This window comes from Rhinolophus ferrumequinum, chromosome 15 (assembly GCF_004115265.2).
Source record: "Rhinolophus ferrumequinum isolate MPI-CBG mRhiFer1 chromosome 15, mRhiFer1_v1.p, whole genome shotgun sequence".
In the NCBI taxonomy this organism is placed as follows: Eukaryota; Metazoa; Chordata; class Mammalia; order Chiroptera; family Rhinolophidae; genus Rhinolophus; species Rhinolophus ferrumequinum.
This window is the reverse complement of record NC_046298.1, coordinates 16,551,418-17,549,825: the sequence shown is the minus strand read 5'-3', so window position 1 is coordinate 17,549,825 and position 998,408 is coordinate 16,551,418. Positions and strand designations below refer to the sequence as shown.

Below are 998,408 nucleotides of genomic sequence, written 5' to 3'. Positions count from 1 at the left end.
ATTTACATCTATGCCTAACAGTTTTTAATATTGTCCACTTTGATTCTCAAAAGTGACTCAGTTTAGACAATAATTTGGTCACTATTCATGGGCCCCTGTGGCAGAACTGCCCAGGAAACTTATTAAAAGTGCAGATTCTTGAGCCCCACTCCAGATCTGGATGTTTTCTTAGTGTTTTTTGGCCCAATAATTCTCATATAAGTATTTTTAAATTGTTCTGTGGAATTCGTAGGTGGGTCTCAAGCTCTCTTAAGTTGATAAACCATTTGTCTATGCTATTCTGCCTTCCCCAGAGGCCCAGCCAGCTCCTTACAGGAGATATCAGTAGCCTCCCCAGATGCTCCCAGACAATCTCTCCGGCATCTTGGGAAATCTGAGTGGTCTCATGCTGGCCCACCTGCCAGTACGAACCTCCTCCAGAGCTTTCACATTTTATCTCCTGCCACTTCCCAAAGGTAGTCTGCTCTAATTAGGCCTGATTTCATCTGTCCTAACATGCACCATGCTAATTCAAGCAATGTAGAAGTGAGAGTAGGTCCTGTGGTTCTCAACCAGAGTTAACCAACTCTAAAACAGTAATCTGGGCAATCTACCTCCTGAGCACATCCCCTCTGCAACAGCCCCAGTAAACAAATGTCGCACCTTTGCTTATTAAAGTTCAGTGATAGGGAACCCCCTCCTAAGGGAGTTTCTCTGTCATTGCTAGTAAGTTCTTGGCCATACTGTATCAATGGGTGCCCCAAATATGGTTTCTTGCTATGGGTCTGATCATGCTAAGGGCAGAGTTGTCTATTTCCTCCTCTGAGTAGGACCAAATGGTCTTTTAGTAGCAGCTCTTCACAGCATTGACCGTGTTTTTCCCCTGGGCTGCTGCTGCTGCGCCCACATCTCATCCTTTCATGGTGGGGGCCACGTGATTGTCATTATTTGCCTTTTGGAAGGAGAGAGGAGTATAATGATTGGGTTGTCATTTTGTACTGTATCATTTTGTCAGGAATTTGTTTTGAATTTCATATTAAAATGGGCCCGTCACTCCCACTTTGTGAACATTCGGGACCCTCATTTTGCCATGGAGCACCTTTAACATCTCTCCCAGTGTGACTTTGAGATGTGATGAACTTGTCCTTACGTTCCTGTCAGTTATAAATCCAAAGCCCCAACATGAAGCCCTACCGTTTAGCAGAATATCTCTCCACTACCTGCGTAGTCTTGGGTAGGCCCCTTAACCTCTTAGGTTTTTTGAGCTCTCAGTTCTAAAAACATGAGGGCTCTATGAATTTACATTTGAGGTAGGACAAGGTCGAGAAGAGCTTGACTTTGCTTTTATTTTTCCCAACTGAAATGCCTTCCCTCTCTTCTCCACAGGTCCAAATCTCACTTGTCCCTCAGGCTCACCACCAAGGAGCCTTCCCTGATTCCCCAGTCCACATAAATCTCTGCCTCTCCAATTGTTGAATTCTTAGGGTCAATGTCATACAACCTAGCTGTGTCTTAGGTTAATCTTGCCTCTTACGCTAATCTCGGAGTGTGATTTTCTCTTGCCGTCCTATGGTCCCTGGGGCTATGCCAGCCCACAGGTATGCTCCACAGCGAGTAGCTACTTGACTAGGGCATGGATGGGGAGTGCCAGGTGTGATGGCCCAGGCAAGGTGCCTCTACCTCCACCCTGCTCTCCACAGAGCCTGAAGCCTGTCCTTCAAGTCACAGATTCCTTCTGTGACCTCACCTGGTAGTGATGACCTCACAGGCCTTCTCACAGTTTCCATGGCAGCGTAACTAAGCAAACATGGTGCTCTAGGGGGAACTTCCCTACCAGTTCTTTACCAGATACCAATCTGTTTGGTTGCCTGAGAGAGAGATGTCTGACCGGATCTTCTATATTCACTCTAACTTGTCCTCTGTCCCCTGGGAGTGCAGCACAGCAGGTAGGCCTAAGCCAGGCATCTGTACAAGAGGCATTGGTATGTAGACAACCTCACCTGGCTGCGACGTGTTGCTTTTGGGCTTGCCCACACCTCAGAACTTGCCTCGCTGTAAGAAATATGAGTGGCCTAGGACCCCCTCGGGGATCCACAGTGTTCCTGCTTACTGCTGAGGACATTGCAATGTCTTCCCTTGGCAAATGTTCATAAAGGTTCTAATCTTTATAAATGTAGTTTTCTCTATCAGGCTATAAGATGCTTCCATTCAGACCCTTTACTGATTGGCCTTTTAACAAAAGTCAAGTGCATTTTTGTTGGCAAATGATAAATGGAGCCGTTTGAGGAAGAGCTGCTGATGGCTGCTCATGAACCTCACCTTCAAACCCAGGCACCTTCTCTGTGCTGTCACGTAGACATCCACATGGGTCCTCTCAAACACATCCCAGACTGAGCTGCTGAGTACTGGAGAAAAGGGTAGTGTCATATCAATGGGAAGAAGAAAAGAGCCCAGGGGAGTGATGAAGTGATACTGAGACTGGAGGGCTGAGGAAATGGTGTCCCAGGAGGTTGGGTTGATGTGAGCCTAGGCTTGGCACCCAGAATCTGCCTCTGAACCTCCTGGTCAGTCTGCCTCAGTATTTGGCCTTTTTCTAATCTAGATAAAAGTATCAGAGGGCCAGAGTTCAGTGTGGTTGAAGTAGGCAATATGAATAGGGCCCAAGAAGAGTTGCCAAGGTAGGAAGGGTTCTTAACTGATTTATATTAGATTATTTTTTTCTAACACTTGAAAAGCATTTCCATTAAAGCCTCAGAAATGACAGAACTTAAGAAAACTTTTCTCTGTTGTGGGAAAGATGAAGGGGATCCTGATTGCAATTATATTCGGGTTCAGTTTTCTCTGGGAATGAGCAACAGAGTTTCTGGTCTCCTGCTGTGGCCATAGGCCCCACAGAATTGCTTTTGCAGCCAACATCCCTTCTCTAGGGGACTCCGAGGGGTGATAGGCCAAGGCTGTGTTTTGGATGCCAAGCAAATTAGAATTCTTCAGCCAGAAACTGGGAGAAACATGAGAGAGGGGATGTCCTGGCAGTTCAGTGTACAGCAGAAGTGACTCATCAGTTCTGATTTTCTTTCCAGCAGCAGTGGCTCCCATTTTTCCTCCTACACCTGGTCACTACCATGTCCTCTACCAAGGATATGGCGAAACCCAGATGGGCTGGCATGGGGAGACATACTGCCTGGTTGGTGGCTACCGGGTCTATGGCGATGCTCCTGTGGCCACCCCAGCAAAGATGGAAGCAAAGAAGCCAGTCCCCAGCCGGACCCCCAAGAGACGCCGAGTCCTGGTAGAGGCAGACAAAGACTTAGGTTGTTCCAGCCCCAAAATTCGGAAATTGCAGCACGGTATCAGGAGGCAGACCCCGCAGAAGCTTGCTGGCTAACACACTCTGTAGAGAGGGCAAACGTTTAGTTGCCTAAGACAGCTAATGCCTCTTCCGGCAGTGAATCCTGCTGTCCACCACTGGGCACAACCTGTGCTGTTCTGGCTGAGCCTTCCTCAGCTAGCAGCCTCCTTCCATGCTAAACGACCACGGTCAAGGAGCCTCAGAAACTGAGGTTTGAAAGAGAGGGGGCTCTGAACATCCCAGGACTGAAGCTGGCTTGGAAGAAAACCTGATGTTCCTCTACTCAATCCTCAGGAGTCCCTTCTTGGGCAGAAGAAAGAAAAGTCTGCACTCTATGAGCCAAGGAGACCCAGGAGTAGTGAGAGGGTGCAGAGTGGCCTTAGCAAGGCCTAGTGTACCAGATGGGCTCCTGCCCTGAATCATTGCCAGTGACCACCAACACAAACCACGAAGAGCTGGGCTTCTTAAAACTAAATGAAGCAATCCCTGGCTACCCAGGAACCTCCCGGCTGGGGTCTCAGGAAATAGAATAGAGAGACCCAGGAAGACTTGCTCCCTGGAGTAGGAACAAGATGGATAGAGTCGAGCAGCACCCCTTCTGAGTCTCACATGCTCCTTTACTCCCAGCCTTTCTGACCCTAGTGGGGTCCCTGACTGCTCAATAAAATGATTTTCTGTAACTGTTTGACTTGAAATCCAGTTGTCCAAGGCCAGGCCCCAAACCTTTCTGTTTCTTTCAAGTACGTTCCCAAATGAGGTACCTGGTCCTGTAAGACCTGCCTCCCAAAAGGACCCTTGGGTGCAACTTCTATGTGGCTCCTGCAATGACACCTGTGCAAATTGGAGCAAGACACAGTCAGGTTCTTTAAGAAATGTAGAGACTGATGAGTACTTCCCTGTGGTGGGAGTGTGTGTATGTGTGTGTAAGAGAGACAGGACTTTGAAGATGCCATTCCATCTATCAATCAACCCATCCCTCTATCCATTTATTCAACAAATATTTATTGAGCACCTATGCTCGATAAATTGGGATGTTTTGGTTGCTTGGGATATTTTGGTGAATGAGATCATCAAAGCCCCTCTCCTCAAGGCACCCGCAAACTAAAGGAAGAGATAAATAAGTAAACAATATAATTTCAAGTAATTATAATTACTATAAAGAAAATAGGATAAGAGGCTAGAGTGATGAGGGGGTGTCAGGTTATACAAGGTAGGCAGAGAAAGCTTTGAGGAGGTGACATTTCAGTGGATATGTGAGGGAGTCATGTGAGGAGCTGGAAGAAAAGTATTCCTGGAGAAGGAAATGGCAAGTGCAAAGCCCTTGAAGTAGGAATGAGGCTGACCTGCTCTAGGACCAGCAGAAAGGCCGGTGTGGCTGGAGAGGAAGGAGCAAATAATGAAAGATGTGATGGAAGTAGGTAGGCTTGGGCCCTGACCGTAGTGGACCTTGTCAGTCACTGGTGAGGAGGGTGGATCTTAAGTGTGATGGGAAGTCATGGGAGGGATTAGAATAGTGTAGAGAAGTGATCTGATGTAGATGATGTATCACTCTGACTGCTATGTGCCATGGCAGTGTGGTGTTGGCTGTTACCACTAGAAAGTCTCAGCAGTTAAGGGAACAATTGGTCCTGGGGAGTGAGGTGGGGAAATATCAGCAGAAAAGAAAGAGGACAGGGTTTGGGCCTGGGACACCTGCCTCAGCAGCCCAGAACAGAAGGGGGTATTGTCAGCATCTCATAGCCCTCAGACCCAGGGGAAGCCACCTACCCTGTGTGTCCTCAGGGGCCACAGCAGCAAGACCGTTATGCCTCCCAGAGACAAACCCTCAAGGTCAGGGAAGGTCCTGATAATTTAAGAAGTTTCCCTAACGTGGGTTAGAGGAAGGAGGTACAGGCCCTGGGGCTCCCAGAAATTTCCCATTGTGAATTTCAGTTAACTCACAAAAGACAGCTAATGTCTCATCCTGCAATGACCCCCACCCGCACCCCCACTGCCCACCACTGGAGATTAGAACCTTAGCATCTTATGTCTGATATTTGGTGTGACTAAGGTTGATCTGTGGCAGAATCAGATGGGTTGGCAATTACCAAACATGAGGCAGATTCAGCTGGGGATCTTAGGAAAATTAGAGAACACCAGTCCTACCAAATACATTTTTAGGGTGGAGACCGGAAATGTGCAGTTTTAAAAGCTTCCCATAACTACTGATTTATAGGAAACACAAGCGACAGAGGAGCATGTGAAATGACACCATGGGATGCAATCAGCAAACTCTAAAGAACAAAGGACGTGATTTTTTCAACAAATAAATTGCAAGGAAGATAAAAGGAAGAGCAACCCATGGATTAAGAGATATAACAACCAAATACAATGTTGGTTGTTCTTATGTATTCGTACATTATAATTCAAATCAATTACTTAAAAATCAGGCAATCAGGGAAATTTGAACATGATAATTTATGATATTAAGTATAGTTGACTTTTTTAGGTGCTGTAATAGAATGGTAGTAAAGTGATTTGTGTGTAATATTTTTATTTTATTTAGGTATAATGGACTATAACTTTCAGGTGTACTACATAATGAGTGATTCACTATTTTTATATACTGTGAAATGATCACCACAATAAGTCTAGTTAACATCTGTCACCATATATAGTTAGTTTTTCCTTGTGATAAGAACTTTTAGGATTTACTTTTAGCAACTTGCAACTATGCAATACAGTATTATTAAACATAGTCACCATGCTGTACATTACATCCCCATGACTTATTTACCTTGAACCTTTTAACCCCCTTCATCCATTTCACCCTCCCCCACCCTTCTGGCAATCACCAATCTGTTCTCTGTACCTATGAGCTCATTTTTAGTTTTTCTTTTTTAGAGTCCATATATAAGTGATATCATGTGGTATTTGTCTTTCTCTGCCTGACTTATATCAGCATAATGCCCTCAAGATTCCTTAATGTTACAAATGGTGAGATTTCCTTATTTTTATGGCTAAATAATATGCTATTGTGTGTATCACATTTTCTTTATCCATTCATCCATCGATGGGCACTTAGGTCGTTTCCGTATCTTGGCTATTAGAAATAATGCTGCATGGAACACAGGGGTGTATATATCTTTTCGAGTTAGCTTTTTTGTTTCTTCAGATAAATACCCAGAAGTGGAATTGCTGGGTCATAAGGTAGTTCTCTTTTTAATATTTGAGGAACCTTCATACTGTTTTATATATTGGCTGCACCAATTTACAATCCCACCAACAGGGCACAAGGGTTCCCTTCACATCCCCGAAATTTCTTTTTTTTCTTTTTTTTATAATACATATGAGGTGATATCTAATATTCTAAGAGGTGTGAGGTGGTATCTTTGTGGTTTTGATTTGCATTTCCCTGATGATCAGTGATGTTGGACACCTTTTCATGTAGCTGTTGACCATCTGTATGTCTTCTTTGGGAAAATGTCTATTCAGATCCCCTGCCATGATTGAACTTTTAAAAAGAGCCCTTATCTTTTAGAGATGCAGACTTAAATATGGATGAAATAAATGTCTTATTTGCTTTAAAATATTCTGTAGAAGGAGATAGGAAAGGTATAAATGAAATAAGATGAGCCATTAGTTAATTGTTGAAGCTGAGTGGTGGGTACATAGGAGTTCAATATACTCTTCTCTCTACTCTTTTATATGTTTGAAAGTTTCCCTAATTAGTTAAAAGAAATAAAAATAAAAGCTTCTCAGGTGCAGCCTAATGTTCAGCCAGATTTGGATTCAGTGAGGGCTCAGGTGGTCAGCTTTACAGGGTAAACTAACTTGTGAGTGCCATAGGAGCCAGGCAGAGGAACACACTTCTGGCATAAAAACAGGAAGCTCAGAGGGCTCTGGGACAGGGTGTGCTGTGCACAACATGTTGTTGTGGAACACCAGTCTGACAGGCCTCAGAGATGAGCCGGCTCTGGTGAGCAGAGATAGCAAGTCTGAACTTGAGGCTAAATGACAAATTATATATGCCATGGAGTAAATGTTTGGTCAGGGCTGCCTCCTGGCACCTGGTGCCCCCACAGCCCACCTTCCTGTGTGTTTACGCTAGCATGTGTGATAGATAACTGAAGACTTGTCCACACACCAGCAAAGGGCCAGCACCAGTGAGTGATCAATTAAGGATATCTGGACAAACGAATGTAAGGGATTTGAGGTTTCTCCTGGTGAGGGAGGCAGAAACTGGAAGTTGAGAAGTCCAAGGAATCCCTGCCTGACTTAGCCAGATGGGCATGATTGCCTATCCAGAAGCTGGTCCCCCCACACCTGTCCTCCCCGTCAGCTAGGTGCAAGGAGGGTTATGCCCCACGGCCAGTGGGCTACTCTGCCTACCACTGCTGGCTTTCTTATGTCCCATGAACCTTCACTAAAGACAGGTTCTGTCCAGCCCAACCCTGGTGAACCTGGCAGTAGTGGTGAACAAGTGGTAAGGCAGCATTTGCAGAAGCAGACAAGGCAGCCCTTCCCAAGTGGCTAGGAGTCATTCTCCAAAGCTCGGTCCCCTCAGGGCCCGAAGAACCCACAGAGGAGGAGCCAAAAGAGACAAAGACTCTAGGTGGGTCTGGAGTGGGATCCCAGAGAGCCGCAGACAACAGAAGTCTAAATACATTACTCTGCCACAAACTCTAAGTCCTATTGTCCTCACAAGCTGCCCCCAAATTCAGGAATTCCCCTGCTCAGCGTTCCAGATTTGGATTCAGGGAGGTCTGCAGACAGAGGGGTTCAGAGGTCAGGAAAGGGCATCCATCAGCTGGGATAACTGCTGTGTGCCTAGAGTGGTCACAGAGAGAAAATAGAATTAGGGGGATCAAAGCTTGAAAAATCTGGGTATAAGGGAATTTTGGTATCAGATTACAGACCCACCTGCCAGCCCTTGGTTGAGAAAGTTAAGTTCATCTAGCTGAGCCTCAATTTTCTCACCTAGAAAATGAGGCTGGTAAAAAAAAAAAAAAACAGCTATTGTGAGAATTTAATAGATAAAAGCACATCAAACCTGTATCACAGCTCCGAACGCAGTAATGTTGGCTGCTCTGGTATGTTGTTACTGTTGTCGCATGCCCTTGTTCTATGAAGAAAAGGAAGGCAGCCTCCTGAGTTCCAAGTTGACTCTCTTTAACGATTATTGATTGAGTGCTTGCTGTGTGCAGGTGTGATGCCATGTGCTGGAAAATGGCGGTCATGGCCTCACTGAGTTTACTTGCCAACTTCAGCAGGGCAATCACTACAGACTGCTGTCAAGAGGAGGGAAAGGAGGAGGAGGAAGGAGAGGTCCAAGCAAAATATGAACCTGAACAATTCAGAAGGCTCACCTATGTTTTTAGAGAGGGTAAGTCACCAAAGAGGTTTGGCTTTCATCACATTCTCCATGATATGACCCACCTCCAGGCAACTGAACATCACAATTTAGGAGTTGCCATCTGAATCCCAGGAACTCTATGGAGAGCCTTCCTGGGTCGAGCTCCTGTACCTCATACTCCTCTAGCTTCCTCCCAATTGATGGCACTACCTCAAGGATGTAGGACAGCATGCAAAACAACCTCAGGACGAGAGCCCCAAGCCCTGTGGACTTTATACCTAAGTCACCAAAATATCTGGCCCCCAGAAGCAGCCCAGTCAGACACATCAAACCTGTCAGGCACCACCTGTGACTGCTCTGGAGACTTTGTGTTCTAGATCCTCTGTACTGCCTGAAATCAGGCAGAGCCTGGCTGCAAGAGGACCTGAGTAATCATTCATCTCCATCAAAAAGCAGCCTTAGGAAGGTTGGATGGAGACGCTGGCAAGGATGCTGTCATGCAGGGTGTCATGCGGGGTCTCAGCTCCCGCTCCCCACATAAGAACGCAAAACATGGCGAGGCCAAAAAGGAACACCCACGGAGCCATAGATAGGGGAGTCATACCACTATAGTCTCACTGGCGGCTGGGCTAGAGAGACAGGAGGCAGGAGCCACACTATCCAAAACCCGCCGCCCATGTGTCTCTGCCAACCAACCTCACTTGCTAACTGCAATCCGCCTCTCTGCAATCCGTAATCCACACTTCGCCACGCCATGCCAGGCCAGGACGCCACACCACCATGCCACACACTTTGCTAGCTTAGCCACGGCTGGTATATTAGTAGCTAACAGCTAACCGGTAACAGCCGATGGCCAACTAGTCACAGCTGATGACCATCTACTACCTGAGCCAGCACCTTTCTATGTGAGGCCGAGAGCCTGGAAATTGCTTTCTGGGGCTCTGTCCCCACAGATGCTAAAGAGAAAGGTGAGGATTAGGGAGAAGGCTGCGCGGAAGTGAGATGCCTTACTGGTTAACTACACTTCTATCAAGATCAACGATGGTTGCCTGTTGAGGAAGGAAGGAAAATGACTAAACTGTTTGCTACTTCAGGAAGGACAGCATCAGCTTTGTGATTGGAGGATGTATGTCTGTGGGTGTCTTCTGGCTGGGGAGACTATTGCTTCTTGATAATTTGACTATGTTGGTCATCATGGGGACAGAACCAGAGCAGCACCCAGAAAGAAGCAGGGGCAGCATGAGTCTCCAGCATCAAGGAGCCTGAATGGGAATAACCATCACCTGGACAACATTGGATGCTGAGGCAGCCTCCACCTCCACCTCATCCTTGCACTCTGAGCATGTGAGGTATCTTGTGTGGCTATCACTCAGTCTGACTTCTTTCTTCCCTGCATATTCTTACAATACACTGGAGATCAGTGGGGGTTGAGTTGACTCCGCCACGGGAATCAGTTTGGTCCTAGGAGAAGCCTATTTTTACCCATAGCTCCTCTGTAGGTCTTGATTTATGTAAATACTGCATAGATGAAGAATTAGAAGAGAAGCTGCTTGCTCACATACTCCTCCCTGGTAGCAGGATTTTCTGTGCTTCAACAGCCCCACCAGTTGGAGGCTATGAGGGGATAGCACATGCCAAGGCCCTATGGCAGTTGGCAGCATATCTGGTGTGGCCAGAATTCAGAGGATGAGAGGGTTTGTGTTATTTGCTAAGACTGGAGAGGTCAATGGAAACAGACTCCCCAGGACTTCAGAGCCAAATAAAGGAATTTGGTATATCCTCAGAGCAATGGGAAACCACAAAAGAACTTAAGGCAGAAAGATGACATCAGATTTTTTTTTAAAAAAGTATAGGTACGGTTGCTCTGTAGAAAAAGCACTGGAGATAAGGAGACCAGGAAGAGGTGAGAGATGAAGGTGGCCTGCACTGGGGAAGAGGCAGTGGGAACAGAGTGAGGACAAACCTGGGAGATGTTTGAAGGCCGAACGAGCAGGATATGGAGAGGCCCTGAAAGTGGAGGGCTGGCCAGGGGGGAGGAGGCATCACACATGACATTCAGGTCAGCTCTGGAGCCAGCCCTGGGCTTCCCAGCCACTTCTGCCCACTGCCAGCACCTGGATAACTTTTGGCATAGCTTCTACCCCCAAATTGTCCCTGGGTCCTAGTCTGTTCACTCATACTGCAGGCTCCTAGAGGAAAGGTTTAACTAGGGGGTGCTTGTTTCCTCCTGTACAGGGCAGGGCACAGAGATGGCGTCAGGTGAGGTTACGGGGAGGATATGCAACCCTGTTGGCTAAAATCTGCTGGCTACTTGGGTGTGAGTACTCACATGCCCCTGAGTGTCTAAGAATCTGGGTGTGTCTGTTTTTCTGTGACTGCTTTGTATGGTAACCTCAAGGCCATGGCCAGCAGTGCTGGCCTGTTTAAGGACTGAAGTTGAATGTTATAGAAAATTTACTGCATGGCTAATTGTAATGCAGGGTCTCAGTTCCCGCTCCCCGCATAAGAACGCAGGACATGGTGAGGCCAAAAAGGAACACCCACGGAGCCATGGATAGGGGAGTCATACCACTATATTCTAGATGGCAGATGGTTGAGACACAAAAGCAAACATCCACCAGTACCTCAATGAGGGGTCTTCTTGCACCCCCATCTCGTTGGTGGTGTTAAGATCCGGAATTGTCCCCCTCAGACAGACAGAGAACCCGCACAATAATGCAAGTCACACAGCGAAGTTTATTACCAGCCGGCTGGGGTCCCCGTCTCTGCCCGACGCAGCGGGTTTTTAACAAGGACCCCAAACACTTAAAGCCAAGGGGTTATATAGCATTTTCAAGGCCTTCCATAGCTTCTGAGAGTACAAGATAAACTTACAGGAGTTACATAGTTTCAAAGAGTATAAGATTTACTACAGGACAAGGAGACCAGGAGTATAAGATAAGCTACAGGACTTGCATAGCTTCAAAGAGTATAAGATTTACTGCAGGACAAGGAGACCAGGAGTATAAGATAAGCTACAGGACTTGCATAGCTTCAAAGAGTATAAGATTTACTGCAGGACAAGGAGACCAGGAGTATAAGATAAGCTACAGGACTTCTAGTCGCCATGCTGCAACTGCCCACATCCTGGAATTTTATAATTATGTTGTTTCAGGCTAGGGGCTGTTAACCCTGACCTGAAGATAGCAGTTCTCATGCTAACAGTCTCTTACATGCTAACAGTCTCTTACATTTCCCCCCTGTGTGTTGTTCATAATGAGGAATCTTGCTCATGTACGGGCCAGCCGTAGAGGTCCTCACGGGTGGGCACTGTCTCATACTGTTGTCTTAGGACCATGAGCTAGACAGTATTAACACGATCTTTTACAAAATTAATAAGCTTGTTTAATATGCAAGGGCCCAAGGTTAGAATAAGCACAAGCAAGATAATTGGGCCCACTAAGGTAGATACTAAGGTGGTGAGCCAAGGAGATCTGTTAAACCAAGCCTCAAACCAGTTCTCCTGAGCTTCCCTTTCCCGTTTTCTCTTAGCTAACCCTTCTCTCACCTTTGCCATGGATTCTTTTACCACACCAGTATGGTCAGCATAAAAACAACATTCCTCCCCCAGCGCGGCACACAGTCCCCCTTGTTGGAGGAACAACAAATCAAGTCCTCTTCTATTCTGGAGTACTACCTCGGATAGAGAGGTGAGCGACTTCTCTAAATGACTAATCGAGGTTTCCAACCTTTCTATGTCCTCATCTATGGCCGCCCTTAGGGAGGTCATTCCTGATTGTTGAGTAGCCAGGGAAGCTATGCCGGTCCCAGCTCCAGCTATTCCCAAACTGAACAGGGTGGCAATGGTTAGTGCGGTGATGGGCTCTCTTTTACTTCTCATACTTGTGTCACTATCCCAATGCGAATACATACTCTCCTCAGGGTGATAGAGGATGCGGGGCAGCACTGTTACTAGGACACAGAATTCATTGGCGGCATTAAAGACCGAGGTAGATAAGCACGGGGTGAGGCCAGTCTTTGAACATATCCACCATCCATCAGTTCTGGGGATTAACCACTTAGTGTCACTTTTCCAACTAGGGGAGCTGTCTATGGAGGCACATAAACTTTGTTTAGCCTGGGGCACCTTCCCTAGACAGGTCCCATTGCCGCTCACTAGTTGCATGGTTAAGCCAATTTTACGATTTCCCCATGAACACTGAGAAGGGTTCTTACCGTTAGAGGCGTTGTAAGTGGCATTAAGTCCTATTGCCTCATAGAACGGGGGCTTTATATCATAGCACAGCCAACAGGAGGTTGTGAGGTTAGGACTGGTGGCATTAAGGGTCTCGTATACAGTGCGCACCAGTTTCCGCAATGAGTCTTTGGTTGGCTGCGTAGCAGGCGTCAAAGGAGTTACAGAGGTCTTTGGCTGGGTTCCCGCAGTCCCTCATGCGGTGTTTTTATCCCTTGATATACCTGGGTTCTTGGTAGGGACGAGAGGGGCCAGCACCTTATTTGGACCCACCTGAGTGCTGATCATTTCCACCGATAGTCGAATAGTTAGGAGACCGCCGGGGTGGGGACCTATCCATGCCCAACGGCCTATATCTAATTGGAACCCCCAAGTTAATCCTGATAACCAACCACGCTCTCTTCGCGCCACGTCTTGGTTAAACTGGACACGTACCTGGGGCACCCTGTTGTGGGGGTCCCTAAAGGAGAATTTAACTAGATCCCTGTTCCCAACGTCCCACTGTCGGGGCCCGTCATAGGAGGTGACACAACTCCAACTACCACAATAGTAGCGGTCTGGGCCGCCACAGGTTTTCCAATTGTTTCTTAGGTTCCCTGGGCAGGCCCAAAACCCTTGTGCACTATGTCCTTGAGAGGTGTCAATTACAGCCCGCTTGGACCTGACTGAGTAGTCATACTGCCGTCCACGTTTAGTGCCGAAAATGTCACGCAGGTCGAAAAACAAGTCTGGCCACCACGTATTGATGGGGGCAGTATGTGTGGTGCTATTAAGGGTTGTTTGGGTCTGTCCATCTGTTAGGGTCCATGTTAGCTTATGGGGTTGGTGTGGGTTGATCCCCGCGTGGCTCTTCTCCCAGATGTTGAGCAGAGTTAGGGCTAGCAGCCATTCCATCGTTAGCTGAGGCAGGGGGCTTGACGCTTCCCCGAGGTCGGGAGAGCTGCAGCTTCAGAGGGTTATCAGGGTGTCGCCGTACGATCCACTCCTTAGCTTGCGTCTTCTCCAGCTGGCTGGCTCGGCGCACGTGAGAGTGATGGACCCAAGGCCCAATGCCGTCAACCTTTAAGGCAGTGGGGGTAACCAGAATAACCACATAAGGACCTTTCCATCTTTCCTCCAGTGTCCGGGACCTGTGTCTCCTTACCCATACCCAATCCCCTGGAACGATGCCATGTTCCGGGTTCGGGGCGTCCTTAATTTCATACAGGGAACTCACTAGGGGCCATATCTCATGTTGGACCCCTTGTAGGGCCTTTAAACTGGCCAGATAACTTGGGGCCACATTGGGGTCATGATCTGGTAGAGTACGAACAATAATGGGGGGTGGTGCCCCATACAGAATTTCGAAAGGTGTCAAACCATGTACATATGGTGAGTTCCGGACCCGGAAGATGGCATAGGGTAAGAGGGTCACCCAGTCCCCCCTGTTTGTACAATTTCTTCCTAATATCTGGGGCAGCCTGGTTTATAAAGGACATAATTACAGCCGACTGGTTTTCCTCTGCCAGGGGGTCCAACGGGGTGTACTGTCTGTAAGCATCATAGAGGCGTTCTAAAAACACGGCCGGGCTTTCATTATCCCCTTGCATTATAGCTTTTACCTTGGCCAAATTGGTGGGGCGGCGTGCCGCCGCTCGGAGACCTGCCATAAGAGTCTGGCGGTAGACTCGGAGACGCTCCCTACCTTCTGCGTTCCCAAAGTCCCAATCCGGTCTATTCAGGGGAAAGCGCTCGTCTATCAGGTTCGGCAAGGTCGTCGGTCTTCCGTTGTCGCCGGGGACATTTTTTCTGGCCTCGGTGAGGATTCGCTCGCGCTCCTCGGTGGTGAATAAGGTCTTAAGAAGCTGCTGGCAATCATCCCAAGTGGGACTGTGTGTGTGCATGACAGACTCGAACAGGTCAGTTAGGCCTTTCGGGTCCTCAGAAAAAGGAGGGTTTTGAGCCTTCCAGTTGTACAGATCACTGCTAGAAAAAGGCCAGTACTGGTATGCTCGCTCCCCATCTGGACCAGTTCCTCCTAGTGCTCGCACGGGGAGAATCGGCGCCCCAGCAGAGGTGGAGGAGGACGGTTCCTCCTCTGGGGTCTCTTCCCGGCGTCTGCGAGGCCTCAATCCCCTCGCCGGCCCTTGAGCTGGGGCAGGGGAACCCGGGGGGAGGGGGAGCCATTGGGGAGGCGGTAGAGTGAGGCAGCTCGGAAGGAGCGGCAGCCTCAGGCGGGAGCGGCGCCATCGGGCTGGGCGCGCGCCGCGGCTGGAGCGGCGCCACCGGAGCGTAAGGAGGGGGGGTCTCTTCCAGATCTAGGTCTATCAGGGAGGGGTATATGTCTGACCCCTCCTGAAGGATGGGTCCCTGGGTCGGCTTCTCCGGGGGTTTTGGGCCGGCCGTGGGCACTGCCGACTGGCGGGAGGGTCCCGAAACGGTCAGGACTTTAAGGGGGAGGGGGGATCTTCTGGCTTGTCGGGGATAAAGGGCTTAAGCCAGGAGGGAGGACTCTCTACTAAGGCTTGCCACATCAAAATATAGGGATATTGGTCCGGATGGCGCCGATTAATAATATCTCGGACCTTCTTAATAATGTCTAGGGAAAAAGTTCCCTGGGGGGGCCAGCCCACATTAAAAGTAGGCCATTCTGCAGAGCAGAATGTATCAAACTTACCTTTCTTCACTTCCACACCATGATTACGAGCCTTGGCGCGGATTTCAGGAAAGTGGTTCAGGAGCAGGGTCTTAGGTGTTACCTGAACCTGTCCCATAATTGTCACAAAGAGAAACCAAGAAAAGGCAAAAGAAAGGACAAAAGACACAGTGCCAGCAAATACACAACTTCGCACAGGACTCTTCAACACCCACCGGCCGGTCAACCACACCACATCCACAGGCGCCGTTTCAATCACACCAGTCTCACCACGCTCAAGATCCTTACCTAGGGCCCGTCCAAACGGCGTCCACTGTGGACGTCGCTGGGCCACCTTCTCGTCGGGGACGTCTCCCACGACTTCAAGTAACGAAGCCTCCAGGGTCGTAACCCGCACTTTCCTTCCCGTGAGAATTCTCAACTGGGACCGGGCAGAGACCTGTTTCAGTCTCTCCGGTCGAGGACCTGTTTCAGTCCTCCCCTGTTTGGGACCGGGCAGAGACCTGTTTCAGTCTCTCCGGTCGAGGACCTGTTTCAGTCCTCCCCTGTTTGGGACCGGGCAGAGACCTGTTTCAGTCTCTCCGGTCGAGGACCTGTTTCAGTCCTCCCCTATTGGAGGTGGCCAAACCTCCTTCCGCGGTTCCCTATGTAAACCTCGGTATCGGGAGTTGTCTGTTCCCCTGAGGGGGGGCGTCCCGGACGAGCCCCCAAATGTTAAGATCCGGAATTGTCCCCCTCAGACAGACAGAGAACCCGCACAATAATGCAAGTCACACAGCGAGGTTTATTACCAGCCGGCTGGGGTCCCCGTCTCTGCCCGACGCAGCGGGTTTTTAACAAGGACCCCAAACACTTAAAGCCAAGGGGTTATATAGCATTTTCAAGGCCTTCCATAGCTTCTGAGAGTACAAGATAAACTTACAGGAGTTACATAGTTTCAAAGAGTATAAGATTTACTACAGGACAAGGAGACCAGGAGTATAAGATAAGCTACAGGACTTGCATAGCTTCAAAGAGTATAAGATTTACTGCAGGACAAGGAGACCAGGAGTATAAGATAAGCTACAGGACTTGCATAGCTTCAAAGAGTATAAGATTTACTGCAGGACAAGGAGACCAGGAGTATAAGATAAGCTACAGGACTTCTAGTCGCCATGCTGCAACTGCCCACATCCTGGAATTTTATAATTATGTTGTTTCAGGCTAGGGGCTGTTAACCCTGACCTGAAGATAGCAGTTCTCATGCTAACAGTCTCTTACATGCTAACAGTCTCTTACAGTGGCCAGGCAAGACACAGGAAGTAGGAACAACACAATCGGCTTGCTAACCGCACTTGCTAGCCACAATCCGCCATCCGCTTCTCTGCCACCCAAGCAACCAACCCCCTTGCCAGCGTAGCCACAGCAGTTATATTAGTGGCTAATGGCTACCCGGCAACAGCTGATGGCCACCCAGCCACAGTAGATGGCCATCTAATAATCGAGCCAGCACCTTTCCACGTGAGGCCGAGAGCCTGGAAACTGCTCTCCTGGCTCTGTCCCCACATGGGGCCTGGAGGAAAACTAAAAAAAAAAAAAAAACCTCAAAAAGCTAAATTCTCCCTTCTCATTCCTCTGTCAGCAGTTGCTATTTATTTGTTGGATTTCCTGCCCTTCTCTTCCTCATTTTTTATAGCCCCCACTTCCTTATGGGATTATTAAGAGTGGAAGAGACAAGATATTTATCCCCCAAATGCACATTTTTGGTTTGGAGAACAGCAGATCCAAGAGTTTCTCCTCCCTCTTCCCACTCAGCTGCAAAAATGGGTGTGGGGGCTGCTGACCAGCAGTAGGGGACAGTGGCAGGAAGGGAGCGAGGTCTGAGTCTGTGCATACAAGACACTCAGGGCAGGGACACACCTGCTGTTCTCTGAAGCAGGGCTCTGGAGGACTCACGCTTTGTAGTGGGGCTGCCTAGATAACGCTCCAGCTACAGGAGGCAGGGAGCAGACCCACCTCCAGTACAGCGCCTCTGGTTGGCCCTTCCTCCTGGTCAGCAGGCACTGGGCAACCGCAAGTGCACAATCCCTCAAATATACCAAAGCTAGGAACCCTTCCACTCCTGGATAGCCTAGGACCTCTAGTCCTTCTGGAAGAGTTTTTTTGCTCATTTTATTTTGGGGGAGGTTTCTAGGGTCTCCAGTCCTCAGAATTAGGTCAGTACACTGGTCACGCCTATCACCTGGAAAAGGTTCCAAAGGTGGAGGAGCTCCAGTGGGTACCAATGTTCAAAGGAGAACATTGAGCGGCTGGAAATGAGGAGTCTGGGCAGAGACCCAGAAGCCTCTCAGCTTGTGATAAGGCACATCCCCCAAGTGCGCATGTGTGGGTGTGGGTGTGTGGGTGGGGGTTCTTAAGGGAGGCAACTAGGCTGAAGGCCTGAGGCTGGAATAGGGTGGGGCTGCTGAGCACAGACAGAACTTAGCCCTTGAGGTTTCTGGGAAAGCTATAGGCAGAAGAGCCACAAGATAAGGCGGGTGTAACCACAAAACCAGGTGCCAGCCTGTTTCTTAGGATCCATACTTCTGACCTCAACAAGGCCGAGGCTTCCACACTGAGGTAGGAGGGATACTGGCCAGCAGGTCAGTCAGCATCTCTGAGAGAAATGTCGCTGGGATTGGGGGCTCTGCTGCCCTAGACATGCCTCATTTCCTTCCACTCAAATAGACTAGTATCTGGGTTCCTACTCTGTTGAGTAAACATTCCCTGACCCTCCCCAAATAGTTGCTCAGTTGGCATTCCCAAAGCCCCTCCACTCAGGTCCTGGCGAGGTATAGCATCTGAAGATGGAGCTCTTTCCTGAAGCTGACTGGGGAAGATGGGAGAGGGGTGCTCCTGACAGTTCCCAGTTACTCGCTGGAGTCCCCAGGGAATGGACATGCAGACTAGGGAATAAGGTGGGGAGAGAGAAGATCAGGGGCAGAGGGGGGCCCTTTCCTGAAACCAAAGTCCATAAAGTTAACCTCTCATTTCTAGAGACTACCTCTTCCCCCACATCCACGAGCCCCAGCACAGGTAAACTCGGAGCCTAGAGCACTGTGACCACAAAGACGCGTGCATGTGGCCCTAGGGTACCTGGGCCAGACTGCAGGCAATGGGGAGAGTCCACAGAGCCGAGTGCCACTCTCTGGGATAAGCACTCCAGGTTCTCTCACAGAGAGCAAGGCTAGGGGCAGGGGGAGAACAACCTGGGTCAGCCCCTCGGAGCAGTGGGTGTGCAGAGAAGGTCAGGAGCGGGGGAAGCCTGAGATGGGAGGCCAGTGGGCGCATGCTGTGGAGACCAGCGCGGGGGGGCGCCCCCGAAGCTGCGAGCGGGAGGCCGTGCCGCCCCCTGGCGGCCGCATTGCGCGGCGTCGCAGCTCCTTGTTCACCTGTCGCAAGGTCCTGAGACTCCATTTCCTTCTCGCGAGGCCCCGCAGCCAAGTCTCCTGAATCGACGGTTGGGACCCCATCGTCGCCCTCTGCCCTTTGCCCGACCCTCTCAGGCTCTCGAGATCCTGCCCGCCTGTCCGGCCCTGCGCAGCATGCAGCCCATGGGCCTCCAGGGTCTCAGCGCGCTCTGCTGGAGGCCTCTGGTACATCTACTCCTCCTGCTGACGTTGCTGTCACGGCCGATAACCCGTGCCCAGACCATACCCGGCGCCCCCAGCACCCCAAGTCTGCGGGAGCTTGCACAGGCCCTGATGCGGGCCTTCCCGCTAGTGGATGGGTTAGTAGGTGCTGAGGGGTGAGGGCAGTGGGGGCGGAGCTCACCCCTGGGCTGGGGAGCGGGTTCTGAGAATGCAGGACTAATGAAGGAGGTTCCTTCACACCACCCCTGATGTCCTTTCCCATCATATATGGGTACCTTTCCCCTCCAATTTCATCCCCTCCTTGATGGGAACAGGCCCTAGCCCAGGCCTAGAGGGTCCTAGTATAGTCTGACAGTGTGGGGTGGGGGACTCCTGGGGCTGGCCCAGGACTGGCAACATGTCCTGCCTGATCCAGGCTTAAAGGAGTCCACCCATTTGCGCCGACCTAACCCTGCCTTGACCTTCCAGTCATAATGACATGCCCCTGGTCCTGAGGCAGTTTTACCGGAACCAGCTACAGGATGTGAATCTGCGCAATTTCAGCGACGGCCAGACCAGCCTGGACAGGCTTAGAGACGGTCTCGTAGGTGCCCAGGTATCAGAGGGATACACAAAGTGCCACTCGCTGCTGGGGAATGTCGAGACATATGGGGGCTCTAGAGACCACAAGTTAGTCACATGGGAACTCTTACCCTCGTGACCCAAAAAGTGCCATGACATGTTTACTGGGGGCTGCAGGGGCCACGGTAAGACAGCTTGATGGGCACCCAGATACCACAGAACAAGTAGTGCATTACTTGTGACCTCTGGGCCCACTGTTTGCTGTGTGGGCTGTGGAGACTGCAAGGAGGAGCTTCAAAGCAGCCCCTGCCCAAACCAACCCATGGTCTTCCCTCAGTTCTGGTCAGCCTACGTCCCATGCCAGACCCAGGAACGGGATGCTGTGCGCCTGTCTCTGGAGCAAATTGACCTCATCCACCGTATGTGTGCCTCCTATTCTGAGCTGGAGCTTGTGACCTCAGTTAAAGGTAGGTAGGTTGGTGGGAGGTGTTAGGGATGTGATTGAGGTACCCAAGTTCCTGAAAGTGATCACCTGACCTACTTGCCCCCAGCTCTGAACAGTACCCGGAAGTTGGCTTGCCTCATTGGTGTGGAGGGCGGCCACTCACTGGACAGTAGCCTCTCCGTCTTGCGTACCTTCTATATGCTGGGTGTGCGCTACTTGACCCTCACCCACAACTGCAACACGCCCTGGTGAGCACAGCGCAGATGGTATGGACTCACTGAGGCAGGGATCTGCCCAAGATCACACTGGGGCCCAGACCATGCTTTACCCCTGGGATGTGGCACTGACCCTGGAGTGGGCAGGGGAGCTGGGTTCACAGAGCAAGACTGGATCCCCAGGCACAGCCCAGCTTGGGTTCCTGCTCTTGCTGTAGGGGGTTGGTAGAGTTAGAGGGTTCAGTAGGGCTTCTAGACTCTGTGGCCATATCTTGGCCACCAGTCAGACTGCCTCCTGGCCATCCTGCAGGGCAGAAAGCTCAGCTAAGGATATTCACACCTTCTACAACAATGTCAGTGGGCTGACCAGCTTTGGTGAGGTGAGGACCCTGATTCCATTACCCTGCCCCACATTTATGTATACCCCCCACCTGTTCCCTACAAATAAATGCAAATACACGTGCACCCTGATGCCCTCTCCCCAACCTGTCCCTACAGAAGGTGGTGGTGGAAATGAACCGCCTGGGAATGATGGTAGACTTGTCCCATGTCTCAGACACTGTGGCACGGCAGGCCCTGGAAGTGTCAAAGGCACCTGTGATCTTCTCTCACTCAGCTGCCCGGGGGGTGTGCAACAATGCACGGAATGTTCCTGATGACATCCTGCAACTTCTGGTAAGAGACTGCCCTGGCCCTCGAACCTAAAGCAAGAGGTTTGAACCAGGAGCCCTTGACCCTGAGCCCCAATTCCCTCAAATTTCTCAAACCCCAGGCTGAACATTTCCCCCCACCCTAAAACCCACAGCCCCTGAACCCTGAACTCAAGGTGGCGTTCTAGATGGTAAACACTCCTCTAAACCCTCAAACCCAGGGCCAAGACACCACCCAAACCAGGGCTGAGTCTCCTCCATTCATACAATCCAGAGAGGGGAAGTCTGTGACCTCAAAGCCAGGGCTGAACACCTTCCTCACAGGGGTCCAGCAGGTTAACAGGCAGGTGGGGAGGTGGGCAAGCTGAGTGTCCATTTGTCCACCCCTGCAGAAGAAGAATGGAGGCATCGTGATGGTGTCCTTGTCTGTGGGGGTGATGGAGTGCAACCTGTTAGCCAATGTGTCCACTGTGGCAGGTAAGGCCCAGCCTGGGCTGTCTGAACAGTTCTGATTTGGACCTGAGTCTTTGGGATGAGGGGGATGGACCTCAGAACAGCCCCAGGAATTTGACCCACCCTTTGGCAGTAGGCAAAGCTCCCCCAAACCCAAAAATGAACAGTACACAGCACTTTGGTGCCACATGGAACTGGACCCACAGAGTGGGAGTGCAATACTGATGGGTATAAGAGAGGCAGTCAGACATAAAGCCTGGCTGCTGACCATCTGGCCTCTGCAGGAGCTCCCAAAGCACCCTCCCTCTGCCTCTGGCCAAGGACCTGGGCAGCCCCTTAGGTCTCTGGGGGTTTTTGTCAGTTGTATTCTTTGTCTCTCTCTCATCTTCCACACACATGGAAAGAAGTTCTGGCAGGTTCGCAGGGAGACTTGAGGCAGGGAGAATCCTAATGTGAAATCGCCCAAACTTGTGGCTCTGGGGTCCATTTCAAATCTGAAGTCCAGTCTAGAGCCAGCAGGAATCACTTCAGGTCAAACTTCAGAGCCCTCGAGTTGGCACACTGGGTGCCGGGCCTTGAAGGAATTGGCCTATATGGCCTACAGACTGTGCATGCAGGGGAAAGGGAATGAACAGATTCCCCCACCCCTATCCCTGCTCTGGAAGCCCCACACTGCTCACTCTCCATCCCCCAGATCACTTTGACCACATCAAGGCTGTCATTGGATCCAAATTCATCGGGATTGGCGGAGATTATGATGGGACCAGCCGGTGAGTGCTTCCCTGCGGCTTGTCTGGGGCTAGCTGTGCAGCAGCGGGGCCTTCGCCATCACCATCACCATGCCCACCACAGCATGGTCTTCATGGTCTTTAGGCCGTGAGCACAGTTCTGCTGGCCCACCTGGCATGTCCCCTCACCCAGGGTCTCTTTCCAGGGCTGTTCTGTCTATCCATGGCCCATTGCTTCCACTCTGGGTCATCATATTTGGCTAAGCCACCAGAGTTCATCTGCCCAGCACGTGCACCCACTCCCAGTGCCACAGACCCACTGCCTCTGAGCAGACTCTTAACATGGTCTGGTATGGGCTGACCATCTTCTCTGCTTGCAGCTGGGTCTGTGCATGCAGGGGTTCAACCCAGTTCTTAAAAAGCTTTTCTTTTTTTTATGTATGGAGGGAAATTTTGCATTCAGTGAAAGGCATAGATCTTAATAGTAGAGTTCAAATGAGTTTTGATGAATATTCAAGGAGGTTTCGGGGTCTCCTGAAGGACGAAGAGTGGGGGTGAATCATTTACTCTCTCCAAGTCTCCATTTCCCATATCTGACCAGGGTTGGGGTTCAGTGGACACATATCGCTGTGGTTCTGAGTCAGGAGCAGGGAACTGTTCTGGGGCCCAACAGCTGGTTGCCTGGTTGCCATACAGATTCCCGCAGGGGCTGGAAGACGTGTCCACATACCCGGTCCTGATAGAGGAGTTGCTGAATCGTCGCTGGAGTGAGGAAGAGCTCCAGGGAGTCCTTCGCGGAAATCTGCTGCGGGTCTTCAGACAGGTTGAACAGGTATGCTGGGCGGGGCAAGAGTACTCAGGAGTCTGAGCAGGTGTGTTGGGGGAAGCTGTGGGGGCTGCTAACCATCAACTGCTGCCTCCAGGTACGGGAAGAAAACAAGGGGCAAAGGCCCTTGGAGGACGAGTTCCCGGATGAGCAGCTGCGTAGCTCTTGCCGCTCTGTCCTGCCGCCGCTGCATCAGAGACAGAATGTGGCTCCAGACCAGACACTAACTGAGACTCCAATGCATTGGACACCCAAGTCATCACTTAAGGTGTCATTCTCAAAATCCTCCTCCCACATAGCCCCAGGCTTCACAGTTATTGCTGCCTTCCCAGTTCTCCTTCTGTGGCTCTTGTGACCCAGTTAATCCTGCCAGATGTCATTTTGGCAGCTGTGGACATCCCACGAAGTTCCCCTGTTGTGCAGGCACAAACATTTCCTGAAAATAAATATTTTAGACTGGAACTAGGCATGAGTGTCCTTCTCTGCGGGGTGGTCTGGTGGCACAGCCTCCCAGTGCTGGGGGTTGGTGAGGCATCCTGCAGTTCAGCCACTAGTTACTCAAAGACCTGTTGGCAGTGGCCTGAAGAACCTCAGATGATTGGGCTCAGCACTGGAAGAAGACAGTGGGGGGCTCTGGCTGCAAGAAGGTGGACCCTATTCCGGGTTCCCTCTGAGTAGCTCGCCTCAGTCCCCATCCTGACCCCCTGATCACCACCTGGGGATCTTTCAGGGAATTATGGTTCAGATTCCCAAATAGGGAACCCGCTTGGATCAAAAATATCTTTGTTCCTATTTGGACAGAGCTCAGAATGTCAGGCCACATAACTGGCCATGGGCCTCCAATGCTGGACTGCCCTGGATGTGGGCCCACAGGGATTTCCTGAGAGGCACAGGCTACTTAGACAACTACTCCATCTTACCCCCAGGCCATTAATGGTAATAGCAACTGCACTAATAGCCAGAATTAAAAGTTAATAAAGAGTTAATAATGACAGCCAATAAATAACTTGATAATAATAGATAATGGCTAATAAAAATTATAATGCTAATAGTCTGTGCATAGCTCATGACTGAGCAATTTCACCCCAGGTATATATGCAAGAGGAATGCATGCATACAGTCCCCAAGAGGCATATGAAATAATATTTATAGCAGCACTGTTCAGAGTAACTCCAAACTGTGCATTTCAAAGTCAAACTTCAAGGAGCCAAAAAAAAAAAAAGATTATCGTTAAAGGAGTCATATTTAAAAAAATCACGTTAACTTGAGGAACAACAATAAAACTGACAACTAAATTTTCAACAGAAATAATGAAAATCCACACACAGTGGAATATCTTTAACTTGATGAATGAAAATAACTACCAATGTTGAATTTTGTGCACAATGAAAGTATTCTTCAAAAATGAAGGGAAATACATTTTTCAGACTAACAAAAGCAGAGAGAGAAATTGGAAATAATGCAAATCATCTAATGAGAATATCAGTTATTATAGGAAAAGTGCATATTAAACAGAAATTAAGGAGATTATAGGTGCCCTAATTTTACATTTGAAATGGAGGTATGGACATTTAAACAAAATGTCTTCAGATTTTTTTTAACTGGAAAAAAAGTTATGTTCTATGAATACATCTGATTTGGCTAAAGCAGGCACAGATTTGGCTCTTACTCTGAAATTTTAAGTTCTGTAGAAATTCCATCTGAAATTATTTTAAGAAACATGTGTCATGCAGGGTGTCATGCGGGGTCTCTGGTCCCGCTCCCCACATAAGAACGCAGGACATGGTGAGGCCAAAAAGGAACACCCACGGAGCCATAGATAGGGGAGTCACACCACTATAGTCTCGCTGGTGGCTGGGTTAGAGACACAGGAAGCAGGAGCCACTCTAACCTCAACCTGCTGTCCACTTCTCTGCCAACCAACCTCACTTGCTAACTGCAGTCCGCTCTTGCTAGCTCAGCCACCATCTTCTTGCTAGCCCTCATTTTTCTTGCTAGCGTAGCCACAGCAGTTATATTAATGACCAATGGCTCACTGGTTACAGCTGGCGGCCAACTAGCCACAGCTGATGGCCATCCAATCACAGTTGATGGCCATTTACTACCTGAGCCAGCACCTTTCTATGTGAAGCCGAGAGCCTGGAAACTGCACTCCTGGCTCTGTTCCCACACATGCAATATTGATGTTGGTAATATAAAATCAACATCCTGTTTGGATTTTCTTAAATTGATTCACAAATTTTGTTTAGTGGAATTTTATCCAAATTTGGAATTAGCCTTGAAAAAAATTTTAACCAGTCACAGTAGCATCTCGTAAAAGAAGGTTCAATGAGCTGCAGTTATTTAAAAATTATTTGATCAACAGAAATTGTCAAATAGGCAATCTCTCAACAGAAAATGAGCTAAGCAACGAAGTAGGTTTTGAAAATATTATTCCTGAGTTTGCTTCCGTTAAAGCCAGGAAAGTAAAATTATAATTCTAATTTGGATATAAAGTTATGGAAACATAAAATAATGTTGTGAATTTTAGTACACCTACTTTTCAGTCCTTTATTATTTTTTAACTATTTTAATGTTCTGGAAAGGTTAACCATTGAAAAATACATTTAAAAAGAAAAAAATACATTAAAATGTACATCAGAGCACACATTTTTCTTCTTGCCTCAGGCTCCAAGTTGGTTGGGTTCTGTACTCTTATTCAGAAAATCGTAATAGTGCTTTCTATTCATTTCACCTGTTCTCTCTTTTCTTGATTCCTTTTGGATCAATTGAGTAGCACTCTGAGATCACTTTAATCCTATTTCAGATCCTTCCAAGCTGAGCTGACCCAACTCAGGGTCCATTTAGAAAAAAATGGGAAGAGGTTGGAGTTAGAAGATAGAAACTTAGAGGAGGGCCCTTTATTGTTGGGGCTCAGACTTCTGAGATGAGGCTTTACTCAGCTGGTGCAGGTGTTCGAAATGGGCACAGCAAAGCTGCTCTGTGACAGCCAGAAGTTGGAGGCTACAGCCAACTGCCACAGCGGGAGCAGCACTGACGGGAACAGGAAAAACATTTTTCTCCTTCTGCTTTTCAGTTTCCTTTGAGCCCCAGAGCAGAGAATAGAAGGCTGGATCTGGAGTTGAGAGACAATTGCTTAATAACCGGGATTGCTGCAGGCCTGATTCACTCTTTCTCCTAGGGTGTATTCTTTTGTGTTCCAATTCAAAACTAAGTGTCCATCAGGGTTGTCTTTACCTTGGTGGACCCTGGACTCTAATCTCTCTCCTGAGCCCCACAACGCCCCTCCTGGTGGAAGAAACATCCCAAAGGTGGGGTCCATCTCTGGATCCTGGATCTTGGATCCACTCTCCCTGGATCCTGGACAAGTGATTTTTCAGTGTCTCGTTAACTCCCTGATGACTTTGAGAAGACCCTTTTTATTTTGCCCAAGTTTCTGTTGTCAAGAGGAGTGTAACTTTGATTTAATTAATCAACCAAAACCAGACATTTGAAAATTTTTTTTTTTAACTGGGGAATATTGGGGAATAGTGTGTTTTTCCAGGACCCATCAGCTTCAAGTTAAGTCGTTGTTTTCAGTCTAGTTGTGGAGGGTGCAGCTCACTGGCCCATGTGAGACTCGAACCGGCGACCTTGGTGTTATGAGCACCGTGCTCTTAACCATTGAGCCAACCAGTGCCCCATTTGAAAACTTTTATGTATTAATTTGACAACATTTTTAAAGTTTACTATAAACATTATGCCCTCTCCTTTCTCCTAAGACTAATATACGAAACAGCTGTATGTGTAATGCTTTGCACTTTTGATAAACTAGCAGCAAAGTTTATTTGCTGTGTTGTTTAATGTTACTTAAATGAAGACCTCCATGGTAGGTCTGCTAAAGTATATGAGAGACCAGAATAAATACATTCTTACTCTCTCTCTCTCTCTCTCTCTCTCTCTCTCCCCCCCCCAGCCCCTTCCTATGAGAGCCAAAGTTGTTGGAGGTAACTGGGTCAAACTTGATCCTTAATACCAAGGCATGAGGAGGGGGCAGCGATGGATGGGGGCAATAGTCTCCAGAGGCCAAGGCCCCTCTCCTGGCACCCAGAGGGAAGGCCCACTTATCAGGGAGCCCAGGTGTCATGCTGGGTGTCATGTGGGGTCTCTGGTCCCACTCCCCACATAAGAACGCAGGACATGGTGAGGCCAAAAAGGAACACCCACGGAGCCATAGATAGGGGAGTCATACCGCTATAGTCTCGCTGGTAGTTGGGTTGGAGACACAGGAAGCAGGAGCCACACAATCCGCAACGTGCCGTCCACTTCTGTCTGGAATCCAACCTCACTTGCTAGCTGCAATCCGCTGTGCTAACTGTAGTCCGCTCTTGCTAGCTCAGCCACCATCTTCTTGCTAGCCCCCATTTTTCTGCTAGCATAGCCACGCCAGTTACATTAGTGGCCAATGGCTCACTGGTTACAGCTGCCGGCCAACTAGCCACAGCTGATGGCCATCCAATCACAGTTGATGGCCATTTACTACCTGAGCCAGCACCTTTCCACGTGAGGCCAAGAGCCTGGAAACTGCACTCCTGGCTCTGTCCCCACACTGCTCCAGGTGAAGTCATGTATCACACCAAGCCCCTCCATGTTCTTAGCACCAAGGGGTCTAAACTGACCTTGTACCCCTTCTCTATGCCTTCCAGGATCTTCCAGCTCCTCTCCCACAGCACAGTCATCCTGCCCAAACCAAACCTTTGCCTGGGCTACTGGCCAACCCGATCTAGGCTCCATCCTTTTAAGGCTCAGCCAGTGCTCTGGTGCCTCCACTAACCTCTTACCACCACTCTGGCCAGCTTGCACCAGCACTGCCCACAACACAGATTCCCTCAATAGTACAGAAAAAGATAGTAATAAATTGACTGGGGAGTAGGTAACCCCCTTCCTAAGAAGGCTATTATTAACTAATGTTTAGTATATATACTTCTCTAGAGTCTCTTTTGTGCATATAAGATATGATAAAAAAATACGGTGAATGTTTAAATTTTAAAAAATTTCTTACAGTAAAAGGCACATTGCCATCAACTCCCCTCAAAATACCCCCCCTCGCTTTGAACACACTTATCCCATCGTTCGTGCCACTTTCTGAAGCAGTTCTGGAAGTCCTCTTTCGTGAGTGTCTTTACGAGTATTTAAGAAATGATATGTGTAGAAAACAGCCTGAGAAATGGGCAAACGGTTTCATCCTCTATCATGAGAATGCTCCGTGTCACACACCGCTTCTGATAGGCAATTTCTGTCAGATAAAAATATTACGGTGTGTCCTCATCCACCTTATTCACCAGATCTGGCACCGTGTGACTTCTGGCTCTTCCCCAAAGTCAAAATGACCATGAAAGGTAAATGTTTTGAATCAATTCAGGACATTGAGGCAGTCACAACAGTGCAACTAAAGACACTCATGAAAGAGGACTTCCAGAACTGCTTCAGAAAGTGACAAGAAAGATGGGATGTGTTTGAAGCAAAGGGTAAGTATTTTGAGGGGGATTAATGGCAATGTGTCTTTTACTGTAATATTTTTTTTATTTAAACATGCACCATATTTTTTATCACACTTCGTATATTAACATATGTGCAGACACAAATTTCAACACTAGATGCTAAAACAAAATGGTTTCCCATAAATATTGTTCTTAAATTCCATTTTTATTACATATATAGGAAACCTTTTTTTCTCTCAGTCAAAACAGACAGATCTAATTCACTCTTCTGAGTTGGGGCTTAGAATTTCACGAAATAGTTGACCTATTGGAGGGTGGGGCACATCCCTGCAACTAAAACTCGACATGGAACTGCAACTAGGGGTGAGATTAGGACTATTCCTGGACCCCTCGCAGTTGCCCCACGGGCCTCCTCCCCTACTCTTTTCTTTCCAGGCAGCCGGAAGAGCAGTAGGTGCAAGGCCGCGATGTGGCGCTAGAGGGCGCTCGCGGAAGAGGCCGGCCTGGCCCATTGGTGTGCACTCCTAGTGGGGGAGGGAGTGCCGTACAGCCCCCTGGCGGCCACGCAGTGCGGCTGCGTTGCGGATCTCCGGGCGTCGGTCTCAGCGTCCTGAATCCCATCTTGACTAGGCCGCGCCGCTGAGTCACCTAAATCGACGGTCGGGACCCCATTCTTTCACTCTGCCCCTCGTCCGCACCTCTCAGGCTCTCGAGATCAGCCTCTGCCCGCTGGCTCTGCGCAGCATGCAGCCCGCAGGCCTTGAGGGTCCCGGCGTGCTCCGCCACCGTAGGCCTCTGTTTCGTCTGCTGCTTCTGCTCTCGCTGCTGCCGTGGCCAGTAACCCGCGCTCAGACCATGCCGGGCGACCCCAGCGCCCCGACAGTACTGGAAACTACCAGTGCCCCGACCACGTCGGGCATCCCTAGTGCCCCGATCACGCCAGGCACCTCCAGCGCGCTAAGTCTGTCGGAGCGGGTGCAGGCCCTGATGCGGAACTTCCCACTTGTGGATGGGTGCGTAGGTTCAGTGTGGGGGTCAGCGGGCGCTGAGCTCACCCCGAGGCGGGGGACAGGGTCCAAAGCATGCAGGGCTAGTCAGGAGGCTCCCTCACACCACCCCTAGATACACTCTCTCCACCATCATCATGGGCCCCCTTACCTCCATTACCCTGTTCCTGGTGGGACCCCCCCCCCAAGGTGATTATCAGGAAATCTACCTATTGTCTGTGTGAGGGGGGGAGGTGGTGTGGGACAGGACAGGCCCAGGCACGTTGACATGTCCTGTCTGAACTTGAGGCTGTGTTCCCACTCTAATCTTGTCTTGACTCCCTCAGCCACAATCACCTGCCCATGCTCCTGAGACAACTGTACCAGAACAGGCTGCAAGATGTGAACCTGCGCAACTTCAGTCGTGGCCAGACCAGCCTGGACAAGCTTAGGGATGGCTTTGTGGGTGCCCAGGTACCACATGGACATACAGGGTGCCACAGCATGGCTGCTGGGGAATGTGGGGGCCACAGAAACCTGGGTAGGCAGTCCCCTGGGAGAGAAGGTATCATTGGACATGGAATCTGTCATCATTTGGCTGCTGTGGAGTGGGGGGGTGTTGGAGGCCAAGACAGGCCAACCACATGGGTGCCTAGGTTCTGTGGGGACACACAGAAAGTGACACAAAAATCCCTGGTGAGTGTGGGAGGTGCAGGAACCACAAAGGACATGGTGGATTGGCCTTGGGGCATTCACATAGCACATGGACAAACAGCAGGCAATGATGATGTTTCATGAGTCCAGTTTGGCTGCTGGCAACAAGCTGAATAGTCATCATGGCCATTGACCCAAATGAGTACCTTCGGGGCTGAGGATGAGTGGCAGGCCAAGGGCTTTGGTGACCACCCTATCTCATTCTGGACACCCGGGTCTACCCCTAGTTTTGGTCAGCCTACACCCCATGCCAGAGCCAGGACCAGGATGCCGTGCGCCTCACACTGGAGCAGATTGACCTCATTCATCGGATGTGTGCCTCCTACTCTGAACTGGAACTTGTGACCTCAGCCAAAGGTGGGCTGGCGAATGGGGGGATAGTCAGGAGCTCACTCTGGTGGTTCTGGCCATGGGCCCTGATCACTTGATTATCCACCCTCTTCTAGGTCTGAACAGCACTCAAAAGCTGGCCTGCCTCATTGGTGTGGAAGGTGGTCACTCACTAGACAGCAGCCTCTCTGTGCTGCGCAGTTTCTACCTCCTGGGAGTACGCTACCTGACACTCACCTTCACCTGCAGCACGCCCTGGTGAGCATAGTGCCTGATCAGGGTAGAATGGTAGATGGCATGGTGGGAAAACTTCCAGAGAGCTGAGGACAGAGGGGTCCGTAGAGGGAGGCTGGACTGCCAGCAGGTCCTCACACTCCCAGAAAGCAGCTGGCCCAGGTCCTTACCCTGTTCTGGAGGTGGGATGGATGGACAAACAAAGGGATGAAAGAGCCTCCGGGCTTTGATGGCCAAGGTGTGGCCCACTAGACTGCACCTCCCTGGCTGTCCTGCAGGGCAGAGAGTTCCACCAAGTATGAATACCACTTCTACACCAACGTCAGCGGGTTGACAGGCTTTGGTGAGGTGAGGACTCCTGTTCCCTACCCTAACCCACCTGTTCCCTACAGATATGTGCACAACGCATGTGTCCCTGACAACCTCCCCCACCCTCACCCCACCCCCCAAAAAACCCTGTCTCTGTAGAAGGTGGTAGAGGAAATGAACCGCCTGGGCATGATGGTGGACTTGTCCCATGCATCGGATGCCTTGGTACGGCAAGCTCTGAATGTGTCAAGGGCTCCCGTGATCTTCTCCCACTCAGCTGCCAGGGCTGTATGTGACAATGTGCTGAATGTTCCCGATGACATCCTGCAACTTCTGGTGAGCTGCCACCCGAGCCCTCAAACCCAGGGCTAAGCATTCTTCATACAAAGATTCTGGACCCTGAACAAAGCTGCCGGTCCAGGCCTCACTTACCCTGGGACCCAAGGCTGATTAACCCTCCCCCATCTCTGAAACTCAAGGCCAAATCAGTTCCACCCAGGGACCCACAAACCCAGAGAGGTGAAGCATCTTCCAACCTCTGGAGCCAGGACTGAGCACTGTCCTACCAGGGTGCATCCCCATGGCACAGATGGCAGGCCATCAGTCCAGAAGGGCCAAGCTGAGTACCCACTTGTTTATCCCTGTAGAAGCAGAATGGTGGCATTGTGATGGTGACGCTGTCCGTGGGGGTACTGCAGTGCAACCTGTTTGCGAATGTGTCCACCGTGGCAGGTGAGCCCCACTTCGACTCCTTGCGCAGTTCTAGCTTGGGCCAGTGGCTGCCGGTGCCCTAAGGACAGTCTAACACACCTGTTGGGCAAGGGGCAGACCTCCCAACAATCCAAGGGAGCTCTTTACTGCCACCCATCTGGGCCCACAGTCAATTCTGGTGGGTCTGAGGAGGAAACTGCCTCTGCCTTTGAGTCTCACTTTTCCTCCCACATCTCTGTACAGGACAGGCAGAGCCCTGACAAGGCTGTCAAGGAAGTCAGAGGCAGGGTGGTTCCTGGGCAGAAAAAGGTCCAACGGGGCGGCTCTGAGGTCCATTCTGTGTCCAGTATCCAGCCTGGAACCACTTCAGAACTCACAACTGGCCAGAAGCTCTGTGGAGTCAGCTCCACGGCCTGGAGTGCTGTGGGCAGGGGAATTGGCCAGGGCTGAGTTTCCCCAGACCAGGGTAGTGCCAGGGTCTAACTCAGCCCAGTGCTGCCCACCACTTACTACCTCCACCCTCTAGATCATTTTGACCACATCAGGGCAGTCATTGGATCTGAGTTCATCGGGATTGGCGGAAATTATGATGGGTCTGGCCGGTAAGTGTTTCCCTGGGGTTTTTCTTGGACTGGGGTACAGCGGGAGTTCTAGTTCCCCATCCCACGATCCTCTCATGCTTCAAACCTCAACCACAGGGTTTTGTCTTCCAGCCCGCCTGGTATCTTCCCCACTCGCAGTGCCTGTTTCCTTGGCTCTCCCTGTCCCTTCTATAGCCACTGGACACACTGCCACTCTTAAGTCATCACCCTCATTATGCTCCCCTCCCCCAGGGAGAGCTCATATGTCCAGCCTAAGCTCCACTCCCAGCCCAGCAGGTGTGTTGTGGGCTAATCGTCTGCTCTCTGCTCACTGGGCGGATGCTGGAGAAACCCAATCTTCAAAGAGTTTCCAAAGTTGCATTCAGTAGCCTGAAGAACATGGCCTTCAATTTCCCATTTGTGATTAGGGCTGATGGGACAATGGCCTTAGATTAGGATCAGTGCTGAGGTCCCACAGCTGGCTGGCTGGTGGCTACACAGGTTCCCTCAGGAGCTGGAGAATGTATCTACATACCCGGTACTGATAGAAGAGTTGTTGAGGCGTGGCTGGAATGAGGAAGAGCTTCAGGGTGTCCTTCGTGGAAATCTGCTGCGGGTCTTCAGACAAGTGGAACAGGTATTCTGCTGGATTGGGCAAAAGGATGGGTCAGTGGTTTGAGCAGGTGAGGGGTCGCTGGGGGAGCCACTGACTGCTCACTCCCACTCCCAGGTGAGAGACGAAAACAGTGGTCATAGCCCTGTGGAGGATGAATTTCTAGACAGGCAGGCGGGCAGTTCCTGCCACTCCCACCTCGTGTCTCAGCCTCAGAGTGAACACGTGGCCACATACCTGGAGGTGACCAAGTGGCCAACCAATGATGTTCTCCAGAGGACCTCAAAAGCCTCCCCATACCTTGTTCTAGGCCTCATGGCTATTGCCACCTTCCCAATCCTCATCCATTGGCTCTGATGACCTGGCCAGTTCCCCAAAGATCACCTTAACAAAGTCTCATAAAGTCCCCCTCCTGGTCCTCTAGGTACAGCATATGCTAAGAATAAACGTTTTCGGCATGGAATTAGGTGTGAGTGTCCTTCCTTTTTCACATGGGGAGTGGGGGTTGGGGCCCAGTAGGCTTTGGGTGGTGAAGGATCTTGTCTAACTCTAGCAGCTCAAGGTGAGTGCTTCCCATGGGCTTCCAGCTTTGTCTCATCTCAGGAAGGCAGAGACATATTCTCTACTTAAATCTCTATATTCTCTTTAAAAGCCTGAGTCCACAAACACAAAAGAATAGAGTTCAGAGCTGACCCCATCGTGGAGTTTGACAGTGGGTGTGTTCCCAGTCTCTCTCTGGTAGGTTTAAATTTAGCTTTTCAAGAAGCTGATACCATTTATAGAATAAACAGTATCTTGTTTGGTAATATCAAGAGAAAGTTTGTAAAGATTTTAGGTTTCCCAGATAAGGTCCTCTGATTTTTTGTTGTTGTTGTTAAACTGATTGCTTAATAGAAGAGGAAAATCAAGTCTTAAAAAGCAAAAAAAAAAAACCCCAACAATCTTAAAAGAAAAAAAAGGAAATTAGTGCTAACTGCTTGGCTTATTACAGACCCTCCATCTTTGGCGACTTTCCTCTCTCAATCTACAAGGGTGGGCCAGAGCCAAATGTAAGTAAGTACCTTCCGTGGGAACTTGAAATTGGGAGAAGGAGAGACTGTAGTGCCACCTGTGTTATAAATCGTGTCCATATATGGGTGGGTTTATTTTTGAATTCTGTCCCATTTATTTGGGCTAATTGTTTCTTGTACTAACAATACCACAATGTCTTAATTACAGCAACTTTAAAACAAGTCTTGATATCTAGTAGAGTGAGTCTTCCCACAGTAAGAGTATTGTATCAGTCAGTGTTTGATCAGATAAGTAGATCCATTATGAATGACATAAAATGATAAATTTATTATAGTGATTAGACTTTATGCATAGCAGGAACCAAGGGAAAAAATCTATGCAACGCTGTTTGTTACGTGTTCATCTGGGGTTGGGTCTTAAGTCAGTACAGGTATACTGGTCTAGAAGTTAGGAAGGAGAGCTGGATGTGAGATGGAGGAGAACAGGATGAACCCATAAGGACCAACTGGGACAACTGGATATCCATTTGGGGAAAAAAAAATAGGTGGGTACTAGACTAATCAGGGGGATCACTTTGTAAATTATATAAATGGCTAACCACTATACTGTACACCTGAAATGAATATAAAATAATATTGAATGTGAACTGTAATTGAAAAATCTTAAAAGAAGACTATTGACCCCTAGGTCACACCACACAGAAAACAACATAGAAAATTAAATTAAACGGAATATCTTATTGATCCAAATTCAAAAGTCAAAAGAATAAAACTCCTGGGAGGTAGTGTAGGAAAATATATTTGTGACCTCAACATAGGGATAGATGCTGGACATAAAAAGCATTAACAACAAAGGAAAAGATTGACAAATTGGATTACATTAAAATTAATAACATGCTTATCATAAAATACCACTAAAAAGAGTGAAAAAGCAAGCCACAGCACGGGAAAAACTTTTAACGTGCAATTAACACAGGGCTTGTATCCAGAGACAGACAACCTACTATAAAAGTGGGCGAGACATTTGAATAGAAACTTTACAAGACAGGATGTCCAAATGGCCAATAAGAATATGAAAAGGCAGTAAACCTTATTACTCAGTAAGGATATGCAAAATAAAACTCATAATGAAGATAACTAAAATTCAACAGATGAACAATATCCAAAGAGGTGGAGCAACAGGCATTCTCACACCTGGCTGGTAACAGAAAAACTACTTTGGAAAACAGTTTGACATTATTTACTAAAGTTGAAGACAGATATATCCAAGGACTTAGAAATTTTTTCCCTAAAGACCCAGCAGAAATAAATGCCTGCAAGAAGAGATATGACCAACTATTTTCACAGAAGGACTATTTTTAATAATTCCAAACTGAAAATAACCTGACAATAGAGAAATCAATTGTGCTGTATTAACTCCATGGAATAGTACATAGCAATGAAAAAGAACAAACTACGGTTACACACAACTTGCAGGAATCTCACAAAATAATATCAAGTAAAATAAAGCAGACATAAAAGAACACACACAATATTATTCCATTTATAAAAGTACAAAAACAGGCAAAACTAATCACTGCTGTTAAAATCAATTTAGGGTTATCCTCGGGGGAGGTAATGAATAAAAGGAGAGCACGAGGAAGGGCTTCCGGTTGCTGGTAAAGTGGTGTATCTTGATCTGGGTGCATTCATTTTGTGAACGTTCAGCAACTTATCATTCATACACTTATCGTATGTAAAGCTTTCTGTATGAATATTTTTCTTTGATAAAAAGTTTTTTTAAAAAATAACAGAAAAGGCTAAACTTAATATTTAGGGATGCATGCTCTGGTCGTGCCTTTATATAGGAAAACAAGAAAGTGATTATCATCAAACTCAGGTTGTTTTAGGGTGGCAGTTGGATCAGGCATGAAGGAGCTTTTGGGGTTCTGGCAATGTCAATACCTTGACTTGGGTGGTGGTTATTTAGATGTTTACTTTATGATAATACATTGAGCTGTCAAATAGTTTGAATAATCTTCTACCCCCACCATCCTCACACTCCCCACTCCCCAGTTCTGTTCTCCCAGCAACCACTTTAAACACTTTTAACTGTTAGTATTTACTGGCATTTTCCTCTGTATTTCTAAATAATATATATAACTGCCAGCTCTTTAGTCATAAATTTTGGATATTATTTATTGACTCAGAAATTTGAAAATTTAGACTTTCTAGCTATTCCCTTCTCCTTCCACCATCCTCTAAATATTATAATTATTTGGTTAATTATATAATGGGTGTTTTGTTTGTTTTTAAACAGCTTTATGGAGATATAATTCATATACCATACAATTCACCCATTCAAAGTGTATATACAGTTCAATGGTTATTATATATTACATTTTTAAAAAACTGTGGTAAGATTATATAACAAATTGCGATTTTAACCATTTTTAAGTGTACAAATCAGTGGCATTAATTTCATTTACAAATGTGCAAACATCTCTACCATTTCCAAAGTTTTTCATTACACCAATCACAAACTCTGTAATCATTAAGCAGTAACTCCCCATTTCCCCTTGCCTCAGCCTCCTGTAACCTGTATTCTATTTTCAAATTCTGTGAATTTATCTATTCTAGCTAACTTATATAAGGGGAATTATGCAACATTTGCCCTTCTGCATCTAGCTATTGCATTTAATGTAACGTCTCCAAGATTCATCCATGTTGTAGCATATATCAGACTTCATTCCTTTTTATGGCTGAATAATATTCCCTTGTACGTATAGATCACAATTGGTTATCCATTCACCTGTTGATGGGGACTTGGGTTGTTTCCACCTGTTGGCTACGCAATGAACATTGGCATACGGGTATCTGTTTGAGTCCCTGCTTTCAATTCCTTCGGGTTTATGCCTAGGATAGAATTGCTGGATCACATGGTAATTCTAGGTTTAGCTTTTTGCAAAACCGCCAAACTGTTTTCAATAGCAGCTGTACCATTTTACATCCCCACCCCAGCAATGTACAAAGGTTTCAATTTCTCCACATCCTCCCCAGCACTTATATTCTATTTTTTTTTTAATAATAGCTAACCTAAAGGATGTGAAATGGTATCTCACCCACTAATCTTACACTGTGGTTTTGACTTGCATTTATCTAATGACTAATAATGTTGAGCATCTTTTCCTGTGCTTATTGGCTATTTATTTGAATATCCATAAGCTCTAAGTCAGTGTCCTTTCCCAGCTCTCTGAAGCCATTTTCAGACTGACTTGGGAGGTCATCCTCTTCTCCCCAGAAAGCCTCTTTATGTGAGTAATAAACATTTCTATATCCTCTTGGTGTACATGTAGCCTTATTAGTCTTGATGTATGAACCAAATTTTGGGAAGGGTGGGTCTATCCCACCTCTACAGGGTGATTTCAATGCTTTGTCAGGATAACTGTTATTTCATCTAGAGCTAATTTAGCCTGACTACTAAGGCAATGCCCTTCTGAGGAGTCTAGCTAATGTGCCATATATTAAAAGGGCTTTCACTGTAGCTGGCGGGAACACAAACCACACGAGCTCCAAGAATTATTCAGCCTACTTCTTTCCAGTGGGTCTTTTTCTGGTCTTGTATAGCTTTCTCTTATGTGTGTACACATCAATCCTCTGGCTCATTCCCAGGGACCCTCTACACATCTCCAAGTGTCTCTCTTTGTGTAGCTTTCTCCTCTATGGTATTCTGCCCTGCAAAATCTAGCTGCTTTGGCCTTCCCAAATGATGATTTTTCTTTTTCTCCTCAACTCAGCAACACCACTGGGTTCCCCACCCCTCCTCTACTCCCACATTGTGACTTGGAAAATATCTCTAGGGAATAAGCTGGTATAATCATAGGGCTCACATCATTTATTTCTCTTTCATCTGGGATCACAGCCCTGTATCATACATTGTCTAATGTCTGAAAATCATTGTTTTATACAGTTGGTCAACAGTTTTATTTAATTTACACAGAAAGGTAAATTTGGGCCGTTATGCCATTATGACTGGAAGCAGAAGCTGTGTTGAGGTATTAGTCCTCACAACCAGTAACAATTTTTGTAAGTGTTCCAGGTATACTTGACAAAAATATGTAATTTTCCAATTGCTGGCTACAGAACTATATACTGCATACATGTCCATTAGGTCAAGTTCATTCATTGTGTTAAAATTTGTTATATCCTTCTGTTTTTTTTCTTGACCTATTTGTAACCATGACAGTTGTGTTGAAATCTTCTACTGTTACGGTGTATTTATCAGTTTCTCCCTATAATTCTAGCAATTTCTTTTTATTGAAATGAAATTTATATACCATAAAATTAACTGTTTTAAAATTCAATGGCATTTAGTACATTCACAGTGTTGTGCAACCACCACCTTTATCTAGTTCCAAAACATATTAATCATCCTAAAAGGAAACTCTATATCCATTAAGCAATTGCTCCCCATCCCTTCGTTGCCCCTAACCACTGCTTTCTATCTCTGTGGATTTACGTATTCTGGGTATTTCTTACAAATGGTATCATACAATATGTAACCTTTTGTGTCTGGCCTCTTACATTTAGCATAATGTTTTCAAGGTTCATCATTCATGTACTTTTTCTCCATTTTTATTTTACTCTTTTTTCTGGGACTCCTGTTGTTCAGATATTAGAATTTCTATTTTTATCCTCTATATCTCTTTTCTGTTGCTTTTATTTGTTTATTTATTTTTTTCTTTCTTCTTTTGGAAGGATTCCTTAATTTGGTCTTTCTAACTTACTAATTCATTCTCAATTATAACTTTCTGCTATTAGATCACCTATTACGTTCTTTGTTTCAAACATTATTACAGTCATTTTAATACCTGGTCCCATATTTCTTTCATAATTCTCCTATCCAGAGATGGGTCCTATGCCTTCCCACCCCCTCTTGAATCTGGGCTTTGTAACTGCTTGACCAGTCAAGTACAGCAGAAGTGCTGCTGTGCCCATTTCCAGGCCTAGGCCTAGAGAAACTGTGAGCTTCTACTCCCTGCTTATTGGGCTGTTTACCTACGGACTACAGCCACTATACCATGAGGAAGCCACACAGCCCACGGACAGGTCCACATGCAGAGGACCCAGTGCTCTGGTCCACATCTCCACTGAGCTCTTTGCTTATAGCCAGTAACAACTTGCTAGTCATGTGAGTGAGTCATCTTGGAAGTAAGGGCTCCAGCCCCAACTGATGCTATATGGAGTAGAGACAAGCTTTATTTAACTTGCAGATTTGTGAGCAAATAAATGTTTTTGTTGATTGTCGTTTTAAGCCACTATGTTTTGAGGTAATTTGTTATTTAGCAATAGATCACTGAAGCAATCATATTTTTCATACCTTAGGTTTCTGTTGATTTTTTTTTATATTTTCTTGTTTCATATTGCTAATATTCTCCCTTATCTTTTGTAATATGTTTATTAGGCTAATTTTGAATTTTTGATTAATGTGTTCTAATAATTTTCCTGATAGATGTTTTCTTTTGAAATGTCTATGCTCCTAAATGTCTTTTTGCCTATAAGGTTATTTTCACCTGTGAGTACACTGATGGTGCCGACTACTTGGTCAATGAATGGCATGGGGGACATTGTATCCTAGCCAGAGTCCCTCAGCGTCTAAGGTTGTCAGTTGGACTGTAGTGGCCTATCTCCCCCACACAGCACCTGACCCCACCCCTGAGGAGAACGGCCACATGAGTTGGCAGGATGGGAGGGGTGTGAACACTGCTGAGAACATGTGTCTGGCCAAATTGCAAAGCCCAGACACTTCTCCACTTAAAGGCTTGTACTGCACCGTGCTGTGCATCCTGGGGCCAGAGACTAAGGATGCCAAGGTGACAAGACCAAAAGGGTCTTGTCCTTGTAAAGTCCACAATCTAGTGGGCACAAAAAAAACATTAGTAAAAGATCTCATCAACGCATTTCTCCCTGCAGTGGGTACTATGCCGGGAAAGGGCCCCGGGAGAACCCAATCCAGGGGAGGGTAAGGTGGGGTGGCAGGGTGTGTGTCAGAGAAGTCTTCTGGGGAGGAGGTGGTGCTCCAGGCTGAGACTTTCTCCATACAGAGGAGACTGGTAAGTAAGGGTGGGGGTAGAAGATCAAAAGGCATTCTGTCAGAGTGAACAGCAGGTGATTTGCAGAAATTCCCCAGAGTTTGAGGAAGTGAAAGAGGCCAAAAGGGTTGAGGCTGGGAGGGGGATGGGGAGAGGCGCAGCTGGAGAGGTTGGAGGTGCCAGATGGAGCAGGACCTTGTGCGCCAAAAGAAGAGATTGGGCTTTCTCTTCAAAAGAGGTGGCCTTACAATGAGCAGGGGGAGAGAGCAGGGAGTACATTTGGAAGGCTGCTACTGTGGGCAGCTAATGGTGGTGTGAAGGACAGGAGGTCAAGTGGACAGGCCTTGGCTGGGATGACTGGAGTAGAGGCCAGTATGCTGGTCAGCTCAGAGGTCCTCCTGCAAGGCCCAGTGACTCTGATTCCTGATTCCACCGCAGAGCTGGAGGCTGGGAGAAGGTACTGTCTGGGTTGTTTGGGAAAATACCACTGATTCTGATGTTCTAAAGCCCTGTGAGCCACAAAAGGGAGAAAAATGGAGATAGACAAGTAAATGGGCTCTTGGGTTTTCTGATAAACCGCTGAAAAGACAGTCTAGAAAGATTTAGATGTTAAAGTAAAGCCAACTGGCTAAATTATCTGAAGCACTGAAGTAGAAAGTGAAAGAAATGTTAAGAGCAAACAACTAAACGGTTTGGGTAAAGGAACCCCAGGAGGTGAGACAGTAAAAGATAAAATTAAGAAGAAAGAAGTTGGTTAAAGAATCCAGTGTAACCAAAGGGGCAACGGGGCGGGGCGAGAGGATCGTATGTCCTTCCCACCCAGGAGGCAACAGCCTCTGGGGAGAGGCCGGAATCCACAGCACCTCCACCAGGGAAAGACTGCAGTGAGGGGAAAGGAGGGACCTTCACTGGGACTGGGTTTCCAGGAACGCAGGGGAGAGGTGGGAGACACAGAAGATGGAAACGAGAGGGTACCGAGGAATAGAGGGAGGCCCTGGGAGGGCCTCTGCGGTCCTGGCCCGGGCCCTGCTGACCCTTCTCCGTCCCAAATGTCGCATTTACTAGGCACAGAGCGCAGAGCCAGTGCACCCCACGCCCAACCTCACGAAGTCGTCAGGCAGCCCCAAGAGGTGGAAGCGCATTTCCTCATTATACAAGTACCGCATCTGGGGCACAGAGGGTAGCCCCTCACCCAAAGTCACACAGGAATCTGGCCCTCCCCAGGGTTTGGAGCCGCTAGTGGTACTCCCTCCAGAGGGGCTTCACTCCTCCGAAGCCCCCTCGGGGAGGAGCCGGCCCGAGTCCCTCCTGCTCCCCGCCTCCGAGGGGCGGCCCGGGGGACGAACAGAGGAAGTGAGCGCAGCGGGGAGGAATGCAGGCGGGCGGGGCGCGCCGGCCCGGGACAGCGGAGACAGCCGGGCCAGTGGCTGGGGCAGCGGTGCGTGCGATGCCTCACTTCACCGTGGTGCCGGTGGACGGACCGCGGCGCGGCGACTATGACAACCTCGAGGGGCTCAGTTGGGTGGACTACGGGGAGCGCGCCGAGCGGGAAGAATCAGACGGTGAGGGCGCGCCCGGAGGGGGCCTTGGCGGGGACAGGGGAGCCGGCCACGCGGGGTCCACTCTCACAGACACCTGGCCCGTGCGTGCACACGTCGATGCGGGCCCAACTTTTCTTAGCCTGAGCAGCCGCCACCACTCCTTCGCCCCGCGTGCGCAGACACGATCTTTCCGGGCCCCGGCGCCCGCAGTCGGGCCGCCCTCCCAGCCCCAGCTCCTCCCTTGCGGGCCACGGGCGGGGGCTGCAGACGTGGCCGACGAAGGAGGCCAAGCCAATGGGGCCGCCGGACGCGTGAATAGCAGCAAACTCCCATCTCTGGCGCTTCCCGGCTGGGAGCACAGCCGCATCCCAGATGCCCAGCCCCTCCACCTTCTGTGAACCGCCTCCAGCCTCTTCTTGTCTCGCCGACCCATTTGCGCCTCTACCCCTGAGAATCCCCTCCCCTCCCCCATCCTTGTGCCTCCCTGCACTCGGGCTGGCAGGAGAGAAGGGTGTGCCTGCCTGAGGGGGTCTATGAGTGCACTTGTGTGGATCTCTGCTGAGATCTGTTTAGGTACCATGGGCATCTGGGGAGCACTACCACGGAACCAGGCTTGTCTAAAGGCTTTATGTGAATTAACTAGCTTAATCCTCCCAATTTCCCCCAAGAGATGGGTCCTATTACTCACACTTAGGAAGGAGTGAACTGAGATAGGAAGCTGTTGTATAATTTGCCCAGGGGATTCAAACCCAGGATTGGAGACTCCAGTGTCCTAACTGTTAGCCTAGGTGTTAGAACTGGGCCTAGAAGTAAGCTCCTCTTCCCTTCTCTCAGGTGCCTGCTTCTTCCCACACCCCTTTCTCCATCTTCTACCCCAGGAAGCTCCCAGGTGGCAGTCCTTGCCAGGGCCCACTCTTGGAGTGTGAACATTGCTGAAAACATGCGTCTGTATGTGTAGTGGCATATGCATGTGTAATTGTGCCTGTGCAAGTGTGTAACTAGGGTATCACAAGGTGAAGGTGGGGTCAGAGTAGCACATTCTCATAGCCACTTTCCTGTAGGGGTGTCAGTGATAAGGATGGTAGTATGACTGATGACAAATGCCTGTGTCTGTGTCTGACCATGATGGAGATACGCAGGGAACATGTGTGTTGGTGGCATGTGTCAAGTGATGCCCTCTTGACCTAGTTCTGATCTGTCTGTGATGGTGACATGACTGAGGTGATCCATACCTGATGGGTGATGCCTATATGTGTGTCACATGACTGCTGTGCGGGGAGTTGGCACAGGCCAGTGGCATAGGCTACTGGACATCATGGAGATTTTACAGGCTTGACAGCCATGTTCGTGCACGCTCCTCAGCCCTCACCTCTGGTGCCCTGACCTGCTCCTAGCCTTGTTCCAATGGTCAGAGCAGGAGCCAACATCCCTGCTCCCATTAGCCCTGGGAGGCTTTCTCTCCCAAAGTCTGGGCTGGACTGCATCCGGAGCAGCCTGGACCAATGGGCAGGCAGAGCTGAGCCCAGCCTCTGGCCACGCCTTGGCCTCTCACAGGGTGATTGGAGGGACCTGGAGTCATACTGGCTGAGTCTTGCCAGGTCTCTCCAGCCTGGGCCAGCTCCTCCCACTATCCCCCCGCTCCTCCTCTTACTCCTTCTCAGCCAGACCTTGGTTGTGTCTGCGGTATGGGGGACACTCTGCATCCTGGTGAGTGATTATGATCCTTCTTGGTGGGAATTGTGAAGGGTTGGGGTACAAAAACAGTGACCTCAGGTCCACCTCATGGGATACCTCCAGCCTGGTACCTGAATCTCTCAAGGCCCACACCTCTGCTCCAAGGGGTGTAGAGGTTCCAGAGGGGTACCCCTGGCAGATGCCTGTGAGCACAGGAATCAGGCAGGAATGTCACCTGGATACCCACCTGCAGCTGGAGCCAGGAACACACATATATGTGCATTTCACAGGCAGTGCCCCAGGCCCAGGCCATGCTCTGGTTCACCGGGGGTTTCAGGTGGTATCTGAGCAGCTTCAGCCTGGCAGGCATGCCCAGACCTGCACTGGAATTTTTGGAATAGCTGAGGGCAGTATACCCAGACACTGCTTAGAGCCCCATATTCCCATAATCCCATGGTAGTTGACCTTATACCTACTGGGTGTCTGGCACCAGATTGTCCCTTTTCTGATGCATCTGGGCAGTTAGAAGAGTAGGTATTATATTACTATCTCTACTTCATAGAAGAGGAAATCAAGGCAGCACAAAGAGGGTAAGAAAGTTGCCCTGGATCATAGAGAGGGAGGGTCAGGAATCCAAGCCAGGCTGCCAACCATCAGCACCAAGAGCCTTGGGTATGTGCACGCTGGCCAAACTGCAAACCCCAGACACTCTTCTCTAGTTAAAGGCTTGTACTGCAGCCTAGGGTGCACCCTGGGATGGACTGGGACCTAGAACAGGAGTAGGGAGAACAAGCTCCTACCTGGCTCTAATGGATTCTGGGACCCAGGTTTGGCCCTTCTCACTGGGTAACCTTGCCTCTGAATCTCTCTGAGCCTTCCTTTCCTTGTTACGAAAAGGTGGGAAATGATATCTACTGCAAGGTTGCTCTCAGGACTAGAGGCAACGCTTGGAAGGGCTTTGAGCTCTTCTGGAGTCATGGCTGAAGGGACAAGGGACCCACTGAGTCTTGGAGGACCATCCATAGCCAGTTTGGGAAAACTGCTCTGTGCCCAGCTCTGCATTTTCTGGATACCAGTGCAGTCTCCTCAGAGAGACATGGCAGCAATGGTGGGGCAGACTGCAATGCATGAGGTTAGAATAATTTATTTCCAATTTACTTCATAAAAAGATCTGAAGAGATATGCACCACACCTCCTGGCAGGTTCCACCCCTTGGTACTTCCCCCAAGGATTGTTACAATCAGAAAGACCAGAACCATACAAAGGAATGGGGCAAGGACTCTGAGATGAGGTAGATGGTGACTGCATCTAAGGAAAAATTTAACTTGAAGATTCCTGACAGCCAAGGCAGAAAGGGAAATAGCACGAGCTCCATAGCTGCCATTTTCTGACAAAATGAAGCATCTGATTTATTCAGGGGAGACACTTTTTTTGTCATAAAAATCCAAGAGTACTTTTCAGGGGCTTCTCACTGAAGGGCCGTCACTGTAATGGGTGGTGTTACTGGGTGTTCAGACTTTTCTTATGGCTCCTTATCCCGATCCCAAACAAGCATCAAGGGCATAGCAGATGTCACAGATGTCACAGGCTGAGGAGCTATGTGACCCCACAAGGCTTTAACATGGCTCAGTGGGCTGCCTTGACCTCCTGTTGCCCTTGTCAACTGTGCTGTTGGCATTGACCTACACACAGTCGTTTAGCTCATGGGAGTGAGCTGCTTGGCTCACTTCGCTAGTCCAGGTTCCTAGTTGAGGCGATGTACCACTTTCACATGCTGTACGAAGGAAGACCGTACTTTGCCCCAGAAATTGTCATCAGCACACTTTACCTGTCAATCTCCTTGGGTAATAAAGAATCCACAGTGCAGCACCTACTGAGTGATTCTTGGCTCCAGAGAAGGCAAGTGAAGTCTCATACTGATGGCAAGAGGCTGTATCAGATGATGACGAATGCATCATTCAGCATCCTTACCTACAAGCAAGAGAAATGAACCTCTGGGCTATTTAACCAGAGAAGGTTGGCAGGTAGCTCTTACAAAGCCAGTGCATACCCCCACTAGTCTGGGTCCATGATGATACTTCTGTTGCCACCTCCATCACCAGACACCAGGCAGTCCAGCACTGCTGCCACAGTCATTCCATCCAACACCAATCTGGCTTCTTTGAACCAAGATGTCAGCTTCCCATTTGCTGTGAGGCCTCTAGCCACTGACTGCTGCCAGACTGTCGGCACAGGAAAAACAAACAAACAAACAAAAACACTTAGTGACTAGAAAAGGAGTACTTGGTGTTTTCGCTCTGCTTGATGAAAAGATGGGAGTGTCATCCACCAAAACTCACAAGGGATAAAGTTTGGAAAACAGGGAAGAGTGTGAATGCTGGGCAGACAGGAAAAACAGCCAGGCTTGGAGAAGTGAGGCAGGCATTAAAAAAAAAAAAAAAAAAATTAAGAAAGGAAAAAAGTTCATCTGGCTTCTTTCTGCAAGATTTCCTTGGAGCTGAGGCACTATCTCGCCATCCTGGGGTAGGTTAACACTGGTATTGGCCACGCACCTAATTTGGGCAAGTGGCTGGGATCTGGGGACAGGGAGGCCAGTGAGCAGCTCCTGCCAGCAGCTCCTGCTCAGTTCAACACCCACCTGGCCCGGCTTTCATAGACGACCCTAGACAGCTCTTGCACCCACTTCCGCTCTTTGGGCAACTTCCAGCTTATGGCTCCTCCCAGCATGCCTCGAGCTGCCCTCCAGGATGCCCCCGCGCGGTGCATGGTGGGACAGCTTGCAGGCAGCCTCTGACGATGGCGGCAAAAGGTGCCCTGTGTGGCTTCATCTACCTGGAGGGCAGCGCCCGGGCAGGCCCTGAGGACACGGAGGCCTCGGTGCCTGACACACTGGGTATTTCAGATGGGCCAGGAAATAGGATTGGGGATTAGAGGCCGGGCCAACTTCGGGCCACGCCCCTCCTAGTAGGCTCCGCCCCTTGGTGTTAACACGTGTGTGAGCTGGCGTGTCTGTGGCCCTCTGCTAAATGAGGTGCTGGGTTTTGGTATTGGCCACTCTGCCAATTCTGACCCTTCAAGGAGACTGGCCCAGCCTGGTAACACTGACCTCCACAGTGCTCCACAGAGATGACGTTCTGTGGGCTGGCCTGCTGGGGAGCAGTGCAGGTTGGGGGCTCAGGAGGCAGCCCCTGACTGGGATTCTGTCCCTTTCTCTCCACAGGACATGGCAACCACAAAGAGAGCAGCCCTTTCCTTTGTCCCTTGGAGGCTTCCAGAGGAAATGAATACTATGACCGGAACCTGGCACTGTTTGAGGTAGCTGATGAGCAACTCTGGGCTGCAGGTGTGGCAGGCAGGCAGGGGCCTGTCAGGATCCAAGCCTTAGCTAAGCAGGCAGGCTGGACAATTGTGCCTCCTTATGTCTGGGCTCCTCCTCCAGTCTCCCCTTGTCTGTCTTGGCCCGCTGGCAGTCAGGCTGTGGTTCCCTTGGCCATTGGAGCTAAAACTGCTTTCCCAGAGGCCGCTCACAACCCTACCCCATTACCACCTTTAGGGTTATTTGCCTTTGACTTCCACGCAGATCCTCAGGAAAGTGACCACCTCTCAGGCTTTCCTTTCTTCCCTTCCCTCCTAGGATTTCTCACAGTCCGTTATTATTTTTTCCTCTCCAGTGAACTCTTCCTTGTCCTTCCTGGTTGGTTCTTCCAACCCTGCCCATCTCAAGTTCACTGAGGCCTGGTCCTTTTCCCTGGATACGCCCCCTTTCTCCACATCTGCACCTCAGTGGACACCTCTCTGGAAACATTCCTAATTTTGTGCCTCTGAACTTGAATTTCAGTCTTCTCAGACTCAAGCTCAGAAGTTGGATTTGGATTTAGAACACAGTTTAGGCCCCTAAACTCTGACCCCACATATTCAGCTGCCCCATGGAAGTCTCATAGGTTCCTCAATCTCCATGTGCCCCCCAAAGACCCGCATCTTCACTTCTCACTCCAAACCAGCTTCTCCTTGTGTGTGGGATTAGAAGGGCTACAGGCAGGTGGAGGCATGGTGCTAGGGAAGCCACAGGAGCAGGGAAATCCTAGACCCCGGTGGGGGTGGGGGCGCCTGAGCCCTGGGACCCTGGGAGGCCTCCTGACAGAAAAGCAGCACATTTCTGCAGCAAAAGCCTTATCCTGTCTCTACCTGAGGATGGGCTAGAGAAGATAGAGGGGATTGAGGTGGGTTATTCAAAGGGCCTGGGAGATCATCCAGGAAGATCAGGGTTTGAGCAAATAAGAGAGACTTGTCCCAGACAACCCTCTTTTGACTTCCTTGGTTCCCTGAGGTGACTAGGGGTAGCTTTTTTGTGGGAGAGTTGAGGGAAGATGTGAGTCCCAGAGGCCCACTCTTAGCTGGGAGGTGGCCACACAGAACAAACAGGTGAAGTGTGCCATTCGCCTGTCTGCCAGCTATGCCCTGCTTTGCCCTCTCCCTTGAGGCAGGTAGTTTTCACACATGGGCTGGTCATGATTGTAGCTAAGGTGGGGCAGAGAGAAGAGCAGTCGCGGAGCTGCGACTTTGAGTGCTGCATGCTGGGGTGTGGCACCCATACCTGCCCAGATGGCTGGCTTGGGCTTCCCCAGGCAAGAGCTGGGATCAGGCCCAGGCCTGCCTCAGGGCTTGGCAAGGGGCCAGAGGCCAGGCCAATGGCTACACATAGGTGCTGGCTGGGCCTGTTGCCAGACTGCCTTGTGGCTCTGTTTACAGGAAGAGCTGGACATCCGCCCAAAGGTGTCTTCTCTTCTGGGCAAGCTCGTCAGCTACACCAACCTCACACAGGGTGCCAAAGAGCACGAGGAGGCTGAAAATGAGGACGGCACCCGCCGGAGAGCAGCCAAGGTAAGCTAGTCAAGGGCAGCAGAGGGGCCCCTCCCTGGGAAGACAGACTCAACACCATGGAATTGGCAATTTCTCCACATGGTTATAAGCATCCTGGGGGAAGTGGGTGCCAGGTGTGGGGAGCATGGAGGATGGACACTCATTGCCGTGGCTTCAAGGGGTGGGCTGAGGAGGAGCCCCTCAGGGGCAGAGGGCGAGGGATACCCTCAGAAATGACAGGGAGAGCAACAGCTGCCTTTACCCAGCCCTCTCTGTGTGTGAGACATAGTGCTAAGAAGTGAGCCTGGGTTCTTGCAAGTTATCTCACAACAAAGCTGTGAGGCAGCTTCTATTATCATCCCCATTTTCAGATGAGGAAACTGAGTGTCAAGGGTGATAAGTAACTTGCCTATGATGACTCAGCTAGACAAGATCAATACGTAACACTTGGAGATGGGATTGTGGATTTGCTGTGAGATACGATGATGTAGAAGGCCAGATCCCTGGCATCCCATTAAGAGGAATAAGGGAGTTGCCTTTGGAACCGGGAACGTGGTTGTCCCTTGGGGCTGTGTGACCTAGCGCAAGTAACCAAACCCTTCTGCCCCTCACTGTGTTGGCTCCACTGGCAGACCCCTCCAGTAGCCCTTGGGTTCCTTGAACGCCTGGGTAGAGAGGTGATAGGACCATCATACCGCCCCGGGGGCCGTCCTGGTCCCCTCTCTCGTCGCTGTCCAGGCCTGTGGCCTTTCGGCCCTCCTCTCTCTTCAGGATGACTGCACATCTCTGCTTAGCTCCCTGGTGTGAGGGAGCTCAGTTTAACTGAGGGCTGGGGCCAAGGAGCCCTCCCTCTCCTCCTCCTGACTCCTTGAGGTTTGGGAAGCAGCGGTGATTTGGAGGGCGCTTGGGTCTGGCACTGGCTATAGAATTCTTACTGGATGTCAGCACAGGCAGAAAGAGCTGTTGGTTGGAATAAGGTGGGTCCCCAGCCTCAGACCTGCTCGTGAGTTTGGGGCCTTCCTGGGTGGGCCAAGGAAAGAGGGTGGACCAGGCTGTTGTGCATTCCTCACCTTGCCACTCAGGGAGGCAAATCAGCCCAGAGGGGCCAGCTGAGATCTTCAGGTCACACAGACCTGACATACCCCTTATCCTGCTGGTTGTGGTTTTGCTGGCATTTTCTGGACAGATAGCAGAGAACCCTGACTCTTCAGGCTTCCCAGTCCCTCAGGCTGTTCAGCCCCGCAGAGGGGGTCTCAGTCTCTGAGTGTTGTCCGCAGTGGGTGGTAGGAACCTTGGGTAGGTGCCTCTTCCCTGTCCCTTCAGGCCAAGTCCAAGTTGCTGGTGGCTGGGAGTAAAAAGGTCCCTAAGAAAGGCTAGTGTACATCTCAGCAAGTGTTGGAAGGAAGCCTGGGCTGGTGAAGGGCCATGTTTCCTTAGCCTTCCAAGGAGCCTGTGAGGATGCTGGGGTCCAGCCTTAGCTTACCTGTTCAGCTCACCTGGCCTGAGAGTAAGAATATGGGAGTGTCCCAGCTCCAGTGGCTTTTCCATGGAACAAAGAGGTGCCTGGTCAAGTCCACAGTCAGTAGGAAGCTAGGGAACTGGGGCCACTAAGCTATGGTCCTCACGTAGGGCGGGTCTGAGCGGGGCCTCAGAAAAGTAAGGCTTAACGCAGGAAGGGTGGGCCTCCAGGCAGACCATGCCAAGGCCCAAGGCGCCTCTCCATAGCAGCCACTCTGGCTCTGGCCTGGTGACCTTCTGCGGCTGCCAGAGGTTATTTGGAGATGCAGAAAGCATTTCCGGCCCTGCCCTTTCCCACACTGCCCTTTTTCCAGAGTGACTCAGCTTAGAATTGGGGTGGAGCTTGGAGCTGCCACTATCCAGTGGGTGGTCCAGGGCCTCTGAAAAGGGCTCAGACAGAGCCCAGATGAAGTATATCTGTCACTTATACCATGCAGGACAGTTTGAGGGATAATTCGTTCTTTCTTGGGCTCTTCTGAGGTCCTTTAGGCTGTACACAGGTCCTGCCCCAGGCCTGGACCCATCAGAAGAGTTCCTGTCCACAAAGTTCTCTCTCCCACCCCATCTCCAGGACAGCAGGCTTTGCTGTAGCTCTGGTGGACGGCACTTGTAGGGCCTCAGTTCTTCAGGAAGGTGCCCGCCCTGCCTCTGTGTTTCAGCTTCTGCCCTGGCCTCCAGCTGGCTCCTACTCTTCCCTGAGAGAGTTGAGAAATCCTGCCTGGATATGCCCGTTAGACCTTCCTCACCTTCCTTTCAACCTTGAGTCTCTATTCTCTATGCAGGATATTCCCAACAGATTATCCTAGGCGTCTTCCAAGGTACCACTCACTGGGCTCAGGCACACCTTTTGGGTACCTGCAGGGCCTGATGGTCATACAACAGTGAACAAGCCATGTCTATCCCAATATGAACATGAGACATTCAAGGGAACAGTTACTGTGACCTCTAGTGACCACTATGATGAAAGGGTATATCAGACACTGAGGGGAAGCAAGAGGAAGTGCCAACTCCACCTAAGGCAACCCAGAGGAACTTCCTGGAAGAGGCTACACAGTTAAGCCTCCTGCCTGTTTAACTGAAGAGCAATATGCCAAGTGGTGAGGCAGGGCTGACCTTCCCAGGCAGGATCCAGCACATGTCCTGGTTCAGAGGTTCTGAGGGACCCATGTCGTCAAGGGATGAAGCTGATAATGAAGGTGATGGGGCACCCCTGATGGCCCAAGCCTAGAAGTCCGGCCTACACTGGAGATTACAGGATGGACGGTGCAGAGGGTTTTCAGCAGGGATGGTGAGACTAGACTTGGTTTTCAGAGACCTGCTTGGGCGGCAGAATGGGCTGGAGTGTGGAGAGGTTGACAGGCACAGGAAGGCACCATCCAGTTGCCCCAGGTGTAGTGCCCCAGGTTCAAGGGACTAAGGCTGAGACAAGGCAGGGTGATCTAAGGGCAGCTCGAGAGGCAGACTGGGCAGGACTTGGTGTCCACCTGGACTGAAGTCGGGGATTAGAGGCCAGGGAAAACGTCTTAGATTTTGGCTTGGTTGATGTGGGGCCTGCTAGATGAGAAGGTGGGGATCCAAGACAGACCTCTCTTTCCAGAATTTTAACAGAAGAGAGAAAGGGAAGGGGGCAGTGCTTTGAGGGGGAGGTGAGACTCTAAAGCTCACACATGGCATTTTGAAAAGAATCAGGTTGCATACCTTACCAGTCCCAAACTGTCTTCATATATGAAAGTCAACATAGAATCCAATTGTCACTCCACCCCTGCACTCCCCAGACTGCTCCCACTCAGGATGCCCCTCTTCAACCTGATCTCTGTAGGAATCCTGGGGACTGCTAAGTGACTGGAGGTGGCCTTCCGTGGTGCATCTGGACCCCTCTGATGCTCTGTGCTTCCCCCACCCCTCCTGCTCTATAGGCACCCAGCATGGGCACCCTCATGGGGGTGTATCTGCCCTGCCTACAGAATATCTTCGGGGTGATCCTCTTCCTGCGGCTGACCTGGATGGTGGGTACGGCCGGGGTGCTGCAGGCACTACTCATTGTGCTCATCTGCTGCTGCTGTGTGAGTATCCTGGCTGGGGGAGGGGCTGTGGCTGCCCCCCCAGCTGCACTACTCACCTAGACCGCCTTCCCACAGACCTTGCTGACGGCCATCTCCATGAGTGCCATCGCCACCAATGGAGTGGTTCCAGGTGGGTGAGGACCACCCCGGGCCTGATGGGGGTGATGGGCTCAGAATCCACCTTGACATACCTTGGAACTATTATTGCCCCTCCCCTCCCCAAAGCAGTTCTTTGGTGAGAGTGTGGTCCCTGAATCCATGCTAGTCGCCATCACTTAGGAGTATCCTTGCTGGACAGAGTTTGAGATTGCTGTTGGGTTATCTTTCTGTGTTTGTTTTTAAATAGGGGTGTGGGGCTGACAAAGAAGGTGATGGGGCACACCTCGTGGCCCAAGACCAGGAGTCTGGCCCCCCCATGGATTACGGAATAGCCAGTGCATAGGGTTTTCATCAGGGACGATTAGATTGGTTTTCAGAGACCCTGTTCATTTATTTGTTCAACCATGTATTTATATCAGTATGGACTCCTTTATGTTATTCTTTGGATCATAATCCAGTACTTTATTATTGATTTTGTTGCTCACTATTCCACTTTGGATGTTTAACTACAGGTTGGCTCCTGTGTCTGGATCTGGATGCTTTTTTTTTTTCTTTTTAAATAACAGCTTTATTAGTATTAGTATAAAAGTAATGGCGGGGGAAGGCATATGCTTACCCAGCATGGGCACCCTCATGGGGGTGTATCTGCCCTGCCTATCTTCGGGGTGATCCTCTTCCTGCGGCTGGATACGGTTTTAAAAAGAAAATTAAGAGGTTTTGAAAGTGCCCATAATCCCGAATTCATAACTATTAGCCTTTTGGTACATGGTCTTGTAAAGCACTGATATAATTGTTTTTCCCAAACTGTGTGTGTGTGTGTGTCTATTTCCCAAATGTTGGAAAAAGTTTATTTGACATTTTTAGCAGGATTGATAGAGTATTACCTAATTTATGTCATTATTTTCCTACTCTTGGGTTCTACTTTTTCACTATTGTAAATATTATTATCGTAAACAGCCTTGCACACAGATCTCTGTTCATACCATTGGCAGGTCCATTAGGAGGTGGATTACAGTATGAAACGGATTAACCTTTTTAAAGTTTCTTAACCCCCATTCCCAGATTTTTCATCAGAGAAGTTTAATCAGGAATAGATTCAACCAACAACATGGGATCACTCTTATCTGTTGCACCTCGCTGGCCCTGAAGCCAAGTGTTGACTGTTAATCTTGCCAGGACTATTAGACTTTGATGGAAGCAGACTCAGGGCAGGAGGGTCAGCCATGGAGACTCACCTATCAGGCCCTGGTCTGGGCCCTAGGGAAAAACACTGGACCAGACACAGTCCCTGCCCTGGTCTAGAGGATTCAGACTAACAGACACAGCCCTTGGAAGGGGTGAGGTGTGCTGAGATCAGATGCACCCAGCCGGAGGAGGCTGTGGGGACCAGCCTAAGTGCAGGGAGTTAGTGGGCAGTGGGCCACTTAGGCCCTGCTGCGGACCTAAAACTGCCCTAGCAAAGTAGTCATTTCACTGGCCCGTGCTGGGCATTGGAGTCAGATGGGAGTGGGGTCTGACCCCAGTCTGGCCACTTATTAACCATGCAGGCTTGGGCAAATCTCCCAACCCTGCTCATCTGTAAATAGGAAAATCTGTCCTTGTCCCCCTGGGTCGTTGTGAGGGATTGTCATGGAGGAGACCCCCTTGAAGAAGAATCAGCCTTTACCTATGTACACTTTCTCTGTTTTAGCTGGGGGCTCCTATTTCATGATCTCCCGCTCGCTGGGGCCAGAATTTGGAGGTGCTGTGGGCCTATGCTTCTACCTGGGAACAACATTTGCAGCGGCCATGTACATCCTGGGGGCCATTGAGATCTTGCTGGTGAGTCAGGCTGAGCCCTGGCCAGCTCTGGTCTTGTCCAAACAGTCCCTTTCCCATAGGCCCAGGGTACTACTCATGCTGCCCTCACCTCCGGCCAGGGTCTTGGGCTTATAATGTGGGAGGCCTCCTCTAGAGAGAAAGATCGTTGCTCAAGCCAGTCTCCCCTTCAATCCCTTGCCAGTTTGGGCCAGGCAAGGAAGGACCTGGCTGCCTTCACCTTGGTCCTAGATGTTCCATCCACCCAGCCCATTTCAGCCATGGCAGGTGATCTGTGAACTATTGCATCTAACTCAGTGACAGATCTTAGTGGTGACACAGAACCTGCTTCCTGGGCATGTGTGGACTCTGGCCAGGTCTGTCTCCCCAGGCGTCTGATCCAAGGCCCTTCAGATCTACCTCATCCTTGTCCCAAAATCAGGGGGAGCAGCTGCAATACCCTGTCTGGAGGTCAGTGCCGCCTCTGGGAACCCCATGTGGGCTCTGACTCAGCTTCCCTCTCCCCACTGAACTGCCCCAGCTGGTGGGAGAAGAGGTGGAGGGGCCATGGGGAACACAGGGTAACAAGTGCCCACCCCTGGGGATCCAGACAATAGATGTTCAGAGGAACTGCCTGGCTATTCCCACCTCTAGGTCCTCTGCCTGGAGCGTGCACCCAGCTCCCAGACCTTCTGGGAGTTTTTTGTTGTTGTTTTTTATTTTTATATTGCCCACATTTCTACACTTATTATTGGATTTCTTCTGTAAGGAAAATTTGTCCTTTTCCCATTTATTTATTTATTCAATCATGTATTTATATAAGTATGGACTCTTGGATATTTATTTTATTCTTGGCTCATAAGCCAGTACTATCATTATTTATTTTGTTGCTCAAACTGTTCTACTTTGGCTATTTAGCTATTCAGGTTGACTCCTGTGTCTGAATCCTTTTTAAATAACAACGTTATTAAGATATACCGTGTTTCACTGAAAATAAGACCTAGCCGGACAATCAGCTCTAATGCGTCTTTTGGAGCAAAAATTAATATAAGACCCGGTCATATTTTATTATAAGACCGGGTCTTATATAATATAACGTAATGTAATAGAATAGAATAGAATAGAATAGAATAGAATAGAATAGAATAGAATATATAAGACCGGGTCTTATATTAATTTTTGCTCCAAAAGAGGCATTAGAGCTGATTGTACGGCTGGGTCTTATTTTCGGGGAAACATGGTAATGCACTTACCATACAATTCACTGCCAATTTAAAGCATAAAATGTAACGGTATTTAGTATGTTCACAGAATTGTGCAACAATCACCACAATCAATTTTCGAACATTTCCCTCACTCCAAGAAGAAACGCCATACTCATTAGTCGTCACTGTTCCTCCCAGCCCTAGGAAACCAATAACCTGCTTTCTGTCTTTAATCAGATTTACCTCTTCTAGACATTTCGTATAAATGGAATCATACAATATGTGGTCTTTTGTGACTGGCTTTTTTTGGATATGGTTTTAAAAAGAAAACTAAAATGATAGAATTTACTCTCAAATGGGAAAATCGAACCTTCTTTATCTGTCTCTTGTTTCAGACCTACATTGCCCCGCCAGCTGCCATTTTTTACCCAACAGGCGCTCACGACACATCGAGTGCTACCTTGAACAACATGCGAGTGTATGGGACCATTTTTCTGACCTTCATGACCCTGGTGGTGTTTGTTGGTGTCAAGTATGTGAATAAATTTGCCTCGCTCTTCCTGGCCTGTGTGATCATCTCCATCCTGTCCATCTATGCTGGGGGCATCAAGTCTATTTTTGACCCTCCCGTATTTCCGTAAGTAACCTGGGAATACATCCAGCATTGCACTGACATCCCTCCCAAGGTGATGGCCTCTGAGTCCCAGAGGCTGCAGGGTGGAAACAGGTGAGGGCCTCCAGCTAAGCAGGTGCTGAGACTGCCACGCTCCTCCACAGAGTGTGCATGCTGGGCAACAGGACCCTGTCCCGGGACCAGTTTGACATCTGTGCCAAGACGGCCATGGTGGATAATGAGACAGTGGCCACCCAGCTATGGAGCCTCTTCTGCCACAGCTCCAACCTTACCACTGACTCCTGTGACCCCTACTTCCTGCTCAACAATGTGACCGAGATCCCTGGCATCCCTGGGGCAGCTGCTGGTGTGCTCCAGGGTGCGTCCTCCCTCCTGTCCTCCCGCTCCTGACCCATGAGCTGAGCAGGAGGCAGGGAATGGGCCTGCAAGGAGAGTAGAGCACAGAGCCATCCTTGTGTGGCCATCTCAGGAATGGGGGGCAGGGCTGGCTGCCTTCCCAGCCCAGCAGTGTCCTCTCAGCCTGGCTCCTGGCAGCTAGGTTTCGGGTGAACAGAGCCTATTTGGCCACTGTCCCATGCCTACAGCAGCCCCCAGAAAGTTCTGGCAGCCCCTCTCTCCCCAGCCACCAGCCCCTGATGCTGCCTGGGGTTGTTCTCCCAGGAGCCATAATGGGCCTCTGTGTAGGAGACAGGCAGTGGCAGGGCTCTGGCTTCAGCCCCCTTTGCCTGTCAGACTTCTAGCCAGACAGCTCCTTCCCTGTGGCCAGAGCAGCCATCCGGCTGAAGTTCCCCTGCCCCCAAACCCCCAGAGCCTCTCACCATCTGCAGCCTCTGGCTTCGCTGGCCCAAACTGCCCCTGGGAAGTAGGTGGGGCTACAGTGGTGATGCTGCTGCCCCCGCAGAGAACCTATGGAGTGCCTACCTGGAGAAGAGCGAGGTCGTGGAGAAGCATGGGCTGCCTTCCACAGATGCCCTTGGCCTGAAGGAGAGCCTACCCCTGTACGTGGTGGCTGACATTGCCACATCCTTCACTGTGCTCGTCGGCATCTTCTTCCCTTCTGTGACAGGTGAGCCCCTCTTGCCCAGCCACTCAGCCATGCATCCTTTCCTGGGTACCCCCTGAGGGAGTCTTGTTGTTTTTGGAGGCATTATGGCTGGCTCAAATCGCTCCGGAGACCTTCGCGACGCCCAGAAGTCAATCCCGGTGGGGACCATTCTGGCCATTGTTACCACCTCCCTCGTGTGTATCCTTTCCCAGGCCTGGGGCAGGGGGGAGGGTTGCAGGAGGCACTTGCCTATATATAGGTCACCACCTGGCATGTACAGACATACCACATGTGCATGCGTGCATACGCTCATATATATCTTTCCCCTCACACACGTCACACTCAAGGAGTGTGCACAACTTGAAACTCTCAGCTGTAAATGCCCTTGCTGAGTCTTCTGGCTAAGGGTAGATCGAGGGGCACGTGGGTCCTGTGTGGGGACTGAATGGAGTGGCAGTGGAGGCCTCGCTTTCCTTGACACAGCCACAGACTTCAGCAGTGTGGTTCTCTTTGGCGCCTGCATCGAGGGTGTGGTGCTCCGGGACAAGTGAGTGAGCTTGGCCCCTTCCTGTGGCAGTAGACTCCGCTTTTGCCACTCTTAACACCAGCCCCTCTCACATACGTGGTCCCACCTGTCCTCAGGCTGCTGGTTGCCACTGGTAGTCTGTACCATCAGGTGGGTCAGGCCCCACCAGGACTTTTACTTCTGAGAGAAGGATGACATCAGGATCAGGGCTGGGATGAGGGGAAAGGATGAGGGCTGGCGGACTGGCCTTCTCTGCTGAGGAGCCAGAGCTCTGCCCACCACAGCGTCCTTCCTGACTCCTCACATCCAGGGGTTGGGGGACTCCTTGCACGGAGCGTGGTCTGAACCTGGCCCCTGCAGGTATGGTGATGGTGTGAGCAGGAACCTGGTGGTGGGCACATTGGCCTGGCCTTCGCCCTGGGTCATTGTCATCGGCTCCTTCTTCTCAACTTGTGGCGCCGGTCTGCAGAGCCTCACAGGGGCACCACGCCTGTTGCAGGCCATCGCCAAGGACAACATCATTCCCTTCCTCCGGGTAAGCCATTTTGTGCTCCCACAAGGCTGGGTGCTCCTGTCCCCTCACCCTGGGGGAGAACAGTAGGGCACATGGATGCATTACATTCTGCCGGGGCCCATAGTGACCCTAGGGCCACATAGCCATCATGGGGAATTGCTGAGAGCTGTCCTGGCCCTGTCCCTGCCCTGCTGTTGGCAGAGCTGCTTGGGCCCAGAATCTTCATGGCCTATCTATGGCTCATTCAGAGCAGAGACACCTGGAGAGGTAGAGGGCACAGAAACTTGTGGAACCTACTGGCATAGGCATGGATGCAGTCTAATTCCCAGAGGAGGGACTTGGGGATGATGGAGGCCAGGATGTGGCTTAGAGTTCAACGTGTGGAATGGGGGTGATGGGACTAGCGTCTTCCCTTGCTGACCGCACTGACCCTTGTACACGCAGGTATTTGGCCACGGGAAGGCAAATGGTGAGCCAACATGGGCACTCCTCCTCACGGCACTCATCGCTGAGCTGGGCATCCTCATTGCCTCTCTTGACATGGTGGCCCCCATCCTATCCATGTGAGCTGGAGGCCAGGGCAGGGCAGCGGGATGGTCTTGGGAAAGGCTCCATGCACCCTCAGCACCCTTCAGCCAGGGGCCCCAGCACCTGCCTGTAACCCTGTTTGGTGTTGAGGGTACAGCCGGGAGACATGTCAGGCTGTATGGGAAGATGTTTGCCTGGCAGAGCTCATCCTACCTCTGCACTCAGGAGCGAGCCTGACACTTATGCAGAAGCGTTAAACAGGCCAACAGGTCCAGCTGCCCAGAGCAGGCAGGCAACAGCCCTCTGCTCCCGCACAGGGCAAGCACCTAGTCCCTAGTGCCTTAAAGAAGCCACCACTGCCCCATCCGTTTTCAAAGTTGTTTGCTTTTAAAGTTCTAGGATCAACTGGCATTTGAGTCTACCAGTGCCATGCGGAAGTGGTCAGCACATGGCAATTTCTGGGGGTCTCTGAGCCAGAGCTCTATAGGTGCTGTGTTCTCCTCTGCCAGTGTTGGGGCCCGCTCCATCGCCACACACATTTTGCTGCACTGCCGATGCTGTCTTGCTTGTTTATTATGAAAGGACTACCCTTCACTGCCCCACTCAGCCTATAGGCCTGACAGGCTCCCTTTCCCCCTAAAGCAGTGGCCCCCAGCCACAGTCAGGCCACAGTAATCTCGTCCCCCACGACATGCCTCCGCCTCCTGTTGCCCAGCTCCACCCACACGTAGTGCACACCTGAAACTATTCTTGCCACAGTGGTCTTGCATGGTGACCCCTCACTACCCAAGCCAGACAGTATATCTCAGCCTTTATCATTGGCTTTTCCTGGCAGCCCTGATGGGACTGACCACACCCCCCCATGGGAGTCCCTGCCCCTTGGCATTCTGTCTCTGGTAAGTCCTCTCGCCTTCTTGTCTGCCCTTTTTCTCCGGCCAGCTCAGGGTAGAAGTTGGTGCCTCTCCCCTCAGCCCTCTGCTCCTCAGCGGTCTTCCTGGAGGGTTCACACAGCAGGCCTCACCGTGTCCCAGTCTTCTATATACACATAGTATCCCTCAAGTTTCTCTAATTCAGTGTATTCAAAATGGCATTGTCATCTTCTCCCTACCTGCTCCTCCCCACATTCACGACAGCCCCTAATCCAACTGGTTTCCAGGCCAGGAGCCTGAATGTTGTCTGCCATCTCCAGACCCTGAGCACTCCTCAGCACCGCCTTTTTTCACAGCTGTATACTCGCTGTTCCCCCCTGCCTGCTGCCCCCTTCCCACCTTGCTCTGCCTGTAAACACTCGAAGCCCTAGCTCTGAGGACACCTGTGCAGTAGTCACATCTGCCTTAGGCTTAGAAGTGGTTGCTGTGAGGCTGGGAAGACCTGGCTGAGCCCGTGCAGGGCAGGGACATCCGGTACCTGGCTGCCAAGGAGGCTCCTCGGTACCAACCAGCCCCTGTGATGCAGGTTCTTTCTGATGTGTTACCTGTTTGTGAACCTGGCCTGTGCTGTGCAGACACTCCTGAGGACTCCCAACTGGCGGCCCCGGTTCAAGTACTATCACTGGTGAGCGCCAGCTGGACCCCTGAGCTGAGTCCTCTGACACAAGAGCTATTCCTCAATAGCCAAGAGCCCTATTCTGGATGGGATTTGAGTTTCCTGGGTTACAGTTGCTATTGGTGAGAGGTTAGGGGGCTGGGAGGGCTTGGCCTGGGGCCCTACTGCTCTTTCCCTGATTCTGGCCCTTCGCTACTCTCTGGCCTAGGGCGCTGTCCTTCCTGGGCATGAGCCTCTGCCTGGCCCTTATGTTTGTCTCCTCCTGGTACTATGCGCTGGTTGCCATGCTCATTGCGGGCATGATCTACAAGTATATTGAATACCAAGGGTGAGTGAGGGGCTGCCACCTGGTCGGGGAAAATGGGGTGGTCTGTATGTTGGGTTGGGGAGAACTGAGCCATCCTTTGCTAGCCACCATAAGAGCTGGAGCTGGAGGGCTATGATGCAGGGCCTGGCTCCCCTCTATCTCACATACATCTGGACGGAATTCCCTGGGAGGGACCAGGGGTTCACCAGTTTATGGTGGCCTCTGTAGGGCTGAGAAGGAATGGGGTGATGGGATCCGAGGCCTGTCTCTGAGTGCTGCCCGCTATGCACTGTTGCGACTAGAGGAGGGGCCTCCTCACACCAAGAACTGGCGGTGAGTTCACACCCAGACTGGCAAAGGCCACTCTAGGTTCTTGGGGCGCTGTGAGGGTGGGAGGGTCAAGAGGTGCTGGCTCTCCCTCCCTGGTCCATGTTCCCTGTCCTGGGGGTACCAAAGGTGCCATCCTGCTTATTGAGCCCTTGAATCTCTGCTCCCCAAACCTGTGGGGGCCTATGAGCTGAGAAGGGAAGAAGAGGGGCTCCCTGGAAACTTTTGGCCCTGGTCTCAGGTTGCCTCCCCCTCTGGCCACCGCAGGCCTCAGCTGCTGGTGCTGCTAAAGCTAGACGAGGACCTTCACGTGAAGTACCCACGGCTCCTCACCTTTGCCTCTCAGCTGAAGGCCGGCAAGGGCCTGACCATAGTTGGTTCTGTCATCCAGGGAAACTTCTTGGAGAGCTACGGCGAGGCCCAGGCTGCTGAGCAGGTGCCTGCTGCAGGGGGTGGGGACCTGAGCTGGACCAGAGGCTGCGGTCTGCAGCTGGCATGTAGGGGAGGGGCCCGATTCTGACCAGCCAGGTTGACAGCAATGCTGCCACCTGAGACCTGGAGCAAGGGTGGGTATGGCTGTCCCAACTTGAAAACATGGCCTCTGTGTGTGTGCGTCTTGCCTTCTGAGCCTGGTGTGTCCCCGACAGACAATCAAGAACATGATGGAGATTGAGAAAGTGAAGGGCTTCTGCCAGGTGGTGGTAGCCAACAAGGTGCGTGAGGGACTGGCCCACCTCATCCAGTCTTGTGGCCTGGGCGGCATGAGGCATAACTCGGTGGTGCTGGGCTGGCCCTATGGCTGGCGACAGAGCGAGGACCCACGTGCCTGGAAGACCTTTATTGGTGCGTGAGGGGCCAGGGCCTGGGCTCAGCCACGGGGAACAGGCTGGGGTTCAAGTGAGGACAGAAGCTGGAGGGCCGCAGGCTGGCGGTCAGCAGTGTCCCTCCTCCCCAGACACTGTTCGGTGCACTACGGCGGCCCACCTGGCACTGCTTGTGCCCAAGAACATTGCCTTCTACCCCAGCAACCATGAGCGCTACCTGGAGGGCCACATCGACGTGTGGTGGATTGTGCATGATGGTGGCATGCTTATGCTTTTGCCCTTCCTGCTGCGCCAGCACAAGGTGGGCCAGGGGGTGGGCCCGGGGGAGAGGGGCTGGGCCCTTGGAGGGGTGGGGTGTGACTGAACCACCCACCTGCTCTGTTGCCACAGGTTTGGAGGAAGTGCCGGATGCGCATCTTCACAGTGGCCCAGATGGACGACAACAGCATCCAGATGAAGAAGGACCTGGCCGTCTTCCTGTACCACCTACGCCTTGAGGCGGAGGTGGAGGTGGTGGAGATGGTGAGCCAGCTGCCCCATGTGGCCCTGTGGATACCCTGCCCCACGGTCCAGTCCTCATGGCCCCCTCTCTTCCCAGCACAACAGCGACATCTCAGCATATACCTACGAGCGGACGCTGATGATGGAGCAACGGTCCCAGATGCTGCGGCAGATGAGGCTGACCAAGACTGAGCGCGAGCGAGAAGTCAGTGGCCTCGGTTTAGGGCAGGGCTGGGTGGCTAGCTGAGGCCTTGTGAGACACCACAAGGTGCAGGCATCAGAGTGACTCACCCCAGCCCCGCTGTCAGTGCCCGTGTCCCTGAGGTTGGGTGATCATGGTGGCTTAGCCAGGCCCCCTCTGCTCGTGGTACTGAGGCTACCTCTGATTTCCCACAGGCCCAGCTGGTCAAAGACCGGCATTCAGCCCTGCGGCTGGAAAGCCTGTATTCGGACGAGGAGGATGAGTCTGCAGCGGGGGCTGACAAGATCCAGATGACGTGGACACGGGACAAGTATATGGCAGCTGAGCCCTGGGACCCCAGCCACGCCCCTGACAACTTCCGAGAACTGGTGCATATTAAGCCGTGAGTGCAGCGAAAGCAGACCCAGCCATTTTGGGGCCTGGGAGTGGAGGTGGGATGGGGGCAGAGAAGCTCTGTAGGGGGGCCGGGGTGGGGCCCATGATCAGCTGCATTCCCTGCAGGGACCAATCCAATGTGCGGCGCATGCACACTGCCGTGAAGCTCAATGAAGTCATTGTGACACGCTCCCACGATGCCCGACTGGTTCTACTGAACATGCCCGGCCCACCCAAGAACAGCGAGGGTGATGAGAACTGTATCCTTCTGTGGAGAGGCAGGCAGTAGGGAGGTGGACAGCGTGCGGTCAGGCTGGATGCCCCTGGGGTTGCCAGGTTACCCCACGTCTTACTGACAGGCCCACTTCCCCGAGTGCCCCGTGGTGCTGGTGCTGCCTCCTTGACCGGGTGCCTTAGACATGGAGTTCCTGGAGGTGCTGACCGAAGGCCTCGAGCGGGTGCTCCTGGTACGTGGTGGTGGCCGAGAAGTCATCACCATCTATTCTTGAGCCCATGCACACTTGTGGCCTAGAGTGGAGGTGTTCAGGGTAACACCCCCTCCCAGCACCTACCTGCCAGCCTTGCTTTGCCCATGCCTGGACCCAGCTTTGCTAGGTCTCTTTGGAGACTGGGTCTGGGCCTGGCAGTGAAAATGGATCTGCGGTTCTGCAGGACCCTGAGAAGTTTGGGGACTTTCCCGTCCAGCACCCCAGGAGGCCTGCTCTGGCTGGAGAAGACTGGTCAGGGCTGACATGGGGTTTGAAGGCAGCCAGCCCAGGAGCGCTATTTATTGAATATTTATTGTTTGGATGTCACCATCAGAGAGAAGGGGAAGGGCAACTAGGGAGGGGAGGGAGTCTGACCCAGCCCGCCTGCTGGAAGACCTGGCTCAGGCTACTGTGGGCAGGGACCCCACCAAGCCAAGCCTAATGGAGCCAGCCAGCTGAGGCCTGCCTTTTTTCAATAAAACATTGTGTACTTCTGGGCCTCCTGCTGCCCAGGCTCTGTTTCCCCTGGCGCCACGGGAAGAAGGCGGAACTGAACCTAGGCCCAGAGCCGGCTCCCTGAGGCTGTGCCCCTTTCCGGCAATCCCTGGCCACCGCCATTGGCCAGGCTTTCCCTCCCACTGGCCCCAGGGCCCCTCCTACCCCCACTCCAGATAAGGCCAGCCCAAGACCGCTTCACTGGGCAGTAGGCACTGGGGCTGGAATGGGGCCGCCCGGCTCCCTATGGCAGTGGGTGCTGCTGCTGCTGGGGCTGCTGCTCCCCCCTGCCGCCCCCTTCTGGCTCCTCAATGTGCTGTTTCCCCCGCAAACCACGCCCAAGGCTGAGCTCAGTAACCACACAAGGCCCGTCATCCTCGGTAAGCCCCCACCAGGCCCCTGATGCAGCAGGCCAGACCTTGGGGAGCTTGGGCCCCAGCCCCTGGTAGTTGACCCTGCCAAGGCCCTCTGCCCCTGCATTAGCCCTGATCCCTGCTTCAGTGTTTGGAGGGGCCAAAGGCTTCTCCTGCAGAGAAATTAACCCCTTCCCCCCACCTCACTTCCTGTGTCTCTGAGTTATCTACCCCCGGTGGGTGGAGTGGGGGGCGGGTGTGCCTAACAGCGTGGCCAGGGCAATACAAGCTGTGGTCAGCTGCAGCCACTGAACCCTCGGCCAAGCCCCACTACTCCTTCCTCAGCCCCCACCCCAGCAGGGATAAGATGCCCAACCCAGGAGAGCAGGAGAGGCCCCTCAAGGCCTGCCCTACTCCGAGGCCCAGACCCCACTGCCCCATACCTGCTTATTCTCACCTTGGACTTTGGCAGTAATGGAGACAGGCTAGGTGTTTACTTTTGGGGGGGCAGAGGTCAAAGCCTTGGCCTCTGCACTTTCCTTGCCTGAGGGGGAGCCTGGGCTTTGTGCTGCTGGAGGGACGGGGTGGGGAGTTGGGGGGTGATCAGAAAGAGGATCTTGATCTTCATCCCTGGGGGTTGAAGGGGTGGGGCTGGTCACTGCAGGGGGGAGTGGATGGGGTGGGGACCATGGTGGGGGTGGAGAGAAATCCGAGGAATCCAGAGTGAAGGCTAGTGCCCGCAGTGCCTGGCTGCCTGGGGAATCAGCTGGAAGCCAAGCTGGATAAACCAGATGTGGTGAACTGGATGTGCTACCGCAAAACAGAGGACTTCTTCACCATCTGGCTGGATCTCAATATGTTCCTACCCCTTGGGGTAGACTGCTGGATCGATAACACCAGGTATGCGCCATCCCCTCTGTCCCAGCTCCCTCACCCGGTCCCTTGGTCACTGGCCTGCTGAATGTCCCACTGTTCCCAGGGTTGTCTACAACCGCAGCTCTGGGCGTGCGTCCAACGCCCCTGGTGTACAGATCCGTGTCCCTGGCTTTGGCAAGACCTACTCTGTTGAGTACTTGGACGCCACCAAGCTGGCAGGTGTGTGTACTGGGGAAGCGCAGGGCTCTGCCTGTGCTGGGCCGCAGGAGCCATGCCCAGATCCCCAATGCTGTTGCGTCCCCGACAGGTTACATGAACACCCTGGTGCAGAATCTGGTCAACAACGGGTATGTGCGGGATGAGACCGTGCGGGCTGCCCCCTATGACTGGCGGCTGGGACCCAGTGAGTGTCTTTGAGGATGACGGGCTTGGGGTAGGGCAGGTGGTCCCTAAACCCCACTGCCCTGACCCCATCCACTCCCACCCCCTGCAGGCCAGCAAGAGGAATACTACCAGAAGCTCGCTGGGCTGGTGGAGGAGATGCATGCTACTTATGGAAAACCCGTCTTCCTCATCGGGCACAGCCTTGGCTGCCTGCACCTGCTCTATTTCTTGCTGCGCCAGCCCCAGTCTTGGAAGGATCGCTTCATCGATGGCTTCATCTCTCTTGGGGCTCCCTGGGGTGGCTCCATCAAGCCCTTACTGGTCGTGGCTTCAGGTGAGACGGGCTCTGATTACTGGCGTGCTGTGGTGAGGTTGAGGGGTGGAATGAAGCTGACCATGGGCCTGCCCTCGCTCCTGCTTCTGCACACAATGCCATGCGGTGGGTGTCGTCTACCACCCCTGGGGCATGGCCTCTATCGTTGGCCCCCTAAGAGTAATGAGCCTGGCCTGGACCATTAGAGTGACTCCTGCCAGAGTCTGTCTCAGTGATGACAAGGGAAGTTTAACAGAGAGAAGTGAACTCCAGCAATCTGACTCACTGCCCCAGGTTTGTTCCTGTGGCCTCAGGTCCTGCCCACCCAGCTTTCAGCTGCCTTCTGCTCCCAGGAACCTTTGCCCGGGGATCTCTCCTACTGGAGACAGATCTGCCAAAGCCAGGACCAGACCCTAGGAGCCCCTCCCTGAGGAGTGCCACAGTTACTACCTGTTGAGAACCCACTGTGGATGCTGGGCCCAGCCAGACTCGGCCTCCCCTCTAGTAGCTCACAGTCTGGTGAGGGAAACCCTCAGACTACATCAGTTAGTGTCAAACACAAACACGGTCTCATTTCATCCGTCCCAGAACATAGCTCTGACCGCGGTGCAGCACAGATCACAGGGCCAACACACACCTGCCTCAGGGAGAACTGCCAGCACTAAACCCCCCACCCCCCCACCCCGACCTTTTGCACATACACATCCATCCTCAGGAAACCCCTCCCTGCCCTCTTTTTGAGGCCCTATAGCTCTGCCTCACAGAGGTGCCCTCAGGGCTTCTCATTTAATAAGCATACATTGAGCACCTACTAAATGCTAGGCCTGTTCTAGTCTGGCTTGGAGCCAATGTTTGGATTAGGTTGGGACAAAACTGAGCCTGCAGCTGAGCGTGGGCTGGGCAGCAAGTTGTGGGTCGGGGGCAGCCAGGCCTGGCTCCCTGCCTACCTTGCTCCATGTCCACAGGTGACAACCACGGCATCCCAATCATGTCCAGCATCAGGCTGAAAGGAAAGCAACGCATGACGACGACATCGCCCTGGATGATACCCGCCAACCACGTGTGGCCTGAGGACCATGTGTTCATGTCCACACCCACCTTTAACTACACAGGCCATGACTTCCAGCGCTTCTTTTCAGACCTGCACTTTGAGGAAGGCTGGTACATGTGGCTCCAGTCCCGCAGCCTGCTGGAAGGACTGCCAGCACCGGGTGTGGAAGTGTACTGCCTGTACGGCGAGGGCTTGCCCACGCCCCGCACCTACATCTTTGACGATGGCTTCCCCTACACTGACCCTGTGGATTTTCTCTATGAGGATGGTGATGACACTGTGGCCACGCGCAGCAGTAAACTCTGTGCCCACTGGAAGGGCCTCCAGCCACAGCCCGTGCACCTGCTGCCTCTGCATGGGACAGAGCACCTCAACCTAGTCTTTAGCAACCAGACACTGGAGCACATCAATGCCATCCTGCTGGGTGTCTACCGCCGGAACAACTCCACACCCCCAGCTGCCAGCCCAGAGCCCCTCCCCCCTGAATAAAGCTCATCCTTTGCTGCTGTAAGCCTTGACACATGTATTGTGGGTTGAGGGGGGGTCACTAGGGTCTGCACACCAGGATTCATTCATCAGCAGCCGCAGGCCTAGTGCTTTGTGGAGCACAGGCAACATGGGCTTTGCTAAAGCCTAGGATTGAACTGGGCACCCTGAGATATACAACTTCCCACTCTCTGGTTGAGCTGGGAAGGCAGCCTGACTTGTGTCTGCCTCTTCTCTGGGCGTGGGGTCTGGGGACAGCTGTGGGATGGGGCACATGGGTCAAAGGTTTGGGATGGGGGAGATCTGAGCTATCTCTCCCTGCTCCAAAAGGGCAGTCAAGACCCCACCTCTAGACAGGGCCTGTTGAGTGCTAGGTGAGTGACAAAAGCACAAGAGTTTAGAATCTGGCGGCGTGACAGCCACTAATGAGATCATTCATTTCACTAATGGTTTAATTATTACTGGAGCTAAGTAGTCTGAGAAAAAAGTTTAGGGAGCAACAAGGGGTTGAGTACTGGGTCAGGGAAGATTTCCCAGAGGAGGTGTTGCCTCCATTGAGCTCAGACAGATGAGAAGGGTAACATGGGTCACGGTAAGGACTTGAGTTTGAGCCTAAGGGCAGTGTGCAGCTGCTGAAGCGTTTAACCAGGGAAAGAGTGTGACCATATTTCCCATCTAGAAAGAGACCCTTCTCTGCAGGGTAGAGCTGGGGGGCGGGGGGACGAGGGCGGGCAGGAAGTGTAGGGAAGCCAGTGAGGCCAGTGCAGTAGCCAGAGGAGAGAGGAGGCTGGCTGAGACAAAGGCAATAGTTAGGAGGAAAACGTGGATAAAGGGTCACTTGGGAGGTGAAATAAGACTTAGCCATGGGTAGAGCCCAGCATGCCTCCAGGCCACTAGATGGAAAGCCATGGGGCCCCTCTTGGGAGAGGGAAGACAGCACCTGAGATAGGGACTATGAAAGGACCAGCATCAACATTGCTGAGGATTAAGCCTCTGTGTTTGAGGTTTCTGGCAGAAAGCAAAGGCAACAGGAGACAGGCAGGAATTGGGTAAAGGAGGGTGACAAGGGCCTAATGCTGGGAGACCTGTAATAATGCGGACAGAGACCTGGCAAAGGTCTGACAGCCTTAGAATGTTGGTACTTAGGTTAGAGTTGGCGTCAGAGGCACAACTAGGGGCTTAGACTGGAAGTGGCAGGAGGAGCTGACCAATGGCCAGAAGAGAGGAATGTCCTTCGGTTCAGACAGAGGACCTGGGAGCAGCATGGAGAGCCAGGCAAGGGACATCACCCCCTACCCAACCTGCTTAAGACCAGAAGTGAGGGTGAAAGCGAAAGAGAAGCAAAACACGCCAGTGTCCTCTGAGTAAAGGTGAAAGTGAAAGCAGGAAGCGTCAGTGGAGCCCCACAGAGAACAAGGCTTTGGCCCTTCGGGCTCCTGGCTGGTCTCACTCCTCTAACCATCGACCCCCAATTCCTGGACTGCCCTGCTCACCCCAAGATGCTGAAGACAGCTCTACAGACCCAAGGGGGATTCTCCTTCGAGAACTGCCAGAGGTGAGGTGGCGGATGGTTGGTCCCGAGCTGCCTATGCTCTCGGTGAGGTCTTCCGGGAGTGCAGGGCCTTTATTCCTGGTGGCGAAGGGCTGGGGGGTAACATGTGTGGGAAGACTTGGGTTCCCAGACTTACTCTGGGAGGTGAGGGAGACCGGGACGGAGTTGGGCAATGTGACGGGGGGGGGGGGGGGGGGGGGGGTCGTCCCAGAAGAACCGAAACATAGGCCACTCCCTTTCGTTTCCAGAAACTCATCCTTGGAACGGGCGCTCCCGGGGCTCCGGGTCCCTCATGCGCTCAAGACCGGAACCACCATCGCGGGTCTTGTGTTCCGAGTGAGTAGGGGGTTCGAACGGGGAGGCTTAGAGAAGCGGCCGGGGATCTGGCGGGCACTGAGCTAACGGCCTCTTTTCCCCCCTCCCCAGGACGGGGTCATCCTGGGGGCGGATACGCGGGCCACTAACGATTCGGTCGTTGCGGACAAGAGCTGCGAGAAGATCCACTTCATCGCGCCTAAAATCTAGTGAGAATTCCCCAGCCCCGTTCCCCCACGCAAGAACCGCTCCCTGGTACACGCACATCCTAGCCCCGCCTACACCGACCCTCCCTTCGCCCTCAGCTGTTGTGGGGCTGGAGTAGCCGCAGACGCCAAGATGACCACGCAGATGGTGGCATCCAACATGGAGCTACACGCACTGTCTACCGGCCGCGAGCCCCGCGTAGCTACCGTCACCCGCATTCTGCGCCAGACGCTCTTCCGGTGCTGGGGCCGAGCTAAACGTCCCTGGGGAGGGGTCGTTGCGGGGAGGGCGGGGCTGAGGAGGTGGGACGGGGGAGGGCGGGGCTGCGAGTCCGGGTAGACCGGAAGAGGCCGGCCTGAGAGGAGCCGGGCAACAGTCCTGAAGCGCCAGACCGCAGGAAGGGGCGGGGCCCGGAGCCAGGGGCGGGGTCTTGGTCCCGGAGCTTGCAGCCTAACACGGTCACTCTACGCAAAGGTACCAGGGCCACGTGGGTGCGTCTCTGGTCGTGGGCGGCGTAGACGTGACAGGACCGCAGCTCTACAGCGTGCACCCCCATGGCTCCTACAGCCGCCTGCCCTTCACGGCCCTAGGTGAGCGCTTCTGTCCCGTCCCCACAAAGCCCGCACCTGCGACCCGGGCCTCACGTTTGTCTTGTGTTGGGACGGCCTCGACTGACCTCATATGTCCCTCCTGCCTGCAGGCTCCGGCCAGGATGCGGCCTTGGCGGTGCTGGAGGACCGGTTCCAGCCGAACATGACGGTGAGCGACATCACTTACGTGGTTGTTGGTGGGAAGTGCACTCGGAGCTGGGGAGCCCAGAGGGACCCCCTGGCCTAGTCGGAAGGTCGCGGAAGGCTTCTCAGAGCAGACGACAAGTAGGTGGAGACAGAGGGGCCAGTGAAGTGAGGGTAGAGAGGTGCTGTTCCAACAGACTACTAACGGTGCCAAAACTTTGGACTGCTCCAAGAAGTCAAAGCTCAGGACCGTTTGGAGTTGAGGGAGGAGGAAACAGCAGGTGGGGTCTGAGTCTGGGTTTTGTTTGGGGTGGGACAGAAGTGTAGCTTCCAAGGTGCCTAAGGCCCAGAAAGAGAGACAATGAGCCGGTGAATTGGGGACCAAGACCATATTGGTTGGGTGGATAGGCCACTGAGAGCAGAGGCTCAAGTGAAAGTGACTCAGAAATTTCTGAAGATGGGGGCAGTGGAACAGGGGATCTCTGGAGAGAGGGAGGCAGAGAGCTGGAGAGGGGAGATGGGGGTGTAGGGGGTGAGAGGAGTTTAGGTGTGAGCAAATGGTAAGTTTGGGCTTCACGATTAACAGTCCAGGCTGTCGCCTAAGGGTGATACCAGAGGGTATCACCAGAGGGTCCACTGGGCCTCACACACACACATCTCCACAGCTAGAGGCTGCACAGGGGCTGCTGGTGGAAGCCATCACTGCAGGAATCCTGGGTGACCTGGGCTCCGGGGGCAGTGTGGATGCATGTGTGATCACAGAGACCGGTGCCAAGCTGCTGCGAACCCTGAGCTCTCCCACAAAGCCCATAGAAAGGTGAGAGCAACGGAGATGTGGGACTACATGGGAAGATGGGTGGTAGCAGGGGAGCTAGGGGGCTGCTAGAAGATGGGCCACATGTTGGTTCCATGTTGAGATACCATCCATCCTCCCTCCTAGGCCTGGCCAGTACCGCTTTGCCCCTGGAACCACAGCTGTCCTTTCCAAGACAGTGGTGCCACTGCCCCTGGAGCTGGTGGAGGAAACTGTGCAGACCATGGAGGTGGAGTGAAATAGGCTGAGCCTTAGAGCTTGGAACAAGGGGGAATAAATGCAGAAAATACAAACACCTGAAGAGATGGCTGTGTGGTTCTTGGGTGGAGGGGCCAAGCAGCCAGCAGGGCTCTATGGCTAAGGTATCCCTGCAGGAACTACTCCCTCCCACAGCTCCAGTATCTGGCCTTAGAGGTGCCCTTCACCCATCACCTTAGGCATCTACCCTCTTCCAGAACTTCAGCCCTGGCAAGCATTGCAGGCTCAAGGTGGAAAGCCACCTCCTGTCTCCACACCATAGAGGTTCCCCCTACCACTGCCACGCCTTGATCTTGCCATGTAGTCCACTGGGGACTGTTGTAAAACCCAAAAGGCCCCACTTAGAGCCTTTGCCTGGCTCATCAGTGACCCAGGACAAACCCCACACCTCTCAGTCAAGCCCCCCCCCACCCCATCGGCCCCATTGAGGGCTAAAGTGCTGACAGAGGAGCTGCCCATTTTCAAGGGCAGGTTCTTACAGAGCACTACTCACCCTGCTACACCTTTATCCGTGAAACCGTCCTGATGACCAGACTGAGGTGCTAACACAAAGCTGGGTTGTGAGTAGGGGGACTGACTTCAAGTTTTCTGGGATGATGGGTCACAGTGCTCATGTGAGGACAGATGACGTGACACATTTATCCAACAAACCTTTCCTGAGCACCCACTGACTGCTAGGCCAAGGTCCTGGGTGCTGGCAGGTGCGTCCTGCCCTCAGAATGCCTGAGCTCCTCTGGAGCCTTGGAACTGTTTGAGAGGCCGCCCAGCCTCTGGGGAGGGTCTACACTAGGCTGGACATCCCTGGGCCCAACTGTGCTTTTCCCCCCAACATTTAATTATGAATAGTTTTAAACAAACTGGAAAGAAGTACACACTGAACACCTACATACCCACCACAGACTTTACAATTAGTGTTTTGTTATATTTGCTTTACCACGTATCTACCCATCCATCCATCTATTCAACCATTAACTCATCTTACTTTTTTGACTGATAGGTTCTTGAAATTAGTCGAAACCCTCACACCCCTAGAAGGCCAGTCAACTTACCCATTGCAACTTTGCACACAGACGCCTCTTCTCTCCCTCGGTTCAGGCTCAGCCTGGAGCTCAGCAACAAACAGGCTGCAGACACCAGAAGCTTGCCCACAGGAACCCCAAGGCCTGGAGGTTGTCAGAGATTTGATGGCTGTCATCCTTCTACCCGCACCCTCCATCAAGGGTCAGCCAGTCACCAAGGGCTCACACCTTGCCCTCCCTGTGTGCCAGGTCCTTCCCAAGCATCATCTCATCATTAAGAGTGTGGGCTTTGGAGCCAGACAGATGAAGGTTTGGGTCCAGCCACACCATTGCTGGTGGGAGAGTTGGCATCTCTGAGCAAACTGACTCCTGTTCAAAGTTGAGGAATCACTGAGATGGTATCTGTTAGGATTCACAACCTGCTAGAACCCCTGTCCTGCCACATGGCCCTGGCCCTCCACAGCAGAGCTGGTCCAGCTGGACATTCCCTCCACCAGACAGGAACGTCCCTGAGTGCTGAGCTCCTTTCTCTGCGAGTCTGGTGCCCCTGATTGTCCTGGGAGATTTCCCGGATCCCAGCCACCAGGTGGCCATCATAGACCTAATTTAACTCTAAGTCTGTAGGACCCAGCGCTCAGCACTTGGAATGTAAAGGGGTTCAAATAGTCAATCAGAAGCCAGGCTTTGAGGGTGGAGGTGAGAACCTCACACCTGGGTTCTGTCTGATAAGTCCAGGCCTGAACTGAGGACCTTGGCCTAATGAGACCCTCATGACTAGAGCGTGGGAGGGGAGCTGTGCCCATACAGCTGGCCTGGCCTCATGCCTGGGACTTTAGCCCAAGGACGAGGAGACCCATAAAGCCAGGCCCAGCCCAGTTCCCGGCTTCACACCTGCCACAATGCTGCTGCTCAGCCTGACCCTTAGCCTGGTCCTACTCGGCTCCTCCTGGGGTGAGTGGGCCTGGACCGGCCCAGGCTTCTTCCTAGGGGCTCAGGAGGGGGCCAGGCTGGCTGGAAGGGAAGCAGGTGGATAGAGTGGGCAAAAGAAAAAGGATGTGCGAAGGCTGGAAGGAGGCAAGAGGTGGACAGGAGCTTGGACCAGGCCCAGGAGCTGGGGAGGGTTTAGGAAGCTAAGTGAAGGTTGGACGTGTAGTTTAGGGAGAGCCCTATGGCTGCACGAAGGGCCACAGATGGGTACAGAGGCCAGGAGGAGGCTCTCCCACAGGTCAGGGAGACAAGCAGCCTGGCCTGGAGGGTGGGATGGAGTTGGGGAATGGTGGGGAGTAGGTTGGAGAGAGATGTGGACAACACTTGGGGGCTGGTTGGGTGGGAATGACCGAGAATATGCAGGGGGCTAGACGGCGCTCAGAGTGAGACGGAGTAGTGATGAGCCCTCTCAATCTGCAGCCCTCTTGGGGGCACCTGGGGAGAGGTGGGGAGATGTGGGCTGGGATGCGGGAAGCAGGTCCTCACTAGCCCAATGGCCAGGCTGTGGTATTCCTGCCATCAAACCGGCGCTGAGCTTCAACCAGAGAATTGTCAACGGAGAGAACGCAGTGCCAGGCTCCTGGCCCTGGCAGGTGTCCCTGCAGGTACATGCACCCTGGGGGTATAGGGCAGGGTCCCAAGTGCTTCATGCCTAGGTATAGCCTGAGTCCCCCTCCCATTTCTGACCCCTGACCTCAGGACAGCAGCGGCTTCCACTTCTGCGGTGGTTCCCTCATCAGCCAGTCCTGGGTGGTCACTGCTGCCCATTGCAATGTCATGTGAGTGCTTTCATTCCACCTGCCCCACCCCAGCCCACCTCTCCCCACCTCCTTCCCCTGGATGCCCCTCTCTTATTGCTCTGCCCTCCCTGTGGCTGCCCAACCCCTCTCACTGCAGACCTGGCCGTCACTTTGTCATCCTGGGCGAGTATGACCGATCATCCAACTCTGAGCCTTTGCAGGTTCTGTCCATCTCGCGGGTGAGTACCTGGGTTGCAGACACGGGAAGAGTGGACAGTGCAGAGTGGGCTCTGGGGATGAAGAATTCAGGGCACGCCCTGGCCTGGCCCCCTCAGCACCCATCAACCCTGGGGGCCTGTGCTTGGCCCATCTTACATGACCCCCTGCTTGCCCCACAGGCTGTCACACACCCGCAATGGAACCCCACCACTTTCAACAACGACGTGACCCTACTGAAGCTTGCGTCCCCAGCCCGGTTCACGACACGAATCTCACCAGTTTGCCTGGCTTCCCCAAATGAGGTGCTGCCTACCGGCCTCAAGTGTGTCACCACTGGCTGGGGCCGCGTCAGTGGCTCAAGTAGGAACTTGGGCCAAAGATCCCGATGGGAGGACTGGGGTGGAGACACGTCATCTGGGGCCTAAACACCCCTTCTCGGCCCACAGGCAATGTGACCCCAGCACGCCTTCAGCAGGTGGCCTTGCCCCTGGTCACTGTGAGCCAATGCCAGCAGTACTGGGGCTCACGTATCACCGACTCCATGATCTGTGCTGGTGGCTCGGGGGCCTCCTCGTGTCAGGTGAGCACTGGCACCCTGTCCTGTTCTTTGCACTGTCCTCTGGCACCCCCCACACTGACTTCTCCCCTCTCCTTCCCTCAGGGTGACTCCGGAGGCCCTCTTGTCTGCCAGAAGGGGAACGTGTGGGTGCTTATTGGCATCGTCTCCTGGGGCACCAGCAACTGCAATGTGCGCACACCTGCCATGTACACTCGCGTTAGCAAGTACAGCACGTGGATCAACCAGGTCACGGCCTACAACTGAGCCCACCACAGACCCCTCCCATCCCAGTCCAATAAAGACCCCAGGCTCTGTCTTCTTGTGTCATCTGGTCTGTCCTGGCTCAGGGGGGCCGATCCCCACTTGGACGTTGTCTTCTGCCGTGGCAGGTATTGAGGAGCCAGGATCTTCCTAAAGTAGCCATGCCCAGGCCAGGCCCCCATCCCTCCTCTTCCTGGGTAACCCCTTGGTCCACAGCAAGGAGCCCGGGCTGTCAGAATGAATGGGCAGCCTTCCCTGGGGAGGGCAGCCTGTTTATTGAGTACAGAGGATACAAGTACAAACTGAGTACACAAAATAAATAACTGCACATTCTCCATCCACAGTCCATGGCATAAAGGCCCGAGTCTCTAAATTCCCTCTGTCCTACCTTCAGGACCAGGCCTATCCTGGGCAAGAGAGGAAATAACCCCGCACGGCTTCAGGCCCCCAGAGCACTTCGGAAAATTGGGGGAGTTCTGAAGCCATGAGGCTTGGGCTCTCCACTGCCTTGTGCCAGGGGCCCTGGAGACAGAAAGAGGGGTATATAAGACACAACTCACTTGGCCCAGAGTGGTCTCTCTGGCTTGGTTTCCCACTAGAGGTGGGAAAGAGGGTCTGGCCCAAGGCTACCCACTGGGAGGAAGTGAGGGCCAAACCCTCCCCACTGGAGGGGCCCTGCAATCTACCTAAGGCTAAAGCTGGGCCCTGGCTCCTTCCACTGAAAGCAGCTCTGGAGGGAGGGGGTTTAGGTTTCAACCCAGTTTGTGATGGGGGAGGCACCATAACTGACATGGGGATGGTCTGGCTCAGGTGTCTGGGAAAGCAGCCACCTAATTCCACTCACCTCCTGCAGGGGCTCCCTCTAGCCTGAGATTCAGGGGGACTCAGACTGGAAGGGCAATGCTGTGAAAGGAAGCGGGGACAGGCTGGACAGGGCAAGGCCAGCTGTGAGAAGGCCAGTGCCCCAGGCACTCAGGGTTCAGAGGCAGATCACACAGTATGGCTAAGTTCCAGGGGGAGCTGCACAGAAGCTCAGCAGAAAGGGAGAGTTGAGCAGCCCAGGGACCCTCCCTCAATGCAGCAGCTCCTTCCCACTTCCTCTTGGAGGATGAAAGGTGGGCACGATAGTCATTACTGGGCTGCCTATACTCATGCCAGACACTAGATGGCGCCTTCATACAGCTGCAGAGGAGGGAACAGCAGAGCCTAAAGGGAAGGGCAATGGGGTGTACCAAGGGTAGAACCAAGACTGACACCAGAATCCTGATGGGGCTCTCCCAGTGAAGCCCCTGCCCTCTGCCTTGACCCAGGTGCCCCTAACCCCCAGGTAGCAGCAGTGGGGCTCCCTTTAATCCCCCACAGTTGGGAAGGAGGCACCTGGGGAATAGAGTGGGCATCCAAGGGAGAGAGGGAAGTGATGGTAGGCTCTGCAAAGGAGGCACTGAGAGTGGTGGGCTGGTAGTGAGGAGAGGTTGGAGCCTGGAGCAAGACTGCTACCAACGTGGCCACACAGTCCAGAAGGTCCTGTCAAGTCCTGGGGCCAGGAGTGGTCCTCGTGCTCTCCATGAAGTTAAGACAGATCTTGACTGGAAGGTGGGGGCTGTTTAGACTTCACCAGGGGCTGAGCCGAGCGAGGCACAAGCCTTGTGCCTACGTGGGCCTCTCACTGGAGCGTAATCATGATCAGAATGCCATGGAGTGTGAGGGGGCCAGAGAGGAAGGTTTGGTGGAGAAAAGGGGGTGGTTCCAGGAGTAACTGTCCCAGAGAGTCCTGGAAGCACAGGACACCCTCTACCTGGCACCGCAGGCCCCTTCCGTCTGGGAAAGAATCAAGGATGAGAGGTAAGGGAGACTGAAGGCCAGGTCCTGCCCTTTCCCCAACTTATCCCAGAACAGATGCCCACCACAAAGAGCATCAGTGCCGGGCCAGGCTTCCAGCCCCCTGGGCTCCCTCCACTCTGTCACACCAGGCCCAGGCCCAGGGTGAGGACAGGGGCCGCTGAAGGCACACAGAAGGGGTTGGGGCCATTCACCTACCACTGGCCATACAGGCCTATCTCCAGAGAGGGCATTGGGCCCGATGGCACAGCAGTGTGTGACCAGGCTGGGACCACACCATGTCTCCACCACTGCCAGGCAGCTCAGCCATTGTACTGCTGCTGGTAGCGCAGGTTGAGCTCCCGCAGCTCCCGCTCCCGCACGCGGCGTGACTTATTGGAGCGTGTGGAGCGGCTGGAACGTGTAGACTGGGCAGACTTGGTGCTCTGGCAGCGCGAGGAGGCACGTTTGAGGAGGTTCTGGGAAATGGAGCGGTGCAGATTCTTCATGGACGAAGACGCTGCCATGCTCACCACCCACGGGTGCCTCAGGGCCTGCAGTGCAGTCATACGGCCACTGGGGTCCACTGTCAGCAGGCGGTCAATGAAGTCCTTGGCCAGGTTGGACACGCTGGGCCAGGGCTAGAAGTCAAGGACAAGCATTAGAGCGAGAGCATTCGACACTGCCCTCCCCACCCCGATGCCACCGCCACAGCACTCAGACCTGTCCAGCGTCCCTGCTCTCTCCCTAGGGAGAGGCACTGCCTGGCTCCTCCCAGGTACAGCAGTCAGGGCCTCTCTTCCCCGCCCAATACTGGCCTAGGCCACAGAACACAGGCTGCTCTCTGGGTGACAAGGGGTCTGACAAGAAGAAACAGCACTCCCCATCCCCGCAAGAAGCAAACTTCTAAGGTGCCCTGGACGCAAAGCCTGGCTCAAGGAGGTGGCCACTGTCAAGACCCTTCAACTTACAGCAGGACCACTATAACTCAGGGGCATTTAAAGACAATGACCCAAACCTTCCACCATATCCTAAGCGAGACTTCAGCTCCAATCCCTGGAAGTTCACACCAGGCCAATTAGAAGTGAACTGTCTAGTCCTTAAAGAGAGGGTCCACCCTCCTTCCAACTGACCAAGTGGTGGTGGGCAACCACTGCAGGCCCTGATAGCCTGGCCTCCCAGCCATGGAGAGAAAAGGAAACAATTCAAGGCAACTAGATTTCACCATCTGCTGAGAGGAGAGAGGTTCTTGCGGGCCAGGCGGGGACCAGGACCCTTCTCAGGGGCACACTCCAGTCTGCATGGCCTCTCGCAGCCACGCAAGGGCTCTGGCAATGCTCTATACCAGCCTCATTTTAGTACATTCTGTTCCCAGGGAGGAACCGCACAAAGCCTGCTCGGCCACATACACCGATGTCTACCGCATCTCAGCCACACACCAGGCAGCTGTCCATTTCAGGACCTCAACCTGCACAGCCTGTCTTCATCTGGCTGAATTCTTAGGTTCTCAGGGTAAAGGACACTTGCTCAGATTCCTTCTTAGCCCCCAGTGCTAAGCAATTATTTCAGCAATTTAAAGTTTGTTCCTGCTAGACCAGGGCGAGCTGGAGGAGCCCCAGTGCCTGGTGCTCATCAGACTGAGTAAATACCCCATGAATGGCACCTGATGGGTGCCCTCCCCTGGATCTGCTTCCAGGCTGTGGGGCTCAGGCAGGTAGGGCCCAGATGCCCTTGGCCCTGAAGCCCTTCTGCTGGAGGAGGGCAGACACAGCACTGCACCGAGTCCCAGGACCCCCCCCAGGGGCACTCCGGCCTGGGCGCTGATGCTCCTCAGAGGGTGGCTGGCTAGGACCTTTGCGGAGCCTGTGGCAGATGATGATCACCCTCCTTCCTGCCAAGTGAGGCCTGCCTGTTCCACTGCGCAGTGCCCTTCACCCCAGGGAACCACTGAAGGCACTCTCCAGGGGGCTGAGAGCCCACATTTGGGGCAGCTGCATGCCCATGCAGGAGACACACTTACACAGTGACTGTCACTGTCCCTAATCGGGCTCCCTAACCTCCAGCTCCACTGCCATTCCCTTCCCCACCAACGTGAAGGGCTGGAGCAGAGAGAACACTCACCCAGAGTCCTGCAGAAGGCGCAGGGCTCCTTGCAGTTGCTACCCCTAACTGCCCTTTGGAAGGCAAAGCTCAACTTGTACTGAGCTGAGATGGAAGAAAGTGACAGAGACCACATTTCCAAACAGCCACCTAACAGGGTCTTCCTCACCAGTGGGTCAGCTCCCAGAGTTTTCTGGGCAAATACTGGCCCTCAGGAGGAGGGCGGGAAGTCAGGGCCCAGACAGGCCCACAAATACCTTGCTGTCGGAGAGCCGTGAGGGGGTGCGGGGAGCAATGGCCGATCCCCACAGACAGCCTGGTCCATGTTTCCCTGCAGGCCTGTGCAGCTCAGGCCTACAGTACAGAAGCCAACATTCAGGCGGACTGGCCTGGACAGTTGTGGCCACAGCTTTTGGCTCACAATTCAAGAAAGCCCATGGCTTGCTGCTGCCACCTGAGCACAAGGAGCCAATGTGAGGGGCCAGCCAATCTGGACCACAGACACTCATGGCCACCCACGTCACTCATTTAAGAGATGGAAGAAAGCAGGCACAGTGGGACGGCTGGTGGATGCAGCAAATCCACAGCTGGACAGGTTGGGTCATGGGGATGCAGCTTTTAAGGTCTCCAAGGAAAGGAGAAATCACTGGGGAACACATTGCTGCTCAGCCTGGCCTGCTGAGGCAACAGCCCCAAGACAAAGTTGGCAGCCTGGGCTAGCCAAACAGGATGATGCCCGTTTCTTGGTCTGGCTAAGACAGAAGAGGGACAACTCCTCTGCCATGAGAATAAATAATAGCAAAGCCGGACTCACAAGCCAGGAACTTGAACATGGATGAAATGGAGGCCTCTTAACATCCACACCCAGACAAACCAAGGCCCCCTGCAGTTCCAAACTAGTCCAATGCAGTCTTAGCCGAGCCTCTTACAAGACCCACCCTGTGGGCTGAAGTGTCTCCGTCTCCAGAGTGACAGGCACACACCAGGCATCGACCCCTGCTGCTTGTTGAGCGGCCAGCCTGTTAGTGCCAAAGCAAGTCAGATTGATCCGCCTCCCCTGCGCCCCAAACGCTCGCCTCTCTAATTATTTGTGTACGTGTGGATGTGTGCAGAATGCCAATGGACTCATTTGTCTGCGGGCCAGCCCAGCCCTTTCTGGCAGATCCTAGCTCTCCCCATCTCTGAAGAGCTGTGAGCAGCTGGGCCAGGTGGGTCCCCAAGCCAATGTGACTCAAGCCGTGTGGCTGAGAAGCAGGCGGTGCCAATGGCACCCAGCCTAACATCACACCCTGAGGAACTAGAAGCAGGAAGTCAGACAAGCCAAACACAGCGAAGATGGTCGTCACCCAGCCTACTGACAGTGGGGTAGGGCTCAGGTTGACTTCCAGAATCAGGGCCCCAAGGAGCCCTGCTGAGGCCTCCAACCAGGCTCAGAAAGGAAAACCAAAGCTTTACATACTCCCATGGCCACACTTCCAGCCCCACGTCCAATTCAGCACCTCCCAAGAAAGCGGTCAATACCTGCAGACCAGCCCACCTCCGTGCCCAACATACCTGGGCCTCTGGAACCACATGAGCACGTCTGTCAGCCTATGACTGACTGCCAGGAAGTATCCCGGGCATGAAAAAAGAAAAATGATGACTAGTCATGCCCTTGGGTTTCCACAACTCTAACTACTGGCTCTGGGTAAAGAACAGAACTGTCCCCTCAGTATACTTGGGCCCAGAGCAGGGACACACATGGGCCACAGGGGCTGACGCGAGGGAGAGGCCCCAGCTACCACCTGGCCAGTCTCCCGGGGCTCCCACCTGTGTCTGGGCTGACATGGAGCACAGGGCATGGAAGTAAAGTTAAAATGTCAGCCTGCCTCATCTCCAGACTCTCCAGTCTCCCCTGATGTGGGATCAGAGGATGGCTGCAATACCCAGGATGACAAGCTATGCCCTGCTTTCCACAAGTCTCTCGCGAGCTGTATAGGTCGGCATGGGCTCTGCTCCGAGACAAGACAGAGAGAAGCGATGGGAGGAGGCTTCACCTCCACCCTGCCTCCGACCTAAGCCGGCTGCCCTTCTCCCTCGTCCAGAGCCCCCAGCGTCCTTGTCCCTTGTCATGAGGGGGCCTGTGCCTGATGTCACAGCAGAGAAGCCAAGAGTGGGTAGAGGAGGGACCTCTCCGTGGGCACTTCCTTACCAACTTCACCCTCCTCACCCTCCTGCTCCTGTGGGACGAGTCACTCCTCAGTAGCAGAGTCCAACCTTCCTTCAGAGGGAAGCACCGAATCCCAAAGGGCTTTCCACTCCAGCACAGGGATGCACCTCCCTCGTGCCCAGCCCCGTAACTTTGCTGCCTTTAATGCTAAAGGGCCTGGCAAGAATATTCCCTAAGCCACGACCAGTCTCACCCAGAGCCCAAGGGCTAAAGGAATAAAGGATGGAGTCAGCTCTCTGGCCTCGGCTGCAGAGAGAGGACGAAGCTGCTTCTTTCCAGCAGCAAACCTAGCTCACAGGGCTTGCCCTAGACACCCTCTGGGAGGCAGGTCTGACCACTCTGAAGTGAAGGGAGAAAGAGGTCTGGTGTCTCTTCTAGATGGCATCTGGGTGACAGATTAAAGTGTTAGGCTGCAAACCTAGCAACCTGAGTTCTAGTTCTACCTGCTCTGTGTGACCTTTGAGAAATCACAGCCTCCTCACTTTTAATATGGAAGAGCTGAATACAAGGAATTCTAAGTCTTTTCTAGTTTCTAAAGTCCTGGATTTGAAGAAGATGGCTCCCCACCTTTTGTCCTCATTTGGCCGGTGTAAGGAACAGAAACACAGCATCTAACACTTAAGCTCATTTGACCTCTTGACTTGTATGGGTTCTTTCCTAGCCCATGATGACGCTGGGGAAGGCCCTGGCAGAGAAGGCAGCCCCACCAAGAGCTGCTAGGGGACCGAAGGGAGGAAAGAAGCCTGGGCTTTGCTCCCATGACTCAGTTCTTCCCTCAGTTTTGTCTCAAGATGTATTATCAGCATTCCAAAGGCCTCCTTCCTGTACTTAACGTGGGCCTGAATGAGAGCAGAGGAAATTCTGGGAACTGAAGCTTCAGGTTTACTCAGGAGAGCAGAACTATTAGTATGACAAGAATAGCACACAGCGATGTTGCCCCCAAGGAAGTGTTTTGAAAACTAGCAGAATGCGACACTGTGGCGGTGGAGACAGCATCCCCTCCTCTGGTCAAGACACTCACCATCCTGGTGCCTGGGCTTCCAGACCAGACAGAATCCACCACCCTGGGACCAGGCAGGGGGTGGGTGGGGGCCGAGCAGCAGAAAAAAGAAGGACGTTGGAGAAGAGAGCCTGAGGGGAAAAAAAGAAGGAAGATAATAGAGTTTTAAAAAGAGGTAAAGAAAGAAGATACAAATAAAATGAGAAAAGGCATGACAACTTCAAGGTTAGTAAAGCTGTATTTGGAACGTGAGAAGAATATGAAATCTTGTGCGCGCGCCCCTCGCCCTTCCCTGCCCATAGTCTACAATGTGAAGGACGGGGACAGGGTATAACTCAAGAGTCAAGAAATATGCCGTGTGTTCACTTAGGAATCGGGGGGATGTTGGTAACCTGTGCCAGCAACCCAGTAATGTGTGCTTTTACCAACGTCCTGGAGCAGCCCTGGAAGATTCTGGATTTCAGAGCCTGCCGCATAGTGATTTTTTCTATCTCCACTCATGGGTTCTGTTGAAGCCAGGACCCAACCAGGATTTTCTTTTATTTTTAATTCTAATTTACTTAGAATTCTAATTATTGAAACAGTTTGGAAACCTGATGGCTATGAACATATCACCCACACTGTGGCCTCTGCCCCCAGAGGTCTGTGTCCCTCAACCATGGGTACACTGGACTCAGTTCAAAGCAGGCTTCGTCAATATCGGGTGACAAGAGGAACGAAGAGGTGGAGGTGACAGCTTTCTGTCCAAGCCCGCCAGGCAGGCACACACAGGAAGGGTGACTCTGTGTGATGGGAGAACTGACCAAGGACAAAGAGCCTGAAGAAGTACGGCCAGTGGGGGGCGGCTGAACCAGTGGCTTCCACCTGAGTGGGACCAGGAGGGGGATGAGTGTGAGAGGCCATCAGCGGATTTAAAAAGGTCAGAATGTGGGAGAGACAACAGTCCCAGCAGCTGCCAGACAAACTCAAGGGCCTAGAAATGACAGGGCCGGTGAGAGGGCAGAGCTATCCAGGTGGAGACAGACAATAAGAGCAGGAGAGGGAGGGGACAGATGGTGCACCAGAACAGCTCTAAACACAGCCTCCGTCCGATACACCCCTTTGTTGGAGAGGCCTTGGTGAGGGCTGGGAGTGGGAGACAGCCGTGATGAAAGGAGGCTCTGATCCTAGGTTAATGAGATGCTGTAGGCAGTCAGAATAAGGCATTTGGGTAGGAATGGCTGAATGTGCCATGTGGGGAGACAGGCGCCTGTTTCTGCCACCAGAGGAATGTACTGCTCTCTGGGGAGTGTGCACCAAGGGCAGCAGCGACAGAGGGATGCCTAGAGGACAGGGCTCCAGGGAGCCAAGGGGCGGCCCATGAGGGGGATGCTTCCCCTCTCTGCTCAGAGCCTGCCTCCTGCTGCCACAAGAAGGGAGCCACTTCTGCCTTCTTCCGAGAGGTCTGCAACCAAGGAAGAGGTCTCCAACCAGTGACCAGTGAGGGACCAAACCATGCTACCTCCCAGGGACCTGGACTGAGGCATCCACTCCTGCAGTGAAGGAGGGAGAGTTATCTGTTCAATCGCCACTATGTACCGGGAGCTTTGGTGCGGTAGGATGGCCCTTCCTGAGGGGTTCTTCCTGGACAGCTATAGGAGCACCTGCTTCTCCTTTTGGGCTCCTCGAATACAGCCAGCATCGTCATCCAGCACTTGACACCCAGCAGCCACCAATAGGCAGGCAAGGAATAAGGGCTCAGGGATGCCTCTGAGCAAAGAATTCTAACGTGTGTATGTGTGTGTGTGTGTGTGTGTTTTCAGCTACTGAAACAAAGGAAAGCCATCCTCTGACTCTGGGAGCAGGGGGCAGTGAGAGGAGAATGGGGCCCTGACGATGGTCCGTCCACCACAGCCCCCATCCCACATTGGAGGTGGGAACATGAGGCAATTAAAGGCATCTGGCAGAATCCAAGCGCGAGCCGGGCAACATGCCACCTGCCTCCCTGCATTCCGTCTGCTGCCTAAACACACATACAGTCTCCAGCTCTCCCACGTCTCCCCATGGGGCAGTCCTCCCCATGGCTCTGGAGCAAGGTCTTATACCTGCTCACCCACCGCTCCCTGTTAGAACATGTGACCCAGCCCCCACACGCACCGAACCCCTTCACATACAGAGCCCCACACATGCCACATCCTGTCTACTTCATTTTATTTTCAATATCCCAGGGCCAGATGGCAAGTGTTAGAGTCATTTTGATAAGTGAGGAAGAGCTGCGAGGGGAATGTACATGTCATCTCGCTCTGGGAACTCATCCTACTGCAGGGCTATCAGAATTAGGAGATGGTCCAACTCATTACCCTTGGACCCCCAGTAGATCGATGGTCAGCCCGTAGCCCCTAAACCCCCCCGAGAAGCCACTTCCCACCAAAACTTATCCCCCAGGAATGGCAGACGGCCCTAAAGGTGGGCTTCCTCTCCCACTAGGATGGTCTTCCGCCCAGCAGGACTCTCCTGAATGAGGTCCTGTGAAAGCCTTCGCCCGAGCCCATCTGTTTCTGGGGTCGTCACCTGGGCTCACCCACAGCTCAGACTGCCCAAGCAGAGGAGGGTGACAATTAAAGGTTGCTAAACATGGAAGGCAGCAAAACTGCTGATGGCATATCTCCTCCATCAATCCTTCAAGAGCCTCTTCATCTGTCCTGCCTCTAGGAATAGAACTCTTGACAAAAGCAACGACACTAGGCCAGCGACGTCATATTTCATGTCAAGTGAATCACAGAATCTCCCAGTGGAACCTTCACGGTCTCCTCGTGTGGGTCTACAGATGATGACTCACCTCGTGTCGTTCCTTTAGAAACAGCTGCTCTTGCCCTCCGGGGCCTTGCACGACAGGAAGCGTGCTCTCTCAAGGTGGCTCTTTGTGTCTCCAGCAGCACTCACACTCACACAAGCCATCCTCACATCCCCTGTGTCTCCCCATCGCTTCCGCTGTGACCCTAGCATGGCCCTCTCCACTCCAGCACCTCCAGTCATCGGGTAAAAACTCACACTTCTCCTCTCAAAATCATCTGTCACAGCCTGTGCCTTCCCACTCCTCCTTCCTCTTCCGAGATTCCTGTGTTTGCTTCTAAGCAGGGCTGGCCCGCAGCCCCCCAAGCACACCGCCAGCGAGCTCCTCACGTCTTCCTGTGAGTCCCACCTCCAGAAGACAGCACTCCAGCCAGCACGGGCAACCTGGTCCAGCCTGCCAGCTAGAAACTTTTGGGTCCCTTCTGAGGGTATCACCAACAGCCACAGCTACTTCCCTCAGGAGAAGCCAGGAGAAAGTACTGAGAGCGTATGTACTGATATACACACTGTCCTCAAGGAGCTCACAGTCCAGGGAGGAGAGAGAGGTCCCCAGACAACAGCCGCAGAAAGTGCAGAAACAACAACATGCTGAGGCACGTGTCAGGGAGAGCAGACTGCAGGATGGGAAGGCCAGGACCTCTGAAGTTGAAATGGCCTGGATTCAAATCCCAGGCCTGCCACCTTCTAGCTGGGAGACCACAGACAAGTTAGTCTCACTGTCCTCAATTTCCTCATCTGTAAAATGGGCTGTTGTGGAGATTAGAGATGTTGGGTATAGGACCCTCAGCCCCGTGCCTGGTACTCAGCAGGTACTGCATGACGGCAGTGGTCAGCAGTATTCCAAAAGGAAGTAATGTTTGAATTGGACCTCTTAGAGCTGGTCAAATTTCTAAGGCCAACATTGGAGCAGTGGGGAACGCCTGAGCAAAAGTTGAGTGTGGGAGTGAGTGGAGCAAACAAATGTCCTGGGTCTCTGGTGTGTGGGGAATGGGCTGGGGCTAGAACACGCAGACTGTCAAGATCACGTGGGGCAGGGCACTGAAGGAGGACCCACTCAGTGTGCTTCCTTCTGCTACTGCGGATGTCAAGGCAGGACCATACACGCTCTCCAGGCCAGAAGGCAGCCTGAGTCCTCTCCACCTGCCCTCACAAGCTGCAGGAGGGTTCTGCCCCTGCTCTGCCCTCTTCTCTTCCTAATCCACTGCTCACATGTACCACATGGAACCCACTCTCTGGGATCTCCGGTCTGCCCCAAACATCCACAGGGGGCCGGGCTACCCCATCCCACACTGGGATTATTCCAACGGCCCCAGTTAGTCTTCCTCCTGCTAATTTCCAATAACACTTTCTGCTGCATCCCCCTTCCCTATCAAGAACCCAGAGAACTCCCTTCCACCTAACGCTTCCAAACCCAGAGCAGCAGCTGGCACTACAAAGCTCCCGACACCAAACACCAGGCCAACCCACCCTTGTCAACCTCTGCTCCATACTCCCAAACAACCTCCTGTTCATGCTGAAGCAGTCCCCTTCTCTGAGCCTCCACCCGCTCAAAGCCCACCTCCTGCAGGAAGTCCTCTATTCAAGTCCACAGAAACCCCTGAGCCTGACAGGGGACTGCATGGACAGCCATCGAGGAACAAGCTCACTGGACAGGACCTGGTATACATGAGAGACCATTATGAGGAGACAGGAAAAGTGTCCCTAGAAAGGTACCATGTCCCATGGGACTTACTGTCAGGTGAGGAACGCACACCCCTAAACCTTGCTGAGCTCACAACAGGCATTCCTTTACTTATACACAGAGTGAGACTGGAACATTCCCCTCAACATGGCATGCTCTCACACAGGTTTTTGGGCAGGGCCTTACTCACTTAGATGGGCTTCATAAGAGCAAATGACTGTCGCACAGCGTAAGACAGCTGGCTGGATTGAGGGAAAGAGGCAGGGCCCAGCTCTCCAAAGGGGTGCCAGCCTAGCCACATGACCCAAGTCCCACAGCCCATATTCCAGACAGCCCAGGCCCAGTGGCTCTACGCCAAGGCCTGCGCTGGCATATGCCTGAAACAAGAGTTCATTCTGTGGCCAATTCCTTTTTCTAGTCTTTCTTCCCAAGTGATGTCAAGCCCCATAGGGATAGAAAACAGACCTTCCTGTCTCTCTGCATCTTCCCCAGGCGTAATTATGGGTAGACAATGACCAGCGAAACAGAAAGACAGATGTCTGATCTCCAGCTCAGAGCGCCTGATCTAACAATGATGAGGACGCCTCACCCAGGAAAAGGCCAGATAAAATCCAACCCAATCCAGAATTCTCTGTAAAAGGTAGTGGAATCTTTTTGAGGTCAGCCAAACTCCTGCTAACAGACAGTTGCTGTCTGTCATGGCTGGCCAGGGATTTGACTCTGGAACTAGGAACTGATGAAGGGTAGTGGGGACAAAGGCTGGGCAGTGCCCCCACAAACAATGGAAGCCCCAGACTCATGCCATGTGATTCCAGCAGAGCAGGAAGTACAATCTCAGGACCCAGTTTGTGGCTACAGCAGGAGCAGGAAGCCTGAGTCCATTCCCTCCCCCATTCATTTGTCATCTCACCCTCAGATAATCAAGAGCCAGGTAGCAAGACTCTGCAAGCTCCAATTAGATAAACTGCCTGATCAACGACGACCAGAATCAGGAACTCGTGGGCAAAATGACAGACTTTTCTAAACAGTCTCTCCTTTGTCAGCATGTCTTCGGAAGCTTCCCTCTCTCCCATAAGCTTGCTACTCCTTCTGCCAGTCGGATCCTCAACAGCCTGGCCCCCCACAGAGCACCAGGGGCTGAAGCTCACAGAGCACAGCAAGCCAGGCAGGGCTTAGGAACAACAGCACCTCTGTGAGGTACATTAGGGGTCCTCTGACCCGCGATGAAACCCACCCAGAGGGTGAGCAGGGCGATGTCTTCTGTGACCACCCAACCTGGGCTGCCCAGTCGGTCAGCGCTTGTTTGTTGAATCCGTTTGGAGCAAGGAATAAAATGTGGGAAACTTTAGGGGAGAGCTGGGGAACATCCAGTTTCTCCTTCATCTGTGGCCAGCACCGAGCTGGCCTGAAGAGGAAGGCTTCCCCCTCCCTTCCTCACACCACCGGTAAGACACAGGCCCTGGGCATCCCCCTAGACGATGCCAGTCCCCCTCGCCACGGCAGAGAAGTCCAGGACTGACCCTAAGACTACATCTGGAAGCTGAGGGAGGATGATGGAACACAGGACCTCAAGCACAGAAGGCAAAGTGGAGTGAGGCTTTTGGGTGACTCCTGCAGAAAACGCTGCACATGGTCCATTGGCTGGGGCCAGAGAGGGTCCCGTCCAAAATCCCTGAGCCGCAGAAGGGAGCTCATCCCAGAGCTCCCTCCCCTTCATGTGGGTTGTTTGAGGCATGGACACCTTCTCAGCAAGTCCAGGCCTGAGAGGGACACTCTGGGGAGCACTCTGTAGGGGACTTGGGGACAGGCCATCACTGCCTTGGCAGAATCCTGTCATCCTACAAAGCCCACCTGACCTCCCACATAAAGCCCTAAAACACATTTTCTTCACAGCCTCCCTGAGAGCACCATTATGCTCAAGCTTGCAGTGCTCCCTGCGGTCATCCTGGTTTCCTACCCAGCCCGCATCCTGCCTAATGACCAACCAGCTCTTCACTTTTTCTGCACCTTCCCTTAGCTCCCAGCACTGCTGTATTTAATGGATTTTTTCAGCTATCAGAATTATCAGTGGATCAAAAGACACAAACTGATGGCCAGCTGTCTGAAGCTGGCGGGCAGGTTAGCGTTTGTTGGCACACAAGGTACTGTTTAAATACGTATGTGAATTAGATTTCAACATTTTCTGGTTCCCTTTCAAAAAATTGGAATGTTTGGATACATAGGGACCTCACTGCTGTGTGACAAAGCTGGGCAAAGATGAGAAGCAGCTGCTCCCTTAGACAGGGCATGGTCACTGTAGCTGGCCCCAGTCCCCACAGAGCAGATACTGTGGAGACGCGGGCCCACCTCCTCTCAGCCCACCTGAGCTCACCTGCAGCTGTGATACTCAGTGCATGCTGACAGCTTCCCACGACCAGTGCCTACGTTTCTCTGCTTCTTTGCCTGAGGCCTTTCTCCAGCACTGGATGGCATTCAGGACAGCCCAGAAGTGCCAGGGATTTAACGCCCCCAAAGAATTTCCTGACTCATACAAGAGTCAGTGGATTAAAAACCACCCACTTCCCTGCCCCTCAGTGGTACACACTCCACGTGATTACTCACAGCGTCCCCAGTGCGACTGAGTTCCAGTGGCCCACAGTGGCAGCCCCACTCCTCAATGGACCCTTTAGTGGCTTTTTGCCTTTTGGCCTCACTTTCTCCATCTTCACTTGCGCTTCCTGGAATCACATCCCCATTAAATGAGCTGCTCCCACGTCCTTGTTGCAGGGCTCCCTTTGGGGAAAACCCACACTAAGACACCCCACTAGTGTCACTTCTGCGTTTGTACATCACAGGCCGGGCCCCACCAGCACAGCCATCAGAGCGCACCTCTCCGATGGAAAGCTGCAGGACACCCCCGCCACACACACCAGGGGCCTCCCAACCTCCCTGGGACAGAGCACTCACCTCCCCCGAGTAACTGTACTTGCCCCTGAGGATCTGCCGGTACAGCCGGGTGCGATTGTCATCCTCGAAGGGCATGGTGCCACTGAGCAGGATGTAGGCGATGACGCCCAGGGCCCACATGTCCACGGAGTTGGTGTAAGGCTTCCGGACCAGGACCTCTGGGGCGATGTACTCGGGCGTGCCGCAGGTGGTCTTCATCAGGCAGTCGTCGCCCTTCTTGCGCGCACTGGCCAGGCCAAAGTCAGTGATGATGATCTTGGAGTCAGTGCCCGGGTGGTAGTAGAGCAGGTTCTCAGGCTTCAGGTCTCGGTGCGTGATGCCCAGTGCGTGCAGATACCGGACGCCATCCAGTACCATCTGCAGCACCTGCGTGGCGTCCCGCTCCGTGAAAGAACCCTTGGCAATGATACGGTCAAAGAGCTCTCCGCCGGTGGCCAGCTCCATCACCATGTACACACGCTCCTGAGTCTCAAACACCTCGACCAGCTGGATGATGTTGGCATGGCGCACGCGGCGCAGCACGCGCAGCTCCGACTCACACACCTCCCGCCCCTCCCGGTACTTGGTCTCGATCATCTTGATGGCATAGGGCTGCCGGGTTGTCCGGTGCTCCACACGTACCACTCGGCTGAAGCTGCCGCGGCCAATCAGGGCTTTGATGTCGTACTTGGCCGTCACACGTGGGTCGAACTTGGCCCTGTACTTAGCCACCCTGGCCCTGCGCGGTGGTTCCGAGGGAGGCTGTGTGTGGCCAGTAGTGGGGGCACCAGGGCCGGAGTTGGCACACTGATTGGCTGCCGGGAGCCCGGCTTTGAGGGGGCCGACACTGTCCACCTCCGTGATGAAGTGCTTGTACACATCGCTCTTAGTGCCGCTGAAGGGTTCCACCTTCTTAACCAGATCCAGCTGCACATCCTTGGGCGGCTCGGGAAGGACCTTGCTTGTCCCACAGCCCATCACGGACACGGGGTCATCCTCTCCAGCGAGGCTGGCAGGACCTGCTCTGCAGGCAGCGCCCCGTCTACACCTACAGACAGAAGAGAGGTCAACTCAACATAGCTGGGGACACTTCTGAAGGGGTACCAGCCATCCTTCTCCCCCTGCCCCCCTGCCCCTTGCTAAACCTAGCCTGAAGACCCGCCTAAGATGGTTCCCTGGAAGGGTGGCTCTGGCCCCTGAGTGCTCGGAGCCCAGGTTTAATGGAGGGTCTAGAAGAAAGACTAGATCTGAACTCGATGGTCTTGACTTACATCTTCCTGGGTTTGATATTCACGCTGTTCTTCCACCCCAAGAGAGGGACAAGAATATGCACCAGGCTTAACTGTCACTGCCCCCACCTCCTCTCTCCTCCGCCGGGTCCCTTATCCTAGCTGAAGTCCTCTGTTTTTCAAATGTTAAAATCATTCCTCTTATTCCTCTGACTCATCTTTCCTGAAATGGGGGTGTGAAGTGTTGGAGGCCTGCTCTGCGGCACCGCCACCCACCACGGCTCCAAAAGCCGCTTCTCCAAGGCCTCCCCCGGGGACAGCTTTCCCGGCCTCACGCCTCCTGCAGGCTGGGATCCCCTGCAACCGCCACCGTCACGACCCACGGCCCTGGGTTTCTACCCTAACCGCACTCTTTCCTGGACGGCTCCCTCTACTTTGCTAATGCACCATCTTCGTCGTGGCAGTTTGACATGTTGTTTCACGGTCTCTCACCTCCCTAGTCACCGTTTGGATGGCTAAAAGGCCACACAAGTCCCGAGCTGGCTGAAATCAATCCCATTGAACTTGGGGACACAAGCCTTAGCACACTGGCACCAGGCTGCCACCCAATGGGCATCAAGAGGTAGAGGGAGCCTTAAGCTCAGAAAGGACACCAGCAGCTTCATGCAGATGGACTCAGGCTGCAGATCAGGACGCTCTGCTTCCCTGAGATAAGGATCCAGGCGCCTTCCCTGTTTGTTTCCCAGAGATGTTCAGACCCTGAATACCCCGTGGCTGGTGGGGCCCTGGACAAGGTGAAGTGCTGAAGTACTGCTTTCCGGAGGTTACTTCTACCCGGCCACCCTTCGCTAAGTCTATCTGAGGGCCCCATGGGGGAAAGACGAGGGCTGAGAATTTCCTGTTAATTATGACATCCAGAATTGAGGGTAAAATGATCAGTTCAGAGCAAACATTTATTGAACATCTACTAGGGAATGAGTAAGATATCCAATGTTGGTTATCTTTTAACACACAAACAAGCAAAACATGGTCAATAAACTCATAGTCTAAGTCAAGAGAAAAGTGTAAAAACGGATAACTTCAATACAGCAAGGTAAGTGTTCAGCTTGAGAAAACAATGGCAGACACATGCAGAATGAGGCACTGGTTAGGGAATGCTTCCTGGAGGAGGTAACCCCCACACTGAATTTAAAGTAAGAATGAGTCAGGTGAGGAAAGGTGGAAATGGTGTTTTAGGCTGAGAGAATAACACCTTGAAAGGCCCAGAGGCCCAGAATAACACCCGTGCCTGGATAGAGCAGTTTGGTAGTGTGAAGACAGCACTGAAGTTTTGGAAGGCAGGCAGGAACCGGTTGTGGAGAGGCGCATAAGTTATAGCTAGGAGCCAGGACCTACCTGGAAGGTGATGAGAAGCTACCAACGGGTTTACAAAGAAAGAGGGGGCAATTCAAGTGTTTAGAAAGAAGTGTGAGGCTAAACTGGAGAAGAGTCAAAGTGGACTCAAAGGGCCGGTGAGGGGGGCAGTGGCCCAGACAGTGGGGTGGGATGGAGAGATGTTGGCAGAACTGACAGGGACGGAAGCTGGACATAAGGGGTGACGAGAGGAGTGAGGGCAGCCCTTCAGCACCTCACTTGGGCTCCTGGGCAAAAGGGTCAGGAGTGCAGTACGAGGGACGGGTTCAGAAAGCGGTGGGAAGACTCAGTTTTGATGTGTTGCAGTGGATGTGGAACGTCCACATGATGTTCACTGCAGGTCACCAGATGGAGAATCTAACGTTTGAGAAGAGCTGGTCAGGATCAGAGATTCCATGGCTGCCCCAGAGTGGTTCTTGGGGCCAAGAGGCAACACCTACACCCACCCCCACCCACCCCCTTGCGAAGCCAGCAAAAGATCCCATCAAAGGCAGCAGAGACAGACCCAGGCAGGTTTTGCTGCAGCACCTTGGAGGATCACAGGGAACCCACAGAGGCCATCAGATTCCAGCGAGTTGAGGGCCTGAACTCAAGATGGTGACAGTGACCGATGTAGCCACCTCTTTCCAGGAATAAGCTTATCTCTGAAACAAACCCAAGACCTTGATCACCAATCCATCAAATAAAAAGGAGGAATTTGGAGACCACAGATTGAGGGCTCCGGTTTTAATCAGTATGCTAAATCAGTATGTTTTAATCAATATGACTCTCAGCCCAGCCGAATGAGGTTTATCTTTCCTCAAATGAGAGGAAAAGATTTCTCCACCAACACCAGGCTCTTCAGGATATGCTACAATTCTCACCCAAATGCCCCAGAGATCCCACACAGCAGTTTAGGAAGTAATGTTTAAACACAGGCATTTAGAAACAATGTTCCTTTTCAAAGCCAAAGATTAGGACTATGGACTATGGAATTTTACACACTCATCTCTTCCTTCAGGGAAAACTCAAGACCTCAATGTAGTAAAGGGCCACAGCCCAGGAAAAGGACACCTACCTGTTGGGCCAGGATTCCTGAGGCAGAATACAGGCCCCGGGTCCCCAAGAGACTACATGGTAAGCAACGTCTACCACGATTCAGAGAGAAGACAAACTGCACGGTGACCCAGTACAGCCACTCAGATGTCACTTCTGCCTGGTGAGGAGGCAGAACCCTAGACCCACAAAATAAATAACCATCTCCAGGCATAAACACTGGCTCTTTCTGTTTAAATGTGCATACCTAGTTTGGTCCTGATGAGAAAAACGAAAGTTTACAAAAGAAAAGGCCTGACTTTTCACTTTAAACAAAGCCTGCACAAGAATCTCAAGTCAGCAGTGAGAGAGCCAAGGATTATCTACCCCTCCCTGACCTTCCTTCCTCCTTCCTGGGACATAGTTGCTCTCACATCTGTTCCAATGAGGAACTCTTCACAGAAAGGCTGACACTGGTGACCCACCTTCCCAACTACACATCAAGAGTGGAGGAGAGGAAGTGCCAGCTCTGGGAGGGGAGAATGGCCCAAGAGCCTCCAGGTGATCACAGCTGCTCCATGTTCCAATCACATCTGTTCAATTCTCTTTCCACAGTTGTCAAATGAAAAGACAGACATAAGGACAGGGGCGGTGGCTGACAAAACTCCTTCTGGGAAGGAGGGCAGAGTGTTTTCCGGCCCCAGCTCTCCTGTGTACGCCCCCAGCAGTGACCAGGGTGGGGGGTAAGAGCTGAGAAAAGACCCAGGAGAGACCTCCCAGGAGGGGCGTACCATGCTGGCCATCACAAGTCCCTATTCCCTTCACACCATCAATGCAAATATATCTGCAGAAAGTACTGAACTCTCTAGTCGACTAGCCTGATCCAAGCACTCCTCAAGAAAGGCAACTGTGTTGGACAGAGTGTGGCAGTGGGCGTCAAGTGAGTATTCAGCACAACTGTCCTCAGCAACACTCTACAGAAATGACAGACTAAGAAAGGTAGAAACTTGTCCCAAGCCACTCAGATAGTGATGGCTGAGCATGGACCCAAATCCCCTGCTTCTCCATCCAGAGCTCCTTACACTAGTAGGAGAGACTCTAGAAGTACCCCGGTTGGGCCTCACCAGGTCAAGGCCTCAATCCTTCCTATCACTCAGCTGGTGAATCAGCAAACCTTTTCTGAAGGGCCTATCTTCTGAAACCTCCATTCCAAGTACAATCTAGGTCACACTGCTCATTGCTGTACTCTTGATTGCCTTTGATCATTAGTTGTCAGCCCCTTGAGGGAAGCGGCCACTTCTAGAACTCTGGCACCCAGCCAAGCGCTGAGCTCAGAGCAGGCATGTTTGTTAACAATGAATGGAAGGTGGTCTGGCTCTTGGATTCCTCTTTGCTGTAAGGCAACAATCCCAGAGCCTCAGACATTTTCAAGTGGCAGAAAGAGGCAACAATGGTGGTTAAACCAGAGCCATGCTCTCTGGGTGTCTGTGTAAATGTCCTCAACAACAAAGGAAGCCAGAGCTCTCACGTCTGTTTGGGGCTTACAGATTGTTACCTGAACCCCAAAGCAGTTTGTCCACAAGCTGCCAGCCTTGACCCCATCTGTGTGGGAGGCCAGCGGCCTAGGAGCAAGGATAGATCCTGAAACAATTTCCTAAACACGGAAGCCAGGACATTGGGCGTCTCCCAGACAAGGGCCCACAGGCACCCTGCCCTCTTGAATAACCCCCCCTTAAGACTGTTCTTCACAGCAAAGCTTTACAACCTTTCGCCTGCAAAGATTTCTATATTCTGCTACCATGTTTTGAAAGACTGTCTATCAAAATTAAGTAGGCAGTAACCTCTCAGTATTCCCAAAAATAAGCAACTGTTAAACTGCTTGTCTAATTATCATGACGCAAGAAGAGCTACGAGGCAAAGAAGCTTGTCACTTTAAAGGACCCCTGATCAGTCTTAGGGGGAACTGTATGATTCTGCTTTCTGAAAGAAGGAAACTGATATAGAGCCAGCAATGTCATTTTCAAAAATGATACTATGCAACCATTTTCATGAGTATGCAAAGACATATTTGTGCAAGAAAATTCATGGCAGCATTCTTTATAATAATGGAAAAAATGGAACTATAGTGATAAAGAAAGATACGAGTTACTTAATTTTATTGAGTGGCTTTGTGCCAGAATCCATGTCTGTGATGTATTAAGTAGTTTAAAATAGTATGTAAAGCATAAGTCCAACGAGGGATGAAAAACAGTTATAGACATATATATGGAGAAAAATATCCTGGAAGGGTAGACGAGAAACTGTTTCCAGTGACTGACTCTAGGCTGTGGTGTGGGAACGTGAGGGGCCTAGGCACAAGGAAGGAAGAGGGACTTTTACTTCTCATTTTACATGCTTTATATAGCTGTTGCTATATTTTTAAAGCATCCCCACATATTACATTTTTAAAGTTAACAAAAAATATATATTGTAGAAATGGATAGACTAGTGTATGCATAAGGGGAAAAAAAGCTAGAGAAATACACACCCAATTGTTGGTGCTTGTGTCTAAAGACACAGCATTATTCACTCTTATAATTTTTAACTTTTAGCATTATTTCACAATAAAAATTATTCTGACTTTTTAGAATATAGTAACTTGGTAGCCCACTTCTCAAGGACTCCAGCTAGGCACCACTCTTCTCTATGGTAATAACTGGTGGGCAGAGACTCCTGCCTTAGGGCTGAGAGAGGGAGAGAACTTTAAAAGTTTCCTCCTCCTCATTTTATTGTGAACTCAACTCCATCTAAGATAGCCCACTGACTGACTATCCCATCATCAGAAATACAGATTCTGGCAATGTACCTTGGGTTCGCCTTCCCAAATCCCGAAGTTCAACCCACAAACATTTACTGAGCTCCTGCTGTGGGCCGGGAACTCTACCAGGGATTGTGACAGACAAAAAGAAGGTAGCCATAGTCTCTGCTCTCAAGGAACTTACAGCCCAGATGGTTCCACACCAAGAGTCCCTTAATCCATTACTCTTATGATGCCCTATGAGCCCTTCAAGGCTGGCAGCCTAGAACGGGTCCCTCTGAGATCATTTTCCCCCAGCAAATGAAAACACGTTTTTCTACTTTAGCACCATGGCAACAGGGGGCTGTATCAAGAATTAGTTCAGTGACGACCTAGACAACACAAATCAGCTTAATACTCACTGAGTAAGATTCTTGGAAGGAAAGAGAGTTCAAATAAATAAGTCTCTCTCCAGCTCTCAACAAACAGAATTGCATCCCTTCTTCCAGGGCTGTACTTCACAAAATTTTCTATGCACCCTGTGGTCAATGGAGACAGCTGCTCTCAGCTATCTCCCAGCTTAAGGGTCGATGCTATGGCACCTATAGCCCGTTCATGTCATACAGTTGCGAAGCTCTGAAGGAGATCGAAGTTGCCCACATAACCTGCTCACCTTTATAAAGTAAAACAGAAGGCCAAACCAAAGTCTCACCTATTTAATTGTGAACATTTAACTATGTGACTGACAGAGAACCCCAGTATCTAGTTCAGATTCCACAGACACTAAGATACGCAGGGGTATACCTTCCAGGTGAGGAGCAACTCTAGCTCAGTGTCACAGGAAAACAGGTTTCTTGAAAGCTGCACTTTCTCTAGCTCATTAATATAACTTAAGTGCAGGAACTGCAACCGTGTTTGCCCGAAAACAAGACCTAGCTAGACAATCGGCTCTAATGCATCTTTTGGAGCAAAAATTAATATAAGACCTGGTATTATTATATTATATATTATTATATTGTATTATATTATATATTATAGTATCATATTATATCATATAATGTTGTACCTGGTCTTATATTATAATAAGACCGGGTCTTATATCAATTTTCGATCCAAAGGACACATTAGAGCTGATTGTCCGGCTACGTCTTATTTTCGGGGAAACAAGGAATTAGACCTGGACAGTTTGCTTATCGTATTTAGCAAACCCACCCACTAGTGAGTCAGCATTCTGAATCTCTTCTAGGGGAATGGCCAACTACAACTGCCCTGAGTAGAAGCAGTTCTGTCAGAGGTTTTCCTGATGGCCAGAAATGACTATTGAGGAAATCACATAGCACAAGGCAGCTTCCTACATGAGGCTTGGTCTGAAGAGAAAACAGGCTTACTAAGATGAGATCTACTTTTACAAGGGACACACTCTGGGAAGAACAACCATTGGTGGCTTCCATCTGCTGAGTTCCAACTGAGCTAAGTGTCTTATAGGCACTCTCACTTCTCTCTACAACCACATAAAGTAGACATGATTATTCCTATTTTGGAATGACCAAACTAGGATTCAAAGAGCCTCAAGATCTCATAAAAACCAAGAACTGACTCCCAGTCGTTTTGACTCCAAAATCCATACTTCTAACCACCAAACGTACTGCGCCCCCAGGGTATGGGTGTAAGACTGCAACAGCAAGCCACAAAGCACAGCTAAGCCCTTTCCAGTAAACAAAGACACAACAGTCTCCTGGGGGCAGTGAGAAAGATCTTCAACCAGGGAGCACAGTAAAGTCACCTGGAGTTTTTTCTAAACATTGATCCAGATTCCAGATCTTCTCAACCAAGCGAGACTCTTGAATTTGTGTCTAGAAAAATTACCCCAAGAGATTTTAGTCCATCAAGGTTGACAAGGCTGCACTACATACCATGTGCATATGCATGCACGTGCAAACACAAGACATACATTTGTTGTGCTCATCTCAGACCCTGCGCCCTGAGAAGTGCTCACTACAGCTGAATCAGTCTCCATTCTTAAACCAGCGACCTATCCCAGCAGATTTAGCTTCTACTTTATGCCAGCCACAGAGCCAAACACTCAGAGGCAGACAGGAGTAAGACACAATACGGGCGGCCGGTTGGCTCAGGTGTTTAGAGCGCAGTGCTCATAACACCAAGGTCACTGGTTTGATTCCCACATGGGCCAGTGAGCTGCGCCCTCCACAACTAGACTGAAAACAACTACTTGACTTGGAGCTGATGGGTCCTGGAAAAACACACCGTACCCCAATATTCCCCAATTAAAAAATATAATAATAAAAATAAATAAGATACAATCTCCAAATCCACCATCATATGATACATGATCTACTCAACAGCAGTCTCATGAATAATCGTACAAAGGAATCAATGGTTACATATGAAGCAAGGGAAGCTTTTCCAAGGAAATTCAATCTAAGGTGAATTTTAAAGGACTGATGTAAATGTTCCATACTGGTGAGTGGAAGGGGGAAAGAAGAGTATTACAAAATGAGAAAACTGCATATCTAAAGCATACGGGTATTAAACCACAAAGCTAACAGAAGGCTCACAAGCCCCAACGACGAAATATGTAAACAGAAGGCACAAGTGCCCAGGTGTTGACTTCAGGGTATAGGCCTCCACCAGGTAATGAAGAGCCCTGAATGCCTTCCCCAGGCCTTTATCATGTAGGCACCAAGGAGCCAGTTTTAGGCAGTGAAGGACTTACACAGATTTTCAGTGGGAATTACTACTGCAGCAGCTTCATTTAGGGCGAGTGAGCATGGGCGGGGGGAGGGGCTGGGCTACTCCTTATAAGCAGAGACTTGACTGGCTTGCAGGGAAGGTGACCCGGCTGCACTCAGGCCTGCTTTTTCCCCAGACTGAACAAGGAAGCAATCAGTTCCCCGCCAGCCCCTGTAGTTAAGTCGCAAAGGAGGGGTGTGGAGTAGGTGCCGGACTCCAGAAAGCAGTGAGGACAACCGAGTTAGTTCACCATGACGACGCCAGCTGGCTGAACAGCAGGCAGGGCAACTGACCACGTCCACCAGGCCCACGCGGCCCCAGAGCCGGGCTACCCAGCGCAGCCGCATGTTTCGAGGCCAGCCCAACCTCGGACACCGGGAACCCCGAGCAGCCATCGCCTGGCCTGTTCCTCTGCCCCGTAGGCCCCGGCACACCGGGCACGGGGCGAGGACTCCGGGCTGGGTAAGGACAGGCCCGGTGTGCCAGGAAGCGACTATGGCCACATTTCGTCAGCCCCTCCCGTCCATCGGGCGGTCGCCCTGGGCAGGGCCGCCTCACCTCACGGGGGCGGCGGGCTCTTCGGTGTCTAGGCGGCTGTGCTGACCCTCTCCGGGCCGAGGCCACGGCCGCAGCCGCCGCCGCCATCCTCAGGCGTTAGCGTCGTGGCGTCATCACAGAGCGCGCTTGACGCCAAAACAAACATGGGCCGCCTACGGGGCGGAGCGGGGTGGACCCTCGGAAGGGCCGGCTACGCAGTTGGCCGCGCTCCGAGTTTGGCCTGCCAATCAACGGCTGCGGGGCAGGGACGGGAATCTTCTCGGGGGAGGGGGGCAAGTTTATCTGTCGCTCAAAGTAGTTTATAAACTGGGGGAGGAAGCTGTTATAGAAAAAGGAGGGACCGCGGGAAGTAGGGACAAAGTTTTAAGTTTCTGATGAGGAGAGAAGGCGCTCTGTCCTACGAAGTTTGGGATATTGTGCGTTTCAACAGAGGTTTCTGGAAGTAGCTCTGGAACTCCGCAAAGGATTAATGATTTAAATTTCATTAACAAATCCATTTTTGAAAACTGCAGTTAAAATAATTCAGGCACTCGGATATGTTAAATTTGGCCTCCATCACAGAGGAGTTAAAAATGGTTAACTTGAAGATTGGTGAAGTCAGTCTTGGGCCAACTTCGGAGTAACAGATTTTTGTTTGTTTTAATTTTTGTCGTTATTGAATTTGAGTGTATCCTAAAACAGCAAAGCAAGTAAATTAAAAAAAAAAAAGTTACCATTCACAATGACTTCTCTATACGATGAGAGTCGTTTCACTACTTTACAGTCAACCCAAATTGAAGGGCAGGGGGGAAAAATAGATACTGCAGGTAATAAAGAGATTGTACCCTCTATCTATCTTCCTCATTTCAGTCTGTTCATTTATTCAAAAAGTCTTTATTGAACACTTACTTCACACATGGACCTATCTTTAATTGACTGTATAAGCTAACGTTATACTTGAAACCTAAAAATAAATTAACAACAATGAACATCATTTTATGTGTTTTATTTAGTAGGGAATCATAAGAGATTTTATTTAAAAATGAAAAACTTCAAAAATTGCTTCCAAGTCTAGTATGATTAGAGGCATGGACTTTGGGGCTGAACAAACCTGGGATCATATCCCAGCTCTCATACCTCCACAGCTGTGTGACCTTAGGCAAGACATTTGCCCTCATTAAGCCTCATTTTTCTTAATCTGTATAATGGGGATCATAATCCTAACTCCACAGAGTTGTTTTGAGGGTTACAAGCAGTGTAGAATTCCAGGGTTAATGGGACTTAGAAATCCACATAACACTTCCATTTTATAGACATTCAATTAATTCAACAGATATTTCCCTTGCTATGGGAAGGTGCTGGCTTTGGCTTTTGTGAAGACACAAGACCCTGAGGTGAAGGCCTATGTTGATGCAGAGGGGACTGAGCTTAGGACATCCGGCCCCCTAGGCTCTCCCCTGAACAATATGCTATTCCATGTCTGCAGAGCTGCAAATGTGAGCCACACCATCCTCATGATGCCTGGCTTGGGCGGCTGTGTCCAGGGCCCAGTCCGTTTGGCTATCACCCCACACCTCTCCTCCAGCTCTAGGATAACATACATAGATAACATGGATAAAGCTCTTAAGCCCCTGGCCAGAGAGCAGATTCTGTCCCCACCCCCACCTCAATGCACATACTCCAGGTCATTCAATTCCAGGGAAGAGAAAGGATTTAGGAAGCAAAAATCAGGGTAAAGTAGGTCACAGCAGGAGGATGGTAATCCTCCTGATGGCTGGCCAGAGCAGTCAGCCCCTAGCTCCTAGAAGCACGATGCTCTTGGCCACCTACCAAGCATGGCTCTGGGAAGAATTTGGGGGTTTGGAGGTCCAGCACCATCCCTCCTAAGAGTACGCCCAGACTGAGGGAGCTGCTGCAAGATAACACATCCTCCACACGGGGGTCATTCTCAGTCTAAACTCTTGCGAACTATAAACTTCCTATGCTGGCCTTAAGAGATTCTATCTTTCATTCCACACAGTCCCACAAGTGCACTCTTTATACCCAGCCCTAGATCAGATGCTAGAGACCCAAAGAGGACCCTTGGGGAGCCCACAGACAGGAATTCTGACCTAGACCCAGACAATAACAACCCAGTGTTATCATACTGAGACAGAAGAGAGCCCAGGAGCTGTGTGGATTTGCAGGAGGCTGCTGTTTCAGCTTGGAGTCAGGGTTAGGGAATACTTCCTGGAGGAGGTGACACTGAAAAAGAAGTAGGAGTTCACCAGGGGAAAATGGGGAAGGGTATTCTGAGCACGGAGGATAGATGTATAAAGACCTTAAGAATAAAAGCCTGGACTTTTCTTCTGGAAAATTCTGGTGGTCAAAGGGGGCAGATCTGGGAGGGCTGTTTTCCTGAACTTGCTCCTTCGGGTGATGTGAGAAGATAGGTAATGACTGGTTGTGAGAGAGAAGTGGGGATAAAAGAACAGGTGACTGAAGCACAGGAGCAAAGACAGGGAAGAGAGGGAGTTAATGGAGGCATCTGAGCTAACTGGAATGGGTGTTCAGGAAGCATGGATGAAGTGGGGTTCCCACACACATGGGTGGAAGTCTCTAGAGGCACCTGTCACCCTGCAGCCTAAACTAGGGTCCTATCAGGCCTGATTCTGTCCAGGGGGCCAGCCCCCCAGCATTGGTTTTAGTGTAAATCTAGCCTGCCTAACTCTGGGCTCCCAGCCCTTTCTCCTTCCCTTCCAACTGATTCCTTTGGGCCCCTTGTAAAGTCCTCTCCAACTCAGCCCCACCTCTCCCCACCATCTTACCTCTGTTGCCCCCTATCATGCTTCTTCTCTGAAGCCTCCCCTTACCTCAAGGGCTGGGTAGGTAGATCACTCTGTACTGCTACAGAGGGGAGTTGCAGGAGTGGACTGAATAAACTGTGGGCAGAGCTGGCTTATGTAGGGCATTCTAGACAATGAGAAGGAGCTTAACAGCAGGATCAGTTTTTCAATATAGAAAATGGAGAGTAAAGGGGAGGGAGTGAGAGTAGAAGCCAGTGAGGAGGTTATGGCAGTGCCCACCGTGGGGTGGTGGCTTGAAATAGGGTCCTGGTGCTGGTGGTAGAGACTGATCAAGAGAGGCTCTCACCCTCTCTGAGACTCCTCCTTCCCTCAGGCTCTGCCCATGCTGATTCTTGCTCTTCCTCTCTTCCAGGATGAACAGGGGCTCCTCATACCAATTCTATGCTTCCAGAATTGGGATTGTTTTGACTTCATGCTGCACACCTCTTCTCAAAGTACAAGTTTGTGGAGAACAGAGGTCAGGGGAACCCTCATTGTGACCCCAGTCTCTGTAGCTCCAGGTCACTTTGGGGACCTAAATGTAGACTCCAACAGGTCCCCCCCCCACCTTCTGGAACAGGCTTCTCTGATGATACCAGGACCCCAGATAGGGAGAAGACAAACACTTAGTCTGAGCTGTCTTAAAGGCTAGGTAGTAGTTCAGCAGAGGAGGAGGTGAGATGGTCAGGAGCATGGAGGCAGGAATGAACCTGGGGAGTAGGGGTACGCACTGGGGGTAGGGCAGGACACTCTACCACCTCACAGGGCCCCTAGGGGCCAGGCAGGGCTAGGAATGCCGACCTGGGAGGACGAACCCCCAGAGCTCTTGGCACCTGCATGGAACGGAAAGCTCTAAACTGCCCCTGGGAAATGACTGTTTGTAAGGATTAAGCTTGAGTCCCCTGTGGCAGCCTTCGCCCCGCCCAAACCATCTTGGGGATCAGCTTCGGGAGGCCTCAACCACAGCCAAGTGTAGCCAGAAGAAAGGAAGTAGATTACTACAAATATAAATACCTTTAATGAAAGCTGAGTGCACTCTGCAGAGCCTTGAGGGCAGCCACCAGAGCAGGGGTGGCAGCAAGGGCGCTGCTATCCGACCCCAATGGCTAGGCCAGAGGCCCCAGGAGGCAAGCGAGCACCAGAACAGTGGCCACTAGCAGCGGGGGCGTGAGGGCCAGGGTGGGGGCAGGTGCTATCGCCCGCAGTGTCTCCTGGTTGGTCTCAGGGCCTGCACCATGCTCCCGGACGTGCACAGGGGCACCACATAGTGTGTGCAAGTTATCCCGGTGAGGGGCCCGGCGAGCTTCTTGCTGTAGAGACTCCCACACGGCAGCTGCCTCCTCCGGGCAGCCCAACAGGACTCGCGAGGCACAGGTGTGAAAATCATTCCAAGACCTGTTAAGGGGTGAGGGGAATTAGGAGGGCAAGGAGGCTTTGGGATGAGGTCACTGAGGTTGGTGGGAGTCAGGCTGCTGCCCTGGTACCTGCAGACAGTCTCCAGCTCGCCTCCATGGCCCATGCTGTCCCCTAAGCGGATGAGACACTCAGCGAAGCCCTGGTATATGGTGTCACAGTGGCCTGGGCCCTCAGCTGCTGCTGCCAAGGGAGATACAAGGACTGGCGGTGGGGTGGAAAATGGTTGATAGGATGAGCCAGCCCCCCCCAACCCCCAGGGGCTTGTTTACCTTGGTATGTTCTGGGGACGTGACTCAGCGTGAAAGGGGTGCCCTAGGGAAATGTGGGGCATATCTGGGGATCATCTGCTTTGGCTCCCTTCTAGAGAGGACCAGGCAGGATACATGCGGGGGAAGCAGGGGAGGCAGAGTAAATGTGCTTGCGTCCCAGGGGTCGGCTCTTCCTCTGAGCTTCTTCAGCCTCAAGTCAGGTAATGATGGTCCAAGTAAAGGAGTCAGGACATGGTGAAGGGGGGGCACAGTCCGGAGCCACACAGACCTTCTCCCACACCATCCAGTTTCTCTGCAGCCTAGACAAGCTTTTCTTGACCTTCCCACCCTATTCCCAAAGACAAGTATTTTTGGATGGGTAGTGCAGGATAGAGAGGGTCAGGATCCAGGCCAGACCCTAACAGAGGACCTCAGGGATCCCAAGGCTGGCCTAGGAATTCCCCCAAAGGCCATGTATCCCTTTACCAGAATGGGGGCTACGAAATTTTGGGTCTTTCCCCCACAACTAGGGCTCAGTTCACAACCCTTACTTTTGGTACTGAAGCCACTAGTACACATCCCCTCCCTGGAGCCTGGCGCCTACTTACCACCCTGGCTCCTAGCACTCAGAAAGGCTGTGCCCTAGCTCCCACACACCCTAAACCCAGTCTGGTGAGATGGTGTGTGCAGCCCAGGCCGGTCCAGTACACCTGCACTCACCAAGTGGTGGTAATAGCAGCAGCAGCAACAGCCCCAGCGCACGGGGTGGTTGCTGGCGGTGGAGGAGGCGGCGGCGGCGGCGGCAGCAGCAGCAGCAGCGCATGATTCCGGGCTAGGAACCTAGTGTCAAGAGCTAGCAGCTTGGAGTGCAGCCCTTCAGCCCAACCCCCGGAAGGAGGGACTGTGATTGGATGACAGCCGGGGGCGGGACTTGAAGGCCAGCAGGCGGCCCCGCCTCCAGTACACAGATTGTCAAAGGATCGAGGTACGCGGGAGACAATAATAGCCCAGCGGCACAGGACCCTTGCCTCAGAGATCAAGAGAGGAGATCTGGGAAGGCAGTTGTGCTGATGAAGATAGGTGTCCAGGATCCTGGAGGGGGTTGGCCTCCACAGAGCTCCACACAGGTAGAAGAGAGGGGCCAGGGAACAGAGGGCAGTTATCAAAGGCACACCAAAAACACACCAAAAGCACGTACATACTCCATTTTATTCCAAAAGCATTTAATCGAATTTGTCAATGTTTTTCAAAAACCAAAAGGTCCAAAGCAGAGGTAAAAAGGAACAAGTGGTATTACAATCTCGGGAGGTCATGCTCCAGGCATGGCAGAACCCAAGAAGGCACAATACCCACCCTGGGCCCAGCCTAAACCTGCTGGCTAGCATAACTTGTAGAGCACAGCCAGTGCTCCCCCCTCCACCACCGCAGAGGTGGGTGCCTGAGCAGGTCAAGGGCAGGCATGATCCTGCTTCGGCCTAGCCTTGTCTGCTGGCCTCCCGTGCCGTCCCAGCCCTGGGCAAGGCAGGCTTAGCTAAGGGAGGCTGGGGGTCACAAGGCCGTGTAGCATGAGGCTGAGACGCCGGGCCACTTTGCCAAGTGAGTTGTGTGGCTCAACCTGCAGGAACTGGAATAGCTTCTGGCGCACCTGGGCCATGACAGAGCCCATGTGGTCCCGAGTGATGGGGTCACTGTGGTCCAGGTGCATCACTGCCTCTTCCAGGTAGCTGGGAGTGAAGGAGAGGGACAGGCTAAAGTGGGCTCCCGCAGTTGGGAGCGCCCCCTGGTGGCCCAGAGGCCCAGAGGGCATGCCAACAGGGGAGGCTTCCAAGCCTGATGGGAGGGGACAGGGGAGACTGATGGAGAAATATAGAGAGGCGAGTGAGGCTGGGGTGGGAGGCTCTTCTTTGAACTCTGCCCCACCTCTACCCCAGCCCATCTCCTGGTCCTACCATGTCCGCTCACCTGAGCTTGAGGTCAGTTCGAGTGCCAAGGTCAGAGGCCAGCTGCTGGATGAGGGAAAGGAGCACGGGCTGGGAGAGTGGGCAGGGTGGCTGCCCAAAAACCTGGCCTGGGTCCACAGTTTCACACACATACAGCACCAGGTTCAGGTCAGCAGCTGTCAGGGCCTAGGTAGAAAATAGTGTTTATAGCTAATGTCAGGATGGAATCCCGCTTGTCTGCCTGTGTAGCCAGAATGACCAGAGTGGGATACTGAGGGCTCCAGAAGGGGAGGTCCAGGGGCCCAGGGAGAACACAGTAGGGCTGCATTACTCTAGGGGGTCAGGAAAGGCTTCCTGAGAAGTGTGGTCATGAAGCAAGGTGGGATGAGGTAGGAAGAAAGGGATCCAGGGTTTAGGTAGAGGGAAAAGCAGGGAGAAATGGTCTGGAGGCCAAAGAGAACCAAAACACCCAGAGCCTGATGGATAGAGGGGAATGTATGGTGGATGGGCCTTGGAGAGCCGAAGCAGACAGCTGAACCTTACTGGGCCTGAAGCCTGGCATACCTGCTGGAAGGCCTGATTGAGGTGGCCCTGCTGCAGCAGCTGTAGGATATGGGCTTGTTGGGCCTGGCAGTCGAGGAGGGCAGTGGGGACAGGTGTGCCAGCAGCTGAGCGCATGGCCTGCATGATGCTAGAGGTGACGGCGGCCTGCTGCTCCTTGAGTGCCACACTCACCTCACCCTTAACAATGCGCTGCACCTGTGCTAAAATGGATTCCTGCAGGCTGCAAAAGAGAGTGAGAAAAACGAGGTAGACGGGAAGTCTGGTCTGGCTCTTTTCAAACCCACCACCTTTCCCAGTGCCCTGCCCACACACCTGCCCACAGCCACATGCAGCTGGTGCTGCACCTCAGCCCGAACACTGCTGGACACAGTGGCTGCCATCTGCTCAGTGGCACCCTGCAGGGTGCTGACCAGGCCCCGCAGCTGGGCCAACACAGGCTCCCGTGCCTCCTGCTCTCGCGCCTTCCGGCTCTTCATGTGGCTCTCTAGCTGCTGCAAGTCTGAGAGGTGACCGTGGGGGCAGTGAGAGGGAAGGTAGGGCAGAAGGAGACAGCCTCTCCCACCGTGGGGCACATGATTCCACTCACATTCCTGTGTGCCCAGTCGGAAGCTGTCATTGATCTGTTGGAACATGGCCTGGCAGCTCTTCTCAAAGGCGGGCAGCACCACACTCTGGAAGGCTTCACGGTACGCGGCCTGCATTGGCCCCTGCAATGTGTCTGCAGCGGCCCGGGCGATGGCATCTGTCAAGTTCTGGGATAGAGGGAAGGGCTTGGCTGAGTTGAAAGCCTGAGCCCAAGTTGGCCTGATCAGGCCCACCAAGTACCAGCCTCCCTCTCTTGGGCCCTATTGCACCTTGGACTTCAGCAGCTTGGAGATATTCTCTTTCATACTACCCTCCACGGCTGTGAGCTTGGTGGCCACTGAGTTGCTCAGTTGGCCTGCCACAGGCTCCAGGCTCCTAGACACACCTGGGGCAGGGTGAGGAGGGACAGGTAGAGCCATGAGAGGAAGCTTGACAGGTAGGGGCCCCACTCCCACCAGGCCCACCCAGAAGAAATATCTATGCAAAACTCACATGGTGGCACTGTCTTCTTGATCTCGTCCCGTAGGCTGCGCTCCAGCCGCCCAGCCACAGCTGAAGACAGCGCCTGGGACAGCTGTTGCGTCAGCTGCTCTTGCAGCTGCCCACCCCGTTGCTGCCCTTCTGCCAGTGCCCGCTCCAGCCGCCGCTCTGTGTTACAGCTAAGGAACAGGCCTGGTCCAAGAACGCTACAGCTGCCCCAGCCCCTCTTGATGATGGGCCACTGCCCACAAGGATACGCTCCTGTTCGTGTCGGGACTCGAGGGCACGTTCTACGTGGCCTGCGACAGTGCTCTGCAGGCCTTCGAGTTGGGTGCACAGACGCTGCAGTAGCTCTTCTTGGCTGTGCTGCAGCTCCGCCATTTCTCTCTGCTGTTGCCAAATTATTGCTGGCCAGTCCTCAGGGGGCTCTGCCACCTGCCAGTACCACTGACAGTCACATGATGCTGTCCCACCCATCACCACACACCAGACCAGGGAATGGCCCCAAACCCTTCCCTACCCTCAAGGAGTTTTAGAAGTAGAAAGGCTGTTTTCTCACTCACCTGGTGCTCCATGAGCCGAGATCCGACTGCTGAATCCCTGCCATAGGCGAGAAGCACCTCAGGCCTAGACAGCCTGGGGACCACCCCTCTCCCTGGTCCCAGGACCCCTCCTACCCGTCATCCTTTTTGCCCTTCCTCTTGAGCTTGGGTGAGGCCCGAGGGGATCCCTTGGTCTTCCAGTCTTTGGCAGGCAGCCGTGGCGTGGGAACTTTGGTGCCAAAGCCCCCTGCAGCAGAGGCAAGGCTGGCCACCTCGTCATCATGGTCACTGTGGGAAAGGGAGAGAGGGATAAGCGCCTACCACTTGCTGACCCTCCCTCGTGAGAGGAAGGGTATGGGGTGCCACCTACCTTTGTTCCGCGCTGGTGTCCTGGCTGTCATGTTGCTGCAGCAGGTGATAAGGAGGTCGGTGAAAGGCCAGGCTCTTGTGCTTTTCCTGGAGGCCATTCCGGGGGCTGTGGGGACAGCCCGACTCATCAGTGGATGACTCTATCTGAAGCCCCTACCATCAGCACACTGTTCCCCTCCCAAGCTCCTCACCTTTCGGCCAGGCTGCTACAGGTCTCCCGAGTAATGTCTGGTGCTGTCGGCCAGACCTGACTGTCAGGGGCTGTGGCCTCTTGGGTCAAGGCCACCTCCAGGAGAGAAGGGGTACTATGCCGATCCCCGTCCCCAGGGCCTCCATCCAGGCCAACCTGGGGCCCAAGCTCGGGCCCCGGCCGGGGCCGTGGGGACAGCAGGTGTAGCGCTGAGGCAGCTGAGGCCATACTGTCTGGCTCAAGGCCCTCAGGAGCAGAGGAGCCAAAGCCCCGGGACAGGGCCTCGGATGCGATCTCAGGGATGTCTTGGGACAGGGCAGTGGAAGCCGAAGAGATAACATCCGGGGAGCGGGTACGGCTGGGGGAAGCCTGGGGTAGCCCCAGAGGCTCCACTTCCTGCAGCTCCAGGGAGAGTCCAGAGGCAGCAGTAGGCACCTGAGGTGAACCAAAACGGGGACATAGGTGGTGGGAAATAGGGGTGGGCAGAGGCAGAGATGAGGCACTGGTGTTTGTAGTGATGAGAGATGGGACAGTGGGGAAGGGGGAACGCAGTCAAAAACAGCCACAGCCCAGGAGGAGAGGTGGCAGGGATGAAGAGGCTCAGGAGTTGCCCTCCAGGGAACAGGGGAGGCTAAGATGACCTCAGGGGAAACATGGCCCACCTGAGGCAGAATAAGACAAGCAGAGAGGGTGCAATGGGAAGAGCACCTTCCCGCTGCCATACACCCACTAGCCTGCACTTCACACACAAGCGCACACACACACACCTGTCCGGGCCCTTTGGGAGTCAATTTGTCGGCTGGACCTGGGAGCAGTCCAGGCAGGAGGCTGCGTGAGCTTGCCTGCAGGCTGCTGCTGCTGCTCATTGTCAGACTGCCATCCAGCTGCAGCTTGTGGCTCAAGGTCAGTTCCTCAGGGGGCCTGGTGGCAGGAAGGCTGAGGTGTAAGCAACCAGAGCTTGACATCACCTGGTACCATCCCCTGCCATCCCCCAACTCTGACCCTCACTTCACCTAGGCAAGGAGGGGTCTACAGCGGAGGTACTGCTCAAGGCGGACACAGCTGTCAGAGAGGAGCTGCTGCTGCTGCTGCTGCTGCCACTGCTGCTGCTGCTGCTGCTGCTGTTACTAGGGGATGCAGCGATCTGAGGAGATGCAGAGAGGAAGCGCTGTGGCCTGTGGGTGGGGATTCCTAGGTCTCCCTGCCCTGAGCATCAAGCCCCTCCCCTAGCATACCTGCTGCAGGGAGGTACTCGGTGTCATGAAAGCGTCAGGTGTCATCAACTTGGGCTTGGTCTCACTGCTTAGACTGAGGAAGTCAGCGGGTGCAGGCAGTTCCACGATGCGTCGGAGATCAGGCTGGGAGCCGTGAGCAGCGGACTCCAGGCCCTCGGAGCCCAATTCCGGCCGAGACTCTCCAAATGCTGTGGGGAAAGCTATCACTTGAGTCAGATCTCAGACCTCGACCAGTCTAATCTGCTCCCCTCTCATCCCTCACTCACCAAAGTCCTCGTGGGCAGTGTGGATAGGGAGCGGGGCCACCACATCAGGGTTCAGCTGTGGCTGGAAGCGGATCTGCACATCTTGCAATGCCCTACAGGAAGAGAAGGAGAACAGGAGAGGGCGCGAAGGGGCCAGTCAGTAGGGTGAGGAGGGGCACAGGCAGGGCACAGGCAGGCGTCCCCGACATACTCACTTAGTATGCACACAAAAAAGCTTGATGAGCACACCGGCTGCAGACTCCATGGTACCAGCTCCGTGGGTCCCATCTGCAAGGACAGTGTGGACAACTAGCCCCCGACCCTCTGTGCCTTGGCATTCCCTACATACCAACATATACACCCCTGACCCTGAGCAGCTCACCAGCCCCTAGGCTGTCATTCTCTTCCTCAGCAGGCAGCACCTCAGTGTGCCTCAGCCGGCAGCGACTCACAACCTGGATACCAAAGCTCAGTACCGGGTGCGTGAGCAGGAACTCAGAGATGGAGCTGAAGCAGGCACGGCCCTCCTCTTGGTTCTGCAGCAGCTCCATCACGTAGAGGACCTGTACAGGCAGTGCATTCACAGCTGACCTCAGAGGCTGTGAGGGCTGTGTATGTAACATACACCCCTGCCCTCCCTGATGATACCAGCCCTGCCCAAGGGTGCCCCACTGCAGTCTACCTTCCGCTGCACATCACTGAGAATCAGGTATTCTGCGGAGAGGTCCAAGCAAACTTTGAGGCTGGGGAGCACACTCACTGAGCTGAAGATATCTGGGGAGAAGCTGGGGTGCCGCGAGGCAGGATGAATGAGACTGAGAAAACGGGAGGAACCCACATCCCCAGCCCTGCTCGCCCTGGCCTCCCATGCTCACCGAATGGTCTGCAGGCAGGTCCAGGACACCGTGCACCACATCTTTAACTCCCGATTCTGGTCAGCACCAGTAATGAGGAACCTCCAGAAAGGGACCCTGCAAAGCAACAAGGCACTGAGTGACTGGCTGGTCCCCCTGCTGGGTGCCCAAGCTCCAGCCCACCACCCACCTGCCTACCCACTCACTCACTCAGGATCCTGTTTCTTATGGTTGTCACAGAACAAGAGGCAAGAGAGGGGCCGACCATCATGAGGCTTCCACTCATGCAAACACCTGCAAGCAGGCAGATAAGGGGCCTGAGTGGGTGATCTGGTCCCCTACTTGGGGGTTCCCAATCCCTCAGGTCCTGCTTTACCTTGGCTCATCCTGCCCCTCAATGTAGATCTGCCAGAACTTGATAAAGCCATCGTGGCTTGCAGTAGCCAGCACGGTCCCATCAGGTGAGAGGGCCCCTTCACTCAGGTACTGGGAAGAACCCAAAGAGCTTTGGTTTGCCACCTGGCTAGAGGTGGGAGCAGCCTGTCTCAGGTGAGAATGACAGTGAGCTAGGCTGACCCATAGTGGATTTGCACATTTGTGTGAAAGACTGAATGAATGGGGGGCCGTAAAGAAGATCAGACCCACGGGGTGCAGCCATGTTAGGCATGAGCTCCACAGGTAAGGATCACTCTGTGCTCAGAGGCCCCATGGGCAGAATGCCATAAAGATGTCTGGGCAGCTGTGGGTACGGGAATAGATGCAGGATATAAGGGGGGAGGGCAGGGGAGACAGTCAGCTGTAGTCTTACTGTGCTGTGGCCTTTTACTACGATGAAGCCCTGCTTGATTTGGCCGATATCCACAGGCCAGGTGCTGTGGTTGGAGCGGAGCATGTCCAGGTCCCACACCTCAGCCTAGAGCGTACAAAGAGCTGAGTGTTTAGCCCGTGCCCACACCATAGCTGCTCCATCCCCTCTCCGGTCCCCATTCCCAGCCCCCTCACCCGGTCCTCGTGCAACAAGGCCACCGTTGGGCTGCCCTCCTCACAGCAGTCCTCACTCTCCTCGGGGATGAAGGGACACCAGATGATCCTACGGAAGTGGTTCAGTGGTGTGCCCTCCGGCTGACGGATATGGACCAAAATCTCTTCTCTGAGCAGGGCGTTAAGGGCTAGACAGGTGGATGATGAGATGTGCCTGGCAGCGCTAGCTCTACCCACCTTTCTTCAGTCCCCATCGCACCCCAGGGAAAGGATACTGAATTTTGCCATTAACCAGAGCCAAGCGCCACACGAACAGGTTGCCTGCCTCATCCAGGCAGGCCAGCTGTGAGGAGTTGAGGTGTGCGAAGGTCAGGTCAGCCACACTGCCTGTGAAGCCCTTGAGTAGGGTCCGCTCCGAAGTGCTGACGCTGATCACCCGCACCATCGCCGAGCCATTGTTGGCAGCTGGAAGCAGGAGAGCAGTTGGCCGGGAGTGTGGAGGCCTAGGCAGCGGCAGAGAAGCCCTGCCCTTGCCTGCCTCACTGCCACCACCCGTCTCAGGCTTGGTTTCCCACTTGGCTCCCCAAGGCCTGGAAGAGGTGGGGGAAGCACAGACAAGCTTCCCATTGTATCCCTAAGATCTGAGTGGGCTGAGCGGCCTGATACTGAATCTGCATATCTGGGACTTCTAGCAGATCACCTCCCTCCGCTCCCCTGTCCCTACTCACCCCGAATAGCATAGGCCAAGAAGGAGTTGGACACAGCAATCAGGTTGCCATAGTAGTATTTCTGCTCCCAGTCATACTTGGCAACAGGCTGGATTTTCACCTGAGAACCAAGGGTGAGGCAGGTCGTAGAAGCTGAGGGCTGGGGCAGCTTTCCCAGAGCTTAGGTGGCCCCCAGCAACCCTGGGGACAGCAGAGGCCACATGTGCTAGCCCAGCCACCCAATCACACCTCCTGGAACCAGATTCCCACAGATACTTGGTAGCCAACCGTGGCTTCCTGAGACTGAGGCATACCACCTGTCTGTTAAGGTGGTCCCCATATGAACTGGCACCATGAGGGGAGAGGGACAGGCTGAGTGTGTCCCCATTCACCTTATATGCCACAACATCCTGGTACTCACCTTGTTGCTCCCTCGTGCTTTGCTCGAGATGCTTGAGTCACTGCTGGCCACAATCTCCACCTCCTTGGCCAAAATCCCAATGCAGGTGGAGCTGTCGTCTCCCGAGAGGCAGCTGGGGGGAAGGGTGCACAAGCTTTACTCCTGTTCGCCCCAAGTCTCAACGGGTAGGGATGGGATAGGGAGAGGATATAGCCACCATGGAGAAGTATCCAATCCCAGACGTACAGCTCTGCCTGGTCCACTAGTCCCCAGACCCATAGCTCTTCTTGCCCAGCTCCATCCTCGGGAATGCTAAACCAGGAGCCTAAACTTCAGATCTAGGCCAACTCTTGAGCTTGTCCTCACCCCTCATCCTAGTACAAGCTCAATGTGGTTAAGTGTTCCATCCCAGAGCGTCTAGTCCGGAAGCAGCAGAGGCTGCTGGCCCTTCTCTCCCCCCATCTCATGCTTTCAGCTAGCAGATGCCCCCAAGGGCCCCATTACCACCATCATCTCCCAGGCACTCACATGACCTGCTTCTCCTGCAGGTTAATAGGTGGCATGGCCCGGAGACCAGGCTTGTTCGCTGAAGTACCATCACCTGAGCAGAGGGGGTCTGGGACCAGGAGCCCATTGAGGTCTCCATTGTAGGTGTTAGATGGCCGCTGGCTCTCTGCACTGGAGCCTGGGGACAGAAAGAGCCACTATTAGGAGTTTGTTCCACCCGCATATTGGCCTTTCCTCCTGCAGAGCTTCCTTTCAGAACCATGAGGTGCTCTAGGGACACTCAACTGAGGCACGTCCGTGGAGAGGAGGGCCCTTTGTTCATCTCTCGTTCCATAGCACTGACGGTGAAGCCAATACATGCCAAGACCAAGGAGGAGCATGAGGCTCTTCTACCTGGGAGTGGGCTGCAAGCTATCAAGGATCCTCTGAAGCCAATTAAACTCAGGGACTCTGGGTACTGGAGGAAGGGCACGGGCAAGGGTCAGGACAGACCTCAGAGAAGAGGCACTGTCAGAGCGAGTGTGGCTGGAACACAAACATGGGAAGGATGGAGGGAAACCAAGGCTGCAGAGATCTCAGGTATGCAGCTGGGTGCTTACGTTCTCTCTGTGGCAATGAGAGTCACAAAAGAGTTTTAAAAGGGAAGGTGACATGGTCAGCACTGGCCAGAGGGCTGATTGCTCTAGGGCAGCATGCTGGACAATTGAGAAGCTGGGTGAGAGATACCAGGGCCTAGACCAAGGTAGTGGCAGGGATTGGAGGAGAGAGGATGCTCCTGGGGCATGGAGGGACATTGATAAAATGTGGGAGTAAGAAAGGAAGAAGGCCTGCCCCAAATTGCTCAGAAAAAGCTACCTTGAGCAGGTAAACTCAGGACGAACGGACATGAAGGAGCTGGACAACGGGGAGAAAAACTATGGGGTAGCATGTGGAGTTAGGAAAGACAGCATTTCAGTTGTTTGCCATCAGCTGAGTGTCAAGCACCCTCAAAGGCTGTGACACTACTCCAAAACTCCCAGGGGGCAAGAAGACTAGGGTTCCACATTTGGGATCACAGCATGTTTCTAGTCACAAAACAGTCTGGGGTCTGACATGGTCCTCCACTGAGAGGAGACAAGCCAGAGCTACTTGACAAACAGGAGAATCAAGTACCAATCAATAAACAAGGAGTTCAGTGGAAAGCTTCCAGGCCACTTAAGTTGGATCAGAGCCACCTTAGCTGCTCAGGGGTAAGCTGACCACTCTCCTTCCTAGGCAGGATACCATGAGGACAAACAAGCTGCATAAGGTTGGCCATGCCAGGTGCTACCAAACCGTTGTGGAGTCTAGTCTACACAGCAGCTAATGAGGATGAGAGTCCCAAGCAGAGCTCATGAGTAAAGGGAGCATACTCCGGGCCTGGGACAAAGGGCTCAGTGGTTTCAGGCAGATGGATTTGCTCAGGGAACAGGGCAGCTAAAACGACCCAGAGTGAGCACCAGTGCCTGCTTTCAGTAGCAGCCAGTTTGCGCCTCCCAGCAGGTTTAAGAACAGCGTCTGAAGAAACACCAATTCTCAGCTCTGGCCACTACACAACTACACCACCATTACCAGCCAGTCTTTCAACCACAACTTTTCACAGGTCCCTGAACCAGCGAGAAAACTTTGTACCTTCACACATGCTCTTTCTTTGTGAATGCCTTTCCTGACACCCAAGCTCCTGTTCATATCACGAGACGTAACCTAAATGTTGTCTCCTCTCTCAGTCCCGTTGTCAGGCATTCTCCAGCCCCCACCCCACCTATCCTATCCCCATCAAAATACCAAAACACTTCTCTCCTTCAATAACAACAGAATTATATTACAACCTCCTTTAGCTCCGTGTTCCGGGGGCTTTTGAGGGCAGGAGCAGTTCTGAGGTATCACTGAAATCCCAAATAAAGTTTAAATGAATGGAAATAAACTAGGGCTTGCAGATGTTTATAGGCTAATCCAATCAGGGCCACCCAATCTGATATTTGCCTTAATCCCAGAAAGGACACGGAATTGGGAGTGGTCACTTTCCTCCTGAATATCAGTCTCAGGACAGCATGCCTGGAGTCTGTATTATAGAAGGAGGTGCAAGTTTCAGAGGGGGATCGGTAGCTCCTCAGCACAGCACCTAGATCTAGACACAGAACTCAGCTACAGAGCACCGACTAGGCCTCTGAAGTAGGCAAAAGAGTAGGGAACCCAGACCAGTCCCAGGAACACTAGAGACCTTGGGACCAGAACACCAGGGGGGCCCTGCGGATTCAGAGAAGGGGCTTCACCTTCAGCCGAGACGCTGAAGGACGAGGCAAAACGGCCCGAGCAGGGATGGGTAGGGATCGCACCCGGGGGTCTGCGCCCTTTCGCGTCAATCTCAGGGTTTTACCGCTCTGACCCTCATCTGCCCTCACCAGCCAGCCGGGAGGATGCAGAGCCGGTCTGAGGGACCTGTGGGCCCTGAGGGCGACCCTGGCCAGAACCGCTCCTCTGCCCGCTCTGCGAGTGCCCACCCCCACTGTCCCGGCTCACCCCCCGCGGGACGGTCCAGCTTGAGGATGTCCCGTAGGTGCTGCGTGGCGTCCTCGATGTCGATGCTCGCGCAGGAGGAGGCCATGGGCCCAGCCGCGGGCGCCCTGTTCGCGCCGCGTTCCTTTCGCTGCTGCCGCGCACAGTCCAGCAGAACACACCCGCGCCGCGGCCAGACAGTGGGAGACCGGTCACTACACTCCGTCCACACGCAGCCCACAAACCGCCACCCGCACCGCGTCCCTGAGCCCCTCCAACCCCACCAACCACCTCCACTTCCGGCCCGCCGGCTCCTCCGCTCCCGGAACCTGTGCGGACTGGAGAAGAAAGGTTCCGGGATGGGGGCGGACGCCTTGTCCCTCCAGGAGCCTGTCTGCCTCCATTCCCTTGCCCCTGTGCCAGCGGGGTCCGGAGAGTGCAGTTGAGGCAGAGCAAATGTCCATGTACTGGTCCTCCTAAAGCCCTGGTAGCATCAGGATTATCCCGACTGGTCCATGCCCACTCCCAGGGCATGGATTTATGATTGGCCTAGGACCTGGTCAACTCAGCCACCCAGGCTGTTGTCAGACCCCTCCCCCCGCCCCCCCAGGAACAAGCTGAATTGGCAGGAACTTAGGTTTCCCTTTAGGAAATGGGTCAGTGTAACCCAATGCCTGAGGGGACCAGTGATGTCAGAAGCCCCAGGAATTCCAAGGGCAGGAGAGACAGATAGTCCCACCACAAACATCACATTGTTCCCTAATGCCCCCAGCATCCCCTTGCCCAACCTGGCACCCTCAGGCAGGAAGAAAGAAACCAGTTTACAAACACCTCTTTATTGCAGACATTTCAGGCACAGGTACATGGAAGAAGCTGCATTGCAGATTTTACACAGGGTGGTTTAAGAGGCAGCAGGCACCTCCCTCCCCTACCCCACACCCCCAAATACACAGAAGCCTAGAAATAAGCCCCACTGAAATGTCCTGAGTATGCTGTCCTTTCAAATGTACATCATCCAGTCCCACGACCAGTATAGCCAGGCAACCTCTGGGGGTCTGAGAAAGTCCGTGGCCTCCATCCATAGTACAGGAGAGAAGGGAGTGGGTACAGGTCAAGCATAGCTGTGGTGCCCTAACCAATCCTAAAACCCTAACGGAGCACCATCCCAAGTCCTGGGTTTGGTTCCAGCCTGTGGTTGCTACCCTGCCACCAGGTCTCAGGGCTAAAGGGCTAGATTTGCCCTGGGCAACCTCTGTCCCCCAAACTGAGGAGCTTAAACTGCCCCGATAGCTAAGACTTCCTGGAATTTGAAGACAGTGAGGTGTGTGGTAAGGGACGGAATAGAAGGAGGCTTAAAGACACCTTGCAGAGAGGTCTGAATGGTGAGAAATCCAAGAGCATGAATCCCTCAAATTCAGATGGCCTTCTTTCATAGCTCTAAATCTGTACTCCAACCCAGCCAGGCCTGGATCTGTAGGCACTGGAAGCTGGCTGGTCTGGGCACTTGCCTTTGAGCAATCTAAAGCAGGTGGTACAGGATCTGAGCTGCCGTCTTCTTGGTCGAGGTTTGTGGGGTACCCTGGATGTGATCCATACCCTTCTGGGGATAGAAGAGGCCCCTCCCTCAAATCTTTGCTCATTCTTGGTCTTGCTGGGCCCTCAGTACAGAGGGCCTGATGGGCCATTTTTGCTAAGGCCTCGCCATCTACAATGGGATTCTGGGTCATCTCTCCTATTACTATGGGTCCTGACCCTATCCAGTGTAGAGGTCACAGGAATTGTCAGAACTGACTGCAGAGGTTTCAGTGCAAGGGAAGCTTCAGACCAGACCTGAGCTCTCCCTGTCTGCAGCTCACTTTCCCAAAACCAGGTGGGCTGGGGATTGGAACGCTACCCTACAGGGCTTCTGAGAGAAGCTAGCTAGGAGTGCTGCTTCAGCAGTTTTCTCCTTGCAATAGATATTGCTGAGTTGGGGTAGAAATGGGATGGTGAGACATGAGAACCAACGGGGCAAGGTAGTTATTGATGCCAAGCCAACTAGTAAACTAATTAAAACAATTTAAACTGTTAAGAAAATTTTTGTGGTTTTATTGTATCATGAGGCATTGAAACATCTGAACAAATCAACATCTGGACGGTGAGGCAGCTGCTTTCTCCTTCACTTCTTTGGGTTACTAGAGCAACTTGTCAGTAGATTAAAAAAAAAAAAAAAAAAAAGACCACCTTTTGCATTACTTAAGTCTTTCCAAGGCATGCGCTGGTACAACACAAACTTCTCCTGTCAGATGCAACTAGTCTAGCATCCAAACATCATACACAATACCTCGGTAGCAGCAGCGCACTGCGCCCACTCCCACCGCGGCCCTGCTCGTTTGTGTATGATATTTGGAGCATCTGGAGGAGTGTGAATAGTATCGGGAAGAGGAGGGAGGAGGAAACAGCATGAGTGCCTGGCTGGGAGGAGGTCAGCCGAAGTTGTGCAGGGCAAGCCTGAACATGTCATTGGTGCAAACCCAAGCATCATTGATGTTCTTTAATAGGAACATCTGGTGGAACCCCATGATGGGGTCTTCATCAGCCTGTAAGGAGAGAAAAATGATTCAGTAAGGAAACCAGGGAACAGCAAGGGAGTTCAGTGGTAAGAAACAGGGCAAAGAATGCTGACTTTGGGATCAGGCCATACTGTCTTGGACTCAAATCCCACTATAGCCAAAGGACACTTGTGAATGTGAATTGACATAATGTATGAAACACTGCACTGGGCACACAGGGGCCTATAGATGGCAGCACACACTGCTATGTGCGCTTAAAGTGCACAACTAGTCACCAGTTAACTACAGCTAACGAGCAGAGAATGCACCTACCTCTAAGCCCATGTCTCTGGGCACAGATGATCAACCAGTATCTAAAAACTAAACACTTAAGTGTCTGATTACGCCAGACAGTCCAATCAGAAGTTACTGCTAATACTGACTGCAGCCAAATATGTGAGAAAAGGCTCAAAACCAAGTTCACACTGTGATCATAGCTACACAGGAATTAAAAATAAAGCATAGCCATCAGGTGATCTGTTGAAAACAGAAAGAGACCTTCAGCCAGTGGGAGGGGCTGGGTGAAAAATGTGAAAGGATTAAGTACAAATTGGTAGTTACAAAATAGTCATGGGGATGTGAAGTACAGCATAGGGAATATAGTCAATAATATTGTAATAACTATGTATAATGCCAGGTGGGTACTAGACTAATCAGCGCGATCACTTCGTAAATCATATAACTGTATAACTATCATGCTGTACACCTGAAACTAATATAAAATATCAAAAGTCTACTGTAATTGAAAAAAACAAGAAAAAGAGACCTCCAGTCATACTGCAGAAGACTAGCTAATCAGTGCAGCCTCTATATCACCAGTTTTTCTGGTCTCTCTATATCACCAGTTTCTCCTTGCTGGTCAGCAAGGAGGCAAATCAGTGTTTGGAGGGTTCAAAGTTGGACAGAAACACAAGAAAGAACCTGAAGCCATGTTGGAAGGGGCACTGCTTACTGACCCCAGGCTGGGAAAGTGGGCACCGAGCCCCTTGGAGACCTCCTCAAACCAAAGGGCCTATTTGAGCACAAACTCTGGGCAGGCCGTCTTGGACAGGCAGGAGAAACTGACAGGTAAAGTCCAGGCCAGAAGTCAGGTCCCTCTGAATCCACTGCAGAGCCTAGGGAGTCCCTCCCTCCACGCCGCCTAGCCCATGGAGAAGGCATGTTATTCTGATTCCCACCATGACACTGATCCAGGAGGGTGGGACCTGATCAAGGGGCAGAGAATTTGTTCTGCTTTGGGAAGGAGAGGATTTTGAAAACCAAGAATCTGGCTTCAGTCTGCTGAAGCACAACAGGTAGGATATCCTGGGAGAGTTCTTAGAGGGGGTTGAAGGGCTGCAGGAAGGCTTTAAAGATGACAGGTCTTGAGAAGGAGAAGGGAAAACGCAGAGAGAAGTAGGAGTTCCAGCAATCTGCTTTCCTCAGCAGGTGGAGGAGTCAGCAGCCAACTAAGGGTGTGGTAGCATGGACTCCAGCAGGGGACTGACTACTACACAGCATCCAGCTCGCCCATCCAAGGCCAACTGCTTACAGAAGGCCCACTCACATCTTGGAGCAGTATGATGGCCCAGTGGCTTGGCACCACAGCTCCATCTGCTCCTATACCTCTTATCCTTTTTCCAAAAAGCCTCTAGACCAGTGCTCTCCAAGAACACTTTTGCAGTAACAGAAATGTTCTGTGTCTGTGCTGTCCAGTAGGCAGCCGCAAGTGACTGAGCACTTGAAATATGGCTAAAGTTAATCGAGGAACTACATTTTATTTCACTTTAATTAGTGTAATTTAAAAATCGCCACAGGTGGCTGGTGGCTATTGTACTGAACTACACAGCTCTAAATAGTCACTTTGTCTGTGCGTCCTTTGATAAGCAGGTCACATCACAAGCAGTCAGGGGTGCAAGGCTCTCCTCTGCCTTCCGGCTTCTCCCTCGCAGCACTGTTACCTTAAGCTGGCCCACAACCATGCTGATGATGCAGCTGTCTGGTGTGGGCTGATGGTCCTGTGCCGTGATGCTGTGCTGGATTTTCTGGAACGGAAGACTCTGCAAAAGCAAGAGTGGGTGGTGGGCGGGGGCCGGCAGAGCAGGGAAGGAGCCACGTGCAGCCCAGCCCTCGCCCTTACTTACAGACAACTTCTCCACAATGGCAGCTTTCCCCTGGAACTGCTGTCCTTCCCACGTAAGGCATGATGCATCAATCTGAAAACCAGGAAACCCACCATCAGGGCCTCAGAGCACAGAGTATCACTGAGGCCCTAAAAGGAATCTTTCTTGGGGAAATGAGTTCATGCCTCAGTTTCCCTGTCTGTAGAGAAAGGAGATGAGGATAGCTTCCAAACTTTACACTATTAACCACTTCTTTAATTATACCCCATTGTCTTAGAGCCCAGGCTCTGAAAGACTATATTAACAACAAAGTACAAACTTATTAAATAAGTCTACTTCCCAGTTTTTATTCAAGAAGCCATATGACCTCTGATACGTATGAGCCCCAGACTGGCCATATGGGGCCAAGGCTCAGCCAAAAGCCGTTCTGCTGTGTAGTCAATCAGTATCAGTCCCAGAGAAGCTGTGAGAAATAACTTGGCAACATTCCATGTTCCTCACCATCTCTAGAGCCCAACCTGAGTTCCACTGAGACCCTTTCCATAGGGGCTCCCAAGCGGCATTCATGGGGTCAGGCAGAGATGCAGGCTAACAAGGATTCCCAAGGCAACCCACTAGCTTTGCCCCCCTCCCCGCCAGAGCTTCCTTACCACAGCCTTCAGGCATACAACTCCAGAGTGCCTCTGCTACTTATCACCTGTGACCTTAGGCAAGCTACTTATTTATCTGAGTCTCAATTTCCTAATATTCAAAGGGGACATGGGCTGAGAATTATATGAAATAACATACATAAAGTGTTCTTTTAGGACTTTGCTAACTGTCTCCTCTGGGTCAGGCCTATTTAATTGATATTAAGAAGCAATGAAGGCAGCATTTGAGATCTTGTTCCCCAGCATATGTTGTCAGTTTGGCTCAAATAAACTCTTAATAAAAAAAAAAAAAAAAAAAAAAAAAGAAGGAATGAAGTACCAGGATCCCAGAGTCAGATCAGTTCAAGTTTTTAAGAATTCTCTAATCTCTGATAAGGACTAATAGTGCCTGTGCTGGATTTGACCCTCCACTGGTAATAGGCCTTTTATCCAATATTTCTGAATGCACTGACATTCTGGAAGGAGACAGCAGTTTGCCCATAATCTGGTCAGGCCCTGAGGCTCTGCCGGATGACTCCTATCACTGTCACCCCGGGCAGCCCTGCCAGGCATGGCCTGATCAATCATACGGGGGTGCCACAAAAATGTACACACATGACTTGTATTCATCTTTTGTTATCGGTATATATCGAGTGTTACAATTTTAATACAGTTTTTTCCTCTTAAAATGTATATACATTTTTTTGGCACCCTCTATTTCCGTGACTGAGTCTCAGGCAGGGTCAAATACAAGTAGCTCTTGGTGTATATGAACACCATTACAATACAGCAAACAAGGCCCACATAGAAGGGTTTCGCAAAGGACACACTAGCCTCTCTAGGCTAACCCCACTTGTTCCCCATGAGCATTCCGGGGCTTTTGGCCCCAAAAGGAAGCCGGACTTGGGGCCTCCAGGAGAGCTCAGCTTTGCAATGACGCTCGTGGCTGCTGCCTCCAGAGGGTACTATGAACACTAGCCTCTCCTGCTGCCGCCTAATCTGCAGTAGAAGCCCTTTCCAGAACCATGAAATGGCCAGCCCAGAACACCTGCCCAGGGTACCAGGATCCCCATTCTTGTGGAACATATAGACCAGGTAGTTGGGCCAGGCCTCAGGCCCTCTGTCCCATAGACATCTCAGAAAGAAAGGTGCAGCCAATGCAGTGAGGGCTGCCAGAACGTGTGAACTGGGAAGAAGTGGCCCAACATCTGAACTGATCGCCTGGGGTCCTGTCTGCCCAGAGCCGGAGACTTACGTAAATTGCGCCTAGCTGAGTTCTGTCATTATCAAATAACTGGTAGTAATGTTGAATGAAGCTGGATCCAATCTGCTCCCAAATTGGCTTGTCTCCCATTCTGGAGCGTCACCCGGCCTCGTTGAGACCTGCAAGACCAGCGACACAGGGAGGGAAGCGTTGGTACCTCACCAGCTGCTGTCCTTTCATTGACCCCCACCCCTCCCTAACTTCAAGCAGGGAGTCCTTTGCTGAGGTCTGTTCACATAGGGAACATGAAGAGGCCCCAGAGAACTGGTAGGAGACCTCTCCCCATATAGACCAGAGCAAGGAGCCCAGAGGTAGACCAGACTCAGCTCCTCGAGGAGCTCTGGATGATGAGGCAGAGGGCTGCCTTGTGGAGCACATAGGATGAGTCCTGAGGGTGGAGCCTTGGACAAAGGAAGGTCAGAGCAGACCCTTCAATGCCCAATGAGACGGACCTTTAAGGAGGAACTACGCAGTCTCCCCGTATCTTTTCAACAAGCTGCAAGGCCAGTTATTGCTATTCTTCCCACCTTGCAGACCAGGAACTACTGATGTCTGTGAGTGGAGTTGGCTTCTACTATAGCCCTCAGGGCTTCAACACTGCCTCAGCACCTTACTGGAAGGTGGAGGAAGACCCAGTGAGAGTGGAGGGATGGCTCCTCAAGGCGCCACTTGCTACAAAAACAGTACGTGACCTCCCTCAGCCTTAAGGACGCAGCTTACATTTCTGGGGCTAGGTGATGCCTGGCCCTCACTGGAGCATTTCTTTATTGCTGGGGGTGACCCCTACCTACTTCAGAGCTAGGGACAAGTCCAGGGGATCACAGAATAATAGATGAGAGATGTGGGGAGAGGAAAGGGAAGCTGTGAGGGGGAAACACTTCATCTCTTCACATCCCCCATACCTTAGCACTGCCTCCCCTGGGAGGAGCTGCCCCTCACCAATCTCCGAGGGGAAGAGGAACCCCCGCCACAGAGATCAAGGCCCCAAGGGTGCTAGTTCAATCACTGTGGCTCTGCCAGCCCCTCCCAGGTAGGGAAGTCCACACCTCATTGCAGGATCCAATGAGAGCAGACCCATGCGTTGTTCTGTAGTTGTCTGACTGCAGAGGAACCCAGCCCCTCACTCATGATGATAGGACTTCGAACCAATAGTGAGGAGGTGGGTTCGACCCTGGCAGACAACCATTAGCAATGTAGGAGGTGATGCAAGTCACTGCCTTTCTTAAGGTCGACTGCCGCCTCCTCCTGCATAAAATGGAGGTGAAACCCTGGTGTTGCCAGTGGTTGTGAAGCCTCACTAAGGGAATGTGGTAAAGCCCTCAGCTCAACACGGTAAGTGCTAATTCACTCCATATCCTGTGACCTCTCCCAAGGCCAGAAAAGCCAGTGGGGGGGCGGGGGGAGGGGAGAGTGTAGGGGAACAGTGGCTTATCCTCAACCTAGCCCATCTCCCAGCCGGTGATCAACATTTCAGCCAATGAAGAGCCAGGAAGCTTAGCCAGCATTATTTTAGGTCCCCTAGGAGGTGGTGGCACTAAAAATAGCAGCTCAGTGCTGGGATGACTAAGAAATGTCCAGGAAAGTCTAAAATAAGCAGAGGAGAAAACTTGGACAGGGCCACGCCTGTTACAGAGAAACACAAGGTATGTCCCAGTTCACACTCTGCCAAGACACAAATCAACAAGCGCAAAAGGCATAGGCTCAACAGCTAGTCTCAGCTGCGCTGTCTTGGTCACACTTCTAAGGGGTCACACTGTGGTTGTACTTACACACAAACTTGGATTACTTGAGGCAGGGCACAGCCTGGCATATCTCTGCCTCTTCCACCCTGGTATTCACTATGCTTAGCTCACTTACTGCAGCTCGACCCCACCAGCAAGATAAGACGCCCTGCCCTGCCCTGCCCAATTCTCCAGAGCTCTGAGGCAGGGAGGGGGACGCTGAAGGAATAGAAGAGGGCTCTCTCTCCCTCTGCTCTCAGCAAGGCTGGGCAGCTCAGGGAGGGTCTTGGAGAAAGAGTATGCCTATCAGAAGACAAGTGTCTGGGGGGAAGAGAAGAGATAAGGGCAGGAAACCGGGAAGCCTGAGATGGAGGGTGAGGGGAACTAAGGTTAGACGCTGATCCAAAGAAAAGTGCAGACATGTGGTGGGTCAGTGAGGCAGAAGAAATGTGGGGGTGTTTTTCATTTTTTAATATTATTTTTAGTCGTGTGATAACTTGCTAATACAAAAACTACTCGGCAGAAGTAGTGTCAGAGTGAAGAGGGTGGAGGGATAAAGGGACAGAAGAGCGTTTTAGTCCCATGGGGAGGGGCAGGGCAGAGGGAGCTCTCTTGAGGAATAGGACAGCTCAAGGGATCCCAGAAAGTGAGAAGGAACTTTCCAAACTCTGAGGATTCAGGCCTTTGCTTTCAAAATGCCAAGCGAGGCCCCTGAAGGCAACACCAACCTCATTAGAGGTCTGCTTGACCTTGATTTGTGTTACTTCCATGTAATGATCACAATAGCCATATGGTCAGATTCCACCGTCATCCCACTTAACAGGCGGGAAAACAGGTTCAGCAATGTGGGCAGTCCTGCTCCAAGCTCATCTAGTACGTCAGTGCTGACACTGGGTCCTCAGGTTGAGGCCAGTGCTTTCTTTCTGCTACCTTTGTACCCCTAAGCTCTAAACCACAGAGCTGGCTATGTCCTTCCCGGACAGCCCCCTTGCCTTTGGGTTAAAGGCCAAAACCCCTAAGCTCCACCAGTGGGCATCTGCACCTGTCCCTGTGTCCCCAGCCGTTCTCTCCTCCCTCAACCCGGCTACACACACAAACACACCAGAACTCACCAAGTGCGTGCCTACCGTTTGTCCTCCTTCCCTCTGCCTGGTCAGTCCCTGCTCTTCCTACAAGTCTCCGTTCAGACCCCACCTGTTCAGGGACAGACTCCTCCCCAGACTCAAACACTGACCTCCAACCCATCAGCCCACCCAGGCCCACTCCTCCACCTAAACTGTGTAGCTCTGGACCAGGAGGGTTCTGGTGTGTTCTGCCACACTCCCCATCTCGCAGCCCAGAGCAAGGCCCCGTCAACTACAAGACTTACAGTTTCTGACTTGAAATCTTCCACAAAACTTTCAACTCATGGGAGGCAGCATTCCTGAGTCCAGGGGGAAAAAGGCAGGATATAGAGCCCCCCTTCCTTTCCCCATGCAACACAGAGGAGAGGTCTGGGTCAGGCTAGGATAACATTCCCCAGGATGGCCAGCAAGCCCTAACCTTGTTTCTAATACAGTTACTGTGGAAAAGAACAGCCTGGAAAGAAGCAAAATGCCAAGGCTCAGAGGCAGCCTCACATCAGATTGGGGACTGACCTTCATGACGGCTTCTCCTACAGCTCTTCCGAAAGGGCCGCCGACCACGCCATCTCCTGCTTCTCCCCAACAGTCCGCAGGCTGATTGAGGCCAGGCTCCTCGAGGAGCAGAAATGACCCCGATGACCTCTTGCCCACTGAGCATCAGCCTTCACTGACCCTTAGGTCTCTGTGGGTGCAAAGACCCTCTAAGAATGTCTCAAAAACTGTGGCCCTCTCCCAATAAATTTGCACAGAGGCAGGATGCCCCAGCCTTGTGAATAATCTCATAATCTCAGGTTGTTTACACTCCCTGAGCTTCAGTCACAGACGCCAGGTTAAAAACCTCTGGCCCAGCGATCCCATTAGGCAATAGAATAAAACTTCATTTTTATTCTCAAATTCTGGGTCAGTGTTTCCATGGGCAAAACTTGAAATAGCAGTATCTGGCTGATAACATCTCCTTTTCACTAATGTGTATTAGGTATAAAAATATGTTAAGGGCTTTATATGCATTGTTCCTAACACCCCAAGTCAACACCCATGTCACAGATGAGCAAAATGAGGCTCAGGGAGGTTAGCTAAGCTGCTCACGGTCAATAACCTATTAGATGGTGGAACCGGATGGAACCAGGTTCTGTGGACTCCAGAGCCAGGACTCTCAGAGACAACTGGTCTGGAGATAAAGACGAAAAGCACGCTCTCTGACCTTGGCCTTCTCAGACAGGCCTGAACCAGGACTTCTGCCTCCAAACAAAGGCACCAGGCAGATCTCCACACCAAACAATAGGCGTTTTCACGGGGGATGATCTCACAGCTTTCCCAAACCTTCGAAGTCACCACACTGCTCTACCCACTCAGCAGAGCGAGATGGACCTGGGGCAGAACAGTGATGGGGAAAAGGACGTACCAACTCCAAACTGATACACAGAAAAATGGTCACATATGTGAGGGCCCACCACCAGAGAATGCCAGCAGATGTGCTGAGCTCATAGCAGGGTCCTTGAAATCGGGTCCAATGATGGCATTACTCTCACACCTACTTTCTGCCAAGCCCCCAACAGCCCTAAAGTATACAGGCTGGGAAGGACTCCTCGAAGAGGTGGGAAACTGTCAGCCTTGGCTTAAACCTCTCTCCCGGTGATACACACCTATGCTCTGGGCACAGGCGTGTATTGCAGGGAGAGGTGAAATGCAGTCTATTGCCGGCCACCAGATAGGAAGACACCACAGTGCCTATTCCTCAGGAACAAACTGCCCCTGGGAATTCATGGTCTGAGGGGTGCTACGTGTCCTGTGTTCTGGCCCTCCAATGACTTGCCTCCCCATTCTCCACTAACAAAGTCTGAACCACTTACCCTGCCTTCAAGGGTGCCCTGCCCTCTCGGATGTCCCAACCTCATCTCCTGCCACCACATCCTTCTTCCTCTGCAGCCATTAGGTATTTTCTTGTTTCTGGAACATACTAAGTCTGTCTCACCCCAGGGCTTTGCAACTGTTGATTCTTCTACCTGGATCACTCTTCTCCCTAAATCTTCCCTGTCTGGTTCTTTATCACTTATGTGTGTCAGCTCAAATGTCACCTCATGGATACTCCTTCCCTGATCACTCAGTCTAAAGTAGCTGGCTGCCTACTTACTCATTTCACCATCCTGCATTATTTTCTCAAAACTTGTCACTACATGAGATTGTCACTCTTAAATATTTGTTTGTGGTCTATCTCCCTGACCAGGGCACCTCTGTTCCCATGGTGCCTGGCTGGGTCCCCAATAACTATTTGTTGACAAAGCCCATGGGTGCATAGGAGCTGGGGCTGAGAGGCTAGCCCTTCTCTGGAGGAGTGAGTTCTGAGCAAATCCTGCTCAGTGTAAGTGGCTAAATGACCCACTTCCTCTCCACCCATATGTTCTGTCCAAGTTGTCAGGAAACAATCCTTTGTCATTCACCCAGCCATCATTCTGTCCAAGGCCTGTCGCAAGCAGGGCTTGGCCCCCAAATCCCTCTCTCCCTCCTACGGTCTTGGTTGGTCACCTGAGGGACAGCAGGCATACAACTGCACCCTGAAAGGCATGGCCTCAAGCCTGCCCGTCTCTCCCGCTTGGTGTCTCCTCATCGGTAATTGTGCGGACGTCAGAGGTAATCAACTGAAAGTATAAAGCAGGGCCCTCGAGATCTCTTTCCCTTGTTCTCTCCCCATTAATCTCTCCCTTTCTCTCTCCCACCTTGGCTAGACCCATTCGCTTCCCTGAGAATGTATCACTAACACCAAGGGCCTAGGCTTCCCTCCCTCTTTCTCTCTCTCCCGCCTCGGCTAGGCCTGTTCCCTTCCCTGAGAATCTATCACTAATAAACCCTGCTTTCGTATTAATCAGCTTGCTGACATTTGATTCTTCACTGCGTTGGCAAGAATAACCAAGACTCCCATACAGATGGATGGTATATGGTCCTCTATAATTTTAATGTGGGCAGAAGGTAGATGGTTACTAGATAGGAGGCATTGGGGAGGCTGAGTGAGAAAGGTGACGGCATTAGGAAGTACAAATTAGGAAGTACAAAATAGACACGGGGGCTTTCTAACTGTCATCTTGCATCCCCACGTGTGTGTGTTTATTCTCAGCTGGTCTGCCCAAGACCTCCTGAGCACCAACCCTAGTCCCCCACACAGCCTCATTTCCGGATGAAAGAAACTATCATGAACCCGAAGAAACTCGCCAAACTGCAGGCACAAGTGCGCATTGGTGGGAGAGGAACTGCTTATAGAAAAAAGGTGGTTCACAGAATAGCTACAGCAGATGACAAAAAACTTCAGTTCTCCTTAAAGAAGTTAGGGGTAGATACTATCTCAGGCACTGAAGAAGTGCATATATTCACAAACCAAGGAAAGTGATCCACTTTCATAACCCTAACGTTTGGGCCTGTCTGGCAACAAACATGTTCACAATCACAGGCCACGCTGAGACCAAGCAGCTGACAGAAATGCTACCCGGCATCTAATACCAGCTTGGTACAGTCTGACTAGTTCAAGGAGACTGGCCGAAGCTCTGCCCAAACCATCTGGGGATGGAAAAGCCCCACTGGCTGCTGGAGAGGATGATGATGATGAACTTCCAGATCTTGTGGAGAATTTTGATGAGGCTTCCAAGAGGGAAGCAAACTGAATTGAGTCAACTTCTGAAGAAGATAAACCTTGAAGAAGTTACTGGGAGCTGCTATTTTATATGATGACTGCTTTTTAAAATTTTGTTCATGGATCTGATAAATTCTCAATCTCTAACATTTTTAAGCCCAAGCCCCTTGGACCCTGCAGCTCTTTTCAGTTTTTGCTTATACACAAATCATTCTTTACAGCTAATTAAGGTGAAGAAGCTTGGGAATAGTTTGAAACAAAGGTTAATAAAGTTGTTTGCCTAGTTAAAAAATAGTCATGGGAACGTAAAGTACAGTATGGAGAATATAGTCAACAAAAAAACAAAAAGTATAAAGCAGGACCCAGCCGTAAGGAGTCATTGTCAGGTCCTAGGTAAACACTAGAGCTAGGAAGCAAGTGGGGACCTCAGCGTCCTGCAGGGACACCACACCTTAGTAGCCTCGACCAGGGACCAGTAACTGCCTAGTCCACCACTCCCCTGCCTGAAGTCTGGAGCAAAATCAGACACGGTCTGGTGCCCGATGGCTGGCCAGGACAGAACCCTTTCCTGGGGCAGACCCCTGAGGTCTAGGTGTCCCCAGCACCCTGAGGGTCTTTTCCTCTTCTGCCAGAGGGGAGGGCTCCAGAGCTTTTGGGCTGCCCTGGCTGGCCCAGAAGCTGAATCCAGAGACTTGTATTCTGGTCTCTGCTTTGTACTTACTCAATCCCTGAGTAGCCCCCCTCCCACTCCCAGGTGGCTCAGAGATCTCTGGGGCCCCTGTCCTAGCCAGCTCTCATCTATGAACTTGCTGGTTGGGTACACATGCATGTGGCTCCCCCATTGGGCCCTGAGGTGCCTAAGTGACCACCCCCACTGTCTGCCACCACCACGCCTGGCCCATGCCTCTGGGCCACTCTGAGACTTAAATGAGCAGAATAATAAATAAAGGGATGGATGAGGCGTTCCCAGGGTGGTGAGGGGAGTGTCTCCTATGAGCCAGTCATGTGTGCTCTCCCGGGAGTTTGAGACTCCCGGCCCCGTAAAGCTGGTATGATTATCATCACTTTGTAGATGAGGAAGCCAAGACACCGAGAGGTTAAGAAACAATTCAAGACTACACAAGGCCCCTGGGATAGCCAGCACCAAAACGGCCACAGTAACGGCCTGTACTGGAACAGATGAGAGCCCATGTCAAGTACCAGAAACCATACAGGTGGCGAGAATCGGAGTCCTGGGCTTTTCTTCTTGAAATCAGCAAGCTCCATGCCCCTCAGGACAGAAAGCCCCTGAGTGCATGCTCAGCTGGTCAAAGCAGGTTCACACCACAGGGACAACTGAAAACTTGCATCATCCTCGGCCTGACACCACCTCTACAAGGGAAACCAATGTCTCTACACACAAGCGTCCTTCCAAAGGGCAGCAGTTTCTGCCCTGGTGAGACCAAGTGGCTCCCACAGACTACATGAGGCTTTAAGAAACAAACATTCCAGAATTCCCCCAGTTTCCTGAGGCAAACAGCCCTCAGTTCCCAGGCACCTTGGACACCCCCCTCTCCTGACGGTGGTTCTCCTTCTCCAAGTAGCCCCCCTCTCCAGCCTGGAGAGTAGGGAGTTGGCACAGTACAGGTACCAGTAACAAATAAGGAGTAAAAACCCGGGCAGTGAGAGGAAGTTCTCAGTCAGAAGGTGATGGGAGCCCCGGGGCCAGTTAGCAGGGCCACCCCTGGCCCTCGTATGTCCCTCTTCCATGGCCACTAAGACACTTCCCCAGTCACAGCCAGACCTGAACAACGGATTCACTCCAGGAAGACACAGCTGATAGGATGAGAAGGGGGAAGGAGCCACAGATCTGCTGGTCAGGGTGATGACCAGAATATCACACAGGCCTGGAAGTCATTCCAGGGATGACCCACATGCTGCCACTTCCCGCAGAGGGAGTCAAGGATTCCTGCCACGCTATGGTCAAAGAGAATTACAAAATCTCAAAAGCTGGAGAAGGAGAAGTCAACTCAAATTCAACTCCAAACACACAAACATCCTCAAATGGCCAAACCAGGGGAAAAATAAAGGAAGAAAAGAAAAAGCCCATCAGAAAGTTCAGCTCAACCCCAACCCACAGAAATCCAGCCCAACTTTCAATGTCTATCCTGGGGAAATCTTTTTGGATCCACCCCTTTCTCACCAAAAGACTATTTTCTTTCATCTTGGGGAAGGTGCCTGTGTCTCACTCTGGGAAGATGCCTTGATAGGTACCACTCCAGGAGCACTGGGCACTTGAATAAAAGTGACCTGAGAGAATCTCAGTGAAAGGGGCAGAAGTCACCAACCCACGCTCCAGGCAGGGAATAGGAAGGCCACAGACAACAAAATGCTGGTGATTCCCAGGCATTGGGATACATCCAGCAGACCTGTGAGGAGGCTATAGAAACAGAAGCTAGATTCAACAGCCACAGCAATTTAAATGGGTAACGGCCTCACTCAAGGGACCCTAGACCTTCCTGGGCCCATCATCTGGAGGTATACCCTTGATCTGTGTACTGAAGAGGAGAGTAGGCTCACCGACTGCCTTTCCTCTTTGGTGCTCTCATCATTCAGAAGTCCCCTCTTCTCTGCAGGACCAAGAACCCCTGTAGGTCCCTTCAACTTAGCCCTCAGCACATAAGAACAATATTACCCATCTCCCCCACTACTGTGACCTCCTTTCCCCAGCCCCAGGACTGGATATAATTCATTTTTCTGCCTCCAGCCTCAGCCCAGAGACTGACAAACGGAAAGGGCCCAAAGAGTGGTTCCTGAATAAGCTGATCATTGGTGAGAAAGGAGAAAAAATAATTTTAAGATACTACTGCCTCAGTAAGGGAATCCTAGAATTTTTTGATATTCGATGCCTCCTATTCTAAAATTTGAAAATTCTGCATCTCTTAAACCATTCATCCCATCCCAACCCACCAACTGCAAAGATAGCACGATAAAGTGAGATATGGCTCAAAGAGCTGGGCTCCATGTCACTAAGGGACCTAGTTTTGAGCTGGTTGAGAACACTCATCCTCACGCCCTGCCCCCATGCTTATGCAGACACATCCCAAATGCCCTGTGTCAGGTCTCACTTTCCAAGTTAGCCTTTCACAAATATAAGATACAGACAAATTCTGGAGAACCTCATGGTTCTTTTCTTATCTCTGAGACCCAGGTGGCCTGCCAAGTTCCAGAAAGGTCCAAGATGGGAGATACTGGGGGATCAGGATGCCTAGCAATGGCTAGCTGACTCCAGACAGAAGTTATAGGGAATTTCTAGGACTGGAATGAGAGGGAGGGACCTGAATTCCTCCTACTCCTGCGTAACCTTGGAGAAGGAACAGTATCTTTTTGACCTTGTGATCAAGCCATCCAGAGCCTTGGAATGTGCAAATTAAGCCATAGCCTTAAGTAAACCTAGCTCACCTAAAACCTGTGTCTTAGGAAAAAACCAATGCAGACAATTAGAGGGTCTCGAAACAACTGCTTCTAGCACTGAAAGATTCCACCACATTGATCCTACCGTGTTTCCCTGAAAATAAGACCTACCCAGACCATCAGCTCTAATGCATCTTTTGGAACAAAAATTAATATAAAACCCGGTATTATGTTATACCCAGTATTGTCATATTATTATTATATTGTATTATACCTGGTCTTACATTATATTAAAATAAGACCAGGTCTTATATTACATTTTGCTCCAAAAGACACTTTAGAGCTGATGGTCCGGCTAGGTCTTATTTTTGGGGAAACACGCACGGTATGTGTGTCCTGTGAGTAGTCAGTCTCTCTTTGTTGCCCAACGCCACTGGCAAATCAGGCCTCTCCTGAGCCTGCTGAACGAACCTGACTTCCATGTGCTCATGGGCTGGGATGCGGATTACAAGGATTGAGTTCAGAGAGAAGGCAAGCCCTGATGAAACCTGGACAGATCCTTGCCTGTCCTCCTTAACCAGGGAGAAATGACTATACAGAACAATTCAACTGAGGGAAAACATCCAAGGCTAAAGCCCAATGATCGGAAAAAACCACACTCAAGGGGGGGAAAAAGTCCAGAGGTGGAGGCTTTTTGCATCATGCGCATAACTAACTCAACTCTTCTAAGAGACACGCTTGCTGCTGAGGTCAGGACTGCAGAGACTTAGCTGCATTTTTAGTCCATGCAAGAAACTGTGGCTCAGAAGCCACACTGGGTGAGAGGAATCAAGGCTTGACAAGCTGCCTCTTCCCAGAATTCCATGGTCTTTTCAGGACTGGTCCCTTAATTCATCATCACTCAATCAGAAGTGCTTTAACAAAGCCTGTCAGAAGACTACTCTATAACTAGATACTGTCCTCCTCCCAGAACTCAATGGGGTCCCTGGGTCCATCATTAAGAGCAATTTCCCAAGGTCCAACCAGCTTACTGCCTGTTCATAGGTCATTCCAGCTATTGGGAAGTGAGCAAGCAAATGAGGGAAGCCTGACTTTCTGCCCTTTTTGGCCCCTGTTCTGCCACCTGGGATTCAGAAGGGCCCCACAGCCCAGATGTGCTTTACCCCCCAATGTCGCTTCCAGCCCAGCCTCTTGTTTGGCACAGGACTCATGGATCTCAGGCCTGCATTCCACTTCCCCCTCCGCTGAATCCCACCCATCACCACCATTCTTCTGGAATCATCTTCCTGTGTGAGGAGGGCAGATGACTCTGGGAGGGGGGCTGATGTGAGGATTAGGCTGTGCGGAAGAGGTCTAATAATGTGTTGAAGGCTCACACATTCAACCTCATCTCCTTGGCGTCCTTCCTCCCTTCATCCACTAACACGGCCGGCCAACCCACCCACAGCTGGGGTCTGGTCACTAAGCGGGAAAAGGGCGGGAGCTGAAGCCTACTAGCCTGGAGCTGTCTCATTACCATCAGACCAGATCCTCCAAGTCTGGTCGGGGTGAAGTTTCACGTGAGACCCCCCCTCCCGCCCTAGATTACTTGACCCTTCCCTCCACACAGAATTTACGCATGAGTTCCAGAGTTGAGGGTTATGTTTCGTGCACTCCCAGTGGGCAGACAAGCAGGGGAGCATTCACCTACATCCCAGCCAGGCTATGATCGGGAACCAGGTGAGGGTCCTAAGCTCGGACTGCTACAGGCGGGCGCCCTTACCCATTGCTGACTCCGGAGCGGGCCGGGTGGCGCTTGCCCATTCCCGGATCCTTCGCAGGCGGGTAGCAGGACGTGGGAATGGGGTCGGCCCACTAGCCTGCCTGCAGAGCTTGCGAGACTCCCTGCAGGCCCGACTAGGCCAGACGGGGCGGGGCCCGGAGAGCCCTAAATGGGTGGTCCGGGCCAGGAAAAAAAGGCCCGACCCCAGCGCAGTCCGCTGAACCCGCCATGTGCACGGTATAGCCTGGAAAGACGCCTGGCTGTCTCTCCGTTTTCCCCCCGGCCGCCGCCTCAGAGGACCGGCGGGAGGCGGAGCCGCGCACGACACATGGCCCCGGCCCCGCACGGCTTCGGGCTGCCGGGGGGGGGGGGGGGGGGGGGGGGCCGCCCAGGGACTCGCAGCGGAGGCTCCAGGCGGCCCGGAGCGCGGCTCCTGCGTCCCAGCCCCCGCCCCGGCGCGCTACCCCCGACACTCACCCGAGGGGCTGGCACGATGGCGGCAGCGGCGACGGCAAACCAGCGCGGTCTGCGACCGACTGTCCCTTCCCCCCTGCCTTCCCTCGCCACCCCGCTGCACTCTGGGAAACGCAGTCCCCCCCGCGTTCCTGTCTGGCATAGGTGCTCTAGGAGAAAACTACAGTTCCCGGCGTGCTATGCGCCGAGGCCCAGACACGGCCCGCAGCGCGGGAGGTGAGGCTAAGCCAGCGAGGGAGGCCGCCGGGGCGAGCCCCTGAGAATTGTGGTCTAGCGGAAGCCTCTGGAACACCCGAGTTTGGCGCCAGGCAAGGGTCAGGGCTGTGTTGTCGCCAGGTCCCAGCTGGTCCGGCCCCACCCAGGCTATACAGCCGTTTGGAGTTGGCCCCGCCTCCGTGAGAGCCCAGCCTAGCCCCAGGCTTGCCCAGCCGCCCCTCCCTGGGCCCCTGGGCCGTTTCCGCTGGCGAACCCCCTTCCCCTTGGTGCTCGGGCCGCTCCTTCGGCTCTTCCGAGAGGTGCTCAAAGACCGGCCTGGGCGGAACCCATGGCTTCCACTGTCCCAACATTCATCTGCCCTGCCCACCGCCAGTAGAGCCCAAAGCTGGTTTCCAGCGGGTGAGGCTTTCCTTGGGCTGCAGATTCAAATGTCCCTCAAGTGAGGATCGGTGATGAGTTCTCTTACCGTTGGAGTCTCCAAAACTGTCCTAAGATTTTTTGCAACAAGAGAAGCAGCTAAGTTTCATTTTTATCAGTGAGGAGAGAGAAGTAACCAGCTCACCCAAAGTTTCCCTGTGATTTAAATGACCAGATTGCCCTTTCCTTTCAACGCCCATTTTAGTCGTTTCCCGGGCAACGCAAACATTTGAAGGGAAGTCTGCCTCTAGGTCAGGCATGTTGAGGGAAATGCCCCACAGCTAAGGGGGCGTGGGGCACAGATAAAGGAAGTAGCTACAAGGCTTCCCTCCTGGCCAGAGATCTCAGTAATCCTGTTTTTCCAGAAGTGTTGCATCTTTACTGACACCCGCTCCCCTCCATTCCTACTAGGGATGGCTGGTAAGACCAGGCCAAGCTTATTAAATCCCAGGTTTGTGCCTTCTACTTTGTCTGACTAGATGTCTCCTCTTATTACTCAGCCAGTGAGAACTCTATAATGCCCGCTTGTGGTGCATCTGGGACCTCCCTTGATCTGAGCTGTCCTTCCCGCAAGAAGCAAAAACACTGAGTAGGTTGTGTACCCATAACTTCCAGACATGAGTCTTGGCCAGAGCCTGGCTCTCACACTTTCTGGGAGCACTGCTTAGAGGTTCAAGTGAGCCTAAGTAGAAACAGTGTTAAGTCCCTTCAACAAACCGGAGCTAAAGAATACACTAAAGAGCATGGCCTGAAGCCTGGGAAAGCCCTCAATCCTAGTAAAGAAGAGTGGGGACATGTGGGAGACTAGCCCAATAGCTGCCCGCAAAGGGCTTCAATCCCAGCTGGCCTGGAAGGGCACTGCTGTGCTTCCACCACCTTATGACTAGCCAGAATCCTAGAAAGGCAGAGATCCCGTCCCTTCCCCAACCAGGCACTTGCACAACCTATGCCTTACCCCACCTCCCCACCAAAGACTTGTTTCTCAAGTCAGTGCCAAAGAGAGCAGAGACTAGAGAAACATTTTGGAGTCATTCTAGTTCGCAGCCATAGGGAAAGTCTCCAGGTAAGTGACTTTTTCCATAAGTAACAGATAAGGGAATGATGTTTTATGGGGCCTAAGAAGTGTCCATTTGTGCCCAACACCCATAGTAAACAGGGCTAGCTTTTAAGGCATTTGCCTTTCCCTATTGGATTTGAGCAAAATTATATCAAGCTATAAAAATGTCATCTCACCCCTACAATATCCAATCTTAAGAAATCTGGAAACAGCCAAAAGGATTGTCAAGGGATTACAAATCCCAACTCCTACTCCTTAAAGCCTCCTATGGATCCAGCTCCTTCATAATGAAGGAGTACCAAGACCAAAGGTATTTGTACAAGAATCCTTGTGCCTGCACGAGCCATGACTGGTTCCAGCTGTGGTCTTCACTGATTTAAGTAACTGCATGCCCATGGGTGCCAGACCCTGTACTAGGCCTAAGGGCTATAATGGTGAGCAAAATTTAACCCCAGCTGAAAATTCATGAGGTATTCAAAACCCTTATAGAAGTGGGCTGTCACAATTCCATTTAGTTTTCAGTTGTTCCTTCTCTCTCTTGAAAGGACGTAAGAAGCTGACCCCTGGACTAACTGGGACCATTTGGTACAGTTTCCAAACTGGGATGACCTGGGCCAGGAAATCTGTGAGGACCTTATGAGGCCAGGGTCCATGTGCTTAGGACCCTTTCATGGAGAAACCATCTCTGCTCCCAGGGTCAGCCTGGTTGAGACCTAAGGTCAAGGCCTACCAGGAGGCCTGTTTCCCCATGTTCGAGGGGGACTTAGTTGAGTCCTAATAAAAATAAAATGGCGAAACCCAAATAAAAACCTTACTTTCTGTTTAATTCGTTTTGCCAAACAAACACAGTGAAAACTTTAGTCTGACTAATTGTACAGAAAATAGAATTTGTAACCAGTAGCAAACATAACAAGGTAAACCTAAGTCCCTGGCAAGCTGGCTCTCCATCAGCAGGTCACCTAGATCCCCTTGTAGATGGCCTCCTGGTGAAGGAGGTCCTAGGAGGCAGAGGCACAGATCTGCCAGTCCCCATCAGAATCACAGGCTGCACCTGGTTAGGAAAAGCATGAAAAAGAGAAATGATGTTACTTGGCTCTCTACACACGGAAGAGTTGTCTCTGACTGCTGGCCAACCTTAAGGTGGTGTCTTCCCAAACCCACAATCCTTGGGCATCCCGCCTGAATCCCTAGAGGATAAGTATCAAGTTCAGTAGTTCTTAAGCCTCTGCTTAACCAGAACCTGCAACATAAACTGGGGGAGGGGGTAGACAAAGTCATAATTGGTGGTGTCACCAGTGCAGAGTCTTAGGTCCCAGACTTCAGGAGGAAACAAGAGGGGGTCCAGGTGTCAACCAGTGCCCCAGGAGTATAGCGGAGTTCGACAGCAGCAGCCTGCTGTGCTCCTAAGCTGGCAGGAGTCCATCCGGGAGTCCTGCAGGCCACGGGAGGACCCGTTACATTCCATGCTTCTTGCGAATAACAGCCATGGCGAGCAGCCGATCCTTCTCACGGAGTTCTTCGCGCAGCTTGGCCTCGGTGAGACGCAAGTGGCGGATGCTGCCCTTCATCTCCTTCATCTTCACCTCCATCAGCGCCAGGATGTCCCGCTGCTCGTTCAGCTTGCGCAGGAGCTCCTCCTCCGTAGTGCCTGACGACAACGAGTACGAGTGGTCTGAGCCAGTATCAGGGAAGCCCTCTTCCCCCACTACCACCAACTGGGGGCCCACTGGACACTCAGCGGCCTCCAGCCCTGCGGTAGCAGCCTCTAGCTCCGACGCGGCAGCTGCAGCGGCTGCGCCCTCTGCGGCCGCGAACTCCACTTGCACTGTCAGATCGATGGGCTTCACATCTTCTCCGGTGGGAGTCGTGGGGGCCGGTGGCACTGATCCCGGAGCCTGGCTGCCGTCTACAGCGGCCTGAAGAGTGAGTAGCACAGCCGCAGAGGCAGACACCAGGTTCGGCTGCAGCTGTGTGGTCTGGGCAGTGGAGGCTGACGGCGACGGGGGCGGCGGCGGCGGCTGCTGCTGCTGCTGTTGTTGCTGCTGCTGCTGTTGCTGCTGCTGCTGCTGCTGTTGCTGCTGCTGCCTGCGGCGGGCGGCTGCCGCCCCCGCGGGTCTGCGTGCTACTTTGCGTTCGTTCACGCCGCGCAGCGGGAAGATGGTGGGGACGCGTACGGTGTAGGTCTTGCGGCCGCCCTGGAAGTGGACGCTGCAGAGACGGTGACCCGTAGTGGGCTGGAAGGTGGAGAAGCATCCACTGACGCCGGCACGGGACACGTTCTTGAGCCAGAGGCGCCGCAGCTCAGCGTCCTTGGGAAACGTGTAGAAGTGCAGTGCCTTGTCCCGGTGCGAGTTGTTGTAGCAGCCCGGCACGCAGCACGTAAAGCCAGGCATGGCTACGACGCGCGGCCCTCCCCGGCCCACCGGCCTCCTGAGACCTTCGACGGCCCGGTCGGTCTACCGCCGCCCGCCCCTCGACGGGCGGCGCCGCGCAAGGCCCTGGGCGGCCTCTCACTACTGCCGCCCGGCGCAGCCGGCCTGGCCCGGCGCCCCGTGCCCAGAATACGCTTCTCGCCGGCCCGCGCCGCGCCGCCCGCCAGGCCGCCTGCCTGCGCTCGGGAGTCGGCCCCGGGGACGCCGCGAAGGACCGCCTGGGAAGTGGGACTACGCCCCCCACAATACACCGCGCCAGAGGCAGCTGACTTCCGGGACGGGGGCGTGCTTATTCCGGCCGCTTTCCAGGGCACCGCGACGGCCTACTCAGAGTAGATTCTTTCCCCAACCCGGCTCATCCCGGGTGGACTAGAGAGAAGTATTCGGTTGGAACGCTGTCGCCCGGACCGCCCTTTACAAAGACCCGGAATCCTAATGGATTGGGAGGCGCGCGCCTCGCCAGCGCGCAAGCGCCGTGGGCATATGCCCATGGAAACTACAAGTCCCACAATTCCTTGCGCTGAACTCGGCGGCTGCGGCTTAGAGCGCCGCCTAAGGGAGAGGTCGGATTACGGGGGACCAGGATTTGGGCGAGGTTGTTCTGCCTTGGCTAGTGGTTCCCCAACCTCCGCGACTGAGTCGAAGGCATTCAAGCGGTGGTAGGGTGGGGGACCTGGGCCTCAGATCATTTAAAGACCTTAGGATCCCCTTTCCCTTGCGTAGGGGACTCTCCCCCGACTCAGCTGCTGCTTGCGTTGACTCAGTTTTTGACCTAAACATAGTCACCAGTAGGCGCCTACTATGTGCTGGGCACATTGCAGGGAGTTGGGAACTTTGCAGGAGCCAGACCGACCCGGACTACCAGAGGGACGAGGGCCCGACATTTGGATAATAAATGTGAATTCACGCGAATGGGTATCTCTAATCACAGAAATAAACGTTCAACAGAAATGAACTGGACAGAGGAGGAAATGGGAGGTGGAGGCCCAGGAAGCAAAAATGAGGAAAAGCTTGCGTGGGGAGGAGTAGCTGGTTCTTGCCCCGAGTACTAACCTGTAAGGCCCTGAGGCAGGAAAAAGCTAGGTTCCGCTTTAAACAGCTTGGAAGGGGGCGTCCAGAGTAGCAGAAGCGGCAAAAGATGCCAAACTGGGTCAAATTAAAAGATTTGGGATTATATTTTGCAGGCGACTGAGAGCTGTTGAAGGGTGTTAAGCAAGAGAATGGATAGGATTTGTATTGTAATGACTCCTCCCGAATCCCCCCCCCCCCCCCCCCGCGACTTCTATGGGGAGAATGTTCTGAAGGGCAAGAGAGCCCGTGGAAAAGGAGAACGCAGGCCAGGCAGTCGTCTAGGGGAATTACCTGAAAGCTAGCACTCCTTTGCTGAGTTCCTCCTTTCTTCTGCTTTTTGCTATTCTTCTGATTTTTCCTCCTCCTTTTCTTCTTTCCCTATTACAAGCCACGGGTATGAAATTGAAGCCTAGTACATATTATTTATAATTATTTGATACAAAAACAAAATAGATTGGGCTATTTAAAACCTTGCAAAAGAAAAAAAGGAACATTCCAAGTTAACTCTTTTTTTTCAGTTTGTTGTTCTTTATTATAAAAGGATTCCACACTTAAAATGTTTTAGAAAAATACAGGACAATGGGGGAAAAACAACTATTTTTCGTGTCCCATCACCCAAATATTACATTGCATTTCTGTTTACAACCAGTGTGATTCTTAGTTATTTGTGTGGATTTCACAGACCTATAACAGGAGAAAGTCCCACTCCTCCTGGCCCATGCAGTTGATGTCCACAAGTTGAATCCCTTCAAATTCAGAAATGCATTCTCTGGTATGTATAACTCATAGTGAAAGATGTACATTCATTTGGGTGAATCATTTACACCACGGTAAAAATATGAATACATACTTTGTTATGATTAAATATTTATAAAGTATGTGCAGTAGAAATAAAATTCAGCAAAAGATCATTATATATGTTAATATATTTTCATTGTCACACAATTACTCATACAGTTTTACTCCTACCTGTCTCAATACCTACCTTACTCAAAAAAATGTTGGTGAGAGGTCATACTGATATATCCTTTATGCACAGAACATTGAAGATTATGCTCGATAAAATTCTCCTAGTACATAAAATCACTTCTAATCTACACTTAATCTTCTACACTCAAAACATCTGGAATGCATGGCTTTCTCCCCACCCCATTGCCCTGCCCACCCTCTATCTTGTCACCTTTGGAAAAAAGCAAGAACCTATCACACGTCTCCCTACTTCCAATCTTGCCTCCCCTACATTCTTGCTCTTCACATGGCTGCCAAAGAAAATATGATTATGTAATACCTCTGTTTAAATCCCTCCAGTGGACTATTGCATTTAGAATGATACCCAAACTCCTTTCCAGAGCCTACGAGACCTCACATGATCTGGCCCTGGACATTCTCTTATTCTTCCCCTTACTTCATGAGCCTAGTGTTTTTTAAACAAGTAGTAAATATACAGTTTAATCAATTATGTAAATACATAGAATAATACGATGCAAAAGTAAGCTCATGTCTCATATTATCCAGTTCAAGGCTTTATAATAAATAAATAAATAAAATAATAGCTAAATAAATATTTCCTTTAGGTGATCATGGAAATGTGCCTGCAAAGGGCTAGCAAATTCAGTCAGATAACATAGAGGTCAGATCTAAATGATGAGGAATATTGATATACTTTTCCTCCTCATTTCTCTTAAGTAGCAAATATCTAATTTTTTTCTTTGCTTTATTTTTTAACACAAACACATGCCTGTTCGAGTATCTGATATTTGACACCCGATCTAGGAGCAAAAAAAGAGAACAACGTGGGAGACTCAGAACTCAAGTTCCAATTCAGTTCCCACGAAAACTTAAGAAAGAGGGAGGGCTGTCAATCGGTGAAAAATATGGTAACAGAGTCTCCAGCGTTAACAGAACTTTTGAGAGCCGGAACTCACCTCAAAATTGCACATACTTGGAGATCATAACATCTCTGCTGGGTCACAAACAGCCCACTCCACTCACCTCTGAGCCTGCAAACTGGTCTCATTAGATATTGCCTACAGAGTGGTCTTTGCAAATGCAAATCTGACCGAAACACACTGAGGGTAAAATTATTTTTTCCTGGCCCACAATGTCTTGGGAGAGGGAGGTAGGAATGAGAGACATTCTAATAATAGTGACCACTATTTATTGATGGCCTGACTTAGACCATGTGTCAGACCCTGAGTTAAACATTTTCTCATTGACTCATTACAAGCCCATTATTAGGTGGGTATCAGCCTCAACTTATAGGTGAGAAAACCAAGTTTTGACTTGTTGCACACATTTGCCTACGCTCACTGCCAGGTAAAACTGCCTCCAAATTCAGAGTTTGCAACTACCGTGTTTCCCTGAAAATAAGACCTACCCCCAAAATAAACCCCAGTTAAGATCGTCAGCCAGACAGACGCATTTTGTATGTTATGACGATGTTCCAGAAGATGGCATGACTATATTTGAATAAATAGGTTGCTGTACATGAAAAAATAAGACATCCCCTGAAAATACGCCCTAATGCATCTTTTGGATCAAAAATTAAAATGAGACCGGCCTTCATTTTGGGAAAATGTAGTAAAAGACCCTGTCTTATTTTAGAGGAAACACAGTACCATTCTACACGCTGCCCCCCTCCCTGCCACTGGGCAATAGGGCTCGAACTGCAATTCCCGTGGGGCAGTGCGCCAGCCTCGCGAGACTTGGCTTAAATGAGGCGGCGGGAAAGCGGCTGCAGCGGTTATCTCAGCAGTTGGGAGGCGGACCGCTAAGGCGATGGCGGACAGCTACAGCCCTGACAACGAGCCTACGACGCGCACGCTGCTAAGGCGCGTGCTGGATACAGAGTACCCGCGCACCCCGCGGCGACCTCGAAGTACTCCAGCTGGGTATGTGAGGGCGGTGCCCCAGCACTTGAGCAACCGGAGGGCCTGGGCCGTGGGGTGTCTGCGATCCAGCGCTGACCTTGTTTGGAGAAGAAAACGGTGTCAAAGAGTTGCGGAGCCCAGGACTCTGAGAACTGGCTCCACTCCCCTAACTGGGCTCGGGTCAGCTGTTTGCCCCCACCCCTGAGACTCCAGGCAGCCAAGTCTCGGGACCACAGAGTTCAACATTGCCTGCGTTTTGGGGATCTACCTCTGGTGAAGGATAGGCGCTCAGAATACTGTCTTCTGCCCTGTTCTGCCCTGAACTACCTCCCAGGTGGTCCCACCTTTCCGTGCTCATTGTCCTACCGTCCCTGTAGCTCCTAGCTGGAAGATGGGAAAGGACCTGGAGAGTACAGTCTGGGCGGAAGTCAGGAGGCAGGGACTGGAAAGAAGCTTTGCTAGGGATCAGGAATTTGGTCTGACTTGGTGGGAGTGTCAGCGCATGAGGGCTGTGGTGAGTGGTGGTGCAGAGGGTGTGGGCATTGGCATCTGCCAGATGGGCAGTGCACTTCCGTTATAGGCAATGGGAAGCCATTCATTACAGGTTTTAGACCTGTGCTGTTGAAACGGGAGCTGTACCCTGGGAACATTTATGTGGTTCTGGAGCCTGAGAAGGATTCCACTGGAGAGACTAGGGCTAGAGTGATCCACGTGGAGGTTGCTGTCAGACCCTGACAAGTACTTAAATGTTTAAAAATACTCAATGTCTTTCTTGGATTATTTTAATGGCTGGATGGATAGTCCTACAATTGCTCCTCTTGTCCTCGTGGTGAACCCCTACTTCTGCCAAAGTCACCTTTGTAAAGTCTTCCTCAGCCCTCTCTCTGACTGGGTCTTCAGTTTCTCTCTTCCTATACTCCTTGGGCTCCTTTTCATCCACAACCCTAGTGACATAGAGCTAAGAATAGGTAGGGGCTATGTGGGGACAAGTGGTTTCTGGGTTGTTGGCCCTGAGGGAAAAAGATTTCAGGCCAAGATCCTGATGAAGGTGTGTCACTGCATCCGCTAGTTTCCCCCTCCCTGCTATTTTCCCCCTCCCTACGTAATTCTCAGAGCTGCTGGTCTTTATACAGTGCCCGGAAAGCCCTGCTTGAAACTCCTTTCTCTATGAGGCTGAGGAGCCAAACAAAGACAGCAGCCAAGCGGCGTTCCCATAGAGGCAGGGTAAGTGCCCAGCCCACTGACTACACTACAGGGCTCTGGCTGCCTTCAGGGGTCCCTGAGGTCTAGCTCTGTTTTGGAGCCCACCTTGAGGGATTCTCAAGGCAAAGGACCAGACTGCTTAGTGCTTTCACCCAAAGTCTATTGACAGATTGGCCCACATTCAAACCAGTGAACGCCTGAAAGAACAGACACCCAGGACTCTGCTGGAGAACATCCTACTAACTGGTGAGTGAGCACTGGCCTGCTGGTCAGAATTAGGCAACCAGTCCCATGGTATCCCTCATTCAGAGCAGCCTGCCCTGCCAGCCTCACCCTCCTCTTGCTATTTCTACAGCCCCAGAATCTTCCATGGTCATGCCAGAGTCCGTGGTGAAGCCAGTGCCGGCACCGCAGGTGATGCAGCCCTCCAGCCCAGAAAGCAGTCGGGGCAGGTACCAGTGAATTCCTCCCTGGGGCTAGGCTGTTAGACAGCTCTGGTCAGGCAGCTTTTTGGGGGGCCCAAAACCCAGATTTGGGCTTCCTGGCCTGAGATAAGCTCCATCCTTGTAGCCTTGAGCTGCAACTTCCTGAGCTCGAACCCCCTACAATCCTGGCTCCAGGTTTGCTGGCTCCTGGCAGGAGGAAGCAGAGGCTGAGATTGTCAGTGTTCCAGCAAGGAATGGACCAGGGGTTGCCTCTCTCCCAAGGTGAGGCCCTGGACAATGCCTATGGTCACTGTCTCTTGTGTCCTGTGTAGAGGCTGAGGCCTGAGAGAGGGCTATCATGAGCCTGGGTAACTTATCATGGTTTCTTCTTTTTATGTCCTCTTGCAGAGCCTCATGGGAATACTGATGCCTCCTTCCTCACCAGGTGCTGTTGTCTGTTCCGGGGGTTGGAGGAGAGGCTTGGGGAAAGACGTGCTGACCAGAATGGATTCTGGCCATACTGCTCCCTGCCAGTTTTAGCCTCATAGCATGGTGGCTATGTTTTAAGAAATGAGAGCACATGAGGGCATAAGAAATAAGAAATGAGGGCAGATAGAGAAATTGGGGATGTGGGGGAGGAGGACTAGGCTTCAAGTAGCTGACTTTCCTTTGTGCCTCCTCCCTCCCACCAGCTCCCCCAACCTGACCTTTGCCACACCTTTCCAGCCAGAATCAGTGCAGAGGCCTGGTTTGGCCCGCAGACCTCCTACACGCCGAGCTGTAGATGTGGGTGCATTTTTGCAGGATCTGCAAAATACTTGTGTGGCCTTGGCTCCATCAGGTAAGGTTGAGATTTCTCTCTTGTAGTCTGTGGAGAAAGTTGTTCCTCCATGAAAGATAGGAGGTGCTACTGAGTCCAGGGTTTCTCCCCTCTCCAGTGGGTCAAGGACAGGGAGCAAGCTTGGCCAGTAGGTCTATAAAGAGTTCCTGCTTTCTTTCCATAAGGTTCCCTTATCTTGGTGGGACCCAGTCTTAGTCCCTCAGGGTCTTCCAGGAGCCCATGTCCTTGAGGAGCTACAAGGCTGAGGGTAGGAAACGGGTAGCTGGAGCTTATTGGGAGGTACAAAGAAGCCAAGTGTTAGGATCAGCAGGCCAATCAGAGCTGACCTTGGAACCTGATTCTGGAAGACAAGTCAAGTTCACCAGGGTAAGAGGAGAGTTCCAGGCAGAGGGAACAGAGTAAGAAGTAGAGAGAGGAGGCATAAGTGAGAAGTTTGGGTGGGGCAAGCTGTGGAGCCTGGGAATGCCAGGCTAAGGGGCAGGAGGGTAAGCAAGGAGAGCTGTGGAAGGGAGATGAAGCTTAGAGTGCTAGGTAGTTTCCTCTCTGAGGGCCACTCCGGGCACTCATGAGGCCTTGTGGCCAGGCCCTGATGACTGGGTAGCAGCACATAGGCCTGGAGTACACTGAGTGCCATCAGGCTCTTAATCTCCAGGTGACAGCCTCAATACCCCTGCTGCCACCCTGCCAGTGGACACTGTCTTGGAGGACACCCAGCCCTTTTCCCAGCCTTTGACTGGCCACTCGTCCAGTATGCACCACTCCCTGCCCTGCTCCTCTGTCTCTGCTGAGAGGGTTGTCAGCTTCAGGACACGGAGCAGTGGGCCTAGGCTGCAGAACGACAGTGAGTATGTGGGGCAGGTGACCCTAGAGCCAACCCAAACTTGGGCAAGAGTTGGCACTGGTGGTTTTCCCTCCCCAGGTCCATATGTGTGCCCACCAGAGTGCCCTGGCTGATGGTCCCTCCTCCATCTAAGAGCAGAGTCAGTGTTGAGCCAGGGGACTCCAGACCAGTGCCCTGCAGCTGCCTCTGGCCTTCTTTCCTCAATGGGCTAGGCTGGGTTTTACTCCTCTATCTTTGCCCATTCTCAGAACTACAGCCTTGGCCGACTGCTCCTCTAGCCTATATTGTCTCCCCTTGATTCAGGTCCTAGGAAACCTGCCCAACATCTGGCAGGAAAGGCAGAGGAAGTTGCTGCCCTTGCTGTGGGTTCCCCAAACAACAGCAGTAGTATCTCTGGAGAAGGTGGACTAGAACCCTTACAGGATGAAGTTGGTGAGGAGGTAGAGGAAATGATGGAAGAAAGCCTGTGCGTGAGCAAAGTGAAGGAGGCCGCAGGAACACAGGGGTCTGCCAGAGCAGAAGAGCCTGAGACACACACAGAAGTGACAGAAGCAAAGGGATCCTGGAGGGCTGTTGAAGACAAGGAGCCAGAAGGATCTTCGGGGGATAAGGACACCTCTGGTAGGACAGGTAAAGGGCCCACTGCAGGGATCAGGGGGTGAGGGGCTGATGATAGCTGTTTAGTCCGTGACATTGGAGGAGGGCCTCGCCTGGGTTGTGTTTCTCAGCACAGGTAGTGTTGGGCCACGGAGACGCTGAGGGGCCCCTTGCTTGGCTGCCCGGAGCTAGATGGGGCCCTCAATGAACAGGACACGGAGGCCATGGGCCTTCAGGGTTCTATGAGATGGTTAGGCCTGAGCCCCCTATAATCCTGCCCTTTCTCTACAGCAAGTTCCAAGTTGGCCTCCAGCACCCCAGAGTTTCATCAGGCCGGGCAACTTCAGTTTCTTGAGCCAGCCCCACCGGCGAGCACTGCAGTGTAAGATCCCATGACCCTGTTCCACGTGAACCTCTTGGGAAGGGGGCAGGCACTGAGGTTGGCATTGGGCACCAGGGGGTGCCCTCTTCCTACAGGTATGCAGACCATTACCCAGCATAGCACCCTTAGGAGGGCTGGGTGGGGCTCACTGAGAGCACATCTGTCATTCTGGTGCCGGCTTCCAGGAGCTTAGAGGAGCCTGAGTAGGGGGAAGTGACTAGGTCAGCATGTAGTCAGAGAAGGCTTCCTGGAGAAGGATTGGCAGAATCAGGCAGGCAGCAGTGGGCTAAGGGGAGGGAATGTCCATGCCGAGGCCTAAGGGTTATGGGCCTGAGCAAATACTAGTTTGTATGATGAGGCTTGACTAGGACATTGGGTCCAGACTGTGGAGGATTAGGGCCTCTACATGGCCTTGTCCCCATTTTCCCCAGCAGATGGCTGGAGCTCTTGGTCTGTGCTGGCCAAGGAGCGCAAGGGCTTCAGTCTTGGCAGGAGCCAACAGGACTGTCTTTGATTAGAGGCCTCTTCAGGCAGTGGTTTAGCTAACCGTCCATTCCTGCCCCCAGCTTATCTTCCGAGCCTTTGGAGCCTGTGTCAGCCAGGCTTCCTCCCAAGGCCCGAACTGCTGGCCCCAGACAACGTCGAGATCCCTACAAGACTGGACTGAGCCACTATGCTAAGCTCTTCAGCTTCTATGCTAAGATGCCCATGGAGAAGAAGGCTCTGGAGATGGTGGAGAAGTGGTGAGTCCCGGACCCATGGGTGGGATAGGAGCCCCTTAGCTCATGAACTGTCTGTTTAGTCTGTTCTATTCCAACATACTTGGCAGCCTGGACAAGTATTTCCAACATCTTTGTGCTGACCTGGAGGTGTTTGCTGCTCATGCCGGCCGCAAGACTGTGACGCTAGAGGACCTAGAGCTGCTGATGCGACGGTAAGCGGGCGGAAGCAGGGAGGTCCTGGGTGCGGGAATGCTGGGGCTAATTCTGTCTGTCTTTGTCTTCCGCTGCAGGCAGGGGCTGGTCACCGAAAAAGTGTCCCTGCATGTGCTCGTGGAGCGGCACCTGCCCCTGGAGTACCGGCAGTTGCTCATCCCTTGTGCTTTCAGTGGCAACTCTGTCTTCCCTGCCCAGTAGTGGGCAGGCCTCGACACTTGCCCTGCCCCCACCTGAGGCCCCTGGGTCCCACATACTCTTCCAGGTCTCCTCCCCATCCCCCATCAATAAAGTGTCACAAACAGAGTATGCTGTGTCTTGGTACATGTCCTGGGGCCAGCCAGGCAGAGACCAGCCCCCTCCCCTTGACGCCCCAGCATGACTGAGAGAATAGCCCAGGTTCAGACAAATAATTTTATACTGAAAGTCAAAGTGTTAGCTGCCCACAGTGACCCTAGCTTGCCGGCTCCTGCTCTCGAGGCCCCACGCGCCGGACGTCAGCCACCTGAAGTCGTTGCAGGGCAGTCTGCAGCAATGTCACAATGCCCTCTCCCTTGTCTTCACCCGCCTCTGGCAGTTTTGTCACAGGGAGCTGGAAGGCCTGGCTCAAATAGCTGTTCAGGGTTTGTTTGTCCAGTTTGGGATCGATGGTCATCAGGGCCTCACGTACCTGGGGTAGGGTCACCTCATCACGGCTGCCCCACAAGAAAAGAGAGAGGCCTTGACCGCGCCCCCTCCACCGCACCCCAACATGCCTTCTGCCAGACTTGAGCAGTATATAGTGCCCAGCAGCAAGCTCAGTACACAGGGAGACCCAAGGGTTTGAGATGCCACCCTGTGGCCCAGCCCGTGGGACTCGCCTATGGCGAAGTGGGCCTGAAGGCCCCAGGGTCACTCACAGTTCCAGGCCCAGCAGCTGCTTTAGCTCCTTTAAGTACTTATCCTTTTCATCCAGGTACTGTTCCCACAGCTTTTGCACAAAGGGCACACTCTGGCCCTCCTCATCCTGGGAGAGGCCAGAAGACAGGGTGAGGTCACATGGGCTAGTGTCTAGCAGAGGCTAGGGCAGGGGTTGGCAAGTTTCTGGACCTCCTACCCACACACACACCTCTACGAACAACGAGTGGTAGTTGAGCAAGTCTGTATTGCTGCTGTTGGGATGCCAGCCCCCTGCCTCCATCAGCTCCTGGATTTTCTCTTCCTTCTTGAAGGGGAAGGTGCTCTTGAGGACAGTCCTGTGAGGAGACACAAGGGCCAACAGGGGCCTGGCTGAGGCCTGCCCACCCATCTTCCTGCACACCATTGCCAGGCCCACTAGTGCTCAAAAGGGCAGACAGCACTGAGGCTGTGGCCTTTCCCACCAGGCTCTCCTTTTCCCTGAACACCTGGGAGCCTGGCCAGAGGAGATGTTGGGCAGGAGTTTGCGGGGGCCTGGCTGGCCTCTCACCTTAACTGCTCCATGGTTAGTAGCTCCTCATTCTGACTGTCAACATTTGTCATCTCCTTCAGCAGCTCTGTTATTGTCTCCTTCTGCTTGATGTACACACTTTCACTCCTCTGCAGGGAGGGAAGCACCGACTAACTTGCTGCTGCTTAGAAGGGTAGGGACAGAGCTGATCTATGCTGGGGACAAAGATTTGGAGGGCCAGACCCAACCTCACCTCTCCCATCAAGATGGCATAGAACTGACTCATAATCTCATTGGAGCGGAAGAGCTTCATATTTTCAAAAATGGTGTAAGCCCAGGCCATGGCTTCAGCAGGCCCAAAGCGATGCTCCAGGAAATTGAAGAAGAAATCTGGGAACTTCTCTTTCTGTAGGGTGAGGGAAGACTACTTGGGCAGCCGCCCCACGGTTGGTTGGCCCTCCTCCCTGTTCTCTAGCACTTTGAGGAAACCCCATGGAGGATTCTGGAGGCCACGCCAGGCTAAAATGGCTGGTGATATCTGACCTGCTCCTCAGCGAGACGTTCTTTCCAGGCATCCCTGAGGAGCTTTACCACATCCTTCTTGGTTGGCTTCTTATTCTCCACAACGCCATCAAACCGAAGGAAAGGGGGGACGGATTCCTCATGGCCCTGGAAGGGAGAGTGTCAGCTCATCACTGGGCTCACCTGTGGCCCCACCCTCAAGGAGGGCAGAGCCCCAGAACCTCAAGTCTCAGCAGCAAGGCCTGGCCATTCTGACTGGCCCCAAACCTCCTGAGCCCAGGGACTCCCTTACCAGACCAGAGAAGAAGTCTTTCTCCCGGAGCAGCCCCTCGCCAATCTCCTCCAGGAGCACATCCACCAGCTGGTCGCTGTTCTTGCCCTCGGCCAGTATTCGCCAGCGACCTGGACCCCCAGCCACCACATCTGCAAGTGGAGAGAGGGAGCTGGAGTCTGGCCCACACGCCTGAGCCGTTCCTGGGGCCCCAGTGGCCATCATTACCTTCGCACTTGGTCCAGTCCGGCCGTGGTGTGGAGGTGCGCTGGATCTCCTGCAGCTCAGAATAAAACTGGTCCCGCTCTTTCAGCGTGCTCATGTGCAACTGCAGCAGTGTCTCGTGCTCCTTGCGGACCTCTTTGTAGTCATCTCTCAGGCTGTCCATCTGTGGGCAAGGTGATTGGTCCGTGCTGCCCACGCATGCCCCTGCCCTACCCTGCCTGGCTGGCCTGCCCTCCAGCACCTGCTCCTGCAGTTCCTTGTTGGTCTTCTCCTGCATTTCAAAGTCCCTCCTGGGCACCACGTCTCCAAAGTTGGCCTTCATGGTGTTGAGTTCCATCTGCGTGCGGGTCAGGTCTTGGCGGGCCATCTTCAGAGCCACTGTTAACTTCACGGGGTCCTCCCCCCAGATGCCTGCCAGGGGCCCCATCAGCTTGCGTCACCCTGGCTCTGGTGCCTGTCACCCAGGGCAGGGTTAGAGTGTCCCTCAGGGCATGTCCCAAGTCCTGCTCTCCCTACTTGGGAACCCCTGGGTCTTTCCCATAATGCTACCAGCCTATGAGAAGCCCAGGACAAGGGGTACCAGACCTGTCCTGCCCCTTAGGGAGTCCAGGCTGCCTCAGCTGCCAGCAACAATGAGTCTGATTCTCAGTCAATCCATGGCTCAGAAGATCCATAGACTCAGGTGGCAGCAGGGACATCTCCCATCATGAATGGGCACAGCAGATATGAGGGAAATTGAATGAATGTGGGTGAGTAGTGAGAGCGTCTCCTCGGGAGAGAAAACCACCTCAGGCTTACCTGGGGACTGGGCTAGTGACATGTCTTCCCGCTGGTACCGTAGCTCATTCAGGTCTGCGATGAGGATCTTGCGGGCATCTCGCTCACTGACATAGCGCAGGTACTCCTCAGCCAAGTTCTTCCTCAGCTTGGTCACCTGTTGGGAAGGTGGCTGCGTGGTCAGGGGCTGCCTTTGGATCCTTGTATGTAGCTAGTCACCACAGGGGATGGGATGTGTGCTGGGTGGCCCCATCAGGGCCTGAGAACTCGAAAGGTAGAGGAAGAGGGAGACGGGCCATTCCTGAGAACTCAGCAAAGTGCCAGTGTGTCCTGTGGAGAAAGTCTGGAGTAGGACTCTGGCAGTCAAGAGTAGGACTCTGCTGGCATTTGGGGCCACACCGAACCAGTGCTGAGCCAAGGAAGGGGGCAGAGTGTGGAGGCAGCAGGGACTCTGGGAAGGTGGTGGCTCCGTATGTCCTTCCAGGCAGAAAGGTGGAGGGATTTAGGGGGTCACCTCAGTACCCAAGGCGTCAGGTCACCCCTGAGGTGAGGATGGCAGGGGTTCAGGGGGTTGGTCACCGTGTTACTCCCATTCACCTCACTCTGCAATGAAATCTTCTCCTCATTCTTTTTGTCAATGAGCTTTAGCAAATTCATCTTCTCTTTCTTGAGCATGGAGATTTCGGTTTTCTCCTCAGCCCTCATGGCCAGGATCCGCTTGTTGCAGTCATCATTCACAGTGACAAGCTTGGCCTTCAGGGGCTCCAGAGCCCGAATCTTCTCCTTCTGGTGGGCTAAGCATGGACAGGTGGGAGAGTCCCTTTGGGGGCACGGGGAACAGCTAGGAGACATTGATCCTAAGGTCACAGGGAGTGGCTACATCCCTTGCAAACTCCAGGAGTCAACTCATGCCTTGTTCAAAGCATGGCCCCTGCTTCAGGCCTTCCTCCACTTGCTTTTAAACCAAAGGCAGAGTCTTGATGAGAACTTGGGTCTCGCCTATGCCCTTTCCCCCTACATCTTTTAGTCCTGTAGCTGTACCTGCCATGCCAGGCACCTCCTGAGCCTGGTTGAAGGGAGGCTCCTCACTTTCCAGAGGACTAGCTCCCATCTGGGCTCATTCTCACTAGAAAAGGTGCTCTCTTTCCTACAGATACTGCCCCACTATGCGCCCCAAGGACAGAAGGTGGTCAAGTACCCAGGGTGCTCTATCATAGGACAGTGTGAGCAAAAGCTAAGCAGGGCTTGGTGACTTGAAGGTTGGTAGCTGTTTCAGCCCGGCTTCAGAAGGTCAGAGTAGAATCCTCTGGGCTCAGGGAGGGCGGCTGCGGGCTTACCCAGCATCACCTCATACGCATTCTTGATGGAGGATAGCAATGGCTTGTATGTTTTGAAGTCCTCTATGAAGAACTCAAAGATCTCTCTGTAAGGCTGGCAAGAAAAGGGAACTTGTTACCTCCTGGCCTTTAGCTGCCACCCTCAATGGAACCTGAGTTTTTCTTTGCTTGGCTTAGGAGTATTCTAACATGGAGCTTCCAGGTGACCCACATTCAAATAAATGCTCCAGGCACCACCAGGGTCTCACAATACCAGGGAGCTGAGGGGCAACTCTTCGTCTCAACTGCTCTCCAGAGGCCTCTCCTGGTGCTGTCTCTGAGGCTTGGCAGACGACCCGGGTCAGGACCTCCCCCTCTGTACCCCAACCCCCTCTGTGTCTCTCTAGGCAGCCAGTCTCCTCTGTGTAGTGTGCCTCAGTTGGTCTCCCACTAGCACCCATCCTCCCCCATCTTACAGCCCTGTGGGAGCAGGAGGAGATCAAAGGCTCTAGCCTTACATTCTGACCTTCAAATAGAGGTGTGGTTTCCTGTCACACTTGGACACACATGAAGGTTTTGGAGTCAGCATTGTATACTGAAATGCGCACTGGCTCCCAAATCAGCCCTGCGTTTGAATCCTAGCCCCACCACTTCATATCTGTATGCCTTCTCTGAGCTTCTCCCTTGTTGGTGAGGTACCTTCAGCTTGTGAGACGTATCTAAGGCCCCATGCAGGGCCTGACACTCAGTGCTCAAGTCAGCAAATGCTTTCGTCAGTGACTAAGTCAGAAGTGAGCCCAGTCTGGAATCTCCATCATCATCCCCGTTTGAGTAGGGATTTGGTGATTCCCTCCCTAATATGTACCAGAATCTAGATTTCTCTTTCTATGTGTCTGGGGTAAGTTCCTGAAACTTGGGGCTGTTGTCACTGAGCTAGTGGACACCATAGGACCCCTGTTTGCCCAACTGCCAGGATTCAGGTTCCATTCACTGATACCCAGTGACCCAAGCTGGGCACCGGGAATCACAGAGCTGAAGGAACTGGAGACAGCATCCAGTCCACCTGACTCAGGTGAGGGAACTCAAGCCTAGGAGAGTTTTGGTTCCACACTGGCAGCCTTTCCTGTTCACTGGCTTTGTCATAGAACACATATCTCTTACTAGGAAGAGGGACCCACAAGACCTGGGAGAGCCTGGTCTCTCCTGAAGGTCTGAAGTGCTCAGTCTGGTGAGGGAGGTTTCCTTCCACCCCTCCCTCTGCCCTCCCTACAGTAATTCTGTGGCTCTACCTGAAGCCTCAGTTCCTGGGCCGAATCCTTGCCAACGTCCAGCAGGAGGAGCTCCTTGCGTAGATAGTTCTCTAGCTGCTCCAGATACCTTGGCTTGGTAGTGCCCTGGGGCTGCTGCTGCCAGCTACTGCAGAGGGTGGTGGCTCAGTTGTGATGGGCACCCCCATCGGGCCCTTGCACCCTCGGACTGGGGCAGGACACACCCCTGTGCTGCCCAGTGTGGGGTCTGTAGCAGTCCATCCACCATCAGGCTGACCCTGGCTTACCCTGCTTCCTTCCGGTAGTCATCTGAACAGGGCTTTCGGTTATGTAGAATGGTCTGGCCACTGGTATATGTGGGCCATGGGGAAAGATGTCTGCCCATGGACGACTGACAGGAAGGGACAGATAGGGTTAGCATAGCAACATTGCTCCACTTCCTGCTGCTCCTTCCATTCGTGCTTCCCCCACCACCAACTCTTAATATATTTCATAACTATGACTGTGGGCCCTAGAGTTAGAGAGGGCTTAGGTTAAGACCCAGATCTCTCTTATTAACTGCGTGACCACAGGCTTAACTTCTCTGAGCCTCAGTCTCTGTGTCTGTAAAATCGCTGTAATCTCCATTGCACTATATTGACATGAGGATGCAATGAGAAAGCAGAAAGGGGGGGTTTACATAGAGTCAGGCCACCTCCTAGGAACTCAGTAAAGGTGAGCTATTCTCTTCTGTAGGTATGTCAGTGAGTACTGGATACCTGTGCTATGAAAACAGACCAGCCCTTGCTCCCACAACACAGTCCAGCTAAGAGACAGTGACAGGAGGGCAGGACCAGCCTCAAGCCTGGACTGACACAGACAGGACTGCAGAGGTGCAGCAGGGTGAGCTGTGGACCCTGGGAGGAGACTGGGCTGCCCTCCCTGGGAGAGTGGGAGGGGGCGGTGGGGAGGGTGCCCTGAAGCAGTGGGATCTCATTTTGAACCTGGAGTAAGGGGTGGAAGTTGTAGTGTGTATGGGCTTGTTTTTTAACCTTTTCATGAAATATTCAAAACATAGGAGAAAAAACTGACCTCTGACGAGTGAAGCTCACTACTAGAGTTCATCCATTCAGTCATTCATTTATTCACCAAACATTTCTGGGTCCACAGTACATGCCAGCCTCTGCTGGCTTCTAGGAACATGAGGGAAACTGGGGGTATGATGGGACTAGGGTGACAAGGGAACTGATGAGCACGAGTCAGCAGGTAGTGACTGAAGCCAGTGCAAGTTACAGGAGGGAGGGGGGCCCTGAGTGGAGGGGGCCAAGGGTGCAGGTCCTTTTCGAAGAGGAGGTGCTGATGTCAGTGATGATCAGTAAATGAGGGCATGTGAGGAGCTGCAGTCACTCTGGCAGAGGGTGTGTGTGGGTGGGAGTGAGGGGGGTTAAGAGACACACAAACTGCCTGGGTAGCGCCAACACCTCAGGGAACCCACAGGAGTTTCAAAGAGCGACGAACAGAGGCCAGTGCCCAAGGAGGGCAGGCTGGCTGAGGCTGAAGCTGAGGCTGAGGCCTGGAGCTGAGGCTGAAGCTCAGGCTGAGGCCTGGAGCAGCCAGTGCAGAATGGGACAGACATGGAGCATCAGCTTTATGTACATGGTCAGTTCTCAAAGCCTTACTTATGACTGTGACAAAATTAGAAAACTCCTAAGTACCTAAAAATATAAAATTGTTACGTAGCCATGAAATTAGTATCCACACACTAACGCTATGGCTCTCAACTTTTTGTAAGGCCTGAAATTGGGGGAAAAGTACAACCAGGTAAAACGAAAGACCAGAAAAGATGGAGGAAATAGCCCAAAAGGTTATCCGCAATTATTATTCTCTAATGATAGGCCCATGCGTCCTTATTCATCTATAATCATACATTTTTCAAAATGTTCTAGAAAGCACACCAATTACTTTCAAATTTAAAAGAAATCGAATTATTGAATTCAATACTGAATTTACTATTAAAGCCCCCTTGGTGGCCCTGAGCCCAGCATCCAGGTTCTTCTGGGATGGAGAGGCCAGGCCTACCTCTCATGCCCCACATATCCAGGTCCCAGGAGTCCTTCCAGGCTAATGGTAACTGGTTCCTGACTCACCTAAGTGTGGAGATGCCACTGTCTCCTTGGGCTCTTCCTTGCATTCTGTTGGTTCTACATGTTTTATCTTAATCTTGGGATCATTCATTCTTTCCCTAAATATTTTTGGAAAGTATTTAGTAACGCTTGTTGTTGCTAGGTTCGAGGGAGGGCTTCAGCCTCCTATGGGGTCTGGGTTGATACATGTCTGTATCTCCAGAATCAATGGTATCATACTTTACACTTCATAGTCTTGAGTAGCACTCAACAAACATCGTGGAATAAATACATAAGGGAGCACAATAATTTAGCATGGATGAAAGGCAAAATAAAACAAAAACATTACTAACTGGGTGTATATTTTTACACGTGCTCTCCTTGGGTCAAGAATGCTCTATCTTAACTACTCATCCTTAAGATCTCCATAATACTCTTCCCAGGGCCCACACTTTCCCATCATTACAGAAACAGAGACTATGTCTGTCTTCTTTACCACTATACCCCCAGTGACTGAAACATAGTGGGAATCAACAGATTTGTGTTGAATAAATGAAAATGGGGGGATAAAGGAGATGAAACAGAATTGTAGTAAGGAATTTAAAGCCCTCCTATCAGAATAAGCTACATCAAATAGAAAAAGGTAAAAGGCACTAATGCTAAAAGTAGTATAATTTATAATGACTGATGAACAGATTTATAATATGCATTAAATGGAAATAAAGAATAATCTTTTAACATATACAAAAAACTAATCATAGGCCACAGATAAGGTCTGAACACATTTTAAAACCGGAAATTACATACAGTTAACCTTCAAACAATATGGGGCTTCAGGGCAACAAACCCCACACCGTCAAAAATCCACATATAACTTTTTTTTTTTTTTTTAGACTGAATTACTTTTATTAATATATACATCAGGTTATCGAAAAGGTGACTTCACGTAGTTTTCTCCTGAAAGATGGCACTTGCAGGTACAAAGATGCAGAGATCGCTACAGCCTTCAGATGTTTACTTGAAAAGATTCTTCAACAGCAGTTTGATACTGGGTTTCCTCGTCTAGCTGAAGGTTCACAAATTCTCCATAATCAAATTGATGTCTTTGATTTAGATGACTAACAAAATTTCTAGTGATCTGGCTAGGATCTCCCCACGGAAGAGACACACAAATAGGACACGTCACAGGAACTATCTGAAATAGGTGATTACTGTTACAGTGATCCAGTAAACGCTGTCTGGTAAAATTCGATTCTTGACACAACGGACACTTAAAGGTAGGATGCCCAGAAGAACTTGTATTCTCTTGATAAGTTTCTATGTTATCAGATGTGGATGTTTCACTCCTATTACTGTTCCCTACTGAATCTTGAGAGATCTGAAAGTTTGGAATGATAGCAGAAACACCATATTCATCTTGATACTTCTTACAAGATTTGTAATGATGTCTCATGCGATAGAATTTAATCTGTTTTGCACAGCATCTGCAGCTACCAGAAAACTTCCTCATGATATTTTCAAGGTCTAAGGCCCGTTCAGGACATGCTCTCTCTCTTCTAGTCACATTTCCACGACAGAGGGGACAATGTATTCCGCTTTCTCTCATTGCAGTCAGGAAACATTTTTCTACAGAAAACGTGCTGACAGGCCGCGGGTCCGCACCGGCGTTTTGAGCACCTCCTGACAGACGGGGCAGTAGAAATCATCTTCGGTGTAGGAAGTGGCCGCGGAGAGATCCTCGGCCATCACATATAACTTTTGACTCTCCAAAAACTTAACTACTAATAGCCCATTGTTGATTGGAAGCCTTACCGTATAACAGTCGATTAACACATATTTTATATGTCATATACATATATACCTGTATTCTTACAATAAAGTAAGCTAGAGAAAAGAAATGTTAAGAAAATCAACGGTTTGTGTGCAAGTTTTCCAAACTGTCACAAATCGCCAAAAAATTTCCCAATATTTTTATTGAGAAAAACCTAGGGGCAGCCGGTTGGCTCAGTTGGTTAGAGCGCAGTGCTCATAACACCAAGGTCGTCAGTTCGATTTCCACATGGGCCAGTGAGCTGCACCCCTCCACAACTAGATTGAAAACAACAACTTGACTTGGAGCTGATGGGTCCTGGAAAAAACACACTGTTCCCCAATATTCCCCAATTAAAAAAAAAAAATCTATATACATATAAGTGGACCTGTACAGTTCAAGCCCGTGTTGCTCACGGGTCAACTGTACCTTGCATTTGCTGATATAATGCAGTGAAAATAGGAACTGACAATATACATATACCTCTAAAAAACATAGAAAATTTTAAAATCCACTTAGAAATTTTAAAATCTAAAAATAAACTCCTGACCTATTCATTACTTAAAATGAAAATACAATATATTATAGAAATGTTAAAATTACATGTTCAAAATGTTTGAGACATGACCAGAGAAACACTCACAGGTATTTATTTTAATTGCTTAAAATCTTTTTTCTATTAAGAAAGAAAGCCTTAAGCCTCTGGTTGCATGAAGAGGAAAAGAACTATAAATAATAATTTTTTAAATAATACGAAATAAAGTAGAAATAGACAAACTGTAAAAATAAGCGAAGCCAAACTTAAAAATCAAGTCAAAAAGTTTTTTTGAAAGACTATCAAAATTGATGTGATTTTTATAAAAGTGCAAAGTGACCCTGGAAGACACCTCGGTACAGTTCTCAAAAGAAGCACTTAACCATAGTGAGCTAATAAGTTTTTTTCACACTTTCAGAGGCCAGACCTCGTGTTCTATGTGCTATTTCTGCTGAGAGAAAAGCGTGGCCACCCTATTTTGATTCCTGGGCTTCTTAGTCTGGTTTATCAAACAGCTGGGAAGGCCTCCGCAAGCGCGGCAGCTGGAAGGAGGCGTTCCACGGTGCTTCATGCTCTCTGCTTCCCTCTGCAGGTGAAAATGGGAAGGGCGGCCCGCGGTGCGGGGGTGGCGGGAGAGAACAACGCCCCCTGGTGGTTAAGAACAGCTTAGCTGTCGCCGTGCAGGAGGAAGAGAGGGGAAAAGACCAGCCCCAGGTCTACCCGCGTCGGTGGCAGGTGAGCGGGGATTGGGAAGTGGGCGCCCCAAGTCATCGGGTCTTGCGGAGCCATGGTTGTACTTACTGTGCGCAGAGCCCACCACTACTACCCCCCTTTACCTCCCTGGAGTCAGGGTCCCCATGTGGGAGTCCCCAAACATCACAAGTATGTGGTCCATGTGTCCCCAAAATCCTCCACACAATGACACCACTCACACAAGAAAAACCACCACACAGCCCACAGTGCTCCAATGTGAGCCTGGAGTTATCTCAAATATTTTTTTTTTTTATCTGTGAGATTTGGACAATGGCTGTGTTTACTGATTTAATAATAACAATTCTTATGATCATATCAACAAAATCCTAAAGTACTTACACAAGACAACATTCATTTTTATGTAAAAACTTTAAAGAACAGGAATGGAGGAAGGAAACATTCCTGAGGCTGGTAAAGAGTCTCTACTTCCAACCCAGAGCCAACAACCCAATGGCGGCACATCCCTTTACTCCTGCCTTCACATAACTACTGGAAGCAATTTATGGAGCAATATGCCAGCCACTTAAGTGCCCCATCAGGCACTGAGATCTTAAAAACAAAAAGTCACAGCCCTGAAGGACCTTGGCAGATCTGGTGGGCCCATCCCAGCACTTAGCACAGTGCCTGGCATATGGCAGGCTCCATGAAGAAATGAGGTCCACTTCAGATCTGTGTTGCAGGGGAAGGGTGTCCAGGGGCGTGGCTGAGTGTCTCTGTTAGGAATCTGGGAAGGCTTTTCAGATGAGGTTAGCAAGTGGGCCCATTCCCACCCCAGAGGCTGGTGGACCTGGCCACACTCTCCTGACAGGGGAAAGCCATTTAGTGGGGCATGTTTCAAGTGGGTGATGCTTTGGGTTGCAGAGAGGAAGCAGATAGGATCTGGGGCTGACATTTGGGAGTTCCAACAGGACATCGCCACTAACCAGTCTCTTCCGTTTCTGATAAAGCTTGCATTCTTGGTATCATTGGTTTCTGTGATGAAGGGGTCATCTATGGTGACTACTGGAAGGCCGCGGGTGTGTTCTGTACAGAGAAGGGAAGAAAGTGGTAGGTGACAGAGCCCTGTGTGGGGAGAACACTTTCACCCTTCCCAGATCCACAAGACATGATGGCCTCCTCTGACTTCAGAGCTAGGCTCTGTGTCTTCCCAGTGCTGCCTCCAGATTCCCAGAGATGCAGCCAACAGTCTCCTGGTCCTGGGCCCAAACTATTTTCTTACATTCCCAGAAACTTTCTCACCACCAGAGTCTCACCGACTCCTGCGGTGGCAGGACACCCTCATCAGGCACCCCGAGAACCCAGCAGGCCTACATTTCCATTCAGTTTTCAGCTGTGGCTGAATGAAGACAGTTTCATGTACATGACTGGCACACTCTGGGCAGATGCTATAGGACAAGAAGCACAAGGTCTGGGGTCCAAGAGCCAGTTAGAGTCTCAATCCTCCACTTACTGGCTTATAGAGTCCGGGAGGCTGATATCTGTAGGTACCAAAGGAACCCCCTTAGGCAAGTCATTTAACCTCTCTAAGCCTAGTTTCCTCAAAAGGTAAGTGGAGAGAATTCTTGCTTTTCCTATCTCACAAAGTTGCTGTGAAGTTTAAATAAGAGCAAAAGAGATATGCAAAAGTAGCCTGTAGACAGCAAGTTGCTGAAGAGATGTTAATTATCACAGCAAAATGGGAGAAAAGTGGTTCCTAAGGAGGTCTTTAACATCTAGATCTCTCGGAGAGCCATCCTTGCTCAAGCTAGGAAGGCATTTGGGGGTCAACAGGGAGGGCTGCATGTGGCAAGGAGATACAGGTGGAACAAAAGAAGTCATTCCAGCAATCTCTGGTGGGGGAGGGTGATTTATGCTGCCAGATAGACTTAATGTCTTCTTAAACAGCATGCCCAAGCTCACCACCCTTACTATGTGGTTTATACTACATCTCCCACCCTTACTAGGTGGTGAGCTTGGGCATGCTGTTTAACCTCTGGATGCTGTTCCATCCAGTTCCACTGAGTTCCAACCTCAGTGTCTTTGTTCCATGAAAGTGAGACTAAGAATACTCAAACTCCAGGGAAGTCGAGAGCAGTGACATGAACCCAGTTGGGAAACCCTGCCCTGCAGGGTTTCTCAGTCCTACTCCATGGAGCAGTGACCCCAGTGACCCCAAACTCCAGTCCTCTATTGTCTCTAAGCTGAACAAGTGTGAGCAAACCATGTCGAATAAGCAGCCAATGTGGAAAAGGAAGGGGTTTTGCCCATGGGTTTGAGACAGGAAACAGCAGATTAACCTCTCTGCTCACTAGGTTAAAAATACCTCTCTTTCAAGACCAATCAATTTTCCAAACTCAGTTTTTCTTGCTCCTATTGGAGCTACCACATAAGGCAAGGTAAGCAAGAAAAATATGGGGAACTCTACAAATCCTGAGAAGTTGCCGAGTGGAAAATCTCCGTAGGTAACAGATGTTAGTTTTGAATGTCAAAGGAGACAATAGTCAAAAACAGACTTGCAAATAATAATAATTTAAAAAATACCTGATAGAGACTATAGACTTATCCAAAAAGCTTAGGATATTCCTTTGTATTATAGTAAATATTTTATACCAATTCTCAGGGGGAACAGGAGACAGACACCTGTATTTCTACTTCAAGGGTAGAGAAAACTGAGTTGTTTAACTGATGGCAGGCAGTGGGTTTGTGGGGGTAATTATGTCCTGGTATTGAGTGAACTCAGGCTTTTGAATTCCATCTAGCCACTGTGCCCAGGATGTGAGGGTCGAAGGAGAAAGTCAATGGGGAGGAGAAACCTGCCCCAGGGAAATGCACAATTCAAAGGTCCCTTTTAGAGGGTCCTGCTGACATATCTATAGTGCTAAGTTCTGGCCTATCTTTTATTATCCTGACCTGCTCTAAGGAGAGCTGGAAGAGGACTCCCCACAATGTGCCTCTAAGGCAAACAGTGAACCTGGCCCAATGTACATCACTAAATACTGGTGAATGAAGAATATGTACTGGAATGAATGATGTTGCATGATGTTTTGTGCTGCCACCAAATTCAGCCTCAGCAATTACATTATGTTTCCTCCTTAAAATGGATGGGGATTCTCTTTCTGAGTCTGTTTCATGTACCTTTCAAACATGGCTGCAATTTCCTAAATAAGTCCTGTGCTGGGTAGCGACACTCTCTCAAGCCTGCTGTCTGGTTCTTGTAGATACATTTTAACTCTGGATCAAATAATCCAATTTAATTTCCTGGCTTTTGTAGACTTTCTCTGTCAAGGCAGCAAAACTTGAAGGATTAGAGTTGGGGTGAGATCAGGTTTTTTGCATTGGGAAGGAGTAGAAGGGAGAAACTACATTCATTCAACATTTACCGAATGCCTATTATATGCGAGAGTTATGATGTGAGCATGATATATTTGCCTAAATGTTTCCAACAATGTTAGTGATGGGGGCTGTATCATCCCATGTTTGAGATATAGGAGCAGTAGCTTTTAAAGGCCTTCTCTGAAGTGCCAAAGCTAGAAAAGTATTTGCCAAAATTTTTGTTTTAATCTGTGTATTTTGTGGCTTTCTGGCTAACAGAGCTTATTTTGCAGTGCCTAGAGGCTACTACATCTCTGAATACAGGCAGGAGCTATCCTGAGGCTGTGGAATGTGCCTGGTCTGCTTAGAATCAGCCAGCAATTTGACAAGCATTTTTGTCATAAGCCAGTGGGTGAAGAGGCGGTTTATACAAGAGCTCAGTTTCAGGAATCTCACATGGCTGGATTTAAATCCTAGCTCCACCACTTACAAATATGTGTAAAATACATGATCTCTCCAGGCGCTTCTATTTCTTCATTTGTAAAATGGTGATATTACTACCTCATAGAGTTGCTGTGAGGATTAAATGTGGTTTGTAAAGCACTTGTCACATAATATACAAACAAGCTGGCTGTTACTACTAATGATGAAGTGCGTCTGTCCTTTTGCTAGCACGTAAAGCCCTCGCTGGGCTGACAAGTCATCCAAGATTCAAACTGTTTTTGTACCACCGATCCTGTGGGGCTGGAGCCCCAGGCCAATGGACACAGTCGGGAGGTGCAGAGGTCCGGATCAAATACCTTTTTTTTTTTTTGGCAGTACTCAAGCCCTCTTCGCCCTCAGCCCGGCCAGCACCTACCTCGACGTAGTCGCGAATCTGCAGCACCGCAGCTTAGGGGAGGCCATGACCCTCTGGCAGCCGGGCAGCCAGCACCCGCCGCCCGGAAAGCTGTGATAGTGTACAGCCCATCGCCATGGCGACCAGGTCCCAGCATCCCAGAGGCGAGGGCGGGGTTAGGTTTTGCCACGCCCCCGAGCCCCGCTCTCGCGAGCTGGGAAGAAGGCCAAGTAGTAAAAGTGGACTCGGACCCCATAGCGGGGTCCTCTCAGAATCAGTCACTACAGAGGATTTGATCCTAGCTACCAGAACCGAGGCAGGGGGATAAACAGGCCATGGGAAGGAAGGTGAAGTGATACGCCGAAGTCGCGTTGCCAGCGGGAATTGTAGTTTTCAGTGGTCTAAAGTCTCGGCCGAACAGACTTATGGATGAGGAGGTTTATACTACATCTCCCAAAGTTCCTTGCCACCCCGAGTTGGCCCGCCTCTGGAGAGCTCTGCATAGTGGGATATGGAGTTCGAAATATGGCGAGGCGTGGCCGTGTCCAAAGAGTGGTGCCGGACTAGGACTCGGTTTCCCTGCGGCCCCGGTAGGCTCGCGGGTCATTGGCTGAGCCGGGCGGATCTGGTCCCGCTCCTCCCCGCCCCCAGTGACACAATAGCAGCTCCCTCCAAGATGGCGGCGGCGACGGCGGACCCGGGAGCTGGGAACCCGCAGGCTGGAGACTCCTCCGGCGGGGGTGCTGGGGGCGTGCTGCCGTCCCCGGGGGAGCAGGAGCTGAGTCGGCGCCTGCAGCGTCTGTACCCCGCAGTCAACCAGCATGAGACGCCGCTGCCGCGCTCCTGGAGCCCCAAGGACAAGTACAACTACATCGGCCTCTCCCAGGGCAACCTCCGCGTCCACTACAAAGGTATTGGCCTGTTTGGCCGCGGGTGGAAAAAGGCCAGAGCGTCTGCGGGGTGGCTGTGTTTCCCAGTCCCTACCTCTTTACGTCCCTTCCCCAGCCCGGGTACTCCGAGTTAGGCCTTAGCCCCTGCGGGTGTTCAGGGTGGTGGGGCTGACCAGGCCAAGAATCGACTGCCTGGTCTGCTCTGCCCTGAGACACCCGATGTCAAGAGAACTGCAACAGGTGTCCAGACCCAGAGTGGGTTGGACCTTTCACCCGAGGGCCTTTCTGCTTGTCCTGGGATAGTTCCAACTCCAGCTGGGCTCTTCTTCACTACTGCTTTGTTTCAGCAGTGTCTGAAGAAAGGGGTGATCACATCTTCTCCATTAACCAGAGACCAATGGTCTGCTCACCCGCCAGACTGGGCCTGGGGTTCTGTGCTAAAGCTGGGGGGCAGGTGTCTTCCACGGCTTCCTCCTCCTCCCCTGGTCTCCCAGGTGGGCTGCCTGTATTTTGGAGAGACTAGCAGCACTGGGGAATCTGTCATATGCACCCACATTGCCTGTACCCTCATTGGGTTTGTATGGGAGACAGAGTCTCAGGCAGGGCTGCTATTCTTAGAAGGTGAGACAGAGGTGGGAGGTTTATGTTTTTGCTTAGCTATTGTCAGATTATTCCTTAGACTATGTAAGGGCTTCCTCTGTCCATGGAGGGGTGAAGTTGCCATGGAGCAGAGAAGAATGAGACCTTCATTTGCATTTCCTTGTGCTGAAATATCTTCCTTGCCCTCTCCAATTTAGGTCATGGCAAAAATCACAAAGATGCGGCCTCAGTGCGTGCCACCCATCCCATACCTGCTGCCTGTGGCATTTATTACTTTGAGGTGAAGATTGTCAGCAAAGGAAGAGATGGGTAAGCCCTTCCTTACCACCTTTCCCTCAACACTAAGCTATTCCCTGTGGTCAGAGTTCGAGATCTCCTGGCTGACACTTGTGACTGATGTGAGCTACTGAGCCATATGGGTCTGGACTGCAGAGGGTTGAATAGTGGGCTGCCTCTGTTACCTGACTGTGAGCATGGCCTGGTCTAAGCAGCAGACCTTGATGCTAAGTAGGTGCATTGGGGATAGAGGAGGGGACTTCTCTTTTGTGATATTGTAATGAGATACCTCGCAGGTCAGGGAAACAAGTAACAAGTTTACATTAACAATTCAGTGTCCAGAATGGGGTTTCCCCCCCACTGATGAATGGTATTTGTGACTTCCCTCCTCTCACATTCTTGCTGTGTTCAAGGTTCCTTTTTATGGCATTTAATCATAAAGAGGCCCCATTAGCCTTCAAAGGGGTAGCAGAGTCTTCCCAGCATTCATCAAAGCTGTGGCAGCCACTGGCCTGTCATCTCAGGGTAAACAACATGCACATGGTCAGAATCAGGTGACCTTGCTGCTCATAAACTTGTTTTTCAGTCCTGGGAGTTGAACACCAGTTGGACCAGCTTTAGGAAGGTCCTCATTAAAGTCAGCGTTATGGAGGGTCCCTGTTTTAGGGTGATCTAAGCAGACGCAGGAAATCAGAGGGGAGATTTTTTTTTTTTCCTTCCTTCTTTCTTATTCCAGTTTCCCCTTTTTCCAGTGATTGTGACAAACCAGGTGTTTAAGTTATGATATAAAATGATTGCAGTTGTCTTAGAAAGGCTTTCCTCATCAGACCGTAGGTCAGGTGTGGGAAGTTTGCCAGCCCCCCCAGTGACCTCCGTGCCAACTTTGCGAATGAGTTCTTGAACATTCAGAATACTTCCTTTCTCCTAGGAACTGTCCGCCTGTGGTGCATGCAGAATGCTCTGCCATGGAGCTGTCCTGGAGGCAGAACTGCCAGAGTTAGAGTTTTACCGGCGTCCTTAGTGACATTGTAACATCCCTGCTAGGGAGCGTTGTGTAATCGTGGGTAGACTGGGGGGCTTCAGTCTCCTCATCTGCCCTGTGGGGAGCTAGGCCAGCATCTAAGCTGCTTCTAACCACAGCATTCTGTGATTCTGAAATTCTGATCATGGCAAGCTATTGTATCTTTCACTTTTATCTCCATCTAGTGCATTTACAGATGGGAAACATATTATTGGAGGGCTTTAAAGCTTCTATTTTCCCTTTCCACCCACTGATAGAAGCACATGTATTTAATGTGCTTTAACTAGTGTGAATGAGAATGGCCTCTTAAACAAAACAAACATGGCAAAAACAGTTACAGTATAGACTGAAATGTTAGTGCTAGAGTCTCATATTGCCAAAGAAAGTGAGGGGCGTTTCTTAAACTTGTAGGGAGGAAAATGGATTGTTTTTTCTATAGTTCTTATAGAAAACAGTTGAGCTAGTGAGAGAGGAGAACAATTTTTCAGAAGGGAGTGTTTAAATGTAGAATCCTGGATTCTTTCAACTGGCATTTAACATTTCAGTTGTAAGTGGATCTTGCTGGAAAGGCCCCGTGTCTGGTTAGATTGCCTTACTGTAGGTGATCCCTGCAAATCTAAAGAAAGTTGGGCATCTTCTTGCAGCTTCTGTTCCCATCATTTTTACATGTGGTAAATAAAGCCATCAAGCTGACCTGCAAACCTCAGTTTTAAAAAGGTCATAGGTCGTGTATACCTTGGTGGCCTGCTTCAATTGATTACTGTCAGATGGCCAATATTTGAATGTCCCCTCATGGCCTCTGTATGGAATCCCTGGAGGCCTTTTTGTGGCTAGAAAGTGTTGGTATGGGCCACGTGTGGTTTTGAGGAGACCAAAGGCAGTTATAGGGTGGACAGTGATCAGCTCATTTCCTGTTTCTTGTCGGTGTTGGAGGTGTGTTTCTGACCTGGGTTTGGTCCATGATCAGGTGTTAGCTGGTTGCGTAGTTTTTCTATGTTATCTAGTTGATCGTCACAGCATCTCTAGAAGTGGCTAGAGCAGATATTGATGTCCTTGTTTTGTGAGTGAGCTCTGCACCCCTGGGATGTTTGGTGACTTTCCCTGGCTGCAGGGCTTAGGGTAGCGTAGCAATAGAGTAGCCTAAGTTGTTACATGTCCTAGCCTGATCCCAGATGTGTGTGTCCACGCTGCTGCTGCCTTTCCTCATTGCATGCCTTTCATGGGTAGAATGATGGAATGTCCAGTTAAATTTTTAGGGGATCATGGTGTTCTTAGGGGACAGAGTTGAAAAGTGCTTGCTGTTGAGTGGAGCCAGAGAAGTGTGGCATACTCTGGACTGGGCTTGATTGCCTTACCATCCCATTGAATCTGTAAGCTTGTTTTTCTATAGATTTGAATATGAGCCTCCTTTGTAAAAGGTATTTATGAACCCAGTTGTCAGTTGTCTTTCCAGAAAGGCCTTTGTTCTGGATGATTGTCTTTTGTAGAAAAACACTAAGCTCATCGAATTAGAAGGTTTCATTTCAAAGGTTCATAGAGTATTTATTCATACCTATTATGTGTGAGGTCCCTACTAGGTACAGGGAGAACAAAGGTTAATGCAGCACAGACCAGCCTTGTGTTCATGCAGCCTGTGGCCTACTCAGTAGAGAGTGGACTGAAAGGCTCTCTGTACGAGGAAGCAGAGCCTGGGCATGGTTTTGAGGACTGCGTAGGAGTTTCCCAGCAGGTGAGACCTGTTGACCTAACATGAGTCTAGTCAGTAACTAGCTTTGTTGTCGGCTGTCTGGGCACTCCTCAAATATGAGAGGGAGCTGGAGAAGGAGGGACTATGTTTGAGCTAAGAGCTTGGCCACAGACTGATGGGATTCAGCTGCATTTGCCGATGTCACCAGAGCTAGGAACCCCAGGAGCAAGTGTGGTGGGGTGAGGAGACATCAGAGCCCTGCCAGTGGTGCCGGGAGATAAGGGCGTCGGGTTGACGTCGTTAGGAAGCCGTGGAGGCTGTGAAGCTGAGGGTCCTGTGGGGAATGGCTCCAGTCAGAGTTCGTGGACTGTGGGTTGTCCCCGGCAGCTCGTGATGACACATGGAGGGTTGTGGCTGACCAGGCTGACAGATGCTCCAGTGTGACCCTCAAAATAGACTGTAACATCATCCCAGCAGCGGCAGCCTCCTGACATGTGATGGGCGGCTCTACCCAAGAGCAGCAAGCCTGGACTGGAGCACTGCATGGTGCTGGGGGGCTCGCCTCTGCAGCTGGTGCCCCGGCCCCTGAGCGGGGCCGGGCCGCAGCCGGGCTGCTGCGTCTGCTGGCACTTGCAGCTGACTTCCTTTGGCCAGACAGCTGTGCGCTCACCATTAGGTTCTGCACACCATGATGAGGCAGCCATGGTTGTGTCTCAGCCTCAGTCCTAGGCCTGGGCCCCAGGAGCAGGCGTGAGGCCCGTCTGGAGAGGAGGCAGAGATATCTGTGCCCTCGATCTCACAGAGTGGCGTAGAAAAGGCCAGTTACGGTGTGGGCTGTATCCTGGGTCACCTCCTCTACTTGAGCGTTTTGGGCAAAGCTTCGTACAAGAAATGATGGCACTGAATCTGGAAGGATGAGTTAGAAGGTTCCAGGTGGACAGTGAGAAAGCAGATGCTCCAGGCAGAAGGAACAGTGCATAAAAGATGTGGATACAGAGCATGAGGTAGGCGGGGCCAGATCAGAGGAGCCTGGGCTTTAGCCTGAGGGCAGTAGCCATGTGTAAGGACTTTGATCTGTCCACACTTTTGAGAGCGGATGGGGGAGAAGAGACTGCTGGTCTGGTTCAGCCAGGCCCCTCTGGCCTCAGTTGGGCCAGTGGCTTTAGGTCCTTGACTCTGGGGCCGGTTTTGCCATGATAGTTGTCTTGTCTCTCTTGGCTCGCCTTGGTCCTGCCTGGTGAGATGCTGAAGATGGTACCAGACAGGCTTCTCGAGGTGAAGGGCTCTGTGTGTGCTGGTGTGTTCTGGTGTTTCAGTTTTGCCAAGACAACAGTGAAAGACGACACTGGCCATGATTTCATGGTGACCCAGAGCCACTCATTCCTTTAAGATCTCCCCTGCCATGTTTCTGGTCTGGAGAGTCACTTGAGCTCAGGCCCCCAACCCAGAGAGAGCCTGTATCTGGCCCTTCTCCCTGCGTCCTCCCACTTTAGTTCCTATGCATTGTATAGTGCCATTGAGAAGTTTGGCGCTCATTTGTGGACCTGGGAAGGCCTTGTTCTGCCTGCCCTGAGAAGTAGGTGCTGTCCTTGCCCAAGGCTGGTACAGATGGCAGTTGTGTCCTGTTCTCCGTGACTGCCCCCCAGTGTGTTGGCCTCGTGGGCAGATGCTGAGCTTTGGGTGCATCTCTCCCTAGTAACACATTGCACTATTTCTGGAGACATGTAGTATTTGGGCTCTGGAGCATCTTGGATTGTTGTATTTCTCACCTGTGTTAGGTGTTAAAGCTCAGGTCTCCTTGGGCTTACTGAGGTGTAGCTCTGGCGTTGGATGAGTGGTCTGGAACCCACGTGGTGTCCGCTTTTTGGTAGGACCTGTTGCTGCGCTGAGCACATGTGGGCTTCTGGGGACCTCCCTGCTCTATGTATGTCACCACCTAGGCTCTTACTGCACGCGGAGAGTGGGGAATGTGGCTTTTTTCTTTATAACTAGGGACTTCTTGGTCAAGGACCAGCCTCTAGAGAAATTCCTAAAATTCACTTCACACACCCACTTCTGCCCCCATTGTTTTTTGTTTTCTGGGATGTTGGTCTTTTCCTTAGATGAGTCACCAGTAAGGGAGATTCCCTGTTAGGGGGGAAGTGGGTGCTAATTGGGCTGGAGCACAGGAGGATGACCTCAGCAGCTCTGCATGGCACAGCACCCTGTGCCCATCCTATTCTGGGGCCATTGGAAATGATTCAAGGGGCCAGCGTGGTTCTCTATGGTCAGGGGTCAAGTTGGCAAGAAGGGACTGGTCACTGGGGAAGAGTTGGAGAACATTGTGTCTAAATGCAAGGACGTCCTCTGCCTCTCCAGAATCCTGTTCAAAATTCACATAGAACATCGCTGTAGCTCCAGCATCTTCAGCGTTTTGTTGCGATTGAAACGGGAGGTGGTGGCTCTATTGCTGGAAATGAGGCTAGAGGACCTGGTGATGGCATGTAGCCCATTCGTCTTAAAGGAGCCAGAAAAAGATGCTTGGAACTGGTAGGAAAGTGGGGGAGGGGCTGATAAGTATCCTGCGTCCTCCTTAGGCTCTCTTCCTCTCCTACCTCTTCGACCTTAGAGATGCCCTGGGATGCCAGGGAAAGTTACTTTAGGTTCTGGATGTCAAATAAGGCTCAAATGCACCCACTGCCCCTCTCAGTTTCCATGGCAAACGTTACTGATTGATAATAGCATGTGTTCATGTCCAGACAGAGCCCCAGAAGTTTTCTCACTGTACAGTGCACCAGGCAGTTGCTATTTTTTGGTCAGAGTTTCATCATGAGACAAAACCAACTGGCCCTCAGGGTGGAGGCAGTTGGAAGATGAGAAGAGGTAGAGAGAGGAGAAGGGCAGTTGTGCCCAGATGGTTTGAGGGCCCAGCTCATGTCTTCTTGAGGAAATGGCTGAGGCAGAGCTGAACCAAAAAGAAAGAAGCAAAGGGGATGGTTTGCTGAATAGAACTGGTTATAACCCAGTTTACAAAGCTGTGTGTCTGAAATTGGCATGGGCTATTTTGTATTAATAGAATGCTCTCTTAGTAACTGTTGTGCCAAGAGTTTTGTCAGTAGTTATATTTGCTTTTTTAAAATCCAAATATATTTTTATTTTTACCTATAGATACATTTTTTTTAACTATAAAAGAATACATAGGATCTTTCAACATCTGACACAGTGTACGTTTTAAAAGTAGACAGCAGAGAGAATGGAGAGATGCAGGTTTAAACAAATACAGGTTCTCACCATTATGAATGTTGTATCATTTGAGGTGAGTGCAAAAAAACAGAAATTATTGCAGATATTTTATGCAGAAAGTGGTTTTAATACATGGAATTTGATGCTGTCATAATCATTGGAACTTAGAATTTCCATGTAAGAGGGATAGGTTACTTGAATAAGTCCTCCTGCCGAAAATAATGAAAGATGGTAAGTTACACACCAGCAAACTCAAGGCCAATTTTGGATGAACACCTGTATGTAACTAGACAGTTAAAGGTAATGTCTGATTACCTAAGGGCATTTGCCATGTCCATACTCAGCTATGCTCCAGCTCTGTGATTACACAGAGCCAGAGAGGTAGAGGTTAGGGCCCAGAGCCTGCCAGACGTAGGGTCTGGTGGGAACCTTTTCACATTAAGCTGAGGCACAGCTGGCTACACCCACTGGTTAAGGGCAGTATATTTGGTTTTTGAATGTGCAAGGCTCTGGAAAGTCAAGGCCTGGTACTTGAGATTCTGTCTGCCCTTTGAGGAAGGAGCCAGAACCCAGAGTGTGTGAGTAACCTGCCTGGCGCCAGCCGAGGGGGCTTTTCTGCCTCTTCCTGTCTTGTGGACTCTGTGGGTGTTTTGATGGTGCTGGTGACAGTGGATGCCTGAGGGTCTTCTGACCCATGTTCAGAATGACCTTCCTCCCTGCAAGCACATCTGGACTCAAAGCCCCTTTGCCTTCAGGCCTGTTCTTCCTTGAATGGTGTAGATGTTGGGTTCATTCATCTGTAAGGCCCCCGCCTCTCATTGGGGGCCTCCACAGAGTTGGGCTCCTGGCAGAGGGTTAGAGTGGGGGTGTGGTTGCTGGAGTTGCAGCTTGCACACAGTAGCCAGTGTTATGGACTGTGGCTTTAACCAGGCGCATCAGACTGTGAAATAAAATCGCCAGCACCAAATATTTAGCCCTCATTTCAGACCTAACTGTCAGTTGGTGTTTTCCCTGAGATGTCTCCCAGGGACCATTTTGTAACCATGGTCCCTGAGATCGCCTCCATTGTGGAGGCTGTTTGATTTCTTTATCTGGGGCAGGTTCTGATAGGAACAAGATTGCCAGCCTGCTGAGCTGTGGCTAAGGTGTTAGATTGTCAAGATGAAACTGTCAGGTTCCAGTAACTCCTTCAGAGTCTGGGGTAGGGGGCAGGAGTAGCGGTGACTGTCCCTTTCACCAGAGAATGGCAGTAGAGCTGGTACCTACCTGCAGCCCCCAAAAGCTACCAGCCCTAAGGCTAAGGAGCTCGTCTCTTACCTCTCTTCTCTTCATCACTTCCGACCAGAGCTCTGTGGGCCTAGACACATCCAGTTGATAGAGTTTAAATTAAAAATGATCAGGTCCCATCGTCATTGGTTCATATATCTTATGCAACATTTATTAAAAGTGGCTATGGGGCGGCCGGTTGGCTCAGTTGGTTAGAGCACAGTGATCATAACACCAAGGTCACTGGTTCGATTCCCACACGGGCCACTGAGCTGTCCCCTCCACAACTAGATTGAAAACAACAACTTGACATGGAGCTAATGGGTCCTGTAAAAACACTCTGTTCCCCAATATTCCCCAATAAAAGTTAAAAAAAAAAGAGAAGTGGCTATGAGCTTGCCAGCCCATAAAATTCACCTTCCCTCTAAGAAGAATTGATAGAAAATGAAAAGAGCTAGGTGTGTGTTCTTCACGCTTGCAGTGAGGGACTTCTTTCTTCTGGCCGTAATGGGAGGTCAGAATACTCTGATGCTTTCCACTGTGCTATGTCAAGGCCTACTTGTCTCATCCAGGAAAGCCAAATGAAGTTCATGCTGGCGTGCAGAGACGTAGGGGTGTTCTTGTCGAGAGTGTGTGTGTGTGTATGTGGCAGAATACACATAATATAAAATACGCCGTTTTAACCATTTTTCAGTGGTTCATTTAGTGGTGTTCATTACACTCACCATGTTGTGCAACCATCACCACTAATTCCAAAACTTTTCCATCACCCCAAACAGAAACTCTGTACCCGTTAAGCAATAACTCCCCATTCCCCCCTCCTCTCAGCTCCTGATAACCTCTTATCTACTTTGTCTCTATGAATTTGCCTAGCTAATTCATATAAGTGGAATCATAGAATATTTGTCCTTTCACGTCTGCCTTCTTATTTCACTTAGGTTAATGTTTTCAGGGTTTATCTATGTTGTGGCCTGTAACAGAATTTCATTCCTTTTTATGGCTGTATGTACATACCACGTTTTGTTTACCCATTTAACTGTTGATGGACACTTGTTGTTTTTGCTGTCTTTTGGCTCTTGTGAATGATGGATTGATGAACATTGGCATACAAGTATCTGTTTGAAACCCTCTTTTCAATTCTTTTGGGTACACACTTAAGAGTGGAATTCCACTTAAGAGTGGAATTTCTGGATCATTCTGTGTTTAACTTTTTGAGAAACTACCTAACTTTTCCCTAACAGCTGTACCGTTTCACATCCCCACCAGCAACGTAAGAAGATTCCAATTTCTCCACATCCTCACCAACATGTTTCTCTCTTTCTCTTTCCCTTTCTCCCTCTCTCTCTCTTTTGTTTTTAGTATAGCCATCCTGGGCTTGAAGTAGTATCTCATTGTGGTTTTGGTTTTCAGTTCCTAAAGATTAGTGATGTTGAGTATCTTTTTATGTACTTATTGGCTATTTATGTATCTTTTTTGGGGAGTCCCTTGCCTATTTTATAATTGGCTTGTTTATTTTTTGTTGAGTTGCAGGGATTCTTTATATATTTTGGATATTAAACCCTAATCAGATATATGAATTGCACATATTTTCTCCCATTCATAGATTGTGTTTTCACTTTTTTTTTTTTTTTAAGATTTTATTGGGGAAGGGGAACAGGACTTTATTGGGGAACAATGTGTACTTCCAGGCCTGTTTTCCAAGTCAAGTTGCTGTCCTTTCAATCTTAGTTATGGAGGGTGCCGTTCAGCTTCAAGTTGTTGTCCTTTCAGTCTTAGTTGTGTCGGGCGCAGCTTAGCTCCAGGTCCAGTTGCCGTTGCTAGTTGCAGGGGGCACAGCCCACCATCCCTTGCAGGAGTTGAACCGGCAACCTTGTGGTTGAGAGGATGCACTCCAACCAACTGAGCCATCCGGGAGCTCAGCGGCAGCTCAGCTCAAGGTGCCGTGTTCAATCTTAGTTGCAGGGGGTGGAGCCCACCATCCCTTGAGGGAGTCGAGGAATTGAACTGGCAACCTTGTGGTTGAGAGCCCACTGGCCCATGTGGGAATCGAACCGGCAGCCTTCGGAGTTGGTTAGGAGCATGGAGCTCTAACCGCCTGAGCCACCGGGCCGGCCCCTGTTTTCACTTTCTTGATAATGTCCTTTGATGCATAAATATTTTAATTTTATCTATTTATCTATTTATCTATTATCAGTTTATCTATTTTTTCTTTTGTTGTTCATGTTTTTGGTGTCATACCTAAGAATCCATTGCCAAATCTAAGGTCATGAAGCTTTTCCTCTATGTATTCTTCTAAGAGTTTTTTTTGCTTTTAGCTTTTACGTTTTGATCATTGATCCATTTTGAGTTAATTTTTATATAGGGTAGAAAGTAGGGGTCCAACTTCATTCTTTTGCATGTGGAAATCCAGTTGTCCCAGCACCAGTTATTGAAGAGACTATTCTTTCCCCATTGAATGGACTTGGTACCCTTGTAAAAAGTAATTTGGCTATAGATGTATGGGTTTATTTATGGATTTTTAATTCTATTCCATTGGTCTGTATGTCTATGCTAGTATCTTACTGTTTTGATTGCTATAGACTTATAGTAAGTTCTGAAATCAGGAAGTGTGAATCCTTCAACTTTGTTCTTTTTTCAAGATTATTTTAGCTACTTGGGAGTCCCTTGACAAATCCATATGATTTTGAGGATCGAGTTTTCTATCTCTGCAAACTAGACTTTTGGAATTTTGGTAGGGATTGTGTTGAACCTGTAGATCAATTTGGAGACTATTAATAATACTCTCCATCTTAATATAAATTTTCCAATTCATGTACATGGGATATCTTTCCATTTATTTGTGTATTTAATTTCTTTTAGCAGTGTTTGATAGTTTTTAGTGTACAAGTCTTTTGCCTCCTTGGTTAAATTTATTCCTAAGTAGTTTTTATGCTATTGTAAATGGAATTTTTCCTTAATTTCCTTTTTAGATTAGTGTGTAGTGTTAGTATATCGAAACACAACTGCTTTTTGTGGTTGATTTTGTATCTTGTGACTTTGCTGAACTCGTTTATTAGTTCTCAGAAGCTTTCTGTGTATTCTTTGGGATTTTCTATATATGGGATCATGTCATCTGCAAATAGAGATAGTTTTACTTATTCCTTCCCAATTTGGATGCCTTTTATTTCTTTTCCTGTCTGATTGCTCTGGCTAGAACTTCCAGTACAGTGTTGAATAGCAGTGGTGCAAGGTGGACATCCTTGGTTTGTTCCTGATCTTAGGTGGAAAGCTTTTAGTCTTTCACGATTGAAATTGTTTCAAATATATGGTGATGGAAGGAGAACTGACTCTGGGTGGTGAACACACAATATGATTTATAGATGATGTATTACAGAATTGTACACATGAAAATATGTAACTTTACTAACAATTGTCACCCCAATAAACTTTAATTAAAAAAAGAAAAGAAAAGAAAAGAAATTATTAGCTATGGGTTTTTCCATAAATGCCCTCTATCATGTTGAGGAAGTTCCCTTTTGTTCCTAGTTTTCTGAGTTTTTATTATGAAGGGGTGTGGGATTTTGTCAAGTGCTTTTTTTGTGTCCATTGAGGTGACCATGTGGATTTTGTCCACTCATTCTGTTAATGTGGTTTGTTATGTTGATTGATTTTCTTATGTTGAACCAGCCTTGCCTCCCTGAGATAAATTCCACTTGGTCATGATGTTTAATCCTTTTAATATATTGTTGGATTTTGTTTGCTACTATTTTGTTGAGGATTTTTGCCTCTATATTCATAAGGTATATTGGTCTATAATTTCCTTTTCTTTTGCAGTCTTTGTGGTGACTTTTTGTATACTGTTGCAGGGTCTACCCCATCTTGGGCTAGCACCAGGATATGGCACATTTGCAACATTACACAGTCTCTATGTCAGAGCTGGGAAGTTGCTTAGGAGCTCTTTAATCCAATCTTCCCTCTTCTAATAGGGAACCTAAGAGATGGGATGAAATCCAAGACCCACAGTACTGAATTAGGCTGCAGTGCCTAAGACCAGGTTTCAGATTCTGGGGTGTTGTCTCTGGCCCCTGCTGCAAAGTGTTCTTGTCACTTTCAGACTCCTCAGATGCTTCTCTTCCGGAGGCAGTGGGGAATGTCAGCCTGTTGCCAGAGAGGTTGGCCGGGTGGAGTGCGCTAAGCCGTCTCTCAGGACTGAGCGGGATCACAGCGAAGGCGTCGTCTCCCCACCTCAGGCCTGTTGTACATCTCTTTGGGGGGGGCGGTGAGAGTTCAGAGGTCCGATTTCTGAGGTCCTGTCCTCTGTCCACCACCAGGCCTGCCTGGGTCATGGAAAAATCCCTAGTTGGAGCTGTGCAGATTCTGTGTCCCTGTAGCAGGGTCTCCTGAGTGTGTGTTTTGGGTCATGCTTGGGACACACCAGGTACCATGTGAACTGGAGCCCCCGCTCCTCTGCTGAGCAAGGGTTTTGACTATTTCCTGCTGCTTCTGAAGCTGTGCTCTTCTGTCCTCCTGTCAAAGCTTAGGGGACTTGGTACATGGAGGAGCTGACCAGGAAGGCCAAGTCCCCAGTGTGCCCCTTTGGTTCTGAAGTGGGTGAGAGCCACCAACCTAACCTCTCTGTACGCGGCCATCAGCTGGCTCTTGAAATGAGTTTTCTATGGCTATCAATAATTTGCGTTAATTGTAGAAAATCTGGAAAAACCAAAGAGAACAAAAGAAGTATCCGAGCTGACACGTGTGCTTGCATCTGCACGCGACTGCAGTGGTTTTCACAGGTAGTTGCTTTTGTGGGAGAGTCAGCAGAGGGAGACGGAAGGTAGCATGGGCCCCATAAGCCACCAGTTTGTTCTTAAGGCAGGGCCTTCTCCAGGCCCCTGTCGGCGCCTGCTGCCTGCAGTGGGTAGGGAGAGCCTGGTTGTTTGCTCAGCCAAGGGCCTTTGCTGCCACTGTGGCTCCTCCTCCGTCCTGCTCTCTCGGGTGGATTTCAGACGAGCGTGGCCTGAGCAGTACCCACTTGCTGCCCTCTTCTCTCTGGAGCTCAGAAAAGGCAAAGTCACTTTTCTAGCTCCAGCTTGTATTGTGGTTTTGGCCGTGAAGGGGAGAAATTGAGAAGTTGGAGGCCGACGCATGTACTCCCTGCCGTGAGGAGCTCGTCTGCTGTTTCTTTACACTTACTGGCTATCTCACCTGTTCTTCTCCATTTTGCTGCATTTTGTGAGGGAGTAAATGATTTTCTCCCCAAGCCCTCAGATATATCCCGCTTCTTGAAAAGAGAGCCCTGGCTGCGATGTGAAGGGTGGGGGAGCCAAGCTGTCTGTTCTAGTCACTTCCTCGGGAGTGCGGGTGCTTGTTGCCTCATTCCCAGACGGCCAAGGCAGCCTGCGTCTGTCAGTGTTCCTGGCACTACCTGACCTATTACCAAGAAGGAAGCAAATGTTTACCTCCTTTCTGCTCAGCAATCCCAAGTAAACAAGCCTTTGTTTTTAGGTGTCCCCAGATCCAGGTCTTTGAGAATGGCCTCCTTTCTGGGACCAGATTACAATACTATGTAGTAGCACCTCCAGTGCACACCCCGATGGACCGTGAGGTTGTCCAGTCCTGTACCGGCGGCCCTCCCGGCTCTGCACCCAGCCGTTCTTTTGCCTGATTCTGTTCAGTGGCTGCGCTGAGGGCTCTCGGGCTAAGCCATGTGTTGTGCCCGTGGGCTCATGGCGAACTCAGAGGCAGAGGTTAGGTTTGAATCTGGGTTTATCTGATATATTTCCTGTGATGCAGGTGTGTTTCCTGTTCAGATATTTGTGCGCAGTGTACATGCCAGGGCTGGAGAAAGACTGCTACGTAGTGACTGGCTAAGCACTGGGGCTGCAGAGTTTCCTAGTGAGTCTCAGAGAATTGCCCTTTCTTTGGTGACGGGTTGTTGGCAGTGTCCTGGGCAGTGTCTCCCCCACCTGGTAAGTTCACCATGTTCTAAAGAGCACGTGGCTCACTCCATGACTCTCCAGCCCCATTGCTCCCATCCTTGTCCGGTCGTGTCGTCTTCCACTGGATGACTTTGGTAGCCTCCAGTTTTGCCTCTTCGATCCCTTTTCCAAATATCAACTATTTGATCAGCTGCGCCCTTTCTAAGCCATTTCTTTAGCTTCCCATTGACCTCCCGTGAAGTTCAAATTCCTTAAGCTAGCATGTAGGTGGTCTGTGACGAGCCCGTTTCCTGCTCCATCTTTGGCTCTTTTTTAGGTCTTCCCAAGCTGTGACACAGCCACACTGAACTTTTCTCAGTTCCTTGACTATGGGGCTGCTTTCTTGCTTCTGTGCTTCATATTCTGCTGCTACACTTCTCTTTTTCCTCTCATCTTCTTTACCACGTCTCGGCTCAGCCGTCACTTCCTCTGGGAATCCCTGGGTCACTGCACCCTGATTCTCTGGCCGCCCCTGACTTCACACTGGAAGCTGTCGGAAGGCAGGGACTGAATCTAGGCCCCCCAACCATGTCTTCCCAGCACTGTACTGGGCACAAGGGTGAAATGGGTAAATGACTGCAAGGGTCTCTATAAAGAGAAAGTTATCACACCTGTTTTTACTGAATTACTCAACTTTCACAAGGACCCAGTAACTCCTACCAACTCATTCATTTTCACGGGGATCAGCAGATGGGACATGGTGTCAGTGTGGCTCCCTGGCATCCTTCTTCCTGTTCCTTAGATGCGAAGGTACTACTGTATGTGCCCAGAAGAATAGACGGGTTTTTTATGCCCTCTCTTTCTTGTTTTGTCTTATTCTTGGCAGCCTGACGGACAGCTGGCACCACATCAATCTTGAACTTAGCAAAGCACCACATATATCACTCACTGGTGATTGAGAGGGAACCTCAGGTCTGCTGAGATTTTTCTTGAGTGGATGGAGAAGTGAACTTCTCTGTGCCTGTTGTGTAACTAGCTTTGTGGTTGTAAATCATTTGATCTCACGGTCCTGGATTCCAGTAGCAGCGAGAGAATAGTACTGGGGCTATTGTGGCTGAGTTCAGGGCTCACTTATCTGTCACATCTCTCTGGTATAACCTCATACCAGCTAGAAACTGAGGGTGCCATTGAAATGTGGCTGGGAGAGCCTGTGGCTTTGGTGATAAAGTTCTTCACCAGCTCAGGAGTGGATGAACCCCAAGGGTTTGTTGAATGTCCATTATGTGCCCAGGGCTGTTGTGGCTCTGTGCTTTTCCTCTGAGGGCCGGGGGCTCCTTCCTATAGCCTCAGCATCCTGAGGGGGGTGGCAGGCATTGCATCTGTTCTGTCCACTGTGGCATGAGACATGGAGTTAGAGCCATTAAACTTAGGTTCCATCTCTTGTGCTTGGATGTTTAGGTTTGGGGATTGATCTTTGGGGGATATCAGAACTGAATAAGCACATATCTAGGTGCTGGGCTTCAATTGTTTTTAGCCAGAGATGACACCTTTGAAAGACAGGGCAGGTCAAGGTATTGTCTCTGGATCCTAAATTTCCGAGCTTGAAGAAAAGACTCTGTATAATAAATGTTACAGCAGGTGATAGTGAACTTAAACCTTTTTCTAAAAGCAGTAGTATTGATATGTATTTATTTTATTGTGGTAAAAATACGTAACATAAAATTTATCCTTTTAACCATTCTTCAGTGTACAGTTCAGTGGTATTTAAGAACATTCATATTGTTGTGCAACCATCACCATCATCCATCTCCAGAACATTTTTCATCTTCCCAAGCTGAAACTCTGTACTCATTAAACATTAACTTCCTATTCTCCCCTTCCCCAAATCTCTGGCAACCACCATTCTACTTTCTGTCTCTATGAATTTGACCGCTCTAGGAACCTATAAGTGGAATCATACAGTATTCGTCTTTTTGTGATTGGCTTATTTCACTTAGTGTAATGCCGTCAAGATTCATCCATGATGTAGCATGTGTCAGAATTTCCTTCCTTTTTGAGGCTGAATAATATTCCATTGTGTGTATAGACCACATTCTGTTTATCAATTCAGCCAATGGACACTTGGGTTGCTTCCATCTTTTGTCAATTAATAATGCTGCTATGAGTATGGGTGTACAAACATCTGTTTGAGTCCCTGCTTTTAATTCTTTTGGGTATATGCCCAGAAGTAGGATTGCTGGATCATATGGTAATTCTATGTTTGATCTGTAAAACTTAGAATTACCATATATACGTTGGTATATATGTTTATCTTTATGCCAGTACCAACACTGTTTTGATCATTGTAGCTTTGTAGTTCGTTTTGTGAGTCCCAACTTTTTTCTTCTTCTTCAATATTGTTTTGGCTATTCAGTCCATGGGAATGGCACTGAATCTGTATATTGCCTTGGGTAATACTGACAACTTAACAGTATTAAGTCTTCCAATCCATGAATGTGATGTCTTCCCATGTATTTGTGTCTTCTTTAATTTCTTTCAGTGTTTTATAGTTCTCAGTGTACAAGTGTTTCACCTTTTTGGTTAATTTTATCCCTAGGTATTTTATTTGTTCTGATGCTACTTAATTGGAATTGTTTTCTTTTTAGATCGTTCAGTGTTAGTGTATAGAAACACAACTACTTTTTGTGTGTTGATTTTATATCCTGCAACTTGGCTGAAAACTCCACCACAGTTTTTTTGTGGAATCTTTTCCACATGTAGTTTCATGTCATCTGTGATCAGAGATGTTTTTACTTACTCCTTTGCAATTGGGATGCCTTTTTTCCCTTGTCTAGTTGCTTTGGCTAGAACTTCCAATACTCTGTTGAATAGAAATGGCAAAAGCAGGGGGTCCTTGTCTTGTTCTTGATCTTAGAAGAAAATCTTTCAGTCTTTCACCATTGGGTATGATGGTAGCTGTGGGTTTTTTACATATGGCTTTTACTGAGACAGTTGCCTTTTATTTCTAGTGTGTTCAGTGTTATTGAGATGTAATTTAACATTCTGTATAGTTCACCCATTTAAAGTATACAATTTAATGTTTTTTTTAGTGTAATCGCAGGGTTCTTACAGCTACTTTACCCTCTTTGCTTATCCCAGACTGGTTGGATAATAGTTTTCAAGTTCATGAAGACTTGATGGAAGGTAGAAGGCTGCATCTTTTTGTAGTTGTCAAACATATTTTTGGAAAAGACATAACGTCGCCTGGTGTTTGAAGAGTTGGGACTTGAACATTGACTCAGCTCTAATGAGTAAGCAACCGAGGCTCCTGTGGGCCTGCTCCCTATGCCATGACACCTGGCGGCGGCATGGTACCCACATGTGGCTTCTGGCATCCTCTGGCTGCTTTGCTCTTAGCTCTTCCACTCGGATCCTCAAGTTACGTCTGGGGTTTGTATAGCTCCCAGGCCATCCACTAGTAAATACTGTCCTACTTATGGGGCAGAGGGTCTCTAGGACGATGTTGATGGCTAGCTGCCAGTGGTGGAAGAAGCTTCCCCTATGGGGTGGCCTAAGCAACTTGTGTTTTGAGCACACGTGCCTTAGTAGTTCCCCATTTCCATGGAAGGTTGTAGAACCAGAGCCCTGTTGCTGGTGGCTCAGCATACCCTTTCTGGATGAGCCTTGACCTCCCCTGTCTGCAGTAGCCTTAAGTGGTCAAGGGTGACCCAGGAGCACATATGCTCCAAACACAAGTCCTCACCTTAGCATCAGGAAACCTAAACCTGTATGCTAGGGATGGTGTCACGTGGTGTTGGGCGGCGGCCCAGGCCCCTCCAAACAGGGCAAGATGGTGGGCTGGCACCCCAGTCAGGTAAACCCCTGGCTCTTTTGCACTTGTATATGTTGGATCGATGGCTGCAGGGCAGTTGGGATCGTTCGCTGCTTGATCAGCCAAAGCATTGAGGGAATGGAGACCAGCTTTTGGCAGCCTCTACCATGAAAAGTAAGGAAGGTAATTATTTGGGCTGCTGTTTTTCTGGGAAAATGTGCAGCTTTTAATTTACTGGGAATCCTGCTAGCAGGCTTACACAGCTGCTGCTCTTGCTGTCCCCTTCTGGCAGGAGGTAGCAGGCAGTTTGTGAGTTTCCAGGTCCTTTGCACCATGGGAGTCTATTCCTTTTCCTTCTCTCCCCTTTCCTTGAACCCCTGCAGGCCAAGTCACCAGGGCCATGCGTTGGTCTGCCTTTACCTGGTTCTTGCCTACCATTATGGGGACAGCTAGTTTCAGAGGAAGGCGCTTGGGTCAGAGTCTGCCATCCCAACTTGAATCTTTATTTGGATGGTAGAGGCTACTCTCCTAAGACCCAGTGGCACAGCCAGCCAAAGAGGGACAAAGGGGCATTGACTGCAGGCAAGGGACTTGCAAGGACAGGAATGCCGTGTTGTGAGGACTCTGGTAGTGTTAGGAAACAGGTACATAGGTGCATGGAGTATGCCAGCAGAGGAAAAAAATAGTCCAGGATGGGGAAATGTATATGGAATGGTTCCTTGCGGAATTACTTACGATAGAAAATAATCAAAATGTAAATGTATAGCCACTTGGAAATGGTCAAAATAAGGCAACCTTATGTCATTGCTTTAAAAAACATGTTTTATTGTGGTAAAATGTACATAACAATTTACCATTTTAACCACTTTTAAGTGTATAGTTCAGTGGTATTAAGTACATTCACATTGTTTGCAACCACAGAGTTATACTTCAGCCCTCTTTTGGTTGGTGTTTTCAGTATTCTGAACAACTCAACTACCTGTTGACACACACATGTGGTTAACATCAGGCATCGTGTGGGTTTCTATTATTTCACTCATAGGAGATGATGACTTGTTTCTCTTATTTCTAAGTTCTTGGGGAAATACCTCACAATTTCTTTATACACTACAAACATTTAGACTGAAAAAAACTGTTCATTTCCTTTTTGGTCTGCCCCCTCCTGAGTGTCACTGAGATGTCTTTGGCAGACTTGCCCAGTGTGGGCCCCACCTTGCTGTGGGCGGCTTAGTTGTTGAGGCACCTGGGGCGGAAGGAGTGAGGGGGTGGGTCTCAGGGGCCTCACACCCCACCATCCGCCCGGAGTGCTGGAGTGTTGGGAAGTCCAGTGGTGATGTCTAGGGTGAGGGTAATGAGTTTTGAGACCCCCAGAGAAGAAGCTCTGTGTGAGGGGTCTTGCCGATCCTGTAGAGCTCCAACCTGGCTGTCCTTTTTCCCTGTCCTGGTCCTTGCTGCAGCGCGATTTGTCTGGTGGGATTGATCGTGCATTGCTCTGCCAAGCACTTCCTAGGATTGAGCTCCTTACATTAGGCACTTCTTGGGAATGGATTCTGCTACCTTAGCTGGAGCCAGAAATCAAGGAACTGGAAGCAGTGTTTTTCAGGAAACTTTCCTTTGAAACTGAAGGTTCCTGGTTACAGATACTACGGTTTCTTCCTCTGCCTGCCTAAGGCATTGAGATGATTTCCATTAGAAAATCCAAATGTAAAGCTTCTCCAGGAACTACTAGTATTTAAGAGAGTCTCTCCATTCATTGTTTTTCCTGTTTGTTTTTTTTGTCTTTTACCAAGAAATATTTGAGAAGGGAAATGCATAATCATTTGCTAACCAAAATTTTTGTCTGTGTGTTTTTTTGAAGGTATATGGGAATAGGACTCTCAGCTCAAGGAGTCAACATGAACAGACTTCCTGGTGAGTGACTGGTTAAGAAAACATTTGTTCTACTCCCTTGATCCATTCTGTGATGAGAGTCATGGCGGCAGCCAGAAGGCTAGAAAGGACTTTGTCTGCAAGGCAGGCCATTGGGTAGAGTATCTTGAAAGGTGGCCATCGGGTTGGGACGATATGGGCTTCCATTCCAACAGTTAATTGGCGAGTGATTGTCATTTGTGGAATTTGAACTGTTTGCAGTGAAAACCAAGTGACCTGAGCTTGCTCCCAGTGGGGACACACCTCAGTAGCCTTCATTCCCATTGGCCTTTGTTTGACCAGCCTGGGACTCAGGCATATACGGGGAGGAAGGCTGCTGCCAACACTGGCTCCTTTGTTACTTCACCATGTTAAAGGTTGCAGTCTTTATGTGGCCTCCCAAGACAACATGGTTGAGGCAATTTGTTAAGAAATGGGAGGATGTGCATGAGAATTGGGTTGACAGCAGCCACAGATTTGTGGAATGCTCTGGGCCCTGCAGATGGGCCACCTCTACCACCCAGGCACCCTTTCAGCCGTTTTCTGCCCAGTGGTTCATGCCAGTCCTGGATGGAGCACAGCTGAGGGGACAGAAGCCCCCACCACAAACTGGTGGGTCCCAGAAGATGGTCCTAAATCCATTTGTCCCATGAGTGGCAGAAGTGACATGGTGCAAGCTGCCGTGACACCATCATGGAGGCAGCAAATTCCCTGGGTTTTTGTCATTGTCGGAAGCAGCTCTTAAAACGTGCATCTTTTCCAGTCTGTTTCATGTTAACTGTAGAGTTTTTTTTCTAATAGACTAATTTCAAACACTTGAAATCTACTTGCTCAGGATTCAACTAATTGTCAGGAACTTAGCTTTTTTTTTACTTTCATCTGAGTGAAAACTGGCTTTTTGTTATTAATAAGAATGTGTGTGTGGCATGTCTTGCTTCTGTGTAGCATGTGGCTATGATCTTTGTCATACAAGCCCCAGAACTTGGCTAACTAGATGTGTCTACAGCATCTATAGCTCTGCCTCTTAGTGAATAAAGAGCTTGGAAAAGTAATTTCCCATCGAGTGTAAACTGATTCTTAATCTTTCTCTTGCTCTAAATGTGCTCTTTGAACTTTTGCATGCTTTGGTGAGGGAGGAAAGAGGCTTTTAAAGGCTATACAAAAATAACAATCATCTGTTATTGGATGGCACTTTAAGCAACCATGAACATGAGTTAAATACATTTTTGTTAATTTTCATAAAAGAATACTATGCAGCCATAAAAATGAGGATGTTCTTTAGATACTGACTTGGAGTAATCTCGAGGATGTGTTAAGTGAAAAATATAAAGCATAGAACAGTATATACTATGCTACCAAATGTGCAAAAAAAAAAAGAGGGAAAATAAACATACGTATCTGCTTGTACATAGATAGAATATCTTTGTAAAGCTACAGAAAATTTGTAATGTTAGCTGCCTCTGCGGAATGGAAAGGGTGGCTGGAGACAGGACTGGAAAGTGAAAATATTTTCACTTATGAAGCTTTCAGATTTTTTTCCTTGTGAACATATTGTCTGTTTTAAAAATATAAATAAAATTAAGACAAAATAGACAAAATCAAATGCCCCTGCATCAAGAAGCCCTCACACCTGTCTTTCAGATGGTCTTGGAATGCAGACTTTACCATGTGCTAAGCTTGGTATTCTGAGTTCCACAAGCTCATTCTTTAGTAAGAACTGTTTGTGCGTGACCCATTGGGTTTGGGATCCATGGAGTGAAGCAGACGAGGTGGGGGTGGTTCAAGATTCAGGGTGACGTGAATCTCTTTGAGACAGAGCCATGTGGACTCAGCCTAGTCATCTTATTTATAAGATGGAGCTTTTGACCCCTCTGGGATGGTTGGCGGCCTGCTGCTGGTCATGCGCTTTTGGCATTGTTAATGTACCATTGTAGGGCAATCCACTTGGCCCTGGGGAAGTCAGACCTGGCCCAGGTACGGGGAGCGGGGCAGGGTTGGGAGGGGTGCCCATAGGAAGAAGGGACAGTGGATGAGGCGTTAGTTCCCACACTGGCACATCAGGAGAGTCAGCACCTTGTTTACATCCCCACTGGTGCAGCGCTTTTTTGGCAAGAGAAAGGGGCCTCGGTGTTCTGTGGATATTGCACCTGTCTTCATTTTCAATCTGCAGGCCAGATCCTGAGGGTTTTCCTTCCTGCCATATCTGATCATCTCTCCGATTATTCCTTAAGGTGGAAAGCATGAGTCAGGTTGCATCTAGATAGTGATTCTCCCTAGGAAGGATGGCTGCCTATGGCTTTCCCAGGGTACACAGCTGGCTGAGTGGCTGGACAGACCTAGCACAGGACAGATGTAGGGATAGAAGGGAGGCACACCTCTCAGGAATGAGGGTGGGCCTACCACTGTTCATCCCAGTGCTGGATTTGGAAGTTTTCCGTTTTCTGGACTCACTTTTTTTGTTGTTGCTGTTGATGAGGGGCATTCATTTTCCAAAACCAAAAGTCTCATGATTCATAAACACTTGGGACGTGAAACTACTTGCATGGGGAGGTGTTGTTTTGTAGTTAAGTTTTGAAATCGGGAAGCATGAGTTTTTCAACATTTTTTCTTCTTTTTTAGGAATGTTCTGGCTATTCTGGATCCCTTGCAATTCCATATGACTTTTAAAATTAGCTTGTCAATTCCTATAAAGAAGTCAGCTGGGAGTTTCATAGGGATTGCATTGAATCTGTACATCAGTTTGGGAAGTATTGCCTTTTTTTTTTAAAATAAATTTTATTGGGAAATATTGGGGAACAGTGCGCTTCTCCAGGGCTCATCAGCTCGAGGTTGTTGTCCTTCAATCTAGTTGTGGAGGGCGCAGCTCAGCTCCAAGTCCAGTCGCTGTTTTCAATCTTTAGTTGCAGGAGGCGCAGCCCACCATCCCATGTGGGAATTGAACCGGCAACCTTGTTGTTGAGAGCTCAGGCTCTAACCAACTGAGCCATCGGCCGCCCCACTGGCTGCTTAGCGGCAGCTCGTTGTCTTCAATCTAGTTGTGGAGGGCGCAGCTCACTGGCCCATCTGGGAATCAATCGGCAGCCCTGTTGTTCAGAGCTTGCACTCTAACCAACTGAGCCATCCGGCCGCCCCAGTGTTGCCATCTTAATGGTATTAAATCTAATGATCCACAGCATGGAATGTTTTTCCATTTGTTTAAATCTTCTTTAATTTCTTTCAACAATATTTTGTAGTTTTCAGAGCGTAAGTTTTGCATTTCTTTTGTCAAATTCGTTCCTAAGTATTTGATTCTTTTTGATGCTACTGTGAATGGAGTTGTTTTCTTAATTTCGTTTTTAGGTTTGTTGCTAGTGTAGAAAATATAATTGATTTTTGTATATTAATCTTGTATTATAATCTTTTCTGAATGTTGCATGATTCAGTTTGCTAGTATTTTGTTAAGGATTTTTGCTTCTACTTTTATTTTCTTTGTCCTTCTTTCCTTTGGTTTCTTACTTTATTTCCCTCCATACTCTAGGTATAGTTATGTCATTGTATTTTAATTTTCTTACTAATAAAGGTAGGTGTTGTTAGACATTCTTTTCTAAGTACTACTCACAAATTTTTATATGCTGTTTTAGTTTTTAATTTTAAAGTATTTATTACATTCTTTATTCTTAATTTTCTTCCAGACCCAGGTTACATTCAAGAGACTACAGTGCTCTGTAATTTTTACATGATTGGGCACTATTTAATTGTATGTTTATTTGGCTGAGCCTGGCTTTATTTCATCATGATCAGGAATATAATGTGGGCTGCCTTTTAAAAAAGGTACTTAGTACTGGTTTATACTCTAGCACAATCAGGTTTTGTGAAATATGTAGATGAGTTTGTTCTTGATCTATCATATAGTTTTCTATACACTTGTTTTTTTCTTATTCCTTTACCTATCTATATATTTTATAAATTTGTTACCAGGGAGGCAAAAAGAATTTGGAAATGATGTACTGGGCCAGGGGCTTTGGGTTGGAGGATATGAGTAGCTGTGGGCCCCATGGCTGGTGCTGGGTGGGGAGACGGTGGGGTGTTATGGAGAGCCACGGAGGGGTTTAAGCATGGGTGTGACCTGCCGAGGAAAGAGGGGCAGCAGCAGGTGCAAGGAGGTTCGCAAGGAGACTGTCTCAGTGGAGTAGGATGATGGGGAGGAGAGGACAGGATTGAGTCCTGTGGGAAGTGATTCCCCTGGGCTTGGTACCTTCACAGTAGTGAGTGATTGACCGCAAGACACTGGTGGTGTGTTTCCAGAGTTTTGCTGACAAATTTGTTTCAAAATGCTTTTATGAATAAAATGGCCCAGTAATGACCATTTTCGAAGCCAAGTCTCAGTGTCATTAGGAGCAAGTGGGAGAGCTTGAGTTGAGCAGCCCTCGTCTGAGTCAGTCCAAGGAAAGGGGTTAACTTAGGAAGTCTAGTGTTGGCCTACTCACCTGACGCTGTCAAGAAATACCTGGCCTTTGGCTCTTAGTTCTGCCTTTTATGAGTCCTTGGAAGAGAAATTTATGAGGAAGCAAAGGCCCAAGTGTAGAACTGAAGCCATTTTTCTTATGGGTCTTGATCTAGTTGAGTGAAACCAATACGAACTGGTGATGGACTGACCCGAGAGAGAGTCTCTACCCTTTTCTCTCTGAAGTGCTTTTTAACTAGGGGACAGATAACCTTTCTCTCCCCGCCCCCTTCCTTCTCTACTCCAGGCAACTTGTTTCTCTGGTTTCTTTTTGGGTCTTGTTCCTGATTAGAACTCACAGTAGCTGAGTGAAGTGGGTGTGGAGGAGGTGGAGGCAGTTCTCACCTTCTTTGAGGAATCCAGAGGACTCTGCTTTGGCCTATGAATGGCCCGGCCCTGCACGTCAGTTAGAGGGCAGCCGGTGGGCCCTGCAGGCAAGAGCATACAACTCACGCCTCTGTCTCCACTCTGTCTTTGAACAGATCACCCCACCGGAAACCGCAGTGCTTTCCTTAAGGGCCAGCAGACAGTGAACCTGCTTGCCCCTCACTGAGGTTATCTTCCTGCAAAAATCAGATCCTCATGAGTTCCCTGTCTCTGCTAAAATCACTTTCCGCCCTGGCCCCCGGGTGGGACTCCTCAGAATAATCTTCATGCCCTCCCTGTCCCTCATCCCAGGGTCCTGCTTTTCCCCCAAACGTCTCTTTCATCTGTCCTCCTTCTCTGTCTCTACTGTCATTGCCTCTCCACTGGGCTGTCTCCACGGCCTCCTGATTGCTTTTCCTCAGGCCTCTGCTCTCCACTCTCTGTGTACACTGAGCCCCTCGCCTGCTCTGGGCCTCTGATCCCTCTGCCCTGTGAACCCTGCTCAGCCTCCTCTGCCTCCTCTGCCCTCCACACACGCCACATGCCACTCAACAGCATGTCTGTGTGGGTCCCCAAGTATGCTGCAAACGTTCCCCTTGGCGGGTGCCCTTCTTGTCCTGGGGGTATCCTTCCTGCTTGTGACCCCCTGTGCAACCTTGCCTGATCCCTTTAGCTCTGATCACATCTCTGGGATGACACTTGTCACCTGCCCCGTGTGACTTTTTTACATTTACCCAGCCATGTTCTCGCAGGGTTGTGAGCTCCTTGGGTCTCGGATCACATCTTTTTTTATCACCACTCTCTAAGAATGAGCACAGATGCACTTGGGTTGTGGAAGGAGGCCACTCATGCATTTTGCTGTGCTTAACACAGTGGCTTCAACAAGCCAAGTGTGGTCGAACCAGTCTTGAGTCACGTCCCCACTGGCCTGCAGCCTGCCTTTGGCTAGAAGCCTTCATTTGGAGCTCAGGCTCCTCCCCTTCCACCCTCCCACCCCGAGCGATTGTGGTGCTGATTCTGTGGGAGGGCTCTGCCACCACCTTCTACCTGTAAGAGGAATGACCGTGCCACCCCTCCCCCCCACTTTCTGTAGGTCTAGGCTCATTGTCCATGAACCAGCTTCTGGCTGACTGGTCATGGGAGTAAACAGACCTGTAGGGCTGTGGTGGAGCAGTATTGCTCAGTCGTCAAAAACATGGACTCTGCAGCCACGCTGCATTTGCATCCTGGCAGCTGTGTTACCTGGAGCAAGTTACTTAACTTCTTTGCACCTCAGTTTCCCCATTTGTAAAATGGAAGTGACTCTAGTACCTAACTCATATGAATATATGGAATGGTTAAGAGCATTAAGTGAATTAATTCCTGTAAAGTGTTTATAATAGTGCCTGATACAAAAAAGGGTACATAAATATTAGCTATTGTGTTACTGAGAATGGTATTTCTTCCCTACCTGAGGAAGGAAGTACCTGTACATTTAAGGTTCTTTTACGAATGTTTGTATATTAAAGTGGAAGTTAGCTATTTTTCTACGTAAGGAAGGAATTACCTGTATACCTAAGGTTCTTTTATGAATGTTTGTATATCAGAGTGGAGTTAGCTGTGATCAAAGCTCCATTTTCTCTCCAGTGCTTATGTTTTCTGTATTTGAGTAGACATGTTAGCTGGAGTTGAATTATGGAGGAAGAGGATGGCACAGCAGCCAAAGTCAGGATGTTGATGTTTCAAGTTGTTTTCTTGTACTGGTTCAGTAGGAGCCCTCTTGGGCTGGCAGGGGCCTCTAGAGGGCTGCTATTCTGGGGGTCTCACTTGGCCCTGGGGGCAGATGATAATAGAGAGTACCTCTCATATTAGGCTATGGTGTTCAGACTTTCCTGGGAGTATATGGGCGTGTGTTAGCTTGTACCATCAGAGGTTTCTGTTGGAAGATGTAGAAATTGTAATGTTTACCTTTCGTAAGGTGTTTTTGGCTTCCTTAAGCATGAAACCAAGGAACAGGTGTGGCTCACAGTAAGAATGTCGGAACCCTTGGCTAAACGGCTTGGAAGCAGGGCAGCAGCCTCTGCAGGCAGGTGAGTGTACCAGTCGCCCCACCCACCTACCCGTGAGCTGGCAATGAACGGCAGGGACTGGGGTCCTCGGATTGGGGAAGCAGGGAGGAAACATCAGGGGTGTGGATAGAGAGTAGGGTTTGACCTTCTCCCAAGCGTGGGGGCTTTGAGGGGATGAGGGCAGGACAGACCTTCCGTCGGGTCTTGTACCTCAGATAGAGCGAGAAAGACTCAGGCTGGTCTGATATGTGGCCCCATCGGCATCAGAGCGGGGCCGCTGATAAGCTCCTCCTCCCCATTTCTGTGGAGGAGGCAGCTGTTCCCTTGGTGTGGCATATATTACCTTGACGGTAACCCCTCAAAGGAGAACCCAGGTCCATTGAGGCATACTTTCTTTGAATTGTTGCGAAAGAAACAGCTGGAAGAACCGCAGCTTGGGGTTAGGGGTGAGGAGTATATCTCCTGAAGCAGATGGCACCGGGCAAACACGCCTTGGGGTGCGGGGTGGGAGGGTAGAAGGACTGTCTGCCTTCTTTCCACAGTATGGCCATGTTCAGGTGAGGATCTTTTCTTCTCCCTAGAGCTTTCCTCACTGAGCCTGCTCTGAGTGGCTGTTAAGAGCATGCCCCGGGGAGTGTTTGTGTCCTGATCTCTGGCTGGGCCCTGCTTCTACTGGGTGGGACACATTCTGCAAACAGCTGATATTTTACATCTGCACGTGCCAGAGGGGAGCAGCAGCAGATAGCAGAGATCAGGGCAGAACAGCGGGGGTCCGTGCCAGGTTCAGGAGGGCAGAGGCTAGCTCCTGTCGGTGTGGCAGGCACTGACAAATAGCAGGGTGTTGCTCCGCGGCCTTCCTCCCTATCGTCAGAGTACAGCATATGCAGTGTCGGGTCTCAGTAGCAGGTGGCTTTGCAGAGTGCATGTCTTAGGGCTTACTAGCAGTGGATGGGTTTCCCGTAGTCTGGAAATGCTGTTTTTGTCTGTACCTGCCAAATAGGTGCTGCTTCTTCCCTACTCCATGGCGGCTGGGGACCCTTATTGCTCACAGCTGCTATGTCCCCACTCTGTCTGCTGTTAACCACCGCCTCTTGGAGCACCTTTCATCCCCGAATCTGCAGTGCTTGGCAGGGGTCTGCCATGGGGCTGCTCAGTCCTGCTCTCTATGAGGGAAGCCAGGCTTCTCTCCAGCTGGGGGGATTGAGACATGAGGATCCCCCCCAAGCATCTGGATGTACCTCCTCCTGACCCTGGCAGAGCACCTGGGAACAGGCCTTAGCTTCCTTGGCATGACTGTAGGTGCCATGTAAGCCTACCAAGTGAGTGCCAGCTGAGACTGTAGAGACACAGCCAACTGGTGATGGCCCTGCCGTTCAAGCCTACAGGGACCTCGAAGCAGCCCTGCCTGGAAAAGGGAGCAGCCAGGAAATTCTCTGTAGCTACTGGGTAGTTGCCCAAGACCAGGGCTGTGGGAAGATAGAATAGGTTGGGGTTTGTGTGCCTGGTGCTGTCCAGCCCCTTGCTGCCTTTCTCACTCCATTGTTTCTCTGTTTGAGATATCTACAGGAAGAGACCTGGATGGGAGTTGATCTCCAGAGGCATTGTAGCTCTGGAAGTCCAAAACGGAGGGTGGTTTGGCAATTGGGCCCAAGGGCCAGGTAACTGGTCAAAGCCGTTGGTGGTTCGCGTGGTGGTTAACAGTGCCGGTGCTGCAGGAGCCGTCATCGCCCCTGCTGCCGAGCTTGTTTCATGTCTCTGCTTCCCTGCTGCTCCTCCATGGTCCAGCATCACCCTTGGCCCGATGGCCAGCTGAGCCCGTGTTCCTTTTCCGTGGGCCTAGAGGAAGACCAGTATTAGCACAACATACCAGGGCTGCTCGGTAGCCTTTTGAAATGAGGCAACTAAGTCAGACCTGGAAATTACTATTTCTGGACTTGGGAATTCCTTGTCTATGGTATTCTGCTTTTTTCCAAATACGTGCCATCTCCCATCTCTGTAGCACAGAGGTAAAAATTCTGGATTTTAGACTGTATTTTTCAGGGCAAGTTAAGTCAAATTTTGAGATAAGATGTTTCATCGACAGCAGAGGGGCCAGTTCTGAAACCCAAGTTTGCCAGTCTCTGAAAACAGCTTCTCAAGTGTCCTCTGGTATGGCTGAGGCTGGGGCCACATCAGACTGGAGCTGAGCAGGGACCAGTTACTACTCAACCTCTTGCCCTCCTAGTGCTGGGCAGAGGGAAGCTGTATCTAGGGGCCTCAGAAACACTGGAATACTACACCTGAGCCTTGTTTTGGGAGGATTTTGCTGTGCCCATCTCTCAGGCTCCTACATTACCAAGGGTCATTCTTCCACTGACTTTCCCCAGAGTTTCAAAAGGAGTTCAGTATAAACAAGGAAAAGCCAAACCCAACCCCAAAAAAGACATACCAAAGTCTAGGAACTGAGGTTGCACCTCAGTTTTGCAGGACAGCGCCACCCTTTTCCTTAGCCTGATTCAGCAGAGATGACAGACCCAGCCTGTCCTATGGGAGCCTGAGGTGTAGGTGGGTAGCTGCCAGATGTGCCAGATGCCATATGAGCCATGTCCTAGCCAGACCCAGCTAGACTCGTCTGGCTGCCCCCTGGGCCTTTCCTGTCCATCAGGCATCTGTTTCTTTTGTGTTGGGGGTGCGGAGGAGTATGACTTATGGAAGGTCCCTTTATATGCAGGTGCTGGCTATTATAGTCCCTCGCCCTGCCCAGGCTTCAAGTTGATACCTGGCTGTGTCTCAGTAGGGCCTGGCTGCCCCTACGGGGGCCGGCTCCACCTGGTGTCAGCAGCTACCTGCAGAGACGGACTTTTTCTCTTGCCCTTTTCACTTTGGCTTCCGTGCTGAGCACCATGAAGCGATGAGCCCAGGGAACCTCTGGCCCCTCTGGCCTAGAGCTGCCAGAAGCATTGCCTTAGGGTTGTGTTGATTGGGTTCCTTGGTCCCATGACTTGCGGTAATAGCCACTGAGTACTGTGATGGGCCTTCTTTGATGCCGTACCACAGCATTTGCTGAATAAAACACTCACTTTTGCTTTCCCATTATCTGTTGTTGAGCTGCTTCAGGGAGTGCTTCTGTCAGATTTTTTAAGTTTTTAAGACACTTGGGGTTTATGGGAAAGACATCTGATGGATATCCGGGTAGGGATAGCTCTGAGTGAGTAACCACCCTTGAGAAGCAGCCCTGCCATGAGGTCCTCCATGGCATGTGTACTCTCCCCACTGCAACTCTCAGCCCAGGAAGGACCCTGGGCAAGCCAGTCCAGCTCCATTCCTCCATAGGCAGCCTCAAGAGTGACAATCTGAGAGCCACTGGGCACGGCTCTTGAGCTCTACCAAGTAATCTGGTGATCAGGTGGCCTCCCCAGGAAATTGGGAACAAACGAATGGAACAGGCCTGGGGCTGCTGTTGATGGGCTCTTAGGAGAGGTGGATGGTGACTAGCTCCACCCCTGCCTGCTCCTTCAGGTGAAAAGGGAACAGGAAGTCTGAGGCACCCAGGCTTGATCACCGAGCTAGTGTTAGAGACAGAGAGGGATCGAAAACTCTCCTGTGGGAAGTTCAGCCAGGTGAACTTAGAGGGGCTCAGAAGTGACAGAATTGGGATTCAAACCCAAGCCTCTCTGACCTCAAAGTCCATTGATGACTGGGACCCATTTACCAGGGAGAGATGGCTGGTTTGGTGGCATGGGAGTCAGTGCTTAGGCCAGCTTTGTGAATAAAACATGGGCTGGACTCTGTCCGGGTCAGCCCTGGGCCGGGACCAGAACCCAGTGGTCAGACACAGCCCCAGGCCCCTCCCAGGGTTCTGTGCTAATGTGCTGATGGTGCAGAAATCTTTCCTCGGGGCAGCAGGAACCCTCTTCATTCCTGGCTCTGGGACTGAAGCCTTTGATGTACCCTGGCAGGTGGGAGTGGCATGGGGTGGGCTCCTGGAGCCATCATACCAGTCCTTAGCACTCCCCTGGGACTCCCACCTGTAGGGCACTGTAACCAGGGGATGGCATCTGGGAGTGCCAAGATGATGACCCATTTCCTCAGCCACCCCTGCACTTCTGGGACTTCCCCTCTGAGTGATGATGGAAGGGGAAGTGGGTCATGCCAGAGCATCTGAACTGGGCACCTGGGGCCTCTTGCCTCCTGGCTTGAAAGTGTCTTGGCTTTTCCTTGCTTCACTGGCATCTGAGAGGTGCCTGATGTGGCAGGGGATAGGCTTTTCTGTGTGGGCACCAGGCTGGCTACTTCTCTGGTCTCTTTGGAGAGGGAAGAATGGTTAGCTGGGTGGCACTGTCCGTCAGTGTTGTCCCATTGTGCAGCCCCAGGCATCCTCTGAGCCAGAGCCACTTGGACCTGACTCCCTACAGCGCCTGACCCAGGCAGCTGTGTTCCCTTGTTTTCTTCTGGACCTCACATGCCTCTGTCCTCTGAGATAGCTGCCTCTGGCCCTGTGGTGAGGGTGACAATTCTCACTCCAGCCTCACATGAAGCCCATCCAGAGAGGGGTAAGCACTTACGCTGCCAGGACCCATGCTTAGAAAGTTGCTGGCTTTGGCTCTAGGGTAGGAGTGGGAGGTAGGAAGGGAGGCCCTGTTCTGAAGCAGAGGGTGGTGGGGCTGCAGCAGAGCCTTGCCCAGGCAGAGGTATGGGAGTCACCATAGTTGCTGGACCCTCTTAACGGGAAGGGGGACTTAGAATATGGATTCTTCTAGAGCTGGCAGGTAGATTTGCATCACCTGTCCTGTTTTATAGATGAGGAAACTGAGACCCAGAGAAGTTAAACGACTTTCCCAGGGGTAGAGCCAGGTCTATAGCCTGACTGCAGGCCTCTTTCCAGGGCCCAGAAGTAGCTTCACCATTAGTCTGTATAAGTAGGGGAATGATGCAGGCAGACAGCTCTAATTTTCTTTTTTTTCTCTTAAAGAAAAAAAAATGATGACAAAACTTACAGTCAAGCCCGGGATTGCCCACAGACAGCGTACCACAACGTGGTCTGACCTGTTCACAATCTTGTACTTCAGGTTTCCTGCCAGTCCTTGGCCACATTTCCCTTTTCATTTCAACAAACATTTCACGAGCACCTACTATGGGCCAGGTGTTACACAAGATGAACAGAAAAATGCTTAGATGTGTTCCCTTAATTAGAGAATGTTTGTTGCTTCAAGGGAAAGAAACCCATCTCTAATCAGCTTGGTTTGCCAGACCTCAAGCAGGACAAACAGAGGAGCCCGGTCTCTCTCTGTCTCTGTTGCTTGCCTCTGCTTTCTGCTCATTAGCTTTAGTCTGTTAAACTAGCTTCCTGCATGAGGTTGGAGTGGTGGCAGCACAAAGCTGTGAGACGCCCCCTCTCTTCCCAGTTCCCTGCTGGAGCCACAGTGTTGGCACCGGAGGAACTTCTTCTTCAGAAAAGGTGAATGCTATCTCCCAAAGAAGAAGGGCTGGCAGACCACTCTTGGCACTCCTCGTTCCCCTGTCCTGCTGTTTGTTCTCGTGGCCTGGGGACGGGCACCAGGAGGCTTTGCGCCCAGTCCCTTCTCAGAGTCGACAGAACCCAGCCAGACCCTGACAGGGAGTAGTGCTCAGGTCAGCCCAGCCTGGAGCCCAGAAGGCTCCAGGGGTCCCTGAAGTTTCCTCTGATGGAGCCCAGTCTTGAGGAATTCGTGCTGTTCTACTTTTAGAGCCTCTTCTTCCCTATGATTGGATTGGGGCTACCTCAGGAAGGAGGAGGTGGTGGCTTCACTCCCGAGGTTACCTGCTTGGTGCTCACCTGAGTGTCCTTCAGAGGAAGGAGAACTGAGCTTCTGAATAGTGTTCTCTATAAGACCACACGCTTCATGCAGCTTCCCAGTGCCTCAGTTTCCTCGCCCCTCTGATGAGGATTACAATACCTGCTGATTGGTTCCGAGACTCAGAATGTTTCTCACAAGTAGACACCCTGGGCCCTTTGACAGCGATGTCTGATTGTTACTCCCTCATTTTGTAGAGAAAGGAACCAAGTTCTGAAGAGCTGAGTGACTGCCCAGGGCTTGCCATCGTGGAGGGACAGTGCTGTGGCCAGGCTCAGACTGCAGCGGCCCTTCAGGCCACACTGGCTGCCCGGGCACTTGGGGCTACAGTGTCTCTTTCTAACAGAGGCCATCCTCTGTAGGAGCCTGGCCTGAGACTAACAACAACAGATTGGCTACAAAATGTACAAAGGCAACTGGGTCTTGGTCTTCCGGCTTTTCTCCTGCCTGCCCAATTCCTAAGAATGGCCGTGGTAGGAGCAGCTTCCCACGGCCTAGGCAGGTTCATCGACGGTGGGGTGACTGAATCCATTTAGAGTAACTTCATTCCTTTTAACATCTCATTTATTTTGGACCTCTTGTGTTTGTTCTGCCCTTTCTAGTTTTTGACTAGCCTGAATTTTACTCCCGGAGGAAAAAGAAAGCCATCTATCAGAACAACACAGTAGGAAAATCCTCCAGTGACTTCGGGTTTTCTGTCCTCGCCACTGTTTGTTTAGTGAGTGTTCTCCATCACAGCCTTGGTGCATCTGGGACGAGCCACAGTCCTCTCACCTGTCTTGGATAGCCAATGGGTGCCTGCTTGGCTGTCTAAGACATCTCAAACTTGTTCAAAAGACCTGCTCCTTTCCCCGTCTTCCCTGTCTCTCCAGAAATGGTACCACCATCCACCCGTTTGCCCAGGACAGAAACCTGGGGGTCACCCGTGTTCCTCTCATACCATTAGCACCCACATCCAGCGAGTCCTGTCAACTCTGCTCCGAGATTTTCCTAAGTGTCACTCAGTGCTGGCCCCACGGGCCGCCTCAGACATGCTGAGCTCTTTTCCTTGACTCCAAAAGTTCTTTCTGATTCTTTCATCAGACAGACCTCTCTGCTCAGGGGTCGCCACTCAGCAAGGACTAACTTGACTACTCTCTCCCCGTCAGTCCCCATCTCCCCACTCCCATTTCTAGCCCATCATCTGGCTCTGTTTTCTTCCGAGCACATTTTATCTACCAGTTGTTTTCTTGTTTGCTTGTTGGTTTTCTTGGGTGTCTTCTCTGCTCCCTTCACATCACTCTCCACCCACTTTTGTCAACTCCCTGGAGTAGGTCTTTATTAACTAATTGGTGGCAAGTGGATGATATTTGTCCTTTGCAGAGGATGGGAAGTTAGCACAGTGACCCTAAATTAAGCTGTTGCCACAGCCACTGTTACTAAACGAGGTATATAATAGCATTCTGTTTACCCCAACCTGCCTTTCACACACATACATATACACTGTATATACACACACAGGCTCTTAATTATGTTTGGACAAATACTGGCTATAAAATGATAGCTTCAGTTGAGGGTACATTATAGCTCTGATTTTCTTGGAAAAGCTTTTAACTTCACTGTGAGGAGACAAGGTGCTGAGGTGTTTCTCTGCACTAATCTCTCCAGGTGCTCAATAATTTCTATAGCCATAGGGGACGGTATTATTATCCTATTGCTGCTGTAACAACAGTAGTGGCTTCAAACAATCATCTTACAGTTCTGGAAGACAGAAGTCCTAAAATCACGGTGTCAGCAAAGTGTGATGGTCTTTCTGAAGTCTAGGGAAGAATCTGTCGCCTTGCTTTTTCTATCTTCTGGACTCCACCTACATTCCTTGACTTGTGGTCCCATCATCCACATTCAAAGCCAGCTTCCAGTCTCTGTCAGCTTCTGTCACCACCTTGCCTTTCCTGACTTGACCTTCTTGCCTCCCTCTTACAAGGAACCTTATGGTGGCATTGTGCCCCCCCCTTACCCCCACGTAATCCAGGATAATCTCCCCATTTCAAGAGCTTGAATTCACACTTATGCAGAATCTTTTTTATCATGTGAAGTAGCATATTCATAGCTTCTGGGAATGTGGACATCTTTGGGAGGCTTTATTCAGCATACCACAGGGACTGAATTTTCTTCCTTTGGGCAAACTTATATAATTGATAAATTATTTGGGAATTGAACAAAACAAAACAAAACAGGAAAATGTATCTATTTTCCAGCCAAACTGAAATGATGGTGAATCCTGAATTGACTCCAAATAAGTATTTTGTTTTTTTTATTGAGCAAGATTTTCAGTTTTTAAAATTTTTACAACCATATTTATAGCTTGAGTTAAAATCAAAATTCTATGGTAGTTCTGTCAAAATAATTATATAGTTTATTTTTGAAGAAAAGTATTCAAAATACTTAAATTCGTATTTTAGGTTTTTGAAAATGTAAGCATCTGTTGTTTTGGTAGAAGTTACTGAGCTCCTATACAGTAAGACAAAAATATCTCCCAAATATCCTTGAGTCACTGCCTAAATAGGAAATGATTCTTCCAGATTATTTCACTAAGTTTGATAAATCAAGTGGCCACATTATTATTAGGTTTTCTAGAGTACCTACTGCTTCAATCTGAGAAGGTTAAAAAAAGAAAAGCTGCCAGCTCATGTCTTCCACATTCTAGCCAGTAAAATCTGCATAAAAGATTTGTCGTGCAGGATTGTATTTGTGGGAGAAAGAAGTAGGCTGGGCCTGGGTGGCGGTGTGTGTTCCGGTCAGCTGGCGTGGCTGCCTGGTGAGGTAGCAGGGTGGGTGTGCCCTGAGAAGCAGAGACGGACAGCTGTGGCCTTCAGACAGGAAGCACCAGTGCCTGTCTTCCTCTAGGGCTTGGAGCTGGGCCTTCCCTCACTGCTGTCCTGCCTGCCCCCTGACTCACTGCTAGACAGAGATCCCAGGGCTACAGCGCCCTAAAATCAGTACATCTGACCACCCTCGTCTGGTGATGGCACAGGGGCTCAGGGATGGTTTCACTGCCAGGGTGGTTACCACCCCAAATGAGACAGGACCTGTGGCAGGAAGGTTGTGGGTTTGGGAACTTGAAGATTTGGGTTCAAATCCCAGCTCAGGCACCTCTCAGCTGTGTGGACTGGTAAGCAAGTCCCCCAGTCTCTTGGTGAGCTGGAGGTGACAGTACCTGTTGTACCAGACACGCAGGGGTATTGGGGTGCTCTTCTAACTGGTTGCCCCATTGTAGTCAGTTACTGTGTCCCATGTGAGAAGTCCCCATGCTCCACCTGAGAGATTCAGGAGGGGAGGGCGGGGAGGACTGCTGTGACGGGTGTGGCACGTGGCTGTGGATCCTGAGTCAGGAAACGAATGGGCATGCCTGGGGTCCAGCAGGCTCAGTGTGAGCCAAACCTGGGAGGATGATTGTTACTTTGGTCCTCACTGGTGCAGCTGGCCGTTGTCCATCTATGGGCTTCTGTAGACCAGGGGAGCAGCCGTTACTGCAGCTGCAGCTGCCAGGAGCCACAGGGCCTCCTATATTGAAGCCTGAGGAGAGACCTTGCCTCCCATGGTCTCATCAGCCTGCCTCTTGATGCAGGAATGGGTATCGCTGTGCTCCAGAGAGCCATTTCCTGAGGTCAAATGATTTGTGTACGCACCAGCCATAGAAAGGCCCTTCCCACTCCTGGGCATGGGGAGCTTGGAAGTTGGGTCGATGCCCAGAGCAGCCCCTTGTCCTCTGAGCTAGGAAGTCCCAGTGTCTCTGGGGAATTGGGAAGGTGAGAACAGAGCCGGGCCTCCAGGTCCAGGCCTAAAGCCAATCCTCAGCAATTCTCATGATCGTTTCCTTGTGAGGTGATGGGAGAGGAGCAGCCGGGCTTCGGGCCCTGCACCCATCAGTGAGAGCCATTCAGCTGTGGCCTGTTCCCCACTGTGGGCTCTGGGGGGAATGTTTAACCCGCGCTGAGAAGACATGAAGCCTTAGGGTACACATGGCTTGGGCTGGATGCTCTGGTTATGAAGGGCAACTTACCCTTGAGCCCACTGGTTTCAATGCAGGACAGAGTTTGGGCTCTAGGGTCTGGGCAGCTCCACCTCTCCAGTCATGCCCTCTGTCTCCCTTGCCAATCCCTCGCCTTGTCATTCATCTGTTCTCACCCCCACACCTTTGCTGAGCCTGCCCATGCCCCCTGCGCTCACTGTGTCCTCTCTCTGTCTCTGAATGTTTGAGCCCTGCCTTCCTTTCTGAGCCGCTCGGATCCTCATTCACCCTGCCTCACTGACCTTTCCCTCCCAGGGGAGAGCTTCTCCTGCCCGTGCTTATTTGCATAAGCGCTGCTCAGACCCCAAGGAGGCAGCAGAGACTGGGAGAGCGACTTGGAAGGGCTGCCTTGGGGAGTGACCTGCCTGCCAGCCCCTCAGCTCTCCTACCCTGTGTGGGTCCTGGGCTTGCCAGGGTCCTGTGGGCTCCATCTCTGTTCCTTAGTCAAGGACCAGGCAGACCCCTCCATAGCTCACACCCTCCTTTATCTGTACTCTGCCTCCTGGAATGACCTTCTTCACTTTCTCCCCTGTATAAAACCTTGAACACGTCAGAGGTCTCATTTCTGCTCTCACCATTTCTATTCAGTGTTGTATTGAAGGTTCTCGTCAGTGCAGTAAGGCAGGAAAAAGAAATAAAAGGCATGCAGAGTAGAAAGGAAGAAGTAACAACTGTCTTTATTCTCAGACAATATATTAAAATATTCTGAAAAATCTTCACAAAAGCTAACAGAAGTAATTGATGAGATTAACATGGTTGCAGGATACCAGGTGACTATATAAAAAAATCAGATATATGTGTGTGTTTAATAGAGTTATCGAGATAAAATTTACATACCATAAAATGCACCCATTTAAAGCGTACAATTTAGTGGTTTTTTAGTATGTTTATGGAGTTGTGCAACTATTATCATAATCTAATTTTAGAACATTTTCATCACTCCAGAAAGAAACCTTGACCTCATTCCTCCACCCCCCAAATCAATTATATTTTGTTATAATAGCAAGAAACGATTAAATTAAAATTTAAAAATAACATTTATAATAGCATCAAAAATTAAATACTTAGAGATAAATTTGTCAAAACATTGTTAAGAGAAATTAAAGATCTAAATAAATGGAGAGATATGCTATGTTCCTGGATAGAAATAATATTAAGCTATCTATTCTCCCCAAATTGACCTATAGATTCAACACAATCCCAATCAAAGTCCCAGCAGGCCTTTGAAAGATACTGTTAAGAAAGTGAAAAGACAGGCCACAGACTAGAAGAAAATATTTGCAAAACACACAAAATAATTTATATCCAAGATATATCTAGAACCCGTACAGCTCAATAAGGTACACAACCCAATTAAAAAAATGGGTTAAAGATTTGAACAGACAATTCAATCATTTTCTAGTAAACCAGTGGTACATAAATATATGAAAAGATGCCCAACGTACTTGGTCATTGGGGAAATGCAAATTGAAGCCAAAGTAGTATTAAAACTACTACTACATCCCTACTAAAATGGCTAAAAGAAAAAGAAAAAAACAAAGACAACTGATAATACCAAATGCTGGTAAGAATGTGGAACTCATACATTGCTGGTGGGAATGCAAAACGGTACAGCCACTTTGGAAAACAGTTTGGCTGTTTGTTATCAAGTTAAACATATCTTATAACACAGCAATACCACTTCTAAGTGTTTACCCAAGAGAAATGAAAACATGTGTGCAAAGACCTGTATGCAAGTATTTATTGACTTTATTCATAATGGCCCAAAATTATAAGCGACTCAAATGTCATCAGCTAGTGAATGGATAGACAAACTGTGTTATATCCATGTAATTCTTTTTACTCAGCAGTAAGAAGGTATGAAATACTGGTACACCTAACAATACGGATGAATCTCAGGTACATTGTGTGAAGTGAGAGAAGCCCTACACAGAACAATCACTCTGTGATGCCATTTATCTGACATTCTGGAAAAGACAAGACCATCGGAAACAATCAGAGCAGTGTTGCCAGGGACTGGAGATGGATGGAGGGGGACTGGCTGCAGACAGGCACGAGGGAACTTTTCGGAGTGATGGAAATGTTCTGTATCTTGATTGTGGTGGTGGTAACATGTTAAAATTTGTTAAAACTCATTGAATTGTCAGTTAAAAAGGGAGAAGCTCATTACATATAAATTGTACTTCAATTTAAAAACATTTTTTTAAACCCACCATGACACAGAACCCAATTGGGCTCCTTCTTCATTCGTTGGGCTGCTGGACTCACTACTCACTTGGGCACAGCCAGCCCCTGTCCACAGCCGGCTCTGTGAGAGGCCAGAAGGGCTGACTGAGATGGTGACAGGTTGGGGAGCGTTTAGACCTGGGTGAGCTTCTATGGCTGGCTGTTTTGTTTCTCTTTCAAGTACCTCTACTCAGCTGTGGCTGCTCTCTTTCCCACAGGTTGGGATAAACATTCCTATGGTTACCATGGCGATGATGGGCATTCCTTCTGCTCCTCGGGGACTGGCCAGCCCTATGGTCCCACATTCACCACAGGAGACGTGATTGGCTGCTGCGTCAACCTCATCAACGGCACCTGCTTCTACACCAAGAATGGCCACAGCCTTGGTGGGTGCATAGGGGACCTTGGAGGGTCTGTCCTGTAAAGCCACTTTGGTTGATGAGAGTCCCAAGGGCAGGCTTTGAAGCCAAACCAGTGTCACAGAGCCTCTGCTGAACTCGGGGGAACTGCAGCCATTTCGAGGCATGGGGGCCCTGCAAGGTTAAGGGAGGGTAGCAGGGGCACTCCCTTTGTTAATCCATCCCTTCAGGATCATTTATTGAGCCCAGGGTCACTGTTGAGAGAGCAGCATTGTCATGGTCGTGCCCCTGGCCTGTGTGGTACTTGTTGGAACAGGGTTTGGGGTTGGTGAAAAGTTTTAAGGGTCCTGAGTACATACTTGAGTGGTAGTGGTTTGCATGCGTGTGGCCTGGGCCCAGGCTTTGGCCAGCGCTTCTGACACGCAGTGTGCTGGTTGCTATGGAGCAACAGTGAGGACTGTTTTGGTACAAGGTAAACTGACAGGCTGGAATCAGATGGGGCCACGTCTCTTCTGGCCTGTTCATGGTTAACAGACAGCAACCTAGACAGACTTATATTTAAAAAGGTCCCTTTGGTGAAACTGCAAAGAGTGAACTGACTGGAGAAAGGGCCAGGGGAAAAGGCAGGAGGCCTGAGGCAAGACAGTGGTGATGGGGATGGGTACAGGAAGTGGGGAACAGGTCTGACAAAGACCCCGGGTGGCCAAGTATGGATATGTGACAAATGGGGAGCGCTAGAAGAAGGGGAAGTGGCTAGATTAGTGATACTATCAACTGAAATCAGGGACCCAGGACAAGCAGCAATCCGTGGAGGGCGATGGTGGTCCTGGAGGAGCCTTGGGAAGAGCAATCCTGTGCAAGGATAGAAATGTAAGCCTGGAACTTCACACAGAGGGAGACTTGGGCTATTCTGGTGGGTGGCCCTACTAGGACTGCCTGGTATTTGGCCCTCGATTGAGAGGAGCCCTTGGACAGAGTAGTCGTGATGCGGTGCCTAACCGCTGGGCCTTTCTGCATGGGTTTGCAGAGGTCTTTGATCTGGCAGACCCTACCAGCCAGGCTGCCCACAAGCCTTGCCCGAAAAGGAAGTTGGACATTTTACTTGGAACTCAAATCCTAGGAGACCTACTTCCCCAGGCTTGAGGGGCAGTTAAAAGGGGGCTCCCACTCCCCACAGCCCCTCTGTGGCTTCTCCAGGAGATGAGCCCGGGCAGAAGCAGGGACCTGAGTGGAAATCAGGTTTTCTGGTGACTTGGTGAAATGATCAAGAGCCCTCATTCCTCAACAGTCCAGAGAGGGCAGCGAGAGCATAGCACAGACACCGCAGGGCTGACCCAGGTGCACATGGGAGAAACTCTCCTCTGAAATCCATGGCCTCGTGGCTGCAGTTTCTGTCCAGCTGGTGAGGAGCGAGTTGCTGGAGGGCGAGGCCAACATCTCAAGATGACTTTCCACTTGGTTCTCTGACTCCAGCTATTGCCTGGCTCTTGGTTTTTCTGCTGTCAGAATTCCAGGGGCCAGTCATTGCCATGGGCTCTCTTTACCCGAGCCCTTCTTCACCTGCCCCTCTGCAGCCAGCCCCAGTCCCCTCTGCTCTGGATTCTGCCCTTCACATCCCTTCGGCTTGCCCACACCTTGCTCAGAGCATGGCACCTGCTGTGGGAGCCACAGTTTGGAGCACACCGTGCTGTCCCCTCTGTATCTGTACCTCCCTCTCGGCCCTCACTGTGTGCCAAGGCCCATGAGCTCTTTGTCAGTCGGCTCCCTTGGTCCATAGAGCTCCTGGCCGCCTTAATGTCAACCCAAACCCTCACGCTGTTTGTAAAAACTCACCTTCCTAGTGCGTGCCTTGCATCGACCCCATGCAAGACCTCACACATCTTGTAATTAACCTTCATTTAGGAGTATGTTGCCTGTGTTTCCAGCCTGTCAAGATCTTCTATCATTTTGTTTGTTATAGCTCAATCAAATATTTGGTGTTCTTTTCAGCATCGTATTAACCTAAAATTTGATAAACATGTTTTGTGTGTTTTCATCAAAATATTGATTTAAAAAGTATTGGAAGAGTATAAGGCTGAGATTTGAGCCTTTAGCCTATAGCTTATCTGGGTAGACACTAGCCATTTACGAATCACTTCGTTATATTAGTTTGAAACTCATGTTTTTCTATTTTGTCCACAAGGATACTGCTGAGTATACCACCTGTCCCCTGCATTTTCTAGATTATGAAATTTAATGGAGAGGCAATTAACTTGGAGTGATAAACTATTTGGTGAATCTTCTAATGACCTTGTTTTCTTTGCACAAGCCAGCTTATCAATAATGTGCTTCAGAGTCTCACGCAGGATCAATGAGCTCTCTGACCTCAGAACCTTTCCCCCTTTACGGAAGAATGATGTTTCCTGGCCTCCCCACTCCTTTCATGTACTCCATCGTCCTCTGTCACAGTACTCACCCTATGTGTCATTGGTCATTTGTCTGTGTAATTATTTGATGCATGCCCTCTCTCTTGCTGGAGTTGGCAGCACTTTGAGGGCCAGGCTTGGAGTTGGTTCCGCCTGGGAGGTCTCAGTAGATAACTTGATGGAAAGATGAATGAGCGAGTGAATAGACAGGAGACTGATGGCTCATCTACAAGTGGTCCATGCACTTGCAGAGTCATTTTTTCCCAGCTCTGTGCTCTCTCACAGGCTCTTTGTACCCTCAGCCTCAGTGACTCCTGACCTATGTCTGTTTGGCTCGGAGCACTTATCAGCAAGTTTTAATGTCCTGTTTGCATCCTGGATTTGTGCCGGGACTTTCTTCCCATGGGCCAACCCAGATCTTGCCCTTACAGTGGCCTTACAGAGGCTCCCAGAGACCTGCAGGGGTCGGGGGGGGGGGCAGTGTTACCCTTGTTCAGTGCAATAGGGGGCGGAGTAGCCTCTTTCCTCATCTTTCTGGAAGCACCTCAAGGTCTTATCCTTTCTGCCATGGTGAGGTAGAGCTGGGCAAGCCCAAGTAGGTCATCCCCTGCCCAGAAGTGTTGCAGTTGCCTTACTCTGTGGCACAACTATAGCCAGCTTGTACCCAAACCTCACAGTTTGTAAAGCCACTTTCACAAAGTATCTCAGTTTCTCTCTTGAGGTGTCAGAATTAGTTTTTTCAGACGGGCTTAGAAAGATTGTATAATTTGTCAAAGGTAACATTGCAGATAACTGATGGAGCCTGGACTCCCCCTTCTTCCAGGGTTCTCCGGGCCTCTTCCATGAGCTGGGGGTACAGCAATAGCAGCCTGGCTATACTGAGATCCATGGGGGCAGCTCCCACGCAGTCCTGGAGGGTGCACACTGAGGTCTCCTCATGAGTGCAGAGAAGCTTCCGTATTCCATCCTGCCAGCTCTGACTGCTGACTGACTGCATGTGGGGCTCAGAAGTGGCCTTAGGCATGCAGATCATGAGGTTTCTGAGCATCCCTCACTGTGGAGCAAAGTAGCGTGGCAAAGAATGTTAACAGTCTCTCTGCTTCTTGGTTTTTTCATCTGTAAACAGTTTCAGAGACAGTGGACACCTTCCATGGTTGTTCTGAGGGTTAAATGGTTCCTTGTGAAATGCTGAGCCCAGAGCCCAGCATGGAGGAAGCACATGGTATGCACTGGCTGCTGGGCAGGATCTGGGCCCCAGATTTACTGGGAGACCTATGGTTAGACCCTCACCTGTTATTCTGTCTTGTGGGATTTCAGTTTCTTTTCTGGGTGGTGTTGGGAGAGCAGACTGGGACCTCTAAGAAGTCAGTGGTTTGTAAAACTTTCAGGCCAAAAGCTCAGGAGTTTCTAGAAGATATAAGAATTTATCTGAAAAATGGGAAGGCTGTGAATCCTTGGGAGATTCATCTTTGGCCCTGAGTTGTTTCTCAATCTATAGAACACGAGTGCTCTGGTGGATATTCCGAGGCCTTTCTCCTACTTAGTCTCACTGCCCTATCCCCTCACTTCAGGCTGAGGTCCCTGGAAACACAGCCTCTTCTCTTGGCAGGAGGCTTCAGAGGGTACACAGGCCAGTGTTAACCTGGGCTTTGTCAACTTGTAATCTCTAGGGACTCTGGACGGGTATGAGCTGGAGATGAGCAGCTGCCACCTTTCCTGTCTCCACTGCTCTGTTGGCTTGGAGATGATACTTAAGTGTCAGGCTAGGAATGAGTCCAGCCCCATCACTTCTGCTAGTTTTATGGTTGTGGGCAAATCTTTTAACCTCTGAGATTTACTTTCCTCATCTATAAAGTGGGGATAAGAAAGCCTGCTCCCCAGAGTTGGTGTGAGGTTTAGATGAGGTAATAAATGGAAAGGGGCCTGGCATATTAAAGTAGGTCTCCATAAATATGTGTTGGATCAAGAGAAGGATCAGGCCTGGAGAGGCCTCGGGGGTAGGTCATTTGGGTTTTAGTCCTTCCTAGCAGGCTTTTCCTGCTGAGCAGGTAGAAGAGCTGTAGGCAAATACTCAGGATCCAGCTTCACTTCTGACCAGGCCACCTAGCAAAGGAAGGCCAGAGTCTATACCTACCAGACCCTAGCATGTGCTTGGCCTTCGCCTTAGGGTAGATATGGTGACCAGCCTTTCCCCAGCTGTTGTGACAGACCCTCTGTGGGCTGATGACTGTCTCTTTCCCTCTACAGGTATAGCTTTCACAGACCTACCGGTAAGTACTACTATGGGGACTCTCCATTCCGGGCTTTTGGGGACTGACTGGGGTGGTACCTGCAAGTGCACGGTGTGGAGTCGGGCCCTTTCCCACCCAGGGCTGTGTGCTGTGCTGTCAGCTTGAGAGTACCAGTATGGGGTACCTACTGGTTTTTTTCTCTCCGGTAGCAAGGCCCGGTCTTCCTTTATGACTCATAGCAAGTAGTGATTTGTGGCATTTCCAAAGGCAGTTGAGAGGGTGGTGTAGGTGGAGATGAGGGTAGCTCCATGGCTCAGCTGGTCTGAGTCAGTTATGTGTGGCTTACAGCCAGTGGACCAAGATGCAGTGTAGAGAATTGTTCCTGAACTATTAGGTCGCTGTGCATCTCCATCAAAGATCCCAAAGGAAAGCCAATACCCTAGGGGACTGAATCTGCTACCATGCAGTGTACCTCTGAGCTGGAGAAGTGAGCTTTGTGGGGTTTTCTCTTCTTGGAAAAGGGTGTGGTTTCCTGCTGGCTTAGTTCAGGGCTCATCCCCACCTCCTGTACCCCAATCCTGCTTTATATAATAGTCATCACAGGCCTCGTCATGTGCAGGGCCTCCACCCAGAATTCTGGGGTGGAGTGCTCTACTATGTGCACTGGCCGGGTTCTGGAAGGAGGAAGGGTTTGCTGACTCTGGTGGCTGCTTTGGGATCCTGGGCTCTTCTGTCATGCCCAAAGAAATGTCCTTGTGGTCTGCGGAGCCTTCCGAAGCCTAGACTGTAGCACCCAGAATCTTGTTAGAACCTCTTGTTTATGGATCAGAATCCGTTCCTGCAGGCCCCAGAGAGGGGCTGTGGCCCTAGGCAAATCGAACAGACACAGGAGAATTCTGACCCTGGCTGGGGAAGAGTCTAGTTGTGGAGATGCCACATGAAACAGCCAGACATGAACGTGGGCAGTATGTTAACAAGTGCTAGAAAGTGAGTGAATGCAATGAAGGTCGGAGAAGTCTTCCTGGAGGAGGTGAGCTTTGCCTGTGGCATGGAGGATGGGAGGGGCAAGGAAGGAAACAAGGTCTTGTGGGTTCAGAGCTCATAGTGGAGTAAAGGCACACGACACTCAGGGATGACACCTGGCCTGAGGATGGAAGGCTGAAGAGAGGACTGGGGGCCCAGGGACAATGGGGAGGAGGCTGGTGAGACCCAGGGCAGTAGCAGTGGCGAGCCACAGGGGGCACCGAGTGAGGGAGTGACCTGGCCAAAGCTCACCATGGCAGGGGATGGATGGAAAGTGGGAGTCCCACATCCAGAGGGACATGCCCAGACCTTCCTGGCTGGAAGATCCTCTTAGTGAGCCTCTGACAGGAAAGGCATCAGCCCCCTTTCACCCTCTGCCAGCGTCAGGGGGCCTAAACCACCCCACCCTTTTTGCCATGCTCTCTTCCTCCTCCCGTCCTTTCCTGCCTCCTTCCATACTTTCTCCCCCACCCCCCCATGCCTCTTTTTTTATGGCAAAGGGCTCCTTGGTCCTGTATCTTTCTGAGAGGAGCCATTGTCCACCACTGCAGCAGATCTTCATGGGCACACCTGCAGGGTCCTGGAGCCTGGCCTGCCTGTCTGTGCCCTGGCCAAGTCCCAAAAGGGGACCTTGGGCTTTGGAGACACCATAGCCTCTGATGCAGGGCAAGAGACTCCATGTTGAGCCTGGCTTGCTTTTCTTTTGCTTTCTCCCCTCAAGCTTTGGGGAATAGTGTCTGGTAGGGAGGTGGGCAGACTGTGGCTTAGCCCTGCCTCCTTCAGCCTTGCTGCAGTTCTTTCAAAGCTGGAACCACGGCCTGCAGGAGCCAGCACCTTCCCCCTCTACACCGGAGGCGAGGTGAGGCCTGCTGCCCCACTGCCCTCAGGGCCCGACTGACATTTCATTCTCCTCCTCCTCCTCAGGCCAACCTCTACCCCACCGTAGGCCTGCAGACACCCGGGGAGATTGTGGACGCCAACTTTGGGCAGCAGCCCTTCCTGTTTGACATTGAGGACTACATGCGGGAGTGGCGTGCCAAGGTCCAGGGCACTGTCCACTGCTTCCCCATCAGTGCCCAGCTTGGCGAGTGGCAGGCGGTGCTGCAGAAGTGAGTGCCCTGCTCCCGCCCTTCCCAGCCCTGCCCCATCCCAGGGGCCTCACTCTTCTGTAGGCCCCTCTACTGCTGCAAGCTGCTCTTAGGAACTCCGGTGGGTGGCGTTCCTTCTGGAAAGCACTCCCAGGGTGACTCTGCCTGCTCCTCTCCTGCTTCCCTCTTATCTGATGGACAGCTCCCGCTCAGTTCTCCAGATCTGCTCCTAATTAAACCTTTGCTTCCTCCCCCTCCCAACCCCCCCACTGAATCCGACAGCTCTGTATGTAATATCACCAACAGGGCTGTTTTCCCTCTCCAGGTCATTTTGCAGAAAGAATACTAGGATGCCATCTGGTCTCTTCCTCTGTAGACTTTTTCTACCGTAGGAAGTATCCATCTTGCCATAACTCTGGCCTGAGGTCACTCTTAGCTTAACATCTATCTAAGTCCCACGTATCCATGGCAGTGGTGGCAGGAAGAGGACCAGCCTAGTTGGCTCTTTGCTGATTAATTCTGATTGTCCCGGAGGCCAGTCTTGTTGAGAATCCCAAGGGAGGCCAGGTTTGGGTCTCTCTTCCACTTACCAGCTGCAGGCCTGAGTGAGGCAATGACCAGCACCCACTCTGCCAGGAGGTGGATTAGCTTGTTAGCTTGGCTCCCAAGGGTGGGCAGAGAAGGGCTGGGCTTCCACTAGCCCTAGTCCCTTGGGCGGGGTTGGTGTGCACCCTGAGCTCCTCGAGCAGCTTTCCTTTCTTGGGCACTTGATATTGAGCCAGGCTCCAGGGAGCCCTGAGTCAAAGCAAGGTGGCCAGACCCTCCTCAGGAAGAGCAGCCCTGCTGTGTCTTCCCAGCCCTCAGAGCTAATGACAAGCTTGTCCTCTGGGGGCCAGCACAGTGCCAGTCCCTGCAGCAGGCTTTCTGGGACAGTCAGGAGAGCTGGAACTCGTCCAACTGTGTGGGAGAGGGACAGACGCTCTCAAATGACAGGGTCCGGGCTCAGCACATGTGTGGATTTGTTTACATGTGTGTATCTGTGTGCCTGTGTGTGTTCAGATGTCGTATTTGCCAAGAACTGCATATAACTTGTGTCCTATGATTTCATATAACTTTGAACATTGTTATATTACCTCAGGGACAAATTTGCCATAAACCCCTTGGCTGGCTTCCCATAGTAGAAGTTTCCGGCTGTTTCTTCTCTTTTGGTTGTATAGGTAATCCTTTTGTATGCTGAGTTTTTCTTATTTAAGATTATTTTCTTGGTGTCCTTTCAAGAAGTAGAATTATTGAATCAAAGAGACTGTACATTTTAGTGGCATCTTATGAGTATGTGTACATAGACTCATCTATGTACGTAGAACCATGTGTTGTCAAAATTTTTTCCCTTGTGTTTATAATAGTAATATAATTAATATAAGAATGATTACTTTGAGTCTAATATTACAAATCCATAATTTCATAATAAGAGTTTTATTTATTGCCTTCTTTGTGCTAGGCACTTTATGTGTATTATCTCATTCCCTAAAACACGAGGGGACACACAACTGAATTTCTGTGCCTTCCACATGACAGCTCTTCAGACATTTGTGTTTTGCAATTATAAGTATGACGTCAGACACATGTACACACTCCTGTACAGCTCAGACGGGAGGGCTCGTCCTTCTGCTCTGCATGTGTGTGCTCACACACAGGTTTGGGTGGCTTAAATGGCCACGTGTTGCCCGATGGCTTCCTGGGCCCCTGATTGGTGGTGTATCAGGAGTAACTTGGTTTGCGCGTTAGTTCCCCATGACCCCCTAGAGCCAGGACTCCTGAGGGCCAGTTTCGCCTGGTGAGCTAGAATGCTCCTGCCACTGCTAGAATGGGGCAGCCTGCAGAGGAGCTCCTGTGCCTGGAGAAGGTACGCACGTGGCATGTATTATCTCTGTCTGGGCAGCTGCCAGCCTGCTTGGCTGGCTGCCTTTCCAGGAAGCCGTCAGAGAGACTATTGGCCATCTCTGGACTTGATGCAGTTCACAGGAGGCAGCCGCTTCTGTAAGGAGATGGTATGTGCCTGTGTGTGTACTTTTGTTATCATACTTGCCCACTTGTGGGCAGCATATCCCAGAGAAACTGCAGCCACTCCCTCCAAGCTGTGAGGACAGATGTGGTGACCAGCCCCTCTCTAGCCTGACTGCATGAGCACTGGGGGAAATTTTTATTTTGTTACAGCCCCTTTATTCTCATTCTGTGGAGGCTGCACCTCTAAGACGTGTTTGTTTAAGACCTAAAAGGGAGATAGTTTGTCCCATCAGGTGGTTAGTGAGAAATACAGTTCTTGAGTGTCATCTTGAGCATTTCCTTTCTTCTAGCATGGTTTCATCTTACCTGGTGCATCATGGGTACTGTGCCACGGCCACGGCTTTTGCCCGAATGACTGAAACCCCGATTCAGGAAGAACAAGCGTCCATAAAGAACAGACAAAGTAAGGTTGATACTCCTCTCCCCTCTCACCCTGTCACTCACCTGTCCCTAACTCTGCTCTCTGGTTTATACCAGCTTGGGTACTGTCAGGAGTCCCTTCAGCTCTGGTCTTCAACACTAGGAGACCAGCCAGCCCAGAGCCCCAGCCCAGCCCCCGCCCCATGCCCTGCTCTGTTCTCCTTCAGGACAACGCTGCCCACATGGGTAGTGTAGCAGCATGAGAATGTCTCGCTGCAGCCTCCCTAACACACGCTCTGCTGGCCCGGCACAGGCTGGGCCTGTTATGGCTCCCTCCCATCCACGCTGCTTTCCTTCCCCCTGAACCTGGATTCTACTCTGCTTCTTGTTCGTGGTCTTCTGGAAAGAGTGTGTTTGCATCTTCGACCACTGTCCTGCCTTTCACGCCACTCACTCCCCTTTAGTAGTTTTGCCTGCTCCTGGCCAAAGAGAGGACTCATCAGACAGGGCGAAGGCTGACGCTCAGTGGCTGCTGTGGCAGTACCTCTCTCTGCTCCTGCCCCTTGCACATACCCAACGGAAAGAGCCAAAGGACGCTTTCCTGGTGTTCATACTGACCTGTGTATTGTGTGGGGGGCTCATTCATGGAAAGAGGGTGTTGGAGAAGGGGAAACAGAGCCCAGAAAAGAGATAGGTAGAGGAGAGAGGAGTGAGGGAGACTGGGTGTGTATGGCCATGTGTGCTATGTGTGCCTGCTTGCGTCTCTCTGAGCCTGTTGTCTCTGTGTATGTGCATGTGTCTGTGTCTCCCAGAGAAGCTACACCCAGCCAGACAGACGGAAAGGGATCCCAGACTTGGGATCTATGAATGAGAGAGCCTCAGACTCAGAAGTCACTCCCAGCAAGACGTACCAGGCCCCAGAGCAAGAGCAAGATGCTGATGGCCTGAGAGGTGTCAACGTGAGAGATGTCAGTGTGAGGAGGATGACCTCCTCTCCCGGCAGGGAGCACGCTGCAGCCCCTGCAGACTGCCAAGACGTGGGCGCTGGCCCAGAAACAGTGCACTCACATTGCCACTCCCCTGTGAAGCTTGAAAGGAGAGAAGTCTGATGAGAGAGGAGCCCCTAGGGCCACCAAGCTGCCTGGGTGCCCATCTTCAGATCATGCTCCCACGTCCAGGGCCCCTTCCCCGGCCCAGGTCCCTGGCAATCTGTATTCCATAGGAACAGGCCTCCAAACTCACCCTCTTGCCTCTGATCTGAGAGTCCCTGCTCCGTTTTCCCCTCTTATTCTTTGAGGACTCCCCGACACTTAGCAGAAACCATGGTCTATTGTAGGGCTGGGCTGCCAGATTCTTTCTTCAGCCTCTTTTTCTGGGAGCATCTCAGCTGTGCATGCCACTCTGAAGAAGCCCGCCTCACTGTCGGCTGGTCCATGCTCGGGTCTGGCAGTGTGCAGGCATGAAGCTGTGAGGAAGGTCTGTTGCCCCTGACTCACTGCCGTCTTCTTGCTCTCTGCAGAGATCCAGAAGCTGGTGCTGGAGGGCCGTGTGGGTGAGGCCATTGAGACCACACAGCACTTCTACCCAGGGCTGCTGGAGCACAACCCCAACCTGCTCTTCATGCTCAAGTAAGTTTTGGGCCCCACCAGCTCCCCCATAGCCCAGCCCTTCTCAGCTGGTGGTGGGAACATACAACCAGGACCAAGCCCAGTGCAGTGCCGCTCCGCTCCCTCTGCAGGTGCCGACAATTTGTGGAGATGGTGAATGGGACAGACAGTGAGGTCCGCAGCTTGAGCTCCCGAAGCCCCAAGTCCCAGGACAGCTACCCTGGCTCCCCCAGCCTCAGCCCCCGACACGGCCCCAGTAGTTCCCACATGCACAACACAGGTCAGCCACTCTCCAGAGGGCTCTGGGAAGAACTGGTGTGGAGAAGAAAGGCAGCCCACATACGCTTCCCTGGGCTGGGCTCAGGGCTCACTGCTGAATTTGGGGGAGGGGAAATGGGATGACTGTGGTCATTCCCAGGGCCCCACTTGATGGCAAGCTCCCCTTCCTCTTCTGACTGTCCCCTGGCTTCCAGGTACAGATAGTCCCAGCTGCAGCAATGGCGTCGCATCCACCAAGAGCAAACAGAACCACAGTAAATACCCTGCACCCAGTTCCTCTTCCTCCTCCTCCTCTTCCTCATCGTCCTCCTCGTCCCCATCCTCCGTCAATTACTCCGAGTCCAACTCAACAGATTCCACCAAGTCCCAGCCCCACAGCAGCACGAGTAACCAGGAGACCAGGTGCCTGTCTTGGTCTGCTTCTTCCTGTCTTCTCTGCACTAGTTGGGCCCACTGTAGCCTGTCTGTTGAGTGCTGCCCTCTGCCCTTCACCGCCCCGCCCCCACCTCCCTCCCAGGTCTGTGCCTAGAGTAGTAGCTGCAGACCTGCCAGGCATTGGCTCCAGTTTCTGGCCCTATCCATGATTCAGTTGCCACTTTCCTTGGCCCTGTCTTTCTCCAGAGGCGCTGACTCTGCCAGGCCGAGAATGTGGTCTCTTCCAAGGAGACCCGGCCTTAGAAACCCCCAGGGTCTATACCGAAGGACTTTTCCTGGGCGTGGCTGTGGTCAGCCAGGTTGGGCAGGCAGAGGTTTTAGGCTATAGATTACAGGTGGCTTTCAGCGGCCCCCAGGCAGGCCTCAGGGTTGACCTGGGCTTGACTCCCAGAGGTGTGTATTGGGGCTCACAGACCCTGGTCATTTGGGGTTGGGGGATGTCTAGGAGTGTGTCAACTCGGAAGAGGCCCAAGGAGAGGAAGGACCCAGGGGCAGCATTGGGACAAAAGTGGGAATCAGGTGATGGGCCTTGGGGATAGCTGGTGTCACAGTAGGGGTCAAATGTTAGAGTCGGGGAAGCCTGAGCTGTCCTGTCACGCTCCTAAGGGCCCTTGTTTTACCCATAGCAAGCTGTGGCTAAAGCCTGAATGGAGGCCCAACCAGGCTGCTCTAACCACATCCCCTTGGCCAACTCCCACCTCAACCCTTCTCCACAGCGACAGTGAGATGGAGATGGAAGCGGAGCATTACCCCAATGGTGTGCTGGAGAGCATGTCCACACGCATCGTCAATGGGGCCTACAAGCATGAGGACCTGCAGACAGATGAGTCCAGCATGGGTAAGGACCGCGCCCCAGCATGGCGTTCCAGTGGCAGCAACGCTCAGTCCAAATTCCCCTTCCCCTGGGAGGGGGTTAGGACGGGCAGGCTTTGCCAGCTTAAGGGCCTCTAGCCAGACCTGGTCCACTGCCTCCTTAGCTAATCATGAATAGGTGCTTAAGGAGGGAAGGCCCCAGCCTGCTGCCAAGACCAGGGCCACTACGTTTGACGCTAGGGACGGAGGTGGTGAAAGTGGGCACTCTGATGGTCACGCATGCATCTGGGTGGGAAGAGGGAAAGCTTCTGAGTCCTGTTCGACTCCAAGAGCACGTGCTAGGTGGACTGAGAGCCCCTCAGCTATAGATCGTCCTGCTCCCCCAGCCCTCACTTATCTCTAGCAGAAGTTATGGATCTCCCACCCCACATCCTTCTTGCCATGTTCTCTTTGGGGTCCTCCTGCACCCTCTCTCTCTCCTCACTCCTCCTGATGTGTTGTTCTCTGCTGGACTCCGGGTGCAGATGATGGGCGTCCCCGGCGACAGCTGTGCGGGGGCAGCCAGGCTGCCACAGAAAGGATAATCCTCTTTGGCCGCGAGTTGCAAGCACTGAGTGAGCAGCTGGGCCGGGAGTACGGCAAAAATTTGGCCCACACGGAGATGCTACAGGTACAGAACAAGCCAGGCCCTCATACAGAGTGCGCCTCCGTTTGGTAGTGGGGGCAGGACAGCAGCAATGGGGCAGAGTGGGCTCCAGTCAAGTCTGCAGTGGGAAGCGGGACCTCTGGCGTGTACCCCACCCTCTCTCGGCTCGGGGAGGGCACAACGCTGCCTGACCCTACTGCAGAGTATGTTGGACCCTCACTGGGCACCACACGGTCCTGTATCCCCTGGGAGCCATGGAGGTATCCTCTCAAGAGTGCCCTGTTCCTTAGGATGCTTTTAGCCTGCTGGCATACTCAGACCCCTGGAGCTGCCCAGTTGGCCAGCAGCTTGACCCCATCCAGAGGGAGCCTGTGTGCGCGGCCCTCAACAGCGCCATTTTAGGTAAGTGGATCTAACAAAAATAGAAGCTGGCCCGTGAGTGCCTGGGGTGGCCCCCCTCCCTTCTCTCCCTAGAAATGGCTGATGTTTATCCAAATTAGGGCAGTGAGCTCTGCCCAGGAGCTCTCTGGTGGCCCACAGGACTCTTGGGCTCCTGTGGCTGAACTTAAATCCTTCTGCCCACCTGAGAGGTCTGGCTAGATCGGAATGGGCCCTAGCCTGTGACTGTGGACCCAGGCCCGCCCACTGCTCTGAAGAAAGCCAAGGGCCTCAGGTTCCTGGCACGGCTGCAGGGCCATGGCCTGGTGGCTGGGACACATGAACACTCTGTTCTAAGAGATTCTGTTCACTACACCACCTTCTTTGACCTGGAGCTTTGACCTGGGCCCAAGCCCTGGGGCAGGGCAGTGACCAGGCCTTGTCTCTCCTCCACAGAGTCTCAGAACCTGCCAAAGCAGCCCCCCCTGATGCTTGCCCTGGGCCAGGCATCTGAATGTCTACGGCTAATGGCCCGAGCGGGCCTGGGATCTTGCTCCTTTGCCAGAGTCGACGACTACTTGCACTAGCTGAGCACGCTGGCTGGCCCCGCCTGGCCCTCCCTCAGCCCTAGGGCTCGAGCAGCCTGGCCCTGCATACGCACCTGGCACAGGGACCTGGAAGCCTTGGGCAGAGTCTACTCCTCCTGCCTGGCCGGCCTCCCTCTCTCCCTCCCTCCCTCCTTTCCTTCCTTCCCTTCCTTCCTTTTCCCCACCCTCATTCTTTCTCTCCTCCCCCTTCACGTGCAGCGGCCTATGACACAGTATTGGCTGGTTACTCTCATGTAGCGCCTTTCACTTTGAACGGGGAGTTTTGTTTTGAGGAGGGGTTGGGGTTTTTTAATCTTTTTTTTTCCTCTGGACTGAGCCACCAGTATTTATCTCTGGAGAGTTTGTGCTGAGCTGGTTTCTAATTTAGTGATGAAGCCTATCCAAGTTGGTGATAGCTTATTATTTTCATAAGTAAAAAAAAAAAAAAATGAGATTATATATATAAATATATATATTAAAAAAAGGCACAGTATTTATCGTAGTGTTAGTGGTCCAGCACCTCTTGGGTGAGGCTGTCCAGACACTGTACATTTTTATTTGAGTCCAACTCATTAAAAAAGAATCATCTCTGTAACCTCAGCCAAGTGATTTTTTTATTTCAGGCTTCCCCTTTGTTGAGCCACAGGCCTATCTGCAGCCTAGGGAAGCCCAGTAGGCTTTGGGAGTGTGGGGGCACTTAGTGGGCACGTCAGGTCAAGCTGGTTTGCCGCATCCAAGAGGTGTGGGTCCCTAGGCCTATGAGAGCTGGACTGAGCAGAGAACTGCAGGGCCATGGCCAGAGGAGAGAGGAGCTGGCCCGGTGCTACACAGCAAAGCAAGGCAGTGGAGGGTCCTTGGTCAGCACGCTACCTACCATTCTGCCCTACCTCTCACTGCCTTGCCCCTCTCTCTCCCCTTTTCAACGTCCTGCCTTCCTTTGTTGTTAAGATGGCCAAATAATTCATTTACTCTAAACAAATTGCCTGGAAACTACCTGCCTTTGATCCGAGAGCTACTGTATATCAGGCTGTGGGGAGAAAGTCTCCATTCCCAGGACAGAGGCCCTGAGCACAGGGCTGCCTTCTTCCTGCCTGGATCCTCACCGTCTCTGCACAGCTCAGATGGAATCGATGCTTTCTGTTGAGAAGCCAGGACCTGGTGGAGGCAGATTCATGGGCTGCTGGTCGCTGGAGTGGAGGGAACCGTTGACCCCCTAGGCCAGGCCTCACTGCAGCTGTGCCAGGCAGCTCTCTGCAACTTGGCTCTAGCCACTCTTAGGAAAGACTGTTTTGAATATTTGCTGACCGGAGGAAGGACCTCATGGGCTTTATAAATGTCCCACCAACCCTGTCAGATGGATCCCCACAAAAACAGTCCCAGTGCTGCCATCAGGAAATCAGGAGAGGAGGAACCGCGATGGCTGCCAGGACTTGGTTGGGCCATCTGTGGAGAGGACTGAGTGCTCAGGAGGAGGGAAGGGGGGAGTACCCAGAGGGGCACCAGGATGGGCTGAGGTTCTCCAACTGCTTCACAGTGAGAGGGAGCACACAAGCAGGCAGCTCCTGCAAAGGGCAAGCAAGGTCAGAAGTGGAACTTCTAGTCCCTGCCTGGATCTGTCCCGGGGAAACTCCTGCTCTCTGTCAGTGGACACAGGAATGGTTGGGATGGCCTGAGATGTTACTCAGTGCCCACCAGGCCTTGCTGGGCACACAACTGGACAAGAGAAATTATTGAATTGGATCAACTGCTGGTGATGGAGTCCGGGCCCTGGCCCTGTGCTCTTTTTAGAGTTCGGCCTTCAGACATGATCCTATAGGCTGCTGCTTTTTCTTGGTCCCCACCAGGGCCCCAACTGGCAGGTCACAGACCACGGCTCGTCGGGGGAGATGTTGTCCTGTAAAGGAAACTCATCCTGTGCAAGGCTGGAGATGCCTAGCTCCCAAACCCAGAGGTTGGAAACATCAGGCTGTTAAATGGTCAGGAGCCAACAAGATTGAGAATTAAAACCAGAGGCTTTGGCAGCTGGAATGGGGTTCAGAGAACATCCACTCCAGCAATCCTCTCCTTTTACAGATAAGGAAACAGGCCCAGGAGGTTAAGTGACTTGGCTAAAGTCACACAGCAGATTAATGGCAAAGCTGGGACTAACTTCATCCCTGTGGGTTGTTTTGTCCTAAAACTGAATGGTGGGTGAGGGGTGAGGCTCAACAGTGTTAGGGAGGCCGCTAGCAGTGTCTGAGCAGCTGGTACTTTCAGGGGTGTGTCAGGGATGGGGATGGGTGCCTGGGTTTGGGTTGTGGAGCATCTGAGAGGGCCCAGGAGGGCTCAGGACAGCTGTGTACTGCTTGGGGTTGGGTGTCCGCCTGGCTCACACTCAGTACCCATGGCCATCTCCCCATTTTCTGTGCCTTATCTCACTGTTTCAGCTGAGTCCAAGTTGTTTACTCTGTTCCTCTTCAGAGGGGCTCTCTGTCCCAGTTGGACAGCTGACCTTCTGGACATAAATAAGCCTTTGCCCCACAAGCCATGAAGAGGACCAAAACCAAGCTGCTTGAGCCCACTGTCTTGCTGATAGTCCAGGCAGGCCTGCCAGCCAGAGGAGCCCCTTATGCACACCCAGTCCTACCAGCCTGCTTCTGGAAGCTGAGAATGGGGAAGGCACCTGGGAGGAGCGCTGGTGAAGAGCTGGACTTGACTCAAGGGGTCAGGAGGAAGACCTAGCCCTGTGGGGTTGTCCAGCCCTAGGAGAGCAGCCTCCTGACTCTTTTCCCTTGTGCCACCAAATGATGGCTCCTTCCAGAGTGGATGGAAATTGGCAGACCACAAAAAGAAAGCCAGAACCCTAATCTTCACCCACATGGGTCTGTTGCTGGGTGCAGGCCGTCAGAACGGGGACACCAAGAGATGGAAAAGTGGAGACTGTCCAGCCGGCCACCCAGCACCTTCCTACCCCGTAAGCAAGCACAATGATGAGGCAGAGAACTGTCAGAGCTGCAAGTTCTATGGTTGCTCACAACTCAGGTATGCACTCTGCGTGGCAGCTGGGCGGCAGAGCCCGACTTGACCACCAGTCCTGTGCACCCGGACCTGTGGCCAGAGTATGGACTCTGGCTGCCTGCGGTGCCGCCTCTTTGCATAGGGATTTCCTCCATCAGTGACTACAGCTGACACAGACTTCCTCCAAATTGTGCACACTGGCTCTGCCTTTGTCCTCGCAAGTTGATACTTGGCATTAGCATGAAACTTGTGGGTGTGGGAGGGTTTAGAGAGAATTCTAACACAAAACATCCTATTAAATTGTACTTGAGAAATGAAAAAACTCCTGTTGTATTTTGACAGAATTATTTTTATTAAAATACACATCCATGAGCAGTTCCGAGTGTCTTGTCTGTTTTGCATCTTACCGGGGCTGGCATACCGGGCGGGTTTGGCCGTTTCTCAGCCCACCTCTCCAGTGCCTAGGCCCCGGTGCCTCCTCAGTGCCCCTCAAGACTTTGGGTCAAGATCTCAAAGAAGATAGGTACCTGAGCTTCCATCCTCTCCCCCAAAATAGCTTTCATCTATGACAAAGTAGCAAATTCAGCTTCAAAAAGATAGGCCACAGGACCTCCTCCCCTCAAAATAAGATTTTAATATATTTCAAATACATTCACCACAAACACTGGACAGTAAAAAAGAGCTCTTCTGAGGGGTATTGAGGTTAGCTTCCTGTCAGTCTGAGAAAAAGCTTGTGCTGAAAATCCTAGTTCTGCTATTTATTAACTGGGTTACCCTGGAAAATTAACCTTTCTCAGCTTGTTTCGCCATCCTTAAAATGTGGTCAATCCTATCGTGGTGTTAGAAGATTCTAGCATGCATAGGGTAGTGCTTGGCACATAGGGATGCAGTACATGTGACTGCCCTGCCTCCTTGAGGATGCTCTTTGATGTGACTGGCCTTCTCCTGCCTCCTTCTGCCTCCCCTGTTCCCAAGGGACCAGGGTTTTATGCAGAGGAGGGATACAGTAGCTTATGCTGGTGTCTACCTGAAGATGGGACTGGAAACAGATAGGAGGCAAACCAGCTAGGAGGCCACTGCAGTAGGCCAGATACACGAGGGCAGGATTTGAGAAATATTTAGGAGATAAATGAGCACAACAGGATGAGTAACTGGATGTGAGAGAAATGAAAGAAACAAGACAAGGCAAATGTAGGCTTTTGGTTGCGGTAAGGGGATGGGTAATGGTGCCACAAGATAGCATAGGGAACAAAAAGGAACAGGTGGTGGCTACAATTCACTGAAGTGGGAGGTTTGCTGGAGAGCATGTGGAACTGTACCTCAGAGAGACACGGTTCCTGGAACTGGAAAGGGTTCTGTGGTCCAGTTTTTAAAAAAGGAAAACTTAACATGCTCACAGTGAACATTACCAGCTAATTAAATCCTGTTAAGATGTGCAGCTTCACCCAGTACTTTCCAAACTTACATTACGATAGAATGCTTCACTCGGGCATTTTATAGGACTATTATTCTGCCGAATTCTCTTAGGGAAAAGCTAGTGTAGAGAGAAGAGTGAAGTATTAGATAAGCACAAATATCCAGGTTCCATAAGTAAAGCTAAAGTAGATTAATTTCCCTCTAGATTAGTGGTTCAACTGGGACCAACTTTTGCCCCCAAGAGGACATTTGGCAATGTCTGGAAATATTTTTGGTAGTCAAAGCTGGCGTTCGGGTGCTACTGGCATCAAACGGATAGAGACTAGGGATGCTGCTAAACATCCTACAACGCAGACAGCCTGCCATAACAAAGAATTCTCGGGCCCAAAAGGTCAACAGTGCTGAGAAACCCTGCTCTAGGGTGAAACAGAACAAGGACTAAGACAGAAACATCAGACATAAGCACACTTTGATTCTGCCTTTGTGCCTGGCCATTCACAATCCAGGGGAAGGGAATGAGGGGATAAAACCCCATCAGAAGAGGGGTTAGAGGTGACAATTCTCAATCATTCTTGAAGCCTTCCATGCTGACAAAGGTAGCGACAGTGGCGGGAAATCCTGTCTCCTGGCAAAGCAGAGAGAGTCCTGCTTGTCAGGAGGTCTCAGTGGAAACAACTGCTTCAGCTCAAATGGCATGTTCTGTCATTACAGGCTGCTCTGGAAAGATGGCTGGGACACCCTCCTAAAGCCAGCTGAGCAGGGGTCCAGACTCACCAGGAGACTCAGCAAAGCAGGGTGGGGTCTCCCCATGCAGAAATAACCCCTAATCCCACATTTCCAACATAGAGTGTTTTACACTAAGGTTTACAGGTTTCACTACCCTACGGGGACAGTCTGACCAAATGCGTAGTCCTTGTTACAAAACGATATGGGGCGGGGGGTAGGCTCCAGTAAAGAGATCAGGGTGACGGAGGTCACAGTTCTGAAGAGCACTGACATCTAAGGAAACAACTAAAGAACATCGAGAGGGAGAGGAGCCCAGACTAGTCTGAGAGAACAGAAAAGCGACAGTCATTAGGATTCAGAAAGCCGTGAAGTCTGGCGAGTTCGAGAGAACTGGTATACCTCCCTTCATTCCAGGACAACCAAGAACCACCACAGTTCCCAGAACCTCCTTGCTCTTGACGCCTGGCAGCGAACTAGAAGGAAACCTAGGATGGAAGACCATTCACTTGGTCGCCTCCACCGCCGGAAATGAATGACCAGGGCCTCCAGCATGGCTACTTAACCTCGCCCTCGCAACAACGAGCGAGCATGCGCACCTCTGGGTCACGGCCCCTCCCAGCGCGGGTCCTCCCCCGTCAGGGAGCATGCGCAGACCTCCTGCCGTCCCGCCCCTCCCTTTCCAGAGACCCCGGTTCCTTAGAAACCAGGCGGCGCGTTCCGGTGGCGGCGCGTTAGACTCCGGGGTTCTGCTAGCCACCCTCACGGGGGGCTGGAGGCCGCCAAGACCCGTCCGGACCTTATGGTTTCCGGTGCGGAGCAGGGCAGGCAATGCCAGCGTACCAGGTGAGAGGCGGCCCGCGGCGGCGGGTGAGGATGGAGGAGGGCATGGCGTGGCTGCGAGCGGGCGTCGGCCGGGCCTCCTTCACGGCCGGCTCCCGAGGTCGGAGGCGGGGATACACAGAACTTGGGCTGGAGGGGGCGGTTCTAACTGCCAGCACCAGCGCGGAGTTCGGGGGTCGCCCCAGAGTTCGCCCTCCCCACCTCAGAAATAGTACCTGCAAGTTGGGTCGTAAAATTGTAGAAATTTGGCTCCCAGAAGGACCTAACCCATCCCTTTACGGGACGCGGAAACCTAGGATCCCCTTCCCTGTGCAGAGCTGACCCCCTACCTGTGTGAGGACCAACGCTTTGTGGATAAGAATGTGAGGTACGAAAGCCTCAGACAAAGAGCTCGTGGAATAGCTGGTCCATCCTCTGTCAGAGTCATGAGATGGACTTTTAGGGGTAAATACGTAAGGAAAGAGTGTTCAGGTGGCAGGTGGGAGAAGGGACACCCCAGGAGTGCGGGTGGCTCTGCCAGCCCCCGAGTGCCCACTGGCCACGTCTCGAGGGCCCTGGCCTACCTTTGAAGCTCAGGAAGGAAGCAGATGGACCCGCGGAGACAAAGGTGTGGGTAAGGTGTTCCAATCGAGGAGATATTATCACATGAATGGTGAGGAAGGAAGGGTGGGTGGGGAGATCTGTGCTTGGGATGGACCTGCGCAGAGTTTACCTTCCAAACTACTGCAGATCTGAAGAACTGGATAGGAATAGAAAAGTTTAAAGCTGCGTTGGATGGACACTAAGTAAGATTGTAAACCATCTTATTTATGTTCATTGTCCCCACAGTGTCACGCTGAGGGTGAGACAAATGAAGAAAGCGAGTGCCCTTTGAGTGTCCAGAGCCAGGGCCAGGCACCGCCCAGAGGACCTTTGTAAGCAATGGCACAAAGGTCTCAGAAGGAAGAGCTCTTAGTATATGACCTTTCAGTTGACGGGAACAACTGTTAAAATTAAAAAAGACTCTTAACATGTTACTGTGATATGAAGAAATATGGAAGATGGTTGTCTTTTTAAGAGTCGGGGGGAAGCTAGATTCATTCTTGATAAGGAAACTCATTTCCTTGTGTAAAAGCAAGAGTTTTAAGGCCATCCATTTTACAGAAAATATGAAAAATTACTGCCTTTGGACTAGGAGTGTAGAGAGTCTGAGCCAAGAGTTGAAAAATTTCAGCAGATGGTTCTGTTGGTGGACTCCCCGTTTTACAGATAAAGATTCTGTTTTGAAAGGCTTTCTTTTACCATCTGATTGTCCTACTTTTCCTGTAGAATGATTGGTCTGGGTCTGATCAGTTATTTTTATTTGCTAGGAAAATCCAGATACAAGGTTTATAATATCAGAACCCACTAGTAGTAGTATTAGCAATGAGGAGAAAAGCCCTTCCCCCAAAAAAAAAGATTTAAAGATATGAAATGTGGGAAAAAGAAGTCCAATTTTTAAAAGATGGTCGCTGATTCTAATCATCAAAGTCAATTTATTGCTAGCTTGATAAAACTAATTTTCAATATATATTCAACTTTGCAGCAATTTTTTTTTTCTTTCCCAGAGTGATAAGAGAAGATACATTAAAAGTATGATAATGTTAATAGGTCATATTAGTTTAAGGAAGAACACTTTAGGTTCGCAAATCAATGCCAGACTACAGGTATGGATATTGTGGCTGGGAACTTTTTTAATTAAACATAGTTAATATGTAATATTATATTGTTTCAGGTATATAACATTCAACATTACATAGCTCTGCATTTCATTGACTTTCTTGCATCTGTGGAACTATTTTGTATAAAAAACCTCAAGAGATATTATGGGGGTATTATCAGAAGGGTATGTACTCTGTGGGGGAAATTGGCACCGTTAACCAAATCCTCATCAGAAAAGTTTATGAAAATCCTTGTATTCTTGTAGAAAACACTCATTACTTAGCATTAGCTCAGATAGAAGACAAGTAGGGGCCAAAATCAAGGTAAGACGGACGGGCGCAGTTACCATCTATGGAGCTGGATGGGGTACGGGAGAGTGGCTTTGAATGTTAAGTGTAAATACTTCCTTGAATGAGCAGTTGTAGAAGATGCTGCCTATATGGTGGTGAGTGTGCCCGCTGGATTGTGTGCATTTTTGAGCTCCTATAATCAGAAAGACACTTGTTTTCAGAAGAGAAAGATGACTTGCAGACTCTCAAAGTGTTTCTTCCTTGCTGTGGCAATGAAACCTTTGACAAATAATTAACAGCCGCTCCATTTTCTGGGGCAGCTGAGGGCAGTTATCAAATCTGGCCTGTAGTAAAGTGCTCAATAGTATTTAATAGGCCAACTTACCAGATAAACCAGTAGTGCTAACAGGATTTACTTTCACTGAACTGATTGTCTAGTTATACAGTCAGAGGAGAAATGAATGGGAATGCAGTGCCATCTGATTAAGAAGTTGTAATACACATGCTGGTGTTCAGAAAATAGAAGAATCAGAGAGACCACACTGACTCAGAAGTGGAAGAGCCTTTTGATGTCTAACAAGTCACTTATGCATATTTATGTTAGAAGGTCCAAATCTAGAATAAATACAACCATTGGAACTGGACAGCACCTAGGAAGAAATGGGAGATTTAACTGTTTTTGAGAATTTGTATACAGTATATAGTAATGAGACACTTTTTTTTGGGGGGGGGAATATTGGGGAACTGTTTCTCCAGGGCCCATCAGCTCCAGTCGTCATTCTTCAATCTAGTTGTGGAGGGCACAGCTCAGCTCCAAGTCCAGTCGCAGTTTTCACTCTTTAGTTGCCAGGGGCGCAGCCCACCATCCCAGGCGGGAATTGAACTGGCAACCTTGTTAAGAGCTCCCGCTCTAACCAACTGAGCCATCCGGCCCGCCCCTAATGGGAAACTTTTTACATACAAAAGTAGCAGCTTTGTATTGGAAAACTTTAAGAGAGTGTAAAAGTCCAAATTACTTGAAAATTTAGGTATCGGGTGTTTTAAAAGTGGGAAATGAAAGGTACTAGAAATTGGCTTGGACTCATGAAAGTCAGAGTAAGTGTGGTGTGTGTCTTACATGCCGTTGTGTTGGCTCTGACTCCTGGCAACCCTGTGAGTGAGTGATGCCCACCATGTCCAGTCAACAGCCCTGCTCCACTCCTGTAGACTCATGCTTTTATGGAGTTAGTCCATCTCATATTTGGCCTTCCTCTTTCCTATTGCCTTCTATTTTTCCCAGCATTATTGTCTTTCCAGAGAACGCTGCCTTCTCATAATGTGCCTAAAGTAGGACAGGTTTAAGTTATATACTTAAATACTTGGTTAAATACAAGTTCCTGCTCTCTTTAGAAGGGGAGTGGCCAAGTAGTGCTTTTTTCCTAGGTACTGTCTTCTCAAGGTGACCGGTACAAAATGCCACACTCTTTGGGACCCAGAATAGCCAGGAATTCCAGAGGGGATAGCTCACTCTCCTCACCTCTCCAAGCCATTCCCAAAAGCTTATTCTGTAAGGGTTTCCATCCGCCCTCTATCATGAAGGCTTAGGAATGAAGGCTGTGAGGAATGGGACCTGAGTACTGAGCACAGACTTCCTCTCCGGCCTGGGATAACCGTGCTGCTCAGAAACTGTCAACTCTCAATTTCTCATGAGACTAGATAACCCGAAATAGAATCAGAAACACTCCTACTTGGCATTGAGATTTACCATATCACTTTACAACCTCAAAGTCTTTATTATTTACTTTCACAATTATTTTGTGCTTAGGATGTTAGGCAAATCGTATAACTTCAGGACCATAATCTTTTAACCTCTATATTTTTAACAAAAACAAATTGAAACTGATGTAAGTGTCTATCACCAGAGAAATGAAAACCTAGTTCATGTAGTCGGTGGAATATCATGTAACCCTTAAGAACTGTGATACCATGAAAAATTCTTCTGTCTAAACAGTAAATGAAAGAAATCAGGATACAAAGTCGTGAATACGTTGTTTGATCACAAGTACATTGAACAAATATAAAAACTTAGCAAAATAAAAGAACATAACAGGGGCGGCCGATGGCTCAGTTGGTTAGAGCGTACGCTCTGAGCAACAGGGTTGCTGGTTCGATTCCCACATGGGCCAGTGAGCTGCGCCCTCCGCAACTAGAGTGAAGACAACAAACTGCCGCTGAGCTTGTGGGCTGCCGGATGGCTCAGTTGGTTAGAGCGCGTGCTCTCAACAAGGTTGCTGGTTTGACTCCCGCAAGGGATGGGTGTACTGCGCCCCCCCCCCCACACACAACTAGATTGAAAACGGTGACTGGACTTGGAGCTGAGCTGCGCCCTCCACAACTGAGATTGAAGGACAACAACTTGACTTGGAGCTGATGGGTCCTGGGAAAAACACACTGTTCCCCAATAAAGTCCTGTTCCCCTTCCCCAATAAAATCTTTAACAAAATAAATAAATAAATAACAGTAATTTTCTATAGTAAATATATTTATTTTTAAAATGGGATGGTAACTCGGTTTATTGTGGTGATCATTTTGCAATATATACAAATATTGGAGCAGTATGTTATACACCTGAAACTAATATGTATCAGTTTTTACCTCAATAAAAAAATCACAGTAAATTTTTTACAAAGTATATTTTCCACCTTCCAAAAACAAACAAACAAACAACATCCCTCCTAAAAGTTTCTTCTTTCTTTTACACATGTAAAGGATGATATTGAACTTATTTTCTCTCTGCGGGGCACCCCGTCTCACTTTATGACTGCATTAAAAGTGGTGGTGGGGCGAACAGTGGCAGGAGCTGGGCAGCAGTGACATTTCCTGTCTCAGGTGTCAGTGAACCAAACAGTGATGCAGTTACCTAGATATGGACTTACATGCGTACCATTGCAAGGTGATTGCACAGACCTTGTGCTGCTTTCTAAGACTCATATTTCTTTGGTGCTTGTTGGTGGATAGTTTTGACCCATAGGGTCTTTGGGGTGCTTATTGATGGGTGGTTCTGTAGCACAGTGTCCCAAAGCACATTATAGGTTTCTGCAGCCCCGACGGTGGTTCCCACTAGGAAATGATTATCATCTGGAGGAGACTCCAGGGGTGGCTCTGGGTGTTTGTCATGCCAGGCATCTGATGGTCCAGGAGATGGGGAATGGGTACAGAGATCAGCTGGGCCTACTGTACTTTTCCTTTTTTTTTCCCCCTCCTGTTACTTTTCAGCCTTTTGAATTCATATTCCTGTGACAGGGTCTCAGGGGACACAGCTTGCATTTTGGAACAATGGGGGAAATGATTGAATGTATCGTATTTATCTGATGTTATTTTCAAAATTAAATCATTGTGCTTAAATAGCTGTTTTGGTTCCCCCAGCCCTGGGCTTGCTCCTGGTTATTCTTTTAAAATTACTGTCTTTGTTTCACCTTACTTCAATGTTTAATATACCTGACATACTAAGATTGTTGTCCAGAGAATATTTAAATGCCTTTAAATAATTTCCAAATCACTATAGGAATGTTACCAAAATACCTAGGAGTGTTGTTTCAGGGACCTGTTAACTCCATAAGCAAATAAAACCCATTCTTGGTCCTGAAAGAGCTAAGAGTCTCAATAGTGAGATAAAGCATTGTGCATCATTTAAATAATATTAGAAAATCCTAAAACACTAAAATAAATGCCTATTTTCAGGTGGGTGTATCCCATATATATCTTGTATTTTATAACCAGCTTCCTTCATTACACATTAACCAAAAAGGAAAAAAAAAAAAGAAAGTGGGGTGGTATGGCAAAGACTGTCCTAAGCTTAGACTTTTACGTCTAATAGCCAGAATGTTGTTAAATTACACTTGAGCCTGGTTGTGGCCAATTGGTAAGTAGTTTTCTGCATACAAGTAGGAGGTATTTGTGAAGCACTGGGCAGTTACTGAGAACTACTTAATCTTCCTGGTGACCAGAGGTCATATAACACAGAGTTAGAGAACGCTGGTCAGGGTTGCTGTGCTCTGGGGTGCCCTAAGAATGTCCTACACCTGAAATCGAGAAGGAAAGCAGACAGGTGACTCTAGAGTGCCTCTTGCTGCATTAGAAATAGCAGTTTTCACAGGAACAGAGAATACTTGTGACCATATAGGAGGTGGAAAGCACTAAGAAAACAAGTAAATTAGGTTTGCACATTGAAAAATATTTATCATGATAATTAAAAACTCATCCTCTTGGGAGCACAGATAAAACCAAAGTATGTAATATACCTCTGTCTAGGATTGGCTATTTCACATACATCGTGGCCAAATGTGCCAGTGATTTAAATGCAAAGGCAAGGAAAGATCTCGGAACACTCATCATGTTCCTGGGTCCAAGCAGTCCTTTGTATTCAGCTATGAGTGTATCAAGAGATGGAAACTAACCTTCAGGGACCTGGCCTGTCTGAAAACTGCTATGTCCCCCAACTCCTTGCATAACGCCTAATTCTGTGGTGTTTAAAAATACTGGAGAATGAGTGAAGGAAGTACTCTGGTCACTGGGTATTGTGCCATTAAAAGCGGTGGGGGTACACAGGATGAGATTCATGTTTGTGAGGGAAGATGAATTCAGGTTGGGAGAAGCTAGCTGGGAGGTCACCTGGGTGGGGCTATCCAGTAGACACTTAGAAGTATAGAACCAGAGCCCTAGCAAGTTGCCAAGGCTGGAAATAGTAAGTTATGGATGTTTGCAGGGAGGTCGTAGTGGAGTTGAAGGATAAAATTACTCTGGGAGAGAGTAGGGCTGAGGGTGGCATTTTCAGGTCGCTGTCAATCTGGAGGTCATTGTTAAAGCAATCTTAGGAAAAAATAATCTTCCGGTTATTGTCATATTTTTAAAAACAGTAAAGAATTAATATAGCTGGTAGATGAGTACGTACTTTTTCCCTCTGTAATCATCAGCTGAAGTTAACTTTTAGACCTAGTAGACACAGTGTGGAGGGGAACAGGAGGATGGGAGCTGGCGTCTTTAGCCAGGGCTAGTATGCTCTCCTTCTGTGGTGGCTGCCTAACAATTTGCCCGCTGTGTCAACTTGTGGATTCGGGAGAATAGCATTTCTTTCCTTTGTCCTGTTTGTGTTTCTGCTGTCAATGAGAAGGCAAACTGTCTATAACCATGGCATTGAGTCAGGGTAGGCACTTAAACAAGTCATAGGAAAACTAAACCTCCATACAGCCTCGGGATCTTTGAAACCCAGAGACCAAAACATTTATTGTTAATAATTTGTAAAGCTCAACACCTGTTTCTTCACTTTGGCTTTTATTTTTCAATGGGAACATAAGTGCAGGTAAAGGAACACTTTCACGACTATCCGAAAGCAGTCCTGCTAAAAGCATTAATGTTATTGTTTCAGACCCTTAAGTTGGTTAGTGGGTCGCTGTAATCGTACTACGATAGGTAGTCGCTCTGCTATGAACATGCAGTTCAAAACTCAAGCTGCATGCCTTGTCCCAGCTCCTGCTCAGGCTCTGTTGATGCGGAGTGGCTGTCTTTCCTCTTTGGGTCCAGCTCTGCTATCCAGGCCTTGACACCTATCTTAATTCTGCCACCCTAGCTTAATTCTAGATGTTGGAGGGCCAAAGGGAGGGCTGGAGGACAATTAGACACGCCTTCCTAATTAATTCTTGGTACATGATTGATGGCGAAGGATACGTGGAAGGGATTCCTGCTTATTTCACCCACTGGTTTTGCAAAATAAAGATTAAACTTAAAATTGACCTTCACATTTCTATTTTCTCTTCTTTCATGCTTAAGAAGTATGCTCTCACGTTACGGATGCCTTTGCAGCCAGATGTGAAGTCATGACCAGCCCCCCGTCCCCCGGGGGATGTTCCACAGTATGAGTGCTGGAGCAGCATTCAGAGTAGCTTATGTTCTTAAGATTTGGAAATATCGTTTATTTAAAATCAGAAAGGCAAAGAAGCACTTAGGCAGGAAAAGGTGTTGCCTTGTAGTCAGCGCAGCATCCGCGCGGGCTGTGACCTGACTTCTCGAGTCATTCATTCTCAGACTTACTCACGTGTATGGTCATTCCTCAGTTATTACTCAGTATGTACCAGGTGTCAGGCACACGTGCTCTGTCCTGGTGACAGCAGCTGTGGGATAGGCAAGGTCCTGCCCTCATGACAGACGCTAAATAGGTGGTCCCAGTGAAGTAGGATGGACGCTGTGAAGGCCAAAGCCCAGGCTGCTTGGGACCTGTGAGCAGAAGCACTTACCCCCAGCCTAGGCTCAGCCTTTCTGAGGAAGTGCTGTTAAGTGGAGACCTAGCAGATCTCCCCAGCATTTAACCTCAGGAAGTGAGAAGAAGAGATTGTTCCAGGCAGAATAAACGGCTTGGACCAAAATCTCAGAAAAGGACTGAAGGAATTAGATTTGGTAGCTGCTAGATGTCGAGTGTAGTGTAGGGGGGAGGTGGTGAGGTGGAAAGGTGAGAAAGGGTCAACTGGGGAGATGCTTCGTGAACCCCATCAGGGAATTTGGGATTCATCCTAGGGACACTTAATGGCTGGGGAAGGAAATGGTTAGGACTAGGCGAACCGTGGGTGTCTGTCGGGGAAACCAGAGCAGTGGATGAATTCAAGGGGCATTACGATGTCCAGGTGTTGGGATGTGGTAACAGACTGCCTGTGGCAGCAGGAAGATTTCACTGCAGCCAGAATGGTTCCTTATGAACTGGTTCAGTTTGAATCACGATCACTTGCCTTCCCTTCACAATTGTCTGTTGGCATTTGACTTAACATAGCCCCTGAGCGCTGCTGGATCGTGTGGGCCTGCAAGGCTTGACGTGCAGTATGTTTCTGTCAAGAGGGAGGAAACTTGACTCCAAGGGGACTGAAGTCACTGATAAGCGTGAGTCATGTCATGTGGAGGAGGAGTGGTAGTTGGAGAGACACTTCTGAGTGAGGGCACCCTCGTGGCAGGTCAAGGTGTAGTTTAAGACTGAGAGCAGCAGCTCATTTTCCTGATCCCAAGTGGCAGGTAGAGTTATTCTGTTAGCATAGATGCTTGTTGTCTTTCCTGGAACCATTAAACCAGATTGTGCCCCAAACTACTTAGATTAGTGACATAAGTAAGCTCTCTCAAATTTGTGAACATGGCCTAAGGCCCTACTGAATTATATACAGTTTTGATGAGTTCAGCATATGTCTTTGTTTATTGGTTTAACTAACTATGCAGGAACCAGGTCTGAAATCTTTCACTTTTCAGCAAATATTTATCAAGCACCCACTGTTAATAGGCATTGTTCTAGGCACTCTAGGTTACAGCAATGAACACAATAGATTAAAAAAATTCCTTTGTCTTCAAAACATACATTCTAACAGGGGTGGTGGGGGAGACAAACAATGGGAAAGTAAACCTGTTTCTGATAAGACAACACTTGAGACTTGAAGGAGGTGAAGGAGTGAATAAGCCAAGTGGATGGATATCTGTACAGTAGGGGGAACTGCAAGTGCAAAGGCCCTGAGACAGGAACATACCTGGTATGTTTGAGATACATACAGTCGTAAACCACAGTGACTGGAGCAGAGGGAGTGAGGGGAAAAGAAAGAGGATATAAGGTCAGCAAGAGGAAGGGGGTGCCGACTGACCGTGTAGGACCACGTAGGTCAGTGGAAGAACCTTGGCTTTTATTCCGAGAGAGGTGGGAAGCCTGTGCACAGTTTGGGTAGAAGAGTGGCGTGATCTGACTTACATTTGAACTGAGTCGCTCTCAGTGCTCCGTTGAGAATAGATTGGGGGTGCAGCATGGGAGGGGCAGGGTAAAATCTGGGAGACCAATTGGGCCATTGCAATAATGTAGGAGAGAGGTGATGGTAGCTTTAAGTGAGGAGGTGGCACTAGGAAGTGCTTGGATTCAGGATGTATTTTGAAGGTAGAGAGCTAGCAAGACCTGTTTATGGATCAGATGAGAATGAAGTATGAGAGAAAAAGAAGAATCAAGGATTACTCCAAGGTTTGGATTTGAGCAGTTGGAAAACTTGTGTTACCAGTTTCTGAGATGAAGCCGTTGTGGGAAGGGTAAGTTTGGTGCGGAGAAACATCAGGAGTTTAGTTCTGAACATTTTAGAACTGGATGGCTGGCGATGAGCTCTCTCACATAACTGGCCACTGACTCATTGTCAGTCATCTGGAGCACTGGAGGTGCCTCAGTCATGTGTCTCTTGGTCCAGTAAGGTGGCCTGGGTTCGTTCACAGGGTGATGGTCCCAAGAATAACAAGCGAGCAAGCCTTAATGACAAGTACTTTTCAAACCTCCTGTGTCATGTTGCTAATATCCCACTGTCTAGAGCAAGTGCCATGGCTAAGACCAGGGTCATTGTGGGAGGTGATTGACTACCAAAGGCATGAAAACAAGGAAAGGAATTATGATGGCCATTTTGCAAACAACCTACCACAACCTAGGAAATGTAGGGGAAACATGAAGAAACATCACAGGTAGTTCCACAGTGTAGAATTAAGACCAATAGGAGGGAAGTTAAATGAGCATGGATTTCAAGTCAATGTAAAGTAAAACTTTCTGACTAAACTGGCCCCGGGAGCAGAAACTAGCCATGAATAAGTGAGGGAGCGTCTTGTCGGAGACTCTGTGTGACTCTTGTCTTTCTGAGCAACTTGGACCTGAACGTCATCTCCTCCATCTCCTCCTGCTTGCACACACCTGTGACCCAGGTAGCTAAGGGTGCTCTTCCCTGTTGCTCCACATGCCATACCATGTAACAGATTGTTTACCGGCCAGTCTTGCCGATGGAGTGGAATTCCTTGACAGCATGGATAACATCTGATTCACCAGCTCAGTGCCAATATCTGCAGCATTGTATCCCCAACATTATAAAGGGACTGTTGGTAGGAAAGGATTCATAGGCACCTTCTGCCCGGGGTCAGACCCCTGCCCGGGGTCAGACCCCTGCTTGAGCTGTCCAGTGAAGGAATGACCTCTCTGAGGTTATACACTAACACCAGAATTCCAGAAATGCGACTCCACACACACACACACGGAGGGAAGGTGTTCTTTTTATCACAATCCTGGCTACCTTCATGACTATACTCTGTCACTTGGCGCCTTATAACCCATGAGATGGGCAGGGGTCAGCAAACCTTTTCTTTACGGGACCAGATGGTAAATACTTTAGGCTTTCTGGGCTACGGGGTCTCTGTTACACTGCTGTCATAGCACGAAAGCAGCCATAGGTAACGGAATGGGTGACGTGTGCTGGTAAAACTTGACCTACAAAAACGGGTGTCACCTTGGCTTTGGCTTACCTCTGTGGTGGGAAGTTGGTCTCTGTGATTTTGCAGAAGTTGTAGCTCCATGGACTAGACATGCAGAAGGTGAGATGATATTCATCCAGTCTGGGAAGAGCAGAATCCACCAATCCCAGCTTCCCCTGTCATCTCAACAGTCAAGCCTTTTGGGTTCCCCATTTCTCTTCATGACACTATAGCTTCCCAGTCACATTTACTGAGATATAATTTCCATGCTAGTAAAATTTACCCTTTTTAATGTACAGTTCTATGAGTTTTGACAAGTGCATGAAGTCATGTAACCACCGTAGTCAAGGTATAGAATAGTTCTTCACCCCCACCACCCACAAATCCCCTTCTGGCCCTTTGTAGTCGAATCATGCCCCCATTCCCAAACCTTGGCATCCACTGATCTCTTTTCTGTCCGTATAGTTTGCCTTTTTAATTATGTCCTGTAAATGGAATCACACAGTGTGGAGCCTTTTAAGTCTGGCGTCTTTCAGTTAGCATAATGCATTTGAGCGTCCATGTCATTATGTGCATTGATAGGTCTTTTTATTGCTGAGTAGTATTCCATTGCCGTTGATACACTACTGTTTATCCATTCACCAGTTGAAGGACATTTGTGTTGGTTCCAAGTTTTCACAATTATGAATAAAGCCAACATTAGATATTAGAAAGTAGACATTTACATAGAGGTTTCTGTGTGAACATAAATTTTCATTTCTCTTGGTAAATACCTAGAAGTGGGACTGCTAGGTTATATGATAAGTGTATATTTAACTTTATAAGATAACAAACTGTTTTCCAAAGTGGCTGTACCGTTTTTCATTTTCACCAAAAATGAACAGTTGCTTTATATCCTTGCCAGTATTTGATCATCAGATTTTCTAAATTTCTGAATTTTTGACATTCTAATAGGTGTGTAGTTATAATAAATAGGTTTTAATTTGCATTTTTAATTCAACCTAATAACTAATTACTTGATATGATGAATTATAGTAATTGATTTTAGAATGTTGAACTAGCCTTACATTCCTGGGATTAAAACCTCTTGGTCATGTCCTTTGAACACATTGCTTTATTTAGTTTGCTAGTATTTTGTAGAGGATTTTGTGCCTATGTTCATGAGGGATGTTGGTCTATAGGTTCAGTGTCATTTTTGGTTCTTCCCTCTCCCCTCATAATCCCAAATCCTGTTGATAGCCGTCTGCTCTGTTTCGTTCCCTCCAACAGAGTCTCCTTATCTCTTACCGTGTTTCCCCAGAAATAAGACCAGGTCTTATATTAATTTTTGCTCCAAAAGACGCATTAGGGCTTATATTCAGGGGATGTCATCCTGAAAAATCATGCTAGGGCTTATTTTTCAGTTAGGTCTTATTTCCGGGGAAACATGGTACTTAATATCCTGACTGGTTCTCTGTTTAGTGTCTTCTAAACTCTATTCCACCTACATCGAATAAAAAAAAATTCAGTGGTTCTCATATTAAAGTCCAGGCAGGAAACAGCCAGCACATTGAAAGGGTAATTGAAAAACCTTTAATGAAGGGATTATTTACAGTGGTGTGAGCTGTAAAGGAAACCCAAGAGGAATGGTGCTGGTGGATCACCCAGGGAGTGGCTACAGCTGGTAATGTTACCACCCCAGGTGCAACGGGGGAAGGGAGGGGTGCTGTGATGGTGACCTTGGTCAAGGAACACATCCCCTGTCAGAACTACATCCTGGTCGGGAGACAGAGAATAAATACCTTGACTTTTCTTCCTGCTCTTTGATCTCTTCCTGGTGCTTCCCATGGACTGGATCCAAATGGTAGCCAGAGGGCCTGGAGCCCGGGTGATTTAGTCCTTAGAGACTGGCCTTCTGACTTCTGAGCAGACAGAGCCGGGAAGAGAGGGGATTGGTGGGGCAGAGCAAGAGTACAGAGTACACCCATCTGTCAAATTCCACGCCCCTTCGATTATCACTTGTTGCCACCAGCTCTGGCTCCTACTCCCTTTCTTCTGACTTCTTGCTCCCCAGATTAGAACTATGTCTTTTCATCTTTTTATCTCCCAAACTTCCCTATTAGGCCCCCAGTAAAGGATTGAGGTATGAGCATAACAATACTGGTTTGTGTGGTGGAGCTGAAGCCAGCTGTTGCCAAGCCAAACAGCAGAAGGAACTCCTCCGGCTTAAACTCATCATTAATTATGCGAGAAGAGTTGTTCCACACACACGAGGTCTGACAATTAAGTTCACAAACTGGTTGCAACGATGTTGCTAACCTTTTTTGATATCAGAGGGATTACTCATTATGAATTTGTGCCAACTGGACAAACAGTTAACCAAGTTTACTATTTGGAAGTGCTGAAAAGGCTGCATGAAAAAGTTAGAAGACCTGAACTTTTCGCCAACTATTCATGGCTCTTGCATCACAACAATGCACCAGCTCACACGGCACTGTCTGTGAGGGAGTTTGTAGCCAGTAAACAAATAACTGTATTGGAACACCCTCCCTAGTCACCTGATCTGGCCCTCAGTGACTTCTTTCTTTACCTGAAGATAAAGGAAATATGGAAAAGAAGACATTTTGATGACATTCAGGACATCAAGGGTAACATGATGACAGCTCTGATGGCCATGCCAGAAAAAGAGTTCCAAAATTGCTTTGAAGGGTGGACTAGGGGCCAGCCCGATGGCTCAGGTGGTTAGAGCTCCATGCTCCTAACTCCGAAGGCTGCCAGTTCGATTCCCACATGGGCCAGTGGGCTCTCGACCACAAGTTTGCCAGTTCAATTCCTCGAGTCCCGCAAGGGATGGTGGGCAGCGCCCCCTGCAACTAAGATTGAACACAGCACCTTGAGCTGAGCTGCCACTGAGCTCCCGGATGACTCAGTTGGTTGGAGCACGTCCTCTCAACCACAAGGCTGCCAGTTCGACTCCCGCAAGGGATGGTGGGCTGTGCCCCCTGCAACCACCAACGGCAACTGGACCTGGAGCTGAGCTGCGCCCTCCACAACTAAGATTGAAAGGACAACAACTTGATTTAGAAAAAAAAGTCCTGGAAGTACACACTGTTCCCCTTCCCCAATAAAATCTTAAGAAAAAAAAAAGGAGAAGGGTGGACTAGGCGCTGGTGTCAGTGCACTGCTTTCCAAGGGGAGTACTTTGAAGGTGACCGTAATGATATTCATCACTAAGGTACGCAGCACTTTTTCTAGGATGAGTTCGCGAACTTAATTGTCCGACCTTTGTACAAGGCTCTGTTTTTACAAAGATTCAGAAAACTAAGTTACCTGCCTAAGGTTTCACAGCTAGTTGTTGCAGGTCTGTCATACACAGCTGTCGAGGTAAGAATGCCCAGACCTATAGAGAATTTTTATAAAAATTTATTTGAGCCAAACAGGATACACCTGGAAGCAAGTTCTTAACACACTAGAAAAATGTTTTGGAGAATGGCAGTTTGCAGCTCTTTTATGTATTTGGAATTTGGGGTGGGGGGAGGTGAAGGTGGTTACTTTGAAAAAGAGGTGTTTTAAAGGTGTGTTAACCTAGATGCACAGATAAAATAGGGCGCTTGCTTAAGGTAAAGATAAATCTTTTGCAAAATAAGTTAATATGCCTGGGGCGTGACTACCCACCATAACCTGCCCAGTTAGGGTGTTATGATCAGATCACCCTGTGAAGTTACTTTCGGTAGAACCCCTTTTCATCCACACAGTCAGCTGTGGAACCCTAGAAAAGTTACCTAGCCTCACGGAGCTTCTGTTTTCTCATCTGTACCACAGGATTGTACAGACTTAAAGAGATGTACTGTATATTACACTAAACACTGCCTGGCCTATTGCACTCACTGTACATTAGCTCTGAACATTATCTTCATATTCCTCTACAGCTTTTGAAGAGGAGACATCTGAGTCAGTCATACATAATCTTTTTTTTAAAAGACCTATGTAGTGACTTACTGGGGCCCAGACCCTGTTATAAATACTTTACAAATTATTAACACTTTTAATTCTTAACTCCCCTGTGAGGTAGGTAGAATTATTGCCATTTTACAAATCAAGATAGACAGGCACAGAATGATTAAGAAACATACCTGACATGTCTGGCTGGTAAGGGGTGGATTTGAGCCCACGCCAGGCTGGCTGCAGATCCCATGCCTCTAACCTCTGCTGCCTTCCCCATAAGTGGTAGCCTCGTCAAAGGGTGTGTAGTCAGTCCTGTCAAGGCACTTTATTATTGACCAGCATGTGATTGGAAGACGTGTGAGCTGGGCCTGGGCTTATGGAGATCTTTGGAGGCATGTGAGAGGTGTGCACGAGAATATTAGGGCCATGCAGTAGGGAATGTTAGGGGTGAGAAATAGTAGTCAGTGAAATAAATGAGGAAAACCAGCTCTGCCTGCTTGAGCCGGAAGTACCTAGTCATCAAGCCTGCCTAGCTTCATGCCATCTGGCATCCTCAGAGGGCAGCTGATGCCCCCTTTATAGGTGCTGATGAAGCTGCTCTTTGAGTCAGTGTCAGTAAAACACAGGTTATTAAAATTTCTTCTAATCCATTTTGTTGTTTAAGCCACTAATGCAAACATACACCCAAATTCACTAGAGCATGAAGGAATGAGGTGCTAGAGAGGAGGAAGTGCTCCCTGGGCACGAATTTAGAGGATGTGGACATCCTTGTTTGTGGCTGTGTCTCATTCCCCTGGCCTTTATAGCTGTTGGTAATTAATGACCCGCAAAATGTAAGCAGAATCTTACTTATCTAGAGCATATACAAATATGCTCTAGCCAAAGCAACAGATTTGATGCTCTTCAGTTCTCAGCATATCCATGACCTGTAAGTAACCTAAAAGAACCTATAAATGCAGAAAGTGACCAAAATAGCTGAAGGGAGTCCAAGACATGAAAATTATAGAAGATACTATGTGACTGACCTGTTTCTTAATTAGAAAGGAAGCCTGTAAGCGCAGGAGCATTATCAGCAAAGAGGAAAGGGGTGGCTGAGAGGCCACAGACATTATTCACCACCAGAAAGAAAGAAAGATGGTTATGATAAAACCCAATGATAAAGTGCAGGAGGCAAGCAAGCTCCACAGCCCCAGAGAGCAGACACCGGAGAAGGCAGGAAGCTGACAGGGGTCTGGAGTTAGAGGCAGCCCAAGTCATGTTTATTTCACAAAAGCACAGGTGTCCTTCAGGTAGGATCTAGCTGTACAGGACACTGTAGAGGACTATACTGGCAAACCAACCCCTCACATAGACATGTACTTTGCACAGTACACTTGTATCTACAGTAGAAGCAAAAGAGATGCTGGATCTGAAAATGAAATTAAGAAAAAATTGTCCATTTGCAATAGCATCAAACAAAATAAAATACTTAGTCTATAATTTTAACAAAACAAGTGTATAACTTATACTCTGAAAGCTCCAACACATTGATGAAAGAAATTAAGACCTAAATAAATGGAAAGACATCCTATGTTCATGGATCAGAAAATTTAATATTGTTAAGATGACAGTGTTCCCCAAATTGATCTACAGATTCAAAGCAATCTCTATCAAAATCCCAGATTCTAAAATTCATAGGAGAATGCAAAGGGACCCAGAATAGCCAAAACGATATTGAAAACTAACAAAGTTGGAAGATTCACACCTACGATTTCAGAACTTACTGTGAAGCTAAAGTAATCAAGATAGGGTGGTACTGGCTTGAGAGTAAACATAGATCAATGGAATAAAATTGAGAGTCCATAAATAAACCTATATATTTATGGTTAACTGATTTTGAGCAAAGGGGCCGAGGTCATTCTGGGGGAAAGAATAGTTTCTTTAACAAATGATGCTGAAATAACTGAATAACCACATGCAAAAGAATAAAGTTGGACCCCTATACCTCCCAATTCTCTCTCCCATCACCTGCCACTAATTTACTGTTTCTATGGACTTGCCTATTCTGAACATTTTGTATAAATTGAATCACAATATATGGCCTTCTGTGCTGGCTTCTTTCACTTGGCATATTTTCAAGGTTCATCCATGTGGTAGCTTGTATTGGGTACTTCCATTACTTTTTGTGGCTGAATGATACTACATTGTATGGATATACCACATTTTGTTTATCCATTCCTCAGTTGATGGACATTTGGGCTGTTTCCACTTCTTGAATATTATGTATAATTCTCCTATGAACATTCATGTACAAGTTTTTCTGAGATTTAATTGCCCAGAAAGAAAAAGAAAAACATACTCATCATCAATTACTCTGAAGTCATTGTTGTCATTTCGAGTAACTGTCCCCCCCAACTGGTTTATAACTAATAATTTCACAGAGCATTATCTAACTATGTGTTTTGAAATTCATCTCTTGGAGATAACCCTTGAAAGTGACTCTGCACATAGCTAAGAGGTTTGTGGTACAGTTAAGTTTGTGAACGTGTTGCAACGATGTTGCTAATCTTTTCTGGTATCAGAGGGATTATTCATTATGAATTTGTACCAACTGAACAAACAGCCAAGTTTACTATTTGGAAGTGCTGAAAAGGCTGCGTGAAAAAGTTAGACGAAAACAACCTGAACTTTTCACCAATAATTCATGGCTCTTGCATCACGACAATGCACCAGCTCACACGGCACTGTCTCTGAGGGAGTTTTTAGCCACTAAACAAATAGCTGAATTGGAACACCCTTCCTACTCACCAGATCTGACCCCATGACTTCTTTCTTTACGCAAAGATAAAGGAAATATTGAAAGGGAGACATTTTGATGACATTCAGGACATCAAGGGTAATACGATGATAGCTCTGATGGCCATTCCAGAAAAAGAGTTCCAAAATTGCTTTGAAAGGTGGAGTAGGCACTGGGGTTGGTGCATAGCTTCCCAAGGGGAGTACTTCGAAGGTGACCCTAGTGATATTCAGCAATGAGGTGTGTAGCACTTTTTCTAGGATGAGTTTGCGAACTTAATTGTCTGACCTCGTATATTGGCTCATCTGTGAGGAGATGCAAGTGAAGTAATGTTATGTGGATAAAAGTAGAACAGCAAAATCACACATTTGAGTACAACTTTTTAAAAATTGGATTTGCAGTGACCGAGATCATAAATAGTCAGATTGTTTTAAAGATAATCAGTAAACAACGGGACTGTAAAGTGTTTAAAACATATATTATTTAAAATTGTATAGACCCTGTGGAAAATACTATGGCAGTTCCTCAAAAAATTAAAAATAGAATTACCATATGATCCAGCAATTCCACTTCTGGATTAAGATGGTAAGTTTCACGTGTATTTTACCACAAAAAAAATGTTGGTGACAGCCTAATCCCCACAGTTTAATTCAGTGGGACTGGGGTCACCAGTGACCTTAATACACAGCCAGAATGGGTATTACTGGTTTAGCTGGGATAGAGGGTGCCATATAGGGAAACCTGATACCCTGATCACACCTAAATCTCATCTTGGTTTCCAAGCAGACTTTTGTTTGGCTTTGTTCTTTATTTCACTTTTATAACCCTTGTAATCAGAAGTAAAAATAAGTAAGACAGGGCAGCCGGTTGGCTCAGTTGGTTAGAGCACGAGCTCTAACCACAGGGTTTTCGGTTTGATTCCCACATGGGCCAGTGAGCTGCGCCCTCCACAACTAGATTGAAGACGAGCTGCCGCTGAGCGGCCTGATGGCTCAGTTGGTTAGAGCGTAAGCTCTCACAAGGTTGCTGGTTCAATTCCCACATGGGATGGTGGGCTGCGCCCCTTGCAACTAAAGATTGAGAATGGCAACTGGACTTGGAGCTGAGCCGTGCCCTCCACAACTAGATTAAGGGACAATGACTTGGAGCTGATGGGCCTTGGAGAAACACATTGTTCCCCAATATTCCCCAATAAAAAAAAATTTTTTTTAAAAAAGCTTTATCTTTGAAATAAATGCATTTCACCAAAGATATTCAAGATATATCAAAGATATATAGATTTTATTCAAGATATATTCAAGATATATAAATTTTCTTTTAAAAAAAAAAGACATTCATTGTAGAAAATTTGGCAAAGTTTAAAAAACAAAAATCTATAACCCCTTCAACCTAAGTAATCATTATGAAACTCAGGTGTATTCAGGTGAAGAGCCTTCTGTTATGTGTGGAATATATTTGTAGATATATTATAGATACCCTTGTATATTCTCTTAAGTATATATGTGTTTCATGCTTTTTCAAACAAAATTGATGTCATGCTTCACATATTGTTTTGTTTCCCCCTTTTCCAGTGAATATGTAGTGATGTCTGTCAGATCAGTGAGGGCCTTCTACCTCGTGGTTTTCAGTGGCTCTGCAGTTATTTATCAAACCCATTACTTTTATTGAACACCTAAATTGTTTCCCAGTTTTTCACTACCATAGTCAATGTTGGCGTGAATATCTTTATACAAAAAAGTACCACTTTAAACATAACTTGTTTTTGTTTTGCCGATTTGATGGTTGAAAAATTTTAGTCTTTTTTGTTTCTAGTGAGCAGTTTCTTATACTGGCTACCATAAACTTTTAAATTATAATCTGTATGGCACCTATGCAGTTCTTTTTCATCTTTTACTGGTTTTTTGTTTCCCACTCTTCTTTTTCTTTCCATAATGTGTCATAGAATCATGAACTTTTACAGTTAAGGCCCTGAAGGTAGAATGGGTTAACCAGAGTCACACAGAAAATCATGTGACAACAGAGATTTGAACCCAGCTTTATTCGTTTTTCATTTTTCCTCCTTCCGGGAGATGGATATTGCTAATATCGTTAAGTCTCCATGGGAGAAGCTTCTGCAGCTTTTCATTTCAGAGCAGTATTTCATTTGTACTTTTGTGGCAGAGAACTTGTTGCTTCCAAGAAAGCCAGAAAGTAGCCTCAACTGAGTGTGCCCTCAACTAATAGCCAGTGTGCTGCTTGCTGTTCCAGGAGCCATGTTTGACCAGGATTGTGGGATGGTCGTATTCATGCTGGAGGCTCTTGTGAGGAGATGAGTTGGTGAACAGAGAAGCTGGCATGAAGATGCTCCCAGGAGTAGGTGTGTTTGGGACCGGCAGCTCTGCCCGCGTTCTGGTCCCACTGCTGAGGGCAGAAGGGTTCACCGTGGAGGCCCTCTGGGGGAAGACTGAGGAGGAGGCGAAACAACTTGCTGAGGAGATGAACATCACCTTCTACACCAGCCGGACCGATGACGTCTTGCTGCATCAAGACGTGGATCTGGTGTACATCAATATCCCCCCTCCACTCACCCGGCAAATATCTGTGAAGGCTCTAGGTACGATGGTCAGGCCATAGCAAGGGCAGGTTGTGTCTCCCTCCGGGTGGTCCTTCTTGGGCTTGAGTGTGCATGGATTATTCCTCTGGGACAGCACTCACCCCTGGGGCAGTCCTGGGGGATCGCAGGTGGGGGAGTCTTACAGTTGTGGGAGGAAATGCTCCAGTGACTGGGGAAGACGTCCAGTGACTCCTGTAAGTACTCATAAATCCCCGAGCAAAAATTAAGCAAATGCCTTAAGAATTGGCCTGTCACAGGGGCTAGAGATTATTACATTTCAGGCAATGTGAAGTGTTGGCTACTGTGGAATCAGCATTCAAAGACCTGGGTACTGGGAAACTGGTCGTGACTGACACGTTTGTTGTTTCATTTCTGTGGCATGCATCACCACAGAAAGGAGAGGAGGGTGTGTAGCAAGGCTACCATTTCCCATGTTTTGTCAGGCCTGCACTAGTTTGAGTACACACCCTTCCTGCCAGACTTGGAGATCTTGTATGCCAGAGGGCAGGAAGGCTCTCTGACAGCACTGGGCTTCCCTGGCAGGATCCACGGGACGGCCTGCTCACATCTCTGGTCCCTCGGGAAGCAGTTGGTTTAGCAGCCTCCGGCCCCTGGCTGGGCTTAGCTTGCTGAACTGTTTTCCTACAGTTCCTGTTAGGCTTCTCTTTCTTATCAAATGTAGACAAATTCTTCTCTTTGTCTTATATAAACCGGAATCTAATTTAATAGGAAAGCAAACCAGTAAACACTCATCCAGCAATTTTTTTTTGTAATGCGACCTGTGTGCTAATGTTATTCTGGACAAAGCAGTGTTGATCACAGCTCTCCCTGTCTTCAGATTTCACAGTCCAACTGAAGATTCTAGAAATAAACACACATTATAAGGTAATGAGAAAAGACTTAAGTAACAATTCAGGTACCATGTAATTGATTTACTGAATAATTGTTTTATGTAAGTTGGTAGGACCCGAGTATCCCCCTGATGCAGTCGGAGGTCTCTGGGCCCAGGGTCTGGTATGCTGTGAGGGTGACCACCAGGCCTCCTGGCCACTACCATGGTGGAGGGTTCACAGCTCTGCTCTTTGTGCCTTCCTTGTTCTGAGAGAAAGAAGGTGTCTGTCACCTCTGGCCCAATGGGTTAGGAAGAATAAGTGTTCATTGAAGTGAGCCAGAACATGAGTCTGGTTGGTTGTTGATTTGGGCATGTAAGTTTTGGGCAAAAATTAAGGTGGTTTGTCTTTTCCAGAGAGCTCTGAGGATGTGTGACACTGGAGCTGTTCATTGGCCCTAGGTTCCTGGGAGGGCAGATAAGGGCTCCCAGAGTGGGTCTAGAGGTAGACCTAAGCCAGCACTTAAACAGAGGGACGGTTCAAGGGGAATCAAGCTACCATGGTCGCTTGGCTTTTTGCCATCCCTTGTGACATGAATCCATATTGGTGAGGCCAGGTATGTCAAGAAGCAGAGTTCTAGAGGCTTTCAATCTTCCTGAATGTAGGGTCCTCACAAAAACCATTTCTAGGCTGTGTAGGAAGAGGAAACCCCAGGATTCTTTGGCCACAAGCCTGCTGTTTTCAGGTTCCTGGTATGGGAAGATGCTGGACTTAGGGCCATTTAATATGGACAGAGAGAGGCAGAGGCTTCTGAGAGCCCATGTCCCAGCCCTTGGTGAAGCAGAGCAGGGCCATCAGCCTTCTCTCCACATCTCTGTTGTCAGGAGGAGGAGGGTGAGAATGAGGGTCCTTGGACGTATATGATCCCAGGAGTTGGTAGAGCTAGGAGAGCCCGTGTCAGCTAGACCTGCCATCATCAGGCACTGCCCGTTCAGGCCCCAAAGGAGTCACTGAGACTGTCATGACCGTGAAGTTCTCTCCCTGTGTACTTTCCGTTTTTTTTTAGTGAGAATTCTGACTTGACTTTAACATATATGGGAGAAGCCATGAGAACTCCAGTTTTCCCAGAGAACTGGATATAAGTGTACGAATTGCTGTATGCAGAACACCAAACTGACCTTGCCATCAGACCGCACTTCTGGTCCTATTTCTGAACTTCTCTAGGCCCCTGTGAAATGGGGGTGAACTATGGATGTTATTTAGCCTTTCCAGCATGATATACGACTGCCTCCAAGTCCTGACCAAGAAAGACACTGGTGTAACATTACACGGGAAAGCCAGGCTTTCCTGTACAAGGTATTTGAAAGTCCTGAGTCAGTATCCCAAAAGACCTCCCTGCCATTCCACCTAACTATGTATTCCCATGTATGAATCTCTTTATATATGCATGAAAGTATATTTTTTCCTTTTTTAAATTTTTGTTAAATTTATTGGGATGACATGGGTTAGTAAAATTATATAGGTTTCAAGTGTACAATTATATCAGAGAGTATATTTTTCTACGTTTTTCCCACATAGGTGTTTTTTCCTGTTATTGGGGCTGTGCCCTTTGTTTTTTTTTAAGGATATAAGCTTTAGATCCTCAGGTTTTTTAGAGCTGGGGGAAAAAAAACCAAAAACACAATGAGGGCAGTAGCTGTTGAAGTACTCTAATTCTAGATCAGCTCTTCCAATCTTGAACCTGTGAAAAGTTTATCAGTCATCTATGGCCTCTGGTTAGTTAAGGGCCCCCTCTGGCATCGTGCTGTGCTAAGCGTTATCGAAGGTGAGTTGTGGACACTGAGAAGGAGTATTGTGAGTCCTACAGCACTGAGACATATTTGCAGCTATAAGGACGGATATGGCATAAACGGTGCTTCTAAAACTTTTCATATCAGTCATAATACTGTATTTTCTTCTAGAATTCGTGGGCATAAAATCAGAGGAATGTCAAGCCTGCTGGGGCTGTGTCTAGACGAGTGGTTCTTAAGAATGTGGTCCCTGAACCAATAGCATCAGCATCACCTGGGAACTTGTCATAAATCCAGATTCTTAGGCCTCCTCCCAGACCTTTTAAATCTCGGGGTAAGACCTACGTAACCATCTGTGTTTGAACAGGCCTTCCAGGTAATTCTGATGTGCACTAAGATGGAGACTCACTGACCTAATCCAGTGCCTTCATTTTCAGTTACAGAAACTGAGGCTCAGGAACATTAAGGTTGCTTCTCACTGAGTCCGTAATGCTATAGACAAAATTGCATTTTCCTCTGCTTGTTGGATCATTATATTTTTACTTCACTTTTGAGGCCATAAAGATTATTTCTTGTCCTCATTTTTATTAGTTTTTCCTAAAATTAATTCTCGGACTTATCCTCCAAAGGTGTGCTTTTCATATCACAACTCTTTCTGTGACATCTTATTTTCAGCCTTTGTTTGACTTTCTTTCCCCCCCTTCATTTTCTTCATCCTTAAAGATTTCCCATTAATTCCTGAAAGGAGAGGGAGGAATCCTAATATGTTTTATTTCTCAGCTCAGAAGTGGTTCAGAAAAATATGTATTTTAATGTGCAAAGTGCCCTAATGTCCTTGCCACAGTTGAATGCTTTCTTAAATCTGTCACAAAAAGGTACGTTTTTCTGCCCAGTTCTTGGCACTTATGTGCTTTGTTAGAAAAACACTTGAGTTTGCCAACCTTTTCCCCGTGGGCTCTTGAGATAACAAGAGATCATTCCTTAAGCAGCCTGACCCAGATAATTTAATCCCAAGAACTCCAGTCCCTTGGGATGCTGTCCCTGACCCCCGTCCAGATCAGGCCTCTGCTGTATCCTCTCATATGACCATTTATATCATCTGCATTGCATTTATCACAGGTGCGGTTCTGCATGTATTTATACGATAATTTGATTCATGGTTATCTCTCCCACTAAATGTAAGTTGTCTGAAGGTAGAGATGATGCCCCATGTTATATCCCCAGAGCTTGGCACAGGGCCTGGCATACTGGATGAATATAGGCATTCACAAATTCTACCCATGCAAGCCTAGTCTGCTGGTGTGATCCAGGGAGCCAACATGGGCCTGTGACCCAGGACAGTGGACTGTGAGCAAGAGTGACTCAGTCTGATACTTTCAAACTTATTTTTCTAGTAGCAAAATCCTTTTTGTTTAAATAGATATATATTCCCTGAGTTTTGTAAAACAGAAAAGTGGTGCTTTTCCTGGGCTGCTTCTCTACCCTGCTGTTTGAAATCATTTATCCAGTCTCATGCCTCTAGGTAGGGAAACGGGTGTCGTGGTCCCAGAGCTGTGAACCTGTGGAACAAAGAGGCAGCTTGTCTGGGCCTCTGGTGCTCAAAGGCACTTCACACCTAAGTAGTCTGGGGAGTATGAGCTGGAGAGAGGCTTGCAGCTTGAAACTTGTTTACCCCACAGAAGATCTGAGCTAGTAAGCACTCAGCATCCGTGCTTTCCCCATTCCCTGGAGACAAAAAGCAGTTTTCAGCTTCTCTAATCTCTCCTTTGACTTCCTAGCAGGAAAGCTAGATAAACTTAAATAAACATGTCTTCTAAGGCAACACAAGTCTTCCTAAAGGTAAAGACCCCGAGTAGCTGGCCTGGCCTGGCCGGAGCCTGTTTAACTCAATATGGCCTTTAGCTCCCACACTGATAGCGATGCTGGGTCCGAAGTTCAAAAGCTCTCTTACTGTTCGGGCTCAAGAAGGGAGGTCTCTCCTCCTTCCCTGACTTCTCCTGGCATGAAATGGAGATTGCTTAACCTAGTTTTATCACCACCTAACTCCCAGCAGCCACAAAAGTCCTCTTCCTCCCAGCCCACACTGCAGTGTCCACCCCAGTCCCTGCAGTGAGTAGTTACAGCAGGAAGCCTTTGGTTTGGCCAGAACTGCAGCTCTCGGATGGGGTGTTTGCATCTAAGAACCTAAGTTCCTCATTACTTTCCTGGTCAGCCATGTATGTTCTGCAGCCAAATGCCCACATTCTCACCCAATACTGTGATTCTCCTGTCCCTAATCCTAAAATCCCACAAGTGTGGGGAAGCATTGGAGACCTTCCAAGAGCAGACGGTGATAGCAAACAGGCTCCACTCCCTGCAGGGCCCCCTCCTGCCAGGCCCCAGTGCAAGGATCTTTCCCCTTGCTTTGGCTCCCTGGACATGTGATACTTGGCTAGCCATGCACCTGTTGTAGATTTTGTTATTATTTAAAGAAGAGTGGGAGATTCAAGAGTTTTTTCAAGGGAAGAGATTGAATTATGTCATAGGCTACTGATCTCCGTATATTCCACCAGAGGAAGCTACAGCAATTGGTACTCATAATGCTGGGAGTTCATGCCTGAGAATCCCATATGTGCAAATGGCACATGCTCTGTGGGGCTCTCGAGGATCAGGGTGGCAGGAGAGGGGGATAGGAAGTAAGGGGAGCTTGGAAGGATTAGCCAAAGACACCAAATTATCTCCTGTTTCAGGATGTGAGCTTCCAAAGGGCTGAGCCTGATAAACAGTACATATAACAAGAAAACTCATCTAGGTTCATATTGAGTTTTTAAATTTCTTTTCTAAAAACCAAATTTTCAAAATACTGAACATCGAAATTATTGACCTAGAAAATGTAGCTTCTATGTGAGTCTTAAAATCTAAGTCACAGTGGGCCCTTTTTTTCCGTATTTAGGATATCTGCTGGGTCTCTCCCATGGTGGTGGTAATGAAATGTACCACTGGCAGAACTGTGCTGCCGGGCATTTTATATATGCACCTCGTTTGACTTAGTCTTCTACCCTGCAAGGTAGATAGACTTCCATTTTGTAGTGTAGTAAACCAAAGCCCAGAGAGGTTTAGAAATGTCCTGGGTCATTCAGCAGTGAAGTGAAAGAACCAGGATTTCAACGGAAATGTCTGACCCCAAAGCTCAAGTTTAGCACCAATAAATGGCTCTTTCTGGGGGTAACAGCTATTCCGTGTGGGACATCAGTCATTTGTATAAAGTTTTCTTATTTTTTATTGCAAGGTTTATTGCCTATGATTACCATTGTTTCTTCTGCAAAGTGGTCAGATGGGTTCCCCTCCTGAGCCTTTATGAATAGAATCAGAGGAAGCTGCACCCTGCAGTGGGCCACCACAAATGATCTGTGTCCCAATCATTGCCCCATCTGAAAACACTCAGAAAACATTCAAGGGACCAAGGCAATGAACACCGGGGTTATTGGAGATACACAGACCCAGAGAAGGCACGATCTTGACCTGGTTGCCCTTAGTTACGTATGCAGGCTTGGTGGCTGCTCCTCCATCCATGAAGCGCCCGTGCAGGGTGAGAGTGGAGCCTGGATGGCCTTGGAGTGGAAGCCTAAATGTGCACATTGTTCAAGATTGTCTTCAACCAGAAGAAAAAGCATACAGAGTAGTCCATCCTAAGATGCTGTGACCTAAGCACACTGACGAGGCCTGGCCCTGCCTGTCCTCTGTTTAACGATCATTGCCTCGCCCTGTCCACCAGCCCTTTGTGCAGCAGTCCCCATCTTGCATCCAGTGGCCGGAGCAGAATGAGCAGGGGAGGGACCATAGGAGGCAAAGAGATCAAGAAGGAAATTTTGAAGGGGTGAACAGACCACGTGTGGCCTTGTGGGTTGGCCACTGTAAGGACTTTGGCTTTTTTTTCTAAATGAGATGAGAGGCTATCAGGATTTTATGCAGAGATATGATCTGATCCATCTTAAATTTCAACTGAATTACCTTGGCTGCTGTGTTGAGAAGAAATTGATGGAGACCGATTAAGTTACCATTGAAATACGCGTAATCCAGGCAAAAAACAGGGGTGACTTGGATGAGTAAGATCGCAGTGGTGGTAATGAGAACTGGTTAGATTCTGGACGTAGTTTGATGGCTGAGCCAACAGAATTTACTCATTGAGAGTGGGACGTAAGAAATGACTGCAGTGATTTTGGCTTGAGAAACTGGGAGAATGGAGTTGCCATTGACTGAGATGGGGAAGAGTTGGGGAGGGGAGAATCAAGAGCTCTGTTTTGGATTTCATCCCCAAACTTGCCCTTCCACCTTGAATGACTTTGTGAGGGGTTTCCTGCATTGTTTTTAGGCACTATGTAACTCTGCCAGCCTGTTTCCTGCTGTGCGCCCAGGTCTTGAGGAATCCCAGCTCTTGGCCTTTTCCTACCTCAGTGACTTTGCACATGCATTTCCCTCTGTCTGGATGCATTTCCTTCCCCCACCCCCCTTTATACTTCCTGGAACATCTGTTCCCTTTAAAATAACCCCAGTGTCACTCCCCTGTGAAATCTTTCCTGATCCTACCATCCGCAGTGGGGAATTGCTCTGTGTTCCCACCAGACCTTGAGCTTGTTCCCTCATGAAGCCTATGACTTCTTGGGGGAATTGGGATAGTCAGGTTTGAGTCACCCACCTGGGACAACATTCTGTAGAATGAATAATGGAATAACTGGATGTCTTCACTCTTCTCCAGCTTGCCCTCACTCATGTGGATGTCTTGTCCATACCACTTCTTGGGCATTGTAACGTTTTTATTGAAAGGTATTAACATCAGATTTCCTTCTACTTGAACCACCCCAGGTTCACAGAGTACCCAGGTACTGGTGTCTTATGACTGTTCATACCCTCCTGGACTTTCATCTTAAAATATGGAAGAATGTTGATCCTTTCTGTTTCCTCATATGGAAGGAAGCTGCTCAATCCTCGAGCTCTCTCTCTCTTCAGGTTTTACCTAGCTTTGTTTTGCTCTCTTTGAGTACATTCTAGCTGCAGTGGACTCAGAACAAGAGTGAGGGCAGAAAGGATGTTTTTACTCCTTTTCCCCTCCTCTTAGAGCTAAGCATTTTCTGGCCTTTTGACTACACTAACTTACTGGACCAGTGTTTCCAGAGAGCAGTCTGCAGGGAATCTTAGAGCTCTTTCTGCAGTTACACCTGAGAGTGGAAAGCCTATCTTCTGGAGTATAGATTCTCTTGCCCCAAGCTGGCGATCTAATAAATGCATAAAAGTGCATGGGTGGGCTGTGCCCCCTGCAACTAAAGATTGAAAACGGCAACTGGACTTGGAGCTGAGCTGCGCCCTCCACAACTAGATTGAAGGACAGCGACTTGGAACTGAGGGGCCCTGGAGAAGCACACTGTTCCCCAATATTCCCCAATAAAATGTATTACAAAAAAAAAAAAGTACATAGGCATGTCCAAGAAACATGTCTACCTCTCCGGCCCACTTGTATGAGAGAGAGAGAGAGAGAGAGAGAGATTTATTTTAAGGAATTAGCTTATAAGATTGTAGGTGCTGACAAATCTGAAATCTTCAGGGCAGGACAACATTATGGAAATCCCAACAAGAGTTGATGTTGCAGACTTGAGTCTGGAGGCAGAATTCCTTCCTCTTCAGGGAACCTCAGTCTTTTTTCTTAGGCCCTTCAACTAATTAGGTGAGGCCCACCCACATAGGGGGGTAACCTACTCTACTCAAAGTCTGCTTAAATGTCAATCACATGTAAAAAATACCTTCCCAGTAATGTCTAGATTGCTATTTGATGGGCACTATAGCCTAACCAAGTTGACACACAAAATTACCATAGCACCACCTATACTTCCCACTCCTGTGCCTTCTGTATCGACTCCTTTCATTTTTCCCTCGAGAACTTACTCCTCTTTCTCCAGCCCATAACTCTCTCCAGTCTCAGTCATCCAAGCCCAATCCTCGTTCTTCTTGTCCCAGGCCACCCTCTCGTCTCATAGGAGACGTTCCTGAATCCATCTGCCTTCAAGAAATAAGTCTTTTCCCCATTGTAAACCCCTTGGAACTCTGAGGTTTTCTGTCGTGTTTATCCTCAGGTATCGGGAAGAATGTGGTTTGTGAGAAGGCAGCAACCTCAGTGGATGCCTTCCGCATGGTGACCGCCTCGCGCTACTACCCACAGCTGATGAGCCTGGTGGGGAACGTGCTGCGCTTCTTGCCGGCCTTCGTGCGCATGAAGCAGCTTATTGCTGAGCACTATGTGGGTGCGGTGATGGTCTGCGATGCCCGCATCTACTCGGGCAGCCTGCTCAGCCCCAACTACGGCTGGATCTGCGACGAGCTCATGGGCGGCGGGGGCCTGCACACCATGGGCACCTACATCGTGGACCTGCTGACCCACCTGACCGGCCGGAGAGCCGAGAAGGTCCATGGGCTCCTCAAGACCTTTGTGAGGCAGAATGCGGCCATCCGTGGTATTCGGCACGTCACCAGCGACGACTTCTGTTTCTTCCAGATGCTCATGGGTGGGGGGGTGTGCAGCACAGTGACACTCAATTTCAACATGCCAGGCGCCTTTGTGCACGAGGTCATGGTGGTGGGCTCTGCGGGACGCCTTGTTGCCCGGGGAGCTGACCTCTATGGGCAGAAGAACTCTGCCACACAAGAGGAGTTGCTACTAAGGGACTCTCTGGCTGTGGGTGCAGGGCTGCCCGAGCAGGGGCCCCAGGACGTGCCACTGCTCTACCTGAAGGGCATGGTGTACATGGTGCAGGCCCTGCGCCAGTCCTTCCAGGGGCAGGGGGACCGTCGCACATGGGACCACACCCCTGTATCCATGGCCGCCTCATTCGAGGACGGGCTGTACATGCAGAGCGTGGTGGACGCCATCAAAAGGTCGAGCCGATCCGGGGAGTGGGAGTCTGTGGAGGTGCTGACAGAGGAACCTGATGCCAACCAGAACCTGTGCGAGGCACTTCAGCGGAATAACTTGTGAGCCTGCACCTGGGCTTCCTGTCACGGGCAAAGGGGCCAGGGAGGGACCAGGAGCCATGATGGGAGGTCTTGGCTAGAGCACAGACAGTGTCTTTCATTTAACAAGTCAACTTGGGCAGGGTCCAGGTGAAGGCCAAGGTGGCCCCGGGAAAACGGTTCCTCTAGCACTCATTTACTCTTCAGACCTGCAGGGCGGTGACGTTCCTGTTGCCATGGCCAAGAGACCTAGCACAGTGTGCGCGGGGCGGGGCTGCCTCTAAGTCTCTGTAGTTAATGCTGGTGAGTAGGGCCAGCAAAAGCTTGATTTGGGGGCTGCTTCGGTCTATTTGTGGTCCTAACTGGGTGAGAAAGCAGAACATGGAGCCAGCGTGGCTGATTGCTCAGGCCTGAGGAGAAATGACACAAAGCCTTGTTTCCATGTCCTTCCTGGGCTTAGGGCATCTCAGGAATGGTGAGGACACCAAGTCATCCGCTCAGGGATCCACACCTGCCACCCCTCCCCATGTGACCAGGCCCTTCCAGTCTCCAGGCTCTCCAATCCCTGGCAGGGAGGAGGGGTTCTTCATTAGGTGAGCTCTCAAGGGCTGTTGACCTAGGGCAGAGGTCCCCTGATTTGGCAGAGGAGACACGGGAGAGCTCTGGAACATCTGATAAATGTTAATAAATCAGAAAGTCTAACACTACAGCATGTGGTTGTTGACTGTTTGGTAGGTTAGGTTTCTTTAATAATGAAAGGCTTGGTTATTGCTGTAGATTGTTGATATTTTCCTGTTTCCTTATGTCTGGCTCCACAGCAGCTTTGACCTTCAGATCCATCACTGTCTAGGGGGCCACATAGGCTCCTGTCACTGTTCGCCCTCATCTCCCAGCTTATTCCCTCGTCCCTGAATGCCAGGAGCCCTCCAAAGAAAAGGACTCAAGATTTCCTAAGGGGGACCTGTTTGTGCTGCCATTTCAGGGAGGTAATGTGAGAGTTTGAGGCCTCCCTGAACTGAAGGTCAGGAGGGGTTCTGTTCTTAAAACCATGAAGTTGGCTCCAAGGGAGCCCTGGGAGAGGGGAAATGAGGAATGGTCCCAGGGAGGCTGGACAAGATGAACTGGAGGAGAAAAGCTCCACACACTGCCCCTTGGAGTGGGTGTGGCCGAACACTGCCTGGCCCAGCCAGCCATGCATGTGTTCTACACAGGGATAGCCTTTTAGCCATGTCAATCAGAGGTGGGGTGGGGAGGAAGGACACATGCACCCCTTTGTTTCCTCTGCCAGCCTGCCAAGATTAAGCGTGGTCCAAACTTCCCTTCTCTGACCTTCCCTCCCTCCCCTGCCCTGGGCTCCTTGCCACAAAGAGAAAGGCTCAGGGAAGGCTCTGTCTTCCTCTTGGCACCCCTTATAGAAGTCACAAGGCCTGTTTCCCTGTGTTGTCCTGGTTTTGTACCTTGTCTTTGTGAGATAAAATAACAATGGCTAGTGTTGAAGTGTGCTTTTTGCATGCTGGGCCCCCTGAGGTAGACAATTCATGCATATCATTTACTATCCAAACCACTCTATGAGGTACTAATAATATTCCCATTATTCAGATCAGAAAACTGAGGTAGAGAGGAACAAAGTTACTTGCCTCCTCTAAGTTATAAGTGATGGAGTCAGGAGCCTGGTCCTCTGACTATGCAGCCTAACCCTGAACTACTCTGGCCAGCACTTTGGCTCCTCAGATTCTGAATGCCCAAGCCTTGTCCCTCTTCCAGGTTACTGCCTCCTCCCTGCAGCAGGAATTTCAGCCTGTCCTGAACTAGGAGGTCGACTGCAGAGAGAACCCCACCAGGCAGGGCGCTGGTAGAGTTGAAGAGGCTGTTTCCTTCCTCTTGGGGATCATCAGTTCAGCTCCAGGTCAGTCCTTCTGTGTTCCAAGGATGTTGAGATCCCTCCTAGATTTGGGAACCGACCAAGAAAGCACATCCATCCATTCTGCCTGACTCATGCTCCTACTGAAGAAAGGGCCGTGTTGCTGACTCACAGTGGCACACTTAGGTTTTATAGGGCTCTGCAGCAAACCCCTTGTTTACTGCCCCAAAGTCCTGGGGCAGCCTGCAGTGGGCTTAGTGCAGAGCTATTAGGACCCATGGCCCTCTGTGGGCACACCCCAGAGTCCAGGTCCACGGCCATCTGTCAGCCATTGTTGCCATCATATATCTCTTGGGTCCAGAAACTTGTAACCAAGGAAGCCAGCAGGGTTTTGAACCCTAGGGGTGACTGAGCCTACAACTGGTTCCAGGTTTGTCCTGCAGCGCCCTCTCCTGGAGGAAGACAGCATCACCTCCCAGGACCTGATTCCCAAATCTCAGGATCTTCCTTGGGTCAAAGTAAAGTTTTTCCAAGCCAGAGAAAATGTGGTTAACTTTTCCTCTGTGGTATGGCAACCAGAAGAGAACTTCCAAAATACCTGTTGCTTATTTTGGAAACCCCTTTCCAAATCGAGACCTCGTATCCAGACAATAGCAGTAGTCTCCTCACCTCCCTGTCCCCAGTCTCTCCCTTTCTCACACTGTCCTGCACACTGCTGCCCAAGCGACATCTCCAAAATGTCAGGCCAAGAGCCCTCCTTACCTACACCCCTCCCTCATCACTCCCAGATTCACCCAACCTGGTCTCCTGGTGGCCTGCTTCCGCCATGCTAAGTGGCCCTCCTGCATGGAGCTGCCATCTTCCACACTAGCAAGGCTTCGTGCCTGGCATATCCTCTGCCTGGAAGGCCACCCAGCTCTCCTTCAGGAGTCAGCTAGAGGCCTGCCTCTTCACTGCTTCCCTAGACATAGTGACAAGTCACCTCCGCCACCTGTGGTTCCACAGTCTTGCTCCTCAGGTCTTCCATGGCACATGTCTCTGCACCATGCTGCTTCGGCATTTTTCCCTTAGAGTGAGCGTCTAGGAGCAGTAGTGGTGACTTGTTCCTTTGTGTCGGGAAATGTAGCCTCGTTCTTCTATAGTTACTGAGTGTGTCCTTTGTCACCTGTGGAAGGTAAGGACAGAGCTTCCTTATCAGTGCTGGCCTGGTCCACACCTCTAGCCCTGGAGACCACACAGAGAAAGCAGATGCTCAGCCTTTTTGGGTCAGGTCTTCACCAGAGCCCCCAGATCCACAGATCTGCAGGGCTCAGGAAGGGGCGGGGCCTCCCTGGCGCCCAGGGTGTGGTCTCATACAAGGCCACTTCTCTCCAGGCCTTTGCTTCCTCAGCCATAAAAAGAGGAGGTCAAGCTCAGTAATCTTGAAGGACCCTCTATCTCTGAAAAATCCCTGAGAATCCATGCTCATCCCTGTGGACAATATTCAGTCTGCATGGTCTCTGTGGACAGTATTTCCTGGGGTGGTCAAATCACTAACCAGGGAAAAGTGTCAACAGGAAGAAGAAATATGTCCAGAACGCACAGCTTGCCCTGTGGCCTTGCCAAGGGGCTGGTGAGCATCCAAGCGACCCCTAAAGGAGGGAGCATCCCGTGCTGATGCCCGTTTTCTCTCTTCCAATGACCTTGCCAGGCCATTATTCCAGGTCCCACACATGGCTCTGGACGTTGGATGGCCTCCGCTTTTCAGATCCTGACCTATCCCTCTGTAGCTTCCTCAGGTCCCCACCTGGTCTCCTTATCTTTTTATGCTTTTTATGGGGGTCCTCTGCTAGTGGATGTGATGCAATGACACGGGCCCTTGGGGAGTTCAGTCTCATCCTGAAGACAGCTGTGACCCACAAGGACAGTAGTATGTGGCTACTTTAATGCAGGGCAACACTGGGAGTTGCCCAGCTCCGCAGGAAGCAAGGTGCCCTGAATCTTCACGGGTGCATGTGCACTAGCCAAGTGGAGGGGTGAGGGAATAAAGGCATTTTAGACAGGGAAGCCCCATGTGCAGAGACTGAAGGTAAGAAAAGGTGTGGCTGGTCAGGGAATGATAGGAAACCACTGAAAAGTTACAAGCAGCTGGGCTTAGATGAGAGTACTAGACGGGGAGCAACACCATCCGGGGTTTGGATGTGTGTGTCGTAGGTTCACCAGCCTTGATGATTGATTAGCTTGTAGGAGTCAACAAGCAAAGAACAGGATGGGGTCTGGGGTGACACCAGGATTTTGGCTTGAATGATTGCGCAGATGAGATACAGGAGGAAAAGCAGGTTGAGAGGAGGAGGAATTATTCGTTTAATTTGAAATTCTGTTTTTAAGGTGTCTGAGGGACATGCAGTAGGACGAGGAGACAGCAGGGTATTAGGGTTTCCAAATGGCCGGCACTGGCCACCTCTTCCAGAGACCCCTGAGGATGAGAAGCAGCAGTTATCTGGTGGCTTGGCCTCAGGGCTCCAGGGAGACCATTCACCACCACCACCACTCTCTGCCTGCCAGGAAATAGGCACCAGGGGCCACTCTGGGGGCAAAGTGTGGTCCAGCTGTGATCTAACAATAAGTGGAAAGCATCCCAAAGCTTCCACTCTTGGGCAGGCGAATGGACTCTGCCACCTCAGAGGGGAGAATCCCAAGTGTTGGTGCCCTGAAGGTCAGACCGAATGCAGACCCCTTCCCAGGAGACAGCAAGGCCATGCACCTGCTTCCCATGACCTGCCAGTTCCTTTCCTTTCTTTGCCCCAAGTTCCTCATCACCTCCCTCTCCATCCCCACCATTATCCTGTCCGAACTTCAGGTTCATCGGAGACTTGAAATGCACAGAACAAGTCCCTACCCCCACAGATTGATTCAGTTAGGTCTGAGGCAGTACCCAGGAATCTACATTTTTGTCGAGTTCCTAGGCAATCCAAATGACCCGTCAAGTTTCAAACCCTGCACTGGGGAATCCTCCACCCTCCTTCCCAGCCTCTCCCTCTTCAGGCACCTTATTTGGGGAGTCAAAGTCTGAGAAAAGGAAAAACATTTATTTTCAGCAAGTCCAAGGTGCCAAGTAGGGGCAGGGGCTATATTCCCCCCTCCTCCCGAGGGCTTGAGCCCATAGGCTGCTGCTCTGGTTCAGGCTTGGGAGGAAGGGAGCCACCAGGGGGTAGGACAGTCATTTGTACTGAGGAGAAAGTGGGGGTACAAGTGGGGCTGCACAGACACTTAGCATCTTGTCGATGTCCACCTGAGTTGACTTATCCACCTCAGCCTTGGGGCTGCTGCTAACCCCCAAGCTGGGCAAACCCCCAGGCTCCTCTCCAGCCTCCTCCCCCAGGGGAACCATAGCATGGATAGGGGGCACGGACATAGTGGGGCAGGGCACAGTGAGGCCTGAGCCAAGCTCACCTGCCACAGGCAGCAAGGCTGGCAGTTGCTCCACACCTGCCTCCTCGGGGACCAGGGTCAGCTCCCACTCAGGTTCCACCTCGGCTTCAGCCTCCCTGTCCCCCTCCCCTGCCTGGTTCAGCTCAGGATTGCAATAGTTGATGTACTGGTACAGAGGCCGTAGGCGCTGGACCTTTCCTGCAAGGATCCAGGGCAGAACGGGGGCTGGAGTACCAAGCTGTGCCATGTCAGGAGTCCAGCAGGCAGGGGAAAAAAGGAAGGCCCAGGGACTGCTACTCACGCTCTAGCCCCAAGGTCTCTGAGGGTGCAGATACTATGCTGGCCACAGCTGGGAGCACTGGGGCCCCCGGACTCTTGCGCTTCTTGGCTTTTTTGTGCTGTTTGGCAGTCGGTGAGGGCTCACTCCGACCACCCTCCGGGTCCTCCCTCTGTTGTGGCGGCCCCTGTGGCAGCTCAGCTTCAGCCCTAGGATGGGCTTGGTGGCTAGGCCCTGGGAGGCTGGGGGACAGGAGGCTTGAGGAGGCCGCCTCCATTCCAGCCTTGGCTCCTGAGTCCTGAGCCTGCGGAATAGCCCTGCCTCCCCACACCCTGGGCCCAGATTCGTGTTCCTTTCCTGGTCAGTGAGGCCCCAGCCTGGACCAGAGCTGAGAGCTCATGTGAGCTCAGACCCTGCAAGGCCTTGAGACTCTGAATGCTCCCTACACCAGGACTCTTGAGGGACAGAAGGAGTGAGGAGTGATGGTGGTGGCAGAGAATAAAGATGCACACACTGCAGGACTGCAGGATTTAGGAATCCTACCGGGGTGTGAGCCTCCCAACCCCCCTCAGCCCTGCAGCTTCTTCCCTCTGAAAGACCCCTCACTTGACTGGCTTCCTCTTCAGACCATGACTGGACCTCACAATGGAGGCCGTAGGCCTGGGGCTTCTCTCCTCTAGTGCCTCCACCTCTGGCTTGAGCCTCTCTTCCTCCAGCTTGAATGGTTCCTCCTGGAGCTCTGGCTCTGAGACTGGTCCTGTTGGACATTTGTCTTCACCGAGGGTCCCACTGGCCTCATGGACTGGCGCCAAGCACTGGTTTCCCATCACTGGACACTAGAGGTGACACACAGGTAACTGGTCACCATGGCCAGTCAAATGATACAGGGATCAGTCATTAAACACCCAACATTAGACACCAAACGTGAATAAAGGGCACCAGCCCATGGCCCTGCCCGCCTATGGAGCCTGTCCTGGCCGTTAGGGGGTCGACGCACAGAGTTTGGCCTCCTAGAGCGCCACGACCAAGAGTTTGAAGGCTAGACAACCTGTAGGTCACCTCAGAGCTCTGAGCACCGCCACCGGGCGCCTCCGCAAGCTGTACGGGCCCCTCAGTCGTCCCCTTTTGGGCCCCTGGGCGCCTCTCGGCCCCTGCCGAGGCCATAGCTGCGCAGAGTCAGCGCATCCTCGACGGCTGCTGATGGGAAGAGGTGGACGGGCCCCGAGGGGCCGGACAGGTTCACCCTTCGCTGACGCGGGAGACCGACCGGGAGGCGAGAGCCGGGGTGGGAAGGGCGACTGGAGACTACTCTAGCCCCTACCCTCAGCTGGAACTACAAACCCCAGGAACCTTTGCGTCGGGGTATTAGCCCCTGACCTCAGACGGAAACCATTGTTGCCTGGCAACAGCAAACTCGTCGGGTGGCAGCTGCGGGCAGTCTAAAGCTGTTCTGGTGAGCCCCCAGCCCGGGTGTTGAGAGGGAGGGGCCACGACCGGGGCAGGGAAGTGGGCTAGGAGCGGAGGCGGCTAGTTGCAGGCCGGGGACCGGGAATGGAGGCAACGCCGGGGTCAAGGTCCGGGTCCAGAGAGGAGGTCGGGGGCCCGAGATGTTTAGCCCGGCAGGCCTCGGTGCAACATTGCAGGGCGACGGCGGCGGCATGTGCGAGGGCCTGTCCCGCATCTCGGGGCCCATCCCCCCAGACCCTACGCTTTGTCCTGACTACTACCGACGGCCGGCCTCGGGTGAGTAGAGGGTGCCGCGGCTGAGCGAGGCCCGAGCGAACCTCGGATCTCTCTCCACCACTGAACGCGGCACTCTGATTTGTCCGGCCCCTCAGCCCAAGGGCGCCTTGAGGGAAACACGCCGAAGCTGGACCTGCTGACCTCGGACGCGGACCTGGACGTCACCCCGCCCCGCGGCCCCCGCATCCGTCCTGGAGCTGTAGAGATTCTGGAGCGTGGTCGGCGCGGCGTGGGGGCCATGCTGCTGCAACTTGGGGGTATCTCCCTAGGCCCAGAGGCCTCTCCCAAGAGTAAGTTCTGGGCAGAAGGGGCAGCAAGGCAAGTCGAGGTTAAAAAGAGATCAAAAGCTGCTCCTCCGGCCCTGACCACGGCTCAGGCTTTGCCTTTCTGAATGTGTTTCCCCAACTATAAAGGGAGGGGAAAATGCACTACCTCCTTACAGGAGAGGACTGAATGAGGTAGTCCCCAGGAAACCGTAGATCAGCTTTATGAATTCATTCATCAGTGAAACTTGTTGAGCGCTTGCTCTGTGCCAGGCCCAACAGGTGCTAGGAAAACAATAAGGTTTAAGACAAGCACAGGCCATCACGGAGTCCAGGTGGGAGACAATGAACAAGTGAAGGGATGATTATATATAAGATGATTAATGGTGTACCTCACAATAAAAATGTATAAAATAATCAAGGATAGAAGATAATTACCACGTCAGGAAGGAAACAAGGTGGTAAGATGGAGTATCTGTATAGGATCTAACTTAGATGGAGAAGTCAGGGAGATCTTTCTGTAGGAGGCAAGGTGTGGGCCTGTGTGTGAACTTGTATAAGTTGGGTTTCATGGGCTGTATGCAGGGCGAGTCTGGCAACATCTTTTCCCCAGGGAAGGAACCTAAAGACCATGAGAAGGAGAATCTGAGACGTATCAAGGAAATCCAGAAGCGCTTCCGCGAGCAGGAGCGCAGCCGGGAACAGGGCCAGTCCAGGCCCCTGAAGGCTCTGTGGCGCTCGCCCAAGTATGACAAAGTGGAATCCCGGGTCAAGGCCCAGCTGCAGGTACCTGCCTCAGGGAGCCAGAAGTATTGTCCATCTTGTTGGCCAAGAGGCAGTTATACCCTGATCTGAGTTATGGGGAGGGAGGAAAATCACAGGGGACTAAGGTAACAGGAGACTTAAGAGAGAACTGGTTCTGCAGCAAGGTGGCTCTGGGGATCCTCAGAAGTGGTGATGGCTGGGTGAGCCTGAGGGGCAAGTAGGAATTAGGCAAGGGGAGAATGGAAAAGAACATTCCGTAAAGATGAAACCTCACAGATAGAAGTCCTAAGACTAGAGGCAGTGTGGGCAGTGGGGGTGCTGTGTACAGTTTACTGTGAGGAGAGAAGAGCACAGAGTTAGGCTAAGAAGTCAGCTGGACCCACGTCATAAAGGGCCACATAACCCCCTTTTCAACTTTTTTTTTCGAAGGTCAGGGGCAGGGGTATGGTGGTGAGATTCTGTCTTGGGTAGATAGTGGCACCATTTCTCCATACAGAGGTCTCAGAAGGAGGAACAGGATTGAGAGTAAAGAATAAGGTCATATGTGGATGTGTTGAAGCTGAAGCATTTGTGGGACTCCCAGGGGGTGCGAGTGTGTCCAAGAACCAGATGGAGAGTCAGGTCTGGATCTCAGGAGTGAGAATCAGGAGTTATTGAGGATCAGACTAAGGATGATGAGACCAGGGAACTGACCCGGATTTGAGGGCTTGGAGGCCAGCTGTTAATGACCTTGGGGACAGAGCCAAGAAGCTTGACTAGGAAGGAGAGAAAAAGAGAATGGTAGCTGGAGCCAGGATTAAGGTAGGATGGACGGTTTGTTGTTTTCTTAAGGATGTGAGAGGTACACATGTTTATATGATAATCATGATGAGTGCTCCTTCAAAAAGGAGGAGGCCATAGCCCTAGGGATAGAGGCTCGGTCTTGAGACCTTGACCGCAGCCTGACTGATCCCTCTTCTATGCTCTGCCCTCCAGGAGCCCAGCCCTGCCTCTGGAACAGAGCCTGCCCACTTCCTGCGGGCGCACTCCCGCTGCGGCCCTGGGCTCCCACCACCCCGTGTCCCCAGTCCCCAGCTAACCCCACTAGGTCCCAATGCCAAGGTGAGAGAATGTGTGGGGGCTGGAAGGTGGGGCGGGGGTTCAGGGACACAACACAGTGCTGTCTGTCCACATGCTGCCATGTCCTGCAGGGGCAAGGCCTGGGTGTGGACTTCATTAGCCACAATGCCCGCACTGCCAAGAGGGCCCCCCGGCGGCATTCCCGCTCGCTGCAAGTCCTGACACAGGTGCTGGAGCAGCAACAGCAAGCCCAGGAGCACTACAATGCCACACAGAAGGGCCACGTGCCCCACTAGTAGGTCCCACTGCCGAACACCCAGGGTGAGGGGTGCCTGTGGCAGGTGGGAGCCAACATCTGCCCTGGAATCATCAACCCTGAGCCTGTGCATCCACAGCTTGTTGGAGCGCCGGGATCTGTGGCGGCAGGAGGCTGAGGCCCGCAAACATAGCCAGCCAGACCCTACCATGCCCCCTGGCCACACTCGCATGCCTGAGAACCAGCGGCTGGAAACACTGAGCAATCTGCTGCAGAGTGAGTATTTGAGCTGGATGGGGAACTCACTGGGGACCAGGTACCCCTGCCCAACACTAACCACCTGGGCCCACTGTAGGCCAGAGCCAGCTGCTGCGTGAGCTGGTACTGCTGCCCGCTGGAGCAGACTCACTGAGGGCGCAGGGCCACCGTGCTGAGCTGGACCGGAAGCTGGTGCAGGTGGAGGAGGCCATCAAGATCTTTTCCCGCCCCAAGGTCTTCGTGAAGATGGATGCTTGAGCCCTTTTATAGGGGTAGTGACAGGGGTTCTTGCTGAGGATCGCTGCATGGTTGCAAAGGACAGGATCAGGTCCCATTATAGAGTCTGAAGACAGGAGCAGTAGAGGGCTGTATGTATCCCCAGAGCATTCTTCCTAGCCACTGGTAGCTGCGGAAGGGCTATCCCAGCCTCTTAACTCTTTTGTCAAAATTAAACCTTTTGTACACAGTGGGGTTTGTTTCCATAAGAGTTTTTCTTACCTGAGAAATGCCAAGCCCGGTGGCCCTCCTGCTGCGTGACTACAGGAAGGTCTCCCTATTGCCTTATCAATCCTGCCTCATGTCCAGGGCAGAAACAAGATTGTGGCATCAGGGAGGGGCTGGCGATGGGACACAGAAGAACCATAACTGCATTTGTAGAAAAACTTTAATGTTCCCCAGACTGAGAAGGTCCTGTGAGCAAGCTAAAACCCCCACTGGGAAAGTCCTGCCATGTTCCAGCAGGGACCTGGAGTGGCGAGGGGCTGCTTCCTTGCATGTCAGAGGCTGAAACCACTACCATCTCCTCGCATGCTACTCCCCCAGCCAGAGCTGACCTGTTCCTGATCATTCAGGGAGGGCAGAGAGCTGCGGGCACTGGGAACTAGGCAGCCTGGGTGCAGGTCCCAGCATGGAGGCCTCTGAGACAGCCCATTGGCACAGGGAGGCCGGCGCTCCTCAATGACCAGATCACTACTGTCATCATCGCTGTCGGGCTCACCAGGCCCAGCAGAGGGAGGCCCTGTCAGACGCCCGGATGCCCCACGCACCACATTATTGCGCTGATTGGCTGGCTTGACAGTGACAATGAGGTTGTGGCTGTTGGCGACCATCATGTCTGTCACTTGGTCCAAGGTCTTCCCAGCCACCTCAATGCCATTGACTTCGAGGATCTCATCACTGACTGCCAGCAGCCCTGTACTCTCAGCCAGGCCCCCTCGTACCAGGCGGGAGATGAAGATGCCTGGGACCCGTTCCAGGCCCTGGGGAGCTACACGCACGCTCATGCCATCTCGGATGTAGAAACCCAGGGGGCGGTCAGAACCATGCTTGTGCAGCCGCACCCGTCGGTGGGTCTCAGGCAGTAGGTCCACATCTATGACTGAAGAAACCTGGCGGAAATCTTGGGGTAGGCTGATTAGCAGGGGTGGCCGGGTGCGCAGGGGTGCCACTGGCCGAAGTAGGAGCCCTTTCTTGCGCCGTTGCAGAGAGTTGGAGGCAAAGGATAGGCTGCTGGAGTCAGCTTCTGCTGTATGAAGGGGGGAGCTGAGATCAGAGACCCTGCTCCCATTTGGGCCCTTTTCCATCAGGCCCAGGCCTGGGAAAGGAGACACTAGCTATTATGTACCACTTGGAGGTCAGGCCAAGGACAGGGACTGCAGAGGGTGAAGCCTGGGCATCCTGGACATGGACTAACCCCTGTAGACCTGCCCTGCCACCCTACCCCACAGAGGCTGCCCACTGTACCCCATTCTCACCCCGCTTCTGCACTAGCAGGCGCAGCGGTGGGGGCCCGCTGGCCAGGGCCCGGTGCAGGCTGTCGTCGTTGCTGAGGGGCAGTAGGTCGCCGTGAGCATCGGTATAGCCAAGCAGCACGTCCAGGCCCGGGATCTGGTGCACCGCACGCAGTAACCTCAAGAACTCTTGGAAGTCGCTCACCGAAGCGCGGGGCAGGGCAAAGCGTCGGAACTCGGCATCAAACTGGAGGCAGGGAGTAGGGAGAAAGGAGGGGTCAGGATGGAGCCCGAGTCCTTTCTCACCACAAGTCCGAGGGTGTCAGGGGTGGGAAAGAGGGCTGCCGCAACAGCTGTAGCCTTGAGTCCAGACCTCAGCTCCGGTACAAGGGACGCTGTCCAAGGTCTTCTCCCCGCCCTCCAGGTAACCCTGGCCCCAGAGGGACTCTGGAGGCCAGCAGTGAAAGGAAGGAGAAAGGGTGAGGGACAGCGAAAAGAAAAGCCGGAGAATGGGGCGTGGAGGATGGAGGAGGGGAAAATGTGGTGGGACCAAGAAGCCAGGAAGGGGAGAATGAGGGAATTGGAAGCTCCTAGGGCTGGAGCCGGAGCCGGAACCGGAGAGGCCCTTACTTTGCTCTTCACCTCCACGATGCTGTCGGGACTGCGCGCCGGGGTCCTCTGTGGCCTGGCCATGGCGGGGCCGGGCGGGCCGGGGTCAGTGCCCCAGGCAGCCCGCCGAGGCGCAGGTGCGCAGCCCGGCGGGCCGGCCCGCGCCGTCCCGCCCCTGACGGTAGCATTCGCCCCGCCTTCCCATCCAGACCTTGACGTCAGGGGGGCAGCTATGGAGAGTGGACCGAGGAGTCCACGTTTCCTAGGAAACGTGATGGGGATGGATGCGTCTTCGTGTGTTCTTACGTCATTACGCTACGGTCTGCGCATTCCGGGGGCCTGGGGAGGGGTTTGACCAATCCGAGTGGAGAGTCATGAATGTGCTATTGAGTGGTTTGTGTACTACCGTGTTTTCCCCAAAATAAGACCTAATCGGAAAACAAGCCCTATCATGATTTTTCAGGATGACATCCCCTGAACATAAGCCCAAATGCGTCTTTTGGAGCAAAAGTTAATATAAGACCTGCTCTTATTCTCAGGGAAACACGGCATTCCCACAGGCCTTATAAAACTGCACATTTAGTAGATGAGGAAAATGAGTCATAAGATTTTCTGAACCCTTCGGGGTCACAGTGTTGAAGCAGCTTTTAGCCAACTCGCTCCGACAACCGTAGGACGCAGCCTCAGGCCCCAGATCCCTCCTTCTCCATTTGAGCTAGCCCTTGGCTCCTTCCTGCACGGTGCCACGGGAGTCTTGACGAACGCCCCAAAAGTCGAGTCGCTGCTCAGAGAGATAAAACTAAGAAGACCAGCATCCAGTGGACCCAAAAGGCAGATATCTGTCCACAAGTTCCCCAACAGGACTCGCTTCTGCGCACGCGCGGGCATGCCGGTGGGCGGGGCCTCGAGCTCAGATCCCGCCCAGCAGTTGTGCGTTTCCTCTTCCGACCAAAGGCGGGGCCAGAGCTCCCGCGGGAAACCTGGGTGAGCGGTGCTCAGCGGATGCAGCTGCGGGAATGGCAGGCTTGCGGACCTTGGTCCTGCGGCCTTGGATTCGAGAACTGGTCCTGGAGTCAGAGACACTCTCAAGTCCGCGGGCGGGGCAGCTGCTCCAGGTGAGCCCCCCCCCCCATCCCTCTCAGGGCCCAGAGACCAGGGCAGGGCCCGAAGGAGGTGGGATTGACGCCCGTCGCCGCCGTCAGGTACTGCAGGAGGCTGAAGGCCCAGGCACGTCCCACGCCCCTGACAAGTCTGAAGTCGGGGCGGCACTGCTAGTGTCTGACGGGACCCACAGTATTCGATGCCTGGTGACGCGGGAGGCCCTGAACGCCTCGGACTGGTGAGAAAGGCGCTGCGGGGCCCGGGGAGCTTTGAGCCGAGGGGCGAGCGCTAGACTTGAGTCCGAGGTGGGCGGACCCAGGCGGGAGGGGCGATGTGCCCAAGGTGGGGGTGTTCCAGGCGGGCGGGCCTCAGGCTGGCAGTGCTGTGTTCCCGTGGGTTTGGCAGTGAGGATCGCACGCACTTGCAGGGAAGAGAAGGAGTTTGGCTTCCGAGGGGCTGAAGGCCGGCTGCTGCTGCTGCAGGACTGTGGAGTCCGAGTCCAAGTTCCCGAGGGCGAGGGTGGCCTGGTGAGTGGTAAGGCTGGTTTGGGTGGGTTACTGGGCCTGACTCTTGGTGACAGGTCCCAAGACCCATCCCTGAACTCATCCCTCTAGCCCTCGGAGTTCTACCTCCAGGTGAACCGCTTCTGCCTGCTGCCCACGGAGCAGCCCCGAGACTGGGTGACTGGTTGGTAAGTGATGCCTGCACTTTGCAACTGTTCTCACCCAGGCCTGGCTGGCGTTAGCCTAGGCCTTTTGGGTGGGAGGGCGTGGGCCCCAATAACATTAACTGCTTGTCTCCTTCTCTTTCCTAGCAACCAGGACCCAGATGTGCAGAAAAAGCTCAATGACTGCCTGGAGTGAGTCAGGGGTTGGGCTAATGGGCTGGTGTGACTTGATCAGAGGATGGCAGATGTGTTGACAGGCCTCAGGATTGTTCCTCAGGCCTGTCCCCTCTGTTTCTGCAGGGAGCACCTTTCAGAGTCCACCTCTCCCAATGCAGGTACTTATAGGTGTTGACCAGTGACCCTAACTCCCTGTAGAGTGACTTCCCAGCCGTAGCCTCCTGCTTCCTTAATAAGCCCTCCTCCTCACCCGCCCTCCCCTTCCTCCTCTCTGAGCTTCAGTCCATCCCCCGCCCTCAGGCCTTTCGCTATCCCAACTTCTGGAGGAAGTGCAGGAGGAACAGGAGCATCAGGGGGCACTGGTTTGCAGGGCTGAGAGCTGTCTGATGCTGTCAGGCCCTTGCGCAGCACCTCTGCTCACCCGCTGGGCCGCCTCCCGCAGCAGGGCCTTGGTCAGTCTGGGGCTTCCCTTGGGAAATGTCTGGGTAAGGAGTCAGGCAAGGGCCAGGATGATAGTTCACTTCCACAGGAAGAAGCTGTGTATACTCTCCCCAGTCTATGGCTGCACATCTCTGAGAATGACCAGCAAATCCTGAACTCTCTGGGCCGAGGTCGGAGGGCACAGGGTAAGGAGGACGGGAACGGTCCAGAGGGGAGTGTCTGGAGACCTGGCGCCCACAGTGCTGATAAGCCTTTCCTGACCCCTAGGCCCTGACTTGCCCCCACCAGACCTGGCTCTTGAGGAACTGTCGCTGACCCTGTCTCCTTCCTTACTCAGTTCCTCAGGTAAGGTGGTGCCGAGGCCACACTCACTGTTATCATCAGGTGCGGGCGCTCCGCAGGATGCTATGAAAGGGTACACAGCTGGGTTGGCGCTGAACACAGTCCCTGCGGCCGAAGCGCACAGGCCACTCAGCTGGTCTGAGCTGAGAGGGCTGTGCCCACAGCGAGCCGCTTCCTCCCCAGGAACCCCTACCTTACCTAGCCACGTGTCGTCAGAGGAAAGTGCTACCAGTGTCAGCCTTCTGCCTGCCCTGTCCCCAGCAGCTCCAGACCCAGTGCAGAACGGCAGCTCCCAGCCCTTACCAGCCCTCTGCTCAGCCCCTGGCCCTCTGTCCCCCAGTTCCTCACAGCCCAGCCATGTATCCAGCTCCCTATTCCTGAGGGGCACCCCAAGTCTGTCACCTCTTGGTCACATTCCCAGTCCACACCAGGCCCATGTGACCAGGCCCCAGAAATCTAGCCTGGAGTTCAAGGAGCTAGGGTTGCCCCTCAAGAACTGGCTGCATTCTCCAAGGATAAGAAGCACTGAGGGAGTCCTGGAATCCAGTCCTGTGTGGGTGAGCACAGCCCCCCTACAATTGGAGGGTAAAATTCGGTAGGCCTTGGGTAGCGCTGGGAGTGCGGTTGGGGTAGCCTTGGATGGGGTTAGGGGGTCCTTGTTGGCCCCTCTCCAGATACCACATCTCCTTCAGGAGCCCCCAAAGAGGCATCGTGATGGTTCCGCCTTCCAATATGAGTATGAGCCACCCTGCACTTCCCTGTGTGCCCAGGTCCAAGATGCCAGGTGAGTGCCTGGGGCTGTCCCCCCTCTCTTGGTCAGCAGTCCCCGTCTTCATTGACCGACAGCCATGGTTCTCTTCCCAGGCTCCCTCCCCAGCTCCTAGCCTGGGCCTTGCACTTTCTGATGGAGCCACAGCTGGAATCTGAGCAAACCCAGCTGTGAGGGGTCATGTGACCACGTGGGAGGATATGTGCATACAGATCCTGAGTGTGGACAAACAGTGCTCCATACTCTGCTTCCTTTGAATTTTTTAATAAAATAATCTCATGCGGCAAGAAAGGAGAGAGTCAGGGGTTGGGGCCGCCGCCTCTTTGGTCTGTGGCTGGGGAGGGTGGACTCCACTCAGGGCTGGAGGGCTCTGTAGGCTGTGAGGGTGGAGGCTCGGCTCTAAGGCCAGATCCTACAAAGGGAAAGGGGGAGAGAGGAAGATCAGAACTGGACTGAGCAGTCCTGCCACCTGCGCAGCCAGGTCAGCCCCCTCTTACCTAGGCTTGGAGACGGGGGTGCCTCAAGCTTTGGCCTGCGCTTGAGGACAGGGGAGCGCTGCAGCCTCAGGGGCCTTTCTGGGGGACACAAAAGGCATGGGTTGGATTGCTGCCTGCCCCAAACCCTGTCAACTCCAGTGTGTGCGTGCACACACCAGACACATGCACACACTGTTGCCTTCAGAGCCTCCCCCTTTCCCTACATCCTCCCACCCCTGGCAGAGGTTGCTCTTTTGGAGGTGGAGCCAGGGCTAGGAAGGGCTTGTCAGCCCCTTGCTCCTGGCCTTCTGGCTCTCATTTCTCAACCCTTCACACCACCACTGGCCCCCTCCAAGGACCAGAGCCATGAAGGGAGCCCTGGGGCCCACCCTCGCCCATCTCCTCCTGCACTCAAACACACATGGAGGTATCTCCCCTCACCAACGGGGGCCTGGAGCTGGTCCTCATGCACAGACACTGCTCGTCGCCCTGCCGAGAGAGGCCTCGGCCTCAGCTGGCCATCTGGGGGAGGCCAGGGTATCAGGGTGTGGTCCCAGCAGCTGCCCCTACTCCAGCCCTTGCCTCCCACCTTCTTGGTCTGCAGAGGCGCTGAGTTCCCAGCAGAGACTCCTCCAGTCCCCAGCCCAGTGTTGTGGTGGAGGCGAGGGTGCCTGCTTACCTTCATTCCTGGGACCCAAGCAAGGATCCTCCGGGAGGCCCAGGCTGTCTGGGGAGGGGCTGGCTTTTCGGGGGCTGGGACAAGGAGAAGGGGGTCCTGGACCATCCTGTTGTCCCCAACCACGGCTTCTAAGCTCTGCATTCAGCTGCTGGCCCAGTGTCTTCCAGGTGGCAGACTCAGGCCCCTGACCCCCTGGCCCAGGTCTGCATGAGGGGTCTGCAAGGAGAATAGTATCAGCCAAGACTTGGGCCAGGCATTGGAGGTGCCTGGCCCAATGCGACCATAACCAATGGTCGGACCCCCTCCTGCCTATCCCTTCATGTCCCCCAACACACAGTGGCCCTCACTTACCAGCAGACACAGAGTGGGTGCGGGACTTGATCGAGATGGGAGGGGCCTCCGATGAACTGTCCATAATGTCACCTGCAAGGCAGGGTTGGGGGCTCAGGCACCAGACCTTGGTGGTGAGGGGAAGAAAAACCTGGCCTCTCCCCAGGAAAGCAAGTGCCTTGGGGCGTATCTTTGAGGACAACCCCCTCTCTGAAAATGTACTGCCCTAGCCCAGGGTCCCACTTACCATCTGAGCCAGCCTTCTTGATCTCTCCATCTTTGCTCTGTAGGAAACAGGGAATTCAAGCTCAGTCCTGGGCTGCCCTCGCCCTAACCTTGTCCTTTTTTGCATTCTTGTTCTTATAACTGCCACCAAATGCCCCCTGTGGGCTGGACAAGAACGTGGCAAACCCAGTCTCGGCCTTAGGGCTCAAGTCTGGGATGGTGGACAGTTAACATAGAAACATCCATAGATACACAAGAACATGCACAGACACACAGATAATGTGATTTCTTAAATATCTGATTTACTTTCTATACTTTGTTTCTAAATTCAAGCTGAGGTTCACTTCATGTGTGTTTATTTTCATGAAAGATTATAAACTAGATAGTAAAAGGGGCTGCGGCTCTTATTAGGGACTGTGATCAGAGAGTGGCATTAGCAGGAAGAGAGGGAAGGCCCACAGGGAAGTGCAGGGATGGAGGAAGAGGAACCTGCTCAGCCCACGGTGTTGATGAGGGGCTGGAAGTGGGCCAGAGAGGCACTCCAAACAGGAACGTGTGCAGAGGCTCGGAATATGCAACCAGGGAGAGAGCAGTGAGAGGAAAGCAGCCACTAGGGCCTGAGGCAGTTAAGTTAGGAGTTAGGGCAGTGGCTTGAGAGGAAAGCCCCCTGGATGACTTGCTGTTTCAAATGCAGATGACGAGGTCGATTTCTGTTAGATCTGCAGAGAAAGGCCCATCCCAGCTCCTAGGAGGAGAGCTCAGTGGCCTGGGCCAGGGCAGAAGCGAAGAAGGAAGAATGGTTGAATCTGCTGACTATTTTGAAGGGGTGGTGGTGGAACTGACAGACCTGTGTGTCATGAGTCTCCTGGTCACGTGTCACCCACCGACTGCCACAAGCCACATGTCAGCTGCCCCCTCACTTCACACTTGCGTCCCTCCCAACTCACTTGCTTCCTCTTGCTTTCGGCACTCCCGCTGCCTCTGCTCACGCCGATTCTCTGCAGCATCACTTGTACCCGCTGTTCAAAGGATGGGGCCAGCTCGGTGTCTCCCCGTTCCAGGGGCCGCCGCTGGGGACAGACGTGCCCGAGTGAGGGGAGCGCCCGCTGCCCTCAGCTCCCGCAGAGCCCTCAGCCATCGCCGGGCCTCACCTTATCAGGTCTAGCACCCAGTGTCGCCTCCTCCTCCTCAGCAGGCAGCAGTATCATCGAGTAGGCCTTGCTTTCTCGAGTGTAGCGAGGCCGGCTCCTGCGGGCAGGGTCCGGGCTGCTGCTGCCCCCCTCAGCCCCACCAGGCTCCTCACCACGGCCAGGACGGGCTGGTGGCCGCAGAAGGTCCCCAAGGGTGGTTTTTCGAGTGCGGGAAGCTGCCCCAGGGCTGGTCTCTAGATCAGGCCGTGGCCCCCGCGTTGAACGAGGCTTCTTGAAGGCAAAGAGGGTGCCCAGCTTCTTTCGTAGTGTGCGGGGTACAGGGGTGGTACCTCCCTCAGTGGCTGGATCCTCCTCGGGGGCCCAGCTGTGGGAACAGCCAGCAATAAGCAGGAAGGCCCATGGAGCAGCCCACCCTCTCCCACCCACTGCAACTGCCCCTCACTCACAGGCGGTCCTGCTGGATCAGCCTTTTAGAGAAGAATTCCTCCACGCCCTCGTCCACGCGGGCACTGAGCCCATTCCCTTCCTGCGGCAGGGCTGGGGGCACCTGGGGGACACCACACAGTCAGGGGTCAGGGCTGAGTGCAAGTGTGACTTCTCCCCACCTCCCTTGTCCAACAGCCTGCCCAGGGCAACTCTGGAACCTGGAAGCTGAGCTGACCCTAGGGGGCTGCTGACACACAAGCTCCCCCCTAATCTAGCTGGTGAACAGAGATGCTGATTTCACATACCCCTCACCTGTAGTTGGCCCAGAACACACACTCGGCCCACACCTATTCATGTCCCATAGAATATCCTACACATCCTGAACCACCCGGTCACACGTTCTCACCTGCCACCCCTTCTGCTCCAAACACTTCCCTGCAGTATCCCCCACCCCCACCCCACCGGGCCTGCTGCCGCTCAGCAGTACTGGCTGCTGCGTCAGACCCTCTGGGGGGCCTCAAGTCGGCTCCTCCTCCCCTTCCACCCTGTGCCCACTGCCCCCCCCCACCGGGTCCACACATACATCTCCCAACATATACACCAGCTGGATGTGCAGTAGACGGGGAGCCCAGTATCTTTCAGTAACCCTAGGGGATGAAGGATAAGAGCCTCCCTCTCCTGCACATCCACGCACTAAGCAGCCGACCTGAGGCAGAGTCCTACACCCAGGTGCTCCCCCAACGAAGCCCACAAACCCATGATCCCGCATGGGTATGGCCTGGGGTGGAGGCCTTTGACAAGGAAGAAGCCAGGATGCGGCACCCACAACCCACCTCCCGACCCACCATCACCCGTAAGGAGCAAAGGGGTCTCCTGGGACCCCCAATTCCACGAGCTCTGGAGTGGGGGGAGGGCGCTCACCTGGGGGCCCCCAGGCGGCGGGCGGTGGTGGTGCTGGCGCCGTGGCCTTGGCCTTGCCCTGGTCGGATGGCGCAGGGGATGCCCGGCGGGTGGCAGTTCCATGCGAGGCAAAGGGCCGGCCGGGGGGCCAGGAGCAGCGGGGCTCGGAGAGCCGCGTGCGGATGGGCCCGCCTGCGGCTCCGCATCCTCCCCAGGAGCCGCCAGCTCGGACTCCGGTTCCTCAGCAGCACCTGAGGGGAGAGCACCAGAAGAGCACGGAGCGTGGAGCCCAGGGTGGTGGCAGTGGCGGCGCTAGGGCGGCGGGGGACCCGCCCAGGGCGCGGGGAGGGGCCCCAGTTACGCTGCCTGCTCCCCCCTACCAGCCCCTCCCCTGCCGCCACTGTCCGTGGTGCTGAGCGCGGCCCCGAGCAGCGTGCATCCGCACCGCCGCCAAGCATGCGCGTCCTGTGGATAGGGAAAGGGGCGGGGTGGGGTGGGCGAGTGGAGACGGAGACAGTGTCCGGGCCCTGGTTTGCTCAGGTCCTGCTCTGTGCTGACTGCCAACAGCAGATCCCAACCTTGCAGGCTGCAGGGAGTCCTGGCCTGGTCCTGGCAAGTGTCAGGGAGTTCTCGGGACAACAGGACAAAATGAATGTGGCCAAGGTCTAATGGAGCTTCAGCGCAACTCAGTAACTCCCTTCCTCCCAGGCGTTGACTTACCGTGAGTGGAGAGTACCAGGTGAAGACAGTGGTTGGATTGAGGCCATTTCTGTGAAGGACTGTCATCCTGGATTGGAGGGCACAAACTCGGCGTGGGGCAGGGGAGCTAACTCCCCACCTTCCACATTCCAGAACAAGATGGGAAGATCTAGGCTTCGAGGCCCAGAGTTCTGGGACCACCTACCTTCTGCTCATCTTCCTCCTCCTTGTCCTTCTCCTCAGGGAAGAAAAGGCTTTCCAATTCCCTAGGCCCAAAGGGGCTGAGCTGGCCTCCATCCAGTACTGGTATGGCAGGGGGCATTGCCACTGTTGCCTGCTGAGCTAGACTGTCCACCTGCAATACCAGGCACCCCAAAGATGGGGAAGTAGGGCCTCAGCCATAGTCCCATCAGTGCTAAGGGAACCCTGAAATATCCCTGGGCTTTATGACCCCAAAGACATTACAGAACCCCTGCAAGGCATTAGCCAGGTCACTGTGTGTGTGTGTGTGTGTGTGTGTGTGTGTGCGCGCGCATATATGCCCAAGCGCAGTTTCCCCTCACCAGCCGATCCCTGGCTGCACTCAAACCCGCCACAGCTTGAGACACAATGCTCTCTGCCAAGGACCCTGTGACTGACAGCCGCATATCTCTGTGGGCAAGAGAGGGCAAGGGTTAGTGTGCTGTCTCTGCCTAGCCCAGCCCAGTCCCATCCAGCCTACCTGAGCCTAGTAAAGGCATCTTGCAACAGGTGCTCTGGGAGCAGCTCTGGGAGGCCCCTGGAGCCCACCAGGACCCCCTCTAGCTGCTCCCTCCACCTGGGTCCCTGCAGCATCTGTGGGCAGAGGCTCCTTGTCGTGTCCAGTGTGGCCTGAGTGAAGTCCTGGGCAAAGATCAGAGCATGGTGAGGGTGATTAGACCAATTGTCTTGAGGCTCCGACCCCCACAGAAGTTTGACTCGGGATATCACAGTGAAGCCTTTGAGATGAGGGTCAAGCCTGCATATGGAAGTGGGATTGAGGCAAGGGTACCATCTCACCTGAATGTCCTGGCGGCAGACCTCGCCCACCTGTCCCAGGAGGCCCTCCAGCTTCTGCCGCAGCTGCCATTGATGACTTGGGGAGCTTCCTGCCTCATATAGAATGGGGAGAATCTGGAGACCAAGGAGAAAAAGGAGTTGCAAGGACACCTGACTAAGAGGGGGAGGGTCCTGGTAGCAGGAGCAGTGCTTACGCTGAGAGAGAAGTTGGCATTTTGGATGGCATCCTCGGCCTGGTGCACGGCGGCTTCACCCTGGGGCCCAGCGCCACAGCCCAGAAGCTCCACATGCTCCTGCACCGACTGACACAGTTCGTTCACTTCCTGAGGGGCATCAGGAATCAGTCCCCGCCTGGTTCCCTCCCAGTCCCCCAATACCTGACTGCCTCCTCCCCAGGGTCTCCAACAGGGTATGAGGTCCTGAACCCAGTACCATCAGGCCACCCACTTAGGAACCTTATTTGTTCATGAAGGGAGAGCCGTGTCTCCTTTGGTTCATTGTAGGGACTTTATATATACTTCAGTGTACAGAATAGGAAGAAGTTGTTAGTTATGTCTGTGTTTTAGAAGCTCAGTTTGTTCACCATCCACCTAGAGGACAGCCTGGAAAGTGGGGGTCGGGAATGGGAGTTAGGCACCATGGAAGAAGAAGCAGGGGGAGCAAGGGAGAGTTTAGGTGAGGGTGAGGAACAGGACCAAGGAGGTCTGTCCCTTGCAGGCTCCGTTGTAGACAGCAGAGACCTGGTCCACATCTCTGTCCACAGCACTTGGTGGGTGTGGACACCAGTAAGATTGGGCTCCAGGGTAGAGAGAAGAGTCTGTGGGAGATGAAGAGATCACTTGAAGATGTATAGAATGTGAACCCCGTGCAGGATGTCTGGGTCAAGATACCTAGGCTCTCAAGCTTGGGAGAAAAGTGGGATTTGGGAATGGAGAAGTGGAAACATCTCTCACAAAGGCAAGGTAGAGGAGGGAGATGAAGGCAGAGAAAGGGTCACTGAGTTGGCCACAACAGAGGTCAGTGGAGAGGGGAGAGAAGCCCTGTGAATGGGAAGTCACAGATGGGGCTACAATGGGGGGGAGGGTTGAGGGAAGATTTTAAAGTACTTCCTATCTTTAATAGGAAAGCCGATTTAAATGCTTTAAAAAGGCAGCCAGGGGTGTTATTTGGGAGAGCAATTTCAGGAGCAGGCTCCTCTCCAGACCAAGGAGAGGGAATTGTCTGGGACAGCAGGATTTAGGCACCCTGGCTCCAGGAAAGTCAGACCTTCAGATTCATGGAGGCTCCCAGGTGCCACAGCTCTCCCCATCTCCTTATCTTCTGTGTGTACTTAAGGTTGAGGGAGAGGCCACTGACCTGCTCGGAGGGGTTCGAGACCAGACCTAGTGGCTGCTGGCAGGAAGTGCAAGCAGAAGAGGCGTGATCCGTGCGGTTGTTTCTCAAGAGACAGGCTTGGATCTGGGAACAAGGGACATTGATAAGTGGTGAGGGGCTGGGCCACAACACAGCAGAGCAGCGGAGAAAGGGCCCCTACCTGATTCACTGCACGTGCTGTCAGTTCTGGGCGGCTGCGCTGCGCCTGCGCCACGTCGGTCAGTGGCAGAGGCATGGCCTTCAGGCTTCGGTTCTGCTCCAGAGCCTGAGCCACATCCAGCAGGCCCAAAGCAGACGTTTGGTTCCGGTCCCAGACTACAGACCTAGGCCAGGTGGGGCTTCAGCCGGGGACCGAGCTCAGCAAGGCCCCACCCAACCCGCGGGCCTTGTTCATTCGCCCTCATTCAGCCCCGCCCCTTAGCCCAGTAAGTCCCTCCATGTCACGTCCCCCTCCCCGTTGGTCCCACCCCTTTGACCCCGCACACCGGAGCCTGGTGTTAACCCGAAGCGCCTTGGCCAGCATTTTGGCACCCGCGTCTCCCATGGCGTTGCCACTGATATCCAGCGCTGTCAGGTTAGGGTTAGTGGCCAGGGCCCGGAGCAGGACGCTGGCGCCCAGCTTCAGCCTCGACTCAGCCACAGACAGAGACTGCAGGGGCTGGGGTTAAGAGAAAGTCATGGGTGGAGTCAGGGGTCAGCAAGGAGGGGAGATCACAGGGTCCGAGGAAGCAGGAGTCAGAGAGGTTACAGGGGTCCATTAATTGAGGATCCTGCATGGTCCCGTGAACTCACACAGTCGTCATCCTGCATAAGTTGGACAATCCGGTGCAGAACGTCGTCCAGGGTCTCCCTGTGGGCAGGGGCCACGGTTGAGGGGAGGGACCTAGGTGATGGGGTACTGTTTAGGAAGCCCAGGAGTGGGGTGGGGGCTCACTTGCACCGGACATTGAAGTTCCTTCCAAGCGCCACATGTCGCAGGGACCGGCTTCTCTCGATGGCCAACACCAGAGTCACCATGTCTGAGCCAAAGCCTGAGGGTGGTTGGGGTCACGCACAGGCGAGGCTGCGGTGAGGTGGGTAGTGTGGGAATTGGGTGCATGGGGAGGACGGGTTTTCAGGCGGCCTCACCGTTATCCGACAGATCCAGGGAGCTCACTGCCCCAGCGTCACACACTAAGTCCTGTATCACCTGGGCGCCCGCTGAGCGCAGCTGGAGGTGGAAGGTGAAGCATGCTTAGGCCAACAGGCCACAGCTGGGGAGGATCAGGCAGCCAACAGCCCCGCGCTCGCACGTGACAGTCCCATCGCCAGTGTGTGGACCCATTGCCTGCTCTCGTCGGGGAACCTGATGCTCACCTCACAAGCGCTGAGGTCCAGGTGCAGGTCTGCCAAGTGCGTGTTGAGCGCGAGACCTTCTAAAACGGCCCTGGAAGGGGATGTAAAAGGGCTAGCGGGAGCTAGGAAAGGGGTACAGGGCGCGAACAGAATACTAGGAAGGACCAGGATGCTGGGGAGAGTATGGGTACGATAGGAACGGGGTGAGGCGCTGGAGGCTTGGCCTGGGTGGTGGTTGCATAGGCGAGGGGCGTGGCCGTGGGCAGCGACACTGACCTAAGCGCGTCCGGGGGCAGCTTGCAGCCCGCCAGGCCCAGGTGCCGAAGCGTCCCCGCGCGGCTGAGGAAGAGTTGCAACGCGGCGGGCGCAGCCCGAGACTTCCTGGGGGTGGAGGAGCGGGAGGCGTGGGCTTCCTGGTTCAGGGAGGCGGCTCCCGGCAGTCCACCGACCCCCGCCCGGACCCGGCCTGCCCCGCCTTACGTGCGGGAGAAGACGTTCCTCGAAGCGTCCAGGTGGGTGAGGCTGGCGCAGCAGCCGCGGGATAGCGCAGCAAAGAGCTGCAGGAGAAGGGTGTGGGCTGCACTGTCCAGAGAACTGAGCCCTCCCCGCCCGCCTTGCCCTCCAGTCTACCCTCCTGCCTCAGGCCCCACCAGCAGCCCTACCGATCATCCCCCCCAATGACCGCCCCCTCACAGTGTCCAGGGCAGTGTCTGTGCCTGCGACATTCAGGAACGTCAGAGCGTTAGGACGGCTCAGGAAACTGTAGAGGCCCTGGTGGGAGGTGGGGAGGGAGTCAGGGATGGCTTCACCCAGAGCTTCCTGACACCCCACTGCCTGCAGCACCCCCAATCCCTGTCCCTAAAGACATCCACTCACCCCATTGTCCTCTGAGGCCCCCAGTGCCCCCTGGTTCCCCGAAAGGTCCAAGTGGGTCAGGGCAGAGTCAAAGGCTGCATTGGAAGCCAGTGCCCGGCCCAGAGCCCTCATTCCTGGTGGAGGAGGGGGTGGCTCAGCAATCAGGGGGACAACACCTTCCCGCTCCAGCTACCCAACCTCATCCTTGGCTCTGCCTACCTCGAGGCGTCAACCCTGTCTGTGCTAGGCTGAGTCTTCTCAGGGCTCCAGGACGATGCTCTAGGTGTCTGCTGAGTGCAGCCATGCCTGGGACATGGGGGCAACCGTGTGGGTCTCACCTCTAGTGCCAGCCCTCAGGGCTTCCCCAGGCTCAGCCATACCTCGGTCATCCAGTAGGTTCCCTGCCAGACTGAGCTCCCGCAGCCCAGAGCTTGAGTGCCCTGCCAGCGCTTGGGCCAGTCTTCGCACAAAGTCTCTGGGGACCAGACCCCAGGCGTGAGACTCTGGTCTCCTTCCAGGCCACTAGCCTCCCACTCCCAAACCCCTGGACTCCTCTCCTCAAGCCCTCCCTGTCCCCCTTACCCCCTCAGGCCACAGGTCTCTAGCACCAGCTCCTCCAGGTGGGACGACTGACTCATCATGTGCAGAATCTGTTCCAAGACCTCAAGACTCTGAGAACCAGAATTGGGGCTCAGTGGGCTGCACCCTGTCCCCACATCCTTGGCACCTCCCTGCCCAGACACTCTCACCAGCTTCATGTCCACACAGGAGAGGCACCGGAACCACAGGTTGTAGGACAGGGCAGCCACACTCAAGGCCAGGTCCCTGGGTGGGACAAGGGGCAGGGGCAGAGCTCAGCGTCCTCTAGCCAGATCCCAAGCTCAGCATCCCCCTCTGTGGAGAGGCTGAGGCCCAGGAATGTGGGTCATGGAATCTTCCTCCCTTCCCAGTCCTGGCAGGACACACACCGACTGCCCAGATGGCTGAAATCTCCTAGGCTGAAATGGCGGCAGCCCTGACGATGGTAGATGGTGTCCACATCCTAGACGGGAAGAAAATGTCTCCAACTGGCTTGGGGCCACAAGGAGCAGGGAGGGACTTAATAATGCACATGGGGATCAGATGTCTCCAGAACCCCCCAGAGGGGGGGTCCTACCCTTACCCACTGAATCTCCTCTTGGAAAGGGAAGCCATTGTAGTCACACAGAGCCTCATATGTCTCCAGGAAGCCACCTGGGGAGGTGCCAGGGAGTATGAGGAGGTGGGGTGGGAGGAGGAGAGAGACAAAAGGTCAGAGATAGAAGATCAGACCCAAGCTGGGTGGTAGCTGTGCCTCAAGTGGCTCTGTTAAGCTGGGGAGACCTCCAAATCCAGGGGTCTGGGGCTGCAGGAAGGGGTAGCCCCTTCCTGCCTGAAGCCCCGTGTGGCCCCACCTTGGCCCTTACCACAGGGGCTACTGGGTGAAGTGGCCTCTGAGGGACTGCTTCTCTCCAGACGAGCCAGCATGGAGGAGGGCGTGGGCCTCCGGAATAGCTTCCTGGGGAGGAGAATAAGGAAGGGGACAAGGGACTTCTAGCCCCTGGGATGTGAGGCAGCCCACTTATGTCTCAAGAGCATCCCCCCTTTGCCCTCCTTCCCTGCCAGCCCCTTGCAGTTGCTGGGCCTCACCCAAGGGTTGAGCGAGGGAAGACCTTCTTGATGGCTGCAGTGATGTGCTGGGCCAGCTGTTCCAGGGCAGCCACGCCAGGAAGCTCCAGAACCAGCTCAGGCAAGGACTCCAGCTCAAAGGTGACCTGGAGAGGGCAGGTGGGTGGGCTGTGCTGGCCTCCATTGGTGGGGGCAGGTGGAGGGGGCGGTGAAGGCCAGGCTGCAGGCCCTGGTGGGGTAGTAAGGTTCTCACCTGAGGGGGTGTCTCCTGCAGTGCCATGGCCTGAACTTCCAGGTAGCTGAACGTACAGTCCACCTGTGGAGTGCCTGGATCAGCCTGAACCAAGCCCCAAGCCCCACCCTTCTGGGAGCTCAGTCCTTTGCAGCCTGGAGCTCAGAGCTAGAGCCGCCTGCACTCCAGTCCTGTCTGCTGCTGGAGCCCAGTGCTGTTGGAAGGGCAGAGCCCACAAAGACAAGACAGCACTGCAGATGCACCCTCATCAAGGAAGCTGCTGGAGAGCAAGGGGTGGTGGTGGTGGGACTCACCCTCAGGGGGAGGCAGGTATGGAGCAGGTAGGCTCTCCATCGCAGCAATGCCTGGGGGAAGAGAGTATCTGACACCCTGGACAGGGAAAGAAGCTCTTTCTGCTTGGGCCCCAGTGGCCCTCCCAGGCTCTGCCCCTTGCCGTACCAGGACGTGACCTTGCTCAGCAGCCACCCGCTCTGGTAGCCAGGTTTTCAGCAACAGCTCTGCCTCCTTGGGCCACAGGAACCTGGTGATCTCACCTGTAGAAGGGCGGCATGCTGGATGACTTTAGTCCTTCCATGGAGGTCAATTCGTGCCACTGTCTGTACCAGGCTAGGGGCCTGGACTCATCTATGGGCTCGCAAGGAAGGGGTGGAGTGGTCCGCGGGGAGCCAAGCCCTCTGGAGGAGCAGAGAGTGATGCTTGCCCGGCACTCCCGGGGGCGCTGGGTCGGCCTCTGGCTTGGGGGCCGCACTGCCTCCTCCCAGCCAAGTAGGCAAGGGCCAGCGCTTACCTCGTAGCTCAGAGGATATGCCGTCGGGGGTCTGGGCCATGGGGCCGGGCCAGGCGGCCGAAGTGACCCAAAGAGCTCCGACGAGAAACAGTAGCGGGCGGGCGCGCACAGGAAGCCTGGGGCCCCGGCCCGCACAGCAGCCACCTGCTCCTCCTGCAGCGGAAGGTACTTGCTGCTTCCTGCCAGGCCGCCCCCCACCCGGCTCCTCCCCGCCCCGGCCTCCGCCGGCTGGGAGGTGTAGCCCGCGTACCGGGGTGTAGGAGGGGCGCAGAGTCCCAGCTGTCTGCTCGCCCCGTAGCGCAGGAGCTACTCGATCAGGCCAGATACGGGGTGGGAGTGGTGTGGCCAGGAGGGTCGCTTGTGTCGCGTGCCTCTTGCGTTCCTAGCCCCCTACTTCCACCCCACACCGCAGTCCCTGCCGCGAGCACCAGGGGGCACTACCCACCCGGGAATTCCCTACAGGGCCCACCGTGTTCGTCCCCTCTAAAGCCCATTTGGGGAGGTGGACACCGGGACTAAAAGGACAGAGCGTCGGACCTCTCCCAATACCCGGGTCCTAATGTGGAGGACCTAATATGTTGCTTCTAACCTGGAGTTCGTGACCCTGAAGAGGTGGGAAAAACACCAAATGAACACAAAGGCCCTTCTCTGCAGAAGACGTTCCTCAGCTTTCAATCAGGTTTAGGCTGGGTCAGGGCCAGAAGGTGGGTGTGGACCCTCAGGGGGCAGCCTCCAGCTACAGCCTGAACCCCAAGATCCTCCCTTGAGTATGCATTCTCCCCGACCTGGAGAGTTTGGGGAGGGGGAAACCACTAGGAGAGAGGGAAGATACTGTCTTCAGGAGGGGTCAGAAAGTCATCAGTTGGGGGCCTGCCCTCCAGAAGCAGGCTGAAAAAAGACCAGGGGACCTAGCGTCTAGAGGGTTTTCAGGTGGGGATTACTTTTTTTTTTCCTTCCATCTTGTGCCAACTTTCAGCTAGATGGACCACATCCCAGTGAATGTGAATTCACATTTTATCTTGAAACGGGGGGATTCTAATTGGGAGTTCTTCTATGTATTTCCACTAGCTTCTATGTTAGTTGGTCTATCTACTTTCATTTGAATGAGCAACGCTGTGTATCAGTTAGTAGAATCTTCGTGTTTTGCTGAGGTGAACAAATTTATCTAGCTCTGAATGTACTTGTATGTTTCCTGAAGTTTTCCATTTTCCTGTTCCATCCATTAAGGTAGCCAATAATCCACCATCCTTTAAAGATTGTTCTCATAACTGCACAAAAATGACATGACCAAAACAGAGCCAAGTTACAAGAAATTTAAACAAAAAAATGTATTTTTTTCTTCCATTACAATCTAATTAAACTCCACTTATGAGCTAAAGAACAGTCCACAGCTCAGCCAGGCAGAGGTGAAATAACCATGAGAGTAGATGAGAAATACTAGACAGGGTCCCTTGGTTTCTTTCCCATCTCACCTTCCTGGCTAACACTCCCCACCTTGGGGCTTAGAGACAGTGGGAATACCCTCCAGTCACCTGACTACCACTCCCCAGACCCCAACAAAATCTCCTCTCCTTTTGCTGAGGTCTACCAAAGATCAGGACAAAGTGCAAAGTACAAACTGAGTATTAACAAGTTGGGGGCAGCCACCTACCTTCAAGCAACAGGTCCATGGTCATTTGCCGAGGGCTGACGGGAGGACTCAGCGGAGAGGGAGCTATGGGTTCCCACCAAGAGGCAAGAGGAGATCCTGCTCTGCTGCCTTCCAATTTAAAGGGAATTAAATTGGGTTAAGATGTAAGACTCTAAGATCATGTAGAACCCACAAACTGCTTTTAGGGTGAGAACCTAATAGTTCTTATCAACTATGGCCAAGTGGTCAAGAATGCAGATTCTGAAGGCAGACTGGCTGAATTCAAGTCCTGACTCCACCTTTTACCAGCTGTTCGACACTGAATAAGTTACTTAACCTTTCTGAGCTTTCAGTTCTCATTTTGTAAGCTGGAGCTATTAACTCCATGTTGCTATAAGGATGAAATATTAAGAGAAGTGCTCACAACAGTGCCTGGCCCTCTGTGAACACTCTCATTTGCCAAATCTACCATGGCAACCCTAGGACTCCAAAACAGACTCATAAAAAACTCACCTCCATGGGATTTTTCTGTTAGAATGACAAGGATGAGAAATACAAGAGGGAATGACTGCCAAAGGGCTCATAATGTTCCCCAGGTGGAGGGACTCTTGGGGCCACTGATGCCACGGTGCCATCAGTCCCTGTGTCCAGCGAGTGCTGAGAGGGCAGACAGGGGGCTGCAGATAAGGAAACCAGGATCAGCATGGAGATCAGAACAGGGGCGCTGGGCTAGACACCAACCCCATGACTGCTGGTGGTCAGGGTGGCAGTTACAAAACAAACAGAACTACGTGCAGAGACTAAGTGAACACATGGGACTCAGCTTCTACAAGTAGTGACCATGACTCAGTTAAGAGGGGGAGAGACCTTCAGCTTGTTGAAGCCTGTCTCTGTGTTCCAGACAGCATGACACCCTATGGGCGCTCAGGAAATGCTAAAAGGAGCAGGCGGGGCTCATGAGGAATAAGCCCCGCCTGTTCCAGTAGCACAGGCTGAGGACAGGCCAGGCCGCACCTGCCAGCACTGCCACAAGGTTCCCTTAGACATTTAAAGCAAAAGACATTTAAAGCAAATGTCTTTTTTGTTTTACCCTCCCCTTCCACCGGCCGATATAAAAGTTTACAGATGAGTTTCATATTCTATCACATCACAGTTACATGGTCCAGTGCATTTCAGAGTATATGGACATTATGGAGGCTGTCTCGCAATGAAAACATTTCAGAAAACTGGAAGAACTTATCAGTGACATGATATGGAATGACACTTTTCGTTCTTCTTTTAAGTACAAATACGATTATTCACCAAAGCAAAACTGTTAGACTATTTTACATTGTCTATCAACAGGAAGTTCCCTATTACATGGAGCTACATAAAGCTATTTCCCAGGAGCTAGGATAGTAGACAGAAAGAGCTTTGGTTTTGTTTTTTGTAAGGTAAACTTTCTACTATGTACATACTATGCCACCATTTTATCATCTTTCATTGGATTTAAGCTTAGCTGGGAAGTAGCTGTACGTTTTTAATGAGATCACTAATGGCAAGGGACCTCTTAGATCATGGTGCTGCTTGTGTTTAAACCACATCTAGGGGGCAGACGGGTGGCTCAGTTGGTTAGAGAGCTCTGGGCAACGGGGCTGCCAGTTCGATTCCCACATGGGCCAGCGAGCTGCGCCCTCCGCAACTAGAATGAAGTCAGCTCCCGGGTGGCCGATGGCTCAGTTGGTTGGAGCGTAGGCTCTCGACCACAAGGTTGCCTGTTCGACTCCTTGACTCCTGCAAGGGATGGTGAGCTCTGCCCCCTGCAACTAAGATTGAACACGGCACCTTGAGCTGAGCTGCCGCTGAGCTCCCGGATGGCTCACTTGGTTGTAGTGCGTCCTCAACCAACCACAAGGTTGCTGGTTCAACTCCCACAAGGGATGGTGGGCTGCGCCCCCTGCAACTAGCAACGGCAACTGGACCTGGAGCTGAGCTGCGCCCTCCACAACTAAGACTGAAAGGACAACTGGACTTGGAAAAAAGTCCTGGAAGTATACACTGTTCCCCAATAAAGTCCTGTTCCCCTTCCTCAATAAAATCTTTAAAATAAATAAATAATTACATTTGTGAAATTTCGAATTACATCGAGCTCCTGTATCAAAGCCACACATATCCAGCCTGCCTCTATCATCTGGGTCTGCAATGGTAAAACCATTTGACACTCATTCCACAATCAATTTAGCTGGGATATCCATTTTCTTCTTTTCTTTTTTTTTTTTTTATAAAGATTTTATTGGGGAAGGGGAGCAGGACTTTATTGGGAAGGGCAACAGGACTTTATTGGGGAACAGTGTGTACTTCCAGGACTTTTTTCCAAGTCAAGTTGTTATCCTTTCAGTCTTAGTTGTGGAGAGCGCAGCTCAGCTCCAGGTCCAGTTGCCATTGTTAGTTGCAGGTGGCACAGCCCACCATCCCTTGCAGGAGCTGAACCGGCAACCTTGTGGTTGAGAGCCCGTGCTCCAACCAACTGAGCCATCCGGGAGCTCAGCGGCAGCTCAGCTCAAGGTGCCGGCCATGTTCAATCTCAGTTGCAGGGGGCGCTGCCCACCATCCCTTGCGGGATTCGAGGAGCTGAACTGGCAACCTTGTGGTTGAGAGCCCACTGGCCCATGTGGGAATCGAACTGCAGCCTTCGGCGTTAGGAGCACGGAGCTCTAACCGCCTGAGCCACTGGGCAGGCCCTGAAGATTTTATTTTTAATGGAGTCTCACAGGACATATCACGGATTATGCAATGGGAGATCCCTTTTCAGCCTTAACTCCCATGAGAATGTGGCTTTTCTTGCCCTCTCCCTTTTCAAAACAAGTCCACTTTTAAACTTACAATTTGAATGTACACAATGAGAAATGTAAAGCTCTGCTGAAGATAAACGTCTCAGTGTTCGACAGAGGTGTGTGTGTGTGTGTGTGTGTGTGTGTGAAGTGTGTTGCTAGCCCATGGATGGGAGGAAGACCGAATGCTGACAGCCTCAGGCCACTGACATTCAGTCCAAAGAGCGAACTGCCTGGTTTAGTCTTGAGGCTCCAGATGGTATGTTTTCCTCGAAATTGGACTGCATGGACAGCGCAAGCCAGCCAAAGGCTACATACATCTTGTCCTTTGTTAACTCTCACTGAAAACTGGTTAAAAAACCCTGTAATTAGTGGCTGAAACTTTCACCTAAAATGGGTTTGCCAAAGCAATCTGCCCAGAAATGGCCAGCAGCAGCAACATGGAGTTATTTCACTAATGTGGAAACTTCCTAACACAACTCACTTTTCATCCAACATCCTGTGGTGTCACCAAGCAGCTATGCTGTCCAGGAGTCTCTCCTGGTGATTGTGTATCTCCCCTCTCAAATCAACTTCTCTAGGGTAGACTAGGCCCAGTTTCTCTGTTCCCCTGTGCGTAGCAGAGCTCAAGGTACAGATCCCAGCCCTTTTTGAACGGAGAGCCTGAGGGCAGAGCTTCCCGTCAGCCCCTTCTGCTCTAAGCTCTGTGGCCCACTTTACCTGCAAGGGGAACCCACTCCCTAAGGTCAATCGGGAAGCTGGCAACTGTCCACCTCCTCACTCACTCACTTTCGGGGAGTTAAAACTTGCAGCAGGATGCACTTAGTATCTCATCATCTGCCAAGATCCTCTCCCATCTGCTAGAGAGGATGTGTCCACAGAGCCTGCCTCTGAAAGGCAAGGAGGCCTGTACCACATGAGGCAGGAATCACACAAGACGGAGTGTTTAGAGCACTTGTTAATCCGTTATGATTTATTAGCTGTACAGCAGTAGATCCTCCTCCCCAGCTCTCAACCCCATTACATATTTTATTACAGGTCTCATGTTGGTGTCCTAAAATAATGAAAAATATCACACAGTACAGCTAAATACAAAATGCATCAACCTAGAGTCTGATAGCTAACTGATGGCTCTCTCAAAAGCAATACACAGAAGAAAAAAGTGTTTGAAATCAGCAAGACTGAGGCTCTCTAAAAAACACATCTTAAACATGTGACAGTTCATGTGCAAGAATCACTTTTAGTTGGTTTTGCTTCACATTATTATTATTTTTTTGAACACCCGAAGTTTAAATTACTGACCTAGTGAAATTTTCCGGCCCAGCTTTTAAAGGCTGCTGTGACCCATTCATAATCAATCACCCTTCTGCTTTAACAGAGGATTTATAAAACACAAATTTCTGCTACAAACATCGCAAAGAAAATATGGATGGGAAATCATAACAAAGTTAATTGTACAAGGTGTGAATGCTGGCTCCACGGCTGAAGTCACGCCCTTCCACGCTGGTGTCCACCTCTAGGGGGCAGCAGTCTGGGTGCTGTTCTGCTACATGATTGTGATCCAATTCCTTGTCAACATTTACACACTACAGTCTGTGGTAACATAATTTGCAAGTAATTAAAATGCTGGGTTTTCTTACACTGCACTTCTTTTCAACTCTTAATTAATGGAAAAGATTAAAATGTAAAAAAAGTTATTTACAAGCTTGACCATACCAGAAACTTTGCCAAGAAAGAGGCAAAGCCTTGAGGACAAAAACTGATCGTAGCATGCCATATTATTGGTGTGCAGCCGACTCCAAGCAAAGGGAGTCAGGGAAAAAGCAAAAGCAAAAACCAGTTTAAAAGTCTAAGTCCTTCCCAAGTCTGCATTTACAATTAAAAACTCTCCTGGGGAGAAGACCATAGAACTCTGGGAAACCCGGTGGCCATTCTGGAGTGGTTTACCATAGCGAGAGAGGGTTCAATGTCTGTTTCCATCTATGAAAACCAGGGAGGCGTCCACACTGTCCTCAGCACTTCACAGTAAACCCTCGGGGACTCAGAACATTCCATGATTTGCTAACATCAAACAGCAAGTTCTAGTTAAATCACATTTTTCTAACATCATCCTTGAAGTTTTAGTTCTCAGTATGTTTGGTAAAATGGTGTAAAATGATGCTTTTCCCAAAGCCAAAAGAAGAGAGAGGGAGAAAAATTAAGATGCAGGCCGTTTAAACACAGCCCAGAGCAGTCCTGGCGAAGCGCGAGGCCCCGCCATCACCGGTCCATCATGCTGAGGATCATCTCGGGGGTGAGGTCTCCGTTGGGGGCGTCTGTGGCAGCTGGCTGGGCCTCCTCTTCCTCCCCCTCCATGGGTTCTGCATCTGGCTCTTTTTTGACTTCAACGATAATGTTCTCAATTGCACCTGTATTCTGGTCTTCAACCTGAATGATAGTTGTTGCTGGCAAAAAAGAGCACGAACAAAACAAATGCTCCATTAAAGCCCCCAAGGATTCCAAGAGTCCTTTCAGACTTTACCCTAAATGGGCATCAGCAATATTATAGGAAAGTCTTAGCAGTGATACAGAGAAAGTCAATAAAAAAAGACATAATGATCTAAAATGTGGCCATACATAAAGCCCCAATACTCTACAAAACTATCAAAGAACAAAATACTAGCATTCATCTTCATATGACTCCCAAATCATATATTAAAAGCCTTAGTTTTCCTTTACATCATAAAGTTGGCCTTTGTAATAGTCTGAGACAGGCAAAAGATGCAGACAGCACATGACTAAGACTCCTTCCCAGAATGTGTATTGTCCATCTGTTTTAGAGGTGACCTAACTATATGCAAGAACGGGTATTTCTGATTCTGAAGCGCTCCGACACCCAGGGCCCTGCCACCAGTTTGTTTATTCAAGTGTGCGTAGGTGAAATGATTCCTAAGATCTATAGGTTAACCACCCCCCCCAAGACAGATATCTATACATGAGGCTCCCGCCTTCTAAAAAGAGGACCCGTCCTTCTGAAGAAGGAAGGACCTGCCTTCTAAAAAGCAGATTAAGCCCTACATTTGTTAAAGGAAAAGAAAAACCACCAGCTTTTCGGAGATCTAGAGCAACACACGAATAGCGACCCGAGTTCCCAGAGCCTGCTGTCGACTACAGGACTGCTGCCCACTGTCCTGTGTGGTGTGAGGTGGATGGGAACACCTCCTCTGTGGCCTCTCCTAAATCAGAAGGCCAACAACTGAATCCACAGGCCTGGATTTCTCAGGAGGGACAATCTCAGCACAGACATTGCTCTATCTCTTCTCCAAACTTTAAAATTTGGCTCTTTTACATTTATTACCACACCAATTCTACCAGCTGACCGTGACTTTGGTTGTTTTATAAAACTCTCCCACATTAACAGTAGAACTTAAGTACCCTTCTACGCTGGACTTTTATTCGCTGAAATGAAAGGCCTCAGATGTTTCCCCAGTAAGAACTAAAAAAAACACTTCATAAGAGTTTGTTCCTGGCATGACCTTAACTTATTCTCAAGGCTTAGTTCATATCTCCTCAAAGAAGGACCCACATGACTCCCCACATGCCGGGAGAGGATGCCCGCCAGTAACTGAGCTGAGACAAGTAACTTACGCTGGGTCTGTTTGGGTTGATTGGTTCTGCCGGGGGGCCGTCCTCTCCGCTTCTTGGCAGGGGGTGGGGCTGGGGTCACAGGCTGAGGCTCTGGCTCGGGTTCAATTTCCACTGCAGGCTCCTCTTCATCTTCATTGTCATCCAGGTCTGGCTCAGCATTTTCTTCTCATGAAATCAGGGAGAACAGGTGGTGTGGGGCAAGGAGAAAAGTGGTGGAAGAAAAATAACACACAAATAATCACATACTCTGTGAAGTTGTTATGTGTTTATTTTCACTGTTAAAAGCCTATTTTAAAAATGCTTTTGCTGGAATTTTTGCTTTCAGCTTAACAGTAAACTGGTATTGTGGCAGAATTAATAAGCAAATGAACTTGACTACTACTATTCATATTTTATGTGGATTGTATTCTCATAGTAACTACTTTATGCCAGTTATAACAAACAGTGTTTAAATTGAAAATAAAACAAATATTCCCTCTACCTATTATACAAGGATAAGGCAGGACATTAAGCCTGAGATGGACACTTGAAGATGTGATCCTGCTCGTCTCTGAGTGGGTGGAAGAGGGGGTGAAGTGTGTGTGTGTCAGGGAGCAAGACTGATGTTCGTGATGCACTGTGAGGTCCTCTTTACTAGGATAAGCAGCAAGAGTTCTTTTAGGATTATTATTGATGGGTTTTTTTTTAAAGATTTTATTGGGGAAGGGAAACAGGACTTTATTGGGGAACAGTGTGTACTTCCAGGACTTTTTTTCCAAGTTGTTGTCCTTTCAGTCTTAGCTGTGGAGGGTGCAGCTCAGCTCCAGGTAAAGTTGCCGTTGCTAGTTGCAGGGGGCGCAGCCCACCATCCCTTGCGGGAGTCAAAACCGGCAACCTTGTGGTTGAGAGGACATGCTCCAACCAACTGAGCCATCTGGGAGCTCAGCGGCAGCTCAGCTCAAGGTGCCGTGTTCAATTGGTGCCGTGTTCAATCTTAGTTGCAGGGGGTGGAGCCCACCCTCCCCTGCAGGACTAGAGGAGTTGAACCAGCAACCTTGTGGTCGAGAGCCCACTGGTCCATGTGGGAATCAAACCGGCAGCCTTCGGAGTTAAGGAGCATGGAGCTCCAACTGCCTGAGCTACCGGGCCCACCCCGATGGGTGTTTTTTTTTAAGGCCAACTTTTTGGACTAATTTATTTCCCAGCTGTACCAGACCCAGTGGGTCCTTCTTAACTCCTTTACTTTCTCCCTAATGCCACAATCACATAAAAGGAGAGGGAACCATTGTAGAAAGAATACTGATGAGGAGCCTGATAATGTGGCTTTGAGCCCCAGGATCTCTTACTCAGTATGAGACCTAAGACAATGACCACAGTGGACCTCAATTTCCTTGTGTAATCTCTAAAGCTCCAAACCTACTTACTGGTGAGATGTGAGGATCAAAAGGGTTGAGATAATGCATGTAACCACTTACACTGTACTATGCAAACACAGCTGTACTGACACTATACATCACAATTTATAATTTGCCCATTATTTCATTTATGCTTCATTACTTCATTTAATAAGAGGTATTACCCTCGTTTTACAGAAAAAGTGAGAGAAGCTAAGTGGTATGTAAGGCACAGCTAAGCCACAGCAGGTGGAAAACAAAACTCAGACCTCAGGTCGGGCTGTCCTGCTGCCCACCCTGTGGGCAGCCAAGGAGCTCGTGACCCGCCCCCACTGCAGTGGCGCACAATGTACCCTGCCTGACTTCCTCCAAGAAGCACAGGTTACAAGCACATTCTTTCTCTGGAACCAAATATTTCAATTTAGAATTCTGTGGGTAAATGCCTGATCTTCAGGACAAAATGGCTTATTTGTCAAGTGACTGAAATCCTAAGTGAAAATGTGGGGGACATACTGGTATGTGGCACTGTGTCAAGAATGAGATGCTTCCCTGTTGAACTTATTCAAATCCCCTACTGCCTGAGTTGGCCCAAAGCCTAGACAACTAAATAAATTCGGTCAGAATTGAGGGGAAAAAGCACACAAAGAAGGTTACTAGGGTCAAAGGCTTATTGACTTGGCGTGATTTTGGCAAAAAGCCTTGAAAATAGCAGTAGACTCTGCTTGTCAATCTCTGCAGATGGCCAATAGGCAGAACTTCTGGGAGGGGACAAATAGGACTTGCTTGGCCTTTGTAAGCAGTGGGATGGAGAACCCAGGCTTCTGGCGGGGAGGGGAGAAACACTAAGTATGAGGACCAGAACCAACTGTGCTCTACAAACTAGCAGCGTAGAAGACAGAAGGAGGAATTGTAGAACTGTATTAGGAACTCTTCAGCTGCAAGATGCTTCTGGGGAAGTACAACTAGGGAGTGAAGCTCGTCTTACTGGGGGATGAACCACAGAAATGACCAGGGCCGTACCATGAGAAAGAAGGGCATGGAGACAACGTCTGTGGCAGAACGAGGGTCTGCAATTATGATCAACTACAGGATCCTCAACTTCAAGGTGATCTGTGGATCTCTGGTGATATTTGGGGCTTTCCGACATGCCCTCCCAACAGTCCACACATTTTCTTAGCGAAACAAAGGGGACCCACAAAGACAGATTCTTAGTAGAGTGGTGTGCTTTTATAAAAATTAGGCACACTGACATTTTAAAGGAGGCATTCACTTAAAACCTAGAGACTGAAGAAGACACTGCTTAAAATACATTTTCCACTAAAAAAGGTGGCAAAAAATAAATTACACTTATGAATTATTCTTATGTTTACTGGATGAATATTCTCCCAGAAAAAGTTAAAGTTCTGAATAGAAAAGTGAAAAGTTTTGTTAAAATAAACCAAGAAGGTCCGAAGGGGACCTTTTTACAGATCTAAATGTAAAAAATCTAGAGCTTTCATGAGCACATTTTACAATAAAATCAATAAAGTGACTCAAGTTCTTTAATGTGTTCAACGAGGAATCCTTAGAAAAACACTAGGCACCACCTGTAATCTGTTCAGTCTGACAGAGCTGCTGGGGAAGCGCATTCCCCAAAACAAAACCCCTCCACATTCCTTCCCATAAACTGCAGTGACAGATGTGTCTTCTCAACTGGGCGTCAGTAGCCCAAATCCCGGCATTACAGAGCCTAACATTCTGGGACTCCTACCTTACCAACACTCTTCTCCCTCCCTCTTCATGAGTCTAACACCTCAAAGCATACCTGCTGCCTGGATTTCATGACGAGAAAGGCAAAAATACCCCAATAGTAGGAAAATAGGCAAAGCTTTAAATGATAAATGGAGAGATTAAGGAAGAGAAAGGCTGACCTTCACGGATTTGATCAACACATCGCAAGGCTAGGCTGACACAGACAGGCAGTCAAACCAGAAGTTGGTCAAGATGCTTAAGCAACCTTCTTCATGTCCATTAGATTCATTGCTCAAATCTAGACCAGCTTCCTAAATGTAAAAGTTATGAACATAGAAAAGAAACTCTGCTGGCCTTAGAATATCACTAATCTGAGTAAACTGAGTAAAGATAGTCATTTTGCTTTGGCTTTAATTGAACATAACATATAAGGTATTATTAAGCAATGGAATGCCATGAGAAAAAACAAATTACCCCAGGAACAAATTGCTGTTGTAAATATCCATACACATTAGGAAGATTACGAGATTTAAAGGAAGAGTGATTGGCCTAATTCTATATTCCAGCACATCCATATATAAACATACTGGAAATGGCACCAAAATCTGCCACTAAATCAAGAAATAAGTCACTTACCACTGTCAGAGGAGTCTTCTTTTTTAGAGCGCATCTTTCTTTTTCTTCCACGTTTACTCTTCTTCGTTTCTCCTCCATTTTCCCCTTCTACACCATCTGGACCAGCACAATTATCAGCATGTCTTGCCATGGTATTCTAACAAAAGGACAAATCCTCTTTCACATTACTAAAAATGTTAAGATCAGAATTGGAAGTTCTCTTTTAGTTTAATAAAATAAAAATATGGGGTATCCATATTAAGTCTGAATGTTAAAGTCTGTAAAGCATGTCTTAAACAAGCTCTCCTCATTCAGGAGAAACGGTCTCCATCTGGAGGGGGTAGTGAGGCAGAGGAAAGAGAGGGAGGGAGGGAGAGAGTCGCTCAGGTGAGGAGGCTGGTCCCAAGTAGAGGGCTCGGCAGCCAGTCGGCAGGAGGAGCAAGGCAGGATTAGATCAGCTCCCGGTGCTGTGCAGACCTAACAGTCCCAAAGGAGGATCCAGGACAGACTTTCTCAAAGACAGGGAGTGCCCCATCAATAGAGGGGCTCACACATGGATACACCACCTCGAGGGGGGAATGACTGGCCCTTCCCAAATGCAGTGTCCCTATGTTGATAACCTCAGCGGCATAAAATGCTCTGCTTGGCAGCGGAAGATCAAAAACACAATATTAAGACCCACAAGAGAGGAAGCACAGCTCTGACTCTTACCCGGCGTGTGAATGTTTTCCCACACTTAGAACAGACGAAGGCCGCAGGGACAAAGTTGGGGTCATGATAGCGTTTGAAGTGCATGTCAAGGAGCTGTTTCTGGCGGAAGGTCTTGTCGCAGTGGCTGCACGCGTACGGCTTCTCCCCCGTGTGAGTGCGCTTGTGCATGATCATGTGCCTCTCCTGGAAGAGAGAGGGGCGTGGGAACAGGCCTCAGAGCCGTCACAGGGCTGCTATCCAAGCCACCACCCGTGCACATGTGGCTGACAGGCTTTTGTCTCCCAAGACTCGTCGAGAGGATCAACTGGTCTTTACTGGGGTACAAAACTGCTGCTATAAATCCCAGTGCAGATATGCTTACTCTTACTGGGCTGCTTCTCTAGATCATTCCCAAGCATCAGGCCCCACGACCATTCTTCCCTTTCTCAAGTGCTGCACTTAACTCCCACAATTCTGAGAAAGAAATCAGTAGTCTGCCTGAGGTAGGGGGTGGGGTGAGGGTGGGCGCGTGTAAGCTGTGACTGAATAAAACATCAGCTGGAGACTGAGATACAATCAACAGGACCTTTGGTGGCATTCCTCATAAATCAGTTTGAAATATTAACCTTAAAAATAGCCACCATACAAAGTATGTACATAAGAACTCTCTAATGAAACCTGACACCAATGAGGCATCAACTGCTTTCCAACTATGAAGGAAAGTCTGCATGCGTAATACCTGTCTGCATGCGTAATCACACTGGTCACACTTAAAGCGCTTCTCGTTCTTGTGTGACTTCTGATGCTGGATGAGGGCATAGCGCTCATGAAACACAGCATCGCAGTATCGGCATTTCTTGCCTTGCTCAATATAGGAATGCTGTTTTCGCAAGTGAACACCTGAAAGTAAAATACAAAGCTCAGTCTAACTTGTGAAAACACAAATAAGCATTTCAACAATAATACATTTCCTTCTGCTTCTTAAAATAATTACTCTGGTTGCTATACAGAAAATGAATTCAGGGGAGGAATAACAACAGATGTGCGAAGACCAGTTAAGATTTTGAAACAGGATAGGTGAGAGAAGATGGTTTGGACAAGCGTGATGGTGATGGATATGGAAGGAAGGGGGAAAACTGATGAGAGATCTAGGAAGTTGAATCAGCAGGATTCAGTGACTGAATATAGAATAAGAAGAGGAAGGTGGATGTCAGGGACAAACTCCTGGTTTCTGGCTTAGAAAACCAAGTAGATGGTTAATGGGACACTTAATGAGACAAGCAATAGCGGAAGCCCAAGCTATGCAATTGTTTTTGGGGAGAGAGGGGTCATAGGAGTTTTAATAAGAGTTTCAGTTTTGGACATGCTGAATTTGAAATTTCAATGACATCGAAGTAGGTATATGAATGGTAAGGGATAGATGGTTATATAAGCCTAACTCAAAGGAAAGTTTTGGAGTAGAGACATAAATTTCGGAGTTGTTGGAATCTGAGTGAGACCATCGGAGCTGATGAAATCACTAACCAAAAAGTAAAGAATGGAAGAGTATGGGTCATGCTTTAAGAAACCTAACAGTTAAGGCCAATGAGAGGGAAAAGGGTTTAAACAAGAAGAGGCTGAGAAGGAACAGTCAGAGAAATAAGAAAGCCAACAGAATGTAGTACCACAGAAGCCAAAGGAAGAAAGCCTTTCAAGGAGGAGGGCCCAGTCCACTACAAGGAATGGTGCTAAGAGATCAAGGGAGATGGGAAGTAGAATGTCAGCACTGTGGGGTCATTAGTAATCTTAGCAAGAGTCACTTTACAGAGAGTGATGGAATATAAGCCAGATGGGAGGAAAATTAGGAACTGAGGAAGGGAGGCTGTGAGGGATGTAACTCTTCATGAGGGTTGGTTGGGAAGGAAATGAGTTAAACCTAGAATGGGCAGAGTTTTTTTTTTTTTTAAGACAGAAGAGATGTTAAGCTTGTTTAGAGTAGAAGGGAAAGATCAAGGAGTGTGAACGTGAAGATGAAGGTGAAGAGGCAATAACTGCCATTGTATAAAGGCTGCCAAGAAGACAGGAGAGTGGGATCAAGGCAAACACAACGGGACAGGCCACGGACAAGAATGACCTACTCTCTAGTAGCAGATGGGGAAAGAGGATGAATGCAAACACAGGTTAAGTTTGTAGGTATGATAACAGGATATTTAGAGTTTCCACCTGCTGCCTGTATTTTCTTGTTAAGTATGAAAAGAGGTCACTTACTGAGAACAGGAAGGCAAAGAGAAAAGGGGAGGTAGAGGTTTAAAAGAAGACTGATTGATCTAACTGTCATACCAGAAACCCAAGCGTGTGTGGCATCAGTGAAGGAGCAAACTCCCTGAGGAGAATGGGCGCACACCTGACAGGACAGTCAGACGGCCCAGGAGCAAGGGGACCCCATTGCATCTGGGATTATGAATCTATGATGCTACCAACCTGATTCAACCAAAGCGGTATCCCCTCAAGCTTACAGAGGGCCAATTCTGGGGAACAAAAATGAGGGAAGGGATGGATCACCTTTCACTCACTATACATGTTAATTATATGAAGGCCTTTCATATACACATGTATATTTCAAATTCTTAGGCCTCAACTTTCTCCTTCTGGTCCTCTGACAGAGTCCTAATTAACAGTAAAAGACTTTCTTTCACGTTATTAAGTACTTGTAATATTCCTGTAAGATAGGTATAATTCCTATGTATCAGCTGAGCGAGAAAAAGGAGGCTGAGAGCCGTGAAGTATTTGGAGGTCAACCTTGACTCTAGTAGGTGTCTCTAAAGCCCATGCTTTCCTGTACCACAAAATGATGAATTTTAATTACTGCATATTAGAGAGAAATCTGGCCTGCTTTAAAAAGGGAACACAAACTTCTTTGGGATTGGTTTTGGAAGATTATTTGCCAGCTCCTAGGCAATTAATAGGCCTCATAAAGAGCTCATTATGTAGGGTCTAAGACATATCATGCAAATATAAAACACCCAAAGTGTTCATTTGCATCAGAAAAATGTATTAACTTTTTGAAAATTGAATAATCCAGACAGTGGCCTAATAGCTCATACACATTGCCATGAGGTATTTACTGGTTTAGATTTTAGTTTCTACACGGTAAGAACAGTAAAACGCTTTCACTTATCAGAGGACAGAATTTCTTAAATCTTTTTAACCAAAGCCTCTTAACAGCAGAGTAGGATGAACACGTGACCAATAGGTCTTATATGGAGCTGAAAGTCCTCTGCATCAATCTCAGTTTCATCTTAAAAAAACATGTCAGTCTGCATTTTGCTCAATAGTCATATTAATATAAAAATAGTTTTATAAGACACTAGCTAAATTGTATAACTCTACTCAAAACCTTTTGAATAAAACCAATGCTGCAGAAAGACAGGCAATATTTATGCCACGGTTTGGTATATTCCTGTTATGAGCTGTACTTATATATTCCCCCAGTGTGAGAAGCATCTCAAGAACTCAAGCCCAGCTTTGCTACTCATAAGCTGTGTTGTGCAGCCTTGGTCAGGACACCTGCTTGAGCCAGGTTCATCACCTATAAAGCTAGAATACATATGCCTTGATGACTTCATATAGTTGTTGTGAAGATCAAATTAGTAAAAAACTACTATTTGACAGCTCCTATGCAATCTGTAAAGTAAAAGGTAATTTGTAAAGTACAGCAATTTATCTAAATGTCAAAATGTTTATAAGAATAATATTCAGGGAGTAATGCATTTTGGACAGAGAACAGACCAGGGCAGTATTTTTTTTAAAAAAATCTTCTTTTAAGTAAGAAAAACCAAGGGAGAAATCCAGGTGACCAAATCTTTAGGTATGGGTCACACTAAACTCTGTGACCTAAACTCACTCTAAACTGCTAAACTCTGACTCTACATAAATTCTAGCTTAATTATGCACAGAAATGTAGTTATCACTAAACCAATAAAACAGCCTAATAACCTAGAGAAAGTACAAATGTTCTGAAAAATCTGAAGTGGACCGACCTTAGTTTGAATCATACTATGTCAGTTCCTTATTTGGGGACTTTAACATTCTGGCTACTAATTAAAGGTATACTGTTTCCTCTCATTACAGTTCCCGTTAATTTACAGATGAGCTATATTCAGGAAAGAATCTTGTGGCCTGACTGCAGTAAGAGAAAGGAGATAGAAAAAAATAGCAGCTAAGCAATGGCTTTTAAGTGGCATGACATTCACATACACAAAACTTACAAAAGCTAGAAAAAGTTATTTATGATCTTCATACTTTCATAAATCCTTCAAAATATTTTTCTTATTTGCCACTAGTTAATTTACTTACCCAAATCACTTTTTCGGGCTATTACAGTGTCACAGTGGGGACAGTGAAATTTGGCCACATTTTCTGTGTGCTTCTGTAAAATGTGCATCTTCATGGTACCACTTTGGGTAAACCGAGCATGACAAATGTAACATTCATAAGGTTTTTCCCCTTAAAAGGAAATACAGAATGAATAAATTACAGGAAATAACTAAATAGTATCATTTAATTGGAGAGTAATTCAGGTGGCAGATATGCAAAGCTCTACAAGTCTTACTCAGGAAGTTCGAGGCTCAGGCCCACTGCCTGGGCTCATGCCTATCTTCAGAAATGGCAAACATGTTCCAAACTGCTACTGCCACCGCTACCTCTGCTCTGCCAAGGAGTTGTACACATTAGAAAGAATAGTTCCTACAGCAATGTTTACCTCTGGGGGAGAGAGGAGATGGGACGACAGGAGAACCTACAGGTTTTTCTTTTAAGAAAAGACAGTACTTAGGAAAACTGAACAAGCTGGGTTAGGTTGTCTACGCAGACTTCTAACAGTAAAAACTTTCCATTCTCCATTGCATATTCAGAACAATAAATTCAGAAGATATGCTAGAAAAGTATTCATCAATTGTATACTTTCATGTCAGCTTCCATTCAGGTAAGCAATGGGGACATGTGGAGGTTTACAGGGTCCCATGGGATACACTGAAAAGCAGTTCACTGATACGACAAGAGGAGAAGTCCTACCTGAATGGGTTCTCATGTGCCTTTTCAGCTTGTATGTGTCCCTGCTGGCATAACTGCACAAGCTGCACTGGAACGGACGCTCTCCAGTATGAGAGCGAATGTGACGTTTTAATTTGCTGACCTGAAACACGAAAGCAACCACATCTCTTACACTACCATTAACACAGACGTAATGTAAGTGCTGTGGGTCAAGCGATTTACCTTTTGAGCACTGAAGGTCTGAATACAGAAAAAGTCAAAAAGATTGTTATTTCTTCCTCTTCGTTATTTGTAATCTTTCTCAAATCCATGTCATAATCCAAGGGAAGAGGGTAAATGGATAGGGGGATACGAGTCAAGACTGGTCATTAACAACTGTTTAAGCTGGATGATAGGTACATGGGGTGTATTATACTATTCATCTACTTCTATATGTTTTAATCTTTTTGTAATAGTTTATAATAATGGTGCTTATTTATGGATAATTTTCATCCAAATCTTGAATCTGAATTAATAAGCACGCGTTTCAATCCCCCGCTTCCCATCATCAGCATTTCCCAGACAGGCCAGACGTGAGCAGCCTCTCATTTACCTTCCTCACTATTCACTATGCTTTTCGTCTCTGTGGGTACCTTTCCCACAAAACGATGACTTTCAAACTTGGTTCTAGGAAGGGCTTTGAACACTAATGTTCAATTTGAAAATTTTAAAAAGCATTCCGATTTCAACAATAAAAAACCCCTTGCACTCTTTAGTACATAGCAAATTTTCACACTGTAAGTGCTTAAACAATGGCCCCAAAATATTACTGAATTCTTAAGATTTGCCTCACACGTTCAAGTCCTATACGCACAAGGATCTATTCTGTCCCAACAAGCTATCTGTTTATTCCTGCTCCAGTATCACACTGTCTTCACTTTAATATATGGTTTTATAACATCCAATAGCACAGCCCATTCATTCTTTTTTCAAATTTTTCTTAGCTAACAGTCATTCCCATTTACTCTTCCAGCTGAAATTTAAAATCAACCTGTAACGTTTATTTATTTATTTATTAAATGTAATTAAAAAAAAAAAGGAATCCTATTTCGAAGCCATCAGTTGGGCCCTGATTTTTTTTTTTTAAATTGGGGAATATTGGGGAACAGTGTTTTTCCAGGACCCATCAGTCGTTGTCCTTCAATCTAGTTGTGGAGGGCACAGCTCAGCTCCAAGTCCAGTCGCCGCCGTTTTCAATCTTAGTTGCAGGAGGCGCAGCCCACCATCCCATGTGGGAATTGAACCGGCAACCTTGTTGTTGAGAGCTCGTGCTCTAACCAACTGAGTCATCCAGCCACCCTTATTTATTTATTTTTACGTCTCTTCATTTATTAATGGCCTTTGGAAATGTTTGTGAAGCTTTCTTCACATAAGTTACCCAGGGTTTTCCGTTGTTCAGTTTATCTCTAAATCATTTCACTGCTATGAGAATTTGAACCTGTTTCCTACTATAAGCCACCGATCTCTGTATATTTACCTTGTATCTGGCTACCCAGCTGAATTCTTACTGCTCTAAGTTTTTTAGCTAATACTCTTGGATTTTCTAGGTAAGCAAATATATCTGCAAGAAATAACAGTTTTGTTTTTTCTATTTATAATTTGTTTCTTATTTTATTCTACTAGCTAGGATTTCTAATACAATGTTGAAATAACAACAGTAAGACTGATGTCTTGTTCCAAATTTTACTGGGAATACTTCCAATGTATAGTTAATTAGGACGGGTTTACTACTGGTTTCCAGTATATACTCCTTATAGTAAAGACATTTTCTTCTACTCTTAACTTGTTAGGACTTTAAACAATAACTGAGTATTGAATTTTATAGTTTTTCAATAATCCATAGAAGTGATCATATGGTTTTTCTTTTAATCATTCAATGTAGTACACACCAATAATTTCCTAATGTTGAATTATCCTTGCATTTTAGATATACTATATTTAGTAATCACCATTAAAAAAATGTATTACTAGATTTGGTTTTAAAAAGAATTGTATTTAGAATTTTTTATTTTCTGTGAGAATAAGATACAGTTTTCTTTTTGATAGAATCCTGACCTGGTTCTAATAACAGGTAGCCTCAAATAATAAAGGTGATAAAATCTTTCATTTTTAAATGTTCTGGGTACAGCTATTTGGTTCTGTGAAGTCTGGTAGAACTTACCTGTAATAACACTTTGGAACTAGTGCTCTTTTTTAATAGGTAAATCTTTCACACTCACTACAGTTTCTTTTGGTGGCAGGGACGGGGAGTGGGAGTGTTAACAATCTACTAAGATTTTCTATCTCTTAAGTCTGTTTGAGTAGTTTATATCCTCATACTGGAATCATGGTCTTCTTAAGAGAGGAACCAATAAGGAGCGGAACACTCACTTCTACGCTGGCGTAATCGCACATGGAACACTTAAATGGCTTCTCATGGGTGTGTTTGTAACGACGATGCCGCACCAATTCTCCACTAGTCACAAAGGCCATGTCACAATCTGGGCACTTGTGAGGACGTGTACCTAAAAGAAAGGGGGGTGTAACAGGAAGACAAGATCAAGGGCACAGCTAATGACAGAGCTCAACTGCTGAATAAAGAGAAACCCTGGTCACCTCACCAACCATGCACTAGCATGACAGTAGCTCTGAAAGCTATGAGGGGCCTGGCTCACTTTACAACACTAACCCTAGCATATTAGAAACATGCACTAAATATTTAGTTTCTCTTAATTACCCATTTGAGCCTGCCTTTGAATAAAAAGTCCTTTTTACCCCTATTTTGTGGATATTCTCGTCAACGTGGATTAGAAGTCAATAGAAACACCCTTCTTTTTCAACCCTTGCTAAAAAATACACACCATCTTTTAAACCCCAATGTTGTGTCTAGTAGGGGTCACAGCACAGCAATTTGACACGATGCCTCTGCATCTTACTGTATTATGACTGTACACACAGGGCCACTGGGCTGTCTATATTCTGACAGACTTTTTCTTTTTTAAAAAATACAAATATAACAGCTGGACTTCTATATAAATTTGTTTTGATGAAGAATTCTAGAGATTCACCAAAGGCTTTACAAAGTAGTATCACCTTTATGTCATTTAAACAGATCACTTTCATACAGCCATGTCTAATATTCTGTGCTATGAATGTCAAGTCATGGAATTTCTGAACATTTTTACGAACTAATAATATATATAACCCTCTATATTTCTTGTCTTTTTTTCCCCTTTGACAGAATCTTACTGTTTTTAATATGTCTTCACATAATAGTCCCGTAACTGATTACTTTTAGCCACTTTATATTTTGAACACTGCACTGGAAATATCATGCCCAGGTAATGATAATAAGTAGATAAAGCTGACAGCAGGACACAGTGCTGTTTTTACAAAGTATTATTCAGAAACTAGGGACCATCTGTAATTGTGGGCTGCAGGAAAAGAGGTGACAGCAAGGTAATCCCAAACATCAAAACCAAAGAAAGGCTATCTCTGAGAATGGAATTAGAGTTACAATGTACTGAGTGGGAGCAGCCACATACAGAAATGATTCTCTCATAGACTGAGAGAACCACGGAGAAGGAAGGTGATTGGAGTATGATCATAACTAAGAAGTTCCAAGGAATGTTCATTTGTTCAATTTGCTTCTTTAGTACTACTGAGGATGTAGTTCCTGTCTATGAAAAATGTATAGTCTGTTAGTATAGAAAGATAAGTGAAACAACAGTTAACAAGAGAAGAAAAGCAGCATCCATTTCTCTTAGGACAGCCGAAAAACAGGAATCTCCAATGTTTACCTAGTACTGTCTAGGGGAGAGAGAGGCTTGCCTCTGCTAGACACAGCATGGCCATTAGGGAAGATGCGGACAATGCGGTGGAACAGATATTTTCAATGGGCTGCACCATGTGACAACCTATGTCCCTCTGCTCGAGGTCCATGCTCTCACAAGTCATCTTTCTATTGTTACAGCATCTTGACATAGGCAAGGCTATCCCCTAGAATGCAATACAACTAGATCTAGAAATGAAAGAGTATATTCCTCATCATAAACTGATTTTCTGACATGCCCCTGACCCTTGATGGTTTGGTTAGCATGAATTAGTCCTGCCAAATCAGCGCTGAGTAACCAGACGGTTTTCTGAGTAACCAGAAAATAAGATGAACTTATTTTCAAAGGTGAGGATTAGACTATGACACCGTGCCCACATCAACACACTCCCATGTCGGAAAGTCCTATCATGGGGCTAGCTGCTTATATCTAGTCATATGACGCTTTTATAGTGTCTTCAAACTACCAAATAAAACATATCACCAAGCATCTGAGTAGAAACTAGATGGTGAGCAGTAACTAGTAAGTCACATCAGCAAAGAACACACTAATGCACAGCATACTGCTTAGAGGTCAAGCCCCACTTGATCATGCTCATTGGACAACCAGAACATCAAATCTTTTAATATGAGGAAGAATCTGGATAGAGGAAAGCTCGTCTGCATGAAGAACCAGGTGCAAAAAGTTTCATTAGCATTTAGAGCCAAGTGCCGACACTGAAAGCGGAAAGAGCCCAGAAGAGAGCCTAAATAGAGCCCCAATGCAGTCCCTCTACTTGTGTGACCTGAGACCTGACCACAGCCAATGTGAAACTACTACTGGAATATTGAAATACGTATGGAGTGCAATGAATAAATGAATTGCTAGAATGGTGCCTTAAACTTTCCATTCTGAGATTATGAATTACTTATCTTCCTTGAGGAGAAACAATCAGAAACCATGGTTTTTACAAAGATAGGATTTTACTTCTATTTCTAATGTTCCTCATCCCTGGTAATTGTTGCCTGGAAATTTTGGGGGGAAAGGGGCGTGGGCATTTTTTGTCATTGTTGTTAAAACCTTAGCAACATAATGGTGATGTCTTTAGGAAATATGACAGGTTTCCTTATGTAATTTGGATTATTTTTCCTAAATTTTCTTTACATTTGCCTATAAGTAAGTCTACCTACCTATTAAAACATGAAGATTACAAAAAGGGTACTGTAAGAAAGAACAAAACTCTTTCTTAACTCTGCGCTTGAACTAATTTGGATGAAATTTAAAATCCAAGTTTTTTTTTTTCTTCCAAGGAGGGCATAGCTCACAGTGGCCCATGTGGGGATCGAACCAGCAACCTTGGTGTTATCAGCGCCACCCTCTAAGCAACTGCGCTCACCGGCCACCCCCAAAACTCAAGTTTTAACCTTTGCTATACTATAGTCCACAACATTCTTATCAAGCACCTGTGTGTGTGTTAAGGTGATTCCTCAGGAGCGTGACTGTTCTGAATGCCCTGCCACAGAGATGGCACTTGTGTGGTCTCTCATCAGTGTGACTTTTCATATGACGATCCAAATTTGAACGCCGTGGACACGTGTAACTGCAAAGCTCACACTGGAATGTCTTCTTTACACCTATATGTAAAATAAAACACTTATACTTGTTGTAAGGTTAGAAAGTGTTAAGATTAAACCTAATCTTAAATTTCTACAAATACATTTTCTTAGCCTTTTACAACTAAACCCAATCGAAGTCACGTTAAGTCATAATTATTTCATGCCAGTAATAGATTTATTTATCTTCAGGACTTAAAAAGTACTCAATCTGGAAAAACTTCTTTTAGATTAGCTAAAAAGGCTAGTACTTACGTCATCTTTTTTTTAAAAAATCCATTTAATGTAAAATAACCTGCATATGCAATGTGTTATGTGCTTTATTCCAAACTGGTTCTTTAAGAGTATAATGAATAAAACAATTTTACCTTTCTTTTTAATTTTTGTTGGTTTTGGAGGCTTCATGTTACCAACCACTTTCTCTGCATTCACCTCCGACAGCAGACCCTCCTGCTGCTCTTCCTCAAAATCGTAGACAGACACATCCACATCTTTGCCCTCCTCTGTGTAACGCAGTTTGCTCTTTTTGGTTTTCTTTGTTTTTTTGGCTGGTGGCTGATAGTCTGGGTCTTTTTGCCAACTAGGATCTTCCTGAGGTGGAAGTTCCCCTTGCTCTAGTGTCTCCACCTCTCCATTGGCCCCCACTTTCACCACTTGAAACCCTTCCGGCAAAGGTAAGGTGTGACATATCATGGGTTCGCTTTCTGCAAGGCCCTCTTTAGATACTTCATTCTCATAAGCCCCCTGAAGTTCATCTACCGAAGTGGTAGCAACAGGTACAGTCACGGGAACAGGTACTTGAACAAGCTGAAGCTCTCCTATGTTTATGGGCTGTTCCTCCATATTTACAACCTGCAAGGTTATGATCTGGGTATCGTCCACAGCAGCCTCTGCTTCTGGAGCGACTGTACCCTCCATTACTTCAGTCTTCATCTGAAGAAGGGTAGGATCCAGCTGTTCCATCATTACCATCTGTACACTGCTATTGACATCCTGTACCACCTCACCCCCGTCGGTCTGGTTCTGGGGTAGGTGGCAAGCGTCCTCTTCCTGGCCCCCTTCCCGGCGTCTCTGGTAAGTCTTTCTCTCCTTTCCTTTAATGAAAGTTTCAGACTCCTCCACAATGGCTTCAACTGCCTCACCTTCCATTTCCCCTTCCTTTATTAAGGGAGAACAAAGATTGTTATTTAAAATAGAGTTTGTCTAAACAAAAATATATACAACACATTTTAAAACAAAAAAGACTCCTGATGAATGAACGCATGAAGCATCAACGGTTGTTAATATTACAAAAAAACACAACAAACATTATGTACCTCCTGACAGAAGAACAAAATACTTCAAAAGCAGTCTTGTCAAAAACAAAAATATCTGAAATGAATATAGTCTCTAGGTCCACCTACCAATTAACAGGAAGTTGGTGACAGAGGATGTTAAACTACACCACAGGGATGAAATTACTGAAATTCAGACTGAAGGAAACTGCAGGATTAACTAGGCAGTTTCTTCACCAAATAAATCACCAGGAGAAAAAAACCGCAAGGATAGAGGAAGAACCTACAGATCAGTGGTTCTCAAGCTGCGGCAGGCGTGCTACTAGCTAGCAGCCAGTGGCAGAGGCCACTAAACATCCTGCTATGCACAGGTCAGTCCTCCACAACAAAGTGTTATTGGGTCCCAAATGTCAACAGTGCCGAGGCTGAGAAACCCTGATACAGACAAAAGAGACTTAAAAGATGCAGCAATCAATCATAACATACGGATTTTCTTTGGATCCTGATTCAAACCAACAAATGGTTAAAAAAAAATATGACAGGAGACAGATTCAACTCTGGATATTTGACAATATTAAAGAATTATTAACAAAGCTAGTTTAAATCTTATACATTTCCTATAACTATTTATAAAAACACACTGAGAGAGGGCCTTGCTGTTTTTTAGCTAAACTGTACCTTAGAAAACATGCCCTGTTACAGTGGTTTTTTCCCCATCTTGTTTTTCTGGAGCCAGAATCAGAACTTGGATCCAGACTCCAACGGCCCTGCTTGTAGGTATCACACAGCACTATCTCCTGTGTCCTATCATGAACTTGATATTTGTGCATCTGTCCTCTTGGAGGACTGGGACCGTGTATAATAAATAGTTTTTACTCTTCGGCACTTTGCTCAGGTTGGTGGTACTCGATAAATGCTAACTGAATATATAACAGAAAACAAACAAAAAACCCCAAAATCCGCCAATTCACAGTTTCTGGCTCTTAGGTCTTGATGAGTACTGAGAGTACCCAAACACGGAAGAAGAAAGATGGGTCTGAAAAATAATCTAATTGATAGCAATAATATGAATTAAAACCTGCCAGGGATGAAATCAGTGAAATCCAGACTACAAGGCTAATTCAAAATTAAAGTTTAAAGTGTTTTGTATTCTTGCTCTAGTCTTAAACAAAGCTTTGGCTATTTCTATTAGACTCACACTTCTCCAATTCTCTGTTTGGGGCACCTTAACACTGTATCCATGCTAACAGTCAGAGAAGGCTCTTAATTAAGACAGGACCAACTGCAAGGCAGTACAAAGACTACACAGCGATGGGCAAGGAGTTACTAGGAGTTACTGTCTAACATAAGGGACAGAATAGATACAATGGTTCAAAGTAAAAGTAGGCAGATTTGGGGAACCCTACCTAATCAGGTGTGAGATCAAGGTGCTTTATAAAGGTAGAATTTGAATGGAACCCTGAAACATGGGTGGGATATTTAGAGGCAGAGTGGTGTGTCTGTGTGTTTTGCAGAGGAAGGGGTTGTATCCTTACATAGAATAAATATATAAGGGAACTGGTTATAAGAAAGAATAAAATTTGACTTAAAGCATAGGACAGAGAAGAGGGTAGAAAGAGACAGGAGAAAGATGTGTTGGTTGTGGTCATTGTTTGGATGGTCTTGCTTGACAAAATACAAAGGCAATATACCATATGGGTTGGCACTGGGAAACCACATATGCTTTCTGGGCGGGGAAGTTAAGATTTACTGGGTTCACAAAGAACAGTGCTTGATTTCCACAACAAAGTGTGCCTCTTTATCTGTAAAAGGGAGAGACACATGATACATATAAGACCCCTCTGGCTTTCAAGGCCCCTCATTATCTAACCCCAGATAACCTAATCAGATTTATGACTTGTTGCTCTTTAGCCATTACTTTTCTCTGAATCTGCCTGCTGATAAAATAACCACACTATTTTGCACTTAAATTTTTCTCAAAATGATCTATTTCCCCAGCTGGCTTGTGAAATTTCTTTTAGGGCAAAAGCCAGTTTGAAACACCTACATTTTTGGACAGATTCAGCAAACCCCACTATCTGCATGGAACAAAACCAAGGCTGATGGAAAACCTTGTGGGTTGCTGGGCTGTCAGTCGGATTTGTTCTGGCATTACCTACTTTCATTAGTCTCGTTCTCAACAATGGAGAAATAAAAATGCTCAATGCAAAAGCCTCTTACTAGCTGTTCCATTAACAGTGGGGACAAATATAACAAAATGTTACTGCAAAAGGTGAGGGTCAAGGGACATTGCAGAGTGCTTTATAATTTGCCTATAAATAAAAAATGTCTGAGCATCAATGTGCTAGTATCTTTACTACAAGATCTCATTTATATTTCCAATCATGAAAGACTATTTTAAACATGACCCTACTATAATTACTTTTATATAACCATTATTGTTCAGATGGATTATTCTTGGGATAGAAATGCTCTGTACTAACCAACAGAAATATAATGGAAGCCACAAATCTGTGTCACATATATATTTATTTTTAAATTTTCTAGTAACCATATTGAAAAAGTAAAAAGAAACAGGTAAAATTACTTTCGGTAATCTCTTTTATTTAACCCAATATGTCCAGAATATTATTTCAAGATGTAACCAACCCAAAAAATTATCTAGACATTTTATATTCTTTTCTCATAATAAGCCTTTGAAATCTGGTATGTATTTTACACTTATAGTATGCCTCAATTCAAATTAGTCACACTGTAAACCCTCAACAGCCACATGTGGCTAGGGGCTACTGGAGTGGACAGGAAAGCTTTATACCTTTATTACTCAAAGTGTGGTCGGAGAACCTGCAGCAGTGGTATAACCTTGGAACTTGTTAGAAACACAACTTCAGGCCCCATCCTTAACCTGCAGAATCAGAATTTGCCATTTAACAGATTCCCAAGTGGTTTCATATATTCAAGTTTAAGAAGTACTACTTTATACCATTACTCTTCACAAATTTTTTAAAGAGTTTTCCAGACCACGAAGGTCTCAAAATTAGTACCTCAGAAAAGATGATAACTCCAAATGCTGGAGTTAGGGAACAGAGAAAAAGCCTCATCTACCTTTGCAACATTCTTGGGAAAAGTAACAAAGGACAAAGAACAAAAATTCACAAGTTATAAATGCTAATGCTGGCCTTGCCAGAAAAATCACCACATAATCCCAGGTTATTTAGATATCCTCTGTAATAAAACTGGTGGGGGAAAAACATGTAGTCTCTGAGCTCTGTGGGGTTGCGTAGCATACAGCATACAGCATACAACACTTAGAGGAACACAGAAAAATCCATCTAGTCTATCTTAAGAACTTAAATGTTACAAACTGCTTGTAAAGAACCAAATCCAACTGAAAAGAGGTCAGGGAATTATAAACCAGGTAGAAAAAGAATTGGTACAAAGGAGTACAAACTGAAACCAGTAGTGTTGCCAGGGTGTTGAGTTAACAGTATTCCCTCACTGGATAAAACACAAGGCATAAAAAGGGTCTATGAACATCCACATCTACTCAGGGCCTTAAAGCAATAGCTTCTATTTTTACAGAAAAAAATCAGACACAAAGTAGCAAGTCACCAGCCTCTCCCATACACTGCTTAGAAATCTCAGTGCACCCCTCTCAAGCAGTGGATGGATCCCTTTATCTTCCTTCCTCCAGGCTGGAGTTTCTCCTCTAAATCAGTAACTAATCAAATAGGCTGGACCAGGTCGCTCTCCCCACTCCCTGGGGACTGTGTTCTCCTAGCTGTGTCACCTCCCACCCTGTTAGCAGTTCTGACCCATCTCCTCCCTTCCTCTATGGATGCAGCTCTGCCTCCTGCTGAGTGAGTGAGTCAGAGAAAGAGACAGAGAGACAGGGACAGAGAGAGACAGAGACAGACACTCAATATCTGTTTCTCTCCTTGTTTGGTCAGCCACCCTTTCTAAGGTTTTGTAAAATCTTTTTGTGGATCAACACCACTAAAAGGGGATCTACATTCACTTCTGAGACAACTTTTTTTTCAGATTATCAAAGTATGTTAGCTTATTTTATAGAAATCTGGAAAATGAAGCACATATTAGGTTGGTGCAAAAGTAACTGTGGTTTAAAAGGTTAGAAATAATTACAAAAACCGCAATTACTTTTGCACCAACCTAATATGTGCTTCACTTTCCAGATTTCTATAAAATAAGCTAACATTTTTTAAAGTTGTTCATAATTTCTATACCTAGAGATAATCCCCTAGCACTTTGGTGTTGTCTTCTCAGTTTTTCTCCCTTGTGGATGTGTTTTATGTAGGTAACATCATACTATACACACAATTTGCATACACTTGTATACGGCTTTGCTCTCCTATCTTAAGAAACTCTTAACTAAAAAGGACTCTATTCCCGCCTTAGCCCTCTGGTCCTCCTGCTTGGTCCACAAGCACCACTCACTGAGAACCACACCTGTCAGTCCAAAGGCCTTCTCCTCATCCTCAACCTCAACCTCAGTTTCTCTGGCATCTATCTGACAGTGTGAAACTCGTATTTCTCCATCATTAGCCTCTGTTCTTCCTTGGCTCTGAGAGCTCCTCCCTCCCTCTGAGCACATCCATGCTGTCCCTTTCTCTGCATCCACTCCATTTCAAATCCACATGTGCAATCCCAGTTTCACCATCTAAAGGATGTCTATGTGGAGTTTGGCTGTCACCTTCAACTCCATGGCACTGGATAAGGAATAAAGAAAGCTGGACTCCAGCTCCTAATCCATCACTAACCAACTAAACCAGCTTGCTAAAGCAGGGGCGTCCTCTAGTCCACGGTATCACACAGCCAATGGAACTCTGAAGGCCAGATCCTTCCTGGATTCTCTGTCATCTTGGTGAAAAAGTAAAGCTTAGGCACATTTTCTTTTATAATCATTTGAATCACCTTTTGGATAGAGAGTGGGCAGGAGGAGATTCTCTCAGACTGAGGCAGGGTGATCCTGGCACCTGGGGGTGATGGGGCTAGAAGCGAGGAAAACTGGCACCAGAGCACTTCCCTGCCCCTTGATGACTGGCCAGGTAGGAGGATGCAGAGGCCTAGCCTCGAACACAAAGGACGCTGAAGTTGCTCCTGCTCCTAGGACATTAGCCTGGCCTGCACCGTTGGGGAGCCTGCAGGATCAGCCCTCTTCTCTTGCCTCAGCTTCTTCTCTGCCAGCTCTATGTTGCTCAACTCTTGCTCATCTTAAAACTCCCCTTAACTACTCCTGACAATTAACTTAGCACCTGCCATCTCTGCATCCCCTCTATGCTCACTCACCAACTAGCTGTCTCCACTCCTTTATCTCTTGGTTCACCAGTCTGGTTTCTGTTCCTCAATACTCTACTGAATTGCTCTGAAGCCAGCAATGGCTCTTAACTGGTAAATCCAACAGACTTTTCAGTCCTTATCTGACTTGACCTTTCTGTGGAATTCAGCATTCTATTCTAGGCTTTATCCCAGAATTATGCCAGACCATCAGAAAATGGTATACTTGAGTCACATGGTCTTATCATCTCCCCTATAGAACTGCTTTCACCAAGTTTTGTTTTGGCATTATGCCCTTGGCTTACACTAAAAGATACGTGGGAGAAATTTCATTTGGAGTTCTATGCTTGGAAAAGCTTTTCTTCAACTAAAGAATTTTTTCCGTTCATTGTTAAGATCTATGTAATAGGCTCATGTTACTATTTTTTCACTTGGCCACACATCGATCAATTTTTTTCCTCTCAAACTATGTAGTAATAACTTTCTATTTTATATTTTAATTGGTATTTTTTGAAGTTTTGACTTTATATCATTTACTATTTGTATTTTCTAAACATTTCTTCAAATTCTTTTTCAAACAAGATGGGCCATAAACAAACATGAAATTGTATTATACACGTACACACATACACACACACTTATCCAATAAATAGAAAATACAAAACAAACAAAACCCCCCAGAAATATACCACTCTTTAAAAAAAGAAAAAAATAATAACTTCAATGCAAAAATCTGCAGACCTGTATGAAGATTACAAAACTCTTCCAGGAGGCACAAAAGACCTCATTAAATAGGGATACTACTACCCATATCCATGATCAGAAAGGTCAAACATTGTAAGGATGTTAATTCTACTTTATATAAAGTCATTTTCAAAATCTGTCTGAAAAATAAACAAGATATTGAGGATAGCAATAAAATTTCTGAGAAAGGCAAACTTCTACTTCCAAATGTTAACATATTATAAAGCCACAATAATATAGTGTAGTGCTGTCACTATCAGACAGACAATTTAAACAGAAGTGAGAATCCAGAAACAACTCCTTAGCATATAAAAAATTGTCTTTTTAAAATTAGTGGGGAAAATAGGATTATTTCATAAAAGGTGCAAGAAAAATATTTGGAAAATACTGAGTTATACCTTTAATCTATCAAGAATATACTTTGTTGTCTATGAGATAGAGACACTGCCAACCAGCCAAAAAAAACCACACAACCTTAAAAATATAGGTGAATAGCCTTCTAATCTCAGAATGAGGAAGGCTTTGTGCTTAGATGCATAGATTATAGGAAAAACCAGAAGAAATTATTGAAATTTTGATCACTTTAAAGTAAAACCCAAAAAAACCAATCTCCCCCTCAAACTTTATATAGAGGGTGACAAAAAATATATATATACACACATTTTAAGAAAGGAAAACTGTAATACTCAATATATACCAATAACAAAAGATGAATACAAGTCACGTTTGACTTCTGCAATTACAAGAGGTGCTCAAAGTGGTTACCATCAGCATCCAGACACTTCTGATTACAGCGAACTACTGCTTGAGCAACGCTGACCAAAGTGTCCACTTGTTTACATTTTTTTGGCACCCCGGTATGTTACAAAAACATACTGAACAAAATTAAAAAGAAAATTGTCAACAAGAAAAAGGTATTTGTAGAATATAAGGAGTAACATCTTTATAATTTAAAAATTTTTAAGAAAAAGATGAACACCAAAAGAGAAAGTTGGGGCACAGCGAGATGGCTTAGTTGGTTAGAGCGTGAGCTCTGAATAACAGGGTGGCCGATACCCACATGGGCCAGTAAGCTGTGCCCTCCACCACTAGATTGAAGACAACGAGCTGCCGCTGAGCTTCCGGAGGGGTGGCTGGATGGTTCAGAGGGCAAGTTCTCAACAACAAGGTTGCCAGTTCAATTCCCACCTGGGATGGTGGGCTGTGCCCCCTGAAACTAAAGACTGAAAACAGCGACTGGACTTGGAGCTGAGGTGTGCCCTCCACAAGCAGATTGAAGGACAACTACTTGGAGCGTATGGGCCCTGGAGAAACACGCTGTCCCCTAGTATTCCCCAATAAAATTAAAAAAAAAAAAAAAGTTAACAAACATTGGTATTAAAAAAAAAAAGAGAACGTTGGGCAAAGGACAAAAATAGATGACTCAAGAAATACAAATGGCAGATAAGTTAAAAGAAAAAAACACAAAGTGAATCTCAATACTAAAAGAAGTGCAAATTAAAATAATGTGACAGCACTTTACCTCTATTAAAGTGCTAAGGCTGTTTTAAAGAATAATCCTCAATGTTGGTCATGGTGCAGTGAAATCGGCAGTGATATGAATCAAGAATTTTAAAATATTCAAATTGTGATCCAGTAATTCCACTTCAGACCTTATGCCCAGAAATAGTCAGAGATGAACACCAAGATTATAGGAACATTATTAATCAAAGTAAATAATGATAAACAACCCAAAAGTTATAACCATAAGCAGAATAGCTAAACCTGGTAAATGATGATATAGCCACAAAATGTAGTATTATGCAGACATTAAAATTTTTGTTTTAATATAATATTTAATATGAGAAAAATGCTTGTTCCACATTTAAAAAACATAGTAAAAAAAAGGGGAGGGGAGGGCAGAAAAGCAGACTGGAAACATAAAGAGCTTAGGCTCTCCAGCCAGAGATCTGCATTACAATTCTGGTTCTTCTAATTACTACTAGTGTGACCTGGAGTGAGATATGCTACCCCTCTGTGCCTCCATTTCCTTTTCTACAAAAAAGGATAATAGTGCCATCCACTTTGCAGACTGTCATAAAGATTAAATATAACAATGCATGCACAGAGCCTGGCTACCTGTGTTCCTCCAAATCCCCATAGGCCACCTCAGAAGGCAATGAATACATGTTAGCTGAAAAACATACGACCTTTCAGTTTCCTAGAATTCTAATCACAAGTCCTAAATAAATTTTCCCCACAAAAACGACTTCTCTGATAAACTACTGAATTTCTGTAGGACGAAGGTAACAACCAGTTGACAGAACCAGGTGACTGACCAAAGCCAGGAATGAAAGAGAAAAATCAGAGCCAAAAAGTAACAGAACAGCTTCTTAGGCTGGTCTCTCACTAGTCTGTCCAGCATATTGCTGCCCGACTAAATCTTCCTGAAACGAGGCGTAAAAAAACGCATGATGGTTGAGGCTTACGGAAACAACTCCAAACTCTTTGGCTTCCCTCCCAGAGCTCTGTACAATTTGTTTTCATCCTTTCCAGCCATCCAACCTCACCTCTGGGGTATCTTCCACAAATGCCTACTGTCTTGTCTCTTCCAGCTCAAGTCATCCCCTAAATCAAAAGTCTTTTCATCCTTGACCAGTGCAGACCCACCTCAAGTTTGTTTGTCTTATTTTCACTGTAGTACACTGTTCTATGCCTGTGTCTTTCCCTCAAAATGACTATTATCTTAAAAATAAGGACAGAAACTATGCCTTTTACTTCTGTATTCTCTACAGCAATGAATATAAAACAGTGTTAGGTAAACGGCAGACACTCAATATCAGTGTCATTTGTCATATGGAAAATGTACAAATGGTTCCTGCACAGGACAAGGGCAGGAAGTGAACCTGGAAAAACAAGACACTGTTCATATGCTAAGTGGAAGCTTAACTATATGAGTTTATTTCTTTATTGCTGTTTGTGTCATTTCTTAAACACAAAAATAAAAAGTCCTAACATAATTATATGTCAGAGTTTTAAAAATCCTGCCACGTAAAATTAAAGCTAATTGTGAATATACTAATTTTTGAAGATATTAAGACTTAGTAATTTATCACCATTATTTGGCTGTATAGCAAATGTGTCTGGTATTTCCCAAAGCAAAACAACCAAAATAACCTTTAATACTCACTGATTATTATAAAATATACATGTACTAAGAATAATACATGTCTACCGAGAATGAGACGTAGAGGAAGACAATTTCCAGGAGTCGATTTTATAAATAAAACCACAACTTTTTGTTTAATATCCTGCTAAAAACCCCAACTGGAGCACATGGGAAATCTGTTTACACTCTTGGCAAGAAACAGTAGCCCCAAGTCCCTAGGAGCTACCATAACCCACAGCCATTCTGAAACAGTCTAATACGAAGGTCACCTAACAACTCGCCTGATTCAGACTGCTCAATACGAACCATCAGACATCATCAGAAGGCAGAGAAGAAAAGAGAGGAGATACCTTATAGCTTTCTCTTTCCTAGACTTTTTTTTTCTTCCCCTTCTTCTGTCCCTCCACCCCCGCTGATTCAAGCCATTGTTTCCCAGCCATTGTTTCTCAGTCTAGTTGTGTAGGACACATCTCCCTAGCCCATGGTATTATGAGTCTTGCGCTCCACCTGGCTGAAGCAGTGGGTCGCCATCCTTGGTCTGCTGCTCACAGCAGCTCACGGCAGCTCTCGCCTGCAGCCCACTCACGTTGGCCGCCGGCCACTCATGGCAGCACACGGCAGCCTCGGGCCTCTCACGGTAGCCTACGCCAACCCCCGGCTGCTCACGGCAGCCCAGCTCCAGGGAGAGCTGTTGTTCAGAATTCACAATATTATCTGTAGAGGGCGCAGCTTACTGGACCCTGTGGGACTCGAACCCGCGATCTCGGCATTAGGAGCACAGCGCTCCAACCTCCTGGGCCACCGGGCCAGCACTTTTCTAGACTTTTAAATTAGAAGAATGTTTTGACCCAGGAGACTGAAAAACCTAGTTCAGTAATGACTGTAGAGAACATTAAGTACCATTATGACAAGGGAAAAAAAGAAATCAAAAGATAATCAGTTTCTTCTGAGAATGAAAGGAAAAGCTAAGTGACTTATTAAATGCAGGCACTAGTCAAAAACAGTAAAAATTATTTACCCTTCGGGAACAAAAGTTAGGTTTAAAAAGTAATGAAATAACCACTTTACTCTGCCATTTTTGAAAATACATACACCTCATCTTATCTAAGAGCTTAAGAGATATCAAAGCAAAGTACCATGACCAATAATAGCTGTGATCGAGTACCAGGAAAGTTGCAGACTACAATCAAGAATAGGGAGGAGCTGGGTGGAAAGGATGACTCAGTCTGAGAAGCAGAAAATATTGGTGATCATTTATTTTAGGGTGATGGGAAATGGAAGCTGTCTTTATCTGAAGTAGCACTCACCTATTCAGTCACACGTACATCTCTCTCTTCCCTGTTCTGTGCCATTAACTTTAAAAAGAACAGTTGGGGCATTAAAATAAAAAAAAAAGAATTAAAAGGGAAATAAAGTTATCTTTTAAGTTAAAAAATGTTAAAAGCATTCCAGTTTTTAACCTCTTTCTCCATTTGTTAATATTAAAAGGTAGTTAAAACAAAATAATTATTCGAACACCTACTTGAAAAAATATATTTAATGAGCTTTGAATCTAGGAAATATACACTAATAAAATATTTGTAATGGCAACAGTGCAACTACTCCAGAAGGAGGTAAAAGAGGTTTATTTTTGCTACAAAGAATAATAAACGAGAAAACAATAATTCTTTCACCAAAAGATGCTTGATTCTGGGTACAGAGATGAATTTCCTTTTTAATTACTTAGGGGTCAGGGGGAAGGGGAAGTCCTAACTGCACAGGGCTGCGTTCTCAGGAAGCTCCTCATCTGGCAGGGAGGCAGACAGAACAAAATGCAGCCAGATAGTGTGATGAGCATTGTAACAGGGATTAACATACTTCCTACTATCCTGACACAAGGATAGTTTAAGTGAGGAATTGCTAAAGCTGGATCTTCAAGGGTGAGGTGGACCCTGCCAGGCAAACTACAGTAGAGAGGATCATTCTAGCAAAGAAAACAGTACATGGGAAAAACTTAAATATGTTAAGAAATTAGATAAATTTTATGCAAATGTATTCAACATAACCGAGTGCAAATATGCTAAACCATCTAAATTTATATTGTAATCTGGTTTCAGCGGCCATGTTCTAGCCCCTCATTAAGGGTAGCCTGTTTATTTCACTTATTGAACATTTATGCATGAAACAGAAGACAAAGCTTATTTGGGAGTCAACATGCTAGTGCCACAGAACCAACTGGAGGCTGCTTCCCAAGCACATGCTGTCCCCCCGTTTTCTACAGGCTGAATGACACTTTTGCTGGCATACAGCAACCTAATGCCTTGCTTCTTTTTGTTCTCCCAAGGGTGACCACCAGATATCTCCTTGCCCATATCCCTAAAAGCGGCTCAGAGGTGCACTGGCTTTGGAGCAGTCCTACAGTCTTTTATCACTGGGAATACAGAAAGGGTAGGAATCTGTGGCAAGTCTATCACCTTGAATGTGTTATAAAAAGGAATAAATTACACACACACACAGTATAGAACATACAGAACATCTAACAAGCACATCTATGGATCTGGGGGCACATTTTACCTGAGCTGTGGTTCCCAAACCTGGCTGGTATGAAAATCATCTGGTAAGCTTTAAAATACATACATCCCTTGGTGGGCTGTGCCCCCTGCAACTAACAATGGCAACTGGACCTGGAGCTGAGCTGCGCCCTCCACAACTAAGATTGAAAGGACAACAACTTGACCTGGAAAAAGCCCTGGGAATACACACTGTTCCCCAATAAAGTCCTGTTCTTCTTCCCCAATAAAATTAAAAAAAAAAAAAAAAAAAAAAAAGAATACATCCCAGAGATTCTGATTCAGTAGTCTGGGATGGGAGAGCCCTTATTTCAAAAGGTCCCCAGATGATTCTGATATAGAATCTCTGCTGACTATGGCTTGGAAGTGACTGATGTAGAATACAGTAATTATTCATCCTAAACACAGGTTTACATAAATCCAAGATGCTCAAATACCCCCCGTTTCGACTATGAGAATGTTTGGTTCATTTCTCTCTCTCTCTCTCTCTTTTTTTTGGTTTGTTCTTTAAAACGAAGAATTGTTTTTATTTAGACTAAAAATCTACCAAGCCTACTTCAAAACCAATGCTTCTCATAAGGAATAATGGAATGTATAATTCAAGAAGGAAGTCCTAACGTTTAACTTCTATCATGGATACCATCAACATTAAAAGATCTCTCTAGATGGTACCGGATAAGCTCAACACATGACAGAAGGAAGAAAGGAAACAAACAAACAAAACATGACATACATAACAACAGAGTGAACTCATGGTTTGTAATGTGGATCAGTGACCACGTGACCACTGCCCTAGTGTCTCTATAACCTTGTACTCACTCATGAAGGCTACTTGGCAGAACCAGACCATTTTTATTTGGTAAATGGGGTCCCCTGTAAGGTCAATGTTAAATTAGAAGCTAAGAGCTTAAATTCAACAATGCACACTTGTACCAAAGGCATAATAATGGTAACAATAAATGGCAATATATTCTTTGAACAAAGATTCAGAAACAGTTATATTAAAAAAAATATCCTTAGTAAATAGTATAGTAGCATAAAATATGGACAATAAAGCGTTATTCAACAGATAGAACAAAAGAAATCTGGAAAAACAGAAAAAGGATATATATATGTATAGGTACACAGACATATAGAAGTTGAAATAAAAGAAACATGTTACTTTGAACTAATATTAGATTATGAAAACAAGTAATCTGTCAATTTGGTTACTCCTTAGAAATATAGGAAAAAAGAAAATACAGGCAACAGCTTAACCAAGAAATTGGTGGGGAAATTATGTATGTATTTGTAAATACCCAAAAGACATAACAAGGAAAGAAGGAACAAAGACCGTGTCTGACAAGGGGCCAGAAAGAAAAAAAAAAAATCATAGAATTTATTCCCAAGAGGATACCAAGTCACTATTATTTTATAGTCTCAACATATACTAACAACAAAAATTTTTAAATAGGAAGAAAGTTAAAGGATACAAATAAAACAGAAATACAAGAAATACTAAAAACAATTCAAGTATCCTCTATTATTATAGAATAGTTCTGTATCATTTCCCTCTGTGACAGTAAAACTCTTTGTATCTGCTTTACGATAAATAACAGTGACTATGCTATGCCAGGGTCTTGTTATACCCAAGTTGATCTGAATAAATGAAAAGTAGTGGGCTGAAATAATTTAGAAATTTCAGTGCTCCAACTGAACTATACTAAAAATAGAGGTGCTAACCAACACTGACCTCCAAGGATGGTCTGTTCTTATCAAAGAGAAATTACTGAAGGATTCTAAAACAGTCCTGGGTTATCCAGAAAAAGATGAGTAAGCTCAAAATCCTAACAGCCTTAATATTATATACCAAGCTTTAATATTAGTGACAGACAGAATCTAGTAATGCATCGTACACATGAATAAACTTTATTTAAAGTTGGTAACACTATTAAAAAAAATTCTGACAAACACATACTGAAAGCCTTACGTACGCCAGTGCACTGGCGTGCACTGGTGTACTATACTTGAGAGCAATAACATACATTCTGCACTTGAGAGCAATAACATACATTCTGCACATTATTTTTCTAGAGATACACAATGATGTATGTTTCTCTGTCTAAATATCTAAAAAAAACGAACGTATATAAAAAAATTAGCTACAGAACAAAATGCAGGATATTCTATGAAACCCAAGATTATCAGAGCCAGTCTGGGGAAGAACAAAAAACAGTAGGTGCACTTGTCCTACATCCATGACCTTGGCTAAATCACTTTGCCTCTTAGCTGTTGTATCTGTAAAATGAGGGGATTGCCAGATGATTAAAAATTTCTCCTGGCTTTAACATCCTACACATTTTTTAGATTATCAATTAGATTCATCTCTATAGGTAAGAAAGGAACAAGTACCACCACTTTCCAGCTTTAAAAAAAAAGGAGAAAATTTTAACAAATGCATATAGTGAAGCTGTACGTAAGAGTGGAGCAAAATGTGGTTCTCTAGCTGTGCAGTCACCTTGTCTGTAACCCAGAAATCAGGGAGAAATCTCTGAAACCTATTTAGATGAAGATGGCTAAAGCACAGCATTCTACTGAGTGGCCTTTACCTCTGTAGACCAAGAAATGTAAAGAGGAATCCCTGGGTCAGGCAAAGATGCTACAAACATAAGATACAATTTACCAGACGGGCTCTTTTCCTCTCCATTAGGATATGCTTAAACTACAAAGGCTGCTCAAAGTCAGTGTGTATAATCACTGTTTGTAATAACCCTCCTCAATCCCCACTGCACAAGGAACATCAAGATATCTGTTCTTTTCTTCAAAAGCCCTTACTAATCTAGGACATTTTAGGGCTGTTTCCTCCATCCTTGTTGGGAAAAGCTAGTGCGTATCATCTACCTCTTTCAAAATAAAAAATAGAGGATTTAATTTCAGTGTAAAAAATGCTTAGAGCTATAGCTATATAGTTGATAGGACAATATACTTAGCTATTAGCCAAGATGCACACTTATCTAGAAGTCACTAGATCAACAAATTTCTACTACTGAGAACAGTCAAGAATAAGATTAAAAAAGGATTCTGAATAGATAAAACAGACATTTCAAAACATATGCTCTCAAATTTAAAATTAACTTGGCTCTCAAAAGTCAATTTACTCTTAGAAATAATTCAAACAAAGGGGAATAGGAGGAAAGGTGAAGTGTTAGAGGCAAAAAACTACGGCCAACAAGGAACTGCTGTCCTCAAAAGCACAGGTTAGAAAACTTAACATCCAACAATAAGAAAACTTTTCCTGGCTTTAACATCCTACACATTTTTTAGATTATCAATTAGATTCATCTCTATAGGTAAGAAGGGAACAAGTACCACCACTTTCCAGCTTTAAAAAAAAAAAGGAGAAAATTTTAACAAATGCTTATAGTGAAGCTGTACGTTAAGAGTGGAGCAAAAATTCTCCTAGTAATTTGAAGTAAAATAGGGTATCTAACAGTGAATATCTTCATAACATATAACATGAAGAAACGTTACAAAAGAGGATGTAGAATAGGATTCCAACTTAGTTTAACAAAACAAAACAAAACAAGACAAACAGCAATTCTGGTGAAGTTCCCTTAAGCCAGGCCAGCATTACATCTTGCCTAGACCAGTGTAATGGCCTCCTAACTAGTTTCCCTGCTCCCTCATCACCAATTTTTCACAAAGTGGCCATAGATTTCTAAAACGTAAACTTATGATCAGAAAGGAGACTTCCGTTCTGAAACTTCCCATGCAAAACTCAGGCTGAAGTCTAAACCGTTTCACCTGGTCTATAGGGTTCTTCAGCCCTGCTGACAGGGCGCTATCAGCAGATCTGCATCCAGCCTCATACATCATACACTCTGTTCTAATCATACTGAACTGCCAGAACATTCTAGGCTTCTCTGCCTTTGTACACGCTATTCCCTCTTCTAGGAATACACAAGCAATTCAACTCCTACAAATTTATCCTACAGATACACTAGTACATGTATACCCAACGAACTATATGCAAGAATGGTATCTACTAAAGCATCTTTCTCTAACAGCAAAAGATTGCAAACAACTCAAATGTCCAGAACAATGTGTATCAGTATGATATCATTTGTGTTTTTTAAAGATACATAAACACATGTTTATACATACATAGAATTTTCTTTGGAAGGGTGTATGAAAAACTGGTAATACACCAGGGACGCCAAAAAAATGTATACAAGTGGACACTTTGGTCAACGTTGCTCAAACAGTAATTCACCATAATCAGAAGTGTCTGGATGCTGATGGTAACCACTTTGAGCACCTCTTGTAATTGCAGAAGTCAAACATGACTTGTAGTCATCTTGTTATCAGTATATATTGAGTATTACAATTTTAATACAGTTTTCCTTTCTTAAAATGTGTATACATTTTTTTGGCACCCTCTGCATATTACCTCTGGGGAAGAAAACTGAGGGATCAGAGGTGGGAAGTTATTTCTTTCACCATCATCATTTTGCACTGTTTGAAATATTTCCCCCCATGAGCTTGTACTGAATGTGGTAGTTATGGAATCCTGGTACAGCACAATTCCATTTTATTTTAAAAACTGTATTATATGTACATGCCCATTTATAAAAGCACAGGAAAAACCCCAAAAGGGAACACCAAACTGTTAATAGTGTTTACCTCTGGGAAAACAAAGTAAAAGCGTTCTTTAGGTTCTAGTATAATTCTACTATTACTAGACTCTTCCAAAGAATGAAACTAAACATTAATCAGATGATACAAAAATGCTTGAGACAAATTTTAAGTGGAGGAAAGTTGTAAGAATTGCCTCTGCAACTTCAATTCCCTCTAACACCTGGGCAGACACATGGCTGCCAGTACCCTCCTCCCATTCTCCTCATGCCTGCACTTCTGCAACAGTGTTCTAGCAAGGCTCTCGAGTCCACTCAAGAAGTCTAGACTTTACTGCCAGAGTATAGGCGAAAACTCCTTTTACTTCATTGTATTTATCAGAAAGCTTCAGTACTTCCAATTGTACTGGATTCCTTTTTCCCTTTAAAAACTACACAGTACAGATTGTATAAAAAGAACAAATTGGTAGTTGACAGAGGTGGAGGGTGGGAAAAGTAGGTGAAGGGGGAAATAAATATATTTAAAGAAAAAAAAAAGTCTACCTGGTGCAGGTGTATGACATGATTTAATTGAAGGGAGTGGGGAAAAATTTACCTGAGCAACTTAGGAAATGAATAGGGACTGTAAGACTAAAGGAACTATACGAGTACATAGCACTGTACTGTAGTTAATAAAGTTGTTTCCTGTGGGACTGCATGTTAACAATCCTTATATACCTCTATACATGTATACTGGGAGTGAGCAAATAACAAACAGATGATGAACAGTGGCAAACGAGTTAAAATTAAAAAAGAAAAACATGATGTGCCAAAGACAAAAGAGGACACAAGGTCTAGCTTTCCATATGGTCACATTCTGCTAAACTTTTTTGCTTTTGTACTTGATCTTCTCTCTCTGCAGATAGTATTTCCTACTTAATCTCCTGAATTTGTACTCCCCCCTTAAAACAACAACTACAAAACCCAAAAGCTTGGCTCTTCCAATTAAATTCCAGGCTTTCAATAATATTGCTTCAGCTGAAAGTTTATAGATCAATTCAGGTACGGTAGCAATGTATTCTTGGTTTATAGATCAATTCAGGTACGGTAGCAATGTATTCTCAGCTATAATCGTCCTCCCCAAAACAAAGGGAAAAAATTATACAATACAGGTAACAAGAGCAAACTCAGATAAGCAAGAATATAGATAGACCTATAGGTTTTATATAAACATTCTGGTTTATACCCATAGTCTCCTCCCAATATGTACACATATATTTACTCTCACACTAGAAATCATATGGTGCGCACTATTTGATAACCTGCTTTCTTTATGTAGAATGCCTCAAATATTTCTCCATTTCAATATCCCATGCATAATATAATGGTTGCATGACATTCTATTATATAGACGTATCAATTTAACCAGTCCCTTACTGTTGAATATTATTCCCAGTTTTTGGTAATTCTGCTTTATTTAATTAAAAAAGGGGAGGAGAAGGTCTATTTGCATTATAGTTATACGAACTATAAAAAAGCAAGCAAAGTCACCCCAAACCTAACCACCCTATCAATACTAGTTTTTTATTTTGTTTTGACTAGTGTTTTGATGTATATCCATTTAGTGTTTTCCACTAGGCATTCATTCATTCGTATAATTACTTACTGAGCTCTTGCTACGTGCCAGGTTTTTGCTTAGGCTTTTTACTTTTATTCCATAACAATTTCTGTACTATATTTAAAAAAAAAAACCCCATAAGCATTTTGCTGGTTAAGCTTCCCAATCAGCTTTTCTAAGTGGTTGTTGGACATCACTCCTCACATGGGATGTGATCTTGTTTACTTACCGATTTCTCTACCCAATAGATTTTTCTGATTAATCAAATTTCCTCATCCATATAACCCCAATTTAATTCACTTTTGTATTGTCTGGTGGTCATCACTGTTCACTTTAATGGCCAACTACTGCTAAAGTTTAAAGATTATCGCTTTACCTCTATATAGCACATTACAGTTACAGTTACAAATTTAAGTGCCATAAGCCTACATAACATGGTAGATATGTCATTTTACAAATGAGGAAAAGGAAGGTACAAACAAGTTACCCCTAAGGGACTTGCCCAAAGCCATATAGCTATTAGGCCGCACAGCTCAGATTTGATGCTCTTATAAGATTAAAATAAAAATGTATGCTTCTTTTGTATTTCCTGATACACCTAGATGAGGGTTTCTCCTCCAGAAAGCCCTTCCCAATGTCTTTCACCAACTCCTATAACTGACCATCCCTCCCTGCGCTCTGAACACACTTCTATCATAGTATCAACAACACCATTTACAGATATCTTGCCCCATACTCTATTTAAGATCCTGAAGAAAAGATCCTTTTCTCATTCATCTTTGAATCCCCAGTACCAAATGCAGTGCCTGACACAAAGTAGAAAGGCGAGTGTTCAAAGGATGAAATAAGCACATTACGAGTGTTTAATAAATACTGCAGAAATTTAGAGCTAAAACATCTGGGCTGATCCAATTCACATTGTTTCAGAGAAAGTCACCCTTCCGTATATCTAAAAGCAAAATTAGGTTCAAATATAAAACCTGTATTCAAAGAGAAGACATTATCAATATAGAAAATGTTGTTCTGAAGTACCACTCACATTAAGAGGAACACGTTAGTAAATAATACTTACTAATTGTAAAACACACAAAACAGTTAACAGATGCTTTTGAATAGTTATCTTTAGGAGTCACAAGGCCATAGCTCAGATTTAGCCATTTTATTATGACCGACTACTTAACAAAGGGGGCATAACAAAAATCAGTATAAATTGCTAATTATGCTTGAACTAATGTGACATTTGTTTTCAAATTTGATTTACAGAATTCATGGTTTTAAACGTGATTTTGCTATTGCTTCCTCTTTTCTTTTAAATGACTATTCTTGTATCATTGGAATGGTCTTGATAATATTTCAGACTTGGTCCAGCCATCTAGAACTGTCTACCAATCTATGCAGAGCTTTTGCACACATCGGACATGTGTAGGAGCATGTGCAAACAAACAAGCACTATTTAATATAATTTAACTTCTATATTCCATAGTAAGATACTACAGGAAACAAAACAAGGAGCTGGCTAACAGAGCTGTTCGGTAGCTCAAAAATAACTGCTTCTCCAGTGTTTCCACTGTAGTACCTATCCAAAGAACATTTCCCATTCCCAGGCACTCATGCCCCGTTGTGTTCAAGACCTGTGTAATCTTAGTCATACAGAGTGCACATTCTGCTCCTAAAATATTAATTTGTTTTAATGTAAAAAAAATTTACTTACCAGTTAAATTATTTAACTCACCGCCCCCTCAATGAGCACAATTGAAGCTCCAAGAAGATGGATCATGTTTATCTTGTGGCTTCAAGTACCCCGGAATCATATCACTTTGTACCCTAAGGGTATTCATATCCCAGTTTGAGAAACAGGGATTAAACTAGCCATAACACTTAAAAGTGACCAACATGTTCCTACAACCCCATTCCCTAAGCTCTTAAAATGCTAATTTTCTCAATAGCTTTTCAAATCAGTATTGTTTCTCTTTTCAGCAGTTCATTAGTATGTCAACACTTCTAAAAGAACCTGTAAGATACAAGTTATTTCTGGAATGACAGAAACCCAGCACAAAGACCCTGTCCGTCTCATCTACTGAAGTACCAGGATGCTCATTTGGAAAATAGAAATTTGAAGAATTAGTAAACTTTCATTCCTGTTCCCTTCCTCCTTCTCTATTTGCTTGTAAGAAAAATCTTAGTAGTCACTTAGATGATTCATACATATAAACTTATCTAAGCATTTGTAATTCCCACCTCTACACACTCCTTTTTGCCATTACGCAAGTGCAATTAAACGATTTTCATATTTTCTAAGGGATAAAAGAGATGTGCTTTCTGGTAGCCTGAGAAGATACAATTCTCATACCCAGAACCCTACTTTGTGAGATCTCAAAGCCTAGTAGACCCTGAAATTTATGAGAGGCCGGTTTCAAGTTCCCTGTGATGTCCATTCTATTTTGTAGCAGAAATTGTACTAAAGTAAATTTTAAGTGACCCTTTCAAATGTTTTTAAATTACTGATAATGACTGTAACACTCTGATGTAAACATGGGCCATCAGCTAGGCTAACTTAATTAAGACAATTTTAACCCAAGATACCATATTCCCCAAGAACAGGATTCCATCTATTCCTCATCAAAATTACAAATTGCCATAGGCCATGGACTTCTGAGGCCATTTGCCAAGAGTCAAAATATACGTTCCAGAGGTTTCTAAAGAAAGGTAGCCACCATTTCCTGGGGATTTTCTATGTACAGGCTCAGAATGGTACTTAATGCTTTTACACACACTCTCAACTCTGAGAACAGCCTCTGTAATCGATGTTATTCTCTCACAAATGAGGACTGTAGGATTAGAAAGGTTAAGTAAGTTGCTCAGTGTCACCCAGCACAAAGTTTCAAACAGAGGACTCTGGCTATAAAGCCTGTATGCCCTCGATCACCCACCCTCCTGCATCTCCTATACCCCAGAATGATCCAGTGAATCCTCCAACCCCAGGAGGGTTTTATTACTCCTATTTTCAAGACCAAGACATGGAAATAGTATTTACCTCTCCGTGGCTGCAGTCAGTTTGAGGAGGGAGAACAGAACCCGGCTCTCAAGCCCCTGGTCAGCAATCTGTCCACTAGTGCATCTTGTTCTTTGGCCCCAGGTCTGTGATCATTCTAAAATAGAAGTACAAATCATTTTATGAACACTAAATACATACAAGAGCACATACAGTATGAAAAATAAACTGAGGGCAAGATTTAGATTGCTAAAATTGGGAAAGAAATAATATACCTGTTAATATGTCACCTTACTAATTCAGCCATTCCATAAATGTCTATAGAGCCAATAAAACATTCAGTTATTTTTTTAGATGTGCTGAATGTCTAAAAAGGACTAAAGATTTGTGATTATCAAAATAGCACCTCATTGCGATCTCGTAACCAATATAACAGCACATGTATATACTCGTATATTCAAACTACCAAAAAATTAAATCTTATAGATTCAGTATAATAGTCCAACAATTTATTTCCTTATCTTCAGCTAGTAGTGGTTTTATTGATTAAGTTAGTTACATCACGAGTAAAGATTATTTTTCAGTTTAATAAGGTAACTATGGGGGGAGCTTTCAGTAACATTTGAAAATCCTAGAAGCACAGCACTGAAATACTTTTTTTAGTCAAATAATGAATTATCTTTTTTTCAGTAAAAGTACTAATTTTCTCCCTAAATTACAAATGAATGAACTGCCAAGCTTCAGGCAATGGCAGAGTGGAACTTACCTGGAGGGGGATGGTGATTAATTCCCAAGTGAAATGAAAGAGCTAAATCTGAATTAGGTTTCCAAAGAATTTGGCATATGAGGTATAACTAAGAGAAAATCCATCTCATAGTTAACTAAAGCCCACAAAACTAAGCTGATATAATACTTCTCTAAATGAAGCTGAAGAAAAGTCTTCTCTGTTGAGAGGCAATTTATAACAACTTAGACTACTAGTTTATTTAGTCCAAAAAACACTTTTGTATTGGAGTCTATATACTGTCACTAGCATGCCTCAAAGGAATGAGATTTTATAACCCGGAAAATTCTAAGGGTAACTAAAAAGGAGGATCAAGTGTGGAAAAATCACTATTCTTGGGGTATATGTCAGCAGTATATACGCAATGTCACATCTTTACACTCAAATACTAATCACTGAGAAAATACATAAGATACTGCTAGGGAATATCTGAAAATAATGACTAAATAAAGTTTAGAGATGTCTTAAAAAAGAAATAGGGCATGCCAAATCTACACAATCTAATTGTGAACCATGGTCTTCAAAGGTACACATTATTTGCCATTGTTGTTCTTTCTAAACCTGTATGCTCATTCTCAAAGTACTAAATTATGACAAATCTTTGTTGTTTGACGAGGAGCCTAATTTTTGGCAAAAGGGCCTGAGGTCATTTGGAACTAAGATAGTCAGTCAACTGGTTTCTGGTTTAAAAAAATGAAACAGAGCCTAAGATGTGGAGTGAATTTAAGACCAGCAGCACCCCTGAAGCAAAAACCGTTTCTAGAGGTGATTTTTCTGCCAGCAGACACTATGGTGCAAGACTCCTCAGGGTCCTTGTCAGCCACAGGTGGCCTCCACCACTCCCAAGGAACTCCCCAAGCCACCCAGAAGTCTTAGGTGGGTGTCTTCATTTTTATTTGTTCTTTAAAGCAAAATCCTAAAGATCTTAAAAACAGAATGCATCTTAAGGATAACTTTTATAGGTTCTAAATTTTCTTGTTGGTTGAACAGATCCCTAAGACAACTTTTACAACTACTCTTAAATAAGCAGTATTTTCCTACGTGGACAATGTTCTGTTGAAATCTTCCTCATACTACTCATTTAAGTAATAAGTTCCTCTGGGTAAACTTATAGCCACAATTTATTCTCTCTGTAAATTTAGTTCTCCAATAAAAACAAAGAATGAATCCTGGCATACAGGAAATCTCAAAGGATAGCAACTCTGTGGACAAGGTCTATACCATTAAAACAGAATAAATGATGTAAGACCAAGAAGTTGATGACTGCATATGGCACAACTGAATCAAGTAGCAAAATATGGTCTGTGGAGCACAAAGCTAACCTGGGTAAACAAGCTTTACTCCTGGCTCAATCACAGACCTGCTGAATTTTAATTTTTAACCCTTGTGGAGCTTATTTTAATAAAACATGCCACCTGTCACCCACAATTTCAAAAGGAAAACAAAACTGAAAATCACAAGAATGCAAAATATTACACAAATGGACTGATATTTTAGACAATTAAGTGTGGTTCCATTCTCAAACCTGGCACTCTACCCAGCTACTGCGTTTAGTTACTAAGTGCAACTTTATTGTAGAGGGGGAGAAGGAACATTTTGTAGGGTTCAAAAAAGATGTTGAAAGACTCTCCTATGGAGGCTGATTGCTGCAAAATCCTACAGATTAAGATTACAACAGGGGACTGTACAATTTTGCTTAGCACAAGGCTAATGTTTTAATTTCCTCATAAGCTTCACTTTTCCCCAAAAAAAATGTTAATCAAGACTTTCTTCTCTCCAAAGCAACCGGAGTTGTTACATCAACTGCGTGCATGATACTATATTAAGGTATAGAGAATATCTGAGGAAGAGCAAAAAGAGAAAACTGGCAATTCAACAGAAGGTTTTTTAGTGATGCAAGAAGACTTAAGGACAGAGTAAATTTAATATACATGCCCTGTTTAACTTCTTTTGCCGCCTATAGGGTACATGGAATTTTAATTTTACTAGTCGATCTAAACTCAAAGAAAGCATGAGAAGACTTAAGTATGCGAATGTTTACTTAATGCTGAACTCAGGGCTACAGGAAGTCAACTACTAAAGAGTAGTTACATTAGGCGAAGATATTTATAACCTACTGCAGCTAGTGACCCAGGATTCAATTACAACATCAACCCTCAGATTTCAGCGTATGGGCAAATTACCAGTGGAGTCAGGAATAAATTTATTCTGCCCTACTGGCGCTTTAGATCGGGTTGCAGAATCCGGAGAACTGCCTTCGCCTAGCCCTAAGCATCAGGTACTAAGTACTGTACTAAGTTAGAGTAAGGACATTTTAAAAAGCGAGGGAAACTCAAGGGTCGCCTACCCAACTCAGCCAGCCCATAATCCCGAATTCAGGAATTTGTCACGTCACTTGAGATCAAAGTGAAATTAAGTTTTGATCCCTTTGAGATCTCTTAGCGCACAAAGTCAGGCTATCACTGCAAGGGGAGTGCGACTCTGGCTCCAGAAAAACTACTTGGTGTCGAACTCGTGTCTTTTCCGCCCACCGTGGGGGGCCGCAAAGGTCGAGTCCAGCAAGCAGCCCGGCGCGAGTTTGGGGGCGCAGCAGGGCCCGGCGGGGGCGGCGAGCGCGCGTCCCCCCGCCCGCTCAGGCGGCGTCGAGGCGCGAGCAGCTCAGCCAGCCTTGCAGAGGGAGCTCTCGGCAGCTCTGGGGTCCCTCTGCTCGCAGCCGCAGCAGCGCCGCCTGCGCCACTCGGTGGAGACGGAGACCAGCGGCGGCGACGCGCGGACTGGGAGCGACCACCCAGTAGCCGAGAAAGATCGCAGGGCGGCCAGGTAGGTTCCGGGGACCCGGCGAGCTGGAGGATGGGCAGCCCGAGAGGCGTTGGCCAGGGCCCGACACCCATACTGTACGGAGGCCCGGCTGCGCGCGCGGCGGCAGAGGGTCGGAACTCTTCTGAGCGAAGCGGGCGCGGGAAGCCGAGCCGCGGAGATTGCTTCTCGGCTAAGGCCACCCGCCTCGGGAGGGGCGGAAGGCAGAGGGCGGGCCGTGGCAGGGTGATCGGTCGGGCCAAGAGCCGGCCTCGAGAGCAGAGACAAAGAAAGGAAAATGGAGTCGCCGGCGCGCGGGCCTCTGTCGCTGCCGGAGGCCTAGCGCGCCGCCAAGAGGGAGGCCTAGCGGGCGGGTGTGTGTTGGGGGGGCTGGCCGGGCCCTGGCGGGGAAGGGCAATGGCGGCGGCCGCGCCGCAGCAGGGACGGTAGAGGGAGACAAACACCCCCCGGCGGCGGCGCTGGCGCCGGGCTGCAGCCAGCGCCGACCGGAGCGGCCCCATCGTGACACCTAGAGGCGGCCCGCGAAACCTCCTCCACCCGGGGCCCCCTTACCTCCGCGCCACACCCCCCGCAGCGCCCGCTCCGCCGCCGCTCCACCGCTCCGGCCACCCGGCGTCCCCGGCCAGCTCCGCGCACCCGCACCGGCTACCGCCGCCGCCGCTGCCGCCAAAGAAGCAGCTCCGCGCACGGTTTAATCGCTCCACAGGCTCGGACACAAAATGGCGGCGGCGCGGTGCAGTGCGCCTGCGTCGGCGCTGCCGGGGCCGCGGGTGCTGATAAGGGAAGGGACGGGTGGGGGGGCTGGAGTGGAGGGCGGGGGAGGAAAGGTGAGGGGAGGGGTTGGCGCAGGGCAACATGGGAGGCGGCCCCAGGCGCCAACTTTCAAAAGCGGGCGCGATGGCGTCACGGGACGCGCCACGAGTCACGTCACGCCGCACGCGCCCTCCCGCGCTCTCGCCCTGTCGCGCGTGGGCTCTGCGGGCGCCGAGATGTCCGGGCTCCCGCTGGGTGGGGCTTCCTGGGCGGAGGCTCCCGCCTCTGGGCGGTACAGGATCCCGGCCTGTTTGACCTGGTTCCCTAGTCGCAGTCTCCCGCCTTGAACTCGTTCAGGGGGTGGGGGTTGTTTGGAGGAAGCAGGCGAGGGGCTAGGTGGCGGGGTTGAAGCGGTTCTTGGGCCAGGCCCCGCCCCAGTCTCCGCCCTAGCCTGGCCCGACCCGCCCTCCGAGCGCCGCACCGCAGCCTGCCACGGAGTAGGGCCCGTCCGGTCCCCGCGCATTCTCATCTTAGAAACAATCCAGCGCCTGCGATCGGTAGCGAGAAGACCTGTCTTTGCCCATCGGCTTTTGGGGATCTCTCTGCCCTAGAAAAGGGCTTCCTTTTGGTGTATCCAGGCCACCTCAGCACGGAATGGCCAGCGGAAGACCAGACTAGAAGCTCTTACACGACCATAGCAGTCGTCTTTCGCCGAAAGAACTTTCCGTATTCGGTGCGGTGTAATTCTATATTTTAAAACGTTCATTTCTAGTTTTTGCCCTGAGAGCTGTTAAATTCTTTGTGGGCGGAGTGGTTCAGCCCCTCACAGTGCGGTTTCCCTTCCTGGTGCGGTAGCCCCTCCCCCTCCCCAGGATGCACCTGCGGACTCAACCCAACCAGCAATAAAGTTGACCGAGGTCTTACTGAATGTTCTGGGGGCTCTGGGAGGAGAGCCTTTGGTACTTTTGGGAACCTGACTCAGGATTGTATTCTCAACTCCCTTAGATATCACCGATAACAAACGGACCAGCGTTCCATTTGTTCCATTATGATAATGCTGCCCCAATATTGACAGGTCTTCAGCTGTTTGTGTTCTTTTTTTTTTTTTTTTAAAGGGAATCACCAATCTGGACTTTTTTAAATGTAAAATCTCCACATGTTTAGACGTTGGCAACTAAATCATGTTTTAAACTGCATGAGTTGATTAAATTACACGTGTGGGCTGTCTATGACCTTTGACTTGGAGGAAAGAGTGACGAGAAGTTCCTGTGCCAAATACTAGGCACTCCAGCATTTAGAGATAGGGTAATGCAGAAAGAGACTGAGATGGAGCAGCCAGGAAGGCAGAAGGAAACCCACAGTGTTGAGTTGTGAAATCTAAGGGCTGAGAAGATTTCAGATAGGAGGGGAGAGGTCAATTGTCTAGTGCTGCCGAGGGGTATATGTGGGCCAGAGACATGGTTTGGAGGTCACTAGAAAGTATCATTGGTAGCCTTGGCTTGATTTGTGTTGGTGAATCAGAGATGTGGACATGACCAGAATGGGTTGAAGAGTGAATGGGAACGTGACGAAAGAGACAGCACACATAGACAACATGAGAAGTTTTGCTGTGAGGGGAGCAAAGAAATTCAGGAATGGCTGTAGAAGGATATGGGGTCAAGAGGAGATATTTTAAAAGATGGTGGGGTTCTAGAATATATTTATGTGCCATTGGGAGTGATATGGGAGAGAGGAGGCTTACTTGACCTATATAGGAGTGAAATCCATAGGAGGGTATAAGGAAACTGAGAGGATTGACCTTGGATAGGAAGAGGATGCTTCCACTGTGATAAGCAGGGTAACAAAGGTGAAGATGGATGTAAAGGCAGGGGAGATGGAAAACAAGCTTACAGCTTTCCTAGTAGCACTGCCTTGGCAGCATTGGCTACCCATTTGAAGTTCATGATCATGAGTTTAAAGTTAAACCAATTGGTCCATTGTGTGGTTTTTCTTCAGCAACATTCAGCTGCTGGAATACAGACATGAAGAAAAGGGATCATTTGATTTCTCAACACCAGGACTCAAAATTTTCTGATTCCTCATCTCAGGCACTTGGCTTACGTGATTAGCTGCTATTGTAGAAATGTGTGAAGTATTTGGAAATTTTACATGTGATCCCTTTTCTAGAAACCAAATGATCCCATGTGTCTCTTCTGTAGCACACCTTAAGACTCAAGCATAAAGAAAAGGCGAACTTAGAGGAAAATTACCAAACAGATACTTCTGGAGTATTTGCATTTTCTCAGCCCTCTACCCCAAACAGCTCCTGGTAGTCTTAGGAACTATTTACAAGAAACAACAAAGCTGACTTGCACTTAAATCATTAGCTTCTTTTTCTAGTACTTTTAATAATCTGATTAATTCACTGTCTCGAAGATTTTACCTCAAGCCATCTTCCTTTACGAGTAAGGTGCAAGAACATTTTATGAGGCTTTAACATGGGCAAATACAAAGCAATGTATTGAGATGGAAAAAAACCTCAACTATACTTACAATTATATTTGTAACTGCTGTGGTCAGAATATTTGTATTCCCTCCATAGTTCATGTTGAAATCCTAATGCCACATGTGATGATGCTAGCAGCTGGGACCTTTGGGAGGTGCTTAAGTCATGAGAGTGGAACCCTCATAAATGTGATTACTGCCTTTTAAAAGAGGCTTCATAGAGATCCCTAACCCCTTCTACCAGGTGAGGACACAGTGAGAAGGTAATGGGTATGAACCAGGGAGAGGACTTTAAGAATGTGACCATATTGGTGCCTTGACTTGGGTCTTCCCAGCCTCCAGAACTGGGAGGAATACATTTCTGCTGTTTATAGGGCACCCAGTGGTATTTTGTTACAGCAACTAAAACAACAACTATATTTATATTATATCCAGTATAATTACAACTATATGACCTCTGAGTCATCACTTTGAAGGCAGGAATGGGGTCCAAGTGGCCTTGGAGCCTGCTTTCTGAAGGCAAAGATCCCATGTGCTGCTCTGACACAGAGCTGAGAAAATGCTAAGAGTCACTACTAGGAAGCAACAAAAGGAAATGTTTCCTCCACCTTGTAGGAAATTGTGATGTGTTCTGCTTCATGGCATCAGCTCCAAAGACCAAGGAATAGAAAGTCAAACCAAACGGATAGGCTGTTTCAGGCTGGACAGAACCAAGCTAGAAGGAAAAGTAACATGATAAGAGCCCGACAAACAGGATGATAAAAATAAGGACGGGGTTGTTCCCTGCAGTCCTACACCAGACTACCTCACCAATGAGAACGTGGGTGATGTAAAACCGCTCAGTGATTTAAGGAAGTGTTCTTCCCATGGACTGTCTCTTAGGTTTGTAGTCCACAGGCGTTCAGGGCATTATCAGAAGGCTGTCAGCTCACCACATGGCATTGGTGAAGGCACCACGTGGGTGCCAGGATCTGGACCTCAGCCTCACAGGTAGGACTAGAAATGTAGTCTGTATCCTGCGAGTGGATTCCTTCCTTAGAGACTTGTCAGGTTCACAAGAACTGAATGGGTGAGTAGAGTGCTGTTTTACTAAGTAGCAAGTGGACCAGTGCTCTTAACGCATATGTTGGCAAAAGGCATGTTCTCTCCCTACTAGACAGCCTCTTGGGAAGCCAAATTACTAAAACGCTTTGGCGAGCAGTGAATTAGATTAAGAGATGTCAGTCATATAACTTAAATGTTTAATATCACCCTCTCTGGATGCTGGAGTCAGATGGTCCAGCATTTGAGTTTTGTATTGGCTCCTTATTAGCTGTGTGATCTTGAGTGAATTAGTAACAACTCAACTGCAGGTTTCTTCTCTATGAAAAATAGGATGATAATTGTACTTCACGTAGTGGTAAGAATTAAATGAGAAAATGCAAGTAAAGTTTTTGACGTAGCCCTAGGCACTAGTAATCATGCAATAAATGTAAACAATTGCTATTATTTTTTATGCTTCTTATTACCTACCCTCACTCCCAAATCCACCTTCTGATAGAAATGTTTTAGATTCATTCACAGAATCAGTTACTGACTGGGCTTTCCTTGGCTTGAGAGCCATTCTTTCTGAGAAAGGTGTACTTTGTACTATAATTCTCAGGAGAACAGTTCTATTTTCAAGATCTTTCTTGGCTCCCACATGTTGCCCCATAAAGCTTGCAACAATCATGATCATTTATGTGTTTTGTTTTTTTAGAACTCTTTAAGCAAGAGAATCAACAAATGAAGAAGAGATGTGTTGATTTTCTGAATAACAGTGGGCAAGACTCTTCCTGCCCACTTAGGGGATAAGACCTACAGTTACACCTGAACACTCCTGTTGCCTCTGTATTTATTGGAGATATGTGTGAGATATAATCCAATTCAGTAAACATTTACTGAGCACCTGCTGTGTTCAACTCCCTGTTCTAGCCACTGGGGATACAAAGATGACCCAAGATATGGTTCCTGTCCTTGAATTCTAAGTTTAACTGGTCAGGCTGATTAGAAAACAACAATAACAAAAAACAATTAATGCCATAGTTGTTATAATGGGAAAAGATAGACTCATAGATAAGAGAGCAAATCATTCCCCAGGAGTATCTCTTTTCAGCTCGATGTTAATAAGCAAGGCACAGGCATTAAGGTGAAGAATCGTAATCAAGGGCGTAAAAGGGCACAGAAGTGTTAGGGGGATGCAAGACAACCCACACCATTGGATTAGGGTGTAGATTAGGGTGTAGACTAGTGATGCTAAACCTTATTTTGGAAACCTTTCAATGTCAATTGCTAAGGCCAACCACTTTCTCCTAACATTTTAAAGACCTGCCCTTCCACATCTCCTACCCAGACCACAGGAATTGATGTCCGCTTTCTTCAGACCCCTGTAAAAGCCATAATTATTTTTTACTTCTCAGCTCAAATTACTGCTTTCTACAATCTAAAGTACTTTACCTAGACCTACATCCCACATTTGGGAAGTAGGTTACTTTTGTTGTCTGTGTTGTCTGTGCAGGTCTTACCTGCATTTTTTCAGACGTGATCCTCCTTTAATAATCCATCTCATTTTGCAAAAGACCTTTTCATGCCTGCCCTTTTAATTGATGTTCACAGCTCTATTTGAAGAGCCAGGCATAGTTTTGTCTCAACTCAAGAAACGAATACTTACTCAGAGCCATCCACTAACTTGTTGGCAAACCCAGAATGAGTACTCAGGTCTTCCAGCCCTAGCCTCTTCCCTCTCTCTTGCTCATCTTTCACTGGCTGCTCAGAGGTCCTCACACTGCCAGATGCATTTTCATTTTTTTAGCAGTCCTCTGGAGATGAGTCTGTCCCTCAGGCTGCTTTGGAAGGGGAGGAGAAGAGAGGTCTATCAGGCAGGCTCTGGGCCTCTCTGCTCCCCCACCTCCCCCCACTTCTCTAAATTGTGATTTGTTCTGAGGGAAAAATGGTTTCTGCCCCTAAAACAAGTTGGACATTACTGCCTTTATTCAAAGGAAGGGCTTTAATGATGGAAATTTCAGGCTTTTGGAAGGCAGATAGCAGAGGTATTTGGAATGATGACTTAATAATCTATGAGTATGTCCTGAAAATCTGCTCAAGACCTAGGTCCATGCTTGAGGCTAGGTAATACTGGAGACAGGTGATGGCCCTCGTTCTCCAGTGCCTTATATCTTTTCTTATATTAGTCTGGGGAGGCCAGACTAAACTTCATGAACATTAGGCAAAAGTCAGGGGTGGAGAGGCAATTAAAAGGTATGGGCTGCAAGTGTAGGGGAACAGATTGGTCACTGGACATCACAGCAGTCATGAGACATTTCACAGTAAAGCAAGGATGACTACCAAGTTTTTGCCTCCAGCTTATAGCCTTCTCTTCTTGGCCTAGATCTCCATATCCAGCTTTTTTGTGGATACTTCCTTCAGGATGACTCCCAGGCCACCCTTATGGGCCTTGTCACTCTTCTGTCAACCCGCTTCTCTAGGGCTTTCCCATTTCAATGAAAGATACCACCATCCATCCATCACCCAGGCCCGAAAGGTGGTGGGCTTCATTCTCTCATCTCCCACATACTATCAATCACCAAATCCTGTCTATTCTGCCTTCGGGACATCTCTTCACTCGAACCACCTCTCCATCCTCACTGACCCCACGCTGGCCCAGGCCCCTATCACTTCTGACCACAGCTTCAGACTCATCACTGCTTACCTCCCCCCTCCACACAACTGCCGGAGTGACCTTTTCAAAGCATAGATGTGATCACAAAATTGCCCTGCTTCATGCCCAAGGATGGCTCCCCAGTGCCCTGGGGGTAAATTCCAACTCCTCTACAGAAGGCCTTTGTGACCAACCCCTCAATCACCTCTTCAACCTTGTTTCTAACAGCTCCCTCTGGCTCCTGTGGGTTCAACTTGCTTACCTCCTCCACCAGTCTGACAGTTCTCCGTCCCTATATCACACCCCCTGCTCAGGCTTCTGGTCCATTTGTTAATTGGGATCCTGGTGGTGATCATGGGGTGCTGTGGGGACAGAGCCAGGAGAGCAGTTTCCAGGCTCTCAGCCTCACGTGGAAAGGTGCTGGCTCGGGTAGTAGATGGCCATCAGCTATAACTAGTTGGCCATCAGCTGTTACCGGTTAGCCATTAGCCACTGACATAACTGCCATGGCCTCGCCATATCCTACGTTCTTATGTGGAGAGCGGGACCAGAGACCCCGCATGACACATGGCGCAGTGAGCAGGGTATGGTGCCGGCCAGAATTTTCCAAGGGGTAAGGCAGCAATTTGTACGTTTGAAAGCTCAGTTTCGCCGGCAGGATACAGCGTTGACCAGAACTCTCTGAAGGGTGGTGGAGCAGTTTGTGCGTATGAGCGCTCAGTCTCGGGAACCCCGTGAGGAGCGGTGCCGGGAACAGGAGGAGCGATCTGCTTGGGAGAAACGTGACACCTCGGTGAATTGGTGGGCCTCTGAAGCCTCCAGATGGCATGCCATCCTGTTGGCCTTGGCGGGTGTCACCTTCCTTTTGGTGGTCTGCTGCTGCCATGGGCTCCTAGAGTTGTGGACACCTTGCACCTGGGCTGCCGCCCACTTAGATGCCTGGCACGGTGGGCAGGATTCCGACCAGCATGGGAAAAGCCGTGCAGCTGCTGGAGAGCTGGACCCCCGTGGAAGGGTGGCAAGATGTAGACAGTTCTCCAACCAGCATAGGCCAGAGAAAGCAAAGGTCATTGCGGCCGTGTGTGCTGGGCAGTGCTTGTTGGGGTGGCCCAGATGCGGGACTTGTAGTCCCAGGAGGAAACGCTTGCTGAGTCCTTGGTGGGAGATGCGGGTGAGGTCAAGGTCGTCCCTCACCCCCAGGTTGGGGAGGACTTGGAGCCCTCACCTTGCGAAGAGGGGCACACATTGTGAGGCCAACGCACAGCCCTGGTGAATGAGTATGGACTATGGGGAATTGCCTTCCATCCCTGATTTGATGGACCGCTTGACTGTTTGCTTGGGAACATACCACCATGTAGTGGAACTGGCGGATGTTTACTTCCTGTGTCTCGCCTAGCTGCCAGCGAGACTGTGGTGCAGGAAGACCCCCTTCTTAGGGTGCAGGAGGATGTTTGCGACTGGCCGCCATCAAGAATATGTAAGCATCTTGGCTGTAAACCACTATTGTTCCAGCGTGGTACCCTGAGAAACCCTGGCTGTGCCCAGAGGGACTGGCGGTACCCTGAGAAACCCTGGCTGTGCCCAGAGGGTAGGTGGACGTCGAGGTACATCCCCTGGGACATTGCTTGAACTGGACTGGAACCTTTTCTTGTGGGCTGGGTACAGAAGATGCTTGTCGCATGGATTGTGAGGTGAGACCCTGAAGGGGTGGAGTGTGGGAACAGAGCCAGGAGAGCAGTTTCTAGGCTCTCGACCTCACGTGGGAAGGTGCTGCCTCGGATAGTAGGTGGCCATCAGCAGTGACTAGTTGGCCATCAGCTGTTACTGGTTAGCCATTAGCCACTAATATAACTGCCGTGGCTACGCTAGGGGTTTGGTTGGTTGGTTGGCAGAGAAGCCGATGATGGATTGCAGCTAGCAAGTGGGGGTAGGTTGGTTGGCAGAGAAGCGGACAGAGGATTGCTCATAGTGTGGAGCCTGCTTCCTGTATCTCCAACCCAGCTGCCAGCGAGAATATAGTGGTGTGGGTCCCCTATCCCTGGCTCTGTTTGTGTTCCTTTTTGGCCTCACCATGTCCTGTGTTCTGGTGCAGGGAGCGGGACCAGAGTCCCTGCATGACAGGGACTATGGGGAATGTTTTGAGTGTCCAGGCTTTTCCTGCATTGAACATACCGTGCTTTCATACTCGAAATGTTTTCAGGTTGTCTTTGAGATAAGACCAAGTGACTTAGGGAGTTGGATATAGGGAGCCAAGAGCTAGATACAAGTTTTAGAGGTATTCATCAAAAGCTAATCTTGATCACCTACTGTGTATTTGACCTGGGGATAGTAAAGGCAGATGCAACCTGATTAAAATGAAGAATTGCCCTGGAACATGGGATACAAATACAGATTTCTTGGTCCCACCCCAGACCTCTGAATTTGAATCTCTAGGGAAGTTCTCAGGTGAATCTTAGAACTGGGTAAGTTGGAAAGGCTTAACCTGATTTCATTCATAAGAAATAATTCAGAATTGGCAAACCCATAGAGACAGATTAGTGGTTGCCTCAGGGTGGGGTAAGACCGGGGGATGTGAAGGCCCAGGGCTGATAGCTAAGGGGGGCAGTTTCTTTTGGGTTGATGAAAATGCTCTAAAATTGATTGTGGTGATGATGGCACAACTCTGAATATACTAAAAGCCATAGAACAGTATGCTTTAAATGGGTGACCTGCATGGTATGTGGACTAAATCTCAATAAAGCTGTTTAAAAACAAGTAAACAAACAAACAAACAAAAGCCTTTGGACCAAACTCCATAAGTCATCTTCCTCAGACTTGAGTGGTGCCTGTTACCCAGTAGAATAGTCTGCAAATACTTAAGGACGTATACGTTGGAGAGTACGAAGTAAATGAGCAATTGCAATGGGTGTAATATACTGGGGGAAGTGCAGGCTCCCGTGATAGGAGAGTAGTGGAAGGGCAGCTTCCTGAAGAAATCTGTGATGTTGAGGTTGAAGCCTGACAGGTGAACAGGCATTAGCAAGGCAAGACGAGGGGTGGGAAGAGGGTACCACGATGGGGCAAGCAAGCCCCGTACGCGGCTTGTCAAGGCACCAGTGCAGAGAAAGAAGTTAGGTGGCAGTTAGGTGGAGAGGGGAACAGACTCAAAGGCTTTGTGAGCCAGGTTGAGGGGGCTGGAATTTAACAGAAAGCCTCTTTGTATTTTAGAAATCACTCTGATTGCGCTGTGGAGAATGGGTTGGAAGAGGGGCAATACCAGGGCCAGGAAGCCTGTGAGGGGGCAATTTTAGTGTCTAGGTGAGAGGTCAATGTGTCCTGAACCTGCGTTGGTATCAATGGGGATAAAGAGAGGTGGACAGGATTTAGGAATATTTAGGGCATTTAATTGAGAGATTCTGATGGCTGGGATGAGGGGACGGAGGAAAAAGTCAAGTATGAGGCTCAGTTGAGTGGCTTGGATACCTGGGTAGCTGGTAACCCCAAAAGCTCTGGAGGAGAAACAGATTGAGATATTGTTTGATTTTTGAGTGTGCTCTTCAAAAGGAGGTGTCCAGTCAGTCAGCAGTTGAATATGGGTGTCTGGCGGTGAAGAGAGAGCCGTGTTAATCACTGGCATACAGCTTCAGCATACAGATGGAAGCCAGAGGAACGGATGAGGTGGTTCAGTGAATATGTTTCAAGAACGAGGAGAAAAGGGCCTAGAATGGAATCCTGTGGTGTGATGTTTGTAAGAGGATGCTTGAAGAGGAGGTGGAGGAGGAGATTGTAAGGCAATTCAGAGGAAATAGCTAGAAACGTAGGTGTAAGCCAGAGCGATTCATCTGCTTATTAAGCTGCTGTAAGTTAGCATTTATTGAAGGTCCATGTGCCCTGGGTATATTCAGAGACAAGTGAGACTTGACCGTTGACATCAAACTCAAATTGTGGCCATCACCCCACGGCACCCTTCTGAAACAAGAGGCCCCTTTCTTGCAGGCCAATGACAGTCTTATTTCCTAAGGTAGATTGTTATTCCTTAGCAGTTTGTATAGGTCCTGGAGTCCTCCCCAAGCTCACCCTCCTGTACTACCCAGGTCCAGCAGTCAAGCCTTCTGTCCATGGGGGATGGGTGGCCTGAATAAGACACTCCAAGGCTGTCTGGAGCGAGTGGGGTATGGAGGGAAAGGAGGGAACATGTCATACGCCTAGGGTTCAGCAAATTGTACCCACAGCAGGCACAGAAACACACAAGAAAGCACCTCCGCTCTGTGGGCGAGACAAAGAAGCAGTTCTCCCACGTGCCACCCCATCTGCTTCTTTGCCTTTACAAACATGCTTTTTTTCCTTTCTTCTTTTTTTGGTTCTCTGCAGCTTTGACTACATGACGAAGAAGACTGGGAGACAGGAGGAAAGGTAAGGTTGGAAGAAGGCAAGAGGAAAGGAGGGAAATCGAGGAGCCTCTAGTGACACCAACACAATACAATAAATCAGGTCCTGGACTACCTCAGCCTGGTCCCTCTTTTCTAGCACGTGCGTATCAGGTTCCTCCTGGGAAGAGCCCCGACGATGATCGCCAAGGCTTGGTGTGGCCCTGACTGACCGAGCGCTCTTCAGTGTCAGGCCTTGGGGGCCCGTCCTTCTGTCCCCTCAGAGGCTTGCACAGGCTACACAGGACAGCTGGGTACAGGCTTTCCCTGTCCTGCTGTCTTTGACTCTTGATGATATGATCAACCTCCCATCACCTGGGACGCAGGCTCCTGACTGTCCAGTCCAGGGCAGCAGGAATGGGTGCCTCCCTGAACCTCTGTGACAGCAGGATAGGCAGTGAGGGGTGCTGGGAGCAGCTTTGCCCTGTGGGAAAATTTGTGGGAAGCACCTAGGAGGCTATGTTGGAAGGGAGGGTTTACAGGAGGGAGGACAAGGACTCTTCCTGCCCTCTGTCATCTCACAGACCTGAGCATGGACCTGACTTCAAGTCATTGATGGCGAGGGGGCAAGTGACCGTTTAGTGCTCTGAGCTAGGTAGGCATGATGGGACAAAGGACTAAGGCTCTTTTTGTCTTGGCTTTGATAGTCCTTCACCTGTACCGGGCTGTGCTCACAGCGTCCTCCCTGATCCCCACACACACCCTTGGCTAGGGCTGAATACTAGGCTGTGGCCCCAGGACCCTTCTTATAGAGGACAGAAAGTTAGGGTCCCTGTCCCTTTCCAGCATTGGAGAGCAGGGATGTTTGTCACTCAGATTTTCAGTGACAGTCCCAGTTGATTCCCCAGCTGGGATGATATTTTTCCAGCCTACATTTCTTGCCCAGGCTGTCGTCTCCTGTGGATTGAACTAGAAGCTCGTGCTGGCCCAGTCACACCCGTCTGCACTTTCCCAGGACCTGGTCAGCTAGTGTTTACTTCCTCTTTCCTCACCACAGGCTACACTTTGGATGCAAGAGAACAGTCCTGCCCTACCAGTGGGCCTCTTTTGGGGCCCCCAGGGCTGGTTCTGGGACTGCAACCCTCCTGCAGGAGGGGCCCTTGAGGCAAGCCCAAGTTGTGGCCAGCTTTGGGTGCTGCCTTGGTCTCTGTCTCGTTTGCCTTCTCCACCCTCTGCCACTGCCGCCTACCACCCCAAAAGCTGAACTGCACACCATCACTCCCATGACACGTTTCACAGTTAGAGGGAGCACAGAGCTGTGTGCTGAGGGCTGTCTGCCTGCCCCCACCCCCACCCATCTGGAATGAGCCACCTGCATCCACACACAGGTGTTTCCTGTGCTCCTTCCTGTTGCCGTTTTTTTTCTGCTCAGCTTGGCTTCCCCAGCAGGTGGGTAAGGGCCCAGCCAAACGTCTTCACATACAGCTCTAAAACACTTGGGGGCAGGGCTCCCTGGGGATCTGGGTCACCCCCCCCCCAGGGGGGACTGTTGGTACCTCATTGGCTTTTCCTGAGTGCAGGCACACACACTTTCCCCAGTGTATCATATTGCTATGCTGCCACCACAGGCACAGAGAGTGGGCTGAGGGAGTGGGGAAGGCCCTGCTGTGCCGTTTCCCTTGCCTCTGGATAATGAAAGCTCTGGATGGAGAGGAGAAGGGTGGGGGGACCTGTTTCTCCATCCTTGGGTGTGGGCTTCCCTCAGGCCCTCCTTGGAACAGGCCTGCCATCCTGAAATCCACCCCACCCTCAAGTTCCTTCCATAGAACGCTTAGCTTTCTGGGGTTAACATACTCACATGCCACACAGCTCTGGGGGGAGGTGAACCCTCTCCCTGGAGTCCTGCTTCCCAAAGCAGAACAGGTCAGTCAGCTGTGGGGGGCCACGGAGTTCAGTCAGGTTTGTTATTACAGAGAGGAGGCGGCTGAGAGAGAGAAGGGACTTGCTGTTTAAGGCCACAGGTCAGCCATCCCGGTCTCCTGCCTCCCAGGCCCTAGCTCTTACCCTCTGCAAGGATCTCTCTTATTACCCAGCCCTCAAGGAGCTCCTAGCACTCCACCCCCTCTGTAGGAGGCTGCCAACAGAGGGGAAGACCTACCCTAAGAGCCTGGCATTCTGATGGGGTTCTGCTGCCTCCTGGTGGCCAGGAGCTCCAGCCACCATCTCACCTTTTTTCCCTGCCTGATTCTTTCTCTTTGCCTCCTGGCAGCAGAGAGCTAGCTGCTGGGGAGCCATTCCCAGGACTGGCACTGTTGGTCCTTCTCTAGGCCCACTCCCCCCGGGGCCCTAGCTTCCAGGCGCAGGGCATGCCGAGCCTGCAGGCTGAGCCTCCTCGCTGAGCCTCCTCAGTAACACCTCACCACCCTTTTCTTCTGCCCTCCAAGCCCACTTCCAGCCTTTGGGCTGTCTTCCACCTGGATTTCCAGGACAGAAGCACATGCCCTTGTCACAGTGGGAGTGTGGACCCACGAGTGTCAGGAAGGGCCACAGGCAAAGGGTGCTGCAGCCCGAGGGGCAGGAGTGCGCAAGATCAGGGCACGTAGGAAAGGCATTTTTGCTTTTTTATTTTCTGTAAAACTCTGTAAATAAAATACAAAACCAAGAGAGGTGGTGGGGCAGAGGCAGGATGGCCAGGCCCGGGACACTGATGTGTGGCAAGTGTGCGGAACTGAGGCTGGGAGGCACTTGACTGCAGGCACTGACGACCAACCCCAAGGGCAACAGAAGAATATATTAGATTTTCATTGATAGGAATCTGTGGGGGAGGGGTGTCTGGAGCCAGCCCTCACCCTCCCTGCCAGTGCCTGGTGAGCCCTGAAAGTGGGGGGAAGGTGCACTGGGAGCCGGGGGGGGGGGTGGGAAGTTCAGAATGCGGTGCTGGCCATGCTGCCGGGCCCAAAGATTCGGGGCAGGGCATCCAGTGACTCCTCTAGCCGTCGATGGGCAGACTGTCCCTCTTCCCCTGTAATGGGTAAGGATGGGGTAAGGAGTGGCCTGAGTCCCACCCAGCCCTCCCACCCTTGACCCCATCTCACCCCTACTCCCATCTGCCCAAACGTCCCTGAACTCTACTTGGCCCTGTGTCCCAGCCCGTCTCACCACACTGCTGCAGGCTCTGCCGAGCAGCTTCCCTCACGACTTCTGTGTCTGTTTGGCACAGGTACACCAGGGGCTCAATGCCCTCAGGAGCCTACCGAGGGGAGGAAGCATTGAGGTGGGCCCAGTAGAGCAGGTGAGAAAAGCCCAAGGCCCAGGGCTGGGGGACAGAAAGGGTGGGTGGGTTGGCAGGTGTCACCTTGATGCAGCCCAGGGCCAGGCAGCCAGCTACTCTCGTCTGCACATCGTCATCCTCGAGTTGGTCCAGGAAGCACAGTAGGGCCTGGGTAAGGGTGGGAGGCAGACTTAGCCAGACACTGGGAGCTCGGTACCCCAGCCTTTGCCTGCGAGGGAGCCCTGCCCAACTCTCACCCTTTCCCGGAAGGCAGGGCCCAGTGACAGGCTCCGGAGCTGGGTGCTGACAGCAGCCATGACCTTGTTGTTGCCATGGACGAGCAGGGAGCTAAGGGCCCGAAGCCCATCCCTTCGCAGCCGCCCCTCAGGTGCCAACCTCAGAGCCTTGAGCACAACAGCCTGATCATCTGAGTTCAGATTCCGCACCAGTAACACTGAACGAAGGAAGGGGGGCTTAGAACAAGGTGACAGGGCAAGGAGCCTCGTGAGATGGGATCTTTCGTCTACTCATGTCCCCATCCACCCCCCAAGTCCCTCCATAGGGTCAGGCCACTTTGCGATCAGAGTCACTGCTTTACCCTCCTCAGCAGTCTCATTCACATAGGCCTCCATCGAGGGGCTGTCCAAGGTTTCCACATGACTCCAGAACTGGAAGACGGTTAGCTGTTCTCCAGGGCCTGGCTGGGGCCTCCTGGGCAGCTTCTGCCCCAGGGCATCCTCCAGGAACTTGACACACACTGTGGAAGGCAGTGTCACAGACCTCAGGGTTTAAATGGACCCAGGCCCTTTAAGGGAAGAGTTCCCCCCACCCCAAGCTCAGGTCCAGGGGCCCCCTGTCCAAACCCTACCCATCTGGGTCCTCTTGCAGAAACCTTTGCTATTTCTTCCCCTTGCTCAGCTCAGTATGTCTGTGTGCGCTGAACTGGCTTACCCTGCAGTCCCATCACTGGGGATCTGAGAAAGGAGGGCAGGTAGGCAGCCCACTCACCGGCCTTGGCTAAGCCTGGCTGGCGCAGGGAGAGACGGGCACCGTACTGATTGCAGAAGGTGAGGAGCACCTGCTCCACGGGGCAGATGAAGGGGCTGAGTCCTTCTGTGCAGTGGTCCCAGAAGGTCAGGAAGCCGGGCCGAGAGGCCGAGAACTGCACCACTGTGAGGAGGTGCAAGAAGCTGTTAGCAACAGAGCAGACAAGTGGGCAGACAGGTAGGGCAAGGAACGAGCTTCAGGGCGACACTGAGCCACAGCCCACAGGGCCTTTACCTTCCTGGGCTGAAGTAGCAGGGGTTTCCCATCGCCTGCTAAGCTTGCATACCTCCTCAAGCACTCGGGCCTCTCGCAGCAGTCGCTCCAGGGCCCATGCCTCCTGACAGCGCAGAGGCCCAAATGTGCCCAGTTTCTGGAGAATGGGGGGGCCAAGTAGCTCAGACCTCAAGGTAGAGCTTGGGGAGGTTGGAGCCCAGGGACTACAGCATGCATTAGGAGAGGTTGGGGGAAAGCCAGGCTGTGGGAGGTGTTCCATTCAGTAAGAGCCAGATGCCAGGGACCTGGGGCATTGGGGAGTGGAACGCAGAGGAGGCGTGGAGGGCTCCCTGGGGTAAGGGGATATAAGGGGCGGGTGGGGGGATACCAGTAGCCTTACCAGCAGGAGGTGGCTGCAGTGGTATAGGTGCTGGACCAAGGCAGTGTCCAGAGCTGGACACTCTGTGCTGAGGGGGCGAGCAATGGGGGAGTCAAGGTTGTCCTCAGCCCCAGGCTCCAGGCTGCTTGGGGGCCTGAGAGAAAAATGGGGTCAATCAACCCAGAGGCACGCATCACCATCTGGTCACCAGTGTATTTTCATTCAGTCCCCCCATCCCAGAAGAGAACAGACAGAACAGACGATGGACAGACAATGGGTAAGTTCATAGAGGTCTTCCGGTAGGAGGAAGGGGCTGAAATGAGCAGGTGTTAGTAGGGGTCTCCAGAGTCTGTCTGCCCTGTGCCACCTCCGGCTAGGAACACTGGGGCTTCCGGGGCTTCCAGGGCTGGGATGGGTGGAAGTAGGGTTGCAAGTGGGATGGTCTACGGTGTGTGGAGTGCAAGGGGTTGTGGCCCAAGGGGCGCAGGGTACAGGGCCATAACCTGGGCAGTAGGAGAGGGAGGAGGGGCCAGGCATGACCCTCACCTGGGAATTGGCAAAGGCTGCTCTGAGACAGAGAGCTGAGGGGCCGGGCTCTTTGGGACAACCAGGGTTGAGACAAAAAGGGTTGATGCTTGGGCACCCAGGGTGCAAGGGGAGCCCTTGAAGGAGCTTGCTCATAGGGTAGGTCCAAGGTGAGGCCAAGGGAGAGAGGAGGAACTGGAGGCCTGTGAGCTGATGGGGACTGGCAGGGGAAGCAGACATTGCTGGAACCAGGAGGAGGAGCGTGGTCAGAAGCACTGGGGATACAGATGAGCTTGGAAACATGGGCATCAAGAGAAGTCCATGGGAAGGGAGAACACACGCATCCGCCAGCAAGTCCATCCCCTCCTGTCCACTTCCAGTCTTGCTGCTTTCCTCAGTGCTCAGCCTGGTCCCACCCTACGTGTTCCCCCTTCTCATCTTACTCCTTCACCTGGCCTGCACCTCACCTCTTCCCCCTCGCCTAGTCCCATCTCACCTGTCCCCAGGACCATCATTGTCTTCGTCTTCATTCTCGTTGAGGAAGCTGAAGCTCTCCAGGGCATGCTCCACAGTGATGCTAAGACTGGAGGCCCGGCTGCGAGTAAGACCTTGTCTCTGCTGGGGTTGCGAAGGGAGTTAGAGCTGCTGCCACTGCCTGGCTGCCCTCCCTGTGCTGCCACAGCCCAGCCCTCCTTACCATGAGCAGACTCTCCAGCCGGGTCACCTCCTGCTCCAGGCCCTGCAGCTCAGGAAACTGGCCACGATAATCATCTAGGGCAGCCATTAGGGCCCCCAGTGCCTCCTCCAACCTCCTGTCTCCAGCCCCTCCAGCTGCCCCTAGAACTGGGGCCTGGGCAGCCATGACCAAGCTAAGGTCTGACTGCTGGGGCATAGGGGTTGGGGGTGAGGCAGTGGGGCTTGGACTCTGAAGGATAGGCTCTGGGGGCTCTGGGGAAGGGCTTTTGAGGGGTTCCCAACTGGTACTGGCAGAACTTGGGTACGACGTGCTTGGGGCTATGGGGTCTGCCTGCGTGTTGGGAGTGGAAGCTGGGTGGCTACAGGACAGGGCGTCAGTGCCTGGGAGGGTGGGGCCCGTGTGTGCGGAGGAGCTGGGGAGCATAGCAAGGTCTAGAGAAGTGGAAGGGCTTACACTTATAAGGGTGGGGCTTGTGACAGAATGGGTAGGGCTCCTGGTGGTCTGGACTGGGCCCTTAGCACTGGGGGTAGGACTAGTAGTGGCGGGAGTTGACATCCTCACTTTGTGAGCAGGGCTTGCAGTAGTGTGGGTGGGGCTTGCAGTAGTGTGGGTGGGGCTTATAGTAGTGTGGGTGGGGCTTGTGGTATGGGTGAGGCTTGAGGGCTGGGCTGGGGCTGTGGCACTGTGGGTGGGGCCTGTAGAAGTGAGGGTTGAGAGCGTGGGCTTGATGGTGGGGCTTGTGACAGTACTTGTCAGATTTGTGACAGTGTGGCTGGGGCTTGTGGTAGTCTCGGCTGGGCTTGTAGTGTTGGGGGTAGGACCTTCAGTAGTAAGGGTAGAAAATATTGGCTCAGGGGTGGGACTTGTGGTAGTCTCACCTGGGCCCATGGCACTAGGGGTAGGGCCTGTAGCAGTGAGGGTAGCAGTGAGGGTAGAGGGCTTGGACTTGTGAGTAGGGCCTGTGGCAGTGTGAGTGAGGCTTGGAGCACTGCTGGTAGGGCTTATGGCACTACAGGTGGAGCTTATAGTGGTGTCGGTGGGGCCTGGGAGTTCAGGAGAGCTAGAGTGTGTGGCCTTGTGAAGTGAGTCTAGATGTACAGGTGGCGTGGGGTCTGTAGATGTGTGGGCAGGGCCTGTTGTACTGAGAGTGGGGCTTGTGGCAGAGTAGCCAGGATCCAGGGCAGGAGGGACAGGACCAGGGTGCTCCCCATGCATGGGACTTGGGTGTGTAGATGGGCTAGGTCCCTGGCTTTCTCGGTCCTTAGCCTCTACTGAAGCCTCAGCCAAGGCAGCGTCCACACTGGCCTCACTGATATGGCTCAGAGTCCGGCTGCAGAGGGCATGCCCATTGGCCAGGGCTGGGCCCACGGCTCCCTCCTTATCCGTGGGCCCAGAGGTGAGGGTCTCAGGCCTACGAAAGGCAACTTGGATGGGCAGAGGCTCAGGCTGCTGCACCAGGGGCCTGGGGGCTGAGGAGTGGCGGGCAGTGCCCGAGAGCTGTGGGCTGGATGAATCGTCTGAAGATTCGGACGACAGGGACCACGCCGTCCCATTCTCCAGCTCCTCCTGCCGCCTCAGCATATTCTGGGAGAGAGGAAAGGGCATTTCAGGACCATCCCCAAGGAGCCCCTAAGGGATGGGATGGCCTGAGCCTGGGTTGTGACTCACATAGAAGGCCTGCTCCCGAAGCGAGGGTGTGTCTGGTGGGCTCTGGCTATAGGTGGAGAAGCGCTTGGTGACTGTGGAGGCCTTGTTGACAGTAGAAGCAGCTGAGGGCTGGTCATCCTTGTCAAAGGGGCTGTGGAGGAAAGATGCTGTTAGCAGGTGCCATAGGCCCCGGGACCTGTCCCTAGGCCCCTCAGCCCCACCAACCTCCAGGTGACTTCCAGGCTGAGCTTAATGGTGCCAAGGTCGTTGATGTCCACAGCCACGACCTGGGGTAGGGCGGCGAATAGGTCCTTGGTCTCACAGGAGACACTGCCAACAACCACATGGTTGGCCAGGCCCTTCAGCTCTGTCACCTGTAGTCAAGAATGCATCATGGGGTCACAAAGGTGTGGGCATCAGGAATTATGGGAGATCAGAAGTCTGAATTTGCATAGAGGTTATATGATGGTCACAGGGCCATGAGGAGGGTGCAGGGATTGGAAGTTTGAAGCACCCTGGGAGCATGGGGATCACAGACATCTGAGTTTGTAGAGTCACTGAGGTTGTGAAGGTCACAAACTTTTGGGAGTTCAGGGGGTCAAACAGTCATAAGGTCATGGGGTCACATATTCACAGAGCCATGGAGCCAGGTGAGGGTCATAGAGGTAAGGGTCTCAGGGTCGTAAGGGGGTCCTTAGGGTCATGGAGTCACAGGATCATGTGTCCTGTGGTCCTGGGCAGAGGCATCACCTTGATGGACAGGAATTCCGTGAGCAGAGGAAGAAAGACGGTTTCTTCACTGTCCCACACCTGTTTTCCACTACCCTCAATGCGGCCCCGTAGTTTCCAGCGCTGACGACCGTATTTCATGCAGATCTAGGGGAAGAGGCAGGATGAGGCAGCTTTTGATGTTATGGCCCTGACATCCCAGCCCTTACCTGTACATCCTCATACCTCATACTGATCGCCCACACACAGCCTGGCGAAGCCAGCGAGCCCTGGGGATGGCGGAGAAGGAGATGAGCCATGTTGAGGCAGGGGTCTCAAGCACACACTTCCCTCTCCCCAACATCAGTCTGCCCCCACCACTCAGTACCTTTCATCCGGAGGTGGAACTCGCCCAGCTGTGCCTCCAGCTCACTCTCCAGCAGACACATGCTCTAGGAGGGATGAGCAGGGACAGGAGGGGGTCAACAACCAGTCCCTTCTCACCAACTCTGCCATGCCCTGTGCCTCTGCCTCAGGGGCACCCATTCCTCACCTCTGTGTACTCTCGATGCCCCCGAGTGGCCTCAGCCAGGCTGTCCCGAGCCTCGCGGCTCCCTGGGGACCCGGTACTGTAAGCACGGACCATGTTGTAGGCACCATCCCGGAGACGCCGCTGGACACAGTATGCCTCATACAGCTCGTCAATCTGGCAGGTGAGTGAAGTGACAGTGGGGGGAGACTCACCCAGGATCTAGCATCCCCTCACCCTCCTAAGATACCCAATCTCCCACCCCATATCACATGCACATATGCATGCTGCATATGTACCTTGCTGGCATGGAACTCCAGCCGTCGCAGGAAGCGTTCAATGGACTTGACTTGCTGGGAGAGAGGTGTGTCAGGAGCAGCCTGAGGTCCAGGGCCCTTTACCCTCCCCATGAGCCAACCTCTTCCAACACCATTCTCTGTACACTCACCTTGTCCAAGTCATACAGGAAGCCCTGCACGGGGAGATGAGAGGGGCCACTTAGGAGTTATGGGAAGTATTCCAGCAGGGCACTCGCCCATCCAGATCCATCTAGCTCCTCCCCTTCACACCACAGTCCACAGCCACTCCAGTCAAAGCAGGGATTGACCCACCTTCCCACGTGCCTGGCCTCTGGTGGGTGCAGGTGAATAGATCTGGTCCCCAAGACCCCTCCAGTATCTCTCCCTGTATCTCTTCCCTGGGGTCCCTCCCGTGGCCCACTTCCTTTCCAGCAACCCCTAGGAAGTGAGCTCTGTGCCTCTTCATGCATGGTTCCCTCTACTAGGGAACTCCTAGTCACCCTTTAAGACCCAGCAGAAGTGTTTCCTCCTCTGGGAAACCCTGAGAACCATGGCTCTTCCCTCAGTACCAGTACAATATAATTTCTTGTTGTTCATGTCTGTGGGGGTCTGACCCACCCCACTGGAAGCTCCCATGGGCAGGTATTGGGTCCCATGGGCAGGCAGAGAGTGTGCACAGGATGGGGCTTGTGGAGATAGAAACCTCCCAGCCTTTCCTGATATCCTCTTTTCTAGTTATACCTGGACTAAATCACCCCAGAAAACAGCCCTGATGTCACCCACCGCTGTCCCTGCCCAGTCCCCCACACCACAGGGGTAAAGAGCATCAGTCCAGGGCATCCTTGCCAGCCCTTCACTCACCAGGCGGGAATTCCTCTTGGATTCCCTTATCTGACCCTGGAGTTTCTCCTGCTCCTGCTGGTGTACCTCCAAATAGGCCCTGGGATGACAACAAGAATGAACTTACCTCTGCAGCCTCCAAGCTGCGCGGGATACAGACCGAGGAGAGAGGGTGTGAGGCTGGGGAAGGTTCCCACTGGCAGAAAGGGGATGGGAGCCGGGGAAGGATCCTGGGACAAGGCATTGGGAGGGAGTTGCTTACGTCAGGCCCCGCTTGAGCGCAGCGTACACAAGGTCCAGCCGCTCAGGCTGTGGGACTTTGGGGGCTGGGTGTGCCACAGAAAACATCCTGGACACTAGGGAGAGCGTTGGGGGCTTCCGTGGGGGTCCCGGAGGGCTGAAGGCCGGGAAGCTCCTGAAGAAAAGGCTGCACTCAGAAAGGGGCAAGAAGGAGTCCCCCAAACTCTCACTGCACACCCAGCTCCAACTGGGTCAGAATCTCTTCCCCATCAGCCCCCCTCTTCTGCGTACCTGGGCCCCCGCTCGTGGCTGCAGAGGGCGCCTGCGAAGGACTGGCTCCTATTGACCCGGGCGCTGAGCAGGCGACGCTGCGGCCGCACCGACAGGGACATCATGGAATGAGTCCGCGCGGGGCTCCCTGGGGGTGGCGAGGGCGGGTGTCCAGCGCCAGTCGGGCCCTTGAAGCCCCCTCCCTGCGGCCCGGCCTCTGTATCTAGTCCTGCCGGACACGGCCTGACGCTGGGAGTCCGACAATCCCGCCGGCCCCGGCACTAATGACAGGGAGGCCGCGGGTGACTCGGCCTCGGACTCAGCGTGGCCTCAGCCCGGCCCCCACTTCCTGCAGAGGTGCAGGCTCCGCCTGCCGCAAGGGGCAGGAAGGGGGGGGTCGCGCAGGGACCCTCCCCAGGCTGGGAAGGGGCAGGAAAGGGGCGGGGCGCGCGAAGAATGTGCGGAAGCGCCTGTTTACCAGGGGCGGGGCGGGCTCCCTAGCCCTGCCCCTGACTTCCCCCCAAAGTGGACCAGGAGCTCCGCGCCCGCACCCAGCGAGGCCGCTGGAGGTCACCTGGTGGGGCGGGGTGCAGGTTTTGAGCTCAGCGGAGCTGCCCGACAGGCCTGGCCGGCGCGGGTTAGGCTCCCGCGATCCGCCCGCCGCGGGTAAGCTGCTCCCCTCCAGCCCCCCACTGGCTCCCAGGCGCCCGGACGCCAGAGTCCTCTCGGCGCCCAGAGCCGGGGGATTCCCAGAGTGGGGGGCAGTGGCGAGAAATGCCCCGCCCCCTCCACTTTCCTGTAGCTCGGACCTGGAAACTGAGTCATAGACAGACGCCTTCGCCCGCGCCCTTATCGGGAAGGGATCCTCCGCAGACCCCCACCCCGCTCCCGCGAAACACGCTCCCCTGGCCCCCAGAATCCGGCCCGCACCCTCTGGAGCCAGTCCCGGAGCCTTCGCAGCCCCAGGCCGGGTCCTACCTTTCTTCTTGGCGTTCATGGTAGGTCTGGGACAGCCCCCCCACCCTCCGCGCTTGTCCCCCGTGTCCCCGCCGGCCTAGGGCCACTCGGTGCCGGCCTGGCTGGGCTCCCCGCTCACTCCTAGCGACTGTGGCTCCAGCTTCAGCTCCTCCAGGCGCCGCCCCCCGCCCAGTTCCTGCCGCCTGACTCAGCCCGCCGGGATGGGGCGGGACCCGCCGGACCAGGGGGGCACCCGGGCCTCGGCCTGCCGGGCCTCTGGGAGGGGTGACTGAGGTTGCCCCTTGGGGAGAGGACTGATGGGGATCTTCTCGCCTGGGGTCAGGAGTTGAGTGCAGAGGTGAATATGGAAGGATAAATAGCATGAGGTCACCGCGTGGTGGCTGGATTGGGTGCACTTAGCATAGGGGCTCATGGAGTGGCTGTTGAAGGCGTCCTGAAAGAGGGCTAAACTCACAGAGCGCTGAGAGTTTGGGTTCTGAGTGTGAAGGCTAGACAGTGGGGCCTGAGACAGTACAAGAAAGGGCTGGGGTGCTGAGTAGAGGAACTGTGCCAATGAAGGGCACAGAGGTGTTAAGCATGAGGGGTGGAGGTGGACAAGAGAAAGGGTCCAAAGGTGTGGGATTGGATCAATCCCATATTATGTGTTGTTGCCCAGGGAAGGAAGCAGAGAAGGAACTGGATGCCGAGTCCCACAGCCCCATGCAGTACCCCCACAGATAGGGTGCTCAGTCTCGTCATTCCTCCTCCGGCCTCAGACCCCAGGAAAGAGGACTCACTGTCCAGCCAGGGCCTCCTCTCTAGCAGAAGCTGTATCCTAGGGTGGAGGCCCATCCTTCTGGTCCCCAGCTACACGGGCTGAATCTCCTTGGTGTCAGCCCTTTCCCACTCCCAGTCTCTTCATTGAATATCCCTTGTCCACCTCCAGCCAGGATAGAGGCCACCATATCTAGGGACCGCTGGGCATCCCATCCCTTCGGAGGGGCTTGGTGCTCCCCCTACCCCATAAATACTCCTGCTCCTTGATGTTCAATTCTGTTGCACTGGGCTTACTTTCTTCCCAAGAGACTGGGGTGGGCCCAAGGTGTGTATTTCCAACAAGCCCACCAGCCCCCTACAATTCAGATATCAGATTTCCAAGGACCCCAGTTTGAGAAATGCTATCCTCTCCTCCCTCCTTGAAAACTGGGTGCTATGCACCCTACAATGGCAACTATGCATTCAGTACATCGCCTGCCCAACATGGGCCGATTGCATCATTTAGCTACCCCCCCCACCATGGGAACACCCCAGCCTTATCACTTGGCTCTGGAATGCCCCTCCCCTAAATCACAACGACATGGACCACAACCTTCAGACTGTCTCCATCACCCCCACCTCACCTGCCTTCTACCTCAGACCTCCTGGGCTCTCAGCTCATTTATTCAACTATCCACTGAATGACAACCCTGTGCCAAGCATGTGCCAGTCACTGGAGATACAGCCCAGAATTGCAGACACCACCCTGCATAGAGCTCACAATCCGCCTCTGCTTCCTTTCTCTCTGCCAGCTCCCTCCTACCTTCTCTTCCCTACCTTCCCTGCACAGCCTTCTCCCTAGCTTGGCTCTACAGCCATGACTCCATCACTTGCCTGTTGCTAATATCCCTAGCACTCTGCACCTGTCTCATACCTGGCAGAAACCAGCCCTGGGAAACCCAGCTCTCTGCCTTCTCTGCACATGCACATAGGCTGGCGGGAGATGCCAGAGGTCTTGGCTCAGCAGCTGGGCTAGAACGACAGAGCAATTCTCAACCTCAGCCAGGCTCTCATTTCCCACGGGGGAAATCTTTATGTGTGCCCTAGTCATCTCTCTCTTCTCATAGAAAGTGATGAGTGTTTCAGACTTTCTCCACGAGCCCCCATAAAAATTGAAAACAACCCAAATGCCCATCAGTTGATAATGGAATGCTCTATAGCAAAAAGAATGAACAACATATAACTACATGCAACAATGTGGATGAATCTTTAAGACATGATGTTGAATGAAAGAAGCAAGACCACAATAGAAGACATATTTATGATTCCCTTAATAGGAAGTTCAAAAACAGGCAAAACACATCTATGGTGATAGAAGTCAGAAGAGTGGTTACCCTTGGGATAGTGACTGGAAGGGGGGTACGGGGGCTTCCAGAGTGCTGGTAATGTTCTATTTCCTAATCTGGGTTCTATTTCATGATCCTATAGGGGTGTGTTCCCTTGTGAAAATGTATTGAGCTGTATCAATGAGGACATGCACCCTCTCTGTATGTATATTTCAATATAAAGTTGATTTTAAATAACTACAAAAAGAAATGACCTCTCTGGGGTCCCCGTTTGGCCTTCACTCCATTTGGCCCTTTCAGAGCCAAGATTCTGGAAGAGATGTCTACCTCCGTTTTCTCTCCACACCCACCCACTCCTCTTCCCATCCTGGACCGCCTTTCACACCCATCACTCCCCTGACTGGTTGGGAAGAGGTCACCCACAAGTGCCTCCCTGTTGCTGAATCCAGAGTCTTATCCTACTTGATCTCAGTAAAGCTTTTCACTTTGTAGCTCTCTACCTCTTCCTTGAGCCCTTCCTCCCCTTGAATTTCAAGAGGCACCATGCCCCTGCTTTTCCACCTATCTCTCTGGCTGCACATCTTATTTTCCCACAGAGGATCTGTCTTTCTTTCCATCCCCGAGTGGGCCTCATTCTCCTTGCCCTTGGGCTTTGTACACCTCCCACAGTTCAATGCCATCTAAATGTTGCCAGCTTCCTTATCTCTCCCTTGCCCAAACTGTTCTTCCGAGCACCAGGCCTGTGTATCTAACTGCCTGTTGCTTCCCTGAAGCTGAATGACAACGCAGAGTGGGCTATTAGGGATGTGCTGAGTTTGTAGTCCCCAAACTGAATTCACCATTTTCCTCCTCAAACCTGACTCTTCGCAGTCTTTACCTCTCCACGACAGTCCCACCATCTATTTACCGAGGTTTTCAAGAGAAAGTAGGAGCTATCCTGGATGCCCCAGTCTGTTACCCTCCACTCCACTCAGCCACCCACTCCTGCCATCTGTGGATCCTGTCCCCTCACCTCCATCCCCCACAGCTAGAATTCAGATCCAAGCTGTCACCAACTCTTAACCTAGTACTCTACAGCAGCTTCCTAATGGACTCCCTGTCTCTAACCTACAATGATCCATTCTTTATTCAATAACAACACTGCTCTTAAAATTCTAGTCACGTGACAATGCCAAAAACTGTGCTTTATCATGTGCTTTCTATATGTCAGGCACTGTGCTTAATTAACAAACATTTAATTCTGGCAACAACCCTATGGGGTGAGTCCTATTAGCCCCATTTCACAGAGAAACCTGAGGCTAATTGGTTATGTGACCTTGGGCAAGACATTTCTTCACCCTTTTGGACTTCAGATACCCATCTGTTAAATGCAAATAATAATAACAACAACAATAATAATAATACCAACAATTATCTCGCAGGGCTGTTGGGGGGATGAAATGAGATACTTCCCTCCCTATAGGGAATGTTTGGGGAAGGGCGAATTGTATGTGGGGTAGGGAAGTTGGGGTGGACACACTACCTCAGTGTAAGCACACAACAAATATTAACTGCTGTTACTAACAATTATTAATCTGCCCAAGATTACACAGCTGGTAAATGGTAGGCACAAGATTTAAACCCAAGCAGTCAGACCCCAGGACTCTAAATCTTGAACGTCCCTTTATTCTGACTTTTGCGAAACATCCATGAGTAATACCCTGCCCCAAAGATAAAGTCCAGACTCTCTAATGTGACCCACAATACTCTGTCCCTTCTGTCATATACTTTTCAACCACTCCTTCCCTCACAGTCCCTTGCTCCCTGACATGGTCTTTCCGTTCCAGCTATCAAAACGTTCTCTCAATACCTGCAAGGCATTTGAGCAGCAGCCCCCATTACTCCTACACCCTCTTCCGACACTACTCTCACCCTGACCAGTTCCCTCTCCTTTTTCAAGTCTTACCCTATGACTTCTTCCTCCAGGAAGCCTGTCTGGGGTTGGTTCCCCCTTTTAGGCGTCTCATGGCTTCCTCCTTCTGATCATTGAGGCCACATAACTAGGTTGTCAGTTCTCCTTTAGTGTCTGTCTTCCAAGCAGAGGACTAGGACCCGTTTGCTTGGCTCACTGCTCGACCCTCTGGGCCTGCACCAGGGCAACAAAGAAGGGGGGAGCTGAGTATCAGCGGGGGTGCTGAGTGAACTGGGATGCCCAGACCCACAAACAGCAGATCCTGAGCTGTAGGAGGGGTAGATTTTAAGTCTGGTCCACCCTAACTCCCTTACCCCATATATAAGTTTCCCTTTCTTTTCCCTACTTTCTGATTATATCAGTAAGTGGGGTTCTGCTCCCTGGGGATGGGGCAAAGTAGGGGTCCCCTGAGGCTTCTAGAACTGAGTGGGTTGGCTGGACTCAGAGCAGGCTGACTGTCCCATCAATTTTCTTTCTCTGACTGGGGCTTTCTCTGACTGCCACCGAACCCCTAGTCCCACAGGGAACCAGGATGTATAACTGTTGGTCCAGACTCCTCCCAAATGACCATCTGAGTGACCATTTCAGGGGGTGGATAGGCAGGATCTCCCCTGCTGTGGGGAAGGGAAAGAACTGAACCTCTTGAGCTAAGGGAGAGGGCTCACCTGAACTGATGGGGGTTGGCTGATAAGAGCCTCTCTGGACTCACGCCAGCCCTGAAATCTGTTCTGGACATGGGAATGAACCCAGGTTCCAAAGGTGATGGGGCAGCCGGCATGTAATTCTGGCCACCTGCATGGCTCCAGATCCTGTGGCCCCCAGTACCCTCAATATGCCAAGACTGTACGTGTGTGAGTCAGGAAGTCCCGCCACTTGCACTTCCTAGCTCAGTGGTCACCTCACCAGGAGTCCCCAGGTCCAGCTCTACCCCACTGCCCTGCAGCCCCAGACTGATGTAAACAGATGCTAAAAATAACCTTGGGCAAGGGGTGGTTACAAGGAAGAGTGGGGTCCCTCCTGAGCCTGCTCCTGTCTCCATGGCAACTGCCCCAAACCTGGCTGCTGACGTCATGCTGCAACTGCGGAGCAGGGAGGGAGGGGGTGCAGAGCTGCCTCGGACCCCCCACCCCGGAACCAGGCAAAGGCAGCCAGGTAGCCTCACTTCCTGACGGTACCCTCCCTAGTCAGCTGGTCACATTCCCAAGCCTGGTAGCCTCCCCTGGGCCAGGCCTGGTAGGGGCGTGAGTCCCAGCTGCAGCAATGGGTTGCCCTGACTCAGCTGCACCCTTCTCACCTGCTTTTCCACCCAGGGAGGACTCAGGCTGGAGCCCTGCGTGTTCCCTCTACCCCCACTCAAATCCAGGCCCCTCTCTCTGACAGCTGCTCCTACAGGACCCAGGACGTAGAGCAAGGATTGAAGTGGGAGGTAACTAAGCCAGGCCTCCTAGTCTTGATGGAGTACTTTGTACCTCACTCTCTAATTTTCATCTCCACCCACCATGCCATGGAGGTGGATAGTGCAGTGGCAAGAATTCAGATCTGGGTCTAATTCGCACCTCTCCCCAAACCAGCTGTGTGACCTTGAGAATATTACTTAACCTCCCTGGGCCTGCATCTGCCAGATTGTCATAACCCTTCTAAGAAGGCTGTGCCGGAGCTGAATGCTGCAGGCCTAGCTAGGGCAAGGCCCAGGGCACTGTTGTTGTTATATTAGATTGCACACAGTAGGTACTCAGCCACCCATCCTGGACACAAATTAGGGGCCACAAAGTAGAACTGGCTGGGAAGGGTCCATCCCAGAGGCTGGATTCAGGCCTCACTCGGGAAAGACAGAGGGTGCTGAGGCTGGACTTAGCTGTGGTGAGTAGCCCCTTCCTCAAATCAGTTCTGCAGGGTGCCCAGGCCTGGCTGTTTGTAGAGATACCACACCAGCCTCTCATTTCCAGGGACAGGATCTGTCTGTCCCCCACCGCGCCGGGGCGATCCTCTTGGGGTTAGGGTTCAGCAGAGCCAGGTTTGGGCGAAAAACCCGATCCCGGGCCGGGCTCGGCCACCTGGGGCAGGGCCCCAAAGCGGCTTAGGCCAGCCAGTGGGGCCGAGAAGATTAGCTCATCTTGGAGGCTGACTGGCACCCCTCATCGCCCCCTCCCCATTCCTAGCTCAGCCTCCCCCGTGGCGAAGGCAGCGGGGGCTCCAGCAGAGCGATCGTGCCAGGGCTCGGGCTGCCGCCGAGGGCCCGCCCTCAGGCCTGGTCCACTCCAGGGCCTCGGGGCACCGGCCGCCTGGGCCTTGCTGTGGGAAGGAGGCAGCGCCGGGCGCGGCAGGCCCGGAGGCGGCGGCTTTTGTGGGGCGAAGCTGCGTCCTCCGCGCACAGGGGGAGGGGAGAAAGGGCACCGCGAGGCGGGGGTCCCAGGGATGGGGTGATGTGGGACAGGGCCGCAGCCGGGGTAACAGATCCGCGACCTACGGGCCGGCGCTGGCAGGGGAGGCGCTGGAACCAACGCTCCAGTCCCCCGCCCGGCCAGCGGCCCCGGGACACTCACATGGCTGCGCTGGGCTACGCGGACCTCGCGCTCTCGGTGCGCTCGTCGCTGCCCGGCCTGGTCCGTCGCGCCGCAGCTGCCGCTGTCTCCGCCGCCCGCGCCCGCCCCTCCCTGCACCCTGCCGCCCCGCCGCCCCGCCGCCCCGCTCCTCCCCTGGCCCGCTGAGCCCCACCCCTTGCGTTCCCGCAGCTCGGGCACCCCTGTAGGCGCCCAAGGCTCGCTCCGCCCTCTTGGGTAACGGGGCGGCGGGTGGCCGGCCGAGCCCACCAGCTTGCGGGTAGGCGGGACCCTGGAGGACGCGACGGCGGCGACAACGTTAGGGATCTGCGGGAACAGGGCGGCTTTCCTGGAACGGCTCGCAAAGGCAGTCCCATTCCTACCCACGCAGACCCCAAAACCCCGTTAGTGGGAGAGCCCCGCTTGCCCGGCTCCTCAGATTCCGTGGCCTCTAGAGACCTTTTCGACCTCCCTACCTGTGACTGCCTGAAACAGGTCCTGGAGCAGCCACTGCTGGGTTGGGTTGGTTGGAGGAAGGGATCTGGGCCATTTTCTGGGAGGGAGGCCTGAATCCTAGCCATCGGAACTCTTCTGGGTCCAGACACTGCCTCTCAGCCCAGCCTTCTCCGCCAGCCTCAGATTCTCTGCTGTGGGGGCAGGCTGCCCTTCCTGCCACCATCCGGGCTCTTAGCCAGGCCATGCAGTTACCACTCATTGGGTACAACTCCTGGGGAGTCTCAGGTCTTGTTTTTTAAAGCATGGGTGAGTGACCTGGGCTTGGGGCACATATTGGCTAAGGGGGTCAGAACCCAGTGCTTTGCAATGAGGGGTCTGGAACACTGATTTTCCCTTAGAGTGGGTTGCCTTGTGGCTGAGAGCTGGTGTCAAAGGAATAGCTGCACTACCCCACCCCTCCCATTAATGCTCTAGGCCCTTACCCTTCAGGCTTCACTTCTGTTGTCCTTCACCTTTAGAGGTAGCACAGACATACCCAGGAGTGGTTGGAGGGACTTTCCTGAATATACTCCTGAGGGTTGAGGGTTTCCTGAATATACTCCACCAGGCAGCATGCATGCCAAGAGGTTGGTGGAGGGAGCGCAGGGGCCCTCAGGGCACTGACATTCTCTCCCTCACCAGTTCTTACCAGCACACACCTCAGTCTCCCAGCTCTCTTACCCCTCCAGCCCCTCTTCTTTGCCTCCCTTGGCAGCACTCGTTTCTCTATAGTCCTTCAGCCTGGGGATTGCTCACAGGGGCTGGGTTCTTCTCTTTATTCGCCCCATCCTAAGATATCATCCAGTCCCAAGGCTTCCATCCATCCACTGCTGGCCATCCCAAGCCTTCCTGTGTGCCCAGAGCCCTCTCCTGTTCCAGAGCCCCTGACCTTCCCCAGAGGGACTCTTCTTCCTTTGTCCTTATCCCTGCAAAGCACCATGGTTCACCTAGGCTCCCCCCTAAGTCAGAGGCTGGGCCTCTCCAGAGCTCTCAAAACTAGTACCCGTTGGTCCCCGCCCATGACTAATGTCACCTTCTCACAAGGCATCCTCTGACCACCTTTTCTGAACATAGCCACTCCTCATTACTCTCTGTCCCCATGTCCTGTGGACTCATGCCTTTGTGTCACTCATCACCACCAGGCAGCATGCACGCCATATGTGTTCACATGCCTAAGTCTACCTCACTGTGGGTCTCTAAGCTCTGTGGGGGCAAAGGCCATGGACGTCCTCCTCACCACTGTCCCTGGCTCATAGTGGGGAGTTCAAGAAATATTTGTTGAATAAGTGAGTTGAATAAATAAATGCATGAATCCTTAACGTCCCCTCTCCGACCCCCCCACCTTCCCTCAGTTTCCTAATCCTGTCGATTCTATTTCTTTAATACGTTTCAAATTCATTCCCTTCCCACCCTCACCTTCCACTACCAGTGCTCTATTGTTTATTAATTCATTTTCCAAACATCTACTGAGCACTCAGGGCTGGGCAACATGCTGGCCCCTGGGTGGCAGTGGCCTAGAGCTGTCCCAGTGCCATTGCTCAGGGCTCTGATGAGTCAGAGCTGATTGTGGTGCACCAAGGCACTGTCCCAGGGACTCATTTTCAGTCTGCAATTCTGGAATTCCACTTCCAGAAAATTCCCACTTTTCATGGATGATTCCTTCGCTCTTCATAATCAATTAGTCATTTTGTCCTGTGTCTGGCCATGTATTTGTATTGTCACAACTGGTACTGGGGCCTGGGCTATCATCTTTTCTGGGCTCTCTGCCTCCACCTTTGTCCCCTACAGTTGTTCTCCATCTGACAGCTGAAGTGATCTTTTAAATCATAAATCAGTTCATGTTGGCTGTCCAGTGTCCTCAGGATAAGTCCAGACTCTGTAGTGGGGCCTGCAAGAGCCAGGAGCTTTGGCCTGTGATGACCTCTCCTCATTTCCAACCCATCCTGTCAGCCATTGCTGCTCTGGTTCCACTACCCCAACCTACCTGTGGCTCCTTAAACATGGTCCCCACTCTCTGGCCTCTGCCTCTTCTCCCAGCCTCCCTTCTGCCTGGGATCGTCCTCCCCCTTATCCACATGGAAAACAGCTCAAATGTCACCTCCTCCAAGAAACTTGTGTCTTTTGGCTCCCCACTCTCTTTCTGAGCACCCATTACTGTCTTATTGTCCTTGTCTGTGACCAGGCCTGGCTTCCCATCCTGTGACCAGCAGGGCCAGGCATGGATGGGGCTGCAGTGAGCAGATGGGACACCTGAGGCTTCACTTGGCCTACTCCCCCTGCTCAGGGGCCTTGAGGAAGGGACAGCATCTGGGAGCCATAGGGTGCTGCAGGCCTCTCCCCAACAACCAGTAAGCAGCCAGGCAAGGAAGGACACAGCTGAAACCCATTTCACAGAAGAGCCACTTGAGGCTCAGGAAAGGCAGGGCATTTCCATGGTCTTGTGGGTGGAATCTGAGCTCCCACTCAGCTCACTGAGCCCTAATCAGCTGGGCTCTGAGACAGGCATCTTTCTGTGAGCATGTGCTCGCCTGGTGCTGGGCTGGGAGCTGGGGCAGAGTTCTAATCATTGCCATTTCTAAACTCGAGCAGTTCACATTCCTGAAAGGATGGGCTCTGGCCTGAGAAAAATTTCTCTATTAGATGGCAGAGGTTAGTGAGGACCATAGTGAACCATGGGTCCTCACATATGGCACAGCTAGTTCTATTTTTGGAAGTAATGCGGTTCAAGTCCCAAGCCCCAGAAAAACGGAGGTTTCCCTCATCCCGACCCCACTGGCCCTGTGGCTACGACTCTCTGGTATGCAGCTTCACCCCCACCCCCCAGCCTCCTGTGAGGGAACAGAATAAAGCCTACCCCTTCCTGTGCCTATGGCCACATGCCTCAGACAGAATGTACAGTATTCATTCATTCACCAGATATTCAGCAAGCATTCATGGAACCTGCTGTCTGCTCAGCCCTGAGGGTAACGGAAGTGGGGGGACAGAGGTGAAGCCATGCAGACCCTACCCATGGGGGCTCACTGTTAATCAGGGCAGGGACATCCCTGAGTCTCTGCACCTCCTGTGTCACCTGAGTGTGTGTGATTATGACAGTGTCTGTGTGTGCACATGTGTGTGTGTATGCTGGATAGGAAGGGCTTTGCAGGGAAAGGAAGGCCTTAGCATGGCAATTGTTGGGGCTCCCTAGGCAGGCAGAGTAGTTTTTTCAGGATGTCAAGTGCAAACTCCCCTTTCACCCTGAAATTTCACTTCAAGAAATTTATCCCAAAGAAAGAGTTGTACAGGCAAGAAAAGATGTGTGCCTCTGGATAACTGGCTTGTTTAATCAGGGATACAGGGATGACACATTCCTTGTGACCATCAGTGGGTGATCGAGGGCGGAAGGAGGTTTGTGCATGCCTGAGAGGCTCTGTGGCTGCTAAAATGGATGCCAGGCGTGAACTGAGCACCTGCCAGGTGCATGGCATCATTCTGAATGCTGGCGACAAAGAGGCAGGCGAGACCGGCAGGGTCTCTGCTCTTCAGGAGTTTATACTCCAGCCCAAGGAGACAGATACTAATCAAGTTGTTAGTAAGATGACTTCAGAGAGAGGAGGAGACATGGAGAGAACACATCAGGGTGATGTGACGTGGAGTGATGGGACTGAGGGCTACTTTAGTCAGGGTGGTAAGGGAAGGCATCTTTGAGACAGTGACATTGGAGCCGAGACCTGAATGACAAGAAGGAAATAGTCATCGAATGATCCAGAGAAAGACAGGACAGCAGGGGTAAAGGGAAGAGCAGGGGCAATGGCTTGGAGGTGAACTTGCTTTATTTCAGTCATGTGAGCTGGAGTAGAGAAAGGACGTCTGAGAGGCCGCAGGGTCAGGCCAGGTAGGGTAGGGAGTGAGTTTTAGATCTCTGAGGAGGGAAAGGTGCTTATCACCGTAGACATGGAGGAGTGGGGAAAGCACCAGAGCAGCTGCCTGTTCTCCTGTAGCGGGAGTCTCCTCAGGTCAAATCTGTATCCATTGGTCCTGAGAGCTGTCAGGACCTTGTGCCAGTAGTGGCCACCATCTCTGGGCCTTGTAATTTCACCTGGTTTTATTTTCTTCTTTGTATTTACTTACACAATAGTTTGCAATGAACATGTCATCATTTTCAAAGACAACATGGCCATTACCTATTGAGGCATTTCCAGGGCGGCCCCTGCACCTGGTAGGTGTAAGTTTCTAGTTCAGGGTGTCGCCAGGCCCCACAGGTGACTTCCCTGGGGACTCTGCCCCAGGCTGGGCAGTGTCTGTCATTGGCCCTGCTGATCCAGCTTTGGCCTCCAGGGGGACCTGTGAGCAGGGCGGTGCTGGAGTGGGGTGACTGTGTCCTGAGGGCTGGGCTAGGCATCCTTCCTTCCTTCCTGACTCCCTTCTCCTAAGGGACAAGTGGGAGGGACATCCGTGCCTCTCCCGGATCATGGGATGAGATGCTCCCCTGGGACCCTTTAGGGAGGGGGCTGACAAAAGCTGCAGTGTGTGGTGTGTCGTTTATTTCTCCGTTCCTATCGCTAAGAGAACTGTTCTGACAGAAATTTGGAAGATGTTGTGGTGAGGAGGGTCCTAGTCACGGGCATTTGGCAATACCCTCCACCCATCCGACAATGACCCTGGGGAAGAAGATCCCCAAACTGAGCCCAGCGCTGCCCCATCCAAGTCCAAGATGCACAGCGTTAGTCTTTGGCGCCACCGTGTGGGAAGTGTTCATACTGCCGTTATAGGCTTCCCAAAATAGCCCCAACTCCAGGGGGTGACCCTGGCCCCAAGCAGTGTTTTCCTTAATGGATGGCCACAGAAGTGTGCAGTGCACGACCTGTTCAGCCCTATGCAGCGGCCCTGCTCACACTCAGACCCGGTGGCAGATCACGGTCCCTGGGAACCACACCACCACCACTAAAACGTCCTCCACAGTCCGAAGCCTCTTCGTGAATGCTCCCTGACCCTCCACTTCTCCGTCCTTCCCTCCTTTTAACTTGTTCCAGGAATTTTGGAAGGGGAGTGACCCTCCTCCTCTTCCGAAACTCCCTCTGGCTTCTCTGATCGCTCCTGTTGGATTCTAGCTGCTTCTCCGGCTCTCTCTCTTCATCCCCCTTGGTAGGCGCCTTCCCTCACCCTCAATACTTTTCTCCAGTCCATCCTGACAACTTCCAGGTCCTTGTTTGTGTCGCCAAAGTGATACCTGAGTCTCAACCCCCCCCCCCGTCTCTCACTCCATTCCCCCCTGCTTAAGATAACCCTTGAGCACCCCAAACTTGTCTCTCCTCTCCTAAGAACTGCTCTGCTCCCCCCCGCCCAAGTCCTCATGTTAGTCCGGGTGGCCTTTCCCCTGAAACCTCAGTAGCCACCAGGTCTTCCCGTCTTCCCCAGCCCCACCACCTCACCTTGGCCAGGGGACCATCCGCACCTTCTGTCTGGCCTCAGTGTCCTCAGTTTCACTCGGCCTGGTCCATTCTCCACAGGCAGCTGGTTGGCCTCTGTGTATCACACTCTGTCCCTTCTCAGTTCCCCCTGGCCCTTCATCTCTGGCCAGTTCCTCCCCAAGAGGTCCTAGCTCCAGCCAAACTTAACTTCTTAGTTCCCTGAATACAGCCTGCTTTCCCAAGCCTCCACGTCTTTGCACAGGCTGTTCTGGGCATCTTTTTCCTCTTTCCTTTACCTGGCTAACTTCTGCCCACTGTTTAGGTCTCAGCTCAGACACCACTTCCTCTGGGATACCTTCCCTGGACCCCAAGCTAGGTAAGGAAGCTCCTCACTCTCACAGTGCCCCGTGCTTCTCCCCTCACAGCCCTTGTCTGCGTGCCCTTCGGAAAGAGCAACCTGCTCCTGTCCAGGGCGCCACACACCAAGGCCAGACCCAGGCTGAGTCACTTGTGCCCGATTCCCAGCCTCAGAGGTCCTGGATCTCAAAGTTATTTAGTGCAGAGACAGCAAGGTCATGCCTGCGGGTCACCATAGTGAACCAGTGACCAGGCGCGGCTGGGATCCAACACTCTTACCTTCCCTGCAAGGGTTCACCTGCTCCCCCAGATGCCATTGTGAGCTGAGTCAGGATCCTGGAGAGCCTGAAGGAGCTTGACTGGCAGAGACTTGGCAGGCTCTTGGCGTGGGGGGAAGGTAGCCATCAGTCCAGGCTCTTGAGAGCCCAGGGTACTGGTAGAAGCTGTCTCAGGAAGGGGACTGGTGTGCAGGGGCCCAGGCCAGCACTCTGATGAAAGGCTTTAATGAGATTCCCTTCTCCCACAGAGCAGTGCAGTGGGAGTGTGGCCTAGATGTCATGCAGGGAGGGCCCGAATTCCTGAAAGGTGGTGGTGGCAGCTGTTAGGGTCTCTGGGTTAATTATCTCCAACGTCACATAGAAGAGAATGTGCTGAGGTGGGACCTCCCCCACCAAACCTCAGCTTCTTAGGGCGTGGATCTCTCCGGGACTCATCCTGCTCCCCACTAGACTAAAGTCTGAAGATCAGCTCGGTATTCCCTCAGGCCTCAGCTCCCTCACTCTACTCCAGCCCCAAAGGACCCCTGGCTCTCCCCTGAGACTGCTATGTGGGATCCCATCTCTGGGCCTTTGCTCTAGCTTGTGCCCTCAGCCTACTCCATGGCTGGGCCCAGCTCATTTGCTCAGGGAGCTCAGTAAACACTGGTGAAATGAATTGCTCTGTAAATAAACAGAAAATGCCGAGCAGGCTGCCTGACACTTAGGTGTGCCTCCCCAAATTTGCTAAGCAAACAAATAACCCAAAATGGGAGACGAGAAAGGACCCATCGAGTCTTCTTGTGCCTCTGTTCCCAAACTGCTCGCCTTTCACTTCTTCCAAGTAGCCTTGCTCTCTCTGTGCCAGATCTCTGCCTAAGATTTAGCCTGTCTTTCTTTGTGTCTGGACAATCCTACCTTAGGTGTCAAGAAGCCCTCTCGGATCCCCACAGTGGCCTCACTCTCTTCCCCCAAACACCCCCACCTTCTTCTTTATCACTTAGCAAAGTGTGATGACATGCTCAATGGCTGTGAGCTCTGTAGGACCAGGGACTGTGGTACCTCACTCACTACTCCATGCCAGAGCCCCCCACAGGAACTCAAGGGATGCTCAATAAATATCTAAATATCGGGATTATGAATGGCTGCAGACCTGGGAACACTGGGATATTTTCTGCCTTTCTGAAGGAACCTGGATAATTTTCGGAGTCGCTGCCATCTCAGTTGGTTACCCCACATTGCCCAAAGGCACAGGTTCTCACTTGAGCTCTGTCTGGTTCCTTGCTATTTCTCTAGTCTTTCTTAACGGTTGTTTTTCTCCTCGAGTTCCCCCAAGAGCAAAGAGGCTTGACAGTTTCACACTAAAGCTGAGAACTTTCCCCAAGATTCCTTCTTGCTTATTTCCTGGAATCTGCTTTCCATCTCTCTTGGCTTATAAAGCCAGTGACTCATGTACTGAGCCAGGAGTCTCCTTTCCGCAGTGATTGCTTGCAGGAAACGTGAGAGGAGCAGGTGACATCATCTTTCGTCCCCACTCCCTCTCGGTCCTGGCTTTTCTTATCTAAAACCCAGATTTGTTGTATCATGAGATGCCCTGGCATTGCTCGTTTTCCCCTTGACACAGGCAGCCCTAATTCAACCTGGACCCTTGTACACCAATGTGCTCACCCCAGGGCGTTTACAGAGTTTCCCAGATCTCCAATCCCTAGACTGCACAAGGACATAAAGTCACCTTTGTTTTCCTTGCTAAGCTTCCACAAAATGACAGCCTCTGGCTCTCCCTGGAAATCTAGAAAATATAGGAGTATACCTAATGCACTTTTAAGATGCCAAGCCTTCTCTTCCTTCCTAGCCCCCAGAAATTATACTTTTTAATCTGTAATAACTTTTTAAATTTTCAAATGCAAATTATAGAGTCTGCATCCTGAACATAAGCAGACTTCATATCAGCTGTCCCTGGCAGGAAGTTTTCACATTAAACAGAAGGGTAATTGTGCAGACCTCACCCACACTCAGTCAGATGAGCTGAGTGTGTGTGTCCATGTGAACTTTGAGAGAACTTGTGGCGACTGGGTTGGGGGTTTTAGGGTCTGTTGATGCATCTGGATGAATGGGGGTAACATCTGAATCATGGTGTGTGACATCTCAGTGGGTGTTTGAAAGGCTAGCTGTGTATTTGCGTTAAGTTCCTCAGGATTGTCATAGGCACTGGTTGAATTAAAAATGCTCTGCAAATGGGTCAGTGAAACAAAGCAGAAGGATGGCTTGTGGATAGTGAATTAACTAGCCTTTTAAATAAAGTTTGAAAAACAACGCTGGAGGAGTCCAATAACTCATCATTACATCATCGTCATCAATAACATATAGTGACAACAACCATCAATTTTGAGGACTTAATATGCACCACAGATGTACACACACACACACACACACACACATGGCTATCGTGGTAAATACAAGTCAAAACAGTTTTATCTCCTGTAGGTCCTCTACTCAGCTCTAGTTTTTAAACTTTTTTTGGGAACTTTTTACCCAGGACATTTGTGGGACTCAGTGCAAAATAAAAATGCAGAACTCCTTGTTCAAAATTATTATGAATTTAAAGATGGAGAAAGCAGATCAGTAAACAACTTATGGGACACTTTTGAACAGGGAGCTCTATGTAATACACAGCTCTCAGTCCTGTGAAGCAGGCCCTGCTTTCACCTCTGAATAACTAGGTTCATTGCTCCAACTTTTGTCAATTGGGAAGATACCCCCATAGCTGAGGGTGTAGCAAAGCGCAGTTCCTTTGTCTTCTTCACACCAAGACAAAGCATCCTTAAACCAAGCCTGGGCTTTCTCCCCTTCCATTAGCTTGTGGGGCACCTAACATAATGCATAGGTGTGAGCTGAATGACAGGCATCGGTGCAACAGCAGTAGGTGACACTGCTGTTTGAACCACCTGTTTATGCAGGTTTCTTATACTAGTTGTACCTGTCTACAAGCTTGATCTGGGATATACAACATCTCAATAATGATGAATTTGCAGTTTGGTCTGGCCAAGCTAATGATTTTGTGGATCTGCTAGTACCCCCTTCGTGATGGGCAGCTCTAGCCACATGGCCACGATAACCCATGATCATGAACTCAATCCATACCAAGGTCAGGAATTACTCTTCTCATGCTGTAGAATTTTTTTAATACAGATGGCCGGGCCTTCACCAGACCTAGTGGGCTTCCCTGTGATTATCCTGTTTGGTCTTGTCCAAGGCTCCCCATAGTGTCTTTCTCTGTGATGGGATCTGCCTGATCATTTGGCTCAAGCGGCAGGACTGCTCATACTGCAGCCTCAAACTGCAACAGAGTTTATTCTTGTTCTAGAAATCAAAATCAGCAATGTTCCACATACCTGATAAATGGATCAGAACAGTATACCAAAATGCTATATTCTTCCTTCAACACCCAAACAAGAACAGAGGCACCAAAATAGGGGAAAAACAGAAAGCAAATAGTAAAATCACAGAACGAAACCAACCATCAATAATTTGTGTAATAATCAAATGTAAATGTACTAAGCTGCCAGGTAAAGGGCAGAGATTCTCAAATGAATAAAAATGTAAGACCCAATTTATGCTATCTCTAATTACACTCACTTTAAATATAAAGACATAAATGAAATGAAAAGTAAATGGATGGATAAAGATACACCAAGCTAAGAGGGAGCGTCAGAAAGCTACAGTAGCTTCATTAATATCAGAGAAGGTAGATTTTAAGAAGAATGGGTGTTACCCAACCTAAAGAGGGAAATCCACATGGATAAAGGACCCATTTGTGGAGAACTCATAATAATGTCTAGTAATGGAGCTTCAAAATAGTTGAAGAAAAGGACTGACAAAAAAGAGAAGCACTAGACTAATCTTTAATAATCACTGAAGATTTTTACATCCCACTCCCATGAGTGGCTAGATCATGAGGAAATACATTGATCAGAAGAACACTGTCAAGTACCCTGACGTAACTGACATTTATAGAACACTAAACTCAACAGCTGTAGCACTCGCCTTCTTTTCCAGCAAACATGGCACCTTTGCCACGATAGACCACACGTTCACCCATCAAACAATATTAATGAGATTTAAAGAAGGAACAGAGTATATTCTCTGACCACAATGGAAGGGAATTAAAATAAATAACAATGAGATTTACAGAAAAATCTCCTGTATTTGGAAATTATATAACACACATCTAAAGAATCCATAGGTCAAAGGAGACATTTCAAGGGAAATTAGAAACTATTCTGAATGGAATGACAATAAAAACTAAACATCAAAACTTGTGGGATATACTGAAGCAATGGTTAGAGGGAAGCAGTGGTTAGAGCTACAATATAAGCTTATACAATAAAACACTTATATTGTAGAAAAGAAAAATTTTAAGTAGGGATTAGTCCACCGACATTCTCATGGCCTTGTGGTTACAGTGCAGTGTGAGCATTGCAGGGCAAGGGGCTCCTTCCCCTGGTTCCTCTGCCTACAGGCTCTCCACCTCCCCCCATATGGTAGCCCAGAATATTATTCAGAAACACAAATCTGATTGTGTCACTCCCCTGCTCTAAACCCTCCCATTGCTCCCCACTGCTTCAAAGTGAAGTTCAAAATGGACCTTGGCGAGGTGGCCTTTTATGACCTTGCTCCTGTTCACCTTTACCTCTTATGCCATGTCCCATTTGCCACTGTGCTACATCCAGCTTCCTGACCTGGCCCTTGAAATCATGACTCTCTCTTTCTCTTTTTTGCCCTAGAACTAGGGTTGCTAGATAAAATGCAGGACTCTCAATTAAACTTGAATTTCAGATAAATAATGAATAACTTTTTAGTATGTCTCCAATATTGCATGGGACAGATGTATATATGTAAAAAGTATTCACTGTTTATCTGAAGTTCAAATTTAACTGGGTGTTAAATTTTCATTTTTTATTTGCCAAATCTGGCAACCTTACATGGAACTAGCACATGGTGTTCCATCCGTCAGTTCCCTGCTTCTTTGCATGGCTAACTCCTTTTCCTGAGTCAGGTCTCAGCTTAGAAATAACCTCCCCCAGGAAGACACTTCTCCCTCCCCTTTTCTCACGCTGAGGCTACAGTTCTATTTCTGTGCCTGAGTTGTGCCCACCAGGCAGGGTGGGTCTATCTCATTCACTGCTAACTCCTCAGCCTCCGGTATAGTTTCTAGTATTCGGTGGCTACTCAGTAAATACTTGTTGAAGGAATAAGTGCTGACCTAGGTCCTAGATCCAGAGTTAAAGAGCTGGCCCACTTTCTGCCTTCCAAGGCTGGGACCCCCAGTTTGGTGGGGGGTGCGTGCATCAGTTATCTATCACAACAAACAAATCACTCCAAAAGGTAGTGACTTAAAACAATAGCAATCATGTAGTTTGCTCATGAAGCTGCAAAATGGGCATAGCTCAGCAGGGACAGCTCATCCTTCTCTGCTCCACGCAGCATGAACTGGGGCTGGAGGACCTACTTCCAAGATGAGTCACTCACATGGCTTTCAAGTTGGTGCTCTGTGCTGCTTCTCTCCACATGTGCCTCTCCATAGGTGACTTGGGCTTCCTCACCGTATGGTGGCTGGGTCTCAAGGGCAATTATCTTAAAAGAGACAGGAAATGGCAGATGCTAGTTTTTTAAGGCCTGGATCCAGAAACTGGTAGTGTCACTTCCACCACATTCTATTGGTTAAGCAGTTGCACAGTCCATATTCAAGGAGAGGGGACGTAGACCCCAGCTCTTAATGGCACAAGTGCTAAAGAATTTTGTGACAATGTTTTAGAGCCACCACAGGGGACAATACTCACCACAAAGGAATTGAGATAGCTCATCATCTGCACCCAGTCTGGGTGGATGATGGTCCATAGGATGCCTCTCTCCATAGGTCAGTGGGTAGCATGGGACTGATATGTTCAGGGCATTCTTGGAGTGAGACAGGACGGGGGGCGGGGAGAGAGAGAGAGAGAAAGAGAGAGAGAGAGAGAGACAGAGAGACAGAGAGAGAGACAGACAGAGAGAGAGAGACCTCCCTTGAAGGCTGAAGGACCCAAGCAACTCAACCAATATAGGCACTTAAGATAATTGCATCTGAAAGAAGGCTGCACAATTGGCACCTGTCTTGGGTCCCTTGAGATGTTGTAAACAGAAATTTTGAAATTGAAGTCTTTTCTTTTGGTTTTGAAAATAATTAAATTTATTGAAAACTGACATAATAGTAAAATAAACAACTCACACACCTGACACCTAGTTTCACCAATGGTTAATATTTTCCACATTTGTTCTTTGAAAGTAAGTTACAAACAAGACATTTCCCTCCCAAACCCTTGAGCCTGCACCTCCCAGTAGCAGTGTGCTCTGCACCAGTGTTTCTCAGTTGCAGGTGATTTTGTCCTCCAGGGGACATTTGACAATGTCAAATGAAGACATTTTCTAATTACATTTTTTACTGAGAAAAAGTTCACATAACATAAAATTCACCATTTTAAAGTGCAATGTAGTCCAATGTTTTGTTTTGCTTTGTTTTTTAGTATGTTCACGACATGATGCAACCATCATTACTATCTAATTCTAAAACATTTTCTCATTTTTTGCTTGTTGCAATGGAAAGGGTGCGGTGCTCCTGACATCTAGTGGGCAGAGGCCAGAAATGCTACTAAAATTGCAGAATTATCTGGCCCCAAATGTCAAGTATTGAGGTTGAGAAACTGCTTTATATAATTATAGCACCATTATCACATCTAAGGAAATCAACAGGAATTCAGTATCGTGTTTCCCCGAAAATAAGACCCAGCTGGACCATCAACTCTAATGCGTCTTTTGGAGCAAAAATTAATATAAGACCCCATCTTATATATGAGCTGGTATATTATATTATATTATATTATATTATATTATATTATATTATATTATATTATATTATACCTAGGCTTATATTATATTAAAATAAGACCGGGTCTTATATTAATTTTTGCTCCAAAAGATGCATTAGAGCTGATGGTCCGGCTAGGTCTTATTTCCGGGGAAACACAATAGTATCATTCCCACTTGTCACAAGAATGTCTTTTTAGCATTTAAATTTTAATTCAGGAGGCAAGGTTCATGTATTGCATTTGGTTATGTCTCTTTAGTCTCTTTTGACATAGAAGAGTATTCTCTGCCTCACACTTAGCCTTTTTGGTTGTGTCTTTTTTTTTTTTTTTTTTTTTTTTTTGAGTTCAGGCCAGTTTTATAGCATCAGATTCCGGATTTATCTGATTACTTCCTCAAGATTAGATTCATGTTAAACATTTTTGGCAAGAATACTACATTGGTGATTACTGCATCATATCAGGAAGACCATAGAATGAGGCTGCTGTGCTATTTATGATGCTGAAATTGGATGACAATATAATTCAGAAGGTGTAGCCTCCCACACGCTGCCCACCCAAGTGTGGCATCCAGGCAGCGGCCCTGAATGGTTTAGCCTTTCTGAAAACTAGGGGTAGCCTGGAGAGAATGACTCTGACCCAGGGGGAATCCTCAGGGCCTCCTCTCTCCTCTTTTCTGCCTCAACTTCAAGGGCCAAGGGGAAGGCCCCAAGAGCTCGGGGTACCCTTTGCTATCCCAGGTTGGTTAGGAGGACTTGGGAGGACTCCTGAGACTTCTTCCGCTGTTATATTATTCCCAGGAAGAAGGATGTTGGAGGGCAGAAGTGGGCTGAGTCCCTGGAGCCTGGAACCAGGAAGATGAGGGTGTGGGCCACTAGGAGTTAGGGGGTTGTGAGGCTGGAAACTGCAGGGCCCATTAGCATTCCTGTGGTGAACAACTGTGCAAAAGCTTTACTGAAAGTAATTCCCTACCTTCCTCTTTTTGGGAAGCTCCCTCCACCTTTAGGAACCGCCCCCCTCTTAAATACCTCCTCTTCCAGGAAGCCTACCAAGACTGCAGGGAAAAAATAAATCACATCTGTTCTCAAAGCACTTCAGGCTAGAACCACTTCAAAGACAAATTCTATCCCATTACACTGGAAGTGGGAACCCGACAACCTGCATAGCACTTTTTTTGAACCAAAATTTAAAGCATATAAAAATTCAGTTTTCTGGCTTTCCTTGGAAAATTGGAAGCTCTGGCAACACTGAACCTACATCTCTACCTGGTGTCAATGGCTTCCCCTTTTCAAACGAAGCACACCCTCTTAAAACCTCCCCAACATTGAGTCTGTGGCTTTTAGTGTTACTCCTACACCACTGTCAATGTTGAAGTAGACAACTTACTTTCTGTACCTGTTTCTCTGAAACAAACGTGACAATAAAAGAGAGGTCAAAAGGCTATGTGCTTCAAGGAAAATGGGAGAAGGCATATTCGTTTGTGAAATTGAAGAATATTCCTGCATGCTTATAATACAATCAAAGTGAGTCTGTGTTTAAAGAATATATTTATAACCCCCAGTGTCATTGTGTCTTATTATTGTGTAGGGGTGCAAGGGGGTCACTGGAGTGTCAGACTCCTCAGTTGGACTCTCTGGGCTTCACCACCTACAAGCTATGTGACTTCAGACAAGACTGTGACAATACCCAGATGGCTCTGAAGTGTAAACCCTCTCAACTGCTGAAATACAGCCCGACTGCTAGCCTAGCAGCAAAACCCCTGAGCATGTAACATTCGAGGCTGGAGGAAGAATGAGATCCAAGACCCAAAATCATTTTTTCTGGGCTGGAAATTTGCCCAAAGTCAACACCTGCACAACACAAAAGCTAAACTTGGCTCCCAAGGACAAACTTTTGGTCCTGACTTTGGCAGAAGATGACCCACTCTACCCCCAAGGCCACAGTAGGGGCAAGGCAGAGGTCAACGCTTTTGTGGAAGTCACAGGCTGACCATGGGGATACTCAGGGCCTGTAGGGCTCAGCTAAGGTCAAGGGACGACCATCAGGCCCCACCCAGATCAAAGGAACCCACCATGAGTTCTCCAGCCACAGCCTTCAGCAGTAGATGCCAGCAGGATTTCCAGAACCAGGACCAGGGAATTCTGGAACAAAGGTGACTCCTTCCTGTAGCATGTGAGCGAGGATGCTGGAAGCCAATCGGGTCCACAAGGGAAATAAGACTCAGAAGGAAGCATTTACCACACACAAAAATTGTGGACAAGAGATGTAAAGAAACTGAAGAGATCAGCTGAGAATGTATTTAGCTGCAAGTAAAAGAAAACCTAACTGTAGCTTAAACAAATATTTGTTTCATATTTGTCTCAGGCAATACAATATCAGGAGATGGGTAGACAGGGGTTGGTGCAACTACTTTACAATACCATGAAGGCATTGTATTTTCTTTGTCTGCCATCCTTAGCAAGTTAGTCTATCCTCGAGGCTGTTCCCTCATGGTCACAAGTTGGGTGCTACAGCTCTAGGCATTATAGTCACAATCAGGGCAGGAACTTGGAGGGAAATAAGGCAAAATGGGGTGGCACTTTTGCTGGTGTCAAGATAAGGTCACTGCCACCAATCTACTGCCAAGAAGAGTCCCCAGTCTTGGGTGAATAAAGAAGAAACTTTATTCAGGCAACCAGTTTGCAAACCAGGGAGACAGCCTCCAGAGGAAACCAAAAATGCTCTCTGGGGAGACAAAGGGAAGGCCTGCTTTTATAGAGAAAGTTCCCACACCAGTCCCTAATTGGTCCATTTCTATGCAAATAAGAAATCTAAATCTGCACTGTTTGATTGGCCCAAATAGCACTCCCTGATTGGTTGGAATCCTGTGTCCTGATTGGTCATTATGGAGCTGTTTTGATTGGTCAGTAAAGATGTAAATAAGGCAACCAGCTGTTTCTGCCACACCAGTCCTTATAAAATCAAGAGGCACTGTATGAAACCTCATGTGAAACTATTTCTGGATTTTTCAATTATATGACCCAATAAATTATTCTCATATTTTAAGACAGTTTGAATCAAGCTTTCTGTTTATTACAACTGACATCATCTCACTGGTACTTTCTGTTTTGTTTTTCCTTTTACTATTTTTATTATGCATTATAAAAAAACAACAACCAATAACACTGCTTTTCTTCACCTTCATATAGATTTTAAGAAATTATTGCCTTTTCCCCTGGAGAAATGACCTATAGACAAAAAATTAGTACCACATTGCAAAATCTGCAAATCCCAGAAGTCAACAGCTTGAAGACAACCCCCAGGGACACGGAAGAAAAACAAGTGTCACAAGACACAGACAAGTACATATAAAGACAGCAAGCTGGGGAAACGACTGTTTTCAAAGCCACAGACCCAGATAGTAGGTATCCTTTTTCTCCTGGCACCCACTGCAACCACCTCAAAGGGGTAATTTTTTTTTTAATTTTTTAAATTTATTGGGGTGACAATTGTTAGTAAAATTACATAGATTTCAGGTGTGCAATTCTGTATCACATCATCTATAAATTACATTGTGTGTTCACCACCCAGAGTCAGTTCTCCTTCAAAGGGGTAATTTTTGGTCTATGGTCTGAAGAACTCTTTGGAAATGGTACAAGGGTCGTTTTGAGGAGAGGTGCAACAAGAGAGGTTCAAGTATAAGTAAGAGTCATGCCAAAGTCCAAAGTTATGGAAGAACCCACAATGAAAAGGAAAGTCATGTAACCACCACCCACACCAAGATTTAGTATTTAGTTATTCCTTATTTGTGAGGGATATGTTCTAAGACCCCCCAATAGATGCCTGAAACCATGGATAGTACCAAATCCTATACAGACTATTTTTTTTTCCTACACATACATACCTATGATGAAGTTTAATTTATAAATTAGGCACATTAAGTTTAACAACAATAACTAATAATAAAATAGAATAATTATAACTGTAATAAAAGTTATATGAATGTGGTCTCTCTTGCTCGCTCTCTCAACATATTGCACTTTCTCACATTTTTCATTTAAAGGAAGCACTTTATAGCTTCTCCAAATTGCCAACATCACTACTCTTGAGCTTTGGGGCCATTATTAAGTAAAGTAAGGGTTAACCTGAACACAACCACTGCCTTACTAAACTGGCTACTAAGTAACTAATGGGCAGGAGCTCTACAGCATGGCTGCCTGGGACAAAGGGATGATTCATATCCTGGGCAGAATGAAGCGGGATGGCTCAAAATTTCATCATGCTACTCAGAACAGCAGGCAATTTTAAACTTATGATTTGTTTCTTTCTGGACTTTCCCATTTAATATTTTTGGAGCACGGTTGACTGCAGGTAACGGAAACCTCAGAAAGTGAAACCTCGGAGAAGGGGCACCTACTGTATAAAACATGTCCAGCATTGCAGAAGTCTCCCTCATTCCCCTCTCTCAGTGAACAATGCCCCAGAGCTAACCACTACTCAGGGTTCTATTACTATTTATCATACTCTTGCCTGGTTTGGAACGTTATATCAATGAAATCATACTATATTTCAATAGTTGTGGCTAGAATCTTTCATGTAATATTATGTCTGTGAGATTCATCCATGTTGTTCATTTATTTATTTATTTTATTTTTTTAATTAAAATTCATTGGGGTGACAATTGTTAGTAAAGTTACACAGAATTATTTTTATTTTCCAATTGTATGAATGTACCATTATTTATCCATTTGATGGATAGTTGAATTGTTTCCAGTTATTCGTTCTTATGAATAAAGTTGATGAGAACATTCTATACGTGCCTTTTAGTAGACACTGCGCTGATTTTTCTTGGGTTTGTACCAAACAGTGAAAGGCCAGGTGTAGTAAATAACTACCGTTTTCCAATTTACCTCTTACCACTTCTAGGTAGTTCATATCCTCACCCACACTTAATATTGTCAACCTTTTTAATTTTAGCCAATCTAGTCAGTGTATAGTGGTAACTCATTATGGTTTTAATTCACATTTCTCTATGGATTAAATTTCTCTAGTGATGCTGTACACCTTTCCACATGCTCGTTGGCCACTTGGAAATCCTCTTTTGTGAAGGGCCCGTTCAAGTCCTTTTTTCTTAATGATTATGGAATTCTTTATATAGTCTGCATGAGTCCTTTTTTTGAGGATACATATCGCAGTGTTCTTTTCCCACTTTGCATCCAGACTGCAAGCCACAGCTTCTGAGTTGGATTGGCTGGGCCTATTTTTCTTTGTCATCATGGCCTTTTGTGAAGTTTCACCTGAGCACTCTAGCCACAGCTCAGCTGTTCTGGGGATCCCCATAACGGGCCTATTTCCAGCACTGAAGGGGGCGAGGGAGAGGGAATTAGAGCAAGGCCCAAGGCAAGGGGTGTCTCTGGGCCTGAGCCTCCTTACAGTCTGGGGAAGGGGTGTCTGCCACTAGCTGGCCCTGCACCTTGCCCCACTCTTCCTGACTTCAGTCCAGCCTGCACTTTCATTGGTCCGAGGCCAGCCCGCCACGTCTGGCTAGCCCCAGGATCAGGAGTTTCAGGTCACCATGGCCTCTGACCTAGCCTCAGTCGAGATGCCTTGGCATAGTGCAGTCACGAGGCATGCCCTCAACAAATAGTTCTCGAATGAATGGGAGAATGGCAAGTGCTGGCATTTGCAGTTATTCATGCAACAAACATGACTCTCCATCTAGGAGCTCTTGATCACAGGGGGACCCCTTCCAGCTGAGGGCTCAAGACACCAGCCTTGAGCTCCTCTCCCCCATGACTGAGGGGGCCGCACCGCTCCAGGTAACCTCTGTCTTTTGGAAGTCCTACAGATGAAGCACAGGGGCGGGGCAATGTGCTGGGTGGGGACCTGGGTTTCAGAAGGAAGCTGGATTGGGAGAGCCAGTGGGTGCTTATGGCTCTGCTGCCTGCCCCCAGACAAATCAGGAAGAGCGCCCTTGGGGTGAGGACTTACTTTGCAGGAAGAAAAAGAGCAGAAGGGATGGGGTTCAAGCACCCCTCCTTGGCCTCACACTTCGGCCCTGGCACAGAGCATCCACACTCTCCCCTTTCTCCTCCCTGAAGCCAGGGTCCCCAATGTTTGGGGTCCCCAGCCTCATGAAGCAGGCTCTACATCCCCCCAGGTCTCCTGAATTCTCCACCCAGAACACGCCACATATTTGCGAAGGTCCTTTTGCTAACAAGCGTTGTCCTAGAAACATCAGGCCAGTTCCGGACCAGTGAAATCACCCACACAGTGTTTGTACTCACTAGCAGATGAAATGGGCTCTAAAAGAGGAGGGGCCTTGTACAGATGAGTGGAGGTAGGCAACTGTGTTCATCAGGAGGAAAGACAAATGTAAGCATAGACAAACCCACGGAAAATGGAAAATGAAAGAAAATTGTAACAAAATTTGATAAATTAAGCCAATGATTGGTTATTTGCAAAATCTAATACAATTTGATAAGCCAATGGAAAATTCATGCACATGTCTAGATATAAATAGATATATAGAGAGCCATAACAAGAAATCCGTGGGCCATGTTTTGGGTGAGTTCAGTGGAGTGGGAGGTGGGTGACACCTGCTGGAGGGCAGAAGGAGGGTGGAGTGGGAAAGGGCATAAGCAAATGTTGATTTCCTCCCGTGGACTCCACTTGGGTTTATGGGTTGCACGAGTGCTGCTATGAGGTCTGAGCCTATGTACACTCACAGAGGCTGGGCAATGTGAAGGTAGCTACAGATGTTTGCTGACTGACTCATGGACTGAATCAACTCTGGAGGTAGCTGACTCCCCGATCCCATATGACAGAAAAGAGTCTATTTACTGTTTACCAGGCTGGGGGCCGACAGGCTTGGGGCAGAGCCTGTGTCAGTGTTAAGCTGTATAATTAGGCAGCTTGATAAACCATGTGCCGGTTATGGGTCCAGGAAACTTACACTGTCCCCTGCCTGGCATCTCCGCAACTCTTACTCAAACTTCAGGACTAAATAAAGGTCTCCTCCCCTATGAAGCTTTCCCTAGCCAACTTCCTGCCCCTTCCCTCAGCTGGGGGTAGGTGCCCATCCTGGTCCCACATGGCCCTGGGGCATTCTTATACCAAAGCACTTATCTCACCGCATTTTTTAAAATTTCTTTTGTTTTAAGTTTTCATTATGGAACATTTCTAACATACACAAAAGTAGCAGTAATAAGATAATGAATCCTACATACCCACCACCCAGTTTCAACAATTACCAACTCATGAACAATTTTGTTTCATCTATATCACCTCCCACTACTCCCCCACATCAGATTATTTCGAAGCAAATCTGAGACTTCCTATCATTTTATCAGTAAATACTTCATTATGTTTCTCTAAAAGAGGAGTCCATAAAAGAAAAGCATCACCATTATCACCACTAAAACATTAACAATTATTCCTTAGTGTCATCAAATATCTAATGTTTATATTTCTCCGATCACCCCACTGTGTTTTGATGGTCGGTGTTCTTAACTGTCTCCCCCAATGGCCCTGACCAGGGACCTGGGCTGCCCATGAGTGCCCAGCTCCTGTCCATCACTGTTCATGGGGCTGATACACCTGTGTATACACACGCAGGTGAAGACAGCCACTGCTCTGTAGGTGAGCAAAGACACTGAGTGCCTGCGTGGGAGGAGGCTCCGCCCCAGAATTGGAAGAGCTGTCCTTAGCATGGGTGCTGACCAGGCCCCGCCAGGTACCCAGAGCCCCCACCTCAGTGCACTCTTGCCAAAGCCACACGCAGTCCCTGCTCCCCATCACCATCACTTCAGCCAGAATCTCCAAGGATGTGGCCAGGGTACGAGGATTTGGGGAATGTATGTCAAGCATATTTGATGTATTGCCCTTTCTAGTGCCCTCCCCAGAATGGGGGCACACCTCGGTGCCTGATACCTTCACTCTGAGAAGAGGAAGTCCTGTGTGGGCCACTAGGCCCAGCTATAGCCTTTAGAAAAGAAAGGAAAATGTCATTTGTGAGGGAGGCCTTGACACCAGGTTGGCTTTGTAACAGAGTCACCAAAACAGCCAGCACCACTGTTGGGGGAGAAATGGGAACTGGCTCTTTACTGGATTATTCAGGAACCACCTCCTCAGAGAGGCTTTCCCTGATTCCCTGGCCTCCTCGTCCCAGCAATAGTATGTGACCCTCTGAGCGCCTAGGACGGTTTCCCTGAGCCAACCACAAGTGAATCCAACGCCAGCCTGATCGCAGAACAGATATCAGTGCCCATCTGTGGAAGAAGCTGCCATAGGCCCACCCTCTGCAGAGTGCTTCCTCCCCATGCAACCTGCACCCCAACACCAATTGTTGGTGCTGACACCAGGTCAAAGGCTGCCAGATGACAACCTATGGCTTCCACCCGCTGCTGGGAGGACTTCTCCAGAATAGCCTGTGTGAACCTGAGCTACAAATAGCCCCTTCCTCCTCCTGCTGCCTTGGGCCAGCCTAGTTTGTACAGAGACGCCTTGAGGCTGATTCTGCCTGCATCCCTTTTCCTGATGGGCAAATGTGATAAATTGCCCTTCAGAGTGGTGAGGGAAGGCAGGGATCCTGTGTGTCCTAGCATCTCCACAAAAGGGCAGTCCTCATCCCAGCCTTGTGCTGATGACACCAAGCGTGGGCAGAGTCTGGACAACACGGGGAGGAAGGGAGCAGCCATTAGCACTAATGAGGCAGGCGGCCTGAAAGCTTTTTACTTTGAGGCTGTTTGCCCACCCAGGGAACAGTCTGTTCTGCTTCCTTGGCTTCCAGGAACCCCAGGCAGAAAGGGGTTTGGGGGCAGGAGAAGGGGTGGGGGTCTTAATGAAGCCTGGAGGGAGAAGGGGGAAGGGAGTTAGGGCCAGGGACGGAAGCAAGAGGGCCTGGTTTGGGCTAGGTTAGCCTTCTCCCTTCCCTTTCCCCCCCAAAAACACTCAGAGTCTGGATCTACACCTCACCCCCACCCCACTCTGGCCACTGGCCCATCACCCCCTTCAATGCCCTTGACCCAAGTTCCTGGAAGCAAAGCAAACAACAAGCCATATAGTGTCTAAGTGAGAATCTCCGGGGCCACAAATTAAATTAAGCTCTCAGGGCTGCCTGCCTTATTACTGCTAATGGCTCCAGCCTGTCCACCCCCAAAACCAGGTCCCTGTCCTACAGAAATTTGGGGGTCCTGGGCACCCTCTCTTGTTCCTAAACTTTGATTGACTCCTGGAGACCTCACCCACAATTGGAGATGGGCACCCTCTTGTAGAGCACCCAAAAGCTGAGGTTCCAGGGAAAGGCCTGAACGGTAACCCTCACTCCTCCGGGGCGGGCCCCTCATGCCCTGGCTGCAGGGAGCAGTCACGTGTGGGCCCTTCATTAGAGCCTGCCATATAAGCTGAGGGCACGGGGTGGCCAGGAACTCTCCGGGCAAGGATCCAGCAAGCAGAGGTTAGTCCTCAGGTTGGGCAGAGACTCCTACTCTCTGTGGGGGGAAGAGGGGGTCCTCTCTCTGGGGTAAGGCACCTCGAGGGTACTCCAAGGATGAGGAGGGACTAATTGGTGGGTCTTCCCGTTGGGCCAGGCCATGCTGACCGCCGTGCTGCTGAGCGGTGCCCTGCTGCTGGCGCTGCCTGCCCTGCAGGGGGCCCAGATGGGCTTGGCCCCCCTGGAGGGCATTGGAAGGCCTGACCAGGGCTTGTTCCCAGAGCTGCCAGGTCAGTGTGGGCAGGGGTGGGTCTGGGTGGGGTCTAGATACCCTCTGGTCACAAACTATTCTGCCTGGTTTGCGCTCTCCTTCCCCCTTCCCAATCCCAGACCTGGGAGGTGGGTGTTTTGCCCATGGGGGGTTCTGCCCTCATATCATCTGTCCCAGGCCTGGGCCTGAGGCCTGGGCTGAAGAAGACACCTGCAGAACAGGCGGAAGAGGCTCTGCTGCAGGAGGCCAAGGACGTGGCAGAGGTAACTGCTCAGGGAAAGGGGTGAGGCCACAGGCCTTGGGAGGGGACATCAGACATCATCTCCATCCTCCACTTAGTGACCCCCTCACCTGGGGCCACACTGCAGACCATCCCTCCCCCTTCTCCACTGCCATCCCACTTGGATCAGGGCAGGTAAGGTCCCTGGACCTGTCTTCCAAGGCCCATGCTTCCGCATCCCTGCAGGTGCTAGATCCTGAAGAACGTGAACCACGCTCCCCTCGTCGATGTGTACGGCTGCACGAGTCCTGTCTGGGACACCAGGTACCGTGCTGTGACCCATGCGCCACGTGCTACTGCCGATTCTTCAACGCCTTCTGCTACTGCCGCAAGCTGGGTACTACCATGAACCCCTGCAGCCGCACCTAGTTGGCCGAAGTCAGAACCAGGACTGGGATGAGTGGCATGAATAAAGTATGGGACCAACCCCAAAGCTGTGGCATTATTTCGAACTTGGACGTGGGATCGGGGAGTGGGGATGGGGGTCACGGCAGGGATGGGGATGTCTCCAAGCCTAGAAACCACACACACCTCTACCTCAGGGCCTGTGTTATCCCATCATTTGAGTTACACGCAAGTTCTTAGGGCGCCAGGCACCGTTGGAGGAAGCAAAGGAGAGCTGCACTCCAGCCCTCAAGTACCATGTGCAGTAAATGCGGGGAAGGGGGACACAGCGCGGTTATTCGGGCTGTAACTCCTGGCTGGCAAACAAGCGTTAGGCTCCGGGGCCTGCCTGCAGCTAACTCGACGTGTGACCCCCAGCGAAGCCCGCTCCTTACCGTACCTCAGTTGCCCTCGGGGGAAGGCTGACTCAACAGTCTGGAATATTTCCAAGCAGAAATAGCACTGCCCGCTCTCATCTTTACTCCGCACGCTGGCGCAGTGCCAGATGCACCACCCGGGAAAGCTAGGTGGCCCAATCCAATTCCCGCGGCCACGGGCGCCACCACGCGGCCGGCCTCGGACACTTCAAGCCGCTGCAGCCGGGGAGCCGGAGGCCCTCCCTCCCTCAGCGCGCCGGCGCCCGAGGGCGGTCCCAGCCCACACCTGCGCAATGCCTCTGTTCGAAACCACCCGGCAGCCGGGCGCGACTCGGGGCCGCGTCCCGTTGTAACACGTGACGCGCTTGCGCGTCACCTGACGCGCTTGACAGTCCGCTGCGGGCGCGGAGTCAGCTGATCTTGGAGTTGCGCTGCTTGCCTGCGGGTCCGGGTTCTCCGGTTCTGCCGCCCCCTGCGCAGCCATGTCGTTCTTCCCGGAGCTTTATTTCAACGTGGACAATGGCTACTTGGAGGGACTGGTTCGCGGCCTGAAGGCTGGGGTGCTCAGCCAGGCCGACTACCTCAACCTGGTGCAGTGCGAGACGCTCGAGGGTGAGCCCAGGGGCCGGGATGCCGGGCCTTGAAAGGCCGGAAAGGAGGCTGGCCCGGGCCTGAGGGTTCCGAGGTCTGGGCTGGGAAGCCGAAGGCGGGGTTCTCGAAGGGCCTGAGAGACCTCACGGGGAATCTGGGGATGATGGCGTGTGCGTGGGAAGGTGATCTACTTCCAGCTAGGGCTCAGCTCAGGCCCAAACGCAAACAAGGCTTTAAGAACCGCAGTGGTTTCGCCTCTGCTGGGGCAGCCTCTTCCTTCATTGTATCTGCCGAGTAGTTTGGAAGAGAGGGTCTCTCGGGAATGGTTGGTTGTTGTGAGATGTGCCCATACAAGTTTCTTTACCCTGACGTAGCCAGAGGAAGCTGTCCGGTGGCAACATTTAGGGAAACTAAGAGGAAGAGTCTCCCACTTCCTTCCTACCACATACACCAAGGCATTTGGGATCATTGTATCTTCGCGTTGGCCGCAGGGCGAGCCTTCCTGGGGAATTGCTGAGCCTGCTTTTTAGAGTTTTCTCTCATCGCGGAACCACTGGCCCAGCAGAGTCTTATGAAGGCAGTGTTTGGGGGAGCAAGGTGTGGCCCCACGAGTCTGGATGTTCATACACATGTATTTGGCCAATAAGTCCCACCCCCTCAGCAGGAAGGATGTCTGTTGGGACAGGGAGTCTTAACTTAGAACAAGAATTGTGAGAAGCTGAGTTCCCCCTTTCTTCTCAAGCACACACAGCTTCAAAATGGGATGGACCCCCTTGAGACACATTCGCATCAATTTTACTGAATTAGAGATGTCCCTGATTCCAGTCTTAGCCTCACCCCCACCAGGTGATCGCAAAGGACTAAGTGGCTGGTACCTGAGTCCTGACCCCCCAGTGATACTCTTGAGCTAACCTCATGATTGGTAGCTAGAGGGGGAAGATGACCAGGCGATTCACCTGGAGAAATTTTTCAAATCAAAAATTTATTGAGGTTAAGAGCTCAATTTAAAAAATTAGTTGTTTGTTTACCTTGCAAACTAAACCAATACGGTTTTGAAAATACATACCTTTACATTTGAAAACTTACTGAAGTTAAAATACAATTGTGGACTTTATGGTGTTAACGTAAACACGCAAAAAAGGTTCACCTCCTTTATGGAAGTGGAGGTGTGGAAAGAATGGAGAGCACTTAGGGTCTGGATCGTAGGAGCCCACCAGTAACCTAATTATCCTTCTGTGGGAAAAGGAGGAGAAACAGGGAGGCTGTCCTAGGCAGGGCCTGGCAAACATTTGGCACTTAGTTTGAGTTTTGAGGACTGTCTGGGACTGGAGAAAGATCTTTATTGGCTTAAATCTGAAGGTGAATTTCAGTATTACCAGCTAGCATTTGGTAAACTTGTTTCTCTTCTAAGCTTTCCTTATTCCTGCTGTTGCCTCCTCCTTATCACCCCCCTCCCCCAAACTGAGCTTCTGGGGCCACAGGGTTCTCATCTTCCCAGCCGACCCTCCATCATCCTCCATAAATATGTTAGGCCACTCTTCCTACAACACTGCTCGGGACGTGGCCCCCTTGTAGATCACCCTGCAGACCTTTAGCATGACATTCAGGGATTCCCTTGCTCTTTCACACATATTCCTTTCCCTCACACAGGCCACGCCCCCACCTCTGGTGCACATAGTGTGGTGGACTTCAGAGTTAGACAAATCTGAGTTTGAATCCCAGCCCTGCCAATTGCTAGATTACCTCAGAAAAGTTATTTAATACCTTTGAACCTTGGGTCGTTCATTTAGTATATTAACAGTACCTATCTCAGAAGGTTGTGAGATGTCAGCAAGCTATATTATGTGTAAGACACTTAGCCCAGCACCAAGCACCGAGTAAGCACTGAGTAAGCACTGAGTAAATGTTAGCTTTTTTTTTTTTTTTTTTTAAAGGTTTTATTGGGGAAGAGGAATAGGACTTTATCAGGGAACAGTGTGTACTTCCAGGACTTTTTTCCAAGTCAAGTTGTTGTTCTTTCAATCTTAGTTGTGGAGGGTGTCGTTCAGCTTCAAGTTGTTGTCCTTTCAGCCTTAGTTGTGGAGGGTGCAGCTCAGCTCCGGGTCCAGTTGCCGTTCCTAGTTGAAGGGGGCGCAGCCCACCATCCTTTGTGGGATTCGAGGAATCGAACCGGCAACCTTGTGGTTAAGAACCCACTGGCCCATGTGGGAATCGAACCGGCAGCCTTCGGAGTTAAGAGCACGGAGCTCCAACCGCCTGAGCCACCAGGCCGGCCCCTTAGCTCTTCTTTTTAATATTATTTGCCCCTGCCATTCCCTCTGCTTCTTTCTTGTCCTCATAAAGGGTAGTGATTTCTACCCTTCAAGGCCCAGCCCCAGTAGCGCCCCAACTTAGAACCTTTTTGTGGCCATACTAGGCTAGAATGTTGTCCCCTCTATCCAGTTACAACTCTTATAGTATTGTTTGTGCTGCTTTCTTAGAAGTTTCTTGACATAGAGTTTTGGATTTTGGGGACTGTATGCCAGAGATGCTCAGGACTTGCAGGGCCTGGGGAAAACCAGAAGCAGGAGGAAGTATGATGTCTAATAATTAAGTTTGCAAACTCATCCTAGAAAACCTGCTACATACCTCATTGCTGAATATCACTACGTTCACCTTCGAAGTACTCCCCTTGGGAAGAAGCTATACACTGATACCAGCACATAGTCCACCCTTCAAAGCAATTTTGAAACTCTTTTTCTGGAATGTCCATCAGAGCTGTCATTGTATTATCCTTGATGTCCTGAATGTCATCAAAATGTTGTCTTCCTTTCAATATTTCCTTTATCTTCGGGTAAAGAAAGAAGTCATTGGGCACCAGATCAGGTAAGTAAGGAGGGTGTTCCAATACAGTTATTTGTTTAGTGGCTAAAAACGCCCTCACAGACAGTGCTGTATGAGCTGGTGCATTGTTGTGATGCAAGAGCCATGAATTGTTGGCAAAAAGTTCAGGTCATTTTCGTCTAACTTTTTCAGGCAGCTTTTTCATCACTTCCAAATAGTAAACTTGGTTAACTGTCCAGTTGGTACAAATTCATAATGAATAATCCCTTTGATATCTAAACAGGTTAGCAACATCGTTTTGACTCTTCATTTGGACTGACAGAACTTGTTTGGTTGTCGAGAACTGTCTGACTTGCATTGCATGCTTTGACGCTTTGTTTCAGGGTCGTATTGGTACACCAACGTTTCATCACCAGTGATAACACGGCTCAAAACATTGTCTTGCCTCTCCAAACGGTCTTGGCAAAACAAACTTCGACTCTCCTTTGCTTTAGTTCATCAGTGAGCTCCTTTAGGACCATTTATGCACACACCTTTCTCATGCCAAGATTTTCAGTTAAAATTTTCCTAACTGTTCCTCTGTCAATGTTTACTTGGTCTGCTATGCTTCTCACAGTCAGCCGACAATTTTGACGCACAATTCGCCGAATTTTTGCAATGTTTTTGTCAGTTCTGCTTGCTACTGGCCATCCTGACCTCTCTTCATCAGTGACACGTTCTCTCCACTCAGAAAAACATTTAATCCATTTGTAAACTGCCATTTTCTTCATGGCATTATCTCCATAAACTTGGACTAACATGTCCCTAATTTCACTTCCAGTCTTGCCAGGTTTAACAAGAAATTTAATGTTTGTTCGTTGCTCTGATTCAAGCTCAGGCATTCTCTTGACAGCACATAAAAACAAGCAACAACAATAATGAATGCCACTCAGCAAGACACCGCTACACATCAACACGAACACAGCTGTGAGACACTGATATACCAAGGTTATGAAACCTTACCAAGCTGTTTGTACCGTGGTGCCAATGTAAGCGCACAGTGGCAAGTTCTCACATTTAATTGTCAGATCACATAAGTGATCAGAAACCCCATTTGTCCTCCACAGAAAGGCTTTCTCTGCTTCTAAAGGTGACACCAGAGGCCTGCTCTCCAGGCCTTTGTTCCTGGATGTTTTTGCCTCCCCCTTCCCAGGGGAATGGGGAAGAGGGCGGGATGGGGACACCAAGGAAGCCTGTGGTGCCTAGTGAGATCTGTAGATGTGTCCCGAGGTGATGAGGTTTCTCCAAAGAACATGTTTCAGGTGTTGTGACATTTCTCAGAAGGTGCAGCGTCTTGGGCAGAGGGGTGTTTATTTGTTCTGCAAGGTTGGGCAAGTATAAACCCTCTACCACACCCTAGCCTACCCCCCTGGATTCCACTCCCAAAGGGCACGTGCTACTGACCTCTTCTGCTAGAACTTGGTCTCTTAGCATCTCTGAAGCCCATGTGCCTTCCATTGTCTGTCTTGCTGGATTGTGTCTTCTCAGATAGGAGGAAGAACCTGGAGACGTCCTACCCCCTTTTGTGAGCTGCAGGGACAGAAAATCTGGATGGTCACAAAAGTTCTTTGCAGCTCTGAGTATTTCTGGATGTGTTGATTACCTTCTGGGAGCTGGGCCCTGTCTTAGGGACTTGTGGGGAAGAAGAGGTGGGTCAGAGATGCACAAAGAGAAAGCATACAGTATTACTTACTTTGAATGTTTTCATTCATCCAACATAAACTTACAGAGCACCTATCGTATGCCATAAGAGCTGAGATAATTTGTTGAATGATATTTTCTTTTTTTAAGGTAAAAAGCTATTTATACAACTAAATATTAGAAACGATCTAAATAATACATAGTGGTAGAAAATCGATTAAGTAGATTATGGTACAACCATATAATTAGTACAGTAATTAAAATAGTATTTTAGTTTTTTATTAGCATGTAAAATGCTGTTTGCTATGTAAGGAAACAAAATATAGATAAAAGATGTATAATTTTTTTTCAATTGTAGTTGACATTCAATATTATATTGGTTTCAGATGTACAGCATCGTGATTAGACATTTATGTAACTTACAAAGTGATCTCCGCTCTCCACCCCGTAGGTCTGGTACCCACCTGGCACCACACATAGTTATTACATTATTGACTATATTCCCTATGCTGTACTTTATATCCCCATGACTGTTTTATAACTACCAATTTGTACTTCTTAATCCCTTCACCTTTTTCACCCTGCCCCAAACCTCTCTCCCACCTGGTAACCGTCAGTTTGTTCTCTGTAGCTACGAGTTTGGATTTTTTTCATTTTTTTATTTTGTTTTTAGATTCCAAATATAAGTTAAATCATATGATATTTGTATTTCTCTGTCTGATTATTTCACTTAGCATAATATCCTCTAGGTCCATCCATGTTGTCACAAATGGTAAAATTTCATTCTTTCTTATGGCCAAGTAGTATTCCATTGAATACATATACCACATCTTCTTTATCCAATCATCTATTGAGGACATTTAGGTTGATTCTACATTTGCTATTGTAAATAATGCTGCAATGAACATAGGGATGCATATATTTTTGCAAATTAGTGTTTTGGATTTCTTTGGATAAATACGCAGAAATGGGTATTCTAGTAATTCTAGATGGGTCATCTAGTAATTCTTTTTTTTTCCCTTCTTTTTTTTAAGATTTTACTGGGGAAGGGGAACAGGACTTTATTGGGGAACAGTGTGTACTTCCGGGACTTTTCCAAGTCAAGTTGTTGACCTTTCAGTTGTGGAGGGCGCAGCTCAGCTCCAGGTCCAGTTGCCGTTGTTAGTTGCAGGGGGCACAGCCCACCATCCCTTGTGAGAGTCGAGGAGTCGAACCGGCATCCTTGTGGTTGAGAGCCCGCGCTCCAAACCATCTGGTCACCCGGGAGCTGAGTGGCAGCTCATTGACTTCATTCTAGTTGCGGAGGGTGCAGCTCACTGGCCCATGTAGGAATCGAACTGGCAGCCCTGTTGCCCAGAGCTCGTGCTCTAACCAACTGAGCCACCTGTCCGCCCTTTTTTATTTTTTAATTTTTATTGGGGAATATTGGGGAACAGTGTGTTTTTCCAGGGCCCATCAGCTCCAAGTCAAGTCGTTGTCCTTCAATCTAGTTGTGGAGGGTGCAGCTCCCTGGCCCATGTGGGAATTGAACCGGCAACCTCGCTGTTAAGAGCTTGCACTCTAAACAACTGAGCCATCTGGCTGCCCCTGGTAATTCTATTTTTAATTTTTTGAGGAACCTCCATACCTTTTTTCACAGTGGCTGCATCAATTTGCAATCCCACCAATAGTGCATGAGGGTTTCCTTTTTGCCACATCCTTGCCAACACTTGTTTGATGATTTATTGATGATAGTCATTCTGACAGGTGTGAGGTGATATCTCATTGTGGCTTTAATTTGCATTTCTCTGATGATTAATGATGTTGAGCATCTTTTCATGTGTCTATTGGCCATCTGTATGTCCTCTTTGGAGAAATGTCTATTCAGGTCCTCTGCCAACTTTTTTTTTTTTCTCCCAGTTTTTTAATCAAATGTTTTTCCTTTTTGGTGTTAAGCTGTATGAGTTCCTTATATATTTTGGACATTAACCCCTTATCAGACATATCATAGGTGATATCTTCTCCCACTCAGTAGGTTGTCTTTTAGTTTTGTTGTTGGTTTCTTTTTTTTTTTTTTTAAAGATTTTATTGGGGAAGGGAACGGGACTTTATTGGGGAACAGTGTGTACTTCCAGGACTTTTTTTTTTTCTCCAAGTCAAGTTGTTGTCCTTTCAGTCTTAGTTGTGGAGGGCGCAGCTCAGCTCCAGGTCCAGTTGGCCGTTGCTGGTTACAGGGGACACAGCCCACCATCTGTTGCGGGAGTCGAACCGGCAACCTTGTGGTTGAGAGGAAGCGCTCCAACCAACTGAGCCATCCGGGAGCTCAGCGGCAGCTCAGCTCAAGGTGCCGTGTTCAATCTTAGTTGCAGGGGGCAGAGCCCACCATCCCTTGCAGGAGTCGAGGAATCAAACTGGCAACCGTGTGGTTGTGAGCCCACTGGCCCATGTGGGAATCGAACCGGCAGCCTTCAGAGTTAGGAGCATGGAGCTCCAACTGCCTGAGCCACCGGGCCGGCCCTGTTGTTGGTTTCTTTTGCTGTGCAAAAATCTTTTTAGTTTGATATTGTCTCATTTGTTTATTTTTTCTTTTGTTTCTCTTGCCGAGGAGACATGTCAAAAAAAAACATATGTGTATGTATGTGTATACACACACACACATATTGCTAAGAGCTATTACAAAGAGTTTACTGCCTTTGTTTTCTTCTAGGAGTTTTATAATTTCAGGTCTTACATTTAAGTGTTTAATCCATTTTGAGTTTATTCTTGCATATGGTGTAAGAAAGTGGTCTGGTTTCATTTTTTTTTTTTGCATGTATCTGTCCAGTTTTCCCAACACAATTTATTGAAGAGACCGTCTTTACCCCATTCTTGCCTCCTTTGTTATAGATTAATTGACTATATATATATATATATGTATGTGTGTGTGTATATATATATATATATATACATATCTATACGTATATATAGATGACTATATATATGAGTTTATTTCTGGGCTCTCTATGCTGTTCCATTGATCTATGTGTCTGTTTTCATTCCAGTACCATGCTGTTTTGATTACTATAGCCTTGTAGTATAGTTAGAGACCAGGTAGTGTGACACCTCCAACTTTGTTCTTCTCTCTCAAGATTGCTTTGGCTATTCAGGGTCTTTTGTGGTTCCATATAAATTTTAGGATTATTTGTTCTAGTTCTGTGAAAAATGCCATTGGTATTTTGATAGGGATTGCACTGAATCTATAGATTGCTTTGGGTGATATATACGTTTTAATGAGTTAATTCTTCCTATCTATGAGCACTGTATACGCTTCCATGAATTCAGACACTGGCTCTGCCTCAGAAACTAGGCCCAAGAAATCACTGAGTAAATCCAACAAAAATTATGTTGTAACCCACCAGAGCAAGTTCTGGCACAACCTCCTGGGGCACGACTTGTGAAATGGGGGTTATCAGCTCCTCTGTGGGCTGTTATTGTCTTGACCATAAATAGCTTCCCAGATAACATCAGGCTAAATTATACACCAGTGCAAGATGTGATCAGTAAAGGGAATGCAAGAGGTGGGGGTTGGGGAGGAGGAGACAAAGGAAAGAGAAAAATGGCCAGGTGAGAGGTAAGAAGGGGAGCTGCACTTAGATAGGTGTCTCTTGTATTTCCTATAAATTTGTAGTTAGATCTAGAGGCTTGATTAGATTAGATTTTTTTAAAAGAATATTTAAGGTGGTATTTGTACTTCCATTGGGAGTCATGAATATCTAGTTGTTTCTCTTTATGTGATTTAAGGAATCATTGATATTTATTGCCTAGAATCATTATTTCAATAGGGGTTGCCAAATGGTGATATTCTAATTCTGTGTTTCCTTTTGCAGTTGCTAGCTCGAATACTTCTATATCTGGAAACTTCCAGTAATCAACTACTTGGTTACCCTGAAATACAGTCTCTCTAGGAGAGGCAGGCTAGATGCTTGATTCTTTCCCATATTTACCAGCTTTCAGAATAACGAGTTGGTTTTCTAACATCCTCCAAAGATGACTAGTGAGGTTTGTTCTTCTTTTTGTTTGTTTAGTGTCATAACGCACATATGAATTTTAATATATTTGTTGTGCTTCAGTCTTTTAACTTTATTGATGTTCATATTGTCCCTTGGCCAGTGGGAGCTTATTAAATCGACTGCCAAGAACTCTGTAGATTTTGAGAGCACCCTTACTTCTGGGGTCACAATATGTTTTAATCTTATTTTGTACATTTCCTGACCCAGACCTAGTCATCATTTCTCTTAGGGGACCTGGTTCTTTTTATTGAAAAATGATATTTAGAAACCATAATCTGAGTCCAAGAGGTTCTCATTGCTGCTGGGTTGTCGTTGTGTCTAGGATTTTTCTGTGGATTAGCTCCCATATTACTCAGAAACTTGGAAAATACACATAAGCATATGGCTTGCTGGATTATGCAGCCACAACTCAGCTGATGGTATCGGATGCCAGTTTCCTGGCATCTGATTTGGAATGGAGGCTCTGCCTGACATTTGGGCCAGTCAGGACATCACCTTCCTGGTGTAAAAAAATAGAATTAACAGGAGGAGGGCAGCTAGTGAGTTTGATGCTTAGGGACCGTGGTTGAAGAGCTCACATGTGTGATATGCTGTCGTTCAGAACCCTTTTTATCCCTCTCTGTTCTGAGTCACTTGTCTTCTGTTCATTACAACATCTCCTGCATGTCAACATTATTTCACAAGAGACAGTCTCATATGGGAAGAAGAAAGGAAGACTCCAGGCGGGGCTCACAGTCACCAGTCACATGAAACTGCAGATGCAAAGGCCGTTGGAGCCTTGCAGGCGTGGTGTGGCTGGGAGTGTGACAGGGCAGTCCCAGAGAGCAGGCCTCGAAGGATTGCAAAAGCCATAGGAAGTGCTTTGTTCTGAGAGCCGGCGAGGGTGGGCAGCATACAACTATGGGACTTGTACTTTAGAATATATCTGCCGTTTGGAAAGTGGATCGGAGAGAGACTTCCGGTCGAGATGGCAGATGTGGGAGAGGAACACGGCATTTGTTTGGATTTTGTTTTCACTCTAAGCAGAAGGTCTTGGCAATAAACATATGGAAGCTTGTCCACTTAAAAAGGGAAGGAGGGAAAGTGGGAAAGTGGACTGGAGGTTAGGGCCACACTGGAGGTGGGAAAATTGCAGGGTCTGACAGTAATCCAGGCCAGAGATGATGACACTTGTCCTTAGGCATGGACAGGGAGCGAGCGGGGGGGGGGGGGGGGGTGTGTTGGAAAAGGAACGGATAGGACTTGAAGGTTGGATAAGGAGGCTAAGGAAGAATGAATCAAGGCTCGTGGCCTCACCTTTGGCTTAGGGAACTGTGTAGGTGGCAGAGTGAAATTATGCTGGAATGTAGAAGGAACAGGTTGGAGAAAGATGGAATTGAGGGATCCGTGAGTCATCTGAGTGGAGCTAGGGAGGCGATTTTTGGGGCTCAGGTGTGAGGTTTGAGCTGGGGAACTTGGGGTAGAAGTGTGGCCACTGACCCCAAGAGACAGCAGAGTCAGAAGAGCAGAGACCCAAGATGAGCCCCTCCCCCAGGATGGGCTTCAGTTAAGCAAAGATGGGGAAAAAGACAGGCATTCCCTGAGAGGAGCCCCTGGGGAGAATCTGAAAAAGAAGGGAGTGGTGAATGCCAAGAGATTGAAATAAAGTCAGATAGCCTTCCATTTGGTTTTGCCATTCAGAGGTCGTTGGTGACCTTAATGAGAACAGAGGAGAGAGGGGTAGAAGCTGATGACTGTGCACGGATGGGCAGAGACGATGTGAAGACAGTTAAAGCAGAGCTCACTGATGAACTAATCCCACCTCAGCCACTTACTGGTTTTGTGACCTTGGGCAAGTCGTTTATCCTTAGCTGTGCAATGGGAATAGTAATAGGCTCTCTGAGATGTTAGTGAAGTGTAAGCACAGGGCCTGGTGCTGAGCGAGCAGAGAAGCCAGCTGCTCCCACTGTGGTCATTGTTTCCTGTCACTCCTTGGAGGCAGGTGCCATGCTAGACCTGGAGTGGATAATGAAAACATGTCACACAGGCCTTGATTAGTGGACATCAGAATAGCATGGACTGTACAGTAGGCACAGGGTACATTTTGGGGCAGTGGGAGCATGTGAGGAGTGACAATTAAAGGGTACATGGTTTCTTTTGGGGGTGATGAAATGTCCTAAAATTGCTTGTCGTGATGGTTGCACAACTCCATAAACATACTAAAAACCGTTGAATTGTACACTAAAATGGGCAACATTTATGGTATATGAATTACACCTCAGCAAAACTGTCACCAAAAAACTGAGCCAGGCCAAGGAGGTGGGAAGAGGGAATGGCATTGGTACTCTCAGACACATGGAACTGCATAGAGTGTCAGCGGATCTTCGGAAACTGCAAAGAGAGAGTGGAGCACATATCAGGGCTGAGGGTGGATAGGTGCCTTGGGCTGGTTCATGGAAGGGCGTGGGTGTCTTGGAAAGATACACTGCTCAGGAGGGGTGAGTGTTACGATTTAAACAAAGAGAGACAGACTCCTGTTAGGTTAAGGTTAATGTGTGGGAAATGTTTTGCTTAAGAGTTTCTGTTATGGTCTTGCCTGGAAACATTTTGCATGTTCTGTTTTGTTTGTCAAGGGAGACTATATTGAATTATTGAAATTAGGTGATGACAGCTTGGACAGCAACACAAGCTTAGCTCAATCCAGAATCCCTCAGAATCAGGTCTGATCCAAAGGAAGAGCTTACACACTCCTGACAATGCAGTGACCACAAGCAAGAGGGAGGAGCTCAGGGAGCACCAGCAGAGGGATGTGCGAAAGGTGAGAACTGTGCAACAAAGAGAACGAGCACAATGAGTCTCCGAGCGGTGAGAGCCTGGGCCCCACACATACATGAAGCTTTTCCCTCAGTGTTTGAGGATCCACGTGGTCTCGACTGCCCTGGGCCGTGGTATCACTGCACGAAGAGATCCCCGATGCCCCCGTGGTCTGGCCTGGATCATTGGTGGTGACCGTGGCAGCCTGCTGCCTTGTTTGTTCCCCTGCAGCTTGTTGTCGCTGTAAGAGGATGCGGCCCCAGAGCGGGGTAGAGAGGCTAGGGCCAGGCAGGAGGGAGGTCTTGCTGCCATGAGCCAGCCGGGACTTGATCCCTCAGTGGATGAGGAAGGGAAAAATTGTGACGGGGGTGGACATTGGTGGTGTGATGCAATTAGACATTTACTCTGGAGGATGCATTTAGAAGGAGCCAGGCTAGAGGCAGACAGATATTCCAGCTCTCCAGGTGAGAGAATGGGGGCTGAACCAGGGCAGGAGTGACATGAGGGGACCTGAAGGACTGGGTCACGGCCCAGCTTAGGGGATGAAACCCACAGGATTAGGCAAGTTTTTATTAAATATGAGGGTGTGAGGGTTAGAAGTCTGGCTTCTGACTCATAAATACCTGGGTGGGTAGTGGAGCTGTTTCTGAGATGGGGACCACCAGAGGAGGAGAAGGTCTGGGACGTGGATGGGCTGGTAGAAGAGGAGGTGTTCTGCCTCAGGTGTGCCGAGTTGGAGTGTAGGAGGGAAGTGGCTGTTTGGTCTGGAGCTCAGGGGAAGTAGCGCTCAAGATACCAATCTGGAAGTCATTATGCTGGCTGGTGACAGTTCCTCCCATGCCGGGCCATCTGTTGGCTTGCAGCCAGGGCAAGCCTCCCTTAGAAAACTAGTCAGGCCTACGAGTCCTGCAGAGAGGCTGGAGAGCAGCCTTAATGGTGGGCCAAGTGACACAAGAGTGCCTGATGAGGATACCTGGCACGGAGCCTAATTTGGCAGGCAGAGCAGGGAGAGAAACAAACCAGGGATTTCCCCTCCCAATTCCTGCCATGCCTCCTCCTGCATGACTGGGCGTGGTGGTTTTGTTTTTCGTTAACAGAACATAACTTTTTGTTTAGTTCCAAATGCTAAGTTGGTGGAAAGGTGATTCAGTGTGGACCCTTTGGGGGATAAATTTTCACCATCTTGTTAAATAAAACATTGCATATATATATACTGTGTGACTCTAGCCCCACTGATAGAATTGTATCCCCTAGATTAGCACTGGATGGCATGTACAGAGGTGTTCATGCCAGCTTTCTTGGTACCAGCAACCTGTTAGAACCAATAGCATATCCATTGACAAGGGTGTGGTGAAATAAACCATGGTCTATGCTTATGATGAAATATGTAAGTACTCAAAAGCAAGAAGTTCCATAAGGACTGATTTAGAAATATATTGTCAGGTGAGAAGTTGCAAAGCGTTACGTATAATATGTTTCCATCTTAGTAGAATACCAGGTGAATGCACATGAAAAGTGTTTGGAAGCATAGATACCAAGTTGTCTAGAGTGGCAGCTTCTGGGGAGGCTGAAGGGGGAACATTTCAATTTCTATTTTATGTACCCTTCCATTGTTTGAATGTATTGCAGTGGACAACTACTTTATAATTAAAAACATCGGATACAGATATCTAAAATAAGGAAAATTAGAACATACAGGTAAGCAAAGAGAAGGTATTCATACCAAACAGCTATCCAAGCTGAGACTCCTGCTGGTGACCCTGGGCATTTGACTTCCATATTTGGGTTGGGAGCATTGTAGGGCTGGTCTGAGTCTTCTGGAACCCCCATCAAGCCCCTTTTCTTGACACTGGAAGACTCAGAGCCCTGGAGGTGGTGCTTGATGGCCCAGGCCAGGGCTGGGTGATACTTTGTCGCCCAGGCCAGAGCCCCAGGGCCCCTGTCCAGGTGCCGCTCCCTTTCTCACCTCTCACCTGGCCATTTTTCTCTTTCCTTTGTCTCCTCTTCCCCAGCCCCCACCTCTTGCATTCCCTTTACTAATGACATCTTGCACTGGTGTATAATTTAGCCTGATGTTATCTGGGAAGCTATTTATGGTCAAGACAATAACAGTCCACAGAGGAACTGATAACCCCCATTTCACAAGGTGTGCCCCAGGAGGTTGTGTCAGAACTTGCTCTGGTGGGTTACAACATACTTTTTGTTGGATTTACTCAGTGATTTCTTGGGCCTAGTTTCTTAGGGAGAGCCAGGGCCTGACCCATGGTTCGGGTGGCCTCAGCATAGGCAAATGTCAGCCATGTGGGACCTTTGAAGGTAATGCTTTCTGGATAACCAGGGTTTCTGGATGGCAGAGAGGGGAAGGCCCCAATACCTCATTTTAAACACTTTGCATAAAACCCTTCTAAAATGTATGAGTCTCACTTTCCCACTTTCTTAGTGGCACACACTGAACATAGCAGAACGCCTCCCGTATTAGGCTTATTAGACTTGAGAAGGAACAGAACTGCTGTTCCTGAGGGCCCAGGTTTGCCAGCAATAGTTTCACACCTGCTCCCCTGTCAGGGTACCCACTCCCCTTTCCCTCTGTGGGCAGGGTGCCTGCTGCAGAACCCCAGACCTCTTTTCTAACTTGTAGCTGTTCTCGTGCTTGGACTTAGATGCCAGACACACTTGTTAGGAGGATCCATATCAAGAATGAACAGATGTGAGGACACCACATGAGAATCTCTGGGTCACCTTTCTTGAGTTCTGTGTGAAGCCAGGCATCGGGCAGACCATGGCTCCCTTTCTGACCCGCATTGTGATGATAAGCACGTTGAATGTGATTTAACACATTGAAGCTTATTTGCCCACCTGTAAAATGAAACAGAAATCACTCACAGGTTGTTAGGATTCAACAGCACACTGCCTACCCAGAGCGAATGCTCAGGAGGTATTTGTATGATTGGATGAGTGACAACTCTTTTTTTTTTTCCTAAAGATTTTGTTGGGTAAGGGGAACAGGACTTTATTGGGGAACAGTATGTACTTCCAGGTCTTTCTTTTTTTTTTCCAAGTCAAGTTGTTGTCCTTTCAGTCTTAGTTGTGGAGGGCGCAGCTCAGCTCCAGGTCCAGTTGCCCTTGCTAGTTGCAGGGGGCACAGCCCACCATCCCTTGCGGGAGTCGAACCAGCAACCTTGTGGTTTAGAGGACGCGCTCCAACCAACTGAGCCATTCGGGAGCTCTGCGGCAACTCAGCTCAAGGTGCCATGTTCAATCTTAGTTGCAGGGGGCAGAGCCCACCATCCCTTGTGGGACTCAAGGAATTGAACTGGCAACCTTGTGGTCGAGAGCCCACTGGCCCATGTGGGAATCGAACCGGCAGCCTTCGGAGTTAGGAGCATGGAGCTCCAACTGCATGAGCCACCTGGCCGGCCCAAGTGACAACTCGGGCCTTTATTGGCACTGGCAGGATACTAGGCTTTGGGGTACGGAGGATGAGAAGCTGAAACCTCTCTAGAAGGGCAATCCTCGATTGTCGTGTTTCTGGGTTATTAAGCACCTGCTTTTTTTAGCTGCAGCATTGGGCAGTAGAGATGAGGTAGAGAGTCAGATAAAGGGACTTGCACACTTGGGAGGGTCTGGCTGAGCTGGAACACAAGAGTGTAGAAGGCTGAGGATGCCACTCTTCTCCTACCTCCTCTTCAGTCTCATCCCCCAGAAGCCTCTCTCCTCCCCAATGCGAGACAAAGCAGGCCCTCGTGATTAGTCTGCATTCTGGCTTTCCCAAACTCATGTCCACTATGATTCCTCATAGGCATTGTTCTTTATGACACGTTCCTGCGTGACTCTGTGGATGCTTGCAGCCTACTCCCCCAGGGATTGATGGCTGGGAGTCTATGGCAGTGATTAAATTGGAGGGGTGTATTGAGGGAGCGGGAACTGAGCCCCACGCTGTTGACAGTGCCATCCTCACTTTGGCCACAAGGGGGCACAGCAAGACCACTCGGCTGCCAGAGAGCTGGGGAAAGGGGTGTGGCTGGACCCATAAGTCAGCCAAGCTGGGTCTCCTCTGCTTTTCTGCATAGCACCTGCCTATGGCTGCTGTCCCCTGGGTCTCTTCCCTGGGCCCTACTTGCCTCACCCAAATTCCAGTTAACCTTCTCGTATTAAGTAGGGCTTGTGGCTTGATGTCTTCTGTCTGTCCATCTCTTCCTGCCCTCATCTCCCTGGCCCCAGCTTCCTGGGTTGGGAAAGAGAAGGCCAGGGGACGATTCCCTGATGTTTTGTGCCTTGGTGTCCAGTGCAGGCTGCTCCAGCCTCGACCATCAAGCTGTCCTTATTACCTCCACCTGGGTCATGCTGGCAGCTCTCAAAGTCAGAGCAGGAGCTTCAGCACAATGTGCTAGCCATGAACCAGAGGTCTTGGGGGTGCCAAATCGGAGCTTGAGGCTGCCCAGAGGTCAGGGCCATGCTTCCCAGGCTCCCAGAAGAGCCACCATTCCCCAAGTGGCCTCTCTTGTCCTGCCTCCCTCGTCCCTCCAGGAGAGGGAAAATTCATCCTCAGGACAGACTCCTCTCCAACCTCCTTCAGCACTTTGGGGGACATGTAGGAGTGTATGTGGTACGTGCGTGTAGGTGACTCTGGAAGAGGTCCAAACTAGGCACCCCAAATTCTTTATAGGCACTGTAGGTATACACGGTCATGCTGGGAATGGGGTTGTTAGCAGGTGATTGATGACTCTCCTGCACCCCAATTTGGGGAGAGGGGCCTGTCTGTTGTCTTCCCTGGCTCCTACCTCATCCAACACGTAATCCTTGGCTGCTTTTTTAGAAAAAAGTCTATCCTGCACTGAAATATTGGCCTTCTTCCTCTTTTAGATGCATGAAAATTGAGGCCCTGAAGGACCGCTTAGTAGGCGGCTGCTGTGGCATAGCCTGATGCCTACTTTGTCTGCATCCAGTACCCTGCGGCTTGAGGGGCTGGGCTGGGGCTGCCCCCTTGTGAATGTGGGTGGGCCTGAGGAGTGGCAGGGGAAAAGGGTATATGGAAGAACAGGCCTGACTGGGTGCTGGGCACTGCTTTCCTAGCCACCTCTGACCTGGCCATGGGCACTTGCCCAGGCCTTGTCCACTCAGGCAGTGGTTTCAGGCCTTGACCTCAGCTGAGGCTTTGTATTTGGCTGACAGACGGGGCCTTTCCCTCTCAGGAGTCATCTGTGGTCTTGTCGCTGCTGAGTTTCGGCCCTTCCTGCCTGCCCTTGAAGCTCTGATGGCTGCTCAGAGGCTCCTGAGCCCCAGGCAGTTTTTCCAGGGCTGCCCCCATGGATGTCCAGGCCTCTGGGCTCACCTCAAGCCCCTGAGGGTTGCAGAGTCAGTGTGTTCCAGGCGTGACCCGGTAGAGAGTGTCAGAGCAGGCCAGGCTCCTGCAGGTAACCTTGTGCAACCCTCTTATTTTACTTGTGAAATTGGGTCCAGCTGAGGCCTAGGGGCTTGCTTATGGTCTTCTGATACCTGTCTTGACTCCTCCTGTGCAGTCACTCTCCATTTTCTAATTTATTCCTTCGTTTGTTCACTGAAGGATGCCTGGACTATGCCTCTGTGTACCTGGCCCCCAACTCAGAAAAGGGTGGTCAGGTGAAAGAGGCTCTGCTTCTGGGGACCTCGCTGTTCCCCCAGGCCTTGCCACATGCCATCTAGCTTGGAGATTAAAGGGTTGGGAGTTGAGGAATACAGGTGAGAACCACCACTTATGACCCAGCACACAGGGCCCTAAGGCTATCCGGTCCTGGGTTGTGGCTCACCAGGTTTCCCTGCCCTCAACCCTTTAAGCCTGGGGGAAATGGAGGTCCTGAAGTAATTCCCTTCAGGCCTGGTCCAGACCCCATTTCACTGCCATTCCTCCATTGCTTCCATCGTTTAGACCTGGCTTCTATGGGGCTGGCCCAGGTCCACAGTGCTGCTCGTGCTTGGTCTGGCATGTTACTGCTTCCCTGCACATGTCCTGCCAGGCCCTGAACAGGGCGGGTGAGGGGGTCTGGGGTGCTATACAGGACCAGCCTGGATGCTGACAGCTCCTGCCACTTCCTCCATGGCTCAAGTCTCTTGGCTCTGCTGGGCATGGGTATGGTCTGGGTCAATACTGCTCCTGGCCTGAGCTGCTCAGACAAGTTTCTGTGAGGCTTTGTGCTGAGAGCAGCATGGCTCGCAGCCCCAAATGAGGCTTGATCTAGCGAGCCCATCCCTAAGGCCCAAGTCTAAGCAAAATTAGTATTTCCATAACTTTGGTTCTAGGCACTGTGGGCTGACAGGATCCAGCCTGACCCAGGTTAATCTCACTGTGAACAGCAGCCTCGGGGCCATAAAACTGCCCTCCCCCCATCCAAGTGAGCTCCAGCTTTCCTTAGTTCCTTCCTCCAGAGGTCTGTGCATTAGAACAGAAGCCCCGCATCAAGGGCTGACAGAATTGCTCAGGCAGTGGGGGCCAGCAGACCCAGGAGCCAGATATGGCACGGGCTGCCATAGTTAGCCTTCCCTGGACTGCCTGGCACCTGGCCATGCTGGACCACTCTGGACCACTTTACCATTTTACGTCTCTTACTCACACCCAGGCAAACTTACGTCTCTGGGAATTTGAAAAGAAGCCCTTCCTTGAAGCCCCAGATCCACTCCAACCTTCAGGTTCTGTAACTGCAATGGCAAGCTGGAGAAGAAAGAGCTTGCTCAAGGTCAAAGTGCAAGACAGCAGCAGACGTGTGGCCCCTGCCTCCCAGGGTGAGGCTGCGTCACTTGATTCCCAGACTGGGCTGTGGTGGGGTAACAAACACAGGGCAGCTGCCCTCCAAGCCCAGTGTCAGTCCCATGGAGCTCTAGGGCCTGGGTGGGGTGTTCTGGTGAGGGGCTGTCCAAGGAGATCTCTGCTCAGTCAGAAGAGAGCTTCTTGGAACTTGCCCTGGGTGCAGCAGTAACTAGTTCTGCCCCTCCCTTTGGCGTCTGTGACTGTCGCCTGCCTGGCACTCTCTTGACAGTTGGATGGGTTGACTTCCTCATGGGATGTACAAGATGCTTTAATTCTTCCAGCTGCAGGGACGAGGTGTTCTTGAGAGCATGAGGGTAATTAAATGTGGCTCTGCCACCACCTGCCACCTGTCTCAGAGCAGGGCGAAGGGTGATGAACCTGGGTCAGACATCCTGCTGCCTTCTGGACGTGGGGAGTGCTGCTCCCATTTGATCCCTGTGTCTGATATGCTGGTGGGTGGTCAGCTGAGCCACCTCTGTGAGTCAGTCCCAAGCCCTCTCTGAATGCCTCACCTCACTGAAAGACTTCCAGCATGAAACAGGATGCTGGTTCAGGGACGGAGAAAGGAGAACTTGCTGTCCTTTCCCTGTAGGAGCTCTGCCTCGCGCCAGCTGAAACCCAGTAATTTGCATGTGGCCATGCCAGCAGTAGACTCCAGGTTCTTCCCAAGACTGCTGGCCCGCCAGCCTCGGGGCTTCCCATTGAGCAAGAGCTGCCCTTGGCTGCACCACCTCTGCATGCTCCTGAGGCCCCCCGGGTAGTAGCTCAGGGTGTGGCAGGTGGTGCAAAGTTGTGTCCTAGCCTCTGCCCAGGTTCCTGGGGTTGCCCAAAGCTCTGTATGCTCTTGCCGGTAGATGAGGTGAGACATGGGCTTGGGGACAGGAGTCCCAAATTTTGAGCCAGCTCTGTTCCTCCTTCACCAGGAGATAGCAGAGTGGGGCCTGAGTGTTTGCATGCCCCTGCTGCACTAAGCCCCCTGCAGCCTTTATGACAGGGAGGAGAACATGCCTGAGCCCCAGGGGAAGGGTGAGGACAGAATATGGGAAGAAAGGGCAAGTGCATTCTGTGGAGCCTCGAGTGGGACATCCTGAGCGACAGCCTGGAGTCAAGAACACAAACCACCTGACTGGGCCTGAGGGTGTTAGTTGGGACTTGGGACGTTCTGGGTGGGATCCTCTCTGCCAGAAGAAATGGACAGTTGTGGGTCGTGCTCAATTTTCTCTACATAACGCTGCCTCTGTTCGGGGTCTGTGGTGGGTGCCCTGGGAGGCTGGCACTAGAGAGACTTTCACTAGATGACTGGCCATGAGCCTGGGTCTAGAGAGATTTCACAAGCTGCCCAGGGCCAAGCTGTGGGACAGAACACAAAGCTCTCCCCTGCCCCACTCAGTCACTTAAGGATCAATGTGCTGAAACCAGTGATCCAGCAAAATGGGGCTGAATAGGGTCCTGGGGCTGTGGCATGGACCAGCTGATGTGTGATGGGTGGACCTGCACTGGCCGGGCCAAGGGGCCATGGACATCTCAGTTGGGGGGCAGAGGCAGTGCCAGAACTCTGGATGGGGAATGGCACCTTGGCACCTGAGAGAGGAGAGGAAGAACTGACAATTGATAGGAAGAGTTGGCATCCAGGGTTAGTTGGTGTTGCATGAGGTTTGCAGGAAGCCCGCGATGGGCCCTGGCAGAGGCTAGAGGCAAAGAGGATGCTTAGTCTGTGCAGCAGCCCCCAGGTAAACCCAGGGTTAGTGATTTCCATTCTGTGGCTTCCACACGGCCTTCCAAATGTGACACTCTGACCCTGCAGAGCCAGGCAGCCAGTGTACACATCTGCTTTGGAGCTGCTATGAAAAAGAGGTCTCACCCACCCCCAGAGCCTGGGGAGGAGACTCAGGCACAGCACAGTCACTGAGGGGGCACTCTGGCTCCATTGGGCCACCAGCCTGGCCATCTGTCCACATCTGGTCATCTGTTTGTTTCCCTGCTTGAGTCCCTGGAAGCTGCAGCATCAGAGAGCCTCTGGGGCAGATTGAGTACTGGAGCTAGAGCCTAGGTCCAGTCCCTGCAAAGCAGACGCCTCACCTAGGTCCAGGGGAGAGGTATAACGGGCTCCAAGGCCCTGCCAACCTCAGAGAGGGGCAGGATGGGCACACGAACTCCAGGGAGCATGTTTGCACATCTGGTTTCACTCAGCAGGCCTTAATTCCTGAAAACCCCTGAGCTCCCCAGGAGAGTGTCGTTGAATGACCTCTGGAAAAGCAGAAGTAAAGTCTGGGAACACACTGTCCTCTCACACTCTTCCGTGGCCAGCTGGCCCGCAGGACCCCTCCATGGGCCATGAGGCCATGGGTGAGTCTAGAGCAGGGGGCTGCCCCGCCTAGTGTACTGTGCCAGGGGCTGCCTCTATGCCTGTTGGGCCCCTGGGTGGCTTGGGGCCAAGACCCTCCCTTCTTGCCTCCCTGGGGCCCTTGGGGAGGGGCTGCAGAAGCTTGGGGCTAGGGAGGCCACGTGCCTCCTGCCCTTAGGGTCCCTGGAGGGGCTGAAAGATCACTTTCAGTGCTGGCAGCATCTGAGAAAGGTCTCAGATGAGAGGCAGGGCTGCCCAACTGCCACCTCTTAAGGCCTGGCCGGGGCTGGCTGCCAAGCCCACACTTTGTCCTGCAGAGAGTGCAGATCAGGCAAGGGGTCCCCAAGCCCTCCTGCTAATCAGGCTGGGATGGAAATCAGACATGCCAGCTGGGGCCCGGGCTCTGCTGCTGAGGGGTCTTGGCCTAGAAGACCTAGGTTAAGGAGTAAGCAGGAGATAAAGGGACAGATGGAAGCTCTGAGGCCAGCCTGAGTCTGGTGTAGCCCTACCCACGAGCCCTGGGAGGAACAGCCATGGCAGGTGGGTGTTGGGCTGCAGCCTACCCAGGCGCCTTCAGAGAGCTCAGCTTGACCCTCTGGAACCAGGGCGATGATCTCTACACAGCAACCTCAAGGTGGACAGTGGGCCTTGTAGAGGAAGGAGGGCTGGGGCGCTCTCCCTTTCCAGGCTGGGGGTGTGCCCTCCAACTCTGTCCCTCTGGCTGGGCCTGAGGAAATAGCCCTGTTTCCTGCACTTCAAGGGCTTCTCTTTAGGGCATGCATCCTGTGGACTTCCCTGGAACACGTGCTTGGGGTAGATCACAGGCAGGTCATCCTAGGTGAAGACTAGCACTGTTGGGCCCAAGAGTCAAGGGCTGAGGCCGAGGCAGTGCTAAGCTGGAGGGCATGGGACCTCACAGGCTGTGGGGAGGAGGCAGGGCTCGAGCTCTGGACCCCAGGGAGTGCTGGGTAAAGGTGACAGTGACATGTTTGAGGACTTCACTCTGGTGACGCTGTGGAGAGTGGACTTGGGAGCAGGGAGCCACGCTGTGGGGCAGGAGGCCAGCAAAAGGGCACTGTGGTGAGGAGCCCTGGGCGGCACTGGAGATGGAGTTGGGGGGAGAGCCCCCAGAACATCCGGACAGGCAACTCGGTCAGAAGAGGTATGGGAAGGTCTTGGGTGGGGTGAGGCCGCTGAGCAGGCCCAGGACCCCCAGGGGAGGCGGGAGGTGGGAGAAGCTGTCGGTTGGCTTCCTTTGTGGAGGGATGTAAGTCAGACTGCAGAGCAAACTTCCTGAGAGCAACCAGCATCTTCTTGGACATGAGCAATCAGCCTCTGAGGAAGTCTTTTGCTGTGAGAGAGCCCAAGCTGATCAGACATTCCTGGTGCCGGGCCACGGACGGGAGGATTTGGGGTAGACAGCTGGGCTTGTGGGTAGACCAGAGCAGCCCCCCGAGTCTGTGCTAACCAGAACACTGCTCATGCCTCAGCCCAGGCACGTCTGGGGCTGTCACCGTGTCTGTCAAGCTGCTGAGCTCAGAGCACAGAGCAGAACTAGCCCCTGCCTTCCAGAGCCTCTGGCGTCCTCGGCTGCCCTCGGGTGCTGGGCCAGGGCTGGGTGGCCAGGTCTCCCACGAAGCTCTCAACAAGTTCCAGTCCTCTCCTCCTGTGCTCAGATCCTACCCCCAGTCACACCCCCTCCTCCTTGCATCCCTCAGTGAGAGTAGGAAGCTGGGGGAAGGGGGGAGCGGAGGGGTTTCTAATGGGCCTTGTCCCAGCCCTGAGGACTGTCTGTCTAAAGGGCTTGCTGCTGCCAGCCACTGGGCCTGGGCGCCAGGTTTCTCGAACAGGGTCAAAGCTGGTTCAGAAGCCCTGTGTGGGCCGACCTGAGGGATTCAAGTCGCCTTCCTGGCTGGCAGGCTGTCCCCTCTCCCTGGGTCACAGGGAGAAATGGGCTTGGCCAGGGAAAGTGGTCTGGAATGGCCCTTTGAGATCGTCCCTGGGGGCTTTTAAAAATGAGTTTCCTGGTAAGGAAGACTCTCCGGCTTTGGGCAGGATTCTCGGTAGAGTCTCCTGGGTTTGCTCTGATCTGACAAACGCCAGCAGAAACCACCCGGCTGTCTGTGTTCCAGCGGTGCCGGGAGCCCATGGCTTCCCCAGATGCAGTGTCAGCAGAAAGCAGCAGCCAGAGCACAGGGATGTTTGCTTTAAGGCCTGTGCTAAGTCCCGGGGCAGGGGGTATGCAAAAGAGAGCCCACACCGCAGCTTGGCCCCTCTTGTTCAAATGCACACATTCCTAGCTTCTCAAGGAATGGCTGATGCCACAAGTGATGCCAGAGGGGCTCATCCATGAGTCACGGCAGCCTAAGACCTCTGTGGGTGTCCAGGCCGCGTCCAAGGTCATGGGGGGAGCAGGCCCTGCCACCTGCCAGCTCTGCTGGGACTAAAGTCCATCTGCGCAGCTAGATCTAGTAATGTATTTGAAAGGCCTGTCCTAGGCCAGGGGCTGTGGGAGAATGTGGTCAAGGATGTGAAGGGTAGGGGAGGAGAGGAGACCAGACTTGGGGATGGACAGAATCTACCAGGCCTGAGCCACATCCTGGCCCCTCTACGCCTAACTGTGGGACTCTGGACAAGTTTCATATTCCTTCTGATTTTCCTTTTTTGAGTCTGTGAAATGGGTATGCCTGATAGGTCCAGCACGCAGGTTGCTCCTGGCAGGGAGCTGAGTACTCAGCAAGGGCCCATCTGGTTCCAGTTAGAGTGGCTCTTGGTTCCCCCCTTACGCTGGGGTGCTGACTCCCACCTGACCAGTGCCAGGTGTTGGATGGAGTCTTCGGGGGAGGCTGGAGAAGGGGAGAGGGTACTTGGCGGTGGGGAAGTTATTGAGCAAACCTTCCTGGGGAGAGAAGCCATGTGGAGCAAAGGCAGAGGCTGAGGCACACTGCTGGAGAGCTAGGGAGGCTAGTGGGGGGTGACAATGACAGCACTCAGGAAGCCTGGCTGCGTGTGCAAGGATGCCTGGGAGAGGCCCAGCCGCTGGTCCTTCAGAGGGTAGGAATCAGGAGGCAGGGCCTGGACTTGCCGTCGCAGAGAGTAGTGGGGCCATTGATTGGTATGAGCAGCTTGCCGAGAGGCTTTTGCCCTGGTTTTTGCCCGGTACCTCTGGCCTGGCCCTCCAGGTCCAACTTGAACCCGAGAGGAAGGAGTCTCATGGCCTGAGAAGTGCTCTCGGCGGGCTGAGGGCCTGGGTGGATAAATGGACAGGTTTAGGTTGGCAGCTACTGCACCAGACGTTCTGACCCAGAGCACCACATTCCGGCCCGGCTTCCAGGGGCTGTCCAGCCACAGCTTTCCCTCGTAGGGATCTGCACTCCTGTTATTCCCTAAACCAGAACCCCCTGCCCACTTTTTTGTTTCAAGTATCACAATGTTTATTGATAGATAAAAATATATGTGATGGAAGGAGAACTGACTCTGAGTGGTGAACACACAATGTAATTTATAGATGATGTGATACAGAATTGCACACCTGAAATCTATGTAATTTTACTAACAATTGTCACCCCAATAAATAAATAAATTAATTAATTAAAAAATATATATGAAATCAGGGCATGAATATGACTTGATAAGTAGATTTAATTTCAGTGCTACAATAAGAGGCAACAATTCATATTCTCACCATTTTTTTCATATCCACAAAAACCACTTCAAGGGCATTAATGATCTCTCAAAACTGATTAGTTTTATGCAAGGAAACCATGTTTCTTTCAAAAAGACTTCTGCCTTGCCCAGAGTCAAGGATATTAACGTCTAGCACCTAAAGCCCATTAGTAGAGGTAGAAATACAGGTGATACTCTATTACCTCAATGACCATCAGTTACAGTTAAGAGTGGGAGTCAAATATTGCAACAACTCCAGTGTTACTGAGCAAAGCGCCTTCTCCCACGCATGCCTTATTCCAGGTATAAGTGGGCCCTGGCCAGATTGTGGTGAGGATGGGGAAAAAATATTGCCCAGGGCAGGGGCTCATGGCATATGGCCTGGGGTGAGGACATAAAATGTGTACATCTTTTGGGCAAAAAGACAGCAGTGTCCCTGTGGTAGAGCCCCAGGGAGCTGGTGGCTTCTCCCTGATCCGCCTTACGCTTAGTTCCGTCCCCCTTTTGGGTGGCCATGGGAGAAAAGTAGGTGTGAATGGTCGAGTATTGGTGAAGGTAACAGAGGGTGAAGGCCTCTTGCAGGCCTCCTGAGGTTCAAGTCCACTCTGTGAGTGCCCAGGAGCCCAGAGGACATGAATGCTGCCTGCCACCTAGTTGCCACCTAGAGATGCAGCTGGAAGGCGTCTGCTCCAGCGTGCGGCACGCACAGTCCTACCTCCGTCCCCTCTCTCGCTCCCACAAACTCTTCCATCTCTCCTTTAGCACACCTGACTGCAAGCTGGGAGCATTCTTCTCTTGATGGGGGATAGGAGAAGGTGTATTACAGGGGTCCCCTAAACCTGTAGAAGGATTATGGGCCCCATTCTCCCTTCCTCTTTGAGCAGCGCAGGATAGCGTGGCCTTGTCGGCCCACAGACACACAGGGAGGCTTGTGGAAATGTTCACAAGTGTGACCTTTCCTGTCATCCTCCGGGTCACTTCCCCAGGAGATGGAAAGAATGCAGTCCCCTGCCGCAGAAGCCAACCCTGGTTGTTGGGCCTTCATACACACATGCACCCACGGTCCCTTCTTAGCCACTGTCCTTGGCATGCCATCACTAACAAGGTGTTCCCCATTTCAAAATCCAGGAGGAAACCCTCCTGCTGTCTTCATCCATCTTCTCCCCAGTCTTTCATTCAGTCCACAGTTATTTACTGAGCATGAAAACACACCAGAACATACTCTGTTCCAGACTCCAGGATACCAGAGTGACCGAAAGTCCCAGTCACAGAGCTTACATATCCTGTGCCAGGTGGGATATGTGTTACAAAGAAAAGTGGCTCAAGTGAAAGGACAGGGTGACGGGGCTTTGGAGAGGCCTCTGAAGAGGCAGCATTGGAGGCGAGATCATCACTTTCTAGGCAAGGGGACAGGGAAAGACCCTGAGCTGAAGATGTACAGACAAGTGACGTGGTCTGCTTTGTGTTTTAAGAGCACTGGCTGAGAGTGGAAATGGATGGGCTTGGGAGGCCAGGGCAAAGCTGGGAGACTGGTAGGTGGTTGCCGTGATCCCACCGAGTCTTTCCTGTCCGGCCTCTCCAGGGCCTTCTGCTCTGTCTTTTCCTCCTGTCTCCCTCACCCCGTCCCTACGAGCCTGTAGGCTTGGCCTGCCTGTCTTCTCCCCGTCACACTATCCATTTGCCCTCTAGACCGCTTCTCATGTTTGCCATCCTCCTGGCTGTTGACCTTTATGTTTCCCTGTCCCTGCCCTCTGTGATGGCCCAGCCTAGCATGCCCTCTTACCCTCTCAGTCCTATTTTGTGTCCTTCTTCTCTACTCCCAGGGCTATGGTATCTCCTCTTTCTCATATGCATCATTTCTGCTTAGGGGTATGTTGGCTGGCTCTGCTAGCCCTGAGTCCCGGGAAAGCAGGGCCCAGGTGTTATTCTGCTCTAGGTTTGGGCCATTCTAGAGCCCACCGTGCGGAAGGGCCTCCAAGGCTTGTGAGTGGCACGTCGGGTTGGAGTTTCCCAGACCTTCTCATCATTTGGAGGAACAATAGTTCTGCCTGTGCTTGGACAGTACACTAGCTCATGGCCCAAGGGTCTAGGGCATCCCCAGGGCCTTGGCTGTCCGCTTTGAAGTGGACACTGAGCCAACAGGGAGGTGGAGGTGGGGTAGCAGCAGGACACAACTCCCGGGGAGAGGCTGAGGCCCAGAATTGGGGTGGGGATGGGGACTTGGGGCCCCAGGGAGGCTCAGCACGGCCAGCCCTCACCTCCGCCCTTGTTTCAGACCTCAAGCTGCACCTGCAGAGCACTGACTATGGTAACTTCCTGGCCAATGAGGCGTCACCACTGACAGTGTCAGTCATCGATGACCGGCTCAAGGAGAAGATGGTGGTTGAGTTCCGCCACATGAGGAACCACGCCTATGAGCCGCTCGCCAGCTTCTTGGACTTCATTACGTGAGTGCGCCCTGTAGTGCCCCATCCCCGACACACACACACACACACACACACACACACACACACGTGCGTGCGCGCGCACACACACACACACTCACACACACTTACACACACTCACACGGCAGAACAGCTGTACATGATGGACCTGGCCCAGCACCGGCTTAGGCCAGCTGCCTATAGAGTCCTCCTGGGCTGTATGGCTGCACAGGTCATTCAACAACCCTGGCCATCCAAGCCACCCCCCATGGAGTGGGGTCACCAGCCACTTCACTGCTTGCCGGGTATACCTGTGGAAATGGAGGTAGAGAGGCCGCCTCTGCAGTATGGCGCAGGAGCCACGAGCCAGGGCCTGTGCAAGTGGCTGCCTCACACAGCGGTGAGCAGAGGTATGGGCAGTAGCTGGCTTGGGAGTGTGCTCTGAGTCGGTGGAGCGTGTATGTGTGTTGTGGGGAAGTGTCCCGGGCACTCTCCTGGGTACCATGTAGCTTTTCTCATTTCCTGGTTGCGGTGTGCCCACCCTCCTCCTCAGCACCTGGCATAGCATACCTGCCCTGCTTGTTCCTGGACAGACAGGGCGACCTTCCTGCTAACTGGCCTGATCCCCCATCACTGTCCCACCAAGAACAGCCTCTTACTCAAGATCCACTGCAGCCAGAAGGGCTCCATCCTCAGGCGAGGGCCGCAGTCCGTGACACATGAAGGTCTCAGGGAACCTGCCAGGCTGGGAAGCAGGCTCTCTCCTGGCCACAGGCTGCCTTCCCAGGGGCCTCCCTGCTGTCCTGGCTGGGCCCGTAATCACTGCCCTAACCCCGGTCAAGGTATACTGACATGGTCCTACTGGGACAAGAGGCCAGAGATGGGGTGTGTCTTGTGCTGCTGCATTGCGGATCACACCACAGCACCCCATCTGTCAATCAACCCCCACTCTGGGTTTGTGTGTCCCTTGCCCCAAGGCCAGAGCTGAGGACATACAAGGAAACAATGCATTTATTGCCAGAGCCCAGCCTTCATCTTGTTTGCACAAGGTTCTTTCAGTTTCCTGGTGAATGTTCTGGTCTTGCCAGCCAGGCTGGCAAGAGGAGGCCTGACCCAACCCCATGCCCGTGGTCAGAGAGCAGATGTCCTCCATCCTTCTGCCTGCTTGGCTACCTGCCTGTGCAGCTAGCCCCTGGCCTGTCTTGGTGCCCTCAGAGGCTTGGTCTCAGCCTGCCAGGCCGTGAAACCCGAGAGAGCTCTGAGAGTGACTGAGGCCGCACAGCTGCCAGCTCTTTGCTGGAGATTGGCTTCAAGCACCAAGTATGCTTAAAGCAGCCAAGTGCTATCCTGTGGCAGGCTGTCACTGGCAGGCTGTCACTTCCTGCCCCTTCCATTCACGGGTGATTGTGGCTTATATTCTTCCCATCGCCTTACTCCTCGTCTCACTCAGGAGGAGCTCAGCAGCCACGCGTCAGCCTTTCTGAAACTGGTTGCTCAGTCCATGACCTCGTCATTTCCAGTGACCTGCTCCTCTGCTGTCCGCTCCAGCCACCCCCACCGATGGCTACCTAAGGCCATGCCACGCTGGAACTGCTCCACCTTTGAAATCTCTGAGTCAGGCACTCCCTCTCTACCCACAGCCTTCAGGCCCTCCAGCCCACTCTCAGTCCCTTGTGGGACGTGGGTTCCGGACTCAGCAGGACACTGGGAGTTGCTTCCTCCCTTGCTGCCCCTTCTGTCTTCATTTTCCTCCCTCTCCAGCTGAGGTTCCCTGGTCCATCATTCGAGCACTCTTCTGCCAACATCCACAACTCTCTTGGCTGCCCATCTCGTGGTTCCGCCCAGCTGGCAGCCCCCCAGCCCTGGAGGAATTCCAGCAGCCTCCAGCCTGGAGGCACCCTCCCCCACCTCCACTGCTGGGAGCAAAGCTGGGGAAGCCGGCATTGGGTGATCCCTGCTGCCAGACGCGCACGCAGACCAGCTCAGCTGGCCTTGGCTTGTCCCTGCCCAGCCGGACACTTGCTCTCCCTACTCAGCACCCTGCAGCCCCCCGCCCCCAAAGGTGGAAAGATCACCTCTCCATCTTAAACACTATCCCTCTCCTACCCCCAAATCTCTCTGGGCTGATGACCCACCACCTTCTCCACAAAGACAATAAAGGCCAATCCTCCCAGCACTGCATCTATACCCCCCACAACCCCGATCCAGTGGCAGAGGCACCCTCCTCTTTCCTTGGGTCCTTCTGCCAATGTCCTGTGGACCCTGAGTGGCCACTCATCTGCATTTCTGTCTATGCAGCCAGACAGAATCTTCTCTTCAGATTCTTCCCATCAGCATCTAAAAAAACTAAAATCTCTCACACCATTAAAAACTTGTGCATTCACTGTCAGTTCTTTCACCTCCCCTCACCCTTCGAGCCTCCATCCAGCCTCCAGCAGTCCCGTCACTCCCACTCCACCACAAGGCCCTGGCTAGTGGTGACCGCTAACCTTCATGTGGCCAAGGTCTCCAGGCCTGATCAGAAGCCACACGCCTCTCAGCCCGCTCCAACAGTCAGTCTCCTTCCTCTCGTGGTGCCTCTCTGATTTAACCCCTATCACCCTGGCTGCTCTTCTTCCCCCCTCCACCTCTTCCACCTCCTCTTCTCTGGCTCATCCCAGGAGTGAGGAGCGGTGTTACGAAAAGGTGCTTGTCTAGGGGATCTCCCCAGGCCGAGGACTCAGAACTGACTTCCCTGAGGACGTGGCTATTTGGCTGAGGGGAAGGGTGTTTAAAGGACAACTTGGGGGTGGGGGGGCTCTAGACTGAGGGGCCGTACATGTCCTGAGCAGATGAAGCATGGAGCCTCATACCCTGGAGATGTCCAAAGGAGAGTGCAGTCCCCCAAGTGGTGGAAGTGTCAGCTAGAGAGAGGTTCCATCCTGGGTGTGAAGACTTGAGGGAATAATGTCATCATTGCCCACAGACAAAGCTGGCCCAGCTAGGGCAGATGTTGGGGCCATCACAGAGCTCATCTTAGCTGCATCTCTCAGAGTCTCTTAGTTGCCTTCAGAGCTGCCCCAGTGTGGCTGGAACGGGCTTTTGCCTGAGTTCCTTGTCACTGAAAGTATGCAAGAAAAAGCTGGTTAAGACCTCCTCTGCCCTCCCATGGTGAAAGACAGTGCCCAGTGGTTTTGTAGATCCCAGCCAGCCTTCAGCCAATACACATTACCAGTATCAGCTCTGGGCCAGGCCCAGTGCCAGGAGGGAGGGAGATGTATGGATGCAATGGGATGGGTGCCAGTGGTGGTGTAGGCAGCCCCTGGAGAGGCCTGCGAGCAGCTGCCACAAATGGAGCCAGGGGTCACAGGAGTCCCAGCATTAAGAGGGCTGCAGGATCAGATGGCGTTAGAGAGGCCACTTGGGAGAGTGGGTGGCCAGAGCAGAGGCAGCTGCCTGGCATAGGGCAGACAGACCTTGAGTGAGAGAGGTCCCCTTGAAGTAGACTGTCGTTAGTCATATGGTCTTGAGATGATTCAGCTCAATCTCACGACAAACATGTAATATGTCACTGTAACAAGGGCTCCTTCCAGGCCCAGATGTCAACTTGCTATGTGACTTGTGATAGAGTCTCTATTAGCGTTTTTTTGGCTTTGGAGGGTGTCTTGGTCTGGCCCATTCCATGATGGTTTGCCATCATGGACCTGGAAGGGAAGCTGGGAGAGCTGCTTGTGGGAGAAGTGTCTGTTCTCTGGGGATTTCCAGATGGGCCCCAAAGACCTTTGTCCTTTGATGAGTAAGCCTCCTTGAAGGGGGCCATCCCCAGTGTTCAGCACCTGCCTGCAGCTCAGGTACCCATTGACAGAACCTGGGCAGGGTAAACTACACCACCTGGGAGAGATAAGGTCCCATCCTTCTGCTGTACCAGCGGCTTCAGTGCTGCCAGCCTGGAGTGGGCAGCTAGAAGGAGGCTTTGTCCCAGGACAATGGCCTCAGGTGCCCAGTGGGCCTGTTAGCATACTTGCTGTTCTCCCCAGGACACATCGCTCCAACGTTACTTAGGCCCTGGATCGGGTTTCCTTAGGCCTCCCTATCCTGGCTCTCCAGCCCTCGCTGTTCACAACGAGTGTTTCTGGATCTCTACAGGCTAGGGCTCTAGACCTGCTGTGGTTTCTGAGTCCTGGGCTAGACCTGGCTCCTGCCTGGAGGGAGAACTAGTCCCCACACTGTTCTCCTGAGCCTGGGGGAGAGCACGCAGGAGCTCTTCAAGGCCCGGAAGGCTCAGATCAAGTGGGAGGATCCAACTGGGCCTCTGGGGTGGGGCAGGACTTTAATGAGGAGAAGGTCAGGGCCTCAGTAGTTCTTCTGTGGGCCACACTTCAGTCATCCTGATTGCAGAAGGGAAACAGGCTTGACAGCTGGTATGCTGAGACCGTAGGTTAATATCTCTTCATTTTCCACCCTGGGCAGGGCTCTGAAGGACTCAGACGTGACTGAGTGCAGATACTGTTACTAGCAGCCCCTGCTGGGAGTTGTGGATGGACAGACTAGCAGGGGTACCTGGTTATCATGGCCTCCTCACCAGTGCCTGGCTGGCCCCCAGGGCTGGGATGGTGAGAAGGTGGAAGGTAGGCCGTGCTGCTCCAGCAGGTGGCGCCAAAGGGCATAACAGAGGGACAGGGTTGACAAGGGACTCTGAAAACTTCTTGGAGGAGGAAGTGGCTTCCTAAACTCCAACCCAAGTTAAATCTTCAAGACACAGGGCGAGGGAGGGCCTCTGGGCAGAGGAATACAGACTGCCCCACTCCCACCCCATGAGGGCCTCTTTGGCCTGGCGGACAGCCGCCTGTCCACTCCCCAGCTGTCTTACTCTGGAGGGAGACGCTGACCAGCTGGAACCTCATTCTCTTCTACTGAGGCCAAATGAGGGGAGGACTGGTGGAGTGGCTTTCTGGGGTCGGGAGGCAGCTGCTGCGGCCAGACAAGGAGGAGGAGGATTTCCCTGCCTGTTGAAGGCCTTGGCCTTGGGAGAGAAGCAGACAGCTGGTCCAGCGTCATCTCTGCCAGGTCTGCCCTACCTCCTTTATCCCAGAAAAGAGGATTCTGGCTCTCATTGGCCAGGGGAGAAAGCAGGGGCTGCTGCTGCAGCAAACTTGTAGTTGGCCCAGGGGGAGGGAAGTGCTGGGCCTGGCACAGAATCATCCAAGGCTGGCCTAGCCTGGGTTAAAAGAGGGCCTTGGAATGGGCTGAGGGCGTGTGATCACAAGTGACCATTACTCGGTTCAGCCTTTTCCTTGCTGCCCACATAGGACTTCTAGCAGGAGAGGCAGGGAGCAGCCAGGGGCTACAACCACTGGCCCCCACATCTGCTGGCAGGGCTGAAAAGTGAGTCATAGCTGGCCTGTTCCGCATCACTGGAAGGACAGCAGCAAAGCCAAACGGTGGAGTCTTCCCACAGGGCTCTCCTCTGAGGCGGGGCCAGTACCCTGAGGCACATCCCGTGGGCCCTGACCGCAGCCCCACTCCCAACATAAACTGACACCCTGAGTTGCAGGCACAAGGAGTGGATAGGTTTAGAAAAAGGAAGACTGGCTTGTGGGGATCCCTGTAAGAAGACAAGGCTAAATGGGGAGAGTATAGAGCCCCAGGGCATGGGAACCTCGGACATGGGTGGAGGTGTGTAGACACTGGCCGTGGGGACAGAGAGCTCTCCCTTATGGTATGTATGACCTGTTGCCTGAGCTCTCTGTGCCTTGTTTCCGCTGATGGCTGCTGGTGCAGGTGGTTGTGGGATCAGTTGGATAGTACAGATCTAAGAGGTACCCTGTTCTCTCCTTCTCTGTACAGAGGGTTGTGAGTGTAAAAGCATCCTTAGGCTCGGGGGTGAGGTCTTTGTGGCTGTCTCAGGGAACATGATGGCTAGAGTAGGGCTGGATGGGGTGCAGGAAGTGGTATGCACCATGGTCCTGGGGAACATGGGATTCTGGAGGCATCAGGGGCAGGAGGAATGTGCTGTCCAGGGCAGAGAAGATGCAGGCTGGGGCCGGAGACTAAGGCACAAATCTCTGGACCTCTCCGAGGTCTCTCTACTCTGCCAGCTCTGTCAGGTCAGGGTCAGAAGGCTCGCCCTGTGGGCTTCTTGGCTTACAGCTGCCAGTGGGCCCTGCCTGAAGCCCTCAGTTTGAGAAGGGGGGGGGGGCTATGCACACATCCTGTAGCTGACTGACCCAGCCATTCTAGGGGTGGAGGGAGGGCAGCTGCCTGGCCCGAAGCCCAGGAGAACAGAGGTCGTAGCAGGGTGCTGGGCTGGGTGGGAACTGGGGGAGCAGCAAGCAGGGGGAGTAGAGGTCAGGCCGGGCCAGGAGCTGTGGTTTCTTCCTCCTGCTGCCTTCCTGGAGGACCCTGTGGGAGCTCCCCCAGTGGCCAGCTCTCTGAGCTGCAGCCTGGGCATCAACCACCGTCCCTTCTTTCCTTGGTATTGGGGGCCACTCCTCCCAGGGGTCTTCCTTGGACAGCCTCAGCACTGGTGCTCAAAACACTGTCACAGCACAGGAGCCTGGCTGGGTGGGGCCTGTGCTCAGTGCCCGCTTCAGGGCAGCAGCCTCCACCCCAGCTCTCACCCTTCAGGGGGAGCCCTACTCTGGTCTTGGAGGGTGTCCTCCCCCCAGGCCTTATCCAACTCCTTTGTGCCCTGAATTCATCACTGGTGACAAGCTGGAGGAATGTTGTGGCTCCACAGCCTGCCTGTGGCCTGGGACCTTTTCATCCCATCCCCACATAGGTGACTACACAGAACTCATTACCCTAGTCCCTTTGTGGAATTGTTTTAATGGCTAGAGACAGAACATGCCCCTTGCCAAATCTGAACTGGCGTCCCCACCCCTCCCCAGCTCCACAGCCCCCACTGCTGCCCATGCACTGTCCAGAGCACAGAGCCTGGGGGAGCCTCCGCCTGGACTGACCAGCCTCCTGTCCAGGTCTCTGGTTCTCCTCCAGGCTCTCCTGGGTGGATGCCTGGCCCTGGCCTTAGTCCATAAAGGAGGAGGCAGTGCTCTGTCTTTGGAGTGGGCTGCACAGGGCAGCTGTCTGCCTGCTCCATCTCTGCCTAACCTGGGGCCTTACTCCAGACGGGCCCTCCCACTGGCTCCCCTCTGGCCTTCCCTAGAGAAGTTTGTCTCCACCCCACCCCTCAGCCTTTCCTCCCTTTGCCATCTTCCCTTCCTCCTCTGAATGACCCTAACTGGACTGGATACTCCCTGCTTACATCCTACTCATGGATCCCTTGTGCTCAAAATGAAGGCAGGACCCTCAGCCCAGCCTGCAGGACCAGGCCCCAGCCTCCTGGCAGCACTGCCCTGGTTCCTTTCCCTCTGCCAACGCTGACTGTGCTGAGTTCCTCGAATGCGGCCACCACTTAGTGAATGCCTCCAGGCCTTTGCACACACTGTTCCCTGTTCCCAGTTCTTGCATCCCCCAGGCTGGCCAGTGCACCTCACCTCCACATGCCCATGGTTCCCGTGTCCGTCCAGGACACCGCTCACACTGTGGGGTAGTTATCTGGTTCCCAATCACTCGGGAGGCATGAATTCCACTCCCTCCTGCCCACCAAGGGAAGGGCCATGTCTGCCCTATGCTCCGGGTACTGGAGTAGGGGCCACTCTTGGGCAGGGAGATGAGCTAGTGGCATTTATATACAGCGGCCTCGAGGTAGCATTCATTGTCAAGGGGCTGGTGGCCTGTGCAGGGTGGGAGCGGGGCGTGGTGCCCGGACGTCCAGCCCCCCGACAGTCTGCCTGCTGTTGTGTGCCTCCTGCAGTTACAGCTACATGATCGACAACGTGATCCTGCTCATCACCGGCACGCTGCACCAGCGCTCGATCGCGGAGCTCGTGCCCAAGTGCCACCCACTGGGCAGCTTTGAGCAGATGGAGGCCGTGAACATTGCACAGACACCTGCCGAGCTCTACAATGCCATTCTGGTGGACACGCCTCTGGGTGAGCCGCTGTGGTGAGGAGGGAGGAGGTGGGCATCAGAGTGGGGTGTGTGGAACCCCGGGGATGACCCTGAGCTGAGTGCAAGGCCTGCCCGCTGCTGTTTACCACTGTGTTCACCTCAACTTCCCCTCCTATTTCCTCCTCCTCACTCTGCCTTCTCCTTTGCTGTTGCTTTTGCTGGGACAGGCAGGCTACCCTCAGGGCCTGACTCGGACCATCTATCTTTGTGAAATGGGTGATTTCTCAGAATGCACAGGAGGGCTGAGTTCAAGGAGAGTGGAGAGAGACCCGTTTCCCTCGGAGTCTTGGGAGCACTTACACACTGTGGCCCCAACCAGGGTGGGAGTGGTTGGTTGCCCATAAGCAGAGGAGGGAAGCAAATAGCTTCATTTGCCTCTGCGGAGCAGGTCCCAGGGGCCAGGTCAGGCAGTGTCCGGCAGGATGTAGGGTTCATGTTAGAGGCCAAGGAAGGGGAACTGGGAGCTTCCTGTAGGACTCCGCCTAGGCAGTGCTGGCTCCTGCCTGCTGTGGAAGCTGGGGAGAAGGCACTGAGGCCGTCAGCAGCTAGTGCCCTCATAGCCAGTGTCCTAGTCCTCACAGCACCACCTCCAGGAAGCCACCGGGGTTGAATCACTGGGCTCTAAGCTGCACTTCATCCTACACAAAGAGGCCTGAGCCCTACCTGCTGGCCTTATCTCTCATAGAATCTCCCAGTAACTGAGATTACTGGGAGAATAACTGAGGGGTGCAGAGAAGTAGGCGTCAGACCCCAAATCCACAGCTGCCCCTCCAGAAGGGAGGATGTCATGGCCTCTCCTGCAAGCCTGTCTTTGGCATAGTCCAAGTTTGGGTCTGCCCCAGCGGTGATTAGATCATGTTGTGGCTGACTGCCTCCTTTATAAATCAGTTTTAGGAGAAAGAAGGCAAGAGAAGCTCAGGTCAGTGCACGTAGCCCAGAGTATTGCTCCTGCCACTTCCAAGGCAACAGCCCAGATTGGGTGGGGGTCCCCCAATACCCAGCCAGACGGCTCATGTGGCAGTGGCCCTACGTGCCAGCAGGGGCAGGTGAACATTAGCAGGATTCCTACCTAAGCTAAGTCCACTCGCGCCCCCCTCACGCCCAGCTTTTCCTCCCCTCCCCAGCGGCTTTTTTCCAGGACTGCATCTCAGAGCAGGACCTCGATGAGATGAATATTGAGATCATCCGGAACACGCTCTACAAGGTAGCAGTGGGGGGCTGGCCTGCAGGTGGGTGGGCCTGTGACTGATGTGGGGTGCCGGGACAGGGTGCAGCTGCACCAGGCTCCAACCCCAGGGGCTTTCCCACTCGCTTTCTGGCTCCCGTGATGGACACAAGGCTGCATAGAACAGGTTCTCCATCCCGTGGCGCCCGCGGGGGGCCCAGATAAGATCAGCAGGAGTGGCGGGTGCCCCACAGCTTGGCTTGTCAGAGCTGGCTCCTGGATGGCTGCTCTCCCTGCATCCCGGAGGGTCATGGGCCACCACCCAGGCCATAGCTCTCAGGCTCACCCCTCCTGGACTGTTGCCAGCAAGAACAGGCACTGAGCAGAGCCAACAGTGTGCTTAGCTACGGTGAGGGGAGGGATCCAGCCAGGTGTAGTCAGGTCCCTGTGTCCCTCTCAGGTTCCAAGACCTAGAGCCAGTGCCATGTCCCACCATTCTCAGCCTCCCTACCTTCTGCTTCCCACCAGGCTGTGGCACATGCTGGTGACCCCTGGAGACAGAGTGGGCTTCATCAGGACTGCCCTGGCCTAGAAGTTGGGAGCAGAGCTGGGAGCCAAGAAAGGGGGCTGGCCAGGGATCCGTCCGTGAGGGACATTTGGGATAGGCTGAGCTCTAGTTGTGGTGGGGTACTGAGCTTTGGTGCCAGGACCCCGATGGACTGCCGCCAGGAACATGGGTCAGCAGTGGGCAGGCCCCGAAGGAGGGCTGAGGAGAGCCCTGGCCAAGGGCCCTGCTGACCTAACCCTGAGAACATCTGTGTAGTGGAGCTTTACGGTGAGGGTCCCCTGCCCCACTTGGCGGTAGGGGGCCGATTCTTGGCTGCAGCCTGGGCCCAGGCACCAGGCCCTCCCATCTCCCTGCAGAGTTCTGGGCCAGAGAGCAGGGAGGGTGTGGTGGTAGTGAAAGGCCTGCCTGAGGTAGCGGTGGTGTAGGCAGTGGAACAGCACATGCAGAAGCAAGCATGGAGCATGGGCCAAGTGGCAGGCGGTTTGCTGTGGAAGGGCATGTTCCAGAAGGACAGTAAGAGATAGGTCTAGAGAAAGAAGCAGGCATAGGATCAAGTCACCCAGGGCCTTGAATGCCAGACCAGGAGTTAAAACTTTATCCTGTGGGGAGGGCCAGCAAACAAAGATTTCCAAAAGGTCAGAGTATCCTCAGGAAGCCCCCTGGCTGCAATGTGGAGGACAGATAGAGGGGAGGAGACCAGAGGGAGGTAGACTATCAACTTCTTCAGTCTTTAGCACTGCCCTAGGAGCTGGGTGGGCGTCAGAATTCCCATGTGTAAGATGAGGAAACTGAGGACTCAGAGAAGTAGGGTAGGTTGCCTGAAGCCACTTGTGAGACACTGGCAGCCCAGGGGATCACACCTGGCTCAGCCTGTTTGCAGAGCAGGTCCTCTCATCCACTTTGCTAGTAGGGAGGCAGGCTAGCCAGTCAGCGGCTGTGTGTGTGTGTGTGTGTGTGTGTGTGTGTGTGTGTGTGTGTGTGCCCTCCTGCCCAGCTGGCCTGTTGCCGGGTTCCCTGCCCTGAGACAGGGTAAGGGGTGCGGCTGTCCCCCCAGCCTCACCCACACACTTACCGGGCCTAACTGGTTCTAGCTGGAGTCACTGGTGAGGGCTGCTGGGGCACCAGCTCGTAAACACCAATCTAATGCTGTAGGCTCTGTGCCAGGACCACCCGCCCAGTAGGCGATGTACCAGCCCAGTGGCCACAGATGGGAGATTAGGCGGACCCTCAGCCGCCTGCTGGGTGGGAACTGTAGGCAGCTGGTGCAACAGCCATGGGCTGGCAGACTCCTCCAGGGCACAGAGTGGGGGTGGAGAGGTGACCTTGGTACCTGGGCCTTTGGGGTCTTGCCAGTTTCTTCAGCTGCCCTAGCGTCCAGAAGAGATTCTGGGCCTGTCCCATCAGCCTCCCCACCCTGGGGTCAGCCTCTCGGCAAAGGCTGGTGGCTTTCCCACAGGAACTGCAGACCCCACTGGGGCAGGCCTGGGGATTTGGGCATAGCCAGCTTGGCTGGCCACAGGGAAGGAGGGCGCTAGGGATAGTACCAGAAGGACTAAACAGTATCCCCAAGCTATGGTAGGATTGGCAGCAGTTTCTGCCACCTAAACCCTGTGATTCCTGGGGATCCTCTGTGCTGTGGTCCACTCTCCCCTTTCAGGCTTCTTACTCCCCAACCTGTCCTAGATTTTTGTTTCCTGTGAGCCCAGTGGTCACCTCAGGCCTTCCTCTGAGACCAGCTTGCCCAGTGCTGCTGGCAGGGCTGGGCCTGGGCTTGTTGACAACTAGGTCTCATCTCACCTCCTCCGTTGGGGCAGCAGAGCGAGTGGCCCAAGTCAGCGGGTAGTGGGTACACCTTGGATCTACGCCTTGGAGGGCAGATTGTGGCACAGAAGGCTTTCCATGCCTCTCAGCTCTTACCCCCAACTCAGAAGAATAGTCTCTATACCTAGCCTGTGAAGCCAGAGTCCCTGTGACATGCCACCAGATGGGTCCCAGGAGGGTCTGAGTAAAGGGAGCTCCCCAGGGAGGCCACAAGACAACCCCCCTTCGTTGACATGGAGAGGTGCAGGGAAGGAAGCTTGTGTCTGGCTGGTTTTATTAGGTCTGGGAAGGACCTGCGGCCTGGGCTGACCTGTCTTCTCCTCATGCCCAGCAGATCCAATTTGGGCAGGAAGTGCTCATTCCTGTCGGCAGCCCGTATGTCCGGCCATTGCTCTACATGGGCTGACCTCCGTCCGTGTAGGCAATAACCATCCCTCAGCAGGAACTGGGCTGACAATTTGGTTCCTGCTGCATAATGCCTGGGGGGTGGGGGGAGGAGGAGGTGTTCTGGAAGGTGGGGTGCCGAGAGGGGCCAGGGCACCCAGTCCAGACCATCTCCATGAACTCTCAGGAGTAACCTTCCCTCACTAGCCCATTGACATGTGGTTTTCGGAGGTTGAAGAGGCGAGATCTGGGGGGAAAGGCAGGCAGAACAGCATGGGGAAGACAGAGACCCTCTCTGAGCCTGGCCTTCCATGGCATGAGGGTGTGGGGGGCACTGCACCATGCAGCAGACAGTTGGCCAGAAATTGTTTCTGGGTGAGGGAAAGGGCAGCAGGCTACTGATGCTTGGCTGTTTCATAGCTGGAGTTGGTGGCTGTTTCAGAAGCTCTGACATGGGGTACCCTGGCCAGTGCATGGGTGTGATGTTTGGACTCCCCATGAAAGGGCTGGGAGGGAGGGTGGGGACGGTGAGTAGGAGGCCTGGCAGGCCCGCCAGGCTCCCTGCCTGGGCTGAACAAGCCCCATGCTCTGCACAGGCCTACCTGGAGTCCTTCTACAAGTTCTGCACCCTACTGGGCGGGACAACGGCTGATGCCATGTGCCCCATCCTAGAGGTGAGTGCCTGCCCACCCTACCGCCGGCTGGTGCCCGGGGGAAGCCCTGCCAACTGACTGGCTACTGCCTTCCTTGCACCCTCTCTCCTTGCATGTGCACTGGCCCCACAGTTTGAAGCAGACCGCCGCGCCTTCATCATCACCATCAACTCCTTTGGCACAGAGCTGTCCAAGGAGGACCGTGCCAAGCTCTTTCCGCACTGCGGGCGGCTTTACCCAGAGGGCCTGGCCCAGCTGGCTCGGGCTGACGACTACGAACAGGTCAAGAACGTGGCCGACTACTACCCGGTGAGTGCCCTGCCTACAGGACGGGGGGCGGGCATATTGGCACCTGCATGCCCACACCCGACAGTGCCCTCATGCTCATGCCTCCCGCCACTCTCCTGGGCCAGGAGTACAAGCTGCTCTTTGAGGGTGCAGGGAGCAACCCTGGAGACAAGACCCTGGAGGACCGATTCTTCGAGCATGAGGTGCGTGCAGGCCGTCCCGTCCCAGGTTGGGTTTGGTGGCTCAGGCCTGACTGTGGTCACAGCCACCGGCACACCATGCCTGCCTCTGTCCACAGGTGAAACTGAACAAGTTGGCCTTCCTGAACCAGTTCCACTTTGGTGTCTTCTACGCCTTTGTGAAGCTCAAGGAGCAGGAGTGTCGCAACATTGTGTGGATCGCCGAATGCATCGCCCAGCGCCACCGCGCCAAGATTGACAACTACATCCCCATCTTCTAGTGGCCTGGCCCCAGGCTCCCGACAAGTGTGTGTGTGTCTTTGTGTGCTGTGACCAAGACCACAGCTCACCTGCCTACCCTGTGGGAAGCATTGTCCTAGCGGCTGCCCAGCTTCCCTGACCCTCTGCTCTTGGGCTTACAAAGGGACTGGGTACATGCTCCCCCCACCAAGGATGGACCAAGGCCCCCCCTCCAGATCAAGGAAGTCCCCCTCAGCCCTGTTTACAGCCGTTGACATGTCTGAGAAGCATGTGGTCACTTCTGTGCCCCTCCCTAACTTGAGAACCCCTGGGGCAATATGAGCCTCCTCTTCCCTCTGTGGGTCACCCTCAGAGCCATGGCCCAGGGGAAGGATAGTGTGTGTGTCCTTGGGGCATGGGGGAAGGAGCTGTGCATCCCCCTCCTTCAGCTCTGCCCGTCTGAACAATAAACTGCCCTCTCTAAGCCCGGCTCTCTGCTGTCTGCTTTGGGCCCTCCCGAGTTCCTGTCCCAGACCCTCAACTTCCCTCAGTGCACCCTTACTGGGCTCATTCCCACTGTGCCTCAGCCTTCTACCTCTTTGGTCAGTCTCAGTTGGCAGCCCCAGGTTGACCCTGACCCGCTCCTGTGCCGCCAGATTCCCCAGGGCCGGGGAGTCACTAGAGCCTCTGCTAGAGGCTTGGGTCCTGGCCCTAGAGAGACCCAGCCTCCCTGTTTGCTTCACTGAGCCCCACCACTCCCGTGGCCAGGGTCATCACTCCCATTCCACTAGGAAGAAACGCCAACCTAGGGATAAATGATCTGCCCAAGGTCAATGAAGGGTGTAGGTGGGAACCACAGTCTGTGCCCAGAGCCTTGGCCCCCATGCTGAGCTCCAGGGGTTCCCCAGGCAGTTCCTAATGTCACAGAGCCACAGTCTGTCACCCCCTCCAAAGAGCATCTCCCCCATTCTAGGAGAAATAAAAATATATCTTTATTTAAAAAATGGCAATCAGGCAAGTAGGATATGCAGCCTCCCTGTGGCTTGTGGGGCTTGGAGTGGGTGATTGGGGCCCTAATTCTTGATCCAGTCAAGAAACAGTTGGGAGTCACCCTTTGAATTGCAGCACTGAGGTACTGTGCTGAGAAGTAATCCTGAGGGGGGTCCCCAACCCACCCCATCACTCCTTAGTTTGCAGAGGCACTGTCTGCGGGATTCTGTCAAATGCTACAACTACGTCTTGCACGAAACTCCCCATCCACCTGGGGTTTCCAAGGTGCAGGGTGGAGCCTTGTGCCCCAGAGGGTCTGTTTAGGCTCTTGAAGCAGTAGAGAAGCCTCAGCCTCACCAGGCCTGGCCTGGGGCATTGGCAGTGGGTAGGCTCTAGGGCAGACTTGGGGGTCACAATGCCCAGGGGAGGGTCAAGGGCTCATGGGACCGCCTCTGCTGGAGCAGCTAGGCCATATGTGTACACTGCTCAGTGGGCTCCCGTGGGGGAAAGGCCTAGGTTTGGGTCTGGGCCCTGGACTCTACCCTGGGTAGGGCTGGGCTGGCCAGGCTGCAGAGCTCTTGGCAGACAGGGACTGATGAAGAAGGCTTGCAGGAAGCGGCGCCGCAGGCTCTCGGGCAGGTAGTAGTGGATGAAGTACATGAGCCCCAGGCCACGGCCGGGGTAATAGCGACGGCGGGGCTGAGCTGCCAGCAGCGCGTCAATGATGGCATCTACAACCGGGCTGAGGTCGGGCAGCGCCAGGCTCAGCGAATGCAGGAACTGTCCATACAAGTGCTCGATGTAGTCCTCGCCGTAGGCCTGCAGCAACTCTTGGGGCAGGTTGGCAAGCAGCAGCTGCTTGCGCCGCTCCCAGTGGTCCACTTTTCGTACTGACTCTGGGGAAGGAGTGGTAAGGTCAGCCAAAGCCAGACTCAGGCCTACCTATCCCACCAGAGACCTGCCTTCTGCCAAAGTCATGCTCATTCTTCAAACCGGTGCCCACCCCAGATAAGACCACCACCACACCCTCTTTTCCCAGCCCCAGGCTTTTACCCCAAACCCTGACCTTCACCTGTCTTGAAACAGCCAGGCTGGATGACGCTGACCTTGACCCCCCAGGGCAGAAGTTCACAGTTGAATGTGTCCATGAGCAGTACCAGGGCCGCTTTGGAGGTCCCGTAGGCACCCAAGCATGGATACGGCATGTCTCCTGGGGGTGGATTGGGGGTGGGCAGCTGAGCCTGGGCCACGGGCTCTAACATCCCGAGTGGCTCCTCTTCTGCTGCGGTATGCGGGTACACTCACCTGCTGGGCTGCCCACAGTCACTATGCGACCCCTCGAACGGCGCAAAAGTGGCAAGAGGCCCTTGGTCAGCTGCAGTGCGCCGAAGAAATTCACCTCCATGCAGCTGCGGAACGTGGCCACTGGGGACAGCTCTGCGTCAGCCACCACATCATTCAAGCCTGCATTGTTGACCAGGCCCCACAAACCTGAGGGCATGGAACAAGGAGGGAAACGGGGGTCAGCCTGACAGCAACCCTCCAATTCCTGCCCCTCCACACCCACCCAGCCACCTCTCTCCTGGGGGAGCCGTGCCTACTGACCCGTGCTGGTGGTGTGGGCTTTGGTGAACTCCAGTGCATGGCTAATGTCAGCTGGCTTGGTCAGATCCATCTGCAGCAGCCTTAGGTTAGGGGAACAGCAGGCACGTAGCTCTATGGCACCGGGGCTATCCAAGTCCAACACAGTGGCCAGCACCGTGAAGCCCATGGCATCTAGCTTCTTGGCCGCCTCCTTGCCAAAACCAGAGTCACAGCCTGGCCAGGGCAGGGCAGCCAGTGAACTCCCACTGTGGCCCAGTCCAGCCTGAGACAACCCCAAGATCAGCAGGGTCCGGATTGGATCCAGGCCCCTGGACACCCAACCTACCAGCAGTCAGCAGCCCTCACTCCTTTCCTGGGCCCATCTCTGGCAGGCTTTGCTCCTCTGGCTGAGTACCTGAGTGTCAACTCTCACAGCTGTGATCTCCCTGACTCCCCATAGTGACCCCATCAAAGATGGGACTGAGACTTAGTATTGTTAAGTGGCTTCCCAAGTCACTCAGCCAGCAAAGAAAGAATAAGGTCGGGACTCTATCCGAGGTCCGCCGGAGACTCAGTCCCAGCCCCAGTGTGTTTCTGCCTATGATAGCAGGCCTCAGCTGGAATGCTCAGTATGACTGCACAGCCTCCCTTTTCTCGCTGCCCTTGCCCAGGCTTCTTCTTCTTACCTGGTCACTGAAGCAGTCCCCTCTTTAGTCCTGTCCCATCTCGCCCCTAGAACCTGTTCTCTACCTAAGTAGCCAGAGGGATCTTTCCAAAAATGACTATCACTCTGCTGCTGAAAACCTTTCCAGGCCCCCCACAGCTTCGAGGATGAAACCCAAGCTCTCTACTCTCACTCTCCAGGCTCTGCCCAACCTGAGCCCAGCTTCCCTTCCTAGCCTCAATACCCCCTACTGTTGTTCCAGGCTCTAGGCAAGCTGGAGGCCCATCCTGGCCTCCCCCATGACCCCACACCCTTGGAATTCCAATCAGTGGCAACAGTGGGGCATTCTCTGAGCCCCAAGACCACTTGCCTCCAGAACAAGGACAATGATGGATGGAGAACAGACCTGCATTTGAATCCCTTCCCACACTCACGGAAGTGTGACCTGAGGTCAATTACGATTCTTGAAGGCTTAGCTTCCTGTCTTTGGTATGTAGAGAGAGGAACCACCAGGCAGAGCCAGAGTGGAGTCTGATAAATCCCCTTTCTTGATCCATTTGATCCTAGTTTTGTGGGTGGAGGCCCCTCCCTCACTAGCCTTCCCCCGCTCTGCCTCCCCATTCCTGGATGGCTCCCCGCCCACCCCGACATCCCCCACTGCCCCAGCTCAGACAACCAAGCTGGGCAGGGGCCTGTGAGCTTGGCTTTGTGTGGCTGGGGGCCTGCCAGCCAGTCCAGGCTGAGAGGTTCTTCCTGGACAAGTCTGGCTGGGGGAGGGGAGTGAACCCCTTGTCTAAGCTATCCCCCAGAGCAGACAGGGTAACTGAGGCTTCCAGGAGCCTTACTTCTGCTATCCCAGCACAGTTTCCCACACCTTGCACACCGTCTTGTTCACCTGTACACACTCAATACCTGTATATACTTCCAACTTACCTGCAGTGAGAAGTGAGTAACACATGAGCTCACTCCCATGAGACCCCTGCTACCCATCAGTGCACACATATGCACACAAGGCACCCACCTACTCAGCCCAAACCCTACCAGGACTGAGCTCCAGGAGTAGCCTTGGCCAGTAGTTCTCAGGGGCATTCTCAGAGAGGGGTGGGTGGCAGTTCTGGCAGGTGAGGCAGGGCCTGGTCACCTACTTGCCTAGCAGTCAGGTGATGAAACCCCCCGAGTTTGGGGGCATTGAGAAACTTGGAGGCCTACATCTGATGCTTAGATGGGGTGGGCTTGGCAGTCCTCTTCACCTCCCTCCACCTCCATTGTGTGGCTTTGGAAACAGAGATGGAGAGCTCGAGTCACAGAAGGCTCCTCTCACTTCCCTCTCAGGCTCAAGGCTAGGAGAAGTAAAGCAGCAGCACCAAGGCCTGAAGTGAGATCTCAGGGAACACGAGTACCTGCAGATGTCCTGGGTCCTGTTGAGGCAGCTCACAAATTAGAAGGCAAGAGGGGAGCTGCCCCATCCCTGGGGGCAGATCACAATCTAGTCCCTGCTTCATACCAGGAGGGTCTGTCATCTCCCTCAAACGCCTGAAACTGGGGTCCCCTGAGGCTTCACACTGTACCCTGAACTCAAGTCTCTCCCATCCAGTCTGAGCCCTGTTCTATCCCCACTCTCTTTGCTTGAAGTGCAAAGCCTTTGTGCCACCCTCACCCCGCCTCAGTACAGTCTGGCTTCATGCCCGGCATTCAAGGCCCCGTCTGAGGAAACAACCTCACATCCCACCACATCCCAGTAGCCAGACTGGTTACTGACTGTCCCTTATCCATTCCTGCCTCATTCCTGCCTCAAGTCTTTGTTCTGCACCCTCTGTCTGATACAAAACACCTTCCATACTCCACCTATCTCCACTCATCCTCTAAAGTCCAGCTCAAGGATGGTCTCCTCTGGGAAATTCTCCCAGCTCCATCTGATCATGTAGGGTCCCCCTCTGGACTGAGGTCTCTGAGAAGCCAGTCTGGTGGCTGTCCCCAGCCCGAGCCCAATTCAAAGGCAGATCCAAGATCACCTGTCCAAAGCCATGGTGACTGGGGGACAGCTAGGCTGCCCTTCCCCCATACAATGGAGCCACTGCCCCCAGCCTTACTCCCCCTCCTCACTTCCGACTGGGCCTCAGCCCCCCTTTCCCTTCCCTTGATCTGCTGACAGATTTATTTCCTGCTCCAGACAAAGGGAGCTCAGCCAGGCGGCCAGAGACACCTGAGCCTAGGTCTCCAAGATCTCCTTCCTAGGCATAGGACCAGGAGAACTGTGGGTGGGGTGCTGGGTGCAGGATCTGGAGGCTACCTCGCAGTTTGGGGGTGGGAGGAGGGATCTGTGAGGCAGCTGAATGCTCAGTTGTGACCTCAAGATCCCAGCCCATTGCGGGGGTAGGGGTCCCAACTGCCTGTCTAAGTGCCTTCCTCTGGCGCCAGGGAAGAGATGAGGCATCCCACATGTAGACGTTTAGCAGAGCTCAAGGGGTGACGATCCTCTGAAGTCCCTCAGGTAGTTCGCTCTCTTGGGGAGGGGTATTAGCATAAACCCCAAACTCCAGGAGACTCCAGCTTTCTCAGCCACCACTTTCCCCTGCCCACCTGCCCACCCCTGCCTCTTCTTCCCTCCAACACTCCCTACAGCGGCAGGTAGTTAACCAGGACTTGGGGAGGTGCCTTGCTTTCTACTTGGTTCGCTCCTTGCACCTAGAGGAGGGGGACTCCTACTCCTCTGCTGGGGGTCCCGCCTTGCCTTACTGTGCCCATGGGAGCCCTCTGGGTGTCCGGTCCCGCCCTGGAGCCTGGAGTCCCCCCGCTCCGCGCCCCGCGCACTCACCGGTGATGAGCACCGCGCGAGTGGCCACAGGCAGGCGCGGCGGGCGTGCCAGGCAGGACAACGCGATCCAGCCGGCGGCGGCCAGCACGGCGAGTGCGGCCAGCGGGGGCAGCAGGCGCTGGCACAGCCAGTCGAGCGCGGCCAGCAGTGCCAGTGCCGCCAACAGCGGGCGGCCCAGGCGCAGGTCTGCGCGCAGCAGCTGCAGCAGCGCACGGGCAGCCACTAGCAGCCAGGCGCCGCCCGACGGCCAAGGCCAGCGCTCCATGGCGGCGGGGCTGGGGCGGGCTGGGGTGGTGGCCGGGCTGGAGGGCAGGGATAGGAACTCGGGGCCTGGATGAGGGGCGTCGGGTGCAGCAGACAATGGCCAGGGGCAGGAGAAATACTGGCTTTCACGGTTCGCCCTCGGGCCGAGCTTATAAAGAGCCCAGGGGGCGGGGAGAGGGCGGAGCGGAGGCGGGGAGGGGGTGGGGCTTTCCTCCACTTCTCTCCTGGCACCCCTTGCGGGGCAGGTGCCCCCGCCTCCTCCCCGCCCCCGCGGCCAGATCTGCTTTCGAAGAAGCCGGAACAAAGTCCCAAAGTTACTTGAGGAGAAGCCTCCTCGCCGCGGGCCGCGCTGAGGTGAGGGCCGGAGGGTCTAGCCCTCGTGGCCCGCATCCACTCACCCCTGCGCCTCCCACACGCGCGCTCCGGCAGCTGAGCCGCCGCTCCCAGGTGAACACAGCCAGCTTACACTTGCTCGGGACACCTGAGGACACGCACATCCTCCAAGCGCCCCACATTGACAGCGTGCCGCTATCGGCGCGCCTGCAGGAACACCGCGGGAAACCAGCCCGCCCTCACCCGGCCGCGGCGGCCGGCACACGCGCCATACTCCCACGCCCTGCGCGGCCGCAGGGCCCTAGCACACACACCCTGATGCACCCTCACACCTAAGCTGCCCGCGGCCACAAAACCAGCTTGGGGCGGGGCTGGGGGCACCAGGTTGACCGCCCCGGTTCTTGGGTAGGTTATTTGGGAGTCTCTGCCCTACCTCCCACTTCCCAGCCCTGGGGATGCACCAGTGCCACCTCCTCCTGCCACACAAGTTTATGTGTGTATGTAGGGGAGTGGGGGGGATGCGTGGGAGGGCAAGGAGTGGGGTCACAGGAAGCTTCTAGGCCTCCCGTTACCTTCAGCCCACCCTCCAACCCCAGGGACTCCAAGAGTCAGGCCAATGGAGACACCCGAGGAGTCAGTGAGGGCAGCCTCTTGGGCTGGGTGATGCCTGCCCTATTCCCATGATTCCCCAGGGGATAAAATAAGTGATGTGAATGTGGGTGCGTTTCCCTGCCTGTGTGTATGAAGGTTTGTGTTTGTGTGTGGCCTGGAGACCCCCCACCCCCGTGTCTGGCACCCTGTGCTTGGCATCCATGCCAGGGCTCTGTCAGGCACTAGGAGTTGGTGCCAGTACCTGTCTGCCAGGCCCTATGCTGAGGGCAGTAGATGGAGCCCATGGCCGAGGGGCTCCTTGCTTCCTGTGGGCCTCTTGCCTTGCCCGGTGTCTCCCGCATCCATTGCCGTACTAGGCCCTGGAAGGTCCCAGCTCTGTTGCCCATTCTCTATTTTAGGTGCCCAGGCTGTGCCAGCACTTCAAAGCAGTGCCTCCTCCAAAGACTCCTCTGCCATCCAGGCATGGTCCCATGGCCAGGGATGTCTCAATGAGGGGCCTGGGAGCCAGACCCCCCTAAGTGGACAGCTCTGTGTGGAGGATCCATTTCCTGCCTGGAGCCACTCCTGTGCCCCCATCTATTCCTCCTGTACGCACAAATGACAGGCTAGCCCTGGCCCTGGGAGGCAGGACTGGCTTGGGGTGCCTGACCTCGGGTATATGACCTTGTGTGCCTGTGTGTGCCTTTATTTGTATACACTCAGGTCCATGGGCTCTATGGCTTGTCCCTGTGCCATGACTCTGTATGTGCCTGTGAGTACATTCATGTGTGTTATGAGTGTTTCTGGAGACTCTTCCTTGGTCTGGGTAATTCTTTGGAAACTCAGGAAAAGATTTTTTTCCCCAAAAAACTTTCTGATTCCTGTTACCCTGAATCTATGGCCCAGACCCAAAGGTAAGCACAGTACCCTTGGTCTGGCTCCCTGATCTGAGCTGTAGACCCTGGATTGGGGGGATGCTGCCCCAGCTCTAGTCACCCTACTGAGAGTCTGGCTGTAGTGTCTCCAGCTTCAGCTCGTTACAGGCTTCCCTCTGGGGCTGAGGAGGAGGGGGTCCCAAGCAGCCTTCAAGGTCAAGGCCATATAAGTAGTACCAGCACTGGCCAGAGCAGGAGTTGACGGGTAGGGGTTTGGAAGCAGGAAAGCACGGTGAGAACAGAGACTGAGAAACAGGATCCTACACCATCCTAGGAAGGAACCATGAATGATCCTGACTCTTTGGGAAGCCTGTGATGGGAAGAAAGACCTGTTGAGGTGGAGTATAGAGAACTGTCTGACTATAGAACATAGGATAGCTAGGATGGGGACAGGGTGTTTCCGGCTCAGCTTCTGGGACACTGCCACCTTGGACAGAACCATTAGTCTTGTGTGGTTGGGTCTTGTGGGACTAGATGATCTGCCACATTTTTATATAAATGCCCCCTGACACAACTCATCCCACTTCCTAAGCCAGGAGGCCAGGCCTCCTTCCCAGATCTACACTCCAGCCCCCCTGGGGCCTTCACCGCAGCTGACTCCTTTCCCCTCATCATGGAGAGATGTTCTGGAAGTAGGAAGAAGGTGGTTCGGGCAGTCATAGCTGGGAGTGGCTGGCCTAGCCTTGTCTGAGGCTTGGTGCCAGATCGTGCCTGCCCAGGGGCAGAGAACCAGCCTCTGCCAGACCCAGGAGTCTGGGCTGCCAGGGGCCTCCGGGGAAGAGAAAGGAAGGGGAGCAGGAGCCCCAGCAGATAAGGCAGGGCCTGGCAGGGGCAAAGGAATGAAGGGCAACCAGAAGGAGCAGAACCCCTGAGCCACCCCACCCCTAAGCCCTCAGCCCTTAATCTTCCTTAGTTCTTAATCCTGCCCCCTTCCCTCCTTGGTCAGAAGCCTACTGAACCAAACCCTTAGCCTGCCCCAAATTCTGAAGGGCCGCGAATGGGTGGGGGGCTGGCAGGCTGGCTCTGGTCTGCTCCAGCTGAGTCCAGCAGCTCACTGGCACCATCTGCTGGCCTTTGAGGGAGGGTGTGACTCAAGGGAATAAAATGAAAGTGACTGCTGGATTTGAGGATGGGGGAAAAATGTCCAGGGTAGGGGGTGTCAAGTGGCAGTCTCCAAGAGCTCAGGCTCTCTCCCCTGACCACACCAGAGTTCCTGGAGCCAAGCACTCCCCTATCACCTCTTCCTCCCACTCTGTTCCATCTCAGAGACAGCAGAGTTCCAGGGAGGCCCTGCCCTGCACTCTGCTCACCCCTAGAACCCCACCGCCCTCCTAGCACAATGACAGAGGGGCCCCTCTTCCTGCCAATGACCAGTCCCTCCACCCGAGTTCCAGACCCCATCCCTCCCCATTCTGAAAGACAGCAAACTTTTATTGAGTTCCTACTGCATGCTAGGTAGGCCCTCGCTGGGCACTGTAGATATAAACACTAACCGCTGGCCCCTTCCAGCAGTTATGCACACCGGCTCTGGCCTCTCTCACTGGTAACAACAGTTATTGCACCTGAGTCCTCTATGCCTTTCCTCAAGCATTGTTCTCAGGCTCTCCTCCCCCTTTCTCAGCCGTATTTCTCTAAAATTGTCTACAATCACCATTGCCAGTCTCCCCTCCCCCAGTTTAGCTTGGAGTCAGCTCCCCCTCCAGACCTCACCAAAGGTCACCAGTGAATGACATCTCAGTCCCCAAATGCCATAGACACATCTCTGCTTTCAATTAACTTGAAGCCTCTGCCCTGTGGCCACTCCTCATGCCCTAGCCCCTTTCTCCCTTGGGCACCTGAGAAGCCACCACTACGGGTAACCCCCTACCCTTCTGGCACCCCTTCTGCAGCTTCTCTTCCTTTGGGTGGACTCTGGCTGTGGAAATCCCTCCCTTACCATGAGCTCATCTTCCTACTTACAAGCTGGTGACTCCCATGCTTCTTTCCAGCCAAAGCCTTGCTCTTGACTCCAGGCTCACATGTCCAGCTGGCCTGGGATGCCTTCCTTGGACACCCATAGGCCCCTTACACTCGGCATGCCCAAAGCTGGCCTTATCTCTCCTAGTTGTGAAAGCCACCCACACCCACCTCACCCTAATTCTTCATTCCATGCACTGGCCTCCAAACCTCTTGCTCTGTCAGCCCTGGGTTGGGTGCAGAGGCCTCACACTAGCCCTTGGTAGTAGGTAGCATTATTACTATTTTACATTCAAAGAAACTGAGGCTTCCAGAGGCGAAGAAAATTGTTCAAAGTCTTGAACTGAGGTACACTTGAATTTGAATCTTGGACCAGCCCCAAGATTCAAACTTAGGTGTCTCTGAGTTCAAAGTCTGGTCTCTTGAGAACTGTGTTGATGCAGGGCCACGTTTGCCACATATGGCTTCTTAAACTTCATTCTGAGGGAAAAGAGATGGTCTTGATCACATGAGACCCCTGTCCTGGTTGGCCAGGAAATGAATTTGGGACCAGAGGAAGAGTGGAGGCTGGAGTCCTATTGTGGCATCCAGACGAGGGACAGAAGCAGAGGTCTGTTTTGGACAAACTGAGCCCGCGGTGCTTGTGGACATGCAAGGGCAGAACCATGCAAGGACGCTTGTGGTCCCCAACACATCACTCAACCGTGGCCTGGGAGTTCAGGAGATTGCCAGCTCATGTCCTCGCGCCCTGGGCAGGAAGTGAACTCCCCTCCCCATTTTCCAAGGTGCCCCATCCAGGCTGTGCATCTGGAAATCAGGTCTTTCGGTTACTGGGGAGAGGGGAAAATGAGACACGAGCATCCCTTGTGTTTTCAAACAGTGTCTGGCACCCTCCTCTGACTTATATTTTTGCCTCCAGGATTGAGGGCAGATGTTTGGGAGATTAGGGCCCTCTAGTTTGGGAAACACTAAGATAATGTGCTCTGAAGGGTTTTCTGGACCAGCCTCGGGGGAAAGGCAAGCCCCAGCTGGGAACACTTGCAGGGAGAGGTTGGCTGATGCCAGGTGAAACTGGCCTTCTTGGATCCTGCCATGTGGCTTTGAGTTATTCATAATCCTGTTACAGTTGCTGTGTGTTTGCTGTATGGCAGTCCTTGGGGTCAGCTTGCTTGTACTTTATTTACTATCCTCACACCATCGCTATGAAGCAGATACTATCTTTATCCCCTTTGTATACAGAAAAACAGACTCAGAGAGGTTAAGTGACATGCCCTAAGTGACACAGCAGTGCAGACACTACACTCCTAGCCCCCAGGCTACAGCGACCCGTGACCTTCAGCCTAGGATGTTGGCCTCGTCGTGCATTGGGCAATAACCGGGCAGGAGACCGCCGACCTTTTAAAACTTGCTTCTGAATAAGAAACAGGTCTCCCAACGGTAGAATTAAGGCAAGTTGTTAAATCTAATCCCAAAACTTGCTTCCGTACAGCTTTCATTACCCCTGATTCAGGCCTTTTCTTGGCAGAACAACTGCAAAAGATACAAAAATTAGTTGCTGTTGGCTGGCTGGTTTAATTTATTTGTATATACATAATTCAGCCCCACCCCTGGTGGCTAATACCCAGCCTGGGGAAGCTGCGGCTGTTTTCTGATTGCTGGTAGGGAGGCCTATGTGTGTTGTTTTTTTAAAATAAATTGAAACCAGATGGAAGGGGGTTTTATTCACAGCCTGGCCTAAAATTTTCTCCAGTGAATTCCTTGAAAAGCCAACCACCTATGAGTGGTTCCTATTCTCCTTGGAGGTCCCTTGCTGCTGATATGCAAATAGTGAGCAGGGTTGGGATTTCTAAAAGTGAAAACAAAAGGAGGAGAAAAAGAAGTTTCTAGGCCCAACGGCTCTCGGAAATGGGGGTGTTATTTCCTGGTGGAGCCCTGATTTTAGGTCTGTGCTTACAGTTTGTGTCCTGGGCTGGGGCTTGAGTCAGAATCACCTGGACCAACCACTCGATGAAACTATGGATTCCAGACCCCCCACATACACCCCATTTGCAGCATTAACAGCTGGCAGGGGACCCCCAACTCTAAAGATTGGTTGATTTTTGAGTCAGTGGAGGGGTTATCCCCCAAAAGGGGCCCAAGCCACTCTTGTTTCCATCCTGGGAAGACCAGTTGTTCGAGGTGGTTATGGAAATATTTTTAACTGCCAGTCAGATCGAGGGCTTTGTAATGCTCCTCGAGCACCTCATTAAGCGAGTCCTTGTTCAGAGAGATGAAGCAAGTGTGCCCACTGGTCACCGTGCCAGGGGTTTAGCATTTTTCTTTGGACCATGAATTGGGCATTGACATAGTGAAGTATGACCCAGTCCCCAGGCAGGGGAGAGCACTTCTTTCCCAGCTCCAACCTCCATTCCTAGTTCAGAACACTGTTTTTTTGGATTCCAAGCCTTTTCAGATAATTGTGTCAGGTTACATAAGGTTTTGAGATATGAACACTCAAAGGAAATTCCACTGGGAACAGGTCTGAGAGGTTCCAGCACATAATTTGCTTTCAAGTATTCGAGGAAAAATGCAGGTGTCTCAGCCCTGCACATTTCTGAAATAAAGCAGGAACATCCAACAACTCTGTATGCATGTACCATTCCCCATAGAAATGAGCAAGCCAAGAGATAGCTTTCGTGGTGAAGGGGAATACCCCTGGTGAGCATATGCAGGGAGGGGTAGAAGTCAGTTGCAGAAGGGGCGGCTTTGACCAGGCTGCCATGGAAATCCTTACCAGCTCAGGATACCTCCCCCGCACTTCCCGCACCCACGCTTTCTGCATCTTAGGTAATACATTTGGTAAACAGAAGCCTTCAGTTTTCCAAGAAACATAAAATCAAAACTGAGTTACTGACCGAGAAGCTTTACAATCTAGGGTTCCTAGGACTCTGCAGACACATTTTCCATACACCATGATTTGATTTCATTTGCCTCCAAGGGATGGTCCTGCAGCAGTTGTGTTGCATAAGGTGCGGCTTCCAAACACCTTGTTCCTAACTGGAGACACGGAGTAAGTTTTATCTAGGTCCGAGAGAGTTCCAGTGGGGTGACATTATGTTCCAAGCTGCACTAGTTATAGTCAACAGTGGGAAAGCTGCCAGAGCCTTCTCACCAAGGAAGCTGAGAGGATATTCTAAATACTGAACGGCAGTTCTTTCTTAAAGAACAAAGCGGTCATAAAAACCACTTAGCGAGGAAAAGTTAATGGGAAGAAAATATCTTGAATGTAGCAAATAAAAATAAACTTTATGAAGGACATGAGAAAGTGGAAAAAAATGGATTTACTATGTTGAAGAAATGGCAACATAGGAAAGTCAATTTTACACCAAAAATAATTCAACAAATAATATTTACTTTACAAATGGCTTCACAAAAGAATTCCTATAAGTAGCACTATCATTTCATTTGTTCTTTCCTTCCTTCAGTCAACAAACATCTATTGAACGCTTACTGTGTTCCAGGCTCGGTGCCACGGAAGCCTCGGTAAACTAGAAAAACATCCTTCCTCCCTTTGCGTTCTCTCTGTCTGAGTGGAGGGACAGCCCTTAATCAGATCACTACACAATCAAAGAGCCACTGACATTAGGAACTAGAAAGGAGAGTCTCATGGTGTTATGGGAACAATGCTCCTTCTATTCTGAGGTTCAGAGAAAGCTTGCCCAGAGGAAGTGATGTTCCAGGTAGTGCGAGCATCACCTGCAAAGGCCCCCATAGAGAGGGCTCCTGGTCCTTTGAGGAAAGGAGGGCCATGGGGCTACTGAGATCACCCTGAGCCAAGGGGAAAGGGAGAGTCTTGGAGGCTGTGGTGAGAAGGAGGTTTGATTCTAATTTCATGGTATATCGAAATACCCCTCCCTGGGGGAGCAGGGAGAGTCACTGAGGGTTGTAAGCAGGAAGTAAAATAATCAGCTTGGGTTTTTTTGTGTGTTTTTTTTTTTAAACAGCCACAAGCTGTTTGGAGAATCGACAGACATTGTGCGGAGCCTACAATGGAAGCAGAAAGACCAATCAGGAGGCTGCTGTACTTGCTGGAGCAAGAGCTGCTGGTGGCCATGGGGACAAGCCAAGTGTATGGGCTGACTCATCCAGGGTACTGTGACCCAGACAAAGTGGACTAGGGGAACAAGAGCTGGCGCTGACCACGTCCCACCCAGGCTAATCTGATCATTAAAATTTAACTCCTTGCGTTGATGAAACGGATGGTATCATTCCTGGTAGAAAGACAGGTGAGGTCTAGATTATATGTATCAATATCTACTACCAACTGAATACTCTGTGTGCTTTACAGGCATGACCACATTTTCAGGCCTCATTAAACCCTTTGCAGTAGCTATTGTTACCCTCATTTCACATAGGAGCAAAATGAGATTTAGAGAGGTTGAGAAATTTGCCTAGCTGGTAACTGGCAGAACTGAGATTGAAACAGGTAACCACTGACCTGCTCTGGGACAAGTGACATGTCCCAGGAAGCCTCGGTGCACACTGGCTTTACGGACAGGCTGCTGGTTCCGTCCCAGGGTGGGATGAGCCGCCTTTGCCCACCTGCTCGCCCAGAAGTCTCTTCTGGAAATTCTTGGAGGAACGTAAGCCAGCTCGGTATCTTCTCACATGCGTGTGCGCAAGCTCTCACAACCACAATTGGGCTTTTTCTCCCTGTGGCCTGGGCTCTTTCACCCTGGGCAGACCTGCCTTGTAGGTCGGGGGCAGCAGTCCTGCCCAAAGGGCTGACTTCTGTTCCAGAAAAATGTGTCACGTTTTCTTAGGAAGGAAGTTGGAACAACACCAAGTAAAGGGAACCCTGTGGGAAAAGGCCTGGGGATGGGAGCAAATACTGCAGGTTCCAGGAGTTGAACCAGCCTCACAGGGCACAGGGATGAGGAGGTGGACAGGAGCTTGCTAAGCAGGGTTTTGGAAGCCATGCTTTAGTGTTTCAGTTGATCCTAGAGGCAAAAGGGGCCCCTGAAATACCTTAAACAGAAGACTGATGAGGTAGTGTTTTCATGTTTGGTAGATTTCTCTGCTATCTGCCTGCCTGGGAGCAGACAATGTGTGGCCGTCCCCAGTAGGTGATGCCCTGGGCAGTGTCAGGCTCTGGATTGGAGACTAAACGATGATGACAGACTCAGAAGAACATGATCAAACTGCCTGTGCCTTTAAAAAGCAAATTTGGCCAGAGGGAGTCCTCTTTCAGAGATCCTGGCCTGGAGTCACTCAAACCTCAAGAGAATCTGAGTTGTCACTTTGGAGGTTTGTTTCAAATGAAACAGCTTTAATTGGTTATATGTATGTGTACTTAACTCTATTAGTAGGCCTGTACTGGTTGCCTACTGCTGCTATAACAAGTGGCCACAAATTTAGTGGATTAAACCAACACAGATTTATTATCTTACAGTCCTGGAGGTCAGAAGTTTGAAATGGGTTTCACTGTGCTGAAGTCAGGGTGTCAGCAGACTAATTCCTCCTGGAGGTTCTAGGAGAGACTCTGTTTTCTTGCCTATTCCAGCTTCTGAAGCCACCTGTATTCCTTGGCTCATGGCTTCTTTCTCCAGTTTCAAAATCAGCAGTGCAATACCTCAAATTTCTCTGAACTTCGCTTTCATCATCATGTCTCCTTGTCCCCATGTCACTCTGACCCTCATGCCTCCCTCTTCTATGGGCCCTTGTGATTACACTGAGCCTACGTGTATAATCTTCCATCTCAAGATCCTTAACTTAATCATATCTGCAAAGTCCCTTTTGCCATGTAAAGTAACGTAGTCATAGGTCCCAGAGATTTGGATGTGGACCTCTTTGGGGGCTGTTATTTTGGGGGCCTAATTTGTTAAAGTGGGGCTACTACCCACTTAAACAAATTAAGAGAAAGAATGATAAGTCTGGCAGCTAGGAGGAGGACGGCCTGGATGTAGGTATGCTGATGTTAGGAAAACCAGACAGGAGACTGTTGCAGAGTCAGCAGGGAAGGTGCTGGTGGTCTGGGCTAAAGTGGAGTGGGAAGAATGGACACAAAACATGTTTCAGAGGGAGGATGGCCTGGTCCTGGAAACTGCTGGGGTTAGATGAGCAAGACTGGGTAGATGCTAGTGCCCGTTTGAGGGTCCAAGGGGAGGAGCAGGTTTGTGGCAAGGACAAAGAGGGCATGTATTGCATGGACATAGCCATGGGATGTTCAGCAGAGGTGCCCTGGGAGAAGGTGGGCCCAGGGTCTAGATACCTGAGTCTCGGGTCCTTCCTCTCCCTGTGGGCATACATAGGCTCATTCTCCACCTTGACTTCTGGGTCACCATCTCTGTTTAACCCTAAGTTCTCCAATTCCAGATAAGAGTTTAGGAGCTGTCTTGTATTTCCGAGGCCAGAGTAGCATTAATATTTATTCTACATCGAGTTTATCAATTCCTGGAAACGAGACTTTAAATAATAGAGAGATAAAGTCGCTTGCACAAGACTCACAACTGGCAGGCGACAGAGCAGGGGTTGTTATGTTGCTTTAATTGTGTGCTTGTGAGCATACATTTTAGAGATGGGGGTATTTTCTGTCCAGTCCATTCTGAACAGATAACCAGCCAGCTACTCACCATTTTAGGGCCTTAGTGATATGGGTAGGACAGCTGGCAGAAGATAAAGCCTCCTCCTCTCTTTTTAAAGAAAGCCTGCGCTCATGGGAGAGTCCATTCTGAGTGTCCCCAAGGAGAAGGGAAGAGGGAGCTTTCAGGGAAGCCAGGTCCACAGGGAAGTTCCCTAGGACAGGAAAGAGAAGAGAGTCTGCAGGCCCTGGAACAGAGGAAGCAGGTGCCTGTTCTGTGGCAGCCCTGGCACAACAGGCATGGCCCCACAGAGCCTAAACCTGAAAGTCCTTGTGGATGGGACAATGGCTATGGCCTCGGTGCCTCAGAGAGGACCCATGACCAGAGGACAATTCTCAAACTGTTGCTGTAGGACATCCTGGTTCTTGGAATAACCTGGGTAATAGGAGTTCAGTGGAGACCGAGATTGATTTGTCCACCAGCTTGGAAGATGGGGGCTCACGGTAGGATTTATGCTTGATTGAAAGAAAGGCGATATATTTTGCGCTACATATTTTAAGCTCTTATACTTCACACTTTACATTTTGGGGCACCTGCACATTTGTGTATTTATTTGTCTAGCTGTCTTCCCCTTAGCCTGGAATCTCCCGAAAGAGCAGGGATCTCCTGGTTGTTCCCCCATGGTATGTCCAGTGCACAACACATACTCTCATTACAGTGCGCAGGGGTCTCCCTGCGAGTGGTGGTCTCGGGAGAAACTGGAGGGGTGATTTGGAACATGTTAGGATTTCGAGAAGACAAGCTGTGAATCTGGGTGGCGGGGGAGCGAATTTTCTAGGAGAAAGGTTGTAAAGGAAAGGGAAATGGGCCAGCTGAGGCGTCAGGGGTCCTTGGCCTCAGCCGCGGAGCCCGCGCGAAGAGACCAGCGCGGTTTGGCCGCTGCGGGGCGCCGTAGCCCGCGCCGTTGCCAGGGAACGGGTCCAGCGCCGGAGGAGGCCCAGCCCGCCGCTGCCTGGCACCGCTGTAACAGCCCGCCAGCTCCAGCCGAAGCTCGAAGGCTCGCCGGCCTAATCTCCGCCGCGCGGCCCGGGATGGGGCCCCGCTCCGGAGTGCGCCGTCGCCCGGTCCCGGGGGCCTTCGTTACCGCAAGGGACTGAAGCACGGCCACCCTGGGGAGGGTGGACGGCCAGGCGCGGGGGGGTGAACCGCTGGGTGACCTTGGCAGGGCCCATCTGGCTCGGCCGCCACGACGCTCAGGTGAGGAGCCCCCGCCGCGGTTCTCACCTCGAAGCCTGGCGTGAGCCACCGGGTTCCGGCTGCCGCCGCCCAGCCGGGTTCTGCGCTCTCCTGGACAGGGAGCCGGGAGCCTGGGCTCCAGGGGGTCGGGCAGAGCGCGGGGCTTCCTTCTCATATTCATCAGGTTCACAGATCTGCATTGAGCCTTCACTGTGTATCCATCCGGCGCGGGGCCTCCAAATAGAAACGGCCGGTCTCCAGAACCCACAGAGTGTTAAGAGGGGACCTAGGCGGGGTGGGCGTGGGGACAGGCACCAGATACACGACTAAAGTAATTTCAGGTGGGGATAAGAGCTTTGGAGAAGAAATAGAGGGAGGTGGTCAGGTAGGGTCTGCTGTCAAAGGGGACTGAAGCTAAGACCCGAAGGTTGAAAAGGAGCCAGCATTGTGAGCAGGGGAAGGATGTTTCTGGAAGAGGGAGAAGCAAATGCAAAGGTCTGGAGGCTGCAAAATACAATTAAGGAACAGAAAGGGTGAGGGCGCCTTGAAGGATACGGTGGGAGTTTCACCTTTATCCCAGCAGGAAGAAGAAACCATTGAAGAGTTTTCATGAGTTTCAAGTTTTGAAAAGCTCACCTCTGGCTGCTGTGGACAGCGTGGTAGTGACAGCGTACACCCGGAAGTCAGTTGAGGGTCATCCTAGTTCTGCTAATCTAGCTGTGCCTCCTAGATGAACTTACTTAGTCTCTCTGAGCCTCAGTGGCCTCATCTGTGAAACGGGGGTGTTGTTCTGTATGTTGTTTATTAGAGAGAAAGTGAGGGGCCCTCCATCTCTGAGACCAATGGCTGGAGAAGTCTCTGAGAACAGTAGGAAACGATAGGACCTAACTCAGAAAGTTGTGAGGGTTTAATAAATGAATTCTGTCAAAGCGCTTATAGCCTGGCACAGAAGAAGTGTTCTCTAAATGCTAGTGATGGTTATTATTATTGAAACACTGTAGGGGAACAGTGATGGAGGCTTGGATTAGGGTGATGGCATCAGAGATGGTAAGAAGTGGCTTAACTTCCCTTATTGAAGGAGAGCTGGGTTTAGAAATGGGTGAAGGGTGGTCCCTGCTTTTGTGGAACTGGTGGTCCACTGTGGGAGATGAGTTTGTAAACAGATAATCACCATGAGATGGAATAAAAGCAACATTGGTGCTTAATTAGTCAGTTTTTTTTTCTTTTGTGTTTCTTACTTTGTTCTGTCACAACTTTGTTCTTAATGACTGTTTCTTAGTGGGTGTTCTTCAGGGTTTGCTCCTACAATCATGTGAATTGATTTCCTGCTTAAAATCAAGAAACCTTGCCTCAGCTCTTTGGTCTTGTTTCCGCTCCAGGTTGCTCCCTCCTTATTGTCCCCTTTCCTTGGCTTAACTTGAATCCCAAACAGTTTGCGGTGGTGGCTTCAGGCGGAGAATGGCACAGAAAATGTTTGCAGACCACATCAACTCAGGAACGACTGAGGTTTCAAGCTTTTCTTGCCCTAGCATCAGACCTCTGCATGTTGTTTATGGGAGGAGCCCAGCCGCATCTGAGACCAACAACTGGAGAGGTCTATGAGAACAGCTTGAAATTCAGTTTGTTTTCTGGGAGCTGTGATGTGTATCTCTTAGCCAAACTGTAGTCACTTCCCAGAATGTTAAGGCCAGAGGCTTCTCTGGCACCTGTGGGGGATTTTAATAAACAAAGTACTTGCCCCTAAAAATTCTTTTTAAAATGACTTTTTGCACTGTAAAATAGTGTGTACTATGGAGCATTTTCTTTCCAGCCCTCTTCTAGGTGGTTAAATTGGGCATCGATTAAATCTTGGTGAGAATTATTTTAAAAGCAGATCCTGGGAAACAGTGGATAACTTATTTGGAAATATCCGTAGACAGTCAATCTCATGGCAACCAGAAATCCTCTAGCCCAAAGAAAAGATGGTTGGGAGCAAAACCTTCCTGTGGTTTCACCTTCCCTTTGGGTTTGGGAGTCATGAGGAGCTGAAGTGGCCCTTGGTCATGGACTGGAACGAGGTCCTGCCCAGCAACTCCTCTTTTGTGCTGGCTGGTTGTCTGATTCTGGCTTGGACAAGACCTCCAACAGCTCGTAGGGAGCTCTGTGGCTCTTCCTTGCAGATCTGCAGCTGAATGAGTCAGAAGTGCTTTTGAGAGAGTGAGAAAGCATTGAACTAAACCCGAGCACTCTTGTTGCACGGTTGTTAAGCAGGAGTTCCTTGTTTGTTTGGCGTGATCAGGGCTCTGGGTCACATGAGCGTGTTTGGTCCACATGGCAGCCCAGTGGAGCCAGGAGGGCAAGAGGTGATGCCACTGAATTATTTATTATTTGACTTTTTTTTTTTCCAAAAAAATTACATGCAGTACATGCACAAGGTAAAAAAAATTTTCAAACACTACCAAGGAGTACACAGTAAAAGCAAATCTCTGTCTCACCCATAACAACTAGACCTCCTTTCCAAAGGCTGCCCCATGTTTGCTTTCTTGTATTTCCTTCTAGAGAGAATCTGTGCATATAGGAACACAGGTCTCTGCCCATTCGCCTTTGTTTTTACTTACTAGGTAGCACTCTCTACAACCTTTCAACATCTTGCTTTTCCATTTAACTTTCATTTCCTCCCTCGTTGTTTTTGCTGTATAGCATTCCAGTGTGTGGATGTGCCATAGTTTGTTTATATTGTTTTTTGTCCTTTATTATTACAAACAAGATGGCAAGGTATCTTTGTGAGTATATGTATAAGATAAATACCTCGAAATGGAATGTGCGCCTAAGGGTATATGTGTTCTAAAGCTTGGCAGACATTGCCAAATTGCCTTCCAGCTAACTTTTTTGAAAGATAAGTAAAGGAGAGACCCAAAGAGATGGCTCTGTTGATTTCCCCCCTTCCCCCGGGTTCTTCAATCTGTCAGCGGCAGTGCAGGAACCAGAACCAGCCTTTGTCTCTGAGCCAACTCTCATCCCTGGCTCCAACCTGCCTCTCCCTGTTGGTAGCTCAGGTCCCCGGGCCTTCCATGCCCCTATTGAGCCCTGTCACCTCTCCCCTGACCCCCTCAGTTTACTCTCCCAGTTCTGTGGCCTCTCTCCACAAATCCTCTTCAGTAATTGAAACTTGGGCCACTCAAGTAGTTGATTTTCCCCCGAAATCCTCAACCTTCTTGCAGGAATCCAGGGATACCTACAAGCCTCTCCAGGGCTGGTACTTTTCACCTCAGTCTGGTTCTTGTGACAGTACATGCATGAATCTCAGAACCGCATTCCTAAATATTTTTTTTTGGTAAGAGCTGAGGTGGGCAAGAGGGAAGTGGATCAGTCATGCAATTATTCTACAGTTCATAATGCTAACTTAAAATGTTAAGATTTCTCTCATTTAAATTAAGGTAGCCTAACATTATTTTGAAAGTGCTATTTTAGGCTTTAGCAAGTCAACATTAATAGGAACAGATTATAGTCATCGTGGCAATGGCCTTCACCTTGTTGGGACAAGGGAGGGGCCGGTATAGCCCTTCCAGTCGGCCTCAGAAATCAGGTGGTTCCTCAGCTTACCAAGGAAGCAGCTACCTTTTGCTCTACCACTCCAGGGGGCCTCTTCCCTCTGTCTCTGCCAGCTTAACTCTGGTTTGTTCTGTGGCAGCAGAAGGTACACGAAGAATCTTTTATGACGGCCCACATATCCCTCAGCCCACCAAAGGTTCAGCTGAGGGCCTTGGGTAGGCAGGGGAGAGCTTGTGGGCTTGACCTCCACCTCCCTCCCAACTTCTCCCAAAGCACTGGGCTGCTGCTGGGGGGTCACCTTCCCCCAGACCCTATCCCCTCTTGCTCATGCCCACCACCGCACTGTGATTAGAAAGCTTTCCAAAACCCCCATCGCTTTTCTGTCACTCCGCTGCTTTAAACTTCCCGTGACTCCCTGTGGCTTCCTCACCTGGCTTCTTAGGACCCCTGTGATCTACTTCCTCAGCTCCACCCTGCCTCCCCTAGCCCCCAACCCCATCCAGGCGGCGTTCTGTCACACGAAGTGGTTGGCCCTTTCAAGGACCTCACCCACTCACTACCTGATGTCTGTCTGCATCTGTCTGGGCCCACAGAAAGTAAGACCCTGAGGGCAGGAGCCTGGTCTCATCTGTGTTTAGATCCTCAGTGCACGCAGGGCGTTGGATCCCAATAAGCGCTGACTGGGCCAAGGTGTGAGTGCACAAGCGGAGCACATCGTCCAGGAGCAGAGCCACATATCTTTTAACCTGGTCTCCTAGAGAAGTGCTGAGCAGAGAGGGACAGCCAGGGAAGTCCTGGGTCTGGTGACAGTGCTGGATCCCATCTCTGCTTGAGGCCCCATCTGGGATTCTCTGACCTCCCCGTCCTTTTAATCAAAATCTTTTGGGCTAAAAGAATTTGTGATCAGCAACCCTACCAGAGCAAATGTCATCAGTTAAGAGTTGGCTGGCCCAGGCTTTGGGGCAGGTGGCATGCTGCAGGGGACTTAGATCTAACAGCACCATCCCCTCGTCCGTGGTCTCATGCAGTGGTACCTCTCTGAGCCAGGGGTACCCTGGTTTGGAGTCAGAGTCACCCCCAAGGCTGTTTGTGTGGGCTTCTGGCTTCAGATGGTGACTCCTCTCACCTCAGGTATCTGGGCTGCAGCAGCACTGGGGGTGCCGTGGCCACTGCTAGCCCACTCTGGGCAGCGGGGACATGTCAGCCATGTACCTCTGCTTCTCTCTTTAGAAACTCCCTCAAGGTGTAGGGCTATTCAGGTGTGAGGATGGCAAATGGAAAGCCAGAACTTAGGGATCCCCATTCACAGGTTCCCTTCAGAGTCATTGCTTTAGTGATGAGTCATGGGAGAAGCGATGTGCAAACCACAGGGATTTGCCCCCTACGCTGGGCAGAACCACCCAGCTCAACTGTATTCACAGGGCTTGAACTGGTGACCTTTGACTATTTCCGAAAGTCAAGGACAAAGATTTGCTACTTCTGGGGACATTCAATATAAAGTGATGCCAGCTTCTTGGTCACCTTTGTCACCTTTGATGAAAGGTGAGAAGGTTAGAATGGCGATCAAGTGGCCCGGCTCTTATAACAAGGTGGTCCATGGGTCCACTGACGTCAGAAAGCAACTTCAAACAACCCCATCACTGTGGACGTAAACCTCATAGAGTATCAGATGCAGTAGCTTCAGTGTGGAGATTTGAGGACAAGCCAGAAAGCTATTTTAAGGGTAATTATGACGTCTGTTATTTACGGAGCATTTATGTGTCAAGGCTATACCTACAGGGTCACTGAGGTATACACAGCCCTAGGTAGGCACCCCGACCCCCGTTGTTTAGATGAAGAAACTTGGGCCACTCAGCTGGTAAGTGCAGAGCCCGGGCTTGAACCTGGATCTGTGTCCTCCAAAGCTGGGGCTTTTTTTTCACCTTCCGCTGCTTCTTACTGAAGACACAGAAAATGACCAAAGGATTCCCATTGAGTGCCTGGGAGAAAACTAAGGTCACTTCATCGAGCTTTGAGATGAGGCTCCTCAGAGGTGATTTCAGATGTGCCAGGCTTGGCTTACAGGAGGCTCTGAGCCTGGGGCTGGATGAAGGGCAGAGTGGCTAAGTGCACTTGTCCAGCAGTCAGTGGGCAGTGGGAACCGGGGCAGGGGAGACATGGGTGCGTGGTGCATGTGCGGATTGAAGACAGGGCAGAGTGGGTGGGCCAAATGGCTGCAGCTGGACCAGGATTCCACACCATTGACCATGTCCACATTTCCTTTTATTTCAGATGTTTTCAAGTCAGCAAACATTTATTGAGCACCTACTATATACAAGGTATGTTTTGGGTGCATGGGGGGAACAGAAGTGAATGAAGCACTTGCTGCCTTTAGGGGAAGCTGGTGTAATAGGGGACAGACAGGGGGATGGCAGAAATGTTCCAAATGGCATAGTGACTTGCTCAGTAAAGACTGAATGTGAGGACCCCAACTCCATGTGGGGTACCCCTGTATGAGGAGGTGCTTGCAGTGGGCTCTGAAGGTCAAGTCACATTTTGTTGGACTGAGAAGCAGATGTGCCAAGGCGGGTCTCCCATACTCTTTGGCTGAGTCAGACTCCCTGGCCCCTGGGCAGGGGCTCCTGGAAGGAGAGTCCAGCTGCCAGGGTTTTGTCTGCAGCTCCTGGCCTTTTCCACCAAGAGCTCCAAGTTGGGCTGTCTCCCCAAGTATGGTACTACCTGCCCAGGCTCTGGTCCCACCTCTGGCCCGGAAGATGCTGGCTGTGGGGCTCTTCTGTAATGCCTGCCCTGTATGTAACTTTGGCCACTAGGCCAGCTCTTAGGCCTAAGGATGGCTGGGGTAGGGGACTGCTGCCATCTGGTGGTTGACTCTGGCCGAGGCCTGGCCTTCCCTGAACTCCCTCAAGTCAGTCAAAGGGCATCAGCCCACCTTTTTGTTCTCAGTGCACCAGGCCCAGATTTTACTTAGAGACACACAGTCATTTCTGCTGCTGGAGGGAACCAAAGAGGAATGCTGCCCTCTTCTTGTGTACTGGCTCCTCCCCAGCCAAGAAGCCTCAGCCTGAGGTATAGGGGAGACTATTCAGGGTCCCCTCAGTCTTAAAGGGATTCTGTGCTTGCTGAGGAGCAGAGGCCAGGTCACCATTCTGGGCAATCTCGCTCTCTGTTTCCCTTAGCAAATGTAAGGGGCCCTCTCTGACACTTGCATTTGGGCCGCAGGACAGAGGTGACTAATCCTAAGAGAATCAGCATGTGTTCTCATCTCTCTGGCCCCAACCTTATATTGTTACCAGATGAGAACATGTCTTATTGGGTTTCATTTTGATGGCTGTGGAGATGGAACACTTTGAGTAACAAGCAGCCATTCTGTGTCCTGAAGGAACCCTACCTTGCACGGGCTAGCGCTGGCTCTGGGGGTTTGAGATGAGCACTCCATTACGACTCTGTCCCACTGCCCAACTTCATTATGCTAGGGCGCCGGCTCCCCTGCAGAGTAGCTGGGAGGTGGCTTCGTATCCCAGCCTGCTTCCCCCTGCTGAAACCTGGCTGCAGGCATGGGCTCTGGGCTCCAGCCCAGGCCTCCTCAGTCTAATACTCTCTCTACTCTTTGTCCTTCTGGAGATGAACATCTGCAACAAGCCCTCCAACAAGACAGCCCCTGAGAAGAGTGTGTGGACAGCACCCACGCAGACCAGCGGGCCCTCCCCGGAGCTGCAGGGCCAGCGGTCTCGCCGGAATGGGTGGAGCTGGCCCCCTCACCCGCTCCAGATTGTGGCCTGGCTGCTGTACCTCTTCTTCGCTGTGATTGGCTTCGGGGTCCTTGTTCCCCTCCTGCCTCACCACTGGGTGCCCGCTGGCTATGCTGTATCCTTGGGAAAGTGTGGGGCTAGTGCATGGAATTATGGGAGCAGTGGATGAAAGACATGGCAGAGGCCTGAAGCTGTGCTCCAGAGCCTAAGAGAGCACAGGCAGGCTCTTTGTCTTCTCTGGGGGGCCAGCTGCTTACCTGCCTGGCCTCAACCCCCCTTTGACTCCGCCACCTGATGAGGTAAGCTGACAGGCCTTAAGTACGTTGGAGAATTTAAAGCCCCACAAAGATGGGAACTTCATCAACTAAGGTACCACCGGAGCGATTACAGAGGACAGCCTGGACGTTCTCTTTAAGCTAATTGTGTCTAGAACTCAACAGAGGATAAGTTAGAGAGTATTCCATTTACGGAAGAATTTTTCACTTTTCAAAAAGAGTCATGGTAGAATTCTTTTACATAGCAAGTTTCCTGGTACATTTAAGATGTGATTTTATTTATGGACAAATTATTATGCCGTAACCAGGACTGTTTAGGATTTTGTAAATCAGGCTCTCTTAGCATTGAGGTTGAATTGACTAGAGGAGGGATAAAGATGTCCTGGAGGCTTCTGGGAACAGTGACAAACTCGAACTTGCGTGAGCCTAATGGCGTGACTGTCCCAGCCCTGGCCATAACTCCCAGGAGCAGAGGATGTGGCTATAAGGCTGGGAGGTTGGAGTATAGCAGGTGCCATGTGCTCGTGTGCAGAGGGTGCCCATGTGAGTATGCCGTGGCGTGTATGCTTCATGGAGATGAGTCCTGGGCCTCTTGGAGAAGAGGGCGAGGATGAGCTGAAGGAGGTTAGCAGGGATGCACTTAAATGCCTCGGACACAGAGTTAGCAGCGGAGCTTGGTCTCAGCTCAGCCCTTTTAGGGCTGTATAAGGCTGAGCAGTTTCTGCCAGCTCCCTGGGTCTCAGCCTCCTCCTCTGTGTGATGGAAGAGTCCTGCCTGCTTCCCAGGATGGGGACACAGAGCACACAAGAATGTGTATGTGTGCACCAGAATGCATGAGCCACACGTATGAGCATGCTCTCTTGAAAAACCACAAAGCCCTGGGCTGGTGAGTGACAAGGGCAGGTGTGTGAAGGACTCTAGAAAAGGTTGCCATCCTCAGACACCAGCTGTGTCATGGGGGGCGCTTCCTGGTTCATTAGGGCCCAGGGCCCAGTCATCAGCTCTGTAAGTAGAAAAGTGGACTTTTCCTGAGGTGACCAACAGGCCTTAGTCAGGGCTATTGCCTGGATTGCTTCCTGGAATATTCCTCTCCTGATCTAGAATGGGCACACTCTTCACTCAGATTCCCTGGGTTTCTACCGTCAGGGTACCTGGGAAGCCAGATTAATAACCTTGTGGCTTGGAGCGAGCAGAATCAGAGCAAATAACAATAAACAAGAGTAACGAGCATTTATCGAGCACTTATATGTGCCAGGCACTGTGCCAACCCTGTACATGGATTATCTCATTCGATCCTCATAATCTGTAAAGAGGGTATTCTCCCACTCTACTAAGGAAGATATTGGGGCTCAGAGAGATTAAGTGACTTTCTGAGGTCACACAGCTGGTACCCAGTGAGGCCAGAAGAGCTATTCAGGCAGGCCGACTGAGACAGTGCGATGGTTTGAGGGTTTTTCCTCTCCACATTTATTGCTTTGGGCAATGTGGAGGCTCACAGAACCACCCAGTCTGGCACCCCCATTTCCAGGCCTGGACGGTTCTCCTTCCATCAAAGCCACCTTCCTTCTGTAGGCCCTGAGGAATGAGGTAGGGTAATGGTATGTACCAAGTACCTACCTTGGCTTGGAACTGGGCTGGGACCTCAGGGTGCAAAGATGAGCAAGGGGTGCTCAGCCTCCCCCTGGAGGAAAGCCTTGCAGATTGGAGAATGTCACATGGTAAGTATGTGACAATGTCACGTGGGGCTAGGGGCTCATCCAGCAGACTGTGGGTGCAGGAAATGAGCATCTAGAACAACATCCCCACAGGCCCAGCCGTACACCCCTCCTCCACGGCTCCCCTCCTCCCCTGTGCCCAACCTGCCTCTACACGTGCTCTTGACTCCGCCCCTTTCCTTCATCACCTTTATCTAGTCAGTCATCAAACTGAATAGCTATCGAGTTTGCCCTCTTTTCTCCCCACTGCCATCTGCTTCTCTTACCTAGAGGACCATTTCATTTCCAAGCCAGTCTCCCCACACATGCTGTCACTCTGGCCGGTCCGTCTGTGTTCCTGCAGCCAGAGTGCCCCTTCAAAAAACAAATCTGATAAAGTTGCTCCCCAGCTTAACACCCTCTAATGACTTTTTCCTACCTTAAGGAATGAGGTTAAGATGCTCAAGCCTCTCCAGTTCTGGCCTCTGCCCATCTCCCCAGCCTCTTCTTATTTCCTCTGTTGCGACAACACTGGTCTCTGCCTGGAAGCCCCTTACCTCTCTTTCCATCCCAACACTCAACTAAATCAGAAGTCAAGAACTGACAGCACATAAGCCAGTTTGGACTACATATTTTTTTTGTTTTAATTGAGGGATAATTAACATACAAAATACACAGATCTTAAGTGTTCCTTTGGCAATTGGATTTAAAAATTATTTCCTCGTCAACATTTAAAAAATGAGAGCCCTCACATAAAAATCCAGATTTCTGGTTCCTTTTGAAAAGCCGGAATTTGGTGATGTCAGCCCTCGTTCTTGCATAAGCTGAACTGGAACGACCCCTCTGGTTGGGACTCTGCTTCTCCCAGTACGCAGCCAGGTCCTCTTTCCTCTTTACCTGCCAGGTCCCTATTACCGTTCCTCTCCAAGTCTCAGCTGAGGTGATACTTCCTCAGGGAAGCTTTCTGGATCCCTTCAGACTAGATGAGGTCACACAAACTCATAGTCCCATGAACTTTCTTCATTGTAATCCAGCCATTATATGATTAACATCTGTGTTTCCCACAAGACTGTAGGCTCCTTGGGGCTAGGGACCAAGTCTGTCTTTCTCCTGCCATATTCCTCAGTGTCTGGTGTAGAGAAAGACCTCAGTAAACAGTTGAATGCATGAAGTGTTGGAGCAGGCAGGTAACTAAGTGTTTGTCCACTTTTAGTGTGTCTGAAGAGAAGCTGGAATGGTGAGGAGTAAGTGGTTGGTGATACCAGAGCAGTTTGGGAGGAGCCAAAGGCTTCGGCACTGAGCTGAAGAGTAAACTCTAGCTTGAGAGCCACTGAGAGCTAGTGTAGGAGTGTAAGCAGGCGAGGCTTTCGGTTTAAGCTCTTCAAAGGTCACTTTGGGAGCAAGCAAAGGGCAGACTCAAGGGGACCCAGACAGGAAGAGCAGAGTCGGGAGACTATGGGGATAACTCAGCAAGAGGTGAAGGCCTGACTCATAGCCAGGGCCATTGAGAGGTTTGGATGGGCCACTGATTGTCTCCTTCAGCTATGGTACAGCACATTAGGGCAGAGCCTGGCTCATGCAGACGTGTAGGGAAATTTGGCTCCTGGGAGGAGAAGGAAGGGAGAAAAGGAAATTGGACAGCGGATGGATGGAGGATGAATGATGGAGGGATGATGTCTGCCTGGCTAGTAAGACGATGGCTGGATGGAGGGTGGGTGGCTCTCTGGGTGGAATCTTTTGGTAAATTTTTACACATTCAAACTTTGCAGCAAGTTGTCAGCATACTTGTCTCCAGCATTTGGCCCAATCACTGAGCATATACTTGTAAGTCCTGGAAGAGCTGTATTGCAGCTCCAGGAATTAGACATGCTTTCCCCAGTCAGGTGCTGAATGTGTCAGGCCATCCTACATGCTCAGCCGCAGGGCTCCAAGCACCTGGACTCCAGGTCAGGGAGGCGGTGGGTATATGAGGCCCTGTCTGCAAATGATTCTCCATTTGGCCTGGCTACTGAGAGAGGATGGCTGCTTCCCTCTCAGAGCTGATTTCCTGTGAAAGCAAGACAAACAAGCTTAGAACTTAATATTTTTGTGTCCCTTGACCTTAGCTGATGGCCTCTTTAAGTCTCACTTCACTATTTAGACTATGAAACCAGATTGGATTTGGAGGTCAGACTGTGCCAGGCCTGGAGAAGGGAGGCCAGGCCCTTTGGTTGGGTCCCTTGGCAGCAGCAGGCACTTGCTGGCTTGTGAGCTCTATTACCAGGTGGCCCCTCTCCTGTGTCTGGGGCGTGGGTACTGCTGCAGAGGTCTGACAAGGAAGCTCTCAGGTCCTGGCAATGGGAGATGGCACAGGCTAGGAGTCTCTGTGTGAGGGAGTCACCTGGAGGTGGAGAGCAGTTCTCTCCCCACGGGAAGCAGGCGTGGGGCTCCTAGCCAGCAGTGCGGAGTGAGTCTTTAACCTGCTGGGCCAGTGTATGGGCGCCATCTTCGCCGGCCACCTCGTGGTGCACCTGACTGCTGTCTCCATCGACCCAGCAGATGCCAATGTGCGGGACAAGAGCTATGCAGGGCCCCTGCCCATCTTCAACCGCAGCCAGCACGCGCATGTCATCGAAGACCTGCACTGCAACTTGTGCGACGTGGATGTGTGAGTGTGTGTGCACTGACAGTGCGTGTGGGCGAGGAGCGTGCCTGGGCAACTGCCAGAGGGAGCTCAAGGCCGAGGGGCATGCCCGTGGCGGTACAGCCATCCTCATTTACAAAGTCAAGAATCTTGATGGAGCGACAGAGAATTGGGTGAAGGAGAAGGTGACAGGAAACGGAGATGAGGGCAGCATTTCCCACCGTTAACACAGGAAACATTTGGCACTGCCACAAACATTTCTAGTGACTGACTCTGCCAGTCACCCCTCCCCCCCAATCTCACAAGCATTCCCAGGGAGCGTCAGGGAGGGGAGTTAATTCTTGAATGCCTACTGTGTGCCAAGCGCTGATGCACAGCTACCCTGCAAGGTGGGCAGCATCTTTCTCACTTCACAGAGGAGGAAGAGCCCAAAGCTCTTTGGGCAGCAGAGCCAGATTCACCACCAGCCTGCCTGGTCCCTGAGGTGATACTGTTACCTTTGTGTACCCATGAGGACTCAGGCACAGAGAGGCCAAGTGACTTGCCCCAGGTCACATTGCTAGTGGGGAGAAGAATCAGAAAGTGCGATGCCCCTTGGCTGGTCCAGCCTCCCTAGGCCCCGCCCCAGCCTCAGGTAGGAAGAGGGTGTGGTCCAAGGCCAGCCCCACACTTCTAATCTGAAGTCCCAGGCAGCCTGTGAGGGGTCTGTCCACAGAACAGAAAGGGAGCCCAGGGCATTAAGGTGCTGAGGATTTCAGCATCAGACTGTCCTTTCCCTCACTAGGCACCAGTCAGCGCATTGCTCCTCAGTGGGTGCCCATTTCAGTTGCTGCCCATTTCAGGGGTCCTCCCTGTTCTCAGGAAGGGGCCGCACCCCACTTTTCCTCACTCCTTTGGGGTTCCCTGGTCCCTCCCGGGGCTGGTAGACTCGCTTGCATTTCTAATGGCTTCACCTCATCTGCGGTGAATTGCCTTGATGTTCACCCAGACGTCAGCTTGCTTCTCTTCCTTTGGCTCCCTTTGGATGAGCCCAGACAGACTGAGGTTTTCTGGGAAAATGCCAGTAAAATTCCCGTAGAATTTTACAGGGAAATAGGCACTCCAAAAATAGAGATGCCAGGGAGAGCAATGCAGGCCCTGGGCCTGGCAGCCTTGCTCTCCTGCTTCCTGGCGCACACCTGCATCGTCTCCTGGCTCGGCGCCGGGGTCCTTGCTTGGAAAGGAAGACCCATTGCCGTTTCACACCACCATCACCCGGTGCGCAGTCCCAGAGTGGGACACTGTAATGTCCCCTACTTTTCCCGCCTCCGGGTCCCCAGCTCTTCAGAAGCACTGCCTCCTCCGGGTGCCCCGCCGCGCAGTGCCGCCAGAGGGCGCGCACGCTCCCCGTCGCCAAGCGCGGTCCCGCGGATGCACCCGGTGGGTAACCCGCTACAGGCCCAGCGCTATGGTCCCTCCGCCGACTCCCGCCGCTACAGCCAGGCCGGGTGGCGAAGGGGAGGACGAGCCGGCCGATTGCGCTGTGCTCCGTCCTATCCCGCAGGAGCGCTCGCTCCAAGCACTGTAGTGCCTGCAACAAGTGCGTGTGCGGCTTCGACCACCACTGCAAGTGGCTCAACAACTGCGTGGGCGAGAGGAACTACCGGTGAGAGTGGGCCCGGGCCACACGGGTGCCTGGGGGTGCACGGGTCTGAATGTGAGAGCCGGGACCTTGAAGCTGCGCAGGGGGCAGGGCGGGGAGGGGGGTGCTTGGAGGACCTGGGCACTTGCCGTGTTCTTCTCTGAGGGTGATGCTCTTGATGGCTGCCTCCTGCTGGACCAGGGACAGGTGGGGACCTATGGCGTGGCTTCCGGTCTTCACTGTTGCCCTAAGCTTTTGGCTTTCTGAGGAGTTGGAGCTGTGGCGTCAGAGGCCTGGCTCTCCAACCCGACCATGGGTCTTTTTGAGCTCTGGGCCCTTACCCAGCTGGAGCACCTGGGTGCTGACAGCTGCCCATGGCTGGGCCCAGGCTCTTTCTACACAGTGTGGCATCTGCTTTACTGGGTGTCCTGCTCCTCGTGCTGGTGGCCACTTATGTCTTCGTGGAGTTCTTTGTCAACCCCATGCAGCTGCGCACCAACCACCACTTTGAAGGTCTGTCTGGGCCCCAGACCTATTCCCACCCGTTAACCCTGGGCCTGTTCTGGTCACTGGTCACAGCGGCAGCTGAGCACAGTCTCTCTGCATTGCAGTCCTGAAGAATCACACGGATGTGTGGTTTGTGTTCCTGCCTGCTGCCCCTGTGGAGACCCAGGCTCCTGCTATCCTGGCCCTGGCTGCCCTACTCATCCTTCTGGGCCTGCTCTCCACAGCCCTGCTTGGCCACCTACTCTGCTTCCACATTTATCTCAGTAAGTGCCCCCACCTACACCTGCCTTGCAGGGAGGTACCCAGTTGGGCTGTAGAGCCCTGAAGCCATGCCCCTTCCCACTGCTGGCTCTCTATGGTGGCCTGGTCTCACTCCATGGCTTAGTGTATATTGGGACAGTCGTTTCAGCCTGAGACTGGGTGCCCTCCCTCATCTTCTGAATTCCAGGGCCCCCTTTCCACTGCACTGAGCCTTCTCTCACCCCCTCAGTGTGGCACAAGCTCACTACCTATGAATACATCGTGCAGCATCGTCCGCCACAGGAGGCAAAGGAGGCCCACAGGCAGCTTGAGTCGTGCCCCCCCAAGATGCGGCCCATTCAGGTACAGAAGTGTCCCAAAAGGCTGAGGGGCTGGGAGATGGGGCCTGGGTGTGGGAGGGGTGGTAGGCTGTGCGGCAAGCTACCAATGATGAGACAAGGCAAGGGAAAGCAGGCCTGGAACAGTAGCTGGGCTGGGGGTGCTGGGGGGGCAGCAGAGGTGAGGCCATGTCTGTACTGAGCACATGCCAGCCTGCTTAAGCATGGGCACAGCATGAAGGAGCCCTGCATTTCCCGGATCCCATGTCCAGGCTCATCCAGGCTCCAAGCACATGCTGCAGGGTGTGAAAATGGGAGCCTGGAAGTGGGCAGGTTGGAGCTGCGGGAGAAGACAGAGGGATGGACCAGAGAATGGGTCACCAGTTTTTTTCTCCTCCTATGACCCTGAGCCCTTATACCCATTACCCTGTTTAATCCTTAAAACAGCCCATGAGGCAGGTAATGTTGCCACACCCATGTTGCTGATGAGCATACTGAGACCAAGAAAGGTTAAACAGAAGCTGGGTCTGGGAAGAGTTAAGGTCTCTACACTCTGAAGCAGGAACCCTTCAGCCCAGGATAGGGCTTGGCCAGTCCAGCTGCTGACCAGCCTATCCCCATTCCCACGCCCCATGGCTTCCTGAGGTCAGCAGCTGGGGGTGGGGGTGGTCCAGTCCTCAGAGCCCCCAGGGACTAGAAGGCAGGGGGCCCAGGCAGGCCCTTGCTGGGAAGGCTGAGCCCTGGATCCCAAGTCCTCATAGCAACTGGACACAAACACAGGCTAGTGGGCGGGTTGGGGAGGGCTTGGGACCCTGCCTCTCCTGTTCTCACTGCCAGGGGTGGGCCAGGCTGCCAGGCCTGGGGGAATGCTGGCTGTTGGTGGAGACTCCCCTGCCACACCACCATGTACCTGCCCTGGTGCTGGGCACTGACCCCATGTAAGCACAGTGGCAGCCATCCTGGGGCGTGGGCATCATCCTTGCCCCCACTTCACAGGATTCTGAGGTCCAGAGAGGTAGGCAGGAGACTTTCTCAAGCTGCATAGTTGGTACCCATTGAGGCAGCGCTGGCTCTGGGATGCCCAGACTCGAGAGCTCTGGGCCCCTGCCCTATAGTCACTGCTTGCCTACGCTTTGGGGCCAGATGTGCCAGCAGAAAGGACATTTCATGTCATCTGCAAATGACCTGAGGGAGACGTACCCAGGAGGAGGGGTGTGCAGAAGAGAGCTGAGGCTGAGAGGTGCCACACTACCATTCAGGAGTGTGCAGATATTAAAGGTCTCTGAAGGAGGATTGTATGGAGAGCCATGATGAGGGGAGGGGGGTTTTCAGTGGGGACACCCTGGTGACACCGTCAGACTTCCCCAACTGGCTAGGGCCTGGCTCCTGTCCCATCCTAGCCCCTCAGGCTTCTGGAACTGTCTTCTACAGCTGCCAATGCCCACCAGAGTGCACCAGAATAGGCTTTTCCCTTTCTGCTGGGCCGTGGAGGGGTGCTGGGTCCACACTGGGGAAAGGGAAAAATGTGGGGGGAGGATTAACTTGAGGTCCCAGTCCTTATGATTGGTCTCTGACCCCTTCCTCTTTCCCAGATCTCCTCTGCTCAGGCTTGGCAATCCCACACTTCGCCCCAAAGGGCCAGCCTGGGCAGAGGTTGGGCACAGGGTGTGCTGGGCTTCAATCTCTGCATTTGTGTAGCTAGCCTGTGGCCAGCTGGGCTCTGTCCCCTAGATTTGCCAGGGCCCCAGGCAGCCACCCCACCCCCACCCTGAGCAGGAATGCGGGAGGGGCCCCACTCTGGAGCCGTTGCCCCCAAACATAGGCTTGTTTTAGAGACGGCGTTTGCTGTTACATTGTCGTCTCTACATTAGTCAGGACGCTTGCGTCTCCATGGAAACGGCTGCCGAGCGGGCGACAGCTGTCCTGGTGCCCTTCCCCTCACCCCCGCCCTCTCAGTGGGGGCGAGGCCTCATCATCCTGGCTCCTCCCCACATCCTCGGCGCAAACGCCTTCCCGGGCTGCTGGCTTTTGTTTCCGCACCTGCAGCCCTCCTGGGTGTAGCTGGAGGGCGTCCTGCGTGCTGGGGTGCAGGCCTAGGCCACTCCTTCGACATCCTGGCCTCAGGCCCTTTAACTTTCAGGGGTTGGGTCTGAGAATCCCAGGGTCGCTGTTAGGATCAGCGACTAAACAACTCCATGAGCCTGGTCTCCAATGGGGCTGTGGTGCTGTTTTGTCCACCACCCCTTGCCTTCCCTTTTAGGGTGGGGGTGGGGGAGACCGAGCATGGCCCCCACCCCAGCAGCTGAGATTGAGGCTGGGACTTTTGAGGATTCAGCTCCGTGGGAACCTTAAAGTCATGCACACAGCCTCGTTTGCACACTTAGCCTGTGAACGGCTGCTGCGTGTCCTAGCTAGGGGGGGGGAAAAAGTTGGTTCAGAGACTGGTGCCTTGGGAGGGGCCAGGAGCAGGAGAGGGCAGCTCCAAGGGCCTCTTCCCCACCACCCCACTAGGCCAGAGCAGCTCTAGACTAGGTGCCTTGGACCTATGAGGTTGGGGCTTCCTGGAAGAGGTGGAGTTTGACTGGATGAAGTGAGGAGATCCCTGGGGATAGAGTAAGGTCCAGAAATGGGTGTTTTAAGCTTCATCCTGTAGAGGGGTTTTCCCAGCAAAGCTGGGAAGTCTGGAGGACAGCCCTAGATCTCTGCACACAGACCTCCCAGAGTCCATTGAGGGGGTGAGGGTTGTGTCCAGGACTGGGTGGGCTCAGGACTCAGAAGGCCCTGGATCCATACCTGGCCACCCAGCCTCCCTGATCCCTACCTTCCCCAGGAGATGGAGTTCTACATGCGGTCCTTCAGCCATGTGCGCCCAGCGCCCCCTGGCCAGGCCAGGTCTGCTGCAGTGAATGCCAAGTGAGTGTGATCTGGGCATAGTTAGCTGGGCATCTCCCATTGGCATGGCAGGGCCATCTGAGCTGGGAGAAAGGGGGTAGACCAAGAACAAGGCATATGTCTGGGTCCAGCCCCATCTGGTCTTGTACAGATTAATGCCCCTCTACTGTCTGCTCCGAAGGGAGGCTTACTTGAGGATCTCCAGCTGGGAGGGATTTGAGGGATCACCTGCATCCAGCGCTTACCCTCCCACTTCCCCCTCAGTCCCTCCGGGTTCCTTGCCACTGGCAGCCAAGTGGAGCCTCCACCGCCCTCCTCCCCAGAGACTCTGGCTCTGCCCCCTGGGACCCGACCCCAGGTAGGGGTACTGTGCTGGGCTTCCACCCCTGGTGGAAGGGGATGGGAAAGAAGCCTCTACCCTGCCCCACTCTTTTGTTGTTTCTGGCCATGTGGGGTTTGGGGAAGGGATACTCAAGCTCCCGACTGTCTCTGCAGAAAAAGAGGAAGCGGCGTGTGTATAAGGTGCCGACCTCTGGGACCTTGGACCTTGAGGCCCCGCTGCCCAGGCTGCCGGGTGAGAGCCCTTCGTGACTGGATCCTACACTGGGAGTTCCGAGGGAAGGAAAAGTAGGGACCCGAGCGAGTCGCAGCCCCTAGCCTCACGTTTCCCACTACCCCAGCAGGACCCCGGGCCCCAGGCCACGGCTCCAGCTCGTCGTCGGATTCCTCGGGCTCCAGCCCCGTTCACGCCGCTGGCCCTGCAGGCGCCTACCACTCGGCGTCAGCCGAATCCATGGACGAGATTCCTGTGGCTCAGACACGCCTGGGCAGCGCCGCTCTGGCCGCCCCCGGGGTCAGGGGCCCAGAGCCCGGGCTGGCGCTGCAGGCTCGGGTGCCCGCCGTTTTCGTGAGCCCGAGCAGCGGCGAGCCCAGGGCGCGAGGCGGCCGGGAGGCCGATCTGGCTTAGCTGGCCAAGAGGCAGAAGGGCCTTGGAGGAGCGGCCGGCTCGACTCTCTATGCAACACCCCCACCCTCGCGAACCGAGTGCACTTTAGGAGCCCGTACGGCCGGCGGGATCGCCCCCCTCGCCACGACTCAGCAATACCCACCCATCGGCCATGATGCTCCAATAAACCTTTTTAATGCCTTTGCGGACTCAACTGCACACTTTCATTGCCAGTCAGCCTAGGGGCAGAGGATGGGGTGGCCACCCATATTGTCTTGTGGAGGTAAACGGGGTCCTGAGGCTCAGGTCCAGAGCTCCCGGTTAGGAAAAATCCTAGAAGGCTGCCGGGAGATGGTTATTTTTCTTGATGGAGTTTGCACTTGGTGACATGAGGGGAAGCAGGCTTTGGGCTCCGGAGGCAGCAGAGGGAGCAGAGACCCAGAGGTTCAGGATCGCCATCAGATGTACCAGGATTCTGGGGCTGGGCACTCGTGATTCACTCATTGTCCCCTCCCGCCCCTAGTGGTCCGGAGTTGTGACTTGGGGATACCACATGTTCAGTGGAGAGCTGTGGTCTTGAGCCAGCTCTAGACCCCTCTGCCCGCTGTCACTGAGGGAAGGGGCCTTCCCACACCTCTGCCCATCTCTTCTCCTTCCCCGTTCCTCTTCCCTCCCAGACTGCCTTCGGCTGCTGCTTTGGGAAACTGATCTCTCCCGGAGGCGGGGGCTTTGGGTGGAGCCCAGGATGGGGGGCTTTTATCCTGCTAAGGGGCCATCCGAGGACATGCAGAACTGCAGAGGGCTAGTCTCCCCGGCCGCCAAGGCCGCGGAGCTGCCCCAGGAACGACCGGAGGAGGCTGTCAAGGCAGCTCCGCCCCGAAGGATCGCGGAGCGCCGATAGGGTGGGGTCCGGTGGGTGGAGCCAGCGTGACCTTGGTCACTCTCTCTCCGAGACAGCCCCGGAGGTGGGACTCGCCGTCTCTATGGAGACCGAGAAACAGGGGATAATACAGCGGAGCCGCCGGGGCTGCAGTCCTGCCCCGGAGCCGGCAGGGAGCGGAGCTAAGGAGCCGCCTGGTCTCCCGCGTCCGTGGGTCCATTCTTGCGTCTTTCTGTCCATCGAACGCGCACTGCTGGAGCAGCCACAAGGTAGAAGTCGGTAGGAAACCCGGGCGCCGACCACCCTAATCAGTATCCTGCACGATAAGGAAGGGGTGGGGGTGGGAGCGGCCTGGAAGGGGTCCCAACCCCGGATGGTACCGAGATGAGGACGCCAGCTGAGCGGCCCTGCCCTGGGCCCAAGCGTTCCACCCCCACCCCCACCTCCTTGTCTGGCTGATTGATGACTCCAGCTGTCCCAGCGGGAGCAAGCGGGTGGCCCCAGTTCACGGGTGTGAGCGCTCCATCCATGGCCTGCAGACCCCTGGGACTACAGCCTGCGACCTGGCTTCACCTGATAAGCCCCAAGATTACCAAGAATCCATCTTCCCACAGACAGGAGTGAGCACTGGATTCAGGATCCTACCAGTCTCCTGTGGCAAGCATCCTGTGGCATGAAAGCTCCCCTAGACTTTACCCTCTGTGAACCAAGTGCTGGGTCTCTGGGTCCCTGGTGGGAGGTTGCAGTGTAGGGAGAGGGTAGTGCAGTGTGGACTGGGGTTGTGGGCCCACAGTCACTGCAATTGAGGATCTGTAGGTTCTCCCAGTCCCAGAAACTGCAATTTAGGAATGGGTGATTGTGGTCACTGGCCAGCGGTAGCGGAAGAGGGGTAGTCAGGCAGAGGCCCAGGCCCAGGTCACTGGAGGCTCCTTATAAAAGGCAGAAGATGGTTGCTGAAGACATGACAGAGTGGTCAGGAGGCTGTAGTGGTGCTTAGGGGGTTCTCAGCACAGGGTGGTCTCTACCTAGTACCTGGGAATCGTGAAATGTGAGTGTGTGAGTGTGGACACTGGGGGGCTTCAGTGCAGGACTGAGTGTGGGTGTGAGGGTATGAGGGTGTGGTTAGGGCTGTGGACGTGTGGATGGAGGCCGCTGCAGTGCAGAGCTGAGGGTGTGACCAGGGGACTGCAATGGGGGCGTGGAGGGACCCTTCAGTGCAGGGCTGAGGGTGTGGCCAGGGGACTGCAGTGGGGGCGTGGAGGGACCCTTCAGTGCAGGGCTGAGGGTGTGGCCAGGGGACTGCAGTGGGGGCGTGGAGGGACCCTTCAGTGCAGGGCTGAGGGTGTGGCCAGGGGACTGCAGTGGGGGTGTGGAGGGACCCTTCAGTGCAGGGCTGAGGGTGTGGCCAGGGGACTGAAGTCGGGGCGTGGAGGGACCCTTCAGTGCAGGGCTGAGGGTGTGGCCAGGGGACTGCAGTGGGGGCGTGGAGGGACCCTTCATTGCAGGGCTGAGGGTGTGGCCAGGGGACTGCAGTGGGGGCGTGGAGGGACCCTTCATTGCAGGGCTGAGGGTGTGGCCAGGGGACTGCAGTGGGGGCGTGGAGGGACCCTTCAGTGCAGGGCTGAGGGTGTAGCCAGGGGACTGCAGTGGGGGCGTGGAGGGACCCTTCAGTGCAGGGCTGAGGGCATTATTGAGGGAGCCTTAGTACAGAGCTGTTAGTTCGTGTTGGCGGTAGATGCTGAGGGAGTGAATGATCCAGGCCCTCAGTCTCAGCGCTGTGGGTGTGGTCAGGAGATTGCATGGGGTCGGGGGGGCACTTCAGTGCAGGGCTGAGGGTGTGGCCAGGGGGAATGAGGCTGAGGGTACGGAGGGCCAGGTGCCTACAGCTGTAGAAGTGAGGACTGGTGTGGGGGAGCTCGGTGTGGCCACAGGGCCTCCATGGAGGGCTGAAGGCGTTGGGGATGTGTGCTTTGGTGCAGGGCGGAGGTGTGGGGATCGCAGGGCCAAGGCCACAGCCCCACTCACCAACATGCCTCTGGGGGCTTGTAACTCTACAACCCCCACCCTAAGCGAGCCCTCCAATTTCCTGCTCCTGTTCAACTCCACACACTGTGAGATTACAGCCCCAATGGGTGGCAAGGGGCCAGGAAGCCACAGTTGTGCCCCAGGCACTGGGAGTGTTGGTGTGCCCCACCCCTGGGCCCCTGTTGGCCAGCCCAGCCCAACCCAGCAGCACTGGGAGCTTCTCCCTGAGCCGCCCTCACACCATCCTGCCCTTAGCAACATTCTCCAAGCAGCACCACCCTCCCTTAGCAACCGTCTCCAGGCTTCACAAACTGTGGCCAGGCCAGCCCCAGGCTCCCGCTCCCATCATGTTTTTGTTTAACAGCAAATAGTAACAAGGTCCTGGCTGAGCCAGCTGCACCCCTGCCTAGGGCATGCATCCCTGCCTGTGCTCTGGCTCCTTTCTCAGCCTGGGCTGGGTCTTGCTGGGTTCTCATGACCCTGACAAAGACAGTCCTTACTAAATACCTGCCCAACTAGCAGCCTAGCCTGGCCCTGACCCAGCTTGGCATGGAACTCCCAGGGAGGGAGGCCGGCTCTGCCACCCTCATTTCCACCCAAGCAGGCCTTGTGCCAGAGCCAGACAAAGCCATGGCCCCAGCTGCTACCCTCACAGTCTTTCTGGACAGTGCCACTCTGTTCCCATCCTGGTGTGAGCATCATGATTTCAGCTTCTGAACTCCACTCCAAGCCAGGGCTGCCATTAAGCAACAGGCTCTCCTCTTGGGGCTCTTCCTCGGGGCTCGGGGGTCCAGGGAGACACTGAGTGCTGGCCCCTCTCCCCAGGCAGCTCCAGCTCCAGCTCTGAGGGTATGTTGCCTAAGTGCCCACAACTCAGACCTTGCAGGTTTTGAGGTAGAGGCACTGATGGTCTGTGCCTTGGGGCGGGGAGGGGCAGCTTGGCTGGAAGTGACTCAGGTGGGTCCCTACAGGGTGGCATGGCAACAAGCACAGACGTGGCTGGGCTGGAAGAGAGCTTCCGCAAGTTTGCCATCCATGGTGACCCCAAGGCCAGTGGGCAAGAGATGAATGGCAAGAACTGGGCCAAGCTGTGCAAGGACTGCAAAGTGACGGATGGAAAGGCCGTGACAGCGACGGACGTCGACATCGTCTTCTCCAAAGTCAAGTGAGCCTCAGGCTGTCCCTGCTTCTGATGTTCCCAGAAGGTGGAGAATTGGGGGGCTGGAAGCAGGGAGGACATGGAGAGGGGGGGGAAACTCATGGTACCCACATACCTGGCAGGGGGAAGTCTACTCGGGTCATCAACTATGAGGAGTTCAAGAAGGCCCTAGAGGAGTTGGCAGCCAAGAGATTCAAGGGGAAGAGCAAGGAGGAGGCCTTCGATGCCATCTGCCAGCTGATAGCAGGCAAGGAACCCGCCAATGTGGGCGTCACCGTAAGTGCCCTGCTGGTCTCAGGTAGCTGCTGAGGGGGATGTGGGGAACCTCAGCTGGGGGTGGGCTGGGCTGTTCTAACCAGCTACTCCTGGCGGAACTCTGTCCAAACAGAAAGCAAAAGCAGTGGGTGCTGTGGAACGGCTGACCGACACCAGCAAGTATACTGGCTCCCACAAGGAGCGCTTCGACGAGAGTGGCAAGGGCAAGGGCATCGCTGGGCGCCAGGACATCCTGGATGACAGTGGCTATGTGAGTGCCTACAAGCATGCAGGCACCTATGATACCAAGGTGAAGAAGTGAGGCCTGGGAAGGCCCCCAGTGCGGCTGCCCCCACCAGAGGCTCAGGCCTGGGCCTGAGGGGCATGTGGAGCGAGAGAGCCCAGTCCCCTCCCTGCTGGACCTGCCACCCAGAGCTTCCTGCCCGGGCCCATGGGGCCAGTCCACCAGGCCTCTGACCCAGACTGCTCTGCATCCCCTTCCCCTTCCTCTTTTCTCCGCGACTTCTGTCACTCTGAGGAGAATCTGTGCCTATGGCCTCACGGCTCTAACCTCGCCCCGGGCATGGCTAACCCTTGCCTGCTTGCCTCATATTTAAGCTGCTGCTCTGGCCAAGTGCCTAATTCTTACCCAGACCTCAATAAAGACACCTTTTGTATCAATATGGCCTGGTCAGGTATATGATGAGGGGTATAATGACATTCACTGCCCCTCCGTGTCATCACCTCCCTGTGTGTCACACTGCGGATCCTTCCACGGGCAGCCCTGCCCAGAAGAAATACCTGTCCCTCCCCTCAGCACAGAGCCTGTGGAGGCACTTTAGGGAAATCCAAAGCCCTCACCTTCGCCTGACCCAGAGCTCTCACATCGCAGCTCACCTTCCTGTGGTTAGGGCCTGTCGTGGCCTCGCCGCTCTCACAGCAGGCGGAGGGATGAGACAGCAGATTTGGCCTGGGCTAAATGTTGGCAGAGGCCCAGTGCCAGGCCTCAGGCTCTCGGCCTGCTGACAGGCCCCCACTCCAAGGGGCTACCAAATGAGTCATTTTGGGTTCCAGCTCAGAATATCAGAAAATGTAGGACCAGGAAGAACCTTAGAGAGTAGACAGTCCAACTCCCTAATTTTACAACTGAGAAAACTGAGGCCCGAAGAGTTTAGGGGCTTCTGCAGAATGGAGGCCAGAACCATACCACTTGCCTCTCAGGCCAGGCTCTTTTTTTTTTTTTTTTAAATGAAGTTTTTTTCCCCCTTCCTTCGCCTCCCCCCCACTCCAGTTCAAGCCATTGTTTCTCAGTCTAGTTGTGTAGGACACAGCTTCCTGGCCCATGCTGGGATTAGGAGCGTTATGCTCCTCCAGCTGAGGCAGTTGGTCGCCAGTTGTCGGTCAGCCACTCACAGCAGCTCACAGCAGCTTTCGGCTGCCAGCCACTCATGCTGGCCACCGGCCATTCATGGCAGCACATGGTAGCCTGCGGCAGCACACAGCAGCCCACGGCAGCTCACACCAACCTCTGGCTGCTCACAGCAGCCCAGCTCCAGGGAGAGCTGTTGTTCACACTCTTAGCTGTGGAGGGCACAGCTCACTGGCCCAGGTGGGAATCAAACCGGCGACCTCGGCGCACAGCGCTCCAACCACCTGAGCCACTGGGCAGGCCTATCCAGGCTCTTTCTAACACAGCAAGCTCCAACATAATTTCCAAAAATGGGACTGGATGGCCAGTGATAGAGCCTGGCACCCACACCAGCATTTGGCAGGTGAGCATGGCGTCCAACAGTGAGGTGGTCTCTCCATGCTGATTCCCTCCCACCTGTCCAACATCCCAGGTTGGGAGGAGGGTGGGGAGGCCTCTCTGGTCCTGAGGACTCCTGAGAGTTTCCAGATTAACTTTTTCTCCTCTCTGAGGTTTTGGGTGTTAGGACAGAGCTATTCCCAAGCCCAAGGCTTTGGGGCCAAGTCTCCTTCCTACCTGCTGACAAACAGGCTGGATGGGACTGAGGGCCTTCTCAATAGAGGACAGCTCCCAAGGTGCTAGAAAAGGCTTAAAGGTACATGCTCACAAACACCTTGCCCAACCCTGTTAACAAGGCAAAGTGGTGCCTCATCCCCACCGGCGGCTGTTCGGGGATGTTCCTGCCCCAGGTGGACCCAGAGTCCCTTGAGCGCAAGTTCTCTTAGGAGTGTGGGTGTAGAGGAATAGTCTGGCTTGGAACAGGGATGCTGGGGAGGGGAGGTGGAAATCAGAGGGTGGAAGATCAACACCCGCCCACAGCAAAGCCTTGCCTAACAGCTCACGGCTGGAGGCTCCTCCTGCACGGCTAACCAACCGGGTACCCTGCACTTCCCAGGGAAGAGTCTCAAAGAGCTCGACCTCTCCCACCAGCAAATAGGAGGAATGATTCCTCTAGCCTTGGGGAATTTGTTTGAATTGTAAGCTTACTTAAATAAGCACAATAGGAGTAAAACCCAAATCCTGGCTTTCACTTGCTAAAATATCCTCATAATGAAAAGAATTTAACTGGATTGCAAATTGGTCTAGGCTATTAAGTGATTAAGCTGCAGGTGAGAGTAACAGCCAATGTGTAGGGGTGCTGCCGCTGGACCCCACCTGTGACTAGCAGTGTGGCTTGAGGAAACCAGAGAAAGAACTGGCTGAGCCCTGAAACTACCTTAGGAGTGAAGCCCCCTTTTCTTCTTGAAAAGTGGTCATGGAGCCTGAGGGAAATCAAGGCCCACCCAGAGCCACGAAGACCCTTAAAGACCAATGGGTCTAACAGAGCCTGGTACAAGGCAGTGACTGACCAAAAAGTGCACTTCAGCCCTTCAGTGATCACTGCTCCACCCCCAAAGCCTCCTCATGGTGGAAAGTTTTTGGTACTCTTGCTAGCAAAGCCAGGTGGGCAAGGAAGAGCAGCTAGGGTCTGTAGGATGGAGCCATTAAAACCCTCTATGTGAAGCTGATGGGAAGGACAGATCTGTCAGAGTGGTTCTGCCCCTCTCCCACACAACTTCCCTGAGGACCCAGCTCTGTTTCTTTCTTTCTCCCAATAGTGCCCGGTTTAGCGTGAGGAATTCCTCCCCACTTGTTTTCTACTTGCTTCAGGAGCCTTTTCCCTTCCATGTTGAGCCCACGTAGCCCCAAAGGACAACAATTCTTTGGCCCTTCCCTTGACACTCCCAATTCCCTGCCCCTGCCCTCTGAACCAAGGCCACACAAGGAAAATAAAAAACATAGTCAACTTCCCCAGGAGGGGCCAGCAATCCTAGAGAGGTGCCTGGCCTGGGGCAGGGCCAGCCTCTTTCAGCACTAATACAAAATAGGGTGGAAGGTGACTCAGTCTGGGTCAGGCTCTTTGCTCCTTCTTAGAGGTGCCCTGAATAGGTTCTGGGGCTGGCAGTATCAGATGTCTATAGGGGAAGGAAGGGAGGGCTGGGCTTGTAGAAAGAAGTGTATTATTCCCACCCACCTACCCCCAAACTATCCGTCTAGTAAATTTGCCTGTGTACTGGGCTAAGACCCTGAAATATGACAATTCAGGGCTGCAAGGTTATTGGCTGAGGCTGCCCTACCTGGACAAGGCTTAGGCTCTCTGGGGAACAGCCCAGGAAAGTGGTGGTGTTCTGTTCTTACTGATATTTCCAAAGAGGATAAGCTCACTCGAGCTCCCTCAGAGCCTTGCAGCTCCTCCGTACATGCTCCTTTTGGGAACCCACATAAAATCCAACCATCTGTGGATTTGACTTATTCCTTAGAAATGTGTGGTCTTGGCTGTGATCTTAATGTCTCATTATTATGGCAATAGCTCTCCTGCACTGCACAGTACCTGGGTCAGGGGAGCAAATAAGTCTAATCTTTCTGTGTGCTTCTCTCTGACCTGTCCCTGAAGATGACGAGAAGCACAACATGGCACTGGGCCAGCAGTCCTTCACCCTCTACACACCCTCCAGCAACATTAGGTCAGAGCGGCTCTGCCCCTCTTGGACACAACTTCCCTGAGGACTCATTAGCTACCTGAGTGACGCTGAAGCAGAAACATACCTAGAGCCACTTTCATGATCTTTTCCCACTGCTTTTTAAAATGCCTGATCAATCAGGATTAAAAGAAAGATTGTGCCTCTGTCTGAAATAGAGTACTAATGTATAAAGTGGATGCTGAGCCCCAAGTGAAAATCCAGAAGCCTCATCTGTGGTCTGGACTGCACCAGCCTTCTCTTTGATCTCCTCACTGGTCCTTCCCCACTCCACACAACTGTCAATCCATTCTTTTTTTACAGGGAAAGCTTCTCAAACACAAATCTGCCACCCCTTTGCCTCCCCAATCTAAAATCTTTAAGGAACCATGCCACCTAGCTCCTGCTTATCTCCTCTCAGCCCCTCAGTTCCCCGAAGGGACCATGTTCTTTCCCATCTCATGGCTTTTGCATATGCTTTTTCTCTCTGCAGCTCTCCCCACTGCTTCTGCTCTCGGCCCTGTTTGCCTGGTAACCTTTTATTTAGTCGTCAGGTCTCAGCTGAAAGATCATTTCTTTAGGGAACATTTTCCTGACCCCACACCTACCAGGCTAGGACCAGTCCCCCAGTTATATACTCTCAGGGCACCATGACCCACATCTTCCTTGTCCAACAATCCCTCTAGCGGCTCAGGACTCTTCTACTCTGCACTCTTGGCAGGGGAAAGCTCTGCCTCTCCTCGCCCTGCACCCATTCTACTCATTCTGCAAGCTTCCACTCAAATAACAAGTCCTCATTCATGTCTTTACCAATTCCTCCATCTCTCTCTCTCTCTCTTTCTCCTCTTTCTCTTTTTCCCTGCCTCTTTCTCTTTCCAAGACATCTTTAGGTTTCTGTTTAGACCTGTTTTGTACCAATGCCAAAGTTTAAACTCCATCATACGAGTTTTTGCTTTCCTTCCCAACTGTATCTGCAGGGCAGACACCAGACCTTGTCACCTTTTCACTAATGTGGGAGAAAACTCAAAACATGTTTGATAAACCAATCCATATGGATTCTCTGAAATTTCTTCTAAAACAGAAGACACCTACACAGTTTCAAGTGACACTCTGGAAAAATGTCTAGTGTTTGTTTTCCCTTTTCGATATTTTCAGCCAAATGTTTCTGTGTGACATGATACTAGGACTAAGTGTCAACTGTTTCTGTAGGCAGAAGGAAAAGAATGACTTGATGGGAGAAGATAAAAAAAAATAAAGAGAAGGACCAGTACAATGTAATCAGAATAAGACTTTTTCTTAATCTTGTGGGTAAATACCACAATACTGGTGGCAATGGCATTGAGAGCCCCCTGTGGGTGAGAGGGAAGCTGCAGAGAAGGGTTTCAGTGCTAGCTCCATAAACTAGGCTCTGGGACAGAATCTGAGACACTCTGTATTACATACTGACCCGTGTCATGTGCCACTGGTGAGGAGGAAGACAGTGAGCTTTTCCCAAAGGGTGACGATCTCCCCAAATGATTACTCTTCTCAGGAGGCAGGAGTGCTTTCCCAGAATAACCTTTTTGCTCTTTGTTCAGCTGCTGCAGCAGATACTCATTAGTGACCACCAGGGATCTGAGGCACGGGGGAAAAGGCAGCCATGAAATCATAAAAGCAAAGTCGATGACATTCAGACCTGAAATATTTGCTAAAGACAAATGTAAAATCAAGTAACATCCTTAAATAGAAAGAACTGTCTGATTTATGAGCGGGTTGTTTTAAAAGCAGCCTGACAGTTTCTTTCTTCATTACAATTCTGTTTTAATATGTTACAGACTGACTGTAACAGTAACATAATTCACATTTTATGTAGTGATTGTTCTATTATTTCCAAAGCAGTTTTATGATGAGGTAATAGAAGCACTGGGAGATTGGCACCTGACCAGGCCTCCAATTTCTATCTCCAGATCTTAACTTCTACTTCTTCTAGTTCTCCTGCCTCTTGGACTCTGTATTACTTGTAATAGTAAAAGCCAACAGAGACTGGCAAAAAAAAAAAAAAAATGCACGCACAATGCTATCCATTGCAGCACTATATGTAACAGCAATATATTATCAATCTAAATGTTTATCAACAGAGGACGGATTAAATAAACACACAGTGGAGTCTTATGCAGCTATAAAAAGGAATGAGAACTCTACATACTAGTGGGAACTGATTGTTAAGATAAAATGTTAAAGTACCATGAAGCCTCTTTTTATATAATGGAGGGGAATACAAATACACACCCACACCGTCATTGGAAGGCTAGTGGGAGGGAAGGGAAGGATGAGGAGACAGGTAAGGAAGATCGATTTGTCTGAATTTATCTCATTTTATAGATTTGACTTTGGGACGTACATGTTTTACATAATTATAAAACAAAATTACATCAAAGTAATAAAAAATTCCTTATGAATCAAAAACAAATTGAACCTGTATATTGAATTGATGGTTTAACAATACAGAGAAGAATTATTTCAAGTTACTCTAACATATAGCAATTTGACCGTATATCACTGAAGAGATAGATATACCCTTATGTTCTCATCTGCAAAGTGTGGTCCCAAGACCAGCTGCAACAGTATCATGTGGAAACTTATTAGAAATGCAAATTCTCATTTCCCAACCCAGACCTGCTGAATCAGAAACTCTGGGGGTGGAGCCCAGCAATCTGCGTTTCAACAAGTCTTTCAGGAGATTCTGATGTTCATCCGAGTTTGAGAACAATGACTTTATGCTACTTGCTCCACTTTTGTATGTTTGAAATAATTACAATGAAAAGTTAAAAAAAAATTAAAAAGCCATCCAAAATGGGCCTGGGTCTAATCCTCTGAATATGAAGTTATTCCAAGAAAAATCAAGAAGTGAAGTTTGGGGCTAACGGTTTGGGGACACGGTTCTTATATTTAAAATTCATGGAAAGTCCTAGTACAGGTGTTTGGCAAATCAAAATGTCCAAGGCTTCTCTAAATGTACCAATAGTCTTGAGGCCCTTTCTGATTGGTCTGGCCTGCATCCCAAGGATACTGTTCTTTGAAGAGGCTGATGCTATTGAGCTCCTCTGAAGAGGACACGTACATTAGAGTCTTTCCCTATCATTCTCTCCCAGTGCTCAACGTATCTTCTTTGACCAATAGCAGGCAGGCATTTTCCAGAAGAGCCAGATGACTGATTTTAGGGGCACACAGTGACCAAGAAAAGCTAGCTGACTCCAACAAGGGTCCTGTTGGATCCAGAGAGAAACTGTTTATTATTGAGGTGTTGCAACCCACCAATTCCAGCAAAGACATTTAATCTCTGGTGTGTCCTGGAAAGCAGTACTTTGATCCCTGAGCTAACTGGCCTAAATACAAGTGGTTTACACAAAATATGGAGTTAATTTGAAAAGTATACAGATATTACCTTGCCAGTAAAACAAAGGAATAAAGGAAAACAAGCATTTGCTTCCAGAAGCCAGCTAGATAGATCCATTCTTACCTCTGACTTTCATGGAGAAGGGCCACTGTTTCCTCCAACTTTTTCAGCTGGGCTAGCTCCTGGTTCAGGCAAGCCATCTGCATGTTCAACTGTTGGTTTTTGCGCAGAAGATCATCTGCAAAGAATACAATAGCCAGGGGTGAGCAGAATTCCAAGCAGCTAGTCTTGGAGCAAAGCTTAAGTAGTCAGGTGGACATCTTGAAGTATTGGGAGCTCCCACTGCACCCGCCTCCACACTCCATTCACCATCCCCTCCCTTTGAGACAGCACATATGGTGGCAAGAATATGGGATTTAACAATAAACAGATCGGAATTAAAATTCAACCACTTAATATCATACATGCTAGTTCATTGTTCTGAGGTTCACTAGAGCTAATAACCCTGCCCCATAGCACTATTAGAAAGATTCAATGAGATGGCTGTCCTCACTTAGCATAGGTCAACAAATATTAGAGCCTATTTTCAGAGCGGGTAAGTAGAGATGCCTTGAAAATTCAGGCTTATAAAATCAGATTGTGAGGAGACTGAACTCTGAAAATTTAGTACTGACTTCCACATCAAGTTCCTCATATAAATCAAAACGCCCATAATGTTTGCTTAGCTTAGGGTCGCTGAGAGGTTTAAAATCAAGGGTAGATTTTAATCTAAAATACTGCCCTAAACTATCAGGGGTGCCAAAAAAATGTATACACATACTTGTATTCATCTTTTGTTATCGGTATATATGGAGTATTACAATTTTAACACAGTTTTCCTTTCTTAAAATGTAGATACATTTTTTTGCACACTGTATATATTAATAATAAAGTAGTACAAATCAAAACTTCAATGGGATATTATTTTTCACTTACAACCATGTTAAAAATTTTAAAAATTACCCAGTTTGGGCAAGGATGGAGTGAAAAGGGCATTCAAATACACTCACTGCTGATGTGAGTATAAATGGAAAAACCTTTATTTAAAGGGAGAGATTTGTCAATGTGTAACAAAAGCTTCAAAAATGTCCCCATCTTTTGATCCACTAATTCTACTTCTAGGAATATCTCCTAGGAAAATAGTCTGAAATATACACAAAGACTTATGTACATAAATATTAACAGCCGCATTATTTATCACAGTATAAATATTAGGATTCTCAGTTCCACCAGAAGGGAAGAAAGACAATCTCAGAGAAGCATTTTCACTCTAGGGTCTTTGCTTACATTTCAGGTCTTTTGAATGTTTGGAAATTCCTTAAATTATTTATATTATAAATAATGGCAGCTTCATTTATAATAGCAAACATTAAAAACAATTATATAGAGGACCAGATAGATAAATATGGTATATTCATGTGACATTATGGGAAATGCCTGTACTATTAATATTAAATTAATAACATTAGTATGTGGAAATCAGATTGTTGATTGTTTAAGGTAGAGAGTGGGCGAAACTAACTGCACAAGGGTCTGAAGGAACTTTCTGGAGTAACAGAAATGTTCTATATGTTGATTGGGATGGAATTAAATGAATGTATATTTTTGTCAAAACTTAAAATGTGTGCATTTTGTTGTATGTAAATTATTTTTTTAAAAATCAGGACACAAATTTTAATTTTGAGTTAAAAATATATGTAGAGGAATATGGTTAAAGAAAATATACCAAAAATACTAATGGTAGTTATTGCTGGGTAGTGGGGTTTTATTTTCCTTGTATTTTTCAAACTTTCTATAAAGAACACAATCTTTTGCTATAAACAGAAAAAAGTGTCATTCTCAAAAACAGCAACATTTGTATTTGCTTTACACCTGCCTTACAACTCTCTGAGGCAAGAGGATTGTTTCCGTGTAGGAAGCCATGTTCATTCTAGAAGATGAAGCTTATTAAACAGGTCATCTATAAACAAACAATTGTCTTGGGACACATCACACGTTCCTTTCCTGAACTTACCATAAGTGTGGGACTGGTGCCCACTCACAATTGAAGTGACAGCACCTTCTTCCAACTGCTGGATTTTTTCTGACAAAATGAGGTTTTCTTCCAGCACTCTGACCAGTTTTTGCTTCAAACTTTCCTTTAGATCAGTGAACAAAATACAAACACATTAAGAATCTGAAATTCTGAGGAGTGCTTTTAGAAGACTGAAAGAATCTTTTCTCTGTTTAGTGATATATTGAATGGAAGTCAACATCTCTCTCACTAGAATTTTAATTCATTGGTAAACATAGCTCAAGTGCAGCAAACAAATTTATCACACGGAGTTGCTATCTTTCCTGTGAATTATCCACTACCCTTGCAGAACAAGTGGTTGTTTTGACAACTGGCCAGCATTCTGAGTCACCTATCTAAAGTTTCTACAAACTGAACTTGATGTTTGAAAAACCTCTAATGTTAAGAAAAGGGAAAAAAAGCCTTAAGGATATGAGTCTCTTCTTCCTCTCCCAGAGCCAATAGCCTGATGCGCCAGGACTGGCCCCTGGCTCAGGGCTCTCTGCTCCATCAGAAGGGAGGAAAGACAATCCCAGAGACATCTACCTCCCCTCATCTGAATCAAACCACAACCTTCAAGAACATGATCTGAAACATTTTCACTCTAGGGTCTTTTTTTTCTTTTTTCTTTTTCCATTTCAAGTCTTTCTTTAGCATTTTTGGATGAAGGCTAAGATTAAGGAATCACCCCTTTAGAAGCTCTGAGTTGCCCCTGTCCTGGCAAGTTCTGTGTTCCTGATTTGCCCAGACTGACTTTTCTGTATTTTGGTTCGGGAACATCTAACTGTTCATGGTGATGATCTTTATGGCACAGAGCTGTTCTAGTCTTGATGCTCTGTCCTTTTCTAGTGAAGGAAGAGTAGGAAAGGAAGACGAGAGATGCATACCATGTCATTAGGGACCACCTGCCCAGCCTCCTTCAGTTCCATCTCCCTCCTGCGGAAGGTTTTTGACATGTCTTCAGGATGTGAACGACACCACTGCTGAGAAGGAGCAGGGACTACCAAAGTCAGAAGCAAATCTCGGGCAGGACCTGCCAAAAATTCAGGTTGGGCACACAGGCCAATCTTAAAAGCTAAAGCACAGAATTCCTAGTCAATAACTACCAGCTCTGTTAGGACAAATAAGGTAATCTAATATGTCCTTTTAACAAGAATTTAGTAAGTGGATGTAAAGGATGTTTCACGATGGACAAGAAATTATATCCCACAGCCTCTGTGGAAAAACAACAGCAAACCCTTGTGAATGTGTGATCTGCGCTATTTTCTACTCGCTAAGGAGTGGCTCCTGGGGATAATTTCCTACAAAATGAGAACAAAGGGTCAATGTGGGAAGGAAAGTAATTTGGTTAAGACTTCTTCTCCTGTATGTCCCTTTAGGAAAAAAAAAGTTAAGCCCAAACAACTCTAAAGTTTCTAGTTTTTACTTAAACTTTTTTCCATCACCAAAAGCTCTTTGAATTCTTCTCCCATTAAACAACAAATAAACACACGGGGAAAACGTTTGCAAAATCGTTTCCCCCCAAGTTCCTAAAAAAAGAAGCACTGAAAAAAAGTCCAGGTCATTTAGTCGTTTGAGTTTTTCAAATCATAACATTTCAACAGGCATTCAGAACTCTGATGATCAAACCCAATTTCTATTGTATTTATTTTTGGCAATTTCCCAAGGATCATAAAATCCTTTTGTAATCATTAACACGACCATGCTGTATTTTACATTATCTCATCATTCTACATACCTGTATTACCCAAAAACTACCAAACAATAAGTCACAGGAAGAATAAAACAATTGGTACATGAGGGAAGAGTGCTGATAACTAAAACAAACAGGGAAGAAGAAGATCATGAGAAAAATGCAGATTTGTCAATTACTGTATTCTTGAGAAATGTGGTAAGTGATCACGAGAACAGTTTTCCTTGCAGAGCAGAAGCAAGGTCAGAGCCCATCTCCTGGAACTGAGAAAGTACTCACCGAGAAACTTTTTGTTAAGGAGGAGGGAGCCGGAGCCTTGCCAGTGCTTATCCACAAGTTCCAAGAGCTGTCTGAGGACAGTGGCCACATGGGAGCTTCTGGCAGAGATCGGAGGACTGTGGTTTCCTGGCAAACCATGCAAACTGCCCAGGTCACTAGAGAGAGGCTCAAGAAGAAAAAACCAAAAAACCAACCATTTGTCATTCTTACACAATGAAGAAGTGAGAATTCAGACATTTAAAGTGTTAACATTAAAAAAAAAGAATGATGATGTCATCTTTCAGTTTAGATTTGAATAGAATATTATTTATGTCCAAGGCAAATACAATAATATATTCAAAGATAATTTCAAAGGTAACAGCATCTTCTATCATAATTTTCTGTAGAGATTTTTAGAAGAAAACAAAAAATGTTTTGACACCTACATCTATGGCTCAATATATTATAATATATGCTGTGTAATATGGAAAGATTAAATTGCAGAACATTTAAAAAAGTATTATATATCATAAAATAAAATGGGGAATAATTTAATAAAATAATAACTCAATAAGCTTATATTCAGTATATTAATATATACTAAATATAAATATCCTATAACATTTTAGGTGTTAAATGTTATTGTTGGATCCAGTGCCAACGATGTTTTTATTCAGTAAGAGCCTTACATATATAGATGTATATGTAGATCTTTCTAGTAAAATTTATAAGTTTTAATCATGCATATACATGTCTATATATTTATTTACTCATGTCTGAATGAATAAAAAACAATTCTGAATTTTACTTGACAGATCTATCTACAAATCTTTTCTGTAGTGTCTTATGGATTTAAAGAAAGCTGATATATATATTACAAACAGCCAAATTATTTCTCAATCTTTGGTTCTCTTGATATAAAAAGCTACAGACGATTAATTAGCTAATGCTGCTATATCTGACAACTGTGAAGCAGAATACCAAAGACAGTGATATTTATGACTTGAGTCACACATGTGGCCTATGATAGGGAAAAGCATTACAAATGGGATAAACATTTATTCAGCAGATCTGTACTAAGCACTAATCATACGCACTGAAAGTTCTGTATAAGGACTGTGAACATATGAAAAGGTAAAATATGAAGTCCTTAAGAAGTTAACAAACTGACTGGGGAGAAAAGTCATAGAAAGTCTGGTTACACGGCAAGGCCACTTTAGAGGAACTTGTCAAAACTGAGTCTTTACTGTCACTGATTTTTCATGTATTGGTAATTCTGTGTGTGTATCATGTAGCAACTTGGAAACATATATGCCTTTACACATTTTCTTTCATTTATTACAATGAGGTAAGAGTTGCGGATAATTTTTATAAACTTTGGAATAATTTTGTTAATTTTTATGAGTCTTACTTTTCAAGTTGTGCCTCATGAAATTTTAAAATAAATTTTTATAATTTGTCTATGATTTTAAAGTCAGTTGGTAAAAAATAAATTTTCTAATCACAAATTCACGTTCAGTTTAATTTTGTGTATCATGGGATTATTTTTAATAACTTTTTAAATGCTCTTTTTAGCAATTTTCTGACTTATACCTTTCTACAAATTGAACAGTATATTTCTTTTATATTTATATTCATGCATATTTTTAATAACTTTTCATATAAAGAAAAATAGTATTGAATAGAAAAAAAGAAATGGGAATTTTTAAGATTGTTCAGAAAAGTGCATTGAAATTCTAATTGCTATTTTAACAGTATATATGAAAGAGGTAAAAATATTTCCTAGAACATGTCTTATTAATATAGCACCCCAAATAGCCTAAGTGTTACTTTGTACCTTTCACCCTAAATACATTAACACACAGTGCTCTTGTCTGGAAAAATAGGCATCCAGTGGCTGAAAATGGAAAAAAGGGACCAAAAGCCAAGAAAATATTACAAGACTGCCCCCTTTGGTGCACAAAAATTATAACCACCTCTGAAGTTTTGAAAACTGAATAGAAAGTATTTAGAGTTAAAAAAAAAAAAAAGCAAAAGCAAAAATCAACCTTGTATACCCATGCCAATGTGCAAAAAGATTTCCCACAACTGAAAAATAAGTGACTAAAAATGTTTGTTTTTGACCAAATCTCTTGCTTCCTTACAGAACAGTAAATGATTCAATAATAAATGATTCATTTGACAAAGGATCATGGGTTCAAAGAAAGAAAGGTCCCTGAGTACCATGGTTCCTTAAAAAAATGAAAAGAAGACTTCATGATAGAAGTGGGGCCTGAAGAAAAATTAATATTCAAACAGACAATAGGAGAGTTCATGGAGGCCTATATGCAAAGTCAGTGACAAAACTTAGTTACTCGGTAAAAACTGAATAATAATGAAGTTCTGTTGTACAATACTATCTATTATACTACAATATACACATATACACATATACAACTACTATATTGTATATGTGGGAATGGTTCTTGATTTGTTGTTCATTCTTTAAACCACTCTCATCCAAAAATTCCTTGGATAATCTAATTCATCTTATGCTTGCTGCTACTTTGGGGGGAAAACGAAATAATTTTAATTTCTAGACAGAAAAGCAATGCTTTTAGAAGAAAGGTCTCAAGCAATTAGTCACTTGTGGTCGAAGCAATTGTGTAAACTTGATAAACATCAATGTTCCAGAGATCACTCTTCAGCCAACCCCGAGCCCCTGGCAACTTCTGCATTCCTTCCTGTGGTAAACTCTGTCCACCACTGGTTATTATCAAAGTACTTCCCCACCATGTTCATGCTCTGGAAGTAGATTCTCCCTGTGACAAAAATAAGGAAATGTAGCAGAAGGGGAATCACTTTCCCAAGGGCAGAAAAATCACAGGCTTTAGCCTGGTAGTATTGACCACCGGCTACTGAAAATCCCTTTGAATTTCTAGCACTCGGTGAGAACCTCCTCCACCCTCAACAGAACCTCATTCTGGTCTTGCATCTGAGCTGTTTCTTGCACAAGCACAAACAAGCCAACACTTGCCTCGCTGCCTGTAGCATCTCTGAAGCCATGCTTTGGATTCAGGGTGGCAAGGAGATTGTCCTTCCGTTTGAATCCTCTCCTCGATGGACTTAATGACCTCTTGGTCAAATTCTCTCTGTTTTCTGAAGTCCCAGGAGGTAACAGCAGTGTCCGTAGAGAGTCTCCCAGAATGGAGTTGTTTGGGAAGGAACCATGTGCTGGTGTTAAATTCCTGAGGCTGCTGGATAACTGTTGCTCTACATTGACCAGCAGAGCAGGGTCACTGTTGAAATGGGTTGTGGCATACAGATCTGTGAAGGAAACAGGCTGGGAGATGAACCTGCCCTGCAACTCTCTCAAGCCTCACTTCCACCTTTACCTCGCTTGGGGTCCAAGGGTCATAATCACCTCTCCCTAGTGTACACCCTCAACTCTCTGGATTCTTTCTCTCTTCCTCCACCTGACAAAACCCTAAACCTGGTTAAATCCAACTGTCTGCACACTCCAAGCCTACACCAGAGCAGTGGGAAGTGGCTGGAGAACAATAAGCATCTCTTCTCACCAGCTTCACTTTAAACTCATGACCACTGTATCGTACCCTAACTGGGCCCTCGTACTGCCGAGCTAACCTAATACATTACTCTAGTCAATTTACTTTTCTTTTCTCTGAGATGACTATTTCACATCTCTCTTCTCCTCAAACTTCCAACCCCTTCTCCTTCCTCACTCTCAGATGCTGATCTTTTTATTTCCCTGAGAAAAACAGAGGCAATCTGTGCTTCATCTAAGGCCAACCTCTCCACTGGTGGACTGGACTCTCTCCTCTTAACTATCCAAGAATTTTTTTTTTCTTGTAATTGTCCCTTTTCTCTCTTACATCATTAATTTTCCCTCTGCTGGGTCATTTTCATCACAATTTCCTTGATCCCATCCTCCTCCTACTACAGTTCCATTCATCTGTTCCCCTTCCCTGCAGAAGTTCTTGAAGGGGTTGTATATATTCAGTAACTCCATTGCCTTTCTTCCAATTCTTCCTTGAACTCCCCTCAATAAAGTTCTTGTTAACCACAAGTCTCCTGAAACTGCTCACAAGTGTATTCTCAAATACCACAATCACTTCTCAGTCCCAGGCTTACTCCCTCTCATTTCAAGACAGACATCTGACACTATATTGATTGCTCCTTCCTTCTTGAAACATATTCTTCACCTGGCTTCCAGGACACCACTCCCTCTTGGAATTTTTTTCTCCTACCTTACTGGCTGCTTCTCTCTTGCTCACCATGCTGGTTTCTCTTCATATACTGGATTTCTAATTGTTGGAGGGCTCAGGATTAGTTGTTAGATCTCTTTTTTTTATCTATATTCATTGCCTAGGTGAGCTCTTATCCAGTCTCAGTTTTAATGCCATCCATACACTTTTAATTCCCTGAACTCAAGACTAATACGTCTAATTGTCAAATGGCATCTCTGAGAAGTTTAAACAAGCACCTCACACTTAAGATGTCTAAGACCAAACTCTTGATATCTACCTTAAAATCTGTTTGTCCTACTCTTTTCTATCTCAGTAAATAAAGAACTTCACTATTCTAGTCACTTAGAGTCAAAAAACTGGGCGTCATCCTTGACCTTCTTTCTCTCACACTTCACCCTCAATCCATCAGCAAATCAGGACACATTCAGAATCAATATTTCTCACCACACCTCCACTGCTCTCTCTCTAGTCCAAGCTACCATCATCTCTTATCTGGATTATAACCTTCAGAATGGTTTTCTAAATTTCTACCCTTGCTCCTGATTTTCTACTCTCAACCTCTAAGCCACAGTCATTTTCAATTAGATCATGTCACTCCTCTGTTATAAACTGTCCAATAGCTTCTGGTCTCACCCAGAATAAAAGTCTGACTTCATCTATACACTTTATCTCACTCACTCTGCTGCAACCACACTGGCCTCCTTGTTGTTCCTTGAACAAGCCAAACATGTACCAGCCTCAGAAACTTTGCACTTACGATTTCTGTTGTCTAGAAAGTTCTTCCCCAGTTATCCATATGGCTTACACTTTCACTTCATTCAACTCTCTACTTTTATTATATCTCATCAGAAACACTTTCTTTGACTGTCCTGCCTAAAACATCACTTCCCCTTTATTATACTCTATACCCTTATTTTATTTTTCTTCACAAGACTTATCATAACCTGACATAAATGTCTATGTTAACTTATTTATCATCTGTCTTACCCCTTTAGAATGGAAGCTCCATGAAAGCAGTTATTTTTATACATGGAACTTTATTTGTATTTGCTACTTTACCTGCAGAGCTAGAACAATATCTGGCACATAGTAAGTATTCAATAAATTTTATTTAAAAAATTAATAAATAACTGAAGAGTGGTCTCTATCACTTACCCTAAAACTAGCTTTTTCTGAAAAAGTAACTCAGAATAGAAGACTGGATGCTACTAGAATTATGTCCTGGGATGCTATTTAACTAAAATAATATATATGGAATTCACATCTACAATATATTTCTCTAATATATCTCACATTTCTCTAATATGTCTATCTTAAACTCATAACCTGCAGATTTCTGGAGGTTCCACGGACCACGGGTAACTCTGGAATACAATTCAAGAAATGCTAATGCAAATTAAGAAATATTAATTCCAAAATTTCCAGTTATACCTTCCATCTTCATGCCGGTGAAAAAGGCCTATAAACTGACAGGCAACTATTACCTGAACTAAGCTTCAAAAGCCTTTCGGTGCTGGAGTCAGGGTTTGACTGAGAAGCCAGGAAATCTCCACAGGAATGGGATGCAGTAGCCTTCATGTCATTTGAAGGCTTTATGCTATATTCTCGGTAGTTCTTGCTTCTCTGAGGCCTTTTACAAAGACTTCCATGCAGGGATAGAGTTTGAGAATAATGACTATCATAATTGCCCAGTCCGACATCTGAAGGTAACTGATAGGGATGAATCTGGCTAGAATCGCCCACATCCAGGCGTTTACCCAATAAGGCATCATGGGTAAGCTGATAAGTATCAGGTTTTGTTATCAAGTCCTTTTCTGGAGAAGAACCTGCAGACTTATTGTCCAAACCAGACATTCGGTGCACTTCTCTAGCCATCTTCTCTGGGGATCGGACTGTGGACTGGCGAGGTGAGTAGTGTCTGAATTCTAACCACCAGCAAGGGGAAAAAAAAAATACAATGAGAATTCTTCCTGGCCCAGTTAGGGTACCTGTGTACACTGGACATAACTCTGTTTACCAGAAAAAGTTTTCAAGAAGAGATGGTTTATAATTTTGATAAATGGTGGCAAAAAGTGATGAAAGGACTTCTACATGGAACAACAAAAAAAAGTGTTGGACAGTGCATAAACAGTGAAGAATCTGTAACATTATGGAGATAAATTTCATGTCAACCTACTCTCCAAGGAATTTCCTTCTAAAATTGTAGTGTCAGAGTTTTCTAGATACTATTTTCATATAAAAAATTTGGTGCACCCCGACATGACAATAGCAGTTTTCTTATATATTCAGTCTATAGACAACTGTTGGTAGGTTTATGATTTCATAAATTCCTTGCAATAAAGCTAAGCCCACTCCCATCCCCAAACTTCATCCAGAGGTTCTAGGTTCACACATTAAGTACCACTATTCTAAGCCAATTAAATGACAGAGAATGCAAAACCTGTGAAAATTCCTAACTCAGCTATAAAGTACGTCTCTTAGTCAGCTGTATCTATCGTCTCCCAAAAAACCTCAGAGTGGAGCAAGTACAGCAGCAGACAGAAAGAGAAGTCTTTGTCCTCCTTGGGGCTTTCAGAGCTGCATATGCTTAAAGGCCTTCTTTAGGAAATAAAAAATACTATATCTGAGTTAGTCACATTAACTTTAGAAAAACAGAACCAACTATAGCTCTATAGGACTTATAAGAATATCATTGTTTTACCCAGGGTCAGCCTACACAGTAGGGAAAAGGGTGTAGAACAGTATCTTTATATAATAAAAAGAATCTAAGAACAAGTAGTGAGATTAGATAATTGAGACTTCCTCCTGTTGAAGAAGTTAAAAAAGTGGGCTGATACATGTTCTTAAAAGCATCAAAGAGCTGATGAGCTGGTAAGGAATTTCTAGGTCAAACTCTAGGAAACAGCCAAGAACTCATACAGGTAAGTCTAGCACTTAAAGTCACTTTTACCCTAAGGAGTTTTAAGGTGACATGTATAGAAGTCTAAGTACAAGATCCATCCATGATGAGGTATACAATAAACCATTGCACAGTCCCACTCTCCCCTCCCCACCTTAAGATGGAACCTTGAGCAACCTTCAGAGCAAAGGTAAAATGGAAATAAACCAGCCCTTGTACTGACTGGTAATCCACGTTTGCATCATCTGGTTGGTCCAGGGAACCTTAGTCTTTGAGCTAAGATTAAGGTGATCCCAGAGTAATAGTACCTCAAGCCCCTGGTAGAAGCAAATGAAAATCTGATCTGGAAAAGATACCTTCATGCAATACTTTAAATCATTACTACAAATAGTTTTTCAAATATAATAGCCAGCAAATAGCCAAAATAAACAAACAAAAAAGGAAATAAGACAACACGAGTGAGAGTGAGTTTAAAAAAAAAAAATAGACAACAAACACAGACCCACAAAAAGTTCAGATATTGGAATTAAGAGATATAGCCTATACAACAGCTATGTTTGCTATTTTTGAAAAAATATAAAACAAGCTGGAAAATTTCTGCTTATAAAAAAATGACCCAGCAGATGTCAAAAAGAACCAAATCAAATGTATAGAACCGAAAAATAAAGCAATTGAAATTAAGAATTCAACAGACAGCAGATTAGACACAGCTGAAGAGAATGTTGGTGAACTTAAAGATAGGTCAGAAGGAATTTCCAGAATGTAGATCAGACAAAAAAAGATGAAAAATATAAAAGAATAAGAAAACAAAGAGGACAAAGTGAAAATCTCTGACATATATTTATTTAATCAAAAGTCCCTAAAGGACAAGAAAGAGAAAAATTGGACACAAACAATATTTGAAACACTTCCCAGAAGTAATGAGACACAAGTCACAGATACAAGTGTAATAAATACCAAATAGGATAAATATAAGAAACTGGCACGACATAGTGAAACTACAGAAAACCAAAGACAATTGGAAAATCTTAAAAGTAGCCAAAGAGAAAAAGACAGATTATCCTTGCAGGAATGACAGACTTGCATCTGACTTCTCAAAAGCAACCACAAAAGATAAAATATAGTGGAATACCTTCAGTATTCTGCCAACCTAGAAATTTGTTCCCAGTAAAAATACCTTTTAATAATGATAGGAGCATTTTCAGACAAGCAAAAAATGAAAGAGTTCATCACCAGTGGACCCATACTAAAGGAAATTCTAAAAGATGTACTCTAAGCTAGAAGAAAATGGTCTCAGAAGGGAAATCTGGAATGCAAAAAGAAATGAAGAACAAAGTGTAAATATATGGATAAATTTAAATGAACATTGACTGTATAAAAATACTATCTTGTAGGTTTTAAAAAGTATAGAGAATTAAAACTCATAATAGTAATACATAAATCAGGAGGGATTAAAAGGAATAAAGTACTTTAAGGTATTTGAATTATCCAAGAGTTAAGGTATTGATTAATTTTTAAATTGTGTAAGTTAAGGACACATTGTAGTTTTAGGAATACTACTAAAAGTATAGAAAGAGTGTATAACTTACAAACTAGTAGAGGGAAAAATGGACAAATAAAAACATAATAATAAACCCAAAAGAAGGCAAGAAAGAAAAAGAAATATGGAATGGTCAGCCAACACAAATCAAGAACAAAGGAAGTCAGAATGTCCACTGCTCAACCAGAAAGGCCTGCTAGGTCACTAAGCATCCAGAGCAGCCCTCTCAAAAGCAGAAAAGAGTTAGTTGACCACATAAGGCTCCAAGGCTGAGATACCTCCATCTTCTCCCAAAGCCCATCACATCTAGATTTCTCTGACTGGTGTGGAGAAAAATACTCAGTGACCAAAATATTTACCATCTTCCTGGTGATTATCACTTGGCATCTCCCTTCTTGCCACTTCTTGCATCTAAAAAAAATTTGAAAGTTCAAGAGAAGGTGTTTACTACACCAGGTATTCAGAATACTGTCCTATTAGAGCAAGTCCATCCTTGCAAACTAGGGAGACAGACTTTCAAGTAAAGATCCAGGTTTAAGCCTATTTTAAAACAGCCACAATAGAAAGTTTCCAGAGTTGCTTTGGAATAGGTCAGGAGACTCTTTGAAAATACAAAATTAGATGGTAAAGGTCCTTAGATGGTAAAGGACATACCATCTGAGTACTATATTTTCTCTGCTTTAGATAGCTCAGCGTAGAAGTTAGATGGTGCCACCCTTTCCACCTTTATTTTTTCTGTTTGAAGAACTCCTATACTTATTTTACCTTCTGATAAATTTGGGTATCGACCACAGGAGCTACTGGGAGATTTAATAGGCTAAAAATTAATCTGAGGCGTAAGTAAGCAAAAAGTGATACAAAATAGGAAGCCATGTAGGGTATGCTTTTGCAAAAATCATTGTAAAATATTTAGTATCTTTTTGGTTGCTATGCAGAGACAGAAATCCTACTTCCTATTTCTTAAATGAAAAGGATACACCGTAAGCTATTCAATTTCCCTTTTTTCTTTCACTTCAAGAAGTAATTTCGAAGAAGTTCGTTTTTTGCGTGTTTTTTTTTTTAATCTAAAAGGAGCTATTTAACTTTAACTGTAGATTGGAGTATCCTTTGTCTCCATTTCCTTTAAATCAATACTAAGGTACTAAAAATGGGAACTGAGATAGTTTCCAAGTCACTGAAGTAGAATCTTCAAAAACAAAGAAACCAACTAAATGCTACTCTGTCTTTTCATAAAATGAAGGGATTACATGCTTAAACTCAAAAAAAGGGGTTACATACTTAAACTCAAAAAAAATTTTACTAATTTTTTACTAGTATAGTGTTGATTACCCAAATTGTAGATTAATCAGTCTTTGCTTTTTTTTTTTTCTCCCCTTCTGGCTATTTTCAGCAATCTCACTGCTCATAATTTATTTAAAAATGTACAAAGGAGAAGTTGAATATAAAGAAGTCAATTCTGCATTATATTTACTCATAAAAATATATCTTATATAATGGTTCTGTCCCTCTCCCACCAATTTTTTTTCACTAAAAACTTAAAAAAAATTTTCCCCCATCTTGCATGATTTCTACCTCCCCATTGCCCACAACTTCTATGCCATTTTTACCTGTTTTCTTTCTTTTCTTCCGTTCCCCCCCCCCCCAATGAAGAGAGCTTTGGGAAAGCCACCCTTGAGATGTAAGATTCAGTAATTAAAAGGCAGAGGTAGAAAATGTAAGTCACAAGGTAACAGGAGTGGAGATCTTAGGTAAAGAGGACATATTTTCAAACCAGCCAAAAATTGTAACAGTTGTATTCCTATTTGAGGGCCAAACGACTTGGCATAAAATGTGCTAAAGTTATATGTACAAATACATTACATTTAATAACAGGTTAGTGGGGGAGAAGGAAAGGGGAGATTGAAATTAATGCAGAAGGTCCTCTGCGTCCTGTCCTGCCTTTTCCTTTTAAAGGGTCTAAAATGCCTTCATCAAACAAGTCTTAGACCTTCAGAAATAATTGAGAGTCCACTGAATTACTAGTGTTAACCACGGACTAGTACGGACTAGTCAACAGATCAGCAGGAAAGTGAATACATTACCTGTGTCCCCAGTGGGAAAGTATCTAATTTCTGGTCTGGCATACTGTTGCCCTGGGTTGCAGAAGTGCTCAATAGGGAATCCTTCATTTCCCGGTTGGGGAATGGAATAAAAAGTCCTTTGTTTGAGTCTGTGTCAAAAGAAAAGGCATACAGTGAAGCACTGACCAGATGTCAAAGCCAACATGTCTTATGGAAAATACTAGAAGAGAAGTCACAAGTGAGAGCTAGTTCTGGTGCCATCACTTGGAAACCATGCATACTTGGGCAAGTTGCTTAACTTCTCTGAATCTTTCACCTCATTTGTAAACCAGTGAAGGTAAAATGTAAACTGCCTATCTCTTAGGGTTCAGGTGATATTAAAACAATATAATGGGCCTGAAATGGCTTCATAAATTATGAAGTGCTCAATAGAAATTAAGAAGAAGGCAAATATTTTGCACATATCCTCAGTGAATAAATAATGAAGTTTGATGGATTAAGAAACTGTGGTACATTTATACAATGGAGTATTACGTAGCCATAAAGAAGAAAGAAATCTTACCATTTGCAACAACATGAATGGACCTAGAGAACATTATGTTAAGTGAAATAAGTCAGACAGAGAAAGACAAATACCATACGATCTCACTTATATGTGGAATCTAAAGAAAAAAATAAGTGAATGAACTAATCAGAAACAGTTTTGGAGACATAGAGGAAAAACTGAGGGTTGCTAGATGGGCGGGGGGTGGGGATAAGGGAGAAGGTGAGGGGATTAGAAAAGAGTCAGTAACCACAAGATGGCCACGGGGTTTTGAAAATTAATTTGGGGAATGTAATCAATAATGTTGTAAAGATTTTGTAGGGTATCCAATGGATACTTGTCTCGTTAGGGAGACCACCTCAGGGAAGATGTAGATGCCTGATCACTGCACTGTACACCTGAAGCTGAAGCTGAACAATAATGAATGTCAACTACAAGTTTGTATGTATATATACATATATATACATACACATATATATATATATGTATGTATATGTATGTACTTACAAGAAGCGGAGTACAGCATTAGGAATAGAGACAGTGGAAATGTAATGGCTCTGTGCAATGTCAGAGGGGTAGTGGATGGGGGTGGGGGGTTCACACAGTGTGAGGGATATAAATGATAAACGTCTAAGTATTACTTTGTCTTGTACACCTGAAACTAATTTAAAAAAAATAAATAATAATGAAGTTTGAGACCAATTCAATAACCTCCAGCTACAGAGGGAGATGGCCTGACATCACGTATGTCCCAGGCTCTTCTTAGCAGTCTGCGGTGATTCATCATTTCAAACCAGCCTCTTTTTGACTTCATTTCCTCATTTGAAAAAAGAGAAAGACTAATCTGGACCTATTTCATACAGAATAATGCTAAAGGCTTAGGTCTCCCAGTATTTTTTGCCTATGATTAGAGAAACAACTTTAAAAATAAAAAGGGAAAGCAAATAAAAACTTTATTCTAATCTTGGCCACTCTGTAAACTGTTATCAAAAAGAGCTGGCAAGGATTTCTGTTAGATTATAACACTTGTACAAAATTTTTTCCAGATTCTTATTAATTGTAGAATTCTGGGACTTAAGATCTTCTGAGGGAACTTGAATGAAAATAAGAGTTTTTTGTTTAGGGAGGTATCTTCCCTAGCTGGATTGTGTAAAACCTTATGATAGTTTCAAAAACTCGGTCCTTAGTCAAACAGTGTGCTCTTCTGCTAGTTTTCATCTGCAGACTCTGACAACAGAAAGCTACTAGAAGCCAGGGCAACTGAGAATAGAGTGAATAACGCCAGCCTTTTGAAAATCCAGGCCCTCAGCCCATGCTTTCTCTTTCTGAGTTGACTTCTGGGACTGAAATGTCGTACTACTTCACCACAAGATGCTCTTCCACCATTGTACTTGACAAAACCACATTTTTCAAAATGACATAAACTCTCAAAGTTTATGTTCTCTGGTTCCTATCGCAGTAGTAACAGATAAAACAAGGTGAAGCAAAATTGCTGGTTTTAACCTGATTCTTAGTAGAAAATGAGAATGGTTACTAAGCTGTGACTTCGGGTTCAGGGCTCCTCTTACCCTTATCCTACAGAACAACACTTACACTTCCCAGTATCCAAGACATTGCTCCATCCCGGTTTTCCTCCTACCTCATTAGTGCTCTTTTCTAGATGTACAAGTTCTTTGTCTTTCAACCTACCTCTTGGTTCAAGCGAATCCAAACTCTTCGCTGAATGCTATCATACTTTCTCTTTGGTTTCAGCTATCACCAAAATTTGATGACCCTAAATCTACATCTCTTAACTCTGATCACTCTTTTACTATCCAGACCTAAGTTTCTTGAACTGCCTCCAAAGAGTGCCCCACAGACTAAAAAGCTGGTATTTCCTAAGCCAAACTCACTATATCTTCACTTCACTATATACTTCACTATTTCTGCTGGTGGCCTCCACCTCCACTCCCAACCCACATCTTAATACTTAGCATTACTGTTCACCCAATCTTGCAAGGTAGAAACTTGTTCTTTGACTTTCCATCATCTCAAATATCAATCAATTACCAAGTTTTTTGGAGGGGGAAATCTTTATTTTGAGATAAATTCACATATCATACAATTCACCCTTTTACAGTGATTTTTAATATATTCACAAAGTTGTGCAACCATCACCACTATTTAATTCCACCACCCCAAAAGAAACTCATTAGCTATTACTCTCAATTCTCTCCTCCCCACCAGCCTTTCAACCATCAATATACCTTCTGACCCTATGAATTTGCCTATTCTAGACATTTCGTGTAAATGGAATAATACAATATTTGACCTTCTGTGTCTGATTTCTGTCTTTTAACATGATGTTTTCAAGATACATATTGTAACATGTATCAGTACTTTGTCCCTTTTTAGGCTGAATAATATGTCTTATATGGATATACCATATTTTGTGTATCCATTTATCAGTTGATGGGCTTTTTGGCTATAATGCTGCTTTCATTCCTGTACAAGTCTTTGTGTGGACATATGTTTTCATTTCTCTTGGGTATATACCTAGGAGTGGAATTGCTGGATGAAATGGTAACTCTATGTTTAACTTTTTGAGAAATTGCCAAACTGTTTTCCAAAGAAGCTATACCATTTTATTTTCCTACTAGCAATACATGAGGGTTCCGATTTCTCCACATCTTCGCCTTCACTTTTTATCTGCCTTTTTCATTCTAGCCATCCTAGTGGTTGTGAAGTGGTATCTTCTTGTGGTTTTGATTTGCATTTTCCTGATGGATAGTGATGTTGAGTATCTTTCATGTGCTCATTGGCTAGCTGCATATATTTTTTGGAGAAATATCTATTCAATCCTTTGCCCATTCTCTAATTGGGTTGTTTGTCTTTTTGTTATTGAGTTGTAAGAGTTCTTTACATAGAATGGGTACTAGACTCTTGTTAGATGTACGATTTGCAAATATTTTCTCCTATTCTGTGGGTTGCCTTTTTGGTAGTGTCCTTTGAAGCACAAAAGGTTTAATTTTTATAAAGTTTAATTCATCTATTTTTCCTTTGGTTGTTATGCTTCTGGTGTCATATCCAAGATATAGCCTCACTCCTAACAAAGAAAAACTGATGCCTGGCTTTGCTGCCATTATGACCAAGCATGTCATTTACCACAATTGGAAAAAAATCAAGAAAAAAAAGCAGTTTCTATTTTTATATAATTTTTTTTTCTTGTCTTATACTTCATTTTCTTCTTTTTCTTCAGATGTAAAAGATACCCAGCACTTAATTCCAAAAGCAAATGTAATTATGACATTGTTGTCTAGCAGGTTTTTACACCCACATAACCAATGTGATAGAACAATAATTCAATAGATTTTTACCACTGAAAACTGTTTGATATTTGTAATGACAGAGAAATGGCTTTATAATGATACAGGTATAAAGAACTAATAGTTGGCTACTTCAACTACCAGTAATCATAGTTGGATGAGGCCCTGCTTCACATGTTTGGCCAAAAATCTTGCAATCCATAGGAGGCTGAAACAGAGGTGCACTGCCCAGATCCCTTCCAAAGAAGGGCTTGTTACCCAGCAACAAGAGCTGTTTTGCTCTTGAGTCTGCCTCAGCTATAGAGAGCTACCTCTTGATGCCATGCCTTTCCATAGATGGCCTACATCCAGTGGCTGAATGAGGCCCAGGCATTTGCCTGGTACGGGACTTTCTCAGGGTGCAGTCCTCACTCTAGATCTCTCCCTCTGCTCAAACTTCCTTCCTCTCTTTCCTTTCGGTGTTGATCTCTAATAAATATCTGTACCCTAGATTCCACTAAGACAAATTTTTAAGAGCAGAAATGACTTGTCTAGCACTGACCTCCAAAATAAATGAAGCCTTGAGCCATTTCAAGTTGCTAATCCCAATGAAAAAAAATGTTAATCCCTTAACTTCTGAAATATTAATATATGATAATCATTGCAGATACGATAATCATGAAAGGAAATCAGTGGTTTTTATCCTACCATGAATAAACTGCCTGTAACCTCAGTAACCTTGTATTTTTTCCCCTTAAATATCTGATATTGGGGCAGCTGGATGGCTCAGTTGGTTAGATCGCGAGCTCTGAACAACAGGGTTGCTGTTTCGATTCCCACATGGGCCAGTGAGCTGCACCCTCCACAACTACATTGAAGACAATGATCTGCCACTGAGCTTCCGAAGGGGCGGCCAGATGGCTCAGTTGGTTAGAGCGCAAGCTCTTAACAACAAGGTTCCTGGTTCAATTTCTGCATGGGATGGTGGGCTGTGCACCCTGCAACTAAAGATTGAAAACAACGACTGGACTTGGAGGTGAGCTGTGCCCTCCACAACTAGATTGAAGGACAACTACATGGAGTTGATGGGCCCTGGAGAAACACACTGTTCTCCAACATTCCCCAATAAAATTTATAAAACTACATATATATATTTATATCTGATATATCTTTTATTCAGATATTCAACTCTTCTGAAGTTTGAACTCCCTAGCAAAACATTGCAGGTAAAAATACTTAATGTTTTAGTTCCAGGTTTTCTTCTCATATCCTCGAGGATTTAATCGATCTGTACTTCCTCATTTGCATTCACACTTCTTCATATTACTGCCTTACGTCATGCAGGCCCTCATTGTCTCCCATCTGGACAACTGCCTCCAGTTGCTGCCAACTAAACTCTAGCTTGAATTATCTCCCTAAATCACACATTTAAGCATGCCTCCCTTCTAAACCATCCTTGTTACCATTTTCAAGACAATAAAATGAAAATGGTTACTAAAGAGGCCCTTTGCCACTTAGCTTTTAGTCTAGCACCTTAGCTCCAGTCACAAACGGAATAAGTCTCCAAATCTGTCACCCCTGTATTTGCTCCTGCTGTTCTCTCTGCATTGAATGCCCAACTCTGCCCACGGAATTCTATTTGAATGCCTGATTTACGTTTCCTCTATTGTGAAAGCTTTTTCTAGGCCCCCAGTCAATACAAACTGCTGTTGCCTATCCACTATCGTTCTTTCTTTCTGCCACACTCAAACTCCTGTCTCAGCCTCACTTGTACCTAGTCAGCTGTGATAAATCTCTCTGGACTGGGAGTATCTGAAGATTTGACACTGTTGTTTCATTTCCTTACATGCCTAACGTCTAACACAGCATCTGTCCAGTACGTATCCCCTTGTTTGCAGAATTGCTCTAATTTTCACTGTGGCAGATTGCCCGTTGCTGCCCATGATATCCATCATTCACTGCTTAGAACACCCCCCAATAAAAGCTCTAGACTGCCAACATGTGCATTTCTTTATGAGAGAGAAATTAATTGCTGGCCACTATTTGGGGAGGTCTCTGCTATTCCAATCCTGAATTTTATCCAACTAAAATACCATCATGGCTCAACCCAGAGAAGACAAGGAGCACCAGGTTGAAATGGGATGGATTTCAGTGAGTTATAAAGAAGACAATGACGCATCTGTTAGACTCAGGAATGAGCCACTGAGGGGGACTGGTGAATTTTTCTTTGCTATTTAAAAATAAGATATTTATTAGATCAGTACATTTTAGGTATTATTCTCTTTAAAGGCAAAAGGACTTGGCTAAAAGAGAAAGCAGGGCTCCTTTCAACACACAAAGTATATGTGTACTATATGCGTAGGCTACAGGATACATGTAAGTTATCTTCAGTAAGGCATTCATTGCTCTCCAATAATCTGACCTTTTCCACCCAACACAAATCTTCTGCCCAAATCGTATCGTCACTCAACTGTCTCCATGACTTGCAATGCTCATTACCACTTTCACACAGCTGTTCTCACCAATCTCATCAGCCACGATGTCCTCCTGTCAGGCCATCCCAGGGCGAATGGCTTTGTTTCCACATCTACCACAAAAGCTTTCTCCATCTGCTCCTAGCACACTCTGAGATTCTATAGCATGAGGCCATCCACATCAGTGTTTCTCAAACTCAATATTCTCATAAACTCTGAGAATATGAATCCAGTTTGAGAAACTTCAATTTAAAAGTCTCAGTAAATAAAAATATATTTTAAAAAGCAGATTGTATTGGGTGACAGGTGGCAGTTTCTTACATAACTAAACACTTGGGTATTTATCCAAAAAAGTTGAAAATTTATGTCTACCTGCACATGGATGTTTATAGCAGCTTTTTTCATAATTGCCAAAGTTTGGAAGCAACCAGATGTCCTTCAGTAGGTGAATGAATAAACATGGTACAGACAATGGAATATTATTCAGCACTAAAAAAAAAGGAGCTATCAAGCCATGAAAAGACCTGAAGGAAACTTAAATACATATTACTAAATAAAGAAGCTAATTTGAAAAGGCTACATAGTATGATTCCAACTATATGACTTTCTGGAAAAGGCAAAACTATGGAGACGAGGAAAGATGGTGGAGAAGGAAGCATGCTGCATCTGACTCCCATCTAGAAAACAACTGCACTGGTAGTATCTACCTGATATAATTATTCTGGAATTCTGGAGCCTATTGAAGGCTTGCAACTTCCAGGGAAAAGCTTGGAAAGTAAATTGGTGTGTTAACTTTGGTCAATTTTAGCTCTTAGCACACTGGCAGCTACCCATGCCCTACCCTTCATACAAGAGAATGAAGTTGGATCCTTTCCTAACGCCACATATAAAAATTAGAATGGATCAAAGACCTTAATGTATGACCTAAAACTATAAAACTCTTATAAGAAAACAGAGGAAATGCTTCATCACATTGGATTTGGCAATATCTGGGATGTGACACCAAAGGCAAAGTAACAACAACAAAAAATGGACTTCATTAAAAATTTAAAATTTTATGCATCTAAAAACAATATTCACAGAGTAAAATATACTATTTCCAGAGTATATAAACCAGAAGATAAGTTACGTGGGTTTATAAAAAAAAAAAAAAAAAGGAAAAATTTTTTTATTGAGAAATCAAAGAAGTTTCACTAAAAAGAATGGACTTTGAGTTGGGTCATAAAGAAAGAGTAGGATTTTGATTAAAGCATTCTAAGCAGAAAAGACAGCATTAGTTCAGGGGCAGAGGAGGGAGAAAGGAAGAGCTATTTGAGGAGGAGGGAGTGGTTTAGTTTGATTCAAACACTGGACATTGTAGTTGAGAAATAAGAGATAAGGTTTCAGAGGTTAGGCTGAAGTGATAAACTGTAGCATTGCTTAGGGGAGACTTGTATGTCAGATTAAGGAGTCTTAATTTAGTAGGTGAGTGGGAGCCATGGAAGTTTTTGATCAGGCAAGTGTAATGATCACAGCTGAGTTTTAAGAGAATTAATCTGACAGGAAAGTACAAAATAAACTAAAGGAAGAAGAGACTGGGAGGCAGCAGGGTGTAATGGTTAAGGGGACTTTGGTGACAGATGGACCAGAGTTTGCATCCCAGCTCTGCCACTTACTGTATAACTAGAGCAAGTTATTTCATCTCTTTGGGTCTCAGTTTCCTCACCTGTAAAACAAGGATAATTATAACCACCTTCAAGTTTGTTTTGAGGATTAAATGAGATAATGCACAGGGCTGGCCCAGAGTTTACACTCAGTAAATGAGAGCTGTCAAGCATGCCTGTTAAGAGACTATTCGGAAAGGGAAAGGCAGGCTTGCCAATTGGGGATCATACTATAGAGTATGAACGTTCAGCCGGGCTTCAGGGGAGAAGGAAGCAACATCAAGCACTAAGGCTCTGAGCCTGAGTAACGGTAAAGTGGTGGTAACGCTGATGAAACGCTAGGGGCTGTTTAGGGCTGGAGGAAAGTGGTTCGTTTGGTTTTTTAACGTGTTTACCTTGAGGGGCTGGAGAGATATCCAGTGGTGATTCCGAGTGTATATTACTAGTTGGTCAACAGAAATGGGGGACTGGTGCAGAAAGAGACTGGTATAGGTTGTCAAAGCTAGACGATATGTTTAAGAGTCAACTACAGGGAGGAAATAAAGCAAGCTGTGGAAATAGATGAGATCAATAAGGGCAAAGAGTAGAGAAAGAAGAGAGTCTGAAGACATAGCCAGGTATGCTTATTTTAGGGGCATGAGGAAAGGGAGAGGAACCTTTGAAAGAAACAAAGATTATGTTGCTCGGAGGATAAGATGAGGATCCAAGACAGTGGAATTTCCCTGCCTATTTACTCTAAATGATTGGTGAGAAAGGAGTTTTGAACAATGGAGCTAGTGAACTGTTGTCCAGAAAGTTTTCTCCTAGCCTGTGACAGTACCATTAACATGGAATAACCACTTTAGTCATATTGAATTACCAACAGTGCTTACAGGCCAACACTCTCCAGGGATCGAGCACAAACAATTTTCAGTGGAGAGCAAAGCTGTTTAACGTTTCAAAATAGCAAAATTGATTTCATGTTAAAAAAAAAAATCCAGGCAACAGCTGGAGCTTGGGTCCTGTGTCAAGTAAAGCAGTTGATTCTCAGTAGAGATTGTGTACTTTGAAAACATTTGAATTCATCGAGTGAATCTTTGTATGTGCTAATGATGTAATATGACATAAATCAAGTTTAATTCAGTTCCTACAAAAAGGCAAACTATGCTTTAACATATCTTTGTCTTTCTGGGAATGAATATATAAATGCTTGTACCTAGAAAAATGACAGGGAAGCTGTCATACCAAATCAACTGGGATTCTCTTTAGGAAATAGGCTTATGAGGGATTAAATTGTTATTCTTCATGCTTTTCAATATTTTCCAAAATTATTACAATAAAATCTCCTCAATTTTGAAACATAAAAAATGCTATTTAAAATGAAATAAAGCAAGGCATGGTCTATGAGACTTCCAAGAAAGGAAAGTAAAAACCATACCTCACTATGGTTTATTTTACCATGAAATACTATGAAAATGACCTGTCAATAAATGATCAATATATTTAAGAATCACCTACAGGGAGGAAATAAAGCATGCTGTGGAAATAGATGAGATCAACAAGGGCAAAGAGTAGAGAAAGAAGAGAGTCCTGGGTAGATAAGAAGTCAGGAAAATAAAATACTGTATGTTATAAACTGATGTCTAAAACTAAAACTTAATTAATATAAACTTAATGTCTAAACTACACAGTCAATCTATTAAAATTATTGCTGGGATTTTAAGGATTGGCTTTTAGAGTTTGTATATAATTCAATAGATCCTTGAAAGGGACAGAGGTCTCCACACAGAAGAAAGTTTTCTCAAATAAAAGGTTATCTGATGAGTGCCAGGTGAATCCATAAGGGTCCATTGCGTTGCAATTTCTCAAGTAGAAAGCTATCTGCTAGCCTGTGGCACAACCATTAATGTGGCATAACCACTTTAATCAAACCAGATTACTCACAATGTTTATAGGCAACACTCTCCAGCAGTACAGCACAAACACAGGAGATTGTGTAGCTGCCAAGGAGGGAATCCCAGAAGGCCCAGGATGTGGGCTGCATTGATGTAGATGAGTCATGAGTCTCTGGCTGATGAATAAATCACCTTAGCAATGCTAAGGGGTCCGTGAGGACTGGCAATGAGATTTTCAGAATGTACTAATGATGTAAAATGATACAAATGAAATTGAACTCTGAGTACAGCTTGTGCTTTGATGGGTTCTGGTTTAGGCCTGTTCAATCAATAGGGCCCTTCTAGCAGTGAGAGAAAGGAGGAAAAACAGAGCCAGTAAGTCTTGTATTTGTTTCAAATCTATGTTATTTCTCAAACTATCCTGTCTTCATCCTGCTCCACATTGACCACAAAAGCTGAAACAGAGTTTTAATCATTTGAGATCAGAGAGAGAAAATTTACCAGTTTCAATCCTGTTATCAACATCAGCATTGACTTTTGATGCAGAGTGCTCATCTGTCACACAGTTTTTCATTGTCTTCTCCCTAGAGCTGCCACATAGAATAATTTATTTAAAACTCGAAAGAAGCCTTCTGAGATCACCAGTAAATGCTATTTAGGAAACACTAATTGATGGTGACCACATTTCAAAATGCTCTAGAACATATTAATTTCACAAATATTTCCTTTAAAGCCATTTTTTTAAATCACATTTTTACTGGGAATAGGAGAGAGAAGGATGCTATCGTTCAGCCTTTAGGGTATGAAAGCCAGAAAATTCAGAACTTAGACACTCTGTTTTCTTGACACAAATTTAGGTCTGAATGATTGAAGGAATAAGATAATTTCTTTTGAATTAAAAAACTCAGGACACAGAATGGAAGGTTCTGCTGCCAAGAAGTATAGTGGAGACAACTATAGCATTAGATAGAAAACAGACAAGAAAGACAGGTGTTTGCACGTGACTGATGTCCTCTAGTCAGATTGGGAAGTACAGTAAGCACAGACAACTAGACTATGAGCCGGGCACTTTACACCCACCATTTCATTTAGTCATAAAAGCTCCCCTATTATCTATTATCTCCACTTTATAGACTGGGTAACTGGGACTCAGAAAGGCTTAAAAAAAACTTTAACCCAAGGTTGGAGAGCTTGTAAAATAATACTGGGCACTTGAGTAACATTTTACCCCTGGTTTTGCAATCATTATATGATAATAGAAATATGATGGCACTAATTATTTGCCTTACTAGAAAGTTTATTCGGTTATACATTAATTCCTATCTGTATTTCTATAGTAAACTGAGTATCCTAATGCATTTAAAATGGTAATTAGTTTACAAAATATATATAAATAATTTTTTAGAAGCATCCTATTTCATTCTACTGCAGAATGAACTTTATATAAATTAACCTCAATACACCTGACTTTAAAAACAGAGAACTAAAAAGAAAATAGGGAAGTAAGGATGTTCTCTGAGGGTCATATTATAAAACATATTAATATAATAGATTCAGAGCAGAGATAGGCAAAGTCACTGGAAAAAAGAAGGATCTCAGGTCAAGAGGCATTGACTTCATTCATTCATTCATTCATCATTCAACAAATTATTGCTTAGCACCTTATATGTGCCAGACACTGTTCTAGGCACTAGGGATACTTTATAAACAAAACAAGCAAGGTCTTTGCTCTCTGGGAGCTTATGTTCTAGTGGAGGGGAAAGGTAATAAACAAGCAAACAAATAAAAAACTCATTTGGGGAAAGAATAAAATTATGGAGATATGTTCATGACATTAAATTTAAAATAGTATGTAGAGGAAGCAATTACTGTAAAGTAAATATGTATTTATTAATTTTTAATAGAGTTACATGCTATATACTATTAAATAATAATAATATTATTATATATAAACATACACACATACATATATCTAAGACTAAAAGGATATTTACCATAATATAACTAGTGTTTATTTCTGGGTAGTGGGATTATGACTCACTATTTTATTCCTTGTTTTATTGTGTGTACTTTTCAAATTCTCAACAATAAACATGCATTACTTTTATCTTCAGAAAAAAGTATTAAGAGATATATCTACATGTGTCTATAGGTACACAGATGTCTGGAAGGATGTATACCAAATATTGCTAGTAGTTAACTCTTAGTAGCAGAATATGGGGTGATTTTGACATTTTTCAACTGTACTTTTCTGTATTATTTAAATTGCTTGTAATTGACTTCTATTTTTCAAAAATAATAAAGCTACTTTAAAAAAAGCGTGCATTTTGGGGTAGAAGATACGGTACCTTATTTTGACAGGAGTTTAATATCAAAGAGTAGAAAAATCTACCACTCAGATACGTTAGAGCTTCAATGTCTGTTTGCTTTTGGTTTTATAGAGAAATATTTCTCTTATCATCCTTTAACAAATTTATCTCTAATAACCCTGCCCATGGTAACTAATTTTCCTAATTCAATAGGAAAAGACTAGGTACTGATTTATAACTCTACCAAGAAAGGGTATGTAAACATTTATGGATGACAAATTATCTCACAGTATATCTATCTATAAGCTTTGAACGACTTTACAGAATTTACAACAGTTATATCCAAAGCAGACCCAATAGTTTAACAAAGCAGGAACGTTCCCACTGAGGGCCAGATTCTCATCCAAGATAAACAACAATATGTTGAATATATACTTTTATTTCTGATCTGAGGATTCTTACAACTTGTGGAGATTTCTGCTGAAAAAGGAGGAAAGTTAAGCAGGAATTCACTACTCTCTAAGTCCAGAGAATCAAACTAAAACATTTTTGCAGAGTCTTCTTACCTTTTTTCCACCTCTAAAAGAAAATTTTCACTGTTGCCCAACTGACTAAAATGCAGCCTGGCAGCTTTTCTCTCACTTTCTCGTACGGCTCTGTCATCTGGGGGCAAAAACCGTGATCTGAACATGTTTCTTTTTTGGAGTAAACAGCAGTGAATCAGAAAACCATATTCACAGAGTAAAAACCAAAGACCAGTCTTATCTTTTGTTAGAGACAGGTTGCAAAATAATGCTATTATGTTGTCACTGGAGCAAGTAGTAACTCAGGGAGACTACTCGATACCATAGCAACAATTGCCATATAGGTGTAACTACCCCTGCAGGAAAGGAGAGCCCAGGCAGCAAACAATCCAAATGACCCAATCATAAAGCTGAAAGTTACTCCGTTTCTGGAAGACTTCACTTAGTTTCCCTACAATAACTTTCCCAGGGGCATGTGAAATCGAATTTTATATCAATAAATGTATGCCCAACAACAAAATTATAAAGAAATACAGACTAGCTCATTTGAAGGAATATTTCTTGTTCCCTGCCAACTGAGCCCCAAAGATTTGTTGTATTCATTTTCTAATGCTAATACAGTTGCAAAGTTAGGGAACCTGGAAAAATAAATCTTCAACCTGGAAACTTTTTGTTGGGGAGGAAGTGGTGGTGAAACCATCAACTGAAGAAAACTAAAGCTGGAAGTAACTGATAAAATCATAGATTGTCATTCAATAAACAATTAAAGACTCGTCATACATCCTGCCAACAAAAGAATTACATAAATATTGACTAATAAACAAATATATCCTGCCAGTGCACAATCTGGGCCAACATCCAAAAGGTAAGGAGGCAGCTGGTTTAAAGTGAGATTCTGGGGCAAGGAACAGGGGAGGAGGGTCTCACCCAGTTTCTCCAGAGTTTGTAGTGTATACACAGCAAAGAGCCTATAATCTGTATCTTTCCGGACAACAGGATTGAGTCTCAAATCTAGTTCTTTGAGGAAGGGTAAAGGCTGTAGACGGGACACCTCCAGTAATGAAGGAATGTTGTTATAATATAAATTCAGGTCTTGGAGTGAACATAAATACTGAATACCCTGTAAAGAAAAGACCACATTATGAAACTGCACATTGAAAGGGACTAGGAATCTCACAAATAAAGGTGGGGAAAAAATATATATTATTAAAAAAAAAAAAAAAAATATATATATATATATATATATATATATATATATATATATATATATATTACTTTCCATCTTTAAACATGTAACCCAAGTCATCCAGGAGAAAGGCAGGGTTGAAACTCCCATTTAGTTGCCTGAGAATAAGGATACTGCAGCCCATAGGTAGTGAAAGTTCTATCTGTTAAATAGAACATTCCTTGATTTACAAGAGGAAGGGAGGCAGGCAAAGAGATGGTTCTGGGGGAGAAGAGGGGGGCATGGTTAAAAAAAAAAAGTGTGTGTGTGTGTGTGTGTGTGTGTGTGTGTGTGTGTGTGTTGTGTCCTTATATCTCAGTGCTTCACTTTTAGGGTTAATGGATTATATAAAACAAAACAATGCTCTCTCCAGGTCTTCCCTTCTGGACCAGTCTGGAATCCCTCCTGTCCTTGTTTCCCCTTTCAGAGTTACTGCCACCACACCACCAAGTTCTTCCTTCCTCAGTTCTCTTTCTGTGGATTGAGCAACCCACCCTTCCTTTATCTGGCAACAATAGGATGAGGGCTGGGAAACTCATAGGAAAAGCCACAATCTTCCTCCTATGCTGAAACCTACAGTACTGCTGAAGATCATCGTAATTTTCATGTGTTGGGCTAGCTAGCTGCTTTTGCCCAACACTAAATTTCAGGACAATACTTCGAAACATGTATATATATATATATATATATATATATATATATATATATATATATGTATAATCATATACTTTTAGTAGTAAAAATGCTTACCACCAAAGGAACTCTGTCATTGAGAGTTATTTCAGAAAGGTGAAATTATTTTCTATCGTGTACTTATGAAATAATGTTTTTATTCTTCCCTCATTTAAAATTGCCATTTTCTTATTGCAGGAAATTTAGAAAACTCAAAGATATATACAAAACCTTTCCAAATGGAACCCTTTTACTCTTTGATGCATTTCTTTCTGGCTTTTTCCAATTCCATTAACTTTTATATTGTGAAAGGGCTGGTGGTTAGAACAGTTATCAGTGCCTTTGGCCCCTGGGGGCAGTACACCATTAGGACTGTCCTTAAATGTGTCTACTGTCCCAGCTCCAGTCATCTGTTAATGTCCGTTAGTGAAAAAGTCAAGGAAATGACTTCTAACATCCTCTCACTTTCCCCAGTTGGCATGACTTCATATATTCCCCAAAGTTACACCAGAAATAATCACAAAACATTTTCCCCCTGGGAAAACTAACTAAAATGATTCAGAGTGGCTAGAGATAAATATATGCAGATAAATCATAGATGGAAAAAAAAGAGAAAACTAACATTTACTAAATGCTTCCTATGTACCAAGTACTGTACCAGGAGTCTCACATATGTTATATGTAATTACATATGCTAATTTGGTTAATCTTCACAACAGTTTTTTTTACCCATTTTGTAGAAATGAAAAGAAAGAGCTCATAAAAACAAATTACAGCAATGTTCACTCAAAGTCTTTAGCCTGAAAGAGAGGAAACAAATAAAACTATATTTGAAAAAAGGAGACCTAAGCAACTCTGAACTAATGCTTTCTGAATCTGATGGGCCAAATACAAATGGGTGCTATCAAGTAGTCTAAAGCCCTAGAGTTTCTGCTGTTTTAGAGTTTTAGAGTCCTATGGTAGTTGGAAATTTGATCTTGCTTGGGCTTGTTTTTTTGAGGGCCCTTACTTTTAGACCTTGAGTTGGGTCTGTCTTGTGTTGTTGAACAAATATCTTCTAAGGAGTACAAAATCGGCAGAGTAATCCAGGAGATCATGAATTAATCGTACATCTAGCATCTGAGAGTCTTTCACCTTCTTCGGTCTTGCAAAGAAGGGCTTTATCAAGATAGGGACATACCTGGGCGAAACGGGAACATGTGGAAGAAGCACCATTTGGGGGTCTACCAAAAAGAAAACAAAACTTCCCTCTCTGTGTATGCATGCTTACGCCTGTAGAGCTCTGGATATGTGTTTACTAGGCCTCGCACATTCTGCTCACTCCTGCCCCTGCCTAATTTCCTACACTGCCCGCTGCTCTACCATCCCCTGCCCTGGTAATTTTTCTTTGTTTTCAAGATCACCATTTCCTCCTCCTCCTTGAAAACATCCACAGTACAAGCCAGTCCAGGGTTTTTCATGTGTCTTCCATGTACCAACATCATCAGAATTCCCTGGGTATGTCCTAAGCCCACCTCAGACCTTACTAACTCAGAATCTCCCTCAGAGTAGGGGCTAAGAATCTGTACTTTTATTAGTGCTCCTCCTTTTTTTTGCACACGTTAAAATCTGTACTATCACCTTGCGATAGTTTAATACAGTTTTCCTTCAGTAGAAAAGAAATTTTCCCCAATATTTTATAATAAAAAATTTCAAACATAGAGCAAAGTTGAAAGAATTTTACAGTAAAGAATAAAATTTAGTTTAGAAATATTTAAAAGGAAGATCCTATATTCCTCAGGCTGACATTATCGATCTCTTATTTCTTTCCATCAAAAAATAAGTAAATTAGGCTGAACTGGCTGGGCATAGAATACAGAACTTACCTTCAGGCTAGTGATCAAATTTCTTGATAAATCTAAGGACCGGAGGTTTTTAAAATTTCGGAAGGCATCACCAATGGAATGGATTTTTCCAGCATAAGATCCCTGCAATGAAAGAGACTCCACCAGTTCTGAAAAGAGATCATCAGTAGATATATTATGACCTCTGCCTGGATAACAGCAGAGTCAGTGACAATAGGCCAGCCTCCTCCCGTATCCCATCTGTGAAAGGCCCTCCATCCAAGGCTCATAAGATCAGATCTTCCTTTTAAAAGCAGCAATCCAGTCTAATACAGTCATACCAAACCTTGGTTTTACAGAACCCTTGGGTTTCTCTAATTATCCTGAAGGATGTAGTAAAAGTCGCCAAAAGTTCTCAAAACAAATTTTAAAAGAAATTCAGATATCACACTGCAATGATATAGCCCTATAGATAATACAACATTTTGCCAGGATATATAATATATATTATACTACAAGGATTCAGTTGCAGAAAGGTTTTAGGATAGTTAAAAAAAGAAGAAAGAAAGAAAGAAAGGAAGAAAACTGTCAAAGGGTCCATCAGCAGGAGAGTAGAACTAGATATCTTAAATAACAATATATTGATATAATGGATAATGTACTACATCTGTGACCCTGTACAAGTTGTTTAACTTCTCTGTGCATTAGTTTCCTCATCCATTAAATGAAAATAATCACTGTACTTAATTCATAAGGTGCTGTAGGATTAAACGAATATATGTACAAAACTGAGAATATACCAGACACATGGTGAGTGATGTATATACGTATGTGTTACTGAATGTTATGCAGTCATTAAAAAGAATGAGGTCAGTTTGTAGATGCTCATATGGAAAGATCTCCAAGACATTAAGTGAGGGGAAAGTGTTACTGTGTGTGTGTGTGTGTGTGTGTGTGTGTGTGTGTGTGTGTAACTGTGTAGATAGATACATTGATGTGTCAACTAAACTTCTAACAGCACTGAAAAGAGGAGAATCTCAAAATTGTCAATAGGAACTCACTGGCAAGTGTGTGATGGGCCAAACAGAATAACAATCAAAACTGGAAGGAGGTTCTGCAGGATCCAATTTGTAAGTGAGTGCCAGGGGACTGTATTAAAATAAGGTCTTAAGGTGCTGGAGCAGTCTGAACCCTATAAATTCTAAAAAATAATAAACTGAAGATCCCTTTCAAGACAATACCCACACCAGGGAGAAATTAGTGGGAGTAGAGTCCACATTGAATGGGACAGAGAAACAGATTCAAGGAAAGGGAAAGTCCATATACACGTGTGGGAGGGAAGCAAAGATGGCAGACCTCAGGAAGCATATTTTTTTCAGTACTTTGTGAACACAACAGAAGAGGTATTTCCAAAACCTTAAAACTAGGAAAGCTATTCTACCCACCCTTCTCATCTAAAAGTATAGGAAAATTTACTGCACTTAAACAGCCACAGAAAAGAATTACAGTCAAATTTTATATGAGGTTATTAAAAGAAAAAGGAACACAATAACATCCCTAAAGAATGAAAGCACTACAGAAAGTTACATCCACAAAATAAATTAAAATTGTAAACTTAATATTTCCAAACAAGCAAAAGATATTGTAACAAAATGCAGCAGTTCTCAAAGTATGGGTCCCTAGACACCTGGACGTCCTTGAGACATGTATTGGGGGCCACAAAATCAAAACTATTTAAAAAATTATTTCATAATAATATTAAAATGTTAATTAGATTTTCACTGTGTTGACTTTTGCAATTATGGAGCAAAAGCAAAAACTACTGGGGCCTTAGGGTGAATCAAGGCAGTAGCATCAAGCTTCATTCATGGTCACTGTATTCTTCACCAGTGTATGCTTGCCCTTTTTTTAAAGAAGCCAGTTACACTTAAAAATGCCCTTGAAAAAGCAGTAAAAATGGCTAATTTTATTAAATCTTGACCGTTGAGTACATGTCTTTTTTATATTGTGTGACTAAATGGGAAGTGTGCATGAAGTACTTCTGCCTGATACTGAAGTATAGTGGATGTCTTGAGAAAAAACACTTGTGTAAATTTTGAGATGCCAGCTGAACTAGCTACTTTTTCATGGAACACCATTTTTAGTTGAAAAAACCGGACAAACTGTGGTTCTTCAGACCTGATATTTGGCAGAAATTTTCTTAAAAATAAACAAAGTGAGCCTGTCATTTCAAGAAAACAACTGATAGTAATTATTGTCAATTATAACATTTGAGCTTCTAAGCAGAAATTTTGGAAAACTTGTATCTGCCACCATGACCTTGACAGTTTCCCAATACTTAAAGATTTTTAAAATGAGATTGGTGATAATATTAACAAACACGATTTTTAAATGTTATATAATGAAATTTACCAACATTTGGAAGATCTATATAACTCAGTGAGTTAATATTTTTCAAATGACCAATGCCTGATGTTACAAAATCACGCATGGGTAAAAGATCCATTTACATGCAAGATATACCAATAGATTTTAATGTAACAGAGTGCAAAAAGTTCATTGATAAAGTTTTAGATTCTACATACAACTAAACTTTAAGAAATTACCATTTGCCCAGTTTTAATGTCACATCAGTGAAGAATATCCACAATTACCTTAAAACGCTATGAAAATACTCCTTCCTGTTCCAATTACATATATATTGTTTTGTAAGTTTTCTAATGTTTCTAATGTTATGGTAAAACAACATACCATAACAGATTTACTACAGAAGCAGATATGAGATCTGGCTGTCTTCAACTAAGACATTAAAAAGATTTCTATATAAAATAATTCCATTCTTCTCACTAATTTTATTTTTATTTTGGAAAATATAGTTATTTTTCAAAAATATTATTTACGTTAACATATAATGGGTATGTTAGTGTTACCTTTTAATGAGTTAATAAATAAATATTTTTAATTTTTCTCAGTTTCAATTTCTAATAGGGTAAATATTAGTAAATATAGTCCACATTACTAAAAGCTCTTTGAAGTCCTCAGTAATTTTTAAGAGTGTAAAGGAATCCTGAGACCAAAAAGTTTGAGAGTTGCTGGAAAATATAAATTAGAATTAGAAAACTTAGGAAAGATTATTGGAAAGAAAAGGAAGATTTGAAAATAGAGAAGCCAGAACTCAAGAAATAATAAAAATAAAAGGGCATTTCAGAAATAAAGACCAGAACAAAAACAACCAAACAAACAATAGAACAATTCCACTTCTAGGTCTATATCCAAAAAAATTGAAAGCAAAGACTCAACAGACATTTGTACACCCGCATTCATAGCAGCATTATTCATAATAGCCAAAAGGTGGACAAAACGCAAATGTTCATTGATGGGTGAATGGATAAACAAAATGTGGTATATACATACAGTGAAATTTTATTCAGCCTTAAAAAGGAAGAAAATTCTGACATACGCTACAACATAGATGAACCCTGAAGACATTATACTAAATGAAATAAGTGAGGCACAATGGGACAAGTATTGTATGGTTCCATTTATATGAGGTACCTAGGATAGCCAAAGTCATAGAGACAGAAAGTAGCATGGTGGTTGCCAGGGGCTGATGGTAGGTGGGAATAGGGAGTTATTGTTTAAAGAGTACAGAGTTTTAGTCTGGGAAGATGAAAAAGCTCTGCATATGGATGGTGATAGTTGCAAAACAATGTGAATGTACTTAATGCCACTGAACTAAACACTTAAAATGGTAAGTTCTATGTTACGTATACTTTACCTATTTTTTTTTAAGTAGAGAATGTCTTAAAATAAATATATGGGAAGGAAGACTTTTTTTAAGATTAAAAAAATGAAGTAGAATACAGTCACATAATGGAATAGTACTCAGGAATATAAAAGAACGATGCACACAACATCCAAAACATTATATTGAAAGACGCCAGACACGAGAGTATATACTGTATGCTTCTAGTTATATGAAATTCAAGAACAGGCAAAACAATCCATGGTGGTAGAAATCAGGACAGTAACTGACTTTAGGGGGAGGGAATTGACTGGAAAAACCAGGAGGGAACTTTCTGGGATAATAAACATGTTCTATTCCTTCATTGGGATGTTGGTTACATGGGTAAATATGTTTGTCAAAACTCAAATCATATATCTGATGAGGGATTAATATTTAGACTATATAAAGAATTCCTACAACTCCCCCCCGCCCAAATAAACAGCTAATAAATGGGTAAAAGATTTGAATAGACATTTCTCCAAAGATATACAAATGGCCAACAAACCCATGAAAAGATACTCAACATCGTTAGTTATTAGGGAAACATAAATCAAAACCTCAGTGAGATACCACTTCATACCCTCTAGGATGGCTATAATTAAAATATTAAAAAGGAAGAAAAATTATTACCATTGGTGAGGATGTAGAGAAATTGGAATCCTCATACATCTGGAGGGAATGTAAAATGGTACACCCACTGCGGAAAACAGTTTGGCAGTTCTTCAATAAGTTAAATATAGAATTTACCATATAACACAGCAATTCCACTCCCAGGTATATGCCCAATAATTGAAAATGTATTCAAAAAAGAAGTTGTACACAAATGTTCATAGAAGCATTGTTTACAATCTCTAAAATGTGAAAACAACCCAAATGTCCATCAGAGGATGACTAGATAAACCAACAGTGATATATATCCATACAGTGGAATATTAGCCATAAGAAGGCATGATGTTCCAGCAAGTTATTAGGTTGGTGCAAAAGTAATTGTGGTTTTTGGAATTTTAACCTTTTAAACCGCAATTACTTTTGCACCAACCTAATATTTTGTAGATATCAACAAACTGATTCTAAAGTTTATGTGGAAACACAAAACACCCAGAATATCCAATACAACACTGAAGAAGAAAAACAAAGTCAGAGGACTGATACTATGTAACCTCAAATCGTACTATAGAGCTATAATAATCAATAGAATGTGGTGTTGGGGGGAAAAAAGACAAATAGATCAATGGATAGAATTAGAGAGCCCAGAAATAGACCCACACAAATATAGCCCACTGATCTTTGACAAAGAAGCAAAGGTAATTCAGTGGAAAAAAACATTGTCTTTCAATAAATAGTACTAAAAAAACGGAATATCCACAGGCTAAAAAAAAAAAAAAAAGGCATCTAGACACAGACGTCACAACTTCCACAAAAAATTAACTCAAAATGGATCCAAAATACAAAATTATAATACTTCTAAAAGAACACAGGAGAAAATCTAGGTGAGCTTGGTTTTTGGCAATAAGTTTTTAATACAACACTAAAAATCATGAACCATGAAATAAAAATTTGAGAAGTGGGACTTCATTAAAATGTAAAACTTCTGCTCTGCAAAAGGCACTATTAAGAGAATGACAAAACAAGACAGAGTGGAAGAAAATACATGCAAAACACATATCTAAAAAAAGGACTGGTATCCAAAATATACAAAGAACTCTTAAGACTCAGTTAAAAAAATAGGCAAAAGACCAGAACAGACAACTTGCCAAAGAAGATATATAAATGGCAAAACAAACGAAACCTATGAAAAGGTGCTCAACATCATAAGTCATCAGGAAATTGCAAATTAAAACAACGAGATAGCACTACCCACTTATTAGAACAACCAAAATCCAAAACACTGACAACGCCAAATGTTGGTAAGGATGTAGGAGGTTATAGTCTGCTTGGGTTGCTATAACAAAATACCACAGACTGCGTGGCTTATAAACAACAAACATTTATATCTCACAGTTCTGGAGTCTGGAAGTTCAAGATCAGGGCGCCAGCATGATTGGCTTCTGGTGAAAGCCTTCTTCCAGCTACTTCTCACTGTGTCCTCCCATGGTGGAAGAGGGCAAGGGAGCTTTCTTTCTGTCCTCTTTTGTAAGGCCATTGCTCTCTTTTATGAGGCTCTGCCCTCATGACCTAATCACCTCCCAAAAGTCCACCTCATAATACCATCACAATGGGTGTTAGGATTTCAACATATGAATTGGCAGACGGGGGACACAAATATTCAGACCATAGCATGGGGCAACAGGAACTCTCATTCATTGCTAGTGGGAATGCAAAGGTGTAGCCACTTTGGAAGATAGTTTGGCAGTTTCTTACAAAGCTAAACACAGCTTACCACATGAGTTAGCAATTAGCACTTTGGTATTTTCTCAAGTGAGTTGAAACTTTATGTCCACACAGAAACCAGTACTTGAATGTTTAGAGCTGCTGTGTTCGTAATTGTCAAAACTTAGAAGCTACAAAGGTGTCCTTTAATAGGTAAATGGATAAACAAACAATGGTACATCTACACAGTGGAATATTATTATTCAGTAATAAAAAGAAATGAGCTACCAAGCCATGGAAAGACATGGAGGAATCTCAAATACATTGCTAAGTGAAAGAAGCTAGTCTGAAAAAGTTACATACTCTATGATTCCAACTATGTGACATTCTGAAAACAGTAAAAAGATCAGTGGTTGCCAGGTGTTCAACAGGGAAGGAAGGGTAAATAGGTGAGCACAGAGGATTTTTCGGGCAGGGAAACTATTCCGTTTGATACAGTGGGCACATGACAACCCATAGGGCTATACAACACAAAGAGTGAACGGTAATGTAAACTATAGACTATAGTTAATAATAATGTATTAATGTTTCATCAATCATAACAAACATACCACAGTAATGCAAGATATAAATAACAAGGGCGGCCAGATGGCTTAGTTGGTTAGAGCTCGAGCTCCGAACAACAGGGTTGCCGGTTCAATTCCCACGTGGGCCAGTGAGCTGCGCCCTCCACAACTACATTGAAGAAAACGGGCTGCCACTGAGCTTCCAGAGGGGTGGCTGGATGGCTCAGTTGGTTACAGCCAGAGGTTGGTTACAGCTCAGTTGGTTACAACAAGGTTGCCAGTTCAATTCCCTCTATAGGATGGCTGGCTGCGGCCCCTGCAACTAAAGATTGAAAACGGCAACTGTACTTGGAGCTGAGCTGCTCCCTCCACAACTAGATTGAAGGACAACTTGGAGCTGATGGGCCCTGGAGAAGCACACTGTTCCCCAATATTCCCCAATAAAATTTATTTTTTAAGAAAGATATAAATAACAAGGGAAACTGTGGTGGAACATGGGCGAGTATGTGAGGGGGAAAGAATATATGAAACTCTCTGTACTTTCTGCTCGATTTTTCTGTACACCTAAAACTGCCTTTAAAAGTATAGTCTGTTAATTTTTTAAAAAGGAATACACTACCCATACATGCTAAAATATGGATGAACCTTAAAAATATCATGCTAAGTGTAAGAAGCCAGACACGAAAGGGCACGTATTGTATAATTTGATTTATATGAAATAACCAGAACAGGCAAATCCATAGAGACAGAAAGCAGATTAGTGGTTGCTAGGGGCTGGGGGGAGCTGGAAATGAGGGGTGACTGCCAAAGGGGTGTGGGGTTTCTTTTTGGCTGATGAAAATGTTCTGGAACTAGATAGTGGTAATGGTTGCACAATGCACTAAGTAACACTGAATTACATACTTTAAATTTTATAGTATGTGAATTACATTTTAAAAAAGCAAAAACAATTTTTTCCCCAACTTGGAGGGCTGGTAGCATATTGGTAGCTCTGTAGTATGCAATAACTTAATACAGTTAAAGTCTGTTACCATGGGACAAAAGCTAAGGTCCACTATGATTTTCATTAGCGCCCTGCAGCACTTTTCATGCCTTTCACTGGAGTCTATTTTGAAGAGCAGACATTTTAACATTTTTAAAGGGAACAATAATTATCATTCAAATGATAAACTGCCACAAGGACAGACGTTCTTTTATGATTCATATGATGTGCAGGTCTTAAGAGGTTATGCATTTGGTTTTAATGTTTATAAAGAGAGCAAAGACAAATAGATCAGAAAATAAATCAAACATTGCACATCACAGATGTCAAGAGGAACAGAATAATTTTCCAATTTTAATATATGGTTTACATAACCCCAATGGGCAAAAACATGTTTTATTCATGAAAACAACAAATCAAGTAATCTCTCTATAAAAAACCATTTATAGCTCACTTGGAAATTAAGTTCATAATCTTTAATAAAAATTGTTTATAATGATGATGAAAGAGTTTCAAATAAATAAAACTTAAAACAAAAAAGGCCTCATAAGTCAACCTGAAAGATCTCCCACTAACCAAAGTTGGGACAAGTTCAGCATCAGTTATGATAATGACTGCAACGGATTGGAATACACCAAAAACATCTAAATCCATGAGTTTATGATATTAAGAAAACAAAATAACTCTCATTGGTCACCTTTGGAGGATGCTAAGGAAATAACTCATTTTTCCAAAAACCAGTAAATAAGATGAAAAAAATCAAGCATTTATTCTGCCTTTTCTATACAAACTGTACATCAAGATACCAAATAGTTGATATAAGGAAATTTCTTTGTATAGAAGTATTACAGCTAATGAAAATGAAAAAGAAAATTAGAAAATAATCATTTTGCAATCCCTAATAAATTAATGGATCCTAGGCAATCATATTCAATGGCTGATAATGTCACAAAAAGAACACCAGATATTATAAACTTCCTAACAGAAGTATAAAACATCACCAGTGAAGTAGCCTTGCAAAAAAACAAACAAAAAAGTCAAACCTGAATCTGATCAAGCCTCAGTTAGCTACCAATTCATAGGGAATACAAGAAACAGGGGAAAATGTTAAACATCTTAAAAATATCATGAGAAAAATCCAGATTGTAATAAATTATTCAGAACAAATAACCTAGTTTCTTCATAAACAATAGAAAATGCAAGGAAAAAAGAAGGGGGAACCAATAGCTTGAGTATTACTTAAGACAAATATCAACCAATTGCAATAAACTTTATGTAGATCTTGATTTAAAAAAATTATAGGACAGTTGGGGAAATGAGAAAACCAGTTGGATATTTGATGATATTAAGTAATTACTGTTTGGGTTGGACGGATGGCTCAGTTGGTTAGAGTGTGAGCTCTGAACAACAGGGTTGCCGGTTCAATTCCCACATGGGATGGTGGGCTGCGTTCCCTGCAACTAAAGATTAAAAACGGCAACTGGACTTGGAGCTGAGCCGTGCCCTCCACAACTAGATTGAAGGACAATGACTTGGAGCTGATGGGCCCTGGAGAAACACACTGTTCCCCAATATTTCCCAATAAAAATTAAAAAAGAAAAAAGAAATTACTGTTAAATATTTTTAGGTTTTATATGTGATTTTTAAAAAAGTTTTTACCTCTTGAAGATACATACTAAAATATTTATGGGTTAAATCATATACCTGGGATTTGATTCAAAATAAACAGTGCAGAGGGTTAGGGGTGGTATAGATGAAAACCTGGCCATGAACTGATGATAACTGTTGAGGTAGGGGATGGAATCTCATTATTCTGTTGTCTCTACTCTTGTATATATTTGTGAATTGCCCTAGTACCGGGGGTGCCCAAAAAAATGTTTGCGGTCAGACAAGTTCACCAACTCATTCTAGAAAAAGTGCTACACACCTCATTGCTGAATATCATTATGGTCACCTTCAAAGTACTCCCCTTGGGAAGCTATGCACTGACGCCAGCGCCTAGTCTACGCTTCAAAGCAATTTTGGAACTCTTTTTCTGGAATGGCCATCAGAGCTGTTTTGGTATCAACCTTGATGTCCTCAATGTCATCAAAATGTTTTGTTTTCAATGTTTTCTTTATCTTCAGGTAAAGAAAGAAGTCACTGGGGGCCAGATCAGGTGAGTACGGAGGGTGTTCCAATACAGTTATTTGTTTACTGGCTAAAAACTCCCTCTCAGACAGTGCTGTGTGAGCTGGTGCATTGTCATGATGTAAGAGCCATGAATTGTTGCCGAAAATTTCAGGTCATCTAACTTTTTCATTCAGCCTTTTCAGCACGTCCAAATAGTAAACATGCTTAGCTGTTTGTCCAGTGGGTACAAATTCATAACGAATAATCCCTCTACTATCAAAAAAGGTTAGCAGCAGCATTGCAACAAGTTTGCGAACTTAATTTTCACACCTCTTATACACCTCGTATTAATCTTTTGTTATTGGTATATATTGAGTATTACAATTTTAATACAATTTTTTCTTTCTTAAAATGTGTACAAGTTTTTTTGGCGCCCTCTGTGTAATAAGTGATATATGCTTATATATGTAGAGAATATTTCTCAAAGCTACCCAAGATATTGGTAACAGCAATTGTCTTTGGGAAGAAGAACAGAGTCAAGGCCAGGGAGGAGGGGGTCAAGACTTATTTTTACTGTGCAATTATTATATTATCCTTACAGTAAATTAACTGAATTATTTTTAAAGCAAAAAAATTACATAATTACATATTTTCCCTCTCTACCAAATAATTATCATCAATCTACAAATATACATCAAGTACATCATATCTTTAAAAAATTTCTTGATCCCACATTATATCTTCCAGCTAACATTCAACTTCTGTATTCTCCTTTATAGCCAATTTCTCAGCAAATATTCTTACCTTCACTATCTTTTCTCCCTCATGTATCGTTCCCTTTTCATCCCACTCCAATTTGGCTTCTCTCCTCCCTTTTCTCCCCAAATTGCTTTAGTCAAAGTCACCAATGAGCTCCACGTTGACAAATCTAACAGACACTTCTCTGCATTTAACTTGCTCAGCCTGTCAATAGCATTCGGCACAGCTGACCATTAATTACTTCCCTGATACACTACCCTTTCTTAAATTCCAAGACACTATGCTCCTCCTCTAACCTGTAAACACTGAAATACTCCAAGGCTCGATCTAAGCTTCCTTCTATTTTCCATCCACATTCTCTAGTTAGGCCAGTTCATCCAGTCCTGTGGCTTTAAATATCACCTATTTGTTAATGTCTCCAAAATTTATCTCTCTAACCTTAATCTCTTCTCTGACATCCAGACTCATATATCCAGCTGCCTACTAAAAATCTTACATTTGAATGTCTAATAGGTATTTTAAACTTAACATGCTCACAACAGCTCTCTTGATTCCCTTTCCCCAAATCTATCTTTTTGTAGTCTTTGTTCTCTCTCACTCTTAATAAATGGCATCACTATCTACCCAGGAATAACTTAAACCAAGACCAAGCGTTATCTTTGAATTTTTCTTTTCCTCATTTCCCACATTCAATTGCTTTGTAAGTCCTGTCCCATCTGCCCACAAAACGTACCTTGACTCCATTCACTTCTTTTTCTCTCCACTGTCATCCTCCTAATCCAAGCCCTTCATTATCTCTTATCAGCCTACTGTAACAGGGTTCTAATGGGTAAGCGTAATGTTTTAAAAATGAGCATTAGATCAGGTCACGTCCCTACTTAAAATGCTTTCATGAAAATTGACAAGCTGATTCTAAAATCCTTAGACGAAAATAAAGGGCCAAGAATAGCCCAGACAATTTTAAAGGAGGAAGAGGAGGTAAAGAGAGGAAGGTAGAGGGAGGTAAACTGATGACTTTACCAGTTATCAAAATTTACTGTTAAGCCATGATAATTACAAAAATGTGATATTGGTGCAGGAATAGACCAACAGAACAATGGACCAGAATGGAGAGGCTAGAAATAGACCCATATTTATAAAGGAACTTGGTATATGACAGAGATACCTACAAATAGGTTCTGGAAAAACTGGCTATCAGTATAAAAAAATACAATTATAACATATCACACATCATACATAAAAATAAACTCCAGATAGATTAGGCTTAATGTGAGATGCAAAGCTGCAGAATTTTTAGAAAAAAATACAGGAGCCTATTACATCAGTGTAGGGACAAACTTCATAAATAAGACACGAAAAGCACAAATCATAAGAAAAAATAAACTTGAGTATCTTAAGTTAAAAATTTTCCACATGACAAAGGACAATGTAAACGTTTACTGGAATTTTTTAGTACAAAGTATAACAAAGAAAACAACAAAAAAGGTCTATAATTGCCCCTCAAGATTATCCCTTTGGACATTAAAAAGAAAGTAACACTTATTATATAACCAGAAAATTCCAAAGTACAGAAAAGTGCAGAGCAAAAGCGTCCCCCCAAACATGACTACTGTGATTTTTTTACAGAAGCATTTTATACTGCATATACCAGCTTTCATTTAACTGAAAAACATCCGTGTTTTATTTGTAAGTAAAAAAAGTGAATTGCCAAATAATATATATGTTCTCATTTGGTTTTGTTTTTTTTTAAGATACCTATGTGTATGTTTGTATAAAGTAATGGAAAAAATATATATATATATTTTTTAAGATTTTATTGGGGAAGGGGAACAGGACTTTATTGGGGAACAGTGTGTACTTCCAGGACTTTTTTTCCAAGTCTAGTTGTTGTCCTTTCAGTCTTAGTTGTGGAGGGCGCAGCTCAGCTCTAGGTCCAGTTGCCGCTGCCAGTTACAGGGGGCGCAGCTCACCATCCCTGCAGGAGTCGAACAGGCAACCTGTGGTTGAGAGGATGCGCTCCAACCAACTGAGCCATCCGGGAGCTCAGCTCAAGGTGCTGTGTTCAATCTCAGTTGCAGGGGCCAGAGCCCACCATCCCTTGCGGGATTCGAGGAATCGAACCGGCAATCTTGTGGTTGAGAGCCCACTGGCCCATGTGGGAATTGAACCAGCAGCCTTCGGAGTTAGGAGCTTGGAGCTCCAACAGCCTGAGCCACGGGCCCGCCCCAGGAAAATATATTGAAGGACAGAGAGGAAGGAATATTCTTTTGCATTAGACACTTTTGTATTGTTTGAATTGTCAGGATGAGCTCAATTAATGTTATTATTCCCATGCCTATAACAAAAACAAGCAAGGAAACAAAAACAAGCAAAAAAATCTGCCATATATTGTTCAAGCTGGAGAATTGAAGGGGTGTGTGCCTCCCCCCCAATCAAATTGAATCAATATTTTTTCTTAAAAAAAGCCAAGAAAGGTGTAAAACTGTGTAAGTCAATAAATCTTTTCTTAGCTAACCTGTAAAATAGGAAAGCTCAAAATAGTTTGGAAAAGAAAAAATAAACCTGAAATAATCTACATCAATCTATCTACACAACAAACTATTATCTTTGGTTGGGGGTGGAGGGGAGATTTCAAGAGGAAGGAAAGAATAATATCTTCTTTGTTCATTCATGTTTGACTGTTACTAACAGGCACTATTTTGATAAATTTTAAATATTTTTTAAATAAAATAAAACCAAGTTATTTCATATCCCACAAATAAAAAGTATGAAAGGAAGCAAGCACCTTTTTATTATGATTAGAGCACAGGCTCTGGAATCAGAGTCCTCGGTTAATAAACCCTGGCTGCATTACTTTGGGCAAAAGTCTAAACCTCATTTTATTCATCTGTAAAATGGGAACAATAACAGTATCTGCTTCATAGGCTTGTTAAGTGGTTAGATAATGCAAGGAAAGTATTTAACACAAAGCCTGTCATTAATGATATAGTGACTTTAGGAAGGGTAACAATTGAATTAGGAATGCTGATGACTCTGCCATCATTTTCACTCCTTAGAAACTCAGAAAGCAAGCTGTGTGAGACAGACCCCAGGTCAAAGGTGGGGTCAGAAGTCACTCAGTCTGTTTTACTCTAGGACCTGCTCAGGGCTTGGGGCCCTGACCTAAGCGCCTTAAGAGATCAGCTGCTATTCTTTTCACTTCCGACCCCTTTCTGAATCTCTCTTAAAAGGAGGCTACACATCCAGATGGACTAAAGAAATGGCCAAATTCTCGAGATGTAGACTAGACGATGAGCATTTCACCCCAACCTGCCCTCCTGGGTTGGAAGTTTCTGAAACTGCCCAAATTAATGCCCTTCTTGCCTTCTCAATAGCATCCCGATCTCTAAACGCCCTTCTCAGCACTTCCTTTTCCCCACCAACGCCCCTCTTGGGGCTCGGTTTCCTTCCACTGGTTCCAACTCTGTCCAGCTCTGTGTTCCCGCCCCAGGTCCCGTTAATCTTGTTTCTCCTTCTCCAATTCAGACTCCACTCCTCTCCCTCAATTCCTCTCTCTCCTCACCAGACACCCCGGTGACTTCAGTTCATCCCCCTCCACCTCAGTGTACCCCTTCTCCCTCAATAACCCCTCCCCCGCCTCAGGGACCGCTCCTCCATCGCCGTTCCTGGTTCCCGTCTCCACCTCAATTTTCTCCCTTCAGCCTCAGACCCCAAGCTCCCCGCCTGGCCCTACCCGGCTGCTCCAAAGTCAGCGCCCCCAGGCGGCGGATGCTCTCCTCATCCAGATCCCACTGCTCAGCCATCCCTGCTCCGCTCACCTGTCGCCTCGCACGAGACCGCCCACCGCGTGTCAGACCCCGCCCCACTCCTCCAGGCCCCGCCCCACCTCTCCCCGCGCGCCACTGCCCTCCGGGTGGCCGTTATTGCCCTGGTCACGCGCCTGCCCGCCCGCTGCAGGAGTCCGGACAATGGTATGGAGTGCGCCCTGGCGGTCCCTAACCACTAAAACAGCGAATAGAGGGGCAATGTGGCCGAGATTAGGGCTATGGGGTTAGGGACCTGGCTCTGGGACACGTTGGGGGGGGGATATGGCCCCAGATTTGAAAGGTCTGAGGAATTGGAAGAATGCTCCTGCTTTGAGGGATGAAGTGTGCTAACTCTGAGGATTTGGGGACTCCAGGTCTGATGAGTGGGGGTGTGCCTCTTGACTGGGTGCAGATCTTAACATCTCGGTGCTGTGGATGTTGACTCTGAGGCAAGGGGGTGCGCAGGCAGGTGAATGGGGTTGGGCGGGGGCGCTCTCTGAGGCAGGATGGGAAACGTTGGGGAACTGGGCTCTGAGACGTTTGAAGTCCTGTCTTACGATCATGAGGTGGTTTTAGTTCTAGAGATTGATTTGGGGGAGAGGGATCAGTGTAGAAAAGAGAGATGCTCTTTGGGATGGGATGTGGATGACTATACTAGAGCTAGCCCATTTCCTGCAGTCGCTTTGTCCTTCAAGTACTATGTTGCTGTGATTAACGGCTCTCCCCAGGCTGGGACAGTTCTGCACTAACCAGCCTCTGAGCAGTCTTTAGGAAGAAAACTCTGGAAAGAACAGCCACATCCTTAACCTCTTACCCTCACTACAGCAGGCACCCTTTGAGAGCCCACCTGCGGATGGGGCATGTGCTTGTAAGAAGGAGGCAAACTCTTGAACCAAGAACCTCTTGTCATACCCTATTCTTAATAAGCAAAGAACTAAAACCAGAACTGTGGCTCACCTTCAAGGAGCGGGTTCTCTTTGGCATCCAAAATCTGCACACCTGGAGCATTTTCACTGAGCTGTCAAACAGCTCGTCATCTTTAAAGAGAACAGAAAGCAAAATCAAGAGCCCTTGCATATTTATGCTTTCTGGTCTAGGTGGGGCTCTTATGTTTCCCCGAAAATAAGACCTAGCCAGACAATTAACTCTAATGCGTCTTTTGGAGCAAAAATTAATATAAGACCCGGTCTTATTTTACTATAAAACTGGGTATAATATAATATAATATAAAAGACAGGGTCTTATATTAATTTTTGCTCCAAAAGACACATTAGAGCTGATTGTCCGGCTAGGTCTTATTTTCGGGGAAACAGGGTAGTTACTCTCAGCTAGTCATGTTCAGTCTTAACCATGTTTAGAAGGGCCAGGACTCAAAAGCCTAGATTAGCTCATTAGATGGGTTTTTCCAGCTCTGCTTCTGTGAGTCATGATACCATTTTACAATTTGTAATCTTTGTCTTCATGTCCCCTTTAACTCTTCTGGACTCAAACATGGCATACATAATTGCTCTTCTTTATATCTGATTATTTAGACCAAGTTTATATTATAAAAGAACCTCATCCCCTTCTTTTTTGCATACATTTATTTTTTTTCTTCGGCTGTCAAAATTGGAGATGTGGGTTTTTGTTGGAAAAGTGGGCTTTTCCTCTCTTGAGCAACCACCTCTAACTTTAACAATCTTTCCCCCCACCAATATTTTAATGAAAATTTTGAAACATGCAGAAAGGTTGAAAGAGTTCTAGAGTGAGCACTATGCACCCACCACCTAGATCCTACTATGAATAGTTTGCTGTATTTGTTTTATCATATATCCCTCTATCCATCTTATTTGTCAATGCATTTCAAAATAAGTTACAGTATCGGTATATTACACTCCAGTCACTTCAGCAAGCATAATTTTTACCTAGAATTCAATATTGTTTTATGGTCCCTTCTTAGGTACAATTTTATACACTATTTACCACTCTTAATTTTTTTTTTAAGAGTAGTGATCCTTGAGTGCTTATTTTAAAATCTGATACAGGTGGTTTGTATGTTTGATGGCTTTATACTTTTCTATAGTGTTGATAAGCTAGGTCATCTTGAAGCAAAATAGATAATTTACTTATGAAGAGATAACCTTGAACTTTTAACAATGAGCGGAGGAGGATTAATTATCTTTGCCTTTTTGTATATAAAAAGGAACCCACAGCATTCAGCTCTCCTGCCATGGCCCTAGTATTATAATGTCTGTACAGGTATGATTCCAAGAAAGTCCTACACGTGCTTAGTGAGGTGGGGAACACCTCATCATAACTTTCTCTTTTTAAAATAGTTTTATTAAGATGTAATTCACGTACTTACAATTTACCATTTTAAAGTGTAGAATTAATGGTTTTTAGTATATTCACAGAGTTGTGCAACCAACACCACAATCAATTTTAGAACATTTTCATCATCCCCAAAAGAAATTCCATGCCTATTACTGGTCACTTCCAATTCTGTCGCCCAACCTCTCTAGCCCGAGGCAATTACTAATCTACAATCTTTATTAACTATTCTGTGCATTACTTATAGATGGAATCATATAATATGTGGTCTTTTGTGTCTGGCTTCTTTCACTTAGCATAATGTTTTAAGGTTCCATCCATGTTGTAACATGTATCAGTAATTCATTCCTTTTTATTGATAAATGACATTTCATCGTATAGATATACTACGTTTGTTCATTCATCAGTTGATGGATATTTTTGTTGTTTCTAATTTTGGCTATTATGAATAATGCTTCTATGGACATTTGCGAGTTTTTGTGTGGACATAGGTTTTCATTTTTCTTGAGTTTACACCTAGAAGTGGAATTGTTGGGCCATATTTAACATTTTGAAGAACTACTAAACTCTTTTCTAGAGCAGCTGTACCATTTTACACTCCCTCCAGCAGGATATGAGAGTTCCAATTTCTCCAATCTTTGTCAACACTTGTTATTATCCATTGTTTTGATTCAGTGGGTGTAAAGTGCTACCTCATGTGAGTTTTGTGCATTTCCCTGATGGCTAATGATGTTAAGTATCTTTACATTAGCTATTGGCCATTTGTGTATCTTCTCTGGAGAAATGTCTACTTAGATTCTTTACCCACTTTAAATTTGGTTATTCATCTTTTTATTGTTGAGTTGTAAGAGTTCTTTATATAGTCTAAATATAAGTTTCTTATCAGATCTACAATTTGCAAATATTTTGTTCTATTCTGTAGGTTGTCTTTTTACTTTCTTGATGGTGTCCTTTGAAGCACAAAAGATTTTAATTTTGATGAAATTTATTTATTTGTTTGTTTGTTATACTTGTGCTTTTGGTATCTTATCTAAGAAGGCATTGCCTAATCCAATTATTCTGTTGTCTCTACTCTTATATATATTTGTGAATTGCCCTAGTACCGGGGGTGCCAATAAAATGTACAAGGTTGGACAATTAAGTTCACAAACTCATCCTAGAAAAAAGTGTTACATACCTCATTGCTGAATATCATTGTGGTCACCTTCAAAGTACTCTCCTTGGGAAGCTATGCACTGAAGGTTGGTCCTGAAGACTTTTTATTCTTCTGAGGGTTTTTTATTTTTAGCTCTCATATTTTGGTTTATGATCCACTTGGTGTTAATTTTTGTGTATGCTGTGAGGTAGGGATTCAACTTCTTCTTCTTCTTCTTTTTTCTTTCTTTTTTTTTTTTTGGCTTGTGGATGTCCACTTGTACCAGCACCATTTTTTTTTAAAGGCTATTCTTTACCCATTGAATTGTATTGGCTCCCTTGTCAAAATTCAATTAACTATAAATGTAATGGTTTATTTCTGCACTCTCAATTCTGTTCCACTTCTTCATGTGTCTATTCTTATGCCAGTAGCACGTCATATTTATTACTATAGCTTTGTTGTAATTTTTGAAAGTGGGAAGTGTAAATCCTCAAATTTTGTTTTTCTTTTTCAATATTGTTTTGACTATTCTGGGTCTCTTGTATTTCCATATGAATTTTAATATCAGTTTGTCAATTTTTGCAAAAACAGGCATCTGGAATTTTCATAGGGATTGTGTCAATCTATAGATCAATTTGGGGAGTATTGCCATTTTAACAATATTAAGTCTTCTAATCCATAAACATGGGATGTTTTACCATTTATTTAGGTCTTTTAAATTTCTTTCAACACGTTTTTAAGTTTTCAGAGTAAAGCATTACACTTCTTTTGTTAAATTTAGTCCTAAACATTTTGTTCTTTTTGATACAATTGTGAATGAAATTGTTTTCTTAATTTTATTTTTGGATTTATCATTGCTAGTGTATAAAAATACAGTTGATTTTTTTTATATTGATCCACCTTGAACTCATTCTAATAATTTTTTAGTGAATTCCTTAGGATTTTCTATATGCAAAAATCACATCATGGGCAAATTGAGATAGTTTTACTTCTTTATTTCCAATATGTATGCTTTTTATTTCCTTTTCTTGCTTAACTCTTTTCATTCCCCCTTTAGGAGGAGCCTGGCCTGCCCCATGAATCGGCCGAGGATTTGTTTCATTTTAACGTTGGGGGCTGGCATTTCTCGGTTCCCAGAAGCAAACTCGCTCAGTTCCCAGACTCCCTGTTGTGGAAAGAGGCTTCAGCCTTGACCTCTTCAGAAAGCCAGAGGCTATTCATCGACAGAGATGGTTTCACATTTAGGCACGTGCACTATTACCTCTACACTTCCAAACTCTCCTTCTCCAGTTGTGCAGAGCTGAACTTGCTCTATGAACAAGCACTGGGTTTGCAGCTGGTGCCTTTGCTGCAGGTAAGATACTCTTGTCTTCCCAGAGTGGTGACCAGTAAACACAGGCTTTACATCACTTAATGTTTTGTCCTTTTATATATTGGTTGCTGAGATGACCCTCTTAATAGGGAAGTGTGCTTAGTGAGTTAAAGTAATAAACAATACACTGGGAATGCATGTTCTGAATAAAGGATTTCATTCCTGACTATGCCTAATTTATATCAGCAGCCACTAGGGACCCAGAATGGGATTTACCTCCCCCTGAGAGGGTGTCCTTGACTCTTGGAAATCCTATTTTAAACTACTTCTGTTTTTGTTGTTGAATTTTAGAAGGTGAAAACTATAGATATAGTGTTTGTTATATACGCTGTGTTCTGAGATTTAAAATCTAAAGGATTCATCAAAAAATATTACTTCTCACTATGCCTGTTAGGTCTGCAACCTTCAGTTACAGCAAAGCAAAAAATCCTTCAAATTGCAGAATCTTTCCTTTGTCTTCACTTCTCTGTTTTCCAAGACTTCCTGTTTTCTCGTTTTAAGAGCTTTAAATACCTTTGCTTATATACCATTAAAGCATCACCAAAGAATGTTACTTTCTTTCCCAATTTTTCTCCAAACTACAGAAATCATTTCTATGGCTTAAGTAGCTTATACTTAGTTTTTGAAAATGGTTTTTTTTTTTTAACCTGGAAGAACTAAATATGATTAGAAAGGACCATTGGCCATGCTCCATATTAATCCCACTCTCTGAGCAAGGTATTGTTTACTCCATCACCCCAAGCACTGACCCAACAAGCCATGGTGCAGTTCAGTGCACTACCGACTGTGGCTCCCCAACACCTCTTTGAAAACACCTGCAGTAGATCATACATGTCTGTGTCATACAGGAGTAAGAACATTTCAGAATGCATGTTTTTATGGACCCTCCTGGCTAAATAATTCAATGTTTTCGTTTAAAAGCGAATATATATTTGGAAATCAAAACTCTTAATATACTCCAGTGCAAATTATTGTAGTAGTCTTTTATTTTTATTTTTTCAAACTACCCCCCTGAAGTAAAAATTTTTTCAACTACCCCAGGAACAGAGTACTAGAATTGCTTGCAAGTGACTTCAATATCACGTATATGGCCTGGCACGTCAGCATTGCTGATGACTGTATACCACGGCACCATTTTGTGGGGAAAAGGAGAAAATCACTTGTTCATTGCAGAAAATCAAAGGGACAAAGGCAATTGTTTGAAAAAACCATTTAAAAAAAACACAAACCGATTATACAAACAGTTATCAAGCCTTTTGCTGTCCTCACTTCCCAAATATTGAAACAAAATACAACTGTGAAGCAGCTTCTAAATGGGAGTAACCACTCAGAGGCCCAGTTCCAAAGTTGCAAGTTGTCTGAGTGGTAGAAGTATTTGAAGAATCATAAAGATCTGCCTTCCTAAAACACACTGTAAAACAAGTACTTATGTTTTGGAAATGGTGTTTTCAAAGAAATAAACATTTAGGCTGGCACAACCCAAGTAGTATTTATTCACTGAAGCAGAATGTAAATACAGCTGGAGAATGAACAGCTGTCTCAAGCAAATCAGCAGCTTCATATGTTTCCATCATTTCCCCCCCATCTAAGGCCTGTCCAGGTACTCAAGTACTTGCCTAAATATATACACTTTGCTTAGAGAAAATGGAGTTTGCCGATTCTTAGTTTAAAGACTTCTCAAGCAGCCCATCATAATACATTCAGCCAGTATTTATTGAAAACATTCTGGGTACCAGGCATTATTCCTATAAGTTTTAAGGGGAAAGGGGGATGATCCAATAAAAATATAATGTGAGCCACATATGTAATTTTAAATTTTCTAGTAGCCACATTTTAAAAAATTACAAAGGTTACATTGATTTTAATAATACATTTTATTTAACCCAATATATTTAAAATACTATCATTTCAACATCTAATCAATATTTTTAACTGATATCATTTTACATTCTTTTCCTGTACTAAATCTTCAAATCTGATGTGTGTTTTACACTTATAGCACATTTCAGTTTTCCACCATCACATTTCAAGTACTCAATAGCCTCATGTGGCTAATGGCTACCATATTAGACAGCGCATATCTAAACTGCTCTATCTAAACTGCTAGTACTCCTCACTAGAGAGTCCTTCAGACTTAGCCCCTAACAATAAAAATGAGACTTTACCTCCCACTAACTGAAGTTTCCATGCACTTGACAGATGGCATACCCTACTCAGGATTATTAGTAACATAGTAAGTAAGCCTTATTAGAAAGCCCCATAGAAGGAACCAACAAGCACAATGAGATGGGAAGCTTCTGGAGGTCAGGCACCTGGGTTCACACTGTTGCCCTACTCTTCACCCCCCTTATCCCCCCACATCCCTATCCTTTATCTCTCCTGCCCCCCACTCTACTTGTCCATCCCATCTCCCCCCAGCGTGTAGCTTTGGCCTCCAAAGGACATACTCCATTCCTATTATTGTCTTGATTCTAAATGTAACGTTTATTGTGAATTGAGCACCAATGAGAGGCTAAGCACTGGAGATCTAGGAATGAGCCATATAGCCATGTAATGTCAGGTAGAGGTAAGTGCTATGAAAAACTGAGCAATACTTCATTTGTAATAGTGAAAGAGGAGGGCATTTCTGTATTCTAGGACTTCTCGGGGTTTCAGAACGTGTTTATGTAATTTTCTTTTTGTGAGTGTAGTTTTTATTTATTCTATCAGTCACTGCCCTTGTAGTACTGGAATTTACTTGAAAGAATAAAACATTTACATCTGTGTTTTTTTTAAATGTACAGATGTGTAGTAATATGTATAGTAAGAATGTGATAAGGAGATAGCAAGTGACTGAGGCCATGGAAGCTACTTCTTTAGAAAGAGTGGTCAGGGCAGGCCTCACTGGCAAGGCAACATTTGAGCAGATGTTTCAGAGTCTTATAGGCCCACCACACTGAAGACACAGGATTTATTCTAAGTGTTACAGGTAGCTTTTGGAGGTGTCTGAAGAAAGAAGTAAACTGATCAAATTCAAGTTTTAAAAAGATCACTGGACCTTAAGTTAAGCAATGGTTTCTCAGGTACAACAACAAAAACACAAGCAACCGAAGAAAAAATATATAAATTAGACTTGACCAAAACTAAAAACTATTGTTCTTCAAAGGACACCATCAAGAAAGTGAAAAGACAACCCACAGAATGGAACAAAATATTTGCAAATCACATAATCTGATAAGGGACTTGTATCCAGAATATATAAAGAACTCTTACAACTAAACAAAAAGATAAGCAAATTTAAAAATGAGCAAAGGGAGGAGATCCAAGATGGTGGAGTAGATAAACACCGTGCTTGCTTCCTTCCATGAACACATTAAAATTACATCTAAATTACAGAACAGTCAACCTGGAGAACCATGTGAAGTCTGGATGAACAGAAGTTTTATAACTAAGGATATAAAGTGGAAGCCACGTCGAGACTGGTAGGAAGGGCAGAAATTCGAACCGGGCTGGTCCCAAACCTCCATGTGGCAGTTGAAAATAGGGAGGGATACCTGGGCCGCTGAGGTTCCCCATGGAGGAGCAAAGGACCCCAGCCACACTCCAGGCTCCCCAGAGGGGCCCCCATATGGCTGTGAAAACCAGTGGGGATTCCAACCATCTGGTGGACTGAGGGCTGCAGGAAACCCAGACGTCCTCTTAAATGACCCACGCACAGACTCACTCGCTCGCAGGCACTTACCTTGGGATCCATCGGAGGCACGGTGACTCGGGGGCTGTCAGAGGCATATGGGGAGCAGACTGACGTGTGTGGCTTCGAGGCCAGGGCTGGAGGACAGTTGCCATTTTCCATTTGAGGTTCTTCTCCCGTGCAGCCAGGCAGGCAGCCGCCATCTTTAATGTGTTAAACCCTCCCCCTACACTTGCAGCCAAATCTGAATCTGATTGGTCTGATGAGCTCTGCTGCTTCATCCTGCTAACTCACTGGAACCCTGCAGCACCCAAATCCCCCAATGCCGGAGGCACTTTCTCGGGGAGCAGGAAAAATGAGGAAACAAATAAGTCCCAAATAAAAGAACAGGAAAAAACTCCAGAAAAAGAACTAAATGAATGGAGGCAAGAGTTCAAAACAATGGTTATAAGGATATTCAAGGAACTCAGTGAGAACTTCAACAAAGAGATAGGAAGCATAAAAAAAGGACATAGAAACCATAAAAAAGAACCAGTCAGAAGTGAAGAATACAATAACTGAAATGAAGAATGCACTAGAAGGAATCACCAGCAGAGCAGATGAAGCAGAGGATCAAATCAACAATTTGGAAAACAAGGTAGCAGAAAACACCCAAATGGAACAGCAAAAAGAAAAAAGAATTTTAAAAAATGAGCAGAGGATTTGGTCAGACATTTCTCCAAAGAAGATACACAAATGGGCACTAAGTACATGAAAAGACGCTCAACATCATTAGCCATCAGCGAAATGCAAATCAAAACCACAATGAGATACAACTTCACAGCCATCGGGATACCTAGCATCAAAAAGGCAGGTGTTGGCAAGGCTGTGGAGAAACTGGAACCCTCATACACTGCTGATGGGAAAGTAAATTTGTATGGCCGCTTTGAGAGACAGTCTGGAAGTTCCTCAGAAAGTTAAACAGAGTTACCATATGACCTAGCAGTTCTACTCTTAGATATATACAAAGAGAAATTAAAACCTATGTCCACAAAAATACTTGCAGACAAATGTTCTGCAAGCATTATTCAGAATAGCCCCAAAGTGGAAATAACCCTATGTTTCTCAGCTGATGAATACAGTGTGTATCCATAAAATGGAAAATTATTTGTCAATAGAAAGGAATGAAGTACTGATACATGTAACAAGGATGAGCTTTGAAACATTATATTAAGTGAAAGAATCCAGACACAACGGACCATTTATTATATGATTCTACTTATTAAAACGTGCAGAATAGGCAAAGTTATAGGGACAGAAAGTAGATTAGTGGTTGCCTAGGGCTGCGGTGCAGGCTGGGAAGGGTAGGGGGAGCAGGACTGGGTAGTGACTCTTAATGGGCGCAGGGGTTCTTTTCAGGGTGTAGAATAAGATTGCGGTGATGGTTGTACAACTCTGTGAACATATGAAAAACGATTGAACTGTACAATTTAAATGTTAATTTTATCATTTATATAAAATGTGTAATTTATTCACATTAGCTGGGAGTCAGCAAACTATAGCCCATAGACCAAATCCAGGTCACTCTCTTTTTTGTATAGCCTGTGAGCTAAGAATGGTTTTTACATTTTTAGGTGGTTAAAAAATATATATATATATATATAGGAATATATATATATATGTATATATATATATATTCCTATATATATATATTCCTATATATATATATATGAATATGTATATATATATAGGAATATATATATATGTATATATGCACATAAAAGTTATATGAAATTCAAATATCAATTAACAAAGTTTGTTGGAACACAGCTATGATCATTTGTTTATATACTGTCTATGGCTGCTTTTGAGCATACTACTCCTCAGTGGATTTCCAGAGGGCAAGTAAAGGGGAATTGACAGTCTGCCATGAACCTCAAACTCTTGTGAGTGACCCTGAAGGGAAACTTAACACTCTGCAGTAGCAGCCAAGACTCCCAACCCGGCTGACAGCATGTGAGAGGCTTGGAGCAGTTACATTTAGGCAAATGGGCTTTCCCAAATTACACAGAAAGTTCTAGGAAGCACTGTGATGTTAAGGTACAGACATGTAACGACTACTTTGAATTTCCCGTGAACAAGATATGACATTCCTATGCATCCAGGATCATGGATTTACATACCAGATTTGATGACTCCCAAATATATCTCTCTACCTGACTGCTCCTATGAATGTCAGACCTATACACCCAGCTGCCTCCTTACCATTGCCACTTGGATGTTTAATAAGCACACTTTTCTTACCTCTCAAATGGGGAACAAAGACAGAAGGTGACCCTCTCTGGCTGCGGGAGGCTCTAGGCTATTTAGGCAGAGAAGGGAAGAGAGAAGTACTCTGGGCAGAGCGAACAGCGTACATAAAGTAAGGGAGGCATCACAGAACATGGGGTGTCTTTGGAATTTTATGGTGTTTAATGTCACTGATAATGGGGTGGGGATGAAAGACCTGTGGGAGATGAAGCTGGAAAGGTAGTTTGGGACCTGACCACTAAGAGAAAGGAAATTTACATTTACATAATTTCCTTTAATCTCTACAACAATACCTTCCAGATTTCACTACTTCCACTTTGCGTGTAAGGAGCCTGAGGCTTGGAGAGGTTAAGTAACACGTGGGAGGCAGCGGGTTAGGAGCAGTGGTTAAGAACATGCATGGGCTCTAGAGTCCTGGGTTCCATTCCTAGCATCTCCACTCACTTGGGGCACCCAATGCTGTTTCTCTTCCTGGGCCTTGTTTCCCATTTACTAAAAGGGACTGATAAAACCAGAGTCTACTTTTTGGGTCAGGGGACGTTATGCGGATTCAGTTTAAAAGTGCCTGGGCAATAAAAGCCCTTAAGTGACAGTCAAGACTCAAAGCCCAGTCTGTCTGAGTTCAAGGCCCTTGTGCTTTGCTTTTTGTGTATATCCTGCTGCCTCCATTGACTGTGAAGGACATTATGTAAAATGCTAAGGAGACTTTGGACTTGATCCCATAGATAATGGGGAGCACTGAAGTTTGTAAAGACGGGGAGTGGTTTGGACTCACTTGTATGTGTGGAGAGGGCCTGGGGACAAGGGAGGCTCTGGGAAGGGAAAGGAGAGAATGAGTGGAGCTGAGAACAGGAGATGGAGTCATAGGTCTTATTGGCTGAATGTGTGGAGATGCTCTGACTTATCAGTCAGGTCAGTTCCTGTTTCCAATCCTTCAGTGGCTTACCTTAACTAGGGGATAAATCAAACTCCTCAGCCCAGTTTGCAGAGCCCTTCACTCTCTGGCTCTTGTTGACTGCTCTAGACTCAGTTTCCTCACTCCCTCAACCTCCATACACCTGAAGGCCACATTCAAGGCACAGAGAGAGGCCGGTGACTCAGGACATTATCTACTGTACCCCGCCACCCTGTCCTGTGCCTCCTGTGCATTGTCACTGTTTTCATTGCTTTGTCCCACTTCTCAGCACAAATATTGCCAGGATATTATACCTATCTTTTTTTATTATTATTTTAATAGTTTTTAATGAAAGCTGTGTGTAAGATTACTTTATTCCTACATCTTCTCAAATGTTTCTTCCTTATATTTGCCCTTTTCCTTTCCTACGTGGTAAGATTTGGCTTTACGTTCAAGGATCTTTTTGCAGTCTTTGTCCAGCTTTAGTCTAGTGATAACCACCTTATGGGGTGAACGTGCCATTAGCCTTTTCCCACCACACTCGTTCAACGTAGGTGACGTATTTCTTCCTGTATACCTGAACCAGCAAAGGCCAGTTTGCTGCCCTTTGTAGTGTCCTCGTACAACCTGAACTTCAACATCCTTTCGGATGGCCATGGGTCGAATATTGTACTTCTTCTGTCTCAGCTCTTCGAAAAGAGACGACATAATCTTCCTGCGAACATGGGAAGGTGCTTTAAAATGCCTTTTACGGTTCTTGCTCCAGTCAGAAGTCCCAAAGGGGTTGAACTTCATTTTGGCTGCTGGTACTTAAGCAATGGCCGCAGAAGAGCATCTTATCCTTCATCTTAACTCAATAATCCTGCCCATCCACTGATGCAGAATCTGTTTCAGCCTCTCAGTCACCTCATTTGTATTCCTCTTTGCCCGAGGCCAACTACCCCCTCATACAGAAACCCATCTCTCACAGATTTCCCTCATCTGGATATCTGACATCTTGACATAGAAGCTAAAGTGGTGTGCAATCCTGAGCAAACAGGGACAAGAAGGCTTGGATCCCCTTCTAATGCTGTGGAAAGAAATCCCAGGATTCCTGGAGGTCCTGAAACTTCATAACCCTGCTGGCTCTTATCTCTGTATATATGAATTGTTGGCTTTAATGTCTTTTCTCAGCTTTTCATGTCTTTTCCGAAGCTGAGAGATCCTTCAGTTCAAGGCACGAGGTCTGACTGTTGCCCTGGTGATGATACACAAACATTTCTCAAGTGAATGAATGACAGAATCTCTTCTGCTATTTCATACATTCACTGTTTTTCCCCATTGCTCAATACCCACAGGAAAGCACGCCCCCATGACCCCGCCATTGTCCAGTCTTTCCACAAGTCCACCAGCTGCCCAAAGTGGGGAAGACTCTGACGATGGTTCCCTCCTTTGGCAGAACATAAGCAGTTCTCTGGATGCAGTTTATAGCCACGGCCACCAGAGAGCTCTTCTCAAAGCTTGGGATTCCCATGAGCAGCCCCTGGGTGGCTAGAAATTAGAAGCAGATTCTTTTATTAGTTTGATACTGAATCTGAGGTGTTCTGTCCATTCTGAGGCTGTCAAAGAAAAAAATTTGGTCATGTGGTGCCTTTACAGGATGACTTTTCCAGCTATCTCCAAAAATTTCTTAGGAAAATTCTGTTTTCTTCTAAGGTAGGGACAGAAAAAATGGGCTTGGTGTTATGTTAATCTGCCCCCTGGGCAGGACTTTTGTGGGAGAATGGGTCCCTCAGTGCAGACAGCATGAAGACATCCCACCCACCCTCTGTTCCGGGCTTCAGCCCTACCTACGTGGGATGCTTCACTCCAGCCTCCGCCAGGGAAGCTCTGGACTTGAAAGGCTGCTTGGGCAAATCACACATCCTTTGACCTCAACCGCCTCATCAGCAAAATGGGAATGCAAACTCTCCTCATATCTATCTACCAGAGCTGTGTCAGGGTAAATGAGCGAATGAGTGAAAGCCCTTTGAAAAGTGTGGTAACCTGTGTCACCTCCATTCCCTGCTTAGACCACCTTCCAAGGTTAGGATGAGCACAAACAACCAGCAGCCACAACAATTATAACAAGTCAAAAAAGATTTTTGAACTCTTGATGGGAAATGATAGTCAAAACTCTCAAGTTTTTAATAGTTAAATATAAGTTACTCTTAAGATTGTGTAAGATAAATTTCTATTAATCAACATAAAATTATAACCCCTAAAAATGTTTCAGATATCAGAAGAGAAATAGTCATTGAGATTTTGAATATCAGCATCTCATATTATAGACCTAAATTTTTACGTTTTTGTGTGATTGATTCAATTTATTTCAAAACACTTTACCAAAGTAAGTCACATACTATTTTTCCTGGTATTTCACCCTAGAATTGGTAGTCACTTAGTTTAGGATTTTCAAAACAGTGATCTTCTTTATCTAACAGACTCTAGATAACCTGAAGGAAGGGAAGCACCATCTACGTGTGCGGCCTGCAGACATACCTGTTGCTGAGAGAGCGTCTCTGAACTACTGGCGAACATGGAAATGTATCAGCAAATCCTCAGAATTTCCTATAAAAAGCCCAGCCTTCACAGGTATAACCACAGGCTGACCCTTCCTGAAACCCGCACCTGCTTCCCTTCTCCTCATCCTCACAGAAGTGGCTTCCTTCCAGAGAGTACCCTGATTTCTGAGCTAGTTCTGGAAGATTTCTCTACCTCACTGTCATCTCCGTTGATCTTATACCCTGCCACATGCCCTCTCCATGGCTGCTTACCCACTGGAATCAAACATCTTCCTCCATGTTCATTCCTCTGTGTATTTTTTTCACTTGGGCAAGGCTGGCCTACCTTCTACCTCTCTGAGTAGTCAGGGAACTCCACCATCTTTTCATATCACCGCTAACCACCACACAAGGAATGTTCCCAAGTGACACTGTCTAATGGGTGCCTTGCAGCATAGATTGGCTTCTCTGGGACACTAGAACATCCATTCATGATGGATGGGTGTTGGGCTTCCAAAAGAGTCAAAGGATCTATTTTGCCTCCAGGTCACAGTGGTTGGTTTGATCAATTAGAAAGAACCAAATAGATAGCCAATGTGAATTTAATGACTTTGGGTACATAAGCCAAAATTTCATAACATGTCACACTGCCCTTCACTAGAAAAAATAGATTTCCATGCCCGGCTCCCCACCACACTCCTGCCATACCTTAGGGTTACCTCTGAAAAGAGAGAGGAAGGAGGCACCTGGCAGGGACCATCTCCAGGGTGAATCTTTCCAGCTTCGTCTGGGGCCCCTGGGTCAGTGAGAGCCATGGTGGCCTCTAAGAACCCTGGCCTCTAGGAGGTAGTGACACCCCTCTGCACATTCTCCTCCAGGCCTACATGATAAGGCCCCTTTGGGGCTCATGGACACACCACTGTTAGACACGGAAGAGGAAGTGCACTACTGCTTCCTGCCCCTAGACCTGGTGGCCAAGTATCCAAGCCTGGTAACTGAAGACAACCTGCTGTGGCTGGCTGAGACTGTGGCTCTGATTGAGTGCGAGTGCAGCGACTTCCGCTTCATTGGTGATTGTTCTATCCTGGGGTGTGGAGGATAGGGGTGGGAGGAGGGGGGCAGGCGACAGGACCCATCCATCCCTCCCATCCACACTTCCCGAGGCCCCGGGTGGTGCTTAGGGCCTCAGGGGCTTCCCTGGGCATAGGTGGTGGCCCTGGGCATAGGTGGTGGAGGCATGACAGAGCCTTCCCCGATGCAAGCAGAGTTCCAGCATTAGACTCCACTAGCCTCAGGGCTATGTTATTCCTTGTTCACCTTGGGGTGCCCTGGGTATAAAGACAGCACTGGAAACTACCTGCAGTGGTGTCAGAGGCCACGGAGAGTTGGTGTGAAGGGCAAGGCCCTGAGCTGGAGTCCAAAGTCAGCTACTCTTCTGGTTCTGCCCGTATGTATCTAATTCAGCTCCAGGCCTCAGTTCCTCTCACCCTAAAATGAGGAAATAGGGTTGTTTTAAAGGATGGTCCCCACCTGCTTTCACTTCCGCTAAACTCAGAATAAAAGGAAAGGAGGGTGGATGGTGAAAGGTTCCCCAGAATCATTGTAGAATTGTCCTCTTCAGCTAGTGGCCTAAGGAGGGATGAACTCTTCAGTCTTGGACAGAAGAGAGCCTTCCTTCGGCCACCTGTCCCAGGACAAGCTCTGGTGGGGGTGTGCACTGAGTGACCTCTCTGATTCTAACATGCTGCTGCTTCCTGGATGAAGAGGGCAGGAAACACCCCAGTTGTACTAGGGGTCCAACTATCTGGAAGCCCAGCCATTCGCATTCACGGTTACCTGGAAAGTTGTCTGTGACGTGCTTCGGAATCTCCTAGTTGATTCACACAGGACATTAGCGTTGGCTCCATGTCTGCCTCCCTCCCTGCCATCCATGCAGGGACAAACTGCAAGTGTCACCTGCCAGCCAGGCTCGGCTGGGCCCTTCTTCTCTAAGCGGCAAGACAACTCCCTCTTTTGGAATGGCCTGCTTTGGGTCAAGACTCGTAGGGTAAGTCCCAGGGCCAGTGTGCTCACCAGCTGGGCCTGGCGTGGGAGCCCCAGGCCAGGCCATGGGAGGCCACACCCATGGACTCAAACACAGGAAAACAAAGTAATCTGGGGTCTGTCACCTTGAAAACTACAGATTTAAAGCTAATCTAACCAGGTATGTTTAGAAATTGTTTCAGAACAAGGAGAGCCTAGGATAGGTTGCAGCACCAAAAATGTGTCAAAGCCTAGACCTAAATTAGAAATAACCTCATTAACTCATTTTGTTTTCCTTTGCTTTTTAAGTGAATTTTCTTCGCTCACAGAAGATTATACTACCGGATAATTTCTCCAACATAGATGTGTTAGAAGCAGAAGTGGAAATTCTAGAAATCCCTGAGCTCACTGAAGCTGTAAGGCTATACCGGCTGAACATGGGTATGTCACCAGGGGAAACTTGCCCTCCCTTTGTCATTGTGGGGCAGTCAGGCTAGAGCTGGAAAAGCCAAGAATAAGCATCTCCCCTCCCACAACTACTTTGGGCTTTGGGAGGTGGTGAGAGAAGCAGGTGTTTGAGCTGTCTTAGAAACCAGAAGAGGAATCTCAGCCTGAAATCCTCTGTGACCTCTGTCTGTTCAGTCTTCCCACTGAGGGTAGCCCAGCCCCATCTAGGTGAGGAAACCAGGCTAGAATGCCCTCGGGAGGGAGGCTGAGCCTGATGGCAGACTTCCCAGGGGCAGGGGAGGTCTGCTTGTGGAAGTGGTGAACAACTGGGAACCTCCTGCCACTCCTGTCCTTCTCTTCCAGGCACAGCTGGAAGGTGTGGGAAATGCTTGGGCAAATTCCCCACTAGTGCTTCAGTTTTCCCACCCACCACCAAATTCCCTTGTGCCCTACTTCAAAACCCCTGGCTGCTGTGTCTGTTTCTGTCTACTCCTGACACTTCTTACCCTGGTCTAGTCCAGGCCTTCATGCTCCCGACCCTACCTCATTCCAGCTTGCTTCCCCCTTCACATTTTTCATTTGCCTTTCATCATCCTGTTTCCCAAATCCTACACGTCCATGGAAGCTAGTGTGCCTGTTGCAGGGAGCTAGAGCTACCTCAGTGTGGCCTCAGCTGGCATTCTGAGAATGTATAGAACTGAAAACATATAGTATGGTTTGCACATCACTGGACATTTATCCGTGGAAATAGGCCTTTCCCTGTCTTCAGGCCCAGCTCTCCTAGCCTCCTCCCTAGGCAAATGGAGTCCCGTCCTATTCAGGGGTAGTCACATTCCGCAGCAGGTCTCAGGAGCCTGTCCCAGGTTCTTACAATACACTTGTAACTTCAAACCCCTCCCTCAAGGGCTTCTGTTCCTCAGAGAACAAGTTCTGTTCCACAGGTCACTGAGAGATGGGTGGAGTGGTGCCGGCTCCACAAGAACTATGTGAAGATGGAACGGCAATTAGTTTGCACGCAGGCTCTGTACGCTATGCAGGAGCCTGCTCCCCGCATCTCCCTCACACACACACACTGAGCATAGTTTTTGCCTTTTATAAAGCACCATACCTAAGGGAAAGAGCTCCGGTAGCCTTGGAGATGGACAGAGCTGCCCTCAAATCCCAGCTCTGCCCCTGCCTTGATTTGCAGTTTGGGGCAAGGTACTTAATTAGCCTCTCAGGAGTTTCCTCACCTGTGGTATGGTATGATAGCACTGCCCCTCTTGTGGTGTTGCTCTGAGGGTTGGAGATCATCCATGAAAGTCGCCCAGCAGCTTGCCCATCGTTGCCACTGTAGACTGTGCATTGTGCCCACTACAGGAGAACAAGGTCCCACCCACGAGCCAGCAACTCACATACCCCACCTGGGGAGAACTCTGCCCAGGAGTGACAGGAGCTGGGAGTCCGGGGAGCCGTAATGCACCTCAGCTTCTGTCTATGGTTGCTGATCTTTACCCACGGAGAGTTAAAGCAGAGCCTGGAACTAAGGGAGATTCCCCCAGAGGTTGGCTCAGATGGCTGCTGCACTGAAATTTCTGAACTTCAAATGTTAGTGATCCAGCAAAATTGCCCTTCCCTCCTCCCCACCTCCCAACAAATAGTTTTGACCTCTCCACCTGACTGAGAATATGAAAAAAATTATACTGATTTTGAGAAGATCCTGATTTGGGCTGTGCAACGCCGTAAGCTCCCTCTAAGCCTCTTTAGTACTAATTCAAGGCAGCAGTAGAACGAGACCCAAAGCTTCCGATACAATTATGATCACCCCTTTCTCCTGGCACAGGTGGCTGTTCCCGGACCTCCTGTCCGCCCCCGAGCCTGGGGAAGGGGGGCCGCACAGCAGGCCTGGAGTCCATGAAGCCACTGTACACGATGGCCCTGGGTCTGCTCGTCAAGTACCCAGACTCCGCGCTGGGACAGCTCCGCATTGAGAGCACGCTGGACGGAAGTAGACTGTACATCACAGGGAATGGGGTTCTCTTCCAGCACGTCAAGTAAGGCTCTCCTCAGGGAACAGCTCAGTCCCACCCAGGCTGGGCTTCACCTTTCTCTAGGAACCAACCTGGTACCCTGCCCATCAGCCAGAGGGAAGTAGTGGCCTTGGGGGCAAACCTGTAATTTTAGCCACTTCCACCACCACCCCCAAACCTCAGCCTCAGAGGAGAGGGCTGGTGTCAAGATGCAATGGTTCCCAAGCTTTCCTATTTCTGCTCTCTGCAAACTGTTGCTCTGGTTCTAGCCCTGTGCTAGGTCTGAGGTGACCAGACTACAGTCACACCCCTCAAGGTGCTAAGTATTACCCCTCCCCTCATGCAGACCCTCCTCCAAAGGTCCTCCCCCCACCCTTGGGAGGCTCACTGGACACCTAGAGGGGCCAGAGCCAGTGGTGAGTCCCCCAGAAGTAAGGCAAGGCAGGCTTCCCAGAGGAGGTGATACCTGGCCTTTGCCTTGAAGGGCGAGTTCAGAATGTCCCCATTAGTGCAAGGACATTACAGAAGGGGTAACAGGTTCAGAGTGGACAGCTCTCAGGGTCACAAAATACATTAGTACCCAAACTAAAGATAGAAGTGGGTTTTCTTGAGTCGCTGGGGAGGGGGTCAGCCAACCCTGAACCTTATCATACCTCAATATTGTTGTTTTGGACCTTTGTGGCCCACCCCGATGTCACTGAGGGCAAAAACAAGTGCCTTTGGAGGCAGGAGGTTGATATTCAGACTTTCTTGGGCACGCAGAGTGTTAGTAATCTCCCAAGGCCATGGCAACCTGCCACATAGTGGCTGAGATGTCGTGGGCAGATACTCACAGGGGCAGGAAAGATGTGGCTGAGCCCTGGCCTGGCTTCTGGAACCTGAGACAGGACCTGGAGGCTTGCAATTTGTCAATTTAAAGGACTTTGCTAAAATAGGTCAAGCTCAGCTGCAAAAGGGTGAGCCTGTGTGTTCAAGCTTACCCTCCTCAGATATGACCAGGTTTCCAGTTAAATCACGGAAATGATGGTAATGACAAGTTGAGCCAGTGCTGGGGCAAGACGCTCTGGACACAGAGTTGAGAGGCTGGCCCCTCGGGGTGCAGTGCGGAGGCTCTCTGTGACAGGCCTTTCCTCTGGCAGGAATTGGCTGGGGACTTGCCGGCTGCCCCTGACCGAGACCATTTCTGAGGTGTATGAGCTCTGTGCCTTCCTGGACAAGAGGGACATCACCTATGAGCCAATGAAAGTCGCTCTGAAGACTCATCTGGAGCCGAGGACTCTGGAACCCATGGATGTGCTCAGTAAATGAGGAAGCTTCTTATTTTGAATTTAGCATCAAGGAAGGGCCTGGAGGAGGAGAGGAAAGAGGAGGCTGGCCAGGGCCAGGAACTGTAGAGGGAAGAGGAAAGGAAAGCCAGACAGACCAACACTTGTGGGTTCTGCCTAAAGGGAAACTTTCATGTTAAGTGAGCCCTCCTCACTGCAAGCCTGCGAGTAGCCTCAAACAGCACAGATGGGTCCGTACAGGCTGAACACTGCAGACCGACCCATGTGAGGCACACAGTCCCCAAGTCATGCCTGCTTCAGCTCTGGGTGCTGCTATGCTGTACTCACTTGGTCCTCATTGCTATCCAGGGAGGAACAGTCCCTGGGTCCATTTAACAGATTAATCAGAGGCTCAGGGAGGTAACTTGCTCAAATTATATAGTTAGGTCATAATTGAGGTGGGGTTGAAATCTGAGTCCAAAGCTAATATTGTTTTCACCACCTACTTATAGTTTCCTATTAACAAAAAGTTTTTCAGGTCAAGTTTATGCTGTATCACTATCATTCTGCAACATTCAACATTTATTAAGCACCTACCATTTACCAGGACAGAAGTAGACACTAGGGGTACAGAAGTGAGCAAAACAAACCCAGCCCTTCTCTTCACGGAGTTCACAATCTAATATATACCTCTTACCTCTTATCTAATTATAATCTAGTTAGATATCCTTCACTCATTACAAAGCTCGTTAGAAACTGGTTCCCAAACATCACAACAAAGCCTAAGTCTATTCACCCCCAGGAAATGTCGTGGGTTCATCTTCCCAGAAGAAAGCCCTATTCTCCAGACATGCCTAGAGGCTTGTTCTCTGTAGAAGAAACAGTGAATTGATGAGAGCTGGCTCTATGACATTTGCCAAAACATAAGCACAAACATACCAAGGGACTCCTAGCTCCAGTCCAAGTAGCCACATGAAAAGTTACACACCCAGGACACACCCAGCCAGAAAGCAGAGGCAGCTGGCAATGGAGGAACCTCATTCTAGCTTTCTTGAGAGAGGTGGGTCAGGGGAAGAGCAGCGGTGCCCTTGGGGTTGAGATTCCAGGAGGTTTACATTCCCCACCTCCAGAGTCACCAGCCGACCCTCCAAGCTGCCATGCCAACCCCACTTGACCACCCAGGAAACCGCATGGTGAGCTGCAGGGAAGGCCTGAGCAGCAGAGAAGGTGGAGTCGGATTTCTGCTGCTTCTGAGTAGACGACACAGTATGACTGAGGAAGATACTGAGTCTACATGCACTACACTCTTGACCAAAACTTCCCTTCTGGCCCGGTGATGTGTTCCCTTGCATTGTTTCCTTAGGTGAGGAGTGGGCAGCAGAAATCACTGTGTATTCCCCGCAACAGATCGTCAAGGTTTATGTTGGAAGCCACTGGTATGCGACCAGCCTGCAGACCCTGCTGAAGGTACTGCTGACCCAGGCTGCCCTCCTCTCCCGTTGGCTTCTGCAGCTGAGCGGCTTTGGAACTCGTCACCTGACCCTCACATAGCCTCCAGCACCTGCTTAGAACAAGCCCCTTCCCCTGGTCTTATTCTAACAGCATGCTGGGAAGGCCCTCAGGAGTTTGGGGGTAGGGAGGAGGCCACTCTGAGGGGCCTGGACTGAGCAGGAGGGAGGGTGGGGTCCCAAATACCCCTAGAGGGTGGTCTAAGGACCAGCAAAATTTGCAGAAGAGATAATGTGCTTCTCCTTCAATGTTCTGCTCCCCACCATGGCTCCCTGTGGCCAAGAAACCCCAAAGCCTCTGCTGCAGAATGGTCGGGGAAATGAAGAGAAGACTGACCCGCCCCCTTACAAAAGACCTAGACTTTTAACTAATAGACTGACAGTGTGGTATCCAACCCTTTGCAGTATCCAGAACTGCTGTCCAACCCAAAGAGAGTGTACTGGATCACATACGGACAGACCCTGCTGATCCATGCGGATGGGCAAATGTTCCGACATGTTCTCAACTTTCTGAGACTTGGAAAACTGTTTTTACCATCCGAATTTAAGTAAGTGAGGGAAGGAAACTGTATGATGAAACCCCATCCCTCGGTAATAAAGGACCCTTGAGTTTGCAGCCTTTAGGGAGGAGGGCATAGTGCCCATTTCCACCGTGTGAACTGCTGTTCTGGAGGCCTCAGCCCCTCCTACAGTCCCAGCCCCGCTGCCCGGTCCCATATCTTCCTGTCATTTGCAGGGAATGGCCCCTCTTCTGCCAGGAGGTGGAGGAATACCACATTCCATCTCTCTCAGAAGCCCTTGTCCAATGTGAGGCGTACAAGTAAGGGAACTTGGCTCCAGACACCACATTCGGGAGTTTGTCCTTTAATTTCCTCTTGGGAATTCTGTCCTAAGTTCTACCCCCCAATAGGATCTGTTCTCCTTACGGTTAAGGGGGGTGGAGCAGGTCCAGGATTGACCAGCGACCTAAGCAAAACCGTTTAACATCCCCTACTCCCCTGCTGTCCAGTGTTAACTCCCAGCCAAAGGGCAAACCTGACCGACTGGTCAATGGGCTAGTGAAAGCTTCTACTCACTAACCAACCCTTCTTGGAGTGTGCAGGTCATGGACCCAGGAGAAGGACTCTGAAAATGAAGTGGCTTTTCCCATCAGGAGGCTGCATGTGGTGACAGAAGGGCCAGAGTCACTGGTGGAGTTCAGTAGAGATCCCAAAGAAGTAAGGCCTGGCCTTCTTGGGTTTGGTGTTGTCCTCAAAGGGAACCGCCCCAGGGCTCAGGGCAGGCTCTGCTGGGGGGGGGAGGGAGACAGAGCTGTGTGACAGGGCAGGGCCTAGATGGCTCCTAGCACAGTAACTGGCTTCTGAACCTAGGAGGAGGCCCAGGGAAGTGTTGGCTGCTGTGGCCTGGGGCTGATATGTCCGTTTGGCGTGTGAGAGGTCCCTGGGCTGGCACCACCCCCACTCAGACTGAGCAAAGATCACAGGGCTGACTGTGGCGGGTGGGATCATTCTGGGTGAGCAAGCGAAGTCTCAGGGGCCAGCGTTTTCGATCTGGGGGAGGAGGTTCCACTGTGGAAACAAACATGCCCAGAGCTGCTGTGCCCTCCGTCCCTCCCTCCCCAGACCACAGCCTGCACGCCGGTGGACCTCCCAGACTGCAATGACAGGACTCTATGGAACAAGGCCAAGGGGACCTTGGCCCGGTCCAGCCAGATGGAGGAGGCTGAGCAGTACTCCCAGCCCATCCAGATGTCCCTGTGCCAACGTGCCAAACGGGCGGGCAATCCCAGCACATACTCCCACCGTTCTGGCCTATGTGCCAACCCTAGACACTGGGGGGCCCACCCTGAAAGTCCCCCCAAGAAGAAGTGCACCACAGTTAACCTCACACAGAAATGTGAAACCAAAGACCCTCTTGTCACCCCCATGCAAAAACTCATCTCCCTGGTGAGGGAGTGGGACATGGTCAATTGCAAGCAGTGGGAATTCCAGCCACTGCCAGGCGCCCGGAGCAGCTCCTCGGAGGAGGCTGCCCTGCAGCTCCCCTCAGGAAGTGAGGCTGTTTCCCAGCCCAGTACCTCAGCTTCCTGGAGAGGCCATGCCACAGCCTCAGAGAAGGACCCAGGTCCACAGGCAGGAACTGGAGCCAAAGACAAAGGGCCAGAGCCAACATTTAAGCCGTATTTCCCCATGAAAAGAGCTGTCACTCTGAAGGACTGGGCCAAGCAGAGGTTAAAGGAGAGAGGTGAGTCTCATACCAATCTCATTTACAACAAAGGCAAACCTTGACTAAAACCACAGAGTGAGTGACAGAAGGGGACTAGAACCAGCACTCACCAATGCCAGCTGTGTCAAGCAGCAGACACAAATATATAACCAACACAGTGGCATGGCTTGAGGGGCTAAGAGACCACATAAAGCATATGGGAAGGGGGTGCCTATGAAGTAATAGGAGTACAAAGGAGGCTGGGGGCTGGGGAGTCAGCAGGGAAAGGAGAAGCTTCGGGGCTTGTGGAAGCAGGTCCTTGGTCTAGCTGGAGGCCAGGCTTCACATGGAGAAGTGATGGGAGATAAGAGCGAAGATAGAAATAATCAGAACAGGTCTTGCGGCTAAGTTCAGGACCCGGCACTTTGTTCTGATCATAAAGGGAGTGGACAGCCACTGAAGCGTTTTAAACAAGGGCGCAAGCAGTCAGGTGTGCGTTCAGAAAGCTTGCTCCAGGAGCAGAGGAAATGCAGCAGCAGGAGGGGAAGTGCTAGAAGCAGTGAGGTCATTTTAGATGGAAACAGGCCAGGCAGTTGGGGGAGGATGGGGATAAGGATTCAGCCAAAGAGGGGGCAGGTTTTTGGCTTGGATGACTGCAAGGGCGTGGACAGGACGAGGAGTGGGAGAGAGGTGTGTGGTGTGGAGAGCTGCAGCGCACAGCAGGGAAGTGCACTGCGAACTGCCATCATGGGCTGTTTCCTCTGCTCCGTCAAAGTCCTTCCTACACCACTGTCGCCTGCCCTTTTTGTAGCTCAAGCCTTGCTTAGAGGGGCCTTCTTGGGCCCTGCCTGTGAGCCACAAGTTGGTCTGTCAAGCATACTTCTCAGTGGACAGACATCAAAGGCTCACCCAAAAAGCTCCTCTCATTTTATAATTTTATAAAGATTTCCAGTCCCCAACTGAGTTATTATTGGCCTTATACCAATCTTAGCTCAAGAGAAAAATTTGGAGAGTTCTTGGAGTTCTGAAATTTAGGATTTAGTTCACAGGGCAATGAAGAGAGGAGAGCCAGGACAGGCCCCTGCCAACCCAAGGTGCCACTTCCAAGAGGCTGGAGGCAGCAGCTGCTGGAAGGGTGGGGTGACTGGCTATACTGGTCTGTCACCAGAGGTCCCCTCCCTGGCTGAGCTCTGAAACGACGTAAGGAGAACGCCCTCCCCACATTGTTTCCACAGAAGGCCCTGCCCCTGAGCAGCCTCTGCCTGAAGCCAGTGAGGTGGACAGCACAGGGGTCATCCTCAAAGTGAGCCACCCCCCTGTGGTGGGCAGTGACGGCTCCTGCATGTTCTTTGAGGACAGCATCGTCTACACCACACAGATGGACAAGCTGAGGCGCACGCTGCCCACAGCCAGCCCCCACGGTGAGGCTCTGGAGCCAGGCTGGGCCCTGCATGTCCTTGTGGAGACGCCTAAGCCCCACCCAGGGTCCTTCAGAGAGACAGTCTCCCTCACTCGGGAACCCTTACCCCAGGCTGCTTCTAAGGCCCTGGCCTTGGGTAGATGTGGCCACATCCACTGTCTCCTCCACAGAGGTGACTTTCCTGAGTTTCTCTCTATCCTGGGAAGAGATGTTTTATGCACAGAAATGTCACCGCTTCCTGACTGACATCATCCTGGATTCCATCAGGCAAAAGGACCCCAAAGCCATCACAGCGAAGGTGGTTTCCCTGGCCAACCAGCTGTGGGTATGTGACAAGCCCCAGGTCCTGTTCCTTCGCCACCTGTCCCCTTGCCCCACAGTAAGTGGTACAAGACAAGAGGAAGCAAGCCAAGATGGTGGGAGTAGGTAAAGGGAACAGGTCAGGGGCAGAAGGGTGGCAAGAAGAGGGACAGGAAGGGAGGGTAGTCTCATCTGGACCAAGCCTTGGCCAACAGGCAGTTTGGAGTGAAAGTGCCCCAATCCCTGTGGCTCCTGCAGGCCCAGGGAAGCGCCTGTCTGCACCCCACTCTGAGGGGCTAAGCAAATGTGCGTTGGGCAGCTGCCCCAGCGCTGACAGTGGGCTCTCCTGGCAGACCCTGCACATCAGTCCTAAGCAGTTTGTGGTGGATTTGCTGGCCATCACTGGCTTCAAGGATGACCGGCATACCCAGGAACGCCTATACAGCTGGGTGGAGGTGAGGGCGCCTGCACCCCACCGCGAATGGTGACCATATGGATTCCTCAGATAGACAGTGTATCTTGCTGCAAGAGGGCTAGGCCAGCACTGCCCAGAAGGCAAGACAGGCAGCTAGACCTTGGGTCCTTGGTCCTAGGCAGGGAGAAATGATGGCTGAAATCACCCAGTCTAGAGTAGTCAAAAAGCAGTATTCAGCCTACTTATTATTGTAGTTTTCCTCCAATGACATTGATTTTGCCTTCATCACTAACAACCTTGGCCACGCTCAGGGAAGCACATCGTATGAGCCCAAGATTTTGGGTGCTAAAATCAGAGAAACTATTGGGAGTCAGACCTTTCCAACAGGTGACATCAACGTCACCTACTTAACCCTGATGTCACCACTTCTGTACATCCCTGTCATGTTTAAGCTGCTTAACACATTTTTATAAAGAAAATGTTCAGTAAGGGCAAAGGAATGACCAGGATTTTTGGATTTTTGATTCCTTAGAGTAATTTTATGATTCAAAGTTTATATTTAACATTGTAGGTGAAAAAGATTTGGCTAATTTCTCATTAATCTGGTATTTCTGTAATCAAGTACGTTTTTATAACACCTGTCACCATAAACGCACAAGTGCCAAATTATTAGGCCTCTGGCCTAATTGATTAGAAAGGTGAAGTTATCAAAGGTGAAGTAGAAAAATAGTGGCAGGAAAACATACATTTTTGGTCATTCTACTCAGTTTCCTGGTAACCACCCTGGGCCATAACCCTTTAAACATCAAAGGTTCCCAATAACTGACCTTACCCTGACCACACAGAGCTAGAGTAGGTGACTGGCCAGGAAATCAGGGATAAAACTAGCCTTTCCTTCCAGCTCACACTGCCTTTCGCCAGGAAATATGGCTGCTGCATGGACCTGCTCATCCAGAGGGGCCTGTCTAGGTCTGTCTCTTACTCTATCCTGGGCAGATATTTACAAGATGGCTAGGCTGTCCAAAAACACTGCCCCCCGTATCCCAGCTGCCAAGGCTCATTTGAACCGGTGATGTCCCCAGAATGCATGTGCCCATTCGAGGGTGTGTATCAGTCTATTTTTTATTATAAACAAATAAAGAGTAAATCACAAGTCAAAGGCCTGACTCCCTGAGATACCACAGACCTGACAACCAGTGAAATAATTTTAAACAACGAATCTAACTGAAAGTTATTCTAAAGGCATTGAGTCAATATAACCCAACTGACCCAGGAAAGAAGGTGCTGGGCCTGGGGAGCCAGGGCAGGCAAAAGTCAGGGCGTAGTAGGGGTGGGCGTGCCCCTCAGTTTGAGGAGCTTGGCTTCGAGACCAGGGGTTAGGAAGTAGCTGCTGGGAACCCACCTGTGTTCCTCCTAAGCGGTGGGGTAGCCCGGTCACTGCCTGGAGCCACCTGGTGCCCTACAAGCCTGGAGAATAGACACACCCATCTCTGCTCAGCCTAGTCCTAACCCACACGGGATGGGAGCTGGAGAAGGGACAGAAGAGGGGACATGGGGCCAGCAGCCCAGGATCAGGGTGCTGCTCATCCAGACTCTACCGCAGGCTCCGCTGGAGAGGCCCGTCAGTCTGTCCAATGGGCATATACATCAGAAAAGGTAGTCAGTAGGGCAGTGTGTGAGCTGGAAGTGGCCCAGGCACAGCCATGCCCTGGTCAGAGTAGATCCAGAGAGGGGTGATGGTCCTTGGAGCTCAGGCTGCTGGATGCTCTGCTCACCTTCGAGCTGGGCTCAGACCTGTGGTACCAAGCGAGGCATGGATGCCTCTTTCCCTGGCTCATGGTCCAGGTGGGGTCTCTGGGGAATGGCTCTGGCCCACCCACCCCCACATCCACCTAAAGGAAAGGCAGCCATAGGCCCAGACTGGGGGGGGGGAGGGGATGGTGGGTACGAGGCAAAATGGCACTCACATAGGACAAGTCCTCGAGGCCCCTGCCCAGGGCCTGCACTGACACACAGCTGCTGTCAGAGCCACTGGAGCCACTGGCTGACAGGCACTGGGACGAGACCTCCGCGTCTTCAGGAGCTAGCAAGGGAGAAGGAGACTGGGTGAGCTGTCAGCAGGGGAGCCCAGACCCCAAGCCATGCCCTCCTGCCTCTGGCCAAGCCCAGACTTACTCAAAGACAGCTGGCTGCCCAGCTCCGCTTCAGCCTCCAATGCTGCTTCCTCTGGAAAGCTGGTAGAATACAGGGGCCAGCGGGGACCCAGAAGAGCCGGGTCTCTGTACAGGTGAAGGTTGAGGGATCCCAATACAGAGCAAGAGGCGGGGTTGGCAGGAAGGGAGCTCAAGTCCCCCATATACGAACTGTCACAGTCAAACGGGGCCACAGCAATGGAGGCCCGAGAGCGAACTTCTGCATAAGAGAGGGTCAGGTTGGACAGATGAGAGCTTACCCCGGCCAAGGTCCCCAGGGCAGCACAGGCCAGGGCTAACAAGGGCCCATGCTGCCCGCCCCCCCCCCCCCCCCCCCGCCCCATAGCCTGCTAGCTACCTCGGCACTTTAAAACGTAGTCAATGGTACGGTCATTGATAGCTTCCTCATTGGAGGCGATGTCCCGGAAGGCTTTGCTCCCCACACCCATCGACACCATCTCAGCCATACGTACCTCTGGGTGGAGAGCAGGCATAGCTGGGGCCCTTCTGGACCTCAGCCTGGCCCTCGGCCTCTGTCTACCCCTCCCCCTTAAACAAGTCTTTCCTCTACACCCACTCCCAGCAGATAAACCACGCTGTGCACTGAGCCGCTGTGGTGCCAATCATCCTGTGGGCGGGTATAATTCCCCTTTTAGAGATGAGGCCTCTGAGACTCACAGGTTAATACTGCGCCTGCCTGCAGTAACAGACAGTGACAGCAGGGCTGCCTGACTTTGAAGTTCTTTCCCCTGCTCTGGCTGCTGCTGCTGGACCTCCTCCCCACCTGCTAAGCATCCCTGGTCCTTAAGCCCTCCCTGGGCCATCATAAGCTCTCCAGGGAGGGGAGTGTGGGGTAAAGTAGAGGCAGAAACCCACCCTTGTTGTGGACGGCCTGCTTCCAGAGCAGGCGGGAAATGTCAGCCGTCCAAGCCTGCTTGGTGGCCAAGCTGGCAGCTTGCAGCACAAAGGTGTCCCTGGCCTTGCGACGGCGGAACCAGATCTCAAAGCGCAGGTTGCTATCCCCACAGCACTCAGTGAGGCCAAGGTCTGCCATCTGTGTGGCCAGGAGAGGGGCATAATGAGGCACTGGGAGGCAGGGGGCCCAGGGTGGGGTCGGGTGGACCTACCTTGAAGGAGCGCTTGTAGGCAAATATGTCAATGCCTGTGGGTCCTCGGCGAGGCTTGCTGAAAAGCAACAGCTCCTCAAAGAGGAAAATGCGACGCAGGGACTTGTGGCGCCCAGTGCGAACGGTGAACTCATCTTGTCGCACCAGCTGCCCCTGTTCCTTGAGATTAACCTGCCGAATTGGGGCCTGGTGGATGCCCAGCCTCTTCTGCCCCCTCCCTTCACACCCACAGCACCTGCCCACCACAGCCTGGGATGACTCACGTCACAGCCCTGGATGGCGTCCATGGCTAGCAGGTCATTGCCATGTCGCAGCTGGAAGCGCACGAGGCTCTGGGCGGCCCGCAGGGCACTCAGCTCCTGCACGGCCCCCCCACAGGCCCGCACCAGCTCCTGCAGCAGCAGCGCGTACTTGCTCATGCGCTGGATGGGCTTCAGCAGGTAGGAGGCCAAGTCCAGGTGGTCCCCCAGCGCTTGCTGCTTGTCCTGCCAGGTGGGCTGGAGACCATCAGGCGGCTTTGGGGTGGTCCCACCACCCCCCTTCTCCCTATAGTCTCAGGCTCCTACCTTGAAGAAGGCATGACCGTAGCTGGTCATCAGGGCATCGGAGCGCGGTTTATTCTTGCTGTACAGCGCATACATCCCAAACTGCACCTTCTGCAAGGACACATAGCTCAGCCCAGGTGCAAGGGGGTCAGCTGCCCCTGCCTGGGCCAGAACACTCTCAGCTTGAGAGGACAAACTGCCAACAGGCAACTCCCAGGGGGGCTTCCCCCAACAGATCCAATCTGCCCTGCTTTGAAAAACAGGTGATCTAGCCAACAGGCACTGCAGAGGGACTCACCCACACAGCCCCTGGGGAGGAAGTCTCCCAGCTCTGCTCCTCCCACAGCTGAGAACACGCTCTGGTCTCACCTCACCTTGGACCACTCCTCTGTTCACTAATCACCCACCTTGACCTGTGTCTTCCTTGACCAGTAGGCCTCTTGCCTGCCACAGGCTTTGCACTTGCTCTTTCCTGATGGAACACTCTGACTCCAGGCTCAGCTCAAACATAGCTCCTCAAAGATTCTAACTGCTCTCTCTAAAGGGGAAACCCTGCCCCATCCACCAGTAACTCACAACCATCTATTCTGATTATTTTCCTCCTAGCCCCAGCTATAATCTGGAATTACCTTTCTCATTTTTATGTCTCCTCTACTTAACTATGAGCACCCTGAGAGGCAGGGGGCCCCTGTTGGTCTCCCTCATAGCTATACGCAACACAGGGCCTGGCACCAAGCATGTGCCCAACAGCTCTTTGTTGAGTGTGGCAGAATCAGCCAGGAGTCGTGTGGCCTGTGGGGCTTACGTGGCGTAGGAAGGCATAGGCCACCCGGGGTGGGTGCCGCGTGCAGGCCTCCAGCTCACGCAGGAAGAAATGGTAGTGGAAGTCCCGTAGCTTCTCCAGGTTGCCAAAGAGGTGAGCATGCTGGCCACGGAGGCCCTGGGGCACATCGGGGCGATCTAGCTCAGGGAAGTAGTTCTCCATGGTATAGTCAAGTGCGCGGACATACTCCCGCTCTGTAGCCACCATCTCTGCCAGCACCAGCTGGAGCCTACCAGGTAGGTGGAGTCAGAACCCTAGACATTTGCCTTGCCACTGCCCTCCCTGCCCCTCTCTGCCATCCCTGTCCTGCCCACGGCCTGCACCTGTTGAGGCTCCTAGGGTCAGAGGTGCCTGGCAGAGGCATGGTGGGGGATGACTCTGGCTGGGCACCAAATCCAGCCTCTGGTCTGTGGCAGGCAGCCACAATGGCCGCACGGTGGCAGTGGTGGGCAGGCTCTCTGAGACTCTGCCCCAGATTCCGATCGAGGCTGTAGGCCTTCCTCAGGGGAGGGGTGGCAGGTGCAGCTGGTAACTGGCTGACACACTGGCTAGCTGTGCTGCTCATCGATGGTGGCTTCAGGGCAGCCTCTAGCTTCTGGTCCAGGGCCAGCCAGGTGTCCTGGCACCGCGCCCAGGCCCAGCGGCACTCCTGGCGGATGCTTTCAGAACCCAGGCCTGTGGCCAGGGCCCACATCTTTCGGAAGTGGGCAGGGGGCAAGTCAGGGTGTTTGGTCCAGTGCAGCTGCAGCCGTTGCAGCACGACTGCTGGGCATTCCTGCTCCAGCTCTGCCAACACCCGCTGCCCTTCCCCAGCCCATGTCGAGGCCTGCAACACCAAAGCCACACAGGCATGAAGAGAATCCCACGGAGACCACTGAGCCTTCTCCCTACCCCCACCCCCACAGGGCGTTGGCCCCAGGCCATATCCCCTCTGGGTGGATTTAAGGTCAGACTGCAGACAAGGATAGGAACAGGCAGGATGACCAGGAAGAGCTCTGGCTGTGGTGGAGCTGGGCAGCCACTCCTCTAGCCTCACTGACCACCTGAAGCCATGGACAGGACCCCTCACCCACCTGCTTGAAGAATCGCAATAGCTTCTCAGCATCTGTCAGCCGCTGCCTCCGCTGGGCCAAAGCCCTAGAGAATTCAGTCAGCTGGGACTGCAGGGCCAGAAAGCGGGCCCCAGGGGAGCCCAGTTCAGCCGCCTCCCAGCCAGTCAGTGGCTGCAGAAACTTCTGCCCTCGCCTGACCTGCTCCTGGAGACAGAGACTGGGCTCAGTGGCCAGGCCTGGTGAGCTAATCCCCGAGCCCAGGTCTCCTCCATTGACATCTACGCCTCATCATCAAGTCTCTCCTGTGACTAAATACCTTCCCTCCACCCACCACGCATTTCCCTCTCTTTCTAAGCCTGTCTCCACAGCCAAACTTCCCAGAGAAATTGTTGAACTCATTATGACGGCTTCTTCGCCTGGCAGCCCCCATCCCAGCACTTCTTGGGCCTCGGGCCTCAGGCCTCCTCTGACTCCACTGCTCAGCAACATTTACTCCTCTCTCTCCAGACTCCTGACCCCTCGCCACTCTCCTAATTCTTCTGTCTTTCTCTGGTGGTTCCTCTTCCTGCTCCTCAACCCTCACACATGCCACGGAACACAGGGGCTCCTGAAGGAGTCCACTCTCTCCTCCCAGTCAATCCTGTATGACCACACTCCAAACGTCATCCATACACCCACAGCCACCAAGTGACCTCTGGGCTAGATCTCTTCTCTGAGCCCTACTCCCAGTCCCCATGGTTCTGACTCATTCCCCCATGGTCATCTCCAAAGCACACCCAAGACTGAACTCACGAATGCCCTTCCCCTAGAAGGTTCTTGTCTCCTGGTCCCTTTCTCAGGGAATAGCACCCATTCATCCTTACAACCTCCCTCTCCCACCCTCTCGTATGTGTCCACCATCAAATCCCATCCATTTCTCAAATCCATCCCCCCTCCACCATCATCCTGGCCAGAGCAACCATTTCCCGCCTGGACCACTGCAACTGCCTCTTTAATGGACTGTCCATGTCCGTCTTCCAAGTCACTGTCTACCCAGAAATTAGGGTAATCTTCCTAGAACACGGATCTGAATAGGTGCCTTTCCTGCTTAAACTGTACACTTTTATAAGGCCCCGTGATCTGGCCACTGACCACTTTTCCAGCCTTGTTTTACGTCATCTCACCCCACTCTCCCTCCCTCTTCTGCTCTGCATTTCAACCTCACTGTCCTTCTTACAGTTCCTCAGGCAAGTAATGCTCCTTCCTGCCTCAAGACCTTTGCACATGCTGTTTGTTCCTTCAGCCTGGAATGTCTCACATCGCCAACCGTCTTCTGCCTGGTTGACCCCAACCTATCCTTCAGCTCTCAGCTCAAGTCACTATCTCAAGACAGCTTGCCCAAAACACCCCTTGTGGGTCAGGTCTTTATTATACACTCAGGTAAAACCACCTGCTTTGCTTCTCTCCAGAGCTTTTGCCTCAGTTTGTAAATATATATTAGGTTGGTGCAAATGTAATTGCAGTTTTTGCAATTATTTTTAACCTTTTAAACCACAATCACTTTTACACCGATATAATATGACTTTGAACTTTTAATTACAACTTCTCTGCTGGACTATAAATCCCAAGAGAGCAAAGGATAGACTTTTTTCACCCACTCTGCATTCCTAATCCCTGGCAAAGTGCCCCGATATCTACAGAATGAACAAGTGACCAGACTCACCTGGGCAACCTGCTCTAGTTCCCGAAAAGGGCCTTGGGCCTGGAGCAGCACGTCCAATGAGGGCTCCCTAGGTTCCTCCAGTGCTGGCCAGCCCACCTGCTGTAGCCACACTTCAATCTAGAAGGGCACAAACAGGGAAAGGACAGCTGCTGTGGGGTGAGGGTCATGCTTGAGATCAGGGACAGGACCCATCTGAGGAGGTAGTTCCCACCTGGTGAAGCTCGCCCTCCTGGGCCTCCAGCGTCTGGACCAATTCCAGCGCCTGTACTCGCCGGTTACTCTGCATGGTCAGTTGGTGCAGAAGCCCATCGACACGGCCATACAGCTCATCGACCTTGTCCACCGCTGGCCTAGTGAAGGTACATGATCTTAGGGTCCTTGCAGTTGCCTTTCCGCACTCCATCCTGTCCCGGAATCACAATCCAGGCTGGTTCTGAGCCAGCCAACTGAGTTGCTGGCATGGAATATGGTATGCTAAAGCAAGACCTAAGAGCTGGGCTTGCATCTACCTGTAGTCTGGGCTCTGGGTCACCTCTGGGACCTCCTGCTTTAGCCATGCCAGCTCCAAGCCGCCCTGGCATTGTAGCCATGCCAGCTGTGGCGAGTCTAGTACATGCTGCATCAGGACCCGGACCTGCCGTAGCAGCCGACTAACTTCCTGTGATTAGAGACAACAGGGAGTGGAGGTTGGCATGTGAAAAATGGAGACAGGGAGCACTTGGGGAGGAGTCAGGAGAGGACACTCACCCCAGACTCCATGGGCCGGGGCACAGCCTTCATGCTCTCAATGACCCCCTGGAGCAGGGCACAAACCACCTGGCAGCTCTGCTGTAGGGCTTCCAGACGCTGCGAGCAGGGACAGGCATGACTAGAGCAGTGCACAGTGCTGGTCCCAGGCATCCTGGATTCCAGACCACTGCAGCCAGCTCTGCACTGGTCAAGCCAGCCCAAGAGAAGATCCTCTGTGGGCTAGGTTGCCTGAATTCCCACCCTATGCCCCACCCAGTGCACTGACCATCCGGAAGTCCAGCCAGGCCTGGTGGCAGTAAGGCCGGCCTCCTCCCAGTGAAGCCGGTAACCCTGAGGTGGAGATGTGGGTCAGCAGGCTCTGATGAGAGGACAACTGCTCTAGCTGCAAGAAGCGAAGGTGTCGTGACCCAGGCCTGGTGGGGAAGCGCCCCACCTGCCCGGCCAACATGGCTCAGTACCTGCAGCCCTGAAGGCACCTCCTCAGGCTTTTTTCCCACTAGCAGCACCTGATGCACCGACCCTGGGGCTGCTTCCTGCAAGGAATGTGAGCTCAGCCCTGCCCCCAAACCTACAGAAAAGGAATGGGGAAGGGGGGAGAGCTACAATCCTGTACTCACTTGCAGTTGGCTGAGCCCCAAGAAGAGGGAAGAGTTCGGGGGACAAATTCGGGCATCCACTAGCACAGTCAGTCCCAGGGCCTGTACTTCCGGCCTAAAGGGGCAGCAGGCTTCAGTTCAGTATCTACTTCCCAGGCCCTGTCATTTCCTGGCTCAGGCTCCATCGCCCACACCCCTCCCCACCTGGGGATGCTTCGCAAGTAGAGTAAGAGGCGGGTGAGTTCATGGCTGCTGCACTTGGAATGAAGCCAGGTTGGGCTATGGGCACACAGCAGCAGCACTGCCCGGCCTTCTATATCCCGAGTCCCTGTGGGGAGAGGGCAGTGAACATCTGCCCAATCACGTCACCCCACCTCCACCACCTCTAGTCCCTCCTGCTACCTGGTAAGGCAGCCATGCCACTAGCCAGCAGCTCCCAGGTGAGGTCTTGGGCCAGGAGGCAGTCAGTGGGCTTAGGAAGGCTGGATCGACTGGGGTCTTGGGAAGGAAAATGGCTTGGGTCTGGACTGGATTGGACCACCTCCTCAGAGATCCCCTCCTTGGACCTGGACTTCAATCTGAGCAGGGTCAGAGCCCTCTCCAAGTCCTGGCACTCCTCTCCAGGCACCCCCATTCCCTTCCAAGAGATCGCTGCCCAGCCTCCCTTACCTGTCTCCAGCAGCTCTGGTGATGTCTCAGATAAAGGGTCTCCCAGGTGCACACGGTCACTGTCCAACCCTCCAGGGTCCAAGCCAGCTGGCATTGTTACCCTGTCTGGAACTGGGTCGCTGGCCAAGCCTCCCCCTTTCCTGGTACTCTCACCCTGTGCCAGGCTGCAGCGGGAGAACACTGGGCATAGGAGGCTCTCCATTTTAGAGGCGACTGGTTCCTCTGACTTTCCTGAGGAACCTCCTAATGTGCCCCTCTTGCCATCCCCCGACCCATCTTCAGTTATCTGTCCTGGAGGTGATGGAAGCTCCACAGGCAAAGGGTTGCCCTGTAGCCGTTCACCCGGGGGTGCCCCTGCTGGTGGTCTTGGAGGATTGGCGTCCTTAACCTGCATCTGGGGAGCAAGTTCCTCCTCATCCCAGGCATCCCTGAAACTGCACACAGCAAACCTCCAGTCGGTACCGTGACCCTGGGAGTCTGGGAACTCATCCCCATCCTCCGGAGATCCATCCATCATGCCCTCCTTAAGAGCAGGTCTGCTCAGAGCAAGAGGGAGGGGGCTGGGGCCTCGGCGTGAACTGAGGTCTCAGCTCATCCCGGAAATGGGTTGAAAATGGTCCGGTAGTAGCGCTCGGCACCACAGGCAGTAGGCACTAGGCCATAGGAGGTGCCAGTCTTGTTGCCCGCAGATGCTGCCGCAGTTCATTCCTGAGGAGAGGGGAGAAGAGCAGGGGTCTCCCTTCGGCCCAGGACCCGCCCGTCCACGTTCACGAGGACCCCCACCCACGGATGCGCACCGTCGCACGGGCGCTGCCTCGTGGTTGCACTCACGCCGGCCCCGTGGGGCCGTGGTCTCGCCCCTGGGGACTCCGGCCTCTTCTCCTAGCCTGCCGGCCCGCCGCACTCCCGGACCGCCGTCCCGGACGCACCGCGGGGACCCGCGCAGCCAGACAGGCCGCGCCGCCAGAGACCTCCCACTTACCCCCGAGCCTCGACGGCGGGTACAGCGCGCCGCTGGCGTCCGCTGGCGCCGCCTCCTGGCCGCGGGGGAGGGAACGCAGGGAGGCAGAGGACGCGGCGCGCGCCGCCCCCTGGGGGCCGGAGGACGGAGTCACAGCTCAACCCGCCATGCCCGACGGCAGCCGCCCGGGTCGCCCTGACAGCGCGGCGCCTTGGGCCCTTGCAGCAACCCCCCGTGCGCCGCGCCCTCTGCCCTCCGACCCTTCCATCCCGCGGACCCCGACGGCTTGGCTCCACCCGCACCCCCAAGGCCCCACTGACTTTGACTCTGTTTCTCAGTCCGCGGCTGGGGGCAGTGACCAACAGCCGTTCCACCCTGCCCACTCCCCGAGAAGCCAAACCCCCTGGGGAAGACAGTGTAGGTGCGCGAGAGTGAGTGAACATGTGGGTCGGCCTGGGGTGAGGGGAAAGGGGCTTACGGAGGTGGGGGGGGCTTCTGCTCTTGAATGAACACAATATGGGGGAGCCCTGCCCCAGCCTCCCTCAGCAAAACAAAGAGCACCCATTCCTCTTATCCTGGAGAAGAAAAGTGTGGGCCCAGGGTCCCAGGAGGCCCCTAGAAAGAGAAGGTTCCCTAAGCCCAGACCAGATGCTTGGGGTACATTCATAGAGGCTGGGAGGGAGGGATCGCTCCACTGAAGCCCCCATCTTTCTTCCAGGCCCCGGCCGGGAACCAAGAGACAGGTTGTATGATTCATGATGGGATGGGCAGCTGCTGTCTGGGCTGGGGAGAAGGAGGGCGCAGGGAGGCCTCTGGGGTGGGAGCTAACCCAGTCCTGGCAGAATCTACCAATCCACCAGGCCCAGAACCTCCACTACCTTGTACTCCTGACACTTCTTTCACATATACCCCCACCCCAGCCAAGACCTCCCTGCCCACAAAGTCCAATCAAGGCGGCTGGGACTGAGGTCAGGTCTTAGAGCCAGAGAGATAACCAACCCAGCCCCACTCCTCCACTTACCTGCTGGGTGAGCTCCAGCAACTCAGTTCTCTTCGTGCCTCACCTTACTCGCCTGTAAGAAGAGTCATTCCTCTCGGGATTGCTATGAGGACTAGGACAGACCCCGTATCACTTGGACTGTGTTGGTGCCCTCCCCCTCATTTCACCCTCAGTCAGGAGATCCTCAACTAGTGAAAGTCATTTGGACAGTTGACCTGTGAGATCCCTCCCAGTTCTGAGGTCTGAGGTCCCTTTGGGTCCTGTAGGCCTGGCCTGACACTCCCTAGAATTTGAGGGATGATTGTAAGAAAATAGCTACGTGGCCAGAGGTAGGCACTGTGTCCCACAACATGCTCAGGCCCTCACTTCCTGGGCGTAATGGCTTCCCTGACTCTAAGGCAGGCACCTCCTTCATGAGCCCAGGGAGGCTGCCAGAGGAGGGAAGTGGGCATCAGAAGCAGACATAGTGGGAACAACAGCAATCTGCCCTCCTCCCAGCTGCCACATCAGCGCCCAGAATCCAGACTCTCAGCTGCCGAGGAGGCTTCATAAGCCGATCTGGCTGTGAGAGGAGCCTTGAAGTTATCCTGATCCATCCCCAACCCCCAGAGGGTCCTCATTCCCTCCTTCTTCTAGCTTCAGTGAGCATCAGGACCAACCTTGGCTTCTGCTCCAGTTGTTCCAGGGCCGCCCCACTGAGTCACTGCCTCCTGCTCCCTCCCGCCCCTTCTGCTGCTCACTGTCTGCCCACCCCCACCAGCCAGGCCCCCTAGGAGCCATAAGAGCTGGGTGGGGGGGACCTGTTGGCAAGCACACACAGCCCTCTAATGCCAGAGGCAAATAAGAGGCCTCAAGCCACAGGCCCTAGCAGACCCCAGCACCCTTGGGCACAGGCAGACAGATTCAGGCCTTGGTTTATTCACTCCGCATAGAATGTGCACTGTAAGCTTCCTGAAAACAGAGACTGTGTGTTGTCCACTTCTGTACATCCAGCAATAAGAAATGCTTGGGAGGTTCCTGAGACTGATCACACTACCCCTGCCCTCCTGAGGCTCCCCATCCACTAGCCAGAGGTGAACCAGAGTCACAAATGGAGACAGATTCAGAGGTTCAGTCTGAAAGAAACACAGAAGAAGCAGAGAGCTGCAGGATGCACGGCCGTAGGATAACAAAGATACAGATAGAAATGGGGACAGACTGGGGCCTAGTGGGGAACACTGGGGGATGGGCTTGGAGCCAGCCTGGGCTGCTGACCACAGTAGTCTGTGGGCTGAGCTTGCAGGACTGAACAGTGACTCACGGGGCCCATCTCTGTGGCTCTCTTGGCAGCAGAATCTACTCATAGTAGCCTTTTCCACTGAGATCATAAAATGGGGATGGGCTTCCCTCCCGTCCCTTCCCTAGCCTTCTCTTACCTTCCCTCAGCCTCCCATTACTTGCCAATATGAACAAATCAAAAATAAAGTGAGAGCTCTGTGCCTCAGTGGGCCTAGTAATAAGAGACCTACAGTCATTGCCCTCACTCCACCAAAAAGTCTTTCACACCTTCTTCAATACTGCCCCAGATAATGAGGGTGATATATACCCCAAACCTTCCAGACCGCTCTCATCTTTGGCTTAAATAAACTCTAAACGTCTTAGTGTGGCATTCAAGGCCATCCAAAGACATCACAGCCTTCCTGTCCAGCTCCCATACTGGCCTGGAAAGCTCATCTGATTACAAGCCTTCGCTCTCCTCAACCTGGAATGCTCATGCCCATCTCCCCACGTCCCCCAGGTCAAAGTTCTTCCTCCTTCAAGGCCTGGATGCAGCTCAGGTGGCACTGAAGGACATTTCTGCCATCCTGACCTGTCAGGTGGTAACCCATGACTAAGCTCTTAACTTGCTCACTGTCCTACCTCCCAGATGCCTGCCTTCCCTGAGCTGTGCTCACCTGCTGTCTTCCCCCTGCTGGCCTCTGACAAGCCCTATGTGCCCAGAAGTCCCACTGTTCTTAGTTACCCAGCATCAGGCCCAGGAGCCCTCTGCACCCCCTCACCTACACCGTCAGTTGCCTGATTGAGTGGATATGATTTCTACAACCTTTCTAATCTAGTAATTCTCAAAGGATGTAGTCTGTGGGCCGCCTCCCTCTAGGGAGCTGGTTAAGATTACAGATTTCTGGACCCCCATTGACCTGCTGAGTCAGAACCTTTGAGGTAGGCCCAGGAATCTGCATGTTTGGCAAGCTCCACAGTGATTCTGATACTAAAGTCTGAGAATGGCTGCCTGTCCTCTCCAGCACCAGCCCCTTCAGGTCCCTGGGCTGCTGGGGCAGCCTCCCAGCAGGTAGTCTCGTCTTTTCTTCTATCAATGCATCCTCCACCTGCGGTTTCACACGTGTTCCACCTGGCACCAGCTATATTTGAGCTCCCTAACGCACATCACTGCCCACACCACTCCCAGATCCCAGTTCTCTCAGGCCAGCTCTCTGCCACCCCCGAAACACTGAAGGGTCTCCCCACCCAAGCCTTTGTGCCCCTGGTTGGTGTCTCACAACATCATCCACTGCTCCTTGGTTTTTTTTGCCATGTGTAATCCAGGCATCCTTTGTGCTGCTCTTTCTACTGGGAATTCTCCCACCCAACTTTGCCTGTGTTGTCTGAGCCCCTACACACACACACACACACACACACACACACACACACTCCTCCCAGAACCTTCCCGGATCTCAATGCCCTATAGCACTTTCAGTGCTCTTTGCCTTATAAGACCAATAATGCCAAACATTTGTGATCCCTTCCTGTGGGCCAGGCTCTGTACTAGATTCTTCTCATTTTATCATTTAATTCTAACAGCAACCTCATGAAATAAGTATTATTCTCATCTCATTGTAGAGATGAAGACCCTGAGGTTCAGAGAGAGTATGTAACATGCCTAAGATGACATACCTGGTGACTGACAGCTGGGACTTAACGACGAGGCTATCGCTGTTAACTTGAGGGCAAAACCTCAGTCACTCTTCTCTTCACACTTGCCCCGGGATTAACATAGAAAAAGTGACTAACTTTGTAACCCTCACAGTCTGTCGAGGGCTTCAGATCTATAGACACAGAAAGTAGGTTAGTGATTACCTAGGGCTAGGCAGGGGGTGAGGAGTGACTGCAAATGGGTACAGGGTTCCTTTGGGGGGATGACGAAAATGTTCTAAACTTAGATTGTGGTGAGGATTGCACAACTCTGAATATATTAAAAACCTCTGAACTGTACATTTTAAATGGGTGAATTTTATGGTATGTGTTATATCTTAGTAAAGACAGATTTTTAAAAAAACCCTTCAGACACAGTGGGAATTGAATCTGGGACTGCAGTTACCAGGGATTTCTATCCCTAGATGTTTCTGAACCCCAAGCTACCCAATTTGTACCATAAACACTCCGGGTAACCAGCTCTCTTGAGGTTGCCCTCCCACCCGCCACATGCAGAACACATCTATTCATTTGTCCTACACCTGCCTCTAGGTCTTCAGGAAAGGTTTATCTGGTCCCAGTGTGTGGTGGCTGCATCTTTGGGCACCATGGCACGTGACCTCTTGGGTCACTTTCCTGACTGGCCTTCCCGATTTTGTAGACTCCAGTTCTGTGACCCTGTGTCCTTACAGTGATCCCCTGGACTGCCACTGCAGGCCGCTGGAAGGGGACAATAACCAGAAGCTATAGGAGAGGAGGGAGGAAGGGCCAGAGGGCCTAACAGTCCTTCCCAGGATCCCCCCCTACAATCTCTATCCCAGAAGCCCTGGGGCAGGCAGTTGGAAGTTTCCATTTCCCTCACCAGAGGCCCTTATGGCCACCCCCCTGCCCATAGAACTCCCAGACACATGGACACTCGACACCCATCCATCCAAGAGGTGTTTAATGTGTCTTCAGTTCAAGGTACAAAACACAGGGCAGGTGCTAATCCCAGGAAAGTCACCTGCCACCCAGTCAACCTTCTTGCCGCTGTAGCCAGGAGTCTCAGCCCCTAGAGCAGTGGACCAATGGCCTTGGGATACCTGGCTCCTTTCCTGTTCAGGGAATGTCAAGGGAGTAATGCGGGAGCCAAGGCCACTGCCTCCCTTCCTCAGAAAACCCGGACCCAAGGATCTGTAAGGTCCAGACTTGGATGCAGAGCATCAGATCCCGAGTGACCCACTAAGAAGCAGCCCCGACCTGAAACCTGGCCCAGCCCTGTGGCCTTGGTCCTGGAAAAGGAGGGACTATCCCCCCAATAATTGGCGGCAAAGGGAAGGAGATAAGCAAGAGACAGATTCCCACTGCCCTAGAAAAATTGGCTACAACAGGCAGCAAAGCCCAAGGTTGAGGCCTGCTCCACCTCCCACCCCAATTCCCCTGAGGACCAGCCCCTTGAGGATCCTCATTGCCCGGGCACTGTCCTTAAGCTGGTGCTGAGGGGGTGGAGGGCAGGAACTGCCAGCATCAGCTGAAGAATGATTGATGCCCCAGCTTTGGGGGCGGGAAACAGCTGCCTAGAGTGACCCCAGGAAGACCCACTGGGGAACGGGCATCAACTACCCAAGTGTCTGGGCCTAGCTCCTAGAAGCTCTGGACTGGGTCTTGAGCCAGGGTTAGGGCCTTACTAAAAGGGAAGGTGGTAGGAGTTAGGAGCAGGGGTGATGGAGAAAAGGGTCAAAGGACCAGCCCAGGAGACCCTTCTGACTCACCCTAAGGGAGCCCAGTTGCTACTTAAGTCCAGGCCCCTCTGACCCCATATCAGGCTGAGTGGGCTCCTCTGCCTTTTGTACATGGGACACTTCCCACAGGGGCTCTGGCCTCCTGCTCCTCCCTGAGTCCCTGGGCTACAGCCGGCCACCTCTGTTGAACTGGATGCACCAGTGGGAGCTGGCGGTGCCTGGGCTAAGATGGGTGTGGCCCTTGTGTTCCATGAGGGGCTGTAGCTCCTGCTGCCGGGGGATGTCGGCGCTGCTCTCACTGCGAGACCGGCCAGCCTTGGCCAGGCTCGGGGGAAAGGCAAAGCTGGGGCGCAGATCAGAAGGCAGGTCATGTGGGGCCTGCGGCTCTTCAACGGCCAGTGGGCGGGGAGGCAGTCGGGTCATAGCCGGGGCCTGGGTACAGGGCGGGGATGCCAGGCTCTCCAGGGATGAGATGCTCTGGTTCCAGCCTGTCTGCATGTCCACGGGCACAATCTTGGTGGTTTCCGAGGACACATAGACTGCCAGATCCCCCTGCCCACTTTTCCAGGGTAGCTCCTTCTCTGCACAGGTTGGAGAGGGAGGGATGATGCGTGGGCTTGGACACACCTCAAGGCTCCCTGGAGAACAGACAGTACACACGCGCTCATTACCAACACAATGGAACCTTTAAATATAAGCACATTTTCATAAATAAATTAATTCCACAGTTGCCATATTACATCCATTTGTGTGATTATTTGATGAATGCCTTGCTAAAAGGAAGCTCCACAGGTGGTTTTGCTCTCCATTGTATCTATCCCCAGCACATAGCACAGGACTGGGCACATAGTAGGTGCTCAACAAATACCTATTGAAAAGTGAAAATAACTAAAGCAAGAGAAAGCAGGAGCCAAGCAGGAAGAAAGCCCCGTCTACAATCAGCTCTCACCCAACGTGTAGCTCCAGCCTCAGAAACCACATCCTGCCAAGCCCCATCCCAGACTGAGATGGCAGCGAGGGTGAGGAAGATCTCAAGGCTCCAGCCAAAGGCTTTGCTGCTGGGAGCCCTGCCCGATCACCCACCGCAGCCCTTTGGTGGGACAGAGCCCAGGAGTGTGAGCTCATGCAAACCTAATAACAGGCTAAAGCCACAAAGGGGATGCCAGAGCACAGGGTACGTGAGCTGAGAATCCCAGAATGCTGGTAGCCAAGATGGAAGGCTCAGCCCCTGCATGACAGGAAGTCTGAGGTTCTAAAAGAGGAAACCTGGGAAAGAAAGCCCTCTGGCCACCTACCACCCCTGGCTCTCCCAAGTCAAGCGCAATGCCTTGCATATAGTCGGTGTTCAATACATGTCTGCTCATTGATAGTCCTGAGCAGTCCTATAAACGAGATTGAGAACATTATGAAATGTATTGATGCTGTGATTGAAAGTAAAGCTGCCTCTCTTGACAGACCTGGAATGTTACGTTTTAACAACAAAATTAAAACACCATAATACGTCAGCATTCACCTTTGGAGGAGGCTAGGAAACTAACTCATGGTCTGAAAACTGATGGATAAAAGGAAAAAATCAAGCACTCATCCATTATTTCCTGCATGAGCTGTATCTCAAAGTAACTAAGTAATTGATGATGAGTTTTTCCCCCTCCAATTGCTACTACTAAATGCATGTGGAGTATCGGCGTTGTGCATCCCCTAATGAAATGCTGGATCTGGCAGTGATCGTCAGTGGCTGTTCAGACCATTTGATGAAAAGCTGGCAGGGAACTTGATAATGGATGGATCGAGCTAACATCTGGACCCAGTGATCAATATTAACCTCACAGAAAGAGAGACGACCAGGCGATATGTGCTTCTTGATATATGCAATGGGAAGTACACCATCACCGCCTAGAAAGTATTTGTACCAAAAAATTAAAACTGAAATCTGGTCTAGATGTAATTACCGGTTTAAAGGAAATAAAAGATTAGCTAAGAAAATGAGACAGTTTAGATACACAAAGAGAAGTCTGGGGAGAACATACAGGAAGAAGGGGTCCCAGAGTGGCCAGGAACCACTCATTTAATAGAATAATTCTGGTTTTTTTAGATTTTTTACCTAATAAAAATAAATAAAGGAAATATAAGGAACAATGAAATAGTAAATGAAACTTGGGGAAAGCAATCAGCAAACTCTAGACGAGGAAAGACTGTGGGACAAATAGCCAGGTTATTTCAATAAATACATTGCCAGGGGAGGAAAGCAGGTGGGGGAGAGCGGGGAACCCAGAAGAACTTGACACCATTAACATGGTGGAACAGATGCTTTGTAGTGGGGGCCGTCCTATGCATTGTAGGATGTTTAGCAGCACCCCTGGCCTCTACCTACTCAATGCAAGTGTACTCCTCCAGGTGTGGCAACCCCAAAGATCTCCAGACATTGCCAAATGTCCCCTAGGGGACAAAATGGCTCCATCACCAGCCCCTTGAGAACCACACCTAAAGGTTAAAAGAAATGTATCAACCAAATGCAATATGCGGGCCTTGTCTGGATTTTTTTTAACAAATCTACTATAAAAAATATATAATCAGGGAAATGTGAACGTTGACTGAGTATTTGATAACCAAGATTTTAAATATGATAGTGGTATTGTGGTTATGTTTTTAAAGAAGAATCCTTATCTTTTAGATACATGCTGAAGTATTTATTAATGAAGTGATTATTATATTGGAGATTTGCTTCAAAAGAACCAAGTGAAGAGAGGGGCATAGTGAGGATATAGATAAAATAAGACTGGTTAGGAGTAGGTAAGTATTGAAGCTGGGGAATAGATAGATGAGAGTTCATTTAACTCTTCTGTCTATTGTATATTTTGAAATGTTCCATAATAAAAAGTGTTTAAAAAGACACCTGAGTGCTTAAACCAACTAGCAGTGATATTTAGCTTTATGAGTTAGGTCTCCACATATAGAAACATGTACATATTGTTTTTTATCCACAATAATTCCATTTTGATAAATTCAGGCTCCTTCTCCTAGGACAGGCTTCCACCCTCATCAGGGGTGCTATCTGAAGGCAGATATGCTGTGTATGGGTCACACCAGAACCTGGTGTTAGCCTTGTCACCTCATGTTTCTCGCCAAACTACGAAGGGAGAAAGCATGGAGGTGAAAAGGCTTTGGAGTCAGATGAGTCAGGTTCAAATTCTAGTTCTGCTGTGGGATGCTGGACAAGTCCCAAGTCCCTTTGGTTCTCTGGGCTGTTTTTCCATGTTGGTTGTGAGGGTTGAATCAGATGATGTATGTCCAATGTGTGATATAAAGGAGATGCTCAGCAAATGCTGGTTGGTGAGTAAATGAGTGAATAAGAAAAGGGAGTTGTCTGGAGTAGAGGCCATGAGCAAAAAGGGAGGAAGCCAACTGAACAGCTCCAGCTTGCTCCAGAGGGGAGGGAGACAGGGAGGAAGCCGTTACCTGAGATCTTGCCCTCTTGGAGAATCTCACTGGTGGCCCGAGCCACAAAGATGATTCCTTCATCATCGTCCTTCTCTGTCTCCGAACTGTCGCTCTCATCCTCCTCCTCAGACTCCACAGTTAAGGTCACAGCAGCTGGACAGGGACATGAGATGAATCGGGGTGGCCAGCCCAGCGCTGCCTCTTGCTACTGCCCAACCCCAAACCAGCTGCCTGTCCACCCAGGCAGAGCCCTTGTTGGCAGAGTCACCTGTTTTCTCCTCTGGCTGCTTCAGTACTGGCCTAGGAAGTTGGGGGCTTGAGAAGAAGGGAAGTGGGGCTACAGATCCCAAGGAAGCAACCAGGGCAAGCAGAGTCCTCAGAGGAAGCCGTGAGGGAAGTCACACTTTCTAGTTCCCCTATCCTCTTCCCTCAGCTTCAGATTCCATTATCAACTGAAAACATGGCCATTTGGAGAGCTACAAGGCCCATCCTGCTGTTGCAAAAGTCCTGGTTTTGCAAATGGGACACTGAGCCCCAGGGTCTACCCATCCTTCAAGGCTCTGACCAAGCTTCCCCCTGACACTTTTTCCAAGTCCTCAGGGCCTGTAATCTGTAGTTAGCTATCAGACACCTCCTGTCACAAATAGTCTAATCACTGCTTTGAACACATCCAGCTTTGAAATGTGTTCATTCACTAGGGGACACAGTGTGCCCATCTAGTCCCTGAGGGAAAGAGGCCCAGCTCACGGCCATGACCACAGCAGAGGAGGTCTTCCAGGACTCTGGCTGACGGGCCCCTGCCCTTCCCCTGTCCTCCCATCCTCACCTCACCCCCATTCCCTGCTTGCCTGTGTCCTGGAAGCCCAAGTCTCGAGGAGGTTTCCCATTTGTAGTTGCAGTGTTAGCCACACCATTCTTCTGGGGACCAAGAGAAAAAACCTTAAGCCTCTGGCTCCAAACCCCAACCCTGTGGTCTGGTAGGGTCAACAGGACTAGACTTCCTGACCCAGCTGGGGGAGGAATCTGTGTCCATCCCAATGGCTCTTCATCCCTTGGCCCCCCCAGGCAAGTATTGTGCAGTCTGAGTAATCCAGGCCCCAGCCAGGGCTCTCGATGCATCAGCCTGGGCTGAACTCGGGGTTGTGGAGTTGCCCCTCAAGGAGACTGCCTTTCTCCTGCTCATCTCACCTCTGGTGGAGGCCCTGCTGCCTCCCAGCAGGTGATCACATGGCCAAGAGGCTGATCTCCCTCTGAAGGCCTAATCTTCCCCTTCTGGGGCTCCAGGAAGATGCAAACGAGAACCAAACTGCTGCAGCCACCAAGTCCCTGGGGTCCCCCTGAGCTGGATTCCAACACTTGGGGGTTCAAAATTGCGTGCCATCAGCCTCCAGCCCCAAACAGAAGTCCCCAAGAAAGCACGTGCCTTCTTGCGGCCAGCCTTGCGGGGTCTCAGCTTGCTCTTGGTGAAGCAGACGTTATGCTTGGTGGATTTAAAGGACTCCAGGCGCCGCTTCATGTTCTGCTGGAAGATCTCCTTGTCCTGCCGCTCCTGTGCGTCCTCCAAGATGAAGTGGCGGCTACAGCTGGCTTTGTACTGGCAATGACAGCCCCGCCCTGCCATGAGGCTGGGTGCCTCGGCCTCCCACAGGAACCCCAGGCTATAGCCCCATGGTCACCATAGGCCCTGCCGGCTGAGTTTTTCAAGAACTAGCCATGGATTAAAAAATAAAACAAAACAAAAAAATATAATAGGAATCCAGCCAGACATTCTGTATTTATTCTCAGTTCACTGGGGGAAAACTTTCCTTTATCCCAGAACCTACTCCCCCAGATCTGGTTTTCCCTCCCCCCTACAGCCCTTTCCCAATTCTCTCTGATTTGAAGTCACAGGAGGCAGGGAGCCACTATGAGACCATAGGGGATTTTTTCCTTGCAACTCTTCGAGAACCTGGTACACTTGCCTGGCCCACACGCCCCCTTCTAGCCGCACAGGATTCTCTCTCCAGGAGGAACTCTCCACCTAGCCATTCCTACGACCGCCATCCCACCTCGGGCTGCACTTGGAACCTCCATAACTATGTCTCCTGGCTCTCTGGAGCCTGTCTGTCCAACAACTGTCTGTGCCTAATTCAGGGGCAATCCCATCCTCTGCTCCTTCCAACTCTTTGCCATAAAGACCGAGCTCACTACACACTCAGCTAGACCGCCTGTCTCTGCCCTCGGCTCTTGGCAACCTTTTTTTATTATCTAGTGGTAATGCACCAAGTACTGCCGGCATGTTTCAAGTCATCCTGTCTTGCCTCACACTCCAAGTCTGGGCCCTTTCCTACCCCGTATTTTCTGCTTCCCTGAACCAGTTCTAAGAGCTCCCTGCAAAGTCTCCTGTCTGTCCTCCTCTACATCTCACCCAGAGGTACCTCTCTCTCAGACAGGTGAAGGGAGGGGTCCAGCTCCTTCACAAGGCTCCTCACTCCCCAACCACAGCCTCCACTTGGCTCAGCTCACTCCTTCCTGCCTCCATCGGTTCCTTGCTCCTTCTACTTCTCCCTGTCCTGCTTTTTCTCCCTCACCACTGGCCCCTCGCCTCTGCTTTGAAGCGGGTTCCGACCTTACCTCCTTGAAGAAAGCCTTTCCATTGACGCCATGGCCTCCCTTTTGCCGCCAAATTTTCATACTTTGATTCTGACCCTTTCCCTCATACCCATTACTTCCTTCAATAGCAGAAATACGCCTGCAGGGTCCACACCACCATGGTGCTGCCTTCTCCCCAGTCACCAGTGCCGTGGCCTCTGGTTACGCTCTGGCCTGACCTCTGCAGCATTCAGCCCTCCTTCTGCCCCAGGCCTCTGAGATACCATGTGCTACTGCTCTTCCAAGGGTTCCTCTGTCTCCTCCTTTTCTGGCTCCCCCTCCTTTCCTTCCATGTGTATTCCTCAGTGTTGTCTTTGACCTTCCCCTCTCCCCAGCACACCTGTCGTTCTCTCAGCTTCAGCTAGCCCAGTGGTAAACATCTGTGGTTCCTGAACACCAGCCATCAGACCAGCTGCATTTGAATCAACTGGGGGAAATTTTAAGAGCACAGAGTCTGTGTCCCATCCTATACTACAGAATCAAAATCTCCAGGTGAAGCCAGGAATATGTATTCTGGCAAGCTCCACAGGGGACTCTGCTGTAGCCAGGTGAGAAAACCTCTGATAAAGATCGTCTCCAAATCTTTATCTCCAGCTCTTATCTCATTCTTAAACTATAATCTTATTTTTTTAACTGCATGCAAGACACTTCTGCCTCTCTCTGGTGATATTTCTGTGAAGAACATGAGGGATTATGGATTGTGTTACGGTGTGACTAATGTATAACTGGCTGAGTAACCATACCCCAACAATGGTTGATCCATTTCAGTCTGGAGGAAAGTCCTTAGTAGCATGCGACAGGGCTGTCCTCAGCTCTATCCTGTTCAACACTTTTATGTTGATTTGGATGAATACAGAGTTAACAGGCTTAGCAAGTTTTCATGTGATGTGAATCTGAGCAGATGTTTGGTGGCAGATATGGTATCCAAACGATGGAATGATGGGCTAAATCAAATAAGATGACATTTAACAGGGATAAGCACAATCTCACTCCAGTTTTTTTCAATTGACAAGAACTGATTGGACTGAACCCACTGACCAATCTAACACACATACATCCATAGACAACCAATCATTATGCACATCCTGATGTGATACAGTAAGAAATACACAGCACACCTATGAATGTTCCTGAATCTGACCAGGCCTCTAGACTTAACTACCAGGAAACACAGGGGCGGGAGGAACACGTTAACCACCACCACCAAAATATAATCAGCAAAATCTATCAAATGGGAAATTCTCTGAGACAAAGTATCCAGTTTCTTCAATAAATAAATAACAAGGGGAAAAAAGGAGGGAGAAGGAACTATTATAGACTTTCTTTTAAATAAAAAGACATATTTACCAAATGCAAAGTGTGGACTTTACTTGGATTCTGATTTAAACAAATCATCTGGAAAAGGATATTTATGAATACTGACTGGATATTTGATGTGAAAGGATATTGTTATCTGTTATAAGTGGTAATGGTACTGTTTATTTTTTTAAGAGTTCTTCCTACCCAGAGATACATACTGAAATCTTTAGAGATGATGACATGGTGTCTGGAGTCTGCTTCAAGGTAATAAAGCATGGATGGGGTATGTCGGGGGTCCAGAATGTAGCAAGATCAACTATGCATTGATAATTACTGGAGCTGGGTGATGGAAAAGTGAGTTATTTTATTCTCTCTAGTTTTGTGAATGAGTGAAATTTTCTATTAGAGAAAAGTAAACAAAACAAAAACAGGTTGGATGAGATAGGGTTTAACAGCCATTAACTGAGGAAGACGCTGGGGGTTTGCCTAATGGTAAGGGTAATACGGGGCCTCAGGGTGGTGAGCCAAAGCTGAAGGGATTCTGGGCTACAGGAAGCAAATGGCAAGTCCTCAAACTAGAAAAGTAAGACATGCCTTATGCCCTTCCCTTGCCAACCACAGCTAGCTCAGCACCTTCCATTCTGGGCCTTGTTTCTTAAGACCAGAAAAGATACACCAGGGAGAGGAAATGCTAGCCCGAGGGCAGAAGGCCTGTGGGGAAGGCAACTGTCTTGAAAGCTTTGAAAACTGATTCTGCAGAGCTGCAGAGAGTTAAATCTGCGCTACTGGGAGCAAGTTAAAGGAAGCCAATTCTGTCTCAACGGTAGAAGCAGCTTTAACTTAAAACTGCAGGAATGGTTAACAGCTGGCTTCCCATTTCAGGGAGGTTCAAGGTAATGGGTTGCTGCCCCCTTGTGGGGTTGCAGGTTTCCATCCTGGATGGGATGGGCCTTTCCAGCAGCCCCAAAGCTTCACAACCCGCATTGGACTAACTCACGTTACCTAAAACATGTCTGCCTTCCCTATGCCAAGCTGGTCCTGCAGGCTTCCTCAGCATTCCTGCTTCTGTCTGTGACACCATCAAGCCCTCTGTGCTCTATCTCTCCCCGCCACCCCAGGGGCAATCACTCAGTCCTACGTGCTCCGCTCCCTTCCCACTACCCAGCTCTAATCCAGTGTTTCACTCTGGCTTCCCCCCTGGCCCCCCCAGCCTCTCAACTCCCCCCCTCTCTGCACTCTGCTACCAGAGAAGAAATCTTTCAACAGTGCGTGTATCAGGCCAACCCTTACTCAAAAAGAAAAAGCTAAAAGTTATTACCGACAAGTTGAAGCCCCACACTCCTCAACTGGGCATCTACAGCTCCCCACCAGCATGTGTCAGCTGCCTCTTGAGCCCGTGATCATGGCCTCCCCAGACCACCGTTGCCCCTTCAGAACTCGTGCCCTGCATGCTCTCACCCTGCGGCGTGGCTTGTAGAGGCCTCCACAGAGCAGATGGTGCATCACTGCATCCTCCCGGTCCCGGCCACTACGGACCGTGTCGATCACCTGCAGATCCAGACATGCTCCACTGCCACTCTCCCTCCTGCAGGAAGCAGGCAACACATGTGCTGGGGAGAGGCCAGGAGGCACAGGCCAGGGGAAGGGCAGAAGCAAAAGTGCTCACAAATCTTTCCTGGAAGGGATTCAGAGAGGCCCCAATGGAGAGGCGCTTGGGGAAGGGGAAGCAGGCTCGAGGACTTACAGCAGGTTGGTGACAGAGGTCTCTGCCACAGAATTGCGGCCGGGCATAGAGGGCAAAGTGAGCCCTGTGGAGGATAACACATGGCCTCCCTGCAGGGGCCAAGACAGAAGTCAGGTGGCAAGCAAATGGAGAGTAGCCCAGACAGTCACAGGGTAATACAAAGAATAACAATAGTTAACAATTATTCTGCTCTTTCAATGTTTCAGGTATTGTACTAGGCACTTTACCTACTGAATCCACAAAACTATGACACAGGCCCTCTTATTTCCACTTTCTTACAGTTGAGGAAACTGCGGCTCAGAGAAGGTAAGTGACTTACCCAAGGTCACAAGCCTATAAGTAATAAGAACTAAACCACATCTGTTGACTCCAGCTGTTTCCCACCTTTCTCTACTGCCTGCCAGACTTTGAATATCAGCATCAGGCTAGATTGGTTCCTGCAACTGCCACTTCACAAAACCATTGAGTTGGCTAGGAATTCTCAACTCCCTGCTCAGGACATATCTTCTGTCACTCGTTCCTGCCCCACCCTGCTGACCACCTGCCCACATACCACTGGCTGGCAGCTCACCTGATCCACGAAGCTGATGGCATCCCGGATGTTGAGTCTGTAGTACACATCCCAGATCTGGTCCCGGATGCGGTAGGCTGACCGCCGCATCAGCAGCTGACTCAGGTACTTCTTGTCAAACTGCTCCCACCTACAGAGGATGCCAGGCCCGGCCCTGAGTGCCATCCCCAAGGCTGGCTGGCTGGCCCTTCCTCAGATGGGGCAGGGGTACCACCAGCCCTGGCCTGGCTGTCTTAGTATGGACCTCAGTCAGGGAGAATCTTGACGCTAGTCCCTGCCCTTCTGGAATTTACAGTGTTGTGGGAAAGCCTGACATTAACTGAAGCTATTACAAATTGTAAAATTGCAACCATGACAAGAACGACCATGGATAATTATACAGTATGATCGGGCTTTGTCCTAGTTGGGGAGGCCAGGGAATGCCTCCCTAAGGACGTGATGCCTATGCTGAGATCTGAAGGATGAACAGAGGTCAAGTAGGTGAGAGGGAGGGGAGGGAGTGTTCTAGTAGAGAAAACAACATGTGCAAAGGTCCCAGTGGCCAGGGTGGGAGGAGCGTAGTGAGTCCTGAGGTTCTAAACCAGGGTCCATGTAATTAGCAGGCAGACAGTCAAAGACAGAGCAGAGCACAGTGAGGCTAGAGTCTTGACAGCTGCCAGACCATGCAGGGCTGGGCAGGCCAGCCTTGTCTTATCCTCAGAGCACTGGGATGCCATTGCAGGGCCCAGGCAGAGGTCACCCAGCCTGAGGTGGCTGCGTCCCTTCTCAGGAGTATAGCACACCCCCACCCTGCTGCCCTGGCTGGGGCTGCGGCTGCTGAAGGAGCCTCGGGGCAGCTCCCTCACCTGTCCCTCCAGTAGTGATAGCCATGGTGGCCCACAACGTCTTCCACTGCAGCCAGAATGTGGTCAAAAGTCTAGAAGGGGGGTGGGTAGGGGGACTGGATCAGGACTCTGCTCAAAACAGGCGAAGGGACAGAGGGACAGGTGGTGGGATGGGGTTCTGGTACCCACGTGCTCATGCAGCTCCTGGTTCAGGGTGGGTTTGTGATGCTCCCTCCTCTTCACCTTTAGCCACTTGACCAGTGGCTTGATGGTCAGGCCCTACAGACAGGCAGCAGGTGAGCCCTGCCCTGTCTAGTTCCCTGATGCCTGTCTCTCCCCATAATTAGGCCTCAGCTTCTGAATCCCCACCTCACTGCACTCAGGGTCTAGGAAGTCAAGTCCCTCTTTCCCCAAAAGGAAGAGGAGCCTGTCCCAAAGGCTCCAAGGCTCCCCCAGGGCCTGCCAGCCCCTCTCCCCACCCAGCCTTGCGGGCTCTCCCACCTGTACAATGACTGTGAAGAAAATGACCACAATAGTGGTGGCCACAAAGTAGTCCTTGGCAGGGACCTTGGTCCTGTCCAGTAGGATGACGAGTGCGAAGGCCACAGCCCCCCGCAGACCCCCATAGGACATCACCACCTGGTCAATCTTGTCCAGAGGGACCAGCCGGAAGCGATTCAGCACCCACGTCTGCAGGACGACGCCTGCAGCAGAGGGAGGCCAGTGGGAGAGGGGTTGGGAGCGGAGGGCACTGGGAGTGATGTTACCACGTATCTGGGCTGAGGTCTGACACGGGCAGGAGGGGTGGGCAACAAGGGGAGGCTTAGGAACTGGCAAGGCTGTGGACTCAGATTGGGGGACGGCTGGGGCAGAGGCAGGAAGAAGAGTGGGAAGGCAGAGCATGCCAGCAATACCGAGGGCTCGGAAGAACAGGATGAAGAGGAGGGTGCCCAGCACCAGCCCCGAGTCCCAGGCCCACTTAGAAGAGTCCACGGCAGAGATGCCAAGCAGCATGAAGATGACCGTCTCAGCGCAGCTGGCTAGAGTCTTCATTGTATATTTGACAGCCGTGCGTGACTTATGGGAGATGTTGGCCTCTACGTACTTCTTACAGCCCAGGCCACACACAGTCACCCTGGGAGACGAATGGAGAGACAAGGCCAGTGACAAGGGGCTGCAGGAGGCACAGCCCCTGGGGTGTGAGCATGCTACAGGAGAGGGTGTTTCCCATCCTAGGATGCCAGGCTCAGAGCAGAAGCCCAGGAGGCATGGAGGCGGTCCAAGGATAGCTAGTGGTAGTCCTGGGATAAGGGTCCAAATCTCCAGGCTTCCCACTCAGCGCCTCTGAGCACTTCCCCTGTGGAGGGGAAGGTGGGAAAAACATGTTCTGAAGAGCGTACTCTCTGAGGCACCATTTGAAGTGCTGTGGCCACCAGCCCATGGCACCAGGCCTTGAAGCCAATTCCAGGTCAGCCCACACCCCACAGAGCACTTCAGGCAGAGAGGAACATTGGGTTCTGGGAACAGGAAAGGTCTGAAGGCGGATCCTGGAATATTACCTGAGGTTTACTGTCTCCCAAGGGGAGTCTGAGGCTCCCAGTACCACAAGGACTCAGGGAAACCTATGGACTCCTCGGGGTCCTGCTTCTGTCCATATGAGGGTCAACCATCTCTAGTACCCCCTCCCAGCTGCCTGCCTGCAAGGCCCCCAGGACTCACGCAAGAATGGCAGAGAGCGAGGCCATTTCAGCAGTGAGGTAGGCTGCGTAGGCGAGGAGGAAGACCAGCAGCGGCTCGATGATGCGGACCCGCTTGGTGAAGCGTGTGGTCAGGGCCAGGAGGAAGGCAAAGACTAAGCCCACGGCTGCCCCGCCCAGACTGACCACAAACAGGGAGGCTGGGGAAGGAGTGGGTTGTCAGCGTGACCCCTGGTCCGGACCCTACCCAGGCTGACAAGACTGCTGGCTGGCAGGGAGTAGAGGGTGATGCCCACTGCATTCCCCAGGGGTCAGGATCCCGAAGCCAGGATCCTGGGAAAGCCCCTCCTTCTCAGGTTCTCAGGGCCCCATTTCTCCATAGAGAAGGGAAGAAATGAGGCAACCTGAACAGCCTCCTAATGCAGTGGGGACAGGACTTAGCAACCCAGTGGAGGCAGACCCCCAGTGCCCGCTGAGAGGGGCAGATACTGACCGGCTCCCTTCAGGTAGTCGGTGGCCTGCACATTGGCAGAGCCCATCTCCACAAAGGAGTTGCAGACCTTGTACAGCACCTGAGTGAGGAGAGGAGAGTCAGCAGCAGGAAGGCAGCAATGGGACTGCTGGGAGATGAACGCAAAGACTGTATTTCTTCCCCAGGGTGCCCAGAGGGAGGGTCTAAGCCTGCTCAGACACCCATTGGTCAGAGCATGGCAGCCTGGGGTGGGGAACGGCGCCAGCCGAGCACTCTCACCACCGTGACTGCATCATTGAGCAGGGACTCGCCAAAGACGATGATAAAGAGAGTCTCGTTGACGTGCACCTCCTCAAAGACAGCCAGCACGGCCACGGGGTCCACGGCTGAGATGAGGCTCCCGAACAGCAAGAAGTCCAGCAAGCCAGCCTGGACTCTAGGGGCTGTTGAGGGACAGATGGGGGACAGTAATTGGAGAGGCATTGAGTCTCCAACTGTCCTGGTGACAAGCCCAAACTCTACCCCACTGTTAAAACAAGAACACCCAGAAAGGACTTGGGACGGGGCAGACAGCGTCGGCCTGCTGGTCAGACCTGAGCCTAAGACCTGGCTTTGCCAATTACCAGCTCTGTGATGTTGGTGCTGTCATTGTCACATGACTTCTTCTAGCCATGCCTCCTCATCTGCCTACCTCACAGACTGCTGCAAAACCCAACCCAGGAGATGGCTACGAAAGCTCTATGTAACCTGAAAAGCTGAAGTGGCACTGCCAATGAAAACTGCAGCAGCAGTAATAAGCACCACTAGCAGATGGGAACTGGCTGTTGACTGGCTTTATTAGGGAGAAGAAAAGAACATGCTTTCTCCCACACCTTGATGCAAAGCTTGATGTGACACTCACAATTCAGCAGGAGGGGGAGAGGGTACCACAGGTGGGACTTGAACACGTCATTTAACTTCTGAGCCTGAGTTTCCTCATGTATATGCTGGGAATAATGCCAGTATCTCCCTCACAAAGTTCTTCATTTATCCAGTGCCTAATACATAGAAAGTACCCTATTATAAGGGTTACCATTTTTATTATGGTTTCATGTCCTCCCCTCGCTTCCTGCTCAAGGAATTCACTAACCCATTAGGAAAAGCAGGCTCGAGTCCCCCGTGAAAATTGCAAACCTCCTGTTGCATCCTGGAAGAAGTCTGAATTACCAATATTCAGGGCTGAATGGATTTTGGAGGCAGGAAATGAGGAAGAAGGGAGCAGGTCAGGGCAGCCTGAAGGCAAAGAGCCTCAGTAAAATGGACTTCTCCTGCTGATATCAAATGAGTTTAAGGGCCTCTATTTCCTTATCCATTAAATGGGACAATTTATACTCCAACAGGCTTGCTGTGAAGAGTCAATGGGATAAAAAAAGCGAGAATACCTAGTGTAGTATCTTGCATTTTGTGAATATATAACATCTATTTATTAAAAATAACAATATGAGCCAGGATGGTAGGCCCTCACAGGAATGGTGAGCTATGCCTCAGAGGAGCCGGGCTGGCAAGTGGTAACAGAGGGCAGGAGGCAGCAGGGTAGTAACACAGGCTTCCCAGCCTTGGCAGCCCACACAGAGCTGGGAGCCAGGTCCCTGCTCAGCTGTCATGCTGTGGAGGTCTAGACTCTACTGGCAAAGACTAAACGAAGGCTGAAGGCCCATCGAGAGCATTTCCCTGCACTACAGGTGGGAGAGACCCAAGATGGAGCTCTCAGGGTATGGCTCTCGCCAACATAGGATCCCTAGAGCTGGAAAAGGGAGTTGGGTGATGAGTCTGGCAAAGCCTCCCTCTGCCAGCTCAGGTCTTAGAGTCACTCACCCACAAGTCCAGCCTGCTGCAGGCCCCAGAGGGCAATGCCTGTTGTGAAGGCATTCCAGAGTGTGCCCACCACGGCATAGGTGAGGATGGCACCCAAGTTGTCAAAGAACAGCCGGCTAGGCATGAAATAGCCTGAGTCCAGCACGATAGGAGGAAGCAGGAAGAGGAAGAAGGTGCCTGGCTCCAGCTGGTACTCAGCTTTCTTGGCCACAGCCAAGACGATGCCTCCAAGCACCAGTCCCAGCAAAATCAGCAGGCAGCTCTCAGGGACCAGAGACGTCACCTTCCGAGACAAGTGAAACACTACAATACAAGAAGAGGGCCGAAGGTATCAGCTCATGGGACACACACACACACACACACACACACACCTATAATCTCCCAGTCTCAGAAGGTTATTCAAAGTCACAACCCCTGACCCTGGGACCAAGGAAGGAGAAAAGAAATGCAGGACTCCTAGAATGTCCAACCTCCCAAGGCTACAAACCCGCCACTGCAGCCAAAGTTTTCTGTTTTTTGGTTCTCCTATCATGGTAACCTAGGCCATTGCTTGCTTTTTCTAGTTCCAGAAATGCACCTCACTCTACTCTCATCCTCAGGGGACCTCACCTTTCTCTGATTTCCCTTATCCATAGCCATTATTTAAATCTCAACAAATGCTACTCAGTATACTTTTAGACGTATGTATGACATAATTGTAATTAGACGTATGTATGACATAATTGTAAAAGTCAGATCTCTGGAGCCAGGCTGCCTGGGTTCAAAGCCTAGCTCCTATACTCGTATTTACTAGTTCTGTGACCTTGGAGCAAATAACTTCACCTCACTGACTTTCAGGTTTCTCAAGAGCAAAATGGGAATAAAAACAGTAATGATCTAACAGGACTGTTGTGAGGTTTAAATAAGACAATCTACTCAAAAGCACTTAGCTCAGTATTTTATAGTAAGAGCTCAAAAAATGTTATCTGTTATTATATTATTGTATCCTGTCTCCCTACCTAGACCATAACGCATATTATATATCTCCTAGGAGCATGATGCTAGTCCAATGTGCTTTTCACTGTATAGGTTCACCAAGGACTCAGTAGTTTTAAAAAAGCATTGGGTTTAGCAGTCAAAAGATTTCCAGTTCTTCTCCATCACTTTCTAATTGTGTGATCTCAGGTGAGTTATTTCATTTACCTGAACTTCAATTTCTTCTCCTGTTATATAGGAAGAATACCCATCACACAGCGTGAGGATAAAATGATATAGTGTGAACATGCCCAGTAGGATGTCAGACACATAGTAGGTTCTCAACAAACATTAATTAAATATGACTCTGGGGGGAAATAATAACAGATCCATCCCTAGGAAAAGAGAAGGAAGTATGAAATGGGTTTCTAGCATTGTTGCCACTACCTTTGCCCCCTAAAATAAGCTAGTTTGGCTTTCCCTTGGGCCCTGGGGCCATGAGTGAACGCCTCTCCCATACAATCCCTGGGGTAGAGGGTAGGTGGGGAGGCTTCTATGTTAGCCTATGGGAGACCCAATGCCAAGACAGTGCCCTGCTGTGCCCAAAGGGCCTAGGACAGTGTACGGCATATAATGGGATCTACACAAAGACTTGTTGAATAAAATGGAAAAAAATCTCCCGGCAATGAAGCTGAAGGAAATTATCCCAAACATTCTATCTATCTTTTTTCTTCTAAGGATTTGGGTGTTGTTTTTTTTTTTTTTTTGGGGGGGGTGGTGCTGATGAGAAGGAGGCTCTCTTCTCCTACCTGCAGAAGAGGTGTCATCCAAGCTAGGGAAAGCACTATGATTTATGGGGAAAACTCCAATAGTTGCTATAAACCGTAAATAAGACAGGAACTTTACTGCAGCTCAGACTTTTCAGCAAACCAAATTCTTGGCTCCCAAATCTGAGGCTCCTCCCATCTTGCTCTCATTGCTGCCAGGCCTAAGGTAAGTTCAGTCACAGATCTCCCCACACATATCCCTACCTTTCATCCCCATTTCCTCTCCTTCAGGTACTCTATTCCATCCTCATCCCCAGAGCATGCATCAACCCCAGCAATCCAAAACCCACCACCAAAGCCTGTTCTCTGACAGAATTAGGCTTCCCGAAGGCATTTCAAGCCCTATTTTCCATTATTAATGGGCTGCCACAGCAGAATGGAGAGAGTTCTCCAGTTCCTGCCCAGACCCTCACCCCCAGTAGTGTCCCTGGGGGAGGAGAGGCCAAATTCTAGGTTGTGTGATTCCTCCATGAAGACTGTATTGGTGATATTGGAGTACAGGCTGTGCCAGCATAGATGGGGAGTGAATAGCAACGGCTCAGCTATAATTAGTCACCCCCACAGCAGAGCCTGCACAACAGGGAGAGGGAGGAGGGTCTCTGGTGGGAGGAGGGACCACTGGCTGCTCAGAAGTAGGGAGGACAGGGCTGAGGCAAGGAAAAGCAGCTCTATTCAAGGAAAGGATTCTGAAGCACAACCTCCAGTGTTATGCAGACTGAAGGAGGTCAGATGTATAGAAGCATCTAGTGCAGGCACCACATAGTAAGGCCCCAATAAATGGAAGTTTCTTATACCCTGAAATGTGAAGACTGTAAACCTGAACTGGGGGGTTTTAGGAGGGGGGGGTCTCATAGCTAGGCATGGGACATCTTTAGGGGAAAAGAGGAAGAGTGGCAGTTTAGTATCCCAAGAGAGTGGACACTTGGACCTGGCTCCAAAGAAGACTATTCCTCAGGACCAGGATGCCTGGGTTTGCAAGAGAACACATTTCCCTCAATGTCCCCACACATCCTCACCGCTGACAGAGATTTCTGGGAGGCTGGGGATAGATAGGTGGAGGAGAGGCCAGCCATAGGGTTTACTACAAGGGGAAGAGGGGAGCAGAGAGGGCACAGGAGTCTAGGGATAAGGCTGGAGAGAGCTGGGGCAGCCCTTCGAGAAGCAGGTCCTCAGAGCTCCCATGCGAGAAGGGGAGGAGGGAGATCCACAAGAGGCGGCGCAAGAACTGTGTGAGGAGCCCGGATTGTGGAATCGCAACCTTAGTCCCGGCACTTGCAAGAAGCCAGCTCGGATCTGGGGAGGATCGAGGGGTTGGGGGCAGGTCCGGTGCCGGCAGCCAGCGCTCGCACACATGCACTCACCGATTTTGGCCAGGCTGGCCACCAGGATCCACAGGGCTACCAGGTAGGGGGCCTCCACCTCGTGCCACTGCCAGCGTAAGAGCGCCAACCCTGGGGGAGGCTCGCCCAGAGACCCCAGCTCCTGGGTGGGTCCTCTGGTTGCTGCCGCCCCCGCCAGGGGCAGCCAGAGCAGCGGCAGTACGACGCGCAGCATTCTGCCTCTGCCTAGCCGCCCTCCCGGCCCCGCACGGCCGCCGGCCCCGTGTCGCTGCCGCCGCCTACCGGCTGCCCCCGCGTCACAGGCACGTGGGGCGCGCTCCCCACAATCCCGGCTCCCAGACCCTGCCTCGGGCGTCCGTACTCTGACCCCCTGTTCCTCCCGTCTAAACCAGTCTCAGCTCTGAAAATTCCCCAGTGCAGCCCTCCCCCAAGTCCCGCAGCCGATTCCTTCCAGTCAGCTCCCCCAAACCTGTCTAAAACCTCCCCCAAGCTGTATTCAAAGCTGGTAGCAGTCACAGCCCTCCAGAATCATCCGCGCGTCCAACCCGCGGGAGGCGACACTCGCCGCAGGTCGGACAGGGATCTGCGGGTGGGCGGGATCTAGAGCGAGGGTCTTTTCCAAAGCTAGTGCCCTCTCGCAGCGAGCTGCCGCCCCCTGGCACGGAGGCCGAAGACCACGGCGCTGCCGCACGCAGACGGTAGGGGGCAGCGCACAACCGCCTTTCACCGGGCCCCGCAGCGCCTGGGACCCCCTTCGGTCCCCAGACCTGACCGGAGTTGCGCACGCGCACTGGGCGCTCCCAAAAAGCCGTAATGGACCGCGCTGTCCCCCCATGTCCCCAGAAACTCCAAGGCCCAGGCTGGGCCCTGCTCATTCCAGGCTGAGAGGAGGCCATTTCTTTTAAGCTCCCAAACCGAGGGGCACCTGGCCTTTTCCCTCAAACTGCGGGGAACTCTTCTCACCTTTTCCACGAACGTGAAGAGACTGCATCTACCTCCACCCTCAAACTGAGTCATCCTATCTTTTTCCCAGCACTGAGGGGCACCGGTCCCTTTTCTTCCCCCAACTAAAGGGAAATAAATGACCCTACCTCTTACTTCAAACTGAGTGGAATTTATTTTCACTTCTTGCTGAAAGAGATCCCCAAAAGAGATTCCCAAATGAGGGAATGCCATCCACTTCATCCCTCAAACTGAAGGGATCAGGACCATCTGGTCCCTAAACTGAGGGAGACCTGGCCGGCCACTATCTGTAGAAATTTCCGCCCCACCTGCCCCAACAATCCCTCGGAGAGAACAGCCTCACCGCTCCACGCCCAAAGAAAGCGTCCCGCCCCTCTGCGCGTTCTGCAGGGCGGGGCGCGAGCTCGGGTTTTCCCGCCCGCCTAGCCAGTGAACTAACAGGATCACGATCGCGGCCTCTGAATGGCTGGCGACAAGCCCCGCCTCCGGCAGTGGTTTCCCCACCCCCGACGTTTTCTGGAACTACTGGCTCCACCCCCTTCCTCAGCCCCGCCTCCGTCTGGCTCCGCCCCCTCCAGAGGCGTCCGGTCCGGCCCGTCCCAGACAGCACAGCTAGGAGACTGCGGCTGGTCCGGGACCCATCCGGAGGCGCGCAGCGCGAGCCAGTAGCAGAGCCATGGCGGGCGGGGAAGACCGCGGGGACGGGGAGCCGGTATCAGTGGTGACCGTTCGGGTGCAGTACCTAGAGGACAGCGACCCTTTCGCATGTGCCAACTTCCCGGAGCCTCGCCGGGCCCCCACCTGCAGCCTGGACGGGGCGCTGCCCCTGGGCGCACAGATACCCGCGCTGCACCGCCTGCTGGGAGCGCCGCTCAAGGTGAGGGGGGCTGAAAAAGGTTGGGGGTGATCGAGGTTCAGGGTTGGCGCCATGAAAGCTTTTGGGAGGTGCCCTTCGTGGAGAGGCTGGAGTGGGTGCCCTCCTCCTGGTAAGTCTTGGGCTGGAACCCAAGGTCCACGCGGCCCGGCTAGCGGGGGATGCCTCTCAAGTTGAAGGGAAACTAAAGGAGGGAGATGAGACCTTGTGGTCTGCACCACTCTGGCTGCCCCTTGAAGTGAGGACCACCTGGGGAGGTGCTCCAGAGTCCATTCGCTGCCTGTCTGCCTGAGTAACTGTCTGGGATAGGGTGATGGTAGATATTTGAATGGTAGCGGACACATGAGGCAGAGCTGGAGAGGGACCCGCTTCCACCTGCTTCAGGTGAGGTGGGGCGGGACTACGAGGAGGGGCGTACCCGGGGCGGGCCTCTAGAGGTGGCTAAGGTCGAGCAGTGTCTGGATTGGGTCCTGGCGGATAGAGTGTAGCCCCTGCAGGTGGGGTCGGGCTTTGGCGTGCCGGCAGAGAAGAGACTTCACTGGGTGAGCGTAGTCCTCTGCAAGCGGCCCGGCCCGGGACACGCCGGGCACGAGAGGCTGCACTGGTGGAAAAGCCCTTTGAGTCACCGCCCCCACCATCCCGTACTCGTGTCGCTGCGAGCCAGCGGCTGGAAGGCAGGGGGCGGGCCGGGATAATTTTAAACCGCCGGCCTGCCCTGGTTTGTCTGCGCCGCCGAGCCGACTAATGCAGTCCCGGGAAAGGCCCTTTTCCAGATGGCCGGCCCTACCTCCCCTCCCGCTCTCCGCGCTCAGGCCCCCGCAGGCAGCCCTTTCCGGCGCGCTGGGTTTCCGGGCCAGGACTCTGGGAGGCGCACCACCACCCCCCGGGGTTCCCCGCCAGCCAGTCCGCACGGAGTAGCAAGGAAGAGGAGAGAGAGTTGGTGTGGGTGCCCTCCCCTGCTATCAGCCTTAGCTGAGCGTGGAGTTGCGCAAACTTGCCCCCCGGGCCCGGGGTCTCCCCTGGAATGTGCCCTGGGCGCCTGGCCCCCAGCCTGCATTCCTCGTGCTGCAGGCCAGCCCCGCCTCCGAGTGCGGGCGGGAGAGGTGGTGAGACTCTTGGCCTGGGGAATGGCGCGTGCCCCGGCAGAGCCCGGGCTTCAAGGCCGCGACTCGAAGGTTGCAGCACATTTGCCCACTCCAGAATTTTGATGCAACCCCTCCTTGTCCTGTTGAAAGGGGCAAACTGAGGTGGACCTGGAAGAAGCGTGCCCGCCCGAAGCCACCTCCTATTCGGGACAGGCACTGGGAAAGAGGGGTGCTGAACTGAGGCTAGGTTCCTGCCTCCAGGCTCCTGAACTCCTGGTGCTGAAATAAGCCTGGAGCACCACACAGAACATATTATTCCTTCCATCCCCCACTCCAGGACAGGACTTAGCCCTGACACCCCTCTTTCCAATTAGGGGCAGGTTTGGGAAGTCAGCAACAGGAAAAAAATTCAGAACACCCCTCCATTTAGGGACCCATGTCCCTACCTTGCCAGGTGTTCGCCCTCTATTCTCTGCTCCCTAGCTGAGGACACTACTGAGCTCAGATAATATATTAAAAGTTCCCCCGCCCCCAACTGAGTCCTTCCTGGTCTCCCCATTTTCAGGATCTCCCACCTGGTGTATCTGAGGACTGCCATATCCACCCCCCACACCCCACTCCAGGCAGGATATGGTGGTGGACACACTGGGTTACCACAGTGCCTGGAGCCAGGACTCCCTGGGGCCCACAGCTCTGCCAACAATGGTCAGATGCACTGTGATGTGCTCATCCCAAATATAAACTGTGACCACAGCCCCAGAATAGAAGGCTGGAGAAAGAAGGGCTGAGAATAGGGTAGGGGCAGGGACATCAGAGAGCTGGGGGGAGGGGGGAGGAGTAGGGCTTCTCTTTGCAGGAAATGTCAACAGCTGGTTCTGCCCCTAGTCCTATAAGCGGGTAACCCAGAGGCACAGACATGACTCAGGCCTGCCTTGATAGTCTTGTAGAGGGGAGAGGTGGCCCAGAAACCCAGGTGTCCCTGTGCAGGCTTGTAGAGCGGAAATAAGAGGGAGGGGTTCTCTACTCCCTGCTTCATTCTCTGTATGGTTATCCAGCAGAGGAACAGGACACAGCCAAAGTCTGCCCTCCCACTCTGGACACTGATCCCCATCATGCTGGCAGACCCTACCCCCTTCCCTGGGGATGTAAAGAGGCCAGGCCCACTTTCTCTCTGGGACTCCACCCCACACACCCCATTGGGCTAGGCCTAGCTTCTCGAGTTCCTCTAGAGGCTTCCTTTTTAAACGAGTTGGAGCTTTCAGATCTGAGAAGGCCTTGCTCATTTCCTCCCAGTCTAGGAGGAAGCTGCTGGCCACAGCCTCTGACTCATCTCCTGGCTCTTAGGGGGTAAGGGGAGTGTGTGTGTGTGTGTGGGGGTCCTGACAGTGCCTTGGGCCATGCCCCAGGGGAACCCAGAAATATCTATCTTCCCTCCAAGCAAGAGCCTCTGCCAGCCCAGGGACATGCCCCTGCCCCAGGGCAGAACCTGGCCCTCTGGCCCTTGTCTCATCTCTTTACCCAGAGCTGCAGAGTCCCACCACCCTGCTACCCTTTCCCTTCTGGGTGGTGCCTCAGGAGTTGCTCCCTAACTCCCAAAGGCCCCTGCTACATCTGGAATAGCACTGACTTCTCCCTGGGCTCTGGGCAGAAAGACCTGAGTGCTGCTCTGACCCGGAGGCAAAGGCCAGAGGAGCCCCCTACTAGCGTAGCGACAGAGATAGCCCCAGAAATCTGTTCACTATAACCTGAAACTAATAAAAATATATAAGTAAAATTAAAAAAAAAAATCTGTTCCTTACCAGCAACTTTGTTTTCCTCAGCTGTGGCTAAAGATTAGCGTGGACGGGGTGGCACTACCCTGGAATGTTTCCTGACCTTGCCCCCTCCCTGGACTAGCCTCAGTTTACCCCTCAGAAGCAGTTGTGGTAAGGGGCCTAAGTATGAACCTGACCTGCTGGGACAGAGAACAACTGGAGAGGTCCCAGAGGATCCTTAAGGATATATGATGGGGTGATCTGGTGATGAACTGAGCCCTTTAGTTCCCTGATACGGAGGTTTCTTTGGGAGACTGTATGATTGGGATGTGGGCATGAGTCACGGCCTCCTCTCAGCTTTCCCTAGGGCTGGCATGTCCAATTTGCTGGTTATTCTGGGCTAGGGAGCCTGGGCTGCAGCCTAGTGGGGGACCCCAGGACCTCGGTCCTGGCAGAAGTAGGCACCGTTACCCCAATATGTCTGATGTGTTTGTGTTCATTAGCATTCCCTTGCTGGAACTGGGAAGACCAGTTAGGGGTATTTGCAGAGTCCAGCAAGCTGAGGGGCGGTCACCAGCTCTCAGCAACCCTAAAAGCCCCAGCCCTCACTCCACCTCCCCTCCAGGGTTCCCTGGAGCACTTCCAAGGTCCATCTGTCCGTGATCTAGGTCAGTTAGCCCTTGTTCCATTCCTGGTTGTGCAGTCTGGGGCAAATTCACCGAATTTCTGAGTCTTGGTTTCCTCATCTGTGAAAGGATTATCAGGAGAATCAAATAAACTAGGCAGCCCCGTGTGCGACACAGGAGGCATAACAAATGTGTGGGTTTCTCTCCTTGAGGCCCATACATGTCACGGTCTAGTTGGAGACCCAAGATAATAGGAAAAAAGAGTCGTCAGAGCACCGTCTTGTGTTGTAGGCAAGGAGAAGAAAAAGGCCATTAACAAATTATTTCCTAAAACAAGAGTATTTCATCATATAATACTGCCTTCTTCTCCATCTTCCTTGTACCCTGACCCTGACATGTTCATTCTCATCTGATTACACTGCTATGAAAAATATTGGGGAGTAGACACCAGGGTCCCCTAAGTTTGGCCCTGCATATAAAACCGTATATAACAAGTTGGTTTAGGCAGCCAGAAAAACCTGAGCTCAAAGAATTAAAAGAAAACTGGGCTAGAGACCGAAGTGAGGGGCTGAGCCTGGGAAGCATGGGGGAGGGACTCCACCCCAAGACAGACAGCAGAGAAGTGTAGAAGACAAGAGCCAGGAGGGAGTCACGGCTATAGGCCCCCACTGACCCTCAGCACTGTGAGCAGGGACCAGGGTTTGGGCCTACTCATGCCTGGCCCAGCCCCAAGGTGTGAGAAACAAGGCCCAGAGGTTTGGCTCCAGAAGGGTGACCCCAGGAAGGGGCCAGAGGTGTGAGGGACACGCACCACCCAGCTGGCAGCAAGTCTCTGCTCTTTGCTGTTTGCCTGACCCTGACCCACCCCCACCCCACTCCCACGCCTCTCCACCCAGGACAGACAGCTGGAGGAGGGGGACAGCATCCTACAGGCTTTGGGCTATCTATCACCCCTGGAGCTCCTCCCCAGTAATGGGACCCTGGCAGGATTTGACAGGTGACATAGTTAGGGAACTCACTGCTACCACCACAGAGGGAAAGGGTTTTAACCTGCTCATCTGAGGAGCCTGGGGATGGTAGAGCACATAGTCGTCAGGCCCCTGCCCCACATGGATGCAGCTGTCCTGGAAGGAGAGGGCCATTCTCTGCTCACTTGGGACTAGAGCATGGAGGTGTGCATGCAGGAGGGGGAAGACCGAGTGCTGGGCCTGCGCTTACTGTGGGTGTGCCTCCTGGGCCTGTGAGTGGCCAGCGAGCATACGTGTACACGAGAATATACCTGACCATAAACCTGGGCGTGTAAGCAGTTGCCACACATAATCTGATCACCCCTCCAGTGTTTTCCTTTACCGCATTCTGCCCCTCCCCTTTCTTAGCAGCCTTGGCCATTGTGCTTTTATTCTGCGTCTATTTCTGGCCTTTTTCTGAGTGAAGCCTGCCTGCCTCTTCCACTGGACTGGAAGGCAGGGAAGGCAGAGACAGTGTCTTGTTCCCTGTTATGTCCTCAGCACCTAAAACCAGCCCAGTTCGTGAATGTTTGAATGATTAAGCTGTTCTGTATGTGTGTGCTTTGGGGATCGCAAAGGGGTGTTGTGGCTGTGGGTTTCTTTCGGGTCCCAGAATGCTCCAGTCCAAGGTGAAAGGAGATGGGGGGGGCGGGGGTAGGCTACTGAGTCATCCCATGGGAAGAGGGATCAGGAGGAATGTGGGGCTGCCCTCAGTTGAGCTGGCCCTGGACTAAGCACCCCAGCCCTGGGGCCTTGCGGCCCCATCTGAGGCCTATTCCCAGTAGGCTTTGGAGAAGATGACTCTGGTCCCAGAGAGGAGAGAGGCCAGGCCCGCCCAAGGCGCGTGAGGGAAGGGCAGGCAGCCAGACAGGAAACAGGACAGAAAACAGGCTGGAGTGTTTGTCCTGTGTCCCATGTCCCAGGCAGTGGGGGAGGTGGTCACCCAAGGGCCTCACAGGCTGAACTGCCAGGAAGGAGCTGGGTCAGGCTCTTAGGCGGAGGCAAGGGTGGGGGCAGGAGCTGGACTCCCTTTCCCCCCAGCGGACCAAAGGCACCTGGAAGCCCTTGGGCTGGGTCCAGAGCAAAGCGGGGCTGACTGAACAACAGGACAAATGTTGGGTTTGTCTTGTAAGATAGAGACGAGAGGCACCGTGACTCTCCAGAGGGGTCTCTCCCTGGGCCACTCAAGTCAAGGGGAGTTTGCTATGGGGGAGGAGTCCAGAAGAGACACAGTGCTGCCCTCAGACTCTCCACAGCCGCCTCACTAAGCCCTTCTACAGGTACTTCTCAAGGGGCCAAGTGCCCAGTGGTGGAGCGGAGCCAGGCTCAGTGGGGAGAGACCTGGGAAGCAGACACATGGATGGAGCATGCGCCTTCTTAAATGCAGGTTTCAGAGACCCACTGTAGACTGACTGAGTCAGACCCTAAAAATCTGGTTTTGACTAGGCCCCCTGGAGGCCTCTGAAGTCCAGCTGGAACCATGGTAACTGTAGCCCACTGGGGACAGGGCAGAGGCCCGCAGGCCTGGAAGGATTAGCCCCTGCTCCTCACTGTCTTAATTTGGAGACGCAAGACCCTCCCAGCTGGGCTCAAACCTCCCAACATTCGTACCACTTTCTCCCTGGGCTTACATGCGTTGTGGCTGCAGCTTATCAACCTACAGCGCTGCGAGCTTCCTTGAAGGTAGAACTTCCTCCCATCTTCTCTCCATTTCCCTTCCTCATTTGTGTTCACTAGCTCAACAAATGGTTAGTGAGCACTTACTGTGTGCCAGATGCTGTGCTCGGCTCTGCCGATATAGCATGCAGCGAGACAGGCGTGAGGCCGAGTCCCAAGAACACACAGTTACAGGGGAAGAAGACTAATGTCTAGGACAGTATAATGCTGTGGGGAAGACCTCAGAGTGGGGTACACACACGGGCTGGGGTAGATTGCATAGCATTGGCCAGAGGAGTCCTTCAGGAAGGCTTTACAAAAAAGCATTATCTAATACAAAAATTAAAGAATGGGTAGGTGTTAGCCAGCAGAAGACATAGTACAAAGGGCAAGAAAGCGTGGCACCTGAGAAGGATGGACTTTGTACATAGTAGGCGCATGAGAAATGACTGTTGAAGAAATGTATGGCTGCAGTGCAGACTCTGTGTTGTGCCTCTCTGCCAGCATCCTGAGTAGGAGATGGGATGTCATAGGGTCTCCATACATACCCCTGCCACTCTTCACCAGCCCTGACAACTGTTCCCTTTGCCCCCAGCTAGAGGACTGTGCCCTGCAAGTGTCTCCCTCTGGGTACTACCTGGACCCTGACCTGTCCCTGGAAGAGCAGCGGGAGATGCTGGAAGGCTTCTACGAAGAGATCAGGTCAGAGATGATGAGACCAGGAAGGCAAGGCTGGCCCCACCCTTGCCGCCACCAGGGGCTGGCTCAGGTGTCAGCAGCCAAGACACTTGATCTCTAGCCTGGGCTGTGGGTCACCTCCTGCTGCCCCAGGGAACTGTGCCAGGGGAATCCCAAAGCTTGGCCAGTGTTGCCTGCTGCCCAGTTTGGGTGTATGAGGGGGCTCTCCCACATACCTGAGATACCTGTGTTTGCACAAACCCTCCTGTCTGGCTACACTTAGGCTTAGAGGAACAGTTGGGGAGGAAGGCACTGGGCCAGGGTTAGCATATGGGGAGGTCTTTGGCTGCCTTGGCGTAGGGGGAGGGACCCCAAGGAATGGGCTGGGAGCTGCTGACCAAGCTGCTTGATTCCAGCAAAGGGCGGAAGCCGACGTTAATCCTGCGGACCCAGCTCTCTGTGAGAGTCAATGCCATCTTAGGTGAGTGTGTGAGGGCGTCAGTGTCCAGCACCCCCCACCCAAGCCCAGCGGGCTCAGTTTCTTTCAGGCTTGTGCTAGACAGTGGACAGGGCAGATCAGGACAGGATATGCGGCCCCTCCCCATTCCTATCCTGACCTCTCCTTCCAGGGCCAGGGCTGATGCCACAGCTGGACTGTGGTGAGGGTAGCCCAGAGTCAGGAAGTGGGGGTGGGGTGTTCAAGAGTACTAGAATATTTTTTGGTGGGAGGTTGTGGTTGTGTCCCAATAGAAAAGGGTGTCCGTGTTACCATGCCCACCTACCTACCCCTTGCAGAAAAGCTGTATGGCTCCAGTGGCCCTGAGCTCCGCCGCTCCCTCTTTTCACTAAAGCAGATCTTCCAGGTGAGGCCCAGAGGTGGGCTGGGTGGGGGGGGCAGTATGCAGCCTGAGCCCTCTGAAACTCCCCCGTGGTGCCCCCAGGAGGACAAGGACCTGGTGCCTGAATTCGTGCACTCAGAGGGTCTGAGCTGCCTGATCCGCGTGGGAGCGGCTGCTGACCACAACTACCAGAGCTACATCCTCAGAGGTCAGCCACGCCCCTCCCCGTGACCCTGGCCTTTAGTGACCTCTTACTGACCTTTTCTTGTTCCTGTGTCCCCAGCACTAGGCCAGCTGATGCTTTTTGTGGACGGGATGCTGGGGGTGGTGGCCCACAGTGAGACTGTGCAGTGGCTGTACACGCTGTGTGCCAGTCTGGTAAGTGGCTCTCCACGCAGTCATGCACCCTTCTCCCAGTGCCTCTCTCTGGGCCTCAGTTTCCTCTTCTGGAAAGTGGGCTAGAATGGAGTGAGTCTGTGGCCCCCCCGTCTAAGCCTGGAAGGCACTTCAGCGCCTGGGTCTGGAGCCAGGATCTTTCTGCGTAGACTGCCCTTTCTGGGTCCCGCCCCAGGAGTCCTTCTTCCACCACACCAGAAGCTAGCACAGGTCTGGCCCAAGCCCCACTTTACGTGGTGACCCCTCTCCTCAGTCCCGCTTGGTGGTGAAGACAGCCCTGAAGCTGCTGCTGGTGTTTGTGGAATACTCGGAGAGCAACGCACCGCTGTTCATCTACGCAGTCAACTCTGTGGCCAGTAACACCGGTCAGAGACTGTCCCTCCCGCCCCCACCACTCAGGGCCCTCTCCTACCTGTCCCTGCATGACGCTCCCCCTTGTGTGTCTCAGGGGCTCTTCCATGGGCCAATCTGGTGTCCATCCTGGAGGAGAAGAACGGCGCAGACCCTGAGTTGCTGGTGTTCACAGTCACGCTCATCAACAAGGTGGGGGGCGAGGGTCTGCAGGAAGGGGGAACCGAATGCCCATTCTGGGCCCCTCAGACTCCTGACTTATACTCCCCATCAGCCTTAGCCTTGCCCTCCTATCCCCACCCTCTAGACGCTGGCAGCACTCCCAGACCAGGACTCTTTCTATGACGTGACTGACGCACTGGAGCAGCAGGGCATGGAGGCACTGGTCCAGCGCCACTTGGGCACTGCGGGCACTGACGTTGACCTGCGAACGCAGCTTGTGCTCTACGAGGTGGGCTGGGTCACTAGGGCCCAACTGAGGGCAAAAGGAGGGGAGGGAGGGGGGCCCAGTTCCCCAGCACCCGACACTAGCTCAGCCTCTCTCACCTGGGCTCACCTCTGCTAGAGTGCCCTACGGTTGGAGGATGGGGACGTGGAGGAAGCCGCCACAGGTGGTCGGAGGGAGCGCAGAAAGCCCTCTTCAGAGGAGGGAAAGAGGAGCCGCCGATCTCTAGAAAGCGGGGGCTGCCCAGTACGCACCACGGAGCCTGGGTAAGAACGTGCCCCAGTAGATGGAGAGGGATGGATGGGCAAAGAGTAGCCCAGTCTCCTGACAGACCCCGCCTCCAGCCCTACAGGCTCCGCCTCACCAACAGGCCCTGCCTGCAGCCCTGTGGGCCAGGCCCCTGGCTTCCATACCTCTGTCAACCTCTTTCCTACCATCTCCATGGCGCCATCAGTCGACAGCTCCTGTGAGAGGAGCATCTACAAGTAAGTAGGGAGATAGAGGCCACCCCCAGAGCCCTCTCTCCACCTGTCCTTCCAATCTGCACTCCAAGGACCCTCTGCCTCCTCTGCCCAAACGCGTGCTTTCTCTCTCTTTCCAGACTTCACCAAACTGCTCCTGTTTGGTAAGTGACTGCTGGGGAGGGTGGGGTTCGGCTCTGACTGGACCTCCTCCTCCTGAGGCTTCTCTTCAGTCTCTCTCTGGCATTCCCCCGGTCCAGCCGATGTCATCTGTCTCCCTACCCCCTACTGTCTTTCTGTTTCTGTCACTGACTCTTGTTCTGCTGTCTCTTACTGCACCCTGTCCTGCTTCATCAGTCTCTCCACTCCACTTACAGTTTCCTCTTGTTATGCCCCCCCACCCCCCCTTCTTTTCCCACTGTGGCTGGGAAGGAACCCCTGATAGCACTTCCCAGCTCCATGTTAGTATGAGGAACTGGGCTTTGGGGTGGAACAAGCACCACAATTACCATCTCTTCTTTCGTGTCCCCCTCCCCCAACCAGGGCCCCTGAAAGCCCACCTGTCCCCCAGTCCCCTACTGGGCAGGCCAGGCTGGAGTAAGTACAGAAACCAGCCTGCCCTGCCTGCCATGTGCTCAGGGCTTCAGCATTGCTTCCCCCAGCGGGGGTTCCACGTGCCTGATGCAGCCACAGCTGGGGGACTCTGAGGCCCATTCTCTCCCAGAGAGAATGCGTCCGCGGTTACCTAAGGACTAAGCGCTGGGATTAGTGCACTGGGGTCATAATGGTCCCTGTGCGTTAATAGTGACACCTTAATAGCTTTGACCAGAGATGAGGACATGTACTCCCAAGCTGGAGCCCCTTCTCCCATGTCCTCAGGCCAGGATTAGGGTGGGGAGAGGACCTAAAGTGCTGTGGTGTGGAGGTGGAGTAGCAACTCAGGCATAGATCATAGCTTTCAGAAGTGGCAGACATGCAATGGGAGGGACAGTCTGATGTGCCCATGGAGACAGCTATCCCCTCCCCCTGCTCTAAGGGCCCTTGTCTAGAATCAGCAGCAAGGCTGCAAGTTAAGACATTAAGTAGAACTTCTTTCTGTATGTTGAATTGGGAATGCTGGGCTGGTAGTGACGCTCCTCAGAGGTGGAGGATTGAACAGGGGCTGGCCTTAAAGGGGGGGTCCTGGGTCTGCTCAGCGCATGGACTATTCCTGTGTGTGTGTGCCTGCAATTAGGGGCAGTGCCCAGGGGCCCAGCAAGGCATGTGCACCACCCTGGGCTGGGGTGTGTCAGATGTCCTCACTGACAAGTGCCTCCCTCCAGAGCCCGGTTTCTGGAGAACGTGGCAGCAGAAGAAACAGAGAAGCAGGCTGTGCTGGCCCAAGGCCGGGCAGAGACATTGGCTGAGGCCATGCCCGATGAGGCTGACGGGCACCCAGGTAAGTTGGGGGGTGGGCAGAATCTACCCATTTGCCAAGTTGTTCCACAAAGGGCATGATGCTGGCAGCTTATTTCCTTCTTCTAGACACCCGGGAACTATGGGACTCTCCTGAACCAGTCCCTGTACCCAGAACACCCCAGAGTCCTACACCCCGAGTCCTGCTCCGGGCCCAGCGGAGCCTTGAGCCAAAGCCCAAGGAGCCACTGGCCTCACCGAGCCCCAAGGCTCAGCCCACCCAGGAACTCCCTACCCGTGTCCCCAAGCTCTGCATTGGGGACCTGGACTTCTCAGATCTGGGGGAGGATGAAGACCAGGACATGCTGAACACGGAGTCTGTGGAGGCCACGAAAGGGGTCCCACCCCCACCACCCCTACTGCCCCCGCTCTCTGGAGGTCCCCCACCCCCTCCTCCCCCACCTCCCCCACCCGTCAAAGGCCCCTTCGCACCTCCTCCACCCCCAGCTGCCCCTCTTCCCACCTCAGCGCCTGATGGCCAAGCCCTCCCCACAAAGAGGAAGACAGTAAAACTCTTCTGGCGGGAGCTAAAGCTAGCTGGGGGCCAGGGAGGCTCTGGGAGCCGTTTTGGGCCCCGCTCCACCCTGTGGGCCTCACTGGAGCCTGTCTCGGTGGACACAGCCCGGCTGGAACACCTGTTCGAGTCCCGTGCCAAGGATGTGCTGCCTTCCAAGGTAAATACACCCTCATCTGCAAGGTAACCCCAGTGGAGAGGGGAGGGAATCAGAGCTCAAGGCTCTGAACTGCTGGGGCTGCTACTCATTTTCCACATGGAGAAACCGAGGCCAAGGAAAGAGGAGGGACTTGTCTAAGGTCTCAAGAAAGTGTCAGCAGAGCCCTAACTAGCATCTAACTTCATCCCGAGTCCTTACACATCCCAGCTCCCCAGTTGTGGGGCGCCATTTATAGGGGGGCCTTGGAGTGCTCTTTTAGATGCTTGTTCCCTTTTCCAATCTTACACTGCCCCTCCCCCAACCTCAAAGAAAGCCAGTGAGGGCCGCCGGACGATGACCACAGTGCTGGACCCCAAGCGCAGCAATGCCATCAACATTGGCCTAACCACACTGCCGCCTGTGCACGTCATTAAGGCTGCCCTGCTCAACTTTGATGAGTTTGCTGTCAGCAAGGATGGCATTGAGGTGGGGATACCCAGCGGGAGGTGTGGAAGGGAGGCGGGAGGTCCAGCCCTCTTTGGTCGGTGGCCCTTTCCTGTCCTTCCAGTGGTGGGCATGGGCTTGGCATTTCTGCACAACAGTCCCCAGACCTTGGGGTTCCCCCACATGACCTGGGGAGGAATTAAAATCAAAACCCGAAGCCTCAGGCCAGCAATGAGTGGCCTACGTGGGGTGGTGGCTGCATCCTCAGAAGCTACTGACCATGACGCCCACGGAGGAGGAGCGGCAGAAGATTGAGGAGGCCCAGCTGGCCAATCCTGACATACCTCTGGGCCCAGCTGAGAATTTCCTGATGACTCTCGCCTCCATCGGGGGCCTGGCTGCCCGCCTACAACTCTGGGCCTTCAAGCTGGACTATGACAGCATGGAGCGGGTACCTGGATCCTGGGATGGGACAGGCAGTGGGGGCAGGTGAGCATGATGACCATGTAGTCTGAGAGTCCCTGGCCTCACACACTAGGAAATCGCAGAGCCACTGTTTGACCTGAAAGTGGGCATGGAACAGCTGGTACAAAATGCCACCTTCCACTGCATCTTGGCTACCCTGCTGGCTGTGGGCAACTTCCTCAATGGTTCCCAGGTGAGTGATAGCACATGAGGGCTGGGGGCCAGGGCTCTGGAGCCAGCCAGGCCCAGGCTCAGATGAGGTCCTTTCAGAGCAGTGGCTTTGAGCTAAGCTACCTGGAGAAGGTGTCAGAGGTGAAGGACACAGTACGCCGGCAGTCACTGCTGCACCATCTCTGCTCCTTGGTGCTCCAGACCCGGCCTGATTCCTCCGACCTCTACTCAGAAATCCCTGCTCTGACCCGCTGTGCCAAGGTTAGCACCAGCCAGAGGCCTAAGACTGGCCACTGCGTGAGGGAGTGCTGCTTCCTGGGGCTGGCTTTTCCCCTTCTATTTCGGCTGCTGTGCCGGGGCTTGCTCAGCTACAGGTGTTTGTGTGGGCTGTGTCCTCTGCCAGAAATGCTTTCCTCTATTAGCCTGTCTACACCTTCTCAGTTTTTGGGTCTCAGCTGCCACTCCCCTATGAAACCTGTTCCCCATTGGATAAAATGGACTTCTCTATCTCCAACATTACTGTGAACACTTGGAGGTCAGGGCCAGATCTCATCTGTGTCCCTACGGCCCAGGCTGAGCAGCGTGGCACAGAGGCATCCTCAGGTAGTACCTTCCTGTGGGGGGACAGCCTGTGTACCCGCTTTTCCAGGTGGACTTTGAGCAGCTGACTGAGAACCTGGGGCAGCTGGAGCGCCGGAATGGGGCAGCTGAGGAGAGTCTGCGGAGCTTGGCCAAGCATGAGCTGGCCCCAGCCCTGCGTGCACGCCTCACTCACTTCCTGGCCCAGTGTGCCCGCCGCGTTGCCATGCTGCGGGTGGTGCACCGCCGTGTCTGCAACAGGTAGGGGCATGAGCCAAAGAGGCAGGACCACCACCACTATTCTTCACACCCAAGCACGACTCACCATCCCTTCACATCCCAACCTGCCTAGGTTCCATGCCTTCCTGCTGTACCTGGGGTACACAGCACAGACAGCCCGTGAAGTACGCATCATGCAGTTCTGCCACACCCTGCGGGAGTTTGCACTTGAGTACCGGACTTGCCGGGAACGGGTGCTGCAGCAGCAGCAGAAGCGGGCCACATATCGTGAGCGCAACAAGACTCGGGGACGCATGATCACTGAGGTGGGTGTTCCTTCCAGGTTTTGACTGCCACCCCCATGGTTTCCTTCCCTGGCCCTCAGCTCACCCTTCTCCCCTCTCCAGACAGAGAAGTTCTCAGGTGTGGCTGGAGAGGCCCCCAGCAACCCGTGTGTTCCAGTGGCTGTGGGTAGTGGGCCAGGCCAGGGCGATGCGGATAATCATGCCAGCATGAAGAGTCTGCTGACCAGCAAGCCTGAGGACGGCACACATGGCCGCCGCAGCAGAGGTGGGACCTGTGGCCGCTGGGGACCATCGGCTTTGCTTTGGGGCCACCTTGGCCTGACCTCCCTATCTGGCCTCCCTCAGGCCTGGCCCAGAGCAGCTTCCCAGTCATACCCACAGCAATGGGGCCCTCCACGTCACCCCCAGAAGAAGCCCCAGGCTCCAGTTTACCCAGTGACACTTCAGATGAGATCATGGACCTGCTGGTGCAGTCAGTGACCAAGAGCAGTCCTCGTGCCTTAGCTGCTCGGGAACGCAAGCGTTCCCGTGGTAACCGCAAATCTTGTGAGTACGAGTACTCCCCAGCTGCCCGCTGCCAGCCTTAACCGCATCAGCCCCCTCCAACCCTGCTCTGTCTCTGCAGTGAGACGGACCTTGAAGAGCGGGCTCGGAGAGGACCTGGTGCAGGCCCTGGGTCTGAGCAAGGGTCCTGGCCTGGAGGTGTGAAGCTGCTGTCTCCAGGATACCTCTCTGGACCCCAGCCTGCATGCAAGAGACTATAGAGTGAGGAGGGACCAGAGCAGAATTCTGGGCATTGTCTCTACCCTGGGGCCACTCTCTGCCCAATGGCCAGTGCCTTGAACAGTATTAGCTGTGTGTACCTGTGTGTGTGTGTGTGTGTGTGTGTGTGTGTGTGCATGCACGTGTGTGTATGAGCTCCCTGAACACATGGAGCATAATAAAGTTTTCTTAGCCAATCCAAGAGCCTTTTTCTTCTTTTAAGGTGTAGACCATGCTGGCTACAGCAGAAGAGAAATAGCAAAGGGCTGGTTCTTCCTGCCTCGTGCCTCATCATCACCCACACAGCCATTAGCCACATTCTAAGCCATTTATTCAATCCTAGACCTTAGATGCTTTTGGCCCTCATTGCTCCTGGCATGGGGCCATGCAGCCCTGGTAGAGCCACCCAGGCCCAGCAGCCTGTGGTCACAATGTCAGTGGCTATAACCGTTTCATCTGCCGCCGTTCCTGTCGGCGCTGCCTTTTCTCGTTGTGCTCTGGCGCTGGAGCACCACTGTCTGCTGTGAACCAAGGGCCCAGCACATTCACCCACAGGAGGTAAAGGGCCCGGCCTGGAGCCTAGGAGAGAAAAGGTAACTTGAACCAGGTACAGGAAATAAAAGAAGAGAATGGTAAGATGCCCCAGCCCCTTCTTGGGAGCCCAACAAGCCACGCACCAAAAGCCAGAAGGACCAGATGTAGAGGGAGAAACAGCTGAGCACTTGTACGATGGCTGTCAGCAGGATTACATCCTTAAGGTGCCTGTGGATAGAAGGGAGACTGCAAGGGCCAAAAATAGTAGATGGGCCCCAACTCAGCTCCTTCACCACCCTCTTCAAGTTGTAGGCAGCTGTGGGTCTTGGGCTCTCTAGGCCCCAGCACCCCAGCCCTGGGGCCGCTCACCTGGGCTGGCGGTGGGGGACACTCACTCTGCCATGCCCTGCTCCATGTTGAGGTCCATTCCACCATCCATCAGGGCCCCATCCTCAGAGAAGGCTGCCCGTGCCATCGAGCTCATAGAGTGGTAGCTGGCCCCGTATATTGCCAGACTAAAGCCTAGGGCTATCTGCAGAACAAGAATGGGGGTATCAAAGGCCAGCCACTGACCTTATGTGCTCATCCACTTCCCAAGATAGGGGACACTTACCCAGGCCCAAAATGAGGCAGATGAATAGAAGAAGACCAAGGTCACAAGACAGTAAATGGCCTGCAAGCAGACACAGGATCAGGCTGGGATCAAAAGCTGCCTTAAATCACAGGCCTCCCTCAACTCTGACCAAGAGTTAGGCCAGGCTGTGGAAGGAGACAGGTCATTTTTTTATAGGGTGGGGGAAGAAGGGGTCTGCTCCCCGAGTCCTGAGTACCCAGACTCCCCTCTGACGTGTCAGTACAGGAAAGAAATCTCTGTGTATTGGGGATGGGAAAGCCTTTCAAGTCCATCTGAAACTCACATCCTCATTTTGGTTTGGTTTGGTTTTGACTAAGCATTCTCCCTGTGCCAGGATCCTTTCTCATTTCTTTTTAATTGGAGTTTTCTTCTGAAGTCTTGGCTGTCACATCAGCACCACCACCAAACAGAGATGAGGACTGTGGGGCTTGGGTGGGCACAGAAGCAAGGAGCCAGGCACTTACATTGGCCCCCAGTATGATCCGCAGGTAGAACTTCAAGGTCTCTCTGTTCTCTTCAAATATCTGCTTCTTCCCTCTCGTCCCCACTTTGCCCTTGGGCTGCAGAGGGATGATGAGATGCTGTCAGAGCCCTCCGCAGCAGGTCCTCCTCACCCTCCCCACCAGTCTGATTAGCTACAGAGTTCCACCTGAACCTCAGCCAAGACCCCATGGTGCTCAAACCTAGCACAATCCTTGGAATGTCCAGCTCTCCTCCAGTCCATCCTGCTTAGGGCTGACACCATCTTTCCAACACCCCCAGGTATGATCGCCTCCTGAACGCCCTGGAACAATCCAACACTAAGCTGATATCACCTGGCTCCCCTGATAAGGTCCAGCTGTGTGGGCTGATGACCTCTTCAAGGGGGACTCCTGAGTGGCATTGAATAGTGCCCCTCTCTAGCCTCTGCCGGAATAGTCCAGATCTCGGCTGACGCCCACCCCCGTTAGGCCCTTCAGCTCCTTGGCCAGCTCTGGTACTATCTGGTACTGACGCCCACACCTACAGCTGCACCAGTTCTGGTACGGTCCTGGGCCGCTCCATTCCACCCGCCTCGCTCTAGTACGTTCCGGCCACTAAATGGCGCCTCCCTCTGACCGACCCGCTTCTCTTGATGCCTTTCCTCTGTTTTCAGTCTCCCGGCCCCGGGAACGCTTTGCCCATGCGGACCCCCCCCTCCGCGCCCTCCTCACCGCCATGGTGCGACGCAAATACCCAGCCGGGGGAACAAGGGAGAGCAAACGACACCGCAGTCAGGATACCACATCGGCAGCACAGGCACTTCCGGTGCATACCCATATCGTAAGCAACCGGGACGGAAGTGGGTGGTTCACTTCCTTCCCTAGACCCGCCCCCAGAGTCAGTGGGACTATACTTCCCAGTAAGACTTGCGCGGGGGCGGAGGCGGTGGGGCTACGATGGCGGAGTCGCTCCCGCTGGAGGTGAGAGGAGGCCGCCCTCAGGCCTAGCTCGCGACAGGCCCCGCCCTAAGGGTCCTGGGCTGTGGGGAGGGGCTGTCAGACAGTTCGCCCGGTCCCGTCTGTCAGGCGGAAACAACCTGCAGGAGGGATCCCAGGACCTGAAAGCTATGGGTAACGGCCCCGCCTTTGGGCCACTCCATGCCCTTAACTTGAGGGACCATCCTCTTCTTCCCTATCGGCCCCTGGAGATGGCTGCGCTGTCACCTCAGCGAGGACAGGGCCTCTGCTTACTCCCCTTCTCTCGAAATGGCCATCCCTCCCCCTCAGGTTTGGAAGATGTCTGCTCCATCCCATCGTCCCCAAGGGTAACCGATCTTATCCCCATTCGCCACTTAGGATGATCGCTCCCTTCCCTCCGCCCTGAGAGACGGCTGTCCCCTCCCTCGCGGTGAGAGACAGACTGCCCCCTCCCAGCAACTTATGGTCGCTGAGTTCTTTCACCAAAGACAGGCCTGCTCCCCACTCCTTCGGCCCCCAGTAATGGCCGCCCTTACCTCCTTGGCCCCATGGGACGTTTGCCCCTTCTCCTTAGCCTGGAGCAAGATCACTTTGCTGCCATTATCCAGACAGCGAGAACGGCTTTTGTCCCCAGTGGCCTCTTGGGATGGCCTCTCCATCCTTTTTGCCCTGAGAATTGGCCGTCCCTTTCCACTCCCAGCAGGAGACAGGGCACCCTTTCCCCATGGGCCCTGGAAGGGCACTTCTTCCCCTTGGCAAAAGTAGGGCTGCTTCTACCCCACAGAGTCCCCTATGATGGCATTCTTTTTCCCCTTGGCCCCAGGGGATTTCTACTCCATCCCCATAGATCCCAGAAATGACCAATCATATCTCTAGTAGCCCCTTGTGATGAGGTTCCTGGGATGGCCATTCCATCCTTATCACTGCCTCCTCCAGTCCCTCTAGAAAAGGTCACCCCCCTCCTCAGCCTAAAGAATGGTGTTCCCTTCCCTCAGTGAGGACAGGATTTTTTTTTTTTTTTTAAAGATTTTATTGGGGAAGGGGAGCAGGACTTTACTGGGGAACAATGTGTACTTCCAGGACCCTTTTCCAAGTTGTTGTCCTTTCAGTCTTAGTTGTGGAGGGCGCAGCTCAGCTCCAGGTCCAGTTGCCATTGTTAGTTGCAGGGGGCACAGCCCACCATCCCTTGCGGGAGTCGAACCAGCAACCTTGTGGTTTAGAGGACGCGCTCCAACCAACTGAGCCATTCGGGAGCTCTGCGGCAACTCAGCTCAAGGTGCCATGTTCAATCTTAGTTGCAGGGGGCGGAGCCCACCATCCCTTGCGACTTGAGGAATTGAACTGGCAACCTTGTAGTTGAGAGCCCACTGGCCCACGTGGGAATCGAACCAGCAGCCTTCAGAGTTAGGAGCATGGAGCTCTAACCGCCTGAGCCACCAGGCCGGCCCCAGAACAGGTTTTTTTACCCTCTCCCTTTGCTCCTTGAGTTGGCTGCTGAACCCCAGAAGACAGGATGGCCACTATCTTATCTTGGCTCAGACAGACTTCCCTGCCTCCCCCCCTCAGGTTGGGGTCTTGGTCAGTCCCCATCAGTGTTCTCTTCCCTATGCCCAGCCTCCCTGGCCCAGAAGGCTTTTCTCCCCTCTCAGTAGTTGATCTGCTTTATCTCCCCACCCCTTCCCTGAGCAAACCTTTGGTGAAAATAGAGGTAGAGAACTGTCCGTCCTTAATTCAATCCAGGAAGTATTGGCTGAGCAACTTCTGTGTGCTACGAATGAGAAAAGAGATCAGAATAGGCAAGCTTAAGGAAGGGCATTTCATGAAGGAGACCCACATCAGCAAAAGGAAACAGACATGCTATGTTTGTAGGACAGTGGAGACACTGGACTGGGGAAGCTCTGCTGACTCAAAAGTGGAGATTTGGTCCTGAAGGTACTGGGATACCCTGAAGGTTTTCATCAGGGGTGTGCTGAGACTGGAAGCTGTTTTGTAGGAAAATTAACCTTGCTGCCGTGTGCAGAATGATTAGTAAGGATGAGCCTGGAGGAAGGGAGGTCAGGTGGAAGATTGTGGAAGGAATCCAGGTCTCAAATGACGAAAATCTGAACTACTAAGATGGTAAAATTTCAAAGGTAGAAATATTAGTAACAGCAATCCTGCAGCCATTTATGGAACACCTACTAGGTGTCAAGCACATATCAAATGTATATATATACATAAAATTCTATACGTAGTTTAATCCCCGTAAGACTGTGAGCTAGATTTTCTAATATCCCCATTTTATAGGTATGGAAACTGAGGCTCAGAGAGGTAAAGTACCTTGCCTGAGGTCACATAGGTTACACAGTTAGGACGTAGTGGAGCTGTGATTTGAAATGAGTCTGAGTTAGCCTGGCTTAAAGCCTATGCTTTACACCTGTATCTGAGAGCAAGGGACAGAAAAGCATGAAGAGTACAAAGTATTATCAGGATCTTCAGGCAAGACACACTGTTGGCATTGTAGCTCAGGCACTGGAAAGTTGGGAGGAGGGGCTGCTTTGGACTGAGGGCAGAATATGAATTTTTGTTGAGATCAAGGTGATCATACAATATTTGGATGAAGGCTCCTGTGGACAGTTGGCAACACTGCACTAGCACATGCATAAGACAATAAGGGGATATTAAGTTGTCAGGTTTTTCTATAAAGATAACTGTTGAAGCCATGCAAATGAATGTATTATCCTAGGAAGTAAACAAATTGAAAGACCCAGGTCTGAGCCCTGGGAGCCACAGAAGAATCCAGAAATAGGGCAATTGGAGTGGAGAGTGGAGACCTAGAAAACCAGTGTCACAGGAGTCAAGGAGGGAAGATTCCAAAGAAAAGAAAGTGAATATCAGATCATTCCTGGCTCACAGGCGACTCCCTCCCAGGATCCTATGGGGCCTCCAACCTCAACCCCTACCCCACCCCAGCCTTATAGAGCATAGGTGGAGCGAGGGCCTGAGCCTCCCAAGTTTTGCTGGGATTATATCTTACCAGCTGAGAAGGCAAGTTGGCAGTGGAGAAGACAGGAAAAGAGTGGATTCCTGGAGGCTGACCTGTGAGAGCAGGAGGGAGAGGTATAGCTTCCTGAAGATCAGAGGAGGAGCGCCTGACTTGCTGTGTTCTAGATCCTATGCAAAACATGTTACTATGTTATTTAATTCTCCAATAACACATTTAAATCTCACTACAATTGCCATTTCACAGATAAGGAAAACAAGGCTTAGAGAGTTCAGCTAATAGAGTAAGGATTTGAATTAGGTTTATCTGGTTCCAGTGCCCAGGCTCTTTTTACCAAACTGAGCAAGAAATTTGAGTTTTATCAGTCAGGTGGTGGTGACCTGGTGACCGACTGAGCACCAGGCGGTGCTCAGGAAAGGTTTGCTCACTGTAGGTACGTGGAGGCTGAAAGGGGAAGTAAAGACTCTCTGAAGCTTAGGATCCAAGATGAACTAGAAGACAATGGTCTAGTCCCTTCAGACCTACTGTGCAATGAGCTGGAGAAGGTTCCAAAGGCCCCCAGCTCTAACAATCCCCAATGCCCTGTCTTTTTCCCTCAGATGCTCACGTATATTCTGAGATTCCTGCCTCTGTCAGATCAGAAAGAGGCCTCCCTCGTGAGTCGGGCTTGGTACTGTGCAGTCCAGAATGCCCTTCGGGAGGTAAGGTGCCCACATTCACCTGGCCCATTCTCAGTTGTCTCTCACTGCAGCTTGCTCATGGCCCTGCTCATGTGTCGTCCATCCATTCATTTATGCATACATATTCATACATACATTACATTCATACATACTTGGCTCTGGGTACAATGCTGGGACTATACAGATGGATAAGGCATAGCCCCTCCCCCAAGGAGCCCATAGTCTAGTGAAGGAGAAAGACAAATGATTGTAATATTGTGTGCTCGGTGCTGTGACACCGGAATGAAGGGTGCAGTGGGAACATGAGGAAGGACATCCAAAGGAGACTGGCAACATCAGGGAAGGCTTCCTGAAGGAGTAGGATGAGGATGAAGGTTGGTCTTTCAGGACTGGTAACAACACAAGTGAAGGCACCCAGGTGTGAAATAGTTCTGGGAACGCCCACACGAGTTCCATGTGACTGGAACTCAGGTCTGTGTGGGAAACGTGGTGGGGATAAGGCTGGAAAGGAGTCAAACTGCAAGATGGCGGATGTGCTAGGAGGCATTGCTGGGGCTTTCTCCTGGTTACTCACAGTCTTTAAAGAAAGGGATGTCGAGGCAGGGGAGTGACACAGGTGATTGTGTCTTAGAAGTCTGCAGTACAGAGTGGACCGGAGAGGACGAGTTGGAGTATTAGGGAGACAGCCCAGCGAGGAGGTGAATGCAGACATCTGTGCTAGTTTGAAAGGCAAGCAATGATAACTCTGTTTTAATTTTGACTTCTTTGAACAGTTTTCCCATTAGTTGACCATTTATATTTCTCTTTTTTGTTTATTCATGTCCTTTATCCATTTAACTATTGGGGTTTTAGTATTTTCTTATCTATTTGTATGAACTTTTTATACATTAAAGAAATTAATCTTTTACATATTTATTGAAATATATTCCTAGTATGTTTGCCTTTTAATTTGATTTGTATATATGTGTTTGTTTATGAGATACAGAGGTTAAATTTCTATGTTGTTGATTTTGAACATCTTTTTCTTTCTTATTTCTTCCCTTGCTTTTTGAATTTAGAGATCCCTTTCCTCTTCAGACTTGATAAATATACACTCATATTTTTCTTCTGTTTTTTTATTAGACTTTATTTTTTAGAGCAGTTTTAGGTTCACAGCAAAATAGTTTCTTCTGTTTTACGGTTTTAATTTTTATATTTTTTACTGGTGAAATTTATTTTGGTTTATGCTATGAGGTAAAACGCTAAATTAATTAGTTTGCAAATAGCCCAAATACCATACCATTTATGTATAATCTTCCTCTTCCCCTTCCCTGCTGGGTTGGAATCCTCCTCTGTCACATATTAAATGTGTAGGACTTGTTGTCAAGTTATCTATCCATTGTCATTGAGCTTACTGTTTAAAGGAATTTGATTTGTATTTGTTAAAAATTTGAAGTGTGAGACTCTGGATGGTGAGATCTAGTTGGTAGTTGGCTTTCTGAGTGAGGAATCCAAGAAAAGGGTCTGGATAATACATATACCTTGGGTGTTATTAAAGAATGGGTGGAAGTTGAAGCCATGGAAAATTCCCGCAGGGAGAGCATGAAGAGCCAGCCATAGGAACAGCAGGCCACAGAGAATGAATGCCCTAGGGGAGGACACCAGTTCTAGGGCATGGAAAGAAAGAGCCTACAGACGGGGCTGAGGAGACCAGCGAGCAGGGCACAGAAGTCAAAGGCAGAGAGCTTTAAAGTATGGAGTGGATCCTAACAGTGTCAAATTCTACAAAGAGCCTAGAAAATAAAGAACAAATAGTGTCCATGATGTCTGAGCTACAGGGAGGTCACCAATGGCTTCAGCAGCATTTGGTGTCTGGAAAGAAAAGCCAGGTGGGTTGAGGAGTGAATGAGAGAAGAAAAGAATTGTGAAGAGTGACCTTACTTGCAATAAATTTCCCCACAAAAGGAAGAAAATCAAGGAGAGGTTGAGGTTGACTTGACAAAAGGAGTTGAATTGGGCGACATCTCCAATGCGTGTATCTGCTGAATGGAGTCCCTAGAGGAGGAGTGGGTGTAGGGAGGAGAGGTCAGGAATGGTGGGTGCCACCTGAGGTGGTGGCAGAGGCAGGCTTCAGTGTCCAAGGCTTGGTCTTTGATAGGATGAAGACGACGTCGCCTCTCCTCAGGAAGTGGGTGGGTGGGGGTGGCAGTGTGGAGCCATTTGCTGAGCAAGTTCCTCAGAGGCTAGTGGCCGCTATGCTTGGTGAATTTGGAGGCCAAGTTGTTTTAGGGGATTAAGAAGAAAGGTAGAGGCTGGGGTGCCAGCAGGGAGGTTTGGAATATTCACAGGGCAGAGAGAAGATGGACAGTTACCAGAGACACAAGGAGAGGCCTCACTCAGATGTTGATGCTTCCGGTCTGTGCCTCGCGCTGCGCTGGGCTGGGCCCTGGGGGTGCAGAGCTGAGGAAGACATGGCGCTCAGGAGTTGGTAGTGAGAGGTCTAAGGAGAGGGCAGGGTGCTGCCCTCGTCTCGTGAGGCACACTAGGGGTGCAGAGAGAAGGTTCAGAAAGGGTTCCATGGAGAGGAGGATGCTTGGGCCAAGTCTCAAGAGAAGAATAAACATTCGCTAAATAGTCAAATAGGAGGAGAGGGGGGACACCCTACCACATCCAAACAGGAAAACCAGCTGAGCAGAGGCATGGCAGCGTGAGACGATGGTCAGAAGTTGGCATCCCCAGAGCTGGGGGTGGGGAGGAAGGGGGCACTGGCGTGGGAAAGCTGGAACTGGAGAGTAAGCAGGGGTCTGACACAGAAGGGCTTAAATGCCAGCCAAGAAGCTCAGCCTTACCCTATAAGTGGAGAACCGTCAAAGGGTCTGAAGATCATGGTCAATTTGCCTTTTGCCCGGTGACAATACCAAGGATAGATGGAGCCAGAGAGACTGGAGTCCAGGACCCTGATAAGGAAGAAACTGCTCTAAGATATTTTTGACAGACAATAAGGGGACCTGAACTAAGGCAGAAGCAATGAGGTGGGAGCTTCTTGAGGGACATATTGCAATATATCAAGGAGATGGAATGGAAGGGACTTTGGTCATTGAATGTGAGGGAGGAGTCTAGGATGACACCCAGATTTCTGACTTGGGTAACTTGGTCGAGGGCGCTGAGGGTTTAGGAGAAGGGCAGAGTTGGGGGATAAAACAGTGAATTCAGATTCGGGCGTGTTGCATCCCTGTATCTAGAGAGAGGTCCATCAGGTAACTGGCTCCCAAGGTCTGCTGTTCTGGAAAATGACGTGGACCACCAATAAAGTAGTTAGAATGGGATGAAGTACAGGGTACATGTGGAGCAGTGTGTGTGTGTGTGTGTGTGTGTGGAGTGGAACCAACCATGGGGAACACACTTACCTATGGACTGAGTCATTCTCTTCTTTGGTGACTCCCAAAGGCGCTCATGGGGAGTAGGCTAGAAGATAGGAGAGCCAGGTCAGTTGCAGAACCCCCCGTGGGAGACAGCAGCAGGGGGAGACTGGCCATCCATAGCAGGTGGCATGGAAGAGAGGACACTTATGGGAGGTCTGCAGAGGAGCCCCCAGATGTTGATGACCTTGCTGGAGGGAGCTGTTGCCAGGAATGAGGGGGGCAGTGGTGGATGGGTAAATGGGTGAAGCCAGGTGTAAATAGGTGACCACAGCGGATGCGGGTGTGCCCATGTGCTTCCAAGAAGCATGACTGTGGAGAGAAGGAGAGAAATAGGAGAGGTGAGAAGAGGGGGTACAGGATCTAGGGAGGCTTTTTGTTGTTTAAGACTCGGGGGTGTTTGTGGACTCTGAGGAAGGAGCAGTGCAAAGGCAGAGGCTGTAGGGTTCTCAGAGAAGAGAGGGGACAGGCTCCATAGACTGGGAGGAGAGAGTTGCCTTGAACTGAAGAGCAGGAGAGGGAAGGAGATGAGAACGGATTCTGCCAGGACTGGGCTGGTGGATGTGAACAGAGGGTGGCCTTCCCCCCTGATCGCTTCGGTTTCTTTTGGAAACAGAACAGGTCATCTCTGAGAAGGCTGGGGCGAGGGAAGGTGTTGTAGTATCATCAGGAGCTGAGAAGGTGGGGGCTTGGAGAGAAATCGCAAGGGGGGTGAGAAGAGAGCCAGGAGGCGGAGTGGGGGGGCCAATGCTGACAGTGTGAGCAAGAGGGGGACCCTGGGTTCCTTGGATTTCCTACAGAATTCTGTATCCCAGGCATACACCCAAAGGAGGCCGTCATCTCATCGTCCCTGGCCAGGCAAGGGACAAGGAGAATGGGCATACCAGCAGGAGGCCCCTAAGGAGGTGTCATCAAGGCAGAGACCTCGTGGAGTCCAGCAAAGAAGGAGAGGGCAGAAGAAGCAAAGCAGGCAGTCTGGGCCCAGGGTGTAGCTGAGACTGGAGTAGAAGTAAGGGAGTGAAGTGAAGAAGAGGGCAGCAACAGACTTCGGGATCTTCGAGTCCACCATTTTAGCACTGGGGCTGCTCCAGAGAGAATGTTGGCAAAGACCCATTTGATGCCTCTGCCAAACTCAGCCACCAGCACCCCCGGGGCTGGAGGCACCGGGAGGCCAGGCTGCAGGTACCTGGGCATCGAGGGCCCTGCTGACATCCCACCACCACCAGGTCCCAGAGAACAACCTACAGAACCTTACTGGCAGGAACCATCTTCCAGGGCCCAGGTGTGGGCAGGCTGATAAAGAGGTAGTGCCCCAGCTAATAGGAGCTATGGAAGATTCTGGTTTACCAAGGCCAAGCGGGCGCCTCTGGCTTACCAGGACAGGCTAGAATGCTGGACTTGGTGACTTCTTATTCTCCCTGACCTACCCCCACTTAATCCCAGTTTTTCTCAAAGAAGATAGACAAAGGCAGCACCCCCACATACACCCAGGCTCTGCCCTTTCCTGGGGGGCCCTGGTTGCCTGCTGCTGGGCTGGTCACTGTGAAAAACTCAAGACGGCTCAGCTTCTGCTCTCCTTTGCTTTCTCCTGCCGGAGGTGTTTATAAAGACCTAGAGGTTTAACTCCTCTCTAAAGACCAAAGGCCCTGGGTGCCAGGGTATATGTTTTCCCAAAGACCTTCTAGAGAACAGGTGTGTTAGCTTTGGCTTCCTGTACCAGCAGACAGAGGGCCATTTCTCTATCAGATGGCTTTCTGAGTCTGCACACAAGCCTTCAGCCTCAGCTCGGGCTTCAGTAGGTACAGCGAAATCCTGGCTTCTCATAAGGACATGTGTCACTTTTAGCAGATGTAGGGCATTTCCCAAATGACTGAATTTACTCTTCAGATGCCAGCATTTGGAAAGGAGGAGACCAGGAGCTAGTAGGCCCCTCTGGGATGGGGTGGCTGAAGCTAGAGTAGGTACTCTTGCAGTCCTCCCTTGGGCATCTAGAAGCATCCTCCTAGGGCCTGGGAAGGGGGAGTTTCCTATACTGGTGCCAAAGACAGGCTCCAAGAGCCTGCTTCTTTCGCCTGCTGCTCTGCCCCCGCATAGAATCCATATCCCTAAATGGCTGCTCCTGGGCTCCTGCACACCAGGCTACACCACCTGGGTGATGACTTAGAGGCTGCCTGCTCCCCACCAAGAAAAATGGTGGGGAGCAGGGAGGTGGTCTCAAGTCTCACACCACCACATAGCTGGAAGTCCTTTACGCCAGGCCCTGCCCCTGTATCGGGTGGCTTTTGCTGCCACCAGCCATCCCTGGACTTGGACCCTGCTGTCTGCCAGTGCCTTCTCTTGGCCTACCTTGTTCGTAGGGAGGCAGTGCGAAAGGGGAGAACATTCCCGGCCCCCTGGGTTCAGGAAGAAAGGGAAAGAAGGAAGACTAAAGACTCACTCGGGGAGCTGGGTCCTATGGGGGTGGCATGTGACTGTGGGGGCGGGTGCTGCACTCCCCCAGCCATAGTTCACTCCCTGCGTCTTCAGGTTGACTCATCTGACATGCAGGGCTTTGAAATGGCTGGAGGCCTGCTTTACCTTTCCTTTCTTTTGTAAAACCTTTCCTCCCTGATCTTTTCATCACCTCCCCACCCTCACACACTGGGATCTTTCCCAGCTCTCCTAAAATCCGAACCCAGGTCCTTGGGGGTCCCAGGAGCTGGACCCTCTCCCAGTGTCCTCGGGATTTGGGAAGAGTGCTTCTCATCCCTAATGACCACATTTCAGACAGAAATGGGGTCTGGAAAGGGAACCTGGTTTGTCCTTGATTGCAATGGACGCAGCCAGGAGCTGGTCCCCATCTCACCACATGCTCCTTGCAGTGATGACAGCCATGGTGGCCATAGGTGGCTACTTCTCTCTGGCAGAAGCCAGGCTGGTAGTTTGGCTCCACATCTGGAGATGAATTCCGGTTGTCTTCCTGGGAGGATCTGGTTCATAAGTGTCTTGCGGGAGTTCATATTATGTGTCATTTCTACTTTTCTGCTTCCCTTTGATGGTACTCTGTGGGATACAGCAGGGAACGTGAGCTTATTCTTACAATTGCTGACAGGACAGGTTTTTCAGGGAGTTTGCTTTCCTGCACCAGGATCATATTGGTACATTAAGACATGAGCCTTCTTTGAGTACCACTTGCCAGTATAACCTGGGCATCTTCAGGGGTAGAGAAATGGGGCTGATTTTAGAAGCCAAGCCCTCTTCTCCCTCCTCCCACAGACCTATTCCCAAACACCTGTACCTAAACACCTGTACCAGCTGCCCTTTGGCTCCCTTTGGCACAAGATCAGAGAAAGTTCTGTGAAAAATCTCAGCTGGGGCCTCCCCAGACTACACAAGCCAGATTATTCCCACAGTGATTTAGACTTGAGCTGGCCTCCTGCCCACCAGTCACCCCACTCCAACCATGTGCTCCCCACCCTCACACCCCTGTTCTTTTACGGCAGGGCCAGCTCCACTTCCTTGGTGCTTCTAAGATTCATTCTCTTAGCTCCTTCCCCCAGAAATGGAGGCTTCTCTTTCCTCACCTGGATAAGATGGACCCTCCAGAGATGAGCCACAGGGATCACAAGCACATCTTCAGCTGTGGAACCTGCGGGGCCCACACATGTTAGCACATGCACACACACATACATGCATGCACGTATTTTCACTTACACACAAAACCCAGTTTTGCAAACATTCACGTGGCTGCAACACTGATGCCACCGGGGAACCTCAGCCTCTGCCTGCCCCAGATCTCTGGCATTTGGGCATCAGGGGGTTATAGTGAGTGACACCTCACTTCTTCCCACCTTCAGCTGCTCTGAGGGCTATTTATATGCTCTCGAGAGTGTAGGGGAGGCTGGTTGCTTAGCTAACGCCAAGCTCTGAGTCCCTAAAGTAGGAGCTGAATCCATGAGTCTCGGCCACCTTCTGAAAGTCCCAAAGGTTGGGGTTCAGCATACTTTGTTCTCTTGCTCCCTGGAGGCTTCACTGGATCTCTTCCAGGACGCCCCCAGCCCTCTTGTACCCAGCATGCCAACTCCCCATCCCTCCATGGGCATCCAGTCCTGTCCATCACTAACCTTCCTGCCCTCCCCTCGTAGTCATCCCCTTGCACCCCAGTGTGACATATCCTCCCAGCTCCCACTTCCCACCAGACCCCATCAACCACACGACACTATATACCACAGTGGGTCCCCCAGTAGAAGGGCCCTTTGCTGGCCTGCCCTCAGCCTCTGGCCGGCGACTTGCCACCAGACCCGACGCGTCCCACCTTCCGAGGCCAGAAGACTAACGCAGGCCTGCTGCCCCCAGACGAGCGTGCGCTACAACATCCCTGCGGCCTTCTCCTCCCTCCCGGCCATCAAGAGCCTGGGCCTCAGGGGCGTCTCCTGCATCAGCCTGACCCACCTGGATGGCTCCCCAGCTTCACACCAGGTGCTACAGTCTGTCGCCTACCACTTGGGCCCACACCTGCAGAGCTTATGCCTCGCTGGGGGCAGCCCCACAGAGGCCTCCTTCGTGGCCCTGCTCCTGAGCTGCCCAGCCCTGCGTAGCCTTGACGTCAGTGGCTGCAACAGCCTCTTGGCGTCAGGCCTGCTGCTGGCTCAGCCTGAGACGGCACAGCGGGTCCGGCAGGCACTGAGCGGCCTCTGTGAGCTCAACCTGGCTGGCCTGCGGGACCTGACTGACTGCAGCTTCAACCGGCTCAGCAGCTGTGCCCCGAGCCTACAGCGCCTCTCCCTGGCCTACTGTCACCTCACCTTTGAGCTCCTCCCAGCCCAGGGCTCCACCGGCCCTCAGGCCTCCTCCCCCTCCCAACTCTCCTTCCGCAACCTGCTGCGATTCGTGAAGGAGCGGGCTGGTAGGCTGCACGCCCTGGACCTGAGTGGCACTGGCTTGTCACCTGAGGCCCTGCAGGCCCTGGGCCAGGTGGCCGGCCTGCAGCTGCAGGAGCTGCGCCTGCACAGCTGCCGGGACCTCTCCACAGAGGCTGTCGTCGCCCTTTGCCGCCAGCAACCAGGCCTTACCTCCCTGGACCTCAGCGGCTGCTCAGAACTTTCTGATGGGGCACTCTTGGCCGTGAGCCGGAGCCTGCGGCACCTGCAGCACCTGAGCCTAAGGAAGCTGCAGCGGCTGACGGATGCAGGATGTACAGGCTTGGGGGGCCTGTGGGAGTTGCGGAGCCTTGACATGGCTGAGTGCTGCTTGGTGAGCGGCCGAGAATTGGCCCGGGCCCTGGGCTCCGTGCGTGGAGCTCCACCCCCACTGGCCTCCCTCAGCCTGGCCTACTGCTCCTCACTCCAGGTGAGCCTACCATCCCCCACCTTCCTCACCAGTGCCGGGGGCTGGATACCATTGGGCAGGCAGGCAAGCAGATGCAGATGTTAGCACCAGGGTGTGTGGCACCAGGGAGGAACCACTCAGTGTTTGTGCCCAAGGAATAGTAGTTAGAACTGAACTTGGGACACAGTCTGGAAGGGGAAAGGAGCCTAAACAGACAGTGCTGACACCAGCACTCCTGCCAGCAGCCCCTCCTGTGGGTTCAGGTACAGGGAGACCAGGATGGCCCAGCCCATGAAGGGGCACACATCTCACATGCCAAGTGCTCGCTGACCGCTGCAGTCTGGGAAGGGGACCTGAGGGCGGGTGTTCTGGACTCCAGGAAAACTGGTGAGTGGAGGTGACAGAACCAAGCCCTGCGGGGAAGGGGCACTGAGGTTACTTCACAAGAGGGTGCTTACACAGGGCCTGAGGGAGACACTGGGATGTGCCAGTCGCAGGGTCACTTGGCTGAAGCCAGTCCCTTCCACAGGGCTCAGCTGTCTTTCCACGTGGCATCCCTGTCTAGGTGACGTCAGTCCTTTTAGCGGATTATTCTTTCAGTCCATCAATGTGACCAGGGTATTCACAACCTGAAAACCACCTCTCAGCCTTTCCCCACAAACACCTTTCTTCCCCTCCCCACTCCGTGTCTCTTAGCTGGACTCTGGGGCTTCACAGTCTTGTGTCTCTGCATCTCTCTGCAAACCAGCTTCCTCTGCTCTGCCCTTAGTTTCTGCTCCCCTAACCATGACTGCTTCTGGCAGGTGGCAGCCCTATGCCCACTGTGACCTCACACTTCTGCTTCAAATTCTAGAGGGAGCCTATCTGATTGGCTCAGTTGGGTCAGATGTTCACTGCTAGTCCAATACGCTGTGGCCAGAGGGCCGCCTCAGCCCACCCCTGCAGCCGGGCTTCGGAGCATGAGCAGGGCAGATACCTTGGAAAGGTCCCCAGCATCCTTCCTGTTCCAGCCCTGTGAACTCCTCCTGGTTTCCTACCTCATGGCTCCCCCTGTCCACTCTGACCTTTCACCAGCACAGCGCCATTGCTGCTTCCCTCCAAGGACCCCTCTGGTAGCTCCTTATTGCCTGTGGGGAACCTTCCTAGTGACCCTGCCATGCCTGGTGACACAGGCACAGCCACCTCTGTATTGCTCTCTCCCTTCCCTACTTCCCTCCTAGGATGCCTCCGTGCTCTCCCTCATTCCATCCCTGGGCCCAGGCCTCAGGGTGCTGGACTTATCCTCCTGTGTGGCCCTCACCAACCAGACCCTGCAGGCCGTCTGCGCGCGTCTCACCCACCTCTCAGTCCTGCGCCTGGCCTGGTGCAAGGAGCTCCAGGACTGGGGGCTTCTGGGGCTTGGGGAACCAAATGAGGAGCCAGCGCAGGGGTCCCAGGTACGGGACCCTCGAGGTCATGGAGGGTGGGGTCCATGGGCTCAGCTGCCCTTCTGCCCCGCTGAGTCTCGAGGATCATTTGAGGAATGAGAAGCAGGGAACTCTTCCCACAGCCACACGGAGAGCTGGAGCCTCAGGCCTTGAGACACAAGGAGCTCCCCCAGCCACGGGGCCCCTCTCTGCTCACGCTGCAAGCCTTGCAGGAGTTGGATCTTACAGCCTGCAGCAAACTGAGTGACGCCAGTCTGGCAAAGGTGGGACTGGGGTGTGGACAGGCTGGGGCTCCCAGGGCGAGAGCCAGGGGCCTGGGCCCACCCACTGTTGGCTTGGAAAGTTCTTCTCATTGGCTTCTACTGCCTGTGACCGCTCCTCTGGCTGGAGGTGGGGAATCCTGGAAGGGCCCCGGGCCCTGACTTGCTTGCAGTGCCATACGATGCCTCATCCTCACAACCCACATCCTTGCAGGTGCTCCAGTTGCCCCAGCTGAGGCGACTGTCACTGAGCCTGCTGCCTGCACTCACAGACAAGGGCTTAGTGGCTATGGCAAGGGGCTGCCCCAGCCTGGAGCGCTTGGCGCTGAGTCACTGCAGCCACCTCAGTGATGAGGGCTGGGCTCAGGCAGCCGGCTTCTGGCCGAGGCTACAGCACCTCAATCTGTCCAGCTGCAGTCAGCTCACAGAGCAGTAAGTGTGTCCGATGACGCTGCGGTGCTGGGCTGGGCTGGGCTCCCACACCAAGTGGGCACTCATCCAGTGGCATCCCTGCAGAACGCTGGATACCATTGGACAGGCATGCAAGCAGATCCAGATGTTAGATGTCGCCATGTGCCCTGGTATTAGCATGGCTGCCGTCAGGCGATTCCAAGCCCAACTGCCCCAGGTGACCTGCGTCCAGTCCCGCTTCGTGGGAGGGGCTGACCTGACCTTAACGCTCTGAGGCCAGGTCAGTAAGCAGCCCTGTGACTCAGCTTCCATTTCCTAGCCTGGGGTTTTTGACCTGGAGTTTCCCTCTGCAACATAGCCAAGCCCTTTCCCCCAGCTAGAAACCCTTTTCTAGGACTGAAGAAGGGACCAATCCAGGGCAGCCTGGGGCGCTTCCTGCCTCACAGCCCAGCAGGAGCCTCTTTCTAGCTACATGTCGCTGCCATAAGCCCCTAGAAACACCAGCTGCTGCTCTCCTGGCCAAGCCCCATTCCAGAGGCCCTAGGCCCACAGGAGGCCGGGTCTGGTGCTCAGGAGCAGACCTGTGCCTCTTGCTCTGCCCATTTCTCACACTTAAGGCCTGTTCCCCTCCTCTTTCCCTACAGGAGTTCTTCCAGCCCCTCTCAGTACCGAGCTTTAGCAGCCAAGCCACAGTCTTTGTTGTAAACCCAAAGATTAAACATTCCAGATTTTACCTCTTTATCTGAAGTTCTCAGATTAAAGGGCCCCTCCCCTCTCCTCCTCAGTTGAAGCAGCCCAGCCCAGGGACAATGGAGGAAACACCACAGACAACTTCTTCCTCAGGCCTGGCCCAAATCCCTACAGGTACCCCAGCAGGTCCCAGCTTCTTCCCCGCGTGGAGGGAGACTCCAGAAGCCTGGTGGCCTCTCCCAGCATGAGCCCCCACGGAGGTCCTTGCAGGAAGGCACACCTGTGTGCACTTGGCCCAGCCAGAGCCCAGGGACACACTGATGAACGGTGCCTGAGTCCATGAAGCTGTCCTCAGGGGAAATAAAAAGGACAAGAAAGGTTAACATCTCTGGATAAGAAGGGTCATTGGAAGTCATCTAGTCTAACCTCTTCAACAGGGCCAGTGACCTCAACAGCAGCTCTGAGAAAGTCTGACCCTCCAAGCATCTGTTCATGAGTACGAGGAGCTGCCTGAGTGCCTGCAGGCACTGTACTCTCCGTGGGGATTCAGAGGTGAGGGAGCCCAGCCCCTAGGCCAGGCGGGGAGACAAATTAGCCCACAGGCAAGGACAGCATGCAGAGTGTGTGCATGAACAGAGGACTGGGAGCCCAGGGAGCGATGAACTTAGCCTGGAGGTCAAGGCCGTGAAAACAATGAGCAGAAGGGAGAGAAGGGGGCACTCAGAAGGGACGGGGATGCGCACATGGCAGACCAGTTCTGGTGCTGGGGTGTGTGTGGCGGTGGGGGGTGTCCAACAGGGTACAGGGAGGGTGCCAGCATGGACCAAGCACCCAGAACCCTGCAAGCCACAGGCACTCTATCGGAAGGCCATCTCAACTCTGTTCCTCACGGTACTGTGACTTCTCCCTTGGACAATAGCGAGACACTGAAACATACAGGATGGGGTGTGTTTGTGTGAGTGTGATCAAACCAGCTTCGCATTTGAGAAAGCAGCTGGGGTAGCTGGTACTGAGAAGACTGGAGGCAGGAAGTCAAGAGGCTTTTGTCAAGATTATGGCGGCCTGCACAAGGGACTAGAGCATCGAGAAGGAATGTTGGGAGAGTTAACTGCATCTGGGATCCCCACCCCCATTGCCACCTTGAACTCAATAGCATGCGATTCCAAGTGTGGTAGGAAGTCTGGTCCCTGGATGCCTGAATCAGAAGCATAGCTGGGGGAGGGGAAGCTCATTACATTCTCCAAAGGGGATGTCATTTCATCACTTTTCAAGGTAATGTGTTGATGGTTAACACTTAAAAAAGATTTTTGAGGAGGCGTTGGGAAAGAGGTAGTGAGGGGCATGGAAAAGGAGGTCAAAGGTTGGTGGCAGCCTTCAGCCTGTCCTGTGGGTGGGTGTGCCCCTTTGCCTCAGAGGCTTGGGGTCCATGATCACAGCCTCTGAGGTGACCTCCAGCTGGGGCCAACAGCCCTAGCCAATTCTGCCCCCAGGGGCTCTGGCCTGTCTGTGCACCCCCTCCCGCCCTCCTGCAGTAGGTTTCAATCAAACTGCAGGCTTTCTGCACTGAATTCCCTGTTGTCAGAATCACTCCATATCCTCCCCACCTGGGGACGTCTTTCGAAATCTTGAGTCTGCCCTTCAGCACAAAGTAGACCCAACTTCACATCTCCTTTTCTGCCTATCATCAGAGGGCCTCCAAGTCCCTCAAAGGACAAGGAGCAGGCCAAGCATGGTTGAGGACTGAGCTCAGACTTTCAGGAACCTTCTGGAAACATGACTCCCAAACTAGGCCCCTGTTAATACTGCTGAAGGTATCTACTTGGGGCAATGCCTCCTGCCCTACCACTTCTCCCTCACCAGCAGGCAGATCCAGACCTCCCTTGGCTAGGGCCCCCAAAACACAGGCCATCCCTCTCTGTAGGCCCAGCACTGAGGGAGGCTGAAAACTCATCCTGGGGAAGGACAACAGGGCCAGCCTGTCCCCAGCCTCCTCCAGAACACCAGCCCCTCAACTGTAGCTGCCCAGCTTTGTGGCCCAAGCTGTGGCCCTGGCCTAATGCCCCACATCTCATTCACCAGCTAAGTTTGAAGGTAGGTTTGGCCCACAGGGTTCAGAGCTGGTTCAAAACATACCCAAGAGCTAAGCAGGCTTTATTTCTGCTGCAGCCTCTGCTGGTCAGGGAGTCTGCACTTCTCCAGCCTCCACCGGCTGTGGCCCTTGGCCAACCTCACTGTCAAGGTTCAGCGATGTTGCAGTCGTAGCAGAAGTTAAAGTTGGTGGGGGGTGGGGGGATGGGAGGTGGCTGCTCAGGGATGGACACGTTCTCCAGCTCCAACAACCGTAGCTTGGTCTCCATGGTCAGCAGCTGCTCCAGGTCCAGTCGTGTCTGCTCACTGCCCATGGGACTTCCCAGCAGGGTGCTCAGCCCGTCTGTCCACAGGTGGAACTGGGGACGGGGCCCACTCCATGAGGGCCTGCCCTGCCCGCCTCTCCCCCTGCCCATCTGTCCAACACAGCTCAGCCTTCCCAGGTACTCACCTCCCGTTTGGAGGGGGCAATGAAGTTGAGGTACGCCTCTTCGTCCCCGTGGTCGTAGCTGACCGAGAAAGCTAACTCATAGAGGTCCTGGGGAGGCAAGGGAGCCGTGAGCCCTGAGCGGGGGGAAGGGGACAGAGCAGACAGGAAGGAGGCCCGACCCCACTCCCTGACCTTGTTCTTCACGGAGCCCTTCTCCCGGACGTGGGGGCAGTCCTTGCCGGTCAGTAGTGCCCTGATGTCGGCCACAGGGACTGTGGGAAGAAGGCTGGGCTGACCACTGGGGCCCCGGTGGTCTCAGGGCATGGGGCGGTCTGGGGGAGCAGGTGTCCAATCCCTGCCCCTGCCCTCCTTACGCTGCTCAGGGAGGCTCTCGGGGGCGGGTGGGCCAGCACTGTCCTCCACATCCCCATACTGCAGCACCTTGTGGTTGGGCGACAGGCAGCAGAACCACAGCTTGTCTGGGGGCAGCAAGGGGGAGAGGGAAGACGTGATGAGAGGGGCCCTGACCCCAACCCAAACCCTCTCTGCCCCCATGCCCACTCAACGACCCTGGCGCCTCCGGCTGCTGATCTTGCGGAAGAGTGTCCCCTCGCAGAGGCGAAGCAAACGCTGCTGGCGGATCAGGCCCAAGAGCTCTGGCTTCAACTTCTCCCGCAGCTCCCTGGGTGGGGAGAGGGGGCTCACTGACCGGGACCCCGACCGAGGGCAAGGCCCATGGGGCACCAGGGAAGGTGGGGACGAGGACTGGGACCCATCCCCACCAACTCACAGTATGGGAGGGGCCAGCGTGCCCTCCTGATGCAACCGCTCAGTCTGCCGCAGCCGCAGCACCTCCCCGTAGGTGAGTGCATTCACCTTGGTTCGGAAGAGCTCCAGAGAGCTGGGCTTCAGGGCCAGTGTGCGGGCCAGCTGCTCCCGAACCACTTGCATGACCTGGAGCCAACCCAAGCTCAGCTCAGGGCCTGAGCTCTGGGCCCGGACCTGGCACAGTCCCTGGCCCTGGCCCTGGCCCAGGTCTCCCAGCTCGCACCCACCCACCTTGTCAAAGTCCTCCTGTGTGGCCCGCATCTCCTTCCAAGTCTTATTCAGCAGCTGGATGCTCACACAGAAGAGTTCGTGGAAGCTCTGGTCTTGGCCGAAGAACATGGGTGAAAAGTCCTGGGCTGTTTCGGAGCCTGGAGCAGGGGGGCAGGAGGGGCTCAGGGAGAAAGTATGTGCAGCCCCTGGCCCTCTCTGCCCTTCCGTCCCCCGTTCCTGGACACACTGTGCCTAGTCCCACTCACAGGGCTCCCCGACTCGGAGCAGCTCACACAGCAGCACAGTCAGCTGGATGCTGCTTCGGGCAAAGGGGCACTCATGCTTGTCCTCACGGCTGCTGTTCTCCAACACAAACTGGGGACGCAGGAGCAGAGAATGGGGCATGGAGTCACGGCTAAGCCCATGCGGACCCTGCCTAGGTGGGCATCCTGCTCTACCACCCCGCCCCATCACTGACCCGGCTGTAGGCACTGGGTGCCTGTCTGGAGAAATAGAGCATGTTGTCCAGGGCCAGCAGGCCGGGGGGCACACGCTCTAGGTCCTGCGCAGGGTTGCTGTTCTGGGGGAAGGAACAGGCAGCTGAGAAAGGGCCCCAGCCCTCTGGAACATTGCCCCCTGGAAAAACAGGTTGAGGCAGGGTGGGGAGCTGGGTAGAGGTCACTCACGGAGAAGCCCAGTTTGCGGAACTCGCGGGCACAGAGGGAACGGCGACGGTCAGCACTCAGCCCGGCACCAAGGGACTCCCCCTCCGGCTCAAAGGCAGCCTGGCGCAGGGCCTGCAGCTGCTCCCGCTGCTCCTGGGGGTCATTGTTTGGGGAGGGGGTCATGCTCATAGATTTAAGGCCAAGCTGCAGCTGCTCCCAGCCTTGTGTACCCCAAAGGCACCCACCTGGCTGTAGGGGTCCACTGGTGTCCGCATGCGCGGCTCCAGCAACCCCAGCGTAAGGGACTGCAGTACATACAAGTGGTGAGCCATCTCGTCACCCAGGGGTGCTGCACTGTGGATGATGTTCTAGAAGACAGCCAATCCACGGATGTGAGCGTGGGCTCACAGGGAGAGGAGGTGTGGGGAGGGGGTGGCCTGGCCCGGTCATTCCTACCTTATAGATGAACTGGCGAAAGTTTCTCTGCCACAGGTAGTCAAGCATGTGCTGAGGTGGGTGGGAAGGGGGCTTAGATGATTTAGCCCCATCGAAAGCACCCACCCTGTAGGCCCACAGTGGAGCACAGTGCCCACCAGCTCCTGCCCCCTCCAGCCACCACATGGACACCCACCTTACGTTCAGCAGGGCTGGCCCCCTGCAACAAGGCTGTCAGCAGTGCCATGGCCTTGGTTTGCAGCTCCTGGTTCATCCTGGGGCAAGAAGGCTCTCAGCTGGCCAGCCAGGATCTGGCTCCACTACCCTCACGTGTACCCCACCCCAATACACTTACACCTGCAGGTGCACCAGCAGCCTATCCAGTGTAACCTCACTCTTAACCAGCTGACCCAGGGCAGGGCTGCTTAAGGTCACACTCTCCAGCAGCCTGAGGGCCAGGGGCTGCACAGACGCATCCATCAGGTTCATGTTCACATAGCACACCACCTGTAAGAGGGGTGGGGGTGCTCATCGCCACCTGATCACCATGGATGTCCACATCCTGACACCCCCCACTGCCCCAACCTGCTGCACCTAGAAAAGCCCACCTTCCTAACAAAGGGGATGCTGAGCGTCTCCCAGGACACCACGCCGTGCTCCATGAGCTCCAAGAAGGCCTTCAGTGCCAGGGCCAGCACCTCCCCTAGGCTGGGGGAACATCTGGGGCTAAGCAGGGCCAGACCAGGACCCCAGCCCCACCATGTCCACCACCTCCCACAGCCAGGTGCTCACTCATCCCCATCCTCAATGATGGTGCCTAGTCTCTGAAGCCCATCACGGCTGATAACCTCCTGGGCAAAGGTCACGTCGGGCGCCAGCTGGCCGAGGTGCTGCAGGGCTTCCCGACGTCCTTCACGACTCCCACGCTGCAGCCCACCCAACAGTTGCTCAGCCTCAAGGTGCTGGTAGGGGTGGAAGCAGAAGCAAAGTTGAGGAGGCGGGTGGAGGTAAGGAGTGGGAGCTGCAGGTGTGGGAACGCGGGTGTCCATTAGGTGGCGCACTACAGGGATGTGGCTGGGGCAGAGGCACAGGGGGGCAGAAGGGTGGCACCCCAGAAGGGAGGGGAATGAGGATGGGGCCAGGGAGCGGGCATTACTGGGGCAGTGCTGAGGCACAGGATGCTACCATTCTTGATCTCCGTGCGGTTCTGGAGAAGACAGCAGAAAAGGGAGAGAAGTCAAGAAGGGCTCTGAGGATTGGTTAATTGGGGTTGTCAATAAGGGAGGATTTGGAATTCTGTGAAAGATTACATTCCAGTGGGATGAGGAGTCTGAGGAATCAAGGCCAGGAATCAGGAATCAGAAGGGGCCGAGAGGGAAAGGGAACTCACATTCTCAGTGATGTATCTCCTGTGCCCATCAGCAAACTGCAGGGCATAGCGCTCAGAGTGAGCTAGGTTCCACCTGAGGGCAGAGCAGGCTCAGTGAGGCAGGTAGGGGGCGCCCGCTCCTTCCTGCCCTTCCCTTTCCCCCGGCCTGTCAGGCCCACACTCACGCGTCGCACACCTCCTTCAGCACAGCGGCCAGGGGCTTTGCCTGCAATTGGAGAGGTCACTCACGGGGCCAGGAATGGGCAAGAGTTGGGGGAGAACCTGGGGAAAGGGTGGGGTGGGCTGTTCCAATGGGAAGGGGGCGACCCAGAGGTGGGCTGTGGGGTGGATGTTGGCCGGACAGGCCGGGTGACCTGGTCCAACTGGATGAGCTGCGGGATGGCGTCACGCATCTGGACGGCGATCTTCACCACGTCCCGCGGGGGCGGCATGCTCTGGCTGGTACGGGGCGCCTTTACCTTCCAAACCGTGCAACCTCCTGCCGAGGGCGCACCTGGTCTGGGGCCCCTGAGGATAAGGAGGGCGTCCCTGTGTCCACCGCCTGACCCCCGTGGCCCGCACTCACGCCCGGGACCCCACTCCTGGCCAGGCGCCGCGGCCTTCCCAAGGGAACGGAGGCTAGTTCCGGGTTGTAGTGTGGGGGCGGGAGGACGGCGCCTGCCCTGCCCCGCCCTGAGCAGGCGGCCCTGCCCCGCCCCAAGGTGAGGTAGGTGGGGGCAGAGAGGGCGGGCTGCGGGCTCCGCCACACCTCCCAGCAAGGTGATCCACCCAGCCCAGCACCAATCCAGCAGTCCCAGGGAGGGGCCCGGAAAGAACCAGACCAGAAAGAGCCTTAGGCAAGATCTTTATTCACTTGGACACTGTACAAATATTACAATTTTCTTTTGCTGCAAAAAGTATAAAAATAATCTTTATATAGGAATCCATTGTTACTGCAAATCTTTCTAAATCTCTGCAAATGGCTCTAAATGAGGGTAAATGAATAGAGGTGGGCTATGGGACAGCAGGAGGTTGGGCCAATCCTCAGGGACTCACCTGCCCAGATTCCTAGCTAGAGACCTCTGCTCCTTTCTGTTAGCACCCACCACCACCACCTACAGGTTCTCAAGGCTAAAGGCCAGGCAGAAGGGAGATACAGGAGAGGTGCAGGAGGTGCTGTAGGGTCACGGGGTGGGAAGAAGTGAAGGAGGCTAGGGGTGGTGCTGGCAAGTGCTCCGCTCCACCCCAGCTTCCCTCCCTGAGGGGGAGGACCTGGCAGGAACAAGTTGCTCTACGGCGTGAATTCGGGTTTTCATTCTGTGACACTAGGTGTAGCAGCCGAGCCTGGGCTCGGGGAGGGCACAAGGTAGGGAAAGCCACAGTACAGGAGAGGCAAATATTCTGGCTCCACCATGGAGGAGACCTTTCCCCTTTCCCCTGAGCCCCTTTCCCCTGCTCTCCCAGCCCTGTACTGGTGCCGGTGGTGTAGTGGGAGTTTTGGCCAGAACTGTGCAGTCAGGAAGGCTGGGGAAGCCAGGAGTCTGTGGCTCTCAAGCTGGGTAGGAGTGGGATGGGGGGAGGTCCCCAAGCAGCCCTCAGGTTAGACAGTCTGTGTCCCAGCCACACAGGGCATGTCCCCCGTCAGTCAGAGGTTGAGAACAGGCACATCAAAGAGGTCACAGACACCTTCACTCTCGTCCAGGTTGTAGATGTAATCATGGTCTCCAGGGGGCGGAGAAAGGCGGAGAAGAGGGGCAAACACTGCAGAAAACACCAGGCTGAGGCCTTCGTCCCACCCTGCAGCTGTCCAACCCCCTGCCCACACCCACACCCACCTTCCTGGGCCACCCACCTTCTGAGGACATCAGCTCCTCCAGCAGCTCTGAGCTCATGCACTCTGGGGAAGGAGGGAGAGCTCAGTTACATTCTGGGTCCTGCCTCTCCACCCACTAAAGCTGATAAAGGGGACCCCTCCCCAGCTACCCCTCAGGAACTTTTACACTTTGCCCAAATACCGATCGCAACCATAGGTCCTCAGAAGGGCAAGAAATCAGCTGTAAGACCCAATGAGCTATTACCAGCCCCAAGAAGGAATGCAGCCCTACCTCGTGTGGGATCAAAGATTTCTGACAGTTCTTTGGGGAGTTCCAGAACTGAAAGACAAAAAAAGCCATGCTCAAGGGCCCAGAGGTCCAGCCTGGTCCCACTCTAGCCCCCAATTTCCTCAGATCCTGTACCACCCACCCTGGCGCTCCACACAGCTGAAGAGATGGAGGCCCTGCCCCAGGCCAAACTGGCACCGTCTGTCAGTCTCCCTTGTTGACCCGAATTCCTCAGAGCTGGGCCCAGGGTACCAAAGGCCCATTGTAGGTGACTGGTAGCGCCCTTCTAACTTGAAGTACTGCAGAAGGGCAAGCAGACCCCCTCCCTTTCTGGGCTCAGCATGCATATCCTGTCTGATGCCCTGTCCCTCCCCACCCTTGCTGAGCACTAGCTCAGTGTCAGGCTCAGACACCACACCCCAGGTCACATCACCTGGCAGAGGAGGAGGCAGATATTTCAACAGGGGCTAGTGCTTCAGGGCGACAACTCTGCTACAAAGTTCTGACTGGGAGGACGCACATGGGAAGCAGAGGAAAATGAAGCTGGAGAGTAGTGCTGGGGCTGGATGATGAGGGATTTTATAGGCCACGGTTAGGGGCTTGGTTTTGTCCAGCAGGCCTTAGGGAGCCATTAAAAGTACTTTTGTGAACAGAGAAATGCCCGTTAGTCTGTGTTCAGATGGGTAAAGAGGATGCTACAGGAGAATTTAGAATAGAGGAGACCAGCAGTGGTCCTGAGGATGAGAGACCACCGACGGGAGACGTCTGGAACAGAACTCACTTAGCTGATGTGAGGTGGGGAGCAGAAGGAGGGAGAAGGAAATGGAACTGGAGTTGACGCTCAGCTGTCAGGCCTGGCCGACAAGGGCCAAAGGTAGGGTACACAGAGGTGGAAAAGCAAGTTTCAGTTGAGGACACATGGGAATGAAGTGTCCATTGGATGTGCACAGGAAGGCACGTGGACACAAGAGGTGTGCAGTTCCAGCAAAAGACGAAGGCAAGACAGGTTGGGGGTTCGTCTACCCAGAACTGGGGCCCTCCACAGTTGTGGAAGGGGACAGAGACCTGGGAAGTGCCAATGTCTAAGGAAGTGCCAGGGAGACACCAGAAGAGAAGCCAATGAGAGAGAAGAGCCGAGATCTGGCATCATTAAAGCCAAAGGAGAAAAAAAGTATCAATACGGACCAAGAGAGCACCAGAGCTCATCAGCCTAGAAACCTGCTAGAGCTGGCAGTCAGGGTTGGGCAACTTATCAAGAGCAGCACTGGGGTAGCATGGGAGGTGGGGTGGGTGCAGGACTCCTGACTGCTGGGACCTGGAGGGTGATTAGGAGACCAAGATATGCAGTGGAGTGGGGATGATTTTTTCAAGGAGTCCAGACAAAGGGGAGACAGGGGAACACAGGACGAAGTATCACTTAGTGAGGAGAGAGCGGTGCTTGTGGGCTGAGGAGAACGAGTCCTAGGAGAAGCAAACACGCCAAGTCGCTGGATGGAAAGGAAACACCAGGCAGATGACATCACCTCTCCTGGGAGGGTACTGCCCACCTTTGCAGCCTGAGGACCATACCACAGCCCCTTCCCCAAGTGAGCACATATTCCTTCCTGAGAGCTGAGTCCAAAGGTGGCAAGCAGGGCTTGAGAGAAAGCCAGGGAGTTCTGTCAGCCCAGGAAGGGGGGCACTGAGCTGGAGGCCAGGCTCTCCTCATCCTGGCTGGCAGAGCTCTGGTCAAGGCAGGCTTGATGGCAAGGGTCGGCCCTTGGGCTGGCCAGCTCTGGCTGAGAAGACAGAAGAGCTGGGTTCCAGCCCCACTTCTGTTTCTAACCTAGGACTCGCTGAGGCTGTGTTCCCCCTGCTCCCAAGGGAACAAGTACTCACCACCTGTGGGGTCTGCCTTGATGGGCTCAAAGGAGGTAGAAGGGTTGGGTCCAGATGAACTGCTATTGCTGCTGCTGCTGCTGCTACTACTGCTGTCCAGCAGGGCAGAGGACTGCAGTGGCCGAGTGTCCAGTGCTGTCGGGCCCAGCGGAAGTGAGCTGAGCTCACCACTGTCCTTGCTATTGGTTCCAGGGCCGCCACTCACTGCAATCACATGCCCCCAACCCAGTCAATTGGGGGCAGGAAGTAGGGCACTGAAGCTGGCTATGCTAGAACCCACACCCAGGATGACTACAGCTCTGCCTCCCAGGCCCAAGGAGTCAGGCACTGCCAGTCACCCATGAAGAGATAACATAGAAATGACACCTTGAAGGGGACAGTGGCATAAGACCAGTAGGAGGGAAGACTCACGGACAACATGGCTATTGAGACCACACTTCAAGAGGGGCTGCCAGGGCAAGTGAGCCACGGGTGGATCTGGGGAAAAACTGCTACCACTAATGCCCCTTCACAGTCAGAGCTTGCCTGTTAAAAAGGGCTCCCCCGCCATCGCAAGGGAAGGCCAGTTGGTGGCCATGAAAGGGACAACCCCCATAGGGTCTCTTACAACTCCGAGTATGGCATCCCACAATACAGAAGTATTGCCTCTTGGGCCCCAGAGATCACTCCATCCAGATGCCCATCTTGCCTCACCTGTGATTTCAGCTGATGGACTGGTCACCCCTTGGGCTTCGATGCTGCCGGGTACACAGGTGGGGGTAGTCATCTGGGGACTACTTGGGCGTGAGGCATCCTGGGTCAGGGCCATAGCAGGTTTGGGTGGAGTTGGAGGGGTAGAGACAGCAGGTGGGCTCTGGAGCAGATCTTCAGGGGGTGGCACAGGCACTGCCACAGGCGGCGAGCTCCATGCCTCCTTGTTCACCAGCAGCACCTCGATGGGGCCACTCACACTCTTCAAATGAATCTGGTACTTCTTCTGCCCATTGAGGCCCTGGGGGTGTGGGACAGGAGGAGTTGGAAGCAGTCTTGGCTCCTGCCTGACTCTGGGCCAGGACCAGTGTCCTCTCCCACCCCAGGCTGCCCGTTCTCCTAGATAACCCCGAACCCCAGGCCTCAACCTACCTGCCCCACCCGGAACTTATCGGGTTCTACAGCCTGCACCCGCCCTCAACCAACCCCGCCTGCATGGTCTGAGCACCCACCTCTGGGATGGGTACCTCCAGGCTGGTGCCCGATGGAGCCCGGATGGCCAGGAGGGTGTCTCCTAGAACAACAAGGAGAATGGGTCAGGCTCCAGGGACTCAGTTTGAGCTGGGAATAGGGGTGCCTGTCCGTTGGAGCAAGGAAGGAAATCACAGTCTCTGAGAAGCTAGACAGGGGGTCTCACCCATCCCCCACAGTGGCTGAGGCAGAGAACTAAAGCTTGTCTCCTTCCAAGAGCCCAGGGGGTGGTTAGTAACCAGAAAATCTGGATTCAAACATGTGGGACGAAAGATTGCTGGCCAGGGGCACCTCACTCCTCAATTGACGGGGCTGCTCCCTAAGTGTAGGTGTTCTGGCCAAAGCCAACATCCCTTCCTCAGAACCAGTCTGTGGGGTGCAAGATGGAGAAAGAACAGTTCCTGTATCCATAATGCAATAAACTATAAGTTGAAAGTGGGAGTCACTGCCCTCAGCATACAAGCATGCACACACCACCCCCCCTTATGCCCATCACACCTGAGAAGCCAAAACCAGGGGCCGGTGCAGATGGGGGCTGACCCAGGGACCCAGCCCACGACTGTTGTACCCTCTTAGTATGGTTAGCCTCCACAGGATCCCAGTGACCCTCAAACCCAGGACTTACCCTGCCTGGTTCCTCTTTGGGCAGGCCCCAGGAACCCTCTGAAGAGATGTAACTCTCCTTGGGTACTGAGCCCACTGCTCAGGGCTGTGGCTCAGCCCAGCCCCACCCCCATCTCCCCCGACCCAGGCTCTGCTCACCAGCAAAGCATCTGCAGATGTCCTCATGAGTCACGTAGGCCAAGGTGTGGGGGTTAAGGAGAACGACTGAGGCCCTGCCTATGGTGACAGATGGCAGACCACAGAGAAGACCCAGCTCTTTAGGAGAGGTCTGTCATACAAGCCCTCAGAAGTACTGGGGCTTGGGGTCTATGCGGAGACGGATCACAGGCCAAGACTGGTGGGAGAGGAGCTCTGAGAGGGGAGCCGGAGGCTGGGACCTGGCCAGAAGCTGCAGGACCATCCTCCCAAGAGGGATACAGCCCGGGGCACCACAGAGCAAACCCAGATGACTAGAGGGGCCCTCGCCCACTCCCCGGGAGCATGGACTGCCAGGAGGATATCAGCTGTTCTGTACGTCCTCTGTGACGTTCCGGATGCTCTGCTGCACCCACACCTTGTGCTGGTCCAGTTCTTGCTCTCGCTGCTGCAGCTCCTCGATCTCTGCCTTGAGCTCAATCAGCTTGTCCGCAATCTCCCGGGTATTGCAACCAGGCCCCACACCCCTGAGTGCAGGGAGTGGGGCTGAGGAGCTGCTGGGAAACTCTGGGTCCCATGGCCCCTGCTCTCTCCTGCACCCTCCACCCCCCACCCCTGGCACTTCTGGATAGGAGATCCCATTACCCTCCCAGGTGCCCCCACTCACTTCCACTGGATGCTATTCTTGGATTTTTTCTCGATCAGCCCAATACCTTCCAGCACGTTGGTAATGTCGTAAATCCGCCGCTTCTGGCGCACAGCTAGGGTGTCAGCTGCCTGGCACACAGAAGAGAGTGGAGGATGCTCAACCCCACTCTCAGGTGTACCCCCAGCTACCTTGTGACTTGGTCTGGAGCGGTCTGAAAAGGGGGTGGATTAGGTCCCAACCCTCCTCCCAGGCACTACAGCAACTCAGGACCGCGGGGCGGGAAGAGGCCTGGCGCACCCTGGACTGATATGCTGATGCTCTTTTCCCCACACCAGGCGGGGAGGGCCACGAGGATCAGCACCTGCAGCCCGGAGACTAGCACATAGCGGACACCCAATGGCCTCGGCCGAATGAATGAAACCGCTCCCGGCCTCCTTCCTCTGAGAAAACGCACGGATGGTGGCCTGCTCTCTGAGGGCTCCGCTGGGCCGCCCCGGGGGTTCCCGCTACCGGCCCAGGCCTGGTCCACCATTCACCCCTGTCTTCCCTTAGCCCGGGCCGCACCAGCTTGAGGTCAAGCACGCCGTCCTTGGCCTCCTGCAGAAGCGACACGAACTTGGTAGTGAGAAGTCCCAAGCTCTTCTCATGCCGGCTTGGAGTACCCGGGGGCGGCGGCGCCTGTGGCCCGGCCTCCGCCATCGCGCCAGCCTGCCGCCTCCCTTCAGCCAGGCCAGGCCAGGCCGGCGCCGCCGCCACTTCCGCTTCCGTTCCTGGCCACCCCGCCGCCGGCGCCAGCGTATCTGCTTCCGCTTCCGCTCCGCGCTCTCCCAGGGAACCTGGCGCAATGCCTCTCTGCCGGCACGGTCGCAAAACTTCGGGGACCATCAGCAAATGTCCAACCGCCGAAAAGGACGAAAACAACCCGCAAATCCCGGGAGACAGGACATGGTGTAGAAGCATGTGGAACAAGTCGGTGGGCAATCCCGGCAGTAGAAAAAGGGGAGCCACCAGAACCTTCCTGACTGGCCAACCTGCCCCAACTCCACTAACTCTGTCCCAGCCCCCCATCTTAGGAAAAGAGATCATGTTGCCTAATGAACCCAATATGTTTTCCCAATTCTGCTCCTGGAAGCTGCCCTACTTTCTTGGGGTCATCCACCCTATTTTCATACCTCACTTTCTGCCAAACAAAAGCACTAACTATATCTAGCTTGTCCACTTGTCTCCATCCTTTTTCCCCTTCCCTGATTCCAGCCTCATCGTCTCCATACTGCAGTGGTCAGAGACCATGGAATTATAACCAGTTTTCAGCCTATGCAAACATGTTTACCGGTGTATAAATATATGTAAAGTACTTAAAGCAGTTCCTGGCATGTAGGAAGAATTATGTGTTTGCTGGTATCATTTTGTTATTTTTAACATTGTCATTATTTATCATTTATTATTTTTCATTTTAGATCAAGTTCTCTGGGAAACAGACTTTGAGACAGGGATCTGCCTGCAAATCCCTTTATTGGAGGATCCACGCTCATAAGGAAGTAAGACAAACAGAATTGGACAGAGAAGGAATTAAACTGCGAGGCAGTTAAAATAGAGGCCTCAGCCCATCCTACTAGGAGAGGCTCTGAAACTAGGGTGGCCTTTCCAAGGTGTTCCACATCCAGGCAAAGGTACTGGGCCTTTGTACCTCAAAATTGACCCAGAGACTCAGCTGTGAGATCTCAGCAGCCTACACTCCTGGCAACTAGGGGAACAAGTGCCTTTGTCCTGAAGGGTAGATTTGGATGGTTCACCAATGACCACTACATTATTACTAACTACCCTGTAGTCCCTTCTGTGGCCCCCTTTAACTCTCAAGATAAACAGCTTTCATACCCCTTGGGCCCCTCTCCTGCCATCACCTACCACAAGCATTCTTCACAGCAGCCTGTGATCTCTCACTCTTCTGTAGAGGTGCACACCCTCCTCTGAGGGGCCCATCAACACAGTTTTCATGTTGTGACATTGTTGTCTGCGTCCATGTTGCACAACCCCCTCTGCACCCCAGGTTGAGGCCATCTGCTTCGCGTCTGTGTCCTGAGCACTAAGAGGTCCTGGGTGGACTCCCCGCCCCCCAAGGAAGTGGCGCCCTGCCCTCCCCACCCCATCCCACAGTGCAGATGCTCTTTCCTGTTGGGAATAAAATGCCAGAGTTTCAGTTTCCTTCCTTTCTCTACGTGGCCTTGGGGCGGGAGGGAGCTTGGAGGGAGGAAGGGGCGCCTGGGCAGGGAGGTAGGACACAGGCTTCCTTGGGAAGAGGAATTCTGCTGTGTGCTGAGGTGTGGGCCAGGGCCACCCAGGCCCTCTGAGCTAGTGGAGGGAGTGTCCAGCTCTGCTGTGAGGGCAGCGGGGAGAGGGCCATCTCAAGGCCAAGGCTGTGTGAGGAGGGCGGAGGACTGGATGCCTGGTTGGGCCTGGTGAGTTCCATACCAGACTGTCCTCTGCCACTCAGCAGGGGAGGTCTGTGCCTACCCTGCCTCACTTGGCATCTGCACAGGGCAAAACTAAGAAACCCAGCAGGGGAAGGCTTCCCGGGTATCTGTCCGTCATACCACCTCCCTTGCATTTCTGGAGGGGGCTGGACAAGAACCTCCCTCTTCCTCCTTGGAGGGGCCTAGGGAGAACCTGCATCTCAAAGGAGCATCCACTCTGCCTGCTCTAACCCACATTCTTGCCCCGACTCCCACCTCAGCTCCAGCTCCTGCGGGGCCTGCCATGGACTCAACAACCAAGAACGAAATGCAGCCTGCACTTCTCCCTGGTATGAGACCTTCCGGGTGGGTTGGGAGAGGGATGTGGCAAGAAAGAGGGGAATGGTGGGGTTGGGTCCTTGCCAAGTCTGGCTGGAGCTCTATGGGTCAGTGAGATGAGTGGACCACCCTGGGGGCCAGACTAAAGAGCAGGAAGGGGAGCAGGTTCGGCAGCTGCTTCCTTCAGGCCCTGCCCAACTGACATGGCTGCCCAGGCTCTTCCTGCCCAGGGCCTGAGTGGCCGGAGCAGGAGAGGGCGGAGCGGCTAGCCCGGGGTGCAGCACTCAAGTGGGCCTCAGGCATTTTCTACCGGCCGGAGCAGCTGGCCAGATTGGGCCAGTACCGCAGCCGTGAGGTGCAGCGTACCTGCTCCCTGGAAGCACGCATGAAGGTGGGCATCAGGCAGGGGGCAAGAGTGCTGGGGGTGGGCGGCAGGGCTGGCCAGGCCTCATTGGCTGCCTCCCTCCCACAGTCAGTGGTGCAGTCATACCTGGAGGGTGTGAAGACTGGTGTGTGGCAGCTGGCCCAGGGCCTTGAGGCCATGCAGGAAGCCCGTGAGGCCCTGGGCCAGGCCCATGGGTTGCTCCGGGGCATGGTCGAGACTGTACAGGCACTAGAGCCCCTGCGGGAGCAGGTCAGCCAGCACAAACAACTGCAGGCCCTGTCTCAGCTGCTGCCCCGGCTGCAGGCAGGTGAGTATGCAGGGGCCCTGGGCCTCAACCATCCAATAGTCAGTCAACACCCATCAAGGGGCTGGGACACTAGTGGGAGATTGCGTGGCGGGCCACACCAGGAACCTCCCAGAAAGTAACTCAGGCTTCAGATGGCATATGAAGCAGGGTGCAAATTAGCTCATTCTGGTGTTCCTGAGCATGGGATGTCTGAGTCAGAAAGGACACCCAGTCAAGTGGCTCTGGCCATCCTTGTTGTTAAATTGAAATATTTCCCTAACAGAGTGGGTGAATAGCCATTAGAATGATCCTCCAGTTCTTCTCTGCCTTCTTTCCAGGATCCCTGACTTCCTCATGTTCCTTTAGCTCAAGGGTTTACCCCTGGCCCACCAGGCCTCTAGGACCTTCCGTGGATCCTTTCAGATTGGCTAATGCTCTACTATACTGGTTATTAAATATTTTACACATGATCCCAGCCCCAGGACCTCCGCATCTGATCCTGTATCCATTGCACAGGTGGGAAGGCTGAGACCCAGGGCGGTCTCCTCTTTTCCCTCCTTAGTGCCAGCTGCAGTGGCCCACACACAGTCCTTGATTGATGCCCAACGGCTCTTGGAGGCATATGTGAGCCTTCGGGAGCTTGAGCAGCTGCAAGAGGAGACATGGGCATCTCTGGGGCACCTGGAGTTGCCAATCTTCGAGGGGTTGGGCCCTCTGTCGGAGGCACTGGGCCAGGCTGTGGAGGCGGCTGTAGGGGCCGCAGGACAGCTGGCACGGGAGGACCCAGCCCTGCTGGTGGCTGCTGTGCGTGTGGCGGAGGTGGAGACGGGCCGCACAACCTCCCTGGAGCAAGCCCCCCGGGACTGGCGGCAGCGCTGTCTGCGGGCACTACAGGAGGGCCTGGAGCAGGTCCACTTTGGGACACATCTGCTGCCTGGGCCAGGGGCCCTAGCAGGGTGGCTGGAGGCTCTGCGGGTGGCTCTACCAGCCGAGTTGGCCAGAGCTGAGGCACTAATAGCACCCTGCTGCCCACCGCACTACAGGGTGGTCCAGCTATGGGCCCACACCCTGCATAGTGGCCTGCGCCGCTGCCTACAGCAATTCCTGGAAGGGCCTGAGCTGGGAGCTGCTGATGCCTTCACCTTACTGCACTGGGCACTACATGTGTACCTGGGGTCAGTGCGCTTTGGGCAATGGGAAGTGGGTGGATCGGAAGCTGCAGGCTCAGTGTGACACTGGCCACCTATCACCAGGCCAGAAATGATGGGGAGCCTGGACTTGGGGCCTGAGGCTGACGTGTCTCAGCTGGAGCCCCTCCTGACCCTGGAGAATATTGAGCAGCTTGAGGCAACATTTGTGTCCAAAGTCCAGGTGAGTAGTTGGGGCCCAGGTCCAGAGAAGCTCTGCTACCAGTTGTGTGCCTGTATTTGCAAAGTCACATGTCTAACTGTCTCTAGCAGGGTCAGTGCCCTGCTATATCCTGCTGCCCCTCATCCCTTCCCCCAGGCAAATGTGGTGCAGTGGCTGCAGAAAGCACTGGATGGGGAAGTAGCTGAGTGGGGCCGGGAGCAGGAGCCTGACACAGACCCATCTGGCTTTTACCACTCACCAATGCCAGCCATCGTGCTTCAGGTGAGTGGGAAGTGGCGGGCAGGTGGGCAGCTCCCATAGGGAAAGGGGAGGAGGGCAGGACTAGGACTCTGCTAATGGCTGCCCATTCCTGCCTGTAGATCCTGGAAGAGAACATTCGAGTAAGCAGCCTGGTCAGTGAGTCACTGCAGCGGCGGGTGCATGGCATGGCACTGTCAGAACTGGGAGCATTCCTGAGAAGGTCTGCCAAGGCACTGATCCATTCCCAACACCTGGTCTTGCTCCTGGGGCAGCCCAAAGGGGCTCCGAGTGAATAAGGCCCGCCAGTGGGAAAAGGCTCCTTCAAACAGGGCCTTGAGTATCTTGGAGGTGGGGCTAGAGTACCCGGAACAGAGGTTGTTGGGGCGCCAGAATGACAGCAGGTACAAAAGCCACCTCTGCCCTTTGCAGCTTCAGTGATGCCCTGATTCGATTCTCCCGAGACCACCTCAGAGGGGAAGCAATGGCCCCTCATTACGTGTCCTACCTACTGGCTGCCCTCAACCACCAATCAGCACTCAGGTACCAGAAGTCTCCCACAGAATGCCACCTTCACTAACCCCTGACTGAATATCTATTAGGTACCTATCCAGCCACACTGGGCCATTAGGAACTTTGGACTCACATAGCTCTGGGGTTCCAATCCCAGTTCTACTAATTACTAGCTGTGTGACGTTGGGCGAGTTACCAAATCTCTCTGAATGTCACTTTTCTTATTAGTATTATATTATATTATATTATATTATATTATATTATATTATATTATATTATATGGGTAAGAATCACATGCAATAACAGATGTAAAGTACCTACCACAATACAATGCCTGGCACATAGTCTCAAGCATTCATTTATTAACATATTAACATATACTTACCAGCTCCTACTCTGTGCCAGATAATGTCTGGGGTTACAGCAGTGAACAAAACAGAAAAAAAATCCCTTCCTCGTGGGTCTTACGTTCTTTGGGATGGGGGCAGAGAGAGCAGACAAACAAGTTGCTAATTTTTACTCCCTCCTGACTGGGATAAACTCTCTCCCCTTACGGAGGAGTCAACAGAAACTGAAAGACATGACTTGCTCAAGGTCACACCACGAATTAGAGGCTGGGCCGTCTGGGTTGTGTCCCTGCCAGCTCACTGAGCCTACCACTCCATGCTTTAGTCGACACCCCAGACCTTCAGAAAGCGCGGGGAACCGCCCTTCTTGCCCCCTCCCTCCACAAACTTGCGCCACTAGGTGGCGCCCGAGCGGCTGGACAACGAAGGTCCGTTAGGGCCTTGGCCTTGGTCCTGAAGCCGTACTTTTGGTTGGTCCAGCTCCTCCGTGTCGGTCTTGCAGCCCGACGGGGTGGCTTTAGGAGCCTTGGCTCCGGTGGAGGCAGCGCTGGAGGAGTTGCAGAGGAGGATATGTCGCCTGGTGTTGGAGGCACTGCTGGTGGAGCTACAGGTGAGGTTCCAGGTGGGGTGGGAGGAGATACAGCGTATGTACGGAGGTCTCTACGTGGAATACGGGATCTGCATCGGCCTTCCAGTCCCGCCTCTGTCCCCATCCCCTAGCCCCTGTTCATGGCTCTGCCCTCGCGCCAATGGCTGTCGAGCCCGGAGCTGCTGGATGATGTGTGCGAGAGGACGGCGCGCTTCTGCCGGGATTTTTGGCGTGTGCGGAATCCCGCTGTCCAGGTGCGACTTGGGGTAAGGAGGGTGAGGGGGGAGATCCAATGGGAAAGGGGTCCAGGACCCACCTGATTGCCCTCCCCGCAGCTGCTGCTGGCCGAGGCTGAGCGTACCGTGGTGCTGCAGTACCTGTGTGCGCTAATGCAGGGCCGCCTGGTGTGCCGTGGTGCCGATGAGCGGAACCAGGCTGCCGAGCGCCTGCAGCACGATGCCATGCAGCTCCGAGATCTCTTCCTCGATTTGGTGAGAGCTTGTTGGGCGAACAGATGGGTGGGAATCTCTGTGGTTGGGTGGGAATCTCAGTGGTTGGGTCGGAGCCGAGGGCCCGCACGAGACCTACCCCGACGTGTTCAGGGCCTGGAGGAAAGCTTTCAATGTGCGCCGGTGCTACTCACTCTGCGAAAGCTGCTGAATCTCCGCGATCCCACGATGCTTGGCTTGGAGGTGGCAGGCCTGCGGCAACAATTTCCTGACGTGAGGTGCGAAGACGGGCGCGAGAGGGGAGGAGGGAACTGGGAGGGACGGGGAGGGGCTGGGCGGGCCTGACGCATCTCTGTGGTGCCCCGTAGTGAGGATCACGTCTCCGCCCTCTTGGACCTGCGCGGGGACGTGTCCCGAGAGCAGCGCCTAGCTGCACTCAGCTCCCTGCAGGCCGGCCCGCAGCCATCGCCTCCCGCGGGTCGCCGCGCTCTCTTCAGCCTCGTGCCAGCACCTACACCTGCTCCGTCCTCCTGCCTTCCTTCGGGGCCCTGTGCCTGACTCCCGACTGCCAGCAGAATAAAGCCACGGCCCCTGTACGCGTGAATTGTGTGTGCTGGGGAAGGGAGGAAGTTGAAATAAGTGTCCGTGAAGATTAGGGGGGGGTCCACACGCAGTGACACGCCTAAGGTATCCTGGCTTCAGTCCTGGTATACCCGCTGTACACCACCTATCCCAGCATCAGTGCCCGGGCTTCTGCCACCGTACGCAGACTATATCCCCACGTATCCGTCCCGGGGCAGTGAGTTCGTCTCCCTGGCCCTGATTCCGAGGCCGGGTACCAAATGAAGCCCTGAAACCAGCCTGGACCTCTTGAAGAGGGCGGGCTCAAGACAACGCCCAGCCCATGGACGTGACCTAGTGGCGGACACCGTCTCTCTGCCTTGCCTGGCCCCACCCCCTGCTGTGTTCTCGGGCGCGCGCCGCAGCGGAGATTGACGCGAATCCGCGCGCTGAGCGTGCGCGCGCCCGAGTGCGTGCGTCCCCGGCGAGAACTCCCGCGGGCCGGGAGGCCGGCGACCGGTGTTTCAGAGGGGGAACGGCGTCGGCGAAAAGAGCAGCGAACAGGTGGGGGTGCGGCACGGAACCCTTTCATCCCCTAGAGGCCGAAAAGGCGCGCGACGCGACCACGCCTTACCTACCAGGGAATTCCCCCTCCATTGTCCTCTGGCCCCGCCCTCCATTCGGCACGCCCTTTGCCTCATCCCCCTCTGTTTATTGGCTGTAGGTGACGCCCCTCTTCGATATACCCATCCCCATTGGCTCCTCTTTCACGTTATCCTCTCCCGGAGTTTCCTATTGGCGCAGGCCACACCCTCTTATTTGTCACCAGACTCCGCCTTCAGTCTGGGTTCCTCCCCCAGCCATCTTTCATTCATTCTGCATCTAGTGCTGGATGTTTGAGACGATGGGGTGAATCAGACCCGTCCCTGCCCTCAGGGAGTTCAGGAGATGGTGGGGGGGACACGGACCTAGGCTATGAAAATGACAGCCTTGGGCGGTATAGAGGCCGCCTAGGCACTGGGAGCCTCTAAGACGCCTGGAAGGCTTCCCGGAGGAGGTGAGGCCTAAACCAAGCCCTGAAAATGGTTAGGTTTGCTCCAGGGAGACATTGGGAGGGCATTCTTGGCAGAAGGACCTGAGACATGAAAGAAACAGGCGTAGTCTGATAATTATGAAGAGGTAGGTGAAAGAAAAGGAGGAAAGATGAAGGGGGCTGGTCCAGTTAGAGGCCAGGAGACCCTGGAGGAGTCCAGGAAAATGTGTAGTTAGTTGAGGGGAGTGCAGCCTGAGGCCTGAAATCTTTTCAGTCAGCTGGTCCCTAGGCGGGTAGAAGGAAGTGTGTGGGGGGGTCAGATCTGGATGGGGAAACAAAGTGCAAGGAAGGAATGATTCCAATTTTGAGAAGCAGAAGGGCTCTTGAGCAACTGCTTTGGGTCAGGTACTATTCTGGGTTCTGGAAACACAGTGAACACTCAAGGAAACAGCAGATAACTAACAAATATACTGTACTTCAGATGGTGACAACTGCTACAGAGAACAATACTGTGGGGAAGGGGAGATTGCGGTGTAGAGGAGAGAGGAGGTTTACTATTTTATAGAGAGTGTTTGTTGTTAGGGAGGCTTTTCTAATATTTGTGCAGAAATCAGAAGAAAGTGAGAGTGACTCCTGCAATTATATGGAGGGAAAACATTTCAGACAGAGGATGTGTTCAGTTTGACACGCCTGTTATACATTCCAGTAAAGATGTTGAATTGAGAACTGGCAACACTGGTCTGAAGTTTATGGAAGATGTCTGGGCTGATGATTTTAAAACCTTGAGAATGGATGAGATCACCCAAGGAGTGAGCATAAATGGAAAAGGGGAGAGAAGTTTCCATAGAAGTTTCCAGGTCCTGGGGCATTACAGTGTTAAGAGGTCAGGAAGACAGGGATGACCAGCAAGGAAGAGCAAGAACAAACAGCCAGTGAGGTAGGAGATTTGGGGAGCCAAGTGGATGAAGCGATTAACTGTGTCAAGTGCATGAAGATCATTGATGACCTTGGTCAGATCAGTTTCAATAGAGATGGGGCGGGGGGGAAAGCCTAACTGGAGTGAAATTTAAGAGAGAACAGGAAAGAAAGAAATGAACAATGAGCATAGATGACTCTTGACATGTGCTGCAGTAAGGAGCAGCTAGAGGGGGTGGTGCTATTGCTGGAGGAGTGTGGGGTCAAGGGAGGGTTTTGTTTTTGTTTTTTTTAAGAGAGAAATGACAGCATGTGTTTATGCTGATGGAAAGAATAAACTGCTGGAAAGAATCCAGCAGAGAGGAAGAGTTTGATGATGTAGGAGATATAGGGGAGAGGAGAAATGCTGGAATTGTGTCCCTGAGCAGGCAAGGGAGTTCAGAGCCTGGAGCCTTCAGTCAGTCTCTGGAGAGAGACTGGATTGGACTGAGCCCTGGTACAGAGTCAGGGATGAGTGCCCCGACCAACTAGGAAGATGCTTCTGATAGGAGACAGACCAGGGATTGGCTTGGATTTGCTGAAGTTTCCATCTGCCCCACAAAAGCTGATTCTAAATTGGATTTGAACAGATAGCCCAGTGGAGAGAAAGCATTCCAGCTGGAGGGACTAACATAAGCAAGGGGTATGCAGGCATTCAAACTGACTGGCGCCAAATGGTCTGGAGGAGGTGGATGGAACCAGGTGGGAGGGAAGGGGTAGAAATGAAAAATGCCATAGGTGGAAGGCAGGTAGAAGGTAGTGAGGCTCCCCTCACCCATCAACCCAGCAGCTGAGGCTATATTGTGCTAGCTTCCAACCCGGGTGAGTGCTGAACACAGTGATTAGAATCATGAGTATGGACTCAGGCCTTGCTATCAGGACCTCACAGGCTAAAGGGTATTCCTGGAACCACCATCTAGGTGCATGTATAAGATTCTTCCTCCTGCTTTTTCCCAGTCCAGCTTGCTTTGGTGAGCCTGCTGGAGGGAATGGACACTGGGGTGGGGTTGAGAGGGCAGGCACCCAGACTCCTGGGGACCCAGCAAGGGCAGTGTGGAGCACAGGGCCTGCTGGTCCTCAGGCCACACCCACTCATGCTGTCCTCCACATGCCCTTCTGTGTCCCCAGAAGACGACAGTGTGGGGAGTTGGAGTGACCAGGCTGGATGTGATCCCCAGGACAGAATGGTGCTGGACTCAGGGGCTCAGGTGTATGAGCAGGCACCCCCCAGCCCACCAGCCAGTCCCTCATCCTTGGGCCGTAGGCTGAAGCCCTCAGACCGAGATGGGACACCGCTGTACCCCTGGCCTCGGTCCCTGGCCTTGCCCCTGGCTCTGTCAGTCTCCTCAGCCCTGCAGCCCCGGCCTGAGCGGCAGTCCTTCCCAGAGCTGCGGTTGGGCCGCCGTGGCCACATGCGTCGCAGTGAGAGCACCTGCACCGTCAATAGTACTGGTCGGCGGGGGGGCAGCACCCAGGGTCGGGCCCTACCTGGACGAGGACGGGATCCAGGTGGGAGCACCCTGCGGTCTGCAGCCTCCCTGCCTCACATAGCTAAGACTCAAAAGGAGGTAGGCCGTGGTGCCAGCAGGAGCCCCTGCCTGTTGGTGGCCCTGCGGCCAACCAACATGGACCATGAGCGGAAAAAGTTCTTCCAGTCCCATTACACCTACAACCCACAGTTCGAGTACCAGGAGCCGATGCCTACAGCTGTGCTGGAGAAGTACTGTGAGGCCTCTGGACAGTTCATCCATCAGGTCAGTCAGCCTGCCCACCTTACCCTGGCCCTGACCACCCACGAGGCCTCGCCTGACCAGCCACTGCGGCCCTATGTGCAGGCAGTTGGCATCATTGAAGCTGTCCTGGAGAAGTTTGGCACCTACGAACACTTTGAGGCTGCTACCGGGGGCCAGCTACTGACCAAGTGCCAGATCTGGTCCATTGTGCGCAAATACATGCAGAAGGAGGGCTGCGTTGGGGAGGTGAGCTTGCCCTGCCTGCAAGGCCCCTCTTCTACACGCCCCAAACTAGACTGCCCAGTGGGTGGTGCCAGGCCCAGCTCCATACCTCGCCAGCTAATGACCCCTGGCAAGCCCCTGTCCCTACCCCAATAAGGTGGGAGCTGGCTCTGAGCAGAGATGGTAAAGGGTGGGTAGCCTGGCCAAGTGTCCAGCCTGGTGTCACTGTGGCATTAGTGGGTCCACCTGCACACTGGCCCAGGGTTGGTAGCCATGGCTCAGGACACTGCTGCTGTCTACAGGTTGTGGTGCAGCTGAGTGAAGACCTGCTGTCCCAGGCAGTGATGATGGTGGAGAATAGCCGACCAACACTGGCCATCAACCTGACTGGAGCCCGCCAGTATTGGCTGGAGGGCATGCTGCGGCACGAGATAGGTCAGGGTGTGGGTAGGTGGGTGGGTGGGTAAGGATGAGAGGGGACTGGGATGGGGGAGGCAGTGAGGGGCCCCAGTAACTCCACCCCCCGTCTTTCTCCCCTTTCCCTTCGAGGATGGGCCCTTTCCCTTTGTGAGCAGTCACCTCTTCCCTCTGGCTCACAGAGGGAGGCCCAAACAACCCTGCCCACTCTCTGGGCTCACCCTCGTCTCTCACTCTTCTTGGGTATCTTTTTCTCCACTTCCTCTCTGATTTCCCTTGACTGTAGGGACAAAGCTGCTGGGGCCCCAACAGGCCAAAGGAAGAACCCTGAGGGTCCCACTAGCCCAGCCAACATATAGGTCCTCCAGGGTGGAAATGGAATTGGCTGAGGACACACAGAGCTAGGTTTAGGAGAAGAGAGCACAGGACACTAATTACTATTGTCTGTCCCTCTTCATCAAGAATCCTGTTGCTCTGGGCAAAAGGTGGTTTTTGATGAGGACATCAGCATGACGATTAAAATGACATGGGTGTGCAGAACGTGGGGCGGGGGTGGTGTGAGAGTTCCTGCTCCTCTCGGGGCTGGGGGGCAGTGTAAGTTCGGGAGAGGTGTGTGTGTGTGTAAGGACTCTTGCATGTGAAACTCTCTGGGTCCTTGGGTGCAAATTCACCCCAGGAGAGTCTTCATGGCTGAGTATGCAAGGTGAGGCAGGGGCGGTGGAGAGGGTTTATGTGAGAGCCTGGGTCACTGGCTAGAGGTGCAGCAGGGTGGGTCTTGGGATGCCCTGCCCAGCGCTGCCTCCGCCTTGCTCTCCCACAGGCACCCACTACCTGCGGGGTGTGAACAACGCGCGGCAGCCATGGCACAACGCCGAGGGTCGGCTGCAGTACGGGCTGCGGCCAGCGAACCCCACCGAGGAGGGCCTGGCCAGCCTGCACAGCGTGCTGTTCCGTAAGCAGCCCTTCCTGTGGCGCGCGGCACTACTCTACTACACCGTCCATCGTGCCGCGCGCATGTCCTTCCGCCAGCTTTTCCAGGACTTGGCGCGCTACGTGCAGGACGCTGATGTGCGCTGGGAGTACTGCGTGCGGGCCAAGCGCGGCCAGACTGACACCTCACTGCCAGGTGGGTGCCTACTGGGGGAAGTGCCCTGAGCTGGGGTTGGGGACGGGGGTGGCTTCAGGTGTAGGGGCTCATGGCTCTCTGGTGCCCACAGGCTGCTTCAGCAAGGACCAGGTGTACCTAGACGGCATCGTGCACATTCTGCGGCACCGCCAGACCATCGATTTCCCGTTACTGACCTCTCTGGGCAAGGTGAGTGGTGGACCACGGGACTTCATAGGTCCCAGTATTCCGTGATCCTCTGATGGATGCTCGACTGAGTGCTGGTGCCAGGCCTCTGATGAGATGCAATGACACAGCAGATGAAATGACGCTAGCAGGTGCTTGATCTAGCTTGCAAGGGGTGTGTGTGCATGTGTGTATGTGGATACTGCATCTCAAAGGAGGTATTCCAGGCCAAAGAAGCAGTCAGGAAGGAGACCTGGGGAAAGAGGCTGGAGAAATGGCCAGGGACCAAGTCCCTGGCACTGGGTATTTTTGCCAGGCTAAGAAAGGTGAACTTCACCCCAAGCAATGGGGGATCAGAGGAGCTTGAAGCAGAGGAATGGCACAGATGTTTGCTTTAGAAGGCTCCTGGATGTCAGATGGGAGGTGGATTAGAGAGAGGGACTTAGGGAAGGGAGTGAAGGGGGAAGAGAAGTGGTCTTTCCAGTCACTCCTGTAGAACTGAGGGAGAGGGAGGGCGAGCTGGAGAGCTCTTCCGAGAGTGGAATTCCTTGAACTCCATGGCCACCCTGAGTGGGAGGGTGACAGAATCCAGGGCCCCTCCCTGAAATCTGACCTAGGGGACTGTGAGGAGGGTGGGGCTGGCATAAGGTGGCATCTAGGAGTTCGCTGCTGGATGTGGGAAATCGGAGCTTTCTGAGAGCTAGCCACATGAAGGTATTCGGAAGGCAGTTGGATACCAAGGTTTGGAAGTGAGGGGTGAAGCTAAGCAAATGACAGGAGTAGGATTGTAGGACATAGATGATAAAGTGTTGAGAGAAAGAGTGAACACCCAGGACTGAGCTTCAGGGTACATAACATTGGAGTGGATCAGGACGGGGAAGGGAAGAGTGCCAGGAACAACGGGCAATGAGCCATTCATTGGTAGAGAGCTGGGACTAGCTGTCTGAAAGCCAGGGCCTCTGCCTACCCCTCAGGCCCAGCTTCCTCTCTGCAGGTGTCCTATGAGGATATAGACCATCTGCGGCCCCATGGGGTACTGGACAATACCCGGGTACCCCACTTCATGCAGGACCTGGCACGCTATCGGCAGCAGCTGGAGCATATCATGGCCACCAACCGGCTGGATGAAGCAGAGCTGGGCCGCCTGCTGCCTGACTGATGCTGGTTGAGGGCTACAGAGGGCCCCAAATCAGCCCCCAGAACATGAAGCTGGCTGCTCTGTGCTTCCATGACCTGGGTGTTTCTTGGGGAACTGGAAGGGCAGGAGCACCTCAGGAGGGAGGAGCGGCAACATTAGCGGGTTTGTGTCCGTTGCTGGCCTCCCTGGGGCCTGGGGACCAGCAGCATGTCAGGCAAACTGAGTGCCCTCCTGCCTTTGTCTGTGGAGCAGAGGGGAGGCGTAGGGGCAGCAGGGAAGGTGAGCATGGATAGGGACGGGGAGTGGTTTGGGAGTAGAAACCTGTTCTTGCATGAGATGGCTTCGGGTATCTGTCTCCTCCAGTCTCCCTTCCCCCACCTGGCCCCTTGGTGCTCCTTCAGCTTTTATGCTGTCTACCTCTCACTGGGTCCTGGTGGGTGGTCTCCCTTCTCCTGGGGTGACTGCCTGAGCCTAAGGTCCTGGCTTTCACACAGACTCAAGGGACAGGGGCCCTGGTAGTTAGAGACCCAGCTGGGCTGGGATATGCTTTCCAGCATTTAGCCTGTCCCACCGATCATGTATTACTTCCCTATTTATGTTGTACTTCCTGGGGCTGGGAGGCAGCAGCTTCTGAAGTTTTGGTGGGAAGGCAGAGGGCTCCTCTGGAAGGCACTGACTATTCCTAGCGCCCCTCTCTCTCTCTCTCTCTCTCTCTCTCTCACACACACACACACACACACACACACTCACATTCCTTCAGGCCTTGTGAGTGGAGCCTGAGTGCTCATTTGGCCTGAGTGCTCAGTTGCCCCCCACCCCCTCCACTGGCCTCTGCTATCCTTATCTTTGCCCACACCCTCACAGCTGGTCTCTGGTAGAGGTTGGCATAGTCTGGCTACAGCCACAATCAAGCCTGAGGGGCAGGCCCCTAGTTTTTGTCCCAAGTCCTGAGTTCATCCTGGACCAGGAGAGGTGCAGAGATTGTGGTTGCCTCCAGTTTCACCTCAGACTCCGTTGTGTGAGATTGACCTAGTCCCACTCCCACTCTTGGCATTAGTTTTCCCATCTGTAAAACTTGGAAATGCAACTGGAAAGTCCTTATTCATGTAGTCAGTGAATAGGCATAGAGCGCCTTCTGTGTGCCAGTCACCGGTCAGAACCCTCACTGAGTTCCCAGTCCTGAGAGAAGACAGACAATTAAAACAATTACAGTGAAGCGTGTGGTCTCTGTCTACCCAAGATCCCTTCCTTTTTTTCTCTCCTCATCTTATTTCCCAATGCTGTGAGTGCTAGCTCTCCCTAAGTGGAGAGAAGTCCCTCTTCTCTGGCTCTCTGCTCCAGGCCCAGGGGCTTCCATGGGGTAGGGCTGGTGACTACACATGCCCCCAAATGGTTCAGGAAAGTAAGAGGGCCCAGGTCAGGCCACTGTCCCCCAGGGGTGCAACTTGAGCTATTGATGAAATAGGGCTGAGGACTAAGTGGTGGGGCATAGGGCTGCCCAGGTCACTGGGACACAGAGCACGGTTCACACCCTAGTTCCTGGGCCAAGAGCCAGAGTCACAGATAACCCAGGTCGACCCACAGTTTATTCACTTGCAGTGAATACTGGGCCAGGCAGAGGATTGGTGGTATCCCACCTTGCCAGTCAGTGCAGCATCCCAGGTCCTATCCAGCTTGGGCAGGGAGTGGCCTGTCAGCACTCTGGCCTTCAGGAATCTAGAGACAAAGGGGTAAGGTGGTCAGTCAGTTGGGGCCCACCCGCCCTCCCTCCAACCTGGCACTGGGTTTGGGCAGCCTCACACCTTCAGACTCATCCCCTGCCTGGAAGTCTGGCTCTGGCTCTGGCTCTGGCTCCGGCTCTGGCTCTGGCTCCGGCTCCGGTTCAGGCTCTGGTTCTGGTTCAGTCTCTGGTTCTGCCTCTGGCTCTGGATCCGGATCCATCTGTGGTTCCAACGCCCCCTCATCCCCTTCAGTGGGTTCAGGCTCTTCAGAGGCCTCAGCGTCCACCTCTGGCTCAAACTCCTCGGGGGTGACGGATGGCACTGCTTCCGAGCCCTCACGATCTCCAGCCTCATCGCAGTGTGAAGCTCTGGGCAGCCCAGGGCATGGGTTCCCTGAGCTGGCTGCCTCGGGCGTCCAGTGGCCTGGGCATGGAGGATCGTAGCTTCGTTCCCGGTAGCCTGGGACGGAGGTGAGACCGTCTCAAGTTCAATTACCCGTTTGCAGTTTCCCCTGCACACGCCCATCTCTGCGGAAGACGAGGACCCCGCCCCGGCCATGCCCCCTACTCTGACCTAGGTCCCGCCCCAGGTCCCGCCCCGCGCGCGCTCACCAGTGCCCACATGCTGCCAGTCCCAGGTGGGGTCGGGCGCGCGCGCGGTCCGCTGGGCGCAACGCAGTAGCTCCTGGCAGGCGGCCTCGCCCTTGCTCTGCACGACCAGCAGCAGGCGGCGCACCCTGCGCTCGGCATCAGGCAGCGCGTCCAACGCCTCGTACTCGGGCCCGGTGAGGACGCCCCGCGCCAGCAGCGCATCCAACAGCAGTCCGGAGTCCGCCTGCAGCGTCTCTACCAGGCGTTTCCGTTCGCGGTCGATCGTCTCCGAAGGCCTCTCCTGAGCGTTGCCCATAGTCAGGGCTGCCTGGGGAAGGGGGAGAGAGGTAGTGGGGGCCGAAGCTCCCCCGCTCTTGACCTCGCTCCCAGGGCCTGAATGAACACTGGTGGCTGGAGTCTTAAATTCACCTCGACCCCAGCAGCGGGACAGCTCCGCAGCACCGTACTCCTCGTATTCCTGCCTCTACAGCCTCCGGTCTCCTCATCAGGCTTCTCCTTGGGTCCCTAAACATCAGCTGGCCCTCCTCTCCTCTCCTCCACTCTCCCAGGACCCTTATGTATCTATGACCGCTCACACCAACCAGGACTTCCCTCCTGAGCCCCAGCTGCCTGCAGACATCGCGATCTGTTCAGACCCAATTTATCCAAACCAACTTCTCTTTCCCAAACCTGCTTCTCCACTTTAACAGGCAAAGACCCACACCCAGATAACAGTCAAGTCCTTTCCGTTCTATCTGCTGAATAATTTCTGTCATCCTCATCTCTTTCATAGTCTAGGCTTTCATCTCCAGCCTAGACCCTGGAGAGCCCTGAATCTCCTCTGCACCCAGAGCACAAAGTGCTGGGAGCCTCCCCTGCTGCTCTCACCCACTGTAAGAAGTCCAGATCTTTTATCCTGACCCTGAGGTCCGTCTTTCCAGGACAGGCTGTGCCCCTGCACTCCCTACCCCCCCCCCCCCACTAACGCTACCACCATGTTGCAACCCCAATATGGTCGCATGGCCCTTCCTGGTTCCTTAACACCTGAGCAGGATACCTAAATTCTTTTGAGTCCTAGCTCTGATCAAGATCTTCTGACATCACCTGAGACTCAACTGTCTCCCTGCTGCCCTGGGAATGACTCACAGCCATCTCTTGCTTCATCTTGTACCCAGGGCCCAACTCGTAAAAGCTACCAACAAATACTTGCCGAACTTTTACTGTTTTCCTCCATGGATTCTCCCATTTTGAAAGACTGTCTCTACCAAACAGGAGGTGTTAGGCAGAAATTAACCTGCTCTGTCCACTAAGGACAATGGCCCATCTCCTCTTGGGTGGCCTGACCCAGACAGCCAGGCTCCTGGCATTAAGGGGCAAAGAGGTCTGCCCCTGTACCATTCCTTCTCTCAGCCCATTTCCACATAGCATCCTCCCGGTCTCATCCTCCCTTTAGGGTCCCTCCTCTACCTCCTTTCTTGGCTCTAGATCTGGGAGAATGGATTTGGTCCTAGCCCCCATCCTGCCTCCCAAGTCTCCCTCACTACGACCTGGTATCATGTTATGCCTCCCTGGTCATATTGAAGTGTCAGCCCTTCCCCTAGGCCACTGCTCAGAGACCAGGAGTACCTCCTGCCCCTCCCTCTCCATTCATGTTCCATCTGTGACAAATGCTGCTCTTCCACTTCTCACTGAGTCTCTATCATCATTCCCCCACAAACCCTCATGATCATCTCATCTCCTATGACAGTCTCTCTGAGTACCTCTCACTCTCATCTCATTACCCCGACAGCACAGTGATTTTGACGATTCTCTGGGGCAGGATTTACTTTCCCCATTTTACAGATGAGAAGACAAGCTCAGAGAGACCAAATGGCAGACCTGTAATCTGACTTGCTCCAGTCTGAACTACAATGAGATCTCCAGCCAAGCAGAATTTCAGCCCTTACTACCTGCTCCCCACTGTCCATCAGAGAGAATTCAGACTATGCTGCCTGGCTGCTCTCCCACACCCCTGGACAGCTAGGCTTTCCCCAACTTCCCTCCACCACTCAGGGCTGGAAGAACTCCCCAAGCCCCCGGTACTTCTGAATCTTTGCAGATGCTGTTCCCTAAGCCTAGCATACCATTCCCCTTCCTCCATGCTGTGGACCCATCCTCCTAGACTCAAATGTCCACTTGTCCACCCCAATACCTGAGTGTGTCATAGGCAGACCGATTTTATCTCATCTCCTATTACACCAGTGAACAGCAGATTCCCTCATCACTGCGCTGACCGTACTGCACTGTGTACCCGCCGACCTCTGCCCTCTTTGAGAAGCTGAGGCTTCCAAAGCTGACCCCCAACCAGGGGTGCAAGAAGGGTGAGGGGATAGAACCTGGTCTTATACCGGTGCAGAGAAGGAGGGGGCCTAGCGGATTGGTCCCTCATCCTCCCTCACTCTTCCCCAAATTAGTTTTATGTTAGCCTCCTCTTCCCATCACGCCAAGTCCTGTCCTTTGTCCTATCTTGGACACAGAAACCCCAGATGGTCTGGGCCCTCCCTCTGAGACTCACTATTCAGAAGTAAATACTGTACCAAGTTATATCGCCGCCAGTCCTTCAAGGGTCACAGGCCAGATTCTTCTCGGGGCACCAGGCAGCTCCAAGTTCGAGGCGTGGAGGGGAGGGTCTCGGCCCCCCTCGCCACCTGGCTGCCCGTTCTCTTTTGCTAGGGAGCGAGGGTTGTGGGAAACTGCGAGAGCCTTTGCACAGGTGCGACCACAAGCTCCCCTGTTCTCCCCTCCACTGGGTCCCAGAATTAGTCCCACGGAGGGGCGGGGCTCACAGACCTAGTAGCGCGGCTGGTTAAGGACGCAGATTCTGCCCAATCTCGGTTTCTTTTCCCTCCCCCAACCGTATGGGATAGAGCTCCAGGTCCGGTGAGCTCCGGGCGGCCCGACTCACGCACGGGTCGGGCCTCGGCGGGTCAGGAGATGACGAGGCAGAAAGGGCTGGGCGGGGTGGGGTGTAGGAGTGGGAGCAGCAGCTGTGGCGGGGGCGGGGCGGCCAGGGCTGCTGGGAACCGGGAGGGGCGTGGGGAGAGCGGGCTGTTCTCCCAGCTGTAGAAGGCAGGTCGCCCGAGGCCGTGTTTCGCCTGGGCTCTTACACGTGGTTCTCTTTCTCCCCCCACCCGGGGCACACTGAATGAGTCAGCGAGGGGGCAACGCGACCCACGGCCCCGGCTCCACGTACCCGGCACCCACTCCGGACCTGGCAATTCCCAGGTTCTTTACCCCTAACTTCTTGTCGACCCCTCTTCATCTGTTACAGATAAGGCTCAGAGAAGGGGACCAGCTTATCCAGGATCACGGAGCGGATGCATTGCGGAGCTGGGTGTGAAGCCCAGAGCCTCCACTTCCCGGAGATTGCAGTGGCTACGCACCAGCCCTAGATCCAGGCGGGAGGATCCGGGCCTAAGCAGAACTAGAAGCCGGCTCCCCAAGCACTCCACTCTCCAGGGGTTTCTCCATTAAAACCCTAGGATCTGGAGGCTTCTACGAATGCAAAGTAGCCTCCATACACCCATGACGTTTGTGCTCCCTGGTCGGTAGAGAAAAGAAACTAAAAACACAGGGGAAAAATGCGGTTTATGTGCACGACTTGGTAATGGGAAGGGGCCACCGAATTGTACGGTCTTGGCTCAGCCTCCGCCAGGGGGCGCCGGGAAGCCGAGAAGGATCTGCGGCTGCAGGCCAGCCCCTCAGTCAGGCTGGCTTCAAAGTGGAGAGCTGCTCAGGGAAAGGGATCAGCGCCCGGGACCAGATAGGAGGCCCGGCTCTCAGGGGGGCTGTAAATGGTTAAAGCTCCAGGCAGGCCGAGAGCTGGGCTTCCCAAAGCCGCGTGGACGTCCAGCAGGAGTGGTGCCTCTATAGTGGAGTCCTTCCCTACGAGGAGTGAGGCTATTATACTCAGCAGGGAGAAACAGTTCCCCCTTCTTGGTCACCCCCTCCTGTCTTCAGGGAAGGAGAGCCTCACCTGCCTTGCCATATAGTAAGTTAGGATGAAACATCCATTCTCAACCTCCCCACACTCATCCAGTGGTAAGGGGATGGGTGGCTTTAGTAGCTCTCTGCAGGCAGCCTGAACTGACGTCACTCAAAACACAAACAGCCCGGTCTATCCAATCACCATAGCTCAGGCCATTCAGGACCTCCCCCAGGTCCCGAGTCACCACAACCATTACCTGGGTCTGGAGAATTTAACCCCTTGACCGCCAGCTCAGTCTCACCCTTCTCTGGAACCAAGGGTTGCATCTGCATAGAAGAACCCCAGGAAGCAGTTGGGGAGGAGAGCTGGGGCTCTAGCTGAGAGAGAACAACCATGGACCAAAGGGCTTGGCTCAGCAACCCATAACCGCCTAACCTCCTCCCTCTCCACCCTCATGTTACCAGAGACAGCTCCATGTCCAAGTCCATCAGGGTCCATTCCTTCCCTTGGAGGCTGGGGCCCAGCACCTGGGGGAAGCTCTGGGTCAGTGGTGGCTTCCCCAGGCTGCACAAACAGCCGGACCCCATCAAGTACCATGCCCCTGCTTGCTGAGGGTGTACTCACATCCAGGGGCCCTGCAGGCTCCACACTTTCAGGAGGGGCCCGAAGTAGCATTGGAGACAGCAGACTCTCTGGGCTCTGGCCCCCCCTTTCCAGGCCCAGAGGCCCCCTGTGTACAGAGAACTGCTCTTAGCCTACAGTACCCCCCGCCCAATTAGGTTCCCAAGGAACCTGGAGACATCAGGATCTAAATCTGACAATATATAGAGAATGCTAGGAGAGGACCCACCGTGCATGTGCGCATGCACGCACACACACAGAGGGCACATAAGAGTGCCTTTGCTTCCTAACTTTGGCCTGAGGTTTGGGTTGTAGAGCTGGGGACTTGGGATATGTCCCCTCCCTATGCAATTGTCAATACCAGTGCTTCCTAAACTGATGTGTACATTACAATCTTTATAACCACCCCAATGATCTCATTTAAAATGCCGATTCCTGAGCCCTACCACAGGATGTTTCCACTTTCCAGGACCTCTGATGCTGGTACTCCTTAGAGCAACTCTGAGAAATCAGGTCAGATCATAGTGCCCGACAGCCCCCCAGCCACCAAAGGGTCGACAAGGCTGGGGAGTTTCAGGGGCCTACTTAGTGCTGGTCTAATTGCAAAAGTGGCCCACAGGGCTCAGTCAAGAATGGGCTCTCTGCTCACCTGCCAGATACCTCCCTGGGACCCCTTGGTTCAGGCTGTTGGGCATTCCTGGGTCCCTCAGGGCTGAAGCTCTCTTTCCCTTCCAGGATGGCCTGCACTACAGCCACAGGCAGCGCTGGGGGGGCTGTCACGCAGAAGTCACACCCATTTGGGGCCAGGGCCAGCCCAGCCTCACCTTCCCCTGCTGGGCTGGCCGGCTCTTCTTTGAGTAGTGCCAGGCCCTTCTCCCTGCACCAGAGAAAAGCTTCAACCAGACCCTGGCACTGACTTCTCCCCTACCCCCCACAGCTATCTGTGCTGCCAGCCCCTTCCCCACAGGCCCCCAGAAGGCTGCCCTTGTCTGTCCTTCTTACCTCTTTCCACCACTGGAGGGAGAAAGCCTGGTCCCTTCAGGGGATGGAGAGTCTTCTGGGATGTCAGAGATGGTGGGACCTCTGGCCCTGTAAGGGCTGCTGAGTCCCAATGTGGTCTCTGGGTGGGGCTGTAAAGAGAACACTAGGCCCAGCCCTTCACCCGAAGCCACAGGGTGAACCAGAACCCAACCAGTACCCACATGGACCAGGTCTAAAGGGGAAGGTTTGAAGTCCATGCTGGGGAGTCTGGTCTGGTGTGAGGGGGGAGAGGCTGGCCTCCATCTTCTCTTCTTGTGGGGGAAATGGAAACGAATAGGCTCTTCATAAGCTCAAGGGTACCCTAGGGAAGGGAGGAGAAGCAAAACCTACCAACTGGATAAAGTAGGGGTCCTGCAGGAGGGCACCAGGCAGGGGGCAGGCACCGAATTTGGCCGGTGTTGGACATGAGCTCCCCTCATCCAGCATCAGGGACCTGTGCAGGGTAGGGGAGCACAGGCAGGGCTCTGGGAAGGTTCATCTCCCATGCCCCTTAGCCTGTACCACCTCCCTCCCACAGGCCCCAGCAGCCAAGTCAGCAGAGCTGAGGCCTGTTGCCAGGGCATCAGTCACATGCTGGACACAGAAGGGGCTCCCCCCAGAGATGGAGGCCCTTTGGGGTTAGAGAGAGGAGGGAGGAAGCCTGACTTGAGCCCCAGACCCTCTGATGTTAGGATGCTTTTGGGTGAGGGGGAAGAGGCTGCTGGGGTGGAAATTTGAGGATAAGGTCCTAGAACTGAGGGATCTGAGTGGGGGATTTGGGGGTTTTGGTGGTGAAATTGGAGGAGAGAGGAAAAGTCCTGGAAGGAGGTTCTTGGGGAGACGGCTATGGGGTGAGAAAGACTGGTGGAGGGGGTGAGAATGAGGATTCTTGATGAAGAGGTTTCTGGAGGAGTCCCTCCAGCAGGAAGAGCGCTGAAAGAGGAGGTGCGGAGGGTGAGTGTCCCTGGCTTTCTCACTCACAGCTTTCTCTTAGCTCCTGCACTGCTGGACCCTCCCTGAAGTGGCCCAAAGAGGCACTGGATCAGCTGAAGAGGAAGTAAAGGGTTAATTCATCCTTTGGACCTTGCCCCCACCCTAACAAGGTACTTCCAGGTAGGTTAGAGGACTGGGGGAGGGGGATATTCAGGGGGAGGAGAGAAAAGTGGGGTGGGGGAAGAGAAATACCTTGCCAATGACACGATGCTGCTGACCGTGGCTCTGCCGCAGGGACACCACCTCCCTCCATAAGATGTCGTTCTGCCTGGGGGGAGGCGTGGGAGGGTGCGGAGGCATCTGAGAGTTCGCCCAGTCACCACTCCCCACACAATGGCAGGCCCCAACCTGCGACCACCCGGATAATCATCCATCGAGAACAGAGTTCTACAGCTCGGCCCATTTGTTTGGATGGAGGCACCAAAGCGTGAGAGGAAGGAGCTGCCCAAACCGCCTGGCAGCCAGTGTCTTCTCTCTCAGACCCCCCTGCCCCCTCCCTGCCCTCCTCCTGCTCTTCCCCCCCTCCTCACCCCCCCTCCCGCTCTTCCCCCCTCCCCACCCCCCCACTCCCGCACTGCCTGAGCTCCCGCAGCCGCGCCTCGGTGCTCTCCTGTACTTCCCGCAAGGCCTGCACCTCGCCCAGCAGCCGGCCCAGGTCCTCAGGGCGCCAGCGGCCGTCGTCGCTGCGCAGCGCAGGCACCTGCAGGTGGGAGGCACTGTGGGGCCTGAGTCGCGTAGAACAGGGCCAGCCGCCCCAACACCCCAACCCAAGTTGTGTGGTTCCTGCACGCCGCCTCACCTTGCGCCGCACGCGTTCCAGTAGTTGCTCGCGACCGCGCACGAAGCTCGGGTGCTGAAACTCGACGTGGTCGCGCTCAGGCCTGAGCAGGCCGCCCTGCTCGATGCTCACCACCTTCCGAAAACCATCTAGGGAGTGGGACATGGGGGCGTAATTTGCCCCATCCCGGCGCACCAGGTCATCCATTCCCGCTTCCCGCCCGTCCTTAGGGACTCACACATGTTCAGTTGCCGCACAAAGCTGGCCATGTTGCTGTGTTTGAAGTACTGGGGCAGCACTTCCTTGGCGAAGCGGCTCTGGTCGCTTACGAGGAAACTGGTCCCGCGCTGCTGAGAATGCCGGCCGCCCGCCCACCCACCGTGGGGGCGGAGGCCCGACACTGTGAGAGGTGCCCGCCCACGGCCAGGCCCGCGCTCTGGCGCGGCGTACACACACTCACACTCACTCTGGGGACTGTCACTCATGGGGACACGGGAGGAGGCCAGGCTAGAACCAGCTCTGAGGCCTACCCTGGGGCGGGCGGCCACAGGAAATCCCTACCCCAACACGACCCAGACTCCTTACTCGGTTCCCGGGAAGGAGGAGCAGAGGCCAGATCTGGGTCCCAGCCCTGCGATGTGACTGAGCTAGAACCAGACCCAGGCCTTCTCGTTTGGTCTGTTTTCCGATCTCTCTGATGACATGGGATGGGAAGTAAATTACCACAAAGATTCCTCTGGCTCTAGGTCTCCAGAAAGCTCCCACCCTTTCCTCGGCAAGGAGGAAGTCGCCTCACCTCCATCTCGCACACGCCCTCCAAGATAAACTACCCTGGGCAGCTGAATTGAGGGACCCACAGCCGCATCCCAAGCCACGGTTGGGTGGGTATGGATGTTCACTGACGTTGAGGGATCCCGGGTACCACTGGGGGAGTCAAAGGGCCCCAGCCCTCACCGGGCTCCAGCGGATCAGGTGGTCGGTGCTGGAGTCACCCACCAGCGTCCACAGCTTGCCGAGGAAGGCAGGCACAGGGCTGGGGCCCGGCTCCGTGGGCAGCGCGGCTGGCGCTTCCAGCATGGTGTAGTTTCAGCCTGGCAAAGCTCTAAGCCCGGGCGCCGCGGGCTTGTCAAAGCCGCAGAAAGTGCTGTGTTTGCCTCCCGCCCCGCCCTACTCCGCCTCCGGGAGCTGGGTCAGGTGGGGGCCACGTGCGAACCCGCCAGGCGGGGCTCAGACCCGGGCCTCAGCACCAGCAGACCGTAAGGGCAGGCTGGGATCGGCTGTGTGTGAAGGGGTGCGGTGGGAAGGGAGACCTGGGTTCGAGTTCCACCCTTGTCATGCCTGCTGTTTCCCGTTTTGGGGGGAGGGAGGGGAAAAATAGCTGGTATGGGCTGGCAAAGTCCTAGATAGAAGGCGATGGCTGTGGGCAAAGTGAAGCCCAGAGTAGAGCGGGCCAAGAGGGATAGGGAAGGGAGGGGGTGAGAAGTGGACACCTTTCCGCCAAACCGTGGGCGGAATTCCAAGAATGCGGGGTGCTGTCGGCCCTGACTCCCGCAGCAGCATCAGTACACTGGAACTTGAGGTCTCGATGTTTCTCATCCCTGTCCAGACGGCTCCTCGGGCCTCTGCAGGCTCCCCTCCCTCCCTCTCCAGAGCCGACCCAGGCTTTCACAGGATGCAGGGTTTATTTCACTCACTCCTGATGTCCGGCCTGCGCCTGTGTCATCCCCTCCCACACCACACCCGGGCTGCAAAGCTAGCGCAGCGTTTGCAGAAGACGGAGGCTGGAGGAGGGTGGTCCCAGTACAGGGACAGTGGGTGTCGGCAGATGTCGAGAGCACCGAGTGGACTCATGGACCACCCACCCCATCCCCAAGAAGCAACGGAGTCCTGAAGGAAGGGCTTAGCAGTTGGCGTGTGCCCAGGCAAACCCACCCAGCATCTTAGAGGCCACACATCAGCTGGGGCAGGGGGTGGGGGGACGGATTCGCCTTATCACGCCACAAGCATGGGCCTCCAAGGATGTGGCTCCCGCGTTAGTTTAAGAGTGTAGCTGCGCAGGTGCGGGCAGTGAGCACGAAAGGCCTGCAGAACCGAGGGTCGTACCACGCAGAAGCAGTGCACTTCGCGCAGGCCCGCGCAGCGCGCCGCCAGCAACTCCAGGGCGGCGTCCAGCTCCGCAGAGGCGGCGGCGCGCACCTCGAGCACGCGCAAAGTTGCAGCGTAGTGTTGCGCTGCGAATTCTAACGGACCTACGGTGTCGGCAGAGAGGCAGAGGCGCAACGCAGCCACCGGTACTGCAGGCTGCAGGATGCGCCTAACGCTCTCAGCAGGCAGTGCCGGTTCCAGTTCTAGCTCCACGGACAGTCCAGGGTGGCGGCGGCGCAACGCGGCCCAGGCGTCATCAGGGAGAGGGGGTGCTCGTGCGTCCTCGGGGCACGCGCATCGCAGGGCCAGGAGAGCGAAAGGCGCGCGGTGCGGCGCCGTCAGCGCCTCCAGGGCTGTGTACGATAGGCTGGCTAGGGGCAGGCCGAGGGCGCGCAGGCACGGGCAGGCCTCTAGTAGCTCAAGCACGGACCCCGGACCCACGCTGCCCACCAGCGTACTGTTGTTCAGGAAAAGGCTGCGGAGCTCGGGGCAGCCGCGTGCCACCTGCAGCACTAGCTCGTCGTCTAGAGTGAAGGGCAAGCGCCGGAGGTCAAGGTGATGCAGCTGGCGGGCGGCCCGGCAGATGGCGTGCACAGCGTCCAGGACGTCGCGGCCCGCATCGAAGAGTGGTTTCTCTCCACGGCACTCCAGGCAAAGGCTTCGAAGCCCCGGGGAACGTCCCACCAATGCGGTCAGCAGCTCCGTGGCCGCCCTGCGGCTCGGCTTCTTCGACGGCTCAAATTCCAGGCGTAGGTTGTGAACATGTTTCAGGCAGGCGGACAGATATGGTATCAGTATGCCTTCTCGCTCACAGTCACAGCTTGGGGTTACAGCGGTGGAGAAAAGGCATCAGCCATGTCCCCGCGAGCCGAAGAGAAGTCTCTACCCATTCGTCTGCCTGGTGGCCAGATACCATCCCCTCTTCCCTACCCACACACCTCTCTATCCCTACCATGCCTGGTTGCCCCAAAGTAGCCACTAATGCTAGGAGGGAACACCCATCCTAGCAAATCACGAAGACTTCTGATGGCGTCTGCCACAAGCTGAAACCCTGGCAGGGAGAGCCAATGATATTTTAGGAACTGGGCTTTCTCAGCTGTCTCTAAGGAGGTGGGGCATGACCAAGTTCATATTCCGCCCGTCACTCCTTAGCTGAATGATCTACAGGACGTGATTAAATCTCTGCCTCAATTTCCTATCTGTGCAATGGAGATAATAATACTACCTATTAATATATGTAAGGCACTTAGAACAATGGTTGGTACATACCGTGTTTCCCCCGAAAATAAGACCTCACCGGAAAACAAGCCCTAGCATGATTTTTCAGGAGGACATCCCCTGAACATAAGCCCTAATGCGTCTTTTGGAGCAAAAATTAATATAAGACCCGGTCTTATTTTCGGGAAACACGGTAGTAGGTGGCTAAGAAAGGTTAGTAATGATTATGCTTTTTAATATGGGGAGAATCACTGAATCTCCCCAACCCCTGACTCTACGGAGAGAAGGAGAAGAGGATAGGGTGGCAGGAGGAAGGAGGGGAAAGGCCAGCTTACCTGATGTTCGTGTCATGCCACACGGCACTGCAGGTGGCAGCAGCAGCCCAGGCTCTGCAGACCCTGGCGGCTGCCCCACGGTCCCGCAGGGACAGGTGGCGAAAGATGAGCGCCAGTACCTCCTCAGGCAGTTGCTGTCCAGACTCGGCCATTGCCCGGGGCTGGGTGGGGGCTGCGCTACTTCCAGCAACTCCGGCCTGGAGAGAGAGGGACGTCCCTGAGCTCAGGAAGGCCAGAGTGTTGAAGGGAACACCGGAACTTATGTAGGAACTTATGTATACTCGTGGCCCAGAAGCCGCTACATAATTTGCAGCGCAAAATGAAAATGTGGTGCTCTTTGTTCAAACCATTAAGAATTTCAAGTCAGTGACAACAGCATTTAAACAAGTTATTAAATCAAGCATAGGGCCCTGTGCGACTGCAGAGGCCTCAGACCCATGAAATCGGCCTTGGATGCCGAAGGATTTCTGATTCTCCTTTAAACTACGTTATCACTTGTTGAAAATAAAAATGCCCATTTTATGCAGTATTAGAAGGAACGCAACCATGCCCTATGCGCAAAGTTGATACTGCCGAATACCCGGCTTTTGGACGATGCTATAGGATCTTCCCGCCCAGTTACTAAAGTCTTTCATGGGGAAGTTGGAGGGCGCTTGCACAAGCCTTGACTCTGGACAACCCAGTCCTCCCCACCCCCCAGCTCAGAGAAGACGCCTCGCCTCCCCCTGCTTCCCTATACACGCACAGAGCTGCCAGACTAATCGTCCAGGGGTCACAGAACTGCTTCTCTCCCAGCTTAGACCCTGAGTACTAAGAAAGGACTGGGTCCAAGCCTCACCAGAAGGGCCACTGAAATCATTGGGCTTCTCAGACAGCGCGGGGCCAAATAATCACCCGGACACTTGTTCACAATACACATTCCGCGGACCCAACTACAGGACTCAATCAGGTTCTCCGGAAAGAGTAGGCAATCTGAATTTCAACAAACGCCAGTTGACTCCGCAGGTCCCAAGTTGAGAAATCCGTCCTAACCCCGCCAATCACAAGAGAGTGACGACAGGGTTAATCGGGCAGCAGCATTAGAGATTTTTAATTGGCAGAGATCATAAGCCAATCAGAAGGCGGGGACTCGGGTGGGGCACCGTTGAATCCGCCCTAAAAAGGGAGGCTCCTTCCCTTCCGCCACTTCGCTAGGGAGAGGTTCTGAGAGCTTCCAATGAAAGGCCGGTGGGAGAAAAGCTTAGGCCGGAGGGGCTCTGGGTTCAAGTTCCGATCCTGACCTCGGAGCAGCCCAGAATTCCCGTGGGATTCTGCAGATCCAACCCGAAGTGCGGGCTTTCCCTGGCGGGCGTCGTTGGAAAGTGTGCGTCCTCTTTGAGGTTGCCAATTTAAAGCTGCTTGAAGCAGCTTAAATGTTGTACACAACATTTAACACCACCTGCCGGTTTTCTATATTCCCGTATTTTGCAAGCTAATGGTCCTTGCTGGAATTTGCACGTGTATCCTGGAGCTTCAGATACCTTCGGACAGGCTTGAACCTGGGATCCACCAGCACCCCGTTCTGAGTGTCAGGGAGTAGCAGAGTTCCTCGAGCTCGAACCCTAGAAGGCACCAGAAAATTCTGGTCCCCAGGGGACGCCCCCTTGTTAATTCATCCGTTTTCCGCCGGAGGAAGCGGGGCTGCTCTCATCCTGGAGCTCTAACGGCCACGTAAGAACCGCAATCCCCTTTCCGCGGGCAGTTTTTCCTACCGTCTAACCTCGGGTGTCTTACCTGCTCAGTGGACCAGGTGAGCTTTGCCCAGAGGCTGGGGACTCGCGGTGGAGGAGTGGGCTAGAAGGAGAGGCGGGGAGTCGGAGGGGCGGGACGCCGGGGCGGACGGGGCGGCTCGGACTGGGGCGCCGCCTCTGCGCTCCGCGCACACCCGGAAGCAGCACGAGTCCAGTGGAGCCCGGCGGGAGTAGGATCGGGGCCGGGCCCCGGCAGCCAGGTTAGTTGAGGGGGGGAGGGGCCTTCCCGGTGCGGGAGCTGAGGTGGATCCTGGCTCAGGAGCGTTGGTGCGGCGCGATTGTCACCAGCGGCTGCCCGGGCCAGGTGGGTGCGGCGGCCTATTGGGCTGTTTCCGTGGGAGGCAGGAGAGAGGGTACTGACCTTGGCCCCCGCAAGTTCCAGGTCCCAGCTAGGGGCTTTCGAGAGGCCGCAGGGCTCTGGGGGTGTGAGGGCGGGGCTGGTTCTGAACGGATCTGTGAGCGGAGAACCCTTGCCCGCCCCAGCCAGTAGCGCCTGCGAAACACCAGCATGAAGGTGGTCTAGTGGGACGCTGGGGAGCTTCTCTCGAGAGCTCGGAAGCGGCGCAGCTGAGCAGGGGGCACGCCTGCCTGGATACTGGGAGCCCAAAGCTTTCAGGCCGTTGCCGCCCACCTGGCTGGCTGGAGTAGGGGCTGCCTGGGAACTGTTAGACTGTGTTAGTGGGGCGCTGGCCCCTGGTGGTAGAGGCGTATTTTCTTGAGTCGGTACCCATGTGTCCGTCAGTCTCAGGTCAGGTAAGCGTTTCCAGGCCCAAAGAAAGGCGGACTCCGGGTGGGTTTGCGCGGGGCTTCCCAAGGAGGGGCTTCTGTGGAAGGACATGTAGGATGGAATTCCCAAGGGGACGACGGGAGCCAAGGGCTCCAGCCGACCTGTTTGACTTCTCCCATTTGTCCAGTCCTGTGAGTGTGATGGCGCATCCCCCACTCCTCCAGGTTTCCAGTACCCCCTGGCAGGTCTGAGGGGAAAATTCGGCCCAGTCCCGCCCCCACTTCCACCCCTTGGGCAGGACCATATCCATCGGGTCAGCACCCTCAAGTAAGGGGGCTAAGAAGACGTGAAAGAGAAAGAGGAAATGTTTCCAGGACAGGTTCCTACACTCTTCTGCCACCTGGGCCACTCCCCCAGGGGACCCCAGGGGACTACAACTCGTGGTCTCACTTGTCACCTACAGAGTGTCTCACCTTTTTTTTTGGCTTTTTAAGAAAAACATTTGCCTTTTTAATACAAAGGAAATGTGTCTACTTTATAGATAGAATATTGTTAAATACAATGAAAATTAAAATCCCCCAAATCTCCTCCCACCCCCATAGACTACTGTTTTAGGTAAATACACAACTATTAATATGTTTTCTATCAAAAGGTTACAGGCAGCTGAGGGGGGGACTCAAAAGGCGTGTCCCCTGTGCTCAGACCCAGAGTAGGACCATCACCAGGTATCGTTTCTCTTGCCAGGTCTGAATGATGCTGGAGGGCCCCTCCCCAGTTATTGTCCCGGCTTTGGCTCTCAGGTTAGGGCCTGGGGGCAGATCTGAAACAGCCTCTGCTTTGAGCTCAGGATTCCTGCTCCCTCCCCAACAATGTCCAAAGCTTGTGGTCCTGGCTCCTTCTGGTACCTCTCCTCTGAGGTTCCCTGTCCCTCATGTAAATGGATGCCAGCCTATCTGCCCTGCCCAGGGCAATGATGTCCAGGGTGCTCACAGCTAGGGCTCAGCACTCCCTCCTAGCCCACCACATGTAAGTGCTGAATACCAGAGATTGAATAAGTGTGGTAGATGGGGCAGGAGGTGGGGTCTTGAACCTATGTTTCAAGAGTGGGACTCAGGTGAGGGGGTGAGGAAGAGGCAGGGCAGTTTCCCACCTACTGCCTCATGGGAGGCCACTGAGGCTCAGTGCAATGGTTACCTGGCTGGGAATTTTGCCCCTTAGCCCTCAGGATTTTGTCAGAAGATAGATGGAGGAGATTCTATCACCAAGGGGCCCTGGCTCTGTCCGGACAGAGAAGAAATCTGTAATAGAACAAATTGAGTTGCATAAGACAAAAGCCCAGTTTCAAGGACTTCAGAACAAAAAGGAATGATTTAGCTCACATACCGTGTTTCCCTAAAAATAAGACCTAGCGAGACTATCAGCTCTAATGAGTCTTTTGGAGCAAAAATTAATATGAGACCCGATCTTATATAAGACCCGGTCTTATATTATATTAAGACCGGGTCTTATATTACATTTTGCTCCAAAAGACATTTTAGAGCTGATGGACCGGTTAGGTCTTATTTTCGGGGAAACACAGTTACTGAAATGGCCAGGATGCAGCTAGAGCCAGGGGCATAGTGTGGTTCTGAGTGCACCTCTTCATCTCTGGGTTCTGCTTTCTGCTGTGTCAGTTTCATTCTCAGCCAGGCACTTCCCAAGCAGGGCCAAAGGAGACCCACCCTTCCAGCTCAGCCTCGAAGGGAAACCACTCCTCTTTCCTATTGGTCCAGCCAAAGTGGCAGGTTGATGTAATTGGTCCAACTTGAATCTATCCAACTCTGAGCTAATCATTTCAGAAAGATGAATGGAATATCCAGATTGGCCAGGCCTGTTTTACATGCCCACACCTGGACTAGGGAATGGGGTTTGCCCTCCCACAGGCACATGGATTGAGAAGAGGGAAAAGGGACCGCCCCAAAGGTCAGTCAGGATTGGGGAAGGGAATCTGGTTAGGCACAAACTATAGGTGTCCTTTGAAGTGGAAAAACAGGATTATAGTAGGCATGTAGGTGAGAAAACTGCTGTGGGGGAGGGGAGCTGTGGTCCCACAGGGATCAAGTTTAAGCTGAGGACATACCAGGGCATGGTTCTGGTTGGCTGTGGCGCATGGGCACCATTCAGGATAAAGATGTCTCCTGTCAGCTTTGGTAAGAGACACCCTGTCCTGAGGAGGGGACAGAACTCCTCTGCTCCCACTGGAGGACAGTACCTCTCCTCTCCTGCCACTGTGACCCTGGGCTCTTTCTATGAGAAGGCAGTGGAGGGACAGTCCTCACTGCAATTTTGGGCTGAGCTGGGCTGGACTGTGCAGAGCCAGACACACAGGGGCTGCCTGTGGGATGGTGTACTTCCTCTCACAGGTGTGCTAGGTGGGTGGACAGCTGGACCACGCGGGACTGGAAGGTTGTCTCCAGGGCCTGGATGGGAGTAATCTGGATGCCTGTCTGCATCTCCAGGAGGCAAAATGGCGGCTGGGCCAAAGGGGCTCGAGGAGTGGGTGGGCAGCGCATACCTGTTTGTGGAGTCCTCCCTGGACAAGGTGGTCCTGTCAGATGCTTACGCTCACCCCCAGCAGAAGGTGGAGATGTACAGGGCTCTGCGGACTGCATTGGCAGGTGCGTGGTTGAGCCGGCACTTGAAGCGGAAGGGGCGGCCTGGGGGCCTTTTGTGGGCGGGGCCAGGGCTGAGACCCCACCTCTTCAGTTCCGTGGGCCTATGCTTAACCACCGCGTTAGGGAAAGGATGTGATGGGGAGGAGAGGGGGTGGACGAATGGCTTCATAGGCTGTCTTCTCTGTTACGCAGGTGTGCCCTTGGGTGTAGACATGTGTCTCCGTGTCTTTGTAAGATCTACCTATGAGTGCACTAACATCCCACTCGATGTCCCTCACTCGCCAGACCAGCCGGCTCACTGCTTTCTACTAATCGCGCATCTATTTTCCTCTCTTACTGCTGCACTCCTTGTCCAAGACCCCTTCCTAGTACCTACCTTTCGGGTCCCCCTTTCCCATGTCAGGGCAGAGGCGACAGGAAGCCGGTTGGGGGATCCGGCCTGGGCCCCAAAGTGGCTAGAGCCCCTCTCCTTCCGGGGCAGCCGGAGCTGCGCTTGGAGGCGGAAGATCTGAGACCTCTCGCCCTTCCCCTGCCCTGCTGGCCGCCTACCCAGATGGCTTGGCTGCCCAGGGCATACTCCCCTTTCTGTGCTGGAGTCTCTCCCCCACGTCCCTTTTGCCCACCTTGATTTGGGGCTCCAGGGATGGGGTGGGGGGTACCCACTCCGCCTAAGGGTGCTCCCTGTGGTAGGTCCTGGCCTTCATTCTGGGTTGTTGCTGTTTGCCTCCCAATTTTGTCTCCCGGCTGGGAGCTTTGGGGTAACCCCGCGTCCCCAGGTCTGGGGATGGGAAGGGCTCTGACTGTGGACCTCACCCCTCCTGCGTCCCCGCATGGGGACCACCTGACGCCTGACTGCCCGTCTCGGCAGAAAACGGGAGCCCAGATATGCTGCAGATGCTCAAGATTCACCGTAGCGACCCGCAGCTGATCGTGCAGTTGCGTTTCTCAGGGCGCCAGCCCTGCAGGCGCTTTCTCTGCGCCTATCGCGAGGGGGCGCTGCGCGCCGCGCTAGAAAGCCGCTTGGCTGCGGCGCTCGCCCTGCGCTCCTTGCGATTGCAACTGGAGCTGCGCGCCGGCGCGGAGCTGCTGGACGCCTTGCTCACCGATGAGGAACGCTGTTTGAGTTGCATCTTCGCCCAGAAGGTGCGGCCGGGTGGGGGCCAGGACAGGGTGGTGCGGGGATCTGTAGCCAAGACCCCCACCGACTCCGCACTCCCCTCCCTAGCCCGACCGGCTCCGGGACGAGGAACTCGTTGAGTTGGAGTATGCGCTTCGGAAGCTGACGTGCGGCTCCGGGGGCCAGGGTGGCGACGTGGAGGTCGCTCTAGCCCCCTCGCAGCCCCAGTCGCCCACTCCATCGGAGGAGAAGCAGCCGCCGCCATCTGGCCAGACTTTTCTGTTCCAGGGTCATCCTGTAGGTGAGGCGCACACAGGCAGAGGCAGAGTCACCGGGAAGATGGAGTTGGGGAAGGAGTGAGGTCTGGGTCGGGAGATCGCCGGGCGGGAATAGCAAGGTACCGGCACTGTGGCTCCTTGAGCTTACTCCGCTTCCTACTCCCCCCAACCCGCAGTGAACCGGCCGCTAAGCCTGCAAGACCAACAGACGTTCGCGCGCTCCGTGGGCCTCAAATGGCGCAAGGTGGGGCGCTCTCTGCAGCGCGGCTGTCGCGCGCTGCGGGACCCGGCACTTGATTCTCTGGCCTATGAGTACGAGCGAGACGGGCTGTATGAGCAGGCCTTCCAGCTACTGCAGCGCTTTGTGCAGGCCGAGGGCCGCCGTGCCACACTGCAGCGCCTGGTGGAAGCGTTGGAGGAGAACGAGCTCACCAGCCTGGCAGAGGACTTGCTGGGCCTGGCGAATCCCGATGGCGGCCTGCCCTAGGCTGGGTACCAGACAAAGGGGCGATCAGCTAGTTGCCCAGCCGGGGTTTGGAGCACCTGAATGACCCTAGGTTCCCTTCTGCTGCTGCTGACCTCCTGTCCACCCACAGGACCCTGAGAGACCACAATTACAACCCTACTTAGCCAAACTGCTGGGCAGAGTTGACCCCTTCTTCATGAGTCAGATACCCACCATGCCTGCTGGGGTGCCACTGGGGATTCTGCCAGGGTGACCTGCTGCAGAAGGGGGCCTCACCTCACCCCCCCTAGAAGAGGGGCTTCAGGCCAGCCTTTACCTCTTAACTCATTGAACAGTCGCTCATTAGGCATCTGCCATGTCTTCGGCCTCATCCTGGGTACTGCAAATACTGTGGTGGACAAGATAGAGGAATCCTGCCTGCCCCCAGTTCACACTCGGTGTGGGATTCCGAATGTTAAGCAACAGTAATAAAATATTACCTGTTTCTTAATGTGAAAAATACAAGGAGTTGTGGGAGTACTGAGCAGGGGCCTAACCCAGGTTAGGGGTTAGGCTTCCTGGGAAAGACGATTATGAATAGGAGAGGAGACGAGGGGGCTGACAGAAGGGTAAAGTCCTGGGCATAGCCAGCCTCAGGTGGGGTCTTAAGGAAGATAAGAGGGATGGTAGAAGAACAGAAAGTTTGAGTGGCTGAACTTAGGGGTAGGTAGATTTGCAGAGACCAGTTCCACGTGGGGAAGGTAGATAGTGTGGGGTCTGGTAAGCCATTTTACAGAGTAGATTTTATCCCAAGGCCGGTGAGAAGCCTTTACAGAGTTTTGGGAGAGGGGGCTGGGAGGCTGGTGAGGACGCAGTGAGAGAGAGGTCAGTGGCCCAGGATGGGGCAGTGGCAGCAGAGATGGAGTCAAGGGGTGAACACCAAGAGCAGTTCAGCAGGAAGGGTAACAGGCCAGGTGACACTGGATGACGAGAGGTAAGAGGACCCCGGAGTTTCTGCCTTTGCCAATTGGATGGAGGGTGAGGCTTCCTTCTGAGATGGGAGCTGGGGGAAGTGAAGTGCTTGCTCTGTTTGGCATAAGTTGGGCATGATGTTCCTGTAGAACATCCAGGGAGAGTCAGAGGACAGCTGGTTCTATAGTTTTGAGTTCAGCAGAGGGTCAACGCTAAAAATTCACGAATGGACAGGCGGTAGTGGGTGGGGTGGCCCCGGGAAAGGTCCTGAAGGACACAAACCAGAAAAGGAGCAGCCCAAAGAGGGAGATTTGGAAGCCAGGGAATTCTCTCCTGCTGTGATGGAAGCTGCAGATCAGTCAAGGCCAAGGAGTGTTGCTGGAGTGGGGGGGGGGGGAAGGCGACTAGGTGGGGGCTGTTTCTGGAACATGGAGGGGACAGCCCGAAGCCAGACCACAGGAGGGATGGGAAGTGAGGCAGTACAGAAAACCAGAACAGAAAACTGAGAAGTCTGTGAACAGGAGAATGAAGCTCAGGAGGGAGAGTTTGCTTTTTAAGGAAGAACATTGTTGGGAAGAAGTCGGAAGGAGCAGACATAGCCACTGGAAAGAGGATGGGGCTGGGTCGCAGTGCTGGTTCCTGTAGGTTGCCCTCAAACTCGGGGGCAGGAGCGGGGGTTGTCTACTCCAGGCCCCACTGCATGGTTTGGGACTGGAAGCTCTGAGTTCTAGGAAGACCGTTGGCAGCAGAGCTAGGCAAGGACTGGACGCTCAATCTCCAGAGCACCTCTCTGCCTGTCTCGGTTCCAGATCAAACCCTTGGCTCACTGGCCTACTCCAGGAGTCCCCCAATCTGGCCTTCAGTGGCCCAGGCTTGGTTATTTCTATCTGCAAGGAGGCTGTGCTGGTCTGGGGCACTAGGGACAGTGGGCCTCAGAACTGCCTCTGGAAAGACGACTGAAGGTTAAAGCACACAGGGTGGGCCCCTGTCCTGTGTCCCAGTGGGGCAAGGGAGAATAGAAGGAAGAGTCGGGGACTGAATTCCAGAAGACGTGAGGCAGTGCTCTTACCTTCTGCCTGTATGATCCTGGGCAAGTCACTTAGCTCAGGAGTAGTTTCTAGGTCCTGTCTGGTGAAACCAGGGATCCTGATGAGCTGAGGAAAGGCGCTTCCAAGGATGGGCTGGGATAATGGCCCCGTGGATGACTAGGACGCTGGGCCCTAGGGATTTGGGAACCAGCCTGTCCTGGGGCTTCTGCCAGCCCAGACCATGCCCCACTCCACAGAAGTAGGGGCGCGGGTGGGAAGCCTAATGACAGGCTAATGCTTCTTCCTGTCTGCCTCCTCTCAAAGGAAGATTTGGGGAGTTTGAGCCTGTAGCGAGACAAGAACCCACCTCTTCGGGCCTTCCCATAGTTGCCCATAAAGATCCCACTCAGATAAGTCCTCACTCGGACACAGCGCTCCCTGCGGCGCTGGGGTGGAGCTGAGCTCAGCTGTCTGGGCGCGCACAGCTGGAAGGTCACGTGGCAGCGGCTCCAGCCCCCCCTTCCTGCCAACGCTGCATTTGGCCCAGGTCCTGTCCATGGCCGCCCTTGGGACCCTGCGTTGAGCCCTGGAGGCCCTGGCGTCCAGGGCTGCGCCGTTCCCAAGGGCCGAGTGCGTCAGGATCCCAAGGACAGACGTGGTGGGTAGGAAGGGGTGCAAAGGATTCGGTCTCAGCGTGGGGAAGGCGGGCGGGGTGGTGCGGAGGCTCACTGTTTCCTCTGCCCCGGCCTTAGGGCACGGTCCTGGGCCTGAGCTGAGGGGGTGGGAGTTGGCTACTTGGGGGACTTCTTGCCCTTTGCCGATGCGGGTGGGGGAGTCAGGGCCTAGAGTAAGAGGACACCGGAGAGGGATGAACGGCCAGTAGCTGGAGACTCCCGGGGATGTGTGGCACCGTTCCCTGGGGGGTGCGGGACGGCGGGGATGAAAGCCCCTATCGGCGGCTGGCTTCCACATCGCGAGCTGTTGAGTCTCTTTGCAGGGAGTGCGGGCTGCGGCCACACGGACATGAGGCGGAGGCTGCGTCTACGCGGGGACGCCTCGCTCACGTTGCTCCTGGGCGCCGCACTCGGCCTCCTGCTCTATGCGCAGCGCGATGGCACGGCCCCAACGACCAGCGCGCCGGGAGAGCCAGGGAGGACAGTGCCGGGGCCCACCCCCGGGTTCCGTTTATTCCAGGCTCCGAACAAGGGCGCAGACCTGCAGGCCTACGAAGAGGACACGCTGGAGCCGCCCACGCCCACGGGACCCTTTGACTTTGGCCGCTACCTGCGCGCCAAGGACCAGCGGCGCTTCCCCCTGCTCATTAACCAGCCGCACAAGTGCCTAGGCGGTGGAGCACCCGGCAGGGGACCCGACCTACTCATCGCCGTCAAATCGGTGGCAGCGGACTTTGAGCGGCGCCAAGCTGTGCGCCAGACGTGGGGTGCTGAGGGTCGCGTGCAGGGGGCACTCGTGCGCCGTGTGTTCTTGCTAGGCGTGCCCAGAGGAGCGGGCTCAGACGGGGCAGGCACGCAAACTCACTGGCGCTCCCTGCTGCATGCCGAGAGCCGTGCGTACGCAGACATCCTGCTCTGGGCCTTCGATGACACTTTCTTCAACCTAACGCTCAAGGAGATCCACTTTCTGGCCTGGGCCTCGGCCTACTGTCACGACGTGCGCTTCGTTTTCAAGGGCGACGCTGACGTCTTTGTGCACGTGGGAAACCTGCTGGAGTTCTTGGCGCCTCGGGACCCGGCGCACGACCTGCTTGCGGGTGACGTGATCATACAGGCGCGGCCAATCCGCTTGCGAGCCAGCAAGTACTATATCCCCGAGGCTGTGTACGGCCTGCCGGCCTACCCGGCCTACGCAGGCGGCGGTGGTTTCGTGCTTTCAGGGGCCACGCTGCGCCGTCTGTCTGGTGCCTGCGCGCAGGTTGAGCTCTTCCCCATCGACGATGTCTTTCTGGGCATGTGTCTGCAGCGCTTGCGGCTCACACCTGAGTCTCACCCTGCTTTCCGCACCTTTGGCATCCCTCAGCCTTCAGCCGCGCCACACCTGCGCACCTTCGACCCCTGCTTTTACCGCGAGCTGGTTGTAGTGCACGGGCTCTCGGCTGCCGACATCTGGCTTATGTGGCACATGCTGAACGGGCCTCATGGGCCACCCTGTGCGCGTTCAGGGCCTGTAGCCGCCGGCCCCTTCCAGTGGGGCCCCTAGCCACCTACCACAGCCCCAAGCACCCCTCATGCAGACCCAGGATAGGAGTTTGAAGGGTAGGTTTCCCAGGTGGATTATTGCCGTGTATGTGTTTTTTCCCCAGAAATTGGCATAATTCAGGATCCAGCTCCAGATTGCCAGGTGTCTGCTTCCAAAGGGTTTCACGGAACGAAGACTGAGCCTGGTTCCTTTCGCCCCTACTGGGAGCGGGTCAGGAACCATCTAATGTCAACACACAGATAGCCATGGCTGAGGTGGTGGAGCACCAGACCCTTTGTCAAGCAGTGGGACATGTTCCGTTCTCCAGTACCAAGTAGGTGATGGTGGGGGTCATGGAATCTGACTAGACGCCTTGGTCTGGAACCCCTAGGATGACGCAGACACATGCAGGTCTTTCTCATGGCTGGAGCCCGCAGGTGATGGGGCCTGGCTTCAGGCTTCATGCAACTGGCAGGCATTCTGTCAAAACTGTTTGAAAGCAGGCATCTTGCTTCCCACCCGTCCCTCCAAATTGGATTATTAGTACTGTTGAGGTCTTCAGATCTTCTTTTGAGGTCTTTCTTGGAACCACCCTGTCCTGGGCCCTGGTTTGGCTGGAACACTAGTGATGGACGCAGAGGGACGACCATGCTTGGTCCTACCTAAAGTCCTTCCCAACCTCCAACTACACTTGGTACAAGGGCCTGTACCCACACAACTATGCCAATCTCTTACTGGAGGCTGTACTGCCCCCTTCGGAGGAGCCAAGGAACCTCTTCTCCTAAAATGACTCCATTATACATTTTCCCATTCTTAAAAAAAAATAAATCAATGCCCCTAAGCTTATTTTAGTACAAACATCCCAGCAACAGCACATGGTGAGCTGTTGCTGACAGGATAGGTCTTTATTTGAGGAGGGGTGTGGGTAGGGCATGAGGAAGGTTCCCCCATTCCAGGGGAAGAGAACAGTCCTGGCTTACCCAGCAGTGGGATGTGCGGGGGTCTCTGGCCAGGCCACAGTCCAAATGGGAAGACACCAGTCAGTCACAAAGTCACGGGAGTGCCACACAAGCCTGGCTGCAGGCCCAGGAACCACACAGAAGCCCGGGGCAGGTCCCCTGCACATTCATTGTTAAACTATACAGGATGAGGCTGTACATGAGTTAATTACAAAAGAGTCATATTTACAAAAATCTGTACACACATTTGAAAAACTCACAAAATTGTCATCTATGTATCACAAGTTGCTAGACCAAAATATTAAAAATGGGATAAAATTATACATTTCTCTTTTCAATTCTTTTCAAAAGGTTATTTTTAAAGCACATATGCTACTTTCCTTAGCAAGACCCATGAAGAGACTGAGCAGCCCAGCCTTCCTTGAGTCCCCAGAGGCCTTGAGCCACACATGGGCCAGACCAGGGGACACTGCCCAGGGTTGGGGCAGGGGAGCCAGCCCACAGTGCAGAACAGAATGCTGAAACACAAGTGGAGGAAGATGTCTTTGGCTGAAACTTTGGCATTAAATAAAAGAGGCAAACAGGATGGAAACATGCAGCCCTGCCAGTCAGCTCGGGGCAGAGCGGGCACAGGTGACCTTGAAGGTTGACTTCAAGAGGGGTGAAAACCAGGCCTGGGTATGTAACCTGGATGGTAGAAAGCTGTGTTTCAACCAGCTGGGTGTGCCTACTGGGCCTGGCAGGGAGCGCGTGCAAGAAAGGAACAGGGAAGGGCAGGTGGGCACGTTGGCCACAGCCAGCTCATCAAGTAACTAAAGTGGATGTAGTAGTGCAAAAGTCGCAACCAAGTACTATGGACATGCCACCTGCTGCCTTAAGGGTCATGTGGCAATGCTGAGTCAAAGGCAGGACCGTGTCCTCATCCTGGGTGCCTGTGTCCTTAGCCACAGAGAGCCCCACGTTTTCCAATGTGTGTGGGACAGGGGAGACAGAACCCTGTCTCTTTACTTGTTAGTCGAGAGATCCTGGGTCCAGGTATCAAGGCTCAGAGTTTGTGCTTCTCTTTGCAGTCTGCGTCCCCTGTTGGCACCAACAGGCTTAGGACAGACAGGAATATCTGGGCCTCTCACCCCAGGACAGAGCACCCAGCCTGAGCCCCACCTCAGAATATCCCAACAGCCCTTCAATACTGGCAAGGTGTCCAATAAAACCCACAGGGTGGCACATGAAGGCCCGCCAAGGAGGATGTGATGCACAGTTCCACAGGGCACAGGGGCATGGGTGGTGATGTCCCTAAGGGAGCTCTGCTGTTCTCAGATGGGCACCAGGCCTGGGGGGGCCATACAGGGTCACCGAGGCAATGTGGTTATTCTGCATGACCTGGCGTGAGAAGAGGACAACAAGTCAAAGGGGAGGAGTAGAAAGGCTGCAGGCGGGGCATGCAATCAGACCCGCAAAACCACCAGTGGGGTCAGCACTGGTGCTGTGACTGCAGAAGAGCCCTGAGGCCGGTTCTGTGCACAGGTGCTGGAGGTTTGTGTGGACAGTACACCTGCACACAGGCTGGGCGGACCCTCAGCGTCCCTTAACTCATGCTAGGGGTCCTCTCTGCCCCAGTGTCTACTGTGCCTCATGCGATACCTAAACTTCGCACACCCTTTTGCCCCGTTCTTTTGGAACACTTAGGGGGGCCTGCTGAAGGTATGGCATCCAGAAGGGAAAACAGGAGCAGCCCATTCTTCTCCCAAGCCAGTGAGGGGCCTCTAGAGCCACTCACCCACAGCATTCAAAGGTCCCCAACACCCCTGGGATTTACCCCATTTGCCTTGTGTTTCCCATTCCTGCTGTACTGTTTTTAGACACAAAGGTGGGGTCCCTATTACCTCTCATCTTGTTAGATGTAGACCACTGCACAGACCACTGCTTTAGTTTCCATAACCCTGAATTTCTCTAACATAACTTCTGGACCCTCCCTGTTAATTGGGTAAGCCAGGTTCTCAGCACACAGAGTTGCTGGGGAGGGATTAACCTGCTCAGCAGGGCCATTAGTTCCGCCCCAATCTCTCTCAATGATTTGCTTGTCCCTGTCATGACCACTGGCCCCGGTCCCCAGGCCTTACCTCAAAGATCATCCGCTGAAGACCAAAGCAGAATGTGGAGCCAAATGGATTGGTGTTGTTTGGGGAGGAGGACCTAAGGCGGGGAAGCCAGAATTAGAGGGGCAGACAGAGGCCAAGGCCAAACAAAATAACCAATCCCTTCTGGGATGGGGGCTATTGGCCAGTGGTCTCTATGTCCCACACAGGCCCATGAGATCCTAGAGGTAGCAATAGGTCTTACTCAGCTCTGAATCCTACACAGCCCAACAGGGCACAGAAAGTTACTGTGCAACTGGACTGGGGTGGTGAGAAATCAGAGGGAAGGAGAGCCTCAGGTAACATGGCAATAGGTATTGGGTATTGGGCTGTGGACTACAACAGGTAGCAGCTTTGATGGGGAAAAAAAGAGCCCAGGACAGCCAGTCAAAACTGCCTCCCTTTCTAAACAACAAGTGGTTAAAGGGCCCCCATACTTGGAAGTAGGTGGGGGAGGGGGAGCTATCCCCAGTGGGTAACCTCTGGTGCAGGTAAACATGCGGAACAGCAGGCCCAGTGCTGATGTGCAGGGTCAGGGGCAGGAAGTATGTTTGTGGCAATACCAGAAACTTCTGTCCTTTTCCTAAGCAATTGCTAGGCTTCCCTGGGCCTTCTGGGCCATGGGGAGCTGGCTGGGGTGGTCAGAGACAGCAACTTCCCACACTCACCTGTGCAGGACAACAGGCTTCTCCACAGGGTGACCCAGGAGCTCCTGAATATTGTCCCACTGCAAGAGGGACGGAGGCGGCAGGGGTTAGCAGGGCCCTGACCATGCCTGTGACCAATGGCTGGCCCAGAGGACATGGGCCCCAGGCTGCTGGCAGGCGCATGCCCACCTCATTTTCAGGCTGCACCAGGTGGGAAAATAGGAGCTCACCTTGCTGTAGGTCGTGCATGTTTCTGTCTGACCATCTGCGTTTTCTGAAAAGAGAACACAAGGTGATTGGTAGCTCGCCCAGTCCACCTGCGACCCCAGCCCTAGGCAGAATCCAGAACTGGCCACCCTTTGCCTTGGGGTTGGAGTATGGAGGGAGGATAGATAGGCTGTTTTTAGAGTTCCTGAATGGAAGAGAGTGGGGGGGTTCACAGGAGGTCAGTCAGGTGTGAGCGACACCAAGCAGCATTGGACAACCGTCACCAGGCTGGACTGGGGGCACCTGGATGATCACCTGTGTAAATAGGAAACTCTCCCCTCCAAAGACCAGGAATCCCACGGCCACAGGAAATGACCTCGAGGGCCTCCCGGAGACTACAGACCAGGAACAGAGCATCCCTCAGAACAAAGAGCTCAGCCCAGAGGAGATGAGGGCAAAGACGCCACAAACCCATCCTCTCTGCTTGGATCACTTGTTCCTTCTCATCGTGACTAACGCCCAAACCGTTTCCTTACCTTTAAGACATTCACTACTCACCTTTCTTTATGGCTAGTGGGATCTTGAACTCACAACGGTGATAACTAAAGAGAAAAGGCAGACGGGTAAAGGCTAGACCTCCTGGGAGGCCTAACCACCCTCACATCCAGGAAAAATAGAATCAAGCACACCTGACCAAAGCCCTGGCATTGGGCCTGACACAGTATTCACTGGGGGGGGGGGGGGGGGGTCAGATTTAGGCACTGGAGTTCAACAGAAAAGGGCATGGCTGTGGGGTCTGAAGACGCATCACCTTGGATAAGACACCAAGCTTTCTAAATCTATTTCCCTATTTGTTAAAACGGGTACAGACAGAGAGACGTAAAGTATTGGACACTACCAGGAACAGAAACAAACACTCAAGAAATGTTCACTTCCCATGAAACAGCAAGAATTCAGATACAGATACATTAGTGAACTGCAAAGCCCTAAGCTCTTTCCTAGGGATTTTCATCCCAAAGCTCACTTCTCGGAGGGGCACATACAGGTATACTCACATATTAAAATTATAATGCCCAGGGTAATTGGTGTGAAGGACAAACTTCTTCACTTTGTGTGTATTCGCGTCAAAGAGGATGTCCTGGGGTAGAAAACAAGGATTCTCAAGTAGGGAAAGTTACCGAGGCAGTGCAGGAGCCTTTCCAAGGGCATGTCCAACTTGGAGACACCCACTCCACAATGGGGAGCCTGCAGGCAAGAGCTTCCTCCCAAGCAGCAGTCAAGGCTACAGCTAAGGCCAAGAAGCCTTACTTAACTGGATATATTCAGGGAGGGAGGTACCCAACTATCCATAGGCCTCCCCATTCCAAACCTTGGACCAGCAGTTCCGGCAGGCAGAGGGGGGCTACAGCTCTTACTGCTTAGGAACTCAAACAGATCAGGGAGATCTTTCCTAACAAGCACCTGATAAAAAAATCTGAGCACAGATTTTGGCTTAAAGGCTACCAAGAAGATTCAGAGGACACCTGTCCCGAGGGGCTCAAGGCACCTGGCTATTCTGAATGCCGTGACCTGCTAGACCATCTGGTTTCCATCAGGCCTTTTCGATGGGAGTTAGCAACCCCTGGCACTGAAGTTCTAGCCTTTTACCAGGACTCAGACCTGGATTTCACGGTGCCTAGTGCACACTTCCTCCTATCCCACACACCCTTCCCAGCTTCACACCCTGCCAGCTGTTCAAGCCTGTGACCCTAAGGTTCCCGACTCCAACCCTCCACACCAAGTCCTATTAGGGCCAGTGCATTTGCTCCATCTTCCCTGCCACCCATCACCACTGACTACCTCGGGCTCCTATTTGGTCTTTCCCACGTAGGCAGACCCAGTCTCTCCTTATTCCCTCTCTGGAATCTACCCTTTCCTTGCTGCCTCAAGACCTCAGAGGTTCAGGTCAGCCCTGCCCTGAGATATATCTTGCTGGTGTAGTGTTTACACAATCATTTCTCACACAAGCAACCCATCCACCAGCAAAGATGGTGGCCATCAGCTCCATTCAACACCCTTGGTCCAGAGCATAGGGCTGCAGCAATGCCTCTGGGGTGATCCCCTAAAAATATATAAGCACACTCCCCCTGTTTTTGGGCCTTTTTAGTCTCCCTGTTTTGTGACTCCAGAAGAAGGTCCTATTCTCTATAAAAGGGTAGTTCCCAAAACATCTTAACCTGAATGATTCCCACAGCCTCCACCTGTGGAGCATGTTTCTGTCAGAAAAGAAGTCAAGACATACCAGAAAATTCCGTGTGTCTCAGCAATCTTGGTGGCAGGAAAGGTCTACTTTGGGGTACCAATGTAAGACAACATTGGGCAAAGCCAGATGGGGCTAGGTTCTCTGCTGCCAGGTAGTTATAGCTGCATGTGTACACACAGATGTGCCCAGGTGCACTGCCCACACACAGAAATGAAACGCTTCTCTAAGGAATCATAACTTACCACTCCAAGAGTGAAGTAGTTAAAAAAGTAGTCATTGCACTTGGATGGAACTTGCTTATGAGGGGAAGGAGAATGAATTTTCATCTATTGGAGAAAAAATAACAATGAATTAATATCCAACTCCTAAATCCAGTCCTCGGGTTAAAAGGAAGTCTAGTGTTCCTTATATGAACATTAAGCTGTTGGGTAAGCAAGAGTATGGGAGTCCCAGCTGCTGGTGCTAACCAACCCAGCCAGCTGTGACTGACTATAGACTGGGGCCTGGTCTCCAACGAAAGGCAGGACAGTCTGACCAACAGGGGTCAGAAAAGAGCTTTCAAAAAAGAGCTTTCAATTCTCCATCTGCTTTAACAGAACAGGTTCTATGGGAAATAGCAAACAGTTTCTATTTACTCAATATTAAGTTAATGTTGATTTTTAAAAAATTAAATTGTTTTATAAACACATTTCCCTTACCTTATCTTCTGACTTATAGAAGACTTTGTGTGGAGAGCCAAGCATGCTAAGAACATCTTGGCAGGAATCACCAAAATACACTGAACGTTCAAATACCCGCATCTTGGCATCTGCTAACAGGCCAGGTCCACAACCTGCAGAGAACAAGGGAGAGATACTCAGATTCCCGGTCAGAGCCTGAGATCCTGAAGCCCACGGCCCTGGGGGCCCCAGAGAGACTACTGGCTGCATACTGCATTGTCAGGTCTGGCTGAGGGGCAAGACCACGTGCAAGTGGAAATGCCAGGTTACCAGGCCTTGAGACGCTACCAGAGATCACTATCTTCTCAAAATCTACCAGACTCACTCCATCCACAAAAATGACACGGAACTCAGGGAACATCATTCAGTCACTCAGCAAATATTTACTTATTGACCACCACGGGCTGGGACGCTTTGCTAGATGCTGAGGAAACAATGGTGAGCAAAATAGGTGCAGTCTTTGCACACACAGGAGGAGTTTATGGCGTGGTGAAAATCACAATCAGATCATCACACACAGCTGAAGTACAATAAATAGCAGCACAGATGCTATGCAAGTATATAATGGGGTGCTACTATCTTGTCAGGCCTGACAAAATACAAGGTACTTCAAGAAATACTTCTCAATGGTAACCCAACAAGAGATTGGAGCTAAAAGTCACTCTATGAAGAGCCAAGAGTGAAGCACCTATTAACTCACTACCTATTTTACAAACACCTGACAGACAAATTAACACTCAAGAGACAAACTGGGGAAGTGGGAGAATGAGAAAACTGATTTGTCACATGTTTCTTCTTTGGGAAGAACCTTTAAACCCTGAGTTTGTCTAACACATTTTACAAATGGTTCCAGTTACACACACACACACACACACACAGCAGTGGTTGTGTAATAGCAATAGACACACCAATAGTAAAATTTCCTCCATTCTGTGGATGGGAAGACAAAATGTTTAGCTCCCCACCAAGCCAAGCAAGAGGACTGAGATTCCTGGTCCCGTGATAACCACCAACCTCACCTTATTCTGCACAGCGCTTTAGAGTTGACAAGACTTTTTCATGGATAACAATCTGTTTGTTACACACAGAAGACTTCAGGGATCCAAAATCTGAAATAACTAGATGCCGAATTCTCCAACTAACACAAGAGTCTTTATTCACCGCACATACACACGGAATGGCAAATAAAGGCTGTTTAAATCAACTAGGTCCTGGGCAAAGCACAGACCACATTAACCTCTGTCCATAAATTTTGCATCTTAGGCAAGTCTCGAACCCACCAAAAGTCCTGTCCAGCTGGACTGCATGCCCAGTCTCCAGGTGCCAGAGAGACTTATGAATGTCCAGATGGGGCTACAGGGAAGGCAGCCTCCACAGGCCAGCGAGCTTTCTCTCTTGTCTCACTCTGTTTGAAGCCTACACAGGTAAAATTACCTTTAGTTTCAGGAGACTATTTTAGTTTCTCATTCCCTGGAATGAGTCTTCCTATAAATTATTGCAGGGACCAAAACAGTTGAACTGACTTTCTGTGTTAAGAACACGACTGTAGCCATAAGAAAACAGATGGGAGAAATGAGTCGGTTGAGACAAGCTACGCTTCAGCTTCCCAAAGGAAACTCGATGAGTATTGGGGTTTGGATAGTAACTCAGTGAGGCCCTGATTTAACGAAGTGTTTTTCCCACTGACCCTGTAAGCTGTGAGATGTGCCTGTTAGGAGGGTGCTGTACAGGGTGGCAGTCAGATTGGCTGAGACACCCCACCCCCAAACAAGTTCCTCGTGCTGTCATCTGGGGTAACTGCGCCATCCTTGACTATTCTGTTGTTTCAAGCAGCAATCCGTTGGAGAAGACAGACCCTAAATCACTTGACCTCTCTGTTACATCTCAATTCTCTCAAAAACTGTAGCTCAAGTGCAACACTTCTTTAAGTGGCTGGTGTTCTGCCTTGGCTGAACAATCACATTTTAAGAAATTTCTAACCTGGAGGTTGTGAACTGTCTAATTGTTCAGGGCAGTGAGTTCAGTTTGTATACCAGATTCTTAACAGTTAAGAACCAATGTCCAGAGACTGAAGCAAGACCCCAACTTATGAACAAAGCCTGGCTAGACTATGAGTTCTATGAAGGTGTACATAACCTCTGTGTCGGTTCCCAGCCTGTCTTTATGAAGGCAAACTCCACACTGGATATCCCTGTCTACTAAGCAGGATCCAAGGTCCCACGTAGCTGAGATTGGCCAGGCACAAGAAATCACAAAACAAAGCCTACATCCTGGAGAGACTAGTTACTGAAGGCAGCAACTCTGTTTTTTAAGGTTAGCAAAGCTCTTAGCAAGGTGTGGCCAAACCACAATAAAACAAGTCCCTGCCAGCCTGCTCTGAGAACTGGGCATAAAGGGTGGAGAACACACAACCCTGCAGCCCACAAGGTACATCTCCAGGAAACAGCTTGGGAACCAGTGCAAAGCTACATAAGCAGACAGAAGGCGTATGCACACGCTGAGGGAAGTAGTGCTGTTACGTATTAAGACATGCTGCTAAGACTGTCTAGTCCCTTCACAAATTTAAATGAAAGCTTTATTCATAAATATCTGCATCATTTGTCTTCCACCAACTACCTCTAAGCAGTGGGATTTTAGACGGCCTCAATATGGACATAAGGGGGAATCGACCACCCCAAAGCCAGTAACTGACCTGCGGCAAGTAGACGAAGTCGTAAACCTGAGGGTCCAGTTCCATCTCGAAGAACATCTACACTCTCAGCATACACATTGCCCAGGAAACAGCTCAGGGGCATCACGGGAGCCCTGGGGGCAGGCACAGAATAAACACAGGCTTTGCCTTCCCTCCCTGGAAGCCCATGGCCTTAGCAAGAAGCTCGTGCTCCCTCACACGTACTTGGTATCCTGTAGGCTATTTCCACTGTAGATGTACATTCGTTTCACAGTTGCTCCGTGGGGTATCTGGAGAGAAGCTAGACCATGGGCAAAATTGGGCTACAAACACAGGACAAAAGTTTTATTAAGGGCACACAGCAAGCCATGTGACTCAAGCTTTGGCATTTCCCAGCACTCATGGTCTTCAAGAACTGGCCAGGTCAAAGCACAGTCAAATCTGGCTCTGAGTCAATAAATTCACCCCAACCATACAGGTTCATCTTTAATTTGACTTAGTTTTTCTTTCTTTCACCAGAGAAAAAAATGCAGTAATGCCTCCTTTAATAAAATGTAAGCCTTACGAAAAGCTATTTCATTACCCTAAAGGGCGAATGAAACATTTTGCTAAAAGCAACAGGTAACTAAAAATCTAGGATGAACTCTCAAATTCTAGGCCATTGAAGAAACCACAGTGATTAGGTATTTTAAAGCAAGGCATTTATCTCTGACAAGTGAGCTTGACCTCTGCAGTGGTAAGTGCCCTCTTTCTGGGAATGCCAGCTTGGGCTTTGTTCTTCTTGTCAACCCTACACACTCTACCCCCTTTAGCCCCTGGAGACCTCACTGACAAGGACACCAATGAAAAGGTACCTATCCAGCCTCCCTTAATGGCACTGTCTGCTGATCCATATCACCTGGGCACTGGGCAGCAAATACCAGAGGAAGGGAAGGGCTAACCTCGTACTTGGGAGCCTCTGTCCACGAGTCTAACTGAAAAGAGAAAGACAGTCCTCTGAAGTTGAGGTGGAAGAGCTGCTCCGCGGAGTTGTACACTGTGGGAGCGGGGAGAAGAAAATGACATCAGAAGTTGCAAACACACTCCTGGCAGGGAGGAATGACTGGCAATACCTTCCTTATGTCTCATTTCTGAACTGACCTACTAGTGGGGAGAGCAGCTTTCCCTCACACCCAAGTACCAACCCCCATATCCTGTAGGAACCTGGCTTCAGGGGGTTGTGACTGGGATGGTACCACTTGCCAGGTTTATCATTATGGGCTGCCACAGATGACTAGAGGAATCAGATGCACTTGGCTTACCTCCAGGATGGGTTGCACCAAAAGACTGGTCAATCTGTTCAATGGTAGGAGCTATGGCCTGAGAGTTAAAATGTACTCCACTGAAAAACAAAGATATTTTTCAATACCAGGCTTTGCAAAATAGGCTCACAGATCACTGGAGATGGTGACTAGAAGAACTATTCTTAAAACATAGGCAGGGAATCTACAATTATATCAAAATAAAAGTTTAATTAAAGAACTTTTAATAAGAGACAATTGAGGTCAGAACACGTCAATTCTCCTGAGGCTGGTGTACAGAACTGATACTTTAGGGCCTCCCAAGAAATCTGTGGCCACGAGGCACAGTTCAGAAGGAAACAAATCCAGTTTTAGCCCCATGGCATTCAGACCTGGATAAAGAGCAGCCACAGGAATAGAAAGTCTCTGTGTTTTCCCAGGATGCCTACTAGTAGTTTGGCTTGAAAAAGGAACTTTCTTAAAAGGGACGAACATCTTAAAAGAAGGATGTAGCCACGCAAGCCAGCCTGTTTTCTTAACAGGCAGATGAACTGAGTGAATGGGTAGGTGGGTGGCGGAAGGATGGATCCCATGCAAAGGAAAAACATCTGGGGTTTGGGCTTGGCAGTCAAGAAGGGCATATGATTTCAGATGATGAGCATGAAGCTAAGGCATTTATAACTTTAAGTAGAATGCTTAAAGATTAAGAGTAATTTTTTAAAATTAGTATCATTTATGGAATATCTCTTTTTAACTAGGCACTGTGCTACATGCTTCACTAGCATTATTTCATGCAATTTTCTTAACACAGTAGCCACATTATCGGTTTCATTTCTCTAATGAGAAAACAAGCTCAAGGGGTTAAGTGACTTGCCCAAGGTCACAGAGGTAATAAAATGATGAAGCCATAACTCAAACCAAGGGCAACCTGACTCTAGACCTTACACTCTTAACCACCACTGACTCTTAAGAGGGTAAAGAGAAGCCAGACATTGAGGTATGAAGGCCCCAACAAGACTAAAAGACAACTAGAATCTGCAGAGGCCAGGGCTAGTACACATTTGTTTTATCCACTCCTTTATCAGCAAATGCTGCTTGAGCCAGCCCCAGAAACACTCTCTCAAAGGAAAGCCTGTTAAGGAAGCTTACTGAACAGAGCATTCTAGACACTAGAATAGCACCTTGCCATAAAGAGAGCTCAAATATTGGTGCATCAAACAGGCCACTCCCATTTGCATTCAAAAAAGCAGATTTTGGCCCCGAAATATTGGTCCCTTTGGCATTTTCTTTAGCAGAGGATTTGGAGTCAGACCTGTCTGGTTTGTCCCACTTCTATTGCTCATAAAAGCATAAAGAGGAGCCCAAAGAGGCTTTGCAGAGGAAGGCAGCTATGACCCAGGAAACAGTCACATCACCTCTGAGCTGAGGTCCTGCTTTGTTGTGAGGGTTAAATAAGCTGACATATATGAAGTGTTTTACACACAGCATGTTCTTAATAAGGTTTCCTTCTCTTCCCCTGGAAACTGAGTAAGCTTAGAGGCTACCTGAAGGAATTATGGCACTACTATAATCCTGGAACTACTGAGGATGAGATTTCTTTACTAATATAATGAGGGTAGTAGATAAAGCCCACTTGTACCAAGCCTGTGACATATGCTAGCAGGGGAGAAAACTCACCAATATTTTAATTTTACTTTAGTCAAGTCATACACTTCAATCACCTAAAAAAAAAAAAAAGTTCAAGAGTTGTTAATGCTCTGTAGTTGAATATTAATTAGGAAGACATTTATAAAATAGTAAAGAAAAAAAATCTATCACTAGCTGAAATTCTCCTGAAATACTGCACATTACCTTTAGTTCTTACTTTTAAATTTGGAGCAAAATCCCTTACACACACACAGCATAACCTCTCCTTCCCCATCTTCCAGTGGATTGTTCAACAGATGTCTGTGGATACTCTGGTCAAGGTGCTTATATCTAATCTACTTCCGGGGCACAGAGAAGACTGCACATATCACCCCTACAGGACAGGGAAACCCCCCACAGAAACAAATTCATGCAGCTTGTTAAGGTTGTACCCTTGGACACTGATCCTCCTTCCTTCTATTCCATACTTTGCTGAATTATAAAACCCCAAATCAAGTCACTTTTGAATATAGCTTCAAAATACTGTGGTTTACAAAACAAAAAGATGGAGGGGGTGGTCTATCGTGCTAGAAAACAAGTCATAATACATTAACTTAGGACAACTGTGAAAATATTCAGATGTATCCCTAATGAAAGGCATCTGGTTCAACCTGGAAAGCCTTAGGACCCTTGTGAAGTTTTGGCCCCTTGGCGTTACAATGGGTTCAGCCTTGAATGTGATGCCAAGAACTAAGGGCAGAGACAAAGGAAAAGGTATTGAACACTCAGCCACTAGTGCTCAAGTAATAAGCACTATGAAGCCCTCTGTGCCAGTGGTGTTGAGGCCTTGGCAGCCAGCAGGATGGTCAGCTGGGGCCTGGAGCACCATCTACCATTCTCCAGCTGGGAGGTCTGGCCCTCATTGTAGAGGCACAAGCAGAGCTGGGTCAACGTCTGTTTGCCCTCACAATCTGGGCCTGATCCTGGTCGGGGCTGTGGGGCGTTAGGAACAGAAGCATCTGGCATTGCCATAGAAACAGATGTAATAGGCAGTATATCCTTGGCCAGACTTTGTTTCTAACTTTGTTTAGTGATCATAACACTGAACCATAAGTTGTACAGACATCTCTTAACTATAGTGCAGCCATTCTGATCCTACCTGCTGCTAAGAATTGCTCCCTCTGCTTGGCCATCATAGCACGTCAATCAACCCTTTCCTATACTACTTGTGTATGCTGTTCACAGGTCCCACTAAAATAAGCCCTTTGAGGTCTGGCTCATTAGTTTGCAAAGGGGAGGGACTCAATACATCAGGCGAGTCCGCCTGGTATGAAGCTCGCTAAGGGCAACATGAAGCTTGAAAGCATGAAAATAGATGCCAAGAGAGGTCATGTAAGGAAGGGTAGGGAAATTGCTGTGATTCATGACACCTAGTGTCCTTTCAGAAAGCCTGGGCATGGCAGTCTGTCATACCAAATTGGTATCCGTTTCACTGAGGCCAAGGCCCCACGTTGGAAGAGGGCCTTAACCGTCAGCCAGAAGCCCTGCTTGTATAGCAGGGGCAGGTGCTTTTGCCTTCCTGATTACTACTCCCACGGCCGGCCACTGGCCCCTCAAGGGCTTCCCACTATCCACCCTGTGGGGGTGGGCCTGCAGGGCATCCATCCTATGCCACTGTCACCCACCTACCACAACTCAGACCAACACTTACAGATGCTTCAATCCTGCCTGCCCAATGGGAGAATAGTGGAACAGAGTTAATTACAGGGAGACACTTGTGGCAAGGGACTGAGAGTGCTGACCACCTTGGAATCCTTCATGTCACCAGGAGAATAAACGAGCAGATTTTGGTCTGTGGAGCCTACTGGGCCAGAGGGACAAACAGCTGGGGACAAACAGCTGGGGAAGTCTAAAGTCCATGATTTTCTACCTTCTGGGCTGAAAAAGGCCTTGATTTTACCGGAGAGGGAGAGATATGGCAGCAGCCAAGATAAAAAAGGAAAAGTCAGGCGGCTGTAAAGGTTGTGACTTGTGAAGCCTCACTCCACAGAGCTTGCTCCCAGGCAGGGAGTGAGGGGCTGGGGAAACTGCAGGAGACAGCATCAGGTCCAGGTGGATTCTGACGCCCTCGGATGGAGGGGCAGGCAGATGGGTGAGATCTGACCTGGTACCAAACAAAGGTACCTGAGAGATTGTTTCTTCAGCTTCCAGCGGCTCGGGCAGGGCCCCAGCCCCTCCTTTTTATAGGGACTACACAGAAGACAGAAGACAAGGTTCCACTTAACTTCCTTTCCCATTGTAATGTACTTCGCATTCCTCACATTTTTACAGTGTGCCCACACTGTCTTTTTCAGCTTTTATCACATTTAGTTCTCATACCCATCAATAGAGCCTAAGCCATTTCAACTCAGTGGATAGTAAACACTCACTGGCAATATAGGGTTACAAGCTTGGGGTCAGGCAGATCACTTATCCTCTGTCCCTCCACTGTCTCACTGTAAAAAGTGCCACTCACAGGCCTGTTAGGATTAAATTAGGAAATGCATGGGAAGCACCCAGCCTCGCATCAAACACATACAAGTGCTCACTAAACACATGCTTTTGTCTTCACCGTGCTGTGATTCTACGATGGGCTGCCTAGCCACCTCCTGCTGTTGTCCGTGTAGGTTATTTCCAGCTTTTCATCACTGTGAAAAGCTCTGCTATACACATCTGGCGACATTACCCTCTCCGTAACCTTTTAGTGATGTTTCCTGAAGTGGATCTACCAAGTCACAGGCACATGACTTGTTGTAAAGGTGCTTCCAGATAAATTTCCCCCCAACTTGTGATGAAGTCACAGTGAAGACCATCCTCTACCTTTTCCCAGTGTGGAACTTCAGGTCAGTGAAGACAGGATGACTGAGTCCGCAAGGAGAGGCAAGGAAGATGGCCTAAGAATGTTCACATCAAAGTCTGCTTTCTGAAAAACCGTCACAAATGAGGAATTCTCATTTCACGTGTAGGTTCCTTTTCCATGTTCTGCCTTGCCTCCTCAGCAGCTCAACTTTAATGAGATGTCGAGAACCAGGAAGTACCCAAGTCTTTTGGAAAGGCACTTCCATAACCGAACCAGGATGACAGCTTTGGCATGCCACTGCTCAGAGCCACATTCAACATGTGACTCTGAGGCATGAGTCTGAGGTCACATGACTCACCTGTGAAGCCCAGGCATTGGTAAATAGTGTATTAAAAACATCCTGGACGGAAATAGGCATTAGTAAATTGCACTTGAATGCCAATTAAGACAACCCATTCATGCCAGCAAGTTGTTTGTTCACATCTCCTCAAAGGAGTTAAAGAATCAACTCACTGCTGGTGGGTTAAGCCCGAAGCCCCCGCATTTTAGGAAGAACAGTTCCATTTTTCATCTTTTAAGTCATATTGTTTGACCCAAGAATGAAGTGAAAAACAAGATATATAAAGCTGACTAAAGTCTTTTGGTTCTATCCTGTAGTTGGGCTCCATTTTTGGTACCTTTTTCAAGGCTCAGGATAATCTATGCCAAATACTTAGCTTCCTTCTTGTTTTTCTGTTTAATATGAAAGCCCCGTCTCCACAGCATGTTCCCTAAATTCTCAACACACTTTCCCCTTCATCTCTAGAGCTGGGACTGGAGTCCTCAGAATCTTTCCAACCACTTCACCCCACCCCCAGCTTCCCTCTTTTAGGGAAACAGGCATATAGCTTCAGTCTCCTACATCGAGGTGGTCTCTGAACCACAAAAATCTACTCCCACTTAAGAACTTCAGAAACATCTCACAACTGCATATATCAGCCTAACATGAAATTTTAGTTGTCATTTATAGTTACCTTAAGTCTCTGATTGAAAGCATCAAATAGTAGTTTGATCCCGTCCTGAGTCAGGTTAAGGATGAGGTCATGGCTTAGAGGAGACTACAAAACAAAAATAAAACAAGCTTGGAACAATTAATTTACTCACCAGCACCTACTGAAAGCTTTACAATATAAATGCAATACACAGAGAATATCTAAGTGCAGACAGCCACTCCCTCCCCCGACTAACAAGATTTGGAAGCCAGAAACAAACTGTTGCGTGAATACACAGCACAGTGTCCTCCATTTCCAGCCTACAGCTATGGCTTCAAAATATTGCTGAAAAGAGCTTCTTTCTTCCAGGCTTTGACTAATAGTACCTGGGGGAAAAGGCCAAAATTATGTGAGGATATAGGACACTTACTTTTGAGGGTCTAGGGTCCACATTTGTAGCATGGGTTTACTGCTGTCAAACCTATAGGGAGCTGATGAGGAATGTAGGCCATGTGAAAAGGCCTCATCAGGATCCAAACTCAGCAGGTAATGCTCAATATATGTCAGTTGAACCTATGTCCCTTCACTCCCAGGCTGTTTGTATCATCCACAGAGACCACATTTTATTCTTTGACTATTTTTTAGGCCCTATTCCAGGACAAAGAAGTATTTTGTGATCTGATTATGTATGAGATGACACTCTTTCCTTCCCTCCCTCCACCATCTCATATCACATGTGCTTCTTTCTAAAAGACACAAGTCTAAGATCTAAGGAGTCATATTTCTACATTTGCCCCTTCTGAGTCCTGGGGGGAGGGGAGTAGCACCACAGATTGGTGGACAGAGCTGGCCTTGAGTCTTGGTGAGCTGGTGACCTTAAGTGACTCTCAAAACTTCTCTGAGCTCTAGTTTCTTCATGGGAATACCATCATTCCTTCCCTCCAGAGTTGTGAAGACAGGAGGTCAGAAAGCACCAAACACAGCACTCAGCACACTGCACTCTTTCTTCATGTCTGCCCCACCTGCCTGCCTCTGGTCCAATGCAATCAATTCAAGAACTCAACATCTGAAGACTTTCCATAGCCCTAACCAGGCTACCCAGAAGAAAAACACCACCATCCAAAACCATGCCCCTTCTTGAATTTGGCACACAGCTCTCAAAAGGGTTTAGAGAAGTTTCTTTATAGAGCTTCTCAAGGTAGGCAGTAAATGATGGAGGTGTGGCTGTCAAGAGATAGAGACGAGCCACTGCTGGTGTGGGTCCCCAAAGTGCCTTCTGGAATCACACTGTCTGCTCCCCTCCACCCCAATGATCTTCACAAGGTAGCAGGCACAGGTGGCACCATCATGCCTGGCAAAAACTAGAAGAGACAATGTTGTAATTTTCCAGTAGGTCTATATGAATGTCTAAAACCATTAGGTCTCAAGCAAGATAATGAAATAATGAACCCTGACCTTAGGTCAGTTACTCTCCATCCAGAACACACAGTGCCACTTCTGAGAGGCCACTTCACAGGGAAAGTGAGATGAAGCAACGTTTTAGCATCTTTCAAGATCCTTGCTTGGAAGGAGGATGCTGAGAGGATCTGGATTTTCTTACACTCTCCCAAGATCTGATCGTTTTCTTTCTGGCATTGTTACAATTCAGGACATAACTAAGGAATTTTCAAAAGCAAGCAAATCATCTTCCCAGTCAATGTTTTATCAGTACTTTGTATCTATAGAACCAAAATACACATGGTACTATGTGGGGTTTAAGCAGGCCCTTCCAGTAATCCAGTGCTATGTAGTCCTCCACATGAAACAGTTCAGCAAAACCATCTGCTTCTAGTCATTAACATCTTCTCCCTCTAACAAAGATGGGACCTACTTGATACACACATTTAATTTCCAAGGTGTGATTTGCTGCATGGAAGATATTGCTGAAACGTTTAATAGGGCCAAACTATTCTCTGTACTTGATGGGAAGCAAGGAGACAAATAGGAAAGGAAAGAAGGAGGGCAGAAGAGGACCACATGTAAGAAGCACCATATCAGAGTTCTGAGAGACCATCTTCTCTTGATCCTCATCAAAAGACTATTCTAAGGAAACTATATCCATTTCATAGGAGAACCAGACTGGTTTATTAACTTGCTACAAACCTCATGACAAAGAAACGGGAAGAGCAAGGAATTGAACCAAAGTCTGGACTCAAAATCCCATGTTTTCCAACTGATTTCAGTTGCTTAGAAGATATTGGGGAGAATTAGTTTAATGCTAAAACTGCTATTTGTACCCAAAGACTGGAACAACAGACAACAAAGATAGTGATATAAAAAATAAAACTCACTTTTAAAAATGGGTTAAGAATGTTTAAAGCCTACTTACAAATGTATCTAATCTTGGGGTGCCCAAATTTTATTGAACTGAACGTGCAATGACTATAAGCTCAAGAACAAGCCTATTCTCCCTGTTTTGATGGCTGCTACTACTTGTTATGAGAAATTCCCTCTTGATCGAATACTGAAAGTCAGATTAGGTTAGTGATGAGCTGAGTGCAACAGAAAAAGCTATCATACTTCACTTTATAAATGAGAAGCCACTTTGGCTCTATGGCTCGAGGAGCCCCTGCCCTCTCCTACAAGTCCTTTGTTTTGTGGTAGGCACCACAAGAATATCCAAGCACTTGCTTGGAAATTGATTAAGCTTTCCCTGTCTCAGAAGGACCCTTTGCATCGGGCCTCACTAGGCTGGCAGAAGGGTACAACATGAACGTAATTTCTGGGTAGAGGTTAACGGGCTCAATTTGATACTAAGCCAAACTGGGAAGCTTGACAGAAATCTCACCCACTTCTAATTCACAACATTCTTCATGTCAAAAATAATGTCATTTGTTTTAGGATCTGAAATTAATTAGAACAAATGGAACTAAAATAATCAAACTGGTACTTAAAAGGGTCTCAGAAAAGCCTCAGAGGGCATCTTGTAGCCTATGTAGGCTCAAAACTATTCCCTGAGGTTTATGACACACCGGGCACCACAAAGGTTGCATGGTCTTTGTCACAGAAGAACCACAGGTTTCAGAGAGTTCAGTGGAAGGAAGATTGTATTTTTAAAAAGAACAGTCCTATTTCTAAAGGCCTATAGAAAATAGTCTCTACTTTTATGTACTTAAAAAAAAACAAATATTTAAAAAATTCTGATGTTCGGGAAGTTCTTCTCTGGTGCTAACCTAAAATATAGAGGATGCCAAAAAAAATGTATACATATTTTAAGAAAGGAAAAAACTGTATTAAAATTGTAATACTCAATATATACAGATAACAAAAGATGAATACAAGTCATGTATATACATGTTTTTTGGCACTCCCAGTATACTCTTTCCGGAAACTGAAAAGGTCTTTGTAGGTACATGCAACATTATACTATAGGGGTTAATTCCTGGCACAATTAATCAACATTTAATAGAGACTACAATAAATTGGACAAAACAAAGAGTAAAATATGTTCATTAATTGGGAGTTAATATCTTGCAATCTATCAGATCATTCTCACTAAAGGCGTGAGGTATACCTCTTCAAGTACAGGATGCTGTTAGCTAGAAACTGCACTATAACAATCCTGAACACAAACCAAAGCAATCAAAAAAACAGAAAAGAGTATTTTAAATTCAAAAATGGAAAGCAAGCATCCTAGAACAGGCAGCCCCTGAGGTGACCTCCCACTGAAAAGTCCCTGTCTAAGGGCCAGTATGTAAGTCAAACACAGTAAAAAAACAAGTTCAGTTATTACTGCTCTTCAAAACCTGGCAGCACTAGATTATCAAGATCGAAAGTTTCAGAATGAAAAAAAAAAGTGTTTGGTAACTGACTAGTGCAGGAGAGTCTCCCATTCGCACATACAATTGACCCAACAATCGCTGTCAGAGCATCAGCCTATGGAGGTGACTCACTGATTAGGGATGCTATTTCAGTAAACAAATCAACTACCACTCACCTGTTCACTGTAGAGAACTTGGACATTTTTGATGATGCGACAGTGCTTCTGAAGAATGGCTACTGCCTGAGCCAGAGGCATTCCTGAAATAAAGCAAGGACAACTGTATGGTTACTTGGGCCATCCATTTACTGACATCTACCAGTGTGTTAGGCATTAGTCCCTGCAGTAAAGCCTCGGCTGGGAGTGGGGTGCCACGAAGGTCTACAGACACATAAGTAAATAAAAGTTCAATAAGCAGTAAGAGCTAGAATAAAGTTAGCAGCAAGCACTAAGGGAACAGCTGGATTATATAAGGGGAGGGAGTGAATATACAAAAAGGCTTCTGGAAATGGGGACCTCTGTGCTGATCCGAAGCAGGCAAAGGGCTTGGTGAAGGCAAAGTCAGCACCAACCAAACAACGGAGTGAGAAAAGCACGGACTTGATGACTCTGGACACCAAGGTTCTGGTTCTCACTCTGCCATGGACGACATATACCCTAGGGCAGTTCCTTCCTCTCCTCCTTTGTAGCATGTCTCCTCATCTCGCAAATGAGAGTATGCAGGAACACATGACTTGTAAGCGCTCGTTAAAAGAGTTAAAAATCACACATGTACCAGAATCAACTTATTTTACTAAAGATTTTCACTGGATCCTTACTGATCTCCCCACAAAATCCTCTAAATGTTAACAATGATTTTTGAACTCAAGGCCCATTATAAATAGATTTATATATGCCCACAATTTAAGAAATCCAAATCCCAACGGCATCTCAAAGATTTCAGGGGCTCACGGAGAACACCAAAAAGTATGTTTTCAGAGTCCATTATATTTTCAAACAAGAAACATACAGAGAGACAAGCTAAAGCAAAATCCTAGACAATCCAAAAACAGACTCATAGCTTTATGAATCCAAGACCAATATGTCTGTGTTATTCACCTCTCTAGCTCCTCAGCACCCAGCACAGGGCTAACCACATAGTGGCTGTTGAATAAATATCCAGTGCAACTGAAGGATTATGGGGTAGGTAATAAATAAGAGAAAGGGAGAAAGAGGGACCACCATGACACTGGGGCAATACAGTGGCTCACATTCAAGATCAGTTTACCCACGATTCAAGGAGAGAAGATGTACACAGAAGAGCTTACACACAAAGAATTAGAAAGTTAAAAACATATGGCCTATCTATATTTAAACAATGATCCAATCCTGCCTTCATTCAATGGTCCATTCTCCAGTTTGAAGAAAGTTGGAGGGAACCACACCTTAAACAAGATACTTTCCAGCCTTCTACAGCATAGGGCCTGGCACATAGTAGAGGTTTAATAAATGTTAGTTGAGAATATGAACAAGTTGGACACATCACTCAGCTTTGCCATTCCTGAAATGGAAGAGCATCTGTGCTGTCTCTCCCAGAGGGAACCAGCAAACATCTATGTGGAGAAGACAGATAAGCTCAGTTAGGGGTTGTAAAGGTCACATGGCTTCTCTGACCCATGTGGCACAAACCAGTTTCTTGAGGGAAGGTTGTTTTTCTTCTAATCACATAAAATTCCCAGTCTTGGAATATCTGCACCCTGAGTCATCGGGGAGAAACTACCTGGAGGAGACAAAGCAGCCGAGATGACCAGTCGTCACACAGCTGCTAGTAAGGAAGGTTACAAAAGGCCTTCAAAGGGAACCAGTCATACATATGGCAGAGAAACCCAAGCACTGTTCCAGCTCTAACAGGTTACCTAACCCCAAAAAGGGGGTGGAATCTCTGGTTAGCCTTCTAAACTATACAAATCCTTGTCTTACAGATCGCATTATTTGCCTGCTTGTAACCCTCCAATGGCTTCCCATTACAGGGGGATAAAACCTAAACAACATGCCATCACCTAAAGGCTTTGTATATTCTGTCTACCTCCGCCTTTCTTTTCACCGCTCACTATGCTTCCCTTTGTTCCTAGCACAGATCAAGCTTAGGCCTTTGCACTAGTTCTTGAATGCTGGAATGTTCTTCCAAAAGCTGGTTTCTTCTCATTCTTCAGGCCTTAGCTCACACCTCACTTCCCTGACTGCCTTATCTAATGAAGATTCCCATCCCATTTATTTTCTGTTAGTCTCCTCTACACCTCCTTAAGGAAAGACGCGTGGCTGTCTTACTGCTGTATCCCCAGGCTATATTACTGCCTGGCACAACAGCAGGCGCTCCTATACATCTGTTGAGCTCTGAATGAGTGAAACAAGGCAATTAGGTAAAACACATAGGTCCTGCACCATAGACCCTGGCAACGGCCCTCCCTCTCTGAGCACTTGTATCCTCTCTCCTCTACCAACAGCACTCTCTCCTGCCATGAGTTCAAAAATCAGTGTTAAGATTTAGAGAATTTCCTGTAACTGTCCATATCTCTACGATGGACAGTATTTCCTTCTGCCCATCCCTCATTCCTTCAACCAACCATCTAGTTTCTGACTCACACCTCAGTCTGTTTTCTGTACATACCTAAAGGCAAATAAAAAGTTGACAGATTAAAAGTATTTTTTCATCTTCTCTTCAATCTGGCTTCTCCTTTATATTCTGGGTCTCACTTAATACTGCTAATATCTACCCAGTCACTCAAGGCAGAAACCTCTACATTCTTCCTTCCCCATCTCTCCAAATGTAGCCTCCAAATTTTCTTCCTAAACCCATGCACACAAAACACTTTACTAACAGATACCGTCTTTTCCAGTGAACCCAGAGACTCTTTCATAGTGTCCCAGGCAGCTACCACCAGAACTGGGAATCTGGGGATCCTATTTTCTTCTTCCACTAGCACATCATGCTCTAATAATACCAAATTGCTTATAGTTCCCTACAAAACATCTATCTTTCCCACTGTTTTGTTTTGTTTTTTAACTTGACTGGAAGATTTATGTCTATGGAGAAAATGTAGATGTAAGCCATCTGGCAGTAAACCTCTGATAGCCTGCCTGGTGCTCACCAGTTCCAGGAATGGTACTGGCTCCTGTAGGTTGACAGGAAGCCTTCCCTGAGCCCCGCAGGTCAGGGCAAGTCCCTTTCCCCTTCCACAGCACCCTGTATAACCCCCACCCGCATTGTAATAAAATGAACCATTTCTGTAATCCTTCCTTCCCACTAGACTAAGCTCTTCAGGGCATATGACCATTTCTTATTCAATTTTCTTTTTCTTTCTCCCCCTTTTCCCGCCTCCCCCCCGACTCCGGTTCAAGCCGTTGATTCTGTCTAGTTGTGTAGGACACATCTCCCCCACCCATGCTGGTATTAGGAGCCTTGCACTCCCCCGGCTGAGGCAGTCAATCACCAGTCGTCGGTCGGCCGCTCACAGCAGCTCACGGCAGCTCTCGGCAGCTCGCTCTGGCTGCCGGCCGCTCCTGGTAGCACACGGCAGCCTGCAGTAGCTCACGCCGACCTCTGGCTGCTCATGGCAGCCCAGCTCCAGGGAGAGCCAAACCGGCGACCTTGGCGTTAGGAGCATGGCGCTCCAACCACGTGAGCCACCTGGCCGGCCCCTTCTTATTCAATTTTCAATGTTTGTAAGCAGAGTCCACAGAAGTAGATACTGCCTAACAGTGAGCCTTCAGTCTCTCTGGAACAAGGTAATCTCAAAGGCTATTCCCCAGTGACCCTTTAAATCTACCCTCTTTGGGCATTTACAACACGAATTTCAAAAACAAATTCAGAGACATGCCTCCACACCAATACATTCTGCAAGTCTCAGTGAGAACATTTCAAAGTTGCACTGTCTCTATTCCACCACTGATCAAGTCGTCAGTGGCATACTTCCTCTTGGCCTAAGCTTCCCTGTACCTGTGTTGTTGGCATTTCCCTAATTGCCCAATATCAAACAAAAGCCAGGAAGGCAGCCAAGAAGTTGGATGCAGCTCCCCATTATGATACCAGGAGGATAATGGCAAGGGCTAGATACATCTGCACTTGCACAGATTCCAAAAACAAACCTGGAGATAAAGCTGAACCCATCCTCAGAAGGGCAGAGCAGTGGGAAACAAGAAATCCCTGTCCCCTTGTCTTATTAAGGAGAACACTTCAGGGATGGTGTAGATGCCTGATTACTGCACTGTACACCTGAAGCTGAAGCTGAACAATAATGAATGTCAACTACGATGTTAGATATATATATTTACAAGAAGTGGAGTACAGCATTAGGGATAGAGACAGTGGAAATTTAACGCTGGATGCGATGTCAGAGGGGTAGGAGATTGGGGGAGGGGGAGTTATCACTGTGTGAGGGATATAAATGATAAATGTCTAACTATTACATTGTTTTGTACCCCTGAAACTAAAAAAAGGAAAAAAAAGAAAAAGAAAAGAAATCCCTGTCCCACTCTTTTTTAACACCACTACCTTTCTGAGCCTGTTCCTCATCTGGCAAATGGAGATTACTTTACAGGGTTGTGGTGACTTGAATTAAACACTGCCTGGTTCTTTAGCCAAGGAATGTAATTCTAAAGCACAGATCCCCTTCTTAGACCTATCCCTACCTATCAGCCCCAACTGCAGTTTAGATGTGTTGAGGGCTGGGGAGACGGAGAGGGCAAAATTACTGCTTTTTTTTTAGCCCAGGGAAGTTAAATGATCACCAGCTCTCAGGCAGACATGATCTTACTAAAGTGTGGATTTTTAAGACCCACAAAGGAATTATCAAGGTTCAGGCCCCCTATATGAGCTTTCTCTTAAAGTTCAATTCTGGCCCTAATGTACAGTAATGCTCTTTTCACTGTTTTTGGTGGCTATTTAGACAACTTGAAAGAACTATACCCTTGATTCCTCAAAACTGGCAAAAGTTAGTAGTGGGGGTTAAAGTATCAAAACAGTTGACAGAGGAAGCCTTGCTCTCCCATCCAGCTTTTTGGAAATCCTGATATCAACTGACATCCTAACCACTACTTTTGGCCAAGAGACTGTACCACAGAGATCCACAACTTAGTTGCCACATCCAGCACAGTTTGAAGCTGTTGTTGTGGTTCTCACCCTGCCCTGTTAAGTCCTGGTATGAGCAGAAGCTGTGGGTGGGGAGATTCTTTCCTAACTAGAAGCCAAACAGCACCCGCATGATGAATGGGTCTGGAGGCAAAGATATCAGTGGCCTCCCAATCAAGCTCTTTGTGCTTCACAAGAGGCTGGGGAAGAACTCTGCAGGCGTGGTGTCAGTTATAAGAGAAGTTGGCTGAGACCTTGCAATAAAACTGGCTCCTACAACCCAGAGGAGACAGAGTTCCGTTCATGTAACAACTGAGCACCAGGAGGGCCCTACCAGCAACCTGTCCCGCAGATTCTCTCGTACCCTGTCTCCCAGATGAGTCTTTCGGATTCAAGGATAAGTTGTAGCTCAATGGAGCAGCTGACTCAGCCCAGTAGCCCAAATTAGTGTGACAAAAGTTCAGGCCTGCACAAACAAACAGCACCAACACCTGCTCCCCACCTCCTTGTCCTAGCGCCAGAACATCAAAGTAAACACACATTAGCGTTACTAAAGGCAAATGTGTGTACACAAAAAAGTGGTGACGGTGGGGACGGGGAACACTGGGCCAAAAAGCATTTTCTACAAACTAAATGCTCCTTTCCCTGAACTCCTATTTCACTCTCAGCTAAGGTCTGGGTTTAGGATTACACCACACATCCACATTCAAAACAAGAAGGACACAAGTCAGAAGTTCCTTGAACGTACACAAACTCTCCTCAACTCCTCTGACTAGATCCCCAAAAAAGCAACAGGAGACAGACTGCTGTGACATTTACGGGTGCCAGTCACTTCTCAGCTATTTCGTGTGTAAAATGGGAACAGGAATAATACGAGTCCCGAACCTCAGACCCCAAGGAGACCAAGTTGAGATAATTACGCACCAGACAGCAGGGCTTGGCCTGGAGTGTTTGGGGCGTGTCAGTCATTGTTATTATTATGACCACGGTACCACTGCCCCGGGAGGGGCCGTGTTGAGGCCTGAGGCGAGGGCTTCGGGGTCCAATTGAGCAACACACGGGCGGGTCAGGCCGGTCGGAGCGGGTATCTAGTGCCTGGAGCCCAAACAGTCAAGCGGGCGCAAAAGGCCAGGAGCCGGGGGCTCAGGAGAGTAAGGGTCAGAGACCAGAGCGGGAAGGGCCCGGAGGGAAGTAAGGACCAGAGAATAGAGTCCTGAGGGTGGACGCTACCCTTACCCAGCGTGAATTCCCATTGCTCGTTTCCCAGAGAGCGCTCGGGCACCACCTCCAGATCCAGCATTGGTTCGGCTCGCCGGGCCGGGGCGGCCTCTCTGCGGCAGCGCAGACGGGACTGGAGCTGAGGAGGCAAAGCAGTGGCTGACCCGCCGTCCCCGCCGTCCCGCGGCGGCCCTGCTCCCCACCTCCTCCCCAGTCGCCAGCGGCACCGGCCCAACACTACACCTTACCTCACCTCACCTCACTAGCAGCAGTCGCGGCAGCAGGGGCAGCGGCGGCAGCGGCAGCGTCTGCTGCAAAAGTGGTGTACTGGGCCGTAAAGTGTGGCGAGGGCGGGATTTCAGTGGCAGGGGAGGAGTCTAAGGCGGAGTCGCGCACGCGCAAACTCCAGATCAGGCGGCTGTGCAAGTCGGGGCAAAGGCTGAGGAAGACCTGGCAGTACCATGCAGAAGGGCTCTAAGGAAGAGCCGCATACTCCGTGAACCCCCTCATCTAGACCGCACACATTTCACACGTCTACACAAGAATGTGTACACCACGCAAGGTACATGTAACAACCCCCGTGTGCGGTCTACACGCCCGTCCCACTCACATTCACTGGTCGCAAGGCGAGTTCCGAGGGCGCACCGTCTGAGGCCCAGCAGTTAGGAAGGACGCGGAGGCCTTGAGACCCAGGGCCCGCAGGCGCCCTCCCACCCCCGGTTGGGAGCGAGACTGACGCCGGCTGCAGCTACCTCTAGTTGTCCAGGAATAACTCTCCCACCCAGGCCCCCCGGGCATCAGGTCTAACTCGACGCGAGTGAGGAGTGTGTTTGAGTTCCTGTGTTGGTGCGGTTGGGGGGGAGTTGGGCGAAAGGAATAGATAGAAGGGAGAGGAGGTAGTCGTGGTCTCCCAGCTGACCAATCCAGAGGTCGCTGGCAGCAGCTCAGACCCAAGCCAGAGCTAAGCTTTGCTGCCAACGCTGTGTGGCTTGACCATACCTTTGGTTATCTTTGTGCCTCAGTTTCCTCATCTACAAGTCCGGGGAGGAGCCCCTTTAGCCGATTCAGCCTGAGCTTTTGGCCTGTGGCCTGGGTCACTCTAAAACTAAAAGACATCCAGGCCTCTTCTGGAGCCAAGCCTTCACGGAAGCAGTTTCTGGATTCTCACAACCATTCTGAGACGCAAGATAATGCCTCACTTTACAGGCAGAAAAAGGCCCAGAGAGGTTAAAGAGGCCTTCTGGTTTTAGGTGGTAGTACCCAAGTTCTTCCTTTTGCATTGCCCCTTGAAAAGTTTTTAGCAGGGGAGAAGAGTGACATACTATTCTCAAAGTGGCTTAGTAGGAGCGTAACTTAGGAGGATCAATCAAAACTTGAATCACTGCTATTAGAATTAAAGCAAACATGGAGACGCATTTCCATTGCAGCAATGCATGCCAGGACAACTAAAACTAAACTCTGATATATGTAATAGGGTATGTTTTTAAAATGAAGAATATCCTTTATATGCTGATGTAGAAACTCTAAGAGAAAAAAACCAGGTGCAAAATTATATAGTATGACCCTTTGTTTTTCTATAAAAACAGAAATATAAGAAACATTGGCCATATCAAAAGGGAGAAAGATAAACAAAAATTATCAATACCTAACACAGGGAGGGAGACAGGGAGCAGGGATTAGGGGGACATTTACCTCTTACCATGCATAGCAAGCATTAAAGATGTGTTTAGGAATAGTTGGGCCACTGGCCTAGATGGTGTGGGAAGGAAACCTAGAAAAAAAACTTCCAAGGCTGGTGAGGAGTAATCTTAGTCAATGTAAAATGTCTGCATTGAACTCAAACCCAACCAGACTAGGAATGGTTCTTCTATTCAAAAACCACTTGGAAGGATTTCTGTCTGGTGGACAAAGTGGGGTTGGGCAAGCCGGGATGGGTATGGGAGAGGAAAGACAAAGTGAAAGAGAAAGCCACACACTCTGGATAACAATGTGAAAAGGCTTTTGTCTGGAAAACCCAAGAAACAGGAAGAACAAGGTTGGGAAGACCCCTGAGAAATTCCATTGGAATAATAGGCAGATAGGTTTCTGTGAACAATGTCAGTCAACAACGAAATGGTTCTCTTTGCTCATTGTACTATCCCCAAACCTTTGGAGTGACAGCTTTGGGATGGTGATCTGGGAGGAGGCCATAGCCCAGAGGCTGGTACACAGAGCGGAAGAGGAGCCTTGGGAGTAGGCCAACATGGGATAATGTCAGCAACTGCCATTCCCCCAAACTGAGGTTGGGAATGTTCAGAAACACTGAACTGGCGGCTGGTGGACTAAGTGTATTCAGGGAGCACAGATAGTCATCGTGGCAGTCCAAGCCGAACAGGCAAGAACAGGCTCTGGTCAGCGTACAAGGTTAAGCACATGGCCTAGGAATTTGAATCCCAGTTCTGCCATTTAATAGTTTCGTGCCTTGGGCAAGTTGCTTAACTTCTCCATACCTTTATTTCTTCATCTGTAAAATGACCACACCTCAAAGATGTATTGGGATTGCACTTACAGGAGTGTCTGACTTATAGGTAAATCTGTTGTATCAAATTTTTAAAAAAATCTAATAGTGACAGAGAATTGATGGAATCCATTGGTTGGATCTACAGATTGGATGTAGAAGATGAGGGAGAAAAGGAGTCAAGAATAAAAACGCGGGTTTCCAACTTGGGAGCTGGATGGACGGTGGTGGTGTCAGACAGGAAAGTGACTGGAGGAACTGACATTGGAGGCTGGAGGGATACTAATACCTCTATTAAAACTGTCACATGGGGGCGGGGGGTGGTAGATGAGGGTAAGGGGGATCAAATATATATATGGTGATGGAAGGAGAACTGACTTTGGGTGGTGAACACACAATGGGATTTATAGATGATGTGATACAGAATTGTATACCTGAAATCTATGTAACTTGATTAACAATTGTCACCCCAATAAAAAAAAAAATGAAAAAAAAAATGAAAAAAAAATCTGTCACATGTGATAACTTACAGGGCAGGAAAGGTACTAAGTTTGAAGCCCTAGGTGAAGATCTTGGAAAACAGAATCTTAGTACCATGGTTACTATAGATTATATTTGTCAAGGTAAAAAAAAAAAAAAAAAAAAAGCCAGTTTGAAAGCAGAAATAAAAGGATAAAAGGTGACTGCATCCAGCAAATCAGGGATGAAGCCAAGGGTCATGGAAAACAGTGGATTGGGAACCCTTCCCAATCAGCCTTACAAAGTACAATCCCCTCGTAGAGGGCCCTCAAATGGTCTCCCCAGTAACATTTCACAATTATTACATTCTAGTGACTTTATTCTTCCCCTTTCTGAATGGAAGTGTTCCCTGCAGTTTTCCTGTCTCTTATTTCACCACTGTATACTGGCTGTGTAGAGGACAGATAACCACATATCCTAGAATTTTAGCTCAATGCCTGACCAGCTGGGACTTTGAGGTTGTCTCCCATGGTAGATGTATTTCGAAGGAAGGAGAGTATAATTATTTAATAATTGAAAGGGTGGCTTGTGATAGTCATTAGAGCTATTCACAAATATTTTGACTCATTTCTGGGCAAAAGGTATGATTGTAGTCCTCTGTCCAGGTCAAGTTGGACATGGCTCTGTGATTTGCTAGGTTCAATGAAATGTAAACAGAAGTCAACAGGTATCAATTTCAGGTCAAATTTAAAAGCCAGTGCACTTTTAATTATACTATCTTCTTGACTGTGACACATGGCTGGCAACGTTCCGGTGACTGCTCTATCAGCTTAGGTTCATCACTGATGATTATTTAGTAGCAAATAAGAGATAAGTAAGCCAATAGAATTTGGGGGGTTTTAAGGCAACACAACCAGCGTATCCAGGTAAGAAAAAACTGGTGGCTTCCTGTTTGTCCTTGGGAATGGTCCAAACATTTTCACATGGCTGGAAAAAACCCACCCAGCACTGCTTGTGGCCCTCACCCTGGCCTCTGCTGACCCTTTCAGATACATCTCACTCCTGAAGCTCCCTCCATTCCATGTTCGTCATCCTCAACTGCTTTTAGTTTCTCAAACTTATCATGCTGTTGGCCTGGCTGCCTATATTTTTGTCACTTTGCTGGCAAAATGTCTGCCACTCTTCAGATTTCAGCTCAAATGTCTCAAGGAAGACATTTTTGACCACCCAGACCAGGTTAGATGTACCCTGTAACAGCCAGTACTTCTAATAACTTAAAACGTTATTACTGCTTTTGGTCAGTTTTTGAGCTAGACTGTAGATTCTCAGAGGGCAGGATCCATGTATATTTTGGGCACTGAATATACATTTTTTCCCCCCTGAATATCCTAAGGGGTAAAATAATCCTACTTTGTTTTAATCTTTTTTAAAACAGTAATAGCCTCAATATTTTAACTTATTTTTTCCTTTTGGTTGTATGATCTATGCCCTTTGCCCACTTAAAATCTTAATATTGATATGAGCCAATATATACAATTATAAATTTTCTAGTAGCCACATTAAAAAAGAAAAAGAAAATTAAATATATTTTACTTAACCCAATGTATCAAAAATCAATATAACACATATAAAAATATATGTAATCAAAATAAAAAATTAGTGAAATAGCCTACATTCCCTTTTTTATAATAGATCTTTGCTATCTGGTATTTCGTATTAACAGTGCATCTCAATTCAGACACTAAATTTTCAAAGGCTAAAGTGAAATGTAGTCCTCTCAAAACAAAAGATCTGTTTAACAGAAAAATATTTCGCACTGAGTTTTAAAATTTAAAAAAATAAAAAATCCAGTTTCTTGGTTGGACTAGCCATATTTCAAATGCTGCATAGCCACATGTGGCTAGTTCCTACCATATTGGACACCGTAGATATAGATTATCTTCTCATCAAAAATTTCCCTCTGTATCTTCAACATTTCCCAGTTTCTGAAATCTGAATAAGGTCAAATAAAAACTCTTAAGTTGCTTAAATTATTCTAACCAAAAGTTGGGAGTTGACTAATAGTGCCTTACTTACCTGTTTGAGTACCCTATAAACAAACAAATCTAGCTGCCATTTCCACCCTACAACTTTCTAGTCTCGAAACATTTTTGAAAGGCTATATATGTATACATGATGGTGATGCAAGAAAGGAAATTGATGCTATCTGGGGGGAACCATGCTTTGAAATCTGCCTGCGAAAGACTAAAATCTTACCTTTAAAAATTGTAAGATCAAAACACCAATGCTGTCTTGTAAACACACACACACATACACACAGTTGTGGCAATATGGCTGTGGTTTTAAAAACACATCCATAAACTCTTTGATATCCCACCCTTCAAGAAATGAAGCTTAATACTCCTCCCTTTGAGTATGGACCTGACCCAGTGACTCACTTCTAACATACAGAATATGGCAACCCAAGATTAGGTTATTAAAGACTGTGGCTTTCATCCTGGGCATGCACTTTCTTGGATCACTTGCTCTGGGGGAAGCCAGCTTTCAAGCTATGAGCTGCCCTATGAAGATACCCACATGGCAAGGAACTGAAGGAAGTCTTTATCCCAACACCTAGCAAGGAATCAAGGGTTTTCCGACAACAGTATCTGAGAAACAGGCCAGTCAATGACCCCATGAGTGGACTTGGAAGGGGATCTTTGAGATGACTGTAAGCCTAGGCTGACAACTTGACTCTAATTTCGGGAGAGACCTTAGACCAGACCACTGAACTTAGCTTCTTCCAGATTTCTGACCCACAGAAACTGTGAGATGACGTGTATTGTTTTAAGCTGCTAAACTTTGGGGCAATGTGTTACGCAGCAATGGAAAATTCATACAATGGCTTATAGCTTGAAAAAGGTCCCCATTGCCAAATGAGGCATAAATCAAGTAAGATGCTTCTTTTCCCAACAGCTCCCAACTAGTAGTATCCAAATACCTGTTTTTAAAGGTGATATACTTACTAAAACCATGATGCTACTGGCTCAAACAACTTTTGAAATTACCCCTCAGTATGAATCTTATTCATTCTTTGGAATTGTGCTTAATGGTGCCAATTCAGCATTTAAAGATATTTGTTGTTTGCATTAAATCTGCTGGGGAATAAATAAGTAAATGTTTTCATATGGATCAAACTTAAGGCATGCTTCTAAAGTAAAAGGTTTAATTTTCTGGTGTAGGAAAATGCCAAGAAAAGTCCTAAGAATGTTTTTTTTTTAAATTAAATTTATTGGGGTGACAATGGTTAGTAAAATTACATAGGTTTCAAGTGTACAATTCTATAATACATCATCTACGTATCACATTGTGCTCACCACCCAGAATGTTTGATATAACATCCAACAAAATCAAATTAAGTGTATACTCCTAAAATGATTAGCTTGAAAGATGGTACTAATTTGGATGTGTAATTTTTGGAATTTTTCCTCCCATCCAAGGTCACTACTTTATAGTCATATCACATAGGATGTGTAAAGCAAGCCAGACTTTTTGAAAACCATAACATACATTGGGAAATTAATATTCTTTGTGATATTTACATTCAAGGTTTTCTTTGGAATTAGCAGAAATGACCACTAGATGCCAGTGTTGTTTTTTTAAGGTTAAAAAGCAGGCTGAAAGGACAGTTCAGAAAAATCAATGTTCATGTCATAACGAACGCTAGAACAAAAATTATTGGATTATGTCAATAAAGAGTCAAGACCCTGTTTTCACTACACAGAAGTTTATTGTGAAAGTAAATTAAACATACAAACACACAGTATGGCTAATGGTGGCAAAAGCAATCTCGTAGCTTAAGGCAAGTTTTAATGGAGATGAATTTAGAAAAGATGATGCAATGATGTAGTTTTGTTTAAATATAGATTATGGAAAAATATCAAATTGCATCAATAACTTAATAAAAGTAGTTTTCAAAGCCTGCACTATTGGAGAAAAGGGGCTCACGATCTTAATGCCAGCATTAAGACAGATGGAAGCAGCACAGTGCTAAATGACAGGAAAAATTCAGTATTTACAGAAGGATGGCAACATGAACATTTAACAATATTTGATCTAAGTTACCGGTGGACTAAAAGCCCTCAGCTAGAAGCAATAGAGAAAAATGTACCATCATCATTGTGTTTATTTTTTAAAAAATTTAAGTGCATAAGTCAAAAACCAAGGAGCTCTGTGATAAAGTAACCTTAAAACACCACTGTAAGGACCACTTAAAAGGCGATTCCCTCAGGGGAAATTAGGGCACTGAGTGTGTAAACATGTGAGCTGCACAACACCAAATAACAACCAAATTCATTCATAGTACTTAGTTATATAAGATCAGCATGGTCTTTTATGATGCATTATTGTTTATTAACAATTTAAACACACTCCTTACCATGCATGACTTCAAATATATAACAAACATTTTTATTCTGAGATACAGGATATGTTTATGAATTGTAAGACCTATATACAATGAAAGTCACACCTCCCTCATTAATCAAGTGTGTGTGTGTGTGTGTGTACACACACACATATACGTTTTAAATGCAATGACCTTATTCAGACTTCACTTCATTTTCTGAATTGACCATGTCAGTTTTTCACTCTTTAAAGTAATGCCATTCTATTATGATAAAATACATTTTTGCAAAAATTCAGAAATGTAGTAACATTTAATGAATGTGATCATGAAAAATATTTGTAAGGAGGTGCCAAATGACTTAGCACTTTTTTCCAGTTTTGTATTAAAAAAAAAAAAGTTGCATTCAATTTGACAGTGAGCCTATTTAAAAAATATTCTTATACCAATTTATTTCAAAAGGTTCTAATAATCCTTTTGGAAAATACCTATATATAACCTGTGAATTTTTTTCCAGATTAATGGAAGAAAATGTATCCTCTGCACAGATGAACATTTTCTCTGTAAGACTAATCTTTCATCACTCAGAACTGTTTTTACAAAAGCATGCATTATAAAATACACATAAAAGCAGCTATGTTAAACATGATTTTAATACAATATTACCTTTGTAGCTGATTCATCACTGTCTCCAGTTTAATATGCTGTTACATACATGAAGCTCCAGTATCCCTTTTCTGATTGACTTAGGAAAAAAAAAAATCCCTGAATAAAACAGAAGCCAGCCTGCGACTTCTTTAAGCATTTCAGTAGAATATTATCATCTGTGGAGAATATTTCCACACAAACTCATGATAACAGAACAGAATCTAAAACAGATCTGGGGCAGATTAGAGTTAATACCAATTTAAAATTTTTATGTTTAAAAAGGAAAGTAAAGGAGCTGATTATCAACATTTAAAAGGATACTGCAACTTTAACAACTGTAAACTTTGTGTTAGAAGGCTGTGGCAGACAGCTCTGTGCTACTAGGTTTTTTAGCTTGTAAATAATGCAAACACATCAGCAGTTTTAAAATGCCATACACAATAAAAAAGGGGAAAACAAAATAAAATACCAAGAATGCCTAGCTAAAGCTGTATAACCAACACATCTAAAATTACAGGAAAAAAAAATTAGAGCAACTGATTAGGGGAAAAAAAAACCCTTATAAAAAAAATTTTAATTTCTTGACTAGTTCCTTGACTTTTAAATTAAAATGGAGGGGAAAAAGAGCTTTAGAAGTACATAGTTTCAACTCACTAAAATAATGCCAACAAGGTAAGCTTGCATAGAAAAAAAATTAAAATTATTACTGGCTACATGCATACAAAATTAGAAATGCAGATATTATAATCATAGTGCAAAACCATGGCAGTTTGTGATGCCTTGTTACTGCCTAAGGTTGAGAAGACTGTAGTACCTCCAGTTATCACAGTTTCTGGTCTTTCAATCAATTATTTTTGCCGACTAGAAACAATGTATATGTAAAGATTGGGTAGCACATCTGCTGTGCTATTAATTAACGAAGTTTGAGGTCATCACCACCACCTAAATTGGAACCAGGACTAGGGTCTTGTTGCCTTCTTGCCTGCAATGACAAAATCATAATTTGGGGTCAAAACATGTTTTGAAAATCAAAGTGCTAGAAAAATAAAAGACAGTAGCATATAAGAAAAGATTGCAACTAAAACATTTTCAGCTAATATCACTCCACATGTAAGAGAAAAAGGAACAATTTAAATAAATTATGTATAAAATATTTTGCTAAAGTTTTCTTAAAAACCAAGAATAAAAATCTCATATTTAAAAAGCATTACTAAAATATCTACTGTGCATAAAACAACAACATATCTACATTTGCAGTTTTGGGACTAGAGTTTAGCACATCATCCAATCACCTCAGAAGCAAACTTTCCCTTTTGGTAATAGCTGACATTTACTGAGCACTGTTCTAAGTACTTTCCACGGATTGAACTCATTTAATCCCTGCCAACCACCTGCAATATAGGTATTATTATTTATCCATTTTACAGATAAAGAAACTAATCACACAAATATGTAGTCTACTAATCACATAATTGAAAAATGTAGTAGTGAATTTCATCTCTTATTGAATTCCTTTTCTGTCAACTGACTTCGAACTAAAAACCTCTACCTCAAGTAAATCCAGAATTATTATGGATAAAGTCTTTTGTCTCAAAAGCAAAACAGAAATATAAAATTAGTCTTTGGTACACTTATATACCTAGAAATATCTTTACAACAATATTTAACAACTAAGAGACTGGACAATTACAAATACTGAGGATTTCAAGTTTTACTTTAGAAGATTTCTAGTTAAACTATTGATGGCAAATTAGTTAATAGAGAACATTTAACAACTAACATACTATGCATAACATTCTGCTTAATAAAGTTTTATAGAATATGGTGCCCCTTTGGTCTACACACATTTACTTTCAGTCTCTTACAAAAATCCAGTGCATGTTTCTTCCATAAGCATTCTTCAGCAACTACAGATGTCAGTCAAGCACAAACATCTGTTTTGTAGACTGAACCTGGCTCCTTCAGCAACAGTTTCCTTATGTTAAATAAGGACAACTCGATTTTACCAATTGTTTAGGCAAAAACCTTTGAGGTCACTCATAACATCTCTTTCTCTTACACCCAAGAGCAAATTATGACAGCTCTACATTTAAATACATCCTGAATCTGAGTACTTCTGACTACCTCTACCATTCTCACCCTAATCCAAGCCGTCTTCTTTCATCTGAATCTTGTTTTTAGCCACCTCTCTTATGTTATATACCAGCAATTGGAACTAACTGCGATTACCTATGCAAGCTTTAACTAAATGGAATCATGTATTAATTTCACAATTCAATCTCCATTGTCTATGTCAGTTTTTGGAAACAAATTCAACCAAAAATCAAAACACTGATTTCAATTCTTAAGATCTCAAACAGCTGTTTGAGAAAGAGCATTCTTGATCTTCAAAGAAACATCTCAACAAGTCACACTTGTACTCTAAGATCAAGTTCAATCAGAAGCTCCAGCTATGTATGTCATCATTTCTCAAGAGAGTTATGTTGTTTAGACAGAAATGACACTGCCTTATTCACTTTCAAACAAATCAAATAACATCCAACACAAACTTCTGTAGTCTTTCTTATAAATGTTGACATAGATTTTAACTACTTATTATCAGATGGCACATAGACTAAATTTTAGCACATTCCTCTCAATTAACTACTCAGGTTAAAGTTATGCTGCATGGTTAGACTAAAGAGCTAACCATAATCCATAGAACACATATGGATCAGAGAAACAATTTATGTTCCCTACAGAATCAATGCTAAATGTAGTGTAAAGAAAGATCAATTCTGCAAATCAGAGATGGTGATATGAGCATCTGGTTTCAGTCAATGAAGGTCAGAAAGGGGCTGAGCAATGAAAAAACACAGAAAAATCAATTCTAATTATATATTTATAAATCAGTACAAACCTACCAATTATACTTTGTGAAAAGATATTTTAGCTTTTATCTTGGGATAAGAGTAATTTTCAAATTATTTTAATAATGGGATGATTCCAAAGGAGTACAAAGAACAGTCATCAGCAGCTGGAATTCTCCCTATTGGTCATGGTTGTGCAGAGGTTGCCATGGGTTTATTATTTTTGGTAAAAGCATGGAGAGGAGTAAAGTCGTTTTGCTATTTATTTGTGTTTTTAGTTTCTATTTACATTGAGAAGGAATGAGGAAGGTGCAAGGAAGACACTGTGAAGGAGGGTCAAGAACAGGAAAAATAAAAGAGGTGGTGAAGTCTGATAGAGTATGAATGAGAGTAGAAGAGGGAAGAACGAGAACTGAGAGACTGGGAGGAAATTTAACACAACAAGGGAAGATGTCTGGATGGTCACGTGAAGGACACAAATAAAAGAAACAGATTTAGGTTCAGTGAGATAGCTTCCACAGGACTGGAATTCAACAACTGGATGAATTGTCTTGAGAAGCAGTGCTTTGTACCGTGGCAGTTTTCTAAAGGAGGCTGGATGTTTTAGAAGGAATTCTTCTGTGGGTAATAAGCCTGACTAGATGATGGCAAAGAAATTCTCTGTACTTGATTATTCTAAAAGCATAAAGTTCGTAATTTCTAGTTTCTTTCTCCCCAGTCAATTCACATGGGCCCTTGATTCTAACTTATTAAAAGTTTTTCAGAATAGGATTTTAATATAAAGCAGATACCCACAAGCCTGTTCAGAATATAAATGTGTTTTTAATATTTATAAAGAATTAATCTAGATATTTTACTACAGACTATCAGTTGCTTCTATTTTTTTTCTTTTTAATATATTATCACCCAGAAACACGGTAAATCCAATTTCTAGGAGGCCATCGTGGCATGAGTCCAAGATGAAGAGACAAAAAGTCACCAGGTGCTGGAGTTTTCTCTACTGGTCAGGGCTGTGCAGTAGCAGCCAAGAACAGGGATACCAAATGAAAAATAACACTTCTTGGTTGATTTGTTCTTTTATTATCAAGATCATCAAATTGCTGAACATTCTTCAAGAGAAAATAATTTAAAATAGCTACTATTTATGGAGTATACACTATGTCCAGATACTGTGCTAATCATTTCATGTTTGACACCTGGCTAAAAGAACACAGAATTACAGAATTTTAGAGCAGCACAGTACTTCAGAGATCTGGTTCCACTCTCATTTTACAGATGATGAGCCAGAACCCAAGAAGTTTAAGTGATTCCCCCTAAGGTTATAGAGTTAGCTGGTGGCAATCAGACCACTGGAAAAAGATGAACCTTTAACTCACAATTAGCATTAATGTCAGCCTCTTAAATCACTGCTATTTTTCCCTATTGCTAAGGCTGGAGGAGACACAAAGCAGAAATTTTTTAAGTCCTAACATGAAAGAAAGAAATACACTTTTCCCGAACTTGTAAAAAAGGTAAAAACCAGACAATTATAAACAACTGTTACATAAGTAGACCGCAAGTGCTGATCTAACGGCACGTCAAAAATAAAGTTCTTATCAAGAACTTCAAAGAACCACTTCAGGAATACTTAAAATATAAAGTGACATTTCGAAATAAAAGAGTGGAATTAATCTATATTTCTGGGCTTGGATGGGGATGGTCTACCACCTTACACCCTGGCTATGTGATCTTAGACAAGCTTCTTATCCTCTTTCAGCCTCAGTTCCTCAAAACGGAGACACACCTTATAAGAGCATTTAAAAATCAAGTGTAAAGCAAATATTGTAGTGTATCCAATATGTCATCGTTTCTCACAGGTGGCACAGAGTAAGCACTCATGCTGCTGTTATTACAACAAAGCTACTCATCACTTCCCAATTTATCTATATGAACTTTTCAAATGTTAAAATCTGCATCCGGCAGATAAGAATAATTTTTACAAATTAAAACAAGGTTAAAACGAAATAAATTTTAATAAAGTATACATCTCTTACGACAGACAGACTCTCTTACTTTGGGAGAAGACAGATCTAGTATCCTGTTTCTCATTAATCCTTTTACGATTTTCATTCTGAGTCTGAATTCATATTCCCAGTTCACTCTCATCTACTGCCTTTACCCCAAACATACCTCAGGAAGGCCCAGTACAGATTCTTACGTTAATTTGTCCTTACACAAATATGAGTGTTGGTAAAGTGATTTGAAAACTGAAGTCTGTGGGAATTTAAAATAAATAAGGCTGGGATTTTTTTCTTGGACCACACAGAACTGAAGGCTCCCAAAACACACAAAATACAAATACAAAAACCACATAAAGACTCTTGCCTGTTTTTATTTCCAAATAGTTTCCACATAGAATTCTCCTATGATTTGCTGAATTGTATTAAAACTGCCTATAGAATAAACAATAATTATTTACCCATTTTCTGACACTATAGACAACAATTTATTTGTTAATGCTTTATAACGTAACCAAATGAAACCATTTTCTAGGTAACAATAGAGAAAATCCCTTTCAGTGCCCTGTCACCTTGCAGCTGAATTAAGAGCCAACAGTACCATATTAGTTTTAGGTTAAGAGGCCAATCAAGATGAAAGCAAGCCTCCAACACAGAGTGTGTACAAGCTTCTATCAAGCAAATGACGGAAGTATCTTTCCAATTTATCTATGATCAGAAAACTCATTCTGTCCCTTATTGACCTCAATCTCCCTTCACAAAAGCCAAAAGTAAGGTATTTGAATTATAGTTATAGAGATGTGTAACCTGAAGAGAACTACCATGAGTTAAATCAACATTTTCAAATCACAGAAGAATTCTCAAGTAGAAAAGGCAGTGGGCTACTTCTACGTGGCAACAGACACCAAACAGGTAATCATATCATAGAAGAAATGTCTGTGATTATTTTTTCTTTGTTAAAGTCTACTTTTTTTTTCTTTTTTTTTTTAAAGATTTTATTGGGGAAGGGGAACAGGACTTTATTGGGGAACAGTGTGTACTTCCAGGACTTTTTTTTTTTTTTCCAAGTCAAGTTGTCCTTTCAGTCTTAGTTGTGGAGGGCGCAGCTCAGCTCCAGGTCCAGCTGCCGTTGCTAGTTGCAGGGGGCGCAGCCCACCATCCCTTGCAGGACTCGAGGAATCGAACTGGCAACCCTGTGGTTGAGAGGATGCACTCCACCCAACTGAGCCATCCGGGAGCTCAGTGGCAGCTCAGCTCAAGGTGCCGTGTTCAATTTTAGTTACAGGGGGCGCTGCCCACCATCCCTTGCGGGAGTCGAGGAATTGAACTGGTAGCCTCGTGGTTGAGAGCCCACTGGCCCATGTGGGAATCGAACCGGCAGCCTTCGGAGTTAGGAGCACAGAGCTCTAACCGCCTGAGCCACCGGGCTGGCCCCAGTTAAAGTCTACTTTTTATTAAAGTACTAAAGAGTGCACAAATCATAAATATGAGGTGTGATTGAAAAAAAGGAGAACGCTGCCGCCAAGGAGCACGCCATCCAACAGAAAGGCAGGGATCTCCAATATGGGAAGCGGGGCGCCGAACCTTAGTAACAGCGTGTGATAAGTTTCAACTAGTTCGGTGGAGTCAGTTGGGTGTGAGCTACGATTGAGAGAAAAGTGTGTTTTAAAGTGTGCCATATATCATCTTCCATCATGACAACACTACGTGTCATACACTGCTTCTATCATACAGCAATTTCTGTCAAATAAAAACATTACAATGTGTCCTCATCCACCTTATTCAATGGATCTGGCACCATGCGACTTCTGGCTCTTTCCCAAACTTAAAACGACTATGAATGGTAAATATTTTGAATCGATTCAGGACGAGGCAGCCACATAGCGCAACTAAAGACATTCATGAAAGAAGACTTCCAGAACTGCTTCAGAAAGTGGCAAGAACGATGGAACAAGTGTGTTCGAAGTGTGTGTGTGTGTGGGGGGGAGGCAGAAGGGGAGGTGTGTGTGTGTGTCTTTTACTGTAATAAATCTTTTAAACATTCACCACATTTTTTTGGTCACACCTTGTATATAACTAGATGAGTTTTCACTAAGTGAACACATCCATGTTAACTAGCACCCAGATCAAGAAGTATAACGTTAACAAAACTTGGAAAGTTTTTTTTGTATCCTTTCCCAGTCACTTACTCAGCCCCCTATGTAATGGCTATCTTGACCTCCCACAGAACCAAGAAGTTCAAAATCCGTTATTGTTGTTAAACAAACAAACAAACACCAGGATCTCAAGTAGCTTGGGAAAAAATATCTGAAGTTACGATACGCCTACCTTTACTGCCGCTCCAGACATGCTGTGAGCCAAGGTGCATAGAATGAGGGGGTGAAGAAACTAGCTTTCACTGGGACCCAATGTAAGTGTCAGATACTGAGCTAAGCAGCAACCCAGGAAGAAGGGTGTTAGCTCTGTTTTACAGATGAGGTTCAAGAGAACAGGCAACTTTCCCAAGGTCACATAGCAATAAGCAGTGGAGCTAGGATTTTAAACCAGGGCAATCTATTATAAACCTCATACTCCTTCTTCTATATCAAACGTTCTCAAGTTACATGCTGCCAGTTACTAGGTTCCGTGAAAATACCCCAGAGACTCCAGAGAAAGCCCAGAATAATCTCTACCCTGCTTCACTCAGAGAAGTGTCCCCATATCTATTTTATATATTAGGATTCTGTATAAAATTTCAAATGAAGAAAGGATTTCATAGTTTTAAAAACAGCCTATACGCCAAATACAGATAGCAAGTTCTAGAATCTTCTGTTTTCATCATTCTGTGTTAACACTAAAAACATTTTGTTTGTTTCTTTTTATTTTCTTAAATTGCTGTTGGAAATATCACCAGTGGCTGCCACGTTTCTAAATCCAACGGATACTTCTCCCCCACCCTACTTCCACCTCCCCCCTCCCCACTCCGGTTCAAGGCATTCTCAGTCTAGTTGTGTAGGACACAGCTCCCTGGCCCATGCTGGTATTATGAGCCTTGTGCTCCCCCAGGGCTGAGCAGTCGGTCGCTGGTCAGTGACTCACAGCAGATCACAGCAGCGCCGGCAGCCCAGTTCCAGGGACAGCTGTTGCTCACAATCTTAGCCGTAGAGGGCGCAGCTCACTGGCCCATGTGACAATCGAACTGGCGTTAGGAACACGGCGCTCCAACCACCTGAGCCACTGGGCCGGCCCTTTATTTCTTTTCTAAATAGGTAAAACAGATGCACACGACACAAAATTCAAAAGGCACAGAGGCAGCAGGATAGCTCAGTTGGTTAGAGTGCGAGCTCTGAACAAAAGCGTTGCCAGTTCGATTTCCACATGGGATGGTGGGCTGTCTGCGACCTCTGCAACTAAAGATTGAAAATGGCGACTGGACTTGGAGCTGAGCTGCTAGACTGAAGGACAATGACTTGGAGCTGATGGGCCCTAAAGACACACACTGTTCCCCAATATTCCCCAATAAAAATTAAAAAAATATTCAAAAGGCACAAAAGATAGAGAAAAGTAATCACCCTCCACGTGGTCCCTAGACAGCCAATTCCCCTCCACAGTTTCCAGTTCCAGTTTCTTACATACCCCACTAGAGAGACTATGAGCATTCAAATAAATATGTTTATGTATTCCTTTTAAAAATACCCACGGGGTAAAATATTATACAGTGTTCTACACCTTTACGGTATTTGGACAAGATTACAAAAATAATGTTTCTTCAGTTCACTATAGTTTTTCATTTGCCAAGTTAATGATAATCTGCCATTATCTCTGAAAGGAAAATAAAATATACTACTAAAATATCCTTTCCCAGAAAAATCAGAAAAAAATGCTAAATCTTACCATAAATGATAGATTGAAAACTTTCTAAATTTTACAGATGATGAAATAGAAACACGCCCAAGGAGTCTTCTAACTGATTTCAGGTTAAAAGATACTGGCAAAAATCAAAATACCTTGGGCCATTAACTAGTTGGAGTTCAGCTTCCCACTGTCAGTAACCTCAGCCTTACACATATATTAAATGCCCATGAACACCACCATTACAAGTTCAGCATGGCAGGGCCAGAGGCCTCAGAGGTTATCCAAACAGGGGCGGGACATCACTATGCCTCGGTGCTGCCAGGGTTTCAAGCTTCCAAGGACCATCTCCTGGGTTACTGCCACCCAAGAATTACCACTGTTCCTTGGCCCTCGTCTCCAGTCAGGCATCAGGACCACCCACTGGAACCATTATTATTCTGTTGTGCCTCAGCTTTTTCTTTTCCAGGCAAAACGGTTTCTAATCTCTCCTAGCAGATTTTATTTTTCAACTTAATCATCTTTATGGGTGATGTGGAAATTCATTTCCCAGTGCTAGGCTGTATTTGTGGAGACCTTTTGGTTAGGAAACTGGTTTAATTCTTTACTCTTCCTTGCATTAACGAACTATTTGAAAGAAAGCAAGTCAATTTTTCTCAGACTCTCAGTTTCTTCAACTGTAATAACAATGTGAAGTGAATGTAAGAAAACCATATTTTTATAAAATTGTAACTTTTTAAAAAACAAAACCAAAAACAAAGAACGTCCGATTATATAAGGCCTCCTACAGATGTTTAAATTACAGGAGAGGAAACATTTCTCTCCAACATTCTCCTTTTAGGAAAAAGTAGTTAAACTGCAAGAAAATAAGCTGACATAAGGAATTTGTTATGAATTTTTTTTAAGGGAAGAAAAATTACACATGTGCAAAGTGCCAAAAGACAGCACACCCCAAATTCCCCTAAGTGACTGCCAGTGTGACCTCTGGAGTCCGATTCCAGCCCAATTTTCTAAAGGACAGTTCTCTACAATAACTGACATTTTAAATTACTGCCACAAGGGACTACAGAATCTTAAATCATTGATGAAAATCTAACCATTTTTTTCTCTGCTCTAGGTCATAATGTAGGGAAAGTGCCCTGATATACTTTAGAGAACTAAAAGGATGTTCTTGTTAGCCAGATAATTCAATTAACTGGAACCATCACTGTGGTAGAGCTTTTAGTGCTAAAGAAGTACTTTAGAGCTATTATTTACAGTAGGCATACACAAACCGAGCACCATACTAAGTGCTTTACAAGCATTTCCCCATTTAATTCTCACAACAATTTCTATGAGAAAACAGGCTTAAGAGAGATTGGAAAGTAATGGAATAGGAGTCTCACCTAGGCCTGACTATAACGCCCATGCTCTAAAATCAATGACATAAAACCAACTGGAAACAATCTATCTGAGCAATAAATTCTTCAACACCTCCATCAACAGACTATGTTTTTGGTCATGAACAAATAATAAACACACACATATAAACTCATACACCAAAATGTTTTTCTTCAGGTAACGTTATTTATAAAAACAATCAAACTAACATTTTAGAAAAGACAATTCTTAGTCTCAACTAATTTAGTATTTTATTTAAAGTAAAATATATACAACTTCCTGAATAACTGCTATATTAATTGTTAAATAGTTATTCTTCAAATATAATGTAGATGAAGGGCACTTTTTAATAAAATTATTCTTACATTCATTTAAAGCCATGTTAGCTTGCTTCAGAAAGACTGACCAATCATATTCTCTGACATGGCAAGATCTCTTACTCCTTCACTCCTTTGCATATACTGTTCCTTCTGCCCAGAATGTTTTCCCTAGCTTGTCCACCTGGTAAACTCACACTCTTCCTTCAAATCCTTGAAAATGTATTCTCTTGTGAATCCCCCAAGCAGAGGCAGATATAAGCAATCCATCCTACACACTGCCACTGTTCCCTTTCTGAACCTCCATTATATATGCTCAAGTAGACTGCAATTATCTGTTTACACATTTATTTTCCCTCAAGACTGACAGTTGCTCAAGGACAGAAACCAGGCATTTTCATCTATATATTTTAGTCCCTAATGCAGAATCCAGCACAACACAGTTGGGGTTCATTACTTAATCAATATCTAATTAATATAGCCCAACAAATTATAAACATTTTAAATCTCTCCAGAGATCATTAACATGTATTATTCTACTTTAACCTACAGGCTATTCTGTAACTCTAGTTTACAGACAAGCAGGATAGGAGCTGTTTTTTGATGACCTCCGTTTGACAACTAAACACAATGTAAAAAACACTGTGGTGGGTAACGTGGAAGTTAAAAAATGAGGGGCCTCGTCTCATTGGGGATCATAATAGAGTGGAGGACAGACACATTTATAATTGTTTCAACATAGTGTTCAGTAAGAACAATAATAGAAATAAGAAGCGCTCTGGAAACTACAAAGGGGAAGGGCTAATAATGATTAAGAAGACTGGAGAAGAGACTGACATAACATTTAAGAAGGGCCTTGATGAATGGTGGAAAAGTATATTCTTGGCTAGGGAACAAACAGCATAAGCAAAAAGGTTCAGAAGTATAACAAATACATATTATACATTTAAAAACTTCTTACTATTATAGATACAAGCATTCTGCAACAAAATGCTGTGGGCAGTTTAATCACAAGAATTATAAAAGCTTCAAAGAACTCAAATGTATTGCATTATAGCCCTGTTTCTTCTCCTGGATAATAAGTATTCTTGGGGACACCATCAGTTACTACCAGCCTGTTAAATCAATTCATTCATTGATAAAGGGAAATATCAATTATTAAAAGATAATTTCATACACTAACTATGGTACAGGCTTGAGTTTTTTCATTTATTTTTAAAAAATTGTAACATAATAGGAAATATATATATGAAATAATATCAATAATAGTAGCTGACACGTAGTCAGTGTCACATACTCTAAAAGTGCTTTCACATGTATTTACTCATTTAATCCTCACAATGACCCCACTGAGATAGGCATGATTATTAGCCCTATTTTATAGATGAGGAAAGTCAGCCATAGAAAATAAGTTGTCTGATGAGTGGCAGAGCCAGATTCAGACCTTGCAGTCTGGCTCTCGAGTCTGGACTTTTGACAACTGTTGTTGTTCGCGCGCGCGCACACACACATACACACTTTTCTGTTAATTTAAATAATAGTGTACATAAAATTTTGTGCATGGAAACACCACAGATTTTCTGTATTATTACATAACATTGACTTAAAACATTTTTTTAATGTGGTAAAATACACATAACAAAAATTACCATCTTAACCATTGTTAAGTACACAGTTCAGTAGGGTTAAACATTCACTCGCATTGTTCAACTAATCTCCAGAACTCTTTAATGCCTGGAAATTGTTCTATTTAGTTGATACACCATAATTATAATCCCATTTCTTTTGATTATCAAAGATAAATGTGTGCTTTTTCTATTTCTTCTTGGGTAAAATGTTCATGTTGATAATTAAGTATATAAACTCGAAACACATGACAGAATATTAACATTTGACAATATTCTCTTTTAAACACATGTTCTAATCTCGATTATTGTTTTATTCAAGTATATTTTTTATAGAATTTGGATTTTTTTCTTAAACTTTTATTTAGTTTAAGTATGTTTTTCCAGGACCCATCAGATCCAAGTCAAGTAGTTGTTTCAATCTAGTTGTGGAGGGCGCAGCTCACAGTGGCCCAAGTGGGGATCAAACCGGCAACTGTGGTGTTACGAGCATCACGCTCTAACCAACTGAGCTAACCGGCCGCCCCTAGAATTTGGATTTCTGAACAATCTGCAGATACTTTATTAATTTTTATAACTGAAGTTTGCTTAAAGCAGAATATAATTTTATCTAGAAAAAATTAAACATCTGGGTCAATTAAAAGTCTACAACATTTAAACAATGGACAAGACTAAATTGAGTGTCTAAGACTAAAGTAGACATGGGTAATAAAACTACTATAGAAAGACACAAGAAAGTGATTACTATAAAAATTGAGGTGAGGATTACTTTTGAGAGAAGGGAAAGGGTCATAATTAGATGCATACATAGAAGGGGCTGCTGGGTCAGCTGTCAAAGTTTTATTTTTTGACCTGGATGATATTTATAAGGGTATTAGCCTTAAAATAATTAAGCTACATATTTCTTTTGTGTAGATTTCTATATCTGTATTTTACTTTACCATAAAAAATTTAAAAGAAAACTAGTTTAGGTTAATTCCATTCTTTGAATAGTTTGAAATACTAAACTTGCCTCTAGTAAAGAGAATAGAATACACAAACGACCGAGTTATACTGTTACAAAATCAAGACAAATATTCATAGAAAAATGGAAAATATTACTCCTCAAGTTTTAATAATGTTCTCAAAATATTAGTATGTATTCTATGATAACATAAAGAATTTTTTTTCCAAATAATCTGAAAGATAATTAAGAAAAAAGAGGTAAGGTGTTCGGATCAAGGAATTAAGAGAAAATACATCGTATTATACTAAATGATTTTTATAAGCACCAATAAATAAGGAATTCATGTACAACCTTAAAATTAAGACTAAGTTTCTTTATAGCAATAACATTTAATAAACACAAAGTCACAGAGTACAACTTTTTAAAATGAAAGACAAAATTAAACTTAAAACTATTTAAAAACATTATGCACAAATATCACAAATAGAGCCTGAGAGTTTTGGGGAAAGTACTAACCAGTTACTGCCAGCAGCTGTGAAACTCTCACCTCCATTTCCTCCCGATGAGACCTGTCTCTATCTTCAAATTCACGTGTCCTTCTCCGAGCCTCTTCAAAGGCCTGTTGTGCTAACGCATCCTCCTGCTATCAGCAGAATACAAGAAATGGATGTTTAATTTTGATTTATAATAAAAAATTAAAACTTAGGGTTATTTTATTTTTGGAAGGAAATAACAGCAGGATATTTCTCAAAACATCAAAACCACACACACAAAAAAAAATCAATGTTAGAGTTACTTTAAAAAAAAAATTCAGTATTTTCATACTTCATATTACAATAGTAATTGTGTTCAATCATTCTAACAACTAAAAATGCCCTTCCCTTTTCTTTCCTTACCTCATCCTATCCACCCAAATAAAATCCTGATCAAGTCAATATTTAAACCATAGAAGTACAAGAAAAAAAATTTGGTATATACTACCATAATTTGGGATAAGACAGGCCAGGCTCTAATTATGACAATGAAGTCAGAAACATAAAAGGGAACAATTATAGAACTGATTGTACAAATATTAGAAACTCCTAGACAACCAAAAGTAAATAAAATTCCAAGTGATGTTATCAAGAAAAAATACTTGTGACATCTAACAAATCTATCCCAATCCTTTCCCAATTAATGGATAAAGATCTGCCCATGAAGGAAACCCAGATATCTTAAACTCACTGTTGTCTAAAAAGGCAATCAATTTAGCCTTTCTCCTTTAATCTTTAGTCTCAGTTGGTGGCACCACTCATTCATTTCTGCCAGAAACATGAATCACCTCTGACTCTTCACTCTCCCCTGTCTCCACAGAGCCAATCATTACCAAGTCCTATCCATTCAACCTCCTAAATATTTCTGGACTCGTTCAAGTCTCCTTCTTATTCCTACAAACATTTTTCTAGTTCAGATTTGTAAGCTCTGCCATATATCACTGCAAAAGTCTCCTAAACCGTCTCTTCTGGCTTCCATTCTGTCACCTGCCCCCAATCTACCACACAGCCATCAGAGCATTCCTTCTAAAGCAGAATAGGACCACAACACCCCTCAACCTAAAAGACATTTCACCTCTTCTCCTTTCTGGGAACTGATGCAATGCCCAGAGATAGAGTAGCCACCTTGCAAACATAATTACAAGGATATAGTCATATACAGAAGGAAGATGAAAAGACCTATGGCCCCTGATAATATAATTCAGTGCTATACCAGGCCTGGACTATACTGACGGATATCTTGTTTTGTGTGATAAATCCTTTGTCACTGTTAGTAGAGTTGTTTAATACTTAAATTTTCAAGGACACAAAACATAATTTAAACAAAATCGAAAGGTGTGATCAAATTTCCATTCTTTGTTTTTTTAAATAATGTGATTCTTTTTTAAACTTTTAAAAATTTATGTATTATTTCATGTGTGTTTTTCCAGGACCCATCAGCTCCAAGTCAAGAAGCTGTTTCAATCTAAATGTGAAGGGCGCAGCTCACAGTGGCCCATGTGGGAATCGAACCGGCAATTTGTTGTTAAGAGCACTCACTGCGCTCTAAACAACTGAGCTAAACGATCTCCCCCAAACTTCCATTCTTATGATGCATTTACTAGCTGTATGTCTCAGTGCAAGGTATTTCATTTCTCTAAGCCTTAGTAAACTGGGCATAGTAGTAATACTTACTTCACAAGATTGTTGTAAAGATTAAATGAGGTAACATAAAAAAGTGCTTAAACATACTACCTGACAGCATTCAATAAGTATTAGCTATTATTGTACAAGCATTTATAGATACATAAAATTGACTAAACATTATTACACATAGCTATTGCAGTCTCAGAATGTACTATATAAGGCAGAGGTACTTGCAAAAGAACACTGTTCCCAACTCCCAAGGGCTTTCTATTACTTAGTTAGGTATCAACCAGGACACATATGCTGATAACAGAATATCCCTTCTGTCCTGTGCATTCATTCATTCACTTTTCCACTTATTCCACAAATATTTAGTGAGTTTTTATTGTGCCCAAGTCACTGTGCTAGGTGTCATGGATACAATGTGAGGAAACAAATGGTGCTTTTCCTCACAATTTCTAGCCTATTGGGGCAGATGGACAATGAATTACAATAATTACAAAATAATTACAAAAATCAATATATAATTATCAACTGTGATTTACTATAGTAGAGGAAAATTACATGATGAAATGAGAGCATATAACATGAGATGTGATCTAATTCCCTAAGGAAATTAATAGCCACTAATGTGTATTCTAGCAATGGTCATAGATTTTTATTTCATTAAAAGAAAAAATATTATTACTAATAGTTGTAGTAAAATAAGCCAAGAGAGATTTGGTAGCCCTCCACTCTCGAATTCCAGCTTCTATCTTTGTCTCTTCTAGTGAGATGTGAAATATATATGCAGTAAACAGCTTGCATTTTAATAAATGGTTAAGTCTGAAAGATGATCAGCAATTACTAGTGTTACCCTGATGCTTTCCCATTGCAACCTTAAGTAACACTTCCCTTTCAAGGTCAGTGTAAAAGGGCATTTGCTGATAAAACTACACGATCAAATGGCCAGGGACAACCACCTCACTCTACCAGTCTCGGGTAGTAGTGGGAGAGGCTTTCAACACTCTCATCACTGCTGGCAACTTATTACAGACGAATCTGTGACTCCAGGGTCTAAACCACAATCTGTACAAAGTAGTCAGGTGGGGTCATCATAAAAGGTGGTTGGATGTACGTGAAACCCATGTGGAAAATACAGGCCTAGGAGTTCTTTCATAGAGCATCTACAGAATATTCTGACCATTCTTGCTGCAGTGATTGTGTCTTTACTGTATTACATAAATCTACAATTATATTAATTTTACAGTTTGGTTAAACCTTTCTGCACCAATGAATTTAAAGAGTGGAAGTGCATGTTTAATGAAAAATTAAGAATCAAATTCATTTCCAAGAACATTGATGAACGTGTAATTTGCACAAAATAATGACATTTAATATTCTCTGTGTGGACTAGAATGGTATCACTGATCAAATGAAAACCAAAAGAAATAAATCTGCTGAAAAAGCATCAACATATACTTCAAAGAAGACAATTTAACATGTGCAGCTGCAAATAGTACATTTAATGTCACTTTGTAGAACGTAACTTTTTATTTAAAATCAAATGACTCTTAATTTCACTCTCTCAAGCACATACAAAAAAAGCTGTTGATGTGTTGGCTTCATAACAGAAAAACCTTGCAAAAAGCTAAAAGACACAAATTTTATTTACGTCAGTGTCATCAGGTACTTCAAATAGAAAATCGGTTAATTCCAATAATAATTTAATTTTTCTAACGTGATCAGAGAATCAAAATAAAGGCATACCTCGTTAATTGTACTTCACTTTATTATCCTTTTTTTTTTTAAAAAAAACACACAAACAAACTGAGGGTTTGTGGCAACCCTGCCACAACAGATTACAACTTGCTGAAGGGTCAGATAGCATTTTTAAGCAATATTTTTAAATTAAGATATGTACACTGATTTAAAAAATATATAATGCTATTGCACAGTTAACAGACCACACTACAGTGTAAACATAAGTTTTATATGCATTAGGAAACCAAAAAATTGGTGTGACTTGTTTTATTGCGATATTTGCTTTATTGCAGTGTATGGAACCAAATTCCAAAATATCTCCAAGGTATGCCTGTAAAACTTTTTGAAAGGTCAATACATTGAAGGTAAAACATACTTTTGTGAATGCCAAAGTAAATTAATTTAAAAAGTATATCAATGAAGATAAAATTGTTGGCTCTTCTATTGATAATACAAATACAAATTGGGGCACACATTTGATAAAAAATAACGTTCTCAGTGAATTTTTAAAAACTACAAATAGAAATTTACTAGGAACTAATTGTGATACGCACATAATTCTTACTTGTTATACAAACAATTCTTATTCAAAGAAGATATTCTGCCATTTAGAAGCTACAGTTACGTAAATTACAAATAATTTATGTACCCAGTTAAAATACCTGAACTATAAAATTTCTGTGACAAAGCAGATGCTGAATACAGAAAAATTCATCACAACAATATGCATGCACTTTGGGTCTTAGAAAATCTGAGCCTTTTAAAAACTACTCTGAAGTCAACTTAGTGCCTATAAATGGCATAGACTTTTTTTTTTTTTTTGGTAAATGAGCCCTCAGTTACATTTTATTCAAAATTAGTTGGAAATCTCTAATTAAAGTATTCAATGGTAAAGTGCCAAATTTTTCAGTTTTTCAAGCTTTTACAGAACTGCAATTACTGAAAATATTGAAATTTATCCCTACAAATTACAGAAAATAAAAGATGAAAATACAATCAGTAAACACGATTTCATTTTGAATTTATGTTAACTGTACTCAGAAATATATTCATTTGTGGGAAATTTAAAACATTTTATTGAACTACATTATGCAGTTATATGTTGCATGATGGGGATATGTTCTGAGAAACACATTGTTAGGTGACTTGGTTGTAGTGTGACTATCAGTATACTCACACAAACATAGATGGTATGGGCTACTACAACTACACACTTCGGCTATATAGTATAGGCTATTGCTCCTGGGCCGCAATCCTGTATAGCATGTTACTGTACAGAATACTGTAGGCAATTGTAAAATAATGGCAAGTATTTACGTATCTAAACTTCTAAACATAGAAAAGGTACAATAAAAATATGGTATAAAAAATGGTACACCTGTATAGGGCACTTACCGTGAATGGAGTTTGCAGGACTGGAAGTTGCTCTGGGCGACTGGTGAGTACATATGAAGTCCCAGGACATTATTGTACACTACTGTAGACTTTATGAACACTGTATACTTGGGCTACACCAAATTTATAACAAATATTTTTTCAATAATGAATTAATCTTAGCTTACTCTTAACTGTTTTTGGTAAACTTTGATTTTTTTAAAAACTTTTTGAATCTTGTAATAAAACTTAGATTAAAACAGAAACACACTGTACAGCTGTCCATAAACATTTTATTTCTTTATATCCTTATTCTGTAAGCTTTTTTCTATTTTAAAATTATTTATTTTTGTTAAAAACTGTGACCCACACACATTAGCCTAGGCCTACACAGGGTCAGGATCATCTACAGAGAAGCACTGACTGCTGACGAGATGGTTGGGGTCCCCTGCCTTGAAATTTTTACATTACTTAAGACCTATTACTTTATTAGTTCACTATCACAACAGCTGGCACTTTGTAGTAATAAAGCTCAATTTGTGACTGGGGCAACAAGGCTTGAAAAATTCTAAGTATGGAAAATGCTGTAGGTTAAACTAAAAATTTTTACTAATCATTCTAATAAAATATTTGTTTTTTTTCCCTTATATAAATTTAATCTGTTGTAGCATGTCTTACAAAAACAGCCTTCAAAATTGCCAATTGTTTGAAAGAGTTGAGGACTAATCCCTGTAGAAATCAAGGTAACAGAGATTCTTTCTTAAGAATTTTAACTTTAAATCTTAATTTTTTTACTAAAAAGGTTTTCACATTCCATATATGGAGAACAATATGGGAAGAGATAACAGAAAGAAACAACAAAAAGAGAGCTCCTTTTTATTCTTATTAACTTTAGCAAAACGATTAGTATTGAACAACTGAAAGAAATTAACACTTGATAATAATCAGATACTTCTACATGTTCTTTTGGCATTTTTAATACGTTATCCTACTACCAGCTGGCCTTCGTAATTTCAACAGATGTGACTCCCTTGTATGTGATGCAGTGTTTTTCTTGCTGCTTTCGAGATTCTCTGTTTATTAAATTTAACTATGATGTATCTAGATGTGGATTTCTTTCTGTTTATTCTACCTGGTGTTCACTGAACCATTTATTGGACTTTGAAGTGGCATGAAGATTAGTATTTTCTATCAGATTTAGAAGATTTCAGTTATTATTCTTAAAATATATTTTCTGCACCTTTCTTTCTTTCCCTCCTCTCCTTTTGGGACTTTTCATTAAATGCATGTTGGTATGCATGCTGGTGTCTGAGTCTCTGAGACTGTTCATTTTTCTTTCTGTTCTTCAGCCTGGATAATCTCTATTAATCTATGTTCAAGTTTACTATTTTTTTCTTCTGCTAGCTGAAATGTACTGCTGAGTCTGTGAACTTTTCCTTTCAGTTTTTTTTTCGATTCTAGAATTTCTATTCAATTCTTTTTAATAATTTAGATCTCTTTGTTGATATTCTCTATTTAATAAGAATATAAATTTATTCATCATAATTTCCTTTATTCTTTGAACATACTGATAAATAATTGCTTTTAAGTCTTTGTCACTAAGAACCAACATTTGGCTCCCTCAAAGATAGTTTCTATTGCCTGCTTTTTTTCCTTGAGTATTAGTCATACTTTCACGTATTTGCATGTCTCAATTTTTTGTTGAAAACTGGACATTTTAATTAGTATACTGTAGTAACTATGAATTCTGACTCCTCCATCCAGCTTGTTGCTTTTTTTTTTGTTTCTCTGTTTAGTGACTTGCCTGGACTAATTCATTGTAGAACCTGTTTCCCCAGCAGGGTGCAGACTCTGATGTCACTGCTTAGTTTAATTTCTTTTTAAGCCTTGTTTTCTGGGGGTTGCCCCTGAATCAGCATAACTTAGTGGTCAACCAATGACTGCTCAGAAGTTTTTCTTAGACATCTGGAGTCAGTAGGCTTCCCTCCTTTGCCGTTGTATCTGTGTGCAGCTTGGGGGAACACTGTCAAAGTGCAGGGATTTTATCAGTCTACCGTGTGCTCAGCCAGCGATTAGCATCTTGCAGAGGCCCTCTGTTCTCTCCTAAACAGGTGTAGCCTCGCATATGCACACCGCTTTCTGGACCATGAGGGGTAAGTGTGATCTTAGTAGGGCCCACTTTAGTTATCTCTTTCCCTAGATCTGTGATACATTTCTGGTTAGTCTGCCATTTTGTTGCTTCCTGAAACATTAGCTATCCCAGCCTGGACTGTTTGCCACAGAGACCTCTATTGTTTTAAGTAACATCCATGGGCATGGATTTTTCCAAGCGCTCCTCTAAAGTCAGATCCCTCTGACAGGAGAACAGAGCGGCCAGCCCTCATGGCTTGCCCTGCTTACCCAGGGTAGAACTCGACAGACCACAGAGCTGAGGGAAAAGACGGGAGCAGCTCCTGACGAAAATGCCACAGACTATCACTGTTGTTACTGAAATTCAGTAGCTTTGTTTGAATATATACCACTCAATTTATGTCCTTTGGTTAATGTCCAAAGACCTTAAATGGTTTCTTCTTCTTTTTTTCGTTTGTCCAGTTTAATCATTGCTTTTTGGGGAAAGGATTTGCCAAGCTCCTCACTCAGCCATTCCAGAAATGCTATTTCTACATTTTATTTTGAACTGTTTTTCTTTCCTCATAATGTTCTAAAGATCAAGAACAAATATTAAACAGAACCATTTACTGGACTTTGAAGTGCCCCATTCAGCCGATAAGAATAAGCCAATGAAATTTAGAACCACTGAAGGAAAAACTTACCTAAAACCAGGACCAGAATTTGGGTCTCAACATCTTCAGGATTCCTCTATATTACTTGAACCTAAGACTTCCTACACTTACTCTTAGAGACTGGGTAAAATAGATCCCCAGACAAAGGCAAGAATAGGGATAAATAAAGGGACCGTGCTCAGTAAAGCCAGAAGTCACCCTACCTGGGCTCGCTCCTCATCAAACTCCAGGCAGCCCATACCATCCAGTCTCTGGAGATCAATCCAGCCTTTCCAGATAACACAGACTCCATTCAGAATCATGGGAGCCTTCAAATACACCTAAGACACAGAAAAGAAGGATGAAAACCCATGATAAACCACCGGACACATGAAAAACAAAGGACAAAGTTACTTATGAAAACTGTGGTTTTCTCAGGAAATAGCAAGATGAATACAATTATAAAATTAAGAATTACAGGAAAGTATACAAACTATAGCCTCTGACCATGTTCTATAAATTAATCTGGTTTACCAGAATTTTATTTCTGGTCACAATTCTTCCAGATTACTTTTAAAAGGAAGTTTTAGGGCAGGCCCGGTGGCTCAGGTGGTTGGAGCTCCGTGCTCCTAACTCCAAAGGCTGCCAGTTCAATTCCCACATGGGCCAGTGGGCTCTCAACCACAAGGTTGCCAGTTCAACTCCTCGAGTCCTGCAAGGGATGGTGGGCTCCGTCCTCTGCAACTAAGATTGAACACGGCACCTTGAGCTGAGCTGCTGCTGAGCTGCCGGATGGCTCAGTTGGTTGGAGCGTGTCCTCTCAACCACAAGGTTGCCGGTTCGATTCCTCAAGTACCGCAAGGGATGGTGGGCTGTGCCCCCTGCAACTAGCAATGGCAACTGGACCTGGAGCTGAGCTGTGCCCTCCACAACTAAGGCTGAAAGGACAACAACTTGACTTGGAAAAAGTCCTGGAAGTACACACTGTTCCACAATAAAGTCCTGCTCCCCTTCCCCAATAAAATCTTTTTTTTTTTTAAAGGGAAGTTTTACAGATTTTGTAAAAACTATAGTAAGATGATACTTGAAGTAGACATCACTGCTCTTCCAGCTGAAGCTAAGACAATTAGGTACTCTGCCTTGATTTTTTAATCTTTTTTTTTTAAATTAAAGTTTATTGGGGTGACAATTGTTAGTAAAGTTACACAGATTTCAGGTGTACAATTCTGCATTATATCATCTATAAATCCCACTGTGTGTTCACCAGCCAGGGTCAGTCTCCTTCCATCACCATATATTTGATCCCCTTTACCCTCATCTACCACCCCCTTCCCCCTTACCCGATTTTTGAATCTTGAGTAGAGACATATAAAGATGGAAAACAACTGTAATCACTAGCCCCTGAAGAGAGCACGCACTGCTTCCCTATACTGGGATCCCTGGAGCCACCCAGAGTCAGGTTCTTTCACAATTCCTTTCAGTTTTATAAGTAACCTCATAGCTTCCTGATAAGTAATGCTGCTTTTTTCCTTTTTCTTTTTTTCACTTAAAGTTAGCCAGAGTTGATTTCTACTGCTTCTAAGCAAATAATCTTAACTAATGTAACATTTACTTCTTCACCATTCTTTTTCAAGTAAATAAATAACCCTACAGCAAAAGTCACTTTAGGTATGATTTCCAAGTTCAGATCGCTTTCATTTTTAATCACCAAATTAATTCTCATATTACCTGAAAATATAATTGTTCTCGAGAGCAATTAAGGATCCATCAAAAAAGTAAAGGTTCTAATGCTATGATCTTGAAGTGAGTCTTTTATTGTGACAGTGAAAAATATAAGAAAAGTTTACTAAAGTTCTTACAATATCCCTCACCCTAACCCCATACTATTCTAATAGTTACTTTAAAAAATTATTTTATATTAAAAAAAATTTACTTTAGGTCTTTTCTATCTCATTTAACATGGGCTTCTAAATAAAAATCACCATAATCATTTATGCCTTATCAAGACATTTAAAATGCAGAGGAAGCAGGGTTTCAATGAATTTTCAAAACTACAGATTATCAAATATGTCTTTATAAATAAGGTTCTTCATCTGCCTATACCAAATATACTTTCTATGGATAATCCTAGTGTTTTTGTGAGCTAAAATTAGCATTTATTACCTATAATTACATAAAATCAGTAAGACAGCTTCTCATTTTGAGGAAAAGGCTGAAAACATCAACTTTTCCTTTACTCAATTTAGCAGTCTGTACCGTAAAAAACCTTGGGGCATTCTTGTTTTTAGAGAGATTTAACAGGAATAATTGACTATCAATAATTATAAATAAGCCAGAAAAATTATTACTGAGACACATGTAAAATAAAACCCATAGGCTTTATGCCTTCTTAGTACACATTTATATCATTCCTCTCCACTACTAAATAAAATCATTTTTCCTGTTAAGGACTCCAATCAACCATGCTGAATCAATTTCTACTTATACTGGAAAAAAGCCAAAAACGTAAGGTTCCATTTCTCCTCCCATTTGGACCAAGGGCAATAGTCTACAGTTATAGCTGAAACCGTTTAACCACACATTTCCTTCTGTTCTGATAAGTGCTCAGTCCCTTCCACATTATAAATTTAAAACTCCACTGATGTGCACTAATTCAGACAAGTGACTATGACCTCATATTCAACACCTCACAAAACCTAAAAACAATACCTCTCTAGAATACTGCATATCAATATAACTTGACTTACCACATCTTCTAATCAAGATTCCTACCTACTCATTCTAAGGGGGTGGTGGGGTGTCACGCAGTGAGGAGGGTAACATTTCACATATCAATGTGACTCATTATCTTAAATTCTCATATTAACCATAAAGAGAATTCTTCTAATGGGAGAGAAAGGTCAACTTCGTAATCATATTCTGTACTCTTCAATGGTTTATATCTTTTAGAATCAAAGATTCCAGAAATGCAGCTTATTCATATTAATTTACATATTCAAAAATATTTTCCTCAAGAAATTATTAAATTTTTAAAAAGCCCATTTATTACTTCTTTATAAAAGTTCTCTCATGACAAAGAAAACCACTGATCTGTTTTGGGAAATTTCTAAATGCGTTCAGAAAATGGCTATAGTTCTTAATTAAGGCTAGAGGGTGGAATTGTAATTTAAAATAATATTTAGATGATCCTGGTGATTTATTTAGATGTTCACATTCAAATAAATAGTTTTATGTGTAGATCTTTAAAGTAAATGTTTGGTAATTTCATACATTCTTGAATACCAAACCTCAAAATACAAAGAAAATAAAATTCCGTCTCTTAACAGTTTGGCATTTTGTAATGTAATTCAATAATGTCATTTAAATACTAACACATTTTTCACCGAAAATAATGCTTTATTTCAAACTGTGAAAAGGAAACTTATTAAAATATGACCTAAGTATTATTAAACCCATTGTCCTAAAATACTTTAGGAAAATGTTCACTTTATACAAAATGAATTCTATAAAGTCTTTAAAATGGGTAGATTAAGCTAATTGCACACAAAAACAAAAAGGCCTGCTTATCTTTCCAAAAGTAAAATATCAGAGAATGTATGTTTGAGACTCCACAGAAAGTTAAAAGGGAGCACAGCCTCACATTTTGTGTTCTTTTGAAAATAAGGTAAAGTTAGTATTACACAATTTTTAATCATCTCAAGCTCTAAATATCAATATTTGAGATATCATCAATCCAAATTACATATGGTATCACTTAATCTTCATATTCTGTAGCTTTAAATTCCTTATCACTGTAGCAGCAGAGCTTCAGGAAAAAGATGTATGCACCATCAACCGTGGCATTATGCATATAATGGAATATTATTTGGCCAAATAAAAGGAATAAAGTATTGATACATGCTACAACATGGATAAATCTTGAAAATACTATGCTAAGTAAAAGAAACCATGAAAAGGCCACATATTATGACCCACATATTATGAAATGTCTACAATAGGGCAAATACAGAGAGACAGAAAGGAGATTAGTGTTTGCCAGGGGCTGACGGGAGAGGGGAATGAGGAGTGATTGTTAGTAGGTACAGGATTTCTTTTTGGGGTGAAGAAAACGCTTTGAAATTAGAGTGGTGATGGTTGCACAACTCTGTGAATATACTAAAATCCCTCTAAATGGGTGAATGTACACTCTAAATGGGTGAATTTTATGGTATGGGAATTTTATCTCAATATATTATAAAAATATTTGCAGGGCAGGCCCGGTGACTCAGGTGGTTGGAGCGCTGTGCTCCCAACACCAGGGTCGCCGGTTTAATTCCCACATGGGCCAGTGATGCCTCTTCTACAGCTAAGATGGTGAACAACAGCTCTCCCTGGAGCTGGGCTGCTGTGAGCAGCTAGAGGTCGGCGAGAGCTGCCGTGAGTAGCTGTGACTGGTTAAGGCTGTGACCGGCTGACCGACTACCTCAGCTGCGGGGGGAGCGCAAGGCTCATAATCCCAGCATGGGCCAGGGAGCTGTGTCCTACACAACTAGACTAAGAAACAACGGCTTGAACTAGAGTGAGGGGTGGGGGAGGCGAAAGAAAGGGGGGAAAAATATTTGCCACAATTTTTAACTGTTACATAAGTGACACCTTTGAGATACGTAAATGGAGATTTTTGAGTAGGCAGTTGCCAATGGGATTCTAGTACTCTAAGAAGAGCTATGGGCAGATGATGTAAGTCTGGCAGCCATCAACAATACAGTGGTATTTAACTCCAGGGGGAAGAAAGAGATTTGCCAAGCAGTAAGTAGAAGGAGAAAGAGGCGGGGGGGCAGGAAGAACCCTGAGGAAATCCAACTTTTGAATGCTGGTTAGTAGAAAACAACCCAGCAAAACATGCTATGAACAGCCAGTGAGAAAAGAGGAAAACATGTAAGGAGCCTAGGGGCTCAAGGTTAAGTTATAAATCTCCAAGTAAAAATTCCCCCTTTGTTGGATGCATTAGATATCTAAGTATTATGTTATAGGATCTTATAGCACTCAGAATTTTTAGCAATGCTTTTATTTAAGGCAGGAGTTCTTAGGCTGGAATTCAAAGAATCTACAGGCGTTTGGGTTTATGGACAAGTTTCAAGAACAGAAACCCCCAGAAATTCTGTGTAAAAATGTATGTGTTTGTGCCCATGTGCATTTTTCTAAGAAAGTCCAGTGCTTTCATCAGATTTTCAAAAAGGTGTGAGAGACAAAAAGGATTCAATTATGATAGATAGTAAAACTCCATTGTTCCCCCGTCCTCACAGATATCAAGGCACAGAGGTTGAGAAATGATAAATACCGTTCATTTAGGAATTCAATGTTTTTAGCTCTTAGGTAGCTGGGTGAATGGAAATTGTGGGTATAAAGGGAAAGCAGAAAGAGTTCCCTTGGGTGGTCTAAAGAAGATAATTTCAGATAATTAAAACAGAGTAACTGTAGATTTGCAAACAAGACTCCCATGTACACCACTACTGAGCCATAAAATCAATATACACAGAAACCAAGTGTCAAAGCTATTGACAAAAGCAAAAAGCAGATACTTCACTCTCCAAAAACCCATTTCAATTGGAAAGAATATTTCACTTCTCTGTAGCGAACCACTACAGATTAAACATTTGTGACTCTATAAATTGAAGTATTAGGGAAAACATTAAGAGGGAATGGTCAGTACCCCTTAGACCCTCAGAAAATATTTGAATAATGATTAAACAAAGAGCAGAAACACAGCTGGAATTTAGGTGTTTTTTCCCCCTCCTTGTATCTTCCCTATAAATTCAACTTGAAAAGATCCATCTATTCAACAAATGTTTATTACTTGTCATTTTGTAAGAGTAGTGGGAATATATAATTTAAAAGATTTATATCCCACCACCCAAGAAAGACTCCAACACTAGTTAAAGTCTTTAATGAGGAAGAACTGGATACATAAAAGAACTGTTAGAATTAAAATTGAATTATCCTATTACATTTAAGTAGAACTTACTTAATTTAAGATTAATGGAATGTACCACTGATAGTAAAATTATAAGCTGGATCCAGCAGCTGTGCATACTCCTTTTAAAGAACATAGATCTAACAAAGGTGCATATAAATATGACTAGGACATATTATCTAAAGTTATCTACCAGAAAAACCAAGTGAATTAATGAGTTTAATAAAGTGGCTGGTTACAAAAACAATACACAAAAAACAACTTTCCTATATTACAATAGTAATTATTTAGAAAATAAATAGTAATTATTTAGAAAATAAAATGAATAAAATGAAAAAACCAAAACCCTTATTTTAAAATAGCGACAAACGTATCAACTACTGAGAATAAACTGAGTAAGAAATACGTAGGTTCTATAAGAAAAAAATACCTTATTTCTGAAACATAGAAAAAGATCTGAATGCCTAGTGAGATGTCATATTCTTGAATGTAAGACTACAAATGCCAATTTATCCCAAAGTAATCCTTATTTAAAAAAAACTCCACTGTTTAGAATGGCTATCATCAACAAGACAAATAGTAACAAGTGTTGGAGAGGCTGTGGAGAAAAAGGAACCCTCATACACTGTTGATGGGAATACAGATTGGTGCAGCTGCTATAGAAGGCAACGTGGAGGTTCCTCAAAAAATTAAGAATCGAATTACCATAGGATCCAGGAATCCCTCTCCCCAAAAATCTGAAAACATTTATCCGTAAAGATATATGTGCTCCAATGTTCACTGCAGCTTTATTTACGGTGGCCAAGACATGGAAACAACCAAAGTGTCCTTTGATAGATGACTGATAAAGAAGATGTGGTATATATACACAATGGAATACTACTCTGCCAAAAGAAAAGATGAAATAGTGCCATTTGTGACAACATGGATGGATCTTGAGATTATTATGCTAAGCAAAATAAGTTACACAGAAAACGTCAAGAACCATTATGATTTCACTGATATGTGGGATATAAAACTGAAAGCAACAAAGGAATAAGACAAACAAATAAAAAAACAAAAACTCAAACAAAGATAATAGTTTAGTGGTTACCAGAGGGTAAAGGTGGGAAAGGGATGGTAGATGAGGGTAAACGGGGTCAAATATATGGTGATGGAAGGAGAACTGACTCTGGGTGCTGAACACACAATGTGATATATAGATGATGTATTAAGGAATTGTATACTTGAAACCTATATAATTTTACTAACCATTGTCACCCCAATACATTTTCATTAAAAAAAAAAATTCCAACAAAATCTCAAAATAATATTTTCTGGAATTTGAGAAATAAGTCTATGGTTCTTACAAAAGAATCAGACTATCCATTAAAATATTAGGAAAGAGTAATTTTCTGCCCTTTCAAATATTAAAACATGTAACAATGCAATCAGTACATTTGTAGTAGTGCTGTGGCAATCAAAAAGAACTTAATGGAATAAACAAACAAAAAAAAATCCAAAAATGAAACCAAGTATACAAGCACTTAATAAATGAAAAAGGCAACATTTCAAATCAATGGTAAAAGGATATTTATTTAACCAGTGGAGGTGGCAAAACCGGCTATTTGGAAAAAATGAGTTTAGAACAAAATAAATATAAATGGTCAAAAACTATGAAAAAATTTCACTAACAGTAATCAAAAAAGTTAACTATAACTATTTCTAAACAAATATAAAAATAAAAAAATATTTTAACAATGTTGATGAGGAGGGAAACTAGGTTCTACTATATTATCAGAAGCAGTATAAACTGGCTAACAATTCTGGGAAGGCATTTTTGGGCAATAAGTGTGAATGTTCCTTTGACCCAGCAATGCCATGTCTATGAACGCATCCTGAAGTTTAATCAAAGATGTACACAAAATATTTTATTACAAGGATGTTCACGCTTAAGGGTGAATAATGGCAAAAATTAGAAATAACCCAGATGCCCCAAATCTTACTGTTATTCAAAGTGAATGAATCAACACTATATTTTAAACAAGGTGTCTTTAAACAAAAACACAGATTAAAACAAGATTTTGTATTGATTGATTGGTTGAGGAAAATGTTGTGAGCAAAGACACTTGCAGGCACCTAATTCTGTATTTTCCCTGGAAGCAATTGTTCAGTATTTGCTAATTCAAGCCTGCAGCGACTTTAGGCTTGAGTATAGAAGACAACTGCCATAAATAATGAGAAATCAACTGTAATTATTTTTAAAAGGAATAACATCACTACCCATAAACCCAAGACAGCATGAGAAGACTGAAAACAAAAATATGCTTTGGAATCAGATAGAACTTGGGTTTAAATTGTAGCTCTATCAATGTGTCTGAGACAAATTATTTAAGTTTGCTAGTCAGCCTCAGATTCCTCACACAGAAAATCGGGGCTAAGTAATGCCTCTTTCATAGGAGATAGAAAAAATTAGTAAGTCAATGTACATAAAATTTATGAAACATATAGAGCACTACAGAAACACTGATTGCTTACATACACATTTCCACCAATGTTTTATATAGTAACTTCTTTCCAAGGGAAAGAAACCATTTTTTGGAGACAATGAACAATTATTCCCACCAATAAACCAGCAGACAAGTAGTAATACTGAGATGGCCATGGGCATGCAGGAAAACAAGATATTCCACTAAGGAACAATGTATCCTGCTTTTCAGTTGTAATAATTTCTGTAGTTTATTTAACAGATTCCTTTTAGAAGATACTTGGTTCTGACTCATCCTCCTTTAGCCACATGCAAAGACCTCCCTGTTCACAATTAATCAGCTGCTTGCCTGTTGGATAATCACTAGATAGTCATTCAATCTCATTTGCCTGTGAATCATAACTGGGTTGCATGTAAGTATAAAAAAATAGCTTCTTCTACAGTAATTTAATGTAACTGACCAATCTACCTCTTACAGTTCCAAAGAGAAATCATAACATGGATTAATACAGAATGTGCCTGGAATTGTGTGTGTGTGTGCATCTACATATACACACGTACTCAATAAAAAATTGAGATAAGTGTACATGTTTTTTTTACCTAGTTTTCAGAATCTGGTGTGTACTTTTTCACATACAGCACGTCAATTCAGACTAGTGGCATAAGTGTCTAGTGGCTACCATCCTAGAATCACAGTTCTAACGCAGTAGGAATGCTATATCTTAAGTAGCAGGCACGTGGATGTTCCTTTTTATTGCTATTACTTATGTTTTTATCTACTCTCTTATTTGTAATATACATTTAACAAATGAAAGATGAATTGCATTTAAGGGGAAAATGAATTAAATAATGAACATATTAAAAAATGTAGAACTAGCCCACCTAATTTGGAATATAAGATATTGTAAATGACTTAACAAGAATCACATTGTTGCAAAATTTAAACACAAAATGCATGCTGAAATATTATACTGGTTTAGTCCCACAGAAAGTTAATGTCATGTGTTGTAAACTGAACCATTTTCACTAAACATCCTTTTTCAGAAGAATGATCCACATAGAAACACTGATGATCCCACTGTCTGGAACAGCCATGCCTTCTATGAGCCATCTCAGAAGAAGCTTTAAGCACCAATTACACTCAAACTCTGAGACACACATGGTTTTAAGTAGAAAACATTTTAGTCTAATCTAAAATTTGGTAATATGTAATATGATTTATATTCTTACAAAGAATTTTTCTTCATGGAGGTATATTTAAAATACCTTCTGGCTTTCTCACTATAAAAAAAGTAATGCTACATTAGCCTATGCATCACAAACCACCATAAACTTCAACACTTGCTGAGACCTCAAACGTTATTTCTGGACTCTGCAAGTCCATGCCTCTACTTTGAACTCACTTTGCTTAAAGAAGTCCCTACACCACCCCAAAACAGTTCCAGACAGTTCCCTTTATTTCTTAACTCTCTCTTCTTAATACCTTTTCACTCAGGTTTCCTAGCATTACTACCTTAAGTTTATATAAATTTTTTATAGCTTTCAAAACTTTTCCAAGTCCTATTTGACCTTTACAACCATACAATAAGAAATATTTAAAATGAGGAAACTAAAACTGAGAAAGATTAAATAATTCACTGGCAGAAGGTCACACAGCTAGTAAGTGGTAAAAGCTATCACCCAGAACTCCCAACTCTGTATTTACCTAAACCACAGTTGCATTAATGAATTGCATTACTAATGTTTTCGAAGTATTTCAGGGTATGTGAAAATAGACAATTTCCCTCAAGAATAAATAGAGACTGGATAGTAAATTACATGGTAAATCCACAGCATCTAGAACAATATTGTGAACTATTTACATAACTTTACAATGTATCATATGAATACTTTCCCCTCCCCCCAAAACAGACAGCTTACTAATTCTGCCATCTTCATTCTATGATTCAAAGTAAACTATGCGTATTTAAGACAGTCCTAAAACGTTTTGACCCCAGAAGGAATGTTCTAACCCCAGGAGGTATAATTTTAAGTGAAGTGTACAAAATTAAATTATAAAATTCTTTGTTTCTTAATTAAGATAAAAAGTAATGAAATAAAAGATGCAGGTACTATTTATTGCAATCCATTCCTGAGTCAACTATATAAGAATTTTTAAAATATTACAGTAGACTTTACCAAATTATTACCGGTAACGTAATATCAACAACACAAAAGAATTGATCATGTGTAGTGTTCCAGAAGTGATCGTCACAAAAATCTGCACTGAAACTTAGTAAAACAATTAAAGTTAAATGTTAAAAGGGAAAAAAATGAGGGGCGGCCTGTTAGCTCAGTTGGTTAGAGTGTGGTGCTAGTAACAGCAAGGTTGCCGGTATGATCCCGGCGTGGGCCACGGTGAGCTGCACCTTCCTTAAAAATAAAAGGAAAAAGATGAAGTTTAAAGGCTGTTTCAAAGTCATCAAAATGACGTCTAAAAAGACTATGTTAAAATATTAATGGTTATTCACTCTAATGGTAAGAGTAACTTGGTGGGCCAAAATAATATAGACTTTGGAAGGTGGTATGTGAAGTTTCTGGCAACTTAAGGTAAAAATTATTTATTAGCAGTAATGTGGTACACTGCAAAGAACACAGACTCTGGGGTAAAAAAGACCAGATTACATGACTTTTGAAGATTTATTTAGCCTCTCTAGGCTTCAATTTCCTCAATTGTTAAATCAAGCTAACACAAAATATGTTCTAAAATCAAATAAAAGACTTCATTATATAGGGTAGGGTTAAGAGAATTAGCGATAAGGTAAATCATATGGTAGTGACTGGTGATGCTGATCACCATAAAAACTGGCTTGCAGGTTGTCAAAATGTATTTGAAATGGTCTAGAATTCTGAAAATGTACTGGAATTAAATAGCGGTGAGGTTGCACACTGTAAATACATTAAAAACCACTGAATTGTATACTTTAATGGCAAATTTTATGCTTTGCGATTTTATTTCAATTTTAAAAAATGGCCCAGAAATTTTCTGGATAGCAAAGGGCTGGCAAACCAGGACTAAAAAGCTGGCATGATGAACAGGCAATATTCTCAAAAAATTGAGAAGGTTCTCCCAAAGGCTATTACTTAAAACAATATTCTGCAAGTGATGCCAGACTCTTATTAGAAATTGTCCTTTAAAAAAATATGGGCAGAATATTGTGTTTGAAAAACACCTAGACCCAGCCAGTCGGCTCAGTGGTTAGAATGCAGGGCTCATAACACCAAGATCGCCGGTTCGATTCCCCCATGGGCCAGTGAGCTGTGCCCTCCACAACTACGTAGATTGAAGACAACGACTTGACTTCGAGCTGATGGGTCCTGGAAAAACAAACTGTTCCCCAATTAAAAAAAAGAAGAAAAACATCTAAATTCTCCTAATGGAAATGTTGAAGTCATATGTTCTAGGCTATCCTTTTGTTTAAATTTGAAGATTAATTTGCCTTAAATCTGAAGTTTTGAAACACGAAAGGGCTCAGGTATTGGTTGTGTAACGTGGAAAAAAGTGCTTCTTCACCCACAAACACAACCTCCAACCATTCCCAGACGTAGCCCTTTCCTTCTTACGACACACAATATAGCACAGCATCAGAGTCCTCAGAGTAGTTATACTGCCAAAAGGCACATTTTAAGTGTTATTTTAAATTCTTAGTTCCTAAATACACATCAATTTAAGAAGGCCCAGCCTAAACTGAAAAGCTCATGATAGATAATAATTCTAACTGTTTACATTGCATACTTCATAAAAGAAGGTAACAATTAAACTCCCTACCATATCACTGTCTATAACATCAAGAACATTTTAGCTAGTCTGTGGCTTCTAATCCTCTGTAGAAAACTAAGTACAAAGAAGTGATATTGAAGAAATAAAATCTCTGGTCCCACTTAAGCTAAACAGCATTAAAATTTACTAATGTTTTCTTTGCAGTAAAATGGAGATCATAAAAGTATCAGCATATGTTATCTATGTATCGATTAAAACAGAGCCTGGCACATAGCCAGTGCTGCAGAACTGTTTATTAGAAATTCTAATTCTTAAATGACGAAATAAAAGTATACAGTGAAAAGGGAGCCCCATCTACTCAGAGGTAGTTAACAAACTCTTTCGGCCCCCCTCAAATACCTTTACTAAAATGTCCAAAGTTTTCTGTGAGAAAAAGATTCTTCCTATGATTGCCACCCGTACAATTATGACTACTGTTTCCTAGATTAATTTGCAAAGGATTCCTAGATGGATGCACACTGTATGTGTGCTCATTAAGTACATCCATGTCTACTATATTTTTCATCTTTTCATGCTAAAAACTAACACTGCTAATCATTTTGTTGCTTCCTTCTTACACAGAGGTATCTACTTATTTCTAATTTTTCTGTTCTTTCATGGTTAATAACAGTAAGATCATAAAGATATATATATATTTTTTAAATGTCAGATTCACAGTGAAGGCCACCTTTACTTTAAATTTGACTCACAATAAAACTTCAATCTGATACAAAGATCTTATATTTAGAATACATAAAAACTCTATCTCAATAACAGCCTGATATAGAAAAATGGGCAAAAGATGTGATCAGACACTTCACCAAAGACATACGAATGGCAAATGAGCACATAAAATGTGCTCAACATCCTTAGTCACCAGGGAGATGCAAATTAAAACCAAAATGAGACTATGCAGTCATTAAAAGGGCTAAAATCAAAAAGACTGACAGTACAAAGTGTTAGCAAAGATGTGAAGTAACTGCAACTCTCAGACACTGGAAATGAGAATGCAAAATTGTACAGCCACTTTAGAGAACAGTTTGGCAATTTCTTAGTTATCCTCATGAAATGACCCAGCAATTCATGTACTACATACCTACCCAAGAGAAACGAATACATAAAAAACTTGTATGTAAATTATAAAAGGAGCATTATTATAATCAACAAAAAGGGGAAAATAACCTAAATGGCCATCAACTGGTAAATGGATAAATAAAATGTGGCACATTCACACAATGAAGTACTACTCAGTAATAAAAAGGAATAGACTATTATATATACAAGATAGATAAATTTCCAAAGCATGTTGCTAAGTGACAGCTAGACACAAAGGACTACATACTATATGATTCCATTTATATGAAATCTAGAAAAGACTAAACTATAGTAACAGAAAGCAGATCAGTGGTTGCCTGGACCAGGCAGCGGGAAGACTGACTGCAAAGAGGCCTGAGGGAACCTTCTGAGGTTATGAAAATGTTCTATATCTTGATTGTGGTGGTGGTTACACCACCAACTACACATTTGTTACAGAATTGTACACCAAAAATAGGTGAATTTTGTTGTATGTAAAGCACACCTCAATAATGCTGATTGAAAAAAATGAATTAAAGAGAAAGTGGGAAGCAGTAAAACTAGGATATAGCAGTCCTACTCAAAAATTAATTTCTTCAGTTGGCAACATTTCAACAATCTTTACCCTCGCAGTGTTTGGACTAATCATTAAAAAAATACTGGGGTAGAAAAGTAGAAGCCAGGAGAGGAAGAATTAAAGATTTCCTCTCAAACATATTATTTATGTCTTCTCTAACTTGGAATATGTCATTTAGATAAAGCTGAGACTGAAATTTTACCTATACACTAAAAGATAAATCTAGGCAAATAATGTAATTCAAGAGAAGGGAAAAAGGGCCCGGCCTGGTGGCTCAGGCGGTTAGAGCTCCATGCTCCTAACTCCTGCTGATTCGATTCTCACATGGGCCAGTGAGCTCTCAACCACAAGGTTGCAAGTTCAATTCCCTGAGTCCCACAAGGGATGGTGGGCTGCGCCCCCTGCAACTAGCAACAGCAACTGGACCTGGAGCTGAGCTGCGCCCTCCACAACTAAGACTGAAAGGACAACAACTTGACTTGGAAAAAAAAAATCCTGGAAGTACACACTGTTCCCCAATAAAGTCCTGTTCCCTTTCCCCAATAAAATCTATTAAAAAAAAAAAAAGAAGAGAGAGAGAGAGAAGGGAAAAAGAAGAATATACAATCTTCAAATACTTCAGAAATACATTTACCATGTATGCAAATTAATGTAACTGGGAGGTAATATGACATGACATCCTAATTTTTAAACATTCTGATTTATTCATGAAGCCAGTCAACTCTCCCTCTTGGATTTAAAAATTACTGAAATAAAACTTTTTGTTTAAAAATATAAGCTTATGACTTCTAGTTCTAAGTTCTATGACTCAGTTATTACAGGATACTTAAAACAAATTTTTTAAAAACCAAATTACTTATGCACTAAACTGTTGATAACTAAATGCTGAAAAATATACTTCATATTCTAGTTAAAGTGAAATACTCAAAATCTAGTTCTGACAAGCTAGTTGCAAAGTTGCTTCAATTTCTCTTGGGGAAAATCACATTCCAAAAAGCTTTACCACAGATATCTTTTATTTGGAGTGACTGGGTTGTCAAAGGAGAAGGAACTTGTTGAGCTTGAATAGAATTTCTCAAAGCTAACATCAAGGAGTCCTCTAAACCCTGCCAAATTGTGGATGGTATATAAACAGACACAATATTTATTTTGGGACAAAGATCCTGCAGGCCAGTAAGCAAAATGCTCCAGAAGAAGCAGAGTCACAGACCTTTAAGCCTTTAAGAAGCCATTTAAAACAAGAGTCTGTCCTCATTCATTAAATCAAATGCTGTTAAATTTTGCTTTGCCATTTTATGGTCATGAAAAACAATGACAAAAGATTTTTAAGTATAAAAGTTCAGAAAGGAAAAACGTAACTTATCAAAAAAGGTATTCAACTCTAATGACATATACTTTACAACTACTTCTCAATATGTGCTATGTGTTATCTACCAATTAAAATCGTAAGTTATAAATAGGAATGTAACATCTGTAAAAACAGAATTTGAGCTCTTTCTGGGGCCAATGTAGTAAAACTAGATAGTACATTCATTTTCCATAGAAAAAATGGTAAACAAACAGTAGCACTGTAAAGTTTATCTTTTTAGTTTATATTTTTCATATTTTTTATTTCTATACTCAAAAACTAGGATCATGTAGTAAGGATATACAATCATTAATTCAAAATCCCAATGAGGCTTTATGAAATACAGAATGCATGCAAAAACCATTAATCTGACCACTCAAGACTAACAAGTTTTGGTCAACCATAATCATTTGCATTTGTTTGAAATAAAAAGTAATTGGAAATGGGTCCTAAGAGGAAAGATCAAAGGAGTTGCTTGGTCTACAAAAATTTAATGTAAGAATGATTTAAATTCTGATCTTGCTTTCCTTGTCTTCTGACAGCTAAATTAGAGGAAAGCAGTTTAGATTAAGGAAGAATTAGGAACATTTGGCTGTCAGGATTTATTAAGACACCGTGATGGACCACTTGGGAAAAATGTGGTTTTCCAACACTGCACAGCTACCTGAAGTGAAACTGACCTAAGGCACACTACAGCACCAAAACTCCATGATTTAGTTATCTATCTCACCCTACAAAATCATCACACAGCCTAACTTTGGAGAGAGCTTCACAATTTAAAAGGCATTTTCATGTATTCTAGTACCTCATTTAATCCTCACATGAGGTATATGAATAGGGCAGACATTCTGATCCCATTTACAGGTAAGGAAAATAGTTATGATTGTCTTTTGACTCAAATCCAGAGCTCTTTCCACTACAGTGTATTATTTTAAACTCTCTTCTGAGAGACCCTTATTAAGAACCAATGTAGACAGTTCTCTAGACACCAAGGTACAGAAGTTTCAAATACATTAGTGTGACAGATTTAAATTGTGTGCTCTGACTTGATCATACATAAAACTACTTATTTATGGTCACTTATCCATTAATGGACCTTCCTTATTAAAGACCCTTGGTTTGAAAATATTCCTACAAACACAAAGGCAGAGAGAATAAAAGGACTGATTTTGCTGAGCTCATTCTCTTAGATCATAAAGCCATATTTCAAATCAGAGAGAACATAGAGCTTCTGTTTCCTACTGACATTCTAATTTTTTCTGAATTCACTAAATCTAAGTGAATATTGTGGCAGCCAGCCTCCAAGATAGCCCCATTGATTCCAGCTTCCTGGTATTCACACCGCTATGTGTGAATAAACCTCCCCCCTCCCTACTGAGTGTGGGCTAGACTTAAGTGACTCACTTCTGATGAACAGAGTAAGACACAAAGTGATTGGAGAATAGATCATAAAAAGCAGGGTGACTTCATTCTTTTTCTATGGAGAGACACACATGACTAGGAACTGAAGCCATCTACCAATAACCATGTGAGCTGAGCTTGGATGTGGATCCTTTAGCTCTAGTCAAGTCTTCAGAGACTGTACAGCCCCAGCCCTGACCCAGAAGCATCCAGCCAAGCCACTCCCAGATTCCGGTAAAAGGGCATGGAGGGAAATTTTGGGAATAACTGAAACATTATCTTGATTGTGGGTGGCTTTTACATGGGTGTGTACATTTGTTAAAACTCAAATTATACACTTAAAATAGGTGCGTTTTATTGTATGTAAACTATATTTCAGTAAAGTTGCTTCTTTTTAAAAGGCCATTGAACTCTTGAGATAAATATATGAAGGGTCACTTATGAAAAAGCAGTGCCATAACTTAAGAAGTTAAGGGTAGATGGTGAAAAAATAGAAGCTGCAATAACCAGCTACCACCACAAACTCACATATCCTAAACTGCTCCTCAGAATTCTTCCACCCATAGCCTTTCCCATCTCAGATGACAGCAATCCCATATTCCCAGTTGCTCTAGCCAAAAAAGTCGGAGTCATTCTTGACTCACACCTCACATCCAATCCATAATCAAATCCTGTTGGCTTTACCTCAAAATACACTCAGACTATGACCACTGCTCACCAATTCCACTGCTACCACCCTAACCTCAGCAAGATTACCCTAAGAGCCAAATTGGTCTCCCTGCTTCACTCTTGCCCCCTAGAGCCTATTGTTTACCCAGCAGTGAGCGCGATCCTTTCAAAACCTAAGGCAGATCATATCATTCATCTGCTCAAAAACCTGAAACCACTCCCCATTTCCACTCAAAATAAAAGTCCATCTTGTTACAATGGCCACCAAGATCACATAAATTGGCTCCTTGTCATCTCCCCGATCTCATCTCCTATACTCTCTTGCTTTCTCAGTCTATTCCAGCCACACTGGCCTACTTGCTGTTTATCAAATACACAGTGCATGCTTCCACTCTACAGCCTTTACAATGGCTGTATTCTCTGTCTGGAACATCTTTCCTCCATACCTGCATGGCTCATCATTTCCTAACCTCCTTCAGGTCTCTGCTCAAATAAGAACTTCTTTACCCAGACCATCCTATTGAAAATCCTATTTATTGATCACCTTATCCTACTCTACTTTTCCTTTTTTTCCAGAGCACTTATCATTTTGTAATATAATATGTAACTTATTTATTACGTATATTATCTACTCTGCCCCTCCTTCCACTGAACACCCCCAGGGAAGGATCTTTTTATTTACTGATGTATCGTAAGTGCCTAGGACAATGCTCAGTACAGAACAGGTGTACAATAAATACCTTCTGGATGAATAAATTTTTGAATAACTGTGCCAGGTACCAGGCTAAGCACTTTACAGACACTATTTCAATCATTAGGGCAACCCTAGGAAGTATACATTAACCTCATTTTACAATTGAGGATCATAAAGGTCAAATAACTTGCCCAAAGTTACATAGTAGTAAATTAAACCAGAACTTAATTATGCCTAACTCTAAAGCCTTAACCATTAGTTTTCTCACAGCTGGGTGTGGATAGGAAAAGAACTAAGCTGCTTCAGTTGAGAGTATGTGGAAGGAAAGACTTTGATTTGTGATCCAATATAAGGAGCAGAGACAAATAATGTTTGGGGAAATTCCTTCAATTTTTCTTTGCTTCTAGTCCTAGTCCTGTGGGGACAGAAATAAAAGCTAATGGTTACCAGAAAGAGGCCACAAAAAAGGTGGAAGAGAAAGAGATCCCATAGCCTGAACTCCATGGATGAGAAAACATGGGTCAGTACTACCTTTTCTCCAAATTCAATGCTATACTTTATTTATTCCAGCGGTATGGAGCAATATACAAGCAGTTTGTTTTTTTTGTGAGGGTTTTTTTTTTTTTGCTTAAAAATGTTTTTTTCTCTAGATTCTACTGGTATAGCATAGGTGGTGGCAAAATTATATTTGAGATATACATGATCTATACATAAACATTTACAGATTTAAATCTAAGGGAAAGGATACTGATTTCTGCCAGTGCTACCATTCTTGGAACACAACCACACTCATCTGTTTATAATAGCTCCTTTCATACGCTAACAGCAGAGTCGAGTAGTTGCAATACAGACCATTATGCCTGCAAAACTGAAAATATTTAATAAATTTGAAAACATGTCCTCTGAATACTAGAATAAGCCATCCAACATTTTTTGTTATTATTGGTCACATAACTAAAAACATCTCAACGGCTTAAGTCCAAGGAAAATGTGGTCTTCAATCTATTATAGTAAATAGATATCATTAACTGATATCATTAAGTCAAGTAAACATACTTTCTAGTAGAATTAACACCCATTTAATAGTTATTAAATACTGGAAGACTTAAGTAACATTGAGATGTCAATTCTGAAGTCCTAAAATAGTTTAACATTGAAGTTGAAAGGAAAGGTGTGTTTTTTTATCTATGTCTATAGTATTTGAGTTATCATGTTAAACTTTAAGGAAGTGTTGTGAACAAAGAAAACAATTTCTGGGGTGGACGAATGGCTCAGTTGGTTAGAGTGTGAGCTCTGGGCAACGGGGCTGCAAGTTCGATTCCCACATGGGCCAGCGAGCTGCGCCCTCCACAATTAGAATGAAGTCAATGAGCTGCTGCTCAGCTCCTGGGTGGCCAGATGGCTCAGTTGGTTGGAGCACGTCCTCTCAACCTCAAGGCTGCCGGTCCTCGACTCCCGTAGGGAATGCTGGGCTGCGCCCCCTGCAACTAACAACAGCAACTGGACATGGAGCTGAGCTGCGCCCTCCACAACTAAGATTGAAAGGACAACAACTTGACTTGGAAAAAGTCCCGGAAGTACACACTGTTCCCCAATAAAGTCCTATTCCCCTTCCCCAATAAAATATTTAAAAAATATAAATAAACAATAATTTCTTCATTTAGTCACACATACATGCACCAAATTAGACAAAAAAGCAATAATCCTACAATGACTAAAACTTCTCCCTTATATATAAGAATTACCTAATAGTAAGATCTGGAACATTTGCTTTTAATCTTCCAACCAAACAAGCTAATACATAGGAAAGCAAATTAGTAATTATTCATTTTTAATATTTTATAATCTATTTTCCCTCTCCCTTTCCAAAGATTAGTTGGTTCGTCACCAACAAAAGATCAAATCTTATTTTGTAAAATTAAAGAAAATAAAAAAACCTCTTCATTGTATATATACAAGATCAGAAATCCTTTCCCTAATACAAAAATATTTTAAGTTCCTCAAAGGAATATTTAAATGTTTCTTATGTTTTGCAAATATAGTGACAGGTTGTGCTATTCACAATGACACTTAGAAAAGTAATTTATCAAGTGGTTAAAACCAGGTACGCAAACACTGCAAAGAAAATGGGAAAAATTGAATATAGAATGAGGTCAAAAATTTCTTTCTTTATTGAAGAAACTTCTTATTTTATTGAAGTCAACTTTTACATAAAAAGATGAACTGGTCCAAGATATTAATTAAAATTTCACCAAAATCATATAATACATTTAACTTAGATTTTAATAAGGGCTTTCAGCTTAAACATTTCCACTTACATTTTTCATCTTCGTCCTAAACTTTCAACATAAAAATTTTAAGCCATCTATTTGTTTTCTCAGAAGCTTTTTCTCAAAACAATTATTTCCAAGTCAAAGTTTTCATATTGTTTTTTCCAAAATTAAATTAAAATATTAACAGAAGTAAAGCTATCCATGACCTATTTCTAAATATTAAATGTTAAGCCTACAGAGCCTTTTCCCATTTTTCTCTTAATTTCTTTTTTACAGCACTGTAGTCAGACACATTTTAGTAAAAAAAAAAAAAAAAAAAAAATTCCTGTCAACACTTATATTAAGTTTTGAGTCTTATGTGGAAGAAAGCACACTATTCTGTTTAAAGGCTAGAACTTTCTATGGTGAATGTTATATACATGAAATTAGTAATGGAATGATATTAAAAAATTTGACAGTGATTTTTAAAAATTGTATTACATCCTTATAACATGAAAACAAATCTGACCATATGCCTGTATAATCAGACCTGTAGTCTTTTTATTAAATGTAAGCCATCAGACAATCTCTAATAAAACAATCCACAGTATTTCAAATTGCAAAGAAATGTTTCTTACCTTGCCTGCTTCTCTTTCTAAGTCGACATACTCCCGGCTAGGTGTTTGTCGCTGTTCTCCCTGCCAACTGGCCGGAAAAAACTGGAGAGACAGATTGGTTCCTGTGGCCACAAAAGCCTTTTAGAAAAATCAATATAAACAGGATCAGGAGCAGGACATTACATAAATTATGCAGGCAGTCATTTATTTTTACATCAGTTTCTGTCTTAAGCCAGGCAGCACCAAGAATACTTAAAAGTAAAAAACATGCACTCATCATTTTTCTTAAGTATTAAGTTACAAACATCTGATTCCATTTTGAGGACATTTGCCATTGGCTGTTTAAATATAAAATCAAGACATGGAATCAATACTTTCTTTCAGGTCATTTTTTGCTGACGTTAGGATCTTGCATTGCTAATGTCTAACCAGAAGCAACCATCCCTGAATTTAAAAACTTACATATGAAAATCACTGAAGATCTGAATATTTTGAATTTTAAAGCATACCACAATTTAAAGTTGTGTAAATGAGCCATTTTAATTTTTCTTGATTTCCCTTGTTCAAGGAAACACTATGCTCTAAAGTCCATGTTAAAAATGCACAGAACCGCCTCACTTATGATAAACATACATTACCACGACAGTACTTCCCATTCTCTCTAAAACCTTGGGTGATTAAAAAAATATACGCATTTTCTAAAATCTGACTTTAGGATAACTGGATTTAACTATAACAAAAGAGTATTCATCTATTATTTATAAATGATTTGGATGGCACAGCTCAACAGACAGAATAATCTAAAACCATTTCAATAAAATGTCATTCTGTAGTCCCTGAGCAAATTAACTATATTTCCCCCATGTAAAAATGGAAATAACACTGTCCCTCTTCCTAAGGGAAATTAAAAAATAAGTAAAAAGCATTTTGAGAAAAATACATTTTTCATCATATAAATGTAAACTCTTCTTTGTTGAAATTTTTTTGTTTTCTTTTCCTAATTAAAATAGAATGATTTTGTTTTAATTTATGAATTAAAGTTCTAAAGCATAACGTGCATGCTTTCAAGCACAGAGTATTCATCTGAAAGCCAGGGGTTCACATTTTCGGCAATTTGTTTAAAGCCATTAGCTGACTCAACTATCCACTAGTTCCCCTGATGATTAACAGCTTAGATTCTTTAGAGGTGAAAATTATACTTCCTATTTCTATTACTGGTACCATTAGGTACAACTGTCAACCTAACTGCTAAATCTCTACATCTTTGACGGCATTTCCTTAATCAACTGAGATACCCTTTCTTGTGGTATTTTATATGAACAGTGAATAAATGTCATTACAATATTAACTTTAAAATAATCTTACCTCATTATTAGCATAAGTTTAAAAAACAATCAAGTGAATAAAATGAACCAACAATAGTTCAAATTAAAAACAGACCCGAGGAGGCAAACTGCCTAGGTTGTTTGACCTGAGGCAAGTTACTTAACTCTGTACTTCAGTTTTCTCACTAATTAATATTTGCAAAGTGCTTACTTAGAACAGTGCCAAGTAAATGCTATATAAGTATTTGCTAAATAAAATAAGAAATAATTTTGAGCTGAACAGAGCCAACTTTTTCACCCTTAGATAATGAAATTCTCAGAGCAGAGGGGTGGCAGATAAGAGATTCAGCCCATGAAAAATGAATGCTCTATGTCAAAATCTCCCAGGTGTGTTTCTTCAGTATTCACCTAGTAACAAATCCTTCTCCCCCCAGTGTACCCCAAATCAGCTCTGTGCTAAGACAGTCTACAGATCTCATGACTTCACCTCCTGTCTGAAGATATTTCCTGCTTTCACTTTATGCCCATTTACCTCATCAAGACCCCTCTGAGACAGGAGAAGTAATAAAAAACAGATCATTCTAGAATAGCATTTCCCAAATTTATTTGACCACAGAACTCTTTTTTTAGTGGAATACCAATACATAGGTAACGGTTGGGAAAACTCTGTTTGAAATACAAAAATGCTACACTAGTATCAGTATTTCATATGTAAAATTTCCAGATTGTCCCAATTGTATTTTGTAGGTTTCATAAATTATAAAACAGCACACCTTGTGCCAGTCCAACATAGCTTTTATCCTTCCATGTTCAGAATTAAAATATAATTTTTACTGCTCTTACAAAAATCACCATACCTGTCATTAGTATTTTTTTCTTTTATTAATCCTTAACGTTGAAGACATCTCCAACACTTTTATTACAAGAACTCACATAGGGAATGAATCAGAGTTTACCAAATAGATTTTACCCCTCACCCATCATCACTTCTATTCATGCTATGATGGGGAGTCTGGGTAAGAAGAGATGAGCGTCACAGCCCTTAAATTGTTTTACATCTAAATACAAATTCATTAACATCACATCTGAATTCATTAACCTCAAATGATACATTAAAGAGATATTCAGAATAAAAAGAAAAGAGAAAAAAGGGTTGGGAATAGCTTTGGGAACTCTGGATATATTTTACTGTATATAACTGCTGTCAAAATAGAGGCCAAAGAATGCCTTTTCCACATCCATTTCCACAACCAAATAAGTAAAAGCCACTGCCTGTTCATATGTCAAAAGATAAATTTTAGGCATTAAATTAAATAACCTCTAAATTGAATTAATCAAGTATCTATGACGCAAAAGGCACTGTGCAAAGTACCTGCATAGAAAGGAATGTATTAATGAATATACCACAGAATTAATGTGGCCTCCACCCTCTAGGAACTAAGAATCCTATAATTTAAATGTGGAGAACACTGAATTAAAGGGGGGAAATGAGAAAGAGGGGGAAATGTTAAACTCCTTCCCTAATACAAACAGTTACATTACTTAACAAATTAAGACATATATGCTGTCTTAAGTGCCAATCTTACAGAGAATTCTATCTACCTTCAACTTTTAATACTTGTTAGATATTAAGAACTTATTAAAATTTGTAGGATCAGATATTGGGAAGAGGGGAAGGCCTAGAACGTCTGTCTGATTTATCTCTGGAAAGAAATTTATGACAAATACAAGCAACCTATAATACTGCTATAATATTACAGCAATGTTATAGTACAGCAATTCAGATATACTGTGGGTTAAATTATACTCCTAGTTCATAATTACAGGTAATAAAGTCTGATACGACAGAAAAATCCTAATAGCTATGCTTCACTAGGTTTCCAAAAAAAACAACCCTCAGCTTCAAATAATCCTGACAGTACTTTCCACCTCATCTTTTACACTTACATCAATTACCTCTAGCAAATCCACTGGTTAGGTATATCATCCACCTTTTGCAAAAGGAAACCCAAAGAATGATAAAATCAATGGGCCAACTAATGAATGATTCTTCTACCACTCAGTGCCAAAACCAAAATATATTTTTCACACATTTCAATAACTATTACAACTACTCAAGAAACTTGGCAGTGGGCTAAAGTCCCAAGATCTTTCAGAACATGCGGTAACAACCAACTATTCTAGAGCTCCTGGTAAATTTGGCCAGAATCTTCTCATTTTCTGTAATACAATTCTAAAAAGCCTACATTTGAAATATCAATATATTTATATTCTTTAAAAATAAATTTGATCGTAGTGATGAAAATGGAGAATTTTATGGTACATGACTTATGTCTCAATAAAAATAAGTAGATTCTCTAGAAAGGAGAAGGGAGAAATAAACGTTCCAATATGTCTTCCTATTGTTAACCCATATTCAAACTGCACTGTCGCTTTCAAGTCTTTAAATGCACTGGGCCCAATTCATGGAGTAGATAACTGGATTCCATTATACAGTACTTCAACTATTTCTTTTTAAATAAATAATCAACTTTTCTTTCATTTCTTCCTACCCACTCTTTGGCTTCTTCATTCCCGCATTAGCAACTCCAATAGGACAAACCAAAAGGAGATGAGAGGCACTAGAACACTTGAAAATTTTAACATCAGGTTTGGTGGAGGAGAAGCACCTACCACCTAAATCACGGCCTAAAACACAACCTCAAGATCAAATGTGGTTTTCGCAAATCCACGCTGCACCAACGGGCTTTTTTAGGTTTGAAAAAAGAAAAAGAAAACGAGCATGGTTTCTTTCTGATTCTCCTGAGGTTTAACATTTTAAGGAAAAGACAGGGCACGTTCCTTAAGAGCTTTTATTCTCAATTAGAACAATACATAACATTGGCGTAAAGATGTATTCTCAGCTATACTGGGAGTGGAGAGCTTCACACATAGATGTACCAACAAATCTAGCGTCTCAGAAACTATCGCCCAGGAGTCAGAAACTTGAGTGTTTTCTTTACAAACACCCTGACCCTTCACTCGTGTCACTGCCCATACACACAACTTTTTCTTTTTTAGCTGGCCTCTGGTTTGAGTTCCACTCGCGGCAAGCCGCCGAGTCGTGCCTGGGAAACATACCCACCCGCCGAGGGCCACAGGGAAGCGTCTCAGCGGGAGGACGCGCGGCCCGCCAGTGTCTGGTTTCGCATTTTGAATCCCGAGTAGGAAGTGAGACGGCGCCCGCTCAGTTCCGGGAGCCGCGGAGTCCGCAGCGCGGTCCGGAACCGGCCTGGGCCGCGGCGGCCCCAGCGCAACAAGTGACGCGCGCGCCTTCACGCCCCGGGCCCCCCGCCCCGCCGACTTACGATTTCCGAGCGGCCGTCGCGGCAGGCGTTCTGGAAGCGCGCCTGGCGCTCCTCGTGGGGCCGGTCCCTGAAGCCCGTGTACTTAATCTGCAAGGCAGACAGCCAGAAATCAGGAGCCAAATCCGCGGCGCCGCCTGCGCGCCCGCCCGCCCCGCGCGGCGCCGATAAGGGCAAGCAGAGTCTGCGGGCAGACGGCTGCCGGGTGAGATTGCCCTTCCGCGGGCGCGCCGACGCGGGACTCCGGGGGCCGCGCCGCCCAAACTTTTCTCCGCTCGGGCCCACTCGGGGCGCGCCGCGGCCTCTGCGCCGCCCGCCCGCCTCACCTCACATTCGCGGCTCAGCTTCCTGAAGAACTCCTCGTTCTCGAACTTGCTTCTCTGGTCGGGCACGACGCGCGGCATCTTCCCGCCCTGGGCCGCGCCGGCCGGCCGGGCTCGGTGCTTTCGCGGGCACCCGCTGGCCGGCTCCGCGCTGACCGACTGACCGCACACCCGCGGCGCCCTGACTCTCGCTTCTCTTTGTTTCAGGCGCCCGCCCGCGTGGGCTCCCGCTCCCTGGAGTCTGAGGTGCGGCCGCCCGCTGGAGCCCAACACACGCCGTCGCAGCTGCCTCAGCCGTTGCCTACCGCCCGCGCGGACCCAACACTCGCCGCCCCCAGCCGCCGCCGCCACTTCCTCTCGCCTCCCACCTCGCTAGCCCGCCGGCCCCGCCCCCGTCGGCCCCACCCCTCCTCCTCCTCCTCCTCCTCCTCCTCCTCCTCGCGCGCCCGCCCGCCCCAAACTCCGGCAAACAAAACGCACCATTCACAACTCCGCGACCCGCGCCGCGCATGCGTCGCCCTCCAGCTTGCGGGGCCGTTGGGCTGCAGCAAACCTGAGCTCCTGCAGGGCGGCCCTCTTCACCTTGGGGGCCCACGGGCCACTCGCTGTGCACCGCTCTGTGGGGATCTGCCCGGTCCTTAGAGATGGAGAGGCCCATGCAGGTCTTTCTTTTGACTCTCTGGAACTTTTGGGCTCCCCAGCAGCGCGGAGCAATTGTGTCTTGAACACAGGAAATTTAAGTCCTTGGGGACTTGACGTTCCTAAACCGATGGGGAGGGGTGTAAGTTGTACACATCAAAGACTAAAGGTGGAAATAGACCAAAGCATCCCACTGAATCTGCATCTTGATGGGAAGGTCGGAGCTGTTGCTGTCAGACGTGTCCTAGATGGGATCTCACTAAACTCTCCTGCCTGCTGACAGGGGCCTTAGACAAGCACTGGACCTCTAAGCCTCCGTTTGCTTGTTTCCAAAATGCAGGCACTAGCTCGCAGTGTTAGCGTGAGAGCCTTTGTATACGTCTAACGCATAATGAGCACTCAATAAATTTAAGTTTCTAAAGAACAAGCTGAAATATATATATGTATGTATACACACACACACACACACACACACACACACACACACACACATATATCTCCTAATGCCAGTCCCTATATTTACCCAAATGTGCGATCAAGATCCACAAATTCTAGGAAAGTTATTTAGCCCAATCTGGAGAGTCTGACATGGGATTTATGGCAGACCTTGACTCAAAGTTTGTCCTTAATAAATTTTCATCCTTAAAATGCCAGCTTGTCAAAAACAGTCCAAGGATGGCAAATATTGTCAATTCTGATTGACAGTAGCTGGCCATATTGCAAAGGATTGTGAAGATACACCTAAACTCACAGGAATTAGTGCCAAGAGCAATTGGCAACGTCTGCATAAATGCGGGGTTTGGCAGAATTTCCTACTCCAATCTCATTTTTACAGATATGGAACTGAGCTAGGGTGACCAACTGTCTTGGTTTTCCTGAGACTGTCCTGTTTTAGCAATAGAATTCCCATGTCCCAGGAAACCACCCAGTCCCTGGCAAAATGGGATGGTTGGTCACCCTAACTGAGATCCAGAGAGTGATCCATCTCCGGAGTTCAGGGAAGGACTTTTCAGCAAAGTCAAACCTGTAGGCTGGTGGTTTTAACAAATACACTCTTTCTGAATAGCAAACATAGAATCAATTTCTTCCAAGGGCATTTCTCCATTTCTTCTACTGCTTAATTCTCTCAAGCTCTCTTGATGGCATTCATTTCCTGGCAGAGAATGGGAGCAGCCATTCTCCATCTCCAAGTCTCGAAACTCCTGGGAAGGACTTTGGCCCAGTCTGAGTCACACTCTGCCCTCTACCACATCACCATGTCCAGATAGATGTGATGACCTGGCCAACTTATGTCACATGCTCTCCTTCAGGGGTTGGGTGCCTGGGATTGGCAGCCTCAGAGACAACCTAATGGTTGAAAGAGGGGAAGAGCAGTTTCACCCAAAGGAGGGAATGCCTTGTGGGCCCACTGAACAGTTTGTATCATCTACACCTGGCAAAGGATGTCATTTTTATTTTGCTGCCTAAAGGCTCTGGTGAAACTGGAGGGGTAACTCCACATCAGCACAGGCAAAGTGCAGACAAAACCAGTCTTAAAACATCTGCAACTTATTTTGAGAGGTGAGTGAGGCAACCTCTACCTCAAAGCACCAAGGTAGAACTAAGTCACTCACAGTAATAGAAGCTTTGATCCATCTGCTGCCTCTATTTCAAGTCTTCCCTGTTCAGCTAAGACCTTTGGACACTAGGACAACACAGACATTGTTAAATGAGAGGAAGACGATGACTTTGCTCCCAGTCAACAAGGACCGTCTGAAGGCCAGTGGTCAGGGAAGCAGTTTGTGCTGTTGGCCTCCATGGTAGGAAAAAAGGATATCCCCTGTGATATCATTCAGCACCATCATATTCTGTTTAGGTAGACATTTGTATAAAACTTTCCATTTCTGTTTCTAAAAAATCCAGCAGCAGCGGCACAGTTACTCCACAATGGGTCCAGGTAGGGCTCACAGACCTGCAGCTGATCCTGGTCTTTGGACTCCAGTAATAATTGTTTCTGCCATGGGAAATATGGAATAAATAAAAGTTGAACCAGCACTAGAGTGGCCTAGTGTCATGCAGGGGACCCTGCTCACTGCGCCATGTGTCACGCGGGGCGGCCTGCGGGGTCTCTGGTCCTGCTCCCCACATAAGAATGCAGGATATGGTGAGGCCAAAAAGGAACACCCACGGAGCCATAGGTAGGGGACTCATACCACTATAATCTGGCTGGCGGCTGGGTTGGAGACACAGGGAACAGGAGCCACGCGATCCGCTACCTTCACTCTGCCTCTTGCCAGCTCAGCCACCATCTTCTTGCTAGCCCCCATTTTTCTGCTAGCGTAGCCACAGCAGTTATATTAGTGGCCAATGGCTCACTGGTTACAGCTGACGGCCAACTAGCCACAGCTGACGGCCATCCAATCACAGTTGATGGCCATTTACTAGCTGAGCCAGCACCTTTCTATGTGAGGCCGACAGCCTGGAAACTGCTCTCTGGGGCTCTGACCCCACACTTAGATGCCCAGACAGACACCATGAGCTTTGACAAGGAAAAGGTGAGGACCAAGACAAATCTTTTCTAGGTTCAGGGAGCTGGAGCAGGAGGGGTATGAATACGGAACAAGGCAGAGTACTCTGTCAGCCTCATGAGGGTGGGAAATGATATTCTGAGGGAAAGGGATGAGAAAGCCTGCCAGGCAGACCCAGAACAGCAACACCACAGACAGCCGGTGGCAACTCCAGGCCACAGGGTAACCCACACTCGTCATTGTCTGGCATCCAACCGGCCAGGATAACTGGGAAACAAGCCGTAGGCTGAAGCAGGCCATCTCCTCAGCTGACCTCTGTATGCCTTTTTTGTTGTCGTTATTAAAATTTTTTCACTTATTTTAAAAATTGAATTAAAGGAAATTAATAAAGAAAAATTTCACCCATGTCAGCTATATTTAGCTCTGTGCTTCTGTGCAGCTGGGTTTGAATTGATCCAGGCATTACCCCATGGAGGGGTTTGCTAAGAGCTGGCTTTAGGAGTGTTCACAGATGAAAGCCTGAGGGTTCATTGCCTAAAAACACCCTCCCTGCCCCCAAAATCTGGCTGAATTCTCTGAAGCCTCACTGCCTGGAGCCAGGGCCTCCTCTTTCTTAGTTCCTGGGAGGGCAGCTGCTCCCAGACTGATCTTGAATGGATGCGTGGAAAATGCACAGTAACCCTGAGGAGGGGATAGGAACCCTTAATTGTCTGGCCCAACAGTGAGCTAGGTGGTTCTATGCCCCTTGTCTCAGTTAATTCATACAATCACCTTCTAGGACAGGTTTTCTTGTCCCTATCTGACAAATGAGGAAATAGAGATTCCAAAAAGGTAAATAAGTGACCATAGGACAGTGATAAGACCTTGACCCATTGAAATAACAAAATGGCTAGTTCACTCCTTACCGTAACCCTGCAAGTTTGGTATTATTGACCCTATTCTACAGATGAAGAAACTGAGGCTCAGAGGGGCTGATGATCCCAGGGTCTTGCTCTTAACCATTCCATTCTAAGGCATCTGCTGCTGGAGATGCCAAATGTCCTGCTTGTGTCCCTAACTGAGCTCATGAAGAGCTGTGGCTGGGATTGTTCCTCCCTATCATGCTCCCAAAGGTCCCCAACAGGTTGGATGAAGTGGTCCTACTGTGGGTCTTCTGGCAGGATGTGGCTCTTGCCCTTGATGGTTGTGCATTCCTGCTTCCGAGTCCAACTGTTTATCCTTTTTTGACGTGAAAGATCAAGGCCTAGACGTCTTGCCTCCCCAACTCCAGCAGAAAGGATGGCTTTATCCAGGTCTGGTGACCCAGCCACCTACATGTGCCTCTCCTTGAAGAGAGTGAGGTCCTCCCAGGTTCCTGAGCCTCTGGTTCATTTTTCCTAAGGAAACAGTTTCCCTTCAGTTACTGAGGGAATATTGTACCATCTTGAAGCTGAAATAGGATCTGGAGCCACAAATGAGACTTGAAGGGGGTGGGAGAGAAGGGAAACAAGTGGCTGGCACAGTGCCTGAAGCCTTAGCTCTATCCAGCTTCTAGTTTCTGGATGGAGATGGCTCTAAGTCCAGGATAAGGATGTCATCTGCCTGAATGAGGCAGTTTCCAGAATCCTAAAGAATTCTTTTCTGAGATAGAATTTATATACCATAAAATTCACCCTTAGGCCCTTAAGGATTTCCCCTCCCAGGAGGTTCTCCCTCTTCTTAGCTCTCTTGCCACCCTCCCCCCACCAGCTCAGCCATCCCAGAGGGAGAGGAAAATGGAGAGGAGCAAGTTTCCCCAGAAGAACATTTCTTCAGTGCCGGGATCAATAAACCCGTTTGCTTAAAAGGAACCAGATGATTTCATCCTTGTAATTACAAGTTTGACGTTTGCAAATCTTGCCCAGGCTCCAAATGAGCCTCTTTGTCATGGGAGGCAAGGGTTTTGTCTGGGTGCCTGGGGATGGGTACCGAGCCTGATGTGGTGGGAACAGGGCCAGGCTGGGGTCAGGAGGCCTGGCCGACCGTCTTTGAGGGCTGCTTTGGAAGTCTCCCCTTCCCCTTTACTACACTCAAAGTTTCTGGTGGGTGATGGGAAACAGACTAGACTAGGGGGCTAGAGAATGACAGTGGTGAGCTCTAACCACACTGCCCTCTTGCCTAAGCCCTTCCCCCCAAGTCTCCAATTTGCCTGTGGCAGAAAGGCAAAGGCCCTCAGCCCAGCATTCATGACCCCCTGACAATAATTACTTTCCTTTCCAATCTCATCTTCCATCATTTCTCCCCATGGCACCCTGCAATCAAGCCATATTGGCCTACTTGCATTTCCCACATGTCTTAGGGCCTTTGCTCTTAACTATTCCCTCTATCTAGCATGACTTTCTCTGCTGGAAAAACTCATATTTTTTACTTTAAATATGAGTTCGGGGGGCTTTGATTGTCCTCCACAGAGTGACTGCCCCACATTGTCCCCTCATGCTATCATTTGGGTCCATATGATGTGCCAGGGAGATGGTCAGCACACCTAGGACGCAGCAACACTCTGGGTTCTCGGAGGATTGGGCTCCCCACTAATTTGTGTTTATTTTACTACTGTGCAGCCTTCATAAGAGTGTCTCTCACCCCACCCTTAACTTTTGTTTTAATTATTTAAAACTCGTACATATTTTTTGGTAGAAAATATAGGAAAAGAAGAGAATCTTACCACCTCAAAATAATCATTGCTAACATTTCAGTATATTTTCTTTGGCCTCCTTCCATCCACATTTCTTCGCATAGTTATGACATTCTATAGGTGCAGTTTTGAATGCTCCATTGTTACCTACCCCTATGGCATACATATTTTCCCATGTAATCATATAAAACTCCTAATGGCATTTTGGCCTATCCTCTATTGTTGGACATTTATTTCAGTTGTTTCCTATTATTCGTTGTTATAAAATAGGCTTCTGCGAACATCATGGTGTTTAAGGCTTTTTCTTAAAAGTTTTGGATAGTATTTTTAGGGTCAATTTCCAGAGTAGAACCACCATGTCAAAAGGTAGGGGCATTTTAAGGTTCCTGATACCTGTTGCCAAATTTCTCTTTGATATTGCCTCTTCTGTCTTCCTGAGTCTTAAAAATCTGTGCCCTACTCCCTACATTTCTCTTGTCAGTGTCTCAGACACAGGAAATGCCAACCAAGAATAAACCAAAACCTGCAGATAGAGATCAATGGATCAATAAAGGAGGTTGAATAATTCAACATGCACTTCTGGCTCATTAATCGACTCCTGAATCCAAATGCATCCTCTTTTACCTTCTCTCCTTTTGTGTCCCTGTAGATGACACCTTGACACCCTGCCCTGTTCTTGGATTCTTTCCCAAATTTTCCAAGCTCTAAATCATCTTGGCAGGCTGGGTATCCCATCATGCTGTAATGTTGCCTTGTAAACAGGCATTCAGAATTACTAGCCCATGCCACCTCACCAGACTGCCTTCTCTCTAGGAACACAAGAACAATGAATAAAGCAGACAATAATTCTCTTCTTCTACACGATACTTCTGAATGAATGGGCAAGGAGTTCACCTTCAGTCCTGGCTAACTTTCTCTCTCTAGCTTGCTTCTCTCCTCTTTCTCAGCCAGACAAATTTATCCTCTTTCTTTATGTGTGGGTCCAGAGGCCTCTGAGAAGCCTTTCTTGACTGTACCGGATCGAATGACACCCCATAGCATCCCCTCACCAATGCCTGCCCTGGAGACTGAACCCAACCTCCTCAAAGGCACCTCACAATCTTGGTAGCTTCCCTAGTCCCACCTTATGCTAACCTCATCTTGCTCCCTCCTGTCCAAGGGAAGCTCCCAGCATGCCTTGCAACCTAGGTAATGGTGATTGAGATGGACTCAGAGATAGGCTGAAGGGAGTACGTTGGGCTGTAAAGACTACCCAATGTGGATGTTTGGGTTAGGTGGTGACCGAGCAGTCACCTAATCAGAGCCTTCACTGAGGCACGTGTGACATAAATGTGTGTATAGGTGGCAAGCCCAGAAAAGGCAGGTCATGGAGCTCGGGTTATATCCAGGGGCTCATTCACACTGTAAAGCAGGTAAGTGGTGCCCCCTGGGGATGTGCGCTGCAACAGCTCTTCTGCTTGCCATCCCTGGGTGCTGGCTGTGGGAGGAAGGCATATGCTGTCCAGTACAATAGGTTCCGTTTCCAGGCTGTTTCCCTGCTTTTTCCATTAGACTCTCACTACCAAGGTTTGTTTGAATATGGTTGTATCCTCACTCTTGGAAAAATTATTCTTTTCCCGATGTGCTGAGTCTTATAGAAGCCAGGCAAGGTCAGGATTTCTCCTGACAGGGAGGATCAGTGAGGCCAACTGAATGTCAGAGATCACACAGCAGTGGGAAGAGTTGTATTAGAACACATGACCCCCGCCCATCATCAGCCTCTCCTAGCAATGCAGAATCCCATGATTCTGGAGCAGCAAATCAATGGGGGCACCTCCGACAGGTGTTCAGAGGCCCGCATCAGGACCAGAGATTTAGAATCTTGGGCCTGGGGTCTCTGGAAGGCCCTGGAGGACACCAGTCCTTCCCCCAGGCCAGAAGAGCTACCCCTTAAGGCAAGAGACATGAATCAGCCACAGGCACCTCTACCAGCTTTTGATGAATTTTCCTGTCACTGGTGCTAATTTCCTGAAAGGTTTTTCTTCCACCTTCAGGCTCCCCCTCAAAAGGGTTCTTGTTCTTTCACAGTAGGAGATCCATAATGATCATTCAGTGGCTCCTTGGTGAGGTCACCAGCATGCTCTTCCACAGTGCCTGTGGCTAAAGGGGCTGAGAGTGGAGAGGTAGCCTGGACCAGGGTTGGTGGGGGCTGGGCTAGAGTACAGGCATTGTTCCCAGGGCACAGCTAGGAGAACCAGGCCTAGAGACGCAAGTGGCTTGTCTGAGGACACACATAGAGGAACAGGCCCAGGCAGGAACATGCAGTTTCTAGCTCCAAAATTCTGCCTAAAAGAGGCATGCTGAACTCTGCTCTGCGAGGCCATGTGATCTCAGCCTCTGAGGTCTTTCAGGGCTCGAATGGGCATTCCTCCCCTTCTGATTTGCTCCACAGACAAATATGCACAAACCCAATCCCTTGTGGCCATGGAGCTATCATTGAGATTACAGAAGGTCAGTGGTGAGAGGCTAGATTGCTGTCCTGATTGGCTTTCTATGGGGGGAAGAGGGCAGCGGAGGAGTTGCCCCAGCAACCCCTGGCCCTGCCTGTATCCCTCCCACAGATTGGACTTGCTCTTAGGGCTTTTCCTGGGCCCAATGGGTGGGGGCTGAGGTCCCCCTGACCCTGGGGAAGGATCACATGAATTCCCAGGCTAGGCTGGGTGAGAGAACTCTGAACCAGAGTGCCCCAGGGGCCATCCTATGGGTGGTAGTGGGGGTGGGGTAGGGTGGTCAGAGCTGACCTCCTGCTTTGGCCCAAAAACTCCTTAGAACAACAGGACACCTAGGAATCTCTCTCAACTTTTACCTTCTCTCCCTTCGTTGTCAGCAAGTCCTTTCCATCTGCTTTATGAACTTACTTGCCCTGTTTCATGAAGGAGGTATTGTCCAATTTTGCATGCGCCCTCCACTGGTCTCCCTACCTCTACTTTCTCCTCCTCTAGTTACTCTGTACTCTGTAACCTCAAAGATTCTTCTGGAAGATAAGTCTGGCCGGGATATGTCCTTCCCATGGCTCCCTAGTGCTTCAGGGTAGGGTCCAGGCTCCCTCCCAGGTTTAGAGGTGTCGTGCCCCAGCTCTGGGCCCTGTTTCCTCCTCTCTTAGACTTCCTATGTTGGCCATACTAACACAGAGTTGCTGGGATGGAACAGGCTAATTCTGGCCTCTAGGCTTTTGCTCCTGCTGTATCCTCTCCACCTCCATTCCTTCCAGGCTTTCCTACTTGTCTTTTCAGACACTCCTTTGGGAAGCCTTCTCTGACTCACCACCCCAGCCCAAGTTAGGTCATCTCCTTTGTACTCCCACAGCCTTTCCAACTGACCCTTTCCATCATTCCCCAGGGGAATCTCAGGGGTCAGGCATCTGGGATGAGGAACATCCCTGCCCACTGTCACTTTCTGAGTGTCCAGGTACGGCCTTTCTCAAGCATGAACAGCCCCAGCACTGCCCTGGCTCGCTGTCCATGTGCCTGTCTGGCCATATGTCTACTTGCTTCTGTTTCCTTCTTTACCCCCTGACTTTCTTGACAGTCAGTCCAGGAGGAGCATGAGGTCTTGAGCAGAGCTGGCCCTCTCAATTGCCTGAGACTGGTGCTGGCCCGCTCCCACCGCGTCTGTCCAGGGCGCAGGCCGTCAGGGTACAGGAGTCCTCACAGGGAGCGAGGCCCCATCTCGCTTGCCCCAACCACCCAACTCAGCTCCAGGCGCCCTCGCGTCCGCCCGGGGATCTGGCCCCGCGCCAGGCGGCTGGATCTATCACTGCAGTTGGCAGGAGGCCGGATGGCGCGTCCCCCGGGGCTCCCAGGCAGCCAGAGCTGTCCGCCAAGCATGGAAGGCGGCGGCGGGAGCCTGGGGTCTGGAGGCGGCGGCGGCGGCGGCGCTGCGGGAGCTGTGGTCAGCGCAGGCACAGTGCAGGGGCCGCGTCTCCCGCACTAATTGGCCCTTCCCCAGCCACCTCGGCCGGTAATTGCTACTTGGGGGTGGGGACTCGCGGGGTGTTGGAGGAGAGGAAGGGGCGCCGCTTCCGGAGCGGGGACTGAAGCTCCGCAGGAGCTGAGCCTCAGGAGCCCTCAGGAGACACGTGTGTGGCCTGTTCCAACGCCAGCTTTCTACGGGGCCCTTCGTCTTAGCCATGGCCTAGGGAAAAGCCACAGAGGTGTCTTGGGGCCTTCACCAAGATCCACCAGTTCTGAGAACCGCTCTTTGAGAGGTGGGGCCTGGCTGGGGCTTTAAGAAAGACTCTGGATGGCCTCAGGGGGTGCCACTACAGGGTGGAGACAAGGCAGTGGGCCCTCCCCTCCCATCTCATCCAGCAGTGCCACCTGGAGAGGACCAGACAGTAGAGGGGTATCTTCTCTAGGGGATGGGGAGTGGATGGGACAAGGGCAGTAGGAGGCAGGGGCCAACCCATGATCCAGTCTGCTCAGCCCGTGGAAGTTCTTCCAGGCTCAAGTTCCTAAAGGAAGTCCTAGGGTTTCCTTGAGAGTCCTTTCTGATCCTGGTATCTGCTGCTGCCTGGATGGGCCCTGACTGAGCCTCTGCTCCTGCTCAGGGGCACTCCCTCTAATTTGGGAAAGGATAGCTTCCAGGCAGGTGGCTGTTTGGAAAAGTTTCCTTCTCCAGACTTGTTTGAGAAAGGCTGGAGGGGAGAACTGAGGGTCCCTTTGAAGCAGGCCTGGACCAGCCTGGAGTCAGACCTCTGGAGCCCCCAGGCCAGGATGTGCCCTGCAGGCACTGGGGTGAATCAAGCCCAGCTGGACCTCAGCCCCTGTTCAGTTCTGCATAGGTTGCCTAGGACCACCTTCCAGGGGGCTGAGCTCCCAAGCCTCACTCAGGCTTCCACTGATGAGTGGCTATGAGGTTGCCTGTCTCCTTCTTAGAGGTGGGCAGGATGTTCTGCTGGCTCTGCCTCCCCTGAGAGTGGAGCTGTCATACTTCCTCTAGGGGCCACTCTTCCCCAGCGATTGCTCCAGATCTAGACAGAGGTTGCAGGTGAGTCAGACAAGCCTGGATTGAATTCCCACCCTGCCACCACGAGGTCATGACGTTCTGCAAGCCTTTTAGGTCTTGTGCCTCAGTTTCCTCATCTGTAAAATAGGGGTAATAAAATCCAAGGGAGAGTGTTACTGTGAAGATAAATGTTTGCTTGAAAGGAGCTTCCCCCCTCCACTTCCAACTATCCCTTTGCTTTTGGGGCTTAGATGTTGGGGTATGAAGGATCTCTAGTGGGCCGCCAACTCAGAGCCATCGTACTTGGAAGCAGAGCCCAAGAGGACGGTACCTCCTGGGAACCAGACCATCACCTGGGCAAGGAAGGCTGAGCCTGAGCGTGGCTGTGGGGTGGCAGCATGGAATGGCATGTGGTTGAAGACCGAGTACTCCCCGGCATGTGTGTGCACTGGCATGAGCTTATACAGTCCTCGCTGAAGTGCAGCCATTTGTATTGTTTCTACGTGTTGCGGTACATGGAGGTGACCTGCTACCCTGAAGGATTCCTGAAGGCACCTGTGACCACCATGAGTGTTTGGGCCCAGTAAGTCTGTGATAGTGCGAGAATGGTTTCAACCCAGGTTTCTCAGTGAGGGAATAGAACCAAAAGGAAAATCCAGGCAGTGTGGTGTGTGTGTGTTCAGAGATGGAGGTGCGGGTCCAGGGATGGGAGGCCTGTTGGTCTCCCCAGGATCCAGTCCTCTTGCTCCTTGCCCAGTGGGTCAGCCTGGGGAGAGGTTCCCTGCTCCTGTTGGAGATCCTGTTGGTGCTGTCAAGTCAGAAATCTGGGTCCTCTAAACACCTCCCTGTCTTTTATGCTTCACCCTCTGCTCAGTTTCTGTCCTGCCTCCCAAACAGCTCTTGAGTAGGCCCCCTCCTCCCATTGTAGGGCTGCTGCCCTGTGAAGGCTGTCACCACCTCTGGCCAGGACACTGCCCCAGCCTCTTCATACTTCGTCCAACTCATCCTCCATACTCTGGCCAGAGGGGCTGATAGAAAACACAAATCTGACCATGTCACTGCCCTTCTTAAAACCTGCTCTGGCTTCCTGTGCCCTCAGGATAAAGTCCAGATTCACCCACACTAACCCAGGCCCTCCTTTCCATCTAGCCATCTTCTTCCCAGCCAGCCTTCACTCCAGCTGCACATGGCCCCTTGCCTCCCACCTCCAAGGCCCTATACCTCTGTCCTCTCTGCCAAATGGCTTCTCCTCTGCTCAGCAAACTCTTCATGTTTAAGGTCCAGTTCAAGTGGTGCCCCTTCTGTTGGACACTTCCCCGTCTGTGCTCCCCAAAGCTCTATCCACCATTGACGAGGGACATGGATGGGAGGACAGGGGAGGCAGGACCAGGGAAGTAGGGGCTGCCAGTAGCTCCGTCTTTCTGGAGACCATGTCCCTCTCTTTGGACCACATTCCTCTTCTCATTGCCTCACTCTGGCAGCCTTCCTGTGGGTTGTGAGTAGCCACTCCAACAGGAATATAGGGTCCAGTCTATGTGATGGAGCTGCTTGTTTCTGCTGCCCAGCCTCTGACAAGGTTGGTTTATCTGGGTGCACTAAGCATGTGTTACTCAAAGCAAGGACCAAGCTGGGAGGTGGTGGAGAAGGCAGACAAAGGAAGGGGGTGGTGGAGAAGGCAGACAAGACTGTGAGTCTACCTGCCAGGTCTGGGGGCCAGTCACAGGTAGACACCTCCACCCAGCTGTGCAGCAACTTGTCCAGTTCTGTGTGAGTCTTAAGGATTGGTCCTGCCAACAACTGGCTCCACTCCAGCCACCTCTCCCTGGGGAAGAAACAACCTTTCATCTGGCCCATATGGGAAGTAGATGTGCCAGGCCAGGGACCTCAGTGGAGTGCCTAGGACTCATGTGGGTCCCATCCAATACTTAGCCAGGTCAGCTAGGTGGCGCTGGTGCAGCATTCTTAGGGATAAGAAGCTGAGATTCTGGTATTTAACGCTCAGGAGAGGTGATTCCTCTCCTGAGTCACCTGGCAGCCTGATTTTTTGGGGGGAGACTGAGGCCCCATCTTGTCCACTATTGCGGTGGGGCGTCCTTAGAAGCCAGATTGCAACGTGACGCCAAGGTCCTAGAGAGAGGAGCCTGTGCTCAGAGCTGGCCTAGCAGGGGGTGGGCCTTGGTGAAGGCAGAGTATGCTTCTGGGCCCATTAGGGTTCAGACTTGACCTCCCACACATAGGGGGCAGTAAAGGGTACCTATGAGGGTGAAAGAATCATCTTACTGAGCTGAGATCCTGGGCCCAAGCAGCGTGGCTGTGGGAGGGCCCTCACAAGAGTACATCAAAATGGGAGGAGTTACTCTTCTCCATTCCACAGAGCATCAAAGGTAGCAGCTGCAGGCCTGGGGAGAGTGTGTCTCTGTCAGGATGGACTATCAGGGAAACTTCTGGAGCTTCAGGCTAGCAGGGATTCAAGATGACTAGCACTGAGGAGGCCTAGAGGCCAGTGCCAAGGAGGTGGGGGGTTGGGGGGTGGGAGTGTAGCCAAGACCAAATCATGGATGCATATACGATGCCCTGGGAGTGGCTTGGCCAGTATGCCTGGCGACCTCTGTGTCCACAGATGGCTGACGAAGAAAGCACAGTTTCAGCTTAGCTGTGGACTTGAGAACTTCTAGGACCCCTCCATGGCCCAGAGGCTCCTAAACAAAAGAAGTCCAAAACTTATATTCTGAAAACTACAAAACGTTGTAAGAAATTAAAGTATAATAGATCTAAATGAATAGGAAAACATCCCATGTTAATGGGTGAAGACTTAATATTATTAAGATGGTACTGCTCCCCAAATTGATCTACAGATTCAATGCTATCCATTCCTACAAGGATCTCAGCTGATTCTTGGTAGAAATTGACAAGTGGATTCTAAAATTCATATGAAATTGCAAGGGATAGCCTAAACCCAATCTTGAACAAGAATAAAGTAGGAGGTCTCACAGTTTCCTATTTCAAAACTTATTACAAAGAAATGGTAATCAAGAAAGGGAGGTACTGGCATAAGACAGAAATGTAGATCAACAGAATAGAATTTAGAGTCCATAAATAATCCCATGTGTCTATGATCAACTGATTTTAGACTAGGGTGACAAGACGATTCTGTGGGGGAAAGAATGATGGTCTTTTCCACAAATGGTGTTGGGACAACTGGATAGCCACATGCAAAAGAATGAAGAAAGTGAAGACAGCCCACAGAATGGGAGAAAATATTGCAAATCACATACCTGTTTAGGGAGTTACATCCCTTAAAAGATATATAAAGAACAGAATATATAAAGAACTCTTAAAACTCAACAACAAAAAAGACAAACAACCCAATTCAAAAATGAGCAAAGAATTTGAATAGATATTTCTCTAAGGAATATATTAAAAGGACCAATAAATGTATGGCAAGATGTTCAACATCTTTAGCCATCAGGAAAATGCAAATCAAACTAAATTAGATACGACTTCACACCAACTAGGGTGGCTAAAATAAAAATGTCAAATATAAATGTTGCTGAGGAAGGGGAGAAGTCTAAATTTTCATAGACTTCTGGTGGGGATGTAAAATGGTGCAGCCAGGGGGAAAAGCCTCGGAATTGGGGTGGAGGGGTGGTGGAGGGAAGGCTGGAAATCAGGGGGAAAGGCTGGAAATCGGGGGGAAAGGCTGGGAATCAAGCAGAAAAGCTGGGAATCAGAAAGTATTACCTGCTTCAAATATAACCTTTGGTCACCATATATAAAGCAATGCTGGCTCCAGGAGGAAGAGAAGGGAGGATCTAAGAGGTCTGCTGACTGGGGGGTGCTCAGGGAGCTTCTCTGGGGCTTGAGAGTCACATCCAAATTACCAGGAAGTATGTTTGGGAGCCCCTGGGGGCATGGAGAGGCACCTAGGTGTTGTTATAAAGTCCACAGCTGAGCTGAGGCTACACTTTATTGAAGAGCCAGCCGTAGATACAGAGGTGCCAGGCACACTGGCTGAGTCCCTGTCCAGGTGTACCTGCCCCCTGTGGGTGGGCGGTCAGGTCAGAACCCTGGTAGGCCCCGAATCATGCTCTCTGCCATTACCGCAGGCCCAGCGAGCGGCTAAGCCTACTCTGAGTACAAGGTCCTTTTCTCTCCAGGACCTTGGCCTCTCCCTGCAATCTGGCCTGTAAGGACACCCCATCCCACTTGACAGACATGCCTATGTATGTCTAAAGCCCAGTAGTGGATCAGGTGGGCCTTGGTCTTCCCCCAAAAAGGGATGCCAGATGACTCAGCGGAAGAGTCACCTAGTGCTACATATCAGTATCTCAGGTCTGGCCCAGCCAAGACTCTTTCTAAATATCCTATTGTTGTCATCACCATTATCATTATTCTTATTGTATAGGTAAGGACACTGAGACCCAGAATGGAGAAATGACTTGGCCAAAGCCCACAGGACATGTGAGCTGCAGTGCCACAGATGGAAGAAGGCTTATTGCCAGTAGGAAAGAGCAGGAGAGCAAAGGATGGGGGCCTTCGCTTATGTTGTTCCCTTTTTGTGCAATGCTTTTCCCTGCATTGTCAACCAGGTGAACCCCCACTTATCCTCCAAAACTCAGCTCATCCCCTTCCAGGGTGTCTTTCTGGATGTGCCAAACTCCTACAGAGCCAGACCCCTGTAGTCCCTTGCGCAAGACCAACCTGCCCCGCCCTATGGCATGGACAAAGAACCGGAGTCTTCTGAAAGGGAAGGATCTGACAGCTCATGGAGAGAGACCCATGGCTCCCAAAGACTGTGCTGGCTGCCCACGTTTGGGCTTACCCCATGGGCTTACCCCATGGCTTGGATCGGGGTTATAGAGTTCAAAGCTCAGACCTGAGCCTGTTCTCACCGAACATCTGATCCAATGAGATAATTCAGGAATTCCCACTGCCCACCAGCATTTTTCTGGTGGCCGTAACATGGGGCAGTCCCAACCCTGGCTTGAGAGGTTATGAGATATCTTCAGACCCTTTTGCTGCCACTGCCAGTGCTGTCCCTGTCCTAGAACTCTGGCCTGGCATTTCTGGTGCCACTCCCCAGGCCCAGGCTGAGACCCAGCTGTGCTCCATTTGGCCCCATGGGGGCCAGGGCACAGCCCTGCAGGAATGGAGGTCTTGGGGACCAAGGCATGGTGTGAGGCTCTGGGAGGCTGGGAAAGGCCAGGAGACACACCTGGGTTTTGGTAGGAGGGTCATGGAGAGCCTGACAGGGGCTTCCCCACTGGGAGTCACATTCCTCCTGGCCCTTGGGGTGGTGACTTCAGGCAGTTCCCACCCCAGGGGATGGTCCTGGCAGAGGCTGGATACCAGCTTCTGGGGGCTGGCCCTGGCTCTGCCTCATCCCTTGTCTTTCTCACAGAGGTCCCTTCAGGACACGGCTACATAGGGGTGATGGGACTCCGACCACCCACCTGTCATTCTTGCTGCTCTGAGACCCCTGTGGTGACTCTGGGTCTGCTTGGAGGGGCAGCTTGGTCTCCTAGGAGGCCTGGGGTGGGGACGCTCGGTGTTCCCACTGCTGCTTACTTCACCTAAGAGGAGTCATGGCTGGGCTCGGTCTTCACTTCCTGGGGGCCTCAGATGGTATGGGGATATAATGGGGCCTGGACACTGGAGAGAAGGATGGCCTGGATGCTGACCTCCATGGGTAGGGAGGCTCAACCCAACCTTTTACCTGCACGCTCCCCACACCTGCAGACCCAAGCAGTGGGGGTGAGGCCCTGAACTCTGGCTGGGGCAATATTGTGCACACTGACAATCCCAACATCCAGGCCAGAAGGACAGGGGGCGCTTGTGCTGGCATCTGAGAGCAGCTCTGTGGGCAGTGCTGCCACAGTCTGAAGCTGTCACCTTGTAAAACCCCTCTTTCTAAGCCTCCCTTGCCAGCCTTGCTACCTGTTGGGCTCCCAGTCCCTCCACCTCTGTCGGCCCATAGACCTCAACTCCAGCAGTTGGAAAACACGCTCTAGATATGAGGCTACATTCTGGAGGAGGAAGGACATGCAATTTGGAGGCCAATAGACTTGAGTGTGAGTCCTGGCTCTGTCCTTACTCTCTCTGTGGCCTCAAGCATGGCACTTCCCCTCTCTGATTCTCAGTTTCCTCATCTGTAAAGTAGGGATCCACTCGGGACACCAGAGGACTGTTCAGAGACCTGAAGGAAAAGATGGATGTGAGTAAGCTTAAGCATGGAGGAGAGCTCAGCAAGTCTCACTGCCAGCAGATGGCCTTATGCCCTGGGCCCTGGTCAAGCCCCCCGGAATCAGAAGAGGCTAGCTCAGGGAAAGTAGGGAGGGGCAACCTCACCTCAGGAGAGGCTAAAATTGGCAATGACACCTTCAAGGCATGAGGGGTCTGAGACTGATGGGAAGAGAGGCCCAAGGGCCAGGGCAAAGGAGAAGAGATGTGTGGGCATCACTATTTGCAAGTAATAAAGCTGGTATCTCCCTGTCAAGTTTCTTTCTGTTCTTTAAATAACCTTTCTACAGCCTGGACAAGCTGGACAGTGAACTGGAAAAGTTGGGGAGGAGGTGAGTTTAAAATCCAAGAGGAGGGGCTGCAGACAGAGTCGGGGACAGACTTGTGATGGCTTCCCTGAGACCCTAAGAGGGTCTCTTCCTTGAGAGGGCACTTGGCCCGCCATTCAGGACCTCATAGGGATCCGTCTGCCACCTCTTTTGGACAGATAAAGGCCCAAGAGTTATTTTAAGGTGGAAGAGGCCAATGCCAAAATTATGACATCCCTTAACATCTCCCAATCCTTCCATCTTTAAATTGTAGTCAGGGAGTCATGATTTTTTTCAGATAGTATGATTGGAATCTATATCCATACATATACTAGATAGCATTTTATCGTGCATTTGCTATGTGTCAGGCACTATTCTAGGCACCTCACAGCTAATGATCGTTCAATGCTCACAGCAGATCTATGAAGGGGGAACACTATCATTGGCCTCATTTAACAGATGGAAAAACTAGGGAAAAATAACTTGCTCAATGATACACATCCACTAATATGTGGAAATGGATTCAAACCCTATTAGTGAGCACGTGTGACTGTCCGTGTGTGTGTGTGTGTGCGCGCGCGCGCGCGCGTAACTAAGTTTGTCTCCGTCTACTGCGAGCATCTGCCCTTACCTTGGCTGGGTGACTGGGTCCCGGTGTGCATGTCTGATCCTGCAGTACCCCCTAGTGGTCACATGCTCACACTGCTCATAGGGCTTTTCCTGCGACTGCACCACATGGGAGGCTCCCTGAGTCCACCAGTCTGCCCTGCAGGCTCTGGTCGGTCTGCCCCCTTGCAAGTCTGATGTACTCACGTTGAATATTTGCTACTTGGAGTGCAGGGATCACAAAGATGGAGTCCCCCATCATCTCATGAAACTGAGCTTGTGTGTGTGTGGGGTTTCTCTACTGTCTCCCATGTACTCCTCCATCAACAGGTTACCAAACTCAGGAGGCAACATCTACCCCAAGTGGATCAGGAAGGGTCAGGTTAGGCAAGCTCGCAGGGGCAGAAAGGCAGCAGGGTCAGGGCTGGGGAGATGGATCCTGGCATGGGATAGAGCATGGGAGGAAGGGGCCAACCTCTTGGGTGGGCCCAGCCTTTGCTCATGAGGGACACCATACAGACAGGGTATCTGGGGGATGGGTTTCCCCTGCCTCTCCTTTGGGGCAGGATCCCGGGAGTTTTATCATCATTGCTAATATTTTCTGTAGAACAGCTTTCATGGTCTCTCTGTCCATTTCCTTCTGGTTTCAGAGATATCTATGCCCTGGGTAGTTGGGGAGTCTCAAGTTGGAGGTAGAATGGGCCTGGATCTATGAAGCCCTGAGACCCCCCCAACCGGATGGACTCCCCAGCACCTAGGGCATTGGGCTTGGCCTCACTGAGGGGTTGAGCCAACTGTACTCGTCGTTGTTGACACCACTGAGATTGGGGACAGGTTGAAAGTCAGCAGAGGCCAGCAGCTCTTGGGGTTGCCTGGGCAGGAAGGTCCCATCCATCACGTTGGGGATGATCTTTGAGCATTGAGGGGTCACACAAGGTCAAGTTCCCAGACGTTTTCTGATGTTCTCTGAGTGCTTTCCACATCTTCCTGGCTCTCCCAGGATGCTCACACCCACCCTAGGAGGTCCTAAATCTGGTTTAGCATGGCCCGGCCTTGATTTCCCTTCCAGGGCTGGGAGGACATCAAGACATGGAGATATGGTAACTTGCCCAGGGAGCATGAAGGGCATACTGCCCCAACCTATTGGCTTCCTTCTTCCACATGCACGTCCATTCACTCTGACCTTGCTGATGGCCAGAATCTTCTCTTCACTCTTGCTCTGCATGCAGTCCACCAGGGCCAACTCGCCACAGGCTGACCAGTTGGCTGCCATCTGTAAAGAGAGCTGGCTCATCCTTCCAGGGAGGGGAGAGGGGTTTGTCCAAGGCCCCAGTCTGGGGGCAGGTGCACCCCAAATCTTAGAAAGTATGGTGTATGGATTCCTACCAATTTTGAAACTGTGTCTACTTCTCCAACGCTCAGAGTCTCAGCCAGAGGAGCCATCTCACTTGCCCATGATGGGGACCCCCAGGGTGGCAGTTTTGTGGGCCAGAGAATATCCTCAGCCTCTGCGATGGCAGAGGTCTGTGGACTCTGACCCCTCAACCCCTCAGCAATCCCCAGATAGGTGGCAGTTCCTGAGGGGCTCTGATGGCAAGGGAGTTCTTATTATCCTCATTTAATAGGCAGAGTAATGGAGAATGAGAGGTAAGAGATAAGGCAGCAACTCTGGGCTTCCTACAGTTGGGGGCACTCACTGTGGAGTCCACATCAGATGAGCTGGTGATAAAGCTGAACATCAGGACTATCCCACTCTCCACGATGGCACAGTGGAAGGGTCCTTGGGACATGAGGGACATAAGGTGAGAGGACAGTTATGCCACCCGCGGATTTGACAAAAAATGGTGACACGGCCAGGGTCGCCTCCAAAGTAGGGGATATTCTGCTGAACCCAACATAGCACAGCCCCTTGGCCCACGTAGCCCCAGTTGCCGGTTGCATGCTTACCCCATGCTGAGAAGTGGCAGGGACGGGGACCATGGGGCTGCCCTGGCTCCGCTCAGCCTGTGTTGGCCAGCCCAGCCCGTCTCACCGGAAGAAGGCCAGCACACCCAGGCGGTACTGGATAATGACTATCAAAGGCTGCCAGAGAGGCGTTTATACATGGAGGCCATGCCCGTCAGAAGCCCAACACCATGGATCCATACCATCACCTGAGGAAACCGAGGCACAGACACCGCGTGGCTCCAACCCAGCCCAAATCCCACCAGGGCTACGACCCAGACTAACCACCACTTTGGCTCTGTCACATGTCTAACCACATAGAACTCCAGTGAGACAGGGTGGTGTGTTTAGGACTTCAGCCAAAAGTGACCCAAGTTTTATCAGGAAAACCGGGCCTCCCATACTTTGGGGTCCACTCATGTACCAAAGCCTGGTTCCATTTCTTCCAGAACGCTCTTTGAGATGGAAAGAAAAGGGGAGTCTTTCTGATCATTCATGTGCACATTAATTTAAAGTGGCTTCCATTTTCACTGGCCCAGTAGATAATCCATGGCGGGGGTCTCTGGCCACCTGAAAGTGCAGTCCTCAGGCACCTGAATGGGTCTCCTGGGTATGAATTGATTGGGCGAGTCCTGGGTCCATCCTGGGGCCACAACTTCTGACCTCTGAGGGCAGCCAGGGTTCTGTGACCCTGTGTCCAGAGGTCAACCACCCACACTGGGTAAGAAGCACTCACGGACCTGATATTGAGACTTCTCAACAGGGTTTACACTGCAGCGGGGCCCTGGCTGATCTTGTTCTTTCTAATCTTCTTGCAGAGGAAATGCCCTCCCATGGCCCAGCCAGCTGTGGCCTGGCACTCACAGGCAGGTTGGAGCCCTTGTGGGTATGGGCAGGTGTGTAGATGCTGAGGTACACGTAGTGTTCAGACATGGTGGTAGAAGGCAGGGTCAGATTCAGGGTCAGATTCAGCAGTTTCAGAACCATTGCACCCACACTAGCATTGTCCTGCTGACACCTGCTGGCCACAGCAGTCAGTCAGTCCTAAGGCCATGCTGTGGCCCAAACCAGATCCTGGGCCGATTTGCTCCCAGCCGCCCTTAGTCCACTTCCCCGATACCCTACTCATACATGGTTCTTCCCTAAAGCCCTTCCATACCAAGTTACAGGCCACAGGCTCTGGGGAAGCTGGGATGGAGCCCAATCTTCTAAGAAGGGCCTTAGATACTAATCCTGTTGAGGCTGGGAAATCTTGATTCTTGGGGGTCTCTATGAGAACCATCTGTTGCATGTGTTGAATTCACCACTGTATCCTTGTACCCAGCCAGGCCTGGAACACAAAGTAGCCCACATACCTGTGCTGCCTGAATGAATGGATGTTAATTTCTTATGAGAAGGGCAGTGGTTCATCCCACATCCCAAGTCAGACTCTTAGGGAACCTCATCGCTCCCCCCGTTTCCAGCTGTAAGAACATACACATGCCCCTTGGCCCATGGCACCGGGCCCTGTTGGTTGGCGCAATGACTGTGCAGAATGGGGGTCCCCTACTCTTCAGGGAACTACAGTACCTACTGCTAGAGTCAGGGGCTCCTACAAAGTTCATGGAGCCCACCCAAACCTCTCCCAGAGACACCTTCCCTGGTGGCAGAGAATACTTGGCATAACTGGAACCTAGGGAGATATATGTCTCTGCTCATCCCTTCGGCAGGAGCTAATGCCCTAAGTGCCAAGCCCTGAGCCTGGGAAAGTTACTTCACCCTTCCAAACCTCAGCAGGCGTAGAGGAAAAATGCATATGGGAATCCACCAAACTCAGAGGGGGAACTGGCCGTGGGGTTTAGATGAAATGACAACTGCAGCCCAGCCCAGAGTTCAGAGTACCCTTTACCCCAGGGCGTGGAGTTCCCTGAACGCCCTGCTTAGGTGGTTGGGTTGGAGGTCCCATCCTTTACACCATTCCAAGATTCAGGGGACTCTCGGGGTGCAAATTGCAGCAGCCCTGGAAGTGACTTGGCAAAGGGATTTCCCAGGAAGGTGTGGACCCCCACATCGGTGCCCTTCATGTGGATGAGGCTCCCCTGAAGCTGTCTCGTGTGTGTGGTCCAGATGGGGCTGGCAGAGTGCTGGCTTGTGGGCAGAGAAATGGACACTGTGTCTGCCCAATCAGCTGTCCCCCCAGACTATTGATGTTGCCCACTCCTTCCCATCCTCATCTCAGTTCAAGGGGCTCTGATCTACAAACATTTGTATTATAAATTTCCTGCCTGTAATCCTGCTCCACCTTCACCCCCTACTGCCTTCACTGGGTCCAGCCCCAGCCTTTTCCACACTTAGTGAAGCTCCCTGAGGCCTGGCACCATGGCTTAGTCCAAGGAGTTTCAAGCAAATGGTCACATGAGTTTGATGGGGTGAGTGTCCTTTCCACTGACTGCGTGCCAGGTCATCTGAGGAGTAGGAGAACTGAGAGAATCAGACATTCAGGGTTCTCATCTCATGCTCTAGGTGGCAAAAAATGACTTAAAGAAAGCATCCTCCAGACAAAGAGTGGTGTTATGAGGAGATCTACAAAAGAGAAGTGGACATAAGAAGTCTGCAACATAAGAGGCGCAGCCTGTCCTGCTATGGGGATTGCCCTAGAGGGGGTGATTGAAAGTGACCTAACAGCGAAAAAGCCGATATTCTTAGTAGACAAAGAATTTCTAGAAATAAATAAGAAATATGCCGGCTGTGCATATTTGGTGAAAGAATATGTTCAGATAGAATAAGGAAAACAAATAAATGGCTCTTACACAAATGAAGAGATGTTCACCTCACTCATGCTAAGAGAAACGCACATTGAAATCTGTCATGTCAACAACTTATTTTGTCACAAAAAACAAGACACTCAGACATTGTATGTTTTCTATTGGAAGTCCATAGTACCACATGTGAAGTAGTTCTGCTCCCAAACAAAACAAAGCAACACATGAAACCTGAATCTGATAAAGCTTCTAGAATATAAATACAAATTTATAGGCATACAGGGGACAGAAAAACAGTTAAAAGACATCACTGGGGTATAATCAGCAAAACCCAAACTTTGGTATCCTCTCCAGAACAAATAAACTGGTTTTTTCAACACAATGAAATTACAAGGAAAATAAAAGAGAGGCAGAGGAGGAATCTGAAGATTGAAAAAGACTCATGAAATTCATAAAAAAGGTAAATAATAACAAATATTGGTAAGGATGTGGGAAAACTGAAACCTTCATAGATTGCTGTGAGAAGGTAAAATGGTGCAGGTGCTCTGGAAAAGTCTGGCAGTTCTTCAAGTGGTTAAACATAGAGTTACCATATGAGCCAGCAGATCCACTCCTAGGTATAAACCCGAAAGAACTGAAAACATGTATACACACAAAAACTTGTACATGAATGTTCATAGCACACTTATTCATAATAGCTAAAAGTGGAAACAATCCAAATGTCCATCAACTAATAAATGGATCAATAAAATGTATCATATCTACATAATGGAATATTATTCAGCAATAATAAAACAGAAGTACTGAATATGCAACAACATGGATGAACCTTCTTTTAGTGAAAGAAGCCAATCACAAAGGACCATATGTTGGATGATTCCATTTATGTGAAACATTCAAAATTGGCACATCCATAGAGTTAGAAAGTAGATTGGTGGTTGCTGGGGCTGAAATTGGGGATTGGGGTGGGGGCAAAGGGGAATTGATGTGGTAAACTCTGTGAATATATTAAACACCATTGAATTGTACACTTTAAATGGTGAAGAGTAGTAAGCTATGTGAATCATATCTCAAAACTGTTAATAAAAAGAAAAACACATTTACCAATTTTCAAAGTATGGGCCTTATTTGAATCCTGATTTTTTTTTAAAAAAAAAAACCCTGTAAATCTATCATTTATGAGATATGAAATAAGAACATTTTAGATATTTTATTATATATACATATACACAGCTTTTTTTAGTAGGACATGTTGAAAAATTTATAGATGATATGTTTGGAATTTGTTTCAAATAATGGTGCATGGGAGAGGTGATAATCCAGACAAAACGAGCTTTTTGATTATTGTTGAAAGTAGATCATGGATGCATTGGGTTCGTTATATTATACTCTCTACTTCTGACAGGTAGCCCCTTGGTGGTGTGTGGCCTTGGGCAGCCCATACCCTCTCTGGGCTTCAGGGTGCAGGGACGTATCCAGTTAGGCTCCCAAATTCCCTGGTGCTATCTTTACTGACTCTCACCTCCCCGGCGCCTTCCCTCCTGTAGGCTCAGATTCTGCATCTGCGGAATTTGGCAGATCTGAGCCTGGTTTCATAATACAATGTAAAAAACGAAAAGAAAAATCCTCAGGGAGTTATACTACCCTGTACCTTTTAGACCAACATGGGTTAATATGATTGATGCCACCTGATGTAAGGCTAGAGTCAGCAGCTACTCACAGGTTCCACAGAGGGCAATTGAGCGATGCCTTTCCAAGTCAGAGAGCCCACCCCTCTCCTGAGCGACATGCTATCTACACACAGTTCCTTGCAGATGTGATGTTTGTCCATTTAATTCACTGCCACCACCAGCCTCTCAGGTCGGGAGTTTGAACTGGGCAGGGAGTAGGTGGAGCGCGCCAAGTGGGTGAAAGAAAGGTGGGTTTGGCAGGAGAGCCGAACTGAGCAAGCAAAGGTCAGTGGCAGGTGGGCACTAGCACGGCCGCTTCCCCTCTGCCCAGGCCCCCTTGGGTCACCTCGGAAGGGGCCAGCGAGGCTTCTGCAGCCCCTCTGCAATACGATGAACCCTCTCCTCAAACCTGAGTTCAGTGTCCTTATAGTTACAGGCCTGACAAAGGTGTTCCGGGGTGGAGCAAGGGAACTCTAAGCCAGGAAAAGGGAAGGGAAGAAGCCAGGAACCCAGGAGAGCTTCCTTGAGGAGGTGCACCATCAGGATTCCCACAGATGGAGAAATGGGAACGATCTAGGTTCAGCATGAAGGAAACCGCATGAGGAAAGGCAGGGGGGTGTGACCGCCCTTCATCCTGAAAGTTCCTCCTTCCTTTCAAGATCTTTCCTGGGTCCACCTTCCTTATCTCTTTATTGTCTGTCCCTAGTCTGAGGGCTCCACGGACCCCCTCCCACCTGCAACATAGCTCACTTTCTGAAATGCACATGTGACTGTGGCACTTGTTTTAAGGATACCCCCAACCCTACCACGTGGCTTTCCCTCTCCCCACCTCCCGCCAAGATCGAGTCAACGGTCACTTATTCATTTGATAAACATTTAAAGAATGTCTCCTGATTTGCACTGTGGGGACCCTGCAGGGTACTCCTTGGCCCATGGTGCGGCGGGGGATGCAGGCGCATCCCCGGGAGGTACCGAAACGTATGCCAGGAAAGATGCAACTATGGGAACAGAAGCGCCCGCCCAGCCTAAAGGGACAAACGTCCGAGGAAGTGGTGCCTGAAGATACACCTGGCTCAATCTCAGACTGGTCTTCAGTGCCCCCGAGAACCCGCTGTGGCCTCCGCGGTCCAGCACGCTACGGGACCTCACCGCCCAGCGCGTCTTCTCTGTGCCTAGACGTAGCGGTCACATCCTCGGGAGTCGGCACAGCGAGCGTGCGAAGGGCGCAGGCCCTCCTAAGGCCTAGGCCGACCAGCCGCAGCACTGCATGTCCCTCGCGCGACCCCGTCGTCCCGCCACGCCCCTTCCCGTTCCCCGGAAGTACACCCTAAGGAGCGGAAGTGCTTGCCGACTGGGGTCTGCCGCGGTTCCGCGATGGTGGGTGGCAGTGGGACGCGGCATGGCCTCCTGGAAAACGCTAACCCCCTCATATACGAGCGCTCCGGGGAGCGGCCAGTGACCGCGGGCGAGGAGGACGAGCAGGTTGCGGACATTATCGACGCGCGCGAGATCTTCGATATCCGCTGTTGCCGGGCGCGGGCGGGTTCGCAGGGGCCTGGGAGGGGGCATGAAGTGACGTCCGATAGTTGGTGGAGCTGTATCATGTCCAGGCATTCCCAGAGGGGGGTTCTGAGTGGGCAAAGGCGCAGAGTCCGCTTTCCTTCACTTGCCACATCTCATTCGATCTATCAATGACCCGGAGCATCCACTGACGCTGGAAGAATTGAACGTCGTAGAGCAAGTCCGGGTTCAGGTGAGTTACCCAGCGTCGGAGGTGAGCGACTTGTTTGGGAGAGTCAGAAAGCTGCGTGAGCGCCCAGGGTCTGGCGTTCTTTCAGTTCACGGACTCTTCAGGGGATCTTTGGAAGGGAGGGATTGTGTCCATTTTATGGATGAGGAAACTAAAGCCCATAGAGGTTAGATGACTTGCCTGAAGCCACAAACTAAGAAGAGCAGCTCTGGGCTAAAAGGGCCATGACTAACACCCCCCACCAACCAGGTGAGCGACCCTGACAGCACAGTGGCGGTGGCCTTCACACCCACCATTCCTCACTGCAGCATGGCCACCCTTATTGGCCTGTCCATCAAAGTCAAGCTTTTGCGATCTCTTCCTCAGCGTTTCAAGGTAAGCTGGACGTGAGCCCTGGGGGTGGGGCAAGGGTGAGCATCTGCTAGTACTAAGGGGGACATAGAGAGCATGAACACGGACATCAGAGTGAGACCTGGAAGGATCCCAACTAGCAGAGATGAAACTGGGAGGAGACTTTTAATTGAATGCGACAACAAGAATAAAGGCCTGAGCTGCAAGAGCGGAAAAATAGTGAGGAGTGTGGCAGGAAGGACAGCAGGGTGCTATAAATAGGTTTGGAGCAGGGATGGGGCACCGGCAGGCCTTTAACAGCAGTTGGCCTGTCCTTTGAGTAGAGATGCCAGTGGCCCTGGGTGGGTTTGGGGTGTCCTGGACAGGCCAGCGTCCAGAGGCATGAATAGGAAGGGAGAGAAGCGGGTAGGTAGGTCAGGGGCAAATGCTCAGGCCCCGCCTTACTCCCTCCCAGATGGACGTGCACATTACGCCAGGGACCCATGCGTCAGAGCATGCAGGTAAGAGAGGGCTGGTGTTGTGGCATTGGCCCTGAGGCTTCCCCCTTGCGGTGGAGGTTTGTAGGGCAAGGTGGGGGGGGGCGGTGCTGCTGCGTGGTGACTCCTCAGGAGAGAGATCAGCTCAAGACTGAAGCTGGACTGACTTGAGTCCCCTGTGCTTACTACATTCCCCCGCTCCTGTCCTCTCCCCCTCCTAACTACACAGGACCAGGGGTGTCAGGCTTCATAGTAGTACAGGAGGTAGGCATGAGCAGGCAGGTGGGAGGAGTCCCAGAAGGTGGGATAGGTGTGGGCACAGGTTGTTGGGGTAGCCTGATTGAGGCTTGGGGTCCTGGAAAGGAGGTGATGGAGGGCTTGGTTGGCGGGGGTACGTATATAATTCCCTCCTTTCTACCCAGTGAATAAGCAGCTTGCAGATAAGGAGCGGGTGGCAGCTGCCCTGGAGAATACCCACCTGCTGGAGGTTGTGAACCAATGCCTGTCAGCCCGCTCCTGAGCCTGGCTTTTCACCCCCAGTCCCACCCAGGGGTCATGGCCTTGTTTTCTTGAATCACTGACAATAAGAAATTAACATTTTCATTTTATAATAAATCTTTAATTTATATTCCTTTCTCAGCATGCCTTAGAGTCTTTCTTCGTGGTGGGGTCACTTTGGGTTTGGGAGGGGGTGGTGCTAGGTCAATGAGGTGCAGTTTACTTGTATTTAAAAAATTTCTCCGAATGGTTTGATTGGAAAACTTGCAAGTATACCAAAAAATTGAGAGTAGAGTAATGAACACACCTATGAGGTGTGATCAAACAATACGATGAATGTTTAAATTTAAAAAATGCATTACAGTAAAAGGCACATTGCCATCAATCCCCCTCCAAATACTCCCTCTCGCTTCAAACACTTATCCCATCGTTCTTGTCACTTTCTGAAGCAGTTCTGGAAGTCCTCTTTTGTGAGTGTCTTTAGTTGCGCTGTCATGGCTGTCTCGATGTCCTGAATCTATTCAAAGCATTTACCTTTCATAGTCATTTTTACTTTGGGAAAGAGCCAGAAGTCGAGATCCGGTGAATAAGGTGGATGAGGACACACCGTAATGTTTTTGACAGGACTTGCCATACTAGAAGCGATGTGTGACATGGAGCGTTGTCCTGATGGAGGGTGATTTATGGCATACTTTAAAACACACCTTCCTAGTACCATCGAATATCTAGTCATATATGAATTTCCCCAAAATGTCATTCATAGTTGTTTTTTACTCAGGCTCCAATCAAGGTCCGTAGCTCACACCCAACTGACTGCACCGAACAAGTTGAAACTTGTCACACGTTGTTACTAAGATTCGAAGTGCCACTTCTGTATTGAAGATCCCTAAGAATGGGCACTGGCAGAGGGCTTTGCATATATTGACTAGTCTGGGAATTCTTAATCCAGCTCTGTGTTATTCTTCTTTGTTATCCCTGTGTTGCCGGTGAGGAAACGGGCTGGAAGAAGTAATTTACTCCCTAAAACCTCCAGATAGGGAGTAAAGAGGAACCTAAGCAGTTTAGCAGGTACTGCTCAGCTGGCAGGGGGTGCTGTTGCCTGGATGGAAGGCCTATGCCCACCTGCACCCCCCAGTTCCCGGAGAGAGTGGCTTCTCCACCTAGTGACCCAGATCTGGCTGCCCAAGCTCAGAGGTGAAGCCATCAGCACAAGTTGCCCAGTTTCTTCGTGTGTGATGTGGGGTAGTCGTGACAATTGTGTGGGACTGCTCTGTGGAGATTTTCTATGGATCTGGACCTATGTCAGGTAACCTTCCAGGCATTGTACCCCCCCGCCCCCCCATTTCCATAGATAAAGCAGCTCAGTGCTCCAGAGAGGCATGGTGACCAACCAGGACCCCTCAGGCCCATGGGAGCTTCCTAACCACCGATACCTGGCTGTAGGCTTCACCATCTGTATACACCTCTGCACTGACGGCCCCGATCTTTCTAAGGTGTCTGTGGTGTCTGTTCAGCTGGGGATGGGAGGTCATGGGGGCGGCAGGTGTCACTGAGTCATTCAGCTGACCCTCCTGGCAGCCAGGCCACGGTGAGCGAGGGTCATCTAGCTGCTCATATCACAGCTGGGATGTCAGGTCTCTTTGTCAGGCTTGACTCATCTGCACCTGGCCCATGGCTGCCTGTAGGGACACCATCTGTGAATCCTGGAGTAGCGCCCAGAGAACTTTCTGGAACCCAGCTGCAGTCTGAGAATATGGGTACAGGGTGATGGGGGTGGTGGTGAAGTTTTATGTCCCTGAAGCCTTCCACCAGGTGTATCTGGTTTTGCTGTTTCTGGCCTGTGACTTCTGAGGCCTCAGTTACCATGTCTACAAAATAGTAACAACAAATCATAGCTAAGGGAGATTGATCCAGGGACTAGGTGACATGTATGAACATGCCCAGCTATGTCGACTTTTGCTCATCATCATGCCCACAGCACAAGGGCCAGGCCCACAATGGGTACTTAGTGGAGGTCAGTGGAATGAATGAATGATTTGCGCCTTAGAACAGAGGAACTGGAGTGGGGGTGCTGTTGTGTGAGGAGAGCTGGGGATACTGAAACCCAGCCAAGTTCCCTTTACAACATTTTACTACTGAAGGGGGGAAAGGTGTGGGGTCCCACAGAGAGAAGTAGGTATGGGACAGAAGAGGTATCTGCGTCTGCCCCTCTCCTAGGTTGACCACTGTTCTGGAGAGAATGAAGCAGAGGCAGGACAGGCCTTACGGGTTCACTCAACCTGCCCTGTCCAACCACGCATGACAATAAGTTTTATTGAGATACTCTGTACCAGACATGTGCCAACCACTTTATGCCTTTCATGTTATTTATATTTTATAACAACCCCCATGAAGAGATTGTCCCCCTTCTATGCAGAAGGAAACAGGCTCAGCCAGGATAAATGGGCAGAGGTGGAATTTGAAGGCTGGGCGATCCAGAGAGCTGGAAGGACCAGGACGTGGGAGTGTGGGCTGTCTCAAGGACATGTCCTGGTCTTGGTTCCTGGGGCCCCTGGCCATACCTAGGCTTGTGAGTGTGTCTGGCCTGTTGGGGAATGCTTGGGGCCTGAGTGGCCCAATGTGGACGCAGCTCCCATGGCAATGAGGAAACACTGCTGAAGTCAAGAGCTCAGATTACCAGAGGGGAAACCCAGCCCTAAGTCCTCGCATGGCTCCCTGCTGGGAAGAGCCACAGATTACCCCCCACCCCCAAACCCACTCTCTGGGTCGATATCCAGGGGCTCTTTTCAATGGCAGAGCCATGTGTGAGGAGGGTAGAAGGGGCCGTAAACAGTCCAACCTAACTCCATGGGAAGTGGTTTGCTGGCTCTTGAGACTTGCATCCTCTGACATCAGGCTCGACCCATGATTCCCTTTTCCCACTGGACTGAGTCCAGGAAGCTAGAGCCAGCATGGGGTTGCTCAGGACTCCAAGACACCCCCTCCCCCCAAGGGCATGTGAAGGACACAAACGGACAGGCCACCCCTCAGTTTGGCCCTTGCCTACTTTGGGGACTTCAAGAACGAGAGGGGCCTGCATGAACCCCCTAACACCTAGCCATGCCCTCCTCACTCCAAGTTCTTCTCATGTTGCCAAGGAAACTGACACAGCAGCTAGAGAGCCATACCAGGTCTCCATGACAACTTACAACAACCCACCAGGATCCACCCATCTGTGATGTCACCTGAACCCTGAATGGGTGCCCTTCAGGCACCCATTGCCACACTCTTTAAAACCAAACGTCAGATTCTGATAGCAGGTTCCTGTCACAAGTGCCTCACAGTCTGCCTGTCCCCAATCCTCACATACCCCAGAAATAAGCAAGGAGGAACAAGTCATGCCCAATTTATAGGTGGGCATCCTGAGGCTGGGACACAGGAAACTGGAGGCAGAGCCAGGACTAGAAACCAAGCTTTCACATTACATCTCCTCCCCTCTGTTACCCAGCGCCAACCCGAGGTCCGAAGAGGATGTGAGCTCTGGGCAGTGGTGGTACCAAGTGGTGGCGAGGAGCTTTCCGCCTCCACCCCACATCTGTGCCCTTCATGGATGGGAGTCTGAACCCCAGGCCCTGCATATGCCCTGAACAGCAAGCTCAGTCTAGGGCTTAGAGGGAAGGAGGGAGACACTGAAGACTTCAAGTGGCTAAATCCAGCTCTGATCCAGTTCTGGTCCAGTTCCACCCCTAACTGTTCCTGCTGGCATCTGACACCTGCCTGCCAGGATTTCCCCAACTTTGGGCAACCTCCAGCCCAGGAGCCGAATGACCAGCGCCAGGGCCAGGTATTTTTAGCAGATTTGCTGGCAGATGTCTGGAGGGTGCTGGGAGGTGAGGTGGTGCTGAGTTCATCCTTTCCCTTCTCGGGGCCTGTGTTCCCTCCCCAGGATTCAAGCTTGCACCTCTACCTGCAACACACTGCCAGGGGGCTTCCCTTCCTGACCCTCTCCCCCAAACAGCTCTCCAGAGGCTCACGGGGTGACAGTAACCCTCACCCTGAAAGGCAGGCTCATCAGGTGGAATCTCCCCATTCAGGGGAGTGGGAAGAACTTGGTGTTGAGACCAGAAGCCCAGTTTAGGACCCCTAAATTCTAGCTCAGATATCGGCTGGGTGGGGAGTTGGTGTTAACAGGGCAGAGAAGGGTGAAATTTCTCCAGCCTGAAACTGTTCTGCTTGCTTGGGCAACAGGCCAGGACTAGGCGAGAGGGACGGCAGAATTCACTTTTAAAGGGCCAGACTTAATTCTTCCCTAGAGAGGAATGGAACACTTGGTTGGTCCTTGCCCCCACCCATGATGGCGCCCTCCACCCCCACCCGCCTCCCCAGCACCATTCACGTACTCTCCCCTCTTTCCTGCCCCCCTCCCCCAAGCACACTCAGGCTTTGTCTGCCAAGTCTGCCTCTGCCCCAGCCCCGCCCTGGCGAGTGGGGCGGGGTCTCTGGGTGTGAGGTCCTAGGAGGAGGGTGGGGGATCCCCCTGGGGGGAAGGGGAATGACACGTCAGCCCCCGCCTCAGCATGGACGGGGGCGAGCGCGGGGGTGGGCAGAGGCTTAAATAGGAGGCTCTGGAGCCCCGACCCAGTGCGGACGGAGAAGGCAGCCGCGGTGACAGCACCTAGTGCCCGAGCCCGAACCTAGTCCTGACGGTGTCGGTGTGCGAGTGGGTGAGTCTCCTCGCGGAGCGGGATGGGGGAGTCGCACCCTCTGGGCTGCGGATCAGGAGGATCAGTCACAAGTCGGGGCGCAAGGACCATCACAGCTGGGATGGGACGGCGGCAGGTCGTCAGCCCCGAGCATCTTGCCTGACTGCGGGTCGGGCAGGTGCGCCTGGGATCCAGCCTCTCACTCCAACTCAACTGTGGCTTACATGGCCGTCCCGATTCTTCCCCAGACGGCGTTGGACGCGATGACTCTGAATGGCGGCGGCAGCGGAGCGGGCGGGCGCGGCTGCGGGGGCCGGGAGCGTGAGCGCCGTCGGGGCAGCACACCCTGGGGCCCCGCGCCGCCGCTGCACCGCCGAAGCATGCCGGTGGATGAGCGTGACCTGCAGGCGGCGCTGGCTCCCGGTGCTCTGGCAACGACCGCGGCGGGGACCGGGTCCCCGGGTCCGAGACTGGACTGGCCTGAGAGCTCCTCAGATTCGCTCAGCTCAGGGGGCAGCGACTCAGACGAGAGCGTTTACAAAGTGCTGCTGCTGGGGGCGCCTGGCGTGGGCAAGAGCGCTCTGGCACGCATCTTCGGTGGTGTAGAGGATGGGCCTGACGCAGAGGCCGCAGGTGAGGGGCTGGGAGTATTTAATGGACGGGAGATCCCAGGGTTAAGACTGGAGGCTACAGGGCTGGGGACCTGGATTAAAAGCGGCAAATACCAAGGGATTCTGAAGTCAATTTCAGAATTATGTCTCTACCTACCCAGTTCACAGATGAGGAAACTAAAGGAGAAGGGACCCCCAGCCTTGGTAGGGGAAGAAATGCTGAGTAGAAGGCGCAGAGCATACATAGGACTACTCTGTAGGATGGAGACAAAACATCCTTCCCCGCTGGAACTGGCAGGAACACAGCCAAAGGGAGTTTCTAGGAGAGGCCCCCTAGGAGAGCAAGGCCCCCAGGGGATGTGACTGTTACTCTTCTAACTCAGGCCACCCAGGGGCCCAGGCGGCTGGAGGGCAGGGAGCACAGGAGTAGCCATCCAGGACACTGCTGGCTTGGAGAAGGGGTGTCAAGGTGGGGCTCAGGCACAGCATGCTCTCCACCCTCCACTTCCCAGCCCCATTACTTCTGTTGCCACATAGCAGCCATCAGTGGAGGGGGCTCTGGGGAGGATTTGGAGGACGTGGCCTGGCACAGGGGTGGGCTTTTGGCAGCCACAGGCAACCTGACTACTAGTCTCCTGTCTAGGGCACACGTATGATCGTTCCATCGTGGTGGACGGAGAAGAGGCATCGCTAATGGTCTACGACATTTGGGAGCAGGTAGGGTGCAGGCTGAAACCCAGGGCAGGGTGGGAGGGGTGAGCTGGGAGTAGGGGCCTGACTGGAGTGACAGCCTTATAGCTGGGGTGTGAGGGTTATTAGATAGATGTGTGTGTATATATGTGTGTGTGTTCTTTAGGATGGGGGCCACTGGCTACCTGGACACTGCATGGCCATGGGGGATGCATACGTCATCGTGTACTCAGTGACGGACAAGGGCAGCTTCGAGAAGGCCTCAGAGCTACGAGTCCAGCTGCGGCGGGCGCGGCAGACAGATGATGTGCCCATCATCCTAGTGGGCAACAAGAGTGACCTGGTGCGCTCTCGCGAGGTCTCCTTGGATGGTAAGCAGGGAGCGGGTTGGAAAGAGAGGGAGATCCTGGCTGGACTCCAGTCCACTCAGTCTTGACTCAGCTCAAGGGGATCATGGGTGGCTAAGAATGTTCAGGAAGAAAACTTGTGGGGCGGGGGGCGGGGAGGGAGAGAGCTGCTGTCCTCCCACACGATTCCCCAAAGTCTGAGAGTGCTGGGGAGAGGAGCAAATGCCCTAGGAGAGATGCGGGCTGCTGGGTCACCTCAGAGCCCTCTCTGCTGTCCTCTGTCCCTGGCCTGACAGATGAGGGTGAGGAGAGTGCAAGGAACCAGGCCAGGAGGTCAGAGGCTGGATCCCAGGCCTGGGCCAGTCTCCAAGTAGGCTTGCCTCTGGGGAGGATGCTCCCCTCTTGGACTCAGCATCCGCCTCTGTGGCCCCCAAACTGAGCCTCATAGCGGAAGCTAGCAATGACTTGATGATGTTCTACTCCCTCCACCCCACTGGTCATTCATCAAATGTGATATAACATCGAATCATAAAGCGCTAAGCTGTCTGACAAAGTGCTCATCTCTTGTGTTGACTACTGCAGCACTTCCGTTTACATATCAGACTTCAAATTATTTCAATAAACAAATCTCCTTTCGTGGGCCTTTGTGAGCTCCTTAAACTCTGTCAGTTGGGTGACTCAGCAATGCCCGGCACTCTTGGTCCAGGAGCTGGGGTCTGTTTCTGGGAAGGACCCAGGCCTCCACCATCCCTTCCCCGCAGATTCCTGAGTGGTAGCTGCTATGGGGTGGACAGGGTTTGAGTAGGCTCTTCACCCCCCAACCCTTTGTTTACTGATGTGTGCCTGTCCTACCTGCACCAGAGGGCCGGGCCTGCGCCGTGGTCTTCGACTGCAAGTTTATCGAGACATCGGCTGCGCTGCATCACAATGTCCAGGCACTGTTCGAGGGCGTTGTGCGCCAGATACGCCTGCGCAGGGACAGCAAAGAGGCCAATGCCCGTCGGCAAGCAGGCACCCAGCGGCGAGAGAGTCTTGGCAAGAAGGCAAAGCGCTTCCTGGGCCGCATTGTAGCCCGCAACAGCCGCAAGATGGCCTTTCGTGCCAAGTCCAAGTCCTGCCACGATCTCTCGGTACTCTAGGCCCCATGGGCACTCACTGTGTTGTGTAGACAGGTGGGCAGATTGGTGGGCTGGCCCCGCCAACTGCCCTAGGTGCCTCAGGGCTTGCTCAGACTCTGGGTGTCCCCCACCTCATGGTCATGGACAGATAGTGCTGCCCAGGGAAGTGGTTCCCAGGGGCCGTCAAGGGCTGGGCCCACAGAGATGGGTATGCCGGCCAATGTGCCTCCCAAGCAGCAGCTGGAGCCAAGCCCATGGGGCAGGCCTGTGTTTGGGGAGAGGACTCTGCCTTTCTCTATACCCGGTATGCATGCCCTGGAGGGAGGCTGTTCAGTGCAGTGGCTATTTGTTTACATGCAGATTTTTGTAATAAAGATTATTTCCTGGTAAGTCAGGGCTGTGGACTCTGTGTTTCCTTGGTGGGGGTGGAGGGATGCTGCAGGACCAGGCAGGGTTTCCTAAGTTGAGGGATGCGGCTCCTGGCCCCACCCAGTGTGTGGCCTTGACTATCCTAATGCTTGGGCCTGGATATAGCCCACTGGGTCAGAGGGAGCAAGTGTGGGTTGGGGGCTGGTTGGGGGTCCAAACAGCAGGAGACACGAACCCCTCCCAGCTGTTATCCAGATTCTTCTCCTGCACTGGGGCCTGGCATTGCCCAGATGATCCAGGGTTTAATCACCCCAATGTATGTAAGGGAAACTGAGGCTGCTTGAGGGACCACACCCCGCCTCAGGTCTCATGGCCAAACAGTAACCTTGGGTCTGGCCCTCGGGCTGGTGTCTTTGCCCTGCTTCCCTGGAGGGGCTGCAAATCCTCCCAGGTGGGGTGACTATGGAAGGCTTTGAGACTCCCTGGCCGGGAAAGGAAGACGCTGGTTTGTTAAAGGTAGGACGAGGAAGTCACATCCCTTGGACTTGACTCCACACGGCTCCCCACTTCCCTGCTGAGGCCGGGCTACTGAGGGGGCTCTCACTGGCCACTCTGAGTGGCCAGGCCAGAACATCCCATGCTCAGCACTGGCTAATGTGGTCGTGGTGGGCACAGGTCGCTGGAGCCCTCCCTGCCTGGACTGAGAGCGAACGTGTGCATGTTCGCTGACAAAGGTGTGCCTGTCTGCCCTCCACCCACACCCAGACAGAGAGGCCCATCTGGGCACAGGTGCCTACTGGGACTTTCACGTACGTCGTTTCATGAAGGAGTATCCCCATTCAGCAATGGCAGATGAGGAACAAAAACACTTGCCCAAGGTCACATGGGTAGAAGTGGCTGAGTGGGGACTGGTACACAAGTCTGCCAGTCTCCAGAGCCTGTAGGCAGCCTGGGGCAATGCTGGGGTCCATACATTCCTTCATTAGTTCTAACCCTCACAACTTGAATCCTGATTGCAGTTTTCAACTGTAGGAAGAGGTTTGAAGGCTGCTCCTCGGTTTGTGTGACCTCTGTGACTAACCCACATGGACCCTGAGGCAAGTTTAACTGCTCACAGCTGGTGCTGCTCTCCACTCCAACCCTTCAACATACTTTAAGGCATGTGGGGGGCATAGTTTCCTTAGAGCAGGTGAAGGTCCTGAGGCCTGAAGAAGAATCCAGAATTTCCTGGCTCTGCTGTTTATTGGCTGTGTGACCCTCAGCAAGCACTCAACCTCTCTGTGCCCCAGTGTGTGACATGGGGATGATGTCCCCTTCAGAATGGAGTGGGTGAAGGTACGTGCTTAGAGCCGTACCAGGCATGTAGTAAGAACTTAATACGTGTGAGATCCCTCAACATCCCTATACTGCACTGCTCCAGGTTGGGGTGCCTGAGTAGCCTGAATGACCCTGAGGCAGGCATTCAGCTTGTGACAGACAAGGCTGGGGGCAGCTGAGGGGTCCTGACTCAGCCTCCAGCCTGAGAGAAACTAAGCAGATACGTAGTGGGAAGGACTCGGGGGAGACCATGGAAAACTGAGGGCAAGGAGAGATGAGAGACCTTGTGACCCTTCTCACCCTCACTCCTCGTCCTGGGCTTCCAGGCCCCAGAAGCTTCTTTTGGCTCTGCTTGGCTGCCCTCACTGGGGGAAGGGCCCCTGGTCAGCTCTGCAATTCCCTCAAGGTCACCTGAGCTGGCTCAATCTTTCTTTCCTTCTCAGAGGCACGAGACAATTCATTGTCTCAGCCCTGTCCGTGTCCAGGGACTAATGTGAACAATTAGGGAGGCTTAGGAGAACTCACAGGCCACTGTCCCCGCCCCCCTTCCCCCCAGTCCACTGGTGGGTGGTCTAGAGGCCTGAAGGCCCAGTTCAGGTCGTGCACTGCTTATCTGTGCTTCATGTGCAACCCCCAACTCTGTGTCTTAGTTCCACCAGCCATCAGGGAGCTGCTGAGGCCTGACAAGGGCCAGCCGAGTCCCTGAATGCTGCCCTGGAAGCGCTCCCACCCAGTCTGACGGAAGAGACAGACAATGAAAATCTGGTGTCCTCTCTGCATTGATAGAGGTACACATGTGTGGGGTGAAGGCTTGGTATTTTCACGAGAACCCTGAATAAGCCTGGGAACCCAGGGAAGGTTTCCTGGAGAAGGGACTATCTGAGCTGAGTACTGATGCCTGAGCAGGTGTTCACCAGACAGAGGAAGGGGTGGGAAGGGCATTCCTGACAAAAGGAACAGAGCGGGCCAAGGTGGATCTACAGATGCTGGTGCATGGAGGAGAAGTGGGATCTAGTCTGGCTGGAGCCACAGAAAAAGTACAGTCATCCTTCCGTATCCACAGAGTATTGGTTCCAGGACCCCCACAGATACCAAAATCTGCGGCTGCTCCAGTCCTTTATATAACATGGTGTAGTATTTGCATATAACATATGCACATCCTCCTGTATACTTTAAATCACCTCTACAATACTTAATAAATCTTATAAACATCTTATAACACCTAATCTTATAATACCTAAAACTTAAATCATCTTACAATACTTAATACAATGTAAGTGCTATGTAAGTAGCTGTTATACTGTATTGTTTCAGGAATAATGGCAAGACAAAAAGTTTATACATGTTCAGTACAAACACAACCATCATAGGCCTAACCAAATAGGACATGTTAGCAACAATGTAATAATTTCTTTTTCGAATATTTGCAATCCACAGTTGGTTGAATCTGTGGATGTGAAACTCGCAGACTGTAATGTCCAAGCCCAGAGGGCTAAGAAGTGCCCACTGGGCTGTGTAAGGTGAGAGGAGTGCCAGGCTGAAACTCTCCCCACCGCCTGGTGCTGGCAGTCACGGATGCTGAGCAGCCCCCAGCTTTCCAAAGTCAATGAGTAACTTGGGGGGCTGGGCAGGGCTAGGCCTGCTGCTGTGGGCCCAGTGGTGTTTTCCACTCCTGAGCAAGCGTGGCCGGAACGCCTACCTGCTCAAGTGTGTGCCTTGCCCTCCTCCACCTGGCCTGGTCTGGCCAGTGCTCCTTGGAGAAAGAGCCCTCTCGCCTGGCAGCTGGACCAAGGGAGCCAGCTTCAGGCACCAGCAGGTGAGGGCCTAGGAGTTGGGAGTGGGGGTGTGGGCAGGGCTGAGGTGGGGTTGGTGGTGGGGGAAAGAGAAACACGGCCCTGTCCCCCGTCGTCCAGGGAAGATTGGAGTGGTTGTCTGTGCTCTATGTGCCCAGCTCTATGCTGAGTGCTGGAAAATGCTGAGAGGAGGGCAGGTCTTCTGGCCTGAGGGGACTCCGAGTCTGAAGGATGGCAGCAAAAGGAAGAACAGTCCTGCAGACCCTGAACCAAGAGTCCTCTATGCCAGGAGGAATTCGCCTACGGTTAATCCTCTGTGACCTTGGTCAGGCCCTGCCCTTCAGGCCTTGCCTACAACATGAGGCAAACTGCAGGAAGTGACTTTCAGAATCGTCAGGGTCTTTCCAGCATCAAACTTTTGTGATTTTTCAGGGCTGCTGGGAAATCACCACTTTGGGATCCATGAGCTGGGCAGGCTAAAGTGGGAAGGAGACAGAAGTGTGGAGGTGAAACTCCCATGGAGATCCTTGTGGGGGCGTAAACCAAGAGGCAGCAGGGTGGCTGGGCCTGGCTGAGCAGCTGGAGTCTACCCTGCAAGCAATGGGGAGCCACAGGCCCTTCTCAGGGGAGGAAGAGGAGTCTGTCATGAGGTCACTCTGGCTATGTGTTTGGAATAAGCGGAGGCAGGGGACATGGGTAGGAATGGCTGGTGACAGTGTCCATGTGGGTGGGTTAGGGAGGAGCAGCTCTGATAGTTGCTGGGGCAGCGTAGAAGGACAGGGCACAGGAGGAGGCCTGGTTGCCTGCCCCATAGTGACCAGATAGGAGGAGGTGTAGCTGAAGAAGGAGGAACAGTTACACGCCATGGGGATTGGAGAAGCCAAGGCCTGGGGCTGAGTGGGGATGAAAGAAGGAACACTTTCTAGGGGGAAGGTGATGGGAGGGACCCCCTGCCCACGAATCTGCGCTGGATTCTTACTGCCTTGGCCCTCAGGTGTGTCCCGACCATGGTCCCTGCCTGGCTGTGGCTGCTTTGCCTCTCTGTCCCCCAGGTGAGCTGGGCCCTGCTCCCCTCCTTCAGATCCTGACTTTGAGTGTTGGTACCCTTGCGCCCCCCACACCTGGACCAGTTACACTGACCATGGATGGTAGTAGTTGGGGGAGGGGTCAGAGCTGGCTGTAGGCCTGTTGTGGCATCATGAAGTCCAAGGGCAGAGGTGGAGCGGCGATGGCATGGCCAGGCACAGGGAAGGGGCAGAAGTTCCCCTGTGTGCCAGGTCCCCAGCACCCAGGTCAGGGACACAGGGCCTGGGGACAAGGTGAGCATCTTCCCGCAGGCTCTCCCTGAGGCCCAGCTTGCAGAACGATACGTAGAAGTCCCGGAAAACTATGGTGGAAATTTTCCTTTGTACCTGACCAAGGTGAGCCTGAGCGCTGGGGTGGGTTATCCTCCCCCCAAGTCCTTTTTACCCTACCTTCAGTACTCCTTTCTCTCTTTGCTCTGGCTCACTTTTAAACACTGCTATCCAGAGAATATGTGATATAGTGTGCATGACTAGCAAGATTTTAATCCCCGGAGAAAGTAGAGCTTTAAGTTAAAGAATGAAAATTTGGGGGAGGGGTTTCAAGCTTTAGAACGAATGGCAGGGAGTATTAGGGAGCATCAGGTACAGGGGAAAGAGCTCTGGCTTTGAATCTCAGTCCTGTTACTGGCTGTGTGACCTCAGGTAAGTGCTAGCTCTCTCTGAGTCAGTTTTCCCATATATAAAATGGGACCATTGGGTGCTGGGGCCATCCCCCAGGCCTGGCCCCCACTCCCTTCACTTTTGTTCTTCCCTACCAGCTGCTGCTGCCCCGTGAGGAAGCTGAAGGCCACATTGTGCTGTCAGGAAACTCGGGCATAGCAGCTGAGGGCCTCTTTGCTGTGGATCCAGAGTCTGGCTTCCTGCTGGTGACAAGGGCCTTGGACCGAGAGGAACAGGCAGAATATCGGCTACAGGTAGGGCTGGGCGAGGAGTAGGGGACAGCAGTGAAGGTAGAGCAGGGCACTGACTACCCTTCTCTGCAGGTCACCCTGGAGACTGAGGAAGGGCGCGTCTTGTGGGGCCCCCAGCTTGTGCTTGTGCATGTGAAGGATGAGAATGACCAGGTGCCCCATTTCTCCCAGGCCATCTACAGAGTTCATCTGAGCCAGGGTACCAGGCCTGGTGAGTCCCCAGGGCAGCCAGCTCACTGCAAGGTCAGGTGGGCACTGATAAGAGAGCAGAGAGTAAAAAGACTGCCAGAGAGTTGGCATAGGGACAAGGCCGCTAGGGGCCAAGCTGCCCCTCCCATTTTTGTCCCATTCTGTATCTCACCGAGGGTCTTCAGGTGAATCCATCCTTTTTTGGCCTCAGTTTGCTCATCTGTGAAGTGGGATGAAATGCCATGGCTCACCTTGAGTCCTGATATGATGATGGATATGGAAGGAAGGACCAGGGAGAGAAAGGGAGGCATGGGAGACTCTCCCACCCTCCCCAACCCTTAGGTTTGCCCTCTCCATACACACCAGGTATCCCCTTCCTCTTCCTTGAGGCTTCAGACGGGGATGAGCCAGGCACAGCCAACTCGGATCTCCGATTCCACATCCTGAACCAGGCCCCAGCCCAGCCTTCCCCAGACATGTTCCAGCTGGAGCCTCGGCTGGGGGCTCTGGCCCTCAGCCCTAAGGGTAAGCCTGAGCTGGGTGTGATGGGGAGGGAGGCTCAGGGAAAGCTGGGGAAGGAAGGTGGTAATAGAAGGACGGGTTGGAGCTTGAGAGATAAAGATGAGGAAAGAGCATTCTAGATGGAGAGAATAACAAGGCAAAAGGCCATGCTTGAACAATACCTGGAGGCGAGACCCTGCATGGAGAGTTGAGAAATGGTGTGGATGGAGTGTCTCAGCTCTACATTCTGGAGACTCAGGTCTAAGGTACAAGGATTGGAGAGACCTGAGGGGGGTTAGCCCAAGATGTTGCTGGGAGACCTTTGGACTGACAGCAAGAGAGACCTGGACGTGGGAGTTCAGACCAGAGGCATGGGCTGGGAGAAAAGCTAATCATACCCCCAGACCCCAGCTAACCACCCACTCACTTATCTACCACCCGACTATACATGCAGTCCGTTTACCCAAACATTCACCCAAGCTAACCCATCCACACACCCAAATCCCCATTCACCTACTGCTCCCTAAACCCCATCCACCTACCTCGTCAGTCATCCATTCATCCACCAGTCATCTGCTCATCTGCCCATCCACCCATGTGCTTCTACCCGACCCCACCTCATCCTGGTAATCCACCCATCCAGTCCATTAGTCATTCGTGGTGTGGATTGATATGGAAATGACTTTGCAGACTATCAGGTCCCGGTTGGCTGCTCGCAGTAGTGCTAAAAGTCCTTCTCATCCCTCGGTCAAAAGCATATCCTGAACACCTGCCGTATGCTTGGCTTTGTGCTTGGTACCTTGCTGAGAAGGGTGCCCTGAACCTGGTCTCCTGCTCAGCTGACCACCCTGCCCCTTCTAGGGAGCACCAGCCTAGACCAGGCCCTGGAAGGACCCTACCAGCTGTTGGTACAGGTCAAAGATATGGGCGACCAGGCGTCGGGCCACCAGGCCACAGCCATCGTAGATGTCTCTGTAGTAGAGAGCACTTGGCTGCCCCTAGATCCTGTCCACCTGGCAGAGAATCTCAAAGTTCCATACCCACACCAGATTGCGCAGGTGAGTAAGTGGCTGTCAGCGGAGAAAATAGCCCCATGGATGGTGTAGCTGGGCCTGAGTCTCTTGGAGATTTTGGGGGGTGGGTCTAAGGGCCCAGCTTGACTTCTCCGCCTCCCCTACCTGTGCTTCTCCCTCCACTGTCCCTATCAGTTCTCATCATGCATTGGGGCATTCAAGGTCCTGGGACCAGGCTCACAGCCCTTCACCTGTTATCTTCCGACAGGTGTGGCTCTGTGTTCTGACCTGCTGACCTTGCCCCAGGCTTCCTCAGGGGGAACAGCTGCCACCTCCTTGCTGCCATGGGGATTGTCACCCAGACCAGGAATGTTTCAGGCCTCTTCTAGGAATGCCCTGGGGTCAGGCCCAGCCAAGAGGGCAGAGAATTAAACAACCTGGTCATTCAGGCACTTTGGGCAGGGTCCAGGCTTGGACCAGGGCAAGGCCACCATGGAGCTGTCACAACCACAAGTGCCCCAAACAGAAGGACCCTCCCTGGACTCCAGGGATGACAGCAACTTGCCTGGGGTCACACAGTAATCGGGGCCCAGTCTCCCCACCTGGGAACAGTTGGGCAATAAGGGCTGACACAGGCTGTTCTTGCCTCTTGTCCTGGGGTGACACAGGCAGTTCCTTCTTCTTATCCTGGGCTGCTCTCATTCTGTGTCCCTTTCCTAGGTACACTGGAGTGGGGGCAACGTCCATTATCACCTGGAGAGCCAGCCTCCTGGACCCTTTGATGTGGATGCAGAGGGGAAGCTCTACGTGACCAGGGAGCTGGACCGAGAAGCTCAGGCTGAGGTGAGGTGAGGGCGAAGCCAGGAGGGCTGGCTAAGGAGGGCTTGGTCACTGTCTGGTTGGCTTCTGGGGGTATCACATCCACCACAGGCACTGAGGCAGTGCAAGAGTGTCCAGAAGAGCTGGAGCTGGCCACCAGAAGGGAACCCAGACCCAGGCCAGGCTGAAGCTGCCCTTGGCCTTCATCTGAAGCCCCCCACTGCCTACTACAGTACCTGCTCCTGGTGTGGGCTCAGAACACCCGCGGTGAGGACTACACAGAAGCTCTGCAGCTGCAGGTGGTGGTGATGGACGAGAATGACAACGCGCCTCTTTGCCCCTCACCTGGTGCCTCAATCAACATCCCTGAGCTCAGCTCCCCAGGTGGGCTACGGTTCTTGTCAGGAGCTGGGGGAAGGCTGAAGTCCCTATGAACCATCCATCTTGCTCTTCTTTGAGATGGGGACAGTCTCAATGTCCTCCCACAACACACAAACACACACACACACGCGCGCGCTCATGCACTCAGGTTAAGTCCAGCACAAAAGAGGAGTGGGTGAAGTAAGGCCTCCAGACTGGGCCCTGGTCCCACTCAGGTGGGTGCTGTCTTTGCAGGCACGGAGGTGACTAGGCTGCTGGCAGAGGACCTGGATGCCCCTGGTTCCCCTAATTCTCACGTTGTGTATCGGCTGCTGAGCCCTGAACCTGAGGAGGGGACAGAAGGGAGTTCCTTTGAGCTAGACTCCACCTCAGGCAGTGTGACACTGGGACCTCGTCCCCTCCATGCTGGTCAGAACTTCCTGATTCAGGTGTTGGCCGTCGACCTAGGAGGAGCAGAAGGCGGTAAGTGCCCTGACGGTGACCCTGATGGCGACCCAGTCTCCTTGCCCCCTCTGTTCCTACCTTGGCCTCCCCAACATGCCCTCCCCTGCCTCAGGCCTCAGCAGCACGTGTGAGGTTGCTGTCACAATCACGGACATCAATGACCATGCTCCTGAGTTCATCACTTCCCAGGTAAGCAGCAGGGGAGGAGGCCTTGGGAAGGCGCTGATGGGGGACTCACAGCCCCTCCAAATGTCTCCAGATTGAGCCCATAAGCCTCCCTGAAGACTCAAAGCCTGGGACTCTGGTGGCCACACTCATGGCCACTGATGCCGACCTTGAGCCTGCTTTTCGCCTCATGGACTTTGCCATTGAGGCAGGGAATATGGATGGGACCTTTGGCCTGGATTGGGAGCCAGATTCTGGTCATGTCCAACTACGACTCCTCAGGGTAAGGGGCCGGGGGTAGGAAAGGGGCACATACGTTCACACATGCATGTACAAGTGTGCCGCACCCCGGCCCACACAGTGACCCAGGCCCCACTGTTCTAGAACCTCAGCTATGAGGCAGCTCCAAGTCACAAGCTAGTGGTGGTGGTGCGGAGTGTGGCAGAACTGGTGGGGCCAAACCCGGGCCCTGGAGCCACAGCCACAGTGACTCTGCTGGTGGAGAGGGTGGTGCCACCCCCCAAGTTGGACCAAGAGAGCTACGAAGCCAGTGTCCCAGTCAGCACCCCAGCCGGCTCCCTCCTACTGACCATTCAGCCCTCAGACCCCATGAGCGGTCCCCTCAGGTGAGCCAGAAACCCAGCCCCTTCCCTGAGCTGGACCTCCCCTGCTCCCCAGGGATGACCCCAGGACCCTAGAGGTGGCTTGGAATATTCCTCAGACCGTGGCTAATGCCAAGGTTGTGACTCCTGGGCCTGGGGGGTGGGGGTGGGACTGGGGGTGGGCAGTGTGGGATCAGGGCTGGATGAACTGGACAGGACATGGAGAGGGGTGTTTGGACCCCGTGAGACCTCAGACGGTGCCTCTTTGTGCTGCCTGGATGGGGCCCTCCTCCAGCCCATCCCCTCATCCAGACAAGGCTGTTCCTAGGTTCTGGCCCCATCCCGGCACCTTCCTGGGGTGACCTGGGACTAGTGGAGTTGAGTCAGGTCCCCCAGGCTCTGAGGGTCCCTTCCCCACCCACAGTACCCTTGGTTCAAGCCCTGACCTCCTACGAGTCCCTGAAGCTGGGGAGAGAGACTAGGCACATGGGGCACTGCGGCCACCCCCAAGTCACAGAGAGGCTGTGGCACTTGAGCAGGTCACACGGCCTTGGAGGTCTCTGGGCAAGACCCCATATATGGTCCCAGAGCCTCCTCACCCCCGCCCGCATCTTCTCTGGGCCTCAGGTTTTCCCTGGTCAATGACTCAGAAGGCTGGCTCTGCATCAAAGAGGTCTCCGGGGAGGTGCACACGGCCCGGCCTCTGCAGGGAGCCCGGCCTGGGGACAGGTACACAGTGCTCGTGGAGGCCCAGGATGCAGGTATGGCCAGGCAGCGGTGAGGGCCTCTGGAATGAATACACTCCTCAGACAGACAGATGGATAGGCAGGACCAAGCTGCCTCCCTGGGGCCCTTGCTGGCATCTACTTTGCCTCAGGCAGGAGGGAGGATTGAGGGGCTGGGTCCAGGGTCCCTCTCTAAGAACGTCTGGCCTCTGCCTTCCCTCTTGGATCACCCTCCCGAGCCAGACACTTGCAATCTCAGAGGACTCTTTCACCCCAGAGGGCCTCTCAAGGTGTCAGCTTCAGACAAGGCTGGGAGCAGAGGGTGTGGACTGGGCAGATGGAAGGAGGGCCAGGGGCTGTCTCCTGGGACAGGTGTGCTAGGAGGTGAGCCTGAATGGGACACTGAGGCCAGATGTGGAAGACTCTGAATGCCACTTGGACAGGATAAAGAGCTGGCCCAGGGAGGCAGTTTTCAGCTCTGAGCTGGGCTGTTCTGTGCCGCAACACAGACCCAGCAGGGATGAGCTTCTCTCCAGTCAGGACATCTCCACATTGTTGTGTCCTGGCACCAGTAGTGTGACTGGTGGTGGTGGCGTGCTGAGGGCAAGCTTGGCATCCAGAAAGGCACAGAAAGGTCTGGCAGCAGTTTGCATAGTGAAGGGGGTGAAGTGCATTGTGAGAACGAGACCGGCGAGGGGATGATGATAAGGATGGAAAGGAGAGGTAGCGTGGGGGGAAGGGAGCTAGCAGGGGAATCAGCAAGGGGAGATGATGGGCTGTTGGGAAAAGGACCAGCCCAGGGACTCTGGACTCACACCCGCCTCCACAAGGGCCCAGGCCAGCTCAGCACTGCTTCCTCTGCAGGCGAGCCGACACTGAACACCTCTGCGACACTCGTGATCCACTTCCTGAAGGCCCCTTCTGCCCCAACTCTGACCCCGGTGCCTAGTCGACACCTCTGCACACCCCGCCAGAACCATGGCGTGGTTGTCAGTGGACCCAGTGAGGACCCTGACCAGACCAATGGGGACAGTCCCTACAGCTTTGCCCTTGGTCCCAACCCTACGGTGCAGCGAGATTGGCGCCTCCAGGCTCTCAATGGTGTGTGGTGGGGGAAGGCGGGGAGGCTGTGGCCCAGGCAGGGAGGGGGTGGCACTTGGAAGTGAGATGCCCTTCTACTGTGAGGGTGGCGCTGGGCCTAAGGAGAGCAGCCCCCAAAGGGCCTGTCCAGGCTAGTGACTCTGGTCACATGGTTCCAACAGGTTCTCACGCCTACCTCACCCTGGCCCTGCATTGGGTGGAGCCAGGTGAACACGTAATCCCTGTCGTTGTCAGCCGCAATGGTCGGATGTGGCAGCTCCAGGTCCGAGGTGAGGCCAGGGCTCCTGAAGGAACCACTGGCTGCTGGTGGAGGGGCTGGGTACAAATGCACGCAGGCTCACACAGACAGCAGGTGCCTGTGCACACCTGCGGCTGGGCATACAGACTCCTGTGCACACAGACACGTGCACAGAGGAGCGTGCATCCCTCTCCCCACATGAATATATGCGTGCCAAAAAAGCCACATACCAGCCAGCTGGGCCATGCTGGGGGCTCCAAGCGGCTGGGGGGCCCTTCCCCTCTGCCCTTACCTTCCCCCCCTGCTTGCCCCCAGTGATCGTGTGCCGCTGCAACATGGAGAGGCAGTGTATGCGCAAGGTGGGCCGCATGAAGGGCATGCCCACGAAGCTGTCGGCGGTGGGCATCCTCGTGGGCACGCTGACAGCAATAGGTAACAGAGGCTGGGCTCCTGTATGGGGGAGGGCAATGGATGGCCAAAGCCACAGCCTCCACATAAACAGTGGCCCTGTCCCCATCATGCCCCCTTGGCTGGAGAAGGAACCTCTACCAACTCTCCTAGTCATTATGCTTTTCCTCCTGTCATGCTCCTCCTCCTCATCATCAGTAACAGCATTTACTGTTACATTAGTGCCCAGTGTCTGTGGGTCAGGCTCGACGCCCAGCATAGGATTATCGCGTTGACTCATCCCTACAACCTTGTAGATTCTGGCATCTCCCCATCTTCCAGATGAGGTTTCTGATGGTCAGAAGGTTATGTGACTGGTCTAAGGTTACACAGCCAGGGTGTGGCAGAACCCAGGTCTTGCTAACCTAAGTCCAAGCCTCCCTCTCCATCGTCTTTTTTCCTTTAGCCCTTCCACCCCCAATTTTTTCTTGGCCAGTTCTAGCACAATGCTACCATGTGGCTTTCTCCCAGAGGTCCATGGGACAACTCACAGGCTCCCCGGTGACCCCCACCCAAACTGTTTCCCAGAGAAGGGGACCTGGGAGGCGGTGTGTTCTGGGGTGGCCTCAGGGGGGCAGGGCCTGGTGCCAGCCAGGCCGGCCAAAAAGTCAGGCTTCTTCAGGCACTAGGGCCACAGTGTCATACCAGCCCAGCCTTGGGGATGCTGTCTGGAAAACTGCCTCCTTATTAAACCAATTCCCAAATATATGGTGATGGAAGGAGAACTGACTGCGGGTGGTGAACACACAATGGGATTTCTAGATGATGTAATACAGAATTGTACACCTGAAATCTATGTAATTTTACTAACAATTGTCACCCCAATAAATTAAAAAAAACACACAAACAAACAAAAAAACCCAATACCAATAATGGGGAGTCCCTAGTGATGGACAAGTCCCACGGCTTCTTCTGAGGACTGATCCATCCCTCTCGGACCCCTCAGGCATCTTCCTCATCCTCATATTCACCCACTTGACTCTGGCAAGGAAGAAGGACCTTGATCAGCCAGTGGACAGCGTGCCCCTGAAGGCAGCGATTTGAATGGTCCAGGCAGCCCCAGTTGGGAGGTTGGCCTCTAGCTCCATCTGAATCCACTGGGAGAGGACCCAGCACTACAGCTCCAAGGGGAGCAGGACAGAACAGAAGTCCCTTCACCTGCCCTGGGGTGGAGGCAACACCACCAGACATGTCTGCACACTGGCTTTATGGGCTGCCCGCAGGAATGCTCCAAATGTTGGCATGTTTGTTCAATAATAAAACCTCGGAGAGCTGGGTATGGGCCCTCAGGGATGGCTGTGCCCATGGCCAAAGGTCCATGTGTGTGTGTGTGCGTTCACTGTGTCCACCTGCCCCTTTATCCTTTCTTTATTTCCTGCTGCACAGAAAGGGCCTGGGGGCTGTAAGGACAAGTGGGGGTCCCCGGTAGGCAAAGTCACGGGGGTATCATATGGGCTTTTGGTGAGATCTCGACGCTAGAGGAGGGTGTGTCATTTCCATGGGCATTCGGAGCCCACTGGCTGTAGACCCTGGATGGGTCAAGTCTGTCCAGGTGATGGTTGAGGTTGTCCTCGAGAGAGTCATTTCTGTGTTTTTCTGCATATCATCTTTGCTATGAGAGGACACTTTGTAAGTCCATGTCCTGTGCTCATGTTCCTATACACGAGTCACCTGCACACAGGTGGGTAGAGGCCCCTCAGTCTCAGAAGGGGTTTGGGCAAGAATTGTGAAGGCCCCATGGGGCTGTAACAGGAGAGGTGAGGCTGGAGATGGGTCCCTCTGCCCCAAGGCACTTTTGGGTTTCACACACAGACTGGTGAGCACAAGGGGAGTCTGCAGCAAGTCAGAGAAGGGGGAATCACTCAGCTGGATACCTGGGGTAGGATAGAAACCCCCATGGCTCCCGCTGCCCCAGGTAACTCCATCCCCTGGCCCAAGATTGAGCCACTGCCCTGGTGCCCTGCTGAACCCTAGCCACACCTCCAGACTGACCGCTAATCCCTGACCCTTAACTGACCCCAGACACATGCTGGTTCCCCACAACCCCATCCCAACAGTCTCTGGGGAGCCAAGGTGGGACTTGCTGTCCCAGGCACCCTGAGCTGATGATGGTAAATCACGGGGAAGGGAGAAAAACAACTTCAGTGGGGCCCAGGCCCTATTTTTAGGTGATAATCTCTCCACTCCTGGCAGATTCTGTGGGATGCGAGCCAAGAGAGATGGGGCGGGCATCCTGGTTGGCCTGGGGGAGCCTGTGAGTCTCAGCCAGTATCCCCAGCCTAGGGATGGACTCTGAGGCTGGTTCTAGCCATCCTGGGCCCAGGACCCCACACTGGAGGCTCTGCCCACTATTGTGGTCCAAGCAGAGCTTCCTGCCCCTCTCCCAGGATCCTCCGCAGGCCTGCACCCACTTATAAGTCTTCAGGGTACAAAGCTCTTCGAAGGCAGCGTCTAATCTAATCTTCCCATCAACCTGCTCGGTGGAATTATTGGCTCCATTTTCCAGTGGAGCATCCTGAAGATCAAGGAGGTTGTGTTGCAGCTGAGAGTTGGGAATAGGGCACAAGGGGGGACTGTCTGGCCAAGGTTTGTCACATCTCCAGGTGTGTCCACCGCCTTCAACGGGTCTCTGCTCCATGAGATCTCCCAGAAGGGCCTTAGAGATTACCCAGACCAGTTCCTTCTTTAGGAGAATGAATCACAAAGAGGTGGAGGAGTCTCCCCAGGTCATCCAGCCAGTAGAATGCAGCACCTGAGCTGGAACCCCAGAATTATTTGCTTTTTGGGTCCTTGTTCTGGATGGATAGACAGGTGGAAAGGTGGGTGGGTGTACGGATGAATGGATGGTTGGGTTGGTGCATGGATAGATGGGTAGATGGGTGGATGGATGGATGGATCAGTGGGTGGCTAAATGGATGGATGTATGGGTTAGTGAGCAGGTGAGTGGGGCACCAAAAAAGGAAAAAAGGATGACAGGATACCAGGGCAAATTAAAGCCTCTGCCCCAGTTTGAGGCTTCTCTCTTGGGCCTCCAGGCCCCAGGCTACTCTGATTGTGTCAATACCGGGATTGATCACAAGGTCCACAATCCCCAATGACACGGGCTCAGTTTCTCTGAGCATCTCATAAGCCTCTCCTGTGATCCTCAGCTCATTTGTAGAGGAAAGTAAGGGTCGGAGAGGGGGTATGGCTTCTCCTAGGTCACAAAGGGAGAGAAACATGAAGCTAGCACTGGTTTGTGGGCTGGGTGGTGGGTCAGCTTACGCTTGTGGAGATTCACACTAATGAGGGGGGCTTCCCTCGTCAAGCTGGCAAGGCCTAGACTCTGCTAGGGCACGGGGGGTGGTAACTGGTGGCTCGGTGCGGGCAGAAGAACATGTGATGCATGCTGTGCTTCATCCTTGCTGTGTGTTCTCAGGTGAATCACTTCACCTTTCTGAGCTTTGGTGTACTTGTTGATAAAATGAGCCTCACTAAAATGGAGATGTTGGGAGGACTACATGAGGTAATCCTTATAAAACACAGTTAGCACGGCAGGAAGAGAATGTGAGGACGAGGCTTTTGGGAGTGAGTGTGGAGAGGGGCCCCAACTCCAGCCCCTACATGGCCCTGTTGGGTGACCCTGGGCAAGACACACCCTCTCCAGCACTGGCTCCTTGCCAGCGCCAAGGCTCTCTCTGGGTGGTGTTGAGGAGTCTTGCAGAGTTCAGACTGGTCTGGAGCTGGAGGGAGTGACAGGGTTCGCCCGAGTGGAGAGCTCATGCTCCCCCTCTCCCAGGCCCCTTGCAGAGGCACAGAGCCAGATCAAAGGGACCCAGCACTGAGGACCGGGAGGCGGGCTTGGAAAGAATGTAAACATGAGGATATTTTTAAACTTTTTCCAGCCCTAGCGATTAGGGCTCTTGAATCTAGAGGCCCAGAGGTCAGTCCGGCCCTCACTCACAAAGAAAGAAAGGCTTGAGACCTCAGAGACCCCCATTCCACCCACACCCACCTCTACCCACCCTAGGACTCTAGTTTGGGCCTCAGGGCAGAAGTTCTTACTCCAAGCTCAAGTCCAGACATCCTGCTTCTACAGGACCATATGAAAGGGTCTCAGATGTGGGAGGAGCCAAAGGATTACAGGCGTGTGGGAGTCTACCTGATAGGTCTAATGTTGACAAACTGAGTTGGAGACCTCTTGGAGGGCCTGTCACTCCATCGTGTGTGTGTGTCTGTGTGTGTTAAAGTCTGGTCTGCCTGGTGCCTATGTCACCATGTGTAAGCATCCCAGGAACTCACCTCAGCCCTTGCCTTCTTCCCCTTCCCTAGCATTGCTGTCCTCCTCCCCCTGGGTCTCCTTGGGTCAGTGGGGGACATAGGAGGAGAAAGAGGTAGGTTTGAGGGTCAAGGGGAAGGGAACAAGGGGAAGATGAGGAGAGCAAAGGGGCTGGGTGCGGAAGAGAGAGAGGCTGGGGGAGGGGCCTGGGTCTGGTTCAAACAATGGCAGTGAGTCAGGCGGTAAGAGCTATAGGGGCCACTGACGTGGCGACTGGGCGACTCAGCTCCCTTGACTCCCCCAGGTGTCCCAGTGACTCAGGAACTTATACACAAAGCTCCCAGATCTCCCTGCTTTGGATGTCACAGTGACGCTCACTCTGGGTTCCATGACAACAGCCTCTTCCCTCAGAGTGATGAGACACCCACCCACACTCGTGCAACACAATGGAGCACATCCACAGGAGTGTCACAGGGAGACTCATAGAGGGGACTCAGTCACAATATGCCCCCGCCCCCCGCCATGATCATATCCCAAGGACTCCCACATGCTTACCCTATCCACATCCCCACAGGCCCGGAAGTCAAGGATCAGAGGTCTCAGTGGCATTCAGACCAGGACAACAAGGGGCCCTAGGCCCAGCAGAGGCCCTGCTGACTGTTTCCATGCTGCACCGTGCTGCTGTGCCACGGTTCCCCACTTAAGGGCCCAGAGAGGTACAGTGCCAGCTCCGGGTCACACAGCTCCTCAGTAAAGGGCAGGGCCCTGGCCCCAGGCCAGGATCAACAAGGCAGTGTGCTCTCCCTCAGATCCCCTCCACTGAGGCAGAAGCTTGGTGCTTTATCATAAAGTGTTGTATGGCTTCAGGCCCAGGACAATGGGGGAGCCAGATGGGGCTGGAACGGATGAGGAAGGGGACCTGGAGAGCTGTCTTCAATCTGGGCCAGGGCTGCCTGCCTGAAGATGTTGCTATGTTGTCCTTGTGTGTATGCCCACTCATTGGGGCTGTTGCTATTCTTACCCACTTGGTGGTGGCGGCAGGGTCAGAGATAGTGTCTGGGTGGGAGGGAGTCATGAGCATCAGCCCCTTATCTGACACATTCCCTGGAAACTTGGCAGGGTCTGCCAGGCTCGGGGGGCTAAGCAGGGGGGAGGTAAGGTGGTCACGGGGACAGGTTGTGGGCTCACCTGGAAGAAGGCCCTGAACCAGTTACCTCTCCTATAGCCAGGCAAGGTTCCATCAGAATTGGCCTGGGGGTTTCCACTGGGATTTCCTCTCGTGTGGTCTTCGAGACCCTCAGCTTCCTAGCCAGTCCAACCCACAATGCACCACATTGGAGATTTTGATGTCCCAGAAGACAATGTGTTGCTTTCCCCAGTGAGGCCATAGGCAGGGGCTACGTCTATGGGGAGAGCATTGTACTGTGAGCCACAGAGACCCAGGCTGGCCACTGTCCTGCCAACTTCCAGGCTGTGTGACCTTGGGCAAGTTACTTCCCCTGTCTGAGCTTCAATTTGCTCATCCTTTTCCTGGGCTGTTGTAGGGATGAGAAAGTCCAACAGTTGGGAAGTGAGGCTAAGGGCTGTAAGTGTGTGTGTGTGTGTGTGTGTGTGTGTCCCTGTGCATGCGTTCAGGGGTGGGCGGCCAGGATGGGGAGAGGGAGGTACATGGGTCCCCCACCTTGGAGACTCCCGCCTCATGGATTTTCCATTGGCACGTCGGCACCCTCTCCCCTAAAATAGGCCCTAGGAGCCGTGTGCGACAGAGCCCAGACTGAGAGAACTTTTTTTAGCTGCCCTTTGATTGTCAGCTCTCAAACTGCCACTATTTTGAGCCCCAACGCCTGGAGGAGTAGGGCCAAGTGGGGGCTGGGGTCATCTCAGTGGGCCTGGCTGGCTCCCCAAAGGCATCCCCGAGGGGGCCAGCCATGCCCTCTCACGCCCCGCAATGCTGGCAGGGACAACACAGCACCCTCTGTATACTGAGCCTGAGAGCTCATCTGTTCACCTCCAGAGAAGCTGCAGAGCTGGCAAAAACCACCCTCATTTATAGAACTCACTCAATAGGCCACTGGCCACGGCCACTGGCCACCAAGAGAGGAGCACACACAGGGATTAACTGAGATGATACAAGCAAAGCCCTTACTTAGCACAGCGGAATGGGAATAGCTACTATTATTAATGTCATTACAGTTATAGTCACTCTTTGTTGTTACAGTAACATTTTTATCAGGTTCCCTTTCAGTCTTTTTTCTATCCATTTATGTTGTTGAGTTCAGATTACAATACTCCTCCCCCAACACACCTGGTTTCAGCAGAGAGGAATCCCTCCAAGACTGCTGGGGTGCTACTCTATGCACATCTGGGCTCCACACCCAGGGATCACCCCTCTATAAATGGGATTTGGGTCCATGATCCTTGAGATTGTAGTTGACCTTCCAGAGTGTCAGTGGTATGCTTTGGTGATCTCCTCAAATGCTATCAACTGATACCCCATAGGATTCCAGGGCCCCAGATTCTATAGGTCAAGTTCTAGATGCTGGATCCCTAGATGGCTCCTGCACCTGGACTCTAGAACCCACTAGCTGGAACCTAAGGAAATGGGTTTGTCTCCACAGCTAGATGTGAGGAAAAGTTTTCTGGCTGTTCCGGTGGGTAAGATTTAGTAATGAGGACAAATGAAGATGCTTTGGTTTTCTGCTCAGAGTGTTGGGGGTGGGGGAAGGTGTGGGCTGCCAAGAAGTGGGGACAAGGTAGAAGGCAAGATTCTGGGAAGTGGCAAGGCAGAGAGAGAAAGGGAGAGTGGCTAAGCCAGGCCTCTGACCTCCCTGCTAGGGTCATTTCCTAGCAAGACCATAAGGTCAGCTGGGGTTGAGGGTCACATGTTCCCCGCTGCCCTAAGTGGTTACTGCACAAGGTGAGACTTCCTTCTTACCCGAAGAACAAAAATAGGTCCCAGGTGGCCAATGATCTGTGCCCAGAACCACCAGGGTTATTCTGAGAGTGGCAGGCATCAGGCCAGGACAGGCTCAGTCAAGTGCGACTGAGCTGGAAGTGGCATCCTCAGCCCAAGCGCTCATCCTGTCCTTTCCAGAGTCCTGAATGGGGTGGGGGGACTGGAGTCCTCTGGAGCTGACCCTCGATGGGTGAGCCTCGAATCCTGACAGCTATGTGACCTTGGGCATCAGCTTTCTTCTCAAACGATGGGGACTTGATCCCTGCCTCTCAGAGAACTCTGTGAAGCTGACAGATAGTGCTCAATAGATGTGTGAATCTCCGTTTTGCCTGTCCCAGAGTGCAGCCCCAGGGGTCCAGAGAAGGCAAGAGCCTTGCCTGAGTAGCCTGGCTGCAAAAAGGCCCCCTGCCCAGCAATTTGAAGGAGCCAGAGTCAGGCACAAAAGCATGTTTCTGGAAGGACTTGTGGGGATTTTCCAGGAACAACTCCATCCAGCTGGAGAATTCCATTCCCAGCCCTGCTGTTCAGGGTCAGGCTAAGGAGGGGACGTTCCGGCTCATTCCAGTTCTGCCCAGCTACTGCTTCTCGCCTGCAAAGTCCAGGTCAGGGTGTCCACACCATGTTCTCTTGCTGTTTGCTGTGGAGTGTGGGGAGCCTGAAGCTCTGCGCTCCCCTTCGAGGCCCTGGCACATATTAGTGCTGGACACACAGTGGGTCCTTTCCTGACTCCCACATCCCTTCTAGGGATCCTCCCATTTCCTTCATCCAGCATATCCTAGCATTTTCCCTGGAGCCAGTCCTTGCCCTCAGGGTTACCCCGGATGAACATGGACAAGCCAACACGATGGACGCCTGACGTGGGGAGAGATGGCACCTGATCCAGCTCAGGGGTGGTAGTTGACAAAGGCAGCTAGAGTGGGGATGGGTAGCCAGGCTGGGACAACTGCCTGGGGAAAAGCTCAGAGGACTGGGACACACCGTGATGTATTTGAGAAGCCGGAGGATGAAGGTTTGAGGGCGTCTGGTGGATATTGAAATCAAGTGTGGGAGTTGAACAGATTTGTTGAGCTGGAATCAGACCCGTTTCCTCTCGGCCCAGGCTTCTTCCCTCCACAGCAATACTCACCAGGGTTCTCCTGGATTTGGCTAGAAACAGGGGATTCCTTTTAGGGTAGGGCCAGGCTGGCATATAGGAATCTCAAGACATAACAGGGTGTTAGAGCTGGGCTCAAGAGGACTCAGCTCAGCTCACCACAAGGTGGCCACTCTCTGGGATATCCCTGCACCCACAAAATGCACTCTTTGTCCACAAGGGTCCCTCGGGAGTAATGGAACACTCAGATCTTCTGGGAGCAAAGCTCATGTAGGGTCCCAGATGGGCCCAGGGGACCCCCAGGCCTATTCTGACATTTTATCTCAACTTCAGCTCAGTACCTGCGCCCTACCCAGCTTCAGCCACCATCTCCACCCCTAGAAGAGTGGGAACAGGGCCTCCCTCCACCATCTAGGATGGCACCAAGGTTTATGAGCCAGCACAGAAGCCTCTGAGAACCACAGGGGTGGAAAAAGTTACCCAGTTCTAAATCTGCCAGCCTTTGGGTGATCTCATCCCCTTCCCAATATAGTAGTGGTCCCCTCCCCCACCAGCTGGCCCCTGGCCAAAGGAGTAAGTCACAAGGGAGCTGGTGGAGGGGTGTGTGTGAGGGCTGGGGGAAGGGCTTTAGCTTGGGGTTACACTGTACATTCTGTTTTGTAATCTGATTTCCCAGCCTACCCCCTCATTTACAAGTATTAATATTTACATTTAGCAGTTTCCCATCAAGTAATAAAGATCTTCCACTATCTCTTTTTTCCACTATCCCTTGTAAAAGTCCACCAGGATGGATGTACCAGAATCTCTTTGTCCAGTAAGTAGAAGGAGGACATGTCAGCGGTGTCCAGTTTCTCTCTTACAAACAAGTGCCATGACCATTTTTGTTCAAATCTCCTTGTGCAATTGCCTGGCCCTCCCTCACTCCCCCCTTCTCAGAGAAATTCTGACAGGTGCTGGGCGGGAGAGCAGACTTCATTCTGTGACTGATGAGTTCTGAGCCATCCCCCAAGCCAGAGGTGCCAGGCCCAGGGCAGGGAGGGGGATCAGAGACCAGTCCAGGGCCACAGCAAGGCAGGCTGTGGTCTGCTGGTCCCTCCTGCTTGCCGAGGCCGGCACTGTCCCCCGAGCTTCCACCTGCTCTTGTCCTCCCAAACCCACGGGCCAGGCTGACAGACCCATCCGCAGGGTTTGTCCTGTGTTACATCCACACTCCCCCACCCCAGACACAAGCAGAGGGCACACCCTCAGGGTAGTCCATCCAATTCGCATCTTGCTAAGTGTTCCTTCAGCTTCAGCTAGAATGCTTCCATGGACAAATAGCTCACTCCTTCCTGCTAGGTTTTTGGAGAGCTGATGGAACATGGTTTTTTTTTCCTTTCTTTTTTTAAAAAAATCAAATAGATGTTCAATAGAATAGTGTCATGGCTTAACGATCACATGAAAGTTAAGAAGAAGCTTTGGAGTCAGATACTCAGCTCCACATTTATCAGTTTTGTGACCTTGGGCACATCATTTAACTTCCCCAGATTCAATTTCACCTTCTGTAAAATGGGTTCATAATACTTGCTTCATACAAGATTTATTATGAGGGATTGGCTCATGTGATTATGGCGGCTGAGAAACCCCATGATCTGCTGTATACAAGCCAGAGGCCCAGGAAAGCCAGTGGCGTGGTTCCAGTCCAAACACAAAGGCCTAAGAACCAGAGGAGCCAATGGTGTAAGTCCCAGTAGGAGTCCAAAGGCCTGAGAACCAGGAGCACCAGATGTCCAACGGCGGAAGATGGCTGTCCCAGCCCAACAGAGAGCAAATTTTCTCTTCCTTATGCCTTTTTGTTCTATTCCAGCCCTCAATGGATTAGATGATGCCCAACTACTTCTTTACTCAATCTACTGGTTCAAATGCTAATCTCTTCCAAAAACACCCTCACATTCAGAAATAATGTTTTACCAGCTCTCTGGGCATCCCTTCGCCCAGTCAAGTTGACACTTAAAATTAACCATCACCACCGTGTAGCAGATTCACCAGTTATCAAGACTTTGCTGCACATTAGCTTTGTCAATCCCCAGTGTCACTTTGCTGCTTTCAATTGGTTACAAGCAAGTTGCTAAGGCCAGCCGAGGTTCAAGAGGAGGGGAATTAGACCCCACCACTTGATAGGAAGAGCATTTTTGGTCATCCTCAAAACCACAACAAGGAGCAAAAGGTGGAGGATTCCAGGCTCCATCCCAGGGGTGAATAGGAGGCCAGCCCCGCTCTTGAAAGAGGTGACTCCACCTTGTGGAGGGAAGACAAGACGTCTTTCTCTTTTTTCTGCTCCTTCCTACCTGCGAGACTGTAGTACCCACCTGGGGAGGAGTGGAGGCTGGGGAGGCCAGCCAGGGGATCTGAGGAGGATTCTGAGCTTTCTCCCCAGGATGACGGGGAGCCACTGAATAGTGTGGAGCAGACGAGTGACGTGGTCAGACCTGAGTCTGATCAAGATCAGTCTGACTGCTGTGTGCTGGGTGGAGTTGACTGGAGGGGCAACTGTTTGGGGGTGGGGAAGGATAAAAGTACTTTGGACCATTCTTGGGACTGGGATGGGATGGGATGGGCAGGAGGGACTAGACCCCTGAACTGCTGGCTGTGGGGACTGGCTGCAGGGAGAGGCGGTGGGAGTGGAAAGGGTTCAGAGGTGTGGGACAGTCCACAGAGGGGAACACCCACACTGGGAGAGACTAGAAAAAGTGGCAGCCACTCCCCCAGGACCTACAACCCATCCTGGGACCCCAGCAGCCCATTCCCCACAGGGCAGGGCTGAGTGGCCACAGGACGGGGTCCTCCCCACACCGCATGCTCGTTCCAGCCCCAAGGATGTCCAAGCTCTGGCGAAGCTTCCTGAAGATGTTCTAGGTTGCAGTCCCAGGGAGACGCTCCTCTGTCTGGGGCTGAGTCTCAGCGCCTGATCTCGGGAACACATTCTTCCTACTCCAGCTGCGGCTGATGCCAACATGGGCAGATGGCGACATCTAGAGGCAGCCTCTTACTTCATGATGCTTTACCACAGAATCCTACAGCAAAGGGCCTATGTTAGCCCGGGTCTCCCCACTGGTGCTCTCATCCTGTCAGCCTCAGGAGTTAGTGACTAAGCCACCAAGCAGAGCTTGGAAGAGGCCCAGCTACTCCATCTCTCCTCGCCAAAGCGCAGTACAAAGCCCGACACCCCGAGGGAACCCTTGGGTACTCTCCACTCCAAGCCAAAGAGTTCGTTGGCTTGTTGACGACATTCACCCACCCTCACCCACTGCATTGCTTTGTTTCAGAGGGTCATCCCAGCAGCTCAGCCAACCTCTTCTCACAGAGCTGACTCCTTACCTCCACCTCACCATCCAGGCCCATCCTGCCTCCTGAATCCCAAGTGAGAATACACAGTGGTCCTCACCTTTCCTTAGTGGTCCTTTTTTTGGCTAATTGTTCATTTCCACCTATCCACACCCCCGGTCTTTTCTGGTACTGGATACTCCTCAACCCCTCTCCTCACTTCCACTCACGGTTTGCCTCCTACTTCTCTGACCTCTCTCTCTTTTGCTCCTCCCTTAATCATCCATCCACCCGTCCATCCATCTGTGCCCCCATCCTTCCTCACTCATTCTACAATCAGCAGGACAGGGGCTGAGCCTGATGTTACAGGGATGGGGTTAGGGAGGAGAAAAACAAGGACAAATACTCAGCAGCACCTGGTTATAACACTGCTGGGAAAGTGGGAGGATTGAGGTAGGACTTTCTGTGCTGCCTCCATCCCACCTCCATGCTGATGAAGAGCAAGTCATGCCCACCGTCCTTTCTGAGGTGGCTGCATGGCCTTGCTCACTTCTCATCCCCGGAGACCACCTGAGTGCTTCTCCTTGCCCACCCAGCCACATTTGGCTAGCTCCCCTTCAGCCTTCACTGCCACTCTTGTCCCTACGTCCCCAATGCTCCTGGAGCCTGTCCCTAGACCCACTGGACTGGACCCACCTCTGTGCTTCTTTCCCTGGACTGGCCCCTCCCTACACCCATCGTGTCCAGTGCCATGGGCATCTCGGCCCCGCTGGATGCCTGGCCCTGGGGTTGGGCAAGTGAGGGCTTTCCAGAATCCTGGAAAGGCAGGGAGAGTTAAGATCTGAGATAGAGCCAGGTTTGAAATGTCCCTCTACAGACCACTTTTCAGTGGGATAAGGGTAAATAACATGTCTGGTCCACTTATTCCCTTGCCGGCAGACGTCAGAACTGGCACTCTGGCCCTCTCACTCCCTACTTGCTCCTCCCAGCCAGGCGATTTCCCATGTGGAGCAGATTAGGTAAGGGGCCAATGGAGCAAAGGCACTCAGACCCACAGAAACCCGGTAAAGGTTAACCCATCCCAGAGGGAGGCTCTTGGAGTGCAGGCCATCTACAGTTCAGAGGGAAGAACTTAAGGGCATTTAGTAGCATTAAGTAAAATGAAAATGAAAATTCTAGAGGTGAAAGGAACAGTATAAGTTTTTCCCACTCTAGTTAAAGAGTCCAAAGAGCTTAATTTTTTAAATATAATTCTCACCCTTTCCCCTCTATTTTTATCATGTTCTAAAATGGTGGAATACTGGAACGCATATGTTAAATATATTTAGCTTCTTTTCAGCACCATTCACTTCTCCGCCCCATCCCCAACCCCCCGGGCCAAAATTGGGCAATAAGAGATGTTTTGTGAATTACTATCCGTTTCTGAAAGCTCAATATTGGGACAAGTGTTTGGACTGTGGACTTGACTCAGATCGAGGCCCTACCATGGTGTCACAAGTTTCTCAACCTCTGGGCCTGTTTTAGCACGTTAAAAAGAGGGCAATAGCTCCTCTAGTCATCCTTATCAGACTTTATACACTCCCTTTTTCACCTTTCCCTCTCCAAAATCTGCTCCTCCAGGCCCAGTTTACCCTCGCCCACACTAAAGTGTTAATGCCTAATGTTAATAACATAAATCATTACTAATGTTGTATTTGCATTTTTAAAAGTACCCACTGGAGAAGTCCTTATGTGCTGTACCACTCCAGAGGCAATGCGATCGCTCTAGCTCAGTGGGGGTGACTTGGAGTGGGGTCTTTAACTCTATCTAGGTAGCTGCCTAGACCTTTCCCCAAAGCTGGCTCTGCATTTAAGAGTAACATAAATTTAAGATTTAACAAGCTCAGTTAAATATTATGAAATCCCAGCAGACAGGCCTTGGCACTGAGTGTGTGGGGACCCTCACAACAAAAGCCTTCTCTTCCTTTTCCTTCTTTTCAGGTCCCCACACACATGGTTAACACTAAATGAGAACTTCCTGTGTGGTCAGGAGGCCGTCAAAATTTTGCAGAGAAAACTCTTTTGGATGGACTCTTGAACAGACTGAAATCTTCCATGACCTGATAGAGGTGGTGAAACAAAGGCTGGCCTCATCTGGTACCCTAAGGATCTAAAAAAATGATTACTCAAACCAAAAGAAACCAAATCTCATTTTGCTCCTTTTATTTACAAGTTTTATTTAAATATCTCTAATGGTTAGAAAATCAATGTCAAGTGTGAACATTGGTATACAGCTTAAAACACAAATGTCAGTAAATATTAAAGAACATGGTTAATGATTTTTAATAAAGTAAATTTTTAATAAAGTAAATACTTGATAAGAAATATTTTCCAGGAGGCAGGTTAAACGTTAGGTGCCTGAGGCCTAAGGGACAGAGCCTCTGCCTATTCAGGTGATGGCAGCACAGCAGTCCAAACGTGTTTTCCACTGGGTGACGCACATGGCAACTCGCATGACATGGTACCACCAGCCTTTATACCGCAGCTCCAAAGCCACACTGGGGCTTTTTCTGTTACAGAAAAGAGTCACATTCAAAGACAAATGAACCACTTGAAGATGAAACTAGGATAGCTCAGTTCCAGGACATTCTGGTTTAATCTGGGAGGTTAAGGCTTCCCCAAAACGGTCAAATGAACATAGGTCCGCGGGGGCTGATGGACAAAAGAGTCAAGCCAGACTCCTTCTGAACACATTTTCTTGTTCCATACAATTATTCTCTTCTTTAAGTCAAGTTTGGGCTGTTTATATTTCATTTACATATAAAAGGTGCCACTTCAATTGTGTCTACCCTGAGCTTTACCCAGTGTGCCCAATACTACATATCTTTTAGGAGGATCATATTTCTGGGAGAAGTGTTTACGTATTAACATACCTCAAAGTTTACATTTTCATTATAATAAATTAGCTTCAATGTTACAATTAACATCTCAGAACACTGAGTATCTAAATAACTTGACCTAGCATACTAATTTGAATTTAGAACCAGTACCATCTTCCCTATCCATTTTGACCAATCCCCAGAATCAGCAGAGCCATATTTTACTTGTATGTAAAATATGCAAATTAGGTTGATATTACCAAAATTTCTTACCTAAAATAATATGCCATTTAAAACACCAAAGCATACTTTTGAGTAAAGTTACCACCAAAATATTAAACGTTCAGTCTCATTTATTAGTTCATTTTAGAAGTCTCAAAATTGAAATCTTTACATAAAAAGAAGGATAAATGCTTTGGAAGAAACTGAGAAGTACCACCAACCCCCTCTTAAATGCCAGTGTCCACAAGCAATGCCTCAGGAAGGCCAACACAGCAGAACTATGGTCAGGGAGATACACACTGGGGTTTAACCAGGAGGCACCCCTTGGAGCATTCATGGAAAGAGCTGACAAAGTTCTCAGTGGGAAAGGCAGTCAATAAAGGCCATTCTTCTCTCTCAATATATCAGTTAGAAAGGAGGAAATCCATGAAGCAGAGAGAAAACACAGATACGTTCCGAGGAACAGTTGGGAAGTCTGTATTCTCTCAGCTGTCCCACAAGTTATTGAATCAGATACATTTATGACCAGGGTGGCTCCAAAACGGATTCACACTCTGTAATCCAGGTAAACGGTCCAAGGGTGTGCCAGGGTTTAGCCGGCATCAGGAAAAAAGGTTGTCAGACAAGCAGTCTTCAGCTCTAGCAACAAACCTTCATATGAGCAGAATGGTAGAGAGTCACGTTTAATTTCTGAGTTAAGATCTAGGAGATTAGAAGGAATACCAATAGTTTCAGAATAAAAGGACCAAGGCTAAGCTCTCAAGAGAATTCCTTAGATGAAGCCATAGCACTAAACAGTTGCACTGGAAAATATACAGGGAAACATCCGCAAGCTAGAAGTATCCCAATGCTTGAATGAATGTCACTGGGACATGGACAAAAATGAAGTCAAACCTAGTTATTTGCTTTTCTTTCAGTGGATGGCGTAAGGGGGTGAGATGAGGAGAAGGATCAATTAATGTAAAGCAGGAAGATAAAAATGTCAGTTTTGTGGTTTTATATTTGTGTTTCCATTCAGGGACACATTTCCTGTTGTTTAAATGCCACAGTAATTCACGAGAACATGAAACTCATATCCCAAAAAAGGATCGACATGGTTTAATTTTCCAATAAACACAAAGACTGTGCAGCCCACGGAAGCCATTATGGGTCACGTTTATTTTTGCCCCATTCCTATACTAAATATGGTCTAGTTCCTGAGAAGTAGCAATGACGATTTATCTCACATTCTAGGTGCAAGTGTCTCATCCAACAAATCTCACTTCTCCCTCCTCCCCACCACCTCTCAGGATCCACATAGGAGCCTTGGTTAGTGACTGTTTTCAACTCCTTCATGTTTCATCTCTCCAGATTCAGGCTGAATCTAAATCCATAATCCACTGCATAAGCCAGTTCTGCCTAATCACAAGGAGATCACATTTTCTCCCTCCCTGCAACCATTTAAAGAGGAAGCATTCTTTCCAGTTAGTCAGCAGCAGCGAGATGACGGAGTTTAGCACAACAAAGGTAGAAATTAACAGAAGAATGTTTGAGAGATTTAAACAGAAAGGCTAAGTGCTATGACTAAACTTCCAAAGGCTAAGCACTGGAGGAAATGTTATTAATGCAGGAAAGGCCAAGAGTCAAGGCTTAGACTGAAGTTACCTCCTAGTACAGTCTTGAAAGGTCAGGGGATAGGACCCAGTGAAAGGGACCAAAAGCTGCACAAATTCCGCTGGTCTAGAGGCCGAGCCCTTCCCACCCTCAGCTGAAAACCAAGACAAATCATTCTAAGCATGTTGACAGCAGGCCTGTTTGCAAGTTTGAGGACTCAGTTTTAAAATAAACTAAAATAGAACTAGAATGTAGGATTTCAAAATGTTTTCACAAGTATAATCACAAAAAAAGGTTAGACTATTGCATTGAAAAGTGTTCTGTAACATCCTTTATAAACCTAGGTCTTAGTAATTTAAAAATAAAAAACAAACAAAACCTTGCTTCATAGTCTAAAAGTCGATGATCATGAATCAAGAATTATCAAGTTTGTAGATTTTGCAGCAAGACTTCAGGAAACCCTGAAGTTCTTCGCACGCTTAGAATCATGATTAAATTGACCCTTTGGAGGCTCAGGCTGACAGTTTACTAAGTGTCTTTATAAAAGGACTTGGGCTACTAGAGCCCAAGCCAATTCTGTGGTCTCTTAAGCTCTGCCCTCTCTGCGTAGTAGAGGTGACCAAAACACACAGGGACACGAAATCACGGCTACTGTTTTTAAACTTAGGCTGTTTTCTTTTTCTCACATTAGTCTATTATTAAGCAAGCTATATCTGCCTGCCCTTTCAACAGTAAGATTTGAAGAGCTAGTTTCCGAGTAAGTGAAAATGTCTTAGAAGAGCACTGGAGTTCACCGGGACAATAAGATGGGAGCCTCTTACCCCCCCTTGTAATACGCATCAATTGAGTCTGAGTTAAAATACACCACAGTGACAGTGATGTCATCCCTGTACATCCTCGCCAAGTCCTCTGGCAATGTCAGCATGGCCGCCAGCCGCTCCGGCTCCATCTCCCCATACTCATTGTTCCCTATGGCGTGTCGGATCAGACGCGTGGCTGCATTCTGGTCTGCAGCGTGGAGCCCCTGGGCTTTTCTCTGTAGCAGCAGTCTCTGCATGAGTCCCAGGTTGGCAGGTCTCTGGGCCAGGTCTGGCTTGTGCCGACCTGCTTCCGTCAGATGCTCCACCACCAGCCTCACCACATCCTCATTATCTAGCACATCCCACAGGCCGTCTGAGGCCAGCACAAGGAACTTATCCTGGGGCCTCAGCCTGTGGTACGTGACCTCAGGCTCAGCAGTCAGGTAGGGGGGCGTGTAGTAATGTGTGGGGGTGAACTGGTAAATGTTGAGGGCCTCGGTGTCAAAACCCCTCTCCAGGACACTGCGCTGCAGCTCTTTACTCCACTTCAGCTGGACGTCCCCGAATGCCCTGCAGGGCATGAGGACTCCCAGCAGCCTGTCTTCCATGATGATTGTCCCGTCCTCTGATTCCGGATGCTCCCTTTTTAATCGTGACAGCTCAGCCTGGTTCCGGGCATTGTGGTCATGAGTGAGGGGCAGACAAGACCACATGCCACTGTCATCCTGGACACCAAGGATGGCCCGGCAGTCACCAGCATTTGCCACATGCAAGTGAATACCATCAACATGGGCCACACAAGCTGTTGCCCCAGAGAAAGCGACCTGGAGTGAAAGGTTCCTTGTCATGTCGTCTTCCAGAGGAGCCTGGATTTCCAGCGAGATGTCAGAATCCAGCCTCTGGAAGGAGTACATTAATGCTTCCTTAATGTTCAGTCCCATTTCCATGTGCAGGTCAAGCAGCTCCTGCCAGTAGACCCGGAGGTGATCAAGGTGCACTGACGTGATATCCTTGTAGATACTGTCCCCTGGATGCTTGAGCCACTGCAGGATGGGCGGCATAGGCTTCATGCTTTCCATGGCTCCCTCCATCCTCTCCAAGGTCTGCTGAGACATTAGTGACACCGCCACGTAGTAGAACAGTCTCTCACTCACTGCTTGAGCGCACGCATGGCCACCATGTCCATCAAAGATGCCAAACATCAGCCCGTTGGTCTGCAGGCAGGAAGCTACACCTCGCCGGTCCTCCACTGGGGAATTGGCAGCCAGCTGATTGCTCTCGAACCGCAATACCGAGTTGGGGACTCCACTGACGCTGACAAAGTCAAGAATCTTGTGGGCTGACTCACCAGCTCGCAGCACTTCATTTACCTGCTCAGGGCTGAGTTGCAAGTGGAAATCGTCTTCCTCGGTCGATGTGTGTCTGTAGGCTTTTGGCAGAGCAAAGCCAGCGCATGAGGTATTGTTTTTTAGGGTGGTTGGTGCCCAGGATAAGAGCCTCCATTTCGATTTATTCCTACTTGAGGTGCACCTTAAATATAAACGCCTCCCCCCTTGTAATGTGGCAACGCTGTTCCTTGCAGAATTTAAGATCCAGTAGGACACAGTACTTGACATTTTGAAACTATACCAGTAAATGGTCCTTCAGCAAAAGGTTTTTTTTTTAAGCCTGAAAATGAAAGAGTTTAAGAAAGTTTCAAATTTAGTATCTTAATAACATGACTTCTGAAAACATTTAATTTGCTACTATCCTGAACAAAAGTGATTTAAGGTGAACTATTTAAAAGAGTTGACTGAACTCAAAATACCAAACCAAGTCTCCCTACCTCCCATTATAACACATAAACACATTCCAGAAAATGTTTTTAGATGCCCTCTGCTCTTACAGAGCCACTGAGTGTCTCCCACAGAGCTCATTCATCCCTCACAGTTGGCCCAGGGTCCCTTTTCCCTCTCCTTCTCAAATCCTTTCCATTGCTAGGGCCCAGTTGTCTAGCTCCCATGTTCACTCTCCCCAGGAGACCGTAAATGTTTATTTAAGTGCTTTCCCACTAGTCTATAAGCTCCATGAATTCAGGAACCATGGCTGCTTTACCAGTGGCTCTCCAGGGCCCATCCCTGTACCTGGCACTCAATAGGCTCTCAACTATTGGTTAAATGTGGATTTTTAAAGGTCCAATGGCACACTGGCTGTCTAGCATCATACACATTGCCTGAGCTCCGGTTGTCTATTGGCGGGCTAGGAATCCTAGTCTCATAAGGTTTTGTGAGGATTTAATGAAATATGACCCTTCACTCCAAAAAGGGTAGTTATTACTTTTATTATTAGGTGTATACTTCTCCAGTCATTCTGTACACCTTTTTATATAGTTGTAACACAACTTTGAATCTAGTTTACTTGTTAAGAGAATTTTATTCACGATATTACATTTCATGGATGTGTAATATCCCATTGTGGTATGAACAATCATAATTTACTTAACTATTCTCTATTGTTGGGGATTTGAAGGTCATTTCCACCGCTGTTTATAAAACACCAAACTACACTGCCTTATGCATCAACCTTTTCCCTACTTAGGTTATATTCTCCTTATTTCCCAAATGAAGAAGTAGTAGGTCAAAGTGTGTGGGGTGTAGAGGCACTGCCACACTCATTTCCAAAAGGTTCACATCTGCCTCCACAAGGGCATGAAGGAAAGAGTTTCCTAGCACCTTCAATGGCCTCTGGTGGTATTTTTCCTTAGACCAAAAACCAAAAAAACAAAACAAAACAAAACAGCAACAACAACAACAAAGACCTGCTCTATTTTTTACTCTCTATTTTCTTGGGTGACCCGGGAGAAAAGAGCGCTTCCCACGTGTTTTTTGGATTTCGTTTATGAATCCTGCCCTCCCCAAGCTTATCTATTGGAGTATCCGAGAGCTCTCAGAACTGAGGACCGACCCCCTCCTCACAACCTACCGGGCTGAACTTGGGGCAGAAGCGGCTGGTCAGGGCGCGCACAGAGCCCTGCCCCCTCCCCTGCCCCGGGCCCTGCAGAGAAGCCTGGAAGCGGGGCCTGACATGAGGTGATCCGCGGCAGCACCGACCCAAACAATTTCGCGTCCCTGAAGGAAACAGACAGGTCCCAAGTTCAAGTCTCTGACCCACGGCCTCATAGCTAAGAGCGCGGCGGCCTTCTCAGTCCGCCAAGCCGGGATCTTCCTCAAACCCGGGCGTCTCCGGGTCCCTGAGCCCCAGCTTCCCAGACTGTACAAAAAGGGGATTCAGTCGAGACACCGAGCTCACAGGGGAGCTCCTGGGGCTAAAGCAGCTGGCTTAATGGCTCAGTACGCAGCCAAGGGTCCTTGGCTAGTCTCGAGCCCACGTGGCGCGTGGCGTGAGTGGGGTGACCATGACTGTGAGGCCAGCTCTTCCCTGCCGGCTGCGGACCCGCCCCCTCACCTCACCTCACCTCGCCTCACCTTCGCTCTCCACCGGATCACCTGAGCCGATGCCGCGGGAGGGGGAGGCCCAGGCCCCGGAGAGGCCCGGCGGGATTAGAATGTCCACAACCCGCGCCCGTACCCTTCTCTACCTCGGACCCTCGCACTGCTCTCACCAGCTTGCACCCTCTGAGCAGGGGGTCCGTCCCGTCTGTGCCGCGCAACTGCCACCACCCCACCTCTCTTCTGAATACCACTATTGCAGATCCGATTCCAGGAGGAAGCATCCTCTCCCCAGCCCTTATTGGTTCATCTGCGGAGGCGGGACCTTGACGGACAGTGGAATTGCCCAGTGGCTGAGGATGGCGAGAGGGCCGGCAGAAGGGACAAACCTTAAGGGGCCAAATCCGGTTGTTCCCCACCTACTCGCTACCCGCCCTGCCCCGCTCCAACCCGGAGAAGGTTGAGAGCAGGGCAACGCGACCATTCAGTCACATGGCTGAGAACCGCATTACGTGACTGCCCCTTCAGCCAAAACCGAGCAACCTTTCCAATTCCTTACTGTTGTTAGTGACACCCCACGGCTTCCTCTCCATTTCTGTGCGGGCCAGTCTAGACCCTTCTCCCAAGCACTACACCCTTATATTCAACCACGGGAGCCACTGGAGGCTTGAAATACAACTTGCCCCTAACTCATCTTCCTGCCAAACCAACTTTTCCCCTCCTCCCCTAAACCAGTAATGATCTTACAGTCTGCCGAAAGACCCAAGCCAGAAGCCTGCATGTCACCTCGACTCCTCCCTCTCCCTAGCCCCCACCCCACTCTCCTGTCAGGTACCCAATACTGTTAATTTTATCTCCTAAATATTTCTCCAATCCAAACATTTGCCTCCAGCTGCTCTACTCCCCTATTCCAAGCCTCTCATCTGGTCTCCCCACCTCCAACTTCAACTTGGCCCAAGCCACCTGTCTTCTACAAAACAGGCAGAGTGACGCTTCTAAAACTCAAATTCCTGCTCTAAAGTCTTCATTGGCTCCCCACCGACCATTGGACCTTGAACTGACAGTTACGTTGGCCTGACCACTGACAGTTCCCACAAATGGTTAGTGAGTGCTAGGTTGAGAAAGGCTGAGAACCACGACACGAGATGTCATTCCCTCAGTCCTTTCCATTGTGGGATTCCAGTTATCGCCTGCTTCCTCATAAACTGCTTTAATAGAACTCTTCTAATAACTGTGGTAAGTCAGATGCAGCCTTACCCTGGAAGCAGAGAAAAATTGGAGATGGCCAGACAAGGCCCCTTAGAAGCCCCAGTATGCGGTCTTCTGGAAGGAAGACACACTGGCTTACCTGGGGAGCCTGGTCAGCCCATCTGGACCCAAGGATGTGCCTCCCATAAAACTGCTCATCAGACTTACCCCTGGTATGATATTTATACTGCCCTGGCCCTTTCCAGAACTTCTACCAGTAAGTCAGAATTCGCAATATCTCTCTTCCTGGATGTTGAGAGGGCTGTCTCAGGCTCAAACTAAAAATAACTGTAAGGGAGTCTAAATAATGGGGTGTGTCATAGTGAGAACGTCCAAACCTGTAGAGAATTTTTGTAAAAGTTTATAATATTTGAGCCAAAACTGACAACATATGCCGGGGAGCAAGTCTCAAATGCTTCAGAGAATAACAGTTTTGCAGCTTCTTTTATGCATTTGAAATTAATGAGGGAACATAAGGAAGATTACATTAGGGTGGGAAGAAAACAAGGTGGGGATTGGATTAGAAGATTATGTGCTTTCTTAAAGGTGGTTATGCCTTCGAGTGACCTGCCCAACTAGGAATTTATGATTTATTACAGCACCCCTTTTTCATCCACAGGTGCAAAATGTTTTTTGTATAGATAGTTATTTGGGGTTACAGAGGGCCATTCTTCAGGACAGAGACAGCATAGTTCAATTACTCAATCTGCAGGCATTTATGGGTACCTACAATGTCAGGCTCTGGGCCAACTACTGGAAACACACAGATGGTTGCCCCTACCATACTTTCCTGAGAAAAATTACATAACTCCACTAAATCTGACACCACAGTTTTTCTAAGCTACCACACACATGCCACTTTTAAAGTAAAAATGCACCCTTGAGGATTTTGCGTGTACTGGAACTTTTATTTAAAGACTATAACCAGCTCAGTCACCCAATATATTATGGCCAACTCAAGAACCCCATCTGATCTCCCAATGCTTCTTTGAAACAAGCGCTTATAAGAAGAAAATGAAGGTAAAGAACTTATTTCTCCCTGAGAAAGGGAAAGCAGCAGCTCAGTTGTCATTTTTTTTGAGAAAATATTTAAAAATATTCAGCCTCACTCAAAACTAAACAAGTGTGAATTAAAATGAGAGGCTGATTTTTGTCAATCAACCTGACAAATATTAAGACATGATTAATACTACGGTGAGTGGGCATTACCAACTTGGCAGGAGGGTGTGGAATTTGAGGCTACCCAATGGACAGATCTTTGACCCACTAATTCTGTTTCTTTTAATTTATCCAAAAGAGAAAGTCAAAGATAAACATTACAAATTTTCTACAATAAACATACAAATACATTACTCCATCTGGCATATCTTATATAATCAGAACCACTTGGAAAGGGCAGTTGAGTGGGCCTTGTTATTTGCACTCCAAGTTGCCAGTGACTGGTATTCTTTCTTGAAAGTAAATTTGGAGAGGAGTAGAATAGCTCTAGGGGTCTAGTGTAGGGAAGAGGAGGCAAGAGGAAGTTGGGAAATAGCCCTGGAGCCGCCAGAAGTGCATGCTGGTGTAGAGTAGGCTCAATCGGCAAGCAATGGCTATCACGGTGCGGCTTGTGCTGCCCTGTGAACATAGTATGCCAGGAAATTTCAAGTGCCCAGCAGCCTCTCCTGGGGAGACCCCAACCCAAGCGCCTAGGATGCCCCTTTCAGACATGTGGGCGACTCCTCAAGGGACCTGCAGACACCCTGGGCTCGATGCAGAGGTGGAGGTGGTGGTGGAATGTCAGCGCCTTGGTCTGAGAAGTGCCCCACCCCAGTGCCTAACAGGACACTAAGCGTGGGGTTGGAAGGGCCCAGAAGGAGCTAATAACCAGAACAGAAGGTCAGATGGGAAAATCAGATTACAAGAAAGAAGAGAGGGCCCTTTGATAATAACAATTATTTATTTGTGCATTTCTTCTCCTCCTTCTTTTCCTTTGTGCGTGCCTCTGCGTGCAAAGTTTAGAAGGACACACGCCAGTAGTTAACAATGCTTATGTCTAGGTCATGAAAGTCTGTAGGAACTTGCACATTCTTTACCTTTGCATTTTCTTATTTACTTAAAAAAAATTTTTTTTTAACGCACAGCAGGTGTTTAATAACCCGGAAAACCCCCAATAATGATCCTACTACACATTTGCACTTAGGAGTGGGAGGGAAGAAGACACAGCACAGAGGGTTGTGAGCTGTCCTAAGGCAAGGGAAAAAGCTGTGGGGAGGGCAGGGCCTCTAAAGTGTTTTTTTATCTAGGAAATCTGGGAAGTCTCTTCTGATAAGATAGACTTTGGAGAGAGATCTGAAGGAAGTTAGGGCCTGACCTGTGAATAACTGGGAGGGAGCATATCCATAGGACAAAGGTCCTGACCTCGTGGACCAAAGAAAGGGCTTGAATTTTATGGCCTCGGCTGCCTGTCCCATCTCCAACCCTTGGACCAGAGCTGGAAAGAACCTGAGACAGCATCTCACCCATGCTTTCCCAAAGTGTACTCTGTGAAACCCGATCTGAGAGAAAAGGGCACATCCCTACCACCCACCACTGGGAGAGGTACATGTGAGGCTTGCAGCGAGATAATGAAGCTAAGAGAGTCAGGCGGGTTGAGAAAGGTGAGTGCTTTATTCTGCGCCCCCTGGCGAGGTTCACCGGTCCCGCAGACGGGGCGGTGAAGTCGCGCCCAGGGCAGAGCGAGGGAGGCATATATGCGATTTTGGGGGTGGGGGTTGGCTGAGTGAGGTGGCAGTTGGGCAGGCCCCCCAGCGCAGATCTGGCGCAAGCGGCTGCATCCGGAGTTGTTTATCACTCCAGAAGTCTGCCGCCTCTTTGGGGAAAAGCCAGGGGCCCCAGTTTCCGTCATGCGGGGAGGGGTCTGACTTGGCAGAGGGGTGTGACTTGGCTCCTAGCCGCTTTGACCATGCCCGTAGCTGACCTAACAGTACACAATGAACAATGGCATAGTCAAGGAACTGAAAAGTCATGCAGCAAAAGGAATTCATCCACCTGTATTGCAGCAGTGCCAAACATTTCACCATGAACCTTCTTTTTGCTGTAAATTTTAGTCACATCTGACAGAACCCGTGTACTTTGTGAGACACCCATATATTCATTCTTTGAAGAGCAAAATAAAGTCTGGAGATCTGAACTGATTTCCCCACGGTCCCAGGGGTGCCCCATTTAAGCTTGTGGCTGAGAAGGGTCTGGGCCCGGCTCTCTGGACTCATAGCCAAGCCCCTCTCCTACTGTGTTTCCCCCAAAATAAGACCGGGTCTTATATTAAGTTTCACTCCAAAAACATGCATTAGGGCTTATGTTCACGGGATGTCATCCTGAAAAATCATGCTAGGGCTTATTTTCCGGTTAGGTCTTATTTTCAGGAAAACACAGTAGAAGCTTCTTATCTATGTTTAACATCCTTAGGGGACAATTTGGGCTTCTCCAAATCCAGAGGGAGAACTCCTGTACACCTCTCCAGGCAAGACAGTTACCTTCTCACCACACTGTGTTTTTGTTGAGCTATCTTTAGGTAAAGACCAAAATTTAAATAAGGCCTTCATCTTCATGGGTGCTAACAATGGACGAGTATGCGTCTTTTCTGAGCCTGGTCCCCCAGTGGGCAATGCAGCATTTCACATACGCTTGTGGGAAACCAAATGTACTTTAATCAGCCAATAGTAGACAATCAGAGCCTCCACCTGAACACGCCACTTCTCCTGGGAGGCTGAGAATTCACGGACTGGGTATTTTTTATGCCCTGCTGAAGACCAGGGTGGCACTGTGGCCTTGGAGCTCATTTACAAAGTGCCAAGTCCCTGAGCATTTTTTACACCTGCTTTTCCAAAAGGAAAGCATCTCCTTTGGGACAGGGTACCTGTGTAATGTGGTGGTTTCAGAGGCTGGCCTTGGGGCAAGCAGACGTGAGAACTCCAGCACTGCCATCTTTATATACCCGACTTGGGCAAGGGACCTCAGCGGAATTTAGAGCCTCTGTTTCTACATCTGGTGAATGGCGACAGCCATTCCCATGTGTGTGGTGGGGGCAGACATCCCCCCCCCCCCCGCCCAGCAACCGTTAGTGGAAGAGAGCAGAGTATGTGAAAATGTTGAGGCAGAGCCGTCCTCCTTTCTTTGGCTCCAAAGCTATTTCTGTCAGAAGAACTGGGACCTGTCACTGTAATCAGGGCACCCCCAGTCCCAGGCTATGCTGGAGACTGGGTCAAATTTAATTCAGTTTTTTTCCCCCACACTAACTTTCAGTTCCATGTAAGTACCTCCAGGCCTTTGCCCCTGCTGTTCCCCTGTCAGCCCTCTTCTATCTTTCATAACTTTGAGGAATAGTGGGGCCACTGCCTCGGCTCTCCATGCATGCCCTTTCCCCAGTAGCCCAGTGGTACTCAGTGGCACTGACCAGCTGCCTGCTCTGCCCAGTGCTGGAGGCTGGACAACAAAGGAAGCAAGAGCTTACTGTGCCAGCAGAGCAGGAGCACAAACAACGGCAAAAATAGTCAAATATTTTGACAAGCAGTAACCTGCTGGGCAAGGTTCTTTCCCAGCACAGTTAGGCTGGGCCCCTGCTGCTGATGGCTGGCTAAGATGCACTAGAGACCAAGCTACATCTTCCAACATGGCCACGAGGGGGCGTAAACAGACCACGGGAAGCACCTGAGCAATTCACTTCCCAGAGTTGATGGGTGGGGTGGAGAGAGACAGAGAGAGAGAGAGAGAGAGACAGAGAGAGTCAGAGAGAGAGAGAGAGTGTGTCCACAGTGTAACACCAGGAACTGACACTGTCAGTGGTGGGGAGGCTGGCTAAGACCTTTTAAGGGACCTAGAGAGTGGTGGTTTAGGCTTGTCTCTGAGATAGGCCAGTCCTGGCCCCAGCAACTCCTGCTAGTGACCTGGAACAAGCATCTGATCCTCTGCAAAGTATTTCATCTGCAAAATAGAGATAAGAATGGTACCCACCTCAGAAGATCGTGGGTCTAATTAAATAGGTCAATCCATGGATTGTGTTCACTGTTGGGTCACCTCACAGGCCCATAGAGCATGTTCTCAGGGGCACCAACAGATGATGCTTTAAAATAATTTATTTAATATTCTATTAAAATAGAAAGATCATGTGAGAAATCAGAACTGTTTACCTTCTTTATAATTATCTGTCAGTTTAGTATTATTTTGTATTATTTTTATATTTAATTACATATGTGAGGGCCCCATAGTGTGTGGCTTTTGCGGGTTTTTAGCCCATGGAGGTCCTCACAGGGGCTGTGGTTGACAGGGCCCCCACTGTCTATTGTCCCTGCAGGGTCCAGGAAAGTGTCGGTCCTGGTGGCATCCTCTGTGCAGGAGCTGGGTAATGGGCAGCAAGGTCCACAGAAAGTCCCCAACCCTCTATCTCCAGAGACCAGACTGTTACCCCAGGAGCTGGCCACTAGGAAGCCCCACCTTAGAAATCAGTGCTCTCATTTAGGGGTCTACTTCCTTCAGGCCATGCTCAACCCGCTACCTTGTGCCTTCTTCAGGGGCCCCTCCCTGTGGTTCTCTGACCCCTAGACGGCCTCCCCTCTCATCCCCTTGACTTGTGATACCACCCAAAGACCATTTGGGGACTCTGGGGGTGGTTGTCACATGGTTGGGGAGACACAAGGGGTGCCAGGAGTCCTACAGGGAAGTTTCACACAGCAAAGCATTGTTTGAGTCCTGCTCCACCTCCGAAGGTCTCACCTGGGTGTTCAGGCAGGTGAAGAATCTCCATTTGAGCCTACGACCTTGTTCCATTTAATTTGCAAACACAAAGTGATGCTTGCACAGTTTGAGTATATAGCAAATCATTATACTTTGTGTTGTTTGGAATTTTATAAAGAGTTGTTCACCATCTAGGAAAACCATACCATGAAGGCAACAATATTCATATTTCTCTGCCCAAATGCATTTGTAGCTGCCATGTTATGGGGCTTCCGAATATGCGTGCAAACATCAGAAGACCTCATCACGTCTTTACTGTCCTTGTGCCCCAGCATTTGCATACTGATACATGTATTACTTTATTAAAAATTACCTGTTTGTATATATAAGTATATTTTATTATATATTATAAATGACTCTCCTTTACATTACAATTAAGGCATTAAGTTGATTTTTTGAAATTATGTGTGTAGATAAATTATATTTTCTGTAATTTTCATTGAAGGCTCATAATGGGAGGTATTGCATTTCTTATTATAAAAAGTCAGCTTTGTGAATCTCACAAACACAATCTGAGCCAAAAAAGCCAGAAACTAAAGCAGTTTCTGAAATGAATGATTTCATTCATTTGAAATTCAAAACCAGACAAATGTGATTTACAGTATTAGAAGTGAGATGGTGGTTACTTTGGGGAGGTAGGAGCTTGATGAAGACGTGGTGGGTTTGCGGGGTTCTGGAAATGTACTTTTGCAGATCTGGGTTGTGGGTCCACAGGTGTGTTCAGATTGTGAAATTTCATTGAGTACATGTGTTTTTCTGTATATATGTTATGCTTCAATTTAAAAAGCCCCCAAACGAAAAAGCAAAGGTCACATTACCTGTAATGGAACAAATGAACATTGTGTGCCTGAGGCCAATACAGGATCACTTTTGTGATATTCCTACCAAAAGTTCATAACCTGAATCTCTTCATGAGGAAACATTTGACACACCCAGCGGAGGTCAAATCCTACCACCTAAACTGTCCTGCACTCTCCAGCCATGTCAATGTCCTGAAAGACAAAGATGGAGGCACTGTCAGAGAAAAGGAGACTGCAGGGAATGGACAACTGAATGCCATCACTGCCTGATCTGGGAATTTGGGGGGATTACAAAAGACATTACGGGGGCAGTTAGCAAAATCTGAATAAGGTATGTTGATGTAATGTAACAACGTTCATTTCCTGATTTTGATTGGTTGTGTTAGAGAATGTCCTTGTTTTTAGAAAATCCACTGAAGTATTTGGGGGTAAGAGGGTATCATGGCTACAACTTATTCTCAAACAGTTCCAAAAAGTGTACATATATGAAGAGAGAGAGAGAGAACAAATGTAACAAAATGGGGAGTCTGGGCGACTAGTCTGTGGACATTCATTGTGTTATTTTTTCCATTTTTCCATTAAATCTGTAATTACGCTAAAGTAAAAAGGCTTTGGGGTAAGGGGCTCTGGGTCTTATAGTGGAAGCCTAACTGTTGGCCGTTCCTGTCTCTGTTCCCACAGCTGCAACCCCAGTTCTCCCGGGTGTCAGTATAAAGCGGGGAAGAAAAAGAAGGAACCAAAGCCTGCATTTCCTGGCATAGCCAAAGGTGCTAAGGGTCCATCTCTAGGGGTTTTAGCTTATAGCATGGATTCAGTGAATTGGCTGAGGTAGGTCAGCTCTTGACTACTGCCAGACACCTGAGTTTCTTTCCTCAACATGACCTCTCACCTCAGGCAACTCTGGGATGGAGGCAGGTGCCCCAACGACTGACTGTAGAGCTGGCTGCTGCTGCTCTGACCTGAGCCCCCAGGAGTTGCTGGAGCCAGTGCTGGTGCCAGTTAAAGCAGCCCTCTACCCCAACCTGGGGTCAAAGGACCCATGTGAGCAGCTGTGCATCTAGCAGAACTGAGTCCCACAGGGTGAGGAGCTCCCCACCAGGTCCCCTCTACTTTCAACAGAAACCACAGGCTTTTGGATTTAATGCTGGGGCCAGGGTTTCAAAGGCTGGGCTGCCCCCAAAATATCTTTTCAGCTCACCTGCTCCTGCCTGAAATTATACCATTAAAGCTCTGCTCTCCTAGGAGGGAAAGCATTTTCAAGCACCGGTTTCTCCTAAAGTACAGACATCACTGTTGTATGAGTCATAGTTCATGGACTTGGTTATGTGAAACACATGGAATGTCTTTATTTTCTGTACATCAGTTAAATGTAGTGCAGACTCCTGATTACATTGGGCTGGTAGGAAATTCAGCCTAGGTCTTCTCCTTTACATTGATGGGCAAAGGTCTGGGGGTCTTGGGAGGCTCTTGCAGTCACCTGTTCCTGCCAGCTTTAGCCCAACACCATGGCCACTTTCAGCTTAGGGGGCACATGAGGTGACCCACATCCTGAGATCCAGAGCTGTCTGCCTCCAGCTCAGTCACAACCTGACTCTGCTTCTGGGAAATCTCCTTTTACTCCTCCCTAAAGTCCTACCTTTGGCCCCTTGGGCCTCCCACAGACCCATTTTATAGGTGTGGAAACCGAGGAGACAAGAGAAGTCACACAGCAGACTGAAAAGGAGGTGATAAAATCGTTGCCGCCCTCCCCGCCAATAAGGTGTTACTGACTGTGGCATTTGCATTTTATAAGAGGACTATGTCTTAACTGAGCCCTGAAGCTCAAATGGCAGGATTTCAGGCTCCATGACTGGCAAGTAGGGAGTTATTCATGTAAGGGTCTTTTTGATATGTAAGGCTCTCCTGATGAGTGAAGCACACTGAACCAGGAGTCATGAATCCTGGGTCTCCCACCAACTCACTTTGGCAGACTCTGTTCCCTCTTGTGCCTCAGTCATTCTATCTGTAGAGTGGGGTCAGACCAGGAATTCTTTCAGCTTGGATGCTCCGGGATTCCCTGGGCAGCTTATTGATCCGTGCTGTGGCTTCCTCTAGCTGAAACAGTTGTAACCCCCAAACCCTACTCCTAAACACTTAAGAGCAGCAGCAGCAGCAGCAGCAGCAGCAAGGACCCACTTTCCAGTTCCCCAGAGGCCTGCGTAACTGGAGAGACAGGGCAATGTACCCTCTGGAGACATCCGTGCCCAGAGCAGGAGCTAAGAGAGGAGGAGGAGGAGGAGGAGAAAGAGCCTCTTCCTGAAAACCTGAGGGTCCCCTGGGAGCCCAATTGACACTGGTTCTCCTGTGTCTCCATGTCTTTCCCATAATGCCTGCCCCAAATAAGCAGCTCAGTTGGAATAAAGAGTCACCTGCTTACCCTGACATACACCTGAAGACAAAAACATTTGGGTTGCAGCTGGAGGGAGTTAGATTAGATTCATAGACTGCCAAGCCATGAACTGCTAGGGCCCAGGCACGAATCCATTCTGCCGGGCCAAGGAGGGGCAGCAGGAGCTAATGAATTGCACCTGCGAGAATTTGCCTGTGCTGGGAGGTGGATTCGGGCCAAAATGATGCCTAGTGCTGTCTGAGCCTCAGAGAAAATCCTCTCCTTCCAATCCAGAAGGACCTCAGCCCCTGCTCTAGAATTCCAGTGGCTTCTCGTGGCCCCTGGATGGAAAGGGAAACTTCTGCCTGGCATTTGAGACCTCCAGAACGTGGGGACCCCTGTGTCCCCAGCCACACATCCCGTCTTTGTTGATACATGTTGGGGGTGGGGAGGGGAACAAGGCCTTCCTCTCTGTCTGGTAAATGTTCACAGGAGCTGCTGAGGATGCCAATTACAGTTGACCCTTGAACAACTTGGGCGTTAACGGGACTGACCCCTTGTGCAGTCCAAAATTTGCATGTAACTTTTGACTCCCCCAAAACTTAACTATTAATAGCCTACTGTTGACCAGAAGCCTTACCGATAACATAAATAGTTGATTAACACATCTTTTGTATGTTATATGTATTATATACTGTATTCTTACAATAAAGTAAGCTAAAGAAAAAATGTTACTAAGAAAATCATAAGGAAAAAACGTTTACAGTATTTATTGAAAAATATCTGCATATAAGTGGACCCGTACAGTTCCAACTCATGTTGTTCAAGGGTCAACTGTACTTTGCTTTGGGCCCCTCTTCCAGGAAGCCTTCCCAGACTAATCAAGTCTCTTCAACTAAACCAGGACCCTTCTCAGGGATACTATCACCTTCCCTGACTCTTGACAGTCTCTTGTGGTCTGCTCCTTGCTAAGGGTCTTGGCCTTTCTCCTAGAGGAACAGCAAAGATCCTGAAGGTGGCCTGGGGCAGGGTCAGCCTGGCTGGAGTAAGGTGGAGGTTAGGGAGGTTTCCTGGTGGAGGATGGAGGGAGCCAAGTTGGTATCAAATGTTCTGAGACTGCCCCCCTGTGGAGGACAGAGTCTTGGAGCAGCAGATCTGATTCACTCCTGCCACCACCTGGCCTGACTACAGGCCAAGCCAGAGGGCCTGCATGGACACCTCGCTAGCAGGCCCCACTGCAAAGGGGGACATCCATTTCGGGCTGCACTATCCCATACGGTAGCCACTGGTTATATGCGCACTTGGGCACTAGAGATGTGGCTAGTCTGAGTTAAGATGTGCTGCTCTAAGTATAAAATACACACTGGATTTCAAAATTTAACACAAAAAATGTAAAATATTTTGTTAATTTTTTATATCGATGGCATTAAAATGATAATATGTTTTGGATATTCAAATTAGATATACTTGTTTCTTTTTACCTTTTAAAATAGAGCTACTAGAAAATTTTAAATTATGTATGTGGCTCACATGACGTAATATCCATTTTACAGGGGAGGACACAAGCTCCGGAGGGCTTGAGTGACATGTGGTGCAAAGCCCAGGTGTGAAAGCCAGTGCATCTGCTCCAGAGTTTGTGAGCAGAGAAGACACCAAAAGGGATGCATTTCCCAGGCCCTGCCTCTGGCTGCAGGACAAATACCAGAATCTTCTAAGCTCAGAGTCACATTCCCCACTCGCCTTGAATCTTGATGAACCAGCAGTACATTCTGCCTTTGAGGGTGGACTCAGAGTTGATGCAGTGATCCATGGACATGGGAGGCTCCCCAAGATGTGCAGGCTGGGCAGGTACTGTTATCTGAGTCCCCTCCACACCCCCAGGCCAGTTCCAGCTGTAGCTGACGGGCCCTGTCAGCTTGGGTGTCAGTGTGGCCCCTTCCTGACGTCGACCCTTTTAACAAGTTTGTTAGGTTACTTTGCCATCTTCATCTCAGACCCATCTCTGTCCCTGTCCCCAACCCTTGCTCAGGCCACAGACCACTCTCCCTACAGATGAGTGGTTTGGCAGGTGGGTATCCCTGGCCAGCCCTAAAGGGAGCCCCCTGCTCAGCACTCTGCAGCAGCGGAAGCTGTGGAGGTAACCATGGGTTTGGGAGCAAGTCTTCTGCAGGCAGAGCGCTGGGGGGCTGGGTCTTCACAGTCATCTCATCTCCAGAGGCCCACCCCAAAGAGGGGAGACTCCCACTCTGGGGTCCAGGGCCTGGCTCCTCCAGCAGATGCTTTGGGGGGAAACTGTGCCCCTACCCTGGGTACAGACTGGGCATGCTGGGACCACTGAGACCCCCAGCCCACCCAGGTCTTTTTCAGAGCCACCTTGGCTCCCCAGAGAGGGCCTCTTTGGGATCTTGGGAAGCAAGCAGAGCCCTTCTTGTCCTGAGTGCTCCAAATGTGCCCAACATCACTCCCAGGAGGCAATCTCGGCTCAGATGAGGATTCAGGAACCAGTCCTGGGTCCCTTGAGGCCAGGTTTGCTGGAGGCATTTTGGAACCAGCTGGTGCATCCCATTTGGAGGGAATAGGGTCAAATCTTGGCGTGTGATTATAACACAAAGTGGCCACTTTGGGTTTTAAAATAGTTTTAAATTTAAAAAATAAATTAAGGGGGAAGGATTTTGGGAGTGAGGATTTTTGGCAGCCTTGGGATAATTACTATAAATCCAGCTCCCATTTCTCAAGTCCCCGGCCAAGGTCTGGCCAAGGTCCCTGGCAGGACCAGCAGTATCAGGCCTGTGGTACGACCTCCATGTGACCACCACCATGCCCATCCCCGCCTCCCTTGGACCAAGTGGCTCTGGCATAGAGCCACAGAGTTATCAAATTCAGGTTCAAATCCTGCTCTGCCACTTGCCCAGCCTCATCGTCCTCATCTGTAAAACGAGGGTAATGACAGTTCTTGGATCATAGAGAGCGAGTCAGACATCTGCCCCAGGCCCTTTGCCTGCCTTCAGAGGCAGCATTACCAACATTACTTCCCTGCTGTCACCGGCTCCCAAGCTGAGTAAACACTATCTTCCAGACACCACCTTTCTCACCATCACCTGAACATGGAGGTAGAAAACGGCCACTACATCAGACCAGGAGTGCCTGCACGGGCAAAACCATCCTCCTGCCATCCCGGGCCTGCTCGCTTACCCACCACTTTAAGTTAAGAGGCTCCAAAGCGGCCCCCCACCCTCCACATCCCTTCTCAGCTCAGATCCCAACATTCCACTGCTTCCTTGTTCTCCTCTCCAGTAGCCTGAAAATGCTGTGTGCCCACACTAGTCAGCAACTCCCCAGGGTTCCCAGTCCACGTGGAGGCCCCACTTTCCACCTAGGGACGCACCCCGGACTCCTCTCTCCCTCAGAGGTAGCCAAATGCTCCACCTTTTGGACTCCACCTCCTAGATCTCTCATCTAGCCCCCTGCTCCCCGTCTCCACTACCCTGTCCCCTTTCTCCTGGCCACTGCACCACCTCCTCCCTGTTGCCATTCCTGCCCGCCCGTCTATTCTCCACAGGGGCCTTCCCCCTTTGCACATCTGGCCCTGCCTCTCCTCGACCCCAGATCCTTTATGACTTCCCCTTAGCCTTGGGAGAGAGTCCCAGGCCCTCCCCCAGGGCTCCAGCCCGATTGGTCCTTTTCAGCTCCACAAACACTCTGGGCTCTCTCTCACTTCTGAGCTTGCACACCTGCTCTTCCCTTGGCTTCAGACATATTCCCTTCTCCCTGCCTTGGAATACTGGCTGAAATTTAATTTCTTTACCAGAAGAGGCAGCCTCCCCCTTTTCTCTGCCCCTACAGCCCTCTGTATAACTGTCACCTGCTCTGTACCCATGTCCCTCCCAACATACTGTGCTTGACTCATCACCGGCTCCTCCCCAATGTTTAGAACAGAACTTGACATAGCACAGGCACTCAATGGGTATATGTTGCATGGATGAATACATTTATTAATCATTGCATGGATGGGCTGTCATGTAGAGAGCTTTGGTAGCTGGGTGGGGATGAGGGAAGATACTACGTAAGCTGTAGCCAGTGCCTGCCCATGGCAGCTGGTGGCTGGAGGGAGAAGGCCATGTTACCTCCAGCAGGCTGGGTGCTGATTTCAATGGCCTGGCAGTGAGGTTCGTGCATGGTGGAGGCCTGCAGAAGAGGTAATGCCGAGAGGGCAGCTCTGCCCACCTCTAATTATTGCTTAAGTCTTTCTAACAATGCCAGCTGCCTGCCCCAAAGAGCTCGGTCTCGTCCATCACAGTGTGAGCTCACGGTGGGGTTGCTGCCACTGCCAGTGGGGAAGACAAAAGGAGGTTCCCGGGGCCTTTGGGTCTTGGAAAGCAGAGGCAGCCCCAGACTTGGACCACACTTAGCTCCTGTCCTTCCTGTCCCCAGGGCAGTTGAAGATTGGGATCCCATCAAGAAGCCTCCAGGGTGGTCAAGGAACAAACCAGCTGAAGGAGGGGGTCCATAGCACCCCCAGGCAGGGAGCTTCATATGGTTTGGTTTCTGCTGATGTGGAAGCCCTTGGGAAGATGGTGCCCTAGTGGCTGGCTGGGTAGGCAGGCAGCTTAGGCCCAGAAGGAGGCCTTGACCACACGGCCCTTTAGTGGCTGAGTCGGCCGGAAGTTGTTCACCATGTGGATCCTCTCATCATCCTCTGAGGTGAAAAGCAGGCTACGAAACTTCTCCATCTTGAGAAGGCAGAAGAGTTACTCAGGGCAGAAAGGGGTGCTGTGGTCCTCTCTGATCCCAGACACATCATCTGGCATACCCCGCCCAGCTAGCTCTGCCTCTTCCTCCTCTCGCCCCTAGGGCTTGTCCCCAATCCTCCACTCTCACTCTTTCTTTGGGACCCCAACCTCAGTTATTACTCACTAAAGGGCCTCTGAACCTAGACCCTGCTCCACCTAGTTCCAGTTCCAATCCCGACGAGCTAAGACTTACCAGCAAATGCAGCATTCAGATTCGAACACAGCCGGCGTGATCCCAGGATGCAGGGATCTCCCCTCCCAGCCTGTGTCTAGGTCCTAATGACTATCAATCAAGCTAACTCCCATCTAAAAATATAACTGTTTATGAGCAAAAGATGGGAGCCCTACTGGTGGGACCACAGGCTGCGAGTTGCTGGTTGGGAGAGTTACAGTGTCTGGGGTGGGCCCTGCGGGCAGTATCCCTCCAACCTGATGCTCCACCTGGAGGACTCACCTGTTTTTCCGAGATGCTGATAGGCTCCCGCAGCACGATCCAGGTGACGCTCTCGCTCAGTGGGGGTGTTGTCAGAGAGCCTGGGTAGGTCCAGTAGTGCCGGAGGGCAGGCAGGAGGCACTTGGGGTTGAAGTAGCAGAACTGGGCCTTGGTGCCCTGGGGCAGGGTAGGGGAACCCAGAAATCAGCATATACCTCCCACTGGGACCAGACCAGCAGCCTCCCTACCCATTTCTGTCAGCGGGAATCTAGGCTTCTCTTTGGCTCATTGATGCAAATTGTGGCACATGTCTGTGATCCCAGATGTCATCCCCCAGGCGGGGCCGGGCCCTGTTCACCCATTTGCTTGTATGTAAAAGCTGAAGCTCCGTGACCTCTTTGGCCATCATGTCCTCTCCCATGCCTGCAGCGGCCCTTAGTGGCATTGCCTGTCGGATGACCATTAACAAATGTGACAAGCATCCTATCAACCCTATATACACCCAGTCTGCATGCTGGGCTCTCCATGGAGCCACTGACCCTGGTGAAGAGGAGTCAGGTGCAGGATACTGCCGGCGGCTGATCTGCACCCTTCATCTCAATGAGGGTTTGCTGCCAGAATGGAAGAGTGAATGGGTGCACTTTGGGACCTACTCTCTTCTTCCGTCCCCACCAGGCTGCTCTGGGTCAGAGGTATGGACCCCTGGTCTCACCTTAAACCGAACCATGTAGAGCGCGTCTGTCAGACGGTTCAGGCCGGGGTGTTCATCCCCCATCTGGCAGGGAGACAGTAGTGTGAGCCCAGCACCACTCTGTTCTGGAACTATGGGCAATACCAGACCTCCCACACCCCTCCTTGTGCTGGGTAACCCCCTCACCTCCAAGAAGACACCGACCACAGCCAGGCCATCAGGTGCTGAGGCTGCCTCCCCAAAGGTGCTGTACTTCCTGGCATTCCAATGAACCAGGTGCAGCTACATGGGTAACAATAGGCCAGGCCCGTACTTAGCGCCTCCCAGGGGCCAAGGGAGCTCAGAGCCTGGCTTGCCTCACTCCCACCAGACTCTTGGGCCCTCTGCAGGAGGGGCAGGCTGTCAAACGTCTCAGGCCTAGGTTGCTAAGTGGCCTTGGGGAGCCCCTAAAGGGCACAGAGAGCATCTACCCTGCTCTGGGCCTAGCCCTTTCTTGAGCCCCAGGGGACCAAAGAGGAATCTGGCTCAGGCCCTGCCCTCCATGAACTAACCGTGAAATAGATAATGGCCATCCAGTGTGACACTCCCTGAGGAGGTGGCACCTGCAGTTGAGTCCAAAGAATAATTAGGGGTTATCAGATGGAACCCTGAGAGATAGGTATTCCAAGGCAGAGAGAACAGCCTGTGCAAAAGCCTGGAGGTATAAAAGAGCCAGGTGTGGGCAGGGGATTCACTATTTGCAGGCCAGCACAGGAGAGGTCAGGGGAAGATGAGGCGTGGCAAGGCCTTGAATGCGAAGCTCAGTCCTTGAGACTAGTTAGTGAGGGTGTAGTGGGATGGGACTTGCTCTTCAGAAAATTCCTTCTGGACACAGACCAGGACAGCAGTGAGCAGAGTACAGATGGAGGCCGTATGCTGGGGGTGGGTGGAGGGTGTCTCTCCCAAAGGTCCCTGGGGACCCCTCCTCACTTTCTCCAGAGCCCTACACCAGGCATCTGCAAGCCCCTGACTATCCAGTCTCCTACTCTTTCCCCAGGTAGTAAAGGGATTCAGGTTGAGGAGGACCCTTACCTCACAGGCGAATGACCTGCCGTCCACCGTGTGCTCTGAGCCCACATTGTGCTTCTTGCCCCAGTGGAAATGGAACTGCTTGAGCCGGTAGGGCCCATCCAGGGGGCCCCCAGTCATCACTGCCGGTAGAAGTGGACATGTGACAATCAGAGTGAGACAACCCACACACAGCCCAGCAGATGGTAGTGCCAGGATCAGGGCAGTGCCCTGGAGGGGGATATACTTTTCATTTGGAAAATTGGTTGGGCTAATTGGCCTTGCGTCAGTCCCCACTCAATTCCCTAGGCCCTTAGCTGTGCCAGGGCAGAAATTCTGATAGGCTGTGGGTGGCAGAAGAGTCTGGTACCAACAGAGTACATTTCTCCATCCTCCCCACTCCTACCTCATTTCACATGGAAGGTGGGAATGTTGCCTCTCGGGCCCCCATTATCACTAACAATAGCTCGCCCATGTTTGGAGTCCTGACCCAGGGTTGGAGCAGAAGGATTGTTTTGTTGAGTCCTCATATTAGCCCATGAGGGACAGAGCCTATTATTATCTCTATTTTGTAAAGGAGAAAACAGAGGCACAGAGCAGGCAAGGCATTTGCCCAGGGTCACACAGCAAGGCACTGAGCTAAGATATAAGCCTGCATTTCCTTTGTAAGTTCAGAGCCGAAGCCCCTAATCACCAGGATGTGCTGCCTCCCCAGGACTTGGTGTTGTCCAGAGGCCAGCTCCTGATGGTCCCCACTCTGGTGGCCAGGCTCAGATAGCTCAAATGCCTCTCCCCCACGGCCTCTTTGGTGGGTTCAACTAACGAGGTCTGACAATTAAGTTTGTGAACTCATCCTAGAAAAAGTGCTACATACCTCATTGCTGAATATCACTACGGTCACCTTCGAAGTGCTCCCCTTGGGAAGCTGTGCACAGACACCAGGGCCTAGTCCACCCTTGAAAGCAATTTTGGAACTCTTTTTGGAATGGCCATCAGAGCTGTCGTCGTATTACGCTTGATGTCCTGAATGTCATCAAAATATCTTCCTTTCAATATTTCCTTTATCTTTGGGTAAAGAAAGAAGTCATTGGGGGCCAGATCAGGTGAGTAGGGAGGGTGTTCCAATACGGTTATTTGTTTACTGGCTAAAAACTCCCTCACAGACAGTGTGAGCAAGATCCATGAATGGTTGGCGAAAAGTTCAGGTCGTCTAACTTTTTCATGCAGCCTTTTCAGCTCTTCCAAATAGTAAACTTAGTTAACTGTTTATCCAGTTGGTACAAATTCATAATGAATAGTCCCTTTGATATAAAAAAAAAGGTTAGCCATATTGTTGCAACAAGTTCGCGATCTTAATTGTCAGACCTCCTATGCTGTTTTTGTAACTTTCCGACCCTGATATTCAGTGAGCTGGGGCCACACACAAGGCCTCCTGGGACTGATTGAATTTCTAGCTGAAAGGGATCTGGCAGTGGAGGGAGCTCCGGCCAGGCCTGAATGTGAGCCCACAGATCAGGTGACAACCCTAGGCTCAGAGTTCCACTAGGCCCCTTCAGGATGGGTGACCAGGGCAGGGCCTTGCCTCCTGTGGGCCCCGTGAGGAGGAGGATGACAGGACAGTCCAGAGGCCCCTCCTTGCTTCCTTGCCTTATCTGCGAAGCAGGGCCTGAAGGCTGAACTCCCTGATACGGCCTGTGGGCGCCCACCCTTGCCCTACCTGGGACTCCAGAGTGTGGTGTCTCAGACAGTGAACTCCCTCCCTAACCCCTTGAACTTGGCTCCTTTAGCCTCCTCCTTCCGTTCTGACCGTAGAACACATTGCCATTCACTGTGCACTTGCTCTGTGTTTGGCACTCTGTAGCCATCAATCCTCACAGAGACCTGGAGCAGGACTCGTTGTTACCCCTGTTGGACGATGTGGGACTGAGGCTCAGAAAGGTACCCTGTCCAAGGTGACATAGCTGGTGAATGGCAGAGCCCCAACTATCTCACTCCTGAGCACTTCTTTCCACTGGCTCCCTGCCCCCTCACGCCTGGGCACTCTGGTACAGGAGGGAACCCTAGCCAGGCCTGAAAGTGAGCCCCTGGATCAGTGGTCCAGAGACATGACCCCTTGGGCCCTCCCCCAACAACACTGAGCTATTGATGTCTGAATTGAATCCTCAGAGCCCTCTGAGGGCTGTTTAGAAGGAACAGCTACATGAAAACTGTTCTTTTATAAATTCTCATCTAGGGTCAGCAAGAGCCCCGTGTCCCTCCCCAAAGCTCTAGGTGAGAGGCTTTTCTTAGAATTCCGTACCACGAACTACTGTGTCTCTCTTCTGAGGATCTGCAGGATTTCTTCCCTTCTGCAACAGAACTATAATTGATCCTCTTTCCCTTTTTTCCTAGCCTACCAAGGAACTCAGGGCGAAGCAACTAAGATGACTCCTATCTGGCTTCCCTCCACTTCCCTGCCCTTTGATATTTCTATTTGAAACTTAAGTTCCTTTCAGTGCTTTTATTATATGTATATGGGGCGGGGGAGGAGGGGCAGAGTTCCAGTCACTTCCTTACACAAGAAACTCTAGCAGATTTCCTTCTTGCCCCACTCCACCCCTCACAGGCCTGGTCATAAGGATACAATCCCTTCACTGAAGAGCACCCCTGAGGCCTCTGCCTAGGAGTTTATCGTGAAAGAATCTGTACTTTAATCCCAGGGCAAAGAGACCTTGGAAAGAGTGCCACAAGTTCCTGCTGGCTTCTCTCTGGCCCAAGATGGTTGGAATCTTGATTGTTGTATGTGGGCTGGAGAGAAGATTTTTGGAGCTGGACTAGGCTGGTTTGGGCTTTCCCCAGCTCATTGAGTCTCTACTTGCCCATCTTAGAGGTGGGTTCTTGAGAGGAATAAAACAACTGCCTGTGACCTTAGCAAGGGGCCTGGCACACAGGACATTTTAGCTCCCTTCTCTCTCTGCTGGGGTTGGCCAGATCCCATAGAGAGGAGGGTTTGGCCTTAGGCTACAAAGCAGGTCAAGGATGGGGCAGAGTGAAAACAAACCCAACCTAAAGCACTAAATGGAAGGGAAGGAAGGGAAGTAGCATTTCCTGAGCTTCTGAACATCTGCTGTATGCCAGCCCTTCCAAACATCACTTTAGTTATTTTTATTTTTCCTCTCTATGATCCTAGGGAGCAAAACAAGGTCTTATTACTCCCATTTTACACCTAAGGAGCCTGAGGCTCAGCCCATGGCTTCAGAGCTGGTGAGAGATGGAGCCTTCCTTCCCCACCACAGCATGCTGCCCTTCCCAAGCTTGCCCAAAACAGGGTTAGGACCCCAGGTGGAGGGCTGCCAGGGTCTGTCAGGGGCCACTTACCAGACCGATCATCACTGTCATTGAAGTCCACCTGGACAGAGTGGCCATTGTTGGCAATGCTGAGGGACGTGCAACCCTCATAAGAAAACTTCAGTGGCTTTAGTCTGGGTGAGAACAGAACCTTGCTGGATACAATATTGATTGGTGATTGGCGGTCTCCCTGGGCAATGGGATACAGCTTGTGCCACTGTGAGGGGCCTGTAGGTGGGGAAAGAGCAGGATTCAGGCCAGCCCAGATCTCTGGGCTGCAGGCTGAGGGCATCTGTGTGGAATGGTCATCCTGGTATCTTTTCAGCCCCTGCTTTGGGAGATGTGCGTTCTGGAGCTCCAATCCCAGCTCTGCCACTTCCCCTCTGTTTCAGCCTCTCTTTCCTTGTCTGCGAAATGGCCTCACTAAAACTCACTACCCAGGGCTGATAGGAGGCCCAGAGAGGTAATGTATGGAAGGGAGCATAATACAGCCACAGGCTCAAGGGCGGTTCTGGGCTGTGAGGCCTCTTCAAAAGCCAATACATGCTCAGAGAGGCCCCCAGGCATCTGAAGTCCCTGACCTGACCCTACCAGGTATCTGGTCTCTTCCTGCACCTTGGCCGTGTTTGTGTTGTTGTTTGTGATAGTAATAACAAAAGCACCCATTGTCCTGGCTTTGGCTCTGTGACATGCATTTGTTCCTCACAACCACTTTGTGAAATAGAAACCAGCTTGATCCCCATTTCACAGATGAGGGAACTGAGGGTCACTCAGGCATGCGCACACACATACACTTGGGCACTGGTAATAAACACAGCACATGCATGTACTGCCTCCAGGTCCCCAGGCATACTCCTACAGCTCCATAGAGATTTTCATGTGTGCACACATGTGCACAGTGACCTGTACTCCCTGGGCCCAGAGCAGCCAGGCAGGCCCAGCAACACATGTGCACACACACACACAGACACAGACACACTCTGCCAACTCTATCTGACATATGCAAACACCCCCTGTTGCAAACCCAGGTCTGCACTAAGAGACTACAGGAAAGCACACACTCACAGACACACACACACACACACACACACACACACACCTGCATACACACCCACGGGCGCCCACCACCTGCCTCCTAGAGGTTCCATCTACAGCGAGAGGCTCAGCATCTCCCTGGGGTACATCCTGAGACGCAGCCTATTTTTAGAGCTATTGCCGGCTGGTGCTTCTCCCTGTTTTTTGGCTTCTTAAGTTTTCCTGAGAAAATAGCAGCAGGTTCCGACAGAAATGTGTCCCCAGTAGATGACTCAGAATCGTGACCCAGACTCACTGGGTTATTTTTGAAGTCCTGTGAGAATGCCAACACCTCTATCCTCTGCCCTTCCCTTCCTCAGTGTCCCTGGACTTGATGATCTGGGTCTGGTGGGATGAGGGACAGCAGTAGGGTGGCCAGCCAGAGGGCAGGTCCTATATGATACTGGGGGCTCAGAGCTGGTGGCCAGGACTAGCAAGAAGGCTAGAGACAGGGGACTCTGACTCTGGGGGAAGCATCCAGAAGCTGGTTTGGAGAAGGTGCTGGGGGAAGATGATCTATGGGTTCTGTCAACCTACCCCTTCTCTGCCTCTCTCACCATCTCTCCTGATCTCTGTTGCTTTTTTTCTGAATGTATGTCTCTTTCTAGCTTTTGCATGCTCCGATCTGGGGTTTTCCCCTCCAGAAGATGCTTCTGTGTCCTTGGGGCCCCAGAGGGGGCCAGAGACACCACAGCACCTTTGTAACTCCCCCTCCCTCCACTGGCCCATTGCAACCTCTTGACGCCTAGACTGTAGTCCAGGACCCTCCTTCCTCGTCATAGAGTGACAGCATCTCCCCAGAGAAGTGGGGATGAAGAGTGTTCCCGGCACCAGCACTTCCCCTTCCAGCAATTCCCACCTGTCCTCCCCGAGTCTTTTCCAGGCAGCTTGGATCTTGGGTCCTCATTGTTCCCCTCAGGGAAAGGGGGAAACCTTTACCCCTATCCCCACCCCAGCTTGATAAGAAACAGCCCAAAAGAGACCTGACCTGTCCCAGACCCCTAGTCAAGCCATCTGGCTCTCACTTTCTGCCTCTTCTCCTTCTTCTGCATCCTAAGGAAACTGAGGCAGAATCGAGGAGCTATTCTCCTGGTCAGACGCGGAGGCTGGCGTGGGCCATTGGCTCCCACGCCTCACATTGGGATGTGTTCCGACACTCCGATACATGGGTGCACCCTAAATGCCCCCTTCCCTTACATACCTGTCGTCAGGTAAGCTGGGACACCCGGCGGGGGAATCTCTGCCAGGGACACCGCGCCCTTGCCCACGCGGAGCCCGGCTTTCGGCAGGTCCCGGCACACACGCCGTGCGCGCTCCCCGCACAAGAACCCGCGCACAGCGCTGCGCCCCGTCTGCCCGCGTTGCCCTGGGCCACCTTCACCCCCTGCTCCAGTCCGGGATGAGTGCGTGTCTGGGTCGGGGTCCGAGAGAGCGCGGCCGTTAGGAGCTGCGCGGAGGAGGCGGCATAGCGCAGCTGGGAGGCTGCGGGCTGGGGCGCAGCGCGGACTTTGAGCCAGGCGCGGGGGAGTCAGGGCTCGGGCCCGCAGATGGGCCGGGTTCCGGGGTCTGGATGGGAAGGGGGTTCCAGGTCTGGCCTGGAGGGTAGGGGACTTGCGGGTCCGTGAAACCCGGCCGGGAGCAAGTGTCAGGGGCAAGTCTCAGCGGATCGGGACCGGCCGGGGTCTGCGCCTACCGTCGTTTTGGCCGTAGCCCCAGCCGTGGTGGCCCGTCATACCGCTGCTGTCCCCGCAGCCGTGCACCTGCGGGCTGGGCTCAGTTCCGCTCGCTCCGGCTGCAGCTCCGGCCCCGCTCGCTGCTGCGGAGCAGCCTCTTAAAGCGGCGGCGGGCGGGAGGAGCAGTTCCCGGGAGACCCGCCCCCACCTCCACGCAGGACGACAGAGGCCGGCCCTACCCGGCCCCCATCCGCAGGCCAACTGAGCCCCAAGTGGAGATGCGGGGGGTCAGGGGATGTAAACTTCTCCCCGCATCCCACTCCTGCCCAAGACGTTCGACTCTCCCTCCTTTTCTCCAGCACGTGTACAGGCTCTGGGACACAAGAAACCACTCCTGTTGAGGGCTGCGCGGTTTCTCCACATTCCTTCCCGTCCCCTCCCCAGGCTTGTCCCTGAGAAGTAAATCCCACCGCCGGGGACCTGGGCTCTGGGCCCTGCGTCCTCTGGGATTGGAGAGTCCACTATAAACTGCAAATTGCACTGACCATCAAGTGTCCAGAAATGGAGCTTCCCTGTTTGCCGGACACTGTGGCAGGTGCTGGGCCGAGCTTTGGGTCCTTCCTGTCATCTAACCCTCTCAGCTTTCCTACATTGGGTGGTGCTTCCATTAGCCCTCTTTCACAGAGTAGGGGAATGAGGTCTAGAGAGGTGAAGTTACTTGCCCTAGGTCATCTAGACAGTTTATCTCATTCCAGACACTGTGCTCTTTACCATTTCCCCTTGGTGCTGGGGGAAAGGGAGTCTTATGGGTGTGGGCGTCTAGAAGCCCTAGTGGAGGGCAAGGGCAGGAGTGACAATCCAATCCCCTAGCCCAGGAAGAACCTTAAAGAGAAAGTGGGGAGTTTTGGCAGGAATCAGTGGGCATGAATAGACAGACCCACAGGCATGAGCTGGCTTCCCCCCGGGACCAAGTCTGAGGCTCTGCCTTCTGCCCTCTCATTCTCTCCATTGCTTCCTTCTTCTGTCCAGGACACTTTGCTTGTCCCTGTGCAGCCCATGGTTTGTCCCTCCTTTCCTTGCTTCCCCACGACCTTCTACACACCTGCTGGGAGCTCAGGCCCCCAACCCTGCACTCAACCTCAGTGTTTTTGCCTTGGCGCAACATTTCCCCGCCCTCCAGCCCAGGTCCTTGCTGTGCCCTTCCCCTGCTACATCCTTTGTCTTCCACCCACTGGCTCCAGCCAACGGGATCTGATTCATTTTAGGATGTGGCCTTGTGTCAAAGCTAGGGCTCATCTCAGCAGGCAGTTTTGGCAAGACAAACAGATGGGTGGTAGAAGGACAGACAAATGATCCCACCCAGGGGCCTGTACCCAACAGGAGTGAAAGGGCCATTTGTAGAATGTCTGCTGGTCTGACCTTGACCCGAGGAGACTATTTTAGGCCCTGCTCTTGGCTGACCTTGTGAAGGATTCTGCCATCCTGTCTGCTTGGCTCCCCTACATCTCTGTGGCTATCACAGTTTTCCTCTCCTAGGCCCTGAACCTTAGTTCCCCAGGAAGAGTTGTGGAAATTAATTGATAACTTTCAAGGTCAGTCTGTGATTTCTCAGTCCTGCCTAGATACTCCTCTTTGACCGAGAAGATAGAAGGGGCCATTAATATAAACCTGACCCGTGGACAGGGGAGACGGGGACTCATGGCAGATACAAGGTGTGATAAAAATATGGCAAATGTTTACATAAAAAATTATTACAGTAAAAGATATGTCGCAATTAATCCCCCTCAAAATACTCCCCCTTGCTTCAAACACATTTATCGCATCATTTTTGCCACTTTCCGAAGCAGTTCTGGATGACCTCTTTCATGAGTGTCTTCACTTCATCCTCCATCATGACAACGGTCTGTGTCACACATAGCTTTTGGTACAGCAATTTCTGTCAAATAAAAACATTATAGTGTGTCCTCATCCACCTTATTCACCAGATCTGGCACCATGTGACTTCTTCCCCAATGTCAAAATGACCACGAAAGGTAAACCTTTTGAATCGATTCATGACATCAAGGCAGCCATGACAGTGCAACTAAATAGCACTCACGAAAAAAGACTTCCAGAACTGCTTCAGAAAGTGGCAAGAATGATGGGATAAGTATGTTCCAAGCGAGGATGATTAATGGCAACGTGTCTTTTACTGTAATAATTTTTTAAATTTAAACATTCACCATATTTTTTGATCACACCTTGTATACAAGGGGTGGCCCCAAGACCAGCATGTGACAGAGAATGCAACATTGTCAAGGCCCCAGGTCTCCAAGACCAAGAAGATGAAGGCTTGCTTCCAAGTGAGGACTGCAGCCTCTGTCCATCTCATAGAGGAGCCTGCTACCCTTCTCCTAGGAGAGTTGCTATACTCTCAGGGCCTGGGGATGGGCCCAAATGTGTCTACTTCATTGACCCACTTCCCCCTTACAGTGACCCAGGCGTTTTCCATATTTATTTATAGCATTAAAAATAGAATTGGAATTATTCATACAGTTTTGCATCCAGTTTCATCTTCACAGCAGCCCTGGGGGGATTTTCACCCCATTTTACAGATGAGGAAAGCAAGGTTCAGAGAAGTTGAGTTACCGTGCACAGTGATGATAAAGCAAGGATGAAAACCCAGGGCTGTTGAGTCCTTTATTTAACATGTCTAAAATTAAGGGGAGGGAGACAAAATGTATTTTAAATTTGATTGTCATTTGTGTATATATGCTTTGCATATGTGTGCAAGACTCTGGAAGGAATTAAGAGAAGCTAGGGAGAATATTTGCCTTCAAGGAGGACTCTGGGAAACCAGAAAGGTGGGGCAGGGTGAGGAATGGGGGTGGGAGGGACACTTTTTACTGCCTACTACTTTTGAAAGAATTAAAGTATGTACAGTTGACCCTTGAACAAGCAGGTCCACTTAGATGCAGATGTTTTTCAATAAATACATACAATACTGTAAATGTGTCTTCTCTTCCCTGTGATTTTCTTAGTAACATTTTCTTTTTTCTAGTTACTTTATTGTAAGAATACAGTATATAATACATATAACATACAAAATCTGTGTTAATTGACTGTTATCGGTAAGGCTTCTGGTGAACAGTAGGCTAGTTAATAGTTAAGTTTTGGAGGAGCCAAAAGTTATTTGGGGATTTTTGACCTTATGGGGGGGTTGGTGCCCCCGATCCCCACGTTGTTCAAAGGTCAACAGTATTACCTCTTTAACAACCAAATAAAAGTTGATCCAATTCTTTCCTTCCTGTAGCCTATCTTCAGCAATTTTCTCTGGGTGTTGGAGTGCTGGGAACTCAGGCAGGTGAGATGAGATGATGGAGTCCGCCAGTCTTAGGTGAAGCCCCAGCTGACCCAGCAGCCCTGTCCGGTCAACTTGGGAAAGGCGGTGCCCTCATTCAGGCGCCTCCTGCCTCAATTATGTATGGTCTTTAAAGCTGAATTGATTTCACTGCTCTGGAATTTACTCTTTGGTCTCACTGGCATCCTAGATTTCACTGTTTTTGGAGGAGGGGGGACATGGGGATGTGAGGGCTATGATGAAGAGCTGGGGAGTACGGTAAAAGCAGCTTGCACAGCCACACCTCATCCATCGAACATCCTTGACCTGATCTCACTTCCCCTCTCGAAGGTACAGTGTCTTTGCTCTGTAAGATGATGAGGGGATCATCCCTGCCCTGCCCACTTCATGGGGATCCCTGTGAGCATTGGTTGAGATAATAGATGTCCAATCCTGCGCCAACAGGCAGAATCACGCCCACTGTTCATGGTATGTTAAGCACAGGGCCAACAGACTAGGCTAGAAGCCCTGTGGCCTGGAGACTCTAAGATAGTTCCTTGTATATATATATATATATATATATATATATATATATATATATTTTTTTTTTAATATTTTATTGGAGAATGGGAACAGGACTTTATTGGGGAACAGTGTGTACTTCCAGGACTTTTTCCAAGTCAAGTTGTTGTCCTTTCAATCTTAGTTGTGGAGGGCGCAGCTCAGCTCCAGGTCCAGTTGCCATTGTTAGTTGCAGGGGGCGCAGCCCACCATCCCTTGCGGGAGTCGAGGAATCAAACTGGCAACCTTGTGGTTGAGAGCCCACTGGCCCATGTGGGAATCAAACCGGCAGCCTTTGGAGTTAGGAGCATGGAGCTCCAACCGCCTGAGCCACCGGGCCGGCCCAGGTTCCTTGTATTTTTAAAAAACATTTCCACTGCAAGAATGTGTGGAGAATGTGTGCACACAGTGGGATGGAGTGAGCCTGGGCTGTAGACTCAGACAGACCTGGGACTGGCTTCCAGCGTCACTGGCTGTATGACTTGGGCAAGTTGTTTCACCTTTCTGAGCCTGTTTTCTCATCTGTAAGATGAGAAATAGAGTCTAGAGGGCTAGTAGCATGGTCAGGTGAGCCGATGCTTATAAGACTCTTGGTACCAAGGATGTACTCTTCAGGCTCTAGGACCTTTGTTCTTTCTTTCTCCTTTCCTTACCTTGTTGGGCACATTTAAAACCCCAAACATTCCTTTTATAATTATAGTAGTGGCACCTATTCATTGTAGAAAATTTGGGAAAGTCAGAAAAGCATATAGAAGAAAATTAAAACTATTGGTCATATGACCCAAGAATTAGCACTCTTATCATTTTAGTGACAATCCTGCCAGGCTTTTTCGATATGTATTATCAGTACTTAAAAAATTGATAATACGTGTGATCAGAATCACATGTATAGCTTTGTGACCAGTTTTTTTCCCCCCTACCTAATGCCATATGGTTAGCATTTTCCTGCTTCATCAGCCTTTGAGAACTTGGCACTTAATAATTGCTCAATGCTCTAGTATATGGGTTATTTCCAGTTTTCCCCATTGTAAATAGCACTGCAGTGCACAAACTTACTTATACATCTTTGTATGTGTGTCTGATGATTTCCTTGGGATAAACTGCTAGAAGTGGAATTACCATTTCAGACGATGTATACATTGCTGGCAAGGCATTTAAAATGTAGAAAGTATGGTGAATGTAGTTTCAGAAATTTATTCTTTCATTCAACAAGCATTTGTTGAATACTTATTAGATGCCAAGTGCTGGGATAGGCATGGGTGATACAACTATGAATATTACAGACCCACAGCTGCCTCAGGAGAGGGGTGGGGAAGAGAGGCAAGTCACTGGCCAATGAGCAGCATGGTGATAAGGGCTAGGATGGACAAGGGCAGGCAGCGGGGCTAGTGGCTGAGGCCTGGCTGGGTATCCTGGATTGCAACTCACTCTTTCTGGCTAGTTTCCCATAGATTATAAGCTCCTCCAGAGCAGAGCTAGCCCCAGATTTCCTGGGAACCCAGTAATGCAGTCTTCACCAGCTGGGGCCAACCAGAATGGGTAACATAATAGACCTGAGCTGCGGTCTGGCAAGATCTGTTGGGGATGTTTATTACTAATCCTTGCACCACCTCTTACTAGCTGTGAGACTTTGGAATTTTACTCACCTTTCCAAGCCTCTGCTCTGTTGTCTATGAAATGGATTAAGCAACAGTGTCTGTTGCATTGGGTAAGCACAAATGAGCACAACACGAGGTGATACACATCAAGTGCTTGCCCGGTCTGGGATGGGGCCTGAGAATTTGCATTTCCAACAAGTTCCTAGGTGATATTGATGTTGCTGGTCCAGGACAACACTTTGAAAACCAATGGCTTAAATGGATGCAGCCGTGGTTTACTGGTCTGATACCTGATACAGCCATAGTTTCCTGGTCTGATTATCTATCTTCCACAATAGGAAAAACTCATTCATGGGCGCTGAATTCCCAGATGGCAAGGTTTGTGTCTGATCAACCCCACAGCTCTAGCACGGGCACATTATGGGTTGAAATGTATCCTTCAAAAAGTTGTTGAAGTCCTAACCCCCAGTACTTGTGAATGTGATCTTATTTAGAAACATGGTTTTTGAAGATACACTCAAGTTAAGATGAGGTCATTAGGTTGGGCTCTGATCCAAAGTGACTGGTGTCCTTATAAGAAGAGAAGAAAAGATAAAAACATGAGGGGAGAATGCCATGTGACAATGGAGGCAGTGACCGAAGCAGCTGTAAGCCAAGGATTACCAGCAAATCACCAGAAGCTAGGGAGGAAAAGAAAGATTCTTTCCTTCAGGCTTCAGTGGGAGCACACTGCCCACACCTTGATTTTAGACTTCTGGCTTTCAGAACCGTGAGACAAATTTCTGTAGTTTTCAGCCACTCAGTTTGTGGTACTTCATTATGGAAGTCATAAGAAGCTAATACACTGAGGTATTTTTTTTTTAAACAGACACCACCGATGCAAACCTCTTCAAAATCAAACATTTCTTCATAGGCAGTATGACTCCCTCCCCACTCCGCCACCAAAATTCGGCGTTTTCTTTCATGCAGACCATGACTGCACTGAGCATGAGAGGCTAAGCAGTGAACTCTCACCTGCTGCCTTCTGAGCATTCCACATTCCCTGGGCATATTTTATTATCCCTTATATTTCACTTGTTCAACTGGAGAAGGAAATGCGACAGCATAAGCACGTTATGAGCTGGAAGAGTCTCAGGGCTGTTTCCCATCAGTTGTGTTCCATGGGTACTGGGTAGGGCCCAGGGAAGTCATGAAAGGGTGTGCCTGACCCAGACCGTACCGGGGGAACCGCACCCGTCATTACTACATCATTACTGTCAAACGGTGTCCCTTCCCCTGTTTCCATCCCAGGGTAGGTTGGGTGTGTGGATCTGTGCTCATTTTCACCTTATTTCAGGCAATTATTAACGTGAGGCAGCTGGAGGGTCTGGGAGAGAGAGGGGAAGGAATCCTGATCCCACTCCCTGCTGCTCTTCTGGCTTCCAGCCTCCTCTCTCTCCTGCTTCCTTAGGGGATAACCCCTTTCCTTGTCACCCATCCCTACAGGACAACCAGCCTCTTCTTGAAAGTGGTTCTTTAAAGAAAGCAGAGGACTCTAATTTCCTCCTCGCTTTTATTTTCATGGTCCTCACAACCTGGTCCCTGCTGTCTCTCAAACCTCTCCTGACCACTCCCTACCCTTCACCTAACTCCACACCACACCAAACTTCCTTTAGCGCCTCCAGCCTGCCTTGCCGTTTCTGCCTGCCAGAGATGACACTTGTTCCTTTTGCTGTTTTTCCTTGCCCACACCACATGAAACATTCCTGGAGCGGGGGAGTGGGTGGGGTTCCTCTGTGCACGTCTCAGCTCCCCCGCTTCTATCTATACGAGAGCCACATTGACTAGCAAGTACTTGTTTACTGTCCCTTTCCCCTCTCTGGACTCAGACAGAGACCCAGCAGCTGGAAGCAGCTAGCTTTGTGGTTTGAAACAGGCCCTCAGTGTGGGCTTGTTGCATGAGAGGATGGATGAAATGAGTGAATAATAATGATCATAATAAAGAAAGTTATTCAGACAGGGTTTTTTGTGAGTGTGGCTCTGTGTATTCAAAATCTCATTTAATGCTAACAGAACCCTGTGACGGAGACCCATTTATCCCCCTTGCACAGATGAATAAATGGAGGATTTGAGAGGTAAAGAGCAGATCTCACAACTAGTAAGTGGTTAAAATCCAAATCGGCCTGATTGCGAAGCCCGAGTCCTCCACAATTACCGCACGTACAAAGTCACCGAATGGCTCACAAACCGGGATAGTGCACGAGGGGAAGACTGGACCACCAGTCCCAGTCCTGGGTCCTGGCTGTCGCGGGGTACTCTTGGGCGTACAGGCGACGCGTGCGCAGTGCAGTAGCGGCGCCCCCTGCGGGCGGCGTGCAGGAGGCCGCGGCGGCGAAAGGCCCTCAGTGCGCCTGCGCGCTCGCGGTGGCGGTGCTCTGCGGCGTTTCGGCTGTTCGCGCGGCGTTCGCGGCCATGGCGCAGCCGGGGAAGCTGCTCAAAGAGCAGAAATACGACCGGCAGCTGAGGTGAGCCGGGGCTCACTGAATCGGGCGGGCGGGCCGGCGGGCTTCTCTGCGTCCGGGCCGGGCCTAAGCGAGCGGGCGGCGCGGTCGGGCCTCCCTTAGGCCTCCCGCTGGGCCGGGCCGGGCCGCGCGGGGCTCCGGAGCCGGCACTCGGGACTCCGGCTTGGGGTTGGGGGGGTGCACCTTCAGGGCCAGACTCACCCCCATTGCGGGGCGCGCCCGCCCTCCACGGGGTGTGCATTTCGAGGTGCGTGGTCCCGGCGTCCCCGGGGCGGCTGCCGGCCCCGCCTCACTGCGCTCAGGCTGCTCGTTTTGCAGAATGGAGGGATCCGCAACTGCCCCATCCCGGCCGCGAAAGCGGCACGGAGAGCGGCACCGAGTGTTAGGTATTGTTCTAAGCCAGCACTATCCAGTAGAAAATACAATGCTAGTCTCATGTGAGCCACACGTATGTCATTATACATTTTCTAGTAGTCACATTAAAAAGGAAAAAGGTGAAATTAGTTTTAATAATAGTTTATTTTACCCAATATATCCAAAAAATTGCCATTTCAACACGTAGTATAAAAAGTTATTTTTTACAGAAAAAGTTTTTACATTTTTGTCATACTGTCTTCGAAATCTGACATTTCACACTTATAGCACATTTCTATTCGTACAAGCCTCATTTCTAGTTCTCAGTAGTCACATGTGGCTAATGGCTACCTTATGGACACTACAGATCTTACCTGTGAGGCAGGTCCTTGGCTATTTTCTGTCCCTTGCCTTTTTTCATTACGCTCCCCAATCTTTATTGAGCATCTTCTATATGTGTTAAGGCAGTGTAGTAACACAAATGCTTGGCTCCCCTTCTTTCTGGAGCCTCCGAGTCAGGAGGACGGGAAGTAAGGACTGGAACTCTTATTTACACCTACAACCTAGAGCTGTATTAGGGCCTTTAGGTACTCAATTCTGAGAACAGCCTTGAAGGCAGACATTCTGTTGTGTAGGAGGTGTGATCAAACAAATCAAACGGTGAATGTTTAAATAAAAAAAAATTTATTACAGTAAAAGACACATTGCTATTAATCCCCCTCAAAATATTCCCCTTCGCTATGATCACACTTATCCCATCGTTCTTGCCACTTTCTGAAGCAATGCTGGAAGTTTTTCGTTGAATGTCTTTAGTTGTGCTGTCATGGCTGCCTCGATGTCCTGAATCGATTCAAAACTTTTACCTTTCAGGGGCGCGTGATCGGAGTGGTGGGGTGGGACAGAGAAAAAAAACAAAACAAAATAAACAAACAACAAAAAAAAAACGTTTACCTTTCATGGTCATTTTGACTTTGGGGAAGAGCCAGAAGTCGCACAGTGCCAGATCCGGTGAATAAGGTGTATGAGGACACACCATAATGTTTTTATTTGACAGAAATTGCCGTATCAGAAGCGATGTGTGACATGGAGCATTGTCATGGTGGAGGATGATTTATGGCACACTTTAAAATACACCTCTCAGCCGTAGCTCACACCTGACTGCTGAACAAGTTGAAACTTGTCACACACTGTTACTAAGGTTCGACTCCGCTGCCTCCCGAATTGAAGACCCCTGCCTTTCGCTGGATGGCACTCAGCAGCAGCATTCACTGTAATTCTTGATCACAACGGGAAAGGCTCCGTGTCACACATCGCTTCTGGTATATGGCATTTTCTGTCAAAAACATTACAGAGTGTCCTCATCCACCTTATTCACCAGATCTGGCACCATGCGACCTCTGGCTCTTCCCCAAAGTCAAAATGACCATGAAAGGTAAACGTTTTGAATTGATTCAGGACATCAAAGGGAAGAGGAGTATTTTGAGGGGGGGTTAATGGCAATGTCTTTTACTGTAATAATTTTTTTTTAATTTAAGCATTTACCATAGTTTTTGATCATACCTCACATATGGGGAAACTGAATGTTGGAGGAGTTAGATAACTTGCTCAGTCTCCCATGTTTTTGAGCCAGGATGTAGACTCAGGGAACTCGGGCCTTTTCAGAGCTAGTACTCAGTCATGTCACTCTGCTCCCAAGCCTTTGGGGAATGAAACAAAGTGGCAGAGCCCTTGTAACCAACTGGTGTTCACTTGTAACTTCTTGGAGTTTCTTGTGTTTTGAATGCAGATATAACCATACATGGCAGAGCTGAGAAGATATTTTAAGTTACTAAGTAGCGAACAAAAGAGAGTTTTTGCTGAGTCCAATCCATTTAAGGACCAAACTTTACCTTTCATGTAAGAACTGGTTATTGATTTTGTCAGGGGAGGTAATTAGAAGCAAAGTTGTGCAGCCAGCTAGCAGGCTTTCCTTAGGCCAGCAAGAGTAGAGAGAATTAATTTTTTGTTTGGGCTCTTTCTTGAAATATGTTACCTAGAGATGCACTAGTATTCTCTTAGGCTCACTCACCCAAGCATCCATCAGCTAAATATGTCAGATGTCTTCTGTGTCCCCTACTTTCATAGGAAAAACAGATTATTTCCAGTCCTTTTGGTTATTCTAGGTTTTTTCTCCATTTATTTGACAGCTGTTTGGTGATCACTTACCCTGGGCAAGGCATTGGGCAAGGCATTGGGGCTCCACTGGTGGATTTAGGAAGTGGTCTGGGTACTTGTGGAGCTTAGAGTGGAACGGAAAGGTGGATACTCACCAAATTAAAAAAAACAAATGAGGTAATTACGGTTGTGATATACTCTGGAGGACATACTGGCTATACAATAAGGGAATCTACTTTTGATCAGGTGACAGAGAAGGCACATTAATGTCTATCTGTTCTCCAGGCTATGGCATTTTTCTAATGAGTTTGACTCTCCCTACACTTCCTATACTGACAAAAAAAAGATACGTTAATAGGCTTTCTGAGTGAAGGTAACCAGCTTGGCCCAGATGCCATGATACATGTGTAATCATGTACCTTGCCCTGTTAATGATACCTGGTGTGAATAAGGGTATAACATATTTCTAATCCTTATTACATCTTTGTGTTTGTTAATATATTTGTCAATCATGCTATTAGAACGTTTATTGGGTATGATAAAGCACCCCTGTACAAGTCAATGTGAGGCTTTTCAGATGATGATAATTCAGCTTGGTAAAGCTTTTCTCACTCTTACAGATGCCACAGTGATAAGTCCTATGTCCAGATCTTAAATATACTGGATCCATGTAACTTAAGGAGAAGTGAAATAGAACAGAATTGGTTTTAAAAATAAGGCACTTCTTTAATGTCAATGAGCATATCTAAAGACTTTCCATTCTGTAAGTTATCTGTCTTGAAAAGAGTAATGGACAGGGAGCTGGAAGACCAAGTTTCTAGTTCTGATTTGACCTCCCCTTTAACCATGCAAGTTATCAACCTGTCTTAGTCTTATGTTACAGTCTTATGTTATATAATCCCCATCACACCTGCTGTTTCTGTCTTACATGTTTGCCATGGGTATCACATCCGTTATTCTATGCAAGGATGCTTTAAAAATCGAAGATCGCCAAATAAGAAAGTTATTTTCATGAAAGTTATAAAACTGTTGAATTTGTATCTTGTTTTGTAGGTTGTGGGGTGATCATGGGCAAGAGGCTTTAGAATCTGCTCATGTTTGCCTAATAAATGCAACAGCCACAGGAACTGAAATTCTTAAAAACTTGGTGCTACCAGGTAATGTAATTTTGTGGTTATAAATTTACTTTTTTAATGTTTTGAACTAGAAATATATATTCTTGACTGGCTCTGTTTTGTCCCCCAGGTATTGGTTCATTTACAATTATTGATGGAAATCAGGTCAGCGGAGAAGATGCTGGAAATAAGTATGTCCTATTCTTTTCAAATATATTCACGTTAGGGAAGGCAGTGTACTGTCACAGGAGAGTGAGGCCTAAGTTCCAACTTCACCTCTTTATCAGGGTGACTTGACTCTCAAGTGGAAATAATCTCTATGTTTAGGATTATGGCGAGGATGAAGGGAGTTAATATAGGTCAAGTGCTAGTGTCTGGCAAATAGACCATTAATAAAAGGTACCTGTCATTACTGTCTTTATTGTCATTATTAGTGCAAAGGATAGTCATTATTTATTTATGAAATCTGGACACTTCCAAGTCCTTGCACTGATTCCTTGATAATATTATATAATTAACAATAATTGTACTTTTGGATTATAATAATAGTAAAATCTACCTTTTATTTATGTGTCTTCTACGCTTAGTCTAGGTATATCTTTCTCTGTTCTACTCTGTCTCCATAAAAATGCTGTTTTAAAGATAACCTGTATATCAGTCTTTAAAGATGATCATATGGAGACTTTCAGAGCATTCCCAAATTTGGATTTCTAGCTTGCCTTTTCAGGGACTTGGGGTCCGGGATCTCTCATTGTATTTGTCAGTATACAGCAGCAATGAATAAACACAAGGAAAATCAGAATTTGGTTCGTATTGAGCTTTGATGTCTTTTCTTTGGGTGATAGTGTTTCCACAACACAGCCCTTTTATTGGTATCTGTAAAGAAAAAGTCCTGTCATCTTTGCTTACTTGGTTGGTTAGAGCAGGATGTGATAAGAATAAGGTTTCTTTTTCTTATGGAGCCTCTGAGCTTGTGCTACAAAACGGCACTCTGACTGATAAGCAGCCTCAGATCTGGGACTTGAGACATGGCAAGGATGTGTGTGGAAAGAAGCCTGAATAGATCTGTTATGGTTACCTGCAAAAGCAGACAGTTCAACACAGCATTTCCCAAGTGTGGTCTATAGAACGTTGGTTTTAGGGAATGTTAATAGTTGCTAAGTGGGCAAAGGGATTCCATGGTCAAGTTAAGCATTTCTTACATAAGACTTTAATGTCATACGTATTATGTATATTATGAATTTGCAATGGGGAAATATGACATATGATGTTTCCTAAAGTTTTTAAAGCCAGGGAACCCTTTTCTCTCAGAGCAGCCTATGAAATTTGTATTTTGTAGTACACACTTTGGGAAACATTGATTTATTAGCTTGTCTTTGATTATTAGTTTTATCCAGTTTTCTTCCCGAGGAAGGCTGTTACAATCTATAATCAAAATGTAGTTTGTTTTATACGATGAATGAAATATACCTGATATTACAAATAACCTTTGTATAGAAAAAGAAGCCCTTAATTTTGTTTTTATTCTCTCTGTTTTAGTTTTTTCCTTCAAAGAAACAGTATTGGCAAGGTAAACAATACTTTGTTATAGAATATAGTTGAGTTTGAGCATCTAATGATGCCACTGGGTTTTGATTTCTTGGAAAGCTTTGACCTTAGAAGACCTTATTATTTCTCCAAGAAAAAGTTAAATTAGCTCATTGTCTTCTGATCTTGTAAATCTTTAATGCCTGGTAGTTTAAGAACATAAAAGAAGTAATGTCTATATTTTTACACTGTGTCTTGTATTAAAGCTAAAGCTTGAGTGACGTAAATGTACAGAGGAAGGAGGATTTTGGTTAATGAGAGTTTTAACTAAGAGTTAGCCAGAATATCTTTTATTTTTGTATTTCATATTAGAAATCTTACAAAGACGTATTAGTCAACTTAGTACAATATTCTGAGTGGAAATGACTGTTTCTTTAACGATTTGACCTCTCTTGTACTAAATTGTAAATGTGGGAAGTTAGAGTAAGTCTGGATTTGATACAGAATATCCCTGCCTGCTACCCAGGGTTTTCTGGTCATTTGCCTGATCAGAAAAGTAGGATGCAAACAATATATTCATTTAAAACCTCTGAAAAATGATGGTTTAGCTCTATTTTAAGAAATATTCTGGTTAAGTCTCAGTTTAAACACTATGAAAAACAGAGCTGTCATATCTATGCATGAAATTTGGGTAGTTTTATAGTGTGTTTTCTTGATATGTAAATTGAGGGGTTACATTTTAACCAAGTTTTTTCTAATTCAAGTCAAATGCTTTGTTTTTAAAAAGAACCGAGCTCAAGCTGCCATGGAATTCTTACAAGAATTAAATAACGATGTCTCTGGGAATTTTGTGGAAGAGGTATATATGTATATACATTATTATTTCTGAGCAGAAATTTTATTTTTTAATCGTTCAAAATCCTTGAAATTTTGAAGTTTGAATCTTTGTATATTTATGTTTAGTTGAGAGTTGAATTACTTTAACAATGGATTCTAGCATGTGGCCTCATTTGTTCTAAATAGTTTAACTGTTTCTGCCATGTTTAATATGATTGTGAAATTGTTGGATTTTATTCCCCCCCGTCCTTTTTAGAACCCAGAAAACCTTCTAGACAACGATCCTTCATTTTTCTGTAGGTTTACCATTGTAGTTGCAACTCAGCTTCCTGAAAGGTAAATTTTTATGTTAATTTGTTTTTATTTGGATCTCTTATTAGATTTGCATAGTTTTGTTTTTCTAGTAGTGTCTATGGTTTTTAAAATTCTTAAGCTCTATGGAAACCTTTCATTGGAAGCACTTATAAATCTCTAACATTGAAAAGATGGAGAAAAAATACTGAAATGTGAAACTTTTAAAGAAATTTATACCTATGTAGAGCAGTTCAATTGAACATTGGTTATTTTTAGTAAAAAAACCAGTTAGAATTAATTACAGGGAACACTTGGGGATGTATGCAAGGATACATACATTTTATAAATATTTTCCTCTTTTTTAATGGAAATGTTTAGGAAGTGTCTTTCAGTAGCATTCTCCCTAATACTAAATTTGAGGGTTTTATATCCCTCGAGTCCAAAATATATGCTGTCTCTGAAACTGCAGCCTTGTGGAATTGCTTGCTTTTCAGACTATCCTTGACCTGTTTATCATGCAGTAGATATAGCTGTGCATTTATAATTGAGTTAGAAAGTTGCTTTATTTTAAGCTATTTTCATGTTTGACATATCCATTTGCTTATGTTCTTATTTATTGTGCCTTCCTTTACAGTACATTACTACGTTTAGCAGATGTCCTTTGGAATTCCCAAATCCCTCTTTTAATCTGTAGGACATATGGACTAGTTGGTTATATGAGGATCATTATAAAAGAACATCCAGGTAAAAGTTTTGCACATATGGGCCTTGCTTTTGGTTGCTTTAGCTGTGATTTTAGAAACTTGATAATTTAGAAAGTAACTTTTAAATTACCAAGTAAATTCATAGCAGCCCAACTCCGGTTATAGGTTCAAAGTATCAATCAGAATCAGTAAGATTTAATCTAGTAGTTCCTTTACTTAGCCTTATAGGAGAAGACAAAGCAGGAGGTAAAAGTACAGCTTCTTCATCTTATTAGGAGTCCCAGCAGCTGTGCTAGTACCTAGCCTTTTTTTTTTTCACTTCTTAGGGCATGTATGGCTGCCACTGACAAGAGCCAAGCTATGTGGGTCACAATGACATGCAGAGGTCACACCACCTTTTCTCCACCAATCTTTTATTCCATTCTCATACAGGCCTTGAGGTCCCCCAGGACAGGTGCAATTCCACACAATAAGCAAGGCATTTACCTAATTACTGTTCCAAGGAAACAGTGTTACAGGATGCCAAAGTCATTCATAGTCAAGCTTGTACCAGCTCAAGGCTGATATTAGCCCTTTACTTACCATTTTTAATCTTAAATTATCATAACATTTTCCTTCAGTACTCATACATTGCTCTGAGCCAGGTAGTCTGCTAGTGCAAGGATAGCCATTGGCATTGGTAGTGGCACTGAGTAGTGGTGTCTGCTCGGGCAGTTAGGGCTTGTGAGGATAAGCTTCTGGCAGGTGGTGCTGGGCCTTTTAAGAATTGTAAGTGGGAGAGTGGCAGGGTCAAATTTTCATTTTAAGTGGGTCACTCTGAAGCTGGGTGGAGAATGAATGGATATGAAGGGGCAAAGATTAGAGGCAAGGGTTGGTGTTAGGAACTTTCTAGTGGTCGAGGTGAGAGAGATAACCCCTGACTGAGGGCAGATGTTATAGGGCTAGGGAAGAGGGGTAGATAATAATGAAGGTTAGCATTGCTAGCTGTGTGCCTGTCTTTATGTGGATTATTTTATTTAATCTTTCTAAAATCCTTATAAGGTAGATACTGTTTTATCTGTGTTTTACAGATGAGGATGCTGAGACACAGATTAAGTTACTTGCCTAAGGTCGCACAGCTAGCAAGTGACAAAATTGAGCCTAGCTTTAAACATTCACTGGAATTACACACTTTTCTGTAGTCTCCTCTGTGGAGAGCTGTGTACGAAGTGACATCAGGATGTGGGGAGTGACTGATGTTGGGCCAAGGATATAAGAAGTCAAGAATGACCGTCAGGTTTCTAGGGAAGAGGTCTTGGTAGATGGCGATGCTGTCTGTTGAAGACGACAGGAGGAGGAAGGTGGGTTGTTGGGTGCTACTGTGCTTCCCCGAAAATAAGACTTAACTGGAAAATAAGCCCTAGTATAATTTTCCAGGATGACAACCCCTGAACATAAGCCCTAATGCGTCTTTTGGAGCAAAAATTAATGTAAGACCCGGTCTTATTTTTGGGGAAACACGGTATCTGAACACATATTTTATCAAATTTGTTTTTTTCAATTATAATAACTAGAAAATTATGTTCTAAAGGAATCTTGGTTTTACTCTTACTAAAACTGTAGTCCACTTAAGATTTGTGCATTTAGTAAAATGTATATATAAATTTACCTCAATAATGAACAAAAACCTGTAGGCGCTATGCCCATTTAAAATTTGTAGATTTCTTAAGTTCCAGTAATATAATGTATTGCCAGCAATATTGCTAAAGAAATAATTTTATCTTTTGGGATTATTTGACAGTAATAGAACCTCATCCAGATAATGCATTAGAGGATCTACGACTCGATAAGCCATTTCCTGAACTGAGAGAACATTTTCAGTCTTATGATCTGGATCATATGGACAAAAGGGTTGGTAGTATGTGTGACCTTCAATTTATAGATAGACTTAAAACAATTTTTTAACCTAAGGTTTTTGAATTACACCAATGTAAGGAAATACTGTTAACCTTCATATTCCTGTCATCCAGATTACATAGTAACAACATTGTACCTAATTTTATTTTAAATGAATTTATTTTTCTCCAAAATTTAAAAACTTTTTTATTTAAGAAAAGTACATATTTGAACATATCTGTGTAATCAACACCCAGGTCAAGATGTTGGACATTAATGTATCATTCTTCATGGCCGTTTCCTGAACAAATAGATGTGCTTTTTAAAATAGTTTGAATTTGGAGTTTGTTGAAAATTGATTCCTCTTGAAACTTATTTTTAGTGTTAGAGAATTACCAAGACAACTGCATACTTTGGTACGGAAATAATGATATTTATAACAAACCATATAATTTAAGGAGTATGTGTATTTTTTGCTAAATACGTATTAATTAAAATGCAAGTATTTGGTTCATTAGAAAACAAGATCCTCTTTCTGTAGTCTAGGATTGTATCTGAAATCAAGAGATTTGGGCTTTAGTTTTGGGTCGCAGTCTTTGATACTTTTTCTTGATGGTAAAAATGGGCACAATCATAGTACATACCTGCCATACTAGGGTCAAATTGGACACTCCTTCTAATTCTAAAAAAATTCGTAATGCAGTTTTTATTAATCCAGTTCATTTTTCCTCATTATTCCATATACTGGGGGGTGATTGTAATAAATATTGTTGAATTCATTGAAAGTGATACAGTGTAGTGAGGAAGAAATGTTAACTAATGTTAACTAAAAGGATATTTTATTTTTCTTTCATTTTTAGGACCATAGCCACACTCCATGGATTGTGATCATAGCTAAATATTTAGCACAGTGGTATAGTGAAGTATGTCCTTTTTTAAAAGAAGAAATTCCATATATATCTGTATTTTCTATTTATTATAAAGGCTCTTATTGGAAGGGGTGGGAGATTAATTTTTTTTTCCATGTGTGGTTTAGGGGAGGTGGGTGCTTTTCAGTTCAAATCTAGCAGTTCCTCTTCTGATATTTTTTATTAACAAAATGATATTTTTATTAACAAAATGAAATTTGAATAAATGTCATTCTGAAACTTGCAGTGAGGAATGAATGTGGAAAAATGGCCCACAGTTTTCTACAAAGTCAGCCTCCGATTTCACTGAGGTGTATATGTGCTGATGAAATCTAGTGTGGATGGGTGGATGGTGGAAACTTTGGCTCTCAATTTCCATATTTTGAATTTTTATAACTAGATTTCTTAATTTTTTAAACCAATTTAGACAAATGGACGAATACCTAAAACATATAAAGAAAAAGAAGAGTTCAGAGATTTGATTAGACAAGGTAATACTATGGGATGTGATGAAATGTGTAAAGTTTAAAAAGCAAATTGCTTGAAACTAATGTTTATTGGATTTCTACGGTATCAACACCTTTGTCAGATGATGTCATCATGAGCTTTTATTGTATTTTTCCTTAGGGGAGGTTAAAGAACTACTCTATAATTTTAAGAATGACTCATGATAAGCCATATTTCTTCTTAAGGTTCAATATCTGATCTTCCCTTTAGAATCTGACAAGGTTATTTCCATAATGTTGGGGTGGGGAGGGGGAGAGAGAGAAAGAGAGAGAGAAGGGCTGTTGTTTGCTAACCAATTTCTATTTCGTTAGGAATTCTAAAGAATGAAAATGGGGCTCCTGAAGATGAAGAGAATTTTGAAGAAGCTATTAAAAATGTGAACACAGCACTAAATACGACTCAGGTATTAAAAGAGTTGCTGAGGGATTTATATAAGAAAGATGTTTTCTGAAGTCCTCATGGTAAAATAATTGATTTTAGATTTAAGTTAATATTTCCTAAATTGTATAGTTGGTTAGAAATTAATACTTATAATATGGATTGACTTGTATTAATAAGATTCTGTATTGTCCTTGTTAAAATGGACATCAGTTCTTCAGTGATACAATGATTTATGTAAATTAATTATTTGAAGTAATGATTTGTGAATAGTAATAGTTTGGGGGTAGGAATTATATACTGAACATGATATTTTGCTGGTTCAAAAGAGTTGTCTGAAAAGTTAAATCTTACACTGCATTTGCTTTTGACAGTAATTATTTTGACATAAAGATGTTCTTAAATGACATTGTGTACCTTAAAAATTACTTGGAGGAGAACTCAGTTTAGATGCCTTTTTGTTGTTTTGTTGTTGAAGCCTGGCCAATGAGTTTTTTGGGGAACTTTGGAATAACAAAACTGGTAGTTTAAGTTTGAATTTTCTTATAATTTAAATCAGCAAAAAATGCTGTCTTTCAAGTTAGGTAAACACTTAAACTGTTATTACAAATTTTTTGGAGATAATGAAGTAGTGTTGCTGAGTGTTTAAAAGTGGGTGCTTTGTGAATCAGTTTTTTTGAGTGATGTAAATTTTCTTTGTCTTATTTGGGGTAATGGTTAAAAGTACATGTATGGTTATCAAAATGCATTGAATTATACATTTAAGATTTATTTCTCTGAATGTAAAATTTACACCAATTAAAAAACCAAGGTTCTCATGATTGGGGGACGATGAACTAAGCAAACAGATGAATGCACCAGGTGCTATGAATAAAATTAGAGCAGAATAAAGAGGTAAAACATGATGGGGAAGAGGGCATCTGGGATAGAGAGAGGGCCAAGGAGACTCTCAAAGAGACGTGTTTAAGCAGAAGGCTGAGTGAAGTGATGTCCAGAGACGTGGTGGGAGAGCTTTATAGGCTGAGGAAGCACATGTGCAAAGGCCCGGAAGTGGGAGGACGCGTGGCATTTGTTCAAGGATCAGTAAGAATGCCAGAGTGATTGACGTGAACAAGGCGAACGTGGTAGAGCTTTGAGATTGGAGAGGTGGGAAGGGCCTTGCAGGCAGGCCATTGAAGAATTTTGAGCAGGGGAGTGGAGTGACTTGATCTATGTCTGAAAAATCATTCTGGCTCTTGTGAGACGACACTAGAGGGGACTGGGAGTGGACGCAGAGCCCAGTTAGGAGGTTAGCAGTAAGAAGTTGCTGTTTTCCATGCAATAGAATTGAAGCCTACAATTTATAAAGTTTTTATTAATGTATGATAATCTTGCTAGCATTAAAAGTCTTTAATTATCTAGTTTTTGTCAGAGTGGTTGTCTCTTTCAACAGTCAGTAATTAGGGTGTAAGGATTTCAAATTTTTGACAAGATGGAAAAACAGATTATAAATCTGGCTTGGTATTAATGTCTGTATCTTTGTTATATTTTCAAATGTAAATATATAAAAAGATTTACTTTGGCTCCTTTTTTACTCCATTAATGATGGAAGAGAACAGGTCAGTCATTAATGCTAACAACAGTGGGCAGGAGGGGACTTTTTTCCATTCTCTCTTTCCTCATCAAATCACCATCTGGTATTCTAAATAAAAGTAAGCAAATCAGAAGTTTGTATTTGATTACAATTTGAGAATCCAAAGAACTTGTTCAAAGAAATAGTAGTGACAATAAAGTTGGGCAAATTCTTAGTTATAAGTAAATGTTTCATGTTCCTTTGTTAGATCCCAAGCAGTATTGAAGATATATTTAATGATGATCTCTGCATAAATATCACCAAACAGGTAACAACAACAAAAGGTAAAAGTAGTGCCACCTTAAGTTTTGGGTCAAATTCAAACGCCACTTAATATTGAATTTTTTTTTTTTTTTTTTTTTTTTAGACTCCATCATTTTGGATTTTAGCTCGTGCCTTAAAGGAATTTGTGGCTAAAGAGGGTCAAGGAAATTTACCTGTCCGAGGAACAATTCCTGATATGATTGCAGATTCGGGCAAATACATAAAACTGCAAAATGTGTAAGTCACTTTCTCTTTTTTTGTAAGTCACTGTTTCTAAACTATGCAACAGAAAAATTAATTTGTTTATATTAGAGATGAACATATTTTACTAGTCTGTCAGAAACCGGAAATCAAATGAAAGAAAGTCTGTTACAATCTAATTGCTTTAAATATAAGCTAAAGACTTTAGGGAGCAGTTGTTTTTTTTAATAGAAATTGTGTACTAGAATACTTTTAGGTTCACAAAAAAATTGAGTGGAAAGTAGAGAGAGTGCCCATATACCCTCTTGGGGGCAGGTTTCTTAACATATTTTATGATAAAACCTAACATTTGAGCACTTCACTCTGTGCTATGAACTGTTCTATCTATTAACTATTTTAATATTTACAACAACCATCTGACAGAGAGACTATTGTCCCAATTTTACAGACGAGGAAACTGAGCCATAGCAAAGATAATTTATTCAGGGTCAGACAGCTGATAAATAGCAGAATCAGGAACGGAACCCATGAAACCCACCTCCATACTCTTTAACTATGGCTCTATACTGTCTTTTATCTGTAACTTAAAATTTTGAAGTCTTAGTTGGGATGAATTTATTATTAATGTGTCATAATTTAAAGAGTTCGTGACTATAGACATCTTCTATCTAGGTATCACTAGCCTGAACCTAGATAGGCTGTCATACGGATGTTACCCTTGTGTAGTTTCGGCATGGTGCTGATGAATCCAGGGTCGATGGCTTGGTTCCTTTAAGGGCCATATATGTCACACAGAGAAGAGCTCTGTTGTCTAAACAGATTGCACTCTTCATCTCAGTCATTGTCTAATAAACCTTTGTTGTCCTAGCCTAAAAGTTCAACTACTTAAAACTTGGGAAAAGTAAATTGAAGATAGAAATAAGTATGATCTCACATTGGTGGTAGTTAGCTTAACACTGATAATCTTTAGTGGGTGAAGATGTAAATAGACTTAAAAGTTTTACATGAATTTATAGCTGGACAGTTTTGAAGTATTTAACTTTCCTTGGACTTGACTTCAAGGAGATAATAAATAATGTTCTTCAGTAACATATTTTGTCAGGTCCTCTGTCAGAGAAGCATGGATCATGGATCCTTCTCAGAGGGCAGTTTTTAAGTTGGGTGCTGTTAATTATAGAGGGAGCCCAGGTATTAGTGGATTCCAAGAGTCTATCACCAACACTGAGAAGATCCCTAACCACTTAATAGATTGCTGCTGGTAGTATTTCCATGGCATTTTCACATTTCGTATGTTGCCGGACCAGTATTTTTCATGAAAAGGAAAGAAATTTTTTGTTTGCCTCATGGTATTTAAAATTTGCTGATTTTAAAATTTGTAAGTAGTTGCTTTCTGTTTTTCTTTTCCAGTTACCGTGAAAAAGCAAAGAAAGATGCTGCTGCTGTGGGTAATCATGTTGCCAAATTGCTGCAATCTATAGGCCAGGTAAGCTGCGGGGCACACGGTGCCTCTGATGGACAGAACTGCTGCATGTAGTCCTTAGCACATGACTCCAGCCAGACAGATTTAGAGATGGAGGGCATGGCACTGGCTCTGCTTCTTTAGAGGGATATCTCACTTGCCTGCCTAACGAGAAGAACTGTTATAAGGAAACGAGGTGTTTTTCCAGTGCTCTCCCAGCACTTGGAGGAAGCGTCCTCGTCTCCTGGTGATTGGCTTTGTGCTGTACCCTCTCCTTTTATACTGGAGTTAACCTTCTCTTTTATACTGGAGCAAAATCTACGTTTATCTCTTTACAGGCACCAGAGTCCATTTCAGAGAAAGAATTAAAATTACTCTGTAAGTCCCCTTAAATTAATTTCCTTATTTTTGCTTGATAAAAATGTGCCACAGGGAATGTTCCCAGGAATTTTAAATGGTTGAAGTTTTAAATTTTCCATGGTCTCATTGGTATAAATGTAATTATTACATTACAAGTTTTTCTTATAATGTAACAAATGGAGAGAGTATTTTAAGACTGGGTCATAGGTAGAACGTATCTATTTATGGCAATGCTGAAAAGAAATGAAGTCCAATTAATTGAAAATTATCATTAATACAGAATTATTTTCAGCTCAATTTTAAATAATTTGGGAAAGTTTTATCTGAAGGCTTTGGGTATGAAGTCTTGAGTTATCCGTACATTGACAGTATTGGTTTAGCTACTCATTTTCATCTGTGTTAAATGACTGTAATGGAATTAAGAATTTTGCCATCTAGTTTCAGAGTGGCTAGGCTCCTAGTATCTTTTCAATAACTCCTCAGTAGTCCTGAAGCATTTTTTATTTAAGAGTTAGTTTAAGTATAATAAAATCTGTTTTACATGCTGTCTAAAGATTTTTCCCTGTTGCTACTGTTCCTAGTTTCTGCAGAAGTCTGTACTCTATTTTGCATGCTTCTCAGCCTTAAAATATATTTATTTCAAGTTCTCCATTTCATGACTCTTCCACGTTTGTTTAGGCTTAGTTTTAATGTTTTGTTCCATTATTTATCTTGCACCTTATTTCTGCATTAGTGTTCTACTAGATTATATGATACCAGATTACAAGCTGGATGTTGGGTATTTAAGGGTTTATTTTCTGTTCTCACTTTGTTTTTGTTTTTATTTTTTTAAAGCTTTACATATACCAAGAGCTCAATATGTGTAAGACTCTCTTACAGGACTACTTATCCATAATAATGAAAAAAACCACTATTCATTGAGCCATATCAGGCATTGTGCTAGGTATGCACTTTTCACAATACAAAATTGACATTTGATCCACAGAACAACTTTCAAAAATAAACAGTATTATCTCCATTTTATAAATGGGGAAATCTGAAGCTCAGAGAGTTATCTTCACCTACTTACTCAGTGCTGAACTGGTTGTAGCGCCAAGGACGAATTTAAAATGACTTATGTTCTAGTGCCTTCTCTGCTAACTATTAGAGCCAAACGGAAGACATTTCTTCACATTTCCATGTCTGAAGGATATACACACAATTTCCTGTTCTTAAAGTGACCTGTGATGTGGAATATTCATGTGTCTCAACCGTTTACCTCTATAATGTTTTTCTGTATTCAGGCAGCAATTCTGCATTTCTTCGAGTGGTAAGATGTCGATCCTTAGCTGAAGAATATGGCTTGGATACAATTAACAGGGATGAAATTAGTAAGTATAATAATTTTTGGATGGTAGGTTAATTTTTCTTTTAAAGATATAAATATTTTGTGTATAATAGTATTGAATATATAGTGATAATATAAAGGATAATGGAAATATTGATACTCTAAATTTTGTTCTATAAACCTATCCAAGTAGTCATAATTTCAAAATATAAAACTTGATATATACATGAAATCATATTTAGGTAGGTCACTGAGTAAGTTGTGTGATATGTAGAAGAGCTAAAGTCAGCATGTTACTACTAGTTTAGTAGAGATTATGTGACTTTAGCTCATAGTCCATAGAACAGCTGGGTTTTATCTGAATGTATATTCCTTTATTTTACTAATATTTATCGTTTTCTATTTTGGTGTCACAAATATTAACATTTTGTGATAAAATTGCCTTGTGTCTTGAAACTAGAGTATGTAGTAAAATCAGTCATTCTTTGCTTTTATGGCATTAATTACCCAAATTATACTAAAATTTTTTTCCTTTCAGCTTCCAGCATGGACAGTCCAGATAATGAGATAGTATTATACTTAATGTTACGGGCTGTGGATAGATTTCATAAACAACATGGTAGATACCCAGGTAAGAATAGCAATCGAATTATCAAATATAATTAAAATCTTAAACACTTCAATTAAATCTTGAAGTGTTCTTGGGTGTTTATAAATGGTCTTTGAATTTTACATTTACATTATAAATAGTTTACACCTAGTTCACCTCACTGAGGAACTACCTTTTTTTTAATAGAATTTTGTTATTATTGTTGTTATTATTATTTTAAGGAGGGCGCAGCTCACAGTGGCCCATGCGGGGATCAAACTGGCAACCTTGGTGTTATTAGCACCATACTCTCACCAACTGAGCTAACTGGCCACCCCCCAGTTTGTTTTTTAAGTGTAACTATTTGCAAATAGTATTGGATTCTAAACTGTTACAGAGGAATGTTGGTTGAATGCATATAGAAGGAAACATTTTTTTCTGTCAGTTTCCATAGTTTACTTCTAAGACTCACATTGAGTTTAATTTAGTGGAAATGAAAAGCTGCAAGAAGTATGCCAGTGACTTCTGAACTCAGAAGATGTAGAGATTTCTTTGCTCACTACCTAATTTTTGTTAGCCATCTTGGGAGACTAGCTACTACATAGGGCACAGGTTTTGAAACTGGGTTCAGATCCAAGCTCTATCACTTACTGTCTCTGACCTTGGGTGAGTCGCTATATCTCTCCAAGTCTCAGTTCTCTCATTTATGGAATGGCAATAATAGTATCTACTCTATTAGACTGTTAGGATTAGATACGTAATGTACAGAAATCATGCGTAGCACCTTGCCTCGCACCTTATAAGTACTGCCTAACACTGCCTAGCACCTTGTAAATACTCAGTAAAGGGTAGGTGTAACTATTATGAGGAAGAGTATTGATAGTTTTTAAACCAGAGTGGTTAAAAAATATTGATGTTTTTTATAATACCTGAATGTTATGGCAATTACATTTTTCCTGCTAGTAGTAATAATAATACTGTGTTTCCCTGAAAATAAGACCTAGCTGGACTATCAGCTCTAATGCGTCTTTTGGAGCAAAACTTAATATAAGACCCGGTCTTATGTTACTATAAGAACGGGCATAATATAATAACTATAATATAATACATAACATAATACAATATATAATATATAAATATATACCGAGTCTTATATTAATTTTGGTCCAAAAGACGCATTAGAGCTGATGGTCCGGCTAGGTCTTATTTTCAGGGCAACACGGTAATAGCTTACCTTTGGAGACATTATAGTGTAATCAATAAGAACTGCCTAGGCTCGTATCCCAGTTTTGCTATTTAAAAGCTAAGTAACTCAGGCAAATAACTTACTTTGTGCCTCATTTTTTTTCATCTGAAAAGTGGGGATAATAGTACCTACATCATAGAGTGGTTGTGAGGATTGAATAAATCAATTTATGTGGTGCTTAGAACAGTATCCAGCATCTGTTAGTGCTCAATAAATGTTACCTGTTATAGTTTTATGTCGTCAGTGTCATTTAATATCCTAGAAATGGATAATAGATACCATCATTTTTATAAAGGATATAAATAGGACATTACTTTCTCACTCATTCAATTCTGTCAGAGAAGTATTGAGCATCAACTATGTGCTAGATACTCTTCAAGATACTGGGTATGGAGTAGTGAACAAAGCAGACTTATCAAACTTGAATTTTAATTTTTGATTGTTACAGGTTTTTGATAGTTGCAAATATTGGTCTCATACTCTCTTATTTTTGTTCTTCAGTTTCACATGTTACTGTTTTGACTAGAACAGCTGAAACTGGATTAAATAAAAGGTAGCCATTTATTTTGAATCATTATTTTAATGAAAGTTAATTTACATATATATTTTTAGGGGTATCTAACTATCAAGTTGAAGAAGATATAGGAAAGTTGAAGTCTTGTCTCACTGGCTTCCTTCAGGAATATGGTCTGTCTGTAATGGTGAAAGATGATTATGTCCACGAATTGTGAGTATTTTTTAGGACATAAGAGTCAATACCTGTCTGTACCTGTCATAAGCTAATCTAAGTTCATGTCTCTGTCCTTTCCTGTAGTTGCCGATACGGAGCTGCTGAGCCACATACCATTGCTGCATTCTTAGGGGGTGAGTTCCAAAGATGAGAATACTGTCATCTGTTACATAGTACAGTTACGAAGTTTTGTTTTCTTGGCTATTTTCACCAGAGAGGTCAGTGAAGCAGGATGTTACATATTAAGTGGCACAATGCCGTTATTATTCCCTCACTTCTTTCAGGTCTTTGTTTAAATATTATCTTCCCTATGAGGCCATCTCCAACTCCCTGATTTAAAACTGAGTCCCTCCTCTTGTACTCATATCCTCCTATTTTTGCCTTTTCTCCTTATTACTTAGAGTCGTTTGACATACTATACATTTTATTTATTTGTAAATGATCTCTGCCTCACTACTAAAAAGTAAGATGTGTGGGGGCAAGGATTTTTGTCTTTTGTTCCCTAGTCTTTTGTTCCCTACCATATCCCTAGTACCTAGAACAGTATCTGGTACATAGTAGAGTCTCACATTTTATTAAATCAATAAATATTTGTGAAAGATGAAGCTTCAGATTATTTATAAAAGATGAGGAATTTTTTTTTCTTGGTAATTTTTTGTGTTTTTTTTTCCTATTGTTTTGAGTGGTTACAGCAGTCTGGCAGTATTTAATAGAAATTCCAAATTACAAATGTATCTAGAACAAATATACCTTTATTCCCTTTTTATTATAAAACGTAAAGCAGGCACAAAGTAAAATTTAAAAGCAAAAGAAGGGTGTCCTTTGAGAATCTTTTCTGCCTATATGTATCCTTTAAAATGTAATCAACCATACTACTGTTTTGACTTTTTTTTACTTAATATATATTGCTAATCTTTCTAAACCATAATTAAAAATACTTTATTCTTTTAAACTGGGGCATAATATCCCAAAGTGTCAGTGTATAAAACAAAACTTTTATTTCCTTTAATAGCATAGTTATAAAAAATTGTCCTTTATTTTGATATGACTCAGATAGTTTACATTTAATATGACTCATCTGTTTTTACCTTTTTCAAAGATTTGCTTTTCTCCTTTTTCCTTGCAGGAGCTGCTGCTCAAGAGGTTATCAAAATAATCACCAAACAATTTGTAATTTTTAATAATACTTACATTTATAGTGGCATGTCACAAACTTCAGCAACTTTTCAGTTGTAGAATAAGCACCCTAGGTAGTGTGTTAATAATTGAAACTGTAATTGCCTCAGTTTGTGCTTTAATTTGTAAAATTCTGCTATGGGATAACTGTTAAATTGTTTGCTCAATAAACATTTTTCTCTTTTGTAATAATGTAGTCTTGTTGTTTGGGAGTGGAGGAGGGTGAAGGAAGCAGTCATTTCCCCAGAGAATAAAAGCTATCCATTTCTAATTGAGTTCGTTATTTTTGGCTTGCTGTTTCAAAGTTACTTATAGAAATTTCCTGTTTAATTAGAAATAGCTTAGAGTATTTTATCTTACAGTATTAATGAATTTAATACGTATGCAGATTTTAGCTATGTTCATTTTATGACGATAACTATTTGTTAAAGCTAATAGAATTTTAAAAGCAATTATTTCAGATGTATTCGTTTTATCAGAGAACAACAACAGGATGCAATGCATAGGGAAGGTTGGGAGAGGAACGTGGGCCCGGCTCAAGATTATGATGGCTTCCCCCATCAAGCCTGCGCACATGTGCCCCACGTGACTCTTGAGGCCATGGTCCCAGAGTCGGCCTCATCAACCACTGAGCCTGCCCAACCAACTCTTTGGGGCAAACGTCCCTGTGAGTAAAGGAGACCCTAAAAGCCGGGTGGTGAGATGAGAGGATCTCCCCCTTCAAGTTGTGGCTTTCCACCACTTAAAAATGACGTTTCTGCACGCTTGCTAACCCTTGCTCCTAAGAGACTCCGTTGGGGCGGGGCGGGGACTTCCGGAAGTCCCGCCCCACGGAAGTGCCCCTAGCCGGCTCGGAGGGAAACGCGCCCGCGTCGTGGTAGACGGGCGGCAAAGGCGAAAGGGCGGGAGTGCACCGCCCGGCGACTTGAGATTAAAGGCCACAGCCTCTGCTCTCAGTGTTGGTGTTCGGGTCCTCCCGCAGCTGCAGCTTCGTTTGGCCCTGGAGCCGGTCGGTTGCCTCCGGTGAAAGAGGGCTGCGGCCGGCAGGCCCGGTTGGCCCTCCCAGCCGCTAGGTTGCGGAACGCCTCACGGTTCCTTTCAGAACCAGCCCATTTGAGGGAATAGGTTGAGCTGGCGGGAAGGCGCTCTTCCGAGGAGGCAGCCGACCTCGGCTTGGGGGACAAAGAATTGGCACGTACCATTTGGTCAGGTGTCTAGAGCCTGGCAGTTTTCGACCCGCTTGTTCAGAATCCGCCGGCGCCTTCCCAGATGATTCTAATGCAGGGAAGGGTGGGAACCACAGGTGAGGTGGTTCCCCAGATCGCGGGCGGACCGTGAGTTTCTCAGCAACTGATGGGGTGGGCATGGTAACGGCTGACTCGGGCCCACCCGCTGCTGGTGAATCGCTTGGTGGTGGAGCCTTTAACCAGCAACTTGGTCCCTTAGTCCTCTTCAAAAGAAGGCCTTCCAGCTCTTTAGGTGAGCCAGAGCTCAGACTTCACGAACTGAAATTCAGGAAGCAGGGGGGGCTTAGCCTTCCCTCCTAGAGCGGTCAGGTACCGTTACCTGTGCAAACTGGGATGATGGAGGAGAATTTCTGTGAAAGGGCTGCTTCAATCTACTGAGTCTGGGGATGTTAAGGCCTCCTGGGACCCTCAGTTTGTTTTCTGGATCTCACTGACTTCTCCAGCGACTTAAGCTATTGTAACAGAAACTTGATATTACATGTACTTGCATATTGGCCCTTTCTCCCTTGCCTCTCCTACCTTAGGGGGGATTTTCTGCTAAGTATGAGTTCAAGGTAGGTATCCACTGTCAACAACTTAGTGATGGCATTTAGTGGCAGGAGTTTCAGCCCTGCCAGCCTCACACGGAAAGATGTCCTTTATCTTTCTGATACTTTGGAGTGATACTTAGATTTTAAAAAGCTTTTCATGTCAACATTTTCTAGCCCAGGTAGGACAATAATGTTGAGCTAGATTTTTTGAATTTGAGTTAGTACTATTATTGGTAGTAGATTGAGTGAAACCTGGGGGGTAGTTTTCTTCCTGTTATCTAGAAAAATGCCACCCCCACCCGTTTTTTTTTCTGTGAGAATGCAATAAATGTTGATATTTTATTCATAACAATTTACATCTATTCACTAAATTACTGAAAATCTGCTTTATTGGGCAGATGTTTTTGTTCTTGGGAATAGACTATATTTTATAATTTCAAACGTAATTTAATAATTATCAGTCTTTTGAAAGTTGTAGCTTGTCCTTCGCTGTTGATGTTTTTAAGCACTTAGTGAATAGATGACTTGTAGTAATGCAAATACTTGGCAAACTTTAGTAATTTTACTGTGCAAAGTAACCATTTATTAGAAAATAGTATAAGAAAGACAAAGGAATAGAAAGGTAGTGTATGTTCTCAGTTTCAATTTGAAGACGATGAGCTATCCCTCTTTAAAAATAAAATTATATTAAAAGCAGAATAGATTAAAATTAAGGAAATATCCTTAAACTCTCACAAAGCAAAACTTTCACAAATGATACAGTACATTTTTTTAATGTCTTTTTTTAATTTAGTCTTTTTCCAAATTTTAACTTACTTGCTCAAATGTAATGCATAATTACATATGGGAGACAATATAAAACTGCTATGAGGGCAAGAGTATAGGGCCTGACCTCAGATTTTCTTGGTTTTCATTCCAGCCCTAGCACTTACTAGCTGTTTGAATTGGGCAAATTGTTTACCCTCTCCTCATCCATCTTCATACTTACAGCTTCCTTGTAGAGTTGTTGTAATGACTAAAAAGATATTTATCAGGTTTAAAGAACAGTCCTTTGCCTACAATAGGACTTGTGGAACATTAGAAACTTTTATTATAAAAATTGTGAAAAATAGAAAACAGTGGAATAAAACATTATAGAACCACCAGCTAAAGACAAGAGTTACTATGTTGCTGTTTTCCCTCTAGTTTTATGTTTGCCTCTACATAATTGGGATCATGCTGTAGATAAAGTTTTATCTTGTTCTTTTTGATTAACATTGTAACAGAAGCATTTTTCCTTGTTATTAAACATTTCAAGTAAACAGTATCCTGTAGATGTACTATAATGTACCTAACCATTCCTTTTTTTCAATGGAATATTTAGGTTAAAAATGGAAAAATTAGTATATATTTGTATATTGCTTTGTAAAAAGCTTCTCACATTTATTATTCAACATTTTTTGTTTGGGAATCTTATTTTCATTTTGAGAGTGAGAATGAAAAATGGAAAGGATAATTCAGTATCTCCCTTTAGCCAAGTAGTGTTGGAGACAAAAATTTTAGAGTTCTGTGAGTCCTGATTTATGGCTCTAAGAAGTTAATTAGACTCTGATACATTTTTCTAAAAAATCAGTTTAGCATTTTAAAATAAAGCATATAAGAGGCCGTATCAGGGTTGCTAGTTATTTTAAAAATTCTTCTAACAAATGATATACAAACAAAATTTAAGCTTAATAATGGAATACTATGTTGAAAACACCATTGCTAGAAAATTTTTTAGTATTAAGCTTAGCCTGTGAAGAGAAATGCAGTTCTAAAGACTGTGTGTGTGTTTTAAACTTCTAATTCATGGAGGGGTGCCCAATCTGAAAGGATGGGATGAAAATTTACAGGAAAGAAAATAAGTAGGACCAGAAGAGGATCAGGTAGATTCAGTTAACCAACCATTTGTGTGTTTGATTAGTAAAGTGTGTTGAATGCCTGTAGTACTTCAGAATGCCAAATGCATTTTTGTGTTTTCAAATTTCATCCTTGTAACAACTCTACGAAATGGGAATTTCCTGTTTTACAGATGAGGAAACTGAGCCTCAGAGAACTTAAGCACACACTATCACACATCTAATAAGTTGTAGATTTAATCCCTGTTCTTCTGGTTTCAGAAAAACTATTCTTTCCCTACTTCTTTTCATTTATAATTCTTGAATTCTCAAACATTGATTTAAATTGAGAAAATAACTTTTATCTTATAGATGAAATATAAAGAAAAAGAATACAGACAAGCATGGAAAGTGAGGACACAAAGAAAATACAAGGTGAGAAATTCATGGATCATATATCTGAAATTAGTTTTATAATATATTTGTGGGATATACTGCAGATTATTTGACAGGATTGAGGAAATGAATAATTCAGCAATTTGCATAAATATTTATCATGCATCTACTCTGTGCCTGTCACACTGACTTTAGGAAACTGACATTCTAATGGGAAAAGGCATACTGATAATTAGAATAGTGTATGATAGCTGATTTAATGGAGGTATATACAAGAATTTAGGAACCTGAGAAAACTACCATAAAGTATACCTGTAGGCACAGATTTCAGAGTTTTCCTCAGAAAGATGAACATTAAATCCATGGGTATGGAGGAGATTAACCTGAGAGGAAATATTAAAAGAATGGGGGAATAGTGTTCTCTTAATGCTCACCATCACTTAAGGGTTGGCTGAGGAAGAGGGTCCTCAAAAAAAGACAGAAAAGCATTTCAAAAAGGTGAATGAGGTATTTTGGAAATCAGCATTAGTGTTACCGACCCTCTGGTTTGAAGGCCCAAACCAAGATCCTTCTGCCCAGTGCTGTTGAAGCCAATAGAATGAGAATGAGTTTGGTAAAGCAGAGCAGAAACTTTATTTTTTGATCAACGAATGGAGAGCTCATGCTGTAACTAGCACCTTCTCCCCACTGGGAAGGAACCTTCTATATTTATAGGCTGTGGCTTGGACTGATTAAATTTTTTTTTTTTTTTAGGGATGCATAGTTATTCTTATATTGAACTCAGCCCTTTGGCGCATGGTCCTTTTTGCACACAGTGCCCCATCACCATCCTGGTTTTTGGGCTCAGCCCTCTTTGTTTTGCAGTGAGGAATCCTTTTCAATTTCTGTAAGCAAGCATAGCTTGTGACATAATTTAGGTATTGAGAAGTGTTAGGGTCTTTTAGATAATAGTCTGTTGACAGGAGAATGCTTTGTGAGAAAGACCACTTGAAAGCATCAGTGTCAAATGTTTGTGCAGAATTGATATTATTCTTTAAGTATTTGTAAGAATTTACGAATGAAGCCATCCGAACCTGGATTTTTCTTTATAGAAAGGTTTTAACTGTGATTTCAACTTTTTTCATAGATGTATGACTATTTAGGTTATCTGTTTCTTCTTGGGTGAGTTTTGGTAATTTGTGTCTTTCAAGCAATTTGTTCATTTCAACTTAGTCATTGAATCTATAGATATGAAATGGTACATAATTATTATTATCTTTTTTTAACATTTATTTAAGTGTGTTTTTCCAGGACCCATCAGCTCCAAGTCAAGCTAGTTGTGGAGGGCACAGCTCACAGTGGTCCATGGCGGGGGATTGAACTGGCAACCTTGTTGTTAAGAGCACTGCACTCTAACAGCTAACCGGCCAACCCCATTATTATCTTTTGTATATCTGTAAAATCCATGGTGATGCCATCTCTCTCATTTTGATATTGGTTATTTGAGTCTTTGCTTCTTTATTCCTGATCAATTTTGTCTGTTTTATCAGTTTTATTGATCTTTTCAAAGAACCAGCTCTATTGTTTTTCTGTTTTCTATCTCATTGATTAAAGCTTTGATCTTTATAATTTCTTTCCTTCCAATTACTTTGGGTTTAATTTACTTTTTGCCTAGTTTCTTAAGGTGGAAGCAGAGGGCATTAATATGAGACCTTTTTTAAATTTTATAATATAGGCATTTAGTGTTAATAAATTTCCTCCTAAATACTGCTTTAGTAGCATCCCACAAATTCTAAGATGGTATATTTTCATTTTCATTCAGCTCATTTCTAAATGGCAGATATTTAAACCAGTGTAGCTTTATTTATAAAGAGAATAATACCTGGATTTTCTATTCCTGTATTTCATGAAAGGGGACAATCAAATAATTTTAAGAAGTTCATTTCAAGTTCTTTTTATTTCGGGAACATATTTCTTTTATATGTATTCATTGTTTGTTAGAATATAAAAGTAATGCATACTTATTATTTAAAAAGCAAACATTACAAAGATAACGTATTTAGAAAGGGAAATTTTAAGTTATATTTTGAAACATTTGGTTTAAAATAATGAAGTTTTTGTTCTTTAGAAATGAAGACTGACCTGAACTTATTATTGGAGTGTCTGAAGTATCAAATGGACAATCCTTTATCACAAAAGGAAGCTTTGGTCACTATTCATTCAATTTGTCAACAAAACAGTAAGACATGATAGTGAATTTTTATCTGTGATTCTAGTTCTTTAGTATTGTGATATATGAAATATGCATACTTATTTTTCTTCCACTCAGTTGCTCTGCAACTATGTGTCTATGTTTATCTGATTTGTTTTAGCTTTAAAAGAATAATCAATAAATATCGTTTCTATTTTGTTTTATCTCTACACCCTACAGGTGATGCTGGTGTTTATTTTCGGGAAATTGGTGGTTTGATGTTTGTACAAAATCTTGCAAAGTCAAGTGAACATAGCATGGTAAAAGAAGCAGCCTTATATACGTTAGGAACTGTTGCAGAACAAGATGGTAAAATATAAAAGCTTTATTGTATTATCCTTCAAGCATTGTGTTATATATTTTAACAATCTACTAAAAAATAATTTTAAAATTAAATTCATTTTTTACCTGTCTGTATAGCTTTATACAGGTATTCTATTTATTTAAATTAATGCATGCCGGAGATAATATTTAACTTACTATATTTAACTTATTAACTAAAAAGGAACTGGTAAAATGTTACAGCTATTTCAAAGGCTATGGGAAAAAAACAATATAGGCATTTAGGAATGCTGAAATAGATTTACAAATAGGCACACAACTGGTCAGTATCTGCAGGGTAATAATTAATTGCATTCTACTATCAAAAATGTTTTGTATTTCTGTGGACAAGAATAACTTGCATTACTATCAGTTTTCTACAATTTACATAGTTGTAAAATAGCCCAAAGACAGTGAAAGGACACAGGTAATCTAGAAGGATATCCTAGACAGGACATGCAGTAATCATCTCTGTCCATTTCAAAAACTTTCACAATTCTTCTTACCTTAGTTGGAAACATTTTTTTTTTCACTTTGTCTTTACTACCATGCTTAAGTTTTTATTTTGATGGAAATAAAATTCATCCTTCTTTCCCCTTTTTGTTTCTGTATTTTGAGCCAGAGGAAAGTTTTCCATAGTCCCAGGTTATACGGGGATCCACCCACATTTTCTTTTGGTACTTGTATGGTTTTTTATTTTACTTTTAATTTTTGATCCTTTTTGAATTTTCCTGAGGTGTGTGTGATGAATGGTTCCAGTTTTATCTTTTTTATATGGCAATCCAGCTCTCCTAACATTCTTATTAAAAGGTAGATCTTTTTCATATTGATTTGAGATGATGCCATCATCACTTAATTAATTTTCCGATGTGGTGGGTCTATCACTGGCTTTTCTATTCTGTTCATTATATATCCAAGTATGTGAATCAAAAGATGAAGGTAACCTACAACCATCTTGTATGTGGATAAATATGCTCTGGGTGTACAAATTCATGTTGGCAGAAACATTTTTCTGTAGTATACCTGAAGTAAGGTTGAATATAAACCATTGGTTTGTTAAACAACTTTATATTCTTACATTTTCATCCATTGAATCTTTCTTCATCACTTGTTAAGAATAAAGCTGTGTGCTGGGCATTGGAGATAAATAAGACATTGTCCTTGCCTTTGAGAGAGAATTTACTAGCTGATTCTAGACACTGGGTAAAATGCTGATTATATCCCTGAGTTTAAATTATTTTTTAAGATTCTGTTTATTGCATAATTATCACAGAAAAACTCCCTGGTTTTGCATAAGTATCATTTTTGCTTTTTGGAGAGACATTTTGATTTCTAGAAAAGTCTTAAAATATAGCACAAGTATCATTTGTCCCTCTGTTTTCTAAAGCAAGTTTCTGACTTTTCTGAAATTTTTCTGTGGCTATGTTTTCTTACTTACTTATCTTCTTAAGTTTTTGTCATATTTAATTTTTTGTTCAGTTAGGTTTTTATTGGAAATTCTAAGGGATTGCAGTACATTTTTTAGAACCTAAATAAAGTACTTCTGATTAAGATATTGCCACTTTGGTCTGCTAGTTGACTAAACATATACCAATTTGTCAGAAATTTTGTTATATGACCAATAAATGTCAATGAAACGAGATCTGATTTGTGCTATGCATAGAAATTAAAATTTTGCTTTTATATTTCAGTTTACTGTCAGCAGACTTTGTGCACTTCAGAATTGTTTGAAGACTTAATTTTGTTCTTATCTAATGATTCAAACACAAATTTGAAAAGAATGTCTGTTTATGTTATTTTGGTTCTAGTTTCAAATAATAGTAAGTATATTCTTTTATGTTGTAGAAACATTTTTAAAAATAATAAATTGGAACAATCATTAATTTTTTTATTCTAATCTTTATAGCAGTGTCTTTTTTCTTATTAACTTCTGAGAACTACTAGCTTTAAGAGAAGAGAATTAATAGCATGTATTTAATTCGATATTTATTAATTTTAAGAAATAGTAAAGTGATTTGTATTATTTAATTAACACTTAAAAAGAACCGCTTTAAAAGCAAAAGAAAGGCATTTGATGAATTAGGTTGGTTGATTTTCCACTGAATTGACCATTTAGTTACAGTGTTTACAGTATGAGTCAACAATGGCCTTAAATTTCATATAGCTCTTGGCTAAAGTATTTTTGTTTTGGGGGGCAGGAATTTTTTGTTTTTGTTTTATTTTGGAATAATTTTAGATTAGATTAACAGAAAAGTTGCAAAGATAAAATAGTATAGTGTGTTCTGTATACTTACTGTTCAGGCTAAGGTTGTTTCTTAACAAGCTTTATTTAAATCTTCAAATTCTTAAAAATTTTATAAGCATTTAAAATGCTTATAGTTTTTATGTCTATTTTTCTATAAGTTTTGGAGCATATTTTGGTATTGTAACACAGAACCATACAAAATAAGTGTATTATAATTTTAGGGGAAATTTGAGTGGTCATATTCTAAGCATAAGTAATATATATTTCCCATAATCTTTTTTAAGGTCTTTTTGCCAATATTTAATTATTTATTGCTAATACAATCATCTATTTTCCATAATCTTGATTACTGATTTTTATCTACTGTAATTCTGTGTTAATGTGATTGAAAGTTGTTTATTAATAGTACTACTTAAATGTTTTCCATTCCTGCAAAATTATTTATAAACAAGTCATATTCATGTAATATGTGGCTATTTTTTTAAGGGGTTGGACAAACGCTTGTGAGAGAAACAGGTTGTATTAAAGTTCTGTCACAGTTGTTCAGGTAAACAAATACAAATTTCTTGTTATTAATTATTTATTATATAAGACCTTAACACATTTTTATTAATTTACTTCCTTTTCTTTTTTTTTTTTCTTCCTTTTCTTTTTAATCTAATAGGATAGGTCTTTCAAAATATGAGTTGAATTTGTCAGATAAAAATGTTTTCCAGAATTATCAGTTGTGGTCTTCAGTGTGTAGTACTTTGTGTGTCTGTGTCAACAATCCTCAAAATGGTAATTATCTTAAATAGTTAAAGATAAAAATTTTTAAAAATGAAAATTGATGTTTTCCAAATATATTAAAACATAATTGACTTTGTCTCCTTTTCAGATGAAAATCAAATGCTTTGCTGTTCACTTTTCCCACATGCAAATGACTGGCTAATAAATTGCATAAAACCGGAGATAATTCGCCCTATTTGTTCATTTATTGGACTCACTCTTGCAAATAATAGTAAGTATTCATTATTTTCTAAATTATACTTGAAGAAACAAACTTATTTTAAAGCATAATAAAAACCTGTTGAATTAATAGATTAATTTTATTCCAGTGTAAGTTGGGTCATTTTGGATGCACTTAGACTATTACGTAAGGAAAAATCTTGAGAGTAGATATTGTTAGGAAGATATTGGGAAGGTGATCAACACAGCATATCTTTGAATCTCCCCAGATACCTTCACAAAACAGAACTAGACAGCAAAAGAAAAAGCCCACAGAATGTGTTCTCTGACCACATGGAATTAAATTAGAAATGAATAAAAATAAAACGTTTAGAAAAGTCCCAAATATCTGGAAATTAAACAACTCAGTACTAAAAAAAAAATCAAACCAAAACAAAAAACACATAAACCTTTGTGTCAAAGAATAAATAATGAAGGAAATTAGAAATGTTTTTAGCCCGAATGACACAGCTGAGAAACACAATATTAAACTGTGGAATGCTGCAAAAGCAGTGTTTAGAGGGATATTTATAGCATTAAGGCTTGCGTAAGGAAAGGAGAAGTTTCAGATTATTTTATTTTCCACCTGAGAAACTAGAAAATAAAGCAAGTTAAACACAAAGTAAATATAACGAAGGAAATAATAAAATCAGAAACCAATGAAATAGAAAAAGATCAATGAAACCAAAAGTTAGTTCTTTGAAAAGATCAATAATATGGATCCTTTAGCTAGACTAACCATGAAATAGAGAAGGCCCAAATTACCAATACCGGGTATTAGAGGTGATATCACACTAGATCTTAACAGACATGAAAAGGATAATAAAGGAATAATAGAAACAGCTTTATGCCACTAAATTTGACAACTTACATGAATTGGATAAATTCTTTGAAAGACACTATCGAAAAAGAAGAAATAGATAACCTGAACATTCCTGTATCTTTTAAAGAAATCAATTTTTTAGTTTAAAACCTTAACTCAGAGGAAATTCTAGGTCCTGATGGTTTCACTGGTGAATTCTGCCAAACATTTAAGGAAAAAAAAATTCTACGTGAATTATTCCAGGACATAGAAGTAGAAGAAACACTTCCCAACATTTTATTAAGGCCAGCTTCTTCCCATATAAAGCTTGAAAAAGGCATTTCACAAAAACTAAAGGCCAATATCCTTTAGGAACATAGATGCAAACCTTCTTAACAAAATAATAACAAATCAAATCCTAAATATATAGAAAGGGTAATAATATATTATGACCTAATGGCACTTATCCTAATAGAGCAAAATTGGTTTAATATTAGAAAATTCACTATATTCACAGATTAGAAAAGAAAGACTATACAGTAATCTCAAAAGATGTAGAAAAGCTTTCCATGTAATTCAACATACGTTCATGACAAAATCTTTTGATAAACTAAGAATAGAAGAGAACTTTCTCAATGTGGTAAAGGGTCTTTATAAAATACTACAGCTAACAAACTTAATGGTGAAAGACTTAATGCTTTTCCCCTAAAATTGGAGAAAAGATAAGAATGGCCATTCTCACTACTTTAACGTTTTACTGGATGTCCAAGCCAGTGCAGTAAGGCAACAAAGGGAAATAAAGGCATAGAGATTGAAAAGGAAGACGAAAATACAGTATTCATTCATAGATGATGTGATTGTCTGAATAATCTACAAAAACTACTAGAACTGCTAAGTGGTTTTTTCAAGGTTGCAGAATATAGGTCACATACAGAAGTCAATTGTATTTCTATATACTAGAAGCAAATAATTGGCAACTTAAAGAAACAATCATTTACAATATCAAAAAATTAAATACTTAGGGGTAAATTTAATGAAATATGTGCAATGTCTGTATGATGAAAACCATAAAACACTGCTGGGATAAATTAAAGAAAACCTAAATTAATGGGTGATATATTATACTCATGGATTGTAAGACTTAATTTGTTAGAATGTGTTTCCTCATATTCATCTCTAGATTCATGGCATTCCCCATCAAAATCCCAGCAGGCTTTTCTGCAGAAATTGATAATCTGATTCTAAACTTTACATGGAAATGAAAAGGGGCTAGGATAGTCAGAACTTTTGGAAAAGGACAACATTGTAAGATTTATATCACCTTGTTTTCATACTTATTATACAGCAAGCAAGAAAGTGTGGCATTGTTGTTAAGTGTAGACAGATCAATGGAATAAACGAGAGCCCAGAAGTAGACCCCTATGTGTATAGTTGTTGATTTTCTACAAAGGTGCCATAATAATTCCACATGGGAAAGGACAGTCTTTTCAAGAAATGGTGCAGGAATAAAGTGGATTATCTATATGCAAAATATGAATCTCAACCCTTGTCTTACACAGTGTATAAGAATTAACTTGACATGATCCATAGACCTAAATGTAAGAACTGTAACTATTAAACTTCTAGACAAAAAACGTAGGAGCAACTTGGGAGTAGACAAAAATTTCTTGGGACAGAAAAAAGCATGAGCCACTAAAGAAAAGTGACAAATTGGATTTCACTGAAATGAAAATCTTTTGCTCTTCAAAAGATCTGTTAAGTTGAAAAAGCAAGCCATAGACTGGAAGAAAATATTTGTGAAATGTGCATCTGATAAAGACCATACCCAAATGTATAAAGAACTCTTACAAATCCTTTTAAAAGTCAATAAGACAAAGAACAACATACTGATTAAAAAATAGGCATGATTTGGATAGATACTTCACCGAAGAAGATTTGAATATTAAAAAGAAAAAACACTTGAAAAGATGCTCAAATTCATTAGTAATCAGAGAAATCCAAACTAAAACCCCAAGGAGATACCACTGCATACCCACTAGCATACCTAAAAGTAAAAAGGGTAGTAATATTAAGTATTGATGAGCGTGTTGAGCAGCTAGAACTTTCTCACACATTGCTGGTATATAGCTATATTCATATGTTTAAAGCAAAAATAGTCATGTTTCACATGCAAAGAAACATATCTCTACAATTCCAAAAACTAGAATCTATTTCCATGATATTTTGATGTTTCCTCTTTAAGAGCCAAGTTGGATGAGTAATAGTTATAGGACCTCATTACTCTCAGCAAACTGGTATGAAATATAGATTAGAGGAAATTTGCAATATTTGTAAGTGTAGAGTAGGATGTTCTTCTGTTTATAAGCTTGAATTTTTGTTATTTAGGCTATAACTAAAAATCTTTGTGGTAACAGTGCCATTTTCATCTAAGCATTTAAAAATGTTTCCTTTTGTCAAGTTTTTTAAAATGAAAATACTTTGTAGTAAAGAAGCCTGTTTTGGAATCTCCCTAATTTTGAAAATGTTTGTTTATCCTTAAGAAATGTCATTTCTTAACATTTCCTTTTCCCAATGTAGAAAATTCTGAACATGATTTTTTTTTTTTTGGATTCAGATCTTTGTTTTATGGAACAATACAAAAAGTAATTTTTGAGTTTAAATCATTTTGGCTTAATTTGTGGTACTAGGGTAGACTGGGAAGAATGTTTGTGGCAGAATGATAATCACTAGCCTATATAACCATTTGCAATAAGTCCATTGATGGGATAGGGACTGTAGAGACTGTTGAATGCACAGACTCATGGGATACTTTCCCATCAGAATCATTTTCAACAGGGGAACAAAAGAATTCAAACTTTTGAAAAATGGATCTGTCATTGAATCTCTGCTTGGAATAGTTATTATGACTCTCAATATGTTATTTTATGCTACAAGAAGTAAAAGAATTAGGCTTAAATAAGATGGATGAAACAGGTGTTCTTTTGGAACATTACTTTGCTTTTTGTAGATTAAAGCAATCTAAAAAATGAGTTATGATGGAATTCAGAAAATAGGCAGCTTGCTAATTGCAGTAGCAAGCTAGATGAATGAATCTATTCTTTATAGCTCTGTTGAAGGATTTGAGTTTATTATAATAATGCTATTCTCACTAAAGGAAAGAAAAGAGCTATCTAACACACAAAGAAATACTGTACTATACATGTACTTGTACTATGTCAAAGTGAATTTCTTACATAAGGAAGTAATCTGTGTTATGGTTATATATATGCACAGGTAAAGATTGGATTTTTCATCTTTAATTTTGGGATTTTTTGTTAAGTACAGTTGGCCCCTGTATCTGTGGTTTCTGCATCTGCAAGTTCGACCAACCCGGGCTCAAAATTCTAAAAAAAAAATTTTTTTGTTGCTGATGTGGGCTATATATTATAGTTAGGTCTGTACTGAATATTTACAGACTTTATTTCCTTTCTATTATTCCCTAAACAATACAGTATAATAACTATTTACAAAGCATTTACATTGTATTAGGTATTATTAATAATCTAGAGATTATTTAAAGTATATGGGAGGAGTGCATGGGTTGTATGGAAATACTATGCAATTTTATATAAGGAACTTGAGCATCCTCAGAATTTGGTATCCGTGGGGGAGAATGGGAGGTGAGGGGAAGTCTTGGAACCAATACCCTGTGGATACTGAGGGATGACTGTATTTGAAAAAGTCAAGTTAATGTTATATTTTGTGCAAATTAATTGAATGAAACCATGCAATTGTCTTGTCTGCGGTATTAAGAGTTCTGCTACTTTATTCCTTAAGCATATGTTCAGAAATACTTTATATCTGTGGGTGGACTGGATGTACTGTCTCAAGTTCTTGTGCAGCTGGAATCTGATTCACTCAAGACTCTTTCCAATGCTAAGCTTGCAGTGGTGGTGATAAAGACAGTGGATGCGTGTATTGCTGATAATCGTGAGTGAAAATGCTTAGTAATTTTTCTACAATTACATTTTATTTGAATTCAACATGGTGAATGTTTAAATGGTAGCTTGAATACTAACATGGATTGGACTTACAGTTTTTCACAAGTGGGAGGGAATCTTAGAAATGATCTAGGCTAACTGCTTATTTTCCCATGAGGTTATAGCTTCTATAAGGGTTCAAATCTAGGTCTTCTAATTTCAAGTTTAATGATGATAAGTTTTATCATTCTTAAACCCTTGTTTCACTTAAAAAGTGGCATTAAATTAAAGAATTTAGATGAGAAAATCAAGGGACATTTTGTAACAAGGAGTGGAAAACCCTATTTATAGATTTTTTAAAAATTATGTAAAGAATTAAGGTATGCCTCTTAAGTGTGAGGTCTGACTTACCCAGCCATAACTAGTGAGTGACAGAACCAGGTTTAAAGCCATGGCTGCTTCTCACATGTACAAACACTGAGGAATGACAGTCTATAAATCTTTGTAATAAGCAACTCTTAACATTCACAAATAACTGAAAAATAAGTGGATGATTTAAAAAAATCAGTTATTGAGGGCCTGCTATATGTTGGGCTCTATGTGAGATACAAAGATGACTAAGATACAGTCCCTCCAGGAATTTACAACCTTATTGTTGATATAAATATTGTTAGACTCTGGGTGAACTCTGTTAAAAACCCTATGGGAAGTATAGCTTAAAATGGCGGACTTCTTGAATTTTGTCACATCTCAGCTTAGCTTTAGGTGTGCTTCACTGCATCATTAACATCGGTAGAACCATGACCAGTTAGTGTATTTCATTGACAGACAGGAATTGATGATATAGGAAGGTCTTGACTGTCTAGATAAGAAGAAATGTATTAGGTGAGAGGAAGCATATTTGGCTTTTAGGTAGCATTATTGCTTCATGTTACCAATATTATACAGGACAATTAAGAAGAAACCATTGTTCAAAAATTTTGCTTTAGTAAAGTAACTTTATTATGAGAAGAGGGATTAATGAGGGCTATATCAGCCACCATCTTATTACAATGCATTTATTTATATTTGCACATATATACACATATAAGATGTTAGATACAAATATTAGATATTATATATATATGTCATCCTTCCAAGATAAGATCTAAAAAATAGTATATGTAAGATATGAGAAATAGTATATGTATAGTTACAAGTTTTAAGTTTGTATTTATTCTCTTTTTTTTCTTTCTATTTTATACCAATAGCTACTTTTGGGGAAGTACTATCCAAGTACCATATTGTTTCAAAACTTCTGGCATTACTACTTCATGAAAGTCTGGATTCAGAAGAAAAATTTAGCATTATTCTTACTCTTGGTCATTGCACAGAGGCATGTGGTAAGTATTAGATTTATTTAGTGCGCTTATTAAAACAGTGGAGTGGAAATACACTTGTTTTTTCCTTCCCACTCATATGAAAAGCTTAAAAATATTGCCTTTCTCCTCCTAGTGTTTCAGGTCCCAAACAAGTCATTATGCTCCTCATCCTTAATCCGTTGTATTTAGTCAGTCCCTAAGACCTGTGGTTCTACTACTGTTTACCCCTCCTTATCCCTTTCTGCCCAATTCCAGTGCTACCCTCCCATTTAGGCCCAGAGCCCTCAACATCTTTCCTCAATGTTAGTGCAATAGATTCCTCCCTGTGTTCCTCCTATCTCCATTTTTCAATCTACTCTTCACACTGCTGCACACAGTATGATCCTGTTCTCCTTAGCTAAAACCTTCAAAAGTTCTATCTTTCTCTACCTGTCATTCTCCCCTCTCTCTCCTTTTTCTCCTCCTTTCCATTTTTCTCCCTTTCTTCATTCTCCCTCTGTCCACTCTTCTTTTTCTTTACAACTCTCTTCACTTTCCTCTCTTCCTCTCTCTTTTATCAACCCTCTCTCTTTCTCCCGCTCCCACTTTTCCACTCTCCTCTGTTTGCTCTCTTTTGCTGCTTCTACTCTCTCTTCCTTCATTTTCATTTCCTTTATTAGTTTATTTTTCTATTCTTTCTCTTCTGTATAATTTAGGGTTTAGTATACCTTTTAAAATTTTTTTATTTTATTGAGGTTTGATTGACAACTATACCTTTTTTAAAACCAAGTTGAGGGCAATTTGTTTATGTTTATGAGGTATGACACTATTTGGCTGTGTTTCAGAAATCATCATTTATGAGACTTAGGTATTTTATGTGAGTCAATTATTTACTAAATTTACAAAGTACTTTTGAAACTATGTTTTTCTCTAATTTTAAATTTGAACTATGTTCATAATTATCACTAGGAAGAATTATGACTTCATGCAAATAGTCTGATAAAATAACTCTGTTCTACTTTAATTTTTTGATGTGTTTTCCAGAGGAAAATCAGTATGACCTTTTTAAAAACAATGGGCTTCCACTCCTGATACAAGCCTTAACTGAATCTCAGAATGACGAACTAAACAAAGCTGCCACTTTCGTGCTTTACAATTGCAAAAAAATTAGTAAGTTTACTGTTACTTAAAAAAAAAAAAAGTACCAACCAAAGTTTATGAAGGGGAATTTATATTTGCTTTGCTGAACAAAGCCCCTTTAGCTCCCAGGCTCTTCTTACATTTGAAAAGCAGAGTATGTAATTTGAACATGACAATTAAGAGTATGTCAGCATATAAAAAATCTATATGGAAGAGAGCAACAGTATAGATAATTCATTTATTTTATGCAATGTGGACAATTGTAGTTGTAGGACTTAAATTTGAGGGCTACAGGAGACTTATGATTAAGTCAATATAAAGTACGTTATTTATAAAATGTTTGAATTATTTACTAAGCACTATACTAGGCATTAGGGATATGGTGATAAGAAACAGTCTGTGCACTCATAGATATGAGCTTAGTTCAATTGGAGAACTAGGTAGTAATTGAATAGTCTCAAAAATGAATGTATTATTATAAATTAACATAAGGGTTTATTTAGAATGGATGGAACTCAGATCTTAGCCTGTAACAAAGGACTATGACCTAGACTTGGAGAAGAAAAGGCTTTGGAAGGAAATGGTTCTTGAGCTGAGATCTGGATGTATAGAGTTAATTACAGGTAAAAAGAGGGGAATTTGTTATGGGCCAGTGTCTCAGGCATAAGCAATAGTGAGGTACAAAGGCCCTGTGGTAGGAGGGAGCCTGGTGTATTGAAGGAATTGATAGCCAGTGTGGCTGGAGCACAGTGGGCAATGTACATGAAAAGGATTTTGGTCTTTTTGTAAGAAAAATTGCTGCTACCACGTGTGAAAAGAGAATTTGAAAGATTATAGAAAGGAACTACTTTAGGAAAACTATTTTTTAGAAACACTACTTTAAAGCCAGTATCCCTACACATGAAGGTGTTTATGTGCCTGGCAGAACATATTTTCATGCTATTATTTTTCTTATAACTCTGAAGAATAAAATCTGTTTTATGACTCTTTGGGTTCTGAGCGTCTATATGCTAAGCACTTGCTTTCCACTTAGTTTTAGTACCAATTGGGCAGTTGATATAGTCTAGATGGGTAAAATTTAGAGAAGGGGGTGTGGGGTCTGAGGTCATCCTTATTTAAAGTGTTAAAATAACATTTCTAGTAATGGATAAACTCACTGTTTTTTCCCATATTAAAAGCTGAGAAATTATCTTTAAGTCTCAGAGAAAATGCTTTTGATGAAAATGAAGCAGAACAATTGAAGGACATAAATATGAAAGAGAAGACTATTGAAGAATACTGGAAGAAAGCAAAGGAAATTCTTCACAGAATAGAACGGCTTGAAGCAGAAGGAAATGAGGTTGGTTTCTTTGTTTCAAAGACTATACGACTTATTTCAAATATTTTTTAGCAAGAGAGGTTGAAAGGTAAAAGATTTTTCTTGCCAAGTTATTTTTAAAATTTTTGATGTGATTTTAAATTTAAAATTCAATAGTAATACTTGAAAAATCATCCTTGAACATAGAAAACAAGATTTTTTAAAAGTGGAAATGAGAACTGAAAAAATAAGAGACATGGAAGAGAGAGCCGAAAGATCTAACATTTATATAATAAGGGTTCAAGACAAAGAAAGGATGGAGAAGTAGTAACGTTTCTCTCACTCTCTCTCTATGTAAGTGTATATGTGTGTATATATGCACATACACACATTTCCATTTTTTTCTGTGTATGCTTCGTGTCTTCGTATGGTATGCATTTTTAAAAATAAAAGCGTAGTGTTTAACTTAGTATAGTGTAGTACTTTCATTCTTTTAAATGATTGAGTAGTAGTCAATATCATAGATTACCATAATTGATTTGATTAGTCTTTATTGATGGGCATTTACATTATATTCAATTTCTCATCTGTGTAAACAACTCTAGAGTAAACATTTTGCTACACACACACACACATTTTGTAACAGGTTTATTGAGCTATAAATCACACTCCATACAATTAATCCATTTAAAGTACACATTTCATTGGTTTTTAGTATACTGACAGCATTGTGCAATCAATTTTAGAGCACTTTCATCACCTCAAAAAGAAACCTTATACCCTTTAGTAGTCACCCTCCCTATTTCCCCCACTCCATTTTCCCCCCAGGCTAGGCAATCACTTAACTAATATCTATATATTTGCCTATTCCAGTCTTTTTGTTTAAATCAAATCATATAATATATAGTCTTTTGTGATTGGCTTCTTTCATTTGTCATAATGTTTTAAAGGTTTAGCCATGTTGTAGTATGTGTAAGTACTTCATTCCTTTTTTATTAGGTTGATGCAAAAGTAATTGCGGTTATTGCAATTTTTAACCCTTTAACCCGCAATTTGTTTTGCACCAACCTAATAAAAAATAGCTTTATTGACATGTAATTCACATACCATACAATTCACTCATTTAAAGTGCACAATTCAGTAGTGTTTAGTATATTCACAGATATGTGAAATCATCACTACAGTCAAACTTAGAATATTTTCAAATATTCTAAATAATTAGCTATTTCCCTACATCCCTCATCCCAAGCCACAAGCAACCACTAATCTACTTTCTATATCTGTAGATTTGCCTATTTTGAACATTTCATCTGACTGGAATCATGTAATATGTGGTCTTCTGTGACTGTCTTCTTTCACTTAGCATAATGTTTTCAAGGCTCATCCACATTCCTTTTTATGGCCAAATAATTCTCCATTGTATGAATATACCACATTTTGTTCATCCATTTATCAGTTGATGAACATACTCTTTTATGTGTAACCTATATTTTTATAGTTAGCATGGGTTTCTTGTAGATAGCATATAGTTTGGTCTTTTTTATCCTAACAATGTCTTCCTTTTAATTGATGTGATCACTTCATTTACATTTCATGTAATTATTGATATTTTGGGTTTAAGTCTATCATATTGCTGTTTGTTTTCTATTTGTCACATTTGTTCTTTGTTTCTGTTTTCTACTCTCCTGCTTTCTTTTATATTATTTTAAAATGTTCTGTTAATATCTCATCTCGGATTATTGGCTAAATATTACATATTTTTTTTAGTGATTGATTTAGGGCTTATAATATGGTCTTTATTCAAGTATTATTATTCCACTCATATAGATTGTAATACCCTTACAATAATATGCTTACATTTCCCTTTGTTCTTGATGCTATTGTTGCCAGACATTTTACTGCTACATTTTTTATAAATGCCCAGTAATGTTATTATTTTTGCTTTAAACAATTATTTTTTTCCTGAAATATTTTTAGTAAGATATTATTTACATACAGTGATAATCACACATTTTACATATAGTTTAAGACAGTTTTATACAGTGTTGTAACTATTATGACAGTCAGGATATAGAATATTTCACTCACCCTAAAATGTTTCCTTGTGTCCCTTGCAGGCAGTCCCATTCCCCAACCTCAGGTCCAGGCAATCATTGATCTGCTTTCTGTCGCTAGTTTTCCTTTTCTATAATTTCACATAAATGGAATTATCCATGTATATTACATAATCTTTTGTGTTTGACTTATTTCACATAATATATAATGTTTTTGATTTTCACCAATGTTGTTTTGTTCCTTTTTACTGGTGAGTAACATTCCATAGTATGAACATACCACAACTTATTTATTCACCAGTTCATGACATTTGGATTGCTCCCAGATCTTAGCAACTATGAATACTGTGCTATGAACACTGGTGTATGCTTTTTTATGTGAAGTGTACGTTTTCATTTCTTTGGGTAAATACCTAGGAATGGAATCACTGGGCAATCATACTTTAAAGAAATTATGAACCTCTTTTAACATTTCTTATAACATTTCTTTTAACATTTCTGCCTCCACTTGCCAAAAGAACACTAAAAGAAGAAAAAGCTCCTTCTTTCTCTTCTATCATTGTATTGTCCCTCTAGCACTTTCTAATGTGCTACAGAAGAATGTAGCTTTCTCTATCAAAATGAGAGACCAAAGCTAGCCATGAAATAGTGGTCTATAGAGTCTAGTTTCAGTTTTACAATGCAGGGCAAAGAAGAATCGATTTGGAGTTGAGGACCAATAAATTAATAACTGGTACACCCTTTGTGCCAGGTACATAACTGTTATTCTGGGATACACTTTTACCATCATCCTGTAGATTCTCTTTTTATCCTTTCTGGTGTGATTCCCTGTTTCTTTTATGCCCTGTCATCCTTTTCTTTTTTTGGTTTAGTCTCTCATTTTGATAGAGAAAGCTACATTCTTCTGTAGCTTTCTGAGAAAAGGGTAGATAGGATGTAAATTTCTTTAGTCTTTACAAAATATTTTTGTTTTGCCTTCAGAATTAATTAATAGTTTGGCTGACAAAGTATTCTAGATTGGAAATCACATTCCCTCGGTATATTGAACATGCTGTTCCACAGTCTTGTAGCTTCCAGTGTTCCTCTTGAGGTCCAATGCCATTCTGAACTTTTGGTGTAACTGTTTTGTCCCTTTGGAAGCTTTTTTAGTCTTTATCCCCAATGTTTTGAAATTTCACAGTGAGGTATTTTGGTGTCAATCTCTTTTCATCCATTGTGTTGAATACTTAGTGGACTCTTTCATTTGGTAACTGGTGTCCTTCAGTTCTAGGAAATTTTCGTGCATTATGCTGTGATGATTACTTCCCTGTTTTCTCTGTGCTCCTTTTTTGAAACTCTGATTGCTTATTTGTTGGACTTCTTAAGCTGGTCTTCCTTTTTATCATTATTCTCTTATTTTCCTCTTTGTCTTTTTTATTCTACATTCTGGGAAATGTTCTCAAATTTACTTTTTAAACTAATCTATTAAATTTTTCACTTCTGCTGTCATATTTTTAGTTACCAAAGCCTCTTTTTTTACTCCCTTTAAATTATTATTTCATGGTCTTTATTGGCATTCTTATCTTAAATATTTTTCTTATTTCACTTCACTTCTCTTTCATTTTTATAGGTTTTTTTTTCCTTCCTACTTCTTTCTGCTCTTAGGTTGTTGTTTTTTTTTTTCTTAATCTCTAGCTTTGTTCAGATTTCTGGTGGTCTTTGGATGCTACTCATATTTAACAGTCAGATGCTAAAAGTTTTCTTGGAAATTTGTTCACTGGATTCTCGTAGGATTTATTAAGTGGGTCATTGTTTTTGGAGAACCTCCAATGTCCAATCTGCCTAGAGGTTGTCAACCAGTGTTCTGGAATCAAAATGGAGGAAGAAAGCTTTGGGGTCTTAGTATTCAGTATGTAAATATTTGCTTAGTCTCTTTCTTGAATAGTATTCTGCCTTCAGCTTTGCTTGGAGTCTTCCAAATGTGAGCACTCTGTTTTATCCCCTCCAGAGATTAAATTTCCAGCCTTGGGGAAGGAGGGACCCTCTGGTGTCAGTCAACTGCCTGTTAAGTGTGTGTATGTTGTGGCTTGGGATCTAGTAATCCAATTACTTCTTAAACAGATTTTCATCTAATCTTCCTGTTTTCAACCCCACCTTCTATGGGTCCCTGGTACCTCTAATTCCTGAGCCTTTTGAGAGTTTGGTAGCATATCTTAGGTAGTTTCTTTTCCCATTGTTAGCTTTGGATTCAGGTTTATAAAGTCTGCTAAGTATGTTATCATTCACCTACCTGCTTTCCAATTTCCAAAGTTTTGTACCTTTGTTTTCTTCTTCCGGTTCTCCTGTCCTTGTGGTTTTGTGCCTTTTTAAAAATTGTTGTTCTAATTGGGTTTTTGGAAGGATCAAAAATAAATATGGGTGTTAAATTCATTATCTTTACCTGGAAGTCCTATTCTTTTTTTTTGACAATTTCAGAGTATTCCATTGATGGAGTTTCAGAGTTCTCCCTTTTTGGTGAACATTCAGGTTATTTCCAACTTTTATCTATTACAAACAATGCTGCAGTTAATAACATTAATATTTTGTACATATAAAAGTATCTATAGATATGTACAGTTTTTATTATGAAAGATAATGTCAAATTGTTTCTTTATAGAGGTTGTACCAATTTACACTCCCACTGTAATGTATGAGAGTGTTTCTCTACCCTTTTGATCTTTGCCAATGTCACAGATGAAGAAAGATATCTCAGTATAGCTTTAATGTTTATTTGTCTTATTATAAGTGGATGGAGCACTTTTTCATATGGTTAAGAGGTATTTATATTTCCTTTCCTGTGAACTGTTCATCTTTTTTGCCTGTTTTTCTACACTATTGTTGATGTTTTTCATATTTCATTGTAGTAGCTTTCTGTAGGTATTAGAAAAATTATACTGCAGCCCAAGATATGACTTTATGTTATTCTTTCTAGGTGTTTTGATTATCATTTGGTTTTGCTTCTGTCTCTTTTCCCCCCTTATATTATTCTTGGTCTCTAGCGTAACTTTTAAAAAAAAAATTTATGTGGTAAAATATGTTAGTTTTTTCCTTTTACAATTTATTGATTTTGTGTAATAGTTGGAAAGATCTTCCTCTCCTTGAGAAAATTAAAATGTCATGTCATGTTTTCTTTCAGAACATATATAACTTCAGTTTTTATATTTCAATATTTAATTTTGACTTTATTTTAGTGTAAATTGTGAGATATAGGTCCAATTCATTTTTTCCCCTGATGGCTACCCAGTTGTCCCCAAATCATTTATTGAATAAACTCCCTTTTCTTTCTAATGTAAATTCCTTTTATCATGTATATTCTATTGACAATCATAAACTTTCTCTGCATTAAAGGGAGTGTAGATTGGATTATAAAGCAAATGGATTAACTTGAAATTATTTACTTATTATTTTTACTTTATAGGAAAAAATACAAAGAGAAAAATTTAAGGATGATGTTTCATCTATGAACATAAATATTCAAAATACATTGAAACACCTCCATGCAGATAGTATTGGTGAAGATCCCAAAGCAGAAGATGTGGATAAAAGCCAGTCTAGAAAGCTTCAGAGTTGTAAGTCCCGTGGATTCATGTCTAAAGCATGTGCAAATGATGACCAAATGAAGACCCTGTTAAAGAGTGCAAATCCAGTTAGTGCTTGTTATAGGGAGAGTGGGCAAAATGAAACTTTATGTAAAGCCAATTCAAGCTGCAATCTACACTTACATGAAGAAACAACTTTTGGGGAAAAAAGATTTGTTTCTCAGTCAAGGTATGTGGTTTAATAATTGTTTCTAATTTTTATTTATTCCGCAGTTATTTTTTTATGCAGTACTGTGTGCCACATTATTAAGCACTGGAATATAGAAATGATAACATATGGTCTTGGGAGGAGCCTAAGGATGTGTAGAATGTTGGGAAAGGAGTTTGGACTGGGAAGTATGGGCTAGTTTATCTAGGGCCTTGCAAGTTATACTCAGGATTTTTGATTTTAACTCATAAGGTATAGGGAATCATTGATGATTTTAAATTGAGTGACATGATCAGATTTGAATTTTAAAAAGGATACTCAGAAAACTGAAACTGAAACCCTATACCTGCAGGTATGCATTGATAATCCATCAACAATGTAGCAAAAGCTAGTTTGTAAGTTTAATTTGATGAAAGCGAGTAGGGTATGATGAAAATCTGGTTTAGGTTTGCCTTTTCATTTGTTCCCTGCATCTCACTTTGATGTCCTTTCTACCTTGCTGTTAGCCTGTGGGGCTGGACCTGGGATTGTAGCTTTTCTTCTTAAACCCTGTGTTTTGCTCTTCTGATGGTTGCTTTGCTAGGAGGGAAGAGGATGCTACTGTGTTCTGGGAAGGTTGCAGGGTAAATAGTATTAGATGGATTACAGCATTACCACCCCCTTTTTCCTTTTCAAAACCATCGTTGATGTTAATTTTAATTGATTTCTCAGAGATACGGAATTAGAAAGCAATGAGATATGCTCTCACAGCTTTTTGCCCTCTGGCCCACTGATTTTGTTCTTTTCCCATCATTCTTTCTATATTCCTTTTTGATAACTTTTTCTTCCATTTTCTGTTGGCATCAATATTACTGCCCTCTGGAGTCTTGTTTAACTCCACTTTTAGAAACAAGGTTATAACTATCGCAGACCCTACTTTGGCAGAAATTGGTAGATTTTGGTAGATCCTGCCTCTAGCTCCTTCTGCCTGCCAAACGTCTAGAATCATACCATTGCTTACAGAAACATTTGTAAACACACCACACAGTATATTTATTTTTAGTAATCTGATTCCTATTTTCTTTTAGCAACCGTGTTTTTAAAGATCCAAATCCCATTGTCAAAAATAGAAGGCAGCAATTACCAATAACAGGTATGATTAAAAATGTGTCTTCTTTGATTTTTCAAGAAAACAGGTATTTAGGTGACTAATATAGCTAAAAATGTGCATTGGTATATCTGCCCTCTAACATATAAGCCACGCCTTTGACTCTCTCTCTGAGGTATTAATGCCTCAGTCACCTTTTATTGATACCCAGAACTTTTTTTGTATATCCATCAGGATGACTGGATGTGTAGTATTGGGCTAAAGTTTATGAAAATCTTGATAATTAATCTTGTAAATGTCAGGTCCTTTTCATTATTAAAAAAACTTGCACTTTGCAATTTTTTTCAGATCCGTTTACATTATGTTCAGATATAATAAATAAAGAAGTCATCAATTTTCTATCAGCTGACAATTATTCCAAAATGTTCAAGTATAGATGTTCAGGTAAATTTTTTTAAAATTACATTTGTTTCATAATTAAAGCTTTATATGATATTAGTTAACTAGAATTCGTAGTAGTTCTACCTGTGTGATTTAAACTTAATTTTCTTTGGAGAAATAACAATCTGGGCTATAATAAAACATTCAAAACAATGCCTTCTATCTGTATCATCCTGTGCTCCAGTATTTATATGAATCAACATAGCTAATACTTTTTTATTAGTTTATTATTCTCTTTTTGTCACAAGTAATACCATCTGTAAATTTAATTTTACTGCTTAAGGTAAACATTTTTTAAATATTTTTAGAGAGGCAGTAAACAGGTGTGTATTTTGGATTATGCTCTATACATTATAGGCATTAAGTATTAAATAAAATCTAATTTATAGTAAATATATAAATGTTTCTAGTGTTCCATGCCCCAGTATTTACTTTTTCTGTAGGGCTCTTGTAAATGTTCCATGGTGCTTATTCCATCCCTTCTTCTTCATACCCTGGTATTTTCTCTTTACTCTTAGTTGCACACTCTGCTCTATGGAGAAAATTGAGGCGATTCCACGTTAGACTCAAAGTATCACTGTTCTTCAGTCTTGGATGTAGAGTTTAATTTTATTACTCTAAAACTGATACCTAGCTATAATCTGAATCCCATCTCTCTTTATTGCTTCCCATTTTAATATTTGTGTAGTCTTTCTCTTCATTCCCTTTCTTTCCATTAACTCCTTTTGTACCACCTTAAACTATGTTAATTTCTCGTCTTAAAGAAAATACAAACACTTTTTGTGATTTGCTATTGCTTCAAGTATTCATCTCTTCTTCCATTGTTTATTGCCAGATTCCTGCTTTTGCTCCCTTCTCTTTCAGTGTATTCATTCCCTTTTTAACTCCCTGAAATCTGGCTTCTTTTATTGCCTTCTACTAAACATTAATGTAAACAGATTACCTGAAGCCTGAAGCCTCATTTCCCGCACCCCGCAAACCAATGACTTTTGAAAACATTCTTATCCTATAGTATCTCTGCACTGTTCACTACCATTCCTTGAAATCTTCTCCTGTCAGTAGTTTAAAGTCACAGTTCTCAAACTGTTCACTCAGGCTCCCTGGGGCTCTGCAGCGAATTCACAAGGGCACTACACAATATTTTAAATTTTATGAATGAAACACAAAGTAGTCCACATCTTTTGGATACCACATAAACTACCAGCTCAAAATAGTTCATAGTTTCATTACATTCCTTTTGATGATATCATGTCTTTGTGGAGCTGGATTATCAGTGGTTGTGATAAAAAGTCAAGCACCACATGAAAATCCATGTGGAATAGGAAATGAAAGTGGCAGTGTCCAGTCTGATTCCAGGATTTGAGAAGTTGTGCTTTACCCAATAGGTGCACACATCCCATTAGGATGTAATTGTAATTAATAAGAATGAAATACAAATATTTTTTGCTTCAATCAGGTGTCCTATTTTTTTCAAATGGCTACTAAATTGTTAGAACATAAATACTTATTGTGTTATTTTGGACCTAACAGAATGATTAGCGTTTCTTTTGGCCTAGGGGTACTGTAAAAAAATCACCAAGATCTTAAGGGTGCCATGAAGTGAGAAAGTTTGGGAACCTCTGATCAAAAGTATTCCAGTTAGCAGAGTGGATACTCTATAACTGTTAACTCCCTTTCATCCCTTAGTTTTTTTGTGATGGTTCTTTTTTAGTTCCTTTCTTCCCTCAGTGAAGATTCATTCATTTCACAGACACTTAGGGAGCGCTTATTTTATGGCAGGCACTGGAATCAAAGATGAATAGAACTCATTCCTCACCTCAAGAAATTTAGTCTAAAAACCACTCCACTTTATCACCTTTATTGCTTTATATTTCTCTTCCTGCCAAATTGCTACAGATAATCTACCCCAAGTGCGGTAGTCTACAGCGCTTGCTCAGTTCTGTTGCAGCGTTTACTTTTGTGGGATCAACTGTCATTTTACTGATGATTTTCAAATATGTATTTCTACACTTGGCTTCTACTACCTTGGGTTTTAATCTCATTCTTCCATTTCCAGCTGTACCCAGGATGTATGTCAGTATCTTGTTTTTATTTCAAGCTTAATGTATTCAAAATGCAGCATCTTTCTCCCTCTTAAGTTGCCCTTCCTCCAGACACTCTATTTCTATTAGTTGCCACTATTTTCAAATCTTGAATCATCTATAAATATTTTTTCTCCTTACATTCCTTTTTCTAATCTTTCAAATTTGGTTCTTTTTTTCTTTCCCACACAGGCCCTTTTTGCTTCATGGCTAGATTACTCCAGGAACTTCCTAGCAGTCTTTAGTCTCCAGTCTCACCAACCCCCAACTATAATGTATATATTGCTAACTTCTCTTCTTAATATGTGCTTTTTTAAACATCATGTCACGATGCTAAAGAATCTTCAGTGCTTCTCTGTAACTCTCTGAATCAAACTCTCTACCTTGCTTTCAGAATTTTGTCCTTCTGGTTAAATTTTAGTGTACACTTATTCTCTTTAAGTCTGTCAGAAATGTGCCATGCTTATTCCAAACTTTGTCATTCAATCAACTACCAAGTTTGAGAATTATCCTAAACTTTTCCCAGACCCCAACAGCTCATTATTCACCCATTTTACCTCAGAAATCTCTGCATTCTCACTGCAAATGCTGTTGCGGAATCCCCTTATTTGCTTTCTGGGACTGTTGGAGTAAACCCTCATGCTGATCCTCTTACCTTCAGCTGAGCTTTCTATGAGACAAATGAAATTACGTCATTTCCCTGCTTAATAAATATCCTTTAGTTCATCCCCATTGACTTTAAGGGAGTTAAAAATCCTAGGCATGGCCTTCAAAGACCCTTCTTGATCTTGCCCCTTTAACCTTCACCAGTCTCAACTTTTCTCCCACACTTCTCTCATACCTTATACTACAGCCACACCAAAGTACCTATGATTCTCTGAACACACTATGCTTTTTTACTCTTCTGTGCTTTTGTACATGTTCACTGTACTTCCCAGCTAACTTTCTGACTGGCTAAATTCTCCTAGTCCCTTAGGAATGGGCTACCAATACCATCTGACAGACAGATGGAGAGCTTTATAATCATTGGATGTGGCTAACACTACCTAAACCTACTGATCAATCTTAACATTAAAAAAAGAGAGAGAGAGCCAGACTTTATGTGCCTCTTACTATGATGTAGTAAGAAGTACACAATAAAAACAATTGAGTCTGAATCTCATCAATCATATAGGTCTCATTACTAGTTTATTGGGCACACAGGAATATTTTAAAGGATGCAACTAGGTTGTAATCAGAAAAACCCAGCTTTTGGGAAACCCCATAGTAAAATGACCCAGTGTCTATGACAAGTAAATGACGAGGAGTAGAGGATACTTGATAGCTTAAAAGAAACTCACGAGACATATCAACAATGTAATGGTGGACATTGAATCATGATTCAAAGAAACCAATTGTAAAAAGAAAAGTTTTGAAATGATAGAGAAATTTGAATACTGACTGAATATTAGATCATATTAAGCATACTTTTCTTAGGTGTGATACAGTTTTGTGTGTTAAAAAAGAGTTTTTATCTGTTCGGGATGTATATGAAGTATACGTCAATGCAAATTCCAGGCTTCATCATCTAGTGTGTATACATGGGCAGAGCGGAGTACGTGGGGTGTAGATAAAACATGACTGATCGTGAATTAATAATTATTAAGGCTGGGTGATGGACACATGGAGGTTAATTATACTTTTTTCTTTACTCATGTGTGTTTGAAATTTTCCATAAGACATTAAAGAATACAACTGGGCATAAGTGTCACTTCTTTTGGATATCTTCCCTTAACAGTGACTCATGCTCAGAACCAGACTAAAGTAGATGCTCCTTTTCTATATCACCATAACTCTCTTCATACTTCTATTGCAAAACTTATTTTACTGTATTGTATTGTATTTGTTGTCTTTATTCTCATGATTTTGAGGTTCTTGAAATATTTATAATTAAGTTCCTGATTTCACTTCCATTACCATCATGAAGATATTTGCTTTCATAGATTTGTTATTAGATATTTTGTAACATCTATACATCACTTTAATTTGTTTTCTTTTAGGTTGCATAGCAGTAGGAAAATCTCTGAATAGCCGAAATTTTAGCAAGCTCTTGCACTCTTGCCCATACCAATGTGATCGTCACAAAGTCATTGTGGAAGCTGAAGACAGATATAAAAGTGAACTAAGGAAATCACTTATCTGTAACAAAAGTAATTAACTCAGCAGCTTTAAAATTGTATTTATGACTATACCTTCTGAACTATGATCTAGAATATATACTTATGTTAAAAGCTAGAGGGTAAAATAATGTTGAAAAGAAAATCTGTTTCTGAGCAACCAGTGATTTAAAGATGTATCCAGGGAGTAGATTTAGTCTGTGGTAGTTTAAAATTATTCCTACTTCACCTAAGGATTCCCATTAAAAGGGGAAAAAAAGGAAATATCATACTAATGGAATTGATGTGCTATTAGTCAGATTGATGCTTAACCATGCAAAATGTTTTCCATGTTTTTCAGAAATTCTGCTGACCCCGCGTAGAAGACAACTTAGTAATGAACCTACAACCTCTGGAGGAATAAGTGAATATACTTAATTTTTAAATAAGCCAAAATTTCATATATTTCTGAGAAGAGAACAGCTAAATGATTTTTCTAAGTCTCACCATTAACGGCTCTTAAATGATAACCCTTGGTTCTGTTGAGAGTCACACTTCCTCAGAAAAGAGGCTTCCCTCTCCTTTCCTCATGCTGTTCACTCATCCCCATTGCTTGCTAGCTAGGGAAGGAGCAGGAGGAAACTGTAACGTTTATTAAGCACCTACTATGTATTAGGCGTTTTACAGCTATTATTTGCTTTAATTCTTATAATAACATTGTAAGGTAGGTATTCCCACTTTAAGGTACACTGAATTGGCAAATGGCAGAGTTTAGATTCAAATGCAAGGCTGTCTTTCTTTAGAAGCTCCCCTGTTCTGTCCTCTAGGTTACATTTCTGTTTTAAGAACAAAATTATTCTATGCGTAAGTGCCTCAGAGAGATTTTGCAGAAAGTTTTGTTTCACAACTGTAGCACTTCAAACAACCAAAACTGAAGAGACAAATAGTATAAACCTTAAAACCCTGCTTTAAAATCAAAATACTTCTAAAACAATGAGTTAATTTACAAGAATCTTTAACTTCAGGGTTAACATTTCACTTTATCACCATCCCAAATTTATCACAGAGTTAAAGAACATTACCATTTTCTTCTGTTCATATGGAATTAGTAGCTGCAGAGTAAGAATAAGCAGTTGAGTACGTTATTTGTCAAAGTAACCTAGAAATTAGTAACATCTATAGAGCCATTTTGTAATTTCTTGCAAAAACATTCAGACTTGTTACATCCAGGAAACATTTTGCCACATACTTTTATTTGGCCAGTTTCACTGCCAAAACCTTGAAAGAAATTTCAGATTTGCTTTTTATAGCTGGGTCTCTTTTTCTAGTTCTGCATGCAAATTAAACGTGCAGTACCATTATAAGGTAGCTCACTTTTAAAAGTAATATTTTCTGTAGAAACTGTTAGAAAATGGGTATTTTTTCCCCATAGAAACATATTCCACTCGGAAATCTTGTTTTTGACAAGGAGTTGGCATCAAATTAATATAGACTTTTTTCAGCAACATGCCTTAAAAGCAAATATGTAACAAGTAAAAATATTCTATAATCATTTTACATAGTAAAATTATTTGCAGAGCCTCATGACATGTACATAGTTATGGTTATACATTAATTATACAGAGGGATTCTAAATATTGTTATGTGACATTCAGTTCATACATACATACATTTTATTTGTGGGTTAGAATTGCGTTAGCTAAAATCAAATAGTTGATCATTTGGCCTGCTATTTAAGAATAGAGAAAGACATCTTGAGGAGGTAGTGATTAGATTGATCTTATATCTCTTTCACAAACAAGCCAGGAATATTTGCTATATTGCCATTTTTCATCTCTTGATAAATTTCCCTTTTGTTAAATATATTTATCACCACTCATTTCATTATAGGTTACACTCAAATTTGAGACTGTTCTTCTGAGAAGGGACCATTACAGCATCTAAGCATTTAAAGAGCCTCAGGGACAAGGCTCTTTTTAAACATGGATTGGTATCTTGAGAGGGTTTGAATAAAAGAGTCTCTAGAACTGAGCCTTCTTGCCTGTTTTCCCCTTCTTTCCTAATGCCCAATAAATATCAAGAGGAGCAATAAAGAAGCCATAGAGAAGCCTTGTGGTGTACAGGGCTGCTTCCTCCTTCTAGACTACCCACTATGCTTCAGTAAACTGAGGAATTGGGCACAGGTGCTAACTGTAGGAGTTGGTGACATAGCAGCTGCGATGAAAAAGTGGAGACTGACTTTACATAAACAACTTCAGTATCCTAATGTCCTGAATGTTATAATAACCCAGCCAGTACTGATTACAATGAGTTCAAATCATTTAGCAAGTGAAACTGAAATCATCTGTTTCTTAGATAACCACAGTTTTCCAGTAGACCCGAAAATAAGGAGTAACTTCATTGATAAGCTTTGAAACAGTTTTTACCAATAATTTTTTTCTTTCAGCAAATATTTATTGATCACCTACTACAGGTCAGGCACTGTTTTAGGCACTAGGGATACAATGGTGAGCAAAACAGACAAAAATCCCTGTCTTCATGGAGCGTGAATTCTAAGTAATGCCATTAAGTCATAGTCAGACATTACTTTCATTGATTTATCAGCCTCTGTGGGAGAGATTGTCTCTTCTGTAAAGCTCTGAACGGTGGCTCTTATCCTAGGAGAGCTAACAAATAACTGAAAAGCTAACAAATAGCTAACAGTCTTGACCTGCCAGGGTAAGGTTTTCTAAAGGTATCGCAGTACAACTATTCCAGGTCCTACTGAAGTAAATAGTAGCCTTAAGTGTATATATTAGGTTGGTGCAAAAGTAATTGAGATTTTTGCAATTTTTTTAACCTTTTAAACAGCAATTACTTTTGCACCAACCTAATACAAAAAAGTCCTCTGTGTCTGCATCTACCTACAATGATAACATGAATTAACAATGAATGAAAAAAGATTAAAAGAACTATTTCCTAGTAATCATCACCAGAAGATATTTGTGTTTATGATTACAGATACCAACTCTGTAGTCTTTATGCTGTAGAAAGTATCCTTAAAAAACATGTTAAAAACTTCCTTGTGCAGCCTATTTGTTGTTTTGGTTTTTGTTTTTTTTTTTTGAGGTTTAACAAGCTGAGTATCCATATAGGTAGTGAACTTGTTTTTTTAAAGTGAATTTCAAAAGACCCTTATTATTTAAAAATATTAATCGAGACTGATAATTAAAGTAACAAATGTTGATATTCTTTTCTATTCTATGAAGTTATGGAGCCCTTTGGGAAGACTGTAAGATAGGTAAGATGTTTGTTAACTGTCCTCACAGGAATGTCAAGAGAATTAACAATCAAATGTTTGTAGATTCTTGTGTTTCTTGACTGAAAGCTGTTGAAAGTATTATTACAATATGATAAAGCTACAATTATTGAGGAAGTCACAGTGGTAACATGTAGCTTAACAGTAGGCACTCAGTTTTTTAAAATTGAGGTGGATTTCTATATGATGAGTAGCCCAGGCATGAAATTTTCTCATTTAGATATAGTTCTTATCTTTAGAATAAGTTAAGCAGTTATTTGGGTTTCAAGAAGATTTTTTTTCAGCAAGCACTAATATAGTCTACAATTCTCATTAATTACAGAAAAAAGAAGAATTCGTAAAAACTTTACTGAAGAAGAAATAAATTACCTTTTCAGTGGAGTTAAGAAAATGGGAAATCACTGGAATTTAATTTTGTGGTCTTTCCCTTTTCAACAAGGACGGAAGTCTGTGGACCTTGCTCACAAATACCACAAGCTGTCCAAACGCCCCGAGTGTGCAGCTCCTTTATTGGAAGAGGACTTGTCAGTTTAAGTTTGAACTCTTCAAATACAGTGCCTTGAAGATACAAAATTTAAAATATTCTTCTAAACTCTCATGAGACAAGGAACATGGAAACAGGGATACTGTTTTCATTAAATACTTTTTGTGATGTGATAAGCTATAGGTAATCAAATTATTAAAATAGTTTATAAAACAAATACATTTTCAAGTGTAGATTAGCAAGAAAAAATTCCTTAAGGTCAAACATTTGTTTAGGAATATGCTTTTATTTTTCCTTAAGCTTAAGGAACATAGATCCGAGAAAAAAAAGGAGCCTTTAAACATTACTTGACATTATATTACAACGAATACGATGTGAGACATTTGTATTGTAGTATTCTTACCCAGGGAAAATCCCTCCCCAGAAAGACAGAATAGTTTCCCAGTCTGTTGGGTTCCCACACATTAAATCAATGTTTGACCTTTTGTTAATTAAAATGTTTCCTCTCTTAAAGGCTAATTGTGCAATTGATTTAAATACTTCTAAATTCATTAATCAGGTTCACTTGTTTTTGTTGTATGTTTATTTGCTTTTTAAAAGTTTAAAACAATTTTTGTTTGTTTTTAAGTTACTTTTCTTCTAATGGAATATCAAACTATAAGATCTCAATTATCTGTTCTCTTTTTGTATTCCATCATGATCCCCAAAGGATGCTGTTGCAGTCTCTATTATACTTAAAATGCTGTTGCTGTGGCTAAGGGATCCAGTATCAGGCTGGGAACGCTCATCTGTGCATATGTCCCCATTGGCTCACTGTTCATGTCATTGTAGTGGATTCTTCTGTCCCAGAGAATATTTCCTTGTAAGCATGTATTCTTTGAACTTTTAAGACCATGACTCTTTCTACTTAGATGAAGCAGAATTTTTATTAAATTTTTTATTTTCTGATCTACGTTGAAAATTCCAGAGGGTCAATAAACAGAAAATTTTTTATGTAAATCCAAAATTTCCATTAGGCAAAAGAATAATTTACAAGTTAGGAAAATCCCTTGCAGCATTTAAAATGTGACTGAATCTAGTCCATTATCTGTCAGTATTTTCTAAGCACTATGGTGATGATTTAAATAGTCTTCCTGGGTTATTTTGATTTGCACTTCTCAAGATTTATGAGTTATTTTAGGTCAAAGGGGAAAACATTTTGTTGCCTCAGCCTCATTGGTTTAGATGAGAAGTTGTTCAGATACAATTTAAACATGTTTTTCCACTTCAAGTAGGTCTTAGTTGACAGTTCTCTGATTGAAAATTATGTATGTTAACAGAATGATCAAACTGCTTACAGAAGCATTCCCAAGAATATGACATACTGAGCTGAGACATTGTTTGTGTCAGTCACTGACACTATGTTTAAAATAACCTGCTGTCTTTTGAAGTCTTCTTGAAACTTTATCCTAATCCTTGGCTAACTTTTGGTTAATATGAGCTGTTTTATCCCCTCAAATGGAGCTATTTGGTAATAATATAAATGCAGAAAATAAAAGGAAAGCAAAAAAAAAATGACCTATTAGAAAACAGTATGGCTTTAGAAATTCAGACCTGGCCAAATCAACAGGGAATTAAGAATGATTTTAATGACAGATCCTTGGAGTTGGAACTGACCTTAGTTAGAGCTCCCTGCCAGAGGCCTGAATTGCTCTGTAACAATCTGGACATTGGTGCCTATCTTTAATTTTGCATATATCCTCAGAAACCTGTAATTTACTACTTCACAGGGTGATAAGTGATGGTCGGTTCTTCCTTAGATTAAAATGAAATGTGATTTCCTGGAGCACCTTCTACAGAATCACGAAAGTTGAATCCCTTTTCCACATGCCAGCCCTCTAAGTGTTAAAGAAAGATGTCTATCTCTTTTCCCTCTACATCCTTTGTCCTGCATGCTGATGATCCCCAGCTACTTCATGCTGCAGCAGTAAAGTGCCATGTCTCCTTATGAACCTAGTCACTGACCACTGGATACCTCTTTGTTTATAAACTGTGACCAGAAAGAAATGTGGCCTGACTGGCAACGCAGGGTTATCAGCTTCTTCGCTAGGCCCAGTGAGGTTTTATGGATCTTACCTAAGATGCTTCTTGGCATTCTCAGATTATAGTTAAGATTTACAGATTATAATGTTTATCAATTCCTATCTTGTTCTTATGCATTTATTTTTAACCCCACTACAGGACTTTAGTAGTTCCTGTTAAATTCCACCTTGTTAGATTTAGTCTGTACTCGGTTTGTCATCCAATATGTTAGGCATCCCTTCCTGCTTCAGGTCATCCACAACTTCTATGAGTGCTGCTGCATTCTCATCCAAGTCACTGATGGCACCCTGAATTGGCTGGGCTGGGATGGGAGGTTGGGGCAGGTTCCAGGTGGCCTCTTCTGGTGGTCCCTGCTCATCAGCTCCGACTGGGCCTGGTTTCTAACAAGCCTCAATACAGCTTGCATTTCATTTTCTTGTTTGTGATGTGAATTGTTAAATGCCCTGTTGAAATCTGCATTTGCTATGTCTGCAGCGTCCTCCTATCTGGTATTCTTGTAATAAAGAAACTAAGTCTGGTGGTATCTTTTCCTACTGGTCACATTAGAGAATTTCACCTAGGGCTGATGAAGTTCACTGGCTGTAGTTTTCAACTTCATTTCTGCCCTGTGAAAATTCAGACACCACTTGCCCTTTTATGACATACATACTTTGCATGCTCTTCTCAGGCTTCCAGGGGTATAACTTAATGGGTTTTCAATCCCATTGTCTTATTTGAACCTTACATTCAGGTTGGCAGATGTTATGCCCATTTGTTGGATTCTGTAATCCATGTTGCCTATATTTGGCAGAACCAGGATCAGAATCCTACTTATCTGAAACCCATATAGGTGGTTGTTTTTCTACTATATCCCACTTCCTTGTGCTAGTTAGAAATGGCTTGTAAAGTGAGCCTATTTCTACAGATAGCAAGAGCCCTAACGTAGTGGCACACCTCAAGTTAAGCTTGACAGGTGAAATGTATTTTTTCTTTCCTTTTGTTCCGTTACGCTGTTCCGTCCCCTTTCTCTCCCCTATCCCTTCTCCTTGCACATCTCTTCCTTCCCCACCCCCCAAGAAAGGAAATTAAAACCTATTTCTGAAGGCAAATGCTGGCTTCCTGAAAATATTTTTTAAAACCTGTTAAGCTCAAATGTATTGTTCACTGCGGTAAAGATCACTACCTCAATATTAATACGGTCAATGAAGGAGGAAGTGGAAAAAGGGATATTTATGAGGATTTTGAGGTCTAGTTTAAGGCCAGTCTTTCAATGCGGGGCTTGATTTAGGATTAAGCAAAACTCGTGATATAAGATCGGTGAATAAGACAAAGTATCGGGATGCTATCTTCTAGCATTGGGTCCTTGGGCAGGTTTCTTAAGCTTTCTGAGCTTCAGGTTCCTCATTTGTAAACAGGTTAGATACGATTCAGGGTGACTCGGTAAGCGCTAGATAAATGGCGCTATCGTGCATTAGTCTCATTCCAACGCCTGAGCTTTACGCGTCTGTCCATTTGGCTGCCTGGTCCCAGACCGCGCAGGGGACAGCCGCCAGCGCGGGGAGGAGCCGGGCGGGGTGCCGTTGTGCCCCTCCGCCGGCAGAGGCCGCCAGCGTGCCCTCAGTCCTGGCGGCTCCCGCTCTCGCCACCGCCTGCCTGCGCATGGCTGTCTCGGCTGCTGCCTGACCTCTGCCGGTCTCCTGCCACCGCGGCGGCCTCACGTCTCTGTGAGACCCTGCAGACATCGCGGGCCCAGCGGATCGCGGCCGGTGGCGCGAACCCTGCGGGGCGGGCGAAGTGAGGCGCGGCCCCGGGGCGGCGGGCGGCGGGCGGCCTGGCCAGGGTCCTCGCGGGTCCTCAGCAGGCCCGGGGGAGGGCCCTCTTTGTGGCTGCGGTTGGCAAGATGGCGCCGGTGGGGGTGGAGAAGAAAGTGCTGCTGGGCCCCAACGGGCCCGCGGTGGCGGCCGCCGGCGACCTGACCAGTGAGGAGGAGGAGGGCCAGAGCCTATGGTGAGACCACGAGGCGGCCGGGAGGGGTCGGCCGGGCCTGGGTGGGGCGCGGCGGGGCGGGGAGCCGGCCGGGCTGGGCTGGACTGGCGGACAGACTGACGGGCCGTCCCGGACCGGTCAGGTGCAGGCTGGGCCTGGGGCTGACTGCTTGCCGTTGTCCCCACAGGACCTCGATCCTGAGCGAGGTGTCCACTCGTGCCAGGTCCAAGCTGCCGTCCGGCAAGAACATCCTGGTCTTCGGTGAGCGCCGGCGGCGGGGCGTTGCCCAGGGAGCCGGGGTGGGCGAGGTGGTCGCCCCTCTCACAGGTCCCAGCCTTCCTCTCCCCTGCCGCCTTCCCGCAGCCTGTCTCGCCTGGGGGGCCCGAAGACCCCGGTTGGACAGCCGGAGATTGGCCGGGTCCACCACGCCTGAGGTTGGGGTGTTGCCCCTTACGGAGATCCCAGTGATGCTGGCATGCGGTTGTCGGCACATTCCTTAGTCATTTGGCCGCAACATCAGCTTTGCTTGAAATGTCCCTGACTCCCTGTGCTCATAGCTTAGAAGTTTATCAAATGTGGGTGTGGAGCGGGGCGTGGGTGGATGAGGTTAGGTGGAGGAGTTGGGAGAACCAGGTGACTTGGGGTTGGGGCTGTGGGGAGATGGCACAGGAGCCATTCCTTTATCTTCATGAGCCATCGAAGGGACTCTGCAAAGGACAGCCGGCCTGGGGGTCCTCACCGAGGGACTTTCCTGCATTATTCTAGTTCTCACTGCTGGGTTACCTGGGTCAGGCCCCCTAACGTGTGTCTGATTTCACTTTCTTCATCTAAGTGAGGGAGTTTGGCTGGGTTCATTCATACAGCAGACCCATTTATTGAGTGGGTCCCTTAGGCTGGGCATGGGGACAGCACAGACATCCATCAGACACTACACAAGAATCTCAGTCTAGTGAGAGGCAGATGTGTTGATGATTGCACTATGCCACACTAGGCATGGACTGATTATTGTGGGGGCATCACACTGCGTGGTGCTGTTTTAAAAGAGGGTAACTTGGGGATTAGGTGTTTTGAAGGATAAGTGTCAACATGGCATGCAGGGGCATGGAGGGTTAGTGCTTTCAGGAACACAGTGGTGACAAGAGGGTGTGAGTGGAAGGCGACTGCTCAGGTCAGTTGGGGGCAGATGGTGGAAGGCTGAAGATTTGATGCTTTTCCCTGAAGGCCCCTGCTTCTCAAGGGCCTTTATTTTACCTCCATTCCCTAATCATTTAGGGAATCACTGTGAGAATTCCCACTGTTTGTGTGGGGAGCGGGTGGTCGTCTTTAGCTGATGACCATTGCAGTAGGTAAAAGAGGAGCCTTAGAGATCGTCAAGAAGTGGGGGATCAAGGTCATTGGACCTGTGTTGTAGAAAGGGAACTCTGGTGGCAGAGTGGCAAGTGGCTCAAAATGAGCAGGTACCGAAGTCAGGCTGACAAGTGTTTGACGTGGTCCAGGTGCGATGGGGAGGGCCTGAATAAGGTAGTGTCATTGGGGATGGGGAAGGAGGCCTTTGACCTGTGCAATGCCTTTCTGTTCTCATGTCTTTTTAAGTCCATATTATTAAATCCCAGGAGTGCCTTGTAATGTTTCTTGGTGGTGCTTCTTCTTGATGTTTAAGGTTTTCTTTGGGGGGGGGGTGCAGTTGGTTGGAGGGTGATGAGGAGGTGTTTGATAATTACTGAGATTGTGTTTTACTTAGGTCTATAATTAGTTTCATTAGTTTCCTAGCCTTCAGGATGCTTACGAAGGAGATACACTAAAGTCAAAAGTGAGTAATAGCTTCCATTCTTCATGATTGTGAGGCAGGATCAGATTATTTGTATTTTAGAGTTCTTGGGTTTTAAGGTCATTTATATTTTGAAGATTTCTTTATTTTCTTGTGTTAAAAATCTATTTTGTGAGAAACTAACTCCACCTTTTACTTTCACTTCTCCAAACGCATGTCTTATAAGTCATAGGTACCGTGTTTCCCCAAAAATGAGACCTAGTGGGACAGTCAGCTCTAACGCGTCTTTTGGAGCAAAAATTAATATAAGACCTGGTATTATATTATATTATACCTGGTCTTATAGTAAAGTAAGACTGAGTCTTATATTAATTTTTTCTCCAAAAGATGCATTAGAGCTGATTGTCCGGCTAGGTCTTATTTTCAGGGATACACAGGAGGGGCTGTGGACTTGCCTTAGTCTTTTCCTTGTAAAGTAACGGTAACTGCAGTAGAATGTCATTTTAGATCTTGGAATTTGCCACCTTTATCACCCTTTCCCCCTCTTACCACTCTTACAGTAAAGTGTGCTTTGTTTGTGAATGCAGGTGAGAGACCTCAACAGCAGGCTTGGCAAGAAATTCTTAGTTGTTTCTTATGTGACTGTCAAGATGCCCCATCCTTGCCTAGAATAAACAGGACACTTTGTCTTTTTGCATACATCATTTGTAGGTGAAGATGGTTCTGGTAAAACAACCCTCATGACTAAACTACAAGGAGCTGAGCATGGCAAAAAAGGAAGAGGCCTAGAGTATCTCTACCTCAGCATCCATGATGAGGACCGAGATGGTGAGTGAAGCGTTGATCCATGGTAAGGAGTGTATGCAGATCTCTGACTCATTGGTTGCAGCTCTTGCAACATGGCCAAGCATTATCAATATTCCAAGAGAATTCAGTCACAGGAGAGTAGATGAAGTGCATGTCTTTGTAAGACTTTGCCCACTGTATAGAGTATGTTAGCAAAAATGGGGGGCTGTTAGCTGCTGCCCTGGGTAGCCACCACTTAAAAGAAGATACTGAAGGTAAAGTTTCAGATGCACATCAGGGTAATAAGAAGGACGTTTGTTGTTTAAAGCTTTGGACTTTTCTATGAGAGAAACATTTAGCAGACTGATCTGTGCACCATTGGTACTCTGCCTGGTTCTAGTGGAGAATCTGACGCTGGTGTGGTTTAGAGTGTGACAGCTCAACATATATTCACAGGAGACTTTTCTAAGTCTTTTTGTGACAGTGTGAAAATGCTGATTTCCTGTATTTCTTTCAGTGGAGGGAATAGAGATTCAGAGGTGATAATATTCTCTCTTAATTGCTCACCTCTAGCATGTGGATAGTAATAATTTCTACCTCTAGGGTAGTTGAGATGATTAATAGTGCATGGTTAGCAGTCTTACAAGCATTAGATAACATTTTATAATTCATTTTTATAATAATGAGATGGATTAGAATAATGGTTTTTGGTTACCATTACTTAGTAATACTTCCTTTATAAACTTAGTCTTTGAGCCATCTTGAATGGTTCTAAAATAAATAATTACTGGTGTCTAGCTTTTTATCTGTAGAAAAATCATCTATGTAGTGTAAAGATGAAATATCTTTGTTAAATTCTTTATGTTTGCCTTTACCCATTAAAACAGTAAGGATTATGATGTAAGTGTGATTATAATCCCACTGTGACCTTTGGTCCCCCATTTCCTTATTGCTAAAATGAAGAGGCTGGACCCAGGTCCTTTCCAGCATGATAATTCTTTATCTCCAAGAGTCATTTAATAGAGGACATGGATAAGGATCGTTTTTAAAGCTTGGAGACCTGCATTGTATTAATGGTAACTTAGTGGTCATCTTGGAACTCCAAGGATTTTATTCCTGCACCTCTTCCCCCAGCTTCCCTTGCCATACTGAACATTCCCTGAAGGATGTGAAAGAAGATAGGAGGTAGACCCAGTGTTGAGGGCTCTCCTTGTTTAAGGCGGACAGAGGCATTCAGGTACCCATCTAGGCCCACCGGAGTCTGCACGGGTAGAGTTGGGACTCAGGCCAATGAGCCAGGCCTAGAGGTTCTCATATGTCTGAGTCTTTTGCTTCCTTCTTTATTGGGCAGCGTGGTTATTGTGGAAAGGACGTGGGCTTTGGGGCTAGGCAGAATTGGTTCAGAATCCCACTCTTCTAGTCACTACTTGTGACTGACTTGACCACTCTGCATCTCAGTTTCCTCATTCGTAGAATTGGATAATCGTACCTATTTTGTAGGTTGACAGAATGAGAGGTGGTATGTGTCACATGTAGCCAAGTGCTTGAGACGCAGTGGTAGCTCTCGTACCCTTTTAAAAGTATGACACATGGTGTAGATACTCTGAATCTCTATAGCTTCTCATTTCAAGATGGTATAAGTGTATTTTCACACCAAAGCATTATATTAACTATATTCACTTGCCTTTGAGTTGAAGTACCAGGTGTTATCAAATAATATGGTGAATGTTTAAAATCAAACAATATGGTGAATGTTTAAATTAAAAAAAACTTACTACAGTAAAAGACGCATTGCCATTAATCCCGCTCAAGATACTCCCCCTCGCTTTGAATACACCCCATCGTTCTTGCCACTTTCTGAACCAGTTCTGGAAGTCCTCTTTCGCGAGTGTCTTTAGTTGTGCTATTGTGGCTGCCTTGATGTCCTGAATCATTTTGACTTTAGGGAAGAGCCAGAAGTCACACGGTGCCAGATCCGGTGAATGAGGTAGATGAGGACACACCGTAATGTTTTTATTTGACAGAAATTGCCGTACCAGAAGGGATGTGTGACACGGAGCGTTGTCATGATGGAGGATGATTTGCAGCACACTTAAAACACACCTTCTCTCAACCATAGCTCACACCCAACTAACTGCACTGAACAAGTTGACACTTGTCACACACTGTTACTAAGATTCGAAGCGCCGCTTCCCTTATTGAAGATCCCTGCCTTTTCGTTGGATGGCACTCAGCACCAGCAATGAGTGTTGTGATTACACCGGAAAGGCTCTGTGTCACACACATAACTTCTGGTATGGCAATTTCTGTCAAATAGAAACATAATGGTGTGTCCTCATCAACTTATTCACCGGATCTGGCACCACGCGACTTCTGGCTCTTCCCCAAAGTCAAAGTAACCATGAAAGGTAAACGTTTTGAATCGATTCAGGACATGGAGGTAGCCACGACAGTGCAACTAAAGACACTCATGAAAGAGGACTTCCAGAACTGCTTCAGAAAGTGACAAGAGCGATGGGATAAGTGTATTTGAAGCGAGGGGGAGGATTTTGAGGGGGATTAATGGCAATGTGTCTTTCACTGTAATTTTTTTTTTGTAAATTTAAACATTCACCGTATTTTTTAATCATACCTCGTACATGTTAGCTTTTATTTCAGATTCCTTAAGGTTGCCTTAAAAAGGTCTTGGTCTCCATTTATGGATTTTTCTAGACGACCTATTTGCAGGTTCTCCTCTTTGAACCTGCGGTTAACTATACGTCTTTCAACTGTAGTCTTTTATTATGTGGCGTGACTGGGTTATAAATACACATTTTGCAGGCAGTCACGCAGGTAGAGAAAATAGTCTCTAGCTTGTCAATCCAGGACCACTGCCTTCAGGTTTGGGGGCATCTGTTTAATGCCACGTGGTATCTGTGATCTCTCTGCATGTGGGTGAGTTATGTATAGTGGGCAGTAGGAAGAGAGGCTGAGAAAAAGAACTGCCTGGTAAGGGGCAGGCATTAAAATCTGTGGGCTTCAGGTACAGAGCAGTATTTTTGAAGGAATTCACAAAACCCAAACCAAAACTGCTATCTAAAATGTATTAGAGTTTTGAAAGTGTAGCTAGATGTAGATGTTTTATTATACTGTTGAAATATAAAGTCATGAATATTTTTCTTATAGCACGTTAATTTATTATGCAAAAAAGGAAGCTAACGGAAGACAGATTTTTAAAGTGTATGTTGGAATTTATTGGAAAACAAGTTTAATGAAATTATATTTTTGATGGTTCTTTCTTAAGATACTTTTGTAAAAAGAAAATTCTCAATAAAGATGACTAAAAGCTTTTTAAAGTATGTATTATGTAAAGTATTTTGGAGAATTATCTTCTGTAATTTGATCGTGAAGGTGTGATTTTGCGTGCTTCATTATGTCAGTACTTGTGATATGTTTTTAACTTTTTATTAATGGAAAACAAAAACCACATACAATGTGGAGAGACTAGTATTATGAACCCTAGTATATCTATCATGTGTCTTCAACAGTTACCAGTTCTTGATCAATTTTATTTCAACTATTACTCTCACCCTCATCTCCCTTCACTCCACACTGATTATTTTGAAGCAGATTTCAGACATTTTATCATCACATCTGGGAATACTTCCATATGTATGTCTAAAAGATAAGGATTTTTAAGAACATAACCCTATTATCATATCAAAAATGACTATAATTCTTTAAATCATCAGCTATCCAGTAATTCATATCTCAATTTGTGTAAGTAATGATTTTATCTTAGCATTTAAATGCAGAAGTCCTGTCTCTTAGTCACCCTTTGTAGTGTGTGAACGCACTGCTCAGTGTGACTGACACAAAACGAGCTTGTTTAACCACATGCTTTTCAGTACAGCTTGCTTGCTGCCTCACAGATTGCTGATATCTTAGACAATGGATTATTTAGACTATGGCACCGTTGACCAGTGAACATTTATAGCTTTTATTAGTATCTTTTGATTCTTAGAGAAAGCTAAAATGTCCTTCACTTTTTACTCCTCCGACATTGCTGGAATCTTTTTAGATGTGGACACAATATACTACCGTAGTTTACAAAGTTTAAAGTTTAGATGGTTCACCAGGCACCTTGACCAAGGGTTGGTATCCATTGAGCACTTTTCTGGTTAAGATTTCTGTTTGTGTTGTGTGTGTAATTTTGTGACTGTCACATTCAAGTTCTTCCTAATGTGGCTCTTCTTTCAGCTGTGCTGGTCATTGTCAGGTAGTAATTTAGCTTCAATTCTTTTCTTAGATCACACACGCTGTAACGTGTGGATTCTGGATGGAGACCTATACCACAAAGGCCTGCTGAAGTTTGCAGTTTCTGCTGAATCCTTGCCGGAGACCCTGGTCATTTTTGTTGCAGACATGTCTAGGCCTTGGACCGTGATGGAATCTCTACAGAAATGGGCTAGTGTTTTACGTGAGCATATTGATAAAATGAAAATTCCACCAGAAGAAATGAGGGCACTGGAACGGAAGTGTAAGTAAAATAAGATTTCCTTAATTTGAAAATTCAGTAGTGTCTTCAGGTGGTTCCACTCTCCTTTTCACAGTGTCAAGAGGCTGCAAAGCTTCTCTTGCTGAGTGTTTATGTTTCGTTTGCACCATTTATTTCAGAGTTGCTCTTGTAAATTGAGTAGTCAAAAAGTATTCAAAGCAGTTTTTATCTCAAGTGTCACAGTTGAAGAAAATAAATGATTTAATATTCCTTATTATCTTCATTGATTCTTTTGAAATAAGGAGACCCCTTAACCTCCCCGCCCCCCCCATTATGATCAGTTCTGTGGGTCTTTTTGCTTTTCTGCTACTCTCTGTGCTGAGTTAGATGAGATGTCTGCACCTTGAGTCCATTGCCTGGGATTCCATTGAGGCCCTATGCTGGCAGGTTTGAAGGAAGGTTTGAAGGAAGCCCTACAAAAGACAAATCTTTCAGCTCTTGCCTTAGTTTATTTTGGGATCCAGCAAATATGATTTTAGTTCATAGAAATAGGAAGGCCATTTATTTTGTCATTAAAGTGAAAGACTTTTAAGACTAAGGACATTCAAGTCCTTTTGAGAACAAAGAATGTTCAAATTAAAGGAAGTTGTTTGTTTTTTTTTCCCTTAATGTGGTTCAGAAGCTTGTTGTTCCTTTTCTTTGCTTCTGTGCAGTTACATCAGCTTCTGTCCACTTGCCAGGGAAGTGGGAGGGGCAGGGGCTGGAGCTGTGGCAGCGGCGGCAGCAGCAGCAGCAGCAGCCTTGGCCGGGACAGGCTTGGATCAGGTTGGCTTATTTCCAAAGGATGACATCATTCCCTTTAGTGAATTAATGAGTGCTTCTGGGGCATGGCACATGCGATCTTCACACTTACAGGCAGAAGGGTTCGGAAATTTTAATGTGCTTTTCAGATCACATTTGTTGCTGTGTGTCTTCCTGTCATAACTTCAGAACTTGCTCCTGTCCCACATTAGCTAAAACAGGGAGTTTTACATCTAATCCTTGGTTTGTTGTGTGTATGTGTTTCCCAGGTCACCGGCATGTGCTGCCGTGATTGTTATGCAGCTCAGCTCGTCTGTCTCCAGCCACTGACCTTTCTAGATAATGCCTCTTTTTCCCCTGAAATAGAGATCCTAAAGACAACTTCTCAGAATAGTTCTGAGGCTGAAGAGCTGTTTTCCTTTCACTGCACATTTAGTATCATATCCAGATTAGTGGGTTAATGCCCTGGAGATTTCAGTTTCTGAATCTGTTTTCTTAGAGTTATAACCCTGTAAAGATGTGTCAAAACAAAAAAGAAGAAAGAAATTGAGTGAAGGATAGTGTTCCTTCCCAGGCAGGAAGATGTCCACCTTGTACCAGGTCAGTTCTGGGCATCGGGGATGCATATAGCAGATAAGATGCCTGCTTCTCGGGCGCTTGTGTTTCCCGTGGCACACTGAATTTATTTTGTGGTCTTGGTCATGGATTTCTGTCATTTAGGATTAGACTCAGCTGTATGTGACAGAAAACCCAAAATAACAGTGGCTTAAACAAGACTGAGGTTTATTTCTCTCTCCTGTAAATGAAATCCAGAAGTAGGCAGTTTAGTCCTGGAAAGTGGCTCTGGGAAGAAAGGTCATGGACCCTGGCTCCTTTTTGCTTACTGCTTTGTCATCTCTAGGGTGTGGTTCTCTTCCTCTTGGCAGCTTGAGCTCCAGTCTTCACATCCATGTTCTAAGCCGCAAGATGAAGGAAGAGGAAAGAAGGGCTTAAGGGCGCGTGCCTGCTGTCTTTCTAAGGAGGCTGGGAAATGTAGTCTGTATGGCCATGTGTTGTAAATATCAGAGTCCAGTGTGGTTATAAGGAGGAGGAGGAGAGAGGACACTGGAGGGCAGCTAGAAATTGCTAGAACCATGTCCATGCCTCCTACCTCTGGTTAACCTTCCACCTTCCTAGGACCTCTCTCGTTTTCACCACCCCTCCTCTGAGATGTTTGAAATGGTCGTCATGCCTTTGTGTTGCAAGTTGAAGGAGTGCCTTTGTTACTACTGGTTTTTGGTTACATTTTAATAAAGCAGTTCGCCATCCTCTTGCTGAGGACTCCCGCTTTCCGGATTAATTGGACTCTAGGTATTCTATTGAATGAGCGAAGGGCTGTTACCCAACTTAGTTTCCAATCCAACACCAGTCTCCGGTCTGCTGAGTTTGGAAAGCTGTTCCACAGTCGCCAGTCTTTCAGGATTAGGTTCCCCAGTGGTCTGGAATCTGTGGCAGCTGTTTGGCCATAGGATCCATCTGAGTGAGGGAGAGGGCAGAGCTACCCCCAGAGCTGCCAGAAGTGGGGGTGTGTATGTAGGTTAGTCTTGTCTTCCTGCTTTATGACTGGGGTTTCCCTTAATCAGTAGAGGGTAAAGATTAGGTGCTGTCTGGGGGGTCTTAGGACTGTGGAACCAGTGGGTGATCAATGAGGTAGGAGGGAAGAGGTGAGAAAGAGGGGCCAATAGCTAGGGTTGAGCTGTCTGCGATCTCCTTCCCATACCTACTGCCATCTGATGCTAAACGGGGGAGTCCCAGGTGGGCCGATGGTCCCTGCTGTTGAAATACTGGCCTTCCCTCCCTCTAGAGAAATTAATACTGTGGTATGTGGGTACACTATGGGAAGTGCACATCTTATTACCCGAATCACACAGTCCTCACCATGTTTTTATCCTCCCTTTTCATCAACCTCTGCTGTGAACATTTGCTCTGTCTTCCAACTTATTTTCTAAAATGCTGAGTTATTAAAAACACGTGTGTTTCCTACTGTGTTGGACAGCCATAATTAAGTCATTCCTTTAGAGAGTGAATAGTCTGACCCAGGGCTTCCCAACCATTTTCACGTCAGGGCATAAGGAGAATGCCGCAGAGTTGGTGCAACATACTGTGTAACGGAGGTTCATAGAACAGACCGCCAGAGCTACCCGGCTCCGCCTCATTTCCCGCAGTGACTTAGCTCACCTGTAACCCGGTCTAGGCTCTGCCATGCTCACTGTCTTGAAAGCCCTAGTTGGGTGTTTCATGTGATCTTGGGCAATTATAATAGCTCTTATCCAGACAGTTAAGCCATTGTATTTTTCATTGATTTGAAGTTTTGATAAAATGCTGTTAAAGAGAAAATGTGAGAACCTTTGATTCCTTCGAGATTCTTTGACAACCACTTGAGTAGATTGTTTATATTGGCAGTGAAAGTATGTGAATGGGCTTAATTGAAGAGAAGTTGTAGAGATGAAATGTTATTGCATCTGCACTTTAGGGCTTAGTGGTTTTCCAGTTTGTCCACTATTATATGAAAGACAGTGTGCTCCCAGATAATTCCAGAAGCTTCTGTAACGATAACCTAGAGTCTTTGTAAATTAAAACTCATTGTTTTAAAATGTTTGAAACCTGGTCAAGGGGTGGGAGCAGAGTATGTGCACCTTTCCCTAGGTTCTCTTTAGTTCAGTTTTTTGCGTTTTCTTACTGAACATGTTGTGGATGAGAGGGAAAGGCCTTCTGGTCCTTTCGTCCTTACTGGGCATAGAAGCATAGAGCTGCCGGTTTGCTCCTCTGGCCCAGAGTAACTTTAACCATCATGTCCTTATTCTCTGGCCTGACAGGTGAGCCTTGAAGTGCCCACGAAAAGGTATAGGTTTGTGGGCTTTGTGTTCATTTGACTTAACCAAGGCCATGCCCACTCCCAGCTTACAGGCCCTGCTGCACGTTACGCCCTTGGCCAAAGTAGTGACCGTACGTACTAAGAAGTGGATGTTGTACCCCTGACCCCTTCTTGTGTTAGGCAGGAACCGGTCCGTGAACTCTGCACGTGGGTCTCCTCCAGAGAAGACCGAGCCCACAAGAGTGAGGATTGAGGAGGATGAGATCCGGACGGTGCTGGGCTAGCCCGGCCTCTGTCCTTAGTGGGGACATACCTCAGCTGTGTGGAAACAGCGTGTTCTTAGGGAATTCAGGTGCTTTTACTGTTTCTAATGAGGACTCTGAGGAGTTTTTAGAAGTTGTAAACTATTGCTAGTGGTCACCTCTATTGAAATAACACAGTTCAACTATTCTGGTATTTTGAAAGTGTAAGATATATAAGAAAAGTGGCTTTTTTCATAGTAAGAACAATTGAAGCCTTAGAAGTTTTTAAGAACCATTTAAGAGTTGGGTACAATTGAAGGTGTCCCTAGGAATGCCCTCGCTGCTCTGAAGTTACAATGCTCAGACTCAGTGTCAGAATTGGCATTTTGCGTCATCATCCCCAAATCCCTAATTTTGCAGTCGGATACAGTTAGGATTTGTCACAACTATTTATGTTTCGTGCTTGTTACTTCTCAGTTTTCTAAATCTGATGTCTGTTTTTATATGTGTATGTGTGTGATTTTCTTTGCCTTTTTCACCTGTAGTTGTGAAAGAGTTTCAAGACTATGTCGAGCCTGAAGAAGGTTGTCAAGGTTCCCCACAGAGAAGAGGGCCTCTGAGCTCGGGTCCTGATGAAGAAAATGTAGCCCTGCCTCTCGGTGACAACGTGCTGACTCATAACCTGGGGATCCCTGTGTTGGTGGTGTGCACAAAGGTGTGTCCAGGGACCTGGAAACTTGGCTGGGTTTGGCCAGTGAAGAATCACCAGCTAAAAAAACTTTGGGAAGCTTTAATTAGATATCTTCCCAAGGGAGAGTTGGGCTAATTCGGGATTCATTAAGGTACAGTGAAAATGTCAGGAAAGAAAATAATGTCATTTAAACATTGTTGCTGGAAGCATGACACCATTCAGTTTGCTTATAGCCTGGGTTAATCTCTCCATGAAGCACTGTCAACTTTATTGAGTGATTCAAACTCAGAACTAAAAACAGTTTTTGTAAGGCTGTGTCAACCAGTTCGTCTCACCCAAGCTAGTGATGAAAAAATAATATGGAAGAGCAGAATTCTTTTGGGCTTTGGTCCCTAAAGTCTGTTGCACTTCATATGATTTTCAGAGTAGAATATAACCCTGGGGAAAAAGGGAACTCAAGGGTTGAGTTTCTTCAACCCTGTAGAATTATGAGGTGGGAATAGAAATTTAAGTTCAGTCATAGAGAAACAAAGTTGTATCTCTTACACAAAGAAAAAGAAGTAGTAGCTTTGAAAACATTTTAGGGAAAGAAGAGGTCACGTCAAGACTGGGAGAATAATGGTCTCAAAAAAATTGTTTTAATTTCGAATAATGTACAGTAACTGATGATGATGGCAATTTGGTGATTGGGTCCTGTAATATAATTATTGGCAAAAGAATTTAGTGGCCCAAACTTGTTTATGGTTTATCTAAGACTAAACTTAAATTATAAACAATAACCAATTTGAGAGACGGTCTTAAAAAAATAAAATAAAATAAAATCATTTTGGGTTTCCGAAGTACCTGATTCCCATCGGAGCCACTGTATTGCCCAACTACAGGCTGTGCCATTCGCATCACATTCTATGAAAATGGAGCCGTAGGGAGTACGCAGTGCACAGCCATGGCCAGTGGGCCTGTTTCCTGATGTGACCCTGTTTGATTTTTAGAACAACTGTGAGGTGATCAGGGCTGTTATATCCCCTTTCCATAAAGATGTGGAAACTGAGGCCCAGGATGAAAGAGAAAATTGTCCAGTTGCTTTTCACTCTTCTAATTATTGCTTGGCCCTTTGCGTATGGCTTTCTTCTTGGGACTGTGATACTTTATTTCTAAAGAAGAGTCTGTTCCCATCCGCAGCAGGCAGGGATGCAAAAAGATAACTCCTTTCTCTTTGTGTCTTCCCTGCAGTGTGATGCGGTGAGTGTCCTGGAGAAGGAGCACGATTACAGGGACGAGCACTTTGACTTCATCCAGTCACACCTCCGGAGGTTCTGCCTCCAGTGTATCCTTGGGGCGCTGTGGGGGCCCAGAGGCACAGGCTTCCCTCTCAGTGTGCTACTCTAGAAACGGGGCATCTTCAGAGTACTTCCTGAATCCAGAACTGTGTACGTCTTTTTACTAGTTTTGTATTTTACTGTGTTGACATTTCAGACTTACTAATTTCCGCCTATCTTTGATCACTTTTTCTTTTTAATGCTGTACATTGAATGGCTTTCATACTCAAGAAGAAGGCTGATATGTGAAATTTTATTACCAAATTACTTTTATCATATCTTGGGAATCTTTATTTTTAAACTTTTGGGTGTTTTTTTGTTTTGTTTTGTTTTGTTTTGCAGAAATACACAGTATGCTTTAGATGCTACAATTGTTTTCTTTATGTTTATCTTTTGTGATGTCCACGAGAAAGGTGCTGGTCAGCAGTCTTTTCAGTCCTGTTTCTATAAAAATCCAGTAGCAGCTGGTGCCATAGTCTCAAACCCTATGGTGGGAGTGAGAGATGGGTTCCTATCACTTTTTTTGGCTCTTTAGCTTGTCCATTGTCCAGCTCAGTGAAGGGTCCTGATACATGTAGGTACCCATTTCTCATAAAAGGTGTGCTTAATGATAAACTTGATTACGTGTGAGCAGCTGCTAGGGAAAGAATCTGTGTCCCTTGGATATGCAGAGTGTTTTCCTGGGCTAGCCTTAGAGCCATTAACTTGACTGGGAAGCAATCTGATGGGTCAGAAGATAAGTTTACATGTTAAAAAATGGACTGCATGGCCCGCTACCATCAACATGCTTTATGCTTTTGAACTGGTTCATATGCTACTATTACCTCTTAGTTTTAAATTATAACACTTTTTATTGATCATGTAGTGACCTAAAATGGTCAACCTGTGAGTAAGTACTGTGAGGATTGTGCTTGTATGTGTTTGCTTTTGTCTCCTCCTGCAGTGAATTGGTTTTCCTTAAGCAGATTTATTAGATGGAGCTGCCTTGATTTACACATCAGTGAAGGAAGAGAAAAACCTCGACTTGTTGTATAAATACGTTGTTCATAAAACGTATGGTTTCCACTTTACCACACCTGCCTTAGTTGTGGAAAAGGATGCAGTTTTTATGTGAGTTCTTTATAGCTGATGCTTTCAAACTCTTCTTTATAGTACATTTGCTCTTTACATTTTCATCTGTCCAAGTAAGATGCCTTCTGTCTCTGTCTTACACAGCTAGCTTTCTGCTGCCTTGGGGCAAAGTGCTTGGGCTGGACCTCAAAGGTGATAGGTACACCCAGGTGACAGATTTCCCTCTCTGCTCCTTTCCAGGTTACTTGCCATTCTGCCTCCAGTCTGAGGGACGTGGGTGGTGTGAGTTCAGGGGTCCTACCTTCTTCATTGAGAGCAAGTTGCTAAAACTTAAGTCATCCATTTTTGCCGCTTATTGTCAACTCTGGTAAAATACTGGCTGGAGGAGGGAGTTGAAATAGAGGGAATTGGCGCTTCGGGATCCTGAATGTTTACTCTTGAAGCATCTGGTTCCTCTGCCCATCAGCAGGCCTCCCTGTCAGCATGGGCCTTGACTATGTTACTTGCTTATTGTGTTTTCAGCATTTCACATTTTGGGAGCCATTGGGCAGGAACTTGGATACCTGTTTGCCTGAGTTTGTGTCCTTTCTCACTGGAGAATGATGAGTGTTGTGGATGCATAAATAAATGTTGAAACTGTGGTCTCTCAGTGAAATTATGCCAGTTGATCTGTGTTTTTAGGCTTAGATATCCTCTTGGTTTAAAAAAGAATTACAGTTCATTAAGCCAATATTGAGCACCTCCGAGGTGCCCAGGTTCTGTGCTCAGGAGACAGAAATGAATGAGAGAGGTGGTCCTTATAGATGGCACTGTAGGGTCGGACACACAGCTGAGAAGCGGTAGGGCACTAATGGGGTAGTGGACGCAGTGTGGGAGGGAAGGCAGAGGGGGTGATGTTGGAAGGATGAGTGGTGTGTGCCAGACAAGCCAGAAGGAATAGATGGATGAGAGGGACAGTCTGTGAGAAGACTAAAGGTGTGAAAGCCAAGAGCTCCTGGGACTGAATAGGCTGCCTCCTGAACATGCAGTGAGAGCCTCACTCAGGCTGCTTGCAGACAGCACATCTAGAGGCTTGGAGCAGTTTTAGAGAATTGTTGTCCAGAGCAGTCAGGCAGACACCAAAGACACAAGCCCAGTGGGTGCGATGTTGTTAGGGTCATCCAGTGCCCAAATCACATGTGGTCCCAGCGAGCAGGAGGAGCAGGGAGACTGGCGGGCTGTAGGGCTGGTCTGGAATGGAGAAGCATCTCTGGCTAAGCACCCTCTTCCTTACAGAGCTGTGGAGCAGGAGTTCGATGGAGAATGAGGCCTGTGAGAACTATCAATTGCCATCTTTTAGAGCTTCTAGAGTTCAAAAGTATATCATGTAGGGCATTTTACAATTGCTCCTTTAGGAGAGTCTGGTGGGAACCGGAGGCTGTGGCTTAACTTAATGGAACCTGGGTACCAACTGCCCTGAGATGTCCAGTGGGCAGCTCTCACGTAGGAGTGTCCCTCCGATTTGGGTCTCAGAGTAGTGTAGGGCCTGGTTTCCCCACTTGGCTCCAGAGTACATCTTCCTACACCAGTAAAATTAATGAATCAATCCACAAGAAAACTGCTGTCAGAAAGAAGAGTTCTTAGAGAAACATTGTAAGAGGGGTGCCTGCGTGCCAAAGCCCGAGAGAAACAGTTCCATCCTGAGCTCTGTCCTCTGTGCTGCTCCCTGCATTCTCTGCTCTGTTGGAACAGGGCCCCATTGTGTCCTTGCTCTTCTGGGTGGAGTTGTGGGAAGGCTCTGAACCCTTGACGTGGGTCAGCATGTGTAGTCAGTAAGGTCCCATTCTGGCTCCTTAGGCCTTGGGCCCCGTGAGCTCAGTAGGGAGCAGGACCTGTGATGTGGATCTGATGCGTTAACACCTGCAGTAAAATTTGGCTTGTCCCCCGAAAGTTACAGGCCAGCCTGAGCATCTACAGGCCAGAGCTTGTGGGAACAGAACTCACCAGGAGTCCTGACCTGGACTATGCGCTGAGTGCTCTGTAAGGCAGTCCCAGGAAAAACAAGTCAATCCCTGTCTCTCTACCTTTAGACCTGCAGGCTGGGACAATGAAAAGAAAATAGCCATTTTACATGAAAATTTCACAACTGTGAAACCAGAAGATGTATATGAAGACTTTATCACGAAACCTCCTGTGAGAAAGGTACACAAGTCAATCACTGTAAAAGTTGTAGGTGTTTTTTTTTTAATTGGAAAAGAAACCGACAAAGAATCGTTAAACCATCCTTGCGGGGATGGGGGGAGGTAATCCACGGGCCTTTAAAAAGAAAAGTCTTTAGATGAAGCCTGGGGTTACGTGAATGGACTTGGGGGGTGAGACATGAGTGATGGAGGTCCCACGTGGAGGGGGGTTGAAGTTTCCTATTAAGTCTTGACGGTGCCACTGTTGCCTGTGGACTCTGAATAGATTCCTTTGCTCCTATGAACTACAGATTCTTGTGGCGGGGGGGCGGGGGCAGGGCACTATTGTTTAGAACCTGCCAGACTTAAAAATCGTCATTTGGCTATGTGCCAGGGCTGGTTTTGGCACAGGGTCTGTGCCAGGCTGGAGAAACAGCTCTGCAGTTTCAGCAGGGACTCTCCCCAGGCTCATGTGGAGACCGGAGCCCGATTCTCTTTTTCAGCCTGAATTTTGACAGTAATTTGGGTGGTGTTGGCCTTTGGCCACAAATGAATGTGTCTTCCCTTTCCAGCTGGTACACGACAAAGAGTTGGCAGCGGAGGATGAGCAGGTGTTCCTAATGAAGCAACAGGTAAGAAGACCAGTGAAGCCCGAGCAAAGGCCTTCTCACAACTGAAATGCCAGTTCCCAGGGGCGAGGTTGCAGGTATCAGAGCTTGCAGCGCTAACGTTGTTGGGACCAGGTTTCCTTGTTCCCTCCCGTTTCTAGGATTGGTCCAGAGTAGAGGTTCTGGACGTGCCTCAGGGGGTTCCCTGCTGGCCTTGCAGATTCTCCTATAGTGATTGGCTTAGTTATCTTTTTAAGTACTTTTTCTCTCTGGAAATGCTAGGTTTCCTGGTGTAATACTCTGTGTTGACAGTTTACCGAGTGCCCTGGCCTCACTCCCGTTATTTCATGTAGCCCCACACAGCCCTGTGCATGAAGGCAGGTGAGCTGAGAAACCCATTTTGTAGGTGAGGAGAGTTACTTCCCCCGGCTGACAGTTCAGAATGCAAATTCAGTCTCACTTTTCTGTTTGACTTGGACAGGTCTGTTTGATGGTGTAGGCAGGTCAGCGGGGGTTGTTGACAGTTCCTTTGTCAGCTGTTCATCCCTTCTGTGATCTTCTTGCTTCCTTAGCTTCAAAACTGGTTACTTGGAGTAATTTTTTCACCACATCAAACTGCTCAATTGAAATTTTTTGCGTTTATAGTGTAAAACCTATGAGTTGGTTGTTGTTAATGGTGCCCTCTAGTGGAAACTTGGAAGTGTTTCTCCTGACCTTCAGTACACTCTGCAGGCCTTGGTTAATGGCCAGTGTGTCCCTCTCTTTGCAGTCACTCCTTGCCAAGCAGCCAGCCACGCCCACGAGAGCCTCCGTGAGTACCTTAAACAGAGGGTCAAGGCCTAGTGTCATGGGTGTCTTCAAACTTTGTACCATTATAAAAGCTTGTGTGGGCGTTTATGGTTTCAAAGGGAATTTGGTCCCCCTAAAGGCCCAGGGCCAGGAACACAGTAGGAACTTAGACGGTGCCTGATAAAGGAATCCTGCTCTGGGAATTAAAGTGAACAGGCTTTGTTATCTTGATATCTCTTCTCTCAGGAGATACTGAGGTCTAGAAAGGACTGACCTGGGAGCAAACTCCCAGTCTTGCCACCCTTCTCCCTAGACTGAAAAATACCCTGCAGGAGCATGGCTTCGTTTTTGGAATCTGTGTTTTCTGTTATTTTTATGCCTGTGTGTGACTTGGGCTGCTTTTGGACTTAGGAATCCCCTGCGAGAGGACCCTCTGGCTCTCCAAGAACCCAGGGCCGGGGAGGGCCAGCCAGCGTGCCTAGTGCCTCCCCAGGCACATCGGTAAAGAAGCCGGACCCGAACATCAAAAGTATGTATCCTGTCTCCAGAGAGTGGTTTAGTCCTAGTCCTGAGCTCTGTAGGGTCTGCATGGTTGGGTTGGGAAGGTCGAGACTCATAGTGGCTGGGTGTTTTCTTCCCCAAGAAAGGCCGCTTCCAACATCCCCCCTTGGGGGGGCGGGGCTCTTGGTTGGCAGAGACCAAACCCTGTTCCTTGGTTGGAATCTGTGGCTGTTGCACCTGGCTTTGTGTAAGGCATTGGTTAGGGCGTGCAGATTCCTTTGGAGAGGCATACAACATAAGTCATATTAAAATGTGTGTTTTGAGTCCTTAGTTTTGTTTTTCGTTATGTTTATATTACCATTTATAAACGGGGGGGGGGGGGGGTTTCTTCCCTTTGCTTCTCTTGCAAAGCTTAATTACTTATTAGTTTAAGTAGCTCTTATCCCAGGGACTTAGTAATAATATGCAAAGATGTTGGCTACAGTAAGACCCTCAAAACAAAATTTTATTTTATTCTTGCACGTTCAGTGGCTAGCTTCCATTCTGAATGAGAGCTTTTCACAGCAGCTTTGGAGTATTATAGGCTTATAAACTTTGAAAGACATTGCCTCGTGGACAGGAAGATGATGTAGAGCACAGGTTATTTATTATGCCTCCTAAACAGGTGGGAAATCTAAACAGGTTTCCACTTTAATCGTGCTAACATGTAACTAGCCTCAGCAGTAGCAGTATATAAGGGATCATAGTAAATAAATATACTCATTATCCTAGGAAGATGATAGCCACAAATGGATAATTCCAAGATGAAAACTAGGTTTTTTTGTTTAATTGTCATCCATTTTGTGTGATGCTTTTTTTTCTTAATGTTTCCTTAGATAATGCAGCAAGTGAAGGGGTATTGGCCAGCTTCTTCAACAGTCTGTTGAGTAAAAAAACAGGCTCTCCTGGAAGTCCTGGTGCTGGTGGGGTTCAGAGCACAGCCAAGAAGTCAGGTACTGAAGGACCCTCGGACACTCATGACCCTTCTTGTTGAGGGGTGCTGGAAGATGGGGAGGCGGACAGGAGTGTCTGCTTTCACCTGACCTGCAGACCCTCGGTTTTCTGAACAGCCAAGCAAAGAACACTTCTCCGCTTTACACTGAGCAGTATACTTTACAATAGGATTACCTTATCATCGTGCAGTTTTCCTAGGCACATTTCAGGTGGGATTTGTGTACATTGAGGTTCTCAGGAACTGACTGTTGGGTGAGTTGAGGTAGATCCTAAACCATACACGTGGCCCTGGTGTAGAAGCTCTGTCCTTTGGGAGTCATGGTCTGGGGTGTACTATCGACATTTTATTTATTTAATTTTCTGTGCTACTTCATAAGGATTTTTGTTCACTGCCCCCAGTCTTGCCGTGAGCTGGAGCCTGTGAACCCTCCCTTTCTCACTGGAGGGTTGTCATTCCCTCCTCCACGAAGCTCCTGCCTTGTCACACATCCATCTCCTGCATGTCCTTCCAAGTTGGGCGGGTAGGGCAAGTCTGTGTCTTGGAGGTCTCTGAAACAGAGAATCAAGATTTTAGAAATTACACTTTTTCCCTGGAAGCTTGAGGCCATTTTAAAAGCTTTTTGCTTTTAATTTTTCCATTGGCTATAAGAAATGTTAATACAGTGTTTTCCCTAATTGGTGTTTTTAAATCAAAGGAGGCCCTCAGGAAATCACTCTATCCTCAGGTCAGCTGGGGCCGTCATGGACTCCTGAGTCCTTGGAGACTCAGCGTCTGGTCTGGTGGCCCGGGCTCTGAGCTGGTTGGTATTGCCTGGCAGGAAATAGGGGCCATTTCCAGGCCCCAGTTAGTAGTCGGCAACTAAAGAATATGAACACTAACTTTATGCAAGATTGAAATGTCTGGCCTTAGTCTTTTTTTCTTATTGAAATGCAGTGTTTCTGGGCTTTCCATAGGAGTCATTTAGAAACAAAGAGTAATTTAGAAACATTAGAGTAATTTAGAAACAAAACCTAAACACCTGTTCTATTTGAGACACAGATGGTAGTTTGCTGCATGCCAGAAACGCAGATACCTCTAGGCAGATGGCAGAGAGTGCATGGGGTTGGTGGTGAGAGGGTTTCCAGAAAGGCCCTTGTGTTTGGCACAAAGGCATCGCCAGGCAGTGGGCAGTCATGTAGTCGGGGGGAGCGCAGACCTGTGACATGTGGAATTAAGACGGACTGAATTGAGGTCTGTCTTCTCATAATCATTACAATGAAAAAAGGCTTTCTTCATTTTTTACTGAGGTTATTATCACCACAAATGATTACAGAAGTCTGTATAGTTTTGAATGTTCCTTTTTAAAACTCTTTTCTAGTCTTCCATCACTGCTGCTTTTTTTTTTTTTAAAGGACAAAAGACTGTGTTGACAAATGTTCAGGAAGAACTGGATAGAATGACTCGAAAACCAGACTCCATGGTAACAAACTCTTCAACAGAAAATGAAGCCTGATCCTCCTTAAAAGTGTATATGTAAAATGACCAAATAACTATGTATATTGATCTGCCAAGACCAGGATTTTTCTGATAACGCACATGCTATCAGTTTTTGGGGACAGGGGAGATGAACTTAAAAAAAAAAAATATTTCATTGGCTTGTCCGAGTGTGACTTGCACATTTAGGAAGGTTATGTGTCAGACCCCTTTGTTAAGGATAACCCTTGGACTCTCAGGCATGTGGCTCTCTCGTGGGAAGCAAGTGCAGCTGGGGCTTCTTGTGGAGGGGAAGGTAATCGAGAGAGAGAGGGCCCACTTTCTTTCAGGGTAGAGCAAATGAGACCAGGAAGTCATCGATCAGATCGTGGTTAGTCTGACCAGTCGCTTGCTAGCAAATTCACTTGTTCTTGGGAAGCAGATTAAGGAGCAGAAAGTCCAGGAAACAAAAAAAGGCTGAAAGGAGGAATGAGAGAAGTAATGGTAGGGAAGCTGAATGTTGAAGGAGGTGGAGGAAGGAGGAGGTGAGCAGTGTTAGTAAATGCTGTGTGTTCGGTGGAACTTGAATAATCATTTGAAGACTGAATATCACAAGCATTTCCAAACTAAACACTAAGCAAAACGGGAATTCGACTTGTTCTGAATACATCTTTAACTTATGAAAGATGTGGTTAAGTGTGGGGTGCCGGAGTCAGGTAGAGCTGACACGGGTGGGGAAGATGGCAGCTGCCCAGGACTCATGTGCTTGGCTTAGGCCACGTCCCTGTGGGAGGTGTTGGGCTCCACATATGTGCATTGTGGGGCAGACAGTCACTGTGGGGTGTGTTTAAAGTCAGCAGTTACAAAATTAGATTACTTTGAATTGTGTTTTCTAAATAGCTCCTGCTTTGTTTTTCAAATTTAAAAAAACTTTTTTTTTTTTTTTTTTTTTTTAAATACCACAGGCTGGCCTACAGATAGAGAATGGGTGACCAACCTCTCATTTTACCACAAGGCAATGTGCTACAGAAAGTTTGGGGGAGGTTTTTAATGTAATTGCACACTGATTAATTGGCTTGCACCAACCCCTGCCTTATGGTCTGTGGAAGCCATCATGGAGTTCCACTGATGCAAAGGGTCTTGTCCTAGCTCCCTGGTCTGATCAGTGCTATCAGATGGACATATAAGGGTGAATGTTTTATATTGAAAGTGGAAATGATACATTTCCCTTGTGTTTTTCATAAAATGTAGCATTTTTTTCTTACGGAAATAAGAGTTTCAGGTGTCTCCATTAGGTCAGATTCATGCACATTGTCATGTCATATCACCATTCTGGAAATGACTTCTGTGGATTTGAAATGGCACTTTTAATTTTATACACGATAAAGAACATTTAAATGCAAACACTACCATTAATTTAATGTGTAAAACATTTGTTGTCAAACCAAGGGGAAAACCACAATTCACTTATGTGGAGTTTACTTTTTTTATATGAATGTTGTACTGTGTCTGAGCATAACTTCCCTAATGTCATTGCTTTTACATACCAGATTTGACTGACCACTAACATAATACTGGGCATAACTTAATATCCTATGTTATATAACAAGACTCTAAAACTATCTTGAATTGCTTTTTTTGTAAAGGTCTGAACACTGTTAAGGAGAAAGCTGAGTATTGCCTTTCTGACAAACATAAAACCATGTTTCTTGTGCCAGTTTTATTTTTGAAAATAACACTTTCCCCGCTTTTTAAATTCAGTTATTTTTTTTTTTTTTAAATGTATCGTTCTTTCCAATTACAATATTGTCCAGGTAATGCTCTGGAATGATAGTTGTGGTGTAGTGACCAATAGATGCCAAACAACTTGTGGCCACACTAATGGTGGGGTCACTTGATCCCTCTATAGCAGCTGGAGGGTGGGGCACAAAATGAGTGACCACAGAAACAAGAAAGAATTTCTTGGAAAGGTACATGCCTAAGAGGGATATAGTGTGATTTAAAATGTTAATGCATAATTTTACTTTTCATTTTTTATCATTTAAACTGATAAGCACTTTTGTGTCAATATAAAATGTACTAAAACTGATGAGATGCTGAGACACCTGTCTTGTGAAGGAAGGTTTCTTGAAGATCACTTTTAGTTTCTCATGACAAGTGGATGCTCCTAGTAGCAGAAGAAACTGATGCATAGTGTCGTGTGCTCAGTGGTTGCCAAAGTCTACCAACTTTGGGGAGCTGCAGGGTTCTTTTTGGGAGGTGGGAGGAGGGGAGATATTTTTTGTCATTTGGGGGTTTTCAAGCATTGGAACCAAAGGCCAAACAATAAACAGCCTTTACTTTTTAAAGTAAAATTCATTTTATTTGCAGAATACACTTGTATGGTAGACTGTTAAAGACAATTTTATGACTATTTATGTACACTATAGTGATTACACCTGCTGTTTGTCTTTAAAATTGAAAAATCAAAGAAATAAGCCCAGTTTTGAAGATGTGGCCACATTAAGGCCATAAATTGATCTTTCCTAAAAATGCAACGGGTATGCTGCTAGAATTATTTAATTGTGTTTGCACTTTTTGTTTTTGATTGGCATTTTAAAATCAGTGTTTAACCTGAAAGACGTCGTGTTTTATTAGTTTAACAAAGTTGAAAGTGACTGCTCTGTACATCATGACCTTAATGTTGATGCTGTAAGTGAAAGTTTACTGTTGTCTCTATACTAAGTTTATTGGTGTTTTTAACTTAAAACGAGGACTGCAGATTCTTCCCCACCAGCCTTAGTCCAGGGGTGTGGCTCTGTCCAGATGCAGTGCGCAGTCATGTGGAACCTTGCTTTCTAGTGCTGGAAAAAGAAGATGTCTCTAATTACTGGCTCCAATAAACACGAATCCAGACTGCTTACAGTTTTCGGTGACTTTCTTTCTGATAAATTATCCCACTGTAGATACTGAATTTTCTGCTGATCATGTCGGGTATATACCACGTAGCTAAAAATGCATACCTCTCTCACTTAAAAGTATCAGAAATTCTGTTAAAAAACATTTGAAAGCCATATTTTGAGGTATGTGGAGTTCCAAGCTGTGAGTAAAGTACAGTGGGGTTTGTGAGTTGTCCAGCATATTTTCTTGCCTCTTGGATAAATGTGTGATTGTCTGAATTGGGCTAAGGGATTTAGAAGCCGTGAGGATTCATAGAGGAATTTCAGAGCAACTATGCCATAACGCTTTTCACCTGTTTTCAATGGGAACAGTAAAATATGTTCAAGAAAATCAGATTCTTTATATTAGAGATGCATTCTGTTTTTGATTCTTAGACTTATTTTAAGCATGTTGAATTTGTTTTTTAAAGCTGATTTATTATACAAAGTTCCACCCCAACTTTTTATTTTGAAAAAAGGGTAAATCTACAGAAAAGTTAAAAGGACTACATTGAATACCCACTTTTTAAAATATAAATTCTAACTTGCTACGTTGGCCTTCTCTTTCTGTTTCTCTTCCTCCACATCTCTCACAACACACACACACACACACACACATTCACACATTGTCCCCCCCGCCCCCCGAGTCATTTAAAATAAGTTTTAAACATCAGGGTATTTCACCCCTAAATATATTAGATAAGTCAGGCCAGTTATAGAAAAATTCCACATTCTGGATTTGCCTTATCATTTCCTCATGATTCAATTCAGGTTAAACATTTTTTGCAAGAATGCCACGTAAGTCAGGTGGTATGTGTATGTGTTCCAGTGTGTCCCTGCATTGGTGGTGTTAGGTTTGAGTCCGTGGTTAAGGTGGTGTCCCCCATGTCTGTCAGATGAACTGGGATGACACCATTGCCTATGTTAGTCTTAAGCCACTTTTCACACACCGCTTACAGCAGCCACTGATGATGCATGCCAGGGAGTTCTTAAATGGTAATTTTCTTATCCCATCATTCCTCCTACATTTATTAGCTGATATTCATCTGTAAAGAAGAGCTTTCTGCCTCCTTTCCTTTTGGGGTGGTGGTTTTCACTATGATTTTTTTTTTAATTAAAAGTCATAATCTAATAACTGCTGCTCAACTTGCCCCAAATTTGGTGAGTGGGAACCCCTTCAACTAGCTGTGTCCTTTTTTTTAAATTGAGATAATTTACACCTAAAACCTATTTTAAAATGTTCAGGGATTTTTAGTATATTCACGAAGCTGTGCACCCATTGCCACCACCAAGCTCTAGAACATTTCCATCACCCTATAAAGAAACCCCATACCTATTAGTAGTCCTAATTCTACCCTTCCCCCATTTCTTAGCAACCGCAGATCTATCTGGATTTGCCTATTCTGGGTATTTTACTTAAGTGGAATCATACAATATGTGGCCTTTTGTGTCTGGCTTTCATTTAGCATAATGTTTTCCAGGTTTATCCATGTTGTAGCAGGTACCAGTACTTCATTCCTTTTTATGGCTGAATAATACCCATTGCATGGATAAACCACATTTTGTTTATACATTTATCAGTTGATGCACATTTGGGTGGTTTCTCCTTGTACCTATGGGTAACGCTGTGAACATTCGTATATAAGTTTTTTTTTTTTTAAAGATTTTTTATTGGGGAAGGGGATCAGGACTTTATTGGGGAACAGTGTGTACTTCCAGGACTTCCCCCCCCCCAAGTCAAGTTGTTGCCCTTTCGATCTTAGTTGTGGAGGGTGCCGTTAAGCTTCAAGTTGTTGTCCTTTCAGTCTTAGTTGTGGAGGGCACAGCTCAGCTCCAGGTCCAGTTGCCGTTGCTAGTTGCAGGGGGAGCAGCCCACCATCCCTTGCGGGAGTCGAGGAATCGAACTGGCAACCCTGTGGTTGAGAGCCCGCGCTCCAATCAACTGAGCCATCCGGGAGTCAGCTCAGCTCAAGGTGCCGTGTTCAATCTTAGTTGCAGGGGGCGCAGCCCACCATCCCTTGCGGGACTTGAGGAGTTGAACCGGCAACCTTGTGGTTGAGAGCCCACTGGCCCATGTGGGAATCGAACCGGCAGCCTTCGGAGTTAGGAGCATGGAGCTCTAACCGCCTGAGCCACCCGGCCGGCCCTTGTATATAAGTTTTTGTTTAAACATGTTTACTCTTGGGGCCTGACTGGTGGCTCAGGCGGTTGGAGCTCCGTGCTCCCAACTCCGAAGGCTGCCGGTTCGATCCCCACATGGGCCAGTGGGCTCTCAACCACAAGGTTGCCAGTTCAATTCCTCAAGTCTGGCAAGGGATGGTGGGCCCCGCCCCCTGCAATTAAGATTGAACACGGCACCTTGAGCTGAGCTGCCGCTGAGCTCCCGATGGCTCAGTTGGTTGGAGCAGAGGCTCTCAACCACAAGGTTGCCGGTTCGACTCCCGCAGGGGACGGTGGGCTGTGCCCCCTGAGCTAGCAACAACAACTGGACCTGGAGTTGAGCAGCGCCCTCCACGACTGAGATTGAAGGGACAACAACTTGACTTGGAAAAAAGTCCTGGAAGTACACACTGTTCCCCAATAAGGTCCTGCTCCCCTTCCCCAATAAAATAAAAAAAAAACAAAAAAAAAAAAAAAAAAAAAAAACATGTTTACTCTTGGTCATAAACCTAGGAGTCGAAGTGCTGGGTCATAAGGCAGTTCCGTTTCAACTGAAGAACCATCCAGCTGTTTTCCAAGGCAGCTGAATCATTTTACATTCCCACCAGCAATGCAAAAGAGTTCGAATTTCTCCACCTCCTGGATAACACTTGTTTCCTGGGAGTTTCTTGTTTGTTTTATTTATAGCCATCCTAGTGGGAGTGAAGTGGTATGTCAGTGACTAATGACGAGCGTCTTTCCATGTGCTTGTGAGTATTGGCCGTTTGTATATCTTAGGAGAAGTGTCTATTCAAATCCTTTGCCCATTTAAAAATTAATTGTCTTTATCCAGTTGCGCGAGTTCTTTTTATATTCTAGATACTAGACTTACCAGTTGCATTCTTTTGACACACCCCAATTGGTCTTTGAGCATTTCCTTCCTTTCTGGCACAAAAAGGTGTCCCAGGCTCGCCTTGCATTTCCCCTACCTCTGACCTGCAATCAACCATTTTCCCAAGGCGTCTTGGTTCCTTTTAGTGGGGATTGGTGTTTACAAACTAAGATCTGGACTGTAGACGTGCTTAATGGTGGTACTGGGTGCTGTTGCATCTAGGCCCTTTTCGCTGAGCATACAATGCGGACCTTTTTTTACTCAGCATTGCCTAAAAGTTGGTTTCTATCAGTTCAGTCTTCCTTATTCTTGTTTATGGCTTCCTAGTACTCAGTTATGGGGACGTACCATAGTTTATTCAACCAGTCTCCTGTAGATGGACATGTAGAACATTTCCAGTCTTGTTTGTACATAATGTCTCGGTGAAGAATCTTGTGCATATATTGTTTTTATTTGTGGAGCTGTGTCCTCAGGGTAAATTCCTAGCAGTGGGACTATCTACTCAAGAGGTACATCCGTAGTTTTTGTTTGATATTGTCAAAGTCCCATAAAGCTTACACCATTCTGCATACCTGTCAGCAGTTGTAGAAATTATTAACCCATTGTTCTATTTTGCTTTAAGATTGAGTTTGGTGAATAGGTACATACTTTGGGCATTATTTGCTGACACTAGCAATAACATTGTAATAGCAAAACTTAACATTAAAAGTTGTTATATACTGGTGACTCTTAGAAGTTTTATCCAGATTGATTTAGTCTTCGTAACAGCTCCGTCAGGCAAGTATTGCTATCGTCTCCATCTTGGTTTCCAGATGAGGAAACTAAGGCATGGAGGCTAAGCAGCTACTAAGGTCAGAGCCAGAATTTGAACCCAAGCAGTCTAGCTTCTGAATTTGAGCTGATTGTGCTATGTAGGTATTCATTGTACTCATTTAAAGCACAAGGGGAAATATGTCAGTTGCAGGTTGTTTTCATCTGTGGTCCTAAGCACGTGTGTCCTGTTGTTCAGCCTTTTTCCCCTTCTGGCATGAATGGAGAAGTCATTCCAGTTAGGTGGGGGGGGAAATGGCAGACAATGTACCCAAGAGAAAGTATACAGTACGAGTATACCTGTAAAAAGGGCGAAGGGGCTGCAGTCACAGGTACTTTGCTGAGGAAGGCAGGTTGAGGTGGCTGCCACTCTGCTGTCTTGGAAGGACCTCTGCGTCCTAAGGTATGACGAGCATGGTGGGCGGTGGTCACTGGTGGGGGGCTCTTGGCAAGCCCTGAGATGTAGACCTTCACCAGTGCAACTGTCCCTGAGGCCATGCGAGACCAGCGTGCCTGTTCACTTGCCTGGTAGCCCTCACACCCACTGCTGGCCTGCTCTGGATTCCCTCTCCTGCCAGCTCTGGATTGGGAGCAGCGCATGGAGGGAGGCAGCTGGAATGTTGGCGAGGACATGGTCTCCGATGGGTTCCAATCCTGGCGGTTCCTCTGACCTTACACAAGTCTCATGACTTTTGAATCAGGCAAATATAGTTTAGATAGATGAGAAATTGATCAAGAAGCAGAACAAAGAAAACAATAAAAATTGGGGATCGTCCCCTGTCTTAGCACTCCTTTCTGTGTAAAGTGGGGATACAATTTGTCTCCAGTCTTTGTGAACATTAGAGGAGGGACACATGTGCCTGACATATGGTAGGTCTTCAGTGTGATTGTTGACCCTGAAAATACCCCTAGGAAACTCCCTAAATAACATTGTTCCAGCAACCCCATTTGTACCCTTGTAACATCTACCCTTTCTGTTTGTGGCATTTTACATTTTGTAGTTTAAATATCATCTTATCTCTAAAGAAAATAGGGGTTGGAGGGATGTAACCACTTACCTGGCGTCGTTTCCGTGGGATGCTACACCTGAGCCGTTGCTTCTGGAGGCAAGGAAAGAGCTTGCCCTTTAGTACTGTATTCCTTACCCTGCAAGACCCGCAGATAGGCACAAGGGTGCAAAGTGCTGTCGTGATGCTCTCTGACTTGCTTGACTGAGGCACAGATGGTGTGTTCTGATTAGGAGGAGACACATGACAGGCTTGTTGCGGTGTTGGGAGCCGAAGGAAGAAGCCAAAACTCCCACTGTGGGTGGACAGTGCCCCCTGCTGGTGCAGTGAGTCAGGCCACACTCGAAACAGCCCAGAAATCTCTCCCTGGGCTCTGATGCTTAGGGAATCTTACTGCTTGAAGGGAGAGGAGACAGAGAGAGTAGGAATTTGAGAGGCTAGGAATTGGGGTGGGCGGGGAGTTACCAGGTCAGTGGGGATCAGGGTTCTGTGTGGGAGGGTTGGGACCTTGGGCAGCATTTAAGACAGGAGGCCCCTAACCTTTCAAGTGCTTCTAATCTTGTTAATTTTTTCTAGTACTGTTAACTTTGTGTTCTATCTTGATTGTTTTCATCAAGCAATCAAGATAAATCACAAGAACGTCGAGATATCTTCATATATGATGTTCTAGAATATTTAATTGAAACTATTTCTTGTGTAGAACTACATTAATGTTCCTAAATGATCGCCAGTCTCCTCCATCTTCCTCACCCTTCCCACAAACCAACCTCGCTCAATCAGCTTCTATAAAGAACTATTTAAAGTACTAGACAAGGCAAACAAGATGTGAACTTCAGATTATAAGCATCTTAATTTTAGTTTGGAGAAGAATTCAACAATTTAAAGTTGTGTCCCTTTATAAGGCAGTAATTTATTTTCAAGAGTGGGGGTGCCTTGGTACATGTCAGCAGCCTGTGGCATGTTACATCTGTCCTTGATATTTAAACTATTTGGCACCATTTTACTAGGAATCCATTTTTGAACTACTCAGAACCATCTAACAAATGTTAGCTTGGAATTAAACTTTGGAGTATACAGGAAACTAAACACGGTGCTTATTTAAACTTTGTATACGGATAATATGTGCATGTTGAGAAGGTATTTCAGAGGTTCCAATTACTGTTAGGTGGTTTTGTGCCCTGAAAACCCCTCCGAGAGGACACGTTCTGTCTTACAGTAGGCCCACGGGAGGCGAGCAGACGGCCAGGATTCACTTTGCTCTGTAGCAACTGCACGAGAAGGCCCCTGGTGCTGAGGCAGGCTCTGTCCTTCCCTGGCAGGCCTTGCTCTTGACGTTCCTCTTCCTGTCAAAGCCTACATCTAGTTTCCCAAAGTGTGTCCTGGGCTTATATTATAGGTGGTCAAGCAGGATTGGAAGACTCAAACTAAACAGATTTTTGTTTTGGTTTGTTTTATGGGTGCCTGGGTAGGTGTGACTCTTCAGAAGGGCTCACCTGTGGGCTTTCCCAGCTGGCTGTGACCATGGACGTCCTGCAGGCCCCACAGAAGCCTCTTTGAGAACATTCACACCCTGGGCTGCTAAGGTATTTGGACCCTGGTGTTCTTACCCGGTGGCCTCTCAGTTTTATCTCTTTTGCCCTACCCTCTCTTCCCTCTCCCTTTCCTTTCCCCAGGGGAAATCAGCACCTGTAAGTTGGTGGGTCTGCCATAACTTGGACACCCCTGACAGGTTTTGCCCCTGGGGGCAGGTTTCTCCGCGGTCTTGGGCACAAAGGGGAGTGCAGCCAACACATCCCTACCAGTGGCTTTGAGTTCTCAAGGGAGGCATCACCAAACACAGCCTCAAACCAGCTACTCTGCCCAGATGGTTTTCGCCTACACTTGCAACCATAAGTATTTCTGGCATTGAGCTGAGCTGGAACTGCTCTGACATCAAAGGGAAACCATAGCCCACAGCTCCCGCCCTGACACGTGGGCTGTCTCAGCTGGGAACCCCGAGTCAGGTAGACTTGGGTTGGAGTCCTGACTCCAGAACTTAGCGGTTGTGTAAAGGTAGCCAAATAACCAGAGGTAGTCACTTAACCTCTCTGAATCATAGCACCCTCATCTGGCAAGTGCTTAGGAGACTCCCCTACCTCATAGGGAGGCTGGATACCTTGAGATGAGTGCTTAGTGCAGTGCCACACATGCAGATGGCCCTGAAACTACCAGCCCTCAACTAATTATGTGCGAGACAAAGACCTTCCTTCTTGAAAAGGCCTTAGAAATTGCCATTTACTAGATGGGAAATAGGCCAGGAGGTAAGTTAGTTGTCACACAGAAGGGAGCAGAGTTGGGACAGAATTCAGGACTCTGCTACCTTCCTCTACCCAATCTGCATACTCTTCCCCAGCATGGGCAGTGCTAAACACCAGGTCTTAAATTCGAAGAAATAAACCGCTAGTTTAGACTGTGAGCAAGAGAGCTATTTTTAGGGCAGACAAGCTTTCAGCACACCATAAATTCCATCACCTGGGTAACTGCCTGATTTCCTGGGCAAAGCTCTCCGCCATCTGCATGCGTGGGCTTCTGAATACGTGCTGGAAGCGTGTGGCCTCCTGGGGCCTCCCTGCCGTTCCTCAGCAACCATTGCCATCTTCCAAGGAACCATAGGCATGAGTGAGTGACTCCCAAGGTGCCAGTGATGGGGAGGTGAGCGGGGTGGCCCTGCCCCTTCAGGGCTAGTAGTCTTCGGGGCGCAACAGGGAAGACAAGTGATGTCTCTAACACCAGTGAGCTTCTCTGCTCACAATAAAAACCAAAGTGTGTGTGTCCATCTTCCTCTTCCCCACTGATTTGGCCCTAAAACCTTTAGGTGGGCTGAGCATGGTTGTGGCTGGGCCTGCGGCTGGGGTGGGGAGCTGTGGTGACCCAAAGCCAGTTTTTGGAACCTGAGCAGGGTAAAGAGAGTGTCCCTGTGGCTGGGGATGGGGAAGTGGCCTGGCATGGAGTGCTAGCCCCAGCAGGATGAAAAGGACATCTTCCTGGGTGGGGACATAGTGGGGAGGGGCACAGGGTATCAGAGCCCAAGTAGAGTCAGGAGAGCAAACCCATGGGGTGGGGGGTGGCTGGCCTGACTCAGTATCAGCCCATGTGGGGTGAGGAGGGCATCCACATGGGGTGTCAACCTGAGTGGGGTGAAGTGAGCCTCCCCCTGACAGGGGTGGACCAATGTGGGGTTATGTGCAGAGATTGGGGTGACGGTGGGGGTGGGAGAATGGTTACATATAGGTACATTGATCAAGTAAATGTAGGAAAGATAATAGCTGCCAGGTTTCTCACTACCAGGGAAGTGAGTTACAAATAACGGAAAGAAAAGACTAGAATGTTGGATTGGTGCTGGAGATACCATTGTAAACTCATGATTTTCTTTTCTTTATTTAAATGAAAAAAGTTTTCAGTTACTGTTGACATACAATATTATATTAGTTTCAGGGTACAACACAGTGATTAGACATTTATATAACTTACAAAGTGATCACCCCAATAAGTCTAGTGCCCATCTGGCCATACATGGTTATTACAATATGATCGACTATAGTCTCTCTGCTGTACTTTACTTCCTCATGATTATTTTTATAAATGGCAATTTGTACATCTTAATCCTTTCCCTTTTTCACCCTTCCCCCAAACCCTCTTCCATCTGGCAACCATCAGTTGTGAAATCTTGGTTTTCAATACACACACACACACACACACAGATATAAAAAATATAAATATGTGCACGCATATGTATATGTTTATATACATACATATATTCCCTAGCTATTTGCACTGAGGGCCTGGGAGCAGCAACAGCCTAAGCTATGAGCAATCTTGTGCCTAGATCTTGGTTTCTAAACACCATCCTCTAATAAAACAAATCAGGACTCCTTGGCAAAACAGCTGATTCCAGGGCTGGGGCAAGGAAAGTATAAGTGAGCTTGGAACATCTTTGCCAGAATGTAACAAAGGGCTCAAAGAATGAAACATGTGAAACAAAGCAAAACAAAAACAGGAGCCCAGGGTCAAATCAATGACAATTTAAGCATTAAAAAAAAAAAAGATTGTAATGGATTATAACCCATTGAATAAAGTAGGAAGTCATGAGTCTGTATTACTATAAATACATTGAACGTTTAATAAAAAGCAGCATTCTATTCCTCTTCAAAATCTGTATGATTTATTCAATGGGTTATAATCCATTACGATCAGTGTTTATCTGGGTGCTCAAATTGTCCCAGGCTTTTTCATTACAAGGGGAAAAAAAGAGTAATTTACAGTAGACACAAGCGTCATCAACTGATCAAATGAATATTAGTAATGGGACAATCACGTTCCTCCCGAGAGGCTGTCCTGAGAATACATCACTTCTCGGGTGTTTCTGCCAACAATGTATAACCTGAGCCTGATCCTGAGGAAATAGCTGACAAACCCAAATTGAGGGACATTCTGCAAAGTAATTGGCTGTAACCTTCAAAAGTGTGAAGGTCAGGAAAGTCAAGACAAGTCTGAGGAATTGTTCTAGCCTGAAGAAGACTGAAGAGACATGACATCTAACGGAATGCCAGATTCTGAAGGGGGTCACTTGGCTACAAAGACAGGGACATTTGGCAAAACTTGAACGGGATCTGAGGGTTAGGTGGTAGTAAAGTATCAATAATGATTTCCTGGCTTTAATGGTTGTATTCTGGTAAAGGAGGAGAAGGTCCCTACTTGTAGGACATATGTACATGCACCACTAAAGTATTTGAGGATGAAGCGGATATAAGGTTGGCAACTTACTTTCAGATGGTTGAAGGAAAAAAGGTCTTTGTATTGTACTTACAGACTTTTTTTTTTAGAGTGTTTCCAAATAAATACATTTAATTAAAACAAACAACCTTTCAAGTCTGCCCATGTATACAGGCTAAAAAGCGAAAGTGGTGTGACATTCAGACCTTCAGCAATAGCTCCTAAAACCTCCACCCCGTGACTTCTTTAATAAGTGTGTCCCTCAGCCACTATTTCATCCCCTTCCCTAATCGCTTGGTCTCCGAGCCTGCCCTTGGTGTGTCCTAGCGTCATGCTTTCCTGCCCACTCTGATCACTTAACTAAGGCCTGTCCGTCCTTCAGCTTAGCTCAGGTGCCCACAGATCAGGGGGCCTTCGGCACCCCCTTTCAAGAATCAGGGTCCCTGAATTTTGGGGGGGCGTTTCTGGCTGCCCCAGCATTTCCTTAAATGGGTCTGGAGACCCTTAGGTATCCACAGATACACTTGTGAGGACTCTGGGAACTGGTTTCTTTTAAAGGGCTCTGTACATTATTCAAGGTAACAGAGTCGCTACTCATTTGATACAGAGGAGATAAGACTTTGAATTATTCATCTGTACTTTTTGTTTTCACCCAAATCTGATCATGTCAGTTCCCTGCTTAAAGAGCAAAATGGAGCTCTGATGGTCCCCTGACTATTGCGGCCTTCAGAATCTACCCTGCCCCTGCCCTTTAAATACCTTTGAACGTCTCCTTGTCTGAACCCAGACTGCTCACCTCTTCCTGAACTGCTCAGGCCTTTCCATCAGGGACTTTGCTTCGGATAGCTACTCTTTCCAGAAGGTCTTGCCCTGCCTTGCTTGTTCAGAATAATGACAACAATGAGTAAATATTTGCTGAATGTCTACGCTGTCTCAGACACAATGCTAAAGTCTTTATAATTTACAGATGAGGAAACAGGCCCACAGAGGTTAATCTCTTGTCTGAGGTTACACAGCCGGTGAACATAACCCTGTGTTCCACGAATGGTTCCTTGCATGCCTGTCTGCATCTGGCCATGAGCCAGGCCCAGTGGACACAACAGAGATAAATGAGGCCTTTGCCCTCTGAGAGCTCATGGTCTGGAAGGACTGCAGATGGGTGAGTAAACAGTGAGCATAACACAGTGCAATGAATACTTTGATGCAAGGGGCTGTGGAAGCCAGGGCGGGAGCACCTGACCCAGCCTGAGGACTCAGGAAGGTGTTCCTGGATGAGCTGACGTAGCCTGAGCCCTACGGGATGTCCAGGGGTTAGCCCTCCTCATTGGGCTGTTTTGAGGATTAAATGAGTTAAATACATGAAAACCAAGTAGAGCAGTATCTGGCACATGGAATGTACTATAAAAGAGCCTCCTCCTCTTCCTCCTGGCCTCATAAAGGAATGGGTATTTTTGTTGGAGGGGGCATCAGGTGAGATTATGAATTGTATTTTGGCCTCCTGGCATTCAGGACACCCCGGGGTAACACCTAGTGGGCAGTTGGATCTAAGTGGCTGGAACTCGGGAGAAAGGTCTGGAGTCATACGAAAGGAGATGAAGCTAGTACAGTAATCCCCCCTTATCTACAGTTTCGCCTTTTGCAGTTTCAGGTACCTGCGGTCAACCTCGGTCCAAAAATACTAAATGAAAAATTTCAGAAATAAACAATTCGTATGTTTTAAATTGTGCACCATTCCGAGTAGCGTGATGAAATGTAGAGCCATCCCACTCCTTCCTGCCCAGGACGTGAATCGTCCCTTTGTCCAGTGTGTCCATGCTGTATACACTGCTTGTCAGTTAGCTACTTAGTAGCCATCAGTTATCAGATCGACTGGTGTGGTATCGCAGGGCTTGTGTTCAAGTAACCCTTATTTTACTTAATAATGGCCCCAAAACGCAAGAGTAGTGATGCTGACAATTCAGAGATGCCAAAGAGAAGTGGTAAATGCTTCCTTTAAGGGAAAAGGTGGAAAAGGTGTAAGTTCTTGACTTAATAAGAAAACAATCGTATGCTGAGGTTGCTAATATCTACAGTAAGAACAAATCTATCAGTGAAATTGTGAAGAAGGAAAAAACTTCGTACTAGTTTTGCTGTCATACCTCAAACTGCAAAATTATGGTCACAGTGTGTGATAACTGCTTAGTTAAGATGGAAAGGCATTAAATTTGTGGGTGGAAGACCTGAGCAGAAAACGTGTTTTGCCAGAAAGCATTGAGCCTAGATGAAGACTTCAGCAAGGGATCCCCTGAAATGAGTGACACCAAGCCATTTACTGCAAGTAAGGGATGGTTATAATCAGATATTTTGAGAGAGAGAGAGAGAGAGACAACATTCACATAACTTATTAGAGTATATTGTTACAATTGTTCTATTTTATTATTGTTGATCTCTTACTGTGCCTAGTTTATAAATTAAGCTTTATCATAGGCCTGTATGTATAGGAAAAAACATAGCATATATAGGGTTCAGTGCCATCCTCAGTTTCAGGCCTCCACTGGAGGTCTTGAAACGCATCCCCAGAAGATAAGGGGGGATGACTGTATGCTGAGAAACACTGAAGTCTAGAGGCCAGGCCTGTAAAGATGACTGAAAAGAGCAACCAGAGAGGTAGGACAGTCAGGAGAGCCTGCGGCCATACATCAAGCAAGGAGACTGTTTCAAGAAGGCAGACGCAGTTGGCAGGGTCTCGTGCTGCTCAGTGAGCTAAGCTCCTTGAAGCTTGCCCTGCCCTCTCCTGCCCCAGGCAGTTGCACTGGCCTTGTCCTGGGGATACTTGTAGCGCAGATCGCTGTCCCCCACCTTAGGCCTGAGCAGACTCTTGGAGGAGGTCCTGAGACTCTACCTCTTGAGTGATTCCTCTGCACATGGAAGTTTGTGAACCTCTGCATTCTAGAAGAATCCCAGAGGAGTCTCAGTGGCTCAGCTCAGGTCCCATGCCCACCCTGAGCAGATCTAGGATGCAAGGGAACCATGAGTGGTCATTATTGGGTCAGGTGTCCCCTCTTCTTGAGTGGCCATCACCTGGGAGGTGGAAGTAGAAGAGGAGTAGCCCCAGAACAAGGTGGGAGTGCTGTCATTAGAAGAGGGGGCGGGGGGGTGCGGGGGGTGCAAGACTGTGGATGCTAGGTGGACAGAAGAAGCATGTCCTCTCTGGTTCCATAGTCACTGCCCCCACCGTTCTTTAGTGAGAACCTTGGGGCCCCAGCATGTGGCCCAGTGCCTGGCACATGGGGGTGGGCCACCAGCAAATATTTGGTTTATGTATGTCACTTTCTGGCTACCTCAGCGGCTTCCTGGGCTTCACAGGCTAACACAGCCAGCACCCGGCCCCACATGAGCACAGGTACTAGAGGTAAATGACGGCAAGGCCCACATTGCCTTGTAACCACTCTCTCCACCTTCTTCCCCAGAAAGCCATTCTCCTTCCTCTGCCATGGGGAGAGAGGGTAGAGTGCAGCCAGGGAGAAGCGAGGCAGCTGCTGAGCAGATGGATCTTCCCCTGATCTGTCAAGTGCCAGCAGGGACTGGAGGCAGCAGGAACCGTAAACTTGGGTCCCACAAAGGGTGGGATTCCACCAGAGGCTCCAATAAGGGTTGCAGATGGATTGGCTCGGGTTGTCCTTGGTCATAGGAACCAAAGGAATGTCAAACTGGAAAATCCCGGCGAGCACTATTTTTAGAGAAGACTTGGAGAGCATTTTTCCGGCTGAAGGGACAAGTTTTTTCAGAAGTAGCAGTTAACTCTAACCCCTGAACCACTTCGCCTGGAATTTGCCCAGGCCTCGGCCCCTCCCTGGAGGCGGGTGGAATACTGCTGGGGGAGTCCAGTTAGTCCCCCCATGGAAGACAGGGGCATCTGCTGCTTTCAAACACCAAAATGGGTTGTTTATTTTTACATCTTTGAGTCTAATCCCTCAGACATAAGGAATTTATATGGGTACTTTTTCTTTGAAAGGCCTTTTAAAAGTAGAGGGAATCATATCAAACCAAGTTGTTAGTCATGTAATATGAAACATGAGATGTTCTCGAGTGTTTAGTTCACGCTTAATATTGATAACTGTGAATGATAAACTTAATCGGTCTTCCCACCATATACTTTATGCTTGAAATGTTCTACTTCACCGTCACTGTTTATATTTTTCTATTTGAGGTAGAAGTCTCTAGGGCTTCTGCTAATTACTGAGCTTATTAAAAGTAGTAGATTAGATCTATTGCTTAATTGAAGTTACAGGAAAAGCTACTCCCACCCCCAACACTCACAGGGAAGCCCTGGGGAGAGGCCTGAGTAAGAAACTAAGTGAAGCCACACCCCTTTTCTCCTTACCCTTATCAGGCACTGCCTCCAGGGGCAAAACACACACCGACAAGTTTGGGAAGGTGTTTTACCCCCAGCCCTTCACGGAATCTAGAATCTAAATTCCTTGGTCTTTGTGGGACCAATGCTTTTGACGTGGGGACTCTCCATGAGTCCACGGAATCAGTGTGCTTGTGGAGGGGGGGTGACAGTCCCCAGACTTGAAGGTGGTTGACCTTGGAGGGAGCCAAGCAAGCCAGGGCTAAAGGTGAGCCCGAGGGACTTGGGAAGAGGTTAGGGTTGATCCAGTGGAATCAGGGTATCCTGGGGGAATAACCCATCTCTAAGGATACTATACTTTGAGCAGGTCTTTCAGGATGAGTTCAGGAACTGAGATAAGCATCAGTGTTATAGTTGCTGGCAGAATCTCTCCACTGGCAGCAATTAATAAAGTAGCATCTGCTTTATTCATCAGTCTCTCCTGAGTCTGGTTGTCTTGAGTCAGCCCTGGATATGTGGACCAGACCCTGAAACCCAGGGACCTGTCCAAGGGCTGCCTGCTTCTCTCTCTATCATTTATTATCCTCATTTTGACTTCAGCACTCGTAGACACACTTGGAGGCACAACGATAGCCACAGACTCACGGTGTATTGCAATTTAACATTGAGGAAGGCACAATAAAACCAAGTTTTATCTAGTGCTATGTGGGATTCCCAATAATGCCGTGGAAGTCTGTGAACTTCTGTTGAAAAACAGAAGTAAAAAATGTGAGTCTGTCCTTGGAACTGAAAATAAACTCAGGCTAGAGTCCAGGGACAGGAAAGAGTTAATAAGTACTGGAAGGGTAGCCTCCAGTCTTGCTTCCTCTCAATCCATCTCCCTCTTGAAGCCAGAGAGAACATTCTAAAAGTCAGGCCTTATGGGGACACTCTCTTGCTTAACACTCTTTCGTTCAGAGTCCACCCTCTCATATGGGCCACGAGGCCCTGCAGGGACTGGCCCAAAGCTACCTTTCAGCGTCAGGTCTTGTCTGCCAGTCCTCTTCCCCTTGAATTCTGCACTTGAGCCTCTTCACTGTGCCTTACTTTTGCTGGTCTCTGGGCCTTTGCACATGTTATTCCCTCTGCCCAGAACACTGTTCCACCCACTCTTAACCATCTCTTTGCTTAGCTAACTGCTGTTTATGTTTCAAATCTCAGTTGAAATTCTGACTCATGGACTCAATTAAATCCTGGCTGGAAGTTTTCATACCACCATGAGCAACACTCAGCACATACTGTTGTATTTACTGGGTTCAGTACTTGCTCTCCACATCTATGTTGGCAGGGGCTCTATCTGCTCTATCACCACTGATTCTCAAGTGCCTTTTGTAAAAATTGTTTTTAATTTAGCTTTTTATTTTTATTAGAGTTATATGTGCACATGGTTGAGAGAGTCAAATAGTTCTACAAGGCCTAAAACCCACACTACATTTCCTGCTCTCAAAGGCAACACTTTTAAACTTGTAACTGATTATTTTTGTATTTATCTTTATATTTTTAATTAACATACATCTACTGCTGCCTCTTGGTTTTTCAGTTTTAAGCACCTACTGATCTCCCGCGATGGATGATGAGCAGTTAGGTCTCTTGTACACCCTCCCCTTCTCCCTATCACACATGCAGACATCCTGGCCCCCCACCCTCTCCTCCTAATATGGTCACATACTTTTGGTTAGGTCAGCATTCATTGTTTATATTATTATGCAAATATTATTCATAGCTGAGCCATGTGATTTACCATACTTTTTTCCTATACATCATTTTATTTTCCCTGCAGTTAATATCTATGAATATTTGCTTAGTTTCCTATGCATTTGTCACTAATTTATCTCAAAACTTTCCCCAAACTATGTTTCTTTCTTTCCTGTATATTCAAATGTATTCTCAATTTCATCTTGAAGAAGTCTCTCGAAGCCTCTGGCTGCTCCAGTCTGGGTTGGCTGACTCCCTGCCCTGCTACACAGGGCAGCGTCTCCTCCTTTCATCCTAGGAATCCTTATCAACTCTCTCTAGGTGGCAAACACCCTTTCCTGAATCCCCTATCCTGTGCTTCCTTGTTTTAAATCCTTCTTCTAGTGATGTCCTCCTCCAACAGCCTCCTGAGAAAGAGACAGAGGGAGTCTTTGCATGTCTGAAAGAGTCTTCTAAGGATCCTCACACCTGATTGACACTCCAGCTGGAACCAGACTTCTAGATGGGGTTCATTTTCCTGAGGAGGTGAAAGGGTTTGCTCTGTTCCCTTGTAGCTACCAGAGATGCAGTGGAAAAGTCTGATGCCTTTCTGATTCCCCATTCTTTATAAAGAAACCTGCTCTGTTCCTCCTGGAACCTTGAGGATCTTCTCTTTGCCCCAGTGGTCTGATGTGGCTGGGTGCCGGTTCATGTCCACTCACTATACTGGGCACTGGTGGGTCCTTTAAATCCAAAACTCATGTCTGTTGGTTCTTGGAAGTGTTATTGAATTATCATTTTATATGTTCTTCCCTCCATTCTCTTCTCTTTTAACTTTATGAAAGTCTTGTTAGTCTCTTATTCTCTTGAACTGTTTCTCTAATTTTCTTCTCTCTCATTTTCCATCTCTTTGTCTTTTGGCTCTATTTCCTGTGAGATTTTCTTTTTTAACTCTTCTATTGAAATTTTTTTGCTTTCATATTAATATCCAAGGAAATACAGACACATACAAATATAAGAGTATATATTATTTTATAAAATTATGTATAATATATAGTATGTTATATAATAAATATAATATATAATTATAAAATAACATTATATAATTATATATATATGTGTATGTGTGTGTGTATATATATATATATATTTCAGTATGGTACCCCTGCCCTCAACTGTCATCACTAGCTAAGAGACCCTCTATTTTACCTTCTCCAGGAAATAAACCTCCAGTCTTGGGGGAAGGGCATGAGAGGGGAATCCAGGGATCCAACTGCTTCTTTAAAAGACTTTCAACTGATCTTGTTTTTTCATTCCCGCTTCCACTGCCACTTCTAGATGTGCTTGGTGCTGCCCCTCCCAGAGTCTCAGAGCCTTTTATTCTGTGCTAGAACCAAGGTTGCATTTCCGTCTATCACTGTACAAGCTTAGGGTTTAGCTTTCTTGGATCTCCTGTCAGTTACCGCTTACCCATTTGCTTTTCCTCTTCCAACATTTTGTTGCTGTTGCCTTGTTTCCCATTCTTTGTCCCAGTGGTTTTAGCCCCTTAAGAAGGAAACCCCTGCAACTGTCATTTCACTGGGATTTTAGGAGAGAGCTGAGGCCAGAGCCTATATCCAACCATTCAACTTGTCATATTTAACTGGCAGGCTGACTCCAGTCCCTAGCATATTGCTTAGCACATAATAAATGCGCAATAAATATTTGTTGGTTGAATAGAGTATTAATTAGAGTCACTGTATTTTCCCATCTTTGGTAACCAAAAGGTGAGAGACCTTTAAATTGAAATCACCTTAGTTATAGTATATATTTACTGCTTCTCAGCTTGGAGTTCACAACTCCTTCTGAGTTGTATATTAGGCAACATTGTATAGTGAAAAACGTTTGGAACCTGGGCTCTGCTCAGCAACTAATCATGTGGCCTGGGCAAGTTACTTCCGCTCTAGAGTCTTAGTCCTCTTTCCTGTGAAATGGCAACAGTAATCTTCGTGAAGTGCCTTGTTTAAGTGCCTAGAGTTTGGGAAGCTCTCCTCACATCTGTGGTGTGGAAGAGTTCAACCAAAGCGACAGTCTTAGAAAGCGACTTCTTAGAAAGTCAATGTTTTACTTAAGCTTAAAATTCGCCTTCACACTTGAATTGTAAATTGGTCCCTAATTAATGCCCTTTAGCGCAAACGCCTGTGTTTAACGTGACTTGATGATTAGAAAGAGATCGCAAAACCTTTTCAGCAAAGAGGAAACTAACCTTAGTCACCGAGGGTCTACTGTGTGCTAGGGCTCCTTCTCAGGCCGGTGGATTCAGAGCTTAAACTGGGAATTATTCACAAATATTTACCGTGTGTCTGTCCTGCAGACCGGTACCAAAGCGACCCCCACTCACCCGTACTCCTCATTCCTGCCCTGCTCCGCCCTGGCCTCAGAACTAGTTGTTGCAAGGCGCCCTGTGTGGGAGCCCAGACACTTAAACCCCTCTTGTCAGCCAAACAGTCCGAGTCAGGCCCACTCTGGGCAGCGCACTGTTCCCAGCACGGGGGTCGCGCAGCGCATTTTGGTCTTCACCTGGAAGTTCCCCAGCCTATTTACAGAGGATCCCACTGCCTCCATAGGAGAAACTGAGGCAGCGCCCTGGGGCAGCAACTATGTGCCCCCTGGGTCCATCTCCACCCTTACCCTCAGCCCCGGTTCCTCCCGGTCCCCATGACCCCTTTTCCGGGACCCGTGCCCTCGCACGCTGGGATCGCCAGGCACAGAGCCGCGGCCCGGACCCCGCGCTCGGGCAGGTGAGGGCGGGGCCGGAGGACACCCCGCCTCGTCCCGCCCCGCCTCCCGAGGTTCCGCGGCGTCGGCTGCCACCTCCGCCCGGCCGGAGCCGCGGAGCGCCGCCGAGCGGCCGGCAGGCGGGCACTCGCTCCGCCCCCTCCCGGCCCGCCGCGCCGGTTCCCGCCTCCTTCCCTCTCCGCCCGCTCCTGCCTCCCTCCTTTTCCGCTGCCGAGGCGGCGGGAGCCGAGCCCGAGCGGACCGATCCGCGGCCGCAGCCGGCGGCGGGCGCAGAGGAGGCGGCGGCGGGGCGGGCCGCGGGCGGTCATTCAGGAGGCGGCAGCGACGATGCGGCGGCCCCGCTGAGCCCGCCAGCTCCGGGCGCCGGGGGCCGGCCGCGCGAGGCGGCCCGGGCCGGGCGGCAACATGCGGAGCGGCGAGGAGCTGGACGGCTTCGAGGGCGAGGCCTCGAGCACCTCCATGATCTCGGGCGCTAGCAGCCCGTACCAGCCCACCACCGAGCCGGTGAGCCAGCGCCGCGGGCTGGCAGGCCTGCGCTGCGACCCCGACTACCTGCGCGGTGCGCTCGGCTGCCTCAAGGTCGCCCAAGTGGTAGGTGCCGGGCGGGGCCCCAGGTGCCGGCAGGCGGCCTAGCCGCGCGCCTTTCCTCCCCGCGCCACTCGGGGGGCGCAGGCCCGGCCGGCCACTGCAGCGCACCCGCTCCCCGGGACCAGATCCCCCGCTCCTCGCACCCCTTCTCCCTCACGGGGTCTCCGGGCCGCCCTTTCCCCTCCTCTGTGGACTCTGCCCTCTCCAGCCCTGCCATCTCAGGTGTGCACCTCCTACTTGAACACCTGCCCCAGGGCCTACCTGTCCACTCCCGCCTTCGCTGTCGCGAGCCTGTTGCATTTTGGGGCTTGGTGGTCCGCGGAGTTGGCTTGCGGGGTCATGCTGTCCCTGGGGTACTACTGGTCATAGCAACGTGTGGCACGTTTTCGGGCCCGCACAACCTCCACCCCTTCTGATGGTCCTTCTCTGTCTGCTTTCACCCCCGGGGACTGTGGCTTGGTATCCTCCCCGGTACCTAGCATATGGAAGACGCTCAATACGTGTTTGTGGAATGGAGACATGTTGCCTAGATGCAGTGAGGGAGCCCCGGATCTGCTCAAGAAAGTCTCCAGTTTATACTGCAGAGTTTTGATTCCTCTTCATTAACCTAGGAGACAGAATCTGCATCTCTGAGCCCTCCGCCCCAGCACCGTGGCTGGCATTGCCCAATTGGTATCCAGAGTTAAACCACTCTGGGAGGGCAGCCAGTTTGGGAGGTAACAGAAACAGGAAACTTTCTGTTGGTCTTGTCTATAGTAGAGTTCCTTTCTCAGAATTCGTATTTTTAGCTTCTAGGGTGTTCAGGGCAGGGGTCTGTTAGCCCTGCCCCCTTTTTATGGTTTTGTAAGAGGCCTCTCTGGAAAGCTGCTGAGCTCTGTTGTGGACAGGACATGCTCCACTTCAGAAAAAAACTGTCGGGATTATTGCCCTTCACAGGTAGGCCTCCTTCTGACCTGGGCAGCAAAACTTTATATAGACTTCTCAGGCAGAGAAGCCATTTGCATGGAGCTGTAATATATGTGCACAGTTGTTTCTTCCAAGCATTGTTTGGGCTTCTTGTGCTGACTTGAGTACGTAGATAAACGTTCTTTGGAAATGATATAATATGGGGACACCCTTTAAATAAAGGTCTCACTGTTTGTAAATTGCAGAATCATCACTGTTTTCTCTCCTGGGTGAAAGGCTTGTTCTGCTGATTGCTGGAGGGTATTTTCGAAGGGCTCTAAGGAAAGACAATTGGAGCAGGTTATCCCTCTCTAGAATTTTAAACTGACCTTATCCGATAAGCTGGAATGTTCTCAGAGATATGTTGGTTCTGTAGTTAGGCATTGCTGTTAGGCAAGAGTGGGGGTGGAAGTGTGTAACTGCCTTTTAAAAGAGGCAGCTAGCCAATGTTTGAGTGCAGCAGAGATAATCAGAAGTGAATAAAAGAGAGCAGGGCAGGAACTTGGACCTACGTAGAATTTAGGGCCTTGCTAAGCACCTTGCTTTGTTTATTCTATGGACTTTTGAAAGTAAATAGAACTTGCTACTCAAAGGATCTGGTAAAAGAATTGAAACCCAGTAGTTTGTATAAAATGTTATCCAGCAGTTATCACCTCATTGTTGGAACTTTGTCACCTAAGGCCAGAAATGGAAGCCAGTGGTATGGTAAAGTGTTATTTTGTTGTAGAGCTTTCCTTTTCATCTGGAAGAACTTTGGGGCCCAGCCCCTAAAATCTCAACTAACTCTGCCATTTGTCTAATCTCTAGACGTTAAACAGCGAGAGGTATGCTATGCATGGCTGAGTGCAGGTTGGGGACCTGCTTAAAGGGTATGGCAACTCGAAACAGGCTTCCTTGTACTTGGCTTCTCAGCTTTGATAAAAATCAGGGTTTTTCGTGGAAAAAACCCCCACAAAACTCCAAGAAATTGGAATATAAATTTAAACTGGAAAAGAAAAGTCATTAGGAAGATATTTCTAAGATGTTACAAAGCTCGGAATCCCAGCAAGAAATATGCATCAATTCTAATCTGATTTTGGAGAACAATTTGACTTCTTTTTCCTTTTAGTTTTTATAGACACTTTTTTGTGGTCTGTGGTCTGTTGCAACCTGGAGATCCTTGCTACTCCAAGTGTGGTCAGCAGCATCGCAAGCACCTGAGAGCCTGTTAGAAAAGGTGAAGGGATTAAGAAATACAAATTAGTAGTTACAAAATAGTTCTGGGGATTGTTAAATGTTGAAAACTGAAAAAAAAAGAAAAAAATGCCAAATAAGAGGCCTCATCCCAGACCTTCTGAATCATAAGCTGTATTTTCACAAGAATCCCCAGGTGATTCACATGCACATTACAGTTTGAGTCTTTACTATATCATGTTAGTATTAAAACCTCACATAGGTGCCAGCAATCAGTTCTCTGTCAGAACCATTAATGGTCAACCTCAGGGCTGAGGTTTTTCTTTGAAATGAGCCTATGCCTCCCTCAAAGGAATAAGAGAATGAGGTAATATGTAGAAATTAACACCTAGTTTATTAGGCGCTTAGTTAGTATGTAAGAAACGTTAGCTATCATTATTGCTAATTGCTGTTTCCTGTCTCTAAAGAAACTTGTGAAAATGCCAACCCTAAATTGTAATTACATATTTGAATTAAAGATAGGTCACTTCTTGGCAATTTAAAAGTTAAATTGATATTTTAAATGGAATTTTATTTGATTGTGAAAGTAATCTGAGATATTATGAAAATGAATCAGTGCATTTTCATAGATTGTCTCTTTTAAAAATTAAACTCATATCTATCTCTTAGTTGGGGAGAATGTCTCCTTTGGTCATTATAGCAAACAGTAAAATTGTACTTTTATGGAAAAAGAGTTTAAACTATTGATTTAAATTACCATCTTCCTTATGAGTGTGGATTCTAGGAGTGCTTACTGGGTTTTAGCTCCCAGACATCATTTAATGAAATAGTTAATGTAGGCCTTTTTCTTATTGCTTCCTCCCCCATCAACTTTGTTGAGAGAGTTTTGCTCTTGGGGTGGGGTTGGGAGAAAAGGCATGCTATCACATATACCGTGGTGTAAAGACAGTGTCAGAAGGACTGCCTGGATTGGACAAGACTTTCTGAAAAATAGTAACAGCTGGCATTATGTAGTGAGTTCTTACTCTACTGTTGACATCCCCATTTTATGGATGAGGAAATTGAGGCACAGAGGTTGTGAGTCTTTCAAGGTCACCTGAAATGCTAGTATGTGGCAGAGCTGGGATCTGAACTCAGGTTGTCTGGTTTTGGAGTGCTCTTTACCGCCCCCCAAACACATCATTTTTAGTTGTTTCACATACTAGCAGAGCAGGAGACCTTGAGTCCAAGGACATTTCTCTGGTCTCTGGGCAGCCTGTTGACCTTTTGGGTTGGGTGACTTGTACATGCTGAAGCAATGGACTCACAAGGTTTTTGAATTCTTGGTGGGAAATGTGCTGTTTCTGGGTGTGCAGCTCCTTTGCGATGTTCCTGCTCCTCACTCATCGGCCCTGGTAGGTTCCCACGATGTGAGGAAGTGTCTTCTTAAAAGTGCCAAGAGCAGAATCAGCATTTCAATTCCTGAAAAGACACCTCTGGGAACTCTTGCTTCACATCCCTTTCTTGAGCTCCTCCCATGCCTGATTGACCTTCTGACATTGCATTGCATTTTGTAGGACTTTTTCTAACAGAGTTGGGTGACAGGAGATACTTAAATTCAAATTTTAGTTCTGCTGATCTTGAAATCTCTTAACTCTATTGGGTCTTGGCTTTCTCGATAGTAGCATGTGGGAGATAATGAATGATTGAGCTTTGAAGGAGTGAATATTTGATAGGTACTTTCCCAGGTAACTCAAAGACAAATGTGCTATTTGCATTTCAGGGGAGGGTTATAATATATCTCTTATTTGATGGAAACCATGTTTGTTTTCATCCAAAGCCAGTCAAGCACAGTCCCTCATGGATCCTGCTGTCTGGGGGACTTTCTGGGGCAGGGCGGGGTTGTGCAGGTGATGGCGGTGAAGTCATGGGTTTCACTGCATTGCTTTCTCAGATCTACCTTAAAGTGGCTCCTTGTAAAACAGTCTCATGTTCCCTTAGGAAGATTGTTGTTATCTTTGGAAGTTGTCTTCCTGGTCGAGGACTTGGAGAAAAGCAAAGATAAAACCACTCTTAAGTTTTTATGATGATTAAAAATAGTAAAATTATCATCCAAGACCTCAGAAAAGTGTATACTACGCATCTATTTTATAGTTGAATAAAGACAGTTCAAGAAAAGAACACTACAGACCAATCGTGCTCAAGAACACAGACACAAAAATCCTCAACAAAATAGTAGGAACTCAAATCCAGCTATATTATGTAAAAAGAATAGTACACCACAACCAGTTGTGATTTATCCCAGGAACAAAAGGCTGGTTCACGTTTAAAAAAATCCATAGATGTATTCCAGCATATGAACATAAAGAACAACAACAACAAAAAACCATGATTATGTCAATGGATGCAGAAAAAACATTTGACAGAATTCAACATTCATTCATGATAAATGCTTCCAGCAAACTAGTAAGAGAAGGGAACTTCCTCAACCCACAAAAGGGCATCTACTAAAAACCTGCAGCTAACGTGCATGTATACAGCTAATAGTGGTGAAAGAGGGAGTGCTTTCCCCCTACGATGAGCAATAAGGTGATGACGTCTGCTCTCACCATCCAGTGCCAAAAAAATAAAAAGGCATGTAGATTAGAAGGAAAGAACAAGTGTCCCTATTTGAAGATGCGCGTGATTGTCTATGTAGACAATCCCATGGGAGTCTATAAAACAGCACCTAGAGAGTTATAGCAAGGTTGCAGGATACAAGGTCAACACACAAAAATCAATTCTATTTCTATATTCTAGCAACAAATCTTTGGAAACCGAAATTAAAAACCCTTATCAGTTATAATTGCTCTGAAAAGAATGAAATACTTAGGTACATGTTTAACAAAATGTGCAGCATCCCCACACTGAGAACTACAAAACTGAAGAAAGAAATCAAAGATGATCTAAAATAAGTGGACAGACATACTGTGTCTATGGGTTGGAAGACTCATTATAGTTAAAATACCAATTCTCCACAAGTTGATCTGTAAGTTTAACACAATCCCACAATCCATCAAGATTTTTTTAGAGACAAACTAATTGTAAAACGTAAATGTAAAGTTAAATTAGCTGAGCAAATGGATGGAGAAGGTTGGTGGAAGAGTGTTCACGGCAGAGGGAATAACCTAACGCGAAGTCACTTCTATCCAGAGCTCTGTGTGTATATCTGTGTGTCGGGGGGTTGGTGGGGGACGGGACCTTTGGCCAATGGCCTGTTCACCTCAGGCCTCACTCTCCTCACTTGGAAATCGGGGCCAGTGATAATACTACTGCCCACACCAGAGAGACTTCCACGCAAAGTCCTTCGTGAAGTGTCTCTCACGTACCAAGTCATCAGAACCTGTTGCCATTATAGAATGTCTGTGCAGTGATACAAGTTGAGAAAGTGGGTGACCAAAGGCCAGGCTGGAAGGGAGATTGATTTTTCATGGTATAGCTTTTCATACTTTTTGAATTGTAGACCACATGCAAATATCTTCCATTCAAAAATTACTAAAGTGTGAGCTGTTATTAGCTCTTAGTATAGATTAGCTTTATGGCTAATGTACTGACCATAATCTTTAACCTTTTATTACTTTCCTTTCTTTGTAATTTGGAGGCTCTTGAGGAGAATGATTTAGATAATACAGACTTCTTGAAGAAACTAGAAAGACCCAAATATTCTGCACAATAGCAGGTACTTAATACATCGGGTGCTGCTAATGGCAAAATTTCTTCAATTTGAAAGGACTTTACCTGCATTTTATTTATTTAAAACATTGTATGGGGATATAATGTACAGCATGGTTAATGATGGTTCATAATCCTGTATTGCATATTTGAGAGTTGCTAAGAGTTGATCTTAAAAGTTCACATCGCAAGAAAAGAAATTTTGTAATTGTGTATGGTGACATGTTAACTAGACTTATTGGGGTGATCTTTTCCCAATATAGACAAATAGCAAAACATTATGTTGTAGGTTGTATAGCTGAAACTAATATAACATTATATGTCAATTACATCTCAATTAAAAAAAGCATTGTATGATTAAAGTAAATTAGAAATAAAAACTTTGTATGACAGGCTCAAATGGAAAGAACTTTGGAAATTTTTTCTTCCAAAGACCGCATAAAATCCCTTGATTGTGGTTTCCATTTTTTTGCTATTAGAATGCTTCATTAATATGGCCTACATTCTTCTTTTGAATTGTTATCATTTTTTCCCTTACATTTCAAGAAGTGCTTTTACCATCAAGGGCAATATCATTAAATTTCTGAACATTTGAAAAATTATGGATTTGGTCAAGCATTTCTTTCTACAACAGACCGAAGGGCTTGTTTACCCACAAGTACTTACATAGGGAAACGGTGACCTCACTAAAACCTTTTGCTTCCTCCTGGGTCCCAGCGCCAAATTAATTCTCTCTTGATAGCCCTGGAGGACCTTTGTTTTTAATTTGAAAGTGGTAAGAGCCTGTCCCAGGCCATGGCACTTCAGAGGACACTTAGAGGAGGCAAGGACAGGCGAGTCGGTGCCCTGCTGAATCCAAGATCCATTTCCCTCCTGGCAGGATGGTTGCCTACCTGGGTGCTGGAGAGGGGCGTGCTTCTAGATTTACCTGAGCTGCAGCACATACGTGATCCACCCCACCAAAGCTGAGGTCTGCATGGCAGCCGAGGCTGATTATTTTCCATGCTGGTCCTGTTAGCTCCCTGAGCTGTTGAAATAACCTGGAAATAACAACATTCTGGCCTTGCACTCACAGCCACTACCACTGCCTCTTTATTCTTGTTCCTGGAAGTAGTTCCAAGTCCTTTTGTAGGATGATGTCAGATTTCTTTGGAAAATAAAGTTGTTTGTTAGAGAATAGAGCAGTAGTCAAAGGCCTGTGACTGAGCGCAGAGTCTGAATTTTCCCAGACAGTCTCAATTTCCTGTGCTGTCTCATCAGACCATGTGTAAGTACCTCCTACGTTTTGAAAAATCATTTTGCTTTAAATGATGCAATATTCCAAGCACTAAAATTAAAGCGATTCCTATAGCAAGTATCTATGTACTGATAATGTATCCTGAGATTTTTGTTTGGAAAATAAGATTATTCCTGGGGGATAGGCAGGAGAAGTAAAAAGTGGGGTGGTATGAGCTGGGGTTTGGAGTCATTTGCAAGGTGGGGCTCAGAGAGTCCCGAAGGAGGAAGGGTAGACTGGGAGAGGTAGAGAATAAGTGAGCAAGGCACCCTGGCCAAGGGGATGGCCTCAGCATCTCATGTGGTGGTGAAGAGCCAATTTCAATGTCCAAAGGCTCAGCTCAAAATGGTCCAGGGCTGGGGGCAGGCCTGAGGCTGACTGGGGACAGATGAGTGGAAAGGTACAGAATTCAGAAAGGGACACTTCCTTCGGGAGAAGATCTTGCTTTTCTAGTATTTGGAAATTATCTTATTTTTAAGCAGTTTAACTTCTTGATGGGGAGGAGTTTTCTGTGAAAAATTCTCACTTTAAAGGGGGGGCCTAGCCCTTATCTCTGTGCCTTTCATGTGTGGCCTTGTCTCCACATAAAATGGTCGGGTCTGTCACTGATTTTCAGAGGGGAGTCCCTAGGGAGTCCAGAGTTTATTAATGTAGAAATGGGGGATTGGGAGTCAGACTGAGGGGTGAGTACTAATTGTATGTCAAAAAGTCTATGTAAACTGCATTAAACAGAATAAGGCCAATTTCTTTTTTTATTGGCATGTTATGGTACTGATTATTTCGTGTTGATCAGAAGCTTTGGTAAACATTTTGATGAACTTACTTCTTTGCATTTGAGGTTTATTCTTCCATCCTCTGCCCCCGACCCCTTTCCCAAAAATGTCCACTTGACTGTTCTTCAGAACTACTGTTCTTTTGTTCTGTCTCAGAGAAACTTTCCCTGACCACTCTGTCTAAAGTAGGACACACCACAGTCCCCACTGTGTCCCCTCATCCTGCTTTATGTACCATCCAATGAGAAGATCACTTCCTGAGAGCAGAGGCGTGTGTTTCAAGTTCCCTGCCTTTCCCCAGTATCTAAAACTGCGCCTGGACATGGTAAGACATGAAGAAACAATGGAAGAGATGTGTCTGTCTAACAAAAGAAAGAAAAAAAAAAGACATGGATTATTACTGAATGTAGTTTGTAAGGTCCACTTATTTGAAGACCTGGGATCCATAAGGGAAAAATAACACATATTTATATATTTAGAAATAAATACATTTCTTGGCTCTGTCCTAAGTGGAAAATATTGTGGAGGAAGTATGGAAATAACATGCCAGTGTAATTATTTTTGCCTTTTTTCACTGTAAGTTTTAAAAGTGTATCTGCTGCTACTAGGAAACAGACGCTTTTGCTTAGGAGACAGATTTTTTGTAAAAGTGGGGGAACCATAAGCGGCTTTGCCAAGCCTTTTGCTTAGGAAAGTATAAAATGAAAACCAGGGATTCTGTAATAATTATTGAAGTTATCTGCTTCGTGCTTAACATGTTGGGAGAGAGGGTCGCTCAGGATGGGCCAAGCCAGTATTTTGAGAACCCTTAGAGCAGACACTTAACATGTGTAAAGAAAACGTGGCCACTGGGATTGAAGCTGAGGGTTCTATCAAGGTCTTGATGAAAAGAAAAGCCGTTCCCCGGGGCCCGAGAAGCGAGGCTGGAGAGAGCCGTAGGAAATACTGGAATCCAGAATTTTGTCTCTGAACATTTCAAATAATTGGTTAAATTATTTGGATTACATGGGTTAATAAACACTTAAAATGTGCAGAGTTTAATCAGATGTGGATAGCTTTGGATGGTTTCTTTCTTGCCTCCACGACTTGATGACTGGCGTAGTGGAAGCCTTCATTTTTGTGGTTTCCCGTTTATTCCAGCACAACTTTGAAAAGCAGTTTAAGGCTAAGAGATTTTTGTGCCAATGGAAAAAACAAAACAAAACAGAAAAACCCCAAAACCCCAGGAACAATGGCTCTTCCAGAAGTAGTTGCTTCTTTAGCTTGTCTGCTTTCTCTCAACCGTTTTTAGTCCTAACCCTATACATGTGTATCATTTGCGATTGAGAGTTGGCTAAATAACTTTAGAGTTAGATCAAGATTAGTAGCTACTAGATGTTGGTCAAAATTCTAACATATTCTCTCCCTTTAAAAAAATCTATACTTTGTATATGTTTGAATGCCTAGACTGGGCCAGGTACTGTTAGACATACACAAATAGGACAAAAATCCTGCTTCCAAGGGGCTCCCAGTCTGCTTGGGGTGAAACAAAGTACACAAACCGTTCCACTTACCAGAGCCAAGTGCCCTCATAGAGGCCAGGCACAGTGGGCTTGGCAAGGAAGCCCTGTGGCCTTGTGGGAAATGGGCACATTCTCATGTTGAGTGTTGATGGCCAGTGTCTGGCATGGGGTGTCCTGTGGAGAAGGACTGTACCAGGTGCTGGGGGTCGAGGGCAAGCCCTGCACAGGGGTGGGAAGGAGGTGAACCAGACATGTTTCACCAGCAAAGGTATGGAAGGGGAGGCAGGAGGAGTCCCAGACTGAAAAGAGCCTGATTTGTTAGACGAATGAATTTGGATTTTCTGAAAGAGATGGGAGCAGTTAAGCTGGGGCTCATAAATACTTGAAACGTGGCTAGTATGAACCGAGACGTGTATAAGTACCATAAAATACATGCAAGTGTTTGAAGATGTCATAGGAAAAAACGTAAACTAACTCAATAATTTTTTATATTGTGTGCATGTGGAAATGATAATATTTTGGATATATTGGGTAAATAAAATGTACTATTAAAATAATTCTACCTGGTTTTACTTTTTAAAATATGGCTATTAGAAAACTTAATGTGAAGTTTAATAATTTAAGATTACATATGTGGCTGACATATTTTTACTGGATATGCTGGGTTAGAGGGTGTGAGGAATAGCTTTGAGAAGGAGGAGATGATAGCAGCAGGTCTAGTAAGAGACTGAGTCATTCAGGGGCGAAATGAAGGTCAAATGGTCTTTTGGTAATGAGAGTGGAAAGGACATGACAAATGGGAGCTAAGAAGTAGCAATTAGGTTTTAATATATTCCTGGTTTTATTTTACATCACATTGAAGTTATTTCTCGATCAAAAATATTGAAACTAACACTTACTGTGCATTTACTATGTGTCAGATTGCTACATGTTTTACCTGTGTTATCTCAGTTAATGCTCACAACAATCCTACGAGGCAGATGGTTTGCCGATGAGGAAACAGGCTTTGATGAGATCAATGACTCGTTCGGGATCCCCGTAGCTAGCAACGGGAGCTCTGCAGCCAACGTTCAGAGAGCACACCTGGAGGCCCTGGGTGTGTGCGTTTCTGCAGCCATTGGGATTATGAACATTGTTGTAGCATCACCACCCTTTCCCATCCTGGGATGTAGGAAAGACATGTCTTTCCCATCCTACAGGGACTTAGTCCATTTCTACTTCCCCGCTTATGCCGGCACTGCTCCTGGTGGATCTGTCAGCCTTGAGAGCCCTCCTGGCTCCCAATTCTTGCGCGTTACATGCATGGGGTCACACCTGTTAGAGTCAGGGGAGAGGTGATGGTTTCCTTATAAAGGGAGGTCCCTCAGCCCTTCTCGTCTAGCTCCTTGAATTATTGATGAAATTTAAGAATTGCTGAGATCAGAGCCAGTAAACGTCCCGAGGAATCTGGTGGCAGTGTTTACTGGTGGAGGAGGGGTAGAGAGGTAAAAATTGAGACTTGATTGTCTTCCTATACGCTTGAGCCAGCAGACTTCAGAGTATTTGGAAGAATTATTGACCTCTGGAACCTTTTTCTCCCCTTCTTGGAGCAGCTAATACAGAATATTGGCACCCCTTTGGACTTTAGGTTGTTTGTGGGTGTTAGAGAATAATTTTAAAAAGATAAAATCATGACTCATACAAATGTAAAAGATTTTATTAACGAGGGAACCAGTAAGATGTTACAACTTGTTCAAAGGGAAAATCAAAGAACAGACAGTCCCCCCACCCCCACCCCACCCTATGGAATGGATTTCAAATAGATGCTACTCTGGCTTTGAGGGGATCAGTCGTCTCCCCAGCAGACAATTCATTTGCCTGTGTACGGATAGGAATCACTTGCATTGCTAGCAGTTGTGTACAACTTGACAGAGTTGCAAAATAACTCAAAGGCAATGAAAGGCGACAATCCCATAGCATCAGATAACTTGGAAAGTTATGTTCTTTCTAACGAGGCCTATTTTTCTATTGAAGATACTCAGTAATCTTTTGGGTCCATTTTGAAAATCCTTCACAGTTTATCCTGAGATGGGGAATGTATGGGGAATACCCAACCCCTGCGTGTTAGAATCTCCGTGTCATCCATCCCTCTCTCTCCATTTCCTCTGCTCCTTCAGCCTGACAGGTGACCCTTGCTCTGTTGGGTTGCTGGAGGACCATCCTTTATGGCCTCCTGCACTCCACTTTAGATTTCCTTATTGTTTTTCTTATTTTTCCCTGGTGACTGTTTTTCCCCAAAATAAATCTTAATCACCTACACTTAGGACCATGCCCTTTAGGGGCCTGATCTGACCCGAGTAGCAAGGAGTACAGGTAAGAGGGTTACCTGCTGCCGTAGGATCGGGGTGAGGTTGAATGGAAAGTGTTTCGCATGGAACATGGCCGAGAGAAGTGCTTGGTGAGTGCTAACTTTCATCCTGCCTCCTATCCAGCCAGCCACATCCCGGTCCAGTCCCTCTCCCATTCATGTTCTCTCCACATAAATCTGCCACCTCAACCTGGCTGAAGCTCCTTGTTGCCCACAGTAACATGTTGCTGCTGCAAGGCCACTCCTGCCCTTTGCCCAGCCAGGAGGTACCCCAGGAGTGAGTGGGCGGGGGTGAGGCAGGGTCCTGTATCCCTTTTCCCTACCCTCTTCTTACTGGCTTTGCCGCCAAAATACCCATCCTCATGGTGTGGTTTTTGTTTTTTTTTGGTTCTGATTGATGTCCTATGTCCTGTGATGTCCCATGATGGAGCACTAGCTTCATTCTAAGCTACCTTACATTACATATGTCCCTCGTTCTCTGGGCTCGCTGGCTTTCTGAACAGATTTGGATATACTTACAGTGTATCTTAGGAAGTTTATAAACACCCGCAAGTCTGAAAACCAGTTTTCTCCTGTTGAGTGTTCACAGTAGTTAACACTTGGCTGCTTGGTAAACACTTTCCAACTCATCCAAGTTCAGTTTAACGTATTAGTATGTTTGGAACAAATTCCAAATTCAGGAAGAGAAGAAAACAAGTAATTCATGTTGAGGGTGTATCTTAGTCTGTCATAACAAAATACCGTAGATTGGCTGGTTTAAACAACAGAAATTTATCAAGGTACCAAGATCAGTTCTGGAGGCCGGTCCAAGATCAAGGTACCAAGCTCAGGTTTCATCCTGAGACTTCTTTTCTTGGCTTGTAAGTGACTGCCATCTTGCCATGTAGTCAGATGACTGCTTTGGGCGTGCATGGAGAGAGGAAAAGATCTCTTTTCCTCTTTTTACAAGGACACTAATCCCATCATGAGGGTCCCATCCTCATGACTTCATCCAACCCTAATGACCTCCCAAAGGTCCCCCATGTCATCACATTGGAAGTTAGGACTTCAACATGTGAGTGTGGGGTGGGGGTGTATAATTCGGTCCATCGCAAGGGGAGAGCATGGTATAAATCAGTAATGCAGGTACCAGGTGGCTCAAAACATCTTGAAATGCAGAAACTCAATTTTAGACAGAAGGAATCTTGAAGCCATCCACGTGTGCTGCTCCTTTTTGTTTTATGGATGAGGAATTAAACCCCTAGAGAAGCTGTGACTTCCTTGTAGCGCCTCAGTGTGTTGGTGGCTGTGGAACCTGAGCCCCAGGCTGGCGTTCTGTCCCCTATGACAGCTGCTGCTGGAGGGGTGAGAGTTTGATTCCTTTCTGTGAAGGTGTGGGACAGCTCTGAATTCTGATAATCTTTCTTATCCTTTATATGATTTGCGGGAGAGGATGAATGGTATTTATCTTCAGGCGTGTTTTAGGAAAGACTATGACAAATCAAGTGTTTGCCTGTGATGTTCTGTTTCAGGTGCAGGTGTTTCACCAGCCCCGGCAAACTGCCCAAGTGGGTGTACTGGGGAGCCCCAAAGTTTGGGTTGTAACAAAACCCTGATATTGGCAGATATAAAATTGCCTTCTAGTTCCTTAATTTCTCTGGTAATAAATTGAGGTCAGGATAATTTGCTTGCAAATTAGTCTGTATTCTTTTAGAGTATGGTCTTGGAACTGAAACTGGGGAGACTGAGCCCCACTCGTCACAGGTGAATACATCCACGTGGCTCTTGGTGTGGTCCTGAAATGTGCAGGTGCGGGGAGTGGTGACGAGGCCGTTGTGCGTGGTGCATAAAGGTGGTTTCGGTACAGGAGTTGGGGCGGTGCTGCGCCTGCCTCGCTTTCGCTGTGCGCTTTGGAAAAGTTTCAGCTGTTGGCCTGGGGCTTTGGGGCCCTTGGGGGCTGCCAAGCTAGTTAGATGAGTGAAGCCCATAAAAAATGACGAATTGCCAAGTGGAGGGAAGCCTGGGGGCGCCCAGCAGGGCCAGTAGTTTGTGGAGCCTCTCCCGAGTCTAGCTCTGTGGGATCCTGTAGACCTGTAGTTCTTTTCTTTTCTTTTCTTTTCTTTTCTTTTCTTTTCTTTTCTTTTCTTTTCTTTTCTTTTCTTTTCTTTTCTTTTCTTTTCTTTTCTTTTCTTTTTTTTTAATGGACTACAGAATCTACCGTTGTGTCTCAGACCAGGTCAATATAAATGAAAACACAGTTAAAAAAAAAACTTTTCTGAAAAAATTCTACCCGTTTTCACCAGTTAACGTCTTAATACTCAACACCCAGATCATCAGGGCCCCGAAGACAGGATTTAGCCGGATTGGTTCAGTAAGATTACTGTCATCGAGGAACAAAGAAAGTCCCAGACATCCTGCTCTAAATCTCTATTGTCCAATCTCTGTTTGTACAGTTGGGCAGGTTGTGCACTGCACAGTGGGTCTAGGTGAGAGGGTGAGGGAGGCTGAGAACCCGCCCACATGCTGTGTTTCTGAAGGCACATGCCCTGGCCTGGCAGGGTCCATTGGGAGGAAGGGTTGTCTAGTTCCAGTTCATCAGCCCAGAGGGGATGTCATTTTTAATATGTTATCCTCTTGCCAATCCAAGTTGCCACCCAGACTGCGACCTTTTTCTAACTGGCATAAAAGTGCTGTGTGGAGCGGCTTATGTCTTATTTAATTGGGAAACTGGAGACATGACTTAGCTGTGATATTAAGCTAGATAGGAGAGTGTATTTTTAAATAAGACCGAATAAAGCAAAAGTTTAAACTTTAAATTTAATTTGCAGATACAGTATTTTAAACAGATTTATTTTGAATTAATAAGCACGGTGCAGGGACTTCCATCATTCTGTGTGGTCTTCTGTGAGGCATGTATTAGATTGGTGCAAAAGTAATTGCGGTTTAAAAGGTTAAAAATAATTGCAAAAACCGCAAGTACTTTTGCAGCCACCTAATAGATGGTGATGTACTCAGTACGACATGACCGAATACACATAAAAAGGTAACTTGGTGACTCATTTCAATAAGAGCTCCTATGCTGTTGAAATGAAAGCCTTTCAGTCCATCTCAGAACCTGAATTGTCATTAGGACATCTGCCAGACAATGGATGAGAGGTGATGGGTAGTAGAGGTTGGTGCAGATACCCCGATACAACTTCCACTCTAGGAGGTCCTGCCTGGGTATGTGCCCCAAGATGCCTTTGTAGCTGACAGGGTGGGCTGCCCCCAAGGCCGAGCTCATCCTGCAGTGTTGCCAGGCACAGACACATGGGTTCCTTTTGGGTTTACTCAGGACCAGGTAAGCCAGGCCTTGGCGGGAATCCTGGGAGAGCCAAGCAGCTGGGCCTCATGAATCTGGGGGATTTTACTTGAGTCAGTGCTTCACTCAAGGGGACTCCGCTTTTCTTTCCAGCTGCCCAGTCAAAGGCAGCCTGTGGCTCCTGGGCCACAAAGGGCCCATGTCCTCCCTTCATGGACTAGACTGTGACCTAATCACATCTGAAAGAGAACTCTGCTCAGCCCAGCTCCATGCTGGACCCACTGTAGCCTGAGGCCAGCCAAGTGCTTCATCCTGCGCCTGCTGATGGAGGACGGTCTGTCCACCAGGCTTATCTGGCAGGGGCCTATGAGCACTGACTGCCTCCGTCTGAGAACTTAGGGGCGAAAACTGGCCGGTGGGGTGCAGGGGCCATGGCCAGACTGTGGAGGGCAGCGTAGGGCCTATGCCTGTCTCAGATAGCCAAGGACTGGCTGCCATCCACCTGAAAGAATCCCAGGAGCAGGTCTGGTCAGGAACCTGAGTGGAGGTTGAAAACCATGGCCAACGAACGTAGTTTTAGTAACAAAATGTGGTGCTTGGTCGCTTCCAAGAAGAGAAAACTGGCTGAGGAAAATACTGTTTCAAAGTTAGCAGCCTGTGAGGAGCAGTATGTGAAAAGTAGTGCTGCCTGACATGTTTGCAGTGGGAAACACAATCTCTTGCTGTAAGGAATGAATGCCATAGTAAGAGGCCCTACGGAACAAACCACATTTCACTGTTAAGTAGATGCACAAAAGTGCAGGGCAGCATTCAGACTCTGCAGTGTGTACCGTTAGGTATTTTCTGTAAATATGACAGCATTACCCCAAAGCAGCTCGTGAAGGTCAGAAGAATCATAAATGAATGCTTAGCAAAGTTGCAGGCATTGCATTTTCTGAGATATATTTCTACATATTATAAATATATTCCGATAGATTGTCCATTTAAAATGTTCATTCCAGGTCTGTCTGCTCTGATGTTAACTGACTGACTGGTTGAATTCCAGAACATGTCTGATTGGCCTGTCACCACTGCCTCTATTTGGGGAGAGCTTTCCTAGCCAGGCCAAATTAGGGGTTTCTGGCCAGCCTCTGGGTTGGCTGCCCTTGTATCAGGTGTCCACTCCCGTTGTGCACTCTGGGTCCTGAGCATGACACCCCTGTGCAATGAACAGCCTCTTAGGGGTGAGGAAGGCAGGGGAGGGGGAGGGCTGGAATTGTTAGCTTTTGGACATCCGTCAGCACACTGATCTTTTCCTGTGTAATGACCTTTACTCTCCATCACAAGCCTTTGCTTCAGCTCTACCCGTTCCTTCACACCTCTTCCAAACTTCCTTGTCTCCCACTCCCCTGCCTTTATTCCTTTGTCCATGTTAGGGTTAATTGTGCCTCTTTACCATCACTCACAGGCCTCCTTCCATCTGAATACCTTTGTCACTTGCCTGGTTCTTTCCTCCCTTTTTATTCAGAGTTGCCAGAGACGGTACCACTTCTCTCGAGAAGTCTTCCATATTTCTGTTCTTCACGTTCCAGCCACACATCGGGTAAAGTGTCTTTTGGAAATCCGGTACTAGATGAGGCTTACAAAACCCCTTTATGTCAAGGAGCGCAATCTAAGTCGTACATAAATTGATCCATAATATAAATATCACATTTTTAACTTGAATGCTGTTTTCCAAAATGGAGAAAAACCTCTTTTCTGATTATAAAAGTATTTATGTCTGTTGTTTAAAAAAAACTAGACTACTATAGAAAAATGAAGAAAAAAGTAAAAGTCACCAATATTCTCATTAGCTAGAGAGAACTTCCATTAACAAATACATATTGTTTTAGACTTTGTTTCTGCGTGTACATACTTGTAAAAATGGGATATTATACATGCTGTTCTATAACTTAGGGTATGGTACAAGGTGGTTTTTTTAGAATTATAAATATAGATTTATGTTATTGCTTTTAAGACCTTTTTGTGGAAGTATAGTATACATACAGAAAAGTGTATAAATCTCAAGTATACAGCTAACATCTGAACATTACGCCTCATTATACGCTTCAGATGCTATCTGGTTGGCCCTGACCCGTAGACTCTTGGCTTTTGTTTTGGTTGCCATTTTGGAAGTAGATCTGTTTCTTTCTTTAGATTATTTTTGTTTTGTTTCATGACTGAGTGGCAAAATTGAAGGCCTTTATTATATATTTTGAATCTGGAAAAACAGCATTTAAAAGCAAATTTAGAATTTGTCGTATCAGGGTTTTGAATTAAACCAAGAAAAAAAAAATCTAATGAGGGGAGTGCACACCATTTTCTTTCTGAGCTTAAGAAAACCGCCAGAAGTTTGAGCTAGAGAGGATTGGGCACATGCCAAGGATGTTGGTGGTCTTCACGTGTTCTGTTTTTAAATTAAAATACAGTAAAATTGACGTTTTTGATGTGCAATTCTGTAAGTTGTAACACATATATAATTCATATAGCCACTACAATTAGGATACAAAACAGTCTTAAACCACAAAACTTCCTCATTCTCCTCCTTTGTAGTCACACCCAACCCTTGACAACCACTCATCTTTTCCCCATCACTATAGTTTTGTCTTTTCCAGCATGTCATATGAATGGAATCATAGAGTACGTAACCTTTTGAGACTGTCTTTCCCTCAGTGTCATGCCTTTGAGATTCATTCATGTCTTTTTTATCAATAATTCATTCCTTCTTATTGCCAACTAGCTTTCCCCTGTAAGTATGCACCACAGTGTCTTTATTCATTTACCTGTTGAAGGACATTTTGGTTGTTTACAATTTTGGGTGATGATGAATGATTATGCTGTAAACATTTATATACAGTTTTTGTGTGAATATAGGTTTTTATTTCACTGGGGTTATTATCTGAAGTGTAATTGCTGGACTGTATGGTAAGTGTATGTTTAACTATATGAGAAGCTGCTGAATTTTCTAGAGTGGCTGCACTAGTTTGCATTCTCACCAGCAGTATATGAGAGTATTATTTGCTCTGCATCCTGGCCAGCACTTGGTATTGTCCCCTTCCCTCCTCCGGTCCTTCTTCTTTTAGCTAACCTAATAGGTATGGAATGACATCTTATAGTGGTTTTACTTTGCATTTCCCTACATGACTAGTGATGTCAAGCAACTTGCTCTTATTTCCAAGCTGTATATTCTCTTTGGTAAAGAATCTGTTCAAGTATTTTGCCCATTTTTTTATTGGAGTGTTTGTTTTCTTAGTGTTGAATTTTGTGAATCCTTTATATACTTTGAATATATGACCTTTGTCAGATACATGACTTAAATATTTTAACTCAGTCTGTATCTCGTCTTTTCATTCTCTTAACCATGTCTTTTGCAGAACAAGTTTTAGTTGTGATGAAATTCCATTTATCAAGTTTTTCCTCACAGATTGTGCTTTCGGTGTCAGATGGAAGAACTAGTCTCAGGTCATGAAGATTTTTTTCTCATGATTTTCTTTTTTTTAAAGTATACTCTTTTATTTAATTTAGTGTATTTAATTGCATTAATTGTGTTCTACTTATAAACATGAGTCTACTAATTTCTTTTCTCCCCTCATGATTTCTTTTGAGAATTATAGTTTCATGTTTTACTTTTAGATCTGTGACCCCTTTTGAGTTAATCTTTATACGAGGTGAGAACTTTAGGTTGAGGTTCACATATTTGCCTATTGATGACGAGTTGTTCAACACTGTTGAAAACATTATCCTTTCTCCATTGAATTGCCTTTTTATCTTTGTCAAAAGTCAATTGGTCGTATTTGTGTATATCCACTTTCTCCCTAAGATGGGGAACAAGGCAGTGATATCTACTCTCCCCACTGATATACACCATCCTACTGGAAGTGCTAACCAGTGCAAGAAAAATAAATAGGCATACACATTGGAAAGAAAGAACAACGGTTCCTATTTGCAGATGGCATGACTGTCTATGTAGACAACCCCATGGGATTTTTTTTTGGACAGTAGCCATCCTAATGGGTGTGAGGTGATCTCTCCTTGTGGTTTTGATTTGCAAATAATTAATAATGTCGAGCTTAATAATTAATGATGTTGAGCATCTTTCATGTGCTTGTTGACCATTTGTATATCTTTGGAGAAATATGTCTATTCAAGTCCATTGCCCATAATTTAATGCTTTGTTGTTGTTGTTGTTGTTGATGTTGACTTGTAGGAGTTCTTTGTATATTCTGGATATTAACCTTTTATTAGATATATATAATTTACAGATATTTTCTCCCATTCTGTTGGTTGTCTTTTCACTCTGTTAGATTTGTGTCCTTTGATGTACAGAAGTTTAAATTTTTGTGTAGCTCAATTTATCTATTTTACTTTTGTTTCCTGTGCTTTCGGTATCAAGTCAAGAAATCATTGCAAAATCCAATGTCATGAAGCTTTCCCTCATTTTCTTCTAAGAGTTTTATTGTTTTAGGTTTTATGTTTCGGTCTTTGACCCATCAGTGTTTCTATATTCTTGCTGATTTTCTGTCTACTAGTTCTATCAGTTATGGAGAGGGTAGTGGTGAAGTCTCCACTGCATTTGTCCATTTCTTCTTTTTGTTTGATCAGTTTTAAGGCTCTATTATTAGTTATGTACACATTTAGGATTATTATACCTTCTTAGTGAATTGAACCTTTTATTTTTATGTAGTATGCCTTTTTATCCCTGGTAACTTTCTATTCTCTAAAGTCTTCCTTGGTATGAATTTAGCCACTCCAGCTTTCTCTGATTGGTGTTTGTATGGTGTATCTTTTTTCATCATTTTTCTCCTGATCTACCTATATCATTATATTTGAAGTGAGCTTCTTACAGACAGTATATAGTTGGGTCCTATTTTTTTTTTAATCCATTCTGGCACTCTGTCTTTTAATTGGTATATATTTAGACCATTTACATTTAATGTTATCATTAATATGCTTGGATTTAGGCCTACCATTTTATGGTATTATCTGTTTGTTCTCTCTGTGTTTTGTTCCTCTTTTTTCCTTTTCCTCCTTCTTTTGCATTATTTGAATATTTGCTAGTATTCCAGTGTAATTGATCTACTGAGTTTTGACTATATCTTTTTATATAGGTTTTTAAAGTGTTTGCTCTAGGAATTACTTTATGTATAATTAACATAGCATTGGCATTTTACAGTCGAATTATAATTAACATTTTACTACTTTTTACTTATATTTAAGTAAAATATAGAAACATTACCACCCCATAGTTCCATTTACCTCTCTACCCTCTTCCCTTGTTTTAGTTACCATATACATTGAAACCCCATCAGACAGTGTTATAAATTTTCCTCTCAACCGTCATCATGCATATTTTAAAGAACTTACGAAGAGAAGAATTGTCTATTATATTTACCCAGATTTTTACCATTTCTGTTGCTCTTCTTTCATTGCTGATGTTCCAAGTTTCCCTTTGGTATCATTTCCATTCCATCTGAAGATTTGAAATTTTAGCATTTCATTTAGATCAGGTCTACTGGCTATGAATTCTCTTAATTTTCTTTTACCCGAGACTGTCTTTATATTACCTTTCTTTCTGAAGGTTAGTTTTGCTGGATAGAATTCTGGGTTTTCAGTTTTTTTCTCAGCACTTTAAAAATGTTATTCCACTTTCTGGCCTTTGTGGTTTCTGATGTTAAATCTGCATCATTTGAATCATTGTTTCCCTATGTGTAATGCATCGTTTTTCTCTGGCTGCTTTTAGGACGTTTTCTTTGTTAGTTTTTAGCAGTTTGATTATGATGCATCTGGGTATAGATTTCTTTGAGTTTTATCTGTTTGGGGTTTGCTGAGCTTCTTGAATCTTTAAATTTATGTTTTTTGCCAAATATTAGAAGTTGTCTGTTGTTATTTCTTCAAATACTTTTTTCTGTCGCATGCTCTTTCTCCTCTCCTTTTGGGACTCCAATCACACAAATAGTAGACCTTTTGGTATTTTCCCGTAGGTTCCAGAGTCAAAGCTGGGGAATTTTGGAAGAAAAATAGGAAACTTTGAATTCTGGTCATCTTCCCCTATCTGCCTACTACTGTTTATTTTTCAGAGTCCTGAAATAGTTGCTGCATGTATTTTTTCCAGGTTTATACCAGCATTTAGTGGGACAGACAGGGTGGAATGTACTTACTCCATTAACTGGAACTGGGATTACAAAACTGTGGTATTTGGAAGCTTTCTAATTTGTTCTTATTGTCTGTGACAAACAGGCTGTTGACGGGCTGGCTACTGGGGCCCTGACGTGCTTAGGCTAGAGATAAACCATAGTGTGTGGTGTTTTTGTTTTTGAAGTAAGGAAATGTTTTAAATATTATTGTGGATCTTCCTGGCACGTGCAGGGAATCATACAAATACTCATTTTAATAAGGTTTGGACTTAATAGCCTTTAAACGAATGAACAGACTTCAGCCTGCAGATATGAAAATGAGCGTCCTAGATGAGAAAAGGTTTGTGACCACTCAGCTCAAGCCCCGCTACTAAAATTTAAAGTCTTTTACTTCATCCTTTTTTTGTTGTTGTTTTTGTTGTTGTTTTTTACTTCATCCTTTACTGACATTCAGCTTCAGCGTGACTGATGTCACCTAAAATCCCCAGGTCTGTTTTCATTCGACTGTTTTCATCAAGTCTGCTTTCCTCTATTCTGTATTCCTATAGCTGAATCTTTGAACTTTAAACGTATGCCATTTAGAGTCAATCTCATGGCATCAGCCTGGCCTTCCATCCTGTTGGGATAATTTCGAAGCTTATTCTCTTACATGTTAACAATTCCAAATCTCTTCTCCACAAATATGGCAAGTGATAAGCCAGCTCTGTGTGTTTTTCCCCAAATAATTGCTAGAAACTTAAGTGGGCAGATGCCATCCCAAAGGTCCTTCACCTGAACCCGTGTTCTAGGCTGACATGAAACATTAATCGTCACCTATTGGATAGTGTCCAGTTACCTGTGGGTATGGTTTAATGGTCATTATTAGGTGCCTGTTCATTCCCAGTTGGTGGGTCACCGACCAGCTCTTTACTGAGTGCCTGTTGCGGGGTGAGGGGGTGAGGAGATAGAGCAGGGAACCAGATGGACACGATTTCTGAGACAGATGCCACCATGCAGTAAACTGGAGTAAACACAGAAACAAGGCACGGTAGAGGCACTTCCTCATTCAGCTCGGTTGGTAGGAAAGACTAAGGCCACAGAGCATGAGGCTACAGGGCAGCCTGTGTTAAGTGCTTGGAGGAGATGGAGGTGTAGCTTAGAGGGGAGAGGCTAATAGTGAATGGATCGGGAAAGGCTTCCCAGAGGAGCTTGCATTTATCTTTCTATCTGCTTGTTTTCAAATGACTACTTTTTAAAGAAATCACCCAAGTAATACTAATTTATTTTAGAAAAAATATCTGAAAATACCAGTAAGTTAACAGAAGAAAACAAATTTCCTGGAATCTTATTAATCAGAGATCAACACCATTCACATTGTATCTAACTTTTGTCTGTGTGTATATTTATTAACATGTATATAAGGGTGTGTACACACATACACACAAAATACAAATCTGTATAACATGACCGTTTTATGCATACCTCTCTTTATCAAGAGGCTTCACAGCATTTTCTTTTTCTATTTTTTATTTTAAATTTATATACAATAAATTTTACTTTTCATAGTGTCCAGTTCTGCGAGTTTAGACAACTATGTAGTCGTGTGTCCACCACCAAAATCAAAGTACAGAATAGTTTCACCAGCCCTCTAAATCGTCTCATGCTGCCTTTTTTTTTTGGTCAACCTCTCCCTTTACTGCCACTCAACCCCTAGCAACCAGTGATCTTGTTTCCATTCCTATAGCTTTCCCTTTTACAGAATGTCACATAAATGGACTCAGATACTAGCCTTTTTTCACTTAGCACAGTGCAGCAGAGATAGTCCATGTTGCTGTGTGTATCAATAGTTTGATATTTTTTATTGCTGGGTAGTATTCCATTTTATGGATGTACCACTGTTTGCTTATCCATTCACTCACTAAAGGATTGTTTCTAGTTTTAGGTGATTATAAATAGAGCTGCTATAAGCATTTATTTATAAGTGTGTGGTCATAATTTTCATTTCTCTAGGGCAAATACCTAGGAGGGAATTACCAGGCCACATGGTAAGTGTATGTTTACCTTTATAAGAAACTGCCAAACCATTTTCAGAATGGCTGTACCATTTTGCACCTTCATCAGTAGTGTATGGGAGTTCTAGTTGCTTTGCATCCTTGCCAACGCTGGGTATTGTCTTTTATTTTGAAAATCATAGCCATTCTACTGAGTGTGAAGTGGTATATAATTGTGATTTTAATTTTCATTTCCCTGATGGCTAATGATGTTAAAGGATCTTTTCATGTGCTTCTTTGCCATCTATGTATCTTATTTCAAGAAGTGTTCAAGGGAAACAAAAGAAAAAATAAACAAATGAGGTTACATCAAACTAAAAAGTTTTTGCACAGCAAAGTAAGCCATCAACAAAGCAAAAAGACATCCTACTGAATGGGAGAAGATATTTGCCAGTGATACATCTGATAAAAGGTTAATATCCAAAATTTATAAAAACTCATACAACTCAACTCCAAAAAAAAAAAAAAATCCAATTAAATGGGCAGAGGACCTGAATAGACATTTTTCCAAAGAGGACAGACAGATGGCGAATAGGCATATGAAGAGATGCTCAAGGACACTAATCATCAGAGAAATGCAAATGAAAACCACAATGAGATACTGCTTCACACCTGTCAGAATGGCCATCATCAATAAATCACCAACAAGTGTTGGCGAGGATGCGGAGAAAAATGTGCCCTCTTGGCGGGACTGCAAATTGGTGCACCGACTGTGAAAAACAGTATGAGGTTCCTCAAAAAATCAAAAATGGAACTACCTTATGACCCAGCAGTTCCACTCCTGGGTATTTATCCAAAGAAATCCAAAACACTAATTCGAAAAGATATATGCACCCCTATGTTCACTGCAGCACTGTTCACAACAGCCAAGATATGGAAACAACCAAAATGCCCATCAATAGACGATTTGACAAAGAAATTGTAGTACATACATATAATGGAATATTACTCTGTCATAAAAAGAATGCAACAACATGGATGGACCTAGAGGGTATTATGCTAAGAGAAATAAGCCAGAGTGAGAAAGACAAATATCTTATGATCTTACTTATATGTGGAATCTAAAGAACAAAATAAACGAACAAACAAAACAGAAACAGACTCATAGATACAGAGAACAAATTGATGGTTACTAGATGTGAGGGGGTTGGGGGCCTGGGTGAGAAAGTGAAAGGATTAAGAAGTACAAATTGATAGTTATAAAATAGTCAGGATGTAAAGTATGGGGAATATAGTGAATAATATTGTAAAAACTATGTATAGTGTCAGATGGGTGCTAGACTTATTGGGGAGAATTAGTTCATAAATTATATAAATGTCTCACCAATATGCTGTACACCAGAAACTAATATAAAATAATATTGAATGTCAACTATAATTAAAAAAATAGTCATGGGTCCATAAAGTACAGCATAGGGAATATAGTCAATAATATTGTAATAACTATGTATAGTATCAGATGGATAATAGACTTACTGGGGTTATCACTTTGTGAGGTATATAAATGTCTAATCACTTTGTTGTTCTGTACACCTGAAACTAATAAAAAAAAGTGTTCATATCTTCATTTTTTGATTGAGTTGCTTTCTTATTAAGATTTGACAGTTCTTTGTGTATTCTGTCTGCAAGTCTTTCAACGTTCTTTTTAAATTTAGCTTTGTATTATGGAAACTTTCAAACATTTACTAATTGTATTAATCAGGGTTCTCTGGAGAGACAGAACCAATAGGGTATAAAAGAAGATTTGTTCTGAGGGATTGGTGCACAGGATTATGGCGGCTGAGAAACCTCATGATCTGCAGTCTGCAAGCTGGAGACTTAGGAAAGCCAGTAGTGTGGTTCAGTCCGCGTCTGATAGCCTGAGAACCAGGGGAGCTGATGATGTAAATCCTAGCACAGGACCAGACCAAATGAGATGTCCAAGCTCCAGCAGTGAGGCGGGAAAAAGTGGCAAATCCCTCCTTCCTCTGCCTTTTGTTCTATGGAAGCCCTCAGCGGATTGGTGATACTCAGCCTTATTGAGGAGTTGCAATCTGTTATACCGACTTTACTGATTCGAATGCTAACCTCCCCCAGAAACACCCTGACAGACACACCCAGAAAGGGTTTAATCTGGGCACCCATGTAGCTCGCTCAAGTTGACACAAAATTAACCATCACAACTCGTGAAGAGAATAGTATAATGTGTCCATGTACACCCTTCACCAAGCTTCAGTGATTATCAGCATTTTGCATTTTTGTTTCATCAACTCCTCCCCCCTTTTTTTTGCCATGGTATTTTAAAATAAGTCTCAGATATCGCAGCATTTCAACTCTAAATATTTAGTATGTATCTCTAACAGTTAAAGATGTTTTATGACACGTCCACTGTCTTAATATCACATTTAAATAATTGATACTTCCTTGACAGCATTGAGTATCCAGTATGTGTTCATTTTTCTCCAGTGAGCTCGGAAATGGCTTTTGGTTTGTTTGAATGAGGATCTAAACAAATTCCAGCCATTGCTTCTACTTGGTATGTTTCTTAAATCTCTTAATCTGTAACGGCCCCCTTCTCCTTGTATGCTATTTATTTGTTGATGAAATGAGATAATTTATTATGTAGAATTTCCTGCATTTTGGATTTGGCTTCCTCGGTGTAATTTTAACATCTTCCTCTAACTCTTCTCTTTCCTAAAACTGGTTAACTCTAGAGGCTTGATTTTTGAGGGGGGGCAAGAAAGCTTTGTAGGTGTTGCTGTGTACATCCTACTGCATCGATACCAGAAGGCAGTAGTGTCTGACTGTCTCACTTCTCGTGAGGCTAAGACTCGTTGGTGGGTACACGTGTTTTGAGCCTGATGCATCTCTTTAAAATTCCTCAACAGCCTGTTACTTAATAGCTTAAGAGCCATTGATGACATGGCCTAGGTCAGTGGTTCTCATTGGAGGTTGGAGGAGATTTTGCCCCCCCCACCCCCAGGGGACATTTGACAATATCCAGAGACATTTTTGGTTGCCACCACAGGGGGTTGGGTTGAGTACTGGCACGTAGTGGGTAGAGGCCAGCGATGCTGCTAAACATTGTACATTGCAAAGGACAGCCCCCATCACAAAGAACTATGCAGTCCAGAATGTGCATAGTGCTGAGTTTCAGAAACCTTGTTTTGGCGTACAATGTTGGGATCAGAATTTTGAAAAGATCCCCATATGCACCAACTATGTGTACCACTGGTATAGACCAAGAACCACAGGAAATTAGAGAGAAGAGTGACTTGGGCTGAAGAAAGAGCCAGAGAAAGCTTTTAGTGGGGAATGACATGTGTGGGAGTTAGAAGAATGAATTTGGTAAGTGAACAGACAGGAAAAGAAGATTGTTTGGTTGAGTCCAGCAAAGTTAACATCTTCTAGTTCAGGTGGATGGAGAAACTCTGGCCTAGGTCCATCACAAAAATGATGATTTTTCTAATTCTATCATTCCTTCTGCATTTTATTAACTGGAATTCTGTAAGGAACATTTCCTCAGCCTCCATTTGATTACTGTAAAATACAGTTTGTACAGGAAAGACAAGGTACATACTTGATACTTTTCTTTTATCAGTTTTCCTAATTACAATGTGATGCTTTCTTTAGCAGCCTCTGAAGGTGAACAATGGGATTTTACCCCCTTTGTAATGTTAATACAAGCTAGTGAATGTTTATGTATTTAATCTATTTCAGTATTTTGTGCTCGTTTTAAAAAGACTCATGAGTTTGAAATAATTTCAGACTTACAGAAAGGTTGTAAGGGTAGTACAAAATAATATATACTTTCACCTAGATACTTCAAATGTTTACCACATTTGCTTTATCCTTTCTCTCTGGTTTGTGTGCATATGTGAATGTCTGCATGTGGATATGTATATTTATATAATGTTTTAAGTCTTTTGAGAGTGCATTGCAGACTTGATGCCTCTTTATCATGAAGAACTTCAGTGTCCTTACATAACCACAGAACAAAGTCAGGAAATCAACACTGATGCAGTACTATAGCTAAACTATACACCGTATTCGTGTTTCCCTGGTTGTCTCAAAACTGTTCTTTATTGTACAGGAAAATCCTGGATCATGTGTTGCATTCAGTTGTCACGTCTCTTTAATCTCCTTGAGTCTGGAATAGTTCCTCAGCCTTTCTGTTGCATGACATTGACATTTTGGAAGATGACAGGCCAGTTATTTCATAGAATGTCCCTCAGTTTGAGTTTGTCTGATGTTTTCTCCTGTTTAGATTCTGGTTATTTTGTGGTGTTGTCAGGAATACCACAGAAATGATGAAGCATTCTTTTCAGTGCTTCGTATCAGAAGTAAGTGATGGAGATTAGTTCCATTACTGGTGATTGTAACTTGGTTAAAGTGATGTCTGCCAGCCTTCTCCACTGTCAAGTTACTTCCCCCCCCCATGTCATTAGGAAGTATTTTTGTGAGGAGATACTTTAGACTGTGTGACTATCCTGTAACTTCTTAGACTCGCACCCATTAGTTTTAATATCCATTGATGATGCTTGCTTGAATTAAGTATTTGTTATGATAGTTGCCAAATGGTGATTTTAGAAACCCATCTTTCCTTCTATGTTTATTAGCTGCATTTTTTTTTTTTTTTAAGATTTTATTGGGGAAGGGGAATAGGACTTTATTAGGGAACAGTGTGTATTTCCAGGCCTTTTTTTCCAAGTCAAGTTGTTGCCCTTTCAATCTTAGTTGTGGAGGGCGCAGCTCAGCTCCAGCTCCAGTTGCCCTTGCTAGTTGTCGGGGGCACAGCCCACCATCCCTTGCGGGAGTCGAACCGGCAACCTTGTGGTTGAGAGGACGCACTCCAACCAACTGAGCCATCCGGGAGCTCAGCGGCAGCTCAGCTCAAGGTGCCGTGTTCAATCTTAGTTGCAGGGGGCAGAGCCCACCATCCCTTGTGGGACTCGAGGAATTGAACTGGCAACCTTGTGGTTGAGAGCCCACTGGCCCATGTGGGAATCGAAGCGGTAGCCTTCGGAGTTAGGAGCACGGAGCTCCAACCGCCTGAGCCACCGGGCCGGCCCATATTAGCTGCATTTTCCACTGAAGGAAGAGTTTTCCCTTCACCCCTGTTTATTTATATCAGTATGGACTCATGGATTCATATTTTATTCATGCATTTTAATACTTAATTATCATTATTTATTTTGATGCTCATGTTGTCCCAGATTTGGCCAATGGGAGTCCCTTTGAACTGGCTCCAATGCCCTTTAGGCGTGTTCCATTTATTCTCTGACATAAGATTTCCAGGCTCATCTTCGACTCTTCTGCTTCAGCCTTGAAATTCTCCAAGGAGCCCTGGTTTCTTTTGGTGAAAAATGATAGTATTTAAAAACCAAGATTTGGATGTTACTGTTTTTATTTCTTTCTATCTATCCATCCATCCATCCATCCATCCATCCATCCATCCATCCATCTATATTGTCCCATTGTTGGCCATGGGCCCTTCGAGTTGACTCCTCTGTCCTTCCCACACAACCTCAGTAGTCTGATAGCATCCTTGCTTTTTGATGCACTTAATTTGTGTTTGTCCTGCCCCAGACCTGGAATTAATCATTTCTCCTGGAAGTTCTTATTTCTTTGAGTGGGAAATAATATTTAGAGATATCAATCTGGGTCTAAGGGGTGTTACTGAGTTATTTCTAGGCCTTTTCAGTGGATATAGCTATTTGTTAAAAAGTAAGTTTACGGTAATATTTTGATCCAAATTTAAGATTTAAGGGTTTTCATTTAATTATTTTGATTTTTAAACTTTCATCTCTTTTATGCTTACATTTTTGATTCCTAAGAATTAAAAATACAATTACCATATGATCTAGCAATTCCACTTCTGGGTATATATTCAAAGGACTACATATACCCAGGGAAGCAGGGACTCAAACAGGTATTTGTACATCCATGTTCACAGCTGCATTAGTCACAACAGCCAAAAGGTGGGAAGTAACCCAGGTGTGTATCGACAGCTGAATGGAGAAACAAGATGTGGTCTACACATAGAATGGAACGTAATTCAGCCTTGAAAAGGAAGGAAATGCTGATACATGCTACAACATGTACGTTTTCCCCCAGCAGACTCAGCTTGGTGAAAACGGGTCGTGTCTGAGTTCTGTTGGCCTTTCACACAGTAATGGCAGTGGCTACCATTTATTTAACACTCACTGTGTGTCAGGCATGGTGCTCAGTATTTTACATTTAATCCTTGCAGCAACCTTGTGAGGTAAGAATTGTCCCCGTCCATTTTACGGATGAATAGAGGCCAGAGAAGAGAGGTAATGTGCCGAGAGTCACAGAGCTAATAAGTGGCAGCGCTGAAATCGGAACTCGACCCTGAGACTCCAGAGTCCCAACTCTTGTTTTTTGAAGTTTATAAGCCTTACTAGATTTATTTTTTAAAGTTTTTCTTTTTAATTATCGTTGACATTCGATATTATTTTATATTAGTTTCAGGTGTACAGCATAGTGTTTAGACATTTATATAATTTAAGAAGTACAGAGTCCAGCTCTTTACTATGCTAAGTGCTTGCTCATTAATGGCTGGTGATGCCATTAGTTGAGTCAGGGAAGGGGATTTTTGTGCTGACATTTGTGGATGCCTGGGGACATTTACATTAGATGCCCAATGTGGGGGACTGTTGCAGCCAGGATCTGGGGCGTAGCTAGAAGTCCAGACTAGAGAAGTAGATTTGGGAGTGGGAGTCTGGATCAGGGGAAGCTGCTGGGTACGTGTGTCCGCCCAGAAAGCAGCAACACAAAGCCCTGGGGAGCTGCCCCCATTTGAGAGGGGGCAGGATGGGAAGGGAGCAAACAGTACAAGCCAGGGGTGGCTGGCGGGGTGATCAGCGACACTCAGTGCTGAAAAGCATTCAGGGACTGGGTTTGAACCCCAGCTCTGCTGTTAATGAGACTTCGTGATCTTGGATGGGTTGCTTGATATCTTTCCCCCATTTTTCTCATCAATAGGATGGGGATTAGAAACCATGTTCCCCTGGGGATGATGAAAATGTTCTGGAATACATAATGGTGATGGTTGCATAACTTTGAATATACTGAAAACCACTGAATTCTATACTTTAAATGGGTGAATCTTATGGTATGTGAATTATATCTTGATTAAAAACAAGCAAATCAACCACGTTCCTCACAGGATGGAATGAAGATCAAATAAAATGAGAGAATGCATGTGGCAGTGCACAGCACAGTATTTGACCCACAGTAGAAGGGCTCTGTAGATGTTGAATGTCGTAGGAGGGCCACAAGAGCACACATTCTAGGGGCCACTGTTCTTATTGTCTCTGGAGCTAGAGGACACCATTTATGAGGTGTGATCAAACAATACAGTGAATGTTTAAATTAAAACAAATTATTACAGTAAAAGACACATTGCCATTAATCCCCCTCAAAATACTCTCCCTCGCTTCGAACACACTTGTCCCATCGTTCTTGCCACTTTCTGAAGCAGTTCTGGAAGTCCTCTTTCGTGAGTCTCTTTAGTTGCACTGTTATGGCTGCCTCCATGTCCTGAATCATTTTGACTTTGGGGAAGATCTAGAAATTGCACGGTGCCAGATCCAGTCAATAAGGTGGCTGAGGACACACTGTAATGTTTTTATTTCACAGGAATTGCCATATACCAGAAGCAATGTATGACATGGAACGTTGTCATGATGGAAGATGATTTATGACACACTTTAAAACACACTTTCTCTCAACTGCAGCTCACACCCAACTGACTGCACCGAACAAGTTGAAACTTGTCACACACTGTCACTAAGGTTTGACGCGCTGCTTTCCATTTTGAAGATCCCTGCCTTTCTGTTGGATGTCACTCCACAGTGGCGGCATTCATCGTATTTTGTGATCAAAATGAAAAGGCTCTGTGTCACACATCGCTTCTGGTATGGCAATTTCTGTCAAATGAAAACATTACAGTATGTTCTCATCCACCTTATTCACTGGATCTGGCACGGTGTGCCTTCTGGCTGTTCCACAAAGTCAAATGACCAAACGTTTTGAATGGATTCAGGACAATGAGGCAGCTATGACAATACAACTAAAGACGCTCACAAAAGAGGACTTCCAGAACTGCTTCAGAAAGTGGCAAGAATGATGGGACAAGTGTGTTCAAAGCGAGGGGGAGTATCTTGAGCGGGATTAATGGCAATGTGTCTTTTACTGTAATGCATTCATTAAATTTAAACCTTCACTGTGTTCTTTGACCATACCTCATACAAAGACTGCTGAATGGTAGTCCTTGACTTTGTGTGGAAAGAAAGAGGAAGGTGCCTGAACCCACAAGTCTATGAATCTGTGTCCAAGGCCCTGGAGGTCGAGGGTTTGGCCACTTCAGGAAGCTCCTCTCCTCCGGGACCTTCCCTCACATTGGACAGTGTGGAGGTGCTGGGGGCTCATGGCTGAGCAGGGTTTTCCTGGTGTAACCCCTGCGAGCCTCTTAGGATATGTGGTTCGCTCTTTTGGCCTGAGTGAATCTTGAGCAAAAAGCTCCATTTGGCCTTCTGGTTCTCATTCAATGAGAAAAGCAGGGAGTGTCCTTCTTCCCATTCGGTTAAGGTGGTTTGTCAGAGATGTTAGTGGGAAGTGCCCAAGAACTAAACCTGGGAGAGAAAGGAAGGGGGAAGGGTTTGCGTTTCAATCATGGGATGGGAGGCTGTTCCCAGGGACTTCAGCTTCATCCATGAAGCTAGGACGTGAGAAAGCAAGGGGGAGAGAAAAGGGAGTGCCCAGCAGCAGTTAAACATCTTCAGATGTGTACGGTTGGAAGGCCGCTTGTTTCCCGTGTCCTCTACATTTGCTTCATTAGTAATTTCAGCAGTCTGAAAACGTAGCTTTTTGGGCAGAGTGGCATTTGCAGTAAAATGTTGTGGGCATTCTTTTGGCGAGAAAGATGCTGACCGTCCTGTGGTTTTCTGAAATCATGGCAATTATATCATCAAACTGCATAATAAGGTTTCCTAGACTTTTTTAAAAACAGGAAAATATTTTGCACTTCGTTGGGTAATACTGCCTGTGTGCTCTAGGTAGTTGGCTGTCCAAGCCAATTGTAATTTGTCTGAGACTGTGATATGTTGTGGCCAGCCATTGTTGACAACTCGCCGTGGCTTTACTACGGGTGCATTAGACCTCGCTTAACGCTGTAACTATAATAAATTATGTTCAAGGTGAGAGTCTCGCCAAAAAAAGAAACTGAAATACAATCTCCTGAGTTCAGCCCTTAGATTATGTATGGCTTTAGGATTCCACCATAGCAGAATTATTTACACAGTAGAACCCAGTTTGAAAAATATGTCAGGAGCACTGGTTGAGTAGGCCTTGTGACATGGGCCAAGCTCAGACCAAACCAAGCTGACAGCTTCCTGGAGCGGTAACAGCTCAAGCTCTTCTGTCCTCAGTTGAAAACAAAGCTTCAGGGGTTTGAAGTGAGCATAGCTTGGAGTGTGACTGGCCCAGCTGCCCGCTGGGCGTACCTGGCAGAGCTGCCTGCCTGGTCCTTTCAGCCCTCTCTGTCTTCAACTGGCAGTCTCCTCCTTTTGTCTTCATCTCTCCCTTTCTTCTCAACAATAAGAAACTTATTTGCCTCTGCCCCCGGCTCCTTTGCTTAATTAAGCCTACTGCCTAATTAGTGTTTCCTGCCCATCTGGGTGGCTATAGCTCCTAGGGCCATCCCTGCCCTTCCAGAGTAGGTAGTTTTCTTTTCATTCTCTGCATCTCTCAAATCCATAGTTTGGACGCTGTTTATTTAGCTTTAGAAAAACAATGGAACCAAAGATCACATGCAAAGACAATGATTGCTGTTTAAATAATTTGCACCTGCATTTAGCTCCTTTGTTTCGGAACCAAACAATATTTGTTTATTACTCTATTATCTTAGGGGAGAGGAGGGTAGTATTTTAAGTCTACCTGCCTCATGGGATGGCCTCCCTTGAGAGGAGCAACTCAGGGATTATATTTCTCAGAAAAATTAGATGATACTGTAGTTAGATCCCTTAGAGAATGAGTAATCAAGTTGTGTGCTTTGTCAGGGACCCTCATGGCTCTGGCTCACTGGGTCTCATACTGTGTTCCTTGAAGAGAAATACAATGATGCTTTTTCCTGTGGCCAAGTGTGTGGGGAGGGTCAAGAACCTGGATAAGTCATATTAGGCACCGGGTATACAAGAAGGCAGTATGGAGAGGAACTAGCTTTGGGGCCTTTGGCAAATGTGGGCCACACGATGGAGAAGCCTCCTGCCTCCTGAGTGGGCACATGGGAGATGATGAATGGGTTGTGCCCCGCACAGGACCTGAGAGCATCCTGACGTTATTGATGCTCCCTAAGTGCAAGCATTGTTATTCTGTTGTGCCTGGCAGTGCGCTTACCTGTGTGAGCTCACGTGGCGGACCGTTCACCATGGCTTCTGTCCTGGGAGCTTATGTGTCAAGGTGATCTGTCATTTCACAAACATGTACATAGACATAGCAACTTAAAACCCCTGGCCCCACGACACAGAAAGATGGTGGGGAAAGGCCTCTGCCTCTTCTGTGGTTCTAGCTCTGGGATCCCTTCTTAGCATCGGCTGTGAGGTGATGAGAATGGAGCTGGTTTCAGAAGTGCAGTCACTTCCTCGCCCGTCTGCTGCTCTCCCGGGGTTCTCTGTTTGCACATCATGAGGTCTTCCAGCAGAAGCCGTGGATTGACAGCTTGCCTGTTGGGTCTTTGTGGCTCCATACAAGCCATGTCTCATCTTTCAGATATTTTTTCAGTATTGATGGGAAGAGAGACACTTTAATTTTGAATGTGCTAGAGTGGATTAGAGCTTGGTTTGATTCTGAAGGTACTTTGGACCCTGCTCTGTGTGTGTGTGTGTGTGTGCGCGCTCATCACTCTGTTAACAGGGTCCTCAATAGTTGCTACCCTGCTGGGTCAATGAACTTATGTTTTATTCTGTGCATTTCCATGGTGCATGACCCCACAAAGTTGAGTACTGACCAAGCACATGTTTTTTGTGTTCCCCAAGCTGGTTTCCCTCCAAACACTGTGATGTAGTGTTAAGAGGTGTGCTGAAGGAAAAAAAAAAATTCTGTGTTCAGGTAACACAATCCATGAGTCAAGTAAAGGCAAACACGTTTTTTACTGCGAGGCTTTCCAGCACTGTTAATATGCTGTCGTGCTCTGAGTACCCCAAGACCGGGGATATAGTTGTGAGGGAGCTAGCATGGGGCTGAGCGTGGGAAACCCCGCAGGGGCCACAGCCAAGCACGCTGTGAATTCAGGGCTGCTGCTCTGCAGCCGAAAAGGTCAGACTGCATTAGTCATTTTCAAACTTAAAAGAAAGTTTTAAGAGCACAACAGAAATATTTCCCCAATGTATAAACCAGACTGATGATTTGCAAACTGTGCTTCGTGGACGCTATTAGTAGGCGTTCTGTTCTTTGGTCTGAGAAGTTTAGGAACCACTGCTAATGGGAATAGAAACATAAAAACAGAGGTACTTTGGTGAGAGACCAGATTCTGTCCTACCCTCCACCTCAGCCCCAACCAAGGAACTCAGTTGGAAAGCGAGACACTACCGCAAACGAACTTTCTTCTCCTGCTTTTCCTCTAAGCCCACCTGAGTCCAGTGCTCTCTGGGAGCCCTGTAAAGCCTGCAGCTGCTCAGTGACCCTCCATCTTCTATCTCAACACCTCCCTGGGCACTTACCCTGGTACCTGGTTAGTTATGTCTGTATAATGGGGGGTGTTGGCTGGGTTGGAGCTGAGACTAAAGCACAGCAGCCCCCAGTGCCACCGAGCCATCGGGGCCACCGAAGAAGCTGTCTGGTTACATAGGAGCCACTCAGATTCACACTGTCGTAGACATCTTTAAATGGGTATGATTTTTGCCTCTGGTGGTTGTTAAGGCCCCTTAGAATTGTTTTTAAATGCTCTGATTTTTGTTTGTACACGTATTTTAAAATGAGCTTCTTTAGATCTTTTGATAAACTGGTGGTCAAGGAAGATTAGGATTATGTCTAAGCTCCAAAGAGGGCTTCATAGATATTAGGGACATTGTTCCTTCCTGGGGGTCGTTGTCATCACGTGAGTGAGAGTAAGACTGGCCCTTTTATTATGTGTGCGCCTTGCGGCTGTTCTGTGCCCACTCCCTGTGCTTACAGTGTAGTGGTGGATGGAAATAGGGTTGTGTGTTATCAGGAGGCTTCAGAGATGATGAACTTCCTGATAAAGAAGTGGGACCAACATGGACTTGCAGAGTGGCTTTCATTTTCCATTAAAGTGTTTAATGTCATTTAAAAATATTCTTGAATGGTTTCAAAACAAAGAAGGATTGATTCTTAGAGTGCACTAACATTTGACTCATAATAAACCTGGATGTTTCAAAAAGTGTCTGTACATAGAATATTTAATTTTTCAAATAAAAACACACGTACTCATTGTAGAAATTTTGGAAAATAAAAGAAATGAAAAAAAAAAATCTGTCTACACTGTAACCACATAGATGGAGTCTTGAAATTCTGAATACTTACGTTGTTTTAAAGGAGTTTAAATAACACAGTCAGTATCTTTACCTGACAATCTGGTACAAGTTTGTCTGTAAAGCTGTTTGGATTTGGCGACTTTAAGAGCGAGTGGCGTGGTAATATATTCATCCTGTAAAACTTGCAGTTTCATTCCATATATCCAGGACACGTGCAAATTTAACATTATGCCAAAGCTTTCTTTCTAGTCAGCGTGGGCTGGATATTATGTTGTAGTAACAAACAAACCTAAAATCTCGGTGCTTACCATAAGGAAGGTTTCCTTCTCGCTGATGTTACACTGTCATCTCAGGTCACCTGGAAGCGGGCTGTCCATCAGCCTTACTCAGAGGCCACTCCCACCTGGAGCATTGTGGCCTGTGGCAGGGGAGGGAGCGTGGGGAAAGGCTGCTGCCAGAAGTACCACATGTCTGATCCACTCACCTTTCATTGCCCAAACTTGGAAGTAGATCCAGGTGTTGAGGGACTTGAGACTCAGTCGATTTTAGAGGCCCACTTGAAGGAAAAAGACATAAAATTAAAAATGTAAACCTAGGTATAATAGTGAATATTTAGAATGAGAAACACATTACATTACAATTTTAAAAAAGTGTTCTCTTTCTGTTTTTGGCCTCCACTAGGATGGATCATGTTTGAATTTTACTATGATCGGTTAATTCAGAAAAGGTGTATAAAATCAATCTGAAATGTAGGTGTACACCAGAACAATTCGAATTTTCGGTTACCTCTGTACAACTTTACGTGTGGCATTGTGTTGCGCGTCATCATTACACAAGCAGTATGCTCTTATACTACATACATTGACTTCCTGAATATGTGTAGCAGGTTGTCACTGGAACGTTTGTTTCTTCAGGCTGTTTCAATGCGTTGGAAGCAATTTTGTGTGCCATTTTATTCGGGACTGTCAGACTTTGTCAGTTCAAGATTTGTCAGATACGCCGCGAGGCCATCTGCTACATTGGGGTGCATGCACCATAATCTCCCACACAGATGAACTCACTCTTTGCAGTCCCAGGACAGGTTTCTGCCTACAAGCCCTGGAATTCTGATAAATTCTGTTTCACGCAATTCCCACCAAAAAGAAAAAATATGTAGAGTGTGTTTATAATCGCATATTCTGCGTTACTGAATATATTCCTGACAGGGCACAACCTCCATTTAGGCACCGATGAAAACAGAGGTGTCCGCTCACAGTATCATGCATTTGATGATCTGAAGGCTTCTCCATAGATGTGCTTCTGGCTCCATATGTTTTAAACCCTGTCTCTCCTTCAGCACCCATATACTTCTGTGGCATCGTAGGACCCATTTATCTTGTGAATTTTAGGGCCTGTGTCTTCATCATGATGTCAGATCAAAGCATATCTCAAAGCCATTCCTGCAGTGGGAAGGCTACGATAACTATACATGGAAGTGACAGCTGAACCCATATTTAACATCTCTCTCACTCCGCTTCCAATTTGCCAAATCCCCAACATGCTCGTTGCTATTCCATCACCATCTGGCAAAAGGTATTGTGATAGATAGGAAGTTGGAGTGGGAGTGTGGAGTTCTGAAGCTCTGAAGCTCCATCATTCTGAGAATAATCTGCCTGGGGAAAATCGCAGTACAAATCTCCAACCTCACAAAGTGCCTGCAAGGAGGAGAACTGGACATACTGGTGAGCAGGACTGTCAATTGCCACAGTCCTCCAGAAAGATCATGGTAGTTTACACTCCCACCAATAGTATCGTGGGCTTTTAGGGAAATTTAAACGTTTTGTAGTAACTCGATCATCCAACCCTTTCTCCCTCCCTTCCTGCTTTTTGATGCTGCCAATCCTAATTAGCTATAGTTGTAGAAATCTGACAACCTTTTTAGTATCAATTTGCTTATCAACTATGAAAATATTTACTCCTCATCCATTAGTAGGTGCTACATGGAAACGGTTCTCTCCAAGGGCACCCAGGATCTCCTGATTAGCAAATACGATAGCTGTTCCTTTCTTACAGCTTGAATGTCTCTGTACAGTTTTACATGTGACATTTGCAAAGTTGTTATACGTTGAATGACTTTTGACCCTGGGTGCCTTGAAGTTGTTGGCTTCCAGTGTAACTTTGAGTCCTTATTTCCTTCTTGTTGGTCAATAAGTAGGTTTTACTTCAGTAATGATTGTTAGAGTTCACTGTGCTAGAGGAAAATTTGACATTTACTCTGTCAAAGGCAGGCAAAAAAGGTGTACTGCCTATTAGAAAAAGAATATTAGAAACCACCTAAATACCTATTAGAAACCACCTAAATACCTATCAATAGGGGATTGATTAAATTATTGTATATATAGTTTGTGTATATTTATGTATCTATCTATGTATCTCTCGGCATATGAGTTATTGTGATTTATAATAAGAAATACATATTTTGCCTTCAGATTCCATTTCTGGCACACAGCTCCTAAAACTTGTAGAATTTCCTAAGTGATAAGAGGTGTTTCTTGATATTCATAGCAAACCCCTTTCAACAACACCTGAGTTTGTGTTAATGAGATGACTTTTGGAAAGCACCTAAGGATGGGGGCTGGTGCCAGGGGGATCAACCACATGATTAGAAGGTTGGAACTTTCAGCGCCACACAGGGACACTGGGCTGGGGACAGGGAGAGAAGGGGAGGGTTATAGATTAAGCTCTAAAAACCCTTGAACAGGAGAGTTGATGAACCAATATCTTTACCTGAAGGTTCCCGGTTGGTGAACCTTCTAGGCTAGTAAACCAAAATGTATCTACGTGCCAGGAGGGTGGTGCACTCTAAAGTGCTTTGGGGCAGAAGCTCTTGTGTTCAAGACCCTTCTGGACCTTGCCTTGTGTACCTCATCATCTAGCTGTTCAATCGTATCCTTTAATATCCTTTGTGATAAACCGTAGTACATTTTTCAATAAATCTGAACCTTTCCAGTGAGGCCTTCTGCATGGTCGTTCTACCTAAAATTTCAAACATCCTTTCTCTAGTTGTACTTCATTCTCCTTCCTTGTTTGAATTTTCTCCTTTGTATTTTTCACTGCCTAACATACTATATTTTTGATTAATTTTTTTTTCCCATTAGAATAGGAGCAAGAGAGTAGGGAATTTTGTCTGTACTGTTCACTGCTATGTTGAATGGCCTAGTAAATTTGCATATTCTTGATACCATTTTAATTTTAATATTTAAGAATGTAGGTGTTACCTTCCCACACAAATATGGTTGAAGTTAGCGTACCAGAAACATTTGTAACTCATCAGTACAGTGTGTTATTTCTTGCCCAAGATTGCTAGATCCAATTACAGGGGTAAAAAAAAAGTTTAGGAGTTTCCCTTATATGAACTATTTCTTTGTGAATTGATTGCAAGTCAGGCATGTAATTCAGATGGAGAATTAAACTCTATGGTTCTGTAGAGAATTAGAAGGAAAGCTATTAGGAGAAGCACAAAGTGTGTGCTTAAAGACCCGTATCTTTAATGTGTTGACTTATAAAAGAAATGTGAAAAGTATCTTTTTTGCATGGAAGTATTGACAGTGGAAAAAGCAGAGCCACTCTTCCCTTCCTGTGGAGACGCTAACAAGTACATCAGGAATTGTTGGTGTGGGTTTTTAATGGCTCTGTGAGCCTCCCATTTGCTGGCTGTGTGCAAGTTACTGTGCTTAGTGAGTGTCTTGGGAGTAGAGAGAGATGGACTGGCCCTGCCTTCAAAAGGCTCAGGAGGCAGAGAGATGCATAACGGTAAGTATAAAAACCGGTGGAATGCAATCACAGACGAGCAAGCTTTCCTAGGAGAGGATGGAATCAGATAATGTCTGGCAAGGAGAGACACAATCAGGGAAGGCATGGGGAGGAGGTGGCATTAAGTGGAACATTGAAAAGCTCTAGTGGGACTCCAGTAGGCGGAGAAGGGCCTAGAACAGCCCATGCCTGGCATACTTCTCGCTTGAATCATCTGGGGATCTTGTCAGAAAAGCAGATTCTGATTCTGTAGGTCAAGGAGGGGAGGCAGCGATTCTGCATTTCTAATAAGCTCCCTGGTGATGCTGATGTCACTGGCTCTAAGGACAAATCTGGGACCATGGAACGGCCTGCCTGCACTTCCTTGACCTTGGAGGTGGGGTCTGGCCTGGAAGCTCTGGCATAGACTTGACATATGGTAGGTTGTGAGGTGCGCTAGTAAAGAAGTGAAGTGGAGGCCGGGAGCCTGAGGCTGATCGGCTTGGAGGTGCAAGACTAGCACTTCTTTCCTTGTCACAGGGCCATTAACTCAGTCCCCTGTGAGCCTTCTCCTCTACCCAGCATCTCCCTTTGAAAGTTCACCTGCTAATTTCTATCGATGCCTGTTTTACTTTATGATCGCCAATCTCTTGGGACATATTGCTAGAATATTCCTTTGGTCCTTTAGAAAGAAATTGATTCTATAATTGGTAGATTGAAAAAATGTTTTTATCAACTGCCAGTCTGTCTTTTTGTGATCAAGCATAGCTCATGAATTAAGTCCCTAAAAATGGGGCCCAAACCCATTTTTGGGGACTTCTAATTGGGGGAAGAGGGGATTATACCATCCTTAAAGCTATCAGGGCCCCAGTCAGCCTGTGTGACCTCAGCATGAACCATCAAGGGACTTGCAGGTGACATAAAATGGACACCCTGAGGATCTTGCCCTCTCAAGTTTTCACATAATTGTGGTAGAGACTATAAATAAGAAACGTGTGTAGGCAGCCCCACTTACTCAGGGCAGGAATAGAACTGAAAACATCGCAGAGACGTTCCTTTCTGCTTCCACATAAGGGCCACACGGCACCAGACTGGTTTCAGTCTCCTGTGGTGGGGGCTTAGTTATTCCCAGGAAGAATGTGATCCTTTCACTCAGGTCCCATACCTGTTCTTACGGAAGAATTGAATCAGGTCATATTCCTGACTGTGATACTCCTGTCCCCAGAGGAAGACTGTGGCTGCGTATGGTGGTGGGGTTGAGTTTTATTTAAACGTGGCAGGCACATATGTCCATAGATATGTACTAAATATACACATATATGTGTGTTTCCAATTTTCTTCCTAGATTTTGGCCCTGATTGCATTCATCTGCATAGAGACCATCATGGAGTGCTCCCCATGTGAAGGCCTTTACTTTTTTGAGTTTGTGAGCTGCAGTGCATTTGTGGTGACTGGAGTCTTGCTGATTCTGTTCAGTCTCCACCTTCATACAAGGATCCCGCAGATCAACTGGAACCTGACAGTGAGTAAAAGCACCAGTTTCTGACTGTGAAAGGGTCGGGTGCCACCTGGCTTCAAGAGAACGGTGGAATCTCTCCAGGTCGTGTTTGGTTCTGGTTCATTGCTATACTTACATATTCCATTGCAATTCAACTGTGAAATTTTAAATTTCTTTACTGGGTTGACTAACACTATAAAATAAATGGAATCTTCACTAATGGTAGAAACACGTCAAAATGATTTTGACCTCTTTAAAGATACCATTTCAATTTCATGATCTCCTGAGAAGTTAGGTAATGTTTACAGGATAGGGGAAAGAGAAAATGGAATTAATACCTTTTTGCACATTTTTTCACATTGGACCCAAAAGCCATTTACAAAAGTATCGTTTCAGGAAGAATTGAAAATATGAATAAAAACATACCAATAGCTTGCAAAGTCTAGGAATATTATTAAATTTAAAGCAACCGGGAGGACGCAGAGGGTTTAGTAGTTTGATCAGCGTCTTGAGTGGGAATGTGTCCTCTACTCTCTGTGGTTTGGGTGCTTAGCCTCGTTTGACAGCCTTACCCTGTGATTGGCACGGGTAGCTCAGGGCTGCTCACTTCCAGGCCCCTTTTCAGGGACTTGTGTTACTTGTTCTTACTGTGCTAAATGAGGAAGGAAACTTAATAGTGCTTGGTTTTCTTGCTATTTCTTTGCAAATAAGCATGTTCCAGAGCTCATTGGGAACCAGTCAGAGAGACACAGGAAAGCAGTGAGCTGCCTCACCCTGTGTGCTTGTGGGAGGAGAACCCTGCGGGCCCCACAGCTGCCAAGAGGGCCACAGGAGGAGAGGAGGGGGCTGAGACCACCTACCCCGGGGAGAGCTCTTCTCTCTTTGGTTGGCGCAGCACCATGGAAAATGTGGCCCACGTGAGAGCCCGGGAAGAGGCAGGAGCTGGTCACCCTTGTCTGGCAGGGCCTCTCCCATGGTGAGCCTGTGGGGTGCCGAGAAGAGAGGGTCTTCCTGGCAGAATGCTCTCGGTCTTGTTCAAACTCTTGCAGGAGGAAAAGTAACAGGACCGCTGAACTAGAAAAGTTGGTCAGTTGAAAACTCAGCTGGTTTTATCTCAGCATTGAAAACTGAGGAAAATGTGATTTAAATTAAAACTCTAAAACCTCAAGGTACTGGAGGCATTTTGTCTACGTTTTGTGTGATAGGTTTTAATGTCTCAAGTATTTTTAAGACAAAGTTTGTGTTACCCATAAGAAAGTGCATACAGGGTTGTAATCTGAATTGCTTAAGAGAATCTCACAAACCTCCCCCAACCAAAAACGGTCATTGTCCTCGTCTCCACGGGGTCCGTGTTCACTGCTATCCCAGATCCCTGTGTTTCTAAGGCCTTTTCAAGAAATACTTGTTGGGGGAGGGGCGGGGCCGGGCTGTGCATCAAACCTGTCAGAAGACCTATTTGACAAAGGAGCTGCTGGGAAGGTTAAGACCAGGGCCTTTGAGTCACACAGACCTGTGTAGGTTCAAGTCCAAAGTGGCTTTTAAGGGCTCCGCGATGACCCTGAGCCCTTTGAGCCCCACGTTGGGGAATCGTCACCGTTGGTAAAGTGGGGATAACATTTTTCTCATAGGATTGTTTTAAGAATGAAATGAGACAACGTGTATAAAGGCACCTCACACCAGTGGGCGCTGCTGCCAGTCTGAGAAATAGTAATTTTAAGCCAAGTAAAAGGCCCTTGTTTTCTATTAACCACATTATTCTCTTGTAGACTTCTACCAGGTTTGCCTCGACTTCCTGTATTCTGTCTTACCTGCTTAGTGGACAAACATAATCTGTTACAAGACTATACCTCAGATTTCTTACCGATTCATACTGGCCTTTATCCCCCCAAATACCTATGTAGTGAGCTTCCTGAAATTCTTATTTTTCGATTTTAGTCCTGAAAGACTTTCCACTTGTTGACTGTCACATCATGTGGTCATATCAAAGTGCATCTTTTTTACTGGGAACTTAATGTCCATCCTTGTTTTCCGGATGGTGTTGGCTGGGGCAAATGGCTGAGTGGTTATGTGTCACTTGAGAACACCTTTCTATCCTTTAGGATTCTTTCCAGAATGTCCACCCTGTTAGAGCAGACGAACGTGTGTACTTATGCAGCAAAAGCATATGTGAGTTACATGAACTTGAGGAGACGGTACTTGCTGAAGGGCGCTCATGTCACCTGTTCTCTGGGAGGGGAGCAAAAGTGAGTTCTTCAGGGTTGATCACAGCTCATCCTCACTGTACAGGGTTGGTCTTGGGTGTGTTGTTTGTTTAACAAGGTGGTGGGAGTCCCCAACAGAGCCAGCTGATGAGTGAAATAGGGTGTGATTTGTGTAGATTTAGAAAAATGGGTCATTTTAGAACCCTAGGTCGACACAAATATGCATGAAAAAAGGTAAATAAAGAGGATGATACGAAGTATATATTTTATACAAATGTAATTTGAAGCACCCAGAAAGATTGTTAGTGTCAGTTTTGGTTTTGTTTTTTTGGATGAATCTATTGGAGTTATTCTGTTATATTTATTTTTCTCTGTATATTAGGAACTCACACACTGGTGTTTAACTTGAGCCTTGCCACCTGCCTCCTCCCCCACCTGTCCCTTCCTCTTCCAGCCCCTTCTGACCACTGAAAGGCTGCCAGGGGCTCCCACTTTTAGTGGGCACTCAGAGACTGCCAAGGCCTGCTCATCAAAACTTCCATAAAGAAGAGGGAGGTCTACGCATGCCTTCTCTATTTCCTTACCTCCTAATCTCTCTTTTCTCACCTTTTATTGTCAAATACAACATATTTAGAACAATTCATGAAAGTAAATGGACAGTTTAATGAAGAATGACAATGTGTGGCTACCATCTGGGTCAAGAGATTGGATAGTTTCAACACCCCAGAAGCCTCCTCTGTGCCCTGCCCAAGAGCAGCGGCTGCTCCTCTCCCCAGTCTACCACTTTACGTCCTTGAAAGTCCTCTGATTAGGAGCACCACCGGCTTCCCGGGTTCTGGATCCTCTGGTTATTTTCCAGTCCTCGCTGACGAAACGTTTCAGCATTTTCTGCTATGGAACACTCAGTCCTTCCTGCCGTTCTCTCTTCTCTTGCTTCCTGTGACACCACAGTCGCCTGGTGTTTGTTCTTCCTTCTTCGTGCTCCTTTTCAGTGGCCTCAGTGGCCCTGCTCCTCCCACACACCTCTCCCTCTCTGAGAACCCAGGCCGCGTAGGGTGGTGAGTTGAGAACAGTGTGGGGTCCCCCAAAGGGGTCATTTGCAGAGCCCTAAGGCCTTGGCCGTGACTCACCGTGTGGTATTTTCTGATACCACTTTGACACCAAATCTGTGGGTTTTTTTCTGACACCAAATCCACAGTTTTTCCACACCAAACAAGTCTCTAGTTCTTGAACACCAACTGAGTATCCAACAGTTCAACTCAGTTCTGACACCGACTCCTGGAGTTTAGTGTAGGCCCCACAGGTTAAGGGCTCAGTCCTATGAGACTACTCCCGTTTGACACCAGCAACAAGTGGGGTTCCCGGGTGACCTGCACTGTGTCTGGTCAGCTGCAGGTTCGGGAGTTCCCACACCCCCTCCTCAGGTTCGGTAATTCTCTAGAACATCTCACAAAACTTGGGAAAGTGCTCTACTTACAATTACTGGTTTGTTATAAAGGATACAACTCAGAAAGAGCCGAATGTTAGAGGAGATGCATAGGCAGGACGCAGAAGAGTCAAATGCTGGAGCCACTGTCCCCATGGAGTCGTGTGTAACAGCCTCAGCACATGGATGTAGTCACCAACTAGGAAGCTCCTTCCACTGTCGTGCAGGGTTTTTATGGAAATTTCATTATGTAGGCACAGTTGATTAAATCATTGGCCATTTGGAGATTGAACTCAATCTCCAGCCCTTCAACCCTCCCGGAGGTTGGTGGTGGTGGGACTGAGAGTTCCAACCCTGTAATCACCTGGTTGGTTTTCCTGGTAACCAGCCCTCACTCTGAAACTATCTGGGGCCCCAGAGAATCACCTCAGTAGCATAAACTCAGGGATGACGGAAAGGGGCTCCATATGAATGACAAAAGACTAGTCCTATTACTCAGGAAATGCTAAGGAACCAGGGACAAAGATCAAATATATATTTTTTATTAAATCGTACTCATCCTTTCTGGGACTCAGTTTCCTCATATTTAAAAGTACAACAAAATAACATGTCCTGCCTTATAGGTATTTTGTATCATAACTAAGTTAGGACTCAGTGAGACCCTGGAAGGTACTATGGTGGCACACTAGGCTCTCTGTACATGGTGGTCACTACTGTGGTCAGTATAGCGATTGGCCCTATGATCCTGGGGCCATTTGAGCACAGGTCAGTACACAGTATGGCCCGAGGGGTTGTAAACTTCCTCTCATCCTTGTGTAGAGCTGAGACCAGAGCCAGCCACAGCACCCAGTGGTTTGGGAGCAGTTGCTGTGACAGCCTGGCACTGGACCTGTTCACAAATGCCTCATCTGTGACCATTTCCACAAACACTTCTCAAGCACCTGCTTTGTGCCAGGTGTTGGGAACTGAAAGCACAGGGTAGGTAGATGCAAGCTGCTCTCCTGGGCTACGTGTGCTCTTATGACCTAGTTTTGTGGGAAGCCTGGGAGAACACAGGCAAGGAAGGAGGGGATTTTCTGGGCTGGGGGCCGAGAGTGGGCCCATGAAAGGGCCAGATTCCAGTTGGGACTTGAAGGATGAATAGGTCTCCGCGCACAGAGAACGGAAGGGTGGGGTGTGTTGTAGGATGGCCATTCTCTGGGACTGGAGCAGGGCTATAGACTCAGGGCCCCCTGGGACTGGGCCTGTGACATAAATAGGCAAGCGAGAAGATGGGCCGGGGTTCAGGAGACGGAGAAGGTGGTTCTCCTACTCAGCCCTAGCACGTTGTATTGTTGCTTCTGGAACGATTTTCAAGGGCAGCTGGAAGTTGGGTTTCGTTTTGCTTTTGTAGAAGTTGATTTTTATGTGCAGGCTTCTGGAATTTAAATGTTGGCTTGTTCAACTTTGTTTTGAACACTGCACAAGTCAAACCTATCTGTGGGTCAGATATGGCCAATAGGCCTCAAGTTAGCGGCTTCTAGGCCAGATCCCCTGGATCTGTTATTGCTGTTACTTGGGTGTATTACTGAGGGAGAGACGCGAAAGCACGAGTCTGCGAAGGTGACTTCCTCTTCATCTCCTACCATACGGAGGGCTGCGACCTCAGTGTGTTGGGGGCAGACAGGAAACATAAAGTGGGTGAATATGACGACAGGCAGTGACGACAACTGTGGCAAACTGGAAAGCATATGGCTGATGGAGTATGTGTCCCATTAAAAGTATTAAAAAAATGAAGCACCAATGTTGACTTAAACCCCCCCAAATCCACCTCTGAGGTTGGGCATGCCTGTGGGTGCCCCCTAACGTAACGGATGCATCTACAAGCCTTGATTTTATTTCATGGCCGAGGAACTCGAGCAGTTGATGCTCACTAATTTTTATAGTACTCCAGTTTTAAGCCTTTTAAACTGTGCAAGTAATAAGTGTTATAGAAAAACTAGAAGCTATAGATAATAAAATAGAAAAAAATAAAATCACGTGATGACCCAAGAGAAATGAAAACATGTCTACAGAAAAGCTTGTAAGTTCATAGTAGCATTATTTATAATAACCAAAAAGTAGGAACTGAAATGTCTAAAAACTGATTGAAAGATAAAATGTGGCATGTCTGTACAATGGAATATTATTCAGTAATAAAAAGTGAAGTATTGGTACATGCTACAACATAAATGAACCTTAGAACTATTATACTAAGTGGAAGAAGCAAGTCACAAAAGACCACATGTTATATAATTCTATTTATATGAAATTTCCAGAGTAGGCAAATCCACAGAGGATCGGACTGGTGGTTGCCTAGGATTAAAGGAGTGATGAAAAATTAACTGCTAATGAGTATGAAGTTTCTTTTTGGAAATGCTGAAAATGTTCTAAAATTAGATAGTGGTGATTGAATTGTATACTTTAATTGGGTGTATTATATGGTATGTGAATTATATCTCAATAAAGCCATTAAAAAATCACATGTGATCCAACCCAGCCAAGGGTAACCACTTGTAATACTTCGGTAAAAACTTATTTTCTCTAGACTGTCATTCACATATACATGTATGTTTTGATTTCCGAGTGGAAAAAAATGGAACAAGTAAAGTCATGCTTTTTCATTTAAACTACCTTGAGTATCTTCTGTGTTATACAACTGTATCATTATTTTTAATGATTGCATAATGTTCCTTTATGGAGATACCATTTTATTTAACAGATCCCCTATTTGTTAGTATTTTGTTTGTTTTTAGTTTTCTGCTATTTTAAATAATTTCGTGATGAATATTCTTATACTTAGACCTTTGTGCGCTCGTATGATATTTAAGATAAATTTCCAGATGTGGGATTCATAGACAAATGACATGAACCTCTTTGACACCTTTGATACCTATCTGCCCTTTACCACATTTATACTTTTACGCAGTCACTGTTATCGTACGTATCATTTTGTTTGATGTTTGGCCTCGGCGTTGTATCATAAGTCATTTCCCTCATTTCTGAATAGTCATTGGTTTGGAAACTACATTTTATATTCCTTATTTCTATAGACCCTTACCCAGAGCTGAGTGGAATTAAACACTTCCTGGTTTGAATTTATGAAAAATTTGCTGGGGCTTAATACACTGGTCACAGCTGAAAGCAGACATCTCTGAACAGTCTTGAAGTCAGTACTTTGCTGCTGCCATGAGCCCATGCAGAAGCTGACCAGGAGTGTGTTGGGGTGCTTGCTGCACAGGCTCAGGCCTGTTAGGATGCGAACGTTGCCTTTTTGCATCTTTAAAAATTGGAGACGGACCTTGAAGCCAGGCCAGCCAGGAGGACCCACCTGGTGTTGATGGTCCAGTCAACCTGACGGTTAAGCAGTTTAAGATTTTGCCTGGATTTTCCTTCTCTGTAGAGATCACAGAGGCACTTAGCTATGACCCAGGCCGTCGGGGCCTAATGCCAAAGCAGCAAGAAAAGAAGTAACAATAAATATTCAGGGAACGCTCACCATGGGCTCGGCACCAGGCTTGGCTCTTCACATGTGTTGTGTCACTTAATTTTTAAGACAACTCAGGGAGGAGGGGGTATTATTCCCACATAAGACACAGAGAAGCAAAGTGCCTTGTCCAAAATCATGGTTGGTTAGGACCCAAGTCTGGCTGTGACTCTTGATCACCGTGTTGTGTTTCTCTCGACAAGTGAGACGGGAGTTAAATCTTTGAAGCATTGGATATGTAACCTGATTTGCTTTGCAAGAAGCTTAGGAGCAAATCCTCCAGGTTGTAAGGACAAAGCAGCTTGAAAGACCGTGCATAAGAAAGAGTATGAGGTCTGGTGAAGTGTGTTCTCTAGGTCTGAAGACAGTGCGCTGCAAATGTCACAAATGAATGAGGGGATGTTGGAGGGGATTTCACCAGTTTCAGTACATTCGGGACAGTTGGAGGCCTTTGTCCATGCCAGGATGATTTGAACGAGCATTTGAAAGATGACAATAGAACCTCTAAATACTAATTAGTGTGCATATCCTTGAGGGGTTAGCAGTGTGGGTTTCTACAGTAACTTGTTAAGAAATGGTAACATGGTGGGTTAAAATGTGGATTTTGCTGTGGTGATTTATCAAGTAGCACTATAAACTTGTCATCTTTGCCTTCCTTTGTGTGACTAACAACCCTGGGCCATCGAGACTAAACTATGGAGCCAGCAGAGAGGCTGGGTATCATGCTTCTTATTTTGAAAGTTCTTCAGTGGCTTTTAGCGCAAAGCATGAAATGATCCTTTTCAAGTGATTTTATTTTATCTTTTTCATTAGGATTTGGTCAACACTGGACTCAGCACTTTCTTTTTCTTTATTGCTTCGATTGTCCTGGCTGCTTTAAACCACAAAACCGGAGCAGAAATTGCTGCCGTGGTAAGTGAACTCAAGTGGTTAAAATGCGGGCTGATTTGTTCACTTTTTGTGACTTGTTCTCCTCTGTCCCCTAGTTTGTGTCCTACTCATTCTCCTTTAGCTATTCCTTCGTGAATAATGTTGCTCTTGGGCCAGGGGTGGTCCCAGTTCCTTCAGTGCTGTGGTCCCCGGAACAGCAGACTCAGCATCACCCAGGAGCTTGTTAGAAATGCCATTCTCAGTCTGCCCCAGGGCCACTGAGTCAGAAGTATGCTTTAACAAGCCCTCCAGCTGACTGAGATGCACACTCGAGTTTGAGAACCACTGCTTTAGTCTTTCCAACAGAGCCTTCCCTGGATGTCTGTCTGTTACTGATGCTGCTTTTAAGAGCCTTACCTGCCAGTGAAGACAGAACACACCATTTAGCAGACAGACATTTTTGCTCTTCAATGTGGAATGCCATGGGGGCGGGGGAGGGGGAGCACGACCAGATAATGTAAGCCTTTCACTGTCTGTGCTCTGCCTTTCTGTATTCACGAGTATGTAGCACTTCGGTGTGGGGAGGGATTAAAAGCTTTATAAAAAGGAGTAAATTAGTTGCTCTCCCAGGTGTCACTCAGTAGGTTCATCAGTCTTAAGTCAAACTCTGCTGCTTCTCATCCCGGGGCTGCCACTCAGAGGAGCTGTCCAGGTGAGGGACAGTGGACTGCGGGGGGGGGTTTGGGGGCTGCGATTTGGAATGCCAGGCCTGTGGCTTGCGTTTGGCTCACACATGAGACCTTGATTTTCTGTTTACGTGGTATTTGTTTGTCTACATGTATTTCCTCCTCTGGGACCAGTAGCCACGAAGGTGCTGTAAAACAAGAATGTTTATGATTTATTTTTTTAATAGATCCAAAATACTTTGAAGGAAACCGTAGGCAGCCTTCAGGTCAGGCAGGACTTAGGTGGTTCACATGACTGCAGACTCGGCCGTGGGTCTGACAGCTAAACATTCCGTGGGGCTGGGCTCGGGGGCACGGCTGTAAGCTGCTCAGGGGCCGGTCCTGCCCAGACACCCCGTACACCGCTGATGGGCCTGAGGACTAACCGTGCCTGTTTCTTGCAGATATTTGGCTTTTTGGCAACTGCGGTGTATGCAGTGAACACGTTCCTGGCCGTGCAGAAATGGCGAGTCAGCATCCCCCAGCAGAGTGTCAACGACTACATCCGAGCCCGTACGGAGTCCAGAGACATGGACGGTCGCCCCGAGATCCAGCGCCTGGACACCTGAGGACCTACCAGAGTCCTCCTCCCTCTCGTCCTCATGCCCATCCTTTCAGTCAAGTTTTCTTTCCCTCGTCACGTCAGATTTTCATGTGATTAAGTGGAATTTTGTCCTCTTTGGTAAAAGCTCATTTTGGGAAAGGGTGTTCAGAGTGGCCTTGTTGGCAGGTATGTGAGGCAGGGAGCCCCCAAACCCAGCTGTTCAGACAGAGGTGGGTGGGAGATGCCTATTGATTCTCCAGCGTTTGGTCATCATGGGAGCAGCTGGCCTCTCAGGCTGCTGTGTCCACTATAGGTCTTCACTGTCCCTGTACTCAGAGCCATCTTGTCATATGTATTTGTGACAAATCAAGACTTTGGATTAAATGGGGCTGCTAGAAGGGGGGAAAAATCAAGAAGTGAAGGTCAGGGTTGGAAGAGTCAGTCAGCATTGGTTCCTGGGCAGCGCCCACTGTGTGCTCCGGTCAGCATTTAGTCTCGCTGCCGGGATCCTCCCCTACTGCTCGTCTTCCATGCCTGGGGCAGCATGGCAGCCCGCACAGGCCCAGACCACGTGTGGCACTGAGGGTCTTGGCGATGGGTGTGCTGGTAGAGCTCTTTGCTGGGTCTGGACTTTATGGGGATGAGAAAAGCTGTGTCCTCCAGGGACAGCTCCACAGGACTGCTGACATGCGGGAGGGTCACCTTTCATTTTCTATCCTCAGTTCTTCCTCAAAGGAATCACCTCCCTGAATCCCAGATTCTCCACCAGGAATATGAGGACCATCTTGTTTTCTCCTTTCCTATCCACCCTTAATACGCTGAGGCTGAATTGCAGATTTTCTGTAATTTTACCTTCTCAGGTAAAAGCCAGGAAAGAAATACGATCCATTCCACCAGCCAGAATACTTGCCCATTTGCTGTCGTGTGGACCACAGGTGCGGACACACCTCTGTTTTAGAGATGTGAGCTCATTTTCAAATGCCTGAGAAGAGTTCTAAAGCGATTCTGAATAGACTTGTCTAGGGTGTGAAAATACTTGAATTTGTACCACGACACTGATAGTTCAGAAGGCACGAATTGTAGCTTTTTGTGCCTCAGGGTCCGTCAAAGCTATGGACATCGATCTTGGAAGTTGTTGGGAAAAATTCTCGTTATGTCAGGTTTTGAATTGATTCTTGATAAAGTGAAGATTCTTGTGGTGAATGAGTTAAATGAGCCCCTAAGATGCTGTAACTTTTTTGTTTTGTTTTTTTCCTGTTGGAGACTAATTGTATCTTTTATGGAAAAATTGTTTTAACTTGTCAGGTTTTCACTCTTTGAACTGTTTTTAATGTTTACAAACCTCACTCTAGCTGTAATATTTTGTGATTAGACCTCACCAAGGAAAAAACACTTACTGCTGGTGGGAAAGTGGGAAGATCTTGCAGTAATGTGGAAACTCCCCAGGATCTGGTACTAGTGAGTGATCACAGCCTTAGCAGTGTACTGTGTAATGAGAAAGAGAGAATATGAATATGTGTTTGGGAGTGGTGGGGGGAGAGCACGTGTGAGACAGTGCCCATCTGTCCATGTGTGGCCTTGCGTTCTTCATAAAAGAACAGCGCTGGGAGATTGACCAGGTAACACTGCTGGGCTGGGCACTCTACAGGGAATGGTACTGTGCTGTCTCTGAAGGGTTGGGAGACGGATTAGCTCCCTGAACTGAACATCTGGTACAATCCGAGCTCTGTTGCAGTTCCTTTCCAGAGCAGTGGCCCGGGTCACATGTCTAAGCCCCTTGTCTGCTTCAGGGGCCATGGCTGCTGGTGCACACCCAGCTGGTCTGGTGGTAAATCACCTCCCTCTGCTCCCCAAGAGGGCAGCCAGGCCTGGTCACAGCTGGGCATGATGCCCAGCAGGTCTGATCGAGCCTTCTTTCCAGGTCTGTTGTGAGGCAGTACAAATTGTGCTTCGCAAACTTGGAATCTATCATATGTAGTGATTTTTGAGGAGATTCTGACATCTGGATTTTATCTGTTCATTTTATATATTTATTTTGCATTAGTTGAGTGTATATGCATAGTCAGAATTGGACTTATCTCCCTCTGCGAGTTCCATTTAAAAACAGGGTTACAAAGACTCAGCCTTGCATTAAATGGGGCCCACTTGGAAGGACCACCCTGAACTTTATCAGAAATCTCCTGCTGGGAATCATGTTACTTGGGCCTCAATAAAAAGCTGCCTTTGAAGTGAGACTGAAGAAAAGAATACCATTCAGGCAGGATTGCTGCCCACGTTTTCCCAAGTCACTTCAATAAAACCAGTTTATCATCTGGCCTCCTGAGAACGCGTAGTCGGCAGCGAGAAGGAGTTCTGATGCCCCTCGAAACTGTAAATGCTGATATATGATAAAAAGTGATGACACCTTTTGCCACAGAGCAACGTAAGAGCTCATGTGTATCTTAGTGCTAGAATCTTTGGAATTATTTATGTCCCTGTAACTATTTAATATCCTTTGTGCCATGAGGCTGTCCCATGGTTTTTGTAAATATGTTTCTTTCTATTTAATTAGCTCCCACCACACCCGGAAGTGGTCAGGTAGGCTTTGTAAGTGGTGTGACTCACAGTCATATATCGGCGCCAACGGCAGCTTGCTGGTGAGGAGTTGTGAAGGGAATATGGGTGTTTAGGTGACTACAAAGACACCTGCATGTTTCTTATGTTGCCTCTGTGTATAAACAAGACAGTCTAGATTTGCGGGGCTTAAAAGGACTAATTTTGCAAATTGAAGGAAGCGTAGTTTTGCATTTAATAGTTCCAGTGTGGACCAGTGTCAGTTTGGGGCATTTTCAGGCTGAGGCAATCTTCGTGTTGCCCAGTTTCTGGTGGGATGATAATGGCTTTCATCGTTTCTGCCAAACTTGAAGAGAACTGCAGTTGCTGGGTGCATTTGAATTTGTTCCTGGAGACTGGATCGGTTGAAACCCTCAAGCATTTGGTGGTTTTAGATGGATGCAAACACTGACGTCTTCAGAGAAAGTTTACCTTGGCACCGATTTGGTCGATGTGGTATATTTTTTCTGATTCTCCTTTATCCTCCCTTCACACTGCTTGCAGGCGTGGAGGGAAATACCTTCTCCCTTTCATACAGAGAGATTACAATCATGAAAGCCTGAAAGCACTTGTTGGCCCCATAGAAAGCTGGGGAAGGACTGAAGCAATTACAGATTAAAATCTCCTAAGAGAAGTTTGATTTAAAGTAAAGTATTTTAGATTTTCACTCTGTGCAGCTGTAGTCATCTAAGAGAGATGCCCTTTGCCTACAAAAAGGCGAGTGCAGTAGCTTGTCCAGTCCCAGCAACCATATCTTTCTTCGCACCTTGAAGGGCCAGTATGAGCAGAGCCCAGCCTGGCCACAGGGAAGCCAGCGAGGACCCGGCCTGGCTCTGAGGGCTTGGCTCTGGGAGGTGGACGACACCTCCAGCCCTTTGGGCACCATTACCGTCCCCTGGAAGACGGCTCATGCCCGCCTGCAGGTAGGCAGGAAGTGTATCTGACCTCCACCCTGTATTGGATGCTTCTGGCGAGAGCTTTGTGACTCAGTTGAAAACATTCCTACCCTTAAAGTTTGCAGCTTCACTTAGCTTTCTTTGAAGCTTTCTTCGTGATTCAGACTTGGGTTAAGCCATAGGTGGTCTCTGAGGAGATGAAGCACTTACTCTTTGTCTGCACATGTATGTGAATTCTTTCTTGCAAGGAATGAGTCTTGAATGATCCCCCCGTGCGTAATGTCCTGTGTGTGGCCCAACCTCACCTTTTCTTGTAGACCCTCATGTGCTGTTTGGAAAGAAACCCCTTACCTCTTTATGTGTTTAAGAGGTGGACCAAGTTCTAATCTCTGGCTGTGCGAGATTTTCTGTGGGTTGTTCTTAGAACCTGTCCCAACAGATGAGCAGAATATGGAGACCACGTGTGGCCAAATTAGTGCCTCTGGAAGGCAGTGATGATTTAAGTGGTTCCCACTGTGCCATCCCATCCGAAACAAAGCAACCACGAAGTCATTGTGCCACTGCCTGGTTGTCAATTTTTCCATGTCTTGTGTACAGGAAAATAATGACACGAAACAGGTAGCAAAAGGCAAAAACACTTTCTAGGGCAAGGGCCGCTGCCGATTGAGTCTCCTAAGCGAAACAAAAAGTTGCTTCCTGCTCCAGGGACCGCCATTAGCTGTGAGGTCTCCAGACACTTTTGTAGTTCCTAGTGAAGTTTGCAGAACCCAGGGGTTCTCTCTTCCCCTGGTCTTACATATTCATCAGCACCCACTTTTAGATCAGTAAGGCGACAGGCTGGTAAGGTGGGAGCAGAGGCAGGTCTGGGAGGTTAGAGAAGGGAGGAGGAGACCCTGCACCCCAGATTCTGTCTGCTATGGGCCTGTTGTTAACACTAGACTGGTCAGTGACTCAGGCAGTCTTGAAAAATGTACTTGGTTAACTACCTTCCTATTCTCTTGTCTTGGAAAAGTGAGGTCTTGTGTTTTGGAATCAGCTTGAGAACAAGAGCTGAATATTGGGACCAGTGTGCTTTGGTGCGGGGGGCGTGGGTAGGGAGGGCTCTGGGTATTGAGTTTGGGAACTCATGAGTCTGGACAGGTGACAGAGATTCTGGATTGGGTGCCACCTTAGAGAGGACGTAGACCTAACACCATCTGCCTTGAGCTTTGCAAACTTCCCTGCTCTTTACAAAGCCATGTGTTTCTTCTCTTCTCAGCAGGTAACGTTGAAATCAGAACTGCCTGATTGAGAAGGCAATTTGAAATATTTGACCCTTTACATTTCTTTTATTTCGAAACTATCTCTGAAATAAAATACCTTCAATATCTGTTAGGGCTAGAAGAATTATCTTCTGGAAGGGAATGTTCTGTTTGACTTTTCTTCACACTAGTAAATGGCATTTATACACTCTTAGAGGAAGGAGTTGGGTCCTGATATAGTTTCCCTTCTAGATTATATTTGGATATAATTTCTCAACCTTGGAGACTTTTTCCTCTAGTTTTTCTTATTCCATAAATGTAACAGTAAAGAAAAAAGTTACCCATAAGCCCACTGAGTTTGAATCATTGGCAACTTGCCTAGAAGAAAGTTTAGATTATGGGTCCTTGATTAGTATATCTTTTTCTTAGGGTTAGTTTGTTGTCTACATTTTTAATGCCAAGACTTTAATTCAGGTGACTTGTTATCTAGACACCCTGGAGTGGTTTGGGATCCATTACACACAAAGTTGGAGAGCCTTCATTAAGAGGTTAATAGCCTGGACTCTAATGAGTTATTCGAACTATGATTCTCATTTAGAGGAGGAACTTGTCTCAAAAGACCTTAATCAGCTTTGTTGATGGGATAAGGTGAGGCCCAGAGTTTCTTTTCATAATGGTTCCCCAGAGGAGAGAAGGTGTGACACAATTGATTCTGATAATGGTTTGTATGGGATTCAGTAAGAATCTGCAATTATCACATCTGAGTGCTCTTTGAAGGACCCCCCTGGAAGCCAATAGGAAGCATCTCCTTTTATCAGGAAAACCACCTGAAGAGAATGTCGGTCAGGAAGTGAGGATGGTGGGGAGAGCTGGTGCCCATGCCAGCCAGGGCCAGGTGTGACTGATGGCTGCTTCCCTCTGAGGCTCATTTTGCTTTCCTGCCTTTTCCAGAATTGATTTGCAGCTTTCAAGACTCTGTCCCCCTCTCTGCAGTCGTGAGGAAGGCAAATATTTGGGGCTTGAAGGGAGAGCTGGCTGGTCCAAGGGCTGGGGGTAGGCGAGGGCGGGATGCCTGGACTGGCCCCCAAGCTGGCCCAGGCTCACGGCAGGGCCACCTGGCTTCCAACTCTTTCACTCTGTAACACATTTGAGTTTTCAAATCCTGCCTCATGATGAAATTACATGTATAGATAAAATCAGTGCTTTAACTTGATTTTGATATGGTTCCCTCTAAGAGAATGCTGGGGATTGAGACTATTTGTATATGTTGCAATTTGTAGGGGTTCAGGAACCCGTGGCAAGAAGACTAAACTATTTATTACACGTATGACTATTTTCCCCCTAAAGTAGGTAATTCTGTCTTTGTATATTTTAAGACAAATAATAATCACTTCACCTTTGGTGCCTTCTGTGTGTGTCAGTCACATAAACACTCTTGTCAATCATAGAATTGAAAAAAAAAAAGATGTACATTTAGTTTAACCAGATAACACTATTTTTGTAGCATGATTTTAGATTGTGTCCTTTTAATATTGCTTTTAGCAATGCTGGTTTTGAGGCTGGCCATTTTCCCTTTAAACTTCATATGTATTTTAAAAAACAAAAACCACACCTGGTTATTGCTGTCTCCTCTCTGCTGCTTTCTCCCCCACATCTTGTTTCTGCTTATTTAAACAGTCTGAGAGTAAGAGTATATTTCTGTGAAATAATTCTTAATCAGTGTAACTGCATTTGGCATTTTTTAACTACTTATTCAGCTTGGAGAGCCACTGCTCACTTTAGACAGTAAGAGGAAAGTGGTTCCATAAAAAAAAAAAAGAAAGAAAAAAAGAAAGAAAGAAAAAGAACAGAACGTCCTTGGTGCTTTGACTTCCCTTCTCTGGGTCTAAAACAGTGAAAAGGCCTGTGGTTGCAGGCTAGTGACCCTGGGGGTGTTCTCTGGTCTGCCATCTCCCAGGATAGGCTCAGGCCACGCCTCCAGCTCTGCTGTCTGTGTCCTGGGACTGGGGGGTGTTCCACTGGTCCCGGGGGCTCACCTTCCACTTGATTTCCGGTTCCACTCAGATGTCAGATTGGCTTGTGGATGCCCTGGGTAGGCTTGGTGGCCCTTTCCGGTTTTCAGCCTGAACAAAAGACCCCCTGCTGTGAGGAGCTTGCTGAAATCAAGACACAGAGAACACTCTAGCTGCTCTTTTTGCTTTCCTACCCCTGCAGGACGTGAGTTCTGTCTGGTCAAGAAAAATCTTGAGGAAATGATAGCTGAGCCATTGCACAATGAAGGAATGGATTTCCTGAAGCCTGAAATTGAAGCTTTTTGGTCCTTTTTGAAGGGTCAGAATCTGTAATTATTTTCTGACAAAGGAAGTTGAGGCAGATGGCTAACAACTAATGCTTGCTGACTGGTACTCGGCCCGGTGGTACTTTTAGGGGGCAATGTTAATTTATTAACGATTACACTTTGCTT

General features: G+C 48.0%; 57 protein-coding genes, 1 long non-coding RNA gene and 3 pseudogenes across 156 annotated transcripts; 32 read left to right on the top strand and 29 right to left on the bottom strand.

Moving 5' to 3' along the window:
• Positions 1 to 1,858: 1,858 nt before the first annotated feature.
• Positions 1,859 to 3,657, top strand: DPEP2NB (DPEP2 neighbor). Its single transcript, XM_033127195.1, has 2 exons — positions 1,859 to 1,925; positions 3,060 to 3,657. The coding sequence occupies exons 1-2, from the start codon at positions 1,859 to 1,861 to the stop codon at positions 3,362 to 3,364; spliced, it is 372 nt and encodes a 123-aa protein (XP_032983086.1). The 3' UTR covers positions 3,365 to 3,657.
• Positions 3,658 to 17,976: 14,319 nt separating this feature from the next.
• On the top strand, positions 17,977 to 23,473 carry LOC117034854 (dipeptidase 2-like). Of its 10 annotated transcripts, none has more exons than XM_033128265.1 (12): positions 18,102 to 18,130; positions 18,548 to 18,586; positions 18,982 to 19,280; positions 19,612 to 19,738; positions 20,042 to 20,171; positions 20,256 to 20,397; positions 20,675 to 20,744; positions 20,863 to 21,039; positions 21,407 to 21,491; positions 22,162 to 22,237; positions 22,892 to 23,027; positions 23,119 to 23,473. In XM_033128265.1, the coding sequence occupies exons 3-12, from the start codon at positions 19,096 to 19,098 to the stop codon at positions 23,374 to 23,376; spliced, it is 1,386 nt and encodes a 461-aa protein (XP_032984156.1). In that variant the 5' UTR covers positions 18,102 to 18,130; positions 18,548 to 18,586; positions 18,982 to 19,095; the 3' UTR covers positions 23,377 to 23,473. The 10 variants fall into 10 exon arrangements, with proteins under 10 accessions (XP_032984154.1, XP_032984148.1, XP_032984155.1 ...); XM_033128256.1 differs by lacking the exon at positions 18,102 to 18,130 and adding an exon at positions 18,197 to 18,468; XM_033128263.1 differs by lacking the exon at positions 18,548 to 18,586 and having other exon boundaries at positions 17,977 to 18,130; positions 19,057 to 19,280.
• Positions 23,474 to 28,477: 5,004 nt separating this feature from the next.
• DPEP3 (dipeptidase 3) lies at positions 28,478 to 33,442 on the top strand. The gene is made up of 11 exons (XM_033128294.1): positions 28,478 to 28,528; positions 28,937 to 29,514; positions 29,835 to 29,961; positions 30,429 to 30,558; positions 30,648 to 30,789; positions 31,044 to 31,113; positions 31,234 to 31,410; positions 31,722 to 31,806; positions 32,312 to 32,387; positions 32,868 to 33,003; positions 33,097 to 33,442. The coding sequence occupies exons 2-11, from the start codon at positions 29,246 to 29,248 to the stop codon at positions 33,334 to 33,336; spliced, it is 1,452 nt and encodes a 483-aa protein (XP_032984185.1). The 5' UTR covers positions 28,478 to 28,528; positions 28,937 to 29,245; the 3' UTR covers positions 33,337 to 33,442.
• Positions 33,443 to 41,442: 8,000 nt separating this feature from the next.
• On the top strand, positions 41,443 to 63,132 carry SLC12A4 (solute carrier family 12 member 4). Of its 2 annotated transcripts, XM_033128103.1 has the most exons (24): positions 41,443 to 41,622; positions 46,496 to 46,590; positions 48,025 to 48,156; positions 51,570 to 51,716; positions 51,792 to 51,846; positions 53,506 to 53,636; positions 55,213 to 55,454; positions 55,595 to 55,809; positions 56,353 to 56,517; positions 56,596 to 56,694; positions 56,986 to 57,043; positions 57,383 to 57,557; positions 57,981 to 58,099; positions 59,520 to 59,618; positions 59,818 to 59,937; positions 60,145 to 60,249; positions 60,511 to 60,679; positions 60,891 to 61,086; positions 61,199 to 61,368; positions 61,458 to 61,589; positions 61,666 to 61,773; positions 61,965 to 62,152; positions 62,272 to 62,405; positions 62,563 to 63,132. In XM_033128103.1, the coding sequence occupies exons 1-24, from the start codon at positions 41,508 to 41,510 to the stop codon at positions 62,652 to 62,654; spliced, it is 3,261 nt and encodes a 1,086-aa protein (XP_032983994.1). In that variant the 5' UTR covers positions 41,443 to 41,507; the 3' UTR covers positions 62,655 to 63,132. The 2 variants fall into 2 exon arrangements, with proteins under 2 accessions (XP_032983994.1, XP_032983995.1); XM_033128104.1 differs by lacking the exon at positions 60,145 to 60,249 and having other exon boundaries at positions 62,563 to 63,127.
• On the top strand, positions 63,095 to 66,616 carry LCAT (lecithin-cholesterol acyltransferase). Its single transcript, XM_033128112.1, has 6 exons — positions 63,095 to 63,508; positions 64,225 to 64,381; positions 64,461 to 64,576; positions 64,665 to 64,760; positions 64,851 to 65,075; positions 66,020 to 66,616. The coding sequence occupies exons 1-6, from the start codon at positions 63,355 to 63,357 to the stop codon at positions 66,592 to 66,594; spliced, it is 1,323 nt and encodes a 440-aa protein (XP_032984003.1). The 5' UTR covers positions 63,095 to 63,354; the 3' UTR covers positions 66,595 to 66,616.
• Positions 66,617 to 67,785: 1,169 nt separating this feature from the next.
• On the top strand, positions 67,786 to 70,504 carry PSMB10 (proteasome 20S subunit beta 10). The gene is made up of 8 exons (XM_033128114.1): positions 67,786 to 68,146; positions 68,392 to 68,479; positions 68,570 to 68,667; positions 68,764 to 68,904; positions 69,140 to 69,255; positions 69,366 to 69,424; positions 70,065 to 70,216; positions 70,340 to 70,504. The coding sequence occupies exons 1-8, from the start codon at positions 68,091 to 68,093 to the stop codon at positions 70,449 to 70,451; spliced, it is 822 nt and encodes a 273-aa protein (XP_032984005.1). The 5' UTR covers positions 67,786 to 68,090; the 3' UTR covers positions 70,452 to 70,504.
• An 84-nt stretch (positions 70,505 to 70,588) lies between these two features.
• Positions 70,589 to 74,311, top strand: CTRL (chymotrypsin like). Its single transcript, XM_033128115.1, has 7 exons — positions 70,589 to 72,441; positions 72,979 to 73,082; positions 73,177 to 73,256; positions 73,375 to 73,456; positions 73,616 to 73,796; positions 73,883 to 74,016; positions 74,098 to 74,311. The coding sequence occupies exons 1-7, from the start codon at positions 72,390 to 72,392 to the stop codon at positions 74,257 to 74,259; spliced, it is 795 nt and encodes a 264-aa protein (XP_032984006.1). The 5' UTR covers positions 70,589 to 72,389; the 3' UTR covers positions 74,260 to 74,311.
• Positions 74,312 to 74,486: 175 nt separating this feature from the next.
• On the bottom strand, positions 74,487 to 98,693 carry PSKH1 (protein serine kinase H1). Of its 6 annotated transcripts, none has more exons than XM_033128109.1 (5): positions 98,563 to 98,693; positions 88,866 to 89,869; positions 88,498 to 88,613; positions 81,405 to 81,514; positions 76,515 to 76,715 (listed from the first exon to the last, which is right to left on the bottom strand). In XM_033128109.1, the coding sequence occupies exons 2-5, from the start codon at positions 89,797 to 89,799 to the stop codon at positions 76,664 to 76,666; spliced, it is 1,212 nt and encodes a 403-aa protein (XP_032984000.1). In that variant the 5' UTR covers positions 89,800 to 89,869; positions 98,563 to 98,693; the 3' UTR covers positions 76,515 to 76,663. The 6 variants fall into 6 exon arrangements, with proteins under 6 accessions (XP_032983996.1, XP_032983997.1, XP_032984000.1 ...); XM_033128107.1 differs by having other exon boundaries at positions 76,537 to 76,715; positions 88,843 to 89,869; XM_033128105.1 differs by lacking the exon at positions 81,405 to 81,514 and having other exon boundaries at positions 74,487 to 76,715.
• Positions 98,694 to 102,365: 3,672 nt separating this feature from the next.
• Positions 102,366 to 103,910, bottom strand: NRN1L (neuritin 1 like). The gene is made up of 3 exons (XM_033128348.1): positions 103,751 to 103,910; positions 102,851 to 102,983; positions 102,366 to 102,761 (listed from the first exon to the last, which is right to left on the bottom strand). Exons 1-3 carry the CDS (start codon positions 103,851 to 103,853, stop codon positions 102,473 to 102,475), a joined length of 525 nt encoding a protein of 174 aa, XP_032984239.1. The 5' UTR covers positions 103,854 to 103,910; the 3' UTR covers positions 102,366 to 102,472.
• Positions 103,911 to 104,226: 316 nt separating this feature from the next.
• Positions 104,227 to 115,450, bottom strand: EDC4 (enhancer of mRNA decapping 4). Of its 2 annotated transcripts, none has more exons than XM_033128919.1 (29): positions 115,168 to 115,450; positions 112,651 to 112,807; positions 112,144 to 112,255; positions 111,744 to 111,843; positions 111,291 to 111,480; positions 111,037 to 111,184; positions 110,843 to 110,947; positions 110,411 to 110,520; positions 110,245 to 110,328; positions 110,056 to 110,151; positions 109,863 to 109,965; positions 109,563 to 109,743; positions 109,396 to 109,468; positions 109,202 to 109,293; positions 108,936 to 109,135; positions 108,714 to 108,844; positions 108,468 to 108,621; positions 107,702 to 108,135; positions 107,512 to 107,616; positions 107,277 to 107,429; positions 107,163 to 107,199; positions 106,857 to 107,034; positions 106,612 to 106,767; positions 106,389 to 106,504; positions 106,121 to 106,286; positions 105,847 to 106,033; positions 105,535 to 105,754; positions 104,993 to 105,156; positions 104,227 to 104,754 (listed from the first exon to the last, which is right to left on the bottom strand). In XM_033128919.1, exons 1-29 carry the CDS (start codon positions 115,250 to 115,252, stop codon positions 104,562 to 104,564), a joined length of 4,230 nt encoding a protein of 1,409 aa, XP_032984810.1. In that variant the 5' UTR covers positions 115,253 to 115,450; the 3' UTR covers positions 104,227 to 104,561. The 2 variants fall into 2 exon arrangements, with proteins under 2 accessions (XP_032984810.1, XP_032984811.1); XM_033128920.1 differs by having other exon boundaries at positions 108,936 to 109,123.
• Positions 115,451 to 117,208: 1,758 nt separating this feature from the next.
• Positions 117,209 to 134,620, bottom strand: NUTF2 (nuclear transport factor 2). Of its 4 annotated transcripts, XM_033128616.1 has the most exons (6): positions 133,826 to 133,913; positions 125,088 to 125,256; positions 121,721 to 121,848; positions 119,858 to 119,929; positions 119,675 to 119,773; positions 117,209 to 117,722 (listed from the first exon to the last, which is right to left on the bottom strand). In XM_033128616.1, the coding sequence occupies exons 3-6, from the start codon at positions 121,817 to 121,819 to the stop codon at positions 117,609 to 117,611; spliced, it is 384 nt and encodes a 127-aa protein (XP_032984507.1). In that variant the 5' UTR covers positions 121,820 to 121,848; positions 125,088 to 125,256; positions 133,826 to 133,913; the 3' UTR covers positions 117,209 to 117,608. The 4 variants fall into 4 exon arrangements, with proteins under 4 accessions (XP_032984507.1, XP_032984508.1, XP_032984505.1 ...); XM_033128617.1 differs by lacking the exons at positions 125,088 to 125,256; positions 133,826 to 133,913 and adding an exon at positions 134,505 to 134,620; XM_033128614.1 differs by lacking the exon at positions 125,088 to 125,256 and having other exon boundaries at positions 133,826 to 133,978.
• On the top strand, positions 125,678 to 128,224 carry LOC117035021 (transcription factor BTF3-like; annotated as a pseudogene).
• A 1,695-nt stretch (positions 134,621 to 136,315) lies between the features above and the next one.
• Positions 136,316 to 139,190, bottom strand: THAP11 (THAP domain containing 11). The gene has a single exon (XM_033129332.1). The coding sequence runs from the start codon at positions 137,903 to 137,905 to the stop codon at positions 136,967 to 136,969; it is 939 nt and encodes a 312-aa protein (XP_032985223.1). The 5' UTR covers positions 137,906 to 139,190; the 3' UTR covers positions 136,316 to 136,966.
• Positions 139,191 to 141,745: 2,555 nt separating this feature from the next.
• On the top strand, positions 141,746 to 147,410 carry CENPT (centromere protein T). 3 transcript variants are annotated; one of them, XM_033127141.1, is made up of 13 exons: positions 141,746 to 141,906; positions 143,019 to 143,109; positions 143,247 to 143,334; positions 143,444 to 143,540; positions 143,659 to 143,795; positions 143,922 to 143,958; positions 144,206 to 144,354; positions 145,007 to 145,195; positions 145,499 to 145,816; positions 146,084 to 146,174; positions 146,741 to 146,917; positions 147,004 to 147,108; positions 147,187 to 147,410. In XM_033127141.1, exons 1-13 carry the CDS (start codon positions 141,794 to 141,796, stop codon positions 147,308 to 147,310), a joined length of 1,716 nt encoding a protein of 571 aa, XP_032983032.1. In that variant the 5' UTR covers positions 141,746 to 141,793; the 3' UTR covers positions 147,311 to 147,410. The 3 variants fall into 3 exon arrangements, with proteins under 3 accessions (XP_032983032.1, XP_032983031.1, XP_032983033.1); XM_033127140.1 differs by having other exon boundaries at positions 145,499 to 145,825; XM_033127142.1 differs by lacking the exon at positions 141,746 to 141,906 and adding an exon at positions 141,914 to 142,219 and having other exon boundaries at positions 145,499 to 145,825.
• Positions 147,411 to 147,563: 153 nt separating this feature from the next.
• TSNAXIP1 (translin associated factor X interacting protein 1) lies at positions 147,564 to 162,555 on the bottom strand. 5 transcript variants are annotated; one of them, XM_033129534.1, is made up of 16 exons: positions 162,247 to 162,555; positions 159,020 to 159,119; positions 153,184 to 153,287; positions 152,918 to 153,044; positions 151,650 to 151,743; positions 150,910 to 151,106; positions 150,334 to 150,469; positions 149,777 to 149,946; positions 149,539 to 149,698; positions 149,332 to 149,462; positions 149,061 to 149,186; positions 148,771 to 148,923; positions 148,557 to 148,666; positions 148,218 to 148,344; positions 148,009 to 148,115; positions 147,564 to 147,804 (listed from the first exon to the last, which is right to left on the bottom strand). In XM_033129534.1, the coding sequence occupies exons 3-16, from the start codon at positions 153,279 to 153,281 to the stop codon at positions 147,564 to 147,566; spliced, it is 1,977 nt and encodes a 658-aa protein (XP_032985425.1). In that variant the 5' UTR covers positions 153,282 to 153,287; positions 159,020 to 159,119; positions 162,247 to 162,555. The 5 variants fall into 5 exon arrangements, with proteins under 5 accessions (XP_032985425.1, XP_032985426.1, XP_032985428.1 ...); XM_033129535.1 differs by having other exon boundaries at positions 152,918 to 153,041; XM_033129536.1 differs by having other exon boundaries at positions 147,662 to 147,779.
• Positions 155,935 to 156,744, bottom strand: LOC117035586 (E3 ubiquitin-protein ligase RNF138-like). Its single transcript, XM_033129539.1, is given in 3 exon segments — positions 155,935 to 156,622; positions 156,624 to 156,650; positions 156,652 to 156,744. Coding segments are annotated over 3 exon segments (738 nt in total). The 3' UTR covers positions 155,935 to 156,004.
• A 237-nt stretch (positions 162,556 to 162,792) lies between the features above and the next one.
• On the top strand, positions 162,793 to 219,429 carry RANBP10 (RAN binding protein 10). 3 transcript variants are annotated; one of them, XM_033127575.1, is made up of 14 exons: positions 162,793 to 163,136; positions 163,913 to 164,024; positions 182,754 to 182,806; positions 202,009 to 202,176; positions 206,802 to 206,824; positions 208,733 to 208,917; positions 211,251 to 211,363; positions 212,840 to 212,948; positions 213,059 to 213,207; positions 213,401 to 213,608; positions 214,358 to 214,479; positions 214,979 to 215,124; positions 215,391 to 215,502; positions 215,935 to 219,429. In XM_033127575.1, exons 1-14 carry the CDS (start codon positions 162,902 to 162,904, stop codon positions 216,063 to 216,065), a joined length of 1,866 nt encoding a protein of 621 aa, XP_032983466.1. In that variant the 5' UTR covers positions 162,793 to 162,901; the 3' UTR covers positions 216,066 to 219,429. The 3 variants fall into 3 exon arrangements, with proteins under 3 accessions (XP_032983466.1, XP_032983468.1, XP_032983467.1); XM_033127577.1 differs by lacking the exons at positions 162,793 to 163,136; positions 163,913 to 164,024; positions 182,754 to 182,806 and adding an exon at positions 186,459 to 186,613 and having other exon boundaries at positions 215,935 to 216,148; XM_033127576.1 differs by lacking the exons at positions 162,793 to 163,136; positions 163,913 to 164,024; positions 182,754 to 182,806 and adding an exon at positions 189,104 to 189,721 and having other exon boundaries at positions 215,935 to 216,148.
• A 2,410-nt stretch (positions 219,430 to 221,839) lies between these two features.
• Positions 221,840 to 252,876, top strand: GFOD2 (glucose-fructose oxidoreductase domain containing 2). Of its 2 annotated transcripts, XM_033128870.1 has the most exons (3): positions 221,914 to 222,047; positions 242,226 to 242,571; positions 251,296 to 252,876. In XM_033128870.1, exons 2-3 carry the CDS (start codon positions 242,313 to 242,315, stop codon positions 252,192 to 252,194), a joined length of 1,158 nt encoding a protein of 385 aa, XP_032984761.1. In that variant the 5' UTR covers positions 221,914 to 222,047; positions 242,226 to 242,312; the 3' UTR covers positions 252,195 to 252,876. The 2 variants fall into 2 exon arrangements, with proteins under 2 accessions (XP_032984762.1, XP_032984761.1); XM_033128871.1 differs by lacking the exon at positions 242,226 to 242,571 and having other exon boundaries at positions 221,840 to 222,047.
• Positions 252,877 to 255,063: 2,187 nt separating this feature from the next.
• On the bottom strand, positions 255,064 to 258,946 carry C15H16orf86 (chromosome 15 C16orf86 homolog). Its single transcript, XM_033126990.1, has 4 exons — positions 258,778 to 258,946; positions 258,325 to 258,554; positions 257,743 to 257,975; positions 255,064 to 257,639 (listed from the first exon to the last, which is right to left on the bottom strand). The coding sequence occupies exons 1-4, from the start codon at positions 258,880 to 258,882 to the stop codon at positions 257,230 to 257,232; spliced, it is 978 nt and encodes a 325-aa protein (XP_032982881.1). The 5' UTR covers positions 258,883 to 258,946; the 3' UTR covers positions 255,064 to 257,229.
• Positions 258,947 to 259,115: 169 nt separating this feature from the next.
• Positions 259,116 to 262,549, top strand: ENKD1 (enkurin domain containing 1). Of its 2 annotated transcripts, XM_033126989.1 has the most exons (8): positions 259,116 to 259,171; positions 259,362 to 259,461; positions 259,557 to 259,751; positions 260,338 to 260,510; positions 261,465 to 261,590; positions 261,680 to 261,843; positions 261,944 to 262,080; positions 262,160 to 262,549. In XM_033126989.1, the coding sequence occupies exons 2-8, from the start codon at positions 259,377 to 259,379 to the stop codon at positions 262,318 to 262,320; spliced, it is 1,041 nt and encodes a 346-aa protein (XP_032982880.1). In that variant the 5' UTR covers positions 259,116 to 259,171; positions 259,362 to 259,376; the 3' UTR covers positions 262,321 to 262,549. The 2 variants fall into 2 exon arrangements, with proteins under 2 accessions (XP_032982880.1, XP_032982879.1); XM_033126988.1 differs by having other exon boundaries at positions 259,142 to 259,461.
• Positions 262,550 to 262,706: 157 nt separating this feature from the next.
• Positions 262,707 to 264,840, bottom strand: PARD6A (par-6 family cell polarity regulator alpha). 2 transcript variants are annotated; one of them, XM_033128796.1, is made up of 3 exons: positions 264,423 to 264,830; positions 263,817 to 264,039; positions 262,707 to 263,584 (listed from the first exon to the last, which is right to left on the bottom strand). In XM_033128796.1, the coding sequence occupies exons 1-3, from the start codon at positions 264,483 to 264,485 to the stop codon at positions 262,839 to 262,841; spliced, it is 1,032 nt and encodes a 343-aa protein (XP_032984687.1). In that variant the 5' UTR covers positions 264,486 to 264,830; the 3' UTR covers positions 262,707 to 262,838. The 2 variants fall into 2 exon arrangements, with proteins under 2 accessions (XP_032984687.1, XP_032984686.1); XM_033128795.1 differs by having other exon boundaries at positions 262,709 to 263,587; positions 264,423 to 264,840.
• A 488-nt stretch (positions 264,841 to 265,328) lies between these two features.
• Positions 265,329 to 268,180, top strand: ACD (ACD shelterin complex subunit and telomerase recruitment factor). 3 transcript variants are annotated; one of them, XM_033128793.1, is made up of 12 exons: positions 265,329 to 265,516; positions 265,604 to 265,740; positions 265,930 to 266,029; positions 266,117 to 266,193; positions 266,317 to 266,361; positions 266,470 to 266,504; positions 266,647 to 266,798; positions 266,876 to 266,972; positions 267,055 to 267,132; positions 267,313 to 267,724; positions 267,822 to 267,913; positions 267,994 to 268,162. In XM_033128793.1, exons 1-12 carry the CDS (start codon positions 265,418 to 265,420, stop codon positions 268,011 to 268,013), a joined length of 1,344 nt encoding a protein of 447 aa, XP_032984684.1. In that variant the 5' UTR covers positions 265,329 to 265,417; the 3' UTR covers positions 268,014 to 268,162. The 3 variants fall into 3 exon arrangements, with proteins under 3 accessions (XP_032984684.1, XP_032984683.1, XP_032984685.1); XM_033128792.1 differs by having other exon boundaries at positions 265,330 to 265,516; positions 267,313 to 267,686; positions 267,994 to 268,180; XM_033128794.1 differs by lacking the exon at positions 265,604 to 265,740 and having other exon boundaries at positions 265,330 to 265,516; positions 267,313 to 267,686; positions 267,994 to 268,180.
• Positions 268,151 to 280,452, bottom strand: CARMIL2 (capping protein regulator and myosin 1 linker 2). Its single transcript, XM_033128791.1, has 40 exons — positions 280,324 to 280,452; positions 280,074 to 280,226; positions 279,725 to 279,819; positions 279,580 to 279,630; positions 279,287 to 279,349; positions 279,055 to 279,179; positions 278,832 to 278,923; positions 278,549 to 278,619; positions 278,355 to 278,428; positions 278,136 to 278,211; positions 277,969 to 278,057; positions 277,767 to 277,861; positions 277,606 to 277,692; positions 277,408 to 277,520; positions 277,225 to 277,302; positions 277,012 to 277,088; positions 276,808 to 276,912; positions 276,553 to 276,622; positions 276,325 to 276,406; positions 276,131 to 276,227; positions 275,989 to 276,046; positions 275,682 to 275,854; positions 275,357 to 275,519; positions 275,179 to 275,280; positions 274,017 to 274,145; positions 273,823 to 273,936; positions 273,506 to 273,666; positions 273,348 to 273,435; positions 272,990 to 273,139; positions 272,806 to 272,872; positions 272,107 to 272,336; positions 271,206 to 271,306; positions 270,760 to 271,123; positions 270,556 to 270,678; positions 269,631 to 269,667; positions 269,405 to 269,476; positions 269,054 to 269,269; positions 268,816 to 268,896; positions 268,396 to 268,473; positions 268,151 to 268,310 (listed from the first exon to the last, which is right to left on the bottom strand). The coding sequence occupies exons 2-40, from the start codon at positions 280,111 to 280,113 to the stop codon at positions 268,198 to 268,200; spliced, it is 4,200 nt and encodes a 1,399-aa protein (XP_032984682.1). The 5' UTR covers positions 280,114 to 280,226; positions 280,324 to 280,452; the 3' UTR covers positions 268,151 to 268,197.
• A 5,014-nt stretch (positions 280,453 to 285,466) lies between these two features.
• CTCF (CCCTC-binding factor) lies at positions 285,467 to 329,587 on the bottom strand. 4 transcript variants are annotated; one of them, XM_033127325.1, is made up of 13 exons: positions 329,389 to 329,587; positions 325,278 to 325,392; positions 323,955 to 324,067; positions 303,392 to 304,181; positions 302,874 to 303,044; positions 299,990 to 300,123; positions 297,602 to 297,722; positions 296,885 to 297,034; positions 293,289 to 293,449; positions 292,571 to 292,753; positions 291,881 to 292,016; positions 288,141 to 288,302; positions 285,467 to 286,957 (listed from the first exon to the last, which is right to left on the bottom strand). In XM_033127325.1, the coding sequence occupies exons 4-13, from the start codon at positions 304,170 to 304,172 to the stop codon at positions 286,773 to 286,775; spliced, it is 2,184 nt and encodes a 727-aa protein (XP_032983216.1). In that variant the 5' UTR covers positions 304,173 to 304,181; positions 323,955 to 324,067; positions 325,278 to 325,392; positions 329,389 to 329,587; the 3' UTR covers positions 285,467 to 286,772. The 4 variants fall into 4 exon arrangements, with proteins under 4 accessions (XP_032983216.1, XP_032983217.1, XP_032983219.1 ...); XM_033127326.1 differs by lacking the exon at positions 323,955 to 324,067; XM_033127328.1 differs by lacking the exons at positions 323,955 to 324,067; positions 325,278 to 325,392; positions 329,389 to 329,587 and adding an exon at positions 314,792 to 314,811.
• A 13,108-nt stretch (positions 329,588 to 342,695) lies between these two features.
• On the bottom strand, positions 342,696 to 382,613 carry RIPOR1 (RHO family interacting cell polarization regulator 1). Of its 7 annotated transcripts, none has more exons than XM_033129155.1 (22): positions 382,453 to 382,613; positions 350,782 to 350,908; positions 350,513 to 350,665; positions 350,272 to 350,350; positions 349,560 to 349,583; positions 349,411 to 349,464; positions 349,136 to 349,288; positions 348,971 to 349,034; positions 348,829 to 348,872; positions 348,625 to 348,750; positions 348,100 to 348,248; positions 347,896 to 348,025; positions 346,228 to 347,811; positions 346,027 to 346,148; positions 345,027 to 345,159; positions 344,648 to 344,783; positions 344,375 to 344,536; positions 343,965 to 344,123; positions 343,624 to 343,820; positions 343,451 to 343,534; positions 343,255 to 343,345; positions 342,696 to 343,117 (listed from the first exon to the last, which is right to left on the bottom strand). In XM_033129155.1, the coding sequence occupies exons 2-22, from the start codon at positions 350,883 to 350,885 to the stop codon at positions 343,020 to 343,022; spliced, it is 3,846 nt and encodes a 1,281-aa protein (XP_032985046.1). In that variant the 5' UTR covers positions 350,886 to 350,908; positions 382,453 to 382,613; the 3' UTR covers positions 342,696 to 343,019. The 7 variants fall into 7 exon arrangements, with proteins under 7 accessions (XP_032985046.1, XP_032985044.1, XP_032985042.1 ...); XM_033129153.1 differs by lacking the exon at positions 382,453 to 382,613 and adding an exon at positions 358,787 to 358,916; XM_033129151.1 differs by lacking the exon at positions 382,453 to 382,613 and adding an exon at positions 358,314 to 358,439.
• LOC117034769 (myocyte-specific enhancer factor 2B-like) lies at positions 358,314 to 360,061 on the top strand (annotated as a pseudogene).
• Positions 381,057 to 382,093, top strand: AGRP (agouti related neuropeptide). Its single transcript, XM_033129160.1, has 4 exons — positions 381,057 to 381,141; positions 381,275 to 381,407; positions 381,566 to 381,651; positions 381,855 to 382,093. Exons 2-4 carry the CDS (start codon positions 381,278 to 381,280, stop codon positions 382,035 to 382,037), a joined length of 399 nt encoding a protein of 132 aa, XP_032985051.1. The 5' UTR covers positions 381,057 to 381,141; positions 381,275 to 381,277; the 3' UTR covers positions 382,038 to 382,093.
• Positions 382,614 to 382,771: 158 nt separating the features above from the next.
• Positions 382,772 to 423,529, top strand: ATP6V0D1 (ATPase H+ transporting V0 subunit d1). Its single transcript, XM_033129159.1, has 8 exons — positions 382,772 to 383,041; positions 409,411 to 409,582; positions 417,354 to 417,532; positions 418,676 to 418,755; positions 422,086 to 422,163; positions 422,275 to 422,451; positions 422,556 to 422,633; positions 422,729 to 423,529. The coding sequence occupies exons 1-8, from the start codon at positions 382,912 to 382,914 to the stop codon at positions 422,888 to 422,890; spliced, it is 1,056 nt and encodes a 351-aa protein (XP_032985050.1). The 5' UTR covers positions 382,772 to 382,911; the 3' UTR covers positions 422,891 to 423,529.
• A 287-nt stretch (positions 423,530 to 423,816) lies between these two features.
• On the bottom strand, positions 423,817 to 429,277 carry HSD11B2 (hydroxysteroid 11-beta dehydrogenase 2). Of its 2 annotated transcripts, none has more exons than XM_033129157.1 (5): positions 428,903 to 429,277; positions 425,445 to 425,657; positions 425,145 to 425,330; positions 424,906 to 425,049; positions 423,817 to 424,735 (listed from the first exon to the last, which is right to left on the bottom strand). In XM_033129157.1, the coding sequence occupies exons 1-5, from the start codon at positions 429,165 to 429,167 to the stop codon at positions 424,326 to 424,328; spliced, it is 1,218 nt and encodes a 405-aa protein (XP_032985048.1). In that variant the 5' UTR covers positions 429,168 to 429,277; the 3' UTR covers positions 423,817 to 424,325. The 2 variants fall into 2 exon arrangements, with proteins under 2 accessions (XP_032985048.1, XP_032985049.1); XM_033129158.1 differs by having other exon boundaries at positions 424,912 to 425,049.
• An 11,238-nt stretch (positions 429,278 to 440,515) lies between these two features.
• ZDHHC1 (zinc finger DHHC-type containing 1) lies at positions 440,516 to 459,394 on the top strand. 9 transcript variants are annotated; one of them, XM_033128087.1, is made up of 12 exons: positions 440,516 to 440,798; positions 446,580 to 446,626; positions 447,930 to 448,172; positions 452,498 to 452,673; positions 454,193 to 454,294; positions 454,659 to 454,783; positions 454,882 to 455,040; positions 455,226 to 455,380; positions 458,186 to 458,268; positions 458,512 to 458,605; positions 458,743 to 458,821; positions 458,928 to 459,394. In XM_033128087.1, the coding sequence occupies exons 3-12, from the start codon at positions 447,930 to 447,932 to the stop codon at positions 459,212 to 459,214; spliced, it is 1,503 nt and encodes a 500-aa protein (XP_032983978.1). In that variant the 5' UTR covers positions 440,516 to 440,798; positions 446,580 to 446,626; the 3' UTR covers positions 459,215 to 459,394. The 9 variants fall into 9 exon arrangements, with proteins under 9 accessions (XP_032983978.1, XP_032983977.1, XP_032983976.1 ...); XM_033128086.1 differs by having other exon boundaries at positions 447,896 to 448,172; positions 455,268 to 455,380; positions 458,931 to 459,394; XM_033128085.1 differs by having other exon boundaries at positions 447,896 to 448,172; positions 455,268 to 455,380.
• An 815-nt stretch (positions 459,395 to 460,209) lies between these two features.
• Positions 460,210 to 464,195, top strand: TPPP3 (tubulin polymerization promoting protein family member 3). 2 transcript variants are annotated; one of them, XM_033128093.1, is made up of 4 exons: positions 460,210 to 460,342; positions 463,070 to 463,263; positions 463,380 to 463,533; positions 463,646 to 464,195. In XM_033128093.1, exons 2-4 carry the CDS (start codon positions 463,076 to 463,078, stop codon positions 463,832 to 463,834), a joined length of 531 nt encoding a protein of 176 aa, XP_032983984.1. In that variant the 5' UTR covers positions 460,210 to 460,342; positions 463,070 to 463,075; the 3' UTR covers positions 463,835 to 464,195. The 2 variants fall into 2 exon arrangements, with proteins under 2 accessions (XP_032983984.1, XP_032983985.1); XM_033128094.1 differs by having other exon boundaries at positions 460,330 to 460,352.
• LRRC36 (leucine rich repeat containing 36) lies at positions 460,295 to 516,334 on the bottom strand. 2 transcript variants are annotated; one of them, XM_033128082.1, is made up of 14 exons: positions 516,265 to 516,334; positions 502,058 to 502,185; positions 499,223 to 499,415; positions 498,338 to 498,434; positions 495,964 to 496,052; positions 485,665 to 485,792; positions 483,943 to 483,994; positions 480,629 to 481,069; positions 477,914 to 478,203; positions 474,919 to 475,084; positions 473,834 to 473,979; positions 472,908 to 473,031; positions 470,978 to 471,092; positions 468,760 to 469,092 (listed from the first exon to the last, which is right to left on the bottom strand). In XM_033128082.1, exons 1-14 carry the CDS (start codon positions 516,332 to 516,334, stop codon positions 468,867 to 468,869), a joined length of 2,265 nt encoding a protein of 754 aa, XP_032983973.1. In that variant the 3' UTR covers positions 468,760 to 468,866. The 2 variants fall into 2 exon arrangements, with proteins under 2 accessions (XP_032983971.1, XP_032983973.1); XM_033128080.1 differs by lacking the exons at positions 499,223 to 499,415; positions 502,058 to 502,185; positions 516,265 to 516,334 and adding an exon at positions 460,295 to 460,389 and having other exon boundaries at positions 468,926 to 469,092; positions 498,338 to 498,553.
• Positions 516,335 to 518,563: 2,229 nt separating this feature from the next.
• KCTD19 (potassium channel tetramerization domain containing 19) lies at positions 518,564 to 543,136 on the top strand. Its single transcript, XM_033128029.1, has 16 exons — positions 518,564 to 518,575; positions 520,840 to 521,136; positions 530,471 to 530,621; positions 531,409 to 531,600; positions 532,862 to 532,993; positions 534,822 to 535,032; positions 536,148 to 536,308; positions 537,637 to 537,740; positions 538,187 to 538,329; positions 538,518 to 538,601; positions 538,884 to 538,998; positions 539,404 to 540,025; positions 541,222 to 541,407; positions 541,577 to 541,731; positions 542,060 to 542,161; positions 543,023 to 543,136. The coding sequence occupies exons 1-16, from the start codon at positions 518,564 to 518,566 to the stop codon at positions 543,134 to 543,136; spliced, it is 2,781 nt and encodes a 926-aa protein (XP_032983920.1).
• On the bottom strand, positions 528,387 to 528,803 carry LOC117035129 (60S ribosomal protein L26-like; annotated as a pseudogene).
• Positions 543,137 to 543,244: 108 nt separating the features above from the next.
• PLEKHG4 (pleckstrin homology and RhoGEF domain containing G4) lies at positions 543,245 to 552,256 on the bottom strand. The gene is made up of 21 exons (XM_033128291.1): positions 551,578 to 552,256; positions 551,311 to 551,406; positions 551,113 to 551,236; positions 550,930 to 551,023; positions 550,771 to 550,845; positions 550,578 to 550,694; positions 550,310 to 550,408; positions 550,072 to 550,220; positions 549,774 to 549,912; positions 549,563 to 549,679; positions 547,882 to 548,064; positions 547,132 to 547,634; positions 546,791 to 547,037; positions 546,007 to 546,096; positions 545,704 to 545,925; positions 545,441 to 545,611; positions 545,190 to 545,367; positions 544,672 to 544,788; positions 544,297 to 544,533; positions 544,089 to 544,204; positions 543,245 to 543,915 (listed from the first exon to the last, which is right to left on the bottom strand). The coding sequence occupies exons 1-21, from the start codon at positions 552,092 to 552,094 to the stop codon at positions 543,910 to 543,912; spliced, it is 3,597 nt and encodes a 1,198-aa protein (XP_032984182.1). The 5' UTR covers positions 552,095 to 552,256; the 3' UTR covers positions 543,245 to 543,909.
• A 5,157-nt stretch (positions 552,257 to 557,413) lies between these two features.
• SLC9A5 (solute carrier family 9 member A5) lies at positions 557,414 to 577,082 on the bottom strand. 6 transcript variants are annotated; one of them, XM_033128124.1, is made up of 17 exons: positions 575,881 to 576,476; positions 572,739 to 573,041; positions 571,164 to 571,327; positions 570,906 to 570,984; positions 570,435 to 570,612; positions 569,630 to 569,850; positions 569,217 to 569,419; positions 568,905 to 568,994; positions 568,737 to 568,807; positions 567,892 to 568,021; positions 567,321 to 567,409; positions 567,035 to 567,161; positions 563,070 to 563,240; positions 562,495 to 562,564; positions 561,665 to 561,799; positions 559,504 to 559,590; positions 558,741 to 558,846 (listed from the first exon to the last, which is right to left on the bottom strand). In XM_033128124.1, exons 1-16 carry the CDS (start codon positions 576,071 to 576,073, stop codon positions 559,523 to 559,525), a joined length of 2,292 nt encoding a protein of 763 aa, XP_032984015.1. In that variant the 5' UTR covers positions 576,074 to 576,476; the 3' UTR covers positions 558,741 to 558,846; positions 559,504 to 559,522. The 6 variants fall into 6 exon arrangements, with proteins under 6 accessions (XP_032984013.1, XP_032984014.1, XP_032984011.1 ...); XM_033128122.1 differs by lacking the exons at positions 559,504 to 559,590; positions 575,881 to 576,476 and adding an exon at positions 576,951 to 577,082 and having other exon boundaries at positions 557,414 to 558,846; XM_033128123.1 differs by lacking the exons at positions 559,504 to 559,590; positions 575,881 to 576,476 and adding an exon at positions 576,823 to 576,882 and having other exon boundaries at positions 557,414 to 558,846.
• A 330-nt stretch (positions 577,083 to 577,412) lies between these two features.
• On the top strand, positions 577,413 to 592,241 carry FHOD1 (formin homology 2 domain containing 1). Of its 2 annotated transcripts, XM_033128116.1 has the most exons (24): positions 577,413 to 577,699; positions 584,420 to 584,526; positions 584,919 to 584,983; positions 585,298 to 585,365; positions 585,444 to 585,549; positions 585,625 to 585,719; positions 585,991 to 586,102; positions 586,186 to 586,280; positions 586,396 to 586,539; positions 586,654 to 586,799; positions 586,878 to 587,018; positions 587,135 to 587,158; positions 587,538 to 587,591; positions 588,317 to 588,432; positions 588,519 to 589,123; positions 589,433 to 589,588; positions 589,815 to 589,997; positions 590,085 to 590,204; positions 590,282 to 590,443; positions 590,832 to 591,022; positions 591,114 to 591,306; positions 591,388 to 591,550; positions 591,631 to 591,831; positions 591,911 to 592,241. In XM_033128116.1, the coding sequence occupies exons 1-24, from the start codon at positions 577,499 to 577,501 to the stop codon at positions 591,991 to 591,993; spliced, it is 3,531 nt and encodes a 1,176-aa protein (XP_032984007.1). In that variant the 5' UTR covers positions 577,413 to 577,498; the 3' UTR covers positions 591,994 to 592,241. The 2 variants fall into 2 exon arrangements, with proteins under 2 accessions (XP_032984007.1, XP_032984008.1); XM_033128117.1 differs by lacking the exons at positions 587,135 to 587,158; positions 587,538 to 587,591 and having other exon boundaries at positions 577,499 to 577,699.
• A 120-nt stretch (positions 592,242 to 592,361) lies between these two features.
• On the bottom strand, positions 592,362 to 594,520 carry TMEM208 (transmembrane protein 208). 2 transcript variants are annotated; one of them, XM_033128125.1, is made up of 6 exons: positions 594,409 to 594,520; positions 593,680 to 593,775; positions 593,195 to 593,254; positions 592,977 to 593,113; positions 592,725 to 592,809; positions 592,362 to 592,626 (listed from the first exon to the last, which is right to left on the bottom strand). In XM_033128125.1, the coding sequence occupies exons 1-6, from the start codon at positions 594,412 to 594,414 to the stop codon at positions 592,489 to 592,491; spliced, it is 522 nt and encodes a 173-aa protein (XP_032984016.1). In that variant the 5' UTR covers positions 594,415 to 594,520; the 3' UTR covers positions 592,362 to 592,488. The 2 variants fall into 2 exon arrangements, with proteins under 2 accessions (XP_032984016.1, XP_032984017.1); XM_033128126.1 differs by lacking the exon at positions 594,409 to 594,520 and adding an exon at positions 593,899 to 594,046.
• Positions 594,521 to 594,615: 95 nt separating this feature from the next.
• On the top strand, positions 594,616 to 610,154 carry LOC117035229 (Leucine-rich repeat-containing protein 29). 7 transcript variants are annotated; one of them, XM_033129029.1, is made up of 7 exons: positions 594,616 to 594,657; positions 598,237 to 598,338; positions 606,051 to 607,043; positions 608,243 to 608,458; positions 608,572 to 608,712; positions 608,924 to 609,141; positions 609,226 to 610,154. In XM_033129029.1, exons 1-7 carry the CDS (start codon positions 594,634 to 594,636, stop codon positions 609,392 to 609,394), a joined length of 1,863 nt encoding a protein of 620 aa, XP_032984920.1. In that variant the 5' UTR covers positions 594,616 to 594,633; the 3' UTR covers positions 609,395 to 610,154. The 7 variants fall into 7 exon arrangements, with proteins under 7 accessions (XP_032984920.1, XP_032984919.1, XP_032984918.1 ...); XM_033129028.1 differs by lacking the exons at positions 594,616 to 594,657; positions 598,237 to 598,338 and having other exon boundaries at positions 604,754 to 607,043; positions 609,226 to 609,400; positions 609,765 to 610,154; XM_033129027.1 differs by lacking the exons at positions 594,616 to 594,657; positions 598,237 to 598,338 and having other exon boundaries at positions 604,754 to 607,043.
• LOC117035239 (uncharacterized) lies at positions 596,029 to 608,487 on the bottom strand. 3 transcript variants are annotated; one of them, XR_004425188.1, is made up of 7 exons: positions 608,363 to 608,487; positions 605,279 to 605,343; positions 604,561 to 604,757; positions 601,704 to 601,761; positions 601,146 to 601,253; positions 597,671 to 597,807; positions 596,029 to 596,422 (listed from the first exon to the last, which is right to left on the bottom strand). It is a non-coding gene; the product is annotated as an uncharacterized LOC117035239 (long non-coding RNA). The 3 variants fall into 3 exon arrangements; XR_004425187.1 differs by having other exon boundaries at positions 597,671 to 597,732; XR_004425189.1 differs by lacking the exon at positions 608,363 to 608,487 and adding an exon at positions 606,147 to 606,265 and having other exon boundaries at positions 597,671 to 597,732.
• A 1,790-nt stretch (positions 610,155 to 611,944) lies between the features above and the next one.
• Positions 611,945 to 616,501, bottom strand: ELMO3 (engulfment and cell motility 3). The gene is made up of 21 exons (XM_033129026.1): positions 616,422 to 616,501; positions 616,210 to 616,334; positions 616,021 to 616,061; positions 615,857 to 615,929; positions 615,623 to 615,673; positions 615,259 to 615,428; positions 615,075 to 615,174; positions 614,822 to 614,973; positions 614,663 to 614,741; positions 614,488 to 614,538; positions 614,277 to 614,399; positions 614,053 to 614,184; positions 613,845 to 613,946; positions 613,633 to 613,741; positions 613,388 to 613,524; positions 613,119 to 613,282; positions 612,898 to 613,010; positions 612,703 to 612,807; positions 612,521 to 612,600; positions 612,350 to 612,436; positions 611,945 to 612,257 (listed from the first exon to the last, which is right to left on the bottom strand). The coding sequence occupies exons 2-21, from the start codon at positions 616,285 to 616,287 to the stop codon at positions 612,045 to 612,047; spliced, it is 2,160 nt and encodes a 719-aa protein (XP_032984917.1). The 5' UTR covers positions 616,288 to 616,334; positions 616,422 to 616,501; the 3' UTR covers positions 611,945 to 612,044.
• A 186-nt stretch (positions 616,502 to 616,687) lies between these two features.
• On the bottom strand, positions 616,688 to 623,319 carry E2F4 (E2F transcription factor 4). 2 transcript variants are annotated; one of them, XM_033129035.1, is made up of 10 exons: positions 623,009 to 623,319; positions 622,463 to 622,572; positions 622,161 to 622,322; positions 621,799 to 621,842; positions 621,018 to 621,079; positions 620,509 to 620,806; positions 619,816 to 620,019; positions 617,941 to 617,988; positions 617,688 to 617,732; positions 616,688 to 617,613 (listed from the first exon to the last, which is right to left on the bottom strand). In XM_033129035.1, exons 1-10 carry the CDS (start codon positions 623,141 to 623,143, stop codon positions 617,477 to 617,479), a joined length of 1,245 nt encoding a protein of 414 aa, XP_032984926.1. In that variant the 5' UTR covers positions 623,144 to 623,319; the 3' UTR covers positions 616,688 to 617,476. The 2 variants fall into 2 exon arrangements, with proteins under 2 accessions (XP_032984926.1, XP_032984927.1); XM_033129036.1 differs by having other exon boundaries at positions 616,688 to 617,596; positions 623,009 to 623,244.
• A 1,391-nt stretch (positions 623,320 to 624,710) lies between these two features.
• EXOC3L1 (exocyst complex component 3 like 1) lies at positions 624,711 to 630,006 on the top strand. 2 transcript variants are annotated; one of them, XM_033129025.1, is made up of 14 exons: positions 624,711 to 624,900; positions 625,176 to 625,244; positions 625,464 to 625,624; positions 625,706 to 625,925; positions 626,467 to 627,079; positions 627,158 to 627,275; positions 627,411 to 627,536; positions 627,635 to 627,735; positions 627,945 to 628,055; positions 628,853 to 628,982; positions 629,093 to 629,215; positions 629,297 to 629,452; positions 629,564 to 629,688; positions 629,779 to 630,006. In XM_033129025.1, the coding sequence occupies exons 2-14, from the start codon at positions 625,199 to 625,201 to the stop codon at positions 629,966 to 629,968; spliced, it is 2,220 nt and encodes a 739-aa protein (XP_032984916.1). In that variant the 5' UTR covers positions 624,711 to 624,900; positions 625,176 to 625,198; the 3' UTR covers positions 629,969 to 630,006. The 2 variants fall into 2 exon arrangements, with proteins under 2 accessions (XP_032984916.1, XP_032984915.1); XM_033129024.1 differs by having other exon boundaries at positions 625,449 to 625,624.
• Positions 630,007 to 630,157: 151 nt separating this feature from the next.
• MATCAP1 (microtubule associated tyrosine carboxypeptidase 1) lies at positions 630,158 to 636,845 on the top strand. Of its 4 annotated transcripts, none has more exons than XM_033129051.1 (7): positions 630,158 to 630,535; positions 633,090 to 633,712; positions 633,794 to 633,937; positions 634,216 to 634,348; positions 635,151 to 635,456; positions 635,548 to 635,645; positions 636,616 to 636,780. In XM_033129051.1, exons 2-7 carry the CDS (start codon positions 633,143 to 633,145, stop codon positions 636,778 to 636,780), a joined length of 1,416 nt encoding a protein of 471 aa, XP_032984942.1. In that variant the 5' UTR covers positions 630,158 to 630,535; positions 633,090 to 633,142. The 4 variants fall into 4 exon arrangements, with proteins under 4 accessions (XP_032984942.1, XP_032984939.1, XP_032984940.1 ...); XM_033129048.1 differs by having other exon boundaries at positions 633,087 to 633,712; XM_033129049.1 differs by lacking the exon at positions 630,158 to 630,535 and adding an exon at positions 630,618 to 631,028 and having other exon boundaries at positions 633,087 to 633,712.
• Positions 636,846 to 636,980: 135 nt separating this feature from the next.
• Positions 636,981 to 642,049, bottom strand: NOL3 (nucleolar protein 3). The gene is made up of 4 exons (XM_033129068.1): positions 641,647 to 642,049; positions 639,092 to 639,398; positions 638,562 to 638,939; positions 636,981 to 638,475 (listed from the first exon to the last, which is right to left on the bottom strand). Exons 2-4 carry the CDS (start codon positions 639,384 to 639,386, stop codon positions 638,468 to 638,470), a joined length of 681 nt encoding a protein of 226 aa, XP_032984959.1. The 5' UTR covers positions 639,387 to 639,398; positions 641,647 to 642,049; the 3' UTR covers positions 636,981 to 638,467.
• A 632-nt stretch (positions 642,050 to 642,681) lies between these two features.
• Positions 642,682 to 647,913, bottom strand: HSF4 (heat shock transcription factor 4). 10 transcript variants are annotated; one of them, XM_033129047.1, is made up of 13 exons: positions 647,404 to 647,913; positions 646,688 to 646,796; positions 646,471 to 646,598; positions 646,247 to 646,371; positions 645,864 to 645,939; positions 645,660 to 645,724; positions 645,030 to 645,132; positions 644,661 to 644,802; positions 644,308 to 644,431; positions 643,662 to 643,767; positions 643,499 to 643,564; positions 643,294 to 643,363; positions 642,682 to 642,994 (listed from the first exon to the last, which is right to left on the bottom strand). In XM_033129047.1, the coding sequence occupies exons 1-13, from the start codon at positions 647,524 to 647,526 to the stop codon at positions 642,843 to 642,845; spliced, it is 1,389 nt and encodes a 462-aa protein (XP_032984938.1). In that variant the 5' UTR covers positions 647,527 to 647,913; the 3' UTR covers positions 642,682 to 642,842. The 10 variants fall into 10 exon arrangements, with proteins under 10 accessions (XP_032984938.1, XP_032984932.1, XP_032984929.1 ...); XM_033129041.1 differs by having other exon boundaries at positions 644,308 to 644,535; positions 644,661 to 644,788; XM_033129038.1 differs by having other exon boundaries at positions 643,294 to 643,414; positions 644,308 to 644,535; positions 644,661 to 644,788; positions 646,688 to 647,143; positions 647,404 to 647,510.
• Positions 647,914 to 648,102: 189 nt separating this feature from the next.
• Positions 648,103 to 652,038, bottom strand: FBXL8 (F-box and leucine rich repeat protein 8). Of its 2 annotated transcripts, none has more exons than XM_033129057.1 (3): positions 650,986 to 651,212; positions 650,148 to 650,344; positions 648,103 to 649,414 (listed from the first exon to the last, which is right to left on the bottom strand). In XM_033129057.1, the coding sequence occupies exons 1-3, from the start codon at positions 651,064 to 651,066 to the stop codon at positions 648,442 to 648,444; spliced, it is 1,251 nt and encodes a 416-aa protein (XP_032984948.1). In that variant the 5' UTR covers positions 651,067 to 651,212; the 3' UTR covers positions 648,103 to 648,441. The 2 variants fall into 2 exon arrangements, with proteins under 2 accessions (XP_032984948.1, XP_032984949.1); XM_033129058.1 differs by lacking the exon at positions 650,986 to 651,212 and adding an exon at positions 651,921 to 652,038 and having other exon boundaries at positions 648,109 to 649,414.
• Positions 651,355 to 657,230, top strand: TRADD (TNFRSF1A associated via death domain). Of its 6 annotated transcripts, none has more exons than XM_033129066.1 (5): positions 651,355 to 651,857; positions 655,163 to 655,321; positions 656,187 to 656,461; positions 656,544 to 656,736; positions 656,890 to 657,230. In XM_033129066.1, exons 2-5 carry the CDS (start codon positions 655,171 to 655,173, stop codon positions 657,198 to 657,200), a joined length of 930 nt encoding a protein of 309 aa, XP_032984957.1. In that variant the 5' UTR covers positions 651,355 to 651,857; positions 655,163 to 655,170; the 3' UTR covers positions 657,201 to 657,230. The 6 variants fall into 6 exon arrangements, with proteins under 6 accessions (XP_032984957.1, XP_032984956.1, XP_032984952.1 ...); XM_033129065.1 differs by having other exon boundaries at positions 651,355 to 651,936; XM_033129061.1 differs by lacking the exon at positions 651,355 to 651,857 and adding an exon at positions 652,061 to 652,137.
• A 283-nt stretch (positions 657,231 to 657,513) lies between these two features.
• On the top strand, positions 657,514 to 662,051 carry B3GNT9 (UDP-GlcNAc:betaGal beta-1,3-N-acetylglucosaminyltransferase 9). 2 transcript variants are annotated; one of them, XM_033129059.1, is made up of 2 exons: positions 657,514 to 657,643; positions 660,156 to 662,051. In XM_033129059.1, exons 1-2 carry the CDS (start codon positions 657,631 to 657,633, stop codon positions 661,373 to 661,375), a joined length of 1,233 nt encoding a protein of 410 aa, XP_032984950.1. In that variant the 5' UTR covers positions 657,514 to 657,630; the 3' UTR covers positions 661,376 to 662,051. The 2 variants fall into 2 exon arrangements, with proteins under 2 accessions (XP_032984950.1, XP_032984951.1); XM_033129060.1 differs by lacking the exon at positions 657,514 to 657,643 and adding an exon at positions 658,572 to 659,816.
• Positions 662,052 to 662,197: 146 nt separating this feature from the next.
• Positions 662,198 to 688,111, bottom strand: PHAF1 (phagosome assembly factor 1). Of its 4 annotated transcripts, none has more exons than XM_033129052.1 (17): positions 688,023 to 688,111; positions 687,793 to 687,913; positions 681,627 to 681,709; positions 677,693 to 677,776; positions 673,892 to 673,935; positions 672,236 to 672,315; positions 671,876 to 671,970; positions 671,160 to 671,257; positions 670,956 to 671,068; positions 668,243 to 668,376; positions 667,787 to 667,870; positions 666,358 to 666,440; positions 665,861 to 665,904; positions 665,326 to 665,369; positions 665,117 to 665,175; positions 664,434 to 664,506; positions 662,198 to 663,693 (listed from the first exon to the last, which is right to left on the bottom strand). In XM_033129052.1, the coding sequence occupies exons 2-17, from the start codon at positions 687,854 to 687,856 to the stop codon at positions 663,607 to 663,609; spliced, it is 1,269 nt and encodes a 422-aa protein (XP_032984943.1). In that variant the 5' UTR covers positions 687,857 to 687,913; positions 688,023 to 688,111; the 3' UTR covers positions 662,198 to 663,606. The 4 variants fall into 4 exon arrangements, with proteins under 4 accessions (XP_032984943.1, XP_032984945.1, XP_032984946.1 ...); XM_033129054.1 differs by having other exon boundaries at positions 688,033 to 688,080; XM_033129055.1 differs by having other exon boundaries at positions 688,028 to 688,058.
• A 6,368-nt stretch (positions 688,112 to 694,479) lies between these two features.
• On the bottom strand, positions 694,480 to 742,801 carry CBFB (core-binding factor subunit beta). 2 transcript variants are annotated; one of them, XM_033128191.1, is made up of 6 exons: positions 742,589 to 742,801; positions 742,266 to 742,352; positions 737,615 to 737,731; positions 716,970 to 717,086; positions 709,224 to 709,350; positions 694,480 to 696,744 (listed from the first exon to the last, which is right to left on the bottom strand). In XM_033128191.1, exons 1-6 carry the CDS (start codon positions 742,664 to 742,666, stop codon positions 696,722 to 696,724), a joined length of 549 nt encoding a protein of 182 aa, XP_032984082.1. In that variant the 5' UTR covers positions 742,667 to 742,801; the 3' UTR covers positions 694,480 to 696,721. The 2 variants fall into 2 exon arrangements, with proteins under 2 accessions (XP_032984082.1, XP_032984081.1); XM_033128190.1 differs by having other exon boundaries at positions 709,255 to 709,350.
• Positions 742,802 to 752,067: 9,266 nt separating this feature from the next.
• CES2 (carboxylesterase 2) lies at positions 752,068 to 763,452 on the bottom strand. Its single transcript, XM_033128027.1, is given in 11 exon segments — positions 752,068 to 752,306; positions 760,729 to 760,813; positions 760,816 to 760,876; positions 761,106 to 761,161; positions 761,276 to 761,431; positions 761,705 to 761,794; positions 762,219 to 762,343; positions 762,346 to 762,482; positions 762,560 to 762,599; positions 762,602 to 762,674; positions 763,330 to 763,452. Coding segments are annotated over 11 exon segments (1,185 nt in total).
• Positions 763,453 to 768,192: 4,740 nt separating this feature from the next.
• On the top strand, positions 768,193 to 770,092 carry CIAO2B (cytosolic iron-sulfur assembly component 2B). The gene is made up of 5 exons (XM_033127077.1): positions 768,193 to 768,392; positions 768,550 to 768,629; positions 768,876 to 769,001; positions 769,432 to 769,477; positions 769,876 to 770,092. Exons 1-5 carry the CDS (start codon positions 768,251 to 768,253, stop codon positions 769,971 to 769,973), a joined length of 492 nt encoding a protein of 163 aa, XP_032982968.1. The 5' UTR covers positions 768,193 to 768,250; the 3' UTR covers positions 769,974 to 770,092.
• Positions 770,093 to 774,548: 4,456 nt separating this feature from the next.
• RRAD (RRAD, Ras related glycolysis inhibitor and calcium channel regulator) lies at positions 774,549 to 777,789 on the top strand. 2 transcript variants are annotated; one of them, XM_033127149.1, is made up of 5 exons: positions 774,549 to 774,654; positions 774,882 to 775,266; positions 775,888 to 775,961; positions 776,101 to 776,305; positions 777,143 to 777,789. In XM_033127149.1, exons 2-5 carry the CDS (start codon positions 774,897 to 774,899, stop codon positions 777,418 to 777,420), a joined length of 927 nt encoding a protein of 308 aa, XP_032983040.1. In that variant the 5' UTR covers positions 774,549 to 774,654; positions 774,882 to 774,896; the 3' UTR covers positions 777,421 to 777,789. The 2 variants fall into 2 exon arrangements, with proteins under 2 accessions (XP_032983040.1, XP_032983039.1); XM_033127148.1 differs by having other exon boundaries at positions 774,568 to 775,266.
• Positions 777,790 to 780,783: 2,994 nt separating this feature from the next.
• On the top strand, positions 780,784 to 790,718 carry CDH16 (cadherin 16). Of its 2 annotated transcripts, XM_033128352.1 has the most exons (19): positions 780,828 to 780,901; positions 781,311 to 781,384; positions 781,873 to 781,930; positions 782,216 to 782,299; positions 782,722 to 782,877; positions 782,947 to 783,085; positions 783,430 to 783,588; positions 784,426 to 784,622; positions 785,298 to 785,420; positions 785,630 to 785,780; positions 786,012 to 786,239; positions 786,334 to 786,410; positions 786,481 to 786,669; positions 786,771 to 787,012; positions 787,616 to 787,749; positions 788,578 to 788,814; positions 788,976 to 789,083; positions 789,368 to 789,484; positions 790,446 to 790,718. In XM_033128352.1, the coding sequence occupies exons 3-19, from the start codon at positions 781,886 to 781,888 to the stop codon at positions 790,541 to 790,543; spliced, it is 2,484 nt and encodes an 827-aa protein (XP_032984243.1). In that variant the 5' UTR covers positions 780,828 to 780,901; positions 781,311 to 781,384; positions 781,873 to 781,885; the 3' UTR covers positions 790,544 to 790,718. The 2 variants fall into 2 exon arrangements, with proteins under 2 accessions (XP_032984242.1, XP_032984243.1); XM_033128351.1 differs by lacking the exon at positions 781,311 to 781,384 and having other exon boundaries at positions 780,784 to 780,901.
• A 12,578-nt stretch (positions 790,719 to 803,296) lies between these two features.
• On the bottom strand, positions 803,297 to 810,299 carry PDP2 (pyruvate dehydrogenase phosphatase catalytic subunit 2). Of its 3 annotated transcripts, none has more exons than XM_033128579.1 (2): positions 810,184 to 810,299; positions 803,297 to 808,250 (listed from the first exon to the last, which is right to left on the bottom strand). In XM_033128579.1, exon 2 carries the CDS (start codon positions 808,196 to 808,198, stop codon positions 806,600 to 806,602), a length of 1,599 nt encoding a protein of 532 aa, XP_032984470.1. In that variant the 5' UTR covers positions 808,199 to 808,250; positions 810,184 to 810,299; the 3' UTR covers positions 803,297 to 806,599. The 3 variants fall into 3 exon arrangements, with proteins under 3 accessions (XP_032984470.1, XP_032984469.1, XP_032984471.1); XM_033128578.1 differs by having other exon boundaries at positions 810,047 to 810,289; XM_033128580.1 differs by having other exon boundaries at positions 810,160 to 810,288.
• A 13,866-nt stretch (positions 810,300 to 824,165) lies between these two features.
• Positions 824,166 to 833,434, bottom strand: CA7 (carbonic anhydrase 7). 2 transcript variants are annotated; one of them, XM_033129496.1, is made up of 7 exons: positions 833,254 to 833,416; positions 830,517 to 830,714; positions 827,184 to 827,302; positions 826,299 to 826,394; positions 826,134 to 826,196; positions 825,443 to 825,598; positions 824,166 to 824,928 (listed from the first exon to the last, which is right to left on the bottom strand). In XM_033129496.1, exons 1-7 carry the CDS (start codon positions 833,291 to 833,293, stop codon positions 824,806 to 824,808), a joined length of 795 nt encoding a protein of 264 aa, XP_032985387.1. In that variant the 5' UTR covers positions 833,294 to 833,416; the 3' UTR covers positions 824,166 to 824,805. The 2 variants fall into 2 exon arrangements, with proteins under 2 accessions (XP_032985387.1, XP_032985388.1); XM_033129497.1 differs by lacking the exon at positions 826,299 to 826,394 and having other exon boundaries at positions 833,254 to 833,434.
• A 7,627-nt stretch (positions 833,435 to 841,061) lies between these two features.
• Positions 841,062 to 861,021, top strand: NAE1 (NEDD8 activating enzyme E1 subunit 1). Its single transcript, XM_033129324.1, has 20 exons — positions 841,062 to 841,215; positions 844,774 to 844,877; positions 844,966 to 845,026; positions 846,375 to 846,405; positions 847,150 to 847,221; positions 847,456 to 847,535; positions 848,128 to 848,237; positions 849,978 to 850,087; positions 850,933 to 850,995; positions 851,408 to 851,471; positions 851,799 to 851,890; positions 853,686 to 853,745; positions 853,845 to 853,978; positions 855,350 to 855,425; positions 855,740 to 855,779; positions 857,045 to 857,131; positions 857,627 to 857,719; positions 859,536 to 859,650; positions 859,738 to 859,787; positions 860,780 to 861,021. The coding sequence occupies exons 1-20, from the start codon at positions 841,163 to 841,165 to the stop codon at positions 860,887 to 860,889; spliced, it is 1,605 nt and encodes a 534-aa protein (XP_032985215.1). The 5' UTR covers positions 841,062 to 841,162; the 3' UTR covers positions 860,890 to 861,021.
• Positions 861,022 to 862,193: 1,172 nt separating this feature from the next.
• Positions 862,194 to 895,309, top strand: TERB1 (telomere repeat binding bouquet formation protein 1). The gene is made up of 17 exons (XM_033128026.1): positions 862,194 to 862,308; positions 866,966 to 867,076; positions 867,269 to 867,397; positions 869,101 to 869,229; positions 870,141 to 870,201; positions 870,319 to 870,434; positions 870,532 to 870,654; positions 875,260 to 875,412; positions 876,653 to 876,784; positions 877,787 to 877,912; positions 879,061 to 879,221; positions 884,670 to 885,019; positions 886,066 to 886,130; positions 886,434 to 886,529; positions 890,647 to 890,796; positions 891,104 to 891,166; positions 894,363 to 895,309. Exons 1-17 carry the CDS (start codon positions 862,194 to 862,196, stop codon positions 894,572 to 894,574), a joined length of 2,292 nt encoding a protein of 763 aa, XP_032983917.1. The 3' UTR covers positions 894,575 to 895,309.
• A 3,126-nt stretch (positions 895,310 to 898,435) lies between these two features.
• On the top strand, positions 898,436 to 921,980 carry DYNC1LI2 (dynein cytoplasmic 1 light intermediate chain 2). Of its 2 annotated transcripts, XM_033127948.1 has the most exons (13): positions 898,474 to 898,592; positions 898,759 to 898,832; positions 901,051 to 901,167; positions 905,414 to 905,644; positions 910,045 to 910,214; positions 911,421 to 911,514; positions 912,481 to 912,616; positions 914,647 to 914,758; positions 915,309 to 915,368; positions 916,114 to 916,155; positions 916,545 to 916,662; positions 917,510 to 917,626; positions 919,020 to 921,980. In XM_033127948.1, the coding sequence occupies exons 1-13, from the start codon at positions 898,486 to 898,488 to the stop codon at positions 919,118 to 919,120; spliced, it is 1,479 nt and encodes a 492-aa protein (XP_032983839.1). In that variant the 5' UTR covers positions 898,474 to 898,485; the 3' UTR covers positions 919,121 to 921,980. The 2 variants fall into 2 exon arrangements, with proteins under 2 accessions (XP_032983840.1, XP_032983839.1); XM_033127949.1 differs by lacking the exon at positions 916,114 to 916,155 and having other exon boundaries at positions 898,436 to 898,592.
• An 18,681-nt stretch (positions 921,981 to 940,661) lies between these two features.
• On the top strand, positions 940,662 to 997,791 carry CMTM4 (CKLF like MARVEL transmembrane domain containing 4). The gene is made up of 4 exons (XM_033127974.1): positions 940,662 to 941,013; positions 981,792 to 981,968; positions 989,890 to 989,988; positions 991,076 to 997,791. Exons 1-4 carry the CDS (start codon positions 940,828 to 940,830, stop codon positions 991,238 to 991,240), a joined length of 627 nt encoding a protein of 208 aa, XP_032983865.1. The 5' UTR covers positions 940,662 to 940,827; the 3' UTR covers positions 991,241 to 997,791.
• Positions 997,792 to 998,408: the final 617 nt, after the last annotated feature.

Bases quoted from the DNA above. Each gene is read 5' to 3' on its own strand.
- DPEP2NB (XM_033127195.1), top strand. From the start codon at position 1,859: ATGTCTGACCGGATCTTCTATATTCACTCTAACTTGTCCTCTGTCCCC. The intron at 1,926-3,059 runs GTAGGCCTAAGC...TTTTCTTTCCAG, and splicing joins CTGGGAGTGCAGCACAGCAG to CAGCAGTGGCTCCCATTTTT.
- LOC117034854 (XM_033128256.1), top strand. From the start codon at position 18,358: ATGGAGCTCTTTCCTGAAGCTGACTGGGGAAGATGGGAGAGGGGTGCT. The intron at 20,745-20,862 runs GTGAGGACCCTG...CTGTCCCTACAG, and splicing joins GGCTGACCAGCTTTGGTGAG to AAGGTGGTGGTGGAAATGAA. The intron at 21,492-22,161 runs GTAAGGCCCAGC...TCCATCCCCCAG, and splicing joins CAATGTGTCCACTGTGGCAG to ATCACTTTGACCACATCAAG.
- DPEP3 (XM_033128294.1), top strand. From the start codon at position 29,246: ATGCAGCCCGCAGGCCTTGAGGGTCCCGGCGTGCTCCGCCACCGTAGG. The intron at 29,515-29,834 runs GTGCGTAGGTTC...TGACTCCCTCAG, and splicing joins AACTTCCCACTTGTGGATGG to CCACAATCACCTGCCCATGC. The intron at 30,790-31,043 runs GTGAGCATAGTG...GCTGTCCTGCAG, and splicing joins TTCACCTGCAGCACGCCCTG to GGCAGAGAGTTCCACCAAGT.
- SLC12A4 (XM_033128103.1), top strand. From the start codon at position 41,508: ATGCCTCACTTCACCGTGGTGCCGGTGGACGGACCGCGGCGCGGCGAC. The intron at 51,717-51,791 runs GTGAGTATCCTG...GCCTTCCCACAG, and splicing joins TGCTCATCTGCTGCTGCTGT to ACCTTGCTGACGGCCATCTC. The intron at 60,250-60,510 runs GTGAGTTCACAC...TGGCCACCGCAG, and splicing joins CCTCACACCAAGAACTGGCG to GCCTCAGCTGCTGGTGCTGC.
- LCAT (XM_033128112.1), top strand. From the start codon at position 63,355: ATGGGGCCGCCCGGCTCCCTATGGCAGTGGGTGCTGCTGCTGCTGGGG. The intron at 63,509-64,224 runs GTAAGCCCCCAC...TAGTGCCCGCAG, and splicing joins CACAAGGCCCGTCATCCTCG to TGCCTGGCTGCCTGGGGAAT. The intron at 64,382-64,460 runs GTATGCGCCATC...CACTGTTCCCAG, and splicing joins TGCTGGATCGATAACACCAG to GGTTGTCTACAACCGCAGCT.
- PSMB10 (XM_033128114.1), top strand. From the start codon at position 68,091: ATGCTGAAGACAGCTCTACAGACCCAAGGGGGATTCTCCTTCGAGAAC. The intron at 68,905-69,139 runs GTGCTGGGGCCG...CTCTACGCAAAG, and splicing joins CTGCGCCAGACGCTCTTCCG to GTACCAGGGCCACGTGGGTG. The intron at 69,425-70,064 runs GTGAGCGACATC...ACATCTCCACAG, and splicing joins GGTTCCAGCCGAACATGACG to CTAGAGGCTGCACAGGGGCT.
- CTRL (XM_033128115.1), top strand. From the start codon at position 72,390: ATGCTGCTGCTCAGCCTGACCCTTAGCCTGGTCCTACTCGGCTCCTCC. The intron at 72,442-72,978 runs GTGAGTGGGCCT...CCCAATGGCCAG, and splicing joins CCTACTCGGCTCCTCCTGGG to GCTGTGGTATTCCTGCCATC. The intron at 73,083-73,176 runs GTACATGCACCC...CCCTGACCTCAG, and splicing joins CCTGGCAGGTGTCCCTGCAG to GACAGCAGCGGCTTCCACTT.
- PSKH1 (XM_033128105.1), bottom strand. From the start codon at position 89,799: ATGGGCTGTGGGACAAGCAAGGTCCTTCCCGAGCCGCCCAAGGATGTG. The intron at 88,614-88,865 runs GCAAGTACAGTT...ATGTGATTCCAG, and splicing joins GTACCGGCAGATCCTCAGGG to GAAGCGCAAGTGAAGATGGA. The intron at 76,716-88,497 runs GTGAGTAATCAC...CTTGACTTCTAG, and splicing joins TCAGTCGCACTGGGGACGCT to CCCTGGCCCAGCGTGTCCAA.
- NRN1L (XM_033128348.1), bottom strand. From the start codon at position 103,853: ATGCGCTGCTGCTGCTGCTGCCGCCGCCGCCGCCGCCTCCTCCACCGC. The intron at 102,984-103,750 runs GTGAGTGCAGGT...CCCCACCGCCAG, and splicing joins GCTGCTATTACCACCACTTG to TCCTTGTATCTCCCTTGGCA. The intron at 102,762-102,850 runs GTACCAGGGCAG...ACCCCTTAACAG, and splicing joins GAGCTGGAGACTGTCTGCAG to GTCTTGGAATGATTTTCACA.
- EDC4 (XM_033128919.1), bottom strand. From the start codon at position 115,252: ATGGCCTCCTCCTGCGCGAGCATCGACATCGAGGACGCCACGCAGCAC. The intron at 110,329-110,410 runs GTAAAGCAGGAC...GCCTGCTTGCAG, and splicing joins GAGGGGCAGGATGAGCCAAG to GTGTTTGCATGAGTGGAAGC. The intron at 109,966-110,055 runs GTGAGCATGGGA...GCGGCACCCCAG, and splicing joins ACCTGCCTGCAGACCATTCG to CTTCTCCCCAGATATCTTCA.
- NUTF2 (XM_033128617.1), bottom strand. From the start codon at position 121,819: ATGGGAGACAAGCCAATTTGGGAGCAGATTGGATCCAGCTTCATTCAA. The intron at 119,930-121,720 runs GTAAGTCTCCGG...CCTGGTTTTCAG, and splicing joins CTCAGCTAGGCGCAATTTAC to ATTGATGCATCATGCCTTAC. The intron at 119,774-119,857 runs GTAAGTAAGGGC...TTGCTTTTGCAG, and splicing joins CCATTGTGGAGAAGTTGTCT to AGTCTTCCGTTCCAGAAAAT.
- THAP11 (XM_033129332.1), bottom strand. From the start codon at position 137,905: ATGCCTGGCTTTACGTGCTGCGTGCCGGGCTGCTACAACAACTCGCAC.
- CENPT (XM_033127140.1), top strand. From the start codon at position 141,794: ATGGCGGACAGCTACAGCCCTGACAACGAGCCTACGACGCGCACGCTG. The intron at 141,907-143,018 runs GTATGTGAGGGC...GTCTTTATACAG, and splicing joins CCTCGAAGTACTCCAGCTGG to TGCCCGGAAAGCCCTGCTTG. The intron at 145,196-145,498 runs GTGAGTATGTGG...CCCTTGATTCAG, and splicing joins GCCTAGGCTGCAGAACGACA to GTCCTAGGAAACCTGCCCAA.
- TSNAXIP1 (XM_033129534.1), bottom strand. From the start codon at position 153,281: ATGGGCAGACATCTTTCCCCATGGCCCACATATACCAGTGGCCAGACC. The intron at 150,470-150,909 runs GTGAATGGGAGT...CCTTCCCAACAG, and splicing joins AGATTTCATTGCAGAGTGAG to GTGACCAAGCTGAGGAAGAA. The intron at 148,667-148,770 runs GTGAGGTTGGGT...CCCTCCCTGCAG, and splicing joins ATGCCATCTTGATGGGAGAG to AGGAGTGAAAGTGTGTACAT.
- RANBP10 (XM_033127575.1), top strand. From the start codon at position 162,902: ATGGCGGCGGCGACGGCGGACCCGGGAGCTGGGAACCCGCAGGCTGGA. The intron at 163,137-163,912 runs GTATTGGCCTGT...TCTCCAATTTAG, and splicing joins CCTCCGCGTCCACTACAAAG to GTCATGGCAAAAATCACAAA. The intron at 214,480-214,978 runs GTAAGGACCGCG...CTCCGGGTGCAG, and splicing joins GACAGATGAGTCCAGCATGG to ATGATGGGCGTCCCCGGCGA.
- GFOD2 (XM_033128870.1), top strand. From the start codon at position 242,313: ATGAAGATGCTCCCAGGAGTAGGTGTGTTTGGGACCGGCAGCTCTGCC. The intron at 242,572-251,295 runs GTACGATGGTCA...GTTTATCCTCAG, and splicing joins AATATCTGTGAAGGCTCTAG to GTATCGGGAAGAATGTGGTT.
- C15H16orf86 (XM_033126990.1), bottom strand. From the start codon at position 258,882: ATGGCCTCGGCAGGGGCCGAGAGGCGCCCAGGGGCCCAAAAGGGGACG. The intron at 258,555-258,777 runs GTGACCTACAGG...TGTCACCTCTAG, and splicing joins GCGGTGCTCAGAGCTCTGAG to TGTCCAGTGATGGGAAACCA. The intron at 257,976-258,324 runs GTGAGGGGTCTT...GGCCTCCTCAAG, and splicing joins CTGAAGAGGAAGCCAGTCAA to CCTCCTGTCCCCCAGCCTCC.
- ENKD1 (XM_033126988.1), top strand. From the start codon at position 259,326: ATGTTTAGCCCGGCAGGCCTCGGTGCAACATTGCAGGGCGACGGCGGC. The intron at 260,511-261,464 runs GTACCTGCCTCA...TCTGCCCTCCAG, and splicing joins GGGTCAAGGCCCAGCTGCAG to GAGCCCAGCCCTGCCTCTGG. The intron at 262,081-262,159 runs GTGAGTATTTGA...GGCCCACTGTAG, and splicing joins ACTGAGCAATCTGCTGCAGA to GCCAGAGCCAGCTGCTGCGT.
- PARD6A (XM_033128795.1), bottom strand. From the start codon at position 264,485: ATGGCCAGGCCACAGAGGACCCCGGCGCGCAGTCCCGACAGCATCGTG. The intron at 264,040-264,422 runs GTAAGGGCCTCT...CCCTGCCTCCAG, and splicing joins TCGTGGAGGTGAAGAGCAAA to TTTGATGCCGAGTTCCGACG. The intron at 263,588-263,816 runs GTGAGAATGGGG...CCCTTCATACAG, and splicing joins CCTGCTAGTGCAGAAGCGGG to CAGAAGCTGACTCCAGCAGC.
- ACD (XM_033128792.1), top strand. From the start codon at position 265,418: ATGGCAGGCTTGCGGACCTTGGTCCTGCGGCCTTGGATTCGAGAACTG. The intron at 266,194-266,316 runs GTAAGTGATGCC...TCTCTTTCCTAG, and splicing joins CGAGACTGGGTGACTGGTTG to CAACCAGGACCCAGATGTGC. The intron at 266,973-267,054 runs GTAAGGAGGACG...CCTGACCCCTAG, and splicing joins CCGAGGTCGGAGGGCACAGG to GCCCTGACTTGCCCCCACCA.
- CARMIL2 (XM_033128791.1), bottom strand. From the start codon at position 280,113: ATGGCCCAGACCCCCGACGGCATATCCTCTGAGCTACGAG. The intron at 279,820-280,073 runs GTAAGCGCTGGC...GCCCTTCTACAG, and splicing joins CATATCCTCTGAGCTACGAG to GTGAGATCACCAGGTTCCTG. The intron at 277,862-277,968 runs GTAAGGGGGACA...TCTGGTCCCCAG, and splicing joins GAGACCTGTGGCCTGAGGGG to AGACTTTGTGCGAAGACTGG.
- CTCF (XM_033127325.1), bottom strand. From the start codon at position 304,172: ATGGAAGGTGAGGCAGTTGAAGCCATTGTGGAGGAGTCTGAAACTTTC. The intron at 292,754-293,288 runs GTATTACGCATG...TCTCTCTTCCAG, and splicing joins GTGATTACGCATGCAGACAG to GAGAGGCACATGATCATGCA. The intron at 286,958-288,140 runs GTAAGTTACTTG...CTTTTTTGCCAG, and splicing joins TCAACCCAAACAGACCCAGC to CAACAACTATCATTCAGGTT.
- RIPOR1 (XM_033129149.1), bottom strand. The intron at 348,873-348,970 runs GTACTGAGTGGT...CGCCATCCCCAG, and splicing joins GTTCCACCTCCGGATGAAAG to GGCTCGCTGGCTTCGCCAGG. The intron at 344,784-345,026 runs GTAAGGCTACTG...CCCATTCTCCAG, and splicing joins ACTGCAGCCACCTCCTGCTG to AAACTGGGCACATTTGGGCC.
- AGRP (XM_033129160.1), top strand. From the start codon at position 381,278: ATGCTGACCGCCGTGCTGCTGAGCGGTGCCCTGCTGCTGGCGCTGCCT. The intron at 381,408-381,565 runs GTCAGTGTGGGC...CATCTGTCCCAG, and splicing joins CTTGTTCCCAGAGCTGCCAG to GCCTGGGCCTGAGGCCTGGG. The intron at 381,652-381,854 runs GTAACTGCTCAG...GCATCCCTGCAG, and splicing joins AGGCCAAGGACGTGGCAGAG to GTGCTAGATCCTGAAGAACG.
- ATP6V0D1 (XM_033129159.1), top strand. From the start codon at position 382,912: ATGTCGTTCTTCCCGGAGCTTTATTTCAACGTGGACAATGGCTACTTG. The intron at 417,533-418,675 runs GTGAGCCGCTGT...TCCCCTCCCCAG, and splicing joins TCTGGTGGACACGCCTCTGG to CGGCTTTTTTCCAGGACTGC. The intron at 422,164-422,274 runs GTGAGTGCCTGC...CTGGCCCCACAG, and splicing joins CCATGTGCCCCATCCTAGAG to TTTGAAGCAGACCGCCGCGC.
- HSD11B2 (XM_033129157.1), bottom strand. From the start codon at position 429,167: ATGGAGCGCTGGCCTTGGCCGTCGGGCGGCGCCTGGCTGCTAGTGGCT. The intron at 425,050-425,144 runs GTGAGTGTACCC...ATCCACCCCCAG, and splicing joins GACTGTGGGCAGCCCAGCAG to GAGACATGCCGTATCCATGC. The intron at 424,736-424,905 runs GTCAGGGTTTGG...CTCCTTCCCCAG, and splicing joins CTGTTTCAAGACAGGTGAAG to AGTCAGTACGAAAAGTGGAC.
- ZDHHC1 (XM_033128083.1), top strand. From the start codon at position 446,580: ATGTTTTCAAGTCAGCAAACATTTATTGAGCACCTACTATATACAAG. The intron at 455,041-455,225 runs GTAAGTGCCCCC...TCTGAATTCCAG, and splicing joins CTGCTTCCACATTTATCTCA to GGCCCCCTTTCCACTGCACT. The intron at 458,822-458,927 runs GTGAGAGCCCTT...CCACTACCCCAG, and splicing joins CCCGCTGCCCAGGCTGCCGG to CAGGACCCCGGGCCCCAGGC.
- TPPP3 (XM_033128093.1), top strand. From the start codon at position 463,076: ATGGCAACAAGCACAGACGTGGCTGGGCTGGAAGAGAGCTTCCGCAAG. The intron at 463,264-463,379 runs GTGAGCCTCAGG...CATACCTGGCAG, and splicing joins ATCGTCTTCTCCAAAGTCAA to GGGGAAGTCTACTCGGGTCA. The intron at 463,534-463,645 runs GTAAGTGCCCTG...CTGTCCAAACAG, and splicing joins CCGCCAATGTGGGCGTCACC to AAAGCAAAAGCAGTGGGTGC.
- LRRC36 (XM_033128082.1), bottom strand. From the start codon at position 516,334: ATGGCTGAGCAGTGGGATCTGGATGAGGAGAGCATCCGCCGCCTGGGG. The intron at 502,186-516,264 runs GTAGGGCCAGGC...ATCTCTTTTCAG, and splicing joins GCTGACTTTGGAGCAGCCGG to AACTGGTGGAGTCTCTTTCA. The intron at 475,085-477,913 runs GCAAGTGTTGGC...TTTCTTCTTGAG, and splicing joins GAGATGCTACAGGCAGCGAG to CCTCTCTCTAGTGACCTGGG.
- KCTD19 (XM_033128029.1), top strand. The intron at 538,602-538,883 runs GTAAGGGAACTT...TGGAGTGTGCAG, and splicing joins GTCCAATGTGAGGCGTACAA to GTCATGGACCCAGGAGAAGG. The intron at 540,026-541,221 runs GTGAGTCTCATA...TTGTTTCCACAG, and splicing joins GCAGAGGTTAAAGGAGAGAG to AAGGCCCTGCCCCTGAGCAG.
- PLEKHG4 (XM_033128291.1), bottom strand. From the start codon at position 552,094: ATGATGGATGGATCTCCGGAGGATGGGGATGAGTTCCCAGACTCCCAG. The intron at 551,407-551,577 runs GTAAGGGAGGCT...TTCCTTCCCAAG, and splicing joins ACCAGAGCTGCTGGAGACAG to ACCCCAGTCGATCCAGCCTT. The intron at 549,913-550,071 runs GTAGATGCAAGC...TACCTTCACTAG, and splicing joins ACCCAGAGCCCAGACTACAG to GCCAGCGGTGGACAAGGTCG.
- SLC9A5 (XM_033128119.1), bottom strand. From the start codon at position 576,073: ATGCTGCGCGTCGTACTGCCGCTGCTCTGGCTGCCCCTGGCGGGGGCG. The intron at 570,985-571,163 runs GTGAGAGTGCTC...CTCCTCACTCAG, and splicing joins TCAATGATGCAGTCACGGTG to GTGCTGTACAAGGTCTGCAA. The intron at 569,851-570,434 runs GTGAGTCCTGGG...TTCGTCTCCCAG, and splicing joins TCGCTCTCTGCCATTCTTGC to GGTGACTGTGTGTGGCCTGG.
- FHOD1 (XM_033128116.1), top strand. From the start codon at position 577,499: ATGGCGGGCGGGGAAGACCGCGGGGACGGGGAGCCGGTATCAGTGGTG. The intron at 588,433-588,518 runs GTAAGTTGGGGG...TCCTTCTTCTAG, and splicing joins TGAGGCTGACGGGCACCCAG to ACACCCGGGAACTATGGGAC. The intron at 591,551-591,630 runs GTGGGACCTGTG...GGCCTCCCTCAG, and splicing joins ACATGGCCGCCGCAGCAGAG to GCCTGGCCCAGAGCAGCTTC.
- TMEM208 (XM_033128125.1), bottom strand. The intron at 593,114-593,194 runs GTAAGTGTCCCC...CTTGTTCTGCAG, and splicing joins CTGCCTCATTTTGGGCCTGG to ATAGCCCTAGGCTTTAGTCT. The intron at 592,627-592,724 runs GTGCGTGGCTTG...TTTCTCTCCTAG, and splicing joins TCTGGTCCTTCTGGCTTTTG to GCTCCAGGCCGGGCCCTTTA.
- LOC117035229 (XM_033129028.1), top strand. From the start codon at position 605,649: ATGAGTCTCGGCCACCTTCTGAAAGTCCCAAAGGTTGGGGTTCAGCAT. The intron at 607,044-608,242 runs GTGAGCCTACCA...CTTCCCTCCTAG, and splicing joins CCTACTGCTCCTCACTCCAG to GATGCCTCCGTGCTCTCCCT. The intron at 609,142-609,225 runs GTAAGTGTGTCC...GCATCCCTGCAG, and splicing joins TGCAGTCAGCTCACAGAGCA to AACGCTGGATACCATTGGAC.
- ELMO3 (XM_033129026.1), bottom strand. From the start codon at position 616,287: ATGCCGCCCCCGCGGGACGTGGTGAAGATCGCCGTCCAGATGCGTGAC. The intron at 614,974-615,074 runs GTGGGCTTTTCT...CCCCTCTTACAG, and splicing joins GCATCCCCTTTGTTAGGAAG to GTGGTGTGCTATGTGAACAT. The intron at 614,185-614,276 runs GTGGGTGCCTTT...AATGACCCCCAG, and splicing joins CAGTGGACCCCTACAGCCAG to GAGCAGCGGGAGCAGCTGCA.
- E2F4 (XM_033129035.1), bottom strand. From the start codon at position 623,143: ATGGCGGAGGCCGGGCCACAGGCGCCGCCGCCCCCGGGTACTCCAAGC. The intron at 621,843-622,160 runs ATATCCTCCTGG...TAACCCCCACAC, and splicing joins GAGGACGTACAGAACAGCTG to CTTGGCCTACGTGACTCATG. The intron at 617,989-619,815 runs GTGAGTACTTGT...TTTGTCTTTCAG, and splicing joins CAAGGCAGACCCCACAGGTG to TTCTGGAACTCCCCAAAGAA.
- EXOC3L1 (XM_033129024.1), top strand. From the start codon at position 625,199: ATGGACTCAACAACCAAGAACGAAATGCAGCCTGCACTTCTCCCTG. The intron at 625,926-626,466 runs GTGAGTATGCAG...TTCCCTCCTTAG, and splicing joins GCTGCCCCGGCTGCAGGCAG to TGCCAGCTGCAGTGGCCCAC. The intron at 627,276-627,410 runs GTGAGTAGTTGG...CCCTTCCCCCAG, and splicing joins CATTTGTGTCCAAAGTCCAG to GCAAATGTGGTGCAGTGGCT.
- MATCAP1 (XM_033129050.1), top strand. From the start codon at position 633,143: ATGGTGCTGGACTCAGGGGCTCAGGTGTATGAGCAGGCACCCCCCAGC. The intron at 634,349-635,150 runs GTCAGGGTGTGG...GCTCTCCCACAG, and splicing joins CATGCTGCGGCACGAGATAG to GCACCCACTACCTGCGGGGT. The intron at 635,457-635,547 runs GTGGGTGCCTAC...TGGTGCCCACAG, and splicing joins GACTGACACCTCACTGCCAG to GCTGCTTCAGCAAGGACCAG.
- NOL3 (XM_033129068.1), bottom strand. From the start codon at position 639,386: ATGGGCAACGCTCAGGAGAGGCCTTCGGAGACGATCGACCGCGAACGG. The intron at 638,940-639,091 runs GTGAGCGCGCGC...CCTCCGTCCCAG, and splicing joins CTGGCAGCATGTGGGCACTG to GCTACCGGGAACGAAGCTAC.
- HSF4 (XM_033129038.1), bottom strand. From the start codon at position 646,934: ATGAGTGACAGTCCCCAGAGTGAGTGTGAGTGTGTGTACGCCGCGCCA. The intron at 644,789-645,029 runs GTAGGTTTTGCT...TTCTCTTTACAG, and splicing joins ACCCCTACTTTATCCAGTTG to CCCCACCCAGAGACCACATT. The intron at 642,995-643,293 runs GTAATGGTTGTG...CACTCCTCGTAG, and splicing joins GTTAAATTCTCCAGACCCAG to GGAAGGACTCCACTATAGAG.
- FBXL8 (XM_033129057.1), bottom strand. From the start codon at position 651,066: ATGTGTATTGTGAACAAGTGTCCGGGTGATTATTTGGCCCCGCGCTGT. The intron at 650,345-650,985 runs GTGAGGCTTGGA...CTCTCTCTCCAG, and splicing joins TGATTTCAGTGGCCCTTCTG to GCCGGAGTTGCTGGAAGTAG. The intron at 649,415-650,147 runs GTAAGCTGGCCT...TGTAACCCCAAG, and splicing joins TGGCATGACACGAACATCAG to CTGTGACTGTGAGCGAGAAG.
- TRADD (XM_033129066.1), top strand. From the start codon at position 655,171: ATGGCGGCTGGGCCAAAGGGGCTCGAGGAGTGGGTGGGCAGCGCATAC. The intron at 655,322-656,186 runs GTGCGTGGTTGA...CCGTCTCGGCAG, and splicing joins TCTGCGGACTGCATTGGCAG to AAAACGGGAGCCCAGATATG. The intron at 656,462-656,543 runs GTGCGGCCGGGT...TCCCCTCCCTAG, and splicing joins GTTGCATCTTCGCCCAGAAG to CCCGACCGGCTCCGGGACGA.
- PHAF1 (XM_033129052.1), bottom strand. From the start codon at position 687,856: ATGCTGGATCTGGAGGTGGTGCCCGAGCGCTCTCTGGGAAACGAGCAA. The intron at 677,777-681,626 runs GTGAGTGGTAGT...TTTGTTTTGTAG, and splicing joins AAGTTCTCTACAGTGAACAG to TCTCCTCTAAGCCATGACCT. The intron at 667,871-668,242 runs GTAAGGGAAATG...TTTCTCCAATAG, and splicing joins TCTATAAGTCAGAAGATAAG to ATGAAAATTCATTCTCCTTC.
- CBFB (XM_033128190.1), bottom strand. From the start codon at position 742,666: ATGCCGCGCGTCGTGCCCGACCAGAGAAGCAAGTTCGAGAACGAGGAG. The intron at 742,353-742,588 runs GTGAGGCGGGCG...TCTGCCTTGCAG, and splicing joins AGCTGAGCCGCGAATGTGAG to ATTAAGTACACGGGCTTCAG. The intron at 709,351-716,969 runs GTAGGGTGACTT...TTCTGCTGATAG, and splicing joins TTGATGAGGAGCGAGCCCAG to CAGGAGGATGCGTTAGCACA.
- CIAO2B (XM_033127077.1), top strand. From the start codon at position 768,251: ATGGTGGGTGGCAGTGGGACGCGGCATGGCCTCCTGGAAAACGCTAAC. The intron at 768,393-768,549 runs ATATCCGCTGTT...TTCACTTGCCAC, and splicing joins CGACGCGCGCGAGATCTTCG to ATCTCATTCGATCTATCAAT. The intron at 769,478-769,875 runs GTAAGAGAGGGC...CTTTCTACCCAG, and splicing joins CCATGCGTCAGAGCATGCAG to TGAATAAGCAGCTTGCAGAT.
- RRAD (XM_033127148.1), top strand. From the start codon at position 774,858: ATGGCCGTCCCGATTCTTCCCCAGACGGCGTTGGACGCGATGACTCTG. The intron at 775,267-775,887 runs GTGAGGGGCTGG...TCTCCTGTCTAG, and splicing joins GCCTGACGCAGAGGCCGCAG to GGCACACGTATGATCGTTCC. The intron at 776,306-777,142 runs GTAAGCAGGGAG...TACCTGCACCAG, and splicing joins TCGCGAGGTCTCCTTGGATG to AGGGCCGGGCCTGCGCCGTG.
- CDH16 (XM_033128351.1), top strand. From the start codon at position 781,886: ATGGTCCCTGCCTGGCTGTGGCTGCTTTGCCTCTCTGTCCCCCAG. The intron at 785,421-785,629 runs GTGAGGTGAGGG...TGCCTACTACAG, and splicing joins ACCGAGAAGCTCAGGCTGAG to TACCTGCTCCTGGTGTGGGC. The intron at 788,815-788,975 runs GTGTGTGGTGGG...TGGTTCCAACAG, and splicing joins GCGCCTCCAGGCTCTCAATG to GTTCTCACGCCTACCTCACC.
- PDP2 (XM_033128579.1), bottom strand. From the start codon at position 808,198: ATGTCAAGTACTGTGTCCTACTGGATCTTAAATTCTGCAAGGAACAGC.
- CA7 (XM_033129496.1), bottom strand. From the start codon at position 833,293: ATGACGGGCCACCACGGCTGGGGCTACGGCCAAAACGACG. The intron at 826,197-826,298 runs GTGAGGGGGTTA...TCTCCCTGCCAG, and splicing joins TGGTCGGTGTCTTCTTGGAG to ATGGGGGATGAACACCCCGG. The intron at 825,599-826,133 runs GTGAGACCAGGG...ACCCTGCCCCAG, and splicing joins TCTACATGGTTCGGTTTAAG to GGCACCAAGGCCCAGTTCTG.
- NAE1 (XM_033129324.1), top strand. From the start codon at position 841,163: ATGGCGCAGCCGGGGAAGCTGCTCAAAGAGCAGAAATACGACCGGCAG. The intron at 850,996-851,407 runs GTATGTCCTTTT...AAACCAATTTAG, and splicing joins TAGCACAGTGGTATAGTGAA to ACAAATGGACGAATACCTAA. The intron at 851,891-853,685 runs GTATTAAAAGAG...TTCCTTTGTTAG, and splicing joins CAGCACTAAATACGACTCAG to ATCCCAAGCAGTATTGAAGA.
- TERB1 (XM_033128026.1), top strand. From the start codon at position 862,194: ATGGTAACGGCTGACTCGGGCCCACCCGCTGCTGGTGAATCGCTTGGT. The intron at 862,309-866,965 runs GTGAGCCAGAGC...TTTGTTCTTTAG, and splicing joins AAGGCCTTCCAGCTCTTTAG to AAATGAAGACTGACCTGAAC. The intron at 890,797-891,103 runs GTAATTAACTCA...CATGTTTTTCAG, and splicing joins ATCACTTATCTGTAACAAAA to AAATTCTGCTGACCCCGCGT.
- DYNC1LI2 (XM_033127948.1), top strand. From the start codon at position 898,486: ATGGCGCCGGTGGGGGTGGAGAAGAAAGTGCTGCTGGGCCCCAACGGG. The intron at 911,515-912,480 runs GTATCCTTGGGG...CAGATTTATTAG, and splicing joins CCGGAGGTTCTGCCTCCAGT to ATGGAGCTGCCTTGATTTAC. The intron at 916,156-916,544 runs GTGAGTACCTTA...TTTTGGACTTAG, and splicing joins CCACGCCCACGAGAGCCTCC to GAATCCCCTGCGAGAGGACC.
- CMTM4 (XM_033127974.1), top strand. From the start codon at position 940,828: ATGCGGAGCGGCGAGGAGCTGGACGGCTTCGAGGGCGAGGCCTCGAGC. The intron at 941,014-981,791 runs GTAGGTGCCGGG...TTTTCTTCCTAG, and splicing joins GCCTCAAGGTCGCCCAAGTG to ATTTTGGCCCTGATTGCATT. The intron at 981,969-989,889 runs GTGAGTAAAAGC...CTTTTTCATTAG, and splicing joins AGATCAACTGGAACCTGACA to GATTTGGTCAACACTGGACT.